Raw genomic sequence first — 1,092,506 nt, 5'->3', positions numbered from 1 at the left:
CCACCCGGGACTCAGTGCTTGGGCACCCCCATGCCATCCCCACTTACAGAGGTGAAGTATATGGCTGGGGATGGTTTTGGCTTCAGTCTCCCTCATGTTCTGTAGTTCAGTTTGGATCAATGCCTATTAAACTCAAGAGATGAGAAGGGATGGATACCACAATGCTGCATACCTTCCAGATGCAGAAAGGTAACCACAGCACTGCATCTCTGGCCAGATACACTTCCTTTCTTTCCAAAACATAGGTACAAGCTGTTGACAGAGGCAAGTATCTGACTGATCAGGCTGACAGCCTGCTCTGCAATGGCAGACCCTCATGCCATGGTTGCCTGGCTGCCTGACAGAGTGCTGCTCTGCAGCATCTGCTCCGATCCCTGCATCTTGTACACCAAGCACGAGGCCTGTGCCTGCATTCCCAGCTACTCTGATTCCCATCTCATGCCTCCCTGCTGTGAGGATAATAAATTCCTCACACACGCGTGCAGTGCGCAGTGAGGCTGCGCATCCGGGGCGGCAGATCGGCAGGTCCCCGATGAGGCGAGCTGTGCTGGCTGGCAGGTGGCCAGGCCACCATGGCCTCCTGCCACAACCCCTGCCTCTCACAGTGCTGGCCTGCCAGACAAATCCCCGCCTTCCGTGACAGGCCACTGCGTTGTCTCACGTGCTAAAAAAGAGTCGAGAGGTCTGCCTCATCACTGAGAGGCCCCTGTAGGGTCCCCTTTGCTGTCCCTACTCTGCATCAGGATTTAGAGAGCCCAGTGTGTGAGTTTCCTCGTGGTTTTAGGCCAGGTCTGAGGCCAGAGTGTCACAGATTACATTAGAGCATTCTTAACCTCCCCCTCATTTTGGTAGGGATGCTCTGTGGTTCTTTCTCTGCTCCTCATGTGTAGCAAAGCACACCACCCAGAACAATCCAGCATCCATATCTGCTGGGATTCTGCTGCCTTGTCAAACATGGACATCAAAAATCAGTGAAACAGTCATCACTGGCTGGCCCCAAAGCCTTTTATCCGAAAGCTGTAGTGTGTGCTAGTCCCCAGGTGTCAAACTGCTACTTCCAGCCCAACTTGTTGATATGTCCCTTGTCCCACAGTAGGAACAGGCATAGAGCCATTTGCTTCCAAGCATTCAGACTCCCAGTCCCACAAGCTCTCAAGTTGGCTCTGGTGGCTTTGGTGAGGAACAAAGAGATATTTTTTCCCCAGCACTGAGTTATCCTCCATAAACCACAGATTCAGATTGTGGTGAAGCCTGGAACTACCAGTCTAACAGTTTCAGACATGTGCTCTTTTTCCACACATAAATATCTCCAGTTGGATTTTTGGGGATTTTTTTCTTTCTGACTTCATAGATTTTTCATGTTTTTCCAAGGCCCATCATGACAAAAGCCCCCTGCTGCACATCTGAATCTCAGACAGGTGCCCAGGAATCACTCTGGGGTGCATGGGAAAGGCAATATCCCAACTTGTACTATCGTTCACGTGCACTGTGTTAAAAAAGCCACATTAAAAAAGCCCAATACACAGGTCTTCTGTGTATGTACTGCCTTCTTTATTGGTATATCTAAAATGCAAACAGCAACTGTGCAGGGCACATGCAGTATATCCGGTACTTCCTGGAAACACCAGACTTACCCTGAGCCTGTTATACTATGCACTTACATACAGTTTGAAAAATCTTGGACAGAAATTGCGGAGCCTCAGGGTAGAATTTGCTGCAAATGTCTTATAGCTTCCTTAGTATATTGGTAGTGTCATCCCTGATCCTTTTTTTTCATCTTCCATCTGTATCTAGGCTAGAAGCTTTTGACATTGCTCTCTGCTGTTTTGACCACTTCTGCTTGCATGGTGTATGCAATACTGTGTCTATTCATCATGTACAAGAGTTGCATCCCACAACTACTGTGGCCTAGATGGAATTATTCCACAGGTAGTCAAAAAAATTTTTGATCAGAATTTGACAATTATTTTAACTGCATGTATCCCTTGACCAGTATCAATTATGCTTCATCTTCTACAAAGCTTTAAAATGCTCTGTGCACTGCTGTAATGAATGCAGCCCAAGAACTGTTCTGATCAGCCGAACCTCGGGCTGAATCTATGGATACAAGGTTTTTTTCTGATGGCTGGACGGCCGCTGAGCCACATGCGTCTGCTGAATATCCATCTGAGTCTGAATCTTACCCTTTTTAGCAAGCTTTAGTTAAATATGTAAAAAAAAAACAAAACAAACAAACAAAAAAAACACTTGCAAAAACAACTGAAAAAAAAATCCTCGTAAACTTAAGGGTAACTTTAAAACATCAGAATACTAATTTATTTTAAAAAGTCCCACCAGACCATGCACAGACTCTGAAGAAAAGTCCCAGAGGAGCATAATGGACTGCAAAGAAAGCTTGTTCTTTTTGTAGTTTGTTTCTTTCTTGCTCTTTCCTCACTAGCCACCACATATGCTCTGCAGAATTTGAAAGACCATGAGGAAGATTTTTTGGTGTTGGTTCTACGTAATGAAAGTGCTAATCTTAATTCGGCACCCTCATCAAGCATGTAAGGCCTTCTACACGGCCTCTAGAAACCCTTTTCCTGATTCTTTGTTTTGTTTTGTTCGAGCTTTGCCTGTAATGAAGGGGTTACTGTCTCGTACAATATAACAGTGGGGCTGACTTGGCTGGAACAGACATTAACTTCCACAGTAAATCTGGCAGGAGCTGGTAATTACAGAAAAAGCAGCCAGGGGTCATGGCCAGCCAATGCTCTGGAGTAACAGAGCAGAAAATCAAAACAGAGGGGGAAGGGAAATCATATTCATCATAGTCTTAGGGCTGAGGTCGGTCTCCTCCAAACTATCAGGAGCCTGTCGTCAATTGTTATGTTTAGAAGGAGCCTCTGGAAGATGAGGTAATAATAATGTTAAACATTAACTTGTTAGTGCTCCTGCTGCACTGGAAATTCACCTCCACCCCAGTACAGCTGGGAAGGGAGAACACTGAGAACACAGTTCTCTGATTGTACTCCTACAATTGTCCCTTTTCTGTCAGGTTTCTAATGCTAACAGAGGACCCAAAGGTTCCTGCTTCACCTGTCCTGCGCTCTCTCCCCTAGTCCTGCACTATTTCAAAATCCCCCACTTGCAGCATTTCGGCGTCCGCTTCTGCCCCTGCAGCCACTGCAGAGCGCAGCAATGGTAAGGGCTTCTGCCTGCCTCTCAGCGCACATGCAGCTCCCCAGCACCCTGGCAGAAGCTTGCACACGGAGAAGGAGCAAGCATCAAGTGCATGCATGGCTTATTGGTAAAGCCTGGGAGAAGAGAAGGCTGTGGTTGCGTTACACGGTCCCATAGCAATTCAGAGCTTTGGACTCTAGTATTTCTCCTTATAGTCTGGTCGACATGAGCACCTGCAATACGGCTGTGCCTGAGAGCAGCTTAATGCTACCTGAGAGCCCATCCATGAAGGAGTGAGGAAGTATGGGAAGGGCTATAAAATACAGGGCAACTTACATATGAAATAGGTATTATTCTTTGACCCTGGAATGGGGCACTTCAGCATTCATTTGGTTCTCAACTTGGGTTCTCACATACACACAGGCCCTCACTCTGCCCTGCTGAGAAACTCTATCCCTTGACACGGTTGCCTGGATTAAAATGACAACATCTTACTGCAGAAACAGAGGGAGGAAAATGGACTTTTATTCCTGTCTGTGACCTAGCTTGGCACATAACTGCTTAGAGCTATCTGTCTTCACCTAGTCCTTCTGTAAAATGGGCAGATATAACTATTTTGAAGATATGCTGAGGCTTACATAGTCCACAGTAACAGAGCACTGCTGACATCTTCAGAAGAAGATAGCTGTTAAAATGGGAAACTGAACCACTGGGAGCAATATAAAAGAAGCCTAGGTCTAATACACAGAGAAAGGGAATTAACTGATTCAGGTTCAGCTGGCCTCTGGAAGGTGTTATCAGCATGGGCAACCTGCCTGGCATCTCCTCACACAAGTTACTCTGCAAGTAGTGCTGGCTTTGCAACCATCCCATAGGCAGGGTAGTGAATCATGCACCTATTAGCTGGCAGAACAAAACAAGATGTGAATGACAGCCTTTACAGTTGCACACTGTTTTACACATGCTTGCTGTACCTCATATTTGTATTTATAAAAACTTATAAAAAGTGGGGAAAAAAAAAATCAATCTCAATGTGTTTTATCCACAGAGTTACAGCAGATGTGATCTAGTTACCAGGACATAACCTATGGTGAGAAGATGGGGGAGAGGTTGCCTTTGTGCTGATGATCACAGTGAATGATAACCACACTGTGGCCTTGCACACGATTCACTTGCACATCCAGGCTGCTCAGTGGGCTCTGGTTCACCTCAGGGACATGGCTAGGCCAGGCCATGGCACTCACGCAGCAGTTCTCCGAGCTGCAGCCTGTCCTGTTCACCTACAGCATGAGTCTCTGCAGGCATTGCCAGCTCGGCTGGGCCTTGCTGAGCTTGGCAGAGGCCAGTCAGCAGCAGAGCTGGTGGGCACATGCTGGAGGTAGTCTCTGGGGCAGGGACTATCCCATGTGGCATTAGTAGGCGTTCTCTGCTGGGTTTCAGCATCTGCAGGATAAAAGTCACCTCCCTGCAGAGGGCCAAACCAAATGCCACTTGAACTTTATCAAAACATAAAACGTAAGGACACGCAAAAATAATAGTCTGGGAATCTTCAGATGATGTGGGAACAATTCTTACTTTAAATATAAATACAATTTTCTCTAACCTCAGTGTAATGATTCAGCATTTCTAAAGTAAATAATTTATAATAACAAAAGCAAGAAACTAACGGGTTTGTGTGGGATCAAGGTAAAAACAAGTTTTGCAATGTGAGGGAGATGAAAGGTAGATTATCATGGAAACAGGACATCTTGATCCTACCGCTAGGGAAAAGCTGAATCCTCCACCACAAAACCTCGTCTGAGTCATTGTTTAATGAACTGAGCATTGCAGAGAAACTCAGCTCTGAGCTCTTTTTGCTCTTTTTTTTTTTTCAGATAATAAAAACAAAGCTGATATTTTTATATTGAGTTAATGGTCTTGAAGAAGAACCACAAAATTGTACTTCGCTGTACAAACTCCTCCTAAAGAGTAGAAGTAAATCTGAAGAGTAAAAAAAGATTCTGGATGTGCTGTTTTTGTAACCCCCCGAACCTCTCCTTTCCTTCCCACACTAGCACCTAAACCCACTTGTGTGCTTGTTGGGAATTACAAGGTCTCTTCTCAAGGGTTTGGGGTTTTACTGTACAATTCAAAGAAAAGCAGAAGCCATTCTGCTCTCTCCTTGTGTTTGCCAGCTCCACTGACACTGAAGAAGAGAATGCCAACATAGCTTAAATCTCAGCAGACCTTTACAGAGCTGGCTCAGTGCTTCCATCCACATTTTACAGCTGGAGAAACACGTTCAAAGCAGGACCTTGACAATACCAGTGTGCTTTTACAAAACTAATTCAGCTGCCCTGGATTTAGAAAGACGAGCCCTGGCATAGGCACATCTCCATTTCTGGCAACAGAGTGCCAAAGACAGCTTAAAGACTCCATGCCTATAGCCATCTCCCAGCAGCACTAACTGCTGCTCCAGTATTACTAAGATGGGATTTTTACAAAAGTTTTGTATGGGTGGGGAGAGCTTAAAGCAATTTGCCCAGTATCAGAACCAGGAAAGGTAGCTAAATTTCTGGCTCTCTGCACTTAAGGATGTGTGTAGACAATTGGGCTGGGAGCTTGTCATCACCTCTTATGAGGAAAGTGAAAGGGGGAGGCCTCTTGGAGAGCATTAGTGCTTTTATTGCAGAGAGATATTACAAAAGATTGCACAGTGGAACGTGTTCCAGAATCAGGAGGGAACTCAACCCTAAATCTTTTGATTCTTTTTGCAGCTGGAAACATGTCACAGCAGGATCCACTGCAGGTCCTAGTGGTGGAAAACAATGGAGATAAATGGTACAAGAAGATTTTTCTCATATAAAAAAGTACTTTTTGTCTCTAACATGAAATTGTTTTTAAACCAAGTCTCTCCCTGATGCTAGAAAAATGACCACAATAGGTTGAGAGATTCGAAGTGGTATGTGAAATAAAAGGGAATTCAGTAGTCAGTTAAAGAGATGATGATAAAAATTACACTTCACTACTACTTTACTGCTTTAAAACCCATTTTCTTATGTTTTCCTGAGCTTTTCTCTGACACAGATTTCCTTACTTGGACAGCAATATTTTGGATACCTGCAACTCTGAAATTCAGAGAGGAGCAGTCTGAGAGCTCGACTCCCTCACCTTGAACCTCCTTGGATGTGGTCAGGGCGTAGCCAACCACTGATGTGTGAAAGCCAGCATTTGCTTGCTCACTCATTTGCTTTCAACCTCCACCCCCCATAGCCATTGAAATGTTGCTTTTGGCAAGAACTGGGGCACAGGGGAGGGACAATTACCACGAGCACTCATTGTTTGCAGAATGTTTTTCTTAATGCCTAAGGAAAAAAAAAAAAAAAGGTCAGGTTGAAAGGTCATCGGACCTCTTTGTTTTCTTTGGAATGAGAGATTCAAACCCTTCAGAAAATGTTTTATTAGCTCTTCTGAATTTCACTTTCTGCAGAGGTTTTCTCTCCAGGCAGTGGTAAGAGGCACCAGCAAGGAGTGCCCATGCTCATCAAACTGAAGGTGATTTAAGGAGAAGAACAAAATCTACTCCTTGACTAGTGGAAAGCAATTATTTGATTCAAATCTTGTTATGAAAGAAAAACCCTACTTATTTGCTGTGGAGGAAGTATTCTGAGAGTGAGCAAAAGGCTGCAAAGTCAATTTTACCTTACCTCTGTTCAGCATGAACTGAAATACTCATCTGTTTGACCCAACGATCAGATCACCTACTCACACCAGGAGCGTTCATAATCTCATTTGTAGATAACGAATGTTTAAATGGCAAGTCTACACGAGGCTGCACTTGGCATTTCAGCCCCCAAGGAACAGCACTGGGTGATGAGGGCACAGCAGTGCCCAGAGATAGCCGGGTGGTGGAAGTGATGTGACAGCAGGCTGGTACTGAGCAGAGCAGAGCTCAGGCTATGCTTCTGTGACTCCATTTCTCTGTATGGAAAGACACAGAAAATGAGATTCCTCTCCATTGTAAAGGGCTTTCAAACCTACTGACAAAAGGCAGTATTCAGACTTGGAAACTATTCTTGCTTTTCTCTGGGGGCATTCAGTTCAGGACAGGTTGGGGATTCAGCAGTAAATGAGGACGAGAAATGCTTGTTTTGCCATTTACTGTGACACACATGTAAAATGAAATATTTTATGCCCTTTTTATGGGTAACTTTATTGACAACTATATAACTGGTAAAGTGTATTTTTTTAACAATCCAGGTAGTTCTAGTCAGGATAGTGGCACTAAGGAAGCCTGCTTTCTTCCTGCTTTTCATTTCCAATGCTGCAGTAATGCAATGTAAAAGTCCCAGGCTCCAAACAAAGATGGTCCTGCAGTTAGGGCCAACACAATTGTCCAGGGGCCCTCTGGGACTGAGTTCAGGCTGTCTATGAGTGAGAAGTTTAGTATATAGCCCCCTTCTTCAAAAGACACTGAAAAAATTAGTTATTCATTCATACTTCTCAAAATGTTTCACAGTGGGAGTAGTTATCACGTCCTCTTCCACCTACACTCTAGTATTCAAGTGCTAGGCCAGTCTGATGCTGCTAATATGTTTACAGCTTATCATGAGGATTTTTGGTTGCAAGCCTCGGGATGCCTGTGTATGGCAGTAAGCAGACCCGTGTCAGAGATCCAAAAAGCTGGTCTGACTGAACCAGTATATCTACAAGGTTGGTGCCACACTACGTGAAGAAATTAGCTCAACTCTTAGAATCAGGACAGCTGTGTCAGCTGAGCATCCATGCTGGAGTTAGCCCACCTGATAAACCTTCTAACTGAAACTGTTGAAATGCTCTTCCAGTGTGGGTACCACACTTCCAAGCTCCAGGGTGGTGGCTCTTCTGCTCTGGGGAAGAGCTCAGGTGTTGCTGCACCATAGTCCATAGAAGCAGTGTAGCCACACATTTTTTTTGTATGTGAGAACTGAGGGATGACTTTACCAGCTGTTCACAGTCCCCTCCTGTTTACACCTCCTTCACTAATGTGTCTGGGTGACAGCCTTTGCCCAGTTTAGGAAGAGACTAACTTAGCAATGGCTCTCTATAGGCATCAGCTCCTTCCCAGTGCAAGCTATGAGAAGGGCTTTCCTTTCTCTGCCTTTGGACACAACCCTCAGCTCAGAACCAAGTCCAAATGAAGCTTTTCTTTACAGTAGCAAATCTGTCTCCCTTGCCCAAAATATCACTGCCCAGCTGCCTGCCCAGCCTGTCCCTGTGGCAGTACTACCAAGCCCTGTTTGACCCAAGGATATCAGATTCTCTGGCTGGTTGGTAGGACAGGAATGGAGCACAATGATCCACCCAGACAAACGTTCTGGTTGACTGCTTGGTTTGAGATGACGGTTCTGATTCCACACAGCAAACCCATGGGTTGCAAACCAGAGCGGCGTGAGTTGGGGGGACAGGCACCCCGTGTGAATACGAGTTGCAAAAACACAGCCCTGACCCTCTCTGCAGGCAGGGTGACCAACGCCCTGGCAGCACGGCGAGCACATTTACTCTGTTACCTAATCTCCAGCTGTGGGCCCTGCACCGTGCCAAGTCTCCTTTGGCTCTGTCTAGTAATAATCGTTTCTGGAGGGCCGCCAGGGCCCGCTGCCAGTTCCAGTCACACTCTGCTAATGCGAGAGGCAGAGTTTATTAATTCATCGCCAAGACCCATTGTCTGGGACGCTGCCTGGCTGTTTATTTACTCCAATATGGTCTGTATTTACTCAGACAGAGCAAGCGAGGGGACTTTGTTTAACTTTGTAAGACCTTCTGCTGGAGGAGACATGTGACCTTATGCAGAACTTCAGATAAATGCCCGGAGCTCGGGAAGGAGTTTTTTTTTTTTAAAGTGTGGCCTCAAATAACACCGGTAGCCAGTATTGACAAACTGTAGCAAAGAGTAATAAAGGAAAGGAAAACATAATAGAGTTCTCATCTGAAATACTTCTGCAAGTGTTCTGAAGATAAAAGCAGAAAAACAAGCGCGTGCCCTACAACCGAGGACACCAGACACAGAGCTGCGGCAAGGGGAAGGGCTTTGCCCAGAGAGAGGGACAAGTCGAGACATGTCGGCCTCGGGCCAGTCCCCGCCTCCCCGGGCCGCAGTGCCTGCAGGCGGGCTGTGCGTTGCCCAGCGGGCCGCCCCAGGGGGCACGCGGCCGGCCTGCCCGCGGCGCTGCGCGTGCTGTGGGTGAGGGCGCGTGAGGGGACGGCTGGAGCGGCCGGCAGGCATCTCTGTGGGGAGATGTCTGTGGGCATAACCCCCGGTGTGAGTTTCTGCTGGAGCAAAGGTGTCTTCTGCTAACGCAATTGCAGCTGAAGAGTAAATACTGTGTTTTCTTCCAGCAGTAAAACCTGCTTAAGGACTTCCTGCCTTCTTGCCCTTGCTCTCACCTTTACACCGCACCTTCGTTTGTTGTGACGTTGTGCAGTGGATGGAAGCTTTGCAGCATCTTGCTATAAGGAAGAAAATAAAATGAATAAGCTTTTGCTCCGAAGCATGTGGTATTTGCTGTCCTGACTAAAGCTCCTTTATGAGCACGTACAGTTCATAAGCTCTGCCCGAAGAAAGGCCTCTCTACTATTTAAATTCTACTATTTATTCTACTGTTTTCTTTACTGTGGTAGAAATTGTGCATGCATGTACATGTGTGTGTGCACACATGTATGTACAAACATACCACGCAGTGTGTATTTGTAGGAAATGCCTTTGAGATCGGGAGCAGGGAAAATATGGCAGTCTGCACAGTGCATGCTCTTGTCTGGCTTGTTTTAAGTCAGATCCTCCGTGCTATTGTAACACAGTTTTGTATTTAATTTCCTGTGTTTGTAACTCAAGCCAACTTCCAGTGTTGCTTGTGTGAGTGTTTGTTTGGGTTTCTCTGAGGGCCTTTCTTTTGTTGGAAAGTGTGAGGATTTTAACATAGCTGTTAACACCGCACTAAAACGCCTGATCTTGTTTTCACTGGGGCAACTGCTACAACACCCTTCTGTTGGCAGCGGCTGGCGCTGATTCCTGCTTCCAGCCTCGGTGTGCTTCTGTCAGGGACACAACAGGGCCCTGGGGAGGCTTTGGGCCCATGCTGCACCAGCGCCTGACCCACGCATCTTCAGGGCAGCAGCAAGCTGGGACGGAGCAGGTGCATCTTCCTTCTGCAGCTCTGGAGGTTTTCTGGCCACATCCTGACACCATTTGCTTACTGGGAAGCTTCATGAAAGAGTGAAGAAAGAGATGTGACACCCACATGCGGGCTAGTGCCAAAACGGCAGAGGGGTGCACATTGCATTGCCTCCTGCTGGTGTGGCTTTTCCAGGCTGTGAAAGGGGCAAGGCGCAGCGAAGGCTTGCTGACCTTGGATCTGTGGCCTACTCTGTGTGTGGCACATCATCGGTCCTTCATCTGCAAATTCCCCAAACACCCAGACAAGAGCGGGTCAGTTCCTCGGAGATGAGCACCTGGGCTAGGCAGAGCTCAGCCTTCTCTGTCACACCACACTGTCACCTGTGCTTGTCCAGAGGGCTCATACCAGCACCTGCTGGTGCTGTCAGCAAAGGTCCTCACGTGTGTTTTCAGGACCAGCCCACTGCAGTCCAGATGAGTGAATTTTCCGTGCTTTCAGGGCCCGAGGCTGGTATTCCCCAGTGGTTTATTTGGAGTAGCATGCGAATCCTAGTGGATGTGTAATCTCATGTTGACCATTGGGCCTCATTTGTGTATTTTATTAGTTAATTTTTAAACATTGACCTACAGCTCTGGATCCATTTTAAAATAATCCAAATTATAAATAAACTGACTGCCTAGCATGGTCTTGGAACAATAAATCAGGAGAAAAACAATTAAACACAACAGAAAAAAAATAGGCCTTGAGAGAAAACAGACACTGAAAGAAGAAAAGGCACACCAACATATATTCTAGAGGGAGAGGCAGAAATAGTACAAGACTGAAAGAAAAAGCAAGTTGATGAAACTTCATATGATTAAGAAAAAAAAAAAAAGAAAAGAAAAGGAAAAGAAAAAGAAGGATTGCGTTCAGGCCATAAATAACACAGCATTAGCACATACATCTGTGATAGGCTTAATTGCAACCAATTCATCTTAATGAAAAATCAGTGCTGTGGGCAGCCCTTAATATTCACCTTCACTGCTTGCTGCAGATAGTGGAAGGAAACGCAAGGGTGGCTTTCCACATGGCCATCTGATTTTTATGACCACTGAGTTTGGTGACACAGGTGGAAACATTTTGTTTTCCTCTCAGAAAACATGCTTAGCAGTGCAGTGAGCAATAGCAATTTGTTGCCATCGTGGCCCACTCACTCATGGACCTGAAAAGTTATTCTTTACGTACAGTTTGCTTACTTTGGTATCATGTCCCTGGCAATAACCAATGCTTCTTTTTCCAGAAGATGCAAGAAATCTTCTGCAACAATCTGTGACAAGAAAAGCTGTTTCTCAATTGCCATTAGTATGAATTTGTTTTATGCTCTTCGTATCACTTTTCTTCCTTAATCTAATGTTAAAAGTCAGTTCTCTGGCACAGAAGCGTTGAGCTTCATTTATTCATCCTCGGACTCAGTGGCGGTGAGTTCCACAGATTTCATACTAGTTACATGATGCATCTAACAAAGGCAGTGCTTGGATGCCAGCACACCACTGAGCCAGTGATGGAGTGATGAAACTGGACTGCCACCAACAGCACTGAAGGGAGCAAAGCCACCACTGTCCCTCCTGAGGAATGTACACTCACTGCTGATGTGCAGATGCAGCACCAAATTCCAGACCTTTTGCTAGACCAGTTGGGTCAGCAAGCACACTCTTCATTTTCTCTCTGCTTTCCCTAGCAGCACTGGCATTTTCAAAACATCACGCTGCTTGTAGAAGAGCATGGAGGACTCACTTCTCTTGAACAAGACCAGGTGTTTGCTGCCACTGCAGTTCTGCAGTAAAACTTGCACTGCCTAGACCAGAAAGAGGCCTGGTGGTTGTTTTGGTCCTCAATCCACTAAACACTGTATCCCTCAATTTAAATGGGCTACAGCATCATGTCTTCCCTGTTTTCCATCACTTCCCGTCTCACAGGAGGAAAGGCTGACGCATCCAACTCTTCAGATACCCACAGTAGCTTCAGCACACCCTGTCCCAAAGCTCCACGTTTGCACAAGGAGGTGGTTTGTATCTTCCTGGAGCACGCTCTGGGTACAGCACATTGTCTTCGGTGAGGCCCTTGAAACAAATTATCCTTCAACTTCCTAGCACAACACACGGAGTTTGGCAAAAGCAATGAGTATCACCCACATTTGCCCCATCTCCTGCACGCTCCAGAAAAATCCTTGAGATGGTCTCAGGTGGTAGTTAGGAGGATGTATGTTCAGGACCAGTTTCCAGCTGTGCACAAGTTGTCCTTTGAATCACAGAGGCTTTCAGTAATGCTGGTCCCACAGCTGCACATGCTTAGCAGCATGTTCTTCTCTTCCTGACTAAATTTCCTAACCTTCCTCCATGGGCCTGTGGGTTTACCCAGACCACACTCATTCGTGTGCCTTCCAGCAGTGGAACCTCAGTGCCTTCACTCTGCAGTCAGGAGTTTCCACTCCACTTCCTACAAAGGAGGAACTTCTTCCCCTCAGCTTTAGCCAAGCAAACCTTATCCCAGACTGTCCACATGTACAAACAGCTTTTTCAGGAGTGCACTATGCTATTGTGTCAGACCACACCTGGCAGGGACGTGAAGCAGCCAAGGACAGCAAACAAAGTTATTTCCACATATCCTGGGCACTTCATGAGACAACACTTCCAATCCCCTCCTGTTAGCAGGGGGATTCCCAGCGGAACAAAGACAGACAGCTTCAGGTTGCAGAATCTTAATTCAGGGCGGATATGGTGCTTCAGGCTGGGGAAGATGCACCTCAGTGATGGATACAGGACCACTAGGAACTAACTAGTCTGATTGCTCTGGATGTCAGGAACTGAATGGAAGCACCCAAACTTCTAAAATTGTAAGTATTTCAGCTGAACACCTTAAATCAGATGTGTTGAATTGTGTTAAATACCACTTGAAAAACACTTTGCCAATTCCTCCACTGCTTTGCTGTGAGCTGCATGGTATAGATGGCTTTCCTAGAAGTTTAACAAACAGGACTGATAGGTGCAAACACTCAAGTATTTGCTTATGTGAAATCTGCAATTATGAGGCTACCAGAGCACTTGGCAAGCTGAGGGCCAAAACAAAGGATTAATCAGTGTGTACAGGGCATCTGTGATTGCCTCATTCTGAGAAGTGATGTCCTGCCTGTCTCAGCACAGTGTAGCATCTTGAAGCGTAATATCCCAAAGCACAGACAACAACTATTTTCATCAAGGAAAAATCTCCAGTGTTAGTATTTGTGACAGACAGTGGAACATGCTGCCCCTGAACCCCACCATACAATGCATTTAGCACATGAAATAACTACAAAGGGAAGTTTGAAAGTAGAAGTAAATGTTCTTAGACACCCAAGTTATGCCTACACTGTGAGCTAGCAAGAGCTAGCTTTAATTACCTCGCTCAGGTACTGATAATGTAGCACAGATTAGCTGCTCAAATATTTACAGTTTTCTCAGGCCAGCTTTCCATTCTATGCTGAGTCCTTCATTGCTACTGGTTAGAGTTGCCAGTTCTGGCAGACTCTGCGTAAACAAGCTACACTACACCACCTTCCTGAAGCAGAAATGTGTACACAGCCTTTCACCCCTAGATCAATGATTAGAATCAAATACACCACGGCATCAATTACAAAACTATCTGAAAGTCCCAATCTACATGCCACGAAGCTTTTCCCATTATCAGTTTTCTCCCAGGTATACTCCAGAAGAACATGGGGTGTAATTTCTTGAGACAAACACAGAACTTGCCTTGTGGATAATGTGGTGCATCAGCCTTTGGCACAATGCTCCTGATGCCTTCCATGAGTGCAGCGCTTATGGCCAGCATGTTGTTTGCAGATGTATGTGCAGTTAAGGGGTTGTGGATCCAACACCATCTGGCTGAATAAATAGCCATACATTGGGCTGGGGTCAGATGAGTGTCTCCCTAAGTCACACAAGAGTGGCATGGGAGAACACTGCTTGGGAAGCCATTTCAAAATCGGTATGTGCACCTGGGCTGTGTGCCCAGATGGATGCTGGATGTGCTCCCTATCCCAACTCCCAACCTGGACAAGGGTATTGTGAGTAACAAAGACAGACAACACAGCTTTGCAGTGCGACAGCTGAAGAGGAAAAAACTGCTGCTTGAGCATTCAAAGACCAAACCAGAATAATAAATACTACCATAAAGGGCTGAACTAGGGACTCCAAGTACCTGTAACATGATAATGCTTGGAAATGAATCGCCTCTGGAAGCACTGAGTAAACAGGTCAGAAGGTTCAGTGACTTCACGCAGTGGAGAGAATAAAAATTTCACATTAAAGAATGAGGAGGAGCCAGATAGCTCTCCTTGCTGACAAATGAAGGCCAAAATGGCAGCACAAGCTTCAGACTATTAAGGATTCAAGACTGGCCTTTCACAGCGGCCTCTAAGCACCTGCTATTGCTTTGTTATCTCCTAGAGGAAAGGATCAGGGCTTATTTTCTGTTTCCAGCTACCTTTGCTGACTGCTGCCTCAGTCTTCTTGCACAGGCAGCAAGAAGCAGTTATTTGCTGGGTCAGCTTTAGATCCCTGGCTTCTCTATGAATCTCTCACTGGGCTACTTCTATTCTCAAAGAGCCTTCTAAATAACATATACAGTTTCAAGCCAAAAGGGAATTATGCTGTCCAGGCAGCTGTGGTTTATTTGTGTCAAGGTGGGGGCACTAATGTGTATTTGGCCATTCGGAATCACAATTCTTTCAACGTCTTCTAAATCTCAGCTTCATCATTCCTACAGAAACAGTGTCTGGTAACTATTCCAGCAGCTTAACTATTAAACTGCTGGAATCGGTTTCTTCTTTCTCTGCCTTTGTGTATCTTTTCTCCTAACAGGTTAAAAAAAAGTTTGCACATAACTTCCCACCTAGAATCAGTGTGGTAAAACTTACCATTTTCATGTGGTGAGGGGTTTTGATGTTAAAAAGTTGGGTGCAAAATCACTTCTTTGAAAACTGATGTTTCTAAGCTGCTATCATTTCTCCAACTAATATTTCCTTCTGCTCTCTAAATTTTCTTTCCTTAAAGCCTCCATTCTATGGCCCTGCCAAGCTGTCTATATTTTCTTAAATTCTCATTTCCTTTGGCACTCGTTTCTTTCTTACAGTTACAGTAACTTAAAAAAAAAAAAGAAAGAAAAAAAAGCCATTTTGCACTGAGCCCAATTTCCAGTCTGTAATCTTCTTTTTTAATATTGCTTTACCACCTTCTGTATTCTCATGTTTCTGCTTGCTGCAGATTTACCTGCTAGGGTTGGAAACTATTAATTCACTTCATTTTCAGAGCAGTTCAAAAAGAACTAAAGAAGAAACATTCTGGTCTGACTCCCTTTATTAATTTCTGCTTTGTTCATTACTGAGGGTATTCCCTCACTATCTATTCCTTCTTATGCCTCACTCTGTTTTTCATAGCACCAGCATTTCTGTTACTCTGTCTCTACTTCCTCACCGCCTCTCCCCAACATGAGCAGGGTACACGTGTATGTGTGTCATCAATGGTTAAGTCCAGTTCCTGAAATGGATGTTGAACTTTCTGGAAGAACTGATTGCCTCTGAACACAGTGATGAATTAGATATTCAATGTACCATGCTAGATACAAGAATGTTTTGTAGCTTAAGATTTTTTCTGGGCTACATGAGTATTCCATGCTTATTCTGGAAGGAAAATAGCAGAAAAATAGCATTAGAAAAAAGCTGTGAAAGTAGTACTCTTTTCTTATGCAGCATTAACACCATAAATCAGGTCAATGACCAAAGATTTAATTTATAACAGTATAAGGAGCATCACTTTCCCCCTTTTAGTCCTAGAAAGCTACAAAACTTTTTGAAGTATTCTGTATCTTCACAATACAGTGAATAAATAAGTGCATTCTGGTCATTATTTACAGAGATAAGTGAGTCATCAAGATGTTATTGCCCAGACTTTCAAAACAACGAGTTCATGTTTTGCGCATTGAGTTCTCCATGTGCTTACCATAATTGCAGACTTATCACAGCAAGGAAACACGTAAGTGGGAGGCATAGTTCAGGGCACTCCCATTTCTCTGAAAATGCTGAGCCTGTGTTGGTGGTGGGGCTGGGAAGGACATGGGTGTCCTGCTCCCTCATACCTCACAAAAGACCTACACTGTCATCATTAATGTAATTCTATGGTCAGGACTTACAGAAGATTTTTGCTTTTATCTGTCTCTTTCCACTTGCAGAAAAGTATAGTGACATTATTTTCCCACGAAGAGTAAGAGGAGGGGGAACATTAAAAAAAACTTGTGGTTTGTCTGCACCAAACCAAAATTACCTGTGACAGTCTGAGAGCAGAGAAGGATGCCCGTGCAGTTGGGACAGAGAGATAATCAACAGGAGGAGAAATGGGCAATCCTCATCTTTATGCTTTGTCTTGAATTGTCTCTCTCCCTCTCCTCCTCCTTTAACATTAAAAATGCCTGCTTGCTTCCTTCAGACAAGGTGGTTTATCATCTCTGATGCCCAAGAAGTCCCACCATGAAAGTTAACAAAACACTGAAGCAACTCAGGGAAACTCAGATGTGGGCCACAGAAAGTTTGAACTGGAACTGTATGAGCAAGCAACAAAGATGAATTCTAGTGTAGGAGTAGGAGGGGGAGGAGAAGCAGAGGAGAAAAAATCCTAATTGCAGATTTGAAAGACTGTCTTCCTCAGGCTGTCCAGAGAACGAACTTGGACAAGATAAGAAGCAGGAAATGGCAAAGATGTAAACTTTGGTACAAGCATGAGTAGGTGGCAAGAAGCCATAGAGTGCCACCATTAAAATGAGACTTTGCTGCCCCTTTGAAAGCTTACAAGGAACATCCCTTTTATCCTGAAAGCTTTTTAATTTGCATTACAGCAACTGAAACTTCAGAGCTGCTTGCCTTCAGCTGTTGTATTTTCAGTTACAGTGGGAGGAGTGGTACTCATAAAGCATGCTGCAGTTTTGTTTACTTCTGTCAGCTTCTGTTTGGAAAGTCTATCCCAAGCAGTCATCTAGTGTATTTTCAATAAGGTTTTCTGATCAAGAAGTATTAGAAAACATGTCCAAAAGACAGAGGTAAATCAAACTGTTCTACATAAAGAGTGAAGGACAGTAGTTTTTGTCTCTATTTTAATATTTTTCACTCTGATGACGAAGGAACTGATTCTGTTTTCAATTTTGTATATACTTACTATGTTGCTGACTTGAATTGTTGCAGATAGGACAGTCTAAGATCCAAGGAGGGAATTACTTAGCAATAGCATCTCCTTTTGGAGACACATCAGGAAATCTCTTTAGGGTTTGGGTTAGGAAAAGATGGTCAAGCATAAAGAGAAGGCAGACATATCCAACAAAGACCCCCAAGGTGAATCCTCCTTGGCTATGAGTCTAAATGCTGTGCTCTGATGAAGATCTATTACTTTATGAGCATAGTACATTTAAAGCTTTCTGAGTCAAGCCACCTTCCTGTAACTTAATGATTTTTTTTTTCTGTGCGTATGCTACATACTGCAAAGAAAGACAAAAATCACAGTACATTACAAATTTGTGAGGGCACATACAAGCAGGTCACAGGAGACCACCAGGAGCTTAGGTGCACTCTCCTGAGCAGAACTGTTTTGGTGACTCTTGCTACAGGGACTATGCAGGGCTGCTTCTGAGAAGACCAGATTTCTGGGGTATTCACAGATCTTGATGGGGAGTGAAAGCTTTTGATAATGCTATAGGAACTTGGCCTCTGTGCGTTTTTCTTTCTCTCTCTGGATAAAGTCTTGGCAGCAGCTCAGAGTCTATTTTAAACAAAGCCAGTGATTTCTGGAGAGATGGAAAACACATGAAGGGCACAATGGAAAACAAGCAGAAAACCTGACTGTGGGACAGGGGGAAACAAGAGTGATAAAGAGCACTGCTTCCTCCTCCGGCATGGAGACAGGACAAAGTCCCCAGCGCTGTACACCATCACTCTGCAGTTTCTCACTAAGCTGCCTTCTCAAGTCCTGCTCAAACCTCAAATCTCTCCTGGCTGATCTTCTCTGCCCATGCTGCTGACCTGTGCTGCATGGCACTTCTCCTATGTGCCCAGGTGCTGAGAGCTGCAGAGGGTTGCGGCTGTGACAGAAGAAGGGAGCAGGAGCCACAAACAGCAACACGAAGGTCAGGTCCATCACAAAAAAATGGTATGCAAAAAGCAAAATTAAGTTATCTGTAGAAAATGCAATTATGGTCAAAGCCATACATCTGCCTATGGCCAGGAAGATGCTGTTTATAACTGTCAGCACATACAGAGATGAACCTCTAATTTATGTATGCTGCAACATTATAATTTCTGATCGAGAAACCTCCTTTCCCATTGAAAGGCTTGATAACAAAGCCTTAGTTAGCTGGATCATGTGGGATACCCACACAAATAATTTTACTGAGCTCGATTTAAAACATAACTTATTTGTATAGCGTAACCAGAGAGACATGCCTTGGCTTGACGGCGTGTTCTGGGCCACTTCCCTCCTGTCCCTGAGGTTAAGTGCTCCCACAGTGCCCAAGGTAGCCTGAATTCAGCCCCGTGCTGGGACAAGCAGGGTGTGTGCAGGACCTCTCCTCCCATTTCCTACCCACACAGGGAGCACCAGAACTATGCACCAGGGACTCCAGCAGGCAAACAGCATGGACAAGCAACCGATATAGCCTCACACCTGCCTGTAGGTCCTATCTGTACAATCCATATAATCAACTGCTTCTGTTGTTTCCCTTACATGCAAAACATTGCTATTATATGCCAGGTAATCTCTGCTTGCACTGTAACCTCTCTGGGACAGGGAGGCTATCTTTGCTTTGTTTTGGAAGGCACCCAACTTACTTTCAAGCATTCAACAAGCAGTCAAGAAATGATTCAGATGGAGAAGCAGAAACTTAACTTGCCTGGGCTTGACAGTGCTTTTTATCAGCTCCTTGCTCAAATCCCTTTGGGCTGGCAATGACTGAAAGTAGCAACAGTCTGGATAGTGTTTGGTAGCCCGCAAAAGCTGTTGTTATTTTGTTATTTTGGTGCAATTCTTTCAGGAAGTGTCCACAATAAATAAATAAATAATTGTATCACATCTGCTACTGGTTAGTATCCTCTGACACCACTGCAAAAGGCAGATCAAGGACTGAATAAGCACAAAAACTCTGGAGAAAGAAGAACTTCGGAGATGAAGGATAGGATATATTAGGTTTGGCAACATTATAACCTACCACAAATTTAAAAATTATGAGTCAGCCTCAAAACAAACAATAACACAAACAAAAAATCTCCATTTAAAAACAGCACTAGAAAATTCTTTTAAAAATCTTTTTTTTTTTTCTTCCCTCCTGCCTTCCCATTCCCAATGCTTCCTGCCCTTTCTTAGGGTCCCTGTCAGTTTACTAATATTGCCAACACTCCAGTATTTCTTGCAAGTGAGACAGCTTTGTTGAAAGTCAAACATCAGAAACCTTCCTGCTATTCTTGGCTCTGGGAGCAGATTGTGGTCTAGTGGTTACTAGCATCATGGCCAGCTGAAACACACCCATGTTTGGGTCATCTGCAAGACACAAACCATGGATGTCTCGTTGCAAGAGCACAATTTTCCATCCTTAGGGCTAACAAATCAATTGGTATTACAGAAGTAGGAACAAGGTCAAATTGCTCCACAAAGCTCTCCTGCAGAAGTGTGACAACATGGATTGTAAGAGGCCCTAATTTGGGATTTCCTTTTGAAAGACTATGTAGCAAGTAGCTGAGATGTAGTTGTGTGAAATAGAGATGAGTTCTTTTCCAAGCCTTGCTCAAAGTATTCTCAAGTCTCCTAGCTGTAAAGCAGACATTTACCCCCCTGAAGCCTTACTATATGGATCAGCACGCTGAAGGGTGTCTCAGGCAGCATTTGTGCTGTAAAAATGAAATGATGGCTGACAAGGCTCTCCCTAGGCTTACTTCTTTTTAATAATTTTCTTCCTCTGAATTGTGGAAGAGCTTTTGAATTATCATCATGAAAATTCCTGGAGCAAAGGACAAAACCACATTCTTTACGGCAGCTGGCAACACTGAGGTAGCACAAGGATGTCTGTGCTTTTAATGTCTGTGACGCATTTACCTGAAGATAAACAGCAGTCTCCATCCTTTCCACTGAGATTGCCACCCATCATTAAGTTAAAAAAAATTATGGTACTGGAAAGGTAGGGCACTTTTCCTTATGTGTTTTAAGGGCACTGATTCTTAAATAAGTAACTGATGACCCATTTTTAAACCCACTTAAGATATGTTTTACTCCATATAGAGCACACATTCCTCTATGTCCTCTGGTAAGCATTCAGAAAAGTGTTGAACCTTTCAGTACAGCCAATTAATCACTAGCTGGCAAGATGAAGAAGTGCTCTGGACAAGTACCAAGTGAAAAAAAAAAATGAAACGTTAGAAACCATATCTTATAGCAGACAAAGAAGTGCAATGCACAGAAATAATGTCCCATTATAAAGCACTGTTTATTCTGAGATTAACAAAATGCACTACCTTATTTTACATAGGTAATGAAAATGTAGAAGCGCAAAGGCAAAAGGGAAGATAACACAGATAACACACCAGCTCTGATCTTTCCAACGCTTGACTTTCAGGTGCCCAGCCTGTCCATCAGCTCCATTGACCTGGCCTGGGCAGCTGAGCTGATCCCCAGGCAATTCAGAAGCGGTAGATTCCTGAAAGCAGGAGGGCCTCTGAGACACAAAGAGAGCATGGACAGTAGTGTCCAGTAAAACACTTTTTCTAGACTCTGGATACCTGAGAAAGGGTACTTCCTCAGGGTTCAAAGGATTGAAACCTCAAATTCAACTGACAGTAAACAGTAACTGGAACATGGATTTTTATATTCATGCCATGATTTCCTGTCCTTATGATGGTCATGTTTGCTCTTTCCCTTGTCACTGGCTACCATAATATCCAAGTGTCACAGTTTCATCAAAAGAAGTTCAGAGCAACACGGCCTGACCAGTTGCTCTTCTGGGAGCAGAGAGCACTAGGCTCAGAGCTCATATAGCAACAGACAACAACTTTGGATGGATTATTTGCTGACATTGGAGAAAAAAGGATCATCTTCTGCATCTTTTGTGAACACTAGTTTGGAGATGTGCTCTGAAAAAGTCCACCCTGGCAGTACTCAATTGAGAGAGGCAAAGAATGAGATTGGTCCTGAGATGCTCAGTGCTTCCAGCAGAATTTTAGGCATTTGGGGAAATTTGATGTAAAAAGCTTTTCAGGGTTATGCAGCAGCTGGATGAAATTGTGGATATGGACTTCAGTACCAAAAGGGACAGCTAGTTCCCTATGCCCCTTGTTGGATATAATTCTGTGTCTTATGTTTATCTGTCATAACAACTCTAATAAAGCGCAAAGCAGGTTGACTGTCTCCAGACACCTTCAATTGCAATCCACTGGGACCCTAGCACTTGTAATCCACATCTAAGAAGTCAGGGAGAGCCACTATAGATGTGACCATCCTCCAGCAAGGGATATTCACCCAGACCAGCTCCACTGATGGGTAGAGAAAAGCCAGGTGCTCTGCTTTGGTTCTTCTTCTTTCAAAAAGCAAAGTGAGTTCCTGTGGTGGTGATGAAGATGGCTCAGTTCTGGAACCAGCAGCTAAAAGGAACAGTGAGGTTCCCTCAGGGAACAATAACCAGGGGTGTCCCTTGGTGATGGCTGCCCTCCCTGCTGCAGAGCCAGTAGATGTGGTGCTGGACACCTTAACATTCTCCATTTACCAAAAAAGCTGACTGCAGGCACACTGAAGACAAGTCAAGGAATTCAGTGAGCTCGGAGGTGCACCAGCTGTAGGAATGACTTTGGTAAAATCTTGCAAAGTAACACAAGGACATGTAAGTAGGGTATTGGAATATAATTAAGCAGAAGACGTTAGGATGGATATTGGTGAAAAACCTTCTGTCAGTGAGATTTATTAGAAGGTACATTGGTCTCCTGTGGGAAATAGTGGAAAGATGCTCACTTGGGATGTTTAAAATCAAACTAATGAAAGTGCTAGCATACACACCACAGGGAAGATGCAGTGACAGTCAGGGTGAGCTCTGTGACCCACTTCTGCTGCGAGAGCTGCATGGGGAGCTGAGCGAGTCACTGGTGTTGAGGAGCCATGGGACTTCCTGCAGCGCAGCTGCAGGCTGACCCGCTGGGAAGGCATTGCAATGCTTTCTACAAGAACAGCATCATAGCAGCTTCTGTTCCTGGTCTTTGCAAAATGGTGAAAGGAAAGTGGGAACAGAGCAGATGATACGGCAGAAGGAGTCAGGACAGCTCACGTTTCTCCAGTGTGTCTGTGTCTCTGGCAGTATCTGCTGAGACCCAGCCAGGAGAGCAGCAGACCCTCATAGAGAACCACACCTTGTTCCTGATGCACTCTTTGTCTGGTAGTGTTTGCAGAGAAGTAAGCCTGACTTCAGCTGGACAACTGGTTTCAGCTGTTTATAAAGAGATTAACATGTTGTCACATGCTGCAAATTGTTCTAAGTGTTCCTGACCCTTTCTCTCATGTTCCCAACTGGCATTCTGCTCGTCCTGCTTCCTGCAAGCTGGTGGTCTCCTCAGGAGGGGCCTTTCTCGCCACCAGCCCTCTGCCTGGCATGCCAGGCAAGGAGACTGACAGAATCACAGAATGGCCAGAGTTGGAAGGGATCTCAAGGATCATGAATCTCCAACCCCCCTGCCACAGGCAGGGCCACCAACCTCCTCATTTAATACTAGATCAGGCAGCCCAGGACCCCATCCAATCTGGCCTTGAACATCTCTAGAGATGAGGCATCCACAACCTCTCTGGGCAGCCTGTTCCAGCACCGCAATGAAGACAATGAAGTGCTCTAAAGATGGAAAGGTCTTATGAGTGGGATGGCCTGCAGCTATACTCCTGGACATAGCTGCTGGGCTTGGAGTGGTGATGTCCTTCTGAGCAGCCCTCAGCCGCATGGAGGGACGCTGACCTGGTCCCCACTCCCCTGCCGTCACCCTGGTTGGGTTCATGGTCCCATAGCATGGTGGGCTGTTCCAGTGAATCATTTACAGTAATTGAAAAAGGTGGTGAAGTAACAGAATTGAAACAAGCTATTACTTTACAGATTCCATTAACTATTTCTGGCTCTTTATTTCTGCTGAAATTTTTGCAAATCTCATGTTATGAAAAGCTAAGACTCATTGTCCAGTTATCAAGAGCTAACTGTCTCCATGGAACATACTTTCATGACTGTTGCTGTCGTGATTCGAGCAGCAGACATAAACAGGGTCATCTCCAGCCATGGTGGGTGGATGTTTAGTTTATAGCGCTGAGGTTAAGAGTGAAAGCGTGTGACTAAGAGCAGAAAACAGAGGAGCCTTTGTATACATCAAGAGCCCTGAGGCAAAACACAGAGAAGGAGAATGCTGACACAGACTCTAATGGAGAAAGAAAAGAGTCCATTATAAATGTTACAGAGAACATAATTCTTTTAAGAGAAATCAAGATTTAAGGGACTTATGCAGGAGAATATGAATATTGACGTCAATGCACTACGCCTGTCAATTTGTCGTCTGACTCCATACAACTATTAGAGTGCTGTGCATCATGTCAGGTGGAAGATAACTCAGTGCCAGAAATTACCATCCGCTATTTGTTCAGTTTCTGGTGGAAGCAGGTTTCTTTCAGACTCAGGACTTTCACCAGCAACCACCAGTATGCACAATGAAGGAATTGCATCTCATATATTTTAACACCAGCCCATCCCCACAGGTGGCCAAAAATCATTTTCAGGACAATTTTTCTTTCCCAAACATTATCTCTCCATAAATAGCAATGAGAGACGAAGGCAAAGGGAAGAAGTAGACTGGGTTGTTTTGGAATTACTCTGGTAAGAAAGTACCATCAGAAAGCTGGTTAGGAGAGCAGCTTCCAAGTTTGGATATACATTACAAAAAGTAAGGAGTGGCACATTTATTGCACCATAAAACAACGTATATGTACTTGAAAAATAGTCCCCAAACCAAGTGCTATAGTGGCTTCTAAACTTCAGCTGACAGAGTCATGAAAATGAAGTGCTTTGTGCAGTAGCTTGCGCAACCAAAGAGCTTTCTTGTCCTCAGAGTGCTTTATTATTTTTAACGAGGCAGGCTGAGCACTTCTTGATAAACATTTTTTCCTTGATGCAGTAATCCTACTTAAACTTTTTACCTTGTCCCTACAGCATACCACTAGGAAGTTCATAACAGAACTCCTTTTCTCTTAAAGTGCTAGTCATGCTAATGTGTAAAGCAATGGACACTGCGGTTTCCATAGCTGGAAATAAATTGAAAATGCTGTGTTAGTTTAAGGGCTTAAGGTTTTGAGAACAAAACTTTTCTGAAGTACATTTTCTGTGATATCTTCTTTCTTTCACACTAAAATAATTGTATGTACTAACATTCATTGTGACAGGAATGTGCCAGCCTGTAGTTTTTGGTCCTGATGCCTACCCCGAAAAAGTTTCCATGCAGTGATTCTGCTACATCATGGCTGGATGACGGACAGCAGGTTTTGATTGATTTAAACCAAACAGCCAAGACTGATCCAGATCCCCAAAGAAGGAAAGCAGTCTATACAACTGTGCACTTGCTTTTGTTTTGAGCAAGGTGCATTGCATCCCAGTGGCAAATCCCTCTGGGAAAGCATTACAGTAGTTCATTTGTAAAAGTTATTATTTTCTTTGATACAAGACTTAATAAAGATTTTAAGAATGAGATTTTAATTAATGGCAAGAATTTAATGAGAATCAGGAAAGTCAGAGCCAACACTCATCTAAGTCAATCTCACTTCTGTCCCCACGTATCAGTGTGTTACAACAGGCTCTTTCATAGTCACATGATACTGGCCAGGGGACACACTTTCAGCAGATCTAATATAATGAAAAGAAAAACTGTCTTTTTCCCCCTGTGGTCTTAGATGCACATGTGGCTTTTCATACCACACACATCATGTGTTCTCAGAATGAAAGACCCTTTTGTGACAGGCACATACCAACAGAGGCAACTTAACATCGAGTAGGATTGTTAATACAGTTTCCTAAAGCCTCCCAATGAACACTATACAAACAACATCACATTGGTGGAGGCATGTGGTTGAAGGAATATGATCAGTGATATTATAAATAATTTGCAATATATGCCTCTCCATTTCTGCTCTACCAAGATTAACCGCCATTACTTAACGGACATAAGTTTATCTTTCCATGTAGGAATGCAGTAAAACTTAAGGAGAGGCCTGGTGATTACTAAAACGTATCTTGCTGTCACTTGTAATGGTCAAGTCATCCTCATTTTTGTGTTTGAAGAGAGTCATTACAAGTCCCCTGAAAGTTGCAGCAACCTTTGTCCATTGCCTTTATGCCAGAAGACCAGCAAGAACAGTACCTCTCTCAATTAGTGCCCTTGGCCTGAGGTGACTCTGAATGTACTTGCCTAGGCACAAAGGAAGCAGCCATCAGTCAAAGGTTACATTTTACAGATTTGGCATGCTATGTATGTCTCAAGAGAAACAAATTCTCAGGTTTCTGATTTGAAGCAGCAAGTTAATAGTGCAGCTCCAAGTTAACTGCACAGCTCCACCAGCAGCAGCTCTCTGTCCATTCATGGGAATGTTTGTCCTTGAAAGAACATTTCATAATTTGAATTGTTCTTGAGGATAGAAGTCCAGCCTGGAAATAAAATCTTGCCTTTGCTGTAGAGCTTGGTTTTAGGGTATACGTAAAAGGACCTACCAGGTATTTTCAAAGTTGAACAACCAAAGCTGTACCACCAATTTAAGTAACTCCAGAACTGGCTAGCTGTAGAAACACCCTCCATCTCTTAAAAAATAAAACAACGAACACAGATAAAGAATTTAACAATTTTATTAAAAATTGTACCAGTTATTAGAAAAAACAATCCAAGTATTAAAGTATTAAAAAGCACCAAAGAAAGAAAGCATAAAGCAAATATACTGCACAGATTAAAAAAAAAAAAAAAAAAAAAAAAGGAGCACTGCCCAGTCACCTTTGGTACAGGCAGGAGTCCTGGAGGCACACAACCAGGATAAACAAAATGCTACATTCTCACTGGGTCTCAGTCCATGGCAAAGAAGGTGTGTGCACTTCAGGACTAATCCAGACAGAAATCTCACAGGAGAGCATCAGAATTACTTCTGCAGCAGGACAGTATAATATTCTGGTGAACATTAGAAATCGTGGGGAAACCCTCCACTGTGGTCATTTTATTAAGTACATTGCAAATTCTATCTCATTTTACCCTTTTGGTTTTTCAGATGAAGGACTCTGAAGTTTTAAATGTATCCCACAAAAATAGAAAAGTCATGCAAGAGGGGAAGGGAGAAAATGTGAAGCCACATTTCACAGTTTTCTCATCAGTGAATTTTACCTAGAAACATGAGAGTGTACTCCATACCACTGAAAAGAACAGAAGAAAAGATACGTGATTGGTTTCACAAAAAAAGAATCCCAACAGTCTAGACACCCAAACTCAAATTTAGTGGCAGGATTTTCAAATGCATCCAGTGGAAACAGACATTCAAATCCCTTGAGTGTTTTGAAATTTCCTTATTTGAAGCCTAGCTTCTGAGTTTTATTTAAAAAGATACTGACAATGTTGTCTTTACATCACACCAAGTCTCTCCCCTTTTGTCATCAATTTTTCCTTTCATAATAGTCTGATAAAAACTGGAGCTGAGGAATCTGTGATGATGCTCTCCTGGAGCTATGTCCACAATCAGGGAGACTCCTTTAGATTTAAGAATAACTTTATACATGCAACATTTTCATAATAGATTTTAAAAACAGTTTAAGAATCTACTCTTCCCACCCCTCCATTCCCCAAAGGCAGCTAAGAATCTGAAGACAGAACTGAAAACATGGCTTTAAAAAACAGCCCACAGAACATTAGGTTTCGCTTCCCAGAAACCAACTTCCAGCATAGGATTCACAGGAAGAGACCCTCCTTTCTGTGGCTAAGGAGGAAGGTGAGGCACATGGAAGAAAGAAGGGGTAGGGGATGTCAGACTGCATTCAGTTTAAGAACACACACACACACCCACGCACACCCACACACACAATTACATTCCAGTGCATTTGATGTGTTTGGTCTTTTCTGCTTTTCCTGGTGGAGAAGAACTGAGCTGTGTAACACCTGTGTGAACACACGCAAACCAAAGAAACAGAGACCACTGAAGTCTTTAGGAACTGTAAAAGATTGTTCTGCGATCTTTTATCAATTCCTTGAGGTATTTCTTCTTGCTAAAACAATCAAAGGCAATAGGTAGGCATTTTTGCAAATGAGCACAAATGCCAGTTTGAAAAACAGACTCTTGAATGATATAAACTTTTGTTGTCAAACTATGCTAATACTCCATAGTGCTTGGTCCATGTGCAGAGCTCCCATTAACATGAATGAGCAATCCATGGCCCTTTTACTTATAATCCTGCAGTAAATATAGCTGGTAAAATAAGGCAAGGCCTCCACATTTCCACATTCTTGTTTGGCTTCTAGCACATATATTATGTGCTGTCTGTATTTTTCCCTTTAAAAATACCCAATAACACACCATCCAGCATGTCAGTCTCACCATTCCTACAACCTCGGCAAAGATATTGGTCAGGACCAGTAGCAGAAGGATGAAACTAATTTTGCAGAATTGAGGGGGGTCACATCGCAACAACTGCCTCAAGTAATATTCTTTTTCTTAAAAAAGGAAAATCTTCTCCCAAGTCTACTATTTCCCAGATGACTGCCAAGACCCATACAGAATGAATTTCAACCTTGGCTATAGCTCCAGTGACTGCTACAGGACAAGTTGGGCTGTATTAACTTCACATGCACACATCTCATATAACTTTAATTCAGGTTTGAAGGGACAAAGCAAACAGCCAACAGAAAGAAAGAGAGAAGTCTTCACAATCACCCTTTCTATATTAAGAAGGACTGGGTTCCTCTACTCTAGTCCCTTGCTGATACACATCTCCAAAGCAAAGGCTGATAGGGAAGTTTCTTTCAGGATTCTTCTGCAGAGAGTTTAGCCAACAAACATCTAACCCACTAGGCTACTTAAACTGAGATACGTGATTGGTTATGCAGGAATTCAGTGCTACCAGAGATTATCAGCACCTTGGGAGAAGTCTGCAGCCTTGCACACAAATCCAAAGGCAATCCTTTCTATGCAAATTCATTTATCTTCTGTCTTTTTTTGTATCCTACTAATGGCAGTTTGCAGCTATCCCTGGGCAGTCACTGGCTCTTACTGGCAATTACTGGCTCAGCTTTCAAGAACTGCAGGAAACAAAAGTAAAATTAACTATTCCCTACTAGCACCGGGTTTACTGGATCCAGGGATGGCCAAAGTTACAAGATGCCCAAAAGTATGAGAAGTTGAGAAGGGACACCAAGGATCTCTATCTCTCAAGGAGAGAGAGCTGAGGTCTGAACCCATGTTGGAGATCTGGGAAAAGCAAGTAAGATACTTCAATACTGCTGCTGTCAGCAGCTCAAGTTGTTGGGTTTTTGTTGTTGTTGTTTTGGGTTTTTTTGTTTGTTTGTTTGTTTGTTTGTTAAGAACCAACTGTTAAAATTAGGTATTTGTAGGTAGAAGGAAGATCCCATTGTTTTCTCTAATTGCTAGACTAGATTTACGACACAGAAAAACAGTATCCCAGTTCTTTCATGAAGACAACTTAGTATGAAAAAAAATTGATCATATTCCTTCAACAGAACTTAATCCATTCTCCTTGGATGTGTTTCCCCAAACAATCGGCCTGTGTCTGTGGTCACATTGTAAGAGGTTCTCTGAGAAGATCTCAGTGCATGCTGAACGGTCCTTACAAACACAGGGTGGGTGTCAAACAAAAGGATGATCACATGAGTGATGCACATCTGTGTATTTGTTAGTAAACACGTGAAATCTTTTCACCCAAGACAGAATCATCTGACCAGGCCAGAAGGAAAAAATAAATAACAAGTACCCATTATTTCTTCAAGTAGGTGAGACTGTAAGCATGAAACAGCTTCTTTTCCTCAAGTGAAAAACCAGACTGCCCCATAACGTCTACAAGGAGCAAAATAGGAATTTTGGGTTGACAGAGCATATTTCCTTTCTCCAAGATATGCAGATACGGAATATAATTCAAATATATTATCAGTGGTTGCAAATCTCTGGCAACATTAACCACCATGCGTATTGCAGGAAGTCAGCCTTTGTCTAGGAGTAGCTCTATGTCTCCAATGAAGTATTGTTGTTTGAGGAGATTTTAACTAAAGACCTTGGCATGACCAATTTTGATAAGTTTGTTGTTACAATGGGAAATATGGACTGGCAAAGTTGTGTCTTTCCCTGAGCCAAGTGATTCTATTCAGGCAGTCAGCCTGACTGCTGAACAATTTCAGGTATTTGTTTCTCCACATTAAGAACAGTTATGTCCTAGAATAACTGGTGGGGTTGCAATACCAGAAAGTGCCAATACCAGACCTATCTTTCCAGCTTATGTATTCAGAGCAGATACTGGCATTACTGGCCTGTTTCGCAGTCAAGACAAAGCAGAGGGGAAGCGGGAAGCTCATGACGTTTTTTAGGTGTCAGATACACTTGTTGAGTCTTTCATGGTTCGTGGGGCTGTTATGACGAAGCTCTGATCTACTGGTCTGTGACTGTGCCCAATAAAGGGGCCGTGGCACCCAGTGGGAAAATGCAAGCATCAAGTCCTGGAGCATGCTGGCAGGCAACACAGCTGCATTGCTCCCTGAGCCTCAGCACACCCACTCCGGCCTCTCCATTTTAAGAGTCTTGCCCTTAGCATCCAGTTTCTTAGGGGCCCCCAGTTCCGTCTGGTCTCACACTAGCCCTCAGGCTTTCCCCCCATTAAAGTCCTTGTTCTCCAATAAACAGCATTTACTCCAAGGAGACTGCGCAAAGCAAGGTATGGAAAACCTCATCTCTGTAAAACATGGGTAGAGAGTGGCTTCTCATACTGCTGCAACATAGTCGGCAACAGATAGCACTTGTATCTCTCTGGTAACTCTGTAGTGCACATGCTTAAAGAAACAATTAAAAAACCAAAACAACTCCCTCCCCCCAAAAGCCGCCCCCCCATCCTAAAACCCACCCCCTAAAATATTACTTGAGATTCATTTGCATGAATTATTAATCATCCCGGACAAACATATTACTCTAGCCCTAGCTAGAAAAAAATAACATAAAAGGAGAAAAAAAGCTTTTCTCACAAACTCTCGTTATGTTGCAGGAGAGCTATTGTGAATATATGAAAGTGAAAAAGGCTTTGAGACCTCTTTCAGGGAGCTAAAGCACATTTTGCCACAGTAAAGCAGGATGCAGATAAAGAAAATGGGGCTGGAAAAGAGGGAGAAAGTCCACATTTAAATGTGTTCAGCAAATTGTTACCATACACTATAGTGCATTGATGACATCATACAAAATACCAGAGAAAGCATGAATTACAGAAGGATATGCAGAGAGGCATGGAGGAGAAAGCATATGTGCAAGTAAACTACTCTTCTCTTACAGTAATGCCTATTTTTCGGGGTCAACCAAAAGCAGAAAAATTTCTCAACAGCTGAAATTAACATTTGTAATGGAGTTAAAGAGCAAATCTCTGGACAGATCTTCCTTAAGCCAGTTTTGTAATTTGAGATCTACAACAAGGTGCAGTGGAGATATGGAAGTGAACTGAAAAATGAAGTCTGTATTGTTTTTTCTGTTAATATTTTACCCTAGTTACCACTGGGTTTGCGAACTAATAATATTTAAGGCTACACAGAGGAAGCCTTAGATCTTTAAGGCTACATCGTTTTGGTAGGGTTATTTTCCTCTGCTGGTCCAATAGTGTCAATCACATGGACAAATTTCTGAGCGCATATAAACTAGGAACCACTAGGAGGTCTCTCATGAAGTAATATTATTGCTGCTGGTCAGTGTATGCCTCCAAACACTACTTAGTGGAGTAATGGACAGACTGCTTGTACAATGTATGTGTCAAACCAGCTGCTAGTTAACCTTCATGTCAAATCCTAAAGCAATCCTAATCAGACGCCTGGGACCTAAGCCTTCCCAACCAACCACATTATGGGTGACAAGAGAGAGAAACAAACAATCAGAACCACTCATCATAAAACTAATAAAAGCATTTACAATAGCACTGTAGAAAAAATGTGTCATGTTCCATGGTTTTTAGTTTCATGCTGGCTTATGGGTATTGTGAGTACTCAATTGGAAGCGAAGAGGGACAGAAATTAATAGTCACCAGTAACTCCAGGAATGTTTTCAAGAACATTCTACTGAAACAGTTTGGTCTATTGGCAAAAATGACAGAATAACTTCATATGAGAGAGCTGCAACTGGTGCCCAACGGAAAGATTGAGGAGATTGTATTTCTTTGTGATTTTCTCTTACGTAAGATGCAAAGAAATAAATCCATTCAGAAAACAAGTAACCTGCTGAATATAAGCTACTGAAATGTTTTCATTGTTAAAAGAACTTTCATCAAGGAGGAATCATCTTTGCTTGTGAAGATACCCAAAGTACATTTGATGTTCAAAGTCATCAGTCCTCAGACATCCATTTTAACTAGCAGTCAAAATGACTCTCCTGCACTCTATCATTGAGTGACGCACAGGGCAGAGGAAACTGTTAGCCTAATACCTGCCTCTCCTGCACAGAGGTTATCGGTGCGGGGAACCAGCAGCAAGCTTTACCAAACACATCCACATTCTGGCTTTCCTTCGACAGTGTTGGACAAGAGCTCCCCACCTCACAAGGCAGGGAGCAGCAAAGAAGAGTCCATAAAACCCCAAACTTGAAGACAAGTATAAGAATTTCAGAGTCCTCACATCCGGCCGGCGGTGTGCATGTCTCTCCCCCGAACCAGTGTTTGTTCAGTGCTCCCTGCAGACTGGATGTGGCCTGAAACAGGTGGGTGAAGCTCACCTCTGCCCAGTGCGGTTCCTGTTCGCCTCCACATTTAAGGCCAAGTTGTGTAGAAAGAGAAAAAGCTGCCACCACACTTGATTTCTGTTCTGCTGATGCTGTAGAGAACAGTTGAAACAAAGTTATTTATATTTCTAGAATTGCAACATACCACTTCTCTTTTCCAATAACAACTCAGTTACACTTTTCAAGAGCAGACACTTTAATCCCATCAGCATAACAAGGGGGTGCAGCAAGGGATGAGAGGAGAGAGGGAAATGATAAGTTCTCCAGAAATAATTGTAGCTCTAACATTACAAAAAGAAAAGAGCAGATCCTTTATGCATTGTGCACAAGAGGATTAAACTTTTTTTTACTTGTAGGATTTTGCAGAGTTTAGCCAAGTGCTGTTTTTAATCAGATTGGCTTCTGAGCCTTTCAAAAGCCCCAGCTGCATGAACAAACAACCTTTTTTTTTTTTTTTTTTTAAAAAAAAAAGCCCCCCTTCACCCCAAAAGTAAAAAAAAGTAAAAATATAACTGGTGATCCATCTGTAAGTGATTTGACACCGTGAAGGTCAAAGGGTTAATCTTCAATTTAAACCACACTGCTGAGACAGCAAAACTCTGATTTCATCTAGTACAAGAAAACACATTCGTGCACACACACACTCCCCCACCCTCCCCCCACCACATTTTCCTTCCCAGCATCTCCAAGATAATACTGCCCTTTTTATAGCCACTTTTGACAGTAAGCCATAAATAATCAGCCTTGGAGCCCTTTCCTACTGACTGGAGCCAATTAAACCTTAAGCAAGAACATACTTGAAAACACACAAAAAACCAAAACCAAGAGGTTATTTCAGGTCCCATTGTCAGGGAAGAAACATGGGAGTTGAGTTTCAGGGGGACACCAGACTCTATAATGCAGCTCTGGGGCAGAGACACTGTCCCTTCTTTTGTTATGTGTAATCACCTTGCAAAAGTGCCTCACATTATACCCCCACCTTCCCGCACTTTAATGACATCTCACACAAACAGGTGGGTTTCTCTTTACATTGCTCAGCCTGGGATACTATTTCACCTCAATAACCAGCTCTCTATTAGAAGTCAGGCTTTGTTTTCTCATCCAGAATTCCATATTTGTTAAGCAGGACTGATCATTTCTGGAAAACAAAACAAACCAGTCCCGATTCCTCCCTCCCCCAATCCCCAGCAGACAAGAAATCAGAAGACTGACTTCCAACAACTTTGCTTCAGTACACAGGAGTTCATAAAAGAGCACTGAAGCACATTATATGAACAAGATGTTTCAACTTAGATTAGCTCAACAGGGCAGAACAACATGGTTGTAAGGCATTCTTTATGCAATCACAAATAGGGGAGAGCTGCAACTGGAGTTAGTGTATTAAAGATGAGCTCTCCAAAGCCATCCCAAATATTAAGTTATATTAATATTTAGGCACAAATAGGTCTGTGCCATTTGTATAACAACTACATACTGAACTGACTTCAGAAAATCCGTGCGCATCTTGCATCTTAGCAGTGGTTCGTTCTCCTTTGCCTCAAGACTTACCAGCTGTCTCCTGGATTTAGAAGAGTTCGCACAGATCTAATCACACGTTTAAACACTATCATGCTTGGTGCGTGAGCCACAGATGGCAACTCTAGAGCTTGGTATCATCTAATTCAAAGGAATCAGTCCTGGGTGCAGTCCATACAGACTGCCCAAACATGGCTAGGTTTACATAAAAAAGGTCTTTCATACACTGTCCTCTAGGGCTGGGTTACAAACACCTAAATTGTCCTCAGAAAGCAGGACGCTCTCTGTTTTGCTGCTTGCTTCTCAGTTTGACCAGGCTTGTCCTTCCTTGTCAAACCTGAGACCTTTTTCACCCTCCTCCACACTTCCAAACCTGCTCAAGCACACACATGGGACCAAAATGTTCTGATGGCATCTAGATACCATGTATTTATCAAGCTATTATGGCTTACACTGAATGCTCCTTTAGATCTTCATGGTAACATGTCAGTGAAGCAGCATGCAAGCACAAGACCTTCTTCTGCAGTTACTGCAAACACTGAACTATACTTGGAGAGCAGAGTGGACAAACATACTACAAATGCTCCGAAGGGAATCCAGTTACTTTGGCAAATTATCTCATTTCATTGGCAGACAAAAGAGAAGATAAGTATATTACAGGGAACTGGTAATGGAGATTCAAAATCATGATTAAAGATGCTAAACTTGATATATATCTCAGCTGATTTGGTATCTGCAATTTCAACTACACCACCCTGTCAGGAGGACAACTATGTGTAAAAATCCTGGTATTTAATGTCCCAGTTCACATAGGAGACTGCTTTGGGCTTTTCACAAGCCACAGCAGATTTCTGAATATTCTGTCTCCTTCTGAAGTTTTAAATGGCATCTCAGAAAAAACAACTGTTATATGCTAGGATAGGTAAAGAAGGTCACATTCAAGGAAAAACAGTGGAAGGACAGAGCTTCTCCTCCTCCTGTTCTTTGTTGGTGTGTTTGCTTGAAAGGAGCAATCTGAAAAGAGTATTGGGTTTTGTTTGGTAAATAGAAGTTTTAGATCTCTATTTTCAGAAGAGTTACAAATCCACAGGAAAGCAAATGGGATGTGGTACCACAAGCACTAATTCTAACATTAAAAAGCAATTCTGAAGTTAAAAAGCACTAATGCTAAAATGCTAAACTTTTTAAAAATTCACACTCTACTGTGTTAATTCACTGCCTACTTGAGCTACTTTTTTGGTAAAGCATTTTCTTCTTTCTCCAGTTTAAAATGTTTCTCATTATTTGCAGGAGAGATTTTCGTACAAAGAACAGCTCAGTAAGAATCATTTCAACCTGCTTCCCCCTGCTTATAAAAACTAAGATCTCAAACAACTTTATGAAGGATATTGACATCATTCATTTTGTTTTGAAGTGAAAAAAACTGAGCATGAGGCAACTCACTGCCTACAACCTTCCAGCAGGCCAAGGACAACTTTCTAGGTTTTACGCTTTGACCACAGGCCTTCTATTTTCCTGGGTCCATATTTAGCCAGCATTTCCTTCCATGGGGTCGTAGCTTACACACACTTTCACTGGCTTGCAGACTGAAGTGGTCTGCTTGCATTGTCCTCACTTGCATTGCTACTGGAAAGGGAAATAGAGCAGGAAAATGATCAAGGCCAGAACTGATCTGTCAAAAAAGCTACCTTTACTATTGATCAGGCCATCTTAACTCATCTGATCCATGCCATCACATAGTCAAATTTATGCCTGTGCCAGCACAACAGCAAGGCAGCCTCAGGAGAAGAGCAAGATGGACTGCTTCCATCAGGGGCAAGCCTAGCTAACAGGGCTTTCATAATTATGGTTTCACTTCAGGGCTGATCTGCCCTCTGTGGCACCAATTCAGCATGGGATAAGAGCCACAGAATGGAAATGGTAGATATAATTTGCAACAGAGATAGATAAACCAATTTATGGAAAGAACTTCTGAGCCTAAAAAAAGTACTTTTCACAAGTTTCAGGAGCTTTTCCCTAGAAATGCCTTTGCCAAAACCAAAATACTCAAATATCTCAGAACTGGTGGTTTTCCTTTTGGTGGGGTTTTTGGGGGGGCAAGTTTATGGATTTGTTTTTGGTGTTTGTGGTATAACTCAGCTGCCAGGAAGGACAGAAAAACCAGGAGAATGACTCCATGAATTCTGCATCTAATTTTTTTCAGATGTGGTATGTTTCAAGTAAATAAGTAAATTCTTACAGTCTCCTAAGACTCAGGACTATTGCAGCCCAAGACAATATTTTTCCTAAACCTTGCTACGCTGATTTGACCTTCACTGCTACAACACAGTATCAGAGACGAACACTTTGCTACTTCCATACAGCAGAAACACAACAAACATTTTGAACCTTCTTCCCTAAGACCAAAAGAAGCTCTTTCTGTCCTCTACACTAACCAAGACCAGAGTTGTGAAAACAGTAAGTCAACACAAAGCTGGAAACACATAAAAACATTTCCTACTGCAGTTGCTTTTTAAAGGGATATCCTTAAGAGACTGTCTGTCTGAGATGTTAGCATGAATGCTTCAATGAGTCACAAGGAAAGGGCATTTTACAGGAAAAGTGTCCCATGCAGCATCAACAGCACACTACCAAAGCCTACACCATGAGCTGTGCTGCCAATAGCCAGAAAACTGGTAAACAAAAAAGTGACACAATTTTCCTGGAAGCAAATTAAAGGGAGACACAACTGACCTGACATTTATTCTCTCCTCAAAGTTAATACTCCTAATATGTTTTACACTATCAGTATACAGACATGCATCTGTCAAACAGCACCCCAGATATCAAAAGTTTTTTTACTCCTTCCAACCCCTCGAACATGGTGCTCAAAGGAAAATCAGTAATCAGTAAAATCAGGTAATACATCTTAAAGAAAACTTTGTCCCTCTGCCAGCTCCTTGAGTCCTTGGGCATAAATGTTTAAAAGATTAATTCTATTATGTTTTACCATCTGACAGAGGAGCCATTATTATCCTTGAAAAATAAAGAATACATTCATCATATATGCACATACTATACGTGGATATAGCACACTCCTACCACGTATAAGGAACTGTGCACCTGCCTGCCCTCCTCAGCTTATAGGCAACTTCTGACTTTACTTCACAGTTTAGAGATGGTTAAGGGTCAAATTTTGATCCTATCTTAACTGGAAGGATTAAAATACTAACATAAATAGCAATATTGTAGCAAAAGAATACTGGCATATGTGGACATAAAAACATCATTCTTTCTTTAATGACTAATACAAGTACCAGCAGTAAGTTGTTGGGATTTTATTTATTCACTGAAAACAAGAATACTTGCACACCGGGAACAGCTGCTGACTCATCTCTGAGGGCTGTTTTGGCTGCCAGGTGGCTGGAGGCACATTGTGCTACCACAAAATGTGCTTCAGCTCACAAAGACTAGAAAGTCACAGTCCCCACAGCAACAGAGGTTACAGAAGGTGTCCCCACAGTTGGAGGGAGAAATGGAAATCAAATTCAGGTCTTTCCAGCTGTGATTGCTAATGACCAAAGAATAATGCATGTACTTAAAAAAAAAAAAAAAAAAAAAAAAAGGCAGAAAAAAAAAAAAGGAGGCAGTAACTGAGAACAACAGAAAGAAGAGCATGGCAGCACAGAGGGAAAACAGGGAATGTCCTGACTCGCATAGCCTGTGGCTCTGCTGAACGGGGCAATATTCTCCTGAGCAAGGCTCCCTCAGCCAGAGCCCCAGCAGGCTTTGCAAAGCAATACAAGCAATGTGTGTGCTTCTGTAGAGAAAGGGTTCTCCTTGCACAAGAGCAGGAAAACGTGGCAGAAAGGGACATGGTGTGGGGCAGAGGAGGGACAGGAGGATCACCAAAGATGAGCACTGGCCTGGTCAGCAGGTCTCAGGCCCAGAGCTGCTTTGGGTGCAGGTGAGCCCTTCCTGAACTGTCTTGTAGCTCACAAACAAGCAGGCAGCTGCTGGCCTGTGCCTTCCTCTTGGGCTGAGCCTGCAGGAAGTGGAAGCAGACAGGCGCCATGGCAACAGCCAGCTGACTGTGAGTTGGGAAGGGCAGCCACCGGCCAGCGCGTTCCCAGGCCCACAGCACCAGCCCAGGGCACGGAGAGTTATTTTCCACCATAGAGGCGGGAAGGAGAAGGTAAATAAGGGTCCTGTATTTCCACAGGCTGCACCTGGTGCTGCCCTGCCCTCCGAGCTGTGCCTGGGCAGGGCTCGCTCCCCACCATTCTGGGATCCAGGGTGCAGCACGGATACCCAGGCCACCCCTCCACTGGTGTGCAGGCTGAGCACAGGAGCAGAGCACCTGGCAGCCAGGCAGCGGAGACAGATCTGTTTTCTTAGCATTTAAACTGGCTCTGAGACACTGTGCAGTGCACGGGAAACACCCCCTAGTGATTACAGCGCACCTCAGGCTTCCAGCAAAGTAAAGCTGTGGAAGTTCTGCAGGACGACAGTCCAGCAGGATGAGCGCAGCAGCAGTGCTGCCCGGGGGAGCAGGGGGCAGGCAGGTGCAGAGCCACAGCCTGCGGGCACAGCCGCCTCTCGTCAGCAGCTCGGATGACTCACAGGCTAAATTTAGAGAGCGATATAAACACGACAGCCGCAGCACAAATACTGCCCGGCAGATCCATTCTCACGCACTGCACCCTTGTCTCCTCGCTCGCTGGGGTCAGCACGGCCATCGGGGGCTTGCTGCTGCTCCGGGGCCTCTTGGAGATAGCTGCAGCTCTCCATCGCCAGCCTCGGGTAACAGGTTACATCAGAAAGACTAATTTGGGGTAACAGAAGTTGCCTCACTGCTTTATTTTTAGATCGCTATTCTTTTGGCTGTGGCGTCGTCCTCAGAAAGATTACTTTGCCACTGGCAATGGTAGCTACCATGAAAAAAAGTCAGCAAAACAAAACAGGCTATAAAAGGCTAGTGGGACATTCCCCTTCAGTGGCTTGAAACAAAGGACAACTCTGCAGTTGGACCCTCACTTCCCTGTCTTTCTACTATAAAATGTAATTGGGTAAAATGCAAAATGCACACTCCGACCATAAATAATCACTCCAAGCATCTCATCATCCCCCTAAGAGACAACAGTATCTTAATAAGATTGACCAATCTAAGCAGAGGACTGTAGGTCGAATCACTGGGTTCCCATCTGGGATCCCTGCATGATCTCAGACAAGTTTTAACCTGTGTTTCCTACTCTCCCACACTAACAAATAAGTGCAATATTAAGTGCAACTGTTCCTAAATTGAAAAATGATTTCTCAGCTGTTGCACTGTTATGAGTAGAAAGAACATTATCACAGCTCACATGGCACTGAGAGAGTTGAAACGCAGCACATCCTGCAAAAAAAACCACTGCAATTTCACAGAACAAGAAGCACCGTACACTATTTAAACCACACAAAAATGTATCAGGTGATGCTAGAGATACTGTAGAACAGCTCGCTGTATATCACTTGTACTGTCCCCTGTCGTATTTTTTAATGGAGGGCAACTGTGATATTTTGAGACTGTAGCTCTACTGTCTGAAAGTACCCCAGGTGAAGGAGGGATTCCCAGCAGCCTGTTATGCAGTCCTCACTTCTCTCCTGTCACTAGGCTCCCTTATCCTCTGCCCAGTTCCTCTACCAGAATCAGGCAAGAAGTTTTGCTTTTTTAACATGATCCACTTTCAAGCAGGAGAAAAAAAACAAATATAATATACTTAAATCTTTTGTCAGATGAAAGCGTAGAGAAAAAAAGAATAGATTATGCTGACACCAAAGTTTTGTTTCTTTATATAACTAATGTGTGACAATTGCATGCAACTGCTGCATCGAGTTCATACAGCCTAGTCTCCAAGAGCAGCCTTGTGTGGCTGCCTGAGGAAAAGCAGAGGGCAAGTACATGCAATAGCTCCCCCTAATACTCTTTCAGCATCTAACTATTTTGAGCTTACGACTTCCTGAGTCAGATCTGGTTTCTGTTTACCTAGTGATCTTTTCAATAGCCATAAGCTTGTTCCAGTTACCCCTGAACCCAGGTAAAGCACTGGGATGCACAGTTTTTCTTGACAAGGAGTCCAAGAGCTATCTATTGCACAAAAAAAGCCCTACCTAATTTACTTTGAGCTGTCTCCTTGACTTTATTTTGCTTTGTTCTTGTACTGGGAAAAGCAAGTTTATCCACAACTTCACGTCACTTCTGATTTCAGATTAATATTGCTGCCTTGTCTTGTATATTTCTTAGGCTTATCCATTCTAGCCCATTTTCTTTTCTCATAGAGAGATTTCAGTATCTTTCTTTGCCTTTGATCCCTTTGCAGTTCTGCTGTTTCATTTTTAGAAGAAAGTAAATCCGAACTATATGCAAAATTCAAAATATAGGAGAAACATGGATCTATGCAGTGGCATAATTGTGTTCTTGCTCTTCATTTCCATTCTCAGTGCAACAAAGTATTTTATTTCAAGACAGAACTAAAAGGGTCAAACAAGTTTCCGTTAACCTAATGTCAAATAATCAGCTTCACAGGCAGCAGGATTTAGGAAGCATCAGAACAGGTGCTAGGCAATGGGCAACAGGTTGCCATGCCATTTGTATGTATAAAGGAAGGTGCATTTCCAAGCTTACCTCTTTTTTTTTTTTTTTTTTTTTGGCAAATGATATTGAAGAAATCTAATTAAATCAAGCAAAAAAAAAAATCTGCCTCCACTTTCCCATATCAAGATCCTGATTCCATCAATTGCATGAACTCCTCTCCCAGCACACTGCTTTCCTCAGACTTACTATTCCAGTTGTATAGCTTTGCCTCTCAATTTTATCCATTTCATATTCTGCCTCTTCCCTGTCTTCTACACTGGGCTCACCCACTTACAGAATTCTTAGCCTGGTACTCTCCCATGCTGTGCTCCTGTACACTTGGCCAGACACTCAAGTCCTGCACCAACGTGAATCCCACAGTCAGCAAAGCTGAACTGAAGATCACTGCTTTGTACAGCAGCAGCAGAGACCAGCCCACAATAGCCAGAAGCAGAGATCTTGAGATGTACAAACCTATTCAGGAAACAAATGAAAGCACTTACCCCAAGTCTCAGAGAGACTGCAGGTACAAGTAAGGAGTTGTTGCCACAGGCTCAATTGCAGGCCAGTTTTGGAATTTCTACACTATTTAAAGTCTTTTCTGACTTTTTTTTTTTTTTTTTTTTTTTTAAATGTAAAGTCATGTAAAGGAGAACTTCTTACAAAAAGCTTCAGTTAAAAAAATTAAGTTAAAAATTCCCTGAATGTCCCCAATAAACTATGAGAGAAAAATGGAGAAAGCCTGCAGGAGTTCTGGATAACAATTGCACAGGTAGTGCTGTGTACCCATTATGCTGAACTAAGAAGCTTCAGACAAGACACCCAGGCTCTCTATTGCGTAAGCAAAGATGTCTCAGGAGGCCTCAGTAATTCTCATGAGACACAGAGGGGAAAAAATATGCAAAAATGTAACAAGTTTCACTTTCAAAGGAAAACAACATTTCCTCCCATACATTTTCAGTATCATTAAATTGAGACAACTGGTACAAGTCTGGCAGCTTGTCCACAATTGAGGGATACAGGCATCCAAACTCCACATACTGCTTGGGTCCACTGCACAGCAACAGCAAGAGTTATCTGCTGAATCAAGTTGGGAACTGTCAGAAACAAGATTTTCTATAGCTAAATTCATGGGAGGTTTTTTGAGCGTGGTCAGCATATCTTAATCAACTGCAGGACTCTTGATGTGTTGGAAAGAGGCTTTGTTGTTGTTTGTAATACACTTATTTACTCAAGAAAGCTCAGCTCTGATTCAGCATCTGGTTCTCATTGAGGGTCAGCTTTTTTTAAACCAAGCTTTCCAGATGGGTTGACTGAAGCACAAGGAGGTCAAGAGACTTGTCTGAGGTCATACAGCAAGTCAGTGGCTCTGCTTGGACTGGAGCCCAGAACTGTTCAAGGCTACTACTCCTTGACTCTTAAAGACACAACTTCATTCCCCCATGAAGTGATCACTACGAAGAAGACACGAAAAAAATGGTCCCCTCAAAGCTGCAGCTTGATGCGTTAGTTATTTGTTAAAACCTGTAGTGTTCAATGTCTGAATGGATCCATGTCAAACTAGAGGAATGTGATACTGATATACAGTGGCATCCACCTCAGTCTTACCTAATGCACATTCTCCTAAAGGGCAGCTCTGCACTGCTGCAGCAGTCCATAGTTTTCTACTCATATTCCATCCAGCAGCGCAGCAGGTCATGAAATTCACTGTCAGGCAAAGCTGAAACCTCTCCTCAAGGCAAGAGAGATCAAGTGAACTCAAGACCTGTGGAAGAGCCTGAGCACTTGTGCCAGGCCTTCTTGTCCATGGCAACGTCCCTGCTGACTGACCAACAGGGACTGTAAGCCCAGCTCTATTCCTCCTAACCACCAAGTACACCCTTCAATCTATGCCACAGGCTGGACCATAGTCAGCAACTCAGACAAAAGGCACACAGATACCTTGGCAAATGCATGCTTGCTCCAAATGAAGAGGAATGCAACTGCTGTTTGGTTCTCCCAGAAAAAACATGACTCAGCTCTGCATTGTTTTCAAAGGGACAGAGCAAGAAATGTGGAATAGAGGAAACTCTGCCAGAGGCTACACAGCCTCAGACAGGTAAGGGCTGCCTCTGAAGAGCTTTAGAAAACATAGATGGTCTTGCATATCATTCTGAAGAGCCCTTCTGAAACTGGATTAACCTCTAGCAGGGCTCTGATGCTCACAAACATTGAGCTTTGCTCAAGTCTTTCCTATAATAAATTCAGCACCTACAGAAGATTAAAGCCACAGAGTGCTAGGGAATGTTGTGTTACTGCTCTAGCACTGTTCTAAGGATTAAAAAGTCAGGTTTTAAACCACTGTATTCTGTTTAATACATTATTAGCAAATAAAACCCTGTATATGGTGTATGTGCCAAAAGCAAGCATAGGTGCGGCCAACTTTCTTATTCTTACAAGATGCATACCCCAAGTTCTTTTGCATAGCCAAGAACCACAAAACAAACACCACATAGCCAGAGAGCACAGGGAAGAGATAACAGTGATTCTCTAGGGCTCCCAGTGTGGGATGAGGTTAGATTGTGCGTGCAGCTGAGTCCAATGACAACTCAGTGATGTCAACCTCAGCAGCAGTTGCCTGTTCAGTTCCCTCTCACAGCCAGAGAACAACCAACAGCCTTTGTGTCAACACAGCCCTGCTGCTGCAGGAGCAAAATGAGAGCCATACCTGAACTGCTGGATTGTCTCACAGAACTCAAGAGCCAAGTGAGGACAACTCTTGAGCTGGCCATGTGACTTACTCCAACACTGAAAGTCTTTCCTAACTCTTGCTGAATGAGAGCATACCTTTTCTTTTCACAAGTTCACAGTTAAGATGTTTTGTAGTCTCCAAGAAGAGGCACAGCTTGTTGAAAACCAGACTTGCTCTCTCTCAGGACTTCACAAGACCACAGTGGTGTGACTAACCTTGTGGTTTTCTAAATCTGATTCTTTGGATCTGATCTGATTCTTTGGGATCTGATCACTTTGGAAAGTTGGTTTTGACCAGCTGTTTGAGACAGGTTGGAATGGGGCATCCAAATCTGTGTTCAGTTTTACAGCAAGCTAGATAACAGCCTGGTTTTCCATGTCTCAGAATGCTCCACAACACACTGTAAGCCACTCCAGAGGCAGACAGCTCACTTCTTCAGTGACAGGCTGGAAAAAGTCACTGCACACAGGACATCGGGGCTACATGCAGCCACGCCAAAAGCCATAGGAAATCCTCCATGCAGGGCTTGGAGGGGACTGGACATTTTAACAAAACACTCCATGGGGAACGGCGCCTCAGACACTAGTATGTGGCTCAGTACTTAGTTTCCCTGACAAACAAGAATCCCCCAGCAGATGCAAATGCCAAGGCCTATCCCAGGGTCGGGCTGTGGAGAACCACTGGCTGAACTATTCCATCCTCGGTTACGTTTCTGGATTTCTTCGGTTTTGTTTTCAAATGTAAATGGCTGAACAGCTCCCCCCCTTTACAACTTGTTGCTCTTCCAGTCCAAACAAAGACAGCAGAGCTCCTCCTCCGCCGGCTGCAGGATTGGGTAGTGCAGGCGGACGCCTTTGTTTACTAACTCTCCCACATGCTTGGCCGGCACGCACTGGGCTGGCCGGGCAGCCCTAGCCGCAGCCTTGCGTACAGCGCAGGAGGCTGGCAGCTCCCCGCGGCCAAGAAGCAGCAAAAGCCAGACCAGGGGCAGCTTCAGAGGGCCGCTTTGGATGGGCATTTTTGGATGCGTTTCCAAGGCATAGATACGAGGTAGGTTCACTCCCCGAGATGCAAGGGGTCAAGTTACAACCAGTTCCACCACTTCACTCCAGGGCTCCTCCGCTCTGGAGACATTAGCCTTCCGGTCACTGAGACAATCTGGCTGTAGATAGCTATTGTGATGAAAAGGTGGCACTGGGGAAAACCCCGTTTCAACCAACAGCACATGCTAAAAAGCTTGTGGTTGCTCATCGTTTTCTGTAATTTGCAAAATGACATTCATAGCCCAATCCACCTTTCTACAGGTTAATCTTCCTGTTACAGCTTTAACCTTCCGTTAAGAAGAGTCCTGTTTCCCCTTTCTCTTTCTTATCAGAGACAACTAAAACTTTGCCCTGCTACAAGCCACATCCTCTGATCAGGGCAGAACTCTTCACTTACCTTTGAGAAGAATTACAACGAACTGCAGTTAACAACACAACACATTTGGAATGAGATAAGCTTCTTGTCACTCTCTGAAGTCAGCAAGTGTCAACTTCTTCATATGCACATTTGGATACACACTGCAACACCTTGCTGGACTTGCATACAAGTAGGGAAGTGCTGCCAAACTCTGGTCACCAAACTCTGCATGGCTGGAATTTCTATTTGTTTACCATTCAGTAGGGAAGGGAGGGAGAATCTAGGTTTTAAAGGGACGTTGCTTTTATTTTCTTTCTTTAAAAACAGCAGAGCTCTTTTTTTTTTTTTCTTTTTTTTTTTTTTCTTTTTTTTTTTTTCTTTTTTAAAGCAAAGTAAAACAAGATTCTGTTTTTCAGACCTGATGGTATTTTACAGCTGTCTTTTGTTGTGAGGAAGTTGGTCACAAGTCTGAGACACTAGCTAGGACTGTCTCACAGAGGAGCTGCTATCAAGTCTAGCATGATCATAATACACTCTAATATTTGAGACAACTATCCCTAGACAACAAGAAGTGCCAAAACAGACTCTAGGCTTGCTGTCAGCTCCAAGATGAGGAACTGACACAAGTCACAGCCAACCAACTGTACCACAGAAGACATGATGCTGGTGGTAAGGAGAGCAGAGAAGAAAAGTAAAATGCTAGGGAAAGCATCAGTGACCCTGTTGCTGATGAACCAGGAGAGCTGGAATAGCAGACAACAGCAGCTACCTTCCCAGACAGTAAGTGCAGTTCTATATGTGCTCTTCCCTCTACCTGTCAATCTTTTAAAGAGAGCCATCAATCTAGCATAAGCAAAATACATAAATATACCATGCCGTTTTGTCACTGCTGGCAGCCTATGGCTGCCCTAGGCCATTGCTTAGCCGAAGCCTGGAGCCAGTCTTCTGGAGCACCACTCTTGGATAAGAAATACCCCACCTTCCCCTGAGGAAACACCCTACCCGCTGTATGTGGAGCCGGTGGAACTGGTCTGCAATGCACTGCAACTTCCGTGCAATCTGCACCTCAGTACGCGCCTCCCGCTGACCTTCCTGAGGCTCTTCTTGGAGATTTGGATCCAATGCAAAGCCAACTGGGGGGACATGTAAGCGGTAACCAGCATTCCCTACAAAACAGAGACCAGAAGAGTCATTCTTCTAGCATAAAGAATAGTTCTTTTATTCAGTATTACACTTCAGGCATACAGAAAGAGTTGCACGTAATCCTATTTATTATTTTTTTTTAACTCATTTTAAAGTCCAGTTTCTGAAGCCCAAACAATGAATGCACATACCATAAACATGCAGTACAAATTTAATTTGCTCAGCATTTAATTAGATTTATAACAATTAAGCATAACATTGTGTTGCTTCCCCTAATCAAATGACTGGTAGGATATTCCACTTGGTTCTTTTTGCTTGTTTATGGTTCAGGCAAGTGCAGAGCTGTTCTTTTTTCTTTAATGACAATTTCACATTTCTTCCAACATCTTTGCCTTAAGTTGCCCCCTTTTAAGGGTTACTGTATGTTTTCCTTCAGACTTTTCTCAGTCGTTTTCTCTGGTGTTCAGTGGGACTGATTTGAATTAAAGCTGGATTGGATACACAATATTGAGTGGTGTCCCATCAGTTATCATTAAAGTGCAACTTATTCAACAAGTTTAATTCCAGTAAAGAGCCTAAAGTCTGTACCATTAAGTGGAAATTTTTGCATTTTCTTCTCTTCATTGCAAACTTCAAGAGTTTTTCTTATGTGGATGAGTAGCACAAGAGGTTTAAAAAAAAAAAGCAGGTAAATGGTAGGATACGACAGATGGCGAACATTTTAATGCCTGGCAGCAAAATAAACTGACAGAATAAAGTGAAAAAGAAAAAAAGTAGAAGTATCAAGCACAGCAGAAGCAATCAGCAAGTGCCTAGTTCCTGCAGTGACAAGCAAGGATAAGAAAATACAAGTTGTCACTCTTTAGGGAATAGGACAAAAGCAAAATAATTTAAGTCTTTTAATTTAAAGCTCTAATGAAAGAAACTGCCTGGCTGGGGAAGTGCTGAAGGGACAGTTTCCTTGCTGAAAAGCTGGATGTTGGAGTGCTCTTACCATAGAAGAGTCTCCGGGGCTCTTCAGTGACTCCACAAGGCAACATAACATCCTGACTGGAAGAGGACGGGCTGAGTGTTTGAGTTGCCTTGTCCTGCTGCTCTGGTTGCCTGACACCGGGACCACAGCAGTGTGTGAGGGGAAATAGTTGAAACCTCCCCAGAAGGCAGCTGTAGGACTGGTTCTGTGTGAAAATGCCAGTTGCAGTCATCTCACCAGGCTGACCTGCAAGTCCAAAGTCATCAGAGTGAAACACGTCATCGTCCAGCCCATCCAGGCTAGAATAGTCCTCTTCCAGGTAGCTGGGGCGATCCATTGCTCCTGCAATAAAGAGACATTTGAGGAAACAGCTAAGACACAAGAATCACATCCAGGAGACAATGCCTTCTGCTCCGATAGTAAAACACAGCTCTTGCTTCCGCATCTGCTGCCCCCTCCCTACCAGTGCAGTCCATCTGGGTGGGCATGAGAGGTGAGAGACTCAGTGGTGAAGATTGGGGCTTTGCAGTAAGTCTCTGTGTGCCTGGCCAGAGAGAGCCAAATTTCACATGTCAGAGACTCCACCCAGGGCTCCAATCCCACAGCTGGTCACAGCGCAGGAGCCAACCCCCAACTTCAGCACATAGAAACTGAAGACACTTGACCTGAACTGAAGACCTGAAATGAAGACCAATCCCTCAAACAGCCCTGTGCCAGTCAGCTTCTTTGGGGCTTGCTCTGCTTTGGCCTGCTCTACTTGAACTGTATGGTTGGCCCCATTCACTTTTTCCCCCATCTGCTGAAGTAGAGTTCATAATCACAAGGATGCAAGGCCAAGTATTTAAGAAACCCTGGTGGCTGCAGAGCTCACAAGATCTGGCAAAGTTGTTCCTGTGAAGTTCTCCACAGCTTCTCCCAATATAAATCAACCTTCCCTTCAGCTTCCCACTTCTTCCCTTGGCTCAACTCAAGACATGTCCCAAACTTGGCAACACAGCCACTTCATTACCCCTCTTACCCCCAAACCTACATGCACTGTCAGTGCGTCAGTTTGCCCTACTGCTACAGAAAAGAAGGAAAACAAAGAAACAACAACAACAAAAAACAAATAAACAACAACAAAAAAAACATTTGCCAGTGTCAGGCTTTAAAGCAGGACTTCTGTAATCACCATATCAAATGCTCCTGAGCTCTGCTGCAGCACAAAATGGGACAAAGATGATGGAAGAAAGAACTCAAACCCTAAATCACTGTTTCAGAGCTCTTTGCAAACATACAGTAATTAGAAGCAGATTTTCCAAAAAGCCACAAGTCCCTTTACTGTTACCTGTGTATCTAACCCCATTGGAAGACAGTCTCCTAAGAGATCCATCTCCAGGATTTCCACCCAGTTCCAAACAAGGCAGTGAAATTCAACTCTTCACGTCTCTTCCTCTGCTCTGGTTTGCGAAGCATTTAACAGAACGGAAGACTAGCAAGAGGAATTTCAAGCCTGAAGGAGACATTAATAATAATTTTATAAGAATACGTTCAGTGCTCCCCTTGGATCTCCCATCTCCCCCCAGGTGAGCTGCACTGACACACCGGTGTGTGAGAAGAGACAAAGGGCTCGACCAGGGCACGAGCTTTGTGCACAGGGCCTTGGCTGAGGGGCATCTATTTGGGTTACTGCACCCCAGCAGCTCACTCGGCCCTCCACCAGTGCCAAAGGAAACTTGCAGAATGGACAGCAGCACCACGGATGGATGACAGCCACGCTGCCTTCGCGTAACATTACAACAACCTCATCAACGCTGAAGGGCAGAGCACCAAAGGGAGTCACGGGTCCTGAGACGGTGGCACAGATCTTCTGCCAGCTCTGCTGTGGGAGCACATCTGACGGAGAGGCAAAAATGACCGCGCATTTTATCTTCACAGCAAGGTTTGCCGAGTCTAATCCGTCAGGGCCCCACTGGGACACACGCGATCATCACAACGAAGTGCAACAAAGGCACCAAATGTTTCACAAAAGGAGGCTACAGAGAGCAAGATTTAGTGGTCCTCCCACAGCTGAAGCAGACTTCAGATCACTTAGGAAATGCTGCAGACAGAACGCCCGAGCAGCGTAGAGGACAACTTACCCTAGAGCTCACTTCAGTTCTTCCCAAGAGCCCCGAGCACAGCTCAGTGAGCGGCGGCCGCCGAAGCCGAGAGCCGCCCGCGGCAGCGCCGGACGCACCGCCCGGCCGCGCTCCCCCAGCGGCGCGTCAATGGGATTCCTCCGTGCGGCGGTCACATGCCGGCGCTGACACCGCGCGGCAGAGCCGGGGGAGGGCTCAGCACACGTGCGTGCCAGCGTCCAAAACAAAGCCGGCCGCTCTCGCTCCGGCACCGGCAGCGCCTTAACTCCTCCCTCCCCACGACACTTAGAGCTCTCCTCCCCCCCGAGAGACGATCGCGGCTCCGGCGGCCGGGCTCCCCGCGGCACCCCGCAGCCCGAGGGGCTCCGAGCCGCCCCAAGCTGCCTCGGTCCCAACCCCGCGCTCCTCCCCAACCCCGCTCACGCCGCTATCCTACAAGGAAGCGAGCCCCGGGCGGCCGAGAATCGCGCGCGGTGCCCACGCAGGGACAGCGGGGCGCGATCGGCAGCCCCAGGCGCACACGCACGTAACCGGCCGCGCCCCGCCGCACCCGGGCTGCCCAGAGGCGCACCCGCACCCCGGCGGCACTGTCACGCCGGCCCCAGCGCGTCGCCGCCCGTGGACCCGGCGGCGAGGAGGCTCCCCAGGCACTCACCGCCGAGCGGGCCGGGCCGGGCCGGGCCGGGTGTCCCGCGGGGACGGGGGCGCCCCGGCAGCCGAACCGTCACCGCGCCTCCCCGCCGCCAAACTGCCACCGCCGCCGCCGGGCGAACCGCGAACAGCTGACGGCGGCTCCGCCCCCGCCGCGCGCGCCCCGCCCCCGCCCGGCGGCCAATAGGCAGCGGGGGGGCCGAGCGGCAACGGCCGCCGCGCGCGAGGGGGCGGCCCGGGAACGGCTGAGGAGAGGGGCGGGAGAGCCGGGCCGATGGAGGGTCGGCCTCCGGGGGCGCGGTCGGGCCCGGCCCGGCCCGGCGCTGCTGAAGTGCTGCCGTTCCTCTTCTGCTCTTCGGCCTCTCTCAGCGCGGGGTTGGCGTGTTCTTAGGTGAACGGTGTCACTGGTCGCGCGCCGCCCGTCGTCGGGGGAGAAAGCGATAACTTCGGTGGGCCTTGGAGCACGGCGATTGCCTTGGCGGGAGCTCCCGCCTCAGGGAGCAGCCGGGGCCCGAGCGGGAATGATGTCGGTGCCGAGGCTGTCCTGGAGCGGTGCTGCGGGGCCGCTCGGCTGTACGGGCCGCGGGAGCACCGCAGCGCTTGGGCGGGGGCCCCGGGTCCTGGCAGTGCCGCAGAGCCCGGCCGGGGGAGCGCTGCGGGGAACCCGGCGCGTTGTCATCGGTTTCTCATCGATTCGTTCAAAGCGTGGGAAGGAGGCGCGAGGCTGAGGCAGAGCAGGGGGCTCAGCCAGCCCAGCTGCACTTGCAGCGAGGCTGTGGCGTGCAGTCCAGAGACGGGGCTGGTTAAAAAGGAGAGCGCTCCACACGTAAAACTGCTTTTTTTTCGTGCTCTATCTGAGGTGGGAATGAGGAGGCTTACATCTGTTAACGTTCAGTGGGACTCGCTGTGCAAGCACTGTTGTGTTTAGAGCCCTGTGAAGCTGCTCTCAGCCTGAGCCTACTGCCACAAAAGTGATCCCAAGCCATCCGAGAGCAGAGCTATTGGCACGGATGGGCTGGGAAGCCGTTGGCTAGGTTTGAAATTGATGAGAGTTTGACTCCAGCAACAGCTAGTTATTTTCAAACAAAACTTGTATTTCTTGGCTCTATATGACTTAGAAAATTCTCCTTCACTTTTAAAGAATGAATGTTGAGGGTTTTAGGCTCAGGGAATACTCTAGCACATTTGATGGTTATTCCTGCAGATATGCTGCACACAGAACTAAACACCTAAGCTAATAAGGATAAGTTCTCAACAGTGCCTCCTATGAAGCCCCCTCACTGAGAACATTAAGAAAAAGATGAAAGCAGAGACTCAATGTGCCAAACAACAGCTTGCTGTTGTTTTGCTTGCTCCACCATTGTCTGTAGCCATAGTGTCCCCTGAGCGCAATAGCACAATCTCCCTAAAATCAGAGGTGCATCATCAAGCTCCTCAAAGCAGCACCTTGTCAGGTTGCCTTTAAAACCTACACAACGAGATCACTTGGAAGGGAGAGTCTAAAACCCAGCTGGCGGCTGAGAAACGTTAATTGCTGTCAAGTCTGCCACACAGTTTTTGAGGTTTGTAACTTAAATTCAGGGGAGGGGTTTGATTGGAAACTGATTGGTAGCAAGGTGAGGTGAATTACCCCGTGTTCCTCATATGACATCTTCCTGAAAGGGTTCTGTGAGTCTCTCTGGTTAAACACTTCAGTCACTGTGATTTTGGATGAGGTAGTTAAAATTGCCATTAAGTCAACAAGCTAATAATATGCTCCCTCTCCAAGAAACCTGCTTATTTATGGCCTTGTTCATTAGTTCATTTTTACTCTTACATTTGCCAGAAGGACTGAGCTTCTTCTTCATTACCAGAGGATCACTGCACGTCTGACTTGTACATCACCATCAAGAGAGAAAGAAAAACAGCTAATTTCTTTGATTTTCATAAGTCTGAATCCTAAGTTAACAAAGCTTAGCTGCCCACTTTTGGCAGTCTAGGGAATTGGGAGTGGGAGAGAAAGGGAATGCTATCAAGAAGAACAACAAAAGGCACTCTATATCTTCAAGATGTTCAAATTTTGTCACAGTGATGGTCAGGCGCTGGCAAAATGCCAGATGCTGGAGGGCTACTTCTACTTGTAATTTGAATGTGCATTGCTATAAATAAAAAATGAATGCACTGCAATTCCAACAGCTTATGTCTTCCAGACTGAGTTATAACTGCCTGCTGGTTAGGCTCATTAACAGTAAAAAACAGTACCTGATCGGCTTTGTTTTCATCTTGGTAAGCTGTAGTTGGGGCCACAATTTCAATCCCCAGAGGCTGCATTTTGGGAACTCCTACTGTGTTGAAAATGTATGGAGACTGAAATCTATGTATATAATCAGGCTGGATGGTAAGAGAGCTCAGGAAGGATATTTGTGCCTTTCAATGATTAAAAAAAAGATATGGCAGCATTTCTAAGAGAGGGGACTCAGAGGGATTCCTTGAGGAAATTAGACATTGTTAAGAAATGGCTCCGAGTAAATAGACCGAAACCAAGACAGAGACAGTGAGTCTGAAATGGAAAATTGTGAACTGAGGGCAAGTTATACCACCGAGCTGGCTGCATTCTGCAAAGAGAATTTCTACAATAGCACGGAGACGAGTGTCTTACCTTGGAACTGGAGCCGCAGGGACAGATACTCTGCCAGATTTCTGTGCTCATTAATGTACGTGGCAGTAAGTTCATTCAAGAAATTAATCTAAAATCATGTGCAGTAGTGCTCCATTAACATCTGTGGAGGGAAATATCATGCCAGCCTATAACCCTTCGATTAGCCCACTGTTGTGCTCAGAACACTACTGAACAGTACTGCTTCTTTTGTTTAGTTACTCCATTACATATCCCCTATGTGTCTTCAGAACTGTTTCTCCTTATTTTAGTGACAAAATGCTATTGTCAGCATTGTTCTGTAATTGCAGAATGCATTGTAATTTTAGGCACGGGTCTTGCAAGCTGCTCTGCCTGGGTGGGCTCCTGAAATCCACACAGGGCCAACTTGACATTGGTGGGGGTAGTCTTTGCTAAAGCCCCACCTTTGGAAACCAAAAGCCTGTATCATCATCTCAGTTTTCATTTCTATTTTTCTAGCTCCCGTGGTTGCAATAGGGAAATTAAGAGTAGCCTAATGGATCATAAAGCTAAGCATGAACAGGAAAAACGCTTGGGGTTGATTATTTTGTTATCTTAAGGACATGGGGTCAATCTGATGATTTTTCAGGGGGCTTTGTGTGCTTAGAATTGGAAAACACTTCATTCTGCCCTGACACATACCAACAGGCCTACTAGCTGTGTTCTACTACTTTAGAAACATTTTATGTTGTTGTATGATGCAGAAAAGCCAGCTTGAATTTCAGGTTATGACTGTCCTTGCACATTCCTAACACAAGCTAACCTTGTGGAGAAAGCTGGCCTTTCTGTGACCGAAGGGCTTGCTGGGTTCCATGCACAGTGCTGATAGGCACAAGTGCTGCACGATTGAAAAGGTGTACTAGAGAGCAGAATCACTTTCTGACTAAATAATACAGAGAAGATATTGCTGCTGGAGTTTTCTTCTGCAGAGCCTTTTAAGAAGGCTCACTGGGGCCTTTTAATTTCTCTCAGAGCAAACCTGAAACACTCTTTTCTATCCAGATATTGGCAGTATCTTGGGAAAATGCTTTACCTTTTCTCAGGCTTGTGCCTGGTTCATACTGCAAGGACCAAAGAAAGCAGTTTGCATTTTGCAGTCAGTGGTGCCTATTGTCAGCTCTGCCTCACAGCAACAAGTCAAGGGAAACACCAACAACTGGGGCTGAGATGCACCTCTGTCTGTTCATCACTGAACAGTCTCTTGTATGCTGGAATCATACAGAGTTTTTTCTCCCTGTCTTTTCTTTCTTTCTTTCTTTCCTCTCTCTTCACAGAGATTTCCTGAGAATTTCACTTTCTCTAAGGAATTGTCCAAATCTACAGAGACTTTGTACAGAACAGGATTTCTACAGCATGCTAATGACATACAGGAAAGTTCCCATGTAGATTTATCTTCCTTTCCATTAAAAGAAACAAACAAAGCATTTATTGATTTGACTTTGACTGTTAAATTCACTTGTCACTTAAATTCTCATCTTTGGGTTTCTTCTACTGCCTGCCTTTTCCCTCTGATTCTGCATTCCTATCCACTTTCTTTTCTCTGCCTTTTCCTGCTACGTTCTTGTGTGTTTGCTTCTCCTTCCTCTGTCATGTTTCCCCCTTGCATTCTGTACCAACTCCTGCAGCATAAGCTCTCACAGATGCTTGACTCTGCTACTGGGACTGCATGAGGGGACTGTTCTAGATATTAACATAAAATAAGCATACAGTGTTTACAGAGTTGCAGCCTGTGCCACTCCTCGCCAAGGTTAAAGGAAAACTGTCTTCGGAGGGATGTGATCTGGCTGAAATACTGAGCACTCTCTTGAGCATTGCTAGTAACAGACACTGGGAATATTCAGGAATCACCAGATACACTTGCTGCCTGGCAGAATTAGGTCTTTCCTCTCTATTGCTGCATGAAAAATGATGGTACTGCTAACTCACAGCTGCCTCATGCGTAACCTCTGGGGCTGGCTCCACACTCTTCACTTTGCCTCCAGGACTCTCTACTTGTATAAGGCTGTTTGATTCTGTGGCTAGAACCTGCTGTAATCTACTCAGGTGGAAAAATCTCATTTTGAAATAAGTTAAAAACATCAAAGTGATACATGTAATCACATTTAAAAAAAAATTTCCCCGTCTACTTTCCCATTGGTTTTTGAATGAGTGGCAGTAATAAGCTGTATCCCGGGACATGTGCATGTATTTCAAATTCCTCGATTTTTTATTATTCTCAGTGCTACTCACAGGATATAGATTAGAGAAGTCTTTGCAGAATCAGGTCTTAACAAAGTACACTGCGTGTGGTCCCAGAAGAATTAGAACACAGACTTGCTGTCATTCTGTCTTATAGAAGAGGAATATCGCCTGAACGTCATGTGTTCTGTCAGAGCTGTCAGTGTATCACACTGGGCAAAGTGGACCTTTGGCTACAGCCAGCACACTGTACTCCATTTATTTTGGGAAATGCTCAGTGTTACTTCTTGAGGTTTGACCTCAAAAGCATTTGGATGGAAAATGGTGGAAAAATAGTCTGACTCTCCTGAATGTGAAGATAAAGCAGAGAAACTTGACCCCTAGCATGGAGGGTTTATGTTTTCTATTACATTATAGGACCATTGTGGGTGTTCAGCACAGTGGAGCATTTAAATCCTAAACACAGTAAAATTTAAACTGAAGCAAAAAAATAAAATTGGAAATAAAACCAGAATTGCCTAATTCAGCCAGTAATTCAAATGAAATATCTAGTATTAGAACTTGCCAACTGCTTGATGTTTTTATCTATTTTTTTTTAAAGGAAAAAAAAAAGATTTACAAATATGAAGAAAGTAGAACAGAAAATTATAAAGAACTTTCACTTTGCTGCTACAGTTGAAGCTTTCCTATCAGTTTCATAAAGAGTTTACAGGATGTTGAATATTCAGTCAGCTCAGAATACCTTTCAGTAGAGTCTCTGGAACTGGAGACACAGTTGTTTGTGACTTCAGATCTCTTGTTTTCATATGCAAATCTATATGCTTTGTTTCACCCCCCATAGAACATTCTTTCTGATGTTTTTTATTGTCTTCAGCTAACGATGTTAATAAACTCTCCATGTGTTAGAAGTTTTTTGTGTGTAAAACACAGAAGATAATGATAGCTATGAAGGCAGAAAAAAAAATCCACTTTCATTGGCAGAGGTAGATAAATCTCCTTTTGCTTCTTTGATTCTTTATTTTCACTGTGTTCGTTGTAAATATTGCTTGTTGCTTTTCTTTCTTTTTTTTTTTTTTAATGTATACCCATTAGGACTAATAGAAAAAACTGAACCTGATTCTTCTCCTAGCAAATCCAGTGGTAAATCACCTCCAAATTCCAGTAAGAGCAGATGGGTTAGACTTAACAATATTGGTAGGAAACAAGTAAAACAAACAACTTTCTGAAAAATATCCAAACTTAGAAAACAAATCTAAAGGCAATTTGGTAGAACAGGATGTCTTATATTTTCTCCTGAAAGACTCTGCAACTGATGATCCCTGAGGCCCTCACAGAACTTCTAATGCTCCTGAAAATCCATTTCCCACAGCAGCCTGGGGAGATGCATCAGTTTTGGGAAGAGGTTTTCTTTGGACTTGAGATCTAAATGTGCATCTTGGCACTCGAGGTAGAGAGCAACTCAGAGGAAACTCAGCATTTTCAGTGTGATATGTATAAAGCATCATAGCTCACCTGTTCTCCTTTGAGTAGCTGGGTACAGCTGTCCTGGTCCCAAGATCACAGAAGAAACTTCGTCTGAAAGGGCCCTTTGGTTTGGCTCCTTTTTTCTTCTCCCCTTTTTAACAGCTGGTGTTTCCAAGAACAGACTTGAAAGGCTGAGATAGATTTTCATTTTTAATAACTGAGCTTCAAGTTCCCCGGGGAAAAACGTCCTCCACTAGAGACAAGAAGGTCCTGTGTCACCCAAATTCTTTACTTATTAAAGAGATAGATGAGATCCTCTTACAAAACTACAGTAATGTCTCTGCTTAAATCTGGAGAGGTGCTCACTGTTTCTTATGATATTTGTTTCATTTCTGTGCCTGCCCCCCCCCACCCCCCAGGAAAATCTGGCAGGTTGCCCGCTACTACTGGGACCAAGTTGCAGCAGCCAGGGACATCGGGGGAGACCTGTGGGGACCAGGCCTGTGACCTGGTCTAATGACAACACAGCACACCAGTGAGGCCATTTGGCTACTGCATGTTTCAGGTGCCACAGAGGAGTGATTATTTAATGGAAATCCTTTTAAGTGTGCCGGCAGTTGGCACTGGCCATTCAGCAAGAGGGAGCTTACCTTCCCTTGAGCTTGCTCCAGCTTGCTGCCAGGTGCTGAGGGTGGACAGAGGCAGAGCAGATTAATGCATGTGGAAAACTCATAACAGAACATGAAACTTTCTGGACTGATTTTCATTATTTCCTTCCAATTTTTTAAATGATCTATTTTTGTAAAAATAAAAATTGGGGGGTTGCTTGCTGAAAATAGAGCAGTCTGGAACGACAGAAAAAAAAAAGCAAAATACTAGCGTTGTCTCCTCTTTAAAAGGAGACATAAACATAACAGTTTCAGAAAATTCCATGGGAAAAGCAAGTTTTCAATTGGATAAATAGCATGCTTCATTTTGAAGAGCTGCTTTATTGGGAAGTACCATACCCCAATGGCTGTATTTTCAAGTGTGTGTGTATACTGGGTACTGAAGTCACACTGGGGCACAGACACATATTTCAAAATGCCCAGAATTTTTGGTGTGAGGGAAAGTTGGTGGGAAAACAAAACTCTTTATTGATGTGAAGACTTTGCAGCAATAAAATGGGAAGGCTGAAAGCTGATCAGGCACCAGTGAACCTCAGGGCAATGTAAGCTTTTGCCAGGGTTTCAAGTAGGCAGCAGGCCAGTTTCAGGGGAATCACTAGAGAAGGCGGAGGAGGGATAATGGTGCCAGCAGAGCTTGTGGCTGCTCAGGAGGGTCAGGTCCCACTTCTTGGTGGTTAGCAGGGGTGAGGGAGAGCTGTGGGGTGATGGAAGCGCAGCAACCTCTCTTCTTGTGCATGATGCAAGCCCGGTTATCCTCCTGGGAAAGCGCTGTGCTGACTCACTGCTGTCTGCCCTGGGACTAACACTGAGGACCACTGCTGGCTAAGCTAGCTTTCATATCTCCCCTTCTCTTTTCTTACAGTTATCTGCTATTTCTTCTTGTAATTCTGCTGTTTCCCAACTCCCTCCCGCTTTGTGTTTTCTCTCCTTGGTGCTCCGCCAGTCCTCTTTACTTCTATCACCTGGCCTCATTTTTCTGCTGGCTTTCCCTTGTTCCCTGCCACAGAAGGCGACTGGGCACACCAGTCCGGCTTGCACCACGAGCAGTACTGGCTGCAATTGGTGCTTTCTGTTGTCCAAACACTTTCACAAATAGCATAGTAACTGAGAGGCCTAGAGCTGTGATTGAGTCCTCTTTATTGTCAAGCAGGCCCAGAGAGCTGCCTCATCTCTTTGCTGAGTGATTTTTGCCAGCCAGCCTGAGATGCTCCTAAAATATCTGGGCAGGTTGGACAACTACGGCATTTCCATGTGTGTTTTCCTGAAACATTTGCTTTTTCAGTATCTAGCACTAGCTGATCTGTCTGCCTAGGACACCTGTAATGCAAGTAGAGTGTCTGAATCCCTTTGCCCAGCCTCAGAGCCACGAGGCTGTGAGGTGCACAGTGCCGCTGGGTTATGGCAATGACACTTTCACGTGAGCTGGCCTGTAGTTCCAAACTGCTGAGTCATACTATTGTGTTTTGGACTTTTTGTAAAGCACTGTACTATTTTGGAAGGAAAATCACAATGGAGGGATATGTGAGGGCCCCCTGGGAATGCTTGGTCCCTGCAGAATGGGGCTTTGCTTTGTGTTGGCGGGTCTTGAGGAAGCCCCCGCAGCCACGGCCCAGAAGAATGAGCAGCCTGCTTCAATATTTCCTTTCAATTCACTGCGGCTGGGGAGCAATGACTTAGGAAAGAGCTGGATTACAATACTGAAGAAAGGTTACATCTCATGCCTTTTTGTGTACTGGCTCAGAGCTGTGCTGTGACAGCAAGTTTTGAGAGGATATTTGCCTACACATGCACACAGACTTTCCATATATTAGATGAGTCCCTCAAAGCTCCCAATCCCCAAACTTCTATTGTGACTTGTTGATTTCTGTGTGCACAGATTATGTGAACTTCAGTCCTTATTCCTTTATAGTGTTACATTTCATTTCAGATAGAATTTTGAAAATTCTTCTGAAGAATTATCAGTAAATTCAGTGGTCAAGTGAAAGTACAATTACATTTGTCATGAGCAGAAGGGAGAACATGGGAGTGAATAATGGCTCCTAACAAATCCTTAGGGATTGTAGGCAGATCATACTGCCTGTCTCAGGACTTGGTGTCTCTATTGCAAAAATCAAGACGTAATTTTACACATCACTGTTATAATGCGTTGAGATCTGAAGAGAAAACATATTAAAGAAGTGAAAAATGTTATTACTGCATTATAGCAGAGGTAAATTTTCTTAAATTGCAATTGAGCTTTAGATTGTATGCTTCTTTATCTCAGTTTTATGCCCAGGTAGCACCACTGACTTGACTGAATTTAAGTTACGCTTACTCAAGAACTGTGGCCGTGAAGTTACGTTTTATCAGTAAAGTCCATGCCATAATAATGTCCATGGTCTCAATTTATTCACTGCACAAAACACTACCTCTCCTCAACCTGTGAAGTCTTCAAGCAAGTAGGAATGTTGCCTGAATTCCAGCAGAATGTGAGCTTCTGTGCTTAAGTAGTCTGTAGTGGCTACTGCAGCCTACCTGTATGTTCCTTTAGACATTTCCTCTTGCTAGTATTTTCTCCAGGGTGTCCCAGATCTAGGAGAATCCTATAAATGATTCTTCATATATTTAATGCCTTAAGATGCTAAAAGACAGATAATCTAGCCTTGCTGATCCACTGGTATAATGAATGTCTACTAGTAAGAAAGCTTGAAAACGATAAATTTGAGGCCCTTGTGTTTGACTACCCATTAGAAAGAGGTAACTGCTCTTTTTCTGAGTATTTACACAATAAATGAGGCTAAATAACCTGCAGAACTAGAAATAATTCAGCCTTCAGAACCATGCATGTCTACCTACATGTTAAACAGAAAGAAAAGGAGGAAATTGAGAAAAAAATGCCACTGGAAAAATTCAACTAAAAATCGGTTGTGACCGTTGTCAGATTACATTCAATACAAAGGGCCAAGGCTAATTATCCTTGCATTAATTTATGATGAACTCCTCTGCCATTTTGCACTCTCAGGGTGCAGACAGGGTGGTCACCAGCATGCCTGCCAAGAGGGATTTGTGATGTCTGAAGAGCAAGCGCCCTCCAGCAGGGACTGGGGGCTTGAAGGACCTCGAGGGACGCTGAAGAGACAGATATCCCAGCTAATGGCTTGGAGGTGGATTGGCATGTGCCTGGTAGAAGTCCTAACTATGAGGAATATGCTTACACGAAGGATAAGCAGGATTTGTAAAAACAAACATAGCTACAGGCAGACACATTAAGCCAAATTCATTCCTAGTAAAACTTGCCTGGCTTTCACTGCAGGGGCGAATTTGGCTCAGTGTGTGCCCTTATCTAAGACTAGAGCTGTGACATCTAATATGTACAGATATTAACACTGTATATACTTGGAGTCTTTCATTTATAAATGGATTTGCAGATAAATTCTGTCTGGCATATCAAAATCGGGATCCTCTGAATCCATGAGCATGTGTACGTGCCACATGGCACAACCTATACTCTCTGTGCCTATATATAGAATGTAAATATAGGCGATCGAGGGGGGGCAGGGGAGGGCAGGGGAGGCCTTGGCCCTGATCCATTACACCTGGCCTTTTGAGCACACCATTAAAATTTCATGTTGTTTTCCTCCGGTGTCTCCTGCAGTCTTTGTTCCTCTCAGGCCACTGCTGACCAGCACGCCTCCTGGCCCAGCCGACAGAAAGCCACGGGCTCCAGTTTGTGTTTTGCTGCTCTTGCAACTTCTAATGAGCTGTCAATCAATGGCCTTGTTTCTTCGAAGCTTATCTTGTGACTGCTGAGAGGGGCCAGGAGTGGGGGTATGTGCAAGCAAGAGGCAGAGACAGCAACAGCATATTTAAAGTGCTCACTAGTTTTACAACCAGCATTTCTGTCCATTTATTGTCACGTTCAGGCTTTCACCATAAAAATAAAGTCACTCCGGATTACAGCACATAAACAAACTGCTGCTTTATTATGAAGGAAAAACACTAATCTGTGTGCCTTATCAAAGTCATCATATAAACAGAAAAATTACCTTGCATCAGACTGGCTTGCAGGTCACCTTTTTCGGCAGAAAGAAAGGAAGTTCATTTCTAGAGATGAGTCAAAAGTGGAACTGTATTGCTAACTCACAACAGTGTTGGAGAGCTGGTTAGAAAACACAAACTAGTTCTGCTTTAGGCCATTTTTGTTGTGCTGGTTGCTCAGCTTCAGCACAGACCAGTGGGGAAAAGTGGAAAGGGCTGAAAGGAGCTGTAGGGAGCATGCAGGCAGCCCTATGCCATCACTGTAATGGGTGAGCAGCCTTCTCTGCCACTGCTTGGGCACACCCTCTCCAATTTCCATTTGCAGAGTAGAACGCTGACACCCTGGGTGCTCAGGACACTGAGCAGCCTGTTTGAAGGCATCACTGCAATGTCGCATCTGAACTTAGGCTGCACCAAAGATATTTCATTTGATGGGGTCCTCCTACCAATTCATTCAATTTGATTAATTCTGAAACTGCATCTCTCCTACTTGGAAATACCTGATTATGTTTTCACTGATGTCCCTGAGGGAGTGGGGAGTGAAAGCTAAACTGAAGGTCCACAAATTCATGTTAACCAAGCAGCTTTGTTTCATACCTGGTTGAAGATGCACGTGAAATGATAACTTAGGTATAAGTTATAAAGTAAGACAACAACATTTCAGTACATTTCAGTATAGCTGAAGAAGAAAGATGAGTGAGTCTTTTGTACAGTGTTGTATCATAATTAAGTTGTAGGGTTCTTCTTAGAGAATAAGATATTTTACTCAGTGCCTTAGTTTCCTTGAACAGATTTAACAGAAGTAATTTTTATTTCTGATTCTAGGACAACCCTAACTCTATATCACTTCAATGAGGTAGAACAGATCTCAGAAGCCTTGCTGCTCCCACCCACCTCCCTAACACCACGTCTATCTTCACTACACCTCTGCACAGGGAGAAGATGCCTCCACCTTTCACAATGGCCAGAAACTGGTGCCCAGGAAAGCCAAGAGATTTGCACAGGGCCACATGGATAGCTGGTGGCAGGGGAGTACCATCCTAAGTAGCTGGTACCACACATCCTTTTCTACTTTGTTCAACTTTAAAATGTCAGCTGCCATTCTACTCTGATTCCAGATTGTTTTGTGTGCTATGTTTAAATACCAGACAATCTTATGAACAGCTGAGCAATGTTGTCAACTCATACAATGAATCCTACACTTTTACTATTTTTAAAAAACATGGATTTTTGAACAAACTTTTGCCTTTTTGTGGTTTGATTCATGATTGCAAGGTATTTGGTGCTACTAATACTGATATTCCCTCATACCTCTGTGGTGAAAATATCCAGTTAGCAGGATAACAGGTGCTGTAGTTAAACCAGAACACCTGGAGATAGCCTAGCAGTGGTACAGCTGCTGCCTTTTTATCTTGTTAAGCTCTGTAGGATTTGAACATGGCTAAAGGCTGAGCGATGTACCATGCTGTTGACCCCACCTGCTCTAGCAGTCTGGCACAGAACAAGCTGCTTGCCTCCTGAACACTGACCATGGGTATGGGGGATGAGGCCCTTCCAGGTGACATGGCACTGCAGCCCTATGCTCACAACCTGCTTTGCAGCTCACAGGGATGTGGCAGTGGCAGATCCTGACTCCTTATAATTGATTGTGTACAGGCACCATAGGGGTCATTCAGCTGTTGGGCTGTGTGTGCACTCCTGACAGCTGTTCTCCATTTCCAACAGAGCAGAGGAATTTTCTGTGGGCAAAGCTTGGCCCTTGGGCTGCCAGTTTCACCCTTTATAGGTGAAATCTGAGACTTTCTGGGACTACAATGAAAAATCCCTTTCTAAATGTCATCTTTAATTATTCTATCACATAATTCTTAGTAGTCCAGAAAGACTCTGTCTGACTGCTTGCATGGTTGGAAACTCGGGGCGCTGCCTGCCAGCTGTGCTGCACAGAGCTGGCTGCTGCTCTTTGGGCTGCAGGAAGGGATCTGCTCTGAGGTGTGCAAAGCAATGTGCTTTTGGTGGCTCACAAGCCACCAAACCTTAAGAACAGGATTTGAGCAGTGTGTTTTGTATCCAGTGGGTGAAGGAGAGTGAATCTTTCAGCACAAAAAACAACTTTACAGATATGGAGGTTTGTTGTTTTATTATTGAAAAGCCTACACAGCATTGGTGCCTTGCAGCTTGTGTGTGGACTCCAACATCCCCAGAGCTTAAGGGACAGACACCTGGAGATTTTCTCTTTAGTGGACAAAGTAGTTCAAATGATGCAAGTCTTTCCTAATGAGCTTAACCAGAACTGTCACTGGGCTTGCCTCTGATACTGACAGATTTTTCTGTTCAAAAGAGTAGGATTGAGAAGCCCATTTAGAGTAAATACATGTCAGCTCTGAGACCTTTCTCTGTGGTTAGAGGAGAGCATGCCTTATTTAAAGGAAAAGTGAGAGAGTGCGGCTGTCTGCATGGCAGGTAGCACGCTGTGGCCCCTGTGAATTATTGAAGTGGAATCTGGAATACACACCGCCACGCCGGGACTTCTGCAGACCATGTCTCGTCGGAAGAACTGACTCTCGCCAGAGAGGTAATGGAGAAGGTGCTGGCCCAAATCTCCGTAGTCGCGGCCTAGATGCTGGGTCAGGAGGGGCACTCCTCATCGCATGAAGTATGTGGGATCTGAAAACTGGGCACTGCTCCAAGGCCTAAAGACCAGCTGACAGATTGTTCGGTGATGCCAAGAGCATCCAGAACCTTCCCCCTGAAGGAAAGGATTTATGAAACCACTCTGTGACAGATGAGAGACTCTAGAAATCTCCTCTTACTCTCTTCAGCATGGACAGTCCCAGAGCAGAGCTGGCAGACGTGGGTATTAGAAATACTTGTTGGCACTGCAGCTCTAAGTAGTACAGACAGCAACACAGCCCCACCAGCCTGATGGTGGAGAGACAAATGGCTATAGTGGATGACAGCTTCTTCAAGTAATTCATGGCATTGCAGCTGGGCTGGCTCAGTGTGGGCAGCACTTCCATGATAACTTCTGACAAAGTCTGTCTGGAAACTGGAGAGGCTTTTCTAACTACTGAAAAAAACTAGATGGCAAATATTACCACTGAGATAGGGGCTTTAATCCCAGCAGAGTGGCACCCTTCTGAGCTAATTAGTGCTAACATCTTTTTGACTACTTGTGTTCCATAGAATCCATTCACTGAGACAAAATATGTGTCAAATCCTTTCCAAGGAAGCAGGTTCAACCTGTTAGCAAGAACACACTTTGTACGCTTCCTAGCTCTCTAATCCGACATTATGCGAAATAGCATAATCATTCCTGTGAATTTTAAAAAGGATTGGGATTTTTGCATATTAATTTTCAAAGTTTCACATGTGAAAGCTTGTGTATTGCTACCTAGTCTTCTTGAACTTAAACCCAGCAGCCATGCTGGGCATTTAGAAACGACCTGAAATCATATACCTACAGAGCCCCAGACTGCTGCCTCTTGGGGACAGAGAAGAGCTTAATGGGATGGGGGAACATGTCTGTATAGATGCAAGTGTAGGGGGAGAAAATGGTTTATTTAGTTGCTTCTCAATGTCATATCTTTCTTAAGTGTTTCTAGAATGCCCATCTCATTAGTATCTGAGCTCCATCTCAACTGTCTGGAAGGTAGTAACAGAAAACTGCTATTTGATCTCACTCCTTCTTATCTAATCTCATCTATCAAGAGTATGCTCAGCAGCTTGGTATCTGAGCACCTCAGAGAAATTACATGAAGTCAACAACCTTCTTTGGCATCTCCATTTTGTATTGGAAAAAAAAAAGTGCTTTAGAGGAAGGAAATCCAGATCAGTGCTGCATGATTCAGCTGTGTGCATCCACAGAAAGCATGCAGAGGATAAATGGGACAGCACAGCTCCTGTGGGTGGAAGAAGCTCCACTTCTGTGGAAGTCTTCCAACAGCCACATCATAAACGCTCATTAATTATACAGATACAGAAGTCGGCAAGTTTGATGTTCAGTGCAAATGTCTTAAGATGTCTAACAGATGGTGAAAAGTGAACTGCAGGTAAAATGTTGGTCCCAGGCTGCTCAGATAGCAGCAAAGCCAGAGCTGCAGTCCTTGGGCCTGGATCCAGGACGATAAATTCTTTGTGCCAGACCTGATGTAGCCTGGCAAGGCGGCATTATGGCTCAGGGGGCTGGTGACCCAAGCTGCCTGGTGGCCCTGATTCATCTCAAGGCACGGTGCAAGGAGCAGCTCTACTGGCATAGTTCAAAGAGAAGCCCGGGGATAAGAACAAGAACATCCACCAGAAGGAACATCTGTGAAATTCTGCCATAGTTCAGTGCTTGAATTTAAGCCCATTGATGAGATTGCTCAGCTTCTGTTGCTTTAACTTCTGCTACATACATGACTTGTTAACAAGAAGTCATTTGCTTCGTAAATTCTCATAATTTCTATCCTTCAAATTGCTGTGGTAGATGTTGGCCTTCTGAGAAATAATAGAAACCTTGATTTATATCCTTACAATTACCTCTGTTAAGTACTCACAGCATTTAAAAAAAGATTTTAGAGTGGCCAAAGGCTATTCTGTGCACCTTTGGGTCCACAGTTCAAATGCCACATGAAGTTTAATTGCTTTCCTGATTGCGGCTGATCAGCCCCGCTCTCTGCAGCAGGGACCTCATTCCCTGTGTGCTGTCAAGTGCCAGCTGAGACGGCCTGGAGCCTATGCCATGTTATCTCAAGTCAGGCTGAGCTAGCGGTGCCTGGAATTAATAAGGGATCATGTGCTTGAGCTCTATAAATAAATGAAAGGGACAGAGTCACCCTAGGAGCCTCGTCACCTTTTAGGCACTCATGCATACTGTAAGTGTACTGGGCCAGCACAACAGTGCAGGAACAAAATGAGCAATTAATTAAACAAATGTACAGTAACAGAGGTAACAGAGTCACTATCTGTGGAGTGGGAAAGCTTCCCAGAGCCATGTCACCTGACCAGAGCCTGGGTTAGGAGAGCAGGATGGAAAGGAAATGAGTAAAGATGAACGAGTGAGATTTAAGCAGATGAAAGGCCATGATTGAAGCCCGGGAACGCCTCAGTGTGTCCTCAGGGTGCAGACACATTAAGTCATCAAGAGCTGTTCCTCAGAGATGTCTGTGCACACTGTTCTACATGAACATGAAGTGACCTGAGGTTGCCTGGCCCTCGGGGCAAGGACACTCATGCCCTGCTCTTGCTGGGCAGTGCAGGGTAGCAGCCTACCATGTTGGCACCACTCGGTTGGCACTGCCACCCTTCGGTCCATAGCCAGGTGCACCATGCTGTGAACTGGTGCATCCTCATCCTTGCTTATGCCAATAAACTGTCTGGGGCTTAAGGCAGTCATAGTTAATTTTCTGCTAAAAGAGCCGTGGTCACATTGATGATCTTTGTTCTGTAGCTGAGATGCAGTATCTCCTGACAAACAAGGCTGCAGCAGAGCATGGTGCCTCTGAGCAGAAGTCAGACTGGGTGGTGGCGATGTCCCAGTGAAGTAGCAGGAGGTCCCACTGTACGACTGAGAGAGATCCTTCCATCTTTAAAGCAAAGACATCCGGGTGTCGTTCACTGAGAGTCAGCCCTACTAGCTCCAGACAAGCACTGCAAGTCTCAGAGTCCAACATGAGGTGAGAGAAACACCAACTCAGTCTTTCAGCCCAGGATGAACAACAGCACTGATCTGGGAAAAAATGTTCCAGCACTGGTGTCAGCAGAGATTAAACTATCCGACACTTAGTTTGGCAGAAGAAAAGATCAGTCTCTGACAGTGGCTATGGGCAATACGATTGTGCAGTCCAGAAGTGATGAGTGCACACTCAGTAAGTGTTCCTTAAAAGTTAATGATAATTATGTTGAAACACTCTGGAAAAACAGTGATTTTAAGCAACTGCGTTACACACAGGCACTGCCCAGCAACTCCAGTATAAAGGTATTGCCCAAAATGATATATGGAATTCACTGATTTCCTCGCGTAGATATGAGTGCAACACACGCAGATGTTTCTGTGCGTACGTAACCTCAAAGAGATATGCAAAATGTCAGAAATGTGTGATGAAACAATAGTTCCTAACATTACCTGGTAGGAGTGAGAATTCAATACCTGTTCTAATAGTCAGCTTTCTAATAGTCTCGCACTGTTCACCTAACAGTAGGTGGATTAATGGTCAGTCTGAATGGAAATGCCAAGCACCACACAGGGAGCAGAAATGAGAGCCACAAAAAGGCCAGAAGTTTTGTTCTACTGTAATTCCACAGTGATACTCTTGACATTTTTGGAATAGATCATGATTCACAGTGCTGTGACTCAGTGGAATGGCAGTCCCTAGGCATGACATTAATAAAGGCACTTTTTCTTTGATCCAGTAACAAAGCTAATCTCTGTACAGGAGCTGTAGAAACTGATTGGTCTGTATCTCCCATGATGCAATGTCCCTTGCAATGCAACTGATGCACATTTCCCTCTCCAGTACAGGAGATAAGACAAATTGAAACACAAACACACAGAGACTACAATGATGGAGCTTCAAAATGAAAATACTGTGTTTCAGATTTCCAAGAAAATAGAGTTGCCTAAAAAAAACTTTCTCTATGTTGTCTGCCTCACTGATGAACAAAAAAAAACCAAGGCTCTTTTCATTATGGTAATATTAAGAATTTTAAAATGTTTCTGTGCCTTTCATACCTTCAGTAAGAGCTTATGGTTCATCAGATATTGCATATTTTGGATGACACATCTAAGTATGGAGGCTGTCACTGGGGTTCTGCCTGGGGTTGCTGGGGTGTGCTGTACTGTTCGCTCAGCTGCCTCCTGCACTGGTAGAAGAAACTAAGGAACACACAGAACAGAGGAAGCTTGCTGATGCTGGGATCTTCTCCACAGTCAATGACATACTGAATAATCCTGGTGAATTCACAGCATACTGAATTGCTGCTGCCCTTTATCTATGGCTTATAAAGGGAACATGTGGCTCTGATTTACCTTTCCCCACACAAATTACTGCATGGGGGAGTAGCAAGGGAAATAGAAGGCTAGACATAAAAATTACCAAGCAGTCTTTGCTATGTCTAAAGAAGCCCTCTAAGGGAAAAATTATAAGAAAGGAAAAAAATTTGAGCAAGAAGGTTGCGGTGTTATGTTCTCTATATGCAAAAGCAAGAAAACTTTAGGGCAGGTCCTTGGCTGCTGTAAGCAGCAATAGCTTCACTGCATAAATGGAACTGGGTTGATTTATACTATAGCTGAACTGTTATGGTGTTCAGCACCATTATAATTTCTAATGAGTGGTTTTCACTATTATTAATTCAGCTGGCATTACTAATATTGCTTTTGTACTGGCCAGAATAAGCTATTTTAGTCATTAAGAACAAGATTCCACATTATTATCTGAAGTTGTCTTTTGAGCCTCTGAAAGGTGTTTTTGAGGACTACCCTTGTGCAATGCCTCCAGGCAGATCTAAATGTCTGCTTGAAATCCCTGTCTAGACTGGGAAAATGAGCGGCCCTTACAGTGTGCTAATGGGTACATATAGGTTGGTACATTTTAAAACACAGGAGAAAAGGAAGATGGTTGCTTAGGGTGTTGTTCCTTGTACAGCTGAGCCATGTTAATGCCTTAGAGCTGAAAAGGGGGAGAAATCCTATCCCTCTCCCTTTACCCTTGCTCCACAGTGCTTAGCTGCCTGGCCTGCTCACTGCTTTAAAGCTGGTGCTTTCTGGCCACTTTCTATGAAGCCAGTAGAAAACTGATGATAAAAAAGAAGTGGATACAGCTGAGGTGGTGGAGTGAGCTGGCTCTGCTGATGACAGTGTGGACATGTGCTTGGGCCACGTACATGGCAGGGAGGTGCAGTAGGTGAGCAGGGAAGGAAGGAGCTGAAAGTCTTCATCCCTCAGCCGTGGCTGTCAGGTGGGTTGCTCTGTTCTGCCCCTGGCATCTGCACTTGCAGGAGTAAGGATGAGAAGGTAGGTATAGAGTCTTCTGGGCTTCACATGAGGTATGTGTGCACACATCAGTTGCCTGCTTCAGAAATTATAAACTGGAAATGAAGCTATAGCATCCATCGTAATTCCCCATTCTGCTGAACAGTTTTCAGATTTGTAGACAGAAGACAGTCTTTGCTCTTGAACTGTCTTTGCTCGTGAAGTTGGCTTCAGCCACTGCTGTGGACTGTTCGTGTGGCTCTGTGTGTGGGGTATGCTTGCTCTTGACCCCACACAGCCCATTTCTTCCATGTAGGCATCTGTAATTGGCTCAGCCATGTCCCTGCTTCTTCAACTCCCTCCTACCCTGCTCCCTTCCACCTTTCCAGCCATATTTCTTCCCTTTTGACCTAACCCAACTCAGCACCTCCTGCATCACAGCACCTTGAGAGCTTAATGCCTTTCTCCTCTATCTGCTGGGCTCAGTGTTCACCCCCTGTACCAAAGCTTGTTCAGTTTGGGACGCGTTCACTACTCCAGTCCCTGTCCCCCCACTCCAAGAGCTCAGGTTAACTCAGCCCCTGGCTCGCAGGCTGTTGACACAGCTGTCTGCCTTAGTATCTTTCTTTCAGATGGATAAAAACTGATCAAGGTTTGGCTCTTGGTGAATTTTTGTAAGGCATGTGGCCTATTTTTCGTTACAGTAAGTGTGTTTATTCTGTTCCTTCTGGGTATGATAGGATCTTGCTTACTGGGATGCACAGTGCCCCTCTTCGCCTTGGCCTGGCTATCTGCATTCAAACCTTTTTTGCAGTAGTCATAAAAGAAGGGGTATAAACACCTCGCCTGGGGCACAAGCTGTTAGTTCAATATAAAGAGATTTAAGTAGGAGCAATGGGAGAAGGAAACGGGCTGAATATCAGGAAAAGCTCCTGCCAGTGAGACGTGTTTGGCTGTGAAATCTTCTCCCAGGGGAAAGAGGTCAAAGCCTCATTGTTTGGAAGCAGAGCTGGTCAGCCCTGCAAAGCAGCAGTGGGAGCGGTGGGGTGCAGGGAAGGGCAGCAGCTGTGCATGGTGGGGCAGATAGTGTGGGGGAAGCACTGGGTGCAGCGGGGAGAAACCAGGGGCAGGGGGGCAGCAGGAGGAGCACAAGGGGACAACAAAGGGAGTAATGGGGCGCGGGAAGGAGGGGGGACAAAGGCTGGAGAGAGCAGGGAAAGCTGGGAGAAAAAGAGGCAGGAGCTGCAGGCACGCAGGACAGAAGAGGCTAGTGAAAAAGGCAAAGAGTAATACTGAGAGTTAAGTGGGCAGCGATGAGCACTAATAACAAGGTCTCCTGGCTTTGTTGTGAACCTGGCGGCCTTGGTTGAGCACAGCTAGGAGATGAAAGGGACAGAGAAAAGAGATCACATTTTCTTGTGACATTTTTTGAGCATATCCCTTGTCCTAGGATATTTTTTGCGGTTTTCTTCTCCTGCATCTAAATTAAACTAAGACATTTGAATGCATTCCCTGGCAAACCAGGGGCAGACAGACTAGGAAAGTCGTGAAAACACAGTTTTACAGCATTAGCTTAGAACGTGAAGGATAGGCACAAGATCTCACCTTTGTTTATTGGCTATCAACTATTTTTGTTCTGAAATTCCACATGTTCGGTGACATTTCATTTCTCCCATTAGAGTGAACTCTCCACCATGCAAATCCTATTATAATATAAATTGTCTGAGGCTCTTCAGCCATCCCCACCACATACTCCATTAAAACTCATTGATAGTGACATGGCATTCGATGACCTCTCTGAAGCTCTTCAGTATCACAAAAAAAAAAAAAAAAAAAAGAAATTCCCAGCTCAGTTTCTTTCACCATTCTGTTATTAGTTTCCTTCTCTCTACTCTTCTCAGGCTACTCAGTTCATTTCGCTGAGGTCTGCTGCATAGTTTCTGTATAGATCTACAACTCAAAACAACTCATAAACTCCAGTTTGGCTGGTCTGCCAAAAACTCACGTGCTTAACTTTTCCCTGAGAGATCAAGAGAAGGGTGAAGAGATGCAGGACCTGCCCAGAACCCAGAGACACAGTGCAGGGCTTGAGCTGCCGTCGAGTCCTGATGGAATGTATCCAAGGTCCAAATCCAGGCCACAGTCCTACAGCCCTGCTCTAAACACTTATTTTTAATTCTTACAAATCTTTTCAAATGCCAATCCACAATGAATATTGTACACTGAATGCAAGACTTGCCAACTTAATTTGAAGAAATTGCTGATAATGACAACATTAATTGCCTTCTCATTCTGCTTTTTATCTTCTTTGTTAATCCTTTCTCAGAAGAAAAATCCTACTTGGATTACCAATGACAGTTTCTTTGTTCTCCTTATTTTTTTTGTTTTTCTTAATTGCCCTGAGAGGACTATTTAAAAAGAATATTCATGGCAGAAGTACAAGCTGGCAGAAATGTCACATAAAGGAAAAGCCTTCTGTAATCTTATCTCTGGCGCAGTCACCGGGACCTTCAGAGCAATGCAGCTAAGCTGCCAGTTTCCAGGCTGAAATGGTTTTGTGATGGTTCAGCACAAATGGAACCAATCTGACATAAATCCATTGAAGTTACTGCTGCTTTTTTTACCCCACGTTTACGGCAACGGGGATCAGGATCTGATGTTTGTTGGCCTCTTTCATGGGTGGAACTTGAAACAAGAGAGAAATCAGTTTTGTTAAAGGTAAAGTTTGGGGTCATTTTGAGAAATGAGTGAGTGGAGGCCTGGAGGTGGGGTGTTGCCTCTGCTTTAACTCAGATCGGGTGAAACGCATCAGGCGAAACGCTGCCTGAATGTGAAAGGTACCCCTCTCTTAGTCCCAGCGGGTGAATCGCCCAGCACCTCGCAGCTGACAGTAAGAGGCTATCTCAGCAAAAGCACCAAGCACTGGCAGCACTGCTCTCTCCCACCGGCCCCTCGTGGGGCCGGGCCGTGCAGCCCGGCTTCGGGCGGCCGCTGGATTCCGGCAGCCTGTGTTCGTGCGGCCGCGGGGCAGCAGCGCCGCTCGGTGGCACACGTCCGAGTTAGCAGCTGCGGCAGAAATACCGACATCGTTCGGGACGTGCCGATAGAGAGCGTTTGCGTTCAGGAAATATTGAAAGGAAATGTTAAAGCAGGGTTGTATCTGTGCACGTTCTCGCTTTCAGCCCGTCCATCCTTCCACCAGTACTCCATCCCTTTGGTTTTCTGCACAAGACAGAAAAGCGTGCAAGTTGGTAGTGGAATACTGCTTTATTGATACATCTAGTATAAAAACCCTTTGATAAAGACGGAAATGATAAACTCGTCTTTCTTCTTTCTTTAGTGTTCATTAATTAGGAAGTTAGTAGGTTCGTTAGCACTTTCTCACAAGGCTCACCGTGGACAGCAGAAACTGAAAGAACACTCACAGTAACAGTGTGTTGTTACCATACTACAGTGTTTTCTTAAAGAGGACTCAAGTAGGAACTGTGAGGTATTTTGTTTATAAACATCACTTCTGGTCCAGACCCATAGGAACCTGCCTCTGTAACTGGAGCTGCATTTCTAGAGAAAAGGGTAATGCAGGAGCAGCAATACCAATGAAAATACAAACTCTCCCTCAATCTCAGCAGGCAAACCTGACTTCCAGAAACACTCAGCACAACTTCCTCTGCTCCTTGAAGATCAAAGCACTCATTCAGATGATCAGGACCTTTGTTCCCATCACTGACTGCTGTTGGTAATATCAAAGATGATTCTATACTATCTCTTGGCCATAATGAAGTTAAAGAAGCTCATCTCTTCTGATTCAGGATTTTGCATTCAGTAATGCCACAGATTGCAACTGAATTTCTCCTTATTTGTATAATAAGGGCCCATGGGTACAAGGAGATTTGTCAGCTCACCTAGCAACAGGAATAACATTAACATCACTTTAAGCTCAAAGTTAAAGAAACTAAATTCAGTGCTCCCATCAGAAGTGGCCTTAGTTGTTCTCTTTACATCCCGGTTATCTCTGTTTTCTTTTTCTTCCCGGGTCAGAACATCCAGATGGGTTTTGTTTAAAGTTTACCTGCTTTGCTGTATTAGTTCTTTCGCCCTAACATTACTGATCATAGCCAGGCCTTCCGTGAGGAAGTGTCAGGGCTGCAGGTTTATGTGAGATCCTGTAAGCCCCAGAGATGGGAAACTTCTGTCTGTTGCTGAGACTCCAAGGGCAGCATGTTCCTCTGTATGTTCCTCAAATAAATGCCAGATGGGGGACAAACATTGTTTTAAGTATCCTTGTGCATGCCACATCCTAAGCCACGCAGCCTGCTGGACTCACATCTATTTACTGGAGAAAGAAACAACAGAGAGTTAGGACCATAGCAAGCCATGTCAGGCACTGCTTGTGTAGAATGTGAGAAATGCAACTATACTGACCTTCCAACAGAGTCCTCTCCATGCATTTCATTTTCTGTAACAATATTCTGTTAAACAACTGGTAACTGTTGTTGACAAAAGACACTTGTGTAAGTCTTGAATAAATATAGTTGTGGAATATGCCTGTAGGTGTATGTATATGTATGCATACTGACACATTTAACAGGACATGAGATTTGTAAGCTGTGTGGGGTACATTTTTGTCTTTTTAAATGTATGATAAAAACTAGCTTTGTTTACACAGACAGTAATGATTCATAATGCTGTAACAGAGGGAACTAAAGCAAAGAGAACATTTACTAAGGTAAATTGCCATTTCCATAGACGATTTCTATCAGCTACGTGAATATTTAGTTTGTCTAATCTGTGATATGAGACGGTCACAAAAGTTTTGTCTCAGCCACAGTCCAATGTTGGCATAATAAACATACAAACGCAGGATAACAAAGCCACAATATAAGATGAAGTTCAACTTAAATCTATATTCATATTAAACTGCTTGCTTTAGAGGATCTCAGTATCTACCTCAGCATTGTTCTTTTAAAAGTCAATAGGTATAGGTATTATTTCCAACCTTTGATTCAGTACAGAGGAAACCTACCCTTAAAAGAGCTCTGAGCCTCAGTCCCAGGGCTGGGAATCTAGCTAAAATCAGGAGTAACACCACTGACTGCTGTTGAATTAAAAAACAGCCCTGCTCCTGGCAGTGAAGATGGCCATAATAAATGGGAACATACTCTTGGTTTGTGGTGCTGTTTAAGAGAAAAAGGATGACTGCTTGATTAAACTCTAGAGAAATGGATGTTCTAAATATATAGCAAGATGGTCACCCCCAATTAATTTTGAGGGATGAGAACACTAAGTCTTATTTCCCATTAGGCTGGCTGGACAGCTTTCTGCTGTTTGTTCATTTCTTTAGTGAATTCTTCTTTAATTGTATCATAGCCTGGGTATTCAGTACAAGGTGAAGTGTTGCTAATCAACAACAAAATCCTGATAAAATTGCACTTGCAACAATAAAGGGCTTGTGGCTGCAAGCTAAGGAGGTGCTTGGGGTGCCCCACAGACACGATCCCTGTGCTTTGGTCCAATAGCAATTCCATGCTGAGAGAAAACCAAACACTACATCCTTGTTCTAGGTGTCTCGAGCTACTCTGAAAAGAAAAATGGAATTGTAGACAAGAACAACACTGGTTTTCACCTCCATTGGTGACAACAGGCCACAGCTGCATGCACTTGAACCACAATCCAACCTCTTCTTATTTCTTCTTACATTGCCTAACACTGAGATCAGACCACAGATTTTAGGAAGAAATTCCATAAACATGATCAATCATTCCCTTTCTCTTGAAACAGCACCAAACTCCTCATGGATAAGACATCCAAACTGTTGGAGCACATGATAAAGCACGGCAGTATTTAAGACAGGACCCGTTTCAATGAAGGTCACACACAGAAAGCTTGAATAAACATCAGATGTTAATCTCTAGTAACAAACTTATAAAATGAAACAAAACAGATGTACTGTGATGTAAGAGTGCATAAAAATTTTAGTCACTCCTTTGTCAACGGAGTAACTGTTTCCCAGAAATCTGTAGATATAATTTATAAGTATGACAGAATTTTATGTAATGTTATCTACAATTTCTTGTTTAAATTGTATGTGTAATTGTGTTTTTGTTTGTTTGGCTGGCTTGTTTTGTAAAAGCCTTAGGCACGTTGTAAAATGTTTATGTCAGCTACTTCTATCAAACTCACTCTGACTTGATAAACATCCTCACAAGACCTCCTCATCAAACGGTGGAGCGGCAGAAGATGTGGCTGAACACACACCAGCTGTGTTTATATCTAGGCTCTGATCCACAAGTTGATAAAGAACCAAAATATTCATTAACTTCAATGAGCACTTCCCGTCTTTAGAAGCGCATAATCAAAGCTGTATGAAGTACAGCCCAGATTTTTCTGAGCAGTTTTATATTAAAAAAATATGACTGGAAGATAGGTATATAAGACCACATATGCAAATAGTTTTGGATGATTTGAAACACTAAACTGTTGTATTTTACCTGAGAAAGGATCAGTAGGAATAAAACTATAGTACAAACACTCAGTAAGTACGGTTAGCCAACCACTGAGATCAAACTGTTCTACAGTTCTGCTGATAAACTAATGGAAAATGTGGTATTTGATTCAACAGACAGTTGGAATTATGATGATTTTTCTGTTTTTGCATCTAACTTCTCCTGAAATTATTGCTGTTCTCTCTTGTCCTGTAAAGGCAAACAAAAAAAACAAGCCTCCACAGTTGGTGTAAGGAGCTATGGAATTGCTTTGGGGACATTTTTGGGAGCACTGAAATGGAACAACAGATGTATTGGACAGTTCTCTCCTGCCCTTCATGCTGCTGGCACAGAAGGTGACTGAGGGTCAGCAAATGGAGACAGGATTCTCTGAGCTCCAGTGTCACCAGCTATTGCCAGAGCAGACTGGTACCAATGGCAGTGGGTGCACATATGGTGAGCATATGGACAGAGCTGAGGAGCTAGGAGGAACAAATCTGCCTGATGGAAACACATTTGTGAGAAAACAGAAAAGGCCTCAGTGAGGCTTTTATTGAAGTATCCCTAGTGCATCCAGACAGCTAGGCCATTGCCCGTTGCTGTGGCTAGGAAATTTCCAATCTGCAGTAATTTTGAATGATTAGATATAAATTCATATGGAGACTGGATGAGGGGTAACACAATGAACTGAAACACGTACCTGGAAGTTTAAACGTAGCTAGGAAAAAGCACACTAAAAAAAAAAAGGCATTATGCTGTGGTGCCTTTTACACTGAATGAATCTTTCTCCCGTTAAGCATTCTGTACGCTTCACATGCATACAGTGTTTTTCTTGATATCTGTAAATATAGAAATTGAAAATGGTGTTATGACATATTTATGAGATTAAAATGTATTCTAACCTGTAACAGGAGATGTAATGCTGCTTTTTGCATCAGCCAGCATGCTTGCAGCAAGAGCAGTCAGGGGCTTCGGTGCTGACAGAAATTGCAATGACTCAGGGATGCAGTGCCTAGGTCAAAGTGAATGTAAATGTAGGAGGCTGGTTCATTTTATACAGAGCAATCTAAATTCAGTGGTTCATTTTATACAGATAAATTTAGATTCAGTCTCTAAAATCAGTGCACTTTACACTCAATTCCCCCCAAAACAGAATTGCATATGCCTGATAAAATCAGAGCACTGTAACTAGAAAACAAGTGTACCTTTCTATTTTCAGTATGAATCCCGTTGTTTTTTTTTTTAAACTATTATTAGAGAAGAAGTAAAATGATTTGAAAACATTTGCACAATCAAAACCAAAATCAAACAACTTTTTTTTTTTCTTCTAATGAAATAAACTATCTCCTAACATTCCTTAACTCACATTCTCCTCTCATATGTCCTAACATAGTGTTGGACAGCAAACTCCTGTAGGTCTCTGACGCATCCTTTAAAATCAGACTTACAACACTGAAACGCTTTAGTCAACAGCACACAAATGACAGCGGTTAACTGGCTAAGAGCAGTGATTGCACTGATGGCAGTGTGGCCACCAGAGGGCATCTCCCCAGCTGGGCCACGCCTGGTAATAACGTCCCACTCTCCTAAGCTCCTTCATAGAAGAATTATTTTTATGTTCACGGTCTTTTCCTGTCAGTGGGAATATCGCATCCTTGTTTGCCAATTACATTTTGAAATTTTATACCCAGGTTCTTATATCTCCAATAATTGCTATCTCAAAGCAGATGAACTGAAGGGTGGAAAGTAGAAATGATCACCGGGCTATCAAGTCTTTTTCAATGTAGTAAAGGGAGCAGGGGATGAGAGGCAAACAGATAAGGAGGATAGAAGATACTTGTGGAATAAATAGGAGTAAGAAAATTAACTTATACAATAACAGTAACAAAGGCTTGGAAAAGAAGGAAAAAAGAATATCTAAAATTTGGATCTGAAAAAATATCAAATATCACAAAAATGGGAATTAATGAGCTTCTGAAATGTTATTAAAATCATAAAAAGCACTACTTAGAGAATGAAACACATGAAAATGGTGCATGCATGATGGTGGCTTTGCCTTTCCTTACCTACTGTGCATGTTTTTGACTGTCTGGGACCATAACAGTGAAACTGAAGAGATGCAGCTGGGTGTCAGCTTCAGGACACTGTAAAGACTCTGTGCTATCCCTGCAGATGTGCTGACCTGGCCAATGAACCTGTGGAACATTTCATCTACCCTGAGGAGTTTATTCCCTCTTCTCTTTACCTTCCTCTCTTTTTGGCAAGAGCATGTTACTTAAATTGCTGGATGATCTATTATTATTTTAACTGTGCATATACTATCCTGATGAGTTCCCTTGTGAGAGTGTTAGAGAAGATGGCTTTTGTTGCTTTAGAAATAAAATAACTGCTGCTATTGCTGACATCAATAGGAGGTATAATTTTGCAAGCAAGGAACAGTTTATAGCATTACATGAAGAAGCAAAATTGGGCCAGCTAGTCAGAATGCTTATTATAATCTCATTTAATATGAAATCTGCACTCGGTCAAAGAATTCTTCTCTGTCTCCTTATGTACAGGATGGCAGGCCTTATAATTCTTAGGCTGGTTACTGAAGTTTAGTTAATTGGTTCTTGTTAAGGAATTCATCTGAATTTCTCAGAGCAGGGCTAGAATCTAAAGGGTAATGGTTCTTTTACCTCATATTAGGGTTGTCACAGTTTGCAGTAGAAAATTGCTGTGTGCTCCCATCTCAGAATCAGAGAGAAGCAAAAATAGATTCCCCTTTCCTACAATGATAAGACCTTTCATCAGTATTTTTTTACATAAACATAATGTTTCTCAGTATCATTCAGGAGAAAAGCAAGAGGCAAGGGTTCTGAGAAATGCTCACCAGGCCAGGTAACTGTGCATTATCACACTGGTGTAATAGCACATATGCAAAAATGAGATTTGCACATGCAGCTTGAATTTGAAAACTTCCTAAGATTTGAGATCCCGGCTTTCAAACCATAAGGTTATTTTGATGTGCTCTTTTTAATCAATATTGAAGAGTCATACATGTAGGTAGATGGATATATACAGCTATGATCTAATTAAGGAAAGGAGATTCCCAGTTTCATTCCCTATTTGGTTCAGTTTACAGCTCTGGGAAGAGAACACTGCCATTTCACAGTGAATTTCTATCTAAGAGATTCTTTTTCCAGTAACTGGGGCTAAAAATGCAGACTATTTAAGCATTCCAAGAGTGTAGTATCCAGCCTGTGAGCTTTCAATCACTTGATATTCTCTAACTCAGATCATTAATTCTAGGCACAAGCCTGCATGTCTAAAAAGAGGATATCTGCTCTTGACTCAGGTTTTTTTGAACTACCACTATAAAAAGAGAAACTTATTTGTCTGTGCAAGCCTGTTCTGCATCCTTCCTTGTGTTGTATTTCTTTTATTTGGAGAAATCCTCACCTGCCTACTAAATCTGAAATGCAGCATTTCAAGCTTCCATCCTAGTGCACAGTTCACTCAGCTTACTTTAGAGACAGAGCCAAGGAAGCGCTGTTCTGGATGGATCCCTCCCTGCTGAGACAGCAGCAGGGCAGGTCTGCCAGGCAGCATTGTGAAGAGGCAATCAATGAGCAGCCTTTGCTTCCTTGCAGCCCGGGTTCCCACACTTTAGATGAAGGCAGATCATCAAAAACCAATCACTTCCTAGCTATCACTGCCTGAAATTAAGCTGGTGACTTAGTGGCATCTGACATTCCTTGCTGCATCCAAGAAACTGAAGTTTGTCTTGCTTGCCAGTTCCTCTCAACAGTCTTAGTAAGTCTTAGTTGGTGCAGCAGTTTCTTGCAATCTTTTTATCTCCTTTGCAAGCAAAATGCTGGAGGAGACAGCTCCAGATGTTGCCTCTTTCTCTGAAGATGAAGATGTAGATGTAGCCATGAGCATTTATACACTCAATTTCTCAAGATCCTTTCACGACTGTCTCAGATTTGTCCAGTTAATATTAGCCCCCCAGCTATCTTACTAGACATAATGCCTTGCAAGCACAGAGCAGGTTCAACTCCAGTTTGAATAATCTTTCTCAGTAAAATAAACAAACCAGTAGGAGTGTAAAGTTCCTACAAACTTTTACAGCACTTTCCACATTGTTTTTAACTGCACAAGACACACAATTGTAATTGGTCGAGGTGCAAATGCCATAGCACTGCACTACATTATTCCTCCTCAGACACTTGGTAATACAGCACCTGTAGTTTCAAGGACTAAAGGTTCACCAGCTGCTGGTATCTGTAAATCCCATCACCCTGTAAATTGCTGACTTTCTTACTCAGCATGCAGGTCTTACAGAAAGACTACTGAGTACATTGTCTGAATAATACAGGATGTGCTCAGTGGTGTAAATGGTTTCACTGAAGATAAAAAATGAGTAATTTCTAATACCTTTCCTGCTTACAGCCAGTAGAGCATTCATGCAGATAAAATGGGTAGAAATTCTTGTATACAGGTATATCAGATATTTTCTGTAGCATTCTTACTTCAAGCTGCCAACCATTTTTTTTTTTTTTCCTGCAGAAGCTTCCAAACAGTTTATTAGAATTTCTGTACACGCGTAGATCTATGTCTCTCCTGCTACAGTAATCTCTCTCTAAATTTAAATATGAAATTGATCCTTCTAAGGATTATCAGTATTGTATCTATCCATATTATATGGAATAATAGTATTATTGGTCTACATTATAACCATGCATATATATATGTTTATAAACAGTCAAATATATCTAGGTAAATATACATGCTACAGCAAACTCCCTTAGGAGTACCAGGGCACACAGGGTACATTTCAAGTCAAGTTTCAAAGAGCAGCAGAATTTCAGCAATGAAGAGCATTTCGTTTATTTTTCTGGTAAAGACTTTATTAACCCACTACATCATACCTAACTACAATTCCTTTTCCAAATGTCAATTATCATTTAATTCCAAGTAACTTAAGACTAAACAGGTAAAACAGGTTGCAGATAAGTCTCTGAACTCTTTTCAAGCTTATTCAAATATTTTGTCATTGAACAGTTGTATACAGGGTGCTGCACAGGCACCAATATATGCCCTTTTGAGTTGGATGACTTCTGAAAGATCTGAAGAATCTGATAGTGCAGAGGCAACTAGCAGCCTGTCACATCTTAGGACTAGGGCGCTTATCTTCAGATGCCATTTTTCCTCCCACTGCACTCAGTATTTTCTGCAGCTGTGACAGATTGCAATCTAGAACAAGGAGACAGGTATATGAAGACCACAGCCATCAGAAGAAAAGGAAGTATAAACATATTCAGCTTTCAAATATTGCATGCATTTCTTATTATTCTTTTTTTTCCTCACTTGTGAAGTTCAGCTCACCCATAACATCCAAAAGGGTTTTTATGTAGGGACCCCTCAAAAATGTTAATTCTGTCTAAGCTGTGATCAGTGCACACACACAGCATCAACTCCCTTCAGATCCAGACACACTCTTTCCTCTCTATGGAAACCAGAAGGCTGACACTTGGCTTTATCAGAGCTACCAGCAGGTCAGCAAGCTTTGATTGCCCTCATCAGCCTAACATGGGCCTTCACCCATGCACCTCCACCTGTTGGCCTGGAGGCTGCATTAAAGCAGCTGGGGGAGAAAGCTCTTGCTAGAAGGCTCTTATTTATGGGCAGTGTCTGAGCTGGTGAGTTCCTGTCTTCATGTTGCCTTTAGATCCTGCCTTCATAATGTAGCTATTCCTGCTGCTGGCTGGGCTGTTGCTCACCTTGGATACTATGGCTCTCCTTGTTTGGGTGCTGTGGGGTAGTACTTTTTGTGGCAAGGGGGGTAGTTGCCTTGTTGCTTCTTTAGTTCTGGTTTGCCCTACCATTAGCAAAGGACTGATGTGGGGAGCCCTGTATCAAAATAACTTAATGGGACTACTGCATGGAAGAAATGTTGGCTTTTATATCGTTGTGGGTCTTCTTTCTTTTGCTGACAGACTGTTTTGTGCTGGTACCTATATAGGTTGTAAGTAGAAAATACTGTATGAAGTCTAGAAATGAATGCTGAACTTTCAAAGCTTGGACAAAGAATCACAGAATTGTTTGGGTTGGAAAGCACTCCTAAAGGTCATTTAGCCCAACTCCCCTGTAATGTGATCAGAGACACCCATAGTGAGAGCTTGCTGTTTTAGAGCCCTGTCAGCCTGACCTTAAGGGCCTCCAGGGGTGGTGCACCTTCCACCTCTTTAGGCAGCGTGCTTCTGTGTCTCACTATCCTTACTATAAAAAAAAAATACTTTTTTTCTAAGTCACCTGCTTCACAGTTTGAAATCATTTCACCTTGTCCTATTACAGCTGCAAAAGAGTCTGTTCCCTTCTTCCTTTTGTTATCTCTTTAGATACTAGAAGGCCGCTACTGGGTCTCTGCGGAGCCGCCTTCTCTTCTCTGGGCTGAGCAGCCCCAGCTTGCAGGAGAAGTGTTCCATTCCTTGGATTGCTTTTGTAGTCCTTTTCTGGATGTGCTCCAGCTGTTCCGTGTCTCTCCTGTACTGAGGACTCTGCATCTGGACGCAGTACTCCAGGTGAGAGAGGAAGCTGCCTTTGAGTGGATGCAGTGGCTCACTTAGTGCTGATTTCTAGTTGCTTGTTGGAATACATAAGACTGCTTTCTGTACAGAAATTGAGAACATATACCAGCAACCAAATACTTATTTCATGTTTTATTTGTGTGCTTTGCCTCAGTGGCTAGTTTTAGTCACACCATTGCGATGAAGGCAGTTGTATTCTAGTGTAGTGAATAATGTATTAGTTTATTCAGTGTACTTTGTTGTGTACTAGAAACATGTCTCCTGTCTGCTTATTGTATATGTATGCATTGCATAAATCATGTCCCCAGTGCTGTGGCACTTAAAGATGTTTAGATGAATAGAGGTGGCCTGTGGCTCTGCATTTAAGGCAAAAAAAAACAAACAAACAAAAGAAAAACCAACCAAAAAACAAAACAAAAAAATAGCAGTGCTACCAAGCCACAAAAGCTGATGTATCTTTTTAGACAGACTTGCAGTCTTGTAGAATTGCATTAATAGGAATCATACCATAATTTCCATAATGCGGTTTCCTGAATCTTACTGGTTCTTCAGAACAACATATAGCTTCTAACAGAACTTAGCATTTCTTCCGTGAAGACACCAGATGGAGTCTAACTTCTTTGTAACAGCTTTGTTTTTCAAGTTTAGAGACCTCTTATCCTAACCACTATCTTTCATGCTGTCATTTTCTACTTATGTTTGTGGTAGCAACAGCACAATCATGATGTCGGGTAAATCAGTAATTAAGTGTGCCATGGTTACTTTCAGCCTCTTTTGGGCTGTGCCATACAACACTGAGCATGTTTGCAGTTGGGTGCTCCTCATTTTAGCAGTGTGTCCTGCATTTTCTGAGGTTTGCAATGTATTGTCTTCCGTTTAACTGCATTGAATTTTGAGTATAAAAAGATGTAAATTACTGGCAATTTCAGAAACTGAAGTTCTTCTGTCATTTGTAACACTTCATAACAGTGATTTTTATATTCTATGAACTGCATAGCTAAAAGGGGAGAGGCTTCCTCATGGTAGTACAAGGTGTAAGGGTTGTATTACTGGCATCAAACCCAGTACGGGTTTTACTAAAGATTTTGTGGCTGCAGTCTCTCCAGCTGATATTCTTGTTACAGGAACACTTTGTTAGGCAGGAACTGTTTGTGACAACACTATCAGCTGCTGCCTGGTAGCTCAGCACTGATGCAAGTAAGTATCATCTAGTGTGTATGAAGTAGGGTGACTGGTTCATTCTGTCCTATAGGAATCTTACTGTCTTTCCCACTATGTTCTTAATCAATGTGGTATTGCTTCTCATAGGATGCTTTTGCTGAATCCTCCAAACTGACCTCAAAGTCCTGTGTTTCCTACTGTCAGCTTTCAGACATTACCCGACAGTCCTTCTTCACTTGTAGAAGTAGAATTTGTAATTCCTATTATAAGGTAAGTTTGTTTATTCAAAGCTCAGCTGATAAGAGATGACTTCAAAATTAAATACATGTAGGCATTTTGTTTTCAAATTGATTTGTGATGCTGGTTTTTAACAAATATATGTTCATGGCAACATTTGATGTCAGGGTGGAGAAGTATTACCCATGGTAATTATTGAGGGAACTCAGAGCTGCAGTTCAATTTGAGGATCAAAAAAATAATTTAGGCATCAGAAGGTGAAAAGGAGTTCAACTGCAGGACAAAGTCCACCTGTACATGGAGAAAGTCGTAAGACTCAATGCCTTTCTCTTCTAAAATATCACTTGCATGTCCATTGGCAGGTGGGCAGCAACATGCAGCCTGTGCTATGAGTGTGAAGGTCTTGTACAAGCTACTACTACCCAGGCCTAGAGAGGGTAGTAAGGGGGAAAGGAAAGTGCATGGTCGCAAGTCTTAAGGGACGTCAATTTCACTTTCAGGCTGGCTTCCCCATGCTGCTTAGAAGATATTGACCTTAGCAGAAAGGCAGCAAAATAGTCTGGCAAGAAGTTATTAGAGGTGATATTTGAGAATGCCTGTAGATAAACTATGCTTGGAAGGTCCTTAAAACAATAGCTGAGATTACATAACTGTATTTAATTTCTTACTAATCTGTAGCAACATCACTGCCTAGTGATAGCATTTCTGTAGAATGGAAGTGCTACTGTAATTTCCTTAAGCAGCTTTCCTTTAGCTGTGTCTAATGATACTTAATTTTTTCCAACTGAAATTTTCTGTTACTGCTTACAGCAGTTCACCTCAGAGGGGAGTGAGCATTATTGTAAACAGTGCTTCAGGCAGCAACTAACATTTTAAGCAATCCAGCTCAAACTAGGGCTCTGTGACCTCCTATGTAAAACACCAGCAGCTGTCAGCACCCTGTTTACTCCAGCACTTCTGCTGCTGCTTCTGACTGAGCTACTGCTTTAGTTTGTACTTAAAATAATCAGAACAGGCATTAGGGAATAACTGTTACAGCATAAGCCCAGAGCTATTACAAGCCTAGATTCACACCAAAAGTCATTTTAGAATGTACAAGTGTAGTAAATTTCCACTTGTATGCAAGCTCTTAGTCTGGGCAGGGAGCTCAAGCAAAAGCTTCCTGATGTAGACAGGCTCTGCAGCATTCTTGTTGCTTGGAGTCAACTCACTTGGGAAAATTTCCTTAAAGAATGATGAATACTGACAACCGACTACTGAGAAGAACAGAAGCTGAAATAACAAGGAACTTCTACATATTTATTGACTGTACATTTGTGCGTCCTAATTGCAGTCTGCGTATGAGTCCGTCTGGTTTTGAAGCAGGCCATTGGTACGAAGCTCAGATTGTGGAAGAATAAGTGAAATAATGTGATACTGAACCAGTAGACCTGACGAGGGTGTCAGAAGTGGGCAGGCAGTGTTTGTAAATGAGGTGTTCCAGAAGTTGGTTATTACAGGGGAAGAAAGATCTCTGTTCTGAACCCCGTGCTTAGGGGTAGACCTTTAGGAACTGCTTTATTGGCAGTTACTGTGTCTATATTAATCTTGTCTATTAAAACCTGTGAAGGATAATATTCAAAATAGAATAAAAACAGAGAAAAAGCTGTTTTAAACAGGCTTTTAGGATAATACAAATGATTGTGATACCTACCAGTTTATTCAGGTTCTTTCTTGGGCATTGACAACTTGCTGTCTGATGGGTGTGGTAAAATACATCAGGTATGTGTGAGATGCTGATAAGTACTGGGCAATGGAGCCTGAATGCTGTCTTCCAGGTGTTTCTTCAGTGGAAGAACATGAAGCTTTTGGATAAAATATGTGGACAAAATAGAACAAACATTAGTGTGTCTAGTACACCTGGGCAATGCCAATGGATGCTGGAATTTTTCCTCCCTTGTAGGTGTAAAAAGGCTGGAAAAACAAGTAGCTTAGTTTGGATCAAGTTGAGTGATGTGGTGGTGAGGGGACAAATACCTGTTGGAAAGCTGTGCAGCTAAAGGTAGGACCTGCAGGTATGTGGAAGAGTACTGGGTGCTAATTTGTCTGAGGGTCTTAGTCAGTTGTAAGGCAAGTAAGAAAAATTAGGCAAGTTTGTCTGAAGGGCCACTCAGGAGCAAGCAGGTCTGCTTGGTCTTCCAAGTTTAGCTTTATTGCAGGCTTTCCCTAATTAAAACTTTCTCAAGTTTACTGGGTACAGTAATAAAAACCTGGAACTCCTACATCTGGAGGTGACCTGCTTCAATTGCCTTAGCTGTCTTCAGGCAATGGAAGATCTGTTCTTCAGGGCAGCTGTCCCTCTGAAAATGAAGGGAGTGCATGGGAGGTGTGTCTGTAGGTGATCTGAGCCTAGGAGAGTCAGCGAGGGAAGAAACACAGAAACAAGGGAAGAGGGTGTTTTTGTTAGAGGGTTCACCATGGCATGGCCTCCCTTACAGTGTGCTGTAACACTTACGATTTCTTCTTGACAAAACTGACTGTCCTCTGCTCCACTCTGTGGTTCTTCTGCCATGCACTTGTGCCTGTGTTGCCACATCCTCTTTCTCCTGCTTAGAGAAACAGCTTCTGCCAGATGTACTGCGGCCTCTCCATGACTACCAGTTTTCTCAGTAACTCTTGGACTAATCTAGTATTTATGTCACTTTAGCATGCTGAATGCTTTTCCTTAGAAATAATTCTCACACTTTTTCTTGAATTGTTCGCTTATCTACATGTATTCACCTCCTCTTGAGAGAAGATGGCACACCATGTACATTCTTCAATTTTCCTATGAAGTATTTAGAAATTCTAGCAGCACTGATGCAAGGAATGTACTTAGACCTAGAAGAGTTGTTGTTCCAATGTGGCTCAGACAAACCTCACTCCCTGAGACTTGACAAATAATTCCAAAATACAAGTAGGTTCTCAATCAGATTTCCAACTGGAAAGCGCTTGACTTCAGAATTTAAGCCATTTGTTTCGATAAACAATGGGCTCATTTGCAACTGAAGTCTTAAGATTTCAAGTGCAGATCAGGTTGAGAGTCCAACAGTGGGACTTTGCTCTATACTTGGTGAGAAGCCATTTGCTCCTTCAGAAGGTTTTACTGTCCCCCAGACACAGTTTTCTTTAATGTTACTTGCAATTCTTGTAGCAAAACAGATGGTCTGTATCGCTCTTCTGTGTTTCTTGGCTTGGAAATGTTCACTGTAAACAACTTAAGGGATTTTTCTTTCTTATTACTAAAGCAGGTTGTACTTCAGCAGTAAGTTCAGTTTCTGGACTCACTCAACTAAAATATAAATCTATGTATATGCTCTGCACCAAGCAAAACAAATTTATAATTGTCATTTAAAGAAACCCATGATTAGCTTTCAAAATCTCTTGCAAAACATGCTGCCTGGGTTAGTCATCCAGAGAAGCAACAGTAATTTGAGAATGGAGAAGCTTATTTAAATACTCTGAAAATATCAGGTAAAAAGCTGTGCCCTGAGGCATAGACCTGTTCTGCTTTATTTCTTGACTTCATCTGTGTGCTGTGCCTTTCAGGGCATTTTGGCTACCCTGCTGTGAGTCCCAGTCAGAATAATATACATATATAATCACAAATAACCACATCCATATATACACTGGTCTGTGAAATTTGACTGCAGAATTCTTTGAAAAGCCTCTCTTGAATCTTGCTGTGCTTAATCACTCTTGCCCACGCTGGCAGGTGGTTTCACAGGCATACCTTCAGATCTTTCAATGCTACTAGGCATACTTGCTGAATTCTGTGTTTTTTGTTTTTTTTTGTTTTTTTGTCCTCAAAATTAAGAGAAACCACTCACTCAGACTGTAGATGCTATTTCGGTTTGCTTTTATGACTGTTTGCATCAGGATTTTTTTTATTACTCTTGCGGCTGAACTCACTTCCACAATGTAGTAACCAGTATGGAGCTGTCTGATCTAAGTAAGCCTCCTGCTTGTCCTTTCCATCCTTGCAGCTGGAACAGGTTTTACTTTTACTGGGATGCTTTTCCAATTTTGGCAGCTGTCTGCCTTCTTGCTCACAGCAGTACTGCTTAGCAGGGAGTCCTGGATTTTGTGGTTCCTCAGTTCTAAACTTAGACTGATAGTGCAGATAGTATGTAGATTTGCCTGGAGGCCTCCTGTTTGATTGTATTACTAGTCCCATGTAAGTTTTCAAGACTTGTTCTATTGTCTGATTTTTTTTTTTTTTTTTTTTCCCCACCTGTAAGAAAATGGCATTGTTACTACTAACTTTGAGAATGGAAATAAACTGGAGATTTTCTAAATTTGATTCCCATAACATTTAGGCACCTGGACATCAGTTCTCTTATATTAATATTCACCTTGCTTGGCAGCTGGTTTACACGGTTGAAAAAAGGAAGGGAAAGTGGCAGTGCTGCAGAGCCAGAGTAACAACCTACCGCTATGGGAGGTGAACTGGGGATTTGCTGCAGGGAAACAGACCTGTGGCTGGAATGAGCACATGTGCTTTGGTGATGGCTGCAGTTATTTTCAGTGAAGTTGTTTCTCACATTATTTCTCCTTCACTGTTTAGCCATCAGGGGGTAGCAGCCTGTCAGTCAGTGTTCTCCTGGGTTGTTATGAAAACAGCAAATGCCATCGTTGGTTTTTCACTGGGGGGTGAATGAAGTGTTCAGTAAACAGAATGTTCCCACCTAAGGCAAATTTTGTTATGTTGAGAGGTAACCACCACTCCTTTGCTGCCTGTCATCAGTTCAATATATTAAACAGCAAATCTGGTAACAACTTGCATAGCACCTCTTATCTTGAAGAATCTCAAAGCTTTGCAGGCATTTTTTTTCCCCTGTACTGTTTAAACACAAGCTTTAAGAGCATCCAGCAGCATGAATAGTGTAAGGCAAGAAGTGGAACACAAAAGTAAGCTGATAGATATTTGTTTAAACAGGTCTTAGCAGTGGAAAAAGTGTACAGTCTCTGAATAGCCCAACACATTTATCCCATCGTATGCTTCAAAATTGCCCTAAAATTCAGTCAAAAGTTCAGCTTTCCCAGTCCATGTTTTATTTAAACTATGAATAAATTATTTCATGTTGGGTTTGTATCATCTTTTTGATTTCCATTAGGAAACAGTGTAAACCCCAGAAACCGTGTTGAAGTAATTATCGATGTCATGCTTGCTGTGTAAAGACTAAAATAAAAGGCTCCAGTCTCAGCCCTAAATATGCTGTGATCTAAGTAAACACAGGAAAGAACACTAGAGAAAACAGTGGCGCTCTATTACTGGTAGCAAAGGTAAAGAAGAAAAGCAAAGCTTTCAGCCAGAATCTTGAGATACAAAATAACTGTAATAAGGCCCTAATCCTTGTATCAAACAGAGACTACATTAAAAGAAACTATAAGGTTTCTTGGACAGGTTTATTTGTATAACATTTTATTTGCTTGTATGTCCAGATAATTTATATCTGAGTAAAACTGCGGAGATGGTGAGATAAAGTTGCAGATGGAATCTTATTAACCTTATTTCATAGTGAGTTAAAAGGGTAAAGAGACAAAAATACAAGGAAGAGCCCTAAAATGTTAGATTAGGCCAACATGGAAAATGTAAAGGAAATTCTACTTTATAGTCAACTAGATAAGCAATATCTTGTCAAGGATTCAAACCCTAATTTGAGTTGAAACCCAACTTTCTTCTGTTTCCTGTTGCTCTACTGGCTCTCTTTCATTTGTAGCTGAATGGGAGTTAATAATAACAGACAACAGTGAAAGCTGCCTGTGGCAGTTCAAGAGAGTGAAATGGTTGTTCCAAGGATGTGTTTTGAGCAGGCTAGTGGAGCTTGGAAGCCTGTGTATATGTATAACTGTCACTCACCCTTGGGTCACTTTTAACTGTTTTTCACATCATGCCCTACAGGTAATAACTCTTGGTTGTCCTCTAGAACCAGTGCAGTAATCAGACTTGTTTCTTCTTGCTGGCATATTCTTATCTACAGATGTTAGGGTAGGTATATGAACAAGAACATTTGGGTGTCTTTGACAGCCTCTCATAGCTGAGGACTGTGCTGCTCAGGTGAAGTCTGTACAACTCATTGGGAGGCTGGCAGTCAGGTTGGGATGTTCAGCAGACCTTTCAAGCTTAACTGAGAAGCTATCAGGATGAAGCTGAGGAGAATCCAGTAGCGTTCCAGATACAGTGTTCTTGAGTAACTGCTTTCTCTAAGGTAGTTCTGCATCTCAAATTCTTTGAGCAGCTTTAAACAGATATGAGACTGTGTACCTAGCACAGACCTTGCCAAAAAGGATGTCCTTGTGTGCCCAGCTGCTCCTTCTTTTGCTTCTGCTAACATGGAGGGAAAGAGTACTGCTCTACTCAGGCCTCCTTCACAGCACTAATCTATTATTAGTTGGATGCCTAGGCTGGGAACTGTTAACAATAATGTTAATCTTGTTTCTTTTTTATATCAAAATTCAGATCCTCTAGGATCTGTGTAGCACAGAAAATTCTAGGTAGAGTTACAGCATTTCAGACCTATTTGTACTGTGAATAGAGGTATTTGATCTTTCTTGCATGTTCCGTTTCACGTGCTGTCTTTAGACTAGCTGTCTGCCACTAAAAGGATTGTAAGTAATCATTAACTTTCTGCTATAACTGAACTAGCTGTTGAAGTATTCCTATGCTGTGCTCTTCCAAGCTAACGAAGTCAAGCCCTGCTGTGAGCCTGAAGAACTTAAATTTTTTTAAAATACCTGCGGCACTGGAGATACAGTAGGGTAAGAGATGATTATGCTGGGAACTAGAAGGGATCCCACAAGGCTCAGAAACATCTTTCTGCTATTTGGCAGATACTAAACTGCTTCTCTTCCAACAGAAAAAGGCATTAGTAACCAGCTGACTACTAGCATAACACGCCGCTTCAGGGGACCCTGGCAATCAGCTGCATCTTCACTATGAGAATCTGGCTTGTCTTCTACTGTGTCCACTGCTGTGACACTGAAACTTAAAGTACTACTGCCATCTACAGGGGCTCCACTTGTTGTTTTCATGTTTTATTGCTGAGCTCATCAGAAACAAAATATTCCCCCAGAATCTTTCCCACTGTTACGTCAGATACAATGGTTGGTTTTTTTTTTTTGTTCTTTTTTTTTTTTTTGGTATGTACTTCCTTTTTTCAGGCTTTGATGAACAAAAGACCAAAACTTCAAGCCTGTTGCAGAGGGGATCCTCTGGTCTGTGCGTAGAATAACACATGGCAATTCAATTACTTTCCCCTTCTTGACAGTTTAATCTTCCTTATTTCTGTTACAATAAAATAGAATTCTCCTAGCCTGAAGTGAAAGCTTTGCATATCTGATCAAACAAAAAACTTAATTTCACAGTGGGAGGTGTGACTGTCTGCTGTACTGCTGGGCAGCCTGATGATAGTCTTCTATGTGCTCTTGTACTTGTAAATTTTAAGGAAAGGGTGTCTGATAAAGAATCTAGGTTCAGGGAAGGGGAGGAAGGGAGACAACACTAAAATGACATTTAGTGGATATTTCTAGGCTAAATGAGCTAATCTAGGTCCGGCTTGACAGAACATTTGGTGCTGGAGGTGCGTAGAACTAGGTGCAATGTGTACTACTTACATCAAAAGCAATGGGAAAATGTTGGCATGAGTTGCTGGTTGCATTAAGGCAGCTGGTGACAGATCAATGTTCTTCACAGAGAGAGTGGTGAGGTGCTGGAACAGGCTGCCCAAAGAGGTTGTGTATGCCCCATCCCTAGAGGTGTTCAAGCCAGATTGTATGGGGCCCTGGACAGCCTGGTTTAGTATTAAATGTGGAGGTTGATGGCCTTGCATGAGGCAGGGGGGCTGGAGATTCATGATCCTTGAGGTCCTTTCCAACCCTGGCCATTCTGTGAATGGGGAAGAAAGGACAGTACTGAGTATTTGATGCTGTGATTGCATGTAAATTAGTCATGGTGTTGAGTGTAAACATGTAGGGTACAACTGAAAGGCTGATGGACCTGATATGGACTTAGCATCATAGCTCAGACCATAAGATATAGTACAGAGTTGAATGTTAGGTGAGGAGTCATGACCTCCTTCAAACTCTAAGATTACAGAGCTCAGCACAACTTGTTCTTATAGGTATTCATAATAGAAGTGAAAAAATAAGTCATATTTGGATAAGTATGAGTTTCAGGAATAACCCCATTATGTCTAAAGTCCAAAGACTGAAATAAATAATTGAGAGTTTACACTCAGTGGCAATTAAGACTTGCAGCTGCTCTTATGCTGGGGAAAATACTGGTTGCTGATTTTTTTTTCCAATTGTGAAAATCAAACGCAGAAGATAAATGAACTGCCGACTCCATCTAGTCTTCTCTTTGGCATCTAACCAGGTTGTTTTTCTTCTCACTTGAAGAGCTCAGTTTCAGGCCATTTTCTATCTATTTCCTTTATTTCTGACAGGATTCTGTCTATTTTACATTCAGTACAAGCTCACTTTTGTATTAGAGATAAAGTAATTAGGATAGACAGGTAGGATATTTCTTCACATGAACTGAAGGCAGGATTAGAAAGCAATATGAGTTCATTATAAAAACAGTGTGTGAGTCCAAAGGAAGGCCAGACTGCTTTTGTTCCACGAGTTCTATTTTTCAGTAACCCTGTTTGTTTGTACTCGCTTACCTGCCTATTGCAATTGCACTCAGAAGTCTGAAAAGATTGGACGTATGGGATATTTGTCTTGACCCTGCATTTCTGTTGTGCGCTGAGCCCTTGCTGAGTGCTGCTTGAAGACAGATGGGGTTAATTCCCAAGTGGGAGTAAAAACCATAACTGAAGTACAGCTGAGATATGGCTTCCATTTGTCAGCTGAAATACTGTTGTAACAACATAAACTCAGTAATAGGTCAGGACAAATGACAAAGAACTGTTCTCAATCAAATGAAACTTGAGGGGAATGGAGAAACAAGTCACAAACTGCTGCAACTGTTATGTGAAATGAAGTGGAGTTAACAGTAATTCTTAGTCTAGAAGTCATATTAGTTTTGTCTTTTGTCCTTAAGATGCATTGTTTCCTAATTCCAGAAGGCAGTGCTTTATTGACCAGCACTGGATGCTAATTTTTGTTATTACCTGAGATGATAAATCGTTCTTATCTGAACAACACAAGTTATACTCTGTGGTTTGTTTAATACCCAAGTACTTATCTATACTGGTATGTTTCAGAAGGAGAGATTTTTTTTTTTTTTTTTTTTTTTTGCAGAAGAAATATGCTCCTAATCCTTTTCTTTTCTCTGAGAAGAGAAAAAACAGCCTTCAGAGATCTCAGAACAGAGTGGTGGATGTTGGGAACTAGCTACCCCTGCAAGCCCCTGGGATGCCCTCCCTTACACTGTCCCATGACATCAACATGTACATTTCTGCCTTGAAAATAAAAGGCAAAGATGTAAGAGGAGAGAGGAATTAAAAGGAAAAATAGGTCCCAAGAAAAAGATGGAGGGCAACAGTGGCAATTCTGCATACCCCTTGTTTTGAGCAGCTGCCTTCTTGTTAGGTGGTAGCATCATGCCCAAAAATCTTGTTACCTTTTCCAGAGCAGCTCTGTGGTCCAGTGTTGTTTCTGCAGACACTAAATGCTTTCTGAGCCATGGTAGGTGGAAAATGCAGAGCTGCTCAGTGCATCTATTGGGTCACACAGCCATTGGAAGCTCGTGAAGTGGGCCTGCATTCCCTTTTGGGGCAATTGGCAGCACAGTCATTACCTGCTTGCTGGGGCTGGTGTGCAAGCTCACAGATCCCCCAGTGTACAAGTTGGAACCATCTGCATGTGTACACATCTATAAGTATGTACAAAGATAACTTGCATTTTGCAATGGTCTCCTGATAGGGCTTGAAGTCAGGCTTGCTGCTAGTCCAGCCATAGCAGGCTTGTATTCAGGTCAGGCCCCCTTTATTAGCTTGCTGGGCACAGTACTGCTGCTGAGCTGCCCCTGGCCTGGTGAGTGTTGCTGATCAGAGACAGCGAGCACACATCCCTGCACCTTGTCACAGGGTCCCTTCAGCCTTGGCATCTCTGCATGTGGCTGTTCACTCTTAAATGAGCGCGCAGCGAAGTGGAGCTGTGAGGAGCTGAAAGCCCTCTGTGCTTCAGCTGTTACTTTGGCAGAATTCTGTCAGCAGTTTGCCACCTCTGACAGTGTCTGTAACACATGCTGCTCTCCAGGCTCTATTGAGGTCCGTCTTAAAACGTAAATATTGTAAATATAGGCTGTGACTCCAGGCTTTTCCTCTGGACTGTAGAAAACTCAAATCGTAAGTTTGCTTCTGCTCTTGATAAAGCATTTACATGCAAAAAAGTTTTATGAAATAAATATATGCTTAGCCTTCTCTGTGCAGCCATTCTGCTTTGGAGAAGATACAGTTACAGAGCAGGAGAAAAATCTTTTTAACACAGTGTACCTGTCTTGTTGGAGAAACAAAGCAAATGGTGATGGAGTTAGGAAACTGAGGACAGACTTAGCTCCATAGTTAAGGCAGTTAAACTTTTCATCTCTGCCATGGAGTTACACTGGTTAGTACAGGATGCCATAAGGAGTGCAGTATGAAGCTCTCTGAGCATAATTTAATTGGGATTAGTTCTTGTGAATGGCTAGCTGAGGTCTGTCTGGTCTGTAGCTTCTGCTGCAGAGCTGGTGGCAGAGTTGCACATCAGTAGGGTGTTGCTTGAATGCTTGCCCTGGGTCTGGGCTGGTTCTTCTGGGTGCAGCTGTGGTACTCCCAAAGCCACAGTGTGGCTCATGGATGGCTTAGGCAGCCTGGCCCATAGGTAATGGGATGTGAACCTCAGGTTCAGGGATGCTGACCACTTTGTATGTCTATACCTATTCCTATGGGCATTTCTTCATCCGTGTCCATGTTTTCAGATTAATTCCTCTCGCTCTCAGCTGATGTTCCCCTCACCTTTACTGTTTTCTGCTTCCTCATATAAATTAACAGTGGAGAACTTATTCATTCAGCTGTCATCCATGCTTCACATTATCTTCCATGTCAGGCATTTCCCTATGATCCAGAGAACTTGAACAAGGCTATCATTGCATTCTTAAAATAAGACACCATCCCTTGTAGAAGACAGCAGGCACAACATCAGAACAGAAGGCTTTTGTTTAAATAATGCCACTAAAGCTTTGTATCAGAATTAACAGAAGCAGTGTAACTCAGGTCAGGGAATTAAAATGTTTAGGGGCATCAGTAATAACTTTCAAACTTTCAGCCTACTTACTAATATTTTTCTAAAAATGTCATTTTTACTATCCTTGTAGCTAGTACCAGCTGTCTGAGGAGATTTTTTTCTTAGTCTTTTGAACTCTATGGAACAGTACTTTGGGCAGAAATAGTTAATGTTGGGTAAATTTCTCAACATTTCGGTTGAAACAATATATCTCGCTCGCTCATAAGAACACTAGAACAATATTATTTACTATGTAACTTTCAGATGCAAATGATATCTGCAGCTGAAAAGCAGTTCTAGCTGTGAATGAATTCGCCATTTCCCAGTCAACTACAACATGCTTGCATTCCAGTGAACCCAAATGTTTATGCAAGCCCTGGGCCTAGCTTAATGAGCTTGGGAAGATTCCCAGTCCGTGGGTGCTAATATAGTTGTTAATGGCACAACTGTAAGAGATTATCCTTTTACATCATTGTCTCAAAGCTTGCTGGGGATACGGTTGGACAAATCCAAGCAAGTCCCAGGCAAGGGTTGAGAAATCTTTTGTCTGAGGAACACAGATGGACGAGGCCAGGGGTAACCAGAGAGACAAGCTGCAGCTTAATGGCTGTGAAGCAGTCTTTTGTGTGGACTTATCTCGAGGAAGATGGCCATCTCAGGGGGTACTCGCATGACTCTTGCTCAAGTAGGGATGTCAGATAGGCAGGTCGAAAAGGAGGATAAAAGAGAGATCAACAACCATGAGGGGAGGTTTTCTGGCAACAGATTCCTTATGAAGAAGAAGTGGTTTCTGCCATGAGAAGCCTCACGATCTGCCTCTCTCCCTCCTGGACTTGCCCTGCACTCCACCAGCATGCTGAAGAAGAACAAAGGTGTCTACCATCAGATTCCTCACTACGGAATTCCTGCTACCTGTGTCCTGCTGCTTCCTCCTGGACTGGCTCTGCGACTTCTTCCTGCAACCTGCTTGCTGCCCAAGGCCGGCCATGCTACTGCTGCTCTCTTCCCCTCCTGCTTTTGCCTCAGACCTTCAAAATGGCGAGCAACAGGACCGCTGCTGGATCCTGGTGGTGACTATCCCTGCTTTACGCAATTCTTGCTTCTTTCCTATCTTTTCTATCACCCTCCTTCCCTTCCCCATCTCCCTGATTAGGATTTATAATAAACTGGTTGGACCAACATTTGAACCATTGTTTCTTAATCTTACGCTGGGTATGTTATATTAAAAGAACCTCTTCTCCCTCCTGTAAACTGGAGCGAGACAACAACCCATGTGCAAGCCAGTTCTATCTTCCTGCAGCCACACGCACAGGAAAAGCAATGCAAACAAGGAAAGCAACATAACCAGCTTTGTACTAACTGATGGTACCTCTATTTAAGCAGAACAGCTTTGGTTTTCCCACTGACTGCCCTTTGCTTGAACTTGCTCCATGGGCATGGCATGCCCATCCCTGTGCACATGCTCAGCAAATCCCTGCCCATCCGGGGGCAGAGGGAGGCTTGATATCTGTGCCTTGTGTAGGTGGGTACTATCACCCTGGTCAGAGGGGTAGAGGCTGGGTTGTGCAGCCAGTCCTGTGTGCTGGGAAGGGTCTGGAATCCTGGCAAAGCAATGGCTGGGGGCAGGCTGCTACCAGTGGACAGGATCACCTGCTCTAGCTGCTTCCCTGGTAACAGCAGAGCAGAGAGGAGAGACTTGAAGCTGGGTAAATGGCTCTGCTGATTGTCTATGAACTGAGGCCGAGCACTTTCAGCTTTTCAGTTCTATGTAGTGAAATGGTTGAGTGCAGCAGCCTTCACTCCACCTGTTAACTTCCATGGTGACTTATGAAGACAGTTCTGTGCTCATGTCCTGACTTCTGTTAAAATCAAAGCTGCTAGAGCTGTTCTAGGACAGCAGATGTTGGCAAGGGGAAAGGCTTTACTTCCTCGCAGGCTGTACTCTGGGGTGGTGAATAGAGGCTGTCAAGTATCATTTCTACCTCTTGGCTGTTGAGATGGAGTAAACCTCCAGTAAGCACAAGTGCAGCTGAGGAATTATTTCAGTCTTGTTACACTCAGAAGAAAGGTCCTTAGGCTTAGTGCATACCAATCAAGTCAGAAGTTCAGTGCTTTCTCTGTTTTGACTTCTGGTAAGTTTTTATTCTGTACAGAGAAGTTAATGGGTCCATGTGGGCCCCTACTCCTTTCTCAAGGGCAGGCTTTTTCAGATTTGCTGTGAGCATCCTCCCACTGTCCTGGCCCTATGTGCTCCTTTGCTCCTCAGGTGGATCTCTCATCCCTCCGTACCAGCAGCTCCCAAATTTCAGAAGCCTGACCCTTCCAACCTTGTGAACCTGACATCACACAAGTGGCTTTGAAGGAGCAGCAGCACTTCAGACAGTCTTGGTAGTGACACAGTGTTGTTCAGCTAACTTTGCTGCAAACTTGTGGAGGATGGAGGTATGCTGAATCACGGCCTGAACCTCTGATTGATCACCTGAGGTGAGCGATGAGTCAGCCCTGGGAGCAGAGGTGAAGGTAATTCACCTGTGCTGCTGGAAGGGATGGGGCCTGGCTGCACCTCTCCTAGACCCATTTAAGAGCTGACTTACCAGTAGGGAAGGATCTCTTTTGGAGATCCCTCCTCTGGAGTTTTGCAGTGAGCCCATGACATTGGTAAGCTTTCTGTCTATTCTCTTTTTGTTATTATAACCTGCTTTGCCAAACTCTCTTGTTTATTTCATAACTATAACATCTTAAAATTCATTGATTATACAACGTGCCAGGTAAAATGTGAAATAACTGTAACAGTGTACATTTCCTCTGACTCAAGGGGACAGCAGAGAAATACTACTGTGTTAGAAGCCCATTTGTGTTCCTTTGGCTGTGGTGTAGCTGCAATAATGCCAAAGCTTTACTGGCACTTGCCTGTGCCCCCTGGGCTGCATGAGTCCAGCTACAGCTGTGCAAAGGTGCATGAGGGGCATCCTTGTTGTGTGTGCAATGCTGAGGGTGTGGCACACCTGGGTACAAGCAGAAAGTTAACAGCCGGAGCCAGCCTTCGAGCCTTGCTTCATTGCTGTTTGCTGCCAGTCTGTTCTCCCCTTTGGTGAACTTGTGCATGTCCTGTGAACCATGTGCAGATCAGGCCAAGCTTCAGTAGCTGCCCAGCCTTCTGCCTAAATAGAGTAACAGGCAGTAGAACATTCTAAAATAACTTCTGTGTATTTTGTTAAAAGGGACAGGAGTTCATGCAGGGGCATATGCCTTCTTAGTTAAACTCTATGAAATATCACTTACAGGGTTTTCTCAACCTATGCCTCTTTGTCTGTGGGGCTGGCAGTAAAGAAGAACGTAAACAAGAATGAAACAAAAATAAAAGCTTTCTGCTTCTATGTATGTAGAAGCCAAAAACGGGTGGCATGTATATCTTATCTCCATTTTAGATCTATTTTCCTTTTTCAGCTGTTTTTTTCTTTGCTTTTCATTGTTCACGTTTTTTGTTACTTGTAGCTCTTAAACTGTTTAATTTCATGTTCAGCTCAATTACTTTTCATAATTTAATAAACCTTACATCTGTTCAGTTAATGGAAATGTGATTGAGGAACAGTGCCAAGCTTGGTCTAGGATGGACAGAACCAAACCAGAGCAGCAGTCGGGTTAGGAGGTTAGTGCCCTGTCACTTCTTGCTCATTTTGTTTATGTAAAATGCAACTTGTCAAGTGCTGCAGTGTCTCTGCAGCAGCTGACGCTTAGTGGTTCCAACAGTGTAAGATGACAAGGAGCGTTCCTTCAGCTGCCAGTTCCTTCACTGCCAGCCATGCTTTGTCCTCACACTGAGGCTGCAGGGAGCACCTGGTGTTTCTTTTTGGCTGCTGCAGGAGTGTGAGGGTTCTTCTCTCAAACTGTGTCCCTAAATTGCCCTGTGAAGGTAAGTGTTTGAGTGGGGGTGCCTGGGACAAAGTGACCCAGGCAGCCCTTCACATTCTGCTCTTACTCCCTCGGTTTTGCTATATGGAGAGCTAAAAGACAGGAAAGTGCTGGTATTTGTAATAATGGAATCACAACAAAACTATTCTGTTCTAGAACAAAAGGGAAACGCAAGTGTGTATCAAACACTAAAAGCTACTACATGTTTGCATTTCTCCTTAAAAGCCAGAACTGTAGCACTCAGAACTAGGTTTGAGGCAGTACTGGGAACACTGCTGAAGTGGTGTTACATGAAGTACCCATAAAGAAAGGAATATAAATCCTATAAAAATGAATTATAGACGTATGGAAGGCTACAGATTGATGTTTAGTGTCAGGGAAATGTCACTTCCTCATGGATACTCTAAAATCCCTGCAGCAAATTTGAGCAGAGCCCTCAGGTTCAAGTGTGAGAGTGTGGAGAGCTGTCTGAGGAGGAGAGGCTGTATGCAGGACTGCAGGTCACAGGCTGACTCACAACAAACAGCAAATGTTCAGAAGTGTCAGTGAAAGTTTCTACTGTAATATTCTGTAGCTACTGCATAAAATGCCATAAGTTTCCCTTCACGCAGAAAGCTTCAGTTACAACAACACAACTCTGGTGTCTCTTGCAGTCTCTCTTATGCTGGGTGCTGCTGGTGTGCAAGGCAGGTTTGAGGTCCACTTTGAGTCCTGTGGTGTGCATGTTCTGGCTCAGGAGGTGAGATGTGATCCTACAAACAATGAAGGGCTGTGGTTCTCTGTGAGCCCCTTTTCTCCCTTTCTTTCTCCTAATGGCTGGCTGAGGAGGCTGTGGCTGGGAGCATCCCTGAGCGATAGGCAGGGGAAAAGTGCCTTGTTGGGTGATGCTGCTGCAGTTGTGAAATAAATAGTAGGACAACGAAAAGGAGGGAAATCACACATTTGTGTGAGCAAAAATAAATAACTAGAAGCTTGGCAAGATGCCCTGGTCTTCTGTGGATGTGTGAGATGCAGGCTGATTCATACATGGATTTTTGATCAAAACGGCATAGTTTTCTTATGGCAAGAAATGGTAGTGAACGTCAGCTGAGAATGCCAGTAGATGAAGAAGAGATTCTGTAGAGGAATTCAAAATATTTAGTGATTCTACAACAGTGCAGATAATATTTACTCTGATGATTTTGCTGACAACATTTCAGGTGTGAAATAGTAAATAACTCTAGATTGTGTTCTGCAGGGAGGAACATTCTCAGTTTCACAGCACTCTTCTATATCCTGAGGTACTTTCAGACCTCACATCCCAGGCTCTGTCTCTCTCCTGGCTGTGCTTTCATGGCAGGCTTACATTTAAAACACAAAAATGAGATTCCTCCTGTTTTTCAGTACTCCGTGCTCCTAAATGCCTTACTCTGCTCACCCTTTTTGTTTTCCCAATGTTTGGAGAGTAGCTCCAAGACATGCTAATTGCTGAGCAGCGATACCTTTGGTGGAAAACCTTCCCAAATACCTCCTCCATTGCCTATCTGTGATCCTCAGGAATGGGCCTGTTTTGTTAACAGGTTAACCAATGATCTGTATATTCAATTCAAGTTTATTCAAGAAATAGAGCATGAAAAAAATGATCGCTATTATAGATATCACTACTATAGATAACACAGTCTCTGTCTGTAATCAGTATTTAGCGAAACCACGCTACGATGCTTTGTGCTCCTGTAATTCTTTCCTGTAATCATCTCAAAGACCTGAACAACTGTATATAACCCTTACAGCACCTGGTAATGAAAGAAATGTAGTCTTTACGATTAGGCAAACACACAGCTAGAGCCAAAATTATCAAGCAGGAATGCTTAAATACGGCAATTTGAAGTGCTGTTTATTTTAGGAAGTGTTAAGTGTGTCTGTCACTGACTTTAAAGAAACTAGAAGGCGATCTCTGAGTTTGTGAAATAAAACTATTTTATTTAACCATGTGGGAACATAATTGTGCTTGAATTTAAGCAACATGTTCTTAAGCTTAATGTAGTTTATTGTATTCTGTAATTATGAAGTGTGTGATATAAATCTTTCTCAGGGCCTTACATTAAAGGATCTGAAATAAATGAGTTCCAGTGCAACAGAGCCATTTGGAGGGTAGTGTGGCAACTGCCTCACAGCATATAGGAACTTTACACAACACTGTACAGGACACGGTGAAGAAGGCTTTATTGAGCTGCAACTGCAGGGAGAATCTAGGTCAGAAGGATGCAATTACTTGAGCTGACTGAGCAATGGAAAAAGTCCACTAGTGCTCACTTGAGCTCAAAAGAAATCTAGGTTTACTTTCACTTAAAGAAGTGAATTTAAGCAAAAGCTTAAGTACTAGCAAAAAAATATATATATATGTTGAATTGGATTGTTCACGTTATGCTTTAAATGTGAAATGTATTTGCAAGATTTGAAAGATGCTTTGTGCAGAAACTGCATCCTTTGAGTGCCTAGCCAACACTGAATTAATGTATGTTATGTAATAAATATTCACAGCAAACTGTTCACAAGATATTTGTATAGTGAAAATGTTCTCTAAATAGACTCACAAATGTATATATTACTGCGTGAATTTTCTGAGCGCTTTGTGAGCCGAAGAAAAAGTGTGCTGACTCAAGTTTCTATCAGAAATGAATTTCTATTTTGTGATCCTGTTCTTACAGAAGGTATCCTGGGATTAAAGGACCAGCATCAGTGTAAATGATTTAAACTGAAACATCGGATGACCTGAAATATTGTAAAACAAACATTTCATTTTGTACAGTTGACTGGCATCCATTAATAAGCAAGGTTTCCACTGTTCTCAATGCTACTCAAGTGAGGAAGGAACAGGCTAGTTCCCTGCTTTGAAAAGTGATTGAGCACTATTACCACAATAAAAATAGGTTTAAAAAATAGCCAAGATCATTTACTGTGTGAAATCTACTTGTTGCCCGGTCTGCAGCAGGCTGGGAGCAACAGAACCAGGCGCAGACTTCACATGTAACTGAACTACAGAATTCTTCTGGTGTTGCAAAGTGTCTCATTTGGTAAACATATTAGAATATTCAGTACATGAAACGAGAGTGCAGCAATACAGGAGAATTTAAATTTTGCTTGTTCTACATAATTTATAACATGTTTTATAAATACATTCTCAAGCAAAAAAAACCTAACAAAGGCAGTGATAAATTTCCCAATGATATTTAGCTTGACTTCTATTTGCACAGATCTAAATCTCACGTGTCTACTAATGGGAAAATGTTGGTAATGCTATCTTCCTGTATCTCTATTTTTTTGTTGTTGTTGTTTTTATTTTATCAAATGTAGTCAGTGCCATGTTTGTCAAAATATCTTGCCACTTGCTTTACTGGTAAAAACAGGTTAAATTTAATGGCTACTTACATATTTTTAATAAAACACATGGATGGCTTTACTGCTGGTGGATGCTAGGACAGTGACACCAGTTACCAGCTATTTCTTCGATAAGTATAAATGAAGATTTGAGGCATTTTGACAGCTGTTCTAGTTCAGAGAATATTATATAGTTTTGTAACAGACCTTAGACCAAATTCTCCAAATACAGATAGCTAAAGTTAGGATTTCTACTCCCATTTTTAGACAGCTCTGTAAAATTGTGTAACTTTGTAAGATTTTGTCTCATTGTTCCTATCAGACAATATGAACAACTAGTTTGACAATTTTGAGAATAAGACCCCTCATCCTAGATCACAAAGGATGGCTTAAAAAATCTTAAATCTGTCAGTAAACTTGAATCATAAATTGAAATGTTCAAGACTTGGGATCTCACAAAGCTTTACTTGTTAATTTAAGCAGGCAGCCCCTCTCCTTTTGTACCTGTTTTGTATTCTGATTCAGAATCTGCAATTAGAAAAGCACTGAATTTGGTCAAGTCTGTCTGTTACCCTCATCTTACTGATTTTATTCCATTGCCCTAAGATTTTATCTATTTTATCTGAATTTGTATCTCTTCTAAAAAATATCTATTAGGAAAGATAGTTAGTGACACTCATTTATATATTGCATAGCTGGATCTATAAAAGCCAGTGATGAATTCATACATTGTGATGAAGAATAAGTTTTATGAGGACTAGAAGGTGGGGTGGACTATAACAGCAAAGACTTGAAATAATTTAGCACAGTATTCTACACTAGAAAATTACTTCTGAAGTTTCTTAAGAGTAATTCAGTCCAATTTCCTAAAATGCATAAGATTCATAAGGCCTTTTGGCTAAAACCAGTGTATAGGCTTCTACAAGCTTGTTGTATATGAAAACCATAATTAAGTATGTTACAAACAGAAGCTTCAGCAAAAATAAATGAAAGCTGCCTTGTGTGCATTTCTTCTCACAGATTCCAATCAACATAGACCATGCATAGGACAATGTGCCTAGGTGCAGTCACTGGAGCCCCATAACGCAATGATATAAGGTAATCCTAGTTGCAATGGAATGTGGGTCATATGAAATAGCTACACGTTAAGCAGAGAAGAAACTCAGCTCTAGAAGACAGGTATATAATAGAAGTAGACAGGTTATATGCAGGCAGATATGGAGGCAAGAACTAGAAAGATAGGGAAAAGCTTTTGTCACCAACTGGTTTGATGGAGAAAGGCTCTTAGGAGTACAAAAGTTCAGCAAGTAGAAGGCAGTAAAAGCATGGCAACAAATCCTCCACTAACAGCAATAACACAAATGGGAGATTAGTTTGAATATTGCTGTTCCCAAAGGAGTCGTTCAAGGGGGAAGTTGTATTAGGAACTTCTGAGTCCATCACAATCCTTTAGGGAATCACTATCCTTTAGGGAAGGACATAACTGAGACAGGCCAATGCCACAGTTTGTAGAAACAAGCAGTGAGAAATACTTGTTGCCAGAAGAACAGTTTTGGAAAAGGGGCCATGGAGCCAGCTTCACCTGCACCATGCTTGAAAATAATTTTTAATGTAAATTACCAGTTTAACTTCATGAAGAGTGAATTTTGCAGGAGTGAATTGTTGGATTTACAGTGGCTCTTCAGGCCTATGAGGTTTTGGTACAACTTGAAGGTGCCAGCTGATGTCCATAGGCATCTGCTGGAGCAAGGCAGCATTCTGATGCTGCATCCCCGTGAGGGAAGCTAACTGCGTGGAAACAGGAGAGAAAGAAGCAGAAAAAGTGGCATAAGGAAATACGTAAAAAAACTCTTTTTAGTTAATGACTGTAAAGCTGAGAAAGGAAAAGGGGCATGGCTAACCCAGGGAGCTCAGGTACAAGCAATGTACCTGAGGCTCTCAATTAAGGGTTAGCAGCTGAGGGAGCAATGTCTCTCTTCAGAGATCACACTCTTCTCAAGACATCACTGGTCTTCCAAAAGGGTGAGTCACATTCTTCTGTATCTTTTTGTAAACTAAACATTAACTAATTCCTTTATAAGTGTGATTCTGTCCTAGAAGAAGGCATTATTATCACCTTCCATCGCTCCACAGAAGGAAAAAAGAAATACAAGAAAGCATTCACAAAGCATGAACAACTGCCTGCAGCATAATGGTTTTCTGCTTTTTCCTGTCAGGTGTTCCTGTGTTTTGTCAGTACTTACATGGCAATTCCCTTGAGACCACATAGATCAGTAACCTGGTGTTGGATACAGTAAAGCAATAACTGACTTTTTAGCTTCAGGTCTTTTAGTTCTATTTTTTTCTTTTTTCAAAAACACTGTGATCAGTCTGTCTCTTGTCACATTGGGAATAATAAACCAGATATGTGCATGGGGTAAGGGCTACAAGCTTTGTTAGCAGTCATCTCTGCTTCAGTACAAGTGACCTTAAGGCAAATGACCTACTGGGTTCTTCACATCCACCATATCAGCTCTTGGTAACCCATTGGGAAAGCGCTGTGGACGGCTGGAGCCCAGAGCCCGTGTGACAGTGGACAAAATGTGCCTCTGCCACTCAGCACTGCAGGCCCTGTCCCTCGGACTTGGCTGATTCAGCAGCCCACACAAACACGGCGGTTCTCCACGCCACAGCCAGAGTCTGTTGCCAGCAGGATTCTTCAGAAGGCACCCAGGACACCTGGAGGTGACATTCCCTGGCTCCTGGCAGCTTGGAGACTGCTTCCACAGCTTTGCTCCAAACCTTTCACCTCTTCCCACCTCTACTATCTTTCTAATTCTTGAGTCTCAGCATTTTTCCTGACATGGATGGGTGCAATGTCCTCATGTTCTGGCCCAACTTCTCACAAAGACGGAACAGACATTGGAGGTCTCTCTGTGCTGTCTGTCTCTGAAAGGAAAGAAAACCATGTATTAATGGCATTTCTTGAATTATGGAACTACTGAATGATGTTCTTCAAGTCTGTCAGGTAGGAGAGACTGGAAGTGGGGAAATCAGTGAGGAGGAAGTAAAGAAAATAATATCCATGTTGAATATAGACTGCAAGAGAGAGCGGTGCTTTTAAGGAAATGGGAGAGTGAGAGTGAGCAACAAAGAAAAATATGTAAATAAAAGCCTCAAAAAAAAACCCAACACACTTTTAGAAACCTTAAGTGTTAGAAGAAAAGTATATCATGCCAGATCTGACAAATCACACTGCCATTCATTACAAAATGACAAAAATAGAGAAAAACAAAATGCAGCACATTTAAAAATGTTGTTTCAAGAAATGCACAAGCAGTGTGTGATGCTATGCTAGGAAAGCAAGTTGAAATATTAAAAAGAAATAGCTCTCCTCCATGTCCCAAAAATGTCATGCAGGAATACTGTTTTTTCAGCTACACACATTTATGATTTTACTTGTAAATTATTGTCATTAAATAGATATTTATTTTTTAAAAAGTGCATAAACCTGTGATCCTAAGTAGTGCTGTACAGTTTATCCAAATGTTTCCTTCAGATAGCATTATATGACGGTTAAGAGATAACAGCTCAGAACACAGACACAAAGCCCAGTTAACAAGGATATCAGGAATAATGGAAAAACAGGAAATGGAAATAACAAAGATACTCAAGTCTGATTCAAAAATGTTAGCTGCATACCACCTTCTTCCAAACATTTGAGCAGATTTAAAGCCCAGTTGCTTTCACCCCATGCCTATTACATGCAGCCTGTGCTGCTTTCTCATGGAACTCTTTCCCAGCTCCTCCTGGGTGAGGGACTCTGCCTGTGACAGGGTGAAAGCAAGGTGGTCTGCCCATTCTGCAGGGAGATGCATAGGGAAAGCAAAGACTCTGGTTCTTGATCAGTATGTGAAATACAAAGAAGTACAAACCAGATGATTTCCCTGTTCTTATTCGGTATTCAGTGCACATTCCTACCTCCTTCTTCAGCAGTCCTCGGCATTTTAGCTGCCCAGATGCTGCAGCATTTAATCAATGATTCAATACACAACCCATGAGATGTGCTACGACACTTCAACAAGCAACTTCTATCTCTCTGTGGGGATAGAGAATCTGAGTTGCTGTCAGTCTCTTCTTGTCAGATATAATTAACCATACAACCATTTACATACATAAATATTTATACACAAAGAGGAAACTTCCTAGTGCTTCATCACATCTCTGTTTATCGCAGTGGATTCTGATGGCAGCAAAACACAGTCTAGTTTTGTTAAAAACTCAGAGCGAATTTTGAATCTCATAAATGCAGATATTGTAGCCCAGATTTTGAGAGGCTGAGAACCTGCAGCTTCTAAGGACACCTGAAAATGGAAAATGCACAGTGTCTCTTTTATTTTAAAGCAGCTGTCCATGGTCATAATGCAAACACTGGGAAACAAACAACAGATCGTAGAAAACTTTTACAATATTTTTTTCAGGCTTAAAAAAAAACCCATAGAATATTGCAGGTAAGAAGAGTGGTAAGGCAGAAGATTTATAACGGGTCTTTGGCAGCTGAACTGCACGGTCCAGGGTTACGGCTCATACTGGGGTGGGAGCAGTTCAAGGTGAGCTGTGTACATAGCTTATCTTCCACCAAATTGCTGGATAAACCACATCATCTCTAGCATAAATAATGCTTACATGTTTTAGAAATCTTCCTTTTCCTGCTAATCATTTAGATGGCATGTGAATTGAGGGGGGAAAAAAAAAAAAAAAAAAAAAGAAGTGAAGAATTTGCACTGGCTTTAGTTTAGTTGAGAAAAGACATTTTCTCAGGAAGTGCAAAAGAAACTTGTAGAAGAACTGGAGGACACCAGCAGTTCTTGGAGAGAGGTCAAGCAGGTAGAGTGGAATGTTAAACTGAAGCTCTTGTTCAATTTTCTTGTTACACACTGCAAAGTTGGCTGCCAAAGCTAGGCTTCTAACTGCTAAATTAGTTTGTGCAGTCTAAAGTGCATCTGTTTTTTCCAGCTGTCTCATTTGCTGTAGTGAAATAGATTCTCTCTTGTAAAAGTTAGGCTGTCATGACCACCACAGCACTCTAAAAAAACACTTTTTGTTTTCTTTCCTCCAGAGAGTGTGACACTGATGATGAGCTGGGATTGCTTGTCCCACCCTGTCTCCTTCCAGGCTCTGTGTCCCAGTCAAGTGCTGTGCTCAGCGAGCTTCCAGAGAGCCACAGCTGTTATGTTTAGGAGACACTTACACTCCAGAGGGATCCTCACAGGGGACACAGGTGACTCGGGTAAGGAAATAATTACTTGAAGGGAAACTGAGGTCCCTTTTCCGGGCAGTAGGCAGAAAAAAGGCAATTAAGCAAAGCAACCACTACATCATCATCTGCATTGTTAATGCACTATGTGTGATCTCTGCAAAAAAAGCTGGCCACCGATTTAACAGAATTTATGTTTAGCAAAGTCTTCTATAATATCAAATAGTCAGAATGAGGTTTCTAAGAAGGGATTAGATATATAGAGATTGGAGAGGAGCAGAAAGAAAAGTTTGATTGGAGGAAAGTTAGAGATAGGAGCACAAGAAATGAGTTAAGGGAATGAAAGACAAAGATAACATTTATCTAATTTGCTTTAAAAGACAAAAATATTTCTGTGAGATCAAAGGAAATATCACTTGCTGGCACAAAGAAGGGAAATTATTTTCCTGACTTTATCTTACATATACCGCATCTTACAGTTCTGGCCTTCTTTAGGAACAGAAGGTGTTGGTTGCAGCTGTAATAGAGATAAATCAAAGCCTTCAAAGGTGGGGGACTCAGAGCCACTGCGATTTTCTTTTAGAAACTCTTTCAAATTACCATCGTGGCCATCTCCCACATTAACTTGGACACAAGGTGTTTTCTTAACTTCAGGAAGGGATGACTAATATGAGACCTCAGCCACTGCATCCTTAGATTGTTGTAGAAGAAACCGTGATCTGCACTTCTTTGTATGTAGGCAGTTATGCATGGGGCACACGATCCATGCCAGATGCTGAAGCTTAACTGCAGTCAGGTTTCTGCAGAAAAAAAAATAGCGTGGACAACTCATTAAAATCTTGCTCTGCTGTTTGCAAGCAAAATAGATTGGCAATTTCAGAAAAAAAATAAACAAAACAAAAACAACAACCAACAGCCAACACCACACAGCTCTACATAAAACAGTTAGTTAATGATAATTGCTATTTTTACTGTATACTCTCTTAAAATTCGCTTTCTGGAGTTTTCAAGTAATTTTGCACAGTGACATATAATTGGTTCCAGTTCAGTAAATTGATTGCATTGGATTCAATTGTTAATTGCAGTTACTGTTGCAGAAACAAAACACAGTTCATCTCTTATATGAAGAGCAACAGCCAGCTCTCACGTGAAATAAACAAAGCAGTTTTTTTTAATTTGGGAAGTCAAAGTTATCTTTAGGAGATAAAAACTATTAAAGAAGAATTCAAAGACATCCAAAGATAAATCGGGGGATTTAAGATAGATGGACTTAATTGCCTAAGCTGAAAATTTCAATATGCAACTGCTCAGTGCTGTAGCGGCCCAGGCATAGCAGCTGCTTCCTTTTTAATTCAGTCATTCCTCTAGTGTCCACAGTTCTGCTTTTTGGTCTGCCAAGAGCTGCTCCAGCTCCAATAACTATTCATCTGTTTCTTATCTAAGCCTGATGCTGTCCAGAAACCAGGCAAAGCGTCACTTCTGTTCCTAAGGAGTCTAATGCATGCCCACCATATGCTTCACATGCATTCAGAGGATTGGCCCACTGTGTCTTCATTCAAGGTAGTAATGAAGTTCCCACACATTATATATTTAGTTTAATGACTAAAATTGTCACTCAGGTAGGAAGTTTATTTCCTCCTCAGCCTGCGGGTGCTCAAACCACCAGTTCCCACCTTGCAGGACGATCCCTGACAATCCTTGCTATTTCTTCCATTTCTTCTGCTAGGAGGAAGATACGACACAATGAGGTGGGAATGAACACAAAAACCAGTGTTGCAGCAGAGAAAAACACTTCTTGTCTCTATTCGCCTCCTATTGAATTTCAGAAGCAAATGGTGATCTCTGCTATGTCCTTACTTTCTGACCGCAGTACTGCTAAACTCAGCAGCACTGAGGCTTTGTACAGCAAACTGTGCTCTGTGCCAGAAATTTGTTACAGATTCCTTTCTGAAAGAAGAAAAAAAGCACTAGATTGATAGTCTAATCTGTTTCTGTCAGTAAACTACAGGCACAATGGCCTGCATCACTTAAAGAGGCTTTTCTTAGTTGACAAGCGTGGTTTAATCACTGCTAAAAAGCATCCATATGGTTTTGTCTAAAATGTTTAACAAGGATTTTTCTTAACAAAGAAAAATCCATCAAAATCCTTGAAGAAATCCATGAGTGATGAATTCTTGTGTGTGCCTTCTTACTTTATTGTGTCAAATGAGTGCTTGTATCTGTAACACTCTATGTGCTAAAGAGAAACAGAGCATAAGAAGTAGAAGGGATAACTGATAAAACAATGTCCTGTGTGTTACTGCTTCAGCTGTAGAAGTAGGTCCCCTATGCCATGATTCTATGTCTCCACCCATTGTAGCCTCATTAACAATTTGAAATCTTTCAAATCAACCATGAGTCTGTGTTAAATAACTTGGAGGGACAAGGCACCCACCATCCTTGTGAGAGATTCAATCCTTTCATTGGCCTGCATTACCCAAATCCATTCAATTCAGGCTCTGATTTGGAGCATTTTCTCTTTTTATGGCTATTGAGCATATTTAATAAACATATTAATATAAACATGGGATATTTCTATTGTCTATAGGCAAGAAAATTGAATGGGAGAGTTTTGAGAGCTGTGAACCAATTTCAAAATTCTTTATTTGTATGGCTTTGAATAAGTCATTTCCCTTCCTAGTTTCCTCAACTGTAAAATGAAATGAATGTAACTAGCCTAGTTTTGGAATTAACTGACATTTCAAAAGCTCAATGAAAAAAGTCTGTCTCATTTTCACGTAATTCTTTTATCAGCAGTATCTGCCACTTAGAGATAGAGGACGTCTTTGTACCTGAAGTTCATACAACCCTATGAGACCTTGCGTAAAAAAGAATTAACTATGATGTGGAACTTCTTCTACTGATCTGAGAGGATAGATTTAGCATCTCAACTGGCACATGATAGGTCCTCTTTGTTTGAGATTTATCTGAATTGTGATTCGGGTGGGTTTCATCACTATCACTAAAGTCACGAACTGCTGTCTACAGATACGTAATGCAGAGCAAGAAAGAAAAGGCAGTAACAAAAGATCTGCCAAGTAACAATCTTGTGAAAATGCTAAATGCAGCTTTAAGAAACAAAGAATTTCTTTTGCTTTCAGCATTACTTTAAACTATGCTGGAAATCTCTTTGAGCACCAGTCTTACTGCACCTCTTGGATTTCTCCTCCTCATAACCAGCATCTTAATCCTGACCATTAATGTACACTCGACCCAAGACCAGTCTATCTGCAACATGCACATCCAGGTCAGCTGCTGCTGTTGGGATCAATTGAGTTATTCATGAAAGTGTTCCTGATCCTATGCAGCATACGCATATCAGACACATTTTCCCTCTGAGACTAAGCATATTTATATCTATTTTCAAAGTTCTATTGAATTGTTTATTAGGCTGAAAATATTGCTGCCTTAAAAGCCTCTAGAACTTATGTATAATATATTAAAAAATGCACTTAGTGAATAATTTTGTGAGAAATGGCTAAGGTCTGAGACAAAGAACAACTAATTGCTACTGTTTGCTTTTCATGTACACATGTAACTTGCAGGTATTTATAGAAGTACAGTTGCCTCCAGACTATCACCATCCTGCTTGTAAATATTTTACTTTCAGGGTGACTGGCACAGGCTGCCCCGAAAAGTTGCAGTGTCTTTATCCTTCAAAACCTGACCAGGTAAACCCCTGATCAACCTGCCCCAGCTGGGCTTGCTCAGAGCTGGGAATTTGGACCAGAAGATTTCCAAAGATCCCATCCGTCCTCAATCTTTGGGTGGTTCTAAGAGTGAGGAGAGCGGAGTACAGGTTTCTTTTTCATTGAGGTGAGCCTTACTGGTGTAGTGAGGCAGATGGTGACTGCTCTGTTCAAAAGTGTAAAGAACCTCATTTCAGAGTTTGAATTAAGGGAGAGGCCAACCACATGCAAGGGTACTCCATTTATAGGGTCTGTGCAGTCAGAAGGGAGATATTGAAAGTCATAATGAAAGTAAATTAAAGGGCCCACAAGAGGGCACTTAGGAGACAAAGGTTTTTTTTTTTTTTAAAGGGTCACAGGACGGAATGCCTGGGAGGATACAGTAATGGTGCAGTTTCACATTACAGCAATAATTCACTCACAGGACCAAGTTTAGAAATAACCTCACTGTCACATGTTTTAATTAGCAGCGAAGGTTCTCGTTATGCTGGCAGTAAAGGGGAGAAGCCTATTCTTCTTCCCGTCTCGAACAGTCCTTTCCCAATGACTGCAGCCATGAATTAGATCATCTAATTGAAACTGCAGAATATTGAACTGCCACAAGAAAACTATTGTTACTCTGTTAGTGCAGTTCAGTGACTTGGACACATCCTGAGGATATTCAGTTGCTAGAGCCAGTGCAAGTGAGAGGAAGGGGAAACACAGCTGTGAGAAGTGAAAGAGGCAAGGTCAGCCACTTTGGCCACACGCTCAATTGGAACCAAGTGAAATTTATTAGACATGAAAAAGAAAATGTTATCTGGAATACTCTTGACTACGAGTGAGTGCCTGCTATGATCTGACAGCGTGCCTGCAGTGCTGCTGCACACCCTACTGCAGTGCTCTGCTCCACACTGCGACAGTACCCTACTCACATTGGAGCTTCCTTGAAAATCCCAGGCAGGAAAAGTTTCAAAACTACATTCAAGCTGTTGTGAATTTCAACCTTGCCTTACAGAAATCCATTCCACAACTAAAAACATTGGAGTATGAGTTTAATACAAGTCAATGACAAAAAGCTATCAATATCTCCAAAATGTAAGTGTCTTAAAATCATGGCATCATACAGCATTTACTCACCAGAACCTGCACTGACAGGCGAAGCAACAGCTTACAAAACTGTACTTGAATTCTAGTATTAATTATACTTTTTAACAGTATGCAGAGCATATTTTCAGGGATCTCTTACGTGAGCCTCTCTAGAGGCATCTTATTGTGAAACTGATGATACAGTGAAGAAATACCAGGATTTTCTTCTGCTTGGCAGACTAACTTTATTACCCTTATTTCTAGCACTATAATAGTAACTGAAATAAATAAACAAAAATAATAAGCAAAAGAACAACCATCGCAATTCAGTGACCTCCTACTAAACTAAGCTGAAAATCCTTCAGAGGTCTCACCTACTAAACAGATATTTTTATATACTTAGCAGCTTCCTACGTTACACTGCAGCCTGACCATGTGAGACAGGAAAGAAGTTCCAGACATTGGAAGGTATTCTCCTGAAATGCATGATTGAATTCACATCATTGAAAATGAGTGGTAAACAATATCTTCTAAAACTAAGTACAAGAAACAATCACACTCAGGACACATTTAAGAAAAGTGTATTTTCAGACAGTGTGGTGGGGCCCTAAGTAAAATATGTACTTACTACCTTCTGAATTTAACCACTGTACTCAAAGCTGTAAGACAACCATATTTACTGAGTGGTGAAAAGAACAAAATTAAATGTATCTACAGAAGGATTTCCAGTTAGCTCCCTGAGAACTCTCTAGTTGACCAACATACAAAGAGAAATTAAAACATATCTGACAAAGAATTGTGGAAAATTCTGCGCTAAATGTGGTTAGGTAATATCTATTTGTATGGGAACTGCTGAGTCACAGCCTGAACCTCTGATTAATCACCTGAGGCGAGCAATGAGTCAGCCCTGGGAGCACAGGTGAAAGCAATTCACCTGTGCTGCAGGAAGGGGTGGAGCTTGGCTCCACCTCTCCTAGGCCCATTTAAGAGCTGACTACCAGTGGGGAAGGATCTCTCTCTCTTTGGAAGATCCACTCTACTGGAGTTTCCTGAGTGAGCCCATGACATGGGTAAGCATCCTATTTGTTCTCTTTGTCTTGCTGTGCCTAGCTCTCTTGCTTATTTCATTTTTATAACATCTTAATATTATTTGATTATATAATATTCCTTTATATAATTTTCATTGATTATACACTATTTAACTAAATCAGACAGTGTTCTGCAAAAAGCTTAAACAGTCATGGACATCAGAAGATCAGAACGTTTCCTGCTCTAAAATATTACAGGATTTTCAGCAACTCATAGTTCCAAAATATGTCAGTGGATACCATGGGCTGCGAAGCCACAAACACACTTATATGTAAGTTGCTCTGAGAGTAAAGCCTCCTATTTATTTCCATATAAACTACAACAGATCACAATAACACTGTTCGATAGAGCAAATTCTCAGCTACAAAACACTACAGTCACCACCATTTTCATCAGTGATAAGCAAGCCTGCATGTTGTGCTTGTAAAAATTTGCACCAGTAGAGTTGATCCACTGTCACCTCTGCTGAAATGCACCACGCACCACTTAATTGCACTCAGATGCACTGTTTGGTCTCCAAACAAGTGTCCGTGGATGTCAATGGATGTCATTTTTTCTACATGACAAAATTCAGCAATACCCCTTCACTTCGTACACACTTCCATGTTAGACACCACTTTATCAGACTGCCCCTCTGTTGCCACCTGTCACACAGCAACAACATGTCATGGAATAGTGTTGGGAAAGTTCAACCTCTACTGCCATACCACCAGCTCCTTATTCCTTGAAATCATTATTTGTAGAATAAGAAGAATTTAAATTTTAAAAATCCCTAATATTGGAATAGACACACGTGCACATGCGCACGTCTTCAGAAAAGTTTACATATTCACAGAGATACTCCTTCAAATGAAAATGAGACCTGAGCCTTCAACGTAATATTCTGTTTTTTATGAAACTGCTGTCATGTCAAAAAAGTAAGACTCTTTTTGTTGGGAGAAAAACATCTGGATTACTACTCAAGTTAATGTCACCTTAAAGTTAATGATACCTGAAATCTGAGTGCAGTCTAAGAACAGCACTGAAAGTAAAAGGATACCATCCTCTCAGAACAAGTCTATTTGCCAGCTATGACAAACTTAGAAAGGTCAGCTGGCTGGAAAAATGCTTTCTAAGTAGTTGTCAAACTTAGCTTGACAGGCTTGTTTGTGGTATGCAATTCTAGGGCCTAAAGATCTTGTCTCAGAAGCTGTAAACATAAAAAAAACAGAGTTATGTCAATGGGAATCAAAGGAAATTTGTTGTGATGACAATTCAAAATCTACAATGGTTTGGAAATAAGGCTGACAGTGCCAAATAGAGCCTCTGCATAACTCCTTTAGGAAAGAAGAAGGATCATATCCAAAGTGGAAATAAAGTGAGACAACTATTTTCTTTAGCACTCTTATCCACCAGATAGTCAAGTGTCAGGATGTTAATGCTGTTATAAGGAGCTATCTGGAAGAGGCAGATTATAGAGCCACAGGTTTCAAAAATGAAGGAGCAAAGCTGCAATACATGGCTGAGCTTTCTGCTGTTAAAGAATAAAAAAAAGTTTGCTTTCATAAAATGTAAGTATTCTAGTACATTATTGTTAGCCAAAGCATAAATTGATAAGCCTACAGCTTTGATTTCAGAGAGATGATGTAGTAAACTAATCAGAAGGGTGCTCTTAGTACCAATGTATTGCCTACATGTGAGCTACACATTAAAAAACTTGTGTTTGAATAAGAAAATATCAAGTTAACTATAGTTAATGTTAATTAACAAGGGATTCAAGAGAAATAGTATTACCAATATCAACTTGTTGTTACTTGTGTGAGATTGATTAGCATGTTTTACTGAGGCAAAGCAGTGTACCCAATGTCCTAGAAAAAGCAAATGAATAACAGAAATACATTTGTACAAGTTATGAGTTTGATAAAAGCATATTTGTGCTGCAATATTACACATTTTAAACACGGAACTAAAGTCTGCTTAATAATATCTTAATGTCATCTATTCTAAATAGAGACACACCCTAAGAAAATGACAGAGTTCAGCTGGTTACCAGTATCACATGGGAAGGCATGAGAAATAATTCTACATAGGCAAGGTGTTTGTTTCAGATCATTTGACTTTGGGAGTGCATAACTGTATTCAGGGATACCACACCTGTAGTTCTGATATTCAATACTTGTTAGAAATGAGTCTATGCTGTGCTACATTTAAATCAAAATTGTTAAACAGATCCACTTTCTATCCTTTGGTAAGAGGGTGCTCTCATTAATGTGCTTGAGTACTAATGCAAATAAGCTAAATTGCAATTAACGCTTACCTGTTAGTGCACACTCACACACTCTAGGAGGGTGCACTCCTTCATATTGGCAGATATAGAAAGGAATATTTCTGAGCACAGAGAAAGACAAACTGATTTGCTATGTGCTTCCATGGGCTTTGACCCAAAGATTCCTTGGCTCAAGGCAGCTGACAGCTCAATATTTTCCTCTGGAATGTAAGCATCTCAGAAGATGCCCATCTTACCTGGGATGTCAGTGTGAAAGACCCATTGAAAGCAAGGGTTATTTTTTCCTGTAGTGAACCTGGGTTTATATATTCAGTCACAAGAAGAAAAGGTTGAAAAGATTTACAATCAAGTGTAACCATAAGTGGAGTTCAATCTTTGTCGTTATGAAAGGCCAGCAGAGATTGATTGGGAACAGCCAGCTCTTTCACAAAGAGTATGCACTGTGATTGTTTCAGCAAATAAAGAATTGCATGACCTTCCCTTTCCAGGGTGCAAGAGGTTTGATCAGCTGCCTGGAAGGAACCCAGGGTACCAAAAGAAATAGCTTAAAAACAAAGTCAATAATTAAAAAGTCTAACAAAGATTGTAGGTGGAAAAAAACCAAGAGTGTGGCATTCCTTGAAGCACAAGCTAAGGTGGAACACTTAAAAATCTATTTCAGCGACATGTAAAACAGTGACAGAAGTTAAAGTATTTAGCTGCATCACTGGATTTGGAGTCCTTGAGTTAATTGTCAAGAAGAGTTTCAACTTAATTCATACAGTGTAGTTATCCAGACAATGCTATTCTTCAGAAAAGCTACTTTAAAAAATACTCAAGTAGTGTGTTTTTTTTTTTTTGTAAGCCCCTGGGAAAGCATTCACCCAGCTTCACCTGGAGTAAGAACTCATTCTATAGTATAATGGTTCTTGTACAAATTCAGATGCACTCTCATTACTTCAAAAGCCAAATTGGACAATTATTTCAGTTCTCCATAGCTGACTTCCTCAGTAAAAAAAAAATTACTGAGACAGTTTTTCCACAATTTTATCAACTTTTTAAGTCCTAAGTCCCCAATACACTTCCTCTGCAAATTGCTTCCCTTTTAGCAAGGCAGCAATCTACCTAGTTAGCTAGTAGATATAAAAAATAAATATGGAAGATTCTTAAATAACTTAATTATCACATCTGGTCTTTCAGCAATCACCTCCTTTTCACTGATGGCATATGCTAACAGAACACTCTGTACTAGAGATAACGTATTTTGCACACTACCCAGATTACGGTCCGGATCATAATTTGCTTCTGGGCTATTTTTGTTCTGTCTTTTAAGTATCTTTTTTCTTTTTTTCTGATGTGCTGGGTATCACTGGGCTGGAACACTGAATCTCTGGAAAACTGAATTCCCAAGTTCATGTCTGAAAGCCATCAGACACCATGGTTGCACATACATGCGGTGTCCTCGGGCTGCCAATGCATGGTTAGCACAGCTGAGCCCTCTCCCACACTTTCCAGCTGCTAGGCCTATATCTTTTGTACATGCAGCACAACAGTCCTTTTTTAGGCTGTGAACATGTAAGGTGTTGCTGGATGACTTGTTTTACAGCCTGGGCATGTTCCATGTGGGCTCACAGGAACAGCACTTGCAGGATCAATCCCGGCTGCAGCTTTTAGACTGAACTCTTGCTTTATCATGTGGGCTAAGATGACCTTTTCCCATCATATGACTTAGCAAATTGATTTGTCACCGGGGGAAGGGAGACAGTAGAAGAAATATTTCAGAGAGCTATTGGAGATGATGATAAGAGATGCATGCAGCAATATTCTTTCCTTCCTGGAAGTACACTCTTGATGAGTATATTCAGAAGGAAATTTAATTTGGAAAGTCATCCTGAATACAGATTACCTTAATAATAAGGGCACAATTTACAGTAATTGAAAAGACAGTGTTTGTCATCAGCTTTAGCAGCCATGGCTCTCTCTTAAAGTGTTAGCAGTGCCCACACACAGTGGCAAAGTGCTTTGTGGATGAATGGTTGGTCTCAGGCTGTATTTCTTGAGCAAGCAATTCAAAAACACGCTGTAGGAGAGGATTCTTTGAAAGCAGACAAATTTCTGTTCTATATCAAAAGCTCTGTAATTAAAGTGAAACACCAAGTAGCTTTGTTGGTTTAGTGTACAAGACTATTGTATACTATTCTGGTCTTGTTTTGTTTATCTGGCCAACATGAATTTATACTTGGAGGCTGGTAAATAAAACCAAATGCTGCATTTCAAAGCTCCCTGTTAAGGTCATGGGTGACATCTGACTAAATTCAGAAAGCAAAATCAGGACATCCTGCTCTGTGCTTACTTGAACATCTTGTGAGGAGTTTGCTGCAGCTGTTTTCAGATCTATGCCTTGCTTTTTAGCAATGTTAAGGGTTTCAACAGTTTTTTACATGATAAGTGTTTAAAGTTCTGAGGCTCTTGTTCTATACAGTCAGCAGCTATACTAATTACCATAGTTCTTGAACATACTAGAGGTATATCAGTACAATTAATATCAGTCATATACATTTAATCTTGGGGAAAAGTGAAAGAAAGAAAAGTTATACTGAAAACAACTGGCATTTCTGCAACATAAAATAGTGCCTCTGCTTTCATAAGCGGCATGCCAGAGTGAGCTAGCCTAGCCAGTGGCTGGGTTGGGCTGGAAGAATTCTGGGCACTTGTATTTTTGACTCAATTTGACCTAATCCTTAAGAGATGTTTCAAAATATACAGGTAAATGGTGATACATCAGTAAACAGAGCCAACATCTCTTCTCTTTCTGGATGAAACAACTTCTAGAGTAACTTACTTGCTGGACAGTATGATTTCAAGTGATTCCTGCCTTTCAAGTTTGATAAGTACTTAAAGTGACAGAAAACTAGATGAGAGTTTAGAGATGTTAAAGTTTAAAAAAGGGAGCAAGATTGGAAGAAGTGGTAAGATACCAATTTTTCTAACACAACTATCTCAAAGGAACAAGAATTTGATCATACAAGCCTCTGGTGTAGTCAGAAATACCATCTTTTTTCCAAACAGGTCTCCTTTGGGATGCCAGTCCCTGGAGTGTGGCAAGCCAACAGAAAAGACAAAAGAGTCAGATCTTGTTGCACCTGTCCAAATTTCCACTGACCCCTGCATCCCATTCATGCTGATTACTGTGCTGTCTCTGGCACTCCTTAGACCCATCTGTGAGTTATTTTCCTGCCAGACTGTATTAAAATCCTTCACAGATTCCTGCTGTGGCAGTGAAATACATTAACTGATGTAGGAGTCTGATGAGCATTGCACCAGAAAGGAATAAGGATCAGGTGTGGAAAGAGAGAAGTGCAGAAGACAGAGTGGAGCAGGAAAGATGAGGAGCAAAACTTTCCCCTTTTGGCTGCAGTGATGCATCTCAGCAGGAGTAGCACTTGCAATTTGATAGCCTTTCTTTCAACTATAGCAGCACTAGAATCTGAAACACTGATATTTTCAAAAGACATTTTCATTTCTCTTTTCAGCATATATTTTTTTCTCTTTAGAAGTTGCCAGTATGACTTAATAAAAGTCAATCAACTAAGATCTACATGAAAATAAAAGAGATTTCATTTTGGATTGAACCAAATGCTTTGTTCAATACAAAATATCTTCTAGTATTTCTTATTTTACCCAGAAACTTTTGCATTTGCCCATTAAGATTTTAAAACCATCTCATTTTTGGCTAGAAAGCAAGCAAACAAAAAATTCTTTTTTTCTCCTATTTTTCTTTTTTTTTTTCAAATGGGATCAATTCTGCAAGAATGCCTGGCTTCATTTAGGTAATTGTCTTCATTAATGCCAGTAAGATTTAATGTGAGTAGATTTATTTACATGGTTTAGATTGTAAAGTTCAGTACTGACAAATAGAGTAAAAAAGGAAAAGAAAGATTCATTTCTAAGAAGGGATTAGATATATAGAGATTGGAGAGGAGCAGAAAGAAAAGTTTGATTGGAGGAAAGTTAGAGATAGGAGCACAAGAAATGAGTTAAGGGAATGAAAGACAAAGATAACATTTATCTAATTTGCTTTAAAAGACAAAAATATTTCTGTGAGATCAAAGGAAATATCACTTGCTGGCACAAAGAAGGGAAATTATTTTCCTGACTTTATCTTACATATACCGCATCTTACAGTTCTGGCCTTCTTTAGGAACAGAAGGTGTTGGTTGCAGCTGTAATAGAGATAAATCAAAGCCTTCAAAGGTGGGGGACTCAGAGCCACTGCGATTTTCTTTTAGAAACTCTTTCAAATTACCATCGTGGCCATCTCCCACATTAACTTGGACACAAGGTGTTTTCTTAACTTCAGGAAGGGATGACTAATATGAGACCTCAGCCACTGCATCCTTAGATTGTTGTAGAAGAAACCGTGATCTGCACTTCTTTGTATGTAGGCAGTTATGCATGGGGCACACGATCCATGCCAGATGCTGAAGCTTAACTGCAGTCAGGTTTCTGCAGAAAAAAAAATAGCGTGGACAACTCATTAAAATCTTGCTCTGCTGTTTGCAAGCAAAATAGATTGGCAATTTCAGAAAAAAAATAAACAAAACAAAAACAACAACCAACAGCCAACACCACACAGCTCTACATAAAACAGTTAGTTAATGATAATTGCTATTTTTACTGTATACTCTCTTAAAATTCGCTTTCTGGAGTTTTCAAGTAATTTTGCACAGTGACATATAATTGGTTCCAGTTCAGTAAATTGATTGCATTGGATTCAATTGTTAATTGCAGTTACTGTTGCAGAAACAAAACACAGTTCATCTCTTATATGAAGAGCAACAGCCAGCTCTCACGTGAAATAAACAAAGCAGTTTTTTTTAATTTGGGAAGTCAAAGTTATCTTTAGGAGATAAAAACTATTAAAGAAGAATTCAAAGACATCCAAAGATAAATCGGGGGATTTAAGATAGATGGACTTAATTGCCTAAGCTGAAAATTTCAATATGCAACTGCTCAGTGCTGTAGCGGCCCAGGCATAGCAGCTGCTTCCTTTTTAATTCAGTCATTCCTCTAGTGTCCACAGTTCTGCTTTTTGGTCTGCCAAGAGCTGCTCCAGCTCCAATAACTATTCATCTGTTTCTTATCTAAGCCTGATGCTGTCCAGAAACCAGGCAAAGCGTCACTTCTGTTCCTAAGGAGTCTAATGCATGCCCACCATATGCTTCACATGCATTCAGAGGATTGGCCCACTGTGTCTTCATTCAAGGTAGTAATGAAGTTCCCACACATTATATATTTAGTTTAATGACTAAAATTGTCACTCAGGTAGGAAGTTTATTTCCTCCTCAGCCTGCGGGTGCTCAAACCACCAGTTCCCACCTTGCAGGACGATCCCTGACAATCCTTGCTATTTCTTCCATTTCTTCTGCTAGGAGGAAGATACGACACAATGAGGTGGGAATGAACACAAAAACCAGTGTTGCAGCAGAGAAAAACACTTCTTGTCTCTATTCGCCTCCTATTGAATTTCAGAAGCAAATGGTGATCTCTGCTATGTCCTTACTTTCTGACCGCAGTACTGCTAAACTCAGCAGCACTGAGGCTTTGTACAGCAAACTGTGCTCTGTGCCAGAAATTTGTTACAGATTCCTTTCTGAAAGAAGAAAAAAAGCACTAGATTGATAGTCTAATCTGTTTCTGTCAGTAAACTACAGGCACAATGGCCTGCATCACTTAAAGAGGCTTTTCTTAGTTGACAAGCGTGGTTTAATCACTGCTAAAAAGCATCCATATGGTTTTGTCTAAAATGTTTAACAAGGATTTTTCTTAACAAAGAAAAATCCATCAAAATCCTTGAAGAAATCCATGAGTGATGAATTCTTGTGTGTGCCTTCTTACTTTATTGTGTCAAATGAGTGCTTGTATCTGTAACACTCTATGTGCTAAAGAGAAACAGAGCATAAGAAGTAGAAGGGATAACTGATAAAACAATGTCCTGTGTGTTACTGCTTCAGCTGTAGAAGTAGGTCCCCTATGCCATGATTCTATGTCTCCACCCATTGTAGCCTCATTAACAATTTGAAATCTTTCAAATCAACCATGAGTCTGTGTTAAATAACTTGGAGGGACAAGGCACCCACCATCCTTGTGAGAGATTCAATCCTTTCATTGGCCTGCATTACCCAAATCCATTCAATTCAGGCTCTGATTTGGAGCATTTTCTCTTTTTATGGCTATTGAGCATATTTAATAAACATATTAATATAAACATGGGATATTTCTATTGTCTATAGGCAAGAAAATTGAATGGGAGAGTTTTGAGAGCTGTGAACCAATTTCAAAATTCTTTATTTGTATGGCTTTGAATAAGTCATTTCCCTTCCTAGTTTCCTCAACTGTAAAATGAAATGAATGTAACTAGCCTAGTTTTGGAATTAACTGACATTTCAAAAGCTCAATGAAAAAAGTCTGTCTCATTTTCACGTAATTCTTTTATCAGCAGTATCTGCCACTTAGAGATAGAGGACGTCTTTGTACCTGAAGTTCATACAACCCTATGAGACCTTGCGTAAAAAAGAATTAACTATGATGTGGAACTTCTTCTACTGATCTGAGAGGATAGATTTAGCATCTCAACTGGCACATGATAGGTCCTCTTTGTTTGAGATTTATCTGAATTGTGATTCGGGTGGGTTTCATCACTATCACTAAAGTCACGAACTGCTGTCTACAGATACGTAATGCAGAGCAAGAAAGAAAAGGCAGTAACAAAAGATCTGCCAAGTAACAATCTTGTGAAAATGCTAAATGCAGCTTTAAGAAACAAAGAATTTCTTTTGCTTTCAGCATTACTTTAAACTATGCTGGAAATCTCTTTGAGCACCAGTCTTACTGCACCTCTTGGATTTCTCCTCCTCATAACCAGCATCTTAATCCTGACCATTAATGTACACTCGACCCAAGACCAGTCTATCTGCAACATGCACATCCAGGTCAGCTGCTGCTGTTGGGATCAATTGAGTTATTCATGAAAGTGTTCCTGATCCTATGCAGCATACGCATATCAGACACATTTTCCCTCTGAGACTAAGCATATTTATATCTATTTTCAAAGTTCTATTGAATTGTTTATTAGGCTGAAAATATTGCTGCCTTAAAAGCCTCTAGAACTTATGTATAATATATTAAAAAATGCACTTAGTGAATAATTTTGTGAGAAATGGCTAAGGTCTGAGACAAAGAACAACTAATTGCTACTGTTTGCTTTTCATGTACACATGTAACTTGCAGGTATTTATAGAAGTACAGTTGCCTCCAGACTATCACCATCCTGCTTGTAAATATTTTACTTTCAGGGTGACTGGCACAGGCTGCCCCGAAAAGTTGCAGTGTCTTTATCCTTCAAAACCTGACCAGGTAAACCCCTGATCAACCTGCCCCAGCTGGGCTTGCTCAGAGCTGGGAATTTGGACCAGAAGATTTCCAAAGATCCCATCCGTCCTCAATCTTTGGGTGGTTCTAAGAGTGAGGAGAGCGGAGTACAGGTTTCTTTTTCATTGAGGTGAGCCTTACTGGTGTAGTGAGGCAGATGGTGACTGCTCTGTTCAAAAGTGTAAAGAACCTCATTTCAGAGTTTGAATTAAGGGAGAGGCCAACCACATGCAAGGGTACTCCATTTATAGGGTCTGTGCAGTCAGAAGGGAGATATTGAAAGTCATAATGAAAGTAAATTAAAGGGCCCACAAGAGGGCACTTAGGAGACAAAGGTTTTTTTTTTTTTTTAAAGGGTCACAGGACGGAATGCCTGGGAGGATACAGTAATGGTGCAGTTTCACATTACAGCAATAATTCACTCACAGGACCAAGTTTAGAAATAACCTCACTGTCACATGTTTTAATTAGCAGCGAAGGTTCTCGTTATGCTGGCAGTAAAGGGGAGAAGCCTATTCTTCTTCCCGTCTCGAACAGTCCTTTCCCAATGACTGCAGCCATGAATTAGATCATCTAATTGAAACTGCAGAATATTGAACTGCCACAAGAAAACTATTGTTACTCTGTTAGTGCAGTTCAGTGACTTGGACACATCCTGAGGATATTCAGTTGCTAGAGCCAGTGCAAGTGAGAGGAAGGGGAAACACAGCTGTGAGAAGTGAAAGAGGCAAGGTCAGCCACTTTGGCCACACGCTCAATTGGAACCAAGTGAAATTTATTAGACATGAAAAAGAAAATGTTATCTGGAATACTCTTGACTACGAGTGAGTGCCTGCTATGATCTGACAGCGTGCCTGCAGTGCTGCTGCACACCCTACTGCAGTGCTCTGCTCCACACTGCGACAGTACCCTACTCACATTGGAGCTTCCTTGAAAATCCCAGGCAGGAAAAGTTTCAAAACTACATTCAAGCTGTTGTGAATTTCAACCTTGCCTTACAGAAATCCATTCCACAACTAAAAACATTGGAGTATGAGTTTAATACAAGTCAATGACAAAAAGCTATCAATATCTCCAAAATGTAAGTGTCTTAAAATCATGGCATCATACAGCATTTACTCACCAGAACCTGCACTGACAGGCAAAGCAACAGCTTACAAAACTGTACTTGAATTCTAGTATTAATTATACTTTTTAACAGTATGCAGAGCATATTTTCAGGGATCTCTTACGTGAGCCTCTCTAGAGGCATCTTACTGTGAAACTGATGATACAGTGAAGAAATACCAGGATTTTCTTCTGCTTGGCAGACTAACTTTATTACCCTTATTTCTAGCACTATAATAGTAACAGAAATAAATAAACAAAAACAATAAGCAAAAGAACAACCATTGCAATTCATTGACCTCCTACTAAACTAAGCTGAAAATCCTTCAGAGGTCTCACCTACTAAACAGATATTTTTATATACTTAGCAGCTTCCTACATTACACTGCAGCCTGACCATGTGAGACAGGAAAGAAGTTCCAGACATTGGAAGGTATTCTCCTGAAATGCATGATTGAATTCACATCATTGAAAATGAGTGGTAAACAATATCTTCTAAAACTAAGTACAAGAAACAATCACACTCAGGACACATTTAAGAAAAGTGTATTTTCAGACAGTGTGGTGGGGCCCTAAGTAAAATATGTACTTACTACCTTCTGAATTTAACTACTGTACTCAAAGCTGTAAGACAACCATATTTACTGAGTGGTGAAAAGAACAAAATTAAATGTATCTACAGAAGGATTTCCAGTTAGCTCCCTGAGAACTCTCTAGTTGACCAACATACAAAGAGAAATTAAAACATATCTGATAAAGAATTGTGGAAAATTCTGCGCTAAATGTGGTTAGGTAATATCTATTTGTATGGGAACTGCTGAGTCACAGCCTGAACCTCTGATTAATCACCTGAGGCGAGCAATGAGTCAGCCCTGGGAGCACAGGTGAAAGCAATTCACCTGTGCTGCAGGAAGGGGTGGAGCCTGGCTGCACCTCTCCTAGGCCCATTTAAGAGCTGACTACCAGTGGGGAAGGATCTCTCTCTCTTCGGAAGATCCACTCCACTGGAGTTTCCTGAGTGAGCCCATGACATGGGTAAGCATCCTATTTGTTCTCTTTGTCTCGCTGTGCCTGGCTCTCTTGCTTATTTCATTATTATAACATCTTAATATTATTTGATTATATAATATTCCTTTATATAATTTTCATTGATTATACACTATTTAACTAAATCAGACAGTGTTCTGCAAAAAGCTTAAACAGTCATGGACATCAGAAGATCAGAGCGTTTCCTGCTCTAAAATATTACAGGATTTTCAGCAACTCATAGTTCCAAAATATGTCAGTGGATACCATGGGCTGCGAAGCCACAAACACACTTATATGTAAGTTGCTCTGAGAGTAAAGCCTCCTATTTATTTCCGTATAAACTACAACAGATCACAATAACACTGTTCGATAGAGCAAATTCTCAGCTACAAAACACTACAGTCACCACCATTTTCATCAGTGATAAGCAAGCCTGCATGTTGTGCTTGTAAAAATTTGCACCAGTAGAGTTGATCCACTGTCACCTCTGCTGAAATGCACCACGCACCACTTAATTGCACTCAGATGCACTGTTTGGTCTCCAAGCAAGTGTCCGTGGATGTCAATGGATGTCATTTTTTCTACATGACAAAATTCAGCAATACCCCTTCACTTCGTACACACTTCCATGTTAGACACCACTTTATCAGACTGCCCCTCTGTTGCCATCTGTCACACAGCAACAACATGTCATGGAATAGTGTTGGGAAAGTTCAACCTCTACTGCCCTACCACCAGCTCCTTATTCCTTGAAATCATTATTTGTAGAATAAGAAGAATTTAAATTTTAAAAATCCCTAATATTGGAATAGACACACGTGCACATGTGCACGTCTTCAGAAAAGTTTACATATTCACAGAGATACTCCTTCAAATGAAAATGAGACCTGAGCCTTCAATGTAATATTCTGTTTTTTATGAAACTGCTGTCATGTCAAAAAAGTAAGACTCTTTTTGTTGGGAGAAAAACATCTGGATTACTACTCAAGTTAATGTCACCTTAAAGTTAATGATACCTGAAATCTGAGTGCAGTCTAAGAACAGCACTGAAAGTAAAAGGATACCATCCTCTCAGAACAAGTCTATTTGCCAGCTATGACAAACTTAGAAAGGTCAGCTGGCTGGAAAAATGCTTTCTAAGTAGTTGTCAAACTTAGCTTGACAGGCTTGTTTGTGGTATGCAATTCTAGGGCCTAAAGATCTTGTCTCAGAAGCTGTAAACATAAAAAAAACACAGAGTTATGTCAATGGGAATCAAAGGAAATTTGTTGTGATGACAATTCAAAATCTACAATGGTTTGGAAATAAGGCTGACAGTGCCAAATAGAGCCTCTGCATAACTCCTTTAGGAAAGAAGAAGGATCATATCCAAAGTGGAAATAAAGTGAGACAACTATTTTCTTTAGCACTCTTATCCACCAGATAGTCAAGTGTCAGGATGTTAATGCTGTTATAAGGAGCTATCTGGAAGAGGCAGATTATAGAGCCACAGGTTTCAAAAATGAAGGAGCAAAGCTGCAATACATGGCTGAGCTTTCTGCTGTTAAAGAATAAAAAAAAGTTTGCTTTCATAAAATGTAAGTATTCTAGTACATTATTGTTAGCCAAAGCATAAATTGATAAGCCTACAGCTTTGATTTCAGAGAGATGATGTAGTAAACTAATCAGAAGGGTGCTCTTAGTACCAATGTATTGCCTACATGTGAGCTACACATTAAAAAACTTGTGTTTGAATAAGAAAATATCAAGTTAACTATAGTTAATGTTAATTAACAAGGGATTCAAGAGAAATAGTATTACCAATATCAACTTGTTGTTACTTGTGTGAGATTGATTAGCATGTTTTACTGAGGCAAAGCAGTGTACCCAATGTCCTAGAAAAAGCAAATGAATAACAGAAATACATTTGTACAAGTTATGAGTTTGATAAAAGCATATTTGTGCTGCAATATTACACATTTTAAACACGGAACTAAAGTCTGCTTAATAATATCTTAATGTCATCTATTCTAAATAGAGACACACCCTAAGAAAATGACAGAGTTCAGCTGGTTACCAGTATCACATGGGAAGGCATGAGAAATAATTCTACATAGGCAAGGTGTTTGTTTCAGATCATTTGACTTTGGGAGTGCATAACTGTATTCAGGGATACCACACCTGTAGTTCTGATATTCAATACTTGTTAGAAATGAGTCTATGCTGTGCTACATTTAAATCAAAATTGTTAAACAGATCCACTTTCTATCCTTTGGTAAGAGGGTGCTCTCATTAATGTGCTTGAGTACTAATGCAAATAAGCTAAATTGCAATTAACGCTTACCTGTTAGTGCACACTCACACACTCTAGGAGGGTGCACTCCTTCATATTGGCAGATATAGAAAGGAATATTTCTGAGCACAGAGAAAGACAAACTGATTTGCTATGTGCTTCCATGGGCTTTGACCCAAAGATTCCTTGGCTCAAGGCAGCTGACAGCTCAATATTTTCCTCTGGAATGTAAGCATATCAGAAGATGCCCATCTTACCTGGGATGTCAGTGTGAAAGACCCATTGAAAGCAAGGGTTATTTTTTCCTGTAGTGAACCTGGGTTTATATATTCAGTCACAAGAAGAAAAGGTTGAAAAGATTTACAATCAAGTGTAACCATAAGTGGAGTTCAATCTTTGTCGTTATGAAAGGCCAGCAGAGATTGATTGGGAACAGCCAGCTCTTTCACAAAGAGTATGCACTGTGATTGTGTTTCAGCAAATAAAGAATTGCATGACCTTCCCTTTCCAGGGTGCAAGAGGTTTGATCAGCTGCCTGGAAGGAACCCAGGGTACCAAAAGAAATAGCTTAAAAACAAAGTCAATAATTAAAAAGTCTAACAAAGATTGTAGGTGGAAAAAAACCAAGAGTGTGGCATTCCTTGAAGCACAAGCTAAGGTGGAACACTTAAAAATCTATTTCAGCGACGTGTAAAACAGTGACAGAAGTTAAAGTATTTAGCTGCATCACTGGATTTGGAGTCCTTGAGTTAATTATCAAGAAGAGTTTCAACTTAATTCATACAGTGTAGTTATCCAGACAATGCTATTCTTCAGAAAAGCTACTTTAAAAAATACTCAAGTAGTGTGTTTTTTTTGTAAGCCCCTGGGAAAGCATTCACCCAGCTTCACCTGGAGTAAGAACTCATTCTATAGTACAATGGTTCTTGTACAAATTCAGATGCACTCTCATTACTTCAAAAGCCAAATTGGACAATTATTTCAGTTCTCCATAGCTGACTTCCTCAGTAAAAAAAAAATTACTGAGACAGTTTTTCCACAATTTTATCAACTTTTTAAGTCCTAAATCCCCAATACACTTCCTCTGCAAATTGCTTCCCTTTTAGCAAGGCAGCAATCTACCTAGTTAGCTAGTAGATATAAAAAATAAATATGGAAGATTCTTAAATAACTTAATTATCACATCTGGTCTTTCAGCAATCACCTCCTTTTCACTGATGGCATATGCTAACAGAGAACACTCTGTACTAGAGATAATGTATTTTGCACACTACCCAGATTACGGTCCGGATCATAATTTGCTTCTGGGCTATTTTTGTTCTGTCTTTTAAGTATCTTTTTTCTTTTTTTCTGATGTGCTGGGTATCACTGGGCTGGAACACTGAATCTCTGGAAAACTGAATTCCCAAGTTCATGTCTGAAAGCCATCAGACACCATGGTTGCACATACATGCGGTGTCCTCGGGCTGCCAATGCATGGTTAGCACAGCTGAGCCCTCTCCCACACTTTCCAGCTGCTAGGCCTATATCTCTTGTACATGCAGCACAACAGTCCTTTTTTAGGCTGTGAACATGTAAGGTGTTGCTGGATGACTTGTTTTACAGCCTGGGCATGTTCCATGTGGGCTCACAGGAACAGCACTTGCAGGATCAATCCCGGCTGCAGCTTTTAGACTGAACTCTTGCTTTATCATGTGGGCTAAGATGACCTTTTCCCATCATATGACTTAGCAAATTGATTTGTCACCGGGGGAAGGGAGACAGTAGAAGAAATATTTCAGAGAGCTATTGGAGATGATGATAAGAGATGCATGCAGCAATATTCTTTCCTTCCTGGAAGTACACTCTTGATGAGTATATTCAGAAGGAAATTTAATTTGGAAAGTCATCCTGAATACAGATTACCTTAATAATAAGGGCACAATTTACAGTAATTGAAAAGACAGTGTTTGTCATCAGCTTTAGCAGCCATGGCTCTCTCTTAAAGTGTTAGCAGTGCCCACACACAGTGGCAAAGTGCTTTGTGGATGAATGGTTGGTCTCAGGCTGTATTTCTTGAGCAAGCAATTCAAAAACACGCTGTAGGAGAGGATTCTTTGAAAGCAGACAAATTTCTGTTCTATATCAAAAGCTCTGTAATTAAAGTGAAACACCAAGTAGCTTTGTTGGTTTAGTGTACAAGACTACTGTATACTATTCTGGTCTTGTTTTGTTTATCTGGCCAACATGAATTTATACTTGGAGGCTGGTAAATAAAACCAAATGCTGCATTTCAAAGCTCCCTGTTAAGGTCATGGGTGACATCTGACTAAATTCAGAAAGCAAAATCAGGACATCCTGCTCTGTGCTTACTTGAACATCTTGTGAGGAGTTTGCTGCAGCTGTTTTCAGATCTATGCCTTGCTTTTTAGCAATGTTAAGGGTTTCAACATTTTTTTTACGTGATAAGTGTTTAAAGTTCTGAGGCTCTTGTTCTATACAGTCAGCAGCTATACTAATTACCATAGTTCTTGAACATGCTAGAGGTATATCAGTACAATTAATATCAGTCATGTACATTTAATCTTGGGGAAAAGTGAAAGAAAGAAAAGTTATACTGAAAACAACTGGCATTTCTGCAACATAAAATAGTGCCTCTGCTTTCATAAGCGGCATGCCAGAGTGAGCTAGCCTAGCCAGTGGCTGGGTTGGGCTGGAAGAATTCTGGGCACTTGTATTTTTGACTCAATTTGACCTAATCCTTAAGAGATGTTTCAAAATATACAGGTAAATGGTGATACATCAGTAAACAGAGCCAACATCTCTTCTCTTTCTGGATGAAACAACTTCTAGAGTAACTTACTTGCTGGACAGTATATTTCAAGTGATTCCTGCCTTTCAAGTTTGATAAGTACTTAAAGTGACAGAAAACTAGATGAGAGTTTAGAGATGTTAAAGTTTAAAAAAGGGAGCAAGATTGGAAGAAGTGGTAAGATACCAATTTTTCTAACACAACTATCTCAAAGGAACAAGAATTTGATCATACAAGCCTCTGGTGTAGTCAGAAATACCATCTTTTTTCCAAACAGGTCTCCTTTGGGATGCCAGTCCCTGGAGTGTGGCAAGCCAACAGAAAAGACAAAAGAGTCAGATCTTGTTGCACCTGTCCAAATTTCCACTGACCCCTGCATCCCATTCATGCTGATTACTGTGCTGTCTCTGGCACTCCTTAGACCCATCTGTGAGTTATTTTCCTGCCAGACTGTATTAAAATCCTTCACAGATTCCTGCTGTGGCAGTGAAATACATTAACTGATGTAGGAGTCTGATGAGCACTGCACCAGAAAGGAATAAGGATCAGGTGTGGAAAGAGAGAAGTACAGAAGACAGAGTGGAGCAGGAAAGATGAGGAGCAAAACTTTCCCCTTTTGGCTGCAGTGATGCATCTCAGCAGGAGTAGCACTTGCAATTTGATAGCCTTTCTTTCAACTATAGCAGCACTAGAATCTGAAACACTGATATTTTCAAAAGACATTTTCATTTCTCTTTTCAGCATATATTTTTTTCTCTTTAGAAGTTGCCAGTATGACTTAATAAAAGTCAATCAACTAAGATCTACATGAAAATCAAAGAGATTTCATTTTGGATTGAACCAAATGCTTTGTTCAATACAAAATATCTTCTAGTATTTCTTATTTTACCCAGAAACTTTTGCATTTGCCCATTAAAATTTTAAAACCATCTCATTTTGGCTAGAAAGCAAGCAAACAAAAAATTCTTTTTTTCTCCTATTTTTCTTTTTCCAAATGGGATCAATTCTGCAAGAATGCCTGGCTTCATTTAGGTAATTGTCTTCATTAATGCCAATAAGATTTAAGGTGAGTAGATTTATTTACATGGTTTAGATTGTAAAGTTCAGTACTGACAAATAGAGTAAAAAAGGAAAAGAAAGATTCATATAGGGGGTGGGGGAAGGGGAAATCATAGAGTCATAGAATCATAAAGGTTGGAAGAGACTATCAAGGTCACCTACTCCAACTAATAGAGCAGAGAGGGAGAAAAAACCCACAAATTTAAGTCATGAGTATGACTCTAACTTAGAAGCGAGGACATGGACACAAAAACAGTTCACTTTCAGTCTGTTCCAGTTTTAGGTTAAATATTGATTAGGTTAGCATTAGAACTTGGGTCTTACATTTCTTTAGCAATGTTTGCTTAAGAAAAATTATTAACTCAAAGTAAACTGTAAACAAGAATGACTAAAAAGCCTTAACCCATCCTGACTGGCTGACAGCCTGCTGCCTAACATTATGAGAGGTGTAGATTTAAAGTTAGATTTCAGGCCAGTATTTGACAGGAGGTCTGCAGCAGTTTCAAATTTCTGGGTCCCAGCTGAACACTCCGTCTAGTTTCATGTTTCTGCTGAGATGAGACCCAAGAGTATGCCTATGTGCTGCTTCATGAGGAACCCCAGGAGACTGCAATAGGTCCTTAATCAAGAAACCATGATCCCACAGCATCCATCAGCAAGTTGGCTGTAATGCAACCTGAATAGCTCTATTAACCTTCTCTATAAACAAAAGTAATAGTGGCTCACCTTGCAGATAAATATGTTGATTGTGGTTTGCTTGGATATTATGGCAATTAGATTAGTATTTTAAACAGACAGTGCAGAAGGACAGATGGAAGTAAAGCCAGTGCAGGACTGACAAATGTCATGGGAATGAAAAGATGTAAAGAAAGGTTTGAACTTAAATGTGTTTTTTTCTTTTTTTTTTTCAACTGCTACTTGAAATTTGATTAATTGTGGAAGAGGTAGATATTTTATATCAGTCTGACTACATCAAGAGTTAAAAAAATATCTGAGTTGGAATTCAGATAAGAGCAAGACAAAAGCTACTACACAAAATATGCAGCCTTGTCCAAAAATAAATAAGCAAATTACAACCCCCTGATAATACTGAGGTGATGTGTATTTCTGTATTTAATACAACTACAATAACGGTGCATAAATGTGCCATGTCATTTGGGCCATTTGGAAGTCTTCTGTGTGCATGCAGAAAATGCGCCCAATGGCAAGCCTCATTTACTGAACTATAATGCAAAGATATGTAAGAATTAGTAAATAAGATAATAATTTGATTTTTGAGATATGGAAAACCAACCAAACTTACAGAAAAGGAACAGATGCTAAACCTTCTTATGCTGTCATTGACTAAGCATGAGCCATTGTGCACGTTCTTAGTTTTATAGTCTATGGATCACAACAAAGTATTAGTTGAGAAGGTACTACTACTCACTTTTTACCTGAATTTAATTTGTTGGTATAGCTGCATATGTCTGAAGGCTAAGGAATACTTTGAAACCAATTATCATGTAATTCAGAGTTCAAATACAATATTCTTCAAAAAGTGTTGATAATTTGATTACAGTTTTGCTGGCAGGAGGTTGTATCTGCCCTTTCCTGCACAGTGTCCTCTTCTTCCTTAGAGGACTTGTTTTAGTATATTTAATGCTTCCATAACATCTGAGCAATCAACAGGATAAGAGCAAGCTGTCATTTGTTCAATTTTGGCCTTGGTGTGTAATGATCATTTGTGGCTAATTTGTTCTGAAATATTATAATTTAAATGTGGATACAAATTCTTACCTTCCCTTTTCTCTTCCTGCCTTATTTCTTACAGTCTGGAGTTAAAGAAGTTAATTAATGGAGACCAAAATTTCATATGTTTTCATTTTATTTCTCACACAGAAACGAGGAAATACAGATAAAGGAAAATAATGTGTGGAAAAGAACTGATTCAGCTCATCAGAATTCTGAATTTAGTTTACATGAGGTTGAAAACATTCTCCAGCTTTACATACCGAGGTCCTTAATGAGGCAGTTTTGTCAAAGTGAAATTTCAAAAATAGAATGTTCCAGTATGGTGTCTTTAAAATCTGTCTATTCTTTGTGTATGCTAAACTCATCAACAGCTTTTCTAAAATAGCTGCTGTTTTGTAGCAAATGAAGCACAGACAATTGAACGTGTCAACGCCACTCATGTAGAGTCATACTAAGATTCATTTATTTTTGTTAAGCACCCAGACTAGTAGTTAATCCACTGAAGTGCATTTGTAGTCATGCTGCATGTAGTGTGTACCTCTCTCAAAGACCTCAGTTCTGCTCTTAGACAGGTTGTTTGCTGGATGTTGTCAGTAAGGACTGCAGTGACCCAGAAGAACTGGTACTCAGAAGTGTCAAGCTTCTCATTATCCCTGCAAAAGTCATGAAAAATTACCTTTGGCTGGTATCATTTCCAAATTTTTGGAAGTGGAAGACCTTCTTTAATATATTGTTCTTCAAGGAAGTCCTACTTTGGCAGATGAGAAGAACTATGTGAAATATCACGTGTGTCGTCTTTAGGGTGATACAGAGGACCAGCTCAGTGAATGATGGACAGAAACAAAATCTACAGAATCCTTTTTACAGGATCTTCAGGACCTTCACTGCTTCTAAATGACAGGTTCAAACCCTTAGTGCCGAGCCGAGGGTGTATTTTAGTTTAGGACCTCCCTGTTTGGCACTTCTTAAATTCTGGTTGTGAAAGTTTGTATAGAAACAAATGTTTCTATACAAACACCTATGCCCTGGACAGAGATCTGTGCAACATTAATATCCACAGACTCCTGGAAGAACCAATGTTTTTTCAGCTGAGTGGCAAAATGGCAACATCTGAAATCTCAAACAATACAGTGTGGATCAGCTTTGTGCACTGAGTAACTAGAAGATATGGTTTTATTATATCCTTAGTCCTAGGCAGGATGCTGGAGAAGGAGTTGCTTTTATAGTTTGACCAGAGTATGAGAGAAAAAAAAATGACTGCAAGGGCACTGGGTTGGAGAGTGTTGTGTTAAAGACTTAATACTCACTTTGGTGCTACAGGTTCTATCATGTTTCAAAGGACTTGTAAGACTATTGGCCACAACAAGAACTTTCACAACTTGTTTATAGAATAACATTCTGTATTGGAGCAACAGATTACAGATTCTTCTGAATTGCCAGTGATAAATACACTGCCTACAGAGAAAGTGTAAATACCAATAATGTGAATAATACAGCTGTCCAAAAATGTGTTAAACTATGGAATAACTCTATAGAGATTTCTAAGTTTGCTGGGGGAAACACTTGGTATAACTTGGTTTAAGGATCTGAATCTTACCCAGCAGGCATCCCTGCGGACAGAAGGAGAGGCTCAGCCCATTGACTAGTCCCAGAAGTCAGTTTTGTCCTCCTCATTTGTCTGCAAAGGTATCTTCCCTAAAATTCCTTCTCTCTTACGCTGTTTTTATCTTATTTCAGGTGAAGTTTGAGTGTTTCTAATCATACCTATCTTTGTTATGATTGGTGCAACAGAAAATTGAAAAGTTGCTAACTCAGGATGATTACTATGCAGTTTATCAGTTCTATAATAAGTTCCCATGCCTATGATCTTATCATAGAGTCTGGCTGGGGAGTTTTCCACCTTGGCCCACCCTTTGTGCTGTATCTCAGAGTCAGCATACCAAGTTCTCCCAGTGTTGTCAACAATCAAAGAGTTGCAGGTTTAGGTTGCATATGGAACTACATGGAGCAGATTTCTAGTATATTCACTGCATTCCACCCTGGAGGTTTCTTCAATACTTTTCTTCTTCTAAGAGGGGGGTATCCCAATAAGTTATTTACAATAATTACTCCACACAATCCACCCTGTGACTACAGTCACTCAAGCTTCTCAATATTTAGAAGGAACTGGGGAAGTCACACGCAGTCTTATTATGAGAATTAGAGCTCAGGGGACTCTGTTTATGGGATAAGATGATTGGCTCATAGTCAGAGTAGTTAGCAGGACAGTGTTGGGCATAATGATGAGGCCATAAGAGGAGGTTGGGGAGTGCACCATCACATGGATCTGTATGGTTGTCACTACCACAGAGCCATCAAAATCATACCATATAAGCTCAATAAACTTCACTCTGCTAGATGATGTTGTTTCTGAGAATATACATGAGGTTGTCTCCTTAACATATGGTGCCATTTCGAAAGTTACAGCACGGCAGGTATCTGAGTAGGAGGAAACAGTGAAGAAAAGAGGCTGAATGCAAGGATATCTGTACAGGCCACGATTCTTTAGGAGTTTTCCACATGCCTGTCAGTGCATATATTGAAACTGGGACTGAGATGTGTTGTGATGTAGTTTGTTACCAAGTGGAGGAGTTAAGAGCTTCTCTCATTCTGTAATCTTTCAGGTAGATGTGGGAAGTCTTTTCTTAAAAGACAAATCTGACTTTGCAAATTGGGTACAGTGCAAGGAATAAAGAGATTTTACCCTAAGCAAACCACACACTTTACCTCTCACTAATGGTTAGGACAGTTTCTGAAGCTGGGTTCCTGCTCCTGACTGGAGGTATAAACCCATAAATTCCTCAGGAGGTCTCTGGCAAGGATGGTGTGGCAAGGATGGCACATGGACAAGGCGGCATGGTCCATGAGGACATTTGCATAATTTGCTGGTCTTATATAATATAGCTAAAATGTGATGTGTGTTCTGTTCTTTCTCCCAGATGCTTTCCTAAAGGAAGAGGTTGTTTGGAGAGATTGTCTCTTGTGCCTTCTTTTTTTAAAGTGATGAATATTGTGCTGTATCAGTGGCTATGCAGAAAACATGCTTATACTATCCTTTAAAATAATTTATAGATCAATACAGACTGTTAAAAACAGATCGGAAAGCAATCATGTGTAACAGACTGACTTTAAACCAATGGCCACAACGAAAAAGCTTTGTTATTTAAGGTCTTGGAACTTATTTTCCTGACCCTTTATAGAATAGGATCAGTAGGTTGGAGGTGGAAGTCTGTTTCCTATTACTGAACCACTGAGCCAGCTAGTTTCTTGACCTTACTTGGATTTGCACCAGCAGCATAGAAATAAATTGTTCTGAATTCCAATAATGATTCATTAAGCCAGTACTTCATGACTTCAGCTGGATCTATACCAATGCCATACAATCAGATAGCTGTGTCTCACTGCTGATCCGGCTGGTAAAATCTAAATAAAAATAATGAGAGTTAAGAAAATAAATTTACGAAGCCACCATGAAAACAACAACCCCAAACCAAACACAACAAAACCTGAAACCATAGAATGAGTTGGTCTGACAATAAAATTGTAGAAATATTGAATGCCTACTCTAACTATTGACTGTCCTGTTCTGATAACATCAGTGAGTTGATAAAACATCCTTTCTCATGCTGTGATCAAAAGAACCAAATGGCATCTTTCTTTAATCACACTGGTCTGTTTTTTCTTCATCAAGATTCTAAACATAACTAACGTTTGTCTTGTACATCAAAATTGTTTAACCCAAATGAGTCACTGAAATATGCCACGGCTAGTATTTATTATGATAGATAAGAAAGCTTACTGTGTCACCTAGTAGACATGGAACAAACATGGCTGAAATGGATAGCTTGATGAAAGGGCAATCCTTTATTAATGGACAGATATTGATAATTAACAACTAGCAGACAAAGCAATGTAAAACATTTCCTGAGAGGTTAGCAAATTGAGCTATAATTTATGCTGGTGTGACCAGGGCAAAATGCGACTCCCAGCTGTCTATTGACTTTGATGACAAAAACTTGTTTTTCTCTAGACAGTCAACATGAACTCTGGTACAGACTGCCAGCACATTTCCCAGAATGTCTGCCTGCAGAAAAATGACTTTCTCACACAAACTTGTTTGCCATTCTGATGAAAACTTGACGGCAGAAAACCATCCTCTTATAACCTTCTCTTGAGCTACTATGGATCTGCCTTTATATTGAGTCTAATTTACGAGAACCTTCATATCCCAACATCAAAACCCCCCTATATTGATTTCAGCCTCTTCTTGGCTTAGTCTTTTAAAATGTTGTAAGCTTACACTATTTCATCACACTAACACAATCCTCTACTATGTTTCTATACAAAGAAATCCCACACAAATCCCACAGGAAGTGCTAACACGAATGTTGCCAGTGAAATCTTAATTCTTCCCCTCCTTATTGTCCACATGAGCAACACATCAATCAGTTACACGGGGAAACTGAGCTGTCTGAATAAGCACTACTGCCTTTAGTGTTGGGTGTGAAATCCTCTGCAGGAAGCTATGAAGTGTCACGCTTCCTGCTTGTACTTCAGATAATTTCAGATATATTAGAGAAAAAAATCTTTTTGCTTTGTCTACAGCAGAATATTCAACACATAGCGACCAAACCCACGAGGGAACAGAAGTACGAGCACCAGCGATGCAGTATCTTCAGCAACCATGCTGTTTTGGGTTCAGGCTTACACCCACCCACATATGTTGTATTATACCATTGCATAACCAGAGATCTCAGGAGCCTGAATTCTCAGTCTCTGTGGCTGCACACTGCAACTGCTGTGCCAATGAAAATAGTGGTATCATATGCTGATGCACCATCCCGTGGAAGTGCTACTAGCATGGCTTTCCCTGAGACACGGGGTATTTCTTCAGGCCTTCATTTCTCCACTAGAAATCCACCCAAGAAAATGATATGCTAAAGAGGAAATTTCCAAAAACATTTGTTAATGGCTGTGTAAATTACAAATGCTGTCAGTAATAGCTTGTTAGTACAGAACCAAAAGGAGGGTAAGCCCCAGTCTGCTATTACAAAGGTAGTACTGAAATCACGCCAACAACATACGAAAATATAAAACTCAGCTGGAGTCACAGGTTTGAACTTTGATTGTGGGTAATCGGCTGCACAGCACTATCGTTAACGGTGGGAGACATCTGACCGCGTATCTGCGCAAAGTGAAAGCGTGCCTGCATTTCTGCAAGCACGCTGACAGCAGGCACGACTTTATCCACAGGGCTGTGATGGAAGTTCTGGGAGCAGTGGGGAAGAAGTGAGGGGAGAGGTGCGAGGGGCCGCGGGAGGGCGCCGAGCCGCCTCGCAGTGACCGGGGGCCTACAGAGCTGCGTCGGAACTTTGCTCTGCTGTATCTCGCGTCAGCTAGAGCAAACGGTGATCGCAAACCCTTCTGTCCTTTCTCACTGTCCGAGAGCTCACGAATCGAAGTGCTAAACCTGTGTAATGAGCAGACGAAAGTGACCTCGGGTCACCTAGTAACGGCGACTGAGCCGAGTGACGCGGCGTTATAGCAGACCGGGCGCCGGCCCGGGGCGGTGCAGAGGGCAGAAGACCCGGCGCGCACAAGTTCGCAGCCCGGCCCGGGGCTACCCGCGCACGGCTGGCGCCAGCCCCGCGTTCGGAGCGCCGAGTGGCGCCGCCTGCCGAGGGGACCCGGAACCGCAGGCCGGGGCCGAAGGGTCAGCCGCGCGCCCGGCACCCCCGCGCCCGGCCCGGCGCCTTCCCCCCGGCCGCGGAGGGCGACGGCGCGGCGCCGGGCCGGGCGCTTTCGGCACTCGATTAGTGCCGCCTGTGCGGCGCGCGGCACGCCATTCTCGCGCTCCGCAGCCGCCGCCTCTCTCGTGCTCGTAACGGCTCCGCGCGGCCGGCGCTCGCCCCGCCCCTTCTCGCCTCGGCCCCGCCCCGCTCGCCCCCGCCCCTCCCCCTTTGCGCTCGCGCCGCTCTCGAGCTCGCGCCCCTCCCCCCCCCCCGCCCGCTGCTGTCAGTGCGGTGGCTGCGCCGGGCAACATGGCGTCGGAGGGGATGATTCTAACGAACCACGATCACCAGATCCGCGTCGGGGTGCTCACAGGTAACGGCCGCCGACGGGGCCCGCGTCGGGGCTCGGGGGGCTGCCGCGGGTCGGGCCGCGCCGTCGGGCACCCGGGGGCTCCCCCCGGCCGCCTCCTGCGGCGCCGCCGCCGCCGCCGCGCAGGGGGCCGAGGCCTCGGGCCGGGCCCGGAGCGGGGAGCGGGGGCGGCTCCGGGTTCGCGAGAGCGGGCGGCGTTGGCGCCGCAGCTGCGGGCGGGCGGGCGCTGCAGCCCGGGGTCGGCCCGGGGCACCCCGCCTGGAGGGGAGGAGGCGCGGGGGTGGGCGCCCGTCGCGGGGCCCGGGGCTCTCCCGCTCCGGCGGCCGCGGCCGGGCCGGGAGGGCGAAGACGTTGGGGAGGGCGGCCTGCGGCCGGCGAAGGGAACGGGCGGGCGGGAGCCGGGCCTGGCGGCGGCGGGGGGGCCGGCCCGGCAGCCTGCCCCGGGGGGCCTGGGAGCGCGGCTCGCCCCGCGCCTCCGGATGGCTCCTTCCCGGCGGCGCGGGGCGGCCACGGGTGGGGGAAGAAGGCCGGCGGGGCGCCGCTGCCGGCTCATGGGTGGTCCCCTCGCGACCCAGGCGCTGTGAAGAGCGGTTTCGAGGCGGCGTGCGTGTCGCAGGCTGCGGGGCTCCCCGGCCTCCGCGGGGTTGCGGTTATCCCGGCGCGCCGCGGAGAGCAGGCGCTGGCAGCGCGGCGGGGCCGGGAGCAGCCCCTGGCCGTGCGAGCGGCGGTCGCGGGGAAGGGAGGAGAGAGATGCGAGCGAGCCCTTCGCGCGTCGGGCTCGGAGCTTGGATGGAGAGCCTGGGCCGACAGCGGCGGTGCGAGCACGCGTAGCAGCCTGTAGCAGTTGGGAGGAAGGGGCCGCAGTCCCTGGAGAAGGAGCGGGGAGTTGCTCTGGAAGTTGTGCGGCCGCCGCGTGCCGGAACGGGCCCGCCTGGAGCCCGGCCGCGAGATGGCGAGCAGCGGGCGCTGTCCGCAGCGCGGTGCTGAAGGCGCCCCGACCGGCGGTGCGCGTGGCGGGGGATGCTGGGGGGAGTCCGCAGCTCTTGTGCTGAAAGCGAGGCAGGCGTGCTGCTACCCGACATGATCGAAGTTAAAGCGAGCAGGAGGTGTCTGCCAGCAAAACGCTCTTTGCGTACTTGTACAGCTTCGTGCTGCTTGCCTTGGGTTATTATTCTATGTTGATTGGTGACTTTTAACAATTTTTACCTGTATAAACGTTCCCAGAACGCTCTACCATTTGTACTACAAATCCAGTTTGAACGCTGTTAAACTCTTGTACCTGTGTGCCATAATGTAAAATTCTGTTGAGAAGAGTATGTGATCTGATTTTGTTTTGTCTTGTTTTTAAAGGGAAATTAGAAGACAAAAGAACAGAACATTTTTAGCCCTTTTCCCCCTAATGTCATTGCTTTGAACTGCATGTTAAAAATTTTGCAAATTATTTTCCTATTATTATGGGGACACTTTGGCTTCTAGCATTTTTTTGTAGACTCTTTTTGCTAACCAGTGTATGTTTATAGACATGAAACCAAACTTTATATAAATGTGTAAATGAAGACTTGTTTTCCTCTCTGGAATTTCCTTTCACCAATAAAAGAAAACATTTGTACTTTGGGGGCATGGACCACCATGCTGTTTCCAGTTGTGGAAAGACAGCAAAGTTTGAAGTCCATTTTTGACTTTTTTCTCATAAAAATGAACTAATAATTGCTTCTTGTCTAATGAACAAAAGAGTAAGTGTAACAATAGGTAGATTCAGTACAAACACGATTTTTTTTTTTATTTAATCACTTAGAAGAGTACAGTGATTAGAAATCAGATAATTAGCATGACTTAGTTTTTCTGATTAGGATCATAGCCATATGTTTGGTTAGTTATCGATATATGTGATGTGGATTTATCATCATAAGCACTGGTGTTCCTGTGAGGCATGGAACACTTACTTTAGCAAGTACCATTATTGCACCTCACGCTTGTATTCTGATGGAATTTGAACTCCTTTGAAGTGGTTTGGAGTCTATGTTTGTTTTTTAAATGAGGATATAAAACAAATATTTGAGTCTGTTGCTAGCTTTTCTTGATGTCAAGATTGAGGCACGTGACTCTAGAGTATATTGATAATACAAAGTGGATGTTTGTTTTGTAGCTTGGATTTTGTTGTGTTCAAGAGAATGTATTGTAGTAGGTGTTGCTTGACAGAGTTTTGTGTTTGTGTGTTTATTGCTAGTTTCCTTCTTATCTGTATTCACTTGGGTCTCAAGTGCTAATCATCAGATTGGTAGATTGGAGAATGAGCTAGTGGGTTGGTCTTGTGGTGCCCTAAGCTTTGCTATTTAGTGTTCCAGGTATTTTCCTTTAAAAAGAAACAAACAAAAAACAGCAAAACCAAAAATAAACCCCAAATGAACAAGACAGGTAAGTAAGAGATGAAAAAAAGGAAAAAAATGTGGTAAAAATTATGATAAAGACTGCAGTATATATAGGCTGTCTGTGCAGTCTCATAGACCAATGCAGCCTTTGTGAAATACAAATGCTGTTATGGCTTTACTCTGGTTGTCCCTTGCAAGCCTTTCATGTCTGGCAGATCTCTCATAGAGTGTTTGTTAATGAGTTACCATTGCTGTCAAGATATTTAACCTGATCAGTAAATAGTCCTGTAATGCTGAAATTGGCTGGAAAAGGAGGGAAAACAATCTTTACAGTGTCTGGACTTGAACACCCTTCAATGATGGTGACGTTGGTAAAAGTTGCATATCCTGTGACCTTTCTTCTTTGGCTTGGCACTGAGCGGACCCTTACCTAACACTGAGCAGAGAGCTCTGAGTGCTGGTATTGTCTCTGCCAGGCTGATGGAAAAGAGACTCTTATCTTTCTGGTTCCTCTTTTGTTCTTTTTTTCTCTCCAACCCCATGTTCTTCTTCTTTACTTTTCTTCTTGTTTTTTGTCCAGTAACAGTGTTTATTAATACATGGCAGTGGACTGACCAAAAGAAGGTTACAAGCAAATGCTTTTTTCAGACTATTACTCATTAAAAAACAAAACAAAAGTAAAATATGGAGCTGACTACTTTCAGTGTTTTGTCTCCGCTAGAATAAAGTTGTCACTACACAAACAGCATTTTCTGTCACTGCTCTTCTTTTTGAATTGCTTTTTGCTTGTTTTGGAAAAAAAAGAAAATCTCAGACCTATCTTCTTTTTGGGGATAGTTTTATCATCCTTGGTATGTTGACAAAGTGATGATGTACAGCTTTCTACCTTAAAGAGACTTTTTTTCTAAGTAGTCAATGTGTAAGGGGTTTTAGTGAAGTGCAGCACTTATGATTTCTTCTTCAGGTACTTATTCTTTCACTAAGTAAAGACTAAAATGATTTGACAGACAGCAGTGTGCCCTTGTGTCCATGAAGGCCAATTGCCATTGCTTCTGGGGGCACATTAAGAAGAGTGTGGCCCGCAGGTCGAGAAGGGTGATCCTTTCCCTCTGCTATGCCCTTGTGAGGCCACATCTGAAGTGCTGTGTACAGTTCTGGGCTCCCCAGTTGAAGAAAAACAGGGAACTTCTAAAGAAAGTGAGAAAAAAAAGAAAAGTGAGGCCACAAAAATGATGAGAGGCCTGGAGCATCTCATTTGTCCTCTTAAGGGAGGGTGAGGCAGAGAGCTCTGGGACTGTTCAGTCTGGAAAAGAGTGAGAGGGGATTGTATCATTGCTTGTAAATATCTAAAGGGAGGGAGTCAAGCCAGGCTTTTTTTGGTGGTGCTCAGTAACAGAACAAGGGCAGTGGGCACAAATTGTAGTACAGGAAATTCCATCTGTAAGTGGGAAAGAACACTTTTACTTTGAGAGTGACAGTGCACTGGAACAGGCTGTCCAGAGAGCTGTGGAGTCTCCTTCTCTGGAAATACTCAGAACCTGCCTGGATGCTTTCCTGTCCAGCCTGTTGTAGGGAACCTTCTTTAGCAGGGGGTTGCACTACCTACCCTCCAAAAGTTCCTTCCAAACCCTACGATTCTGTGTCATCTGTGACCGTGGGCCTATACAACAAAGCAGGAAAAGGCTGGTGAATGCAGAAATTTAGGCCTTGGTTTACCTCTTTATACTGTAATGTGAAAGGTTACCGTAGTGTCTTCAAGTGTATGAGGACATGCAGTTCATTGAAGTAGCACAGCAGATACACATGATGTCTGAATTTATTATTTTGGAGCAAATGTGCTTCTGAGAATGTCGGAGTTTTGCTTACCTGGGAACCCCTTCCAAACAAAGAAATTGAGTGCATCTGAAGTTCAGTAGTGTACAGAATAAAACAAACCCAAACAAATAAAACAAACCAACAGTAAGAACAAAAACTCAACAACAAAAATCCAAACAAAAAAACATTAAAAATTGTAAAAATTATCTTTGAGAAAAATGGGTAGCAATATCTTCTAGATTGTCAGTGTCTGTTGAACACTGTTTTAGAGCTATACACTGTTGATTTTTCCAACTAAAAAGTAATTTGCCAGTCTTCAGCATTATGAGGTAAATTGTCATGACTTTAATACTCCACATCATTAGCACGCAAGTTGTGAGATCTTTTTTTAGTGGTGATGCTGTTCACAGTTTGGATGTGCCTTAGAGCTTATGGCAAACTTTCTCCCAGAGGTCTAGGTGGGAGGGTAAGGATTGGTTTGTTAGGATTTACTGTCAGATCTCTTTAACTGTCTAAATGCAAGGATCTTTTTTGCTTTTGTTTTTTGTCTGTAATCTGCCTTCCTGTCAAAACTACATCTTGGTGGGCACTCATCTTCAAAACACAGATTCAAATTGGTACTTTTATGAGGAGCCCCAGTTCTCTTCCCAAAGTTTAACTCTCCAAATGAGCTATAGGAATACAGAAAAGCTCTACTTCCTCCATTAATAGCAGTAGAACGTTTCAAGTTTCCCTCTTTCCTGAGTGTAAGGCTGTCATAATGTTAACTTTATCTGTAGTAACTATTTTATCCATAGTAACTCTTTTGTTTGCAGATGAAAGTCTTCATAAAAGCATTTTTCTGATTTTTTTTTTTTTTTTTTTTGGTATGGCTGTGGGAAAACCATCTGTTTGTTGATTGTGATCCATACAAACGTCTAGTTTCCTTTTCTTAATTTCACAGTGTTGAATGTGACTTTTACTTTTAAAGAGGAAGTAAGTTCTGGATTTTTTTTTCTTTTAAAATATTTTTAAAATATATAAGTATAAAAAAACAGTGAATGGAATCTCAGTGATAAGAGGCTTTTACTTGCTGTTTAATTTGCTTGCTGTGATAGTTTCCTTTCGAACTGAAGGAAGCAGAGACTCTGAAGTTAAAGATATGTGAGGCAAGAGATTATTTCCCTGTTATATGCTGACGTTTTAATTAATACCTTCATATGTAAGTAATGACCGTTAGTTTGGACATTTGTGTGTCCTTGCAGAGCAGGAATGAGAAGTCATGTCATCAGTGTTTCTTGATTTGAGTTTGTATCCAGATACATAGTTGAAAGGTTTCCATCTTATCCCATATTCCATACCTGTAGTTTGTATATGACAGTACAGAGTTTATTCATAACATCTACTTTGCTTGCATTGCATTTGTTCTCTTTTCCAGTAAAGATGGAAAACTTCCTGTGTGTATCTTGAAGATTATTGATTGCTTTCAAGTGTGGACCTAATAAGAGCTAACTTTGTTCTGGCATAACCTTTAGTTGGTTTCCCATTCTCATTAATAGGGTGATAATGGAACATATGATTGTCAGTGTATGCTTTAGAATGTGTGGCATACAGAATCCTGATACATAGATACTAAATTTCTCCCCTTAATTTTTATTTAGTTGCATCTTTTTTTTGCTTTTTTGAAGTCAGAGTAGGGTGTATTTGTTTAAAGGTTCTTTTATAGCAGAGTAGAATTTCACCATTAACCTTCCTAACATTGCCTCCGATAACCTTAGAAAGAGAACAGTGCTTAAATCTGAAAGTGTCTGTCTTGAAATTTATAATACTTTAAAGGCAGGGATGTTTGTTGTGAAGTAATTGTGAAGTGGAAGTTAAAATTTTCACTTTGCTTTCATTCAAACTATGAAAGTTTATTTTAAATAAATGGGAGAGTTGTTTTTTCTTGTTCAGATACTTGAAACAGCTTTCTTGACAGGGTTGTAATTTTTTGGTTTTCATTTGAGCAGGGATGGTGTTTCTTATCTTCCATCTGAGATGGATACTGTGAACCTGGAGCACATGGTAAACAAAAATTGTAGCTCAGAGTTTAGAAGGTCTTGAAGAGTGGGTTAAATAAAACAAAAAAAATTGCATTCTGTTCCTACGTGTAGATTTAGTATGCAACTCCTTACTGTTGTATTCAAAATTCTTATGCTGGTACGGTCTTGTTTATGACAGAATTCTTACTGAAAAACAAGCAGAATACCTGAGAAATCTTTTTTTTTTTTTTTTTTTTTTTTTTTTTTTGACAACAGGAGGGTAATAATTACATGGGAAATGATAAGGAAGGAAGGACTTCTGTATGTGATGTGTTTTTATGTAATAAAGAAGTTTTTATAGTCTTTGATTAAATTGCAAAATCATTTGGGAATAGTAAGTTGGAGTTTACAGAGAGCAAGTAATTGCATAAAAAGTGCTTGGGAAAAATATTTATTAGGCAGTTATCTTAGAAAATCTCAACTGCAAGTAAGAGATATATATGTGATGTGTTTTCTTTACTTGTTTTGCTTATATACTAATTTAATTAAGCTTATTTTATGCCTGACTTGCAAGTCAATTGGAAAAAAAAATTAGCATGAACCCTAATGAATAATGTTCTGTGTACAGTTTGTAAAATCTTGCAAATCAGGACTCTGTCCTACCATTGCGAAGTGGATGATTGATAGTAATGGCCTTTTGAAAGGAATGCAATGCATTTTCTGTTTCTGGTACTATAAGATAAATAGCAAAACTTCCACTGGCTGGCTTCAGTGATTTAGTGAATAGGCTGTGTATTACAAAATCTATTTTCGAGCAGTAAAGTGTGTTTGATGTGTGCCAAGATCTGAAACAACTGACCCAGTGCTAATTTAGTTCCATATGCGAGTCTGTTACTTAGAACAGTGTTAAAAATTTTGTACTTAATATGATGCTTCATTATATACTTAACGTAGAAATTATATTAGTAGATGGATATAATAATCCAGCAAATACTGCGCTTGTGTTTAAGACTGCTACTATGGAGGTATGTTTCTCAAACATACTGTTTAATTTTTTTATTAAATTATATTATTTATTATGTAGTTGTGCACAGAAACAGTGTGTACAGGCACTGAGTGCTAATATTTTGCGTGCTTACTGTGTGGTTATTAAATACATAGTTTTCTTTTTTTGTGGGAATTTAAATTTTATGTGGAATATTTTTACTTTATACTTTTTTTTGTATTGATTTTGTTGGAATTCTTCTGTCTTACATGTGTCTTTTGGAACTTAAAATTGGGAAACAGAAATCGAAGCATGTGGTGTGGCTTCTGGTGATGGTAGTGGGTTTTTGTGTAATTATTAATTTTTATTTTTAGTTTAATTTGAATTTGAAACATAGGGGATACAAATTTGTGTTGAAACCTTGAAGTAGTGCAACTCATCCCACTCTTCAGGTGTTCTGGATTCTAAAAAATGCCCATTTACAAAACTAAGACTTTAAGTTCTGCAACCTTAATTGACAGAATCTTTAGTAAAATCATTGTAGTTACTACCTGTGGCTATGGTTGACCAAGGAAGTATAATGGCTAAATTGCAATTAGCTCTTCGCATACACTGTTGATAGGGAGAGGGATTTTCTTGGTGACTATTGTTGTACCTTAGTGGTTGCTGAGGACTGTATCTGTGCGGTGCTGTTTTTGAGGACTTGGAAATGCACTGTATCCTACCTGAATGATGCAAGTATTTACTAGGAGGTGAGCTGTTGCTTAGAATCATTCTGTGAAAAACTGTATGGAGAAGAGCAATATGTGTTCTTTAGGGTTTAAAATGAATTGCTGTCAAGTATCCTGCAGGTCTGACTCAGAAGGGAAAGGTTCCTAGGATCATTGCAAATGATGCTGTAGGCAGAGATTGCAGTTAAAAAAAAACAACACTCCCTTTTTCCCTCAGCAATATGCTGTTCGTGCCTTGGGATAGGGTGTTTAGAAAAGGGTTGACAGCAAGACCTGAAATGAAATGTCACAAGTTAGTAAAGCCTTCATCTAGCAGTTCTTGGGAAGACCTTGAGACACCTGAATGTGGCAAGAGTTATGAATTTGGAAGACCAATACACTTCTTTTTGGCTACCTCTTATCCCTTCCTGACGCAGTTTTCCTGGGGTTTTGATGACAGAGCAGACTGTAGAAGAGAAGATGCTGGTGTCAGTTAGGTATGTATCCTTTTATTCACGAGTCTGGTCTTGCAAAAGTGTGGGTGGCGTTATATGCTGCTGGAAGAAGAAAAAATCCAGGAGTTCAAATGAGATAGCTTCCCACTAACATGGTTCTTTCATATGATGTAGTGTAGTGACATAGCAGGCTAGGTGGGTGAGAAGCCAAAGGTAACTATGTGCTTCCTGTCGGAATCTGTATGTCAGAAAATAATCAGAAGAAAGTGGCAGGATTACGTATCTGGCAACTTTCCTGTTGCTTCCAGGAAAAGCAGAAAAAATGAACATTACATATATATATATATATGTATGTATGTATACGTATGTTTATATATATATACATACATTTATATATACATACACATATATTTATAAGTTTCATTTTCCTTTTTTTCTTTCTTTGAATTGTCAAAATACTCCAGGGAACACTTTAAATAAATCTAAAGCAAATCAAAGATCCTCAAAATCAGCTTCCTTGGAAAAATGAGCTTTAAATTAAACATACTGAGGAGGAATGTTTTGAAACATCTTTAGAAGGGAGTCACAGACAAAGTGGTTCTGCAGATAATACTTGAGAGAACTACAGAGATGCTGGAAAATTGCGTCCACAGATGCTGGTCTGCAGCTCCCTCTGGGTAAAACTTGTGTATTGCTGTTAGTATTGCAAATGGTATGTAAATTTGGGTTAGAATATTTCTTTAACCTTTAGATTCTTTTTCGTACCATCATCATGATGTCCTTAAAGGATTCAGTCTGATGCAGTCTTTCAGATGATGTTCCTTTGCTTTGGTAGGTGGATGTAATAGATGAATGAGGTGTAACTCCCTAGTTACTAGCTCTTGCTAAATTTAAGTGAGAATAGTTCCAGTGAACTGTAAAATATACTTGATGGTAGGCTTTTGATGATCCATTTGATTGAGCAGACTGAGAAGTCTGGGGTAGGGGGATTTGCTGTCCTTCCGTTGTGCGGGATTTCAAACCATTCTGGTAGTGCAGGCATTTGTTCTGGCATTTGTTTAGCAGAATAAAGAAAAGGAGAATAAACTGAAAGATTTAGGAGGCTGTTGAGATTTATGATAGAGATCTTAAAACTTTTTCAAGTAAATATGACTACCTGATAGTGCTATGTGACGTAATTGCTTGGAGGAAGACAAGGCTCGGAACTTCAAGAAGTTGGGAACAGTCATGTTATTAAGATGTATAATATTCAATTATTTAATGACAGAACAGTATTAGATTCTGTGATATGTTTGTTTTTAGGAACACACACTGTTCCACAGTAGGGAGGTAAGCTATAAAACCTTGTGATTTGTACATGCCACTAAAATTCCAGTGTGGTAAGAGTTCAAATGATTACTGACATCTCCAGTGTGTAGGACGTTGTAATCAGAGTAAGACACAGGCTTTTTCTTCTTTTTTTAAGCATTAAAAATCAAAATGGAAACTAAATTTCATGTTATAAGCAACTGCCTAAAAAAGCAACTACTGAAGAATCTCTTCGTTAAGTTTCAAGGATGCTCACCTGCCTCTTCATATTTCTTTATTCCAAAGGAGATGGCTCTAGTTTATGCACAATGGTTTCAGTACTTGACTTTTCTCTTTGGATTAGTCGTTGATGAAAGGGAATTAGTGAAAATACTTGTTGTCATTTCACCATTGTTTTGTCAGAAAAGGGTTCCAGTAGACTTTTTTTTGAGTCTGTTGATGAACAGCACATCTTTCTGGAAAAGGCATCTGAGGCAAACTGCTGTATAGCATTAAACTGGGACACATGGATTGTCGTTAATATTAGAAAAATCCCTTAATTCCTTGAGAGCCTGTCTTATTTTTCATTATTGTTATGTGTAAGATGCTGTGGTGGCCCATCAAATCATAAGGAAGATTTTGGATATGAAATAACAATGATTTTCAGCGTTTCTTACCAGAAATACTCCTCAATAATTTTAGCAGGTCCTAATAGTCAGATTATCCCTAGTCTCCTTTGTTCTGCACTGGAAAAACACCTGCTAAAAACATTTTACCTATATTTTAGGCTATAGAAAGTTATTTCAACTGCACATTAGAGCAATATGTTAAAAAAAAAAAAAAACCAAAAAAAAAACCACTTCAAACGGTTAACTAGCATCTAGAAAGTATCTAAGAATTAGAAGAAACTCTTGAATACATCTTACGTTGAGGATAATGTGAAAGCATCAGCCTAGAGCCACTTGGTGCAATAGCAAAATGTATAATGCAATTCATTTGAAGCATAAATTTAAACTGAAATCCCTAAATGTCAATGTTACAACTAGAAGCCATTTCAGTTAAAAACACGCACACACACACAAAACCAAAAAAACACCAAAAAGAAAAAAAAAAAAACACAGCATAGCAGATACGGAAATTCTTTATGTTTAGATAACCAGATGCTCTTTCATTCTGCAATCATAAATACAGAGTTTTCTTAGTTCTTTGGTTTGATGCTCTTTGTATGTAAGACATTTTGCTGAAAGTCAGTAAGGTAACTTTTGTGGTTTGTTTCAGTCAATTTTAGCAAAGTCTATGTTTGAAACTAGAGCAGCCTAAGAAAAGCAGATTTGTAGAGCAGCACACTTAGTACTGGGACTCCATGTCTGCATGATGGTTTGTGGTGGTTTGCTTCACATGAGCTCAGATAGGCAATAGTTGCAGTGCACCAGGTGCACTCTTGGAGTACATCTCGTTTTGCTTTGTCCAAAAGGAGTTCTGAGATCTGTGCTTTCATTCTTCTCTGCAGTGTGAACCAACACGTGGCAATTGAGGACTGTCAGTATTAAGTAGAAATATTTCAGAAGTCCGAAATGAACAACATGATTGCATTTTTTATAAAAACTATAAATGAAGTAATGACAGAAGAAGCTTGTTTACACTAATACTTAGTTTGAACAGACCCTTCCTGTGCCTAGCCGATTTATCTGTCAGAAAAATATGTGCAACACTTTGTCAAGGATTTTATCTTCCTGCATTCCCTACATCTCAAGCTGTGCTATTCAGGGAGACTTTTCTCCTGCTGGAGCTGGCAGGCGTCAGTAGCTGCTCACCTCCTTTGACCCTGACAGAGCTATGCCCGGGTTTGCCTCTACTGCCAAGTGTTTCAGACTGTGTTCTTTCTTTAGTACTCCCCCACCTATGTATTTACTTCTGTAGAGATACGTGTTGTAATCTGACTGCTGGCTGTTGTGGAAAAGTGTGCTGCTGCTTTTTGCTGCCCTGCTTTGCAGTTATGTGGCCTTGTCACTGTTGCACACTGGTTCTGTCCTGCTGTTTCTCACTTTGTGCAGAGCCAGGCAAACTGGCTAAGCCTGTGAAAAGCTGTTGTTTTTTGTTTATTTTTGCAGAGGAGGGATTAGACACTCATTTTTCTAAGTGTTTTCTTGTTTCATGCAAGTGATGCTTTGTCAGGCCAGGTACCCTCAGTGATATTTGTCAGCTTACCTTTGTTGACAAAGAGGCTGCCATCACTAAATAGCATGCAGGGAAGAATTTGTCCGTTACAGGAAATTATTTTCAGCACAGGATAACTGAAGATATTTTCCCACTTTGTACGTAAACTATTGTTTTCTCTGTGTAGTAGCAAGGTGAATATGAAAATGAAGGGCTAAGCATTTAGTAACCTCAGGACGTTTGGGTAACTAGGAAATCTGAACATTAGGTTTCTTCAGTGCTAAACTTGGGAAAAGGCAAATGCTATAGTATGTATCTAAAGAGGAATTGAAAGACTGGGTTTTTATTAACATGCTAAATTTTAATAGTAAAAACTTAAAACATATGGTTTTTTTTGCAAATTATTATATTGGCTACAGTATGCCTGATAGAGAACTCATTTGAAACTATGTTCACATTATTTATGTATGCATACCCATATTACAAATAATATACATAATATGAAATATATGTCAAATTATCAATTTCTACCAGTTTTCATTTGCCTTCTGCTCAACAGACTTCTTTGACACTATTCAATCTGTCAGCTTATTTACGCTCAAAATAGTTTTTCTAAGGATATCTTTATCAGACAAATCAGCTAGTATGCTAATTTTGAGGATGTTAATATGATGTGTACAGGGTGGCTGTACATACACCACTTTGCTTTTCTTGGATGCCTGTATGTACATCAACTATTGGAAGCATCTGTATGCACGATCATTTTCTAACTTCACATTTGTCCTGCATACCTTCTTGTTGACCTGAACAGAGTCATTGCCTTTCCTCTTAAATGAACTCACGAGGTAGGTAACTGGAATGACCAGTCACTGCTAGTTGGATAAGTCAGGCTTGGGCATTCTTGATGTTACCTTCAGAAGGGGAGGGTTTGGGGTTGAAGTGACATAATTATCATTAGGAGACTCTGCATTTACTTCGGGCCTTATTTCTCTCAAAATGAGATGCCTGCTGGTCTGTGCACGTCCAATATTGTGTATATGTCCATGGTTTCCATGGCTACTCATTATGTATAGACTGTTTTTGGCATCCAAATGTAGTGCTTGGAGATAAAGCTAGCTAGCTAAACTGTATTTTACAAGTTGCAACATAAGGAGCGTCTTCAGCATTAAAATGTGTTCATAGTGGAGATCAAGAGGAACTGTGATTTAAAATAGCAGAAAATGCCGAAATTCTGTTGTCAACGAAAAAGCAGTTCTAACATTGAAAACAACTCCTTCTAGAAGAGCAATTTAAAGGTGAATTATAGAATGGAATTTTATGGAAAATGGGAGGAAAAGCAAGTGTGAAGGAGGCTGTTTTGGCAATGCTATATAAATGCTAGATGTTATGAAGTATAAAAGAATGTAGAGACTGGAGTTTTGTAGATGGGGTGTAAAGGCTGTTATCAGTGTGCATATTAGTTAAAGAGGAAAAAGATTTGGATGCTTAACGTGCCTCCAGAAGTGTCTCGAAGTGTCCCATTCACTACAAAAGTTTAACACAACACATTAAGGAAGGCAAAACTAGAAAATTGTTTTCATTAAAAAAAAATAGAGAAATAAACAGATTATACCAAAGCGTGTCATCCCAATTTTAAAGAGACTCTTTAAAAATCCTTCACCAGGTATCAAAGTATGGAATCTTTTGGGAGTTCTTCATAAGAAATTTGTCTCATACTCTATTTTTGTAGTCATGAAATTAATCCCACCAGGAGAAGTAATTCTGTATGTGATCTCTTTCTTATACAAGCCAAATTGTTCTTACATATGGTGCACAAAGCTGTCAAGTGATCCACATGCAAATGATTTTCCAAGCTAGTTTTTTAGTCAGTTTCTCTTAGCTTACTGTGGATAAATGCTTGTGCACACGGTGGTGATGGGGACACATTCCTGGCAGTAGAAATAAGGTGGGATTGTTTCTTTTGGTAATAATGCATTAGAAAAATAGATCTTTGACCAAGGCACTAGCACGCCAAGTGCTTAGGGAATGAACTGTTGCTGCATCTTCAAAACTTGTTTTAATGCTGTGGCATGCTTCTGTCAAGCTGAAGTTGGAAAAATCGGGAGTTTCACTTTTAAGAAGACTGAATGGATAAAGTCACATCTCAAAGCCTTGTGCACTCATTGTCTATTGATTGCAATTTCAGAATGAGTGGCCTGAGGCTATGTACAGTGGCCCAAAAATTAAGTTGCCTTTCATTTATATAGTCATGCTCACAGAAGCATTTGCTGTTTGTTTTTGGCAGGCTTCTTTTCCTTGTATATTAAATGATTAGCATCCTGTTTTTCAAGTGATTGTGCTACTTCTGGTGATACTTAATTGATCTGTGGATCAATTCCTACTGTATTAATGTGTTCTTTTAGGAGAACAAGTCATAGAATTGTAGAATGGCTTGAGTTGAAAGGGACCTTTAGACCATCCAGTTCCAACTCCCCTGCTGTGGACAGGGTTGCCACCTACCAGATCAGGCTGTCCAGGATCCCATCCAACCTGTGTTTGGACGTTTGCAGGGATAGGGTGTCCACAGGTTCTCTGGGCAGCCTGTGCCAGTGCCTCACCACTCTCTGAGTAAAGAATTTCTTCCTACTACCTAATCTAAATCTTCCCTCTTAGTTTTAAACCTTTCTCCCTTATCCTGTCACTACTGGATTATGTAAAATATCAGTATCCCTCTTGTTTATAAGCTCCCTTAAAGTACTGAAAGGCCAGAATGAAGTTTCCCCAGAGCTTTTTTTTTTTTCCCAAGTTAAACAAGCCCAGCTTCCTCAACCTTTCTTTATAGGAAAGGTTCTCCAGCTCCCTGATCATCTTCATGGCTGTCCTCTGGACCCATTACAATAACACTGTGTTGTTCTTGTGCAGGGGTCCCCAGGGCTGGACACAGTACTCCAGAATTTCTTTATTAATTTGAATTGCAGAATTATTCGTGTGGGTTTGATTGATTGATTGATTTTAGTGAGGTTTCGTTATTTGTTTATGGCTTATAAAAGTATTTGCAGGATTTTCAGCAGGACCTCTCCCTCCCTGCTAGTGCTTAACTTCAAGTAAAATACTTGAGTACACTATCTTCTTAATACTGACAGGAGAAAAAAACATTAAGTAATAAATTTAGTTCTTCCTTTAAAAACAATAGAAGATGAAGAAGTAAGGCCAGTAGATTCCTTTGCTGTCCTCTTCTTCCATGTCTCACTTTTCATCTGCATTCAGTTTTAAATGGTGTTGGTTAAACACTGAAAATGTCTTTTTCAGCTCTTATTTGCTATTTTTATTTTGAACATACTTTTAAATTCTTTTATTTCTGTTCTTGTGGAAGTTTTGTTCTTTGTGAATTGTCAAAGGTGTACTTCCTTTCAGACTGACAGTAGTATCTTTTGTTGCCTACCATGTGAAAATGAGCGATGAAATCTCTTTAAGTGTTTAAAAAACAAAACAAAACATTTTTTTTCATTATTTTAACCATTATCTGTATGGAACTTGATACAGAGTTTGGTTTTTCAAATACACCATATACCTTACCTAGATTTTTGTGCTAGCTAAAAAAGTCAACCTCTTGGATGCACCCAGATCAAATTTTTTTGCAGACTTCCCACTAAATGTCAAATGCTTATTCCTTTGGAGATTTTTGTTGGGAACTGCTTTTACTTGATGTCTCTTGGAGTCTTAAAATTTCATTATTGGGTCAATAACACTAATTATGCTCCCTGCACAACCACCCCAGCCCCTGGCAGATTACAACTTTGCATTCCTGAATGACTTAGCTTGGATGAAATATTTCTTTCTCCCATCTTTCCTTTCTTACTATAGCTCTGAGAATAATGTGTTTTCCAAATATAGCTGTTATCATTTTGACCATGGTGTTAATGTTGGTTTTTTTTTTAGAGACTTTATTTTCATTTTTCCTATGTTTCTTTCATTTCGCGGCCAGAGAATTTACAAGTTGCCTGGTGTCCAGGAGGATGTATCTGATGTGTGTAATGCTTTAATGCATTTCAAAGAATGTAACAGTTACATTGTAACTGAAACAAATCACTGAAAGGTGATGGTTGTGGGTCGACACTTTCTGGCAGCTAAGCCCACACCCTCTCACTCACCCATTCTCTCCAGGTGGGGTGGGGCATGGAATCAGAAGGATCAAAGTGAGAAAACTTACGGGTTCCGATAAAAGGCAGTTTAATTAATGAAGCAAAACTGTGCATGTGGGTGAGGTTAAAAGAAAATTTTCACTACTTTTCTTTGGTAGGCTATCTTCAGCTTCTTCCTGGAAAGCTCGAGGGCTCTGTCATGCGTGGTGAGACAAACACCATAACCACAGTGTCCTTCCCTTCCATCTCTTTCCCATGAGCTTTAGTTGCTGAGCACCACATCATATAGTATGGGATATCACTTAGGTCAGCTGTCCTGTCAGTGCCCCCCCCCAGCCAACTTCTTGCCTCCCAACATTGCTAGAGTGACACTGGGGGAAAAGGAAAAAAAAGCCTTGTTGCTGTGCAAGCACTCAGCAATAGCTAAAACACAGCTGCATTACCATTGCTGTTTTAGTCACAAATCCAAAACACAGTGCCCTGCTAGCTGTATGAGCAAAGTTAACACTGTCCCAGCCAGACCCAGTATAGTAGTGGTGTTGACATAATTTAAAGGCTTTGACATTTTTTTTATTATGGCTTCTTAATTTTGGATTTAAGCAGTGGTCTTAATAAGCCTCTTTAAGTGGCAATATCCAGGAAGTTTTAGTTAATTGTTGGAGTGTATACTGTTAAGTAGCATATATGGGTTCTGTCTTTGTTCTGTGTGTAGTTGTAACAATAACATTGACATATATTTCTTCTGATTTTAATTTTTTTCAAATAAGTACATACTTTTGCTAGCAAATGCTTCACACTATTCAACCAAACATGTCTGAAAAGGATCTAGGTTTCTCAGACTACTGAAAAAAAACAGTTTTCTGCTTTTTCCTTTCCTATAGCTTTAAAAGTATACTGAGAGTAGGGGAATCCTTACAGTAAATAAATATTGTTGCATAAAGATTATTTTTGCAGCAAGAAAAATAGTGATTTGTATTTTAGTGTTCTTTTCCTCTGTCATCCCATCTGTGATGTTTTGTGTAGTGATTAAGCTGATCTTGCTCGCAACTGATAGGTCCTGAGCCCTGTGCCATTAATTGCTGCTTCATTCTGGTGTTGGGGCAGCAAGTTAACGTTGTTGCAGAGATCTCAATTTTATTTCTTAAAATGGGAATTGGAGAGATTCATCTGTGTTTCCTTTTTGCACACACATTTTCTATGTTTAATTGATTTACTCCATCTAAATTAATAATGTAGAGAAACTATTTGCAAAACAAAATAAGTCTCTGTGGGTGCAGCCTTTACTGGGCTACTCTACTTCAGTAGACACAGTCAATTCAAATTGTCCAGTGTCTCACACAGGGAAGTCCTTACTTCTCAAAATATGTCAAATCTATTTTCTTTGATGTCCCAAAATGCCCCTAGATGGGAGAGGAGCGTTTCTGGTTGCTTTATTAGAACCCACGGACCTGCACTTCCTCTGTTTTGTTGTGTGCTTTGAGTGCATGTGAGCACATTCATTTGTGCAGGCAGAAGCATGTATTTTTCACTCTGATTTAGGATTTGGAAGAGAGGCTCTGCCCATAAATAATTTGAACCCTCATTTAAGAACAGGGGTTGATCTAAATACTTGTCTTTTGGTAAGGCAGAGGTATGATATTGGATGCAGCTTCCTAATCCATGTTGAGACTGAAGAAAATAAAAATTATCTGTACAGTGAGCTGTGGCATAAAGTACAAAGTCTGAAGGTATAGAGCTCCTGTGCTTATATCTGTGCTTGTAGTACACTGTCTTCATATTGCATTTTGCACGGCTCTACAGAAGTGTCTTGGTAGTATTTCACTTGAGTTGTCTAAAAGTTCTTTGTGCTCTTTTCAGCTACCTGGGAATATGTATACCTATGTAGCCTTGCCTAACCTGTCATTTTAATGACATCTTCTGTTAGTCTCTTTCATGACTGCAGCAAAGCCTTAGCATCAGCCTGTAGTTGTCAGCAAGAAACTCTTTAAAACTCTTTTTTTGTCCTCTTTGATTTCTTAGGTGACAGAACTGAAATTTCCAACCTTTTAATAACTCTCTTACTACTGTGCTGACTTCTTGTGTACATATTCTGTGTCCAAAGCCTTGCTGAAGTATATGTAAACAGTATCTATTGCTCTCGTCTCATGTACCAAGCCAGCTATTCCCTTCTAATGTCTTTTTTTTTTTCTGCTCCATTTATTACTTACCTGTTAGTCAGATGAACAGAATAGTCTAGTTCATCTTTGTATGGAGCCTTCAGACAAAAAGCATCTATAAGAAATTTTATAGCTTGTTTTACAGAATCACAGAATCACAGAATTGCCAGGGTTGGAAGGGACCTCAAGGATCATGAATCTCCAACCCCCCTGCCACACACAGGGCCACCAACCATTCCACCTAATGCTAGACCAGACTGCCCAGGGCCCCATCCAATCTGGCCTTGAACACCTCCAGGGACGGGGCATCCACAACCTCTCTGGGCAGCCTGTTCCAGCACCTCACCACTCTCTCCGTAAAGAATTTCCCCCTGATGTCCAACCTAAATCTCCTTTCCCTCAGCTTAAAACCATTTCCCCTTGTCCTGCTGTCACTCACCCTTTCAAAGAGTTGATTTCCCTCCTGTTTGTAGGCCCCCTTTAGGTACTGAAATGCTGCAATGAGGTCACCCCGCAGCCTTCTTTTCTCCAGGCTGAACAAGCCCAGCTCTTTCAGCCTGTCCTCATAGGGGAGGTGCTCCAGTCCCCTGATCATCTTTGTGGCCCTCCTCTGGACCCTCTCCAACAGCTCCCTGTCTTTCTTGTACTGGGGGCTCCAGACCTGGATGCAGTATTCCAGATGGGGCCTCACAAGAGCAGAGTAGAGGGAAACAATCACCTCTCTGTCCCTGCTGGCCACCCCTCTTTTGATGGAGCCCAGGATACTAATCTTTAAATTAAATTTAATCTGTAAATTAAATTTAAACTAATATTTCACTAATTTATCTGCTTGATCCCCTTCATTAGAAATGCAGGCCTTTTATGCAATGAAGCAATGTCCTACTCTGTGACTTTATCATGGATTCCGGTATGCAAAATGTAGGTTGAGAAAAAACTACATCTGCTGTTGGTTTACACTGTTCATTAATTGTTTTCCAACAATTTGTCAATAATGTTAATTTTACTCCTTACACCTCTTAGTTTTTATATATGTTTAGGGGTCTTTTGAGATTTATCTTTTTCTTTTGCTTCAGTGGCATCGGAAATGGAAATTCAGCTTCCATAATTTCATGGAGTTTTCTTCATATGAAGAAACTAAAGTGAGCATTTTAACTGTGTTAGTTCAATTTAAAGTCAATGTAATACATTGGTAATGTTTCTCTGGGCTGTTACACAGCTATCTAATGTCTATTACAGTGGATTGACGATGCATCTTAAAATACAGGCTAGGTTTTTTAATGATGTTAAGTGAATGTGATTGAAGAAAACACTTCTACTGTGTTCCCATTTCAGTAAGTCTTTCATTTAAACATGCTTAAAGCTCACAGTACTGCATGGATTATCACTGTTGTGTGATTTATTCTATACTAAATGTAATTTCAGATATTGAATTGTGACTGGTAGAATTGCTTGCTGTATAAATCTGTGTGAAGCTCTTGCTCCCAGTGCAGACCTCTGATTTATATGTTTTGCACATTTCTTTTCTCTCTTCTCTACTTTGTAAGTTCTTAGGTAAAAAATAAGTCTTGAAACTTGTATGCAAGATAGGTTTTATGCTAAAATATGCTTTTTCAAGGCTGCGAGGACAAAAACTGATAATTATTCAAAAATCTTGTACATTGATTTATGTTGGATTCTTGTATTACCTGGATCACTCATAATTAGATTTGTCTACTGTGATTTTTAAAACATGACTTACTAGTAAAGTACACTTGTTGGTTATTTAAGAATTGCTGTAGAGAACTATTGTAATGTAACGTAGATCACAAGATTTCACAATCAGTTTGAGCTGTGTTAGATGTTATGTAAGCATTTAATCTATGGTAGTCTCTGTGTCCAAGGCCTGCAGTTATTTAAACAAACAAACAGAACAAAAAACACTAACAAGATGTAGTGGTTGAGAGTGCTCTTACAATACCTACAAAAATTTCATTTCACTTGAGATTTCCTGTTTGTTAGAAGTTGAATGCTACTTTGATTTCTCCATGCTTGGGTATTGTTTCTTACTCAGCCTTCTCACTTTCAGTTCCTGGGTTTGCATGTCTTAGAATTGTCACATGCACAGCTTTGCCCTGGGTCTCATTCCCTTTGGTTCCTTAGTTTTTGCAATTTGTTAGCTGAGTAGCTAAGATTCTGTAGATTTAATTTGTTTATTTTGTAGTAAACAAAGGACTGTATCAATTCATCAGTCATTTCAAATCAGCTAATTCAGAGCTCTACAATTTTGTACATTAGGAGTATGTAATGTGTATTTTTATCATATGCTTCCCTCTAACAGTGTCAACAAACGTCTGATTTTCCTTATAATTTGTCATGAAGAACATTACCATCATTTTACCTTTCTGGATAGGAGCTATAGTGCAGTCACTAAACTAAAGGACAGACTTGCAGTAAAAATATTCTAACATTAATAATTGTGTATGTCTTTAATAATTAAGGTTTTCAAACCTTTTTACTTTCTGAGGCACTGCTATTCCACTGGAAATGATATACACAATGTTATAGACTTCCTCTCTATTCAGAATTGGTGAGGCTGTAGCTGGAGCACTGTGTTCAGTTTGGGCTCTCTAGTACAAGACAAATATGAGCAGACTGGAGAAGTCCATCACAGCACCGTGAAAAGTGGAGCTAGGGTCTCTCCAATGCTCAGCAGCAGGACGTGAGGCAATGGGTAGAAACTGGAACAAAGGAGCTTCCCTCTGAACATCAGGTAATGTTTTGTTAGGGTACGGTCCTGGATATCCTACTATAGGTGTCCCTGCTTGCAGTGAAAATGCTGAGTCATGGCCTGAAACAGTGACTGAGCACCTGGTGGGAAGGCAGGGCCAACCCAGGGGAGCTCAGGTGCATGCAATGACCAGAAGGTGTGAAGCCAGGATCCCTCCCTTCCCAGACCTCATTTAGGAGTTGGCAGTTGGAGATTCCTGCCTACGTGAGGCCTTCCAAAGGTAAGCAGCTCTTTTCCTTCATTTCTGTATCCGTGGCTGCTGCATTTGGTCTTGTTCTCATTTGCAGTAGCCAAAGACTTTGCCACCCTGCTATTATTATCCCATTATACCATTGCACTGCTTGAGCAAGGTGTTCAACCAGATCATTTCCAAAGGTCCCTGCCACCCAAACCATTCTGTAATTCTTGGTAGATTTTTGTTTTCCTTAAAGTTTTTCTTTTGGTTGCATCCCTCCTTATTCCGGGGAATAAGAGTTTGAGATGAGAAGCTGAAGGTATAAATTGCCATTGGTAGGCTTATCTTAATGTGACATTCAAAAGTATATAACGATTTCCAAATGAATAATCAAACAACTTGCAGTTAATTAACCATAACAGGTTAATTAATAGGTTAACCAATTAATTTCATGTGTGTTCTGAGGTTGGAGTGAAGATTTTTGGATGTATTTTGGGCGTAGGGAAAAATAGTACCTGATCCATAAGTGTAAGTTGTTGAAAGAAAAGGTCTTCTGAAATTGAGGAGCTAACCTTATAATGTGATGATGTTGGGGGCAGGGGGAGTTGAGTCTTTGTTTTAGACGTGTTGAGATGAGTTTACTTTTTGGGATGCTGTTGAGAGCAGAAAATATGTTATTGATCCAGTTCTGCAAATACTCACCTGGGGATATCATAGTTGTTCCTGTAAATGCAGTAGTAGAAGTGGAAGATGCCCTAACATCTTGATTTTGAGCTGATTTCCAAGTTTGGCATAAGAAGCTTGTCTATATTCAGCCTTTTAATTTGTTAAAGCGTGTTTGAATCCCCATGGACTACCAGGGGGTGAAACCCATATTCCTTGCCTCTATGGTACTTGTTCAATCTTTAGTATGAATCTATAGGAGCAGTTCTAGGTTCTTAGTCCCAAGCCTTGGGTGGATGCTGGTGCTGCAGGTTGTGCCACACTGTTCTACAGTGCTGTCGCACATCTCCCAGCAACCTTTCAGTGAATGTATGCTGCACACACCTGGGTGTGCCTCTTGCTGTTGTCTTGTGGAGCCTTAGCCTTCTAAGTAATTCAAATGCAGCTGGATGCTTTGTGAGGACTAAAGGGTTTGAATTTCAAATGTATGTGAAAATGCGTTATTTAGATGCTACCATACCTTCAGAAGCCATTTCAGATAAAGAGAGACTATCACAAATGTTTATAAAGTATTTCAGTGCTCTTAGAGCAGGAGCTCTTGTTTTTGCTAATGTTTAAAGGAAAATATTTTAACATTCAGAAAACTGTGGTGTTGCCCAGTCTGGAAGCTTTGGTAGTGCACCTGAAAGGTGAAGTTTTCCATTCCGTTTAAGTTAAATGATAACAAATACTTTTTTTCAAAGAGAAGAAAAACAACTGCCTGTCTTGCTTAGAAGTGTTTTTATTCCCCGATTTCTCTGATGTAGTTGTGTTCCTTATCTTTCCATAACGAAGACAACTCGTGTAGACTTCAAGTTTGTAAAAAGCAGGGAAAAAAACATGGGGGTGAACCCTCCCTCAAGCTTCTATTTAAATACCATATGATTAACAAAAAAATAGTTTTCCTCATCTCAATTTTTAGCTTTATTTGATAAAGAAATACTCTGTGCAGTTCACTGTGTTTTTAATTACACTTAAATACTTTGTTATCATTTTTTATCTTAATTATAGTTGCAGCTTTATGTAAAATTGAAGCTGAAGTTGCTCAAAGTGATTGTTGTCAAGTTTTTTTTTTTTTTTTTTCTTGAAAAAATATACGTTGTGTCTTTTGCTTCCTGGATTGCCGTTATTTTTTTAAAATCTGGTCAGGAAATCAATCCTGAAAAACATGAAATGCTGGAACAACCTTGACCAGGTCTTAGCTAGCAGGTGGCTTCATGACAAACAGTACTACATCAGAATTTCCTGTTGAATTTACAGCATCATGGTGGCATGTGCTCCCATGTGGAACCTATTTTGAGAAATGACATAAGCACTTTCTTGTAATCAGTCTTGTGCTCAAAAATATTGGACTGAAGAAAATATATAAAGAACAAATATTAAGGACTTTCTCAAAGAAATATGGCCCACTTGTTAGGCAGAACTTTAAAAAAACTGCTTTAGGTTCATCACTGCCGTAGCTGTTACAAGTTGCAGTATGCATTTTGTAATTTTAGGGTAGCAGAGCATCTGATCTCTTCACTAAAGGTTGTTCTTTTGACACAGTTTTCAGTTTATCAAGAAAACAGTTTATTTCAGGCTCAGTGACTGTAAAGGGCAAGTCTTAAGATGAAAGCTCATCAGTATGCTGCAGATCCTGTCATAGTCGACAACTGTATTTTCCTAGAGTGTAAAGCTTGTGGAAGTGTTTGAGGATAATCTGTGCAATTAATGCTTGTTGACTTGACCTTAATTAGGAGAGTACAGCTTTTATAAATCTGTTAGTTCAGATTAGCTGATAGTGTTTTAAATCAAGACATAAAATACAGCTGCATAAAGCGCAAAACATTTGAGTGTGGAAAGCCTTTTGTTATAGCTTTGTATTGCACTTAAAAAGCAGGATAGCTGTGACATGGGAGTAATACAGGAGGAAGAGCCAGACGAACACCGGGTTAAATATTTTAAATTGGCCATTATTTTTTTTTCTCGTGGACTGGGTTATTTTAACTACATTCTGTGCTGTTTTATTGAAGGTCTCCCCTTCTCTAGCTGCAGCTAATCCAGGGTGCCATTAACATGCCTCTTATTCTAAAAGGGCCTGTGGGAATTATCAGAATTTGGGAAATGGAGCAGGGGGAGGAATTTATTTCACCTAGTTTATTTATTTTTACAAAGTGGAGTTAAGGAATTTTAGGTCTCTGTTACAAAGTTAGGACACTATTAAATGAAGGAGTGCAGTTAGAATAGAATGGTTAAATACTTTTTCTCTTCTTTTTTCCTTTGATGGGTTTAAAAGGCTGTTTCCTCAAAGTATCAGTCTGCCAGCATTTAACATATGAAAATAGATGATTTGGGGAAATAAAGAAGCTTCCTAAAGGAATCTGATCTGTGAAGATTCAAAAAATCTATCAATATTACTTTTTCTAATTCAATTCATGGGTATCTGCTGTATTTAAAACTGGAAGCTTTTTACCTGGAAGCTGATATTCCAGTTTTGCAAAGCATTCAGTTCTGTACATAAAGATTGAACAAATAATACATTCATCCCTCTGAAGATGGTGGAATTGTACATTTTACAGAGAAAAGAGATTTGTTTGCAAGGTCCTTCCTAGCAGCAGGCTTGGCAAGTTAGGAATAATTCTGGTGGAGATAGATGACTGACTGAAATCAGGGCATTCAGAATTACTTAAAAGGTGTGGTTTGTTATGGGTATCCAAACTGAATGGTTCTGGTTGTTCTTTGTAAGCAGCTAGCCTACAGTGTCATTCTGAGGTGTTTTTGTGTTTTTTGGTGTTTGTGTTTATGTGTGTGTGTTTGCATGTGTGTGCCTTCTGTAGAAGGGTGCAATGTATGCAGAATATACCGAATTCATGGGGGGGGAAAAGGCATAAAGAGAGATTTCATTCATGACTGATAGAATTTTGTGTGAACTGAACACAATGGAAAGTTTATTTAATAAATATTTTTGAAGAAATATTCTAAGAACTTGCTTTCCTTTATAAGCTCGGTTCTGTTGTCTGCTCTGTTAGGCAGTTAATCTGTTAAGGCTTTCTGGGGGGGACGTAAATGAAGTTTCATAAAAGTGGGTGCTGACTGCCAAGAATCTGCTAGTCTGAGCTGTACTGCATTGTAGTGTGATTACTTTGGCCCCAAAAGCACTGTAACCCTAATGAAACAGAACCTCGTCCAAGGGAATTCCCCTATTGCAAGAACACATTGAATTAGCTTACTATCAAGTAGAAAATATTTTCAGTAACAATGTGGCTCAGGGAACTTTTCTCTGTCTGATGTCTATGCTTGGTACTATTTATTTTATTTTACTTTTTAAGATAAACTAGTAACTACTTTCCTATGAATGTCCATCTTTTCCTGCTATGACCTCTTACTTTGTTGTTAGGTATGCTTCCATCTTCTTTTCCCACTCTTTAGTGCAATGGAGTGCAGTGGCTGCACTGATGCTTGATGACACAAGTTGAAAGTCTGACCTGGTATCACAGCAGATCTGCAAGAAGCTGATATTGGGACAGCTGGACAGACATTACAGCTGAGGTGGATGAGTCTCCAGTGGCAGCTTCAGCTCCAAACCCTACTCCTCTTTGCATAATAAACTAATGAAAGTGAAAGTGCTGATTGTGTGGGGATGAAGCAAAAAAGTAAAATTAAGGTTCCTTTCAAAAAGTTTTGAATTGCTGTTTCAAAGGATGGGGTGGTGGCCAATTGGCCTTTCCATCTACCTTCTATAGGTTCATAGTGGCTTGTTTCTGACTTTGTATCTTTGTGAATACATTCCTGAAGCTCATTTCTGGGTAAATCTGAGCATTGTACTAGACAGTGGTGTGGAATGTGACCTACCTGAAATGGTGGATCCTTAAAAACTCAACCTGCTAACCTTTTCCTGTGGAATTGATTGCCTGAAATGAGATCACATGCAACTCAGTCAAGCTATGATCTGCTTAGTCTGCTTTTTCCAAATTTCTTTTGTGTTTCTGAATTTGTTTCCTAGTGGTTATGTCACTGTTATATTTATATAAATGCTATGCATAGAAGATTCTCTTCTCTGTTTTGAAGTTAACCATTGCTTTAAGAGGTGTAAAGCTTGAAAATCCTGAATGTTTATTTCCTGTTACTTCAATGCTTTTCTATTTCATTTAGTTAAAATGTATGCTGTTGTCATTAAATCATCTAGTAGAATATTCTAGATGGGTTTCATTTTCAATTAAAGATATTTTTGATTTGTTTATAAAAATGTTCCAGCTTTTTTGAAATGCCTGGACTAATTCAGAAGTGCTAAATCTGCTACATTTTAGTTGTTATGTATGTTTCTTTGCTGACATGTCAAAAATCAACAATTGGTCTGTACAAGTTAATATATCACTACAACAAGATTTGTTTTTTTGTGTGTGTGTGAAATGCTTTGCTTCTACTTCTTGAGGCATAGAATACTGGGAATTAATTCTTCATCAAGTAATTTGTCAGCATTTTCTATAGTCTTGTAGCTTTTGAAGTTTTTGTTTAGCAAAACCAGTTGAGGTCTATAAAGTACTAGGTGAAAGATCTGTTCACTTTGAAGAGAGATAATTGATTAAAAAAAAAAAAAGTAAATGTTGCATGGCATAGCTGTACGTGCAGAGCCCTTGTGCACATACAGGGTGTCCCAGTCCAAAGTGTGTGTGTGTGTGTGTAGCTGTGGGTAGCCTCCCTCAGTGACAGAAGAGAACAAAAATCAGCTTTTTTCTATGGCAACTCCTGGTTCTTCATTCTTTATTTATGCTTTCTTTGGAGAGATTTTCCATGCCCTTTTTCGTCTTACTTGATTTAATGCCTAAGTTTCCTAAGACAATTTCAGATTGTCTTTAAACTTATTAAAAAAAAAAAAAAAAAGTCCTTAGTATATGTTTGAGCCACAATATAAAGAGGTGTTGGTATTATATTTCCAATTCTATGACATTCCTGCTTTATATTCTTCTGGCACCTAGTCCACAGCATGACAAAGTCTTGTGTATATGTTTTACAAACTTAAGAAGAAGCTCTTAAAGTGCAAAAATTTGTGAGATTAAGAATTTATAAATTTACATTGAGTCAATTTAAAATGTTAATGGCCTTACATGTGAGATCAAGGTTTCTTATATTTCAGTAGTACAATTCCTAACTTTGCTTTATTCATGTTTTATAATACACACTAATTGACTGACCTTATGGTGTGAATATCTTCTAGCATCTTCTGGCATCTTTTGCCAGTAGTAATATCAAATGGTGATTAGTCAGTGCTGCATTTCTTGTATTTGCATTTCTTGATGTGGAGGAGAACACCGACTTCTCACAAGTCTTACCCTTCACTTGAAAATAATTAGACTGCGCATTTTAACTTGTTAGTTCAATTTTCACAAACAGGATAAAGGTGTGAAGTGTATAATAAAATAATCTCCTCACTGGGCAGTCCTAGTTTGGTGTAATATACACATGTTACAATTTCTATTCCTTTCCCTAAAATTAAAAACAAACAAACAAACAAACAAAAAAAAAACAACTAAAAATAAAAATAAAATCCAATGCCTGGGAGCGGAGCATTTATTTTTCCTTTTTTCACTTGTTCCTACTGAATACAAATGACTACAATAGTGGCTCAGACTAGAATCTATATAATGTAATAATCGTGTTGTAGTAGTCATTATTATTATTATTTTTCCTTTTCTCAGTTTAACTTCTTATTGAAACAGAGACATTTTAAGAATTTTTTCAGAAAGCTATCAAATCTAGTGTTTCTATTTTGCCCTTAGTTTGGTGTTTCTTGGTCACTTCTAAACAAAAAATATCACAAGTTTTTTGTAAACATACCTGAAGAAGAATTGATGTTCCTTTGTATAGGCTTTTAACTTGAAAGCTATGCAGAAATTATTTGTCATATGTATGATATCAAAGATTTTCAAGCATCTCTCTTCTGTTTGTGTGGTGCTGCTTTGAAAGTTTTTATTCTCATAAAATTGCACAGCTATTGATGGTTAGTTTTATGTTAAGATTTAGATGTTGGATTTATAATCCTATATGACAATTTTAAAATGCTTCAAAGGTGATGTTTCAGTTTAGTGAGAGGCTGCGAGCGTGTGGTAACAAAGAAAACTGATTTGTTTTTGCTAGTAAAAAGCATTTAAAAGTGAAATACTTGAATGTAGGTATTTAGCAGCATTCCTCCCCCTTTTTACCTAGTGGATCCTCTGACTAAGATCTTACTGCAGTTGTCGTCTTCCATTAGTTATTTTTCAGCTTTTTGAATTTTTCAATCAATTTTGATAGACATGTTATAGTAAGGAAAATTCTAGGCATCTGTGAAGCACCTGTAAATATACTGAGTTTAACTTCAGAAAAAATGTCCTTATTAAACATTTCATTTGGTACTGAATGTACCTATGGTTGACAGTGAGCAGTGAAGCTTTTTCTCCAAAACTAAGTGTTGGGTTTGCTCTGTGGTGAGATTGTAAACCACTCTTGGATTGGATACTGTTAATAGTTTAAGGAAACCTTTTCAGCAAACCTGGATTTATATTAAGCTCTTGTCTCTCCTTGCCGTTAGTTATTCATGAGTTTTTCTTGATGTTACCTATTTATGGAACTGACAGTTTTCCTCCCCAATGTGTTATAATGTAAAGACAAAATAGTGACTCAGGATTTGTCAGACTTGCTTAATTTACTCTTCTCGTTACTATGCAAACCATTTTTCCCAATTACGGGGAAAGAAATCAAAGTGAGAATATATGGAACTTAAGCAACTAGCCTAAAGGGAAGTTGGAAGAGCAACTAAACATTTGTGATGCTGTGGATCTGTGTAAAGTTCTTGTATTACAAACAGAACTAGAACATGTACCGCAAATCAGAGCGTTTCAGTTAGCTGGCTGTTAGCTGCTTCATGCAGTGCAGCTTATTGGTCTCAGCTTTATCTAGATCTGAAGTCTCTTGCAGTGCATTGCACTGTTCTTTGAACCAGCAAACCTTTACTTCCATTCTGTGGAAGTCATGCTGTGAAGGTGTGAAGCGGTTCTGTGTTTTTCCCAAAATGGAGTTGGCAGGTAGCCGTTGTAAGGGACATTTCTAACCACCGAGAACACTCTTGCTTTCCCAGTTTGTAATGTAGTATCAGAAGGCCAGAAATAAAATTTGCTATATTGAAAGTTTGGGAGAAAGGAAGTTAGTAGTAATAAGAAGACAAAATACAGAAGGCAAAAATAGATCAGAGGTGCAGTTGAGTGGGAGCAACTACAGATCAGGAGGTCTGAATTGCGCACAGCTCAGAAATGTGGCAAAGGCTGTCATATTTTCAGTGTAGCTGCTATTGGGAAAGAATCAGAACAGCTTTCCCTTGGGTTAATTGTGTTCAGTCTGCTGGAGGTTTTTTAATTTCTCAAGATGCCCTCAGTATGAGTGTTACGACATAATAAACTTGTACTTTTCAAAATGTTTCAAAAGACTCATAAAGAAATCAAACTGTCCCACAATAGAAAGGAAGGCCCTTCTACTTCTTAATATCTGGTTAATAATTAGAAAAGTGTTGCAATAAATTATCAGACTTATCTGTAGAGATATTTGCCAGCAAAATTGTGCAAGGATCTGCACTGCAAGCTGTCATTACTAATGTAAGTAAGAGAATACAAAACAGGTTCTGTACTACTCACCCTTTCTCATACTGAGAGTAGTAGGAGGCGTAAATGAAATTTTGTTATTAGTTTTAATTACACATATCATTAGAAAGTCTCCAAAGTTATCCTGTACTGAGATAAAATTTGTGCTTTTAGTCTCTATAGTAATGTTAAGTAGCAGTGATTAAACAATTTTTTTAAATAAGTAAATGGGAAAAGACTTGCTTTCCGTTTTAAGAACCAAGGTAGGGCAACATACCTTTTCTATTTTTGTATAATTTTATAGAGGTTAGTGCCAACATTTGTTAGGCTATGAAAGTCAATTATATAGCAGATGTTTAAATAAATAAAATCCATTGCCTTTCTGGTAGTTCTGGTTTTATGCTCAGCTCCTGATTGGGGCTTAGGAAAGAATTTTCTTACACTCTAGGTTAAAAGCAGTTGACTGTTTTTGTTTTTTTACTAGTGGATATAATTATGGTTCTAGGATGATTTGAATTGCTAGCCATGCTTCTATGCAGTAATGAGCTCTGTACTTGGTGCCAAAGATGAGCACCACGGGCTTGTAAGGAATTAAGCTGTTTTTAAGGCTCTTTGTATAAGAAACTCCCAATAAATGCTGTTTCTTCCTGTCCTGGAATTGGAATTAATATACATAAGACATACTGTTTTTCGGTCTTATTAATGTGAACAATATTTTTTCCTTAGTTATCCATCTACATGTTGTGTGTTCTTTAGATAACAAATCCTAACTTGGGACCACCAACTGTTATTGTGATGCAGGGAATATTTAGAATCAAGAACCTCTGTTGCTGTCCAGTTTGCTTCAAAGATGCTTAAATGCTGCTGTAATTGCGCTAGAAAAAAATGTTGTTTAAATGTTTCTACACTTATGAGTAGTAGAGCTTTGTAAAGATTTATTTCTTGTACTTATTTAACACTGTGGTGTGAATTTTCCCATTGACTTAAGCAGATCGGTACTTTAAGTGGAAGCAAATGTGTAAGCCTTCACAGGATTGTATTTTAAGAAAGTGATGAGGCAATATGTGAATACAGTTGGCAGAACAAGAAGTATCAGCGTGTGTTGATCTGCATAATTGTCAGTAGTCAGAGCGCGTGAGTGGCCAGTCCACTGTTGCAGGTCCTCCTTTCATCTTAAACTGTAAATCCAGACCTTGAGTTTCAAATTACCATATGTTGCATTTTCTAACTTCAGCAGAAATACACATACGTAATGTTATCTGATCTCACTTTAATGTTTTGTCGATGTTTTAGAAGATATAGCGAATTATAAAGAAATCTGAAAAATATATTTCAGCAGTGAGCTGTTTAAAAATGAGGACCTTGTATGCTCTTTAGTCTTATTTTCCTAGTAAGTTAATTTCTCCAGTTAAACCATGGTCTTACACTGTTCTGGCTTTTAGGTACTGGTAACATTTATATTCAGTAACCTTTACAAATTAAGATTGCTTTTTTTTTTTTTAATAAATAGTCAGATGTATGAATATCTGTGTTAAAAATCATGAGTAACAAAGAGAAAGCATGCGTGATTGCAGAATAACTAGTGAAATTGAACTTGGAAAGTGTATTCCACAGATGAAAGGTTGGATTTGAATACAAAATTCCCTTCAGTAAAGGGGGAAAAACAGTACAGAAAGCATGAGGATGAAGTGTGAGACGATGAAGGCAAAAAGTATCACTGCATCTCTGACACTTTCTTGTGCTAGTAGTAACAAAGGAAGAATCTGTGCAAAAATTACACTAGGCATGAAATTAGACATTTGACTTAGTTGGAGTTTGTGAAAGACCTGTAGGTTAATGTTTGCATAGTATGTGTTGATCAATCAACCTCCGACCAATTATAAGTTTCATTTAATCTGAAATACCTGTAAATAAATTAGAATCAACTAAAATTGTAACAGTTCAGTTGGAAGGGATCTATGAAGATTGAGTCCAGCTGCCTGACCACTTCAGGGCCAACCAACACTTAAAGAACTTTATTGATGGCGTTATCTTAATTCCAGTCACGCTGAAAGACGTGAGGCATCAACTGCTTTTCTAGGAAGCCTATTTCAGTGTCTGACCACCATCAAGATTTTAGCTGTGCATTTCAGAACTCTAGGGCAGACCTTGGCACATTCACTCCATCTGTAGCATCATTCTTTCTGGAGATTTTGTAGGAAAATACAAGTCTTAACCAGAACAGGGCTGCACAGCATGTTGGCCATCTGTAAACACTGGCTTTTTGCCTTCTGCTACAGACTTTACCCTATATTTGGCAAGGAAGTAGGAGAATTCAGTTCTATTTTCGTCAAGTAGTAGAAATTCTTGCCAGTTTAGCAATAGATGGATAGAAGGCTTGGCACTACTTTTGATGCCCATTCTTCTGCTTCCAATCTTGGCCTGGAGTTTTTGGCAATATAGGCTTCCCATGCTGTGTATAACCATCTTTTTACTACAGTTTGGTCTGTAGATGTGGGGGAAAAATTTGAGGGGTAGGTATCACTTATTCAATGGGCAACAGGTTTGAGTCTGCTCAAAATGCGTGCTTTATTAAAAACAAAAAAAAACCAAACCAAAACAACAGAACAATGAAAAACAACAACAAAAAGAAACCCTGCAAAAACCAACAAACACAACAAAAAAAGCAACAAACCCCCAAGCATTTTTGACTCAAACATAATTCTCCAGAATATCAAGAATTCAGGTTTATTTTTTGAGGTATAGTTTTCAGTTGAGAGATAACAAAGTTAGTCCAGTTCTTAGCCTGTAATAAATTTTGCCATTGTAAATTTGCTAGAGTATGGGAAATTTTGTGAAAGGAAGCTGGTATGTTTCAAGGAGATTTGAAGCTTCCAGTTCTGTGCAAGAAACCAACTGAGCAAAGAGAGCTTATTTTTCTTTATAGTCTGTTGTAAAGGTTGGTGTTTTATCTAGCAATTTATTTTCTTACTGATAAGGGGAACTGCCATGGAGATCATGGAGAGCAAAGGCTAGAGGATATATTGTTAGAGAATCTCCTTTGCTTTTTAGACCTCAAAGAAGACTATTTGGACACTATAACTTGCTTGTGGTGCTTTTTGTGAGACGTTTTTAGGGTCAGTGTTCTACAGATGAAGGGCTTCAGTTTAAAAAACAACTCTGTGTTCTACTCATTCTGATTAGTATTTTGTGGTTAAGGTAAGAAATGATGTCTAAAGACTATTTGGAGAGATGGGCACGTGTGAATTATGGAACTTCTTACAATGCTAAACATACCTGTGGCATGTTTTAAATTTTCAAAGTGGCTGAAGTTTAGAAATACTTTGTAAACCTGCAGACATTTTGCAATGTCTACATATAAAATATTGTTGAAATAGCTTAGGTGTGACAAGACATAAAGATTAAATAATGTCTGTAAGGAAGAATGGGTAGCTGTTGTACATCTATTATTTCATTCCTTTATTTTTTTTTAGAGTTATTGAAGGTAGAACTGTGAGAGGTTTTCAGCAGCTTTCCAGGGCCGGATGTGTATTCAGTAAGCCATGAACACAGCAGTTCTGGACTTCTGCTTAGCCCTGAGTTGTTACCATGCTGACCAGTCTGCACAGTGCTCAGCTGTGCCTTGCCTGTAAGCAAATTGGTGATGCTTCTGGAAACCGCTGCTATAAGTTATGGAAAGGAGTTTCTAAAGGTTGATGATGAAGTTATTTTCTGCCGTAATGTGGCTTTACGTGTTTGAAAGTAATTTTAACTGAAAAAAAAAAAAAAAAAAAAGGTCTTAGTGGCATTTACTCATGCTGTAACACAAAATACTAATACTTCTTCTTACCTATCATAGGCTGGGGTATCTGGCCAAGTGCTGTATGATGACTCGTAGCTAGAGGAGAGTACCAAAAATGCTTCCTGGTCTTTTAAAAATCTCTGCAATCACCCAGGCTCAAGCCTTGTTAACCTATTTTCCAAGGATGACCGAGTTTCTTAACAATGGATGCATCTTTAAAGTAATTTATATAGCAGTGTACAGTTACAGAGGGGAAAATACTGCCTCCCTAGAAAAATGAGCGATTGTTGTCTCTTTAGATTTTGTAGAACAATGAACTCTGTCCTATTTAGATTCACAGAAATTGCTTGAATGGCTCATCTGAAGGTCTCATGTCCAGCCTCTTATCACTGTGTAGGGCTTGAAAAGCATGTTTCAGACAGCTTAAAAAAATTGGTGTTTCTTGTCACACACAGGCAACACTGTGCTTCTGCTAACTAGGAAAAATCTGAATTTCCTGCTTGCTTAAGCTGAATAGTATCAGTAATCATTAGATTTTAAAAATTCATATTTGAGAAAAATTGAATAAGGAAAAAATTTCAACTGTAAATGTCTGGAAAAAAAGGAGTGAACTCATCTAGCTTCTGGTATTGGTGTAAGGAAGCCTGTGTGATTCTGAATGGCAGAAAAATAAGTAGTAATTTCATCATGCTGGAAGCTAATCAAAAACTTAACACCTGATGATGGGTACAAGGAATGTATTAATACTCATTTTAAAGAAAGAGTATTCGAATTTTATTGTCTGTTGAATCCTATTCCAGAGAAGCTTTACTAATGATTCTCTTTGACAATAGAGACTTGTGATCCCAGAAGCATCAACTAACCCACAGACGTGACTGTTATCTTTGCACTTAAAACAAAACCACCAAAACACAATCAAGTGGGATACTGAATTATATTTCTGTTACATAGCAGGCAACCAGATTTATTTTATGAAACAGACCTTGTGTTCCTGTTACTAGTATTACCTGTCCTTGCCTGAAGCACCCCCAGAACAAACATACTTTTGATCTGAGAACGATAGAAAATCGCACTGGACTGAACTGAAGCTCTTTTATTTGTGTTCTGCCATCTGCCAGCAGTGAGCAAGAAAGTCTCAGAGGCATTGATTTTTTTTTTCTTTTTTTTTTTTCTTCCCCCAGATAGATAAAAAGGAGGTCTGCCCAGCAAGATGTTGCATAGTATCCCTTAAAGTCATCGTATTTACATGGCCAGAACATATATATAAAAAAACAACAAACTACAAGTGCTGAAGGTGCAGTGCTATTCAAAAAAACAGTCCTAACTGTGAAGTGCTTTGATGTCCTTTCCAGCAGAAAGGTTATTTAAATACGACTTTTTGGTCACCAGCAGTGGTAGTAGTAGTTCTTTCTTTATTAACTTGGAGTTTATGTTGGATTTTTCCTTTCCTGGTATACTTCAGTGCTTAAATCCCACCAGTGAAAACCTGTATATTTTTATATGTGAGTAAAATAAAATATCTAGTTGTCAAACTGAAGAATTCTTTCAAGTATATATTAAAGAGAGCCATAAATGTCAACCTTAACAGATAGCCTTTGAGAGTGATCTAGTTTTGCTGTGTGACCAGATGATCTTCAGAGGTCCTTTCCAAACTTAATCTTCTGTGATTCTGTGTGTTAGTTGGTTAGTAATGAAGTTCCTAAATCAGCTGTAAAATGAACTTGTTGTACTGACTAGCTAGTTAATAATACTGGTGGAGAGTGTTCTTTGAGTAAACATTCAGTGGTCAGACAACTTGAATTTGAACTGATAGCTCTGATAAGGATTGCTGATAGGATGTAATCTGATGATCTGCAGTTACAGATACACTTCTTCATATAAATATTTTTTAAAAAGATTTTTTTTTTCAGTCAGATAACTTTATTTTGTTTTTGATGTTTCTGCCATCTTTTTTTTCTCCCTTGTTCTTCTGTCCCTTGTACTGTTCTGATGTACTTACAAAATTGCACTTGCCAAACCTGTCTTCTGCTGCAGATTCTTTTTAGGTCTACTTTGCCTACATTTCTTCATTTCTGATGAATGTTGTTGTTCTTGTTTTTCTTTCTTTCTTTCTTTCTTTCTTTCTTTTTTCTTTTCTTTTCTTTTCTTTTCTTTTCTTTTCTTTTCTTTTCTTTTCTTTTCTTTTCTTTTCTTTTCTTTTCTTTTCTTTTCTTTTCTTTTCTTTTCTTTTCTTTTCTTTTCTTTTCTTTTCTTTTCTTTTCTTTTCTTTTCTTTTCTTTTCTTTTCTTTTCTTTTCTTTTCTTTTCTTTTCTTTTCTTTTCTTTTCTTTTCTTTTCTTTTCTTTTCTTTTCTTTTCTTTTCTTTTCTTTTCTTTTCTTTTCTTTTCTTTTCTTTTCTTTTCTTTTCTTTTCTTTTCTTTTCTTTTCTTTTCTTTTCTTTTCTTTTCTTTTCTTTTCTTTTCTTTTCTTTTCTTTTCTTTTCTTTTCTTTTCTTTTCTTTTCTTTTCTTTTCTTTTCTTTTCTTTTCTTTTCTTTTCTTTTCTTTTCTTTTCTTTTCTTTTCTTTTCTTTTCTTTTCTTTTCTTTTCTTTTCTTTTCTTTTCTTTTCTTTTCTTTAAATAATCACTTCAGATTTTTTGGTTTTAATTCCCTGAAATGGTTGACATGGACAAAAATGGTCTTCTGATTCATGTAGTGTTACTTTTGATTATTTTTAAAAGCAGGAACAGAGACAGGAGAGGCTGTTGGATGCCAGACTCTCATGGGAGCTGTTGAGAGTCCAGAGCAGCCTTTGCTATATTCTCAGTCTTGTTCAGACTGTCTTTTTCCTGAAGTAACTACAGCTTTTACAGATACAGCTTTCTCTTACATAATATTCAAAGCAACTGGTAGTAGATCTTATTCATTCTGGAGACCTTGACAAGTGAAGCTTTCTATTCCAGTATCATTTTCTAATGCCTGGTGTTAGTTACATCTTTGCAAACATGGGCGAAGCTCTAATTATGGATAGTAAATTAGGCTTTACAACCTCCAAGCTGTTCAGGGACATGACTAATATTCTAATGGAAATGCTACTAGAAATCACACAACAGGGATGTGAACCAAACTCAGTGAATGTTAGTACAGGGATTAGTATTTCTGCTCTTATTTTCCAAGTGTACTTGGCATGTCTTATACAGAATATCTCCTGGGTCACTGAGTCACCTTTTAATAATAAACCCTCCTTTTCACATCCCACAGTGGGCTAACATGAGCTTTAGAACTCTTTTTTTTTCTTATTGTTTTATTTCATTTTTTTCTAATTGCGAGGGTTAGAGACTATCAGTTGTATCCTGTATGATTTATTTCAAGCAGAAAGAATGCACTTTAATGAAATTTGATTAAGAGTTGTCTCTAAAAATTAACCTAGAGTGTCTGGGAAGGCTGAGGGTCAAAGTATGGCATAATAAATTGTTTCTTTTTGTAGCAATTGCTGTTCTCTATCCTGACTATTGGATGTATGTTCACATATCAAGGCCACTCCCAGCTTGTATCAGCACATCTGTTTGTGTGTGGAAGCAGAGTAAGTTGGATTTGTTTAATGTTTGACTTTTTTCTTTTTTGAGATCTCAGTGACTGTGCTTGGCTTAGCAGTTGCTTATAACGTTACTGCAGAACTTTAGTGCAGATTAAGGGGCAGCTGGGAGAGGCAGGATTTGGAAGTGAAGCTGACATTTCTGCTGAAGCGAAGTTGCAGAGTGCACTTACGGCTTTGTTCCTTGGTGAGGAAAGCCATCACTGCAAACCAAACAAACAAAAGATGCTCATAAAACTTAACACTCTGTAGTGCTTACTGCATCTGATCAAACATATCCACTAATTTGCAGGTGATAGTGAATCCTGGAAACACCTGTTAGAGTCTCAGGGTGTGCCAAATTCTGTTTGTTCTTATTAAAGCAGCATATGTAGTCATCTCCCTCTCTTCTCCATAGTGTCCTAAGTGGCAGAACTCCTGTCCATCAAAGGTATAGCTGCTCTGAACTATAAATGAGGAGAAAAAAAAAAAGAGTTATTTGTTTTTTGTATTGTCTGTAGTTGTCTCTAAGCTCCCTGTGGCAAATGACTTTCAAGGACATGCGTTCCATATAAGCAGTTTGGATCTAAGGGATTTCTGTCAGAAGGAAACAAAACCACCTCTGAAGCAGAACAGAAACTATGGTAAAGAAATAGCAATTTGTTTTTGACATATGGTTGCTCCTAGAAAATGGTCTTCAATAGGTTTTGCACAGAATACTTGAAATGCTTTATTTGTATTTGATGTCTGAGAACATATGTCAAAGAAGAGTTGCCCTTGTTTATTTCTCTTTGTAGATCTTATTCATATTAGTAAGACGCTTCCTTTTTATTCTACCCTATTTCCACTTTTGAGACATGCATGCTTCTCTGAATAAAAATAAGCATGTCCCCTTCTTTCTTCAGCTAGTATGGCCTCATGAGTGTAAGATTATATTCTTTATGACAATTTTTAAAATCGCTTGCCTCGCTAAGATGTTCCTCTGACACTGAATTATTACATTATATTATCTATTTCCATAATATGGGAAGTTTTCATCACTGCTTTGTTTTCTTAAGCATTTCTTTAGAAATGTGTTCTGTAGTACTTTCTTTATAAGCTTGAGGGACGTGGAGCCTTTCTTTCTGAGTACTAATGAAAACACCAAACCTCTATTTAGGCATCATTTTTTCTCCATTTTGAAGCCAAAGCAGGGATTTAGCTATTGATAATTCTTTGAAGCAGATGGTCTTGAGAGGAATTTGTTGTTTCTTTCCCTTATTTTCAAAATGAGTGTTCTGAAAATATCTACAGAAATACAGACAACCTGAAGTAGGGAGGCATGCATACCTGTTGTGACCCAAGGAGTTAATAAGGAGAGTAGCTCTTTGGAGATGTTCCTTTAGACCCCATGTTCTGTTTGTTTGTTTGTTTTTTAGGATATCTTTCTCCACAGATCTCTCAGGTTTGAAAAACAAAAGAAAACAACAAACACAAAAAACATTAAGTCACACATCCTAGCAGGCAGAAGAGCTCTTGTGTTATCAGTGTTCTTACATGTTTTCTTAAAAATAAGATGCATTTGCATAAGCATCCCAAAACAGATGACTTCGTGTGGGATAGAAAAGTTATAAATAGCTTTCTGCACGCTATTGCTTTTCTTCAAATTGTATTCTTATTTTGTCATCAGATAGTCTTCAAGAACTTTGTTTATAACAATTCAGATCAAACTTTTGAATCACGTATTCATGTTAAATTGTAGTAATAAATATGGGTAATACTTCATGTTAGAAAAGGTAAAAATATACATAGAACAAAAATTGTATGGATTGCAGAAAAGTATTCTGGGAATAAACTTCCCTTCCGTGTGCTTCATAACAATCCTATATATAAAAGGCTTAGTGAAACAAAATCTTAAAATATTTATTAGAGAATTCAGTGTATCATCAGAACTGTCAAATATTAGAGGGTAAAGGAGCTATATTTGTTAGTGATACAAAACTACTGCCAGTTAGAAATAATTTGGTATTAAATAGGGGCATAGATTGTCATGTTTTACCAGTTCTCATACACTTCTTCACTGTCATGATCTGTGAGAAATCAGGAGTGCCTGAGAACAGGAAAATCAGTTACTTACTCAATTCTTTGCAAATTTGGTATTTTTTTTTTTTATTTCTGTAGGTCATAGCCATTAAACATGAAATTTCCAATACCAAGTATCTTCCAAAATAACTTCGGTTCATTTTGAGAGCTATATGTTGGCTGTTGCAAACTGTTGAATTGCTTTTCCTTTTGGTTTATTGGTGCCTTGATGTGAGAGTTTCTGTGCTTATATTGCACACAAATGTTTCCTTTCTGTGCTTTTGAGTTTTCTGTCTTACTGAGCATCTCCTTTGTCTTGTACTGCAGTAGTTTGGAGCTACATGAGATTGTGGTTGTACTGTAGCTGTTTGTGTCTAAGCTTATTTGTTTTCAGTAATTATGACATATTCCTCAGTATTTCGGATGCACTTTTTACATTAACTATCTCTGCATCATTTTAAAGAATATCTGCAAGGGATATGTTTATGCTGGTCTTGCAAGAATGCAGTTGCACCTACTATCGGGAATTTGTTTGAATTTTACTTAAGTTGGGAAGTCAATTTTTTTTTTTTTTTGCGTAACTGTATGTTAAATCTCATTATTTGTATAGAGTGCATACTTTTGAACCGATTTTGAATGGAGAAGACAGTAAATCATGCAGAAAAGGCTTAAATCTCTTCTTACACAGTAGCAGGGGAAAAAATGTCCTTATTCCCAGTAGCCTTTTCTTCAAATCTAAAGCATGTTTATTATTGCTTACATTGCTCAAGGTAAAAGAGGTAAGAGGACCTCTGACCTGAGGTAAGATGACCTTTCCAAAAGAGGAAATACAAAACAGCTTGTATTTGAAGGAACTCTAAGTACTGTTGCATCCAAAAAGCAGGTTGTGTTCATTTTGTATGACATCACCTCTCTCGTACTGTTACGCGTTTACTTTTTGGACCCGAAGTGTCATACAACTTCAATGTCATGTTCAGTTTAAGTAATTGTTTTATTTTAAATTTATCCTAATTATAAAAGGAAGAAAGACAGGAATTCAATATACTTATGGAGCTACGATATCTTTCACACTTATGTAAAACCCTTCATATGTAGAGTGACTACTTAAAATGAAGAATCAGGTAGTATAATAGGAGAATTCCACAAACATTTTTGGTTTTAGTTCATGCTCTTTCATATTTAGGGAATTTGATGAATGTATATGAGTGTTGCGAGAATTGGTAAGCGCATGGCTTAAAGAATGGTCAGATAACTGTGCCAGTATCCAACAGAAGGGCTAAGATGGCTGTATGGAAGGCATAAAATATCAGGCAATCACTGTGCAACTTGCAGGAAATGTATTGTTTTAGGGGATTTGGGGATCTGTGTGATTTACAGTGGGACTGATTACCCCATCTTTAGCATTGCAACTTCGGAAGAGAGTTAAGTGAATATCAAAATGGCTGTACAACATAGTTTTCATTGTATTAGGGTAAACTTTTAATATATGATGATGTATAGATAGATGCTTTTTGTACACAGCAGAATGATACATTGTTTTCTGTGCAGGTGCACTTTTTTTTCTTTTATGATAGATGTGTGTGTCAGGTTTTTTTCTTTTATGATAGATGCGTGTGCAGACTTTACCTATAGCAGCACTCTTTTTAATTACACTGAGGTATTACAAAACAAACAAACGCCCTGCAGAGGGCCTACTTCCTATTCATAAAAGTGTTTCTACTTTATATTTGTAAATTTGATCAGTAGTTAATTTCATTGGATGCCTATACCTGTACACGAGAATGTTGGTGTTTCTAACAACCATTCAAATATACTTTATGACAATTTCAGAAATATTTTATTGATGCTACTGATTTGCAGGCTGTGTGTATATTTAGAGTCCTTTTTAATTAGTCCTCTTGTCTGATTTGCTCTGATAGAATATACCTGTGGATTTTTACCATCACAACTGTTTCTATGGAAATTAATTATGACAATACTCAACAAATGAAATGTGAAATTCGTGATGACTTTACAGGTAGAACTCTTGCTCTCAATCTTATTGATTGGCATGATTAATGGGAAACTGAAATCATGAATCTTAACAGCATTGTATTAAAGTGTTTGAATGATTGCTTGAGTTCTCTGATTCTTTCAGTAGATTTGCCTGCTTTATCCTTGTTTGTGTAACTAAAACTTGACCTGCAGCACCCTGTGTAGATCTTCTGGAACTGCAGATGTCTTGGCAATGTTGTTAACTGTTGGAAGAGGAGGTGTGGGAGACTTTGTAGGAAAACCAGCGGAGGAATTTTAAGATATCTTTGGCTTAGTGAGGATATGCTCATCCCAGGCTTAACACGTATAAAAACAAAGGCAATCCACCTCTTCATGTTTGTTCTGAGTACCCAGACTATATAAAATTCAAGCCCTTAGCTGGTTGTCTAGCTTATGGCAATTTCTAAAACCTGAGCGAGTTCCTAAGCTAGTTCAGAACGCTAGAACTTTTCTAAATATCATGCTTGTCATTTCACTTCCAAGATCACTTCAGCCACGTAGGGAATTAATTTTACAATCTGGACTGTACAGCTGGGCAATTTCACCAATCTGTAGTTAAAATATTTCCCGAACTATTTTTAAGGGGAATAATTTTTAAATGGCTGTATTTATATCCATTTTCATGTTGAGGATGAGTTTAGCAGAGGTGGAATATAAAGCAGATAAAGAGAACTTATGTTTCACAGCTACAGGAATGGCATTCTCAGGAGTCCAGTTGTCAGTTTCCACTGATGATTGTCAACAGCAGAGCCACGTGATCCATTAATGCCTTTATGAGCAAGTCTTGGCATTTATACAGGTTAGAAGGACAAACTGTTTTCTCAGGCTGTCCACTAAACGGAGTGCATTGCACTCACCTTGGCTTGCTTAGAAGTTAAGCATGCTTTCATAGATCTGGTCTGTAGTAGATCTGGCGATTCAGTACCTTCTTTTAGCCATGGGATGTTGCAACTGTTAATGTTTTATGTGACTTGAGAAATTATTGAATAAACTCAAAGAAGAAGAATCCATGAGTACTATTAAATGATGCTTCTTGCTCAGGAATTTCTTAAAACCAGAAGACTGTGAAGCTAGGAGAGTATCTTCGGAGGCTTTAGGAGGAGGTGGGTAATACATCATCAGGCCTGGTGTGAGAACTGGCACAGTGATACCACAGTGCTTGCTCCACCCTGACAGAGAGAAAAAACTCCCTCCGGTGGACTGCAGAAGCAGGTTTGACAGTGTGAGGTATGGTCCAGGCAGCAGGTCTGGTTTGCCCTAATTAGGGCTGCAGTGATTAAGTGGAAAGTCACTCAGTATAAATTACATGATCCCTGCTGTCAAGGAAGATCTGCACCTTGATGCTCCTTTTCCACTTTTCTGATCCTTAGTTTCAGTTTCTTGTACTTCAGTTTCTCTACAGCAATTGTCTTGCAAGTAGAGAACCTAATCTTAATTACTTTTTCCTCACTGTTTTTGCCAAATCAGTATCCGGATTTGTATTTCTGATCCTGTTGACTAGGGAAGTTTAGTCTGATGTGACATTACTGGTAGCTAGCTCCTGCTGGCCTGGCAAGGTCCTGCTCCTCGAAAGGTGCCTGGTTCTCTTCTTCAGGTAGCTGTGAATTTTTGTCTGTTTCTCATATAACTCTGCATTCTGGCTGTGAAAGTAGTTATAAGATTGGACAGAATTAAGTAATAGAAATAATTTTAATGTTGCCACTGAGATTCCATAATTTAAGACTTTGTTCAGAGCACTGTCCCTTTCAGATGTACGTTTCCCTAAGGAATGAGACTGGGCGGGCAGGTTTCTCTCTTGTATGCTGCAACAGGAAGGGGGAATAGGAGGAGATTCCAGTAAGAATGTAATCCTGATAACAAATATCGCTTATATGGAATTTAATAAAAATTTTTGTCTTGGAAAATGTGTAATGTAGTTTATTTCAGGAAAATTGGAGAGTTGCTATTAAAATATTAGGTAAGAGATGATGATAACAAATATGAACCCACTTAAACTTTTATTTGTAATACGAACTAATATTTACAAAAAAAAATTGTAATAATTTCATGGGCGTTACCAATTGTCTCTTGTGATTATAATCACAAATGATGTTACTGTAACTGAGGCCTGATAGGTTCCAGCCCTGATTTGTCCTTTACTAATTAAAAATTTTGTCAGGATTTAGAAATCAGTCTTACCAATTTGCAAACTTTTTCAATTAAACAGATATGTTCTTGTTTGAAATCCATGCTGTGCATATACAGGTTTCATCTGTAGAATGTGACTGTGTGACATGTACAGATCTGAGACATAATTTTTCAATAGCACTGTTGGTCAGTGACATCAACAGATAAGGATTTTATCACAAGAAAGTGGTAGCAGGGAATAGTAGTTTCCAAACAATGCAATTCTACTACTGCATTATTAATGACTTTATGGTGGGGTAAAAGTTAATATACCAGTTTACAGCAAATGAACCCTGGCACAGTGTTTTTATGTTTGCCGTAATGTGCTCAAAGTAGTTTCACTGAGTTTGAGGATATATACTATGGAAACACAAAGGAAATCTCCTTATAGTCTTTTCTCATGTGCTTGTGTATTTTGAATTAGTCAAAATGTTGTTGGAAGACACGTTGGAAGACAATTCAGTGTTTTATTAAGAGATGTAACGGTATTTGTTAACTGGTGTGCCCTTCTATTTATGATGAAATTTGAGAGGGACAAAAGGGATTTGTTTGTATACACATTTTTAACAGCATTTGCAGAAAGCTTCTGTTACAGAGCTAATTATTTTTCAGATAGAGAGGATAAATAAATTCAAGTGCAGTGAACTATGACTTCTGAACAAGTTTATGGACACTAGTGGTAGGTTAGTGACAATTTGAGAAAAGAATAATAACAAAATAAATCCCACAGTTCTGCATATTACGTGTTAAAAAGCATTAAGGAGTAACTGTATACTCGTTTACTTTGATTTCCTTTATGCCTAAGTGAAATTTGCTGGTCACAGGAGAAAAACACTGTACTTTTCATATGTATTACCCAAATTGTTTTCAATTCTTTAAGCATTCCATCTGCAATATGATGGAACTGTTCATTCTGTGCTGCGGTGAAATAAAAGGATAAACATCTAACTCAAAATCTAGCACCTTTATGGGCTGTTTGCATTCTTGCTTGCTGCAGGAGATCTGAGAATGCTAATGGTGTTTTATTGATTGCAGTGAACAGTTGAATGTTAGTAATTGACTGCTGGTGTGGCTCAGAGAAATAGCACAAATCACCGCTTGGCTGCTAAAATGGGAGATCTTTTTCTAACAGTATAACTGTGTAATACTTGTTTTGATCCAGGAAGTGAATTAAAGTTGACAAACTAAGAGACAGGAAGATTCCATCTCCTTCAAAGACACAGGCTATGGTTTTGTCTTCAAATCTTTTGCTTTAAGACTGCCTCCAGCAGATCTGACTTCCTATATTTCAAAGTTTCCTTATTATAATTTATATTCTTAAAAAAGAAATTTTTAGGGATGTGAAGCTCTTGCTGTGATTTCATTATTCATATTTAAAGGAAAAAATTCACTTATTTCCCTAAGTATTGAGTGACTTCTGGATATGCCACAGTAGTTCAGAGGCTTTTAATCAGATTTTTCAGGAAAAAAAGACAGGAATATAAAATCTGAGATTTTCATCTATTTTTACAGAGGACTTAATCTAAGCCAGATTCAAACTCCAGTCACCTTCTAATTTTTTTGCATGTGTTTGTAGAAGATATAATGGATCTTCTTGAAAGTTCTGGTGGCGTTGCAGCAAATACCTGCCTTTTTCAAGCATATTAATCCAGTCATACTTTGTATTCTGTTCAGGACCTGGAACAAAACGCAGGTATGCATTTGTTGTGTAACATAGCTGCTAAAATTCACAGCTGTCATTAGCAGAGAAGATCAACCTCACATCTGTAGAATCACTTATTTACGTTTTTGTTTTATGAACAAAATTTATCTCTCTTTATCTAGAGAGAAATCTTAGCCATTGTAATACTGTAAACATTTCTGTTCAGCATTTGTACTCAGAATTTCATTAACTAGTCATCTTGCTATTTTTGTAGAAGAAATCTTTAAAATTTCACTTCAGGGAAAGGAATCTCTTGTAGCAGCAGATGCTCTGCCTTGTTAGTAATGGCAGAAATCTTTCAAATGTGTTTTATGGCTCTTGACTGAAAAAGCAGGATTTTAGAGGATGTCATGAATGAAGGAATAGTGCTGTCTGTCGTTGATTCTTATTTCAGACTTTAGTTCAGACTGCAGCCTGCTACCTCCTTACATCCTGTTATCTTCCTACTTTTCAGCATACTGTTTACTAATTTGGCCAGGAGCATTTGAGGTTATAGCTGTTACTGTGACTCTTTCCATTTAGTAATAGAAATTACAACTAGCGTAACATTTATTATACACACTGCTCTTCATTGTATGTGTGTCAAGAAATGGCACAACTGATTTGTGCCCAGAACTGCCATCATCCATCAGTCAGGTGGATAAAGCACTTGAAACAGCTTGGATGTGAGTGAGCAATCTCTGTCTACAGTTGAAGTAAGTTCAGTCCTTATTTTATGAAAGAAGGTGCAAAGAAGAGTAATCACTTCCATGTCATAAGGGCAAGCAGCATGTATTGGGTATGTTAGGTGCAGAAGTGCTTTCAGACTTCTGGGATGGCAAGAAGGTAGGTGCCCCTCATTCTCTATGGCTGGTGGGAGTTGGTTTGACAAGGAACAGACTTGGGTATAGAATAAAGAATGTAAATTTTGTAACCTGACTAACTCATGGATTTTCTGCCTGGGGGCAGATGTTCACTGATCATGTTTCACTCAAAAGTGAGGTGAAGAATTAAATTTTCACTTAACAGCTGCCTGTCCATAAAGATGTTTCTGTCATTAAAATTTAATACCAGCAAAGATGTGATTATCTGTGGACATTAAGCCAACTCTGCAACATATATCATTGAGAAGTATCCTGTTAATTTGCTCGCCTGTCACTGAGTGAGTTATTTTGTATTTCTTTCTCTACTTCATTTTTTTCTTAGCTTAGGGAATGTGTAGCAAGTACGCTGAGATTTGATCTAGAGAATCCCTTTGTGGTACTGCAGAGGAAGCAATAAGACCGAGACGGATTGCACAAGGAGGATTTCCCCAGTACAAATGCATTTTATACTACCTAACCCATTTTAATCATTTATTTTATAAAATTCCTTTGTCGGCAGAAGCACAGTTTTGCTGCTGTAATTACATATATGCTTGGTCCATTTTGTAGTACAGCAAGTCAGTTGTGAACTACGATATTACCTATTCACAACAGGAAAAGTGTGTGCTATCAAACTGTGCTTAGTACGAGGTGTGTCATAATAGAACTGTTCCACTTTAGAGGAAAAACTATCTTAATGTTTAGTTTTTTTGTTAGGGAAACTCAGTTGTTCACAGTCTCCCATCCTTTCATACTTTTTTCCTTCCCTGGAGAATAGGTAAAAACTGTCACGAAGGCTTTGTTATTCAGTATCTTTGTTATTCAGTATCTTTGTAAAATGCTGTAAAATGTAAAGTACACACGCAGAAAAACATCTGAGAAATGCGCTGTTCTGTTTGTTTATGTTAAAGGGGAAAAAGACATTCATTCTTTTGGCATCTTTAATAGCTAAAAGAATATATACATATATATTCCATTAACTAGTCTGCAAAATTTTGGTAGCAGTTATTTAGGTTGCTTAGGTATTGCAAATTCTGAAAGAAATTCTGCAAAAGAACTTGCTCAAAAACTTAGACCTCTTTTCTAATGAACTTCAAGTATTTCTTGTCCTTGACCTCTCTGTAGCTTTTATCATTTTGATAGTATTTTGCTTTCTGAAATGTGGCTTTTCATTTGCTTTTGTGATCATCTGCTTTTCTGGGAATTCTTTCAGGTGATTTGTTGATTTATTTTATCTCTTAGTTTGTGTTTCTTTTTTCTGTTTGTTTCCTCTTCAGAAGGTCTTTTCTTACACAGTGGTGTAAGAATATTCAAATAATATTTGTAACTATTACCTGTATGCTGACAACTCATTACTGGTTGAACTAGTAGCATTCATACCACTTTGTGACTGTTCAGTCATCATTTTGAATAGGTCTGACATGTTAACTAAATATTATCTTTCTTTTACATGTTACTGGTTCTGTGCTTGACTGTTGACCAGTTTTAGTAAAATAATCAAACCATACAGGTTACTGAAGCAGAAAGCAAAAGTAGAGCTCACATTCTGCATTTCTAAAATGAAAACAGATGTTTCCTAGCTAATTGTTAGACTTCTCATAATATCTAGCCAAAAAAGATAACCAGACTTCCAAAAATACCATGCTGAAGAAAATGTTTCTGACTGTTTCACTGTATAAGCCAAATTAACTCATTTGCATATTATTTCAAAGTAGATGTGGAATTCCTACTCCCTTCAGTTGTAATTTATTCTGGAACTGACTTCCATGTTGTCTGTGCCACCCTACCAATTTTCTTACTTTTCAACTGTCAGGTTTTCTCTCAATCACTTCTATATGTTTTATGAGGGCTGCTCTGAAAGAAATGCCTCCTATTTTATGATGTTGGGCCACAACATCAGAGATGGATATTGGTTGTATGGTAGTAGAGACTGATCCTTCCTGTCAGTATTCTGTTGCATTCTGTTACTGTGTGACAGCTGGCAGCAGAGGGGCAGCCTGACAACAGTGTCTGATATGGAAGTGTGTATAAAGTAAAGATGTGTCACTAAATTTCTCCATGTGGAAAAAATGGTACCCACTGACTCTCATGGACACTTGCTGAACATTATGGAGACTGAATGGTGGGTGTGAGCACAGTGAGATGGTGGGCAGTGCATTTCAACAGTGGTGTCAGTGGGTCATCTCTGCTGATGTGGATTTTAATGAGCGCAGCATGCAGGCTCTTATTCATTGCTGGTGAAAATGCATAGCTAATGGTGGTGACTATATTGAGAAATAGTATTTTGTAGCTGAGTATTTGCTCGATCAAGTAATGTTAGTTGTGCTCTTTGTATCTGTTGCAGTTTCCATGGAAATAAATAGGAGGCATTACTTTCAGGGTGACCTACATATCTACTGCCAATTACGGGAGTGTGGGAGGAAAATCTAGCCACTGCCTTTACTTTTTAAAATTTGTCTAAAAAAATTGCTTGACTATCTGAAGCTCAAAATACTGCATTGGTTTAAAAAAAAAAAAAAAAAAAAAGGACAGCTTTGATTTTTGAGTGATGTCAAATGCTTCTTCCAGTTTTCTCCAGATTTTACAATTCAGAGAAGTTATTTTTAGCTTCATTTTCCCATACCTATACCTCAACCTTGCTTACTATATAGAGATGTATATTGGAAGGACTAAGAAAAATGTTTGGTTTTGACATGCTCTTAAGCAAAGAAGTGAATTTCTTTTGGGGAACAAGAAGATTTCTTGTCAGGGATTTGTTGCTTTATATTTGCTTTCGTGTTGTTGCTTGAAAATGATGTGGAGGTGATCATAAAAATGTGGCATGAATGCATTCTGGTGTTGCAGCTTATTCAGATAGTTGTTTCTTTGCAATGCTATTAACAGAAGTCAAGTCACTGTTTAGATGAGTCAAAGGAGGAGGTGTTCAGGCATGGTGTTCCATCTGCACCATACGGTGCTTTGTCTTGGATGTGTCAGCAGAAGCCCTAAGCGTGGTGTCTAGCCCTCTTCATATCTGGTATTGCTGTGAGTTTTAGCTTTTTAATATCATGGGCCTGGAGGATGAACTATCTTCTAGTTTTCATGAAAAAACAGCTTTCCACCTGACTTCCTAGGTATTCATTTTTGCTGTGTTTGGGAATTATATTTGGGTCAATTATGTGAGAATTTCTACCCTTGATTCTTAAAGAAGATTCAAGTTTAATTTTAAATTTCCAGTATTTAAGTAACCATTTATTTAAGTAACCATTTATTTAAGTAACCATTCTTTCACTTCATCATAAACATTTTGTATACTAATGATGTTGTTCTGCCTCCTTTGGATTGCAATCACTTTATCACAGGACGTGGGACCTAGGTTGACAGCACTGTGAAAGCACAGGATACAGTATTAGTGGAAGCCCTGGATACCCTCTGTGGCCTGGGCCTATGTGGTTGCCCTCTGGGCAGAGGAGGGTCGGGGCTGCTCTTAAGCACAGGCTCTGGCTTTTGTTCCTTACCTGTGTATACTGTGCTGATGGTGACCCTGCTATGGTTGCTTGACTTCCTGGCTTGACCTCAGATCTGCTTTATTACTGTTGTGCTTCTATACTTTCTGGAGGGTGCCTGGGTCATGGCTGATCCACTGGGAGACTCAACCTGCCCTGGCATGGGTACTGTAGCACTGTGCTCCGTGTTGGGAGGTCACAGCCCTGCCCAACTTGTGACGTCTGTACCACTACCATCAAATGTCTGTACTAGCTGCCATCAAATGTGGTTAGCATGCTCAAACAGAAAGAGGTGATTATTCACACAGGCTGTGGTTAAGCTGTGGAACTTCTTGCTGTATGGTGCTATGGTTGCTAAAAGTTCATGAAGTTAATGAAGATGTTCAGTTGGGGAAAAAGAGGTAAATTCTGCTTCACGTATTTGGTGTCTGAAAAGTTTGGGTCTGACAGAGTGCTCTGTAGAAATATAGAAACATGGAATGTAGAAAATAGAATGTAGAAACAGGCTGCGCTTAATGCTTTTTAGGTGTTGTCTGTTTGCCTCTATAAGAGATCCTGAGCAGAACAGACATTTGTCTGGTACAGCACAATCACTCTTGTGTTCTTAATGTGAGGTTATTTAAATGTTTTGGGGACAGCAGTGGCAGTGATGTTATGGTATGCTCTTGAGCTGACGTTAAAGAAGTGTTACAAAACGTTATTGCTATTCTTATCATGCTATTCTCAGTACAGTTCATTTAGCAACAGTGATTTTTATTTTTTTTTCCTCCTGCGACTAGAAGGTAATGATCCTTTGTTCTGTTCAGTTATAACACTGCAGCAGCAAACAAAGAGATGATATGCAGAGTTAGCTGGAGAGCTACCTCTTCCTGATCATTCATGGGAATTTTTTTTTCACTTTAATATGTTTAATTGGGTTTCCTATCCACTTTGTGTTTAAAAATTTTACCTTTTAAATTTATTTGAAAGCAAGCCATTAGTTAGCCATTCAGTGACTGGAATAATATGTGCAAGAACAAGTCACAAATGATGCGTTACTTGTTTGAAGACAACTGAACTCCACAAGAAGGAAACTTTAGTATGTTTTTGCTTTGTTCATACAAGTGTGCCTGGCTTATATGGTCAAATGTTCAAGCAAGATCAGGCCGTAATAAGGAATATGATTCAGTAAAGGAGAGAGAAAAGCTTCATACATGCCAGTGAACACAGTGGTATACAGTTCCATTTAGTGAAGCCGAACATGCATCATCTTGGAATATTCTCCTATATCAGTTGAGGATTTCATTTGAAATCCAGGTTTTCCCTTCTCTCAATCGGTCCTTTAAGGCTTGTCCTACTCAGGAGAAACAGTTGCAGAGAGTTGAAGAGCTGTTTTCTTAAAGTTTCAAAGAAATCTGCTATCTGATTTTGCTTGGCTGATTCAAGAGAAGGTCCATACTCTTGACCTAGTATTTTAAAGTAGGTAGAACTAGATTTGGTGTAAAACTATGGTTAGGTTACTAAACAGCTGATGTACGTTTTACATAATTTTTTTGTAAAGCTGATTAACTTGTTACAATTTAGATACTAACAAGATAGTGTTTTCTATTTTATATCTTCATTCTAAATGTCAACGTATGTTTCTCAGAAACCTTTCCCTGAATTCAAGAAATTCAAGAGAAGGGGAAAAGTTGCTCTTCCTTTGTTCTTTCCCATCCAGAATATTGTGTTGTGGATGAGGATCTACCTGATAGCAGCAAGCTAATTCGAGAAATAAAATGTATTTTGTGCTTTCACAAATAATTTTGCTATTTCTGAAGCAAATGCTTGCTGCTTTGTCAAAACCCACGTTCTGACTTGTTTTTCACATTTCTTAATTTGGCTGAGTTTCAAATTGATTTAATACATTAGCAGCATGTAACATGTGCTCTACAAAGGGAGGCTATGAGAAATTGAATGCATGTGGGTTTTTTTTGTGCATCCCTCTCCCAAACATTCCAGAAACTATTAAAAACCTATAAACACAAATTGTCACTAATAAATACCTGCTAGTGATTCTGTAATCACATTATTATTATTACTTATTGTAATGATTTGCTAGAGATTTCATTGCTGGTTTTGAGTTCTATACTGGAAAGAGGAGATGCTGGAATAATGTGATGCTGTTGATGCAACAGTGTCTTTGTGCTGAAACAAATAGGAAGGTCTCTTGTAGTAGTGTTCAATAAAGGTCTTAGAAACTAGTATTTACATACATGTTTTAATTGAACTGTGCTTCTTAGTGCTGAGTTTTGAGTTCATAAAATAAACTTTAAAATTTATTTAAATATGTAAAAACTTTTTTTTTGTGAAGAAAAGTACTTGGAATGGAGACTGAACTGGAAGTTCAGTTTTCAGCATCTTAATTAGCATAGGAAAGATTGCCATTAGATAGTCTCTCTTATGTAAACCACTAGCCAACGAATAGAAAACCACTAGCACAAAATGTCTGCAATGGGGAAGATAGAAGGGCAGTAAATAACTTGCATCTAGCTGTCCTAGGTTAGGCAGAAAGCCTAATTTGTGTATTCTGGTTCATTGTGATTGTGCAGTCTTCAACTAAATCTGCTCTCTGATATCAGGAATTTCTGATATCTACCTCAGGGATTACAAGTATTTGTAAATAGGAAATACTTCCCATGGTTGCAGAGTTGTTCCCTACTCATGGAACTGGCCTTGGCAGCCTATGGTGTTTGGGAGGCAATCACTTCCAAGATGTCATCTCCTTCCTCATCAGTTAGTGAAGCCAAGGAGAGGATTTTGCCTATAGAACGTATACGTGTATTCACTAGGTATTTTAAAGATAGCCACACAGTTATAAAACTAGAAAGGAGAATGTCCACATACGTAATAAATCCTTGCAGATATTCATGTTGTTGGGTTGGTGTCAGTCTAGTACTCTTTAAAAAGGCAGAGGTGATTCTGACCCTTGAGCATAAGGGGAGCAGAAGATAAATTTCATGGAAATTCCAAACCCTGATGCATCACATGCAGTGTGACAGGGCATGCCTCTGTTTTCCAACAGGTGGCTCCTTGTCGGATTATAAACAACACGTCCAGAGTAAAGGTATGAGGTAAGGTGAACCTTCTATAATTGCTTTCTAACTGCGTGAGAGCTGGGAAGAGAATATAAAGAATAGTTCATCTTGATGAATGTTCAAGGGCTGGGAGCTCTTTGAGCCAATGCATTTGATTTAAAATGAATTTTGACTTTTTTTTTGTTAATTTTTACCCATGTTGAAGGAGCGATAGTCAGACTATGAAATAATGGGTAAATAGTTAATCTTCCTGTCCTGTTTTAACAGCTATAATTTCCCTTTCTTTTCTGCGTGGCAAAGAGAAATCAGAGGTACTGTGTGAACACATCTGAGCCTTTTGGAAAAGTCCTGTTTTGTTGTTCTCAAGTTGTCTTGATATAAAACTCAGAATGTCATAGCCTTCTGTTTATCCCACTTGGAAAACACAGCATGTGCATAGTGTGGCTGACTCTACTTGTACTTTCTCATTCAGGGAAAGGGAATCAGGGAGGAGGAGCACAGTGGTAGGGAGACATTTGCTATTTTATGAAGTCTGCGAATCTGCAGAAGCAATTTAGGCTCATCTTACAGTATGCTGGCCACTTTATCCCTAGATGAAAACAAAAACAAAACTACTTGCCATCTTGAAGATGATAGCTTTTTCAATATCTGCTGTGTTTTGGAATGACAGTCTGCAGGTGGGAAATCTCTAAAGTTACTGTGAAATTACTGTTTTGAATAATAGTTCAGGTTTTCCATAGCAATACAACAATAATGAATACAACAACAATAATTAATAGTTTCATAGCGTTTTGGTAATGTAGCGCACCTGCCCCTCTGGAAGATCAGTTACTCTTTAAACCACTTTTGGAAGGCTAGCTGGTAAATGCAAGTTTTGTATCTCAGATTATTCAGAACTGTTGATTACAACTTCAAATTCTAAGTGTGAGCACATTTTTATGTGGGTCTGTGTATAATTTCTTTGTTTAGTGAAGAGTTTACGAATACCCAAATGAGTATTTCTCATTTTCTTTCAAAGATGGATGTTAATACCTATCATGATATCCATCAAATTCTGTCAGTGTGAGCCTATTCTCCTTTTACCAATAAAAGTTATTGATTTTAATTGTAATTGGTGCAAATTAGAAGCCACGGTAAATTGCACACGTTAATCCTATCTGTGGATTTATGTGAAGTGTTGTGATTAGTTTACATGATATGAGGTTTTATACAAAGTACAAACACAAAACATACCTTTAGGACTTAGACTTTAGGAAAGGTAACATGGAAAAACCTTTGCATGTATATACACCTATATAAGTTCATATAAATACAAATATTGCCACAGTAGGCAAGAAAATTGTTTTCTTCAAGCAGCTTTTTTGCTTATATTTATGTCTAGTTGGCATCAAGATTTTTATTAAAAAGTTCTGATAGCTGTCAGGACAGGAAGTGATTGCAGTTAGAATTCCAAAAGGTAATTATTTGCAAAACAGTTGAGTCACTCAATAATGCAGGAGAGGAGTTTTGAAACTGCTTTTTAAAAAAGCTGGTGATCAGTAATCTCAAGGGAACAAAAAAAATGAGGGTTTGAATCCAAATGAAAACAGTGTAAGAAAAAGTTGTGTGTATGTGTATTTATTACCATACACAGATCCTCTTCTAAGCTAACCTAAGGATGTAAGCCTTGCATCAGAATGGCTTCTTGGTTCCACGGATGGGAAGTGTCTTTATCTGACTTGTTGCACAAAAGAATGAAACTTGTCTTAGGATGAAGAAGCATTTCAAGAGCAGATCTTATGTCACAGATGGGAACATTTCTGATAATTTCCGAGAATCCGTCTTTGTAACCGTTGGGTTTGGTGGTATTTATATTTGGAGTTTTATGAATAAATTGTTTACTTTAATTAGTGTTGATAATGTTTTCTGACTGGGCAGAATCCTTTGTTTGTGGAATATCCTGATGTGACAGTCCTCAAAACAGAATTACTGGACAGCTCCTGCAGTTCTTGCCCTCGTAATACTATTTTCCAAAGCATGCACAGGAGAAAAGCAGATCTGCACAAAGGTGTTTGTTGCAGCGATTCTCTGTGCAACAAAATACTGTAGTGGCTGCTGTTGGGAAAACTCTTAGGTATTTAGGAATATAACAGAGACCCTGTTTTTGTCCACCCGAAATGTGTAACGATAGCTTTTAATAGTTCTTTTTGATAAGAACATCTCTTTTAAGGATAAGTACTTAATTTTTTGTTCAAAGAGTTTATAGGGAAAGTAATAATACTATGATGGATAGTAGATGTTATGCAAACACTTTAGTTCTGCTATCTTCTGTAAACTGTGGATGGGAATTCACGCTAGCCTTGTTCTTCTTCCGCAAAATCACATTAGTTTATTTATAAAGCGGAATCCAATTCTAGCAGATAGTTTGAAAATATATTTTTGTCAGGACTAAATTAGAACGAGTGTTGCTGCAAAACTTCCCATAAGGAGTATCAAAAGTAGAATTACTGTAGGTGACAAAAATGTTTTTACTTAGAAGAAGTTAGTCAAAAGCAGTAAGGCTTCTTCGGATTCCTTTCTGTTAATAACACAAAAGAGAATGCACAATATATTTCTTTAAACAGAAAAAAATAAATTATTCTGTAAAACTTAATGTACATGCATTTCCAGCAGTTACTATTGAATCTAGGGATCCTGTTCAGCCTTCAACTTTGCATTTAAAAACTATGTTAAATTAATGTTATGAGGTTATAAACCTCAGCACGTCAAAGTTGGTGACAGTCTGAAATTTATAACGTTTGTCGTCTTAAGCCTGAACATAGTCTTAGTCTGTAATGATCAGTATTTGCCTTTCCTATGAAGCTTCGTTCATCAGCGCTGTAAATATTATAGGTATGCATTTCTTCATAATTTCATCACTTACTGTGATAAATAAGCCTCCTTTACAGTCCCATGTATCATATTATCTCTATATCCCAGTGATATATCAGAATACTAATGTAAAAGAAATTTCATCCTCTCATAAATGGTTAGCATATTATGATGTACCATGGAAGTTTGTATATTTGATATCTGAAAAAATGTTCCAGTAAATTTATTCTGTCAACTGAAAATGGCAAAGGAGAGTGAGTATGACAAGTCTGTATTGACTTTGAGATAACTGTACATTGTCAGTGTGATATAGGTAAGGAATAGAGATTTGCAGAGTTAGGCTGTGGTAAGCCTTTTTTAATTATTATTATTTTTTTTCAAGCTTTGAGAAGTACTCCTTGCCTCTCCTTCAGGTCACCACTGTTTATTCTGTCCTGGAGTCTTGAACAGAAAAATCCTGTCACTAAACACAAAAACAGACAGTTGGCAGTTGTATTGAACATGGTAGTCAAATCCTACTGGATTACTTTTTCCAAATTCCTTACCAGATTTCCCTTGAAAGAGAGATGTTGCAGATCAGGAATTTTCCAAGCAAATTTGTATCAGTAGTGTAGTACAGAAGACTTCATAGAGTAGTTGGCACTTGGAGTAACTTTTGTCAGGACTCCTAGGAAAAGGGTAGGTATTTCCACCAGAAGTGTGATCCTTCAGTAGCTGTATGGACCAGACTGAAGATAAGAGAAGGAAATCTTTAATTTGTTCAGGCTACATTTATTGTTGTTGAAGAGACTGTTTCTCATCTGTTTTTTTTCCCTATCAGTATCCTAGACTGCATCAAAAGAGGGGAGGCCAGTGAGGAGATGGAGGTGATTGTCCCCTTCCACTCTGTGCTTGTCAGGTCCCATCTGCAGTACTGCATCCAGGTCTGGGGTTCCTATCAGAAAAGATGAAGTGTAGTTGGAGTGGGTCTAGAGAAAGGCCGTGAAGATGATCATGAAGGTGAGGGCTGGAGCACCTCTCCTACGAAGAAAGGCTGAGGGATCTGGGCTTGTTCAGCTTGGAGAAGAGAAGACTTTGGAGGAACTTGATAGTGGCCTTCCAACACTTAAAGGAAGCTTATAAGCAGGAGGGAAATCAACTTTTTACATGGTCTGATAGTGACAGGACAAGTAGGAATACTTTAAAACAGGAAGAGGGGCAATTTAGATTAGAAGTTGAGGAAATATTTTACTGAGAGAGTGGTAGGGTGTTGGCGCAGGCTGCACCATACCTGAAGAGCTTCAAAGAAGCCTGGATGTGGCTCTGGGCAGCCTGATTTAGTGGGTGGCAGCCCTGTCCTAGTGGAATTAGAACAAGATTGTCTTCGAGGTCACTTCCAACCAAAGCCATTCTCTGATTCTGTTCTGGGAAGAAGACTGGGGACCAGGCTCTGCAGAGTAATCAGCTGATTCCTTCTGAATGATGAGTTCAGTCACTGGATTGGATCGGACTATGTTGTAAACTAGTTAAATTAGATGATACAAATCAAGATGGAGTCAAGAAAGATAATGAATCTACTCTTTTGCACTCTTTCTGTGCAGAATTACTTCTTTTAGAAGAAGGAAAGATGAGAGAGGTGTTTTGGCTATCACCAAAACACAAAGGTCTGTGCAGCACACTGTAGCTGTTTCCAGTTCCTCACAGGGAGCCTGGGTATGGTCTCTGGCATGTGGCTACGTGGCTGTGTATTTTTTCATTGAGATGTAAGATGAGGTTTTAAAGCAAAGCCCGCTGTTTTCACCTTCCTCCAAGAATAACTTGGACTTTCTTGGTTGCAACAGTGAAAAGATTGATCTGTTTTGAAGGAAGAGAAAAATTTCTCACGAGGAGAAAACTAAGGGTGCTTGTACCCCCATTTAAGTTAGAAAATGGCTCCATCCCAGACCTTCAAATTGACTGATAAAAGAAATCTAACACTGGTGGCCATCAGCTAGATTATGTCAGGATTTTTCTTTACACCATTTTTTATGCTTCTAGACAACTATTTTAACAATTAGAAATCTTTATTAATGTAAAAGCAGCAGCTTCTACAGTTTTGTGGTTTTTTGTTTTTTTTTTTTAAATATTCCTCTTACTAAAAAAAAGAGGATATTGTGACCCTTTGTACAGAATGAAAATCGGTATGCACCTCTCCTTGGATTTTGTTTGGACAAGAACACCCCTCTGGAAAGTGTTCAGATATGTGAATTATGGAAGTGAAAGAGTTAACTTAAAATCTGTAATTTGTCCCAACAGAAAACATCAATTTATTCTAAATTGAATTTGAAATACAACTCCTTTGGCAAAGATCAGCAGATACTAATAACTAACAGCCTGGATAGTCTGTGTGTGCAGACTCTTAGTGTTTGCAGCAATGTTTGTTCTTTACAAATCTTATTTACAAACCTGTTTGACTAGTTCCATAAACTTTTATCAAATCATATCTGTTCCTTGGAGAGACCAGTCTGGTAGCAGCAGCCCAGAAAGTCCATGTTTGTAAACAGGTTCTTAAACTTGCTAACAGACATATACCTGATTTAGCCAGAGGGAATGCAGACAGAAGAACACTACAACCTGGGATAACTCACCCTGGGTATTGCAAAAAGCCAGTAATTTTCACAGATCTTCTGCTAGGGAAGATGTGAGAAAGCTAAGGTTTCTCAAAGGTTTGAAATTCAAAGGAAGGCAACCAATGGTTTACCTTGACAAGTGACTGTGCAACATGGTACTTGCTAACTGCTCTGCTGGAAACTTCAGTTATGAGAGTGGACTTTGATGCATTTCTGGCCATTACATAGCTGAGGAGGTCAGCACAATGGCAGACAGACTGATTTGCACTCTACTTTCATGGATGGCTTTTGAATCATGAATCTGTGAATAACACTTATGGTCCAAGAAAAGCTAAAGATCATTTCTCAGGCTGGAGACCACTCATTTGCTGTTGCAGTATGACAAAAGCATGACGTTAGTAAGAGTTCTTGTCTACTCTTTCAAGGTTAGTCGTCTTATGGGACAGTGTATGTTGTAATTACTTATTATCTGTGTTGCAGCAGCACCTAGTGGTTCAACTTAATGTCAGGAACAAGCTTACATGGCCCATGAGGGCTGCTGGAAGGGCTTGCACTGAAAATAGAATGGAAGAAGTAGGATAGGAAGCCAAGGCAAAGAGCAGTGAAATGGCTTATTAATCACAACAACAGGGCAGAGGTGGAACCAAGGAAAGAAAGAGAGCTAAGTATCTATGCAATGTTTAACTTCCCTTTTATGTAGACATATGTTCTTTCTGTGTAGTCCTTAGTATCTCAGTGCCTTTGGAAAATCGTTCTGTTGAATATAAATATATATGTCTACTTCTATTCTTGGTTAGTCTATGGTTGTAACTCTTTGGCTATGGACAAATACTGCAGCTCAGCTCCTGCTGTCATATGTTCTGAAATTCAGAGCGTGGTATTAGGATTGCTCACTGCAACCCAATGCATAATGCATCTGTACTTGGCTCCTGTAAGATAGAGCTTCAGAAATGTATATTGTACATTTGTTAGCATTCAACTAACTTCATGGAAAAGGATTGGTAAAGAAGGATTAGATAAAATTTCCAGGTATATGAAAGACAAAGTCATCAGGAGTAGTCAGCACGAATTCACCAAGGGAAAGTCATCACTAACCAACCTTGATAAACTTCTGTGATGAAATGAATGGCCTGTCAAATGAGAGGAGAGCAGTGGATATTGTTGAAAATCTTACTTATGTCACAGTAAACAAGATCTCTGATAAAAACTTCATGGAGAAGCAAAGCATGGGCTGCATGAGATGATGGTGAGGAGGATTGAAAACAGTCATTGATCATTGAGTGGCATAAAGTCGAGGTGTAAAACTGGGAACTCGTGGGTGTACCCCCTGGGTTCAGTCCTCCTTAATATTTTTGTTAACGGCCTGAATAATGGAGCAGAGCACATGATCAGAAATTTGCTGATGACAGTAGGAAATGGTTTATATACCAAAGATTTGGGCTGCCATCCAGAGGGACATGGATGGCCTGGAGAAATGGGCTGACACAGATGGTCCTTCCTCTGTGTATCTCCTATGAAAAAAGGCTGAAGGAGCCGAGCCTATTCAGCTTGGAGAAATTTTGGGAGGTTAGCAATGTCTATACATACCTGAAAGAAGGGTGCAAAGAGGATAGAACCTGTGTCTCTCTTTGATGTCCAGTGCTGAGACAAGAGGCAGAGAGTGAAACTGGAACATAGGAGGGTCCCTCTGAAGACCATGAACGCTTCTGTGCTCTGTAGGTGATGGGCTGCTGGCACAGGCTGCCTGGGGGATGTAGAGTCTCTTCCTTGGAGAGCTCCAAAAGCTGCCTAGATGTGGGCCTGGGTATCCTGTTCTGGGAACCCTGCTTGAACAGGGGTTGGACCAGATGGACCCAGGGGACCCTTCCAACATCTACCATTCTGTGATTTTTATGAAATGATATGAACTTCTCTAGTTGATTTTTATTTTTATGAGCTGTTTTTCTTATTCATGTAGAAAGTTCTTAAGACAACGTTTTCAGTTCTGTGGGATCCTGAGCAGCTTTAAGAGACTTTTGGATCAGAGCCTTGCATTTTACTGATGTCTCCTTTTTTTTTCTTCTTTCTTTTAAAACAAAATTATGATAACAAAAATCTTAACAGAGTTTAATTGTAATTCACTGGTCCTGGTGTTCAGGTGCTTAGAAGATAGAAAGTCTTCTAAGAAAATGACTTGGGAGAAGTGGAATTGCAGATGATTAAGTAGCCCATTATTACAGAAAGTATAGGTGAATATTTGAATTAGTGTTGCGGGAGGAAAGAGGAAGGGAGGTAAGAAGAAGATTATTTAAAAATGATCTTTTTATTAGATCTTTTGGGTGAGATAATTACTTAGACTTGCAAATTTCTCCTAAACCATATTCTGTGAAGTAAGAAAGGAAAAGTAATCAAGAACAGGAATAGGGTTTCTATACTTGTGATGTAAATGTGGTATGCATGCAGCTCTTTTCTGCCATTTGTCTGAGGGTTGTTTTGCTTTATGAGAACCTTATATGTAAAGCATCATTCTCTACGAAAAGTTGCTTGTGTAGCACAACTTATTAAATTTGCCTAAAACAGTGGAGAAAACTAGAATAAAAATTTCACAGCAAGGATTATATTTTAAGTCCAGCACATTCTTCTAAGGATATCCTCAATGAAGAAAGCAGGATGGTGCTCCCTCTTAAAATAACTATTTTTTGTGGATGAAAGCAAAGAAATTAATCCTTCAAGAATGTTCATAGGGTCCAAGTGATTTGATTAATAAAGCAATACTAGCATAATAAAGGAAATTACTTTGACTCTGCAGCTAAGAAATAGCAGAATTTAAACTACACCATGAACGAATAATACACAGATCTCACTTTCTGCTTATGTTTCTCTTGTCAGACTTTCTACTCACTTGTTTGTCAGCTTTTTTCATACTCCTTTTCTTTCACTTTCTGCTCTGCAATGTCAGTGCATGGTGCAACCAATAAGAATTCATCTACTGCTTCTTCCATCCAGCCGTCACCTTTTTGGCTTGTCATATCCATGTCAATTTTTGCCTTGTTGCCTATTGTGAATTAGTTGATTTGTGTGTTTTTTGGTTTTTTTTTTTTTACTTTTAATTTTCTTTTCTGTAACTTCTGACTACTGGCCAGTGTCCAGAATTTAAGCTCCTTGCAGCATGGATCATCCCTTCTTGAGTGTCTGGAAAGTCCTAGCAGATTGTGGCCGCTAACATAAAACTCCAGGCTTAAAATCGAAGCCTGCTGGAGTTGGACAGCGGTCTTGGAAATACAGTTTGAATTTTGGTGGAGCCAGAAGTTGAACTTGGTGATCCTTGTGGGTCCCTGCTTGTGTGAGAGATTCTGAAATAAACTCAGGCAAGCAAGGGTTATGAGGAGGACTGGGAAGAGTTGATGTCTGGAAGTTGTGAACTTCATTGGTCAAACCTGTTAAACTGTAGGAACATCTTGTACTTCAATGTCAGGAATAAGCTCTAATTTTACTTTCTTACTGTAGCTCCAGTAACTTTGTGATCACTTTTGGGATGATTACTAGAAATGGAATACATTTGAAATAATTTTTTTGCAGAATCACTGCATGTATAGTGAAATAGAGATATCTCTTTGTGATAAGAGAGACAGAAATGAATGTAGTAATAGATTACTTGCTTTTGGCCTTTTTTCCAAGTTCAAAATAAAAGATTTCAACCAAGATTGGAAAAATGTGCTAACTGCACCAAAATCAAGTTTGTTTACTACAAACGCTTGTACCAACTACTGAGAAAACGGACTAAATTCAATTCATAGTGATGTATATAAGCTTGTGATTAAAGGATTTGAAATGGCAAATATCTGTGGCAAATTTCTCCACCTGCCATTGGAACAAAGACTGTTTTGAGCTTCTGTTGCTTTTGCACTTTTTTTTTTTACCCATAACACATTTGTACTGTTTGAGGTGCATGATATATCTGAAGCTATGCAGCCTTCCAGACAAAAACTGGAAAGGCTATATATGTTGGAGTTATTTTTCTTCTTATAGTCTATTTCTACATTCAGTCCTTGTTCTTATATAATCTTTTAACATCTATTAAAACTTTTAAAAGCTTGTGTAGGGAAGTGTCATTTTTATACAATTTCATCTTTTTTTTTTCTTTTTTTGCTTTAAGTCTGAATTTCATCATGTGAATTCATCAGATGCCTAGTAATGGACTAAGTAAAGCTAGGACTAAGTAAAGAGGGTCAGGCAGATTCCTTACTGCTGCTAAACACTGCATATAAACTCATGTGTTTCAAAAGTAATTTTTATCTGATTTCTAGACAAATTCTGTAAACCAAACTCTATTTCCTGATTTTTTTTTCTAATTTAACAGAATTAATCTGTGTCAGTCTTTAAGATCTGCTAGAAAGAGCATTCATTTTTAATAAGAAACTACAAATACTGAAATTGAAAACAATTTGATACTGTAAATATTATTTCCAAACTGGTGCATTATAAACATGTGCTTACTTTATTTGCAGTAAAGCTAGAAAAAATCAGAACTTTCAGTGAGCAGTAGCCATGTCTTTAATTTGATTCATTGATTCGTTGGTTTTGACCTTTGCTCTTTGAATAACCACATCAGATAGTCTGATGTGTCTGTTGGCCTGTGATAGGACCATTAATAACTTTTAGGGAGTTAGTATCACCGTTTAAATTAAAGATGGCTTTTGTGTTGCGCTTCTCAAGGACAGTATTGAAGTAGGCTTTACTGCAAACATATGAGCATAGAGACCAGAGGCTACGAATGGAAAGGTTACAGTTATGGAATATGGAAGATTACAGTGCAGTTGAAAGAACTGTAAGTGTATTGTCTTGGCATTGTCTTTTTTTCAGAGATGATGCGATGGGAGACAATATATGTCCAATAATTACTTTCTCATTGGTTAAATGTTGAAGCTTATCTGAGAAGATTGGAAACAGTAAGACAGATGTTGAATCATTTTAAATTAAATGAGCATAATGTATTCAATAAATCTTTGATTGATCTTGTTCTTTCTCTGGTTGGGTTGCTACACTAATTGCTAGGCGTGAGTACTGTACTTGGTGTGAATAAGCTATTGAAATATGGAGATTTCCTTCTCTAACTGCATATGCCTACAGTTTCAGTGCAGTCAGGACACATTTTTTTCCTAACAATTTATATACAGTATTTTATTTAACATTACCACTTCACCTTAAATAGAGTTAATTTCCATTTCTGAATCAATCATGTTATTTCAGTCATGCGTTAAGAAAGGTTATATGCTGCTATCATTATTTCAGAATTTGCCTGAATGCACCAGAGTTTTTCTGTCACTGATTTTTATGATAATACCCACTGTCTTCATGAGAACACACTGAGTGGACACACGGTGGTATCACTGTGGCTAAAAAATACACTGTTTTAAGCTGGTGACGAATTGAAAACACTAACCCCTTCTTTCTGCCAAGTTTTAAGAAATATGTTATAAAACTAGAAGGAAAATATACCACTGAGGTACCACTTGTTTCTTTTCTAGACATTAGTGAATATGGGTCCGTGTGAATCTGTAGACCAAACTTAAGTATCATCTTCAGTATCATGAAACTGTGTTTTGTGAGTCTTCTTAACAGAGGGAAATAGAGAAGCTACTGTTGAATTTGGTGGGGTAGTTCATGTAAGTGAAGACCAGAACTGTTATCATTCATACATGATATGAATTACAAAAACAGCTATGATGTAATTTTAAGGTGAGCCCGTTTAGAGGGGAGAGTTTTCTCTGTAAAAACAGCCCCTGGTGCTGATTTACCCCCTTCTTCCTTTTTCCTTCCCCTTCTCTTTCTTCTCTTCTTACTGGAATGTATTTGTAGGAATTAGCTTGCTGCTGCTTTTTTTTTTTTTTTTTTTTTTTTTTTTTTTTTTTTTTTTTTTTACTAATATTTAAACATATGAGTGTATATATGTACGCCTCTTCATCAATTCAAACCAGTTATTAGGCAAAAAAAAAAATCATTTTCCAGAGAGTAACTTAAGAGCCAAGTCACCGAAGTCCATATCTATTCCAGAGAGTTCAGTTATAGGTCACTTGAATATACACTGTAGATATGTCTGTAATTTTTATTTTATCAAGATAAAAATTAATCTTCAAAGTATGCATTTATAGGCAGCAATCTGTTTGCTGGTATCAGTCATGAAAGATTTTGGCAAGCCAGTTAGTTTGAAAAACAAAAATGCAAATCCTTTTGTGGAACTGGAATTTTCAGTTGTGCAAAGAGGTACTCCCTCAAATCCAGCAGTCAGGATGAGGGGAGATGTAGAATCAGGAGTGGAAGGGAAGGAACTAAATGAAAGTTTTACATTAAACCGATACTGTTTGTTTAGATGTTCATTACTACTTCAGTTCTTTGCTGTAATAGAGTACCTTCCTAAGATTTCATTCTTTGCAGAAGGTACTGAGTGGTATCCAGTGACAGTTTTCCAGGAGCAAATCTTGGTGCAGCGAGCCAACATTTGTGTTTTGAAATGTTAGTTTTGCAGTGGATTAGACTTTTCCTTGTAAGAGAATGAAAAACCTCCATTGGCCTGTCAGTGCTAGCTTTTCCGTGGTGTTGCTCAAATGTACTGTGCCATGACTTAAGGCTTGTCTGCCAGGTATAAATATTATTTTAGCAAGCTTACATAAAACCTCTCTGCGACTTTGACAACTTGATCCAAAGCAAGAAGTACCAGGTCACTGGCTGTGTGATGCAGTTCACCCAGTTTGCTTTATTTCAAAGTCTGATTCTTGGATCCATCTGCAGGCATTTCACATAAAGAGAGTTGGACTACATTCATCCAGTCAAGCAGTGACTGAAATCCGCATTTCCCAACTTGTATTTTACAGACTACTTTTGAGAATTTAATTTTGGGCCAATATTTAAATCCTTGCAAAACTATTTTATTAAATTATTTCTGAAGATATGTATTCATTCCAGAGCAATACTATGGCATGTTTTTCTTCTTCATTATGGAACTATTTTACTGTGTTGATGCTGAACAATGTAGCTTTATCTTGGAGCTTTTGGAAAATTGCCAGTTCAGTATGGCAGAGATCAGATTACAGAAAACAGCAGGCTGTTGAAAAAGCATAAAATGGCGATGTAAAAGTTGATGGAGGCAGGGATTTTGGGGGAGCCTTCATCTGGAACAGAGGTGCTACTGAGTGAATTACACACACAGAATCACAGAATTGTAAGGGTTGGAAGGGACCTCTGTTGATCACCTAGTGCAACACCCCACTGAAGCAGGTTTCCTTTGAGTAGAGAACAGGAAAGCAACCAGGCAGGTTTTGAATATCTCTGGAGAATGAGACTCTACAGTCTGTTTGGGCAGCCTATTTCAGTGCACTGTCACCCTCAAAGTGAAGTTTTTTGTTATGTTCATGTGGAACTTGTTATGTTCCAGTTTGTGCGTACTACCCCTTGTTCTGTTGCTCGGCCTTGCTGAAAATAGCCTGTCCTCACCCACTTGACTCCTACTGTCTGGATGTTTACAAGCATCGATAAGATCCCTCTGTCTTCTCTTTTCATGGCTGAACAGACTCTTTCCTTGTATGGAAGACATTCCAGACTCCTCCTCGTCTTTCTGGACCATCGCTGGACTCTCTAAAAGTTCCCTGTTTTTCTTAAACTGGGGAGCCCAGAACTGGACTGGCACTTCAGATGTGGTCTTGTCAGTGTAGAGTAGAGGCAGAGGATCACGTCTCTCAATCTGGTGAACTCACTAAGCACTATAGGTTAGAAGCCTTAAAGTTACTTGTTGGTAAGTCATGTTCTGTTACCTGCTGTTCATGCTTTCTAGTGTATTCCATTGGTAATAAGGGTGTCCAATCCTGGCAACCAGTAAAAAAGATTTTTGTGGAATTCACTACCTTTTAGCTTAGTAACAGTTTGCATTAGTACTTGGTCTGTTAGACATAATTCCTTAAGAAAGTTTGCTTGAAAACAATAATGCAGTACAGGCTCCAAGTGACATGTGTTTTTCTCCATCTATTTTGTGTAAAAGTCACCAAATAAAAAATCAAATGTAGGATCTGAGTAACCTGAAAGTATTAGATGGGCTGAGCTTAGCATGTCTGAGTGCAATGATGCAGGGATGATGTATGTGATCAATAGCTGATCCTTTGGCACAGTGGAACATGTGTGCACAGACTTCTCTGGTGCTTGTCCAACGCTGTGAAGAAGAATCTCAAATAAGAGTGCAACAACAATGAATATCTCAAAGCTCTATTTCAACTGGAAACTTTTTTTTTTCTTCTATAATGAGAAGCATACCGAGTATGGCAGTCTTAAGAAAAAAAACCACATACAATATCTGAGGAGAAAAAAGAAAATGTAGATTAAAAGATGAAGAGTCTACTGCAAATCATATTATTTTTGGGAGGTGACTAGGTGTTGGAGCAGTTGAGATATTACTAAAGAAAAAAAAAAAGCTTTTTGTTTCAGCTTAGAACTTACATTCACTCTTCTTTCTCCTTCTATCTAAATGATTTTTTTTAACGATCTCAGGCTTCTCAGGGCATCTGGCTTCACAGCATGCTGCAATCACCTTGCCTTTGGCCCTAGAGGCTGAGGAGTCCTCCAAAAATAAACGGGAAAAGCCAGAAGCTGTCTCCTCAGCTTAGCGTTTTTATTTTTATTTTTTTTAGCTTTGCTGAATGACTGGATTTGGTTGGTTCTGCTCTCCTAATGGTGCCTCTCCAGTGAGAGCTTCCCCGGCAGCTGCTGCCTGCTGCTGTCTGCTGAGATGCATCCGCTGTGATGCTAAGCACAGCCTCATCCCTGCCGCCAGCTCCCCTTCTCTTCTTGCTTATAAGGGCTTTTTAATTAGTAGTCCTACATAGTGTTGGCTTCTCGGCTAACCGTAGCAACAAGAACTGCTGAGAGCACAGTAATTCTGAGAACTGTTCTGAAGAAATGAAGGTATTTATTTTTCTTGCAGCTCTTTCTTAAAATAAAATCGAAGGAAACAGGCTGGTAGTTGAGAAAGCTGTAAAAACTCTTCAAGTGCATAGGCTGATCATCAGTAGACATGTTTTTCTTTCTTTCCAAGTACATACGTGTTAGTTGCAAGGTTTGAGATAAGCATTGCTTGTTTCTATGCAACAGAGAAATGCACTGTTGCAGAAGAAAATTACTTGCTTGTTATTTTAGGACTATGAGAAGGTATCTGATCAGCGTTCTGTACTTCTGAATATTTATATAGTTATATGTCAGCTCTTATCTATGGTGCACCCCAACTGTCCTGCCTGTGTGCAGGATAGCGAGCCATGTCTGTGCTGAAGGAGAAGCTGTGTCCCCAGTGCCTGAGCTCCCCTGCGGTGCTGTCGGCTCGGCTCAGGCTGCGCCCCATTGGTCTGCTCCCCGCATGAGCAGAGAGCGTCTGTGCAGGTGGTCACAGACGTCTGTTAATTTTTTCTGGTTTATTTTTAAATTATTAACAGGGAGCTAATTTAATTCTCTATGCATGTGTTTAGAACTGCAGAGTATCAGTACGAAAAGATATCTTTCAGTTTATTTAATGTCATTACATACTCATTTTTTAAATGACTGAACTTTATCAAAGTCATAAGGGAAAACCCTCCTTCCTCTCAGCTGGAGTATGTAACGCTCTGGGGATTCACAGCAGTTTCAGAAGACATCTTTCAAAGCTTTCAGAAAGTAAATAAGGTTCAGAACTCCTGCATCACACAGTGTTTTGATTGTAACTTGTCTCTTTTCCAGATCATAGGATAGTTCTATTATTTACTGATCATAAACCACCGATTAGGATGGATGGTCGTAGGCCTGTGTGCCAAAAGCAATTCTTCATGTAGACACCTAAAAATATTTGTTTGAATATGTTTCTTACATCTCTTCTATTCTGTTCTGAAGTTATGCTGAGATTTTGACAACAGGTCTTTTCTCTTGCTTCTTTCTGCTCTTAAAAAAAAAAAAAGAAATTTTTTTTTTTTGAAGATGTCTAAAGATTTCTGTAACCTCTCTTCTCCGCATCTACAACAGAAACACAGAAGGTAATGTGGAAATTAATAATATCATAGAGTGGCTCAGGTTGGAAGGGACCTTAAAGGCTGTCTAGTTCCAACCCCTTGCCAGGGGTTGCCATAATGCCTGTCTGGATAGCTGGGCTCAGAGCATGGTGAGCAGTGGCACACAATCGAGTTGGAGGCCAGGCACTAGCAGTGTATGCCAGGGTTAGTGCTGGGTACAGTGCTGGTCAGTGTCCGCATTGATGAACCGGGTGATGGGGCACAGTGTGCCTTCAGCAGGTCTCCCAGTAACACAAAACTGGAAAGAAAAGCTGATAATCAGAACATTGTGCTGCCATCCAGGGGACTGGGCAGGCTGGGCAAACAGGCTGACGGGAAGCTGAGGATGTTTGATGTTGTACCCCCTGGCAAGGAGCAGCCCCAGGCACCAGGACATGCTGAGGCACCCCATAGTAGAGCAGCCTGGCAGGAAGGGAGCTGAGTTGCTGGGGGGCACTAGTGTGCCTGTGAGCCAGCAGCCTGCCCTTGCTGCATGGAAGGCCAGGGGTGTCCTGGGATGCATTAGAAGGAGAACAGGACAGGGGAAGTGATTATTCCCCTCAGTTCAGCATGAATGGGGCCACACCTGGTATGATTTTTTTCTTCGTTTGTTGTGAAAAGCAGATACAAGAACCAGCCTGAGAGATGTGTGGTGAAATTGTTTTTGCAGGTTAAGGAATTTGGTTGTTGTAAATCTTTTGTGTTCTGTATGATCTGATGACTAACTTTAAATGAAAAAAGGGAAAGTGAGATAGTCCTGCTGTTGCTTCTTGGGATCCCTGAAGGATGACCAGCCCAAAAGAGAATTAAACAAAAGCTAAAGGAACTTAGCAAGAATGTGAAGAATATTTTTTTGTTAGATTTGAAGTGATAAAATGTGATTTGTGGATTACACTAAACTGTGAAGCATTTACAAAAATTTGTGTTAATAGGAAGTGATGTTATTTGTTTCAGCATCAGAAATATATCATTTGTGCATATAATTGTCACTTCTGTGAATTACTGTTCCTTTAGAACAGCAACAGCAAAACCCAACAGAAAAAAACAAAAAAACTAAAACACAAGGAAGATCTGTAGAGAAATTTTATCAGTATTCTTGAAGTGAAAATGGTGTTTTAAAAGAAAAGGACCTGTTCCTTGAACTTAAAGCTGGCCAGTTGTCACTGATGACAAGACCTACTTTGTACATACTGCTTTTGGATAAGAACTTTCTTAATCCTAACACAAATCTTTAAAGTATTTCTTGTTTCAATTTTACTGGTATAAGCAAAGAAATTATTAAGTTTACAGTAATAACCAAAAGAGAACAATAAAGTTCCTAGTATGTTGAGTTTATTTGAAAGCTTATGCGGTCAAATAAGACAGCAGAGTTCTCTCATTATATTGTGTTCTGGCACCCCTGCCCTGACTCCCTATATTGTTCATGATTTCTGGGTTTGCTCTTTGGTAGCCATCTGTTCACTTCCCAAAATAGAACTGCTTGTCTCACAGTTTAGCATTTTTCTCATTATCCATAATACATTTTAACTAACATTTGAATTAAACTAATTTTAATACTGTTCTGTTTTTTCAAATACATTACCGAATCTTCATGCACTAAATAATCTAACACCAACTTTGGAATTCTTATTTATGCCAATGCATTTTGTGATACTGAACAGTGAATTCTTGTTTTTCTGTGTTTTCTGATGGCTTAATTTTTTAAATATTTTCCTAAATATTGTTTCATTTGGAACTAGTCAAATACTAAATCATAACTACGCTTGCAAACTGAAAGGTGTTTTCACGCAATCACACAGGAGGTAATTCCAGTTACATCCCCTTTTTCCAGTGATTCAAGACTTTGTATGTAAGTGTTTCTTGACTGACTGCTGCTGAAGGGAAAAAGAGTTGGGCACAGGGAGATGGATAGAAAAGCAGGCATCCTTGCTGAAGAAATTAAAAATTCTTGTGTTTAATACCTATGTGTAGCAGTCAGAGCTTTTCTGTTAAAGTAATGCCAAAAACTTTATGCACTGTTTTAATTTATAGATGTCTGCTTTTAAATTTTAGATGCCTACATGGTTCTTAGTACTGGTAAAATTCTTTGGAGGAGCAAATGACTCTTCTCAGTGAACTGCTGAAGTTGCAAGCGTGGGCTTCTGTTGCTTAACAGTGATTATACAGGGAGCTTTAACTAAGGGGTTAAGATTTTGATTAAGATACCTAGCATTTTCTGCCTAAGTTTAAAGGTTATTGCTTCTATAGATTGTCTGGAAGTATTAAAAGAATTAGGTTTCTCTGGACATGTGACACAGTGCCATTTAAATGTTGTTGCTTTTCTTTCATTTGCAAGTTGCAGTGAGTTGCTATGCCAATTTTGTCTTTGGTTAGATGGGTTTTAATAGACCTTTTTTTGCTATAATATGTAAGAACTGATTTTGGGAGATATAGGAAGACTATAAGATTTCAAAATGTTCAAGACAAAATGAGGAAGGAGGAAAAATTTAGTTACTCAAAGCTGTATTACAGATATTCTGTACAGCACCCTGTGAATCCATTCTAAATCATAGAATCATTAAGGTTAAAAAAGACCACTAAGATCATCTAGTCCAGCCACTGCCACCACCATGCTGCTAAACCATGTTTGTAAGTGTCACTTATACCCTTTTCTTGAACACCTCCAGGGGCAGTGACTCAACCACATTCCTGGGCAGCCTGTTCCAATACGTTACCAGTCTTTCTGATAAGAAATGTTTCCTAACCTGAAACTCCCCTAGTGCTACCTGAGGCCATTACCTCTTGTGTTATTGCTACTTGAACTGGGAGAAGAAGCCAACCCCCACCTCACCACAACCTCCTTTCAGGTCGTTGTAGAGGGCAGTAAGGTCTCACCTGAGCCTCCTCTTCTCCAGACTGAAAAATCCCAGTTCCCTCAGCTGTTCCCCATATGACCTGTTCTCCAGTTCCCTCACAGCTTCATTGCCCTTCGCTGGATACGCTTCAGGGCCTCGATGTCTTTCTTGTGGTGAGAGGCACAAAACTGAACACAGCACTTGCAAGGTATGGCCTGACCAATGCTGGATGCTCAGCGATGACACGTCTGTGCTCCTGCTGACTGCACTGTACAGTCAGGATGCTGTTGGCCTTCTTGGCCACCTGGGCATCCTGCTGGCTCATGTTTAGTTGGTTGTTCAAAAATACCCTCAGATCCTTTTCCACCTCACAGCTTTCCAACCACTCTGCCCCAAGCGTGTAGCACTGGATGAGAAGGCTGGTGTTAAATGAGCAGTTGCTGGTATATATATGTATGTTTACTGAGAAGTGTGTTGGCCAGAGTAACTGGTAGGAGTGGGTCTTGCCCACACAGCTGCTAGAGGGCTGTGGTTGGAAGGACATCGAGAGCTGTCTTGTCTCGCTCCCCTGGCTACTGAGCTGCCTTCCTCAGATGGCAACTTTACTTCAAGGAGTAGTGGACAGTGCTGAGGTGTGTCAGGGAGCCTCTGAGGCAGTCAGATGTGGGCCTTGGGTCTCTATTAATACTGGCATACAAGTTGGCTTTGGAACAATTCTAATGCTACAGTTGTGAATCTCTTCTATGGAAGTTTTCCTTTGTTTATATAAAAGAGCAAAAATCAGCCCAAAGTGCATTTTATTCACTTTTCTTATGCTTTTGATCTTTATTCTTTTTCTTTGTATTTGCATTTCTAAGGAGACAGTGAATAGTCAGTATTATAGTCTCCTTTATTCTTAGGGTGGATCATTCTTAGGCCATACAAAGGATATTACTGATTGATGCTTTCTGCGCAAACTTGGTATCTGCAGGTTTTTTTTTTACATATAAAAGCTTTCTTGCATTTTCTTCACTGTTTACTAGTAGGAAGATTTTAGGTTTGGTGCTAGTGGAATTTTTCTTTTTTCTGAATTTTATTTCAGAGGAACAAAACCTGCAAGTCTGTCAAAGAATTAATTGTCTTGAATGACATCAGTGGCACAGAAAAATGTGTGTCATCCTTGCTCTGCAGAGCATCTTTGAGTACAGTGTGTGAGTTGAGATACACTTACTTCATTAAGTTGTTCAGGGAGGATATAGCTGGGTTTCAGAATGTTTAAAATCAGCAGCAGCGTGCTGAATTCTGCTATCTTTTCCCAGAAATGCCTTTGTTTTCCAGTGTGTAATTGCTGTTCTTGGGTGCAGTATCCTTCCACAACCCATAAAAGTTTTAACTAGATGTGTTCATTGCATTTGAGGCCATTTGGCTCTGTTGCAGTAGTACAGATACTGGAGAAATTTTTTTTAGTTTTACTGTTTGCTGAATTTGTGTCTTTAGTATCTCTACTGAGTTAGGAGAACATAGCAGCAATGCACTTCTTACAGGTTTGGTGATGATTATTTTTTTGACAGTGGCTTTAACTATCAGTTCAACTCATGAAATCTTATGTATCTTAACGCTATGTAAAAAGTGTTAAGACAGACTTATTCTTGCAAATCTACATATTGACTAATTTGGAGGAAATTCCTACTTTTCCTTGGAATATTGGTAGCCATCCTAAAACACAGGGAGGAAATCACAGATTATCCTCTCAGTTTAGACTGTTGCAAATAGTCTCAGCAGAAAGCACAAAACACATCAAAATACAGATTATAAGGAGATACAATGCAAATCTTGGTCGTTGGCATCATTGTTTTCATGAAAAAAATCCTCCCTGTGGCATGGTAACAGCTGACTGTATTGTGTGATAATTCTCTCAAAGGTGGCATTTAGAACTCTTCTGAGCTGATGAGCAGAAGTGCCATCTTTCAGCTTGGTGAAATGTTCACATATTAAATAGGAATGCCACAAACTGCCATTTCTTCAAAACGAAGATAAAACCTTTCAAATATTTTAAAAATTTTGCAAGCTACTGGGCTGAAATAAGAGTTTACACTCTGCTGAACAGGAGGAGTTTAGATACTCCCTACAAACCTTTCCCAGCCTGACTCTGCCTGTTCAGAAGAGGAGATCCTTTAGCAGCCACGATGCGCCTGTGTTGGTGGCTGCTTCCTCTGATCCCTCAGGAGACCAAAGGGAGAGATGGCCTCTGTCCTTGACAGAGGATTACAGGGAATGAGAAGCCTGAAATTAAATTCTTGTCTACTAGCTTCATTTCTCTCCATAGATGTCTTCTCTATACTTAAAATGCAAGGGAGAAAATGCAGTAGACAAAATGGGGGAACAAAATGCACTTGCATAATGAAGAAGAAATATTCAAGAAAAGTGTCACTCCTTTTATTATCAAAATCCTCAGTTATTTTCCAGTAAAAAAAGAAATAATAAGAACAAAAAGAACTGGAAATATCCTAGTTCTTGAATGTCTTCATAAGTGGAGGTAATCCTGGAACTCAGTAATAGTTCTCAATAATGCTGTGGTTTCTATACAGTACTTTGTGCTTGGTTGCCTTTAAATAGATTTACTGGCTTTTAAATGTTTTAGAAAATATTATGGCACCCCATTTGTGGCAAAGTACATTTAGGATGTTTAGAAAATCTTTCAGAATGCTATTTATAGAATCTTAATTTATGTAGTAGCTTACCATCCACCTGTTTTTAACATCTGACAAAATTTCTGTACTTGCATTCAGTAGGCCTTCCTGCTCAGTTTGTTTTTATGTAGCACTATAAAATGTGTTGGTTGCCTGAAAACAGCAATTCTGAAAGGCGGGCAATGCTTCTGCTGGCTGTTCTAAAAGCAAGGCAGGTCTTACAAATTATTTTAATGGGAAATTCATATGAGTTCTCAGCTTGTTGATTATCTTGCACAATGTAGCTAGAGGCTATAAATGTTAATGGTATCCAATGTTAATGGCTTTCCTTTCTCTTTTTTAGAAGCCAAATTTTTATATTAAATCTTACATTAAATATGAAACAGAAGCCTGCATATAGAATCATAGAATAATTGAGGTTGAAAGGTCAGCTAGTCCATTCCCCTGCATAAAGCAAGTCTGCTAAGATGAGGTCACTGGGGGAGTCCTCCAGAGTCTTGACCTCCACTAAACATCATTTTATAGACATTAGATACAATTTTATAAATGTATACATGTATTTATTCCTATGAAGTCTGAATTAAGAGAGGAAAAATGTTAGAATACAAAGGTCTTTCTCTGGAAAAGGTATTATTTTGTTGGAAAGCTTAAATTAGGATTTGTTCATAAACCCGAGGTGTAATCCTTGTTTTATCATTTCTGCAGTCAGCAGTACAAAAAAAATCTCTTTTCCCCAATGATGAGAATTATTAATTTTTATTTATTAATACTTTTTTGAACACTAAATGCCATTTTTCTTCTGAGATAAAATCTGTTCCATTTCTCATTCTTGCTCAAGTCCCCTGCTTAAGGTTTTATATGAGTGGTTCTCTCTGTGGAGAGTAATTAGCAAGAATTTAGCACAGTTGATTTACAATATCTGCTACGATTTTGCAATTTACTTCTGCAGATACACACAAGTGAGTAGTGAAAAATGGGAATTCATGAAAACTGCCTACCAAACATGCTTTTCATGTGTATCTGTAAATTGTAAGACTGCCTTTTTTTTTTTTTTAATGAATTCCTGGAGGGTTACAAGAGCATGTTACTGTACTTGCCACTGCTATATGTCTATCAGGTAAGGCCAGAAGACAACCTGTGCAGTCTTCATGATGGAAGAGCCGCACATATACTGCCTGTGAGCATGTCAGAGTCTGCAGTCCCAAATACAGCACCACGCCAGCAAGCAAGAGCACCAAGCCACCTGGTGGATCAGGCGCCTGCATTTGCAGGGAATGCTGTCTCTGTGGACTCAGATGATGAGCGTTTCCTCAAACCTGCACTGCTCTGCTTTTCGGAGCTGTTGCCTCACGTAGGTATGCAGGGCTGCTTCTGATTGCTCCTTGCTACAAATATGGAGGCTGCTGGGTTACTTTTGAGCTACTGTAAATTGAAACAGAAGTTAGAGGAGCAAGTGTTTACAAGGGGTGTTATTTTCCTACTGATGCCAAAATGTGCTGCAGACCTGACAGCAGGTTGACTTGATTGCTAATATAAGCCAGCATATTAGAGCTGACAGGCTGTATAGGTTTTAAAGACTTCTCCATTTTGTTGCTTGCTGCAGGCTGGGAGTGAAATACTGTTAAAGATTTGGAATCAGCCAAGAGAGGGAACTAAAAGCTAAGCGTAAGCAGTCAAATATCAGACCAGATTATCTCCAGAGAAAAGTCTTTTCTCTTGAAGGGTTAAAAAAAAAAAAAAAAAAAAAAAGGAAAAAAAGATATTGTGGGACAGCAATAAGATGACAACATTTGTACATTGCAAACATGTAGTTGGGAACAGAAAAAGGCTGTGAGTCACTGTAAGGAGACTAAGGTAAATGAGCAGCATGGTTATGACAAAAAATCATGTTTAGGTAGCTAAAATAAATGGGAGGAATAATCTTAGCTGCTTGCTGCTTTAGTGATTCTAATTTCTTTGTAATTAATAAGGAATGCAATTTTGAGTATGACTAATACCCAATAGCTCGGAATACAGAAAAAATAGACAGCTAAGAGTTTGAAAACATGGAAGAATGTTCACAGAAAAGAACTTGGAGGTAGTGCTCCCTGGGTTCCAGCCCAGGTAAGAGCTGTACGGAGAAGAAGGGCATTCCCATTTGCTGTTTCAAACAAACAAACAAACAAACAAAAAAACAAAAAAAACCCCTGAAGACTGCAATTAAGGAAAGGAAATATAAAAGTAATACATTATTTTTAATGCAGCACATGATTTGTCTTTTAAAAGTGTTGTATTAAAATGCATAAAGTTAGTTGAGGTGTATTTATCTGACTGGTATTTCATGACCTAGGCTTAGATAGTGGCATTTGAGTGTACTGAGTGAGGGCTGCTCAGGATGTGCTTCTGTGCTGGCCATGCTGCATCCTGGTTGGCCCTGGTATGGTATTGCTGCCTTCAGATCTGTGCTTGGGGGGAAAGGAGGGGTCCTCAGTGTGTTTCTAACTCCTCCTTTCCCCTTTCTTACTGACCTTCTATCTTTTTCCTCCCCTTCTTAGATTTTTTTTTTGCAGTTTACGGCCAAAGAGAGGGCAAAAAGTCTTCCTATTGGAAGTGCTTGTTGAGAACAGCAGTCATCTTATTGGAAGTGCTTGTTGAGAACAGCTTATTTCTGATGAAAAGTAACGGGTCCAAAAAGAAGCATTCGATCAAGAATTCAATATTCATTGTTTCAAGGAATTTAATTTTTTTTATTGAGTGCGAACAATTACAGATATTGATAATGTGACATCTCCAAAGATTTGAATGTCCCTAATGGCTTGAGGTTTTCCTTCTGAAATTAACCTCTTCATTTTACAGTGTTTAAGTTCAGGCTTATTAGACATGAAATGAACATTAGATTAAAACCCGATACGGAATTTAAAGTTCTAAGGTCACACAAATATTGTGAAATGTAAGCAATAAAAGATTTGAAAGAGCCATAATCCATTAGATTAATGGAAAAAATAGCTTATTTAATTGCTGCTAGAAAATGTGAGAAACCTTGGTGGGGAGGAGAGGAGATTTAGATGTTTGTAGCTGTAACATAAATTTTACAGCATTAGCAACTGTGGCGTAGCTAGTCTCCTGTGTTCAAGAATTCCTTTGCTATTTAATCTGTTACTGAATCTTATTGCTTATTGCCAGTTTGAGCAACTTCTTTGCTGCACAGAAAAATTAATTCATGAAGTTTCAACCTCCATTTTTCTTCCTGTACAACACCATCCTTTATCTCTTCTTCTCATGTTTATTCTGCTGATGTATTTATATGAATACATCAACTACAACCATATAATGTGTTCATTTTGCTAAACTAATCAAGAAGGCTTTTTTCATCTTCTTTAAGATGTCTTCATCATTTTAGTAGCCCTTCTTTGCATTTGGCTTACAGGTGATGTTATTTCTTCCTTGTGTTTTCTGGAAAAAAAAATCGCATTCTCTTTTTTTTTAATGTTTCAAATTATTTCTGGTTTATTATCACCCTATTTTTCACTAGGTCACCTGAACATTTCTCATCTGCTGTTCTTCCAGAAGATAAGCTCCTTTTTTTTTTATATAGTAGTAGTACTTAGTCAATCTTGTCAGTCTTTGGCACTCTATAGTATTTCATCTGAAGGGAAGTGAAAGAAGACCTGTTCTGCTCTGCAATCCAATAATATGTAGCTTGAAAAGCCTGCTATGAGATGTCCTTAAAGATGTCTTCTTGAAAAAATATTTTTGCTAAACATAATTATACTGAATGTTTTCTGTATGTCAGTGTATGACAAAAACTGTGAAAACCAAAGCACATGCCAGGAACACTTATCAGGTGTGAATGCCAGATGTGTGCAGGGAGTCCATCTAATCACTACAGTACTTTTGTGTTTAAAATCTGTGAAATGACAGATATCTGATAGTTGATCTGCTCTGCCAACCTCTATCTGGTCAGAGGGTATGATTAAATATCTTGTAGTGGTGTTTGCTGATATGGCAGAGAACATTTGCATTGGGTAGATTTTGGTGAATTCAATTAACCAAGCTAAAATGACTTTATTCTTGCTCTTGTCTACTGAGAATTTATATTTGGGAGTGGATTATAATATATGAGTTGAAATTGTATCTAATCTTGATAATACAGCTAGTTCTGAATGTCCAGGGAAAATTAACATCACTAAGCTGGGGCTTTTGTATTTCAAACAGGCTAATTTCAGCAGTGTAATATCTTTCATCTGCAAAGTTCATCTCATAGCTTGTGAAAGTGGCATTTATCTTCCTTTGTTTTCCTATCACATGTTAGAAATTGATTGTGAGATTGTGCCCAGGGAGCAGTGGTGGCTTAATGTCTGAGTGGAGATCAGTGATGAGAGTCATTTAGCAATTTTGTGGATGACACCAAACTCTGTGATGTAGTCAACATGCCTGAGAGACAGAATGCTGTCCATAGAGTCCTAGACAGACTTGAGCAGTGGGCCAAGGAGAACTTCAGCCTAGAGAAGTTGAGGGGGGACTTTATAGTGGCCTTGCAGTACCTGAAGGGAGCCTATAGGAAAGCTGGGGAGGGACTTTCTATAAGGGCATGTAGTGACAGGATTTAAAATGGAAGAAGGTAGATTTAGACTAGATATTAGGAAGAAATTATTTACTGTGAGGGTGCTGAGACAGTGGAACGGGTTGCCTAGAGAGGTTGTGGATGCCTCCCACTCTGGAGGCATTCAAGGCCAGGCTGGGTGGGGCTTTGAGTGACCTGGTCTAATGGGTGATACCCCTGCCTATAGCAGAGGGGTTGGAACTAGATGATGTTAAAGGTCCCTTCCAACCTAAACAATTCTATGATACAGTAAAGGGTGTGAGGCACTGGCATAGGTTTCCCAGAGAGGTGGTGGATGTCCCATCCTTAGAGACACTCAGGGTCACGGAATCACAGAATGGCCAGGGTTGGAAGGGGCCTCAAGGATCATGAATCTCCAACCCCCCTGCCACACGCAGGGCCACCAACCATCCCACCTAATGCTAGACCAGACTGCCCAGGGCCCCATCCAATCTGGCCTTGAACACCTCCAGGGACGGGGCATCCACAACCTCTCTGGGCAGCCTGTTCCAGTACCTCACCACTCTCTCTGTAAAGAACTTCCCCCTGACATCCAACCTAAATCTCCCCTCCCTCAACTTAAAGCCATTTCCCCTCGTCCTGCAGTTATCTAACCTTTCAAAGAGTTGATTTCCCTCCTGTTTGTAGGCTCCCTTTAGGTACTGAAGGGCTGCAGTGAGGTCACCCCACAGCCTTCTTTCCTCCAAGCTGAACAAGCCCAGCTCCCTCAGCTTGTCATCATAGGGGAGGTGCTCCAGTCCCCTGATCTGGCTGAACCAGGCTCTGAGCACCCTGATCTAGTTGTAGGTGTCCCTGTCTATTGCATGGGAGTTGGGCTAGTTGATCTTTAAGGGTCTCTTCCAACTCAAATGATTCTATGATTCATGTTGTTTCTTGCAATAAGGACTCCCACTAGCCAATAGTGAATTCTCAGGAAACCAGTCTGCATTATTTTTTGCCACTCACAAACAACGTATTTTTGTAGCAGTTACAAGCATTTGCAATTTGCAGGCAGACAAGCAGTTTCTTTCATTCTATAAAAATGTCACAAAGATTTGTGTGCAGAGATGCAAGTAGTATGCTCCTATAATTAATTTTCTATCTTCTGCAATAGATCTGGTGAAGGTGCTACAAAATTTCTCTAATATGCCATTTGTTTTTACGTATGTTTTCAGTTTGACATGCAGTCACTTGAAAAAAATGACAGTAGCAGAGAAAAAAGGGTTCAAGCAGGATATTCATCTCTGGTGAACTGTTCAGTTGGGCAGTTGAGATGCCTTAAATGTATTTTAATGGTAGGAGCATCCATCTTTACATTCATAAGGTATGCCAATAGGGCAGGAATTCTGTGTCTGCAGGGGAATGGGTTTTTAAGGAAAGATATTGTGACATCTGAGGAAAAAAACAGTTGCCTTTCACATTCTAAAACCCAAACAAAAGAAACAGTCTTTTGTTATGTTTTGAAGTCAACCATATGTACAACTTTAATAGTGAAAAGTGATTTCTTTAAATGGTGCTTATAAAGACAAATTTAAATCTTGTTCATACAAACAAACAAAAAAAAGTTTGGACAGAACCATTTAAATCTGAAATGAAAACTGCATAAAATAACCACCTTTGCAAACTTTGGGGACTTAAAAAGTAAAAATGATAATTTAAATTTTAAAACAAGGCAATAAAATCCTGGGCTGTGTGTTCATTCAGATGTTGCATTCAAAATTCTCTCAGATTGCTTTTTAAGCACAAGGAGCTAGATGCGCCCTTTGTGTATGTGGTGCAATTTGTAGCAGTGATGTGGTTTTCTCCTGCCTTTTTTTTTTTTTTTTTTTTACCTTTAAGCACTCTTGATCATATCTGATCATTCTGACCTTTGTGCTATGCCAGCAAACACAGTTTTGCCTGCTGTCTTCTTTAAGCTTGCATTTCCATCAGAGTATACCATTTTAAAAACAGACGTAGTGTTGATTTACAGTTTCTAAAGCACTGAGAAAAGCATTAACCATTTTGGTTGATTGTTTCAATCTCATGTTTACTGTGAACATTTGTGCTTACCTCTGTGCTAGAGCTAGCTTGCAAGGGTGTGAGTGACTGTGACTGTGCTTGTAGGCAGGTTGGTGAAGTGCTCCAAAGCATTCCTGTGAGAGCTGTTAGTCCAGCACTGTTCTGCTGTTATTTCATACACGGCAAACTCTCCTGTTGCTGTCAATGCCAGAGATTTAACTAGAGATTATAGTCAAATTTGTTTTTCAGAAATTTTATTTTGGTGAATGTTAACCAAAATGCTCGAACTTCTTGATTCTTGGAAGTGGGTTTGATATCTCTGAAATTTAGCTGAGGCATCAATGTTTTTTGATTCTGCCTGGTAGGCTAAGAAAAAGCTCGCTTGCAAATTAGCAGCTTCTTGGTGTTCTGGCTCTACTACAATAAAAAAAGAAAAAGAGGAGATGCAATTGAGACCTGTTTCAAAGTGTGCATATACTTGATTCATGTTGAGTTAGTCTTTTTGACTAACTTTGCCAACAAAAGGGAAGCTTAAAGGTTTTAATCTTCATTCATAAAAATTGTATTATATATAATATAATAATTAAGCTTAGATCAGTAAGAAAAGGACAGCCATTGTCAAATGTAGGCTTTCATTTTAAATGTTTATTTCAAACACATCTTTTTTTATGAAGTGCTTGATTTATATAATAACGGGTACTTTTACTGATGAAATAATTTTGTTGTTACTTTTTCCACATTTAAGGAAACTTTTAGATCAATTGTCCTGTGTCTTCAGTTGATTTTTTTCAATGAGGGGATATGGAGGAAACAGTAGAAAAAAAGGCATCAGATTTAGATTAAATCTTTAATGCTTTAGAAATGCTTGAATTGTCAGTAGTGGAAAAAAACCATTATTGACCACCATTGTTATTTGTGCTGTATAGGGACGCATCAATACATCAGTCGTGTAGGATTTAACCAGTAACCAGTAGTCAGAATATTGTGCTTCCTTTCATTGCTGAACTTGGCAAGAGACAAATACAAGCTAGACCTCTTAGCTTATGGCACTGTTTTTGTCACATAAAATTTACAGTATAGGCTGTTTGTGATTCTGCTGATCTCTGACTTGCTCCTTTAGCTCAGCAGTTTGAGATTTTTTTTTAATGCAGTAGTGGACAAGGAAATTAAAGGTTTCTGAAGGCCCAATGTGTTCAAGGGGAGCTTCATTCCCCTATGCCGCTCTTGCTGGCTCACTGCAGTTAAATTTCATTTTAGTGTAGAGATTGCCTCTGGAGGAATGAGCCAGGAGTCCTGGACATGCTGCTGGATGTTTGATGGAAGATGTGTGGCAGTTGCCTCAAAGACAAGAGCCTCTTAGTGGCTTTGGTATAGGAGTGCCCTGAAGGGCTTTCTGGAACCACTGGTTGTTACGGTGTTGAAGTGTGGAGAGGGTAAACCTTGAAGTTAGTGCCATATACTGTTAGCTGGGAGAGAGTTCTAGTTGGCACTTTCTCTCAGATACCCCAGCCCCTTCTGGAGGCTTTTTCTCCAGCTTCTGTCTTTACCATCATCCTGACAGACTGTGGGCTGCTGAGGTGTGTAGGCAGCAGGGGGTAGGGCTATCACAGTGTGCATCTTACTCTGTGCAAATAAAGAACATATTTTAGGAGTGATGTGCATTTTTTACAATGTTGATGGTGCACATGAATACTCATAGATGTAAATCAGAGAGAGAGTCTCTCGCATTTAGAGAGCAGCAGGAACACATGCTTTTGCAGATGGTTTTAAATGCATTCCCTTTCATCAACTATAAGCGAGGCTGTGTTCTAAATCAGAAAGTGAGCAGTATTGCATTTCTTATGAACTTTACTCAGTCTGGCAGGTTATCTCAATTACTAGGGGAAACTGTTCTTTACGTTGATTTTTGTCACGTCACAACCTCTGTTTTTCAGAAAGTCTTGGTATAATCATAAAAACCTATAATTTCTTTGAACTGATGCTGATTTATTGCAGTGCTTGTGCTACAACTTTATTTCCACCTCACAAATTTGACTGTCCCATTGAGAGAAGTGGGTACATGTTTGAAAAGAATACCTGTGCTGAGATAATTAGCAAACATAAAGGAGTTTCAGAGCGTAATCACCACATTAATGTAATGAAGAAAACCAAAATACATTATTATCTTTTAATTTTTTTTTCAATTTCTTTAATTTTTCCTGTAAATATAGCTATTGAACTTTGTATGTTGATTAAAAACATAGCAACTCACTCCTGATTAGCTAAAGAATACAGAGCTGTGCATGATTAAGGATTAGGTCTATCAGTATCCACATACAGTGTAGTGTTTGAAATATACTTTACCCAGAGATGTAGAAGTGTTAAGGACATCAGCTTGTAAACATTTATTTCTTTATATATTGTGATAGATTGTTTATCACTTTCCATTGAGATGACTTACCTTAAAATTTGTTGAAATGTGACTGAACATCAGACCTTATATATGAATGTCAAATTACACTTAACACCAAAAAACTTTATTAACTAATCAATAGAGCCATATTTCATTTTTAAATTTCCACCTCTTTTGTTTCTCTGTTTTGTTTTGTTTTGTTTTAATTTTATTTCTATTTTTTTTAGTGAGTGACAGTTGCTTCAGGAACCTTGCCGAGGATCGTAGTGGGATAAACCTTAAAGATCTGGTCCAGGACCCTTCTTTGTGAGTATCTGGCTCTTATTGCTAAGCAAAGAAAAACTTCATGATATCATTGTGAGTAGTTTTGTAATTATATCAGTAGTATTATAATGAAGTTCACTTACTGTTTTAATGATAATATGCTTGCCAAGTTGTTAGACTTCAATACAGGCACATATTATTAAAACCATGTTTTCTACCTACTTCTGATCATAGACTAACATCAAGTGAGCATTTACAGCAAAGGGTACAAAGAGCATTCATCAGAGGTAACAGATTGTGCATGCTGGTATTTCTGTGGAGAAAGAGCATATACAAAGTCATTTGTCTTTGTTGAAGACTGAACCACATATAAATCAGTAGATTATGAAGTAATTATGTTATTGCCACTTATCTCTACGTACAACTGATACTCATTTATTTTTCTGCTACTTATTTTGAATGTACAAGCATATGATCTTATTTTTACTCATGGAAGACTGGAAGACTAGTGGTCTTCATCCTAGTATGATATCTTCCTCTAAAATAAACCTCAATCTCATGAGCTCTGAGCAAGACTTGACATTTTGTCAAACTTTTGGTTTTTTTCTCCAGTTAACTTTAGTACTGGCTGAAGATTTGCTTGCTACTGTGTGCAAGTATACTAACTGTTGGGAAAGAAAGGGAAGAAGGGGAAAAATTTACATCTCCTTAGCAAGAGTGATAGTGCGTTCTACAGTTGGTCCTAACATGATGGGCATTTATGCTAGCAGTGCACATTCTTGTTTCAGTTACAGGGGATTTTTAGTAATTGAGGTAGATGCAGAATCTGTTTTGACATCTTGATAAATGACATACATGCGTACATACATGCATTCTTGGAAAATTTCTACGTACTGTTTAATTTTTGATTATTAATGAAAGTACAGTGGACAAATAGAATTAATTATTGCTTGAGACTGACTGAATGCAAAAAGTACGTTTTTAGTAATTACTATCTAAGTGTCAAAATCTAGACTAGTTCAAATGACCTCATTTTCAACCAAATTTTGTCTTTGAGGTGTTTTATTTTCCCTTTGATAATTATACATGTAGTTTGCACCGCAAGCGGGCTACTATGCTACTCTGTTTTGGTTTTGCGCCTGTGCACCCTTCAGAAAGGATGGATTGTGTTTTGTGTTGAATGATGATTTTCCTTCCTTGCCATTTACAAAAATGATGAAAATCTTCTAGCTTCCTTTCCTGACCATAACATACAAGAAGAACGTTGTAATAGATTATTGTAATCTACAGAATAAATTCAGTGTATTTCTGTTGTGTGTACCGCAGAAGCTTAAGTGACTTCAAAGTGCCCTTTTTATCACTCACTTTGAAAGATGGAATAAAGTCAGAAAGCATCTGCTAGTTCTCAAGGACTGTTGAATGCAACAAATGCTTCTTTCTGGAATTGCAGAGTCGTAGAATGGCTTAGATTAGAAGGGATCTTAAAGCACATCCAGTTCCAGTCCCCTGCTGTGGACTGGGTTGCCATGCAGTAGATCAAGCTGCCCAAGGCCCCATCCAAGAGGGCCTTGAACATCACCAAGGATGGGGTATCCGTAGCTTCTTTGGGCAACCCCCATTAGAAGTATATATACTTGGTTTTGTCTTTCCAAGTAGACACTCTTACCCTTTACTGCTGAGTATTTGTTAAGAGATCTTGCAAAATGTGTAATTGCATGAATGAATCTTTAAAGGTAAAGAAACTTTACAGGTAAGACTATAATTTCAGCCCAGTCTTTTGTAGCTGACTCTTAAGGTGCCAAGATTTCTGAATCCTTTGTAATGCAGGAGGAATGCAAAAGGACAGTGTAGGGCTGAAGAATTACAGTGTCAGTTGGAAATATGGTTTAACCTTTTCTGAAATAAAATGAAGTATAATTAAAAGCTTTAGAGAACTTGGCTAAAATTTTCACCTATAGTGATAGCTGAAATAACAATGTTCTTCCTCTTAACAGTTTAATTTCTACAGTTTAGGATTTATTTGGTGTTTGTTCACTTTGTAGATCAACTGTCTCTTTTCATTGTAATCAGGTTTTCATAAAGAAATTCTGGTGCTCTCTCTTTAAGTGAGTCTGTCTCTCTAAAGGTTTGCATTGCATTTGTAATGTATGACATTAATAAAGTAGTTTAACAAAGAGTGCAAAAGGATTTGGGCTGATTAGCATGCAAATATATTATTAGTGTATACTTTTAACAGGAAATCACATTAATAGCAGGCAAGCATTTGAGGTAGAAATATAGTGTAATACATACACAGAGCATAGTATAGCAAAAAAAAGTTTGGTTTTATATTAGGGTGGCTTAATACATCATGTAAAATGCATTTTGAATGGTGTCTATCTCTTGTGAGAGTTAGCTGTTTGATAGTGTTCTAGACTGCATTGGCATCTTCCTTGTTGTTTGTCACTTCTAGCTCCATTGCAGACAGAATGTCTCTTCTGTTATTGTAGGAAGCTATCAAAATGGATGATTTTTCTGCAGGGCTGAAAGTGTGGCTTTACACAGAAATGAGACTCTGCACTGATAGCATTGTGGGGCTTGGGAATTAATATCTGAATTTTATCTACTGTGCTTAACTATCAGGGTAAGTTTGGGGTTTTTGTTGTTTTTTTCTTTGCAAATGAGTTATCAGCTCGAGCTGTATGGACTCTGTAAACTTCATCTGCATTCAGTTCTCTCATCATTGGTAATACTGTACTTCACAAACTAGGATATTGAACGTTTCTTTCTATTTGTATGTATCCTACTCTGTCAATGAAAATAAACAGAAATACTGCTTGAGAAAAATGTGTATCAAATAAACATAAAACATGGAGTTTACTGAGTCGCTGTGGGAGAAGGAAGCATTCGGCATTGTACATTTCAATCACATTTTGTAGTTAATTACAGAAAAGTTGAATTTCATTAAAATATTGATTGGAAGTTCAACTAGAAAGCTGATTAGAGATTTTAATGCTCTTTATTCACCGCATAAGCTGATGTTCATACTGTGTACAATGTCCAGTTTTGGAAACAAACCTTTGAGAAAGATACAGAGGTGTGTAACAGAAGGGCAAGAGGAGAAGACAAAATGCAATATATTGTGTAATTTAGTTTAGAGTGAAGCAGTGGAAAAAAGGAAGTATGAATTGCCTACGGTATATAAATAATACTAGAGCCTTTTCTTTTTGGTTGATGAGAAGGAATTAGTTCACTGTGTAGCAGATGAGATTGTTTGGATAGTTGGAAAAAATTCAGTGTCAGTATGATAAATAATCTATTTCTGAGAATGTCAGGAAGGGCTGTGCAGGTTGTAGTCTACATATATATGATCCTACAGATACTCATAGAGCTGGAAATGCATTTGTTTTCCTTTCTTCTAGGAAAAAAGAAAGCATGCTTTCATGCAGCTTTGCATCAGCACAGTTAGTATGACCAAAAAACAGTAGAAATTATTACAATTGCTTTACAGGCAACTTATTGTAGGTAATAATATTCAAGACTATGATTTTGGTTTAGGTGATACAGACACTCCAGGCCTGCCTACCAGTCAAATAACACACGAAAGATATTTAGAATTTTGAATTCCACAGGTGAGCTTGATCTACATTAGAAGACTATAGGTGTCTTTCCATGAACGGTCCTAAACAGCAGAGCTACAGACAACCACACAGTCTGGTTGTTGATGGTGCAGATGTTCTTCAAATTACATTCAGCTGAAGTAAAATGCAGTTGAACAGCCTAAAATGCTAGCAAAGTCATGCTTCTGTGGGAAGATCTTTGAGGCACTGTAGCAAGACAGGAGTTGGCATTCAAGTACAGACAGGATGTTGAGCAGTTGATTTCATTCCTCACTTGGAAGCAGAAGAAAGTTGCCCTCTTTCTTCCACTCCTCAGTCAAGTAGATCATTCAGTGTAGCGTTCTAAATTAATTCTAAATTTCTTTTAATTGTTACTTTAGGTAACTTTACTTTAAATACATCTCTGAAGCATGAACCCCATCAGCTCAGTAGAGGATTAAGTACATACATCCACCTAATTCAAGCAGAAAATCTTGGTGTAGATGTTTCTAAGTTTTAGCTCTTCTGTCACTTTATAAGATGTTCCTTTGAGCTCTAGCCTACGTATAGACATCTAGTTTGTAAAATAAATGTTTATACAGAAAGGAGGATGCTTTTAAACTCTCTGTGAAAATCACTAACTGCAGCTGCACATATTCACTGACATCCATTTGTTTGGAAACATCTTAAGAGCTTCTTTGTGCTGAACAAGATCTGAGATGCCCTGAGTAGCTTCCTTCTTTTTTAGCAAAATGTCTTCGTATCTTAACCATGTTTCATATTTCTTCATATTATCTGATGTTAATGAAAAAGAAATACTGTATAAATCAAAACAGAAAGAATAGCTAATTTCTGACAGGAGAACTGAAGATGTTTTAATACCTATGCAGAAACTTAAAAAAAAAAAATAATAATAATTAAAAAAATACTTGCTTCACAAAAGCCATGAGAAGAAATTTTTTACTCTCCATGCAACAGTATTAAACAGTCAAAACATTAATAATATAGGAGTTTATCAGGTCTGTGGTAGATATTCTTGTTTGAACATTGAATCCGACTTGCTAACAGTAGAAGCTAGAAGTCATGACAAAAGTCATCTTTATCACTGCCTTGTTGTATTTCATGTAAGGAGAAGATAGATACTTCTTTTGGAAACTAGCTAAGAGACTTTTAGAAGTTGTTTCATAATGTTAATGACTGACAGTCAGTCCTCTGAAGACGATGAGGTAGTTCTTGAAGAACGCTGATTATTTATCTAATGAAAGGCACAAGCTGTTCTGCAGGATTGGAGACTTCACGAATACAATTTTAAATCTGCGAATGTAGAATCTAACCATATCAATCTTCTCTTGAAGGAAGCTAACAGTTGTTGATGATCGTTACCTACAATTTTTTTGAACAAGTCCCCATGCCCCTGTTTCCTACAAACCTTCTGAAAGGGGCTTGCCGTTTAAGCATACTGATTATTTAAGAGAAATCCCCTTTCTCTAATCTTCTCTATTACGTTTCAAGAAAATAATTTTCTCAACATGCAAGACCCATAGGCAGACTGTAGCAAAAACTGCTAATATTGTGTGCATTTTTCTATGTCTCTTTTGGCTTAATGACTCATAAACATATAGTACCCTCCTCATCCATCTTAAGCAAAACCTTTGCAGCAGTCTAGCAAAGCAGAATATCACAACAGTACCTATTTTTTTAAAACATTTAATAATTTTCAACTAATTATTCTTTATACTGTACCCCAAAGGAGTCGCCTTTAACCTCTACAAAGATCTGTGTCAACTTTACCTACAAATAGTAGATTTATTCTACTATTTTGTCTTCTCTCAAAATATGGCTTCCAAATTTTGCAAAGGAGTTTCCTTTCTTTTGCTGCCGCAGTGCTGTGAGGTGGCCCAGAATTTGAGGGACTTCTGAGCCAACCCAGGAAACAAGGAAGGTGCTGTGGAAGCAGAGGTTGCGTGGCCCCAGCGTTGCTGAGGTATGGGTGGTTCGCCTTGGTGCCCGATGGTGCATAAGATGGTTGCTGTGTGGCCGGGCACTCCAAACTGGTGCTGCTTGAGGCCTGCTAGCACAGGGCCTTTCTCCTAATGTGTTCAGGGAATTCTGTGCTCATGGGATCTGCAGCCTTCTGTGTGAGGGGCTGTTTCCTTCTGCTCATTTGTTCTGAAACTAAGTTTTAAATGGATGAATGTTGTTTATTGGAACAAACAGATCGGCAATGATTACGGAACTTTACTAGACTTTTCTACTTAGCTAAGAAACAAATTGTAGTGGAGGTATGCAGAATGAATAGCGTAAAGATTAAAAAAAAAAAAAGAATTATTCACCATATTTCAGAGTTCAGAAGTTTTGACAAAAAAAAAAATCGAGACGGCAGATTTTGAAAAAATAAAAATACATACTCAAGTTTAGCTGAACTGAATATTTCATAACTTGTGTAACATGTGGAAACTTTAAGTATAAATGATTGTTTTTTGTTTCTTTGTTTGTTTGTTTTTTAAAGAAAAGGTGGATGAGATTGTTGTACCTACACTATTAATCACATTCCTGCATCTTCTAGCTCAGCAAAGCTCTGGAAATGAAGGCAGTAGGAGGCAAGAAGCATGCACCAGAGAACAAGTAATGCTTAATGCTATATGTTTATTCCCTAAGCACTTGTTTCTCAATTCCTGAAACAGTGTATTGAGTTGTGTGGACTTTTAGACAGGGCTGGTGTGGCAGTTATATTCTTACTGCAGACATAATCATTTCATGAGAAATGGAGCACAGGTGAACTTCGAACATTTTTGCATGGAGTCAATGACAAATTGCCCTTGAGAGCAGAGCAGGCTTCCCCAACATGGCTGAAGTTAAATTTGGAACTCCCAATAACAGAGGCACTCTCAGCACAGGAGTTGTAATAATTTATTATACAGGAGAAATTTTCTCTCCTTTAGACTCACTACTGAAAATGACTAAATGCTCTTCTGAAATGCTTCTTCTCCCTGGACATGAGTCTTTTCATAGAACAGGATACATTTTGTCAAAGCTATAAATACTTGAAGGGAGTGCTTAATTAGACAAGGCTTCTATTGAATTTGTGTACGTATTTGCATATAGATTAAGTTAGCAGGGAAAACGAATAAGCTGTTTCTCGCAGGCTGTAATAGAACTCCAGGTTTCAGATGTAAAGGAAGTCTTAGCTGCAAATCTTAGGAATGACTCTGTCATTGAGATATGAAATTTGCTGCTTGGAAATGTTTTTGTTTTTATACAGAAGTTGCTCCGAAAGTAATGCCTTCTATTTATTTCTGTGGAAACTACAACTGATACAAAGAGCACAGCAACACTATTTGATACAGCAAATTCTCAGCTACAAAACAGTTATTCAATATAGTCACCCCATTAGCTGTGTGTTTTAGCTCTTGTACTCTTAACCCTTTTCATATATATATACCCAGTCTATTTTTGGTCAAACAAAAAGGCTTTATTTTTCTTTCTGTGCAACTGACCATGGTCAAGAGCTAGAGCTCTTCTTTCTGGTCACAATTTCTATTATCTTTTATATTTTCCTGGTGGAAATGAGGGAACAAACATTATGCACACAGTGCTGCATGTATAGACACACACAACCTATTTTAAAAATATTGGTAGTGGTCATTATAGCTGCAACACAGAGCTTACTGTAGACTCAGTAAGATTTTGTCATAGTTTTTACTTAGGTCTCACTGTGGCTGCACGGTTATCAGTATCCAAGCTTTTTATTAATTCTCCAGATTGGATATTTCTGTATAGCTTAATATACTGACATATTGCGAAAGGATACAAGTAATCTGTGGTAATGCTAGCAATACGTAGAAATGCCTTTCTATTTCTGTAATGCAGTAGTATCATCCCTTAAAATTTGTTTCAGTGGCATCTCAACTGAAGATTTGAAATACTTTAATTTCCCAACAACAAACCAATTTTATCAGTTCTTAATACTCTAACTTCAAATGAATTACAACTGTTTCTGTCCAAAATCTCATTTCTGCAGCAGTGTAAAACATTAATGAGAGCTGTCTTTCCTTATTAATTGAAAGTTCCTTAGTTTATCAGAGGCGTATTTATTCTTCACATTTTTTTTTTTTCTGTCTTTGTCTTAATATTCCTCTTCACTTCAAAGCTGTGGCATTGTGGGCAGAGCCTTCTCAAGGTTATGATTTTTTTTGTTACTTTGACATGTTAAGTCATAGTTTTTGTTATAAGTACTGTTGTTCTGCACAAGGCAGCTGCCTGTTTTTTTCACCCCAGGTTTTTACTTTCTCAGATTATTGGCTACCTTAATAGACAAGCAATTCTGTCACCCTATGCTCTGTAATCATAGAATCATCTAGGTCAGAAAAGACCTTCAAAATCATGAACGTATCTCTAATACAGTGGGTTTCAGAATCCCTATGTTAGAATTGTGGAGAAGGAAAAAGAAATCACTGAAACTTCAGTAATCAAAAATTATTTTAAAATACCAGTTTTGAAACTGGTAATATATTAGGACAAGAACTGTAAGTATAAAAACAAAGAGGTTAGGCATCATTTGCATCTATAATTACAGTGTTACAAAGGAATATGTGCTTCCTGAGACACAGACGAATTGAGTAATGGCAAAGAACATTCTCTGAAAAATATATGACAAGAAGGCTGATTGATGTATGTTTTCCAGAAGTGATGTTCTTCAGCAAACAGGGACTTTCCTGATGGCACTTGTCCCTTCTATGTCAGCAAAAACTGCTCTTGAAAAAAGGCGGTTGCAGAAAATCTTTTGGCGTTTTGTTATTCTGGAAGAGGAGTGAATGGTCAAATACTGCATTCATATGTACGTGGTATCTATCTGTACTATTCAGATTTTACATCTGCTTCTGTTGCTATGTTTTAAAATACACTGAAGAAAATACTAATGGAAGTTACTAGATATAATATTACCTGGTATGATTGCGTTTTTCAGATCAGCAGCAGGTCTACCTCCTTTTTTTTTTAAACAATCTTTTGTAAAACTCTTATAACAACCTAGTGGGAGAGAAGAAGCCATCTCCTGAAGTATGAGGCTTACAGGTGAAAAATCTAACAATCTCTGCAGAAAGCTATCATACTGTATGTTCCACATATTTGAGATAAGAAAGAAAACGGCTGAAGGGTTTTGTGCTAGATAGGGGGAGAGAAGATTGTTCATGGAGGAATTGCTAAAAGTGAGTCATGCTGACCAGAGTCTAATAATCGAGGGCATTTCTTAAAGCTTAATTTCATAGAGGTTGTGTTTGAAGCAGTAGAAAATAACACTCTGTGATCACTGTTGCTGATTAGTTTGCTAAAGGAAAGATACATCATGAAATAAGACTAGATTTTGTTTTATAATGTAAATATTAATATAAAGTACTAAGAGTGATTTTTCTGTGTGTATATTCAGTACTGATTGTGATTAATGGAAATACTGAGTGAATAACTTATGTGTTAAGGGATCAAGTGGGGCTAAAAGTATCTGTCAAACATGAGGAAACCCTAATGCCATGATGAACGAAAAAGCAGATCGTAGAATCATAGAATGGTTTGGAAGCAACCATTAAGATCATCTAGTTCCAATCCTCCCTGTTACAGTCAGGGACACCACTCACTAGACCAGGTTGCTCAAAGCCCTATATTGTCTGGCCTTGAACGCCTCCAGGGTGAGGGCATTCACAACCTCACTGGGCAACCTATTCCAGTGTCTCAGCACCCTCACAGTAAAGAATTTCTTCCTAATATCTAGTCTAAATCTACCTTCTTGCAGTTTAAAGCCGTTTCACCTTGTCCTGTCGCTACATGCCCTTATAAAAAGTCCCTCCCCAGCTTTCCTGTAGGCTCCTTTTAGGTGCTGGAAGGCCGCTATGAGCTCCCTTCCCAGGGCCTTCTCTTATCCAGGCTGAAGAGCCCTAGCTCTCTCAGTGTGTCCCTGTAGGGGAGGTGCTCCAGTCCTCTGATTGTCTTTGAAAGCTTTCACTGATGCATTACCAGGTAGCCCTTAACCCAGTTTTATAAGAAAGATCTCAAACTGGTATAAATGAGTCAAACTTTCTTAGTCTTTATTAATTTAAATTATTCTCATGGAGAAGTTAACGCACTGTTTCTAACTGCGCTGGTATAACATGCAGCGTATTATTTACATATTATAATTAAAGTGCATAATTCATACAAATTACATTGTGCCATACTATTTCCTTTTTGCCAAATAGAGATGAGCAAGTATAAAGGTGCTCCGTCTGCGCTCTGAGCTGGCTGCTTGTAACATAACTGTCTTCATACTGAGTACCTGCCAACATGCTTTCCCTCTCAGCATGGTTTATTGGTTGTGGCGGAGTGCCATTCTCACTGTGGTACAGAGTTGGCTGTCATCTGATGCAGGATGCTGGCATAGCTTTCTGAAAATAATAGATAAGCAGATCCAAGATTTTTTCTTCTTCCATCTCCTACATTTAATTGTTCAGCTGTTAACAGAAACCCTGAGAATCCTACCAAAAGAAGTGATAAGCATGGTAATTAAAAAAAAACCACAAGCTTGTGTTAGAATACGTAATCTAGATTACTGTCACTTGTGGTTGTTCAGAATTAGGATTACTTAAATTTATTCTGATGAGAAGACTATTAGTACTTCATGCTTACCTTCGAAGTAATGTGCAAAGTTGTATCACATGCTGCGTTGCTGTATAAGGCAGATATCTTCAATACTGTGCAAGTGTTTCTATATTAAAGCTACTCAGCTGGTTATAGTAGGAGGACAGATTGAAAAAAAAAAAAAAAAAAAAGATGGTGAGTTACAAATCTTCTATTCTGTGTTTGCGTTCATATATGTATTAGTACAGTTCTAAGGAGGAACTGAGCTGGAGAAGGAGTAGAAGAGGCAATGAAACTACAATGTTGTATGAGGTATCTAGTTTTAGGAAATGAAGATGGTGAACTGCAGTTAACTTTTCCTGGGATGGAAATTTTGTAGGTACTTCTTGACTGCAGGAAATACTTTGGGGAAAATACTGAAGTTTATGTATAGAAATGACATCAGGTCAACTGTGTAGACAAGACCACGGAAATAAAAATCATCTGATGATTTGCTCGTATCTCTCCCTTCATCTCTTCTGCAGCAAAGAGCATGAGTCTGTTGCATAATGTTTCTCTGTTAATGGACTGTTAACAGTTCCCTGTAGGCCAGGTATGGGCCACAAATAACTGAAGATCTTGTTGATGACCTTCAGCTTTGACATATACAGTATCTTTGTCCTGCTTTGGTTTTTGTGACTATTCAGTCTTCAGCCTTTCTGTAAAGAACGTCAGCAAAAATCACCAGTTAGTGCTTATCTTAAATTGCATGTGTGCACGGGCAAAATTTTTAAAACCAATAATTGTTTAAAGGAAAAATTAGTACCTTTCAAAAAACTGTGTAACACTACCTTACTTTTCAAGAGTGGTTAGTAGATGAGAGATCATAATGTTACGATTAAGGTGTGGAGACGCTGCAGCTATGAAATGCATCTTGATGCATATCTACATGATTGCTGTACATCAGTGGGCACTGAAAGACAAGTGATAGGGCTGGAGGAAATATGAGCTAAAGCAATGACTACTGTTTGTCCTGCTATCTTTTAGATGAAAATACATATGACAATACAGTTTATTTTAAAATAACCTAATAGAATCTACTAATGGCATTCTACAGGGACTAAAAAGGAAATCTAAGATGAGGAACTTGGAGTTCTCTGTTTGTAAGTGGTATTTAGTCCACATACTCTCTAGATATGTCTTTTAAGTTCAAGTGGTAGAGATGATCTGATAAATTTAGTTTTGTTTGACTTGATGGAGATATGGTGACCCTTCTTCTCAGAACAGGCATTTTTCATTCTTTGATTTCTTGACCAGATAGTACTCACATATATATAAGCTCTTTGATCACAAATGTGAACCTTTAATGAAAACAATCTTTAACAAAAAGAAAAAAATTGCCTCCTTTTACCTTGGAACCAGATTTTTTTTCTCTCCAGAGAATGCTGCAGCTACTAGGATTGTGTTCTTACTGTAGTTTTCTTCCTTTTGGTCTACATTCAAATTCTTTAGTTCATGCTCCCTACCACTATGATGTCTTCTGTTTTTTCAGCTTCTTGCTTTGGAAATCTTTTCTTTGTTTTCTCTAAAATACCCATTTTTTTCTCCCAGTATTCTATATTATTTTGTCCTCTCCTGCATTCCACTTCATTTTCCCTGCCATGGCTCTTCAATACTTCTCTCTTGAATTTCACTATCTCTGTGTAGGAGAACTACCAACATTTTTTTCAGATTGTAGTCATGGTATCATTTTTATATATCTCAAGTTTTAAATTTTCTCTGAAATCTGACCATTATGAAGAGCAAAATCGATAGTCTAATAGTATTAGAGTAAGGATAGAGGAATCCTTATAGTGTTGCAGTGTCTTAGTCAATGTGATTTCTGCCTTTTTGATTAAAAAAGAAATTGATCTTTTCATCATGTTTATCTTTATTCTTTAATTGTTGTGGTGTGCTATTTTTATGTAAAATAAAACCAAATTTATTGGACTTAAATTTATTCTTGATACACTTCTGGTATACTATTACTACCATCATTTTGCTTTTTTTTAATATCCTGTCTGTGTAAGATTTGACATTCTCCTGAACTTCTATTTCTGCCTGCTCCTGTGATGTATTTAAAGTTGAATCATTTAAGAACATTTTAATTTCCTAAAAGGGGTCATATGGAGTACAGCATCAATAAAAGATCCTGTTTAAGTCAGGAGCCTATTAAGTGAATGTTCCATTTTCTGTCCTGAATATATGCTTGTTTCCTTTGGAGCCCTGACAGAGTGAGAGTTCTGTTGCTCCGTTAATATATGTAATCTTAGTCTTGGCATTTTGAATGTTGCAGTCTGTGTACTTCGTATATTTATAAGAAATATATATAAGTAGTAAGCAAATGTAGTTGTAAGAAATTTGCTTAACTGTAGCAATCATTTATCCTTCTAAAGGATTAGTATTCCTTGAAAACTGTTAATAGAGGCCTATCCTAAAAGTTGAGGATCGAAAGAATAATATAATTCTTTTCCACAGCCACTTTCAACGTTTAGTTTTTGTTCCAGTTGCCATCTGGGAGTCCTACATACCGAGTCATACGTGCTGTTGTTTCATATGCTTTTTATAGCACCTCAGTGCCATAATTGTAAATTAGAATACGGCTGTAATAAGCTCTGTGTAATTATAGAGCATAAGAACAGTGGCTGAAACAAAAAATTTGCAATGTCAGACAAAAGGAAACAGAGATTAAGTAAGAGGGACATCACAAAACAACAACAACAAAAATAAAACAAAAAAAAAACCACAAAAAAAACCCAATCAACCAACCGTAGTAGAATGTTAGCGTAGAAAGCAATGATCTTAGATTGCCAAAACTTAATTATTGTCAGATATTTTCAGTAGACATTATAGCAGAAAAGAATGGTAAATGGAGTAACTTGAAGTAAATTAACCAGTTTTAAGTATGTTTAGGGACCTGCGTTTCTCCTACGTCTGTCAGGGGATAAGGGAAGTAGAAATCTCAATGGGGTGCTAGTCTTAGTGTTGTGACTGGTTGTGTTTGCTGGCAACCAGCAATTACTGACATCTCTTAGGGCTCAGTCCTAGCATTCAATATTCTTTAATGTATTCCTTAATGACCTGGATGATGGAATAGATTTGACCCTTGCCAGCTTTGTGAGAGGCACCAAATTGGTGGAGTGGTCAGCACGCTAGAGAGGAAGGCTGCAATTCAGAGGCAGGAGAAAATGTGCTGACACGAACCTCCTGGAGATCAACAGCACGTACAAAAGTCTTGCCTCTGGGATTGAGTAACTCTATGCAAAAATAGTACAGGCTGTACTGAGTAGGAAGCGGCCCTACCAAAAATGAGCTGGGGTTGCTCAAGAAGAAGCTGAATGTGAGTTAGTGGTGTTACACCTAGCAGTAGGGCAGTCAACTCATCCTGGATGTGCTAGAGAGAGTGTAGCTAGCAGAACCAGATGACTGGATTTGCTCAGCTTGGAGAAGAGAAGGCTCTACAGAGTCTTTATCTCTCTGTCTGCAACTGCCTGATTGAGGATTCAAACAGTATGGAGTTGGACTTTTCTCAGGGATACTCAATGGGAGAGTCAACAGAAATGAGTTAGAATGTGATACTCTGACTAAATATAAGGAATTTTGCTTTTTTTTAAACCATAAAGCTGGTCAAACATCGCAGCTGTTAACCCATAGAGGTTGTGAAACTTCCAGCCTTGATGTTTAAGGTGCAAGTCTCTGATACATCAGTCACACCGAAGCTGCTTTGAGGCAATCTCCTGAGGTTCCTTCCAACCTACATTACTCTGTGATTTGAAAGTGGACAATGATTGTTGGTGTCAATGTTACTATGCTCATGAATGAGAGAAGAGCATGGTCCTGTGTTTATATAACATAGGTTGGAATTACTTTTTAAGTTAAAACAATACTGCTTCTTCAGAACTTGAAGCTAAACAGAAATCTCTAAACCAATATTATCTTCTGACATGTATTCTGGCTTCAAAAAGTAATTTTTCCCTGATTATTTTTGCTTGAGTTACACATTTTTTCCTCTGGAAAAAAACCTGTAAGCTTCATGCGGTCAACAGATAGAAATTACAGTAGTAGCTTAAACAGAAGTTACAGGAGTAGCTCAATGGTAAGTTTTTGGAGGGCCATGTGTTTTCAGATTCTTTCTGAAGGCTTTAAGGGCTACTTTGAGTTAAAAAAAAATGTTTGCTATTATCGCTTCTTTTTTAAGTACAAAAACTACATGCAGTAAAGGCTTTCTTGTTAATAATACCTATTTCCTGGAGTAATAATGGCCTTAATTAAGGATAGGTATAAAGTATGGTTGGATTTATGGATAGTGGTGCCTTTAAATTGTTACGTGCAAAGAACATATACTATCTATTCTTCATGATTTATCTTATTTTATCTTACCTGTTGCTGTGTTGTTTCAAGGAAAGAATTAATACTGTTCAGATCACAAATTAAGCAGTAGATGTGTGCAAAGTGTAGAGAGTTAAATAAAAACTGCAGGAGCAGCATTAGATTTTTCATTTACTACTTAACTGTGAGCACTGTGTAGTAAAAGGAATTTATACATTTATTCATAAATTAATATATTTATTATTTGGTTTTGCTAATCTGTTGGTGCCTAGTCATCTTTAAATATCAGTATTCCAATATTGGTCTAAATTATCAAACTTGTGTAAATAATTATGAAATGCCATCTGACCTGACCAGTAATGACAGTGATGTTTCCTTTCTTTTAGTTCTTTGTGAATAGTTTAGATGAATTACACTTTGGTCTGAGAGTTTCTACAGGTTTCTATAAAACAGAAATGTTTCACTTATAAAGATGATAGAAAGCATAAGGGGTGTCTAAAAATCCAGAGGAGAGGAAAGAGGAGGAATATGCATGAACTCCTCAGGGGATTGTGATTAAAGAATAATTTTGCCTTTTTATTCCAGTTGCTAATTATCCCTTGAGCTATTTTTCAGTGGTGCTCTGTTCTGCTGCTCAGTTTCTATTCTTGCTAGCCATGTTGCCTTTGTATTGCATTTGGTTTTTGTTTGTTTTTGTTTGTTTGTTTGTTTTGGTTGTGTTGTTGTTGATGATGATTTTTAATTTTCACAAATTATTGGAAAAACATCTTACAGTGGTCTGAATGGGTTCTAGTCATAAAGCCCAGGTATCTCTATATACAAAACAGTGTTAGGATACGAATGTCTGTGAAGATCAAACATACATACTGTCCTCAGTGTCTTTTTGCAAGTAGAATTGTCCTAACCATCTTTAATTTCCTTCCTGTACTGTGGTTCCGGAAGTACTGTGCTAAGTATTAACTTTGTTAGTGTTGGTGGTCTTAGTCATTTTGTCTAGTAATAGGTACTTAGTCTTGTAATATACGGTTATTCAAGGAAGGAAAATCTTAATGTTTTTCAAGGTGAATCTGTGATACCAGTTAACAACCATATTTCAGGTACCTCCAAGCTATCTGTGGTATTTGTCCGTGGGACTGCAGGATAAATTTCTTTTAAGACTATTCTCCAGATTTATGAAAGGAATCATTAGCTGGAAAAGTGAGATCGATATGAGCATGCTGAATGTTTGGACGTCACTGCTGCTTTTAAAGATCCTGTTATATGGCAGAGAATTCTAGACAACACTTCTGCTTTGGAAGATATATCCTTCTGTCACTTCTGCTATCTTTATCCAGGCAAACTGACCACAGCAAAATGATATGGAATATAAATGGCGACACTTGAAGGAATTTATTTAGTTTACAGAAATATAAATGCCACAGCTCTGTTTCCACTCCTCTTCACCCGTACTGGTGCTGGAACTGAGGAAGAAATCAAACCTCTTCCTCTGTGTTCTTCGGCTTGGGGATGGCCAGAGGCATGCTGAGGTTATCAGGGTTGTTACAGGCACTGTCACCCAAAGAAATATGCACAGTGTCTACTGTGCATATGAGTACAGTATCATTGTGCAGTCATATCTTAAAATAAAGACATAAATCTCAATTTCTGTGGAGTAGGTTACTCTGCTGTCTAAATATCATACTTGTGGAAGCATAGTAATAAAGAATAGAGGGCAGCAGCAAAATGGAGCTGGGGGGATTGCTTTATCTAGCTGTCATTTTTACTTTTAAAAGTACATCCCACAAAATAGAAAGCAGAAGAATGTAGCTGATAATGACTTACAGAGTGAGTTAAAGCTTACAAGTAAAGAGAAGTTAACTATCACTTTCCCCAGATGGATTTTGCTTTTGCAGGCTATTTGAAAATAGTTTTGGGTTTGTTTTTTTTTTAGTACCTGAATGAAACTGAATTTGTAAATCCACACACCTCTGATATTGTTTGACATCCACATTTCCTTTCTTGCCATGTGTCTGAATACTGTAATTAGTTGTGACATGAGTTGAGGCAATACATCAGTAGCTTTTATATTTGTCTGGAAACATTTTGTTGGCATTTAAATGATCAGCTGCAGAAAAATAAGGGACTGATAACTTCAGAAAACAAAAATAAGAGTGCTGAAGACCCCTGTATTGAAAAAAATATTTTTCAATAACTTGAGTTTGAGCTGCTGTACAATATGGATGATGATTTCAAAAATGACTAGGTTATCTGGAATGGCAATAATTATACTTAGCACGCAGTGAGGTCTCGCTTTCAGTGTTGTCAATCATTCTATTTGTCTACAGGAAGTTCCACTAGGTATAAGGAGGGATGGATTGAAAATGAGTTGATTTTTTTTTTTTTCCCCTCCCACATTCCCCAGCTCATAGTATACACTAAAATTTTGTTACTGGGTCACTGCTTTAAACACAGTTTAGTTCTGCTGTTTAGATCATATGAGGTAATATCTGAGCAAGTATACCAGCATGTTTAAAAAAAAAAAAAAAAAAAAAAGGAAACAAAACCAGCAGTAAATACTGCCTCCAAATCTAACTGTCTAGAGAAATCCAGACATTAAAAAAAAAAGCTGCTATTAATTGTATATTGGATTATATTCATGCTTTATATCCTCTGGAATGTGGTGGAGAAAAATGTGACATTACAGCTTTGGGAAGGTGGAATATTTTGAAGAATGTGTTTTGTCTTCAAGAATAAGAGCAGTTGTTTATTATCAATGCATCATAAAGTTTTTGAGATCTTCTATATGTCCCTTTTTTAGTTACAGATTTTCTAGGAAAAAGGGGATTGGAAATTTTCATTTTCTTTGAATTTACTACAATCCAAGATGCAAAAAGGAGAAAGCACATGACGAGTGATGTGATTTTACTTTCTTTCTGAGTCTTCCTTAATTGATTTAGTTACAATTGCTGTCTCTGAGACTTCTGTATCATTTGTGTGATTTCAAAATTGTCGGATTTTATTTGTAGAACAAATTATTTAAAATTTCTGAAGTCTTCTATCAACTCTGTGATTTACTTAATTGTGAAGAACCAATTTGATGTAGAATCTGGAGTGATCAAACCATTTCAGTGTATTCTCCGCTTTTTTTTTCTTCCTGAGTTTGGATCTTCCTGCTCTCTCCTTTAGTCATTATTGGCAATTTGTGGAATAAAGAGATTTTCAGGATGCTTTTCTGCCTTATCACAGAATGGACTGTGATTGCTCTTGTCAGTCTATCATGTGCAATTCATTCCAGCTTATTCTCTAACATCAGGGGTCCCTGCATTTCCTGTATTCCACCTTCTGAGATATGTTCTCAGCCAAACTTCATCTCTTTTTAGAACAGACGTTTAATATTTATTAACCTTGGCATAACCGTGTGCATGGACTTAGTGCTGGTAGTTTTTTAGCTTGATTTTTCTAAGAGCAAACAAAGGGAAGGGAAGATAAATGCTGAAGTTAGTGGAAGGAATATATTGGGGTATGAGAAATGCATTTACGTGAAGGTATTTTGGCATAGGGTGAAGGGGCTCATGTTTTTTCAATCCATTTTTTAATGGATTATCAGTCTGCTGTAGAGGTGGCCAATGTTAATTTGTTAAAAAAGAAAAAAGAAAAGAACAAGCTTTACAATTTCTACTAGTTATGGGTTATCTTATCTTTCCGGGGGATTCTTAGTATTTGTTTTAGATGGTCTTTCTTTTACAGTTGGGCAGAAGCAAATAGAACTCTACTAAAATGATTATCTGCAGAAATAGCTTTATCCTTCTGCTTAGTTTTCTGCAAGCTGTTATGGTAATTTACTAGTGGAATCTTTCATTACCTTATCATATTGCCTAAATCCTTTAATTTGCTTCCATGAGCCATAAGTGGCTTCCATGAGAAGCAAAAGATCACTCTCAGGTACCCGAAAGAAACTGCTTTCAGTTGAGGTACATGAGGATTTCATGACAGGCAATTGCTAGCAATCTATATGCAAATGCTGTGTATCTCTCCTAGGTCTGTACTTACTAGAAAAATACCTGCTTTGCTGCACCACGGTATTTCCTTTAGGACGAAGTAAGATCAAATGTAATTATTTTCTTTGCCCATACTATAAATACTTCATACAGTGTTTTCAAAGTTCTCAGTCTACCAAATAAATCCCAGCGTGAGTATTAAATACATATTTCTTTATCTAAGTGGTGAGAATGTGATTGTTTTTGTGATAATGATTTTTGTCTGCTCTTGCATATTTTTCTCTGAGGAAATTTTAGACTTCTCTCATGTTGTTTAATGAGCTGGCTGGTCAAGCATCTGATGCCCCGGTGGGAACTTTCAAAGTCACTGAACACATTTTTACTTAAATCTAGCTGACATTTCTGTCTGTTTGATTTAATGTATGATTTCCATAGTCGGATTACCAATCAGATGGAGCATAGTACAGTCATTCCTGTGTGCTATAAACAAGCATTCATCCAGCAGAAAAGTGGCCTTTTTGCTGTTGGTCTATGTGAAAAGACCATTTTCAGATTCTACTTGCGTTTGGGGAGACTTCAGTTAGATTTACTTGCAAATAAGATGTATCTATAGTGAAAATTCAGAGTGTGGAATTAGTCTGTGGTATTTCATTTTTAGGCCATTCCAGATGTAGTGCCTTTCTCATTTGTAATCTGGTGTTAACTACACTGTTACACAGCATAATATAGTATCTACAAGAGATTAATTGCTCCGTTTTTTTCCTAGAGTATACATTTTCAGATGTTGCCTTTTGCATATTTTCTCTGTGTAGTGTTCTGAATGCTGCATTGTCTGACAGAGTTAAATGCCTTTGAAGCCTTAAAATAATTTTTAATTCAGAGAAATCCTTATTATTTGTATTTAATTTCATTCTCCTCAAAGGTCTCAAAGTGTTTGCCATGTATGTACCTCATTTCTTGCTGTGAGGTATACCAGTATAAATGGTGAGAGTTTTGAACAACTGTTAATAAATTTGTTCAGTGTGTCTCATGGAAGGTTCAGCATTTCTCTTACTTACTCTTCTCTTCATCCTGACAGTAAAACAAAACAAAACAAAAACAAAAACAAACAAAAAAAAGAAAACAACAACTAGCAAGCAAATGCTGAAATGGTTGCACATCAGTTCACCTCATCCATTTTGTTTCTTTTGGGCTTGCAGTCCTAAATTTCTTGGAGATTCCTCTTCTGTGCCTACGTATGACTTTGGTAGTAAATAATCTCATAAGTGAGTTGAAGAGGGAGCGGTCTACAGATCGCTGTTTAGGCTGGCCACAATAACACCCAAAACAGTGGTAGGTGTGCCCTGCATCCCAAACTAAACCAGTTACTGAGACAGTGCATGCGTGCAGTCATGTTATTTCTGTGAGTTTTTTGAGTTCAGTATGTTGAAGTTAGCCTAATAGGAATTAAAAAAAAAAAAGTTAAAATGAGGTTTACACTGATCTAATTATTGGATCCAGTTTTCAAAAAGATTATGTGCTGTATCTTCAACATGTATTTCCCCATATGCACCTTAAAATAAGCAAAAATGTTTTCACAGAGCGCTCTGCAGGCTCTTTTCTGCAGTTCATTGCTGGCACACAGCCAGCGATGTGAGCTCTAGCCTGGCTTTCTCTTCTAGGAAGTTAGCCCAAAATAGTATGTCTTCTTACTGCCTCCTCTCAGGGCACTTTAACAATTTCTGAAAGGTCGGTAGAAACCAGTATCAATTAATGTAGCACTGTGTGCGCTCTGATGTGCACTCATACCGGCAGCGGGAAGCAAAGCTCCTTTGACTTCAAATTCTGCTGCCTTTCCCTGGGATGCTCCATGGAGCTGGATCTGTAGGTGCACAATGATTTGCTGATGTCACATGGGTTGCCACTATGCTGGCCCAATTGGGTCGGCTTCAAATGCTGTCCTGGTCAATTTGCTCTGGCAGTAGTAGTAGTGTGCATGCGTGTGTGTTCATTCAGTAGCCCGGGATAAGTTGACCATGCCTTCAGAATTAGCAGTAGGCAGTCAAGCTCACAGTCATTTGGTCAGCTAACAAGCATATTCTCCTGCTGCTGTTCTGCTTGGTTTATAAATCAGTCAAAAGATCCTAATGGTAGATAATAACTATATTTATGAGATAGATCTAGAAAAAAAATGAGCAGAAGTTTCTGAGTTTTGCTTTCCTTTTTAGAGGAAGAAGAGTTCCACTGAGAGGTTTAGTGACAGCTTGGTATCACTTAGACAGAGTAATCTATCTGAAGAAAGATTAATGGTAATTAAAGTGGCATTGGAGAACTACAGCAAATGACAGCAGCCAAGCTGGCTGTACTGATATTTTTAGAAAACTGACTTCATTGCATTCAGCATGACTCATTTATTAAGTTAGAATCAATAACTCAGCTTCTTATGACAGTCACTGAACGTGGAACAGTACATTAAGAGCATGTTCTTATCTTTGATCAAGGGATTTTAAAAGTTGAACAGAATTGGTTCCATGCGGGTTCACAAGTGTCTTTGCACAAGCATATTGTAGTTACGCAGTGACAAGGTAGTGCATCCGCCTTGAACATATATGGAGAAAGGAGCAGAGAGGCAAACCAGTCCAAAGTTTGACGTGGAACTATAATGGAAAATAAATTTGTGGCTATTATGACATTATATCCAGAATAAATTATCCTTACTAAAAGAGTTAACTTTTCATTAAACTTCATTATCTTGAATTCTCTTCTGTTTTAATAATGGGATATTTGTGCTGTGGTTCACTGCTTCTAGCCTCCATTTGAGCACACTACCTCCTGGTTTTTAACTTTTCTTAACTTGGATAAAATTCAGATCTTCCCTCGTCAGTGATACTATGATTTGATTTGTGAAATAGTAAAGCTTCCATCTGTTCCAATGCAACTGTATTGACCTCACTTCAGTATATTTCCTGTATTTTCCTAATTTCTGAGGTTGCTCTCGCAACTCTTCTTGAACATTTTTTTTAATCCTTGTTGTGAGCTTTCTCCTACAGTCTATGCATTACATTTTATCCTGAGATGTATTTTAGAATAAAAAGTTTCCCCAAAAAAGACAAAAACTTTGTATGCTTTCACAAACAGTTACGTGATATTTTTCATTTCCTAATTATTTTTATGGAATTTCTGTCTAATCTTTTTGGATTCTCTTGACAGAGACCTCTGCTAGTTTTGCCCAGTACAAGGTGTGGTTCTTTGCTTTTCTTGTGTAAGTTCTAATGACTGTATCTGGGAATAATTTCACTTCTTTTCTGCAGAGGGATTGGAGTGTCTGTGTTACTTGATCAGGGTGGGATACAAACCCAATGAGATAGACATGAATATAAATTGTGGGAATTTTGAGAGATTACCTGTTGTATACATACACAAATAAAGTAGAGCTAACTAGTGTTTGAAATAATTTCATTATTAAATAAAGTTTGGAAGAGGAAGACTTAAAGCATCAAGTCTCTTCAGACGACTAGTTTTTCACCTTCATGAAGTAGCTGGCTGTATATTTAGCTTTGCTCTGGGTTTGTTGTATATTCATTCTGAGAGAAAATGCTATTTGTGCTCTCGGATGCTGGCTGTTATATTGTTCAGTTCAAGAAAAAAGCAATAATAAAAGCAGACTGTGTGAAAGATGAAGAGTGAGTCTGCATGAAAAATGGATCCCTGTTAAACTGAATTCTGGGCCTTCTAATATGGGCTATGCCGTGTTATATCCTGGTGTACAAAATGTACTGTAGTGAATGTGTTCTCTTCCTAGCAGATCCTTTGCTTTTCTGATTGTGATGTAATTACTTCTTGAAATACTACAATCAAAAGAAATTAATGTAAAATGTTTTAATAGTCTGTGAACAAAATCAATCTGCAAGAGAAATTGCTTTCAAGAAAATGAAAAAAATGATTGCCAAGTGCTCATATTTTGCCAGACACTGTTGTGTATCACTTGTACTGTAGGTACCTTGCATAGCTGAAATCTGCCTGACCTCTGTTCTTTACAGTGTTAGCGTTCAGGTTGAGGATTTGCAAAATAATATGCTAATTTCAAAACAAGGTACAATTAATAGTGACATGTAAATGTAATTCAGATAAATCTTTGAAATCTGATATTGTCCTTAGGTTGGATGTGCTGATTAATGGATTGAATTTCAAATTTGTTTTGATTTTGCTGTTGTTTTTTATGATTCATCTCAATGTTTTTGTTTCTCTCTGAAACCACTTTATGTATATGTCTGTCACTGTGGACTTATGGTTCTTGGAGATATTTGAGACCCATCAGGAGGCCTACCCGTGTGACCTACTGTAGGGTACCTATTTTAGCAGGGGGTTGGACTCTATGATCTCGAGGCCCCTTCCAACCTTTGCAATTCTGTGATTCTGTGATCTGATTGTGGGACATTTATAATAATGATATGGTAACGCAAAACTAAGCAATTTAAAATTTGTTTTCAGACTACTTAATACGAGGCTAGAATAAGCTGGGATTTATGACATTTGAGTGAAAAGTATGCAATGAGTTTCACAACTACTTCTGCTTCTAACAAACTAGTTTGATGATTGAATTGTATGGTGTAATATTTTGTTTCTGAAATTGAAACAGACCTTAAAAATTTATCTGTTACTGTTAAAATACTTAACAGGCTGCCAAATACACAGCTTAAATCATTTTTTTCCTCATAGATACCTAGTTACATAGTAAAATCAGTTTGGTGCCTCACACATACAGTAATTACAACCAGTAGAAGATTTCAGGCTGTGTTAACTGGATCCTGCTGATTTGTGGGCTACCTTTAAAATATTGTGAAACTCACTGCCAAATTTTGTACACAAAGTCAAACGTCTTCATTATGTTCCTCTGTATTACCAAATTTCCATGGCAATACTGGATCTCTCTTCCAGTAATGAAGGAAAATCTGATGTTCTGAAATGAAGAAAGGATTACAGACTCTGAAGCATTCATAGAATTGTATATTTCTGTTCTTTTTTCATTTTCAAATTTGGTATTATTTATTTATGTAGCCTGGATTTCCAAGCTAAAGATGTCATTGTAAGATCGAAGATGTATTTTAGATGCGGAGAGTTGGAGCTAAAGGTGCAAGGCTATTTGAACAGCATATCTTTTAATGTATTTTTCATTTTCAAAACTATGGAATTGTGGTAACCAACATTTTGGTTGTCATCGCATTTTGCTATTTTGTGTGTAAGGAAAATATCCAGTTCACTAATCCAGTTCACAACTACTTTAAAATGTGCCACCGTTTTGATTGTTATTTGGTGAGTTTTAGAGTATGGTAAATTCTTGACACAAACTTTGCAGAAATGTTTGCAGAAAATGATACTCATTAATGCTTTAAGCAGGCTAGATGAGTTTTCTGAGTCAATTATTACTTTCATCAGTTTTTTTTCTGATGTTATACTAAGGGTGACTAGTAAAGGATTTCCTACTATTGGACTTCTGGTAGCAGATGCTCATCTTTTCCTTCTGCTAGGGGATGCAAAGATGTAGAAGTTAACATTTGGGTACTTCTGACATCAATGGATCAGAAACAGTTAAAAAAACCACATTCTTACAGGCTGTGTGCCAGTAGCAATCAAGTGCAAGTCGTGTTCGTGACATCTGAGCCATCCTATGGCGTTGAAGGAAGCCTTTGTCATGGTGTTAAAAGCAATTTTTTTTTTTTTTTACAGCTATCCCTGGCAATGCTGGCAATGACCTTAGAACAAAGATCAGATGCAGTTAAAAGTAAAAGCTCACATTTTTACTTGCAGTAGCAAAAAAAATTCTCTTGGTTCTCTTCACTGTTCAGCTGGATTGGGGATGAGCAGCAGAGGAAGTTGCAGAGGACATAGGAAAGGCAATATTTCTTGACTGTCCACAATAAATTTGAATGCAGTAGCATCTGGAGATCCTGTCTTGGTAATCATAGCTGATGCTATTTGGAGTGTTGATGAACTTTGATACTGACTTTTCCTATGCAGACTTTCTCTTCTGTCTGAAGCCTTCAATCTGTTCATTTCTGAGAGTGACTGTAGAAATATCAATATGCTGGATTTACAGGGAAAATCTTAATGTATTTTCTCTGTTACTCTTTGTTTCCCTTTTTAGGTTGAGTAAGCAATGTGTATATTCCCAATTTCAAGAGGGAATATAAGGAAACACATCTGTGTAGAAATGCTGACAATTGTAAGGAAAAATCTCATAACATGAGGATACACACACAAATACACATTTGATAACTGTCTACTGCTTTACAATAAGTATTCTCTTATCTGATTTCCATTTCTATAGGACCCAGAAAATGTCTAGTGTTGTTGTGCAGAGCCAGCAGGAAGGTCATTAATGCTGTTATATTTTTAGGTCTGAATTGTCACTATCAATGATGCTGCTACATAAAATAAAAGAAGCCATGTTTGCATGTCTCTGGGGAAAATGCAGTAGTAACCACCAAATACTAACCACTATGTTTGCTACATGGTCTTTATTCTTCCTCAGTGCGTGGATGATTATTTACCATAAGCTTTTGCAGGATGCAGACAGAAAAACTACTTTTTATCATAGCTTTTCAGCAAATTGTATGTGGAACAAAAAAAAAAAAAAAAAAAAAAAACAAACAGTTTTTCTGTATCAGTGCTAACGATTTCACTTTGTAATTAGTAATTGTGAACATGAAGCTGTGGAAACTGTGAGGTCTTTGAGGTTTATACAGTTAGAAAATTTCAGTTTCTGGAATTGCATTTGTATACACGTAAGGTACACTAACAACTCAGTAAAATACTGACACAGAGCATGTCAGGCCTAAAATATTTAAACTCTTCCATACAGCTTAGAAAAGAAATAAAATGACTAATGTCAGTTAATGTACTTCATAACATCCTGGAAATGGTAATTCGCTTGGTTGACCTATTTCTTACCATGGAGCATAGTGAAGGACACTGTGTATCTGAATGCTTATTTTAATGACATGAAGGAGAAAGATGTTGAGGTTGCTTTGGCCCTTTTTTTTTTTTTAATTGTATTTTTTTGCTGTTGTTTTGGGTCTGGGTGGGTTTTACCTTTGAATTGACAGGTGGGATTTTTTGTGTTTTGAAGTGGGTCACAACACTGCTAACATGCTGTCCTTTGTGCTTTTGATTCTGAGAATATTTTCTTCTCTCAATTCCAGGTTGGGTGGGACTATATCTGCATACAAGATAGTGCCAGATGAAATAGAAGAAATCAAGGTACAGTATTACTGCCTTTCAAAACTGGTTTTTTTTGCTTGGAGAATTACAGAAATGTTGCGTTAGAAAGCCACATTATTTTTTGCTTTGAAATGCCCAAAGAGTACATAACCTGTCTTTACTATCCTGTTTGATAAAATCTGAAGACAGAAAACAAGAATGATCATAAATATTGCTTATCTGAATTGATTGCTTATCTGAAAAAAACCCATAACTTAAAAAATTTAAATAAAATTGAAAACTTGTTCTTTCCAGACATTTATAGTCCTTATTTTAATTGGTAAAATATGTATTCAGTAATTATTAATCTTGGTATTTCTTTATACATCTAAAACATTAAAAACTGTACATTAAAATCTTAAAATTGTTTAATAAGAAATAATGGTTAATACTAGTTTCCTTCAACTATATGAATTGATGAATATATTTACACTGCTGAAACATTTTATCATCCACTCAATTTTAATCTAGTATCACAGAATAATAAAAAATAAAAACACAGATGTGATGTCTGTAGTAAAGTTCTTAGATCCATATGTAGGCATGTAAAATAGAACTTTCCTTATTTTTAGAAGCGTGTCTTACCCTCATTTTAAGTGGGCTTTGGCAGGATTGATGACAAAAATTTTCTGTAATTCAGTGCATCTGTGTTTAGATATCTGAAGACAGGTGCAGGAGTATTGTGAACATTAGCATAATAATAAATAAATAAATATTTAGAGTTTTGTTGCTTCTGAAGTCAAAACCACGACCAATTCTTTCAGTATTATTTGCACCTTAAGGAGGATAAAATTAAATCTTTGGTACTCAGAATCATCAAAAGCTCTTTGATTTGGAAGGATGACAACAATGGATTTACATTCAATGCAGTGTTCGTTATTACGGACTTCATTTTAACTGAGTCCACTTCAGCAATTTATGTCAGTTCTTAAATGGAGTGCTATGTGGGGATTTAGCCTAAATCTGTTTACATGGTTTCTGTAATTGGTGCTTTATTCCTTTCAACTGGCACTCAGTTATTCTGACCTATTGTTTGTACATTATTATTTCATTGTGCTTTTTGTATATTTGTTTTCATCTGTGCAAAGAGATTCAGTAGTGTAAAATACAGTAAATGGAAGTGGTTGCAGAATTGTTTGATCTGGACATGACTTCATGATATGTAAAGTTGTGAGGATTTGTTCTTATTCAGTTAATATCGAGCCCAATATAAGCAAATACAGTGCATCTGCTTCAAAATCAAAGCCATCACTTCATGATCGAAGTCAATATGTTTTTCCCACCTCCAAGATACATGGACTCCCTTATTTTAAATTACTAAAAGGAACATGACTTATGAGTTTAGATCTGACATTTAGAATTGGGCAGTAGAAGAGAAGAAAGAAGGTTTACAAAACTTACTGAAGTTGACTGATATTTTCCTAGCATTCGGAGAACTGTACCAAAACTGTAAAAACAAAAATGAGAAAAATCTTAAACCACAGACTTTGTCCTTTTGTATAAATAAAAACGGACAATAGATTTGGATTTCTTGATGGTGGTATTTCTGGCTTTATTGTGCAAACTGAGTTCAGTTAATGAAGAAAAATGGAGTGGTAGGAAATAAGAAATATGTTTTTTAGGAACTTACTGAATTAGGTATGCTTATTAATCAGAGATTTGGGTTTTTTCCAATTGCCCGCTAAGGAAGGAGGTCTGTTCTGATTTTTCATCCCTATCTCGCTTAGCTGGTGTTTGAATGCCCGAAACTGTAGAGAACAGCAAAAGGGTTACAAACCTTCATCACTGATTTCTGTTAAAACCAGCATGTAAGTGTGAAGGGAAGATTGTATTATTCTAAATCAGACCAGATAGGAAAAAAACCACTTGCATTTCTTGTTTGTGGCAGCTGTCTTGTCTTGTTCAGGTAATGCTTTTTTAGTTGTGACAGAAGTCAGCCACTCCATCATACCTTATGTGATTGAACTTCTGAAATTGTGATACAGTATATGTTTCATGTGAAAAAGGCACGGCTGGAAGATGCTGTGACACAGCAGCAGTGAGTATAATAGACAAATCTATATTGAAAAGGAAGGCTGTTTGTGTGCATATTTTGAATAACAGCTACCAAACACGGAGACTGCCATCCTAGCAGTAAAGACGGAGGAGTCTTAACTTCAGAAACGTTCTCCAAGCAGATTAGAGTGGAAAAAGGAGAAGTAATACAAGACAAAGCAAGTGAGGTTGTTGGAATGTTACATTTAGAGATGATGTAACCTTCCAAGCACAACAGTTCAGAGATTTTTGTCTCAGAACTATCCCTCCCCTATTTAAACATGAAATATTAAGAGAGTTAATTTGGCAGAATATGCAAGAAGAATAGCTCTGTTTTTATTATATGATTTATCTTGACAGGTTGCTGAATTAAATTAAAGGAGTTTGAATAATCATGTTTTCTGATCTCAAAAAATAAACTGCTTGCTTAAATGGAAAGGAGGATACTTTATTAGACAGAGAACAATAATTATCATGACAAATAAATAAGTAATTTTGACAGCATTTCCATATGTTCTAGAAAAGGTGGTAGATTAACCTCTTTTACAACTCAAAATAGCTTATGAGGAAAATGAGTACAGGTTTACTGATTTCACTGATGCATGTAATTACTTCTTAGATGGGGTACTGTTGTAAAAATAGATTATCTCTCAGTTTGGGAAAAGGAAAAACTCTGTAAGCATTAGTATACCTGTCAGTTGAAATATGTCAGGAGAAGTTTAAAAAAAAAAAAAAAAAGTTTCTAAATGAATGTATTAGCGATTTTAAAAATGACCTGCATAATGTGCCTCTGTGTGTTCATGTATGTATATATGTATATATATGAGAGTTTGTATCCACATCACAATATTCAGTAAATTTTAGTATGTTTACAGTTTCCATCATAGAGTGTTCAGAATGTAGTTATCCTTGCATTTGAGTCCATACAAACGATTTTACTATGTGTATATTTGTACTGTGAGATCACATATTGATTATGAATATAGAATATTGTCTATATATGTATGTGCATATTTCTGCGAATGAGTATTTGGTCAATGTTGGGTAAAATCAAGCTGTGCTTCCTTGTTACCAAAGTTATGTAATGGCATGGATAGGTATAGACATAAGACTTAGGAGTATTTATGACAGAAGAAATAGTGTGTTCCCTATCCACCCTCATGCATGTTTATCAGGGTTGGGAAGAACTGAGTGGAACTAATTACCACTGCAGTTTCTCAGCATATACATCGGTCTGGAACTGAATATGATGCAACTTGGGTTGCCTGTTCTTGTGTCACAGATGCGTAGGTTCACAACGTGAGAGCATTCAAATGGTGATTGTGTGAAGATAACCATCACAGGTTCCCCCCCTCAGAGCTCTTCTAGAAGATAGAAATGTCTTATAACGGGATCTTCAGGAACAGTGATTCGGTCAGAGAAACTATCAGAGCAGGAAAACTGGAGTGGATGCATACCTGTCATTTTTCCATTCCTGTCATTTTTCTACATTAGTTAAAGCAATACCACTTCACTTTCAATACTTGCTGGTTTTAGAATACTGCAGAAACGATGAAGTCATGAAGCGTAAGAATCACAGCATATTTCTGAGAAAACATAATTGTTTGGACTTTCTTTAGACATCTGTTTTCAGCAAAATTACTTGTCCTGTAAGGAGTGTTCTTTGCAAACTTGAAAAAATACGTTGGCTAATTTGAGCCTTGTTTGTTCACTGTAGTTGTATGTTGTGCCTAGAGGAGAGCTCTTCTAGGCCAAATAACGTAATGTACGCGGGGACTGGAAAGCATCAGGCAACACTCGTCTTGAAGAGCATCTTTTGATTGGAGGCTTAAAAAAACAAACCAACAAAAAACACTTTGTAGCAAACTTAACATTTCTTTATTTCTAGTTAGTGACAAACACAATACTGTTTTGCTCACAATGATGCTTTAAGAGAAAAGAGCAATTTATGACTATTATTGATTAGTGAGTCTTTTTGTTTTGTATCTGTACATAGTTTTCATATGCAAATGGTAATGTTTTTTGGTTTACAGTACTATGATGTGCTTTTTTTAGTTGCAGTATCCTGTCATAAATATGTGATGTTGTGAAGAGTAGTTCTTCTAGAGCAAGACTTTATGAATGAGATTTCTTTAAAGTATCTGGTTTGCTTGAATTTGCAAGTCAACAGCAGAGACAAATATAAATGCTTCCCCATATATTTTTCATGTAGGATTGCATGCCTCTTACTGTCTTCTCAACACCGTAAATGAATGTGACAGCAAGTGTCAAAAAGTAAAACACGTTGGCAATGAATTTCATTCTTGTAATACTTGAGCTCTGGAACAGATATTCTAGTGTAGAAAACGAGATTAGATTGTTACTTCTTCTGGTGGTAAATTTTGAGTAATATTTTTTTAGAACTGTTTTTTATTATTGGTTGTAAATTTAAACGTAAAGTACTTATGGGCAAAGATCATATTTATTTTAAGTCCATTTGTCCACTCTTTCACACAGAGATATACTTTATACTTATCAGAGAACACCTGTAATTTTTCTCTAGTTGATCTTCAAGTGAAAGCATATATGCATGACGTCTTAAAGGCTACATTCAAAGGCTTTTTCCCAGAGTAATGATAATTCTCTTTTCTTAGAAGCATGTTTCCTTATTGGTCTAATATGAGAAAAGTTCAGTTCGTAAAGGTCAGTTACTTTAGATGACCAATGAATTCGTGAGGTTTTAACTTTCCCACATGATCATACTAATGAATTTATGAAGAAAGCTGATTCACTGTTAGTGCCAGCTGCCTTTCAGAGCAACGATGGACTTCAACTAAAAAAAAAAAAAAAAAAGTTATTTGAAATAATTGCAAATAAAATCAGTCTATCCAGAGGCATTCTCTGAGATCTGCTGCTTTGTAGAGCCCGTGGCGTAACATGCCTGCATAATATTGTATGCTAGAATCTTCCTAATATGCTGATAGGAGTAGCTGATGAAACTTACGCAGACTGTGTGCAGACAAGAGACATTGGCCATGCTGCCTCAAAGCATTTTCATGTTTATTGATGTGTGGAAAAATAAGTAGCAGTTTGTCAACAAGTGTGTCTTTGTTTCCTGTGTTACACTGGATACTGGCTTAGAATCTGGACTTTCAATGCCAGGCTTGGCTGGGGTACTGGAACTAACGTCCAGGCACACTCTCACTCCAACGCAGTATGAGTGCTTCCATAGAGTACCGCTTCTATTGCGGCAGGGTCAGACTGTTTTCCTTGTTCTTGTTGTTTTCAGTCATTGTGGATATCAGCTTTGGCTCTTGGATTTTTTCTTCTGTTCTGGTAGGATTGAGACTTTTTGATCAAAGAAGACCATGACTGTTCTCCATGTCCAGCTATTTCTACCTCGAGGTTTTGTTTAGAAGATGCTTAGAAGCACTCAAAGGGCTTAATTTACAGGAATTAAATCTGTTTCTTTAATCCTCTGTGGAATATGGATATCCGTGGCTTTCATAGATCTCTCAACTAAAAAATCATATGTACAAAAGGAATGTAAAAGCAGAGATGACTGAGGTCTCTGTAACAGTTCCTTTATTGTAGGACAAAAGGTTTCAGCTCTGCCCTTGTGGATGTTCCTGATATTTGATGGGATTTCTTTTAGGCTCATGGAGTTGCTGCCACTATCACTATTACTGACATATTCCATTTTTCCCCTTAGCTTACTGTGCTGTCTGAGAGAGGTGCATGATGTAAACCCAGCAAATGGGGGAAGTTAAGCATCCATTCCTTTCAGCATCTAGTGCTGAGGAGGATGATCAACTCTTTATGTTATTTGGAAGGCAGCAGATATTTAGGGATGGCCCAAATTTCTTTACATCTCTTAGTGATTGAGCTCTGATCACTGTTGTGACTGGAGTGTGTATCAAGCACTCTTCTGCTTTTCTGGCAAGGTCTCCAGTGCCTAGTGCTCTGGACTAAATGGACTAAGTATACTCGCTAGCTTCCCACATGAAGATATAGGTTACCACTTGTTTTTCTGCTGTTCTCATTTTGCATTTCACAGGCACTCCTTGGAGACCTCGTGGCTCCAGACATGAAGTTGAAATGCCACATCATCTTTTTAGCAATATTATTGTTTACTTTTCAAAGCAAGTAAAACAGTTCTTTAGTTCTGTAATGAGAGAAGTGTCTCTAGGATGAAAGAGAAAGAATAGCTGAAACTTAATGAACCAGACAAATCAGGATACTGATGATATTTTGAGCCTTTCTGGTTAGTCCAAACTTATGCATTCTCAGTACTGTTGCCCTTATGAGAAGAGATTAATGTTCCTCAGATGGTACACTGCTAAGGTTCTGTTTGCCTTATTAAAACTTTCTTAGAAACAAACATTAGAAATGAGAAACAAACAGCAAGAGGTGATACTCTTGTTCACAAATCTCTTCTTGTTTTTCAGCAAGCTTAAATTAAAAAAGAAATCTTTGCTTTTCTCTGTGACCATAGTAACCAATTTTCACTGAATTTCCTCCTGGCTTTCTTTCGTTTTCAGTTTTTGCTATATACATATCTCTGTATCATCACCTGAAACCTAGTTAGGTTTTGAGGCATTTTCTTGTGTGGGGTTGTTTTTTTTTGTTTTTTTTGTTTTTTTTTGTTTTTTTTTTTGAGACATTTTCTTGTTCCTCTCATAAGATCTAGTGTAGTGGGCAGTGCTTTCTGTAGCTTCTGTTCTCACTCCTCTTAAGTAGGATCTCACTTAGCCTGAATGAGATGAGAAAACATGGATTAGCTTCATTAAACACCAGATTGCTTTTGGCAAGTAAAGCAATCTTAAATAAAAGCCCTTGTCATTTTCCATGTGGCCTATTACATTCAGTTTCGTTTCATTATATTTGCCCCATTAGAATGTATTCCGGTAACTCTGTTTTATAGATCTATCAAAGAAATGTAATGCTGTCTTATCACAACTGGTTCTATTATAGTTGGTTAGGGGTTTGAACAAGTCTAAGGGAGATCTAAGGCATGATCTTTTTTTTGCGGTTAATAGTTTTCTCTTAAATTCTTTATTTTGGGATTGCCAAAAGAGATGAGTGTTGGTAGTGTATATACATGTGTGTATTCATATATATATATGAATACACACTTGTACATATATATGAAGAAAAGGAGATCAGTTGTTTATTAAAAGGAACTTTCATGTTCTACAGCTGTTTAAGGATGGTCTCGGATGGTCTCATAATGGTTTCACAGTGAATTATAGAAGTTATTAGACGTAGAGAAATTGAGTATAATTAAGTACGTTGAAATATTCAATAATTGAATTATAAAACATCTAAAGCAGTTAAGCAAAATTCAATGTTGTGATGTGTATAGAAGGTGTGAAAAATCCTGAATTTGCATATAAAACAGCTGGTGTTGGTTGGACTACTGCAATCAAGGAATGAGGTCTGAGAATTGTGCTAGTGTGCTTACTGTTAGCTCAGTGTTCAGGAGCAAATGGAAAAAAAAGTGAGTTATTAGGAAAGGAACAGATATCAGGACGTAAGACCTTATCTGTTATCTGTGAGCCTCTTCTGTTCCACCGTATGCAATAGTGTTGGAGGTCTGATCCCTCAGTTGCAGCAATGGCACAGTAGGGATGAAATGATTTAGTGTCAAGGTGTAAGAATGATCTAATTTATAGCACCACTTGCATATGAAGAATGGATAAAGACAGTGAAACTGATATGTTAACAGATGGAACAAGAAGTGGTTCCTTTCTGGACTTACTGCAAATTTTAAATAACCTCTCATGCTTGATTTAATTGTTGAAATTGTAAGACTGAAAGCAGATATTCAAGCCTTGACTGTATATATTCTATTGGTTGTTAACTTACTTATTTTACGGCAGTAAAGAATGAAATTCTTAATAATAGGTTTTACCTAAAATTACTGAAGTTGAAACCTTACTTCATCATAACACAGCAGTCATTTCTTCTTCAGAAACTGGCTTGATTGATTGCATTTTTTCTGAAAAAAAGATATATAGCTGATAGACTACAGAAAATTCAGCTAAAATAGTGGAGTTTATTTTGCTTTCATAGAATGCTTTCTGTCTGGGTTCTTTTTTATGTTATGTTTTAATGACTTGATTGGAAAAATATGTTAGGAAGACAGTAAGGGTGACATGTGCCTCACTGTGGTATGCAAACCTGTAATCTGTATTAAGATAGTGATGCTTAATATTTGAATATGTTTACACCTAATTAAACGTCTCTGATGATTAAAATTTTTGTGATACCTTAATCTTACTAGCCATTATTTACCCTATCACATTTCTAATCCACTGACTAAAACCGCAGAGGAAAAATCTAAACTTGAAAATTTCATAAAAGAACTGGGTAAAATTGACTATAGTATAAACCAGATGTGGTAAACCATGTGGCTAGAGGCATTTTGTTTGCTCAGATACTTTTATTGTCTGATGCAAAAGATGGATGTAAATGAGATTTCATACAGATGAAGCTATATTTGAATATGTACATAAAATGGAATGATTTAAATGAATTCTCTGTGGTTACTATGCTAGCAAAATGTCTCATCTCACCTCTGATAGTACAACAGAGTTCAAAAGTTGACTTTACTGATCTGCTAGGCTTACACAAATTAGCTTTTAGCTAAACAAAATCAGTGCAAAAAGGGAGTTATAGTTTAAAATGCTTTCCTTAGCCCTAGCCATCAAATTCTCACTGCCAAGAACTGGACATTTATCTTGGGCTGTGTCTAGTTATCATTTCCTGCAAATAGATGCAACTCTATATAGTAAAGCATCTGCTGCTGGGAAGTCAACATTTATATTGATTCAGTATGTTTCATTTGAAAAAACTTTCTAGTATGATTTGTGAACTGTGTGGAGTGGATTTAGCAGCTGGAGTGGATTACATATGCTGTTGAAGTTCATCTTCCAAATAAGTTTAACCTGAAGGGATTCCAGTTCATATATTTAAAACCTACTTTGTGATATGAACCAAAGTCTGGGAAGCAGGCAGCTGTCAAAAGTATACATCTGTTTTGGACTAACAGGCTGTAGTAGACATGTCCTCAGCCTCCAGGGCATATATTAAAGTTACAGATAATCAGAGATTCGTAATATAGTGCCATCATTACCAATGCACTGTTACTGCCTAAGCTTCATATTTAAGAGTGCCCAGCCATGCTGGCAGGCTATCTTATACAAAATGATAGTGTAGACCAGTGATGTCCAAACTTATTTAATGTGCACTACTAGTAGTAAAACATTAGTGAACATGCACCCCCAGTACGTGTATGTTTATTTATCTTTAAATTATACACATCTGCTATTGAAGTTCTAATATTTTCTTCCTGCATGCTAGTGGATCATTTTATATATCTCCTAGAGTGCATGCAGCCCAGATTGGAAATCGCTAGCCTCAGTTGAAATAATTTACTGGTTCTGGGAGAATCACAACAGTAAGCAATGAAAATAGCCATGATTCTTTTTAGCTGGTTTCTAGACTGCTCAGTACAAATTGCTCCATAGGTGATAGGATTCTTAAGAATCATTTTGGATTCTCCCCCACTTTTGTTTTACATACATCAGGAGTTTCAAGTCAAGTTAGTTATTATACTATCATTCTGGTCATAAGTTTCTGAATATCACCCAACACTCAATATTTCATGTGAGGTGTTTACAAAATTGCAGAAAAAAAATTAAATAAATGCAGAGGCGTTACTTGGACACATTAGTACCTATTTTACTGAACATTCTCTTGATGATAATGGGGTGAAAGGATCCAGATAAAATTTGCAGGCTGAAAGGAATATAATCAGCTCCTATAACAAAAGCATATAGAAGGTTAAAAAACAAACAAACAAACAAACAAAAACAAATTTTCTCAAGAATATCCGACATTTATTTTGTGAGATAAAAAGCCTTATTGTGTTAATAAACATTTATAACCATCATATTTTATCTGATTGGCCAGTTTATGTTAATCTGTGGCATGATTTCTCTTCATGGCGTATATTTATGGGAGTTAAAAAGTGATGTCATAGGGTGAGAAGCCCAACACAAGTGTAGGGAGCAGTTATTGCCTGCATTGAATGGGCCTATCTTGAATGCGGGAGTCAGGTGCCCCTAAGGAAGTGAGATCAGACTGGTCAATTATCTCAGAGAATTATGGTTGTAACAAAAGCCAGTTATTTTTGCCATCACTTGTGGAGACATCACTTATGTATTTGATTAGATGACAGTAAAATCATATATTTTGCAGTAAGATTAAGTAGATCGCTAACAGAATGCTCTGATATTAGAATGCATTTGATGTAGCTTGCTGTGGCTAAAGTCTGAATATTTGCTTTTTTGGAATATCTTTGATCTCTATGTGGAAGTGTTTCCTAGCATGTGTCTATCTAGGCAAGAAACATGATATGCTTCAAGTTAAACACTCATAGAAGGTTGAAATTGAACATTTCTCTTTTTCAGTATTTTTGTTCTTGGGCTTTTCATACATTCTTTTTCTGGATACCCTGTGATAATATAGCTAGCATTTTGATTTTATTTTCTGTGACAGCGTATCTGTACTTCTGAATTATCGGTAGGATTTTCAGAAATGATGTGACTTCACTGTCCTTAGAATAATGTATAAAGAAGAGAATGCCACTGAGTCATCAGAGCTCAGTAAAGGTGCAGTGGTTGCAGAGTTTTACTTTTTAAAATATTTTCACATAAAAAATATGCAAGGATTTCTAGGACTGTTCTGTCAGAAATGTTTGCATTCAATTTCAGATGCCTCATCATTGTGACAAACTTAGGTGGAGTGTTAAGATTGCAAAGATAACATTTGCTTGTAACATTTCTACACAGACTGCCATTTCTGTTTCCTGTTGTTATTTATATCATCTGCTTTCTTACTATTATGTTCTGTCAAAATAGCCTTGTATTTAAAGATTACAAATATTCTAACAGTTTCAATGTCTTGCTTTGTTAGTATGATGATATAAACCACTCTACTAAATGCAAATGGTCTGCTCGCCTGTGGAAATTGTACTGCTTAGTGCTGTCATTTGAAAGGCTGCTTCTGCATTTTTACCAGTGAAGTGGTCATGAGTTGAATCTCATTTGAAAAAACTGAGGATTACCTAACATTTATCTGCCTTGAAAATGCAGCTGTGTGTCTGAGGATATCTTATAAGATAATAGCTTAACATCAAGATGTTTTAAAATTCTTGTCCTTTTTTGACAAAAATAGAAAACAATTCTTTATGTATTTGGGGCAATTTATTACTTTAATAAAAATTTATAGGCAATATAGAAAGAGGCAATGTGTAAAAATAAAAAGCAAGTGTCATTTGGGACACTGAAGCTAATGCTTTAGTTTTACCAAGTACCTTTAGGCTGTAAAAGACAAGAGACATTTGTCCTCAGGCTGATTTGAAGGCAAGATGCTTAAGCTTAAAATGAGAACTGAAGAGAACTGCTTTAGATACAAAAGCTCAATATGTCTCTAAATACTCTGCAGAACTATGAATGCTTCTGTAGGTGACAAAACTGAGGGGATGACAGTGTTTCAAAAACAAAAAAATATACCTGCATGTGTAGTTAAAGTTTTATGTTCATTATGTCCTCTCTCTGTTGGTTTCTGAAATCTAGAAATAGAAATGAGCAAAGATGGCATACGGCGAAGCCTTCTTTGCATACATAACTGGAAAGTACTCAGGACAAGCACAGATTCTCACTGTGCAACCAGTGATTGATGTGCAGGCATGAAGCATTGATCATAATGGCACACTTCCCTACTTTTGCCATTTTATCTTGAATAAAACTTCAAAGATATACCTCATGTTTTTAAGTACCCAAGCACTTTTATGATATATTCTCATATTTAGTATTTTTTAAAAAGTAGATTATATTTTAGTATGCTGTCAGTGTATATGTTCAAAATATTTTGTATCTTAATATTTTTTTAATAACATTAGTAAACTCACATAAAATCTTCCATTGGGAGAAGTAGTATTTTAGCAAAGGCGTAGTCTTAACAACACCAAACATTGACCTAACTATGTTGCGTTTCTTCTAAAAGGACAGCAATCTCATATGCAAACTGAAAAATAAGGTGGAAAAAACAAGGCTTTTCCTCTTTGGTAGAATAAACAGTTAAGGTTAGACTAGCTTTTGTTGAAAATATTCTTTAAAGTCACTCTGTTTGCTAGATCTCTACCAATGAAAACAAAACTGGGCACGTTAGGCATACTGCCTTCGGAGGATGGTTAAATAGTAGGAAAAGAAAGCTGAAGGAAATATTTCTAATTGTCCTTATAATTATGTATTTTGAGTATGTTTGAAACATGGAATAAATGAATGATCAACTATCTTCAACTTTTATCCCTTTTTATGATCTTAGTATACTAAGAACATGCTCTGTACAACCTAATTCATCAGAGTTAACAAACTGGATTCTTGTTTTTCTCTGCATGCATAATATGTTTCACTTAAGTCATCTCACCGTCTAGGTTTCAAAATCAGGAATAAGATGCAGTGCCTCAAACATTATTTGTCAGGGAGTTTCATGGAATCAAGGATTCAATGATCTATGAAATTCCCTGACAAATAATGCCTGGGTAGCAAGTTCATTTTATAGACAGCATAAAACAAATAAAAAGTAAAACCAGCAAAATTAGTTTAAAATTGAAACTGCAGTATAAGCAGTCTTTCTACTGTCCCTTCTAGGAAAGATTAACTTAAAATGGTTCTCACATTGGTGCTGATTCTCTTTAACAAAAGTTTCCATGAGAATCTGGTTTACCTCTCTCCACTGTCTTTGATAACCAACAGTGGACTGAAAGCAACATCCAAAGTCTGCAAAAGAACTAAACATTTTCTTATCAAAGCTAAGACAGATATTGAAATCAATCCAAAGAAAAGAGTTTACTGATGGAAAATTTTCTAGAAGTAGATCAGTGAGAAATTCAATATTCCCCCACAAAAGTATCATTCTAATACAGGATAGTAAAGGGCTGAAGTCTGCTTAATGTTAGTCTGCACTTGTTTCTTGTGCAAAACAGTATCATTTTGCCAGTACTGTAAATGTGGATGGCCGCATTGTAACATTGCTGTAACCTTCAATCCAATATATTTAAAAGAAATGGCAATCTGCTTGTCAGTGCACTTCACTTACATCATGATTATTACATTTTTTTTTTCTACAGACGTTCAAAGCCACAATGTATCAAAATCAAACTTCCCAATATCCAAAGAATGGGATAGAGAAGCAGGTGTTTTTATTAGTAAAGTTATTTGCGTAGAGACTAATGCACTGCTAATTCCAGTGAAATATATTTGCTGTAGCCAATGCTATTATGATAACGTAGAGGTATTTTGAAATGGGGGTGACAGATCAAAAATGTATAGAATGTTTTTGGAGTTAGAAGTGAAAGCTGCAACATCACCTAGAGAATTAATAGACTACTAAATGATCTCTGATTTTTATGAGACAATAGCTACAGTGGCTTGGAAATTGGCTCCATATTTTAGATTTGATCACTACTGGTGATTACAGCTGCAAACTTAGAAGTCCTAAATGGACAAAGTATCAAATACTGCACCTAGATTCACAGGTGCAAGTGTAAAAGCTCTTGAAATTACATTCCTTTGGAATTCTCAGTTTTCTGCTAGACTTGGTCCTAAGTCACACATTTGTAACTCTTAAGAAAAGAACCTCAATCTTTTTTAATGTGTTCTAATATAAGAGATATTATAGGCATGTAGGGATAACTCTTAAAGGACATAAAGGACTTAACAATTGCAGGAAAGAAGCACGGACTTCTCCTGCTATAGAATCTGAAGTGGTGAGCACTGAAATAACAAGGGGATTCAAAGTGTCTGTTTTTTCGTTCTGCACTGTGCAGGGGAAGACAGAGAGAGAAAGAGAGAGAAATGATACAGGCTTCTTTGTGGATCTCTCAGCAACAAATGGCTAATAAAATATTTGCTTTCACAAGTCAGAATAGATAAAAAATTTTACATCCCTTCAGATGCTGGGAATCCTGTGTCTGTGCAGCACTGGATGAATCCCCAAATGGATTTCTTCATGGCAAAGTGCTCTGATTTAATCTGTGGGTAAAAGTTCCTCCTTTTAGGTCCTTTGAGCTACTGTGTTTTTTTTTACAGGCAGATAACTATGCATAAAGGATGTCCTCTTTAACTCTTGCCACATTAGTAGCAAGGCCGGGGTGATGGTGTGACCTTCTGCACTCAGTGAGAGCTGCCTGTGGGCTCCTCTGGTACCGTGAACTGCTGAGCTTCCCTTCAGCCAGTGGATCAGAGGATTCCCTTCATCAGCGTGACCCAGGCCCAAATGCAGTACTGGACACAGCACAGCTCTCTGTCTGTCTGTGCAGATAACTGTTAGGTAAATTACTAACTCCTTGATCTACTGTAGCCTCTGGGTCACGATTGCTGCAATATTAGAAAGACTATAAATGGAAGATTGTTTGGTCCTTAATTTCCAGAGGGCATTGCCCAGTTCTTGCTCACAGATACAATTTCTGGCATGCTTTTCTTCTTTCTGGTGCTAATTCCACCTACTCTCTGTTACTGAAAATACAATCTGGATGACTTTTCTGACTGTGTAGGCTCTTCCTCAGTCTCAGCAGTAAAGTGGCAATTGTCTCTGCAAGGGAAAGTAGTAGTCCAGAGATAGCATGCACTGCATGCATCATAATCCTCAAAGTAGAATGTGTGGGAGATGATACAACTCTTTCAAAGGGGCAATATGATATTTTTACTTACTACTGAGATGATGCCTTTATTCTAAACTGCACTGAACAGATGACTGCAATGTGACTGTAACATGTCCAGAAAGGGAAATTTTGCAATTAAAAAAATCACAAAAATTACTTACATAAACATTTTCATGCTAGAGACCATATGTTAAAATAGTATGTGTATAGTGCAGGTGGTTCACGGTGGAAACAACTGAAGTTTCTTTTGCCAGTTTTTTTTTTTTTTTAAATATATAAATAACTCAGTATTTTAAAGGTTACTGTTTGTGTCTTCTTGCATCTTCAAAATAACGAACAAGCACTTCCTAGTCCAGAGGGCTTTCCATGGTTTCACAGCTCTAGAAATGACTCATGCTTTAGCAGGGAGAGCTCTGTTCCTGTGAAGCAGCAGACATTTCATATGCATAAGCTCCACTTACTGTCTGATTCAAGTGCAGAGGTAACAATGGGAATGCACTTTTTCAGCTGGAACCTGCTGTACCTACAACTGCACTCCCTAAACATTTCTATAATTACTGAGACTTCCTGCTTATCCATTTGGAAAGCTACTGAAAAAAGAAGAGGAGCATTAATGTATTCTCTCTCCATTCTTTTCTGAGGGAAACAGGAGGAGGAAGGCATGACATACCATCTATGAAAGTATAATGAGTAATTGCAGCATCTGTATGTTAATTGTCATGCTTAAAAGAATGACATCATCTAGATAGTTATGAAGGTTTAATAAAAATATCAGATAAAGTAAGTGAAAGAAATTTAAAATAACTTTGTATATGTTTTCTTAAATATTTCTCAAAACCATTACTTATAGTGGGAAATGTCTGCTAAGATTAACACAGTAGAAGTCATTTGAGGTTTAGAACTTAAATGTAAAAGAAAACATTTCATAAAAAGGATAGGTGAGCGTTCGGTTTTTTATGTGCTAAGGAGTTAGACTTCATAAATCATTAATTCCTCTTGAAGCAGACCCTGTAAGGGTTTCACTTGTCTTTTACTATTCCCTCAGTGCTGCAGCTTTTGATTCTGGCACAGTTCTTGCTTTTGCAACTGGAGCATATGGTACAAAATATATTCAGTGCCAGACCGTTTAATTAATTAAGCAGTAATTCATTTCAAGATTAACTGTTAAGAGTACCTGTAAATATGAAATTCTTAGTGCAGGTTTTTCTTATTCTGAAATTTGTAGTGTTTGTTTCAAAATTCGATCATGAAACCAGTATTTTTGGTTAGAACTGGCATGTTTGAGTTTTGGGACTGTAAATCATTTCTGAAAAACAAGACTTTCTCTGCAGGAGTCAAAAGACTCAGTATGATCACTGCAAGTATTTCTGGAGTTTGTTGTTCCTGTAACAGAAAGTATTCTATATTTATCTCATTCTGAGAGTACTGATTAGTATTTCTTTTATGATTCTTAAATTTCAGCAAGTGAAGTTTGGCATTTGTCCACTGAAATGAGAAATGGCATGTGATTCAGCTTAGAATCGTTCTTTCCAGTTCTTTACATGTATTGATTTGAACTGTGTTCATGTCATTCTTAACTTCTATGGTCATGATAACTTTTTGAGACAAGATTTAGCTTGAAGCAACTGCTCTGTGATGTTTCTTTTTATTCCATTTGCAACAACCCTGCCAGGTTAGGCATACTTCTTACAGGTTATCCCCACCTCAGTCAAGTCACAAAGATGTGTTTTTTTTTTTAATATATTTTGTATTTTAATATATTCCATGTATTTATGTAGATATTATCCTCATCATCTAACAAAATGTCGGCATATCTTTCTGTATAACACTAAATTATTTTCAGTAATTTAGGGCCTTAGAAACAATGGAAATTACAGTACAAATAACTGTACAAAGATATTGTAGGTTGCTTGACATTCTGCATATTATTTTGCCTGAGAGATTTCCCATACCCATGAAGACATGTTTGAACAACCTTAGTTTCCTGGCAGATTTTAGCTTTATTTATACCAGCTGCAGAAACAGTTGGAAGATGATTTTGAAATCTCTGTTGAATTTTGAATGCTTTTATTACCACCTGACTCCAAGTAATTCTGTTGTTAATATGTATCAAGGAGAAATGAACATCTTTTAAAAATGTTCCATAAGAGAAATGACCAGAAAGTTTCAGCTCTTAGAGGAAAAAAATGTAATTCTAATGTGAATTGCTCTGCATTCTCCTGTGTGTAATAATCAGCTGAAATCTTTGATTGCAGTGGGATCAGCTAATGCTGAGATACTTTCGCAAGCTGCAATGGAAGTACAAGATAGCTCATCACATTCCATAGTAATAGTTTTCACCTAGTATCATGGGTAATAGCTATAATCTTTTGAGTTTAAAAGAGACATTTCACATACCCTAAATCCTGAAAAAGTCTTCCCTTTGAGAGAATGGCCTTTTTGTTCAGAAATAAATGCCAGAAGTTTGTCTTACTGCTTTGTAGACTTCAGATGCTAATACTCTGGAGTTCAGGAATAAACAATATACTGATCAGCGAGGTAGCCTATTAATAGTTCATTCTGTTAATCTTCCATTATTTGCTGTAAGTAAAAAACCATGGGCTCACAGAAAAAGAATTTTTCTGTACTGATCACTGTCAGTTATTTTTCATTGCCTTCAGTAGCAGTCAAGTTGTTTGTATTAAGAATCATTGATGAATCTCAACTGATCTTTGTCCTTTCCATGTTCCTTTTAAGAATCATTTTCACGATATTCAAGATTACTTCTAATCAACAGATAATGGAGAAGTGCAGCCAGCCTGATGAGTTCCAGAATACTTTAGTCCTCTTTCCTCATACATACTTTCCTTGTTGTATCACTACTGCAGTAATTTATCATTGCAGAGTCTTCTTCCTTTCTGTATAACTGGAGAAACAAAGTACACTGCTTAGTTTGGAAAGAATGGGTTTTTTTTCTAGATGTTTTGATGTTTTCTGGAAGCTACATCTGGCATTGATTTTTAGACCTAGAAAATAATTTACTATCTCAAAATGGTTCTCTGAAACTTTTTCCTTATTTATCTGTGGCAGTAATTGCTCTAGGGAAAAATATCTTCATATACTCACCTGTAGTGACCTGATCTATACAAGGATCCTTTCTCAATCAAATTGCACACAACAGTCAGGTTTCTATACAAATGCCTTTTTATTTTACGTTACTCTGGAAAGATGAACACAGATAATTCCCATCTGATTTAAATTGAGGAAATAGATTTTTTTGTTTCTCTAATAAGCTTCATCATGGCAAAATAACACTTCTCTGAATTAATCTGAACAGCTTCAGGATGATGATAAATGGTAGTAAGATCGGATCTCAACTAAATTATATGTATGAAGCAGTAAAAATTACATGAAAATGATTTACTTCAAACTTTGTCAGCACATCTGGTATAGCTAATGATGACACCTTGGCAAAGGCTGGTAAAAAAAAAAGTGGGACTTATTTAAGTGCAAAAGCTTTAAAAATGGATAAGAACATGCAAATTGTCATCAAGGCTATGAATTTCATAAAGTCCAAGGGATTTAATCATTGCAAATTCTAAGATTTCCTTATAAGTATGGATGTTGATTATGGGGACATCATTTACTTTTCTGAAGTGAAGAGGTTAAGTTGAGGTAAAATGCTAAAAAGATTTTTTGATTTCTGAAATGAAGTCAATTCATTTATAGAATCAAAAGGAAAATTTGTGCCAGAACATGAAGATTAAAGATGACTCACAGGCTTAGCAGTTTGGTGGATTTGACCACTCATTTAAATGAGCTAAACATGCATCTTCAAGGTGAAAATCAAGTAGTCTATGCCATGTTTCAAACCATAAAGACATTTGAAATGAAACTCAAATTGTGGCATGCTTAAGTTATGACAAATAATTTTATGTATTTTAATACAGTGGCAAAACATGGTCCTGTGAGCAGCCAAAAAAATATGCAGCCCTGCTTTCCTCTTTGATAAAGGAATTTGAGAGGTTTCAAGATTGCAAAGAAAAGTCATAAATTTTTTGGTATAATTGCAACTCAAATTTAAGTCAACATAAATACTTTGCCTGCAAATTTTCAAATGTAATGTATAAATTTGCAATGAGATCTTAAACTCAAGAATTTGATACTGTCTCTTTACAAGGCTTTATAAGTCTGATCTTACTGGAGAAAAATGTCCCTCACTTCACAATCACGTCTTTTCATGTCATCACTTTTTGGCGTTATATATATTTTTGATAAGTATTTTCAAGGATGAAGTACAGGAAAAGTGAAATTTCATCAAAAATATCTGACAAACACCTTGAGAACTCACTACAAATTGCAACCACTTCCATCAAACCAGACTGATGCATTTGTTTCACAAAAGCAAGGTCAAATATTCCACTAGTTGTATGTTTTTGTTGCTCTCTTTTTTAAATGCTTTAATAAAAATATAATTTTAAAAGTCTTGTTACTTATACATTAACTATATTATATTTTTATGTGCAATTCCAAGACAATTCTTCTTTTTTCAGTGTGGCCCAGGCAAGCCAAAAGGTTAGGAGCACATGGTCTAGACATACATACTCTAGAGGAAAACTGTATTGTCTGTATGATATGTCTGTTGCTGCTTTGATCTCAGATCTTCTGGATTATTTATTTTATGTAGTTCTTTTGACTTCTTTTTGTAATTTGCTGAGGCCATGTGGTTGCTCTCAGTGTTTGAACTCATTCACATTCTCACACCTCGCAACCTCAAGTTTCCTAAAACAAGTGATGGGGACATATTGGACTATTTATGATACAGTAATCTTGGAAAACCACTGCATGATATGGTTCCTTCTCCCCTGTTAAGCTCTTACATTCTTATTCATTCTGCTTCTGTCTATGAAAATGGTGCATCCTGTAACCCAACCATCTGCTGGAGAGACAGATCCTTGTGGCTGTTATTTTACTAACTCCCTACCTATGTAAGGTATTTTCTTCAGTCATCCAAAATTCCTTCTTGAAGTAGCAAAGTTCCAAGAGCAGCCAGGCGATGAGTCCTCCAATACTCATTCCTGGGTCTTATGCTTCCTGAATGTTACATTTCACATTCTTGATTTCATTAGGACCCAATTATTTCTCTTCACACAGGTCTAAGTCTTTTACTTTGATTGCTTGTTGTGCTGTGGGAACGTCCAAAAGTTCAACTTGCTTCACACAACGGTTGTTCAGATAGTTATCTGGCTGCGTGTGGACTTGTGACTTGGACTTCCCTCCGTAGCCAAAGCAAATTCCTTCAGAACCCTGAGAAAACTCAGTATTGCCTGGTATTAGTATGTTTGCCATGAGGCCACTTGGAGTTCCATCTTTGCTTCCCTCTAGCAGTGTGTTAGTACGATAGAATCCAGGGCTGTCTCAGCCTTCAGTAATGTGATGCTGCAGTTGTTTGTGTGGGGCAGTAAATGTCAAAGGTAACCGCTGAGCATGCGTCATTGCTGGAATGTACATGCAGACTCAAAGAAGAAAGGTTACTAGTCAGTAACTGATGTTCTTTGAGAGGTATGGTCTGCATGTACATTAGTCTCCTACCTGCCTTTCCCCTCTTTCTGGATCTCTTTCAGGTTTGATTGTGCATTTAAGAGGAACTGAAGTGGTGGCGGATGCACTCTGCCCTATATTTCATGCACCAAGCAGGACGAGGGGAGGCGCTAGAACGCACCTCCCAGGACACTTCAAGGCAGGCCACAAGCTCGCCCACTCTTAGAGTATATATATGGACTAAATATCTCAAAGTACAGCAGCTATTGGTAGGTAAATTTTCTTTACTGTATTTTCACAGGTGAACTGGTAGATTTTTTTAAAAAACGATTTCATTCATTAACTGTGGATTATATGCGTGAATAGCAGAGACATGGGAGTGTTTACACCAGAAACTGCATTAGGTACGTGGAGGTAGTTTCCTGTTTCTACAATGGTTTCATCTCTTGTCTTTGTCCTCAAATCCAAACTTTTTAAAAGATCTTGAATATTATTGATCTGCCATTTACGTTGAGAGGTGCAGGAAAAAAAAAAAAAAAAAAAAAGCAAAGTTTGGAATTTTATTTAAAAAGTAAAAGAAAGCAATATCTTGAATAATTGTGGCTATTTATATAAAGTAAAAACGGAAGATTGGACCTACTATTAGAAAATGGAGCTAGGAACTGAAATGGGTTCCATAAGAATCAGTTATATTTTTACAGTTGTACTGTAGATAAAACTTCATAGTTACAAAAAAAACCCAAATGTTCCCATTTATACCCTTTTTCACAACTGGGTCCCTCATGTAAATCACAGAAGCCTTCTAGAGGTTTTTCAGTCCAGTCCACTTACTGCCCATTAAACAGAACAAGTAGATGCAGAGAATAACTTGGCTTAAACTAGGAATGCAGATTGTCTCTGCTTATAAATATGCACATGCGAGATCTGAGTGCTTTTTTCCAGTACATGTGTCTGTGAAGTGCAGCTGTGTGTGTGGAGAGCTGTTGGAGAATATGATTCTTACATTTGTATTTGGAGATCTCTGAGACATATTGCCTTTGTCTACAAAGACCCACATGCTTTACTGGTTCCTTAGATTTGAAGCATTTAGTACTGTTTTGGCAGCTCAGAGATGTTTACAGTCTTTCTGTAGCTTTGCTGTTTCTATGTTTTTAGCAAGACTAAGAAATAGGTTATCAAGTCTTGGTTACAACCAGCAAAGATTGGTGAGTCTTCTAGTTTGTGGTGCCTGAAAACACCATGAACTTGCACTTGTGCTCTAGACATGGCTGTATGTAGAGAAAATACTGTAACAAATTCTAGTCATAAGACATTATTTACTTGTCTTTAACATCAACTTGCCTTTTCACATTATGGGAAGAAAATCAGAAGTAAACAGTCTTAAACAATCTAAAATAAATATAAATGTATGCAAAAGGAAAGAAAGTATGGAAAAAGCCATCTTGTTCTGCACGATGAATGAGAGGTTTATGGCTCAAAAGCCAACCAATTGTTTCTTATAATAACAGATCTTAGCACTGCTAAGAGAGAGAAAAGTTTTGATTTTTTTTCTCTCCTGTTCATGTGAGCAGTTTCGAATTTATTTCACTCTTATATGCTTTTACCCTTTTCTTTTTATTCCAATTGCTATATTAACTTGTGTTGTTTTAGGAATAATGAGAGAGGGAAGAGTAATGTTTGCAAGGAGGCATTTTTTTAATTTAATTTTTAAGTGGTCTTAACAAAGATACTTGAGTGTTTATAATCTCAGTAATATTTATTTTAGTTAATAAACATTTTTAAAGGGAGGTCTTTACACCTAACAAAAATGAAATGCATTTAACTTTATTGTTTTTGCTAGTAAATTTTTATTATGTAAAGATGAGCATGTGTGTATATATGCCCACATGAATGTATGTATCTGCCAAAGTCGGAGTAGACATGAAAGTTACTTCAAATACTAGATGTGCTTGCAAAATACCTAGCTTTTCTGACACCTCTAAGTCCCACTCTTTCATCACAACACCTGAGAAAAACTGTTACACTGGAGTTGTCAGATCCTTTCCAGTGATCAGTTATTGTTTCCAGAGAGCAATATCCACTTTAGGGAAATTCCAGTGGTACCAACTGTAAATGGAAGCAGATTTTCTTACAGAAGGAAGCCAGTAGTTCTTTCCATACTGCATTTGTAAACTGATGTTTGCATCTGATCTACACCCTCTTCTAGATTTTAATTCAATCTGATACAGCATACCAACAAATCACAGGTTTTGTTTGTAGAATGACTGATATTTCACTGTAATTGGTCTGAATTAAGAATTTCTGAGCAGAATTTCTCACCTTTCTGAGAGCAGAATTGCAGTCTTTCAATGTCTCATGCTGGAGTCAATCTTGTGTGTGACCTACAATGTCTTCATCATTCTCCACTGAAATAGTTTGCAATTTCTTTTCCTGGTCTCAGTCCTCAAAAAAGTGTTGTCACTCCCCGTACTGCTGGTTTGATGGATAAAAACTTCAGTGTTTGCACATCTCTTTGGTTCACTTTCACATCTGCTTTGGTGAACTCTGTTCAACATTGCACTTCAGTCCCTTCTTTTTTTCATCCTCATTATAGGAATAATTATACTGAGCAGTAGCTTTTAAAAATGGTTACATTACAGGCTTCATTGGTATGTTGAACCTTGAAGTTTTTGATGGCTGTAATTTATTTCATAATGAAAAATGGCTACAATTATATTTCCATTTTAAAAAAAGTAAACCTTTTATAGAGTACAGTTTTATGGCATTTTTTCCTTTAGCTTTTCATTTCAGTAGAATAGTTGTACTTTTACTACTTTCTGTCTGATGTTAGCTTATTTAGAAAGCAGTACTAAACAAAACATTGACTGTGATGCTAAAAACTGCAAATATATTTTCAAAAGACTACAATGGTCAGCAAAATATCAAAAGATGAAAAGGTTGAAATACATATGCATTGAAATACATACTTGGGTGTTACCCAAGTCTTCTGACTACAACAATTATGGTGTAAAAACAGTCCTACTATTTATGTTACTTAATGCCTTTATTGATGGGGTAAGAAAAAAAAGGGTGGGGAGGTTCCAGAAAATGTGTAGTGTATTTTCATGGTATTTTAGTATTTCATTTTCTGACATTCTTAAACCATTTTAAGATTGATTATTTGCAAAGTTATTGCTCCACACATAGGAGTATCTTCATACATCTACGTTTCGGTGAAACTTTCAAGAAATAAGTGAAAAGTCATGAGCATAAAAAATAGAATCTTCACAAGAAAAAGGGTAAAAAAAATGAAATTAATTCCAAGAGTAACTTAATATTTTTAAGGCTCTTTTAACTTTTTCTTTATTCTTCTGCTTTGAATTTGTGTGTTTTGTTGTGAATTTCTGATTCATGAAGAATCAGTATTGTGTTGGAGTCTGGAGTAGTCCCAGCCACAGGACCAACCAGAATTTCTTATAAGATTCTAGTCTGTCGATTTCTGAGTTGCTGAAACTCAGCAGTTAAAATTGCATTCAGTTTTGTTACCAAATTTGTCACGGTGCAGTTTCTCTGTATTGATATATTTTTTTCATGTTCTTACTCAGGCTGATTTCTTCATTAGGATGATGTCATATCATTGTAAAAGAAAATTAAGATGATATTCACTGTGTCATTTTGTACAACTCTTATTTTTTAATGTGGATTGCTAAGGAGAGTAAGCACAGCTTTAAGTACATACTGTAAATAACTAACGTGTTTAGGAACATTCATTTAAAAGATATATATTTTTTGCTTGCATTTTCAAACATACTTTCCTAGTGTATTATCCTAGTAAGCAGGATTTATTTGTGAAGAAAGAAGATGCATAATTTTACAAAGCAAGTGGGTTTCAGAAGATCTGTGTTGGAGAAATACAGAATTTTCATGTAGGGCCTTTGTAATCCCTATTTGTTTATTCTGTTCATTTATTTGCAGATATTAGAGAATGGCACTTAATAGATTTTGAAAAAAAAAAATCCACTTTCTAGCCATCCTGTTGAGAATTCTGTAAGCAGGGTTCTTAAGTATTGTGGAGGGGTCCATCGGATATAATGAAAAAGAAACAGTTACTATAAATATAGCAAATACTTAATGAAAAACATGAGTAACTGTTGAAAGACCATATAATGTATTTTCAGTCTCTTATCTAATTTTGATCAAGGCTGGTTGATTTTGTGAGAGATATGCTTGAGTCCTAGAATATTTTAAAATGTTTTAAACACAGAAGGCACAGGGCAAGATTCCGTGACTCGCCCTATGTACAGCAACTGAGTCTAATGACAGTTCTGCATTTTGGACATTGAGATGCTTTACTAAAGAATATGTGTCTGAAAGTCGTGTAGCTATTACTTGACTGAAATGGGTCGTAACATTAGCTAACATGTGGTGCAATAGGATTGTATCTCGTGGCCTTGGATTTTGGATCTAGGGCATCTTAATGCACAAATTGCTATATAAGAATTTTCTTTGTATAGCACCAATCAAGCCAAGTATCAGATCAGTGATCTGGAGGAATTCTCATTTGAAAACATAGTAAATTGGTGTCTTTGAAAAGCAAATGGCATATATGGCTGGACTGCTAGCAGCAGGGAAGTGAACACAAGTAGCGTTTTTTCTTCGATTGATCAGAGTAGTGCTTCCTTTTTTTTAATATTCAAAATATAAATGAGAATATTTTGTAGAACAAAATTTTGTGGGCTAGAGAGAAATAAACAAACTGAATATCAGTCTCAGGTATTTTTCCATGTCTTTAAAAGATCTTAGAGGTACATATTCTAAAATACAGTGAAATACTAACATTGCTTCATAGATGAAAGTCTTATGCTTTTTTTTACTCAAAGTAGAACTTGGTAAATAATTATATCTAAGATAATGAAAAAAATTATATGCTCAGTTCACGTGAAAAGTCAAGGTGTAGCTTTCTATTTGCGGTAGCTTTCTATATGCTATCACGATGTTGCTGTGTATTTTTTTTTTCCTGTTAACTGGAGTACTATTGAGCTGTATAAGAACAGATGAAGGAATTATTTTCACTTGAAACCTTGTTGGATTTTGTCAGGTTTTATTTTATCTAAAAATAAATGTTTCATAAAACCCTCACTATGTCTCTCTTTGTTTTATGCTCACAATTTATTCCTGATTATGGTAATTTATATATATATATATATATCTACATGAAGTCAAGCTCTCACTTTGCTAAACAACATTTCTATGCTGAAATTCTCTCAAGTATTCCCTGATGTTTGCTGGTGTTGAGAGTCAAGATAAATATGTCTTTAGATGATAAAAGCTCAGAGAAGATATAATCTGTTAAAAAAAAAAACAACACAACTTTTCTGGTACATATCTGTATTGTTTAAACTAACAATTTCAATTGCTGCAGTTGCCTTTGTTTAACTTGAAGAGAATAAGGATAGCTGTATAAGCAATCAGTCTGATCTCTGCCAATGGTTACTCTGCTATGTAATATGTGGGTACACATTAGTTAATTTGGAGCACCAAGCAGATGCTCAGCTGCTTCACTTGCCTGCTGTAGCATACGAAGGATAAGTGATATAATCACATTGAGGCTAAATACATTTTCTGCTTATGTTACTTTTTTTTTGGTTGCAGTATGAAAAGTAGGTTAAAATGTCATTTAAAAAATGAATGCAAATCAAACTTAACATTTTTCTAGTTCTATGAGTTCTATGGTACTGTAAAATATTAAATGTACATGACAGATCTCTGAAGCTTTCTTTTTCCAGCTTTGGGATCAGCATGTGCAGTCCTACTGAGATGTTATAAGAAATAAAGAAAAGGTAGTTGCAAGAAGCAGGATATGGGTTGCTGTATCAGGTGTATTATTGCATCTTCTTACAGTCAGACTTACAAATAAGTAGTTCTTTCTTTGTTCAGGCTGTTCAAAAGTAGAGCAAAACGGAAACTAAAGTTATTGTTACAAAAATCAAGCATCTAACCCAAATTAAATGCACGCACTCTACTTATGTGTGTTGAAGAATTGTGTTTATATCTCAGAATCCAAACACACACTGATATAAATGAACAACTATGAGTTCTTGTTTTCCATTTTAGGACAAGAGATGGAGAACAGAACTCTACTTTCCACTTCCAACAATATTATGACTGATTGTATTACTCTGCCATATGTTGGTTGTAATAGCAGTTTAGTATTTGTTGAAAATGCCACGATTGATTTTACAATTCCCTTGATTTATTTTGTGTGTCTCTGTTTATTTTCAAGACAATTCTTTAGATGCTATCTGAGGTAAATGTATCGCAGGTATTACTTGCTAAATGTGGCAGCTTTCATCTTCTCTTTCAGGAGACGCTGATAGATTGGTGTGATGAAAAGGAACTTAATTTGATTTTAACAACTGGAGGAACAGGGTTTGCACCACGAGATGTCACCCCAGAGGTGAGTTACTCCTGGAACAAGAAAAACATGCCCTTTGATCTAGAAATGTATGACTTGTGGGGTGGGAATGTTAATTCTTTCTGAAGTTTCCTCTGTAACTTAACTTGGCAGTATCTTTAGACAGGTCAGGTGGTACACAATTTGGAAGAAGAACATGCTATAGTGAACACAACACAAGAGAATTAATATGACCTTGGTTTCTGACCCAAAAGATTTTTCAGACTAAGATATGACAGAGTAAAATGGAATTCCAGTTCCAGTAGAAACATAATAGAATTGTAATAGCACTGGTGTAATTTTCCTTAGCACTGCAGTACAGCACTGCTAAGCAAAAACATACATATCACATTTCTTGTGTCCCATGCAAGAAAAGTGAAATGAAAGATTTCCTTTAATTCTCTCTTAAAGGCTTCTGTGTTGACAACTTCTTAGGTTAGAAAATAGGAGATAGATTACAGGGGAGAAAAACTGTGTAAAGCTGCTTTTGCTTCACTTGAAACCACATTGTCAAAAAAGCTAAATGGGCAGAAATGGAGGTAACTTGCATCAGTAAATGTTGCACAGGAAATTCAGTTATTTTTCACTTCTGTGGAGCTCAGGTAAGGAAAAAAAACAAAACACCTACACGAAGAAAACTTAACCAAATAACCTCATGGGCATGAAATGATAATTGTTATTGAATTACTTGGTATTTGTGGTTCTAATTTAGGTGAATTTGAACTTATAAAATCACATACCTCTTCTGATATGCTTATGTTCACTGAAGGGCAGAAATACAACTCGATGCCTGAAGTGTTTTATTTCTATAATTTAGCATATTTAGTTTTCACTTAAGTTCTCATGTGAATTTATGATTGCATACAGTTTTAAGAGTAGTTTTTTGTCCATCATAACATGCCTACAAGCCTCTTTATCTACAAAAGCGTTCTGTTAAACCTGAGAGTGCAGTTTAACTTGTTTTCGCTAGCAATATTTAAATGCTTTTTATTTGCTGTATAATATTAGTGTAACTAAAAGAAATATATAAACAAAATGCTTGTGTATTTCTGATGATTTTAGATTGTATGCTAGAAACTTTAACTAAAAATTAAGGATCTCTGTAAAAGAAAATGGAGACGGTACAAGATAATTGATAGCATACTAGCTTGTGAAAGTGAACTTACAGGTGATTCACATTGCTAAAGCAACACAAAAATGAAAAGTGCATTGATTCCACTGGTCTCTTACTTGCGAAGTAGCATAATGGTTTACAAGACTGTATACCAGCACTGTGTAAAAAGGTGAAATTTCTGTTCCAATTTTTCAGATTTATTAACTTTATGCAGAGTTGAGTAGTAGTGCCAGAGGAAGCATTTCAAACTACTTAAAATGAATTACAGATTCTCAAGCAGTGCTGGGGCCAAGGAATTAACAAATGAGAACTTGACATTAAAATATCTGGTGTTCTCCTGACATTGATTCATTGCTGTTACTCAAACTAATTAGTTAATACAGGTGGTGATGATTTGTTTGACTAGAGTAGATGTTACAGAGACCCATTTTAAGAATGATCTTAGTTGTTTTAATCTTACACTATATAATAACAGCACACTGATATAAGTGCTTAAAGGGAAGAAAATCAGTTTTCAAACGTGTTGTAACTAAAATATCTGTTTTGGGTCAAGGAGATAGATAACTTGGAATGGAAAAATTCAATGTATACATCAAATGTGCGATAAAAAACTTCCAGAAAAACTAACTGTAGGAATGAGTTAATAAAACTCATGTATTGTGTAATGAGTGGTTTTTATTATCTTTCATGTATGGTGTTTGTACAGCATGCTCATATGTCATTACTGAACTGTTACTTAAAAGATTTGATCATGACACAGTGCTAGTGAGATACCATCCTTAAAACATAATTTTAAACATACTAATAATTGAATCTGATTGGGAAAGACATTTGAACATTTTTCCTGAGATTAGTGATAGCAGTCCATCAGGCTGTATTTCAATTGAAATGATTATATCCTGCTTCTCCTTAATCTTTCTATAGTTTCAGTTAGAGAGCACAGCTTTCTACTTTCTTTTCTGATCATTGATACATAATTGCTATTGTACCGTACAAGATAAAGTTCATTTCTGAGAGTATTTGCAGCCCAAATAATTACTTAAATTATTTTTATTGATTAAATTTAAATTAAGTGCCCAGCATATTGTTTCAGAAATTTGTGAAGTTCAAAAAACCGAAATTACTGTTTTCCCACTCACTTTGTATTTTGAACACCATATTCTGGATACTACAAGATTATTGCATAGTGTCAGTGATTTAGTATGACTTTTTTTCTTGCAATAAAATAGATGACCTGAAGGATATTCATGCTATCTGATATTGATTATCTATCTCTGGTTCCTGAATTTATTACAAAGGTCTAGCGAGTCGATGAGGAGAAGCATTCAAGTTAGATGTTAGGATTTCTGTTTACAGTAGTGGATGTAGAGCTAAGCAGATGGAGTATCCTTTGCCTCCCTGTCTGTATGACTATAAGCAATGAATTGAATTGATTTGGATAGATTAAAATAAAAACAGTCAGTGGATACCTGAGTTTGAAGGAAACCCTTGTTGATGTAATTAATGAATGCTGTAATCCCTCAACTACTGTGACAATTCTTGGTCAAAAGTAGAGGCTTAATTTTGTAGATGTAGCTTTTTTTTTTTTTTTTTTAAACCATTTTAATGTTGCATATTGTTTATGACTATACTATTTCAGTCCATACTGGAAATGTTCATATAAACTTTTTGTTGATATATGAATGTTGCTGGACAGACATCAAGGTATTACACATTCTCCAAGTTATGTGGGGAACTTTATTTCCAGATGCAGACATTTTCCACTTGGAACTACAATACTTACAAAATTTTTACATGATGTTAATGAAAATATACAGTATTTTTTTAACAAATACTTAAATGTGATAAATTTTTGATCACCAGGTTTCTTTCTGATACATAAACATGTTTTCTGTATTGCTGTCAATCAATACAAGGGAAAAATGCATTCAGACACACTGTTTAGTTTCCTGTCTTCTCTATTTTTATATTTATTCTTTTGCAATATTAATTTGCCTATCTCTTAACAGTCTTCTGGCTGTTTTCTTCTCCTATATCTCTCCTGTATCTCACAAGTCTTGTTAACCTCCATAAATGTTTATAAAACTAGTTTTATTTACATATGTAACAGCAATAGGTGGTCAACCTAGGCTAGACTGATGCTAGAAATCTTTGAGCTGTTGCTGTGTATATTCACAAATAGTTCAAATACACTGCAAATTTAGGACAGTACTTTTAGAGAAGAAGTAAAGAAGGGCTCTTTCCTATCATGAAAACCCCTGCAGATATTTTCTTATAGTTTTACTTCTTTTCCTTTGCTCTGGAAAATGATGAATATGCCTTTTAGTTCTTGCTGGTTATATTCCACAATATTTATAGACTTTTAAAAAATATATTTAAAGACATGCCTATCTTCATTTGATCTGAAAATATATGCACACCTATTTATTCTTTCATCAAAGAAGTCCGTGGGAAAAAAACAACAACAAAACAAACACTGTTCTCTGGAACTCATGTTTGTCAGCATTTTTCAGAAAAAAACCTGCTCAGAATGGATAAAATATTCCAAATCTAGCTATACAAGCACTGCCTCTATTCTGCAGTTCCCTAAGGGGTCTTTCACTATTACTGCTTCCTAAGTTTCTCCTTTGAATCTAGGGTGAATTTTTCTTCAACTATTTCGCTTTCCAAATTCCAAAATTCCAAATTCCATTTCACTTCCACAGACTATTTTAATTTCACTATCCTGAGGAGCATTTACAGTCTTCCTATTCTGTACTGTTTGTAATTGTTATATGCTTTGTCTATTGGTTTGTTTCCCCTTCATTTTAGTTAATGAAGCAGGGTGCTTATTATACAGTGGGGCTTGTGATGTTATAGATGTATTCTCTCAGATTAACTCAAATCTATACAGATATTTCACATAACAATTTTTGTACTTCAACTGTGAGGAATTATTACGTAGTTATTTTCATCCTCCTTGGCTTAAATAGTGCCTTTCCAAACCAGCAAGATTTCTAGTAGCATTCCTTATGAGGAAGGGAGCACTTCCATGCTTTTTTAACAGTATTCAGCTCTTCTTCGTGTGGTTACTGAGCTACAAGAAACTCTTTTTACAGTGTCTGTCACTTCATGCTGGCTCATGAGGAAAAATGAAGTCTTCACCTCGTATGGGACATCAGTCATTTGATGATATAAATACTGTGAAATCTACAAGCTCTAATTACCCAGGCTGTTGTTTCAGTTTTTCACGATCAATATTCAATCTCCCCACCAGTTTTAAAAACTTTTTCATCATTTATTTTTGTAGTCTGTCTTAGAACTGCGGTTTTTCGTATATCTTCATGGAGATTTTACTCCCTGTTATGTGTAATTTCTTTGTGGAGGTATTATATGATGAGGTATGCTGTGCTTGTATGCTTACTGCTCCTGTAACTTGCAGTAAGACCTTTCAAGAACCCCATATTTCCTTGGAAATCATGTTTTCAGCCTAGCTTGCTCTTTAAGGGTCTGAATTATGAAACCTTGCTAGGTGTATCTAGGCAACAAAGAAACTTCAGTGGAGTAGGCTGCTCTACTGAGTTCTGTTACATTAGACTTTTATCAACAACCCTGTACAGCATCATTCTCTTTTTCTTAGACTTCCAGACAGTTCCTAGCTTAGATGATTGTCTTTAACCACTCTGATTTAGTTTTTTAATAAAATTAAGATTTTGAAACACTGTATTGGATGTTACAGAAATCCAAATATATTTGTGTGCTCTTTTCATTTAACCAGTAATTTTATAGGTAGGTTTTACATCTCAGATTTGAAAGACAGTATTACAGGAAAGCAATTGCAGAGCAGTTTTCACTAAGTAACAGTTTCCAGTGTCCCTGAGAAACAGCAGAACACTGTGAGCTTACAGAAACATCTCAATGTTAGAAAATTCCTAGTTGATTTTGCTGTCTCATTAAATCCTGAAAAGCAGAGTTTGTCTTCTCTTGTTGGAGCTTCTTAGGAAATCTTAGGTACGAAAGGCTCTGGTAGTCTGCTGAAGAGGTGTAACAACAGTTGTTGATGAGAAGCCTAAGCCAGAAAAGTCCAATAAGAAAGCAGTCATAATGGAATTTTTTCTGTGTTTGGATTGGCTTTGCGTGGATTTTTTTTTTTTTTTTAAAAACAATGGGAGACTAAACATACAAACAAGTTCCACCCCCCCCAAAAAAAGAAAAAAAAAAAAAAAGCTGTATTTTCTCTGCTTCATCTTTGTCAAATGAAAATTGATTGTTTGTGGAAAGGAAGTATTATAAAAAACAAGTTATGTGGGATCCCTAATGAAAGTCGTGGATGAGTTTTAATGAGTTATGTACAGAAAAGCCATACTAGATTCTAAACTTATGTTCTGTACATGTTAAATGAAGAGACTATTTCAATCAAGTGGGTCCTGAAATTAGTGGATAAGCAATTGTGCGTCCTGTTTCCAGAAGAATACATGAATTACTTCTCTCTCTTTTTTTTTAAAATTCAAAAGTTGATAACGTTGGTTGAGGATGTTGGGATATTTTAAAATCTTTAATTGATTTTTTAACCTTCTTTTAAAAGCTATCTGACCATCATATTCTAAAGATGAATATTCTAAAGATGAATAATAGAATTCCTGTCAAATACTTCAGGATATTTTTGACCATTTGCAGATCAAATTTCATTTGCTTCATTTTCTCTCTCCTTAGTGCTCTGAGCTACCAAGTAGAAGTTCCACTTTCTGCTTTTCAGATAGTTATGGAATATTTACAAGCAAGTACTGTCAAAAAAAAAAAAAAAAAAAGGAAGGTTGTAAGACAGCAGTAGGGAAACATTTACATGTTTCATACAGTGAGAAGCAAAGCCACAGTAACATGTCAGGAAATACCATTTTTGTATCATACATTTTCTAGTTAAAATTTTGTTCCAAAGTAATTTAAGAATGAAAGTGAGTGGACAAATTGTTCATATCCCAGGGATCCCAAATACTTCAAAAAATACACCATTTTTAAAAAAAGACATAGTTTACTGCTTATCAAAGGAAAGGGTTCTCCTCCTATTGGCGTTACCGATACCTTGTCTGTGCTTTTATTGTAGTGACCGGAGCTCATACTGATGTGTCTTCATTAGGTTAAATTAGCTGGCTTGGCTCAGTTAGCAGTGTAGTTGCCACAGAGAATTGATCTTGCAGTCCTTTTTTTCTGTAACTGGAGAAGAAATCTTTATTTACTTTGGTTCCTCTGCATAATGAAATTTCCAATTTGGGACTTTGGGAATTTCTGCCTTTTAGGCATTTCCATTGGAAGATCTCTTCACAACAGGTAATAGGGAACTAAACAAAATGTAACATCAGGTTAAAATAATATTGCAAACAGTTTAAGGCCAATAATTATGCAATTCTCAGCCTTAGTTTACCATTTTTTACTGGTTTATTACAAATAGCTTAATAGACATTTAATAGACAAATAGCTTAATAGACAAGTAAATAAAACTCTTTCTGGAGGCACCTTAAAGAAATGATAACTAGAAGACAACTGCTAATTTGAATTTAAGATATATAAAAAATTGAGTTAGTCCTTTTGGCAAACGCTCCCCGGAATACCAAAATAACTGTGTTAGAACAGTTTATTGTTGGAACTAATGCTTATTGAACAGTAGAAAATTTCTCATTTGCTCCTTGCCTGTTGTGCAGGAGCACTTTCAGCCCCTAATCACAACTGAACTGGATGCTAACTGTGCCTGTACCTGCTTCTGCACATTCCTACCACATGGAACAATGCAGCTTCTTCAGCAAAGTGTTAATTAAAAGTATTTGGAGAGAAAAACATGACCATATAGTCACTCAGAAGTCTTATCAAATATCGATTAGAAAATAGTATATTTTTAACCTTCCTCGCACTTCATGCATATGCATATATTCTTTTTTCCCAATTGTTTTGTAAGGTGAATACCAAAATCGGTAGTGAGGGGCATAATCTGCTGTATTCTAATTATTATTGATTTTTAAACGTCTACTGGATGTAGAAAGTACAGTTTTTCCTTCCACAGTGGTTCTCTAAGATCAGTTTGTGATAGTTCATTTTCATTGAGCCTTGAAAGGTCTCCCTTTGGAGATAAGATGATAGCAATTTTGCTCTTAATGCGGTTCAGCTAACTCTAGCAGCTGCTAGCCACAAAATCAGGAGTTGCTATAACTGCCAGTATGTGCTTATGTGCTCTAAAATACCTTTGCTTTGTAGTATCACTACCTGCTCTTCCTCAGTGATTTATACTGTTTTGCTCTTGGCTAGTTTATGCCTTTACTAGCCATATAATTTCAATCTCTTAGCCTCCTCTGCTTAAATTTTCTGCTACTCTATTCCAAGCCCAGATAGTAGTGTTTGATATAGGGAAGTTTTGATATGGAAGAAATTTCTATTCTATGATTTCTACATCTAAGGTTATATTAATCTCTACCATTCCTGTGCCTTACTTGGCTGGAAGGCAAATGAATGGCTGATACCCAGAGGATCAGTATGAATAATGAAGCCTGTTACTACTGTAATGTATTCCTCAAAAGCTTTGTTGCTTGTGAATATGTAGCTATACTGTTTTGGTGACCTTTCCAATTCATAATTCAGCAGCGCACGGTAGTACTAATGACTCCTTTATTGTGTCTGAACTTTTTCACAGTCTGCACAAGAGGGTGGAGTTCGCTTCTTGTTGTGTGTTCTTCCATGATCAGAATGAGTGTAGCTTTTCAGTATTAGTATTAGAAGTTAATAGATAGGCAGTTAAGTACACACATAATATAGGCTTCTAAGAGAACAGAAATTGCTAGCAAAGTTTGATTCCTGTTTGCTTTCCTCTCAGTGACTAGGAAGACAACTTATGACTGAAATGACAGATGAGTTAAATTACCGAATTTCATTACTCTGTTTTCTCAGTTCTTACATTCTAGAGTTGATTATGTGTTTCTGAAAAAGAATTTGATTACAAAAGCAACCATGTTTAGTAAGAGTGCTCTGTGCGTCATATGTTGGATTTTTGCAACTCTTGCCACAGACTGTCCCACAAAACTTAAAAGACTAAAGCTATTCTGTAGAGTATGGATTTATCTAGGCCGAATTCAAACATGAGCCTACACTAGTGATGAGTAACAGTTGATAACTTGTTCAGTTTATCTCACAAATGGCCAACATTGGCTAATGGGTACTCCTCGTCATCTTCACAAGCTATTTTCCAGTGGATATGGGAATGAGCTCACAAGACCATTCCCTTTCCCCTCTTACACACGTTGTGCTAGAGGTAAGTGTGGTTTGGGGAAATAGGGGTGGGATGTCATGAGATGAAAGTGAATGTGGGCTTCTTAAATTTTTCACAAACTTCAGTAAAGGCATGTATCTGGGGATGGACAAAGATTCAGGTGAATTTTTATTTTTTGCCCAAAGAGGTTACCCAGTCCTAAATTTACATGGTTTCCTTGAACTGGGAGTTAGAAATCCCTTTTCTCTTCTGTTTTTCTGCTGCAGAAATTCCCAACATTCCCATTATGTGGGCTCCAGAGAGGGGTAAGCAACATCTTCAATCCCACCCAATCATTTCCAAACTAATTCTTTGCTAGTATTTTTTTGCTTTTTAAATCATCATCAGAAATAGCTCTTAGATGCATTTTTCCCATTTGTTTGATTTTCTTGTGGATTCTCATATTTTTGTTTTATAGGAAGGTCCCACGGCCTCCCCAAATGCTAGGGTCAGACTCATCTGCTGTTTCCATTTGTGTGCTATTCTCCCGTGGATTTTCATGGTTCACTCTGTTGATCTAATCACGTTATCAGAGGGTGAGCATCTAGATTCTTGGGACTTTTTCACTCATGGTACCTTATGTTATTGCAAAAGCACTGTCACCCTGCTGCCTTGTCAGTTAGTTAACAGGCTTATGTTTTACCCTTGCTGACAGCTGCATCCAATTATTCATGGGCATTGGTCTTCTGCTACCTTGCCTGTCTGGGGACTGCCTGGCACTCACTAGTTCTCTTCTCTGTACTGCTGGCTGTGTGACATTGTCCTCCCAAAATCTTGGCCCTTTGCCTGACTGTCTGGCATTACTTCTTGACTAGCTAATTGCTAGACACTGACTACCCCCTGCCCTGCCCATCTGCTGAATGGCGTGTACTGCCTCCTTATTGTCCCTTCTATCTGATTACTTGTGGGCAATGGTTTTCCACTGCCCTGTCTCCCACTTGGAGTGCCTGACATCACCTTCCTGCTGAGTGCATCTGCTGACTGCGGAGTTGTTCTTCTGCTGCTTGGCACACCTGCTGTTTGGTACTGCTTTATCAACTTGCTGAATGTCTGGCATTTTCCTCCTGCCTTTCACATGCTTCTTGACTATAGTGTCCCTTTGCTGCTCTTTGAGTCTGCTTACTTACTGATACTTGCTCTTTTGCATTCCTGTCCACTTGCTTTTATGCCTGGCATTTTTGTCACGCTGTCCTGCCCACCTACCTAGATTTTATTCCTAAATATGCATCAGTCTGAAAAATTAAGAAGAAAAGTAAGGAATGGGGAAAAAATATTATCTGACTCCTTCATGATCTGATTCAGTTCAACATGCCAGCCCAAAAACTGATGTCAGTACCTGCATCCAGTTTTTTCTTACTTTGCTTACTCAAATCCCTCTCCCTCCTTACAAAAAAGAACCAGAACAAAACCCCCTAAAAAACAAAAAAGGGACAGCCAGCAAAAAAAAAAAAAAAGGTCCTAAATCTTACTTAATCTTTACTCTGTCACCTCATTTGATAGGTATATTACTGTTCAGAAATGTTGTGTTAAGTATGAAATTCAGCACTAAAACAAATCACTAATGTTATGTACGGTAATTCTTGCAGAACCCACGGAAGGTAGGTAATAACAGGAGAAAAAAAAAAAGGCAAGCAGTGCATTACTGAGGCTCAGAGAGATTAAGGGCTGAATGTTGAGGTATGCCCAACAGACACTTAATCAAAGGAGGTTAGTAAGATTTTTTACAAGTTTCTTATTTGAAGCACAAGTTTGTAGCTGAGCTAAAAAGGGACATTGGATCAGTATGTGATTATCAAACTGCAGTGTGTTCTAGTTGTTGTTTCCTACTCTGCTGAACTTTTGGTACTGGAAGAATATTTGGTTATTAGTCTACAGAAACCTTTTTGTCACTTTTTCACAGATTAAGAACAAAGACTTGGCTACACATGTAAGATCCATGGTGAGGGTTCACAAATCATGGACAGAGTTTACTGTATGAAGTATTTTCTGCCTTTATTTTAATGCCACTCACTTGTCCTGTGTTTTCCTAGTTCTGCAACTGTTTCTAACTTACTATGAGTGATTGTAATTTAAATCGTGCTTTTGAATCCAGTACAAACTAGGAACTGGAGTAAATACCCTATCGTAATGAATCCTATCATAATTTCATGATAAAGACTTTCTTCTCTTAAAATAATTGTCATATCCTATTAACTCAAGCTTTTAAACTCTCAGTACATTATTCTATGTTATATAGTATATGTTGTCTTCTTGCTGTCTTCAGAGATACCCTAAATACACTGACTGATGTCAAACTTGACCAGCAAGCCAACACCCTTGACTGAGTACCTCTTCACTTGTGCCAGACTATGTGTTGGCTCTGAGAGGTATGTGCTATGAGAGCACAGCTTGCTTCTGACACCAGCCTGCCACTGGAGAATTGCTCCCAGTGTGGCAGACAGCCACAGTGAGAGCCAGCAGGGACTTTCTCCCCGATGTCACACTGAACTCTCAAAATCTGCTATACTGCTTTCTTCAGCTCCAAGGAACTTCAGGACAGTAACAACCTTTTAGTGTCCTAGGCTTCTCACTCTTAGTGACTCTTCCCTGTTTCTCCAAACATATTTTTTCACAACTTTGCAAATTCTTTAAAACAGCAGGTTCACAGTCTCTCACTTCCCACCAACTTCGCACTGTTGAGGGTTCTGGGTAAAAGAACAGATCTCAGTGGCAATTCACTTTCTGAAGGTTTTAACTCTTGGTGTTACTTTGTTTTGCTTCTTTCCTAGAATGTTGTTTGAGAACTGGCATCAAGTGAGGATGAGAAGAGAGGCGGAGCATTCACTCTTGCACTGTAGGGCTGCTGGACAGTTCTTGACTTCATTTCTAACCCCAAGAACTGCAGGTCATATCATCACAGGTGTATCATTTCAATTAATACAGTTTCTCTAAATTAATGCTACCTCAGAAAAATGGCTAGTTTCCAAATAATATGGACGTATAACTTTTAAACAAAATGCAGAAAAATTCCAAAACTGAAGATAGATAAACACTGTGCTTTTCCTTGAACATATGCTTTTTTCCTGGTTGAAAATTGTACCTACTGGAAAATTGGTGCAGTGCTGACTCAGGCAGCTTCACGGTAAAAATGTCCAAGGAAATCAGCTTTTCATCTGTAGTGATCAAGCTATTGTAAAAATATTTTAGTCATTTTGAAAAAATATATGTTTAGTTGAAAGAGTACACTGTAGTTTCTATCTTATAAATCTAGCCCAGGAGTTTTGGGGGGAACAACTTCCTTTTCAAGAGTGAAAAAAGTGAATAGCTATCTGCCACTTTTCTATGAGTTGACTAGTTATTTCTCTCAGATAAGTCCATATTTATGTATACAGAATTAATACATGAACAGAAAACCCTAAAATTACAGTCTCTCTCTCCAACACTTCTACACTGCATGCAGATTTAACACTGGTGATTCCAAGGATGAGGACAGAGAGAGCAGATTTCTTTGTCTCCTGGGAATTTTGTTTCCTACAGCATCTTAAAGAGAAGCTGCTATTAACTCATCAACACTCTTTTCAGGAAGAGAGTAGTTTTCTTTTGATATTTGAAACATTAGTAAGATGGACTTAAGTACCCTAGCTGGAACTTGTGCATTTTTCTCAAATAATAGCTTGTCACATTCTTAAAACAGCTTAATGTTTTCCCCAATAATGTTTTATATCCTTATTTCTTTTCCTTAATTAAAAAAAAGCAACAAAAAACAAACACAACTGCTCCCCCCCAGCCCCCCCCCCCCCAAAAAAAAAAAAACATAGTGTTGGAAAATTAAACTTGGGTGCATATGGTTTCTGCATTATTCTGCATTACTGTCTTTCATCATCCACATATACTATATAAAATACTGATGTCTGATTTTTTTCTTTAGTTATTATCTCTAGAGCTATTTGTGGTTGCTGTTCTCTGAATGTGAGCACGTTGCTCTGGTAGTAATAGGAGATAAAACAGTCATGGTCCATCTTTGAGAGCTATTGCAAGACAGTTGAATTATACCTTTAGATCTTATAGCTTAAAATGATAAAGTCAAATGATAGGTAATTAACTGAATGTATTCTTTAAATACTACCTGTCAGTTACAGGACAGTTAGACCACGACAAGGTTATCCTAAGAGTGTCATATTTCATCTTCTCTTTGAAACTTTTTCATCTAATTATGTGCATGAGAATCTTGGAGAACAAAAGAAATTGTTCATGCCAGGAGTTAAATAATACTGTACAGGAAATTGTTAGAGTCACTTTTGCTTTTAAAGTCTGTTCAGTTTTTCAGTTCCAGTGAGCACATCACTCACGTATATCTACATCAGCAGTTACTCATGCACTGGACATGTGAATTGCATTACTGGATCTCACTGAATAATTGTTTTTATGAGTTTTTATATTATGGCATTAGTTCCTGAAAGCTATTATCACCATACTTTACCACTTATTTGGACAGTGAAATTACTATTTAAGGCAATCTTAAGAGAAAGTGCTTTTAGTAATTCTTGAGTTGTCAGGGTAAATGCTTGAAAAGTTATCGCTCAATACACCATCCTTTGTACTGTAAAAAAGGCATTTTAGGAGAGGGGTTTTTTTGTTTTGTTTTGTTTTTTGTTTTTTGTTTATCTTCAACATTGATGATTTTAGATCTAAAATTTTTTTGAAAGAGATGTGGCAAAAGCTCACCAGAGTTCCATAGGCAATGTTTATACTTCATGGATGGTAGCAAATAGTAGGAAACAACAGACAACATTCCCACTGTTCTCAAATAACTACAGAATTATTTATTTAGAGATGTAAAATTGTGAGTAGATTTTCAGTGTATTCATTGCCAAGGAGACTGGGAGTTCTTAGGAGAAAGTAGTATAAATTCCTGATTGGTGAATCATTCTTCATTCTTTATGTGTGCTAATGAGGATCTATAAATAATAGGTTTTCGTCCTGTGGTATCGTAACCATCTCAAAAGGGATGGTTTTGTTTCTCTTTTTAGTTCTAGACTGTACTGATTAGTACACTTCTTGAAACTAGTTTTACATGAAATTAAGATAACCCTGTTTCTTCTCTGATATAGGTAAATAGTCTAGAATTTAGTACACATAACCACGTGTACCACACAGAGTAATTTTTTTAATGAGACACAGATCCCTAACATTATTTAATGCTCATTACATTGTCAGTTGCAGTAATTGTAGAATTCTTACCGGTATTGATTATTGTTTCTGCTAGTTTCTCTTATTTCTATTCCATGGTTCTGAGGTGAGCTGTGAACAAAATTTTTACACTTCTGAAGTTTTGTTCTATTTTAATTTTTAAAGAATTTTGCAAACGTTGTGACTGTTAACCTATATTCTTGCATATAGAGTTAAATATAGAGTAGTTTGAAGTACTCTGAGGGAAATTAAGAGGATAATAATATATACATAAATTTTTAGTGGAGTTTTTGAAATAGCAGTCATGTGTCACTACCTTTACCAGCTTGTCTTCATCTTTTCTACTTCTGTTGAACACCTGGGGATTGATTTTTACATGAACTGGAGTTAAGGTAGGAAGCACAACTGCTTGCACATTAAAAATAGGACTGAAAAAGGAAATACCACTTGGCCCTGCTTTGGAACCAGCTGCAAGGACTTGTTTCCAACCATCATTTTCACAAGTTAATCCCATAACTTCTCCCAGTTGTGAATACTTTATCTTTTGACGCTGGCTTAGGACATATTATTATACAACTTTAACATGCTGGATCTAGTGGGCTGTATAAATGCCTCCCTTGTAGAACATAAAAGCATTTATTAAGTCTTTTCTTTGCTTGGTTAACTGTTTCTAACAATTAATATTTTGTTAGTTTTATCACAGTGTATAGGGATGAGCAGTATTGCAAATGTAAGATTAGTTTGGATGGTATAAATACTATCTGAAAAAATTTTTTAGCAGTCAAGGTTAAAAAAAGATTGTTATTAACATTTAATATGTACTGTAAGTTATATTTAGAAGTTGCATAATGTTTGGTTGCCAAATTGCAACAATTTCATTAACACTTTTATTGTATAAATGTGTTGGGTAAATCACTGTTTTATAAAGTTTATGTAAATCAAATACAGCCAGGTCTCAGTGAAGACTTACAGACCTGGTGAGGTACAGATACAAATTACAAATCCCACAGTGGTGGTTTTTCTACTGTATTGATTTAACTTTATTATGTATAAAAATGTGAAGCATTTTCCCAAAAACATTTTGCAAGCTGTAAGCAAAAATGAAGCTGAACACTATGAAGTAAATCTGATGAGTGGTTTGATTTCAGCTGAAGATGACAAGGTCTCTATGGAAAGTTACAGTAAATATTACTGAGTTTGATCTTCATTATCTTCTATATTCCTAGGTAAAAAAAACCAGCAATATCATTGGAGTCCAACAATTAAACATTAATTGCTTAGTCATGCCGAAGTTATTGAGGCATTGTCAGAGGTACCTCTGTCAAGAAGTGGCATTTCTTTTTTGTACACACATTGTAATTGTTTTGATAGAATCATTTGCTGACATTGTTTTATAAACAGGATGAATATGGAATTAGCTCCAGGCTTCAGGATCTCATGCCATAGGCATTAGTTAACAACAAATGCTATCATGAGTCCCAATGAAGAGAGTGAGGGAATTTGAAGGCATGTTGCAAGCACAAGGAATCATGGATACAGGGAAAAAACAGAGAGTTTGTATTTAATCTAATCTATCAGCAGTAATTGCTGTGACACTTCTGTTCCTGACACGGGTAAATTTTGTAAGTCATTCTGTGAAGTCTGAGATCTTGCTGGCAGCAGAGTCCTTGTGAATATGCTGAGAAAGCAAGCAAACTTCAAATCAGTATTCCTGTGCTGCAGATCTATTGTCAGTGGAAATGTTATTGATGTGTGCGGATACATCGGTTTGTAGATTTCATTTTTAGTTGACTACATTAATCAGGGTTTCATCCATCTTTGACTGTACATTGATTTGAGGTGGGAGAAGAGAAGGAAAAAGAACAAGTAATCATATTGATAGAATTCCACTAAAGTTGATAGAATAAGCCACCATAAAGCTGTTGACAGGTTTTATAGACCCATCGAAGCAGCACTCATGGATTGCTTGTTGCTGAGGAAACAGCGGCTATCAGACTATTACTTCTTAAGTGAATATGGGCAGGTTCATTTCTGTGGGTGTGCATTTGGTCAAAAGCTCTAGAATGACAGCAGCCACCCGTTTCTGGAATCCACCCTCTACAGGAGCAGCTCCTTGTTGCTTTTGGGGTGTAGGCATTGTTGTTGACTTAAATGGTCTGTGACAACTAGTTTGCAATTAGGAAGAAAGCAATAATCATAATCATGTATGTGTCACAGCTCAGTCATTATTTGGTGTATGTCTGGCTGCAGCACCCCGATACTGTGTTAGGGCCATCAGTGGGCTACTCGTTGTTATTCAGGACCTGTGATTATTGTGATTACAGGTGATATCATCCCAACGTACTCCTGGATCTGACCAATCACGATGTATACTTCATTCATGTTAGGAACCTTATGCAACAGATGTACATCTTCTGTGTACTTCTGAATTCCAACTTCTCTTTGGTCATGCTAGTTTATTCTTCCTTTCTTGCAGCATGAACACTGATGTATTCAGTATTAATAATGATAAACTCTGCCAGTTTGCGTGAGGACAATAGAGGGCTATTTTTGTCTGTACGATATGACTGTAAAAGAACAAAGGATAGTCCTCTGGCAAATCCTTTTAGAATTCTATATTGGTCCTTGGCACAGAAATAGCAGGGCTTTTCTGAGATTATTTAAACTATCAACCCTGGGTTTGCCACCTTTTGTGCTTCAATATTATTCCCAGAGTTGCTTTGTCTAATTGTTAGTGTAGTGTAGACGTTTTGAATTTTAGTATGAGTTTTTTGTTGGGGATACTCTTGTAGCACATTAGAAATCCAACAGTTAAAGTTTCAATGTATCTTGCACTGAAAAAAGATATTTTAAGACCTTCAATGTACCTTCAAAAGGTACTTCTATATAGAAAAACTGATATGAGTAGCAAAGATGGCTATATCACTAGGAAGTTGCTGACTTTTGACAGTTTGGGTGACTTTTATAACCGTCTCAGCTTTGGTTGCAGTGCAGCAGTAGTATATACGGTAAAATTTATCCGTTTTTCAAATTAACTGAATAGTCAGCCAAAGAAAGTTGATTTTGGAGGGCATTAGAGAACATGGTTCTTATTAAGCCTTCCATCCATAGAAAAGACACAATGTCATCACAGAGGATATTGGGGACATAGTATAACAAAAATTCAAGGAAAGACAGTATGATGGCAGGAATGAGTGATTGAAAAGTGATATTTATTCAGTAACTTTCCAACACATTAAGAGTAACAAACTGCTGCAAGTTTTATTTGGTATTGTACTAAGAGAAAAACTATGTAACTGAATTTTAGATAAGAAGCTGTGATCAGTCTAGCTCCGTGTAAGCTCTATTTTCTTGCCCACAAGATGAGAGTAAGGAAGTAGACAATAAACTCCAATTGCTGACTTGTGAAAAGGAATTACAGTCACATGAACTCTCTCCAGCAGAGGTATACCGAATAATTTTTAAGATGGTATCTCATCTGCAAGCTGAGCAAGATGGTTTTTGTTACTAATATATACACATCTTATACATCTCATTAACAGCCATGACTGAAAATTCTGTTGCGCATTCAGCTGATCTATCTCCATATAGTTTCTTCATCCGTTCCTCTGAGGTTTGACTTTGTGGTCTGCAAGTTTTGGTGAAGAGGGCAGATAGATAGGTATTTCTTTGATTTGACATTTTTAAGACTTCTGTATTAAGTGTAAAACCCACAGTGCAATAATATGTTACCTATGCTAATTCTGTAGCCTGTTAAATATAAATTTGCTCATTAATTTGCATAAACAGCTTTATGATATGCTATGCAGAATCATAGATTTGAAGTTTTTCAACAGAAATAATACTTCCTGACAGAGGCAATCTCGGTCACCTTAATTTAATCAAATTTATTATGACTTCTCAGTCTCATATTTGCATTTTAGTTGAAAAGATAGAACTATATGACTCTCCTGAAACTGCTGACGGGTATATAAAATTATGTCTCAGTTCACTACTTTCTGGTAAGAGGTCAAACTTCACCATGTTTAATACCTGAAAGAGAAAGATAAGGAGTTTCTGAGCATTTCAAGAAGAATCCTAGGTGTTATAATTAAATCAGTCTGCAGTGGGTATATCCTTTACAAGCTGCCTGGAAGGGCTTTCACCTAATGTAATTTGTATGAAGGAAAAGAAAGGCAATGAAGCAGCAGAGAACTCTCAAACCAATTGGCAGCAAGCCATCTGTTAAGCAACCACAACTACGTCAAAGATATCTAAAAATATATCAGTTGGTTTGGGAACATAATGCTCTAACTCCAATAAAAAGACACTTTGAATACTATCAAAAACATGTTTCAGAATATTTGGATCTATTCATATAGCAATGAGATATAAAAGAAATGTTCTCATCGACATTGTTACTGAATCCTAAAAAGTGGTAGTTCAAAATAATTATCTAATTGTTAATGCCACTTCTGTCAGGAGCAGAAACTTCATTTCTTTAAGTCCCATTCTCTCTTTCCCTGGTTCCCCCACAGTCTGACAGCTGTATAGAATTCTGTCTTCCATTTTCCTCCTTATGAGTTTTCCCCTCGTGTATTTTCAGTCCATGTTACCTTGTGCAGCCTTATTTCCATCCTGCTCACTTCATTCCCTTGCCCTCACTGTGCTCTCTAGAGGAGAAGGTGCCAGTGCTGTGGCTCCATGCTGCAGGCAAGGGCTGACTGGTGGTGAGGCTACCAAGAACTCTGTTGCAGTATTTTCTTTTACAGATTTCTGAGTTTCATGTCAAACAGGGAAAAGTCATGAGATTGTTACATGTCTTAAAACTGAAAACCATCAGATACTGTGACTTAAAATGAAATAATATCTATTGGTAAGTCTGTCACACCCTGAAAACGTATGATTACGTTTGTATTAGAATGTTTCAGTTTTGTCCATTACTGTAACGTATATACTATTTTTTCTGTTAATATGCTCAGGACATTTCTTGCCCAGTCATCCTCTAATCCTGTCAAGTGACTGAAGAAAACTGAGTTGTGCTATAAGGTCTTGGCTAGGTGCTAACCTGATGATTTTCTTTATAAGTATCATTAAAGGCATCTGAAATTGCCCATGAAACAAAGTTTTACAGTCTTAACTCAACCTTGCTATAGTATTGTTAAAGCATGGAAGAGCTGGGTCACTGTCAGGCTTTAACAGGTTGCCTCTGTGCAGACATTGGTGCCAGGCTGTAACTCCCCGGTGGGATGCAGGCAATATGGACTTTCTGCATCTCTCTTCCACGCTTCCTTCAGTCTTGAAAGATGTTTTAGAAAACTTGTCCAGCAGCACTTCAGTATCCTTTTAGGTGAAACTAACAGATAACTTACAGATAGATACAAACCATCTGTAAATCACTGCAGCATCCTTAATTTCATTCATCTGTTTGTGTATGGCCAGAATGGGCTTCCTGGTGAGCTATTTAAATAAAGCTTATTTCAGGACATCCCTAGAGCAGATGTCACTGTAAAAGATGTTTACTTAACAGCAGCCATTTTGGTTACATCTGTCCAGTTAGACTGTAGGAAACATTCCCCTGTCTGTAGAAGTCTGCCTGCAGAAATGAATACAAGCATACGTATTTTGAAACAAGTATTTTTAGAAACTTGTGTTGAGGGCTGTACTGCTACTTGGACTTTCTGCCCTTTCAGATTTTGCTGCTGCTTAGTTTATACATTTTTAATAATCACATTGGCTGCTAGCAGTGACATTTTGTGAAGGTCATTTTTCTTGTGAAGTTAGAGAATGGACTTGAATTTCATTGAAGGACTCCCGGAGCTGCAGGGTCATTGTTTGTGGAACTCTTTTGCATCTTGTACTACCTTTGAAGCCTACTTAGAATTTTAACTAATGATATCTTCAAAGTGTCACTGTGCTCAAGGGCAGAAAAAAAATCTTAAAATGCACTTTATATTTAAAACTAGTTTTGAATATCTTTGAAGCATGGCATTGCTGAAAATAAAAGGCATAGTATATACTTACTGTATGCACACAGAGACTTCCCTGTTTTACCAAGTTTTTCATTGTCAGCAAAATGTCCATACAACACTGCAGAGCATTTTTCTTCAGAATTTTTAATGTGTAACTGCTAATTTAATACCTCAGCGGGTACCTTTTGGCATTCTTCCTCAATGCAGATATTTTAATTTTGCCCATATCATTGAGTTGATTTGCTGGAAATAAGAGACTGTGCTATTAGCTACTGAATTGAAACTGCTTGGTTTTGTATAAACCAAAGCTCCTGCTTCCCACAATAGCACATACCAAGTTTGCTTTTTGATAAAATATCTGACGATTTACTTGGTAGTTGCGTCTGATGCCTTCTGATACTGACGTATTTCTCTAAAGCACATTAAATGTTAGTGGTAATATTTGAGAAGGGCCAGTGGAATACTTGTACTGTTTTTTTGTTTTCTTTTGTTTTTCTGATTTGTGTATTTCTTCCTGTAAAGTGTTCTTGCTGTGTGACTACTGACATGGGTGTCCAATCTTTTGGCTTTCCTGGGCCACACTGAATGAAGAGGAATTGTCTTGGGCTGCATAGACGTTGGTTGCTCTGAAAGTAATGCCTCCTATTTATTTTCATGGAAACTACAGCAGATACGAAGAGCACAACAACGCTGTTTAATAAAGCTCATTCTCAGCTACAAAATGCTATTTTTCAATGGGGTCATTGCCATTAGCTATGCATTTGTGAACGAGGGCCTGCATGTTCTGCTTCTCAAAATCTGCAACAGCAGAGGTGACCCACTGTTAGGGTCATCACTGCTGAAATGCACCACCCACTGCCACACTGTGCTCACATCCACTGTTTGGTCTCCATACACATTCAGCAAGCATCAGTGACTGTCAAATGAGTGCAATTTTTTTCCCCATGGAGGAATTAAGGGCTACATCTTTGCTTCATACTCTCTTTCATGTCAGATGCCATCTTGTTAGATTGCCCATCTGCTTCCATCTGTCACACAGCAACAAAATGTAATGGAATATTGGTGGGAAGTTTCAACCTCTACTGCCATACCACCAACATCTACCTCTGACATTGTAGGCTGCTGTCACAAAATAGGAGCATTATTTTCAGAGTAGCCTTCATAAATATAATATAGTTCCTCTGTATAAGTAACAATTTTTTTTTTAATCTTTAGTATTTTTTATTCAAATCGAAGAAGAAAAACATAAATCTAGTTGGATATTTGACTGTGAGTTTGCAAAACAAATGCATCGGTCTTGTTCTATGGACGTGGCTGCAATTCTTACCGAGTTCTCAAGGTCTTGTCAGAGATTTTTATGAAATTTTCTCCTCCTGTGCTTCATCCTTGAAAACAGTTGTTCACTAATATATGTACAGTCAAAAGTGATGACATGAATAAGGTGTGACTGTGAAGGGAGGGATTTTTTTCTCTGATAATGTAGGGCTCATAAAGACCTGATAGATAACCACAATCAGATTTTTCTTTGAGTTGCATATATGATCTCAACTCAATATGTTCCATTTGAAAATTTGCAGGTAATTTATTTATGGCAATTGAAAACAGAATCACAAATACGCCAAAAAAAAAAAATTGATTATTTTTTCAGCACTCTTGAAGCCTATTCTTAAATTTCTTTATCAAAACAGAAAACACAGCTGCGTATTTTTTTTTTCTTTTTGCTGTTCACAGGACTGTGGTTAGCCAGTGTATCAAAATGCATAAAGTTATTTCCCATAACTTGAATTAGCACTTCACTGTGCCCTCCTTGTGCCCTGATTTTAGCTCAGGCAGAGTTAATAGCACATTGATGGCTTGACTGTTGTGAGCAATGGGTATGCACCCAGTACTGGGCAGTGCTGCTGCCTTTATAGTTCAGGGCAGGGTGGGCTGGCCAGAATTGAACCATGGCTTGGACATGCCTGGATTACTGGATCCTTCTCATAGGGATGCCACTGAAAAAACTTTTAAGCCGTGTTTTCCTTCTCTATGACATGGCTTTGTAAACTGGGAGCTTATAAAAGTATTAAGATCTGAGTTGTAATGTAATCTTTTCCACAAAATCATTTGTCTGGATTTCTTCCATAATATTCTTTAATATATCAAACTGCCGAGAATATTTAGCTTATTCAGTGTGTCCTTACATTTAAAACATGTTTTTCTATCTTGGTAGCTGTGCCATTAAAGCATAGTCGTTTGACTGGATGTTTTACAGTGGATTTCATAGTTTTATTTGCCTTAGAAAGGAAAGACAGAAGTTTGTGAATATTCCTGGAAAATCATTTCACAGCTGATACCCTATATAACAAAAGGACTTAACACAGAAGAATTTTCAGACTCTGCTTCCAGGCTTCTCAGTGCCCAAAGCATAGAAACTGCTTGTGAATAAAAGCCACCAGCTTGTTTGGAATCGCTGTTTTGCTGACATGATCAAATGGGAAGGCGTTAGCCTCTGGCCATTACCATTACCATTTTACTATTTTCTTGCTTTCCTGCTACATGGGTTTCCCTTTGCAATTGTTTTGTTTTGTTTCCTGCACAGACCTATTTGCCCTTCTTGAACCTGGGAAAATCTTAACTGGAAAACGTGACAGATTGGGGAGAAAGAACAAATCATTATATACAGTCTACTCTTTGCTTATTCACAAATATTCTTTCCTTTCTGCTAGAGGGAGTTGTTTATGTGGTCTTTGTTAGTATTTCCTCCATATATAGGGTCTTGACTTTTAAAATGTTCTGTAGGTGTCCTCACAATAAATACAGCTAACAGTGCTTCTTCCCACCCCCTTGTCTTTCCCTATTTTACACAACCAAGAAAAAAATCCTTCAACATATTCCAGTGCTGAGAGTTTATCAAGGACATCTTTTGGCTCTGAAGCAAACAAAAAAAGATTTTCCTACCCAAATTTAAGTTTATTTAATATTTTTCTAGTCCTTGTTATTTTTCACTCACTTTGCTATTTAATCTTTGGTTGCAGGCCACTAAAGAAGTAATAGAGCGAGAAGCCCCGGGGATGGCCCTTGCAATGCTGATGGGATCACTTAATGTAACCCCTCTGGGCATGCTCTCTAGGTAAGAATATTTCCTTCAAAATATGAAGTGAACTATTTCCTTAGAAATATACAAGGTAGTGGGATGACTATATAAAAATAATTGAAGATTGCTGATGTTATCAGGACTAGAAGTCTTAACTTTAGAGAAGTGGTCAAATTCCAACAATGGTAATTGCGTTCTTTTATTTAATTCCCTCTGTAGTCTCTCTTAACCACAGCATCTTTATGTATTTTCTCTGCTAAGCTATTTGTAATATTGATGCATGCTGTTAAACAGCTGTCTTTTCACCCTAGAGCTGTGACATTTCAGTGGGAGTGATGAATTCTTCTGTATGTTGTTCATCAAGTAATTAAAATGCAAAAAAGAAAACAAACAAACAAAAAAACCTTGATAAATATAAATGTATTGTTTTTCCTTTTATTCTAGTATCAGCAGAAGTTCTCTGGATACGCTTTCGGATTTAATACATTAAATTCTAGATTTTAGTGTTTCTTGTTAGTTAGCAACAGATATTCCCCATGTTACTTCTTATCAGTGACACCTCTTGTTACCCTGTATTTCATTTAGGAGTTGAATTATGGATCATTTTCCTATCATAGATTTATTAATATCAATATATTTTGTAATTTAGTTTGTGCTTGCATGTCATTTCAAGGTAAGGGGCTGTTAGAGTTTTTTTTTCTCACTGCATAATAAGGTCATAAGAATAATTACAACAGTAATATATAAAGGAAACATTTTCAAATCTGTCTAAATCTCTCTGTTCAGATACTTTGATTTTTAAAGGACATTTAGATGAGAATTCTACAAATTCAGCAAAGTGTTTGAAAACTTTACATATCACTTTGTGTATCTCAAATGACAGCATTACCAAGGTAACATTTTCAGATTCCATCAAAACTAGGGAATATTTTCATTTTTTCATCTGACATAATTTTTGATGTCATAATTTATGTATTTTGAAATTAAAGTATAGCAAAGGTATATCAAAGAGAGGAACAGTTAATTTAGCTGTTCTGTTTCTGATGACGAGAAAGATATGCAATTAGATGACACTGAATAACCAAGATTTAGGATGTAATGTGATCAGGATGTCTGAAAGGATGTTTTAAATGCTGGACTGCAACCTGTCTTCTGTACATACAGCAAGAAAGTATTCCTTAACCTCAAGCTCAAAGTAGTCATTGAAGACAGTGATGGAACTTAACACCCCTGTGAACCTATAATGAAAATGTTATGTCATGATACCGCATGCAATCATGTTAAAATTGTAAAAAATTTCCAATGAAAACGTTTACTTCAGGTCTAAATGTATCTTTATAGTGCTATTCAGATCGTAATGTTAAGTTAAGCATATGTGCTATGAAGGAGTTTTTTAGTGAATTCTTCTATCCTAAGCTTGAATGTTGTTGACTTAATTTTAAAATGGAGCACTTATAGATTCTTATGTATGTAATTTACCAAAAAAAGAAAAAACGCAGAACTTCATTTTGAAAAATTAAGGTGGCTTTTTTGTAAATCACATGCTGTTTTGAAAACGTTGGATCAATTCAACACTTGTTGGAAATTTATCACTTGAACTTTTAGAAATGAAGTTATTGGCTCTCTTCCTGACCATGGGGCCACCATTAGAAAGTGGTGGATTATTTTGTAAACTACATTCACAGATACTTATGACAGATGAGAAGCCTCTGAGATGCACATAATGGGAATCCAACTCTGAGGTCCAGTGTGAGGATCCACACTCTGAGGGAGTGTGTTGGATCACAGACCTTTCAGTGTTTCCTGTTTCTCTGTGACCTTCCAACTCTTCTTGTCCCAGAAGTATCTTATTCCTTACCCAAGCCAATTACTCATGCCATTCCAGTCCTTACTGAGTCTTTTTAAAGTACTCTCTGCCTTCTTGCACATTTATTCTGCTTTTACAGTCGTAATTTATTCCCAGAAAGGTGTTCCTCTCTTCCACTTCTCCATCAGATCTGTATTTTCTTCCAACATTTGTTTTTTTCTGTCTCTTTTATTCTGTTTTTCCTTCAACTCCCTGATTGTATTCCTTTTTTCTCCTCAACATCTCTGTATTTTTTTTAAATTTCTGTGCGGTGCATCAAAAGGCTGTGGATAATGTAAGATCTATAGCACCTACCTGTTGATCCCCATTTTGAGGCAGATCATTCACTTCTCTCTCAAATTACCTTGAATGCATGCACATATGTGTGTTTTTGTTGTGAACATGCACTATTTTTTGCAAACTATTCAGTTCCTAAATATTTAAGCTTACTTTTAGTATCATAGAATAGAACATTTTACATGTTCTCATGAGAAATTTTTGGCAATCCCATTTCTGTCTTGAGCCACTACGTATCTTTGTAATTCTTCAGTGGAAATTTCCTGGAGTTTCCCTTAATTTTAATATGTCCTAAACTATAGTTTGACTACCAAAACAATAGTAAATGAGCATTTTTCTTTAACTCAAGGTCTTTACTTCATATTGCTGTAGAATGTTAGTCAGCTACCTGGAATTTTTAGGGCATGTAATGTTTAAGAAGTGAGCAGAGGAAGATGAGGGCTTGGAGTCAGGCGGTATTCAAGCTGTCCGTTGAAAATAAGACTTCTCTTTTGGTTGGTTTGACTAGAATATCAGAGGTTAATCTTGTGGCACAATAACTGTCTCTGTAGTATTTAACTGTGATCATTAGGACAGCTGTCACTAGAAATACTTGTTACTTTGCTTGAAAATGCCATGCTACCACTAAATGAAAGTAACTACTGGGAATTATTTATCTAAGAGAAAATCCAAGGAAGTCAGCTACTCAAGAGTTTGGTAATATCCTGTCAATATATATATTTTTTCCTGTCTTCACTTTGGTTCATGTTCTTTGAAAAAGAGACTGTTACACAGTTTCTCTCCATGTAGCTTCCATATTGTTGTGGTTTGGTTTTTGCTCTTAACTTTTTTCTTAGCTTTATATCTTAGCTCTGTTTGTTTTATCACTGTTTTGATAAACAAAGAAAATAATCAGGAGCCATGTGGCTTTTCCTCCAGACAAAATCTAGAAGTGTTGTTTTTTTTTTTCTGTTTGTTTGTTTGTTTGTTTGTTTGGAAAAAAGATAGCTAAAAGGAAGAACAGTTAAACTCTAAATGACAGAAAGCTTAAGAGGAGCCCCGTCAACACGCGAGTATATAAGTTTAGCACTGCATTAAAACCAAAGAAAATCCCTGAAGACATAAAATAAAATGTTAAATCTTCAGTAGTTGTTTTCTTCTTTTTGAAGGAGCAAGAGACTCTTAGGAAGAATTAGATTTGAACTACTTAAGTGTAATTTTCACTTGAGAATTACTTCCTACTGTGCTTTTCTTATGCTGAATCTTAAAAAAAAATAAAATAAAAGAATATATGTTTGAATTAACGCAACCAGCATGACTTGGTTTTTTTTAACCTGTCGAGAGAAATAGTGTTTGATAACCATCAATTACATTACCGGGGAGCTATTTGCTTGAGCAGATAGGAACTGTATCTAAGAATGTATTTGACAGAAGTAAACAGCAGAATTAAGAGTGCTACACAAAACTAGAAAAAGATGGAAATAGTGTTTACGCTATCAATTAAATGTTAGAATTTTCCATCCCTTGTCAAACACTATTTCACCTTCTCCTAAGCTGTTTTGTGAGAAAACCAGCAGCAAATATAGGTGTTAGAGATTGATTTGACAAACTCTAGTGAATTACAGAGTTTATCTTAAATGTTTTCTTCTTTCTACAGTGAAGAAATTTGCCTACAAAAATTTCACTGTGGATTTCTTTCTTTTCAGACCTGTATGTGGAATCAGAGGGAAAACTCTCATAATTAATCTGCCAGGTAGCAAGAAAGGGTCACAGGTAAGAAGTATTCTTGCTGATCTGCTACTGAAGACCGATGATAAGTACCTCCCATTGTCCTGAATGGTAGAAAGTACCTACTACAAGTTTTACAAAAGTTAATTGAAATGCATATTTACAGAATGCAGCATCCCTGTCAGTCCTGTGATTAGAACAATACAGTTCTGATCTAACTGGAAGTACTATGCAACACTACTTAGATTGCAAGAGAGTGCTATTTGTAGCAGGCAGCATTAATGAAGATTCTAATGGTCTCTTACACTTCCTTCTTATCTTCTAGTCAGCCAGTGACTGATCCCTGTGTTTTCTGTTGCTTACAAGAAAGCACTCTTTTTCACAAAGAAGTAAGAGGAAGGCCTAGTGTACTGTAGAACTTGCTGGAGAGTTAAGAATATTTCCAGCTTTGGTCAGCAAGAGCGGAAAATGGAGCATAATTTTAGGAGTAGAAGAAATTTTAATATTTTGGATATGGATATCAGACTTGACACCCTTTACAGTTTGTTTTCTTCCTATTTAACTCAACTTTCTTCCTAATTTAACTCAATTTGGTCAATGAAGTTAGGATATAAGTTTTTATCCATACTTACTTTCTTAATTTATGTTAATTGATGTATATATGCTACATTCTGAGATTTCTTCCTCTGCTTTCCAATCATTACTATTTACTAGTGCCACTGTTATATGTTACCATTGAAAAACTGAGACAATGAGAAATCAGAAGTTAGAAAAACCCACAGGTGACAATTCAAAGCAGTCAGTATCAACTTCATGTTATATTTCTTCGTTTCTGAAGATAGACTACTCAAACGTGCCTGATAATATGCATGTGCTTTCACTTGAAATGGGGAAAGATTTACTTTTTCAATGCATGCAAAGGACATGTCACCCCTTTTTTTCCAATATTTTTTGGTGTATGGGATTTTAAGATAAAGTTCATACCTTAAAAAACTGTAAGGTAAAGCTAAGCGTTAGATAAAATGGATAGCTTTGCCATATGAACACTAATTTCTTTAGAATATGGCTGCTTTTGCTTTCTGGTTACTAGTCTCAGATTAAATGGAGTTAACAGTTGATGTCAGATGTGCCATCCTCACACGGCACTCTCTTGCAGTGGCTCTGCAACTCACTATTGTCTTGTATAGTTACATGAAGAGTATCACCTCCTTCTCATCTAAGTTATGTCTCCTTTTGGGAAGATGCTTGATTTTCAGATCCTTGATTGCCAACACTGCAGCAAACGTCTATGTCCATGTACCTTCCTGGCCACTTTTCTAGGATTACTGTGATGCAACTTTTCTGTATTAGGAAATAAGAATATTTGCTGCCACTAGTAACCATAACGCATTCCCCTCTACCAGGGGGAAAAGGCCTTACATTAGTAAGTTAAAATACAAAATGATAATTCTAGTCACTGCCATCTCAACTGTTCAATAAAACTTATACATATGTGTTGATTTTCCTGCTGCCTGTTTATACATTACCATGTAGTAGTCCAAAAGGAACTATGTATGCTTCATATTGAGCAAGGGCTTGTGTCCATGCAAAAATCTGCTCTTTATTCTTTTGACAGTTCAGAGGATCTTCATCAAGGTGCTGGCAGTCATTGTGTTATGCATTTGGAGGGAGAGTAAGGGTGAATGAGTTAAGAGTGTATGTTGAGATACTGAATTAAGTACTCTGTGATATAAGAAGTCAGAGAATGTAGGGGGATGATGATAGACCTGCTTTCAAGATACAGCCATGGTGCACAGCAAGGGATCAGAGGCTACGGTGGAGTATGGACCATAGCTGACATAGTGGGGCCTGGATAACTCATTGCAAAAAAATGCCAAAATTCCTTCCACATCCGTAGCCATTCTCCAGCTTTTCAAAAGCCTGTCATCATTATAATCAAAAAGTCACAGTGTTCACGTGAATTGCAGCAGTCTCTGTAGTAGTGATCTTTCCTCTCTGAGAGAATTCTGATAATGTAAAACTTGTGCCTAATTATCACCCATTCCCACAACAGTGAAGTCTGGCCTAATACCCCTAGAGTAAATGTTAGCATGTTTATGATGCTTGTTGCCAAAATACCTTCTCAAGTTTAGAAGCTTAGCTTCAGACTTGCTTTTGCGGAAGGATATAATTCTCAGCCTTGAGATCACCTTTATTAACTTAGTGATCAAACGATTTTTGATTTACCTTTTCAACTTCTTCCGGATAGGTCCCCTCACATTACAGCAGTGTGTTCACTTGTGTATTCTGACAAGCTCGAGGTAACTGAACCCCCAGGGAATAGAAACTTCATGTCACTGTTCTGGAATACAGATTGATATGAAATGGGCTTTTCATTTGTATTTTACCTTGCAAATCACAAAGTGCAGTATCAATTCTTTATTCTATTCAACAAGTGAGATGTGACACCTCTTGTCATGTATAGGGGAACTTGTCATATACAGAGGGAGAGTAGTTTTTGTAAATTGTGCGTGAGCTGATGTGTATATGATGTACTTACAAGATATTTTGAAAACAGTGTTTTTTCCACCGAGATTAGTCAGGAGATACTTTCTTCAGGAATAAATATTCAGGACCTTTATAGTTTTGAATAACTATTCTACTATTATTTAGGGAGGAATAATTGCATGCACTGGTACAGGTTGGGGGATGACCTGCTGGAGAGGAGCTCTGCGGAGAGGGACCTGGGTGTCCTGATGGATGACAGGTCGGCCATGAGCCAGCAGTGTGCCCTTGTGGCCAAAAAGGCCAATGGCATTCTGGGGTGCATTAAAAAGAGCATGGCCAGCAGGTCGAGGGAGGTGATCCTCCCCCTCTACTCTGCCCTGGCAAGGCCTCATCTGGAGTACTGTGTCCAGTTCTGGGCTCCCCCGTACAAAAAAGACAGGGATCTCTTGGAAAGAGTCCAGCGGAGAGCCACAAAGATGGTGAAGGGCCTGGAGCATCTCCCCTATGAAGAAAGGCTACGTGAACTGGGTCAGTTTAGCCTTGAGAAAAGAAGACTGAGAGGGGACCTGATCCAGGTCTATAAATATCTAAGGTGTGGGGGGCAGAATGGTGAGGCCAGACTGTTTTCAGCAGTGTGTGGAGACAGGACAAGGGGAAATGGCCAGAAGCTGGAGCATAGGAAGTTCCGCACCAATGTGCGCAAGAACTTCTTTACAGTGAGGTGACGGAGCACTGGAACAGGCTGCCCAGGGAGGTTGTGGAGTCTCCTTCTCTGGAGATATTCAAGACCCGCCTGGACACCTACTTGTGCGACCTGGTGTAGGGATCCTGCTTTGGCAGGGGGTTGGACTCGATGATCTCTGGAGGTCCCTTCCAACCCCTACGATTCTGTGATTCTGTGATTAGAAGTTAACTAAAAGTCTCTGTGTTTTCTTGCCCAGAGGCACTCAGACTGTGAAGTTAGGTAAGGAGGATGATGAAAAGAAATGAAATATGTTAATAAGTATTTTAGCAATAGTTTGAAATATAAGTGATTAATAAAAAGGTATTTCTGCCAGAAAATAAAAAACCTTGATTTTCAGATATAAGATTGCTAAAAGCTTTATTTAATCCTGTTATGTTGATCATCTGTTCTGTAACAATTTACTTAAACATAAAACATCTTCAAAACACGAGATTTCAGCAAAGACTTTTAAGATTCACAGTGCAGAAAATGCTTCCTTAACAGTTGGGTTCTCAGGAACCAAATAGGACAGGTTGTTACCAGGCATTGCTCTTATTTTTCTCCTTTATGACTTGCAAATATTCTTTCCATCTTATTAATACAATCAGTTAAGAAGCTTATATAAAAGCTATGAAATTGCACCAGTATGCTTATTTCATTAATAAAACACTAATTTTAATACAGCATGACAACAGTGTAAATGTCCATCTCAAAAATGGACACAGTGCAAAATTGAAGGAAATGATGGCAAGAGCAGTCTGAACTGAGTGTGTAAAACTCCCTCTTGCTGTATTTTCTCCCTTTTTATGAGTGCAGATTTCACTTAGGAAAGGAGAACTGTGTATTTTTAGGTCAAAACCAATATTGCAATAGAAGTAGAAGAAAGAAGGCAACTACAGTAAACTCAGTTAAAGCTAATAACTGTTTACTTGAGCTTGATCAGAGCACCAGAATAAAAACTTGCCTTATGAAGGAGTCCAAGCCTCACTGTGAAAGGAGTCATCGGGGACTCTTTAACTCAGACTATTTGGTACTGGAATCGATGCCGTTGGAATAAGACCTTAGAGTCAGATTTTAAATTGCAGATTTAAGTTCTAATCTTGCAAATAAATAAAATAAATCATTTTTGACTAGTGCACAATCTCATAGAGGAAGTATCCAAGATGTCTCCACTGGTGTCATAACAATGTAACCGTTCCTTCCTACATTTCTAGTAGCTAACTGAAATAAATATTTTGGTAGGCTCTTTATTTTATGTGATACTATTATAGCAGAATGGAGAGGAAAAAACCTTGTAATCCAAAGCAGAAAACTTGTTGGTGTTCCAAGTTCTCCATTTGTTGCTGTAGCCATGGCATTGTCATTGCAGTCATCAGAGATGCTACCTTGGCATTTCTGTTTCACTTCAGAGCAGCTCTCTCTGCTCAGTTGCCTGCTAGAATCTCAAGCATTCTTTGCTCTGCTGCCATGGTAGTCAGCAAAAGGAAAAATGCAGGTCATGCCAAACATATTTTCCTCAGAGAACTTATGAGGAATGTATCACTGAACACAGATTTGTAGACTACTTCAATTTTTGTGTTGGTCTAGTCTGTTTCATTTCATTTCAGCCTTTAAAAAGCTATATAATACTGTCAGAGGAGGCAGAGTATGAAATTACCAGATACACACTGAAATCTATGGGTCTATGGCAATTTACATAACTGTACTAACAATTGCCTAAACCAATGAGTGTTAGAAATAGCATAGTTGGGAACTAACTCATCAGCAGTTAAGTCAACAAGAATTTATTTCTGGGTAGGAGTGGGGAGTATGCTTGCTAATGAGTTAATAATTAATGTATGCTTTCATTATTTGTAGTCAGATCTCCTTGTTTACCAGTTGCTTGAGAACAGTTTTTTCACTGAAGAAAGGATGGTTGTATACCTCAGTGTTTTAAACCACTTTTATAACAGTACTCTGGAGGTTCAATAGCACTGAGCCTCATAGTTACATTAGAAATTGTATTTCTTTATTATATTTACAAATAGATTTTTATCTATTTGTAAATATTTGTGCTCATCTGCTTAGTCACATTCTTCAGAGTAACAAATCAAATGTTTATAGAATTTATGAATCTGAGAAGTAGTCTGACTTTTCATTACTCTTAATGGTATGATTGAAAGATGGATTCTTATTTAGAGGTTTTGAGGAAATAGAGTTCGTGAGTCATGTTTTTGACTTACAAAATGGCTCATAAATTCTGCTATTCTCTGATGGATGGTTTGTTTACATAGTCATTTTTATGTATTGGAAATACTTGTTACTGTATCTGTTTACAAAATATTTATCATTATTTAGTTTCTGGACATTTTAAATTCTAGTATCACGTTTTGAGAAGTCTTCCTTACGGTTGAAATGAAACAAAAGATGAAAAGAATGAAAGGAATAGTATGAGCTTCCTCTGTCAACTTATCCATTCTCTAACTGTACTGCCTTGGCAATTCATTTCTGTGACCTTGCCATCATTTTCCAGTAATTGAATATATGTATGCAGTGTGTGGATGTGACATGAAGAAAACCGTTTGTTCTAAGGTGCCTTAGAGAGAGACAGTCGTCATAAATTGAAGAAGGGGAACTTCCAACTGGATAAGAAAATAAAGAAAAAAGTCACTGTGAGGATAATTAGTCACTAGAACAGGTTGTCCAGAAAGGTTGGGGAGTCTCTGTTCTTGGATTTTTTTCAAGAATAGGCTGAACAAAGCCCAAAGTAACCTGTCTGAATTTTAGTATTTTCAGTCCTTTAATGACTTCCTGAGGTTCCTTGAACACGAATAATTCTTTCATTTGGAAAAATCCTAAAGGTAGCTAGAAATATGTACACCCGTTGCAGAACAAGATTGTTACATGGCATCTGTGTTTTTTCCCTTCTCCGACTATACAAAATAAACTTTTTGACTGTTTTTAAATCACAGAGCAAGGAGAGGTTTGAAAAATAGATCACAGAAGGTAAATTTTTTTTGAGTTACTTAAAATTATAATGACATCAGTACTGCCTGTGATTCTTCCAGCCCAAAGGATAAGTCCATGAATAAAAAGAATCCATGGCGTTATGTAAAAGTACAATTATGTCAACCTTTATGAAACATTCTCAAGTTGTGAAAGAGTGCAATAGAAATTATTTCAAGCTAATAACCTTGCACAGATAGAGTTAGCATTTTTATTCTGCATTTCTGTAGTATACTGCCAACCGCCATAAATGTGTTTCTGTATTGTGTATTCATGAAAATTTTAACTCTTGTTTTCCTAAGTTTTAATCTAGTATTAGGTTAATTGCATTAACTCCTGACTATTGTACAGCTTACTATATTTGCATGAAAAGGAGAAAAAATATATTTCTGAGTCCTCGGAAATTCTGGTGGTTTTTTTGGCTGATTGGTTGTTGGGGTTTCGGTTATTTCTTTTTTTTTTTCTTTTTTTTTTTTTTTTTCTTTTTTTTTTTTTTTCTTTTTTTTTTGTAAGAGCAGTGGTAACAGGCATTTTGGGTTTTATTTGTGATCAGGTAAAAAGATACATCAAAATCCCTAATATCCCCTAAAAGCAAATCTGAAAAATCCTTATTTGCTTCTGCAGGTAACTATTCATAGTCATTTCTCTTCTTGTGCATAGGAATGCTTTCAGTTTATACTGCCAGCCCTACCTCATGCCATTGATCTTTTGCGGGACGCCATTGTAAAAGTAAAGGAGGTACACGATGAGCTAGAAGATCTACCTTCACCACCACCTCCTCTTTCTCCTCCTCCAACCACCAGCCCTCACAAACAGACAGAGGACAAGGGAGTACAGTGTGAGGAAGAGGAGGAAGAGAAGAAGGATAGTGGAGTTGCATCAACAGAGGACAGTTCCTCTTCACATATAACTGCAGCAGCCATTGCAGCTAAGGTGAGTCTGGCTTGTTTCCAAGAGACTCTTAAGCTTTGCTCAGGTACTTTCCACCAATATTCATTTGCACATTAGGACTAAATGTAAGAATATATGAATGGTTCAGTATATGATCATCAGATTTCATTGGAAGATGCATTGTTTATTATTTTGACTATAAGTTGCATTTTAATGATACCATTCTGATGTGACAGAATATGTTTAGTGTTAGGTTTAAACAAAAACAGCAATCAGAAATACTTACTCCTGAATGTGCAGTGTCTAGTGAGTGACATATTAGGGGGCACAGCAAGATTCACTAAATCATGTTTTCCATTTTGTAAATACAGTATTGGTTTTTAAAAACATAAAAAGTATGACAGTTATGTAGCAGGTTAAGTCATAAGCTGTCCAAATTAAATGTCATCATGTTGTCTTTAGAACCTCAATGTAACTACTAATTATAGATCAATATTACTTCAGCAACACTCACACCAAAATTATGAATTGGAGACTACAAAAGGAAAAAGGATAACACCCATTTATTCCAAATTAATTTGCTCTATATTTACTCACTGCACATTTAATTCCAACTATGGGAACTGAAATTGTAAGTAACTCAAAATGCTCACTTCTAAACCAAAGTGGCAACATTATAACTCCAGAAGTGTGAATTCAGGTCTGATTCCTAAGACAGCTACAGGTGGAAGTCCATCATTTTATAGAAAATCCTAATTGTATAAGTCTTTAAAGGGCTGAATTAAGGTAGTTATCAAATGCAACTCAGCTTTTATTCACGTAATTTTTAAATTCATCATTTTCTTTTAATATAGACAAAGAAAAATAATTTTAAAGACAGAAATTATCTGACATCTAAACTGGCTGTGTTCATGTGAGCTTGACATTTCAGCATCACAGTTGTTTTCACCTCATTGCCTTTCAGTCATTTGCTTGTTTGGTCTCATATTTTCCTGTCACTGTATTCATAGCTGTTATGTGTTGTGCATTAGAAACATCCATCCTACACCAGTTCAGCAGTTATTATGGCAAAAGGTGAACAGCCCATTCCTGGTCTCATCAGTTATTGCCATCATGCAGCAGGCAGTGCAGAAGAACCGGTAAGATGCACTTCCCAGAGGCTTTTGCACTAACAGTAGTTAAAAATACACTGCCTGCCACCTATTCTAACAGTGTTACTTTTTTTTATTCTAACAAATACATATCAGTGCTATCTATCTTTTAAAGAACATGCTACAGGGAACATTCTGCTTCAGATACAAAGCTAAACAGGAGAAATATGATGTGCTTTTCTGTCAGTTGGAATTGTTTGGCTGCTGAGATAAAAGTTGCTGTAAAGTCTGTGTTTCTGATTAGTCATCAACTTTATCATCTAATAGACTGAATTATTAAATATAATTAAAAGAATCTCCTAAAATCACTGCCTTAGAGCTTTTTTACTATCATTTAACTTGCTTTGCTTCTTTCTCTCAAAAGCTTGTTTGTCAACATAGTACAAGATTGGCACTGGACATTTGTCAAATGTTTTCATTGCTTAGTTTCTATTTTATTATTGTGTTTTGTTTAGAAGTAGAATTTTTCAAAAACAGTAAAAAACTGGAGTCAGGTACAGTAGATTCATAAATTATAAATTTCTGGATTTTTGTGAATAGTAGGCAGCTACTTCAATAAGTGGTAGGAATCACTACCAAAGGTTGAATCTAAACGTGAATCAAGATAGAGTAATGGCTCCTAGTATCATTAGGGATTAAATATAATTTACCATATTTATAATTAGAGGAATCTGAGGAAAGCAGTTGCCCTAGCAGTTGTCCCATCCAATCCATTCTACCATCCACCCTATCTGCCAGCAAAATAAGTGTAAATTCTTCACATTAAATCATTAGTTCTGTTTACCAGAGTCTACACTTTCTCAATACTTAGGCAAATAGTAATTTAAATCACCAATCAAACAGTGCAGCACCTCTGTATATAAAACATGATGGCCATGTCTCTCGAAAAGTCATTTAGTAAATGTGAAGGCATTTAAACCAATCTAAAACTACTTTTGGAAAAGTATGATACAATGGTATCAGATGAAAATTTAAAATTAATGACTGAGAGACATAGCAAATATCTTTCTCTGTCCACCGTTTGTCATTCATTTCTTTTTCTATCAGTATATTACAAGTTTTTCCACTCCATCTAGCTATAAGCAGGAACCATTTTTACCCAAATTCAGTTTTATCATATCCCATTTAAAGAGTACTCCTATTTAGAGTTTTGAGACATCTATCCTTTATTAAATTTGTTTGAAAATGAATTGAAAATATTTAGGTAAAGATGACATAAACACTCAGAGCGTGACTTCATGAAAAAAACTAATATTTCATTATTATTATTATTTCTGCCTTTCATTTTTGCAGAAAATACAAAAATCTCTTGGGCTGATCAATCTCTTTAACAGCATTAATAAAATGCCATCTTTACTAAATATGCAGATTACCTAATTTTATTAAAAAATAACAAACTTGCTAAATGTCAGTAAAATTAAACATTCCCCATCTTACATAACATGTATGCATAGAAATATAAGTTACATTTTGATATCCCTTTAATGAGCAATGTATGTGCATTATATTTTTTTATGTATTTATGTTGATGCAGTTTACGCTTTTGTATTGGTAACTGCAGTCAGCAGGTAATGGTGATTAAAGAGAATCTTTTTTAGCTAGACAACAAATTCTGCTGTCACAGTGGAGAAACAGATCTCCTGGGAGCCACATTTTTAACTGCAAGCTAACCTAAATCACTCATTAAGATTTTGAAATTGTGAAAGCTAGCAAGCTGGAACTTAACAGTTCTAGATGGGTTTATATAGAGTCTTATGACAAATTTTATTTTCAGCAAAGATAGTGATTAGGAAATAATCCCCATTGAAAAGTAATTCCTGTAATCATCTTTACTCTGTCTTTAGCTTCCTTTGCTGATTAATGTCCTACCTGATATTTCAGCTGAAGTTTGATTTTTCTGCAGGCAAAAAATTAGTATTGCATGTGCATTTCAATGGAGACTGGAAAAGTCTCATATAACTTTTATTTCTTTTTATTCTTAAAAAGGTGATGCCAGATAAAATTCTGGCAGCTGAGATTGATGGATAAAAAAGCAGATCACTTGGTTGAAGGAAATGAGATAATGAGAGATATCCAATTATTCTAGAGCAACCAGAGTTAACTCCAGGGAGAAATGGATTGTGATATCATTTGTAATTTGTAATATTGTGTTTGTATTGTGGTATCCTGAAGCATGTGAAAGATGTAATAGGCCCATACCCAACTTATGCATCCCTTTATCAGAGAAGAGTTAAAAAAAAAAAAAAAAAAAAAAAAAAGTGCTTTTTTTAAGATTTAAAACTATTCCTTCTTTTATGAATTTTCTTTGTTTTATAACTTTGTCAAAATTTAAGGTTTTGCTAAAACATTGAGATTAAAAGGAAGTATTAAAAGTTGTATATAGTGTTGGAGCTATGCCAATATAAAACTAAGAGTTGCCAACCTTTTTTTCATATTTAAGTTACTTCAAATAGATTTGCAGGAGAAGGAGAACAGAAAGGAGATTGTGCTTCTGAATACAATCTGTCTGATCAGAATACCATAGTGCCTGCTTTCTCCTGCTTATACTACATATCTAAGATCTTACTTGCAATTTAGACTACTGCAAGTTTAGGTCAGTTTGGTACTGTTTCTGAGCAGAAGCAATCCCAAGCATAACCTTCCATAGTGAAGAGAAACTGCTTTTTTTGTAATTTACAGTGAAAATTGCAGCACAAGTTACTAAGTACTGAAAGAACTTCTGAAGTAATTTTTAAAATACAACAGAAATTGACTGGCAAAAATACTGTCAGTCCAGAAATGCAACAGCAGGCAGCTGGTAGTAAACTGAGAAGAAAATCTGTTGCCATAAAACTTAAGTTGCAAACACAAGAAAGTCTAACATAGACTAACAGAGGAGAGTTTACATTCAGTACAATCCACAAGATACAAGCCAATGTCTCTAAGGTTGCAAAATTAGATGCAGTTGTTATTCATAGATGTGAACCAAGGAAGCTAAGGAAACAAAAATGACATAAGAAAGTAGTATTTAATGACTTGAGCCTTAAGATTGGCCATTTCAACATCTTCTACTTCACTACAACCTGAAAAAGTATGAGGCATGAGTAATACATTTGTAGACAAATCATCTTTCATTAGATTTTAAATTATTGTAATATCAGTCCTATGGTGAGAGAAGATGATCTGTTTGCCAGTAAGTGTTACCAAGGTCTGAGCAAATTCCTGAGGCGTATGTCAAAGATACTGTAACTTCCCAATTGGAACAGCTTTGGTATGTCACTTAGTATGCAAAATCAGCGGACCATTAAAAACATCCCATGCTTTTCCTAGGAGTACATGTCTATTTCATTCTACTCCTCTTTCAGTATCATCCCTGCTTTGTCTCCACAACTCAGTAATGTGAGATGACTTTGGGACAAGGAATCCTGGGAGGAAATATTTTCTTACAGCCTTAAAGCCATACTAGGCAGGAATGCTCAGAAATGCCTAGATGCAGGCTAGTTAAAGCATATCCACTTAAAAAAAGATTGCAGAGAATTCTAGCTGGATATGGTTAAAGTAAGTGGTTTGACTTGTCACGTTTCTCATTTTCTTCTACTGCTCACTACTGCCATTTCCCCCAGTCGCATTTTAGGTGGTTCTTTTGGAACTTCAATGTCAAGCTAAACTAATAAATTCTTAATGAGTACAGAGATCATAAAATATGTGTCTATATACATACTCCTTAAAAAATCTGAATTTACAGTTATTCTTTTACATTTTCATCTATGTTGTGATGGAAAATTAAATTGCCAAAATAATCTGATGTTAGAAGTGCTACCTTTGAAAAAGAAATATGTTAAAATCTTGAAAATAAAATCAGAATAAAACTGTAGAGTGTTTAATAGCAGAATATATGCTGCATTTTGTGTGTAGAACAGCTCTCCTATTTGAGATAGTTATCATCTGTATGTCTTATCATTTTGTACAAAATAAATAAATAGAATCATGATGTCAGACTGGCAATTTAATCTATTATAAAGTTGGTGTGATATCTTCATGACTAGACCGAAATACCACAGTAATAAAAAAGCAAGGGACTTTCTAAGACTCAGTGTATGTTAAAGATTGACTCTTAAATGCAGTCCTCTAGCTCTAGTCTTTGTGACGAATGTTAGAACAGAAAAGACAGAAGATTAAAAAAATACATTGATAGATTTATTCATATTCCTGAAAGTATTCTCATTGTTAGAAGTTGCTGTAACTTCATTTATTTAAGTGAGTTAATAATATCAGCTAGAGGATCTCAAAATCTTCCTCTTAGAAATATCTAGCTCTTAAGTATATTATGTGAAAACAAAGATTGAACTCTCTTCACAATGCATTTTAAACACAAGCATGGACTCTGTATGGAGTTTTCTAGTGCTTTTGCCTATAGTCTCTTCAGAGAGGTCTGCAGGTTTTTCAAATACAGATTTTACATCAAGAATTTGTGTACCTGAAATAAATTCTTCATTACATGGAACGGAGTGTATGAAGTGTCACTGTATGGCATTTTTTTTTATAACATTTATTTACTGCATGGTATTTCTTCAGAGGCTTTCAGTCATTGCTAATAATTGGTTTTCTGTTCGGAACAGATAAAAAATGAGATCCATCTGCGTCATGATAGAAGTCACTGCTGGTCATTGTTGGGCTTGGAAGAATTGAGTTTCAGGCTGAGGAAAAACAATCTTGTTACTTACTGTTACATCTTGTAGTATATCGTATGCAAAGGCTTTCAGGACAAATAATTTCTTCGGTGCTTCTACAGTTACGATATGATTTTGCTTATTTGTGGTGGGTTTGTTACTGAAGTTATAAGAACTTAATGTTACCGCTGCTAGCAATACATATGAGGAAATGTGCAAACTGAGGACTGGCGTGTTCCAAAAAATTTTTTTATGTAACAGTACATTATACTTTTTTCAATAAAGTATATTATTGACTCTTAATTCCATTTCTCTTCTTTTAAGATTCCAGATTCCATCATTTCTCGTGGTGTTCAGGTGCTCCCACGTGATACAGCCTCCCTCAGCACTACCCCTTCAGAATCTCCTCGTGCCCAGGCCACCTCTCGTCTCTCCACTGCATCCTGCCCAACACCAAAAGTAAGTACCTTGCAAGTTCCATGCTCAGACATATGATCTATCAGATTAATGTATTGCCTCTGCTAAGAGAGGTTGGTTTGCATGCAAGGGATATATGATTCTCAGTAATAGATAAATCCAAGACAGTACTTTATTCCATGTGCACTTCTGCACGATTTAAGATGTGGGTCTACAAACGTGTTACGATTACTGAAGTTTCATGTTAGCTCCTGCGATATCAGTCATGAATATGAAATCATTAATGCCTTGAATGTGTTTCATATCCCCAGGAACATAGATAATCCTGCCACTGAGTAGCAACATTAAATAAGTAGTATTATGTTGACAAAATGTGTGTGCAAATTTTTAGCCTGAGCTGGGGCAGTTCTCTGCCCTGCTCTATTATTGATCAGTTTAACACAATTTCAAACCAACTAATTTTGCTCAACCTTAGATATTTGCTGCCTGACACTTGGAAACAAAAAAACCCAGACTAAATCTAATAGTAAGAAAGTTTTAATGCCAACCTTGTGGGATTATTGTTCACTTCTTACTGATTATACTATGTCATTTAATTGTTAAAGTGAACTCTATTATCTTTTTAAAAACCTTAAGTTGCATACATCAAGGACAAAGTGAATTAACCAGTGGCAAGGCCTGTAATGTCCACCTGCAGTAGGATTATTTTCAGCAGAAGAAAGCTCTGCCAGAATTCGCTTCATGTCTTTGTGTCACAGTGATCTTTTTTGTGGTACCAGATGCAGACATACTAATAAACTCATAGCAGATGGTGAACAATAACATTCTTCCTTGTCTAATTTGTGATCCTTGAAGACTATTCTGCTTGCTAAAATGATTTGCCAGCATCTGCTAATTCTTCTTCCTGCTGTCTCATTCTTTTCTGTTAGCGAACAAGATTTATAGGCAACCACCCATAGAAATGTTTTGGTTTAGTCTGTAGGAGAGTTTTATGCAATACTCACCTTCACTGTAACAGAGTCAAAATTCTGCTGATAGACAGCATACTAAGCTTCACTATATTCTGCTTTTCTTAAGAAGATATTCAGTGAATTATATCTGCATACAGTTCCTTCTTTTTTTTTTTTTTTTTCCTAAAAAAGCTATCATTTGTCTGATGGCTAAAAATAGAAACTCAGAGCTTATTACATTAAAACTCTTGAGCAAGAGAGGAATACAAAACAGAGGAGCTGCTCTGAGTTTTACGCCTCTTGACAAAACAGAAAAGTCCGAAGAAAACTGAAGGAGACCAATAACAAGCATAGTGTAATATTGCTAATAGCTCCAGATTAAACCCCTGTGTTTTAAGGAAGGTATGGCTATGGAAAGGTGTGTACCTTATCAGTGGTGAAGCAGAATGCATTCTTCTAGACCTGGCATGTCCAACCTATGGCCTGCAGGCTGCATGTGGCCCAGGACAACTAATAATTAGCCCCACCATCCTGCTCTTCCCCACAGAGTGACCTGGCCCAGCCCCAGGCATGCACCCATCACTGAGCAACAAGCAAAACATCGGCCCAAGACAATTCCTCTTCACTGTGGCAAATCAAAAGGTTGAACATCCATGCTCTAGGCAGTCTTCAAAGGTTCAGACGCTACAGAAGGAAACTACATGAATTTTGAAACAAGAGTAGAAAGTCTAAAACTTTTCTTTGGGAAATTAGTTGAGATGAGCTCTTGTAATTGCATAACACTTCAGTGTTTTGTCTTAAGCCCCATTTTTCGTGTATTATTGCAAGATCAGGTTTTGTTCAAAATAGGAGAGACCATACCACTTTTAAAACAGGAATTGCCATGGGACATCTACCTAGTCTAGCTTTTCTTTAATGTCTTCCAGAAGTGGGTAGTACAAGCTGCTTTAAGGAAAAATTAAGGAAAACTCAACTGTTAACAGCAAGGAAATATATGTGAAGAATAATCTCAACTTTTCCAATTACCGGAAGTTTGTATTTTGCACAGAAGCGTAAACTCATTTGCCAGTTAGAAAGCTCTTCGTTTTATGTATTTTGAAAAATGAAGACTCCAACTATTCTTGGTATCTTTTATCCAGTCTTTTTATTTACCCTCAAGTTCTCTGAATTTTTCTAGAAATACAGTTCATTCACATTCTTCAAGATTGTCAATATGTCAAAACATCTTCACTTGCTATGTTCTTTCTTCTGGATCCCAGCTTTCTAATAATGCAGTATAAGTAATTTATACAAAATCTCTTGGTCCACAGACTCACACAGTAGTGTGTATAAAAAGGAATTGTAACATAACATCTAGTTGATGTGCCAGCTTTTTTATTTCTTTGATCTGCAAGTGTGTACCTTTTCCATATTCTGGTTGAGCATCTCACTTCAGGGCTCCTAAACATGTGTATTTGAACTGAAACAAAGAAGAGGAAGTTTCGTCAGGAAATAATTTAATTTCCTTTGATTATGGTTACTGTTTTGAGTGGTGCTCTAGCCAGAGAATTAGTGGCACTAGATTTCTTTGTGAAACATTCCAGTTTGTTTTGTTGCACCATTTTCTTGTTTTTTGTTTTGTTTTTTTTTTGTCCTAAATGTATGTAAATCCTTACATCTCTCTTACTGAATTTACTGAATAGCAGGAAAACAAAAAAAACAAAAAAAAACCCAAAAAACAAGCTTCTACAATGATGGGAGCACCTATATTGAATAAATGTAAGTAGCAGGTTACTAATGCATGAGTGTGTTCGAGACAAGGTATGAAAGAGTGCATTACTAATACTCCTGATCGATTTGTTATGAAAAGTCTTTACTTTTTCATAATTATGTTTTGGAACAAAATAATACTGTTTATGTGTACACACAGAGTATGTAGTCAGGCACAAAATAGAAGATTTAATTTTAGGCGTCTTTATTGTTTATACTTCATCTTCCATGTTCTCTGAAAGTCTGTGTGTAAGAAAGTAGTAAACAATGAAAACATTTTGAACCTGTATATTTCAGGTTCAAAATGTTTTCATTGTTTAATTTCCTGAATTAATTTTCATTGTTAAATTTCCTGAAAAAAGAAGGAATCAGAAAGGGATTGTGGGTGCCCGCTTCCTGGAGGTGAGGTATTCAGGGCCAGTCTGGATGGGTCTGATGGGAGGTGTCTTTGCCCATGGTAAGGGGATTGGAAGGTGATGATCTCTATAGTCTCTTCCAACCCAAACCATTCTGTGATTCTGTATTTTTCACTATACATTCTTTGGAGGTTTTCAAGACAAATGTCCATTGGGACAACTCTATCTGTCATTATGTACATCCTCAAAACTAAGCAGACTTTCTTGTGTAAGCATTAATAAATCCCTGTAGAATGCCTTCCTTGTTCCATAAATGGTATTCAAGTTTTAAGCAAAATCCACTGTGGCTCAAAGAGCATTTAAAACGTATTTATAGTGGAAAGATTCAGATAGAGAGGCAATCTTAAGTTTTACTCTAGGGAAAACTGCGCTAACAGTCCTCACCTTTACAGTTATTAGTCCTAAGTATCGTAGTGATTGTGACATTTTTATGTTTAACAACGTAGTTTTGATCTTCTGAAAGTTTTAATGCTTTCTTAACAAGATCAAGTGAATTTGCAAAATATTTACATGACAAAAATATAAGATGACACATAATGGCTTGCAAGTTTTTTATATAATTTCCAATAGTTGCTTAGATTGTAAGATCTTCCTATATTTTTTTTACAGTTCAAGTTCAAGTTTTGCTTCTCCCATACATAATGTTGTTATCAGTATGTATTTTATTTTGCCAATACTGTATGTCAAAGTCAAATGAAGCAGATATAGAAGACCAAGGGCAAGATTTAAATTATCAGCAGGAGTACATTTCAGTGACAAGAGGTGTTCAAAGTGCTTCACTTTGCAAGATCATCAGTCTAACTGATACTCAGTTCTTCCACTTCAATGTACAGAGTTTCTTTCAGTGTACCTTTGATCATGAAGAAGCCTAAGAAACTCATTATGGTACTTTTAAAAGTGGCGTTTTTTTCTATCTCACTACCTTGTACCTTACAATCATTATATTCTGCTTAAGAAAAAATTGTCTTTTTTCTTTTCTTTACTTCGTGGATATCTGTCTTTCCCCTATCTATCATTTTTTATTTGAACTGAAACAGAAAAAGCCCTTATTGTTGTTAAGATACATGCTTACAAATTTGTAGTCATGATAGTGTTCTAGTTCCTACATGAGTTTGTAGGAATCTGCAAGCTAAAATAAGGAATCAAGTCTTATTTTCAAAGTTGTTTTAGATATTAGCAAAACAGTTCTCTTGTCTATCTATTGCTCCATAAACATATTCTTCTTAGCACAATAGATTTAACTTTGCTAGTTAATCACTTTCTGTATCTCCTAATAAGAGTTGTTGTCATCATTCTTGTTTACCTTCACCTAAAGACCTGATATTCTTAATCTGAAAAATAGCATATCTTTAAATTTGTCTGTGTAAATGTTACAGTTGTAAAGAATTTCTGAAATAAAAGCATTCAGAAAAAAAAAAAAAAAAAAAAAGATTTAAACATAGAAGAAGACAGAAGTCTTATTTCTAAGACAAAAGAAATGTATTTGGTTTTCACCTTGATCATCTCTCATGTTTGTGTCAACTAAAAAATGATGCTTTGAACACCTTTTGTCATGAGTTATAGCTTTAATGCTGAACCTAGTAGTTATTGGTTCCAGTTTTCAGTCAAATGAGCTAAAAATTAAAACTGACTGTAATGATTTATGATTTTGGTCTAGTGTCAGAACTTTTTAATATACAAGTGCCATGTGAAGTAGGGTTGGGAAGATAGTTTTCTATCAATTACTGCTTTTTCAATAGAAGAAAGATCAGGTTGCTTACCAGAAACTATTAATTAATGAGATGCTGTTCAGGATTTGCAAGCTGTAGTTTTATCCATAAGTTGGATATTTTGTGTAAATTAGATATAATAAGTTTTACTTTTCTTTTTATCTTGATGTATACTATTTCTTCTTAAAATGATCACCAAAGTGAAAACAATATTGAAAGTATGTGAATATATTTTAACATTCCTTTGCTAATTTCCCAAGTAAAGTTTTTTTTTATAAATTGGAAGTTTGCATATACTATTATATTTTCTGCCTAGCAACTTGCTTTTGGGTTCTTTAAATTGTTAGAATGATCTAGGTAGATGAAATCACACTCCAAGTACTGCAAGGGTTCTTGCTTTTTCATGTAAAAAAGCTGTTTTTTGTAGACACAGAGACTTAATTATATATTTTATCCTGCTAGGTTTTTGTTTGTTTGTTTGTTTGTTGTTTTTTTTAAGTAAGGATTGGAATGATACTGGGAGAATGTATTCCAGAGTAGAAAGTAGCCAGGTTTGTTTAAGATGAGGAATCCTGCTTGCTAGCATATAAGCTACTGTATCCTCCCAGGTTCTCCTCAGTAATGTACAGCAGTATTTTTCAAATCCATTACTGATTAGAATTTAACATTATTTTACATATTGCCATTGCCATTTTTTCCTCATCTTGTTTCAGTTTGAATTTTGGCTAGTAACTCTGATCATTGTTAGATAAAAATGCAAAATTCCACAGATTTGAAAGTGAGACATTGTAACAAAGAAAGAAGCATCTTGCTGTGCTTGAGAGGTCAAAAAAAAAAAAAAAAAAAAAGCAAAAAAAAAAAAAAAAAACCCATTATAAATAATGAAAGTAAAGTCTGCTAAAATCCTTCCTAAAATTAGAGGATTCACTTTGGAGAATAGCTGAAAAATTGAAAAATATAGGGGATTTTGCATGTTTGTTTGTTTGTCTGTTAATTCCAAATCTAAAACTATCAACAACTCTCCAGAGAGGCAGAATAAAGACTTGTGCCATCAAATTTAAGTTGAAAATTGAATTTCAGTAGAAATACTTATTTGACTTCGGTTTTGTGGTGATTTTAGGTTGGTTCCCTTCTTTGTCTAGCATGGCTAATGAAGGGTGTTAGCATAGTTGTGAATTAGTTATCTGTACTAATCTAGTGCATCCAGAACAGTTCATGGAAATCAGCTTACACAGAGTTCTGTTAAGCTACAAGATACTGCTTTTTTAGTCTAGTGAAACCTTGAAACGCATCAGACATACACTTCTTAGTCTTTCCCTGAAAACATGCACTACCAATTCGAAAGAAGAATTTGAGAAACATGGAATAGAATTTAATTTCTTCAGTCCAACAATATATTTACTTGTTTGAAAGGAAATAAAATGGTTATTTATCTATTTTTGATCAATTTCACGTTAGCATTTCATATTCTCTGACAAGAATTTCTGTAGGCATTTCTTGATACTGAGATTTATGAAAACCTGCATGTTTCAGTGAAGAGCTTTCTATTTGAACCTACAAGTGGTGACTGTAGAAAGGTATTTACAGGAAAGCTCTGTGACAGACTAGGGATCCTGAAGGTCAGAGATTCAAACACATTTGGAACATATTTCTCTCCAACTACTACATTGGAAACTGGCCTTCCTATTGAATGCCTTAGAGAAGATTTATGAAGGTTACTTGATAACAGCCAGTGACAAGTTTGGCAAATTTCAGGCCAGCTGTTGGACATCTCTTTTAAATTTGCACCATTCATTATATTTTGTTACCTGCTTCTTATTCCTTTTAAAAAGGCTTTTTCAAAATGGGAGGAGCACTTTGAGCTAGGAGTTCTGTGCATTAGCACTGCATGCTTCATTTGCTTTGTGAAGTTCATGTGGAACAAAATTCACCTGAAGTCTTCTTGGACAATAGTTTCATTTGGAAGTACCATCAGAGTGAGCAGAGATTGACATGGACACTAGCCACTCATCATCACATTGTTCTAAGCATCTGCAAAAAAAAAAACCAACCTGAACTGAATCCAAGATTTTTCCACCTTTTCTTCAGCTTCTCAGGGTACCATTGGACTTCTTGAACTTTATCTTTCCTATCACTTTAATATAGGTACACTCTTTCCCAATATCCTTACAAACCCATCCACTTCTGATTTACAATCGAACTCTTCAGGTGGCATAGATATGAGGAAATACATGTGACAAGAAGCTTTACACAGATTTTCCAAATACATCTCTGCCTAGCAAAAAGTACAAGACATTACAGATATTTGAAAACAAAACTTAAATGCACTTGTCCTCGAAGAAATTTACTCTTCCCTTTAAAGCCCCACTGATCCATGTTTTCAGAAAGATAGAATCTTTCCTTTATGACGTTGAGCACTAATGCATCATCTTTTCCTTAATTCTGTTGCTGCAAGTTGTCAGAGAGCAACTTTCTTAGCTGATTCACTTAATAACATAGCTGTCCCTCCGCTGAGTTGCTTGTGAGCATCTTTGTTGATGTGTCAACTTTCACCATGACCACCAGTGTGTATCTGATAGAAGCTAGCTTATTGTCTAAAATGTTTAAAGGACACTGTCCTTTATTGAAATATGGATGTTCCTATATACACTGCAGCTCTTAGAATTTCAGTTTGACTTAGGGCAACAAGGCAAAAGAACGATGCATTCAGAACTCCATTGTTAGTTTGAGTGAGGTATATATACTTGCAGTTCAGAACAGCATCACCACCTTGGATTAACCATGTTTTTATTTTTTTCTTAAGCACAAACTTGTTCACTGCATGGTGGAAATAACAATCTAATTTTCACATGACCGGAAGTCCAGTGTAAATGAGATTTAGGATATTACATTACTGGGAATAGTGGCATAATATGGAATTTTGTATTTATTGTAATTTTTTATGGCCCTGGCTACACATTTTACCTATCAACTTCTTGTAGATTTCTGACCACTGAGTTCCACAGAAGTTAATAGATATTTTGAAAGAAATAAGCTGCCACATGTGGATGTAAAATAACCAGTGTATCACCAAAGCTTCTTTTTAAGCATGTGGTTACATTATCTTTGCTGTTACCTGAGTTAACAGAGCATTGATCTGCTGGTGAAATTCATGTACTAACCTCAGAGCTGCAAGATAATTCCATTACTTTGTACCACTTTTTGGTCCACGTCGACTGCATTTATTCTCTAATCTGCATATGGAATAATGTGAGTGATAGTGGATAGTGTGAACAAAATGTGTGATGGTATGATAATGTTGTGTTGGCATCAGGTGGCAGTCGTGTACATTACACTTCTGCAGGTTTATCATATGCAGGAAAGAAGTGCAGCAGCCCTAATAAAACATTTATGTTATGTAATGCATACAGGAGAACAGTTTTATTGTGTGAGAATGTTTATCTGTGTAATGGAAGTATTTCTTCCCTTTGTTTGGAAATACTCCACATTTATTCAGGAAGCCTCAACTAATTGGCACTTGTCTTGACTAAAATTGTAGAAGTAAAACTGCCTTCAACTACAAACCTTTTTTTTATGCATGAGTGTAAAAGTTGAATGCAATGCATTTTTTAACTTAAAAGAACATGAATTGCCACAATATTAAAAATACATTAAGCTCTTTGTTAGAAGTCAAAACTGCTCACTTTATTTAGAGCACTGAGAAGAAAATTGTAACTGGAGTGTAAATTTCTGTATCAGTATTTTCTGCTGTTGATCAGTCAAACAAAGTTTGTAGAAAATACTGCACATATCAGTATTTTTTGTCATTTTATCTCCAGATAGCTCTGGAGTACCATGACCTCTGACAAACACTGCTAAGGGTCAGAAAAACATCTTAGACCTTCATAATAATCTCCCTTGCATTGACTTCCATACTGGGATCTGGCCAGTACACCTGAGTTTTTTGTTCCTAGACAGCTGATGTGAAATAATTGTCAGTTGAGTGACAGTGTGAATGGTGTGAGAGATTTCAAGAAAAAAAATCTGAAACAATATTGTAATAATATACACAGGATAGCTTTTATGATTTTTCTTCATCAGTGGACTACTTTCTTTCCTAGTTGAATGTGCTATTATCAACAGGAGGAATATCCAGGCATTTGATAAAAATTGCCAATTGCTCCTAGGTGTCCATGTTCTTAATGTATTTTGTTCTTCCAGACCCTACTTCACATGAGGGCTTTCTCGACATATTGTGATTCAGCGTTAATTTCTCATCTGTACATTTTAATGTTTTTTTCAATACATTTATCTTAAAGATGTTTTTAATGTTGTTTTTATGCATACAACTACTTTTTCTCTGAATCGTACATCTTCTCTTTAAGCTACATTAGATTGGAGAAAGTTTTATCCCATTACTATTTTTCCATATTCTGCCTTGACAGCTCTTGGGGAAAAGAGATAGATTTGGAGTACATCATGGTCAAGTGGGAGATTAGTTTTTACGTAGTTCTAATGTGTCCAACCAATAACCTGAACTTTGTTTGGATATTATAAAATAATCACTTCCTTTTGGTTAACATGATTCCAACAGTGCATGCCTGGACCATTACAGAATATAGAACTTAACGTCATTTTAAACTGATGGTGTAAAGAATTTCTATTCTGGTGTTGAATGTATTCAGTCTCTGAATTAACTAATTTGATCATATTAAAAATGTTTTGTCAAACTGTGTATTAGCCAGGATTTTAGAAAAAAAAGCCTGTCAGAAATTCTGCTTTTTGTTGAATTTGGATATGAAAACACGCTTCTGAAAGTTGCAAAATTTTGTTTTCTTTGTCAGAAGCAGTAAGCAGGGAAATTTAGGAATAGCAAGAGCAGGATTTTACCATCAGGAATTGAAGGAGTCTACAAGTGAAATAGATAGTGCTAAGTATTCTGCTGTTGTGGAACTCCTTCTTTAAATACATCCAAACAAAACATGACTCTCAGATTTGCCTGTGCTTTACTTGTTTTTTCTTTATGACCTGTGAGTATATCAGCTGATTTATATATATTCCATTTCATAAGTTCTTTCTACAGAAGTAAAACTAGGGATAAACAGGTCTATTTCTTATTGATGCTATTAAAGGATAGAGGAGTAATAATGAAATGTATATGAGATCTGTGCTTGGAAAACATGATGTGCCTGGTTTTTGGTACACACAATTTTTATTCATCTTCTAACAAATCTGTTACCAGTCTTTGCTCACTCTTTGGGTCTGGTTTCCCTACTTCCTAAATTTTCTTCCCCTCACTTCCCATCATTATTCTCTTGTTATAACTCCATCTTGTGCTTCAGAGATCAGGAAAGACACCTGTGGCTTATCCTTAACTCTTAACTCCTATCTTACTCCCTTGTGAGTAAGAAAGGGATGTAAACATAATGTATGTCTTAACTGTCAGTGCATTACACCCTCTCAGTTTCCTACATTTCTTACTTCATTACAACTCTTTCACATTGTTCCAAAACCTTCACTTCTTTCAGATAATGTTTTGATAGTAATTACTTAGTATTGCTCCTGCCTTATCTCTTTATCTACTCATTTACCTGTATTGTGATATAAAAATGATAAAGAATAAACTTAAAACCAGAAGCTGAACATTGTGTTTTCAGTTTTGCTGTTCAGGTTCTTCTTATTAGATCTAAATTTTGCTTAGAAGGAAGGATTTTTTTCACTTAACAGATGATTAATAGAAAAATCAAAGGACTCAGTTTTAGATCACACAAGTTACTGGTGAGGATAGATATAGATATACTTTTGATTAAGAACGTGTAGGTGCACGATCTTTCATTCTGGTTTTTGTAGCTACAAATGGTCATCTGTGGTAGGGTTCTTGTGTGTAGTTGTGTCTGAAAAATGAGGAGTGTTTAATCCATGATCATTTTCTAAAATACTATTTTATTGACCAACTTCTAGAACTTTAGACAGGAGTTGACCAGAAATAAGGATACACCTGAATTCCTTTCCGTGGCCATGAAAAAAAAGTATTGTTTGTTGATTTTTGTTTTGCTTTTTTCTTTTCCCCTAGTAACACCCTGCTGAATACTCAGTGGTACAGTGTATGCAAATTTCACCATACTCTGGTTCACCCCTTGAGAAACACCAAGTTGTGTGCTTATATCCAGGTTCCGCTAGAAAATGTTACCATGCATATTGTTTGTGCCATGAATGTAAGACAAGAGCTGACCTTAAGGTATTTCCTCTTGTTTTTTTATTTTCAAGCATTTATTATTTCAACACTTGCGATCTATAGATCTTGTATATTTTTCTCTATGTATTTTGAAGAGAGAAAGATATAATTTCAGTTATATGCATTATCTCCAGACTAATTTTTAAGTCCTAAATCTTCAGAACAACTTGAGTAGCCACACTACTCACACTGGTAAGTAAGAGAATAAAACTGGTTTTCTTCTGTGAAGGGCTTGCATATAGCTGTCTCTTAAAACTTTTCCCCACAATTCTGTGATATATAGCATTTTTTTATAATGTCCTGACTCCACGTAATTAAGATTTTGTAAGATTGTCAGTATTTATTTTTAATTATAATTTTCTTTTTTCTAGTTCCCATTTTTTCAAAGCAAAACCATTGAAAATGGTTCTATTTGATCATGTTATACTTTCTGAGATCGATAGTATTTGTACCAGGATACTGGGCCAAGTGTTTTTGCACTAACTCATGTCTCTTTTTTTTCCAGTAAGGATTTCTTTTTCCTCCTGAGGGTGTTTTATTCATTGTTGTTGGCTGGTGTTTTTTTTCCTCTTGTTGTTTTTGAATGAAGAAATACATAGCAACTAGGTTGAAGGTTGAATCTGTGTTCTAAAGGAGACTTTTTTTTAAAAAATGAATACAGTTTTTCCTTGGTCAGTATACTGGAATTGCTTGGAGGTTTACTCAGAGTTCCATCAAAACTGTAGTGTTGATGTTTTGCTTCATAGTTCAAAACTGATACTATTCTAATGCAGTAAGACTAGTAAAGGAAAGCAACAACTTTCATAAATGTTTCCAATGTACTTTACTATTACATATCCTATTAGAACTAAATATTTAGATAATTAATGTATTCTTTAGGTGCATTATTTTCTTCCCAGTCTAATGTAAGTAAAAAAAAAAAATTCTTGACTATGTTTTGAATGTGACATTTTTAAGTTCTCCAAGGATCAGAAAAAAATAAGCAGTGGCAATTTAACTTTTACTGGAGTGTGCTGGCCAGCATAAAGCATAGTTAAATTTCCTTGGTTCATTCAGTCTTTGGCTTCCTTGCTGTGACTTCACAAAAGAAAGGAATTGTAGTTTGAAAGATTTCAAATTGGTTGTGTGAGACTTAGTTTTACATACACTACGAAATAACCATTGGGTGACGGAAACTCAGTTTAGGCTTGATTCAGTCCAGCAAGCAGAAGGATATGCCTAAGATCATTTTTATTGTCTTCATCCTTTCTACTTCAATTGACATGACACCAGTTTAATTTATCATTAGAAGAGGTTTATTTACTGGATTCAGCAATTCTGAAAAGAACTCTGGATGTAAATGACTGTTTTATTTTGTGTGCTTCTAGCAATACAAGGCATTTTGAGCATCTTCCTCATTTGTTTCTTCTACCTTCTGTGTCATCTAGTAAAAAAATTATATAATAAAGGAAGAGTAATCAGGTAGGAGATGTGTGGGAGAAGTCATATATGTTTTATATTTAAAAGAAAAACCTGATATTGGTCTGGCATTAAAATTTTCTGGTTGGGCAGCATAATTTTTAACTGGGAAACTTGATAGCAGTGGCTAACATCTCTAGGACAGGGACAACTGGAATCTGTATTGCATTCTGTCAGGTATCAATAATGATACTTGTCAGGCCTGATACTCCCAGTTATGGCATACTATGATCATATTATCTGTAGAATATATAGTGGTTTTTTTCTTCAGTTAGAATTTTAGGACTTCATTATTCTCCATATACAAATCAGATAAGTAACATGTATTCATTCAGAAATAATAGTGAATTTAGCATGCAGAATATATGCCAGGTTGGTAATATAATGAGAAGAAAGTTCAACAAGGGAAGGTTAAAATGACATGATAAATCACCATTTATTTCAGAAATTAGAGTCTGTGTCTTTGTCCTCTAGAGATGTCTCAGAGAGTCAAATTGATGTCTTGCATGTACTGCTAACTGATTGTGTGGAAATTTTTTTAAGTTCACTTTTTCTTTATTCTTCTGTCTTTTTTACCCATCTTCCTCCATTGTAGCAAATTAGACGGCCGGATGAAAGCAAAGGAGTTGCTAGTAGAGTTGGATCCCTCAAAGTAAATATGTTTCTAACATTTATTTTGCAAATTTTCTTCTATAGCCTACATTTTTCCTTTTCAAGGGGGAGGTGAGGGGAGGGAGGGAAGGGGCTTTTCCATTTCTCACCATCTCATCATTTTTATTTCAATACTCTTATCGCTGTTGGGTCACATTTTGTTTGTTTCTGTGCTACACATAGAACAACCTACGGAAGGCCAGATAGTAAGCTTTGGATGTCATGAAATACAAAACACTGACTTTCTTGAAGTGCCTATAATTTGATGATCATGATTAAACCACTTCTCTGATGTGTGTTGTTTGTCACGTAACTGCCTATTACATAGAGAAGTGACTTACTCATCTTCAAACTGCTGCTTCCCATCTAAAACATAATATAACTTTTATGGTGCTTGCACTTCTTGCATTTAAATTCTGCAAAAGACCATTATAAGAAAGTTGAATATCTCATCCATATCTAGCCTTTAAATCAGAAAGAAACAGAGCAGATAAAAGAGGAATTGAGAGAGATTCATGTGAGACTAATAAGAATGGAGCCACTGTTTTTCTAATAATTAGTCCCCTTTTCTGCCTTTTTGTTTGCATAAACATACTTTAGAGCACTTATCAAGCAGATATGTAAATTATTACCTACCTATGTATAGTGTTACGCTCTAATAAATGATTTGAAACACAGGACATAATTTGTACCAGGATGCAGATCACATGGAGTCCAGGCCATTCTGTTAAGATTCCATCTCAACAGTTGCCTCTTTCAGCCACCCAATTTTCCACCTTTTTTCCACTTTATCTCCTTTTAGCACTTTCTAAAGCGCTAACTAATTCATTTTTCTTCTGCACTCTCTTTGCCTTTCCTGCCTTGTTTTTTGATCTTTTGTTTTGTTCTTGTATGTGTGTGTACTGCCTTTGTTCCAGGACAAGCCATCCTCTCTGTTCTCTAACACTGCTCTACTGCTGCTCTTTGTGAAAATGTTATTTCACTGAGCATAACGAAGGGGAGGGGAAGGATTAATTATGCACCTCTTTCCAGTAATGACACCATTTAAATTGATCTCAATATAGAAAAGAAGCCAGTTGCTCTTTGTTATACAAGTCATACCTAGTGGCATCTGTAGCATTCCTCACTGTCTGTGAGGCTTTATCTTTTCATCCTGTGTTTTGAGAAGAAGTTTTTGTTACAGTGTAAGTGAGAAGTGCCCTCTGTGTGAATGAGACACAGCTTCAGCCGTGGACTTTCAGTACCACTGAATGCACACACAGGGAAAGACAAGACAGTGACAGTTTCTGTGCTGAGATTCCTGTATGTACTTACTGCGACCTGTTCATCTTATTGGATCATTGCATACACTTTTCCATGCATAATGTGTGTACAGACGCAAAAAATGTAACTTACAAGGAACAGGATTCACCTCCTGTTTTATGAATGTTTATTGATACCTAGTTCAGGATTCTTATTTCTGTACCTGGCTGCTCAGGTTATAATTTTACTGCTGAAAATATGTATTTAGACACAAAATCTTACATAAATATCCATAGAGTTGGATATCCTAACTGGGAATCCAAAATGTGAATGTATGCTCCTTTGAGATGAAAATACATTCTAGAACACTGCCTTAACAATAAACAAGCAAATAATCAGTGTAGCAGAGATCTAGTTGCTTTAGAACAATCAGTCCCTTGATTTTTTTTCAGTGTTTTTCTTGTGCTGAAAAAAGAGCCGTGCTAATGAAGCAAAAATATCTTATTTCCAGTTTTGAAGTTTATCGAGCTTGCATGTCTGTGTTGTTGAAATCACTTTGATGTCTTGAAATATTTTGCCAGAGGCAGTGAGAAATGTGTTATCCTATGATTTTAAAACAAGGAACAAAAGAAAAAGAAAAAGAAAAAAACATGACCGGAGAACAGGTTGCTTTTTCAATTCATTTTCTGATGTTTACATGTAGCTCCATCGAAAGCTGGAGGAGCTCAGAGATCACCTAGAAGGCAATGTCAAAGGATGCTCTCTCCGAGCAAATGTACGATTTCACTCGGTGATCTGTTTTTTTAAAATTTCCGCTGGCTGGTAACACTAAATCTGATTGGTTTGTCCTCTCATGCCCATCTTTTTCCTTTCTCTCTCTTTCTCCCTTTGTGTTTTCTTTCTTTTCTAGCTGGGATTTCATTTTTAATGTGTTTGAGAAACCTGACATAATTGACAGGATTTGTTTAAAAGAACATACTACTGCATTTTGATGAGTGCTAATCAGACTGCTTGCCTTTAACACCAGTTAAAAAAAATCCCTTTCCAGAACTGAAATTAATGTTTCCTGAATATTAGGCTTAGTAATAAATAAAATAAATGCCCTTAGTTATAGGAGAATGGTATCTTCTGCCTGTGATTGATAGCCTTAGATGCACTAAGGTAAATCAAAAGTATATATGCTCACATTTGCCTATGTCTTTGCCTTTGATTTTTTTGGAGTCCCTACGTCATCCTGCAAAGTATGTTAATATTTGGTTGAATGCAGGCTCCACACATTTGGTTGGTTGTTTTATGACGAGACTCCTCTGATACAAAAACTAATGTTTCATACATATTATTTGTTGCATTTCTTCTTTAATAAATGAAATAACGTGAAAAAGAATCGGGATCTATCTTATCAGTAATGACACCCCTGTAAGGTTAACCATTTTTCACAGAATCTTTAAAAATCTGAGTCAAACCCAACATAACAATGTAGGCAATAAGTACCCCGTAAACAGGTGTTTCACCTCACAAATGAAGATCAGCCTTTCAGCAATTAATTTTACAGGAGAGATAATTTAAGCCACATAATTTGATGTGTAACGAAAATCAGAAAAAAAGGGACAGTTACGAGCATAGCAGATGTAAAAGATATCAGAAGCCACTTATCCCTTTGAACATCCATCCAGTGACAATTCTTAGAAGTTTCTTCAGATTCATGTCCCGTTTGTGTCTTCCATACGCTATGACTGTTGTTATTGTCAGCATTACCATTCTAATGCATAATCCACTATGGTTATACAGCGACAGATGATTTTGATAATGATAATAATTTGGTAATTTCTATCCCTTTTGGATGACTTTGCATATCAGCTATGTATCTGACATAAAGTTGGTCTCTGCTTATTGTCAAATTGAAATCCCTGGGCTTATAATCTTTTGCAGTTCAAATGCAGGGAAACCAAGCTGCTAATATATCACAGTGTTCCACAAAGTAAATTTTGTGAAAGCACTGTATCTTGTCTCTGACAGTTCTTTAGGAATCACATTTTTGAGAGAATAAAGAGTGATATTTCAGATTTGGTTACATGCTAAATTTCTTAGTGTTAATCAAACAGAGCAATTCTCATCCTTAAAAATGTGATTTAGTACTAGTGAATAAATGTAAAGCCAGGAAAAAGAAATGCCATGAGATGATGTACTATAAAAATGTTGTTATAATCACGCTTTATCCCATAGAATGTCACATTGAAAAAGGTTTCAAATGAGAAACTGTGACCATGTTAACTGTAGTTATTATGAGAACTAATTGACATGAAATTGTCTTGTTCCTTTGTGCCTTCTTATCTGTTATTATGTAGCAATACCCTACATAGTGTTATTAAGGAAGTGAGATCATGAGCTAAGATATATTCCATACGTTCTGCTTACACCCTTTAAGTTTCTTAAAATTTAAACTGGACACATTGAAAGTATAACAACATATAATTAAAATCTATTGCTTTTTCACTGCCACTGTGATTCATGTTGTTCAATGGGTATTTTAAATAAGTCAGCATTTTAAAAGGCAATATACAAATGACTGGTCAATAATAAGGAAGTCGTTAGTAAACAGTGGACAGTTGGAAAGAAAATGAGAGATCTGTTAATACTTCATAATAATCAATATTTTTCATGTTTTTCATACTGGTTTTGGAAAGGGGTTTAGATGGAAGTCCTAGGGAAGTTACCCTACAAGGTAGCAAATGTATTACATTGTGTGGGAGGGGGAACATATAGTATCTGATGGCCAGCGCATAGACGAAAATTGAATGCTATTGCACAGTACTATATGCTGTTAAGGTGGAACCTTTGTTTCAGAATGAATTGCAAAGAATTTTCCCATTTTAAAGGCATAGGTCATTGGAAATATTTAGAAATATCCCAGATTCCAACAGAAGTACAAAAAGCCAGCCAGGTACTTAAAATAACGCTGTACTGAATATGTGCATGAAAATTTGAGTTAATTAAGCAGTTTTGAGGGTTTGAGGGCTTATAATTTTGTAAAACTACCAATATCAGCAGTAGTACATAAATATTTGCATAAAGGTTACCTGAAGTGTCTTTCCATTTCCTTTTCAGTTCTCCATTCATCTAACCTTTGGCTATTCCAGTTAAACCTTTGAACCTTCCGGAGACCCGTGTTTGAAGCTGAACTTAGGCATTGTTTAGAAAAGTTAGTGTTCTATCATTTGGAATTGTTGGCATTTTTTTACCTGTTCAAATTAATGTAGCAGTAGCAAATAAATTCCATTAGCTGCTGAGATGATTAACAGCAAAAAAGCTGACTGGTTCATGTTTTAGAACTCATAACATCTGCTTAAAATTGATACGTTACTGAAAACATGGGGAAGTTCAGCAGAGATTGATCAGAATAGTATGCTTCAGTCTGTACTTTGAAGGTTTCTTTTGGTTTTTGGTTCTTGTTGTGTTTTTTTGTTTTTTTTTTTTTGTAAATTTGCAGACTAAATTATGCTTATGTCACTCTGAAAGTAATGCCTCCTATTTATTTCTATGGAAACTCCAACAGATACAAAGATCATAATAACACTATTTGATAAAACAAATTCTCAGCTATAAAACACTGTTTTTCAGCATAGTCACCACCATTTGCTGTGCATTTTCACCAGCAATCAACCAGGGTCTACATGCTGTGCTCTCTAAAAATCTGCACCAGTGGAAATGACATGGCTGCTATAATAGTGTTGTTGCTTGGAAAATGTTGCTCACTCAAACCATGTTTCATTGGCCTGAGCAGTTAGAAGTCAGAAGGTGCCAAATCTGGACTATGCAGTGGGTGTAGTGGGGCCATACAGCCAAGATTGGCAATGTGCTCCACAGTCTTCAGGACTGTGCAAGAGAAAGGTTGTCGTCTTCTCTGGCCTGACTCCGGAAGTTTGAGCCTTCAGCTTAGCCAGTGTCATGATGTAGCTGTCAGAGCTGATGGTTTGTCTGGTTTCCAGGAAATTCAGATGAATCATCCCCTTCCTATCCCAAAACTCAGTACTCATCACTTTACCCAGTGAGGGCTATGTCTTGAACTTTTTCTTCAATGGGTAATTCACATCTCCATTCCACAGACTGTCGTTTTGACTCCAACCTGTAGTGGTGATGCCATGTCTTGTGACCAGCACAACTCTGTGATATTCTGACGATGCCACGATTGTTTCTAAGTCATTGATGCTGATATTCAGCTCTTTACACAGTTCCCTGGTCATAATCTACTGATTTACATGGATGGAGCTGACCACATGACCTTTCATTTTGTGGTGCAACAGCTGTGCATGCTTGTCTGGAGCACGGATTGTCTTTCACATTGCTGTCACCACTGTTGAAATGCAGCACCCACTGCCTCACAGTGCTCACATTCAATAATTGGTCTCCATAAACGTTCACCAGGTGTCCACGAATGTCAATGGATGCCATTTCTTCCACAGAGAGAATTCAATGCCACACCTTTGCTTCATATGCATTTCCTTATTAGATGCCATTTTTTCAGTCTGCCCCTCTGCTGCCATCTGTCACATGGCAGCAAAATGTAACAGAATATTTGTGGGAAAGATAAACTTCTACTGCCATATCTCTAACATGCACCTCTGATGATGTGGGCTAACATCATAAAATAGGAGGCACTATTTTCAGAACAGCCCTCATATTTTAAATACAGGTTTTAATTCTGTAGAAATACATTATGGAAATCCAATCATGAAAAAAAAAATAAATCTAAATCTAAATTTAGATTCTTGACCATCATCTTTCCAAATCAACGATTCTGTTTTTGACCATGAAAAATGCTCTCAGAATTCACAGCAGAAGTCAAATTCTGTCCATAGATGATCTATAATGAAACCTGGGTCATCGTTTCTCAGAATTGTGTCTCACAAAATCTACACTCTTCTGTATGTTTTGTTGTCACTTTACTTACTTTTGTTCTTACTTTAAGTACCTGCCTTCTTTGATCCTGATGAAGAATTGCATTTATGGGGCTTTTGTTCCAGGTCATAATATTCAATTATTAAAGATCTGAGTCAAGGCCTTCAGTCAAATAACAGATTGCTCTTGCAGCCTTTGAACCAGATTCTCAGTTGGTGTACATGAGCATAGCTCTTTTAAAAGTAATTATCACAGCAGGGGAATTTCTGTGACTGGCATAAATTCTGTCCCCCTTAGCTGAGATGTTTGCAGCTCAAATTACAATTTGCCTCTATTAAACTGGAACTATGAACCAAGAAAGAAAGGAATGATTTGAAGTGATTAAATATTAAGAGGAATAAGACCTAAGTTAAATATTAAGATTTAGATAGATATTAATTAAAACATGGTTAATTAGATCACAGAGTAATAGCAGTCTCCTCATAGTAAATGTCCAAAAGAAGATAAGAGATGTATGAAAGTACTTTGCATGCCCCTTGTAAATTAGTGTGAGGAATAGGTAAAATAAGCCAAATTCTTCCAATTTTTTAAAAAATTCTATAGCTCATATCAGTGCTGGTTTCTTTTATTTAGTTGCTGATACTTAAAAAGATGGTGCTGTGTTATTTCTTGCTGTTACTGCATTCTTTGAATCCTCACCTTCAAAAGTGAGGCTAAGGGATTTTCTTTTGCCACGCTATTGCAAGACAAAACAAGGGTTCAATGGGTGGACGTTATTGATGAGAATCTTGCTTAGGGAATCTTTTAAAAATCTTAGGTGAATAGCAGAGCCCCTGTTCTTAGCAAAAGCGTAACTTAAATTTCCTATAAAGCTGTCAGTGTTAACTGTCTAGAAACAGATTTTGTATTTGTTTGAGAGGGGTTCTCTTTTTCTTGTTTGTTTGGTTTTTTTTTTCCTGAAGTAATTTTCTAGTTGTGACTTAATCCTGAAAACCATCTCACTGTACCACATTCTGATTTTAAAAAATTTAAAAAAAAACAAGTGAAGAAAGTTCTGAGCATGTACAGACGTTTAAGATGTCATGAAGTCACTCATTTCATTAGTAATACTATCTAGTCAGAGCAAATGAAATACGTACAGAATACTGGAAAGGAGCAAAAATATTTGCAGTGAGAGAACTAAAAAATTGTCACTGAAGGAGGAACAACTGTAAATAAAGCATGTAACGGGGACTGCTGTGAATGTGAAATTTTTCTGATAGTGGTATTTTACATTTCAGTGAAGAATTAAGGAATACACATTTGAGATCGAAAAATGTTCACAGCTGACTTTTTGTGAATGTTATTTTTCTCTTCTCAGTCCATCGTAATACTCAAGTCAGCAGTTTCTGTGAAAGTTCTTGCTGGGTTGTTTACCGTAAATGTAGCTGAAGTGTACAGCAAATAGCAGTTCTGTTGAAGTACAAGAAAGGTTTTTAGGAACTTCTGATAATTCATTTTTTTTACCTTTGAAAAAAATCAAGAGGAGATTTTTAATGCATTAGTAGGATCGTGTCTTTTTAAATTTCACTTATTAGCTGGTTTTAGTGCTCGCAGCTAGTTGTGATCAGATCATTAACCTATCAAAAGTTAAGGAGAAAGAAAAATCCAGACTACTCTGTAATTTAAATGTGAAATGTTTTCAACCGAAGAAGAGATTTTCGGACTTACGTTAGTAAAAGAAGTCCATAAATAATTGGATACTTTTTAAAATTTATTTCTGATCTAGAAGTGACTTTATTGGCATTGAAAAGTGAATATCTTGTATAAGCAAAGCATTCCCAAAGCAATCAGTAAAACTGTAGTCTTTCCACTTACCTTGAGTCTGTGTTGAAAGTTTTTGACAGGAAGCGCTGTCCCTCGGGAGTCGCAACTGTTTCTATTGCTGAAGAGACATAATCTGCAGATTTCTGCTGACCTATATCTGACAGTTAATCATTTAACTTTGCAATTTATTCTGTTTTTTTTCTGGGACTGAGGTTGAAGAAAAACCGCTATTGCCAAAGATCTCGTTCTGAGCAACTAAAAACGTAGAGGAATACAGGGAAGAAAAAGGTCTCTCATATTTTCACATTTCTCCTTTGCAGAGTTGAAATAAAACCAATTGTGTCAAATGGAAGAGGCTGGTAAAGCTTCATTTTAGAATACCTTGCTGTCCAAAGGATAGCTTTCTCTTCATGTTATGAATTAGATAGAGGAGGGAGAATTGACAATTCAGATTGTTCCTTAGGCTTAATTATTTCATAAATGCAAAATCTTTTATTTTTTTCCTTTTAAGAAGTTTCCACCTTAAAAGGCATAAATTTGGCGTTTCTGAAATAGCTGGTCACAGAAACTTAATGAACCCTCTGCTACTATCTCAGTGCTGGAACCACCTATACAGAAAGCCTTCTAAGACCCTGACTGTGCCACCATTTCTTTTTTAACAATGTTTTCTTTTCCCCACTGCACAACCAGGCTCGGCTCCCTTCGTGCTCATCCACCTATAGTGTTTCTGAGGTATACTTTGCACGTGTTCTCTCACACAGTCGACCTGCTCTGCCATCACACTTCTTTGGTTTTATTTAGTTTTTTTCTTTTTTTGCATTGCACTGTGCACAAATGGGGAAAAATCAGCTTGCGGGGGCAGAAATTGCATGATCAACCTGCAGCCATGTTCAGCGTGGTTTTAAAATCACTGTATCAGCTGGGACCACCATGGTATATAGTCAAGCTAGGCAACTAATACTTAGCATACAAACAGAGATTATATAATTAAAGCATCCTTATTTATCACTTACATTAAAATGAGGATACTTTCATAATAGACTTACAGATGTCCAGACTGCAAGAAGCAATGAAAGTGGAGGCGCTCTGTAGAAATGACCATTATATTATAGTTAGTTATTTGTCTAAATGTAGGTTGCCTAGAAGGATCTGAAGTTTATTGTTTCCAAAAACTGTTTTTGTCCACTGCCTTCCCAAAATGCACGTCTTCTAAAACTTCCATATCAACTTCACTATAGCCTTCTATAATAAAAGGCATAGTATCAGCTTAGTAAGATTTTAAAAGAAAGATGCATTTAGTTGTAGTTAGGATGAAAAAAATATATAGATTATTTAAGACTGGCTTTTCACTAATTTTTTAAGGAGAAAGATACTAATCATAGGATAAAGTCAGAATTTATAAAATATTGTCAGATTAGTGCCGCGACCAGCTCTGTAAGGATTAGGCTTCAATTTATAAGTGAATAGTGGATGAGTATCAAAAAGGTGGACTTGAGGTTTTCAGTAATGTTAAAGCAATCCTGAACAGATAGAGTTCATCTATTTTGTATTTTAAAAGAATCCATTAAAGTTGACAAGATCTCTTAAAAAGAGTATACAGTTCACCCTATCTCATACTGTTGGACAAGTTCTAGACCTGATATTAATGTTCTGTTGATGAGTATCTTACAAAAAGGAGCTCACCTACTCCTAAGCAGGAGTGCATCCTAATCAGGATGAGCTTTGTGTAAGCAGTACTTTGCTGATACACATCTGATTTATTCTCTATAGATTTGGCTTCTCAAGCAATAACTCCTAGCAATAACCTCTATCCTTATTATTAAAAAGTTGCTTTCTAGTTTCAGTGAATGACCAGACAAAATATTAAAAGTTTTTAAGAAGAAAGATGCTTAATGTTTTTTTCTGTTACAGACAAATAATTGCAGTCTGGCTTGAACTGCAGAGAAATTGTTTTAAGATGATCAAATATCAGTTCTTAAAAGCATCCGATACGTATTCAGGAATTTGAGCCTCATTACCATTTTCTATGAAAGCCTTGCTTTTTGATCGTGATTAACATCAAAACAACGATGTGGAATATATTAATGCTATTCACATGTAGCGAGGCAGGGAGCAAGAAATGGAATTTAGTGCTTACAGATACAAGACAATTATCAACGCCACTTGACCAGTCATTCTTCTGAATGAATCAGTATGAATTAAAAAAAAAAAAGCTTGATGTTGCTTTGTTTCTGAAGATTTCCACTCTGATAGCTCTCTACTGCAAAAAGTGGTCAGCATACACTGAGATCATGCAGGAAGTGAGCCACTTCCAGAGAAACTGTATTCTTGCTTTGCCTGCAACTTCAAAGCCATTTGTCCTTTTTCGCTCTGAAGGCACGCCTCTGAAATCTGAGCCAATGTGTTTTCTTTAGTGCTGGTCGGTATGTATAGCTGTCCTGCTTGATCAGATTTCAAAAACTATTTTGCCTTCTCCAAAGCTATTAGACTGCATTACTGATTTGTCATTTTGGAATAGTTCAATTCTGCCTCAACTGAAAAAGTTGGAATATAAGGTGTACGAAAACTTAGTGAACGCTGTTCACAAAGCAAGTCTTCTGTGATTTGTAATATGGAGTCTGGTAGCTGAAGTATCAAGGTGCCACTGTGAGAATGACAAGCAGTTCATTCTTTACATTCTATTCAAAGGAGAGATATGAATATCTAAAAAACAGACAGTCTGGCTGTGCAGCAGATCTTGCGATGCAGTTAAATTTCCAGCTGATCAGTTCATGCTTATGAAACATATGAGCAGGACATCAACTGCCTTTTTTTAAGCCAGAGGTGCAAGCAAACATGAATACATTCTTCTTTGGTGGCAAAATAACACCCTACGCATTTTGAAACAGTCAGTTTGAGCTGGTCACAGATCCATAAAAACAATTTGATTGAAGCTGAAGATCTCTTACAATTATAGCTATTTGAAGATATAAGAAGGCAAGACAAACTGTTTTTCTGAAAGAGACATTGTAGATTCATCTTAAGAAATTTGCTTATAGTTCTGGGTTTTGAGAAGAGCTCTAGAATTGGATGCACTGGTAATTCTAGAACTGAGGTAGCCAAAAAGGAAAGTGAGTTTTACTATCAGGGAATTTGTTATGCTATTACTTACAAGATCTTTAATCGAAGAAATAAAAGATGTTCCATCAAAAGACGAAGTTGGGATCTGTGCTTTCTGCATTGTGAAGAATTTGAGGTAGGATTTGCTCCCTGATTTTCTTCACTGAAATATCCTTGTAAAGGCCGTTTTTCATCTCAGAGCCCAATAATTAGAAAAGCATCTTTTTTTACCGGTTCTTTTTTATTGTCACCAGTTTACACTGGTAAAACTGTGGATGTGAGCAACTGATGTTAATTTGAAAGGAATGGGCAGAAAGGTTTTTAAAAAATTTATGCCTACCTTTAGTAACAAAAAGTTTTCCACGCTTTGCTGAACTCTAGACATTATAGTGAAGTAGTACTAACCACCTCCTTACTCTCAGTATAATGCTTAACAATTCCACTTAAATAGAATGAGAAGTTGTCTCTGATTTTAGTTAATTAAAGCAAAGTGAATTTCTTTAAAAAGAGGTTCTGATTTTGTTAGAGAAGTAGAGCTTTAATGCTCTAAAATTGTGTAACAGTATAATCCAAATTCATATTCCCTTTGATCACAAGATGCAGTAGTTTTTCCCTCCTTTGCTGAAAACCAGTTAGCTTCATTCTGGTAATTTTTGTGTTACCAGTTGTACTTAAATGATCCTTCTAAAAGTGGAAGTATTAATTAGGAACGGTGCCAAATTAGCAGTTGTACAGTGTAATATGGGTATTATGTATCTCTAATTTACTCCTTATCCAGTTGTTACAAAACACAGTACATTCCACCAGTTCACTTAAGAAATGAATTAGATCCGATCAGTGTTACTTATGTTTTTAGATGTACTTTGAGTTCAGCTTCTTTCTTAAAAATACTGTTTGTAAAAATGTAAAACTGACTGACCAATCAAAGACAGTCTGGAGTCTCCTGATTTATCAAATTACACATAGGTACCATTATGCAGTAGCCCCATTTTTTATATTTATTTGTATCTCAGACTTTTTATTACCAGCATCAATCTCTTTCTTTCTTTCTCTCCCCCTCCTCTGGCTTCTGCATGTGCTGTGTGTTTGGCTAAAAGCTTGATGAAGGAAACCTATTGATCTGTTGGTTGAAAGTATAGTGGCAGTGAAATGCTATTAAAGAGCTACCCCCTTTTTTCTCTTAAAAAAAAAAAAAAAGAAAAGAAAAAAAAAGTGATTTGCAAAGGGAACATGATCTATTTTATTTAGGCTTATTGAATGGCTTGTGTTACAAAAGATCTGCAAATTTTTATGTTATTTGTCTCTCCAACAAGTAAATTAATTCCAGAAAAATAGTTTTGGAATGTGTCTTGACTGTATAATGATTAATGGGATTTGATTGTATGCGTATCATTGTTAATCAAATGACAGAGACTGCTGTATCTTACTTGGTAATACAAGAACAAAAGCACCAGTACAAGGAATTAAGTACTCAAAGTATTCAGAGAAGAGGAGATTTTGTTTCCTGCAATACATAGTTTATCTGTTGAGTTCACAACTTCAGAAGTCCATGCAAAGACTGCAGGAAGATACTTAAGTTTCTAGGTCAGAGTATTCTATACAGTATATGCTGCACAACTCTGTAAATAACCGAGTCTTTCCACCTAAAGACAGATGAGAGTCTATTCCTCTATTTCTAATTAGGCTCCATTGTAAAGGAGGCAGTGCTACAAGACTGGGAACTGCACTTCTGACTTTCAGGCATTAACTACCGTCATAGAGTCTAGAATTCAGTTATAGGTAGAGGATTCTAAGTATCTATTCTAATATTTACACAAAATATTTATACACTGCACTGCATACTTGGTTTGCTGGAGATACCATTTTTATCTTAGGAGCAGTGGGGACTACTTTTGGCAGTCAGATTCAAGCGCAGCCATAAGGTGCGTGTGATAAGGCCAGCACTTCAGGTTTGCTGCCTATATGCAAATTCTGCATCCAGCACTTCTAGAAGGCTTTTCTGGCTCTCTTGCACCGAGGTTGTATGCCAGCTTCTTTGCGCTGGTTTAAGAATGTTACAGCTCCTTATGCTTCTTAGTCTTCTTTTGAATTGGTTTTCTTATTCATTTTTCAATGGTAATTCTCCCTGAATTCCTAACTAATTAATAAAGTTTTTGAGTTAATTTATTCTGCTATTATAAACTACAGATTTCCAGCAGCTATTTGACAGATAAAAAGTTTAGAAGAATACATTTATCTACAATAATTAACTGTGCAATTGTCAAATAACTGAAAAGGTCTCCACTCAATTCTTAGGCACCATAGAATGCTTAAAGAACAGTTTGTTGCTTTTTAAATATAATTATGAATATACCCTAATTGAAAGGAAAATTCTAAATGAATATCCACCCAAAATGTCTGACACTCACGTTTCAGGTCAGTAAAATTCTGTTTCTCACACTGTTTTTGAAAATTGTTAGAATAACAGGAAGAAAAGTATGAAATAATTCTAAGAAATAAAAATGCAATTGAAATGTTATACATGGTCTTTCGGCTTTTGGTTATAATGAGTAAATTATATGGTTTTGTTCTTGGTTACTTTATTAGGTCGGTTTTGTATTCAGTGTTTATGCCCTTGTCTTATACTTTATTTTAAGTGTATACTAAACAGACTTGACAGGAGCAACTCAAAGTTCATATTTTTTATATCAATTAACTTCCACTTCTGTGAAGTAAATGTATCAGACAAATAGTGAATTTACAAACAAAGATAGCAATGCATAGTAATTTCTGGAACAAGAATTTATTTGTTTGCTTTTTCTTTTTTAAACTTTTCAATCTTTATATCCAGTGGAGATATTGCTATTATTATTATTATTATTATTATTATTATTATTATTACATAGTGAATTTTTATCAGAAAATTGGTGATTTTTTTCACTTTATGTAGCAACTACATTCACAGGGTGACATAATTTAAGCAAGTGTTTCAGGATGTGGAAGGTCATGACCCCAAAGAGTGGAGCTGTGCCTTTATTTTCTCTACCATACGATCACTCTCATGACATAAACACAGATTGTTCTTCAGCAATTAATTATCTTGGGTGGGGGAGACAAAGTGAAGTAAATATAGCCAGTCCCTCTCCAGTCTCTGCTTTAAAACAGAAACCCAGCAGGGAGAGAATTTGATTCTAAAATAAAAATATTAATGCACTGAAGAAAAACTGCTTCATTAAATTGGGGTTGCCTACTCCATTGCTTTATGAACTCCATAGAGTTCTTAGTAGTGCTCTTATACAATATCTTCAGCTTGGAAAAGAAGAAAACTGTCATGAAGAGAAAGTGTGCCTTTATGTCTCTGTGATATCTGCAGCTCAAAAATGAACATAGCAGAGCCAGTAAGGATACACTAATCCTTTGGGCTTTTGTGCAATTATCCTGCTACAATCCAGTCCTCTTTTTCTGTATTATATTTTTGCAGTTGCTAATGGAATGGTGAGTTTTTAAATAAGATTAGAATTTGTAAGTATTTCTCTTTTAGACGTGAACAAGAGTTCAAAGCTTTCTATTTGGTATTTGATATTTTTTAAATTATGGTTTTTTTTCTGTTCCATTTTGCTTTGCTGATAGTAGTACTTTCCTCTGGGCTTAAGAAAAAACAAATGGAGTAGAATTCTGAGTTTTAGAGAAACCTGGTTTCCTCAGGAAACATTAAAATGCCAAACTTTTAGAAAAGCCAGTGATCTAATATTCTTGTCCATTGAAAACAGCTGTTCTGCTTTTGTCTTCATTCTTTTTATGCACAAGTATCTTATATAGCATTCTTTTTGCCAAACCAGAACAGAAAATCATTCTTGCTATGAACTAGATGTCATATAAAGGAGTACATTTGTGACAGCTGAGGTGTGAAGGTATAGGAAAACTTCGCATTACATCAAGAAGGAAAGTCCATTACAGCAATTATCAAGGTATAAATGAATAATTTCAACGAATGCCGTCTTAGATATTTACAAAAGAATTCATTTAATTAATCAATTTAATTAAAAAGCCTGCTCCTTTATTTGTAGTTGCGCTTTAAAAGCAATATGTTTGTTCATCCACTGCATCTTAGATTAGAACCATCAGTAATTTCTACATTCAAAATAGTGGCAAAGGTTTACTTAATCTTACAACTTCACTGTGCATAGTACTTACCTTGTGATTTCTGTGAAAAAAATAGCCTTTTATAGAAGATTTGCACTTGCTCTGTTGTTCTGTACTTCTAAATTCACTCCAAGCAATAGGTTCCTTTCCAGGGAGAACTATCTAACATTCAGAATAGTGGTAAAAACTGGTCTTTTGAAAGATATATTTCCTGATAAAGATATTGCTTTAAAACTTACCTACTCAACCTATCAATTTTTTAATTTTTTTGGTTTATTTTTATTCTGGTAAAATGCTTGTTCACTCTGCATATGGGAGAATACATAAAATTCAAGAGTCAGTTAGGAAGTATAGGTACTAAGAATAATAAAATCACAGATATGTTCTAGATAATATTCTATACATCTCTGTATTATGAAAATCAAGTTATTCATAAATAATTTCCATCCTTCTTCTCTTGAACTTTGAATTCTTTGCTTGTTTTTTTCAGTAAAAGACAAATGTTTCTGTTTCATTGTTAAATTTCCATTTGTGACTTTTTCCCCTTCCCACCTTATGGCGGAGATGTGAAATCAAGTTAGGTCAAGTCAGAGAGCTACGAATACCGTATTTTAATAAACAATTCAGACACAGGAAGCTCATCAGAATAGAATAGAATGCTTACCATTTATTTGTATTTTATCACTTAAATGCTTGTTTCAGAAGCTAGTCATTCATTTGTTCTGTCAGACTAGTAGTGGCTCTCATTGCAGCTGCTCTCTTGGTTCAGCTCCCAACAGCTCCAGCTCTTTGAAGTCAGCTTCAGTAAGAGAATTTCTGGAAAATTAGCCTACATAATCAAATCAAAGTGCATTGTAGCTTCTATTACATTGCTGTTTCAACTTCAGGAGAATCCACTGATGTAAATGCTCTAAATGTGATCCAATGTATATGTGTCTCTAGTGGACAGCATCTGTTTTTAACACATGGAAATCGATTTGGATATGTACAACACTGTCAGTAATGTATTGCTTAAATGTTGGTGGATTCCCATATGTGCTCCCTACATTACTCCCATATTTTCCTTTTATTTAAAATACAGTTTTGTAACTTGGAAACAAGTTTTTGCCAAGCCTAATTAACATATAGCTTTTCATTTAAGAGCTGGGGGGAAGAAGTGTCATCATTCACAGTGTTGTCATACCCCTTTTTCTTCTACCAGTTTGCAAGATTCCGTGCTGCTGGAAGCCCAGCCCAATAAATGTTCTGTTCTCAGCCCAATGTGCCAGGCACACAGTGGCAGGGGAGAGGCTGATGGTTGTGTGGTGCTGGACCTTTTAATCTGGACTGCCAAATCTGCCAAATTTGAGGCAGCACTGAAGGAATCTTATCCTTTTGAGCCTTTGCGGCTCAAAGCAAAATCCTAAATGCAGATCTGGTTCCCAGTGATTTCATATTTCTGATTGCTTTCAGAAAGAATTTCTAACTTGTGTTTGACAGTTCTCCGTGCAGCATTTCCTCTGTTTCCATCCCTTTTCCATGGCTTATGAGCTCTCTGAAATCAAATTATTCATCCATGAGGATTCTGATTTCATTTTAAGGATTCTTCTCAGAGGAGTATAGTGAGTGTTTCTGCTTGATCAGACGTGCAGAAACATAGCTCTTCACTGAGGTTGCTGTACGGGTAATTTGCTGCTCAGAAGATAAATTCACAGATTGAAGCTTTGTTTTCCTTACATCTCCTTAGTTTGAATCTTAATTTAAATGAACGGTATTTTTTTTTATATTTGAAGACGTAAAAGTCTGAGGTTTTGTCTGACGACTGTATACATCATATGTAAGATTTTCATCATTGGTTTTTTATTGGTTCTTCCTCTTATACCCAAAACACTTCAAATTTGATGCTCCTAGCTCAAATAAAAATGGTAAACTTAAGCAACATCATAAGCATGAATTAATTTGTGCAAAAAGCCATCATGCTATTTTACGTAACTGTGGGAAACATGGTTTCTTTGTAAGGGAAATTTTAGTTCTTTATCACATGTGATGCTAAATGGCTGCTCATTGAAATTTAAAAAGTGATTTCCTAAAAAGCATTCCCCATTTGTAGATGCTGGATATGTATATAATTGCATACAAACATTTTGTGATGCAGATTTAAAAAATCCTGTCATTAAATTCAGCATCATATGTTGGTAATGTTTTAAGTTTCTTTGAAAACCAAAAAGACAGCATTTTTACAGTCTTAAACTATGTCTGTGCCAAGAACATTTTTATTAGTGTAGAGTCTCATGGGGAAATAAATACTTTGCTCCAGCTCATAGAATTAAAAGTGTTGTGCAACCATTCATTGTAGAATGATAAGTAAAATATCCAAACAAAATTGCTTTTGAACACCTATGGAGAAGCTGAAATATAACTCTAGAGATGCTTTAAGAACAGAAGAAAATGGTTGATGGCCTTCCTGTGGACTCCAGCCCCCAAAATTCATTGACTGGTGGCTTTTAAAGCGTATCATTGTTTTAATTTTATTGTTGCTGTTCATGTGTTCATTTTTTTTCTAACAGAAATGGAAAGGACATTACTTCAGTAGTCAGCTTCAGGAAGCTGGACTGTAACTATCAAACATAAGTCTTATGCTTTTTTAGAAATTGCAAGTTTGATTCAAAATCCTTTGAAATTCAGCAAAATTATGCTTTTTTTAATCCCAAAGACCTTGGATCAAAAGGGTCAAGGTCCATAGGCCTTGGACCAGGTGGAAACACAACAGAACATCAAAGTGCCAAACAGACCTTGTCCCTTCACCACCAACACATTTTTAGATATTGACAGTATCTTGATATTAAAACTGAATTGTGCATCCCAGATGTAGCAGATGGGGTGAATGAGGAGTGCAATTCTCCTCCTTTCAGTTCAGGTGATACAGTTGGCTGTTGGAAGAGAAAGCATGGTGCTGTACCAGAAAACCCTGAGTGGGTACCAAGGAAGATTTTATTGCATTCTCTCTCTCCGTATTCATGCAAACTTTGAGTTTTATGCTGGAAAACCTTCTTAAATCATTTTTAGAGTTACTCATTTTCTCTCTGTCCTTCATGAAACATGTACCGAAGGATTTTACATATACTGAGCACTCCCAATGCAGTTGAAATAAATAGCAGCTCAGGGGCTTTGCATTCTGAAATAGATCCAGCTGTAGGCAGATCAAGTTAAATTTAGTCTAGATGTCTCTATGTCTCAGTTTTGTGTTTGTAGAGTAAAATTATCCCTCAACCTCACAAAGATTTTATAGAAATAAATTTCTTCATGTGTATAGGGAATTTTACTATTTTAGAACAAAGCACACCAGAGAAAGTCTTCAGTAATTCCTCATTCAGGACAGTTTGGATAGTGTTTAATAAGTAACACATGAAACCACTTTTTGAACAGGGAGATTACAATGGAATAGCCTTATCATGTCTTATGCAGAAGTGCTACAGAAATTAATTATAATGGAACCGTAATACCTGCATGTCCAAAGAAAAATAAGGGCTGCACACATAATATTGATGTAATATTTCATAACTGCTAAGTGTTTAACTTACCAATGCTATTTGGTCATATTTGAACAAAAAAATTGTTTTAAAACTCACAAAATCACTTTGATGTTTACACCATTCAAGAAAAATAGTTTCCATGTTTGCAGTAATTTGAAAATTGGGTTGTTTTCATGGTGCATTGGAATTGGCTGTTGCTGGATCAGGAAAGAGAAGTACGAGGTCAGTTGAAATTTCATGTAAAAGAAAAAGCTTCTAATAGAAATGAAACTTATTTTAAAATGTCAATCTTGTTATTGTGTGTCAAGGGTTAGGGAATAATTTATAGTGTGCTTGAGGACAAGAGCTTTATATATCACTTCTGTATTTTTAGCTCATGTGATTGACAGTAGCTTAAAAAGACAGTTGAACTGGAATGAGCAAGAAGTTGAAAGAGTCTTAACACCAGTTAGGCAGAATGTAATTCAGACATCTAACACTCACTTCTGTGGCTGATTGATCAGTCAAATTGCCAGGATATGAGACTGTACCAAAAGAAGACTGAAAGGTAGCAGGACAGTCTCGCAGTATACAAGATTCTCAAAGCTCCAAGTAAGGTATTTCAAAGGAATTCAAGGAGAGTATACCTCTTGTTTTACCAGTGAATGTTCTTTAACAAATGCAGGTTATCTACGTATAGTGTTAAACATGAAAGGTAATGCTATAAACTTTTTTTCCCATTGGCCTGCTATTAATTCATATTCAACATAAAGCCAGTAAGAGTTTAAAAATATTAACACCTGCATATGTATGTATTTACACATATACATCACAAGTAAGTTAAACATTTAACTTGTCCCATCCTGATGCTTTTAAACAAGTAATTGCTTTTAGTAGCAGGTACATGTGTAAGCCAAGCAGTTAGTACCATTTTTAGCTGACAGAGAAAATAGAGCTGCCAGGTTGCCAAGCCATTCCTTTTCTAGTACTGCCCTGAAAAAATGGGAAATAAAAGAGGGGAGAAAAGATGGGATAAAAGATGGGAGAAAAATTAGAAGCAAATTAAAAGCAAATACAAAGGATCTCTGTCACATTGGTTAAGTTTTCATAATTCTTTTCAATAAAAACATGTATTCTTTTAATGATGTTCAATATGCTACACAAATGATTCCCATTTCTGTAGCAAGGATGAAGGACAGCAGAAATCTCCTCCTCTTATATCACTTTGGAAATAAAATTTGTTCACTCTGCCTTTATTTACACAATCTACTTCTCAAACTGCATAATATTTCCAGGACTTTTGGGGATTTCTTAAGATTTTCCTTCAAACAAATAAAGATCTTGTTTCACAGCCAGTAATACAAGTAGTAAAATTTTTGTTTTAACCAAGTACAGTGTTCCTGGAGTTTTTGTGCCTTACACATCCCACTTGGATTCTGTTAGCACAGTTTAGAAATGTACGTTAGAGCTTAGGCACAAACTATTTGACATTAATTTTTATGTCTTGATTTAAAATGGGCCTTAGCTTATATAAGATGCATGTTCTCTTCAGATTTGCGTATACTGCTTGTTGTTGCTTCTCTGAACAGAAACAGCACGATCTTGAATGAGCCCTAAGCAGTCCCTAAAATGTCAAGAAACTTGCTCTCTGTCTCCAGTGTTGTTCATATAACATACCCGTTTGGTGTCTCATGCTCTTAAAAACATAAAATCCAGTTATTTTTTTCTTCATATAAACAAAACTAGCTGATCTTAAAGGTCCCTTCCAACCCAAGCCATTCTATGATTCTGTGATGCTAAATGTAAATCACAAAAACTACTGTGAAGAAATAACGTACTTCTTTTTTCTTTGCCTCTTTTTATTTTCAGCTATCAATCAAGTCTATGCTGTCAGTTTGCAGTAGCAAGTTTGCTTTCCCGTTTGCTTTCTTGACCAGCAGTTTACTATTTTGTTTCCTTTTTTGCTGTACGTATCAGAGTTCTTTCTTTTCTATCATTTAGGGAGGTTTGCACTTGTAGTTTTAATTGATGTGTGAGATTTTGTTTGAACCCTCTTTCAGTACAAAACCTTTTCATTTTGCTTCTTCAGAACAAGGTCAGTTCCAAGTGAGGGACAATGTATAATTGTTACTGTATTTGCATCCCTGAAGACTGTCCTTTGCATTTTGATCTTATTTTGTTTCAAATATTGGATAATGTCTCTTTTATTACTGCTCCAGTGAAAGGAACCAACGCAACCCTCTTGTTTTTGTGGTTCATTCATCAGTACACTTCCACTGTCCTGTTTGAAAAGTGGTTAGCATGAACACTAATCTGACGATAAAATGTCACGTGTTTATAGTCTACTGCAAAACAAGGATCAAAATCAAATAAATCTTTATGTAAAAAGGTGGGAGACTAGGAAAAAAACTCAGAAAAAAGAATTTGGAGGTAGGAAGGCATATTCCAGGTTTGAAGGTGACTTTTCTTTAGTGTCCAGGCCACTAAGCATAACAGTTAATAAGCAGCAAAAAAATCTTGCTTCTGAAGTGATTTTGCTTTCAAAAGTTTTTTGCTTGTATCTTCCAAGTGACTGAATGAGTAACTCCACTTGTAGACAGCAACATTGTTCATTTGCTGTTATCAGGGGGATAGAGGATTTAGCCACTGCAGTGTGCATGGCAAGAAGATATTTCTTGCCACTTAAATGTTTAAGTGTATAAAAATTTTAAGTAACATTGATGTGAAACAGTAGTGTTCTGTACTGAAGGGCATTCAGTGCCAGTCACCTGTTCTACCTCTTAGGTAAATCACACTTAGAAAAAGCAGCTGCATCCCACACAGTAAAGTGTCTTCATGTTACTCCTGCAGTTTCACATAGAGATTACATGAGTTATACACCTGCTCACTGATAGTGTGTGCAGCACCTCATAAACAGGTCTGTCATTTATGAGACAGAGGAACAGAGTTCCTAAAGCGTTAACTGCCGCTGTGCTTTTTATAGTCTGCTTCCTTCATTACAGCTTGGCAAAATCATCATCTTTCCTGTACCTTGGTCCTCTGTGTCTGTGTATGTTTGGGTTTCTGCTGGTGGTTCCACATTCTGCATGCTTTCTTAAAAGCAGAGCAGTATGCTCTCCCATAAATGATAAAGATCATGGGTTAGCCTCCTACAATCTCTGTACATTGAGAAATGGGCTCTTTCTTTTGGTGATAAATCATGTTTTGGTGTCATTGTTCTGAACTGTTCTTCATGTTGTTCAACTGAGTTGAAGTGTACTCACATAAGAGTTAGCTTTTCATATTGGGCTGGAAACTCTTCATCTTTGTGTAGCAATTTCTTTTATTATAACCAACGGCTTCTAATTGTACCTCCCATAATGAAGAGCTGACTTTAATACTCTGTGCTAATCTTGTTATGACTTATAAAAGGTAAGTAATTTATCTCACCATTCCTTATAATCATGGTAAAGTGTTAAAGGGTTTTTCGTTGTTTTTTTTTTTAATTATTATTTTTCACTTGAGATTTTCATTTGTAGCATAAACTTTTCTTTGTGTCTTTTTCTGTTTTTCTTGTAACTTTTTTTTTTTTTTACTTTTCTTTGCAGTAAAACATACCACTTAGACTTATATAAATCCAGTTTAGTGCAGTCATTAATTTCCTTTTTCAGACCAATTTTAATAGAAGTTGTCAGCAGGTTTCTTTATTTTACCATTCCCTTAATTTAGTTTTGAGTACTTTTCTTCATGTTCTATTTAATGCCTCAGCTGGGAGAAGGCTTACTCTACATTCTGGCATGATAAAATTATATCTTAAAGAACATAAAATCCAATTTTCAACTTGCTTTAAAAAAAAAAAGTTAAAAAGTAATGTGAGTTGACTGTTTTAGGTTTCGTTACATTCTGCCTGAACTACGCAGGGGAATGGAACTGAATGACAGCCTGCTGTATCTTCCGCCATGTTATACTGGGAGCCGAGGGGTGGTAGAATGGATAAACAATAAAACTACAGTTTCCCTGTGTAAGGAGAGACAGCCACAGCATATTATTTCTGTAAACTGCCTGTCAATGAAAGTGATTATAGTAGATAACAGTGTTACTGATCATTTGCCCCACTCAGTCATGGTAATATGTGCAGTGTGTTATGGATTCTTCACTTTGCAATAGCTGTGAAAATAATAGTTTTCTTTTGTAAATGTCACAAATGCAGTATTAAAACAAATAATGAGTATTATAAAAGGCACTTAAAGCATATAACCCCATTGATACAAAGCTCCATTACAGCTAAAACTCTGTGTGTTAGAAAACTTACGCATTTTATTCAAAACCATATTTTACTGCAGTTTTATTTTAAAATAGCGTTTAGGATATCGATGTGAAGTTCATATTAAAAAAGCAAATATTACTTAATAATTTTGATGTCAGTTATGTTAAAACATGGTTTGTATTCTGCAGCTGTGAGCATAGGTTGGGAAACAATCAAGTCTAGCTGGTCAAGCCTTTTATTTTATTGTCATGGATTCCTCTGCCACAGCTGCTTTTAAAATTTGTGGGAAGCAAATAATTTGTCATACTGCATGTGTTGCCCATCAGGTGAGTGATAAAATGTAAACTTTAGGTCGGTTGTAAGAACTCAAAACGTAAATTTAAATTTGTCACTGAAGTCCTCTGTGTGCACAGAATTTAAAAAAATGACCTGTAGGCAGCTGTGTGAAGCCAGCTGTCTGTTGTTACCATTGTCATTTGGACACTGTAAGAGCAAAACTTTGTCAGCACGTATTTTATATTAGAAGATTTGATCTGCAAATCTCAGCTGCTCTGTTCATTATAAATCTCTTGTTTTTGTCCATACACTAGCTCCACTATAGGTTGGAAGGGCTTAAAGATGAACTCAGGAGGAATAGAGGCTACAACTCGAGAGTAACTATTACTGCTCAAAGGAGCTGTTTTCCATTCGCAAACATTGCTTTGCGCTATGGGTTTGGGCTCCTTCTGTTCCTCCACTTTGTTGAAGATTCTCTCTTGACTTCCATTTTACTTCTTTAGCACTGTCTTTGTCTGCTAACATTTTTCCTCCTTCTCTAGTAGCTTTAATCTGTGTCCTTTGGATCACATATTTTACTTAGTTTATTTTAGTAGATCGTTTCAAAGTTTGTGTTTTGTATTTTTGTTTTTATGCCTTTTTTTCTTTAGGACTACGTTATCTCACTGAGTTTCGTTCTGCAGTTTGCTGAATTGCTTGGTTATTTTGCAGCAGGCACATTCCTCATTTTCTCTTTTCATATGGTTTGCAGTGAGAAATAAGAGAGCCTCTTCCATTCTATACAGTAGTCTTACACATATAGGCCTATGTCTTCTTTGGCATACCCTGTCTTTTGGCTTGCCACGTCCCATCCTGCTTCTCTATTTCTCTCTCTCACTCTGTGCCTCTCTCTGTTGTGCTTTCTGTCCGATCATTATACCATCCTTTTGGTCCAGAATTGTCCTTTGGTAAATTGCAGATAAACATTTACTTCTTCCAATGAGAGTTCATGTCATACCTTTGAAATTTGATAAAACAACTCTGGGCCAAATTTGGGCATCATTAATTTTTTGTTTGCAGTTTTCTTGTGTAGTATTTTTGGTGGGAAGGAGGGAGGTTTTGGTTTTGATTTGTTGTGGTTTTTTTTAGACAACAGTTATTTTCAGGAAAGGACACCATAATCCACTCTAAGTTGCAACATTACTTTCCATAAGTTATTCCATTATAATAAATAGACTGTGTTGCGCTGTAGAATCTGATTTTTTATGTGAATACACATTTGGGGCAAGCTGCTGTGGAACAGAAGAAAGAGGTTTAGAAGTGGGGCACAGCTCTTTTCAGCCTTAAATGGCTGTTTCTTTGTGAAGACAGTCTTTTAGGGGCTGAGTGTGTATCATTCCTCATTAACTGTCAGACCATACATATTCACATTCAAAACAAGTTTTCTTTAACTACAAATTCTAACTGTAGCCTAAAAATAATCTGGATCCATTCCTTCATTTTTCAGCAAATATAAAAGTTTGGCAAGGAAAATTGCACCCTCTATTGTCACCTGTGCTATTCCACTTCTTTTACTATTTGTACTTAGTTTTGCTAATTATTCCTCCCAGAAATTTAGCAATGCAGCTGTCACTAAAGTAAAAACGAGAAGGATTCAGTTCATACTCTTAGTGGTTTGTCTTCCTGTGAAGTTTGTGTTAGCTTGTATGCAGCCAGGGGTTTGTCCACAAGAAGATCTCCTTATTCAGGTCTCACCAACCCGGTCAGCTGGCCTGTCATAAGGCAGGATGCTGTTCAAATTAGTCTGTCTAAAAAGTTGCACTCAGTAATAGTATATAGAGTGGGATCTTTCCAAACTTGAAAATTAACAAGAGCTGACATTTCAGTAAAGTTCAAACTGTGTTGTGTTTGCAGGACTGATGCTCTTCAAAAACATATTTTTAAAAATCTGCATGGTTGCCAGATGGAACTCTAAATATCCCATGTTAATAGAATATGAGACCAATGTGGATCCTCCAATTTCACTGCAGTCAGTCATACCTATCTGGAATAGCACAGTGGCAGTAAGCATTCAGGGAGGGGATTTATTGAGAAAGCAGTTGTCATTCTCACACTATTACGTTTTAAAGCAGAATTGCACTGTGAAATTCATACTGAATGTAACATTTCTTTTAACTGAACAGAAACAATGAAATAAATTTATCTGGCTCCAGACAGGAGCTGTTTATACAACTCTGAGCTATCTGTGCAATTTGAAGAAGGATTATTGAATTTTTTCAGAATCAGTTTAATTCTATAAAGTACCTGTACATCATCAATAATGGAATTTTAACCCCGGGCATGATAATAGTTTTTGTTTAATCATAAAACAGAGGACATAGATTCAGAATTACTGTAATGGCAATTGTACACAAATATGTGGATTTTTCTTTTAAAACTGGAGCTTAACAAATAATTTTGATCGCTGTGTTCTTTGAGTTTGCTCTATTAATCTGTCCTTCGGCCATCTTGGGGTTTTCTTGGAGGGAAAGTTTAAATTGCCTATATTAGATTCCGACCATGAGCTAGTACTCTCGTGCTTAAATATATTTATTTCTTGTAGAGTAGGGACAAACGCTGGTGAGAATATGTAGAGCCTCTGTCTTAGATCCCAGGAGCTTGCCCACTGTATCTCTGTATTTTGCATTCTTGTTAACTTCTGTAGCTCATAGGCTCTGTGCTCTCTCTGCAGGTCCAGTCTAGGTGCAGCAGCAAGGAGAACATCCTCCGAGCAAGTAAGTACTGAAACTTCGTATCTGTGTTGTGCAACTAACACTACCCACAGGACAGCAAATTATAGTCAGGTGAGAAGGATAAGGCTGGAATGAAATTTAATATCTTAAGGCAATGAATTTCAGTCCAAAAGGAAAATAAAAGTGTATATAGCTTATAGTGTTCACATATTAATTGATAATGGCCTTTTAATTTTTCTTGTTACGTTGTTTTTCTGATGACACTGAGAGCCCTGTTGTTTGTGATGATGTATTGTTGTAAATGATGCTGCGTGTGGAAGTGTGTGCAAGGGCATTAAGAAACAACACTTAAAGATTATAAAAACCTCAAGCTGAAAATACACAATTTTTATTTTCATACCTGAATGTGAAATTCAGTACAGACATTCAGTTGGAGTACGTAAGACCAGTAAAATAACAAAAAGGTTAAGAATTCAGATTTGTGCTAAATTACCCAGTTTCTGATCTGTTAAATGCCTTTAATTTCTGTTTTATGGGATTCTTTCCTAGTTTAAAATTGATTCGACCATAAATATATATATAAAATAACATACATAGGAAATTGTATTCGTGAGGAGAGACGGCTGTCAGGAATTTTCTGCATTATACAACCAATTCACTTAGCTGCTTCAATGCTAGAGGATTGTTTTGTCTCATAAAATGCTGCTTAATGTAGGTAGTCATCTTATACTTGGGAAAGATACTTGGGAAGGTCTGAGGAGTTATTTAATGTCATCTACGTGATGCCTTGAAACTAAAATTTAGCACTCATTTCTAGGACAAAAAAATATATAAAGGATTAGTAGTTACACATGCATCTTTGGGGTTTTTCTGTTCATTAAGGTTATTCATTTAAGCGCTAAACTGAAGGGATGCTTATTTCTGAGTATGTGGGTTTTTTTGTTTCTCTTGTATAAATGCTGGGTGTTACTGTTAAAACAAAGTTTCCTTGTCAGAAAATAGGGTATTTAATCTGTTTTCAAGAAGTTTTCTAACTGGGTTTTACCACAACCTTTGTCTAAACAAATGACATGGATGAGACACAGAGCTCCAAATTTGATGTTGTACACTTTGACAACATTCAAAGCATTTGAAACCTCTGAATTCATTCAAGATGGCTTTAAAAGGTCAAATGTTATTTTCTCAAGTAGTTAGCAGTGAGTTTGAGATAGCAGTAGAACACAAACATGTAAACATGTTTACTGGAAAGATTGTATTGTTTCAATGTACTCACCAACATTAGCTCTGCATTTTCACCACATTTGTAATGGAATATTGGTGGGAAAGTTCAACCTCTATTGCCCTACCATGAACATCGGCCTCTGACAATGTGGGCCAACATAATAAAATTGGAGGCACTACTTTTGTAGCAGCACATTGTTGCTAAGCAGAGTTTTTTTCAGTGATATGTATGCGAGGAAAGGTCTGGGAGCTTGGACTTTTTTTTTTCTGTGCTTCAAAATTTTTTTTCTGGGCTCTATTTTCAATTTCCTCATTTTTATGAGGTTTCTAACAAAATACAGTCATGAGAATGCAAAAATTGTTGTTGAATCCTGGAATGCACCTTTCCACTAGTTACACTTGCCTCTTACAATATAATTTTGGTAATTTCTCACTAGTTTTCTTGATAAGAAACTTATGTTTATGAGTGTGAAAAATCTTAGTATAGTTAAATTATATTTGATCAACTGTTTCTCACTTCCTTGATATGACAACTACTGCGTTAAGGGAAGGAATTAAATGAGTTAGAAATTGTTTGTCCTAGACAAATTCACAGCACCTGCTTTGATCATCACATTATCTTCTAAGTACTTATAAAGACAAAGACATTGTTTCAATAATTTCTTCCAGAATCTTTCCTGGGACTCGAATTAAGTCAGCAGTTTTATTTGTCTCCACTTCTTCCTCTGAAAGATCATTACCGTGTTAATGGCAAAAAATGAATTAACTAAGTCTCTCACATAGCAGATTTGAATAAGCATGTGTCAGTGCTGAAAGAAGTTTTGTGTAGACAAACATTACTGATTCAGCAAAATATAAAACTGCGCAGTTGTTTTATAGAAGACTACACTTAGAACAATCATCTGATTTTTTTCCAGAATGTGAAGGCATGGACAGGAGAAAATGGGATAAGTAGAAAGCTATTGCAAAGCAAAATCATGTCATTATTAACTGTGCTTTCTCTAATTTGTTAATACTATCTTAAAATAATTGATTTTGTTTTAGAAATAATTACGAATTAGCTACTGCTTAGTAGGATAGTGATGGATGGAAATGAATTAAAAGCAAGTGAGTAGAGACGGAAGAAACTGGGAAGATATTAAGGATGATCAAAATGGGAACAGAAATACATGAGATAAAAATTGTCAATTAAGGAATACAACTGGACTGAAAAATGGCAGACAGACAACTTTCAGATCCTATGAGCATGCTGAGGAGCGCCGCCGGTAAAGCCAAGTGAAATCAATCATTAACCATAATTAGTGTATATAATGTACATTAGAATTGCAGACGGGCCTTACTACTGTGAGAAATTCTGCTGAGGATGTCTTCTGCGTACAGCCAGGCATGATACCTCATGATGCTTTAATGTCCTTTTGTTGTTCTAGTTGTCTGGATAGGGAAGGTGGCCAAGTGCTGATGGTATTTTAGATTCATTTTTACATAGAATTCTCACCACATCTTGCATTGCTCTGAAGCAGTTCTTGTTAAAGTCCCTATTACACTCTTCATAGTCAAAGCGCCATAATTCAGTTTTGTTGTCTTTAAGCTGGCAGTTTCCTGGTCTTTTCTTAATATTCCAACAGCTCTTTCAATAAGACTTGCATGGAATCACCTTTTTTTTCTGGAAATCTCCAGATTTCTGCTGTTCTACTGAGCTGTGTCCTTGTTCCCTTTCTTTATACCTTTAGACCTTACTGTGACCCATCAAACACAAATTCAGCCACTCTGTATATGGAGATCTCCCTACTCTGTGAAGTTGTCTTGTTTTGCATGTCTCTAACATTGATTCCTAGCCATCCTCCAGTAAGTCACTGTGGGCCAAACACAGTCCCCCTTAGCACTCCACACTGATATTACGTGAGCTTCATCTGTGTCATACACCTTGCTCTATTTTCCTGCAGACTGTGCATATTTCTTGTAGAGTTGTTCGGTACAGATCTTGAGATAGGATGTTTCCTCTTAATCTGGACTTATTCTCAAGATTCTCCATTTGTATTTCTAGATCATCCTATTTGGCTCCCACAAATACCCTCTTGTTATAGGCAGATCCATTCAAGATATTTCTAAAAATACCATTTTCTTAATCTTTTGGCTTGTATCTTTTATTCTTTTGTGCATTAGTGCAATAGTTCCTTCACTTCTGTTGCTCACCTTCGTTTCAAAATCCTTCAAAGCTTGTTGTCCCTTGTTTATTCTCTCTCAGCATTAAGAAAGCACATACCCTGCTGGCTTCATTTTCAAACAGTTTTTTCACATTTTCTTCCTTGTATTTGGGGAAAGCAAATTTCTTCTATTGATCAATCCTTCTGTCTTCATTCACATCAGAATTTAAACATCACTTATCTTGCAGTCACTTTGATGGCTACAAAATCCTGCCCATGGATAGGATGCCCCCTGACTTGAAACACTGTCTGTTGTTATGACTCCCATCTTAACTTACATTGCAAACTCACTGGAACAAGGTCCATTTTTATGTTTTGTTTGTGCACAGTGTATTAATATGTGTTTGTGGAGCATGATTGTACATATACTACTAGTATATGTAATGATCTGTGCTAAATCAGTAAAATACTTATTGATTTCCGAGTTGCCAGTGTTTTAAAGACAGTATTTAAAATCCTTATTTATGTTGGAACAGTATTGACGACCGCTTTACATTTCCAGCCTTTATACACTGACATTGCTAATATCTCTTTTCTTTGTTAATTCTCACATTAATATCTGATACAGTTGATTATTTTATCTGAGTTAGTCATAATTGGGGAAGAAACATGATTTGTGTTTAAGTTGTGATATACAGAATCTTCTGTAGACCATTAAAGTCAAAGGTGTGGTACATTAAATTTCTCTCCAAGGACATTATTGTAGATTTTGAATGGGAAATGGAGAAAAAGAACATATAATGGAACTCAGCAGGTCTGATTCTGACTGTCAGATTGCAGCTGCCCATCAGAAGGTTGTGGGAACAATCTGGGAAGAATGGAATGAGTGAATGATTTTTCCTGAGAAGCAGAACAGAGTTGGCTTCAGATTATCATCCACCGTGTTAGATACTGCATCCTTTTTGAAATACTTCTGTTTCTGATTAATTGATCCTTTTATGCTTATCAAGACTTCTGGTGTATATTTCATGACGAGAAAGGATATACATTTTAATGAATGGTTTTATTGCTAACTGCTTTTTGTATTTAATCTCCCTTTTGATGCAATACCTTCCCAGCGTCTGTCATAAATGTGATAAGTAACTCAATTAATTTACCCCAAAGTGCTTGGTATATTCCAGCAAAGTGATTTAAATGTTTACATCTACGCATAGAGGCATACATAACCATAGTGCTCTCTTTTCAGGTCACAGTGCTGTTGACATTACCAAGGTAGCAAGAAGACACCGCATGTCTCCGTTCCCATTAACATCTATGGACAAGGCCTTCATCACAGTTCTGGAGATGACCCCAGTGCTTGGAACAGAAATCATTAATTACAGAGGTACTTTACACGTAGTTGGATTTTTATGTGAGAAGTATGATGGTTATTTCCCATTTCTACAATCTTCTTAAGTGTTTGTCCTTCTAACAGTTTTTGTGAGAGGCTTAGACTGATCTTCTCCAGCAGAAACTACTTTAGGAAATGACAATAATTGGAGCAGAATTCTCCTTTCGAAGTCAAGAGAATGTGAACTTATCTCAGTCTGGCTTCCTGAAGGAATCTGTAATAGAACTGTAATCAAATCTATGAATAAATTTTCTGATAATCTGTGGTATATGCAACAAAGCTAAAACCAAGAAGCCACAGTTTGCCTCAGCGGTGAATATAACACTGGATTTCTGTAGATGCCAACTGGCTAAAAGTTGAATTGCAATGATTCACAGAGTTCTTTCACTCTAAGAGTCTTACTTACCCCCTTTCTTGTCTGACATTGATTAAATACTGAAATACAAATAAGACTGAAGTTAGTAGGGACTGGGAAACCATCAGGGATTCTTCCTGTTTTTCCAAAGCTGAGATGATGTGCAAAAAGATAGTGGCACCACAAGCCTGAAGAGTGAAAATGTTCAGGTCCTCAGTAGACTCCAGGTAGCAGAGAAGTACAAATGGTTCCTAATTTGGATATTCCCTCTTCTGTCTAGAAGGTTCAAAGATTACATGTCCTTCACCAAATCTTTATTCTGCTACAAGCCTTTGAGATGTTTTCACATTGACAGATTGATTTAGTGTACATACTTGGTAATGGGAAGTATATCTCTGAGAAGATACTGCATATCTTGCATTCAGAATAGCACCAAAAGTGGACCAAGAAGGAATATGCATATTACACACTGCTTTTTCGTAATGGTATGCAGTTTAGTATGCCTGGGCATACCTATTAGACCTTCTTGGATAGTTGTCTGTATTCTGGGCCTGATCTTGAGGCTGCTTTTAGATGACAAGTGTTGACATGCATTTTGTGTGGAAGCTGTCTGTGAATATAGATAAGATACAAAGTTTTAATGCCATACATACTGCCAGTTTCAGTCCTGCTATCACTTGGATACTCAATGCTTTCTGACTTTTTTGAGTTTCTTGTTAAAGTCTGCTTGCATTGAGAGTGATGAAAGTAAGGAATGGTGCTGCTATAGTGTAAAACTATTCCTCATAGCAGTTCTTTTTTGTTGTAATGTGCAGTATGAAGTCTACTACCTTTATTAATTTTTAAGATGTGCACCCATTACTTGCAATTCAGGAATTTTCTTAATTGATGTATATTGAACATTGTAATAAAAATACAGAGGAAATATAAAGAGCTTAGTAAACTAGGACTGTTTATTAAAAGAATTAGTCATTTACAGACCCAACTTCCTTTTTTTTTTTTTTTCCATTAGATTTAAAGACAGCATTTTGTGGACAACATAATGAGTCACAGTGCTAGGTACACTTATTCAAGAAGTATACATATCAAAAGGCATTTGTTGTAGATAAATCAACATGGGACTTAGTCTGCTAGAATAGCAGTAGCATACTTTGATGATATGTAGGCAACAAAATGTAACAGAATATTGATGGGAAGGTTCAAGCACTACTGCCATACCATCAGCATCCACCTCTGATGTCATGGGCCAACATAATAAAATAGGAGGCATCACTTTTGGAGCAGCCGTCATGTTTGTGGACAAAAGCTTTATTGCCAATGAAATTAAAAATGTAGCTAAAAAAAAGCATCTATTAGGGAGCCAGAAAATGAACATAATTCTCATATGGTACATATAAGTTAACCATTTATTTATGTGTATACACCGTTCTTATAAGCCAGTATTGATGCAGTTACAAAAGCAGTTGAGTAGAAGTCTTCTCACATATCTCATCTGCAAACCTTTTCATTGGAATTAGGGTAAAATTCAACAAAATCATAGCATATATCATGGCCTGCTGCCATATGCTTTGGACAAGCTTTCACAATTCAATGTATTTCAATATTAAAAAATCAAAATATGGGCTAGGTATCAGGTTTTTCTTAATGCTGATAATGCTACCATACAAATAACAGAGAGATTCTGTCTAGACTGCATGGTCTTCAAAATGTCCTTACGGATAATGAAGGTAATTGATCTCGCTTACGTGTTCATCTTCTGTGTAGAAAAATTTGATAAATTCGTGTTTGTCAAAGGCAATTTGATTGTTTCTGTTCTTATTCTATGACATGGGAATATGCTGTCAAGGTAAGAGAAGGCATTCTAGTATGCCTTCTAATATCTTATTTGATATTATATTTTATCTCTTCATGTTACCTAATTAAAGACACCAAATCCATGCTGATTCTAAGTCTGGAGCTGCTGCAGAGATATATACTTGGTTTAATATTCATATAATTATACAAACAAAGAATAATATTAATAAAGACATATTCCTTAGTATCTTGGCAGTGTAGCACAAAACCACATCTTATAAGTTATTTTTCCGTAAGTATTTTAGCGGTGTAAGAATTTCTAAATACATTGTATGAAATTACAATATTGAGCCTTTAGGAAACATCCTAGAAGATACATCTTTGTGATACTACAAGTTTAATTATCATAATCTGCAGATATAAATCTCCTGGTGGGATCTCAGTTCAATTCTCTCATAAGATTAGGGGAGGATGAATAGTTACCTTGTGAAAAAAAGTCTTTCATATTGATAAATGTATTATTCAGTGCCTGGATAAATGATTTAACCTCCTTTATGTTAAAAAACAACTGGACAGCTCTAAAACATTTCACATAAGCAACATAAACCAGAAATGTTTCAAGCTTTTTTCCACCCACTGTTACCTATGTCTGATATGAAGCTCTCAGTTAGCCTTGCATTCCAGCTAGATGCCGTTACCTAAACATTATTTTGTGGATATACAAGGTAAAGTCTTTAGACAGCACGATAACAATTATCATTTTCTAGCTAAGAAGAGGAAGTTTAATTGATACCAGAAGTAGAAAGTAGAGACAACCAAGTCTTAACAGCCCATTAGACTTAAGCCTCGGAACTGAGGAGTTTTGCTAATTGAGTCCAACAGCCCTCTAACTTTTGTAGAGCTTGAACATGCTTTTCTGCTGCTTATTTGTTCTGAACTTGTCAATTATTTCTATAGCACTGCATTTTCATATCACACTGAAGATATAGTAGTACTTACGAAATGGAAGATTTAAAGCTCTAGCACAGTACCTGTCATCTTGCTACTTTATCCCAGTACCCTTGGAAATCAAAATTCTTCACAGAACTGTGAACTGCTTTCACCAGTTGAGCTTTAGAAAAGAAATATTCAGATTCAAAAAGAGCATTTCATGTCATTCTCCATTTTGCATTAGAATCAGAAAACTGTGGGCATCTCATGAAACTGCTTGATGACATCGGAAACATTTCAAAATATGTTTTGGGAATTGCAATTAATTAAAATAAAGTTGAACAAGGTATTTCTTAAATGTTTGTTCACATAAAGGGGAGTAAAGAAGTGCTTCAGATTGTCCTTTAGTTGCTGACTAGCTTCATTTTAAAAGCTCTGGCATTTAAAGGCTCTGGCAAGTAGTTCTTAGATTTTTCTCTGCTTAATGACATTCATTCCCACTACTGAGTTGCCATTTATTCACTTCAGATACTTCATGGCAGAAAGCCAGGAACATACTGTTCAAATTTGCTCTGATTAGTGTGATTTTGCATGCAGACAAGAAGTAAAATGAAGATACGACGTGCCTACTAAAATTAGAAGCATCACTTTTGTATGAGATTCTGTGTGTCTATGAGCAGAGGTTGTTTTTACCGGCATTTGAAAGCTGGCTTTTCTGTGCTATAATGTAAATGTCTGCGTGTTCTTTTCAGTGCAAATGTTCAAGCTTTCAGTGAGCTTTCTAATAACTCCCATACTGTGTATCACAGTGATAAGCAGAAGTGCTAATAGCCATCACAAAAGTGTTTTTCTAGTTGCTGTAATACGTTTTACCAGAATTTTCATAGTAAGCCGTATTTCAAAAATGCAACATAAATATTTACTTGAGGCTGAATAGTTGGTCTGTGAGTGCAGTGATGTTAGAGTTACTATAATTATAAATAATTACTTACTAAATCACATTGTGGTCACAGGTAAAATATAATACCACTTCGCTACAGCTGAACATTTCCAAAACACATAGGTGCACTTCTTGACAAAATATGTCTGTTTATTTAGAGACCCAGTCAGGTCTCCTACCTTCCTAGCAAATCCAGACAGATGTAGATTTTCCTGTCAGGCTGCAAAAGGAGAAACATACTTCATTGAGATCTTTTGTTTCTTGGCATATCTGATATCCTACAACATGCTTATCCACACAAATTCACCTGGAAGGAGTACTCTTCTGAGTACTTCTGAGTGAAAGTTCGCTCTCATTCCTTCATGCTGTCAGGTGGATTTTGCCTTCCTGTGCCGCAGCATGCTCCTGAGCAGTGGCTTCTGTTATAGAGGAGCTGCTTCCACTTTGACATACTGGAATCCATCTGATGTCAGTAGTTCTGACCCTTCCTACTCCATGTAGTCAGAAATGTAATAAATCCTCTTTATCACTTCGTGAAGGGATAAGGTATATATTTTCATCTCCATTCCACGTCGTACAAAAAAGGCTCTTGCTCACACTGTGAAAGCAAACAGGTAAAGTACACGAGACTGAGGGGGAAGTGGTTCATGTCGGTCTCTATGGTGAGGCAAAGCCAAATTACAGCTCATCAATCATGGTTGCTAAGTGAAGGGAAAGAGTATGTTTGAAACAGCTAGTAAAATATTTAGAACTACTACAGCGTAAATTTACATAAATAATCCTGACACTTATGTTCACTCATCCTCCAGTAATCAGAAGTGTTATCGACAATTAGGCTTATTCTATTACCTTTCATGCTTTGCACAAAAACTAACTAACTAACTAACTAACTAAAATTAAAATACAGAACCACATGCAATTTTAAGAGATTTCAGGATAAACAATATATATTTTTTTCTGTCTGATCACATATCAGAGCTATGACCTCTGTGTTTGGTTACCTGGCTTCCTGATCAACTGTCAATGATTTTACCATAACGGATCATTTATTGCTGCTCCTACAGAAAGATTCCAGTTTGTTTGTTTGTTTCATTTATGTAAAAGTTTTAACAGAAATCAAGAACCTTAGAGATCTGATCTGTTCATGAGATCTCTCACGTACACATATGTTTCCTCCATCAGAGCACACTGCTGTCACTGTTTTCTTTTTCACTAGTTCTAATGACATGGAGCATGGTCTTTTCTCTTTTCTCCTTTATAGATGGAATGGGCCGAGTCCTTGCTCAAGATGTATATGCAAAAGATAATCTACCACCATTTCCAGCATCTGTAAAAGATGGCTACGCTGTCAGAGGTAAAATCTTACTTCCTTAACATGCAGAGCCAGTAGAACTACTTTTCAACATGTCTTTGGTTCACTTTCATGTTTTGTCAGTCAAGCAGCACTTGTATTTTGGATCCAGCTATGGGTGTTTTGCTTAAGATTTGATCCAGTTCACTCCTGGAATTATTGCTACATGCAATGCAACTATGTGAAGGAAGTTCAATTTAGATCTTTTAAGTGGATACATGAACAAATGTACATCTATGTGTGTTCATGGACATGTGCCGTTGTTGCTAATGAGTTCCTTGGAAACACAAAGAATTCCATGAGAGTAACAGAACATCTGTTTCTGAATAACTTGTGATTCTTCTATTTCTCTGTTGTTGATTTCATCAGAATTTGCTTATTGTAGCTCTTACTTCACTGAACTATTACAGATCCAGCTCCCTATTTGTGAATTATTTAATGATTGCCTTAGAAGATTTTGAAAAATACGTATCCTAATGTTATCTTAGGGAGGCACCTCAAAAGAAAATGTAATTTGTACTTCAGAAAAATTTTGGTTACTGTATCTAAATGAACAGTAGGGTTTTAAGGAGCAGGCAGGGAGCTGTTTCCCCAGAGAACTGAATCTATCTTCTGCTTTGCCAGTAGGTGCTTTTAAGCAAGCTGTTTCTCTGTGCATCTTTTTTTTTTTTTTTCTTTTTAAGGATGACTAAAGATATTTACTTAAGTATCTGTAGAGAGAAATTCAAATATATATGAATGTGATCGAACATTATCCTGGTAGTGATATCCTTGTGGTAGGTGTTGCATCATTATAACACCATGCTGAAATTCAGATACAGTACCCAAGTTCCTTTTAAAGGCATTAAAAGGTCTTTTTTGTTATTGGCAGCTGAAACAATGGAAAGCAGGTGTCCACAAAACAGACTGTCTGCCAACCCAGGCAGTGGATGTAGACCAATAAGCTTTCCCATGGACATTATAGGAAAATTAACTTTCAGCTCTACAAGATAGATTTGACTGGAGCTGTCTGTTATCCATGTGTGTGAGAGACAGGCAGACCAAAATGGCCAGTAATTGTGGCAAGAGAGTGCAGATGTAGCCAGAGAAACACAGATAATATGGTGCTGAAAAAGATGAGAGGGGAAGCTCTGAGTAGCATGCTGCTGACAAGGGCCTTGGGAACAAGAGAATTCTGTCTTGCAACTTGATTGCTACAAGGTAAGGGAAAGCAGAATTTTGTCCTAGTAAAATGCAGCATGATCAGAATGGTCATGAACTCCATTCTTAGCAACTTTTATGACATACAAGGCCCTAATTTTGGTGGTGGATTCAAATAGAATAACATTATTGTTCTTGTAGATCTGTTATCTCAGGGTATGAGAAACAAAGCTTGTAGACAGAGATTATAAAGGATTAGCTCAAAAACCTTGTCTAGTTCTTCAAGCTGTATCAATTTTATATCATCTGTAAACCTTGTCTCCTTATCACTATTAATTAGGAATAAAATCTAATTCAGTAATATTTTATCAATTTTAAAATAATGTAGCCATTAAGGATTTTTTCTCCTCTTTTGGAGGATCATCCCAGTGCATTTTTTAGGCTTGACTACTGTATTCAGTAGTATTACATGCATTATTCAAAGACAAGTAGTGGTAGAGTCTCTCTGATTGCCTGGGGAAAAAAAAAAGAAAAAAAAAGGCCAAATGTAGACAGATCCGAGAGAGCCAGAAAAATTTCCTCATTACAAAAAAATTTGTTGTTTTACAGGAAAGTTTCATTTAGGTGAGAGTGCAATTCAGTTTTAATGCCATGCTGTCTTTATGATTCTGTATATTTAGCAAAGAGACAGCTAATAAACTTGAAATCCCAAATAACAGTTAATTTGTGAAAATCTCTGAACCGGTTCACAAAGAAAGCAGTATTGCTGCTGTCAACTGCTTAGAAATCACAGGTTGGACATTCCTGTGTTTTTTGTGTTCTGCATTCTTAGGTTATGCTCATTCATATTTTAAAGATTTTTAATACAACTATGAGGACTAGAAGCTTCCTTCATTTATAATGGAAAGAGTGACTTTTTATAGTCTTTTGGTTCTAGTGCTGGAGCCTTCAAAGAAAACATCACTAATGCAACTTCACTGTAAGACCTTTGAGGCAGGCAGAAGCTTGAACTTTGCTAGGAAGCATGCCTTTAGTGTCCCTGTAAAATTACAAATCTGACTAAACTAAAAGTCCTGGAGACTTTCACTTTGTTAAATCAATGATCTCTGACTTTTAACTTTCAAAAAGGGTTTAAGGTAACTAGTTCAATACTACTTCCTGAATTTCAAAACAAACAAAAAAAAAGGTGGAGAATGCAGATTTCTAAAGCAGCCCTATTGCCCTTCAGAAAATCCAGCCAATGTAATCTGTAACCACTGTGCATGTCCACATTCTCCAAAAGCAGAAATAGAATCTAGAAATGTCAATAAAGTAGATAACAGACTGCATGAAAATATGTGATTCCCATGTGTTCGTCTCAAAGAAAATTTTGCTCACAATGGGACATTTTCATTTAAGTTCATGAACTCCCTTAAGTCTTTGTTATTAATGTAATTTCTCCTCATCTCTTAATCCTGCTTCCGTATCACCAGAAATTTTCTGTTAAAAATCCTATGGCACCTATAATTTTCAAAATAATAAACAACGACTTAAAATCTAAAATGTTTGCAAAACTTCCATAAACTCTGTTGTAATTAAACTGAAAAACTCAATCTTAGATCATTCTTTAGCTCTCCCACTCTTAATTTCTAATACTGTCATTTGTTTTGGTTCAACCTTTGCCATTTGTGTTGTCCATCTTAACAGCTGCAGATGGTCCAGGGGATCGATTCATCATTGGGGAATCCCAGGCTGGAGAGCAGGTAAGTACAATTTCTTCTCTCATTTTTCTTTTTAGTGTATTTTTCTCTTGTAAGGTATTGCTTTGTATTTTTACAAGCCTCTCTAGGGCTTCCAAACTCAGTATTCTTGGAGGTGGCAGGAAGTAGGACACAGCTGTAAAGCCTCCTGCTGTGTGCCTTGGGACATGATTTCAAACAGTGAGGTAGTACGGTTACGTAAGGAACTAACAAGGATATCCTAAAATACTGCAGAGCATTGTGCTGACATGTCCTATAGGAGCACATACTACAATGTTCTGCCTTAGTACAAGGTTAGAGGACACAAGGTTTCTTGTGGTATTACAATTCATAAACAAAGAGAAGCAAGATTTAACCCTTTCTTGCTGACAGATTTTAAAAGGGACATCAGCCTAGAAACTGTTTCCATAAACTCCTTGTATATTTCACTCTGACTCCTGCAGATTTCTAAATACAGAAGTGTATTTAGAATTTTGTAAGAAGTGTTTTAAGAAAGGTAACAATCTGAATGCTTCTTGTGGAAGCATCAGAAGCTTGATTTGCCTCACAGGGAAGCACAGCAGCATAGTTAGCACTATTGTTCCTTTTCTGTTTGTTTAAAGAGTCTTTGTGCTCTTTAGAAGATAAATGGATTGAGTTTAAGGGAAAGTTGGGGTAGCATCCATTCATGACCTGCCGTGTCATATAAGTATTCATAAGTAGAGACTGTGATTCACTGACAAACTCAAGAGTACATTTGATAAAATTTCTATACTAATACTAGGATGACTGATAGAAAAAAGAATCAGTTATGTTCTACCACTTTCATTATTCTGTCAATTTAATTATACTGATACCCTCTGTTCAAGAGAACATGGGTTATCTAAAATTTTGCTCCAGCTGCTTCAAGTCCCAGCATATAATTCTGAGCTGTTTCAGATTTTAGAAGCATTACCTGTTGCAGGATTGTATCTTTTTTTTTTTTTTTTTTTTAATGGAGTTGAATTGCCTATATATGCATAACAAATGCAACATTTCATTTTGCTAATCATGGTAGATACAGGTGCATGATAGATACAGGTGCTGCATCTCCCATCCATTGTCATGAATTATACTACAGTGGCATAAGCATTATCTCAATAATAATACTCGTATGAACTTAGATTGATGAATCTGTTACACAGAATGTGTAAAATTACTTAAAATAGTAGAAATATGTAGATTAGTGGTTCCAGTATTGCTATATGTCTTGAATTTTCAGTCTTTCTGTCTATATTTTCAAACATCAGTCTAAAACACAGAAGATTGTCAACTATATCTACAACCTTTTATGTGATCATTATAAACTATCAAAACCAGCAGAGCAATCTGCTATACTATCATTTATATCATTATTTACCTGTCATCAGTATTCTTATTTTGCTAGTTAAAAAGCACTATGGCACAGGGGTGCTTGCAAACAGTACTGGTGAAACTGCGTGGACTTAGAACTGCCCACAGGTCTGAGGGTTTTGATGTCCTAATCAGTTCAGCAGGTTTGTAAGGATGGAAGGGCAAATGGAAGATTGTTTCCCTCCTACAAAATTCAGTAGCTCATAAATGTGTATCTACAGGGACAGTCTGTCCTAGCAGATTAATCGGAATGGGGGGCATGCAGAGAGAGAACAGTTCTGGAAATCCCAGCGGCAAGTAAGAAAAATGAGGCTGTTGACCTCTGAATAATTGGTCAGAGGTTTTCTCTTGGGCCAACACATCTTCATGTTCATCTCCTTCCCAAGAAATGATTTATAGCCGTGGAAGTCTCCTCAGTCTTATTTCACTCTTCAGTCGCTCTCAGCAGCAGCATACTGCTTTTCATGTTACAGACCAATTAACTGAATGATTCACAGCAGGGAGTTCAAAATAGGTTTAGATTTGGCTCCTCCTGTAGGGAGAAAAAGGTTATGTAAATGCTACTTAAAGAGGAAGAAAATGGGACTGAGAACTACAGAGCAACCATATAGACAAGCTGGACGTTTCTGTATCAATCTGTGAATTGTATATTATTTTCTCAATTCCATTTCCAGATGGTCATGCTTATATTAACAGACATCTTTTTATTTGGCATTGAAGAAAACTTTCAGACACGACCCTGCTTTGGAGAGCTTAGGACAGATTTGAGAGCGCTAGTCAAGAGCCATCAGCACAGACTCTGTGAAAAACTAGACCACAGGGAGCAATGATTTTCTTCCTATAGAGTTGAATAGCTGAGGATTAGAATTTCCTGGAAGACCAAAGATGTTTTAAGAGGAGCTGTGACTAACCATAATGGATGGATGGAAATAGACATTTTTCACCTTTCCATTAACTTGACCCTTTTTACAGAAAGGAGCATGGGTCATTGTAAATCTTGCAAGAGAGGTGTAATATTGTGCAAGAGAAAATGCCTGAGATGAGGCTATGCTTGACAGATTACTTCTGGTTTTAGTCAGTGATTAACATAAAAATGCATTATCAGTGATGGAGGTGAAGGGTAGAATTCTGTACTGCCCTATTGCAGGTAGGTGTGAGATCTCAATGACCTTTAAAAGAGCTTCTGTGAAATTGGTGCATTAATATGCTTTCTGAGAAGCAGTGATCTCTTCAGTGTCTAACACAGAAGAAGAAAACAGCCCTGTCTTCTTTATAAAGTTCATCTGACCAAATTCCCAAAGGACAAAAAGGAAAGGAAATATAAGAGCAATGCAGCTGATTATAAAAACAAATGTTACTGCATCATAAATTTGTTTAAACACTTTCATCACTACACCTCAAAAGAATTAACTGCTTCATATGATAATAAATTCCAAAAACATGGATATTTACTGTGCATTTTATCACCATAAGCACTATTTTCTGACAGTCCTATGCATGCATTTTTTGTCATTCTTGAGGCTGAAAAACTGTATTTTAAATGGGTGAATGTTTATGCAAAACATTTCTCCATTAAAATTTGCTGCTAAAAGGCTAATTATTTAGTAAGTTCAAAACAATATTACTTATTTGTAATGTACCTACAGGAATATGCAAAAGAGATCCCACATTCCCAAGGCTTAAGCTTTGCTTTTTGCAACATTTGTTTTCATAAAAATCAAATCACCACACTGGACAGGATTATTTTCACTTAGTTTTAATCATATTCAGTGTAAATAGCTGCATCTCAGCTATTCATCAACAGCTCCTTGAATGATCTGTGATGAGAATTCTGTTTGAAAAAAGAAAGTATTTCTTTCATCTTATTTATGTTAGATGCCTACTTTAAGATAACATCAGTCTTACTCGGAAAGCATATAAACCATGGCATGTTGCAACTGTGAACTCTTTTTCCAGTTTATCTTTGCATTTTATGTTCTTCTCAAAGGATGTTAGATTTCCTTTACACTTAGAAAAGGGCTATTCAATCAAATACAAACTCCGTGATTTCTTGGGATGCATAGAGCATTACTGTGGTAAATTAGGTACAATGCATTTTACAACCTTTTCCTAGTGCCTTTATGCCAAAGAACAAAATACAGCAGCCTTTGAAATACACACATTCCAAAGGAATATTCACATTTCAGACATTACAGCTGTGCTGAAATGGAGTAGAATAATGGACAAGGCAAACACAGCTATGTACATTTGAAACATTGGCCACCTGTCTAGAATTTACAGATGTCTAACAACTTCCTGTCAAAAGTCATAGAGTGTATCACTGCTGTGCACGAGCAAATAATAGTGCTTGGACATTACTACTTTGAAGTCTATGGGTAGCTATCAAATATGTGCTAATCACATTCGGTCTGAGAAGTCCTGGACACACTCCAGTGTTGCATATGGAACATAGAGTCAATCAGTACAGGAATTATAAATGTGATATGCACAGAATATGTTGCATTGATCACAGCTGTGTGTATCACGTACACTAATCACAGTAAAACCCAAATAAGTTGGCCTTACTAAGGCATTGTGTGGAGCAAACACATTCCAGCAGTAAAATCTCAATTGTTATACAGCTTCCTTTAGCTGCGCTTCATCACAGAGATTTTTGTTTTCATTATATATTTCTCATGTGGTTGTGGCCAAATTCCAGTTTTACTCTGGACTTTGTACATTTGTATTAAAATAGGCTTCCTGGTGTGAAATGTTATTAAAATCACATCACTTGTTTTATTCTGGTATTTTTCTGTTCTTTGTATTCTTCTAGTCAAACTTTTTGATGTACTGCGTCTTTACATAACTGTAGAGCATTATATATTTCAGTCTTTGCTAAAGTGACCTTTGCGAAAACAGGTATTCTTTGTGAACTGACACTGAACTGTCTCTGATTATGAGGAAATCTGCTTAAAAATCAAGCAGCAGGTTATATGAGAAACTTAGAGATTTAGGAAGGGACCTACAGTGGCCATCCAGTCCAGCTGCTTGATCTTTTCAGGTATAACCAAAAGCTACAGCATGCTATTAAGGGCATCATCCAAATGCCTCTTGAATACTGACACGTTTGGGACATCAACCACCTCTTTAGAAATCCTGCTCCAGTGTCTGACCACTCTTACGCTAGTAAAGTTTTTCCTGCAGTCCAGCCTGAACATCTCTTGGTGCAGCTGTGTGCTCTTCACTCATGTTCTGTCACTGAGTAGTGGGGAGAAGGAAATACTGCCTCCCTCTCCATTTCCTTTCACCCAGGATAATCTCCATAGTTTTTCTGGGGACTGAAGTTAGACTAACAGTTCTGTAGTTTCTTGGATCTTGTCCTGTGTCCTTCTTGTAGGTCAGTATAGCAATGGCTTCCAGTCACACAACACATAAAAAAAGTAAAAAGGAAATTCAACCTAAGGACCAGAATATTCTGCAGAAATAATCTCCAGGCGTGTAGTAGTTTTTTGCTCATGTAAGTTTCTAAAGGTCTCCATTTAAGTGTGACATTTCTGAGCCACCTGAAAATTATGCTTATGATAGGAATCTATCTGTAAGGAAAAATGAAGCTACCTGATATGTGACCTAAAAGTCAGGTTCCTGATGGTTTCAAAGGTATTGGAATTTGTTCCTGTCAATATCACTAGCAGTATAACGAGATACATGCCATATGGAAGAAATTTTTTCTTTCAGATTACCTTCACAATGTTCATATCATTTAAGATTTTTCTATTCAAAACCCAATTGTTTTATTTTGTTTTTCAGCCAACTCAAACTGTGATGCCAGGTCAGGTAATGCGAGTTACAACCGGTGCTCCAATCCCTTGTGGTGCTGATGCAGTGGTGCAAGTGGAAGATACAGAACTCATCAGGGAATCAGATGATGTGAGTCACAAGTTAAAACTCATTTTGCTTTTTGTTGCAGCAGCACATTGCTCATGGTGCAATCCTGTAAATATGAAAGATAGTCCTGTAGAAGACCTTTTCTGTTTATCTTAGAAGTTCAAGGAGTTTCATGTCAGTTCCCAGTAGCAATTCTGTTTTTTTAAACTATAGTAACACTACCACAGGCCTGCCTGTCCTGACCTTGATGTTTCTTTGTGGTTGTTGTCTGCCAGCACCAAAGTTTTTGGGAGCACAATTGAATGAAGTGTGAATGCCTCTCAGAGATCCATAGAATCATAGAATAACCAAGGTTGGAAAAGACCTCCAAGATCATCCACTCCATCCATCCACCGACCAGCAATATTGCCCATTAAACCATGTCCCTCAGTACAACATCTAAATGTTTCTTGAACACTTCCAGGGTCCACCCACTCCAGTGCCTAACCACTCTTTCAAAGAGAGGTAGTATTTCCTAAGGTTTGACCTGAATCTCTCCTGGTGCAACTTGAGACCATTCCCTCTAGTTCTGTCATTAGTTACATGAGAGAAGAGGCTGATCCACACCTCACCACAACCTCCCTTCAGGTAATTGTACGGAGCAGTAAGGTCTCCCCTGAACCTCTTCTTCTCCAGACTAAATGATCTCCCTCAGAGGCTCCTCGTAAGGCCTGTGCTCCAGATCCCTCACCAGCTTTTTGCCCTTCTCTGACCATGCTCCAGGGCCTCAGTGTCTTTCATGTAGAGAGGGGCCCATGACTACGGTCCAGTTTGAGTGTGAACTGTATTCACATTTTGAAGTACAGAGTAGTGGCAATTAGACATTGTATTTGCTTCTTTTGTACTGAGCTCATGTTCAGCAGCAGATCAATCTCCCTTACACATAGGTCACTCCAAAAGTAATGTCTCTGACTTATTTCCATGAAAACTACAACAGATACAAAGAGCTCAATAACACTATTTGATACAGAAAATTCTTAGCTACAAAACACTGTTTTTCAATGTAGTCACTACCATTAGCTGTGCATTTTCACCAGCAAGGAACAAAAGCCTGCATGCCATGCTCATAAAAATCTGCACCACTGGAGCTGACCCACTGTCACAGTCATCACTACTGAAACACATCACCCACTGCCTCACAGTGCTCTTATCCACTGTTTAGTCTCCATAAGTTTTCAGCAAGTGTCAGTGAATGTCAGTGGGTGCCATTTTTTTCCAAATGGAGGAATTCAGTGCAACACCTTTGCCTCATCCACACTTCCATGTCAGACACCATTTGGTCAGACTGCCCCTCTGCTGCCATCTGTTGCAGCAATAAAGTGTAACAGGATATTGGTAGGAAAGTTCAACCTCTACTGCCATACCACCAATGTCCACCTCTGACATCATGGTACTATAGCACTAATTGTGTACACACAGTTGTCTTAAAGCAGAATGCCTTTTTTTGATGGAGTCTATAGACACTGCCTGTTTGTCATCCCAGTTTGTCTTAGACTACCTACATAGTCTTCTCTTTTTCCATGTGTTTGGAGAACTCTTTCTGAAACATTACCTTCACTTAGCCAGCTGTGATTTCAGGACACTATTGTCATGTTTGCCATCATCTGACAGTTTTACCAGCAAGTAGATGTCTCTTCTTTACACAGATTCCAAGTTCAGTTTTGGAATGAAATGTATGCGTGGTTCTCTGCTCATATCAGCCTTTGCTCTGCTGCTGTTCTGACAAGCTGTTCCACTTCAGCATAGCTACATGCTAGCATTGCAGATGGAGCTGGCATGTAAGCATGAATTCCAGCATTTGCAGCTGAGGAAGACAGCAAGAACTGAAACATATTCTCATTACTTTTTTTCATGCCTTCTTACTGTAAATACATAGATTTTTACATCTGATGAAGTCTGCAAGCTGTCTAGTCTGGCCTTCTTCCTAACAGAATTTCTTGCATCAGTTCTGCTGTGAGGTTTCAGATGTGTATGTGTAAACTATATTTTCTTGTAAAATATGTCATTGACTTTACCACTTGTTAATCATTCCATTTCCTTTACTGAACAAGTTTTGCTTGTGGCCATTGCCCACGTTATCATGACAAGATTATCACACTGCATAGCAGTATACATGATAACATGTTATTTCCTACTTCCTTCTTGGATGACTGTCGTCCTAGATTCCACTGTTCACGAGTTGTTCTCTGCATGTAGGAATAGATGATATGGCTGTGTGCATACATAACCTCTGTATTTCACAGCAAATGGTCAGCCAGCTTCACTGTTGTTTTCCTGCTTTTGAGTGTGAGGTAGAATCCTTCAATTTTTGCTACTCTGCTAATCCTATAGTTAATACCAATTAGTTAACGTGTTATTTTCATCTCCCTTTTTTATGCCTGGCTGGCTACATATTTGAAGAAGGCTTTTCTTTTTACTGTTAAGAGCTTCTTCAAGGCTGGGATTTAACTGAAATGAAATCTCTCACATCTGAGAAATGTTATTCTGAAAAGACAGAGTACTTTTAAAAGTGGCTCTTTGACCTCTAGTTGTGATAGCAGTACTTAAATACCATAGCAGGGATTCCCCAAATGGCTGTCAAAGTCACAGGCCTGAAAGGAATAACATCTATTCAGCAGGAAGAAAAATTCTCATCAGCTTGCCAGATGCACCATCATTGAGAAATCAGTCCTTGAAAGTACATTTCTAAACCCTTTTTCTTTGAGTTTTTATATCACCTCCTTGAAAAAAAGGAGGTTAAAGTGATCAATGAAACAAGAGATCCTGCACTGAGACTGAACATCAGTATGCTGACTGTTAACAGCTATCAGAGTGAACCATTCAGACATAGTTCAAAATATATTAATTTACAGCACGAGCCATACTGCCTGATTCACACCAAATGGGAGATATTCCCAACATAATGTCATATTTTTGTGTAGTTCCTACTTCTAGCAACCATGAATTATCTTGTATTCTGGGACACTCATCAGTTCCACAAATAACAATCTCTGCACATCACCCAGTTGTCTACAGTCATACTTGCCATGATTCTTTCCAAATCTGGGGTTGCTAAATTTCTCAAAAGCATTTTTTTTTCCTTGTTTCCAGTAATCCAGGGACCCTAAGGAGGACTTTTTCTATTATTCAGATGTATCAGTGGCACTTGTCTTGATTCCCTAGAAATTGCCTAGCTATTTTTAAAATGTTATCAAAGCTATGGAAAATTCACATCTGACCAACCATCTCCAGAGTGTCATGAAAAATGAAATAATTATTAGACTAACTTTTCTTGCAGATTTTCATCACAAGCCTAAATGGTCTTTTAAAGATTCAGACAGAGATAAGGGAGATATAAGAGAGTGTCTTAGGCTCTAGCACAACAATTTTGGACACTAGCTCCCAAAAATAGTCTTTTCTCTTAAACAGGAGGGACAGGTATTAAAAAAACAGAATTTGTGTTGACAGTGTATATTAGATATACTATGGTAAAATAAGAAATAAGAACTTTTCAGAGTTTGTTGGTGTTGTTCTTCATTTCCTGGTTTTCAGGGGTTTAAATATACCTATTTTCACAATATACCAACAGAAGCATAGTTTGTAACAGCATGTTACCCTTAACTTTGGGCTTTTTCTTTAAAGCTCTGAGGCATTTGCTTTGAACTCAGAAAATGCAGTCCATATTACCTTTAAGAAAAGAAAGCAAATCCAGGTGTCCGATACAACACTGTCTTCCCTGCATTGTATTCCAAATGGCAATGACTCACTTTTTTTCCATCATAAGACTAGTATCTGATTTATAAATTTGAGGAAATTGAACTATGAAATACTGCATCATAATGTAAAAATACAACCTGTGCCTGCTTAAGTACTTGTAGATTCAGTGCTCCTGAGAAGCTGGCACAATCTTAAATTTGAGTATATTTATCATAAACCCATTTGCAGGTTTATAAATTAAATATTAATGGTGTTGGTCACATACCATTTATTGACACTGAATGAAATACTAAACCATTGAAATCCTGGAAAAGTAAACAGAAATATTTAAGTAGGCATCAGACTTTTCAGGACACTCTCCTGTTCACTGTAAATAAATATGATGAATAGGCCTCTTTCTGGTAAGTACAAAGCTCTCAAATAGAAGTTTCCACTACAAAGATCTACATGAAGATCTTGAAACAGTTAGAGCTTGTGTCATCTCTCTACCTTTTTGTGGATGTAGTGGCATTTTGTCAGTCAAGAGCTCTTTTAGAAATGCCATCTGTGATATAAGGTTGGCTGAGAGGAAAGAAACCACTTGGTAGACCACATCAACAAACACAGGACATCACAACATAAAGGTATATAAACACAGGGGTCATAAAAATGGCAGGTAAAACTATGCATTCAGTGTTGGTCCTTCCTTGCTGAGCTCATCAAAGATGAACTTCTTATAAACTTCTTTAGCTTTAACACCTATTGTTGCACAAATCAGGAAAACAGTAATACTTAAATCACAAGATCTCAGTGCAAGGAGTACTGTGAGCTGCCTGGAAATCAGAGATATCAAAACTGCTTAATCTTGTTTGAATAACTCTGCTGACCTTACATGATCTTCTTCTTTTTATAGGGCACTGAAGAGTTAGAAGTTCGAATCCTGGTACAAGCCCGACCAGGCCAAGATATCAGGTCTGTAAACAGCCTGTTTCATGAACAGTAAAAACATCTGTAAGAAAAGAAGGGCTGATGGTTATTTTTACAGTCATTGTTTAGCCTTAAGTACTACTGGCATTTTGACAATCTGACTAATGATCATCCTTGAACACTTCTCAACTGAAGCCAGACCAATCAAGGAAAGATGCTTTCATTCTCATTCTGTTTTTCATTTTGTCTGTGCTACTATTTTCAGACCTATAGGACATGACATTAAAAGAGGGGAATGTGTGCTGGCTAAAGGAACTCACATGGGTCCATCTGAGATTGGTCTCTTAGCCACTGTTGGAGTAACCGAAGTAGAAGTTAACAAGTTTCCAGTGGTTGCAGTCATGTCAACAGGGAATGAGGTAAGGAAAATAACTTCAGAATCAAGGTCTGAATAATTCTTACCTTCAGCAGAAGAGGAATGCTGTTTTGGATAATGATTTCCACTCTATTTCCAAGTAGACTGGCTTTTTGAGCCATCATAACTCATGCTGAGACAACTCAGCTCATGTCGACGTGAAGTATGAAGCCTGTTGTGCTTCCTTCTCCACAGGATCATAGGTTCTTGCTCTCTCACAAATCTCCCACAGTGTATTTGCCAAAATTTTGGTAATGCATCCAGTCTTGTGCCGGCTACTATCTTCTTGCCAACCAGAGAGGAGAACCTGTGGGGTACTAAGGGCTATGATTTATACTGCCAGTCATGACTGGAAGAGTAATTTCTTTTGAGCAGCACTCCTCTGTAGCTGTTGAGTAAATAAATAGCAGGTAACTTGTCTCTGAAAACTGAATGATACTGCAAATGCCCTTCTGCAGTATTGTATCTTAGTATTCTCATTATTTGTAGCCCATGTTGAAGTTCAGACAAATGTACTAGCCAATACATCAAAACACAACCATTCTCCACTTTTGTTTACTCTCTACCTTACTATCTAACATCATTGCTGATATATTCTTATTACTTACCTCCCTATGTTCTACAAAAGAATTCCTAATGTATGTAAAATGCGTGTTTACATATGTATGTTTTGTAGTAGAACTTCCAAAATACTCATATAAGAACAAAGCTGTTGTTTCTATTTTCCAAGGCAATTTGAATTACATCTTCATTATAAAGCTTCAAATTTTCTTTTAATACTTTTAAATCTGGATAACAACATCACTGAGGTTCCTATAAAACCATTTAAGTACAAGGAATAACTTGGACACTTAAAGTTTTGTATTGATGTATACTGTACCCATTAGGAGAAAGCAGATTTTGCAGACATGGACCAATAGAAACTAAGCAAAATGGAGAATTACACTTTACAAGGACATCACATATCTTGTTAATTTAAATTCACTAAATCACTTTTCATACATATTTTATGACATCTGTCTGACAATGTCCTGTCCAATCTGAAGAAGAAAATTCTCATTAATTTAAAGAAACAGTGGTCTGAGGAGATTGACTAATAGTATTCCTGGTTTTATAGCTACTGAATCCTGAAGACGATCTCTTGCCAGGAAAGATTCGAGACAGTAACCGCTCAACTCTCCTAGCTACTATCCAAGAACATGGCTATCCAACAATCAACTTGGGAATTGTGGGAGATAAGTAAGTACAATATGTTAGTAAGGATGTCACTTTGTATTCATGTGATTCACTTTACAGCATCTGTGGAGAAAAAACATACCAGAGAAGCTGTCACTCATTTTAAGTATCACTGAGTTGTGTCAGTGCATATCTTGGAGGAGACATTTTATTCTTTTCATTAAGAAATATTAAGAGTAATAATCTGATAAACTTTTTATTAGATGTCATTTATCTTATTTTACCTTCCGTTTGTTGAAATATTTATTACAGCTGCAAATTGATTTTATTGCTGCAGTGTCATCACGAGCACTGTATTTAGTACATGTGAAAACCCACCTCTGTGGAGACATTTCTACAAGAACTATACTTTTTTCTGATCCAGTAAAGGGAGAATGAAGATTTCTCTCAAAGTTTATTTTCCAGGAGAAAATTAATTTAAGGAATAATTTTTTTGTCAAATGTTGAGACTTGCTAGAAATAGGTTATTCCTTGTGGATGATTAGAAGTAAGGCCAGATCAGAAAAAAAATATTGAATCTCAGCACCCATATCTCACCTTGACTGATGACAGAATTCCCAAGCAGGGAGACAAAGTTACTGCTGGGGAACAGCTTTTTTCAAAACCAGTCTTCCCTAATGCACATCTTTAGCTTAACAGGAAGTATATGAATGGGCCTAAAAGTGTGTGATTTTATGATATCTAAACCAACCTAAATGATGGCTTCAGGAAATGGAGTTTTATTTGAAGTCTTTGTACACAAAATGTGACACAACAACTGCAGTGATTCTTGTGATCTTAGGGGAAGCAAACCCTTCTGGATACTACCTCTGCATCCAGACAGCACTCTTGTTTCTCTGGCCTGACAGAACTCAGTAAGACCTTTGACACAACATCCCTCACAACAGTCCCTCACAACATCCTTCTCTCCAAATTGGAAAAATATGAATTTGATGGGTGGACCATTCAGTGAATGACAAACAGGTTGCAAGCTCATACCCAGAGAGTGGTGGTTCATGGCTCAATCTCCTGGTGGAGATCAGTGATTAGTGGTGTCCCTCAGGGGTCAGTACTGGGATCAATGCTCTTTAATATCTTCATTAATGATATTAACAGTGAGATCAAGTGTACTCGCAGCAAGTTTACAGATGACACTAAACTGTGTGGTGTGGTCAGACATGCCTGAGAGATGGGATGCCATCTAAAGAGATCTTGAACAGCGAGGCCAGGAAAACTTCACGAGGTTCAACAAATCCAAGTGCAAGGTTTTGCACCTAGGCCATGGCAACCGCCATTGTCAGTACAAGCTGGGAGATGAAAGAATTGGACATAGCCCTGCTGAAAAGGACTTGAGAGTAGTGGTGGATGGCAAGCTGGACGTGAGCCAGCAATGTGCCCTCACAGCCCAGAAAGCCAGCTGTGTCCTGGGCTGCATCAAAAGAAGCATGGCCAGCAGATCAAGGGAGGTGATCCTGCCCCTCTACTCTGTGCTGGTGAGACCTCACCTGAAGTACTGTGTCCAGATGTGGAGTACAGGAGAGTCATGGACCTGTTAGAGCACATCCAGAAAGGAACCACAAAAATGATCTAAGGGATGGAGCACCTCTTTATGAGGACAGGCTGAGAGAGCTGGGGCTGTTCAGCCATGAGAAGAGAAGGCTCCGGGGAGACCTGATACAGGCCTTTCAGTATCTGTCTAAATCAAATACCATCAGGTGTAAAGTCTAACATGGAATCATCATGCAAAACTGTAGCCTTTTACTTAATTGCTTTCAAGAAGAATCTGTGGAGATTCATGGGCACAGAATGCGTGTGAAAATAAATAATTTTGAAAGCTCTCAGGAATAAGTACAAATAGTTTTAGTGATGTAAGATCCAAGTATGTTTGTGGGGTTTTTTTAACTTTTATAGCATAATTACATGTTGCAACCCCTTTTTTACTTGTTGGATAAGAGCTGAAAAGCAGCAAATATATGCATGCATCAAAGGTAGACAAATGTTGAAGTTTTGCTTTCAGTTATGAGAGAGATTGTTGCTTCTGAATTCTCCCTAATAAAATCTCTGTGTCTTGAGATAATACTATCTGGGCCCTGTGGAGAAGGACCTAGGGGTCCTGGTGGACAAGAAGCTGGATGTGAGCCAGCAGTGTACGATTGCAGCCCAGAAGGCCATCTGTATTCTGGGCTGCATTAATGCAGGGGTGGCCAGCAGGGAGAGGGAGGTGATTGTTTGGCTCTTGTAAGGCTCCATCTGGAGTACTGCGTGCAGGCCTGGGGCTGCCAGTAGAGGAAGGAGATGGAATTCTTGGAGCGGGTCCAGAGGAGGGCCACTAAGATTATTAGGGGTCTGGAGCACCTCTCCTGTGAGGACAGGTTGAGGGAACTGGGATTGTTGAGCTTGGAGAAGAAAAGGCTCCAGGGAGACCTCATTGTAGCCTTCCAGTACTTGAAGGGAGTCTATAAGCAGGAGGGGAACTGTCTTTTTATGAGGATAGATAGTGATAAGACAAGGGGGAATAGTTTTAAACTGAGACAGGGGAGATTTAGGTTAGATATTAGGAGGAAGTTTTTCACAGAGGGTGATGACACACTGGAACAGGTTGCCCAAGGTGGTTGTGGATGCCCCATCCCTGGAGGCATTCAAGGGCAGGCTGGATGTGGCTGCAGGCAGTCTGGTCTGGTGGCTGGCGACCCTGCCCATGGCAGAGGGTTGAAACTAGATGATCTTTGAGGTCCTTTTCAACCCAGGCCATTCTATGATTCTATGAAAGGTAATAAGAAATTCTTTTTAAGCTTTCGGTTTCACGCTTGGGGAGTCATTTCTGCAGAGGAGTTACTTTTAGTTCAGAGAATAGAAGTAGTGAGCCTCCAATTCTAGAGTGATTTTGTAATTTGTAGTAAGTTTTGAAAGAAGAATTTGTTACTGTTGACTTAGTGAAGAATTCTCACCACCTGATAAAAAGAACCTTGCAAGTCTTTCATCTCCCTTTCTTATACCAGCATACCTTGTTCATAAATTTACATCAAAACACATCTGCAATCAAATATAAAATCTGATTATCTGATTACATAAATAAGTTTGATAACCAGTATAATGTTATTTCATTAGATAAAGTTACTGAGAGAGTGTTGTCTGTGTGGATATTTCAATATATATCTTTCTGACCAACACGACTGCCTTGATGGAGTAACACAGTGCTTGAAAAATGCAAGAGACTTACCAAAGAGATCTTATGAAGGATACAATTTTGATTTTTTGGTTAGCATGTCTGTGGAAAAGATGAACAAGCCTTTAGTGTCTGTTAAATGGTTTACAGGAGTTAAACCATAGATTATATATGTTTGCATGTGCCCATGTATATGTGCAGTTTATTTTGTACATATTTACATATGTAAATAGAGAGTGAAAAAGAGAAAGACTCTATGCCTGCTATGCCTACAGAACAGACGTGGTAAAAACCCTAGGAAACTATGAACTTCCCCAGAAGGAAAAATTAAAACTTGTAATACTTCCTTCAAAGTCCTCACTGTTACGTATTTCCCCCTCTCTCCTATTTCATTGCTGGGGCTTGTATTTTTAGCACTTTTTTCTACTTTTTTTTTCCTTATACATTTTACATTGAGTAAATTTTTACATCTTACAAAGAGCAGCACTTCCAGTACACCATAAGCACTGAAGCTAATAGGAAGCATAGTTGAGTATTATTATTTCCATAACAGGTCAATTTTCTGTCCGTCATATATAAGAAGCTGGTACTTAAGCATGAGAATTGTTTTGCTTACCTCTTTGTATAGAGGTAAGTATTCCTATGTGTCATTTCAGCATATGAATCACTCAAAGATATTTATTTATGAAAACAGCACATCCAGCTGAGGTGTGAACACAGTGACAGCTGCTTCAAAGCTCAAGACTGTGATACATGTGAACACATTCCAGCAGGGAATGTGAAAGGATGGAGGAGCGTGGTACCTCTGCAGGTGGCTGCAGAATAGTTACGTTCAACTTTAAAATGTCTTTGCATCTTAATTGTACGTTGTTATGTTTCAAACAGGCCACTCAAGTTGCACTTCCATATTTTGTATTTTCAACTGAAAGCAGTATGTGTTAACTGTTAACCATTTTAACAGTTTCTGAGATTGTCATTGTTTCCATTCTCATAAATTGTATATAGGATACAGAATTTAAAATTAAAAACACAAGTCCAAAACACACAGATAAAATCTGCAGTTAAAATCGTAAATGCAACCAGTAGGAGAAAAGAACAAACCTGGAAAATAGGTTTGTAAGTAACATACATAGCAAAAGCTGTGTTATATAGCTGAAGCTGTTTAAACACCATTTTCTCTGTCTGTGGTCTTAACACATGAAAACACACATCTCTGAGGTTGAAATGGAAGATATTACCACAGAATTACTACAAAAACAAAAAATGTATGCAAAGTCAAAGAAGGGAGAGCCCTTCTGATGTTGTTTTAGTTGCCGTACCTTATGTCTTTGTCTGAATAACTTCCTAAAAATTACAGATCAGCTGACCAGTTAAAACTGACACTCTAATGTACTTTTGTCTGTTGTCTCATGTAGTAAGACCAGGTTACAAAAGGCTTCTAATTTCATTTCCTTTGCTTATAGTTTCTGAAATTATTTGGTTCTGTAGAAGCTGTTGATAAAACATGTGATCATCTCAGTTCTGAGCTGTACAGCTCTACTAACCTAATGATCAGGGTATTTTTGTGTCTGCCTTTCATTTCTGGTCTTCTTTGTGTCCCTCATTTATTTAATACTGTGATGTTTATCCGTAGTAAAATCTGCTATAGAGTGTGCCTCAAGTTTAGAAAGCCATCTTCCATTTTGACAGTTTTCTATCAATGAGAGATTCATTTTGCTCAATTTGTCAAAGAATTTTAATGACATTTGTAATGAATTCAGTTTCCTCATATGTTTTTACCTTTAAGTTCATTTTTCCTCTTCTCTGCATTCATTTCTCTGTTTTTGAATTTGCTTATCATCTTTTCTCAGAGACATATTAATAACATTAGCTGCTTCCAGCCACATTTTCATTTATGGGCTTGTGATTGCACAATGGAGATAGGAAGAATATCTTCTTTATTCAGAATTGAAATTCAGGAAATGCACTTTATCTGCTCAGTTGCTTTAGAAACTGGTCAGTACAGTTTCTTTTTTCTTTTATGTTGTGATAAATTGGCATATGGGAGCTCTGCATTAGAAGTTATTGTTTTCTCATTTATATACCTCTCTTTTGTGATACATTAGTTGACACAGAGCTCCTAAGTGGCACCTTTCTTGTTCTGATATTACTATATGATATTCCAAAATACAGTCTTTGAAAGAGTGTCTTCATGTTTTGGAAGGTAACTAAGACCTGACTCATTCAAGAATATAGTCTGCTTGAGTCTGCTTGAATTTTGTATCTGTCATCCATAAAGAGGTTTAAGTCTTTTCTAGTTGTGTGGGTTGCATGTAATTATCAGCATTATAATTCAGATGGAACATCTGGAGTCAGGGGGAGAAGAGAGAGAAACTGCTCTAAAATTTTGCATGCAATGTTGACTTGACATATATCATTATACGAGTTAGAATATGAGTTATAGGCAGAATTAATTCAGACACAGTATCCTAGCTTCTTCTCTGCACCAGTTTAATGTCCTTCTTGGGTACAGTCAAATATGCTTTGAACTGAAGTATAAACGTGTTATAATTCTTAATTTGATTGAATAAAGGATTGCAGGGAAAGGTCTGTTGTACAAAAGAAAGTAATTCAAGTATTGTAATTTTTTTTTTTACTGAATTGGCTTGAGTTCTAGATCTGCTCAAATGATGGTGTGGTCATAGCCTAATGAATCTAGGGATGCTGACTAGTGGTTTGAAGGTAGTTCAGAACAAGGTCCACTCTTTCATCTGTCAAAAGAATATTCTGTTTTTCAAGCATAAACATTTAATATCTGTCAGAAATCTTAATAATCAGTAGGCAAACCTCAGATACTTTGTGATATGTAACAAGTAATCTCATCTAATTCACATATTGGAATCTGGAAGCACAAAGAAGATCTGAGCCAAACCATAAGTGAAAAAAAAGAACTTCATAAAGTGGGCATTGTGAGCCCAGGGAATCTTCTTTACTGGTAGGAAACCACATTGTGTGACGCAAAGTAAAATTTACTCTGTAGAAGTGACTAGTTCTAGGCTAATGCAAAACTGTGGGTCATTCTTGTAATTGTCCACAATGGAATCCTGGGCTTCTTTCTGAATTAGCTTTTCTAGAGTTTCTAGAGTTTCTAAAGCCAATATTAGAACATGACGCTGGACAACAAATAGATAAAGAGGACAAAATACAGTGAAAATACTCCTATATTTGCAATGGAAAGAACTTGGAACTGTATTTATTGGAGAAAAATAAAACCAATTGTAATTCACTGTGTCACTCAGGCACATCTATAGTGTCAGGTGTCTTTCTTGTAGAAGATCTTTGTGACTACTTGAGTATTATTTAGATTTCACAGCTTGCCAGAAAAATTTCTTGATGTTTGAAACTGCTTTCCATATGATGATTAAAGCAAAAGCTGGGATTGCCTATGAAAGTCTTTTGTATATTACGTCCTGAGACACAGTGACCATATACCAAGAATAAAAGACTGACTTTGTTCTCTGACAATGAATAGATGAAGAAATGCTGAACTGAAGCCATTTCAGAAAATGGCTATCTTAGGAAATCTGACAGAAGGAGACTGACAACTAAACTTATAACGTGAATGCTTTTAATATTTTTCCATGACTGCCAAACAACTTTAGTAAGCATCTGATCCGAGAGACCCTTTCTGTGATGATCTGTGAGGAGAAACCAGGCATGGACTCACAAAGGTGAAAAAGGATTTCAGACTCCACGTTAATAATGTCAGTCTGTATCCTTAACAGTACAACATAGTACAGTCATATTGGCCCAGTCTTGTCTTTACATCCATCCATCTGACAGGATCTTTGTGTGCACAGATGTTATTTTTGAAATGATAAACTGCAGCTTCTATGTGCGGGATCAGTTGAGCCTGAGATGGCATCTGGGGGAAGTTTTTAAGGCTCCAATCTGCTGAAAATAAGAAAGGGCTCAGGGGTTGCACAATGACTGTTCATCACTGAGTCCATTTCAGCCTTGAACATTTTATTTTCATTTTTTAATACTGACATACATAAATCATCATGTCAATTTTATTATTTTACATTTTACATGTAATTATCTAATATTTTGAGACAATTAGAGAAATATCAAAATCCTCTACTGCCTAGAGTATAAAAAAGTACTTGTCTTTATCAAAAGAGTATAGAACATGTATTTCACGTACCTAAAAATGATTCCTTCCCAGTGAAACTGACTTGGAAGAGGTATATGTAAAAGGAAATGATGACTTCATAAGAACAGAAATTCATAGCAAAACATTGTTTTAAATGTAGTCCTAACTATATTTTTTAAAAGTCCTATAACTTTTTCAATTTGGGATATTTTTTTCTAATCTTGCCTCATAGAGTAGAGTAGCCGGATATGGAGCTTCTCATTAATGAAGTGGCATCCCTACTGACCATGCATGAAAATGTAAAAATAGGATAAATACAGCCCCTTTTCCTTTGTAGTCAAGAAAGTTACATTTAATATGCCCTGAGACCATTTTCCAGAATAGGAAGCCAGAAAGCCCACTGCATTGTAATTTAATAAACCACAAAGTGCTATAGATTTCTATTTGCACCAAATTTTCTTTACCCTATTTTCTATTTTAAGCAGGTACAAGTAAAATACTTTAACAGGGTCCATTATCTATGATCCTCCTTCCTAAATGTCAGGCTCTTTAATGCTTCATTTTGTTTTGCCTCGAAGTCAAGAGTAGAGAAGTTTCTCCATAGCTTCTGCGAGGAAAGATGAACTACTGTGTTGGCATACCCAGTAGAGTCTAACTTTTCCATAACTTCACTCTTCATCCATGTGAGAAGCCTGTCCAAACTATCACAGAACTGTGTTCCCTTATAACCTTTTCTCTGTGTTGGCTGGCCTCACAGGGATGAAGTATTTCCCATGATTATTTTGAGTATTCAGAGCTACCAAGGGGGACACAGCTGGGCAGAGAGCATTACTTTCACCCCAGGAGCCTCTCTCCTTCCCAGGCTCTTTATTATACCCCTTCTGCTTCCTTTACCCTCAGGAAGCCAGATGTTTTTAAAGAAGAAGGGACACAGAGCTTCCAGAACACTGCGGAGACAGGCCTACCAGATTGGTGAGCACCGTTTTTAAAACACTTGGGACGTGGAGGCACATGCATGCTCACAGGCAGGCTCGACTAGGTGTCTGTCAGTGCAGAGCTTTGAGCACAGATTTTACCAATGGTTGCCATAGAGGAGCAAGTGATATTTCATTCCGTCCGTTAAATGTTTATGCACCAGTGCATCCATGGCTCCACAGTGCTGATGGAATTAAATTTCTGTTAATAGCAAGAATGTTTACATTACTCATCAGTAGGATGAGACACCTTTATCCTTCAAAATGGAGCAAATTAGGAATAGAAGTGCTTGCAGCTATAGTGGAGTACAACTCTAGAGAAATCACTGTTATGACTCTTCATTACTTATTTTTCTGCATGCTTATTTTTCCATTACCATGCTGATCATCTCTAGAGCAGGCTAACTGGAATGTCTGAGAAATTTCTCAACAGTCCACTGTAAAGTTATATACTAGGTCTTATTAAGGGGCTGACTTAATAATATCTGTTAATTTACAGAATTTTATCTCCTATCAAAGGTAAGCCAAAGGGAGAGTAAACCATCTGTAATTTTCTCCTTGAACAAAAATTTAAAAATAGTTTCTATTGTTTGATTCATGTAGGAATTAAAAATGGGCAGAAAAGTAATGAAAAGCCTATTGAGGCTAATAACTGAAAATTTCAGTCATGTGAGGATTCTCACTGAGGTTAATTATCCTGTTTTTTATCAGAAAAGGTTGCAGGATTAAATTGTATGTACGTTAACATTTGCTTTGCATACTGTAAAAACAAGTTTCTGTACTTATTACTGAATCAATCTGTTATAGCCTTAGCCTTCAAAAGACTCGTTCTTGTTTAGCAATTGGTTGGTTGTGCTGAAAACATATTGTCCTAGATTTAGATCTTCCTCATTAAATTGACTACAGAGAACAGTTCACTAGCATCTTGTGCTGTATTTTGCATATCCCAAAAACTTAACTGCAATTAGCTTACAAGCACCTGTAGCTTTAAAACATCTTTATTTAATGTGTAGAACATGTCTGCCCTTAAAAGAAGTGGCTTGGAAGCTGGAATCTAACAGTAGCTGGTAAACTAGAAATTCCTTATACAATTCTGATCATGTATGATTACTAACAGCCTATCTAGAGGGCAAATACTAAATGAGTCTTTGCGTTCCTCTAAGCTGTGCTAGGCCAAATTAAAAATAAATAAATAAATAAAAATTTAAAGAGTCCATTTAAATAAAAACAAAAACACTCTGCTACTTGTAGCAGGAGCCAATGAAGAAATGCTCCTGTTTCTGAAGCAGGAGAAAACACTGTGGGCATTCTCTTACATGAAAAACATCTTTGTGCTTGAAAAAATATAACCAAGTACTACAGATAGAAACGAAGTTGTAGTTTCTTTTGTTAACAGCTGTCAAAAAAAACCCAGTCATATGAAACAAGAAGTCTTTCTGCTGTTCCTTCTTTCCATCTAATAAGCTATATTTTACTCATCTTTTAGAATTTGTATGGTTTAGTGTACAAAAACTGTCGTATTTCATATGACATTTCTTTAAAAGCAAGTATTTGTTTTAAGATGTAGCTGATGACAAGGAAAACTTTTAAAATGGCCCTTTCATGTTGTCCCTGACCTGTGGGTTCCAGGTCAGTTTTCTCCTAAAGACGGACCTTTTTCCACATGACTAAGTTATGATTCTGTAAAAGGCAGTGTTTTTCACAGAAAACGTTTATTTTGAGGCACTGCCTTTAGGGACTGCTTTTCTACCTATAGAAAAAGAGTCGTGCCTACTGTAGTTCAAGGGCAATTACTCTAATTTACAGTGAGGATTAATTTAGCTCTCACACTCTTACTTAAAATTGAAGCTAAATCAAAATGGTAATAAGGTAAGGAATTCCATGATAACTATGCCACGACACCATGTGTCACATATGTCTGCATAAGCAAATTCACATACTTCGTGACTGCTCTGAGAGAGAAATAACTGCTAAACTGTATATAGTTTAGTATAGTATAGTAATAACTGTATTCAGAGTCACCAGTGAATATCTACAGTCATATCTACTGATGAGCAATGTCTTTGGCATTGATTGTTGCATTGTGCAGTGTAATCTCCAGTCACATTATTTCAGCCTGACTAAATTGCTGAATATTTTCCACTCCAAAAGTAAAAACTTGTCAGTGAATCCATATAGACTTAGAAGTTACTATCTTTAGTATTGAAATCCCATTCAACTTCCCAGAAAATCTAGTGAATTTCTGGTAAGTATTGGAATTGAATCTCTAAGGTTCATTATCCTCAGCTAATAAAATAGCCAGGAATAACTTATTAGTTAATGGAAACCAGCAGTTCGTAGATTCTTTCTTAACACACTACACTGGACTTAGAGTGAATACTGGTACTGCTGTGAACACTAAGTATCATGTTTTTGTCTTCTGACACTGGGGAAATAAGTGTCCAGAACAAGTTGCCCTAAAAAAGATTGATTCCTTTAACATTTTAATTTACTCCAAGACAGCATTCTACCAGCAGCAGCAGCACCAAAGTGCTCACTGGCTAGTACAGTGGCATGGCACCTGAAGACCAGCAGCTACTGTCAAAAATGTGTTCCTTTTCTTTCAGTCTTAATGAAAAATATCACTGTAGTTCACAAGCGTTTGCAGATGAATATACACAAGCAGCAGACGAATGTGATACAGATCCAGCCATCAATGATGTAATGCTTTCATGTAGGAATGTGCTTCACAGTGCATAAGCACCTGGCTTCTACACTATGGGGCCTTTTCCTGTTACATCCTCACTCCTATTTCTAACATCTCTGGTCTTTTGTCATTCTGTCACACATATGACTCTTCTGAAACAGTCCATGAAAGCAATGGAGTAAAGTACATGTCATCCAGATACATTAAGGCATTTGACGGATCTTATGGTAACTTCAATAAAATAGTTGAACTCTTCTAATCAAAGTCTTTTTGAGTTCATAAATGTAAACATGAAAAAGATAATTCTGGGAAATTGTACTCTTACTTACAGCAGCATCAATTAGAGGAACAGTTAAAAGTAAAGAAGGTTCTTTTGCGGTGCTGTCAGATAAGAAAACTTTCATAGTCATGTTAAACAAGCCAAGCACTATGGTAATAATTCCAGCTTTCCTAACAAGCTGGTTTATATTCTTAGGAAGAACATTTTGCATCTGCCCAAAGTGTTTCAGAGAAATACCACAGAAGGGAGAAGTAAGAAATGTTATGAGAATATGATGGAATACATAGAAAATTTTGAAACAAATACAGTTCAAGAAGAGTTCCCATATGTTCTAGCATATATCATCAAAGTTGGATCAGCTTCTACTTTGGAAAGCCATACCAGTCAAAACACAGAATTTCTGTTACATTCAAAATATGCTTTACAGAAGTTGGCTTTAGCTGGCTACATCTAATATGCCATCTATTCACTGTCCTGCATCCTGCAAATTACTGGTATATAAAATATTCTCAGTCATGAGGTGAGAAGTGGGTAACAGATTTTGTCTTTATGCCCAGCTGCATCCATCTGTTCATTTTGAAATCTGTCGCCTCAAGTGAATGAGTTCAAGAAGAAAAACGAGTTAATCTCAAACTTAATAAAGGATCAAATCTATGTCTTGTGTTTCCTCAAACAGAAGTGACATTGAGCTTGATGAGATCTCCGAGTACAATAAGTACTCTTGGCTTTTTTTCACTTGTTAAATTCTTTGTTGTTTTGGAGGTGTTTCTTTGTTTGGTTTTTTTTTTTTTTTTTTTTTCTGATACAAAAGTAGAAACCTTATTAGGATCTTTGCACACAAAAAGAATTTCTAGAAGTTCTTATATCATTGTTAAATAACTTTGAGACATCACTCTTCTGAGAGATCTGTTTAACAGAAGAGAGACCTCAAGAGCTGCAAAACTAACACAGTCCACTATTTCACATGGACATGACCAGAGTATGCTAAACTCTGGTACCTGCAGATGGCACATGGACTTTTGAAGTTTCCAGTCAGCTGCTGTAGAGGAGCAGTTGATCTACTTTCATCTTCAGCATGATTGGTGTAGAGCCACTGCTAACACTTCTGCTTTCACTCTGTGTGCATAAATCTCTAGGTCCTCTGCATCTGTGAGGAGTCATGTTTAAAGAGGTGATTATTTCATCACATTACTGAAATGTATAAGATACTTTCAAATGAAGTGAAACAGTAGGAAAGGAAAAAAAAGCTCTGCCTTAGTAATCACAATAAAACACTTCTGCATGCATCGTGGTGCATTATGGTGCATGCATTTTTTTGCATGTCCACTCAACATATTTATAAAGCACCGTGTTTTAAGGTTGCATGCATGGGTTTAGCAAGTAGACTTTTCCAAAAGATCTGGATTTATAAAAGCGTGGGCTGGTGTACAGAAGAGTATGACTATCAAAAGTGTTTCTATTAATCATCCAACTACAATAGCTGTATATAACAAAGTACAAGGATTGGAAATGACTGTCAGATAATGAGGTTGTTTTGAATGAATGACATTAATGTGGTGAGAACTTGGTGGAAATGGTCCTGGAAATCAGCAGTGAACTAGAAATTCTCCACTGTCACAGTGGCTTGCTAAGTCAGTCCTAACTAAATGCCCTGATTCAGTTTTGCAGGGTTCATACATTTGCAGCAGAGTGGTAGGTGATGCAGCTCACAATTTCTTGTTAATTTGTTTTCTAAATTAAGTGATAAAACTGAACAGTTTAATTGCACTTATCTCAAACTACTGGTATTAAGGGTTGTATCAAAGAAGAGGTTGACAGATTTATAATTAAACATAAAGTGCAACAACGGGATCGACAGAAACACATAGATTTTATTTGAAAGAGAAAATTATACTGTAATTTGGAGTACTTCAGAATGGCACTTAAAGCAGAATTCTTTGGTCCTGACTGATAGAAAGGAAGAAAATCTGTGTATATGGTTTATGTCTTTTTTAATGAGGCTTGTATCATTGTCTGGTTCAAGCTCTTAAGCTCTCGTGTATCTTTTCAATTCAGTGACAGCTCAGTAACCAAGTGCTGCATAATAGGTTTCCACAAACTAGCTTTGATAATCAGAATTTGTCATGAACGTAGAAGGTGTTCCTATTCTGGTACACCACTAGGCTTCAAAAGCTCACTTCAAATTAATGAAACCAAGTGGCATGTCAACTATAACATCATGTATATATTTACCAGATTCTACACATGCTGCTGCCACTATAACAGTTACCCTCCAACTAATTTCCAGATCGTACTATTCATCTGTTATATAAAAGTGAATAAAGAGGGCAGGAAAATAGCAATGGTAAAATAGAAGGTCTGTTTATCAACTGAGACAATTAGTGGAGAGTATTAAGCTATATCTTAATAGTACATTAAGATATATTTAATAGTACATGAGCTTTTTATGTAAATCTTTATGTCTGCAGCTTCAAAAATGTGTGTATGAGGGCTGCTCTGAAAGTAATGCCTCCTATTTTATGATGTTGGCCCACTATGTCAGAGTCAGATGGTGGTGGTATGGCAGTAGAGGCTGAAATTTCCCACCAGTATTCCACTACATTTTGTTGCTGTGAAACAGATGGCAGCAGAGGGGTAGTCTGACCAAATGGTGTACGATGAAGTGTGGATGAGGCAAAGGTGCTGCAGTGAATTCCTCCATCTGGAAAAAAAATGGCACCCACTGACATTCATTGAAGCTTGCTGAACATTTATGGAGACCAAGCAGTAGGTCTGAGCACAGTTAGACAAGCTGTATTCTGGATGGCCATCAGATTTTTCTGAGAGCAGCATACAGGCTCTTGTTTATTGCTGGCAAGCATGCATAGGTAATAGTGGTCACTGTTGAAAAGTATTATTTTGTAGCTGAGAATTTACTGTATCGAGTAGTGTTATTGTGCTCTTTGTATCATTGTAGTTAGGAGGCGTTAATTTCACAGCAGCCTAGACACAGTCTGCTTTAGATGGAGATTTCTTCCTTTTTTGAGAGACAGTTTGGGTTTGTAATTACTGACCTATATGAATAGTTTCATAAACTGCATGTCACCCTTATAGAACAATTTTCTTCATTGTATTTACAGAAGATGCTGGGATGTAATCTGAAGCACACAGAGTATAGTTTCTTTAATCAATTCCATCACAATAGAGAAGCGCACACTCTTCTCTTCACAATGTCACTTCGACTTTGAAAATCACCAAATGAAACAGAAGAATTTTGCCATCTGGAAACTAGTCTTCCCATCAAATCTCCTTTACCCTGATTAAGGCATAAGCTTGAGCACCTGTTACAATTCTGTCCATGGGAAAAAAAATAATAATAATACAAGAATAGCACTTTCAGAAGACATTTTTAAGGATTTATTGTAGTAAATTAGACCATTAGTCTAGCTAATCCAGTATCCTGTCCCTAGCAACGGCCAGAGTTTCAGAAGAAAGCTTCTGAATAGTGAGTGTTACTTCTCAGCTTTGTGGTTATTTGTCACAAGCCCATTAGAACAATGGTATGCTCAGATACCAAAATTATTTTTTCTGTTCTTCCAGAAGTTAATAGTCTTCAGTTTATTCCATTTCCATGTCAATATGGAGAGCTGCTCATTTTTTATGCAACAAGTGAAATGAGAAGTCAGATCTTTTTATCTGATAATCAGATATATGTTAGTGTGCAATTTGAATGGTAACTCTCTCCATTAACTCCACTAATGCAAAGAAAATGTTTGCTACTGTGTTGACTGAAGATTACTCCACTCAAGAGAGTGCCTGGTATTATTAACTGCAGAGGAAGTAAAAATACCAGCCTCGAGTAGGATATAAAGAAGGTTCAAGGGACTTAAGCAAGAAAACTATGCCAAATAAAGAGAAAGAGAGATGCTTCTTGCAAAGACAAGGGCTGAAATTCTCTATATGTATTTTATGGCGGGGAAAAAAACAACAAAAAAACAACAAAACCCTAGCATAATCATTCAGTTTATTATAATATTTCTTATCTGTCATTTGAAGGAATCCAGTTGAATTTGCAACAAACTGAAGAGGATATACAGTGCTGTAGGTTGGAAGTAGTAGTAGATTTTAGAAATGTTTTTCACATTTCACATGTGGTAAAGAAAGAGATCTACTATACAGGACATTTTACTGGAAATGTCAAAAAAAAAAAATTAAGTCCAGTAATCCACCTTTATATGGCATGTAATTAAAAAAAACCTCTATGATTATCTACTCCAGTGGTATGCTACTTTCATAAACAAAGCCTTCCCCTGATTTGAGGTTGGGCTTATACTGTTGTTAGTTTCCTGCTTTGGTAAGCAATTTTATATTTTATAAATTTATAATTCAGTACATATTCAGTATATAGGGAGCACTTCCATTCTATTTAACAGCGATTAAATATAGACTTGTTTGCTTTATACTATTCCTTTCAGTGTTCTCAAACCACAACCAGAAGCAAGTACACTTCATACTTCAGAATTAGGATCTCCTCAAACAGGTGGTCTTGCTTCCTATTAATAACCTTTAAATAATTAAGCAAGATCAAATGAAACAGCCTGGAGCAAACTCCAGATAAGATTCTCACCTGCATCACAATGTAGTGAGAAAACTAAACTTAAAACAGTCTTAACCTAAGACTAATGCCATGAGTATCTGGCTGTCACTGTGTTTAAGGAAGGCCTATATCCACCTGTATAAAGAATGTGTGTGTTCCCTGAAGCATACCAGCCTGCACCATCATTGTCAAGGATTAAGGAAGATACGGATTATTGATAGACCTTTCTTATTACAAACTCTATAGTAATCTTAAGCAATATCTCACTACATACAGAGCACTTCTAGAACATCAGTATGAAACAATTCGTTCTGAAGAGGACACCAACAGTAGCCAACAAGACTTATTTTTTCTTACTGCCTTTGATAACTAGTGAAGATTTGTGCTGGTTTTGGATGAAATGATCCTGAAATTTCAGAAAGGGCAGCTGAGAAAATGTTTCTGCTTCATAAAGAACAAAGAAGATACTTTGTTTGAGTCTGTATGCTTTATGTTTCCCCCCAAAAAAATGGAGTTCAACCCTTTAAAGGCTAGTTAGAGCATTCAAGATATGCAGAAACCTAAAACAACTTGCCATGTAACACATTATACAAATCCTGAAGTCGTGCCACAATATGTATAGTCACTCCTTCCTTTAAAAAATGGCAGTATTGCATTATAGCTGACTGATTACAGCCAACACTATCGCACTAGTAATTTGCCTTTCCTTCTACTGTAGCTTGTTGCCTACCTCTTAGAAAGAGATGCACCTAAGGAGTGGATACATACATACATAGCTTGCTCCAAAAGTAATGTCTCCTATTTATTTTCATGGAAATTTCAACAGGTACAAAGAGAACAATAATGCTATTTGATAGAGCAGATTCTAAGCTACAAAACGCTCTTGTTCAACACAGTCTCTACCATCAGCTGTGCATTTTCAGCAGTGATGAACAAAAGCATGTATGCTCCACTCCTCAAAATCTGCAACAGTGGAGTTGACCCACTGTCACTGCCACCACTGATGAAATACACTGCCCACCACCTCACTGTGCTTACATCTACTGTTTGGGCTCCACAGATGTTCAGCAAGCATCAGTGAATGTCAGTGGGTGCCATTTTTTTCCAAATGGAGGAATTCAACTGCCAGACCTTTGATACATACACACTTCCATGTTAGACACCATTTAGTCAGATTGTCCCTCTGCTGCCATCTGTCTCACAGCAATAAAATGTAACAGAGTATTGGTGGGAAGTTTCAACCCTACTGCCATATTACTGACATCTGACATTGTAGGCTGACGTCATAAAAATAGGAGGCATTATTTTCAGAGCTTCCCTATTACATAGAAAAGCTGTGCAGCATAATCACATGTGATGCCAACTGGAATGCTGCATAACTAATTGGAAATGGTGGAAAAGAGGTTCTGAAGTCTTTCTGCCTGTAAGATGACAGAGGTGGAAAAAGCTTATGAGTTCTCTGGTGAATAGATGAGTGTGCAGGTTTGCACTTGAGTTATTTACTCAGTGAGAGAGTTATCCTTGTATGACATAAAATGTTGTGCATGCAGCACCAAGATATGCCAAGTACTGCATAAATCATATTTTAGCAAGCCATGGGCAAAGACAAGATGCGCAGAGAAAAAGCTTCCTCTGTCTGAAACCTCTTGGAACATACATTTTATTAGTCTCTCTGAAAGGTCAACCAGATCTTACACAGTATTTTTGATTTTCCCGTTTCCAGTTCAGTCTCCGAAAGAACTGCGGTGATACTATTTTGTATTGACACATAGCAGAAGTTAACCACGTATAGCATACATGCCATTTGCCCAAAAAGTCTTGATAACACATAGATGTTATTTGTAATTGTAATGTGATAACTGAGACCCCATATTCCAGATTAATTCCTTTGTACAGTCGTTAGTATTACTGCCATTTCTTTGAACAGCATTCACATAAGGAATAGCCTCTCAAAAACTATTTTCAGGATCTGTGCTATTTGATGCTTTTGAAGGAACATGACGTACAGTCCTAGCAATAGGTTAGCTTCTGGTCAGTTCACAAATGTTAAATGCAAAGTACACATTTAATGTCTTGTTGGTTTCCCTCAGCCTTCTTTTATAATTTATGCTACAGAGTTTCTCCTCACATGCCTTTAAGCTTCCTGTTAGCACAGCAATCTTGCTAGATAGGTAACAGTAACTTGAAAACTACAATTTCAGTTTAGATTTTAAAAAAAGACTTTTAAGACACCGAAAGTATTGCAGTTAGTTTTTATCCTTCATCTTCATCTTTGCAATTATACTCATTTTATGAAGAAATATGACAGCCCTCTGCTTACTGTTTCTCATGAAGAATACATACTTGAACAAGATGGATTATGGTTTTTCAAGATGTAGGTGTACAGCTGCCTTTGCTGCAGAATCCTCAAGAGGGGGAGATAAACAAAGGATTTACTCCCACTTTGCACTGATGGAGGTTTGAAGTGGAGCCTTACACCCATTTTTACACACATCAAATAAGTTAGGTAGTACTTCAGCCTGCTTGGTGGCCAGTAATTTTCATGGGTCAGGTCCCTCTGCATAGACCCGTCAGTTGACCTAAATCGTAATTTGCACTGCTACCAGCTGTGCAAATGTCATGCGTTTATAGACTTGTATTGGTGTTCTTCAGTCCCAACCTATGCTATCCCTCCATTCATTATACAAAGCTCTTGGGTAGAAAGAGGGCAACCTTTGTAGTGTCTGCTTAATACAGCTGCGGTGCATGAGATGAATAGAGCAGTGTGGAGTCTTCAGAAGGATAAGATCCCAGTATTATCTTGGTTGTGTTTCCTTTTTAAAGTGGGTGTGTGTATATACACCTAAATCTGTGGACAGATATGCTTACACTGTAACCTGTAGTAGCTGTGTGCCACTAATCTGCTTACGTCTTCTTTTATGTAGCCCAGATGATTTACTGAATGCACTGAATGAAGGTATCAGCCGTGCTGATGTGATCATTACATCAGGAGGCGTGTCTATGGGAGAAAAGGTATGCTAAATTTAAGTATAACTTACTATAATATTTATAAGAATTTCAAACCAGAGTCTGTCATCAGAGCTTCTGCTTTTGTATTAAAGTTTTCTAAAAAGGGGTTTTTTCTTTTCCTTTTCCTTTTCCTTTTCCTTTTCCTTTTCCTTTTCCTTTTCCTTTTCCTTTTCCTTTTCCTTTTCTTTTTCCTTTTCCTTTTTCTTTTTCTTTTCTTCCTTCCGTCCTTCCTTCCTTCCTACCTTCCTTCCTTCCTTCCTTCCTTCCTTCCTTCCTTTCTTTTTTTGAACATTTAAGTGTGAATAATTAAGAAAATAGCCTTCAATACTATTTTCATTTCATTTGTTCTTATTACTGTACTATAGTAGGCATAGAACAAAAGGGGAGATTCTTATTCTTGATGTAAGTGATTTGCATTTTTTTAATTAAGGAATTATTTATATAGTTATGATGACAAAGGTGATAGGTTAATAGCACATGAAGACAAGAGATTTCTTTCTACTTTTAGAGCAGGTAAAATGTACATAGAATAAAGCTACTTTACAAGTACTTTGAAAAGCAGCTAAGTATATAAATAGTTCTTTCTTATTCAGTATATCTATTTCCTATATGTGCCAGAGCTCTATCTGTTACAAAAATAGATTTATCACATTTTACTCCTGATAGTCCTACAGAGGCAATACATATGAGACACAGTGAGCTGATATATTTGCCTTTTGAATCATTAACAGAATTGTTGATTGAGTTCCTGTTGGTAATCCCTGTGCCAAAACCATCAAAGAAAATAGGGATACACAGATGCTGGTGGGGCGTAGATGAACCTGCAGGACATTTATTAATCATGACTTATGCGAAGGAAAACTCAGATTACTTTTTGATCCCAGACTGAATCTGTGAGTTTGGCAGGTAAAAGAAACATCTCTCCTTTTATAAATTACAGATACTAAAGTCAGCCATTAGGAGATGACAAACATGAGTGCTGTTTCTGTCACTTTTCCGAGTAGAAATCATATTGTTGGATACATCATGGAAATGATTAACAAATTAAACCAGTTCCAATTACTTTAAATTCCATTATTCCTCTCAGTATTCCTAGAAAAATGTTAAAGGCCAAGTGCTGGTCTTTAAATTGGGAGTGTGGTGACCTAGTACAGACATGGGAACTCTAGAAAGAAACTAGACTGATGAATGGTCTCACAGGCATTTACACATTCAGGCTAACTTCTCCCTCGCCTGAATTTTAGGCAACTGCATAAAGTCAATGGGCCCTATACTCCTCTGACAGTTCTCCCTCTGATACTGAGTATTCAGGACTTTTAATGAAGTAACTGTGAGCATCCAAAAGCTAAATAGCAAATAAAAATGTGGTTAATGCAATCAGTAACTGAGAATTCACGCCTGGCTGAAAAAAAGTTGCTGCTTTCCAAGTATTTGAATCAAAAAAAAAAAAGAGAGAGAGAGAGAAAAATGGGAATTTCAGATTTACTGCTTCAAAAGCCTGTCTTAACAGATGGTTGTTATGTCTTAAGTCTCACTAAACACAACAGATAGTATACTGAATCTTTGAGCGTAGCAATTTTCGATGAAGACTGAATATGTAATTCCAGTTTTCTTAACTGGATCGATAGTATTTATGTCAAATTGTTTTTGAACTATTGTAAAAGCTATCTACAGTTTTTCCTTTCTAAGAAACTTAGGATAGTTAAACCTGACCACTGTGAATTATGCCACATCCCCAAGAAATTACAGTAATTACAGTATCCTGGAAAATTATGATTTCTACAGTGCAGTCTTGAATTCAAAAGCACTAGGAGATCTCTTACTCTGCCACTGGATAGCTTCTGTGGCAAAAAGTTAAATAACCTGATGATTTTAAGGCTTAACTTTGAATCACAAAGGCTTTTTTTTTTTTTCCCCCCCCATCTTTGACAGACAATGTTTTAGTAGCCTCTTTATCGGGTCCTTAAAGATTCTGTTGCTGCAGCTGACTTTTAAGTAAATATATTACTATGTCCTTGTAGAGTCAGTTTTGGCACCAGAAATGAATCTGTTCTTCACGTCTTATTTTTGAAAATACTTTCTTTCAAATACTGGAAATGCCCAATTGGACTGTAGCACTTTCAGGATATAGCAAGTGTTTCATCTTCACTTGATATCAGTTAATTGCTTTGAACACTTAGATGATGTAAACCACTTTGATGTTACTTAATTGATTTTCTTTTTTATAATTTAAACAGGACTATCTTAAACAGGTGCTGGATATTGATCTTCATGCACAGATTCACTTTGGCAGAGTTTTTATGAAACCAGGGTAAGAAATCTTTTAATGAGGTAGCTTGGATGGAGATCATTTTCAGGAGCAGTACTACCCGTGTATCTGAATTTGTTCATCTGTGGACTAATTGCTCTGAGATATTGTCCCATTGTTAATCCTGCTATATACACTAGAGTAAAGGGAACGGAGTCAGTAATGTTACCAAAAAAAAAAAAACAGAGAGAGCCTTATATAAAAAACAAATACAGCTCTGTAACAGTTTAATTTTGGTATAAATTATTGGTTGATATGGCTTCTGACAGTAAGATAGAATTTGATTTTTTTTGTGTGTATTAATTCATCTACTCTTGAATATTTTCTCAATAGAAGCAAAATGACCATTTGTTTTATTTCCAAAATATTTTAAATAATAATGTAATAATGTTAGTTCAGTCAAATTCCAGTGCAGATCACAAGTTTTCCTTTTCCATAGCCTGCCAACAACTTTTGCAACTCTGGATATTGATGGTGTAAGAAAAATAATCTTTGCACTCCCAGGTAAGATGTTTTATGGATTACTTTTGTTGCTGTGCACAGATGACAAGATCTGAAACAGAATAGTGATGTTTCACAACACCTATGTAAGAACATCTGGTGTTCTTACTCTTGTCCTCAGAATGTGCTGGTTGGGATACAAGCCTTATGATTTTTTCCATCCAACAATTCCCTTGGCTTTTGTTAACATGCTGTGCAGGGGTGGTTTTTCCCCACAGCTCCCTTCACGTTACAGATAGAGATTCTTTGAATGTCAGCACATCCACTCTAAAGTATTGAAAGTGGAGATGAGATCTAGAGAGTGCCTAGGAATATGTCACAGAATGGAAGTTTGTTAGTCATGTTCACACTTTGGAACATGAGAGGGCAGCAGTGCTTCACCTCCTGCATGCTGGAGGAAATCAGTGAGTTCAGAATAAATATTTATTTGGGAATCCATCTACAAATCTCTGTCCCCTTAATTTTAATTTTTGCTTTGACTTTGCATAGATTTCTGACAACAAGGAATCCTTTTCTTGATTAGCTAGTGATGTTCAGATGTCTCCACTGTTTTTTGTTTCATGTTTCTCTCTCCTGCTTCACCAGGTCAGAGATAATGGAAATCTCTCTCTCATATTATTTACATTAGAACTGCCTTTTAGGGAAGACTAGATGTGTAAGACGAGAGGTGTTTGACAGAAGTTAGTTATACACCTCTCTTCTTAGTCAACAGAAACTATATAAAGCAGTAGAATTCTCCTCCACAGCCATGTTAAAGCTTCTTGCAACTCTGTTAGAGAATAGAAAGTCATTTAATAATACCTATTTTTCCATTGGTCTTGGAAACCTTGAATTGGAAATCATGAATTCATACATGAGCTTGAACTTTTAGCTCTGCACAATGAGCGCTGGCCCCACCTCAGATAAATCTAGATATAAAAAGAAAGATGGCAGGAGAACAGAAGCAAATAGTGGGGCCTGAGGAACATAAAGCAGCTGTGATCAGAGCAGAATTTCAGGACACCATTAGCCAGAGAGTATAGCTTTGAGGAGTTTTACTAGCCACATGCCACCCCAGACATAAGTGGACAGTTGGACGCAGCATGGAAAGTTCTTTAGAATCTTTAGGGTATGATTGTTATAAAAATAGGATATTGCTTTCACAGAGTAAATCAAGAGGGTTTCACCACCATTCTTTCTTTCTTTCCTTCTTTCTTTCTTTCAATACCACCATTCTTTGTCCTACAGGCAATCCTGTATCAGCTGTTGTTACCTGCAATCTCTTTGTTGTTCCTGCACTGAGGAAAATGCAGGGTATCCTAGATCCTCGGCCCACCATTATCAAAGCCAGGGTAAGAAGCTTGTCCTGTGTTTGAAAGTTCTCTCAAGTTGTTGAAACACTACTGTTCGAGCTCAGAAAGTTTGGGGGATCTGAACGCTAGGCCAATTCTGACAAGTTGAAGGAATTTCACAGAAAACAGGCACATAGACTTGAATCTGTTGATGTTAATATGCAGCCCCATAATTTCTGAAAGTGAGTGGCCAACTAGTGGAGTAAGATTTACAGATAACAGATGCAGCCATTTGCCAGTCAGGCAAGGAGAACACTTCACTATTAAAAACATAAGTTTGTTTTAATCTGTGGTTAAAAAAAGTAAAAAATAGAGAGTAACCTGGAAATACTTAAAGAGTAAGGTAGTTCCGTGTCAAAAAGTGCAAACATCAAAGTCTTTCTGCTCTTGAACAGATTTTTTATATAAGTAATCCACATACCTCCACCTAAGCAATGTAAATTCTTTAAACTATTAATGCTAGTCTCATAAGAAATGGTGGATACAGTAGCTCTTTAATAACTGGTCTTGAATCTGTATGAAATGTGTTATTCTCCTATTTTTGCTTTAAAGAAGATACCAAAGAACAGATTACCTTTTACAGTTTTTCTACTGTTCCTGGCATTCCAGAAACTTTTCTCTTACTGCTCATCCCCTTGTGTTTCTCTTACATGCTTCCTCAGTACTCCATCTTTTTCTTTATCTGATGGCTAAAGTGTTGTAAGACAGACAGCAATTTGTAGCATTCCAGTTTTGAGGAATGTGATGCTCCAACATGACCCTCATGTTTGCATATATTTTCCAGTGTGCTTCCATTAAATTTCATTTTGAGCCATCTCCTGTACGTCTTTTCATTTCAAAGATTGGTCATCTCCCTTTTGTCAGGACTAGCAGTACTTTGAATGTGAATAAATTTTTTATCTGTACAAAATGTGAGCCAGAGACTAGAAATGATAAAGCTTTTTTTCCAGAGAGATAGTATCTTTGAACTCTCAGTAAAAGAACAGCTTTGGAATATTCCACTTAATGCATGCAGACTCCGGCATACTCTTTGATATTGTAATATCATAGTTGTATCTCCCTTAAATAGTGCAGTCTCTACCTCCTGCAGCCTTTGATCTTGCTCTAGACACCATGTAGCCTAGAAATGCAAGTCTTTTAAAGGACTTTATTAAGGAAGAAAGATTGAACAGATGATTATATTATCTTAGACAGTGATAACTGAATACGTGACATTTTCAGACTTTCTTTGCTTCTTCTACAGTTATCATGTGATGTAAAATTGGACCCCCGCCCAGAATACCATCGGTGCATACTGACTTGGCATCACCAAGAACCACTACCTTGGGCACAGAGTACAGGTTAGTGCCTGTTTCACTACTGACAGATGCACTCGCAGGTCCTGTCAGTCTGCCATACATGCTTTAGAAGAAATGAACAACAAAAAAAAACAACAAACCCACATGCACATGTATTTTCATGAAGTTTTGTCATGCAGACTGATTTTCTGACTTGTGCACATCTATGTATACAGTCATGCCACCCAGTCATGATATTAAAATTCATGCTATGTCTTACCAACTTCATTGTTAAAACTTTATCAGAATAATCCACCTTCATACACACACACGTACTGTGTGCTTTTTGTAAATACTCATCTGTGCTTATTTGCACTCAGAGGCACATTTACTTTTTACTCTTTGTACTAAATAAACACAAGTTGGATCATAGCAACAATTCAAATAACGAATTGTGATTCTAACAGAACTGAAGAAGAAGAAACAGCAGTATATGTTCTCTTAGCACAGACTAAGACTTTTATTAATCATGTTTGCTATCTAGGGATATTTTTGGATATTCAGCTGCAGTTGAAATAAATACTGTATTTGAATATTTATCTGTTTTGTCCCACATAACTTCTTTCCTTGCTCAAGCAGACTGGAATGATTTATCTGTCAGTCCAAAAGTTTGAAAGCCAAGAAACTAAAGGGCATGATTTTCTACTGCATTTTCATTTTCTGGCAGTACAGCCAATACTATACTTTTTATCTCCAGGGTCTCTTGTATAGCTCATATTCCAAAGAAACCTATTCTTTTGAGTTGGTATATTTTAAAAAAATTCTAGATTGTGCTGGTTTTAGCCTCCATATAATCTGAACTAGATATACAAATTGAAAAATTAAGTAATTTTGGTAGGATTAGAAACTCCAACATTAAAGTAATTTACAACAACAAAAAAATGAAGTACAGGTAAAGATCTAACAGAAAAAAATATGGAAGGCTGGATAGGAAAGTAATCAGCAAGGGAAAGAGAGTTTTGAAAACCAGAACAATGGAAAGCTGATGAATCTCTTCATAATTGTCTGTTTCTACCCACCTTTGAACAGATATATGGAGCTCCATTAATATGTTAGCATATCTTTGCAAGAGCAGCTCTTGCTTCCTATCATGTGTGTTGCGGCATTTCAAATTAACTAACTGAAAAATTAACTGAACTTTTTCTCTCACCCTTCTGTAGGGAATCAGATGAGCAGTCGTCTGATGAGTATGCGCAGTGCCAATGGACTGTTGATGCTACCTCCAAAGACAGAGCAGTATGTGGAGCTTCACAAGGGGGAGGTGGTGGATGTCATGGTCATTGGAAGGCTATGATGTCACCAGCAAGAGCGAAGCTTTGATGCATGTCCACATATCATTGACTGTATCCTGTAATATGCAACGGCACAGCTAGTTTTTCTGATTTGGATAAAAGTTGATCAGTATAGTCAACATCTTGAATTATATTTCAAATGGAATTTAAATAAATACCTTTTAAAAAAAAAACTTTAAAAAGAAATCTTAACAAAGAAATTTATTCTGATTATATCAAAGCAACTTTTTCCTTTCCTTGCAATTGCTTTGTGTGTTCAATGCTAGTTCTAATAGCGGTAGCTTTTAGTAGACAGCAGTAGGTGCCTGCAGAACTTGTGTTTTTTCTCATCTTTAAGATACAACTACTTATGCTCTTAAAACAAGGCTGTCTGCTTATTTATACTAGCGTAGACAACACTTGGATTTCCCTTATCAGTATGCTTCATAACCGCTTCACAGAGAGCTTCTGCTTGTTCTTTATCTTGTATCTCGTGTTGATGTGCACAGTGCCAAAAGCAGAGTGGCTGCACTGGGAACCCAATGAAGCCCCGAGGTTTCCTCACCTCGCTGTGCGTTCAGGGATCTCTCTTGTCCCAGCAGCCACCCAGCTCAGTACTCTTGGGCAGTAACTGGATACCTTTTATTTCAGCAATCAAAAAATTGCTTCCTTAAGTGCTGACAGCCTTTTTAACCAATACATTTAAAAATGTACAGAACTAAAAACAAAAAAAAAAAAAATCAAAGACTGATCTTGTACAGATATTAGTGTTACCAGCATTCGTGTGGAAATTAAATGAGCAAAGAAATAAAACTGATGTTAAACAACTCTGTACCATAACATTTTCTGTAATGATACTGAAACTTAAATGAATAAAAAAAAATCCTCAATCATTATTTAAAATTTCAATTGTTTAGCGTTGTTGTTTGAACATCAAAAAGAAAACACTGTTTTAAGAGGATATTTTGGGTGAGGGAAGTGGACAAGAGGAAGGGAAATAGTAAATGGAATCTAGAGCCTCTCCTAATGTGCAGCAAAGTGAAAATACAGGCTGAGCTTTCTCAAACTTATCTTCCAGGGGACAAAATGGAAGTAGTATTTTGCCGATTTTACAACTGTACAAGTATTTGGGGGAATTTACAACTGTACCAGTAAAAGCTGGAGAATACTTTTCTTTTTTCCTGTTTAAGTTGTGTAGAGTTGCAAACAGCCCTTGTCCTACATTGTGTGAAATTTGATAGAGCTTTGATTTTTTTTTCATAGTGTTCTTTGTCCTTTTGATACTGGGAATACTCAGCCCTTTCCAGATTATGTATTCTGGCAATTTCATGTTTCATCTGTGATTAAAATCATATTGGTGCCATACAGTATCTTGCTCCTTGGAATGCATGGGTCAAACATGATTCCATCAGCTCCATTTGTGAAGTCAAAATATTTGCCCACAGTACTGCTGGAGGACTTGGGAACATCAACACAGAACTCTGTGTTCAGATTTTGACTGATACGGTGGACCAGATTTGTAGTTCTTCAGTAATTACAGAAGGAATCCCTGAGACTGCTTTTAAGACCAAACTCCTAGCCCTGCAACAACCTAAATACTCCCTGCATAGGCCTTACAAAGGTAGAAGGCAGGTGGGCATACCGGTATGATGTTCAAAGGTACTCCAGAGACTGATCTTTCAGAAAAAACATGAACATAGCTTGCTGATCTTATTTCTTTATTCCGGACCCTAATATCCACACCTCTAATCTCGCTGTTTCACAGCAGGATGGCATTAAGTTAAATTCATGAGTGCCTGTGTTTACTGTACCAATACTGTAAAACAGAAGTAGCAGGACAGAAGAGTTAACACATCTCTGAGAAGTAATGTAGAACATGGCTTATTTTAATGAAAAGAGTTATTACACATCTAGGAGTTATAGGCAAATAAAAGGCAGCATATACAGTGAAAATGGGAAATTTATAAAGGAGACTAGCAACAGCAATGTGAGAGAAAATTGTTTATGCAACTGGAAATACTAGACAAATATAAAAGAGAGATTTGAAGAAACCTCACCATGAATATCTTGGGTATTACCGATATAAAAACCATTGCTTAGCGCAGATGTGGCTGAGAACTGGCTCTATGCTACGCTCTGCATCGCTCCATTTAAACCATATCTTGGAATCATAACACTTAATCACCATGGTAATGAATAAAGCATGTAGAGGTTAAAACAATCAAGATTTTTATTTCAAATCACAGATAGCATACACTCTTTTAGCCATCATTACGTATTTTGTAATGCTCTCTGACCAGTATTCAAACTTCTGTGTAAGAAAATGAGCTTTACAATTTCTTTTTTTTTTTTTTTCCCCACAAACTGTGTTTGTAGTTTTCTTCTTTCACATTATTTTCTTCATCACCCATACATGGGAATTATCATATGTAGAAACATAGGCAGTGGGTCTTTGATTATACTTTGATTATACTTTTAGATAGGAAACATCATACAAAAATTGGCCTTTTCTAAATACTAATTTCAAGACCTTAATTATGGAAATTACAACATTAATTCTTTTTTGATATTAAAATATGCTAGACATAAAACGTCTTTGATCTCTAGGTAGTTATTAGAGAGCTGTGTGACTCCAGAGATTACTAATTAGCACAGAATCTTTAGCCTTTTGTGATTCTGGAGCTGAAGGATTGCACTTAAGTTATATTGCAACATAAACAGCACTTAAGGACAACATAAAACTGTACTCTCCTTGCAGTTCTATCTTTGTCCTCCTCATCCTGCTGCTCTGAGTGTTAAAGCTCATCTCTTTTGACAGGTCTCAATCCAGATGTAGCTACTTGCCTCATGGACACTAAAGATGGCCCCTAAGCTGCAGGCAGCCTACACATACCCTGTGCTGACCACATAAGTTGACAGAAGCTGGTACAGTAGCAGTGTTAAGGGCTGGCCCACATTTTGTTTGGGAAAACTCCCCAGGCTTTCTTCTGACAGCACTTGCAGGGCAGGGACTACAACTGGGAGCTAAGATTTGACAACGTGACATCTTATGTTGGATACCAGACACAAGGCGCAGATGGCCTAGCATTTCTATGGCCCTCCTTTATCTTCCAATACTTTGCTTCTCAAAAGCAACATGGTCGGCTGAACAGTTTGTGAGGCTTTGTGCTGGTTAAGAAAAATACACTAAAAGAAAAGAAACATACCACAGGTGGTTTTGCTTACATCACAAGAGCACTGAGGTGTTTCTGGGTAACTGTATTTGCACTTTACAAAGAGAAGACAAGTACAGAAAGAAGAATGGTCAGATAGCAAGAAGGAGTAAGTATTGGTTCCCATTAGGAACTATGTGGGAGAGTATTAAATGAGGAGTCAGAAACCAATTTAGGCTATAAAGCCAACCAGTAGATTGGTCTGGCATGTAACAATCCTTACAGTCTTCTTCTTAACTAACAAAAAAGTAACAAGGAAAGAAATAGGTAGATGTTAAATGCTTGTGCACAAAATTTTCCCCAAGAAACTATTTTTTGTTTGCACGAAATTTGAAACTGCATGAAAATTATCATTTATGCTGATACTTCCCAAAAATTTGGTAGTCTCTTTGCTAAACTAGCCAACTAGCTGAAGTCAATTGGCTTTATTCCCAGTAAAAAAAAATAAAGGAAATTTTAGCACTCCAAGTTAGAAGATAAAGGACATTTATGCATATAGTCAAAGAAAGCACTGATCAAAGTCACAACTGGAGAAGAAAAAAAAAGAGGGGGTTGTTGTGGGGAGATGTGCAGCAACTGATGGTAGTCAAAGCAGGAATCTGTGGAGTAGAGACAAGGTACAGGTTCCCAGAGCAGTATTGGTCAGTAGGTTGCAATTAAGTGCTTTAACCTCATATGAAGAACATGATCTCCAGTAATTGTACTGAATGGTTTGGCAAACGCCTTCACCATGCTAAAGCTATCCAGACAAAAACCACAGTATTTACACCCCTTCAACATGATGCTGCCGGTAGCTTAACTTCTATATTTACTCAGAGTAAATATATATATATATTTTTTCTGCTGTGAATTCCTCAGAATTAATCTTTGTTTTCTATTAAGTATATCCCAGCCTCCACCCAAAAAGGTGAGTCCCCATGCTAGATTTAAAACGTGTATGAAAATAGAGACACTTCCTGGCTAATACAAAAGCCTGTGGGGTTTACAAACATTACAGCATCATGATATGCTGCCAGCTGCATGTGTTCTGAAAAGGGCTTAGTGATTCATATTCAGCATTAGAGTAAGACTTGTCCTGTGCATTCATGCCATACTGCACACAAGCTGACAAAACTCTTAGAATACAAATCCTTCTGAGGGCAGTGCACACACGCTCAGTGGCTCTAGCTGACAAACTGGTCTGGCTGGGGTTACTTGCTCAACACAGCACTGCACGAAGACATCCAGCATGCTTTGTTTTTATGCAAAAACATGCATTTGCATGGATCCAACTTCAATTTGAAAATGCAGACAACAAACAATTTTTGCAGAATTAACTACAAGCAAAACTGAGGATTGGTTGTATACCAGTAACTCCACAATTAATCTGAACATACCAGAGAAAGTAAATGCATTAGCATGATCCTGATAACCAGTGATTTGAAACTAGAATTAAAGTAACTTCAAGGAAAGTATAAGAGGAGAATTTTCTGGAAGACAATTGTATAGCCATGTGAAAACTACCTTATAAACAGCAGCAGAGTATGATTTCAAAACCTGATTTACTCTTTGTAGTGAACGATGATGGATTGTAAGAATCATATCCTGAAGCACTCGTATCTATAAGAAGCAGTCATATTGTCCGAGAGCTAGCTGAATGTGAAAATGTCTTAAAAGAGAGGACTGGGCATAAGAGAAACTGGAGTGAGATGAAATAATCTGACCATGATTAAACTGTGTTACCAGTCAGGAGAACACCAGAAAACTGTCCCACTCAACTAAGAAGAAAGCATGCAAAGTGGCCTCCATCTGTGCCTGACTTTCTCTTTGTGGATTTCACAGTATCCTAAGGTGCACTGGTGGGATGCCATTACCAAACAGAAGTCTAAAAAATCAGCAGGACAAATGAGATCAAGCACACCAAGGACATAAAGCTTCTCAAAAACAGCATAGTGTTACCAGTCTGATGAGCATTTCCTAACCAGGATGTTTGTCTGCTGTGGCCAAGTGATCAATCACTTCATCATTCTGAAACAAGCTATTTGGCTTCCTCACAGGGACCCCACTTTGCAGCAATGTGCAGACTGGGCACTAAGCCAGGAGAAACCAGCCAAGATATTTGCAGACACAGCTTCCAACACTGGCAACGGCTGGCTCCAGCAGGAAAAGGCAGCTTTTATGGGACAAACTCCAGAAGCTGCCAAGAGGAAGGCAACATACAGCCAGAAACCCCTGTACTGCACCACCTGTCAGTCTTTAGGAAATAATAATAATAATAATAATAATAATAATAATAATAACAACAACAACAACAACAACAACAAAACATTTTCCTGAAAAAAAAAGTTATCTAAGAGGTCATATTTCAGGAAGAGAGTAAAAATTCGCTGCAGATATATAATGATACATCCTCCAAATATTCCCCCAGTATCCAATGTTTGTTACAAGAATTGCCACAGCTTAACAGTATGAAGCATTGCCTCTGTTTTGTTCTGAATCTGCCACCTCCTACTCTCCTTTGATGTCTCTTAGCATTCATGTTGGAGTGGTCAATAAGAAGCCATCATCACTTTGCCACCCATATTTCTCTTGACTCTTGACTGGATTAAGAGTCCAAATCTATATAGTCTGTCCTTTGTGTGTGGTCAACACTCCATCTAAAATGACCTACAGATTGGATGTTTCTTGTTGCATCTCTTTGGACCTTCTTCAGCTTTACTATAGTCTCTGAGACAAGACCAGAACTGCACGCAGAATTAAAAGGCATAACTGTCTTTTATAATAGCCTAACAACTTACATCCTTCTCTATTTCCTAATATTTACTGTTTTTCAGTGTTTCTGATCTACATGTTTTTATAGATCTTAAAATAAAGGTAACCCTAAAGTCTCATTCTTAATTAGATGTGATCAGCCTAGAAAAAAATAACTGTAGATGATAGCTAAGGAAAATGTCTTCCTCATATGCATCATTTTACTTTTGTCTGTGTTGATAACCTCAACTATTTCAACACACTTCCACTCAATGTTGAGTAATGCATCTGCAGTTCTTTGTAGCTGTCTTTGTCTTCAACACTGCAAACATGTTAATATTGTCAGCAGTCTATCAGTTCACCATTTGTCCCTTTTCTAATATATTTTAATATATTTTAAAATCTTTATTAGCTGAAATCTTCTAGACTACTTCTCCCAGGAAGTTCTGCACCACAAGAGTACAAGTAGGACAGGAGGTATTTCAATCCATATTTGCTGCTTCCTAACCTTTTCACTTTCATGGGAGATAAGGAGCTCAGGAAAACTTACAGCAGCATCTTGACAAAAGGACACCTATAAGCATACATGTTACCTGGAGCACGTACAAGCAATACAAACACAGCTACCATGTTGCCATTATCAAAGCCTTTGCCAAAATCCTGAGAATATTTTGAGGTGCCAGACAACAGAGATAACATCAATTATCACAGATGAGGATCTGTTCTATCCAGTCTGAAAAGCCCTGCTTTGGTGATTTGGCAGCTGTGCTATAATACTGATGCTTTTCCTTATAATGCCTGATCTTTTACTGTGGTTTATTACCAGCTGATTTCCCACCGGTATGACAGCCTCTATGCTCCAGTTAAGGATGCTGTCACATTACTCTGGAGAACTGCCAACTGACCTGATAAATTCCACCTGAGGCAAGACTACCCTCATCCATACATGAAGAAGCTGCGAAACAAAAAATGGGGCTTAATATTTTTGCTGTATTTGTCCTGTCTTTGTATGAAGTTCCTGCAACAAGTAGTTCCACAGCAAGTACTGCTGGGAAATCTCCTGGGATGTGGCTCTGCAGAGCCCGCTGGTCAGTGAGCATGCTGTGCTCAGAGGGTTTCACACACAGGAACTTGCAGAAGAGCAAACAGGAGCAGTTGGTTGTGGTGTACTGTGCCTTTCGGAATGGCCTTTCAGCCAACACTAGGTAGCTGATCATCACAAAAGGCATTGAATAGAGAGAATAAAAATGACCTGAGTGTGACTCACCCGCCAGCCTTTCAGAAGGGGAAAGAGGCTTAAACAGATGCAATGCTATTTGAAGTCAGTTAAATACAAGGTTAGTTGGCAGAGTACATCCATGAGTGGCTTTCCGTAATTTATGCCCTACTGGCCAAATCCAATCAATTTTCCCAATGTGCTATAAAAAGCCACTGAACAAAGCAGAAGACAGGATTTAGTACGCTTTTGGCAGGCTGTGTTGCTAGGGAGTCATGCTGCAGCTTTCTCCATCAGCTGGAGTTTTTCTTAGAGGTGGTGGACAGTATTAGATTAAAGCAAAATAATGAAAATAGAAGTCCTTTGTTAGGGTGTATGATGGAAAGCACAAATATGAAAGAGAACGGGAATGGCACATAAGAGAATCCAAATAATGCACTGCCTCAGCTACTCCCAGGCCCATCGCAGGAACCTTTGGCATTTCAACAACTCATTTCTTCAAGTCTAGAGGAGCACAGGGGCATGAGGGCAGGTGGGAACCCAAATTAAGGGTTGTCACAGGAGGGCTTGTCCAGGTGTGAAACCTATCAACATGAGGTAATGGAAGGGTTCCTATGATCACCCTTCAGAATACCTGGAGGCTAGAACACCTTATAGGAAGAAGTGGAGAGCATTTTAGGATTGCACAAGACTTTTTATGTGTTTTGGGGAGGAACCAGAGGTGGTGAAAGGGATTGGTGTAGCAATTTTTGAGGAGGAACAGATGAAGGAAAATAGAGAGATGAAGGAATAAACAAACCCGCCAAGTACAAACAGATATACTTGTCTGGCCATGCCCTGTGCCTTGTCCACACTCTGCCATGTCTTACTCAATGTCATTTCTTTTCCTGGGTGAATAAGGAGTGAAAACATGTCAGGAGGGAACTACTGAGGGAGCGGGGGAGTCCCAGGTGGCTCCTAGAGAGATCATGGGGTCTGTGGGCAAGTGAGAGGTGTGGGTGTATGGGCATGAGTGAGGAGTATGTACCAACAGAGGAGGGGCTACAGCCTCAGGGTCTCATATAGCCCTGTGCCAATCAACTTGAGAGACTGGGATCCAAGGCCCAGCTACAGGGCAGACTGGGTATGTATGCTTGATCTTATTGTTGGGAGCCAGCAGCACAGAGCTGCAGAAGCTTCTCACCCCACACCTCACACTCCCAAAAACTATACAGAATTTGTCCTGAAAAATAGCAACATCATTTGCAATAGCCAATCGCCCTATGGCTAAGGAATTACTCTATTGCTTCCTAACACAGTCTTAGCTCTGACTCTCATAGTGCTTATACTCTGCATTCCAGAAAAGAGCTAGCTAAGTGTACACATGTATTTGGGGGGGTGGACAGGACTTGCAGCTTCTCGGGTTCAGGTAAGTGCTGTGACCATTTGTCTGCTGAGTCAGTCTCCTCCAGCTCTGTTGCTCACTTGTGCTGATGTTTAGAATTACATTTCCGTTGACTAAAAAGGAAAAGGTAATTCGGTTTTGGAAAAACTATTTCTTCTTGTTGCTGTTGATATAACAACACTATTTATCTGTCTCTGTCTATTCTACTACACAACTAAAATCCACCTAGGAAAGAAAAGCATAATTGTCTTTAATGCTGGATTAGAGTTGTGCAGTGGAGAGAACAAAAACCATTTTTGCTGGACGCTGCTGTGTTAGAGCATAGTACAATCAGACAGAAACTGTCTTGGGGGCTTTTACCTAAGGAAACAGTGAATGTGTACCTACACAAAGAAGACTGCAATACACAATAGATCTTCAAACTGTCAGACAACATAATTCCTATTTTGAAACAGCAATACTCCTTCAGCCAGCCTGCTAATCACTCATGACCCAAAACCTTGTCAAAGCACCAGATTCAGTTGAAATAGGTGTTATCACATTAGGGTGGAAAAAAAAAAAGTTAACATCAAGAGCTGATTGTAACAAAAGGTTAGAGAAGCTGAAACCTACAAACAAGAGCAAACCACCTGAATATCCATACCACTTTAAACTGGTTCATTAACATCCTGGGCCTGTGCCAGGTTCCAGAGTGCACCAACAGACTTTAACTGCTCTGACCAGCCTCACCTGCTACCTCTACCCTGCCCCTCTTCTCTCACACACCACCACCTCTCATCTGGGAGCTGCAGGGAGGCTTTGGTCTGTGTCTCTTCTCCTCCTCTGAGTTGAGTTTATGGGTGTGTTTGTCTCTATTCCTGACTCTAGGACAGATGTCCTTGAGCACGTATTAGAGTTCTATCTCTAGTTCTATCTGCTCTTGTTCTTGCTGCTGACTTGAATCCTAGGATGGTGACCTAAGATGGGCTCATTCCTCACCTTGTTTCATCTCATTTTGCCTTATCTTGCTTGGGTCTGTTAGTGGGTCCTTTTTACCATCAATCCTGTTCAGTTTATTCTTTTTGGATCCTGTAGGTTTGAAAGATTGTGCCCTAGCTGTTGAGAGCAATATTTCTGCTAAGGTTAGACATGATTCCAAGCTCATCATCTGTCATAGGTTTTGTCTTGTTCTTCCCTGGTAGCCTGCTCTGAAAGGACTGTATCAGTGCAAAAATCTGTGGTGATATCACAGAATCACAGCATCACAGCATGCCAGGGATTGGAAGGGACCCTGAAAGATCATCTAGTCGAATCCCCCTGCTGGAGCAGGAGTAGCTAGATAGCGTGTGTTTGTGTTACAAGGAAATACACATTGTTATCACTATGCCCTTACTTAACCAATAAACATAATTGCTGCCAGGACTGTTAAGAACACAAACCTAGTGATGCATTGTGATGCCACCAATGATGGGTTACTAGAGCTGGGAGAATTCCACTGGGCTCCACAGAAGGGATTAGCATACTCTTGTCCTCTCTTTCTGTACGTATACTCCTCCAGCTAAGCAATGGATTTCTGTGAGTGAAACAAGGTATGAAAGGGAAGTAGAAGTCTACTACATCTGTTTTTGTGGGGTTTTTTTTGTTTTTGTGTTTTGTGGGTTTTTTTCCCAAAAATATAGAGTAGGGATTTTCTATTCTTATTGACATTCTGTTACATATTATGCAGTCTTCAACAAATCATTTGACTTTGGTATCTACTTGGGATAATAGCTTGTTAACTCTCCAATAAAGATATTTGGAAACGTAATTAATGAATAACCTAGACTTTCCCCCACCCCAACACCTCGTGAAGCTATTAATATTATGTCCACAGAGTTCATTCAGTTAACTGCTGGAGAATTTTAACTTCATATCATCTCTATATTCTTGACTTCCAATAAACACATACGTGATCCATGAGACATGAAGATAGAAGTCACCATTCCAAACCACCACTGAGAACAGCTCAAAGATTTCATCACTTGCAAAATATGTTGCTATGTTCACTTCGGGGGGAAAAAAAAAAAAAAGAGAGAGAGAAAAGAGGGTTCAAAAAAAAGTATAGAACTGTGAAAAAAGCCCTATTAAGTTTCCCTTTGCACTTAAAATTGTATGTTCATAAAAATGTGTGTGTACGGGGGAAATGTTCTGAGTTTTAGTAGTATAATAAAATGCTGTATTTATTTATAATCCCAATTTATAAGCTTTCCTATTTCTTTTCCTTTTAACATGTATATTTATTTTTGTTTTGAGGACAGGCAAAATAAGAGTGAGTTTGACTCTAAAAACATTATATCAAGTAAGAAATCCATCATGGGTGACCTCAAGAGACTTCTTAATCAAGGAGAATATGGTCTTTTTGCCTCTGCTCCCATGCTTGAAAGCAGGTTTGTTCAGGTAAAAATAAATAATTTAAATGATTTTTTTTTTTTTTTTTTTTGCATGCTCAATTAAAATTGATCAAATAAATTACTTTTTTTTTTCCCTTCCTCTTCTGAGCAGTTTTTCCTCATTCACTTATTCCCACCACACATATTCTCATTTCAAACAAAAATAAAGACACGGATATACACAGGTTCTCTTCTCACACAGTCTCATTATGCTCTCACTTTACAGATGATGGTCTAGAATGTCAGCAACAGCTATGCTGAAAATTAGAGGATGTCCAAGAATGTTGTTTTCATCCTTCTTTGTCAGTCCCTTCTTTTTCCTGTAGAAACTACTAGGAGAGTGTTAGCAATTTTCTGGTTTTGTGCTAGCTCATTAAGGTTGTTTAGCCATCAAATTTAGTTCAACCTAGCCTAAAGAGCTGTCAACCTTCCTCAGTAATCTTCCCACTACTCCCTCCATCTTTTCAGTATCCTTGACTGGCCACAGAACCTTTCATGACCCTGGCAACAGTCTGCAAGTCTGCAACATTACATTCACAGTGTATCTAAAACATGTGAGTTCTACTTGTCAAATGTACATCAACAGAGCTTTTTAATAGGATTCCATCACCTCACTGTGATAACTGTGATAACTGCAACATCCTTTGTTGTTGCCTTGATTAACTCAATCTTGCATTGTTGGTACATGTGCAGAATGCTAATTAGCTACAAGTCTCTATTTTCAAGGTATTTGATTGATCCCTGCTTTATTTATTAGACCCAATTTATTCTCAAGGAGGCTGTTGCCCTAAACAAACAGCCTGTGAAAACAGCTTCATCATTGACATTCCCATTAGATGTAAAAAATAATAGCCTTTGATCTATTTTTTCATATTCCATGTCTCACGCTTGGAAAGATCTTCTACTAGAGATCCACTAATTTAATACACTGTTATCCCTCAAATTCCTTCTTAGAACACAGTTTTTTCTCTGATGTCTACCAAAAGCAAATTCTGACAGTGGTAGGTACCATGTGATTTGAGCATGCATATCAATTTTTTTCTTTGAATTTTCTCATTTCTTTTTTCTGTCATTTTATGTCTTATGCGTAAGTTATCCGTAATCTTTTTCCATCCTCTACTTTTACAGCATCGATCAAGATCCTGGCTCAAAATGAGGTCTCATTAATATCACAGTAATTCTAACAAAGACATTGAGTCATCAGAACAGAGTGTCTCTTCCATCATGTTTACAATAAAATTAACTTGAGATAGTAGCCCACAAGTCTTTTCTTACCTCAGCAGTCAGATACCTAATGATGGAGACTACAAAATAACCAGTGATCCTTATTTATCCTGATTCAAATTTCTTCCTCTGTTTTCACTCATATATATACCCATCTCATTATTCCACGTTCCCTTCTCTCCTCACATTACATAAGCTCTAGGAATCCTAGGCTGAATCACTGTGCAATATCTTTGATATATATTCTCTGAGAGTGTTGATTTTTTGTTGTTGTTGTTCAGATTAACCGAAGAGGGGAACTGATTAATCTCCACAATCGACCAACCTGCGTGACCATCGGCATCTGTGCTGCCCATTCACCAATGCCCAGTGGAATGCTGCTAGCACACAAGGTGCCTGTGTCCCCACAGGAAATAATGGCAAATCTCCAGAAATTCTCAGAGCATCCATCTCAAGTGGAACAGCTAGTACTTAGCAGGTGAGTGAGCACTGAAAAAGGTTAAATAAGTCCTTGAAGAGCTTCCCCCTTCCATGTGGTGTTTTCTTCCGTTTAAGAATCAGATTATGAACAGATCTCACATTTGCACTTTCTTCCAGCACTAACACAGTAAAGTCAGGAGTATCACTGAAATTTAAAGACACAAATTTAGGCCTCACTCTGGTCATCGTTTTAGGCCAGTGCTACCCATATACATACACACAGATGGAAAATGACGGGAAAATACCTAATAAGTTTTTTAAAAAAAAAAAAACATATCAGAAGCTGAAAACTGGTGAAAAGATTGGAGGTGCAGGTTTGTCAAGGAAAAAGGCAGTGGAATAAAGGAATTGTAAAGAAGCTGACATTCTTTGTCTCCATTCTGTGCACTGCTGCTCAGCATTTCTTCCAAAGTCAGTGTCACTCAAAGAGGAATGTCCAAATCTACTCAGCAGCTTTTCCCTATTCCGGTTTCTCACTTCTGGTCTTCAAGTCTGACGACATAATATCTTTTTTTTTTTTTCAGGTTCTTGCCCTTGAAGTTTGTAGAACTCTCTGTTCACAGCACAGATAAGAAACAACTCATGCTAAAATTAGCAAATGGCCGTTCCTATTATCTAGAGCTCTGTGCTCCACCAGACCAACAACAGCAACTATTCCACCACTGGTTGAAGCTAATCTCTCTCCTGAGACATCCAAAAGATACTAGCAATACCAACATCAACATAATATGTAAGGATTCTGGCACGAGTCATGAGAAAGCTTCCAGCCCCAACAAGCCACCAGACAATGTAAGTCTTTGGTAAACAGATAACAAATCTTCAAGCTGAACAATTAAAAAGTATAGTTTCTATCTGTATTCTTTACTATCTCTCTGAAGCCAAACCTTTCATATGTTTTGAAGGATCTACAGTTCTGTTTATTGAAATAGCTGGCTTGTTGTAAACTCCCTGCAAAAAATCAGGGCAAAAGGAGTGAAAACGCTGGATGCAACCTAGCCCTGATAAAACTGTAATGATCTACAAATACCATACTATAAAATGTTCAATGTTTAGTTTTTCCTTGCAGTTATGGGTATGCTCTTAAATGGATCTTTGGGGCTCAATTCCACAAGTAATTGGAAAAAAAAACAGAAAAAAGAAAGACACAGCACAGCTGAGACTTATACAGACGCTGATAATAAATAAGCAAAAGGGTAAGGACATTTGATCTATTCAAAGGACAGAAAAAGAAAATTCTTGAAGCAAATGCTACAGTGGACAGCCAGACTGGTAGAAGGCAGCTATTTGCTGAATACTCAATATATAAAGGACTGGTATACAGGAAATTATCATCAACTTCCAGTTGCGTTGATCAGTGATGTGTGGAGTATTTTTAATGTCTGTTGCTACTGTATCTGTTTAACTTTCATTTTTCTGTCTAGAGCAACAACACACAAAACGTGCCTAACCCCAAAATAGAGGAAGAAACTGTTACTGAACAAACCTCCTGCAACCAAGTTCCCTACTCAGATAGTGTGGGTCCCACCGAAAAGAGTGAAAGGGAAAGGGCAACTTTCAACAGCTCCCAGGAAGCAACCAGGCTAGAAACCACCACGGAGTCAAAGAGTAAAGATCCTCTGGGTACTACAAACAGCAGAAGCAAAGAAAGAAGGAAGAGCAGGTAAATATGGTTGAGAAATGATTCTGATATACTTTGTTTTCGATGTAGAACTTTGAAAATTAATATGTGTTGCAGTTTGGTTTTTGGAAAATATATTATTGCGACACCTTTTCAGACAGCAATTTTCCTGATGCTTTAAATGTGCTAGGAAGCTGAAGAATATTGGGTGGGGTTTCCAAGTATCCATATTCTGGCTTCTCAGCTTCTTTTGAAAGACTGTTTCCATGTGCCTTCACTTCAAAGCAAGGCTTACCACATTATTTAGCAAGAGATATTTCTACTGCAGACAGAAAGAGTTTAAAATAGTGTCTATTTAATACTGGTACATAACAAGATTGTTCAGGTAAGTTTTATTGATGTTGTTTTTGTTTGTTTTTGTGGGTTTGTTGGCAGTAGTGTTATTCCCTGTTGTTGTCTCCAACAGCATTGTGTTTTTTCCTGAACTTCTTATTTATTTATTTTTAGGACAAACAAAATGAAGCCAAAAAAAGAGAAAACACCACAACCTTCAGGTATGATGGGTTTTCTGATATTTGGCCATTTCCCCCATGTTATTCCTACTTCAGTAATAGATGAGGGAAGCTTAATCTTCATGAGCTGGGAGCTGTTCAGAACAAATTTTTCCTACTTGCCAGTGGATTAACATTTGTATAAAAGTGAAATAATATTTTTAGAAAGCACCCTTTGCTAGACCCCTGTTCTGAACACACCTCACTTTGCAGGGTTCAGTACCAGGTTTCTTTTAGAAAAGCCTTGATACTTGACTTGTTTGGCTGACGTCAGCTGTGCAACATCACTGAAAAATCAGATGAAATACACTCCAATGAGAAGGATAAGAAAACTCTATGCTATAGAATGTTACAGAGAGATAATGTTGGCCCCTATTTCCTCTTCCAACGTGTCATAAGGCTTCCCAAAAACCCATGGTAGAGCATAAATTTGCTTCCAGGCAGTGTGTCTGCGGTACCTTCAGCCACGAATGTGTCCTCCTGGCAAGATGTGGACCTATTTTGGAGTAATCTTTTCAACACCATACTGAGATTAGCATTAGTGTCCTTCTTGGCATTCTGCATAAATCTCTACAGAATATTCAGATACAACAAGCAGGCATCTCAAAGACAGTCTTTTCTTACTGTTCACCACTTGCCATATTCACAATTCCCAGTTTAGTTTTTTATCAGTGATTATACACTGTTACCTATGCCTGCCAAGAAATAACAAAGACTGTTGCTCTTAGTCTGCTGATGCCCCGCACCTTGTGTCTAAGCTTACGGTCATTTTGCATATGAGTGAATCAGTCTCTTGAACAAAAGCTTTCATGGGCTTACTACACAGACTTTTACATTTTACTAAGTTAGGAAAGATTGAGTGATATCTTTTGTCCAATCAACCTCACTTTTTGTGAACATGATGCTACTGCATGCTTCTCTTTTTAGCTGTGGGCTGCTTGCAATTCCTTCACCTGGCTAAGAACATTTCCCATTGTTCTCTCTTTTCTTTTTGCAAAAAATTAAGTCACCCTCCCTTGTCTAATTGTTCCTTTCCTCAGTCACTCATATATTTTCATTTTTCCTCTGATTTCTATTCCTTTCTTCTAGTTTTGGATTATCCTTTCTCTCACCTTCCACATTTTTCAAATCCTGTCCTATGTCTTTTCCTCATTTTAAACTGTACCTTCCTCCAAATATGTAATTCTTCCACTGTGCACTTGTCTCTTCTCTTTTTCTTCATTTGCTGACCATACTTCTCCTGGTATGCATTCTATTACTTGCTTCTGGATTTGCCACATTGAGGCAAAGACAGCATCTGCTCCCCTGAGCTTACCAACCTGCAGACTCTGTTCGCTTCTCAGCTTGCTGATCAGCTTTCAGTAGTGAACGGAAATGATCTTCACATATCCCCAGCCAGCTGAGAGGTGTGCCCATATCATGTCAACTGATACTAGCTATGCACAGACTTTTTACACCTCTCAGATGTTCAGCAAGGACTAGAGATTATTTCTGCTTAGAGATGAGTAGGCGAGCAGTAATTTTTAGGAGCAACTAAAGGAGAATAGCATGGGGGAGACCAAGAAAAGGCCAGTTTGGAACACAGGGTAGAAATGCTAGTAAACTCCCCCACTATTTGTAAAATGAACAGAGAAGTAATCAGGAAAGTCTGAAAATCAGTTGCCTCTGGTCAGTCTTCCTTCTTTTGTGGTTCTTGGTGTATGTTTATTTTCTCCATCCTTTTCTCACTTTCGACTCCTGCTTCTTTTCCATCTTCTACTTTCCTGCACTGTTCTGAGCTCGTCCTCATCATGGTTTTGGTTTGCTTTCTTTTTCAGGAAATCGAAAGGGTGGCAGTAAGTCAAGCATAGGCTGCTTCAAGTTATACTCCAGATGATTTGTCAGCGAGAAGGAATAATAGAAAATAAAGCATCCTGTCATCAGATGCTTTTAAAACAGGGACCAGACATACATACAGAATAAAAAAAAAAAAACACACCTGATGCTGCAGTCTTCAGTTCTACAATTTACTGCTGAAACACAAACCCTCTATTTCTTTGTATTTAATTCACAACTAGCAGTAACAAATATATTTTGTTCCTCTACAGTAGAATTTACATTTTTTCAGTGACTGAGGCCATTTTTCAGGGCAAAGACTTTGTAACATGCAGCAAAAGGCAAAGAAATTGACACTTGAATAACAGTAATGCTTGAGTGTGGCTTATACATTTATGTAGCATCAGGGAAGCTTCTCATGTAAGCAATTTTCAAAACATTGCAAGAAGACAAGTGATAGTGAGCAATACCATACTAGGAATGCAAAATCACACTCATACAGATGTTATGAACTTCTAGATGAATGTGGGCAAATCACTGTTAGTTCAAGAACATTTTCTACAGCTGTGCAAGCTGATGTAGCTGTCTTCCATCTCTCTGCCCACCATACAAAAAAGCATCTGAAGCTCTACTACTTTACCAATTGAAGCAACAACAGATAGTTACCCAAAAACCAACTAAATTCTCTGATATCCACTCTGCATATACATTCCCCACTACTGCTTTTGTACCTGGTGCTGGGACATTTCTGTGTAGTTTACAGTGTATGAAGTATTTTAATGAAATTTTGAAGCATAAGTTCTTTGTAAACATAGCCAAGCATGGGAAATGGAAGACTCAGTAGGCTTTTCTGCAAGTGAGCACAGAGGATATACATAATTCATAGATTCCGAGAAGACAAATGCCAATCTAATGTTCCTTGAGAAAATAAATTAACTGAATACTCTTTGAGGCAGCCTGCATGTAAATAGATTCCAGTCTATGATGCCATTATAAGCAAGTGGTAGTAAATTCAAATTCTAGATATCACCAAAACATGAACAAGACTGAAATATCATTCAGTATACTTGGAGACTCCCGTACTATTTTCCTTGGCAGAAGAACTTCCCATGTTTTATTTATCAAAAGAACATAGCTGCATTTATTGACAGGAAGAAATTTTTAGGTGGTCCCTGAGAAAATGTTTGTACAGCGTATTTTCTGTTTGAGGGACAGCAAGTTACAATGATACATGGTTTATGATGTGCTGTTGTCAACTACATGAACAAACAAAACACTGCAACGATCAGTAACAGTAATTTCACAAGTGCCTGTAGAGAGACTGGCTGCAGATGCTTACCGTCAGTGACTTTACACAAGTGAAGAAGAGAAAATGAAAACTATGGATCACTGGAAAACTAATGATAATGCATTTTGAATACTTTTAAATAAAGCGTACTGCATTCAAAAAGTCTATGAAACAATTTTTTTACTAGCACAGAAGTAATATCTGTGACTTACTTCATATCAAGATATGCTGCATTGTGTTTCTCTTCACTGACTGAAGACACAGATACAGTCCTTTATCTGCAAAAACCAAGATCAGTCTCAGAACAACTTACTGTACTACTAGAAACATTCACTCTTGTACCCTAACCCGTGGTAACTTTGACAGGGGACACACAGGACTGCTGTACCACGCAAATGGTATTGTTCAGCCTTAGTTCATTGGAACACAATCTAAAGTGCTCTCAATCAATGCTGCAAATGTGTAACTTCACAGTATTAATTTTTCCAGATTACAACACTGGGAAGATGGTTGAATTGTTGCATAGTGAATGCAATAAAAATATACTATTGATCACTGAACCTGAAGCAAAGAATAATAAATCATCATGGATGCTTGCTGGGTTACATACCAAAACAGTCTTACACTGAGCTGATTCATAAGATTGGTATGCAGTATTGGCTCAAGATGTCAATGCATGCTATCACCTCCTCTGAAAGAAAAATAACTGCTGGGTGAATGACAGTTACTGAAGATCCTACAAGCAGTACAGCTATCAGCATAATGTTTGACTACAGTTTTTAGGAAATATTGCAAAATAAAGTGGTATTAATGTAACATGTTCCAAAACATGTTTTCCAAAACAGTTTGAATGGCTTTCATTTCCTCAGCAATTTTCTGTCAAGGTGCAGATTCTTGAGAATGGTATAGAGTTTACACTGTAGCCCACAGATTTATCCAAGAATAATGAAGGCACTCCACATAGCTATATGGAAATGAGTAATTTCTATCAGTTTCAAAACAATGTCTTCCTTCCTTAGAGATGGCTATGTAGCTGCTATTGCTATCTTTGGAAAGGTAATTAGGTATGTTTATGGCAACAGATGGAAAGTATATTTTGGTGCTGTCCAAATTTTCACAAATCAAGCATCTGAAAAATGCCTCTGCTGCCAAAGAAGAGGGAATGAAAATCTATTGGCATCTTATATCTGTGTAGAAGACATTATGCTGAGATCAGCATGGATATCTACAGAGGAACTGGATGCCATACCTTTGTTTCCTCTGTGACACAACACTCTAGATTTACGCATGTGTTACTGAGGTATGTATGAAGGATTTTTTTCTGACAGTATTCACCCAGCAACAACCCAAATGTCCATATTAATCTCAGAAGTTAAGGATTCTTGGCTGAGGCTGGGTTTCTTAATGTTAGTACATCATGCAGTTGAGTGGACAGAAAAATTAAGAAACCCAAACTTCATGAGTTATTACATGTTTTGGATTCAAAGCAGCAGTTCTCAGCAAGTGCTAGTTAACTGACGGGCAATGAAGTACATGTGAGGACTACAGGGAAATGCTATAACATTATGTGTGCTCACAGACCCAAACAGCTTTAAACTGAACTAATTCTTCAGGTCCGGATCAATATCATTATTTATTATCAGTATTGATGGGTTTCAAGGTATATATCCAAAGTTATTATCTATCATTTTTAGGGTCACACATAGAGCACATTATTTCCTACTAGCATATTTCTCAAAAATAATAATAAAAAAAGTCTCTTCTATTTTTAGTTTCAGAAAAATTCCAGTATAACTTAGCGGTTATGCAGATGTTTAGGGTTCAAATAAAAATGATACCAAAGATTGCTTTAGATGCTGGGAAACAACAGATATGCTGACTGTTGTAGTTGTAATTGGCTGCTGGACATGTTGTTTATAATCTGTTGGAAGCAAGCTCAATAGCTGGGGTAATAATCAAAGGAAAGTTTTAAAAACAGTAATTCTGGAAGTGATTCTCCCTCATAAAAATTTAACATTCTGGCTGCCACATGGATACATTACAGAATACCCACTATTTTTTTGTTGTTTGTTGTCATTAACTAAAGTATAGCAGATATGCACAAGCAGAACTCCTATAACAAACAAGATTGATAATAAAATACAGTGTGGAAGATTATTTCAGTGAAGATTTAGAAAAAGGGAACAAGAAGTAGAATTATGGGGCTGGTTATGTATGCCTTACAGCTGTCCTGCCGTATATCTGATTTACTCTCAGGAAAAATATTTCCTGCAGTTTTTGTTCATACAGTATGCAAACAATATACTACAGTGACTTAGTTTTGACTAATAAATACATAAAGCTTAAGCTTATAATGTAGCATTGTCACATAGGTGGGTCCCATCATTAACATAATTACTACCATTAAGCTACCTTTCAGGAAAGATGACCTCACCTAGGCACCACAAATATCTTCATTCATTAGGATTTACTACTGAAGTATTTTTCTTAGGCAGTGCAGTGGTTTAACTCTGGAAGGCAGCTCAGCACCACACAGCCACTTGCTCACTCTATCCACACTGGGAAGGAGGAGAGAATCAGAAAATACAAGAAACTGTGGGTTGAGGTAAAGACAGTTTGCTAGGTAAAGCAGAAGTTGTATGTGCTAGCAAAGCAAAACACAGAATTAATTTGCCGCTTCCCACTTGCGAGCAGAGATATTCACTGATTTCCAGGGAAGCGGGGCTCATCCCATGTAATGTTTTCTTGGAAAAAGAAATACTACCACTCCAAATGTGTGTAAAAGCTTTCTTCCCAGCTTTTAATACTGAGCATACGCCATATGGTATGGAATATCCCTTTGGTCACTGGGATCAGCAGTCCTGGCCATGACCCCACCAAGCTCCTTTTGCATTCCCAGCCTCTCCTGGCAGGACTGCATGAGAAGCTGAAAAGCTCTTGGCCCTGTGTAAGCACAGCTCAGTAACAACTAACTTATTGATTCATTTTCATCAAATATCTGAAACACAGCACCAGACAAGCCTCTACAAACAAAAATAACTCTGTGCCAGACAAGATCAGGACAAGTGGTTTCAACCGTTTAAACTTCTGTTGATTCCTCCCATATTTTGCAATAGAGCTGAGTTATTTCCTAGTTTTTTATTTCTTTACAAAGGTTTTATGAGTATAAGAAGCTCCACAGAGTAAAAAAGTAGATGTGAAAAAATAGCTTTTGCTCTCTAATAATAGATTAAAAAAAGTAATCAAACTGCCAGACAAACTCAGCAAAAGGTATGAGCATGTTCACACCAAGGCAGGTTCACACTAAATTCTGAGTAAAATCCTGTCTTGACTTTGGACTTTAAAATACATCCAGCCTCAAAAAGGGAAAACGGGGAAGAACAAAGTGGATTTTAATTCAAATTAATAACTGGTATTAATGGCACAGCAGGAGACAGTTCTCCAAAGATACATCAGTCTACTTTGGGTCCTTATAGATTAATTCTAGATCAATTTGACAGTGGACAGCTGCTCAGAGGAAGGCACACTGATGGCTGAAATAATATCAAAAAGTTAGACATGCATAAAAGTAAATTGCAAGGAAGAGCAGCAACTACACTTGGAAGATCTAGAAGCAACAAATAGATGTAAAGAAACAGATAAATGAGGTAATCACTTATTTGAATATAACTCAATAGGGGAAAGGCAAAATGATGCCTAGAAAATATTCTTCTTATCATCTATTATCTTTCTTTACTAAATATTGTGCCCCAAGCCTTTCCATCCAACAACTCCACTTCCAGCTTTACCCATCTTCTGGGTATGGTTCCTATATCAGTGCATAAGACCCCTCAGTAAGAGACGGGTAATATTTGCAAGACTTGAGACCTCTCTTCTGGCGATTAGCATATTTTTACTGCTGAACTTCTATTAGGTTTGTGATCTCATTTGTAAATACTGTGACTTTGTGAGCAGTTTCAGATCTGAAGGATTAAGAAGTAGCAGAGGACAAGAAAAGCCAGAAAGGAAGATATTTCAGCCACCAGATGAACATGAATGCAAAATGCAGTTACTGGATAGAAAGGAAGGAATAGTTTTAGATGTTATCAAGGATCAGAGCATGACCATGTTTTAATCCTTCATATTTGCTGCCCAAATTCAAAGAAAGCTGAAAGAACATTGGTTTGCTGTATTAATTTTGAAATTCAGGGTTGCTGTTGATGTGTTATTGAGGTCAAGACATTTTTTTTTCTTGCCAGATAAATAACCTAGCTCCTAGACTACTGAATTTTGCATTCTTCTTTGAAATACTAGATAGTGGACAGTGCTAGTCCTATAGGTAGACTAGTACTGGTATTACATTCTTTCAGATGACTGGTTCATCTGGACTAGCTGATCTCCAGAGGTCCTTTCCAAGTCCTATGGTTCTGGAATTATGGTATTAATGTGTCCTATTTAAAACAACTGACAGATTTGTAGTCAGGAGATATCATATTGCTGTAAATCAAAATAGAAAGGATATTGTTATTTCCCCTGCAACACAGGGATAAGTCTGGGTAGGAAGCAGCTCACTTTCATTCACATTTTGTTAAAAGTGACATTTAAATGTGATTATCCAAGACACAGACAGTCAATGCCTAAAAGCCAAAGGAAGAATCCTTGTGAAGTTCCCAGAGACAGAAGGAAATCAGCCTATTTAAATAGATGCTACACACAAAATCAGAGAGAAAAAAATAAGACAATTTCTCGCAACTTTGCAAGAATAAAAGATCAAGAAGGAAAGGGTGTGAAGATAACAACAAAAGCAGGAGAAAGGTTAAGAAAAATGGGTTAAGAAAAGGTTAAGAAAGAAGATGGGATACAGACTCTGGTATCAGGAAGGCAAAAATTCTTTAGAGATTGCAGAAAAAAGAATTATTTCAGCAGATAAAAAAGGGATGACACCGACTTGGAAGGAATCCAAGATGAAGTTGGAAGAGAAAGTACATCTGTTGTACAATAGTTGTTCAGTGAGTTTAGTGATAAAGAGTTTAGAGATAAAGGGGAGGAGAGTAATGGGGAAGACAGATGGGGATTAGTTCTCCTCCAGCCTTCACTGGCAAAGGCACTGTGGACTCTGTGGGGCTTTTGAAAGAGCATTCCTTTTTGCATGGGTAAAACTTAAATTCAGGTACACAGTGACATAAAGGGGAATTTTTACCTAATCAGTCTGTGATTTTTCATTCTCCCTCCAGAGGGCAATGGTTTCAAAGAAAACACTTTGTCCTATGTTTGTCTGATGCCTGGACTTGTCAAAAACATTTATTTTTCCATTGATTAGAATCAACCAGATTTAGACTGATCAGCAGTTATGTCACCACCTTGCTGGCCAACAGTGACACTAAAATGTAAAACTCAGCTAACTGAAGGTAAACACATTCTTCGTAAAAATATATGTATTTGTTTCTGGAATGAAGACATCAGCCTTAGAAAAGAATGTTCTTCAGCAATAAAGCTGCCTGAATACCTTGTTTCTGTAGTTCCAAAGATGCTTTTGCGATCCCACAACCACTGATAATAATACTGTTAAAATTAAACCTCTAAAATCAAGTTGTTCTAAGATCCAAACTCAAAAAAAGGTTTTAGATCCATATGTCTTTTCTATTAATTTCTGCTAAATATCGAAAACTTTGAAGAATAGATGGAATGGGTTATTTATAATACTTTGGTAAGTCATTTTTCAAATTCCTTTGAGAACTGTCTTACTATATCCTCACATGAAAAACTAGGCAGTTAAGATGACTGAAAGCTCGGATTTTCCCAGTCAGTCATCTTCTAATTATCCTTCCTCATCCTCTTATTTGCCTTCTTTCTCTGTATCTGTTTTCTAATTTGCATGTGTTGTTAAATCAAGATGTTGATTTTCTCTCAGCAATTTTTGTGTTCTCAGCATGCCAACAAACAGCATCCACAAGGCAAAACAAACCAGCAGATCCATCCATCTAAATTGCTAACATAATGATTTAAAAGAGAAAAGTTGTCTGATGCTTTACAAATAATGCTGCTGATCCGGTGCTCTGTTGTGAAATGTTTTCAGGTACGACAACTTCTTGGCCTGATAGAATATTTTAATCTGTTGGATAGAATTAGCCAAGTCCTCCTCATTCAAGCATCTTATGAATGGATTTGCCAGATGGGCAAAGGCTAATATTAGGGTTTGTGAAAGCCAGAGGGAGGAGATTGGTTACCAAAGAAACAAATAGATCCTTAAGCAGATATATCCAAGAGATATCCCAAGCTCAGTCTTAACCTGGTCTGGCAATCCATTCTGGCAAAAGATGAAAACTTCAGCTACACATTCAAGAGAACAAAGTGGGAGGAAGAGAAACTCTACAACTGTTGTGAATCCTTCTTTGCTCTATGAAAAACTGCACAATATATTGAAGAAAATTCAGTTACAATGGTATAAAAACTGGCTTTAGGGCAACATGCAAACTAGAGACAAGGACACTCTCTGTGAGGAAAGGAGAAGTGCTATCAGTTGAGGGAAGCTGTAATCGGAATTCATGATTTTTTTTTTTTTAATCTCTTTATCCTAGCCTTGCATGTAGAAAAGACATTAAACTAGAGATGGGTTTGGATGAGGATGTGAACAGTCAACTGCTAAATCTAAGTACTTTTTGCAGCCATTATATCTTACAGACAAGTATCGTATTTTGAAGAAGTTCTCAAAACTTTTGCCAAAAAAGTTTATTTAAAAAGGTTCATGTAAACTTTCACTATTTTCAAATGAAGGTGAAAAGAACGATCCTTGGTTCTGTTTGGACAGAAATTAGTGTGTTGAGGGGATCCAAAGAGAACACGGAACAGAGTAAAAGTGTAAGAAGTTGAAAGTCTTTACCTGAATTTCATTATGGAGAATGACTCGATTCAGTTAAATGATAAAGTTGTAAACGGTTGAACTGAAGAAAAGAAACAATAGTATCTGTTTAGACCTTTTTAGTGGCTTACAAAAGCCTTTCTATATTCTGGTTTTGGTAAGCGTAGCATTTCTTTTAATGCCATAGATAAAGATGTAGGCGGGCTAGCCTGAAAATCCAGGGGAGGGAATACAGAGTTTCGCTCAAACTAAACTGCGGTGCTTAAGTCCCTGTGGCTCTGTGAAACACCGTGGTTGATACAGACAGCCCGGTAAAGCTGCTCGTACTGCCCGCTTACCTCTGCTGTTCCACACACTGCGCTCCGGGCCGCCTCTGCGCCTCAGCCCCCGCTCACCCACCACAGGCGGGCTCTCAGATGTGAGCAAACGTGTTCCTTCCAAGCCCGGCTGAGGCCAGTCCAGCTTGTCTGTCAGCAGCGGTGTACAGGGAGAACGGGGGCATGAGGAGGAGAGCGGCGGTGAAAAGGGCCGGCGGCACGGGGTGCCTGGGCACGGGCCGGCAGGCAAACCGGTTCCGATCAGGGCGCGTAGAGCTCCCACAAAGGTGTCCGACCGGGGGAAGAGAGGGAGCTGCGGCAGAATGATGGGGTATGAATGTGGACGGGAACGGGAGCACCGGCCCTCCACCACAGCCGGGGCGGCAGCTGCCCTCCCCGCGCAATCACCACGGCAGCCATCGGAGGCGCCCGTCGGAAGCGGCCCCGCCCCGCCCGGCCGGCAGGGGGCGCGCGTTCGGCCGGCCCCGTCCCGCCCCGGCCTGTCTGGCGGCCAGCGCCGGCTCGGCGGGAGCGGCTCCGCGCCTGCGCGCATCGGCCGGGCGGGGCGGGGATTGGCGGCCGGAGCCGGGAGCGGGCGGGGCGGACCTGGGCCGGGGCCGGCGGCGGCTGCGCAGCTCCGCGGGGGCTGTGGCCGGGCGTCTCCGCGGACTCGGTGGGGAGACGCCGCGGGAGGCTGTGACTTCCAGCGGACGACCCGGGCGGAGCGTGTCGGTGGCGGCCGCGGCGGCAGCAGCGGCAGCGAGGAAGGAGAGAAGGTGAGCGCGGCGCAACGCCCGGCGTGCGAGCAACAGGTCCCGTCCGCGGAGCCGCCGGACCCGGGAGCTTCCCCGCGGCGCAGGCCCGCGGTCCGGCCGGGCCGGGGCCGAGCGGGCGGCGAGGCTGAGCCGAGCTCGAGGGCTCCGCGGCGATCCCCGCTCTCCACCGGCTCGGGCTGCGCCGTGGCCCCGGAGCCCGGCCCGCGGGGGCCGCTGCGGCTACAGGTGTCTGTGCCGCGGGCGCCCGCGGCGGCCGCGCGGAGCGCGGGGGCGCCTGGGCCGGGCCGGGCCGGCTTCTGGGAGCCCCCTGGCCCGGATCTGCCGGCTGGCGGGCCGAGGCCGTGAGGAAAGTGCCCGGCCTGTGTGCGAGAGGAGGCGTGTGCTCGCGTTCCGAGGTCGGAAACTCTCTTGCACGTCTGATCTGCTGGAGGCGCGGCGCTGCGGAGTGATGCCCCTGTGGGAACGTCGCGCTGTGCTGGGTTGGAAAGGTCTGCGGGGTTAGATTGAATCGGGTGCTGTAGGTACGGCTTCCAGCGTGTTTTGTAAGCTTTAGTGGCTCAGAAAGCCCGTACGGATTGCGTTCTTGTGGCAGCATTGCTCTCCTGACTGAGGAGCTGCGTTGTGTGCGGGCAACAAAGAGCGTGGAGACTGGGAGCTCCTCCAGTCGGACGGCACCGAAACCCGAGTGTGGCTGGTAAACCACTGGCTTTAACAGCGCATAGACGTATCTGTTTAAAATAACTTTCTTACTTATCTCTTCCATAAGACAGATCCCTGGAAAAAAACATAATGAGGGATGTATCTGGGGGAAGCATCTATTAGTGCTTTTGAGTGATAATTCTTAAAGCCACTTCAATGGAGTTACTTGAGCATAAACTAGTTACGTGGCTGACTGGCTATGACAAAATACTTGCATTGGTGTTGACATACGGATGTCTGCAGGCAAATTTTTTTAAAAAGTGCTGGTGTTGTTGTAAATGCCCTCTGCCTCAGAGTGCAGCTTCTTGTACTTTTGAAGGACCTTTCTTCTGGAGGATCAAGATGCTTTTCCTGAATTTCTTAAAAATGGGGTAGGTTTTGATTGCCGTTTGAGCCCGGCTGTGTTTTATACACATTAACTGTCTTCTAACATGCTGTGGTCCAAAAAACCCTCTGTATTTCACGTGTTAAAAGGTTAATTAATGGTTAGTGTTGTAGGTGGATTAATGAGGCATCAAATATTTATATTGCAGCACTTTGAACCAGCGTAGTAGAATGTTAAATTTAATTAACATGTCCGTTATTACAATAATGCAGAGTTAAGTGCTGGTACGTGATCACCTAACTCTTCTCAAAGTAATGCTTCCAGACTTCACATCCAGTGCTTCTCATGTTGCCTTGAGTGCTGTAGAATGGCTACGGGCAGTAGTGCTTGGTGCAAAGAAGATGATGGTGGCTTTACCTAGATCTCATTGAAACTAGTTTCAAAAGAACTGAGCTTGAAGATGTAAATGGAAATATTTCTTCACTCAACCGATTTACTTCCTTCGGAATTCGGAGCAGTTGCTCAGGCTATTGAGGAGTGTCAGATGTCTTTCATTACCACAACAATACCTGATGTAGAAACACTAAACAAGGTTGCAGAGGTTACCAGTCATACCGAGGGTTGTGGACACAGAACACTTCGTGTAGTCTGAAGTTTGTAAGGATCTGTTTTCTTTACGTGTAACCATGTTTTTGTAACACCCAATTTGGTGCTTTTTAATTAAAGTCTCTTGCTGGAGTTTGAAGCTGCAGTTTTTTTAAAAATCCCGCAGAATTTTCAGATGTAAGTTGTGTTGGGATGTCTCTAAAGACTGGCTCTTAGCATCAAGTATTAACAGTTGTGACTACCTGTTTCAGCTGTTCATTTTTTTTTCCAGTTTGCACTTGTGATTAACTGCATTCTTTTACACTGTTATGCTTTCAGAATGCTGTAGGCTAAGATTTGCAGCGATCTGCTACTTCTTAGGTGGCAGGATCCATGTTTGTATTCATATGCTGTGGTTAAAATCCTTAAGTATTGTAGTGACGGGCTTTTATTTTCTTTCTTTTTTTTTTTAATTTTCTCAATGCAATAGGTAGCGTTGTGGAAGGACTCGACATTATGGTTTTTGGAACAGTAGTATAATTACAACTTTGGTCATTCATTAGAAAGCCTCAATACTACTTGTAAATATTAATTAAATACCATTGTATTGTTTTCCTTCTGTTAATGAACAAATAGTTGCTGGTACACTTGTGAGTGCAGAAACTGTTCTCAGGGGAGTGTTCAGTGATTTAACATTGCGTATGCTGGTACCATGTTTTATTATAATCTGGCTCAATTTTTTCAGCAATTGTGGCAGACGTTTTATCTATGCATCCTCCTTCCTGCACTTTCAGTATAGCTATATGATAAAATGTTTTAGGTTGGTTATTTTAAAATTTTATTTTAAAATTCTAAAGAGGAAAAACTATAAAAAAGAAAGCTGTAAATATCTATCTATATAGTAGTTTATATACCAGGCTATTTGAAAATAAGGCTATTTGTAGGCTTTCTGGTTGGTTTGTTGTTGTTGTTGTTTTGTTTTTAAGTGGAAATGATAAACTGTGTGTATCTATAGGTAAAGAGATGATTATGCAGCAAGGGTGTTTAATTGTAATTAATACAAAGCTGTGTAGGAAGAAAAAAATGCATCAGCTACATTAGAAAGTAAGTAGCTAGTGTTGGTAATGCAGAATTGTACAAGGAATGCTTCTGTTCTTTAAAGTGGGAAACGCAGTAAGTTTGAGTACCTAGGCAGTACGTTGAGATTTGGGTTCAAATCCTTCAGCTTCTGGGAGAACTTAAAACCTACATCTGTCATTTCCAAAAGAAATGCCTTAAGTGCCAGCCTGGTGGGTGTTCTGCTGTGAGACGCTTCCCAGTGCCAGCCAGTTTTATTCTAGAGGGGGTAGTGCTTGGGAAGGGACTGGCAAGCAGGAGGTCAGGCACAAACTGGTGATGTGAACCCATGTTCCTGCTTGTAGACACCGTTCTGAATGATGAAAAGGAATGTTTTATTGAACACGATGCTAAATTCTGGGAGTTGTTTGTTTCTAAGCTTTCTCTTTAGTTGGATTCTTGGCTAAATTTGCCAGTTCCTACAGATTATGAGCCTGGCATTTGAACAGCATCTATAATTTGCTCTTGCTGTAGAGGGGAGCTTGGTTGGTTGTCTGTGGGCTAAGCCTAGTAGGTGGCATGACATTTGGATTCCATTGTGGACCTTATTCTTTCTTGTAAGATGCCAAATAATTAGATACAGAAATAAATTGTTTCATTGTATGTGCAATTATCTGTTACATAAAGATCACCTGGATGCCTTGTTTCCTGAATTTATTTGCCTAATTGCATCATCTGTCTGTTCTGATGGGCCGTAAGTGTCTTACAAAAAGTGCTGAGTGATAAATAGTTACTGTGGTTTTATGCTTACAATTTTAGTTGTTGATTTTGGTTTAATTTTGGTCTTTAATTTTTTTTTTGTTTTTAGATTTCTTCTCTAGAATTAGAGAACTGTCTTGACAATTGGAGCACATGATAGTGCAGCTCCTGGCTGATATCTGTAAACTTCAGTATTCTTTTGCTATGCTTTATCAGCACTGAAAATGAACTCCCATCTCCCTGAAAATTCTGAAAGAAGGAAATATGGACATTCTGGAGAAAGAGGTTCTTTAGAGAAATAAGATAGAAAACAAACTGTAAATTTTATCCTTCTCTTGTGACAGGGGATTTATCTTCTAGGGAAATCTGGGAACAGACAACTCAGACCCTCATAGGTGTTTTTGTGGGGAAAAAGTAATTTAGCACTAGAAGTGATTTCTGATAAGGTTATTTTAGAAGTGGTGGGAGAGGTAAATGATCTTTTACAAGAGGCACTGAGGGTACTCAAATATTGTATAGTCAGTGTGTCAGCATCTAAAGCATGTAACTGTATTTGGATCAGGTGTTGCGTGAACAGTCAGTAAGAATTCTCGTTGTCACAGTGTGAAGTTATTCAGTGGTATCTTCATGCTCTGAAGTGCTGAATTCAGCAGACCTGAATCCTTCAATAACGAGGAAGTGCCAGTGCAACCTCAGTAACTGCTCTTTGGCCTGGCAGTGCCTGCTGGGAGGTGAATGTATGCATTCCTGCCTTTTCTTAGGGCTGGAAAAGAAGTATTCAGCGCTTGTAATGTTGAGATGATTAGTTACAGGGTTCTGTTTACAAATATATGTGATCAAAGGGGGACAACATCGCTACTGCCTAAGAGTGTTGCTTAGTTCAGTAGTATGCTGCTATAAATGCTTCTGATGATACGTATTCAAATTATTCTTAGCTGTATAACGGCATATGAGTGCCTGGCACTTAATGAGGTATAGGAAAGAATAATCAAAGTTCATCTTGTTCAAGGCTGAAAAGCAGGTAAAATGTAAGTGTTTTGATGCCTTGGTAAAAATGCTGTTAAGAGAAAGGACTTCACTTGATGTTTCCCTAGAGCCAATTCTTGGTCTCTGAGTGACAAAGAGATCAGTCAGTTGAATATTAAAATGTAAAAACCAAGTGTTTTGAACTGAGATGATCTTCACAATCAAGGACAATGAAGGTAGTATGTCTTGGTAACTAATTCTCTATTTGTTGTTTATTTAGGAGCTGGTCTTTGGTGCAGCAAAGGAGAAATGTAGAGAGAGAAGCATCTTTTTCTTTGTGGCAGTTAGGGTACTGAGTTGCTAAATTCTATAACAGTAGATATTGTTTTTACAGTTTGATGTCACTGCATGTAAAACTCATGCTTGACCTTAATATCAGATGATTCAGTATCCCTTTACTGTCCTGGTGGAAAATTAGTGGTCACCCATGTTTATCGCCTTTAATCAAATTGCTCTTGCTTTGTCTGCTAGTGCTAAGGAAAGTTGAGATAAGTTAATCATGGTTTAATGCGCTGTATCTTGACTAAGAAAACTTAAGCTGCTTTTGTAGAGAAAAAAAAAAAGTTAGATGACTGCATTGTGTTTAATAGATGTTTAACTGCAAATCTAATATTGGCAAAAAGTTGTTTCAGAGAGCAAATCTCTCCCAGTGTCTGAAAGGACGTGATGTCAGCAGACAAACTTAGTCCTGTGTTAGTGGAAGAATATGGTATTAGTGGAAATCACGTACTCTCTGCAGAATCTGTAGGATCAAGCAGTGATGGAATTGTTTAGTGTCAATATGCAATAACATTTAATTTTGTTTAAGTAGTATTAGAAGCTCTCCTCTGTAGGGAAGAGAGTGAAAATTGAACTGGATATGTATTTAAAGATGGTGATTGATGTTGTGGGATAATTAAGCATAATGCAAGCTTGTACCATTTCATTTTTTTTCCAGTAATCAAAAGGTGGTCTAAATCAGTAACCTAATTACTTACAGGAAGGAATTAGCACAGTCCCTTAGAGTAAATGAGGTAAAAGCTGATCAGGTTGGTATTGTCTTGTTTGTTGGGCTGTCTTAAATGACTTAGGAGCCCAGTAGTATTTATCTTGACCAGTGGAATAGCTTTTGCCTTTATTTTTTTTTAAGAGCTATAAACAGCACTAAAAGTCTGTTTGAACCTAAGTTCTTAGTAGATTAGTGGATCTCTTCTACTGAATGATCACCTTGATTTTTGTCCATTCTTAGACTCTTAAGTGTGTGCTGTTTTCTTAATTCACGACTTGAAGGTCATCAACTGCTTCCTGACATTTCATGTTCCTTCAAGCTGTTATGAGTACTAGCTGAATTGGTTGGTTACCTGACTTCAGTGGGAAGAGGAAGGAGAAGTCACTCCAAGGCTTCTGCAGTCTAATGGACACTTTTTGCCTTCTGACCTTATGTTTCTTCTTCATTGACTCATCAAGCATGATAAAAAGATTAAGGACTGAAAGTATCTTAAGAAAAGCTAGGAATCCAAAAAAAGTAAATGGCACGTGTCCTGCTTCCCAAAAGAAAAAATCATGAGGATGTTTTTAAGATAACAGAATGGGCACAAAGCTTTTCAAGACTGGTTATTTCAACATATTTTGTAGCTTGCTTCTTTCTTTAAGCTTGTGCCAGTTTTCAAGTAAGTGGAGGTCAGAATGACATGCAATGAGAGCTGTTTCTTCTTGGCTGAGAAAGAATACGCTGCATCTGCTTATATGATGTTCTGAAGTGACAGCTAAGTGTTATTTCAGCTTACAGCTTATGGCGTCATTTTTAATTTATATTGTTTGTACTTCAATATCAATACATTGTTTAGACTAGTAAACCTATTGCTATTAGAGATAGTCATATGATCAATTTTGAGTATATTGATGGTATATTGATTTTCCTTAGATCTTTCTGTTTATTGTGGACTTGTGTTTTTGCTGTTACTGTTTTTTGCAGCTTTTCTGGATTTTTTTGTTATCTTGCATTCTCCACTTCTGCAGCCCTTCGAAGACAAGTCATTCTCAGTGCTGGATCTCTAAATAGGCAATACAGACAATATTAACAAGGAAACAAAGGTTTTCTATGTTGGACCACAGCTTTCCTACACCCCGATAAGTCTTGCGACCTTTTGCTTTCTCTTTCCCATCAAGTTTGGTGCCTTGTCTCAAGGTTGGCTTGGCCTGTAAAACAGTAGCTATACTTAACATTTCATTTTGTGGTGCTGTCTGTGTTATTTAGGTTTTCTGATGCTTATATTATATAAAGTCTCATTACGACTTTCATTTACTTCTTTTATTTCTGTGGTAAATTTCTCTGTAGGAATGAAGTTAAACAGGAATATTGCTTTTTTTATGAGGCATAATGAATAATAGCTAGTACAATGAGAAGTGGAGTATTTCTTGTGCTCCTGGCACTGAGCTAATTTTTAGCAAGTGCGTGGCGAGATGACTAGATGTCTATGAAGTGTAATAAAATTGAGATCTCCGGTGTCTTCAGAACTGTTGAGAAAGTTATTTTTAACCATGGTATCTGTTTGCTATGTGTTGTGTAGAGTGTCAGCCAGAAAACTAGCAAAATGCTGAATGTATCTGGAAGGGCATCAAAAAATGCCAGAAGACATCCCAGTGCAGCTATGCAAAAGCCCTGCTGTCTTCACCCTGGTTCAGGTCTTTGCTTTTTAGGAGTACATGGAGAAGAAAAACAAAGATAGAAAAGGACATTGAAAACACTGAAGGGATGGAGCCTTCTTGGAAGAGATCAGAAAGATGAAATCTGTTTGAAGAGAAGAAGGGTGGAAGAAAATGTTGGAGATTAAAAAAAAAAAAAAAAAAGCAAAGAGTAATGGATGATTATGTACAGCGTGACATTGATTAAAACTACAGGTTTGAAGCAGCTAAAAAGAAAAAGGCCGGTAGCTTTTATTGCCGTAGGAACATATGTAAGCACCCAGTGTCACGTTCATACTGATTCCTTTACCATGTTTGATGGTTAATATTTGAAAATGTAGCATTAATGTCTTAAAAAAAAAAAATTGTGGATGCACAGGTTATCACTTAACAGTATGTCTGGTTGCCTCAATCAACAATGCCTCAGACATGAAGTTTTAGGCTTGATGGACCATTTGTCTGACCCAGTAAGGTATGACTGAGATTATCCTGAACAACAGGAAATCTTGTTTTATGGCTTACTGAAATTTGTGAAATTTGTGAAATTTGCCATACAAATATGGCAGATGATCTCAACCAAATACTGTATTGCATTGGGCTGTGAGCGTGTAATGTGTGTAGCAAGCTGGAGCTGAATTTATTTCATTTAATGGAAATGAAGAGCTGGGAGATCAGAGCAAGGAAGAATCAGAATCTAAATATCTCAGTCTGTGTGTCTAGTAAGACACTCAAAGTTCACCTGTAAACTCCTGTCTTCCAAAGTGTTGTATTTTGATTTGTGGAAGGTGGGTGAGAGGAACAATCTGCAGAGTTGGACAGTAAAGCCTAATAAAGTATGTGCAGGCTCTTCTTGAAACTTTGAGTCTGCTTCCTGCCTGATCAGTGGTGGTTTTTAATTTATATACCTTACGTGAAGTGTTGTATGTATTTAGCCATAATGAAAAGTATGTGGGTAACAACTGCACAATACAGATTTCAATTGTATTTAACAGGTTGTGTGAAATCTGAAATACCACCTCTCTGGAAGTAAAATATTGAAGATTTGTGTATGATTTTATTTAAATGAATAACTTGAGTTGCAAACCTGCATTTAATGTATAAGCCACTTTCAGACTTCTGGTGAGAATTTCATGTTGGTGAGAACTTCATGAGGTTTCTCCCTCTGTCAACATTTTTGAAGTCTTTTTTGGACAAATATTTAATGACTGCAGCTGCATACCTAAGTGGCTGAGTAGTGAGTGTAGACCAATTTTGTGTTCCGTCTCAAGTGCGCATTCCTGTCAAGTCTTAGAAAGGTATTTAACGCTGTTCTTTTGGTGTTACGTATGTTAGAGCTGTTTATAACTTCTGTAGTTGGGACTTGATGTGACAATTAAGATTCCATGCAAGACTTCAGTTCTTGGATTTTAAAGCTAATTTGAAGTTCAGTATTCAGCCTTTAAGGTGCATAATGTGACTAATCAGATCCTGTTCAACTTAACGTGTAAACTGTTAAGCAATTAGTAATTATTTTTCCTCGCTTTTTTGGTATTTATTTTCTTGACTGGATTTGTGATGCATCTGATTGTAGCTACTTAGTGAGACACTTACTTAGCTTGCAGCTATAGCTCTAGGAGTTCTTAACGGGCTTGGTGGTTTCTCTTAGCTTTTCACCTTCAGCTCCTCTGCTCCAGTTTGTCACTTGCAGGCATGGCCAAAATGCTAGTTCCCAAGTCATTTAAGTTAATAGTGTGATGTGTAAGGGAGAGAACCCGAATAAAAAATGCCCAAAGACATGGTACAGAAGTGGCTGAGGTGTCAGCACACATTGCCTTCTGCTAACTCTGCTTTTTAAAGGATCAGTGATTTCTGATGGGAGCAGAGTCTACAGCTGAGAATAGTAACTTAATCTGCTACAAGGAGATTTGTTAGAACTCGTCTATCAACATCGTTAAGCTTGCGGTCCCTTCGGTTCAGCCTATTATGCAGCATTTTCTTCTTCTTTTTGTTGGGAATAAAAAAAGAAAGGAAAAGTAGTAATTTTCTTCATGATTTCCTTGCAGCAAATTCTGTCTATAACTTCAAACCTGTACGTTGAGAAACTCAGAAATGATCCAGTGTAGTACTGCTGACCATTACGCTATTCTAGGTATTGAAGAATAATATTTTATTATATTAGCTTATTCTTACAGTTATATTTCCAACAAGTTGTATTTGGAGGTTAAAATTTGCACTGGCTTAGTTTTCTATGTATGTAGTGTAGCAGAAGGGCGTTGTTCATTCAGTATGTACAACCACTGTATGCCAAACTGAAAGCAAAACGGACATCAGTTCGAAAAACAGAAAGAAAATCCATCAGCTTATTACTTGCAGTAAGACTCTGAAATATTATGCATAGGTGCTATTTGAATGGATGCCTAAAATTTAGGGGAACAAGAAGTCTGTAGATGTAGTTCACTGGCTTAGCTTGTTAAAATTCATTAAACTAGTACACATCCAGTATTTGTAGTCAAAACTCCAGAACTGTTCCTGGTTCCAGAACCAGGAGCAATAAGTACATGCTTAGAATGTGAGTTAGAATTTTGAGTTAGAATGCGAAAGTATTCACAAATCTCATTCATTTATCTCACTGATTTACCTCGCATATTAAATTCTGATTTCAGTTTGTTAGGTGTTGGGTTTTTTTCCTGCAACTCGATGTATTTTTAGGCTGTGAGTGTTGACTAAATGTCTGGAAATAATTATCCCTATTTTTATACAGGTAAAATTTTATAAATGTAGAATCAAAACAAAAAAGTTTACAAGTGCTGATTCTCCAGAGAAATCTCTAGAGTAAAAATTCTCATTGTCTAATGTGAAATATCAACCGGATTCAAATTGAAAATACATCCCAAGTTGTCAACATTAATGGACTGGATAAGTGCATGTGAATCTTTTGGTTCTAGATCAAAACTTCTAAAAGTAATGAATGAAATCTGACTGTCTGCATTTCAAGCTGTGTGATATGATACCCGAACCTTCCTAGTGTAGCTCTATTATGCCCTGACTGCAGGAATAGGTATTGCTACTGCCTTGGTAGCAGTGGAGCTTAATTCCAGTCTGCTTGCATTGCTGAGAGGTTTGGCGGTTTCTGGAAACCAGAGGAATACTGTTCCTCACTAAACACAGTCTTCAAGTTGAATGGGATAAAACCATTTTATTAAACAGAGTCTCTGTTGAGCAGGGTATGTCAGAAGGACCAATGGTTGCTTTCGTTCTGAAAGCTTAAATGTCTGCACCTTTGAAAGCAAAGTCAACAGATGTGAGTTGGAAAATAGAAGGCATTATTGTAGGTATTGAGGTTCCTCAGCAATTAGGCTTTTTTCACTGACAATCACTGATGGCTGCTGTCTTATTATTTTCAAATGAGCTTAAGGTATAACCTGAACTAAATTGCAGTGTAGCAATATAATTTGAAGTGGTAAAGTAGAAGTAATGGAGAACAAATATCCGTATCCCAACATTTGTTAACTCTTATTTACGTGGTGGTAAGAAACAGTATGATTTAGAAGCTCTGTCAAGACTCGTAGAAAATCAAAATTATCTGCTTCTGCTTGGCTCACGAATAGTTGATTTGGTGCTAAAGATGAAACCAGTGGCCAGAGTTGCCAGCTGATTGCTGTGTAATTGGCATGCAAACTGTTGCAGCTTTTTTTCAGGAAGTCAGTATTTTTCAGGTGTTATTTGAAAAAGTGATTGCACTTTTATGTGCTTGGGTTCCAAATGAAATGGTAAAGTCACTGCAGCATTCTTGGATTGTTCAAGAGAATATATGTAGTTCTTTAGACTGTGCTGTTGGTTTTTCTCTAACAAAAAAAATCTCAGTAATTAAATGCTTCTTTGGCGTGTTCTCACTCTGTAAAACCATAAAGCATAATCTTGGAACCTTGCATTTTTTCCATCTATTAATGTACAGAATGCATGTTACAAGTGCTCAGAAGGAGTGGTAGAGAAGAAAGTGATCTTCAGTGCTGTTAATGGAGAAGCTCTGTGAGATTTTAGAACAGTTATTAGAGGAGCTTCTTTCAAGTAAGGCACTAGTGCTGATCACAGAGTACCTGCTGAGTGAGGAGATGGTCTGACCTGTCAGGCTGACTAGAGAAGAAGGAATACTGCATCAGAACGCAGTGCTGTCACCCTTGAGATTTCTGGTTATGAACTGAAGTAGAAAGAATTGCATTTCCAAAATTTATTTTACTGACTTAGGAGGTGGCATTTTCAATTCTCAGTTAAAATTCTGTATTAATAGAATTTTCGTATACCCAACTGTTCTTGAAAGACTGTGTTAAACAGCTTCCCTGTTAGTATGATAGCTACAGGACTGACAGTTGCATGTAGTAGTGAGTAGAGATTTTAAGGCCAGTGTCCAGATGAGCTCACAACCTGGGCAGGCTGCTGCAGAGGCCTCTCACATGCATTGGAGTTGGAGAGAGCATTCTGTTGTATGAGACCCCTGTTACTTTTCTTTATTTGAGATTAGCCTGGTTAGCAAGGAACAGGCAGAAGTTCTATTCAGTATGGTTTATTATTGTCGAGGCACTGATAGTTGTGATGGACCCAGGCGGTTCAGTGTCACCTATTAGTTTTTTTTCTTTCTCTGTCCCATCCTCCAGTGTCTTACTGGCAGTCGCTGCTGTTACACAAAGCATCCCAATCCCATCTGGCTTACTGGAAATGTTGACTGAAACCTTTCTATTGCAAATTTAAAATGTATTCTATTGCAGTCATTATATTGAATGGTAGATGGAAAATTGTATTAGGAAAACTTGTTAATTTAATTTCAGTTATGTCAGACCTCTTGATTATATTTACTCACCCAGTCCTATGGGGATTCATTTTATTTATTGATTGAAAAGTATTTGGATGTATTCTTTGTTTTTTCACAAATATTTGGATCCTTTTGTGTATTGTCCTCAGTAAAATCTTGAGGTCACATCTTTGGTAAGCAAACCATTTTCTGCTCTAACTCTTTTTGAATAGCCTGTTGTTTGTTAAATTAAAAGTGTGTGATTTAACTTCTGTAGGCTGTTTCTTATCTGTGCGTACCTTTTGTGTACTTCCTTACTTTGTTTCACGTGCAAACAAAATCACAGACTGGGCCTCTGGAGGTCATCTGGTCCAACCCCTTTCCTCAGGTACCTTGGTGTGTCCTGACTAACTCACAGTACTGATTTCAGACACTTCTGGCTCTTTCAAAGAGAAGGAGCAAAAACTGTTCCACATGAACTTATGCCTTGTTTGGTTTGCGTGAGAGAAACTTGAAACTTCCCAACTTCTATGCATTAAGTTGGCTGATTTATCTTAATAGAGAGTAGCACAGGTCTCCTTCTTAATAGAGAGAAATTTTTCCCATAATGTGACCTAATACACTTGAAAAAATACCACTGATGGGTAACTTAAAATAATCTGAAACAAATCAGGTAGACTGCTAAAATAGTAGTCTGATACGCTTTGGATGACATTAGAGGACTGCATTTTAGGTGATATTTATAGTTTTCATACTTGGCAGAATGCAAAAGCTGCTGTGTGTAAAGTGGAACCTTAAATTTCTAATCCTAGTCCTAAATCCACACTTTTCAAACTGAGAAAGCGGATAGCATTCACTGCCATCTGGATTTTTAATCCGACCTGCAGAGAGTACATTTGTCTCTTAATTCCTGTTTGTTACCTTTGGGTATTTCTGTCTTCCTGAACCTTCTGTTGCTGATCACACAGCACTGTTCTGGAGAGCTTTTGGATTGTTTTTTTCTTTTTTCTGAGTGAATGCTCATGGTATTTTCTGGTACACTTTGACTAGTGTTAAGATGTAAACGGACTCTTGTGTACCCAGTAGGAGTTAGTAACAGTTTGAGTTATAGATTTATAAAAGCTAAAAATTGCAATTTTATTGGTGATGAAAACAGACCACAGCTTTATGTACAGATGTTCTTGACATTACAGCTTTTCGCAACTGAGAATGGAAGACTTCTTTCTGTCTGGTTTGTTCTCTGTCACTTTATCCCACCAAGTTGTTTTGTGGAGAGAGCTGCTAATGCCAAGAACAGTGTAGGGTAAGAGAGGAAGGAGGTTTGGAAAAATGGAAACATCATTCCCATCTTGCAGAATGATACCCTGATGTCAAATGGGGAAAACTAGAAGGAAGAAGTAGTGGCTTTAACAAGATCATTTTAATGCATGAGTATGTGAGCTTATTTAGGGATGGATGGTGTGTTTTATTGCATCTGAAAGTTTTTCAGCTATGCTGCACAAGTGTATGGCGAGAGTTGCTGCTGTTAAATCTTGAAAAGGTGCATTTAGGAAAACTGCTTTCTTTGCTTTGGTGATATAAGAGTTTCCCCCAGTTACTAGGTAAGAACTGGGAATGTTCATAGTATGGATAAATTTTCTCAATTGAAATCCATTCTGTAAACCTGATTGTTAAGATGACTCCAGCAATGACTTGAATAGACCATTGTGCTGCTGTTGGGGCTGTGGTACCTCACATGATATTAGGAGTTTCATCTGCAAACTTGGCTTCTTTTTCCTCTTGCTTACAAGGCTGATGCATCAGACCAGTTTTCTGCTAATGCCAGAATCAGAGGTGTTCTCCCAGTAGTACCAAGGAAGTAGTTTCTCTACCAGTGGATGAGGGCTTTCACTGTTTACTGTTACTATTTGGCTGACCTCTTTGATCTGAAAAACTGTGTGCAAGACAGTGGCAGCTTTCTGAAGGGCATGTAGAAACAATGGTGTTGGTGCTGAGCCATGCATTCAGGTTGTGATCTTGCCCATCTCAGTTTTATCGTTTTAGCCTTGTTCATTGGCAGTGGATTCCACTTTTAATGTAAATATGGAGTTTCAAACAGTTCAGCTCTGCTATTCTTTTCATTATTGCTTGGATGAAAAATTGCTGAAGTTTCTCCCATTATGAGCTTCACTCCATAGCACTTAGCTCTAGACTCTTCCATTTCTCTTCCCCTGCATTTTCATATCCTTCTCTGGCTTTTCTCATGGAAAGCCAAGGTCCATCCTCATAGCATTCATTCTCATTTTTGACAGTGGTCTGTAGAAGCAACAAACAATGTCTTGATGCCTGATTTCACAATAGTACAGGAGCCCCAGACTGGTGTTAGATTAATGATTTTTAGTTTTTTTCTTCACCTCTATTGAAAGGCACCCATCTGCTGTCTCCACATGAGAGGACAGCGTTCAGGATCATTGTTTTGTGAGAGGAATTACCAAGTAGTTCTTCCATTCGGTGTTTTTATTGTAAATGTGAATTTAGGAAAGAAGTACCTAATGCCCAAAGTGTTGTGATTCTTTTTATTCAAAAGATTAGCCTTGTAAAACCTGTTAAAGACTAATTGACTGAAGGCTGTATTCTTTAACCCAAAGCAGAACTGCCGAATTCTTAGATAAGCTAAATTATGGGAAATACAGCACCTTGGCGCTGAGTTTAATAGCTCATCCTCTTTGGTTGGATGGCAACAATGTGTTCTTATGAAGCTTGAACTTCCAAGGGAATCGGTACTGTAGTTCCTTTGGAATGCAGCTGACCTGCAATTAGTGGAGTCAGTGCTACCTGAAGTGGCTGTAGATGACAGCTTTAAGTTTGCCAGCAAGATTATTTTGGAACACTGAATTTTCTGATTTAAAAGTACCTGATGACTGAGGTTTTTAAATATTGGAGCCATAAAATGTTTTTTTCTTTAAGAGATTTATCAGCCGTGTTGGTGTAATGCTTATAAACACATTTGCATCACTGGTATGTAAAGCTTGTACAAACTTTAGGTATTTAAATACCAGGTTGGGTGTGTGATTGATTCTTCTAAGCATTGCTCGCTAGCTAGCTTCTTTGTTAGGTATTCAGAGCCCTTTTGTGTAGTGCCTGTACAGTTTTCTTCACTGAGTGGTAAAATGCAAAGATGCCCAGCATTACCGTTCTCTTTCGTTCTCCCACTATAAAATTTCTGAGTTGCTGATAACTGACATCTGTGCCAAGAAGAAAAACTTTTTGTTATGGAAAAGCTTTTTAATCTTGCATCCACTAAATTGGACTTGAACTTTTTATGCATGCTCATTTCAAGTAGAGGTAATGTACAAATATGTTACTTCTCTTCTGGTGAGAAACGTATGATAAAAGATATGCATGAAAGGTAAAGGGGGGTAAATATCTGAATTTTGATCTTGTTCAGAGTCTTTGAAGAGCAATTGGCCCTTTCTCAATTGTGATTTCCATTTTCTTATCCTGTTATGGTTTTCTTTCCTGGCTGATCATTCTTGCAGTTGATCATAGCAGGTAATACAAGTTGATGGAACTAGTTTTAGTTGTCAGATGCTTCAGAAAGTTCTAATGATTGGGCAATCTCTATGCTTTTCTTTTTGAAAGAATAATAGTGTAATAGTATACTGGTTAATGCAGGCGAGTATAAAGTATAGATTAATGTACCTTTCAGTGTTTATCTATTTCACTGGCACATGTGGGCACTCTAGAGAAAGGCAGCGGTACTGCACCCCTATCTATGACATAAGTTGGAGTTGTGCATTCCTGTAAGTTTATCACTGTTCTCTATTATTTTTTTAAAATTAAAAGAACTTCTACTTACGGCTTTCAGAAATTGAATTTCATTTTATTGATTTAGCAAAGAAGTTGTACTGTGATAAAGCTCTGCAGCCACGGTGGTTATTATGCTCATGCGTTCAATTTGCAGGAGTATGTTCCCGTTGGGGTTTTAATCTTAATTTTTGTAACTGACTGCTAAAATTAGGCCCAAGAGTCTGCTTGCATTTAACAGAAGAGAGAGACTTTTTATAAGGTATAAAGGCCTCAACTGTTACGGTTTTTTAGCTTTTGCAAAGCTTTTTCTTGCATTTTTATTAGAAAGTCCAGTGGTGTAGATTACTTACAAAGCATCCAATTTTCACATCTTGTAGTGAGATCCTGCTCATAGTTTCTGTAATTTATCTTTCTTCAAGCTTCTCTTACAACCTGTCGGTGTGCAGGGATGTTCCTGCTTTTCAGTACATACTCGTTTAACAGTGCTCTCAAGACGCAGCTGTTCAATTTACTGTTTTTGGTTGGGAGTAAATATGCTTAAAGATGAACATGTTTCACACTCACAGTGTTCAGAATTTGTTTCAGATTATCTCTTCTAAGAGAGACCAACAGATTATTAGCAGTCCTTTTTATTCAGGAAGAAATACCTACACTAATGATTGTAGGCGTGGGAGGTTATTAGATATTTTTTCTAGAATGAAAAGCTCCTCATATTTATTTATTTATTTATATCAGTAGCTGTTGCTTGTATTTGGGAAGGGGGAGAGTAGATGAATTCACAGAATATGGCTGTGAGATGAGCTCTGTTGGAGTTGAGTCCCTGGTGTCAGTCTCTTGCTCCTGCCACTTGTATCAGTCTGGTCACATTTCAGGTTACTGTAAACTGTTTCAGCATGACACTGCAGCCAAAAAGTAACCAGAAAAATGAAATCATTTTGTACAAGCTTAGTGAATTAAGGCAACTTGCAGAGACATCTGAAAGCTATAGAGCTCAGGTGTTATTGGTTGTACAACCCAAAAGAGGAGAGGGTAAGGGAGCAGCAATTGAGAGAGGGTTTTGAGACTGTGCTCTTTGGCAGCAGTGAACTAGTTTAGCTTAATGGTCCAAGAAACCATACTGACAGGCTCTTTCATGGTTCTTGTCATAAACTATGCGATCTCTGTTTGGAAGGATCCAAAATTAGGGCACACTTGAAAGCCTAGTCAGCATTGTGCTGTGCTAGCAGTTGAAAGTTAAAGCTGTGCGCAAACATTTGTTATTTCCCCGAAGAAATTAAAATATACTGCAAATGTTAAATAACATGACTGGCAAAGTGTGACGAAACTACAAAACTTTGCAGCCTCTGAATATTTTTTCCTATATGCATAATTCTGATTTCTGTCATTGGTGCTCATATTTTTAGGAATGAGAAACATTACAGCAGATTTCATGGACACAAAGTCACAGAGCATAACCCCTCTATGCAAAGCGCGGTTGTGACAGTGCATTTCTTTGGGGATACGCTTGCCATGGCTACCCAAGGCATTTATTCTGTTTTAGCATGGGTTTTTTGTTTGTTTTTGGTAATAATGAAGGTTTCTGTCTTTTGTCTAGCAATACATTCCAGCATAATAGTAATATTGAAATAGTATCATAGACAAAACAGACATCTGCTGTGCGGCTGGTATGCCTTGGTTACATTGTCTTCCAGAAGAAGCAAGTGCAGATGATGGTAATTAGAGAAAACCTTGGGGGATGTGGAGGGGCATGGAGGATAGCAATCGTGAAGTGAAAATACTTGAGAAGAAAAACTTCTGAAATTTATGCAGCAAATTGTTTGGGGTTTGCTCAGCAGAGCTGTCACCATAATCTCGCACGAGTTTAGGAATGGAGAACTTGTGACATCAGAGACCTGAATATCTAAAATAGTTTGTAGAAGTATCCTATAAATAACTAGAGAAGAGCTCAAATGAAATCTGGTTTGTTCTGAGGGTGTGGTGAGCAGTTGACTGCTCAGTCTATAAAGTGCAAAGATTCTCAATCGTAGTTTTGTTTTATGCTTTTTATTTCAGAACTTTTAGAAGTTTTCAGAATTTTTATAAGTCTGAACTTATTTTTGTGGACAGAAAAAAAATTGTCAGAAGTTGTTTATTCCCACCTCCTGGTAACTAAGAATGATGTATTGGTGGAGTTAAGCAGGTTAAGGCATTAAGGATAGTAATTCAAAGGGGAAAAAAAAGATCACTTTCACCCATTCAAGTAATGTTGCAAATATTTACTATTTACTCTTTTACTATTTACTATTAATACTGTTTTAGGTAGTGAAGCATTAACAAGTGTTGACTATTAAAACTACTATGCTAAAAAGAAGAACTTGGGAATTGAGATCAGGACACAGGAGTCCAAACCAAAAAAGATACAATTTAAAGGGATGAGCTTGGGGGGGAATCTTATTAGATTTTTAAGATAGCAGATATATTTTTAATTCTACAGAGAATATAAGCTCAGTTTAAAACAAGGACTGGCATGTTTACCTTTAAAACAATGAAATCTGCAGTCTTAACTGTCTGTGAATAGGTGATAAAGAAATGGCTGTCATCTTATCGTGTTTCTGGCTGTCCTGTGAGATCTCTTAACAACCCTTGGAATTCTAGGAATTCCGTTACTCTTCATTTGTTATGCTTTAAGGTTTCTAAACATTTGGCATTAACTCTCAATTAAAGTAAATCTTTCTTCTTTCACTACTTACGAACTTTTCCTTGCAGCCTGTAGATATTTGTGTAGTCCACTGTCATCTTTATATCAAATGTTAATTGCAGAGTAGGGGTAGGTGGTGCAAAAGACTTGATTAGAACTGGGTATTTAGATGTGTATGCAGTCGGAGCCTATTGATCTAAGTTGCAGTGGGATGCTGGGGTAGTAAATCTATGTAGTGTTTTGGGGATCCTGTGGACATCAGAGCACTATAACCTTGGTTGTCTCCGGAGCTACTTTTTGAAACTGAACCTGTGTTCTTTTCTCACATTTTTAATTGATGTGGAGACTGCCCTCTGCTGTACTCTTTAGCTAACAGAGAGATTAGGCCTCGTAAGCACTAGGAGTTGCTGATAGTTGAATACTGTTTGATCGTCCATGTAAGAGCTTTATTATTGAAATGGGATAGCAAAATATAAACAAAGGTTAAGTAGTATGTTACTGAATTTTAAAATATCCTTTAAGATGACCTTGGCAGATATGTTTTCTATCTAGTCGTGAATTTTGGCAATAGGCTGCTTGAAGCCTTCTCTGACTTGTTCTTCCTGCCCCAAATGTGTCTGCATTCGCACCAACTGAAACTGTATTTCCCTTCTCATCTCTCATTAATTTGGTATAAAAAGGAGAAATTAAACAATGCTTGTGTGCAAATACTGGTGTATATTTAAGACAAAGGGAATGGTGACAAGTAAAATGTTTGTTAGTGTTATCAGTAACTGTTTTTTTTTATTTTGGTCAATTGTGAAAGCACTTCAGTTTTTTGTAATGGGGACCAAAGGATTTATATCCGGATGGAAAGTTCAGTTTGTTAGGACTAGAACATCTTGTGCAGAGGTTCTGCTTGTCCTGCTATTGCTTTTAATAGGCTAAAGGGGTCCACTATTGAGATATTAATGGAGGAAGATTGCTGCTAACAGAACGTGTGATGTTTCTTTCACGGAGATATTGACAAGAATTTTGTGTTGCCCCCCTTTATATGAGTTTTTATTTCTTTTCTAAAAATCAACCTGTTCAATTTCTTAAAATTTAAACCATGCTCATTCTAAGGGGGTTTGATTGCTTTAGACTTAACAGATTTAAAATATATTATTGAAATTAGTCTGTGGTGGTGCTCCTATGTCTTTCTTAACAGGCCCTCAGACACCTGAGTCACTGAGGCTGTGAGCTTTTCCTGAAAGTGCTGTTCTTCAGAGACCTTACTGGCAGCATTACTATTCCTTACTGAGATACACCCTCAGCGTGACTCACAAATGGTGCTTTTTCACCTCTGGGTTTGAGCAGTCACCTTGCTCGCTGACAAGATTGGAGGAGCAGCTGCCCCATCTCCAAACTGCAGGGTGAGAAGCTGAGCGCAGTGAGGAGCCCTGCGTGGCTCATGTATGATGTAAGTCCTGCAGCTCTTCGCAGGAGCGCGGTGGGAGCGGACAAAGCTCTTGCCATGGGAACGAGCAGTCCCGCTCCAGAGAATGGCAGCGGAATGCTGAGCTGGTGTAAATGAGGAGCTGCAGCTGCTGCCTGGGAAGCCCTGGCTCAGGAGGAGGCAGAGGGGAGCGTATGTTACCTCCCTGGACCAGGTGAGTGCCCAATTGCTCTTCGGGGCATTTGGCAGTGAAGAGGACTTCTCTGATAATGACAAATCCCATGTACGGTATCAGTGTGATACAATAACGTGCTTACAATTCCCCATGTTTGTATCTCAGACAACTTGTACATACTGTTTGTGAAGCTGGAATCTCTTCTCAGTGTCTGAAATTTCAATTTCACCATTTTTATTGCGTTTTAATATTGTAAGTTGATAGTCTTATTCCTCCTCCTGTACAAATGTAACATAGCAGTAACAATGAAAATTGCTTTCCTTTGAGAGTTTAGAGCTTTTAGCTGTTGATCCACATACCTTGCACATTGAAGTGAGCATGGAATGCTAAAACCTTTTGGCATGTCTGATAGCCCTTTGAAATACACGTGTTGAACTGAGTTACTGTGCTTGACAGGTTTTCTAATGAACCCTGTTCTGAAATGATTAGAAGGAAGAGCCAGCTGGAAACAAAGGAAACATTTTCTTTCAATACCAAGACTATACTACAGCATCTGATTAGAGAAAATGATGTAAAATGTTGTAGACTAAAACAAAAAAGCATACTAGAAATCAGTATTGATTGCATTGCAAAGTTACTGCAGGGTATTTTTTCTTTTACGGAATTTTGGAACTTAAGAAAAATGGTGTGAAGCTGTCATAGATTTTGCAACTTGTTTTTGGAAAACATTAGGCTTCTGAAGTGTGTACCAGGTATTACAGATGCTGCTGTTCTCCATGTGAAATCTGTGAAGTATTTTCTGCTATACATTCCAATTTCTCATCAATTAGTAATGAAATTTGTGCTTTGCAAACTGATTAGTGTTGTGCCTTCCTTTATGCAATTTGGTTTCAAGCTTCTTAAGCTTGGATCACTGTTGAGGAAACAAATGATGCTTGGGAGATGATGCAGTGAAAGCTGGGAATGTTTTTTCTACACTGAATTCCACTCATGAAATTACTGAAATTCTACTTTACTGTGATAGCTTGCAGTTTTGATGACTGAAGTGTTGCTTATTTAGAAGCCTGAGTAAAAACTCCCACTGCTAATTGAGCCACTAATGGCTCATGGTGGAGATGGCTGGCATAATTCTCTGCTTGTATTTTCTCAGCAATTCAGATTATCAGGAAGCATCTTGTATGTGATTTTAATCAATCTGTTTTGAATGACTTCAGCAGCCTACGATGCTTCTTCCAGTTGTTTCTAGTGAATGTGTTACTGTGCCATATCTGCTGTGTATGTGGCTCTCATCTGATAATAAAATCCTTTGCATTGTGCACCATGTTAATATGTATTTCTTACATTTATAATTACAGTTCCAATAGGGCTTTTGTGCTCCTTACTGTGCCAGAAGCAAATGTCTGGCTGGCAGTGACCGCTGAACTCCCATGCAGTCATTCAGGATTTGCAGTTTTAATGAATTTTGGAAAGGGAACTGTCAAGCCTAATCATATTTTTTCTAGAACTGAAAGAATTTTTAAACATCACCAAAGCATAATACAATCTCAGCCTCTAGATAGTGTCGTTTTTACTTTGGGGAAGTTGCTTAAGCAAAGCAGATTTAATTTTACCATATGGAATTTGGTTGCTAAAGCAATTAAGTTTGCTGTGCACACCAGCCAGAGTTCCCTAGGTGAAAGCTCCAGCCACCTTACAGCATTTCCCTTCTGTTTCTGTCCATGTCGGTCTTTGTTTTACTTTAGCATCTGCCTTGCACACCAAGGTGATTACTTGCCTATATGTTTATTCTTTAACAGGCTTTTTGGGTCTGTGCTTTGCTGAGTAATACATTCAGCATCCGTGGTGGTTAGAGGACTGATAGCAGCACTGTTAAGGACTCAGCATGAAGGGTGCTTGCTTATTTCATAAAATACAGCATTTCGAAGAATAGGTGTAGCTAGCAAGACAATAGCTAAATTTTTTCTTTAATTTCTCTGTTCTGAGCTTGCACTGGAAATAGTTTGTTTGCTTTTCATAATGACCTCGCAGTGAAGTTCTTCTGTAACGCTGAATGGTGTTGGGAGCTGGTAAAACACACTCTCACAATAGCTGTACTTCAGTTAGCAATTTGTACAAACCTTCTCTGTAGTGCAAAAACTCAATAGTAAATGTGGTCTGTGAAGAGAAAACATTGTCCAACTTAATGCATGAATTTGGCAGAAGACAGTCATAAATGAACTTTATTTGGAAACATCTGTTTATCACGTGGCAACATGGAGGTTCCCCTGCTAGATATGGGCAGTTCAAAGCTATGATTTACTTCTGTCAAACTTTTAGCAACCAATCTGTTCCACAGATACTTGTGTATGTCTAAGGATTGCACAGGTTGCTAATGCAAAGTCCTAAAGCAGAATTCTGTTAAGTGCAAATATTCTTCTGTGTATTTTACACATGACACTGGAAAATCAGTGTTGTTGAAACATCTGCAAATTCTCTCCCTTGTATAAGAACTAGTGGAATAAAAAACACTTTTTCTGATGTCCCAGATGATCCACAACTTGCAGAGAGGAGACTTGGTATACCAACATTCTTTTACTGATGTTATTCTAGGGCTTTTAAAATTTTGAAAGAAACCCTCAGAAAGAAAAGCCAAGTAAACTGTTCCTGTAGTCATTTATCATAAGACTTCTGATGTGATGCTTATTGGTTAGAATAATTCTTCCTGTTCCTGTTATCTGCTTCTGCTTAATTATTATTCTTAACCTCAGCTATAGTGTATCTTGATTTGAGGGCTGAGCTAATGCTTTACCAGTGTCATGTTGATGTTTGAATTCCATAGAGAGGAGCTTCAGAACTGATCTGAAAGTTGTTTTTTTTTTCCCTTTTGTGGCGATGAAAACAAATGAAATGCTCATTTCATTTGTTGCATTTGGAAGTAGCATTTTTCTATGAATCATTGCAGATAAGGCTTTGTGGTATCTGAGGTAGGCTTCAAAAGGCAGAAACAACAGCAGGCTCAGAATTGGAGGGGTTAGCCCATTATCACAAGTCCCTTTGATTAAGGGAACTTATTCTGACATTCCAGAATGGCAGCATCCTTGTGCTTTTACAGATTACTAATTAGATATGTTTGGAGGACTTGGGTTGGTATTTTGGCCTAGTTGAACTTAAGGTTGCCTGATAAATGAGATTTCAAATCTTCTCAGTTACCTGGGTGTGATTACTTTGCCTGTACTCTAATTCCTTGTTACAGAGATATGCAATTTTCTGGGATATAAAGATTATTTTCTACTTGAAGTGCTCCTGAAACTCTTACTTTTTGGTACCTGCTTCCCAAATACGGCTATTAGTGAGACTGGGTGACACCCTAATGTTTGTTTCTTTCTTAACTGGCTTAACTCAGCGGCTCATTTTCAGTCTCTAAGATCTGTTATTACAGGCCACTCTTATGTCTCACTCCTTCAAGAATTTGTACGCCTTTGACATCTTCATGGAAAATGAACATGGAAACGATATTACCGTTGTCTGCATATTGCTTATATTTACCTCAGATTATATTTTTTTCTCTGCTCTTCAGTGCTTATTGCTAAATGAAAGAGGTTTAAAAACTTCACAATCACAGAATGGCCAGGGTTGGAAGGGACCTCAAGGATCTGAATCTCCAACCCCCCTGCCACATGCAGGGCCACCAACCTCCCCATTTAATACTAGGCCAGTTAATACTAGACCAGGCTGCCCAGGGCCCCATCCAAGCTGGCCTTGAACACCTCCAGTGATGGGACATCCACAACCTCTCTGGGCAGCCTGTTCCAGTACCTCACCACTCTCTGTAAAGAATTTCCCCCTGACATCCAACCTAAATCTTCCCTCCCTTAACTTAAAACCATTTTCCTTTTCAACCATTTTCAACTTCTCATTCTGTATACAGATGCATAAGTTTTTGTTATTTCTCGATTCAACCTCAAAACATACTCTCTCTCAGGTAGCTAATGATTTTAGATTTGATGGAATGTTGTTCATTTGGCTATCTGGGTATCATTGTGTGAACTTCTTGTCTGCCTTTCCTGGATGTTCAGAAATCCCATTTTGGCCTGCTTCTGAATACTAACTTTGTGACTCCGTTTTTCAAAGGTTGTTCCTTTTAAATTGGGCAGTAAGAGAAGGTTTTACAGGCCCCAGCTGACTGTACAGCACTTGCAGCACTAGCCCCAGTGCTCTGCAGCTTTCAATGGGCTTTTCTTTGTTGCTTGATTTTTTTTCTTTATTCTGAATGAGAAAATGTTGAACATGAAAAACACTTTTGCATGTCAGTGCAGGGTACCTAAACATCATTAGAAGACTCAGAAAGATTTTTCATGGTTGGAAAAATGCTTCTATATGTACTCTTTAGATTTTTTTTAGAAAATCTTAGTAATAATCAGTTGTAGTAGCTGGGCGAGAAACAAATGAGGAAAACTGCTTTGCTGTTGCTGTATGTAGCTGCATACCATTAATGAAAATGAAAAGCTGCACATACTTAGAATTGCAAGCTGGCAGTGATTTGTGTAGGAGTGTCTGTTGCTGCTTCTCCAAAGCTGTGCTAATGATATTTAATTTTCAACTTAATTACAACAGAAGGAGCCTTCCCTTCCTCCTCCAAATGCAAGCATTTGGTATAGGAAAGGATTTCTTTTTGTCTTGGTCCTTCCAGTGTTTTTGTGTAATGCAACTTCTGGGAATTTTGTAGTATTTCCTTTCACCTGGTAAATGATAATGCACACACAAAAAAAAGCTTGAAAAATCAAATGTAATTGTAACTTTTTGCAACTATTTATTAATTTTATTACCTTTTAATTGGACATACTGAGAATAATATTTCTGTTGTTTTGTGATACTGAGAGTAGGAAGAAAAAGTGTAAGGCACAGGTATGTGTGATATTTAAGAGCTGTGTGGTTGCATTTTTTCAAACACTGGAGTTCTTCAGCTTGAATCAGCAGAAACGAAACTGTACCAGGGTGGTAAGGCTGGACTTGGAATGTAGTGGAATGCCACTATGTGCCTGTGGAAATCAGTTATTGTACACTGCCAAATAAATACGTGTGCGTGCACAGGTGAAGATTTCTGCTCTTGTATTTAATACGTATTTCCTGCTTTAGTGTGTATCTATAGAAAGCATTAAGAGTAGCTACTAACATAACTCATGCTAAGACTTTATCACTGCTTGGAATTGTATAAGTGCAGTTCCAATCTGCTTTAGATAGTATCTTTTGGAAGAACTCTATGCTAGACCTGTCTTCTCTGAAACCTGGGAGGTGGTGTTTACATGGGAAATGCTTCAGTTTGTGAGCAATAAATGCAAGTATTTTTACATGTTTATAAATCCTCTTGTGAGCATTTTGTTTATAACAAATTATTTGTATTTAGTGCTTATACTTCCATAGTTCATTGGAATTTTTAAGAGTGAAGGATGCATTAGTGGGAATTTTTAGAAGACTGCTAATTTGCAGTTGTGTATTTTAAGTGCAGAATAATCCAGTTCTTTGATGTGGAATTGTACAAAATTTTAGCATGAGTTTCAACTACTAATTCTCCAATGCCAATTCTAAAACAGATGAATCAGATCTGTGAGGGATGTGGAGAGAAAGTTTGTGTTCTCATGCTTGGAGCGCTAAAGAATTGTCTTAGGTTATTTTGTTATTAATGCAGCTATTTACTAACTTTTTTTGAATGTCTTTCATTAGATTTTCATCGTGGATGCTTCTTCAGCTGCCTTGTGATGGAAGGGATATATTTTTGAAGTTATAATGGATTTTACACAGCAGCATAACGAAAACTGGCCTAATAGCAGCATTTCTATTTGAAGAGAATAGGCCTAATTGCACATAACCATGACAACTTCTCATATGAACGGACACATCACAGAAGATTCTGATAGTGAAGCAAAAAATGTGGATCTTGCATCTCCTGAGGAACCTCAGAAGCACCGAGAAATGGCTGTCGATTGCCCTGGAGATTTGGGCTCCAGGATGATGCCCATGCGGCGGAGCGCTCAGCTGGAGCGAATCCGGCAGCAGCAGGAGGACATAAGGCGCAGAAGAGAGGAAGAGGGAAAGAAACAGGAATTGGACCTTACTGCTTCCATGAGGCTTAAGAAATTAGCACAGATTCCTCCAAAAACTGGAATAGACAATCCAATATTTGACACAGAAGAAGGGATTGTTTTGGAGAGTCCTCATTATACTGTGAAGACACTAGGTAGGTGTTGATGGAAGTTATGAACAGGTTAATGGAAAAAAAAAAAAATTATTTGAATATTAATGTTCTTCTTTGTCACTGAAAATGTGATTTAGATAATTCTTCCTACTGTAAGTCTCAAGACTTCTGGTCCTTTGGGTTTGTGATTTTCTTCATTTAGCCAAGCTTAAGTATGTGCCTCAGCAGGAGCTTCCCAAAACTAATCCTTCTGGGGGACACTTAAACAAATTGTAGAGTACCGTTGGGTTCGTTGGATGTCTCCTTCTCTGCAGGGTGGGAAAATCATGTATCTGCTTCCAGATTTTATTAAGTTTGATGAAACACGTATCAGAGTAAGTGATGTCATATAAAATAAAATGCTAAAAAAGATGCTAGGGCTTTTAATATTTTGTAGCGAACCATGTCTGTTTTTTCTTATTCTGGTTGTCTTGTTTTCAGTTGTCATCTGACGTTATTTGCATTTTTCCTTACAGTGTTGGCCTTGACAATGAAGGGCTGCCTGCTTTGACTGTTAATCTAAAGATTTTGATATAAATATTTCTAAAGCTAGTAATTTTTGTAGAAATGCACTCTGAAATCCTTCACTTCATAGCTTTTGTTGCTTGAACTGCGCTTCTGTAGGAAATACTTCTAACCTTTCTTCTGCAAACACAAGCATCTAGTCATCTAAGATGAGATGTTGTCACTGGAGTGAAAATAAGGCATTGCAAACATCCCAACTTCTGGGAGTTTTGACTTCTAAATCCATACCTGTTTTAAGATCCTTACTGCTTTAAATGATATTTTTATTTTTAAATAGACGTCTAAAGCCACACACAGCAGAAATATTCACTAGTTTGTTGAGTGTGCATCATCTGTTCTTTGAGCTAGAAAGGCTGGGACCTTTTGAAGATGCAGTAATGTAATTAGACTAATTTATGATATATCTCTATGTGGCAAAATGAGGGGAAATGGCTTTAAACTGGAAGAGGGTAGATTTAGATTAGATATTAGGAAGTAATTCTTTACTGTGAAGGTGGTGAGACGCTGGAGCAGGTTGCCCAGTGAGGTTGTGGATGCCCCCCCTGGAAGTATTGAAGTCCAGGCCGGATGGGGCTTTGAGCAACCTGTTCTGGAGGAGGTGTCCTTGCCTATAGCAGGGGGTTGGAACTAGATGATCTTAAAGGTCCCTTCCAACCAAAACCACTCTGATTCTATGCACCAGGGAGTTCAATTAGGGCTTTTCAGTCGAGTGGAAACTTGATGTAATACTGACAGTCATGTTTGAAAGGGAAATAAAGGTAGTATAGTAACAATTTGGATCAAGCAGACTGAGATTTAGGAGGTGAAGGTTTATTATTGTTTCACACTCCTGAAAGTGGGTGTTGGATTGCAATCAGCCGTCGCATTGAATTGCTGAACGCTTTAAGGAAGAAAATGTAACTGAAGTGCTATAATCTTGTAACCTATGTAGCCCATAAAAAATCTGTTTCTGCCACAAGTGCAGTAAAACTGAGTCAGAATTTTAAATTTTACAAAGCACTTTTCCAGGTAACTTGGCCTCTTCTAATTTTTTTCCTCTACTCTCAAGCACGCCCTTTTTTTCCAGATTCTGAATTAATTGTTATGAGATCTGACACTTCTGCTGAATTTGAATGAAGCTGCTTGTTCCTGACTCTCACCAAGGGCTGGTGAAGTTGTCTTATGAATGCGTATATATATAAAATACAGAATATCATGAAAAGGGCTGGAGTCCATTTTATTTAGTACTTCTGCTTTTTTAATGTTTTGGAGAGGCTGGAATTTCTAAAGTTAACGTGTTCAACTTCTTTATCTCTAAAAAACTTGCTGGCCCATGACTTAGTAAAAAAAAAAAAAAGAAAAAAAAGAAAAAAACCAAACCAAACTTAGTGCATGTGAAATGTTTTTTATTTAGTTTGAATTTCTGAAGCATGCTGCTTCTGACTACTGAATTTTCACTTTGATGCATTTCCAAGCTTTGTTAACAGAACTCTTAACCAGTGCTAGTGAATTACAAAGTTGTTAAACTACTGTTATCATTGCATTTTAATAAATGGATTTCAGCTTTGCTTTATTTGTAAAGCCATGGAATTGCTGCTAAAACATAGGGCTATGAGTACGTATTGTCTATATATTTAGTTTTGAAAATAGCATTCCATACATGCTAATACCTCATTTGGTATTTCCTTGCCAAGTCTTCGATCTTTTCATCTTAACAATTAAAAAATCAAGCGGATTGGATTTAGTTTATAAAGATAAAATAGCACACTTAATTAAACCGGTTTTAAAGGGCATGTTTATTATCAAAACAGGACATGATTTAGACAGCTGACAGGGTGGAAATACCTTTCTGAGCACATAGAACATGTTCCTTACTGAAGTGTTTAACAAGCTCATTCATAGCTGTGTATTTCTCTTAAATGCAGAAAATATTTTTTACGCTGCAACTTATTCTCCTAATTAAATAAGTAGCTGACATTTCATGTAAGAAACCTTTCGTAGCTACAGCAAAAACTGTTTTGTTTTCTTTTTTGTTGAGAAAAGCTGCCACTTTCTTTTTACTTGGGTAAAATTTACTTACAAAATATAAAACACTTTGTTTTCTAGAAGTTAATTTATACTTATAAATAGTTTTGCATAAATGGTAATTTTCTTAGCGCTGCCATTCAAGTAGCATATGAGGCATTAGAGAGCTAGCGGTAGTATATGGAGTACTCTAAGGAGATCTAAAAGAACCTAAGAATTAAGATATTGGTGGTAATATACAATAAAGCCAATTACGTGCTCTTAAATTTGCTGCTTGTAACTTTTTGTTGAGAATGATCCAACATGTTAAGCAGTGACTGTGGGTCCTCCCCTGCAGTTGCGTATTTTTTGCTGGCAGTCCTTTTGATTGCTACATGTATCACGCAGTGCTGTGTCACATTCCAGCCATTTCTTGGTCTAATGGGAAAAGACTGCAATGCTTCTTGAAAAACAGGAGTTGAAATTAATAAAACAGTTGATGGCTAATTGATCTGCGCTATAAAATGGACTTTTTCTTCCACAGAACCTTGACTTTTTCTGTGAGTAAATGTGCAAGATGTTAGTTGTTTACTGAACTGTTTTCTTCTATACAACCCTTTAAATAGGGAATGTCTAGAGATAGAATCTTGCTACCTGGCATTTATGAACAAGAACAAAAAAAGCCTTCAGAAATGTAATCGGTGACTCAGAATTCATAAACAGGGACCTGGAATGGCTAGCTTTTATGCCTTTGGAGCTTTTGCTATTCCTGGGAGAAGTGTGATATGATATTGATCTTCCACATCCAGAACAGATGAAGACTGAGTGTACAGAGAGATTAGTTGGTGAGGAGAGTATTTGGTAGATTTGTAAGGAAGGGCAAAATAGAAGGAACTAGGAAAGTGCTGAAGAGATTATGTGTGGGGGCATCTTCTTATTGTACTGTAGAATAGATGTCTATCAGTCTGTATCTGTTTCTGTCTTATATGGAATATACATTAGAAAGTATTTGTGCATGTACTTGAAGTCTCAGGTATATCTCTGGGCTAGAGAATTCAGAAATAAATGAATAAAACCATTAGTGCTTAAGGAGTATTATAAAGAAGTTGAGTTCTCTAATGCCTCGTTTATTTGAATCTAGTAACAACAGAGTTTTCAGTTGATGTTTAACTGAACAGGCACTAATAGAAACCTGAGCATCTGACTGTTTTCCACATATTTTTATTTTTTTAATACTCGAAACCAGTTCTCTTAAGTGTCAGGAGAAAAGGTTGCTGAGACTATTTGCATACTCACCTAGGCAATTAATCTGCCAGTTTACCAAATTATCATATTTAGCAAATATTCTTGCTTCCTAGGTGTTAACTTTCATCCCAAACAGCATTTCCCTGTTCAATGGACAGTAGATTTTGTACACATTTCCCCAGTAAGATGCTGGCCTTAATTACTGTTTTGAGCTGTACTGTTTCCCTTGTGGAATATCCTGCCCTGCCTCTATCTGAACTTTGACTGCATCTTCTTACTGCTCTTTATTTCCTCGGTGGTTATAGGAAGGTGGGTAGGATGTTTTTTACGTGACTATGGAATGCTTTTAGGATGTGTTCTTTTTAATTGTCCTGGGATTATTTCTTTCCTTTTTATTATGAAAGTGTACTTTACTTATCAATCACTCATTCTGTAAGCAAGCAATATGTTATATATACACATGGAGTATTTAAATAAAGTGAATCTAAATAATTTATTATACAGGGAATCAAAACTAGTTTAGCAAAGCAGTTGATTTTGTATTGCAAAATAGTTCTTCTTTAACGTTTAGTTATACACGAGCTGTAGTTATTGAATCTTTTATGTACCAGTAGTTTCCTTCAGAGAAGTGCTGCTCCTATTATTTGAAATTCAGTTTTGAACCATTCATCAGCTTGTTTCTTTTTCTTATACTGGCTTGTGGTCCTTGTTTTGTTTCTAATATGTTCTGTTGATAACCATGAGAGAATAATAGCTAAGTAATACATTTACATACATTACTGCTGATTTAAAAACTGAATGGCAAAATTTTTTTGTAAAACTCTGAACACAAACATTACAACATTATCAGTCTTTAACTTGTGTCTTGGTTTTATTTCCTACCAGAAGTGGAAGAACTATTAACTTCCCTAAAACATATCCAGCATGTTTTGGTAGACCCTCAGAGCCAAGAGGATATCTCTCTCATCTTACAGCTTGTTCAAAATACTGATTTTCAGAATGCATTTAAGATACACAACGCTGTTACAGTGTACATGAACAAAGCCAGCCCTCCATATCCTCTCATCTCCAATGCACAAGAACTAGCACAAGAGGTATGTACAGTATGCATCTCATTGATATGTATACAAAGCATGTAATCATAGCTGTTGTTGAAATGTGTATTTGGCAAACTTGTCTGAGTTACTGCATGTTAAATACAAAATGAATTCCAGTAGTCACTGATTGCTGTATCCAGTTTTTCCACATTTCCAGGAAAGCAGTAACTGGAAGAATATTTTAGAGATAAGAATGCCCTTTTTGATGAGAGTAGTTGTGTGGTAGAATTAAAAATGTAAAAGAATTAAACAGAAAAGGGAGCAGTTAGGGAAAACTTTTCACATTCACTATTCTTTAGTCCAAGGATTAGGAATTGCATTGCAGTTATCTGTTATTGTGAGTTTCCTCCAAGTTGTGCCCTGGTTCTTAAATTTGGAGGCATCTCTGAAAATACAACTGTACTGGAAACAAACATTTTGCTGTAAAGTGAGCAGCAGGTGCCTTAATAGTTTATTTTTTCAATTACTACTGTGGTTGTCAGATTACATTTAATTTTTTTCTGACATGACAGCTCTCTTATAAGGCCAAGCACGTCTTCTAGAAATGATTAAATTGTGCTTTTAGAAATCTACTTCAGTAAGATTAAAAACTTTCTTATTTTGAGTGAGATCTTAAGTGTTTGAAATACTATTACAATTTTAGGTAAGTTAATTGTTTTCTTTGAGTCTTACTCATTTGAATATAGATGAACAATGCGTGTGTATAGGAGCATTACAGGCAGTAGAAGTAATTCACGGGAAATGCATCAGATACAAAGTTGCAGATAACAGAAGGAATATCAGCACAAGTGCAACAGGTTACATTCTGCAAAGCCAGCTCCCCAGGCAGGATAAGTGCACCTGCTCAGACCTGGCTCGGGTGCACTGGCGCATTGCTCACAGATGCATCACTTCCATTTCAGTATAGCAGCAGGATGATTTTCATAGCGTCTGGTTTTGTTGATCTTGCAAGTCAAAGAAAACAATGTTGCAGCCTTAGTTCTTTTGCAGAATAAATTACTGACTTTTGAGAGATGTCACTAAAACATTCTCCAAAGGCAGTTTGCTGATTAATCTGCTGCTCAGGATTTTTCTGTTTATGCTCGTCAGAAAGATTGCACCAGAACAAAGTGGGAGTATCTTTCCTGTGAGCTTGCCTATAGTTTATCAGTCTGCCTCTAGGCTGCTCCAGTATGCTTGTTAGGCTTCGTCCCAATTTGGAGGGACCTTTCAAGTTAACTTCTATTTGTAAGCCACTTCCTCGTACACACATGCTGCCCGTAGACCTAGTTTGCTTTTTCACTCAGATGCAAGTCAGAGTTTTTAAATCTCTATTTATATATAGAATATCTGAGGTTAATATCATAAGAAATGTGATTGGTTTCCCCCCACCCCTCCCCGTCATGGATATGGTATTTTTTTATTTGGTGCATAATGGAAGTTTCCAGGAGGAATGTATGCCTTCCAACTCTAAATTACCCTGCAAGACAGAATCTTCTGTTGACATCTGTAGTGGAATAGCAGAGCTTTATCAGTGTAGGGAAAACTACAAGTTGGTTCTCAAATGTTCATATTCCTCCCTGCTGTCTTCCCTAACTCCCACATTCTCAGCACATTCCTGTTATTTTCAGGTAGTTTCATAAATCCTAAGATCAGAAGACAGTGCAAAGCCAGTTCTGTGTCTTAACAGTAGTGCATAAAGGCATTTAAGGATTAAATATTTTGTTTATCTGATAGAATTTTGTCATCACCTGGAAGAATATTACATAGAAGATGATGTATTCCTGCTCTCATTTTGATGCTTCATCCCGTCTGTGTCTTGTTGCAGCCTTGAAATTCCTGAAGGGAAATATATTGCATACATCTGTGTTCATTTTCAGATGTAATCTAGATTCAACTTCTGATTTATTTAAGCAAATTATATTTTGCAATATGTTAAACAACATCCTGAAATAATTAAGCTGGAAATTCAGGTCAGATATTTCTGTGACCAACAGAAGTGTTGTAAGGAAAAGCTTGAGGCTTCCATTCATGTCATTCTTGTTTGAACAGATCTTATGCTCATTTTTCAGACCTGTTATTCCTTAATGATTTTTTGCTTCAGGAAAAGTAGTTTTCCACATGCACACCACCCCCAACAGGGGCAGCATGCCCAATTATTTTGTAGTTTTTTCTTATTGTGCCTTTTTCTTTTCTACCTTTGAATATAGGCTTAGGAAGCTCCCTCAGAACGCAGTTCTTTAATCCTTCTGGAGCATTACCTACTTCAAGGTGTTTTTAAAGAGACACTTGGAAAAGTCTGAACAACTGATAACATCTTGATACAAAACAGTACAAGAAAGAAAAACAGTATATACACACGTAACATTAATTTTAAATGACAAGTAATGTTAATGTGCATATTTTAGTGCACAGGTCATCAGTGACAGTGTACAAATCTGAAACTGTTTTGTAGTGTGTGTCCCAGTTTAAAGCTACAAACTCTGAACTCTCTGCTGTTGGAGGCTTTATGGTGTAGAAAAGAGCCTATTCTAGAACTCATACATCTGTAGCTCTAACAAAAACAGACAAAAATTCTCATCCTCTGTTTAAAAAAAAAAAAGGAAAGATTAAGATTTAGTATAAAGTAAACACCTTTTCCAAAGTGATGTCTGGAGAGATTTTCATTTGTCACACTGAACTTAATTCAAGTCTCTGTTTTCATTTACTCTTAAAGTTTGCCTATTTGTAAAAAATAATATATTTTAACAGTGTTGGGAAAAATTTTTGCCTTTTTTTAAAATTTAACAATATTTAAGTGGATAAATTTTCTAGTCCTCTTGAGGGAATTCTTTGTATTAGTATATTTGCACTTTTCTTGTTTACTTTGGTAAGCAGATCCCAACAACTCAGGATTTTTCTTTGCTCTCATTGTTAAGAAACCTTTATTGAATTAAAAAGGTAGAATGGAGCATTTAGGCTTAAGGAATTTATTTTCAAGAGCTAATCTCCATAAAATGTTGTCGTCTATCTCTTAAACAAAAATAGCCAGTAAACTTCAAATCTAATTAAATTGATTTTAAATCCTTTTAAATTTGGCCATGATAGAGGTGAGGATTATGGTCTGAATCTTGACCTTGTAAGAATATTTGATGCAGCATATAAGACAGTTGGTAGTTTTTGGCTTGTGACACCACATATCAGATGCCTTGAATATATTCTTGCTATTAAATATCCTCAGACTCAATTTATATAAATTGTGTTTCTAAATACTTGATACCATTCACTTCAGGAAGTGTAAGCAATTAAATTAGATCAGTTCTTCTCAGAAGACAGAAGACACGCTTGTAACTTCCAGTATAAATCCTTCAGAATGTTGTGCATTGCGCCCAACAGTCCTGCTCATTCCATGCAGCATGGTTTTGCAGGTGTGATTAAATTCTGAATGGCCAATATGATTCCAGTGTGTGCCCTTTGCTATGTGTCCTGCAGTATACCTCCAAGTTGTGGCTTTTATATTGAGACCATACTAATAATTTTTTTTATTTGTTTGAGCTCAAGTTTACGTAACTAACAATAAAAACTGGGTTGAAGGGTTAAGAAAATAGTAGTATTGCCACATATTTAGCATGGAATGCTTACACTGTCTGTGGTGTGTCACTTCTGGAAAGTCAGCCTAGATTCAGATTTCTTCACCTGATAAGACGTGGAATTCTTTACCCGAAATAACAAAGCAACCTGACATACTGCAGTACCAGTGTAATAAGTGTTGCACATAGCAGACTGAACCTTTCCTAATGCTTCAACCATTATATTAAGCAAATAAATAATATATTTATCTTTTCCTTAGGAAGGAGGTGGAGGAGCTGTTAGAGTTTTTGAATTATGTAATTATTCAAAGAGGAAATACAGGTGCAATAAAGGATGTTGTTGCATACAGAATGACTGACTGGTTAGGCCAAGTTCTAAGGCATGGAAAAATAAAGGGGGAGGGGAGATGCTGTTCTTGGCATCTAAACATATATACGCCTTATTGTGCTCTTTTGCTTCAAGCTGTTTAATCTGTGCATCACGTAGCAACTAGCTAAATGTTACTGTAAATAATATATGGTTTAGGATTGCTTTTATGCTAAATATTTATTGTATAAATTCACAAAGATGTGCAGATTTGGTTCTGAGATACAACAATACCTACAGACGTATGTAGTACATCTCTTCCTCTGTCTAATACTTAGTATCTTAGGCCACGTGTTTGAAGTGTCTTGCTTGCAGGACTTCTAACTGGGGATAATAGATAGCTTCCTGGCAGCTGCGGAGATATGCCTTAGGTCAAACTGATGTGAAGCTGAATTCCTTCTGTTCTCTGTGGTTTTATCTAAATTAATTCTTCAATTTAGTTCTTGATTTTTATGTCACATTTTTCATTCTGAAGAGTAAAAAACTCATGGGGGAAAGAACATTTCCATCTCACAGGAAGCTGCTGTTATGTATAATCTACCTTTGATACCTCCAGCTTCATGAGTGCTTTTGGACTCGTGTCTTTAGTGCAGATTAGGCCTGAAGATAATTGCTGTGGAAAGTATCTTCTTCAGCTTTGCCCTTAGATAAAGGGGAATTCCCTGCTCCTGGCTTTCCTTTAAAACATACAGGGATTTTGTGTATTTGAGATGATGGTAAGGCCTGTTTAACTGAACAGGAATGCAAACCTTTTTTGGCAACAAAAGCTACTTGAGCAAGAACAGTTGTCTTACTGTGGATTATTCTTTTCCTTGGCAAAAAAAAAGAGTACAAAAAATAGCTGAAGAAAACTGGTTTGCTGAGATGTTGGTGATCTGAAGTTTTTACAGAGTTTCTGAGACAGATGTTCCAGCAAGTGCTGCAAAACCTGTTTTGGAATCTTTGGTCTTGCTGCTGGTAGAAATACTGGGTTAAAAATAAACCATCTGCTTTTAGGGAAAAGAAGTCTGGTCACATTAGAGAGAAACTAGTCCATTTTGGAAGATGTAGCAATATTTGCAGATAGGCTTCATTGTAGCTAATTATGCTGTCAGGTTCCTTTCTCAACTCTAACTTCTTTGTGTACATCTCTTGTGATTGCTGAGCTCATTGTTAGTTTCTGTTGAGAAATCCATGTGATATACTGGATACCAGTTTGCATTCAATAGAAAATCACTGAAGCACAGCATGCTGGAGTAGTCCTGTGATCTCACTGCACATTTTTCTAATGTGTGCTAGGCCAGGCTCAGTGCATCAGTATAACAATTATTGCGCATATTTTACTTTCAGTAAAATGAATAATTGCAATTAGGGTTTTGTTCTTCATTTGGGGAATAAAGATTGATAAATCACTGAGTAGAGTGAGAGCTATACTACTTTATTTCTTTTCAGGTTCAAAGTGTTTTAAAACCCAGTCACCACAAGGATGGGCAGGAACTTAATGCCTTGCTGAATGCCCCTCACATGCAGGTAAAACAAATTGTTCTATTCTACAGGTATTACAAGGTAATTTTCACATGAGCAAGGTGGCATTAGATCAGTTATGTCAGTGGCAATACATGAGCTACTTTTTTATGTTTTTTTTCTGTGACAGGTACAGCTATTGCACTGTTATCATAGGGTGCATAAAGAGAATTTTGTCCAGTGATGAAGTAAATTCATGAGTAAATTGACTGTAGTAAATTTTTTTGCTTCTGTATCTTCATTCACATATTATAGTAAACCAATGTCTGACGTTTTTCAAGAAGTCGTAAGTATAGCCACAACTCTGTATTCAAAGTGGTTTTGTATTATTTTCCCAAACTGAAAGCAAAATTTTTTGCAAGTAGAAACTACATAGCTGTGATAAATCTTTTCTATTGCTTGAGTCATTTTGCAGTATTCTGTAATTGTGTAAAGAGCTTTCAAATTGCAGAATTTCATTGATTGTTACTGTTTTCTATGCGTATGAAATTAGAATTTTACTGTAACTGAGCTGATTTCATTTAACACTAGGCACTTCTACTAGCTCATGATAAGGTTGCGGAACAAGAAATGCAACCCGAGCCTCTTGCAGATGAAAAAATTTATGAAAATGTTGGCACGTATGGAGGGGAGACGGTTAAAATAGTTCGCATTGAGAAAGCTCGAGACATTCCCTTGGTAAGTGTTGGTACTTGCTCAGTTATACTTAAAGCAGGTAAGCAATCTTTGCACATAGCTATGAAAGTCTTAGAATTTGAATGTGAAAGTTATGTTTAACTTGAGAATCATTTTCTTCCCCACCTGCCCAAATGAGAAATGGTAATAAATGATCACTTAATGTGCATTTTGATATAGCAGTAGGCATGTTACCACTTAGATCCTGTATAGCTTTCATCATGTGGTTTTGGCCAGGTTTTATTATAGAAGTCAGTATCCAAGCTTAGCTGCAGGGAAGCTTAGATCCTTGTCCAATTAGAGAAGTCTGTGTTGTGTTAGTGTTCTTTTTCATCTTCTATTTTGCATCTTTCAAATAAGTGTTTAGGAAAGCTTTTATTTAAATAAAAAGAAAAGAAAAGACTCTTATAGTGTAGAGTAGTTCAGTTCTTCAATCTTTAATACTACTTAAAGAAACAGATGTGGTTTTTTTGTAAACTAGTGCACTGCTTGTATACATCCAAGCTGTTACATGCATTTTCTTTCACAGGGTGCTACTGTTCGTAATGAAATGGATTCTGTCATCATTAGCCGAATAGTCAAAGGAGGTGCTGCAGAGAAGAGTGGGCTGTTACATGAAGGGGATGAAGTTCTGGAGATTAATGGCATTGAGATTCGTGGAAAAGATGTTAATGAAGTTTTTGATTTACTGGTGAGTTGGGGATTTCATTTTCCCTGCGAAAAATACTCCTAAGAGTGAAGTCTGTTAGCTCTGCTTGTTATTTGTAGTCGTATTTAGAATTATTTTAGAGCCGTTTCTTACTCTCATACTTAGTACTCATGCATGGTGAGTGTAAGTTTCAAGCTTGCTGTCTCATGCGAGGTGCAATTTTAGCAAGTATAATGGCAGTTAAATGCAAAAATGAACCTTTCAAATATGAACAAGTCAAGCTATCATCTTGAGACTTGTTTTTATGACTTCTAAGGAAAAGCTTTGCTTAGCTGTGAAAAGCCATGATTTTTTCATCTCTCTCTGGCTTAGTCCTCAGTTAATACCAGTAAATGTGTTCCTGCATGATTTTGGTCCTGTCTGGCTGAGGTGGAGTTCACCATCTTCACAGTAGATGGTTTCTCTCTTCAAAATCCACTCTGTTGCTTGCACAGTGTCAGTGCGGTTTCTTTTCTTCTTCTTCATTCTGTCCCTTCCCATGAGTAGGTACGTAAGATGTGGTGGGGCCAGTGAGGGCAGATGTCCACAGTGATATTTCATGCCAAGTAGTACATGCTCAGGAAGAAAAAAAAAAAGGACAATGAGCCATTTCTTCAGTGCTGATTTTTTTTTTAGTTCAGTTTTGTTCTACACATTCATATGTTAAATTCTTGACCCATGAGTCTTTCTTGCTTTTGATTTTATGATTTTCTTCCATGTGCCTTTTGGGGAGACGAGTGAGTAAGCAGTTGGCAGTAGTTTCTGGCTGGGCTCAACGCACTGCTAATTATTTCACATGGGACATTTACCTGACCAGACTTCTTATTCTTTCCCTCTTAACAAAAAACCTTTTTGTCTAGCAGCTTACCAACAAAAGGTACTTATCTCTTTGTTACACTTGTAACATTCATAGCAAAGCTGTGCATCAATTCAAAAGCCACTAGATAAAACCAGCAAAAAGTCTATCAGGAGCTAGTAAAGGCAGAAATGTTCTCTCTAAGTTCTGGCAAGGTAGGATGCCAGAAGCTGGGGATTGTACATACTTCATTTTGCCCAATATTCCTCTGTTCCTATGCTCCTCCTTGGCACCTGCTATTGATCAGTGTCTGAGATGGGTCACTTGGAACCTTACTGTGAGTCTTCAGTCTCCCTCAGAGAAGGTCATTCTGTAAAAGTGAAAATGGATGAAAGTGCCTTTTTTTTCCATCTTTACTACAGACCTTTGGAAATACTAGCACACATTTATTAAGAGGATCTTTGGGAAGAAGTTCCAAAGAAATACATATAGTAAATATTTGAATTACTTAGTGAATGTAAGCTCTGTATGCAAATGAAAATCAGGACAAAGACTTGGGTTCTTCCATAAGTTGCATTTATTATACGAAGTACAAGCATTATCAATAAATGAAGTCTTCTAGTGTAAGACTGTAGTTTCTAATGGACACTGTCCATCTTTTCTGATGGTGCTGTTGAATTAATGCATGGAGGGAGGCCGAGTGGAGAGAATTAGAGGCAGAAATGTTTTTTCTTGAGCCATTTATTTGAAAAGTCTTCAGTCTCCATGTGTTTTGGATCAGAGGTGTGTGAGATCCTTTATGCCATTGGCTCCGTTGCCATCCATGTTTTCAAAAGAAGCCATCCATATTCAGCTACTTCTTTTTGCTTTTGAAAAAAATGTTTTGTATGTGTTTAACAGATAATTAAACAGTAGCAGTTTAACTCTCTGTGGAGATCTTGTTCTGCGCTTGAACAGGTCCTACAACTTAGAGTTACAGAATAAAAGATGTGATATGTATACATATGTATTATTTCTGTGTTACTTATGTTTGTAAGAGCAACTGGTGAAAACCTCAAAATGTCCTAGTTTAAAAAACTAGTTTTTAAGCTTCATAATTATTTGTATGCTGACTTTTTTTTGTTTTGTAATGTTAAATTTTAGAAGTTATAAAAAGTTTCAGTCCTCGAAGAATACTTAAGAACAGGAGAGAAAGAAATTTCTTGCATTCTAATTCTTGCCTCACCCCTCGTGCCTAAAATGATAGTGAAGAGGCATGTGACTTCAGACAAGGCTATTCATGCTATCACTGTGAAATTCTGTGCATTCCTCAAGAAACTATGCATACTAACTGAAAATGGTGGATTTTCCTTTCCTACAGCCTAATCATATTATCCTCAGTTACGTTTACTTCATTTAAGCCTGAAGTGTCAATTTTTGGTGGTACACATACATGCTTTAGTTTATGCAGCGTCAATTCTTATGGTTCATGGGACGTTGTATAGAAAGTGAGATGCACAGGCCTCTTCAGGATTTGGCATGTGTATTAAAATAGATGCAGAAATAAACTGTGTACAAGAGTATGCAAACAACTAAGACTGCTCTAAAGCCAAGACATGTATTAAGTTCCCTTTTCTTTGTAGATGCTGGCAGTTTCAATGTTAGGTACCTATGCAGAATTTGAGTGTTCTGGTTAAATTTTTAAAAAGCGTTCTGTATATTTTGGAAGTGTTAACAGCATAAAAACATACTAGAGATGTTTAGATTTAAAAACACTGTTGCATTTAAATAATTTCAGGGTTAAAGTTTCCTGCGTATTTTCTCCTACTAGCATAAATCTGCTTGGTATTTTCGAACTGAGCAGTAGAATGTACTCTATTTGGTCCTCTATTTGTCTCAAGTCTCTGCTTGATACAGTTGCAAGTGTTCTATTTAAAATAGAAATAGGTTATACATAATCTGGAGCTCTAATTTTTTATAATCTGAATATGAGCATTTGGTTTTCTAATCTGTTGCTGAATGACTGCAACTGTATGTTAACACACTTTTTTTTTTTATCTCAGGCTGACATGCATGGCACTCTGACCTTTGTATTGATTCCCAGTCAGCAGAGCAAGCCACCTCCTGCAAAGGAGACAGTTGTAAGTAGCTTTACATAGCCTTGGTGATGTGTACCCTATTTTTCCAGTAGAGCTTAGAACATTGTTTTGTAGGTTATTTACACAGCAAAACAAAACCCAAATTGAAGTTATTTAAATAGTTTGTTACCAGACTTGCACCTGAGTTAAATGTTAAAAATGATTGACAGTGATAAGCTGAAACATACAGTATATTTCTAACTCTGTTTCTAAAATAATAAGAGTTGAATAAAAGTAGCACCATTTATGCTTCTGAAATTCTATTTGAAACTTCTCAGTTTCTCTATTTTATATATATCAATTGAATTGATAGAAGTGTTCTACTGTAATTTGTAAATATGCTTTGTGAAGGAAAGATCTGTATACTGGATACTTTTGGTATCTTTTTAGTTAACATAACCTTTCCTCTGTCTGCTTCAAGAGTTTGAAGAAAGATTGCACAGATTTCTATCAAAGGGAAAAAAAACAACTTAAATATTTGGTGGCAAAGTATTTTTGAAGTGGAACTTCATCTGAAAGCCAGAAAACGGGTCTCATTCTGTGTGTTTGCTATTTAAATATAAATAAATGAGAATATCTGTGATTTCTTTTTGAGTGCTAAGGGCTTAAATTTGTAGCTCAGGATTTTTTTTTTTCTTTTGGTTCCTAAAGTGGTAAAAAAAAAAAAAAAAAAAAAAAAATTGTAGGCTCTAGAATTAATAAAACTTGAAATTCAGGCCTTTATCCATTCCAGTGCCTCCTGTATGCCCTAGATACAGTGTGCATTCTATAAGAGTTATCTTGGGGCTTTTATATATCAAGCCTCATCTTTAGTCATGTGAAGACGGAGGTGTAACTCTTCTGAAGTCACGGATTTTTCCTTTTTTTTCATTTTTATCTCCCACAGATACATGTGAAAGCACATTTTGACTATGATCCTTCTGATGACCCTTATGTCCCCTGCCGAGAGTTAGGCCTGTCTTTTCAAAAAGGAGATATACTCCATGTCATCAGCCAAGAAGACCCAAACTGGTGGCAGGCTTACCGAGATGGAGATGAAGATAACCAACCACTGGCAGGCCTTATTCCTGGTAAATAAAGATTTAGAAAAATCTGGAAAAGTTTTTGTTCTCATAGTTGTAGGAGGCAATATTTTGATTTTTTTTTTTTTTAAGAACTCATTCCCACAGCCTTAAAATACCTGTGACTTTGAACATTTTGCAGCAGAGCCCACTGTTGGTTTCATAATACATTTATTTAAAAGGTTGACCTTTTAGAAGTATCTCCATGTATAAATGTTAAACATCAAGTAAAACCACCACTTCCACTGCAGTTCATGTTTCCTAAATTACTCTGTATTTCCTTATTCTTTTACCCTGGCAACTCTGTGGATTCAGAGTTCCCTCTGCTGGCTACAGCAGCAAAATTGGACTTCAACTTGCTTGTTGCCTCTGGAGACGAGAGCAGCTTTTAGATTTCAAGTAGTACCTTTGAAAAATATGTTTTCAGGTAGTAACTTTTCTATGTATTCTCACTTAGCCAAGAGCTTCAGTTATTGTAATAATCAAGCTTCCTTTCTAACTGCTGGAGGCCTTTGAGTAATTGAAGTTTCAGAAATTGAAGTTGGTATATAATTTTTCTCTTGAAGTATGTAATGCATTCCAGTTAACCACAGATCTTAGCAGATGAACAGATGTTAATTCCATAGAATAGTATGCTGTTATTTTATAGTATTTGAATAAGATCAGGGGAACACTGATTTTAAATGTAGCATAATATTTTTTTCAAGCTGACATTTTGGAAATGTAACATAAATATAACACACATAATATTAAAAAATAAGAAAAATATATCATCACAGTGACAAAAATGTAGTCTTCCCCATATTTTCAGTTTTCAGACAAAACTATCCAGAAAAGTACGAGGCTGTGCAATTCTCATTTGATTATGTTTTGGAAGCAATAAACTGGTTTCTCATCAAGTTTGACATCCGCAAATCTTACTTTTTAGGATTTTTAGGCTCACTTCTTCCATCCATCCATTCAGACAAATTTTAGGACATGGGAAGGAAATCAGCTGAGTCCTTGGTTCCCATTTCCTGCTAAATACAGCATTGTTGCCAGTGTTAAAATAGCTGAAGAAAGTGATAGTCAAACAATATGAAAATCCTCAGGAAGTATACAATTGTATTTGATAGTGCTACGCATGTGGCTTGCTTGACAGCAAACATGGAACTAATGTTTATTAAAAAAGCACTATGTTAATACTACGAAATAACTAAAAAAATAAAAAAATCTGAAAAATTGACTGTAAATGTCACCCAAATTAGACAGTGCTATAAAGACAACAGACACTTTTGTGTACATAAGTTACATCACTTCCAGATACTGTCAGTTTTGAAAGGTACTGTTAATGTACATATTCAGATTAATTGTGCTCCTTGCTGAAGGTTAAGCTTGATTTCTGAGTTTCATTCTATTAAGGTAATAGAATTTTACATCTTTATGACAATCAGTTTTCCCTAACAAATTTCTATTTTATGACATATTCTACTAGAAGCTTCAGAAATTTAAAATCTTAACAAAATGAGTAAGTCATTACAAGAAGATATGGAAATGTACACATACTTATGACTATACATAGTAACAGTTTTCAAAAGTTAACTGCTTTTTCATTTTTCTTTAAAATGCTTTCAGGAAAAAGTTTTCAGCAACAAAGAGAAGCAATGAAGCAAACTATAGAAGAAGACAAGGAGCCGGAGAAATCAGGTTAGATCTGTGCTTTTTGAGGAAAAAGGTGTCTGTCTAATAATGGTGTTAATTACTATAATTTAGAACCTTGTCAGCGTAGAGTTACAGGAAATTCTCCATTTTTATAATACCGATGAGGTGCTGGCTTGAAGTTCTTGTAAATGCAGGCCTGAATTTAGTTTCAATCAGTTTAGTTTCAGGTTTAGAATTTAGTATCAATCAGATTACTTTCTCATAATTATTATGCACCATGTAATGAAAGGGAATTTGGAGTGCCTCCTTTTTCTTAAAGAATTTTACTTGTAGCAAGACCCAGTTGAAGCTCTTGCTGTGCAGAATTTGCTTCATACATTCTACTGGTGTAATAAACTAAACAACCTCGTATTTTCAGATCTGCAAATCCATATAGTCAGTAAGATAGGAAGTGTTTTACCTCATGGGTATGTAATTGTGATGACTTTATTTTGATTAGGAAAACTCTGGTGTGCAAAGAAGAACAAAAAGAAACGGAAGAAAGTTTTATACAATGCAAATAAAAATGATGGTAAGTAACATCTTTTACATAGTGTGCATTTATAAGTAACTGTAGAAGATTTAGCAAATGCTCTTGTTTAAAAAGTAGAAACACTTTATTTCCCCAGAAAGCAAAAAAAAAAAAAAAAAAATGTCTTGACTTGCTGGACAAGTCAATCTTTGAGGCTGTAGAGGGGAGCTTCCTTGCTCTGCAGGACAAATGACACATTCAGTGAGCGATAATACGTTGACCTTTTTATTGTTTTTCTTTCAAGATTATGATAATGAAGAAATTTTAACGTATGAGGAAATGTCACTGTATCATCAACCAGCAAACAGAAAACGACCTATTGTTCTCATTGGCCCACAGAACTGTGGCCAAAATGAATTGCGGCAGAGACTTATGAATAATGAAGTGGATCGCTTTGCCTCTGCTGTTCCCCGTAAGTTTGATAGGCAGATATGATTGCTTATTCTAAACATTGCCTACACCAAATCCTCTTGTGATTAAAATTGTAATTAGAAATTAAGGGGTTTTGAGGAGGTTATAGTCAGCTCTTTTGGTGAAGAACAAATTATGTCTTGTGTCGCAGGCACCAGCCTTTGTAAGTAAATGCAAATCCAGTGTCCCAAAACAGTGCTATGAGGCACTACTATATGACATGTATATTTTCAATCTGGATAAAGTCAGAATGAGTTACAGAAGCTTAAAGAAGAAACTGGCACATCTAACAAATAATTTCTGAACTAGTTATCCTGCATAAACTTAAATTTACATGGATTTAATTCCTTTCCAAACTATTTACATTTCACTGGATTTTATGTAAATTTTGTACCCAAGATTAGTATTATAAACAACTAACAGCTGTTTTTCAGCTCCAGAATGCAGCTGTATGGGTGAAATTTATTCTTAACTGACTTTTTTCTGAGATGAATGTAAGAAGACATCTGAATGTAGATTCAGTCTGTGACTGATCAATCTCTCCAGGAGTATTTATTACACAGAATAAAATACATGCATTTCTTGGCTATTTTAATCAAATGCTGGTGTTTTCTTTTCACTTGACTGGGTATGTTTCATTCAGTTTATTTTTTTGTGGTTTTGTTTGTAGATACAACTCGGAGCAGGCGAGAAACTGAAGTAGCTGGCAGGGATTACCATTTCATTTCCCGACAAGCATTTGAGAATGACATAGCTGCAGGGAAGTTTATCGAATATGGAGAATTTGAAAAGAACCTTTATGGTACTAGTATAGACTCCGTGCGGCAAGTGATCAACTCTGGCAAGATATGCCTTTTAAATCTTCACACTCAGGTATTGGGAGAAGCTGTTGCCTGTTATGCTTCAATTTTAGCAGCTACTGTGAAAGTCTAAAAGAGATATTTTAAGTTGATGTAAAATTAGTCCGTGTGTTTCCACGCTTATTCCAACATTTTTTTCAGTGGTGTTCTGTTGACTATTTAGAATGCTCTGTGTATTTTCAAACAAGGAACAAAAAGGTTGCATTCATAATTTTTGTATCTGTGCTAAAGTTAAAAGGGATGTTGGTTTCCAGATATTTCTCACTAGCTTTAATTTTCTGAATTGAAAAATTAAGATTTTGCTCTGATTTTAGCCATTATTCTGTGAGCTCTAAGGTGTTAGAAAATGGAGAAGCTTTTGGAAAATTCAGATTACAGTCAGGTTCTTTTTATTTGTCTTGATATATGTGTAGCATGGCAATAAATACTCTGAGCATGTAGTGTGTCTGGCATCCTGTATTTTAATCTTCAAAACAGGAAAGGTTAAACTGGAATTTTTTTTAAAGACCTCTTCTCTCAATTAAAAGTTTCTAATTCCCTAGCGTTTTAAGGAAACTCAATTCCATTTAGATTACTTGTTTGATTTTGAAATTCTTGAGCAAAAGTAAATGTTTGGAGTCCATAACTTTGGGAAATATTGGAATATAAACTTTGTAGGAAATGGTGACTGAATTCTGAGTGGTGGGTAGTAATACTGTTATGGTTAATTAGATAGAAATTTCTTAGGTGTTCAATGTTTATTACTTTTTCTACAGTCACTGAAGACACTACGTAATTCTGACTTGAAGCCATATATTATATTTGTTGCACCACCTTCACAAGAGAGATTACGTGCTTTATTGGCCAAAGAAGGGAAAAATCCAAAGGTAATATATCTAACACTTCTTCGGAAGCCATTCTGCTTTTTTACACGTATGGTTCTGGAATGCTTTTGGTGAACAAATTCATATGCTCTTTTTTTGGAGTTGGATGACGGCATGGCACTGACAATACAGAGGAGGTGGTTAGTCGGATCTCTGCTCCAGGCTAGTAAGCAGACTACGCTAGCTGAACGTGAGAAATGTGGGCCAAGAGAATCCAGTTGCCTGGGGCCCAGTTAATCCCTGCATTTGGGTACAAAAATGACATTTAATTTCAAAACTGCAGAAAATATGACTTCATGTTCAAGGTAACCTGGGAATGATTCTAGGGAGGAGTTTTTTTCCTCTTAGAATTTATCTGGCCTTGGAAAAGCACTTACTTAAAAAATGTATTCTGAACCTCTTCAGATAAAATTATTTCTGTGCTTGATCCTATATGATCATTTCTCAGGTTTCATGTCGAGATCTCAGCTTACCCAGTTCAGATCAATTATTTAAATGCAAAGCTAGCACTGACAGAATTGGCACCTGCAAATTAAACCAGGATGTTTGAAAGCTCAGAAAAGGTCCTTTTTAATTTATGGGGCACAAATTGCATCAACCACAACAACCCTAGGCAACTCTACAGGTTTTGGGCAGAATGGCTGGAATGAAGACAGTATGGAAGAAATGGACCTGGGGGTGTTGGTCAATGCTTGGCTGAACGTGAGCCTGCAGTGTGCCCAGTGGCCAAGAAGGTCAAGGGTATCCCAGCGTGTATCAGTAGTAAGTGTTGCCAGCACACATACAATAACACCCTGTTCTTTATTTGCAGCCAGAAGAGTTGAGAGAAATCATAGAGAAGACGAGGGAGATGGAACAGAACAATGGTCACTACTTTGATACAGCAATTGTGAATTCTGATCTTGATAAGGCTTATCAAGAGTTACTTCGGTTAATAAACAAACTTGACACAGAACCCCAGTGGGTACCCTCTACCTGGCTACGATGAAAGAGAAAAATTCCAGGGGACAAATGGACTTCAGTTTAGAAATCATTCTAGGATTGCGTGTAGGTCTGCCCAGTTATTAGGTAATAAGTGTCTGAGCTCTGGACCTCGTTGGCTGCATCCTTTACAAGTGAAATTAGGTATTATTGAAAAAAACAACAACATTTAAAAAAAAAAAAGCCACTAATCAGCTTGAGAGCTGATTTAACTGTTCTAGAGGTTGTCCAAATTTTCTTTTTCTGTGGTCTAGAAATGGAGACCTTGTCCATACTAAATTCTAAAGCTTTAGATTTTTCTAGCAACAACTTTTATACATAAATCCTCTTTTTTCTACCTAGTCACCTTTAGGAAAGCAAAGATTTTAAGTGTGTGTATTTGTATATACAGTCCACATTGTCACATAGTTATAAATATGAATGTTATTTAACGCTTAACTTAATGACTTCATGGGACATGGCTGTAGTTTAGGAGTGTAATTCTACAGATCGTTGGGCAGAGAAATAATCTGCATGTGAAAAATGTGATTAATGAGAAATCTGTCCTTATAAAAAAATTGAAGAACAAAGATGCCACTCTGGTCTGGAGCTGCCTGGTGAGGCTTGAGTTTATATTCTAATTCTAAAAAACATTCCACTTCCTAATAGCACTGTAATTGGAAAATGTGTATAATGTAAATATTTCAATCCTTATGTTGTCTTAGGCAGACTTTTTAATTCTGGGTTGACTGCACATTAATTTTAGGTCCAGTTAAAGATGAATTATATTGATCTTTTAGATGTGATATTTTTATGGAATTTTCCTTGAAACATCGGCTGATTGGAGCCGCTGTTCTCCACAGATTGTAGAGATATTTAGGAAGGCAGAGATTATATTTTTATGAAAAATATGTAGTTACAAAACATTTTTTGGAAGTCAGCTGAAGTTCTCATGTTTTATAACAGAATACTGGCTAAAATAGGCTGATGTGCTGAACATTGGAAGATAAGTGGGTTTTGTAATCTCTGCGAATGGCTCGTTTTGTGGCTGTTGCTCTAACAGATAACTAACTGGAATTAAAATAGCTGAAGGTAGCTATTGTGTTATAAACGAGTATTGTAATTCATTAGCCAACATATTGTCCTGCATTTGCTCACTACTGCAGTAAAAAAATGTGTGAAACACTGGTAACTGACTGAGAAGTCGCAACAAGGTGGAATACTTATTAAAACAAATAACTTGAAATGAGTGAATAGAAGGCAGAGTCTGTATCCTAGTCTGTGCTCTGCGAAACAGATCAAATCACCTCTGCATCTTCAAATCTGAGCTATGACATTAGTTAACTACAAAGGCTGTGTCTGCAGTGGGGGGAGTTCTATTGCTGAAGCTAACTGAATATTAGTTTCTTGGCTGTTTGAGTTTAGGGTAGCACAGCCCTTGAATGTGAATATCTGTTAATGTTAGCTGTGGTGTTTATTACTTCTTACAGGTAAAACACGAGTTATGTCAGTTCGTAGTTCACTTCTGTCTAATGCTGACGGATTTAACAAGTAGTTGATTTTTTTCCATACTGTCTTGCATATATTCAAGTTCTAATGGAACAAACTCATACCTGTAGCTGAACAGAGACCTCCAACTGTATGGGGAATATAAAGAAATTGTAAAATAACATTTCTAGTTAGTGAACTAACATTTTGTATTGAAAAATTAGAGTGTGCTCCTGTCCTGCTACAAAGCAAAATTATTTGCTGGTTTAATATTTAGGGCTGAGAAGCAATTAAAGAGATAAGTAGTGACCCTTCAGGAATAAAAAGGGGGGGAGGATTGCAAATTCCATGTTAGGAAAAAAAATGTAGTGCTCTAGATGTTGATGTAAGAACTAGGTACTCAAATTGGTAGGTTTTTTGCCTCATGCTGCAGGCACATTTTCAGTTTAATCCATGGTTTGAAAACTACAATGTTCAGGTATATTGAATGTTTCATAGGTGACAAAGTACTCTTACCAATTCTACCCTTTTTCTTTTTAAGAAGGTTGTTGATCTATTAGTATCTTTGGTATTGGCTGTGTCATTGTGGGACAAGAAGGTGCAAAGCTGTAAAATTTGTTGCTTAAGGGTAACTTAGCTACACAGATACTGTCCAAATTCCTGCAGCCACAATCAGCTTGAGAAGGTTGCTGAAACCCCCTTATGTATTCAGTGTGGTAGCCAGTGTCAGTCTCAGTAATTGCTGTTAATGTATTTGATGTTTTTCTCTCCAGTTTCTCTGAAATGTTGTACAGAGGCTGTTTGTAGAGCAATAAGTTCTTGAATGTAGACTTAAAGAATGTTGAGGTTCAGCTCTACTCTTAATTCCCAAGGCACACAGTACTTACTGATATCCATATAATGAGGTGCTATAATATTTATAACCAGTGTTAACTGTCCTGCTAAAGGGCTTTGAGCAGCACTAAGAAATGTACTTGGCTATCCCATCCTGCCATCAGTTTGGATCTGGAACTACCTAGTATAAGAAATTTCTCTGCCTTTTTTACTATTTTTAACACAGATTGTGTTTATTCCCTTGAGAGTAAAAGAGAATACGCAAACTTCATTGGTGAAACACTTTATCATGGGCCTTGTAGTGAGCTGTATCAGACCAAAATGAAGGTAATCTGCATTTTTATCAGTCCAGATTTAATTAAAAATTAACATTAGATGAATTGCGTAAAATTTTTGAATGTAATTACCTGTTACTTAAAATGTAGGGTGGGGGTTTAATGCCTTAATTAAGGTAACTTTATTCAGACCTGTGGTTAGCCCCACATTGTACTTTTATATGTGTATCTGCACTCTGTATTTTGAGACATCATGAACTGCACACTAATGTAAAAATGTAAAATATTTCTAGATTTAAAATAAATCACTGTACAATTTTATTACTGTAGTGAATCTTACTCTACTTACGTATAGCTGCTGCCTAATTTACTTAATCACTACTTCATTTCTGGTAAATTCAAAGGCTTCATCAGTCATCACAATTCATCACATGCTTTAGGTATCCGTAAGTTGTCTTGATGTGATACATTTTCACAGGGACATGTCCATCATCTTGTTTGTAAGCCACAGAATTTCATGTGTCAGAATGCAGTGAGTTCCAGAATAAAATTTTGTTTGCTGATTTTTGGATCAGCGTCCACTTTATACCAACTTGAACCCACCTTCAGCTGAATTCTACTCCAGGTAAGGTAATAAACTGCTATACAATAAACTGCCATCTGTAGAAGTAGCAGGAATGATACTGTTATAAAGCTCTTCGTCTAAACAGGTGCAAAAAATGGCTGTTCAAACAGCATGTACAGCCTTTTCAATGCTATCATTAGGGGGCTCAGAGGAAAGAAGGTTTACTTGGCAATAAACATGGTTACCCAGGATATTGAGGAGGCTGAGGTATTAGTGACTGACAGTGCACTGGCACAGGCTACCTGGAGAAGCTGTGGGTGCCCCATCCCTAAAGGCATTCAAGGCAAAGTTGGATGGGGCTCTGAGCAACCCAATCTCTGGTGGGTGGCAGTCCTGCCCACAGCAGGGGAGATGGAACTTGGATGGTCTTTAAGGTCCCTTCTGACCCAAGTTGTTCCGTGTTTCTGTTAAATCAACATGACAGTTTCCAAGCTTTTCAGACAATCATTTTTTAGAATCAGGAGCCAGGCATAACGTATTCAACAGTTAGAACTTTTACTCATTTCTAGTACAGACAGTACACAAGTTGGCAGAATCTCTAATTAGAACCATATATGTTTTAGGCCAGTGGTAACGATCGTGCAACAGAAATAAATCACAGAAGACTATGGATTTCATCAACAGGTTAGAAAACCAGAGCTGCCTACACTCGCATTTTACTTCAGTTGTGCCAGTACCTGCCTTAAGTAACTTTCACGTTAATTCACATTTTAGAAATAGAGAACAGTGCGTGCATCTCTCTCCTTAAATAACATTTCCCACTGCTTGTAGTAGCAAAGGAAGCAATTAAAAAGGAATCTGACCAGGCAAATCCAGAGATGTCCTCTAAAAAGAACAGCTGTGGACAGCCATTCCTATTATGTGAAGAAGCAGGCTGAACACATAACAGAAGGCCTTCCTGATATTAAAGCACCTTATTCATCTCTCCTTTTCTTCCGAGTTCCCAGATTTCTAATCTCCCAGGAGAAATCCACAGTCTGGTCAACTCAGGCTTATACACCAAACTGAGAAGCCACATAAATATGATTGAGGCAATGTCCCAAATTATACAGTAAATGGGCATTCTGTATTTTGGGTCCCCTGCTCCAAATGCAACAACTTCATCAGGTTACTCAAAGAGAAGGTCTTCATCCTTCTCTTCTGCTAAGAGATTGGCTGGTTCACGTTCCCCACCAGCAGCCCTCCGCAGCTCCCGTTCTTTCTCAGATTTTTCTTTCAGTACCTTTTTCTTTTCCTGGATCTTCTTTAACCTGTGAAAAGAAATGTGGCATATCTGTGAAAGCGACATGATGTTTCTATAAAACAGACCAACAACAAAGATGCCATACATATTGGCTGTGATAAAGCTGCCTGGAGAAGTTCACGAGGAAATTATCACTAGATGCTGCCCTTAAACAACATTCATCATCTCTGCAGATGTACTTATTTACCCAAATTCTAAATGACATTCTTGACCATAAGCAAGTGTTGTATTATACTACTCTGCTCTTCTTGAATGAAGGCAATTTACATTTGTGTAATTTCAACTTTGACATCTATCTTTTTCCTAGAACGTTAGCTGCTGTAGTAGAGGTGTCCTTAAAGCAGAAGAACTCAGAGTACTGTATTCCATCATTCCCACGGGAGGAAAGACGAAGACAGCTACGTACAACCTAGTGGTAGAGCTACATATGAAACTGCGACAAGTAACTGCAGCTCTTCAGTTGCCCAGCTCTGGAAGCTCAGTGCACAGTAAGAATAGTGTTCTTTGCCTCATTTCTTGAATAATTTTCTGCTGTCCACTCTGAGGTACAGTCTATTTGAGAAAAAGAACACTGTGGTCTTGTTTTACATAGTTACCTGTAAAATTCCTCTCGCTCTCTTTCATCCAGTTCTGTGATGATATAGGAAAGAGTACGCTCGATCCTGGGAATAATCACTAAACAAATATAAATCAGGAAGTTGATGGACCACTGCTATATTACCTGGGAAGTTACCAGAATGCAGTGCACAGAGGATTATTTAAAGTTATTCTAGTAATTCTTAATACCAAGGCTCTGTGGATGCCCACTCTGCCACCCCATCCAAATATAATAAACACATTGCCACCTTTCTACTGAACACCACCATCAAAAGTTGTAAGTTGTGCTAGGAAATACTACAGAAATAGTTATTAAAACATCTTAAGATATAGAGACAATCCCCTCTTTTGTTTCTAGTGTACATACTTAAAGAAGTAAATCACAGGTCAGTGGCAGACACACCAGAATATGTTTCTGTAATCTTTGCTCTGTAGGTTCTCAGTACAACTTCCTAAATAATTTTCTATGTTTGCATATACACTTATCATCCCCTGTACTCCAGCCCCTTTGCAGTATGTTTTATTGTAATTGTACTCAGTTGTTAACTGGTTTCAAATCATACTAACAGGAAATCAGTCAAAAAAAATCAGTCAGAAAGAAGAGTAGCTTCCAAGACTCAGCTCCCCATCTCGCACAGAGACATAAAAGCACTATGCATCCCAAAAAGAAAAATACTCACCATGTTCAATTGCATTCACACGTCTATTTGTTATTTTAATGGCTTCGTCCAAAGTAACGAAGGATGTCTGATGGAATGGGAACAAATAACAAGATGAACTCAGCATTTACATCTATTCTACACACAAAACCAAACATTGCTTGGAAGCCAAAGCTGCTCATTTTACAGACTACATTCTTGATAGAAGCAGAATTGTTTCTAGAAATGTTGGTGCTCCTACTGTTTATTACCAGATTACATCTGAATCCTGAACTCTAGCAGCTTCAGCTACCATCTATACTCCAACCACTTCCTCAAAATTTCTTCTTAGTGCTCTAGACTGTGAAGAGGTGGGTTTATAACTGTGTTTAGTGGCTGAAAAGGGGCTGAAATTTGGTAAAAGCACTGGGACTAAAAGTCTATATTACAGCTGAATGTAATGAGCTACAGTCATTGAGACTATACTTTCAGTTCAGAACACATTTCTTTCTCCCATCAACCTGTAAAGAGGCCAGTTCCACAAGCAGCTCCACAGCTTTGGCATAGTTCCTCTTCAGCTTAGCTAGCTGTTCTCCACCTCTGGCCAAGCCAGTCAGCTCATAGCCTGAGAAAAAAACAACATAAGGTTTGTTGCTAATGCTACAATGGTATATTCTTACTAGATAAAAAGCAGTATCTGCACTTTACAAACTAGAGGGATGCAGACAGCTCAGAAGGTGGCAAGATAAAGCCTTTGCCTTCTAAGAAATCTATCTTCATAATGGTTTGTGCTACTATGAATCACTGTGGTCTATATCCATTCAAAAACATGGTAAATAAGGCTTCTCCTCATCTGAAAAACTCACTGATTTAGTAAACTAAAATCCACTATGGCCCATATTTAATCCCTTAAAGTTAGAGAAACAGTACAAAGCAAAAATAGCTTTGCAAACAGCAAAATATGGAGAAGAGAAATATTCTTGTGTAAGCTGACTTATCAGCAAGGCATGACAAGTATTTTTCTATTAACACAGAACAGCTATGAGTACACACAAGGCAGAATGTTTTCTACTTACTGTCACCTCCTTCCTGATAATGCTCAAAAACCGGCAAGGTTACACCTGAAAAGAATGAATGCAAATTTGTGTAAAGGGACATAAAGGCTAATATATTTTTTTCTAAGTACAACACATTTGTAGTGAATATGCTTTTAACAAATTCTGTAAGCTCAGAAGCTTTGTTTCCAAAATCTTCCTATATAGCTTGAAAAGATTAAATCATGCTGATTTTGCTATTTTAATATGGAATTTCAGCATTATGTTGAGATAACGGATCCAGACACGTGAAAAATTCAGAGTATTCCATTTTATTTAATATTCAATTTAATATTATTATTTTGTACTTAAAGAATCACAGAATCATAGGGGTAGGAAGGTATCTATGGAGATCATTCAGGCCAACCACACTACTGAAGGAGGTTCTCTACAGTAGGTTACAGCAATGTATTCCCCCCTGCTTACAGAATATTTTCAATATTCCTTAATCATTCAATCTTGACTAATCTTTCTTGTTTTATTTAAAAACAGTTACGGATACTTAATGTTCTGAAATGTATTTAATCTTGATACTTTATTTCCTGATTTATTTTCAGTAATGAAAGTTTCCCTATGAAAATAATGCTCTGTTTGAAGATCTAGAAATTAGGACTGCAGTTTATGTACATTCGTTGCATCTTATGAGAGGCAAATGACTAAACATAAAAAGTGATCTCCTGTATCTGAAAAACCTTGACAAATTATAAGTGTTCCTACTGTTATATGAATAAGAGAAACGAAGAACGTCTCCAAACACCATCTGTTCTTACATATTTCAGAATGTGCTCCCACAGCTCCCCTGAAAGCTGAAATGCTGACTGTCTACAAAAGACTCACCTGCTACATTGTCTTTCTTAGCTCTGATCTTGACTTGAGCTTTGTTCACGTTCTGGATCACAGTGGTACTGTAAGGAAGAAAAGATGTATCTTAACCAGGAACACCAAAGTGGTCCATTACTTCATCATTATATTCAAAGAGAAGTAGTTATCAGATAACATCGTTATCTGCAGCTAATGGCTTTCCTACAATGTTTAGCAATAAAAGCGGCAGACTTCACAAAATGTAACTCTGGAAATGTCTTAGACCAAGTACACGAAGCATTTCTAAAAACTAGCAAGTTATCTGCTGAGTGACAATAAAATATTTTAATAACGTTTAATCTGAATCAACTTGAGATTTTCTTCCCACTGAAAGCAATTTCAAGGCTTAAATGCAGATCAAGACCACAACACTGTTCATTTTTACAAATTCATATTTATTTGTTCCTTCAGAACAGTAATAAGTTTGTTTACCAATTAACTCTTACTATGTTAACGAACTTGAGCTGGTACAACAGTTCACCCTGAAGGATTCTAAAGTGTCTTATGGTCTTCCAAGAACAGGTTACTGTACCAGCTCTTCCACTGGAGTACAATTTACTTACCGGGTGGAAACTGACTATTGTTTATAGCTAAACACTATACCTGGTTAAGACAGGAAACGGGTGAAAGGGCAAAAATGCCTTTTGCCCTCCAGCAACACACAGGTTACTACAGTGTCTGATCACTGAGCTCTTCCCCATTAATTGGTGGTACCATCAGCTGAATCATTAACACTTCCCCAACTTTATTCCACGAGACCAAAGTATGCTTGGATGAATTACACAAATGGCCTAGTTGGAATTATAATTTATTAAAATACAATTAAAAGATTAGTTTCTCCTGTCACAAACAGCCCTCGCTAGCCCTGGTGAGATGAGTGGTCATGAGACAAGAGGCTAAAACAATTAGTAGAACACATGAATGCCTTACTGGGAGAAAATATCACATTAGATCCTGACCTCAAGTCCACAACAAAAATCAAGATAATGTGTAATCCTATACTCTGCTAAACATTCTTGTGTTTACCTGTGTTCTAGATTCTAAACTGAAAAATCCACCTCCTTCTCAAATCAAGAATTTGCACATAAATTCTCTTAATTTTTCAGCTCGCTTTTCTTATGTGTTTTCATCACACATATGATCACTCTCTTGCAGTTGTCTCTCTCACCTTAATGGAATTCACTTATCATGTCCTACCACGTCCGCTGTCATTTTTTTCCTTGTTAAAAGTTCATTTAAGAAATTTCTTATTTCCAAAAGAGAAATCGACAATCAAAAAAGGATGCCCATAAGATCAGCAATCCTTACCTGAAATCTCCGGCTGTAAACTTTGCCTCAGCAAGTGAAAAGGCAGCTTCTCTCATCACCTCACCCATCAGCAACTTAGTCTGTTTTTTTTAAAAAAGAGACATCAAATACAAGGTATATTATTCTTTTTCAAAGAACAATAATTAACAGCATAAAGAAAACAATAGGAAATATAAGAAAGAAAGAGAAAGTACTCTATCTCTAGTTTACTCTCAACTTGCTAATTAGAATTTTCAGATGACTGGTAAAAAATGAAATACAATTAAAACCCATCCAATATGGCAGAATATAATAAGATCTACTAAGTCGTACTAAAATCTTCTAAATTTATATACTGCTGAAGACAGAAAAGCAGAGTTATGCTCCCCTGTCCTCAGTAGCATCACTTACAGATTACGGGTTATCCACAATGTTGTTTTACATTCTGGTTTATCTAATGAACTTACAAGAATGAGAATGTACAACTGACAAACAAATTTCAAATCATGTGAGCCTAAGAGAGAAAAATTCTAATTCGCCCACCTCAATAATTTTCTTAAGGATCTGCCTGAATCGGAGTGTCAAAGCATCAGACTTCTTCTTCAAGAGGTTGCGACCTGTTTGAGCTCCCTTCAAACGAGCCTTCATGATGGTCTGAGCCCTGTTGCAGAAAAAGAAATAAAAATACCCTGCATCATCCAAATGCATTAAAGGGAAAAAAAAAAAAACTATGTTCATGTCAGAAGATGTAGTATGACTAATTATGAAGCAATGGAGAAACATCAGCATGGTACAACAGGAAACAATTTCAATTTATTTATTTCCAGTAGCAAACTTCCAAGTTTCTGGTGCAAAACTATGAACTGAAGAAGCAACTAAATCTCTCTTCCCTCTCAGCTGTGGAGGATATTTAATTTAAAGAATCTTTTTGACTTAACTAAAATCTCAGTCGCTATACTCATGCTAACTTAAGCTACTGCTTTGTTTATGGAGCTATAATGCACAAAGGACAACATTCAGGTCTGTAAAGAGAAGCCTACACACTTCCTCTCCGACCTTGGAAAAAATAAGCACCATTACGATTCTGTCTACACAGTGAACACAGTCACTTCTCCACTCCACTGGCTTGATATGAGAATAACTCCATTGAAGTCTACAAAAAGCACACGCACTTTCTGAATGTCCATGAGAAAAACAAAGTCCAAGAACAAAAAAGCAACTCGATGTTTCCAACAAGCAGGTCCCTGTTATCACCTTGAACTACCTTCACACTCTGCTCACCACCAGAGACCGGCTCCCTTTCTGGTTCAAGCAAGCTCTCACAGGCTGAGAGAGCATTTAAAAAGTCACATTTACCGTCAAGGAGGCTGAGGAGCTTCTGTAAGCAATCATAGCCAGCCCAGCAGAGATCATGCCAGCAGCACAAAACAAATAAAGCTTGTACAATTCTGTCCTGTCAGTTAACAAAAAACTTTTTGGTGGGGGCAGGTCACCTGTATTTTTAACATCCTAACTTACACTCCTATCAACTATCAGCCATGTTATTGATCGATTACTTCAATGAAACAGATTTGGTAAATGTTAAATCCTTGTACATCACTGCCTTCCCACCACACTGATGTGGCAGCACACAAAACAGCTACCTTCTGAAAGAGGCTGAGGTGCCTCATCCTCGGACACATAAATGGAATGAAAAGAGCCAGAGAGCAGCTGACTTGGTAGGTGCTATCATTTACTTCTGACTTGAGGTTCAGAAGAGAACCATGTAGCACATTAATCTTTCCATATAAACTGTTACATCTCCTGAGCTGAAACATGAAGGAAGGGTTATTATTTTACATCTGAAGCTTCCATCCTGCAAAACGCCCTCCACACAGATTAGATCCAGCCACCAACTTCATTTTATGAAAGAAAATTTGAAACTGCCTTTCTCCCCGAGGCTGAAAAGTTCTCAAGAGGAATGTGATGGCACCATTAAAACGGCATTTCTAACAGTTCGTCAGTTTTAAGCGCTTGTGTTCATTGCAACGCCGGCTGCTGTGCTGAGCCCCGTCAGGAGACACCTGACCGCATGACACACCGTCCGCCGCTCTCTGGGAGGCTACTGGAAATCTGACTGCACGCCGCACTTCCCTTTTTGCCCTTCTTTTTCTAAAGGCTGTACGGCCAGCCCGTCGTACAACGACACCGGCGTCCCCAATGGAACAGCAAAGGGCAGCGGCTGTTCGAGTCGTGCGTTTTCCCCGACACACGCACTCTTATCTCGCACGTGGAGTCCCGTGCAGCCACCAGCCGCGGGGCCGTCCGTGCGCGCCGACGGCTGGCTCCGAGCCGCCCGAGGACCCCCGCAGCCTCCGGCCGCTTAAAGACGCGTTTACACAAGAAGCGACGCCGGAAATCTCCCTCCCAACCCGGCGACTCGGTCCCGGGGCCGGCCGCTCGCCCCTCAGCCGGCCCGCGCCGCGGCCGGCCGACACTCACATCCGCGACGGGAAGATCTCGATGCGGTCCTTGCCCGACATGGTGGCGGCGGCGGCCGAACGGGCCCGGTCCGGCTGTCACCTCCCCGGCCGCCGGTCACGTGACGCGGCGCTACGCCCGCCCCGCCCCGCGGCGGAGGGAGGGGTTTCCCAGGGGGCGCTGCGGTGCGAGGCGGGCCGGCGCACGCGTGGTGGAGCCGGCGGCTGGGCGCACGCCGAGGCGGCAGCGGGGCAGCGCGGGAGGCAGGGTTGCTGAGCGCAGAGCGGGACCTCTCGGCCGTCGCCAGGTAACGGCTCCACCGGCGCCGCGCGGCCTCCGCTCTTCTGCTCTCGCCCGACGACCGGGCCGCGCTAGAGTCCGGTCCGGGAGCGTGCGGGCTCGGGGAGGGGCGCGGCGTGGCCGAGGCCGGGCCTGGCCGCTTGGGCCCGGACGGGGCGAGAGGAACCGGCGGCGCCACGCGTGGCCCGGCCCGGCGGCTGCGGGCTCCCGGGCGTCTGCCGTCGCCGCGCTGCCGGACGTGGGCCCTCCCGCCGTCCCTGCGGCTTTCGTCGCCGGCCGCGTCAGCCACGCTGCGGCCGAGGGAGGAGGCCGGCCAGAAGTCGGTCTCGTTTCGCCGGCTCCCGCTCCAGCCTGTGCAGCCGGGCGGGGTTAAAGCTTAGCCTCGGCATTTCCAGCGGCGTGGGAAGATCCTAGAGTCGTAGAATCATAGGGTGGTTTGGGCCGGAAGGGACCTTTAAGATCACCTAGTTCCAATCCCCTGCTATAGGCGGGGACGCCTCTCTCTGGGCCAGGTTGCTCACGGCCCCGTCCAGCCTGGCCTTGGACGCCTCCAGGGAGGGGAGAGCATTTCCAGCGTACGGGGCCGACGCTGAGCGCTGGTGTCTGAGGAGAGAAACAAATGCACGGCGATCTGTCTTTGCTTACTGCGTTTGATGGACTGGAAAAGCGAACTGTAAAACATTGGGGTTTAAGCTTAGCGGTGTTTTTTTCAGGTCTCAGATTAGGTGGAGTTATGTGAAAGCTCCGGCGTTTCTGTAGCTTCTCTGCTAGTTTGCATCCCCTTTCTGAACATTAAAAAAGAAAATAACAATGCAGTCTTTTGTATTGTGCTTGGCATTATCGCCCTAAAGTTCCGAAGCAGTGCTGTGACATGCTGATGTAACAAACCTGAGGAGGTGTGTGTTTGACTCAGCCTTGTGGGCTCCAGCTTCTGAAGTGTTCTTAAATTTCTGGATTAAACTTTCAGGTGTAGACAAAAGGAGTGAGGCTAACTCTGGTTAGCAGAGATGAGTGCGTGCATTGCTGCCCTCATCAGGGAAGTGAAGCAGGTCAAGCATTCATTTTTATTGCTATGTGGTTAAGAAATGTTTGTGTGTGCTTTTTTTTTTGAAGTACAGTGAAGGGATTCTGCTTTGTTTATCAACTTATGTTTTTTTCCTCCTGGTTACCTACATGTTAGGTTTTCTTTTGTGTTTCTTTTTTTTTAAATCATTTTTAAAGTCTGTTCTGTTCAGTGCTTCATTCACATCAGGCTACTTCTACCTTCTGTTCCAGTTCTTTCTTTTATTTCTTCAGAAAGCTGACAGGTGGCCTCAGGAGTAGTTCCTGCAAGATTGTTCCAACTATCTTGTGCTGAATGTAGAAAACCACTTTCTAGTGTCTCTTCCTTCTCAGTAGAGGAGAACTTTGCTCTACCTCTTACTTTCTCAGCCTTTCACATGCTAGCAGTGTTTATGGAAATACCTGTTAGCAATGTGGTTTCTTCCTTACCATGTCCTCCTGTTGCTGAAGCCTGGTTTACAACTTTAATTTTATCTTATGAACTGGGTGAATATAAAAGTGCAGTGCCTTCTTTTCACCACTTGAAGTCTCCTCTCTATCGTACTGCTACATGGATAATAAAGTCTGAGTAGCAAACTTTTACTTTCTTGCGAAAAAGAAAGTTAGAAAAAGGTTGTGCTTGTTTTAAAATACCAATTAATCTATAGCTTATCTGTTAAAACCGAACTATATGCTACCTAAGCCTTATCCTAGTTTGCTCTTTCCAGTGTTAGTGTTCCTCTCTACCTCGTTGCTCTTTGCTGCTTTTTAACACTTATGTAGGAGAAGGCAGTGATGTACTCTGAAATAAGTCATCCTCGTTTCTTTTTGTTCACATTCCAGAATGCCAGCACTAAGCTGTAGGTTCTACCAGCATAAGTTTCCAGAGGTGGAAGATGTAGTGATGGTCAATGTTCGATCCATCGCTGAAATGGGTGCTTATGTCAGCCTGCTAGAATACAACAACATCGAAGGCATGATCCTTCTCAGTGAGCTGTCCAGAAGACGTATTCGTTCCATAAACAAACTCATCCGCATCGGAAGGAACGAATGTGTCGTGGTCATAAGAGTTGACAAAGAGAAAGGTATTTGGGGATACTATGGGGATATATCAAGATTGAATTCATAAAGGGAAATGTGGACAAACTGGGCTGCTTAAGTATGAGTAGTTTTGCCAGGAGTTCTTCGTGTGAGGCACTTAAGCTAAATAGACCATCATCCTATCATCTGATGTTTATGACCATTTTTCCCTTTGGTAATTGGGTTAATGAAGGTCAGTCACATCACCAAAGATTTGCTTAAATGGTTACGTGCCAGCTCAGTGTTTTGTTAGCAAACTGTAGTGGAGTTTCTTTTTGATATCGGTGCAGATTTTAAGTCCTGACTGAAGAGAGAAAAGGTCATCTACTTTAGTAATGGAATGTAATGCTTGCAGTCTAACCTGTGCCACAATAAGTGTCTTGAATCTTGCCTATAAAATAGATCATATGTATGTAATTATTACATGCATTCTATAGAAGGTCACAAATTGAGTTTGTGCAGACTTTTCCTGTGTTCTGAACATCTCAATCTTTGACTTTAAAGGTTTTTTTAGATATATTTTATTTAGGGCATGGTTTTTGAACTTGGTTCTTTGTATGTTTGTGTGATTTTTCCCAAACCTGTGTGCAGTGACAGAAAAAGGGGCTCACAAATTGATGAAATACTATGCAAATTTCTTCTGGATTAGGAGGGAAATTATTCTTAAGGCACAAACCTACAAGAATACAATAGAATAGTTTCTCAGTTGTAAGCATTTATAGTTGAAAGAATAAATTGATACCTTCATTTAGATTATGATTTGGTCAAAATCATTAAACTTCAGTTTTGTTACTTTCTTTAGCAACTGATAGGAATAGTGTAGGCAGTGGGCAAGTCTTGAGCCTGAGCTACACCTTCCACGTGAAGCAGTTAGATTTGGTTTGTGCAGTGTCTGACAATTCCAAAATGGTTTTTCCCCGGTAGGTTATATTGACCTGTCAAAAAGAAGAGTTTCTCCAGAGGAGGCAATCAAATGCGAAGACAAATTCACAAAATCAAAGACTGTAAGTTGCTTTTCTATATTCTGGCACTGTATGCTGCTGTCTTCTTACCTGAATGACCTAAGTGCATAGACATAACATAGCATGAGAAATAAAGTCATATTCTCATTTGTTAGGCATACTGTGATTGTCATTTCCCACATAATATATAACCAGTCTGTCTGAGTGCTGTGGAAAACTGATTATTAGGTAATTAATAGATCAAGTAAGGTGACAGTTAAAAATCCGTATTAAAAGGATGATATTTAAATGCTAGAAATCCAGAAGCATATCCTAGTTTAACGCATCAGGCAAATTGTATTGGAGAAGGATGCAGATAGTTTTAAGGCATTGCATCTCACTCTTACTGCTCTGTGGTCGTAGGTTTCTAAAAGAAATGCTTACTGTTATTTATTAATTTGATTCTGATTTTTTTTTTTATGTACAAGTATACTGAGTCTTTAACAACCTGATAATACTTCATCTGTCAGTTTCCATGGGAGAATTATTTTGTCTTTGTAGTTGCACGGCACAAGTTTAGATTAGTAAAGTGGTTTTGATGTTTTGTGGGCACGTAGAACTCTTAATTGGTTGTTAAATATAGGGAAAGAGTATTTTGCAACATCATGCAGCATTGAGAATCCAAACACTGAATCACTGATGTTTTTTACAGTGTTTTTATCAACTGTTTGAGGTCTGGGTTGTCATGTGCAGAACTCAGCTTCATGCTGCACAATCTGAGTAGGAGTTGGTCATTATGTGGGAGTAGATAAGTGAGGGGGAGGGTTATTTCATTTTGTTTTTTTTAATATCCCTTTTGTGCTCAAGGTGTACAGCATTCTTCGCCACGTTGCTGAGGTGTTGGAGTACACGAAGGATGAGCAGCTTGAGAGTCTGTTCCAGAGGACTGCCTGGGTATTTGATGACAAGTACAAAAGACCGGGATACGGTGCTTATGATGCATTCAAGCATGCAGTCTCGTAAGAACGTTTTTTCTGTCTTTAGAGATTTATTTCATAATGACAAGGAACTATTTTTTGGAATAGATACATCTTTATTTTTTTAAAGGATCAATCAGTTGAGAAGAATGTACTGCTTGAGTACGCTTATTGATTCTTGTTCTCAGTCTTCCAGTTGCTTACCATAGTTATCTCTCTCACTACTTTGTTCAAGTTTCCAATGCTCTTGAGAAGGAAGATTCGAGTTTTTTTCTTTTTACCTGTCTTTGAATGTCCAATTTTGCCTAACTCGGTCTTCTAAAAGCATAACGGAATTTGATATGGATGAATAGTGAGGCACTCCCTGGAAAGAATGTTTAAGAGAAACAGGTTATTCCAAACACTGAGGAGACTTATATGGCTACAGATGAGCCTGCGATGTTTCTAGTAGAAACAGCAGCACTAATATTGGTTTCTCTGTCAGAATTTACCCGTTCTTATACTGCATCAGGTGTTCTTATCATATATAGTTCTGTCTGAAGAGATTTCAGCTTGCAGCTCATTTGTCTGTCACTGGCAGAACTTTTCTTTTATAAATGCAGCAGATTGTTTTGTTAGTTCTTTGCACATCCAAACTGAAAGAATGAAAATAGGATGATGAGTCTAGAAATGGAATTACAAACAGAAGAATTGGAAATGGTGATTCTAAGGGAGTATGCACCAAGATTACTTGTTGTTGATATTTTTTATTTATGATACTTTAATTTACTTTCAGAATGATGTTATTTGGCTTCCCTCTAAAGATTCTGTAATAAAATTGGCAACAAAATAAATTTTTCAGTAAGTGCTTCCAGTTTTATTTCTTATAGCACCTAAATCCTTGAGAGGAACATCAGCATAACATTAGAGGGCAGTGATAAGATTGTAGAAAATCATATTGAGTCAAAGAAGCAGGGCACATGGCAGTATTTTTCATTAGCTTAAAATCATTTTTTGTTGTTTTGGATAAGAGAAAACAGCTATAGACCTTAGGGGAGCTGCTTTCTTGTTTTCTTATTTCAGAGATATTTGGGATGAAACTAACATGGCAATAGAGAGAAATGACAGCTTGTGGAAAAAATTTTATCCTTTCTTTAGCTGTGAATGCAGCCAGCAGATAGATCTGTCTGTGATCCAGTTACTGTTAAAAATTATTAAAGAATAATATGTTACTTTGTAGAAAGATGGGAATCTTTCTTTTGTATGAGAACTCAAAAACCTCAGGTTCATTGTGAGTTTATCTTCACATTGGAGGAAACATAAATGGCAAACAGTTAGATGTGTTTCTCATTCTATATATAATGTACAAGGCAGAAGACATTACTGTTTTTTTGGTTGTTCGATTTCTTAGACAGCAGAAAGAAGCAGATTAAGTAAACCGTCTGCTTTAAGTGTTTCCATTATAAAATACACTGTAAACAGATTTTTTTAAATTTTCTTCCAGTATTTCAGTGGCCTCTTAAGAAATTTGTGTGTTCTCTTTGCTAATAAATCCACATTATTATGTGTAAGAATATTGAAATAATGTCAGAGGTTCATGTTGTGTCGTATCCTACTTCAGTACAACTTCTGTACTGTTTCTTGTCTTGGCTCAGAGATCCTGCCATCCTGGACAGCCTAGATCTCACAGAGGAAGAGAGGCGTGTATTGATTGACAATATTAACAGACGTCTGACTCCACAAGCAGTCAAAATCCGAGCTGGTGAGTTCTTTCCAGATCTTTACTGAATAGTTTTTGACACTTTAAGTAGGCTGTATCTTGTAAACTACAAACTCATTTCAGACTAGTGGCTAAGGTGCTGAATTTTGAGAGAAGCTGATCTTTTAGAATTAAGCTGTGTCCATTGAGAAGCGATAGCAGAATGTGTGTATGGATCCTGACTCAAAGTCCAAGCTGGTTTGGCTTTCCCACTGCTCCCACTCTCCACGTGCAGATTCCTTGGGACACAGAAGTGGTTCTAGTATATGAAATCACGTTGTGCTGGCACACAAAATACTTATATCTTTTTATGGATTCAGTAATATCTATACTTTTTCTCATTATTGAAAGTGTTAAATTCTTTTGTTCTCTATTAGGGTGATTGATCTTTGTCAGCGTTGTTGGGTCAGATGTCCTGTCCAATTATACATAAACAGAGACGATTAGTTCTGACTTTGCTTCAGTTGTATTTCTTGCTGGTTGAGTGCAAACCACTCAGCTGGACATATTAGTTTAAGCCAAGCCTGTATGTAACGTATTCATAAAGTTTGAGCATCTTTGTTTCAGTACCTCAGTGTTGGTACAGAACAAGCATGCAGCTCCAGTTTACTTAAGAAGATGCTGTAAAATTGTAGATGTGGTTATACAGCTAACCAAACAGCTTAAAAGCATACTTGCCATTAAATACGTAGTCAGTGAGCAGTGTTGTGTTTTTAACTGCATTCAGAAACTATCTTTGTTCTGCAAGTGTACACTGAAGAGCAGTAACAGTTACTGACTGCTATGGAGGGAAGAAAAGATATTCCATATCCACGTGACAGTCAAGTTAAAGGGAGCACAGAAAGTGAGATCATGAAAATTCTACTTATTAATTTAGGTCACCAGGAGTTAACATAAACTTCAAATATGTGAGTAGGATTTGATTGCCATGAAGAATGGAATTGATAACATAAACAACACTTGATTTAGTTTTGAAAATAAAGTGCATTTGAAGGGCATGTTCACATACTTTTCTTCATCTTGCCTGTTTTGTTCTGATGGTCTAAGTTTATTTGTAATTCAAGCATACAAATTTTCCATTGGCTTACAGTCTCATCCTGAGGTAGAGGCTGACTGGGGTGCTTTCCTGGGAATATGTTTGGGATGGCTGAGAATTAGGGTGTTACTGTCAGTCACCTGGAGGGAGATTAACTCCTCTGTAGAAGTAATCTCTTGCACTATTTCTGTATGGATTTAAAAAAGAAAAATGAAAATCTTTTAAAACTAATTAGGAATTATGGATGTGACCAGCAGAAGCCTGGGCCTTCATTTCATTTCCAAATGTTTAGAAAAAGCTATAGCTAGCTATTATTTTTAACTGTATCTTAATATGACTTATCTTCAAAATAATAAGAAATCTCCATGTTTCTAAGGATGAGTTTATTGTAGTTGTTGTTGGCAGACTTCTGTGAATTTGTCGCTTTGCACTGTCTTGAACTTTGATTTTCCTGATCTTTTGTTTTCTTTGGTATTTATTCCTTGATCTCTCCATGTTAAATATACCATTGTTCTTGAAGAATTAAATGCATCACTATTATCCTGTTGAATTTATTGGGCTGGGAGTGAGTGAATATGGGTGCATAATTTCATATCTAGGATTTTCAAAGCACAATGTAAAATGTTCTAATATAAAGAATTTAAGACATCTACATCAGCTTACAAGCCAAGAAGTTGAAATACTTCCTCTATTTTGGAACATACTGGGGGTATCATTGTGAATAAACATTGGTTGCTAAGAAACTTTATTACAGCTTAGGTTAAAAAAAAAAAGTTTTAAGCTTTTACAGCTTCTGATAACTTTAAAGTTTTTTTTAATTTCTATTAATCTCCTAGATATCGAGGTTGCATGTTATGGTTATGAAGGTATAGATGCCGTGAAAGAAGCTCTGAGAGCAGGATTGAACTGTTCCACAGAGAACATGCCCATTAAAGTAAGTGACTGTCTTAATCGTGAAATCCAAAGCAAAGTTTTCAGTACTGTTCATTTGTCACAGTCACATAGCTGAGGGAAGCCGTGTCCTTACATCCTAGTTTTCTTGTCTAGCACATGCACAAGACTTCCTTTCTGCTATGTGATTCCAGTTGTTCCTGTGACTGTGCTTGTGGCTGTTCATTCCAAGTTCAAGAAGCTGTTTTTATTCTCTTCAATTGATTAATGACTACTATTTGCATACTAAATACTTACTGTTCCTTTATATAGCCTTATAGCAGGTAGGGAGCAAAAAACTTTATTTTCAGAAACAAGACTTTATAAGAAAAGGAGTATTTTGTCCACATATGTTTGGTAGAAGGGCTGCTCATACCTAGGTATAAATTTTCCACTCCAAACACTTTAGGTTATTCAGTGTTACTACTGAGTGTTTTTAAAATCTTACAAGTACTTGAAAATATTTTCTTACAATGATTTCTTATAACAAAAGAAACAATGTACTCATCCAGTTGTCTTTTTAAAAAAACAACCCACATATTGGTTGTTACAGTCTTCTGAAAAATTAGTGATAGACTGCTTTAATGGTGTGGGTGTTGGTATTCTCAACAATATTTGTCTAAATGAGCATAACATATAGGAATAATTGGTTTTTGTACCAGGAATTAGACAGTCTGTGTGGTTTTTTGTGTGCTATTTTTTTCCAAGTTATGCATGCTTTCAGAAACAGCTTTGCTAATGGAAAAATGTTTATTTTCTTCTGCTGAGCATGTTTTACTGTTGTTTATTTGGTTTTCTTTTCCTCCCTATGATGTGCAATAGATCAATCTGATAGCTCCTCCTCGGTATGTGATGACTACTACAACACTGGAGAGAACTGAAGGCCTCTCTGTTCTGAATCAAGCCATGGCTGTCATTAAAGAGAAAATTGAGGAGAAGAGAGGAGTCTTCAATGTGCAGATGGAGGTGAGAACACTTTGCATTCTAGAATGTAACTGATTTACTTCATAATATTTTGCAAGTACAGTAAGATCCACAGCACTAGGAGAAGTTTTAGCAAAAGGCATTAGGAAACCTGGAAAAAAAAAAAAGTAAAACATAAAGTTCAGTGTTCCTGAAATAATTGAATGACCCAAAATTCTATGTTTCTTCTGTTTTATTAAACAATCTCTGGATACACATTTTATTTCTTGATCTAGGATCAGAACCACCAACCATAATTTTATTTTCCTTCTCAATCTGTAGATAGTATTTTTTAATTGTTTTTCACATGTTCTTGTTTTTTGGTTGTTTTTTTTTTTCAGCCTAAAGTTGTTACTGACACAGATGAGACTGAGCTTGCAAGGCAGTTGGAAAGACTGGAGAGGGAAAATGCTGAAGTGGATGGAGATGATGATGCTGAGGAAATGGAAGCAAAAACCGAAGACTGAATACTCTGGGATATTTAGAAGAGAAAGCATATGAAAAATTAGAGACCCCATTGCAAACACTCTGGACTAAATGTTTCCAGTATTGAAAACTTCAAATGCAAATACTTGAAGTATGTTACTGGTTTTAAAAGACCAATAAAGCATCTCCTGAGTAACATTTGATGCAGCAACTTACAAATTGAATCCTTCAAAAGAAAGGTGCCAAGTGATATTCAAGACACAAATCTCACGACCAGAGGGAGGCTGCAGCTCCATATTTAACACTTACGTACATAACAATTCCAGGTTGGTGATTGCAGCTCAGTTAATGATGTCTTCTATAAGCACGAAAACCACACAGATTGAACAGTTCTATACAGGATGTATTTGAGCAAATATCCAATAAAGTTCTGGGCTATGTAACCTGAAGCTTCTTTTTTTTTATATTTTGTTAAATTGCCTAGAGAGCTATCTTCAGTTGGTGATTCCCCTTTAATGCTGAAAAGGGAATACTGAAAAGGGCTTTCTTGTTTAAAATCAAGGCAAGAATTAGTGAAATCATGTTTTGATTTGTTTTTGTTTTTTTTACAAGTTTGTTGATGTAGAGTTCCTTAGAGGAGTATTTTTCTTCTGCATTTAGGTACTCAGATCACAGAATCACAGAATCACAGAATCACTAAGGTTGGAAAAGACCTATAAGATCATCCAGTCCAACCATCCACCTGTCACCAATGGTTCTCATTAAACCACATCCCTCAGCACAACATCCAAACGTTCTTTGAACACCTCCAGGGTCGGTGACTCCACCACCTCCCTGGGCAGCCCATTCCAGTGCCTGACCACCCTTTCAGAGAAGTAGTATTTCCTAATATCCAGCCTGAATGTTACAGCTTCAATAAGTATAGTTGATAACAGAAATATAGTTACTTTATTCCTGTATGTGAATATAGCAGGAGCTTTAATGAATTTATTCATACTTCAAAATAGTTAGTGCTGTATTCTGAGCTAACTATTGTATGACCTTCCAAGTCCGTGTATGTTAAATCTAGTTTACACTGGGCTGAACTGTTTATCTCCTCAAAAGAAGAGAAACAAGATGGGCTTTCCATGAAGTGGGAAAAAACCTCCAGTTTGCCCTTGACTGTGGGAATTGAGAGGACAGTTCTTTTTAAAAATGAAACTTGTTCTAATTTTTAATGTATTTATATTTTTTCATAGTTATAGAATATATTTCACATTAAGAATATGAAAAAACTATGAAAAATATGAAAACTATGAAAAAGAAGGGAAAAAGACATGCAATATATATTCTATATATTCTATATTGCATGTCTTTTTCCCTTCTTTTGTGCTGTTTCAGGATTAAATGCATGGAAAAATGCATTTTTAGATGTTAGGACAGCCTTGTCATGGTTTGAAGTTGTATTCTGCGTATCTAATAACTTTCTGGTTTTCTTTCTCAATTCACTAAAACAGTGAATTGACCTCTGTTACCCACAACATGTGAGTACTCTGACAAAAGAACAGAGTATTTAAGAAGTGAAATATCTTCCTGTGATCTGTATACTGAGGTAATGCTGTGAAAAATTGCATTGAAAATGAGCCAGCCCTACTTGTAATAGTGTTAGCAAGGGATTACAGTTAGTGTTGCCTGTAAGAGCTATTTTGCTTTATTAATAGGTGGACATTGTTTCTGTCAGTAACTGACTGGATATGTTGCAGTAGCAGGAAGTAGGAGCTATGAGATGGCTGATGTAGGGCTGTTAGCAAGGTACCTGAGGCAGCACTGAGAGCTCAGCTTCATTCTACTGTGTTGGTTTTCACGTCAGTGCCTTGGGTAGCCTGTTGAGTTGAGGATCCTTAGCACTTGTTTTCCTTCTGTCTCAGCCAGTCTGTTTGGTATGTCTGTGTGTTTGCCTACCACGCACTTTGGTAAGTGTTACGGGGTTTTTGTGTGAAAATCTCTGTAGAATATTGAAGTCATGTGTTCCTGTTGTTCATTAGCAACTATGCTGCCTGCTAGACTGTAATTGTAGGACCAATGTCTCTGCTACAGTGCTCATGTAGTCAACTGAAGGGGAAGGTACGGATGTAACTGCAGGCAGATGTAACTATAGCATCAGATGTGAGGATCTCAGCTTGATTTTCATATCTTAAATTAGTTTTGTAAGCTAGCAACTTGAAAGCCATTTTGCTTAGAGAATCCTTTAAGGAGTCATTAATACAAAGAGACACAAATGTTAAATGAGATCAAGCACACCATCTGGTAATGCAGTCCTGTGTCCTGTTTCTGATTAGAAGAAGTAGTGGCTGCTCACAGAGGAGTGTCCAGCTTTCTTGGGGTGGTTGTATTTTGTTTGGCTCTCAATAGAGTGAAAATTCCTTGCTTTATTCTTGTTTGATTCTGGCCTTCATTATTTTTCAGATGCAATGGAACTGGCATATTGTTCTTTGTAGCCAGATCTGTGTTTAATTTCTCATAGATTTTTTTGGTCCAGAGAACAAACAGCTGAACAGCTGTTTTCAAACACTGCCACACTTACAGTTAATTTACAAATGCTCTTGCATCAGATTACTCATGAACATTTGCCATCTTCCACTTTCATCTAGAAACATTTCATCTTTTTTTTTTTTTTTCCATTTTATTTCATCCCCTAATCCACTCAAGGAACTAAAGATTTAATGGCATCCTACTCCAGGCGACAAAGTCTCAGCATTTTAAGAAACTGTTTGGGAAAACTTCAAGTACGTAATCCCCCCACTGTGATACTGTTCACATTATAATATGTAATGGGAACTATAGAGCATGCTATAGGGGAAGTCCTTCGGGTGGGTTCTCATCCTTTGCTTGTTGGGGGACTAAATGGGAGGCACCAGTAATAAAATAAAGCAATCTGTGTTTCCTTTTAATCATGAGCCTGTGATCTTGAAGTTGCAGACAGGTGTTCTTGGCCATCTTAATGCAAACTCTATAGTATATTATGTATTTTCTGGTCACTTGGAATGGAAAAATTTGTCTGCCACTCAAAATACTATGCTGACATATGGAAAATACAGTTTGAATGGATCTGAGGAAACAAATAGTCCTTATGGTGATTTTCAAGTTCTGTCACAGGCTTAGTTTTTTATAGCTTTCTAGATTTTATATGGTTCAAAGCTCGTCCTTTTCTCCTGAGAGACTTAAATGCTTGAACTTGCCTTCCCCGCACGTGCCTCAGTATGACAGGCACATGCTATAGCATGATCTACTGACCCATTTCACAGTGTGTGACCCTTTTCCTACAAAGCTGAGAGATCTGTTATTACTCAGCCTCAGGGAGCAATCTGTGGACAGTCGGTTAGCCTTGCATCACCTCTACAGAATGGGGAGGGTTGGATATGTATGTATTACAAATATCCCAAGTATCAAAGAAGTACTTCCAAGTGTTAGAGTAAGTAAAGGCTCCTGTTTATCAAAACTACGTGGTATGGGACCTGTTGCTTGGTGACCAGCCAGGGGGGATTTTTCTTCACCATTCTTCATCAATTTTACAATAGAATTCATTGTTAGTGGTGATTTTGCTGAGATACGTCTGTGGGGCTGTGGGTGGTCTGCATGCTGGAAAAAAGAAGTGCTCACTCAGAACTTGGACCAGGGCTGATTATTGTGTAATTCTGAGATCACTGTCTGAGCCAGAGCTCTCTGCAAGCTCCTGCCTGTCCTCACCAGCATGGAATTACCTTCCCCACCTGGTTACGGGCTGCCTGCAGTAACAAGCTGAACAACATGAAGACAAACCTCAAGTACAACGTGCTGGAACGTAGTATTCCTGGAGCCTGTTACATAAAGCACGCAGGTCTGGGAAACAAATGCAGTATCAATGCGTTGTTTCTACCTTGATTCATGGCTGCTTTTCCTCGATTCAGCATTGGTAGCATCTTCAAGTGCCCGCTTGGATGAATAGTGCATATACTTTCAGTTACTGCCTGAAGTTTAACAGCTGTGGGACAGTGCAGATGTGTAGAGGGTTAACTTCAATTCTGATATACAGAGAATTTAGTGTCATGATGTTATTTACTGCTTTTCTGTTGACTACATCAGTTTTGTTTCCAAGATTCTGCTGAATGCATGCTTTTACTTACGTATGCACCTATGCATGTGAATACGGGTTGTTCTTAAAGAAAAAAGTATTTCAGTTCCTTTGTACTTAAAGGCCAAAAAAACAAAGAAGCATTTTTCTTTATGAAAGTTTACACTGATATCTTTGAAAACACCAAATACCTGCAAGTGAAACTGATCCTCTGCGTGTCCTGTTAAGCTCACTGCATTGCTTCAGGCAGTCTGAAGAGCAAACCGGGATCTGGCCTTCGCAGTGGCAAGCAGGGTACAGAAGGAACTGCTCACTTCAGGGTGGGTTCCTGCATTTGAGATCTCAGCATTCTTTTTGCTTATATGGGATTTTTGGTTTTTAGTTTTGATTAGCAGTCAGTTGCCCACTGTATTTCTCATGATTTATGCAGGGCCATTTTTTGGGCAGTCTCCAGTATGTTGTCATGTTTAACACCTTCTTTAGTATCTCCCTTTTCCTTCCTTGGCAGAAATGTAATAAAAAAATAAGATAATGACTTGCTTGGTCCGTTTCCTGCGTGCATGAAAGTGTGACCAGCAGTCTGAGCAGAGTGCAAACACAACTGAGCTGCTTGAGAGAATGTGGCTGACTGAAGAACTCTATTTTTATTCACACTTTTTTTTTTTAATGCATAGCAACGGGTGCTCTGTTATGCTTTGTTGTGCAGTGCGTCATGCTTCTTATCACAGTCTGTACCTTTATCTGCATTCATCACCTCCATTTAGCTACGAGTCAGGAAATGCTCACAGTACAGCAGACTGTATGCTGCAGCTGTCTGAAATGCTGTTATACTGTTACTCATTTTGACTGACTTCATCAGAACCTATCAAATATGTTTGTCGTGCCTGAGGTTTTAAAAAATGAAATAATGCTCAGGCACAAAAAGGCACTGTTTCAGACGTTTTCCAGAGTTTCAAGAGGTCACTGTACAGTGTTTGCCAATCAAACTGCTGTTCCGAAAACCCAAGCAGTTGCTTCCACAACAATTTAGGTTGTTAAGTTTAAGTGCAGCCATATCCCTAACTATGCCTACGTGTCCAGCGACCACTGAAAGCAGGGAGGGCTTTGGGAGACTTTGGGGCTTCTTCTGTAAAATGAATTTGTTGAAGCAGTTTATTTAGGTTTGTAAAGTTCTCCTTGTGCTCGCTGTACCTGTTACACTTGGGCTGTTCTGACCTGTAACACCCTCGAAGATGCACTTATCAGATGAGACACTTAATTCCATGGAACAGCTTTGTCTGAGATGTTGAGGTGCGGTTTTATGGTGCTGCTTCTCCCCCCATGCAGCCCCGTGTCTCACCTCATTTCCCGTTGTGAAGCTGCTGCCTGTGTTGGCTTACTCACCTCAGGGTGGTTTTTTATTGCTCTGAATTCTGTGAAATTCCTTTGAGATCCTTTTCAGACCTCCCTTTGTTTCTCTCCCCAGAGGGCAGGTAATGCACCAGAGCCAGCTCAATGTTTAACTAACATCTCATAGGTAGGAAGAAAGTGAGAAAGAAGGGATGGGAGCATACGTCACACTGGAGGAGGAGGATCACGGAGAAAAATGAGCTCTCCTCAGCTCCAGGCGTGCAGAGGAACGGGCTGGCAGGGCCTGGGTGCTTCTCGGCAGGACGAAGATCTGCTCTCTGTGGGCTGTGATGGAGGAGACTACTGGAGTCCTGAAGGAGGGCTTCCTTGTCAAGCGGGTAGGTGCTGTGGCCTTCTTCGCACTGTTCTCTCCATAGAGGAAAGCAACCCCTGAGGGGCCTGTTCACGTGGGTTTGTGGGCCCCCCAGTCTCCTATAGGGGAGCTGCAGGCTCCGACTGCCCTCCTGCGAGTTCCTCATGCAAGGTTAGCTCAGAGGGGAGGGAGCTATCAGCATGGCTCAGCTACCAGAAAAATGGGCACACCTCTGCAAGGAGCACACAGAAATATTGCCTGGCAAAGGCTACGTGGCAGCAGGGAAGTGGCCATGTGAAGGCTGGATGCAGGTGTTGGACAGCCTCCTCACACAGCTTGTGCCTTTTTTAGCGGGCGCTGACAGGGTTTGCTATTCTGTATGGGAGGATGGGGAACAGGTTGTCCTTTTTTAAGAGGATGAGAGCAATACAAATGTAGGAATGCGTCCTAAGTATCTACTTTCTTCTACAACTCCAAGTTCCAGTGTAAGAGGTGAGAAAACAACAGGACAGTGTGACAGGTTTCAGCCTTTCCCAGTACTTCTCTCCAGAGAACCGAGTCAGCCATGGCAGGGACACCAGGGGGCACTGAGCAGCCTTCAGGACAAAGGCTCAGTGACTAATACGGTCTTTGCACAATCCAAGTGCAATTCAAAGGTTTGTTCAAAGCTTTGCCACGCCTTAGGAAATGCTTTTCTGCACTACGTGTCAGCACTTCTGGTGCTAACATGATGGTAGCAGGATCTCTGCTGGTGGGACAGCTGCGGGCCACGTGCGGTCTGAGCTGCTCCTCAATGCCCCTTCCATGGAGCAGGAGGAGCACTCCCAGCTCCTGCTCTTGTCTCCAGGCTATGGTCGTGCTCTGTGGCTCTTATATGGCTATTGGATTTGGGATGGGAAACAAAGGCACCGTATCTGTGAGAGGAACATCAGCATTGTCAGCATGCTGAACTGAAACTACCAAAAGTCTGTGAAATTGGGTAGGAAAGAGACCAGAGAGAGGATGAATAAGGGAAACTGAGGGAGGAGGGAACAAGAATGGGAAGAGATTCAGAGAGAAAAAAAAAAAGGGGGGGAGGGAGGGATGTGATCAGGTAAAGGAAGAAGATTTGTGAAGGAGAATGGAGTAGATACAATGAGAAAGGCTCAGTGAGTTTAAAATGACTGAATTAGGTATTGTAATGTTCTGTACTTCCAAAGTAAAACACATGAGAGTGAGGTAAAGTTAAAGAAAAAGAGAAATACCACCTCCTGAAAAAGAGGAAATCTCCAGGAAGGAAAGAGTGATAACAAAGGAAAGACAGCCAAGGGCATTTGCAACAGGTAAGAAACACTATGAAGAAGGTGAAGGGAAGAACAAAACCAAGCTGGATAGACTGTGTTTAGTATAGATTCAAAAGCATTAGATCTAATGTACTTTGGATTTTAGAGACTTGTTACGCTTCCTTTATTGGAAATTGCTGAGCTTCTCCTTCACTCACAGCAAGTTAAAGGGGTTCGATTCCTGTCACGACCGGACCTTGCATAGTCCTTCCTCCAGGCAGTGCCTGCTTCTCCCAGCCCCAGAGCTTCCTATGTCCAGCACTGTGCCTGCAGTCCATGATGCTCCCTCACTCACAGAAAGGCAGCCAGCTCCTGGCTGGGCCGACCTGCAGAGAGAACTGGGCCTGCTGGTACCCCACCTCACTCATCATGCTCTCCTATGCACTTGGGCAAAAGGCAGCTGGGGGCTATTTATGGTGAGGAAAGAGGAAGTATTTTATTCTGTATAACCTAGAATGTATCTGACAGCAGCCTTCATTCAGTCTTTTATCAGTAAAGAGAAAAATTCCTTTGCAGGAAATGGTAGCACAGGGAGAGTTTCAGCCCGGGAGGCTGAGGCAGGCAGCCTCCCAGTAGCAACATGAAGGGATGCAAGGAAAAGACAAGTCACATTTCTACACTCACTCTGTGATTTTGTGTAGATGAAGCTCTGTTATTTCATTACTAAATATACATATTTTAGGGAGAACAGGACTCACAACAACTTCTCATGATACTTTTCAATTTGTTGTTGATTTATGGTATTCCACAAAAAAGAAGGAAAAAAAAACATTTTTCCAATGCTTATGTTAATATGTGGATTTCTTCCCCTCTAGGGACATATTGTTCATAACTGGAAAGTAAGATGGTTCGTTCTGCTACAGGATAAGCTGCTGTATTATAAACTTGAAGGAGGCAAGAAGGAGTCTTCTCCAAAGGGCAGGATCCTTTTGGACGGCTGCACTATTACTTGTCCATGTCTGGAATACGAGAACAGACCGGTATGGCTGGAAACATGTACCCCTCCTCCATGACACTCACTTCTTAATTTCTCCCTTATCTTTCCCCTCCTCTTGATTTCTTTAACTGTTGCAACCATATCACTGAGGTATGTATTTCCAGGAGTAGGTGCAGCCAAAAGCAAACAGCCATTTGCAATGTAACCAGGACTAGAAATTAACTCTTTCCTTGTGTCTCTGTCATCCCTTCTGCTCAAATCTGGGGCACATTCATCAAAACAAACGAAGTCTCTTCCATGCACACTGGAACAAATGCATCAGCCTAAGAGTGTGCAAACAGTGGACATAAGCAGCTCAACAAAACCTGAGGAGGACTGGGAAAAAATGGCAGCTCATCACCCCAGCAATTGCCCTAAACCCAGCTGTCTCCATGGAGTGCTCCTGGCCATTTCAGATTCCCTTTTCCATTCAGTGGGACTTCACTGCTGTGGAAAGCTTTCAGCAGAAAGTTTGTGGAAGGGAAAGTGCCTCCTGTGCTTCTCTGCTCACCAGTGGGTGGCTGTCACATAGACCTCTCCGGAGCGGGGCCAGAAGGAAATGACTCTGTAAATTGTTTACTATTTCAACCTTCCTCGTGGCAGAATGAGCCTAGAGAGAGTCTGTAATTGCACAGAAACCAGAGATCTGGATGTCAAGGCTCTGTGGTCAGCAGAACACTGCTATGTACTCTGGTATCTGGGTGACATGTTCTCTTCCAAGCTTGTGCTCTATGCACGCAAACCATGCTTTTAACTGAAAACTCAGGGATTTAGGGGGGAAAAAAGTTCACTCTCCCCAAAACAGAGCTGTGCCCAGCATCCTTCAGGTCAGTAGTTTCTTGCTACTACCCAGCTGGGTTGCCATAACACACCAATTTCTTTTACTTGGACCAGTGGTGAAAGAAGCAAAATGCAAGTGAAGAACAAAAGCTAAACATTGTTACTGCTTTGCACTTCTCTCTTTGCAGTTACTTATCAAACTAAAGACAAAAACCAACACAGACTATTTCCTTGAATGTTGCTCTAGAGAAGAGCGAGACTCTTGGGCTTTGGACATCACTGGAGCTATTCATGCTGGTCACCCAGTGCAGGTGCAAGAGCTTCACAGAATGAAGAACTCTTTCAAACTGCTAGAGAACATCAGCCTCCAGTAAGTGTTCATGGTTTCTCCTTCCACTGTTGCTGTACTCTGCAAAGCACTAGAGCCACTGGATGAGATGGTGAAGGGAAGCTTCTCTCAGCACAGATCTGCTCCTTCATCACCAGGAGCGTCTACACTGGCTGCTCCCTCCTGGGTTTGCACACACTATAGCCAAGGCATGGGAATGCACTTCTTCCTGACCCCAATTTTTGGCTGTATGGAGGTTCTGCACAGGCACGTCACTGCTGGCTTGAAGGCTACTCAGCTGCAGAGATATTCAGGCTGGGGTGATCTTGCAAGTGGTAACATCACAGAAAGACTGAGAGATGACTTTGTACATGCCATGGTGGTAAGCTCTCAGAGCTGACAGCCAGAGTCCAGAGTAGGATTTTTAGGGTACACCACATTAAACAATAATTTCTATTAGGGATAGAAGAATGGAATTAATTTAATTCAATTTGTGTTGAAAAAGTATATGAAATCTGGCTCTGGTTCAATTTGAAGTGCTTTAAAATGAAGGACACATTGTAAGGCATCCTGCTTAGCGCTCTGCATTGGGAGAATAAAGTTTTGCTACACCTCACTTAGCACTAAGGGTCAGAGAGGTATGTAGGTTGTTTCACAGCTTTGTGCTGGTAATCTTCAGGGCATCCTAGGCACAGACAGAAGCATGTGACAATTTCTGCCCATCTTTCTACTTATGTAACTTTGTCCTATGTACTCTTTTACAGCCACATAGTGGATAAAATGCGTGACAGCAGTACTGGAATTAAGCTGACCCTCAATGTGGAGCAAGGCAATCGATACAAAGAGACCTTCACAGGTATGCTTGCTGCCTCACCTCTGACATGTTGCAAGGACATGGGAGATACGGCACTGCTTTCATGGTGGGATCAGTTATGGCCCAGTTGAAGGTACTGATGCAGCTGAATTGTCCAACATCTTTTTTCTCTTGCTCATTGGATACATGGAAGCACACAGAGGACCTCTCGCTTTTGTCACCCTTACCCTTCACTGACAGCCTTTGTGACGATCCCAAAGTGTTTCAGCAAAGGAAGGCTTGTAAGGCAGAAGACCATTTATCTGCCCTTGGAAGAGCGTGTTCCCTTGGGCTGAGAGCTGCCTTTCTCCCTGCAGGTTCCGCTCTGGTGGACTGGCTCATCTCCAACAGCTTTGCCGTATCTCGGTTTGAGGCCGTCACCCTGGCCTCCATGCTGATGGAGGAGAACTTCACCAAGCCCGTGGGGGCACGCAGCACCGGGGCCACGCGCTACAGTGACCTCTCTGAGCAGTTCCTCGATGACTCCACCGCACTGTACATGTTTGTAAGTGATGTGGCTGCCAAGAGGCAGCTCCTCTGCCCTTTGTCACGTGTTTGATTTGGGGCAGGGGTCAAGGGGACGTGCACAACATGCACCCATAGGCAAAATATGCGGGTGTGAAAACAAACAGAAGGAGAAACTTTGGGCTTTCAGACCAAAGTTTTAGTACTGGAACTTTTGCTGGAAACAAACAACTGCAGGGATACAGAGAGATCTACAAATCAACTAATTTGGTATTAAAAGGGGCGTAGAGCAGAATTTGCTTGGGAAATAGTAGCTAAAAGTAGATAAAATGTAGAATCTTGTACTTAAGAGTTTATTTAGATGAAAAACAAAAGTGAAACCATCTATTCTCTACTTGCAGGCTGAGACCGGTAAGAAAATGCTCAGTTCCAAGGAAGAGCTACAATTTAACATCTCCGAATTAAGTGGCACAATTGTGAAGCAAGGATACTTAGTGAAACAGGTAAATACAGTCTTTGAACTATCACTGGGAAGCAAGAAAAAGCACAGCTGGTACAGCTCAGAGGAGAAAGAATGCGTTCCACGAGCACAGCAGTGGAGTTGTGTCCCGCAGAGTAGATCTTGCCTACCATCATGAAGTGGAGCGTATCTGGTTATAAATATATGAGCTATGGAACTTGCTGCTCTGGCAGGATTAATTGGATATTCCGTACGTGCTGAGTATATACTGAAAGGCATAAAGCAACAATCGAGAGTCCCACACCAATTCCACCAGAGCTGTTACAGTCACACCAAGTAGATTCACTGTTCCTCTGGTTTAACCCATCCTGTGGGAATTTTCCAAGCAGCCTGGGGACCATGACTGAATTTCAAAGCTGAGCAATTTGGTTTTTGCATGAAGTGGGCATTAATTTATGAGCAGTCACTCAGACACTCACACAGATGTTCTAGTGGGGGTGAGTGCTATTTTTTTTCCAGGCATAATTACCTGTCCGGGGTAATTGCTTATGGGATCCCACACTTAGCTGTGAGCAAGATGAGGACCAGTCCCTCTAGTTTGCAGCTGAACACAACCACCTGCAGAGGGAACCCCACCTACACTGCACAGTCACATCGAAATTGAAGTTAAGAGCAGGAGCTGGTTATGTAATCTCTTGGTCCTTTCACTCTTCTTTCTCAGTTCTCAGCACAAGAAAGGAATAAGAAAATGTTAAAGAGGAATATGAATAAGGAATATGAAGGAGGTTGAGCAGAAAATCCTGGGAGTTATTAAGATGTCAGAAAAGTTTTTTCTCTGTTGACTGCAAAATGTCTGTTTTTCAGCACCTATTAAGGCTGCCCAAACAGCCTGCAGGAAAATGGCCATTGCAGGATGTATGTCCTGGCAGTAACGTTAATTCTTCCATTTTGTAGGGACACAAGAGGAAAAACTGGAAGGTGAGGAAATTTGTTCTGAGAGCTGATCCTGCTTTCTTGCACTACTATGACCCCACCAAGGTAAGTGAGCGGGGAGTTGATACCCTCAGAAATCCTCTGGCAGACCTAATTATTATGATAAAAATACAACACAATGATGTTGTAAATATTTCTCTCTCCCAGATCTTCTCCTGGACTCTTCTGTTGATCTCCTGGGGAATAAGGCTTCACTGGCCTTACCTCTGGAGTTGTCCCTGTATGATTCTCTGTTCCTGTGCACCCTGCCTACCTTTTCCCCATTGAGATTCCTTTTCCCTATATGTAGGGCAGCAACCTTGGGGTTACTCTTTTGCTGTACACACACAGTCTGTGGCAATGCTCCTGCAGGGATTCTTCCTGGGCTGTAGTCTTTCTGGGCTGGTATTCCATCACTTGAGAGCAACACTGGGATTTCCTCTGTTCTTTTTACATCCTTGAATAGGATTCCCTTGATCTCAAAGTATTTACAGGAATTTCTGCCACTCAGATTTAAATTTGCTCAAGGAATAGGAAAGTTTGTCACTTTATCTTCGTGGATGTAATCACTGAAGAGAGAGTGAGCCAGAAGGGCATGTGGATCCATCAGTCCCAGACACACATGGTACCACAAAGCCCATCAGAATACTAAGATGAACATGTACAGGAATGTTTTATGTGATTTATAAAGAAAACAAATGGAGTAACAGTTTTACATTTTAGGGATCTGGTTCACCTTCCTCCCCCGCCCCGTTCTTTTGATGTGTGTGGGGGGGGGGTTATTTTTTGTTTCTTTTGGTTAGTTGCTTTTTTTTTTCCTTGTCATTCATTTGTTTGTTTACATTGCAGCTTGCCCTTGCAATGCTGTACAATCAGATTGCAGTCTGAAGTTCAGGCATAAGATCTTTTCATCTTACAAAGGAAAACAGATTTTTTTCCATACACGCTCAGTGAAAAGCTGCAATCTAAAAACTTGCAGATATTTTTTGTTTGTTTTAATATGGGTTGTTATTGATAAAACTGCATAAGTTTGAAATGTGATTGTTAACCTGCCTTTTGTGCTTTTAAATTAGTCTCCACCATTCTCAGCTATAGCAGAGAAATGTCTGAGGCTGAAACAAGTAATGCACAGAATTACATGTTCTGATTTTTGTGACTTGAATGTTTCGTATCTGTATGAAAGACTGGTGTTGCATCCCTACTTTCATAAAATAACTGGTGTGCTCTGGGAAATGATTCTAATTATGGTACTTTGCAGCTAAGTCTTTGTGTTGTGTTTGTTGTTTTTGTTTGTGTTTTTGTTTGTTTGATTGATTATTATCAGGAAGAGAACAGACCAGTAGGTGGATTTTCTCTTCGTGGCTGTCTTGTCTCAGCACTGGAGGACAATGGAGTCCCAGCAGGTAAAGCGTGAGCGTCTAGACTTTGCTACATATGTGCTTATGTGAGAGCATTACAGTTGCTGGGAGTGGTTTGTGGTTTGGCTGGCTGTACGAACACAGGCCAGCCTTTCTCCTCCTCTCGCAAGGGAGAGAAACTGTGTCATCAGGAATCCCCACACTGCTTGGCTGGGCAGAGGGGATGTTGTTTGGTTTGGTTTGGTTTTTTAAATTGTTTCTGCATATCTTGAGTGTTCCTTTTTTATGGACTGTTCTCATTCAGGTGATGCTTGAGAGAGACTCAAGGAATGCATTAATATTCCAGAGTTAACAGCTAAAGAGGAAATGCCTTTTTGGATGTTACTGAACTCAAAATCTTGAGGAAACCTCTGATACTGTCCTTTTTTTTTTTTTTTTTTTTTTTTTAAAATGTGTCCTCTCCATCTGGATCTGCTAGAATCCAAATTTAGCAGAGACAGAATGGCTTGAGCTGTCTTGTCTGTAATGAAATGGAGAGATCCGACACCTCAATTCACTAAATTAAAATTCTTCCATATCAGGAATTTTCACCTGCTGCAAAGTTGTTCTCTGTACACCTTTTTTTTTTTTTTTTTTCCTCTGTAGGTGTGAAAGGCAACGTGCAAGGCAACCTCTTCAAAATAATCACCAAGAAAGACATTCATTATTATATCCAGGCCAGCTCCAAGGCAGAGCGAACACAATGGATTGAGGCAATCAAACCACTGACATGAACAAGATGGACTCCATGCCAAACAATGTCACATCTGTGACCAAGTTCCCTGCTCTCTATGTCTGGGAGTGATGGTTGTTTGTTTTTTTCCTTAACCATTATATTTTTGTCATGTGTACTGTCACAGCACCTAGCAATTCCTGTCAGATCAGAATCCCAGGTGGCTAGGATCACACAGATCTGGAAGAACTTATGCTCTAACCAAGAGACAAAGAACAACAAGTGGTTACAAATAAACGACGCTTTACAAGGACTTTACATCCTTCAAGATGGAAGAAAAAGAACCTTTTGTACGAGTATTCAGTCTACATCTGACAGATCCAGATTGTGCTTTATTTTAAAGCAAAAATGTCTTGCTCCTTTCTCCTTTATAAAGGGGTTTATAAGCTTAATTAGTTCAGATGGACTGAATCAAAGTGAATGAACTGAGTCACAGTCATGAAAGACCCTGGTGTCTGAGTCTGCCTTTCTTGATACATCATGATAAAGCCTTGCTCAAGCTTAGCTCTGGTGTCATTAAAAATACATCACACAAAAAAAAGTTCAGTGCATTCGATTCTCTTGTGCTCTTTAGATACCATGTTTCTCAGAGATCAGTAGGAATAAGTGAAAATAATGGTTACATAGACCTTAAACCTATAGTACTATTAGAAAGTGAAAAACTGTCTGTAGTGGCAAAGTAGAAATGAATATATGAGATGATTGAAACATCCAATCAAACTGCTTATATGATTTATATTATTATTTATTATTTATATTATTATATTTATATATCTTATATTATTATAAGATTTCTGTTATCTGAGTAGCTGTATCTGACAGATTCCGCAGAGTCACTAAACCACTCTAAAGACAGAATGCTATAGATCATCCCTAAAGTCACAGAGGAATTTGGTAGTTCTCTATCCACAGAACCACCTCTTTCATATTTGTATATTTATTATAACAGCCATATATTTGGGACTCTTTTCTAAATCTACAGCAATGAAATAGCAGCACAGCATATGCATGCATTCAAATATTTACAAAAGCTGGTAAAGAAGTTTGCTAGCAAAGACAGTTTTAATCATATGCAAAAATGGATGACACATTTCAGCTACAGATACAATTACATAGGACTGATCCAGAGAAGACTGTGAAATCCACAGCTGTTGAAACCTTTCAGTTCCTGAGAACTCTACTTGCAACAGATAGGGATGGTGCTAAGGCATCTACTATTGTGTACTGTGAAACACATATAGCTTTGTGGTGATTGATTGGAAATTCCTGGACAAGAAGTTCCCTTTTGATAATGTCAGCCTTGTTGGGACCCTTCAGACTCTCTTATTCACTTCCAAAGATATTTCCCACTTCTCCTTTCTCAGTCCCATGGCCTGCACACCACTCAATTCTAGTCACAAGACTAACAGTCACCACAAAGGACTGCGCTGCATTAGCTGGCATGCCTGAGGGGGTAGGGAACCATGAGGATTTGAGAGACTGCCTAGCATCAAAAGTCTTCTAATCTGGGAGACCAAAAAAGTATCTAAGTATAGGTCCTCTGATTTAGCTGGACCAGCCATATCTCTGCAATGTTTAAACACGGATTAGAAAAAAAAAAAAGTGTATTTCATCAACAAATGAAAAAAGACAGTTCCCATTCTCCAACATCGATGAGGAGAAGAAGATAAAACATTTCTCAGACAGAAGAAAGTGCATTTGTCTCTGTCTCCTGGTAATACTATGAACTCCTTTTTAAGCCACTTTGGTAAGCTTGACATCGCCTGTGATCTGCAAAGCTTTCACCAGGTTCAGGGGCTGAATGCGGTGAGTGAAGTCACAGAGCTGCCGTCCATCAAGCAAGACCTTTATTTGCTGATGTTCACATAAGAGCTCCATCTGCAATGGAAAAGGACAGGGGAGGGTGTTAGAGGTCAGCAGCTGAGCTGAATTCACCAGTGTGAACTTAGAAGCCCTGTGTAATAGGGACGGTGAAGCACAAAGTCTACCAGTTGCTCTGAAATGCCTCTAATAAATAATCTACTTTATGCTGAAGTAATACAGAAAAACTCTTTATAAAGAGCTCTCTCGGTAGAACTAGAGAAATAAATGAATCTCCCCTGCAAGGGCTTGAACTGTTTCTCTGTGCCATGTGAGAATATACCAGTGTTGTTAACCTGGCGATTTCAATAGTTAGTCATACACACAGCTCTTAGCTCTTCTTCCCTCCACCCTGTTTATAGTACTCCCAAAATTACCTTAAATGTGTCCCCTGCAATAAATGGGAAGTAGGGTATGTTCTTCTCTTCTATCCCCCACTTCCCATCAATTCTTGCATTTCGTGTGATGGACTTCTCGCTAAAGTTAACTGTGAATATCATCCCAACGTCTTTGTTTGCATCCACTGGATCACAGAGCAGAGTCACTGAAAAGCTGGAAAACAATTAAATGGCAATGTAAAAGGGAGTGTGGAGCACAGCAGACATCTAGAAAGACTACAGATAACTGTTTAATTCTTGAAAGACGGGACTGCTAGAGAGACTGCTCACAGGCTTAGAAGCTGCAGAAAAGAAGCTGAGAGTAGGCCATGCTTTCTTTTTCCTCCATTTCTAGAAGGACACTAATAAATTCTGATCTTGTCTTCTGTCTCTTGTGAGTGAAGTAAAACAAGTATTGGCGAGTGACTGAATTCTAACATTTCACCAATAGAAGTGCTGGAATTGATTGCCAAATATGAAAAAGAAGTAATGATAGCATAGTTGCTGTCATCTAGATTAAACAAAGCAATGCACATTCACTTCCTGTGCCAAAACTGCTATTTTTCAAGTGGTTTTGATTCCAGTCACCAGCAGACAGCCTATATACAAGTCCTGAGTTGAACCTGTTCCTAGGAGAAAAATGTCATTTGTTCACCCCCTCTAGTTCATGTCAGATATAGGCAAGGAGTAGAAAATGGTGGTAGAGCAGTCAGAAAGTTCTAACAGTGAATTGTTGCTCCACTTTCCCATCTCAACCTAGGAGAAGGAAAATTGAGATATAAACTGTGAATCTGTATTCCTTCCTTCCTCCCAAATGCACTAAAAAAAATCTTTTGAATTTAATACAGATAAGAGTATATGACATGGATGACTCTCCATCAGCCTCTTTACCTACCTCTTGGGGTTGGAAGGTACCATTCCTATGACAGTGAGTCTCATGGCAGGTCTCAGTCCGCCTTTAATCTCACCAACGTACTGCTCCACCTACAGGGAAGAGTGGAAACGAGCTGCAGTTGGTCACCTCTGATAGTTTTATTGTATTTTTGTATGTAAAAGAGAAACTAGGTGGAACTGCATTTCTCCCATTCACTCTAGTTGCAAACTCCTCTGAAAGACCAGAGCTACATGTACTTGTTCCAAGTAATTCTCTGGCTGCTTCAAGGGTCAGTGGAGAAATTAATAGAGGCAATGGTTGGCAAGGAAAACTAAGAGAGAACTTGCAAAAGTAATGGGGGCATTTGGAGTATTATGCTGTAGAATGTAATCACTTTGTGTACACTGCAGTTGGAGAGAAGCTGCTGTGAAACACTAAGTGTTATTAGCAGTTTGCGTAACACTGATAATTTTCCAAGCCAATGCACAACAGACACTCTTACAGATAACAACGCGCTTCATTATTCCAGTTCCAAAGAAAAACTTCATTTTCTTCTAGAAGACTTGCACAATATATGTATGATTTAGTAGTTTGGCTACTAGAACCACTACATTTGCATGGAAACACATGGGCTTCCATTCAAGTGTACACTGCTATGGTATTTTATACATGTTTTCAAATTCACACAATTGGAAAATATGTCCAGTGTTGCAATTTTGAATTATTGAATGCTAGCTTACTTAATGGGAACACAAATTCATGATAGAAAGCATTTCACCTATACTGCATTTCCTAATTTCAGTATACTAGCTATATCTTTTGCTAAGATGACCTTAAGCTGTTCTTTTTCCCTTCTTCATATTTACATCCAGCCAACATTTAGCACATCTCAGATGCATTAATAAACCCCTACCTCCTAACAATGCCAATGTTGAAAGAAATTAATGAAAAAAATCCCTTCAAAAGTGACACCAGTGACTGTTAACAGTGTACATTTACGCTTACAGAGCTGGGCAGGTGACTCAGTAGGTGTGTTATGAATCCTCATAACAAAAGCAAAGTATCAGCCACCTGATTTATTTTCAGGTCAGGAGCAGCTCCTCAAGTAAGGAGAGTGGCTGTAAGGAGATACTTAAATTGGAGAAAGCAATTTCAGGGTAGCTAGTAGAGGGTAAATGAACTTCAGCATCACACAGGTCCTGTGTCACATCACAGCTCCTCTCTTACCTGTGCAAGAAGTTACCCCAAATTGAAAGTACAGGTTGAAAAATAGTTGGCGCACTGCTGCACCACAAGAAGCACAGTCAATAAACGTATATGGGATCAAACTAGAACAGATCAAACCATAACCATAAGGTCTTAACATTTCCAGCTCTTCCAGCATGACCGAAATCAGCTCAGGAGCACAGCTGTCCACATGCGGTCACTCAGCCAAAGCTGAGTTGTCAGTATAGGTGAGAAATACTCAAGATGCCATACAGCCAGCAGCAGTACAAGTTCCTGCAGCACCTTGCAGCGTGTGCAGGTGTGTGTGCAGGGACATGGCCCCCTTCCCCTATTTTCCATTTGGGAGCCCTGGAGACCCCTTTGCTCACTTACTTTGGGACACCTCTCCTTCTCTGTCATCACTGCTGTGTCGCACACACTGCTCTGCTGCAGGCGTCCCTGGGGAGCTTTTCTCGTGTGATGACACAAACAAACAAAAAGCCCAGAATAAAGGGAGGATGTCAGGAGAGGGGGCGAGTTATCTCTGCTGAGCAGTATCTGGACACCACCCAGCAAGCAGCTGAGTCACAGCCCACACGCCTGGGCGCACCACAGCCAAGGGAGTGAGCAGCAGCACGGAGCACCCTGCCACCCGCCTGGAGGGCCAGGCATATCCTTTGTGTCTGCGTGTACGTATTGTAGAAGTACACATTGGTGTATGTGCGTACTGCAAGACACTGCATTTGTTTATACAAATATACGAGGGCTGCTCTGAAATTAATGCCTCCTGTTTTGTGACGTTGGCCCACGATGTCAGAGGCAGATGTTGGTGGTATGGCAATAGGGGCTGAAACTTCCCACCAGTATTCTGTTACATTTTATCACCGTGTGACAGATGGCAGCAGAGGGACAATCTGTCAAAATGGCGCCTGACATGGAAGAGCATATGAACCAAAGGTGTGGCATTGAATCCATCCCCATGCAGAAAAGATGGCACGCATTGGCATTCATTGGCACTTGCTGAACATTTATGGAGACCAAAGAGTGGATGTGAGCACAGTGAGGTGGTGGGTGGTGCATTTCAGCAGCAGTGACAGCGATGTGTAGACGAACTATGTTCCAGATGGCCATACAGATTTTCACACGTGCAGCACGCTGGCTCTTGTTCATCACTGGTGAAAATGCACAGCGAATAGTGGTGACTGTGTTGAAAAATAGTGTTTTGTAGCTGAGAATTTGCTCGATCAAATGGTGTTATCGTGCTTTATACCCGCTGGAGTTTCCATGGCAATAAATAGGAGACGTTACTTTTGGAGTGACCTACATAGTACACACAAGCATTGTGTCTCCTTGTAAAATACATTTTTTCTTCCACTCCAGCCCTCTTCCAAAGGAGAACACGCGTTCTGTGTCTTTACAGAGGGCAGCAGAGAGCCGTACCCACAGCATGCGCACACTCACACGTGTGTACCTCTCAACGCACGCCTTTCTCGCGCCCTGTAAGGACGTATCGTACATTTACTTCTTTGAGTAAGGACAGAAATGGCATCAAAACGCATAGTTATTTTTACCCGTGTATGTTTACTCATAAATACTCCCTTCCGTGTACACGTAAATACACGCTCAGCCACAGCCGTACCCGTCAGCGCCCTCCGCCATTAGCTGTAACTTTTGCTCAGCCCCGAGGCAGCGCGGTTGGAACACAAGATACTTAAAGGCCCCTTCCAACCGAACAGCTCTAACCCCAAACCTCCCTGCACCCGCGCGCACAGGCGCGGCGCCGCCCACCCGCCGGGAAGCTCGGCAGAACGGCGCTGAGGGGGCGGAGCTTCCCGCGGCAGCCAATCGGAGCGGCTGTCAGAGGAGGGCGCGGGGCGGGCCGGCGGCTGGGGACGGGCGCGGTCACGGGAGAGGGCGGGGCTAGCGCTGCCCGCAGCCCCTAGGCACCGCCCGGCTCCCCAAAGAAAGATGGCGGCTTGTTTACCTTCTGCCCCGGCCCGGCCAATGGGCGCGCGTCTCCCCGTGCCCGCCCGGCGGCGCGGTCAGCTGAGGCGCCTCCCAAGATGGCGGCGCGGTAGCGGCGCTTCGGTAGAGCCGGTGCCGCCGCAGCGCCCGCCGCGTCAGGTAACGCTAACGGGGGGATCGCCCGGCCGGTCCGCGCTGAGAAGGCGGGGGGCGGCGGGAACGCCCCGCGGGGCTCCGTAGCAGTTTAACGCCCCGTCGTGCGCGGCGGGAGGCCCCGAGGGCCGGCGTCGGCTCCGCGCGAAGCGGAGACCCGGGGCCTCCCGGCATCGCTCCGCGTGTCCCCCGGCCAGGTGCGGGGCCGCGCCGGGAGGATGCATCCCTTCGGCGAGGAAGAAGCGGCCTCTCTGGAGCGGCTCTTCGCGTTCTTCTGCGAGTGCGTGCGGAGCGGGCGCTGGGAGCTGGCGCAGGCCTGCGTGCCGCAGCTGAGCCGGTGGCGGGGCGACGGCCGCGGGAAGGTGGAGGCCATCCTGGAGGCGCTGGCGGCCTGTCCGCACGCGGCCGGGTAAGGAGCGCCGTTCTGCGGCCGGCGGCTGCTGGCTGCGGGAGGTGCGCGGGGCGTAGTGCGGGCTTCTGCGCTGAGGCGCGTGGGACGTGTCCGGGCTTCTGGTCCGTAGGAACGGCGCCTTCCTGGCGCTGCGGGGTGTGCTGCTGTCCGCGGGACGGTTAAAGCTTAGCGCCGTCCTGCTCGACGAGTGTGCGGTCGTGCTTCACGTTGAGGTTTGTGCAACGCTAAAGGTTCTGGGAAAGGCTGCTGTGTTGTCTCTTTTCTTTCTGTTTTCTTTTCTTAGTTCTTTTGATGGTGCCGACTTCGAATACTAACTTTGAAATGTCTGTATGAGTACTGGAGCTTGTGAAAAGCTAATGCAAGTTAGCAGATTTTTTGTTTGTTTAGTCAGTACAGTAGGTTAATTTTGCTTTGGACAGAGAGCTGCGCTTGTGCTGCTGTGATGCAAGAGTTTGCTTCATTTTGGGGGATAGAACTAGACGGGACAGGAAATAGCAGCTTGGCGAGCAGTCAGATTTCAGAGAAATCTGCTGAAGCACTGAAAGTGAGTTCTACTGACTGAACCTTAGGCCAGAAATACATTTCATTACTTTGAAGAAGAAAACTATGGCAACGGTATTGCTTTCTCACAGATCCAAAAGCAGTTATTTGCACAGCAGAAATAATTGAGCAAGCATGTAAGTAATGTTAATGTTCTGTGTTCTCTGTATTCTTTTCCTGCTAGACTCTTCAAAAATTTAGTCATTATAAGGCATAAAGAAATTAAAAAAAAAAAAAAAAAAAAAAAAGCTCTAACTGTTTTCCATGATCTAAGAAAAGGGAATGATACTGTATATTCTGATGTACCCACGTTTATTGCTTTTACAGATGTGGACAGAATTGCAGCCCATGGAGAGCTGCATGGCTTTGGCTTCTTGTGCTGGAAAAATGGCTTGCAAGGAATCAGGTACAGAAGTTAGTTCTAGCTGTCTTCCAAATGTGAAATGTTTTCCTTGTTACTTGTTTGTAACAGTAGGTTTTCTGCTCTTCATGGAATCAAGCTTTCAGGGTAGCTGGTCTATTGATTTTTCTTTTACCAAACTTCTCAAGAAACAACTGTTAATCTTTGAAAGTGACTTTCTCTTCTGTGTGCTGGAGATTAAAAAGTAGTGGGTATTTTTGTTGTTTCCTTGGGTAATAGAAATTGTTTTTTTATCACTGAGTATTCCTGTAACCAGAAAGGCTTGAGTTTATCAAGTTCTGCATTTGTGTAGCACCTTTCTTACCTAAATGAAGAAATAGTTCAGGAATGAGAGAATTCTTTATTAGCTTTTGATGCCATGGGAGTTTAACATGTGCTTCCTGTATCGCTCTTTTCAGAATGACAGATGTGACCTGCTTCATGAGTGAAAGAGAAACTAGTCTTTTTCCTTATTTGTCTTTGTTTTATTTGTATGCTAGGTACTGTGGTCATGTATGTGTGTTTGGTGGTGTGTGGTTTTTATTTTTTTCCATTTTAAATTCACTTGTTCTTGTCACTGCTAAAAGCTTTGAATTTCTTCACTATTTTAATGAAAGATGCCTTAAATTGATGATATTGCACTTCCTGGAGAAGTGATATTTGTCTCCTATTCCAATGGAATCCACTGGTGCAGCAGCACATTCTAGATGTGGAATAGTCTTCAATTGAGAGTTAAGTTTCTTCAGAGAGATATTTGTCTGCATTAAAAAGTTAATGAAATAATAGCTAAGATTCAGTTATGATGGTACAGATAAATAAAGCTTATGTTGGTTAATATTTTCCCCATTCTCTTTTATTGTTTCAGAAAACTGTACCTGTTGTTCTTCAGCGAGAAACAGAATTTTTATTGTTCTTGGAAGAATTACAGAAAGATGTCTCTGAAGAAGTCCTCAAGGTGAGCTGCTTAGCATATCTGGCTGCTTCTTGTTAGTTATGCAGAATGTACAACCTTACCAGTTTTGTGTATGTTTCCATCTAAGCTGTCTGTATTGTTGCACAGAAATAAGAGATTCATCAACTTCATCATCGTAATTTCTTTCAGGGGCGTAATAATAGATAGTTATCTTTTGATCCAGCAGAAGAAAATAAAAAATAAAGGCATTGTGGACTTCTCTTCTAGTGTTCTCATTTTGCTAAGAGGTAGAAGAGGGTAGCGCATCTGCCATCCCATAGGAGCTGCTGGTGTGAACTAAGACGTTGGTGTAAACTTACTTACGAGCATATGACCAGTGAGTGTAGTGTAGTTGTGTATTATAGGTTTAGTTATATTTTGTTATGTGTTTAAGCATATCGACTCTTCTAGGGAGACTACTGGATGATGTAGACTCCAATTAGTGAATTAGCTAGTTAATTTCATGTTTCCAAATTGATTTATCTTCTTGCTTTCAAGTTTATCCTATTTACATTAAAAGAAAAATCATATTATCTATGGTATCCAGAAGGTGTAATACTTTATTCTTTCCCTGTCAGGAACTGTTTGAAGCATATGTGTGCACCCAGAACAGACGTGCTGCAGACATGAAAAGAAGAGATGGCTGTTCTCAGAGATTCAGTTTGGATGTTGTTTCTGCTCTCCGAAAGCTTTTGTTACGAGCTCCGCAGAGGGCACAGGTCCTGCTGGAGTTCTTCCAGCAGGAACAAGACACACACAGCCATTCAATCCAGCAGTACTGCTCTTTGCGAAACATCTTTGTTGAATTTCTTCGTGACTCCTTGAAATCTCTGCAGAGGCTTCAGTGCGGTTCTGAGACTTCAGAGCTAGATCAACGAGAACTAGTAGATATAATTTATTCTGTTCTCAGTATGGTGACTTTTGAGGTGGAACACCAGGCTGATGAACTGCAACACCTATTCAGGGAGCTCTTGGATGTATGCTGGGCTGAAGGAAGCCCACTGAGGGAGGAGAAGCTACTAAGTTGTATGCTGAGGAAGCAGAGCCGTGGCCTGTTAAACCTATATAGCAGTGTTCTCGTAGATAAAACAAGAGAAAAATTTCTGGTATCAAAATCAGTAGGAAAAGGTTTGTTTTCTTCTTTCATTGTTGTGGTTTCTTGTTTAACAATCCTGTTTAGGCATTAAACAGACAAGGAATCAGGCAGTGCTCTTGCTGAGGTGCCTTAACTTACAAGCTGTGAAGTCCTGTAAAAGATGATGCTAAAATGACTTAAAGCAAGGAACTGACGTAGGAATACTGGGTCTCTTCCTACATTTCTGCAGTCTGTACAGCTCTTCTGTCTGAGCGTTTCCTTTACCACCCCATATTGTGCTCTATTTTAGTTTCTTAAGTGTTTCTCTGCTGAAGTTCTTTCTTTAAAAAAAAAAAAAAAAATTTGCTTGTAGAAAATTGGCATCCCGTGTGTATGTAAAATTCTTATTGGTTCAATTCCAGCTCATGCTGAATAGCGTTGGAGGATGTTTTATTTCAGTCCAATTCACTTTCTTTCAAAAATAGAGGTTGCTGAAAGGAAGTTCAGGCTGGTGTGGTGTGGCAGATTGGCATGTCTGGTAATAACTACAGACAGCCTTCCTTCTAGGACAGAGAAATAAATATGCGATCCCCTTCCTTCTGAGTGGAAGCAATTGAATTTTCACTTTGCACAGGTCTAAGACAAAGCTTTGCTAGGCCCTGTGAGCAGCATGGTGTCTCAGGACAGAAGTTGGAATTCATGCAACGTATAGATAAGATTTGAATAACAGGAGAAAGAAATGCATTATGACCTGAGCTAGTGCGAGCAACCTGTGTGCTGTACAAACTTCTGCTATGTTCACAACTGTCCAGTATCCTGTTTTCCTATCCATCCTATTTCTTTTTTACCTACTACTTCTTTCCTTGGTATTCTTGTGATCCAGTAAGAACATCTGTGCATTTTAACGGTTAACATATAACAGCATTCAAGAAAATGTTGAGGGTTCATCAGATTAAATTAACAGCAACTATGCTTCTTGTAAAGATACTGCTCTATCTATACTGGAAGGTAATCCTGTGATATTTTTTAGGATCATCTGAGCAGCTGGATACAGAGCGAACCATGATGAATTTGTTTTCAGATCACAGAGAGGCTTCTTCATGGAAGACAGCATATTTCTACTGCTTGAGCAGTAGCAAGCACTTTCTGGAACAGATTCTGGTATGGCCAAAAAAACATTTAGGGAGAACCCCAGTGGCAACTAAAGTCAGTCCATGCATCTGGTGTTGCACAGAAGAGTTTTTTCAATAGTATTTATTAGGATTTACAACTTATAAGAACAGAGAGGTGACTGATGATAACTCCCCTACTTCTAGCTGTATGATGAACTGAAAGCCTTCAATGAGATTTTTGGAAAAGCACATCTGCGTGCAGATCAAATCTTAGATCTTCAGATTTTAAGAAGTCACATTTTGCATTTTTGTTTGTTATGCCTGTTGATTTACTCTGTGGCCTGGGTCTTAACTTTTTTGTTGCTGATAGCTGGGGAAGTGAAACTCCAGAGTTGGCAAGATGAAACTTTGTGTTTTAAAGAGCGTTAAGTTCTGGCAAAAGATACTCTGGTAAGATTTAAGTTATTTGAGCATATTTACATTGAAGCAATAGCATCCAGATAAGTGGTAACTGTTCAAGTGTGGATTTAAGTTATTCCAGTTGAATGTAGTTGCATTTCTAGATAACCTGCTCATTCAGGATTCTTACGTAATGCTCTTGACAGAGACATAATCCACAGAAAGCAAGCATTTCAAATGATGTTTTTTTTTCCTCCAGTTTTATGGAAAAGTGACTCGATGGCTTGTGAAATACAACTTTAGGAAAGTTTCAGATGCAGAGCTTTTCTATTCTAGTGAAGATAAATGTTGAAATGGCTTCTTATTTACATAACTCATTAAGTATTATGAGTCTTTGTATTGTGGAAAGATAAATGCTTCTTCCTTTTGTTTTCTAGGTGACAGCATTAGCTTTGCTGAAAAGAGAAGACTTCTCAGGCCTGAGCAGCTTATTGAGGGGAGAATTCAACCCCCTCAGCCGCCTCTTGGTATTGCTAGGATGGACTCACTGTCAAAGCTTGGAATCAGCAAAAACATTGCTGTGGACTCTTCACAAAACTCAGGTAGTCAACAGAAAGCAAGGGACAGTGTCCCAGTCTGAATCCAGCGAATCCAGTTTGTATACTTAAGTTGTTAGTTGAATTTCTGTGTTTGTTTTAAATTTTCCTGTGATTTGCAAGAAAAATTTATAACCTCAAATTGTAAGGATCTGAATTGCAGATTTTCTTTAAATAAAGTAAAATAAAGAGTTTCCAGTCTTTCTCAAAAGGGAAGTTGAGGAAAAATTAAGATGCGACAGTTGTGTGTAGGTAATGCAGTTGGATGCTATTCTTGTTACTCCTTAGCTGCAATAGGTGTATGATTGTGCAGGTGATTATGAAAGTTCATCTTACATGAGCTGTTCAGCCCTTTGCTGTTAACATAAGAGAAACACGGAGGGTGACAGTTGTTGGCTAGTTTTGAGAAGAGCCATTTGATCAGTATCATTTCATCTAGTGAATAGTTTCTGGATGGAGATTGTAAAGTGAGAACTAACTTGTAACAAGGGAGCTTGGAAATTTCCCATACCCCTTCTTAAAATAAGGTGATCAGTCACGAGATCTGTGACTGAAATAACCTCTTCCTTTTATTGTCTTCCTCTTTTGATGAAGACTGACAGTTCTGAATCTGAGGTTGTAGGTGCAGTTCTGGTGATGTTTGCTTTGCAGACAAGTGGCTTGAGTGACAGAGGTGATGAAACAGGGAGCCCTGCACTGCTGGATCTTAGAGGCAGATCAAGTATCATACTGCCTCAAGGAAGTTATGATCTAATATCTATTCAGTAGCCTCTGTAAAATGAATGCCTTGAATCTGGTTTTAACAGGCAGGCATATGCAGTAGAAGAGCATGTGGAAAAGGAGAGTGAGTGCTATGTAATTAATTCTAGAGGTCAAAGTGTGTTTTAAGAAGTATTAGTTTTGTTTTTGAAAGCTAACCTTGAAAAGCAGTTAATTCATGTTTGCATGGTCTGTAAGTGAATTGTATAGAGTCTGATGGATTTTAATGTTCCTTCAGAGTAGCTTTTTTTTTTTTTACTGCCTTTGTAATAAAACTGGCAATTTTCTGCACTTGAAAGCTACCCCTGCGTAGAAGTCTTATGAACCCCCATATGTGACACGAGCTTGTTTCTGCTGTTGGATTAGAGGATTTGTTGTAAAGGGATTCTTCTGTTTGTCTTTCCATTTAGGATTTGTGCAATGATTCAGTACTAAAAGATTTCTGTGATGGGCTCTGGGCTCAAGTGGAAGTTCTTGAATGGTGCATACAGCAAAACAGGTGAAGTGGAAGAACTTTTTCCAAACTGTCTTGCTAAAGCTGCCTGCCTGTTAGTCACTGTTACGTACAAGTAGAAATTGCGCTCTCTTCTGTGAATATTGGCTACTTATCTCCTGGTATCTGCATAAGCCAAGCTCTTGAAAATACTTTGTGGGCGCTACTTGCATTATTTGTTTAACTTCTGAACTGCTGCAATTTGGTTGAATGCAAATTAGAGGGGGAAGTATTATCTTTAAATATGGTAGAAGGAAAGACGTAAATCTATGTCACCTCTTGATTTGTTTTCTCTTGCAGTATTACTATCCCAAGAAAGGTTCTTTTGCAACACTTGCACAGTCTGGATTGCCACACTGCGATATACTCTCTTCACCATCTCACTAATCTTCTGGCACTAAATGAAGAGGATGTTATTGATCTGCTTCAGAAAGTTCCTCCTAAAGACCAACAGTTGCAGGGTAAATGAGTACAGTAAAGAGAACTCAGGAAAACCCCTGGTCCTGCTCAGTATTTCTGCCAGGAAGAGTCTGTTCTTTTGACCTATTTCTGTAAAAATTCTGGATGATATTGTTTATTGATTCTTTTAGAGAATAAAACTAGAGATCATGTGGAAATTAGCTTAGAATCTTTTAGGAGACTAAACTCTCTCCTGGGAAGGAGCTGTGAGATTTCTTTAATCTCACAAGGACACACCTTTGTATGAGTTTTTTTTTCAAGAAAATAGAATTTTGCACATGCTTAGAAATTTATATGCACCTTGTACTTCTTTTTTTCAGAAAAATTATATAATGATCTTCCGCTTTTGTTACTTAAATCTGAGTGAATTCTGAAACTATTTTTTTTTATTCACTGTTGCTTACATGTTGTATAACAAACGTGGCTTGAACAGTGTATTTTGAATTTCAGCTATCTCTGCACTTCAATTTAAAATCAAGGACAAAACCATATGAAATTGGCAGTGTCTCCTGCTGTAACATCTTCACTTGTAAAAGATATGAAATGTTTTCTTTTTTTCTTCCTTTTACAATTAAATCTTACTAAATCTACTTAAATCTTAAGATTTACATATTTACCTTCAGGCTGTCTTTATGTCCCTCTTTCCTCTTTTCTCTCATTTTCCCACGTCCCAATTTGGTGCCTAGAATTACCTGATACTGCTGGTCATATCAGTTCACTTAGAAGTGACTGTCCTTACACACTTGCTTGTGTGCAGCTTATGTCCAGTTTTGACCACTGTAACTTTAATACTATTTTCTGACAGGGCCTCTTAACAGTGGTACAGAAACTTCGTCTTTCCAAGTATCCCAGAAACCAAGAAGTTGCAACATTTTGTGTCTCGTTTCTTCTGTGGGGGGGGGAATTCATAAATATGCAGTTTCAACTCCAGTTACACGGAGGGCTCTCTGTAATGGAGCCTTGATTGCTATCCAATATCATATTATTAAGACCTCAATTTCCAGTCCTGTATTTATTGACCTTGTTAACGTTGCCATGACTGTTATCCTGAACAAGTCTTTAAAAAAAAAAAAAAAAAACAAAAACCAAAAACAACAACAACGAACAAGAAAACAACCTTCATGATTGAGACCCCTATATAGACTCCATATCCAGAGCTCTTGCTTTTTGAAAATAATTGTTTTGGTCAGTGTTAATAATAGATTGTTAATCACTGGTAACATTTTAATTATTTTTTCTTTGCCTTCTGTTATAAATCCTTCAAAGTCAGGAAGAGGCAGTCCTGTCAGATCTTCTGGGAGCTGTGTGACTGTAGCAAATGAACTCTAGCTGTAGTTTTTCTTCTTTCAGATCCCCTTAATTTGCGGAACTAGTTAATGAAGGCAAAATTTCAGTATTCAAAATTTACAGTATAATTTAGATAATTGCATAAACACAGTTTTATAGAAACTCCTTTAAAATAATGTTTTGAACTTTTAACGGAGGATTGGAGTAATGAAGTTTTAAGTTCTGATTTTATGGTGTTAGCAGGCATTTTTCTCTCCTCATCCTACTCTCTTCCCCTTCTTCCTTCTCTTGCTGACACATCTGTCAGCTGCAGTAGTGAAACTGAAGTAGCAATAGTGGTTGACAGTTGGAGGATACCCTTCAGATCAGTGCATTACTAGTTTGTGTGTCATCTGTCTCAGTAACAAAGAATTCCCTGTGTGAAAGAATTCAACAGTAAGATACTAATGTTTCTAGGGTAGGAAAGTCAAATGCTTATGGTTATAGGTTGTTTTTTTCAGTACTGATGCGAGGAAAAGGATTGGTGCAGAGTATCTGTGTCAGTATCTGCATCTACATCTGAGCCTTTCTACCAGCATATGTGGAAGGCAAAACTGTTCTAAACTTCATTAGATTACTTATATCTTACAGCGACTCTGGCTAGCATCTTGCTTGTCATTGCACTGTATTTATCAGACCTCTGTCTCTGCATGCCTGAAGTTCTCTTAACACACTGAGAGCTTTTCAGGTGCTATACAGCAGTGGAGATCTGATGCATTGTAGTGGTAATCTAGCTATGTGAATTCTGAAAAGGATTCATGCTTGAGTGTTTTCTCATTTCTGTCTGTTGCTGATGCTACTGTTTTCAGCAGTGCCGCTGCTGTTTAGAATTGCATTGGTAGAGAATAGTGGGTTTTCAACTGTATCAGCCCCGAGAGCTGATACAGTTTTGGCTGTTCTGCAGTTTTTGGGAGAGTTCAGACTGGTGTTGATTTTCTTTGAAACTACATCTGAGCCTTGTGGAGAACAGTACCAGAGTACTGTGGTACTCTAATCTCACAAATCATAGCCAGTCTACATTGTCTTCTGTGTTGTCTCTCTACTTACCTGTTTTGTGATAGAATATGAAACTCTAAAATGTTGGAACAGTGTGTTGTAAATGCAAAAGTGCAGCTTAACCCCTTCTCTCTAGTGAGACTTTTCATGAGAAAGTTTTGATTGTTCTTGCTGTAGCCATATCCTGTAGCACAGACTTGCAGAATATATTATTTTAAAATGCTGTAAGGTAGAGCAAAGCTGGAAAGGAGGTGACACTGGAGAAGTTCTTTACAGAGAGAGTGGTGAGATGCTGGAACAGGCTGCCTAGCGAGGTTGTGGATGCTCTGTCCCTAGAGGTGTTCAAGGCCAGATTGGACGGGGCCCTGAGTAGCCTGGTCTAGCATTAAATGAGGAGGTTGGTGGCCCTGCATGTGGCAGGGGGGTTGGAGATTCATGATCCTTGAGGTCCCTTCTAACCCTGGCCATTCTGTGAGAAAGGCCAGGAAAGTGTGGGAACTGCAAAAGACAATTCACTTTTTCTTTTTTTAAAGCTTGCTACCCTCTCACCAACCTTGTTTTCTTCCACAGCAGCACCACTCCCTAATGCTCTCAACCAGCAACGCAGTCTGGCGCTGTTTAGAGCATTCTGTGCCATGAAGTATGCTATCTATGCTCTCTGTGTGAATTCCCATAAGCATTCCAAGTGCAAAGATTGCATACGCAGCCTTCTTTGTGATATTGCTGAAGACACAGCTTCTGGAGAACCAGCAGGTGACTAGCTTGCTTTCTCAGTTTCAGTAGCTTATACTTTTGCTTTGTTGAGCTCTGAGTGTACATACAATGTGTATTCAGTGGGCTATGCGTGTTTTGCAAACAAGTATGATGGCGTTTCTGAGAGGTCTTGTTACCTTTAGTAATGATGGATTAGGGTTAGGGATCTGTCTTCTTCTAAAGCATTTATTAGATTAAAATACAGTGCAAAAAGGAAATTATGGAATGTTCGTGGCAGGGACGCTTTTCTAAGAGCTCACAATTTCCCAGAAAGTCCCAGTTTCCCAGAATCTGGGATTTTTTTTTATTATGACTAGAATATCTGTAATCTGAGTTTGCACATCATTGCCCAGGGTGGTGATTGCTGCTGCTGAGAGGAAAGAGGAAAGTCACCGTTTTGCGTTTAAAAAGATAAACATATATGTAATTGATGTGTGAAGAAATGATCACCCCTGAGCTACTGGGACAGTTGTCTTGGGGATTTCCTTAGAGGGCAGATATGGGAGGAAAGAACTCTTGGAAAACATTGTAAGTGTTCTTTATTTTTGTTTTTATATGTACAGATTGCTCTTCTGTCTTTTCTCAATATCTTGTGAAATGTCACCAGTTCCTAAGGAGCATTCCTGTCCCGCTGCGCTTGGAGGTTCTGGAGAACATCTTCTCCTTGCTTTTTGTTTCCTACAGTGACCTCCACAGTGACACTCTTCTACCTGAGGACTATGCAGAGGATGATGATCTTGACAAAAAGAGTTCTGCTGTGAGTGTAGAAGGCAGTGCCAGTCGGCGGTCTTCTGCGTCAGAAAGTCCACAGCACTTGATAAAGGCTGGAAAGAAGTTAGAGAGGTATCCGTTAGCTGCTCGGACTGATCACTTGGACACTCAAAATCTTCCTGACTTGGAGCAGTGTGGCAAAAGCTGTGAATCCTCTAGGCTGAGCTACCCAGATCTGAAACACTTCACCAGCAATGTCACTGGATTTTTAGTGGACGATGTGGCCATGGATGCCTTCCTCACATTGCTCCTTAACCATCTGGAAGAAATTCAGAGTTCTCTCCCATGGGACTCCAGTAATGTTCTTCGTGAAGAGCTGGAGCTCGTTGAGTGCTTGAATCTTTCTGCAAGCAGAGATGGCTTTGGAAGTCGTGTATTACAGTTCTCCAAATACCTTTCTGAAGCTCACTGGCGTTATAAGGTAGTGATGAGCAACAGAAATGCAGGTAGGTGTTGTATTTGGCACTTTCTGGTATATGAACACTGTTCAGTTACAGCTCTTCAGGCAACGTCCTCAAGACTAAGTTCCCTGAGCATCTTGGTGAAGGAGAATGCATTTTGGCAGATAATAGGAGGGTGACCTAGTTAGAGTTCATCTGGTTCCTGCACCATTCTCTTAAGAGAATTATCTATTTTAATCAGAAAGTTCAGATTTCCATTTCCCTCTCCTCCTCTGGTTCCTCCACTGCTGTCAGATTTTTGCCTGTATCGGAGTGTTGCTTATTGCATGTCTTAGACTGTGCAAAGTCTGGGCAGTATGGACCTCAAATGCTCCAAGTATGCAAGTGTGGTTGTTAGAGGGAAAGGGCAGTTATATTTTGGAAATCTGTTTGAAGTGCTTGGGTACAAGTCTGGCACTGATCTCAGCTGCGTAAGATTGTGTTCTGTAATCACAGCTGTTTGACTGTAATTAAACCACTTCAGCCCTGTTGATAGCACTTGCTTCACAGCAGTGATACTGAAGCAGGGCTGCTGGTGTCTGCTAGCTTTTATTGCACTGATAGGGAAGGATATTTTGTTAGTGTTTCCAGCATGGAGTTTAAGATGCTTAATATGCAGATTATTTTTCCACAGAGATGAAAGCTCCTAAGGGCATCCGGGTGTGTGTTATGCTACTGCTTTGCTTTTCTGTATTCAAATCTTAATAGCGAATCTAACTACTTCTTTTGCTATTTTAATTCTTATTCTTTTTGCCTTGTTTCTAGCTGCTTATGTGCTTGGACAATACCTATTTTTCTGTATAGTTGCACTCATTTGGAGTGTATGGAAGGTACAGTTCGTTCCAAGCAACATCAAATGCATATGTTTGAAAAAATGCATGCATTGTTGAATCGCATCAAAATTGCTTCGAGCTACTGATTCAAACTCTACAGCAGAAGAGCTCTTTAGCTGAAATCAACTGTGTTTCCTTTGTTTAGAGTTCTGCTATCATAGCTCTACCCATGTAGATGGCTGATAGATTCCTCAAGATAGACAATCACTGTGTTAGTGGGCTGTCTAGCTATTTGGTAATGATTTGTTTAAATGTCTCCTTTCACAGAACATCAGCCTGCAGTTTCTCGGAGATGCAGCTCTTTAGTTAGGTGCTCCAGCTTTAGGAAACGAGGTAGAACTCAAAGATACAGAACAGGTGAGTTGAAAAAATGGCTTGGAGAGGGCACCTCTGAAACAGGCTGTGCTGAGCTCACAGCTGAATGCAATTAGATTTAATAGACTAAAACCAGAGAACTAGTTTTTTTTTCAACTAGTTTTCCAGCTAGTTTCAAGTGTCTTAGTCCAGTTCCACTTGGGTTGAGGCTGCTTCCCTAAAGCTCACCAGACAAAATAAAAGATCACTTATTTAAATTCAGCTAAGGAAGTAAGTTCTTTGACATGTATTCTGTTTAGGGGTGGGGGAAGAACCTTACAACTTCTTTTCTCCTATAAGAATTCTTTCTTTCCTCCATTATATCCAATGATGGCTATATATTTTCGTTCATATCAAATTAGTATTTAGAGTATGAATTCACAGGTACGTTTGTGACTTACATTGACAGCCATAAGATAAAGTTTTCTATTTAGACCTTAAAAGGTAAGCCTGGTTTTGGTTTAAGACATAACTGGTAATTTATCACTGATGGGCTGCACCAAGTTACAATCTCTTGCCTAGCGTTTACTTTTTGTCAGCAGGTTGTTTTTGTTTTTGTTTTTACATTAATCGTGGATAGTCAGAGACATCTCATTTGTGAAATAATTTTGAAGATCTTTTGCAGTTGCTTGGCTGTTATCTGCAATAAATTTTAATTACCTTCTCTAGAAAAAGCGCGTTTCACATGCTTGTTTTGATTTGTTTTTATTTTAGACGGGAAGGAGGAAACTTCCAGTCCATCATGGGAAAGTACAAGTAGTGAGCTAAGTGCCAGTACCTCAGGTATTAAGCCACAAAAGTGGTATGCCTTTTCCTTGTCAGTGTGCCATGATGAAATACTTGTCTGACTGATTAATGTAAATTACTTCTCTGTACAGGACAGAGTTAGAACTATTCAATGTCAGGATTTCCATTTTTGGCTGACATTTTTTTTCTAATTAGAATAATATTCATCTCCTCTTCTAGAAGAAGAAAATAGCATTTTTTTTCTGGGTATGTTTGGCTTGCAGGAAACTATGTTCTGACCGAACAGTGAAATTTTAGGAGAATCTTTAACAAGGAGATTGTTACCCTCTTTACCTTAAAATTTCTGTGTGATTCTGTTCCTGTGTTTCTGTTTTAAATATGCATAGTGCTGTTATCAGGTAGCTGGCTGATAACTAGTGAAACGTTTTTTCTATAATGGTGTACTGATTCATTCTCTTGTCTTGCAGAGGGAAGTACCAGTAATATGTCTGGCTCAGGTGATTTGGGAAGTAGAGCCAGACCACAGCAGCAAAATCCCCTAATTCCTATGATGCTTTCCCCACCAGAATCACTGTTGGTTTCTTGTGTTTTGAGAGGAAACTTCATAGAAGCCCATCAGGTAAATGAGCTGCATGTACCTTGTACAGCTTAAAAATTAGTTTGGCGTGGGCATTTGTGCTTATGGTGGCTGATGAAGTTCCTGCTCCTCCTCCATTAGCAAACACAGAGCTGAAGCATTTGCATTCCGAGTGAAAGGGTCACTGCAGAAATAGGTGCAAGCAATATGAGCAAAGGTAATCCGAATATAAGGATGCCTTTTTTTTTTTTTAAACCTGTTGTATGAAAACTACTCTTCTAAGACTGGTTTCTCAAAGTGTTTAATCAGAGCTGGCCAAGCTTAGTATTTCAGCAAAATAGAAAAAGTCAGGAGTCACGTGAAAAAGTCACGTGTAGCCAGATGAGGAAGCAACACTTGAACAGCTTGCTTCAGTCCGGTGAATCAAAATCATGACTATCTGCTTCTTTTAAGCTGCAGTTATATTCCTTATCTAAAATGGAGCCAAAGTGATGAGTGAATTTATTTGTCAGGAGGTACGTTTTGAGACTGAAACTTAGAGTACTGAAAATAAAGAGACTTGAAACTAACAACCTACTCATCTGTAGTTATGGTTGTTTTGTTTTTTTAATCCCTCAAGGGTAGTTTTCTTTATGATTTTTGGATTCACGCTCTGAAAAATATCTTGAGATGCATCTGCTATTAGATCATGTGCAAAAAGCACGGACCTGGCTGATGTTTCAAATAGCAATATTGAGGCAGTTAATATTGTTTCAGTTACTGCACTAGCAGCAAGCTGCTACTCTGCTCATTAGTCCTGTTTGATGTCAAGCGTGCTGCTTCATCTTTTCTATACTTAGAGGGGCCAGGAAGTGTTGCATTTGTTTTGTTACTCTGAATGTCAATATTGCTGATGGTAAAGATGGTTTGCATTCTGTTGTTGGTTTACTAATAGGATCTTGCACATCCATGCTCATCTACTGTGTTTAAATGTCTAGAAAGCATTCCTTGCTGAATAAGAATTTGTTTAAATAGCTTAGTTTGGAGGTCTGACTTGCTACATAGCAAATATTGCCGTGTAATAAACTGAAGACCTTGCTGCATAGTAATCTGAAATCACAGAGAATTATTCTGAAAGATGCAAATATGAAAATTCAACTCTAGTCTTGCTGCAAAAAGTAGATGAACTCTGTGTAAAAAAACAAAAAACCAAACGTATTAAATCTGAAAATGTCTTTAAGGCCGTTTTCCAGGCACTTAAAACTTGGAGGGGGGAAAACAAATACTGTTTTGGCTTGTGAGTGCATGGTTTTCAGCTGAAGTACCAGTTTTATTTTATTCGCTCAACTCCTTTAGAAAACTCAGTTCTTTGACCTTTGAAAACTTTTAATATACCCTGTAATAGCATTTATTGTTATTTGTGAAAGGTGGCTTTGATGTTCAACCTGGATACTTCACCTTGCTATGGTGAGTTGGTTTTCATGGAGCGCTACCAGGAGGCGGTACGAGAAATGGCCAGAGTGGAGCACAATATTGAGAATCAAGTGTCAGATGGTACTGGAGGTATCAGGAGGTCTGGCAGTGGCCGCTCAACATTGCAAGCTATTGGCAATGCAGCAGCAGCTGGTAAGGGCTGTGGGTTTTTATTTTGTTTTATTTTCTGTTTGTTTGTTTCGAGTACTTCAAAAATATGAGGGAGAAATAGAAAACAAAGAAAACAATTCAAGTACTGTCATAATTAGTGGAATAATTGTTCAGAAAGGTAAGTATCTCTTCTTTGACATAAAAGGAAATCCAGAATACTGAAACTTACTGTTGGCGCTCTGTTAGTTTTATCAATTCCACAGTAAAAATTTTGTAAAGCAGGCCATCTAATGAACTACTTTCATAAAAGATTGGATCCTTGCCAGCATATCTGAGATAAAAAAAAAAAAAACAACAACAAAAAAACCCCTCTGTAATTAGTGATTGTGTGTTTTGCCGACTTATGTAGGTATGGTGTTTTATTCCATCTCGGATGTTACTGATAAATTGCTTGCAACTTCTGGAAGTCTTGCCCCTACTCTCCAAGAAAACTTCTGGGTCAGCAACATCCAGCTGGAGCACACTGATCCTCTCTGGGAAGTCCTTGAGGACCTCAGTCCCTCAGCAATGGCAGCGTTTGATCTAGCTTGTACCCAGTGCCGTCTTTGGAAGACATGCAAACAGCTTTTGGAGACAGCAGAAAGAAAACTCTACAGTAGCCTTGAAACTCGGGGTAGGCTTTTGACTTGTAGAAAAAGCCTTTATATGAGCTGGTGTTTGTGCTAGCACCAGTGTTATAATAATACAAACAATATGAAATTAGATTTTTTTTCCTTTTTTTCATTCTGAACTTTTATTTTGTCCTGTTTCTCCAATGACTTCTCCAGGTCACCGACCTGACTTTGTTTTGCTGCGTTCTGAAAGTATGAAGGGTTTTCCAGTGTTTCTTCAGCAAATAAGTAGAATTCTCAACTATTCCTGCACATCGCAAGGGCAGTCCAAATCAGGTAGTGTACTTTGCTGATACAACTTTATGTTGGAATTCTGTTGAATATTTCAGATTCTTGCCTTCTGTTGCAATGAAGAAACTTTTCATTTATTACTTAGTATTTAATGAAAAGGGAGTGGAAAAACAACAAAAAACGTTCAAGCTCAGTTTTGAATTTACTGAGTCACTCTAAATCTGGCAAACTAGTGGTATTCTAATGCAGTTTTGGTTCTGTGGGAATTTTTTTGTACAGCAGCATTTCTGTATTTGTTATTGTTGGTGTTTCTTTATATTTCGTTGTAGAGCTCTCAGAGGAGAAAATAAGCAGTTATTTTCGATGCAGTATTGTAGACCTTCTGCAAGCTTGCTATCCTGCCTTGACTGAAGAAAGTATTGCTAATGAGATTATTTTATCACAACACTTGGATCAAATTCTAAAAGCACTGACACATGTTGAACGTTCTGTAGGTGAGTTATTTTTGTGGTCGTGAAGACTGACAAAGGGATATAGATGTTTATTGCGTCCTGAAAACTGTAAATCTAGTAGTAATGCTTTTTGATGCATACATAAACGGGTAGGTTGCTCTGAAAGTAATGCCTTCTATTTATTTCTCTGGAAACTACAACAGATTCAAAGAGCACAGTAGCAGTATTTCATAGAGCAAATTCTTGGCTACAGAATGATTTTTTTTCAACATAGTCACTACCATTAGCTATGCTTTTTTGCCAGCTTTAAGAGCCCCTTGCATGCTTTTAAAAATCTGCACCAGAAGAGGTACCACTGTTGCTGTTACCACTGCTGAAACACACAACTCACCACCTCAGTGTGCTCACATTCTCTGTTTGGTCTCCATAAATGTTCAGCAAGTATTGATGTCAGTAGGTGCCATTTTTTCCACTTGGAGGAATTCATTGGCCTACATTTGCTTCATACGCACTTCCATGTCAGACTGCCTCTCTGCTGCAATCTGTTGCACAGCAACAAAGTGAATATTGGTGGGAAGGTTCAACCTCTACTGCCGTACTACCAACACCCACTTCTGACATCATGGGCCAACATAATAAAATAGGAGGCATTACTATTGGAGCAGCCTTGTATATATCTTTAAAATTACGAATACAAACTGTGAAATTTTTTCTCTAATTCTTAGCATTCAAGCATTTGTTTTCAAAACTAAAATTGTGATCTTGTGTCAGAGAAGAATGGAAAATGTAAATTTGAGGTGCTATTTTATTTATACTATTTTCTTCAATCATAGCAAAGAAATCTTGTAAGTCTATTCTAACCTGGCTGCTTATACTTAATTGGATGTATTCTTATTGCTGCTTTTTCTGTAGCTTTTAGGAAAAAGAAGGTAAACATGTAAAGTTACTGTAATATAACCTACCTTCCAGTTTTCTTAAGCTTAACAAAAAATGGCTTGTCCTTTTCTGAAGGAGTCTTCCAGGATTGTGTTTTTTCTGCCTTTTCTCAGAGTTCATTTTATTTAACTGTACTAGAATCTTTTATTTGTTTGTTTTTTCCATTTTCTGAACTTTCAAACGGCACATAAATGTTTATAAAATATTTCAATTATTTTATGTTTGAGCAAACATTAGAAGAGTTGTAAGGGCTGAATGTTTTGGAACATAGTGAGTGGTCAACTGTTGTGTTTTAGAATAAGCTTATCTATTGTTGATAAAACCAGATATATTTTAAGCTTTTCTGAGGTGCTGTTTGCAAGGATACCAATCTTGGTGAATCATGTTCATCAACACTAAACCACTTCTCTCTTTTTCTATTTTTTTTAAATGTAGCTTCTCCAGTTCCACAGCCACACTTTTTTGACTTGCTTAGTTTTGGATCTGTGTTTTCTTTTCTCCTTAATCCAGACTCTAAAGGGAGTCTGCTTGGCACTTTGGTGGAACAGGCCTCTCTGAAACCTGTGGAACTGGGGAAACACCTAGTTTGGAATCAAACGCAGCTCTTGCTGAGAACTCTTGATCAACATTTCCAAACCTCACCAGAGAGCAACACGAAGACAAACTTTGTGAAGATCTTCTTTGACTACATTACTACACTGGCTGCTGTTGTGTTACGAAGTCTGAATACAGAGCTAGGTAAGGTGTTTCTGCCTAAAGCCTAGCTGAAATAGCTAGGCTGTGCAGTTTGTCTGACTCTAAGAGCTAACTATATAAAATGTCTCCTTCCTAAACAAGCCTACAACCTGTACATAGATTTTTTGATTTCTACTTATTATTATACTACTTAATTTCTTAATATCTACGTCACCTACAGCTAAGGTCAAAGTAGCTGGCGGCAGTGGATAAATCAGACTGGTAATGTTAACTGCTGATGCAGGTTCTGCACTTTGTTTGAACAAAAGAAATGACACCTGCCCTTCCAAGGTTGCTGCCCTACAAAGCAAGAATGATTTTTTGCATCCTGTGGGGGTCAGTGTGTGCTGTGTACTTCTAGGCTTTCTTAGCAGTGACCAGTGCCTTGCTGCCCTATAGGATAGGAAGGGAATGTGCAGACAGCTGCACAGAGGTAACCAGGCAGAATTTTTTCTTGTGAAATCAGTTGATGATAGTGTTAAATGAAAAGAACTGCATCATCAGTATATAAAGCTGTTGGAAGAACAGAACTGTTCACTGACTGGGGACAAATACTGCTTTGTTTTTAACATTGACTCTAATTGAGCTGCACTAATGTGAAATTTCACAGAATTGCTTTTTGAGAATACTTTTCTAAGAGGATAAATGTGGAGGGTAAAGATCCATTTCCAAACATGCTGATTCAGCTGAAGCAGCCGCCATACCAACTGTAGCCTCTATATAGACATAATTCAGTCCTCATGGACTGACTGCCAAAGCCAAAAAATGTGTGATATTTAAAGGCTGAGCGAGTTTCTGGGGAACTTTCTTTTACTAGAAGGTGAACTTGCATGGCAAGTCTCTGTAAACACTCTCCTAACTTAGTATGAAGGTATTTCAGCAATACTAGCTAGAGTTTGACTCCTCCTGTAGAAGCAGCTGTATTTCTGTAAATCCCCCTACCACCTTTGCTCGCTTGGACTTGAACAAGACATGAACTTACTAATCTGTATCCACAGACTGTTCAAAAAGCAATACTGCATATTTTTGTGTCTCACTACAAAGGTGTATTATGGTTGAAGTATGCAGTCAAGTGGAAAAACTGTTGGAATGTAGATCTTAAAAGCAAAAGATGCTCCACCCTGCCAGTTCTAGTAACTAATCTGATAAAATGTGAGCCAGAGGTGCCAGATTTGTGAGGAGTATTGTAATTACAAATCCCTTGTGGTTCACTCCGGATTTACCGCACTAATGTGAATGTGGACCTTTGTAAACTTAGGAAAAGAGATTTCAGACTCAGGCTGTTAAAATTTGTGTTCCTAATACAAGACCTGGTCATTCTGTTGAGCTGATGAGTATTGTAATAAATGTTCTATATTGCCCTGATTTTATTTTTATTTTTTAAAGACTTAGCTGCAGAAGTGAAAGTGGGGAATCCTTTCATACTGTTACAGCAGAGTCCCTCTCAGCTACTTTCTCAACTCCTGTTTGAAAGGCAGGTTCAACCTGACAGGTTGGTACTTCTCAGATATTCTTCTCTATGATATTTTGATGCTTGTGATTTTGGACCTTAACCAAGTTTGAAGTTCTCTCTGGGTTCTTAGCACAGCTTCCCTTTGCTACCTCCCACTCGTTGGTCACTTAATGCTGCAAGGGTTGATCTGCAAGGATGTACATGGTCAGTAGTTTCACTGCTGTCGTGAAAACTTTTGCTAGGGAGCACTAAAACTCCATATTTTGGGCAACTGCCGTTTGTTTGGAAGAGGCAGTGTCTTTCTATAGTGTTTTTTAGTCAAACGTATGACAGTTCAGAACACTGGACTTGCACTTTAAATGTGTAGTGCAAAAGAAAAGATACCAGTAAGACTACTTAAGAAGCATTAATAGCAAAATGTTTTAGTATTGTCACACTTGAGTGAAAGTCAGTGCTTGAGTATTAAGTTTGATTTCTTTCAAGGAATGGCTGCATAAGCTCTGAGTTATCAACGTAGTGTTGTATAAACTTTCTTGTACTGTGTAGATAAAAGATATGTACTCTTGCCATAGGAAAAGAATCTAGGACTGGACAATTTGAAAGATTTATGAAAATCTGTAATTATAAAGTACTGCTTGTGTGTGTTGGGTAAGCTGGTTCTGTTTTCTATCCTTGCAGGCTTTCTTCGCTCTTGGCTAGAGAAGAGTTGAACTTGAATGTGCAGCAAGTTATTGTTAACTGTTGCTGTGAAAGGCTGTCCTTGTGCAATTCAAGGCAAAAGAGCCAAGCAAAATGCCTTCTGACAAACATCAGCAACCTAGCACACCATTGTACCAAAAACTGTCTGCCAGATGTTGAAATCCCTATCTTCAATCGTGCAATGGCCTCTGAGGATGTCTACACTCAGGACTCATCCTCTGTGGCTGACTTGAGCCAGAACACACTCACAGCCTCTTGCCTGGATTTCCTTAAGTCTCAGTCAAAGCTAACAGCCACAGTGGCATGTCTAAGTGCATCTAATATACAGAAAATTCCCAAATCAAGTTTATCCTGGATGGAATTCTGGGACAAACGGGAATTGCCATTAGGTTTGGAACAAATTTCCAGGGAGTGTGAGGCATTGCTGAAGGAGTTCCCAATACTGGAAAGATTTCTGCTTGCTATGTTTGAGCCACTTCAGAATCAACAGGAAGAAGGTGGCAGTTTAGCTGGTGTCTTCTCTGGCAGGACATACATATCTTTGGTTCTCCTAGGATTGCATTCCTCCACAGCTGTTAAGATATTAATGGAAGTCTTTGAACAAGCACTTGCTGCAAAGGATTGGCCTAGAGCTCTGAAGGTCTTGGATTTGTACAGTCAGAATGTGGAGGAGCTGGTTGATGTGAAGGATGCTGTGCTGAGCTGTGCAGCTGCTGAAGGTAAGGATGAAGTTCATTGTTCCTCTGCATTGCTCTGCCTTCCTCCCTCTTTTTCATTTATAGAGAATACATCCTGAAACAAGGGCTGGGAGTGGAGGTAGTGGTTCTTGAGCAAACCCAAAGACAGAAGCAGATCCCTCCCTTTCCTTCATTCTAAATTTGCTTTCTCTGGTGTAGTTTGTTTTGCAAATTTGCAAATCTTGATAGTAAACTTACCCCAAACCAATATTGTACAAGAGAACTGGAAAGTGTCTTGTGTAACTTGTATGTCAAGACCTGAATATGTCAGGAAATACTAATTATATTACTACTCGTACTGCTGTAAGAGATGATCCATTATAATTGTCACACTTGGATGATGAATTTTGTGAAAGGAGAGGCCTTTTAAGAGTCTAAGGGTAGTAAATGTGCTATGTTGCCTTTGGTTACTTTATGAGAATCTGGTGCTTGGCATCAGTCTTATATTGGTTATCCCACTATTCACTGTTTCTCTTGGTGGTGCCATCCAGTGCAGATAAGGGTGTGTGTGTTCTGTTTCTTTTATCTCTGCCAAATTACACAAGCTGAGGTTTAAACTGATGGTTTGTTTTCTTTGCAGGTAAGGATGGTTGGCAGTACTTATTCCCAGTAAAAAATGCAACACTGAGAAGTGTGCTGGCTCTGCGCTGTTTGGACAAATGGCCACTCGATGCCTGTTTGGAAATTCTAGCTTATTGTAGTTCTGATTTGGACATAACTGATGAACTGAAAACAAATCTGCAGAGCAGGAAGAAAGAACTTCAGGTTTATCAAAAGGTACAAAGCCATTCTTAAAGTAACCAGTTTCTGTAAGAAACAGGCAGCAGGGAAAAAATATGCTTGCCCTTTGATGGAAAAAGTTTTAGTCCTTGGATCTATTTCAATTGTGATGTGTTTTTTTTTGAAGTCTTTCATTTGAAACAGGTCATGTGTTCTCAGTACTATAATATCCAGCTAAAACTCTTTGCCATCTTTCATAACTTCTCCACTCTCCTATGATACTTCAAGTCTGCAAATAGTATTTTGTATTGTTTTTGTGTGATGCCACGTAATTCATTTTAATTTTTAAAAAGTGTTTGTTTCTCCATTCTCTGCCACTGTGAGAGGACCTTTGGAAGCTTTCCATGGAAAGTCATTATTTTTATTTGCTTGAGAGATGTAGATATGTATGGTGTACAAGACTACTGGTCCAATAAACATGGTTATATTACAGATAGCTTTTCTAACTACGGGATACTTTAGATACCCAAGTGAAGTCAGACTAGCTGGCCTGGAGTGTTCAGTACGAACTGAAAGGGCAGACAGAGCATAGAGGAGTCATAAATCCCTGCTAAGCTCTGTGTGGTGGTGATTCTGCTAGCAATTAGTTTGGCTTTCTCACTGTTAGCACCAGCAATGTCTGTGGTATACACATACTTTTTCATCCACAGTTATTGCCCTGTAGTCTTTTGGAAACTTTCCCTTACAAACCTGCTTTGCAGGAACAGTGATAAATACAAAGAAAATACCATCTTTTTCCATTTTTCCAAGGGCTAGAGATAAATGTGTTGACTCTTTGACTTTTTGTTGGTACAAAGTAACTCTTGATATGAGGCGCTCAACTGTTTACCTAGATTTGATGATTGTTGTAGATAAAACTTTGAAATGTGTGCTACAATAATATCAAACTTTTTCAGATTTTGAATTTGCAAAATGAACCACTGTGGAGTGACTGGCAGGATCTGAAAAAAGCCTGCACTGACGATCCCCAGGCCATCATGAATATCATTCTGAAAGCAAAGGTTAGGTATTGTCACATGAATTTTGTTAAGCTGGAACCCATTAGACTTTGGATAAAATGCCAGTTCAACAAATTTGAAACGGCAACCAACAGATAGTAACTCAAGAAGGATTCTTTTACTCAATTCTTTGCTACAGAAACAAATCTATGCTCAATGTCAAGCTTTATGCACAGTTAATAATCCTTTAAGTCTTATTCTGAGACATCTTTTCTGTTAAAATTTTGAAGATTTTAATAGTAAGACTTTAGTGTAGTACTATCTTGATTATTATGTAAGTGCTAATACAGTAGATCTGGTTAGCTTGAAGAGCGTCTCCCTAGAAAGTCAGTTTGCTTTCTGTGAGATGGGAAAGTATTCTCAATGCAGATTGCAACTCTTGCATATTTACTCATCGTTTTCCCTTGTCATCTTAATAATTTGTGTTTGCATGAGAGAGAGGATTCTGAGCTAAAGAATTTCTTGAAGCTGATCAGGTCTTTGGAGGAACTGCTGTATTGGACAGAAGAGGAGAAGAGGGTTGCTTTTTTTTTTTTTTCAATTTGCTTAGTTACTTTTGTTTGTTCTGTTCTATTCTTCAGGATTATGAGTTGTGTGAGGAATGGGGGCACTTGTATCCTGTCCCAAGAGAAGACTTGATCAATCTTCACCGTGAGCACCTTCTCCACTTACTGGAGATGGGAGACATGGAAAAAGCGTCACAGGTAACAGCAGGACTCTCAATCTTACATTTTGAGGTCAAGTAAGTTGAGGATATGGTATCCAAACTGTTGACTTTGTTTCTTCCTTTACGGAAAGCTATTTTCTTAGAATTTTCTTAGATATTCTTTCAAAGTCCTGGCTTTCATCTGGTCTGCTTTAAATGAAAATCTAGCGTTGCAATCCCATTGTTGGACTTAGAAGTCTCTATGTCTTCACAGCTATTTTAATTAAATGGAAATACAGGGCTTCTTTTACTTGGAAAATCATAATGAAGCATTTTTGTGCTGTTTAAACAGAAGAACCAGAAATTGAACTACAAATACAAACTTGTCAGCTGTGCTTCAGTGCCCAAATCAGCAAAGTGTGAATTCTTCTCATTTTAATAATTATGGAGCTGTTGATAATAACAGATTAAAAATAAAATGCGCTCACTTTACAAGTTATGTTGTCTGAAAGAATTTTAGAAGCAACGAAGAGTCTTTTCAGTACTACATCTTCTGTCTTGTTTCTTAATTTTTTTTTTGTTTTGATTTTAAAACTGTTTCATTTGTTAAATGGCAGTGAGTAGTCTGTAAGTGGATGATCTAAGTCATCACTGTGTGTGTAAGATACTTGTGGAGGTTAATTTGCTCGCTGGACCATTGTATGGCAGCAATCTGTTATTCACTGACTGGTATAAAAACTTCTCCAGGAACATAGTAAGGATTTATTGCATTTTGTATGTTTCTAGCTGTTACAAAGAATAGAAGATCCTGGTATTTGCCTTGCAATCAGTGAACAGTCCCTTGACCAGCATCCTAGCTTGGCAGCGTCTCACTTCTTAGCTGATTACCTCACAACCCACTTCTACAGGAATCTGACAACAGCACGTCGTAATGAAATCCAGGCACTTTACATGGGATCAAAAGTAAGTAAAACTCCTGTGTTGTAGGATTAACAGCAATATAGCTGTTGAAGTAGCTGCCTGTAGATTTTACCAGGGAATTCTCATCCTATCAAGCTCAAGATTCCAAGTCTTAGAATCCCAAGTAAGGTTAGAGGTGGCCTAAAACCTCTTTCTCTTGTAGTTCATGTATTCTGAAGTGGTTGTAGCTTCCAATTTAAGCAGAGCATTCTTCTGTCTGAGCTGTGAGGAGGTAGGTACCATGCAGACTAAAAGAAGGAAAAAAAAAACAACCAGGTATTTATCAGGATAGTTGCTAAGTTTATCTTAGCAAAAAAGGAAGCATCCTCAATTTAGTCTCTGATGTATCTGAAATGCCATGCTTCCTTCCTGTGTGTAATCTAATACATTGATTACATTAGGAATGTGACCACCTGTATGGTGATCTTAAATACTTTCACAGCATGTTTCTTCCAGATGTGCCTTCCAAACACAGTCAGTATCACTCCATTACTCCAGTTTCTGTAGGACTGTTGCCTTGTGAGTGTTCTGTGCTCATCCTGAAAATGCAAATGTAAACCAGTAGATTATCGTAATAAAATACAGTGTAACTGAAGAAAATGCAGATCTTTCTGCAATATACTCTTCTTTTTCAGGACTACGCATGGCAGCTTGCTCCAGTGCTTTGCACAATAGTATCAACATTTGTTTCTTTTCTTTTGAAAACATGACTTGTAAAAAGTTTATATGAACTTCTCATCTTTACGGAGAACAGCTCATATTTTCATCATCTCATTTTTTTCTCAAAGGATGGAAAGATAAGGATAATGCTTCAGGGTTTTTTTTTTTTAATAGCCATATTTTAATAGGATAATGTACTCTACCCCACTACAGCATGTCATTAAATGCTTTCCTGTTTTCAGCTTCCTCTGAAATGAGACAGTGTTTGATGGAATCTGAAAGCAGAAGCTAAGTAAGCTGCTCACTAATTCTGTCACAGAGCTACGAATAGGCCCAATAAGTCCTATCTCCATTTTTTTGCCTCTGTGTGTTATTTTGTTCCTCATGTAAGCTGCTTGATTAGTTTCTTGTCTTAGGCTCACATGAAAAATTTGGAGGTCAAAAAGCTTCAACTTTTTTTTTATCTACTTCCTAGGTATTGCTGACTCTACCTGAACTCTCTCGTGTTAACTACTTCCACCTCTCATCCAGGCCACTACTTATGGTGGAACAGCTGCTCATGAATATGAAAGTGGACTGGGTATCTGTGGCTGTGCAGACACTGCACCAGCTCTTAGGTAGACAGGAAGTTGGCTTTGCTGTAGAAGATATTGACAATTTGCTCTCAAAATATGCAGAGAAAGCCCTTGACTTCCCGTTTTCATTGAAAGAAAGGAGATCAGGTGACTATTCTTGAGAATGCTGTTTTCTTTTTGGGCAAGAAGGGCAGGTTTGCACCAGGAATTGCTTTTCTGTTTCTGCTGTAACACTTTTAGATACTTGCCTTTAGTCTCCTCCTAGTCCAGAATATGTAACTAAAGTCCTTGCATTTCTTGTAGGACCAAAGGCTTCAAAACTTTCTCAGTTCCTTCTGTTGCTCCATTCCTTCCTTCTTTTATTTAATGCTCTTGGCATAGCTCTCTTCTGGTGTGTTAATCAGTTCTCATCCATGTTGTCTTCAGTTCTGCATTTTCACTGTGCGTTTGAGGGTTTTGTGACTGGAACACCAGAGGGTGCTGCAGATCAAGTCCAGTAGTTTCACTACATAAAAAATGCACAATAAGCATACTTGTTTGCCTGTTTCCACATATATAGTATTATCTTGCTTTATGCTGGTTTCAAAATGTTGATGTTATTTCATGATTTAAAGATAAAGTTTTTGCTACTATAAGCGCATCAGACTGCGCATGTCTCTTCATGCGAAATGATGTTTGAAGTTGCACATGTGTTCCTTCTGCTGCCCTGTGAAACACTTAATATTTGTCATGAGTATCGTGTGTCAACTAATGGTTTTCACAAAATTCTCTCACACAATTCTCTGCTGAATTATTTCAGAGCCTGTCAGTAGTTCATTGCTTTAAGGATCCCTTTCTCTGTATTTTATATAGTATTGCTGTGGGATAATTTTCTTGCAAGATAATAGTTTGTAATTATACAGCTAATCCTGTTTGTACTAGCACTGTTACATATTGCTCTGAGTGAATTCTTGTAATCTTTATGAAAACAGGCAGATTTATCACCAATATTGTTCTGTTTATTTTTTTTTTCCTGAGCTAGATTCTGTGATACGTATCCAAGAAAGTCTCTGTCAAGTACTGGAGTGTGAAGCAATGTCTAAATCAGGATCATCAGAACTATCTCTTGCCAGCCTTACGGGTAAGCTCTTAATGCCATTTTTCTGTGTGCTCTTTGGAGCACAGAGAAGGACACTGTTGTAGTACTTCCTATTCTTTGTTTAGTATCTTTTCCATGTTAACTTCGGTTTTTACAGTTGAAGTCTCATCCTTGTGTCTATTTCCTTCTTTCTTTTGGTCCTTGAACTTAGTTTAGTAGATCCTGCTTGTGGCCTTAGGAAAAACAGTATATCTTATTGTCTGAGGGGGCTGTACTTCAAATACAATGAAAACAACATAGTTTAAGCCAAAAGAACTGAAGAATATTTGTTCCTTTAAAAGCAAGCACAAATTCTTCTATAATTTCCATTCTGCATCTAATGCAATAGATGTGCACTCGTAGCATGTTTGTTGTAAAAGATGCAAGGCCAGTGCTCTCAGAAAATGACTAGCAAGGGTTATCCTCAGACTGGTGATTCTCAGCAAGTGGTGGGCCTGAACTAGGGCTTATCAGTGATATCCTGACCTCTAGTTCAGAGTTTCTGGTCCTGTATCCTGAACTGGAAATTCTATTATTTGCTCTGCAAACATAAGACAATAGCAATGTCTTGGATTTAGCTGTGCAGCCCTTCAGTTTCTCTCCTAATAATATCACTACATTGTTGCAAAACCTGATTGTATTGTCCCCTAATGTTCCTTGGCAATTCAGGTTCTGTGTCAATTAGCTTTACTGGAAAGGAGTGTTTTTCTTTTTTCAGTTTATTATCCTGCTATGTGGAATGTGCCTTGTAGGGCTGCAAAGAGCTGTTGAAACTTTTTGTTAGCCTGAAGTATAACTGGATTACAGCATATAGTAGTAGACAGACTTTTAATTTATAAATTGGATTAAATGAATTCTTTGGCTTCAAGAATAATAAAGGCCAAAAATTAAAATTGTGGCAGTTTTGAATTGATTTACCAACAGTAGATTGTAAAACAGACCAAATCAGGGCAGCATATAATATTGCTTGCTATGCCATACTTCTCTTCTGATAATAAAGAGAGATTTAAATCTTCAGGAATGTCAACCTGAAGATTGTACTTTATGCTGTACCACTTACTTGGCATACATATACCTGTGTGTTTTTTTCATTCCTTCTCCAAGTCTCTGTTTGTGATATAAGAATAGATGCTGAGAAGTGGTCTTATAATTTAATTGTTAGGGTAAGGGTCTATTCTAACTAAGCAGTCTTGGTTATCGAAGCATTAGAAGCTTATAGTCTTACAGTTTTAGTTCAAAAACATTAATGTTCCTTGCACCACATTAAGTCTGCCATGCCTTGTTGAAGGATAGCAGTGGTCTTGTTGCAAGTCTCAGTAAGTCTGTAGTGTTTTCTGGTATTCAGAACGCTATTAAACATTTTAAATTCCCTTCCATGTTTGTCTTGTCCTGGCTTCTTTTAAGGTGTCACCATGTCTGCAAGTCCCAGAGAAAGAAGCCTGCAGCAGAATTTTTCGGAGGAATTTGTGCCACCTGAGAAGCCACCTCCGAAGCAACAGTGGATACCTGATGACACTGAAACGATATGTATGGTTTGCAAAACTGAGCGCTTTACTATGGTAAGGAGCAAAAATTAAGTTCTCAGAATGGTGACCGCTGAATGTGAATTGTTGCTCTTAGTGTGCTTCCAGTATTTGTTTTTTGCACAGAGTACTTAAGCAACTACATTGGTACTCTGAGGGAGAAGATTAATTTGAGTCTTGAAAATGTACCGGTAGTCTGTTATATTGGCTAGAAACAACAGAATTTATTCAAAATATTGCTTTTGAATTTGGAAGTGGCTAAGGTTATGTCAGAAAAACAGTTTACAGCTTCTGACTTTTTCAAGAGGTGATTTAAGTATCTTGGTGATCAAAGCTGGGACAACATCAGCAGTAAAAAGTCCAAGGCTGCAGCAGGTATTTTTAAACCCCCAGTTGTTCTGTGTGTTTTTGTTGTTTTTTCTTCCCCTCCCTTCTTCCTTTGCCTTAGCCTCCCTGGTGGTGAGAATAGATCACTTTATAGTTCTGGAAAGCCTTACGACGTGCTGTTTCCTCTTGTCAAGTGAAGTAAGTTTACTCATGAGTGGAGGCAGATAGGTAGATGTAGGAGGATGTGGTGGAGGCAGATATGGCAGAGAACTTGGGTAAATCCTTTCGTTTGCCTACCCATGACCTTGTGTGCTCAGTTTAACAGACGTCATCACTGCAGGCGCTGTGGCAGGCTGGTGTGCAGTTCTTGCTCTACCAAGAAAATGACAGTAGAATCTTGTAGAGAAAATCCAGCTCGTGTATGTGATCAATGCTATAGTTACTACAACAAAGAACATCTGCCTGGCTTGGTACAAGACACAAGCATGTAAGTCTTTCCATTCTAGCTCTTCTCAATGGAATGAGAAAAACTGAAATCCTGGTTCTATCTGGATAATACGATAACATCACGTTTTGTGGCAGACAGCTGTTGAAAGTGTGTTGAAAGGGCCTATGTACCTCTGTTTACTTGTCATATTAGAACACTAAAGAGCCAGTCAATGAAGTTCTTTATTTCTTTCTTTAAGCATCAGCTCATCATTAGACATAAAAGTTGAATGCTTTGTTGGAAAAGCTACTACAGTGAGTCACCAAGTTGCTTACGGTTTATTCAGCTCCTGGATTATTACTGCATGGTGACTGGTTCTGCTGAACATATCATTGTTTTAATGCTACTCCATAGTCCCTTGGTTCTGACTTCTTTAACCCAGGGAGGTTCAGAATCAAGTTCATGATTAGATAAATTTTGAAACAGTGCCCTTAACGAAAGGGCTGCCAGCTGTTTGTATTTTTTCTCGTGTGTGCTGGACTAGGCCTGACGTTTCCTTCTTTCTATTACAGCATAAAGGAAGATCAGGATGAAGTGGAAGGTAAGTAGTGGAGTAGTATTAAAATTGAATTTTTTCAGTGCCTGATTGCCAGTGGAGTTAGAGGAGGCAAACTGACACATCTAGCTGTAGCTAGATGTCAAAACTTCAGTTGCAAAAACTTCAACGGTATTTTGTATGAGCAGGCTGAAATTAAGTATTCCAAACTTCCATTAACGGGAATTTGTGATTTCGGGAAGACGTCTGAGCCAATATAGAACAAGCTGTTTGGCGATTTAATGTAAGAACTGAAGAAATCGTTGGAGAAGGCATCTTGCATACTAGATACAGTCATGGGGAGGTTGCGTTAGGAGTAGGAATTATTAGCTTAGTACAGAGCTGTGGTACCCTCCAAACTATTTCCAAGAGAAGGGTCAGTTGGTGATGAACCATGTCTCACTTCAGAGGTGGTCAGTGTCTTGGAATATGAAGTCAGTGAGGTGTCCCTATTGAGGATCCAATCTATCCAGATCTTGTGTAGAGAAGGTCATGAAAGGTGAGTTCTCAGAGAGAAGCTGCACTGTGGGTAGAATGCAAGTCACTTAAGATATCTGTCATTAGAGGCACGAGGGGATGTAGGACAGTACCACTTGGAGCACCCAACAGATGTTGCTAATTTCGTTTTCAACTGGAATAGTCAATAGATGATGCTGTTTCTTGTGTTCTAAGATAAATTTTTTACTTTCCCAGGCTTTTTTTGCTATTTCTCCAGCTACAGCAGCCATTATCTGGTGCAGATTCCTACTTTGTCAAGCTGTTTTTCACCCTGCTAGGTAGTTGTTTTTAACTTTTCGGATAAGTTTGTTGTTGCTTTTTCTTTTGCTTTTACTGAGGATATCTTGGGGTGTCTCTGGTTCTCAGCTATCCAGGTGCACTTAAAAGATACCAGCTGTGCTTCTCAAGGATGTTCTGGGTTCCCACGCTTGTAGACATTTTCTTCTGTATTTCAGTAGGTGTCATCTTTTGTCAGTAATTTTTCCATTATGGCAAGGTTGCCTTTACAGCTGCTCTCATCACATATTACTGGCAGAAGTTTTTGGTGAAAGGATGCTGATGATAGTGAAAGCGGTTCTAGGTACAGTTTGGTAGCCTGCTGAGGAATGGAAATGTTTCTATGATGTGTGTGCTGGACAGATGATACTGACAGAAACTGGTACAAGTGAGGGATTGCTGTTGACCTTGAAAAGGATCCTGAAAAGGCTGTGGGAATACTCTGCATCATGAGTCTTAAGTGTTTTTTTTTTTCTTGCTGCTTATGTAATGATACTATCTATTTTTTTCTTCCTGGCTGCAGAAACTCCTAATAATGAATATTCCACAGTGGTGCGAATACCCAAGGCAGCTGCCCTTGAATGGTTTCTTTCCCTGAACGAAGAAGAGAATGAAATTGTACGCAGTGAATTTTACTATGAACAGGTGAGACCTGGAGAACGAGAGTCTAATATAAGCAGTTTGCTGGAGAACTGCCTTAACAATTGTGTTTGTCTTTCTTTTCTCAAACTGTCAGGCTCCCAGCTCTTCCTTGTGTATTGCCATTCTTAGCCTGCACAGCAACAGCATAGTGTGTGGCCACCAGCTGATTGAGCACTGCTGCAAATTGTCCCAAGGGCTCACTAATCCTGAGGTAGATGCTGGACTCCTTATGGACATCATGAAACAGTTGCTCTTCAGTGCCAAAATGATGTTTGTGAAAGCTGGAAGGAGCCAGGACCTAGCTCTCTGTGACAGGTGACTTATCAGATGTTCACTAGGATGTATTATCTTCACTGTGGAGTAGAGGGTGGGAGAGTTCCTTCGATTGTGCTGTGTGGGCATTTTAAACAGGAAGATAAGTTTGTAATGTAAGAATAAGAGCTCAAATGACAGAACTTCAAGTATTACAACTGTAATAATTACTAAGAAAACTCTCAGAGTAGGAGAAATAATTCACAATGATTGGGGTAAAAATTTTACTTCTGTATTTTCTGCTTTCAGTCTGTATTTCAATTTAGGATACTAAAGCTGTGGTTGCTGAGAACCAGTGTATTAATCTTTCCTCAGTTTTCCTCCTGGAGGGCTTGAAGTGGCAGGTGCAGTGTATGAATTTCATGCATACCACTTCGATTTTTATAATACTCATTGATGTCTGCAGTCACCCTCTTCCAGTGCACCACTGAATGTTATGAAGTAAAAAAAATAACCTGAATGAGAAAATATGATGGATAGAGAAAGTTCATATACTGGTGATTTAGGAATTACTGTTCAAAGAATTGTCTTTGACACAAAGTTCTTTTAAAATTCTTTGTGTGTATGTCAATTGTGAAAGCATATGCATTTGTTTAATTTGTTATCCCCTAGCTACATCAGCAAAGTGGATGTGCTGAATATTTTGGTTGCTGCTGCCTATCGTCCAGTACCATCTTTAGATCAGATTCTTCTCCCTGCAGCGGTAACAAGATTAAGAAATCGGCTCCTGGAAGCAGAGTACTATCAGCTAGCTATAGAGGTAATGGCAGTAGAAAGATGTAAATGTTAATCATCTTTCTCTGGTGATTTTTGTTCTTCTCTGAGTTCAGATGGATGGGACAACATTTTAACTGTTATAAACTGAGAATAAGTTTTTAAACAATGAAGAAAATCTTTTCTGAGCACTGGAAAAAAGGTTTTTTTGAGAAGGAACTTGTCTTCTGTTGTGGAGCAGGCTCCTAAAGGAAAAGATAGGGGCTTTGTTTTCTGATGCAGGTAAAATTGGAATGGGCTAACTACACAGAGAAGTCTTACATCCAGTAGAAGGGCTGAGGCATCCTTTGTGGCAGGATTTTATCTGAAGCTTGTGTGTTTGATCTTATTTGTCTGTAAAGCACAGCAGATATTAGTAAGGCACCTTTTACAGGAGTTTACTTAGACATTGGCAATAATGGCAAATGTGTCTATTGAAGCTCATTGGGGTGGTTTATCTTCCCTTGCTCCCAGTGTTTTCTAAGTCTCTTTATGGCATTGCAGTTTCTTAGGAAGAGAATTATGATTTTTAAGGGATGGTTTAAAAAACCAAACAGAAATAAATAACGTATTTGAATAAAAAGGGTTCATCTGTTTAAAGGCAGATGATTGACCTAAAAAACATCAGGAATAAATTTGATCAGCAGACTTATATGAAGTAAAGATTTCCTGGCAGTTCATGAAGTGTCTGCTATCGTTTTGCTTTTAAACCACAAATTCACAGTTCTTTATGCAGTTTTTCTATGTAAAGAAAGACAATTGCTTTCTATGACATTTTCACATCAGAAACAGATCGTCTTCTAAGTTTCAAAACTGCTGAGTTGAAGTTTTCCAGATATGTGATTACTTAACCTTGTATGATTAAAAACATTGATTTGGACATCATGGATGTTTCAGTAGTTGACATTTCATGCAATAGCCTAGGAATAATCAGCATGTGATGTTTATGTTTGTTCTAATGGGAAGTACACTTCAGGAAGGACACTTATATCACAGTCACAGACTGTGATAAGCCAGCTTTCCTATTTTCTGTGTTGCAGTATTAACAAATTGCTTTGAATTTAGGTTTCTACAAAATCTGGGTTGGATCCAAGTGGAGCATGGCATGCCTGGGGCATGGCTTGTCTTAAAGCTGGAAATTTAAGTTCAGCAAGAGAGAAGTTTAACCGATGTCTAAAGCCACCAGTGGATCTAAACCAGCTGAACCACGGGTCAAGGCTAGTCCAGGATGTGATACAATACCTGGAGTCCACAGTGAAACCTGTACTCATTGCGGTGAGGATCTTCTGTCTGCTCTGAGAGCATATAGCAAAAATAGCTCGCTTTAATACACATTTCGTAGCAGTGCATGATACAATATCAGGTACTGTTTTTTTTCCCTCTTTTGTCACAAATTACCTGCTGTAAACTAAATATTGTTGAGAAATTCACAAGCTGCTACCTCATGGTGAATTGATGACTGAGCAGCAGATGATAAGATTTTTTTAATAATAACTGGGGACATACTTGGTACATTGTGAAAGAAGCTGTAGTGGCTGAAGTATTATTACTAGAGTCTGAGAAAACTAATCTCCATCCCACCGATATTTTCTGCTGCTGCAGTAATGGTATTTCTCTTCTAAAGCACTAATGTAGCAGGAATTCAAAGTTGAAGGTACAGATATGATCTCACTCGTTTCTTCGTTGACAGGGAGCACTATCATATGATTTGGGATGAGCTCTGGAAGTTCTAAGTAGGTGTATCAAAAAGCCTTTTAATATTAACTAACTACAGAATCATAAGGATGAAAGACCTTGAAAGTAGTATATTCAAAAAATAAAAAAGCCTGTTTGAACTAGGTTATTGAAGCAGCTGCTGTGGAGTGCAGTGTTTAATAAACAAGCTTCCTGTCCATCCCTGGAAAGAGAGTTGTGCTAGCTGCCACAACTTTCAGCATGTCTGTTAGTAGCACGGTTCCAATCTCGGGTTTATAAAAAAAAAAAAAACTTTACTGGAGACTAACCCTTCCAAAATGATGACTGTTGTCTTAAAGACAACAACAGGAAAACTTTGGTCTGGTTGACAGTAGAAAAGAAAGTTTTCTTATTAGTTGTCACCTATCACTGATTCTGTTCTACCAGCAGGATGATGATTACTTTGCCACGTTGAGGGAACTTGAAGCAACATTGAGAACAAGAAGTCTATCGCTGGAGATGATGTCTGAGGGGAAGGTTCAGTACAACAGCTACTATCAAGAGTGCTTGTTCTATTTACATAGTTATGGCACTAATCTGGCAATAATAAGCTTTTACATGAGGCATGACTGTATGAGAGAAGCGCTGCTTCACTTGTTAAATAAGGTGAGTAATCCAGTGCTCCATCACTTAACTGCTTTCTGGATTTCATTTTGAGATGTCTTCAAGTTGAAAATGACATTGAGCATCATGGCATTCTGGGTGTTTTATGCACTGGCGTTTTTCAGTGTCCTGAATGTTATCACTCAGGCTATCCAGTGACTACCTACAGTTCAGTGATATGAGAAAATAACACAGATCTTTAGCCCTTGTGTTTAATCTCTCTTCCTCATTGTGTTGAAACAGTGACTTCTATAGAGAAGAAAAGTGCTCTAGTTTTCCTTTGTAGAGTCACCATTATCAACAGTGCTTTTTTTTTTTCCTGCAAAGCTGAAAAATTGTACCATTGTTAATACAATCTAGAATAAGGAAGATGTTGAATTCCAACATGCTGATAACTTGAGGCACGTTATCACAGTGGCTCTGTCTGTTGGTAGTGCTTGTTTCATCAGATGCCTATGTTTGCACTTCTGGGTTTACTGGAAATATGAGTAAAGGACAGAAATCTAGAGAAGCCAAAAAGTGGTTTCTGATTCTGGCTGCAGAAAACTATATATAATAGGAGGGCTTGTGAACAACTGGATAATACAGTTTTGTTGGTATTTAATGACATTTAAGTTAGGAAACTACTCCAATGAAGTTCTAGCTCATTTAGGCTGCTTCTTAGGATGTGTGTTGATATGAGTCCGTTACATTTCCCCAGTTTGAAAGCTGCTAAGTGCGTGTGTGGCTGAGGAAGGAGGAATGATTGGCTTTGTATCTGTATGTTTCTGTGATTGTTTCATTTAATATTTTTTAATAATTCTTGTTGAGAATGTACAACTGTAAATACTGAATTTCATTATCTTCAATTTGCTTATGAGCTTTGTAATAAGTTGTATAGGCTTTGCTTTCTCATTATGTCATCAATCATTCTGAGCTTGTATTCCAGTCTGCGTGTTAAAATTGTTTTTCAAATGTGTCTTTTATATCACTTTAAAGAAAAGTTGCATGTTTTTTCGTATTGCTGGTGACACAGTTTTGCAAGTTAAGGAGCAGGCATTGAAACTACTCTAAACTGACAGTGGAGGCTTTGGGCGTGGAGGCTAGTAGTGATCGTGTGAACTAGAGAGCAAGAGTTATTACCTTAAGACCATAAGGTACTGAGTTTCTGGCAAAACATCTTGCATTTGAGTGTTTTTGAATCTTGATATAAGAAAAAAAAAAAAGGAATAAGTCCATATCATGTCTTTAAAATGTTTATGTGGGCCAAGAAATAATTCATGCTTCTTTCCATCATAACGTTAACACACAGGTCTTGGATGATGATCAGGGCCCTGCAGCACAAGACATATAGGAGGAGAGTGGCAGAGAGAGAGTTTTCTTGGTTGTTTGTGTTTGTTTGGGGTTTTTTTGCTGTTGTTGTGTTTTTTAAGTTTGATGAAGAGCAAGAGAGAAAGTATCTTGAGTGCTGATTTCAACCACTTTGTGGGTGATTGTGGAAATGGAGTCAGGCTTGTCTCACATGCACAGTACAAGAAGCGATGAACACAACTTGGAGCAAGGGAAACTCCAGCTGGATACATGGAAAACGGAAATTTTTAATATTTTTTTATTTTTATTTTGCAATGAGGGTATTTAGACATGGGAGCTGGGGCCCAGAGAGGCTGCTGAATTGCCCTACTTGGTGATACTCAGAATCTGACTGGGGAGGTTGAGAGGCCACTCTTCATGCAGGGGTTTGAGTCGCATGACATCCAGAGAGCCTGAGTAATCTGTTGATTCTCTGATCTGTCACTTGATACTTCTTTTGTATAAGGAAGATCTATGTCTTACAGCTGCTTTGCTTCAAGCCACCTTTCTGATGTTTGTGTAGGAATCCCCATCTGAAGTATTCATTGAAGGGATCTTCATTCCAAGCTATCAAAGTGGAAAGCTACATATGTTGGAGAATTTGCTGGAAACCATTGATCCAGGGCTGGAGAGCTGGGGGATGTACTTGATTGCAGCCTGCAAATACTTGCAGAAAAAGAACTACTACCACATTCTGTATGAGTTACAACAATTTATGAAGGTAAGATGAGTGTTTGCCCATCTTTTTCAGAGAGATGCTGAATGTTTTCAATCTGTTGTTTATTTACTGTGATGTAAGTTTGCATGATGCGCAAGTATGTGTTTTCCAATCCTGGAAAACAGAAAGCGTGAGACTGATTGAAGCTGACCTGCTGTATATTTCTGTCATGGATCTGGCACACTGCAGTAGCTTAAGTATTGCTTTAGAGGGAGCATTGTCTGCTTTGTTTGAGCACTTCAGTAGAAACAGAAGGATTAGAGAGCATGGTTTCCTCTGATCCATCTTAGCAAACAGTATGTGTCTTCTAGGATCATGTTCGTGCTGCCATGACTTGCATTAGATTTTTTACTCATGGAGCAAAATCCTACACTGAACTGGGAGGCAAACAGACATGGCTCGTAAAGATCAAGGACCATCTCAAAGTCTACCTGCAGGAGGTCTCAAGAAGTTCAGGAAGAAAAAAAATGGTATACACTTTCCGGAAGAAAATGTCTGCTACAGATGTGTCAAGGTATCTATAAATAGCAAGCTACATTTTGGTTAAGGGGAAATTCAGACTTTTAATGATTGTGTTCAGATTGACTTTAGCTAATGCATCCCAGTTGAGTTTGACCCAAATTTGGCTAGCTAGTTGCAATTATAAGATTCCCATTACTTTTATATTATCAATAATCCTGTAGTTTAAAAGAGCAAAACATAATGCACAGATAAATATATTTTACTGGCTATGTTTGTTTAAATTTTAATTCAACTAGCAGGTGTCGGACTTGGCTGAATCCCTATGTTCAAAAATCAGATTGTAAATTCAGCCATATATCTCTTGCAGTTGGTTTTCTTAGGATTTGCTTTCCTTTCATGCTTTTTAGGCTAGACGTTAAACTTAAAGTTGATGAGGGAGTGGGTGTGAGGACATCAAAAAGAGGTAGTGGTTACTGATTTGGGATCCAGATTCTGGATTCCAGATGGTCTGGTAGCAATGTGACAAGGGGAAACAGTTCTAACCTAAGAGGGGAGATTTAGGTTAGATTTTAGATTGAAATTTTTTACTCAGAGGGCATTGAGATCCTGGAACAACAGGTTGTCTGGAGGAGTTGTGGATGCCCCATCCCTGGAAGCATTTAAGGCCAGGTGGATGGGACCCTGCCACAGCTTGATGGAGTGGATGGCAAGCCCACCTACAGCAGAGGTGTTGGAACGGGGTGGGCTTTAAGGTCCAACCCATTCTGTGATTCTCTGAATCACTCTTTAGATTAGTACAAACAGAACTTCCCTGCAGCTTTTATGTCTTGAGTTCACAAATCTATGAAGAATTTATTGCTGTAGATTTGGCTACAAAAAAGTGAGATAGTCAGAAAGTAACTAAAAAAATTACTGTTCAGAAATATGGTACTTTGAAATGTGTTCATGGAAGTAGTAAGTTCAAAAAATGGTAATTGACACTTTCTCTGTTACAAAATCAAGTGAGATTTGTTTTTTCCCTTGTCTAGACACATCAATACAGTTGATCTGCAAATGGAAGTAACTAAGTTTCTGCATCGATGTGAGACCTCAGGAAGCTCTCAAATGGCAGGTTCTTCTTTGCCAACGCTGTTTGGAAATAACACCATGAAAATGGATGTTGCTTGCAAGGTATGTACCACTATTTCAAACACAGCATTATTTTTTACTTTTGGTGCTCGTGTGATACACAAGTTGAAACATTTGATGGTTGCAGCAGCTTCATGAGCAGATCCCTTGTGCGTGTACGCAACCTACAGTTAATGAAGAACCGATGTTTTTTTCTCCAAGTAGCAAGGAACACTTAAAACACTTAAGCACTGTTGCTCAAAATTCAAGAAGTGGAGAATCCCAAATACTGATAGAAATGTGCCTTTTGATTGTATATCCTACTTCTCTTGAAGCAAGGCAAATAATGCTGCCATTGTTATCTTTCTTAACTTCAGCTCAGCGTCATCTGTTGCTTACCTAGCATTCCACAATGAATCGATATACAGCAATAGACCTTATATTTCCTCCACTTCTTGTTGGGATGGTGCAGTTCTCTGTAGAAGTAATTTCATGTCTTTTGTCCTCTAGACAATATCTGTAAATGCGAGCATTTTTATTTAAATATATAACAAAACAACGAAAAAGGGATGTGCATCCTCAGAGTTGTCTGATGCCTTTCTTTTCAGGTCATGTTGGAAGGCAAAAATGTTGAGGAGGGATTTGGGATTGCATTCAGAGTCCTTCAGGTATGGTAGAACAGGTATTACTCTCAAAAAATAACTTCCTGCAAACAGCAGTTGTTTGAGCAAAAGACTCATTTTGCCAGTTGCCTTCTAATCCACAGAAAGGGAAAATCTCTTACGAGAAAATTCAGTAGTTCAAGTCTTAAATGTGTATGTATTTGGAAGAAGTTTGGTAAAGAAAGGAAGATTCTGCTTCAGTAGGACACCTCCAAGTTAATTGGCTCCTACAAATGAATTATGTAGAGCTTTTCCTTTTGCCTTGCACCTGTTCAGTGACTTAATGCTGGCAGACCACAATTACTGCATGAGTAAAGAGCTCTGACACATTAGGTCTTTGCAGTTTGGATAGCCATACTATACACCAAACGTCTCTGCATTGTTCTCTGAACTGTAAGAGAGCAAAACTGAATAACTGATCACTGTCTCTGGGGACCTCACCTTCTTCATGTCTGGGTAGAAGTTGAGGTGCTTACAGTCAGTGTAGCACACTAGCTCTCAAACTTTTCTGTGTTGCTCATTCCTTTGTTGCTAAAGGAATCTGCTAATTGGGGTAGTGGTGGGTTGGGTAGGAAAGATATTTTATCAGAAGAAATAAAACTGGAAAAGGTGACAATGCCTTTGTTGAGCAGAAGAGGTGCTAAAGGATATTGCTTCATGCAGTGCAGTCTTGTTGTCATCTCCCATATGGGACAAAGGACATAGCATGGCTGCGTCTGGACAGAGGTGGCCCACTGAAGCAGTATCTGTGGCCCTGCTGCCTGTTACATTTGTGACCAGTGCATGTGGTAGGCCCTGCTTCTTTCAAAACGAGAAAGGCAGAACAAGGTAGAGCACCTGTCTGGACTGGAGAGAAAAAAAAAAAAAAAAAGCATGTGTTAGCAGCAACCATTGCTACTTTCCAGTAAAAGATGGAGTAGTAAGTAGTAAGTGCTTAACATCTCTTCTATTTTCTTCTTTCCTTTTTTATCTTTTGTCTTCATAGCAGGATCAGTCTTCAGCTTATACTTCTTTCTTCATGTGAGAGAGATATAATTATCAGATGCCTTCAGTTTTCTGGGGTGGCTGCTGTCAAGGAATGAGAGCCTGCTAAGTGAGGTAGAGGTGGGTTGGGTAGGAAAGATCTGTCAGAAGCAGTAAAATTGACTTTGCCACCCCAGAAAAGGAGTGTTCTTGTTCTTGAGCAAAGCTGAGTTTTAGCCAGTTGATTATAAAGAAACTTTGAGTCAGTCCTGAGCAGTGGTGACTCAAAAATCAGAGGCCACGAAAATGTTTTTTTTCTTTTTGAGCATGCAATGATATTTTGTCCTCAACAGAGATTCTTATTTGTATAGGGTTGCTGAGACTATACTGGGAAAACCTGCTGACAATATTTAACATGTTGCTCAACCTACCTCTAGGATTTCCAGCTGGAGGCTACAGAAGTGTACAGCAAAGTGGCCAAGCAGCTGGTGAAGCAGCAAAAGTACAGTGAGATCCGGCAGCTACTCAAGTGTGTCAGCGAGTCTGGAGTTGCAGCCAAGAATGATGGGGATACCATTATCTTAAATTGTCTAAGTGAATTCAAGAACATACCTGCTGAGGTAATTCTGTCCTCCCTGATATCCCTTTTGAAATACAATGGTTGTATACAGCATAGGTTACAGGGACTACTCTGTAGTGCCTGTATTGCCCTTCTAGTGATTCAGATATTCTGGCATGTATTGTTTGAAGGTGGGTTTGTGTGTTTTCCTTCCTTACACTAACTTGTCTGAGAGAAAAAGATAGATTGCTGAGTGTGCTCCTATGCTGCACTTCCCAAGTGTTTGTGATGGAGAGAGGACCTTTGTCTGACAGGACCCTGCCAAATGCTCCAAACTGGAGGGGAGGGGTTGCCTTCAGTGAAGCTTCCCTGGCTAATACAGAGTATATATGGAAACAGAAACATTCTGCCTTCATAGGAAGCCATTTTAGGATTCCTTTTATCTACCAAAGCATGTTTTCTGTCCCAGCGAAGGAAGCATAAGTCACAGAATCTCAGGTTGAAAGAGACCTCGAGAGATCATAGTGTCCAACCCCCCACCGAACAGTTACCCTACAATAGGTTGCACAGGTAGGTGTTCACACAGGTCTTGAATATCTCCAAAGAAGGAGGCTCCAGAACCTCTCTGGGCAACCTGTTCCTGTGCTCTGTCATCCTTACTGTAAAGTTCTTCTGCATGTTGGTATGGAACTTCCTGTGTTCAAGTTTTAGGCCATTACTCCTTGTCCTATCGCTGCACATCCCTAACTTGAATGGTAGAACTTCTCAGGGGACAAGAGGTTGACCTCATAGTGTTCTCTAGGGAGACCCCAAAGACTTGGCAGGCAGAAGAAGCTGTGGTAAAGGGAATAATTGGGCTTTATATTTTCTACATGTGTGGTGGTGGTAGGGATAATGTAAACATTTAGCTGTGATCTCAGCAGCCCTTCCTCTAGGCAGAGCTTTGATTCCTTAAGGAATAAAAGTTTGCAAACCATTGTCATTTAATGTGAACACATTTTTCCTTTTTGGTTACAGGACCTCGATAATCTGATTCAGGATATGGACAGTGATGAAAACAAGGTAAGTAAAATCACAATAAGAGGAATTCCTGTAGCAAGAGCTGAACAGGCCAGTCTTGAACCCCAGGATACGTGCTCTCTTCCAGCATTTTCTCTCATCCTCACTCAAATAAAGGTTTTGAAGGCTACTTTCTAGACTGTAGAAATCAGTGAGCTGCTTAAGGCTTTGGTGTTCTCAAGTGTAGAATTGTAAGATGAAGTTATTGATGGATCTTTATCCTTAGTTCTTTGGTAGTCCTTGGAATGAGAGCTAGGCATTAGTAAGACTGGAGAAGAAGTATTTCCGAGTTAGCTCTCAGGCCATTTCAGCTTATCATTTTTTCAAGATTTAAACTACTTTCATTGTGGTAAGGAGTTAAATGATAAAATGTATAACAGAATTGAAAGTTTTTTCCTGGAGGAAACGAGGCCTGCACTAATTGATTTCTTTGTTAGCTTAAATACCAGCCTGCCAAGCCTCTGGAGAGTTGCATATAAATAAGGGAACTCTGAATACATATTTGTAGATGAAGAGGCTGTGGGTCAGAGTTACAGAGTTTTGTAGATCCCAAGTGGCATAACTAAGGATAAAATCTTAAAATTTCTGACTCCATTCTGTCCTTTTTCAACTGGCAAACTTGCTGTTTTATGTAGATTGAAAAAATGGACTTTTAATTCTGCCTTTTATGAGTGATTTATTATTGAAATATTCATGTATTAGCTGCTCCAGAAGAACAATAGAAGAGCAGTAGAAGACAAAGACTATTTTATAATCTTTGCCATTGGTTTCTGGAAACAGTGCACAAAATAAAATTACTAATGTATATTTCTTGGTGATGCTGTAAAAGAGTTTCCATAAGAGACAAATTTAATGAAATATACATCAGCTTATCTTTTACACTGGGATCTACATTGTGCAATACTCTGCCTCACGTTGTACTTCTACTGCCTTTTGTGACAGGCTCTTGAACGAGATAGTAATTCAGCAAATCCTTGCTTATTGTGTTAGCTTACCTTAATTTTCTAATGGAGTTCTGCCTGGCCTTTTCCCTCCAGATTCAAGCCTACCTGATGTGCAACAAGTTGCGTTCTGCGTATCTGGTCTCGGTGAGACAGGAGAAGAGCAGAGCAGTGCAGCTTGTCCAGCATGTGCGCCAGCTGGCTGAGAGCAGTGGAGAAGATGTTGTGCACACTATCTGTACCCAGTGGCTCACAGTGCACCAGCCCAAAATGAGAAATCGGCTTGGACAGGGCAGCAGGAAATAACTGACATTCACCGTCATGCAGAAGGGGAAGACTTCAAGACACCTTAAAGACATCCAGTGCAGCAATCACTTGGTAAAAGGGAAGTCTTCTAACTTGTGTCAGTAGCAAATGAAAGCTGCTAGTGTGCCTCTGGCTAAAAGGAAGGGAACTAAATTACAAGTGCCAGTAATCTCACAGTCACTACCTCAGGTGTCTTTTGGCCCTCTTTGATTTGCATAGAGAGAAGGGTGGCAGTTTTAAACAGAACAAGCAAGATTTTTTAGGTCTGTGAAAGAGAGTGCTTGGGTTTTTTAGAAAGGCACTGATCTTTTTCCCTTTTTTTTATTTCTAATCCAGACAACCTGCATAGAGAAACAGAAAAATCTCAACAGCTCAGTGTAGCCTAGAGTATAACACTTCCCGTGATTATGGGTTTCCTTTAATATTTTTTTCAAGATTTCAGAGATCTTTTACAAAGACTGAAATCCAGAGATGGTTGTTTTTAAAGCCTCTGTACAAACTATTGCTCACTTCTTTTTCCCACTCCCACCCACTGCAGTATGCTCAACTTCTTTTGTAGTTTGTTGGACAAAGTACAAATTGATTCTTCATGGCAGGTTTCTACTTCCCAGTTGCACTGTCTGATAAACATATTGCACTTGAGTCCTTACAAAATGGATGAAATTGTGTGGCATATCCTGCAAAGGGCCTACAAAGGGAAAAATCCTTTAAAATAGTTTTTAAAAATCACCTACCTCTTTCTTTGCTGTAATATCCAATAAAATGTTGTGATGCAGCTTTATCACTGAGCAGATGCCAGTGAACTTTAGATATGGCAGAAAATATGGAAAGATAGAGCTGTGGCAAAATTCAGCAGTCTGTATTCCTGTCACACAGGAATTTTAGTTTTTTTTTCTTATGAGAATAACCTGTTCCTGTCAGGTACAGCAGAATGCATTAACAAGACATACTGTGTATATTATAATGCCAGGCTGGAGTGTGTTAGGATGTGTGAAAAGGCAGTATTTTATAGTGCAAGGAATGGAACAGTGGCTTCTGTGCTAAACTTGTGTGTGTGGTGAGGTGCTTACTGTGACAAGAAACAGAGCAGAGTTCTTAGGTTTAATCAGCAAACATCTTTGTGTCATTTCTGTGTTGAAGGATGCTGAAAGAAGCAGCTGCTGCTCTGCAACGATGACTTGGACATGTGAAATGAGCACAAGAAAGATAGACAGCAGTAGGATCTTTTAAAAGAAACCTTGGCCACAAGAGTTTGTTTGCAGTTGATTTTTACTTCAGCACGAGATGGGAAAACTAGTTCACTTTTGTTGTTAACTGTTTAACATTTGACTGACTTTTGAAGAAACAGAACAGCTTCTGCAAATAGTTTTAGTACATAGAATAACTGCGACTGTCAAGTATGGGTTTTGTAATGTCCCCAGACTCGGTGCAGTGACAGAACAGACTTTGATAGCATTGGGAAGGACTTGCTCCATCCCCTCTGGGTGCTCCACTGCTACCACCATCTCTCCCGGAGGCACACTATTCACTAGAGCAGGGCTAGAAATGTCTCTAAGCTAAGTCGTCAGAAATGACCACATTTAGATGTTAGAATCTCCCAATCACAGATTTGCACGATCTCATTAGTGAGCAGTACCAATGAAAGCTGCTTTTGTTTTCCTGGCCAGACTGACCTAGCTTGCCATCAGCTTAGAGCTGTTAGGCTAATCCTAAAACGTGACACTATCCATCTATTTGATGACTTCTAGCTCTCTAACTATGGGGGGAGGTTCTACTGTTCATGGGTATCCAGTTATGCTTTGCTGTAACGCTGTTCTGCTCCAGTTCCTTACAGCTGTATAGAGCACAGAGAGCAGAGTTTGTCATGCAGACCAGTCAGTTCTGTACCTGCCTTTCCTCTCGACTTCTTTGCACTGTACTTTATGCACTTTATAGTGTTTGTTGTAATTTGACGTTCTTAACCTGGAATTGTAGGGAATGTTTCTCTTACCAGCAGAACTGGAATTTTGATCCTGACCAACTGCCTTTTGTCATGAATAGTGCAATTATCAATGGTTTGAATTTTTTGACCTTCAGAAATGGATTGAGTACTGCCAGTTTGAAAACTTTCTATAGAAATGACCGTGGGCTGTTTACAATGGGGGGATGGAAAGGAGAATAAAGTATTATGACTGAAAGTTTCAATATATCTTGTTTGCTTTTCACCTCAGCATTTTTAGCCGAGTCTTTTGTTCTAGATCTGTGGTTTTTTTTAATGTGACTATGCTCACCAGATGAACTACAAGGGGAAGAATTGCTGTCATACCAAAATGTGCCTTTGCTATAATGTTCTGAATACTTAAGAGCAACTGTGCTATCATCACCTCTTCAGAGGTCACCTCGGTAGCTAGCTCGGCTTATACATGTACTCTGGCAGACCAGTAATTCTCTTCAGGCAGCTTTGCAAGTTAATGCAACTCTCCCTTACAATACTCCCTTTAAGGCAGCTAAATGAGCTTAAGCTCTCATTTTACAGATCAACCTATAAGGTATAAATGACTTAGCCAAGGTCAGAGAGGAGGAGACATCCCTCTACAGTAATATGTAGTTAGGTCTCCTAGTGACTCTAGGATCTGATTCATTTGTTTGAGAAAAACACTGACCTAGAAGGGGAAAATATGGCCTAGAGATGCTTTCTGCTTTTTTTTAATGGTTACTGTTGTTCCTGAAAGCCCCTTTGATCAGAGTCTGCATGGTATGTAAACAATCTACTGCTACAGTGTTGTTGAGGGAGGAAAAAAGGTCAAGCACAGGGAGAAACAGAAAGGGACTTCAGAATATAAGCTAATTTTTTTTTTTTTTTTACATTAGTAAGGCAGTGCAAATATCAGCAAAACAAATGAATTGCATCGTTTCTGAAGAAATTGTCTTCAGAAAATTGCTGTAAAAAGGAAATGGCTTTATTTAGTATTGATCAGAGGTAGTGTGGGACTGATGTACGTGGATAGCTTCCAGACATCATTAATCATAACGTGAGTATTTGCTTCCCAACACTGGCAGTTGGTCAGAGGAATGTTCGGACATGGGTCTAAATACTTCTGGATTTTTTTTTCCAGAAAAAGATAATCCTGTGAACTATGGCACTTGTTGAGTTAAGCAGGTAAAAAAAACTTTTTCAGAAATAATCTTGGATTATGCGTCCCATCATATCAATTTTCACTAGAGCTCCAAGGGAGTAAGCTCATGAGGACGTGGATTGACTGAACTGCCTTTTGACTGTGCAGGCTGTATGGTACAGTGAGGTCAGGCTGGGAGCCATGGCCCATAACTGCTCGGATTTGTTTTCTTTTTCTGTCCTGTGACTAAACTGACCATAATATCAGGATAGCACTGGCCCCTGCTTCAGCTATTTAGCTCAAGGTAGTTTGCTGTCAAAGCAAATTCAATGCTAAAGCCTCAGTGGAAATTAATTGTTGTTTTTCAGTGCAGTTAATTTTCTTTTTAATTAAATCTTTTTTCCAGGTTTGTAAATCACTTAAGTACAGCTTAAATTTTATTAGGTCAAGTTTTATACCATCTTTTTTAGTGTTTCACAGCACAGATTGTTAACTGTTTTGAATAAAATAACTAGCTATTGCCCAATTTCATCATTCCTGCAGGTTTTAACCTTCCAGCCAGCTGCATTGACAGCTGTGTTCCCAAAAGATGAACCACCTTACTTCACAGGCTAGAGGTGTTTAGAGAACATGGAAAATGCTTGATCCTAGTTAGGCCAGCAGTTGTTTTTGTGTGTTTGTGAGCATTTATATTACACATAATTGCCAGAAACATGAATACTTGTACTCTGCCATGTCAAATATTAGGAACGAAAAATGACCTTGTAAAGCTAGTTAGTGTACTAACTTTTTACTATTACTGGTATGGAAAGAGAGACTAAAGCAAAAAGCAACTTCCAATACAGGTGATCTAAAGCTAAGATGATAACCTCCATTTCTATTCTAAAGCCACAGGACAACAGCCTCTAGCTGTTGTGAGTTACCAAAGGTTGCTCACAGTATTGGTGCTCTAATTCTCCAGCTACAAAAAAGGGATGCTTTGCTTTCTAATCTCAATCCTTAAGAGTAACATTCCAGAAACTCGTACTGGACTGCATCCACAGAACCATCACAAGGGCAGCTGAAGTACCAGTGTTCTTGGCAGCAGTGCTCTTCCCAAGAGTAGCATCACTGTGCTCAGCCAGGTACACACAAATGGCTGCGCTGCTCAGTCCCACTGGATGCCGAGGAGCTCACAGCTCACGTTCCAGAGCTTCTTTGCTGTCTCATCATCCCGACCCCATGGAGATACATATGCTGGCTGGCAATCACTGTAAGAGGAATACTATTATTATTATTATTATTTTTAATCAAAGATCTCTAGCTGTACACTGAAATGGCTATGATCAAGTGAGGGAATTGCTTTTAATCCATGAAACTTCAAGACCAAGTAAAGAAGGGTAGGAAGGGTGGGAGCTAGGTTGGGAAGAATCTTTCCCAGTGGCACCAAAAACTAGCAACTGAGTCTAGCTCTATCTGCCATCTTCATGTTTACTGAACTTTACATATAGTCTGCTGTATACTCATCAGTGTGAGTTCTCATTAGTATTACTAAAAAAGGTTATAAATGCTAACCAGGCTGTGCAGGAGTACTTCTCTAGCAAATTATAACTAAGCTACTCAAACAGACCTTTGTTCTAAACTGGTTATCCCCTCCTATTCATCCCACTGCACTGCCACTGCATGAAATGCAAAGCTGCCTCTGAATATAATACTGTAATAACCATATATGGTTTCACATTAATGCCATTTCCATTATCCTCTGAACTACAACCCCTTTCTTCTCAACTCCTGCAATCAGGCAGTACATTGTTTAGACTAGGAATTGTGCATTCTCATCTGTAATGCTAGATTCTGCATGTTACATAGAAATTTGAGAACAAATGAAATTGCATCTGATGAAATTTAAGATTTCTATCCATTCCAGTGTTCTTATATCCCAAAACACACAGTTTCTGATGCTCCTGAAGACTGGCAGGCTGCTTGTTTAATATACATCATTGCCTGGAAAGTTGAGAGGCTTTCTGGCCAATCCAGTGTAAAACCAGGCCTGTGTGAGATTTACTCTGAAAGCTATTCTTTTCCAATCAAGTTCAAAACTCTGCTTTTTTATGATTTTCAAAATCTACCAAAACTTTCTGTACTCTAGTGCAGTACCCCACTTCTATTCTCAGAAAAAGAGTGAGTCTTGCACAGAAGATTAAGGCATCTATTTATATATTCAAGTCCGATTAAGATAAACGAATAACCAAGTGAAGATCAAAGTCATTACAGAGACTAATCTGGTTGCTTATCATAAGAAAGGAGAGCTCCGAAAAGAAGCAAAGGCTCCAGTATTGCTGTTGCAAAGGCGACAGTATTTTTGGGGGGGAAAAAAGCCTATGTATTGTTATACTGCTCTACACCCAGCAAGAAGCTGACGTACACAGCTAAAGGAAACTGTTGAAATTGCAGTTTCTACATTTAGGATGATGATGATGTAGAACTGTACTGAGCTGTAGCTTTCTTAAGAGAAAAGGCATGATTATGGAGTGTCCTGGAGTAGGTGAAAGGAAATTAAGAAACAATCAGGTTTGTAGACAGAGCTACAACTAATAGTTTGCAGGCAAGAGTGATAAGCATTCCAGCAGGAGGCTCTTGTAGCTGATGGTCTGTCACACTGGAGAATTGAGTTATTTTTGTCATGTGCCGGTCCTGAAAATCTTACCTCCTAGCTCTGCAACACCACCAGACCTCCCCTCTCTTTGGATGCACAGGCCCTTTTTGCTCCTAGAGGGTAAAACTAAACTATCTCTCCCTGACTGCCTTATATGACCTCATTAACTAAACAGCAATCTAAGGATTAGAGTGCTACAACTGTGACAGCCTTTCCTGCACCTGGAGTCCAGAAATATTCCTGGCACGAAATAAAGTGTTGCATAGGTCAGGGATCCTTTCTAATGAACTATCCTCTTCAAGAAATCTAGACAGGATAGAGCTCTAGTATTTCTCTCACCCTCAATCTTACTGGAATGAGTTATACCAACCACTTATGTAGTCTCTTCTTAATGACAGTAATACTCATTTTCTCATCCAGAGAGGTTTCCTTCCATGGTATGTCACTCCATCAGCTTGTACCTACCTGAAATATTGTCCTGTCACAGATTCTAGCTCCTCTGCTACTGCACAGTACACACTGGTCTGAGCTCCTTCCCATGGAGTCTTCAAGAAGAATGAGAATATCCTCCACAGCCACGTCATTACAAATGAGTGCCGGACCAGCTCAGAATGGACAGAGCCAGGATGGAGAGAGTTTGCTGTGACTTTTGTACCTATGGTAAAAGAAAGTAGCCCAGGACAAAATGAATGTGTCAGATTGCCTTTAAACAGTGGACTAAGATCTTCCTCAATTCCACCTGCAAATATTCTGCAACTTACAGGAGAACTGCTGTAGATAAAAGGAGTATCAGTAAAACTCTTAGTGCTACTGCTTTCTGGAGCACTCCCTTGTCCCTTCCAAGCAGTGCTGTCACTACATGTCTTCTGCACAACAGTGTACCAGGGAGCCTGATGCTCAGACAGCAACAATTTCTGTTGGGCCCTTGACAGCAAGAGATTTCTTTGATTTACTGTACTACAATTAGAGAAGACACTGCTTAAGTTTAGGAAAAGGATTGAATAACAAGGCTGATACATATATTGTGACTTAAGAGATACTGTCTAGCCCTGTGCTTCTATTTTACAGCCCTTCACCATTGAAGGCAGCTACAATTGCCTGAGTTTGTCCACAGCAGATTGCAATTCGATACAAGTTCAATTCCTTTGTTGTTGTTTTTCCCTCTTCAAATTCTACTCACATAGCACAATTGTGTGCTTAGATACAGCCGGTTTTTGACAAGCGCCAAATTAAAATCAAATCCATTCAACTGTGTCAGGCAACTGACCTCTCATGCCCTGTTGCTGTTAAGACAGTTAGTACTCTAAGTTTCCTAGTTCCACAGATGAGATACTTTTTCCCTTCCAACAGATAGCTGTCAGTGACCCTTGTCTCAAACCATTTCATTTTTGCACAGGGATTTTTTTCAACCCATCCTCCTCACCCACACTGCTCAAAAGCCAAGGAAACCACACCACTCTGTGCTGGGACTTGCCTTGCAGCCGCCTTGCCAGCTCTCGGGTGAAAAGGACATTGGCCAACTTGCTGTGACAGTAGGCGAGGCCACGATTGTAGCTCTTCTCACCATTGAGGTCATGGAAGCGGATTCGGCCTCCGTGATGAGCCAGTGAGGACACGTTCACAATGCGGGATGGTGCAGACTGCTTCAGACGTTCCAGTAACAAGAAGGTTAAAAGAAAATGACCTGGGGGTGAGAAGACATTCAGTTCTTCTCTGAAGGGTTCCCCCACTGGGATTACAAAGTACTTTCAATGTGCTGATTAGGAGCTATAGCTTTCCTCCTTCCATTCTACCACAAGAAGGAAAAATGAAAGCACCTGGAAGCAGGATTTCCCACTGGCATTTTTCCAGAGATATGAAATGAAAAACTGACTCCACTGGCCTTACCAAGATGATTGACTCCCAGGTGCATCTCAAAGCCATCGGCTGTCTTGGAGTAAGGGCATAACATTACCCCAGCATTATTAATGAGGATATGGAGTTCCTTCTCTTCTGCAAGAAAGGAAAAAAAGACATCAGTCATTAAATACAGAGATGGAATACAGACAGACATAAGTCAGACAAAAAAGAAAACCCATGTCCAAGTTGCAGCCACACTGCCTCTGTAAAATAAGGATAACTCTCCACCAACTCGCCCATGGCCTCCGGCAAGCCCCTGCTGTGAACCACAACAGCCAACATGACACAGAGATGCACGGGTCAGAAATCTAAAAATCCCTGGCACCAGAACAGAACCCCCTTCTTGCCTGAAGACACCAATAATAACAGAGGGTGGAGCTGCCCTCTCATTTTTCTGCCTTTGCTCAGAATAGAGATTGTTGCACAGAACAATTCCAGATACCACAAATGAAATCCATACAACAAAGGGGAAGATGCTTTCAGAGTCACATCAGCAGCATGCGGCATTGTACAACACCCTCAGTTTCTGCCTTTAAAGCCCATGATATGCATGTAGTCACACAGGAAGTCAACAGCAGTGTAGGAACAGAGCAGGGCAATACTCCTCCCAAGGTACGCTCTGTTGTACCCCTTCCTTAGCTCCAGAGAGCAGACAGCAGTTGCTGGCAAAATATGCACACTGAAAAAAAGGACCCAGAGGTCTTACCTGCTAGAAAGCTGTTAGCAAACTCCCGGATGGACTTGGTATCGGCCAAGTCCAACTTTTTCACAATGACTTCCTGATTGTCTGTCTCAGCTCGGATTTCACGTGCTGCAGCTTCTGCCTTCGCTACGTCTCTGCAGGCAACAATCACCCTTGCGCCTGCAAGGAGGAAAAAGCAGAACACAAGCGGATGTCACTGGGAGCACAATGCATGGCCAGGGCTTGACAAGGGCTGACCACTCAGCGCTTACAATGTATTGTTTCCTATGGAACTGACTTCTTCAGGGGAGAAGCCGACAAGCACAAAAACTCTTCTCACAGATTGTTAGCTCCAAGCCTGCCCAGACCTGTTTTCAGACCAGAAAAACGCACATCTGAAGTCCCTCTGTCCAGCTTCTCCCAGGTCAACTGAGTGCACCGCAGCCCTGGTATGGCTAGTTTGTACGTGTGGCACTAGGGCCTAAAGCACACAGAGATGCTTGGGCTCCAGACAGAGCAATTTCTAACATGGGTAGTTTCACTGCCTTGATAGTTCCACAAAACATGTAAACCAGTTTTGAAACGTGAGTAACTGAAACACACAGCAGCAGATCTGAGCCATTTCCCTGCCCCAAACAAGGAGAGCCCTGTGGCTCCAGGCACTTGCCTGGCCCTCTCCAAGTGGCTGTAGTGCTGAATATTTCCACATGCTGAGACACGGTGCCAGGGCTCAAGCAGTGAAGGCAGCTGAGAACTGGGGAGCTGCACTTCAGGAGTTACAGCCCTGTCTGCGGGACCTTCAGAAGGTGGCTCTTAGACGGAATCGCGGCCCCAGGCTCTCTAAGTCCGGGGGCCGTCAGGCTCCGCACCGCGATGCGTGGTGCCAGATCACATCAGTTCCAATTAGCACCGTCTCTTCTAACTGCGGTTAAGCCAGGAGAAGGGATTAGCAGCCGCTGCGGGGCACCGACTGCGCAGAGAGAATCACACAGTGATCCTGCCTCGGGCGCAGAGGGGGGAGCCGCACCCGCTCGCAGCGTGACGCCGACTTGCCTCTCCGGGCGAGCTCCCTGGCGGTCTCTTTCCCGATGCCGGTGTTGGCGCCCGTGATCACCGCCACCTTCCCGTCCAGCCTGGCCGCGGACCTGCACCGCCCTCCGGCCACGTACCGCCTGCAAGAGAGCGGCGGGACTCGAGGGCGGCTCCGACCTCGCCAACCGCTTCGGGCACCGCGGCACGGCCGGCCCGGGCCCGCCGCGACGCCCCGCTCCGCCCGCGCCGGTGGGGCCACGGCTCCCATTGGCTGCCAGCGGGGCTCCGAGCGCCGCGGCCAATGGGCTCCGCGCGGCGCCGTGGGGCGAACCCGGGCCACGGGCGCCCGACCGCCCCGTGCCGCGGCCGCCGCCGGCCCCTCGACAGGAGCGGCGCGGGTCGGCTGCCGCCACTCAGATGCCGCCGCCGGAGCGGCGCTGACAAAAAAAGCCCTTTGCGTTTCTCCTCCCCCCAGCAAAGAGCCGCAGGAAGCAGCCCAAACGCGAACCCCGGCGGCACGGAGCCCCCCGCGCGGCTCCCCCACAGCACCTGACGTAGGGCGCTGCCGCCAGCATCAGGAGGGGCACGGACACGGCGGCGCCCAGCACCGCGCCCCAGCAGCTCGGCATCACCGCCGCCTCCATCCACGCCGCGTCCGCACTGAGCGCGCCCGGAAGAGCCGAGCCCGCCTCGCCCGGGACCGGTGGGCGGAGGCCGCGCGCGGGGCGGGCTGAGGGCGGGCCGGAGCGCCGTGAGGCGGGGCCGTGCCGCGGCCGCGTGCGGCCCCGCGACTACAGCTCCCGGCGGGCGGCGCGCCGCGAGGCTCTCGCTCCGCCCCGGCTGCCGCGGTGCCGCCCGGAGCCGGCCGCCGTCGGGCAGCGCGCGGACGCCGCACTGCGCAGGCGCGGGACCCCGCGGCCGATGGCGGAAGCGCGGCCGGGCAGCGGCGCGTAGCCCCGAGTCGGCGGGAGGCGGCCGCTCGCCATGGCGATCCGCGGCCCCGCGTCCTCGGAGCACCTGGAGCGGCTGCACGAGATCTTCCGCGGGCTGCACGGGGAGCTGCGGCGCGTGCCGGAGCGGCTGCGGGGCGGCGCGGCGGGTGAGGCGGGGCGGGGCGGGGCGGCTCCGTCCCGTCGCTTTGGTCGGCTTCGCGGAGGCTTCGTCCGCGGCGCGCGGGAGGACCGCGGTGCGGCGAGGCTCCGCGGCCCCGCCCGGCGCTGCCCGAGCCGCGGGGCTCGTCTGGGCCCGCTCCTAGCGCCCGGGATTCGCTGACGCTCTCGGCCGCAGGCGTAGCGGAGAAGGGGAAGCGGCCGCCCCGCTGCGGGGAGCGCCGCCTGGCTGCGAGTGAGGAGCGGGGGCGGCGGCGCTGCGGCAGCGCGGCCCTCAGGCCGCCCGGTGGCCGGGCCGGCCTCCCTCTGCGCCTCGAATGGCTCCGTGCCGCGGTTGGGTGTAAAGTCACCGACCTGAGAAGCGGCGGAATGCTCGCAGCGCAGCCGTCTGCGTGCTCAGTGACGCCGGGCTTTGAGTAGTGCAACGTTCCACTTCTTTTCCGAGTTTCAGTCTAATACCGAGTTAAGTTGAGGGTCGCCATCCTTGTCGTTTCCAGAAGGTACAGCGGGAGAAAGACTTTTAAAACTGTCAGTCGCAGCTTTCAAGAGGAACGTGGCTGGAAGGAGGAACAGACTGCCCAGAGAAGCTGTGGAGTCTCCTTCTCCAGGGATATTTAATACCCTCCTGAATGCTTTCCCTTGCGACCTGCGGGGAACCTGCTTTAGCAGGTTTAGTTGGACAGGGCGATCCCCAGAGGTCCTTTCCAAACCCTACAGTCGTGTGATTCAAAGCTGCCTTTATTTTGCTGGCAGTCACCAAGAAGGAAAAGCATAAAGGAAGGAATACCCTTTTGTGGAGAAGTTTGATCTGGGCATCATTTCCATAAAATTAGTGGGAGGTGGTTGCAGGGAAGGGTGAGGTTTTTTGCTGCCTTGAAATGCAAACTCAGCCCTTTTCTTGGGAAAAGAATGGGGAGAGGCCACCCTCACACACATAGAAAAAATACCCCAGAACACCTGAGTTTCAAAGAACAGAAATTTCTAGTAGAAAATTCTCATTTCCTTGCAGAAAAGAGAGTGATCAGTTTTGTGGAAAAAAGCAAACCTTTGCCAGGTCTCTGGATCTGTGATATTTCCAAAGAAGGAATTTTGAGCTGTGGCTTTAAACAGAATATTGACAGGCAACCATTTTTTCCATGCTTGAAGATCATAAACAGACTGCAAACTGATTTTTCAGGCATGCTTTGAAATGTTAATATGATGGATTTATCCCTCAAATTTGTGGCTGAAAAAAGAACAATACTGTTTTTGGGAAGTATTAACAAGGGAGTTCAAGTGAAGTCAAGAATCTCTGGTGAAGGCTTTTGTAAGGCAGTTTGCTGCCTGTGCACACATGGGTCTTCATTTTTCGCACTGTCATGAAAAGTCTGTGGGACAATAAATGGTGTCCTGTGTACTCCTTTGAGATGACTGGTACCTTCCCAGACTGCAGGGAGGACAGAATGTGTCATTATCAGGCCATCGTTCAGGGGCAGAAGTGTGGAAATGTTATCTCATTCTTCGTGAACAAGATAATAAATTCTCAGATCTGGAACCAAGCATTTTCTTCCTTCCTAACTTGTAAGAAAGCATTTTAAACAGCATCAGTCAGTTTCAACTGTAGATACTGTCCTCTGAGCAAATAGTTAGCTGTCTTTTTCAATTGATTTCCATTGATTGAAATGAAATCTCATAGATGTTGATGAACACGTGGGTGATATTTCTGTGGCTGAAGTGCAGTGCTGTACTGATCCGATTGAGGGCACCCAAAGAGGGTAAAATACTGCTTTAGGTCTCAATTGGTTCGAGACAGCAGCAGTTGTTCTAAGAGGACACTGGATTCACCAAAGGAGTAAAGTGACCTGCACGAACAGAATAATGACTTTAGAAAGTTGTTTGTTGTTGTGTGCCCTTGTCCTCCTTAGCAGACTGGCTGTTCAAGCAGTTGCATCAGCACAAACGTGCATGGCAGAAAAGCAGGGGAGGAGCTGAGAGCAGTCAATTTAGGAACCCCCTAAGTCAGCATTTCCTGCAGTGTGGAACTTATTCTGTCTTAAGTGCACTAGAGGTCAAGCTCAGGGGTTAGTGGGGATTTGAACTGAAAGGGAAGGGCCCTGGTGTGGGCATGGCGCATCCACAAGATGAGCTGTTTTTAAGTGTTTTGATCAAACAACCAATGTCATTCCTGAAAAGAGAAGTATTTGGACAACCTGATCTGGTGTATTGATGGTGTCTTTAATCTCAGAGCGCTCTGTAGGGTGCTTGTCTTGTTTGAGTGGCTGTTTTTAAAAGACTGCAAGGATGCAAAACCCCATTTTGCTGGAAATCAAGATTTCAAGTTCTGCACTAATTTTGCCGGAGCTTATCTCACGTGTTGCTTTCTCTTCTGCAGAGGAGAAGAAAAAGCTAATTCGGGAGTTTGATGAGAAACAGCGCGAAGCAAATGAAACGGTAAGCTTAAGTCTGGCACTGTGGCCTTTCTGGCCAGTTAAAATGTTGATTGCCTTAAAATGGACAGTATCCCAAGTTTTACTTTAATGTTTACTTTAATGTTGGCAGGCAAATGTTGTATTTTTTAATTTATTTGATTCATTGGTGTGATTAATGTGTCTGTATTTGTATATAGAGAGATGCAGACAAGTACTCACGCTTTTTGGATATTGCCTTCCCTTTGTTGAACAAAGGAGAGTGGTAGAGCTGCAGTTAGCATTGCTGGAGATTGCAGACAGGACACACAGGGAATCTGCTTTATGGTTTTTTTAGTTGTTGTTTGGTGTTTCTTTGTTTTTTTGCTGCCTTACCCTCACATTAGTGTTAACCCACATCTTTCTGCAATAATCTGGTGAATGGCCAAATGTCAGGGACCTTAAATGTTTGCAGCCTCTGTTGTATAGGCTTCCTGGGCAGCAGGTGACATGGGACAGAGCAAAAAAACCCAAGGACTTGTCTTTCTAGCCAAAGCTTCATCACGCTTTGTTTTCTTACTGATGTGCTCCTATGCTGACTTCTAGCACGATGAGGGTTGTTTGCTTGTTTTGTTTTACCGCAACAGTTGCAACAGAAATCTCCTCTGGCTCTTTTTAGGATAACTGTTTCTGATAGGTTATGCATTTATTTTCATGTTGCTCACTTGCACTTCTGTACAGCTGTTTGCAGCACCAGACAGTTGTTCTTAATGTACTCTGTCAGTACTCATGTACTGAAATGTTATGCTTTCAAAGCTATGCTCTTTCCCTTTTAGTAGGATAAAGTTTGGTTGAATATTTGAAGTGCATCTTGATAGATCTGAAAACAAATCTCTTACAGTGAAAGTAAAGCAAGTACCAATAGAAATGGCAGACTGAGGGTGGGTTTGAGTCACAGCTGGGACTGGATTTTTGAGGTGTATCTATGTAGATTCTGCCTCATATTGGGAGACAGAATTAAGCATTGTGAATTCATAACAGCTATCACCAGAAGTTGATAATTAATGCACCCAAAATCTCAGAGTATGCAGATCCAGTAGACAAACTCAGTGTGAGAGCTGAGCAGCTTGCCTACCTGTGCAGTAGATATACAGTGTGATCTGTTATCTACCCTACAGATGCTTAAACGGTATGAAAGTGAGATCTGTGAGTTTTGAAGTTACAGAGGAATGTTTCAGAAAATATCAGTCTTTAACTTTGACAGTGAATTCTTTTTCTTGAGGCACTGTACAGCTGAAACCCCAGGCGGGTTGAATTACATTGGGAGAGTGGTGTAATTGATACCGGGTGAGGGGCATGGGGTTAATCCTTCCCCCCCACACCCTGTATCACATAAGAACGTGTGACTCCCTTCATCTAGTGATGAGTTCTGGGTACAGCTGCTCATAAGAATAAATTTGATGCTGTAAAATAAATTTTCTTTCCTTTAAGCTCCGGGAAATGGAAGAAGAACTGAAGTATGCTCCTCTACCGTTCCGCAATCAAATGATGAGCAAAATCCGGGCATACAGAAGGGACCTCTCCATGTTCCAGAGGGAGATAAGAAGCACAGATTTGGGATTGGGTCCCGGAAGTCAAGGGGATATGAAATACGGAATCTTTTCCACAGAAAATGAACAGAGTGTGAGCATCTGGTAGAAACTGTGTTCAAACCTTCTGTGATTGTTTACAATAATGTTTCAGATACATTGCTTACAGTGTTTCCACTTTAATCCACTTGCTTTCTTGTATAACTGTCTGTGTATCTCTTTGTGTGTAACGTGAGCATCTTGGGAAGAAGAAAGGCTTAGTACTCATGAGAAAGCTTTTCTGTTCTAAAACACAGATACGAGTGTAATCAAACCAATGTGTGGTTGGTTACCTATGCAATGTATGTTTAAGAGACTTGTTAAGGGTATTGAAATACTTTATTTAATCACTGCCCTGATGAGAAGAATGGTAAGCTGATCTCAATTTTAACTCCAAAAAGGGATGAAAGTCACATACACTATATAGGTTCTTCTGTAGTGTCTTCTCTTAAGCAATCTCAGTTTTTTTATACTTTCTGGAAACTATTTTGTCTTCCTCTATATTGTACAGTATGTCTGTGTTGCTGCAGAGCAAGAAATACAGTGGTTTACCACATCTGTTTAGGTATGTCCAGGGTAGAGAGACTGAATTTGCTTACTGTATTCAGAGAGATGTCTATATAGAAAATTTGTGGAAGTGTTTTTTTTTTGTTTCTTTGCCTTAGTTAAGAAAGGTTTGAGGGAGTTTCCATAATACAGTAGCTAGGTACATTTTTGCATTTGATTCCTCTTGATTACATCTGGGAGCAGGATGGTGGGTCAGCCGTTTGAAGCTTAAGAAAATACTCTGTGTTGAGCTGCCTCTTCACCCTGAGGTCAGCAAACATTTCTTGCTCTCTATCTGTGGCTACCGGCTTGAAAAGAAGAGCTTTGTTACTTAGCAGTCCATCTGCTAGTGCTTTTTGTCTGTGACTGAGTAAACTCCTAATAATCTCCCTGGCAACTAGTTGTAGTGTCACAAATGAGACTGACATTAAATCTGAACAAAAGGGAAGCATCTGGAAGAGCCCAGATACTGTTTTCATGCAGATACTACTTGATAGAACAGTGAATTATTGCAAAGATAGTTCTTTGTAGCTAAATGTCTTAACTCTTTAGCTACGTATCCTTCTTTTTCAATGTCAGAAGCCTGGTGTTTAATGGTTAAACATACGTTATTTTTCAGACTAATCTGCAGTCACAGAGGGTGCTGCTTCTCCAGGGAACAGATAGTCTGAACCGAGCCAGTCAGAGCATTGAGCGCTCACACCGGATTGCTGCCGAAACAGATCAGATTGGCACTGATATCATTGAAGAACTCGGGGAGCAGCGAGAGCAACTGGAACGCACCAAGAGCAGAGTAAGTGGAGAACTTGTGGGCAGTGTGCTCACACAACCCAGGGTTAGCTTAGGGGGTAAATGTATGCCAGTCATTGTACTCAGAGAACCCCAGATGTAGTGAGCTGGTTGACGCTTAAACGTACCAAAGGCTGATACGTTGTGTGGTGCTCATAAAAGGATCATCTTCCTCTAGACTGGCCCAAAGCATCTGCTACTGTGTCTGTGCAAGGCCGGGTGATTAAACCCATCTACTGCTGCTTAAAAATTTAGCATTGCTGAAAAAACTGCTTATCTAAAAAATGCTAGGGAATTGCCCGCCACGTAAGATTAACAGTAAAGGTTTAGATTTGGGAGACGTAAGTTCCTTTAATTAAATGGAATTTAATGACAGCAGCTAACACTAACCTTGCAATATTTATACGTTAGCTGAGGCAACAGTTTGGTTCATTTCTGAGTGTTACCAAGCTGAAACAGATCATCCATTAACAGTTCAGTGGTCAAATCCATTGGGTCACACAGGCCTGTCAGGGCAATGTGTTTATTTTCTTTGCTGGAAACTTAATTGCTTTTCAAACAGTTCTAGATATGCACTAGAGGAGAACGTGTTGATAACAGACGGCAATTGTATTGACAACTAGATTAATTAAACCAATTTAATAAAAGGGCCTTATACCAACTTTGTAATAATTATAAGTAGAGTGTTTGTAAATTTCATGGAATCTTTGTGCATACTTAAAGGAATATACCCCTGTCAGTCTTATTTCTGCTTTATTAAGGAGACAGCTATTCCCTTTGTGCTGTGCCCGGTGAACAGTGTTGTCTCTGAATTTTGAGAATATACAGTTAACAATGGACACATTTGTTGGTGTTTAAACGTTACAATTAAGAATTGCATTTGCATCTTTAGAACTGTATGTTTTTTCAACTGGCAAATAACTTTTGTTTCTTCTTAGTTGGTGAATACAAGTGAAAACTTAAGCAAGAGTCGTAAGATTCTGCGTTCCATGTCCAGGAGGTGAGTAGCACCTGACTTAGAATGGTGCAGTATTCAGAAGGTCATGTTGTTGCTTACCAGTATGGAAAAAAATACTGTAGTGTTAAGTGGAACTCTGGGGAGATTTTAGGGCATGTGCAAACAGATTGTGTGGTGTGCTGATGCTAATTTGTATTTTTTCCTCTCTGGTAATTACTTAATGGAATCATAGGTGAGTGAATACTTTGAATTTGTTCTGCGAATTATTTGTATCCAGTTTTATTAAGATAATACTGGGGTTACAACAATCAGGCATGATGGACTGTAGTGATGCGAGAGATTTTGACTAAATCACCGTCTGTTTCTAAAGGTAACTTTTGAATAGTGTTTATTCAGGTTGGCAGACACTGTGCCATAAATCACTGCAGCATTAAGTGATTTAGATGTCTGATGACAGAGACAAATCCGTTTAGCCCACAGGAATGCCTTAGCATAGCTAGACTGTTATTTGAGAAACGCTGAGCTTGACCCTACCCTGTGTTGATGACTAAAGACTTGGTTGCTTAAGTGTTGATGGAATATTTTTTCAGTAGGTACCTATGGTCTAACAAGCTTTTTCCTTTATACTTACCATAATTTCCTTTAGCAACAGTTTTCAAAGGGAAAAGTACATTATGTTGAGATTTTTAGTCTTAATTCAACTGTGTAGTTTCAAGTAAAATTAGCACAATATAGGGTTTAAAGCTGCAGCAATTCAACTTAAATGTTCCTTTGTGCTTAACTGAATAAACAGGCACACACAGAGCAGGATGCTCTGCCTTACTGGGGAATGGGGGCAGGAGGAAAAGAACAGAACTACAGTTACTGAAATAAAAGATGGAATACAAAATTTCAGGAAAAATTAAATGGGTAAACACTAAGCTTGCCTTCTTGCTTGTTAAGTTCTATTGAAAACAGTACTAGCTGAAACAGGAAATCTACTTTTTGAAGGTAAGAATCAGCTTTTTTAGTATAAAAACAACCTTAGATTATTTATGTTTTTTATTATTTTTTAACTCTAGAATAGCCACTAATAAGTTGTTGCTGTCGATCATCATCATCCTGGAACTAGCCATCCTAGGAGGTGTGGTCTACTACAAGTTCTTTCGCAGTAGATGAACCTTTGTGACTTTGTTTTCCACTGCTGAGGAGTAGGATGGGATGTCTTCCCTGTGACTGTCTAAAACTGAACTATCTCATGAGACAGCATGCACCGCTGAAACTGTCCTGACACGGGAAAGACAGTGAAAGGAAGTAAAAGGAAAATACAGAGACAGACTAGCAAACTACTGGTGAGATTACAGAGAAGGTAATAAATATTTTATTGCCTCAATTTGTATATACTTAACTGAATGAATAAATCTTCATATGTAATACAGTAGCCACTGATCAAGTGGAAAAACTACTTTTATTTAAAAATTGACAAGTTAACAGTATTTGCCAAGTGTTGACAGTCTATTCGCTCACGTGTCTCAGCAGAGCTCTTTAATGTCTAGCGTACCCAGCATTGCGGGTTCTTAAATCCTCACTTGCTCTTCACTGTCAGATTCATCTGGAGAACTGGGTGTTGGGAGTTCATCAAAAGCGGCATGCGCCCCTTCTCTTGTCTGTCCAAAGCATGTTGCTATCACATCAACTGCAAGACTAGCAGTTGCATTCACTTCCTCTTGAGAAGCTCCAAGCAGCGGATTGACTTCAACCATGTCTACAGCTGAAAGCATTCCTGTAAAAATTATGTGCAACTTAGTTATTATATGTAGTGGAAATGCTAAGTTACGGTTTGAACCAGTGATCAATCACCTGGTGGAAAGGGAGGGCCAACCCAGGGGAGCTCAGGTGCATGCAGTGTGCCTGAATGACCAGAAGGGGTGGAGCTTGGATCCACCCCTTCCATTTAAGGGTTGGCAGTGGAGGTGGGGGCATCTCACCTGGAGATCCCTTCCTCCTTGAGGATGTTACAGACCTTCCAAAGGTAAGCTCTTTTTTCTCTTGTTTCTGTGCCTACTGCTGTCCCATCTAGGCAGATACTCACTTGCTGTAGCCTAAGACATTGCTACTTTGCCATGTTTTTATGCTTTGTATCATGTTACACTAAGAAAAAAGGTTAAAGTTGCAATATGGTTTATTTTGCAGCCATTCATTCTTTGCAACAAGTCTGATGTTTGAACTTCTGACCTATTCTGTCCATTGGACAAGTAAAATTGGCTCAAGTGAGGGAAAAGGTTATTGTTTTTAGGTGCAGGTTTTTTTCTTTGGTTCCTTATGTTGTTGCTATCTCTCTCCATCCATGCTTTTAGCATTCAGGAAAAATTCAGGAGTTTGATCTTTCACTTACAGTTCTGAGGTGCACTTTGTTACATAAGACTATTTTATATTCTCTAGCTAATTTTTGTCATTCTGTTCATGATTCTGTGGAGGTTTCTGCTTTTTTTTGCTTTTTTCCCGTAACAGTTTTTATTGTAAATAATTCATCACTTAAACTAAATGAAGTCTCTGTGTCACAAGGAGGAAACTCTTAAGTTAGCTGCTGTGTATAATTGGTGAAAGCTTGATTATTATTATTATTTTTTAATTTCTTTTAGTTTTGCATCCTAGAATAGGATCTCCAAATTGTTTAAAATTGCTTGCATCCTTTTTCCCCTAGTGTATCTGGTCTCATGTGAGTAGGTATAAGAGTAGGTATTTTGTAGGATGACAAAATCACTTTTTGCATTAGTTGTTAATGTTTATATTTACTTTTGAGAATGTTGATGGTAGAGCTGTTTTCAATGCCTCAAGTACTGCTCAGTGAGAGGAAACTGTTCTTCCTTTGTGAAGGTTGAACTAACTTTTCAGGCACCTCGATTTTGGCTTATTCATCTTATTTGGTTACATGTGAAAAATACAACTGCTACAGGCTTTATGTAGTCTGTCCTTTCTGGCTTAATGCTGAAAAGCTTGTCAGCTCTTACCTGTGTTGTGTATTTCCTCTGCAATGTACATGCCTTCTCTGTAAGTTAATCCACCCAGAACGGGAGTCCCAGTTGCTGGAGCCAGTGAGGGATCAAAAGCATCGATGTCAAAACTCAGGTGAATTGGTCTCTGTCTCCTATAGACAACAGGACAAGAAAAGTGATCTCAGAAACTTAATATTTTTCTACATGTTTTTTTTTTATCACTGTACAGGCCGATCAGCAAAGTAGCATCCTCTTGCATGATACTAAACATCTCTGCACAAAGTCCTACACCATGTCATATGTATTTGGAAACATGTATTTTTAATCTTTTGGTTTTCTGAAACATCTGTTACCTTGAACTTTTTTCTAATATACGGTGGGAAAACAGAAGTTTGTCTTTCTAGTTTCACTGGGCATCTGCTTCAGTCTAAGGAAGAAGCCATTAAATGCTTCTAGCTCATTTTACTGCAGCTGAATTCAATTTACTGTCAGTTACTAATATATATGTATAATTTTGAAAGGGATACTCAAGACTTAGAGTTGATTCAGCAACAGCAAAATACAGGATTCCTCAAGAAACAGGACAAATAATATACAGCAGGCTTTATTAGTTGCTACAGCTGTAATTCCTCTTGATTTTCTGCCAAACACTGTGAAATGATTCTGTTCTAAAATGTTCAAGTCAAGGATTCAAGTCAACGCTAAGACTTAATATTTATTGGACACTTTAAAACTTCTCTTATGCCACCTTACATAATCAGTGACCTTCACTTACATAACTCTTGGGAAAGTAAGTACTCAGCCAGTTGATAGAGTAATTAAGCCCATAGTTTGTTACCTGCCCATCAGTTGTTCAAATGTCCTTTCCATAACTTTCTGGATTCCAAGGCGATCAACATCCCTCATGGAAAAATACTGGATGTCGTAGTTTTTCAAAATATAGCTGTTAAAATAAGATTTTAAAAATAATCATAATTATTAGTGGCCTAAACTTAAACTGTACAATTCTTGTGAACAGCCGAGATTTCAGTTCACAAAAATTCTTTAAATCAACTTACTATTCAGCAGGATCCACATCCCTCAACCCAATGTACACAATATCAGGTGCTGAAAGACAGGGCTTTAGCCAGGAAAAGCCAGGAAGTTGTGGGACCTGCGGGCAAAGTTTTGGTATTAGATTAATGTCTTATATAACAAACCTATATTTAATTCTTCCATCAAAACTTTACTTATAGCATCTTCTCTCTACCTATGTAGAGAAGAGTTCACCACTTGTGTGTCTTGTTTCCTGGTGTAATCAGTCCCTGCCAATGTCACACCATTTCACTTGAGCTGAATACATTAATGGATTAAATTTTTAATTCAGTCTCAAAAGGAGGAGAAAAAAGCTCAAATCCATAAGCAATTGATAATTAGTATCAGTGAATATATTAGGAGATTAGAAGAAGCAGGAAACCCAGTGTATTTAATGGCAGTGTGAGGTGACTTAGCCATTACGGCCATTACTAGAGTAGGATAAAACCCAAAGTATCTCTACGTTTTTAGGAAAGTCATCAAGAAGTCAGGTAAACTGTTGCAAAAACAGAGCTTAAAGAGCAGGTTTCTAGGTGGGGCAGGGAGGAGGAGTCTATATTATATTAGGCCTTATCATGATGTAAAACTCCACAGAACAGGTCTAGAACAGCAAGGCGGCAAATGGAAAAATGATAAAGGTCAGCTTTGATAGTGAAACGGTTATACCGTGCAATTTTGATAAAAATTTAGTCAGTAACATCTGTTAATTTCAGGAGTGCTTTAGATTATCACATGCTACTCTTCTTCCTCTCTTAGCCCTGAATATGTCTAGAGCCAACACAGCAAGAACGTTTTACTTCCCGTGGATACTTCTCAATTACTAATTGTATCCCAGCAACAACATTTGAAGTCATAACGCAGCAATACTTTATATAAGTACTGCTTTGTTATAAGATATACAACATTGTTCACTGAAGGTCAGCTTCAGAATTTTCTTTTGCTCTATTTCTCCTGCAAAAGCGGGCACGACTGCCAAATAAAAGTCATCCCCTTTAACTTAAGGAAGAAAAAAAACAAGAAATACAGTAGCCTTCTATATTAACCTTCCCGTGTCGCGGAACTATTTCATGAAGCCCTATTCATTTTGCATTTGTTTAGGAATTCTAGCAAGTTTGAAGTGACTGTACAAGAATTATTAGCAAGAGGAAAGTATTTAAAAGAACCAAATAATTATTCACTTGTAGATGGAATTCATTCAAATGAACTTGCAGGAGAAAAGCAGAAGCGCTTTACCAGCTGAGAGCAGTCTTTTTATGCCAGACAGGTACTAATATTACAATCTCTTCAACAGCTATAAAAACATTAATTTACTCTTGATCTTATTTGGAAGAAGCATTTTATCAATGCAGGACCCAAGAGATTTATCAGGGAATAAACAAAATTCAAGGAATGACTAGCAGTGCAAAGTTCCAGAATAAAATCAAGAGTCAGCTTTTGTGCAGATCCAGTGTCTGTTCCCAATATGCAGTTGCCAGTCTTGCTCCTTTCTCCAGCCTAAACCTTAACAGAAACTTGTTACTCTTTCTAAGTTCTGACCCTAAAGGCTTCTGCTCCTAACAAGTGCACAGGACACCACTGCTGTGTCTCAGGTAGATCCTACAAGTCCTTGTAGAATCATAGAACAGTTTGGGTGGAAAGGGACCTTAAAGACAATCCAGTTCCAACCCCCCTGCGTGGCAGGGACACGTGGCAGTTACAAAAGCACTCAATGCCAGAAAAATATTTAAAGGATTTCAATGTAGGCTGTCTAAGCAAGATACTTACTTTATCTTGAAGTTCTCTCAAGAGAAATGAGAGAGGCTGTCCATGGAGGTTTCCAGACTGAGTTGTAAGAGGAGTGTTAATATCAGCATGCGCATCCACCCAGATCACACCAAGATGCGGACACTGTCGTGCATGGCCACTGACGGAACCCAGTGCCAAGCTGCAAGTACAGTAACAAAGTCTTTACTCAACTGTGCAAAACATTGTCCCTGTAGTTGTTCTGAAGGGGAAATAGGAAGTCTTCAAATTCAGACAGCATCATTGTCATGTTTCAACATATTGGACATCCCTGTGATGAACAAAGGGTATGTGCTGTACAAACTACGTGGCATGCCACTCCCAAATAACTCTGCAGGACAGTACTTGTAATGAAAGATTAAAGAGAGCTCTTCTCTCTCCATTGCCAGCCTTCCCAAGTTAAATTTTGCGTGTTGTAGCTCCAAGTGTTCACTCAGGAAGTCTGGTACACTAACTCAGTAGTTTGCTGTGTGCCAATTTTGCCATCTAACCTTCAACTCAAATGCATTCTTATGTGCCTAACCTTCTTCAGTCACTTCTTATGAAGGTTAGTGAAAAAGAATGGAAAGACAGTCTCACTATTAAAACATCCATTAAAAAGTAGCCTATGTGCAGGCATTACGGATCCACTCTAAGAGATGACATCCTGAGAGCTAAGGGGTCAAAACAGACCTGTCACTAAACATTCACCAATAAAGAAACTGCAACAGTTCTTAAAAGGGATCTGATCACACAACTTTCCCAAAGAGGAAAATCTCATTTGTATGTTTACAGGTTAAGAACAGTCTGGAATTAAGCAATACTGCCTTTAGAAGGCCAGGTTTTTCTAAATGGCTTTTATGTTGCATCCCAAAAGCCTCAAATCAAATCAAGATGCTGCTGTGGTAGTGCCAGGGAATGACCCCCTTCTTGCTACCCTTCTATTTTTTACTTAAATTCTTATATTCTCCTCTTAACTGTTAGCCTGGAAGCATGCAACACAAATTGCCTCTGGTTTGTGAGCGTACCTGTGATCACCTCCTATAGTGACACAGCTGTGTCCAGCAGCTACAGCTCTGCTTACAGCATCAGCCAGTACCTGGCTGGCTAACCCCACTGACCGTGGGTAATAAATCAGGTTGTTGTACAGTTCATCATTGGGAACTTGAGTGAAATTCAAATCTCCAAAATCATACAATTGGCATCCTGGAAATACAAGAACAAAAGGAGAAAGGGGAGTTATTAAACAAGCATCCAAAGGAAAACACAGTCCAAATTGAAAATATGGTCTCTTCAAAAAATTAGTTGGGCAAATATGTAAGGAACAATGGGAGTGGAACCAATTCACTAGACTGTTTGTATGCCCTTGTCAATAATCATCTCAGAAATCAGAAAGCTTAGGATAATGACACTTTGATTTATCAACGATATAAGAGGCCAAGCATAGAATGGGCTTTGTTTTGATTATTGACAGTTATAGCACAAAAAGGTATAGGTTGTATTACTGTCTTAGCTAAGTTGCATACAATCTTAAATTAGTTGCTGAAAGATGCCTAGAACTGTATTTCATCAAGTGTGAGTCCTAATAGTTATTTACCACACAAGACCCCACAAAAACCCAGGCACAAAGTGTACCAAGTTAACTGTAATGGAGATGGTGGGGTTTTTTTTGTTTGTTTGTTTTAGAAGACTACTTCCCATGCAACTGGTGTCTTGTAAGAAACCTGACCATTTTTTCAAAACAAGATGTCATAGGAGATACTTCAATTGTGGGACTTTGACTCCAGTCCTGTTTGAGATCCTGTTATTGTCAGTTACAACTTAAACAGCTGTTGAAACATGACAATGTTATGAATCTAAGACTTATACTAAAAGATCTTTCTGTTTATTTAAGAAAAAGAAGTCCCTTCACAGACTAGGAAACAAGGGAATATTTTTGGGTGTCATCTCGCTTCTCTCACCCAAATGGAAAAAGTTTACCAACTGTTCGCTTCTAAATTCTCTTGCATCTCAGTGCTTCACCTTTGAAGTTCTGCTGTCCAATACCACGTGCTTTCATAACAGTCTCTCAGATCTTGCAGTCACAGCCTTTTAGTTTCAGATAGGCCAGCTGCTGCAGGCACTGATGAGTACTGTAAAAAGTATTTACAGCTTAAGACTACCCCAAATACCACTCACGCCCCTCCAATTTGTTCCTCGGAATCACTAGTTGGTTCACAGTTCAAAGCATCCAGGCTGGAGCTTGACATTTTGCCTTTAGCCATTCAGTGACTAACAGGGAACTTTGAAAAACTAAGGCAAGCAAATCAACACGTAGAAATGTCCCACTTGGGACTCTGTGGTTCCTGCCTAACTCCCATGAAACCATTAGCTGCGAGAAGGGCTCTGAATTTGGTTGAAATAAGGTTGAAGTTGTACTGAGGAAAATATGAGTTCGTTATCATTTCAAAGGGTTTTTGGACTGATGAATGGAATGAAGGAGAGTTTGAGTCACTTGTGAGAATTAGCTGCTGGGAAAGAGGCAAGCATACTTTGTATATGAAGGACATATGCAAATGTAAATCTGCTAGGAGAAGATATGGCAGCTGAGCACAGCTACTTGCCAAAGCATTCAGTAAATACAGCATCAGCTACTCTGCGAGAATGCTCATTATCTACAAAGACTTAAAGCAGTAAGCTGGACCTACTACTACTCCATAGATTTCAAAAGACAGCACAGGCATACAGCAGCATTTTTCTCCTCCCTCACACAATACCTAAGTTCTCAGCAGGACAACAGCTTTGGAATTTTGAGCTAATTTTTTTTTCAGGCTTCAGTGTGTTATCTATCTCTAGTGCAAACATCTCCCCCACTGTTTTCATTCTGTTTCCACACAGAATCAGGAAAGCGTCGCAACATTCACTGTACATACCTTAAAGAATTATTTTTTTTTAAATGTATCTTTCTGCAAAACTACTTCACAGGCACACATGCACTATTCCACTGTTATGTAAAGGTTCAATGAAGGTATTCTAGTACATTTGAAGATGAGGTTTATAATAAAACTTCAAGGTACCACATCAGCCAGTTGGTATCAAGAGCTTTGGGAGACTGTACAAATTAGAAGTCTTTCACATTCCTTTGATCTGGTGCCTCTGACATGCACAGGGAGATCTGCAGTTGAGCAGCCATGTTTGGTGATCTGCACAGCGAGAGCACATTGTACAATGTAATGGAGGAAAGGATTGCCACTTAAGGCTTGTTCTCTCTGCCAGGATTTTTACCCACTGAAGGACCAAAAAGAACAGAAGGCAATTATACCGTGGCACCCCATCTTTAGATCAGCATAAAACAAAGAACTGACTATGCCTTCTTTCATAGTAATTCAAGGATTCTTTTAAGATTCTTGAGGTTATTGTCAAAGCAGGGCAAACAGCAGGTTCTAGAAGTGATGTTTAAAGGAGTATCAACTTGTGCCTGAGATCTTTTTTGTTTGTTGGGGTTTTATTTTTCTGTTTTCTTCTAAACTCCTGAAATATATTCAAGTTCTTGGAAATGGAAAAAGATATGAGCAAACAGGAAAACTGGATTCTTTGGACTCGTTAGAAGGCACAGCATGCACCGTTTGCTGGTGCAGCAGGTCACATCTACTCAGGAACAGCAGGGAACATACCTTGGCATTCACTGATTCGTTCTGCCAGGTGAAGCTTTGTTTTCCAAAAATTAAAGAGAAAAACACAAAAAGATGACATACCAGACAGTTGGTGTCTGTGACCAGCAAGTTCATTGCATCTGTGACCTAATTGGAAGGCTACATAGAGTGAAAGCAGTTCCCCTCCTCCCCCCAGCTCTACAGATTTGCCTGCATGTGTTTTTATTTCAGACAGTCATATTCTTATCTGTCAAAAATACTCAGTAGGATAGATGAGAATTCTTAACTGCTCAGATTTATTTCCTTTAATGTATTCATAGATGTTACCTCCTGTCTATAAGCATTTACCCTTAGATTTTTTCTGACTCAAGAAAATGCAGAAAAAAAAATCTCACAGTTCCTTTCTTTGCCTTACTTTTACAGTAAAAAGCATCAGGTTATGTTTGTTTAAAAAAACAAAACCACTTCGACCAAGTAGAATTATTTTCAACATCAGATTCTTTCAAATTTAGGCTTTCTTTTTAAATCAAACAGTACCATTCAGTACTTAGAAACTAAAAGCCACAGATGTTTTGCTAGCAACTACAGAATATGAAGTTAAATATAATAAATGAAATTTTTTTGCTCTCCTTCAGACCTCTTTACAAAAAATTATGTTAAAATGAAGAAATATGTTCTGTTCTAGTAATTAGTGAATGATCAATGCCACATTTTATATACATATACACACACACACACACACACACACACACACACACACACACCCCTAAATCAATACAACTCAGCTTTATCCACACTGAGCCATTACCAGTCATTGGAAAGGGTGAGCCAATATGCCTTTCTTTTTTTTTAAATCTGCTCTTGTTCTGTAGGGTTTGTATCCCACTAGAAGGCACTGTCATAACCTTTTTTTGCCATATACTGGATCTGTTTCTTTTGATCAGAACAGATTAGGAGGCCAAACAAGCATCCAACCAGCAGATGAGGGGATTTAGAAGCTTCTTCAGCTTGCAGAGCCCAAAACAGAAATTTACATACATCTAGTAAACGAAATCAGCATTTTTCATCATCAGGAGCTTAACTTGTACTTAGGAAAAAAAAATAGAAATACAAATTAAGAATAAGAAAATAAAGTTTCCTGTATGCCTTTTCAGATGACATCATCATAATAGGGCTCAACCCAATGCAAAAGCAGGTGGCATTCAACTGAAAAACTGCCTGGGCACCAGCAGCAGGGAAAGCTTCCCTATCCTTCTCTGCTAAGATGCTGCACCCCAGACAGAAGCAAGGATTTGACAGAAAGAGATTCAGCCTTCCAAGTCCAGGCTATTTGCTGACATTGCTGAAAGGCACGCTGCTGTAATACAGTTATAACAAGTCTCCTAGGCAGCAAACAGGATTTGAAACAAAAGCAGGTGAAAAATGAGATCGTTTCTATCTCTTGACAAAGGCTGCTTACACTGGTTATTTGTCAACTAGAAGTAAAATAGAACATCCTAAATTAAAATGGAAAATTCCTCTTAAGGGTTTTTAAATCTGCCTGGACTAATTAAAAAAGAATCTGGAAGTGCCACTGTTAGCATATCTCACTTTGTGCTATGCATTATATAAAATTGCTCTTATGAAAGCATCACTCCTGCTTACACAACAGAGTTGTTTGCTCAGATTACAGCCTCCTTAGTACAGAGAGGCTTTTCAGGATGTGATGAGTATTATGAGCAGTGTTTATAGATAACGTTTTACTTCCTGGGAACAAAGGGCTACAAGCTGTTACCATTATAAGCTCATTGACTACTGTCAACTTAATTTTGTATTGCTTTCTCAGAGACACAGGCAGTGTGTTACACAACAAACGAAGGACTCATTCAGTATGAACAGTGCATTCTGAAACCCCTTTTAAGACAGTTTTAACCCCCCATGTTCATCTGGGGAAGGAGGTGTAAGCAAAGGCTTATTTTTGCAAGGGTCTAAAACTTCAGCAGCCTGGTTTAATCAAATCTTTTTGCTTTGAAGTTCATTACATAGAGTTTGAATCTCTTCAAATAAATGTCAACACCTAATAGATTTCTTCCAGTAGGTATTTGATGGTTCCCTGAAAATAACTTTCAATCTTAGTGAAAATAAAATTTCACTAAGAAGGAAGTTCACATCCCAGGAAGTTCCACCCTGCTTTCTGGTGTTCAGACATGTCTGGCTTAACGCAAAGTAAAAGACTTCTGCTCAGTCAGCAATAACTGCTTCCCCACATCTCTAGTCTGAAGGTGTCTCCTTTGCTTACTATTAGTCAAGAAATATTTTTTTTCAGCCATAAATCAAGAAGCTACCTCAATTCCCCTGTGTAACTTTAATCACTTACGAAACCCAGTGCACTTGACCTGAAAGAGGTCTCCAAAAACGTCAGCATCAGGTGTTGGGAAACATTTGCACTGTAGCTTGCATCAGAGACAACACAAGAGGGCAGTTATGATGGTCTGTCACTCCGCTGACCAGCCCAGCACAAGTTCTATTTTTCTTCCAATAAACTTAACCCAGAAACAGTTCCTGACGGCAAGTAAGCACTTAGGGCTGTAGGAAGTTAATACCAAAACAGCTTTCAATGATGAAATACTTGAGAATGTTACAGAAGTGGTTATTGTATTAGTTAACCATCCAGGCAGTAATAAGGAAGGAAGAGCAGAAGTAGATAGAGCTCACTGATTCTCTTGGTTTCTCATCTGCTGCAATGAAATAGTATCAGACTAGCTCACTTACTCATGTTAAAATGACCAGGTGTTTGGTTTTTTTTTTGGGTGCCTCAAACTCAGCTTTTCACCAGCTGGGGTTACAACTTCTATCCCAAAGTAATCTTTCATACCATATCCATTGAAGTCCTTACCCACCATAGGTACCTTACTCTTGCAAGTCTACAACAACAGTTAAAAGTTTCAAAAGAAATGATATGAGATCACACACAGCCAATATTAAGCAGACCAAAAATCAATTCACTGTCCGGACTTTTCAGTCATCTCCCTGTGCCTCTCCCCAGTAACTTCTCTCCTTCAACACCATTTGTAATGAAAAATTAAGCAGTACCTGACTTGAATTTATTCCAATCCAGATACTTTTGTGGCTGAAGCAAATCAGCTAAGCCATGTATTACAATGATTTTTGTAATAAGATGTCAAGATTGAAACACATTGTTCATAAAACTAAGTGAAATACAAGACAAAGAACACCATTCTTTGATCCTTGTATCTCATGTTCCTTTTCTGAAAGATCAGAAATAATTCAGTTTCCTGATCTGCATCAGTTTAGCTGAGTATTTTTAAAAGTTTATTTGAAGTAATCATTTGTTATATCAGTTTACAATTTAAGCAACCAGTATGCTTTATTCTAAGTTTCTTTTAAAGCTTATTTTGTCGATAATTCACAGTCTGGAATCTGCACCTAAGGGGAAGGGGGAACAACCTGGAATCTGCACCAACGAGGGGGGGAAAAAAGCACATATACATAAATTCAAAGAGTGACACACAGAGCTTTTGAGACTGAAGAAACAAACAGATGGTATCTTCCATCAGCATAAGAAAAGGAAAGAAAATCAGCACTGACCTATCAGAAGGAATGCCTGAACTCCATGTACATCCCTTGCAGTTATTTCTCCAGAAGTTTCTAAGCCTCGTGATAATCATGCAGACATCAAAGTGTCCAACATTTAAAAGGATAACCCATAACTGGTGTCAAAACATATTCTCCTACTTCTAGCTTGGCTTTCTGGGCCGAGGGCCAGCTGTGAAAAAGCAACCATGAAGCAGCTTCCCTGGAGACATTCCCAAAGCAGCTCTCCTGCAAAGCTTCTGTGGGGCTCCTTCTGCCTGCATGGTTTTCAGTCAACTCCTGGCAGTTTGCTGTCATGGAGCAAAGCCACACTTACAGCTGCCTGGATGTTAGAGGCATGCTGCAGGTGCCAGCTAGGACCAGGACATTTAACTTTTCCTTGACTTTAGCCATACAGGTATCAGCAGTCTGTGAAATTAATTGTTTGTGGCTAAACAACATTTGAATGGTATAATTTTAAAGAATGGTCTCTTGGATCTCTGTGTAAATAAGAGGAGGCAATTTATTCCAGTTCTAGAAATAAGCTGTAGTGCTTCATAAGCATGTTATACTGATATTAAACAGAGGTTTTTGTGCATGCTTTTGTCTGTGAGAAACAAAGGAAAAGGAAAGAAGGCTGCCATTTACCTGTTTTGTTGGGCATGGAGAGGAAGCGTGCCTGGGTTTAAAAAAAGAAAAAGCGTTCCCAATTCTGCTTGGTAGGGCAGATGTCTTAGCTATTACTGTTAGCAACCTTATGCTGTATCCTAACCAGTTTTTAACCTGAGAAAGTACATAACAAATTAATAGACAGCTCTGACAGTATTGACAGCAGATGTGATCAGAAAGCACCCATGAACAACAGTATGTTAAATCCCTGTGTTGCCAAGATGAAAAAAAGAATTCTATTTAAATTGTGAGCAGTAGTTTACTATTTTGCCTGCCTCCATTTTAGCCTCATCAACAGTGAAAAATGTGAATAACAAGACTAAAATAAAAGAGACAGATCTTGAGTTTACCTATGGAGGAAATTTAGACTTATTTGAAATTCCACAGATTAAGGAGACTTGACTGGCTCTACTAACCTAGAATGCCTTAAAGGAAATAAAATACTGAGTTTTGAAGAGGAACAATAGAGACAAAACAGTACAGATCTAAATTAGATTAGTACTCCAAAATACTGAATTCCTGACAAATTCTGTTGTTTTTAAATACAAACATGTATTTAAAAAAAAAAAAAAAAAGCCAAACCATCGTCTTGACTTAAATTTAAGAAAAGCAGAAAGGAACAGTGTACCCAAGTCTTAAAGGACACAGGCAGCTCTTTAATATTTTTGTCATGGTTACTAGATATGCTGATGAAAATTCTTTTCCTAACATGGGAGCTGAAACTGTTATCAGTCACCTCTGCTGAACTCCAACACCAGTGCTTACTCTCTGTGTGTAACTGAAAAGCTGTCTTCTTAAAAATCTTCACCTGAGAAGATGGTGGATATGTCAAAGTAGCTGCTGCTTTATTTATTTTTCATCAATCCAGAAACTACTTTTCATCTGAAATTATAACTTCATCCATTGGTGAGACAGAAAAGCTGAATTGCTATTTTAAGGAGCTGATGTCAGCAGGGATCCAGTGGTTTTAGGCAAAGCAGGAGCATATCTCCAGTCACATGGGGATTAGCACCTCCTTTCCTCTGTTAGAGGGGGTATCTCCTTAAGTTTTCTGATTCACTGCACTGACCTCTTGCATACTATTACTAAAGAGCTTATTTCCTGTTAAACAGAAGAGCAGCAACATGATGGTCATTCTTTTGGACAAGTCTAGCTCTACTTGTATTGTAGGCTCCATGACTGCAGTTTATCAACTTGTCAAACAAGCAACTCTGTTCCAGTATTTTTAAATGCATTCTAGAGTAGTAGAAACCCAATTGGACTAAACACTGCAATCCAGCCACATTTGGCTCATTAAATAAACCATAAAAATTAGCAGTAGTCAACATATAAAAGTTCTTCTAAAGGCCTCATTCTCATACCAGCGTTATTTCCATGCTAGCAACAGTAATGGTGCTCTAGATCACATCAGCCTTTGAGGCGACTAACGACAGCTACTTGCTGCTTATAAAAAAAAAAACAAAAACAAAAACATAAGAATGGTCCTTTTCTCTTTCAGGTAAGGGGACTAAGCAACACAGGAATTAAGGTTAATCAGATTCTCTGTATAATCTACAGCAGAAATCTCTTATTTGTGCCTATTTCTATTAACTGCTAGAACAATACACAGCCCTCCAAGTTCTTGCATCGTCTCCTCCACACCATGGAGTTAAGATTCCCTTTTTTCATGTAATATTTTTTTCTTCTCTGGAGAGATGGTAGAATCCTTTATGGTGTTAATATTTTAGTTTCCCTTTGGAAAAGAAACAACGCCAAAAGACAAACATCACTAAAGTGATTAAGAAGCCCCACAGGCTTAGTCAGTTATGTTTTAATTATGCTTGCTACAGACTTGCACACCCACTGTTTTTGGCTTGGGAGCTGGACTCCTGCTACCTTAGCTCTCTCTCCTCCTGAATACACCTTAAGGTACTACCAGAAGGTAACAGTGTTCTCACTCTAAGGAGAGCATAACAGACAAGTTAATGGCTCAGATTCATCTCTGACAGGCTAGTGATTCCTGTTGCTTTGTTCTCCTGCTCCCTCCTTGTGCTTCTGCCTAAGCATAAACAAGCTGCTCAGCAGCAGTGATTATGCTATACAGCCCAAAAGATACCATACCGTGTGCCTACAGTCACAGTGTATTTCAAGGGAAAGATTCAAAAAGACAGAAAATAGAGCAGCAGCAGCTCAGGAGGCTGCAATGGAACTATAAAAGAATAGCTGTTAAAATAGAATGAGGGGAACAGAGAAATCCCTTCCAAACAAGAGAGTGCCAAAAGGAAGAACCAAAGATATGGTGTTCTCACTTTCTCTGACATATACTTCAAGCATTATCTACCAAAGTTAATCAGTTAGATATATACACATACAGAAAGCCACGCAGTTCCTTGATATTCAAAGTAATAAATACATGTGACTTAAACAGCGCATGGATCTTACTATCCAAGTGCTACAGTTCTCAAGTGAACTTATGAGCATCTCCATTTTATGCAGGTCAGATTGAACACATGGATGGAAAATGAGCAAGATAAACTCTACAATTTCAGGCAAACAGCAGATTCTAGCAATCTCTTCTACCTGAAACAAATGAATGAAGCTTTCCCTATGGGAGTGACATTTCCTTTTCCCATTTATGTTTCTTTTAACTTCTCTGAATCCACCTCACTTTCTTGCTGGGAAGTATTTCCCCACAGCTTGCCTCACCCCCAGCTCCAAGTTTGTAATGACAAGGGCAAACAGTGCAGTCATGCCTGTAGCCATCTCCAACAACCCTGCTGGAAGGGGAAGCAGAGGGAACAAAACAAAACAGCACCTGCGACTTATTAACATGAAAGTTTCATAAATAGACAATATACGTGGGAAAACAGAAGCCTTGTATCTTAAACAATATTTTTAAGGAGAAATCTTTTCTGCTGCAATTATCTACCTGATCCTGGAAAACGAGAAACAAGGACCCATGAGAACAACTGATTCTTTTAGCAGAACAGATAGATAGAAGACTCAAGTTAATAAGAGCAGCGCTGCTTTTTTGCCTTCTTCAATTTCAAGAAGAAAACGCACTGTGCTAGGAAGGTGAAGATAAAGGAAGAAATTTTAGTGCCAGTTCTGCATACCACAGGAGGCCAAGCAATGGCACTATCACATTACTCCAGGCAAAGCTATCCTGCCACCTCCCACACAAAAACTGATCATTAGTTAAGTTTTTACAAATAGATGAGCACAATTCTAAAGGCTGCATTGTAGTTTTCTCCTTAGCCTACCACCCAGCCCTCCAGCAGATGGTCTCTGCACACTAAACAGTTCCTCAGTCCATGCCAGAGACATGCCCTCACACAGAACGTGTTACAACGTTTGTGCCATCTGAGCCTGTTCAGGAGAGAGGTGCAGAGATTCAAGAAGCAATAAACATCAGTGCCAAATGGGAAGGAGCACTACCCCAGTGGAAGAATGCTACAGGAAACTAGAACTGTAGGAAGAAAAAATGCCAGAGCCATTAAAAACTTTAAAAGGAAGAGTAAGAAAGCATCTCCATTTACAATATTAAAAATTAGTAAGCAGTCCATAAGCAACTAAGTAGTGAGAGTACTCTTCATCTTTAAGCAAAATTTAGTTTGCTTCATTTCTATCCTTACTTTTTGTTGTTGTTACTGAAATCCTGAAAGGGATCCTCCTTTCTCCTCTCCTACTTCAGGTTTCTACTGAAGTGAGCATGCATCATGCAAAAGAGATTTTATTTCAAAATAAGGATTTCTATGAAATGCGAAGTATTATATCTGAACTACTTGAAAGAGACCCCCAAGCTTTCCAATAGAGAGTTCTACTGTCAGTTGATGTCAAACCACTGCCTGCCTCCTCACAAAGGATAACATATCCTTTCAAATCTGCTAACATGTTATTCTCAATGACTTTAGGGTCAGCAATATCTTGACCTGTATTTATTTCAGCAGCTCTTCTATTTTTGTTGTGGCTATAGATCATGATTGCTAACAAGTCAAACATTGCCAAGAGTATGGAGATGAGCTAGACATCCATCTCAACTTGGCATAGGACAGGACAGGAAAAGAGTATCTATTCATCTGCCGCAAATTGGGACTTTCCAGCTTGTGAATCATAAAATGCACACAGTGAGCCCATAGGGCTGTACAGAACAATAGCCCTAGAACAATATATTTGAAGTGGTTTCATAATTCAGATTAAATTTGCTAGAAGGCTATTAAGCAATTATCTTTCCTCTGCACGCATCTGAATTTCATTATCTACAGTGTATGTGATTACTGCTAATGTGGTTCTTTCTGTCGTTGGTCCGCCCCTCAGTTCTTCTCTGATAGTTTTCAGCACTACCTAAAGATTCTCTAAGACCGCTTTAAAGGTTTCTGTCCCTTGTATCACGTTTTGAATGCTGCGTCACAGTTGTTAACGAGTTCTCGGCTTGTAGAAACAACAAATGCAGGAAACTGAAAGACAGATACGCTACGCCTTCAGACAGACGCAGACCTGAACGTTTCTCCAGAAAATTCCGAGTTTCATCACTTGAAAGTATATGACCGTTGTGGGAACGAGCGGAGTTCCTAGCAACGAATATGGACAAAGACAAAAGAAAAAAAAAAAAACAAAAAAAACCGAGCAGCGCGCTCAAGGGCATCCTTTGACTGCGTGCACGGAACGCTTCCTACGCGGCCTGATGCTTCTCCGGCTTTTGGGAGCAGCACACGCTCGCAGCCGAGCGCAGAGCGGATGCGGTCCCCGGGAGCCGGGAAGGCAGGCAGGCGGGCTGCGGCAGCGAGCCCTTTGTTCCGGGCATCCCGCGGGCTCAGCGCTGCGGCTCCGGCTGCTCGGTGCGGGAGAGCGGCGGCCGGCAGCCCCTCACGCGGCCTCTCCCGGCCCCGGCGCAGCGGAACGCGGGGCGAACGGCCGCTCCGACCCCCCTCCCCCCCCGACGCGACGGACGACCGAGTCACCTCCCCTGCCGGGCGCGGGGAAGGGGAGCCCCGGCGGGGTGGGACGAGTCGGATCGCGGCCCGCGATGCCTCACCGAGCCCGGCCAGCCGCTCCACCAGCCCCGCGGCGCGGAGAGTAGCGGGGCCGTGGTCCACTCCGCGCCGTTTCTGTCAGACAAAGAAAAAGGGAGCGTAAGGGAGCGTTAGCGAGCGCCGCCCGCCGCCTGGCCGCGGCCCCCCGGCCCGGCCCGGCGCCCACCTGTCCCCTGGAGAACGGGGCGCCCACCAGCGCCACCGAGTGCGCCCGCCGGGGCAGCCGCAGCCCCAGCCCCGCGTCCGCCCGCTTGCGGAGGAGCCGCGCGAAGCCGCCGCGCAGAGCCATGGCGCAGATGACACCGAGCCGGCGGATGATGCCCACCGCCGCCGCGCCGCTCCTTTTAGCCGGCTCCAGCTCCGCGCGCGCCGCCGGGCCCCGCCCCCGCCCGCACACCCCCGGGCCGCCCGGCCAATGGCGGCGCGCGCGCGCGGAGGTGTGTCCCGCCCACAGAGCGCAGCGGGGCCTTCGCGCGACGCGGGCGGGCGGCGGCTCCTCCTCGCGCTGTCGCGGCGCTGGGGTTTTTCCACTCCCGCAGCGGGGGGCTCGCGCACCTGCCCCGGGCGCCGTGCTCCGGCCCGAGGCGCGGGATGGGGGCGTGGCGACCTAAGAGCGGGAGCCGGCACTCGCGTACTGCCGAAGCTCGCACGGACGGGCTCGAGTTCCTACGCGCAAACGCACGTGCCTTGAGAAGGGCCGAACGAGCGGCGGTGGCGCGGGGCGATGGCGCGGGGCAGCTGCCCGCCTCTCACCGAGGGGTCGCCGCCGCCCGCCGGGAGCTCGCCCCGCTCCTCGCCTCGCACGGCGCCAGCTCCTGCCCCGCCCACCCGCTCGGCCGTCACTCTTAGCACCTGCTCTCCTCGTGAAAACGCGCAGCCCCCCCTAACGCTGGCATCCCGCTTTCAGCCTACAGGCCGTTCTTCCCACCGGTTTTACTCTCAGCCCTTCGGCCCCCGTTGCCGCCGCTCGTTTGTTTACACGCGGCACTCACGCAGGGGCTCTGCAGCAGCCACGAATGCAGGCAGTTGCCCACGGAAAGTTGGTACCGGAGGGGGGCAAGCAGGGGGAAACGCCCGCCCCGCTCCGTCACGGCGAGAGGCACGCAGGAGAACAACGCAACCGCAGCCCTAAGAGCCCGGCCGGCTCACAGCCTCCCGCGGCCCCGCGCACGCGCCGCCCGCCCCTTCCCTTCTCAGCGGAAGCGGGGCGCCGTGCGCATGGAGGAGCGGCGCTACCGCTCGGCGTCGGGGGCGCCGCTGGCGCTGCGGTGCCGGCAGCACAGCGCTTCCTGCCGGGAGCTGGCGGTGCGCTGCCCCCGCCTGCAGCTCCGCTCGCTCAGCGCCGTCACCTCCGCCGTCTGGCTGGCGGCCTACGGGCTCTTCGTGCTCTGCCAGGTACCCCCGCCCCGCCCCGCCCCGCCCGGCTCCTCGCGGGGACCCCGGCGGAGAAGGGCGGCGGGCGCCGCCAGGCGGGCCCTGCGCGTCGCTGCGCTCGGGTCCCGGAGGGCGCCTGCTGGGCCCTGCGAGGCGGCGCCGAGCAAATCCGGGCCTTCGCGGGTACGAGCGAGCCGCGCCGTGCCCCGCGGGAGCTGCGGCCGCACTGCGGCTGGTGCGCTTCGGTTTTGGTCTCAGCGGTCTTTTCCATGGAACGAAGGCGGGAGTCAATTGGCAGTGGTTCGCTATGCGGTCGCTACCGCCCGCTGTCGTCCAACTCGGTTTTACATATGCTCATGCGGCCCGTGTGTGGCTGCGGTCGTTCCTTTCTGCCAGCAAACCGGGTCTGAATGCCTGTCTTCGTGGATTTCAGTGCCTGTAACTCATGACTGCCTTTCCGTGATAACGAACTGTGGGAAGAGCTCTGTTTCCATTCTGTTTGTATGTTGCCACGGCTTCTTTACCTCACATGGTGGTAGAGTCTACTGTGTGCTGCTTGCATGGCAGAGCTGTGCCGTTCTGGGAAAGCCTTGCAGTTCCAGCCCTTAGGAAGTGTTAGGTGTAACTCGGGCTGATGAGCTGTGTGGCCTGGAACTCTCTGAAACATATCCCAGAAAGCAGCTGTAGGTTGAAGACCTTCAGGCTTCATTACCAGATCCTTTGTTGATGCTGCTGGTTTACTGAGAAAAGATGACTTCTAGAACATATATTTGTAAACTTATGTATTGTTTTATGTAGCAACAAGCCCAAGGTTGCAGCCTGCAAAAGACAGTTTGTCTTCAGGGGAAGCACAGGAGGAAGCAGACGAGCTTGATGTTTAGGGCAAGAAGAGAGACAGAGTTTGAGTTTAGACTTCCCATGGTAAGAAGAAAACTTGACTCTCCTAAGTAGGCCCAGGCCAATGGTTTTTGCTGAAATATTTTTCTTTGAATCACCAAGCTCAGTTCAAGGAAACATTTAACATTTCTCTATCCCTACAGATGCCTGTACGATATACTGTCACTGATGTAAAGTTACTCCAGTAACTTAAGGGAATACAATGTTCTTGCTGATTTCAGTTTCAGTCATTCTTTCAGACCATCCTATGAAGGGTGATGTTTGGTGACTTAAATCCATCATGCACATATCAGCCAGCCTTTTGAATGAATGGACTCCACCTATGTAAAATCACCTTGTAAATGTAGCCATTGTATTATGACTAACCGTTCAGTATTTACTTATGTACTGGTCTGTGTTCGATTAGTGTTAAGACTAGAGCCCTGTCTTTGCTTGGTTTGTGTTACAGAATAGTATGGTGCTTTCTGCCGCTATATTCCTCACGCTGATCGGCCTGATCATCTACCTGCACTTTGTGAAAATTGACCAGGAATCCCTTCTGGTCATTGGCTCACTTGGCATTCAGATGACTTCATCCTATGCTTCAGGGAAGGAGAGCACAACCTTCATTGAGATGAGCCGAGTGAAGGATGTGGTTATCAATGAAGCCATCCATATGGTAATCATATTGTCTTTCTTGTATATCTGTATTTTCACAGGAGTGGTTTAGCAGTGCATTTGAACACAGCAGCATAAATACAAATATGTAGACTTGACTGTGCTGTGGAGTGACTGGGAGATGGCTGACATACTGCACCAAGCTGCTTGCATCCAGGGGAGTAGTGATACGTCTTTAAAGTGACACCCATAAATCCAACACATTAATGTACCTGAGTCTGAAGTTGTCTTCTGCTAGACTTGCCCAAAAGAGAGTTGTTTTGCCTCTGGGCGAGACTTGGAGATTTGCATAGATCTGTATAAAGTTTTCTAGCAAAAGGAAACAAAGGTTTCTCATTATATGCAAGGAGGCAGAAAAGCCTTTGCACTTACTTGTCAGTTTTATGTAAGACTTGATGAGCTGTGCCACCATCACTGTTGAGTTCAAACAGTTACAGAGAACTGAGGTTGTACACATTGTCACTGATGTGTGTGATATAATCATAGATGAAAACAAATTCTTAGTAAGTCCCCACAATCTTCAACATGGTCCAGCATTGTGTAACTTCTTAGAAAGGCAAAACAGGTAATTAGTAAAATGGCCTGCATCAAAAAAAGCGTAAGGGAAAGGCATTGTCAGCAGTAATGTTTAAATCCTGTGCTGCTTGTTGTTGTTTTTTTTCCTCTGTTTTTTGTTGTTACTGTGTTTAGTAATATCTTGAACTTCAGTAACTCGAGTAGGCTTGGGTGAAGAATGGCTTTACAGAAAGAATGGGTTTTCTGAAAATCCACCTGCTACCTTTTCAACTCGAAATGAGAAGTTCATGGAGCAAAACCATCCTGATATTTTTTAAACAAACAGGAAAAAAGAGGGACTGATTTCATGCTGCTTTATTCATAACCTTGTTGCAAGAATATTTACCCTCTTGAAATGCTGATGTTTCTGCTGATTTATCTTTAGAAAATGTCACACACTTTGTTCAGCCCAATGAGTTGAAGCAATTCCTCTTTCTGTGATGACTCCAGGCACTTTGATAGCATTTTCAAACTTCAATTATTTGGTCTGTTTGTCTTGTAGCAAAAAGTTATCTATTACCTGTGCATCCTCCTGTGCGACCCTCAGGATCCTCAGGGAGTATCTGAGGTTGTACCACTCTTTCAGGTGAGTGTGACTGAACAGTGGGGCAGTACAAAGGTGTGTTTTGTGTGTGTGTCAGATGCCTCAGCATACCTTTGTTCCGCCACACGTGGAACAAAGAATTACAGCTGCCTTTCTCCGGCTGCACATTCAAGTTGGATCTTACAGCAGTATGCTGTGAGCAATACTCAAGTCTCACAGAATTAAGTACCAGTGAAGTTTTGTTCGTTTGTCCTCTATGCTGAGAATAGGGCACTGTGTAAATTTGAACCTGACCAGTAGATTGCATGAACTAGAAGTCTTTGGATCACGGAGGGTAATGAGGACTTGCACAGCTTTCTGTGTAATCTCGTGCTCAGTGTTACCTTCCTAATTATATTGCCATAGTTCATTTTTCTTTCAGCAATCTGTGCCAAAAAGATTTCATAAAAATCTCTTTGGCTTACAATGGTAGCTTCCCCTACAACTGCTGACAAAGATCACAGTACAAGCTGTGAGCAATTTGCTTAATGTATAATAACTTGTTTGTTTTACTCACACCCTGTCTATCTCGTACCCTGCTTTACTCATACTGTGTCCTTTCTCTTCTCTTGCTAACCTGTTGTGGCTGTTCATAATCCCGTTTTGGGGATGGAATTTCTTTCTCTCTGAATACCCTGATCCTTGAGTGTCAGTAAGCAGTACAGATGTACCTCATATTCTAGACTGCTGATGTTGTGTTTATCTTCCTCTCTGTTCACCAACTGCTTGTGAATATCATTTTGTAGTCACATGCAATTTATGACTGGATATAGTTAAGTCTTCAGCTAAATACTTAGAGGAATAGGTGCACTAATCCATAGATATTTACAACTGACTTAGTCCCAAAATTGTGAAGACGTTTACTAACAGTAATATAAATTAGGTATTTCATGTATGTCCAAGGAATTCACAACTAGTATTCCAGATGGCTGCACTCAGGATTTGTGTTACTTTCCAGCTTTCTGGCATCAGTGTGTTAGGCTTTTTTTTTCCTGTTTTCTTTTTCTTTTTTTTTTTCCTTCTTAACTCAAGTCTGAACAGTCTTATTTCTATGGAAATATCTTAATATTGGCAGTGTTGATTCCACCAGCAAAGGATTAACAGAAAGAGCTGTGTCTGTTTGCAGTTTGTTACCTGTCAGTAATTCTCACTTTAAAGTTACTTAGTTTTGAAGGAGCAGTAATTAGTAACTTTCTTGCATCTCCTTCAGTGGGTCTTTGCTCCTCTAAGGTATGTCAGCCCTCAGAAACACAACTTAGCATGTCACTGCACCCAGGAGCACTTCTGCGCTGAGTTGACCTATTGTTCTCTTTAGCAATGGTTGCAAGGAAAGGCATTAGATGGACTTTACACGGTAATGCTGTTTTGGGATCTCAACAGTCATGGGGCCATAGGGATCCCAGAACTGGGAGACTCACCTTCCTGCTGGTCCACGTTAGGAATGATGAAAAATCATTATTCTTTGACCACCATTCCTCTGTTAGTGTGAAATGAATTGATGCTTTCAGTTAACCTTCACTTGTCCTCTTGTTGACAGTAATAGCTGAAGCTAAGGGCCAAGCATGTAAGCTCCTTGTCCTGAAGGTCAGTTTTTTGGGGTGGAGGTCATTGAGGGAACATGGTTTCGCAGATAGGGTAATGGCTTGGAAGATGTGGATTTTCTTCTGTATTTTCACTGTACGTTGTGAGTTGAAAGGAGAGGATCTCTGATTTGGTGAGAGATTCAGGCTGACTGGAGAATGGTGCTGTGTGTTTTAACCTGACAGCTCTAGGGACTGGTGCTTTTCATCCCTGAGCTGATGCAGCTGATTCTTTTGTCACCAACTTACATTTAAAAACCTCCTGGAATTTGATGAATTCCTGATGAACATATAAAAAGGAAATCTATTCTCAGTTGACTTAATGTGAGATAGTAACTAGAGATATCTTACTGTTGCATTCCTTATACATGCATGCATCTAGCTATCAGCTTTGTGTCAGCTGCCTCCACATTCCTTTCTCTGTCCGACAAATCTCTTTTTTATAACTGGTTCAGAGTGTGATTCTCTGTTGTTTGACTTGACTTCTAGAGTTCCAAACCACGTCTGGACTGCTTGATAGAAGTGTACAAAAGTTGTCATGAAATCTTGGATCAGAGGAAAACAGCTTCACAACCAGATGGAGTAAAATAATAAATAATGAAGATGGATAACTTGCAGCAGGACTTGGAGAGATGTATGGAAAAGCAAGCAAATCTGACCCATGGCTTTTTAAAATTAAATGTTTAGAATGTGATGCAGTTGTAATAATGACATTATAGCTAACAGCCCACACAGACTCGCAGAGCTGTTATAGAAGATGTCAGCTGAAGCACACAAGTGAACTTAGAAATTGACTGTTATGAAAACAGGTGAGCAACACTTTTTAAATGGACAGAAGGAGGTTTTTCCATGCATCTCTGGAAAAAGGTATGGCAAGGGGAGACAAAGAATATGCAGCAAATGTTTCTTCTTCCATGGATCCGAGAATTCTGATAAAAACAAATGGCAACCTTGGGAAGACAGAAAAAATACCCTAGGTTTTTGTTTTTTTCTTAAGTTTCTTTGTAATCCTTTCTTGAAAAGAGTATCAAAACAGAAGGGTGGGCTGGCTCAGTTTTCCTGATCCAATGGGGAATTTCAGATAGAGAATGACAGAAAATGAAAATATACTGTTTTGCTGAGAATACTTCAGATTCTTCAGCAGTCTGCTTGAAAGAGTCCCATGGTATGGTACCCTAGAGAGAAGATCAACACTCAGGAGACACCTCCTCCAGGCACATGAGTAGTCTATCCCAACAGGTAAAAAGTTGAGCAAAAATGGCAAGAGGCCTTTATGAATGAGCAATTTATTCCTGGCAAAATTCAAATGCCAAAAGGTAGAAATGAGGACAGGTAGCCTGGGATCAATATAGAGACTGTGTAAGCATGCAAGGTATGTGGTTAGGAAAGCTAAAGTCTATCTGGAATTGAATTTTTCTAGGGATGCCAAAGGCAACAGAAAGGCCTTCTGTGAGTACTTGAGTAACAAAATGGCAAAGAAAACATGAGGCCACCTCTGAATGGTGTAGAGGTGTGGTAACGCAAGATCTGAAAAAGAATGGGGTACTGAATGCCTTCATCATTTCAGTCTTTACTAGAAAGACTAGACTTCAGGAATCCTGGGCTGCAGATAGCAAGGGAAAGTTCTGGAGCAAGGGAGACCCTTGATGGAAGGTGATCAGGCTAGAAAATACTTAAGCAAATTGCATGTCTCTTAATCCATGGAACCTGGTGGGATGCACCTACAAGTGTTGATGGATTTTGCTAATGACACAATCTCAGAGGAATGGCTGATATGCCAGAGACATGTGCTGCCAGCCAGAGGGACCCAGACAGGTTGGAGAAGTGGGCATGCAGGAACCTCTTGTAGCTCAACAAAGGGTCCTAGAGACAAATTACTCTGTGCTGTTCCTTCCAGTACATATTGGTTCTCTTTCAGAAAAGGTCCTGGGGTCACAGTGGACACCAAGTTGAAAAGGTGCCAGCTGTGTGTCCTTAGTACAGAAAGGCTAAGAGTGTCCTGGGTTGCATGAGAGATGTATTGCTAGCAGTTCAAGGGAAGGGATCCTTCCCCCCTCCTCTGCACTGGTAGGACTGCACCTGAAGTGCTGCATCCATTTCTGGACTCTCCAGTATGTGGACGTGTCTGGTGCTAGAACGGGCTGCTCAGGTAGGTGGTGGAGTCACTGACCCTGGAGGTGTTCAAGGAACACTTGGATGTTGTGCTGAGGGATATGGTTTAGTGAGAACTATTGGTGATAGGTGAATGGTTGGACTGGGTGATCTTGTAGCTCTTTTTCAGCCGTGGTGATTCTGTGGACAATGAAGGGCTGCTTACATTGGTGTGGAGCTGGAGCCTGAAGAAAGACTGGAAGAGCTAAGACTTTAAGCCTACAGAAAGGAGGGTTTGGGGGCAATCATGTAGATAAGTACCTAAAGGGAGGTTGTAGAGAAGATGGAGTCAAGCTTCTTGGGGGCTGGAGCAGAGCTCACTTCCAACCCCATTCAGAAGAGCCAGATCAATTACTATGAGAATATGAGAAAAATATATTGTTTAAAATTATAATAATGACTATGTGAATAAAGTAAGTTAATGTGGAGAAACTCTTCTTAGTTGATATTTAAAAGTTACTGTAACTTTTAACTGGTATTTTTCTGTTGGTTTTTTTTTTTTTCCATGACTTCTTATTAAAGTAATTAAGGCAGTTGAAATATTGGGAAAAGCAAGTGCTAAACTAGCAAGCTGGCAGAAGCCTTGGTCTCACTCTTAATCTCCATACAACACTGTGCTATTGTTATATACATTCTCTAGAATTAAGACATGGCAGCACATCACCATCAACACTTTACATTACATGTTGATGGTTTTTGTTTTTTGCACTGTGCTGCAGCATACAGGTTAGCTCACGTGACAGGAGTGCTCTGGCTGTTGAAGCAAAGGGCAGTGGCTTTGGGATGCATGGTGGCATTTGGGTAACCTTTTCTGGGTGCTTAGTTTCTTCTGTGGTTTCATTTCTCACAGATGCTTTAAATGATGGAGTTGGCTGGATTTTTAAGTCTGGTTCAGTTGCAATGCAACCTCTGAGGTTAAGGATGCTGTACCTGATGATTGGTGGCAAGTCCAGGCAAAGCTGGGGAATTGGGGAAGAGGCAGAAATTGGCTGTTGACAGCAGAAGCAGGCTCCAGAAATGTGGCTGCAGGGGAGGCCCTTTGACTGAAAACCTTGTCGTATGCTTGGAGCTGGGTACAGAGCTGCCTATAGGCCTGCTTTGGGCAGGTTGTGTTTCTTCATGGGGATTAGAAATGGTTGAGAACACTGAAGAGTATTTATAGCAGTGGGAAGAATGTGTCAGAGGAGAAGTTATCTCAGCAGAGTGGGCAGACTTGGACCTAAGAGTTTGCTGGGGACTCTGGCTATGCTGTAAAAATGTCACAGTCTTGAGAATGTGAACTGAAAAAATAAAAGAGAAGCTGTATCACAGGAGAAAGTCTGGAAAATCATTTTAGCTATCTTTGGGATCTCCCATGCATGTGGCAGTGCACTTCAGTGATCTGCTAAAGCTGAGTTAGAAGACAAAATCAAGGAGTGGGAGACAGGGAGCTTTGCACCAGGTATGTCTTTGGAAACAAACACAGTCTTTGCCCACGTATATTTACTTCAGGGTTATTCTGGCTTTTAAGATAAATAGTTTCTTTCACTCTGTGAAGAAATACAAGTTCATTCAGGATAATCTCATTTTATTAAGATCAGAAATCTCATGTATCTCCAAGACAGCCTTTTACATACACACAGCAGTTAGGGAAACAAAGGCTCTTGTCTCATTCTATACTGTTGGAATTATTGTTGCCAAAAGCATTGATTAAAATAAAAACTTTATCAAGAAATCATACAAAATAGGTATCTACATAGGGTTTTTAAAAATTTTTTAGCTCTATTTTAAAGTCAAGTAACCTATAAATAAGAGGTATATGTGCATCCATCAGAGTGGAGTGGTCTCTGAAATACTCAAGTATTAAAGAATATTTGGAAGAAAGAAGAAAAAGTCCCATTTGCCATGTTTGTGAATTTAGAGTGAATTTATGGCAGAAAACAATGAGCTTCATGACATCTCTTGCTTATTAACATTTCTGCTTCCTGTTTCCCCAGTACAAGGACGTAGGTGTTAGCAGTGCAAGGTAAGCACAATCTCAGAACAGTGAACTGAAGACTTTCATGCCTTGAGCATCCTTAGGACCGATGACAAGGAGTGGAGCTCATTTCATTCTGAGGCAGCTTTGTTACTGGTGGGGCACAAGAAGCAGGCTGCCAAACAGACCTCCAGATACCAGAGGTATTGTCAGAGGTATTGTCGCAGGAGACTGAAGTAGTGAGGTGGAATAACGCTGTCTTTATTCCAACTTGTTTATCCATACTAAGATCAGAGAGAGATAACGTATACTACTGATCACTCTATGAGAATATATCAGAAGTATGCAAGGAGATCACATAAAGAGACTAAACCAATACCTTAACATTATTGTTGACCTTGAAAACTACTTTTTCAATAAGTTCAAGGGGTGATCCTTAAGTTCATGGCAAATGGGTACATTACAGAATGGACAAATCAGGTCTCTGTATATATAATCTCCTATATCAAGTCTATTGTATAATTTCCACAAACCATTTTTTTTAATGTTAAAAATATGCTGATAAGGGATTGATTAGAATGATTGTTGTCCCATGTAATTTTGATTTTTGGCTTTGTACCCACAATAAGCTTGAAACAAAAACTTCTTGCAGTATCAGCTCCACCATGGATTGGATATTTCAGGGTTGGTGACAGATATGAGGAAGTAAAAAAAAAAACAACAAACAACACTGGTATGGTTGGTTGGTTCATTGGTGAATCACTTTGGTTTGCTATTGCTGAATTCTTTATGATGGTTGGATTCACACTGTTTTAATTTGAGAAAGTTGCCCATAGATGCATTATTATGAAGTTACTCAGGTACTTTGGAAAGGACAGTTCTTTACTTCTTAAAAGGCTTCCCAAAATAGCTTAACTCAGGCCAGATAGATATCGAGTTCTTAAGAACAATGTCTGGTTTTTTTTATTTGTTTAATTTTGCTTCCCAATCAGAACAAAGTCCCTTTGAAACCAGTCAAAAAAACACTCTTAAGGAAAATCTGAAGAACAATATTTGAATATATGTTTGCTAACAATCTCCTCATTGAGCCAGTAGCATGAAGAAAGCAGGAGATCTAAAGGAACAGCTTCTGTGAAGGACAGAGCTGGTTTGGGAAGGTCTGTTCCAGTTGCTGAAAGACATAACAATTGAAAGATTTGCTTGCCTTGTCTTCCTTTGTCTGAGGTCACATGCACATCATGAAACATCTGTAACAGTGATTAATGGAAAAAGTCTGAATGTATGTGGTGGTGGGGTATGTGACACTTTCAGCCCTGCAGCAGAGGTCCAGTGTTCGTCAGTTGTATAGAGCAGCATCAAGTGGCAAAAGCCGTCCATTCTGCAGGAGCCAGGGCATTGTCTGACACTGGTCCAATTCCAGCTGTTCTGAGTCCTCAAAATGGAAGGACATCAGGTCTTAACCTTTGTAAAATTAAAGTTGAAAAGATTCTCCTGTACTGCTGAGTTCTTATTCTATACTCCCTATTCCAGGTCTTAAAAATCATCCCTGACATGGCATCAGAAGTCTTCTTGTCAGTTCAGTTCCCATTCCCTTTCAACAGCTTCATCTCTCTTTCTTTCATGTCTGGGGCAGAGACTTGGAAAGTTTCTGTCTTTGAACTTTGGAATCAGTTTTGGGAGGAATCAGTGCAGCTTTAGGAAAAAATAAATTATCTTTTTTGTGTTAATCAGTGGCAAAAATACAAAAAACTATCTTAATCTCTTCAAAAGGACTATCTTGATAGCAAGAGTAGCAGCAGTGAATTTAAACCCAGGTCAAAACTTTAATATAATGGCTATTCTTAACCAGAGCACAGAGCTGAAGCTATGTCTAAACTACCTGATCAAACTACATCATATTAATCTTTACGCTCTGGTAATAGCCTGTCAGTGTCTATCTAGTTTGTGAGGAAGTGATATGCTACTCCTTATGCAGGCATTATTCAGCAGGATGCATCCTTATACTTGGCTTGTGGCGCAGTATCCAGAACCACCTGTCTTTAATTTTATTGAGACTGTGTGCTCAGTCCACTTCTGTCAAATTCAAGCTTATGCACCACTCAAACCTACCTTGCAGAGGTGCAGTCTGTTTCAGGTAAAGAGTGAGCGAGTCAGTGATTGATGTAAACAGAAGATTATTGGAAATAATGGGAATAATCAAACGGGCCTGATGAGGACAAGAGATCACTAGGAGTTCAAGAACTGGGCTGAGGTTCCAGACATAGGGTGCAGTGCAGTGATTTAAACGCAGGTGCAAAGCTGAAAATGGGAAGGATTAAAGAAAACTTGTGCTTGTAAACAAAGTTGTGAGCTTGGGAAATGGAAGAATACTTGCAGCAAAAGGAACCTGCATTAAAACAAGGTGTTTAACTGGCAAAATTGTAGCAGTCTGCAATTTGGTACAGAGCGGTGGGGAAAGCAATAGCAAACTGCAACCCCACAAATAAAAAATTCCCAAATTGGAATGAGCCCTCAGAGCAGGGTGGGCCCCTTAGTGCTTCGGGGTGTGGAAGGGAAAAAACACGGACTGTCAGTCTCCCAGAGCCTGTTGGCAGGCGTTGTGCTTCGAGAGGGCTGTGTGGAGGGTAGGAGCGGAGTTGTCAACCGGGAGTTAATATAGGTGGCAATAAGGAGTGTTGCTTCAACAATCTGGGGGAGAAAAAGAAAATGATTAACTGTAAGTCAAGGAGAGGGAAAAGTGCCCTTTGAATTTATTTATCTTTTTTTAAGAACCTATTGACCACATAACATTTGCAAAAGGCTTTTTCTCACATGGAGTCGTTAAGTTTTGAATTGAAGGTCTGTCTGTAAGAGGTAGAATAAGTCTCTCAATTAAATGGAACGATTTACACAGAATTTATTGACTGTACGTAGCTAATGCAGCAGTCAGAAGTACCAGACCCAGGTTCAAAATACCCGGCTTAGATACTGCCAGCTGGAAAGATACTCACTGTTCATTTTGTAATTACCTTTGGAATTGCCATTGTGAAAAGGAGTTTTTCTGTGCTGTTTTTTCCAGAACTCCTTTCTTTTATTTGACTGACTACAATCATGAAGTCATCTCGACAGCCTCCAAAGGTCAACACAGAAGAGTATGAATAAGAGAATTTCAGGTGCTGCAGACAACAGAGAGATGAAGAGTCATACTTCTGTGAAAGACAAAATGACCACCTCAAACTAGTGTGTTTGCTATTTACTGCAAGCAGTAATAGGCAATTGGTATACAGATAACAGCTGGTAGAGAAATCTCAGAAGAGAATTGCATTTCTAGGTTTTTTCTTGCTTGCTCTGTGCCCTGATGCTTCAGAGCTATGGTGCAAACTTTGTTAACCAGAAGGTAGTAGTAAAGCACATAGCACTGAGATATCTTGCAAGATGCCTGTACTCCTTTGTTGCCCATCATCAAGGCAGTTAGCTGTTACATGAAACTTTACCTTACACAGAAGCTGTAATTTTCCTTTGTTTATGTAGCTCTAAAACATAGCCCTCGCTTCTTCATCTCTGACTTCTACAAATTAACTTCTGGATCCATTTGAAGTTAAACACAAACTTTTACTGACTTTAAGTGGATTCAGGGGAAGGTCTTCCTGTGGGAGATATATTTTTTTTTTAAACAGCGTTCCTCACCATACCATAGTGTTATAATCCAGTACGCTGATACCATCTTCATTCACAGCTATCCAGACTGGACAGTCTTCTAATGAGGAAGGCGAAATAGGCTAGAGAAAAAGAAAATTTGATTTGAGTCATTTCTTGAATACTGTAAAGAAGCAGTTTCTGATAGAAAACTTCAGTTTTAAGGATAAAGTGGAGGTGAAAGAATCCTCTAGACTTACTGATCTAACCTGATTTGACTTTTAAGAGATTTTTTTTCAAAATCTGGAAAAATATTTTCAGATTGACATAGAATTTGGGAGACTAGCAGTACATGAGATGGAATTTAGTCTCAAAATCTTTCTCGTTGCATCAGTGTAGTTAAAAGTGAGGGTGATGCTGGGACAGTGACAGAATGGCAGTTCCGCTCTATGCTGGTTCTTGCACAACTGCCTTCCATCTAGCAGTAAAGCCCATTGGCTTCAGTAGTACCAACGCACAGAGCCATCACATCAGTGCAGTTTTCTTTCTTACTGATTTTGGCAAATGTGTCAATTATCTGTTCTGTCTAATAATATCAATCTTTTCTGGAAATTTGCTGCTGTATGGCTGTTTAACTATTGAAAAGTTACATAATATGGTAGTTATCAGAAATATCAACGTTATTTAACCTATTCTGCATTCTTATTCTTCACTGTCAAGTAACCTTAAATACCAATAATATTTCTGCTTTAATGCTGAAAGTGGAAAACTTAATCTTTCTTTTAAAAAGAAAAAGTAAATTTTTTCATATTTACTTGGGTTCTCTTTTCATCATTAGATGTAGCTATCACAACTTTCTCTTCAAAGCAAGAGACGTTAGCTATGGACTAGACACTATCAGACTTTCAGTAGAGGAGAGTTCTGTTGGGTTGGAAAAAATGGTTCATGCCAAAACAAGACTTCTCAGCATGAGTGGGTTAAGACATTAGTTATGGCAAGGGTAATAGGTACAGAGATCTACTCTTGGCTGGGCTAAGGGATGCTACAAGCTTCTGGAAGAACTGTTCCCACCTATGATTCTTTGCTGCCCTGCTGATGCCCGTGGGCTGACAAATTACCCAGTATATGCTTCATTTTTTACATTTCTGCTACAGGACATTATCACTGCTTGCCTGTCCCATGTGGCAAGAAAAGCAGCCAACTCTGATAGAGAGCAAGACTGAAATACTCATACTTTCAGCTAGCATCAGCTGCATGGTGTGATTTATGGAGGACTCTTCCTTTTTTCCACACAGAGGTATGTAAATAGTATTTTTTAAGCTATTATTGCAGCTTTATGACCAAGAAAATGTGTACGTGTAAAAGCTTTGGTAAGGGTTCAGAGGTAGTATTTTGTATTGTGTTGAAACAATAGTCAGAAAAGCTTCAATGTCTATTTAGTGAACGCTAGCAACCCCTAGTGTCTAGAATGTATGTATCTTCCTTCTTTCTGAACAAATGTGGTGCTAGAACTGTTCAGAACAGAGCATTGTTTGTTTTTTCCACTTCCTGTAGGAGCATTTTCAGTCTGTGTTAGAAAATAGATATGGCTTTGCTCATAGACTTCATTCTTAGGGGAAAAAAAAAGGTGCATGCCTGTTACCTTAGCAGCAAATAGTTTGGTTCCAAAGAGAGGCCATTTGCGGGCCACTGTCAAATAAATTCGAATGCATTCCGGTGGAGAGCATCCCTGCAGCACCATCCACTTTGTTGCCAGCCTGTCAGCCAGTTGCCTATCAGAGTCCAAGACACAGGACAGCACTATTTAATAAAGTCTTTCAAGGGAACATGAGTAAAATTATACCAATAACTAAATCTACCTCTCATTCCAAAGTGCTGTTCTATACAGGCACTGTGGACAGGGCTGTTAGCACAGTCAGTTAGGGTGTGTTGTACAAACTGAGCTCATTTCAGCAGTTTCTCTACTTCGCCAGTTATTTTGCTACTACTTATACTGTAATATCCAGGAATCCCAGTTGCATACTGGTTGTTCATTGGTGTATATACTCAACAACTGCAACAACTAACACTTGGGCAGCTGTTGCAGTAAAATCCTGCCCAGCTTCACATTCAGTTATACTCTCACCTTCATCTTAACCTGTCTATAGTGTGCTCTAGATGCTCTGACAACACACTTCTACTCCCTCTTGATTTGTCTCGCCTAGGAAACTTAGTTCCACCTTTGCATCCCTAAGTATGTATTCTCAAATAGAATTCGTCTTAGGCTTAAACTTATTGACTTGGGGAAAGTTAGTCTACTACTGTGTACTTTTTTAAAGGAATCTTTTTTATGACACTGGTGTTCTGTTTAAGCTTCTACATTGAAATAAGCTTGACAGGGCTCCTTTAAACTTCCTAAGTTTGAAGAGGGCAAATGTACCAAGTTGTGTTAAGTGTAAACAAACAACTTACTTGAGTTGTTCAGGAGTAATATTTTTCTTGTAGTGTTTGGGGTAGAATTTATCCAAGACCTGATGGAGAAGATGCTGCATTTTGGAGTGTGATGTTCCCCCAGGACTTGAAGATGCTGTCCGATCCAAATCCCCATATTCCACCTGTATGGGAACAGTTAGGTCATGGCCTGAACCAGTGATTGAGCACCTGGTGAAGGGGCACAGCCAGCCCTGAGAGCACAGGTGGAAGCAATTCACCTGTGCAGCCAGAACCTCTCTAACCTCATATAAGGGCTGGCAGCCATCAGGGAAGCATTTTTTTCCTTTGAAGTATTCAGCAAACCCTGATCTTTGGGAAGGGGGTAAGTTCCTCTTTTATTACTAGATTGTGACCTCTACTTTTCTTGGGTGATCTGAAATTGGCTTAGAGTAACTGTATCTGTTACTGCCTATCCATTCACCAGTTAAGATAATGTTATGGTTTGTAGCATAATACAGTGATGAGGTTTTTTAGTGTAATAGAATGTTCCGTGGATTCCCATACTGATACATGCTCTGTTTACTAGTCCTGCAAAACAGCACCATCAGGATGGGGAATTTTTGACTGTAGCATTTACTACAATAAGCGTACAACAAAGCAGCAATAGAGGCTGCTCAAGGAATTCTTTGTTGCTCTGAAAAAAAGTGAAACAAGATATGGGCCAGCTACCTGTATGAGGATGCTTCTGCCTAACTGCTAAACTTCTGAGTTTTGTTTTCAACTGACCAATTAAAACAACAGCCTGTTTGGAAATAGAATGGATAGTATTTCCAGCTTCTTTACCTCAGTTTACATTGCTTTTACAAATGCAGCAGTTTCAGCTAAGGAGAAACAATTATCCTGTTCATCATGCCCACAACTCATGCTGTGTGTTTCACATGGTAAAATGCTAAATGTAAGCCTGGAGGTTTAATGAAGAATCCTGGGAAATGCTGTTTCTGAGTACAATGGTGAAAGCTTTTACTATTAGGAAGACTTTTAACACTGGTAATATTTCAATATCCTCAGTATGGCCGTAATCAAAGCAGTTTTGGGGACAGTCCAGCCTCACTGTGTTTTGTAGTATTTTTTGCAGAATGAAAGGAGACTTTGTTTTGTAGTAAATTTCCTTATAGCAAAAGGTGATCTGTCAGTATAGGTTTGCTGGTGCAATGAGTCTGGTGTAGTACAGCTCAGACTACATATTTAATAAGAAATATCACTTTTGGTGCAAAACATAGCTGCTTCCTCAAGACATTCAGTGTACAGGTGTACTCCCTAGAGAACAAAAGCAAGGATTTCTGCCCACGTTTATGCTCACCTGAGCCATCAGAGCAACCATTTCCAGAGCTAATTCTTTATTAACTGGAAACCTTCCACTGGCTATTTCATTGCTGACTTGGAAGGCCAGCAGCAGCCGCTCCCGGTCAGTCTCACCCTTGGCTTGGCTCCGAAAATACAGCCTAAAATGTAGAAGATTGTAAAGGTAAAAACATGTTGTGAACTAACTGAGAATAGAGTTCTGAATTTTAGTCAAGCTGAGTAAAAATAAGTGTTATGTTTGTTTTTTGTCTAAAGTGACTTTTGTGTATTAGAAGGTGATCAGAGAAAGGTTCAGAAGTTAAGGTGTTTCCCTTATGATGAATATTTAAGCCAGGAGGCTCAAATCATGCTATCTACTTTGGCAGCTCTTTGAATTCTGTGAGCCAACCAAGTCAAGACAGCAAAGCATTATCAAACACAGGTAGATAAGCATCATTCCTCTTAACCATTGAGGCAAAACTTAAGAGATGTCATTCTCTGCTTACCACGGATTACAGAGTTACAGAGTTCTTTCTGCTATAAGGCAAGAACTGCCTGACCTTCTACATGCCAGCCTTGAAGACTTGTTACATTTGCCAACTTTGTTTTGACTGCTTACACTGAAATTGTTATTGAAAATTCTTCAGTTTGCTTCAGCAGGAAATAAGAATCCCAATTATCAGGCCTTACTACAAAAATGAAAGAAGCATTCTTGCAATACTACTTTGATTTATTCTATACTAGCTTTGATTTATTCTTTTTACACTTAATTTCTTTGACCTGGTACAGCAATATGACAAACGGAGGTTGAAGATACAAGTGTGGGGAATGCTTCCTGGAACAATTCCTCATGTGAACTGTAAATAGGCATGCATCACCTAACTCAAATACTAATTTAAAGCTACAGCAATGACTGTATATTCCATGATGCCACACAAGATATTCATTCTAGTGGATCACTGTATCAATTTTTATGACAATTTAAGACAACACCATTAGGATCATCGTGGCCTTACGTGTCTTATCGTGGTCCTTCAGTTTTGGAACAGTCCAACCTTGGAATGACCTTATCAAAATATCCTTTCTGCCCAGTCTAGGCACATTCCAGTCTAACAAAATAATACTGCAAGGAGTTACTCCTTAAAAAAATAGTTCTTGGTCAAAAGTAATAACTTCTGCTTCTATTACTGTTAAGCCAGCTAATAGAGTTCCCAGAAATGTATTTCCATCATTACAGTCACCAAAATCTTTGTGTTCAATACAAGGCTTTGACTTTTCTAATTTAGGTGAGGCTTTATTTTCCCTGAAAATTGAATTCATGTGCAGAAGGCCATTACTTGTTCCTATACAAAGACTTGTATTCATTTTAATTCAGAATTCCTGTCTTTGTTATAAATGATGAACTTGTTCCAGTTTTTGTTTTAGATCTGTGTTTCATAGTTTTCTTCTCTCTTTCATTGTCTAGCTTTTAACATTTCTCTCTTTATGAAGTCTGGGCATTGCTACTACATGTCTTCCCTGCAGTCCCTGCCATTTGTAATGTTGTTCTTGTATGCTTTTCAACTTCATAATTCCTCACTTAATTGCATGTTTCATTTATAGTGGTGATATTTTTTCCCCCCAGGTTTCTCATCCTCTCACCTAATATTATTTAATTACATTTTAGGATCTAGGCAAACAAAATTTTGCCAGGTATGTTTTATTGTACTATAGCTAGTTCTTTAACCCATTTTAAGACTATTTCACCATTACAAAGTGTTTTTAGGTTTACTTCTAGATCGTGTACTCTCTTGTACATGCATACTGCACACATATAGAAAAAATTGCATCACATGTAGGAGTTGACATCATATTTGCTAACGTAGCTTTGGTGTTAACAATATTGTACTCCACTGGTGTTCTGCAGAAATACAGGCATTCTGGAAATGTTTAATTGACAAGAGGCCAACCCAGGAAACACAGTACCTGTTCTTATAGGTCAATTTCACGATTCTTGTGCCACCTTCATATTTACCAGGATGCAATTCTTTTAAGGCTTGTTCCCATTTAGAAATGACGTCACAGATCTTTTAAAGATATTAAGGAGAGAGAAAAGACAAACGTGTGAAGTGTATAGTCAAGGCTTGATGGGAAAATAGGGGGGAAAAAAAAGTACTATGGAACACAGATTATACAGAAATAGACAGGATCATTGTAAAGACAGCCAAAAGTGATAAATTGATTCCTTTTTCTATTACATAGTATGTTGAAAAAATAAAATTGTTGTAACTAAAAACTCCATCTCTGAATCTGCAGAGGAAGTGAATTCTGGCCTATTACCAGGCTGTTTTGTCTATGTTAGCAAGTTATGTAGCTCAGAGGAGTGGATGTACACAACAATGTGTTGTTGTTAAGACCTTGAGCCCACACTATGGTGTTTTCCTGTGCACTATCTTTAGTTTGGTCAAAAGGCTTGAAGTCCACTAGATTGGATCGCATTTCTCATCTTGTCTCACGTGAAAAGAATCCAGTTCCTGCTAAGATGGCTTCACACTGTGAACCAAAGCATGGTTCATAGGAAAGATTGGTAGGGTTGCTTCCAAAGTGTATTCCTGAGCCTACCAAAAGCAGTAATGTATTTTCTGAATGGCAGTCATGTGCATGATTGGCTAAACCAAAGCCCTGTGAATGTTCAAACTCTGGGAACATTTAGGTCTAGATTCCAGCTTCATACCTCACATACATTCTTAATAACAACATGGTGAAATATTTTGGTTCAATTCAGATTCCAATCCTTTCATGAATGGTCTAATAAAGGTCCCTATGTTCTCTTTTGATAGCATTTCAGTAAAAGAAATGTGAACATAAGAAACCACGTGAAATACATAACCAGATATTCCTCTCTTCTCTTAAGAAGGTATTGAAGTTGCCTCGGTCACTAAGTAATAACTTCTTAATAAGGAGTAAGAGCAATGCCTTTACTTGTCTCAGTCTCCTTCTTTTAGTGTAATGCTTTATCTCTGAACAGTGTTTTGATTTCCAGCAAAGCTTCAGATTATCTGATCTGCATCAGGCTATGAAAGCAAAGTTTATTATTTGGCACTGTGTGATAGTTTCCTTTTTAAATTGTCTGATTTAAAGTTATTGGCATCTACTCCCTATGTTGCCAAAGTAAAATTTTACACTGTGTATAAGTGAATTTTTATATTTCTTACAGATGTTAGAGCTTCTTTGAAGTTGTCACTGCCACTATATCCTCCATCAATACTGCATAGCAAATTTCCCTCACAAGTTAATACAAAAATTTGATGTCTTTCATTCATAGCCACTAGCCTACACAATTCAGGTAGCTATCCAGCTGCAGCATGAGTAAAAATCTCTGTATGGGAGATGTGTAAGTTAATACTTTAACTGTTCTCCCTTGATCTAGGCACTCCTCTCTTAAAGTGAGGGTATGCTCAGCAGAGCTATCTTCCCCTAAGAATACTCCTCAAGCAAAGTTATCTGGAGGAAGTGAAGAGAGAGAGACTTCATAACCCAGTATTTAAGATTTGTATAAGCATGCCAAGAAAATCACAGCCTAATCTAAATTTGTCTCCATTGGGAGTGTTGTACTTGATGTTAGTAATGATATCTAATCATGCCAGCTAACTCGGTTTTGTTTTAATTGTAGACAAACTAAACTTTAGTATGAGCTAAAATCTGACTTAAAGCCTTTTTTTAACCAATTTATCACCCACCAAAACAGCGTGCTTTGTCTTAACTAGAATCTCAGATGAGATATTAATATTTCATCTCTGAATGCTAATCGAGGAAGGCAAGATCCACATGTATTTGATCTTCTTGCATTAAGAAAAAATTATTAGCCAATTAGCAGCTCTACAAAGATGTATGCTAGACAGATGTAGAAGAGGGGGGAAAAAGAATTACCTTCATGTTGCCCTGCAGACAGTGTTCCAAATCCCTGCCAGAAGGATCATCCGTGAACAGAGAAAATCCCATGTGGGATGGTTTCCGCATTCCTGTCTCCTGGTTCAACCGGTGGATGAATTCATCAACTGTTGAGGAGCCATCAAAACCTACAACCTGTGATGCAATAGGAGCTAATTTAGTATAACTTCCAAAAAGCATGACACTGAGTATCACAACTAATGAAACCTAATTTTCTACAGATCAGTGTATCATGATTGATTGTGAGCTGCAGTGACTGCCCTTATGTTATCTCCCTTAAGATTGAATTCTTTCTCAGAGTGAGACACTTTCAATGTCTCACCCCAGCTACCTTTTCTTCCTAAGTTTTAAAGGAAAGGGACTGGATTCTTTTCCTGGCTAAAATAGCAAGGAAGAGAAATAATACCTACCTCTAAATGTCTGACAGGTGTAACACCATGGTGCTACCAAATCACATGAAGGAAGCAGGTTATGGCACAGTTCTGTAGTGCCCAGAAAAGCAACCATAGTGACTCACCTGGTAGGTTCCATTCATAAAGTGCACTGGGATGCTGAAAGGGAGTGAGTGATGGTAGGGATTCCTCAGCAGGATGGACACAATCTCCATTCTTGAGGGCTTGGCTTCTCGTTCACCAGTCTGCACAGTGCGGTCCACTGATCTCTGGCAGTAGATGGCATACTTGCCTATTTCACTCCTAGGCAGGGACAGAGACGGAAATAAGTCACAAACATATGCATTAAATATGTCATTTCCTTTCCTGCTCCTATGCTGTAGCAAAGCATTCCTCAAGATTTGGCTCAAAGTTACATCTCTGTGTAGATATCCTAGCTGAATCTCAACTGACGAGCTCAGCTGAAAAGTTACAACACAAACCTGAGCTCCACAGGTCTGTGAAATCCAAGTATACAGTGAGCTTTCTGGAAAGCACGTGAGCATTCCCTGCTCCTGGCTGGACTGGACACAGCATAGGAATAGTGAATAGTATTTGTTGAACCAAGACCAGGTAGTTCACCCTTAAACTCACTATCATGCCAGAAGAACTTAGTTACTATCACTTTAAGTCCTGATAAGAACTAATCAGAAACTATAATGAATTAGCTCCAGTAAGGAAATTATATAAACTTTGTTTATCAATTTGCATGACTATACAAACTATGGGTTTTCATTTATGAAGACTATCTGTCAGTCAACAGAGATTGTTCATTCAAGGGAGGCTCAGATTTGTTGCTAGTTTAATACAGTACAGGGACAGTTACTAACATGATCAGTTTATTGCATAGCGAAGAGATTGCTCCACTGACTTGGACCAAAAGGATTTAAGTGTCTCTAAAGCCAGGAAAAAAATGGTCAGTTACACCTATAGGAAAAATGTTTAAAATGTATACAGTGAATAAGTTTTGAAACTGAATGCAACCCAAGGATTTATATGGGTTCATAAACTTCCACAACTTTGTAGGTGAAGAAGGAGGAGGGCAATTCCATTCAAGATGACTTCAGGAGCTCAGTACATGATTAAAACTGCAGTTAAACCCTTGCAAGCAACATGAAAGTCAGGAGATCCAGGTTTTCACTGCACTAAGATGGTACTCACTTCCCCAATAATGTGTTTTTCATGAGGAAGAATCTTGCTTCTATGATAAGCTGCCATTTCTGGCTCCCAGATGATCCTGAGCCATCTTCTTACCTAGAACTGTGCACAACTTTTCTTCCACTTGTAGAGCATTAGATACATACTTCAATGTCACCTTTTATGAAAAGCAATACTTAGAATGAAGGTCTTGCCTAAATCTAAATCATAGGAATTATGCAGTGTAATGTGGGAGATGGTAATGCATGTGGCTGAAGAAGTGGTTTCTGGTACTAGGCAGAAGAGCCCTAATGTATCATCTTAGACAGTGAGAGTGTGAACTCTGATGAAATCTGACATCTGTGGTTTATTTCTGAAAAGAAAGAGCAAGTGGGAGGCATCATCAACAACAACAACAAAAGGCACTTGGTAGGAGTACATAGATTCCTGTTCCAATAACAGGAGAGTTTTAGCTTAAGTCCAAAGGCAGACTTAGGCCAAAAGTTTGAATGAGCACTTGTCTGAAATGAAACACTGTTTTACCGATTTCTGAACAAATATTGTTAAAACAAGACAAAGTGATATCTCTACTCATGACCATGCCAAGGATGCAGTCAGACGCGCTGAAGACCAGATCACCATGAAAACACACAAAGACCACAGCATGAACACCATAGAAAAGCTTAGTCCTGCTGCAGTATATATTATCCTGTGTAACATGCCAAAAAGGTAACAAAAACGAATAGAAGAATCTATTTCAGGTTTTGTTTTGTTTTTTTTATAGCTTTCTATGGTTCCCCAAATTGTTCTCTTTTTGTACTGTCAGTGTTAGCTAACCTGACATAAGAATATCACCACCAAAAATTCATTCTGAATTTAGTCTGTAACTAGGAATAAGAGGAATCAGTTGCATCAGCAAAAGCAAGAAACAAACAAAAAAGCCCTGGGTAGCTCTAATTATATTTGCAGAAAGTTCTGCTGGTTTTGTGAACTAGTTTAATGTAATCGATAAAATGAATGTGAATGGCTGAAGAGGAACAGCTTGATATCTTTAGGAACCTTCCATCCCTTTCCTCAACTTGTTTTGCAGGTAGAATTACAAAGCAATTTCCATCTATTTCTGTAGCAGGTGCAAAAGCAATTATCTTAGGAAAACAACAACCAAAAATGCTGTTGAAGCCTTTACCTGGGGTCTGCGTGGCGCTGCAAGTGCTGCTTGACGTACCAAAGGAAGTGATGCTGGGGCAGGAACAGAGGAGCACATAAAGCCAGGAGCTGCCAGCACTGCAAACACAAAGCTTGGTCATAATTCTTGCTCTCTACTTCCTGTCTATTGCCTTTCACAGAATGCTGTAACCAAAACATTGGATAGTGAATAGTGCTTTCAGGAGTGACCATTTTTAGACATGCAGTTCAAGTATCAAAATTCTCTTTCCTCCAGCGCACCTTTAGCATTTTATCAATATTATCAATAGCATTAATATTTATAGAGTGGGATTGACAAAGAAGAGTTCACCTGAATGACTGAGTGGTTCTGGGGCTGTCTGCAATTCGTCTGTTTAACAAGCTGACAGAAGATTTCATTCTGCAGCTCAGTATGTGTCAAGCAGACCTGTAGTGCTGTCTGGGCGAGTGACACGTGGTAATCAATAGAGGATGCTTCCACAGGGACATTGATGAACAGCTGACAGGACTGTAAAGTGGGGAAGTTAATCAGTGCTATTAATACAGTTACTCTTTGGTACTTCCCAGCCCAGATTCCCCAAACATGTTATAGATAATTCTTCTAAATAAACCTGAAAGGAGACATATAATATTAGATATTTTTATCTCTACCTCTCTACAGATGTGGCAACTGGAAAATTCACAGAGCCTTCTCCAATCAGAGAAGCTCACAATTCAACAGGAGAATCAGGAAATTGTGCTTCCCACCTTTCATGTCCACGCTTTACTTTGCTACGATTATTTAGTCTTAGTGCTGATCTTACACTTTAGAAGTGCAGGCTCTGAGCACCACGATCTAGCTGTAGGTGTCCCTGTTCACTGCAGAGCTGTTGGACTAGATTATTTTTAAAAGTCCCTTCCAACTTAAACAATTCTATAATTCTGTGAATCAGATCTCCAATGGCTTCACCACTGGTGTTGCTGCCACAGCTGAGTTTGCCAGTACAATGTTTTCTTCAGTCCAGCTGATGGAGAGGAAAGAGGAAGGTATGGCTAAGTTTGAAGTGAAAGCCTGTGTGGACCATTGCTCCTAGCTTCAGATTAAACTTCTAAAAAATGAATGACATCTAATGTTTGACTGTAATTGAATGACCCAGTAGGCCTGTCTAAAGCAACCAATGGTGATGGTAAATGTTAACTAACAACACGACCAATGCTGTTGTCCCAGCAACTGAGCAAAATGGCTGAAAAATATAATGTCCCTTTACCTTGAAAAGTTTCAGAGCTTCAGTCTGCAGAGCCTCAGATGGCAGAGTGGTGAGGGACATGTGCAGCCCATCTTTACTGTAGCACAACATAGGGTGTTTCCACAGTGGAGAATCTGAAGTAGCAGATAGGCAAAAACATGCGCTGTCAGAACCAGAAGATAGGTAACAGTCCTCATGTTGAAAAGGAGCCTTCTTGAGGAGGCAAAACATACTGGGAAGCAGCACTGCGCTATGCTATGTTTATCTTTGGGTAATCTGATCTTGGCAGTGCCTCCTGTGAGCAAGAGTCCACTGTCAGTGTTAGGCATCAGCAGAAAGAAGCACTTCCATCTGTGACACAGAGCTCCTTGTCAGCTGGTTTCTGGTGAGAAAGTGCTCAGTTATATATTCAAACAGGAGATACAAACTGCCAGGCCACTTATGTGCTATGAGAATCTTTATTAATGCAAGTTACAATTCTACAGTAAGCGAGGTAGGTGTAGGAACATATGAGTGTGCAAGATCGAGTATAAAGAACAAACATACCTGTTAATATGCATGCAACCTACTCTAGGAAACCTGCTGTAGCAGGGGAGTTGGACTTGATTGTCCCCAGGGTCCCTTCCAACCCCTATAATTCTGTGATTTGAGAACATGGTGCACAAACGTACATGAATGAGTAACTACCAGAGATAAGGAGGAAAAGATGAGCATGGAGGTAGGTGTTAGGGTTTATACATGTGGACAAAAAAAAAACAGATCTGAAGGCAAGTGTGTGTGTGTGCGTATTTAGAGGAGAAAAGAGAGAACGTGTTTGTACTGTCAAGATTCCCACGAAAGGGATACCAGGACCAACAAACATAGAAGAAAAAAAAACAACAAAGCCCCAGTTATTTGAATTTGGATAAATATTACAGAAGTTTCAGATGCTTTGATAAAAGATGTAACACTGTTACAGACTTGCTATGTCATTACTATGCCTATACTCTCCCAAGATGTTATTGTGCAAGTAGGAGTGAAATGCACTGTATCATATGCTATTCTACTGAGAACCCCCTTTCTTCATCTCTGACTGAATTAAAATTGAGGATTTAAATTACTTTTCCTTATGTTTTGCTACTGTAAAAAAGAGTTTGTTGTTTCTACTTACTAGGGTCTCCCTCTGCATCCAACAGTTTTCCAATGAGTTGCTCATATGATGTGCCCACTGTGGCATTCCTGCTACCAGCTGCTACTGTCAGATGGTACAGCCAGGTATCCTAGGCATGAGGATGAAAACAATATGGGAAAACTTCAGTCTTGTTTTCTACACATAGCTTTATTCCCCATACATTGTCTCATACCAAAAAGTCTCTTGCTCTCCAAAAAAACACCATTCATACCTTCTCCTGTTTTGTGCGAATGAGTAAGTATGTGGGACTCTGGTCTTGTGGGTGAATCACCAAAGTGCAGTGGGATGAGAGAAGTCCTCCACCAGTGGTTTCATAATCTTCATCGGAGTCACAGGAACGGTCTACTTCTTCCACTTTGGACTCACGCATAGGCAGATGCCCTAAGGGACACTAGAAAGATGAAGCAAGCTAGGTAATTCCAGCTAATGATCTGCTATGGATAAGGAACACTGGGAAAGAAACTCTATCTCAAAATGTTAGCAGTCCCATAATATGCGAGCAGTGAATTATAATTCAGTCCTTAACAATAAAATTATATCAGCTCACACTCCTACAGAAGCTTCTCCATGAACTAAAGTATTTTCAAACTCTGGTATTACTTCTACTATATGTCTTTTGAGGGCATCTACAGGTCAGAATGAGCATATGAAAATAAACAGATGATTTTCCCTTAAGCTACTGCTTTTCTCTCATTAGTTCTGTTGGTACCATTGATTTTGCAGTGCAGGATGTGTTTTCTGATGGTCAGCTGCCCAATATCTTGAGCCACTGGGTTCTGATTGTGGTCAGACTTTATGGATACTACTGGAAAATAAGTACTTTTAAATTACATAAATTGGTAGATTCAGACAAACAGAGATATCTATTGTGTTAACTCTAGAAGTTGATCCCAAGTATGAATCCCAGTGTTTCTTGATAAGCTAAAACTTGGGTTTAGACCTGGTTTAGAAAAATAATGGAACACTGGGCCAAGTTTTCTAGAAACAGAAGAACATTACGTTGATTGAATGACTTTCCTCATTCCATCTTGTTGTCGCTACTTCTTTTCATTACAATATGCAGAATATAGCAGCTGCTGTACAAAATAGCTTGCACTAAGGTTTTCACAAGACCAAACATAGCCATTGAGAAACAAGATCCATGGTGATCTGAGAAACAGCAGTCACTTGCCTTTCAAGACTTTTGTAATTTTACATAATGCGAGTTTTTCCTTTAGCTATTTCAGGAGATCGTGTAGAAGAGACTATTGGAAGGGGAGAAGTACAAGCAAGGAAGAGTTAGAAATGTGAGAGCCAGAAGCAATAAAAGAAAAGAAAATTTCGTAAGTGGGAATGGAAGGCTCAAGAACAAGAATTACCTTATCCTCATGATTTCGGTAGTAGTAAAAAGTTTTTCCAATCAGTGCACACCAGACCAGCTTAGAGTGACCATGCTTGACCTGCATAGAGGAGAAAGAAATGCATAATGTTTTTAGCATCAGCGGTGCTGTTGCCACAGTTTTATAGAAGTTCCATTTTCAATTAAATGTTGCTTATAGTACTTGTTGTACGTTAATATAAACTCCTCCCAAAACACACAGGGCACCATTTCCAAAAGCAAATAGGTAGATCCCACCTAAGTATATGGGACATAGATGTTTGTGGAAATGTCATAAAGGAGAATAATTTCCAGAAACTGTACTTTGTACCAATGTGATTGCAGTCTGTTATTGTGGAAACAAATCTGCTAAAACCATGCAAGACATGTCCTTAAAACTCTCTTACATCACCAAGTTCAGATCAGTTAAATGAGAAGCTTTACACTTTCTTGGTATTTGTTTATTAGACTATGAAGCTGCGATTTATGTTGAAGGAAAGCCTACATAAACTACGTCTGTTACTACTTTATTATCTGACAAAGTCAGTATCTCTTCGTAGCCTTGTTTGTCCCATTCCTTATCATTTATGCAAACCTTCATCTCTGACAAACATAAGTTTACTGCCAATTTTCTTTGTTTCACATTCTTCTAGGAAATATTAAAATACTAACTTCTTGCTGACATTTACTGTACAAACTAAGAGGCTGGTACTCTGTCAATACTGAACTAAGCTGAATAAAGTCAAAAGTAGTATTTTACCTTAGTGAGCCAACCTTTCACAGTAGGTTTAGCATCACTGTGAGGAACTCCAACCGGACTGGTCACTTGCACTCTAAGAATACTCTGTAGGACATGAATCCATTCCTCCAGGATGTTGGGAGAGTCTGCTGTCAGGAAGTAGGTTCTTTTCTCTGTCATGAGCTGGAAGGAAAAGGAATGAGGAAGTATAAATCTGCACACCTTCATTCTTGTCATTATCTGATGAATTTCATTATCCCATTAGATTTTTTCCTTTCCTTTAACTTTGTATTAAATAGTTTGGCAATCCAAGAAGAAAGACACCATGAATTTAAGAGTATTAAGCCTTAGCAACTTCAATTTTGTAAATGCAGAAGGTAGTTTCCAGGCCAGGCCGTGTGCCTTTCAGTCCAAGTATGACAGAAATTTTAATGTCTCCCTTATAGTGAACTCCTTTAACAATGACTTAAAAACCCAGTGTAGAACTGACTTTTAATGTTTGGAAACTGAATTCTAATAGGAATCCAAAGCTTTAGGTATTTCTTCAAATTCTCCATACATAACCATAGCATAGTTTGGGTAGGAAAGAACCATTAAAGGACATCTGGTCCAGCTTCTGCCATGGGTAGAGACATCTGTCACTATATTACACATGTAAAATCAGTCTGGAGATCTTGTGAGAGGAGTCTTGCAGAGGAGATCCTATGTACTCCCTGGCTTTAGTTGTTGTAAGAATGGCTTTTCCCTGTAGTTTACAAGTTCTCAACTTGAAAAAAGGAAAGTGCTACAGTCTAAAATCAAATCAGGGAGAATTTCTTTCAACATCAGAAAGCTGCATTTGGGTTACAATTTCTCCATTAATATTAAAACTTGTCTTTTGCCAGGAAACAGGAGCCAAAGTTACCTCTTATCAGTTGAGATGTACAGTACCATTCTGCCTGAAATAAGTGCTCACTCACCCAGACATCAAGTGTATGGTTACCTGCAGGATGAAAAAGCAGTGCTTACCTGGAATGTTTGGGACCCTTCACCTCTGACTATTTGGCATGAGGAATTTAGCTCCATCTGCCCTTGTGGTTTGCGGATAACATCACTCTGGGGAAAGAAAAGCAAACAACTTTTTAAGTAGGAAGAAATTATATGGGTCTCAAAGTAGTTAAAAACAGCATTAAATGAATTCTTGTGCAGGTTGAAATCTGAAAAGGACAGAGGTTGAAGATTGCCAGGTAAAATAAGACAACAGTGTGATCCCTTTACAGTAGTGAAATAAGTCTCCTTAGCAGTGACAGACAATACAGCAAGGGTAAAAGCAACAAGTAGTGTCTTAGGAAGCTCATACTGAACATTAGGAAAAAAAAATCAACAGCAATAAAACTTTCTCACTAGGAAGGCAAGACAACTCAAAATAGGTGGCCAGATGTAATGACTTTCCACCTTTGGAACTTTTTAAGACTCAGTTAACGAAAGCCATAGCCGATTTGGTCTGTAGCTGGTGATAGTTCACCTTCAGTGTGCATCTTCCTGAATTCCCTTGCAAAAAACAGTCTGGATTCTTTGCATGTATTAAATTATGTATGTATGTTATATATGTACAATTTACTTGTAAATCATGATAGATAACCATAGTAGCAGAAATAAAGATGCATTGTGCACTAAGGTGTATTTCTGTATTGTCAGAATATGATGGAGAAAAAAAGTTGGAAATGTAGTTTATCAATGTTTCTGACTGGGGAAGTGTTCTGTCTGGGAAGTGTTTGATCACAGCCTGAACCAGTGATTGAGCATCTGGTGAAGAAGGTGGCGAGCTCTGGGAGCACAGCTGAAAGCAGTTTACCTCTGAGACCACAAGAGGTGAACCCAGGGTCCATAACCTCATTTAAGGGCTGGTAGTCAAGGGGAAAACGTTTCTATTTGGAGATAATTTCCTTCTGGGAGCTTTTCACCCTCATCTCCCAGAAGCTACATCTCCAAGATTTCCTGCCTGAGCAAACAATCCATAGTTGAACATGTGGGTGAAACACAAAACTCTCTGACAGGTAAGCTTAGCCACAGCTGCACATTCTGCCAGCGCTATCTGGAACCAATTTAGCAGCCAGCCTTCCTTCTATGCTTCCTCACACAGGTAAGTATCTCTGTGACTCACCGGAGACTTATAGTACATGATTTGTCTGTTTCTTAGTACAAACCATCGTCTCTTCCACATCTTCACCTGGCTGCCCATTTTTAGCAAGTAACCTGATTTCTCAATGGGTTCCTGGAGGTAAAAGAGCAAAGTAGGATTACCATGAACCTTTCAAAACACAAAGAAAAGCACGAAATTGAGCTCAGACTCAATGCTGTATCTTCTTCACATTCCTCTTTACTCTGCCAGATGGAATTAGCAGCCATCCAATGTCAGTGATCTTTGCTTAGTTTGAAAAAAAGCCCAACACCACGTGTCCAACTGTTTGACTTGCCTGAGCCACATATAAAATATATAATATAATTAATATATATAAGTAATAAAGCTACTTCTAATTTTTAATTAAAACATTAAAAGAAGGCAACAAAAATGTAAAACTAGTGGGGTATTTGATCTAGTTTTGTGAAACTAATGCACAGATAAGTTGGTTTTGTTTTTTTTTTTCACATTGAAGATTAACTCATTTAAATGGCCAGTCAAGTCCACTAAAACTGTGAGCCGTTTTAATCACAGAACAGTGGGGCTGGGAGGGTCTTCAAGACATCATTGACTACAACCCCCTGCTAACGCAGATCCCCTAGAATAGGTTGCATAGGTAGGTATCAAGATGGATCTTGAATATTTCCAGAGAAGGAGGCTCTACAACTTCTCTAGGTAACCTGTTCCAGTGCTCCATCACCCATACCATTAGTAAGTTGTTCTACGTGTTTGCGTGGAACTTCCTGTGTTTTAGGCCATTGCTACTGTCTTATCACTGCACACTACTGAAAAGAGCCTGGCCACATCCATCTGCTTCCCAACTCCCTTTAGATATTTATAAATATCTAATCACCACAGCACAATGTTTAAGTGAAGAAGTCATTATCCTTTCTTCTTCCTTTGAATTTCCAAACTTGCTTAGTCATAAAGGTATAAGGCTGTCATTAAAGGAAAATATGACTTAAAAATACAATATAGATCATCAGGAAAGAATACAGTCCTCAGTGCTTATACTTCTCTCTTACAGTGCAAATTCCACCATCAGTGGAATAGGATGATGTCCGTTGTAGCTTATGTTCTGGCTCTGAGTAGTCACCATCCAAGGAGTAGGCATCAGGAGGGACAGCATAGTCACTTTCAGAGCTCACTGAGGACATAGAAACACCTGTTAAAAACAAAAGAAAGAATTATAGGTAGGTAGAAGCAGGCACAGATGTAACATGTATTTGATACTGCACACTTTTAAAAAATTCTTGAGTTCACCATTAAAGTTTCTTTGCTCAATAACACATTATATCAGAAGTTGGAAATTCAAAGCACACTAACCAAACTTCTGAGACTATTCTTTTTGTAGGAAAATAAGCTTTCTGTGAACGTTTCACCATTGGTGGGCATTGCTTACTCATCACAACAAATATTAAGACCACACGTAATGAGGTTATACCTTATTGACTGCAAATTGTAAAGAATTTTCTACTCTAGGATCCAGTTTAGCCTCTCCAGAAAAGGAAAACTGCCCTAGCCAGGACACAAATTACTTGATGCCTCTCAAAGGTAAGAAAACTTTGTTTACTTGTCCATTAATTATCAGTAAGTGACAGATTAAAAAAAAAATAAATCTTTAACACGTCAATATTAACTTGCTTACAAGGAGAAGACATAAAAGGGAGGGGACTAGAGCACGAGACTTATGAGGAGCAGCTGAGGAAACTGAGATTGTTTAGCATGGAGAAGGCTCAGGGGAGACCTTGTCACACTCTACAACTACGTAAATGGAGGTTGTAGCAAGATAGTGGTTGGACTTTTCTAGCAGGTAACAGTGACAAGATGAGAAGGGATGGCCTCAGGTTGCACCAGGGGAGGTTCAGGTTGGATATAAGGAAAAATTTCTCAGAAAGAGTGGTTAGGCACTGGAATGGGCTGCCCAGGGAGATGGTTGAGTCACTGTTCCTGGAGGTGTTCAATAAGCATTTAGGTATTGTACTAAGGGACATGGTTTAGTGGGGAAATATTGATAGTAAGTGGATGGCTGGACAAGATGATTTTGGAGGTCTCTTCCAACTTTGGTGATTCTATGATTCTGTGAAAAGCTATCAATACTCCACTATATGATGAATTTGAGGAATAATCCTTACCATCATCTTAGCTTAGCAATTGTCTGGAGAGAAAGCTGCTAGCAGCAAAATCCAGCTAAGAGGACAGGTTTCTGTTGAGTAGCTGTTGATGTCTTCATGCATGCTGTGAGAACTTGCATTTGCCTGTGTGTCACTGATGACGTTGTTCAGGACAATTTGTGGGGAGAACACATGTGCTGCTCAGTAGCAAAACTCCCACTTTACCTCTTTTTGTTGCACGAGGGCTGCCTGGCACACTAGCTTTCCTGTTTTCGGATCCAGCAGCAGAATTCCTGAAGCTGGCATGGGAGCCACAATCATCATCAGAGCCTGAAGACTCATCTAAGAAAGGCACGTTGCTGATCTGTGTGGCTTTCTGGAAAACAGACCTATATGGTCAGCATGTAAGGGAGGAGTTTCTCTAAGACAATCCCTGTTCACACTGCTTTGACCAATACTGTTCCAGGGCTCCTATGTTTCTACAATCTCATGGTGCAAGTTGCAACATCCTGTACCAAAACTTGCTGCAGCATTCTGTATTTCCTTATAAATTTATCATTTCCTGTTCCTTCTACATTCTTTTGATCTCCAGTCCTTAGCATTCTTTAATTTTCTTTTCCTCTCTGCACAGCTTCAATCCATTCTGTCTCAAACTAGTGGTTGCCCTGGCCCATGCTTTTCGTAAGACAGAAAACTGAAATAACTCCTTACCCCCTTCAATGTAGTGTAGACTGGAACTGTGATGTTTCTGTAGATGAGACAGGTAAATGGCCCAGAAGCTGAATATGAGAAATTTGAAACTGGGAAAATTCAGAGAGAGAACAAAAAAACAAAAAAACAAAACAAACAAACAAACAAAAAACAAAAAACAAAAAAAGAGAGAGCAAAAAATATACAATCTGGTGAAATGAAGGCTTTAATGAAGAAGTACACGTATGTTTGTACCTCGTGTAACCACTTGGAACACAATGGAGGACTGCTATCCTGGACTGTTTGGCCTCAGAAAGCCTAGAGGATGCATTACTTGTTACATACTACTATCAGAGACAGCTGCAATGTTCCTTTCATTTAGCCTGTAACACATCCCCCCATGCTCCCCATGGTGTGATGGCAGTCGAACAAACCAATTCTGAACAGGTTAAATGGGTAATTTGTTCCCTGCTTCACTGGGAACTTTTTCATGGCTACCTTCCCTGGCTCACAAGCAGGGAAAAGTAACGGTGAAATCACATGGCCAAAAGCATGTCACTGACACACAGGGCCAGAACAGTTTCAGTAAAAGAGAGATAACAGAATCCCCTGAAGATGTTACTGAATATAGGGGCTTAAACAGCTCAGCAACAGTCATTGCCCTTTCTTTCTCTGTTACGGTTATCTGTTAAATCAAATTTAGTTTGAAAACAGGCAAGTAAATGAAGAAATGTAAGTAGCCAGTTGTTAAAGTCTCTGTCACTGTAATTGCTCTCTAGGAATGGATCTTGTCTAGAACTTACAGCAGCTGGGAGTGTTATTCACAGTGGCCACATCAGACATCCTCATGCCAGACTTGGCCACAGCATAGATTCGGCTCTCCTGGAACAATACAATACCATGAACAGCAATGGTAAGACAAAAAAACCAGTCCTGCAAAAAAGAAATGCTCATGTCACAGGATCACATATCCCTTTTGGGCAGGAAGGAATGGCCCTCCAGGAAGAATGGTTCCATTCCAGCAGATGTTGGGTAAATGACTGTTAGTGGAAATGTGCATACATGCAATTCCCTGAATCACAACAGACTTGGTGGACAAGAGTGCTAGAGGTGACAATTGCAAAATGGAGCACATACATAAAGTTGTAAATAAGTAACTACGTCTCAGCTTAGAATAGTTTTTTTTCCTCTTCTTTCATAAACAACGCATTAAAATAATCAAGAAGAGCTCTAAAACAGGATAATTTATTGAGCCACCGCCTGCAGAGGATTTCCTTTCTCTGATTAGGGAATGAAGGAAACACCTAGAATGATCTTGATGAACTTGTGACTTAGCTAAAGCAACATACAGAGCATTCAGTTCTAAAGATCTCCAAGCACTTACAAATTATTTTCAATGGAGGAAACTTAAACCTGTAACTAAAAGCAATGTTCCAACTAAGACATTAACTAGTGCAAAATTGATAGAATCAAAGCTGGAAATCTGGATCCTCCTGCTGCTCCTTATAATGTACACTCACTACAAAGTGTCAGGCAACACATATGTGCATATACGTTACAGTACCCAATGACTGCAAAGTCAAGCATGCCAAAAAATAGAAGTAACAGGCTTAGTATTATTTCTATATTTATGCAGTGTTATTCAGTCTCTAATGAAATACGTGCATTTTTTTCCCCAGATACTTCCTAGTCAGGATACAAAATCACAGAGAGTGGCTGAGGCTGGCAAGAACCTCTGGGTCCATCAGGCTCAACTCCTGTTCCAGCAGGAACATCCAGAAGGCGGTTCTCAGGCCCAAGTCTAAGTGGCTTCTGAACATCTCCAAGGAGGAGACCTCACAGCCTCTGGGCAGCCTGTGCCAGTGCTCCATCACCTGCACAGAAAAGAGCTGCTTCTCAGTGTTCAGACAATCTTTGAATCTTCGGTTTGTGCCCACTGCCTCATGTCCTGTCACAAAAGAGCACTGAAGAGCTTGGATCCATTTTCTTTGCACTCTCCTTTCAGGTATTTATGCACATTGGAAAGATCCCCCAAGCCTTCTTCCTCAGCCTTTTCTCTTAGAAGGGACGTTACTGTCCCTTAACCATTTTATTAGTCCTTCACTGGACTTGCTTCAACAGTACAGTACTCCAGGGAAGGATCATCTGCCTCAGCTTGCTATCAGTGCTATTCCTAATGCATCCTAGGGTACCACTGACCTTCTTGGCCACAAGGGCACGCTGCTGGCTCATGGCAGCCTGGTGTCCTGGTCCGTATCTGCAGAGCTGCTTTCCAGCAGGTCAGCCCCAGCCTTTTTATTCCCTCCTGGGAGCAGGATTCTGCATTTGCCTTTGTTGAATTTCAAGAGGTTTCTCTCAGCCTAGCTCTTCAGTCTGTCAAGATCCTTCAGAATGGCAGCACAGCACCCTGTGGCACCACCCACCCCACTCAGTTTCAGCAGTAAACTAGCTGAGGAGATGATTTATCACTTCAACCAAGTCACTTAATGATTAATTTGCTATTTAATAATCATACTAAGATACACTTCCCTGACTCTGTTCTGAAGAGAAAATAATGGATTTTCTCATAAACTTTTCTTTCACTATGCTGTCAAGTTTTGTTCCCAACATGGTTCCATACTATGGACTGAATACAGGGAGGTTCTTTCAGAAAAACAGCTGCCATTGTACTGGGATTTAAACTGATATCATAAAGGACACATCCAAAGATCAAAAATTAATATTTCATAATAAAAATATTGCAAAACATGAGAAATAACACTGCACCTTCAATTTCACCTTCAATAAGCCACTTGTTTGTCAACACCTTTAAAAAAGCAAATTGAAAAGAACGGAATTATCTCCTAGGATATTATATTGATTTTTACCAAGGGTATCATTTGGATTGACAGATTAGGAGAAGGACAGCCGTCTGAACTAAATATTAAGAACATGACAACAGAACTAAGGATAAAGTTTTGATGACTCATAAGGATGAAACACAATGCAACACTTCTTGACTTTCATTTTTTTCCTGTCTGTATCTTGAGAGCTATTTTTCTTTGACTATTTTTTTCTTATAAAGGGAAAAGAATAAGAAAACTATCAATGAAAGTAACATGCCCCATGATTGAAACTGTCAGAATAAGTGGTTCAGAAATGAAATCTATGTCACCAGGAAACAGTTGTCTGGTATCAAAAGCTGCTCTAGTTAGCCACTGGGCTCCTCTCAAAGATGAACAGCACCTCTTGGACTGTCATTGTCCCTGCATTTCTTACCCAGGAAGGAAATCTGTGCAGAGGTGGTGTGGGAGGTTTACCTCCTGGTTCAAGGACGCCAGCCTTAGAACTCACAACTTCTCTCTGTTCTGTAGGTAAGTGGTTAATCTCACACATTCCAGCTTCTTCCATCACCAGGCCACCTTCTGTCTCCATCTTCTCCAGCACTGCATCATCATCAATGTCTGTCTCCTCCACTGGCCTGTGACAGACTGGGGAATCTTTTATGGGCTGGAAGGTGCTAGCCTCGAAGCTCATTACATGACAGGAAGAACTAGTACCTGACTGTGGTTGACTATAATGTCTTTTGGCTAGTTGGATACTGTCTCTTGGTGTACTGGGAGTTCGTATTTTCGGAAAGGTCATACTTGTGCTGAGTCCATGTTCTCTCTCTGGACAGGTGGAACATGCTGTAACGGCAGATGCTGACACAACTAGGGGTGGCTCAGCAGTCTGAAGATGGCCCTCAAAGATGCTCATTATTTCTCCTGAGAAAGAAGAATCCAAACAGTGGGAGTGGAACCTGGCATTCAAATCATCAGGGAAGCAGGCTCTGTCCAAAGTCACTCGTTTCAAGGTGCTCACAGTGCTATGGTTACTATCTAAAGATGACTGGAAAGTCAAAGCCCCTAGGAGTTTTGTAGGCTCAGCTGGAGGGTCCAGTGATGTGGGATCAGAGCACCCTAGCCTGTGTTCTGAGCTTATGGCTGAGAACGCGTCTTTCTCTGTGGAGAGATTCCAGCTTGATGGGTCAGTCAAGAGCTTCAGTGTGTTCTGGGAAAGCAGAGATTTATCCTCTCCATCCTCAGTAAAGTTATCACTGGCCAGGACTATGTTTGTTGTCGAAAGGATGCGTTTGGTCAATCCTGTCTGGCACACCTGTCTGAAAGCAGGTGCAAGGAGCCTAGATTTCTGGTCTATCTTCTCAGGGTAAGAGACCTGTGGTGCTCTGGGCTTCAGAGAATTACAGCTCCAAAGAGACTCCAAAGGAGGAATGCCAGTCATGTCTATGATGAAGGAGAATATATGGTTAGGGCATTCAAATTCTTTACCATCAAAAATGTTTCTTGCTAATGTAATTTTTTTCAGTTGTATTTCGGTAGCAGCCATATCAGGACAGGCTAGTGGAGAGACTCTGACCTAATTAGAACTATAGCCATCTCTCTTCCACAGGGACAGTTATAAGAGAAGTGTTAAATATTTAGAATGGTACAGAAAAGATGACTAGGAAATGATTAAGTGATTAATCACAGTTTCTTACAGAAATGAAATTAAGAGATACCTAATGAAATTAGAAGACAGTGTGTTTGAAATTCACAAAAGAAAGGTTGCAGGTTTTTTGTTTGTTTGCTTGCCTTTTATCGTTTATTTTTTCTCCACTGTCAACCAGAAGACAAGATACTGTTCTAGACAAGCTTTCAGTTTAACCAAATAGAGTAGTTGTTTATTTCTTATTCTTATCCATATTCATACATTAAAGATCATCGAGTCCAACCACAACCTAACCATATCACCCTAACTAATAACCCTCTGCTAAATCATGTCCCTGAGCACCACATCCAAACAGTTTTTAAACACATCCAGGAATGGTGACTCAACTACCTCCCTGGGGAGCCTATTCCAGTGCTTAACAATGCTTTCAGTAAAGAAGTTTTTCCTGATATCCAACCTAAACTTACCCTGGCACAACTTGAAGCCATTTCCCCTTGCCCTGTCACCAGTGAGAAGAGACCAATCCTGCTCTTAAGACAGACATAAGAAGGAAATGCACCAGTCTACACAATGTTCTGTCAAAAACCATATAGGTGGCTATATGGGAACTGCTGAATCACAGTCTGAACCTCTGACCGATCACCTGAGGTGAGCAATGAGTCAGCCATGGGAGCAGAGGTGAAGGCAATTCACCTGTGCTGCTAGAAGGGGTGGAGCCTGGCTGCACCTTTCCTAGACCCATTTAAGAGCTGACTACCAGTAGGAAAGGATCTCTTTGGGAGGTCCCTCCTCTGGAGTTTTGCAGCAAGTCTAGGATGTGGGTAAGCTTTCTATCTATTCTCTTTTTGTTTTTATAATCTGCTTTGCCAAACTCTCTTGTTTATTTCATAATTATAACATCTTTATATTCATTGACTATATGGTAGCCCAGAACACTGGTTAACGTGGATGTTTTGTCTTCAGTCCTTACATTCATTTCTACTGAATGAGAACCTTAGAGGATGAGAAAGTGTGTATACAGCTTTGAGTAGCAGAGGATATTATTTATTCAAGAAACCTATACTAAAGCCCTGCACGTTTTCTGTGGCTTTTGCTCACCATAGCAAGCTCCTGTGGTATCCCACTGGATACTATAAACGCAGACCTTTCTTTTCTAGCACTAAGCTTAAGAAAGAACACCACAAACAACCACGTTGTAGGTTCAGTCTTTCTTCTGTACCATTAGAACAGGGACAACAAACCTCAAGGAGCAGCCGTGTCTGAAGAGGAGACTGAGGGGAGTCTTCATGGTGGCCTACAGCATTGTCATGGTAGGAGTGGAAGGGCAGGTGCTGCTTTCTTCTCTCTGGTGACAGCAACAGGACCCAAGAGAACAGCATGGAGTTGCGTTAGGGGAGGCTCAGGTGGGGACAAGGTTCTTCACAAAAGTGTGTTCAGGCACTGGAACAGGCTCCCTGGGGTAATGATCTAAAGCCTGCCACAGTTCAAGCAGCATTTGGACAGCATTCTCAGACATAGGGTTTGGGTGGTCCTATGTGGAGCCATGAGAGGGACTCAGTGATCCTTTGAGTCTCTTCAACTCAGGATGTGTTCTGATTAAACTACAGTGCATCTGTGCCAACACTCCTGCAAGGTTGAAAGAAGATTGGGAAGAAAAACTCCCCAGATCTCCCTGGGCCAGGCACATCTGTGTTTTGGTGTTGGGTTTTTTTTTTTTTTTTTGCTTGTTTGTTGTTTTCTTTGTTTGTTTTCTGTTAATCTAAAACCTAGAAGTCTAGAGCTTTGCCATTTTAATCTTTGGTTGTGATAAAGCCCTATTTCATTTCTTCATGTCTAATCTTCTCAACTACTCTTTTCTAGACCACTAGAAATTTCTGGAAGTCTAGCTAAGTTACATACATAATTTCCTGCAAGATGGGATGTGGTCACTTAATCACTTAGTGATTTTCACTGACTTTAGCATTTATATACTGCCTTATTGAAAAGCAGCAAGCCATAATATGCTGTATAATTTGCATAAAGCTGTGCAGTCACATTCACCACATATTACTAAAAGTGCTGCCTGAACAAACTCCACAGGCATTGTTTAAAGTCCAGAGAGATTTAAGAGGAAGTAGAAATACACTGAAGACACGAAGTAACAAAGGGAAGCACAAACAGCAGAATAAATCACTGTTAATTGTGGAGAGGCCAAAGCCTACTTCAGAAAATACAGCTGAGAAAAAAGACAACCTTCAGAGCAGTTTTGACCTTGGCAACTGAATCCCAAGAAACAAGGCTATTCCTAACACACATACCCATGCATTTTTGTTAGACTGAAAAAAGGCCATTCATTTTAAATAATATTGATACTTTTGCAACTTGCTAGATGTGACAGTAGATGAAGCAGAAAAGCTCTTACTATTAGCATGGCAAGCAAAAAGATTTGTCCCTCTGCAGGGGCCTCTGAATTTAGCCTGGCATGGTGAGACCAGTGGGGGGACAGGATAGAACTATTTACTGCCCAGAGCACTGGGCTACAGGGAACACTTAATACCAGATTATTAACGCAGCTTACCAGCCATTCACTTTTTGTAAACAGCTAGAGCCAGAGGGGATGAGAAAAACCCAGCCAATAAAGCATTTAGCTAGAAACATGGTGGGATTTAGAAGGAATCTTGCCCTATTATTTGTGGAGTAATGGGAATGCCAGAAAAAGACTTCTGCAGGAAAGAAGTACCCCCTGCCTGCATGCCCCATGAAGCTCTGAAAATTAGCTGCTCTTAGGTGATCAAACCAACCACCGTGAAAAAGAGAAAGAAAAAAGTAAGAAAATAGTAAATATTTTCCTCTTTAAAATGTGTTGCAACAAAATATGCTGATTTCAAATTCTGGAGATCAAAGATCTCCATCTATCCTCCCTTCAGGAACTACAAAAGTACAAGCAATATAAACTGCTTTTTTCACCCCAACTTGATAGCAAAGAAGAACTTAGCTTAGAAAGGCAGATAAGACAGCTGCTGCCTTGGCCCATTCAGTTACTCAATTCAGACGTTGGCAGAGGTGGCTGACCTCTGAAGATGAGGATGCTTCACATAAGAAAGTGAAGTGAAACACTTCAGAGGTTTCTATCCTGCACCACTGATATTTTCCTATGGAGTGCTTTTAATTCAGAATCTCAGTGGTTTACTTCATTGGCAAAATGGGGAGTCTATGTTCAATCCTTCATGGAAAACCAATTAAGAGTATTTTAAGGCAGCTAAACAATGTTATTCCCATCTGAAAAACAGACCCTTTGAAAAACAGAACAACTATACTTCTTGCTCAATGTTGTAAGTATTTGTTTCTGACAAAGTTAAGAATATAACCCAGGAAAGCTGACTTCTACTCTTGAGATGGTTAGTAGGCTACAACACTAGGTGAGTGCAATTACCTTGCAATGTGTCCTGAAGGGCTTCAATTTGCTCAGTCAGCCTCTGATTACAGTTTTTCAGGTGGTAATTTTCTAGCTCAAGCTATGAAACAACAATAACAAAAACTGAAAATTAATGCATAATGTGTATGTGCTTGTGTTCCTCTGCACAGAACAAGTCTTCAACTTTACTTACATTCAAGTGTTTGAACAAATTAGGTGAATTCTACCAGTCACTTCCTCCGCATCTCTACTTACACTTACCTGCACTTTCTCAAATCGATTCTGTCTATTCTATTTGTACTTCTCAGATCTTTTAGTTTTGTTTTCTGCTGTTGCTTATCACTTTTCTCATTTCAGAAATTACTGTTATGAAAGAGACAAATAACAGCACTTTTCCTCTCATCCTGTATGTGTAAAACATAGATCCCCACCTGCTCCAGAAGACCAAAGAAAAAAAAAAAACATTGTAATTTGCAATTTTGCCTTATGTCTGTAAAGGAATTGTTAGATAATGGCCTCAACTGGTGATTGAGCACCTGGTGACAGAGTATGGCTGGCCCAGGAAGCAGAGGTGCAAACAATTTGTATGCTTCCCACATGACCAGAAGGGGTAGACCAAGGGTCCACTGTCCCTTCTTTCCCAGGCTCCTTTAAAGGCTAGCCTCTAAAGGGAGAACATCTCCTAGATGAAAGCTATTTCTTTAAAAAGAATGTTCCATGGCCAGAGAACATTATCACTAGCTGGGTGAGTCATTTATTTATTTTTAATGTGTATGTCTATTGGTATTTCTAACGATGCTTTGCTTGGTATTGTAAAGAATTTGTCAGAAGCAGTTTCTCTGCTTCATAGGACAATCCATGTCTTTGCTTGAAGCATATCAGTGTACAATCTTGAGCACAACGAGAGCGCACCCAAAGCGGCTTTATTTTTGATGGAATTAAAGCTGTAACTGTACTTGTGGTGCTTTCTAGAGTACTTCATCTGCAATGTAGATATTAAGTCCTTCAGTCACCTATCATTTACACGTGTATGGTGTGCACCTAGGATCATCACACAGCATGATCTTATTGCCAATAAAGACACGATGTGAATGCATAGTCCTGGGTTCGCAGCAGTTTGCTCTAAGTCAACCCCTGTGTTTCCCTTAGGTTGCATCAGTCAGTAATGTAGGTGCCCCTTAAGTTACCTCATACAGGAGAATTAAAGAAGTAGCAAAGTTTTCAAGCACACAACTGCAGTGGAATTACATCTCAGCATAACCAGCGTCCACAAAGACTACTACTTTCAGCTCCAACAAGTATTTTTTAATTTCTTTCTGGTGTAAGTTCTGAAATACATGGCTTTCCGTTAGAATGGAAAAAAAAAAGCTGAATAAAAGCTCAACTAAGGCATATTTAAACCTGAGTGATGACCCATTCCTACCTTTTCATTACTTTTTAGAGTATTGAATTGCACCCAAATGAAGGTGTATGTCCACAGGATGTTAAACATGAGAGCATAGGTACGAAAGAATGTTAGGTAGGACAACAGGGGTGTAGTGTGTCATGGGTGGCAAACTATGGAAGAACAAAAGATAATGTTTGTGTTCTTCCTGCTTTGTCAGGAAGAAACACAGAAACTGCAAACTCAGAAAAGAGGAGAGGTAGAGGAAATTTGTAGAAAAGCCATTTGTGTTTAGTCAATGTAACAACATTCTTCAGAGCCTGTATTTGGGCACTAGTGACTTAGCAGTCATTCGTGGTTTGTCTAAATCAGTAAAATAACCCTGAGGGGTGACTCTAGTCCTGTAGTTGAATGTGTGCACTGGGGGGGAAAAAAGGCTGAAAGACTTTCTGGCAGACTGACTGTCTTCAGACTATTGTTCCTATAGAAGAGCATACAGGCAATGCAGCAACTGCATCTACCCAAAGGCCTTAAAATTTGGTAGCAGGCTGCAGACTCACCTCTTTCAGCTTAAATGTTACCCACTCTTTAATCTTGGCAGCTTTCTCTTGAATGATTTTGGCTTCCTCAGTCCTCAGCTGTTTCTGTGCCAAAAAAAAAAAAGGATTCTATGCATTAGGATGGTACAACTAACAGTATTCTCAGTGGGTTACTGCATGAGTTGTTCACTGACAATCCTATTATAAATGTAAAACTTAAAACCTCTGTTTGGACGTTACTATCCGGCTGACCACTGAAAAATCAAGTTCTTTAGGTCATCTTATGTAGTCCCTGGAGTCAAATTCATAGGATTATTTTAAATGCCTTCTGTGGAATAGCAAGCCTAGCTTATGTAATGATTGCCCCTCTCCTACAGTTTTAAGTAGTCTCCAAGTTTTCCAGTTCTTGGTGTTTTTGCAGTGTTGAGCATCTGTAGTGTCCTTTCTCTCACCACCCCACCCTGCAAAATACACCCTGCTGGCTTTGGTTAATAAAGAATTAAGCAGTGCCAGTACGTGGTTCATAAAACAGTGTAATTCTTGCAAGCAAAAGCAATTCATTTGCTGCAAGCACTTGTGTAGAGTACAGATATTAAAGACATGAGATGGAAACTAACACAAACAAATTATTAGTAACGTGCAATGTTCTCTTTGAGAAAGTAGATAAAATGAGTAAGCAGATCTAAAAAAACTCAAGAATGTGATCTTGAAACAGTGAGATCTGCCAGGATGTTTTTTGTTGGTAGAAGTAGTTGTATGTTGACATATTGATGAAAGCAGTTTCTATTCTACAAAGAAGTGTTATGGGAATACTGTTGACTTGTACAATGAACATTTTTCTCTCAAGTAGCTGACTGAGCAACATTGCTACGTTATTTTTGCAGCTGTGTTTTCTCAGCTGCATTTTTCTCCTTTTCTGAGAATTTCTTCTGCAAGGCACTAGATAGGTACTATTGTCACCTGAAGCCTTCTGTTTATCTCCTCTATGGGTTCATCAGGAGCACCGTCACATAAAATCTACATTGCGATTTAAATGACTACAAGGAGAAATTAGTACTAGAGGAATGGTAGGGAAGGGGGATGTAATCCGTATGATATTCAGCCTTTAATTTCTTTCCTTAAATGGACAAAAAGTAATTGTTACTGGTAGCAGTTGATATTGTCTGCTTTTCTTTTATTTGCTGATGTGTACAAACATAAATAATTGTGAAAACAGAAGTTAATGTCTTTTGTGTTGTGTGTTTTATGTTCTTCAGGTATTTTTTAACAAAAGTTCAGTTACTGGAACTACTGTATTTATATGGAGTTCATTAAGTTTCCAACATCGTAGCATCACTCTTAATCACTATGTGTTTTTAGTCACCATAGCTGCACATTTAAAAGCTTTTATTCAAATGTGCTTCCTGACCTTAAAACAGACCTTGGCAACACTATGGGCAGCAATAAAATTAGTAGAGCACAATGAAATAAAAGTAATCTAATCACATGCTTCAAGAGGAGCACTAATTTAGTTTTTTTCTCTCTGAACATAGTTGTGTGTGTGTTCCTAATTATCAGGTGCCAGTCTGTGCTGGAGTCATAATATTATACATGACTGTTGATCTGAAGTGATCAAACAAATATAGTGGATTTACTATAGTCCTCTGAATAAACATCATAGTTATGCTTTTGAATCCCTAATAATTCAGGAAGCGAGTGACAAGCGATTCAGAATATTGCTATACTACACAGTGAAGTGCAGAACAGTATTTCATTTATGGTCCTAAACCAGACTAGCAACATTATGACAGCATTGTGACAGAGCTTAGTAAGCCCTATCTCCAAGCAGAACCAATTTGCTCAGGCACAGCACCCACAGATGCAGTTATTGTGCCTAAATATCCAGGAGCAGTTAGGGATTCATTACGTCCCATGCTATTGTGCGGTGCAGACATGACCTCAGTGTCCTTTTATTAATACTGTGAACTCTAGAGCTTTCCCCAACCTGGTGAAAGCAAATAGAATGGCAACATTACAGCACTAAATGAACTTCCAGAACTCCCACTATCTCATTCCACTTTGAAATTAAATCAGTGATCCAGAGAGAGTGTTACTTGTCTGAAATTGTCCTCTTTTTGCTGGAATAAAAAGGTTTCTACTAACAGAAATGCTTTTCCAACTTGTGTTTATTTTAATCAAATCACACCCATATTTATGGGTAAATCAAAAATTTCTTTTATCTTTGATTGCAATGACTGTTTCTAGACCTTGATCCCTATTGTAGCTCCTTCTGAATGTCTTGTTTTTCTTCCAGAAGAAAAACTTAATCTACATTGTGTCTGAGTAAGATGGACCAAAGAAGTGACCTGAAACCAGAGACCTGGTGCCTGACCTCCACACACTATTCTTGATCTCAGTAAGTACTAACAGTTTATCAATCTACTTTGATTTTGAATTATTTATCAATTAGTTAAATTGAAAGTGCAATTCAAACACCAAAATATTTTCAAGTAAAAATTCTGATAAGGTGTTTCCATTAAAAAGAATGTAATTTATTTAGCAATAAAGATTATCTCATTCCTTGTATTATAAAGCTACTACAGGGACAAGGCCTTTACAAGAGCTGAAATTTCTGCTGTCAGTGTAGCTCCTGTCATCCACCAAATGAGAATGGAAAAGGCTAAGAGGTTGTCTTTTATACTGAAGGCATCTGGCAAGATAAGAACTATGTCAAAGAATCCCTGAAGACTAGGAAAAGCCCCTTCCTGAGATGCAGCCCACACTGAGTCAGAGATGGGCCCTACAATGAATTTGTTGAGCAATCTATTTGCTAGGGAGCTAGACAAATACCATAACTAGATATGAGCATTACAATTTAGGGTCTCACCACCAATTCAACAGTAGGGTAGGTCCTTGAATAGTATCTATTAATCTTTTGTAATGAAGAGACAAGTGCTACTGAGGCTGAATGAAGGTTTTTGTCTGAAAAGAGAAAGGAGAAAAATCTCACTGAGGAAGACATCATTTGAGTTACCTTCAGATCCTCTGCAAAAGGCTAATGTGTAATAGAGACAAGCTGTACCTTTGAACTACGTGTTACAAAGTCCCTCCAGCTCATGAAGTCTACAAATCTGCATGCAAAAGATGCCTTTACCTGTTTTGCTAACTGTGTCTCCAGTCTGCTAATCACATCTTCCTTTCTTTGCACTGTAACCATCAGCTCTTGATATTTCCTGTACAGAATGCTGTTTGATTCACTAGTCTTCATGTTAGCTAGTTTTATCTCCTCTCCCATAACTCTGACCTGTAAGGACAATCAGAGGGAGAACAAAAAAAAAAAAAAAGGCAAATGAAGGAGTTGTTTGTTTAGTGATAAAACCCTTACTCACAATATTTATTATTTCATATTTTTGTAGTCAGAATAGGAAGAAAAAACCTTAAATACTGTTTACAATAAGGATATTGTCCATTTATTTGCACTGCAGAAGGTATAACAGATGGAAACTGAAAAATGAACACAAACACACTGTAAATTGTTACATACTTACATGTAATCGGTCAGAGAGACTGTGCAGGCATGACAGTCTGTAAGATATTTAAGCAAGGTACACCACATTTTCCTCCTTTGCAATACTATGGCCAGTTCTTAACCCCACTGAGCATCAAAGTATACACCAGAACAACTTCTCTCTATGTTCTCCAGCTTAAGATACTGTTTTGGTAACTTCTGGCAACTTGATAAGTGTATTTTTACAGACCTGCCTAATTCTTGAGCTCCTGTGAGTGCCAACACTCAGTGATTCTCCTGCTGAGATAAATGATGTAGTGCTCCCTCACTACTGGCAGGTTTCAATGCTTTAAAATTTAGCTGCTGCTGGAGCCTTCTAAATTTTTAATTGATTTTGTAAATTTCACTTTCTTCAAAATCAATCTTTCAATATCCCAGTCTTTTTATGGCTACTTCATCGTAATGCAACGGATTGTAAGTCCTCTATTCTTAAAGTGGATTTCTGCGAGATTAATTCAAATGTTAAATGCAGTATTTAACAAGAAGAAGATATCTGACTCCAGTGCATCCCAGACAGACGGTATCTGCGAAATAACCAGTTCCAAGTACTGTTAATTTGTCCTGAGTTTAGAACCACGAAGGCAGAAGATGGGCACTTCATAGGGCCTGTGCAAGTGAGTAACTCATGCTCTGTTGAACATACTGCACCTCTTATTGGCAGCTGCATTTTGTTCTTCTGTCTCTCTATTTTAAGCAGAGAAGCACAATGCCTCTTCCTCATTCTGAGTAAGAAAGGTAGGCATCAATATCTGAGCCAGAAAACTAAACCTGCTGAGTCAGATGTGCTTTCATTAGAGTTTAGGGTGATTATAGGAAAAAAAAAAAAAAAAAGGCTCCTTCTTTCTGTATGATGCCCAAATGTTGACTCTGTGCTAAAGGCACAGTGGGGACTGCAAGTATGTGATTTCTTTAATTGAGGTTGGCAGCTTCAGGGAGCCCATTGAATTAACAAATCCAATCCCTCAGAATCCTGGAGTGAAAGAAAACAAGGGATTTTACACTTGATGCAGAGCCCTCTCATTTGTAAGCTGCTTCTCATTCATTAGAAATACATTTGTTAGCTGAAAGGAATGGCCCTACTCCTTATTCTGTCATATCTTCTGGCTGCTAGGCAGTAGCAAGGAATGTCTCTAGCAACATTTCTCTATGTGGAGACAAAGGTGCTAGAAAGGCAGACTATATAGTTTTGAAGGTTGCTGGTCTTTGGGACCTACCGTATACAAAGCTGCAGAACCTTCATTTATGTTAGGGTACCTCTTCTACTCCTTCCCAGTCAAGTATTATTTTGCTCATTCTCTGACCTGGATTTGACTTTCCCTACATCTGCTTCTTGGTGTCATTGCATCTTCCTATATCGTGGACACTATTCCTGGTACAGTAACAGTCAACATTACCTTTGTTCATCTGTTTTTGTGTGAACTTACTGATATTACTCTTATGAACAATTCTTGTTCTTGGTTAACAATTGCTGATCTAGCATAGAGATCAACAGCTTGCAATTAGTATCCTTCCTAAATTTAAGCTGGTCAGAATAAAGAAGTCCCACCATTAATACAATACTGATGGAGGTTTGCAAAACTATGTTTTATGGATGGAAGTTCTAATTCTGAGGTGGTGTTTTCCTGGTGCTTATAACAGTCTACTCAATCTTTCACTGCCAAAATGCTTGACAGCCATTTCCAACTATCTTGGACAGTTCTTAGTTCTATGCTTTAATCTCTGACTCTATGCTCAGTCCTGCAGTTTTTGACCAGCTGGTTTACTTCAAAGCCTCCCTTTAGCTGTTGCATGCAGTGATGCAGGAGGCCCAAGCCATCTGGCCTTTCCTGGCTTGTGTTACAATACAGTTGTGTTTTACAAAGTGAAGACTATATAATAGTATGCTTTCTTTGTCCACAAGCTGAAGCCTTTCTGTCTCCTTAGCCATTATTCAAGAAACATAGAAGTACTAGCTTAGAAAACACACCTAATTTTCCAATGGATATAGTATAGTGCATCACATCTTGCTCTTCCTGCTTTTCTCTGTCTCATTCAGTGCAATTACTGATGAGAAGAAAGACTAAACTGATCGGTTTTGCAGAGATGCTATGGTTCTTCTGCAGAACATTTCTACTTCTAGACATTTCTCTACCAGTACTGTTGATATATTTGATTTCTAAGGACCTACCAGACAGCTTTATCTTTGCAGTTTAATCCTGAGGTACTACATCCCTTAGCTTTTCCTAAAGTAAGTGTGCCTGTCATAAGTGAGGAGGTAAAGGCTGTAAAGTAGAGTGACATATATAAAGAACTGGTTTTCACTTAATGTGGACACATTTAGGAAGCTGTTCATAGTTCAGACTCAAAGACCAGGAAATATGACCTGAATATCCATTTAGCGTGGTAAATCAGTGTTCCCTAGTATAGCACAGTGCTATGAGGTGCTGTCTGTGGGGGAGTTTAGAGCAAGTTCCTACTTAGCTTGCACCAGAGCAACATAAGAGAACATCTTACCTGTTTCTCTGCATCCTCAGCTCTTTGCTCTGCTTCTATCACTCTCTGTTCCAATTCTTGCATCTTCAGAGCCAGAAAAGAAGTAAGGAAGAGGAAAAAAGGGGAAAAAAGAAATAATCATCACCTGGGAATTCATTTGCTGGAATTTAAATCTTCCATTCCTTATGTAGATCACAGATTTTTGGTATCTCTTAGGTTAACTGGTCAACTCTGATTCGCAGAAAAAAAGCCTTTATCCTTTTCCAGTCATCTGCCCCGGTCTGAATTTACTGGAACTGTTTCCTCATTAGTGAGCTTCATCATTCATTACACGGGTCAAGAAAATAGTCCCAAATTCTTGACCTCATCTCTACAGTTTACGTGCCATAGGCTGTTCCTGCAAGAAGCCTGCCTACAGTTCACAGTTTTTTCCTGTTTCCATTTCATCTCAAATTTATGATGGTGAAGAAAATAATCACACCTTGGAAGTCTCACAGCAGGTTTTCTATTATGTCTCTCTATAACCAATGAATATTTTGGTTAACTTCAGAAGCATCCTAGACTTGTATCTGATAAGATTATGGATGTTCTTTGCTTTCATTTGAAAGAGCTTTGCAAACTCATAGTGCTTAATCTGAGCATTGCTTCTATTGAAACGTGATCCTAGAGGTAAACAAATAGCTTTATTACTTGTGAAATACAGATGCACTCAGTGTTCTTCTAACAACTTAACAATAGAGCTTTCTCCCCCACACCTCTGTTTTCATGTGTTTATTTTTAAATAGCAGTAGGATTTCATTTGATGTTTGCAAGGTCATCTTCCATCCTCTCTCTTGTTGGGTCTCAGATTTTAGTCTAGCAATATCATTGTCACTAAGTTTCAGCCATTGAGCTACACTGAATTTTCAGCATTTACTAGTGTTTTACTCATGAAAGAATGAGAAAGAAATAGCTTCAGAAAATCAAAAGAATCATGCCTCAAGCAGGAAACTTGACTACAAGGGAAACTGAGCTTCTCTTTGATACATTTTATGACTCTGGATAGAAGTCAAGGTGGACACTATTAGAACGAGATCAACACTTCTGGAAAGGGAACTTCATTCATCTTGAGTTGATTACCCTGAAGGCAGATGTCAGTATTCCTGTGTTTTCATTTCCCATCCTTTAGATGGCAACAAGACTCCTCTTCATATGTTGATCAAAAGAACAAATTGATACCTACTGAAAAACTTATCAGAATTATATGCACATAGACACATCAGTGATCATGTAACTAAAAGAAGCCATGACAAGGAAATGCACACCATGGAAGTTAGAAAGTGCCACATGTAGTATGCTATCTGATTTTTTTTTTTTTTTTTTTTTTTCAGTATAGCAGTCAAGGACAGCACAGTTCATGGAGCTTAATCCCTAAGTCATTGATAATCTCCAAATCATTGAGGACACTTCCTTGGCAGAGGAGAAGAGAGATGCTACAAAAGATTACCCAGACAGCCAGTCGTAGCGAAGACAAAGTGTTTGAGAAAGTTGGTAGAGACTGAGGTCTAGGCAATTAACATTACAGCAGCTGTCTGGGCACAAGCCTTTGTCCATTAGGAGCAGTGGTCTCCCAAGGCATTTTTCTGTCAGTCTTGGAACAGCAATCACCATAGACAGGTAATAGCAAATGTGCCAGCAAAAGACATATGCAAACTGAAAACATAATACTTTAGAAAGTGAAGGCTGTTTCTAACAGTAGCTTATAAGTCAGTTTCTATTAGTTTTTCTCATGGACTGATGGGGGCTACATTCTCAGCACAGTTTAGATGATTCTGTAGACTTTTTCCTAAAGGCTATTCTCTTAGATGAACAACTGGATTCTTCACAATGGGAGATCTCCATGAAAGACTCAAGTTATTTTAAAAAGGCAGCATTGTTCTGGCTGAAAGAAAAATACTTTATTGTCCCAGCCTCAAGCCAGTTTGTTTTCTGTTAGTAGTTGTCCTGGTTCTTGATCAGGATAAAAAGAATTAAGTATGTTGGGACCATTCCTGATCACTAAAGGGTTATGAAACTCTCTTGTGCAAACAAGATGATCTGGCTAAGTTCCAGGCAAATTACATCCTGTCACCCTAATCCCCTCTGTAACCTTAAATGAACTTGCACTTTTCTTAACGTCCTCTACTACGTTGTTGTGTTGCCCTACTATGAACTCTTAAGTAACCGCTGCATTTCTTGTAGACACAGGATGGTTACTTCACCCATCCCTGGTGTCAACTGACTGGAGAACATTAAATTTTAATACATCCATGCTTGTAAGGCTCTTTCAAATCCGTCAGTGAACTAATAGTAATACCTGGTATTTATATGGGTCCTTTCATTCAAAAGGCTTCCTAATTTGACAAATGCTACTAAATAACTTGACCCAGTTCGCATACAAAAAAATTAGCGGCAAAACAAATCCAAGTAACTCTTCTCCCAAACATTAGCTTGTATGAAGAGAGAACAGGCCCAGTTGTACAGCCTTTGTTGCATGAGACAAAAGAGGCTTTTTTAAGTGTTCATTTTTATTGAATTAATACAGAAAGTGGTAAAAGCTAGCCAGATGGCCCTTCTAAAAGCTGCAAAAGAGCCTTCTATTTGCCATTCAGATAGGCTTTCCCTCTCCTGACTGCTCAGACATGCAAAATAAAACTAAGTAGAAAAAAAGTTCATGTATGTTTCAGCCTCAATTTCCTCTTGTTCTCTTCAAGAGCTCACTTGTAATCAGGTCGTTGTGCTGCCAAGACAACAGCTTGCAGTGTCACTCCCCAGCAGAGGAGCCAGAATGGAAATAACTGGCTGATTCCAGAGCCACCGGCCCCCTGCTGATGGCTGCACCAAGTCTGCATCCAGGGCTGTTACGTGCTAGAGGAGTGCAGGAGGACAGCAGAGTGCTGCCTGGGGCACTGTGCTGAGGAACCTTGGCATGCTGACCTGCAGCCAGGAGTGAGTCAACCCAAGCAGGGCTGCTGGAAGGCTGAGCCCAGGTTACTGACGTGGCAGCTCACGCCATGTGAGCTGTAGTGCTGGCAGTTAAACTGCTGGGTTTTAAATTCTTGTTCTGAATGGTGATCTAGATTATTTTGTCTAAGCGGATTTTAAGAATCTGGAGGATTTATAATGTTAGCATGCATTGTACGACTAGTGATTTTTTTTTTATTTAGTTTTTTTGAGTTAAAATAGTAAAATATGTCTTTAAGTTCAAAAATTAGTTAAAGAATGATTTAAAGTTGTGAATCAGGTTTCCAAGCCTTCAATCAGTAGCTTTCCCTGACAAAGCCATGTTTGATTTCAAGAAAAAAAAATCCCATTGCTACAAACCATGTTAGGGGTTCTCAGGGGCACCACGAGTTGGCATCACAGTTTTAAATGGTGTCCATTTTTCGAGATTCTCTACCTTCTCTCAAAACTCATAAGAAATGCAGTACAATTTCAAAAATGTCTATATTTCTTCCATCTCACAGATGGACCTAATTATAAACAGAATCACAGTTGCTATAGAATATGATAAAAATCTCTGGAATTGGCATTGTAAGGCATAATACATGCATCTTTTTTGGTTTTGCATCACTGCCTATCTGAGTAGAAGGATGCAGTGTGGACAGGAACCTTGACATACTATGGAGCCTGTAGGGAAAAGAAAGAAATCTCTGACAAAGTAATTGCAGAACAGTTGGGAACCTGAGACACAGGAGACTTGCCAACAACTGTGTTCAGTGGGAACATCACGTGCTTGAGCACCTGCTCTAGGTTCTTGAGTCCAACTACGTCAGGAGAGGACATGAGCTGACCCACATTCCCTGGTGCACTACCCTTCCTGTAGGATATTCAGAGTAAGGAATTGCAAGCCTGCTAGCTCTTTGACCCTCCAAGTGAGCCTACCAGGGTGCTGTACAGGTAGTTACAGAGTAACCTGATCACTGAACCAAGCAGATCCTTAATTTTAACAGAGAGAACGTAGCTTTGACCAAATGGATGGATTAATTGTCATAGGGCCCCTTGCTTGAGCAGCCCCACACAGCTGATTACAATTTTGTTCTCTGCTGTGGCTCACAGACATCTCTATACAGACAGTCAGAGAGGTGCCTGGCAAATTTGCTCTTCAAAATATTGATAGATAGGTTTCTCTGTGTTCTGGAGGATAGTCAAGAGTTAAAGCACATGGCTACTTCTCCTGCATTATGGAGTCTGTGGAGTGCTGCACATCACAGTTGTCATTACCAGACCTGCACCACATCCATACATGATTCTTATACTCTTTCGTCTAAAACAACTTTATGACTACTTTTAACCTTCTCAAAGGCAAACCATATCTAATGTCCACCTCCAAATCTACTTTCAAAAGATGAACAGGGTGCTAGAATTGCATCATTTCTTAAAACAACATGAGAGGTGGAATCGCTGTCTCACATGAAGTATAAAGCATTAGTGGAAATGTAATTAGACTGAAAGCAACAATAAAAATCACTCCCCTCTGAAGTAATTGTCATTTAAAAACATCAAAAACAAAAAACAAACCAGGCAGGCTTAAACACACAGAAGTTACGTAACCCAAAAAGGAGCAAAAGTGAGTTAGAACACATTTATCATCAGGTATAGCTTAAAAGCATTCAGAGTAAACTGCATTCAGTCACAAAGATTTCAGTTTTATTAGCAAAGTGCGACTGAAAGAAATTGTACTCACTTTAACAGCAATTGAATGGCTGAATAATCTTTAACTGGACTGAAATATTGTAAGTCACATTTCGAAACAAGGAACTCCACAGCGTATTACAAACTTGGATAACGTGCAAATTAGAGCTTAATGAAAAAGCTTGAATTCAAATTGAAATGTGAACTATTTTGAGATAAAGAAAATATACACCATGGTGGAAACAAACAGACAAATAAAAATAAATAAACAAAATCCCTACCAGAAATACCCATATCAAAATCTCTAATCGTTGCTAGTCCTCTCCCCTAAGATTGCAGGCAAGTTCATATAAAGCACTTCAAAGAGTTTGGTAGGAGTTGCCTCAAAATGAGATACTTTGCAAGTTTCTAACATTCTGATCTTGAAAAGCATCTCAGTTCTGATCTTCAGCATCTCCAGAATGTTTTGACTGGTTATGCAATATTATTCTAACATTACGGCAACATACATGTACCACTGTCCAGTCTTACAGTATAATTTCTCATCTTATAAGCTTTTCTATTGCCAAACCCACTACTATAATTAGAAGAATCCACCTTTGCTCTGTAGCTGCCTCACACATTAGAGGTCCAGAATCTTGCTACTATGGTGTTTTCCGGTAGTCAGAATATCTGGTGATTTTCCAACGAACAAGTCCAAGCACTTATTTTCACTAACACCATTTTATACCACTATGGCAACATCCCTGTACCTCAAGAGATAAGAAAAGTGAAATGACTTAGTGTAAATTAGAAAGAGATCCCTACTGCAAGTAGGACTTTTCTTGATGGTTCAGTATTTAGACAATTTTTGCTTTCCTGCTGTAATTCAGAATGAAGCAGAAGTCACCACTCTCACCTTCTCAGCTAACAGCTCTCGGATCTTGCTTGCCTGCAAGCGGAATTTGAAGAGCTGGGACTCCAATGCAAGGCATCGCTTTTGCCAGTCCATACAGCTGCCATTCTCCTCTGTGAGTTCAGCCATTGTGAAGTTATTTGTACACCTGGGATACCTTCTGTGGCGCTCTAAAAATCCTAGAGAAAAGAAGGGAAAAAAACCAACATTTTAAAATGGCAACCTTTTCATTCCTTAGGCCTAATCTTCCTCAGTTTAGTCAATAGGACTGGGAACAAAGGTGATTTCTTCCACAAGCAGATTATGAAGTGGTGCTATCCCAAGTTATAGACATGCCCTCGGCCAGAAGTTTCTTTTTATGGCGCTGTCATGGATAAATTGATCATATGACAGTACACCAACTTGCACTGACCTTGTTAATGGTCAGGATATGGGTAATTATATGAAGTTAGGAGAACTTGCCCTCATCACCCTCTCAGTGGGAAGAGAATGATGGTTTCTAGCTGATGAGCAGGGATGAACTCCAGGGAGCAGTGACATCTTCCACAGATACAGCTGCATTTGGAAGAGGGTGGAAATCTAGAAAATGAAAGAGCAGCACAGCTGCATGCAGCTACAGATGTTACAGATGAGCATACTGAAGCACTTAATCATACAAAGGCAGTCATTAATGGGTAACAGATAAATATTCAAATAAACTTTTACCTTTAGACTGAGTAAATAATTTACTAGTGCATCATACTGTAAATTTCACAAACAGCCATTCTGCCATCCTTACAGCCCTGCTCAGCCTTTTCCTATGGACTAGAAGTGTTTTTCCTCCCACTTTCTTCGTACCAGTATGGTTGCAAACTCTCAAGTCAATAAAACTTTTAAAATATAACTCACTGATTACCAATTTGAGACACCAGTGTCTTACATCATGTAGACTATTAAGAGAATGTGACATATGAAGTAACACTGTCCACAAATTGCATCCAATTCTTAGTTAACCTCAAGAATTCCTCTTCCATCTGAAAAAAACAGTGAGCTGTCCTATCAGTTCTAACTCTCAGAATGATTTTTCAAGTCCTGCTCTCTGGAAAATGTAAGGCAATGCACATGCTGCTCAGCACTGACAGCAGAGCTGGACATAAGCCTCAGGAGGAGCTAGAGATTCTCTGTGCTTTGTAAGATTTATGCTCTCCTTGCCAGCCAGCTGGCATCCAGGTTTTGCCATGTCATAAAATAAACCATTTTAGTCTTGAAGAGCCCTAAGTTTGGGCAGGACTCCTCTCCACCATTTTGGCATATTTGAGGTTGTTGCAATAGGACCTGCCTACAGACAGGAATAAACAAAAAATCAGAAGAAACAAAGCTATGCAACATGGAACCCTGAAAGCTTGTACATTTTCTCATTCAAACACAGACTCGGGTTAAAAATACAAACCTTTACAACAGAACCATGCCTCTAATGTTATTGAGCACTGCAGAGAGTAGAAGAGAAAGCCTTGAACATTGGAAGCACTAGACACAGTTACTCAAGACGCATTCAACTAAGATTATTCTTCTACACACATCACGTTCCAGTTTTACTCTCCAGGTCCACATTTAATGCTGAATTCCAGAAATAAGAGATGGAAAGAACCTACTGGGTTGAGTGAAGGCAAATCTTTTAAAGTTAACCACGGTCAAAAACCAGGAATTTGTTTTTTCCTATGTTTACAGCCCTTTCATATTATTTTCCAATAAATACATTTCTAGATATTTTTTTTATTTTATTTTTTTTTTGGCAGCAGAAATATCTGAAAACTATGAATATGAAAAAAGTGAACTCGCATTAGAAACCTGATGTACTCCATGCTTTCAGTCAGACTCTGAAATAATATCAGAAGACCTTATCCAACAAAAAGACCTAGGAAGCAAAAAGCACTACAAGTCCTTATTAACACTTGCTGACTAAAACGAAGCTCGCAGAAGAAGGGAAATGCAAACTGCTGGAAGAGACTGCTTATGAAAAAGATACAAAGAAGTACACACAAAGAATCCATGCACTGAAAGCCTGTTTGCTGCTGCTCAGGCTACCAAGATAAGAAGTTGCAGCTTTTTAAAGCAAAACCTACTTCAGGTTACCTGAGCATCTGCATATACAAGCTTGCAGGAAAAAAGCTAATATTTCCCACTTCCCCCAAAGTGGGGAGGCAAGAATCTCTGGATAGGAGTAAATTCACTTTTGTGGTAGCAGCAGAGTTGACATGAGGATAAAGAATGCAAAGGTGCTACCACAGATGCAGCAGCAGGATCATGAGGTTTATGGGGAAAGGAAAGAATGTGACATGAATTTCCAAGGTGCAGATAGGAAAGCATCGGTGCAGCTTTGCGACATGGAACTCTTTTTCCTTCCCTCCCCCCTGCTGCAGCACCATTCAAACCCTCATTTCCTCCATGTCAACAGCAGCAAGAGGAATGGCATATTCCTGCTCACACATGCTGCTGTGATAGATGGTCCATCTCTTCAGCACAGACATGCAAGCAGCTTGTGGTCAATTTACCCAAAGTTCCTTGTCCAGAGACAGCCTGTCTCCATCATCACTGCTGGAAATGACATCACACAAGGAGTCAACAGACTTGAATGTTCTACTATTGTCAGTTCTATTGCTGACCTGTTTATTTCTGTGTTTCATCCTTCTCAGTCTGAGGAAAGGCAATAACAAAAAATCCATTATCTTGAACATTTTGAACAATTCAAGTTAAGGTTTAGAGCATGCCAAAAGCTCCACCTTTACTATATCTGTTCCTGTGCCACAGAGAGCAGGCTTTAGTGATTACAAGCATCATATGGGTGTCTTCAGACTGAAACATCACATGCAGAGCATTTTGTTTCCACATTTGTTTTACATTACTGTAACAGAACACAGGCAGTGAGAGACAGAAAACACAGTCTCTGTGCTCTGAACATCATTTTTACTGCAGCTTAAATATGTCACTTTAACCAATCTCCACAGCCATCAGACATCATGTGAGGATGACAGACAGTGGAAGATTATATAAACAAACACTTAATTAAAACAAAGAGATAGATCCCAGCTAGGAACAAGCTATGTCTGAAGACAAAACTGAAGATGTTGAAGACATCAAGAGTTGTAACTCCACAAAGTGGAAAAAGCTGTGGTTGTTTAATTTTCTTACTTGGTAACTGTTTAGAAGTTTTATTTTGTTTTAAAATGGGCACAGATTATGCAAGATGTGCACAATCAGAGTGCCTTTAATCAAACTGAGAAGTGGCTGAGCATTCACAGACATAATACCAAGTGAATGTGTACAGCCCAGCAACAAGCTGTGCAACGCTACAAGAACAAACATTTGCAAAGCCAAAACAGTTATTAGTTCATCAGCTTCATTAAAACAATGAATCTCAAACTTAAAGGGACTTCTCACCTGCTCACAGGCAAACTCAGAACTTCCCTGAACCAGGGCCAAAGCAACAGGCCAAGACTTGGGAAAGAGCAATGAAGTCACTCAGCCTTACTGCTTGTATATCTGACTTGTAGGGTGAGAATGCTTAAGATGTCCCTCTGGTCATATCTGCTCTCCAGCACAGCTGGCTCGTATTTTGCAAGTAGGAGAGCTTGAAGTTACCCCAAGTATATGTAATAGTGCAAGTACACATAACACAGCAGGCCACTTAACTCAGAACAGCAAGCACGTATTTGAATAAAGGAAGACACGTTTTATCCCCTTTAGCTACAAACATTAGCTGTTATTTTGTATACAGTAATTTTGTTCAGTAATAGGAAGTTTTCCAGGCAATGTGCTGGGAGGTGGGAAGAGGGGGCAAGGAACAAATGAACAAAAATTCTAGGAAGGAAAATCAGCATTCTTCAACAAGTACCTGTACAACTTATAGAAATACAGACTTGCCTTTTCCACAGTCCAGCCCAGAAAATCACTAGAATCTCTAGCCCTAGTATCTCTCCAGGCATTTAACTAGGCTTTCACACACTTCACAATAGTGTAGGATTTCAATCTCAATTAGAGGTGTCAGCCAAAAGAAATGCACTAGTTGTGGAAGGATCCTACAACACTAATTCTTTTTACTGGCACCTCTGTTCTGGATATAATACTTCAGCTCTCAAATGAATTCTTTTATATGGGCACGAAGATATGTTAGTCTTCATTCATAGAATTTAAGTCCACTGATAGTCAGTGAACCTGATTTACTGCACAGTTTATGTCAGAGCAAAAGTAACTTCCTCAGCTAGACCAAAACTGCTGGCTGAACAAAAATACCCAGATCTAAGTCTGAGACTAGGAGAGGTGTCCCAAGTCTGTAAGACTCATTCCCTCTCACTGGGACAATGGCATCACGTAATCCCTTTTGTAAATAAAAGTAGCCATTCCCTAGAACTGCACAGGCATTTTTGCTCCTGCTATTCCTGTTGTTCTAAAACCTCACCCCTCTAATGAGCCACCTTGTAATTACCAGCATAAATGTAATCATAACTAGCTTGCATCTGTTCATTCTTGCAAAATATTGCCCTTCAGCCTAACTCGTTTCCCCACCACCACCACCCCCTCCCCCTCATATTTGCCCCTTGGTACATTCATAGATAGCAAAAGCTTCTCCTTAGAAAATTCATTTTGCAAGGCCAGAGATAAGGAGCTCTTCCAGTCTTCTAAAAAACTTACCACCCTCCTTCTGCACCTGTTCCAACTTCAGTGCACATAATATAAGAAGTGGCTTTTGTCACATTTTTGTCACATTGCCTTTTTATGACCATATTGCACTGGTGGCCACCATCCACAGACAAGGAAACACTATCAGAGCAGAGGAATTAGAGTTAGCCTTGCCTTCACAACTGCCAGATGTAAGAGTGTGGGGGATCTCATTACAGAGATCCTGGAATAGATTAATAAAGCACAGGTCTGCACCAGATTTCTGCAAGGTCAAGGATCTCTGTACTGCAGTCTATTTCAAATTTTAGCAGGCCCATTTTTATCCTACGATCAATAGGTACATTCACACATTTTCCTCCTCTGCTGTTTCTAACGAATGACCTCCCAGGCTTTCTGTACATTTTGTTACTACAGCTAATGTACAATTTTATTTTGTGCCCTTAGCATTCACTCCATTCTTTACTAAACCCTATTCAACTCTTCCAGTAAAATGCCTTTCAACATCCCCTCTTCAACACAGTTTCACATTCTCTTCCATCATTTCTTTGCACATCTTATCATTCTTCTATCAATGCCCATTTTCTCAACTTCTGCCAATCATTTTCACAAGTGTCACCCTATCAAATGATTTCAGAAGACCAGAGATTGGGTTTAAATCTTCTCTCTAGTAAAAGCCATACCTTTTCAGAGAAATACATCATATCACTCTGGAACAACATCTACCACCTCACACTTATCTTCATCTGCTAAATTACAACTTTCCTTCGAACTTCTGAATTCTCAGTTGCTGTTGAATACACTGCTCCTCCCCACACTGTCTCCGGAACAGAAGCATTCAGTCTGTGCTTTATGAATTACAGTATCAATTTTAATCTAGTAGCAGACTGACATGAAATCCTTTCTATTGAACATGAGAGTTCATATGATTTTTATTTAGTTTTTGTTTTGTTTTGTTTTGTTTTTTTTTGAGAACTCTTAACCATGTTGATCCACTAAGTTTTTGGATATGATTTTCCTTCAGATGTTGGTAATTTTACAATCAGATAGAGAATTTATACAGTTTTATGAACAATATTTGTAAGGTTATATAAAACTGATTCTACATTTTTTTCCTCTGGCATGTGAAGAAGTCAGGAAACATACTTTCAGGTGCAGTATACTTTCTCTGGGGACATGGGAAACAGAAAGCAGCCACATTGATCAGAAAAGCTGAGATCATCAAAACTTGATTCTTAAATGCAGGCACCTCTTAAAGAGCATCTTCATTTTCAGAGTGTTGAGTGTAAACAACTCATAGTGAAAATAACAGGAGATTTTCAGTTCTTAGAATCTTGCAGGAAACAAACTCAACTGAACCTGAATGCAGATGTGAGACTTCTAGTTCTGACTTCCATATGTAAAAGTTTTGATGATCGTCAGGGACAGCTTTATTGCAAATGCTATAACCAAAAGAAATGCAATTGGATTTACTTTGAGTGCCCAAGGTTTAATCCTGGTGAAGCTAAAATGTCTAGCAGAAAGTAATGATTTCTGTCTCTAGACTGGATTCAATCAATATCCCAGAAGTTCTGAATTCTACATTGGATCCAGCGGCACTTCAGACTTCGTATATTTTCTGAATATACCTGAAAAACCTTCTGAGAATCCAAGGTAACTGATTATGATGAACATTTTCAGATATACAATATATACACGTGTGAAGTGTTTGCAGCTCGTTCAGTCCATGCAAACAGTGAGAGAAGCAAAGCACCATTTCCATATTGTGGATGCAGGTGCTTGGGCAGCTAAGGAAATAGTTTCCTTGGGCTGCCATGGGGAGCCCAGTGCAGAAGGAACATAGTTCTTAGCACTTGCTGGAAAAAAAGCACCAGAATCTGCCTGAACATCAGAGCCAAACCGTGGTCTGCTATCACCTTGGTAGAAAAAGGAATCGTCAGAAACATAACAGAGGTAACACCGAATGGAGGGATTTCCTCCTATGTCGCTGCCCTCGACAGGCAGCAGGCAAAACCCAGCTCTTCTCCTCCTTGTTTTCTGCCACAGCCAACTTCACCCCCACGTTTTTAACCCCGAGGCCACTGGATCTGTTCAGCCACAGACTCTTTTTCCACTAGCTAGAGTGGCTTGGAATGCACGGAGAAAGCACGGTGACATAATGCAGGTAGGGCTTGCTGTACATCGGGAAACGTTTGGCAAAGGGGAAAAAATAAAATCTCTCTCCATGAGCGCAAGGTGGCTCGAACAGAAATGTCACAAGATAGGAAGAGGGCTCACGGTTCTAGCATTCTGCTGCCGAGACCTCGCCCTGGACACCGGGGCTTACCATAACGCCCGAGCAGACGGCAGGACGCAGGTATAGCTGATCTCGGGGCTGCATCTCCCTCCAGAGCCGCCGTTCCTGACCGCAACCCCGCTCCGCCCAACTGCAAGCGGGCAGCTCCACCAGCTCCGCACGGACCGACCCGCTGGACCTCCACCGCCCTCTCCCCACCCGAGGGCTGCCCTGCGGCAGCGACGGGGCCCAGGCTGCTCCTTCCCGAGCTCACCTTGCACCTCGCTCGAGCACAGGGCAGCGGCGGGGCCGCCGTCGGGTGCAGGCAGGTGCCCGACGCGACTTCTGTCCCATTCAGCACTTCGCCGTTCTCCTTCGAGCGGGAGAGACCGGCTCAAATATCAGAGCCAGCCCTCCAGAGGAGCGCAGGAACTGACATCACCCGCCACGGGCTTTAACCCCTTCTCGGGTTCGGCGGTGGGGCAGGTGGGACGGGCAGCCTGCCGCGGGGGACGGGGCGGACCCGGGGAGAGGAGCGGCAGCCGCGCTCTGCTCCTGACGGGACCGACTGCCCTTTCCACTACCCTCGGGAGCTGCCGCTGAGATAGAATGTGCTGAGAGCGTGCCGGTACCGGCGGGGCATCCCGGGCCAGGCTCCGCACGGCCGTCCCCTCGGGGCTGCCCCGGCTGGACGGCCATCTTGTTGTGCCGTAGGACAACGGCAAAAGTTGCTGGAACCCACCCAGGACAGAGCTCCTGGCGGCTGCGAGCGCCCTCGTCGGCACCTGGGATTCCCCTTGTAGTCATCTGCTTTCAAAGCCAGTACTCCCAAACCAGCCGCAGCCCCGAGGCGTAGCAGTGTTTTGTGGGCGAGTTGAGCCCCGTCTCCCACTGCTGCTCTAAGCTCCTCCACGCAGCGGTGGCCAAGAGGTGTGCTGGCACCGAGGCCACCGCAGCACCTTACTGTCCTCCTCTGCTGCATGGCCGAGTCTCCAGCCGGAGCCCCTCCGTGAGCCGCAGGCATCCCCAGGGCATGGGTTCATGCTGGGAGAGATGAAAACCAACTAAGTGTTCTGAAAGCTCTCCTGGCCAGTGGATGCTATCCTCCCCATGTACTTGGGCCACTTCACATATGATGGCACAAACACACTGGCCTGCAGCTACAAGCATTTCTATTGGGAGCTGGCAGCGCACAGAATATTCTCTTCAAGGTTCAGGACATCACTTAGTGAGCTGCTTTACCCACAGCATGCACTCATGTGAGTACATATTGACATATGTGAATACATATACCTGTTACATCAAGCTGGCAAACTGGCTGCTGGGGAATGCCAGTTGCTGCCTGTTGCTGCCCTCTGCTATACACTGCACATTGCCTCTTCTCCCCAGAACTGGCATAACTGAACAAATCCTTAAGTGCAGCTACCTGGCTTACAGGTATCGCCTGGTCCAAGATCTGCTGCTTATTAAAGTGTTTAGGTTAGATATTAGGAGGAAGTTTTTCACACAGAGGGTGGTGATGCACTGGAACAGGTTGCCCAAGGAGGTTGTGGATGCCCCATCCCTGGAGGCATTCAAAGCCAAGCTGACTGTGGCTCTAGGCAGCCTGGTCTGGTGGTTGGTGACCCTGCACATAACAGGGGAGTTGAAATTAGATGATCATTGTGGTCCTTTTCAACCCAGGCTATTCTGTGATTCTATGATTCTACAAGATTTGCTGAAGACAACTGGTAGTATGTTTTCTCTGGTGTCTCAGCAGAAGACTAGTGAATCTAATGAAGGCTGGTGAATCTCTTACCATGACTGAACAAAAACACTTATGTGACTATGTGATCAAAGTCTCAAAATATAACTAAAACCATTAGGTCTAGATTTGGACACTGAAGTGACTGAAGGCAGACTCTGAAATCTATGCCTCATTATTCAAATAGACAGTCAGATTTCCAAAGACTCTGTGGACCTTGTGGTTCTCTCAAGATTGTCTTGCTTTGATTTCTCATCCGTTTCCAGTTTCTCAGGGTTTTGGCTGAATGCAGCTGCCTGTTTCTTTCTAGCTACTAGACAAAGCATGCATTTCTGAGCTGGTTCAGGCAGAGAGCGGGATAGAACTACACAGAGATGGCCAGTGAGCCAAGAGGAAACAGGGATAAGGCTGAAAAGAAACAGGCATCTGGCAAGAAGTTCTTCCATTTGGCCAGCTGAGCAGGGACAAGCAGGAATATAAGATGAAATGGCTGTTGTGACAGTAGATTTCTCCAGCAATTTGCAGCACAAGGAACTCCAATTGCCTGCAATCTGTATGTTTCATGCACACCTGTATTGATTGGTACTCCTAGTGAATAAGGAGTTGTAATAAATAACCAGAATCAATGTGTCTTGAGGCTCCCTACAGGTGTTTCAGCAGCACAAAAGGTAGCTTCGTGCTTCACAAAGTTTTCTTCTGAACTGAGACTGGCCAAAGACAAAATGGGAAAAGGAGTTATTTCCTTCATCCTTTCTATACAGTTTCTGATTTCTTTTGGCCACAGCATGCAACCGCAATGTTCCTTACTCTGAATTTTATGAAGTATTCTTATTCTTCCTTTGAAATTACTGGTCAAATTCTCTCCTTTGCACCAGCAAAGCCAACATGACCGTATCACTAGCTAAAACATCTGGCCTTGTGTTTTTCCCAGGCATTGAAGCTTGACTGCCAGGACATTCCTCAGCCACTGAACTTTACACAAAGTACCTCCCCAAGAGCTGCCTGCACACACCTTACTTTAACCCCTGGAGGCCCAGAACCACATCAGCTCTCACAGAACCACATGCTTTCCTTCCTTTAATGCAGATATTCTATAAAGCTATACTTCTTTATACCTGCTGACCCTCCAATTAAATAATTTTACACAATAATTATTAAAAAAAAAAAAAAAAGGTGCTTTCTGCAATATAATGCAGATAGAAAAATTGTTTTAACTTTAGAGGGAGGACATCATAAGAACAGCCAGTAATAAGGCACAGTTCCCAAGGGACTTCCCTTGGCAGTTATCTTTAATATGTCTGCTCCAGCATTCTATGTCAGTTTTCATAATTTGCAGACAAATCGTTCAGCAAAAAACCAAAAATTTACTATAAACAGCAAGTATCTTATTGACAAAACAAACTCCCCAGCAGTTCCAAGAGAACTAGCTTGGCACTGTTAGACTATTGTTATCTCAACACAGGCAGACTGCTTTGTTAAGAGCACCTTATCTGAGATGCCTAAATAGAAGGGCAAGAAGATACAAGAGAACAAGGTGTCAGTAGATGAGAGCAGAAAAACCCTAGAAGGCAAAGTTGTTGCAATCCTGCAGATGGGAGAGAAAATAATGTTCCAGACATGGCACTGCTGAAAACTTACCAAAGGGGCAGGAACTCCAATCAGACCCAGGCTGTGTGTGATAGCCCCACTGAGGACTCAGTCCAGTGTGGGAAAAAAACTTGTTCAGTAACAAGATATTGCCTTGAAACATCTATTCGAGGTACTTGTCTCTCTCCAACGAGAACTTAGGCTTTCTAAATTCCAACCAACTTGTTATTTGGGGGCTTAAAGAAGTTAAAAATGGCCTTTGTGCTCTTCTCATGCTCTGTTTCTTGTGGGCTTGCAGTGTGCTGACAGATGCAACACAGACTTGCAAACTCCTGCCTTACTTATCTTCTAATTAGCAAAGACAAGTCCATGCAGCAGAAAATAAGAGACAGGCAGCTGTGGATCACTGCACTGCATAAACCAGTTGCTTGTGGGAGGACCCAGTGAGAATGCCAGGAAGATATTGCCCCCCAGTAGGTACTATATCAGCTGGGTTTGATTGTATTATGGTCATTTTGTCACACATGACACACGGGACATAAATGTCCTTGTGTGTTCTAGTCACACTAGATCACCTGCTTGAGCAAGAGTGTATGTCTTGTATGCACAGTCTTGACTGGCAGAGAGCAAAACAAATGAGAATTCCCATTATCCTCAGGGAGTCAGTCCAGGGGGAACTCCAGTATTACTACCAGCACTAATAGGTTATGCCTTGTTTCGTCTCTATATTTCTCCTATTTCAGCCTCCAAGTATCAGATTTCATTAGATCTTTTTCCTGTTAGATTAAGAAGACATCAACTATCATATATAGACTGTGACAGAACAAACAATCAAACAACAATCCCAAATAAACAAAAACCCAAACAACAAACCCTTTCTCTTCTATAAAACACAAACTTAAAATCTTCATAAAAATTGTTTTCTTTTGCCTATATCCTCATAGTTTTATCTAGATCGTAGATTAAACAGCTGGAACTTAAGTAAATGTGAGGTTGTTGTCAGCATGCTTGTGTGTCTGTGTCAAATTGCTGTCGTGGAGGGGAGAAGAAAGGGGAACAGCACATGGGAGTCCTCAGGCTGTGGAGGAGGAAAGCAGTTATTACAAGTATATTTGTTTTGTGTGGACCTTCTGTGTCAGGCATTGGATGATGCAGAGCCCAATAGGTTCTCACAAACAACAGTGCTCTTTGAATCTTTTTCAGAGTCCACATGCTATAGAATTAAATGCTGTGCTAGTGATGCCATACATTATGTATCTCACAAGAAAACTGTATCAAGCCCAGATGCTGCAACTAATCAGAGCTTGCTCAACAGCACTTAACAAAACTGAATGCTGCTGCCCCAGGGATGGGAGTCCTAAATGCTCCTGCCAATGAGAAGGAGGCATAGAAAGAAGGGGGAATGGAGATGGAACGAGATATTGGGGAGAATAAGAAAAGTTGGACCTGCTACTCCCACGGCCCCAGTGATGTGGTGATGGTCACAGTTCTGCTGCTGCAAAAGGGAGTATGTATCCCTCGACCTCTACTTCCAGAAGCAGCAGCAGGTCTGCCAACCCAGGAGTGCAGCAAAGGCAAAGTAGGCAGTAGTCAATGACTATTTTGATTCTCCAGGTTTCCTGTGAAATGCCAGACTGGTTCTGGAAGCACGGTGCAAAAAGCTACACTAGAGAAAAACTCAAACCTTGTTGGGAAAAGAGTACAGGTTTGCACTTGGGCCAAGTATTAGAAATAAAATACTGCTACCCTCTGACAAGCAGCAGCAGAGATGGCTTTATGGTCAAACTAGTGGTCTCAGCCCAATTCTTAAATATCAGATCTCTGTAGGAAACATTCACTAAGGCTGAGCACTGAAGAGGCTCAGCCCTAGTGTGTGAAGTAGTGTGTGTTGCAGTCACTGGACAGCAAAGCTCCACTGTATTGCAAATAACTCCACTACTAATATGGTTGATCACAGCTCATCATCCATTTCAACATGGCAAATAGCTTCTCAACACATTCAGACAGGATCATGAGGAGTGAATTGATGTCTGAACCCCATTGGTGCTGTGAGAAGAGTTGCAGTTGGATGGGAGAGAGTTAGCTAGGCCACGTAGAATCCTTGTCCTTGCCACATCTGTGTGGCAGCACTGGATGGAAATTCCATTTCAGTATTGTTAAATTAATACTTTATGTTAGGAGGAAAGTAGGTCCCAGCTCACTTTCCTTTTGGGTGCAGATCTGAGAACTCTGGCACAGACACCTGGGGCAGCTCTGTGGCCAAAGCAGGAGATGCTACACAGAGCATGACAGAAGATTCCTGCCTGTCCAAAACTGGTTTACTGGCTGAGAGTGGGGCAAAGAAGACACTAGTAAGAGATGGAGCTAGTCTGTGGGAAGGGTTTGGCTGCCTTCCCAGTCTTGCACTGAAGTCAAGCCTACAGCTGCCAGATGTCAGGATGGGGTGTGGAGACGAACGTGGTTCCCCTCTGTAGGACTCCTACTTGAAAGAGCCTCTGCTGCTGAACCAGTGGGCAGGCTGTTCTACAGCAAGTGCAGGAGGGAGGCTACATTTCTGGAAAGGTTTTTGGCTCCTTTCCTGGTCTCACACTGGAGCCAGGCACACAGTTCCCAGATGTTTGTGATCTCTGCTCTGGGATCTTTCAGACTTGTCAAGAAGTTGTGTAAAAGGAGGAAATATTTCACTCCTATGCAGAGGGCGGATATGCCAAGAGTCCCCATGGAAGTCCCTCCGCCTGCTTCTCCTAGAAGGGGTCACCCACAGGTGAGCAGCCTTGGAAAATGCTTCACCTCTCAGCAGGCAAGATCTCCAGACAAAGTGCTCTGACAGCAGCAGTTGCTGAGTCTCCCTGGCATGGCTCTGTTCCTGACAGTTTCCATGGTGATTTGCAAAAACAGCAGAAAAGCACTGATCTCTTTTGGAAGGCAAATAATAGGATGTGATAGTGCTTGTGGCTGCGGAGGGAGGGACAACTCTGCCTTTATGCTGTTAACTGAGCGCCTCAGGGTCAATCCTGGGGCTTACCCCACCAAATTGGAAGGAAAATCATTGCTGTACCATTCCCAAAGGGTGAGTAGCAGCTAAAAGCAATAACTCCCGCTTACAAGCTGCCATAGGCAGGTTCAAATGATATTTGAGACTGGTTTTTATTTACAGCATTAGCAAATAATGTCAGTAGGCACCTTGAGCATGCAGTATTTGATAGTACCAAAGTACTGGAAGGGTTTAGTAGGAAGTGCTGGTGGAGAGCCCATGATGTGCCAGCACGTGCCACAGCATGCAAGCACAGATGTAGGTATTACATGCAGAGAAAACACACACTGCCCTCTCTTCTGTCATGTCTGTAAGTACACGGACAGAATCTCAAACCTTTCGTCTTAGTCATAGAGGGAAATTAACCATGTCCAAAAAACAAATCCATAGCTCTTACAGCACAGTATCATTTCACCAGGGCTTTACCCACTGCCCTGAAGCTCTTGTCGTGTCCTTTCTTCATTTCAAATGCAGCAAGTGTTACACAACTCACTCTTCCCCATGCAGTCCGGAGGTGTGTGCTTGCTTGATACCCACCCATTCTCTTGCACACAGCAACTGCCAAACAGCACGGCCTTCAGGCAGAAATGACATGGAGGATTCGGTGGAGGAGTGGCCTTTCTGATCTGCACCATTTTTGTGATGCAGTTGAATATTTCCAGAAAATTCTAGAAGGACAAAGTAGTAGTGGTGAAATTGTTAAAGGGCGAGATGACTTTAAACACAGCTAACAAGCATCTTAAAAAGTAAATCTAGTTTTGTATGCCTCCACCGTTGGGGAAACTGTTCTTGGCTCAGTTCCAGAAGTGCTGGGGAATTCAAGGGTTGGGAACCTCTGAAAACAGGCTTCAGGGTGCCTGCAACAAGGTGACCAGAAAAAAAGGGCCAGTTTTGAAAATTTCCTACCAATAAGCACCCACTGGTATACTCAGGGACTGGACCAGACCATTCCACTTGCCTGAGGTCAAACTCCTGGTATGATGAGTCTTGGAGGTAGATTTCAACAGCGCTCAGATCTCACTGCCGTACCAATGACTCTTGCTCACCTCCTCATGCTGTGCTTCCTTGTCCAGAGCCATGCCAGCCTGCAGAGGAGCTTCTGGAAAGCAGGTCGCTGTGCAGCCTCTGTCAGCGTGCCTCCCTCACCTCAGCCCCAGCGTGACAGTACGCTCGTGCCCTCAGGAACCCGGACCAGCCCACAGAACAACAGCTAATTAAAGCGACCCAAGAGTTCCAACGCAAAGCAGAGCTAGGACCTTCTGCAAAGGACACCATGGGGTAGTTTTTAATTATTTGTTTAATTAGTGTTAATTGCACACAGCAGGAGAACAGAGCTCAGTCTGCAGTGCCCAGTCAGCTGGCAAGCACAAGCTCTGGCCGCTCTGGGAACTCCAGCCAAGGGCAGGAGGGAGATGTGCGCTCTGCTGCCATGGCGGAGGTGGCAGTGGGTGAGTGAAATTCAGGGGATTTTTTTCTGGAGCAGAGAGAGAGACCACGCTATCTGTTTAATTGCGTCATGTCCGCTTTGCTATAATAATAAGCGTATCATATACAGTAATCTGGAAAAACCACGCAGCTCCCTTCGGACGCTCGTTGCTGCCTGAGGACCGCCGCCCCTCGGCCCGCGCGGCGGCGGTTGGGAACGGTTGGGCTGCTGGAGCCGCGCTGCCCGCAGGCTGCGTGCTCTGGCGCCACCTGCTGGCCGGTAGCGGCGCTGCGGGAGGGTGGCGCCCGGCGGGAGCCGGTGTGGGATTGAGGGAATTCTTAGATCTGTTTGACAGATACTGCGGCGCGAAGCTCTGCCGTAGCCTCATTCGACATTGGAAGGTTACAGCGTGCGACGTCCCAGTGCTTTTATAAGCCACGGAACCCGTGTTGAGCTGCGCTTCCTTTGTTTTGCACCTCTCCACGAGCCTGAACCTCGCGGCGGTCAGTTTAGACCCTCTGCGAATTACAGATACGAGAGCCAGAATTCAAAGCCCGATATTTCCATACGAGATTCTTGTCTCCTCTCGGCCTTGGATTGTTTTCTCATGCGGGCAAAAAACATTAGAGTTTTTAGCATTTGTTGTTTTCCCAAAGGTTATTTGGGAAGACACCACAGAAATTAAATGCCTTATATAAAAACTTCTAAAAATTAAGATCTTTAGCAAAATTGTGCTGGAGCAAAATTATAGTGTGATTCTTCTAGTGATAAAAGTAGTGCCGCCATTGCCACAAGAAAGAGTTTCTTTTAGATCTGAGAGAGATTTTCTTGTGATTTTTAGATTTAACTTCCCTCTACAGATAGACAGCAGTGCAGAGTACTCTATTCACATCTCCATAGTCTTTGCATGAAATCAGTTCCCACATTTTACAATCCCAGCTTTGATTTACTAGATCTATATTTAAGGTAAACCTACTGTCACAGTAAATATTCTGAATGGTAGGCGTGCAAGCAAAAAAAGGAGAGAAGAGTCAGCATTCACCTTCCTGCACAGGACCAGGCAAAATCCCCCACGGACCTGTGACTGGGCTGTATCTCTCAACCTCTGCAGAGGAGGCAGCAGGTTTTGGAGAGCAGCAGCCATACTCATCTCACAGGCTCACATTCATTCCTCCCAGAGACCAAAATCTCTGGGAACTGTCCTGATTTTCCAGTAGCTGTTTACTCTGTTATCATAAAATTGATCATAGATGGTGCTTTTGATGCTGCCAGGTTGGAAAAATAATCTCTTGGCTTATATTCTGAGCACATCTGATTTAGACTCACCGAGTGGAGTCGTGACTGCCCATCATGTTGTCATTGATAGGGAAACATTTTCCTGACTGCAGCTAAATTTTGGGCCAGGTTGGGCATTTTCAATTAAATAGCAAACTTGAACCTTAAATAGTTACACTTTGCCCTTGCTGTTTGGCTCTCTTGCATACCAAAGACTTAGCTCTTAGCAACATGAAATCCCATCCTAATTAGCTTCTGTTTAACAATACCACTTTGTACCATGCTCGGAATGCTAAAACTCCTTCCATTCTGGGGCTTTAGGAGAGGAGAATGTTTCATTTCAAGCCTGATGCAGTTCAAGACTCTTCCTACAATTTTTTGAAGTTTAAAGTAGTCCTTATGTTAAACCACAACCACTCTGTATGAGTAAAAATCACATTCAAGAAATAAAATACTTCTAACCAAACGTAGTCCAGTATAAGAACACAAATGAGAAGTTCTGGATTATTCAGCTAGAGAATAAAAAACATGTACGATTTACTCTCTGAGGAGACAGTGAACATTTACAAAATGGAACAATTCTCACATATACAAGTAAGCCATCCTTTGCATTTGAACCAACCCTTCCATCACTTCCCAAAAACTTCAGTACCAAAGGTGCCTCTGTTTAAGACAGAAAGAAGTAAGGTCTTGGCACGTGTAATCCTATATCTCCAACAGTCACAGTTTAAGTCTCCCTGCAAGATGACAAAATTTCCACCAGCAGTTGTGAAACTGCTTATTTGGTCTGTTGACAAGAGATGTTCATGAAAATATAAGCAAACACACAAATGTTGAAGAGAAAAAAAAGAGAGATCTTATACTGAACCATTATAACAATTGGCATGGCAGTGTGACCATCTAAATGTATTGAGCTGTGTGTTTTTTGGTTTTTTTTTATGCCTGCCTTTTCTTTTATTAAGGCCTGGCCACATGGAGAATCACCTCTAGAGAGCCTCAAGAACTACGTATCTCCCTAGAATAAAAAACAAACAAGATGGCATGTGAGGATCTGCCCACCAGAAATGCCAATATTTAATGATGATCATCATCACACGTGCTGTTTTCACTATTATGCTACTATCTGTATATGTATCCTCATATTACAGGAAGGTGTCTGCTTTCCATGAATGTCTCTTATTTGCAGCTATCTGAAGATACAGAGAGTGATGAGACAGGGCTGTTTTTCTTTTCATCGTTTCAAGAAAACTCTTTGCAATATATTCCACTTGATATCCTTGAAACTTTGACCTAAATTCCATCCCCAAAATCTATTCCCCTACACGATGTTATTCATAATTATGAAGATCCTGTGATGGCCTCAAATAGGTCTACTTGCTTTGAGTTCTTGTATTCTGTGATTATACAGATTTCTGTCATTTTCTGTGTATTGTGAAGCTGTACAACCAACATATTGCATTCCTTAAAATAAGGGTTTTTATCTTACAAAGTAAATAAAAGAACTCCTTGAAATGACTTTGATGCCTATTTTAAAGGAAAAACTCCACTGTTGTATGACACATTCCTGTCACTGTAGGTAAGTATAGAGAAACACAGGAAAAAAAAATAAAAACAGAAACAAAACAAAAAAGAACAGCAAAAAAAAAAAAAAAAAAAAAAAAAACCTGCTCAAAAGTCTTTGCTAAGATAAACTTAAGGTTGCAAGTTTGAATGGATACTCAAGTCACAGAAAATTGGCATGAAATATAGTATCCAGCAAATCTTTATTTTTTAGATCTTTCTGCCCATAAAGATTTGGAGGCAGTTTGTTGGACTTGGACTGCAATTTGTCGGGATAGTTCCAGCATGTTTTGTCTTTTACACTCAATGGCATGAAAACTGCAGACAGGAATCGTGCACCAGTGGAACCTTTGACCTCTTGCTCTGTGTGGATGACAGACAGCTGTGTAGAGCCACTAAAATTGACTCAAATGACAGAGCTAAGGGACTGTGTGTGTAGTCAGGTCTGGGCTCTGAGTAAAGGCCTGCTGGTGGAAGTTGTAGATAAGGCTGCTAGAAATTATCCAGTGCCACAGAGAAGCCTGTATTAGCCCCAGTGAGTGACAGAGTTTCCATTTGTTACTCTGCCTAATAATTTTTACTTTTTTTGTCGTTACTGCATTTGGATACCCAGAAAGCAACATGGGCAAATGTCTGTTCTGAGCCTGTGTGCTTTTCGCAGATTTTTCTCTTTCCCTCTGTCATCCAGCAGGTGGGAGGAGATAGACACAAACAGTGAAATGTAGGGCTGCTGAATGGATTGTTTCCCAAAGATACCCTGTTTCCCTGTGCACAAGTCCTCCGGGCAGATTCAGTTGCCCTAATTTTCATACAACTATCCACCAGCCCCAGGAAACATAACAGCACCATTTTTTACTCTTTTGGAAAGAAAGGATTTAGGTATCACAGTGTTAATTTTAATTAATAACAATAAAGGGACCCTACTCTTGCCCTACCAACATCCCAACAATACCTACACTGAAAAACTGCCAGTTGATGTTACAGGACTGGTGTAAGCAGATGGGATATCAACTCATCTATCTGCATCTTTTCATTAGCAGTTTTCCACATTGTTTTTAGATGTTTCTACATTTATTTCTGCAAGCATAACATCCTGGGATATCTTCTTGGGGGGAAGTGAGGGACAGCATAATCTAATTATGGAAGCAGGGCTTGTGAATTCCTAATTTCATTGTGCTTTATTTATGCCACAGGGATGTTTACAGATAAGTAATAGCTAAGTGTTCACACATAATTATGAGCACATAAATGTTTTATAGTCAGTGCAATATAGCTAGTAGGGGCAATTCAAATCTGGGATCACGCTGGACAAATAGTTCATTTGGAGAAGGTATACTATATACAAGGGCAGCTCAGAAAGTAATGCTTTCTATATTGTTATGTTGTCCCAAGACATCAGAGGCAGATGTTGGCGGTGTGGCAGTAGAGGTTTGTAGCAGAAATGCTAAGTCATAGCATGAAACTTACTGAGCACCTAGTGGGAAGGCAGGGCCAACCGTGGGGAACTCAGCTGCGTGCAATGTGTCTGAGTGACCAGAAGGGGTGGAGCCAGGATCCTCCCTTTCCCAGACCTCATTTAAGGGTTGGCAGTGGAGTTCAAGGTGCCTTGCTGGAGGTTCTTGTCTATCTGATGTCATCTGTAGGTAAGCAGCTTCTTTTCTTTATTTTTGTGTCCATGGCATTTGAGTAAACTCTTGCTCCCTGCAGCCTGGGACTTTGCTACCCTGTTGTCATTGCTGTGCTTTCTATTGCTTTCCAAGATTGAACCTTACCACTAATATTCCTTTACGTTTTGTTGCTGTGTGGCAAATGGCAACAGAAGGGCAGTCAGACAAACTTGCATCTGATATGGAAGTGTGTATAAAGCTAAGATCTCTTACTGATTTTCTCCTTATGGGAGAGAATTGTACCCATTGACATTCATTGATGCTTGATGAGTGCTTATGTAATCCAAACAATGGATTTGAGCAGTGGGATAGTGGGTGGTGCCTTTCAGTAGTTGTGACATCGAAGTGACAAGCAAATCACCTTCTGGATGGCCACATGTAGCTGTCACCAAAAAATAAAGAATGTTGTGATCAGCTCATCCATGTGAGTTGGTGGATTACTACCAGGGAACTATGTATGGAGCTGAATATCATCTTCAGCACATTGGAAATGATGCTGGCAATGTTGAAATACTGCAGTTTGCATCAGCTTGGTCCCATGTAGGCTTACACAGGGATGGAAAGAGCATCCTATGCAAGTTTGTTAGGACCTATTGATCTAATATGAGGCTGAAGGTGACAGACTTCTGGATCATATTGTTACCTGTGAGGATAAGTGGTGTCATAGCTACAAGCTGGAGCCAAAACAACCGCCTATGGGATGGTGACATCTGAAGCCCCTTTCTAGGAAAAAGTTCAAGATACAGCTCTTAGTGAGTGAAGTGATGAGTACTGCCTTTTGGAATAGTGAAGGGGTGATTCTACTGGATTTCCTGGAAACCAGACAAACCATCAACTCTGACTGCTATGTTGTGACACTGGCTAAGCTGAAGGCTCAAACTTCCAGAGTCAGGCCAGAAGGGAAGACAACTTTTCTCTTGCAATGCAATAATGCCAGGCCCTGTACCAGTTTGAGCACCGTGGAGAACATTGCCAGTCTTGTGTACATTGTCCTACCATACTTGTCTATAGTTTAGATTTGGTGCCTTCTGACTTCCAACTGCTCAGGCTAATGCAAGATGGATTGTGTGGGCAATGTTTTCCAAGTGACAATGCTATCATAGCAGCTTGAAACAGTGGGTCACCTCTACTGGTGGAGATTTTTGGGTGCAACATGCAGGCCCTTGTTCATCACATGTGAAAATGCGCAGCTAATTGTGGTGACTATATTGAAAAATACTGCTTTGTAGCTGAGAATTTTCTCTATCAAATAGTGTTAATATGTTCTTTGAATCTATTGTAGTTTCCGTGGAAATAAATAGGAGGCCTTACTTTTGGAGTGACCTATGTAGTTTGTACTCGGTCAGAATGGATGATTTGTGGTTGAGCTTGTACCTAAGAGACTGATGAATAAAGCATCCTTAAGGAACATCTATACAGATGCAAGCAATTAAAGAAAAAAAGCCTGCTGGAAATACAGCAGACTCCAGAAGTATCTTATATGCTGATATCATCTTTGGCTGTGCTGAACTATGGTTGAATGTTTCTCTCTAATAGCATGCCCACTGCTAAAAACAAAACTTCAAATGTTTTTGAATTGAGAAGCAATTACAATTTTTTAATTCTTATTTTTTGCTGAAGCACTATTTAGCACTGGTGCTTTTATTCTCAAATTTGCCTCTTATTGTGATTTTCCTTTGGAAGGATATAAGAGGCAAATTAATTTGTTTACAAAGACAGTTATGCAAAAAGATCTGATGGCATTGGGTGGTATAGGAGAGATAGAGGTCAAATTATGGAACAAGTGTTAGTTACTCATGCCTAATTGGGCTTCTTTCTGATCTTCATTTAACCTGTTTAGGATCTGTCTCACGCAGTTAGGCAGGGTGTTATGGGACAGAAGTTATCTAGTTTGACCATCACTGTGGGATTAGATTTCCTGTAGTTGAGCAACTTGTCTGAACTTCTCATCTGGCACTACCTATCATCAGTGGAGAAAGGAGAGCTTGTTCCATCCACTTAGGATTGGAGCGAGTCCATCCAGAAGCACCCACCTCTCACAATTGAGTATACAGGGAGTTACAGGAGTTGGAGGGCAACAGATTACAATATTCTTGCAGGCAAATGACTTTCACAAATGGCGAGACAAAAAATACATAGGTATCTTCGCTCAAGTTTTACTTCACTTAATCTATTTTTGTGCTTGTTTCTCTGAGGTTGGCTTCTCGTTATCAACATTAGTTACATGAGCTGTAACTGAAATTTCTGTAGGATTACTGATTGGGATTATTTGGTATCTGAAGCATAATTTCTAGTCTCTATTAGAATTGTCTGTCTTCAAAAGTAAAGTTTTAAATATCACTGCACTGGACATTGTTGAGCCTGCATTTTTAGGCAGTGTAGAAATATCTGATGGTTGTATATTACAACATGATAAAGTCTCATAATACTACTTCTGAAAATGTCTTGAACTAAATGATTTTTGGGGGTAGACATGTACTTAATCCTATTATATTCTTCACAAGAAGTCTCCTTAAGAACTTTCAAAAAATACATTCTTTAGACAGTATGACCATTCCTATGCAGTCTATGCTGGGGTGACGCCTATTGATGGGAAGCTTTGTTATATTAGATAAAGATGAATATTTGATGAAGTAGTTATTTATTCATTGTATCTTAGAGTCAGAAAGACTTCCTCATGTGATTCTTCCTAGTCATCAAATGATTTGGGACCATTTGGCTCCTACTCCACCTGACCTATTGACATCTGTTGGGATCACGTGTCTGCTGTGGGACTACTGCTGAGATGATGACAGCACCTGGAAGGAAAAGAAGGAAAGGAAGAAACTACCTTTTCAAAATGCAAAATAATCTCATGGATTATCACTTCGATGCATTATTTATCATATAAATGTATACAGGTAAGGTTAAGTGGCTGCTCATCCAGACCTCTGGGTATTCTTTCCAGCTCTTTACAATGAGCTTCAGAAAAACTTCTCTGCACTTGAGGTGACCTGCTTGAGCTCTTAACATAAATACATTGTAGCAGCATAAAACCAGAAGTATTTATTGCTAAGAAGAAAATTAATTTAATCAACATTCTGAAAGCTGCTGAAATGATTTATATATAATCTCCTGATTTAGTTTCTCTCCAAGGAGAGAGTGAGTAGAAGAGGAGGAGACAGAATAAGGAGGATATGCTTTGTGTTAAGGACAGTGATAACTTATTTTAGCGTTTTAATAACCAAGAACCACATGCTCTTGAATGTACTAAATAATATCAAAGCATAAAGTACTACTGGGGGAAAGGAATCTCTCAGAGGCCATCAAATCAAATTAGAGGGCAGGATGAGGTACTCTAAAAACACATCAAAGCTGATGAAGAGAAGCTTGGACAGAAAAATATGAAAGGTAACTGAAAGCTGTTTAAGAAGAGTTACTATATAAAAAGAAAGTGCCTCAATTTCATAAGCATAATAGAGTGTAGCATTGTTTGAAATTCCATCCTGGGTTAATGTGTGAACTGAAGACATAGTTAAAAAATAAAAAGCCTACGTAGCAAATGGATAAAATATAAATTAGAATTTCCATTGATTAATATATAAGTTATACAGTATAAAAATAGACAGAAAAAGACAACACAAAAATTACTGTCTGGCAGGACTTAATAAAATGAGCTAAGAGTATATTCAGAATAAAAAGCCCTAATGAGGGTACAAACAGTTGCTTGATGGGGATGATAAGATGATAATGCAGCAGAAAATGCAAAAATATTCAATAAGTATTTCTGTTCTCCATTTGGAAATAATAAAAATGATGATGCACTTATATCACATGGGCTGATGGAAAAACTTTCCACTCCATTAGTGACCAGGAGGAATGTAAAGTATGTACTGGGGGTAAATATTTTAAAATCAGCAGGCCTGGATAGCTGACAGGAATACTAATAGACCTTATTTAACTGATTTCTAGCCTGCTGGTATTGATATCTAATAAATTCTGTAATAGGAAGGTAATATTAGAACAGTAGAGGAGTGTTTATTCTGTGTCAGTATTAAAAGTGACAAAGTCAATAATAACAAGATGTGTGCCAGTAAGGTTAGCAGCAGTTGGGGGGGAGGGAAGAGTATTAACTGATAAAGAATCATCTGGCAAAGAATGAGACAACTTAAGGATATATTTTTCCAACTACGGAATAATCTTGGTTAGGAAAAATGTCAAGAATTAGCATTAACATTCTTGCCCTGGTAAGGATGACAACTAGGATGTTCATAAAGTGCTTTCCAGCCCCATTTTCTGTGGTCCCACAGTGAAATAACATGGTTACCAACAGAGTCCTCACTTGATAGGAGTCTATGTGTGTGTAGGCAGCACTGGATCTTTGTACCCTATGAATTCCACTCATTGAGAGAAACATGGGACAACAGGATTGTTATTAAAAAGTTCTAGCTTCAGTTTTATTTAACACTTTAATCATTACAGTAAATAATTACAAGCTCACTGGTGACAAAATATGCAGATACATAAAGCCTGGTGAAATGGTAATGATGAAGGGGAAGCATTTATATAAAGCAGGCTCAATCACTTGACAGATCAGACATGTTGGAATAAAAAGCCTTTTGCTACAGCCAAATGCAAAGTTATGCATGTGGGAACCAGATAGGAGGTTAGGAGATGTGTAATCAGAAACTCTACCCTAGAAAACAGCGGTCTGAAAGGGATCAGGGTCATAAGGAGCAGTTTCACTCCAGCAAGATACTGTGGCGAAAAGTGTGAAATCAATCCGTGCATGCATAAACAGGGAAATGATGAGTAAAAGTACCAGGATGCTTTGTTTTGCCTCTGTGGTACTGGTGAGGCTAATCATATGCAGGATATTTATTTTCAAAGGCTGCTGAGAAATGGGGAAGGTGCAGTAGCAGCTTTGCTACTATTCAAGATCTAAAGAAATTGCTTTACTGTATTAAAAAAAAAAATAACTTGCAGTGCTCAACCCATCTTCCTAACTGAAAAGGAGAAGCCTTGATTTATAGCTTGATTAATGAATTGGTACTGTTGGAGAAGTAAAACATGAGCAGGAAAGGCCTCTGAGAAGAGTAAATCTTAGTGAGGGCTTAGTGCAGGGGTTATAAAGCCAGACAAATTCAAGTGAAGAATGAGATAGAAAATGATTAACTACCAGAACAAGCTCATGTGGTGAATCCTTCATCTCCTTATGTCTTCATATCAAGATTAGATGTCTTCCTTACCAGCCGACAGCCAGATATAAATTGTCAAGCATGATTTATAGTTTAATACTGGAATATCTCTGTGAAAATTAATGGTCTATGGTATCTAAGAGGTCACTGTAGGTGATACTGATATCTGGGATCCATAGTGCTGCAGGAGAGCTATGTATTTATTACGATGATTATGTCAATAAGCTGTAGCTAAACATGCAACTTTTCTCATGTTCTGTCCTTTAAGTGCTGTCATTTAATGATAACAAGATGAATCAAGCTAGTGAAAGAAAACTAATGAAAGAAACTGGAGGACTAAAGAAAAAAATCAGTCAGGGACTTTTGTTCTAATATTCCTGTAGGTGGCCACTTCACCAGGTGGGCTGCTATTATACATGTGAAATAGAAGTTGCTGACTGATTGCCTTTTCCCTTCCTTGCTCTGTCTAGAAACTTCTTTCTTTAGCTGTGGCATGCACCAATGGCAAGTAACTCAGCCTCCTGCATGCACTGTATTAACAAAAACGGGTGAAGTATTTCTGAAAAACATGAATGGAAGTTAGGATGCAGAGGAGAAAACAACAACAGTGGGTCATTATACATGTTTTTCAACATTACTTAGGTGCTTGAACACAGGAACCTTATTTACCAAAATGTTATTTGATATCTGGATCACCAAAATGAATAATCATGAATTGTTGCTAAGTTGCTTTTGAGATTCCCTATAGTAGTGACCTGAGTATCTGGGTGCCTAAATACTTCTATGATTCAAGTCCCTGAAAACTTCCCTCCTCCCAAGCTCTTGGGAGACCTTTGTGGCTCGAGGGCAAAGCATGGATGCTGCTGAATGGTGCAGCCATTCCAAATAACAATTCAGGAAAGAAACTGAAGAATCTCATCGCTAATGGAACTTCCAAGGAAATTCAGGCAATGCAGAATGGAAAAGGGAAGAGTAGATAACATATTTATAGTAGGCAGCTTATCTGACAGATTTAGCTCCTTTTGCTGCTTCAGCCCTACTTGTGAACAGCTTTCATTTATCTCAGATGTTTTTATTATTCAAAAGCTCTTGGCCTGTAGAATGTTCTCGAGCAGCTCCTTGTGAGTATTTCATACATGAAAGTAAAGAGTCAAACTGATTCTTTGCTCTGAATAATTCCTTTATATTCCTTTGATCCACTTTGCACATCATTTCAGATCTCAGAGGAACGCTTTTTCTATTTCATTCATCCAGGCTAATTGCTCCCAACATTCTTTATTGATCTTCTTATATATTGTAATTCAAGTCTTTTCCATCATTTCCCCCATCCACTCCCCTCCTCTTCCTGGTTTATTATTACTTGACTAATTTTTAGAGTTGTACTGTAATTACTCAGAGCAGGCACTTGTCATTTTACTGTTGTGCAGAGCACTTTGCAAACGTGTCGTGTTGTATAAATAAGAATTACAGCTACAGAAATACTTTAGTCTCTCAACCATTTTGCAGTACAACGCATACCAGAGGTACTCTATGAAATAAAATTATTTATTATAATTATCCCATCTCTGGTACTGACATTCAAAAGTATTTTAGGTGAATCACGCTCCTTCTCTATTCTTTCTGTTTTTTAGCTGGCTCAGACTTGCAAGATATGTTGGAAGTGATAGCACTGGGTTGCTTCTAGACACTCTAGAAATCTTCGAATATAACATTTCCTTTCTTTTCCTGCTTCCTCCTGGCATACTTCTCAGCCTTTGAGTAAAGGAAATGAGTTTTGGTTTATGGCTGGGGAAGCAAACACAGAGAGGTGAATCTGGGGCCCTTGGGGATGCCTGAAGCACATCTGTAAGCAGAGACCAAGTCTCCAATGCTCCCATCACCTGACGTTTTTAATGGGCAATGCTTTCCAGCAAAATAAGTTACTGGATTGAGAAGGACTGTGCATGTGCAGTGTTGTATGGCAGCTTTCTCTTCTTCAAAGTGATGTTTGAAATTTGTTAAACCTGGGAAAATAATGGAAAATAGAGATCCCTCCAAACCTTTCTGGATCTGTAATTTCCACATATGTGGTATTTATTTCTGGCCTGGCAATGAAGCCAAAATAGAAACTGTAAGGGCTTATTTATTTTTCCAAAAAAGGTAAACAGAATCTTACTTTGCAAGGCATCAGTTGTACCCTGATGCACCTTGCCTGCTGCTGGTTCTGCAGCTCTTGCTGCTCTGTTCTGGCTGATACCTACTCAGTCCACCTGAAAGGGTGATGGCAGCAGTGCAGGATACCAGCACCAAACAATTTGTCTGTCAGTCCCAAGTGGTGGTCCCTAAACAGCACCTCAGAGGAAACTCAAAAGCTTTGGTTTCTGTGCAAATGTTCTGCTGTAACATTCTTTCCGTGCACATATTGAACTGGAACACTCTTTCCTAAGTAGGCTGCCTGGACAGGAGGAATGCTTTGCCATGTAACACTATGGTAGGATCTCTTCCCTACCCATCCTGCATAGTGAGAGCTCACCTCTGAAACTAAGCCATAAGGTATTGTAGGTATCTACAGTGGGAAGAATGCCTTTTAAAAAAGCATGTAGCCCAAAGCATGCAAACTTTACTATGGCTCGTGGAAGGGAATTATTTGAACAGCTTCAGAGAGTAAGGGAGCATTTTCAAAAACATCTGTCTTTTTTGAAGTTTGCTGCCTGGCCTCCAGCGTTTTGAGGCTGACCCCAAGAGCTGCACCTTACTGGCAGAGTGTGGCATATGGTCCCACTGCAGAGCCTGGCATGCACATGGTTAAATTAACAGGTGTTTAAAGGCCTTGAATTTGGGGCAGAGAGATGATAAGAACCTGTGTGGACCTAAGTCCTATTTCAGTCCTTTTGTAGGTCATGGACTTGTCAGGAATGGTATGATGTTAGTGCCTGAAGTCAGGAGAAGAAAGCAAATGTGCTTTGATGGGGCCTATAGTGGAAAAAAAAGATGTCCAGCTACATGCAAAAAATAAAAAGAACGCATTGCATGAGGAAATCTCCACTTTGAAGGGTTCACATTTGGAAAAACTACATTTTCTTCAATGAACTCCCTGGAAGTGTGAAGGTAGTGAAAATTCATGGCTTATGGCTATTTTTTTTTTTTACCTTCACCGAGAAGACAGAGGAAGCAATTTCCATGTTAAAGCGTTAAAACCTGTGCAAGCAACACAAAAATAAAGTAGGTTAGTCTGCTCTGAAACAGCACGTGACTTGTGGTAGTCTTCTTAAAACACTTCCTATTTCTGTTTGGAGAACATGTGGCAACACAGTGATTGGGGACCCCTCAAAAAAAAAGGGGGGGGAAGGAGAAATGAGTTTCTTCAATTTTTTTGTAAGCTTCAGAAAACTGAGGAACAATCCTAACAGAGAAGCCTGTTTTGAATGTACATCTGGGAGGGATTTATTACATAGAATAGACAGGAGATGTTCTGTGTTTATTTACCCAGAGAGATGAAATTCTCAATTCCCAGTTGTGGGACATCCTCAGGCATGCGGGGGGGGGGGGGGGGGGAAGGGCAATTTCATGAGCCAGGTGGTTAAACTTCTTTCTGGAAAAGTTTTTTCTCTGGGAAGTTTCATCCTCCATTAGTTCTGAAGTAATAGCAGATAAGTCATAGAGTTAAAGTGGAAGAAAAATGGGAGTTCCTGATTTCCCAGGTGCTTTTTTTTTTTTCCACACTGAGGCTGGATTTACAGAAGAGATGAGTGTTCACAAATGAAATGTAAATATAAAAAGCTGTATGAAGCAAAAATCTCTGGAGGAAAAGAGATGCGACAAGGCTCAAATTTATGATTCCTTTTGACTGTGACATGTCTGGGCTTCAAATCCCAGTCTGCAGAGTGAGATCTGATTTCACTGGGGATGACTGTGCTCACAGTGGTATTTGTGATGTGCTCAGACACTGCTGTAATGACCGCATTAAGAGTCTCTGAAGAAATAAGTCATCCTTTTTTTTCAGTCTGACAACTTTACCATAAATAAAACACAATTTAGAGTGGGGGAATAGGCTCTACTAGACTGGGGTGGGTGAGTGAGGAACAAGCCTGAGTATGTCCATGCTGTACTCTGAGTGTGCCTGAAGACAAGACTGTGGTACCAAGCAGATGTGATTATGCCACTTTTGGGGACATTTACATATATATGTTCAGGTGTGATACTGCACCAAATGAATAAATCTTTCCAGAACTAGTGTGGTGCAGAGACCTCTGGCTCTGGATGCACATGTAGAGGATGTAGGCCTGGTGCTGTGTATGATCTCTCTCTTTCCAGATAAAGGCAAGGCAGTCACGGCACAGTTGTAAGACGGTTAGTAGGATCAGCTGCATCTCTGCTGTCTGTTCATAAATGGCTGCAGAGGTGCTGGGGCATCTGTAGGTCACTGCAAATTTCCATCTCAGAGTCAGCTTCCTGCACATGCCTGGACATTCTGCAGAGGTCAGTTCTCGCTCCTGGCTGGCCCTCAAGGAGCACACAAGTGGGCAATTCTGGAGATCCTTATGCCTCTAGTCTCCTCTTACTCCATATTTCACCATTTTATAATTTCAGTTCCATTAGCATTACTAGCTCAGGCTAAAAGAAGGGAAGCTGGATGGAGAAACAATAGCTTTTCTTGACCAGCAAACACAGGCAGGGACCTGACCAGCCTGAGGGACTCAGCACCACCCCAGGTGCTCTCTGGCTGTCTGCCTCCTACCTGCCACTCAGCACAGAGCAGCTTTAGTCTCCATCCCCCTCAGCCATGCCTTGCCACCTCCTCCTTCCTTCTTCCTTACTCTTGGAGCCTCTCCTTCCTCCTCACCTCCTCCTTCCTCCCTGCTTACTGTGGCTAGGGAGGAGAATGCAGATTTATATGTTCCCTACATGTGCTTCTCATTTATTCTGGTCTGTCTCTGGCTGTTGATTTCTCCTTCTTGTAGGTGAGTATTTCTTATCTCTCATCTTCCTTTCTCTTTGACCTTTCCTCTGCTCCTCATAAGGCATTCTCTCCTCTCATGCTGTGAAATATTCGTGCTGCCTCATGCTGTGAAATGATCTCTCTCACGCTCTCTCTCTGGCACAATGCTCAGCACTTTCTTAAGGATGCTGTTTCACAGTAAATACATGAGCACAGCATCTGACTGCTATCCTCTGCAACTGTTTGATCAGATACAGTATTTTAAAGGTGCTTCTACAACATCACAAGTTGTTGTATCTTAGCATTTTCCTTCCCAGCTCTATTGAAATATACATCAAACAGCTTACTTTTTAAGCCAGCCTGAGGTCACTGGCACATGCACTACCATCCCAGCTGGCACAGCTTGGCTGAGATAGGGCTAACTGTGTTATTCTCCATTTCCCCTTTAAAACACTCCATCTTTCTGACACTCCAGCTCTCGCAGAGACTGTGTGGTCAGGTGACGCTCTGACAGGCGCTTTGCTGCAGTGTGGCATCCTCGGAGCAGCCACAGCTCTTTGTGCACAGCGAGTGGGCCCTGGGAGCACCAGGGCCATGACGGGGCTGTGCATCCATGCAGCACCTGTGGCACCAGTCTATGGGCAGGCTTTTTGGGAACCCATTCCTGTGAGCGCCTCAGGCCTGCGCTGCCTGAGGTCTGGTGCTGCCTCGTCACTGTGACTGTTTTTTATTGATCTCTGAACCGCTGAATCATTAAGCAGAGGTCATGAAAACATCTTTATTCTGCTGAAAGCATGAGCTCATCCTTCCTGGTATTGCAGGGGACAGGGGAGAGCAGGAGACGTGGGGGCTGGGAGAAAGAAGGTGCAGCAGTGACCTGGGCAGAGTGGGGAGCTCAGAGATGAGGTGGCTGAAACATGGGGCCAATGGCCAGGACACTTCCTATCCTGATCGTGTTACTGGAGGTAGCCTCCTACCCCATGACACATTGGGTTTTCTCTGTAAAGTAACAGACACAGAAATCTCTTTCCCTCCTGGAAAAAGGTACCACGTTAACCTGCTGCTGCCTGCCACAGCCCTCCCAAGTGAGTGGTGGTATGTGACTGTGTTGTGCACCATGCCCCAGGGCACTGAGATGTCTGCTCCTCAGCTCTGGCTCGAGGTTGCAGTCTCCTGGTTTCTAACCCTAGAGAAGGGCATTTCACTCTCCCATGTTCTCATGCTGCAGAAGAGTTAATGCAGAAGGAGAGAGGAATTTAATCTGCTCAACTATTTATGCCTTAAATTTATTTTCTTACTCTCCTTCTTTAGGCCATTTTTTTTCAATCTGGAGAGATCCTTCTGGGTAGAAAAACACTTCTTGCAGGGATTATGTTTCACTCTTTACCAGCTAAGCTACAGACAAATATTTCCCCTGACAGTGGTGTTAGACGTCCCTCCGCTCCCGGCTCCAGCAGCAGGCGGTTCAGGCTGAGCCCCACGGCCACCCCGGGCTCTGCGGGCACGGATTCCTTCGGAAGGGTAAATACGAAGGACCGCACCGCAGGTACCGCGCACCCGCAGAGCAACCGTTCGGGAGGGCTCCCGGAGGGCTCGAAAGACGGGTTCTGCGGCACGCACCCACCGCGCCGTGCGGGGAACTCCGGGCCCGGACCCCGCAGCCCCTCCGCGGTGCGGGAGGGGCGGAAGGCGGTGCGAGGCAGTTGGGAAAGAGTTAAGGGAAGGTGGCGGGGAAGGCCGGCTGTCGGAAGCGAGCATGTGCAGATTGCAACCGCATCCACACTACGGGCGAGTGTCACGGGCGCGCTTCGCCTCTCGCCGTCGCCGGTCGCAGGGCACCCATGGACCCCGGTGAGGCGAGGGCCCGCGGCGGGGTGGGGCGCGGCGGCCGCCCGGCACCTGCCCGGGACGCGCGCCGGCGCCCGGCGGCCTCTCCGCGGCCGGAGATGCGCCGCCCGGGGCGGAGGGCGGGCGCCCGGCTCTACCGCTTTCGGTTCGGTGGCAAGGGCCGCCTGCACCTCCGGGCCGCGGCTGCGCCTCCCACTCGGCGGGCGGCCGTAGCGTACCCGGGCGGGCGCCGGTCTCGGGCAGACAAAGGCGGCGGCGGCGGGGTCCGCAGTCGCCCCCTCTCGGGAGCGGCCGTAGGGAGCCGCGACCCCGAGCGTCGCCGCCGCGGTCGGGGGGTGCGGTGGTGCGGGGGCGCGGCGGGAGCTGCGGAGATGGGGAGGCTGGGGTTGCTTTGCTTTTGAGATGTGACGTGTTTTGAACAAAGCGAGGTGTTGTGAAATATCTCTGTTGTATTGGTTGTATCCCAGCACTCTTTGTGCTGGGAAAGGACATATCCGTGTTCAGCCCCCCAGAACAGGGCGGGGGGTAGGGGCCGACAGCCCCCTCAATGATTCCCCTGCAGCCCCGGGAACCGCTCGTGCTGCGGTGCCGGGAGGTCAGGAACCCGGATATCAGCACCGCTGAAACGAGGATATCCTTCTGCCGCTGCTTTTACATTTAAATCTGTCTCGGGATGTTTGCTCTTGTTCCATTTTTGGTATGGAAAACATCCAGAACAGCTGAATTTTTTTGCGAAATGGAAATTGTGCTTCCTCCCGCCCATTCCCTGCAGCAGGGTTCTGAATACTGTCCCCTGGTTTTGCGGCGCGGGGACGCAGCGAGGATCGCCCTCCGCCCCGCATCCCCTCTCCGGCAGCCGCTGTGCAACGCGGGGCTTCCCGGGGAGCTCCGCATCGGGGGGAGCGCCGACGTGCGAAGTCCCCCAAATCATGCAGCGCGGGCAGCGCATCTCTATCAGATGAAATGTTTGGTATTGTTCTCTGGCATCATGTGCTTGGCAGGTTTGTTCCGATTCCCTCCCATTTCCCAGGAAGAACAGTACCTGCAGGGGATGGGGACATTTGCAGGTGAGGTGGTGGCAGTTCCAGGATGGAGCTTTATGTTAGGATTTGCAAAGGGACCGGATTGCCCAGAGTGTTGCTTGTGGCTCGTGACTACACTGATGCATCAATACACAAGAACGGGGCTCGCTGCTGCTTGGGGTAAATAGAAAGCCCTGAAAAGATGAAACGTCCATAGGAAATAGCAAAAGAGGAGTGACTGAGATGCAGGTGTGAGCCTCTGTGGCCACTTTTGCAGGTGCTGGGGAACGCACGGCAGGAGACCTGCCCACAGGGCACCGCCATGCTCACGGTGCACCCTCAGGGCTCCCAAACTGTGGTGCTCCAGTGTACGTATGGTTTTCTGTGCCTCTGAGCATGATCCTGCTGCAGGGCAGGAGGCTGAGGCAGCTTCCTCTGGGGAGGTCTGATTTTGGGACTCTGGGTGGTGGGTCCCAGGGCAGGCTGCAGGACGGGACCAAGGGCCACAGTGTGAGTAGCGGGCAGTGGTGGATGGGGGCTGAGGGCAGCACAGGGCCCTGCATAGGAATGAACTGGCCATGGGGCTCTGCAGTTCTACTGGCAGTGTCATAGCATGAGGTAAAGATGAACTTAACCTTGAAGCAAGTGGGGAAGGGTTCTTTAAGTGAGGTGGTGGATCTGGCAGTGTTTGGAGCCTTCAGACTGAGGTACCGTTTTAAGATCTGTACTTCAGTATCTTGAAGAAGTCCTAAGGAGTGCAGATGCAGGATCCCCTTGGCCTTTTAATTTGTTAGTCTGCTTTTTCTTTCACAACAAGAGGGTGTGTTGTGCTGCAGTGTCCTGGAGGTATGCACATCACTCATTCATTTGGGTACAGTGATGGCTGCACCCAGTTCTCAACTACTGGGCTGTGGGTGGTCCCTGTGCTGTGTAGGAAGGGTGCTCTCTCTCAGTGCCCAACTCACCCCATAATTGCAGTTCTTGTTTTCCTCTGCAGCACCAGCAGTGAGCCAGGTGAGGCTGATTGCAGCAGGAGGTCTGGGGAGGTGGGAGAGGAGATGATGGCCCTACCAAGAGCCAGCACAGGGATTTCTGGTCATGGAAGATGAAAGAGAAGCAATTGGGAGAGCGTCCAGAGAAGAGAAGCCCAATGCAGTGGTGTGAAGGAGTCCTGATGGCTGGCCTGGGAATTGCAGAATAAATGGGAAACTTTATTGTTGGTATTTCTGCATTAGGATTCTTTGTTTCTGGGTTGCATTTAATGATGTTGTGTTTAAGGAAATGAAATCAAGTTGTTGTTTTTTTTTTAGTTTTGTGGATTGTTTTTCCCCTAGTCTCGGGCTGCTGCTATTGCAAGGTAAAACAAGAGAGCTACCAACATGACTAATTAAAGGGCAGCAATGTATCATTCCCCTGGGCTAATTATTCTGTAGAAAATGGGTCAATTACTTGGATAAATTGTTTGCCAGCAGGAGGCAGGAAAAGGCCCCACTCCTCCCTGCAGAATGCTGCCTACCTCCAGGTGAAGGCTTTGGAGAGTTGCTGGAGGCCAGGGTGTTCAGATACTCAGTGCAGACCAGGCAGGGAGTGGAAGTGTCTCACATTGTACAGCAGAAGTAACGGGTCCTTGCGTTTCTGTGACAACACATGAAACAGGAGCATCCAGATGGCATCTGAGCACTTGGTGAAAGGAGTGTGCAGGCAGCCAGAACAAGGCTAGTGAAGGCTTTGGCTCTCTGGACAGATGACCAACATCTCTGCTCATTTCTGGTTACTCAGAGTTCCTGGTGGTAAATGGTGCTCCCAATAAGATCTGGTGCAAGATAGAGCCTAGACACTTCATGGGCTGTCTAAAACAAAGCTGAAGGGCATCTACCTGCAGGTGTATACTGCTCTTTAATGTCTCCCCATAGGCTAAGTAAAAGTTCAGCTGCTTTAGAAGTTTATTTGTAGGCATATCTGAATGAGATTGTCATTCATGTTTGAGTTCAGAGGCGTCTAATTGGTCTGTATAAAAGAGAGTAGCATTTTGTTACCTTTGTTTTGTTCTAGATTTTTATTGCCAGCACACAAGTTTGCCACAACCTTATCTCAACCCCCTCCGCCCTCGCAGGCTTCTGTCAAAGCTGGATTAGATTACAGAGAGAATCTTCTCTACACAAATGTGTGCCGTCTTGCTTTCATTGCATAAGATCCAAGCATTAGGAGTCATTGGATAAGTGCTGATAGCACGAACGGCGAAGCAGGGAGGGCTCCTTCCCAGCTGCCCTGTGCTCAGGTGCGCTGGTGCTGAGCCTGCACCGGGGCTGCTGCCAGGCACTGTGCTGCGCTTCTTGACTCATGTGGGAGATGACGAGGTATTTCTGAAAGGGGGAAGCTCTCTCCTAGTATGGACAGCTGTGACACAGCGTGCTCCCAAGTGCCTGCTGGGTTCACTGTTTTCCTTGGTTTGTTTTCACTCAGAATATATATGTGGGAGATGGTCAGACTCATCCAGCTCCATCAGCTTAATCTTGGCTGAGAACTTTTGGCTGAACTGCATCCATACGCAGCTCTAGGTGGGGTGGGTTCTCGCCGCGATTGGTGGTGTTGGCAGAGGTGGGTGTGCACAGCCTGCAGGATCTTCAGCCGAGGTGTCCTCCTCGGATCTTGGACTGGCTGAGGCTCACGGTAAGGATGTTTCCAGCATGTCCCAGGAGAGGAATGATTTCTTTTTGTGATGCCTGGTGTTTTCAAAATGTGCATATGGTTTCCACTAGCGGCACGATAGGTGCCATGTGATTGGGTTTATTTTGATCCAGCAGGTCTTTCCAAAGCAGGTCTCTCTATTAAGCCTTTAATTGGTCGTGGACTTGCACAAGAGCTGCAGGATGTAGGGCAGAGTTTATAAAATTGCTGTAATGTCTACTAGCAAGAGAGGAACTGTGGTGAAGGTAAGATAATGACTTGGTAGCAGCATAGAGCTTGGCTGTCCTTGCTTGGGGTTTTTCACTGCGGGTTAATACTTTGCCACGGGGATGAGATACTGGGTTTCCAAAACTTCACCTTTGGTCACTTCAGCTGACAGAGACTATGTGCTGTAAGTGGAGCCCCAGGCAGCTGAGCTGCTTTCTGAGCAGTTGAAGACAGAGGTGCATATATAAAGTAGACACTTTATGTTTTAATGGAATATATCTCATGGATGTGCAAAAGATCTATCTCTATGGTGCAAGTTCTTTTTAGAGCTGATTATAACCTTTTGGAAACAATGCCTAGTTTTGATATTTGTATTATTAGCTATTGCTGCTCACTGTAAAGGCAGCTAAAGATTCAATTCTTTCATAGATTAACTACAGTGTAATTAGGTTTTCAAAGAGTAGATCAATAGGTACAACATGTTCTTTTCTAAAAATGCCGTGTATGCACATGTTCTGATTTACCTCTGCTTTTTTTGTAGTAGCAGCTCCAGGAGCTGCAGCAGTGCTTAGTACTGTAGCCTCAGGTTGGGGTATGGACCGTGGAGTGGGGAGAATTTTGGGTTTTGTTTTCTTTTTTCTTTCCTAGATAGTGAAAGTATCAGATTCTCGTGATAGAATTGTAATTTGCATGGTGTGAGACTGGACAGTCCTTGTTTCCCTAACAATGTCATGACAGTGATTAGAATTTGCTGCTCTTCGGACCAGGGCTTAGCAATGTTTGGAGTACTAAATAAGCTGTAAGTGCTAACTACAATGCTTCCTCAGCATCTTTCATCTTACTGTTCTTAATGAATTTTGGTGCCTCTCTGTGAAGGAGGAATTACTAGTGTCATTTTGCAGACAAGTAGATAAAATAAAATGCTTGCATAGAGACATTCTGAAAGCCACTTATATTCAGGAATATTAATGCTTCAACTTGCGTTTGAGCTACTATCTTGTCCTTTCTCTTTTGCCAGAAAAGCTATAGCCATTAATTTTGGTAGAACTTTGGTAGATTTATTTTTTTTTAATTGGGTTAGGAAACATGAAAGTGAGACGTTATTATGCAACGTCTCTAAGTGTGCATGTGATACTTGAAAAATGGTAATCAGATAAATTGCTAAGCAACTGTACCCTGCCTTCAGTTGCCAAAAAGCCAGTGACTTCGCTTTCATGATGTAACATGCTCTATACTTCTCCATGAAGCACGTGTAGGTGGAGTTCTGTGAGAGTTGCTCCTTTTAACTCCCCTCTTGCTTGACTGCCATATTGTGAGGTCAGGTTTGACCGTGGTTTTACAGAAATGTACTCACAGAACCTGAAAGCGACAGAACAAATGTTAGATGAGCTGTTCAAAATAATGAAGTGTAAGTAAGTGTGTATATAAGGAAACAGCTATTCTTTCCCACTGGTCTTCACCAGCTTGTAAAGAGCAGGCCATAGCTCATCCCTGGGAACATGAGAAGTAAGAAAATGGGTGAGATACTGATGTTAAAAGGCACACGGCAGGGAAATGTGTCGAGCTGTGGGAAACCTTGAACACCCACAGCGACCCATTTGCCCTGAGTGTTGAGAGGTGCAGTAATGCACAAGAACCTGTATGCAGAGCCAGCTGGTTCGTTCTCATTGTCTTAGCAAGAAGGGAATGGCAGGAACATCAGCAGTGAAGTGTGCATGGAGAAACAGTAAGTAGGACTCCAATAACATAAGGCAGATTTAGGGGATTTTGTTTGAAACCTGACTACCTAATAGATCACAGGATCTGTCTTAGAAATTCTGCAGGGTAACTGCAACAGCAACAAAATAGACTCTTGTTGGTTATTCTAAAATTCTGCTTCTTGTTGGTAAGCATCCACAGCAGCATTTGCAGCTCCTGTGGCTTGTGGAGCACCTGCCCGAGTTCTCCAGTGCTCGCGGGTGCCAGTGCTTCTAGGAGCAATCTGAGACCAGAGGCCTTCCAGAAGCCACAGTGGGCTGATGTGAAGGTGTTTGGGAAAGGATGCTCCTGACCTTGGAGATGCTTTGTTTTGTTTTTCTTTTTGCAGATGGCTGAAAGCTACTTTTTGTGGAGTTTTGCAACCTTGTTGCCGTGCTCCTCTTCCAGCCCAGACATCATCTCATGGGATGGTGCAGCCCTACCTCCTGCCTTTGGGAGGGAGTGCCATGTTCTGTGCTCTAAGTGCCTTGAGTTTGGGGATCCCAGAGCCTGGCTGCTCCATGCGCAGTTGGAAACCCCAGTCAAAGGACAGAGGGAAGGGCGTGCTGGGGTTCGTTTGGGTGACATCTGCATCACCCTCTGTGGAGGTCTTGCAGGGGTTAGAGGGCGGGGTGCATTGCTGAGAAGTTGTTTGCTTTCTGCTTCAGATAAATTGAGTCTGGGAGCTGCTCAGGAGCTCCTCAGTTGGTGGAACATCTCAGTTTAATTGCCAGGTAGTGGCATGGACCTGAGTTTTCTTCTCAAGTGCACTTTGCAAATCATGAAAAGGCATAAGCAAACAGATGAAGAAATGCACAAGTAGCCACTTGGCAGCCAGGAATTTCATTTCCATCCAGTTCTCACTGCATGAGTGCTGCTCCTTCACTTACTGAAGTGCAGCCCCTGCCTGCTGACAGGAGCCCGAATCCAGCATAACAGTGGGCTTCATATTCTTTCTTTCTTTTTTTTGAATGGCTGCACCACTGCTGAATATTTGTTGTAGTTGTTGATTTTTGCTAATACAAACATTACACCTTTTTAATCATTAGCATTTCAGCACAAAAAGTTCACTTATCATTTATGTGACCTTTTCTGACCAGCCAAAGTGCTGTGAACTCCAAGGTCAAGCCTTTATCTTCAGTGCTACATTTCTGCTCGTATGTTACGGCACAGTCTTTGCTAACAAAGGGTTTCTTTTTCTTTCAAGTGTAGATACACGTGCAACTAAAGCTATGGTTTCCCAAACATCTTGAGCTTATAGAAATGAAGGTGGCTTTTTTGTTTGCTTTTCTTATTGAAAAAAAGGATCTCTTTCCTGCTGGGTGGAGACCTGAGAGCCAGATCTGGGAGGTGATATGGCTGAGTACAGGGAGGTTTTTGGTAGCAGTGTTCAGATGAATGACAAATCCCTTGACTGGAGTTTCTGTGACGCTGTAGGCGGCTGTAGGGCTGGTGCTAGCAAAAGGGCTGAGCTGTACAGCAAGGCGCAGGACAGGACAGAGCTGTCCCAGTGTTGTCCCCCTGCCAGGAGAACTTCTCAGCTCCGCTCTCTCCTTCACTCCCATGCCAAACCTTTGAGTGAGGACAGAGTGCTCACCTCGAGATACATGGAACTCATCTGGCAATAAATATACCCTTTCAAATATGTACTTTGTTTTTTTTCCAGGGTGTGCCCAGCCTCGTGGCAAACAGTGGGTGTATGTGTTTATTAACTGGGTTCAGAGATGGGAAGAAAAACAAGTGACCCAGAGCTCAGCTCCTGGTTTAAAAGCAGTGGTGCGTTTTTTGGTCTTCAGGTTTGTGCCTTGAAGGAGTCAAGAGTGTTACAGCTGCTTATTTTGTATCATTTTGTTCTTCACTCTTTTACAAAACAAATTATAGTCAAATAGATCTGACTACGTAAAAAGAGTTCTCAGTGTTCTTTAAAATGCATTTCTAGCCAATACTGTTTGAAGTTTTGTATGCAAGCATCTGATAAATAGCTTACCAATACTCTACTGTAACAAAACGCGTACAATGAAAATAGCATACGTGCAAATAACTTACAGGAACATCAAGTTTAGAGCAATTTAAATGAGAGCAAATAAACAACAGTCGCTCTTTCCAATGTGACGTATAAGTACCTGGCTGTTAAAATAGCAGCTATTCCTCATGGTAAGAGAGGCTCCAAAGCAGACGTTAACATCAGTGCACGTGCAGGAAGTGCTTGGTGTGTCTCATGATACCAATGTTACATTGATTTAATTAGTGGTTTTATGCTATTCATCACTCCACTAATCTTGGTGGGAAGGTTTTGTTGGGGGAGGATTAGTTATTTAATCTGCATTTTTTTATTGGGATGTTTTTGTAGTTCAGTGTGATCTAAAGGCAAATGGTGTAATTTTTCTATTGTTGTTTGTATGATGTTTCTTTGTTTTTAAGAGAAAATGTTTCTCTTGAATTACTGTTGGATTTAGCTGCCCAAAATTCCACATTCATTGGGATTTGAGAAATGTTTATAATATCTAAAGGAGGTGGGGTGCAGATGGATGAGGCCAGGCAGTTCTTGGTGCTGCGACAGGACAAGGAGAATAGCCTAAAACTTATATGTGGGAAGCTCCATAATAACACGTGGAAGAACTTCTTTATGGTAAGGGTGATGGAGTGCTGGAACAGGCTGCCCAGAGAGGTAGTGGAGTCTCCTTCTATGGAGATATGCAAGACCCGTCTGGATGCCTACCTGTGTGATCTATTGTAGGGTACCTGTTTTAGCAGAGGGGTGGGACTCAATGATCTCTTGTGGCCCCTTCCAACCCTTGCAGTTCTGTGATAATGTGAAGATCCTGTTTGTTATGCAATCTGGCACATAGGTGTTCTTGCTCTGTAACTTCGTCACGTGCCATTAATCTAGAAAATTGCTGTGTGTAGACAAGCCTTCAGAGTGTGAGATCTGTGAGACTGAAGTGGGTACGTGCTGGATATTTTTGTGTTGGAACTGGCACCTCAATGTGTGACTTCTGCGCAAAGCAGCACTGTGGCACCTTGAGCGACAGTGCTTGAGAAGGGGAGGGCAGCTCAGGCATGCGGCTCTGCTCACAGCCTGGGCCTGATGTGGGGGCAGGTGGCAGCCTCCTCACCAGGGCAGGGGGAAACAGGCTGGGGGCTCGAAAGGGCCTGCCTGTGTGAATGTGTGGAGCAGAAAAGGAAGGGGAAGGAATGTGTGGTTAGAGGATAGATAGGGAGGCAGTTTTAGGAGGAGGATTGGGGTGAAAAGCAGCTTACTTAAAAATAAATTAACAAATTAAAAATGGTTGATGGGCAGGAAAAACAAACTGAGCAAACACTTTCTGGTAGATCCTCTGATGGTTAACTGAGCCCCTGTTTGAGACGACAGTGGTGAGGAACCTTTGGTCATTGGCTCTAGAGCCATGCTCCTCATGTTTGTCGTGGCAGGGATCCAGAAGGACAGTGCAGAGCAGAAGGACCCAGCCCAGCCTGGGGAGTGGCTGCCAGCAGCCAGCCCGGGACTGGGACAGGGGCAGCACTCACCTGCACTTGGTAGAGGCTGGCCGTCCACAAAGCCAGGTGCCAGGGCTGAGATACAAACGTTGCTCTTTGGGTGTTGGAAGCCTCTCTCACATTGTGCTGCATTAACATTAACCTGTGCTGCTTTGCTTTACAAAGGCTGCCTGGTCGCCACGCTAGTTGCTGGTTGCACGCTCCTGTCTCGAAGACAGCAGCTCTCTGAAGCAGCTCGGACCTGCGGGGACAGCCTGGCCTCACCACGGATGCTGTGAACTGGGAGCTGGCCAAAGTGGGAGAGCTGCCGGATCCCTCCCAACAGGTAGGGCTGGGGGGTAGAAGGCAGGAGTGGGCTTGCAGCACAGCAGATATGTAGAATGGGTGAGTGTGGGCAGGAGGTGAAATTATTTCCACCTGCAAATTGTTTTTTGGAAGCATGAGTAAGGTTGCTGTTTGCATGCATTGCCCTTGGTTTCTGTCTGCTTCATGTCACACTGTTCTGATCGCTCATAATTTATATTGCCGAGCTTATTCCAGCATTATTGTCACTTTAAAACCTCACCCACAGATAGTCTGAGGAAGTCACAGCAATCAGGACAGTGGAGCACTGCCTGAGCTAAAGAAGAGCAGTAGGTAAGGAGCAGGGGCTGCTCTCTGCACAGGTGTGAGTCAGATGATGCGGAGTCTATTCCTGTCCCTGAGGAACAGTGCAACCTCTGCACTCGATTCACCAATGTGCTACTCTGCTGATCACAGGCTCCTCTTGCCTGTACCTATTGCAGCCTGCTACACTTGCACAGGGTAAAACGCTATCAAAGTGGAGAGGTTTTATATTTGAGCGAAGACTTGCATTGATCCTGGTAGACAGGCTAGGCACTGTGGGACCTCAGCAACAATCCCTGGACCCTGCAGCGTTCTCAGAGTACTCTGCAGCACAGTGCCCTAGCAGGAGGCAAAGTACAGGTGCTCTCGTGCAGCTTGCAGCAGTACAGTTTTGTTTTCTGGATTGTGGCTAAGGCCCTCATGGTAGGTAATGCACAGTACTTCTTCTCTGACTGGGAAATCACTTTGAGTTTTCCATGCGTAGCACCTACATGTTCAGATTCACATAGCACCTCCACCATAGTCTGCTCTCTGTCTCAGGGGTCTCTTGGCCCTTTCCTAGTGGTGGTGTCCAAGGGATCCCATGTGGTACTGTCCCAGTCTCACAGGTTGCCTTGCTTGATCCCTGCCCTCTTCTGGGAATGGGGAGCAGTTCTGGACAGCTACTGAATAAAAGCAGTGGGCTGAACACTAGTGGGCTAGCGATGTGGGTAAGCAGGGACAACAACTGCTCCAGGCTCTGCGTGTGACCTTGCTGTTGGTTGTGCAGTTGTATACAGGCCCTCAATTGGTCAGAATGTCATCTCTTGAGCAGCAAGGTTCAGGCCAGTTCTGCAGGTTATGACAAAGCAAGAGTCAGCAGCTTCCTAGGAAGGTTGCTGCTGCTGGACCGAGCCTTGGAGTGCACCCAGACATTCTGTCAGTGATGCAGCCACGGATTCCTCTGGAGAAAGCTGTGTCTGGCATGTGCCCTCCTCTATAGTACTATTGCTGTGAGCAGAGCAAATGCCGCTTATCGCCTGCCCTCAGGAGCCATCAAAGGAGGCACAGACGTCTCCTGTTACTGTTAAAACAAAAACTGAGCACTGTGTGGGCACAAGAAAACATAGATCCATTGGCAGCAGAACAAGACTATGAATAATTAATTCCTCCAATGCCTCCTGTATGTGCCATCCACTTGGGCTGCTCAGAATGCCATCTGCTAGAGATGCAGACAGATCTGCTCCCAGAGCCCAGGGACACGACCCTGCAGACTGCATCACTCTTCCACTCAGGCTGCCCTTCTCCAAGAACCTGTCATATGCACTGTTGTGACATCCTCGAGGACACAGAAGTAACCTTTGCTCATTCTGTGGGCTGTTGGTAGGAACTCCCATAACACCAATGGAACTGGGATGTGTCTAGTGATAGCAGCCTGGAATGTCTGTGGGAGGGAAATGAGTTAGGATCAAGGAGGCACTGACTGCTCCCTTTTGTGAAAGCTGGTAGGGGGCAGCACCTTTAGAGTGGCTGCGCCTTGTTTTTAAAGAGAATTTATGCTATGTTAGGTTGTTTCTATCTATGTCCTACTGAGAAGCCAGACTGTCATCTGCCAAAAGTCCTCTGAGCACAGCTGGACTTTTCTTTCATTACAGAGTACCTTAGCATAGAAGAGGGTGCTTACGTGCTGTAAAATATATAGCTTTTCTCAACTCATTTACTAGTGGGCATTTGCTCCATGATTGGAAAACTTGTTGGCAGCTGAAGCTGAGAAGTGCCAAGGAGTTAAGAAACTACAAAGGCTAAATTCTGAACTGCTGTGAGCTCATGGGACAGATGAGCTGGGAGGTCGGAAAGAGCTTGCTGAAGATTTTTTCAAAGGCTATTCCTCACCACAAAATGCACATACTTAGACACAAGGGAGAATTTACCCTCTCTGACATGCTAGTATGAAGATTCTGTCAGCCATTTCACATACCTGGGCTGCAGAATGCACACCTTATTTCACACTTCTAAGTATTGTCCCCCATTTTTCTTTTGTGTCTTCCAGATTTGCTCTTGGCTGTCAGGCTTTTGCTGAGAGATTTAGACTGTTAGCATGGAAAAAGTTACCTTTAACCAGCAACTTCTGCAGAAGTAATGGGCTTCTTTGGCAACAGTTCAGCCCTTGTGTTTGCAGCTGCCTAGTAAAGTCATCTACCTTGATTTTAGAGCAATTTGAATGTTCTTCCACAAAAATGAGCATTGAGGAAAGAAACCGGATATTTCAATCTAGGAAAGACACTATAGCTCCAGAACAGAACATCCAGAACAGTTTTCAGCTTTCAATTTAAGCCTTCTCACTGAATTTGCCCTAAAAGTCACTCGCCTCTGAGGCTGTCCTAGTCCAGAAGCTGAGGGAAGTCGTAGGTGGGAAACAGAACTGAAATCCCAGCCTGGGTTTGGAGAGTGCTTTTTGAAAGAAGTGGAGTAAGTGTTCTGGTGGAAGTCTGCCCAGCTAGGTGGAGAGGTGGGGCCTTTCACAGAGTGGCTCTGAAGGAAGAAAGTATTCTTCCTGAGGCAGGTAAAAAGTGTTTGTCTTCCTGTGATCTGGATAGAAGTGTGGAGATTGGAAAAAATAGTTTTTTTTTTTTTGTTTTTTTGTTTTTTTTGTTTTTTTTGTTTTAAATCAGATAAGGAAGCAGACAAACAGAGCAGGAGGTGGATGTGTGGTTTCCATAGTGATGTAACTGTGGAAGCTTTTGCATGCTGAGCTTTGCCTCACTGTAATCACACTTAAAGGCTATGAGTATTCAACTCTTCTGCCAGGGGAATGTAAATGTATGAACACAGAAATGGGAAAAATGCAACTGCATGGCCAGGAATATGTGGATGTTGGGAAGCTTGATTTTTGTCATGGCTTGTTTCTCCTTTATCTGTTGTTCTGTGCTGAGTCAACACACGTGACAGTACTGTCATAATACCACAGTTCTTGCTGTACCAGTCTATGATATGCTGACTTGTATCCTCAGTTTTCTTCTCATCTCTACACGCACACATTCCATAACACTGATAGCTGTCGCTCTGTTCACCCACACCAATTTCAAACAGGTACTGATTGAGAAACATGTTCCAAACTCTTTCAACATACCAACTGATCAGAGCACCACCCTCTGCAGCTGGGGGGAAGGTACTTCATGTTGCTCCTAACCATCACTTCAGCTGTTGCTGTAGGCTGTGGAAATGAACTGCATGTGACATTAAACTGTGGTTTATTTGGGAATTTTTGAAGTGCTATTGAAAAAAAAAAAAAAAGACCTTTTGGGGATTTTTTTTTTTTTTTTGCATTTGGAGAGAGATGGTTATGAGCTTAAGTGGCTGAATTTGAAAGCATTCAAAAAAAAAAAAGATGGGGTGCCACATTTTTCAGCATCTCAGCTGATGGATTATCAGCAGGTCATAGAGGCAGATAAAAGAACATATCTGTGTGCAAATGCTAGATGTACACATCTGACAACTAGACACACACCAATCCTGCATACCCACAAGCACAGCGTAGTCTTCATGAGTCACAGGCATCTGTGCCTCCTTTGCTTCCTCTTTTAATGGCATTGCTGGATGCTTCTCAAGCTCTTCCTCTGAAAAAAGTCACTTACCTTGGGCATTTGTTTTGCTTGTCTAATGGATGTAATGGGTCATCTGTTCTCTTTATAGAAAGGAATGTTAATTATTTTCAGAAGGCTAATTAGGTTGCTAATGAGAAGCTCTACTACAGTAAAATTTCCTTTAATTACTCACTCTTAAGTGCTGTACAGAAGAGAAGAAGCTTATTGAACACGCTGTTAAATATGAATGTGTGAATCCACTCAGAGATGCACCTCCAGGCACCCTGGAATAAAAAAATGCCTTGGTGAACTCCAGCATCCATGTGACACAGATGACTGAGTAGCCGAGGGTGATGCTGGAGCCTCCCAGTCCTGCAGACTTTCTGACTCTATCTGGATCCAGTGCTGCTGCAAGTGGCTGATTGCAGTTGCTCTCCGTCTTCCACTGGTTGCTGGATGGCTTTTGGCAGTATCAGTAACCAACTGTGCAACCTGCCAAACCTATCTGTAGCTAAGTGCAGTTCTTGTGGCAGCCAGAGGCACAGGAAGGTGGGGTGATAAATCCACAGCTGTATCTCAGAGCACTGTGAACCTCAGCAAAACAGAGGTTTCATGAGTCCTTTGTTACTGTGCTGTACTATTTAGCCACTCATGTCTCTCTTGTAGCCACTGCATTTTTGGGCTTGCATCAGTTTGCACGTTGTTTTGTAAGGCAGCACAGCTTTAAGACAACCAATCCATGTGTTCACTTTGGCAGTGACTTAGGAATATCATTTTACTTCTCCATTTGAGACCTGGGTGCTACTCACTTATCTAACTTTTTTTCTTTCCCCATCCTTCATTGTAGAAATCTCAATGGCTCTTAGAATTGATCTGGAAGAGCTACGGTATTCCAGATTTAGCTGTACCTCCAGAATGAGAGACGTTGGGGTAGATCTCCAGTATCTCCTGATTTGTAAGTGCTGAGCCTTCATGCAGCATCACGTCTTTGCAGCGTTCTCTGAATGTGTAGTCCAATTCCTGAGGCTTCATCCCAGCCTTCTAACACCTCTGCCACTTGATTTCTCCTATGCTCTCAGTCAGACTCCCGGAGTCCTTTGTGTGCCATAGCTCTGTCAGGAGGGGAACAGTAGTCTTTTGAAAGGGGACACGTCCTGGCAGCAGCAGGAGCTCCCTGTGCCTGTATGCTGATCATCGCAGAGCCTGTCACAGAATGAAGGGAGGTTCTGCCAGTGTTGTGGCTGCAGTGTAGAACTTTGTATGTTATAATGTGCTGGCAGTGTCTAAATTCAGATGACTGGGAGTGATCTAAGGCCTAAAGTGAGAAATAGCTCAGAAAACTGTTGTCAGCGTAAGGTTTTAGAAGTCACCCTCCAATTCTAAAGTGCTTTCAGGTACAGATGTACTCTGTTCTGTGCTACACATGCACTTGTTTAACAGTTGCTTTTACATATGCAATGTGTAAGTTAACTTTGTATATTGTTACAGCTATGGGAACTCTGAGAAACAAGTGAAGCAAGCTGGTTAGGTGCAGGATAGGTTCTAAGTTAGAACAGGTTTAAGCACAAGGAGCACACTTGAAAAGTGCCTTGATAGCCATTCTAAACACTGCCTCACTAGATGCTGCTGTGCAAAGTCGTGGCACTAGCACCGGTTGTCACGAGTGCAGTGTGACAGGTCTATTGTTGTATGGACTGACACTAGTCATATAATGGAAGCACATTCAGTCTGATTTAGCCATGATAGGTGATAAGAACTTAAATTCTTACTCATCCTACCAACAGTGTATGCTCAGATACCTGCTGACTGACATAGATGTCCTGGCACACTGCTGGGTATAAGTACCTCTTGAGAGGAATGGACAGGGTGACCAGTGTGTGCCCCAGGGCTGCCAACAGCAGATGTGTGATTGAAATGACAGCTCTTAAGCATTTTACATAAGCAGAGACAACATATGCTGCTGCTCTGGTCCCATTTGCTTTGGATCATCTGATGCTCTGTTTGTTGAACACATGTTAAAGATGATTTTAAAGGAATTTAGGTATGCTTTTTGTTTTGGAGAGGTTTTTTTTTTTTTCTTTCTTATGTTTTTGGTGGCTGATGTGAGCAGGATTACACTGAAGAATTCTGTATTATTCTTATCACAAGATCATTCCCAACACACAGAGGAGAGCTGTCCCTTTGCCCAGAGGCATGAGGTACCTATTGTTGCCCCAAGGAAAATAAGGTAAAGAAAAAAATCTTCCTGTTTGATAAGAAACATTATCCTAATTAACTTTGGGTATTTAACTGGGGTAAATAAATGATGATTCTACAAGCTTCAAGTGCCTGTAGGGAGGTATTGGGAAGGTGCAGGAATAGTATCCTGATGGTACCAGTGTGCAGACTCCACTTTTGTTTCCAGTATGTCCACCTCTGGCTGCCATCATAGCTTGAGTTGGCTGCTAGTGAGAGGCTGCAGAGACAAAGTTTGTAGCCAAGGTACCTGGAAGTGCCTGAAGTTCTTGGGTTCATTCTGGTCTGTATGTGGTGAGAGGGAAAGTTTATATGAAATTCAAAAGCTGGTAAAATTGTCATGCAAATAATTTGTCAGAATTATGTTCTGTTATAGCAATGGTGTAAAGCAGGTGACTGGAGCCTGAATTTTAAGGAACAGGCCCCTATTAAAGGTTCTTTTCAGTTAATATTAACTGAGAGCCCTGTGCCTGCACAAAGGAGAGGTCAACTCCTCACTGCTAAACTAACAACTGTGTCTCCTAAATAACATGTGGGTTTTTTTTGTTTTTTTTTTTTTTAGAGTATGTCTTTATCTTTTATCTTCAGGAAATTGCAAAATAAAAGCTGAAAACATAAGTCAGGTGTTAGGGGCACTCCAAACAAAGAGCTGAACAGAAAGTCCCAAACAGAAAATAGTCTGGCTCTGGAAAAGCCTTGCTCTGCTATGGAGCCAGTGATGGGTTGCCAGCTGGGCAGGATGCTTCTGTCATCTCTGGCCAAGGCCATTCTGTCTGAACACAAAGGGACAATTACACAGTAGCTGGATGAAGCATTAGGTTACAGCAGAATAAAATGAAGTCAGGTGAATTGCTGTTCAGTGACAAGGTAGGGACCACACCATGGGCCTCCGGAGGGGCAGTTTGCCTCCATTTTGCCCTCCTGCTGCACTGTGATGTGGCCATGGTGTTTTTCTTTTCTGGGTGTGCTCCCCAGGCCCCAGGGGGAAACTAAGTCCTTCCTACCAGGTGCAGAGCACAATAAGCTTCCTCTGGCAATGTCACAGAAATTAAGGGACAGCTTGGTCATTGAGAGAAACTGGTTATGGGAGGTATTAAGAAAGAATTGAACTCTGTGGGTGGGAAGCAGTGATCTGACCACTTCCTCTTACACATATGAGTGGAATGTAAATATCTCTGTGGAGTGCAGCCTGGTAGGGAGCATCTTTTCTCATCTTGCAGCTGACAGCATCCTGTACATCACAGGATTTGGTCATTAGGCTTCGTGAAACTTTCAGGATTCTACTCTTGGGAACTGGGTGAGGTATTTTCTACTCAGAACTCCTTTTCCTTCAAAGATCAAGAGCAATAGGGTTTCCTAAGGAGTGGTAATATGTTTGACAGCAGCTGATGCTGGTGAGGTGCTAGAGCAGGGGTGAACAGTAAAATTCAGGTACTCAGGCTGTGTTTGGGCTTGGAGCTATTTGTTGTGTCAGGTTTCTGTCTCTGATCTGATCAAAGTAATAAGATCAAAAAGTTACTGAAAATATGGCTGGGTCTGCAGTAGGTCTGATCCTCTCTGGCACAAGCATCAAGCATCTTGCCTGTGGAGCCCAGCAGTGAAGACTAGCCACGTGCATTGCAGAGCTGAATACCAGGCAGACACTGGCTGCCAATTGATCCTCCATACTCATGTTCCTGTGTGTTCTGGAGGGCCCTGTATGCCCATCAAAGTGTTTTTGTGAGTGCAGTTCGGTATTAGTGAAAGGTAGTGACTGGACTGTTTAGAAATTCTGAGACTGAGAATGTGAGCTTTATCTGTTATACATCAATATGAGAGGCAAGTAAATGAATACAGAGTCAACTGGTGTCTGGTCTCTCTTCTGACATGGCCAAGGTTCCTGGCTAATTAGTGCCTGTGGTTGGATTATGAAAAAGCTTTGTCAATCATTTGAAATATAAGAAAACGTAAGAGCTTTGTGTCTTGGAACATCTTATTTTTGAAGCCCAAATAGCAAAATAAATAGGATTCTAGTTTTTAAATCTCAGACTTCCTGCAGCAGCAGGGAATTAAGAAAGATGATGTGGTTTGACATGTTGTTTTAGGTACAGACTGTTTGTCTGTGTGTGTTTGTACAGGCCTTTGTTACTTGAATTTACTGATACCTGGTCCATCATTTCCTGTGATGGAAATACTAGGGGGGGTGAAGTATTCTGACACAAGCTGGGATGCAAGGAACTCATCTGTCTTAACAAACTTCTACTCTAGAAAGGTGTTTTTTCCCTCCTTTCTTCCATTTCATCCTTAGTATTGGCATCTGGGACAGGCAGATGCAAGGCAGGATCTGGCATTTGGCAATTTCAGTTGTGATGTGTGCTGCTATCCCAGGGCTGAGGCTGCAGGAGATTATGACAAAAGCCCCCTCCTGCTGCTGATCTTTCTGCTGGGCATTAGACAAATGATAGCCATGCCCCACTGCAGCGCCAGGTTAGTGGAGATGGGATTTAAACAATTGACTTCTCTGTTTCATAAGGCCAAAGCAGGTCAGTGCACACAGTCTGGCTATACTTGGTCATTTTCTGTTCTTCCTGCATACAGCAGCTTCTTCAGACAGAAGGGAATGCTGAACTAGAGAAGCACAGAATAATCTCCCGCCTGCAGAGCAGAGCAGAACTTTTCTGAAACAGTGTCTAACAGCAAGGGAAACTGTTCTGGAGTCTGTTGACTTGAGGTTGGTAGTCAGAAGTAGGGTGAAACATGTATGCAGATTTTATCTCATCACTGTAGCAGCTGTGAAGAGCTATGGATCTTCATTATTGTCTGTGTAGGTGAGGTTAGTGGTTATGGAACAAGTGATTTCACTTTCCCAAAATCTGGCCCCTGCAAGGACTCTGCTTATAATACACTTGAAAATTTTTTTTCTGTGTGTGCACTCTTCCTCGTTTCCTTCAATTCTAAAATTGTCCTGAGTCTTTCCAACTGTCTTCTTTTCAGACAGATTCTCAATGCAAAGTTCTTATGAAGTTTTTTTCCCATGTTATTTCACTGAATCACTGAATGGCTTACGTTGTGGGAGACCTTAAAGATCATCTATTTCCAACCTTTCCCCTCTGGGCAGGGTTGCCAACCACTAGATTGGGCACTAGATCAGTTTGCCCAGAGCCCCATCCAATCTGGTCTTGAACACTTCCAGGGATGAGGCATCCACAACTTCTCACCAGTTTTCTCTCCCTTTCTATGCTTTGACTCCTTGGTCTTAAAGGAGACAACACAAATATGGTAGCAGTTTGAAGCAAGAAAATTGTTCTGCCTTTTTATTGTGGCAGCTGTGTGTATGAACTCAAATCCAAATCTCCCTTTGTGTGTTGACCTTTTGTGTCTGTGCCATCTTTCTCCAGCTGAGAGAGGAAGATATTTTCTGTGTGAATTGGCAACCGATAGGAGTGAAGAGGTGAGTATTATTTTTACCTCCTTGCTGAGTTTAGGATTAGAGTTAGTAGTTCTTAAGGATTTTCTGTTGTAAGGTAGAGGCTTTACTAAGGTGGAGGCTTAATTCCTTTCTCAGATGTTTATCAAGTAAGCAGTATTTACATGACATAGTTAATTTCAAGTAGTTCCAAGGAAAATGTTTGTTAGGTACTATTCAGTAGACATGGTTTAGAATTCTTCTGAAGACTAAATGTGTACATCAGAACCGGGATAAGGGACGAATACGAGTAGGCTTTCAGCACACATCACAGCCACAAATTGCCAGATCTTCAAAGCAAAGGTATTGCATTATTTGATGATTTGGGCCACTCAGATAATGAAATCTATGAATGATTAATTCCTGGACTTGTCATACAGCAGTGTTGAAAGCATCCCTGTGCACATACTTCTTATAAACGTGTCATCTGTCTTATTTCAAGAACCCAAAGGCTTATACTGATGTTGACTAATAAATATAGGCTATTTTTCAGAATGCTGAACTGCATCAGAGTGTTGAATCCGTTCACTGGTTTTATCAGGAAGACCATTCAATAAAGCACGGTCATCTGGGCATGCTGCAGTCAAAAAAGGAAATCTGAAAGAAAGATGTAGATCTAACATTAAATGTATCTGCTTTCATACGGGATGTGCAAAGGATGGAACTGGGCATTCCCTGTGGAGCTGTGATATGTGGTTGGCAGGCTGCAGGCAAGAATCCTGAATCTAGCATTTTTATATATCTGTACATTTGTAGGTAGATTTAAAAATTGTGTAAGCATAGTGGGTTGATTTGCTTTAATTAAAACAAATCAAGATATTTGTGGTTCAGTTCCAATTAGAGCATGAGAGAACAGTTCAGGTCTGTGATTTGGGAGTGAGGCAGTAAGAAGCTCAAAAAGAACTGGAAAAGAACCAAGGTGAGGTCAGCTGCAGATGGAAGAGAGGCAGGGCATCCTTCTGACCCAGCTCCCTGGCTCACAAGCTGGAGTTTGTGAAGCTGCAGCTGGGAGCACACATTTCTGCCTGGAAGAATGGTACTGGGAAACATTTCTGGGACTGTGCCTTCATGAGGTGAGTGACTTGAAAAGGAGGTAAATGTAGGCTGAGGCAGTAAGGGCCAATGCTGAGTTAAGAAACTGATACCTAAAGAGGTAAGAGGTTTCTCTGAATAGCAGGAAAAAGCAGATGGCCAGTTCCACATGAAGCACAAATGTTGAGTTACTCTTTTATTTGAAAAAGGCTGTGAGTGCTTGGCCTACCACTTCTTGGAAGGTTGATGATTTCAGTTAGATTTTCCAGTGGGAAGGTGCCACCTTCTTGAGGCACAAAGCACATAATCAGATGGATGATTTTGATCTGAGAAGAAATATGAACCAGTGAATTTGAAGTTTGTGACAAATCTGTTTCTTCATTGTTACAAAAGAAAAAAATGGCAAGAGTGTGTAAGAAGTGAAGATGGTATGTATGTAGTTGTAACCCAGATAGAAAGAATCATAGAATCATTAAGGTTGGAAAAGGCCACTGAGGTCATCTAGTCCAACCATCATCCCACCCCCACCATGCCCACTAACCATGTCCCTCAGTGCCATGTCCACCTGGTTCCTGAACATCTGCAGTGATGGTGTCTCCACCATCTCCCTGGGCAGCCTGTGCCAGTGCCCAACCACTCTTTCTCAGAAGAAATTTTTCCTAATATCCAACCTGAAGATAACAAGCTTCCTGATACTTTGAGGAAATAACAGCGCTGAAAATGTAAGCATTCTTTTTGCAAAGATGTAAATGGCAACTACTCAATGCAGCAGGGGGTATGTCTGCTGTGTAGGAATTTGGCCCTAGAACCTAAGACTTTGGTTTTTTTTCAATTTCTTATTAAGGACAGAGAAATTTGAGTAGTCTGTGAAGACAAATATCCTCAGTGATAGCACTTACAGGCTGCTTGCAGCTCTTTCTGAACTGAGCTAAACCTGAACAGTAGAGGATAAAACTCACTGCTAATTTTTCTGTTGCAATCAACAGACTTCAAGAAGTTTTCTTCTCTCTTTCCCCTTTTGATGACAGTCTAAGATCCCATTTCTGCAGGTGCTTGAAAACGTTCTCTCTTCTATTTCATCTATCTCATGCAGCACTTTCTGCCTGTGAGGCTTGAATCTATCTCAGCATAAGCCCGGATGCTGCATGTCTTCATGGTTTGCAGCAGATGCTGTTCCTCTCAGGTGAGGAGTGGCCACAGCTGCTTACTGTGAGTGCTTACGCTGCCCAGTTACCCACTACCATCACTTGAATAGTAGGGATTTATAAAGGTTTGTGTGCTGGAGAAGAGTAATATAAGGAGAATGAAATAGTTTTTTGCAGCTGTGTATGTAGTAAGAATTTTTTGAGGCTGCTCTCTTCTGCAGTGAAAGAAGTACCAGACTTCTGAAATGCTGCATTTAGTTTTTCCTGCAGCAAACCAGGAGACACTGCCTCGGATCTGCCAGTAGTTCTAATGTTTGGAGTTTTTTTGGTCTTTTTACACACACAGTTTCTCTTCACAGTTTTAGGTGACTTGGATTATCTCACGGTATTAGCAGGCAAGGATTTTACATACTTTTACTTCGGTGCCTTGATCACAAGATTCTTTTCTGCCAAGCTTCATTTTCAATGCGAAGTGAGTTTGAATTTCTTGATGTTCTAATTGCCAAACCTGGCTTTCTTCCACTGCATACTGATTCTGGCTTGTAAGTGAAGAATGTTCTGAAGAGCTGGGCTAAGTGCTTGTTTGTTAGGACTGGTATTGATCTCTGAGTTGTCTAAATCAATTTATTATTGTGAGGTTGTTCATCAGGAGTGGACTGGTGTGTATGCTTTTCATTTTGCTTTGGAAAGAAGACGAGAGGGGCATTTACTAAGAAGAAAAAGAAAACTCTAAAAGAAGAGCTGCCTTAGATTTCCTTAAGAAATCATGTAAGTTAGGCAATACGCCTTGACCTTAATGTTTTTTTCTCCTTTGTGTTTGCTGGCTCTTTAGTGGCAAAGGAAATGATATTGGCTGTGGCTGTAAATTCTCAGCATGTTCTTAGGATATATTCTCTCTCCATTCATCACTCTGTTTTGGTTGCTTTTCCTTGTAAGCCATGATGTGCGTTATGTTCTCTGAATGTCAGATTTGCTTCAGTCAGCTAATGCAACATGTTAAGTCCAAGCTTTCAAAAACAGCCGTGAATTTTGATTGCTACTGTGTGAGCACACCATTAGAAGTGCATGTCCCTGGCCCCAAGCAGTGAGCTGACAGCTGCCCACCAGGAGCTACCAATGCTCAGTCCTGAAGTTACGGACTGTAAACTTGCAGCAGCTTTGGAAAAATCATTTCTGGAACTCAGTTCTGCCCTCACTGCAGAGAACAAAGTAAACTTGGGCTACTATTAAGACTAAAAAACCTCTGCAGGCTGATAAATGCTCTGTCCACTCCTACAGCTGTGCCCTGGCTTCCAAGTCTTCTGTGTGCTGGGGCTTTGGTGGACATTTTCCTGTAGTGCCAGTGCATGCCCTGAGGACTCAGGGAAGCTTTTTCACATGGAAGGGTGTCAGGTGGGCAGTGTTCTAGCTAGATAGGGACATGATTTTGCCCGAAAGATTTGGACAGACTCAGTTATAATAATTCTAGATGTTGAGTGTGATCTCAGCCATTTTTCACAAATTGGCCTTGTGAGCATGCTACTTGCTTGACTCTCAAGGACCTTTTTGTCTGGAACATAGGAAGCGTTCCACTTGATCACTGGAAGTGAAGAGCTGCTGCCTTAGCTTGCTCTCAGGTTAGGGTGGTTGCTGTGGGAAAGGTCCATTCCAGTAACACGAGGCAATGCCTGGTGCAGGGCATGGCAAGTCTCAGCTTCCTGAGTTTCTTTACCATTCAAGAGATCACATTTGTCAGAAAAATCTTTAAACTAGTAATGCCTTCTTGTTTTCTATTTGTTCCTTGAAAAGCTCCCTACAAAGAAACCCCCATCTTTCTCCTCATTATGAAATGGTGCCTTCTGGGCATCCCACATAGGCATTACTGGTAACAGCTACACTTCCCCATCCCTTTGGCTTAGTCTGGTAATTGGATTCATTTAATCTTCTTTTGTCGTCATTCCTTTTTACTGAATCCCAGTTCTCGTTGGAACAGATTTGAAAGATAGGCAGGGATCAGAGGCTGCCAGCAGGTATAGAATACACTGGGTGAAGGAACCAGAAGATGATGTACCTTGTAAGGAGAAGCTAGAAACAAAAAATGAGGGAAAAAAAACAGAAAATTGTCTTTCTTCCTTGCCAGACCTCAGAAGAGTGGAGACAACATATATCCCAATGGAGTTGGAGTCCAGAGAGAGAGAGAGAAGGAACAAAAACAGATCAATATATTCAGAAGTGACCAAAATCCCAGAGCTCCAGATCCATCCTGAAAGTGCTAAGAGTAAGGAAGGGCCATCAGCTCTGTCAAGACACATGTGTCTGTAGCTCTCTCTTAGCACTCATTATGAGGTTTGATTAATCGATTTGCTGGAACTGTTCCACACTTCAGAAGAGCTAAAATTCTATTTTCTGGGATGCAGTTAATTGAGGCTCTCAGTTACCTGAAGGATGACTATCTCCTCAGACTTATGACTTCAGTGCATAAGTACTGCTGAGACTTTGCTGCATAAATCTTTAAACACTAATGAACTAATGTCTTGGGGCCAAATCCAGCACTAGTGTTCTGTAAATCTTTACTCCTAATGATCTGTGTGAGATTTATACAAAAACATTGAAGATAGATACAGTTGCAGCACATTGATGTTGTCCCTGGTTGCACAGGCATTCTGATTTGGTGCTTACTCAGAGGGACAGAAAAAAATGAGAGGAAGAGATATGCATTTAAAAAGGTATTGCCCCTAAAATGTGCGTTGCTTTTTATCAACGTATTCTTGTTGACCTACTCTTTAGGTAAAGAGTACTCTTCATTAAAGCAAAAAGGCTTTGTTTGATTCTCCCAGCCTTAATGAATAGCATAGTATCTTCAAAGATGTCCTAGTGAAAATCATTGATAAATTCATTAAGAACAGTTACTTTTATGTAAATACCACTTGGTAAGAAGGAGCATATCATAAGCAGAAGGGTTTATAATAAGGGAGTGGCAGGTGCCACTGTTTCAGAGTTGTCCACTCACAGTTGTCTCATTTGGAGAAAGGGGGAAAAGATGGGCAACTGTAAGGGAGGATGGAAGTCTTCCTCTCGCACAAAGGGTCTTGCACTGATATTTACATCCTTTCTGCTTATGTGGCCTCATGCATCAGGTTTATCTGCATCTTGCTCACCCTAAGGAATGATGCATATCCCATTTGGAGTTGATATACTGAAGTGTGGAAATATCATCTTAGTGCTGTCACAATATTCTTTTCTTATAGCCCTAAACCAGATTTCTGCCCTAATCTTCTCAACCAGGTCCCTGTAGAGAATCACAGCCCTTCACAGTCTTCCCCTGCTTGATCTGTCCTTCCTTGTTGTAGGCAGAAGAGCTCTTGGCCTCTATGTTACCTGCACAGGCAGCATGTTCCTCTAAGGCATGTTCCTATAAGGTTTCCATAGACTTCCCATTTTTCTTGTAATTCTATCATCAAGTTGGAAAAGAAGGTCCTACTCGAGAAAAACACAGTGCTTCTGTAATGTTTTTGCTCAGACTTTATTAATAACATTGCATTTTGAGTGAACCATTTCTCTAGCTGCTTGAAATATAATTTTCTGGTGGAGGATACTTCCATCATGTTGAGCTGCTGTCAATGTGCAATCTCCATGACTTGCTCTGCTGAGACAATTGCATGGATGGCAGCTGTGTTTCTTGTTTTCTGGAACCTGCTGCTCATCCCACTAGAGCTACCTCGCTGATGAATGCCATTTGTTTTTCTCACGGGACTGAACAACTATCATGTACTCAGAGTTTTTTAATTTGTATTACTGTCACTCCATTAAAAGTCTTGTATCACCAAGATCAATTATCTATTTCAAGCTTTTCATAAATTTGCATCAGTTACGGTCTTGGCCCTCTGTCTGGATGCTTCTGCCACTAACAGCCTGCAATTACTTTGAACATGGTTCCTTGGGCATTAACTGCTATCCAGTAAGACAGCACTGTTTTCCCTCATTTCCCTTTTAAGACTGTCTTTCTCTGTATAATCTGCCAAGCATGAGCCACTTTGGTATGGCTGGGAGACAAATTACAAATTACTTTTGTAATTGCTCAAGCAACTTGTCACCATGACGCTGTGCAATCCGCAACTTGTACAAGGATGTAGCTTCTTGTATTCACTCTTGGCATTGTCCATTCTGTTGCATTTTTTAACGTGTACTTTGGTGTTACCTTGAATTGAATGTCGTACAGGAGGAGCTGCATTGACTGAAGGACTTATTGCCTAGCACAATGGAACCAAATTACATTTGGGCTGCCCCAGTTCAGCATCTGCCCTGTCTACAGGTGCTTTTCATCAGCAGGCAGTCTGTGAGGATTGTCCTTCAAGGACATCAAGAGCAAGTAGTTCTCATCAAGCTTGTGCTGACTTGGCACCTGACAGTTGAAGGGAAGTGGTGAGACACTTTGACGCTTTACTTCTTGCAGTTACAATGAAAGGCTTGGAATTCATAGTACATCAGTGGTAGTTATAAATGGTTTTGTTTGTACTGTAGAAATTGTCTTAGTCCTGGTTTCAGTTCAGCTATTAACCAAAAATTTCAGTGTCAAGAATTGATACTTTGCAAAGTCTTTCACCCACAAGTTCAAAATGTGGTATTGACCCATATCTGTAGCATTTGATGATAGTTCAGTACCATATGTGAAACAGATTGTGCTGTTAGGAAAAGAGTTTTTGTTCATCCACATCACGTGAGCTGACAAGACTATGGTTGTTTATAGATGACTACTTAAGAGAGGAGTGAATTTATGGATACAGTTCTGTCCTTTCCACTTTCAATATTCCCCATTGGTTTTCATTGCTAAGAAACATACCACAGTTCATCTCTCCTCCCATAGGTACTTTTTCAGTTAATATTCTCTTCTCTGTTCTCCATTTTCATTATTCTACTTTCATTTTCCTGATGATTTCCTGACAGTTTTAGTCGCACTGCATGTTACTATTTTGTCCAGAGAGGCAGTGATTACAAAGCAGGGCAGGAACAATCCACTTGGAATAGCACACCGGACATAGTCTAGTCCTTACTTAGCACACTGTACCATGGGGTTGACAAGTGAATTAAATAATGCCCAATGAAGAGTCGAGAAACTCAGCTTGAAAGAAGAAGTTTTTTAAATTTCAGAAGATGTCAAATTCACCCTGTAGCATAGGTCTCTCTTCAGTGAAACTATACCTAATCAGCTTATGCCGGTGAATATAGTGTGGTAAAGCAATGCTTAGGACCTTGTGAATCTCTACAAAGAAGCGTGAAAACCAACTGTGTTTAAAATGCTCAGCAATAAGCAAATTATGCCCTCTCAGAAATCTCTTCACCAAGTTTCTTCCTGTAGAGACAAATAGAGTTTGTTCTCATTTCCTATTTATCATGACTAACCACCTCTCTCTATGCTCAGCTGTTCTTTTTATTCTCATTCTTTGTGCTTTGCTGTCCTGAAGCCAAATCTGTATGGATTTCAATGGCTCTCTTGTCCTTTTTGACTTGGTACTGGGCAGTTCGATAGCATAAGAGATGATTCTCTAAATCCTAGATAGGATGCCAGAATTCTCTAACTGAAAGAATTAAGAAGAAATAACAGTTCAGCTGAATGGATGCAAGGTGTATATGGGGAAAGTGTAAAACCTCTGAGACTTTCTCTTCTGGTTTCCTTTCTGTAGCTCCATCAAATCTCAGTCTTTCACTGCAGGAAACTTTCTGGGTATGGAGACTGAAGGAGACAGATCAAAAAGACTCAGATTTTCAATGCTGTGCTCAGCTAATCTTCATTTTAGATGTAGAAATAAAAGCAAAGGACAGTACTGTTTCTTGAAAGGAGCAAAAAGATGATGTGTGCTCCTTCTGAGAAGCCTGTATTTTTCTGCTAATGATTGCATCCAGTAAGTTCTTTAGTAGCCTCACTCCTGGCAAAGTCCTTGAAACTTTCAGTTCCCTCTTCGCTATGAGTGCAATACCAGCTACATCCCCGTCTTCAGTCAGAGTAGTCCAGATGCATTCTGAGACTCAGAGCCTGATAAGGTGCCACCTTTCCCCAGGGCTTAAATTTGCTGTAGTAAAAATGATACAATTTTAAATGCACTTTTCTTATTAGAATTTTCCCTCTGTGGATGTTAAAGATCTGTGTGTGTTGCAGTCTAGGTGGTAAGGACTTGAATTCCTCATTGACTCCTCTCTCTGTCTTTGTTTCAGAGTGCCTACCAGGGTGCGTGCAGAAGGATGGCTGCGGCAGAACCTCTGACCGCCTTCTCCCGATGGTACCTCTATGCCATTCATGGCTATTTCTGTGAGGTCATGTTCACAGCTGCCTGGGAGTTTGTGGTCAACTTCAACTGGAAGTTCCCAGGTGTTACCAGTGTGTGGGCACTCTTCATCTATGGCACCTCCATCCTCATTGTGGAGAAGATGTATCTGTATCTCAAAGACAAGTGTCACATTTTAGTGCGCTGCTTTATTTACACCCTCTGGACGTATCTCTGGGAGTTCACCACTGGCCTCATCCTACGCCAGTTCAATGCCTGCCCATGGGACTATTCCCAGTTTGATTTTGACTTCATGGGCCTGATCACCCTGGAGTATGCCATCCCATGGTTTTGTGCTTCTTTCATCATGGAACAGCTGGTGATCAGGAACACCCTGCGCTTGAGATTTGATGAGACTGCTGAGCCAGGGGCTCCTACTGTTCCCGTTGCCTTGGCCAATGGCCACGTGAAGACGGATTGAACCATGACTTGGAGCCACCCTTAGCAATCTGAGAGAGCCCAGACCTCTACTACAGGCTGTTAGCTCTGGCTTTGAGGTACTGCTCCTTGCTGTATGATAAGATTCATAAACCCCATTTTTCTAATGGGGGTGTGCATGGGATATACCAGAAAAAAAATGGAACCAATAGATTTTCTAAGGATTTTACTCTTTGGGTTCCAAGGACCAATATCAGTTACTTGTTAGTTAGGCCGTTTCTGATTTTAACTTATTACAGATGAAAGCAGTCCTTTTGCTTACACTTTTGTGTGGAGAAAGAAGGAGGGAAAAAATGCTAAGGTGGAAAGCATTCAAAAAGGAAAAATATAATCATTGGAGGATGGTCATGGACACGCCAGCAAAGTCAGCGATCGGCTTACTCCATTAGGCAATATTCAGGTGCTTGCTTGCAACCAATACCTCCTGTGGGACCTGAAATGCTGCAGGAACAAGGAAAATCTGTCTGCTATGGAGAAGAACCTAAGGCTGGCAGTCTGCTGGAGAGGTAGATGGTGTTCCCCTCATGAGGTCCCACTGGCCAACCCTGAGGTTCTTTTTTCGCACCACAATATAATCTGGTGCTGGACATCTTGCTGAATTTATACAAATCTTGTACTTTTTGAAATCTCAGTCCTGATAATAGATTTTTTCTCTTTTTTTCTTTCTTTCTGTTTTTTTGTTGTTGTTGTTGTTGTTGTTGTTTGTTCGTTTGTTTTAAGGAAAAGCCTTTTTTGCTGAGTGAATTTTACCATAATCTGTGCAATCTGAGTCTTGGCAAAAGGCACAATAAATATGTAAGTCTTCCCATCTCCTTTGTCCCCCCAAAGCAGAACTTGTCTGAAGGGCTGCTGCAGATTCCAGCTCTCATCCCAACCATGCAAACTTTGTAGAGACTGCACATGCCACAAGAGTCTTCTGCCTTCTTTCCCAGGGATCCCTCTGTTTCTGGTGATGTTGATGACTTAATCTGGCTGCAACTCATTGTACTTGACCAAAGGTCAAAATTTTCGTGTGGCTGAAGTGGTACCCAGCATTCAGTCCTCTAGGTCACCCTCCATCAGCACTGGCAGCCCAGTGGTCTCCTCAGTGTTTCAAGAGGATTTGCTCTTCCTTCCCAAATTCTATTCTAAATAACCACAGCAAACCTTTCCCATGAGAATAAGTGTAGGCAGCAAGAGATATGCCATGCTGTCTGATATAGGGAGACACATTACTTCCAAAACCAAACACAATTCTCCCTGAAGAGCTCTTCTTCACAGTTTGAGCAAGGTTTTGAGTTCTAGTTTGAGAGAAGCAGTAGAGAGCTTTAGGGAGTGCTGTGGCTCCATTTTGGAGCTTCTTGCATGGGGGTAGTTTGAAATTTAACCTCTTGGGAACACTTGTGGAGTCTGGGAAAAGTTGTAGAACAGGAAAGGTGCCTGATAGTGGCAACCATAGGTTAAATGATATGTTTTGGTAAACCTTGGCTGTCAGGGTTAGCCATAAAAGTAGAATTTCCTGTTGTCAGAAATATTGTGCTCATGACAGCTTTACCAGGCAGGTTTGTCTCATAGGACAGATTAATTTTGAGTGTTCCTATACTGTAATCAGCAGAGCTGCAGCAGGGATGAATTTGGCTTGAAACACACGTGTTTGTGTGGTTGTGGGTTTCCACTCTTGCATTGTAAGTAGCCAGGTTATTTTTCTGCTGCTCCTCTGTCTGAGGTAGAGCTCAGCTGTGAACCTGCTCCTTGTCCTGGGGAATCCACTCCCAAGGGAAGAAGCACTTCTAGCCCTGTGAAGGAAATTATTGTCTGGTTCTGCCCTTAGAAAGCCAGTGTTAATCCTTTCTGTGTTGCACGGAGTGCAATTATTTTATTCCTCTCCTTTCCCCTTCTCACATGACATCCATTGCTGGCAATGGACACAAATCAATGGTGTCAAGATGTTAATCACATCTGCCCGAGGGTACACAGTGTCTCTCAAAGCACTCTGAACATTTAGGTGGGTATTTAGGGTTTCCATTTTATAGATAATTAAATTAAAAGAGAGCAAACACTGAGTAGATGTATTTATTTTTTCCTTGCTGTGATGCCAGTATTATAAAACCAGAGAAGCAGTATGTTGTTTGTCAGTCCTGATGGTCTCATATGTGCAGACCCGGGCAAAACAGTCACCTCATGTAGTGCAGGGGGGCAAAAAGAGATGAGCTGTGCTGAATTAGAACAAGATCTGCAAAGTGTAGATAAGAGCTCATCCCATATCTGGAGGCATTCGAGGCCAGGCTAGATGGGCCCTGGGCAGCCCCATATGGTGGGTGGCAGCCCTGCCCGTGGCAGGGTGTAGGAATTAGATGATCTATAAGGTCCCTTTCAACCTAAGCCATTCTATGATTCTGTGATGTCCCCGCTTTGGCCCTAGTTCTGTCAGGGTCATGCAGTACCCAGAGCCAGGCTGTTCTCTCGCAGCACAGCATGGCTGTGGTGTGATGCTGTCTCTTATCTCCCACACCATCTGAAACCCTCAGTTTCATAGAAGCATTCCTAGGATCTTTGCTTTCTCCTTAGCTGCTACAAAACTCTTAAAAGTGTTAAAAGGAGCTAGCAGCATCATTTGGTGACTTCATACCATCTGCAGGTGGGACTAAGGGAGGAAGAGTTCACAGAGTTAACTTGGTATGCAGCCATGTGTTGTGACTGCAGAAGCTTCCACCAAATGGCACAGTTCATGCACAATGATGTAATATTTAGGTGCTCAGGCTATGGAGGGGTTTCCCAGCAGCATACGATATCTCATTCTATTATCCCTATTGCCCATGCTATTGTAACCACTACTCTGGTTTGCTTTCCAGCGATGTCTGATGTGTACCACCTAGATATTGCATCCTTAGAGACCTGTAACTTAAACCCAGAAGTGCACTTTACTTGCAGTTTGCACACCAGAAACAGGAAGGGACCCAACAAATTATTAAATAATTTCAAATAATTCCCTGGACAACAAATGTTATCGCAGGGTATGCTTTAATACCATGTACCTAACACAGCAGGGTTAGCTAGACTTCTTGCTAAGCAATGTGGCTTTGTCTCTTCTGCAAAATCTCTCTTTTTAATACATGTGATGCTTCTTACAACATCTTACAGGAGAAGTGCCCAGAGCACATTACCGGGGACTTGGTGGCAGCTCAGCATGAGCTCAGGAGCTGGACTGAAGTGATAGAGACACTTACATTATGAAGGAAAGAAAAAAAAAAACAAAAAAAACCAACAACGCACAAGGCCTAACCATTTGTTTGTATGTGTATCTTCCTTGGTAGATTAAAGTTGCCTGTTTTGAGTTCACCAGCAATAAAAAAACTTGTGATTTATCCACCTCGTCCTAACTCTGCAGCAAGAAGAGAGAGAGGGGCCCTATGCTGCTTTTTGAGGAGGGTGGGGAATGGGAGTGGTGGGTTTTGGGCTCCAAGTACCCCGGGGTTCTACTTTTGACTCCCTTGTATTGCTTATCCCTCATTCTGTCCATCCTAAGGGGTGCACATGTACATGGTAAAATACAGTTCTGCATCCTCGGCACACGGACCAGTTCAAGCACTGTTGTGATGATGTCTGTGCACATTGCAGTGATCTTGCCAGAGGGAAACAGTTGTTTCAAAGCAGGACTAGACCACATTTTGATCTTGGCATTCTAATTGAGAGAAATGTGTACATATGTACCAGGTATAATTATGCCTTTGGTCTGAGTGCATTTTCTAATTAAAGCAGAATAATCGAATCGACCTTTTGCTTGACTAGTCCTGTGACTAAAGAAGGTAAAAAATGGCTGAAGGACTCAAGCTTCTGAAGAATTGGGAAGCTGGTGGCAGAAGTTCTCCTGCGGTCAGTAGTGTTGCTCTGCTACTGACTTTTTGTAAGCTGCACCGAAAGAAGGGGGATTTCTTCATTCACAGGAATGCCTTCCCTTTCACTACTGTGAATAAAAAATGAACCACCACCAAGATGTGAACTGAAAGCAAACAGATTTCTGTTTTATTTTTTGCTGGGCCTGAATATGTGCACTATACCCTGAATTCAGGGGGACCTGCACTTTTTGCTTCAGGCTTTTTGCTTGCAAACTGCAGCTGAACCACCAGACAAGGAAACTGTTCTCTTCCACTTCCTTCCTGTGTGTCTGCAGCTACCGCCTCCCCCTGTAGAAGGCAATTCTTCCCTGGTGCATCCCTACTCAGTCAGAAGTCATTCCCACTGTGACACCTCACCCAGCTGCTTTGGCACCCACTGCACAAGTAGACTCACGGAGCTGGGGAGACATGAGGAGTGGTGGCAAATGGCCACCTCTCATGCCTGCCTTCCCTCACGCCCCTAATGTGTCTGCTCGCAGCCCCAGACGTCTGACACCGGTGCTGGAGGAAGAAGTGCTGTCTGGAAGTAAGTCCAAGGGAGGCATGGGTTTGTTGGTGTCCAACCCACCACTTCTTTAAAGACAAAGCTGCCCTTGCACAATGAGTTCTTTACTATAGGTGGCAATGCAGAAGTTGTCCGCTCACCCAGTGTATACTGCCCAAACCTTCTCTGAGAAGGAAAGGAGGTTCAAAACCTCATCTTTTTTTTTTCTCTAGGAGATTCTCTGCCTGCAGCTCTAGAGAAAAATAGCGATATGTGAGCTGTTGCTCCTTCAACTCACGGAGATACTGAAATGCCCCCAGCTCTGTGCCCTATCTTGGTAAGGTAGCCATGCTGAGACATAGGACAATTCAGCCCTCAGGGTGCTGCCACGTGGCACTCTCAGCACCTGGATTAGCCTATGGCCCTATTCAGGAATGCATTTTGCTGTATAAGTTGTACTCTTAATTCCATGGGTTCCGAAATGCTTTTCATGGGAAAGCAGGAGGTTAAAAGAGAAAGACTGAGATACAATACAACTTCATTACCATTTTTGATCTCACTTGAAAGCATTTTGTTTAAAGTTCCAGATACTTACTTCAGCCTCTAGATACCAGATGTGGGAAGGTGTTTGTCAAGGCCATGGAAGATATCACTAGTACCACTTAATGCAGGTGTGCTGTGCATGGTGTGCTGCACTGCCCCAGCGCTGCCAGGGAGAGCTACCAGTGCACGAGGACTACGACCAGAACTGCTGATATAAGCGCTGGGTAATGGCAGCCTTTCAAGGCCTGCTGGTGACATCTACATTCCCAAATCTTCAGGATCTGGACGGGCTGGAAGCAGCTATTTCCTGTTCTCCGTGTCTGGGACTTCTTGCAGGTGGAAAGCAGCACGGCAGGGTTTGTTCTGACAGAAGCAGAGCATTTCCTTGACTCCTTCCTCTGAAGCCCAGGCTGCTTGCTACTTTTGTAGCCATTGGATTTCAGATGTGAATGGCCTTTGTCAGCTCCTCAGAAAAGAGCAGTTTTTGAATGCTAGTTACAAATGCTTGATGTTAGTTTGTAGAATGGTTTGTCAGTTTAGGAGCTAAACACAAGTATGTATCTGCAAGTGTTTATTTATATGACTGAGTGGCATGCTGTCCTGCTTTGATGCTATAAAGAAGGAGAAAGAAATACACTCTCTTTGCTTTTTTATAATTAAAAAAAAAATAGTAAACATGCAGTTGAAACAATGTTTATATATTATATTTATATAAGCGAACACTATAAGCGTGGTGCTTGTAGATATCTGGCCTTTCAAACTCAGGACATTTTCCAGTACAGAATGTGTGACTAGCTCCCATTGCAACATATCTGTACTGCTACTTTGGCATGGCTCTTCTCATTGTGTTTTGGGGGATGACGGGAGGGAAGGAAGGGAAGGGAGCTCCCTGTGCTAGACACAGACTCACCTAAGAAACTGGGCAATCCCTGGTTATGGCATGACACAGGGACCCTGGGCACAGGCTTGCTGTAGAGAAACCCCTCTTTAGTAAGGATTTGGACTAGATGATCTCCAGAGGTCCCTTCTAACACCTTTGATTCTGTAATTCTGTGGTTCTATCATGATGCATTTAGTTGGAATTTGGGAACCAGTTTAGTGCACTGCATTAGGGGAGTCTTTTTTTGTAAGGTGTGTTTATTCTGCTAGCCTGGAGCACAGAGTCTTTCCTTCTGTTTTCAGAAAGCTGTTACATTCTTTACTGCTTGGTAAATGGTTTTTTTAATAAATGCAGCAGTCTGCCTTCAAAGTTACCATTCCTGTATTTGAATCAGCACCTTCTACTCTCATCCACAGCAACTTCTATCTCTACTTTTCCCATTTCAAAGCCAAATTTGGCTTGCTTTAAACCCTGTGCTTCCTCCATTGGTGTGCACAATTTTGGTTTCAAACTGCCCTGTGTGTTACAACCCTGGGAGCAGCAGTTTGCCCACAGGTTGGAGGCTTGTAACTGAAAAAATTCCTTCAGCTTTTCATTGAAGAGAAGATGCCAGTAACCACATGCATGCAGTCTGCCCAAGTGCAAAGCTGGCACATGAAGGGGCTGTCAGAGCTGATACATAGCATGGGTCTATTATGTTCAGAATAGAACTGCTCTCCCTCCCTTTACTACATTATCCCATCAGCAGCAGCAGAGTACTTTGGGGTACATGTTGCTAGGGGCAATAAACCATGTTAGAGACCAAAATGAGATGACCATCTGCTCTATCAGCTCTAGTTGTTGCAGTTACTGAGAGCTTATCTACTTTGCCCCTTCTGCTGTCGTCTGATGCCACAGCTTTTCCTTGTGCCGTTTCTCCATCAGCAATTTTGGCAGCCTGTCACTTTCTATGCCTTACATCCATTTTGCAAACACAGGTACTCTAAGCTTCCTTTCAGGAGCTTTCCTTTGGCAATTTAACACAAATGTGCTGATTATTGATGAGCTGTAGCATCCACTGAAGCCCACAAGAGCTGCAGTTGTCAGTGCTTTGGAAGCTGTGAGCAGAAAGCACTTTACATGCCTGCCTTCAGGCACTAGGATAGCTGCAAGCTTGCAATTAATTTTCAGTGCCTTTGCTATCACATCCACACAATGGCATAAAATAGGCTTTCAGGGCTAAATTCAGCTAAAAGGTTCCCTTGTCAATCTCTGAATTTCAATGTGTGCAGAATAATAATTTCAATAAGTAATTTCAAATGATCCTTCTCACAAATGCCTATGCACATAGTGAGTGCATGTCTGCTTAGATGCACAAACACAGCCAAGGGCCTCTGTACTGCACCACCGACTGCATCATAGCTTGTACCGGGGAGGAAGAGCTGTAACTGCTTAGTGCAAGCAGCACTCTGGCCCATTTCCTCTGCTCCTCCCTGAACATCTAAGAACCAGAGAAGAGTCAGGATGAAGCTCTGCATGCTCATGGAGCAGACTAGGAGCAAGTGCTGTGTCTGCATGTTTTACATGGGGCTTTAAAAACAGATTAATATCTAAGACAGACATGCCACACCCCTTTAAAAAGAGGTAGTTACTGCTGTGTGGACGTCCTCATAGAAGGACGTTTTTTACTTAATTCGAACTCAGGACAAGTCCTCCATTAAGGTAGAACAGGTCATTTCCCCATCTGCTTTGTGTCAGTGGGTTGAGGACACTGAGGGCCCGGGGCTCACATGCCCCAGCAGGCTGCATGGCTCCCTCAGGTCACTTCAGACAAATCTAGGAGGGTTTGCAACTTCTCTGCATGTGGCTTCTCAGCTACACATTCTTGCTCTCTGAACACCACCTCCTCAGGCCCGTTGGTGCTCTCCGTTCCTCTGTATTAGATCTAAGCATTCTGTGATCTGCTGAGAAGCTCTTCCTCAGCCTTTCTGTTTCACCATCTTGTCCTCACCCCTGCAGTCCTTCTGCTGTATTGGTACTGCTGTTACATGTGCCTATTTCTTGTTCCCCATTCCGTATGCAGTTCAGCTGACCTGTCAGAATATACCCTTCTCCCCGTTCTGTCTGTCATGCCAGCCCTACAAACCCCAGCAAATTAGATCATCTACATATCTATTTCACATATTTATGAGTGAGATGCTAATCCCCACATAGTGGAAGGGTCATATGTACAAAAGGGGAAGCAAGGACAGCAGCATTACAGGGAGAAGTGGGGGAAGGGAGGTAATGGTGAGGGAAGGGCAGATGTCAAGGATAGAAGTATTGGAAAAAAATGCACAACAATGAAATATATAAAGAAGAAAGCAGCAGACACCACTCATCTCTGTGTCTTTTTGATAAAGACACCCCTGGTTCTCTTTCGCTGTGGCATTAGAGCTGCTTTGCCACCCAGACCCACATTGTAGGGTGTCCTTGCAGAGCCCTTGCCTAACACCTGCCAATTCCTTGGCTCCCAGTGCAGCCACAAGCCCACTGCCAGGCTCCCTGCAGGTATAGAATCCACAGCTCCATCTCCCATCTGTTCTTCCTGGAGCACAGAGCAGGTGAAATGGCTCTTGGAAACCACAGGCACTTCTTGGGCTGCAGCAGTGGTAAAACAGCAATTCTTAAAGAAATAGAAAGCTCCTGTATGCTGGAGCTCCTTGCAGGAGGGGCTGGATTTTACTGCTGTTTAAGGGATTCTGCAGCCAGTGATCTGGGGATTTGACAGTTGGGTCTCAGTCATATTTAATATGATGCAGACAACAGATGCTTCAGGAAGATTATATTTCTTCATGTACATCAGGTCTCTGGGGAGATTACATGTTCAGGGTTGAGGGCTTTAGGGGGCAGCCCCAGAGGAGGATTTTTCTGTTTCCAGCAAAAATATCTGTAAGTACAGGGTGTTCTGCCAAGCCTTCTACATGGAATCAGCAGGAAATTCTGTTCCTGAGGGAGATTTCACCCGCAGCTCTGGCAGAGATAGCATTTATTATAAACAGAGCAACTGAGCAGGTATCCTACAGAGTAACAACACCTTGCAGCTTGAGCATCAGGGCTGATCCTGATCTGAGGAGCAGCATGATCAGGCTGCAGAGAGGTTATTTATGTGGGTAGAAACTTTCTGACTCTAAAGGCAGGCTGTAGCAGGCCCTTTGTAAGATGCTGTGGTTTTGAACTGCAGATATCTTGGCCGAGGCAATCAGCTGTCCAGCACAGATTTTGCAAGGGAAATAATTGTGCCCGAAGAGGCAACTAAAGTCTTCCCAGTGTCTTTGCAGAACACACTGACAAGCCAGAGATGATCTATATCTCTAAGAAGCTTCACAAAGAGCCTGCCTCCCCCTTCTCCCAGTCCTGCACCACAGTTAATTGATCTGCTCCAGATATTGAGGGATTAAGGACCGAGCCAGCCCTATTGGAGGGGGAATTTCAGATTCCACATGTCCTAGAAACACAGGGAACAAGTTCTTCCAAAAGTCACTCCTGGGAACACCCCCAGCTATTAGTAAAATCCAAGCACAGTGACAGGCGCCCTTCATCCCACAGCAGCTGCCGTGTGCTATGTGCAAGGCCCACTGCCTCACAGGGGAGTAAATTTAGCCTTGAAAAAGGATGGCTCAGGCTGTCTGTTTAGATATGTTTTCCTGGCTCCTAGCCCACTCCTTGCGTGGTAGCAGCAGCACAGTGATACCTATCTTTGGCAGCCGGGGTACCAGGACATCCCTGTGACATCTTTAGGAACAAGGGATCTGCAGCCATTCACTGGGCTCTCACAGTCAGCAAACCCAACAGAAACACCACTTCTGGCCATGGTATTTGGATCCAGATCTGGCCTTTTTCAGTCTTGGGAATGAACAAGTTCCTGAGCGGTATACATGGGACAGTTATCCAAAAGCAAAATGATAATACCTTTCATTTTATTCATGTTGTTACTCCTCCTACCTTGGTGTATTCGAGCACAGTCTTGCTCCCGCTGAACTTCCTCAGTGTCTGCAATTTTGCTCTTTTTTTTTCCCCTCCCTATTCTGAGCAGGCAGAAGGAGGAACAGTGGTGCTGATAAGCAGGTGGAGGTTGTAAAGGGGAGGAGAAATTGAAGGAATTCTTGTTCATCCTAAACTATTTTTTTCCATTTCTTCTAAAATATTGAATATAATGTTATGTGTTGCCTTAGATTTTTGACAGATTGCAGGAAAAGAGCCTATATGCTACACTAGGCATTTTTGGCAGATATGCAGGAAAGCTATCAAGATCAGCAGCTAACCCACAACAAAGCTTAATCTCCAGCCAAAAGCTTAATCCAACAGAAACCAAACATCTGCCCTTCTTGAGCATGCTGGGATGGAGACAGCAGCCTTGGCTTCTGGGGCTGCCCCAGAATTGTTCCTCTCCTGTCTGTCTGGCTGCAGAGCAGGGCACGTGTGCTCACTCTGTGGATTAGGTAAGAGATGGTGATGTGGGGTGGCAGATGCCAGGCTCTCAGAAAAGCAGCCACAAAATCCCGGAATGAACCATACATATATAGAGTACAATAACAGTACCTCTCCCTTGCCCTGTAAAACCTTCTGCTATTTCTGTCTGTTCTCTCCAAGAGTCTCTTTTCATACACAACAAATCAAGTCCATTATCCCAGAAAAAAAAAAAAAAAAAAAGTGTTCATGCTGCTTTTCTTTGCTGTATCTCATTTCTGACCTCTGCTGCTTTTTTTACTATTCTAGTCCTTATCATACAGAATGGAAAGCCCGAAGATTTTTCTTCACGTCTGACATTCATTCATCCTCACCACTTCTTTATCTCCCTGTGAGATTAAAAGCAGGGAGAAAGAAACAACAGAAGTACTGTGGCCCATATTTTTATACCCTGAAAGCCTGACTCTGTTCTTAGTCTCATTTTATCCTTGCGTAACCATTCATTTCACCAATGTAGTTCTGGATCCTTACCAATGTAAGATGGAAGTAGGGTGATACATTTAAAGAGTATTTATTTTAGATACAAAATCAAGAGTTAAGACAAACAAGTCTCATGCTCATCTGCCCTTTTTCCAGTCCTGACTGATGTACATTCATGAGCTTATCATTCAAGCCCAGATATATGAAAAGTGATCACAGATTTAGAGTGACTCAAGTTTTACCAGTTTAGGATATCTCTATCCTGATTTTCAGAAGGCTCCAGTTAAAAGGATGGCAACTGTGTGCTCCTGGGGCTGAAAGTATTTCAAGTTGGAAGCTCAAAAATCAAGACAGCTTGAATCAGAGGCTTTTAAAAATTCTTTGGCCTTGGTGTCTGAGCTGGTGGTGGATGCAAGCAGGTCCCAGTGCAAGCTGAATGAAAGCCAGATGAGTTAAACCTTTGGTTTAACTGTGAGGCTGCTGGTCACACAGCCCGGGATTCACCTGTCCCTGCTGATGCCATGATAGCACAGCTATAATGAAAGTCAGACATGAATGCAGAATGGCTCCAGCTTCCATCATCTCAGGAACACCTTTCCTTGTGGTGCACTTCATTTAGCTGGGGTGGGAGTACTGTCATTTCAAGCTTTGTTTCCTCTTGGACATGAAAACTCCAAAGGTTTAGGAAAAATATGCCTTCAAATGCTGAAATAGATTGGGCTGACTGTGATACTTCTAGCAGATTTATAAGCCTACATTCAAAGAACCATCTAAAACAAAAGTTCAATTATCTGACAATTAATAGGACCTTAGTTCAGCAAAACAGCTAATCTTGCATTCATCCTCTTGCTGTACAAATGTTCTATTTTATTTCAATTAAGTATATGCTTAATTTGCTACATCTTTCATTTAAATTACTGTTGCATGCTGCAGTGATTTAAAAAATAGCTGTGACACTGTAAAATCAATCTGTTATGGGTAGTCAGTGTAGGGTGATGATAATATGATCACAGCGATGGCATCATGCCCAAACAGTGAACAGCAGACATGCTTGCCTGGATGCTCTATTGTAATTGAGTTTGGGGTAGTGCTGTCCTGGGGTGATACTCAAATTATTGCTGTGTGCTCAACCCAGTAAAATGGTTAAGAACTGCCATTATTCAAGGTAAAAAAGTGAGCACAGAATTAATTTAATTTCTACTTTCCTCTGTAAATTCTTCTTTAATTATCCTTTAAGAAGTCTCTCATATCTGTTCCTCAACACTGGTGAGACTCAGGATATCAGGTCCCTAGGTCCCTGGTTTGATCTTATTCAAGTCTGCCAAGTTCCTCAAAGGAAAAAGGTGAGAGTGAGTGGCAAGGCATGAAGATGTCTCACTCCTTCAGGGCTAGGCAGAAAACCGTAAAGCACAAAGATGCTGAGAGGGGAAACTTACGTTGGATTCCTCTGCCCAGGATTGGCTGTTTCTTCTCTTCCATGCCACTCAGCCACCTTTGGAAGCAGTTCAGCAACATCTGAAGAGGATGGGAAAGCCAGGACCATGCATACGTTTGGAGCAGTTTCCCTTCTAGTCCCAGCAAAGGGATCTCATTGGTGGCTTTTAAAATGAGTAGAATTAAAAGCATGCAAGAACCAAAACCAGACTGAAATGATTCATGGAATGAAGCATGGAATGCACCCTTTCCCTTGCTGGTTTTTGTGCTTGTTGTTTGAAATAAGATCTATACTGGGCTCAGTGCAGCTACTGGGTTATCAGAGTGATTAATCTGTAACAGTGCAAAAGTGAAGACTTCTTTTCCAAAAACCAAAGCACTTTCACTACAATTGCTGATTTGGAATATGCTCCTTGGGCAGTGATCTGAACAAATATGTTCACACTGGGTTGATTTCTTTTTTTGACATTGTACATGAATAATTTTGTCTTTTTTTTTTTTTTTTTTCTTTAAATGGGCACCATTGTATTTGGCAGCTGCACAAAGATGAGTGTCTGGAAGTTGATTTTCTCTGCTGCTGTTGTCCAAGCAGAAAGCTCCTCCCTCTGCACTGCCCACCTGCTCCTGTTTGTTATTGCCAGTGCAGATCTCCGTTTAAGGAGTGAGGGCTCAACCTGAAAGGAACATAGATGATGGACTCCACTGTATTGTTGTAGATCAGTCATGGAGGAAAAGACACTGCAGTGGAACCAGGAAATGCTGTGATTGTAGCAGTGTTGTCCTAATGGAGCCATGAAAGCTCTGCAGGTACTAATTGCAGTGGTGTCTGATTCTGTGTGTACAACGGGTACATGGTGCCATTTCTCTGCTCATCCCCGTAAAATGCTTGCATCATCCCAGTCTAATTGCTGCTGCTCAATGGAGACGGGATGCTGTGAAGGATCACAGGATGACTTGCTGGATGCGCACATCTATAAGGAAGTGAATTGATCAAAGGAGAACCACTGAACTACTGAACACTACTGAATATCCTTCTGTATCTGGTCACTGTGAAACAAGTCTGCTTCATAGGACATAAACGCAAATCTAGTTCAAGTTTCTGAGTAATAGGAAATGTTGCAGTTTTCCGTGGTTTAGCAGGAAAAACCTGCAGTGGACACCAAAGAATTACCTTGGTTTTCTTTGTGCAATGCTCCTAAAGGTCTACTGCTGCAATATTTGTTATTTCTTAGCAACTCAGGGAAAGATGCAGGAAATGTTGTGGTATGAACAGCAAGGCTGGTAACTGCAGACACTGCTACTGCAGCAAGTCTAGTTCTTCAGTACACAGAACTTCAAGACAAGACAGTAAAAGGGGTGATGATAAGGCACAGGTGAAAGGCAGGATGAGGTCAGGTTTGTCTTATGTAGGATAAATTGGGTTTAGCTTGTATGGGTAAAGATAGCAACAACTTCACCTGGATTATTATTCTGCTGCTTTGTTAGTTCATAGATTTCTCATCCAATTTAAAAGGGAAATGTAAAAAGCCCAAAGACTTGAATGAATCCTGCTGTCCCTTTAACCAGAAAATGCTAAATGAAGTAGGAAGCTGATCTTGGAGAGCAATCTTCTTAGATGAGTACAATCTAAAAGTGGAATAATCCCTGAGGTCTCTCATTTTGCTTGCTATAATTTGGGCAGAAAGCAATCACGTGTGAATTTTTCAGAGCTATAATGCGCAGGTGGTTCTGTCCTTCTGCCTGCAGTGGCAGTGAAGGTGGCTGTTCTGCTGTTCAGTAAAAGGGTGGGAGGTACAGAAGCTCTTTCAAAAACTCTACACTGCTGCTGAATATTTCTGAAGCTGTTTTGAGGATGATGGATAATTCTGAATACTTCCTCACAAGAGCATCTGTGAAGAGGTAGAAAATGGAGAAATGCCTTCTGATTGTCCTGAGAGATAAGCTGCTTTTTTCCTGGGTGTAAATGTGTATGGTTGGACAAGTCCTCACTAATACCTGAGGAGGATTCATTATAACTGGTTTTAATCCTTCCTGAGGCAGGAGGAAAAAGGTTAATTGCCTGGTGAGAGGCATTTAACTGGCCTACAGACTGCTCAGAGCAATGGGGGAGGGAGGAATGGTTAGAATGAGAAGATGGGCTGATATTTCACAGCTCTGTTGTTCTTAGTCTGCTTATTATAGCCACCGATAACAGCAACATTGTTCTGAGCAGTTTGTAGAAACAATAGAAGGATGTTTTCCTTTCCCTCTGCTCCATCTCTACAGCATATGCAGCTGGGAAAGTCTCAAGTGAAGTGAGGTGGCCAGAGTGTGTGTGGAAAATGAAGTGTTTTTAATCAGGGTGTAGGCCTCCTTGTGAGATCATTTTAGTTCTCTCTTTTGAGATGAGGAAAGCACCAAAGAGTTGGAAGTAAATCTCCATCTCCTTTGGGGAGATAGTAATGGACAGAATATTTCATTGGTGGTTCCTCTCTATGTCATTATTGAGAAACCTCTTGGGACCTTAATATCGGGAAAGAGTGAGATGGTCTCATAAGTGCTTTCCAGTCTCAAGAGCACATCAGTTGCTTTTAAGAATGTGCTAGGCATTAAGTAGGTATCACGAAGAAATAAGAATACATCAGACTAATTAGGCACTATTCAGCAAACATAAGGTAGGGAAGTGCTCTGAATGTCTGAATTACTGCTGTGAGTCAGAGCTCTCACTGTATTCTCATGCACTGCATTTTAGTAGGGAGCTGTTTTCCTTTCACACATGAGTAGAGCACTGCTAGTTTTAAAGCAGCAACTGATAGTTGGAAAACTGTAATTAATCTGAAGAATATAGTCAATATCAGCAGGCTGATGCTGTTTTAGAAATTAAGTGAATAATGTGAAATTATGCAAAACTATTGTCTGAAAAAGTCTGTCTTAGGTTACATGAAGAACTTTTTTTTTTTTTCTTTCTTTTTGAGGAAGGAAATATTTTGCCATTATCTTTTGGATTCCGGAGCATAGCAGAACTACTTAACTGCTGAGAATTTATTAGGATAAGGATTGATAAGCGTTTCATTTCATTCTGTGTCCTTCCAATCAGGTTCTTGCCCCCTTTATTTAATTGTAACTTTATTGTAATTGCTGTGTTTGTTGATAGAACACTCTGGTTCTATGAATTTAGTAGTTGCTGCTGTTACGCTTTTTCTTTCTGTAACATTCTTAGTCCACCACTGCCAATTTAGAGGACCATCTTAAATCAGTGTGGTGAGGCTCAGTCTTACAAAGTAATCATCTTCTCTTAGCTTTTTAAATCCCTTCTTATTATGAGTTCCAGGGGCTGCTAAAGGCTTAGACTGGAGCAGAGCCCTGCTGTGCCACAACCAGCACATAATTCTGTCGGGCCAGCAGTGCTCACTGTGTTTACAGTCTAAATAGGTAAAACCAAAAATGAAAAAGAAAACAGATACCCTATCATTACAGAACTTGACCAAGGTCACAGAGCAGAGGTGGAGTTGTTAGTTGAGTGCCCCAGTTCCCCAGTGACCAGCAATGCCTTTGCCAAACATGAGTGTGATGGTCACTGCTCTGTTGCTGCTTGGGAGCTTTGATACACGTAGGTGCATCATTCACTTGTCTGAGTATCCTCAGGATATGTAAGACTGAATTTCTCAAGTCAGATGGAGAAGACAGTGCATGATTATTTCCCAGTAGATTTGGAAGTGTATCTGAGCAGCCAAGAATGGAACAGCCGTGACTCCGTTGAGAAACATGACACAAAGAACTCACAAGAGAGACAACGGGGTGCCTCAGTTTTGCTTACAGATCCTCCAGAGGAGCTATATGGCGAGATGTGCTCTGGCTTCATACAGATATCTGTAGGAAGATGGGAAGGAATCTGTAGCCCCCGTGGTAAATGGAAAGACCTGCTCCAACTGTGGGAGAACATCACCAAGGCAGTGTTACTTTTTTCCTCCACCTCTGATATAGAGGTTGGGGGTCCTGATGGCATGAGTAACAAGCAGTAAATAAAGTCCGTAACAGAGCTGTGCTGCACTCACGGCCCCTCTTCCCACAGAAACGAGCACGCAGCCACAGCCAGCCTTCCTTCCTGCACGCTTTTTTATCCTGAATTGCGACTTCCCGTGTGGAGGTCAACTTTTACAGGCAGTGTCCAGCAGGAGGAGCTCTTTCTCCATTCCACCTCCTCTCCGCGCTCAGCCCGCCGCTCCCCGTACCCCGCTCTGTGGGCTCCGGACTTCCCTGGGCAGTGAACCCAGGGGATCTGTCCAGGGTACGAACGAAACACCGATTCTAGGGAATCTCTGCTACTACCGCCGCTGGGCGCGCAGCCCGCAGCCGGCTCCCCCCGCACTACCAGTCCCGACGTGCCCCGCGCGCCGCCGGCCGTCAGGGCCGCGCGCCATCGCCGGGAGCGCAGCCAATGGCGCGCGCGGGCCTCGCCGAGCGGCTCCGCCTCAGCGCGGCGGCCGCGGGGGGACTTTGAAAAGTTGCGAGTCGGGGCCCAACGCCGCCGGACACCCCGGGGTTGCCGTGCGGTTGGGCGCCGGCGCGGCCCGCTCCCGGCAGGGCCGAGTCTCCGCTCGCTGCTGGAGCTCGGGCGTCGGAGGGCGTAGAGCCGCGTTCGGGCTCCAGATGAGGCGGGAGTTTCAGGCTCTCCCGCGGCGCCCGTGTCGTTCGGTGTAAGTCCGTGCCGCTCCGGATGCGCTGTGGGTGTTTCTCCCGGCCCGGGCGCCGTCCGCGTGGCCGCCTGTTGCCCTCGAGCGGGGCCGTGCGATGCGCGGCTGGGTGCGGTGTGCGCCGAGGCGGGCGGCGCCCGGGCCGTGCGGCCGTCCCGGTAAGGGCTGCTAGCGGCGCTCCGCCGGCACCTGGCCTTCCGGCTCCGCTCCGAAGCGGGCTGCGTGCGGCGGGCGCCTTGTCTCCGTCTCGCGAACGAGCGAGGGTCTGCGCGTCCGCACAGATGTAGGCGGTGCAGGCTGCTTTTGGTTTCGCGTGACCTTCTGTGAGCGAGTGGTAGGAATGTCACCTAATGCTACGTGTGAGATGTGCTTGAAAGCCTGCTGGCGGAGTTGAGTACAGCCACGTGTGGCTCTGCCTAGCGGGGTGGTACAGCTCTCCCCGCAAAAAAAGCACACAGCTGGGGGTTAGGGAGACTTCACGAAGCAATCGCATAAGTTAGTCTTAGGGCTTATCCAAACTAAGCTACTCTTCAAAAAGTCGTCTCAAAACAATAAATAAACCTGAACTGACTTGTCTACACCACAATGCCTCGTTCCAATGTTGTGGGTTGTTTTGGTTTTGTTTTTTTTTTACTCTGTTTTTAATTCAGTAATATTTACATTGTAGTTCTGGTGTTCACACACTTAGCTTTGACCTCTAGTTTCTTGTATGTGATTTTTTAAGTAAAAGAACCCCTTTTTAAACAGTGTTTTCTATAAAATTTACATAGAAGGTTATGAAATGGTTCTGAACAGTTTGTCTGTCTTGGATCTTGCATGCTAAAACGTGTTTCCAAACCTCTGGTTATTCTTTTGTCTCCATCCTGCATCCTTCCCATCCTTTGACATCTCTGTTGCATACCTGATCACCACAAGCATGTTGTATTTTAGCAGTTCTAGGTCTAAGTAAATCGTGTCATTATTGTTCAGTTTTAGCATCCTGAGAGAACCTTCTTTCCTTCTGGCGCTATTTAGCACAAGAAGTTCACTTTCAACTCATTGCTGAGTGTTTTGGGGCTTGCTTCTTTTTCAGAAACCCATGTCATACAAGCACTGCAGATTCTTTGTTCTTATTGTTATGATCTCCTAATGATCCAATATTAGGTGATGTAATTAAACAGAACTGTTTTCTGTGTGGTAAGGTTATTTCTTGTGACTTAGGCTTTCTATACATGCCTATACATATACATGTATGTTCTTTCCTACTCTTTAGCAAGGAAAGGGTGTAATTGTTTGCACAGGCGTGTTCCAAGCAGCCTTCAAAAACTGTTTTGTTTGCCTTGCAGACCAAGCGAGTATGGCTACTAAGAAGCTGAGAAGAGCAAAGTTGTCTCAGGAGCTGTGTGAAAGACTAAGCCGCTATCAGATCACTACCTGCCAGGTGAAAGGGTTACTCTATGGCTTTGGATTACTTCTATTTTATTAAATTTCTATGCTTAATTTACATGAAGCCTTACTGTCTAGTAAAATTTCTGGCTCAGTCTGCTTACCTTGTAAAAATGTTGCTTTAAGATGATGGATGGCTAAGGCATTCAAATGTGGATATACTTACTATCTTTTCTTCTGGAAAAAAAGAAAAAAAAGGATACTTTATTTTAGGAGAGGTGTGTAGCTACCTCTACATGATCCCTCACAAAAATGCATGTACATTACATAATCTAGCATCTATGAATGTGTTATGAAGCTATTTTATCAGTTATGGGTTGATTCATCAATACATTCAAAAGTTGTTGTGTATGTTTCTTTAAAGAAAGGAGAGACTCTGTGTATTTCAGAAGCATGTGTGGTAGATGCAAGATCTATTCCTAAAATTGCAACCTAAGAAAATGCAATGTAATTTGAATGTTTTTTGGGTAGATAGACACCTCTGTGGGGAAAAAGGTGTTAACTCATTAGAACTTCATCACAGTACTTACATTTTTAATTCATGCTGTGTCTTTTAAAATATAAATCCAATTTCTTCTGTGATAACCTTATGATCTTCAAGGTTCCTTCCAACCCAAACCATTCTATGACTCTATAACTTACTGGCATAAGAGAAGGGTAAAAGAGGTATGAGAAAACACTACATAACGTGGCACAGTTGGTAAATCTGGCCTTTGGAATGTATACTAGTAATGTATAAATTGTATTAGTTTAGTCCTTAGTCTTGATCTCCTGGTTAAGCTCTCTGAACTGTTCTATCTTCTTTCAGGACTTCTTATGTCTTTCACTCTTGGAACTAATGAAAGTGACAGGACAGAGCTACAGAAATGTGCAGAAGCTTCTTCGGAAAGTCAGCCAAGCTTGTGCTCCCAAAATGCAGACAGTAAGTATGCTTGTGTTGGTTCTATTTTTAATTTTTTGTCTGAGAAAAAGCTAAAAGTGTTGCTTATGTTTTTATCAGGGAGTGAGGTGATCTAGCTTTGTGGTGTCTCAGTTTGATTGTATAATGAGATAATAGTTTTATGTCTAAATTTAGATCTGTGAGTGACTTTAGTTTGAGATGGCAGCTTCTATTAGGCATTTTAGCTTAAGGAGATTGTTTAGACTTACAGAATTGGTCCTGAGTCCCCTAGGGTAATATACCATTCTCTTGCATTCCAGCATATAAAAATTGCTTCATTTGAAGGAAGCATTTACTAGTAGAAGCATGGATTAAGAATCACTGAATGAAGTTTTAGAGTCTGTGTTACTCAGGAAAATGAGTCTGGAAGATTGTTTCCATGGTTAATGTAGAAAAGAAAAAAATACATATGTATACATATTGCTTTGCAAATCCTTCTTCATCAGTGTCTGTATTCACTCTTGAGTGCTTCAGAACACAAACTCTTAATGAGGTAAAATGTATTATTTGTTTTGTATGTTCTATGTCTTGAAAGCTATCTTGTGGGTATTTATCTTTAATAGAATAACAGCATATATGAAAGATTTTGAAGTATTACTCTAATGTAATTAGAGTGTTCCTCACTCTCATAAGGAAAAACTGTAGTATGACAAAGGAGACTGTACTGTATAAAATTCAAGCTGTTTTACTCTGCTGGTAGAACTAGCTGAGAATTTTTCTGATGAACTTTGTAGAAAAATTGCTCACTCATTGGCCTAACAAGTATGGACTAAAAGATCTGTGATTCGGTAGCGTGGTTGTCTGTTGATGATTCCTGTGGAGATGCATCCATAGTGCACTGTGTTTCTAGCCGGCTGGTGACATCGTTGTCTGGGTTAAAACTGATGCCAGTATTTCTCTTGGGGATAGAGAAGTCTCTTGGAATTTTAGGGACTGAAAGCAAGCCTCACAGAATGGGAACAGAGAATACTTTTGAAACATTGTTACAAAACTTAATGTTTAATGTTGTGGTGAATGAGGCACAAGAAACAAACTTACTCTGTGAACTGTAAATAGTATATAAGTCTAAGGAAGGCTAATGGATGGGGGGAAGGGGAGGTAGGGAGACTGTAACTGAAAATTAGAATAGTTAGCTTACTTGCAACTACTGAATCAGTCTAGGCTGATGAAAGCAAATATGAGAATTTCACAGCCTGAACCACTGATTGAGCACCTGGGGAAAGGACCTGGTCAGCCCTCAGAGCACAGGTGAAGGCAATTCAGCTGTGTGACCAGAAGGGGTGGAGCCTGGCTGCACTGCTCTGAGACTCCATTTAAGGGCTGACTGCCACTGGGGAAGGATCTTTTTCTGGAGATCACTCCTCTGTGCAGTCTTCCCTGTGAACCTAGATCTTCGGATACAGGTGAGCATTCCTTCCCTGTTTGTTTCTTTTCCCACTTTCATCATGATAATCTTTCCAGCTGTAACACCACCAAAAAAAGAAAGCATCTTCTAACCTGTGTTTTTTTATTGTTCTTTTTTTTTCTCCTGTTTTAGGCTTATGAAATGAAAATGAGGAGGTCTGTCAATCCCTCTACAGCCTTCTTACCCACCTCGCTGCATAGTCTGGATAAGGTCTTGCATGGTGGAATACCTTGTGGATCCCTCACAGAGGTAACTTTTTAATGCATTTTAATGCAGTTTCACACCACACCTAAAAATCACAAGTCAGTGGTTGGCCTGTCTTGTGTCAGACCACTTAAACACACAGTGAACAAACAAATTTGGATGAGAAGCATTTTTGGGGGTATTTTTTTCTGCAGCCTGTCAAGTAAGTAAGAAAATGGAAATAAATAGGTGATTTGCTGACTCTGTTTTCCTATGAAAAAGACACTAAATTTTCCCGGGAGAACTGGGAGAATTGTTGTTCAGATTTTATGGTGAGAAGGGTACAGAGTGGTTTAGTGGTCAGAACATGAGGTGCTGAGTCAGAAGCCCATCTGTTTAGTACCTTCTCACTGATTTACTAAGTCTTCAGGTTTTGGGAAGGAGAAATGAGCAATTAAGACAAAAATGTGAAGGATACAGGAGTGGAAATTAGAGACTTTTTTAATGTATAAATTTAACTGATCTTTGCAATAAATATGAAATGAGTAATTTTTTGAAAAGATGTTGCAATTAAGGATTATATCATATGTGTATCTATTATATAACAGCACAAATAGCATATTTACAGCTATTACTGTCACTGCCTTTGAATGCAGTGCTACTTTTTTTTTTTGCTTGACGTTGTCCTTTAAGAATAAAGAAGTGTTTCATCTTTTAGTACTTGAAAGCTGCATGCCCTTGCTTGTGCAGTTGCTACAATTCAGAAATGCAGAATTCACTTAAGTGCTTGTAGGGGACATTGAGTTTTGTAAGACTGGACCCAGTCTCTGGCTTAGGAAGTTTCTCAGCTGCAGATGAAGGTAGAGAAATATATTTATTGGAGGAAGTATCAATGTATGTCCTGTTCTTACTGTGTTTTCTAGCCATCTGTTGTAGGCCTATGTTAGAGACAGAATCTGGTGCTAGATGGACATTGTGACTCTGTTACTTGCCTTCTCAAAGTGGAGTTCTGAAAAGACATGTCTCCTATGCTCTAAATTCAAATAGATTGAAATACGTTTTCCTTGATAGTATCCTTTTATAGTTCCTCTAAAGTGATTTTCTTTGTGAAATTTCAACTTGCGAATTGCTGTGGAGTAGAAGTGAGAAGATATTAAAAAAAAAAGATACGTTTTTTTCCATGCTCCATAGTCAGAGTAGGTTGATTTTGATCACAGAGTGAAATTGCTTACAAAATCTAATGGAGACCTCAAACATGTTAAAATATAAGCAATGCTGAGTTTAAACTATGACAATTGGTGCCAGAAATTAGTTGCTTTTTTTTTTTTAAATAAAGTATTTTGTTTTTCTCTTAGGTACTAGCTCTGTAAATTGATTAAGGTGCATATTAGGGGCTTCTCTGCAAGTGAGAGGCAGGGAAGAAATTCACTCTGCAGAGTCTGGTTTCTGTCATTTAAAATCTGATTCTGGAGTGAAAGCATTTTTACGAAAGTCATGAGACCAGAATTAGTTTCAAAATTGGCAGCACTGCAAGTATTTTTCAACGTGATTGTTAGATGAAATTGCATTAGGAAGCTATCAAATGTCAGTTGGTGCTGCTGTGATGCTTTACAGTAGCTTGTGAACACAACCTGTGAAATGTTCTGCTTGGACTCAAATGATTTTGGAGCTTAATCATTCTAACTAGCACGTCTGTAACTTCTGGAGCATAGCTGCCCAGCAGATTATCCTCTGGTATTTTTGTTGTTAGGCAGATGTTCCAAGTCTGAGAGAAGTTCTCTCCAAAAGTATGTTGTGTGCAGCACTTAATTCCTGACTGGTGTGGCTTAATCTTGCCTTCCTCTTACTTTACCCAGCAGAGAGGGTGGCTGGGAACTTTAAAACTTGGAATTTGAATGGTTGAGTCACAGAGTCCTGGTGGTTTCTTCTAAGCCAAACCTACTCACTTTTTGAGTGCCAGAGGGATTTGATTTGCATTTCACTGTCTCAGATCATTTTTTCTCAAACCTCTTTTAGATTTTATGTTGGAAATTAAATCATAACTGAAATTTTGTGGTTAAATGTCAGAACTTTTTGCCAACTCCTCTGAGAGAAAATTAAAGTAATGACTTTGTGAATATTGAGGGTTTGATTCCTGGATAGCTGAAGGAGAATTAGCTCCTTGTGACTTCATCCAAGTACTTCATGAGTGCCAGGGAAAATAATATATAACCTATTGGAAAAATAAAAGTCTATTTTATTAGACAGAAGTAAACAAGTTGTTATATTCTTCATGTTTCTGCTTGGGTGTATTTTTGATTTTCAAAATAAATTTAGAGTGTAGCAAACTGAGCAAGTTTTTTGCAGTCATCCGCTTTAAATAAAACCAGAGGCAGCTAAGAGTGTGTGTTTTTTCTTTTTTAAGAATGAAGATTGTATTGATCAAAATGCTTGCTGAATTGGTGGTAACCATAATAAAATGTGATATCTGTATGTAATTGTTTATTGTGGATTATTTTAAATCCCACACCAATGCACTTTAAAAAGAATGGTGATAAAAGATGAATTGTTCAGAGAAAGCTCTCTATCCAGCTCCACTGGATTGCTTTCTCATACTGTCCTTTACTGCAATGCTCCCTGTCTTTCTTTGATCTGCTGCACATACTCTCAGATGTGCTTACAGCATCTCTGCTGCATTAATTACTGCAATGAGCAGTGAAATAAATGTTGATTCTGAGGCACCTCCCGGGCAGGCCTCAAACTACAAACTGTCTGAGGTTTCCTCACAGCTGTCCAGTTATTTCAATTTAGCACCTGGATTGATGCCCTTCTCTCATTCATTTCAAATCTTGTTAACTAGAAACAGCTGGTGAGACTCCTTGGCTATTACAGTCTGAGAAATGGTTTCTTCAAATCTTATACCATTTTGGGTTCACATGAAAATGTGGAAAATATTGTGGATACAATATCTTGTAATTTAAATACAGTGGATGGATGACAGATAATTGCTTAGGTACAAGTCATTCCTCGTCTTTAATTCACTAAAAGCAGTATGTGTTTCTAAACAAATGCTGATGTTTCTCTTGTGCTGAAGCTTGAAGTGGATTGACTGATATAACTTGGTTTTCAAGCCTGGTTTCAACTGAAAGCAATGCAAGGGATTTTAACTAAAGAACAAAAACTTAGTTCCTATTAAACTGTAGCACAGATGCAGTCACTGGGGCACCTAAAATCTTTCTGTGGTTCATAGCGCGCATTCAGACTACTCAGGATACAAGCTATTGTCTTTGTGATTTCCAGGTTAATCTTGATTTTAACAGAGGTAATCATAATAGCAAGTTTTACTTTGCATCTGTGAATTCAATGGCTTTTGACTGGCTTAGAGCTGTAAAGGTAATTTGATGTCAAGTGAATGTCAGCTGTGTATCTTTTAATCATGCTCTATTATAGAAGGTAGCACATGAGGAGGTAGAAGTAACTGGGGATGGCTCTGGGGAAGATCTTGTAATAAGAAGGGACCTCAGATATGGGAGAACAAAGTAGGGAAAGAAGGATGATAAAGTACGAGCAGAATACTGCATGTGAAGAATTCATCTTCAGTGATGATGATTTTGACTGCAAGGCACAGATCCAACAGTAACTGCAAGTTGTTCTTTGTGGGCTGCATTTTATCTTTCTTGTGCCTGTTGTCTTTGATACCTAGAGGGGCAGAAGAAGAGGCATTCTTGCTGATAGGCCTTTTTAAAAATTAAAATTAGGGTGAAATGGATGTAACATCTCTTGGTTATGATGTTATTAATATTTTTCTTCTAGTTAACAAGCCCACCAGGTTGTGGCAAAACTCAGTTTTGTATTACAATGAGTGTTCTGGCTACACTGCCTGTAAGCATGGGAGGACTAGATGGAGCTGTTATATACATTGACACAGAGTCTGCATTCAGTGCTGAAAGGTAAGATGCAAAACTGTACAATACACGCTTTGAACTTCTCTAGCATTTTTTATCTTGGAACCTTCATTTTATTTTCTGAGCATTTATAAAATAAATATGGTGGGTATTAACCATTCATCTGATATATGCAGTTATTCTGTAAGTTATGAAATTGTTTGAATAGGATGGTTTGCTCACCTTCCTGATTTGCAAGGTGTTCAGCTGTGCAACAAGCTGGATAGTACTCTTTCTAATTTAAAAATGGTCATAGCAGTTCCATATTGAAAATTTTTTTTTCTATTGCAAAATAGTTGTAATATTGCAGGTGGTGTCTGTTGTACAGCTTTGTCAGAGCATGGGCATTGGAACAGTAGATGGAACGGCCATAGTGATTTCAGGAATCAAAATTTTTTCATCAGTTTTGTGGCAGTTCAAGTCACCTCTTCCTAGCTATTAACTGAAAATGCACCAAACTTCTGTAGAAAGTCTGAAAATGCTTACTCTTATAGCTGTGTCTGTTGTATGTGGGTAAAAACACAGGATTCAAATTTCTGTGAACTAAAGCTGAGAACAGCAAAGGATTTTTCTATCCTGTGAATCTCTGCTCTGATAGCAGAGAATGTGTTCTGTGCAGTTTTTAGTTTCATCATGACAAATAGGATTTATCTTTTAAAGATCTTTGCACCTACATGGTACAGTATAGATAATACTGTGATCACAGCAAAATTTTGTTGCGTCACTCTAAGACAATTTGTGTAATATTGTTTTCTCATATGTATACCTATTAGAAAGTATAATGAAGTTTCATTTCTTACGGATCACTGAATGACTTTCAAATTGAATGGTTGTTGCCCAAAAGGTTTACATAATTAACTGTGCAGGCGTAAGGAAAAGATTCTGTCCCTAGAAGTTCAGGACAAGTTTATATATATATATGTATATATATGTAAGTAATGTATGGAATGAGTTTCAAGTTACATTTAAAGTGCTTGATCTTTCAAGTATAGTTGTTTTAAAACTCAAAAATTATAAGAGGCTTAAATAAAAAGATATCTGTAGACATAACTTTCTGGTTATCCACTAGGTGTCATTCTTCTCAAGCATGTGGGCTGCAGGGTATGGCAGCTTAAATTGCAACTACGTATTTTTTTGTTTGTTCTCAAATCATATAGGTACAAAGGGGAAAATGCCTGGTGCTCTAGATTTTAGCTATCAGTTGTTAAAATCTTGGATTCAGCTGTAAGAACCTAGATAAAATTGCCTTGTGTGCACAGGTGTGGAACTTCTTTCTACTAATTAATAGAAAATTAGCAGACATAATAAAATGTGTTCTTTCTGTGTCTTTGATTTCATGTATGCAAGTTGGTTGAAAATGTGGACCTCTTATCATTAAACTTCTTCTGTAAACTGTGTACGGACTTATTATGTCTTTTCTGAACGTACCTTTGACTGTAGCATCACTGGGAAGAGAATCTAAATGTTCTGATTTCCAGTATTTCAGTCTGCTGCTCAAGTAAACTTCCCCTTTGAAAAAGATTTCCTGTACTACATGGTATCTACTTATCATTCAGAGCTTTCATTTGTGTACTTTGTGAAAGCTTGGTGCCTTATTATCTGCATGTGATTCTTTATTCATTGTTATGCCTTTTGTATCTTTGATAGGTTGATAGAGATAGCAGGAAACAGATTCCCTACTTATTTTGACTCTGATGAAAAGCTATTTTGCATGACCCATAGCATTCATCTGTATCGAGAGCTGACCTGTGATAGTGTACTGAAGAGGTATCCTTTTCCAGAACTTTAAGGGGGTGGTGGGAATGGATTTTGGCTAGGTTGTCTAAGATAATATATTAAAGTTTTATGAAGAGTAATTCATTACTTGGAAGCTTTTGTGTTGATAACAGCATGGTTCCCAAAAAGGAAAATTACTACCAAAAGACTGGCATTGCTTTTCTCATTTCATAGTCTCGACTAATCCACTTGATGTTTTACAGTTTCTGAGAGAGAATTTCTATAGAACTTGAACATCATAAGCTTTTAAGGAAGGAGTGTTTGTCTGATAGATCTTGTCTTGGTTTGTGGAGATACCATAGTGTTAACTATGTTTGCTGTGAAACAGAAAGGAGGTATTGCTCTTTCAGAGTGCTGCTTAGTTCCGGAAAGACCTGGACCCCTCTAACAGTTGAAGGGAGGAATTGCTTAGAAGTCATCATCCTGAAAGCAATGTTGTGTTGTTGTCTTGTTAATTTATGTTGATTTTTTTGAGCACATATTATAATGAAAGTAAAAGTTGAGCATCAGAATCTTCTTGTGTATTTTGTTAGAGGGACAATTATTGTAAGAACTGTTTCTTCTAGTACAACTTTATCACAGAAGAACAACTATTAGCATATTACCAACATATTAAGTTTGACTTACCATCTTTGGAGGCATACAGAAGCAGATCTGCCTGTCTGTGTATATAGGCAGCAGGTATTTTGTTGTTAGCAATGGGATGCTGCTACTGTATGCGAAAGGCACTACCTCAGTTCTCACTTAACTTGCTGTCTGTGCCATTCAGAGTTTATGGGGGATAGTGTTGCTAAGCAGAGTGTCTTCTGAACCTCTCTTGGAGGGGCTTGCCCTGGGTTGTGTGGCCTGTTGGAGCCTGAGATTCCTTTCTAGATCTCTTCATTGTTTGCAGATGTTAGTGGGGGCAAGCTATGAGGGAGAAAGAGTGACTTAAGCTTATTAAAGAAAACCTTCTATTTAAATAATTTCAGGATTATTAAACAGTTATATTGTATAAATAATGTTATTGATGGCTTGTTATTTTATTTTTTTTTAGAATTAAGTCTTTAGAAGAAGAAATTATTTCAAAGAAGATTAAACTCATAATAATTGACTCTGTAGCTTCAGTTGTCAGAAAGGAGTTTGACACAAAACTCCAAGGCAATCTGGCAGAGAGAAGTAACTTTTTGGCTAGAGGAGCATCACTGTTGAAGTATTTGGCAGAGGAGTTCTCAATACCAGTAAGTTCTTTTTAAATTTCTGCTTTATGGTTTCAAATAATAAAATGCAAGAAGAATGGAAATGACAAGATAGTGAAAGGCAGGTAAAGCTCCTGCTACAAATCTTCAGGCAGGTACCTGCTGAAAAATAGAACTGGAACAGAAAATAACTTGGTGTTGCTTGTATTGCTTTTTTCTCAATATTGATTTTAGTCTTCAAATAAGGATTTTACTGATTGTCTTCCCAGCTGTTTGTTTTTTTAGTGCTTTGTTGTTCAGTTTTTTTAAAATGTTTTATTCTGTTGGTATTAAATATGGTTTACTGTGATAGTTCCCATCTTTTGCCTTTTCTACTGAAGCTTATAGAATCTTTAAAAGTCTTTATACTCTGAAGTGTGTACCTTTTGCAACTGATAACGTGTGCCAGCTGATGTGGGAAGGAAAATAACAACAAATCTATGTGGATTTGCCCATAAACTGCTATGGAAGGATTTACTGTATCACAGACATGCAGTGCAAGAACTGATTGAAAATCATTAAAAAGCACATTAGAAGATGCAAGCTCCATAAATATAAGTGTCTTTTTGGGGCTGAGGTTTTTCTCTGTGATGTGATCTGTAGGTAATCAGAAGTAGCAGTCAAGAGATGTGATTGAGATTCAGCTGTAGGAAATACTTTGTAGCATAAGTAAACTTCTTGTCACTCTAGTGTAAGAGAAAGCGTTTCAAGATCCTGATTTAAACTGGTGAGTTCTCTTCCCTTTGCTGCTTTTGAGAAATATACATCTCAGAGTTGTAGAGCTGACTTAGCTGAAGATGAATGGATTTCCTTCTGCCATGTAATTGATAAAGGTCTTTTATGGAGAGAATTAAACCCTGCTTAATTTCCTTTGAGTTCTGATACAAAAGATAGTGTCCTAGTTAGTACCAAAGTGAATATATTGCTTTCAAAGCCAGGGAAGATGTGCTACATTAAGAGTGTACATTTCTGTATTTTGGGAAAAAAAGATGCAATCCTATGAAAAAGGAGATGGGTTTTCATGGGTAGATATTGGTTTTTATTTATTTTTCTGTCCTCCTCACCTGCCTACCTCAGTTAAAATGGTAAAGCTGAGCTGGATTGCAGCCTCTTGACACTTCAGACTGCTGCCCTGCTTACGTTCAAACAGTGTTAATATTTACAGAGGTCTTAGAATTGGACAACATTAGTGTAAGACTGATTTTATTTCATCCTACGTGGAAAGGAAACGAAGGTTGAACACTTAAAGGTTTCAGTCACATTAAATCTAATGTGCTTGCTTCAGGGCATTTGTGATGACTGGTGTGCTGGTTCTGTTTTTGTTTCCCATTGTGAATGCTCTAGTAAGGAGTCTGGGAATCTTGGCCAAGAGTACGTGCTTCTGACCACAACTATCCTTCTGTATTGCTCTATGAGGTGTTTTACCTCTTGAGTAAAATCTTTAAAGTTCTGTGTACATTCTAGGAAGGCCTTGGCTCAAGATGGAGGTTACCACAAATGCAGGTCCCTAGGCAGTGCTGTGTATGTGTAAGATGTGAAATGCAACAGCAGAATGTTATGTATCTGCAAGTGTTTGTACATACATAGACTTCTATCTTGTGCTAACCTCTGCTATTTCAGATCAGGGAGTATCTGAGGTTCTTACTGTAAACAGCTGTGGTGGAAACTTTCCCAGATGTTCTTCCATATCTGGAAGATTATAGATATAAACTTGAGACTAAAAGAACATTAGGAAGGGTTGCAAAGTGATTTGGATCATTAATAAACTGGATGCATGAAATATGTGACACTTCATGGTGGTACTGGTGCACCTAAATATTGAGTTGAATGGAAAGTAGGTGGACTGAATTAAAGGCTCTGAAAAAGATGTGGAGGTACTAAATGATAGTATTTGAGGTCGGTTCTTTAGATGGGTGGAAAAACTGAGTAGGTGAGCCAGGGAATCTGAACTGATGACAAATCAGGGTCCAGAGACTAGCCTTGGAAAAAAATGGGGATTAGGAGAGAGGAATTTCTTTAACAAAGATGTAAGAATCTTACTTTGTTTAGCTTGGCTAAGTAAGTGTTAAGGGTTTTTTTTCTTTAGTCAATACATACTTGAGAAAAGGTATTTGATAGAGAAAACCTTGTCAGCTGACAAAGGTATTTTCTGTAGTTAGAAGCTGAATTAAGCAAGTTCAGACTTCAAGAAAGGGATGTGTTCTTAATGAAGTAATTAATCATTGTAATATGTTACTAAACTGAAATAGGTTCTTGTCACCAAGAATTTTTAAATGGATTTTCCCCTTCCCCATTTCCCAAAAAAGAAATTGTTTTAGGCTTTGATTTGAGAAACCTTGTATAACCGTGTTAGCTGGAATTCAGATGAGTTTTACGTAGTTCTTACCGTCATAAATGCTCTAGCTAATAATGATTATGTACTCGTGTTGGACATGTGCTGTGTTTCATTAGCAAAAGTCAATAGCATTCATAGCTTTTACTGAATTCAAAGGGACCTGTTTCATACCCAGGTAGCTTTATAAGTTATAAAGTATTCCAGGGGGGAAAATTAAAAAGCGAAGCATATCTTGCTGCCTCAAAACTGATGGTCATCATTCAGTAATTTGTCTGCACTTCTGTTTTTTGGTTTGTGAAATGGGAGTTTTGTTGTGAGTGTGCTGAAGAAAGTTATTGTTACTAGTTGTTGTTCCAAAAGCAGACTACTGTTGAGCAACATATATACTGCCACTGGAAAGTAATACTTCCCAAATCCACTTGAAAATTTTAAATAATCTATAACAAATGAAATTCTAATCCACTTCAGAAAGTGAGGAAAAAATATTAAATATGTGAATTGAAAGGCTTTACCACTGAATTAAACAAAATGAGAGTATTATTGAGTGTGAATTTTTGCTTGGCGTAATTTCTTTTTTAATGTATGGACAGCATAAATTCTTGAGAAATAAAATATGATGCCCCGTTTCCTGTTTTCATTCCTACTTCTTCCTAACATTGTAGTAAATTTGGTTCCATTCTAGGTGCTTTAAGTGGTACCCGGACAAGAGGCAGCATGCAAGCAAGGTTTTGATTGCTTCTGGGCTATTGACAGGCTGCCAGGAAGCTGTGCTGATGACTGAACAGTCACTGAATCTTTTCTCTGTGGGGGATTATGTAGTGGTGTCCCTTTCTATCCTTCCCTGCACATTGCAATGACTGAGAACTGTTCTGGCTGGGTTGGTTGAAACAAGTCAGTCAGCCCAAAAGTGGTTGCTGGAAATGGAGGAAGACAGTTTGACTGTAAATCAAACAAAAAGCCCCTCTGTTTTTGAAATCTAGTGAAGATGTAAACGTACGTGAAAGACTTCTGTTTTGAGTGTTGTGTATTCAAAAGCATTTAGATCTGAAAGTTTTCTGTGACAAAAATTCTGGATTGATGCTGTCTGCCAGATGGCGTGTTTAAGCAGCGATCATCAGTCCTATATCTCAGTCATTTCCTGAAATCCTTAGCCTTCCTAAAAGGAATGGGAAGCAAAATGTGTTCTGGGTATTACTTCTCTTTTTCTTCCATGTTCATAGGAAAATATTTATTCAGGAAAAAATAGGTCAGTATTCACATTGTTTGGGGAGGAAAAAAAATAGTTCCTCCATTTCAGACAAGAGCTAAAATTCAATAACAGTATGACTAGAATTGCTCCTGAGTTTTAGCTGCTCAGCTCATAAAAGTTATTTGTAGAATCTGGTCATCTTGTTGTTAGTAGATGACAAAATGTGTGAAGCTGACTAGACATCTCTGTGGAAAAGCACTCCAAAAGCAACGCTTGCAAAACCAAACTGCCTTAAGTAGTCTTCTAAATATCAAATTGAGACTGGAGATTAAACTAGCTTTGCAAATCCCTAAGGCTAATCAAAAATTACTACGCTGTCTGTCCTTTATTCTTTTGTCTGGGATTCTTCCTTAGATCCATGAAGAGAGACTGTTATTGTGATAAACATGCTGGCTATCATTACTAGTAGCAAATGTATAATGGTATTTATCTTTTTTATGCTGCTTTTGAGAATATGAAATAGCTTAAGAGGAACAGCTTTCTCTTCTCATTTGTAATTTTACAGTGCAAGAGGAAGGCAAACTTCAATTAATCTTGATGGTTTTTAATTGCTATGTGAAGTTAACAGTAATCAAGAAGGCCTTTATTTCTGCAGGTAGCACTTGGTTCCTTTAGATGCAGTGTGCTCCATCTGAAAACAACAAAATTATCACTTTATCAGTATTAATAGTGACAGCGATTAAAGCTGACAGTTTCTTTTGATATTCTCAGCTCTTGCACTTCTCATTTCAGTACTTCCTGCTCAATCATGTATTTTGTGAACTTTAGACACAAGGTTTTCATTTGGTTTGGAAAGCTGAATATTCAGTGGGATGTATGCTTGTTTTTAAGCCTGTGAGTTTTTCTTCTCAAAATCAATGCATTGAAACTACTTGACTTCTGCAATGTCTTTTCTGCTGTCTTCTGTTAAGTGTGTTTAAGTGTATCAACTGAGCTTCCTGCAGTAAGGTTTCTCAAGATCTAAAGTGCTTCTGTTGTCAAAGGGAAGTAATGTTGGAGCTGTTAATTTTCATTCTTTATAAGCAAGTATTTCCACTGGCTGCCATCCTTGGTTCTTCTTTGTTTTGGCTGCGTGTATCTCCTCTGCACCTTTATTATCTCTGTTGTGATAATTGAAGCTACTGGCTTATGGAGAGCTAAAGAAATTCCAGAATGGAAGGTTTCTGGAGAAATATTGTTTAGTAGTTCAAGAAAAATTGTATTAATGAAATTATAAGTTTTTCCTCAACATTCATTAGAATTAGTTTTCATGTTGCTGTATGTAACTGTTGTATGCAGATATTTCCAAAACTGTGAAGATGCATTAGATTTCTAGATTCATTTGTCTGCATCTGGACCATAATCTCCTGAATTGCAAACTTTGTATTTCTACTGTATTTTTCGTATTACACTGTCAGGACTATGGGAATGTTAATTGAATTGTCTTTGCAAGTTGTTTAAAATAAATAAGATTTTACTTTAAAAGCATAAAGAGTTGGTTCTGTTCTGAAGTTTTCAAGAAAGAAATATTTTAAAATAAGTCACACCACATCAAAACACGGATTTCTTAAATGAGAAGCTAATCTTATCAGGAGAAAGCTTTCTACAACTGAGTTACTGAAATTTTGCTAGCCATATTTAGGCCAGATGTGGTTCAACCAGTTTTCACTGGTTAGAATTCAGTAAGGAGTGTGGATTCTTCTCTGAGCTGCTAAAGTGTATGAAAGTGTCTTGTCCCTCAGCTTCCAAGCATAACTTGTGCTGGTGCCCATATGCAAATACTCCTCCCAGAATGATGCTTAACTGCTGGTTGCAGTGCTGGTAGTTGCTCTGCTGTTTGCTTACTGCAAAATACTGAGGTTTACCCAGTTATGTAATCCTCCTTTCAGTGTGGAGCTGTTTTGTTGTTTTGCTTTTATGCTTTTAGTTCTAGATGAGTAGCTTTGGTAGCTCTTTTCATGAAGTCTGTATTTCTTTTTAGGGCGCAGCATGAAAGTTAAAACAGTTTAATTCCTTAGACTGAGAAAGCACTTCTGAATCTGCATTTTTAAATAATCCACTAACTTCTTGGAGAAGCTGACTTGTTCTTCTGTGACTTTGATAGGTTGAAAAGACATGATTGTATCGTGCTGACCATGTTTTGAAAGTTATCTGTAGAATAAATACTGAGAATTGGGTAGATGGATCAAAACTTGCTATTTGTATTGTTCTCTATGAATTAAACATTAAATAGTAGCCTCAGCTGAATGGCAAGAGAGAATTGTGTTCATGCTAGGTATGCCTTTTGTAACTTCTTTAATATTAATTTAAAACACATTCTTTGCTATAGAGGAAAATACCTAATCTAATTAATCATGTTACTTCAGTCTGAGTAAAAAATGGTTGTGAAATAAAGCATTTTATATTAAGACTTCCTTCTCTGTTACACCTAGCTGTATTTTCATGCCCAGAGCTAAGTCTGTAGCTTTGTTCTTCTACCAAGGATTGTAGTGTTTCCCCCCTGCTTTATTTTTCCCTTGCAAAAGCCTGCTTAGAATAGAAGCATCAGTTTCACGTATATATTTACCTCGTTCTTCGTAAAATGTGGTTTGGAATGAATTTTAATTTGTTGTACTTAATTAGGAAAGCAAAATGGTTAAAAGGGAATTATGGACTAGAAGTCTTTCTTTACTCTAGCTGTAACTTAACAGTTTCTGTTGTTGGCATACTGTTTAAATAGTGCACCCCATGGTGCACTGAGCAAAAAATAGTTCTGATTAGAAAGGAGTTGGTCCCACTGCAGTGCTGTTCCAGTGGCAAAGTTAGATGGCTTTGTTTTCTAGTGTGCCTGTTTAAAAGAAAAAAGTGTATATTCTCAGAAGTCACAGTTTGTTTTGGTTTAAAATGGTTGTTTGAAATGTAATTATAACTATCTTCAATACTGCTGCCATCTGTGTACTCTTTTATACATGTCTGGAGAATAAACATTTCTGCAGTTTTGGGCCTGTCAGTGTTCCTTTTGGACTGTCTACACTCATAAAACGTTCAGTATTGCTGAGGAAAAGGAACGAGCAATAGTAGAGCACTGTTTCCTGTTCTTGTGAGGTGGTGAAGCATAGAGAAGGCAGTTTTAAATTAGGCTGGAATGAAGTTATCTTTTTCTTCTAAAGTAATTCCTCCATTATCTTTACCCTCTTCATGTTACAATTAACTTTGTTAAAAGTGCAGTTTTCCACTAAATTTTGCATCTGGTCTATAATAGCTTAATCTAGGTTATACTACTCTGGTTTTCAAGTAATAGACATGTAAGAGATGCTCTACTACTGAACTAAAATTTACAGTATTTGTTTCTGGCCTGCCACATTTTTTGACAACACAGACTAACAACAACAGTAACTGTGCTGGAGTCTTTCATGCCTTTTATTGGGAGGTCAGTATTTGCCAATATGAATGGTTTTCACTATTTAAAAAAAAGCCAGAATTTTTAGGCCAGTTGCCTGCTTGACACTGCAGAGAAGTACTTCACTTTTGAGTAGTCCATTTCAGTTTTCTAGGAATGCTTCCTTTTTGTTTTATGTAAACTGTAGGTTTTTCAAGGAATATTTCTGTGTTTGCATAATATGTAAAAGAAGGGATGCTAGTCTCTCATAGGATAACAATGCAAGCAGCAGTTCACTAGATTAGAAGTTGTTGGATAAACCTTACTTATGTAAGCCCAGTATAGATTAATTAGTGGTTTGGTTTCCAGATATCCTGAGTTTGTTTACTTTGTGGTTACTTGGCCCCAAGGCTCCTGTGAATAAATAGGACCTGCTCTCCAATCACTGCTCCTAAATCAAATTGTACCAGCTTCCTGAGGTGAGAAGGGATGTGGGATGAGATGAAACAGAGCAATGCATATGATGTTAAAATTACAAATGTGCTCATTGACCAAAAGTTAAAATGGTATTTGTTTGAAAACAGTAGCAGATGTCTGATAGACTCAAGAAGGAAAAAGTTATCTTGGAAATTATTGTTTGTATGGAACTGGGTGTGCTGCTGGTTTTTCATTAGGAATGTTCTAAAAGCTTCATGATGCAGTCATGCTGCTGTTAACTAGAGAACATGTCTTTTTCTGCTTCTGCAGAACGTCCTCACCTCTCACTGAAGACTTGGATGGTAATAATGGACAACCAGACCAAATTATTGCTGATAGGCATCATATGGTCCTGGGCTGACTTGGAAATAGGAGCATCTAGGCTAATGGGGTGGGCTTTTCAGCCTGCACTTTCTCTTCTGTTTTTGAGGCTCCTGTTGTCTATAAGAGTTGTGGATTTTGCTCTGATTTTCCTCCTGTGTTTTGTGGTTGAATTGGAATCTGTCTCCTGAGTAAGTTCTATGATTTTTCTATCAGTTAATATGATTTAAAGAAAAAAAAAAAATACTTCTCCGTGTTAAGTCTATCCAGTCTGGTTGAAGGTCTTTAGAGTTACTGGTGAACAGACGCATTAGACTTCCATAGTTTCCCTGCTAGAAGTGTCATTAAAAAAAAAAATTGCATTTTTGTAATATTCTGGAAGATATCAAATGTTTGTGGGCATTTGCATCCTTTGCATATGAGTAGTAATCTAGTATGGTATGCTGTGCTGATATGCTGATCATTTAGCATCAATGACTTTCTTTTTCTTTTCCTCCGCTCTTGTGGAGAAGGCTTGTGGAAGTTCTAATGGAAGGATAAGGTCAACAGTGTTTGGCTGTTCTTGAAAGCATTGGGAAGTAAGATAATCTGTGGAGTGGACAGCCAGTTTATTTTGATGGTACTAAAATGAAAGCAGCAAGCTAACACACTTTCCCTTCCTCCATCAAATTTTTAAGGAACTGGAGGTGAAAACTGACACCTAAAAACCTCTTATTCTTTGCAGTGATCACTATGGTTGTAATGTATGCTTGGTGTTCTATCTGTTGTATGAAGCAGCTGGGAACATCTGTATTATACAGAAAGGTTTTCTTTTTCCTTTGCTTCAGTTTGTACTCCAGGAGCTATTAGAGATCTCCAAATTGAGCCCTGTTATGAGGCTGGCTGTTATTTCTTCCTTCACTGATTTGTTTTCTTTAACTTCTTGCCTCCAGTAAGGTGATAAGAATCTGCTTTTTAAATCTAATGCTTGTTGTATCAGTTACAGCATTAAATCTCCTTGTAACATCAGGACTCAGTTGGCCTTGGAAACAGCAAAGAAAGTAGCAGAATAACTTCAACTCGTGTTCTACTTCCTTGTTGTATTTTTAATTCTTTAATGCTTCTTTTTGTCTCATCTGTTGAAGGCTGAGGAGCTGTTAGCCATGTAGTTTGCAACAACAGTCTGAATATGCAGTAAATGTACAGCACCTATTGAATTTCTCAGACTGTTTTCTGAAGCAAACAGGACTTTTTTTGTATTTGTGAGTGAAGGTGAAATTTCACTTCAAACTGTTTTTTCTCCTCAAGCATCTATCTGGTCTTTTGAGATGTTGGAGACTAATCTTGTTCTATCGTTTTCATTTTTGCTGCTGATGCACAAGCCTTCTGTTGGAATGGTGCAGGGGACTCTTATGGAAGGAACAAATAACCAAGAAGGTTCAGAAGAAAGAGGAGGTGTTGTTTGAGCCTGTCTGTGGAGTACTGCTGCTGAACATCAGGCAGGAGTTTGTTCATCACTCTAACTGGAATATACTAATTGGACAACAAATGTGTTTTTCAGTGATGTGGATAAAAACTAAACTTAAATGTACTAATTATTCTCAGATTTGTTTTCTGTGTAAACATAATGAAATGTAAGTACAGCAGGTGACTTACGAATAAATAATTTCATCCATGATCTTTAATTATACTGAAGCTACAAAAGCTGACTTTGAGTAATCAGAACATAAGGACTGAATGAATACCCTGTGCTATAGGTTTTTCAGATTTTCTCCATTTTAGGCCTTTGGAGAAAAAAAGAAAAAAAAAAACTATGGTAACATTTTCAAGAACTGTAAGCAGATCTCATTTTCTTGAGTGATTAGCATTTTTGCTCGTTCTATACAATCTGTGTACACACTTTGGCAATGATGGTAGAATGTGAAGATGAAGAAAGCCTGATAAACTTCTAGGAGAGTAATTGCAAACATTTTTGCTTTCTGTTCTTTCTGAATTTTGGCTATACAGATCTTCTGAAGTGTATGCTGTTAGTCTGCATTCTATTGGTACATTCATTCTTATTACATTAACCTTAAAATGCAGCTGCAGCATTTTGATTGGGTGCCCAGACACTGAACATTTGGATTACTTTCCCACCTAGACCAATTGAATATGCAAAGGAAAAGTTTTAATAGAGAGATCCATGAATGAAAGATTCAGTTTGTGGCAAAAAACAATTTGCTCTCTAAATGAAGTACAGTTTTCTTACTCTAACTTCAGTGTACTGTCCCATAAACGCTGTGTGTATTTCAGACAAAAATAATGGGCTGTGTTTGCACAGTGCCTAATAGAGCTCACTTTTGATGCTATTTGGCTATTGCTTGTGGAAAAATGATCAGATAACAAATAGAAGTAATGTGCAATAAAATTCTTATTTATAGCACAAGTTAAATTCCTTATTTCAGAGAACTAGTCAACTTTAGTTGACTTAATTTTAGAAGAACTTCGGTACTTGCTTTGAGTCTAAATACAGCAGAGCTTTAATTATTCACTTTTATTAGACAGAATGCTTTGTTAAAATATGCTCTGATTTTTTTTTAATTAGTAATTTTTTCATCATACCAACCTTTGGAATTTCTGTTGACAGAGATGGGAAATGGCTGTACTGGATTTTTTTTCTTTCAGCCTTTTTCCCGGAAAGGAAGCAGCCACAAGGTGGTGCCTTTTCATCACTGGAAAGGGAAAAATATTTCACTTTTTTTAGACGATTTCATGTTGGCTTTGGGCCTGTTAATTGGCAGAAAGGAGAAGCTCAGGTACCGAAGTGACAATTTTGATCTGTTTTGATCATTTTCTCCCTGAGTACGTGGGCACTATTGTGCAGTGTTTTTTGCCAGTCTTTAGGATTAAAAACTGTTAGATTGTGATGCTTGAATGTTCAAAACTGGAAGTGAAAGGTAGTGGCTTGTAAATCAGAGTCAAACAGAATCGTGAAAAGGTTGGCCTGAGAATACTGAAGTTGTGTAGGCCAGGGAGGTTGTAGGCTGCTGCAGTGTGAAATTGCAACAACTTTTACCTGTCATGTTTAGGCCACCTTGGTGGGACTGTGGAAGAAGTGCTTTATGCAAGTCCTACACCATTCAGGGGAGTGTGAGTAAAGGGTAACTGGCACAGCACTGATGATTCATGTAGATGCATCATAGCTGGTCTTTGCAAATTGAATTCAGTTAGAGACGCTTGGAAAATGACCTGAAATATTATTCTTTATTGTTGAATGAGACCTCACAACAGGAGTATATGAAGTCTTCCACATGACCTGTATGTAATTCCCAGCTGCGAGCCCGCTGGCAACGAGTGTGAAATCCAAAACACAGCTGATAGGGGAAAAGGTTGTTGTCAGCCCAGGCTGAACACTTGAATATTCATAGTGCAGTGCTTTTACAACCACACGCTGAAGTACATTACTGTAATTAGCTCTGAGATCTGAGCAGAAAGTCGTCCTAGCTTTGTGCCTTTCCACACACAGTGATGATCAGTGCTGAAGGAGAACCAGGTGTGCACCACATTGTACTCATTTTCTTCCAAACTAGCAAGTCCTCGACTCCCCCTCCCCCCCTTCATAACTCTTTGCCAAATTTCCTGCTGTAAATTGGTATTACAAATTCTTATATGTACCCTATGACCCCTTCAGAATATTTGTGGTATTTTTAAACCCTGCATTGTGTGCATGACACAGTGTTTAGTTTGGAAATGAAGTTTAGTTTAATTGCACATGCTGATTGTGGTGTTTATTTTGGAACCAGTAAGTGGGAGGCACTGTTTTGTTTTTTATTAGTCTGGACGAATTCTCCCTGTTACTTGATAACCATGTATAAGCTTGAACTAAAAATCGATGTTCAAAGGAATGCTGAAACATGGATGGCATCTGAATACATACTCTTATCTACTTTGGGTTAGGATTTGGATGGAAAACTTTTTGGATATGTGTGATTCATTGTGGTGATAGCAATAGAGTGTCCATTCTGTTTTTAGAGGATCACAAATGGTTCCTCTCTGCGCCAGCTGAGCTGTTCTGGAAAGAGCAACATCTACATTGGAGGAGAGACCTTTGCTGTTTGCCTTGTGCATCTGCTGCAGACAAATGGGGCTGTGTTTGCTGAGGGGGGTTATAGATTTGTGACCCTGGCCTCGTTTCATTTGTATCCCACATGGCTGCATTTGCAGCAGAGTTAAGCAGCTATTAGAAACTGGTTTTCTACCTTCCCCCCACTGTCCCTATGACTTCCCAGCAAAACTGCTCCCGTGGTCTGTAGTTAACAATGAACGTGGTGGTGATTCTGATCCAAAATCTTATCTGTTGATGAGTGTTGAGGGACTTGGAGGGGAAAAAAAGAAAAGAAAAAGTAACTAGTTTCCATGAGTCCTCTTTAATAATATGTAATAGAAAATGAAATTTAACAAAGCACGAAGGAATGTACCAACAAATTTTACAGTATTGAGAGGAACTTGTTTCTTCAGTGTTTTTGACTGCTGAAGCACTGTGATTTTGATGCATAGTTCAGTATGCCATGAAACAGCAGATGCTGTATGAGAAAGTTGGAGCTGTGTTATGCAACTAACTCCCAAGCTGTATTTTTCTTGTAATAGTCTTCTTGCGATCTTCTGTTAGAAACTTCCCTTCAGGAGAAGTGTTGGAATTCTCTCCTGACTTAACAATGCAATTAAAAGGCAAGATTTACTAATTGAGGGGTTTTTTGAGATAGCATGTGTTTTTAATTCCTAACTCTAATGTATCAGAATCACACAGTGTTATTTCCACTACAGTTTTCTGGTGGCTATTGGAAAAGGCTGTTGGTTTTTTTGTTAGCTGTAAGTTTTTCCATGTCTGCTTTCCTTATTAAAGTAAGCTGGGTTTTATAGAAGCATGACTGAGGTGAGAAAGAGGCTCAGTTTTGCTTTTACTTAAATTTAACTCTGAAAATCTCCTTTACATTGTTATGTTAACTTGGATTGCACACATCAGAGGTGACTGTATGTATCTCGGCATAGCATGTGTGCTAATGTTCAAGGAGGACAGTATTTGAAGGTATGCTATCAAAGTTGTTGTAAAATTGGTGACTTATTTCTGTATAGTTTTTCTAGTAATAACTTTCATTTGTTGTCTGTAGAAATACTGCACTTGAGTGCAGACACAGTAGATGGCACTTGAGTCATTAGTTTTGCGATGCTGGAAATAAAGCCAAGCTTGGTTATGAACTTAGCTGTAGAAACAGGCGCATTTTACTGGAAGACGAAAGCAGAAGTTTTGAAGCTGTCAGTTACGTAGACATAGAAAACAGTAAAAGAAGCATCTTTTCTTCAATAAAAGCATCTGTTCTCTCAAACTTTTTTAAAAAAATAAATGGACAGGACGTGATCAGTATAAATCATAAATATGAAGTGACAGATTCCCCTTAAACACATTGCGAATGTTCCTTTTGGCTTCATAATCCATTATTTACACCATATGCTCTAAAAAATCATATCTTTCTAGTCTTGGTTATGTCATCTGGTCATTTGTGATATGACCATAGGAGCAGGGGAAGGGTAAAACCTGCCAACAAAGTGGAGATTTTCTAATGATATCAACTTATCAGAGTAGCTTAAGTTCTGCATTCCTTCCTCTGGCAGTGTCTGACAACCAAGGCTAAGAGTGTGTCAGTAGTTCTGCTAATCAAAATGTAAACAAATGCTTGACAGTATTCTGAAGTAGTTACTTTGTGTTGTTCAGTACTGTTTGCTCAGATGGTACTACTTGGTCATTTACTTATTCTCAGTGTTTTCCTTGCTGGCCAGTATCAGGCAGTGGATTGATGGCCCTGTAAGCTGAAACAGCAGTGCAGACTTCATAATATCCTGTCACTGTGATTCAGCAGTCATGTTTATTGCTGAGTTAAGAAGGTGTAGTTAGACTGGATTATGATTCATTCTTGGCCTTCGTGCTGATGCTCTCCTTTTCATGAGCACAATTGGACTTCAACCTTGGAACTAGCTTCACTTATGTTCTTTTCTCTAAGTCATTTTACCACTGTCAATTGCAGATTCATAGAAATGCTCGAAAGCCAAAACAGGATGTTTACTTGCTAGAGGACAGAGGATTTTAATTTCTTTTTGTTTAACCACTTCTTGTAAAGTAGGGGTATTTATATGTACTTTTATGATGTTTATGGTATTGCAACTACCTTTGGAGAAGTGTTGCAAATCAAACAGGTGTTACCTGAAATTGTTTGATCAGTGTAACTTTGTAGGGAGTGCAGGAAGCTTACCCTTGGAACTCATTGTCTCAAGTCAAAACAAGCCATGTCTCAGACCAGTTTTCTGACTCTTTCTGATTACACAGATATGTACTGGACAGAAAATTTAAAAACTAAGAAAATAGTTAACTTCATTTGAAGGCTTAAGTGATTGTGGAGAGGTGGGGGTTGGCCTGTTCTTCCAGGTGACTAGCAGTAGGACAAAAGGAAGTGGTCTCAAGTTGTACCAGAGGAGGTTCAGGTTGGAAATCAGGAAAATTTTCTGCTCAGAAAGAGTAGTAAGTCTTGGAACAGGTTGTGCAGGGAAGCAATAGGGTCACTGTTCTTGGAGGTGCTTAAAGGAAAAGGTAGCTGTAGGATTTAGGGACAAGGTTTAGTGGGCAGTATTGGTGGCAGGAAGATGGTTGGACTAAATGATCTTAAAGATCTTTTCCATCCATAATGATTCTATGATTATAACTCCCTGCTCATGTGGTCTTTGTGCTATGAGTAGGACATTTCTAGGTACCATAGCTGCAGCTGTCCCTAATTCAGAGTGTTCTCTTCAGGTTAGAGAGTAATGAAGTCCTTCTAGCAGCTAGCTGGTTCTGTTAATGCATTTTTTTCTTCCAAAAGGCCAGCTTTTTTCCTCTTTGATTGAGACTCCCCAGCAGGAGGTACCTTTTTGCTTTGCCAGCTGGAGAAAGCCCACATCCATTTACATAGACTATACTGGAACTCGGAGGCATTTCATTTTAATTCCAGGCAGCCATCCCTTTGCTGCCTTTGGAACAGCTCAGCTGTGGAAGAAGTGAGCTAATCTGGAAATTTGAAAGTGAAGTACTTAGTGAAGCCCTGGGGTTTGCAGTTGAAGTAATTAAGGAGAGAAATTGCACATGCTGTACTTGATTTTTGTTTTAATTAGTCTTCCTTTGATCTAGTCTCTCAATTTAAATTTCAAGTTTTAAATCATCAACCTGCCCCAATATATTGCTTAACTCTTCTTGTTAGCCTGTAGAGGAGATGTAGTGTCTTGTTTATACTTTGTTTTGTATTTTATTGCAGGAAGGTTTTGGCTGTCACTCCTGCTTTTTTTTCTTGTTTTGCTGGGATTCTTCCCCCCTTTCCCAACCATACTCTCCTCCATTTTTCTCTCCCTGCTTTCCAACCTATTTTCTTTGTCCTCAAACACTTCCTCCAACTTTCTATTCAGTTTATGATCCAATGAGAATTGTTGTAGCTTTTAGAAATCTGCTTCAGGTGTCCTTATGTTATCTCCTTCACTATGAATCAGTCCTAATCTTTGTTCTTTCAAGTGACTTCTCATTTGTTGGAAGGGTTAACTTCTTTGTGGCTGTTGCCATTTGGAATTAGGCTTGCTGCACTTCTCTGCCTTGCTGAATAAACTGTCTATTTTTCTTTTATTCCAAAAGACCCTTAAAGTCAACCTTGCTATCTGAACATTCATTTCTGACATGAATATATTTGAGGCTTATGTTTATTTCCTGTTGCTTTTGTGGTACAGTTCATGAAAATTTGCTTGTGCATCTGCAAAATATATGTTGAACTATGTCTAAATCTACAGTGATTATACTATTGATGAACAATCTATGTTTTTCTAGCAGATTTTGGTGGTAGACTATGGTCACTGAGCAGGTCTCTTGGATGGAAAGAAGCTACCAGCTTGTAAGGAGAATGCAATTTAAATTGGGAGCATCAGGCCAACCATCATTTCTTGGGGAAAGGTTGAGGAAAAAGTTGATATCGGCATGAAACAAATAGGCCTTTTTTAAACTATTATTGAGAACTCTTTCCTGCCAAAAAGCTGCTGGACAAATGTGGTACATGGCATTGTAACCTGGTCTTATCTGCTTTGGAAAAGTAATAAGTTATATTGATATTACTGGCATTTGAACTTTGTTTCTAGGAGTAGGTTTTTTCCTATAGTTAATCTAGGCTATGTTACTATGAAATTTCTGTTATCTGAGTGCATATGTGTTCTTTTCTATTTTGTAAATAAGGAGAAGACATTTGGAACTTCTGTTACAGCAAAAAAGAAATATTTAGGGATACATGCTGTAGTTGCGATTTGTTTTTGGCAACTGGTTTTTTTTCTTCAAGACAATAAGATCTACTGAATTTTCTGGGGCTTTGATCGCTGATACAGTTACCTTCTTTTCCCTTTCATGTTGTCACATGTATATATTCCTGCTAGCTTTTAAATGTTCCCTTGTTTGGGGATCCTGTTTTGCCACAGCCTATGAGAATCCACAGTGCAGCCACACCATGGCTGGGGGAGGTGCTGGCTGGTGAATGGAAGGGCTTTCCTGTATGGTAGTGGACGCTGACTGCTGCTTACTTCAGAAGCAGTATTGCAAGGCTGATGTGGGTCTTCTGGGTTTCTTAAATGACATCTGCTTTTCTAATTACGTCTGTCCTATTTTGAATTGACAAATCAGGATGAGAATGTGTAGAATCTTTTCCTGAATGTAGTAGGCTCTATCTGTCATAACTGGCAGTTCTCTCAGCTTTGATAATTTCTTTGTAGTATCTGATACAGTTTTAGTTGCATATGATTTCATTGTAGCAGTACGCTTGGTTGAAATACACCAAGTATATTTTTCCCCTTCAAATGATGAAACTGCATGTTCTTATGGCCCTAAGGCAAGCAAGTAAAAACATGATGTGCTTCAGAAGCAATTGGGGAGAGCCATGTTGTTGGCTTGTCATAGGATATTTCAGGCTGTTGCTTCCCGAGGGTTGTCATAGTCCCTACTTGGTAATGCCAGTGAAGCTTTGCTGCTGCTTTTGAAGACTTTCAGTCCTGCAGGTTGTAGGAGAACTAGGAGGGAAGTAATTGAATCTTAGTGGGCTGAGGCTTTCCCTTTATCTGTAGCTGGTAAATTGAAATACAGATTGTAGTGTGTGTAGCTGGTTGTGATGGTGTCTGAGAGTTGACTGGGTAAGGATTACAAGAGGAGGAAGACACAAGTGGGAGCTCTCCCAGTTTTTTGTTGTGCAGGGCAGAAACTTGTTGTGCCTTATCTTTTGAATAAAAACTGGTTAGATGACAATAACTATTGTCATAAAGCTTCAAAAAATGCATTTTCTTAAGCCAGAGATCTTTGGAGGCAGTGCTGAACAAGGAGATAAAATAGAGCCAGTACAGTATGGACACATTTTAACTTGGAAACAAGAAGTTCAGATGGTAATCTGATGAACTGTTTCACTTCTGGTAGAGAAATCAATATTCTTTTCTGCTTTTCCTTTTGCTGTAGGTTGTTGGTTCCATCACAGAAGGAACTTAAAAATCTCACCCATGTACTCATGCACTCATTCTTTGCACTCCAGAAGCATTCTGTACTGTTTTTGCTTTTGATCTGGCAGTCTGTCACAGGTTTCTCCTCAAATACTTGAAGTACATTTGCTTTCTTTGAGTAGGGCTTTGATTGTTTGTTACAAGTTTTCCAGAAAAAAGCAATGAGATAGGAGGATTGGAAGTGGAACAATGGAGGCTAAAAAGAGGAACTTTTCCAAGGTTTTCATTTCTGCAAGAAATAAAGATTAACAATTCTAATTAGTCATAATGTAATACAAGAACTATACAGTTAATTTGTATTTTTGTGAAAATTAATTGTAATTATTTTGAGTACTTGTTTTTTAAAGTCTCTCTTGCATGCACATTTCTACATGCTAAACACTAAAAAACATAATGTGTGAATAAATTAAATTATTCCAAAACATGGGAAATGTAGGGGAAAAAAGTTTCTGCTATTTTATACAGTGAATTTGATGAAGTACCGCATTGTGAATTAAACATTATCTTTATTGCTTGATTTTTTACAACAAAATGCAAGAATGTTTTTTTGACATTGACCTTTTTAAATGAAAGTTCATCGTATTACAACACTGAGTCAGTTTAATTCTAGGTTTTGAAAAAGCAAGGGTGAAGGGCAGTTACAGCTGTTGTTCTTGCCTTAACATCAAAATAAGTCTGATAGCTGAACTCTAGAGAGATCATGGAGGATTGAAATTACAAGGGAATCTCAGACTATTTGTGTGTGATGATCAAACCAGTCACTCTTATGCACAAAACATTGAGATCTGTGGTCTCTCTCATTTAAGTCCATTGCAGAATAAATTAGAAGGAAATAAAGTAAAATTGTTATTTAAGGAGTAAGCTATTTTCTCTGCAACCTGTCTATCTTTGTTTAATCTTGGAATGCTATTAGCCTGAGTATTCCACAGTACAGGATTCAATGGGAAAGAGCATCTTAGAGTTTTTAATAACATGATGTGGAATTGTGTGTTTATGTCAGCAAAACGGATGTTCTTCCGTAGATGGCATCAGATCTTTTGACCTATAATTAGATTGACAAAAAAGTTTTCTTGTCCTTTTCTAAAATAACATCACCTGGTAACATGACTATGGAGCTTAGGTTGCAGTGATTGCGCTTTACGTTGAGGTTCTTGCTTTATCATAATTGGTTTAAGGCTTTTATTTTGGGTTTTTCTGTTGCTTTTTTTAGACACTGTCTTTCTTCTGAGTTGCTGAGAACAATAGCAATATGCTACTCTGTATGGCATCGAGCATTTTGCTTTGAAAATAATTACTTTCTTAGTTTAGCTTTCATAGCTTTTCTTAGCTCTGTGCAAACGAAGTGCCAAGACTGTTTAATTTATGGAGGACGCAGCAGCTAATTTAAGGGAGCTATAGGGAGGAGGTCATTCAGAACTGATAGAACAAACCTGTCTGTTCAGAGCTTTAAACCCACTTAAGCTGAATAATTCTAAGGTTGTGGGGATGAAAATGAGAGCTACTTGAGTACATACAGTGGGAGAGTTAGTGTGTGGAAGCAGGAATTGCTCATTGGCTCCATTTTCATGGTAACAAAGCTTCATGGTGCTTTTTCATGTGCATTTCTTGTGTTTTTTTCCAAACCTGGTTTGCCCCATACTCCATGCTAACAGCACAGTTTTCCACCCTTTGCTTTTGGTGATTTTGTTCCCTTTAGATTTAATCTTGTGCTATTTAACAAAATGTATTAGCTTTGACTCTGTAATATACTTTTCCTTCTTAAAGTGGCGTATATCATTAGTGAGGAAGGTGGTGGTGGGGAGTTGGATATTTACGTGAGTCTTTAGAAGGGTGGTATCTGGGGAAAGAGAGTATTGTTTTTTCCCTTTAATTAAATTCATAGTGTCTTTGAATGGATTTGTTTTGTACTACAACAGTAGAAATACTGTTTGCAACAAACAAATTGCACTTATTTTTGTAATAGTGTCAAACCCAGCACGTGTCCCTCAGTAAGTCTCATTTAAGGAGTAACTTTTCTACTAATGAAAGATGCTTGTCTTCACTAGTGACAAATATTATTAATTTGTTGAAAACAACTGGCAAGAATAAGCAGACTTTCTCTACCAGTTTGATCTTATGTGTGGATATATATGGATCTGCTATGCTGTTGCAGTAGTGCAGTCATCTGAGTTGAGACAGCAGTCAAACAATGTGGGCAAAAATATGACTGATTTTGGTCATGTCTGTTGGTTTCATTAGAAGTGCCATGAGGTTTTTCAAGTCTCATGTGGAAGATGGCAAATTGAATTAAACTCCGCTTACTTTCATTTACATCCTGCACAGATTGAAGCAGTGGTCCCAGAGAGTTTAAGTATTTGAAACCTAAGGCAGAGAGTTTGTGAGTTGCTGTAGCATTTAATGGAATGACAGTGCTTTGCTGAAAATCTAGTTAGGCATCAGCTAGTAAATGAAGAGAGGCAATGGAAGAAAATGAAAATGCTGTTTCATTTTAAAATATTTATGCTTTTGTTTTCAAATGCAAATGCTGAAGGGAGATTTAAGAACAAGAATAAAATGACCCTCTTCCCCATTTTCACTACAGAGCAGATATTTTTAACTAGTTGTCAAGTGCTCTGATCCTTTAATACACAGCCCACAAAGACTGGCTGATTGTTGGGAAGGTTTGGGAAGGGGGACATTAAAAGAGGGAAAGTAAAGTGAGTGTGGTACAACTTTACTTGTCAGAGATGAAATTATAGGTACTAATGCAGAACTGGCTAAGAACTAAAAATTCAAGGAATGTACATAAGTTGTGCTGCTTTGGGTAGATGCTGTTTTTCCTGTAGGCATTTGAATCTGAGTGAGGCTTGTTTTTGTGTAGCTGAAGATTTATGATTTCAACATGCCCAGTGGGCTAAACCCTGGAAATGTTTCATAACAAAGATAACCAGAATATATGGTGTATGGATTCCAAATTCATTTGAAGGTGAACCTCAAAGTAAACATCACTGGCTTCCTGAATGTTTAAGTGGTACTCTGCTATGTTTGACTATTGGGTGTTGCAAGGCTGAGAATCTCACGTAGCAGAATGGAATTCATAAAGAATAACAGCAAGTGGAACAGTCCAGTGAGATCTCTTTAGTATACCTTTCTTGTCCTATTGGTGAATTACAAGAAGATTGTAAGTGATTATTGTGTAAGAAAATCTTTGAACTTTAAAGTACGTGTTTGGATGCTTAACGTAAGTATTTAATCTCTTAAAAATACTGTTCTATTTGAGAGAGAACTTGGTGATAGCCCACATACTTATTTTATTATGAAATACTTTGAAGTTTGTAGGAACGGAAAAATGCATGTCCAATACAAACGTGTGGCCTTGAGTCTATATAAAGGTAGGCTAGAAGAAAAATGGGACCATTGCACGGAGTTTTAAATGGGGAGCAGGCTTAAGTATCATGACGTGCTCTGACGTTACAAGGCAGTACACCTTTTCTTCAGCTGAGTACAATTTGCACAGTTCAGCAGCAAAGCAAAAGAGCAAGAATATTGAGGCTTTGCTGTAGATCATACCTGATCCTTCATTTCATTATTTTGTTAGAAAAGCTTATTTATTGCAAAAGGCTTACATTCAACTGACAGTGATATATTTTATGACGACTATTTTAGGAAAACTACTTTTAAACCCATCCATTTAACGTGGATAATCTGGTTATAAGATACACATCAGCTGTGAGATTATAAAGATAACAAAGGTCTTGTTGACCCCTCAGTGCTTGAGATTCAGGACTCAATGATATTGCAAATAAGCTCCAAATGTTACTGATTTCTGATCCATGCAAGGGAAGTCTTGCAGTTATGCCTGTGAATTGTTTTTTAAAGAGTTAGACAAAGATATTGAAAAAGTCAACTTATCAGCTACAATAGCAGTATCATAGAGAACCCCTCAGCTATGATAGAGTTTAGTTGGCCCAGTTTGTGCTGATTTTTGCCAGTTTGGATACTATTCCTGCTCTTAATCTCCATTGAAACACGGTTGTGATGGCTGCCTGTTACTTCTCATCCTAATAATATAATTTTTTAAAGAGATAGGGATGGTTCTTTCATATCACTTTCATATCAGGAACTCAGTGGACCTCAGTACTGAAATCTCAGCTAAGAGAAAGTTGGCTGGTGGAAATCTGGCATGAATTTGTTTTAGATCCTTCTGAGGAAACTTTAAACCAAAGGAGTAAGATCACAGGGCTGGAAGGATGGTGTGAGCAGTTTACAGCATGTTTAGTTTACATGGACTTGCTCTCAGTACACAGCTCTTAAAGCTACCTTTGCATTCCCTTATGCACATACAACTGCTACGGTGCAGAATTTACTAGCCTTGCAGAACTTGCTAGACTTGTTTGGAACTTGAAGCAAAAAAATGATTATGGCACTTATACAGCACAGTTAGACACTTTCTGAAGGTACATGGTGCCCATGTTCTCTTTACCAACTGTACCTGTATTGATGGCATTACTTTGCTTTCCAGATCTGATTTTAATGGGAAACACCACTGACTTGATATGTTGTGTGTTAGTGACACAGGTACAAGTTTGTAGGGACATGTCTTAGTTTCCTTTAGCTGAAGGTAAATGTTTTAATGCATCTGTACTTGACACCTATGGGCTGTAAATTGTCAAATCTCTTGGATTAAATTAGTGGAATAAAAATAAATGATATGTAGTAAATGTGTATTCTTTTACATGTGTGTATAACTATATATTACTGGACTACTTCCTGTTATGCTGAACATATGTATTCATTTCAGTGTCTGGAATTGTACTCAAGATACCAGTAGTATCAATTCTCAAAATAACGTTATTGGAAACTAATGTAATTTGAGAAAGTACTTAATTTTCAAATGTTACTAGCATCTCAACAGCTTCACAGTACATTTCTACAAGATCTTTTTGTGTAAAGATTATGATAAAAGAGCGAAATACATACCTGCTAAAAGGAATAGAGAAAAGAATCCAGCTGCCTGAATTTAGCAGTGGTAAAGAGGCTTCTCAGTATCTTACACTGATTCTGTACCTTCTAATGGAAATTCCAAAGGATAACTACTTCTGAACAGATGTCTGAGGTGGTTGTTGCATGTTCTTCTTTCAGTTTGATTTAAATATTGTGACTCTGTCTTCTGTTATTCAGCACTATGAAGTTAGGAGCTACAGTCATAAGCTACTTCAAGATTTATAATTGTTTGCTGCAGTAATGAAGTACGAGGTCACCCTGACTGGTTTGTTTTCACTCATCATTGTTAAATCTTGTTTTTCAAGTTTTATACTTATTTAAAATCTTTTTCCTTTTGTCTCAAGGCTTTTGGTATCGCGTTTGCATCTGGCTTTGCTTTTCTTGGTTTTGTTTTCATAAAAAGAAATCTATAATCAGGTAACAAATATTTAGATGGTGCTGGGAGGGACCTGAGAGGCAGATGTTATTTCAGTTTGCACTGGCAGAAATATGAATCATATTTTCAGTTCTTTTGCAATCTTTACTGTTTCCTCCAAAAAAGCAACTATTTCTTCAACAAGGGTGTGTTAATATATGGAAAAGGACATAAGAAAACCTAGTTTTCCGATTTTTGTGGCCCACTCAGACCAGCAAGTTGTTTTATCTGGTTCAGAATAAATAAAGCAGATTAATACAGTAGCATAGAAACGGGCATTTGTTAGATGTAAGTTGAGTTACTGTTCTGGTACTGGTATGCTAAATACAAGGTCTACAAATGAAAGTATGATTTTGGTAAGCATAATTAAGGCAGGGCTTGCACTTTTTTTTTAAGACATTAACAGCAACCAGCTTAATGTTCTGTATTTCAAAATATGTCTAAATATAAGCATGTTAGATTTCTACTGATGATGCTCATGAAAGTGTTGTTGTGTGCTATGGAATGTGATAGTGATGCTTGCTTTTGTTTCCATTTTTTTTATTGTAAAGTCTATGTCATGGCATGAATGTTGAGCAAACAATTTCAATTAAACGACACAAGCAATCTTTCTGTACAATTATCTTTTGTGACTGGCATGAATCTTTTGAAGGGGATGGGGGTAATGTGTGTAGTTTTTGTTGACCATACGTATCTAAGGTTTTGCAAAAACTGCACTTTCACATATTAAACATGAAATCAAAATATATTCTGTTGCTTTTTCCAATGGACAGTATTTATGAGTTACGTGTGCTTTGCTCAGCCCTTGTTGGGCAATACAGTCAAGATAAAGATCATGATTGTAGATATCTAGTCTGAGACATGGAACGGCATAGGCAGGCACAGGAAATGGGAAGTAAAATGATTGTATGATGTTTCTACTGATCCTAACAAAACCCCTCCACTAATAACCGATCTTGTACTCTTAGAAAAAGAGCATGGAAAGCCTTTGGATGTAGAAATTACTTTTGGAGTATGGTACTTTTTTTTTTTTTAACAATGTTAACCTGTTTTCAGTGTTCAGAAATAATGCTTGCCTTCCTATTTGTTCAAATGTATCTAGATGCCAGTATAATATGTTATTTGATGGTTTACTTTGTCTAAAAGCATGTTAGAATTTGGAATTTATAGGTTTTTGTTTTAGATTTCTTACAGATACTGATACTTTGGAAGATACTGAAGCAGTTCTGAAAGAACTTCTCTTCATAATGATCATTAACATTTAATGAGGGAAAAATAAGTGACTCTATCTGGTTAATGAAATAATTTTTTTGTAGGCTTTCCCTTACCTGAATATTGTTTGGAGCAAGATGTGGTTATTTTGATGTGAGTCCAAAGTTGAATGCATTACCAGCTTTCTTCATTTAAATCAAAATCAACATTTAAGTACTGTAAATACATTTATTGGTGTTTCTTGGTGCAAATGGCTTCATTTTCTTTGCAAAAACACAGTGCTTAAAGTAAAATTTACTATTTCCAGTGTTTTTGTTTTGTTTCCAGTGTTTTGTTGTTTTTTTTTTTCTGGTATCTAGGAAGTGTTTTTGATGCACTTATCTCTCAGAATTTAGTGAGAAGCATTCATTAACTGAGTGAGAGTTGGTGCTGCACTCTGAGCTTGGGCTGCAGACAGAACAATCCTCATCTCTGTTAAGGGCACAGTTCTGTCATATGCCTGTGAAAATTTATATAGGGGTATGTTATTTCAGTCCAGAATAGCTTGCTGCTTCTGCTTCATGTTAGCAGCCTGCCTGAAAGATATTCTTTGTCCTAAAATGGTGTTTCAAGTTCATTGGCATTCAAGTATTACCTCACGAGTGTGAAGCTGTTTCAGGAAATGATGAGTCTCTTGGATCCCCTACAGAGTTGGGTAACTTAACATCCAAGGAAGATGTCTGCAAGTCCTTAATCCATGAAATGTGTAAAGAATCATGTTTAATGCACCTCCCAATTTCCCAAAAGTGAGAAGGTGAGCTCATTCTCTCAAATGTTCAGTGCCAACAAAATCATGGAATAAAATGGTGTTCACATAAAAGCGGGAAATGGCTCAGGGAATTGCCTCTCTTTGAGGAGGTCTGTATGACTTTGTGGCACCCCTATGTTCTTTATAGCATTAAGGATTTAATCTAATTAAAATATATTTATAGTACTATAAAATGAAATATCTGTCTGTCTGGGTCTTAATGGGTCAGCTTCTTGAACCAGTGTCCCTACCATGCTACCATCTGCAGTCCCCAGCAAGTATGCCTGGCTGCTGTGACCTTACGTAGAGAAGTAAGATAATGCAAGCTTTCAGATACCTGCTCTCCCTTACACATTTTCTAGTTGAGGGTACGAGTAGATGGTAAGATCTAGATGTTTTGAATATGGAAAGGTATTTCTGAACATCTTGCCTTAACCAAAACTTCATTCACCCGGATTCTCATGTATCCTTCTATTTTAAATAGCAGAACAATTCACATCATTATCTTACTGTAGATACAACAGATAAAGAGAAAGCTCTGGCAATCTTTCTTAAAGGTCTGCAGCATCCTGAATGTTCTAATGACATGAGAGTGAACTAAGGTAGTATAGCTGTGTTTTACTGCTGTGTTGCATTTATCTGTTCCTTTTAAGGTGATTTTTGCTCTCCCCTCCTTCCCGGCCCGCACACACAGTTCAAACACTGGCAATATCCTGAACATCTGTAACACGGCTGGCTGGAACTCCTTGCATCCTCCCAAGGTGACATTATGCAATTTCTGGGGCAGCCAGAGAGTGTTTTCACTTTATTTTTTTGAGATCTCTTAAGTCTAATTCCATATGAAGTGGCAGCTATCTTAGTGTTTGTCGGAGGGGAGCATGTGATACAGACAGTAACTTGGAGAAGGAAATGGCACACTTCTCAATTACTGGAATTCTTTGAGTTGTGGTTCATGTATCCAGTCTTAAATGCAATTTTTCTTTACTACTTTGCAGTGCATGCAGAGTGGTAGCTGAGCAAAAACCTCTCTGCTTCTGTCATGAAGATAGACAAATCATATGCATGTCATTCAGATACTGAGGTCCCATATCAAGTCTAGGTATCTCTACCCTTTTGCAAATGGATTTGCTGTGAATTTCTTATTGTTCAAAATGGTTCCCAGAAGCCCTTTTAAATTAGCAGTGAATTTTACTGAGAGTATCTAATGTGATAAATGTCATTGTGTGGGCAGAGTCAGCATTCAGTATGCATTGAAATGTCTGTAATTGACTCAGAACCACCTGAGAGCTGAGCTCTGATCTTGCTCTTTCAAATGATACAGTACAAATTGCTGTGCAGTATTCCTTTTTGTGTACTTATTTTGTCTGCTGTTCACAGTTACCTGCTTATATGCTCCTATGTAGGCTTTTTGTGTGGGTGTTTTTTAACAGGTGTAGGTCAATTTTGGAAGAGCAATCACTGACACTTTCTAATTCTTGCTATGAATTGTTGCCGTGACAGAAAGAAAAAATAAAGCCCTCATAAAACTATTGAGGATGAAGTTTTCAAACTCTGAATTTCCTGGGCAATTGTTAGTTGGTTACACAGCCTTAACATAAATTAAATGTAATTTGTTTGATACGTAAGTTGTCTTTAATGAATAGGAGGAAGGAGGTTTGACAAATCTTTGAATACTGCTGTGTGCTCAGGGAATGCTTTAGCTTCTTAAATGTGATATTTGGCCACATATGTAACAAAAATAGTGGCTCTTACTTGCTGGATGTTCAGGAGGGACTTAGAAGGAAACTACTCAGTCTCTAGGAAACTGGTTAATCTATTCGTATACACTTTGATGGCCCATTGTAAAGGATTTGAATGGCAGTTAGGGGGCTGTCTCAGAGGGCTGTATTGTATTGTGCTTTTCTTTCTGGAAACTTGTGAGATCCTACCTGGAATCTGTATCCTCATGTTCCATAACAAAGTCACAGGTGATGGGGAAGGGAGGATGACTTGGATCGGTAGTTTCTAAAACCAAAGAAATCTACAGTGACTCTTGGTGATAGAACTAAAGGAGACTAGCAGCAGAATACAAGTGGTGACCTGGAAATGTTGGAATGTCAGCTGCTAGTGCAGAACTCTACTCTTAATATGTACTAGAAAAAGAAGAATGTGTTATTAGTCTTTAAATGGGTGGAAAAGGAGTGATGGTGGTCTTGGTGTACCTGTTAGGACAGAAGTGAAGATTTGAGTTCATTTACTGAGTTTAAGTACTTCAGTCTAGACAGAAGCGGTCTCTTGAATTCATCTGTTATTAGGCTTCGTGAACTCTGTAAGAATCACGATGTAAATGTAATTCTGATAGACAAAAAGTAAGGTGGTGCACTAGGCTTTATTTATTTTAAAGCTATCTGCTTAGTTAATAACACTTGCAAAATGTGGTGGTTTGTAACTGTATTCCAAATAACTAAGTATTTAGCCTGAAAAAACTGTAAAATAAAAAATATACATGTAGGAAATGAAAACTGATTTTTTTGCAGCTGTTCATAATTCCATTGAAATCTCTGCAGGTGTTCAAGGATTATATTTTTAAACAAAAGATTGTATCTCCATATCTCTTATCTGGCTTCTTTAAGCTGGCAATCACATTTTTGTGGAGGAATTATTTTTTACTCTGCTCTGTTAAGTCTTGCTGCTTTGTGTGTTGGCAAGTTGTCAATGTCCTTTTCAAGAGCTGTGTTTATCAAAGTATTGGTGTACTTGCTAATGTAATGAAATACTAAGCTCATTTTTCCATTAAATTGGAGCGCAATTTTTAGGTTTCAGATAGGTAGCACTGCTTGACCTTGTCTGGAAGTAGATTAAGTTTTTTTTAAAAGGGAGCAGACTTTAGTTTGAATTGAAATTTATGAACGAAAAAGGAACTTAAAGAGCCAAAAATATGCATTCTCGCAGATGGATACATGAGGACAAAGGTGATGGAGACGTGTCTTCTGATGGTTTCCTTCTTAGTTCTGAATGGTGTATCAAGTTTTCCTTGTCCAAGTGCCAGCAGAATAACAGACAGTTTCTTTTCCAGTATTCCACGGCTGCTTTCAGTCAGTACTTATCCAAAAATTCTCTGTAGCACTTTTAAACTCTCTGCAACTTCCTTTTCCATTTATTTCCATCTGCTGATTTATTTGTTTATTTTCCACTGGGGAGAACACTGGAGCATCTGGATTCTCCCAAATCTTTAGTTTTCAGCAATGTTTTTAAGTCATTTTAGACTTCCTTTGCATAAACTTTTGTCACTACAGTAGCTTAAGTATAGAATATAATCTCAAACTTGAATAACGGTTGATTGCAATTAAACTACTATTTTGCATTTTTTTTTATATTGTGAGGGCAGATGTGTCCACTTCAGGGGGAAAAAAAAATCTTTCATCTTAAAGTAGTGCTGTAGAGTCTGGATAGACAAGATTTAATTACACTTTACCTTTTTGGTAACAGTCTGTCTTCAGAAAGCAGAGCAAGGGATTCTTCCATTATATGCAAACTGGAATAGTAACCGTGCCACTTTCCCAAGAACCAGCTGTCTACAATTGTGCTGAAAAGAATAGTTTTGTAACAAGGTGACTTGCAGGAAGAAATAATGGATCTTCATTGTCTTACTAAAAACATCAGGTGTGAAACAGCATTTTTCTTGAACTGTTACGAGAATAGATTTCAGATTTCTCCAACAGGAGGAGATTACAGTTGAAATAACCCTCTTAAAGTTCCTTTTGATATCTGGATTGTTCACAATTTACTTTCTGTTTTGGTAGTTCTGTAGCAAAGCAGGAAGAGTGTAAAAAGTCAAGCTTTGTGTAGAACTACTTCTCTTTGCAGTGCAAACCAAAACTTTGTGTCTTTGTGTGTGGACTTCACTATGAACTTCAGATTCCAGAGCACCTGGTTCAAAATCTGGTATTTCCATTTGAGGCAACTTTGGGTCAAGCTTGGAAGAGCGTAGTAAGGGTGGTATCATGGAATGATTTGGGTTGGAAGGGATCTCTAAAAATCATCCAGTTTCAACTCTATGTTCAGGCTGGCATGTGAGTAAATATAGTGTCTTTGAGCTGAGAAATAACTTTTTTCTTTGTATTCAGTTGACCTCAAAAGACTAAGGGTCTTTTATTTTCTGTAACACTGAACAAATAAAATGTACTTATTCTTTGTCCTCTCCTGGTGGGTTGGCCCTGGCCGGCAGCTAAGCACATAATAGCTACTCCCTTGCTGCTCTTTCCCCTTCAGTAGGATAGGGCAGAGAACTGGAAGACTAAAACAGAAGTCCTCAGTGGTCCAGACAAAGGCAGTTTAATGAGTGCGGGAGCAAGAAAACATAAGTAATGCAGAAGCAGTTGCTCACTGCATCTCATCAGCAGGCTAAAAAGCCCAGCAATAACTAACTTCACTGCCATCCAAGCATTATTGCTAAGCTTGTCTGATATCTATTGTTGAATACATCTTTGGTCAATTCAAAACAGTTGTCTCAGCTGTGCCCCCTCCTGGCCTTCTGACTGTGAGGGTAGACTGTCAAGCAGAGAAGGCTGAGTACTGCTCAGCAAATAGCAAAAACACCAGTGTGTTATTAAAAAAAAAAAAAAACTGTTCTGGTCACAAGTCTAAGCAGCTCGGATGGTGTTATGTTTGTGAAGTTTGCTCTGGCCCAGCCAGAGATAGTACGTGTGCTTATGAAGCTCAGAATCATCTTAATAGGATATTAGGAAAGTTATCTTCCTTCTCTGGTCATAGGATATGCAAATAATGAAAGCTAGCGTCAGCAGGGCTAAGATGTAGTGCTGTGGAGCAATTTTATGTTTTAGTAGTACTGTTGTACTGTCTAGCTTTTAATTTTATCTGTGTGGGATTTTGGAGAAAGAACATCAGGACAGGACTCTACTGCCACTATATAGGGTGCAATGGAGAGGGACTGACTAGCAGTTCTGTTTAAAAACAGGTAAAAAGACCAATGTAATTTGCCATTTGAGTGTTGAGTCATTTCAGTATTTTGGGTAATTTTCAGACCGGTTTGTTTTAGGTTAGCGTGCACATTACAGGGGGATTTCTCATCTGCCACTTAGAGCAGCACTTGTTGCTAGGATGAAGCAAAACTGACTTCTTTGGGGCATTTTTACATTTTTACTGAGGTACGTCAGTGGGACACCTGTCTGCATTATCTGTTCTGCTTTTGCCTGCTGTTCATTGCTTTAGGAGTGTCAGTCTTGAATTTATATACACTTCAGTAAGGCTGGTGCTTTTAAGCTTAAATATTTAAGGTCAGTTGTTGAATTAGGAGACTGAGTTTGTGCTCCACTTGAAGTTTGTATGTTCTCTGCTCAGAAAGTCGAGGCGCTGATATTTATGTATCTTCTGCTTTTCTTTTTTTGTAACATTACTTCTAAACAGAACAGCTCCTTTTTTTTGTTAAACTGTCCATTTGCTTTGTCAGATATTTTACAAGATAAAGTAATGCTCTAATAATTGTTTTGCTAAAATATTTTATCTTGGGATCTCAAAATGTTTTGCAAATGCTGATTAATAAAATCTCCTTTCATTTCTGTGAAGCAGATGATGGTATTCGCATTTAATGTATGGAATGGAACCCAGATGTATTAAATTACAATCCTGTGCCACAAGCAGCAAATCATCTCCTCCCCTCTATTTTTTACACAAATCGTCTCTGCTTTCCAACTCTTCACTTTATGAGATTTTTAAGTGCACAGAACAGTGATTTACTGTTGATTATTTTTCTAACATTTTATTCTAAATGAAACAGCCCTGTACATTACGAGTTGCCAAATGACAGAAAACAGGAGCTCCCCCAAGTTCAAGCTGTTTTAAAGACTGAAGACTTACAAAAAAGAAAATAATTAAGTGAATGGTGTCAGAGAGGTCTGGGTTTTGGTGTTAAGCTGTCACCGACTCAGCTGTTAACATCTTTGTATTGACAAGTTTGTGGTACTTCTCTTATTAAAAAATGCTGAACTCACAACGGATGTGGAGGTCTGTCCTTTCTGATTTTGTAAACTATCTTTTGGTCACTGTGCCTAATGATGTAGCCATTGTTGTCTGATGGCTATAGAGTTGTTTCAGAATTGCTGACATGGTTTTGAATAAACTTGTTGTCTGTGTTGTCCTTTAAAGCTTCTAAGGAAGAGACAAATATCTGTTCCTGTGAATGTTCTTAATGTGTGAAAGATTAAAAAAAAAAAAAAAGACATTGGATTGAAGTAACTGTGTCTTGTGGAAAGGTCTTTTACTGATCACACTGCTGAGTGTCTACTTGACTCGAGTTTAGAGAAATAATGGGAGATGCAGGCATTTGGGGAGATTCATCCTTAATCTACAGAGCAACAGATGCTTGAATATAATCTAATGAGTTAATCCCTACCTAGTGCTTTACTTCACTAATAAAGTTTAGTTACTACACTTAAGGTTATTGTAGAGCAGTGGTTTGGAAAGCTGTAACACTGGGGTACTGGGAAAGCTTATAGATGCATCAGTAAGCAATTGCATTACATTCTGTTAGTGTAATTTCAGACACCTGAGTTAGCTTAAACTGACCTTGACACCAAAAGGTGACTGAGAGTGGTGAGTTGCTTTTAATTCTGTTCAGGTTAATAGACTTGTTTGTCTTTCACCTAAATGGATATTTTTAATTGTTTCTTGTTAAATGATCATCAGCAAGGCCAAGGTGGATGATGACTTATACAAAGCTCTTGAAAAACGTAATGCTGGTATTTAAAGACCTTTTCTCCTCCTCAGCGCTTTGAAACCACTGTACTTGTTCCAAAATAAAGCATTAGGAAGAATGAGGAAAACTCTACCCCAACAACAAGCTTTTTAAAAATTGTTATTGCCTTGTAATTAAATCACTGCAAAGTACTGGTCAGTGGGCTTGTGTCCTCTGACAAGGATGAAAGGGGGGGGGAAGAAGCCAAAAGTTAAGGGAGGGAATGAAAAGCAAAACTTTTCTGTAAAGGCAACGCTTGAGAGAGAGCAGTCATTAGGGAATTTACTCTGGAAACCAGTCTGATTGATTTCTTCAGATTTCTGCTAATACCTTTTTAAAAAAAAATTAAGTGACTTACCTGATGATGAAGATACTCTGCAAATATTGGCTATGTTTAAGGGAAGACCTCGTGCATTGTAAGTAGACTTTGTAGTTGCATCTGTGTTTCCTGGTGCGTGGATTTTTGTTTCTTATATTGACCACTACCTTATGCTTGTTAAGAAACAAAAGTTAGTGTGGTCAAGGGGATCAAGTTCAAAGGGATTTACTTCTAATGTGCTCTTTTGTTTTATTTCCCCTTACTGGAAAAAGGATTAAAAAGTAGGAAAAAAACCCACAACATTCAGATTCTGTGCCTGCTTGCAGAAACCTAATGGTTATGTATAACAGGCCTTATACTTCTTAATCAATGATGTGAAGTAAGAACCGGAGCGGTTGAGTTTGAGGAATATTTTTGAAGTTAAGAATTGTTTTAGAGTTGATAGTAGGCAAGCCAACCTTCAGCCTGGCTGTGTTTATCTGTACAGAGGGAAATTACTATTGTTATGTTAAATCCAAAGACTAGTGTAGTAAATGAGGTGTTGATAGTGGTGATATTATAGCTAGGCTAGACTGATTCTAGATTCAGGGTTTGGAGGCATGTAAAAACTATTTTAATCTATAGAGGACCTTACAAGGCTGTTCCAGATCGCCCTTTTAGATTGTACCAGATGTTTGTTATTTTGCTGAAATGGTTACTTTGTTCCTCTGACAGTAATGGATTTCTCTGCTGATATCTTGGGAGGTTGCATAGATTCTAAAAACTTTTAGCACGATCTTGTATTTTGCAGCAGGAAACAGTGCCAGAGTTGCTTCTTTCTGATTAGTGTAGTCTAAATGGCTCTGTAAACCAGCCCGTCACTTAGGCAGGAAAAACTCCATCAGGAATTCTGTTGCAATATGGACTCTTTCTTGTGATATATGCATAAACAGGAGCTGACCTGATACTGAAGGGGATACTGTGTGACTTGCAATAAGACAGTGTGATAGTTTCAAAGAAAGAATATGCTTGCAGCTGACAGTAATAGAATTGCTCTTCTGCTTTTCAAGTAATCTTAATTTTTTTAAGGATTCACACGAATGAAGGTGTGAATGAGAACATTGTTTTAAAGTGTGCTTTTTAAACTTTGTAATCCTTAGAGAATGCCTGAAGGTCGTGAAGCTCTTAAAGGTCATCATGATCTGGTGCCCTGTTAAGGTGCAGAGCGGACAGCCTCAACCATTTTATACATTTTCCCAGATTCGTAAAGAATTGTTCCTGAAGAAATATGTATGTCTTGGTTAGAGTTTATTAAAGGAATGTTTCTTAGATGGGAGTTCCTCAAGGAACTGATACTGGAATGGGCTGCCCAGGGAGGTGGTAGAGTCACCAACCCTGGAGGTGTTCAAGGAACATTTGGATGTTGTGCTGAGTGATGTGATTTAGTGAGAACTATTGGTGATAGGTGGATGGTTGGACTGGGTGATCCTGTGGGTCTTTTCCAACCTTGGTGATTATATGATTCTATGACAAGTCACTTCAGGAAAACAGGGAATGACTTTGCATTGAGAAAGCATAAAGTCTAGCTATAAATGCTTACCAGGAATTGCAATAGCTTTGTCTGAGGTCTGTGATGGGGAGCTGTGTGCATACACTCTGAGGAGAAGCTGGGGGAAGGAACTGAAGAGAGAGAGTGAGAATGAACTACAAGAATATGCTGCAAGACTCCCAATACTTCATATCCCTTTAGTCCGCTTTCAAAGTGGAGACTGTAAATAAGCTTCTTAAGAGGTTCTTTAAAAGTTGATTTTGTTGGCCAGCCAGTAGTACTTGAATGCTAATAACTGATTGCTGAGAATGCACATTCAATGGCTGGGAGTTGGTATAAGGAGCTCTGCCATGCTCTGCTGACACCAAAATGGTCATAGCAGATGACCTGAGAATGCAGATGTGTAATTCCAGGTCTTGCTGCAACCCCAGCTTTCACCTTTTCTATCTATTGAATTTCAGCATTACAGTAAGGAAGCTGGCAGCTTTGTGGTTTTTACTTTGGTGGGTGCTGATTAAGAGTACAGTGTTTCTTTTCCTTCTAAATACTACTGAAATGCATATTGTTAGTTTAAAAAAAGCAGAATATTTAATACAAATTCTTCCATAGTGACAAAACTTCTTGTTGCTAATAATGTTCTGTGTTTACAATCTTTTGTATTCCTCAGAGACGGATGGTGTCACAGATGAGGTCAGTTTTCAGCAGTATTGTCAGTGCTGGCAGAGCTCAGTGATGCCGCTGTTAACTGGAAGCCTTTTAAATTCCCTGTTAAAAAAGTCAAAGGTCTTACCAATTAGGGAATGCTCCCTAGTATGTCTTTTTGCAGAGCTTGTTCATTGTTCTAGTTGATGTGAAATAACAAATACAATGTAGAAAACTAACAAAAACTCACTATAGACTTCCAAATACCCTTGCTGCATCTAATTAACCTAGACAACTGAAAGAAACAGGACAAATGAAGCAAGCCTCCAACAAAAGTATCTTCTGAAAAGTTAGGTCATTCTTCCGGGCAAGTTTCTTCCTCTCCCTGTTCTGAAAGAGAGAAAGGGAGAGGTTGCAGGAAATGACAAATGTGAATAACAGCAAATGAAGTTTCCAAAATAATTCAATGCAAGCTTATTGAAATAATATCCTTTTAAAAAATGTTTTGTAGCTTGTAGAGTATTCCAGTATGGTCACAATAATTACCTCAAGTTGTGCTGAAAGTATCTTTAGTGTGCTCCACCCAGCACCAGCTCAATTAGTTGGCTCTGAGTGAGGGGAAGTACATTACTATTGAAATTAAGAAGCCTGAACTACAGCTGTTGTCTATGCTGTGGTTGGGAGCAATGCAGTGCGACCTCTGCCCTTGTGCTTACATTCTTAACTTAGAGGAAAGCAGCTTTTCTGTAACTTCCACTTGATTGCACCTTTTTTGGTGGTTAACTTGAATAGTTATGCTTTTCCTTCTATCAAGTCCAATTAAGGCAGTAGGACTCTGAACCAGCTTCTATCTTGATTAAACAGTCTTTATATGGGGTAGAACACGGAAGCACAACCTGGTAACAGCTGCAAGTTCTGTTGATTAAACTAGGTGCAGGCAAATTTACAAGGGAAACCATTCTATGGAAAAAAAAATCCAGTACTGGCATATAAAGGTGTCCTGACTTTTCTTTCCCATTTCCATGGTGGTGTTTTTTGGTGGGTTTTTTTTGCCAAGAAAAACATAAGATTTCTAGGAAAGTGTTGACACTGGAGGTTCTAAATGCTAAATGTTTTACAAATCATTTGGGTTTTCTTGAATCTTGATAAACAAACATGTATCCATGCAGACACCTGGAGATGCTCCTAGCTCTTGAAAATTGCATTCTTTCTGAGTGAGCTTTCAGATCCGTGTGTGGCCGTAGCAGATTATCTTTGCATCATCTACTGAGAAACACCACAAGGTAATGCAAGTTGCAGGACACCGTGGCCTAACTTCCTATCCTTTAAGGAAATTCTAGGGTAAAAATATATGCAAATAATTTGGACAGAAATGCCATATGTCCTGACCTTGTTAAGCAAGACTTCAAACATTCTGAAAACCTAAGATATTTTATATTAGTGTCTTAAATCACACTGTAAGCAAACATTCCTTTAGAAACTTGTTTGATTAAAAAATAGATTATTCTACAGATAGATAACTAAAGTATGGAGCAAAAAAAAATGCCTACTTCAAAGATCACTGAGTCAGTGGCAGACCCAGCATTAGTTAGGAATGTCAGATGCTTTGAACATAAAGTCAGCAGTGAGACCAAATGCAATTTGAAGTGAGAGTGTCAAATATGTCGTATAAAATAAGATCAATATTTTTACTTGTATGTAAGGACCATACTCATCTGTCATGTTTGAGTTTTGGGCTAAAGATAAATACATGAAACTACTTTTGAATTGCTGTTATGAGCTTGCTAATCTGTTTTATTGGTCTGATGCGTGTTTGCAGTACTCAAAAGTGACTAAATTACTGCATTTGCTTTGGTCTGATATGCCAACCTGAAGGAAAAAATTGCATTGAAGATCAGTGGTAGGAAGGTAGGCAAATTATTAAGAATTGCAGTTTCTATTTCTCAAGTTTTTATATACACACACATACATACACACACAAGAGCTGGAAAAAAAAGTCCATACTTCCATACTCTCAAGAACCTAATGGAGTATTTGGTACTGATTCAAGTAATCATGTCCACTCAGAAATCTAAGCAAATCATACCTATGCCAAAATTACCTCACTGTTCGTAAAAGCTGATTTTCTGAAGTGAATAATACATAATAAAAACAGCTGAATTTTTCCTTGGCGAATCAGATATGCCTTTGGTTGTGTAACTGTACAAAAGCATGCTTAGGTATTGCTAAATAATCCAAGCAGATTTTTCATAGCTGATCACTGATAGCATCTCATTTTCTGGATACTAGATTTGTGAGATTAGAAGTGAAGTGCTCACACCTACAAGTACATTCAGTAGAGGCCATTTTTTTTAACAAATCAAATGTTTGAACATGCCTTATTAAATTGGACAGTTGTGTCTTGAGTGGCTCAAAGCAGGCACCCAAAACTCAAACTGTCAGTGGCTCCGTTCCCTATCTGTAAACTGAGTTAATCCCCTTCTCAGTACAGAGGTATTCTGAAGGCAAAGCAGCTATGAAGCATTTAATATAGGTTTCAGAAAGAAAAGAATGATTTGGTGTTCATGACAGAACTGGAGTGAGCTTAGATTATGAGCTTTGGAGCGAAGAGGAAAAATTGAGTAATTTCGCCTTGAGAGCTATCCTGCACACACACAATTCTCTTTTTATAGCCTTGCTTTAAGCTTGATCCTTCAAAATTAAAACAAGATGACTTTGGTCCTGCAGAATGTTACTGAACTTTAAAATCTTACAGTGGGACGTTCTAGCTAGCATATACTAACTGTACTAACTCTCAGGTATAGGAGCCTAATGTATACATGTATTTTTTCATTTAGACTGCATTTTCTTAAGTGGAAGCCTTGTGCAGTAAACAGTGCTATAATTCTGGTATCTTCTTGTTTGAGTACCAAAAGAAGAAGAAAAATTGTCCTCTTCTTCACATAATGAACTTTCTGTGAAAGAAGATCGTTATAACTCTCTTTAATTCACTGCCTCCCTCTGCATTAAGTGTAAACTATTGGTGTTTTGTAGTAGCTGATACTGTTAGGATTATATTGGTATGCAGTTTGAACTTTTGTTAAATCATCTGTGATGGATGTAGCATTGTAATACTGGGGGCAGGGGAACTTGATTTAGATGGATGTTCCTGCAGGCAGTGCTCAGGAAATGCAGCTTAAATGACTAAATAAGTCCCTATTTTCTGCAACACACAGGGCAACTATTTAGGACTGAAAAGAGAAACCAATATGTTACTTCAATCTGTTCTGAGTAGTCTTATATTCTTCAGTTGTTCTCCTGCTGTGGTGCTTGTGAAGCCTGGGGTTGACATCATTGTGATTTTTCTCCTCCTGGAATCATTGAAATACTTCAGAAATGCTCATTACTTTTTATTACAATGTTCTACTTAAGAATGCAAAAGTTTTTAACATTGCTAATAGTTATACAATACAAAAGAAATACTGTTTTTGAGAGCACCTCATGTCACTGGTACGTGAGTCACATCACATAACTTAAAGCTGAGGCTTGTAGCGTATATGAAGCAATTTTGTTTTGTTATTTATGAGAAACAGAGCACGTGTTTTCTAAAACAAAATAATTTTGTAACATGAGTTAATTTGTAAAGGCTTTTAAACTATTTTCTCCAGATGACAGTGATATTGAAATAGAATAGACTTTTCAAACTTTTTTCTCATTAAAGTTCTTTGAAATAGTTCAATGAAAACCTTGTGATTACTCTGCTACTTACCTAAATTTACTACTGAATTTGTCTAAGTTTGTTCTTATGTATCTTTCACTGCACATACTGCTGCTTGTATTAGCCAAGGCTGAATTCAGTGACAGTTAAATGCCTGTGCTTAATTTAGATTTGACAGGATTTGACAGATTTTTGGGGAGAATAACTCATGTTTTTAGCTTGGAATTGTTCTTTGAGTTATTTTGCAGTATAACGGGAAACTTTGCAGCCCCTTCTGAGCCTTATATAGAACTTCACCATCCTGCCAAGTCTGTGAAGAAAAATATTTTGAAGGAGGCATGTACCTCACTGGCTGTGCTTGCTCTGCTGGTTAACCAAGTAAATCAAGCATAATATGTTGTCCACACATAGTAAACCTCAGAACAATGACTCAAATCCTTTCTTCTTTCTGAAATAGTTGTTTTGGAAAGTAAGGGTTCAGGATATGAGATAAAATGTCATTACATTATACCCTATCTTGAGATGCCAGTGTCATGAAAGCTGTATGAATGAACTTAGGTGTAGAGAAAGTAGATCTTGGTGTTGATATTCCAGTAGCAATAAACAGGATAGAACTCAAATGGGACCATACTCTGTGTGCTGCGATCTCATCATACTGGATGAGTGGAGATTTCCTGTGTTTGGCGATGTCATCTGTCATGGGAGCTTGCTCTGATGTTTCATGTCAGTTTGTTACAAATAATATGAGAGCCGTACAAAAGCAGCTTTTTAGAGCCATCTGGAATCCAGCTACTTTCAGCTGCTGCAGGTCAGTGACTAACTGATCTTGCACTGGCAGGTTACATGTGATGTAGTGATGGAGGTCTAAGAGGAAAGAATCACTTTTGTTTGATCTTCCTGTACTTGTTTCATAGGCATTCATATACCACTCAATAACCAAGAGCACAGTTAAGTGCTAAGGGAAAGGAAGTAATCCAGCTGCAATTGCAGTCATCAACATACACTAGGAATTCATCATCAGCTGTATAAACAGACATCACAATAATCCAATCAGTGTAGTTTCATGGGAAGTGGCACTGCGTACCAACTATACCACTTCTTTCCTTCTGAGCATGTAGGGAAGTATTACCCTAATATACATATTTGTGCATCTTTGTGCCGCAGAAATGGTAACCATGTAGAAGCCCACCAGCAATTGCAGTTGTTGAGATGTGTTGCTTCTGTCTGTCAGTCTGAAATATTAGCTTGAAAAGTTCATCTCAGTCCTATGGATCAAACTCAGCTTGTTTTGCAGAGTATCCAGCAAGTCAGCTACTTCTTGTTTTCTCATTTTTCCTACTCAGCTTCAATGTATCAGGAGGTCACTTGTATCTGAAAAAATGCAGTGAGCTGTTTTGTACTCAGTTGTGTCTCCCTGTGTGTGACAAGGATTGTAGCATGTGTAAATCTAAGGCTCTTGCTCTTGTAGCAGAAGCTCTGTTGTGCTGTCTGTATAGCTCAGCCCTTCCTAATCTGGGAATTTTTAGTCTCATCTTTGTCTTCCCATGCTCTGTATTTTCCTCTGAGTTTTCTTTTGGCCTCTCTTGTTCATCTAGAAATGTGTTTGTTTTGTATTTGCATGTAGACCATTCGTGAATACTTAAATTGGTGGTTTCTGGGAAACAATGCATTCATGAAAAGGGTTTCTGCTTTGTAAGTGAACGTATTTACATTCATAATGTAAACCTGGGCTTTCTGTAATATAAATGTAAAATAGTTTTCTAGAGTGTCTATATCTTTGGTTGTGTTTTCTATATTTTCTATATTTATATAGGTGCCATATAGAATCATAGAATAGCTCAGGTTGGAAAAGACCTTACCATGGCACCTTGGTTTGCCCTGTAATTTTTTTCCTCTGGCTTTTAAACTTTACCTCTTTATTCCCTGCATGTTTATTTTTATTTAACTATGCTGTTTTGCAATGTTTGTTCTCTTCTCTGGGACTTTTGCTTGTGTTTGCATTTCCTTATGTCCTGCTGGTTGGCATGTCAGTGCCTTTCAAATGTGTGTGCATTACTGAATATATGTTCATATATCTTTTAGTTAGTATTTAGGTTAGTAATCATATTCATTGGAGTCTTGTGTCATACCTGTCATATACTGCTTCTACAAATTTAACAATAATTTATGGTTCATTTAAAGCTATTGTTATCTGTTCTATCCAGCTTAATAGCAGTGATATTCAGTTATATAACAACTTACTTTTAAAAAATCTTAACTATTGAACAAACACTGTGGCAGAGCAAGGCTGAATATACAGGTAAATTTTGCGTATCTTGATGAGATGGCTGAAATAGAGTTTGACAGTTTACCACTGTCACCTGGCTAAAGGCATTAGAGATTTTATATTTATAAGTTCTAATATCATATTAAGGCTAAGACTTGCAATCACAGTTGAGATGATTGACAGATATACAGGTGCTGGGGTGGTATGCAGAGTCAATTAGGAAGTTTTTTGCAAATGAGAGAAGAAACCACCGTTGTTCAAACTCAGTTAAAATATTTATCAGATGTGGACTGCAGAAGTGACTGGATTATAATCCTTGAAACCATTTTCCATTTATAAACATTGTGAATGCATCATATCCTTTCAAAAGGTTCTAATTTTTAAGCATTAGTAATGTATTTTCTCTCAAGTAGGACAGCTGAAAGCTTGGCTGATACAATCAGCAGTCTTGATTCTGTGAAACACCACGTAGTTTGCAGAGCTTGCACTAATGCGTTGCTTCTTTTGCCCAAAATAATTAGTAAACAGTAGTAATTAAGCGCCGGAGATCTCTCCCATGCATTATATATTACTGCATTTTATTCTTGTTACTGAAGCTAACTACTTTCTTTTACTGGATATAAAAAGAAAATCAGATGTGGCAAGGTAAAAGATGCAATATATGTTACAAGCTATCTGTTGACCACGTCTTGTTAATAGTCATATGTACTGACAGTTACTGAATTACACAGAGTAAAAAATGCTGGTAGTTAAGTTCGATAATGCTGGTTCTTTAAGCTAACACAGTATTTTTCATCAGTTTATATAGGTGAGTGATAGTCTTCAGAGGTCAGTGTTCCATAAAACTGAAAGACATCTCAATCTTGTTTGTTTTTAAAGAATGAGTCATTCAGATTTTAGTTGAATTTCTTTTATCTTCTATGCTTGTATACGTATGCCTATAGATTTTCCTCTTGCTTTGACGTCTGCTTTCATGAGAGAGCTGCTTTACTTCAAGTTGAATAAACAGTTTAATAAGTGTGACTTTGTACTACTCTTGGGGAACTCAGACTTATCAGCATGAGTCTATTGAGAAAGGTGAGCAAAGGTCTTCTGGGAGTGCCAAGTCAGCAGTCCATGCATGCTGGGGCCGAGAAATTTAATAAAGAGGCTGCAAGTTTAACAAGTCAGGACATTTTAACTATTTCCATATTTATCAAAACTGTCAAGGAATCTGGTCATGAGGCCTTTTAGGGATAAATTGCTCTGCTCTAGTAGTTTGTTTCATGTTTTTGTTCTTAACAGTGACAAAAGTCAAGTTTTCAATGCTCAGCAGCACTTTCGTATCCATGAATGTGATGAAAGATTGTCTAATCTTGGAGACGTGTTCTGAATGGCAGGCAGCAGACTCTAAATGTCTAATTGCAACCTGCAGCTGATGGGGAATTGTGCTTTGAGAGGTGACGTATTTTGGCACATTTCCTGTGACCAAAAGACTAGAATAAATTTTTTTGTGGCGTCTGTAAGTGTAGATCAACCAATCAACAGTACTTTAAAGCATACATGAAATCAATCTAAGCGGTGAATTTAATCCCTTCAGGCTTGGAAGTGTTATCAAGATATTTTGAGTACTTTGGTTTAGTAGTGTGCACAAGATTTCAGATATCAAAATGGAAAGGTTCTCTTTCTATCAATGCTGAGGGCTAACTAGAAAAGAAGAAAAAGAAATGAGGAAGCCCAGTCACATGGGAGAGATGTGTGTGAACACATGTTTGCAAAATGAGTTTGATTCCATGATTAGCTTGCTCACCTCTAACTCTAGGGGTTATTCAGCAGATTGACTTGTCTCACTGGTGCTATGTACTTTTGTTGCATTAATTCTGAACAGGATGATGGTAAATGAAGTGAAAATTGTATATCAGCTGTCTAAAGGTGAAAAATATATAGGTAGGTATTGGAGCATGTGGAAAGATTTAGTGGTGCTTTATCTTTTGTTTTCCAAGAGCTATATTCTCCATGCTTGAGCTTTACAGTGTGAATGATGTTCCTGTAAGGAGAGGTATAGGATCGCATGCAACCATGTGCACATGCTCATCAGTATGCTTGCAGAGTTGGGTTTTTTTTGGCCAATTTAAGACAAGTCTGACAGAAGATGTGAAAATAATAAATAATTTTTAAAATCTTTAAAATGTTGTGAAAGTAGATGGCCAACTTGAGAAGATGAAGGAAAGCTGTAAATGCCCATATCTGAGAGAAAAGAGTCAAGAAGTCCTCAAGGGTCTTAGCCTGTAACAAACAAACAAGGAAAGTGGGAAGGATGTGCTTAGATACTGCTTTTCAAATATGAGAATGAGACTCATGAGTGTGGTGTATCCTGCTTTGGCTTTAAAACTTTTGTAAGGATGAGGATGACTTCAGTTCAAAGAAGTGTTATGTTCTGTGAAAAAGCTGTGAAATAACTGGAGCCCATCCAACTCGTGTGGGAATGTTGATCAAATATCGGAAGAGACCATAAAACAGTCATTTTTATGTTAATGATGTGAGTAAATTATTGCATATTAGTTTCATCCACTGTGGTTAAAATATTAGTGTCAATTGGAATCATGAGGTTTTTTTGCCTTTTTTTGTGTGTGATTTAGAGGTTTGCTAGAGACCTAATGTCAGCAGTCATTTGCATTGGGTACGATGCCTTTTTCTTTTCCTTCTCATCTTTTCTTGTTATTTTAGCAGTTTGAGGGATGTTTGTGTTTTTTTTTCTAACTGTTGTATTTATGACTGTGTATTCCAGCTGGTAGATCAAGGGCTTGTTCTGTGATGCACTTAATATCCTGCTGCCTTTTCCTGGAAGGGAAAGAGAGTCTATATTAATCCCATGCTTGCAATTCTGAGGCCTATGTGTGGACAACAGCTGTAGCTCAAGTCACCTCCTTATCAACATGTAAGAGGAAGATGGAGGTGACCCTCCTGGCTGCACACTTATGATTGCTCTTTCAGCTGCCTGCTTCTGCGAGGTGGGGCAAGCGTAACTAGCAAAGGAGATGTTTTGAGCTTGGTTGAGTCATTGTTTATAAAGCAGCATAGCAGTGTGCATGAGTTTAAATAGTGAGTTTGGAAATACTGTTTGGATGAGTCCTTGGTAAAGTTCTCTTTTGTTTGTGTTTTCCTGTAGCAATTTTAGACAGAGAACAAATGTGGCCAATGTTGGTCATAACTCTATTAACAAAATCATCAACTATGATGATTCAGTGATTTTATATTTATAAATGTCCAGAAAGTGCTCACATAAGGTGCTCATGTAGCTTTCCTAGTTAGTATAGAAAGGGGAACATAACCTACTGCAAATCTGTAGCATGCTTAGCACATGTGTTGGTAGTACTGATTTTTAAAATGGGAACTGATGATGTACAGCGGTGTCTGCCTGCACTGGTTAAGAAAAGTATTTTAGCATCTTCTGGTCGCAGCCTGTAGCTATATATGGTTTTTGCTGAGACAGATCTCTGATACGCAGTGGGTGCAAGAATGAAGTAAACATTTGCTATTAAAATCTGTGAGAGAAATGAAAACAGTACTACTTCTACTGTTACATAGCACCTTTCATCTAAACAATTGCAAAGCGCTTCAATACAATTTAACCAAGCTTTAAAATAGCTCTCTATTATAGACTGATTTTTATTCCTTGTTTACAGATAGGAAGAATATAAGTCCAATGCAAGAAGTTGCAAAGGGAGCTTTTAATAACAGCTAGGAATGAAACCCCAGGAATCTTAACTCTGTTTTCTATTTTGGGCTTGATTCCTCAAACACTTCTGCAGGTGTTTTAATTCCTGTACTGCTAGCTGAAGTTAAATGCCAGAACAAGTACTTGAAGGAATGGGGACCTAGCAATTAGGATTCTTGTCTTTTTCAATCTGGGAAGGGTAAAATGCCAAATGTTTCAAGCTGTTCTTGGATTTTATACTCAAAAAGTTTGCATTTAACAATAAGTGAAAACTTATACTACTTAGGTGATCATTTTCTGTTAAAAGGAAAAAAAAAAAACACAACCCAGCTTCTTATCTAATACAAATTAAAATGCAGAAATTTTAAGTACCCCCATGTGAAGTCAGGATGCATTCAGATAGAAAAGTGTTCATAGGTTCTGCAACTAAGAGATGCTGAGTGTTCTAAGGGCTCATATTTCTTATGTCTCCTGTGCCCAATAATTTGCACACCATTTATGTATAAGGCTTTAAATATCTAGGAGTTGGCATTGTGCAACATCAGATGTATTTTCAACCCTTCTTTTTTCTTGTTCGTTATGTTGTCAGTTTGAAAGTGTGGGGCTGTTGAACTTGCACCACTACTGTGGTTTAACTTCTCCCATCAGAAACCAGGACAACCACTTCTGTAAACTTGGAGATATGTCTCTGCTTGGAGACTGTGGTAAGGTGGGGACAGAATCACATGGTATGATAGCAGAAGTAGGGAATGTAGTTGGCCGAGTAAGGCGCAGGCAGAGTAGGGTCACAGAGCTGAGTCTAACTTTTCACTTCAGTGCCCCTGTCCCTGCTCTCTGTCCCTTTTGTGCAGAAAATTCTTTTGCAGGTTCCCATGTTCGTTTGTTCCCATGTTCATTCTTTTTGGATATAACTGGTTCCTGCCACCTCTTCTGAGAAATTCAGAGAATAAGATGTAAGAGGAAGCTGTCTCACTAATATCTGTACTTGGAAGTAATAACGTTATCACTGATGAAGAAATAGAAGTGTGGAGTTGTGCTGCAGCACACAGGTATGCACACAGTGTTTTTTACAGAAGATTATATTTTGTTTTTTTTCTTTTTAAAAAAAAAAAGAACAGTAATGAAAACAATTACTCATTTCACCAAACCTGTTCTCAACCAAGTGTTAAACTAAGAGTAGAAGCAAAAAATTTGAATAGCAGCTGTATTCTCACTATCCATGGCTTGGTGAGAAAGCATGGATCCAGCTGAAATCAGGGAATAAACATCCACAGACAGAAGCAGGAGGGGGAGAAATGATATATATGATCCACTTGAGTTGGAGCCAACAAAAAGCCCTTTGATTTCCATTTTCTTCCCTAGGGTAACGTGAGTGGAAACATAAGCAGCAGAGGTAAAGGCAAATATAGAGAAGGCATGAAGGTGGTTAGCTGGGTTGGCTGAGTCTGTAGTCACCTGTGCAGTCAAATCAGTCACACATTTCTATGCCTCACCCCCAGCTCTGTCAGCTTCCTGTGCAGCTCCAGGAACTGGGTTTGCAGCAGCAGCCATGCTCCTGGCCAGGAGCTGCAGGGCCCCGAGTTGTAGTAGATCCTCTTCTAGGATGCTGACAGCAAATCTGTTCGCCAGCAGCAACCAGGGAAAACAGTGAATGGAAGCAAGTTAGCTTTTTATGTCTGAATGAGTGAATGGAAGTGTTGAGATGTGATCTTGTTCACAGGCAATTATAAAACATATGATTGTCTTGTGCTGTATTAAAATTTACACTATTATTTGTCTTGAAAAAAAAAGTCATGCTAAGTAGGCTGGCTGTACTTTGCTTTGTAGTATTTAATTTTTTTTTTGCTCCAGGAATAGGTAGGATGGCATAATGTGTCTAAGCCTGGGAGCCCATTAGGCATGTGCAGTGTGTGTGCACTGGGTGAGATGGTTTGAACCACAAAACACTTACAGTCAAAGTGAACAATGCAATTTGGGTTAGTTTTGAAATCTTAGTCCATACAGATGAAAAGAAAAAAAAATACTCAGTTAAAATGCAATTTAGAAATTCTTATGGCCTGGTGGTGTCATGTTTCATGGCTTTAGTTTCTCAAAAAAAAGATAAATTCATTGAACTGATTACACAGGTAACAATTATGGAGCAATTTCTTCACAAAATCGTCTTGTACAAATCATTGCAGACACACAACACTAGACAAGACTGAAGAGAGCAGCTTTGTTCAGTTTGAGAAGTCTCTCTTTTTCATTGTATGTGTGACTGGAATCCAATCTCTGGGATAATTCATAACAATGTGGGATGTGCGATTCCCACAGAGCTTCTGACTGTTGTTTTCTCATTCTTCATTTTACTTCAGCCCATCCAGTCCAATTCAAAATCAAGCTCACTGACTGTTCTGAGGCTCCCCTTAATGTTTTGCAAATATTCAGAAAGAAAATACAGCACTTCCACATAAGTTAGATATCTGAGATTTGACTTTCTCAGCATTTCAACTATTCTGGAACTTTTTTCTTAGTTTAAAGCAGACAGAGGCCATTTTCAGTGGTGGTTTTTCCTTTGTGTGTGAATTGCTTTTTTGTTTTAAGAAGAAGCCACTTTCAATCATACATTAATAACTGTAATTTTCATATCCCTTCTCTGAACACTCCAAAATTTTGGTGTGGTGAACACACCAACTGTTTGGTGCCTACTGTGTGCTGCAGGCATAATATTAATTACAACAGCTGTTGAGATGTCCTTGGCTAAAAACCTTTCTATTTGGTTTAAGAGAGGGGAAAGGGATGTCTTATACTTGTTTTTTGGGGGGCAAAATCGACAAATTATGTCCAAAATATGATTGTTGTACTGGCTTTTGAAAATACATGGAATGAATCAGATGTGAATGTTGGTTCAGACTTCCTTGGCTTTGTTGCGTGGGAAAGGTAACCAAACAAAATGGTGTATTCAGAGAGGTTTCTTCTGAGTTCCTGGTTAGTTCTGGCCAAGTACTATACTGTTATATTTAATACAGTTTGGTATGTGTTGACACTTAAAAATCTGCCTATTCATTCTCATTCATTCTCAAATTCTGCCACAAAAAAGGAAGATTTAAAAATATATTTTTTAAAGTTATTCAGACTTTGTGTTCTGTGGTGATGTTTTCCTATTCATTCACTGGAGAATGTCATGAAAACCAGCTTCTTAACTATTTTATTTTTCCGTAGTAGACCCTTTTGAAGGCACGCTTCTGATACTGGAAGCACTCAAAAGACTGATCTTCTAACTTTCATTAATTCATAAGAATAGTTCATGAGAAGCAAAAAGAGATTAAAAGATTAATCTGCTAACAGAACTCTGCTTTCAGAAATTAAAAATGGAGTCATGGCCAAAATTTCCAATATGACTTTTGCTGGTATTTATTTAAAATATAGCTCAAAAAGTATTCTACCAAGGTTTGTGATATATTTAGATGAAAATACATGCTATTGCATTTTCTTAATCCATATTTAAATCTATGATTAAAATTCTGCTTCTAATTTGTGCCAGAGTTCATGTCACTTTTCTGTCTTTCATTTTCTCTCATTGTATTGGAAATGTTAGCTTATAGGGAACAGCAACAGGAAGGCAGTAGGACCAAAATGCATGGATTGCTCAACCTGAATGGTAACTCATGGTTTCTGTTCCTCTCAGATGTGGAAGAATAAGGATCTGTGTATCATTTGTGGGTGAAAACCATGTTTGAACCATGTACCTATAATACAGTACTGCAGTAAAGAGTTGGACAGGATGGAGTGGTGTTACTGTCACCAGGCTGTAAGCGGAGTTTGTCCTTGTCAGGAATATGCACGTACACTTCTGTCCTTGAAGCAGATTCTTGTTATAAATTCTTGTTGGTAATAAGCTGCCTTCTTAATGGAACAAATACACATTAAAAAAAAAAAAGATTACTAGTTTTCCTATCTTCACATCTTGGAATCTTTTAAAAATGAGCTAGCTAATAACCAATTTCTGCTAATTCAATCTGAAATGACTTTAGGGCAGTCTTCATTTTTAGAAGTTCAAATCTTATTTGTTGCTTGATTTCACTTTATCTAGGCAGAAGGAATTTTGTTTTTTAAGATTCATCTGTTCAGAATGCGTTCGGCAGACTACAAATTAATGCTAAATTTTATATAGGCCAGGCAGTTTTGGTTTTCCTGTTATGTGTTAAAAAATAACTCTGCCAAATACTGTAACCTCAGAAGCAAACATAAAATATAAATATTTGCCTGGAAGATATAGACACATAGGGAGAAAATAATTGCTGAAGCTTTCAGCTTTCTAGAATGTTTTAGTCAATCTTAAGATTAGATTTATTTATTTTATTTTATAAGAGGCCAGTTTCTCTTTTCTGACAAACCCAAAGCTGTACTGGAAATGCACTGCAATAGAGACAGAAGACATTTTTATAATAAATATCTACATTTCCATTTGTGTGGAAACTCAGCTGGGAAAGAGGCTCCACTGCAGTTTGAGTGATTGCAAAAAGGGCTTTAGAAAATTAACCTTATCTATAGATGTTTCACATGCCACCTCATTAACATTGCAATCTGATGAGTCTTTCTATTTGTGACTTCCAGAGCTGGAATTTCTAGGGATAAGGCTGCAGCTATCAAAAATGCAATTAGATCTAATTGTTGTGAAATAAGTATTTTATTGGCACAGAGGACAGAGTTGAGAAATATACACTCTTTCATCTGTGCATTTTAAATCACTTTCCAGCTGAGCTAATTAGACCCTATAGATAATCAGATGCAATTTATCAATAAATAATGGGAAGTGACTTGTCTAGTATCACATAGCAAATCAAAAACGGTCCAAAATGAAACCTGGGAGACCTGGCTTGAAATTTCCTGCCATCAGCATGCAGTCAGGCTGCAGTTCCTGATGTTGCGCCTAAATAAGACATATTTGCACGAGACTGTGAAAGTTGAGGGCAGGAATTCTCAGACCTGTGCTGCAGCTTGTTCTTCAATGCACAGTATATCTCAGGATTGCTGTGCAAAAATACAGAGCTCCTTTGTCAAATGAAGTCACGCTTATTTAAAAAGGCAGGCTTTGTCAAAACTGTGAAGAATGCCACTATATTCCTGCAACAAGGTGGAAGCTTTGATGTTATTGCTTTGAATCCTGCTTTGGGAACAATTTCTAGGTTAAATAAACAGTGTATTGAGGTTCCTCTAGCGCAGTGAGTAGCTTTACTTGAGGCACTACCTATTCTGAATTTTTTTTCAAGCAGAAGATAACACTGAAGTTTTGGTTTTCCTTTGTGTTGTTTTTTCTTTGTTTTGGTTGTGGCTTCTTTTTTTCTTCCTGCTGGTGGTTTGTAGCATAACTTCTATATTTTTCCTGATATAGTGGACTGGTATGTCAGTAGATTACCCTCTTTTTTTTTTCTCTGAACGTTCTCTTAGAATCTAGAGTCTGAACTATTATTGCTGGAATACTGATGGTATTGACAGACTTCTTATATTGTCTGTAGTGAAGACAGTGAAGATTAACCTTCCCCTGTGCAACTGCATGCCTGTATTTTGGAATTTATTAAAGCTCCAGTGCTTCATGTAAGAAATTACTGTACATGGAGCTCTTGTTCAGAGCTTCTAAGTGTGCAAAGCAAGCTAGTGCTTGTACAAAACTCAATGGTGTACTGTAGTATGTAATGACATTCAAAAGCAGAACACATCACTGTAGGTATCTCTTCTACTTTTTGAAATAAATTTTATAAAGGCTTAAAACAAATGTTAGGCTTTGGCTTGTTTTTGTTGTTTGTTTTCTTGATTGTTTCTATGTCTTTTTTCCCTAACTGGCTGGTTTCTTGCTTTGGTGCATGTGCACCCTCTGGAGTACCCACATATGACAAGAAGGGATAATGTGCTGTGTTGAGCCTCTTGAAGACAGGAAGGGTTTGGACTTCAGAAAGACTTCTAGCTTGTGAAATTGTATCCAGTTTGTTTGAAGTTTTGGTGGGAGTCGGTGGGGGTGGTTACAGGAAATTGGTTACATTTCTTAATCAGAAATCAGTCTAGATTCTTATGGAAGGACAGAATTTGTATGTTTTCGTACTATGTGGATCACAAATTATTTTTAGATGGCATTTTCCATATAAGTAAACATAGAACTTCATAACGGTTATGTTTTTGAGGATAGTATTTTGGCATAGCCTGATCCTCTTGATCAATAAATAAACATACAAGTTCTCTCTCCAACTAAGAATACAGCTCTTTGGCATATATTTTCTTCCTTTCCCTGAAATCAAATACCCTGAAATTAAATAACATGAGAGACTCTTTCAAATCGTAACTCAGCATTGATAACTTTGTTTTTAATTAGTAGGAGTTGTGTTTTGCATAGAGGGATAAGCGTTACTTGGCAAGAATTACTTCTTACCACATAGCTTTTAGAGTACACCCGTAGAAGGGCAAACAAACTTCTCATGGGAAAAGTGTTGTTGATGAGTGTATGCAGCAAATCAGGGTATTAATTTAAATAACGTTCATAAACAGACTGAGCAAAGAAGCAATGTGAACTGTAAGAAGCAGTGATAAATTAGTTTATCCCAAAGACAATTCATGGCAATTAAGTCACAGACACCGTAAGAAAAAGAGCACTCAAAATAGCTACTGGTTACCAGGCAGCTCTGCTGTCTGTGCATTCTCTGTGTATGGGGATGTTTATATAGAGAAGTTTAAATAGTTGTGGTAGAGCACTGATTGTTGAATCTGGGACTTCTTATACTAGCAGTCTACATTTCCATTGTCCTTCCAGAAAATTATACTATGTTCTGAAATACAATTCCATTAGCTTCACTGGTGCTACTTTGCACAAAGAAAGCTACTGGTTAATGTGAGTAAGGCTTGCTGGCTTTGAATATGTTGTGATGTTTTAAAGTTTACAAAACTAGTACAGTTGCAAGAAAACTTAAGGCATTTGAAGAATTTCTAGCTCAGTTCTGATTTAGGATGGAACGCTTTTAGGTGTCAAAATAACCAGTAACTCATTGACTCATTATGAAGGCTGCATTCTGTCCTCTCACGTTCATGGGAGATGAGGAAAACAGAGATCAGATCTGAGGAGTCAGCCAAGTCAAATTAGTATTTTGTTGCTGCTCAGAGCAGCCCTGCTGCTTTTTCTTTCCCCCTAATTTTGATGCGATCTGTGCCTTTGGGCAACTGATGGAGGTACTGACTTTCTGAAGGTTTTCAGAATGCCAGGTCACTGCTCTTATATTCAGACTTCAAACTGGGACTACACAAGGAAACCAATGCCTAGACAGTAATTCTGTCCTACCAGCCTTGAGTTATGCATACAGCTGGAGATAATAGACATTCTGCGGGTACACTGGATTACATGGGGATTTTGAAAGAAATCTTGTTTGTGAACAGGAGCAACATACTACTTCTCAAAGCCCATGTTTATTGTTTTGCAGGTATTCTACCATCTCTAAAATTATTGTGGTTGTTTTGGGCACAGATATGCATATATCATGTAATATCACAATGTTTATGCTGAGGCATTTGTCCTGCAGTCAGCCATTCTGCAGCCCTTTCTGGGCTGGGTTATATAGCCAAGTTCTGCTGTGTGTGCTATAAGTGTACCAACGATGTGTGCAGTGCCCATCTCCTTAGCCCGGAACTCTTTCATGAACTGAAGCCATAGCAGCATTCCCCTGTCTTTATGGTCACAGGACCATGTCTGCATTCTACTGTGTTGAAGCCCTGAGGATGTGGCACTGTCTTCTTGCTTCCATGTTACTGATTTCCTTGTATGTCTAAGTGTAGAGTACTACTCCAGTTGCATGGTTTGCAGTGAGCATTTACAAAGTGAGAAGGCAGGATGGATGATCTTTTGGGGCCAGTATTTAAACTTAATAGACTTACGTATGTGATTATAAACATAAGCATATTAAATTAGCCGTTGTGTATGATTTCTGTCAGAAGCTTCTTTCAAATAAAACCTGAAACAAATCACAGGTTTGCTGAAGTACCACGAAACAGGACCAGGGATTAGCTATGTAGTGTTAATTGCACATTACCTCAGTACAACATTCCTCCTTCCTGCGGCAGGCATCTTGCTGATACTGAATTAGGGATTATTCTTTCTTTCTTTTCATTTCAGGAGCTGTCAATCGTAGCTTGCTAAAGCTTCCCTGTGGGAGTGCTCATACCTCCTGCCTACACAGGTCCCACAAACAGTTAAGCATCTGCCTTGTGAAGTTATTCTCGGTTTTCTGAATCTTTGGTTAGAGACTCATTTATAAATTTCAAGGTAAATTCAGGTATCATCACAGATCAGTAAGCCCCCTGGGGGATTCCACGTACAATAGGTGTGTTTATAGTAAGCAGAGGTAGTCTTGTGGTGACAGTCTAGGAATAGATATCATAAGCTTTGTTTCTGCCTTGTTGCTGGACTTAATTCTTATTTCAGACAAGCCACAGCTTGTCTCCCCTGTGAATTAGGGGTTATACCATAAGTTTGTTATCCTCAGGAAGGAAGGAATGTTGTAAAAGAAGTGCAAAGTGCCATTTCAACTCTGTATTTCATCTGGACTCCAGATATCCAGGGTGAGGGAAAATGAGTATCTGTTTTATTGCCTCTGACTCCTTTGGATCCAAAAGTACTGCAACTGGGAAAAGGCTTCTCACCTAAAGTGTCCATTTTTTTCTTCCTCCTCACTTGTTTTGAAAGTATTCTCAAGTTGCTGCATCTGCCTTTATCAGTTACACTGATGAACTGTTTGTAGGCTGCCACTCTCTTGACTAAAATGGTTTTCTGTTTCAGGCATGCCATACTTTTTTTCAGTGCTTGGTCTTAATGCGCTGCTTCATGTGCTACAGCAGAAGCTGTGAGTCACTTTATTAATGGCAACTGTCTCTTTGCTATTCCAAATTAAAATACAGAAATAAGAGGAATGCATGTATTAGTGATACTTTTCTCTCTGCGTTTCTGTCCCATGGGGACTTTTGACTGCAGAGCTAAATGTTTGTTTAATTTTACACTGTTTTTGGTATTGGTATGGAGATTTTGAAGCCACTGAGTTTTGGCTTTTTTGTTTTGTTGAATTGCTCCTTGGTTTGGCTTGTACAAACTTTCCCACTCAACTTCTGTTTTGTCCAGTGTTTATTGCTTCCTTGCTTTGCTTTTTGTAAGAAAGTGAAGAAAATGAATAAAATAGTTTTTAAAACATAGAAGTATTGCCTATGTATTTAATGCATATTGGAACATTTAGCACTGTGCTGTTGGCATCGAAAACTTTCATGACTCACTGGTACTTAAATTTGGAAAAGGATGCTCCTGTTAGTCCAAGGGAAAGGTAGAGGAAGGTGGTGAGTTCCTCTTCAGCCTTCTCACGTGTTCAGTTTTTGTGCTCAGTACTTATGAATGGCCTGATTCTCTGGCTAGTGCCTTCCTGTGGGTGCTACCAAACCTCTTTCATTGCACTGAAAACTTGAATTTAATCTTATACTTAGGAAGAGAGAGAGAAAGCAATTAACAAGGCTTTAATACCCTCTTGATGGAGCAAATCTGTTCAGACACCTTTACATGGTGTTTGTAAATTGCTGAAAGTTTGCTTTCAATGCACAGTATTTTCCACTTTCTTTGAACTGTTTTGATAACGGTTTCTGGAGTAACAGACAGATTAACAGGTTGTATAAATATCAAAAATACCACATTGGTCCTTTTTTTGGAAATTCGGATTGTTGCTCGGGTAAACTCCTGGTAGGAGTTTAGAATAACAAACATCCATCAATGTTGTTTTTCTGGTTCAAATGCAGAAGTGCATAGCAGCGCATGGCGGTGGGTACTTTATTGGGAAGGAGCGTATCTAGAGAACTGTATCTGAGCCAGTGTAATTTCATTTGTTTACAACAAGCCATATAGGAATTCTTTCCTTAGAACCTGAGCTTTTGGCTGATGTTCCTCAACCTCTAAGCATGTAATTGGGCTTAAGGAGATATTTTATTATTCAACACTTGTGCAGTTTATAGGTGTATAAAGAGCTGTGAACTCACTCGGAGTATAAGCAGCATGTCATACTAACCCAGCTGTTTCTGAGCTATGCTTATTGCTATTGATCTCAGTGTGAAGATCAATCAGCACTGAACACTCTGAAGTCTTGGCTATGACTGCGTTAGAAATGTGAGTTAAATACAAGTGTTGAATACAGTGTGACATCAATCTGGTTTCTAGCAGCTTTGTTTATACTTTTTCCCCCCTACCTCTTCTGTTGGTGTATTTATAAAAATTACTGTAACTTACTTGAAGGAAATGAAGCAATGATGATTAACAACTGTTAGGGCTTGTAACCTTTTTTTTCCTAATTCACAGAAACACTGTGATGGCCTATTTCAACAACAAATACAAACTTTTAAGATGGTGTAGCAAATAGTGAGCTGTAATCTGTGGAGAATCAGGTTTATATAAATGGACTAACTGGACTATTAAGGAATAAGAGGTCTCTGTCCAATAAATGTTCATAAAGTTTTAATCGGGAAGAGGTGTATATAAATATTTGTGGTTCTGAGGAGGTTTGTGTTCATCAGAGGGGTAAAATTGAATAATGCGGTCTCTTTTATTTGCTGCTTTTTCTCTGTAACTTTGAAGAACCACTGACACATAAGTGTTCACTGTAGTCAAACAAAAGGCACCATCCCACTTTTCCACTGAAGTCAGGATCAGCCACAATAGGAGTACAGTGATGAAATGCTTTGGAGCTTAAATAGGAATAAAAAATATACACCAACAAAAATAAGTGCTAACAGAACAGGTTTTTTTTGGGGGGGGCAATGTTTGTCACCATGCTTTTTCACTCAGTAATTATTAAGCTGAGATTTTTCCTTTATGTTAAAGAAAGGAGTCGTACCTTCAGATTTCCTTTTTATAGAGATATGCCAGCAGGTTTTTTTGCTATTTTCTTCCTCCTGGTTTTTTAATTACGAACATTCCACTTTTTAAATAAACTTTTTCATTTATTATTTAAATATATTAGTTATTCCTTGCTCACATTTTTGGAACTTTTATTGTTGTTTGAATTTTCTAATTTCCAAAGATTGGGAACTTGGCCTGAATCTCAGGAAATTTGAAATACTTGCTTGTATCTTTGAGAACTGTTCCTGACTGCTGATGAGCTTTGAGAAAGGCTCTGGTCAGACCCGCCCCTCCTGTGGGAGGTTGGAAAAGAGTTGGGGTTGAAGCTTTTTTGCAGTGTGTGTGTATAGACTCGGGTGTGTTTTAAGTTTGTGCATGATCCTGTCCTGGCTAAAAGAGGGACTTGTAGAACCACAGTTCAATCTCATTATCCACAAGGATATCCCTAATATAAGCTGTAGCCTTTGGGTATTCTTTTCAGGAGAAAGGCTACCTTTGAAGGCTAATTATGTGCTTCCTACACTGTTGCAGTTGGTTGACCACAGCAGGCAGCTCCATTGTTTTCTCCACAGAAGGACAAAGGAGAAAATTTCAAGGGTGAAAGCAAGAAAAAAAATACTTGTGGGTTGAGATAAAGATGGTTTAATAACTGGATGGAGGAAAAAAACAAAGCCATTATACCAAGTGATATAAAAGCATTACTCATCACCAGGTGAGTGGTGGACAGATTCCCACCCAGTGTCTGAACATAGCTGTTTTGGAAAAACTCTCCTGCCCCTTCATTTTATGGCTGAGCAGGGCATTATATGATATGGACTATCTTTTCTGTCAATTGTGGTCAGCTGTCCCAGCTGTGTCTTCCAACCACTTGCCTATGCCCTATGATCATAGAAAAAGGCCATAGAGGCCTATGTTTTTTCACTCTGCTGCCCTAGTAAGTAACAGAGAGGGAAATTATGCTGTGTAGGCACTGTTCAGCAATAGCTAAACCACTGATGTGTTAACAGCCCTGCACTGGTTGCCAGTCTAATGCACAGCACCATCATGGTTGCTGTGGAGAGATTTACTCTGTCAGCCAAACCCAGTACAACAGTGCACTGTTATTGTCAATGAGTTTGCTTCATTTTAGAATTTGTCTTATAGCTGGTGCATATGAACATGTTTCTGGTCAATATTGAAGATTCAAGCACTGCTTACATATTGTAGTGTATCCAGTCCAGTAGCTGAAATTAGACTAAGTTCTTGAATTAAATGGATGAGTTTCTAGTATAATGAAGTAGAAAAGACCTGGAAACCGAGATTCTCCGGTTCTGCTTAGCTTGTAGCTTAATCATTATTCAAACCTGACTTAACTATTTATCCTCTTGGATTCAGTATCCTCAACCATAAAATGATAGTAATGATAACACTGAATTCCTAAGTGTGTGGTAGTAGTAAAGGTAGTACTTCTAAGGATCCTTTATCTCTCAGGAATACCAATCATTTTTTCAAGTCACTATATTATTACCATCCTTGGATCCTCTTCTTCTGAAGAAAACATTCTTGGGAAATTGCCATAAATTCTCAAGTTTGCCTTTATCTTGAGACATTTGAAAGCAATGCCAAACAACACTGGAGCTATTGTTAGAAGGGAACCTGACCTTGTTATTGTTCCACTTAGATGGAGTTGTGTGAGGAAATGCCAGCTCCCCTGTTGAGGGAACTCAATCAACTGGAAGAGTTTTTGGTTTCTTGGAATAGTAGTAGCTGCCAAACAAATAAGAACAACTGATTTAATCCAAGTATGACAGCCTACTCAACACGCATCTCTTGGAGTTACATGTCTCCTCTGCAGAGATTTCTGGACTGTAAATCACAAGCAGGAAACAAGTGGGTTTTAAGCTGGTATGTACATAAATGAAACTCTATCTTTTAAGATGTGATGAAATTAACATAAAGTGAGTCAACACAGTGTTTCATTTAGAGTATTAGCAGGAAAAAATGTTAGTTGGGATCCATTGCATTTCATGGAATTCAAAATAAATTTATTCTACTCTAAAATCTTATTTCTCGGTATTGCAGTAGATAGTATGTGGCTTAATTCACTCCCAACTTCAACTGACTTGAGTGACAAATTAATTGTCCTGAAATTGCATTGCTTTTTTTTTCTTTTAATTTGGATTTTGCTAATTTGGGCCTACCTGTTTTTTGGAGAAGGTTCCAGCAGTAGTAGGAGAGCTGTGTGGACTCCTGGAGCTGCAAACAAAACAACATTGTTATAAGAAAACTTGGCAGGCCATAGTTTTCCAAGATGCTTTTCTGTGCAGGGACTATTATGGCAAATACTGCTAACACTAGGGCTTTATTTTCTTTTGGGTTTACTATCTACTTATCTTAAACTTCTAAAAGATGCACATAGGGTGTTGAGCAGAAGTTTGAATGCCTCCAGTTCTCTGCTGTTAGAAGCAGCACCAGTGGCCAAATCAGCAAGAGGTTCCTCTGCTTCAACTGCTCCTGTCTACTGTCTGTTCCCAGTGCCTTCTGCTGGTTTCACGTCTATAGTTTTTGGTGGTGGAAGATACCTAGGGAATACTGTATTAAGCTGCAATAAGTATTTATCTAGAATAGAGAAGACTACAAATTAATTTTACTTACATTCCTATTTGCAGTACTTAAAGGAAGATTCAGCTGCTTCTACAGCTTTTTTTTTTTTGTTTTAAGACATGCATTAAATTTGAATTTTGGCTTTTGAATCAATGAGTATATTATCTTTATTCTCCAAGTCGTCATGAAACTGCCTGCTAGCTTTTTAGTAAAAGCTTCTTTATTTTACTTTCATATATTTCAGAAGTAGATAAACTCTGTCAGCGGTAAACTACTGCTCCCCAGATTTTCTTAGAACTGTTTACTTGCATCATTCAGCTGCTTCAATTGAATTTAATATCTAAGCCAAGATCTAAGCAAAAAAAAAAAAAAAAGGTGGTGTTAATGAAAATTTGTGAGAAAAAAGCTCGCACAAATTGTAGCATTCTGCAGGTTCTGAAGATTTTCTGCAGTTAGGTAAAGTTGAACAATTCCTTCTATAGGCTGCAGTAGCACAGTTTTTAAGATGCATTTTTGTTTACTTCTGTGGCAAGTGTGAGATGTCTAGTCTTCCGTGGTGTTAACAGAGTCTATGAATGTTCAAGTCAGCAGTGTTAAAAGTCCCCTCTTTAGCTTCAATATGCATAATATCTTCTCTTTGAAGTCCTTTATCTTAAAGTACAGGCTAGAACTGTTTGTAAACAAAGAGCTTAGGGGTGTGTTGTCACAAGCAGTGCCATACAAGTAGAGCTACTGTTTGGTTTAGAATGTTGGGGAACACGCTTAGATAATGTTGAGCACAGCTAAAAGTTTCAGTACTGCTTTTCTTGCATGCTAACTAGTCATAGTATAGCAAGTACAAGGAAGCAAACAAACTTAGTAATCTTAATTATTATTAACTTTGTAACAGCATTCAGTTTGGTGTGGCAGATTACCTGAGGGTAAGAAGGAGGTGCAGTTAATGGGGTCCTCCCAGTCCTTCAGGGGCTGTGCAAGAACATGAGTGCTTGTATTGCAACTGCCAAAGTTGATTTATAATCTTATTTTCCTGAGCCTGGAATTGGTTTCCAGTTTTTTTGGGTTGGATCCAGTGCATACGCCTTGTTTCACGGGATTCTATGAATATGTATTCTGGAAAGAAGAATGAACACAGTCTTGGCAGAATTTCAGTAATGTCTGTGACAATCTCCGAATGTCAGCATTCCAGTATGAACAGCTAGTTAAACAAATGTGTGTCCCTTTCTCCTGTTGTAGCCATGAGCTGTGCTTAGTGGTATGGCTGCATTTCTCTGCAGATAGTCTCACATGGGTGTGGCTCCCACTTGCAGCTCATGGAGGAGAATAATGGTCATGTATTTCCAGAAATGTCAATTGCACTATGTGCTATTTGTTGTTGTCCACGCTACAGACCAGATTCCTCACTGATCTGTCAAAGCAGAATGGGCTGAGCAAGGCTCCCTGGCTGCCTAGCCATCATCAGCTTGCTGGACAACTGGTTCATTACAACAGGGACAAGTGATCCATTAACACAGACGAGTCCCAGAACCACAAGCCAGTGATGTCAGATGAATGAGTCTATGCATTTTTTTTAATTTGGTATTTTTAAGGTCATGAAGTGCAGAAGTTCCAGTATTTCTTGCCAAGTCCTATTTAAAGGGCAGCCTCAATTTCTGTGTGAATGGAAGTTCTGGTGGGTCAGCAGTACTTAGGAGTACTTAGTGTGAGCTTTATGCTAAATTATGGTCCTTTGATAACCTGATTGGAGGGTGGGAGCTTCACTCGAGGGAAGTTTAGTCTATGGTTTCTTCATAATTCAGATGACTATATAGTCGTGATATGCAAAAAAAGCGTTTTGAAATGAAATCTAACTATGAAAAAAACTCATATTTGAGTAGTAGAGAAAATATGGAGATGCAGTGAGTATAATGATAGTTACAGAATACTGAAGAAAGCAACTGGATGTGATGATGTGGATTTTATAGTATTCTTATATATGAATTTCTGGGTGGTTTTTCTTGCATATGAGAAAGGCAGGATTGGGGAGAAACTTCAGATGCTGAGCAAAGAAGAGATTTTTTTTTTTTTTTACTGAGCTTGGAAGAGCTAGGAGTAGTACAGATGAAAAAGGGAGTCTGAAGGCAGAAGACTTCGTGAATGGCTGGCAGTGGAAATGAGCCTGGTTTGTTTGTGATCTCTTTCCCTCCCTTTTCCTCTCCCTTTCCTAGTTAGCAGTGATTTCTCTTCCACCTCACTGATTGCTCAGCAGTTAGAGCGATGCCTGGGAACAGGCAGACAAGCTCCTATCCCTTTCCTGCTGATCTGAGCCTCCCTCAGCCCTGGGAAGGGGCTGTGGTGGCAAGAGAGCAATCTCACCCCACCCCTCACCACCCCCCCCACAGTCTGCAATGGAGTTGCCTGAAAGGGGGGAATGCAGGGTGGGCTTGTTTCTCTGCAGGGTTGCTGACCCCCAGAAGCCCCTCATCTGATGGAAGTTATTCTAAAGCTGTCCTTCTATGGGAAGGATTTGCAAAGGACTTGACACATTTTCAAATACTTATTTTTCTGACAAAACAGGAACTGCTTTATCTCTAGGCATATCACTGTTGACATCACAGCAGGCTTCAGCGCGGGTATAAGCAGGTGCAACTTACTGGCTTGGGAAAAGTTGCACACATTTTTGCCAGAGGTGAACATCTCCTGTTTCCACCCACATAACAGTTGGGTAAATAATGATGCACGGAGTTCTCATAAGGGGATTATAGCAAAGCCACAATGGGGTTTATTCAGTTTTGATATGATCAAGTGACTTCACTTCGTATGCTGATAATGCGATTTACTGCTGTAGCAAGGATTCAGGTCTGAACCAGGTACAACTTGTTTTGCTTGTGCATACCAAGCATTTAGCTGAATTTGAAATGTGTTTTCTGCCAGCTCATTTGAGTTATTTAGTGCAAGCATGTTTAGGATCAACCATCCAAGGTCCCCTTGTGTCTAAAATGGACTAAATTAAGAGCTTGTGATGCAGCAGTTTTTACTGGCATCAAATGTAAACAGGGGTAGAAATAAAATAATAAACTTTTCTCCAGGCATGTCTTAAGTCACATTGGTGTGTTTATTTGGGTTTCGACATGCCCCTGCTTGTCTTTCCCAGGCTCTGTACACACTTCATTAGGGTTTCTTTATTTATATTGCAAGGTCAAATGTGACCTTGGTGTGCAGGCCTTCGACTTCAACAGAAATCCCCTTGATTGTCAGTGAGATTTTTTTTTGTTTTCCCCAAGTCACTTTCTGATGTTTAGCCTGATTGAAAACAGGCAGAAACTGGCACGGAACAATATTATGTCATCCTTTGCTTATATTTTCTACCCACTCATTCTTTATTTTAATGTTATATGAGGTCTTCAGCAGAGTGTGACATATTGTTATAATTACATCATTTGGAAATGTGTTTATCCCCAAGAGTCGTAATTTGATTTAGGAACTGTTTTCCCTTCTTTCAGTCTGTTATTCATAGCATGGCATGAGCAGCAGGCTTCTGCAGCAGGACTTGACACACCACTTTAAATATTTGCAGACCAAAACACAAGAGTCTATTGATGCATGTGGGGAGGAGAGAAGGAAGGGGGACATGATTTAAGAGTCGATAAAATTCTTGCAGGTTGAATAAACTCTAATAATATTGTGGTAGTTTCTGTCTAGGGTATTAATTCATTCATATCTCTGCCATATAAACAAATGCATTTTTATGAGTGTTTTTATATGTTTCTGTAGGGTGCTTGTAATGGAACTGAATGTCTGGCCCTTGGCCTTCTGCAGTGGGAAGCAATAGCTCTTTAACATATTTGTTAAGAAAACTGCTGTGACTTTTAGCCATGGCTTTTGATGCCTACGGAAAAGAAATATATTTTATTAGAACAGAGAAGCACGGAAATTTCAGAGTAGTGTTCAAAAACATTTCAAGATCTGCCTCCTGAATGGGACAGCTGTGTAAATGTGGGAAAATGCCATTTTAATGATGATAAGAACTGGAGTCCCCTGGCGCCTGTCAGGGTGGAAGAGCTGCCACCAGGGGGGTATCGAGACCCTCCAGAAGGTGAAGTTGCAGCTCAGCCCGTGTCTTTGGGGTTCCTGTTACATGAAATGTTTATATCATGAGAATATATCCAAAGTCTCAGGAAAAAAAATGAAGTGTGCGTTCAGTAGGAAACTGTAGCTGTTCCTGCAGCATTGTTATGCTGTCCTTGGTAATCGTTAAGGTTTGTTGAACTGTTTGCTTTTAATCTTCTTGCTTAATAAATAGTTATGGGGGCCTTTTTATATTTATATACACAACTTGAAAGAGAGAGATGGAACATTGAAACAAATAAATGATTTAAGGCCCACTTCACCAATCTCTTTTGTGAATAGTTTGTGATTACTCATATGAAAGGAACTTCATAGTTCCTTTCTTTGCTGTACTCATAACTGTTTTGTTTTGTATCAGGTTATTAGAGCATAACACTATATTTTAGTCATGCTCTCCTTCAAGAAAGAAACATTTACCACATTCGGATCAACACCTAGGGTTCATATGCAGAAGGAAGAAGGTGTAGTTCATCTTTGCACTTGATTTTGAGCCATGTCTGCACGCATTTGTCTCAGTGCTGGGCCTGAGCAGGTAGCAGGCATCAAATCCTGACGTACTGTTTTTCCAAGATACCCAGCCCAACATGAAGCAAGCAATCTAGGCGTTCTGCACAGTGCTCTTACGCAGATCCCTCTTGGGGAATTTAGGCTGCTCTCAGCTTGCAAGACTCTCAGTGAGAACCCAACTCAGCTTTACAAAAATGTGTTGCTAAAATCTAAGAGTTTACTCAAAAGACAGTGTTATGACTGCTGCCTTTTTCCCATTATCCTCAGGGAACAGTATTTGTAATTGGAATCTAGAGAATGCAGATATATACAGGCCACTTATTTTCTGTATGCTCATCTTCCAAATCTGCTTTTTCATCTCCTAAGTGCTAATTTTAGTCATGGACTTGGGCTGCTGAAGGAATGCAGCTGACGTGGTGTCTTGCACCATCCTTCTCGTCTCCACTGTTGCTGGATGTCCGGAATTGAGGTGCGAGGGAGGATTTATTCTGCAGGCCATGGAGTCGAGATCTGAACTGCTGTTATCCCATGAGCATAGAAGCATGTACCTTGGGAAATTTAAGTGGATGAACTTAATTTCTGACTTGTATCAGTCTATTAAACTATGAACAAATAACATAAATGTTTTTTTATAATCCACTTACCAGGTACTATGAGTTTTACATCTGAACTGTTGGACTCTTCATCAGCTTAGGCATGTGTCAAACTTCCTTGCAATGCTATGTCAAGCTCCTCTTGGAACATTTTGGTTTTGCAGCTTAGGTTTGTTTTATATCTAAGCATAGGAAACAAACTCAGGTACTTTCATTCTCATTTGTTTTTCAATCTACTCTTGCTCACACTACTTTTGCACTGGTTTCCAGGATTATCTTTGCAAGATTTCCAAGTCATAAACCAACCCACTAAAGAAATGAGTTTTATATCTGCATGCAGAAACCTCCATGTTATTCATGACATCACGTTGTTCTTTTATCCAAGCTTTGCAGTTAGGTGCATGTGTATGAATGTGCCTTGCTTTTTGCACTTCTTGGAAAATGGACAAGAGGTATTAAGGTAATAATCTTGATTTTATTGTACTGATTGTTTCTAGATATTGTTTGCACTTCCTTTTGCCTTGCAGTGTTACATTTCTTCTTTGACCATTGTCTGTTCATTGCTGTCATTTCAAAGTAGTGCTGCAAAGTACTCATCTTTCTTTAAGGATTTTGCCTTTTTATTTATCACTTGGGAGGCTGCTGTGACAGGTTTCAGACTAAAGCACAACATGCTTATAATAAAGCTTGGCTGTATCTCTAAAGCCAGCAAGGATTACTTATTCGGTCGTTCACACGCAGAACTTGAAATGATTTTGAGAGTTACATAACAATGAAGTGCAGCACAGCTGCTGGAAAAGGGCTGGCTGGAGGTTGGTGGTAATAACTCAGAAGTTATGCTGGGTGGGAGCAACTGGGGTGCTTAATCAAGAAGTCTGTTTTGACATTGCAGGATAACATTGGTGGATAAGAATTTTTTAAAGAGAAAGTGTAAACATTAAGTTAGGTATTGTGGACTGCTTTCTTTAAAATTCAAATAAATAAAATAAAAAAATAACATCAGAGTCATTGAAGCTAACAGAATTCTACTGTACTTGAGTACTTTTTAATGTGAAAAAGCCTTTTTTTTAATATTATCACCTCCCCCATCTCCAGTGTCGTCTTTTTTTTTTTTTTCCCCCCTCTGGCTTTGTAACTGCACCTGTTGTAAAAGGATGAATATTCAGGATTAATGAAGTAACCTCTTACATATTTTGATGTTTTAAAGGGATATCTCAACATACTTGTTTGATTAATGACTGACTTTCAAATGAAAATTATAGTAGCTTGGATCCTAGGGCTTAAACTCTCCATCAAAAGTTAATTTTTAAAGGTTAAGGGACCATGAGCAAAATAGTTTCTTTGAGGCTCATTTTTGTCTTGGGTAAAATGGGACCCTGTCCTCCCTCCAAAAAGTTAAGTATTAAATAGCTGTTAGCTGAATGTACTCTGTAATGTGATAGTGTATTTGCTATGAGGTCATCAAACTTTTCTTGCTCCTTTGCATATCAGTCTGAAGTTTATTCTGTGTGGATCTAAAGTCTGCCAAAAATGTTTCATCTTGAAATATTTTTTCTAAATGATTTTATTCTATGAAGTGGTGGTTTATGTTAAGATAAGTGGAATTTGTCATTGTTACCTCATTTCTGCTGTGCTTGTGATAGAGCATTTAAAAATTACTTGCTACAGATATTTCATGAATGTCATGGTCAGAGTGGGTCAGTGAAGAGTGGTTGTGTTTTTTCTTGTCCAGTTTCTGGTATTAGATTCATATTTATAAGTTGCTGGATAAGATATGCTTACAGGAAAAAATTCTGAAGAACATGAAGAAATGTTCACCTCACAAAACGAGTTACAAATCTCACTTCCTTTTGAGGTAGGTGTAGATATACTTTTGCTACAGTTGGTTAGCATGTACTGACCAAATTAATCTGCTGTGAAATATTTCACTAAAACAAGTAGAGTTATATGAAACTAAATTTGATCTCTTCAGTGTGGTTGGTTAAATAATTAATGCATTTCTCTGGGTAGAAAGAGTAGGTGAAATTAATGAAACTGTTCTTTTTTTCACTAAGTTATCTTACAGTTAACCTTTGTGTTTGTCCAGCTCAACATATTTTCCATACTTTTCATTAAGGCAGTTTTCATTACATAGCAAAGTGAGGGAGGGTAACTGCTTTCTGTTTATTAGTTACCTGTGAAACCCTGCAGTTCCTAAACATAAAATGACTAGCCGCTAGATGGTGACTTTTATTACTTCTCAAAATTAAGTCCAAGGTCCCTTCAGCCTCAGATTATCAATTCTTGTGTACAGATGTAGAAGCATTTGTTGGGTGTTTTTTCAGCCCCGTGGTTTGAAAACACTCAGGAAGAGCAACGCATTGGTGTTGTTACTGAGATACTCACGAAAGAATGCACTGAACAAACAAATGCTTAAAAGAAATATGTCCAAAACCCAAGCTTTTCAGCCTTGTGTTTATTGTCATCCTCAGGCTCTTGGCTAATTTCTAATTATGTGTAATGTCTCAAACCCAGGGCTCTAATTCAGAGGTAATTATCATATGATCAAGCTGTAGTTGTTATTTTAGTGCAGACTTGGGAAATAAAAGCCTACAGCTGTGTTCCAGCTGCATTTCAGCTGCACTCCATTAAAAAAAAAAAATAGACAGGAGAAGCAGCAGTGGCAGCTTTGCAATGTTTTCCATCATTGCAGAGCTCAGTACAGTTGCCTTATCGGGTTGCCCTGTGAAATATTTGTGATGCATCTCCAGAGCTTAAATAAAACAGAAAAAGGAAAGTTCAATAAATAGATGGAAAGTCTGTAAGATGTAGGCAGAGCACACAAATGCACGTACATGCGTTTGACTGTGCTGAATGCATGAGATCAGCTATCAGTTCCTGCTAGGCTTTTGAGTAGGGTGAATCAGAGGTTACCCAAGGGGTCACTTCCCTTAAATAAACCAAGTTCAAGACACATTCAGTGACTTTCTCTACATGACTTATTAAAAGCTGTCATATAATAGATGTTTAGAAAAACAGATTTAAAGCTTTTACTAGTCTGCTTTTTCTAAAAGAATAGCGTTGGGTTGCTAATGTCTGAAGTCAGATATACTATTCCTTAGTCAAGAATGAAGTTCTTGATATGTTTGATGTCCTTGGATGCATGTGTATTTACTCTTAATACAGAGTTCTGAGAAACAGATCATGTTAAAAGTAAAAGCAAAGCTGAAATTTGGAACTGTAACTGATCATTCTGTAAAAATGAAGAATACTCAAGTTCTGCAGATCAGAGATGAGATGCTGACAAACAACCTGGGCCATTTGACTTCAAGTTAGAAATATTTGACCATCATAGGGATAATCCTTTTCAAAACCTGCTGATACAGGAGCTAAAATTCCTCTGCTGTGTGAGATTGTATGTTAAGGCAATGTCTTGTAGGTTGTGGTTGCTTTGATGCAAAGTTTTTATGCTCTCTATTATGGTTTGCTATGTTTTTCTTTAGGTCACTTAAAGATTATAAATGTATATTTGTATTTCAACTGAATTAAAAAAAAATTGTCATGTACTCTGTCCACTAATGAAACCTGAATCCAGACACACTGTGTAATTGAAAGCTCTTTTTCTTTGAGAACTGGATAAAGCGTCTGTGGTTTGAGTATTTGAGAAATATCAGATGTGTGATTTCAGAATTGTGAACTGAAGTACTTGTGAGTTGATATTACAGAACTGCTGTTTCTCAATTTTCTCTCCAGTGAAAATAATCTGTTTTCTAGTGAAAATAAAGATGGCATTCCTTTGTGCTGCTATCATGTAGGAGAAGAGATCTGTCTGGAAGAAGTAGTAACATTGTGGTTCAGCTCTGGAATATGAATCATTGTGCATCTGATTTTTCTTTTCGTACTTCGTAATTTGTCATCAAAACTGCGAAGGTTTGACTCAATGAATGGCATAGCTAGTCATCTAATCTTCTAGTGCCAACTAGAACTGGTTTACTGCTGCGCTCTGTGAACATCGGGCTTCTATAAAGAAATGTTACTCATTGAAATCCAAGCACAATAGCATGAGCATGTGCTTTCAGGTTAGAGAACAAGTGAACTATGTTGGTAAGGAAGTATTTGGTTGATACTCTTGAGCAACTTTGAACTTTGAGTGAGGTTGATGAATAACATCCACAAGCAGTGTGTGCAATATCATGACAAGGTTCATGGCAGCTGAACAGGCCATCTCTGCACCTTCCTTTGCTGGGTGTTGCAAGGTGCATCTTCTCTGGTGCTCATGGGTGGAAAAAAAAAACATGGTACAGCCAAAGTTGTCCCATTTGTTTCTTTGCTAGGTGCCCCTAACTCTCCTGCTTGTTAACACAGAATAGCATGACACCAAGCAATATCTTGTGTCAAGCAAGGGAAGCATTGGAAGCTAATTTGTGATTGACCTATCTGTCTTTCTCATACTAATTGTTTCCTGTCTAAAAGCCTAATTATTATATACATTGTGCTGAATTCTAGTTTATTTCCACAAGAACAGACATTTAGGTCTCTGCTAAAAAAATATTTTTCTCCTGGATTTTCTTTATCAACTGTTTTATTGCAATTGAACAGAATGTGGTTTTTTTTATTGCTTTCTCTGTGAGAGCGATGCCATGCCTTTTCTCCTCAATAAGCTGTCTTTTGAATGTTACCCAGAGAAGAGAGTTAGGGAGGGAACTTCCTGGTCCAGGTATTACACAAACCAAGCAGGGGTGAAGCGTTACTAGACCTGTCACTCACCAATGTGGAGGAGATCATTAAAGAGGCTAAGATTGGAAGTAGTCTGGGCTTCCAAGTGACTACGCCTTGGTTGAGTTCATGATCTCAAGTAATTTGAGCCTAGCAAAGAGCAGAGTCCTGAACTGCATCTCTTTAAGGAATTATTGAATGTGCTCTCCTGGTAAACTGTTCTTAAGGATAAAGGAGTGGAGAAGATGTAGCAGCTCTTTAAAGATGTCTTTTTGAGACCATAAGAGCTCTCCATCTTCCAGTGTAAGAAATCAAGCAAAAGAGGCACAGGAAACTGGCGTGGCTGAACAAGGACATGCTGGTTAAACTGTGAGGGATAAAAAGGAAATGTACAGGCAGTGGAAGCGGGTGTGTGGCCTGGGAAGAATACAGAGATAGGGTCAGGAAAGCCAAGATGCAGATGGAACTGAACTTGATGAGGATTATGAGAGAGGATTTCACAGGTACACTGGTCAGAAGAGATGGGCCAAGGAGACTGTAACCCCTCTGATAAACAAGAAGAGTGTAAAGGCTGAGGTACTCAGCAAGTTCTTAGCCTTGGTCTTTACTGGCTGTCAGGCTTCCTGTGCCAGCCACATCCCTGAACCTTTAGGCAGGGGTCTGGGGAGCAAAATCTCTTCCAGTGTAAGAGTGGAGAAGTCAGAGACCCTCTTATGAGGCTGAATGTGTACAAGTCTATGGAGCCAGACAGCATGCATCCCAGGGTCATGAAGGAACTGGCTGATGTGGTGGCCAGTCCACTCCATCATATTTGAAAAGTCATGGCTATCAGGCAGTCTTCTGGTGACTGGAAATAGTGAAACATCACTCCCATTTTCAAGAAAGGATGAAAGACAGACTCACAGAACTACAGGCTCTGTGCCTGGGAAGATCATGGAGCAGATCTGGAAGTGAAGTTGGTGCATGCGTGAGATGAGGAAATAATCGAGGCAACCAGCTCAGCTTCACCAAGTGATAGATCATGCCTGACCAACCTCATGGTTTTCTATGATGGACAAAGGAAGTGCAACTGATGTTGTCTGACAGAACTTGTGCAAGGCCTTTGTCATGGTCCCACATCACATCCTTATTTCTGAATTTGAGATATATGGGTTTGAAGGCTGGAATATTTAGTTAATAGACTTGGGGGGATGGTTGCAGTAAAGGGTTGTGGTCAATGGGTCTGTGTCCAGGTGGAGGCTGGCCATGAATGGTGGATACCAGGGATTTGTCTTGGGACTGCTGTTCTTCAGTATCTTTGTTGGTGACATAGACAGTGGGATTGAGTGCACCCTCAGCAAGTTTGCTGATGGTGCAGCTGGCACAATAGAAGGGAAGGATGACACCCAGAGGGACCTGGAGAGGCTTGAAAAGTGGGGCCATCTGAACCTAATGAGATTCAACTAGGCAAGTTCAGGGCACTGTGCTTGGGTTGGGGCAATCCCAGATTGTACAGTACAGTCTAGGAGAAGAGCTCGTTGAGAGCAGCCTCTTGCTGAGGAACACTTGGGAGTTCTGGTGCATGAGAAGCTTCACGTGAAGCAGCAATGTGCTCTTGCAGCCTGGCAGGCCAACAGTATCCTGGGCTGCATCAACAAAGAGGTTGTGAGCAGAGCAAGAGAGGTGATTGTTCCCTCTACTCTGCCCTCATGAGGTCTCATCTGGATAAAGGGGACAGCTGAAGATTCTTTAAAGTAATTAGGTGCTGTGTTTTTTGATAGCATAGTCTAGATATCTCTTTCAAATGTGATTCAGGTCAAGAATGTCAAACCTTTTTAAGTCAGTGGGATGTTGCAAATTAATACTTAGATCAATTTTGAAGAACTGAATTCTTTAGTTACCTGTGTTTCTGAGCAGCACAATGTTTGTGTTACCTCAAGAAATTTGTTCTAAAAAGCCTGGGAATTTAGGCCAAGTCTATCAATATCATGGCGGTCTGTTGTAGAAAATGTGTTTAGTGACAAACTAATGCTGGAATTATAGTACAGCCCATAAAATCTGGTCTGAAGTTCATACTTGTTGGACACAATGCTTTTCATCATTTGTGGTGATTTCTCCTTTTTGGAGGCTCATATATTTTTTCATGACAGGTTAGGTGAAAAGCAGGAGTGGCTTGTTTGACCTGATAGAACGCATCTTGTTGTTTGGGGACTTCAATGAATACATTGCAGAGCATTTTCCAGCTGCTACTCACAAAAGGAAAAAACTGTTAAGAGAGCAGTTATTTTCTAAACCTGCACTGAACTCTGTGCTGTGAAACCTAGTAGATAATTAAACAGCTTGTTGTTAATAGAAACAACTCCAATATGGCAAATCTGCAATCAGAAGGTTGAAAATTCCTTAAATTTGTTCAGATCTGTTGTGACAGGACAGCTCGTATAGTATGAAAAAACACAATTGTGTATGACATGCTATCTCCAAAGCTGAGATTTCAGCACAGTCACTGCAGCTTTGGGGAAAGCATGTGATGACCAAGAAGTCAATATAGGTGTTGGTTATGTTTTTGTTTGCTCATTGGCTGCTGCAGAATTACTGTGGTTAGAATCTTTGATGTACAATCTAATCCATGTAGTCTTGTCATATACTTCATCCTAATTTCTCATCCTGCATTGTAATCTTTATGCTTATGTTTTGCATTTCATTTCTTATTAGAATGGGAGCTTGTGAATGGCTCCCTGTTGATAGAAGTGTTTAAAAATAGGTAACAGCAGAAAGTGATCTTTCCTTCACCTCTAGATAATTACATTCTTCATTTCAAATCACATAAGCTCCAATGAAGTTTTTCCCTTTTGTATGAGTACAGATCCAGGCCTACAAAACTATTCTTCGATATCAGTGCACACAGCAGATGGAGTGTAAGGTCCTGCCTGCAAAAATCATATCAACATTTGGGAAGGTTCCTAAAAGATTGTTCCTTATTATCACATGACAATATCTGATTTTGCACTGAATGCATTTGAAATGAATGAGCAAGTACCACAAAAGATATAATTCAAATTGTCCAGATAGGCAAGGTGGAAAAAAACAGTAAAGCTCCATGTAATAGTCTTGTATAGCTGAGGTAGCTGCTTTTACTCAGAAGAGCCCTTGTCACATTGGATGTAGTGGATGTTGGTGCTGTTGTTGGAGGGTTAAAACGATGTCTAAGCTGTCTTTTTTCACAGCCTTATTACTTGCTTCAGCGCTGATTCACTTTAAAAGATACTTTTGCGTGTGACTGGGCATTGATACCTAACAGATTTTTTTGTTGTTGTTGGTAACATTGGATAATTTTTTAAGTCAATGCAGCTTAAAAGCCAAAATTTTTTGAAGAGATTGCTGTTGGGCTGGAATGATTTTGAGACAATTCCATGAGGACTGAGACTACTATCAAGGAATATTTCAGACTCTGTGCAGTACCAGTGTCAGGCACTATTCTGTACGAAATAAGTATGTGAGCTTGAGGCTTAATAGTGGGCGGTGACTTGATCTAAAAGCAGAGATGGCCTTGGCAGATATCTGAAGCTGAAATATGAAGAAGTGAGCCAGTATATAAATCAGCACTAGGGTATTTTTTCAGGGCATATATTCAAGAAAAGGGATTTTGGAGCTCAGTTTGGCAGAGCTAGGAAGAAAAAAGGGTCAAAAGAGAAAAAGATGCAGATACTTTTCTAGCTACTGTAGTCTATTTCATGTATTCTATCCTTCAGTTGCTGTTCAAAAAAAAAAATCAAAAAAGTCACCGGATAATTATTTTTCCTTCCAGTGTCATCAGGCTAGATGACATAGTGTCCTAGCTGTGATTTTTTTCTTTGTGTGAAAGAATCTCAAAAATTGAAAGTGAAGATTTTTTTCTTTAAACAAACAAACAAGAAGCTGTTTTAAACTGTATGTGGTATGTGAAATAAGTTGTGGGGAATGAAAAAGTTTTCAGTGAATATGTTTTCCATTTCACTTCTTTTCTTAAATATCCTTTTTAAAGAGTGACAGACTTCATTATCACAGGGGTGGATATTAGAATTGTGAGTGCTTTGTGAGGCAGATGACAAAATGATTTCTTTTGTAAATCTGCTGTTAAGTTTTATTGCATCTTGAAAGTTTATGACAGCAGTGGATGGATAACTAAGAAAGAGCAGCCGAGCTTTCTGTGAGTGTTGTTTTGCTTAGTCTGCAATAATTCTGCACTTGTGGGAGGAACCCGGTTCTCTCTGTCCCCTCTCCCAGTCGGGAGAAAGGTGCCTTTATCACGTAGCAATAGGGTTTGCTCACATAGCAAATATTGCACAATGTCAACTCAACTTTTTGTCTTACTGAGAAGTGCTGAGGAGAAAAACTGGAGTAGTTGCTCTACAAATCTCTGGTAAACTTTAACATTCTCAGAGCACTGTACTTCACTGAATAGTGAAGGAACAGCAGCCAGTGAGGCACTGCAATTCTGGGCCATCTCAAGGAGGTGTTACTTGACCCCTGCCCTGGACCTTGCAGAAATCTAGTCTGCTTCTAGGCATGTTTTTTGGTATTCAGTTTTGTAATAGTTTAGTCCTTGAATAGCTCTTTACTTGTCTGCCTTTCTGAAAAGATGACTTAACAGGAGATCTGAAGTCCTTATATTATACTCTTAGAATGCGTAATCTTGAAGGTTTGGGTGTAAGCTGCTATATTACCCTGTGCTCATCCTACAAAGTTTCATGGCTTTTCTCAGGTATTGCTTCCCTTCTCGTTGTTTCCTTGAGATCCTGATGACAGAGGCAGACCACTGTAGCATTTTTAGGTGGAATAGCACAAGAAGTTGCCTCCAGTGTTGCTTGTTATGCAATTTGTTTGCCAGGTTAATGATAATAAGTACCCTTTGGACTATTCATCAGAAAGTTGTCTGGATTGGCTTAAGATAGCTAGCACATGTGAGTTGGCACTGAAGCAGGCAAGGAGTTCTTAGACCACCTGATCTGTTAAATTCACTGTAGAAGTATAATGACCACTGACAGAGGTCAGACTGTTTTTTTTTTCCAAGAGATGGGATTTGTCTTTGTCCTAAATTAACGCTGACCTGTACTATTTCTGTCTTATGAATGGGGTGTAAAGTAGTGCAGTGAAAACTAATTCTGCTGTCATTCATTTCTCAGCACCCATAATGTAAAGAAGACTTTTTTTCTGAGTTGTTGGGTAGCTCATTATGTAAGGAGTGTACTCTGAGTATTGAAAGCCACGTTATATTTTTAATTGCAGACAGTATTTTTATGGATTAGTAGAATTTAAAAGGCACAGTTTGTTTGTCTGTAGATATCTGGAAGAGGATTACTGCTTATGTAGCTGAAGTTGAACTGTGATCTGCCCTGGGGAGAAATTGGGTACAAACCAAATATTTCATGGGATTTTGTAAGAGTTTGGGATGACCTCAGCCTGCTGCACAGGACGGAGCTGTTGTGCCAGGTGATGTTATTGACTGCTCTTCACAGAGCAGCTAGTTCAACTCTGTGTTTGTTTGAAGTATTTGCGCAGCATCTTCCATCCCATCCAACAGACTGATTTGACAACTAGTGAACTTTCTTTTTATCACCACTTGCGTTCTTTGATTCCGTCTGGTGCTCTTCTTGAATTAATGATGAGGTTACATGTTACTGTATAGTTTGGCAGCAAGCTTTTTCTCCTGTAACATTCTGCTCACAAAATTAAAATAAAATTGCATTTAAAGAATTCAGATAATTTTCCACCATTGTGTGCCTAGCAGTGGCTCAGCAATACTAACAATGTATTACTTCTTTTCCTCCTTAGTACCTTTTAGTCGTCTTTCTTGCCAGCTGTCCTTTCTGATGCTGAAAAGCTCAGTTCTGGAAGCTGGCTGGTGATGATTAGCTTGCAAAATTTGTTTCCCTTGGAGGAAAGAATGCAATGCAAAGCACAGTGATCATTTCTAAGCTGGTAAGAGAATTTGTTAGAATGTGTGATACAAGGAAATAACCATTTAGGGAATTTTGAGCACTCTTAACTTTGTTACCTCACAAATACGCTTCCTTTGATATATTCAGGACACTTGGGTTGGATATTACTGTTATATGCAGTGTGGATAATCTCCATGAGAGCAGCTGCAGACCTCTTCTGAGAATTTTCCTCAGTCCTCCCTATTTAGTACTTGTTAGAAATGTTCTACTTTCACATATTAATTGTTATATTTTGAGCAATGTGTTTAAAAGAGTCTCTTTTTGACTTTTTCTTTAGGATATTATCCTTGGTTCTGCCTTCTTGCATTAAGTACTCATGTCTTTCAAGGCTCTACCCTTTCCACTGTCTATTTTTATGATCCTGTGATATTTTCCTCTTAAAAGAGGAACTGCTCTTTTAAGACTGAAAGCTTTTAGGCCTGTCATGTTCTATTTCAACTTGAATCTGAAACTGTTCCTGAATCTTGTACTTAGATGTGGTGTAGTCTCTAAATCCTTGCATCTTTTCCTTTCCATGGTTTCATGTGTAGAAAGTGAATACCTGACAGCATATGGGAGGTTCTTTCTGAGAAAATGTTTGTAAATCTCAGCTGAAAAATGAATGTCTGAAATGCATGACATGTGAGGATCGATCTGGCTCCTTCCCAACATTACAGCTGAATGAAACTGGGAAACTAAAGAGCTACACAAGGGTTAACCTTAGTTATTTCTGATCAGAAGTTCAATGTTGCAGAGCTACTCCATCAAATATGTCTGGAGAATCCTGATATTGAATGTGATGTTGGTCTTAGTTGTTGTTAGCCCCTCCTTCACATATGGTACATTTCACTCTGATAGGGATTTACTTTCAACCATAAGCTTGTTTTTCTGCAAGACATTGTGAAATAAAACATAGTTCAGATCGATATTTACAGTTCTGCTACTTCTGAAACACATTACACAGTTTCACTGCAACAGTGCAGCTCCTTGTGTTTCAGAAAGTGATTCACAAGTATTTTATCTGTCAAGAAACCTTCAAGAATGGTTTGTTTTGTTTCTTTCAAGAGTTTTAACTTCTTTCAGAGTTACAACTTGCCGTGCTATTGGTTGTGTCTAGACTTCTTGTATTCTTTTTCAGAAAGCTTCCAGTGGGAGTATTATGTTATAATTCTGAATTTTAATAGCAGTATCATAATTTTTCCCCCATCAAGTTGTTATATCATGGAATGCATATACATGACAGCTTTTGGTGCAGTTTTTAGGCCTTTGTAGTTCAGCATGTGATCTTAGCTCTCAGTAATTTTATACATAGGATTCAGTTACTATTCTGTACGTCTATCTCCTATGTCCATGCATGCCTGCTTTAAAAGCTGTACTTGCAAGTAGATGTTTTATTTGCAAATGTTAGTAATTCAGTAAGGACTGTTCTGAAACCTTTTTCTCCCCTTACTTTGTTTAATTCTAATTTTTTCTTATTTCTATCAATTTCTGCTTTGTTTAGTATTATTCTAAACCTCTGCAAAGCTTGTATTGTTTGAACCTTGAGGTTTATGAATTCTGGCAGAGTTTAAAGATTGGATTTTCATGTGGTCTCTGTAAGGCAATGCAGACATGTAGGGTAAAAACAGACAGAGGCTGAACCTTGCTTTATCATAAATACAAGATGAAATGAGAAGTTGTCACATACAGCTGTTTTTTGTTTTGTTTGTTTTTTTTTCATTTTCTATCCAGACTGCTTTGTGTTTTAACTGTAAACTGGTGTTCTGTGAAATTCAGTGTTTAGCCCAAGAGCCAGAGGAGGTAGTATGTGTTTTCAGATCATTGGATGTGAAAGGCATGGTGGAAAACTGCTATTGCTGCTTTCAACCCGGGTAATTAGCTTCTCCTTAGGGAAGCAGAGCAAGATAAGAAAATAGTTTTGACCTCAACAGAACTTAGGCACAGGAACGTATGTCTCATTGAACAGCACTACCCCAACGCAAATATTTCAAGGTGGGGTGAGCAGGGCAATAGCGACTGAACTGTGCTATTCACTCCTCTGCTTGAGAGAGGCAGTGTATTTATTAAAGGAAATGACTGTCCCGAACTAGTGTTGGTGCTGTTCCAAGTCAATTGGTGATTACCTTTTCCATGGGGATTGAAATGAATGCGTTATATTTTAAAATAAGCTTATTAACTGCTGCTGCTATTCAGAATTTCTGTCTGTTAGTTGTTTGTTCAGCTGGACATAACAGCTTCTGTCTTAACTGCACAGAGAGGCACTAGCTCAGGTTTAAGTTGGCTTAGGTTCTCCTCCCCTTTTTCCCCTTCATATTAGTGAGCTTATTTTCTTTCTAATCTTCAGCTCTGTAACGCATAAAGGATGTCTGTAAATACTAACCCTAAATATAAAGTGAATCGACATTTATTCTGCATGACTGGGAAAGAAATAATACGCTAATTACTGAGATTCAGGAAGTTCTCCTACATTTCTGAGTATTTAACCCAGACCTCAAAAAGCTGCTGGGCTAGAGCCAGCTGTGTATATTTGGAGAGGATAGGGAGCAGCAGGGAGGAGAAGATCAAAAAGGGGAAGTCGTCTACAGGGTCGAAATCACCCATTGGATCTGGAGTCTGATTCAAATCTAACTTTCCTCTATTAGGGGAATGACCTAAGACTGCATTTCAAGTGAGCAGACTTGGACTTCTAAAGGAGAGACCATTGTTCTAAGGTTCAATTCTGAAATCAGAAATGCATCAAAAAGGATAGTTAGAAACTAACTTCTACATTTTGGTTCACGAGTGTCTCTTATTTCGTCATTCTTTACCGCATCAAGATAGTAATAATCAATAGTGATGTCCCCACACACCATGTTCCAGGGTGCTTGAGCTGTGCTAATATGAGAATGCAGATGATTTTGCCAAAGAACTGTGTTTATAAGTATATGGCATGTTTCATTTCATGCCCCATGGAGAAAAAGCTACCTGTAATAAGGAATAAATTGCTGTTAGTTGTTTAATTGGTCTTCATGTAGAGGTGGTTTGCTTTTTTTCCCCTGACGGCTTAATCTCAGCTATTTGTAAAGGAGAAGACAACCTTAGTAAAAAGTTTTGATTAGGTTACAAATAAAGAAAGTTACAGTATGTAGGAAAAATGCTAATAACAAACAGCATTTTCAGTGTATTTATGTTTTGTTATTGGAGTACCATTAAATACAATAAAACAATATTGTTTGTTTGTGGGGTGTCATGACAGTTGAGGAGAGTACCGCTGTCTTCTGAAATGCCATTTTATAAAGTATAATACTTGTGAAATACAGTAAATACTCTAGAGTATGAAAAACTAGTAAATTTTTGCCTGCAAATCACTGATTTCTTCACTACTCCTCAAAGTCTGCTGGGTCTTCAGTGTCCTTCAAATATTTCCAGATTCTGGGAAGAGCGATCAACTTCCCTTTTGATTTGATTTTCTATTTTCTTTTCAACTGTCTTCATTTTAATGGCAGTTGTCTTTACCTTAATAACTTTATGGTCCCTTAAAACTTTGGTAAGATAACTGTACAATAGTTTTTCTCTACTCCCCAGCAGTAACATTCAGCCTGTATTCTTAGTACTGATGGCCAAGCGTTACCCTTTTTCTTGTCTTCCAGCATTGTAAATTTGCAAAACTACCACATCCTGGTCACGTAGGTAGAGATTTAATAAACTCACCTGATTGATAGCTATTACTAAAAATATACTTAGTTTATTTTTCTGTCCATTTTTACAGTTAAGGAAACAAAAGACAGAGAAACATAATGGATGACTGGCTTGCAAGTGAGAAAATTCTCTTTTATTGGAAAATGATTTATATTAATAAGTATGTAAGAGTTCTTGGCACAATTTTTTTAACCCAAGTACTGCTTTTTTAATTGGCAATAAATTAAGTTCCTCATTTTGATTCATGTTTTGTCTGTGATGTAACTCATGAGCGATCTTCCTGCCCTTACCACAAGCTTTTTCATCCACAAGATTTTTCATCTTTCTTACTCCCCTGTCCAGTTGAGAAGGGGTGGTGAAAAGATGAGTGGAGGAGCACCTGAAGACCAACCCAGGTTAACTCACCATACTGGGATGGGATATTGCACTGATGTTTAACATGCGCCAAATATTTGTAAGCAATTACTCAATTGTCTAAACAAGATGCATGCACCAGCTTGGACTACGTTATAGGTGAATGTGAAGCATTGTTACAAAACTGACACTATCATCATCTGTTTCTGGAAATATGAGATCTAAAGGAAATAACCTCTTTGTTAATGTAAGGTATCATTTTTCTTATAGGACAAGTGATCAGTACCTGAGCATCTTGAGGAGGGAATGCTCAAACTGGCTATGAACAGTCCAAAAATAAAAGCTGGAGTAGAGGATGATGATTGGACTAGGATATAACAGGGCAGAGGGAAGGGGCAGACTAAGTGCAAAGGAAAAGCAGGTCTGGAACAAGGCCTGAAAAAGACTCAGCTTTTATGGTAGCTAATGTTTGTGATCTTTAGGCACTACTTAATAATTAAGATTAGTAGCATACATAGAACATGAGTTGTTCTACTTTACTGCTACTAAATATTTCCATGGGTAAGATCTGCATGCTTTATTGCTGTCTGTATACAGAATGATATATATTATGGTGTTCTGGTTTTCCCTTGGTCTTTAGGGTGTAACTCCATACTTTCTTTCCCACAAACAGTATGGCACCTGCTCTGAAGATTTTTCCTGCCCTTGTGGGGTTTTATTCAAGGCTATAGAATCTGTGTGTTTCTCTAACAGTTGACTTTTCATGGTGTCTTAATGGGAGAGGAATATTTTAATCGGCATTTTAGAAAAAAAAAAACAGATAAGAGAGACATAAGGCAGGTAAGACATACTAATTTTGAAAAAATAGTTCATTCTGTTTTGAAATACCTCAGCCTGTGAATTAATGAGGGTGAGGATAATTTGTGGACAGGAAAGAGAAAAAATAAGGAAGCACATTGCATTGGGTACAGGGATGACAGAATCAGAGCTTCACACATAATCTAGACGTTCCCAAACTTTTTAATTTGACTCTACAAGAGTGTGAACACTGCCATGATAGTACTGAATATTTTCAAATAGGAAATCAAGCATTATGATATTTATTTTAAAACTTAAGTAAAGATACTTTTTGAAGGTATTATACCATCAACATATCAGAACTGAATTTAACTGTTACGTAGTACTGTTGAAACTGGATATATTAGTATCAAGCACTGAAGTATCTCATATATCTGTATCCTTAAAAGGCTTAAAGAATTATGTTTTCATTGTGTTCTCACAACTCCAGCTTCCATCAAAAGAGCTGAGGAACAAAAATAATAACTTCTAACTTGCAGGGAACCAAACCAAAAATTCCAGGTAAATTCTTCCTAAAATTAATTTTACTCAGCTGTTCTGCAGGTGTAAAGGATTTTGGCCAGAGCTGCAGTTCTTGGAGACTACAGCAGTTACTGAAGCTCCTGAGCACACATTTCTGTTGGAATGCAACTGATGTCATGGAAAAACAGGACCTTCCTGGTAACACTTAACAACCAAAAGTATAGTAAACAGTAAATGCTACCTCCTCCAAGATACTGGACATTAAAGAGGCTTAATGGGATGGTTTCCGTGTGCCAAGAAACATAAACTTTTACTGATTTAAGTATGGTTTTCCTAAAAGCACTAGCCTGCTGCTGAGGTTTAGCTAAGATTTTGATATGCCTAATAAAACTAGAAATAGTTCTATTTAAATCTTCAAATAGCTTGAATTTACTGTTCTTTCCACCACCAAACAGTTTTATGGTCTTTCACGTTAGAAATCAGTAATGGTATGTTAGTTACAAGGGAAATAACACTGTAATTTTCATGATTTGCAAAACACTGTTTCTTTCCAAGGTATATTTTTCCTCTTATTAAGTGAATGAGCTGATTTTTTTTCATACACAGCTGTATAGAAGTGCAGAACAGTTCAACTCCATTTTTTGTTTTTAAAAAGTTTGTTCCTAGCTTAAAACTGTTTTGCTCCTATAGTGTTACTTATGACTTACAGGACAATTTAGGAGTTTGCCTCTGAGAAGCATTCATTTATGTACAACATCTGTGTTGTTTACTTTTTTCTGTTGATAGAAAACCACACCGCTTTGACCTTGCAGTACAAAACTTCTCTTTTTAAACAGACGTAATGGAGTGGAGAAAGTTGAATACCCTAAAACATATCAGCACGTTGTATTTTTCAGAACCCCAGTATAGCTCTTAGTATACTTTTCAATGACCAAATTGACTATGAGATACCATATGCTCATCTGGTACCTTTTGGCTTAAATTTTGAGATTGTTGTCAGTTTCTTAGTGGTTCTAAAGGAGATATACAATGAGTGTTGTCACTCATAGTACTTTTGGAGGACAGAACTAATGCTTTTTTTATTGGCTTCAAGCCATACTTTCCGTGTACTTAGATGACAACCTGATACAACTTCCTATAGTATAACAGTGCTATAGGTCCAGTTTTCCACTGCATACTTAAACTTGATTTGCACTGGACTTGGTATTCCTTAAGATAACTGCAAATAGGACTTCAAATATAGGAGCAGAAGACTTAAAAATAAATAAAATGTAGGGAAACATTGGGAAATATCCAGCCATTGTGCATAAGGTTTGATTATGCCTTAGAATAGTAAGAGAAATGAGGGTTCTCTTCTCTAGCTTTCAGAGTTTCTTTATTTCCACTTGAGTGTCCAGCTCTTTTTTGAGAAAGGATGTTGTAATGTGTTCACTGATATCTTAATGACTGGCTTTGTGAGTCAGCTTATGTTTGTCAACATTTATCTGGCAAGATCAGATCTGCTGTCTGTGATAAGGTCAAAATACTGCTGATTCAGTGATCTGGTATCTTGAGTCTCCCCAGCACCTTGGAAGAAAATGCTTTATGTTTCACTGCAAAACTGTTTGCCTTCTCTTTTTATTAGAATTAAGTAATCTGATTCTAGTTGTGATAAAATAAATGTCTATTTCTAGCTGTTGTGACTTACCAGAATATTAGGAATCCATTCTGTAACCTTCTTTTGTCACTGCTATGTGCTGTAATGACGTGTACGTTATAATAATGCAGTTCTTCCTGCTTACCCCATTGGAGTTTAAAGCACAATAATTTTTGAAGTTAATAGAAAACTGATGTTTTGGGGCAGAAGAAGGAGAATGAGGAAACCAGGAATGAGGAAACATTTTTGGTAAACTTATTTTATAAACTTATTTTAAAATAGCAGCAGTTCAAGTTGTTTAAAAGTTAGAAATATTAGAACTAGACCTAATATTATTGAGCAATCTATGAGCAGAACAGTGAAATGATACAAATAGGAAAAAAAGCCATTTCTTCCTTAGAGTCTTGTAGAGTTCAAACTGCATGGACATCCCTCACTTGTGTAGGCCTGTGCCACATTCAGTTCTGGACAGAAACAAAAGTTGGATATTTTACCATCTAGAAAAGAGAGAAAAATATATTTTAGATTTTCTGATCTTCTGAACATCATTCTTCTTTTAAATCATTAGGAAAAGGAGAACAGGGAAATCCAGGAAGAATCTTAAGAATCAGCTGGGCTTTCTAAAGGTGCCTTTTATGCTAGCAGTCAGTGCTGTGGGTCTCTCTTTATTTAACCTCTGATAAGGCAGGGTCTGCAATACCTCCTACCACATTTGTAAAACTTACTTTTTGTCCTTCTGCAAGGAGCTGAGAGATTACAGCTGCCAGAGAATGAAACTTTTTTCAGACATAAAATATCAGAAGCAAAATAAACTTCATTGAGTGAGAGATTTGAGCACTTAACTCTGTCCTTTATTTTTGTCTTGCTCAATAAAGTGTAGTCCTTAAAAAACCAGCAGCAATTTAATGTCTGTGAACCTGCTCTGTCTTCAGTAGTGAAAATAATGATCAGTTATATTAAAAATTTCAGTCATTTGCTTCCTCTACATCTAGAGTTTTCTCAGAATTGGAAGCATCTCTGATCATTGCTGTGCTGAGAACAGTATCTTGCACTTCATGTAAAATGAACAGCTGCAACCATCATATAACAGCTTAGAAGAAACTAAGCCTGTTGTTCATACACTTCTGAAAATTCCTCTTACTTAAGCAATTTGCAGAGGTTCTGACCAAAAAGTTCACCAAATACAAGATTTAAAAGATTTACTAAATCAATCCTTGGAAAGATGGTGCAGCACCACCTGCCATTACCTCTTGCTTTCTCCAGTATTAAATAAGCAGCACACAACAAACCTTAAGCATTCTGAAGCTGAGGCAGCAACCTCAAAATGTAATAATGGCTTAAAAATGATTTTAAAATCTGCGATATCCTGAGGTTCTTTATCTTGCTACCTTTTTGTGAGTTTTCCATTTTTCATTTATGTAGTTGAGGTCAAAAATGCTTATAACAGTAACAAATGTGTTACTTAGTAATACACAGAATTTAAATAGCAAGAGAAATACCAAGCATCTGAGACTGGCAAAATCCCCAAATCAAGTGTTATCCTCTGCCACAAACAATGTGTTCTGAGCAGAAGCCAGCAGTTGTGAAGCAGAACAGCTGTATCCCAAGGAACAGACTGCTGGCATCTGCTGGCTGCGCTGCCCATGTTCTGCCCCAGCATCCCTGAGAGAGTGAGATTCTTTCTGTTGTTAGGGGGCTGCTGTAAATTGTGCATTAAATACAGAGAATCCCCTTGCCTGTTCTGAGTTTTACTGACTCATGCAGGTGCCCTCAACGTACTCTTGTAAAGTCTTTGATGTTTATCATTAGGATGTTTCTCTTAAATTTATGTGAGGTCAGGCAGAGGTCAGAACGTCCTGTCCAAATATCTGGTTTGCACACCTCTAGTAGTTCAATAAATTTCTTGCAGGGTCAGGTGGTGGTTTGCCCTTGCAACTTTATGTGATAGGCTGGGGAGCATTGAAATGCATACTTTTTGGCATTTGAATTAACTTGTGTGCACAATGACTTTGAGTAGATGCGTTGTTGTTCCCACTTATTCCTGGGGCTATTTATACATTTTGTTTACTTGCAGTTAGGATTTTAAGCACCTCTGTGAACGTTTCTACAGACAGACCCATTGCTTCAGTGCCTCTCATGAAATTAAGCAGTGTATGGAAGTGCTTCAGTCTTTCAATATCACATAGTCTCCAAAATAGTGTTCTCTAACTTTGGAATCAATTAATGAATATTCTCATATCTGGCTTAAATATCTAGAGAGGTTAAGTAGTCTAGTTCAGGGAACAGAAGCAGGAATCACTAAGTCTGCACTGTGGAGAGGGGGGGGAATTTGTGCCTTAAATCTCCAGGGCAGGCAGAAGGCCAGTGATTGAGATATTTGTAGCAGTGCCTTCTGAAAGGTTATAACCAAAACTGTGTAAGATCTTGGGGATTAAATGGAGGCAGCTGCTGGAAAAAAAAAAAAAAAGCCTAATTTATACTGCCAACCTGTAGCGGAGTGGTTTAAATAAGAATGTTAAATAAAAATGTTGTGTTCACTGGGGAAGGGAAAAGATGGCTTAATTCTCTATTTTACTTCTGTGTCTTCATTTCTTTTTAGGATCCAATTGTGTCAACTCTTATCACCTGGCAGATTGCAAAATGTTGAACATAGGACAGCCAACTACTTGTCTGTGCATACAACACTGTATAAGAAGCTGTAGGTCACTGCAAACTTTCTGTCCTTTTTTGTGAAGTTTTGGGCATTGGTCATTGCTAGAAGCAAGATTGCAGATTAGGTGTTCAGTGGCCTTGGTTATCCAGTTTCTATGGTCATAAGAGTCATGAAGAAATTTAATCAGGAAAACCGGAATTTGTTTCTGCTCTACATGTCAAAGTTTGATATATGTCTGTTATTGTTTGATTTCAAAATCATCTGCACTGTCTTTAGTATGCAGTGGAATTTAGATGATGCAAAAGCCATTAAAAATTAAAGCCTGCTGCCTTGCTGCTTTTTAAAACTGAAAACAAGCACATTTCAAATTTAGATTTCCTTTTGTAGATTGTTTACTGCAAGCTGAATGGAACGTTTTTACATACTAGCAGAGGAATTCACATTAGACAACTTATTTTAAAATCTTCTCCCATATTTGTTCAGGTTAGAAAAGAAGCCCTTGTGATCATCTGGTCCAACCCCACAGTTACCACGTCATCTAAACATTAAGCTATAAATAAACTGATACAGACCACATATATTATCAGTCAGTGTTGTATGCATTTTTCTCCCTGTATATATAGCAGATCTTTGAGGAGATAACAAAGAAAACGGTTAACAAAAAAACAGTAATCCTAATGATCATATGAGTTCTTAGAAATCTGTTTGTGAATCATGACTTCTTGAGCAGTCTTCTATTTCATTTACTTTATTATATACCTAGATTGTTTTAACAAAGAAAAGAAGGATAGTGTTATCACTGGCAAGCACTTTGTATGGTGTTTTGTACTGTGAATGTGGTGCTCACAAGGCAGGCTTTTCCACCTGAATTGTGATTGTGTGTCTGAGCTTACAGATGTAAAACCCCCTGATATTTCAGTCCTGAGCTTTTTGTTGTGCCTGTGAGCCTCCCATCTCTTTCTGCATTTGTTAAACACTTTCCTCTTACCATATTTCTTTAAGACAATCTATTAACTTGGATATGTTTGATACTAATGCTAAAGTTTCCAGCATCTACTTAGCTGTGTTACCTTTTTTTGTGTGTGTGTGTGTGAAATTGAAGTTCTCAATAGCAGCTTCAGTCTTACGAAGATTCAGTCTTCATAAGTTAGTTGAGTATATGCATCACAAATGGTTTTTTTTCTGCAGCATGGCAATGCTTTTGGCTTGGGTACAGTATTTGGTCATCAGGTACAGACCTTAGAAATTGAAGTCTTTCACTGGAGAGGATTGCTTAATACACTACGTACTGTGGATCTCTTTGTGGTAGTGTTATTTTTCATCAAGGTATCTACCTGAATGCTGACAAAAGGAGGATCAGGTAATACAAATGACAGGGGAAGAAAGGTGTTGCTCCTTTTGTTCAAATGAGTTTATCAATTTAGGCAAACTTAGTAAGAAAACACTTACAGCCAAATGAAAATATCCTTCTATGGAAATAAAAGCAAAAGTATATGAATGTGATTTAAGTGCTGGAGTGCTTTGTCCCATTCTCAGATTACGAAGAAATTGTCACTTGTGAACGAACTTCTCGGTTTGAGCTATGGACTCCTTTTTCGGATACCTTCTGGTACAGACAGTTTATGCAGCATCTAGTACTTTCACCCCTGCATTTAGGTTAACTGGAAATATCTGCTGGAGATTTACTACTTGCTTTATTGCAGTCTCTCCTTTAGGTCACCAAGTATAATTCCTGCTGGGAAAGAATAAATTGGAGAACATTTAGTTTGCACATGATGTCTAATTGTTCACTAGTTGGGCTGGTGAGTCCTGTAGTAATTTAGTTAATAGGCAATATAGGCAATATAATTTCAATAAAGCATGTAAAGAAATCTATATTGCAGTGAGGCAGACTTTAAGATAGTGTTATGGCTGATGTTCAAAGATTAACCACAGACTTTGTGTGCAGGCAACTGATCACTTCCTGTGATTGTTTTAATATGTATTAAATAATACCAAAAGCGGTGGTTTTTACCACAAGAACACTGTGAACTCTCAGACTTTATTGCAGGCTGTAAGAAACAAATTTAGCGTTTTCTCTTAATTGTGGTTCCTGGTGCTTGCTGCCAAAGCCACCAGTTTCCAGACCGTGGTTTGGGAATCAGCTCTACAGGGAGTGGTTGGAAAAATGATGTTAGAGAGATGGTGAGCCAGAGTGTGTGATGTGGAAATAAGAAAACAAATACACTCTTTAGGGTGTTTGACCTAGAGAGTCCATGTAGATAAAGATCAGAGGCATCAGGAGATGGCCAAGGGATGAGATGGGGGTGGCTGACCTTTGGCTGTGGCAGCACTGTGACGTGAGAGCTGTAGGCCTGTGCAGCACCGTGACACCTGGCCTGCCTGCACATGGGGGGCCCTGTTCTGTCATGGCCAAGGAGTGGTCTCAGTCAGGTGCCCATTGGGTTTATTCTCCTCTGGAATAAAGCGGAACACCTTGGCAGGAACCCAGTGGAAGTATCAAAACTGGTGATCTCCTTCACTGCCACCATCTACTGCTCCTGAGCAGGAGCTTTGTCCTTCAGGCTGTGGTTTACTGACACCAGAAGCTGCTTCCTCCCTACTGGCCTGCCCACTTCTTAGTTACATGATGGGAAAGAAGCAGAGAGAATGAACAAAGTGGCATGCATGTTCATACCCACCCTTGTTCAGAGCAGTCCTTGAGCTAAAACAAAGGATTTGAGAGGCTTAAGACCTTGTGGATGCCTCCTGGATTCCTTCCTCCTGGGCCATTTCCTTGCAGCCTCGTCTGGTTCTTTAAGCTCATCTGGCAGCATGTGCAGGCAGTCAAACCTGTATTGAGAAAGAGAAATGACACACTTTACATTGGTAATAATTAACTTCCATTGCCTTGTTTGCTACCTCTTTGTCATGTTTTTATTGTAGCTTGTTTGCTCAACTCTGAGGAAATTCCTTTTGGCATTTTATCAGTTTTTATGAACCTGAGTAAATGAAGAATTAAACCATGGTGCTCAGGTGCAGAGGAAGGTTTTTTTTTCTTCGGCAATTCACCTGTATAAACACGTATCACGGATGGGTGGAGTTCAATGGCAGCAACAGTGGAGTGGAAACATAATAAACAGGTTTCCCATAGTGTTTCTTGCTAATAGCCCGCTTGAGAAAGGCCTGATCATATATTCCAGACTGATAACCTCCTTGTCCTCAGCTGGGCGAGAAGGACTGGGTGAATTGCTGTGCTGTTTGTGTGATCAGTGCTGAGATCTGTGGAAAGGCACCTGTAATCTGCTCTTGCCGATGTGGACACGTCAGGGCAAATAACTGTTGGAACAGAAAGGCTGGGTAATGAACTGCTGGGCTCACTGGCAGGAAATGCTGAAAACCGTCAGCTTGAGTGTGTGAACACTCTGTTATCTTCATCTGTATTAGAAAGAGAGTCTCTTCCATGGAGACTTCTTAATACAGTCTTAATTTGAATGTCTCTTCTGTATACACACAGTGCTTTGCAAAACATTGGTGCACTCCTAGCAAAGTGTTGCTTGGCAGCTGAGAGAAAGGAGTAGGTCGCATTGTTTGAGGCATACTTACTTCAGTGTATGTGTGTGGATTTGGCAAGGAGGAGAATTTGATCTTTTGTGATTTTTTTTCTATTTATTTTTAAGAGGAATGTAATATGTCTGGGAATTTGGTGTAAACAATTTTTTTTTTTATTTTGCTGCAGACTACATCAGAAACTGGACTTGTTTCTGTATTGAAGCACTCTAAATTGACTTTTATATGCAATCACGTTCTTATCTACTGCTGCATGTGCAGTGGTGAATTGTTTCTCTATGACTTCCCATAAAAATGTTTCAAAAGAATTCAAGAGACTTGCTTAGGCTGTGGTTTCAAGGACAACGTGAGCTGATGTAGCAGTCCCTTCTCCCAGCCTTTTGCTCTAGTGGCACACCTTGCTCTAGTTTCTACATTCATTGCACCCAACAGAGCCAAACCTGGACAGCTTTTTAATCTGCCCTTGCACTGGCTTGGATGCTGTCAGCTCTTCTGCTGTGCCACCGTGTGCACGAGCACAGAAGAAAATACAGGCAGCAGAACAATGCAGTTAACTCTGTCGGTTTATCAGGCTGAAATGCCTTAGTGTAAAGTTCAGTAAAATAAGAGGTCAACAGGAGTAAGTGAAAAACACTTGCGGTAGGGATCATGGTATGAAAATGTCCAGAATTTGAAGTGCCCAATTGAAGCTAAAATTGATTCTTTGTATGTCTGTTGCTGCTGCTAGCACGGATGCTATTTTGAGATTTCATTTCCTGTGTGAACTTGGTGGACTTGCTGGAACCATTCTGCTTTCACAGACGACTATGATAATCATCCCCTTTTCACAAGCTAGCAAAATTCTATCTCAAAGCTTGTTAGGAGGTTTCTTCATGTTTCTCTGGGGAGGAGAGGAGGATGTTTTAGAGCCCTAGTTCTTAGATGATTACACATTTCTTTTGTGTTTTCTAATTTACGCACTTTTTTTCTGCCTAGTTTGTACCTCTAGGTATGTATTGAACATCTTCTTTTGCGTATGACATACTTTGTGCCAGTGTAATTTGTTTTCCTCTTCTGAGATTGCTCCCTGGAAGTATGTGTTAGTGTTTCAGTGTGATCAAATGATGTGGGCTGTTCTTTTTGCATTCAATTCAAATTCTAATTCAGATTAAATTCATTCCTTGTGAGCTAGATTCTTCATTCTACTTTCCAGCAATCCTCTTCTGTTTTGAAGTGCATATTATTCCAGGTGGTATCTTATTGATGTCTTGCATAATACTATAATACTTTCCCTAACAAACAGAAATTTCAGAAACAAAATAACCTGAGATACATCCAGAGTGAAACAGAAGGATCACATACTTGGTATAGATTTCAGATGGTAATAGGTGATAAGACCAGAATATATGCCAGCATATTACATACAGTAGCATACTTACAGTAATGATCAATTGACTAAACACGGTACCTAGCTTTCTAAGAATCATTTAATGTTTTAAGTGTAATTTTCTTATTTACATTACCAGAGAAGAATTGACTTTGGAGCTTGAAAATGTTTTTCTTATTACAGAAGATTGTATTCAAAATATTTTTTGTTTTCTTCCTTCGCTTCTCATCCTGCACCTGTAAACAGGAATAGAGCTGTTAATAAAAATTCAAGCCAACTGATGAGGAACTTGTTGGAAAGGCTTTTTTGTTTTGTAATAACTTGTGTCAGCTGATCTCATAAAAATAGAATTACTGCTTTCTATGAAATTTGCTTGCTTAAATCGTTGATAAAAGGTTGGCATTTTCTTTTATTTGTGCACTTGATTTATCAAAGGTTTGGAGGTGAATACAGCTGTTTGTTAGGGATTTAAAAATAAATTAAAAAGGCAAACTCTCTTATAACGAATGCTGAACTTTATGGTCTACTGACTTCAATGTATCTATTTAAGCTTCTGTCTAAACTGTAGAAATGAGGTGTAGTACAGGTAAGTAGTTTCTTTTTTGTATTTTTTTTAATGGGGCCAGTTAGAAAGGTGAATATTTGTTCCTTTCCTTGTGTTGGGGTTCAGCATTGGTTTAAGTGTTTATTGTTTCACTGTGTGGCACAGTTTGGGGAAGAAATCCAGGCTAAAAATAACCTTCTGGAAAAACATGCTAAGGGAGATTAATAAGTAGGTGAAGGTAAGCAAGGATGGTGCTTTTTAAAGTCTGCCTTGCTGCCGAAACAGAATTCTCACGTAACTGCCTCCCAGCCACAAGCAGTGCAGATATGGCTGTGACAATCTTTGTGGCGTCCCCGTGCCCTGCTCACCAGTGACCTCTGAAATGTCACTTCTGGGCTGTACTTCTCCCCTCCTCTGGTCAGCAGGACTGGCACAGGACTCCCTGAGGCCACCAGTGGGCTGGGTCAGAAACAGAAGTCAACTAGAAGAACTGATCAAAAAGCTGGAAGGGTGAGGTTAGTTTAAATTTTGAGCAGTTCCTTAGCTTGATAAAGCTGGAAATACTATTGATGCAAGCTGCTCAGGTTGTCACTGCCACATGGGGAAGGAAACAGCTGTGGGGGCCCTGCCTGAACTGGCTGCTGTGTTTGGTAGATGAGAAGGACTTAAATTGCTGGAAGAAACATTAACTCTCAAACTTTAAAAGCATGCATGTAAAAAATCGGTATATCTGACTGCATATCTGCCATTTCCTGGATACAATATATAAAATAAGGTTTCCCTGGCAGTTAGAATGTAGTAAACCCAGTCCAGCATAAGCTGCATGCTTAAGAATGTTTATACATGATGAAGAGTAAGCACAAAGTATCTCCTAACTTGCAATGCACAGCTTAAGCTGTAATCTTTTACACCATCTTTCAGTATGGACGCTTTCATTACTTCAAAATTCGTATGCACTGGATGTAGGAAAAATGAGTAGCAAACTTCACAGTTTAGAAGTGAAAAGACAGCCAGTAACACAAAGGAAGAACTTCAAGCACTTCAGTTGTTACACTGGGAAAAGATTCTTCTTTAAAACTCTTTTTTTGTATCTGAAACGTTATAATTATTCGTCAGTATTTCCTAAAGTATTGCAATTATTCTGTGTCCACATGCTATGCTCATGTAAGTAATGTTTTCCACACTCATGGGTGTTCTTTGCCTTATGTAGACATCTCAGTGCATGTTGCCTGTTGCTTCTTGGAATTTCATGGCTAGGTCATTCCTAATTTTTGCCCAAAACTGCCCTGTAGTGTTTGTAACTGTAAATACACTGTACTTCAGCTTTGTTATGCAACTATTTCTGGATTTACATTTGTTTAAAATGATAAAAATAGACTTAACATACTGCTCTGAAAATTATTACTGACTTTCCTGTACGTAGGCCATTACATTGTAAGGAAACCAGTGTGCTTTAAGAGCATTTTATTTGTTTTCCTCCTCTTCTCTCAAGGTGGCTGACATACAAAAGGCAGCTGTTGAGCAGTGCTAATAACACGAGTAGAGGAGAAATGAAATACTGAGAAAAGCTCCATCCATATCCACCAATACAGTGTAGTAAAAATTAATAGTATTAGTAGTAGAATAAGGAAAACTTGTGCATCAGAGCTGTGTGATCTGCACCCAACCTGTCAGCATCGCTGTTTTCTAGTATCTTCCTTGTAATAATTACTAATATTTTGAGTGAGCTGCTGTATGTCACCATTTAGCTGTATTTAATACTGTAAAATTTCACTGTGCAGTGCCCAGTTTATGCACAGAATGCATAAGAAGAAATATTGATTTGGTATTAATAGACCTCCGGAGAAGATTATGAACTGTATCTCTCTTCCATCACTTTCTACTCCCACGGTGGCCCCATCTGTGCCCAGGTGGGCACGTGCGGGGTGCTGCATGTGGGAGCTTCCTTTGTGGCTGTCTATGTACTCTTGGTGAATGAATATAGGAACTGAAATTGCTTTTATTCAGAACAATTTCTTCAGAGGCCAGTGGATAAGTAGATAGCTTATGATCTCCTTTAATTGAAGTAGTAAATAAAATTCCTTAAGCCACTAGATGCTTAGCTTTTTTCAGAGGATTGCTTTTATTACTATTGCAGGTCCAGTTGAATCCACTGCAATGTGTGTTATGAGTAATTGTCTGTGAAAGACGAAGGTCTGCTAAGGTTAGAAATAATTTATTCTCTTCTATACTAAATAAATGTCTGCTTTCTGCTTGCAGGAGGCACAGCTCAAAACCAAAATTCACCCAACCCACAGAGAGTTAAAATATTTTTGTCCTAAGTCATCACGTCTGGCTGAGGAGCGACCTCAACCTTCTCCTGCTTTGAATCACTGCTGAGATAGCCACGTGCTCTAAATAGACCACAGTGGATTGCAGTGCCAGAAACTGTTTGTCTTTTCACGTGTCTCGGATGGCTAAACGAATACAACCTTGACATTGTTAGAAAGGGTGCAGCTACGCCCAGTTACTGTAGGTGTAGTAGCAGATTAACCACTCTAACTGCTTTCATGTGCGTAATCTTTCTAATCTTGATCTGGTGGCCATGTTGCTCTTCTCTTGTGGCACGTAGGCAGTGCTTGGCTTTAATCCTGAAGCTGTTTTCACAGCCGTAGGTGCAGACAAAAAACTCCATTTCAAGGATTTCAAGCTTTGCAAAAAATGTGACATCGACAAGGTTAAGCTGCATTTATTTGAGCTTCTCTGCCCCCAAACAATATATTTGAATTGAAAAAAGCTATTGAAGTGATCCTTCAACAGATGTTTGAGTGATACTTTTCATACTTACCCGTTCATACTTGAGTTCATACTGTGAACTCAAATTAATGTAAGCTGTGTTGTAGTCAGTCTCTTAAAACAGCAAGCAGTTTCTGGCAGTAGCCAAAACTAGTACTTCAGAGGGAGAAGAGATGCTGGAAACAAAGAAATTCTTTCTTGATTATTGTATTCTTGCATTTCAATTAAAACCATAACTTGCACAATTACAAAGCTTACTGTGAGAAAGCTATCAAAGCCTTCCCTTACTATCACCCACTTAGGCACGAATGAGAACTTGCTGTCTTTTAAAAAGATGGGAGAGCTGTCTCGCATCTCATAGTCATAGTTCTATCTAGGCTCTTTTGAATGCACAAGGTGAATATACTTCAGATTTTATCAGTTTAGTTTTCTGACAGCAAAGAAAAAAAACTTAAGAAATGCATTGGTACCTTCTTAGTAGCTTCCAGCTTTTTGTTTCTTCCTACAAGTTTGTGAGATGGTGTCTGAAGTTTTGATTGTATCTCTGAAAGAGAAGAACAGTTAACCTAAATGGCATTCTTTTCTTTAGACAGATTTCCTGAGCTTAAAGTTTTTTTGGAATGATGTTGTCCTCTCCTGTCCGTTGTTTTGTACATTCACCCTCTTTGTGACCAATTCAAAACATATCCAGGACTGCTAAGGTACAGTCTAGACTGCGGTAAAAAGCTCTAGTGGAGAATATGTTGTAGTTATAACAGGAATACATTAATTGAGTAGCTAGGTGCTGTGTTAACTATGGCAATAAAACAGTTATACTATTCTTATAGTTCGGAAGAATAAAGTTTTCAATTTAGAAAATGTGCAGGATCAAATAAAGCAGCAGTTGCCATTGGAGTTGCATTCATAAACTTCTCAGTCATGTACCCTATGCTCAGTCATGAGCATACATGACCTCAGTCATGTACCCTATGCTCTTCTGCTTCATGTAGGTTCTAATGCTACTTTAACACTTGTCATATCTGAAGTTGAAATTGTTAATATCAGTAAGGCATTAAATGCTTTTATTAACAACTATTTTATGCAATTTATTCTCTTTCGTATGTCATGTACTGAAATGTGTTTTCCAACAGACATTTGGAGATAATCTAATACATTGTTTATATTATATGACGTCTGAGAGGTACTCGTTATGTATGTTCCAGTATAAGACATTCCTTTGCCTAAAATTGTAGAAGAAATTTCCACAAGAGCTGTAAGCATTTGTTGCCCTTGTGTCCCTCAATAGAAGGGAAAGTAAGGAGCTGTGAAAGAGAAATAAGACACATCAGGATAGAGGGTATCTTTGTATATAAGCATACTTTTTTTGATTTAGAAAGGCCTGCAAGAAAACAGTGCCAGGCAGCCAAGCAGCTAAATGCTGGTATAGAAGCAGCTAATGTCCTCTGACACAGTCCAATGGCTTCAAAGTATTTGCAATGTAGAGTGGGTGTTTCTGGACAGTCTGCACCAAAGTATGGTTATGTGAGGTATAAGATGTTTTCATTGCCCCTTGTGTAACTAAATCAAACATTTTGGAGATGATAAAGATAAATCTGTGTATAAATAGAAGATCTGGCTTTTTCTTGCACTTTTTGGAAAATAATCATTGTAATTAATGTTTTAACAACATTGTGGTGGACATAGTCTGTTAAATAAGAGAGTGCTGGAAGCAGGGGACTGGAACAGGCTGAGGTGAAATTCCATCTATTTTGCTTCTCAAATGACATGTCTCTTTAATGCAGTCCATGTGTTCAGCTTTGCTTGACTTAACGTGGTAGAGTTTTTCATAGGGGGAGGTAATATTTGCAAATAACTCTTCTGCAATTTGTAACTAAGATAGCTAGGCAGGTCCCTTTGCCTTACACAGGGAACAGAAACTGCTGTTATTTGAGGGGTTACTATTTGGCTTGATTCCAGTGCTCTTAGTCACTCAGTGGCAAAGATGCCCTGATTGCATATACATTGTGTGAATAAAACTGAAAGCAGGTGTTTGTTTTACAGAGGGGAAATGTTAGAACAATATTTATCAGTTATTTGTTGAGTGGTTTTTTTTGCTTGTTGTTTTATTTAGTTGTTTGTTGTTTTCTACTTCAACTTCTACCTTAAGCAGTAATTCAGAGTCCAGTTTTATTTGGAGGGCCAGTTTCAGCCTTGCTACAAACCTTCACTACTAAATGATCATTCACATAAGATGAATTAGTTCTTCCTCACCTCTTAATTTTTAGCTTATTTTGTATTCTGCCAATGGTACCTAATTCAGGTGTTAAAACCAACTGTGGGTAATCCCATTTGTGTATAATGAAAATATTCAGCTTTAATCAGAATTGTGGAATTGGTGCATTGGTGTCTTTGTCAATGAGGATCAGTGGTTGAGTATGTTTAGCCAGTAAATGGATTTGATGTGTTTGCTTGTCCTGTACTAACTGCCCTGTATGAGAGTACAAGACCTGAGAGACACTTGTGTTTGTTCTGTGACTGTAAATTGCTTGACATGCTCATTCATGTTGTTTTGTGAAAACAAGCGGAGGGTGAACCTCTTCAGCTGGAAGGATGCTGATAGAAGGTAGGACGAATAGGTGAGTTAAAGTTTAACTGATACGTAAGAGCACAACATGGATAGGAACTTAATTAGAAACGATAATCTTTATCAACTGACAAGATCAATTGCTCTTCTTTTGTTTTGTTTTCAAATCCTGTGAGGGATGTATTTCATGTGTTGGCTTAGTTACAGAAATAAATTTTATAGATTTCAGGAGGGCTTGTATGACTTCAAGAAAACAATAAAGCAAGGCTGTAGTTTTTTTCATAAATAAATCCTTAATTTAGCTGTGAAAAAAGTGATTATTACTGGCCTGATATCAGAGACATGACTGTGTAGAATTTGTAGGTACGTATTATTTTAGTAAAGCGCACCTGGGTACATTAGACTGGAATCAGCAAGGAAAAATGGCATTGGAGCCTTGTCACGTCATTTACACATTTGGTTTTCTGGCAGAAGCAGAAATTGTAAGATGCAGCCATGTTCAAGAAGGGAAGAATTAGCTATCTTTCCTGGGAAGTAACTTTTAAATTTTGAGAAGCACACCTACCTTATTTATAGATGTGAAGAGAAAATGTATTATAACTTTATACATTTAATATCTGAGTATAGAATTACTCTTAAAGGGTTGTTTGGAAAGCTAATTAGCAGCATGTAATTTTAAAAATCCTGATCCTGTGTGCTGAGATTTCCATGACACCATTCTTCAGGTACAGCACATTTGTTATTGGTGGCTAAATTGTTTCCCTTTGCAAAAATTTGCAGTCTTTGAATCTCCCAGTGGCTGCTATCCAGAAAGAGTTGTTGATTCTGCCCAGTGTCTGCAGATGTGTGATGACATTTATATCCATTGAGGTTTTTTCACTTCAGCTATATCTGGTAAAACACTTGTAGCAAAGACTGAGACCTTTGAAATCAGGTTCTGTCCTTGAAAGCATGCTCTGACTTCCACTGCATCCCTAGTTACAGGATGGGAAAGAAGGTCATTCTAGCTGGATTGGAATCAGCAAACCTTTGAAGAAAGAAGTAAAATTCGAGGCAAAATGGTGTTCAAACATCAACAAAAAGAATATTGGTAACTTAAAGGCAAAACTAAGACTTAAAAGGCACAGTCCTTTTTAAGTGGTAAAGTCTTTATAACAGACTTCATTCTACCTAGCAGCAGTGTCATGTCAGAAGTTTTCATAGAAGAAACTTCTAACATCAAAGGCTTCCTTTCTCTTCTAATATTTTTCTAAGCTGGTGACAACAAAGGGACAGATCATAGAATCAGCAAGGTTGGAAAAAACTTCCAAGATCATCCAGTCAAACCATTCACCTACCACCGATATTTCCCCACTAAACCATGTCCCTTAGTGCAACATCTAAATGTTTCTTGAACACAAGATTTTTCACTTTCATAGGCATTTCCAGACCTTTCTCTTTTCCCTCTTCAAGAAGCTTCCATGTACAAGAAAATAGGAATTGTGTCAAAAATCCCTTGTTTTGGGAAGCATTTCCAAATATGAAAAGAATACCATGTTAATGTTTTTGAGAGCAATTCACTTGATCTTCAGCTAACGCTTCTTAGAGCTGTTCACTGCTTCCTTCAGATATGATTTAATAAAATATCAATCTTGAGTTTTTCTGTATGGTGTTCCATTTATTAAAAAAAAAAAAGTGAAGTATTGGCTCTATACTTGAGATATCATGAAGAAAGGATTGTCATTGCTTCTTAAAAATTTCTGACCTTTGAGTTGGACAATCTGTAGTCTGATTGGTGGATTAAGGTATCGTGCAGATTTAATCCCATTCTTAGCTTTGCTGTATATTTTCTGTATAGTCTTCAGTAATGCAAGTGGTCAGTCTGACTGAAGATTTTCTAATATCTGAAAAAAGACTCACAGCTGCCTTAAAACGGAAATCAGGAAATAGGCACTGAAGTCAATGAAAACTGACTTGGAGATTCTTAGAAAGATGTTGGTGCATGGAAATAATTTCCTTGAAAATGCATTCTCTTTTAACTTACACTTTTCAAATAGCTTTTATGGCATTAGATGTAGAAATAATTTGTACTGGATGAAACATGTTGCATAAAACTTTTTGGCTTAGTTCTGTACATGTGATTGTCACTGGCTGAAAATCCAAGTACCACTGAAAGGATGTGGTAAGTTTTCCTTACAGCTGGCAAACATTTCTGTATTTGGAACTTTTAAAAGCAGACTAGATTGATATACTGGAAAATATACTGCAAAGACAGTGCTTTATTTGTAGGAAAATAGGGTAGAGTCCTGTAGGCCTCTTTGCGTATGGCCAATGAAGTTGTAAATGATAATTATTCTAATCCACCTTCATTTTCCTGGTTTTGTTGGATGTTGCCAACAGAATGACTGAAGTCCTAAGTCTCATGCCAATGAAAATGGCAATTGGCATTTCGTAGTTTAGTTTCTCTTGTTCAGTGCAGAGTGAAACTTCAAGGGGTTAGCAAAGAAAATATTGATATTTTTTTTTCGTTTTTCATCCAGATGAAAACTTGCAAGCATTTGCCCAGTGGGGCAGGGTAGAGAAGTTATCTTGATTGTGTAACTTCAGTCTTTGGCTCTGCAGCCTTGAGAACACTTGAGCAATAGCTGACTGCCATTTGCTGCGGGCTAGATAATGTTGTTGTTTCTAGGCTGTGGACTGCAGACTGACTCTCACATGAGCCAATGGCATGGGGCTTTCCCACACTTACAACATCCCTGGTTTTCCAGCAGTGTGACATGACTTGTGTACAGAAGTTAAACTTCAACTGAAATGCCTTCTGCTCAGGTCAGTCATCAGTTGGGCAAAGCTGTGCTTCTTACCTAAGTCAGCAGTGTGTCAGCACAAGTTCACAGTGTACAACAAAATCATTTTGAAATACTACACCATAGGGTTAAGGCTATTATGTTTTTTCAGCCTCCATTTCTTAACCAGCTCATCCCCAGCATGAGTTTCTGGAACATCTCCATATAGCTGAAATGACATATTGCTCAGGGACTAGAGAGCCTGATGTAGTCTGCAGGAATAGATTTCACTGAGTTTGGGTCAGAGCTTTGCAGAGAATTGGGCTTGCAGGTGCAGGTGGACAATGCAGTGTCCAGCAGGAGATGGATGCCTGAGCACACAGGCTGCTTGAAGCTGCTGAGAGACCTATTGCAGAGGTCCATGTGCATGCATAGAGTACCTGTAGCGAGGGTGTGAGGGCCTGTGATTTTGTTCAGCTCTGAAGCTAGAGGGTACTTGGTTTTCTTTTTGTTTGTGGTCTCTCACTCTTAGAAATGGCAGATGCAAGTCTGGGTGGTCTGGAGTTAACATTGATTTAATCCATCTGAATCCCCCAGGAAGTTTGTCCTGTGGTTAGAACTACCTACTTGTGCTCAATAGCACGGATTTAAGGAAAGGAATTTGGAAAGGAGGAAATGGAATTTAGAAAGGAAAGGAATTTGAGATCTAAACTGCTGGATACAGAAGTCAGTGGGATTTTTGTTGTTCTGCCTTAGGAAAACTTTTGCAATACAGTAGCTAACATTTCAATTGTCATCTTAACTTTATAATTTTGAGGGATTTTATGCAATAGTAAATGGTCAAGAAAAACTTTCTGGTTTTATCAAAAACACTTAACTCAGGGGTATTGGTTGATGTTCAGCTGAACATGAGCCAACAGTGTGCCCAAATGGCCAAGAAGGCCTGCGCCATCTTGGCTTGTGTCAGAAATAGTGTTGCTAGAGGAACAAGGAAGTCATCATCCTCTGTACTCAGCACTGGTGAGGCTGCACCTTGAGTGCTGTGTTCCATTTTGGGCCCCTCACTGCAGGAAAGACATCAAGGCCCTGGAGTGTGTCCACAGAAGGGTAACAAAGCTGTTGGGAGGTGTAGAGCACAAGTCTTATGGGGAGCAGCTGATGGAACTGGGATTGTTTAGTCTGGAGAAGAGGAGGGTCAGGGGAGACCTTATCCCGCTTTCCGATGACTAGAAAGGAGGTTATGGCAAGGTGGGGTTAGACTCTTCTCCCAGGTAGCAGTGATAAGATGACAGGTAATGGCCTCAAGTTGCCAGGGGAAATTCAGGTTGGACATAAGGAAAAAATTCTTCTCCAAAAGAGTGGTTGGGCACTAGAATGAACTGGGCTGCCCAGGAAGGTGGTGGAGTTACCATCCTTGGAGGTGTTCAAGAAATGTTTAAATGCTGTACTAAGGGACATGGTTTAGTGGGGAGATATTGGTGGTAAGTGGATGGTTGGACTTCAATGATCTTGGAGGTCTTTTACAACCTTAGTGATTCTATGATTCTGTGATATTATTCATGTTACCAACGTTGTCTTTGTTTTTACCTGTGAGGAAGCTGACAAGTAACACGAGTAATACACTAGTTCACAACTATTTTCATGAGGTAACTCAGCAGGATCTGTTGTCTGTGCCAGGACTAGAAATAAAGGTGAGGGTTTTTGAACACCCTTACTGTTGCTTGAAGTAGAATAAATTAAGTAGAATGAATTTATGGTGCATGTGGAGATATGGTTACAAAAGGTTGGAAGAGAAAGGAAGAAGTACTGAGCTGATGTTTTCAGTGCAGATAGTTTGGATCTTCTGTACTTCTCTCCAGCCACAGTTGCAGTCCTTCTCCCCAAATTTTGTGCATGTAAATATCGCCTTTTGGATAGTGCTCACATTATGTCAGGTTTTGTACACACTTCTGTCAAGGGATTAGAAAGTTCACTGGTCATTTTTTATCTGCAGCTTTGAAAAATACTCTGGTTTCCCAGAAGGCAATAATGCCGGCTCTTTGATGTTTATTCTAGCTGGTGTTCCTTTTTAATAATCATAGCAGGAGGAAATGTGTTGGACTAGGTGCATGATAGAAGCAGAGGAATTCATTAAAGAAAGTAAAAGGAATTCTACTCAGATTTCAGGCTTCAGGGTTGGAGTTACAAACTAGTCATCATTCTGGTTGCTTGTAATGTTTCTTCTGTGGTGCTTTCCTTGTCCACGAAACTGATATTTACCATTAGTGCGGGTGAGCCTGAGAAAATGAGCAGTGTTGTTGAGGCTTTGAGCGGTGTAAACGTTAACCAGCACCTTTCTTTTGTAGTCTCTGATGTGTTTGTCAAGGCTTCGGGAAAGAAACTGAATGAATCAGGAGATTATGCAACCTTCACCTGTAGTTTGCCATTTCAATTACATCCCAGCTTAGTAGTGGCTGGAATACTTTACCAACTGATGACAGTTTTATATTCTAGGTGAAAATCAGTAAACATTTGCCTTCATGTAAGGTGTTAGAGCAAAACTCTGAATCTTGGAGCAAGATGAATCTGTGGACATTTTATCTGTTTGGAAGTTAGAGCAAGGCATCAAATCTGTACCTTGGCAACACGTGCAGTTTCTTATGTATTTGCCAGTCTCAGATCCAAGGAGCCCATCTTTTTATGTCCAGCTTTACACACATTGTAAAGCACACACATACATGTTAGCCCCTGGTTTCTGTTTATCCTCAAGAAATAATGCTCCCTTGAAAGTATTTCCATCCAGCTCTGAAGGAATCCTTAGCGATTAAGGATCCCAAACCTGCATCATAACTTGTTAGCAGAGCTGGATCTGAGTTTTCCTTACATTTTCTTCCCTGTCTACAAGGGGTAGTAATGTTCCATTACTGTAAAGGCAAAGATGATTGATTACTTGGTAGGCATTTATGTAGTTCCGTACTATCAAAACATGTATGTGCCTAAGACTGATAAATAACAAGCCTACCTTGAAAAGGTAGCTGTGTAAGCATGAGGAAGTGCCATTAGCTGAGCATCTCATGCATTTGAGCCATGAATTCACCAGGGTGACTGAGGGGACTGCAGACCACTTATTGCTGCATGGTGTAGTGCCTGTAGTCTGAGCCACTGATGCAGAGAGAGTAAAATATGTGTTCAAGTCTGTGTCATTACATAGTTTTGAGGTTTTTGTTTCAACTATTGAAAGAAAATTGTACTTCGTACGTAGATCCTCTTCTGCTTTTGTTGAATTAAGCAAGTACCAAAGCCACTTTACAATAAGATGTAGTAGCTGAACCCTAGAGCTGACTTGTCCTGTATCAACTTTTCTGACTTTGGCATATTCATCCTCGCATTCATATCTGTACAAACTTTAACTCAGGGAATATGTTTAAATCTGATGATGAGTAGCTCCTGTATCTTATTACAGAGGAAGCATGTATGTGTAAGTCTTTTAAGTTAAAGAACTGGACAAACAATGTTTTACCCAAGAGTAGCTTGGAAATCTTCAAACAGGAGGCTGGAAATAGGGCAATAGTTGTGTTATTTATGGCTAAAGAATGTGTTTCTGTTAATTCCAGCAGCAGAGGTCAGAAGACTTTTAAAATCAGGTTTTTTTTCCAATATTGAAAATGAAAAAGCCTAAGGAGAAGCCATCCATAAATCAGGTGGTGCAAATGGGATTAGGCAAGTTCATGAATACATGGCTCTCTGGGTTGCACTCATGGGGCAATGACCGTGGTTGAGTCTCTGGACTGTTGGCCAAAGGCTGCAGGCAGCAGCCTGAACCCGGGTCTCTGAACCACTGTCTGACTGCATACTGTTCTGGTGTTAAATTTGATCATGTTGTTATTGGTGCATGTGGATATTAAAGAAGCAATTATTCGAAAACTGTAATTGAGTTATATGTTGTATTGTGAGATGGTGACTGAGGTATTAATAAATATGTGATGTTTTCTAAAGTGTTCCTGAGGACATCAGTGATTCTGCAGATTTGGTGGTTTTGATAGCTGTTGGTTTTAACAGTTCCTGTAGGACAATACTTCATATTTCACATCAGTCACTTTTTAGCAGGCAAATAGGGCTTCTTTAAGGTTGGTGTTGAACCGCAGCAACATCCTAAGCATATCACAGGGTGTTAGAGTTGATGGAACTGGATGCTAGGGGAGTTTTCCTATTCAAAATGGAAACATGCATGAACAGCTCTAAATAGTTTTTTCATTAATATCCGCACAGAAATTGGGATTAAAAAGCAACAAAGGAAAACATTTCAACTGCTAGTAAATATGTCTTCCCCCCTACTAGCTTCCAAAATTCCAGTCAAGCTTTTTATTATAGCTTGGTGTAATTCACTGTTAGAGGGGTATGTCAACATGTCCAGCATAGTGTGGGGTGGACAGAATGCTTCTGTGGTCCGTAACATGCTTTGCAGTTCCTCTGGGTTTTTTTGGGACAACAAAATCAGATCCTGGCAGCGTTAACCCTTTGTCTTTCTATAGTAGGGATGAGTATTCCAGGGCTCTGAGCATCTGCCAGTCTTCCTCTTCTGTTTATTTTTCTTCACCTTGGTATTCCATTACTGCAAGGTTAAAGAAAAAAGTCGTCTGGTAAACCTCACTCAGGCAAACAGTGCATTTCAGGCACCTTTCACTGAGAGAAGTATAAACAAGGAAATGAATCCCACCACAAGTGCAATTCATTGTAGAAGAATAAATAATTTGTTGTTGATATAGTGTTTTTTTATAAATTTGCTTTCTGATCTCCTTACTTACACTTTGAATTATTATTTAAAGAGGCCATGCACAGTTGCTTCTTTAAATTTTTCCCTAAGCTCTTTCAGTCATTAAAACTGACTTTTTTTTCTTTCTTCTGGAACTTTTTTGGATTCCTAACTTTGTCAGAACAGAATAGAACATGGTATGCTGTCTGCTTTAAAAACAACTAACTTGTTTGTGCTAGGTCTGATCTGCCTGTCTGCGTTGCCTGCACCAATTATGAATTTGCCAAACTGCCTAGGATAGGAAGAATGGGGCTAGGACAGGGTTTGAAACAGAATACTGGTCTCCATAGAAACATTAGTGTATAGGACATCCCCATCATAATGGGACAGTAGATTTTGGAGTATGGTTTTGGAGAATTCTAGTTTTAAAGGTTTTTGTGGTGAAGGATGAAGCCAGGACCCAGACTAGTTGATATAATTAAAGCATTTCTTTTAGGTTTTCGCATAATTTGTTACTGATTTTTTGCCTACCTCTGTTGTTCTTGCTGTAAAATTTGGCTTCTGCCTTTCTGTGCTGAACCCTTGGATAACATGTGTACTGCTAAAGGAGGTTTTCTACCAACCCTAGGTGTAGCTACGCTTTAAAGACAGTGGAAAATTTAGGTTTACAGACGGGGTTCATTCTGTAACATCCAGGCCTTAAAAATACTTAAATGTCTATTTATGTTTCACACAGTTTTTGAGGTTAAAGCGGACAGTATTACTAGAAAAATCAGTGCCATCCTCTCCACCAATTGGTCATGTATTTTCTCCCTGTTTTTAAGGGAACAGCACTATTGGTCTAAAACAGGTTAAAGTCTTCCTTTTTGCATCAGTGTCACCCTACGCTTGTGTAAAATGTGAGTGGAAACCCAGCCTACAGGAAGGCTGTGGAAGTAGCTCTGTATAGTTTTGTATTTTGAGATGAATGGTCTGAAGAAATTAAGATACTTGTGTAACAGCTCTTGGCATGCTGTGTGTTATAATCCAAACCTGTTTCCTTATATGAGCAACTTCAGATCTTAAACCAATTTTAAAAGTATTTTCTCTGCAGCTGCTGACAGTGATTACCTTGGAGTTCAGTGGGATTTGGAACAACCTTGGATGATATGATTTGCTTCTTAAAATTCAGGAATACTCATACTTAATTTATGTACATATACCTTAAGGGAGTCACAGAACAGGGTAGACAGCAGAGAACCATTCCACTGAACTTCATTTCCCCTTCTTTCACTGAGTACTGCTGGGTACATACACGTGCATATTTAGTTGTGGTTTTTGTTTGGTGGTTTTGTTTGTTTGTTTGTTTTTGCTGTTCTTCAAAACCTGATCAAGTTTCATGCTGCAGTACTACATTTTCCACTAGTTAAAAAATTGTGCACCAACTTTAATGGAGGACTTCAGGAACACCATATATGCCATAATAAATTATATTTTGTAGCACTCCATTATTATTTTGCTTATTTAGTTAAAAATATTTTGACTTCTGGTTGATTAATTAGTCATAAAAGCTTCTTATCTTGCCCCAAAAGACTGGAAGAGTCTATTTTGGTGTGTAGGGAAAATCCTCATACAAATGTGAATATTGGTTGTTTCCTTTCCCTTCTTCTTCTTCTTTTATTTATTTATTTATTTTAATTCAGATAAATATCTCTTGAGATAAATATATTTTCCCTGACACTCTAATTTCATCTTTCCATTAGAATTCCTAGCTTCAAAAGAAAAGCTGCTACTTTTGGAATATAGGACCATAACAGTTTGATTTCTTGTTTATTACATTTACAATATATCTACAATACTGCTTCAGGCAGAATTGCAGCATGTGTAGGCACACCTGGACCAGCAAACTGACTAGGTACTCCTTGTTCCCAGCAGCCTGTGGAGAGTGCCCTGGAGCCTCTGCACCCTCTGCACCTTGCCCTGGCTGATGCTGGGGTAGTGTGGCTGCCTCTGATGCAGTCATACATTTGTAACATAAATGGAACTTTACAGTATGCTGAATGCAGTATACCCATTGTATGTTTCACTTTGTTGTTGTTGTTGTTCAGAAAGCTTGCTTCTTAAAAAAAAATAAATAAAAAGCCCAGAGAAAGAGAGTACTTTAGGATCATCTTGCTACTGATCAGGCTGAGGCAGGTTTCAGCCAGTTTTGCCATGGATTCCAGTTGTCTGTGCTTCCTTGACTAATACAGGTTAAGAAGATGGATTGTTAAAATGTCAACGTACTTAAAGCGCCTACAATATGGCATGTAACCTGAAAGACTTCATCTCTCATACACATCATCAGATGAAACAGGTTTCCTGTTTATTCAAGGCTGTGTACAGCTGTGCCTAAACAAAAGAAATCGTAGCTGAACAAACGACAGTAATCCTACCATAATACAGCCTTACCTTTGCTAATGTTGCATAAAGGATACTGTCAATTAGGTCCTTGTACATGATGTCTCTGTGCAGGTTTATCTGTTTTCCCATTACTAATCTTTCTAACAATCCAGGAAATTCTTAATTTCATATTTACCACAATGATTTTAAGTCTATGCTTATATAATGAAAAATGATCACAAAAATTGTGATCTCTGAGTCACATCGGCTGTCTGAACTTCTGTATCGAACATGCACAGTCAGCTATGCAGAAAATGCACTTTATTTGACTGGTGTTACAAATCCAACCTTGGTGATTCCTTGATTCTACAATTCTGTGCCTTTGGGGATTCTGATGTATCCCTGAAAACTGGGAAGAGGAGGGGTACTGTGAAAAGAAAACCAAACTATAGCCTAAAATTATTTATTCCACAGTCATTGCAAATGATATCTAAGATTAAAATGGTAAAGAGATTAGAGGAAAAAAAATGTTTTTCTTTCTTTATTAGCCATATTCTGTTTTCTTTAATAATCTTACACGTTAAGTCATTATTTTTGTCTGGATAGTTAGGCAGCATTCCCACAAAAGTTTTGGTTGGTGAAAGAAAAGCTGCTGAGAACTTGAAAGATTATTTGTTTAAACCCGTTATTAAAATTATAAGCTACCAAGCAAATCCTTAAAATATGTGTGTGAGCATGTATTATTTCAGTATTCATTCCCTGATGCTGGAAACAATACAATCCAGCTTGCCTTTCTGTAACTGCTTTGATGCTGTTTGGCCAAACTGAAGTAATATTTTGAGTTAAAAGTATTTAATGATGGCATTTCACACTATAGCTCAATGTTCTTTGAAATATAAGGAATCATAGAATGGCTTGGATCGGAAGAAACCTTTTTAAAGATGATTCAAATTCCAACCCCATGCTGTGAGCAGGGCTGCCACCGCGCAGCTCAGGATGCCCAGGACCCCATCCAACCTGGTCTTGAATGCCTTCAGGGATGGGGCATCCACAGCTTCTCTGTGAAAAAATTCCTAATATCCAATTTTAATCGTTACTCTTTTAGTTTGAAACCATTGCCCCTTGTCCTACCACTATCTGCCCACATATAAATTTTGTCTCCCTCTTATAGGCTCTCTGTAAGTATTGGAAGGCCACAGTGAGTTTTCCTGAAAGCCTTCTGTTCTCCAAGCTGGACAAGCCCATCTTCCTCAACCTTTTTCATAGGAGAGGTGCTCCAGCCCTCTGAGAGTATTTTGTGTATCCAGTCCTGAGCTCTTTTCACATTTAAGATCAGAATGAAAACATACCAGGTTGTTAAGGAAAAGCAAGTCTGCCTTTACCATATGGTTTCCTTTAAAGGTATTTTTGCTTGAAAAGTCTGTGTTGTATTAAATTTGAAACTGAACTTAAATACTGTAGTGTTTGGCTCTCTTTCAGAAGGATAACCTTTGTAACATAATTCTCTAATGTAGAAAACCTGCTGTTAAGCATTGTTGTTCATCTATCAATAAAGTTATATAAAAGAGATGTTGCTTTTCACAGCTTTTGTTAAAACAAATTCAAACCTAGCAAGAGTGCCATAGGTTGGGTCATGCCCATCCTTCTGTTGAGCCTGATGCACTAAGAAATGTTTTAAATTTTTATGGATTATAACCTTATATAATATCAGAGTAAGACTTTAGGATCAGATCTACCTATAGAAATGATCAGAGCCATAAGTTTCATGTGCCTTTCAGCTGATATTTATAGTCAGGGAAATTATCAGAGTGGAGAAAGTATGTCACTGTCCTAAGGGCTAAAACTTCTGCTTTCACTGCCTGCCAAACAGAATGACAGAGCAGAGGCATTGCAAACTTTGCCTCTTAAATAGGCTAGCTATTATCTCGTCCTGAAATTGTGTCCAGTTCTGTAGGAGGGAAAGGTTTAGACATTCAATTTTGTTTGGTCCTTGGCCTGTTGAAAGCTGCTAACAAGGGCAGTGCTTGGTGCCAATTTCAATGTTTTGCTTTATTTTTCCGTGATCCTGAAAAATGTCTAGTACAAACTGAACTGTGACCACCCACTCATTTCACATGAGCCACAGACCACTTGCCAGTTGGCACAGAGTAAGAAACATGATATTTACTACAGCAGATCAGTCTGTCGTACTGTCTGCTGCTTTCTGTTGTGCTCAGAGTGAGGCTGAGCTTAGTTCCTCTCCTGATTTAGTAAGCATCTCATAATGGAGGGGAATGGGGAAATATCCCCTAGTGTCTGGAGCAACTGTTTATGTTCATAGACAGGGTGTTTCATTGGGCTTATCTGAGTTTGCATGAATATGAAGTTAGCTTTGGTTACAGTCAATCAGCTCTTTTCCTAGATCAACACTGCATTGTAATTTTGTCCCAAGCTGAATTATAGGAAATAAAAACCTGTAAGGACCACCCACCCCCCCCCCCCCCCCCAAAACTCAAGAGGACTTAAGTCGTGAGAAATATTTCTGTTGTATAAAATCTCTATTGCAAAAGGTGTTTTTGAGTAATGTTCCTTGACAACTTGCCACACAAATGTTGCTTTATTAATGATAATGTTCCATTGTGAACTGACTCAAATGAAAATTCATCAAAATTCAGCTGCTCACCCTGCTTTTGTCCAAGCCAAATGAAATGCCTACAGTAAGGATTGAAGTTAAGTGAGTTAAAATGGAACCTGTAATATGCTGAATGATATATATATTTAGTAGACTACAGTTCTGGTCCAGGAAAATACAGATTTTTAATTCACTGAGCATCAATATATGGTCAAAGCCTATACCTTTTAGGTCTTTTTACGTCATGCTCTCTGGAGAGGTCAGTATTTTTGTTTCACAGCTGGAGAAGTGGAGTTAACACAAAACAAGTGCATTATAAACTTTATACTTTTCAGACATCCTAATTTTTGCAGTTCAGATGTCTGGAGATGTTTATATGTTTCTAATCTTGCAAAAAAAAAAACCCAAATTCTAAAAATTATTCCAAAGACCCTTATTTTCTGTTTTGTCTCAGCTACTGTAGATGAGGGATTGAGTGCTAGAAGAACAAAACAGAAGTGCATATCCTTTCCTCTCATTTTGAGAAAGAATGCTTTTAGGAAAAGGTGGGTGGGCCATGTGTTGCGTGCAGTTTGTGATGCGATCACACTTACCTTGGTGTACTCAGAGTCCTGTGTCCTTATTTCTTAGCTATATTGCAGCTTCATCATTTGTAATGCTCTGAGGATGCCCATGTCTCAGTGATCAGAGAATATAATTGGCTTAAAAGCAAAGCTTTGAAATGCTCTGGAGAGGGGAAGTGGAGCAGGTAGCCTTCTTTTGTGGTGATTTCTTGTTAGTTGGTCTTGCCTTATAAATAGACCATTTGATAATTATGGCTACTGGATGAATCTCACCTTTGTGTCTGAGGAGGAGGAGCTTGAGTGGTGTCTCCTGGAGCTGTTTCAAGCAGACAAAAATTGGAACATCTTTACCTGATAGGAGAATTGTTTTTAATCAGTAAAGAGTACCTTTGCAGTTGATAAATGCAGAATTGGTGTTAAATCCAGTCAAGCTTGTGAACAATTCTCTACATTGGTTTGAGAGACAGAACTCAACAGTAAAAGGCCAAGTCAGCTTTTTTGGCTAGCTACTTTTTCCTGTGTGTTTTACTTATTACGTTGATCTATCTTGATCTAAAGCAGGCTTTCACTTGTGTCTGGAACAGACCACATGATGCTAAACAGAAGGTGCAAGATGTGCAGGGCACCTTGCAAATTCTCCTGTGGGTCTTCTGTGTGTTCATAGAAAGTAGCTCTGGCAAGGACCACAGCCAGTCACAGGAACCCTACTCTCCCAATGCAGACTGTATTTGTGTGTGTATTTGCACACAAACACTGGTGAGGAGAAGACACGGGCTTGTACTTTGCTGAACTTAGTCACCTTGAAAGAAGAAATTTGTCTGCTGCGATTGTGTGTGAGCAGCTTGTGAGGGAAGTGGGAGCCAATAAAGTAGTGCAGAATTCATAGTTCTAGAGTCTTTGTACTAATCAAAATCACTTCATAATTTGAGGTGATGAAAACACCAGGAGTTCTTACGTTATAAATTCATGCCTCCTTAAATTCTCTAAGGAGACTCTTTTATGAAGGTCAGCTCTTAAAGAGGTGGATAAAGGCCCACTTTAGCTAGAATCACTACCACTTGTTTCCTACTGATTTTTTTCACTGGTAGGCCTTTTGATAAACTCAAGAGCATTGAGTGGCTTTCTTTAGGAGTGACCACACTGACCAGTGTTATGGATGATAAGCTGCATACTCTAAACCACATACTGATACTTCCAATGATCTTTTGAGCCTAATTTTTCCACCTTTTGAGAATTGTAAAGGGGGAGATTGCAAAGTCTGTAGGACTCTATTTTGAATTCATTTCAAATGACAATCCTGACAATTTCAAATGTAATTGTAAAGAGATTTGCTGAACAAATTACAGCACAATTGTAACTGTGTGTGTGTGCGAAGGACAAAGAGAATCACAGAATGGCCAGGGTTGGAAGGGACCTCAAGGGTCATGAATCTCCAACCCCCCTGCCATAGGCAGGGCCACCAACTTCCCTATTTAATACTAGACCATGTTGCCCAGGGCCCCATTCAACCTGGCTTTGAACATCTCAAAGGACAGGGCATCTGCAACCTCTCTGGGCAGCCTGTTCCAGCACCTCACCACTCTCGTAGTAAAGAACTTCCCCCTGACATCCAACCTAAATCTTCCCTCCCTCAACTCAAAACCATTTGTCCTTGTCCTGAAGTTATCAACCCTTTCAAAGAGTTGATTCCCCTCCTGTTTGTAGGCTCCCTTTAGGTACTGAAAGACTGCAATGAGGGCACCCTTCTTTTTTCCAGGCTGAACAAGCCCAGCTCCCCTCAGCTGTTTTCATAAGGGAGGTGCTCCAGTCCCCTGATCATCTCTGCGGCCCTCCTCTGGATCCTCTCCAACAGCTTCCTGTCTTTCTTGTACTGGGTGCTCCAGACCTGGACACAGTATTCCAGATGGGGCGTCACAAGAGCAGAATAGAGAGGGACAATCACCTCCCTTTCAAAGAAGCAAAGGAAGAGAGGGCAAGGGAAATAGTTTGCTTTTTGAAGTTTGAATCAAAAGTCTAATCTTATCAGAGTCTATTTACTTTGATGAGCCAAAAAGCAGTAAACTAGAATCCTTTAGATCATTGGTTATTGCCAGGTGATGGGGAACCAGAAATTACTGTTGTCCTTTCATATTCAAGTGAAATGAGTTTGAGGTCTTAGAACTCACTAGCTTGATGAAAGTTGCAAGCACCATCATTTATTCAGCACTTGAAGACGCTGTGCATTGCTCATGGGCAGTGAACTCTGCCAGAGGTGATTTGGCAGCTCTGTCGTAAAGGAACATGGAAAGAATATTTTGCTATGTCCTCGCAGTAACTAATCTCTGTAGTGAAGCTCTCATTGTCTGTGGCTATAGTAATAGCAGCATTTGGAAGCAATATATTTTCTTAAAAGCTGAACAGAATACCAAGGACAAGGTATCTATGTGTATGCATATGTAAGTGTTAACATTCAAATGCATATTACAAAATAGGTAAGTATGCAGCAGGTGAAATGAAGAAGGATTGACTTTGCCTTTTTCTCTTCCCTGGAAATGAAGCAACACATTATAGCACTTTTGGTGGTTAGGATACAGAAACTAACTGTAATTTCAGTGCTTCTCTTAAAGCACTAACACTACCAATGCTTATATTACTGCTATGTGATTTGTGTGGATGGGCAGCTAGCATTCTGTTTTCTGTTAAGTCTGTGCCTTATTTCCCTTGAACCTCCAGATGGCATAGGAGAAAGGCAGAAGTACCTTCCTTTTCTTGTGTTTCTTCTAAGCTAGACAATGGATGCCAGTGCAAGGTACCTCTTTAAAGTCTTTATTTACTGCTTGTGCACACTATTTTCCACCGCACCAGGTCAGTATCAGCAGTGTTACGCACTGTGGGTTTGCTGTGCTTCTGCTTTGAACTTGTGAAAGAGGCACTGTGTGTTGGCTTGGTCTTGGCATTGCACTGACATGATTTCCATTCTGCTGGGAGCACAGGCACAGTAGTATTGTTTGCCTGCAAAAGGTTGCATAGATGTATTCTGTAGAATCTCCCAAACTGAATAAAGTATCAAAGACAAACAGACGTTGTCTGTCTGCTGTTAACTTCACTGCTGAAAGAGAAAGAACAAAGTATCCCATTGCTGTTGGCCTGTGGAAAGTCCCAGCTTTCCAAATACTGCAACCTAGTCTTTCTGAGGTTTTACTTACAGCAGTTTTCTCACAGCTTTTAAACCTCTCCATGTAGATTAATCATTTTCATGTCCTGACTCATTCAACCTTAAGGAAATAGCTTCAGGTTCTGGTGTCATTGCACTATAGATCAGGCAAGCTGGATAACAAATAGGCTTGTTGTTGATATGTGGAGGAATGGAAGCACTGCCAGAAGTGTCTCAGCATGTTGTGCCGAGATGCTGGCAGACACTGCCAGGGGCTGCTGTAGATCAACCATGTATTCAAAACAGAATCGTAATTGAAAAGCCTTTTCATATGTATTATGAAATGTTTGTTTTCACATTTTTCAGGTGCTGCAAGATGTATTCACTAATAGGTTACTCCATTTACTCTTTCTTTAATGACTCCACTTAAAGGTGCATAATGGGCAAGCACATAGCTACATCACCTCAGGCTGTGATTTTTGTCACAATTCTCGAGTTAAGTAGGGTTGAGTCTGGTCACTAAATGGGTGGGTTACTCCCCCCTAACCCAAGGGTTGTGCGTGTGGGTTGCAAACATGCTCCAGGAGCTGTTTCTGGCAGTTTGGTTAGAGGCATGCTTCCCTCTGACTCAGGTCTGAGCCAGTGTCCCACGGTAAAAGATTACTGCTGGAAAGGACATATGATCAATGGGATGCAAAACAGTGATTTCGACATCTTACACTTAGTAAAGCACTCTTCTTTCTCCTCATCTCCCCGTCTCTCTCTCTCTCTCTCTCTCTCTTTTGTTGATTTTTTTCTTTGTATGTTTCAAATCCAGGTGTTTCAGGTAAATTCCAAAAGAGCATCTTTGTCTTCCTTGTGGAATAGTCTTCCAGTTTGACTGTGGTGAAGATTTTTCACATTCCTATTCATAACAATTGCACTGTACTTTAGTTTCTTTTTAAAAACTTAGTGAAGTGATAGATGTACTTCAGTGGAGGGAGTAAATTATTTCTTCTGATGTAAATAGTCTATAGTACTCAAAACTGCATTATATAACTTTTCAATGTGTGATAAATTATATAATAGATTTGATGCTGTCATTGGATATTTTTTAATACACTGTACATGAGCATTTCTGATATTCTTTCTCCATTACAATGTCATAGTTTATTGGTTTATATATATATGTATATACATAAGAGTAAGAAATCTTCAGAGTTTCTTAAGGACTTAGCTCCAGCATGGCCAAATGGATTTCCTTTTGTCTTGCTTCTGGTGATCTTTTGTTAACACTAAGTTAAAATGAGTACCAAGTCAAAAATGCCTTCACTCTTATCTTACAGGAGTCTGTCATGTATAACTTCTGCCACTATCAAATCCAAGATAATTAACATTTTAAATCAGTGGGGGCAGTCCCACAGCTCTGAGCTGTCACCTGCTTGACCTCTCTTGTTACACCTTGTCCAGGTGTGTTCCCTTTCAAAACTGAGGTCTCACGCGTGATCAAACACAGGTCAGAAAGAACAAATTGATCAAATGATAGGGTATGGCCTTGGAAGTGCAGTTTGCTTTATCATAGATGATCTGTCTTCAGAGCAGAAGAGTCTCGTTATCCCCCTTGTTGAAAGGGGCAAGAATTATAAAAACAGAAGGAATAACATTCCTTGTGGAAATTCCTATGGGAATCTATCTTGTGAGGGAAAAACTCCAAACTCAGCATGTTAGAATGCAACAAGACAGGCTGGAAGAAGTGATAGTTGGCTTTCATTTATTGCACAGACAAGGAAGTTAGGTTACAGTAAAAACTGAAACATCTGCATAAGTTCTTAATGTAATAACTGCATTTATATATGCAGAAAAAGATAAAATTCAGAAGCAGAAAAAATATTGTTTATACAGGATGGCCTTCCATTTTGGTACAGAAAACACAACTCTTTGAAAGCAGATCTAGTAAAAACATCTCTATTTAAAATTGATTTTTATGCATATATGCACTTTTTCCAGGTTTATTTAGTATTGATTACAAAAGAAAGAGGCCAGGATCTCTACTGGGACCTGGCTCTGCTACAGATTTTTCTTTGCCTTTCTTCTAATTATTATTCTGCTTCAAAATGTAGAGCTATTGTTACTTACCATATAGAAATTATTTGACGCAGATGGAGATAAAGTTGATAGGCAAATATAAATACATTAAAATTTAGTTAAAATCTCATTGCTGTGCTATACAAATTAAAAATAGAATGTCATATTGAAATGAAAACTGGTAATACTGCAGGTCTGCTCACTGAGCTCTGTAATGAGACCCAGTGACAAGAAATAAAGGCTGAAAGAGAAAAAGATATAGAGGAGCTCATCTAACTCTGCCAGTCCCGCTCCAGCTCATCGCTGTGCAGGAGTGGCACAGGCACTGCTCTCTGCAGCTGTGTTGGCCCCTTTGGCTGCAGCAGGACCTAAGCCCTTGGCTTGAGATTGGGACTCTGTGCTGCAGCAGAAAAAAGAAACTGCTTGATAACCTTAGTTGTAAGAGCATGAAGTTGCTGTTCAAGTGCTGCTTTGCAAAAAGCAGGGGGTTGGCCACCAGGTTGTAGGATATCAAAAGCCTGGAGGTACAAATGGGTGTTGGTTATAGGTGGGCAGCTGCCATGCTTAGCATGGTAAATGTCACTAAAACCTCGGTCTAAATGAAAACCAGACTAATATGTCTGTTTAATATAAGCAGTGGTTAGACACACTGTCTTGTATTGTGATCCCCTCAGGTCGCGTGAGCTAAGTGATTTCAGTGCAGTGCTGTTGGGATGGAAACTGCCATGGATCTCCTGGCGTGGTAATGAGAGGCGACGTGGGACCAGGCAGGAGTGGAGCAGCCTGGTGTTTGCTCTGCACAATCAGTGTTTCCTCCTGCGACGCTGGGAGAGCTTTCTTGTCACTGCCATGTTGTTAGGAGGACTTGGTCAAACTTTATAAATCCTCAACTGCATTACTGCTAGTTGAAGGTGTAAGAGAATTTACCTTTCTAAGACTACTGGTGATATTTTACTTACCTCCAGCTCATGAATTTCAGTATTACTCTGAAGAAAAAAAAAAAAAAAAAAAAATTGTTATTTTGATACCTCCATGCGACAGTATTTAGGGTCAGAATTTTGAGCTTAGGAGAGTTTTAGACAATTTTCCCTATGTGAATTTTAGAAGATTCATAAAAATACTTCGTTTTATGAAGTTTTCTAGTTCTTTTTTAACCAACCTTGTTGTTTCCAACCTCTCTGCATCTTGACAATGAGCATTGTTTGGTTCCCACACTTAAGAAGTCAACAACAGAACAAGGTCATAATGTATTAGTAGTAGTTCATGGTTAATAATTAGATTTTTTTTCCCTGTAAGGAAATTACCTTTTTTTTTTTTTTTTTTTTGGATTTTTTAATAGTAAATATAGTACATTAAAACGCCTAGTGTATCCAGAAAGGAACAGTAGGTGGCAGAATAATTTCACTGGAAGTCAGTTTCTTGATAAACTGAACTTTTTTCAATGAACTTCAAGAGAAAGAGAGATGTATCTATATGAGATACAATTGCTACTCTAGACGGTTGTCTTAAAAGAATTGATCAGACAGTTCCAAAACATGTGCTGCAAGCATTAGTCAGATTTTAATGATTGTTTGCTCTCCAGTTCTGCAGAATACTTAAATGCTTGTGAAGAATATTTCAGAAGAGCTTGTACATGGTGCCTTGCTGCAGCTGAACATGCATGTGTATTAGTCGCCAGCTGAAGCGTAGCAAATAGTACTTTTAGAGGTGTAAATAATACATGCATATAATCCTTTCCTTTTAGAGAAAAGCACTTACGTAAACATATTGCTATGGAATGTACTGCTCTACAGAACAGCTCTGCTGTTACCCTTGATGAAAAAAGTAAGCTCCCGGGGAAATTGGTAGTAAATCATGACTGAGATTCTTCAACAAAGAGTAAAGCATCTATGGAAGATGTCACCGGCAGGAAGAAAGGGAAAGAGAGGTTGCAGCTGTGTTGTGCATTGGATGTGTCATGGACTGTTTACCAACTCTGGCTTTCTCCTCTATGTCTCCCTGTCTGAATGCTATGTAGCACTCAGAACCATGAACACCTCCAAACAATTCAATTTAAAGGAAATAGAACAAATAGACTACTTATGGGGAACTACTTCCTCCACCCTTCTAGCAAACCATGTTATCTTGAGGTATGCCTTGGTCTACAGCCATTTTTTCAGTCACGACTGTCTGTTCTAAAATTTTGAGAACTATCAGGGCCGGAAACAAAGATGTAGATCAGTGGTATTTTACTTCACTGTAGCTGTGGAAAAGGGTCTAATATAGAAACATAGAATGGTTTGTGTTAGAAGGGACCTTTGAAGATCACTGACTCCAACCATTCTATATTTAATCAGAACTTCTGTTGTCCTTCAAACATCTGCGATCATCCCATCCTTCTTCCAAGCAGACTGGGGAACTGACATGAGTTCAGATCACACACAGCTGGTTTTGAGCCACAGCAGTCCCTTTGGCCAATTCACCTCATAACCACACAGATGTTTGGATGCATGGCACAGTTTGGGGATGAGAATGAGAGACAGAAGAGGGCAGGATGGCTTTCTCTTATTGTGGTGCTGCCTTGTAACACCTAAACCATATGTGAAACTACAGTCTCATATAGCATTGTTCTGTGTAGAAAAGACACTAGAAATAGTTGTAAAGATTACAGAGTTGTTGGGTTTTTTCCCATAATGGATACCTTTGAAAATATCCCCAAAGGAATGTGTGAACAGTGGAGGTGCCCATGGTGTGCTTTCTTACTGTTGAAACATGTCTAAAATGAATTTGCTAAAAAATTACTTCTTATTCAGATTGCATTTTGACAGCTGCAGTGGCTGGAGGTGGCCTGTGTACACAAATGACAAAACCACGAAGATAAATACTGCTATCCCAAAATTATATATGTGATCTTTATAATACAGTGCGTGTATTTAAGTTTAGCGTGGTCACACATAATGAAGTGTTATACAAATCGAAGGATAAGATTCCTGGGGTCTGATACCTGGGTCTGAAGAAGAGGCAGAGTGCTTCATTTTCTCTGTGGCATTTCGGGAGGGTTGTGGTGGGATGTTCTGGTGACTCACCAGCATTCAGTGTTACACTGTGGCGTGCATTTGGTGCATCAGATGGTGATCTTGGGAAGATCTAGAGAAGAACAAGAGGAGAGGAATTGTAGATGAGATTATTGTGGCAACACATATGAGGGAATTTTATTTTGTACCATGAAAAACAGTAATGCTACAGAGGGTAAACCTGCAAATGGGCAAAAATATGGTGTCTATATAGCGTGGGGAAAGGAACTAAGGCATGTTTATGTGCGAGTGTTGTGATACAACTCCTGTACAGTAGATTTTTAAACTGAGTTCCTCCATTCTGAAAGTGAGCGTTGGCAGGACTCACAGGTGAGTTCTGTCCAATTGTATTGATGGATTTATCTTTAACTTGCCACTTCAGTATCTTTTTGATCTGATTCCTGGCAATGCCTCATCTCTATTATTTGAAAATAGCTGTGGGATCAGGAGATAAGTATTTGTGTAAGTTTTTTTTTGTTTCACTGAGAACATATTTAACATTTATTTGATATTATTTCTGTGAGTGCTTCTTGTCCCATTTCTCTTCATTCCCAGCAGATTCTTTGTTTGCTTGCCTTAGCTTTGTTTCAGGAATTTATTTGTTTTTATGCCTTTGTTTATTTGCTTTTCCAGTTTCACCACAGTTCTCTAGATTTTATTCTTACATGTTGATTGCTATAATTTATTTTCCTCTCCATCAGCTGTATTAGTTTGAATGTTCATATTCTAGAGTCTGCTTGTCTCCTGAAAATCATGTTTAAACATCTCACTCGATTTATTATTAAGGCTGTCTGTTCTCTGAGATTAAAGTTTGTATTATACGAGGGCCGCTCTGCAAGTATTGCCTTCTGCTGTATTGTATTGGCCCATGATGTCAGAGGTGGACATTGGTGGTATGATGGCAGAGGCCGAACCTTCCCACTACTATTCAGTTACATTTTGTTGCTGTGTGACAGATGGCAGCAGAGGGCCAGTCTGACAATACGGCGCAGAAGTGTGTATGAAGCAGAGGTGTGGTACTCAAATCCTCCATGCAGGAAAAAAGGGCACCCACTGACATTCGTGGGTGCTTGCTGAACATCTGTGGAGGCCAATTATGGAGTACATGTGAGCACAATGAAGCAGTGAGTGGTGCATTTCAGCAGGGGTGACTACCTCCACTTGTGCAGATTCTTACAAGTGCAGCATGCAGGCTCTTGTTCATCGCTGGCAAAAACCACAGCTAGTGCTGGTGACTGTGTTGAAAAATAGTGGTTGAGAATTTGCTCTACCGAACGGTGTCATTGTGTTCTTTGTGTCTGTTGTAGTTTCCATGGAAATAAACAGGAAGCATTACTTACAGGACAACCTACCTACATGGACCTTTTGTAACAATTACAGGCTTTTAAATTTACTTTTGAGCTGCTTTTGACTTCATTTCTCTTCTGAATTAAGCATCACTAAACAGGCTTCTGAAGTTTTCAAACAGTCACAAGTATCAGATGGTTGTGTGTAATTTTCTTCGGATATCTCTAAAACATTCCATTCTGACCCTTGATGAAGTAACTAAGAATAATAATCCTAATAGGCTTAATTACCTTGGTTATTCTTATTATTTGTCTGAATTTTTTATGCTTTGTGTGCATTTCTTGTACGTACGGTATGGGAAAGAAATACAGCATTTTCTATAGAAATACAGAAAAATAGTTGTTGTCTTCTAATGACTTGGATTTGTATTTGTGAAGACTTACCAGTATGCCACATCCTCTGCTATTATTTTAGTATAAAATTACTGTGATCTACCTGAAACCTAGTCACTCCCTCCTATGTGCTTAGAAACTGATTTTTCTTCAATAACCTTTTTTTTTTTTTTCAATTTGTTTTAGTATATTTCGCCTATGTTTTAGTATAGTTTGCCTAAATCCTTTTCTGTTGCTGCATCCTTTAGCTAAACATTTTTTCCTTTGAGCTCTTAATACTAGGACATATTTATTTTTGAAAAGGTGCATATTTAAAATATTTGTTTTCTTGAAGCTTGAACTTAAAACACATTCTTTCTATGATCTCAATCTGTTCATGCTCCAGTTAAACTATAGTGTTTTTTTCCCTCCTTGAAGTACTCCTTTTTATGATTCTGCAGTTTGGTAGCTGCAGTGCACACTTACAAGAACATTCAGTCTCTGCCTCATATGGCCTCCTACACAATAATTTCTTTTGCATTGCAATATTAAGTAGAATGCTATAAATACTGCCATTTTTTCATTAACTTCTGATTGAATTATTTGACTTCAACACAGGAAAGCACTTACATATATTTTAATTAACATTTTAAGTTTATACATAAAATTGACTGCATGCTTAAGTGCTGCCCAAGGTTGGAATGCTTTTTCAGATTGTTCTTTGGTTTTGTCTCTCTTTCTTCTAATAGTTTATTTTCCAGAAATATACATGAGTGCTGTACTATTAACTCTTTCTAGAACTTAAATTTTTTGGCCACCTCCAATGAATGGAGTTCTGACTTCTTCCTGTTCCCTGGGTCTCTTTAGGTAAATAAATGCATTACATCCCAGAAGTACTTCCTTTCCTGCACCGCCAGAGCAGAGTGCCAAAATCTATACTGTTAGACAGCCACGTGAGTTTAAGTCACTTTGGCTATGAACAGTTTGCTCTGAAAGATCTTTTTTGGAATTTTGAATTTTTATTTTTATCTCTCAGATGAGATGCCTGCCTTCATCATAATTTCCACTTTCTAACAGATTGTTGTCTAATTTCCTGTTTCCTTCATAGAAAAGAGAGCAAACCTGGGCTTTGTGCTTTATACATTTTGGGAAATCCTTGTTTAAATCTCTATTGCTTTGCATCTTCTGAATTTGAGTTCCATGTTCAAAGAAAATTAGAAAGCTTAGTAGAAAGCTTTAGCAGAGTTAAGAGGTTTAGCTTGTTTAGCTTCATGTGACACTGGGGAAAAAAAAAAAAAAGCTTCAGGTGATTTTGGAAAGCATAGTTATGTCTCTAGTTCCTCCTTAATCTTTAACACTTTGGTCTTTAATCTGCTATAATTTGGGGGGTGATGTTCTTCTCTCTTCCCCCTTTAATACTGGGACACAGCTAAGTCAGATAAGTTCCTTTTATCTTGGGAAGAATTCTGGGGAAGGCAAGGAGTTCTGACATTCAGGAGAGAACATATTCATAGGTATTTCAGCTCCCAGCAAATTCCCCAGCAGTATCAGACAATGTCTCTCTTCTCTTGTTGTTCTCTTTAACCACTTCTTGGTTCTTCAGATTTGCTGCCTTTTTATTGCTGTGTATATATTGCTGAGCTGCCAAATATTGATATTCTTTTATATTGACAAGGTCTTCCAAACTCCTGCTTTAGTTTTCTGGTCTGTAAGATGAATAGAATAATTCCTGTCTACTACTACTATTGAGATTTAGTATTTAAGTGTGTGCAGTGTTTTAAGAACATCTGGAAAAATATTGTTAAAGGGCTAGCTGAATTGCAATGCACTTCTCCATCTGAGACTGACATACTGCAAGAGAAATTTTTATAGTTCTGTCTTGGCCTGTGACAGAGGTGGTGAGGAAGCAGTGATCTGAGTTAGCAAGCCTGGACAGCAAGATTCAGATTTGGGACAAGTGGCACTAAGTCCACACATACAGCATTTGTATGCACATGTGTAAAATCATCGTCACAGGCTTCAAAACTGAGGTATGTCGTGGCTTGACTTCCTGATAAATTGAATTCCTACTGCAAACAAGCCCTTTATCATTAGTTTGGTTGTTTGTTGTTGTTTTTTTTTTTCCTGTTTTGTTTTGCAAGGTCTCAAAAATTTATTATGAATCTCACCCTATTTGTGGTTTGAGGTTATTTCTGCGACTTCTGTACTCATTTCAGAGTTATTCTCTTCTAAGAGGAAACTTTAATCTCTGAGATTGAAGAGAATCTGAATGCTTATGACACAAAACAGAAAGCAACTAAGAGTAAAGTCCTACCTTTTGGACACTTTCTTGATGCTCTCAGAGTACTGTGAATTCTAAGGAAAAAGAGTGGATGTTGTTTGACTTTGCTAGTTTGTCTCAAATGGATCTTTCTGATGTTCTAGTCTATGAAACTCAATGTTGCACATCTGCACAATACAATTTGTAGCTATCTGCATGTAGATTATCTTTTAGTCACCCTAATCCGATGATGTGGACACAGAAAATTAGAAATATGTTGCACAAATGTTTGTTATTGAATAATGAGTGTGGAATTTAGGCTCTTGTAACCTCCTGAGCTGTTTGTTGTTGAGTATAAGGGTTTGAACTGTAAAGCTTATACCCAGCTTTTTCTCAAATGCAGAATTTTATACATCTGTGGGTTGTGAGTTGGTCTGTGTTCTGCAGGTTGGCTCCTGCTGTCTGTAGTCAGAATGGAAGTGATTACAAAACAAATGGTGGATCTTCCTGCTGGTGGGCTTGCAGACATATTGAATGGTTTGTATGGCTGACAGTTGGCTTCTTGCGTGTGTGAACAGCTCTCTTGTTCGCTGCCTTGCTCCTTGGAGCATAATGAAACTTCAGGTTCCGTATCAGCCCAGATTTCAGTCTGACCCATCATTTTCATAAGTGCTGATTCCCATGCTTCTACTTATGCTTGCTGTTGGTATTCACTGCATTTTACATTCTTTTCAGAAATTCTGTGTTAGTGATTCATAAGTCACACCTTCTCCATAGCTATCCATGGCTCTTCCCTTTCCACTTAAAATTCCAGTGCAGGATCAGCTCTTGGTGAAGTTGTTTCAGGCTGCAGTTTCCTCAGCAGCCATTCCTATGTTGCGTATCTCTCAGAAAGCTGTCAAGATGGAGCTTGGGCTAAAATCTATGTAATCTCTAGTGTTTGTTTCATCCTATTAAAAGCCAGCTTTTGTGTCTGAGACAGTTTCTTATTTCGGCACTCACTTCTCTTTTTGTGCATGTGTGAGTCTCTCACAAAGGGCCACTGAATATTCTTCCATGCTACTTATGCCATACATCTCTGGCTCCTTACTGAACTTCATATTTTAAGAGTAGTATGAGGTCTATCTGTTGGTCTTGCAACATGTTGAAGAATAGCTGTTATTTGCCTTTTAATAGCACAAGAAATATCTGAACTATCCAGTTCAGAAAATAAATTAGCACAAGCCTGATCTGAAGCTATGCCTCATTACTCTTATTTTGTTATCAGTGTAGATTCTATGATTCACTGTTCTGGATCTATAATATAGTTCTTTTAAATACCATCAGTAAACTCAAGAGAGAGCAAAAGTTGTTCACTAGGTCAGAGTCTCAGCTGGTTTAGATAATAAGCTGGTATTTGTTTGTTTCTTCTGTTTCTAATACAATACTAATGCTTTACAGTATATTGTACAACATACCAAAAGTTGAGCCAAGAGTAATTCTTCAGATTTACCCTCCCCAAATGTGCAGCACAAACCAGCAATACTACAGTCTTGACTCACTCAAAGGGGAAGGATTTAAAAATAACTTAAAAAAAAGAAAGAAAGGAAAAAAAAAAAGCCTATGGATTTCTTTTGGGGAGAGATTTTGGGAGTTTCCAAGACTTACAACCCCATGCACAGAACTTTTAGCAGTCAACTATTTCTACTACATTCTATCTAGATATTGCCCAGCTGAAACACTGGAAATGTCTTAAAACACTCAGTGTTTTTATCACCCTGCATGCAGTAAGTTCAAAGCATCAGCAAAGCACTTTTATAGGGTAGGCATTATGTCTACTTTGGAAAACAGAGTACAAAGAATTCATTGTATCACTAAGCTGTCACAGCTACTTAGTGACAGAGCTAGCATTAGGAAATGTGTGCCTGGACTTCCCTCTCTCATTAGCTTTTGAGAATGAACCAAGATGTTTGCAGAGTTAATGCTAAAGAAGAAGTCTGAACTTTTTTTTTTTTTCTCTCTGCAAATGTATTTAGGGACAAAAGGATGAAGGTGTGTTTCATATTGGTGTCAAGTTTTTAGGGCCAGTAAAATCAGATCAGCATTAAATCTTAGTCTGGAATGAAAAATAACATCAATAAAATGTAAGATAAGAACTTGTCAGGCAGCTTCTACATTGAAGTGGATATCTAATACTCTGGAGGAGGAGATTAAGAAGTGGCTGTAGTATAAGAAGTGCATAGCACGATACTCCTTTCATATATTCATATTTAAGTCTTGGTACAACAGTCATGGGTTATTACTTTTTTTATAGATACTTTTGACGAACAATTTATTGTAAAACAAACTATAGTTATCCTTAATAAACTCAAGGTAAAGCCAGCAGCAGAATAAATTTGTTGAACTAACAACACTACTACTGAAAACACTTTTCTAGTTGCTGCATGTTTTGATGGCTCCAGGACTCAGCTCAGCTAGAGGCATGTGCCATAACTGCCACATGTCTGCAGAAGCTGTGTGTCTCCATACCACGTAGGCCATTTTGCAAATTAGTATAGCCCAAAATATGGAAGAGTTTTTACCAAGTTTTGAATATATTTTAGCAATTATCTTTCACCTGTCACACACACTGCTCTCCTGCTGCACCTTGAAGTCCAAGCATCTTGTTGTGAATTATTTTTATCTTTGTCTTAAGAACTCTACAAATTCATCCTATCCTTCCCTGAGAAGGTCTCTTCTGGGCTACTGTTTCACCAGTGAGTGGCATGGCAATCTCAACTCATAGCATCCAGCAGCTTCTATGCTCTGTCCCAATTTCCAGATTTGAAGATATGCTTCTAGTCTTACCTGAACAGCCTGTTGCTGTTTTACTCCTGGTTTTCCACAGTGTTTGCTGTGGAAGGAAAGCAGTGTCCTGAAAATATCCTGTCCCAGAACACGTCTTTATCCTAGGCTTCCTTTCTCACGTTTGCCCATATCTATCTTGTCCTCTTGGAAGAACAGCTAGTTTGGCAGGGGGACTGCAGAAAGCCTGTTGCTAAACATCAGCTATCCAAACTCAGGCACAATTTGCTTCTCTTCAGTTTTTCTCAAAATTGAATTAAAGAAGTTAGTTCCTAACATTACTGTATTTGCAGTTTAATATTGAACTCCACAGTGGAGGTTCAGCTGCAGTTTCTTGAGAAATACTTCAGACTAAGCTGTTAAAATGGAATCCAAGGAAAATGCATGATCTTGTGAATTTTAATAGCAAGCATGTGAGATATAAAGAGTTGCTAGTTGCAGTGAACAATTAATCTAGAGCTTCATCAAAATTGCAACTGATTGTCCAGAATACATCAGTTGCTGTCATTTGTGTAGTTTGTAAAATTCACACCATGAATCTCAAAAGATGTGATCCAACCGTGTTCACTTGGGTTAATTTGAATGATATGAAAAAATAATTCAGTACTCTTAAGTTTAATTCTCAAAAATCTTGTCCTAACATTGTTTACTGTTACTGAAAAGGGCACAGTCTATTTTTCATCACTTGACAGCAACTCCCAGCTGTAGTTCCAGTAGCATTTATGATGGTGTTTCCAAATAGTTGAATAAATCTCTTCTTTTTTTGTTCTTGACATTTTCAAAAATTAACTTAAAACTAAGATACCAGAAAAGAGAAAAATAATGCTGGTAGACTCAATCTCATTTCTGGCAGAGTCAGTGTGGATGTCCTCAGTTATCACAAACTTCCAAATGAAATTCTCTTTTTTTTCTCTCTCTCTTAGAGAACACCTCTGGGCTTGGATTGACTTGGTTTTATGTGAATTTCACTGTTATCAGTCCCACTGTGATTTATCTTAATGTTGGAGTAAGGTTTGCCAAAATAACCTGCAGGACTGATCTTCCCTGCAAAACAAATAACATGCTTCTATAGTGCTGTCTTCTGCAAATATTTAAGCAGTGACCTTGAGGAGTGGGTTGTTATCCCAAGTAGTGAGAAATTACCTTGAGTCTAGCTTCTAAGGTGTGTGATTTTATTTGGATAATCTCAAATGTTATTTTTTTCTCTATTAAGCAGAGCCAAAGGGGCATGCGTCATGCTGTGATCTCAGCACAAAAATGGCTTCTTGCATTTTTCTGACTTCATTTTCTGTTCTGAGTCCTAATTTTCAAAGAGGTTTCTTCTAATGATTCACATTTCCATTTTAAGTAAGTTATGTAAGTAGAAATTTATCATTCTAAAACTTGAAAAAGCTCTTATCAGGGAAATACTAACCGTATTTCCTAGAGAAATTATTAGAAAAAATAAGATGCAAAGAACAAGATATTCCAGAATTTTAGTGACACTACTTTGGCCCCTTTCCCTTCCCCCCCAAATATTGGTGAGAAGAGACATGGCTGATTTATGTCCTGTCTCCTCTTCTTTCCTCTGGATAATATCAGACCAGACATGTTTGGAAAACAATAATGCGCACGCATGTATTTTGTTCTACTTCATTATGGACTGTTTACCTATAAGTTTTAGACTCTTTCTGTATTATTTATTTGTCTTTCCTGATACGATTCTGTGGAATAAGCACTTAGGATAACCAAGCCATTGAGCAGCAAGGCTTCACAGAGCGCTATAAGAGATTTCAAAAAGTGCAGTAAAACTTCTTAGTACCATTCTACATTTTTAATAAGTTGCATTTCTTTTTAGGACAAATTCCTTAAGAATAACTTAGTTTATAAAAATGTGTTAAGCGTTGTTAGTGGTAGGAAGTTGAAGTTTAAAGCCCTTACATTTAAATTTGCAGGCTTAGGAGATAGAAGAAATGCACCCAAGCAATTTTCCCTTGTATAAAAGTATTGCAGAATATTTTGGATATCAACAGCTGGATGGTAAAACTTCCAGTTCAGTTGGACTAAAAGATGTTGACTATTAAAACAGCTTCAGCCCAGTATTCAGACTGCTGTGTGCTTAGCAGTCTTATTTTTCAAGTCTATTGCATTTTCAAACTGACTGAAGTTATTGAAATATTATTAGTTTGAAATATTACAGATATTTTGGGTAGAAATAGATTACTGGTGAAATTGCAGATTAGGCTGAAAAAAGTGTAAGTGAAATTCAGTAGACAAAGATCTCCATAATGAATTGTTAATATGCACCTACAGTGTACAGTGTAGTACATACAATTCACAGCTGTTCATTCCCACTTACTCTTTCATATATTTCTGAGCCTGAGGTTGCAGAGAAGCAAAACTTGTGGTGGCTTAGGAGGGGATGTTGGCTTCAGCATATGGGTGTTTTGTCTTCTAGATGATTTCTGCTCCCTTTTGAGGCCATTGCATCTATAAAGGATGATAACTGAATTTTGTTTAACATTTTGAAGTAACCAGGGATCTATGTGGGCCTTACTTGCAGTAAGTGCCTGACAAGTTTTTTCCTTCCTTTCTTAATAACCACCTCATTTTGTAAAAGATTATTGGTGTATTGGTTAGTCAAACTTCTGTGCATTAGTGGTTACTACCCTAATACTCTACAGTTAAACTGGTCTGTAAACCTAGACAGTCGCAGATGGAGTCGTATATCCAAATTCTCTCTTCCTCTTGTCTTCAAAATTGACTGACTGTTATATACAGTGAAGTAAAACTGCATAATTATTTAAGGATAGCCATTATAGGTCAGTATAAATAGCCAGTCTGTGTCCAAAATGCATTCACTGAAAGTCAGCAACTACCACAACACAGCAAGAAAAGAAAATTCTTTAATGAACATTGTAGGAAAAGTGTTCCATGTAATCCTAGACAAGAATTATTTCATTTTTGTGACAAAAATAGAATACATTGAGCACAAAGGACATAAGCCTTGCGATGTTCCCTGGTGTTTGTAGTCCTCTGCCTGCAAAGACTGATTAAATAGAGGGCAATTTTTGGACCAGGGAGAACCAATACTCCTGTAGTCCCCTGTTGTCTGCTTAAAAGGTAAATGGAAAGGCTCCAGTGCTGCAGGGCAGGCAAATAAATGTGGTTTGTAGGGGAATTAATAGTAAAGTGCTGAGGGGAATTCTAGCACCTCCTAAAGCTGCTTTGTGCTGCTTCCTTGCAGCACCAAAGAGAGCAGCCTGAACAACCACTGTCCTCCCCTCTAAAATGTTGGCACTGTGTCACAGTGTGAGATACAATGGGGTTAGGGAGAGTGTTTTAAAATGGTTCAGAAAAGCTGTGTAATTTCAGCAGTCCACTGAGTGGTTCCAGTTTGCTTCCAAGACATGAGTTTGCTGTGACCCACTGTGTTGAAGACCTGAAGGAATTAAGTGGGAGGAATCTACAGAATTAATGAAATTAATGACGTTGAGTTGTGCTTTACATTCCTCCCCACACACCTCTCCAAACTTGCATGTCTGTAATACTGCCTTTCTGATGGGCTTGTCAAAACATCAAATAAAAATGCTGGCACTGTGAATTATCTGATTGAAATAGGCCATGAGCCCTAAATAGGCTTTTGTTAAAAGCATTGCAGTAGTTTATTTCACATTCCCATCTAGTTGTTAGGAAATAAACTAGATACAGAAAGGTACAGAAAATAGATAAAAGCTAAATATGGAAAGAATTATAAATACATGGCTTGTTAGATAGATTTAGTTCTCTCTGAGGTGTCCTGAAATGTTCATTTGTATCCACCTTGTGGATACAGGGTTTAGGAGTGGTGGTAATGATTGGTGATACCTTTAGTAAGTTCACTCTCTTTCTGAACATTTGTCTCTACATCAGCAAACAGGGGTAACAACATGTGCATTCCCACAAAGGTATTGAGATTTAATGTCACTGAATTTAGAAAGGACTGTGTAAATTTGAGGCACTGAACCAAGTAGGGGAGGTGTGTGGCCTAAGATCTGCACTTGTCTAGCAAAAGCAAGGACCATTAGCAGCTGTTGAGGAAGCTAGCAAGTATGAATGAACTAAACTGTGTTTTTCACTGCGGAAAAGGAAGTGTAGATTCTGACTTTCTTGCAGTTCTGTTCAGGAGCAGGAGTTGTGTCTAGCTCTTCTCTCAGCCTGGAGCATGGCGGTTTGGCAGAGCAGAAGTGAGGCACTATGTGACTTCACCAACATTCTGGACAATGCCGTTTCCTCCCATCTATCAGAAACAAACAAAACAACAAAAAGCCCTTTTGTTGAGAACACTGTGTCATCTAAGAGTGAGTTCAGATTTTTTTTTTAATTTTTTTTTGGTAAGACATTCCCTTTTAAGCTCTGCTGTTTGCTGCTTGGAGAGTGAAGCAGGTCTTGGCTGTAAGATCGGTCTATAGGTGTTTTCCTGCAATGTACTCCAGCTCAGCTAGAATCAGGCCAAAGGCTTTTACGGAGGTACGTATCTGACTTGGTAAAGGAATAAGTTGAATTCAGAGAGTTGTCATTATGCAGAGGCTGCAGGGGAGGGCGGAGGAACATCAAGGCCTGTTGAAACTAACTAGAGCTCTGGGCCGTTGGCAGGGCTTGAAGGAAGGTGGCATTTCTTCTTGGGGGATGGCTTACACATGCAGGCAGGTCTCTACAGGCTGAGGCAGCACACAGTACGGGATGTGAGGGCCTTCTGGGCACACAAACCCTTTTCATGGAGCAGGGCAGCACAAGGGTGCAGCAGTGCAGATTTTGAAGGTTACATTTGTGTTGGCTGCCTTCCTTGTTCCCAGAGGAGGAAAGGCTAAAGACCTCAGGCTATCTCTGGGTGGTAGCTGTTTCAACTTAAAGGCATGTAGCTGCTTGAGAACAGCATGCTTTTGTTTTGTTTCTTTTTTTCTCCTGGTGGAAGTTTTATCAATTTATTATGATAATTTTTAAGCAATTGGTGAGATGTGAATACACACTTCTCCAGAAGGAGACTTGCATAACTTTGTACTTTTCCTATGCAAAGCAGAATAAATTGGATGTAAATACAGTGGCCAGTTTCTGAAAGATTCCTCAGTTTCTTCCAACTCCTATTTATACTCAATGAAATCCAGTGCCTATAAAATTACTTCTGCTGCTGTGAATTGCCTTACTGAGGGAGGAAAAAGAAGTTTGAGTAGAGATACCTGGCAAAGCAGGAGCTGGAAGTCCTGTCCAAGGAGCTCTAATATGGTGTAGCTAGCAGCAATGTGTCTTGTGCAACAGGTCTCTAATCTTTTTTCTTCTAAAAGGTGCTTGAGAGTCTTCTAGAGATTCATTACTTTCATGTTTTCATGCTGTTGGACTGCATAATCAACTTTTTTCCCTGGATGTGATGCACATGAAAATAGGAACAGATGAAATAACACTGAGACAAGGCCAATGCGTTTTGCTAGATTGCTTATTGGATTAGGAAGTGTTTCTCATTAGTTTACTGGTGGTTTATTTGTGTGTGTATGTCTGTTACTCAGGGAGTTGTGCCAAATTCTGTTGACATTGGTTGAGAATACAAATTCTAACAGCTCACAGCACAGAGGCCTTGTCTTTGCCTTTAGTGAGGTTGCCTTCCTATCTGAAAACATCCATTTAACATGAGTATCACCATTCCAGCCTATGTTTCTGTCATATATAAATGTGTGACTTTTGTTTCAATTGACTTGTATTAGCAACAATTACTAAATGTGAGCACTTGTCTTTTGTTTATGCTGTGCTTTCTTTGTTAGCCCACAACCATTTTAGTACAGTAGGTAAATGCTTTTTTTATTTAGGTCTTGACCAAGTGTCAGAAGCAGCATTTGATTTTGAGCATATTAATTTCGTGTGCTACAAAGGTTTTTTTTGCTTGTGATGACTTCTCTCTGCGCATGCTTGGTATTGTCTTCGATCATCCCTACAGAAACTCAGTGTGATGAGGCTGAAGACCAGATCAACTTGGAAGCATAGGACTTCTACTTGACAGAGTAGTGATTAGATGTGGTGATTTGCTTAATTTCAGAAGATAAGAAGTTGGAATCTTTCCCTTGTATGTACTTTGTATGAATCAAAATAGTTTGTTTTCTAAGAATGAAGATATACATTTGTAATATATGTAGTAATAGTTGTGATGTAAATATGCTTGGTTTGGTTCTGGAGCTCAGGACTGTCAGTTGCAGTAGTATGGATACTTTTCATCAGAGAAGCTAGTTTTCCCTTGAGATGAGCCCCTGATGAGCAGCACTGCACTTGATGTTTTCTCTTCAAAACTTTCATTTTCTGTAGGAACTCTCAGTGTTGCAGTTTAGACTTTGCCTCTTTCTACCTGATTTCACTAAAAATGCTCTTGTGAATATTATTTACAAGTCCCGCTGAGTTCATTAGGAACTCTGAACAACTCTAGCAAATAGTACTGATGCTGAAAAACATCTCCCTGATGAAACAGGAGCCAAAGAAAAAACTAATTCTAGGCTACTAGTAAGTAGCCTAGTTGAATATTACAAGTACCCCGCTAATTTGACAAACTGGTAATTTAGAGTTCTTCCTCTGGATAGACTTATGCTGGTCTCAGGGAGCTGCAGCAGGTTCCTAAGGAGAAAGCTGTGGTTCTCGCAGCTGTTTTGAAGTGTGCTGTCTTCACTCCAGTTTGCTCACTGTTCTCTTTTTCTGTTTCCAGGCTTGTTGCCTGCCCCATCTGGCTTTGTGGTATTGCTTGATGTGCTTTCCCTCCACTGGTGCCTACACACTGCACCATTGTTTTGACCTGTTGCTGAATGCTTCTTTAAAAGCTCTGTGCTTCAGGGAAAGGGAGAGGTTCCTTCCTAAGGACTGGTGTGAAAAATCGCTGGGGAACAGTAAAACTTCCTTTCTTTCTCCTCCAGCATGCTGAGTCAGCACCCCAGCCCAACTGGCTGTCATTCTTCACGTTCTCTACAGACGTTGAGTACAGTGAAAACCACAAAATACGTGGACTAATAAGGGTAGAGTAGTTTGAGTTTATTGCAAGTCTTCGTGTGCTTACTCCTTCAACTCAATAGGAAGACTTTAATAAGTGTTTTCCTAAATAGTGTTGCTTGAAAAACGGGGAATTCTGCTCTATTCTTTTAACAAATAGCCATTTCATGAGAAGTTGTTTTTTCTTCCTCCTCTCTTGGTACATTCCAGAAGACCTTATACCTTTGCTGGTAACTGATTGATAGTTCTGCACTGCGCTCCCTTTAATTTTGCAATAAACTAACAAGGAGGCCGAGACCACAAAGTTTACAGAAAATGACTTATTTACTCAACGGGATTTACAAGGATGACAAAGTCAGATTTAGTAGTTCCAGTGTGGTCCTAGGAAGGGCAGAAGGAGGAGTACTTGAAAAACTGTACTGTGTAAATAATCAAACAGAAAATAGTTTGCTTATTCTTCCATGTTAAGCAATCATATTTCAATTCCTAGGCCAGCTCTATCCCAGGACCCGCAGAAGTTTACAGCATATGCAGGAATTACACTATTCCCAACAAATATTGGTGCTGGAGCTCACATACCTTAAATAAGTGTTTTTATTTTTCTATTGTATTTCCAGAAAATTGACATTGAAATTGGCATTGTGCTGAAATCACACCACCGGAGGGAGATGTTATTTTCACCATGGATTTATCTTAGAATTAGCAATGACCTGTCTTAGAACAGCAACACTACTTTCCTAGAGAATTTCTCATTTCCTTTCCTATAGAGATGAGGGAGATAATCAGAGAAGCAGGCATTTTTGTAAGCTGTCTAAAATTAGGAACTTGAAAATGCATTCTCTCTATCTCTTTGTGTTTCTCTTTATTCATTTCACCAGCTGCAGGTGAATATACTGAAGGGTCAAAAGGTTTATTGACTTTCATTGGAGACTAACTGAAGCAAATTTCCAGTATTACTGAACGAACTAGCTGAATTTTTGTTTTCATATACAGTCATGGGCTGAAGATGTCCCATGTTCTTCATTTGTTGCCAGGGTAATAGGAAGCAGTAACAAAACCTCCTTATTGTTGCACATGGGAGGACACAGTGGTGTGCAGAGAGACATGACGATTTTGGTGACTGTTAGTACCATAAGAAATGAAACTACCTCTGGTAATAAAAATATTTTGTTCCATTAACTGAAGCTGAAAGGAAATAGAAGCTGCTATTAAAATACTATGCATTTTAGTGCGATAACATTAAAACATTATGTAGCAGCTTTCTCATTGTTGAGTATTCTCCTGGAAGAAAACAAACACATGATCGGCATTGAGCCTCTCAAGTGGGAGCTCTACTTGGCTGGTAATGATGTCCAGTGTCTGTGGAAAGGAACCACAACAGAGGCAACTCCTTCTTACCTACTTAGACTATGGATTTGGCAAGTCTCCTGTACTAAACGGGGTATATCTGATCTGTACTTCAATGGCAGATCTCCAAGGAAAAGTTGAGGAAGTGCTACTATTCATTCAGTGTAAGACACTCTTTTTAGTAAATCTGCTTGGACTTGTGACCCCAGACTGTTTCCAGGCACTGTTTTGCATTGAGAGGTGGTTTCTTTCAAATGTGGCCTCTAGCAGACCGAAGGAATATATTTTAACCTTCATTCGTCTAACATGAGTTATTTGTAAAATATGGAGACATTACGATCAGAACTGAGTACTCAGTGTTCTTCTTTGAAATATAAGTAATCGTGGAATGGCTTGGGTTGGAAGAGACCTTAAAGACCTTCCAGTTATAACCCTGTGCTGTGGGCAGGGCTGCCTTTCACCAGCTGAGGCTGCACAGGGCCCCATCCAACCTGGCCATGAGTGCTTCAAGGGATGGGGCATCTACAGCTTCTCTGGGCAGCTGTGACAGCGCTTCACCTGCCCAATGAGCAAATAATTTCTTCTTTATGTTTAATATAAATCAGTCTTCCTTTAATTTAAAACTGTACCCACAAAGAAGTCACACAGCTTTTGCACTCCATATATCTTGTGCCTATTTGTATATTTTCTCTCCATCATACCCAGACTTTTTAAAAATTCTCTGAATATATTTTCTTACATCTCAAATGATATTCATATATCCATTTCAAAATAATGGAATTAAAGTATATCTTTTGGATTGGTGAAGGAGAGTTTGGGAAAAAGTTAACATATTCTTTAGATGCGATACTAGAGTCCTGTGGTATAAATGCTCAGGACTTCAAACAATGTCTGTAGGATTGGAGAGTGCTGAAAACATATAGCTTTGCATGCTGAAGTATCATTGATGAAATTTTTAATCTAGGAAAAATTAAATAGACCTTTGCAGTTTCCAGTAATGATTCTGTCATTGGAGATATGAGCCTTTATTAGAAGATGTATGTATCCAGAGAAGTTCTCTAAATTAGAGCGTCCTACCTTTTTTTTAATTTAGAGATGGAGATGAATAGGGGTCTGCTTTTCTCCTTTTAGCCTGCAGTTTGTTCTTGAGTCAGTGAGAGCTTGGAGCACTGTGCACACCTGCAGAGTGAGATTCAAACTGCTTTATGTTGTATGTACATAAATAAATATTGGTTGATGATACAGGAATGCACAGCTGCACCTGATGGAAGAATTTTGCAGTAAATGAGGCTGCAGAAGTGTGACGAAATTTAATGCCACGTTAAGTGCTTAGCTAACAGCTTCTTGATTTGTACTTAGAGGAGAGCTGAATGTCTCTACTGGGTCTGCCAACTTGCAGGAATTAATAATAATTTTTAGTTAATTCCAAAATAAGCATTCTATACATGCGTATGGCTTCATCTCAGAGGGTGTTCATTTTCAAGATAGTATTTAAACGTATGTTTAAGCAGTGTTTAGCTATCAATGAAGTCATGGAACTAAGATTACACTTAATTCCCATCCTCAAAACAAGCGAGACAGGGGCATTTACTTGGCTAGGACTGCACCTTTTTAAAGTCACTTTTTAAACAGGTGTCTAGGATATTGTTAGTGTTGAATGCTTATTGAAGGACACATCAGAAGTTGAAAAGTAAATTCAGAAGTATAACCAGAATTAACCATAAAGGGTGAAAAAATGTACAGTCCTACAGTTAACAGAGCTGTGGAGATCCCAGCTGAAGAGGAAACCAAAACATCTGAAAGATTAAAAAAAAAAAAAAAAAGCAGCCGAATTTCTCATTTATTTTTGATTTTTCAAGTGTCTAGAATTAGTTTTCTTTGAAGGAGAGCAACAAAAAGTCCGTTTAAGTTTGTGTCTTGTTTTAAAAATGAGCTTTAAATATGGTAGCTTTTCTTTAGTATGTGATACATAAATAAAATACATGATGGTACAGTGTAAGATTATCTTGGCACAGGTTTGGGATGACTACATTGCTTACAGAGCTTTTGACACTTGTGAATAATGCAAAAGTGTGCCAGTAAAAGCTTTTTATCCTACCAGTATGTATGTGCATGGAGGTTTTTGTTAGTGTGCTCTGTTTCAACACATTTCTTGGTACTTATTGTGAAAAGCTTTCAGTTCTATGTGATATTGCACTGTATGCCTGGCTGCCAGAATAGCCCCTATGGCTTCAGATTTTGTGACACGGTGAAAACGAGCAGCTGTGATCTATTCAAAAGGATAAGGCCTGCGTCCCATTCTTTATCTTTCCCTGCTCTTAGCTCCCCACTTATTTCATTTGCCTTGAACCAGTTTCTTGTGTGTTTGGCAGTATTGCAAGATATACCTTAAGAACCTTAGCCTAGGTGCCAGACCAAATAAGGCTGTTACCCACCATGTGTGCGTTCACTGCAGTGGTCATAAATGCCCTGTCCCAACGGTGCAACCTATGGTTAGCCTGGGAAGGGTGGTAGTAACCAGCTGAAGTTCCAGCAGAACTTGCAGTCTGTGGCAGAAGAGCACGATAGATATTACTGTGGGACTCTGATGGTCCTGACCTCCTTTGAGTAGATCAAGACTTGATGTAGAAGCTTTTCAATTTAGTCTTGACTTGATGCAGTCTGTAAAGCACTTGGGCAACACCATGCCTGCTACCAAACAGATGGTTGGGCTGAAATGGGTGGGGAAGAAGAGTGGTAGCCTTGCAAAAGGCTGTGCAGACTCCATCACATCTTTGGTAGTTCACGTTGTGCTGGCTGGCAAGGATGCAATGCCACCACTGTGGCTATGACTGTGATCTGACAAGAGCTTACGTGGGATCATTAGAAAGGGAAAATAATGTTATGTCATGCTACTTAGTGTTAGAAAGCAGGAGGATCAGAGGGAGGGAAGTGCAATGGAGGAAAGAGGAGAGAAATTTGTCTTCCTTTTAGCAGTATCAAGCTATGAAATTATTTCAGTAGCATCATGAAACCACATCCAGTAGCATGTAGGATTGTTGTGGTTTAACCTGGCAGGTGGCTCAGCAGCACACAGTTGTTCACTCACCTTCCCCATCCCAGTGGAATGGGAGGCATAATTGAAAAACAAAGTAGAACCTCTGGGTTGAGATGTAGCTGTTTACTAAGATAGATAGAATGAAAAGGATACTAGTTATGACTATATAGAGATAACTATTTATAGCAAGTGATCCACTGTCTGCTGACTGATGTCCAACTAGTCCCTGAGCAGCAGAAGGGAAAAAGATAAACTCCCACTCCTTTCAAAACTTTCCTTCCGTGGGATGTCATATGGTATGGAATATCTCTCCGGCCAGTTTAAGTCAAATCTCCTTATTTTGCCTCCTCCCAGCAACTTTTGCCCCCTTTTGTTGGTAGGGCAGTAGAAAATTAAAATACAGTTGGCTCTGTACAGCAACAACTGAAAACATCAGTGTGTTACCAACACTGTTTTTCTCCTAAAACCAAAATATAGCATCATACCAGACACAATGAAGAAAAGGCACTCTGTCCCATCTGAAACTAAGACAAGGATTCCAGTTTCCTTTTCTCCTGTCAGATACAACTGAAAACAGGCTGTTTCACAGAGAGTTTGTCAAGAGTGGAGACTGTTTTTGATGCAAGTATGAGGATCATCTTGATTCTTTACAACAAAAAACCCTATATACTATATTCTCTATAACTTCTATCGATGATCTAAGCAAAGACCAGTTGTTAATGCAGAAACTGCAGCCACATAGAGGTCCAAAACTGGTGAGGGTCAGAGTAGGGAATTGTCTGAACGCTGCACCTGTGCCTGAAGTATTCCAGTCCTTCCTGGGCTGCTCTCTGCCTTCCTAGATCTATAAAGATTAATTTCCCTTCCTATCTCCGCTTGTCTGTTTGCAGGTTATCTTGACGAATCAGATTACCACATCGTTGAGCAATGGCCTTGCAATCCCAGTAGACCTAGTGTCTCCAGCTTATGAGTTGTCCCTGTCTGAAGGTAAGAGATTGCTCCTATTAGAATTGAAAGTCTATAGTGACACAAATCCATATTGTAACTTGCAATCTTCAGCATGATGTATAGAGGTCTATGAGAGTCAGGTTATCAAGCCTAACATAAAATAAAGGGAACAAGTTATTTTTCAATTGCTTTGAAAAAAAAAAAAAAAAAAAGCAAACAAAAAAAACACAATGAAACAAAACAACTATTAACTGACCCTTTCCTAGGGACCTGGAACAAATTTTCAAGCTGTGTTCATTTCTCCAAAGAGAAATAACTGGATGCAAAGGAAGGACAGCAAATGCTCATTCCTGTCACTTCTATTATGCTTGTCCAGTTTTTCAAACCCAGTGCCTCAAACTGCACGTCTCAATACTGTGTGAATGTAGTAAAAGCTTTTTGTGTGATACCATGTACTGCTTTACATCTTCATGTAATGTAATGCCGTAATTTCAACTCTTCCCACTGGAGTAGCCAGAGTGCCCTCAATTAGAGACTGATACAGAGAAGCTTGTTACTTAGAGTTATGTTCAACTGTAGGCCTAAATGTGTGATGATAAGCAATGCTCACCTTTCTTGCAAAAGCGTGGTAATTGAATGTTGAAATTCTACTTCATATAATATGGTTATTTATTTCCTCATTTTCTCTCTTCATTGAGCTTCCTGGTGGCTCTGGTCAGCTTATCTTTGTTCTGGCTGATCACAGCAGCCCTGTCAAGCTTGTCTGACTTAATGTCAGAAAGCTTGGTGGCAGTGGTAAAAGCTGCCATTATTTCTGCAGCTCAGTAGGTGAGAGAAAGACATTGAAGATATATTAAACGGAACATCAAAGAGCAGCAGATAACTCCACTGTAATGCTTTGACACTGACTGATGTGTTCTCTTCATAATTTTGTCAATAGGAGCCTGGGCAAAACACAGCTCATTAAATAATTTTGAAATTGCGCTTGTGGATTTTGTTGGCTCCATCCATTGATAAAACATCTCTCAATTTCTGTCAGAGAGTTGAAATTTGGTAACTAGATTTGGAAGGGAAAGGCATCATTTTTTCAACTGTATGATTTCTTTCTTGGCACAAATATGTTACACATTGCCTGATTGTCTCCCAGGGTTGGTCTGACATCCATAATATTTATTTCTATTTTGCAAGAAAAGAGTAGTTAGGTGAGTAGTCCATGCACACAAAGCAAATATGTTGCAGTCAGAAATAGATGCCAGATTCATGACTGTGTTCTTACCTCATTCTTCCTTTTCACTCATCACTAACTTAAGCTGAGTTTGAACCAGTGACCTAGATGTGAAAGGACCCGTAACACGTTATTAGTTCTGTAAGCAAATCAGACCTCTTGGTTTGTATGTGTCTAATATGTTGTTTTAATCGTATCTGAAATCAGTCCTTCACTGTAAATGGTTTGCTAAAAGGGTGATCTTTCTGAGAGGCAGAAATGAAAATTTCAAACTGAATGTAGCGTTAGAAAGAAATGAAATGTTTACAGTGGCTTTTGTTTTTGTTTCTGATCATGCTTTAGAAGGGAATTTCGTGGGTTACGTGTTAGATTAGGCAAGGAACCAAGGAAGCTGTTCATTTGATGTGTGACAGAAGGTTAATCTAATGAGCAAGCTGAAAGGACATTGTCAAGCTGTTTCAGGCTCAAAATTTGTCTTCTTTAAAATCAGAATCTAACATATGAAAACTTGTCCTAAAAACGTTAGATGTTTATGAGAATAATAAAGGCTTTATAAAAGCAGTGTGAATTGTAAAAGCTCCCACACTTAAGTAGCAATGTAAGAGCTGTTGAACTGTGCTTATTGGTATTTCTTGTAGGAAATGGTTATATTCAGCTAAATGCCCCGATCTGTGCATAATTCTACTTTAAGACGGAAAAAAAAATGCTTAGTTTGCTACAAATTAATGTTGAATAAAAGTGGAAAGTTTCTGTAGCTATGGACTGAGTCCTTGCATTCATTTGGCATTTACGTGTTTGCCAGGTTATCCTCTGCAGTTTGGTATGTTTCTCTGCCACTTCAAAAGACTCAGACACAGAAGTCTGTGACTTCTTTTCGGAAAGACAAACTCATATTTATTAGATGTACTGTTCTTACATGGCCTTCTTGCAAACTCTGTCATCATAGGGGATAGACTTGATTGAGCATGATGTGAATGCTGCTATTTGCTTTTTATGCTTGCTTTGTGGATTAGCTTTTTAACTGTTCTAGTAAAAGACAAGTTTAAGATGCCAGATTATTTTTAATTGCGGAGATGTCAGACCATTCCACAACTATCACTAGACTTCAGAATGTGCCCTAAATAATTATTTGAATAATCATCTCTCTAATAATGAGAGAGATTTAAGCTGTATTAGGCTAGGGGATTAAGCCATTATTTGTGACTGTGAATGTATAATTTTTGTTTTTGCAAAGTTCACATGACTGGATTTTACCTAATATAGAGGATCTTTAGAAATGAATTCACAGGCAGTCTGAGTGCTAGTTGCAAGGTGATATTTCTGTGTTTCACAAGTATTAGTCTTGGAAAGCCCAGGTTTAGCAAAATTAAGCATATTGTTCTGTGGTACAAAGAGATGGGACACTATGGCCTACTTGATGTCCTTTCTAGTCCACCAGTGCCTATCCTACTAATATATCTGTCAGCTGCAAGCTCACACTTCCTCTTGCAGACATCGAAGATGAGCCCCACCTTGAAAGAAAATCAGGAGTGTGTTGGCATGAATGAGAACAGAATCCTCCTCCAACCATGTACAAAATGTAAGGCAAAAAAAAATCTGTCTCAGGCTTCTTCAGTCTCAGCTGGCACCTTCAAATATTTATTTTAAAAAGTCAGAATTATTTTGTGTTTAAAATTGTCTGTAAACTCATGCTAACTGTGGGGAGGCCACCGTTCAGTCTTCTGCCATTTGTGTTCATCAAGCAGTTTGTCATATGCTTGCACATTTTTAATGCACAGTGTGAGCAATGAATTTAGTTTAGTCTGACCTTTTCATCTTTGTTGCTGTGATCTTGAATTCTTTTAAGATGTTGAGCAGAAGTACCATAATATCTCCCACCCACAAAGTTTTCCTACTTGTGATCGTGGGACTTCAGTCTATGGGCAGAACATTTTAAATTAGAATGTTTGGCTTCTTTGCGTTGCTTTGCCCTGCCCATTCATCTATCAGATTGTTGAAGCATCTTACCCTTCAAGCCTTGGTTTAAAAGGTGTGGGATATATTTTTTGCCACTTTTTTGTTGGTTGTGTTGTTGGTGGGGTTGTTTTGTTTTGTTTTGTTGGTTGTTTTTTTTTTTTCTTTTTAGATTTTCAAGTTACTCTCATAGGGAAAATAGTAAGTTGACCTGCTGTTCACCTCAGAGTACAATCAGTTCTGTTGTTTACTACTTCTCTTCCTTCAAATCCCCTTTTTCAGTCCTGGCACTGAATGAGGAGAAAACAGTGAAGGAATTGTCAAGAGAAGTGAGGGGGGCCCCAGAGATGAGAGGCTGTTGTTTAGCTTTATTATTTTTTTTTTAATTTATTGATTTATGTGTATGCTACATTTAAAGTTGGACCTACAGGTGACTTAACAAAAATCAAAAAGAATCTTCTGGAGAATCCAAACATTGCTGTTTTGCAGGAATTGTCAGCTTATGAATAGAGCAGCTGTTAAACAAGCTTCTAAAACACTTCTTGTAGCTTTACAGATAATGCAGAATAAGTCATGTAGTACTCCGTATTTATATGAATTCAAATAAAGGTATAGTGCTTTGACATGCTTTAAGCCTCTAATATTTTAACTGCATACTCTCTGTTGTAGGCTGATTTACACATTTTTTTTATGATAGAGGAGGTAGTTTCACTTGTATCAGTGAAACACTACTGTTATTTAAAAAATGAAACTATCTTAAATGATAAAATTCATAAATTAATATCTTATCTTTTTAATAAGAATCCGCCTTGGCTTTCTGAGACCCAAATATTTGGGAGTAGTTAGTGAAAACATTACTTTTGTCATCTTTGTTATCATTATGGAATAATTTGGATGTGTGGAGATCTCTAGGCCTGTTTATGTAACTTGAGTGCAATTTGTAGTATAGCGGGAGAAAGATCTTTTAACTGTGACCTCTTATGTAGATCCTGTAAAGGTTAGTGGATTTTAAATTTGCAAAAAATCTACAAGTACAAATAACACTAGAGATACTTCCCAAGTAACCTGGCATTGAATTCCGACAATTAATCCACATCCGTGCATACCAGAGATATGTTACCCAAGGCTGATGTGGTTGTGTGAACTCTGAGGACTAAAACACATTACCTGAAAAGGTGATAGAGTTCTCTGTTTTTTGGTTTATCTTGATAGTGAAGTATTCAAATACATCTTTTGCCCTCTACTGTCATGACGGGGCAGGGAAATATAGTGAGATTTCTATCTGTTTTTACTTCACAGTATAAATTGACACTTTCTATGTGATGGTATTGTTGCCAGGCCCAAGGCCATTTTCCCTCCATGCTGGGATAGCAGAGCTGGATGAATCCATCAGAATGTGCATTCAGGTCCGAGTCCTGGGTGTCTATGACTTTGTGTAGGAGTCAATCAACTTGCTCAACTCATTGATTCCAGTTCATGTGAAGTGTAATAGAACAGGCGGAATTGTTTCTTCCTAGTTCTTTATTGTGCTGCTGGACTTCATATCTCAGCTGTCTTCTAAAAAACTACCCCAGCATAGACCTTGCGATCCAAGTCACTGACACTGTGGGAAGCTTTCTCTTCCTTCAGTCTGTTCTTTGCCTTTGAGTTATTTTTTCAGCTTCAGGAAATCTTCAAAAAAAAAGGTTAAAAGGCTCATATGCAGTGGAAGGTGAGAAAAGAATTCATCCTTAACCTGGTCAGAGCCAGGGTAGTATGTAGCATTTTCACTCCAAGGTAGCTAAGCAGTAACTGCCAAAAAAAGCAGGCACCTTTATAATTCTTATTGATATATGTAAGAGAAAAAAAAAAAAAAAAAAAAAAAAGCCTGCCTAAGATAATGGGATTTTTTTCTTGTGCTTGGACTGTGTTCATGTTTCTGGTAACTGCTCCCAGTAATAATGGAGTAGGCACAGCAGTGCTTTGAGGAAGTGCACCATCATTACAGGGCCTGGAACAAATGATATTAACCATTAGGGGAAATGATATTGTGATTGTTTCTACATGATGCAGAGCTGTGGTGGTATATGGAGCAGTTAGATTTCATGATAACATGTCAACCTGTACTGATCTTGAAAGCTGTATTTCAACAAGTGGGAAGCAGTGACATTTAACATCCAGCCAAATTTTAACGACTTTTTAATTGAAAGATAAATCTCTCAGTAAAACAAAGGTACAGAGTCTGTACATGTTTATGGAAGTTTCAAGCTGAATGACAGATGTAATCACTCAATCTAGACTACGAAAGGGTTGAAAACTGTCAGCAGGAGCATTCAAAGGCTTTTATATATCAGCTTAAGAAAATCTTTGTCCCTCCTTTTCTAATTGCTGAGATGGTGGAATACCAAGTTTTACTGCTTTGTTGTGGTTTCTTTCTAAAGGTGTGATATGACTTCCAATCTTTTAAGTACAGTTTGTAATCCGAAATCCCTTCAGGTATAGTTGTTGGGAATCACTCATCTATACCGTCGGAGACATGATAACAGAAGTGCTTACAGTCATAGTTGAGTAGTTAGAAGATAGCATGTCAGCTGAGACAAAGCAAGACCAAGTATGTCTTGCACCATACAGCACAAAGTGAGATGGATTTGCATGAGAATTCTATTTCCCAATGCTAGTTCCTGTTTTCTTTCAATTGCAATAAACTGAGAGCATGCACAGGTCAGTCAATGAGTTTTATGCTATAGCTATAAAGCATTATTTCAAGATTTCTACTTGTCATATCTTAAATGTTTTAAAATGAGATTAACTCATGTTTCAGTGCGGGTGAATATAGACACTATGTTCTAATATAGGTTGGAATTTAGAATCTTATTTATAATTAACAGTAGCATTAGGAGACCTGGTTATATAATGGTAGCAATCCCATCTCCTTCTCCATTACCCTTGCCCTTTCTCTCCATTATATGTGAAATAGAAAAAAACCTGCATTTTTCTGTGATCCTTCAAACTGGTGGCTTAAATCAGAAATACAAGACATGGTTTGCCTCTAGACTCATTCTGCAGCCCTACGTTGTACCCCAGTTTTAATGGAATGACTTCAGGTTGACTTACTTTTCAAAATGCGTTGTGAAAATGAATTCAAGGGTAGGAATGAAGTAAGCACCTTTTGTCCCCATGCACCATGACCAATTACATTTGCTTCATGCTGTTCTTAGGTTCTTAAGTTCTCCTTTAATCTGTACAAGCAGAGGCTGAGAGAAAAAAAAAATGAATCGTCATTATTTGGTAGCATTCAGTCCCATGTCTTGTGGAGTTCCATAGTTGATCTCTCTCCTGGTGGGGCTGGCAGGGATCCAATTAATTTCTGTACCTGAGGAAAACATTACAGTGAAGCACCTGAATTTGGCTTGTGGCATTACATGAAGCATATTGTTCACCTTCAGAACTTGAGCCATTTAGGTGTGACGTTTTGTGCAGATGCTATGCAGACCATAAGAGGCAGTAAGAGAGGACAGAGAATGATTTCAAAAGTCAGATGTCTACGTTCTGGTTGTAGTTCCAGCTGGGTTTCCTCTGGATTTACTGCAGAATGTTTGAAAATGTGGCTCCTTGTTAACCTTGGGCAGCCTGTATGATTGATGATTCCCCTTAGTCGTAAAAAGAAGACATTGGTGTTTCTGCTTAATTTGTGTGTATTTCCTGCTTTATTATTGTAATAATGATTTATTGTCTTAGATGATGGAAATTTTATAACCTATTAGCCTTTTTTGGAGATTGAAGCTGGGTGCTCTGCTATGTGAATGAACCTCTTTGTAGTGATGTTCTGCTGCTAAAAGGTTACATTCAAACCCAAATATAACAAGATAATAAAAACACAACGTATGGTTGGTGCACAATCTCTTAATTTAATGAAAATAGTTAGCTTGAGTTTGAGCAGATTTTGCATGCTCCATAACGGGAAAATGCATCTAATCTAGATTCTGTTTGTTTCCTCATTTAATATACTATCAAAATAAAAAATAAACAAGCATTCAGAGAAGAGCAACTGAAGTAGTCATACTGCTGTAGAGAAAGATAGGTGAAGAAGTAGTAGAAAGAAGAAATGCCTGGAGCTTAATTAGAGGAGGGCTTTGCATATCCCAGTTTCTACTCCTAAGTTTCCCAGCATTGCTCCAGCAAACCTATAGGCAAGCAGCAGCCTACAGAAGATCCCTGCCTGAGCTGGTAGCTGACAAGGCAGATATCTCTGAATTTAGGGGCTTACACATGAATGATTTCACTATTAACAATGGAAAATTTGTTTGGAAATAAAAACTTAAATCAGACCCCACTACTGGGTGAGCAGCCATGACTCTATGAAAGTAATTTGAACCATTTTGGTACCTAGTAGGGGAGCTGTTGTTTCAGGCTGGCACATGGACATGTAACAGAGTCTCACGGGCACAGCTGAGTATCAAGAAGAAGCTTCTGAGTGTGAAATCTGTTAGACCAGCTGTTCCCAAGTGGTTTCTGTTTGTGCCTCTGTTTCTGGTGATGAACTCACTCCAGCCGAGCTTGCGACCCTAAATACTAACATAAACAATCGAATCTCTGTCAGGCTTGCAACCCCACTCTGCGCTGCCCTGACCCTGCTGGAGGTTATGACCTCGGGTTTGGGAACCGCTGGGATAGACTGCCAGATAGTCCTGCAGGGGAAGTGGTGATATGCCCCTTCCAGGCCAGGATCATCACAACAAATGCCTTTAGATCGCACAGTAATTTGTAGGCCCCTACCACCAGTTGGGGATTGTAGCCTATTAGAGCTGACATGTCACTTTAGTACATCAGGAACATCTTGGAGATCAAAAGGTCATAGTCCTCCCACGCTGCTAGAGCCTTTCTTCATGGATTCTCCCCTTCTCTCGCTCCCATCAGTTGGCTGGCATTGAGCCCCAGCTCCCAGGCGGCGTGCTGACTGGCCACCAATGCTGAATGCCTACCAGCTGCAGCTCCTGTCCTGCCACCTCTCCTTTGCCTTGCTCTGCTCCCAAGTCACCCCTTCCAAAATACTTGTTCCCAAACTCTCCTTGCCCATGTTTCTCTTTGTTGAAATAATTAAAAGCTATATTCAAAGTAATTAAAAGCTACATGGGCCAATGACAGCAGAGGTGTGCAAAGCCTTTTCCTGTATTTTGTAGAAGTATAATTGTTACTTACCTGTAGATGTGAGCACAGTCTTCCAGACGCAGAATGCTGATGGCAAAATAAACAGTTAAAGGCCTCGCGGAATTTATGAAATGAAGAGCATTGATAAGACATGCAAGCAGCCTTTGTAGTATAAAACGCAAACTTAAAGATGGTCTAGTTGGAGATTTTTGTGCTTTGTTTTACTGCAGTCTTGCAAGGGGTTTATAAGCAACAACAAAAATAGATTTCAAATGGGTTTTTCAAAAGTACTGTTTACTAGAATGTAAAATAGTGACATTTTAATAGCTAATTGATTTGATAGTCAAAGGTCAGTGATTTCATGCTATGCAGTCATGGAAGTTAGGCTGTGGCATCGCTGTGTGACCTGGCAAGGATGGGGCTTGCAAAAGGTAATTTATTTTGACATTTTTCTTTTTTGTGTTTAGACCCTAAAAAATGTCAGTGAGTGCAGGAAGGAGAGAGGAGAAGATGGTGCAGAACAATTACTTAAAACTTGAATTAAAAATCTGTAATGCATAAAATTATACTCAATTTAGTCTGTACAAGTCCTGAGTTTGAGCTCTATATAGAGTGCTTTGTTTAGAGATGTTGCTGGACTGGTTTTCTGTCAGGCAGGTGCACAGAGAGCATTCAAGTGAAAATGAGAACAGAAAAATCAAGTCATGGAGCTCATAATCTACAGTGCCACTCAAGGAAATAGTCAGAAAATCTTATGGAAATAGTTTCTGTACACAGCACTTCCATATAAAAAAAGTTGTTTGAAACTTTTATCTGTAACTTGATCATTCCTTAAAAACTAATTACATGTCAGAAAATGGAGCATAAAGTCTCCTCCATCTGTCTAGGTTTGGATATGGTGCGCAAAGGAGCATATCCAATTCATAGTACCTCTTAGGTAATCAGATTAATATCTCTTGAACTGAATTTACCCTTTTGATAGTGAGTCTTTCATATGTAGTGTTTCACATATCACATTCTGTTGAAGCTCTGTTGCCTTTCAGTAATTTCCTTGAAATCTATATCTGGTATGTCTGCACTCTTTGGAGCTGTTTTTGGGACATGCATCAATTAGATGTGTTTCTGGCACTCTCTTAATGGCATAGTTTCCCAAGAGTCAAACACTGCTCCAAAAACTGAGATCATTTGTTTAATTTAAAAGCAAAATGGTATGGAACTACAATTTAAAGTTTCATCAGCTATTCCCCTGTAGTTTTGAAGGAAAAAAAAAAAAAAAGCAACTAATAAATGCTGTGTCTTTACACAAAAAATAAATAAATTCTTGTGTTCTTCTTAAAATATCTGATTTCATCCTTCTTTTTTTTTTCTTTCCTTTCTTACCAGTTAATTTTAATTTCTTTTTTTCTGTGGTAGATTTTCAACTTCTTATCAAATTTCATTCGTTGTTGGTTTTGCTTAGCAAACCAGTGGACTGGATTTTGTCATCTGCTACTAAGAAAGAACTGTAAATTATACAGGTTGGGTCTTAATTAAAATTACTCATAATCAATCTAAATCCAGAATTACATTTTATGTGGTCGAAGTTTTTGGCTCTAAGATTCTCTGCATATCCATATTGCATAGGAGTTGGCTGCTGTTTTTTTTTTTTTAAAAACACATTGACAGTTATATGTGTGTAAATTCCCATATTCTAACAGATCTATCCAATAAGATTCATTCTGTGTCTAAAATACCTCCTGCATCTGCATTAGTATTTGGACTGACATCACTAATGTGGTTTTCAAGCCACGTTAGATTGAGGACTCAATCTAACCCAGCGCATGCAATTAGTGTAATTTTTAAATTATTATGGTTTCAGCCCAATATTTGATTATTGTTCTTTTGCATCAGTATTTAAGGTGAGAGAAATTCACCTGCAATTTGCTGTAGACTTTAGATCTATTTCAAGCAAATAAATAGATTACCGTGTCTATAAAGCAGTGGATTTTCATCAGCCTTCAACATGATAAAGCATTTCTTGTTTTAATTATGCTGAAAACTTTTGTAACAACAGTAGTTTCCATGAAGAAAAGTTTAATCAAGTGACATGTTTTGTGGAATTGTGTTTAGCCTGATAAAATGTATGTCTTGAAGATGAGAGGAAACTAGACTGCGGTTCTTGGTCAGAACTAGACGTGTTACACCAATTAACATCTGGGTTATTTTCTCTCTCCCTCTCACTCTCTTCCCCCCCTGCTTCCTCCCACTCAAAAAATGTTGTTTTGTGAGGTCTTCATTTTGCTATATTTTTGAAGAATATAGTGAAAATAAAATTGTTTACCTACTTCTAGCCCTACTTCTTACCTCTATGTGAAATTATGTGGTGTTTGTCCTGCATTTTGCACAAGATATCTGTGGTAGTGGTATACTATATTCTCATCTCTTTTATTAACAATTACCTGCTGGTGGTAGCCTTGCACATAGCTGTGAGCAAGCTCTGAACTCAATAGTACCATTGAAAACGAGAGTTGAGAGCTTACTACTGAGTTTTGGCAGTTTAATTACTAATGATGTGTTACTGCTTCTAAATTAATAGCTGTTCCTGGTTACGATAAAGTTGCTTTAAACCTGCAAGCTTTTTTAAACTGAATTTGTTGCTTCCTCTTTGCAGTGTGGTTTCCTCCTTTGGCACCTTTAGAATGTTGTGGTCCTGGGTGTTGCTGAGGTGGCATGTCATATTTACACTCTATTGGAAAAGACTGCGTCATGGGCACTTGAAACTGTGGAGTTTTCTTAGTTCAGATACTCAGAGTTGACTTCCTGTAACCACATGATTACTTATTTTGAATGCTAAAATGTTTTTCTGTATTGTTGTATTTAACTTCATATCTATACCTATCATCTTTTTAATGATAACACTGTGCTGCTTGTTGTATAGTGAATAGAATGATTATTAATGCTTCTCTGCTAGTGTGGGTAGTGGAGCTCAAAAGAAATCCTCTTACTTGTCTCCATTACTTTTGCTTCCTTTTCAGTCTCCTCTTCAGCTCCATGGCCACGATTCCATGTTGGTTTAATTATTGAGGCCTTTGAAGGAATAAAGCAACGTCTAAAATATCAGCCCTTGTTTGTCAAAAAAAAAAAAAAAGACAACAAGTTCCTTTTTACCTTTTGGTACTGTAGCATCTTCCAGTGCTTTAGTGGTGTTCCATATAAACTCTTTAGGCCAGGGTCTTGCATCTTCCCGTTCTAAGATTTTATTGCCCTTAACATCTTGGTCCTATTTACATTATAAAGCAAATGGTGATGATTTTGTTCATCCATTTTAATCATCTTTTGTCTTACTTGACCATGTAGTGGCAGCAAATAGGTTATTCATATGATGATCTTCCTTTGCTCTATCTATGATGATATTAGAGAAACCCTGTGCAAGCAAGTTCTGCAATCAGAACAGTTCTAACAGAACACGTAGTCCAGGAAACAAAATTTGGAATGTTTATCTGAATGTTAATAATCCATTAGCCGCTAAGTGTGCTCCTGCCAAGGTTTTCTGCCGTCTCCCAAATCTCTGCAAATGAAATTAATAAGCTAGCCACATTTAGCTGGAAGACTCTTTCATACAGAGCAAGTCAGCATATAGAAAGTGTCATTTATTACTTATCTTCAGGGTTTTTAGCAGATATTCTACTTTTTATTCATCATTTTCTGTGTATCTTCTTCACTGTTGTGCTGCATTTGTTACATCTGTTTATTAACCCATATACAAAGTTATACATTTTGATGACTCTAATATGTATTTTATCTATTAACTGAGGCCCTATGTGAAAGACAAGAATTTAATTCTTTTAATCTCCAATTCCTTAATCATAAATTATCATAGTCTACTGCTGTTAAATGTGCTGGTGGTTTGAAGATTATCTTCTCTACCAACTTGGGTGAACAAATACTTCTTAAATTTTTAGAAGAAAAATTGCTCTGCCTAAAAGTGAAAGCTCAAGAATACTGTCTCTGGAGCCCTCTGTCTGATGTGCGATTGTTGAACTTGAATAAGATCTGCTTTTCCCCAAATTCTGAACTGAGCAGATAGGATAATTCTGTCCTTCTTGAAATAAGCAATGTATTTTTAAATGGAAAAACTGCTTTTATTGGTATGCCTTAACTAGTGATTAATAGCATACATACAGACCTAGGACATCCTGAATTTTGGCCTAATGAGAACTCTGCCCTGCCAAATCTCTTGCAGTACATATCCTCTCATAACTCATAGTCTACTTTTCTCCTCTCTTATTAATCCCAGGATAACATTAAACTACCAGTAAGTCATAGCCCTCAAATGTTGACATTCCTTGAAAAAGTAACTGGATATAACGCCAGTGACAATCTTACTGTAACTAACCAGATGTAACCAAGGTGTGTTTTAAAAGTGTTTTAAATCCCACCTCATGGTCAACATTAACGTTTTCCTGACACCTAATATAGCCTAGATGAAAAGAATCTTGTTTCTTTCACGGTATTGACACAAAAAAACTATGCCTTGTACTTCCATCTGTAGTTAGGAAAATATTTGCTGAAAGCAGACAGTACTTCATAGATTTTAGTGTTACTGTAAGACATCAAGCAGAAAGCTATGTAAACCATAGTTGTCTTTTTCTTCTAATTGGACCGCTAAATGCAAGAGCTAGTAGCAGAAGCTGTTTTACTGATTTCTTGTTGTGTTTCAGCTTTGATCTGGAGACTTCACTAACAACCTCAATCAGAAGGGAAGCTCAGGTTCCCATTCCATCTTTTGCTGGATTTCTAAAGCTGTTGGAAAAGCTGCTGGTGATGTAGATTGCAGTTCTGCCACATTTTGCAGTAAGCTGGCAAATCCATTTTGCATCAGACTGCATGCAACATATGATGGTTGTGACATTTGGCTATTACTGACCTGTAGTAGATCCAAACCAGTGACCTGAAGGAGAAACATACTTTTTTCTAGAGTCAGTTGGTCTCTTGACTTGGGCCAAACTAGTGAACTAGCAGTGAAAGCACTGTCTCCTTGCATAGCCTATGAGCTGTAGTGTACAGCGAAGTACTGGGTTCAAAACCCCATGTTAACTACTGCTGATAAGCCTCATTTTATTCAGTTTTAATGCACCTGGGCAGAAAATACTTCAAGAAAGTTACAGCCAAAAATGGACAGATAGATCTGATTTTCTGACCATCTCTTACTAACGTTTCCCAATTTTTGTCCTGGGTTTAAGGCCTTCTGTATGATACATGCATGTATGTGTTTATACGAGGCTGTTTTGTTTCTTCTAATTGTAGTAATTTCCTTGTTAGTTAAGAAGGAATGTGTATGTAAACAATGGCTTTTGCTTCTTATCCAGATTTCTCCTGGCAGTCCTACTGATAGGGTAATCCAATGTCTGTGAAGTTTATCTGTGGCAATGCCAGGGAGTCTGATTCAAGCCCCTCTCTGAATAAATCTTGCAGGGCATAAGTCACTGATAAGGGGGAATCATGATGTTTGCACTTTTATGCTTGCAAATGTAGTTTTTAAAGTGTATTTGTCCATTGCCCTTTACAAATAAATATCTCACGTACCAGAGGTGGACATGTTCCCCAGGCAATTCCCTGTATGGGGAGTGGGGTTTAAGGGTTTCTCCTTTTTCGCTCAACAACATGCTTGTGCACAGCTTTTATAGGACATCTTCATGGCTTAATGGACTATTTCATTTATCTTCTTGTCTGGTTTGTAGCTCTTTTTTAAGGATTAGACATACATCTGTGTAGTTCTACTACACCCAAATAATGGTGATGTAAATGAGAGGAAAGAATGCAAGTTTGTGCATACAACATAAGAAACTGACTTAAACAGTGCTTTGGAGATTATTCAGAGGTGGGAAAGTAGTTGAAATTTCCTCAGCAGAAGCAGTCTTTGCTCATCAGCTTTGGCAAAGTGCCTCTTAATGTGATCCTAATACATTTTATCAGAATTACCAAGGAATGCTGTTTACTAGTCTTGGGTACAGTAATAAACTTCTGTTGGAGTATTTGTCTGATCCTTGGACTTTGAGGAGGATATGGAAATACAGGAGGAGAGTTCAGAAGAGGATCAGAAAAAACAATCCATGTCATAGCAAGGCTTTCCAGTGCAAGGCTTCAGGAGTTTGGTGAGAATGTGAGACTGTAGAGGTCTTTATGCTTGGGATTGCTATTTGGCAATTCAGTCTTCTCAGCTGTGTGTCTATTAATGTGAGATGAGTTGACGAAGAAATGGTGAGCTTCCACCTTAGAAGACAGAGCTTTGTAGCGGTATGGTTGACTGAACTTTAGGGCGGCTCCTGTGGGAAGCTATTACACTAGCTATTGCTTCACGTATTTAAGACCACATTAAACATCTGTATAAAAACAGTCCTTAACCCAGCTTTTTGCAGAGCAGACCAGTGTAAATGTTCACAGGAAACTCTTTTGGCTGTACATACTGCCTTGATTTTACAGTAAGGAAAAATGAGATTGGAAAATGAAAGGCTGACTAAATGTGGTCCATTTGATACATCTCCTAGGTGAAGGCACAAAAGTTTTCTTGAACTGTAATCATTTGGTTTTGGCAGAGCCTTGTCAGAACCTGGCAAAGAAGTGTATCTGTGGAAGAAATTAAGATCTGAAGTCATATTGAAGCATGAAACAAAGTGCATACTTAAAACTCTGCACTTCTCTAGCAATATTTATATGAGATTTTCTAGAACTTTTCAAGGAAAACTCTTATTTTGCTTTTGCAGGCTATGTGTTTTAGGATCAGCTTATGCATCCTCTCATATAGCATGTGTATATATGCTCATTTCTGCATGCGGTGACAATAAGCTTGGTGAGGTGCACAAACCAGCTTTGTGTATCTATGCTTTCTTTTGAAATGTGTCCTGACTAAGCTTTTGGGATTTTGAGAGGAATGCATGGATGCAAATTGTAGTTTCCAGTCATATGAATCAGAATTCTCATAGTGATATTTTTCGAACTGTGTCATGGAAGAGCTTAACTTCCTTTTTAGTGACTCTACAGGCAGAAGTTTTTATAGCCTTTCACTGTATACAGCTTTTCCTGGACACACGCTGCTCAATCCTTTGTGTTTTTAGTGGAGACCAAAACCATAGGAAAGCTCCTTTGAGCTGTGGCCAGTAATATTTACAAAGAGAAAAAAAAAATATTCACTCAGACACTGGATCACCAGATAGCTCAGGAAAATCTGCATACTTTTCTGTGTGCTGAATACAAAGGGCTCAGATGAAGAATATGAGTGAGATTTGAAAAGTTGGATATGAAAGACGGGGATTAAGGTGTGACTGCTGCCCTGTTCTCATGGGATTATTTGAATTATTAAGCTGATAGCTGTCACTGTCATTGTTCAGGTTGTTTATTTTTCATCTATAGACATCAAAAATAGACCCAAAATCATACCTGCCTCCAGCCAAGTGGGATTTCTGAATTGTGCTGAGACCATCAACAACTTCCACAGCAAGCAGTAAATGCCATTGCCCTGGTTTGGTGGTCTTAGATCTCCGGTGCAAAAAGTACTGAGCCAATACAGAACAAGATCCTGATGAGACTAGCCACGTATACAAACTGTGATCTTATTCCCTTCTGGTTATGTAACTCTCAATGTGCTGTAAAAAGTTTTTTTTTTGAGGAATGTCCCTTCTTCTGTTACGGCTTATGAACACAGGCAATTTTTAATAGTTCCCTTACCTTGAGGAGGAGAATTGAGATGTTGAAAGCAGAATTGCACTAACTCCAAAATCTTTAAATGCTGATGGAAAACTCCAAGTTGAAGAACATAGCCCAAATGCACGTGTATCTTTCAAAGCAGATAAACTTTGTTTTACTCCTATAAACAAACATGTCGTGATACAGTTCATAAATTTATTCCTTGAACTCTCCATTTAGGAGTCAGTTTGGTATATCTAAAATTAGAATGTTGACTTCTGGTTGGAAACATTTGACAAACGTTGGAGGTGTGTAGTAGAAATCAGTATCTTCTCCCATATTATGTCATGTCACATAAAGATATTGAAGTTTTTATATATGGAATGAGTATTAAAGCAATGGAATCGATCCTTAAATCTTGCTTGCCGACTGAAGAAGTAGTCAGCTACTTGTCAGTCAGGAGGTCATATAAAGACTTCTGGAAAGACTACTTAGAGAAGCAAAAATTTTTCAAATGAAGCACTGAAATCATTAAGTCAGAGTATGGCAAGCATAAAGTACAGGAGAGGACATCCTCTGGATTTATCTTTCCTTTGGGTGACCAAATTTCATGTGTGTCGGATTAACGAGATGGAGCCTAAGGGAATGCACAAAAGGAAAGAGGAATCTGCTTCACTCCGTTCACCTTTCAGAACAGTTCCTTATGATCTCTACAGAAGTGTTCATACAGTGACTTGTATAAGAATAGCTAGCTACCTGAACGAGGTGGGGGTTTTTTGTTTGTTTGTTTGTTCATTTTTAATTTTCTGAATTAAACTTAATACCAGTTACTATTTGTTCACCTTCAAAATGTTCTGTGTATGGGGTTGTCTATAGGATGGGAAGAGGAAAGTCTCATTCATTGAACATTATGGTATTGTGTGTTTTCTGTTCAATAAGTACCTTTTAATAAAAGACAGATAAGGTTTATTCAGCAGGAAAAAGTAAAGAATCGTGGATGAGAAGAGATGAAGGGATCCACTTCTGTTAACAGGAATAGGCTATAGCACGTATTTCCCACCATACCTGAGCTCTGCTATGTTTGGAAGCGGGATTCAGATTAAAAGTGACCTTTTCTTGTGACTTTATGCCTTCAGATGAAAGAAGTTATCAGACTTGCAAATGGCATGTTCTTGCTATAGTTGGCAAGAAGACAGGAGAGTCAGCAAACCAGGGCTATTGCTTGTGTCTAATTCTGAATTAGCATCTCATTTTTTGATTTGGTTTCCTGTTATGTCAAAACTCTCTTGTGCAACTTCAGTTCCTCTAGAAATAACTGTCTCTCCTGAATATCTCATGGTGAAGTGGTGGTTTTAACTTCCTTTTGGCTGAGTTCCAACTTAAGTGATAATGGATCTTTCTTTTCTCTTTGACTGCTGCTCTTCCTGCTCATTTTCATAATCTTTTATTACTGAAGTTGCAGAAATTAGGTTTATTTCCCAGTGCATGCAATGGTGTCTTTAGATGGTTTATGTCAGGGATACTTTCAAGTGCTCACTTACTTGATAGGACCTCAGGAAGCCTGAAAAAGCAGGTGTGAGAGAGTGCCTGCACCCAACACATGGAATTCCAGTTCCTTTCACCTTTGATGCCTTGCTTTTAGCCTTGTCAAGTGATGTTCATATCCATGGGACCAAGGTCATACCAAATAGTCTTAACTGCCACCCAGGGGTCAACAGATGCTTATCATGGCAGTGCTACAGACTACAATCAATGCAAGTGCTGTCTAGTCATATTATTTTAATCATTTTTGCATACAAATGTTACCTTATACAAACATGACCCTTATCTTCCTGGATTTGGTATTTTCATCTTTTTTCTGACCACTTGTTGTTTATTTTTTGTATCTTTAAGTGTTTATTACAGAAAATATTTCAATACTTTTTTTTTTTTTTTTTTAATGTAAAAACTATGCTTGAAATCATAGATCTGCAATGATAGAGGACCTTTTTCTTCTTTACTAGTACAACACTGTCAAGGTGACCAATTACACACAGCACCATATCAATAGATGGATTATCTTCTCTTATGGTGCTATTTCAGCACTGAATATTAGCAGTGTTTAAAAACAGCTTCTCTTCTGAAAAGACAAACCTACAAAAGTGACTAACCTTTAGAGGTCTAAGCTTTAGTTTTGAAAGAAGTCAACATAGTATTGTGAAAAAATGCTGGAAGTTTTAGGAACTTAGGTATGGTATTGAGTTTTTCTGAGGGGTGATTAAGTCAAATCTCCAAATAATAGTGGCTGTGATATAATGTCTTCATAGATGCATTTGTTGGAGTGACAGAATGTCAGAAGATAAATCAGAGTTCATTAACACAGGTTTTGCTAGCGCCCGCATTGCATTTCTCTGTAAAAATTCTCTCTGACTCTGCTTGGCATCTCATTGAATACAAAGTCAGGCCTGATATTGTGTTAATCTTGAGAAATAAAAAAGTAAATATTCCTTTCATACTGGAGTTAGATACACTATATTTTTTCTTTTCTCCTTGAGGTTTAAGAATTTCAAATTAGCTAATAAAGTTCAAATTCTAGAGTCCATCTTCTGAAAACATGAAAGATAATTTTAAATTTATCTGACAGTCAGGTGCTGGTGCTGCTTGCAATTAGCCTGTGATGATTGTAGATTCTGCATCCTAGCCAGGGTCACTTTGTGAAGCAGAGCCCATCTCAAAAAGTTAGAAAGTTATTTCTGAAATATACATGGTCTTCTGAGCATGAAGGGCAGAAAAGTCAGCGGAAAAGAGTATATATATTGTGAACTGGAAAGAAATCAGTGCCTTTGAAATTGTATCCCTTGCTTTGCCCTAACTCTGGCTGCAGCTTTTAGCTTCCACCACATGTTTACATTGGAATCTCTCTTTGTGCATATAGAGTTTGTTCTCTTATGAAATTATGTCTCAGGGGAAGGATAATTTAAAGCCATTTCCATTTGTTATGTCTGGACCGAACTAGGCTATTAGAGGCAGTTAATGCTGGATAAACTCAAAACCTACAACTACCTTCATGTATGGATTACAGAATCTGTGCAACAAATCGCACGCTGATATTACTAGCATAAGGAATTATGGACACTTTCAACTTGTAGCTGGTGCTTGGGTCATTTCATATTGTAGCCCACATCAGGGATGTGCTGCTAATGACAGGTGGGCATCTGACTTCACTTTAGGAAGGCTGAGTTTATAAAGGTTAAGTCTGATGATAACCAATGTAATTCTAGGTTTCTTGGTTAGGAGCTCTTGCTGGACAGCCTTTGAGAAAACTTGGAGTAAGTTTTCTGTAATTCTAGACCTAGCATAATCTTATTTTGTCTTAAAAAAAAAAAAAAAAAAAAAAAAACAGTCTAATTATAAGCTCAAGCACAGCTGTAAGCTGGGGACAAGTTGTAAACTGTGCTTTGAGTGTAACCACAGACAGCACTGGAAGCACACTGCTAAGCTGAAGGTTTTCTTTCCTCTTGTCTTTGGCATAAGAATGATCTTGTAACACTGTAACATTCACTTATTTTAGCAATGCCTTACCATTCCTTTTTTGCTTCAGACAATAGCTTAACGAATGGCATGGCGAGGAGCCAAAAAACCACCACATTCTCTTCATTCACTCTGCTCCTATTGTGGTGGTAAGCCTGATTGACTGCATTGATGCTGGAATCCAAGACCCAGGGCCAGTGGTGCCCAGTTTGAGAGACCCTCATTTCTGCCTATGAGTGTGTATTCCTAGCCTGCTGTAGCATTATGCTTATCAAAACTGGTAAGCTCAGATACCAGTTATCTGCTGTTTATAATTAGAAGATCTGTTCAGAAGACTTATGTTTGTTGCAGATGAATACTTTTATAAGTGGAAGCATGTCTCTGTCGTTTATCTAAAATAGTGGGCTACAAACATCACAAAAGCTTGTTTTCTGGAGAAAAGCTGCTGCATTTTGTTTTCTTTGACTGTGAGATGGAAAAACAAATCACTGCTTTGGTATGTCCCAGATTACTCCAGTCATGCAGATACATAAAGGTGAAGAAGAACAGAACAAAGCTATGATTCACAGAGTATAAAATCTGTCTCACTTAAAATTTTCCCATTGCACTCATGTGGTAATTTTCTTAAAGCAATAAGGGCTTAAGGCATCACTGGGCTTCTACTTCACTAAAATGCCTTGGACATTTTAGCTCACTATGAATAACCTGAACTAAAAGGAATGAAATAGCCTGATCAGTGATTATTATTTATGGAAGCTTTAGGAGCTTGCATTGTTTTTACAGTGTTCTGATTCTCGCTAAATGAAATACAAGTTGTGAATTGTTTGACTCATTCACATAGATTACCATCAATGGCTGTAAGTAAAGCATGTTGATTTTGTAATTCCAGAAATATCCTGTATATGAAACATGGTAAGGGGAACGAGGGGAGTATTAGTTTCATGTTCCTAAGTTTTCCATCAGAGTGGTGTGGAAAATTGTACCTACCAATTTCCAGTCAGTCAGGGCAATAGCCCTGATGATACTGGATAGCTGACTTTTGTCTGCTGGTACAGCTGTTGATTTTTCACTAAATGCTACCTGTGATATGTTATGAAGTTTTTAAATCAAATTTCTGTTATTACATTTCTTTACCTTTATAGTCATAGTATTACTAAGCTTACCTTGCTGTTTGAATGTCTTCCTTTTTTGAAGGTGAAGGCGGCTTTGATGGGAAAATTTAATATTGTTTCCTCCAAGGCACAGTCAGGAGGAATTGTCATGTATTTCTCAACAGTGCATCAGTTACAACTGCAGTGTTCAACAGAGATGGGGTTCTTGCTTGGGAATGATATCTTAAACCTTTTCTAGCTGGATTGTATTAAATATAGTAATCAGTATCAGCTGTAATAAATGCCTATAAATGAAATTTTAAAAACTTAGGGGAGGCAGGGATTTAAAATTCAGTAAAAATTGTCCCTACTGCTTAGAAAACAATTTAGTCCAATTGCCTTAATCATTACTGGTCGTTTGTGATTTTTGACAACAATTTCATATTCAACTCTTCAAAGTGTGTCTTTTTAGGAATCAAAATGACACATACATAAAGTGCTCTGTTCTTCGATTCTTTTTATTAGAGTCATTGTTTGCATGTTCTGTTTTTTAATCACTCCTATACAAATAGTGTGGTGTGTCTGTATAAACTCACAACTTCACGTTTGGCATTCCTCTGTGTAATAAACTGCGTTTGCTGAGAAAGGTTATCCTAGTTTATGAAAGCCAGGGGCTGCTTTTTGTGTAAGGATGCTGTGTGGAATTTTGAACTTGTGCTCAAGGTAAAAGATCCAAGAAGTTAATTATGAGGAAATTAATCTTCCCTCATACTCACTGGATAAAGATCACAGACTTCAGGTTTTGAGGAGACAGAATAAAAAAATTCTTCACTGTCAGCGGCCATGAGGCTGAAATGTTTTTATTCTCTGGAGAGGCAGAACTCATCTGCAATTTCCCCTCATTTAAACTCATGACACTTCAGTTTCCTGTTTAGTTTGCATCTAAGTGGATTTTCTTTTAGATTGCAGATAGTTGTTTGTGTATGTTTTGCTGAGGATTATTATTTTTTCCTTTAGCTGGTGTCTTGGGAGTTGCCTAAACAGTGTTGCTTTATTGAAAAGGATTATGTGCTACCTTGGTTAGGGACCCCAGAGGAACAGATATAAAATAAAATCAAAACACAGTGTTTCAAGGTTGCCGGCCACTGGGTCTTTCAGCAGTGACATAGGTGAAGCAATCTTGAAGGAAAACAAGTGTTTAGAGGTTCTTAATTTCTGTAGCACCACTCACACTGGCAGAACATGGAGAATCTGTGTTCCTTTTTGTGGGGCAATCATAGTGAATCTATGGGTCTGACACCCAATTGATCATGGTGATGCAGGGCTGTCATTTTTTTTTTTTTTTTTTTTTTTGGTCAAGATTAATGTCTTCCATCAGGCTGTAGACCATCTCAAGTGGGTTTTTACATTCACTTTGTGTCCTTCATCAACTTTTGTCATCAGAAGACCATCTGTAAGGCTAAATATAATTTTTTGATTGTCATAAGTCTTCAAATTTGCCCTGGAATTCCTGTTTGAAACAGGAAGACAGTGTTAACAAAACTGACTTATGTTGCCTGGCTGTAAAAGAGAGGCTGTGTTCCTTTCTATTTATGCTAAAGCCCCCCATGCAGGCCTCTTCTAGTGGATTCTTCTAAGATATTAGCTCTCCTGGGTTCTGTGCTTATTTTCTAGCAGAGAAAAAATGCCCCGGTAGAATGCAGTTTTCATAGCTCATGTTGCCATTTTTTTTATGGAAGCTTTGTAGACTGGAATATTGAAGATTGAAAAGTATGCTGTAAATGGTTCTTTTCAAAAAGTTGCAAAAACATGGCTTAGAGTTATGTATTTCAAAATACAGCAGGTAAGTCCATTGTAATTACGAGGCTATCATCAGAAGAAGGAGGAAATAGGCAGTTGCTTCTCACTGAGATATTCTGCTTTGACTTTTAAAATCTACAGCTTAAGTGTTCACGTGTTCCTCCTTTGCAGTGGATCTGCTATCGGTGCAAGATCACAGAAACCTTGGCCTGTATTCTTTTCAGTTTGACCCCTCACTGATACCTTAGTATTTAATTTATTTCTAGGGAAATGAGTAACTTGTTCTTGTGGCAAACAAACATTTGCAACACCTTGTAATTGTCGGCAGCAGCTCCAAGCAGGCTTGCTCTGGGAAGAGGCCTCAACAAAACTAAACTGAAAGAAGGACAATACTCTAACGATCTACTCAATTTCTAAGCCAGTGCTGTCACACAAGTGTTCGTATTGGAAGATACTCCTCTGTTGTTAGGAAAAAATCCTCTGCTGGATTGCCTAACTTGGTTTCATAGTAGACTAGAACTAACAGTCTATTACACATCTGCGTATGCACTGTGGAAGAAAGAAAGAGGACATAGGCACCAGAGACAGAAAGAATGGAGTTTGGAGAGAGAAGAAAGAAAACTCATCCGGGCCCTTTTGAGAGTCTGAAGTTTGCTACTGAGACCCAGGATGGAGAGAGCTACAGACTGTAAACCTGATTTTTCAAAAAACATGCCTCTTTAATCCTCTGCATCCGCTGAGGCCTCTTAGTATTGTTGTAAAAGGCCTGTTTTGCAGAGTGATTTGATTCCCATAGCCACAGGCAAAGGCACCCAAGCAGCCCTTGTTTGATTAAAAAGCTGAATTGTTTGCTGATGTCTGTAAACACAAACAGCTGCTTTCTGAAACCACATAAAAATGAGAGCCAGATTGGTACTTCTGCTTGCAGTACAGAGCTTTAAACAACTCACTAGCTGAGAATATATTCTTTTGGAAAATTGTTGTGATGCATGTTAATAAATGCAGGCTGAAAAGCATATGTACTTAACTCGCCTTCCCTCTGCCCTGATTACTTATGATACAGACTGACTCTCCAGTGTAAGAACAGAACGAAAGTGACTGAGCTTGCTTGAGTAGACTTTATAGAGACTTCAAAATACAACTGTGATGAAGAATGTGTAAGATTTACAAGATCGGTCAACACTGCCTGTTTTCTGTTTGGCAGTGACTTCATTTGACTTGGAAAAGAGAGAAGGCGTGATTACACTGAAGTAATTCTTCTTGAACTGATTTTGTTGAATTTATGGTTGTACTTTTCTACCCACAGAATACACAAGCAAGTATACTCTGAGTATATTCAGAGTGGCTATAACTGTGCTCAGGGGTGTAGTCTCCGGGTTTCCATGTTTATATTTAATATAGTTTATTGTTCTTTGCAGCTAGGTATTCCTAAGATTATAGGCTGCCTCTCACATGCCACTGCGTAGCTACGGTCCTTAGCAAATGTTGTTTCAAAGGTTGTGCAATCATTTTAATTAACTTTATCTATGTGTAGTTACATATTGAAAGGACTGTCAAGAAGATGAATAGAAAACATCAGACAATTCCCTACCTAAGATTACTAGAACCAAAAGGCTGTGCACAATCTTGTTTACTACTTTCTGTTGAAGTGGTTTTCCATTTCACTCTGAGAGTCCTTGTTTGCCAAGAACAAGGAACATGAAAGGCAGTATGTAAAGCGAGCTTTTTTTCAGAAGTGTAACTTTGCATTTCTTAGACACTAGCTCAGACCTCTTCACTGCGATTGGATTTCTAGCCTTGCAGATACAGCCCATGTATACAGTGACACATTTTATTATATGGAGATATTGCTTCCATACGCACACAGGTCTTTTCAGAAGTATTCTGAAATTACAGAACTAGCCATCGGAGACCTGGTTTTACCATAAACTTCCTGAAGGACTTAGGCAAAGTTGGAAAGTTTTTTACACAATTACATTGGAAGTACATAATCCTGTTCTGGGGAAGAATGCTGTCAGTACAGATCTGTATTTTTATTGTGGAGACATCTTCTCCATCAATGGATTGTGAGAGTTAAGACTAATGAAGGCTCTTTCAGCTTTTTATCTTTCTTGTCACTTGACTTTCTGTGTCCTGCAGAGCTTTTTCTTTTTTCTTTTTCTTTTTTTTTTTTTTCTTTGCTTTTAATTCACGTGTTTTTTTTTTAATTTGAATCTGTTTAGTTTTTGACTGGCTTTAAGGGAAGCATTTCTCTCCTCATCTAGTCTGCTTTGCAGTGTAACCTATAGGTTGGTAACCAGTCTAAAGATGTCTTTCTGCTGATTCCCCTTGAATGTCCACTGGGGATAATGCAGCCTTTCTAGAGAAGACCACAAGACTTGATTCATTGATGTTGTAGCAACTGTCAAAGTCTTGTGACAGAAGCGGAAAATTTTGTTGACATTGGAAAGAGGTGGCTAGAGCTGCAGTCTGGGTTCCAGCTGTAGGGGTATTTCTATTAACTAAAAAGGGATTCGGAACCTCATTCTGAGATGTTTTTATGAACTTAAAATAATTGAGAACAGTTTTTGTTTAGCTCTGGGTATTTCCTGTATGCATATGCAAGTCAGACAGTGTAGCACTAGGCTTAAAGCCTGGCTCCAACTTGAGTCTTATTAAACTAAACAAAGAAAATGTATCATGGAAACATATATAACATTTTGAAAATTTTCAAGATGTAATTAGTAGTGTGTTGGTAACAGTTACACACTTTGTAATTGAAAATATAATCTATTATAGGATTGTCAAAGGGAAAAAAACAACTTTGCAATATACAATTATTGTATGCGCTACTAAACTGTCTCAACATCCCCTAAGTATTTTAAATACAGAAATAATGACAGCAATCATACCATCTTCTTTTTCAGCCTGTAAAGAAGATAATTACTTCAAATGTTAATTACTGCATGAACTTCCTAGCATATAGGTAGAGGTTTTGAAGAAATTCAGGGCAAGCTGAATTGCTGTTTTCTTTTGGTCCAGGAGAATTCCTTTCCTGGTACAGCCAGGAGCATCCTGTGGCTCTGGCAGCCTGACTTGTGCCATGCTTGTGGCTGGCTGAGGGACTGCAGAGATGTGATTACTGACAGAGTGTTGGCTGATCTACAGATATAATAAGCAAGCAAACAAGATAAAAAGTCCAAAAAGAATGAAGATGTTTGGTATTCAGAGTAGTTCAGCATTTGAGTACTGTTTAGGTACTCTGCTCCTCTGAGCATCTCTCATAATTGGCATGGGATAAACATCAGCTCTAGCCACTTCTTTCCTTTATGTGCCACGCATCCTTCTTTCTCTCACTTCTACAGAGTGCTTCCTTTACTTCTTGTTGGTTTCTCTGTTGATTGATCTCTCCCTACCCTTCTTACAAGTAAAGCAGGATTCTTTGTCCCCTGTGAATAGTATGAAAAGGTAGAATAAAAAGAAGGATGTTTGGAGGACACTTCCAACCATTAAGCTCAAGTAAGCAGGGTGGTAAAACCCTTTGTGCTGTTGGAAGAGGCAGTCCTGTACTCCCAGCTGAGACTCTGGTTTTGTTGCTGCCTGGACTGCAGCAAAGATTTGGAGGCCTGAGAAGCCCCGTGCTGTGTCCAGGGATGGCACAGTGGGAATATCATTGGAAGAGGGGGCAGCGCAGACGCTGGTCCTCCCACGGCAAGACCTCCCTTCCCCCTTTCTTTTCTTTCCCAGTTGCACACAGTGCTGTGCCTCGGAGGTCATTTGTTTCCCACAGCTTCACAGAACACTGTAGCAGAAAGGGGGACAATGGTCTCTTACAAGGGGCAATGTGAGGCCGCCTTTCATCTCTAATAAGCCCCTTCACTTGCACTGGGAAGCCTGTGGTGCGTGTGTGTGCATGCACAGTTCCAGTGTGAAACAATCTACAGCTTCGATTGATGTAAAGCATCCAGGTTTTTTTGTTTTGTTTTCTAAATGGGCAACTCTTGGCTTGTTCCAGCCTGAAGTGGGTTTTCTTTTCAGTACAAGCACATCAGAGACATCCCTTCTCCTTTTCACATAACTGTTAAAACTGAGACCCTGTCTGGTCAATGCCAGTCAGCAGAAAGGCTTAACTAGGAAAGCAAGGAGAAGAGGAAACGACTGTCTTTAGCTCCGGTCTGCCAACATCAACTCCTCTTGTTGCTCTACCTAAGAGTGTTTGCTAACAGAGCGTTGCGGGAGGATGGCAAATTGTTGAATGGGTTGTCCTGTGGATAGCAAACTTTTGGGGAACCAATAGTGAGAGAGACTAAAAATAGTGATATCTATCCAGTCCAAAAACAACACAAAATTCTGTAGCTGCTCTCTTGAGTCTGCAAATAAAATTGCTGGTTCTTTTGACAATGATGGAAAACACAGTATAAAAGACAAGAAGCTGGGATTCCACCTTGAATCCACATCAGTCTTTCCGTGCTTGTTGACTGAAACACTTAATCCCTTTTATTATCACGTGAACACAAAGGTGCAGATAGCTCTAGCACCCTTCCAGCACCCTCTGACTTCATCATAGGTATATCTAATGCCCCCTTCATCCCTTAAAATTCTCCTTACTGCTTTGTTGTGTTCTAGTGAAACTAAGCTTATAGGAAGGTTTTTAATTAGAAAAAGTATTCCTTCTGACAGGACAGGTCATTGTTTGCTCTATGGTAAAGTGAGGAAGTAATCCAGAGGATCTCTTTTGAGAACATCTGTCTTTATGGAGGGATATTTAGCAACTCCATACTAAAGCTTCCAATTGATTTCCACTGCCCTGTTAAAGCACAAAAAGACCAATCTCCAGGACTGAAAGGATCAAAGACTACAAAAACCTCTACAGAGAATTTTAGAAAACATAACCAATACAATTTAATTTAAAAAAAAATCAGAAACTTGACAAAAACTAGTGTAGTTGATGGAAGTATAATAGCATGACATAAACAAATAACAAATTTATTGCTATATGAAGTTTCAAGGGGTCTTAAGCTCCTGTGCCTTTCAGCTGGCATGCTAGTATCTTTTTCCCCAGAAGAAAACCATAGAAGTTGCTTAGAAATGTCTATATATTTTGCAGTCTGAACTGTGAGAGATTTAAACTTCTCTTGGAGCAACAAGAGAAAAAAACAGACAAAACGACTTGTGGGTCAGTGCTCAGTTCATTTCCACAGTGTTACTATACTGTCCTTCCAATTTTAAAATGTACAATGTATACTGTTTAAATTGTGCTATAAAGTCTTTCTTTCCTGTGGTTTTCTTGCATGCACTCAGCATGCTCATTGCTTTCTACTGTCCTGTCAACTTCTTGTGATGCTTTGCTAGCTCCAACCTGTTTGCCATTCCCTCCTACCAGGCAGTTCAGCTCAGCATTGACTCTGCACCCTGTTCCTTCTGCTGACCCCGTTTCACTTTTGCCTCTCTCCTTCAACTGTAACATTTTCCAAATGTTCTCTTTCTCTGCTTCCCTTGCCATTGGTGCATTGTAGCAGAAATGCTAAGTCATAGCTTGAACCAGAGATTGAGCACCTGGTGAGAAGGCAGGGCCAACCCAGGGGAGCTCAGCTGCATGCAGTGCACCTGAGTTACCAGAAGGGGTGGAGCCAGGATCCTCCCCTTCCCCAACCTCATTTAAGGGTTGGCAGCGGAGGGGAGGGTATCTTGCTGGAGATCCCTGCCTACCTGAGGCTATCTGAAGGTAAGCTGCTTCTTTAGCTTCTTTACTTTATTTCTGTGCCCACAGCTGTTTCATTTGAACAAATCCTCTCTTGCTGCAGCTTTGCTACTCTGCTGTCATTGCTGTGCTTTCTATCGCATTATGTGCATCCACCCAAAAAGATAATGTACATGGATGTTCATGCAAGATTTGTGTTTCTAGGTACTATCTAGGAACTAGATATACCATAGAGAGCTGTGAGATGTTCAGGAAGTAAAGATAAATGATAATCTGAATGCTTTACTAAATGGGTTTCAAAGAGGAAAAAGTGAACCTGTTGTTCAGAGAGCTGTTGATACATACTTGGGAGAGTAACTTGATCCCAGAACAGCAAATTAATTTATTTGTACATTGGACCAGCATCTTCAGACAAACAAAATCCTTCTGTTAGGGTGTTTTCCATCAAATCCATCCAACAGTCCTCTTTACTCAGGATGTGTTTATTCTAAGCAGCATGCATGATTCATCCCCCCTGGGAGGTAAGGCAAGGTTTGGTGCTGATCTCAGACAATTTTTATTCCCCCCATCTCACCCTCAATTTGACTGTATGAAGCAGTTTTGTACTAGGAAGTTACATTACTGATAAAATCTCTCAAGGGGGACTTCTGCCATGTTATAGCATAGAAAATAATAGAGAACTTTTGCTGTTGAGTAGTGGTGAGGTTAATTTATTTAAGGCTATTTTGTACAAGGCAGCAGGTGCAGTAGGTGATGGAAAGGGTGAGTTTAGTATGAAACCTCGCTAAATCTATAACACAGTGCACAGTGTTTGGGAGACCCATGGAAGTATCACAGTACCTGAAAATTCAGTTACACTTCAGATCCCTTGAGAGTATAGTTCCTTTGCCTCTGGGAACTAGCTACATAATAAGACTCTAAATAATCGTTTTTTGAAGGAAACCTCACTCTACCTTTCAGAGAGTATGGGATGTAGAGTTGTAGTGGGAAAATAAATATATGCCACATATTTCCTTACTGTACTGGAGCTGGTGGGACTCAAAAGTCCCACACGTGTATACTTGATGTGACATTAGTCAATTAAATGAGGCGTACAAGTGGAATGAATAGCCAAGTCATTAACATTCCTTACAGTGTGTTTGTTGTCCAGCACTGTCCACTATGAAAGGGAAATGGTTTATAGCTGAGTTAATAAATATTTATTTCAGTGGTATTTATTTCAATGGTTTGCTCAAATGGAGAACACATGCATCCTGAGCAGCACATTATTCTAAACCAATGCTGAAATTGTGTGTGTCCTTCCGAATGAACCACTGCTGCTAGCTATACCAGGTTTACTATGAAAAGTAAAACTGAGATCCCGGAATCTTTGAAATCATTTAGAAACTTATGCTATCAAAACTGAAGCAGCATATTAATGGAATTAACATGGCAAAGCTCCTGTATGAGTAATAACCTAAGCTGTGCAACATGTTTGGCAGAAAACCCAAAAGGTATGCTTAGAATTTGTATTTTAGAATTCACTGCAAACTCAGTTAATCTAAGGACTCCATACAGTGTACTTAAAACTGTTTCTAGTTTTAAGTCTTTATTTAGTTATGATTCTATTTGGATTAAACTCTGTTTTTCAAGTGAACTTTGGTGTAGGTTTTCCAGAGTGTGTTTGTATCTGTTGCTTCAAAATGTAAATCCAGAAACAGCAGCAAGGTAGTGCAAGTGCCTGCCTTGTAATTATCCACTTAAAACTAAAACAAACCAAATGAAGAAAATTCCCCAAGATTTTGACTGTTACAACAGGATGGTTAATAAATACACTATGTTGTTATGTCTTGTCATAATCAAGGTTTTGCTGATTTCTAGGGTGTGTATTCAGTGTGATGGGCAGAGTTCACTGGGCTGTTCTGCATGTGTATGCATTGTTTCTTCCCCGCTATGTAGATTGCTCCAAACGTAATGCCTCCTATTTATTTCCATGGAAGCTCCAACAACTACAAAGAGCACAATAGCACTGTTTGATAAAGCAAATTCTTAGCTACAAAACACTTCTTTTTTTCACCAGCAGTCACCAGCATTCACTATGCCCTTTTGCCAGTGATGACCAAGAGCCTGCATGCCATGTTTATAAAAATATGCACCAGTGGAGGTGACCCACTGTTGCCAGTGGGAAGGTTCAACCTCTACTGCCATACTAGCAACATCCACTTCTGACATTGTGGGCCAATATGATAAAAATGGAAACATTACTTTCAGAGCAGCCCATGTGACTACAGTGTGATTCTTCTTAACACAAGCTTTTAATGTAGCTGTAGAGCTGCTAGGCAGGTATTTACATTCCAGCTTAAAGGAATGGCATTAAGGGAAGGGTGTATGGTATGCAGTAGGTATGCAGTAGGGTGCGTAAACAATCTTTACGCGTCAGTGTGTTCAGACTTGTGTTCATCGTTCTTGCTTTACAAGTAAACTTCAAGTCAGAATATGTAAAACCTGAAATATTCATATCTGATTAGAGTTGAGATTAAGGATAAAACAGTAAAAGCCATACATATGAAAAAAATCCATAAAATTTAAAGCAGTAAAGAATCACTTACCATCAGTTATTAGCTGATAGATTTTAGAAAGTAACTTGCTCTACCAGCAATCTACCTGACACGTATCAATATCTGTCAGACTTACTGGCACCTACGTGTTTTCACAAAATGTTAATGTATTAGCACACTGATTTTTAACTTATTTGTTCATTTTTACCAACTTTGGTTTGGAAATATTTCAGCATAGCCAGTATATTGGAGCAAAGAATGTATGTTATACAGTTCAGTGAGTATGGTCATCTGGATGCAGGTTGTCAGTATGTTTCTGTTCATCAGAAATGGCTGGAAGCTACAGGTAGGAAACAGAGCAGGTGACTAAGCCCAGATCTGCTACCAACTACATCCCTCCCAGTCCCACTGCCTGTTTTAGCAGCTGGCCATAAATACCTACTTGCAGGTGGCAGTCAGTAAAATGAGCAAGTTAAAGTACAAGTGGGTGTCTTCATATTCTGCCTTGTAGTGCATGAAGATGTCACTTCAATAACAAACTGTTTGAGAAAGCTGGAAGGGTGAATTTCTTACGCTCTCAACAAATTCTGCTCTTACGTTTCTGTAGTAAATTGATGTTACTGACTCTGACTTCTGAATTGTACAGTGAAATATTTGCACAACTTGTTTTCTGATCTTTCTTTTTATGATACTAGCAAGGTGGAAGATTAAGCCTGTGTTTTTATGGGTCCAAAGTAAATTATGAAAATCCTGTTGCTCATTCACAGAACCTGTTATTTAATTCCATAAGATTTTCATTTAATAATTTTCACAAATCATCTTAAGAATTACTTATCCTTACTAAAAAAAAAAAAAAGTATGCTAGGTAAAGAACAGTCCATTCTAATCATCTAGTTCAGGTCATCATGAGTCTCTTCTAGCAATTTCTTTGGCTAGAAATGCTAAAGCATATCCTTTAATACCTACGTATAAGGCTTTGAAAAATCGTTGGCCTCCAATAAGTACTAGATATGTGGACATCCTTTATTTCTGGCCTTAATTGTCTAACTAGATACTGCCATGCAAAGTGCTTATCACTTGCAGCCCTTCTGACAGGAATGGAAGTTACGGAGTGTCATGGTAATTGATAATGTCCAGGGATGCCTTCCTAATAACTACTTTCTAAAGAGTCTTCATCATGTTCATAGCATGATTGTGAAATGAAGGATGTCCTTGAATTTAGAATTAATAGTAGATTTTATTGTGTGTGTGTCGAGTGTATTTAAATATGTGAATAAAGCGCATTCATTCATTTCAAGCCAGCATATTAAAACTATTACTAACCTGAGATCCAGCATCTATAAAATGCTCACAGACATTGCTTTTAGGAAGAATGTTTTTCTTCTCTGCTGCTATTTCAGGAATTCTACACAGTGTCACTGCTCACTAGACTTTGTCCTTTCCAGGTCTTCTGTGGCTTAGTGGCAGGTGAGCCTTCTTTCTTCATACAGCATCCTCAAGGGCCAGTCCTAAGTATGCTTGCTTGTCTTAGGTTGAAAGACAACAAATGTAGCTTTCCACATCCTCAGACCTTGTTTTTAAGGAGAAGTTCATTTTTATACATTACTTGGGCCTTCAGTTTTTTGCTGATGCTTTAGTTCACAGATAATACTGGATGTAAGCTTTTGAGATATGCCTGTGTGCTACTGTGTGATACTAGCTCTGAATTTCACAGTTGTCAATCTTTAAATTACAGAAACTTTCTGCCAATGTATACAGTTTTTGAGAGCTCACGTAAGAACAAAATTTGAAGTTGTTTTCACAAGAAAGAAAATGAAGTTGCTCAGCACATTCGCTAAGATGCTCCTTACTCCACATTCAATGCTATATTGTGTATGTCAAGTTGATAGTATCTTTAATCATACTCTTATTTGGAAACAGTTACTAAAATACTTGTTCTACTTCTTAATCGGCATTCTTTTCAAAGTCAAGGGCTCACAACCTCATTACAAGTTCTACTTGAGAAGCATGCTTAGAATTCCCCAGAGATTATACTCTGCTATATTGCTCAGATTATTTGTTTTATATACTTCTAACCCAAGTGTGAAGAAGTTTGAATGATCTGAAACTGTAATATAATCAAATTCTAGAGTTTATAAAATAGGATAGACAGCTCAAGAAGAGGTGAAAAAACGGCCCTTAGCTGTTTCTGCTATATGGGTTAGATGGACTCTGTCTTTTATCACATCAAGCAGTGTGAATCTGCCCATGGTGTTCTTTTCCAGAAGCAGAAATCAGTTGGCCTCACTGACACCAAGACAGCCACAGTGATTTTTACTGGAGAGGGACAGATTAAATATGTGCATGAAGCAGAGATACCCTGAATTACATTATTGGTTAATGACTAGCATTACTTTCTGGCAATTAAGTTATTTTGGAAAAATTCCACGTGCACTAGATGTGCGCATGTGCTAGCTCTGCTTCTGTATTTGAATCTTCAGAATTTTCTGTGCAATGTTAGTATTGGGAGGACAGATTTGACATGACCTAGGGAGCAGTCCTTGCTTGCAAGGTGCTGCTGGAATGATCATCAACCCATAGCCATTCTCCTGGTGAAAGTAACAAATATATTAGTAAAATGATGTATTAGTTTTTCATGTGTTATACGGTCTTGTTTATTATGAAGTGGATGCTGTAGCATAGCATTTTCTCCAAATTTCTTTCACATTTTTCACTTTTCAACCCAGGCTGCAGTTTTTGCAGATTTTATGTGAATATGATTTTATGTGATTATATAAATATTAATTTTGCCATCTCAAACTTGAGAGGAATGAAGTCCTTAAATTACAGCTTAAACCGTACTGAGCGCTCCCTTTCACTGGGATAAGACATCCTCTGTTAATTTGAATAGTGATGTGAAGGTTTAAAGTCATTTGGGTGTTTTATACATTATTTTTCACACAGGAAAAAAGAAATCTCGACTCAGTTGATTGACATTGTTGTAGGTATCATCTCATGTGAATAATGTGTGCAAGTTGAAAAAAAAGTGTAGAAATGATGTCTGTAGATGCCATTTGTCTTTCCAGGGATAGTATCAGAAAAACAACTTAGTGAAGTTACTTCCTGAGATGCAGCCTGCTTCCAGTTTTGAGAAACCACATAGAAATGAAAACTATAAGGGTGTTGGCAGCTCATACTAGAGCTGGAGATTGAAAGACTGATGACTTGGCTATGTTTACAGCTGTTTATTTTGCTTCTATAATACAATAATATATATTTTAAATCCTGTAGCTTTCTAGCTTGGAGGATAAGACAAGTGTGGAACACTCTGGCTGAAGTTATCTGGTCTCAGCTGAAACGTACAAAAAAAAGCCTTACGTGATTTGTAGGAATTCATTGCAAATAACAAGAATTTGTGTAATTATTACAGCTAGATGGATTCAAAATACATAATAAAATCAGGTGACTGCTTAGAGTCGCAAAACAATTGATCCAGTGTTCATATTGTGCATTTTAAATTGAAATAGTAAAGCAAGTTTGATAAATCTAGTACCTTCAGTTGCTATCGCTACATCAATATTACTAAACCTTAATAGATTCAGAAAATTGAAATTTAAAATGTATATGTATTTGGGATTCCATCTCCCCTCACTGTTCAGATTCCATTTTAACACTCTTAATGTTGCCATGGGGTCATCAGTGACTTAAAAAATATTTTATCTATTATGAAATAACATCACTGTGACAGCATCAAGCGAAAAAACAAGATCAAACATAGTTTCTGAGGAAAGACTGTCACATCCTCACTAACTGCTGCTTCTCTGCACTGCTGGGCTTTTCAGCTGTCTACCATGGAAGGAAAAGCATAAGAACTGAACATGGAAGAGCTAATGGAGCCCTAGGTAATACCGTGGCAATAATCAAGATAATACCTTATGAAACTTGATGAAAGAATGCAGCTGTTCTCTTGGGTATCAGAAGCAATTTATCAGTGTTGGCATGGTGTTCTGTCAGACAAAATCCTCATGCTCTAAAGGCAGCTTGAGCTTACCTCTGAAGCTCTGCACTGTACGTTACAGGACAGTAATGCGTAATTTAATACAAGCGCTTTCTGCCCAAGTGTTTGTGAAATGGTCTGTCTGATGCATTGTCTAAGGAGATCCCCAAAAATAAGCTTTTGTTTGGAGTGCAGAGCACTTTGAAGGGGCTAGCTGTATGCCTCTGAAGTGGTTGGTTGTAGAGTCATTTAGTGACACAGTACAGGCTTTCTGTTTCTGGAAAGATAGAAAATGATATTTCCTGTAATACTGGTGAAAATACATTAAATCTTGCTTTCTTTAGAAGAATTCAGTTTAAAGGTTTAGAAAGCCTATTCACAAGTACAAGATATTGTTAGCAGGAATTTTGTTGAAACATACTGCAGGGACTCCTTTGGCCATGCTGCATGTTCTCATGAAATTGCCATCTTGGCTATAGAAATTCATTGCAGAGTGAAAATGAAAAAGCACTTTTTGTATATAATTGCAGCTTTTATTCTAACTTTTCAGTGATCTTCCAGCCTCTGGGCAGTCCTTTGTTTCATTGAATTAAACATCTGTGCTTCCAAATTATTTTTTAGTAATGTTGGCTTTGCAAGTCGAGTGAAACTCCCGCAATTCTCACCTCTTGGACACAGTCTGGTGTGCTCCTTGATGTCTGTTTCTCAATTTCCTCTCTTCTCTTTCCACTTCTTACTGTAGTACCAGCCTGCTAGAGGTCTCTTGGAACTTATAGTAAGTAAGAGGAACAAGTGACACTATTAAAAACAAAGCTGAAAATCCCTTCTTCCTGCTTCTGTTCTACTTTTTATTTGCTCATTGTGTTCTCGGCAAAGACATCACATCACCTCCATGTGCTCTCTTATCCAGCACTGTGTTGCTGCTGTGCACTGATAAGATATTTTGCCTTGCAGTCAGCATTGCTCTAGGCCTAAAAAAAGGTAGTTGTCTTCCAGTATTATTTGAGGTAAGTTTGCTTAAAGGCTTAAATTCCAGTCCTGCAGTCTTGGCACCATTGGAAGTACCAAGGCTGCATGTCCTGGTAGTGTTTGAATGCAGTCACACAGTGACATCAGTTGTCCTGAGGTTGTGGGTCTGTCATGACCCGAAGAAATATTTATCTCTGGTTCTGAACAGGTTTCTTTTGCATCAAAAAACAAAAAAAATCCATTTATTTGTATTACATGTGGAGGTCTCAATTATACTGCTAATCTCTCATATGATTCAGTCACGCTGGCAAAGAGCTTGAAGGAATGCCATTATATTATCGGACATGACATTGGTCATGCAGCAGGGGACAGTCTCCTGTCACAGTCTGTAACAAGGCAGTACCCAGTGGAGCTGCAGTATGGGTAGAGCCATACCATGCACTGAGATGCAAACCAGATTCACAACTGCTTGTAGTTACTGCCATCTCATAACATTTTTGCTCTCAGCGAAAGTGTTAACCCTCACTGCCTGTCCCAGCTACAGCCTGGCAGTCATTTTCAGCTTCCTAAATGGTAGCTTAGTAGTTGAAACACGGAGTGCTTTTCATTTCTTGGTCTCGATTCTTGACCAGTGGCCCTGTTCATCAGTGAGGAGAATTACTTGTAGCCATTTACTTGTGACATACATCTGATCAGGTTCGTTCTTGTAAGGGGAAAAAAAAAAAAATCAGTGTTTCCCTAGATTCTGCTCTGTAGGCCATACCCAAGCATTTATATAAATCTTACCCACATTGTGTATTAGTGACTATTGGAGATTATTTTGGTTTTGTTGTGTGTTGTTTTTTTTTTTAAACAGAATGGCTTGTATGGTCATAAAAGTGTAAATCACCTTAATTCATTAATTTTTAAATTTTCCTTAAATTCAGCATACACTGTGCTTAAAAAAAACAAACAAGAAAAGCACATACTCAATATCATGTGTGCTATTACAACAATCATAATTCCAAAGTTATCTTTTCTGTCAGGCTTTCTTTAATGATGTACCAAGAGACATTTGAGCTCTTTTTTGAAATTTATCATCTTGTCAAAAAGACAGAACTCATGTGGCATAAAAGGTCAGTTACTATGTTATATATAACTTTTTGTTTTCATCCCCTCTGTTCTGGTGGGGAACTCAAAATGCGTTAGACAACAGATGTGAAACACTTAAAATATTTGGAATGTGTGGGAATATACTGAGGGACCACCTGTCCTGCAGTGTGACAGAATCAGTTTGTGAGCCCTGTTCATTACACTGACAGTGACAGAGAACAGGAGGAGACGTATGACAAAAGTAAAGCAGAGTGAAAACTACTGTGCAATTGTTCAAGGTTGGCTGTACTCAGGGAAGTATGGGAAGAAAGACAAGGGAACAAGTTCAACTTCATTAATACTCAATAATCAGTATTTGAGATTTCCTTAGTAAGGGTAATAACCTGAAGCAGTTTTTTTCATTTCAGGAAGCTAACAATTAGGAAGAAAATAAACAGATTTTATCTGATTTAACCTAAATAAGGTATTTTATTTTTTTTACTATTTCTAACAGTCAGATCCTATCTACTTAGTTATAAGTTAACAGTTACAGCTAATAATAGTTGTATTGGATATCTTCTATGAAAACAAACAAAACCATATACATAGTATAGAAAGCCAAGACTTTGATAGTAACTTGGATTCCTCTGGAGTCTGAGGATTTTAAGGTTGATTTGTTGCTGGTGTCTGTTTTTCTACATATTTAGTATTTATTGACTAAAGTTAACAAGTGCTGTTTCACAGATGAGGGAACAAAGGCCCCGATAGGATCAGCATGCAGCATTTGCATTTCTTCATTCTGAGTTCTGGCATGTGAACACCCACAATTCTTTATTATCTCTTTCCTTCAATGATTTTTTAAAAAGAGGATATTAAAATTGGGATGAAAGCTACTTCCCTGCCCCAGGGAAGAGTTGGGGAGATAGTTAATGTTTACACCCAGGGCCCCCTCTTTTCCTCCCTCCAGTTCCTGCATGAGATTGCCACTGCTTCTGTCCCAGTTACAGAGCAAGGGGTTCTGCCCATGGACAAGGATAGGCAGGGAAAAACCATGTAGCACGCTCTGCTCTAAAAAAATAATAATAATTTTTTAAAAAATTGTATAGAAATTAAAAATTTACACAGATTCATTCCTGCCATTCAACGCTGATAGTGAATCCTGATTGCACTGAGTGGCATAGGTCTCGCTGTAAATGTTGGGAATGGATGTGAAGCTGACCTTCAAGACTGTTATCTGCCTGATACTGGTTACACAGAATCAGTGAATGAAACAGCCGTTGCTGAGTTCTCTTGATGAGAACCGATGAAAGTCAGGACATACACGAGCTGTTTCCCACACTGCATACAATTCTCCCTGCCCTCCTGCATAATGGCTCACTGCCGTACTCTGTGCAAACAAATTACGTGTACTGTGGGAGCCACAGCTTTAAATTTCTCAACCTTTTTGCATGCAAAAATCTAGAATTAATTATGCTTTCTTACTTTTAAAGTTCCTCTTAGCTAGCTGGAGGGAGGTCTTTGTGATTAAAGGAAGCAGGTTTCACTGAAGTTAGAGGAGTTGTGGTCTGTCCTCTCTTTCACCTCCCCTCAGGGCAAAGACCAACAGCTTGAGGGTGACCCCTTCAAGAAGTTTCACTGAAAAGGAAGATGAGAAAGGCTGGACAGGCTCTTTCTAATGCTCTGCACTGGAGCCAGGAAGAGGCAGCTGTTTCTAGCCTTTCTGCTTTCCTCCCCCACTCCCCCCCCTTTTTTTTTTTCCTCCCTTTTCCTGATAGCTGAGATCTGGGCTTTCTGCCATATCTGTTTGTCTGTCTGTCTCATGTTGTTTTTCTCAGAGAGCTTCAGAGGCCAGTTGCCCATAGTCAGTTGCTGGGAACAGAGGTTGTTCCTTGTATCGTCTTAACTCCCCATGCCAGTGTGTTCATGCTTGAATAGGAAACAGCAAGATCTGTCAAAATAGCCCTTTTCTTTGGAGCTTTGAGGCTGCATTCTCCACGGCCATCTGTTCCCTTTCACCCTTTTGGACAATGTTGCTATTTGAAACCAAGCACTCTTTGCTCTCTCCCTTTCCCCTTGCCCTCCCCTCCACCCCCGAATCTGGGAAAAAGGGGTAAAAAAAAGTTGTTTCTGGCCTTGCCTGGTCCCTGGAGGGTTCAACCATTTTGTAGTCCAAGGATTAAAAGTGATATTTTGCATTTTTTTTTTGTTTTGTTTTTCACTGACTTTAAAAAATGTAATACATCTCAGGAGAGAAGAGTCACTGCAGTGAGAGATTGTTTTGGATTTATGCATTCATGGAGCACTTTGGTGTAATGTTGGTGCCTGGTACAGCTTACAGCAAAAACCTGGCACGTCTTGGAATACTTTGTGTTACAGCAGTAATGGAAGGAACCTCCTATAGTTAAGGCCATATAACTGTTTCCCTTCTTACCCTCTGCATTCAGTCAGAAAAAGCTTATCAGCATGAAATTTTCCAGTCTTGGTTCTTGTCCAAAATTGAATTTATTTGGTTATTTGGAGATAAAGCAAGTTATTGCTTTTTGAGAATGAGAAGAAAAAAGAATCTACCTCCTCAGGACCTGGATGGGAACTGCAATGTGAGGAGAGGGCTGGGTGGGCTGTGGGTCTCCTGCAAGGCCTGGGTAACTGAGGACAGGTGGCCAGGACCCCGTTGTCCTTCTTTTTAACATTCTCCATGTTATGCAGGGAAGTACATATATATATGATTTTTCAGTCTTGTAAAGGAGCCCATTCTGAACATTATGTGAGGTTTGTCAGGTCAGCGAAGGAAGCAGAGCAGATGGGCATCAGCCTGTGGCATAGGCCCTGCTATGCTGGGAGATAGGTGCATCCAGTGAGAGGGATACTGACAAATACAGATTTGTGATTAAATGCAAGTTAAGACATTCCACAGCCAGCCCTGATGCTATTTGTTGTGAACAGTAAGAACCCTTATTCTGCATTTGATAGGCAGACTTACTGTTGCATATACCTTTTTTTTTATATATTTAATGTTTCTTAACTTTTATGTTTCTTATCAAATAACAAAAATAATCTTTTAATTTGTTATTTTGTGGTGTTTCTTTTGTTATTGTTGTTGTTCTGTTTTTTCTTTTTCTTTTTTTTTTTTTTGATGGATAATACTGAGAGTTTGGCCAAATCTGAACTCCAGATGTGAACAGCTGTAGTTTGCAAACTGTCATCTCTAGGCTCCAAATGTTTGGCTGACCTCTGCTTCCTTGTTACAGGCTGAAAGAGAATTGTTTCATGTTGGAATTTCATTTTTTTTTATAGCTTTGGCTCATGATCCAAGCTGTACAGCTCTAAGACTGTTGTTTTTATTTACACCTGGAGAGAACTGTTTTAATTGTTAACTGTGTGACTGATGTTAACAACAGTGAAGGCTTAAATTTTCAGATAAATGACTGTGGTCATAATGCAAATTAAAGCAGTTTACTCAGTTTGCATACAAGAAAGGTTGTTAAACATAACCCTTGTGGTTAACAGCCCCACCCTGAACTCTTAAATTATTGGATGTTCCAACCTTTTACATGAAGAAATTGCCCTTCACTGAGATTTGAAAATAAACCTGAAGGAGGACTAGTGCTGAAATAATCCTGTACTAGGAGTGTAAAGAACAGATAACTTCATTCACCAGTTCAAGTGCAGAGAGCAAGCCTGTGATCAAAAGCTTTGTTTGCTAAGGCTTTTTAGTCTGTGCTGAGTATTTTGGGGAAGGTGCAGTGGCTGGATGTGCCACTGTGAGCACTCGCGTTAATTGAGCTAATTCACGTGGTGGGTTGGCTGCAAGCAACACAGCATCCTCTGTGGCTTCATAGCAGAATATGTTTGCTGAGGCAGACTTTAGCGCACGTTTAAAACTAGCTTACATACCCCTACTGTCCTTTTCCGTCTGGCATGCAGACATGCCATCAGGCTACTCTCTGGGAAGTAGACAGCCGTGTCAGAATCACCCTCAGAATGGTAGTGCTAATTGGTTCATTTATTGGTTGCTTTGATGGAGAACTCAATGTGTGTTCAAAACTTGACTCTGTCCTTTCTCCCCCCCTCACCCTTTGCGCCCTGCCTCTCAAATGTAATTTAAGGTTCATTTGCAGACTGGCTCCTGCCTTGCCTGAAACGCTTCTGCTTTTGTCTGCACTGTGTCAGTTTTGTGTGTACCAGAGCTAAGCTGCCAAGACAATGTTTCTTTTCCAGAATATATTTTATGGAAAAAATGTCGACTGTGGGAATACAATCTGTGCCTCAGACCGCAGTATCCTACAATGACCATAATGCTGTGCACTGCGTTTTGAAACTCACTGCTGTTTCAAAATTCCATCCCTCCCTCCTCCCCCCAGCTGTATTAATTTTTGTTCTGCCTTTCTGGGACTTAGCTGTTTAAGACTTCCAGACTTCAGACTGTTATGTTGGGGTTATTTTTTGTCCTTGTCAGGGAGGAGTGTAGCAGCTGGCTCATTTGGTTCTAGCCTGGAAAGTTCGGAAGTGGCAAATCCAGATGATGGGTAAACACTAGCAGAGACTGATGAAGTTTAACAGCTGAGATTAAGCATCCTGGGAAAATCAGATACTATAATGCCACGGCTGTGTAGGTCAGAGGGCTGAGGCTTGCAGCATGCAAGGCTTCAGTTGCTTTGACAGTGTGATTTTAAATCTTCGTTCTTTATTTAAGCCTTACGGGGTCAACACACGTGTAACTCTAGCGTTCTGCCCCCTCTCTCCTACGTGCCTTCTGATTAATATCATGATCTGTTTAATTCCCCGAGGGAACTTAACAACAACAAAAAAGCAGCAATAACTTGTAGTGTGATTAGTGAGGTGATAATTAAAAGCATTTTCTGGTTCACAGGGCCCCTGGCATTGCCAGACGCCATGACTGGGCAAGCTTTGTTTTTCAGCCTATGCATCCTTTATTGTGCAGGCAAATAAAATTCCAGCTTTTTTTCCCCCCCATTTTTGTCAATGGCTTGGGACTCTGTTTTTCTAGTCCTGGAGAGGCAGGAAAAAGTGACTGCAGAAGACTCATTAGAAGGAAGAAGCTCCTTTAAGTTTTAGTGGTGAACAATGTGTGAAAGAACTCTACATACCGAAAACAGTGTAAATTTAGGACAGTCTTAGTTTTTCTAAAATTTCTCCAGCTCTGTCATTAGAAAGGAGGGTGAGCTGAGGAAAAAAGTATTTATTCTTTGTTACTGAAGAAAAATCAATTTACAACCACTGTCTTCTACTTGGTCTTCACCATCCATCCCACCAAATGACTTATTCAGTTACTTGCACTCCAAGTGCAGAACAGTGAGTCCAGAAACCAATCAGTTTGTGGTACACTGTCAGGCCACAGAAGCAAAAAAAAAACAAAACAAAAAAACATACACCGCTATCAAGAAAGTATCTGTTCCCAAGCGTGCTGACTCCCTGTCTCAGATTCTGTTTCAGGTGCTATAAACCAGCTGCCTTCTCACCTTCACAGATCTCCTGAGACCTGAGCATTTTTTTCATGGCTGGTAGATTGTCTGGCAAGAAATCAGACCAGCTGGATTTTCTCATTTCTTAATGTTAGTTCCTTTTTTAGGTCAGCAGACAGGAGTCTCAGTACTAGCATGTGTGTTTCCCTCTCTGTCCGTCTGTTTCAGCTCAAAACAGAATCAACATGAACTCACCGAGGTCAGGAAATGTGAGCTGTTAGTGCAGCACACACTGGTTATAGTGGGCACACTGGTCAGCAGCGGTGGGGAGAGAGAAAAACAAGGCAGCATCCGGCCAATTCTCTGGAGGACCCTTCCTACATCTTTGGCCTGGATTGAGGTCCGAGCTGATTTTTCAGGATAGGGTAATGATTAATATTGCTTGTTTGAAAAAGCTTCTAATGTTTCATGGAGAATACTGAAAGACCCAACTTACTGGACTGTCACATGCTTTGGTTTATTTTCCATCCTTCTCCAGGGAGGATTGCTTGTAAGTGGGGAATAATCAGCAGCAGCTAAAAGACTCTTAAATGGCAATTCTTATGAAAAGGAGATATTTAGGTCAGGAGCTGTCTTTTTCTTCTGCTTATATCGTCCTTGTGTATTGCAAATGAGAGCTCTAGAGCTGTCAAAATAACAATAATAAAATAGCTGTAAAAAAGCAGAAAAGACCTTATTTTTTTCATGGAACATCAGATAAGAGAATAAACAGTTTAAAGGAGAGAATTTTTTACATGGCTAATTTTGTGGCCAAGCTTGATTCTTGCAACTGCTGGCTATCCTGCTATATGTCCTAAGTAATAAAAGACTATATGAAGGTGATGCTGTATTCCAGCAAGGGAGTTTTGATTTTTCTCCTATGATGAACTGTTTGGATGCCTGCAGAATACATTAAGTGAAAGAGGACTGTACAGCTGAAACAGAGACAACGTTTTCTTCAGTGTCTGTACAAATTAGTAACTCATGTTTGGTGATAACCTAGTTATGTGTAGATGTGCTTTGTCTCAAGTGGGGGATCGTAAATGGTAGTCTAAATATCTGCCTAGTACTGTTTTAAAGGGCTCAGTTTTTATCATCCTCAGTCATATCCTCTTAGTTCAGTGTGCTGAGGGCAGAAAGCATATGGCAGGAAGGGTTTGGGATATACTGTGGCTGACCAGTATAGAGTGAGATGGTCACTAGTGTGGGGTAAGAGAATCAGAATTGCCTTTTGCTTAAAAAGATCACTGCAGAGAAGGGCTGAGAGAAGGGCTGCAAATGGCAGAAGTCAGCAAGTGGGAGTTTGAAGAAAGCTGTGGTTAGTTACTTCACAGATGAGTTTGTCTTGTGGGTTGTATTTTTACTATGTGATGGGTTTTTCCACCATTGGGTATTTTTATACTTGTACTTTCTGAAGAGGTGAAGATGGAAAAAATAGATAGATGGTTGTTTTTGTTTTTTTCATTTCTTTTTTTCCCCTTCTGGTGTCATTGTTAGTGATCTGCACCAAAAATGCAGACTAAATGTAATGCAGGTGAAAAGCAGTGATCTTTATGAGCTCTACTAGTGAACCAGAACATCCATGCAGGAAAACTACACAGCCTGAGTGAGAGGGAAAGTCTTTCTTATTGCAAGATGTGCTGTTTTTGTTATGTGCCATTTTTGTCCATCTCAGTAGTTTAATTCTTTACAAATATTTTCTCTGTACTTTTGGAGGGTTTTTCCTCCTTTTTGAGGAGGCTATCAGGCTTTCATCAAGATGTTGAAATTTGGGGGTTGGTAGCTTCTGTGTTTGGTTACTTCCCTGTCCTAATGTATATCAGTCCCTTTTTGCATTAATTGAAAAAAGATTTTTAAATTATGAAATGATAAGACTGCAACCTACTATCCCCATTCAGACTATCTATGGCATTAATTTCAGTGATAAGAAAGGTCTTTATGAACGTTCATTTAAATTGCGCTGATGGGAGAACTGGACAAAATGAATTTAACTTTTGTGTATAACTGGACTAAGTGCTGTTGCCCAAGTCCTCTGACAGCTTCTTCCAAGGCATCAGAGCCCAGAAGAAAATGCATCTCAACCTCTGTGTGGAGATAACATTGCAGCTGAATAATCCTCAGTTGAAGAATCACCCTTTCTTCTTTGGTTTGTTTTTTTCCCTGGTTGTGCAGAGTCACTTTGCATTTGACCCAAACCACAAGAACCTTTATTTTCACTTGTGACAGCTGTCGAGTGAGAGTGAAGGAGACAGTTTTTGCCTTGTTCATGCTTTCCAGAGCAGACAGTCACTACTAGTGCCTCTGGTGGTGCCCTGAAGAACCCAATTTCACAGGAAACAGCAGAACAGGTACCGAGTGCAATCCTGCCTGCCAGTGTGCCCTTTGATCCCTTCAATGCTAGTACTTTTTGTGTGAGGAAAAATGGAGTGTTTATTGGAATCAAAGTCACTACTGTGTTTCATTTGAGCTGGATCTGAATACATGGAGAAGAGTTTATTTAGAGGTCTTTTCCTACCCTCCTACCATGCACCCTCACCTCCCTATCCTAGGATCCCATCTCTGTGCTTCCGCACACCCACTCCCTTCTCACATTTACTGTCCTCCTTTTGTCCAGCTGTGAACTGAGATCTGCCACCTCTCTCTCATTAAATTGTCAGGTTCCCCCCCCCCCCCCTTTTCTTTCTCTCCCTGACCCTGAGCTACCTGTATCTGCCATATCCTGAGCAGAAACTGTAGTGACAGGACTGACTGGGGCATGAGCAGTGCGCTGACCAGGTTGGCAAGGTGGAGGTGCTGCCCGTCAGCTGGGACCTGCTATTCTGTGCCTCTCTGAGTGCTTCAGAATGGACAGTGGGAGGACTTCTGAGCAGAGACCTACGTCCTTTAGAGCCAGGGAGCCTCTAGGAGCTTGGTTCTTCTTGGGCCAAGGTTGGTCTATCCCATCTCTAAATATGAAAATGTCAGAGTTTGGAAAATCAAGGCAGTACATACCAAAAAATATCACACTTTCTCTAAACAGTTTTATTTATCTATTTTCCTTGTGCTTTTCATGAATTGACTAAGTAGTGTTTGAAAAGATAAATTTGGGATTTTAAGGCCATGCTTGGATGTAAATATATTTTCTTAGTATATACTCTTTACTTCTTCTGAAATCATTGCTATCTTTTTGTGTTTAGAGTAAGGGGAAGGAAAGAAGCGCATACTGTCACTGTCTTTGAACTTTCCTGCAAGGCTGGTGCTGCTTCCCCTCCATTAAGCTCACTTGTTGGTGTGCTCCTCCTTTTGCCCAATGCATCACTGCAGGAACATCCCTTATAAAACAGAAAGAAAGCTTTCCTGTGAGGCATTCCTTTCCATCCTGTAAACAGTCATCAGTGTAAATTTGCTCCAGGCTTACTAACCACTTTGCACCAGTCATAAATTTGAATAACTTCATAGGAGAGGATTTGCCTGAAAATGGGTCACAAAAACAGTTCTCTTCAGATGGGATGTGTGGTGCAGCAGGCTTTCTCCTGTATAATAAAATAAATACAGCAATTAACTTGTTTGTTCTGATACAAGCCTTATACTTCTAATACTTCACTTTGGTACAGGTTTTAGGTGTTCAAGAAATGCAGAATTAGGAATTGTTATGGAGTGATACCTCCTGTATATCACCAGATTCCAAGCAGTTAACAGCGGCTGCTTAAAGCCAGCAAATAGCTACTTAGGTAGTGTTTGGTGTCCCATCAGTGTGGGTGAACACTGCCCTGTGGAGTGAGCCGGGCCTTCCAGCTGCGTGCAGGAGTATGCTCATATCAGCCGTGAGGAGACACCTCCACCAGAGCTCATTCTGAGCTGCTTTAGCTGAATTTTGATTCCTACCCCTTCCTAGCTAGTGGGAAAGGACAGCATCAACTACCAGTGAAACTGGAATCTTATTCCGTGTGACAAGGAGAGGATTGCAAAGCCTTAAAGCTGCTTCTCTTTCTTTTATTCTCCTGTGGCCTGTTTATACAGTGATTATATTTTACTTTTGAGGTACATGCAGTTTGCAGAACTTAATGAACTTAAGTGGTTTAAATAATGAAATGGAACACAGACCTCCCAGCACCTTGCTTTTAACACTTGGTTCTATTCTCTCCTCCAGCAGGCAAATTAAATCAGGAATGCAGATGAAGAGAAATTATTATTGTCTATACATCCACCTTCCCAATACAGACTGGTTAGACTAATTAACAGAATAGCCTTCTTGATACAGAAACTTCCAGTTAGGAGCTCCTACCACGAGTTATTAATGCAAAAGTTTGATGCTTATCAAGATAGGGGTACTTTTTGTTCTGAAGAAAGGAAAGCAATCATCCTTGTTTGATGGAAGAACTGTTTTCAAATTGGAATACATCTTGTTCAGGAGAAGTGGTCATTGTGCATGCTGCAGTGAGTTACCATGAGGGGAGAAGTAACTCCTGAGTATTGAGTCCAGCTCCTATCAAACTATGGACTTGAACCAAGTGCTTCACCACATGCTTTCTTTAGTGCACCCTGAACATTTAAAGACCTAATCCAAATTCCAGTGATATCACTGCAAACCTAAATTATTCAGGGAAGAGGGCAGAGGGGAGATTCGAGGTCTACAGATGAGTCCTCGAGTGCACTGCAGTGATTCCTGGCCCTTGTCTCCAGCCTGCTACTCTCCTCCCTAGTGCATTCTCTTTTAATTATTCTCAAGCTACTAGTAGTAGTGATACAAATCTTTACACTACTGCTAGTAGTAGTGATACAAATCTTTACTGTGGGCATGCACTTTTTGGTCTTGCCTTTTCTAGATATTTTTCCAAAATAAAAGCTTTAGTGAATGAAGTAACAATGTTTCTGCTCTGAGTAGTTGGAGGGAAAAAGTAACAAAATCTACAACTTTAGAAACTTAAAAGCAGTGCAGGGTCTTAGCCTGAATCTTCCAGAAGCTCTGCTGGGGAAGGAGTTAACTTTGTCAGCCCTGTACAGTATTGCTTCCAAAACCTAGTACTTAAAATTTAAGTTTCAACATTTACTCTGTTGCACTGCTGATAGCTTTGACAGAAACATAAGGCTTTTCTGCAATTTGTAATGCAGTCATTGCAATACTCTTTTCATAGTCTACTTTAGCCATGTGAAACATAAGCTACCTTGTAAGCAAGGTGAAGAATTTCTTTTAGCTCTGTGACTGGCTCTACAAGAGTGTAGAAGTTAGTGTGCTCCGGTCGTATAATCTGCTTTCTTCCATTGTTTTTTTCTCAAAGTCTTGTCTGATGTGATTTTAATTGAGTCACTTGACAAGGATTTTGTCACTATCCTGGGGAAGCAGTCTTGGCTTTTGCCTGATGTTGCAATTTTTGTTGTCTTCATTTTTTTTGTTGTCTTCATTTTGTGGCAAGTGACAGGAAGTTCACTGACTTTAAGTCCAGCTTTCTCTCATTCAACTTCAGGTCAATACTCATCACTTTAAAACTTTATGCACTGATTGTCACAAACTGTTTTCAACTTTCAGATTACCATGAGTATCTGCAAGTTGCGGTCATATACAAATACATCTTGTATATCTGCAAGTAAATCCAAGTAATTTGGATTTTGTTTCCAAATTTCTTTGATTTGCCTGTTTTGCACTCTGTTCTTAAAATGTCATTTGAAGTATAAGCAACACAACCATCTATCTGTTCATCTTAAGCAGAATTTGTGGTAAGCAAAGATGAAGGTCTTGGACACCTTTCTGCTTGTTTACTGATGTGTGTGCATGAATGGGTTCTTTGGTTTCAATGCTAGAGAAATCAAGTGAAAAGGCAGTTCAGCAAGCTGGGTCATGCTGCACTATTGGAAGCACTTTACATTATCATTGCTGATCACAGAAGACTGCATTTTCCTGTAGGGTTATAAAAAGTTCAGATGATCTCCAAGACATCAGAATGGTATTTACAGTTAGTTATATTTTAGAAAACATAAGGGATGCCTACTTGTGTGAAACAGTATTTTAATTTTTGGATCAGAGTATCACGGCACCACATTCTGCTCCTTTAACTTTCCTTTTTGTTGTTGAGTTTTACACTGTCATGCTTGCTTTACTGTGCCCATATAAAGCTGGTTTGCTGGGGGTTCTTGTGTTTTAAAGGAACACGATAAGTGTGCCCCAGTGCACCTCCAGGTATTTAGGAGTTTCATGCAATGCTGTCATCTGTTAAAAACAAAATTATTACAGTCTGAGATGGTTGATTAGAGTTTCCATGCTGAAATCTTTTCTGTGGTGCTGTCCTGATGCAGTTTCTTTTGTAATCAGTTTCAGGAGCTTCTGGAAGTGGGAAGAGGGAATCTGCTTGTGTGACAGCAGCCCTTGGTAACACTTGGAGTCACAGTGTCAACACCAGGCTCATCCTGCAATATCATGACTTGCTGACAAGGCAGGTGAGAACTTAAATATAAGTCATACAAGCAGTTGTTCACTAGGTGGGTAACTGTATGACAGCCAGCGTGGTTAAGTACCGTGTGGTGAGAATGGGCCAAGTGCCTACCTGGGATGCAGGGAGGTCACTGTTCTTTGCTTTTCAGGGATGGCCAGTCCTCCACTGCCTCCCTGTGTTAGAATGGGCTTATCTGAATCAAAGGATCTAGTGTGTGTTGGCACAGACATGCAAATTCCTTGAGTTTTTAGGGCATTACATACTGTGGAGTGAAGGTAATCCTTGAAGTGTTCTCCTGCACAGGAATTTGAGATGGAAGTGGGAAGCTAGTCCTTTTGGTAGCATGATTGTTTTGCTGTCGCATCTTTCCCACTCTTCTGTGCCAAATTTCTTCTGTGACTGTTAGGATAGAGAGTGCTCTATCTGCAGCTACTGTTTGCAAATGGAGTTGCCTGTACCGGCAAACTTCTTTTGTGCATTAAATGTGGTAACAGCTTTCCAGTAGTACATCTGCAAAAAGGAGATAACTAACACTTTTACTGAGGGACTTCATGCTTTTGAATGAACTATGGTAGCTTTTTTTTTTTTTTTTTTTTTGCCTGGCCACCTTCACTCTTTAATTTAAAAATAAAAAAATAAAAAAAAAAAAGGAAAAAAAATCCGAAAATCTAGGAGATAAGGGAGATAAGACATGGGGTTTGATTGAGGGAATGACTCTTCCTGTTTTTAAAACATAATAACACATGATTTCATCTGTCCCTTGGGATATCCATGGTTAATCTCTTTTGGTTTCATCTCTTCTATTTTTCATTGGTGTAACTCTTTTTGAAGGCTGCAACCCTTGGTCTTAATGTTATTGATGTTTTGTCTGCTTCAAGTGCTGTCAGAAAAGGTGTTATGCGACTTTTTTTTTTTGGACACATTTTTTTATTTAAATGCAAGAATTCTTCTTTACTGGTCACTTTACTGCCTGAGGAAGGTCTTTCTGGCTCTACTTTCTTTTCCTCTGGAGGAGGAGAGGTCACAGTGACAGTCTGGGAGAGATCTTCCCATATGTCTGATTTGCATGGTAGTAGAGCCAGGGTGCTTGTCCTTGCTGGGAAAGCTTGCCCCTCAAGAGCAAAATCAGCACTTGAGATTTGCTGGGCTGTGAGTCCGGAGGGTAATATTCTTCAAAATGTGAAGATATAATCATTAAGGAGGATTCAAGCCAAGCAGTTTGCAGGAAACACGTAGAGCACAGCCCACTGAATTGCTTGATGCTTGTTCTCAGTCACACAGCATTGAGTTCTGGGAAAGCTCAAGGTCAGTGCAGTAGTCCATAGACCTGAAACTCTACAGAATGCCAAGGCAGCGGGTGGCATAAAGAGTATGCAACAAATCTAGGGAAATCAAGCATAGAATTCTTACACAGGAGTTGTTTGTTTGTTTGTTTTGCAGCCATTTTTCTGCCAACTATCCCTTTTTCCTCCTCACCCTTTACATGTCTGTTGAACATTAGTAAGACAACAGGCAATTCAGCAAAGTATTGAAATTTCTGGAACATCCTGCCTGCCTTAAAATCTGTTAGGTTTATTTTATTGCTTGGATAGGACAAGGTTTCTTAAACAGATGAACGCTCCTCTTTTTCCCACTTTCCAAAGCCTGTGTTCTAGTTTCATTTTCCTTTAGCAGAGATACATTGCCACAGGTGGGAGGACAAGCGCAGGTTTCCAGCCTTCTCTTGGATTAATTGTGCCATCAGAATCCACGAGATGGGTTGCAGTCAGTCTGCTGACTACTGAGGTAGGGCTGAAGCTGCACGAGGCACAGAGCAGTATGGAGTCATAAGAGCTCGGGAGAAATTGGGAGAAGTTAATCATTTCACACAAATGTGTTCACAAAGGGAATTTGCTACTATCTGTCCAGTATATGGATAGTGATAGTTGGTTCTCCCTGAGGAGTCTTGTAAGTCATTAACCTTGACATGTGTTTTCCTGAATTCCATACATAAACATGCAGGGCCTTTGAGGTTGGGCCAAAACTAACGAGACTGTGCCACAAACTATGAGATTCCTCAGTTGCCGCTATGCTTATAATGATCCTGCTTTCCTGAATTGGAGTCAAAAGGCTTCCAAGCTTACTGTTTTCATGTGTGCTCAGCTGTCTTTGGGAGACAGTGTGGTAGGGTTTAATAATTTGACGTGCTATATTTAACATTTTATTCTTGTCTGTTAGAGGCAGGATGCTGGATTAAGTGAAACACTGACCAGATCTGGTACGGCAACTAAAATGGGCCTGGTTTATTTTATAGTTTCCAAGGGATTTGTGAGACTCATATTGTAACACTAATGGCTATAATGTGTTTTGAAATTCTCAGATGGAAAGTGCTGTGGAAGCACAAGGTGTTATTATATAACAAATCAATGTTATCGCATGGTATTTTAAAGAACTCCAGGATTGAGATACGAGATAGGGACTAGGGCTTTCAAGCCATGCCAGGTAGTTGTTGTACAGCTGTTTTCCTGCTTCAGGTAAAGTGTTTCAAATGGATAAGTATATGATGACTCAGTCTTAAAACAAAACAGAAAGCCATCTCTTATTCTGACTAATGCCAGACATAACTTTTGTTGTGTCCTTAGTTACAGACCAGCTGTTTTGTCTTGGTCTGTTCAGTATCATATGAATAAGCCCTGAATAAGCATTCCAAAATTGTGATGGTGAAGTAACCATGGTACTTGCTGGCGTGCAGAAGGGCTGGGAGAATGAGAAGGGGGGCAGAGATGAACTTTTATGTGTATGGGACTTAAGGCTTCAGAATAAAACTAGATTTATGTCTCCCTGTAAGACCTTGATGGTAGTTGTTAGATAGGCTCTCTAGCTGTTGGATAGTTGTCCAGTTTTTGAGATAACATCAATTGAGGTTTTTATCTATAAAAAGGGGAAGCAAATAAACCACAAAAAATAAAGCAATTACAAACAAAGCAAGTAGGCTGAGGAAAAAACGTATGCTAAGTGCTGTCTGGGTTTAAGCCCTTCTAATTTTTATCTTAACCTAGGCAAGAGAGAGTACAATAATGAAATCTGAAAAACAGAATCAAATGTTTGCACATCAAGGCTCAGTGGAAGTTTGTAGCCTCATACTGTGAAGACTTCTGATTACTTTGAGACAGTAGTGTTTACTGGGAAGAAAAAGAGAAGCAATGAAATGTAATGTGATGGAATATGCTGAAATCACTGTGAAATGGAAGGAATAAGATCTAATGTAAATATAGTGTTAGTGTGTTTTCTTCTGTTAATTTTGTAACAATTATAGATGCATACTAAACCAAATGAAGATGCAGAAGAAGCAGTGTAAACATATTTTTTTCAGTAGTCTTAAAATACCTTTGAAGTCAGATGGGGAAGCTGGAGGTGGTCTGTTCAATGCAGACAGAAAACTTTTCACCTACTTCAGCAGGGCTGATTCAGTCTTTGACGTGGTTGGAACAAGAAAAATCCCATGGAGAACTGGGCGTTGAAATCAGTGTTTTGCCAAAGAAGGTGACTGAGGATGTGCACAGGTTACCTGTAGTTGTGTGAGATGAGAAATGTGTTTCTTTACATTCTTTACATGTCTTTAGCCAAGCTAGGATTTGGGGAGGCTCAGAAAAAGAAATTTCTGTACCTTTAGAACAGAAGAGAGCTGTGGATGTGCATTTCTCGCAGAAGTACTAGAACAAATGCAGTGCTGTTTAGTAGCCTCAATCTGCACTGAGAAAACCTGACTGCGTATGCTACTTGAATCACGTACATAGTAATGTAAATTATATACATAATTCAGTTCTTTTTTCAAGTGTGTAGATGTGAATAAAATCAACAGATGATGGCAGGTAATGAGCTTCAGTAAGCACTAGTAGAAAAGAGATGTGGTTATTGGGTTGTTTCAGAATTGAAATGTTATAAAGTGTTTATCTGTTGTAAGCCATTTGTTATATAATATGCTTATCGTATGGAAAATCAGCTCTGTAAAAGCACGAAGACTTCTTAAGACAAGGAAGAGTGATGACATGGAGTCATTTAAAGGGTAGGAAATTTTACAGAAAAGTAGTTTTATTCAGGTGAGAGTTTTTTTTACATACAAAGAACATTGCTTTTAAAGAAATAGCTGTGGGAAGACTCCAAGATCATTGATCTGAACTCTGTAAAGTCTTCCATTTAAACAAACAAACAAAAAAAAGCAAGCAGCTTTTTCTGGGACTGTTTACTTTAGAGACTTCTGCCTTGCCCCGTCATCGTTTGACTCTTTAGAATCAAGATGCAATGAAGGTTTTTATAGGCTCAAATTTCAATGTGTAATGCATACAAACCACATCCCTTAAATTGATAAATAAGTAGCTTATTATATTTTTCTGATTACAATATCCCTACACTGGTAATTCTCACAACAGAAATCTTTTGCTTATCCATAGGTCACATACAAGCGTAAGCAGCAATATGACATTGAGTTGCATGTGAATGGATGTCCAGGATGAAACTGGACACAGTGCACAAGTGTAGCATAAAAAGATGATTATCGAAACAGTATGATAAGTGATTTAATCCAGCAAAAGTACCAAATGAAAAGACACCATAAAAATAAATAAGATTCATTAACAAGTAGCTAGAGCTCAAACTTCATTAGGTCACTTTCCCAACTTGTGTGTTCGTGTTGCTGTTTTCATTATGCTTTCTGCATAATGGACTTGGGAGAGGTGGTTATACAATATAAGCATCGCTGCAGTCCTGTCCAGGGCTGGATTTATGGCTCCTTCCTGTTGGCAGCACACTTTTATAGAGGAAAAACTTTTCCATCAGTCTTGAGCAATCACTCATTTACTCAGGTGCTTATATAACACTATTCCGTTTGTTATCTAAGAATCTAAATAGAACTGAGAGGACATCAGGTAAAACAGAAAAGAACAGAAGGAAACCTTAAAATAATTTATATTTTTCTGATTTTTTTTTATTAGCTTTGCAGTTTTCCTAAATGAAGATTATTCTAATGCTAGATAAACAAAAATGTAGCAGCAGCTGTTAACTTCAAACACGCAGATCTGTAGTTCAGAGCATTCCAAACAAAGAAGCAGGAATATCCCTGAGATTGCAAGGGCGAACTCATTAAGTTCTACTGAGTCTTCCTCCTGAGCTTGGTGGTACAGGTGATCACTTGCTACCTGGAATTCAACCTGTATTCATGATCCTTTGTTATTTTTGACTGAGAGGCCACTTAGCTCTTCTTCGGGTGCACTGGTCATGGAGTTAACCATGTCATAGTCAGAGGAAACGGGAATATATTTGTAGCCTTGTACCAAAGCTCTGGGGACATCTCTGGAGTACTGTGTTTGGCTTTGACGTTTGTGTTGAAGTAGCTGTGTTCAGAACAAGTGCTATGACTGAATAATGGGAACGAAGCTGCTGCTCTGAGAGAGAACTTGTGTGTGTTAATACATGTGATGCATAGTGTTTGATAAAATGTGTTTGTCTGCAGTAGAGAATTAGGTTTAGTAATAGAGGAAATCTCTTGTACTTTGGTATTCCTGTCAGAATAAAGGTCCTATGTCAGTACTGTGTACTATGAAAAACTCACGGTGAAGTTTCATGCCTGTTTTCTTTGTATATGTGTTGATTTATAAATTCAAGGTGATTTTTCTATGTTGAGGATTTTTTGCGTCATTAATTGTATTTTCTTCTTTATTCTCTCTTTCCACTTACTTTCTTCCCAGGTATGGTCTGTGTAAGGCAATATATTTCTTGACATTGCAACAACTTTGAATCGTTACTAGTAAAGATGAACCTCAGATAAAGTTTGTCTGATTTTTAAACTTTGATATACTGATGTTGGTAGGGAAAATGGTTTGCATATGTTTAGAAAAGGTGAGGATCAGACATGATCCCTGTGATCCAAGGCAGTACAACTTTAACGATGCTTTAATCATATTAAAGGAAAATTGTCTAAGAATTTTGTATATCTAGGATATTACACTTTGAAATATTTGTTTAATGAAATTTTCTGCTTCCTTATCTCACCCAAAGATGTTCTTGCTAGCTGAAATCTGAGTCTTGTACAAAGGTTGAAATTAGGCTTAATTTTACACTTATCACCTTTTCTTAACACCCATATGGTATGATAGTACTCCAAATGTGCATTCATTTCCTCTGCATTTATTAGCTCACATCTGTTAGTATTTTTTCTTGTCCTTATTACATGATGCGCACTGAAATCTAAAATGTTTTCTACTGAAGCTCTATTTAAGATAATACTACTGTCTTTCACATGTGAATTTAGCAGTGGTGGTATTGTTGTTTTTTTTTTTCCCAAAGACTTTGCTTTTAAGGAACAGAATGAAGTGCACACACTCAAAAGCTGAAAACAGTTCTTGTTTGTTTCATATCAAAAGCATTTTGCAGCCACTAGTGTGGGTCAAAAATATTTATGCTTTAGTCTTGGACTTGGTTGAATTCCATCTCTTTTTGGCCCATGCCTAGGAATTTAGGATTACGCCTTTACATCAAGGAGGTATTTGTTTTTATTGATGTCTGAAAACAGTGAGTACAGGATGGGAAGAGCACACTTCTGGGCATCCCCTTTTACAATATATTAATTCACTTTCAGTTTGTAAGCAAGAATCTTGAGGTGTTTTCATCATTTATTAAGCTAAAACAAAATGGAAGGAGGAATGAGTATTAACTGAATAAAGATTTGAGAAGCATTAGAAAGAGGGATAAGGGTTGAATTTGTTGCAGATATTTTTTTATCTGTGGAATTATGTTAAAACTATCATGAAGAAGCTTCATAGAGATCTGAAGAATAATAAAAGCAGTAAATCATTATGGCAACGCATATGCTAATTACGTATTTAAGAATGTATGTTCCTTATGTTGTGGTTAAGACTAATACCAAGTTGATCTGTTCTGTGTTATTGTGTGGGCTGGATGCTGGTTGGATCCCTACAGAGACCAACTTTTTACACGGTCTAATAGTTATAGGACAAGGAGAAAGGTTTCAAACTAAAAGAGGGGAGATGTAAATTAGATACTAGGTGGAAATTTTTTTTTACTCAGGATGGTGAGGTGCTGGCACAGCTGCCCAGAGAGATTGTAGATGCCCTATCCCTGGGAGTTCAAGGCCAGGTTGGATGGACCCTGGGCAACCTGGTCTGGTGGGGAGCAGCCCTGCCCACCACACAGAGTTCGAACTGGATGAGCTTTACAGACTCTTACAACTCCAGTCATTCTATAAAATGTGGCTCTGCAGAGAAGAGTGTGCAGCTACTGTGCTGCCATACTTGTCTCTCAGCTGCTCCCTTATTTTAAGGGCAAGTCTGGCAGGCGTAGTGGAAGCAGCCATACATCTTCTGGTGGTATTATGCTGCTGCTCTTTTTGAGACCTTCCAGATTTGGGATGCATGATGCAGAGGATACAAGATACTATTCCAATATATGTCATAAATAACAATTACATCTTTCGGTCCTCTTCTTACTTTTGGAACCAAAGTCAAGCTAAACAACATGGAAGGCTCTGAAAAGCTTCGTAAACTGTTTCTGTTCTTAGCACCAGTGAGTATACCATAAGTCCAAGTGACCACAAGCTGAGTGACACAGGAGAATTCCCCTAGTAGGCTGTGTTTATGCTTTATCCCTCCCCAGCACCATCCCCAGGTTCTTTTTCTTAGTGCAATTTCTGTGTGGTGACTCGGACATGCTGGCTGCTTTCCCACTGAGTAAAAGCTTCAGGCTTCTTCTCCTGAATTACCCTTCATGTTGGACACTTATCAGGGCTTTGGGCCTCAACAGTTTTATAGCATAGGAAATCTTCAGGGCCAAGTTTTGTGAAGTATCCTGACCTTTTAGAGGACTCTCCACTGGGAAAATTTGGAGAGACTCAAAAAGGACAATAAAATTCAGTATACAAAGTGGGGAATAAGGTACGTGGCAGGGAGACAGAAAGTGATTCTGGGAAGAGGAATTTCACCGGGTCTGGTGTTACATGAGCAGAAGGGGGCTGACTGGCCCTGCATACCAAGCATTTCACACTGGGGAGCTTGCACCAGATGTCCCAGAAGCCAGAAGTCTCTATGGCTTAAGTGGAAGTGTACTGGAGGCAGCCTGGTTTGTACAGTTCCCAGACCAGGCTGTTGCAGTTCAGACACGGTTTGGATAAACATCTGGGAATGCATTTTCTTTTTCAGTTAAAACTTGAAATGGCCCAATGTTTGCCTGGGCAGTGCAGTTCCCTGTCTCTGAAGTTATTGTGAATCCTTAAGTACTTCAAGCAGAAAAAAGGCAACCTGGCTGCAAGAGTGCGGGGCCATATTCACAGCCAAGGAGAGGACAAGAAGCCAAAGAAGCATTTTGTTCATTTGGCCTATTGCAGTCAGGACAGTCGTTGCTGTGGAGCACAGCGGAGCAGCTCACCTTAGAAAGCTGTGTTTTTCTTGCCTGTGATTATCTTTGATACTCATTTGAGGTTTTCATGGTTTCCTTCCATAGAAATTCTGTTTACTCACTCCAAGGATATTTGGAGCTCTTCACTAGCCTTGAGCTAAAGCAGAGTCTGAATGGCAACACTTATGATATACTGAGCTCTTTCACTTGAAATCCAGTATTTGGCTAGTATTTGCACACTACAAGGACTGGAACAACTTCCAGGCTGATCATCTGGTGTTAGCGACCACGTGAATAGGACAGATTCACGACCTAGAAAATGTGATAAATTAATCTCCTATCAGGAGTATCTGGTGAATGCTTCCTGCTTATGGGCAGTAAACACTAGAATTTAAAGGTGAAATCATTTGGAGATAGAGGAGAATATCACAGTCATCAAGTGCCTTTGCTCTGGTTTTATTGGGGCTGAGGTGGGGAGAGGGTTGGAATTGTCTCTACTGGACTTGAGGAAACAGGTAACAGAGTTATTGTTAATTGATCCTTCTGCTGCCACCTCTGTGTGGGGAAAAGTAGGCTATCTCCAGAGCTGTGCCTACCTGGCAGAAAACTAGTATGAACTTGCTGCAGATATATGTTCCCATGCATGGTTTTGGACTCAACCAAAGGAATGTGATTTGCTCACTGAATCAGTGGAGAATTAGGAAGAGTACCTAATTCCCAGGTGCTGGCAGAGTGCACTGTGAAAAATCTTTTAAATATATATTGCTCTTTAGAAGAAAGAACTGAAGCCAGCCAGGTATTGCAGAACTTGGTGTCCTTGTTCCTGGACTTGTTCTTAAAAGATTCTTGGTTTTCATTTCTATCTCCTCCTTTTGTTTGTTTTCCTTCCATTTCTTTCATTTACAAGTATTGAATGTCTCCTCTGGGAGTAAGCCTAGCCACATGTGCGTGCAATGGTGGTTTATTTTTATTGGAGTCATTGCCTGTGACTGTTATTCATTACTGTAGGAAGAACTGCTCTAACAAACTGCTCTGAACCTTTTTTTTTTTTTTTTTTTTGGGGGGGGGGGGGGGAAGGGAAGGCAGGGGGGCAAGGAGGGTGTAAAAACTCCTGATTTGTATATAGCTACTGAGAGTATCTCCTGCCATTTTTAAGATGCTGGGAGCTCAGAGCTTGGATTCTGATGCTGCCTCCAGATCATCTTGTCATGTCCATGGTTGCAAAGCAGAATTTCAACTTCTCTCAGCTTTCTTGCAGTTGTCTCCTTTCAGACAACTTTTTAACCTTCTGTACATCTCTCTGCAACTGAAAAACTGAACTGGCTTATGCTTATGGAAGAATTTGGGGTTGTGCAGGCCTAGTGCAGTCACTGTCTACAGTGAAGTTATTGCTTCTTATGGTAAAGGCTACAGCTGGAACAATGCCTATTAAGGACTGCCTGGCATAGAATGGCAGATCCAGAAAAGGCAAGTCAAAAGTGCTGGAAAATGCTTTTATCTCACCTGTACTTCCAGTCTTCTCTTGACACTGGTAAAGTAACTTGCAGTCCTATCTCCATCATTTTATTTCTAGTTATTGCACATTTCTGTGCCACCATGGCCAATGCCACCATGTGTTGTTCATCTCTCTTGAAGGTACTTCTTCAAGATTAACCTGTGGCATAAATAATAAAATGATTGGCAGTTAAATTAGAAGCTAAAGCTTACCAGAAACATGTCAGAGCTCAGAGATGGAAGAAGCCCAATTGGTTTCTTATAAGAAGTACAATAATGTAAAATCAATGATTATTAATTAACTACTCTTGAGATCAGAGTGGAGCACAGTGAGGAAAGAGATTTGCCTATGCTTACCCAAAAGAACTCAGGACCTTTTCCTGAAAATTAACATTAAGACAAAGCAAGCAGACAAGAAGTGATTTATCTGAAGTTTGGCTAACATTGCATAGATTTCTAGAGATTTGTTTTAAATATTTCAGAATCTCAATTTCCCACTAGCAGACACATTTGGCTCTTAAAATCAAAAGTAATCTAATAGATTTTGGTGAGATTTGATCTCTGTTTTACCTTTGTTAAGTGTCATGCTGCTTTTTCAGTTTTGAGATTTCTTTGAATTCTTCATCCCATCAGAATCCATCTCACATTTTCCATCAAGCTTAGAGGTCTTTCCTTTTACAAACTTTCTTACTCAAATCGTTGACCACTGTAGCTATTTCCTCTGCAAAACTGTCCTAAATGCTCATATTTCTGCCCTCCTACCCCTTCTGCCCTTCTTTTTCTTAAGATGAGAGCCAAGTACTGCTTGACTTTGCTGTCTTAGCAATGCTTTTCAATACGTGGAATTTCTGTGCATCGCACTGAAGGAAAATGCAGATGTACTGGTGTGTTTTGGGACTTAGACAACAGCAGGATGGTCAACTATCCTTTGTTCATTTTCCAGTTGTTTCCAGATGTGCTAACGGACATTTTCAGGATATACACGCAAACTCTACTTACCTACTTTCCTGTAGTAATTGGTTTGGATTTATGGAATGCTTCTCATAAAGCGTCTCTTGCTGCCATTGCTGCTTTTCTATAAAATAGTAAAAAGGAAACTCATTCCTAAATGGTTTCCTCTGGACAGGATTTTCTTGTGGGGGAGGGAGAGATGCAATCCATTTAAGTTGCTCCATAAAGAGTTTTATTGAGCTGTGGCCCATTAAATTGGACTTGATGAAAACCTTTCCAAACAACTGGACTTCAGGGAGCCACAACTCTAAAGTGCTGTGCATAGCACAAATTAAATGATGCTTTCATGAGAAATCATTTTAATCCAAATTGTGATTTGTTTTTTTTATGTGTACAAAAGTTGTAGGGACTTCTTGGCTATTTCTTGCACTGAGACATGTTCACAGTCCCATCTCTCATCATTTGTTTTCATGCTCAGGACATCTTAACCTTTCCCCATTTTCAATTCACCAAGTCTGTTTTTACTAGGCAGAATATATGCGTGGAATCTAGGTGATTTGGAGGACTGCAGGATAGCTGTGTGTATTTCCCTCGACCTGTCTTTCTTCTTTATTCACAGCCTGTGGCCTTTTCTACAGACAAGGAAAGCACCCCAGAAGAAGCCTGCTGCTGGGGCACAATGTGCAGGTGTGGGTGGTACTGCTGGGATGTCTCAGCTTTACCTACTTGCAAGCAGAGAAAGTCTGTGCATAGAGAGTTTGCCTTGCAAGCCTTACTAGGATTTGCTGAAGTTTGGCAGAAAACACAACTTCTACCTTGTATAAGGCCATTGCCCTGAAAGACATTTCTGTGCAGAGAGGGAGCAAGGAACAGCTGCTGTGTGAATCCTGGATGCTGCTGTAGAGCTAGTGCCTGTAGAGAGCCCCTGAATCTCTCCTTGGACAACATTCAGAAGGGCTGGAGGCAATGAAACCAGTGAAACTGGAAATGAGAACAGGCCTGGATACTGGGTTACAATCCCTGCTCAAAAGCAGATGGCCTACAGAATAAGGACCACTGCTTTCATTTCTAGAATAGATCAAATTCCTGCACAGAGGGCCCAGGAAGAACCAGCAGCGAGGGGAAGAAAAACAGTCCTGAGGTCTGCTGGGATATCTGATGCAAAATCAACTTTGTTGTTTTCATAACAGGCTTTTTCCTGGGCTCTGTTGCAGCTGAAAAAACAACCCTTGTAATCTATAATAAGAAGGAAAATTCTGGCATGAAGATTGTCCACCCAGACGTTTTGGCACAATTAGAGGAAAGATTTGTTTAGCTTAGCACTGCTTTTATTGGTATGTAAGTCTAACCGAACCTGCAGAGGTAGTCTTGCCTTGTTGAATGATAGTGTTGGTGGTGTAGGCTTCCTTCTTGTTTCTCAACTAAGCTTTTCTGTTCTTCTGCAATTTGTGTTCCCTTGAAATGCTCTGTTAGCAGTGATTGTTTAATGCAATAGGACAAAAACATAAATTAGCAAAAAAAATTCTAACAAGCCTGTGTTGTTTCACTAAGGAAAAGTATAGCATACAGCTTGAAAAAGTACAGGTTTTTTTCACAAATCTGTTATTTGCTAATTTGTCTTTTATCTGAGTTCCAAAGTATTGGCTGTTAGTGTAATTTGTTATTCACTGCCATTGTTAGTGCAGAAGTATGTGCCTTCAAGCTCTCCAGGAGCACGAAAGATGAGATAAAGTAAATTCAGCAGAAAAGGATATCTAAAGAAGAAAATAACAAAGTTTTAAAATCTGATATACTTTAAAAGAAGCTTTGCAAGCTTTCGCTCATGTTCCTCAGTCATCACTGAGAACCTATTCCTTAGAATAGTGTCAGTATGGGGAAGGTGTATGTCTTCCCAGTGTAAACAGAAATGACATTGATGTTAATACAAATGATTTTATTAATGTTTCGTTAAAATATCAGAAGTCCATTACTTTTGTTAAAATCATTAGTTTTCTATGTTAAAATCTTGGGGCTTTTTTCTTACCATATGAGAGCTCATAGCCCAGTTAAAATTATCTTATTTCATCACTTAGTTTATCTTCCTGGCATTTTCATAACTAATTTGATGTATGATCCCATCCCCTTCATCTTTTCTTTCTTTCTTTTTTTATTCTTTTTTTTGTAAGGCACTGGCTTGATTTCTAGTTACTGGACTACTTCTGAAAGTCCATCCAATATATTTTTCCAATTCATTGCATTCTCTGCTATTGACAAGTGATGTTGTCCCAGTAATTAGTATTTTCTGCTGGACTTCTGCAATCAATTTCTGTGATTCATCTCTTTCATAAAGATTCTATAAACTGTATTAATAAAAAAGCTTTCCCTAATTAAAAAACAAACTCTAATGTACATTTGTCTGCAGTTATCATCAGTTTTCTCTAAGCCTTTTGTTTCTCAACTGCTCTGCCTGTCTCCCATTTATCTTCCTTTATCTAATCTAATGACATCTCTCCAGTTTCTATTCACTTTTCATCAAGGCAATATATTTTCTCTTCCATAATACCTTTGTGTTCTTAACATGCCTTGTGACAGAAATCATTTTTCAATTATTTAATGTTTATTCTACATTGTTCTCAAATAACAAATAATTATTACAAACCACCTGATGGGGGGAAGACAATGCTAGAAGGGAAAGGAAAATAGGAAAGGAAGAAGGGGAAAGGAAAATAAGAGGTTTGACCATTTTCTAAAGTTGAGTTTGAAAAACTTAAAATAGCTTGGATTTCCTAAACCTTTCATCCATCTCTATCTTTCTTACTTTAGTAGGATTGCTGCACAAGAATAGCAGCATCTGCTACATATAGTCCATTCCAGAAGTTGGATAGCCCAAATCTGATTCAATATCATTTCACCATTTTCCAATGTCTATTTTCTATTCATATTTCACCATTAAAAAAAAAAAAAAAATCATTTCAGCCTGGTAACTTCTTTAAACTACTGTTTACTGCCACTGTTTACTCAGCTCAAATTGCATGCTTTTGGTGAAACTTTGACTGAAAAAAAAAAAAAAAGAAAAAAGAAAAAAAAAAAAAGGGCAATTTTCTGGTAATAAAAAGTAATAAAGATCATACCAATAAGCAATAAATGAAAATTGCCAAGAAAGTGTCAGTAGGAAAAAAATTCTGATGAGGCCAGGATTTTCTTTGATTCCTAGATTAAATAGTACTTATCAGAAGAGATGTTTCTTAGACTTGTCTGGGTAGCAGACAAAGCAATAAATTCCTTCACGTGCATCAAGAGCATTTATAGGATTGTATATTCCTTTATCTTCCAGAAGTGAAAAGGAAATCCTTTCTTATGTTTCTTAGTCTAAGTTTGGGAAAGTATGTCTGTGGAAACAGTTTTTGGTCTCAGCACACTCTACAGCTGGCCCGCTATAGAGAATTTATTTTCAGACTCAGGTTCAGATAATACACCTTTCTATACTCCCTCCAAATTTTGCCCAGAGCTGATTTGGAATTGGAGCAAGACATATGGTTAAATGTATGTCAGTTTTAGAAATGTTTCTGAGATATCCTGGAAGCCTCCCTGTGTTCTCCCCGTCCTCAGCTGGTTGTTTGGATTCTTAGGGAGAGCAGCAGATGCTCAGCAGAAGATAGGGAGAGAAGACTTTAAATAAGAAATTCTATATTTGAAAACCAGCAGGGTTTCTCCTTTAATTGACTGCTAAGATCCCTAGTTACATGCAGACCTTCAATTGTTAGCCTATAGGCTTCTAGCTCTGTCAGTTCTCTTAGTGTAGAAAATGAATTGGTAGGGCTTTTGTGCTTCTCAGTCTGCACATAGCACTTGAGCACGCTTGATAGGTTATGGAACGCATCACAGGCGCTGCTTCTTATCCCTTTCCTAAATATTTTAGTCTGAATCCTGAAAACAATGATTTTTTTTATAAGCTTTGCCTCTTTGAATCGGAAGCTGTTCCAGAATCTTACTTTACTGATGGTTATAAACTTTCAAATTTCCAGCCAAAATGTATTTGTGGCTACACGTTTGTTCCTGTGCCAGTGTTGTCTTCCAGTCTGAGAAGCTCTTCTCTTTCTTTCCTGCTCCGTTCCCTCATGTCCCCATCCTACTTGCTTGCACAGACAGCAGACAGCCGCCTTTTTGGCAGGATTCACTGAGCTCATGTTCTCTAGTGGCCTTTCCGTGGCTGCCTTCTCCTCAGCAGCACATGGCTCATCTCTTGCAGTTTGAGTTCCTGAGTGACCTGTGCTGTGCCTCGTATTCCAGAGTAAAGCTTTCCAGTGCCTTGCGAGTTGTGCCGGTGCACTGTACAGTTGGGATTGCTGTTGTCCTGGCTATGTTTTGGGGTGGGGTTAGTAATTTTGCAAGGTACCACTGTAGCTAAGAAGTGTTTTCTTTAATAACTGTTTTCCTTTGTCTTACAGCTTCTGTGCTTATTTTTATTTTCTCTGTCGTTAATTATGATTTAAAGCTTTGCAGAGATCCAAATAGATGAGATCCGAGATATATATATTTAGCTTTTCTGAAAAAAAAAAAAAAAAACCAAACCAAAAAAACAAAACAAAACCCTCAATATGTGTCAGAGAAAGATGTCCAGTGTGTTTGGCGTGACATCCATGTTACATTCTATCCTGTTTCCCAAGTCTCTAATTATACTTCCCTTCAATGTTTCTTCTAATACCTTGTGTGGTACTGATTCAGATCACAGGCCTCAATTCACAAGTTTACTTTTTTCCCTCTTCCATTTCAGGTCTATGTTTGCAGCTTCTCAGTTACATTGCATCATTTTCAGTTTCACAGATGTATGACAAATACTGGCTATCAGGCCTCAATCCACATACTGATTCTTACTTTTTTTTTTTTTCCACTTGGGTTTATCTCTTTCCTCTTGAATGTGCTGAGCTCTTGGGATTTTTTTTTCCAGTCAGTTGTTTCTGCATCCGTAGGTTTGTCCCCCCCATCGCTTCTTGCCTTTCCTCTTTTTCAGCATTGTTCTACTTGAAAACTGCATATTTCTTCACTAATTTCTGGAATATGATTAATCACTATCCCAATCTCATTCGATTATAACTCAGATTTTAATTTCCTTTTTTGATACTGTTAATATTGTTTCCAGCGTCATCAGTAGCATGATTTTTGGCAATCCACATCATGGCATTCAAAACACCATTCTCTTTTTTGATCTGTATTTCATTCCGTGTTTTCTGAGATCCTTGAAGATGCTTAAGAGCCTACTCTGTGTTGGCCTTTCCATCCCGAGGATAGTTTACAGTGACTTTTATAGTATTTTGTTTCTCTTTGATCAGAAAATAAATGTAAATACGTAGGCTTTTTCAGTTTATGTTAATGTAGGCTTAGTTGTTACCAAAAAAAAAAAAAAAGAAAAGTGTATCTGGTTGTGAGATATACAATTGTACTTTAAAAGTTATTTTTCCAAGTAAACAATCATTCAAAATAATACATTGCCTTTGAATATTGTGAGCCAGTTCTGTTTCACTAAAAGGAAAGCTAATGCTGAGCCTCAGAGGTAATTGGAGCAGCATCTCAGAGGGGGCCCTGTGATGTGCTGCTGAAAGGACATGATTTATTATGTTTTTTCATTGCTATACTTAGTTATATGCATACTGTAACTACCTAAAAATGCAGTAACAGAATGTACGTAGGGTTCTTTGAATGTCTATCCGTTTGCACGTACAACTGTGCCTTGCGCACGTTCGTGTGTAGGTTAGTACTTACGTGCAGAACGCTGAGCAGAATGCCAAATATCTGACCTTAGACATCAGGTTTGTAACTGTTTCGCTTTGGGCCTATCTGATTAAACATCCAGCTGTTGTGGGAGACTGTAGCTGAGCGTTTGCACAGTTTTTCCACCCCGTCCTCTCCCTTGCGTTCTCAGAGACCAGCAGTTTCGGCCCTGCAGGCAGGATAAGCACCAGGAGGCACTCTGCTGTCTCTCTGGTAGATTGTGCTTCCCTGTGAGGGAGGAGGGCTGTCTGTGAGGGAATCGTGATGGAAAGGAATTCTGGTTCTGTCAAGGTGCATTGCAGATGTGTGATGGGACATGCTTCTCCTTCCTCCAGAAGTTTGTTGCAGTAAGAGTAAAAATTAACGTGCAAGAAGGGAAAGCGCCAGCACCGCAGTTTTCCTGCTTGGAGTAGTTCACGAAGGTTGTGTCACATCCTGGGGTAGCTTTGCCAGCTTCATAAGGAAAACATTGATATTCAGACTAGTCTGGTGTTCTCTGGCTGTATTTACAGTCTTCATGTGCCTTCCTTTATTTTTTACTGTCTGAAGAAGAAAGGAAGACTGTGTTCGGTTTAAATTCTGAAAATCATAAAACCGTTACCTTGCCGTGGGCACACGTGGGTTGTGATGGTTATGTTTAAAGACCACGTGTGAGGACTTTGTTTCTTCATCCTGTGTCACAGTTGGATGAGACAGACGTGATCATGCTGAGATTTCTTGTGACTCTGTAGACTACAAACACAAATGAAACCTGCCTTCCAAATGGATGTCCTTAACATTTAGAATTGTACATGTCTTCATTTTGCAGCATAATTTGCTGCAGAATCTCTTGTTACATTAAGTATGCTGCAAGGCCCAAACTTCTGATGCTTTTACTGTTAATATTGCACTTAGCAATAAATATTCTAGATCTATAGAATATTTATATCTATGAAGTGGTTTGATACTGTCTGACATTTTAGGGAAATGTGGATAGTTTTGGTGAGTGTGAACTTCCTCATTTTTCAATAATTTCTGTTAAGTTTTATAACTTACTTTTATAACTGTTTCCTGTTTCCTGCTGATCGTTATATGCCTCCAACCAAAATTTGTATGCAGCAGTCTTAAGCAGTTCTTGAGTGTTTGGTGGAATTAGGACGTGACCTTTGGAAATAATGTTTTTTTAATTCTATTTGAAATCAGGAGCTGTTGGTGCTCCACACCTCTTCAGACAAGATAGTTGTCTGTAGCTCTGTGAAATTTGGATTTGAATGCATCTGCCAGAGATTGCATATCTCGGGCTGATGTGATGCAGTGTACCATCTGGGGAGGCTTTGGAAATGTAAACACTGAGATGTGTGCTGCTTCTAAAACACTGTACAGGGAAAGCTGTGCTGAGGTTGAATGAAATCAGTACACTGAAGAAAAGGAAATAGACCTGATAGATTTTCTGATCAGTTGAGACACAGGCTCTATGCACAGAGCTCTGGAAGGGATTGTGGTGTGCCATGTGGGAGCAACTGGGCTTCATGGTGCCCTTGGGTGGACAGGTTCTTATGACCTGCATGCTGGGAGAGCAGGTCTTCAGTTCCTGGGTAATGTGGGGATCACTAGACTGGTGTTGACTGTGCTCTAACCAGACGTTATTAACTCTGTCACGTAGATGACAGAGTGGGGGTTATTTTCTGGCAAGCTCGGATGGAGCAGCCCTTGGCTATCAGCAAAAATCAAACATAGAAACAAAGCCAGGCATGTTTGGGTGACTTGGGTTGCACTGTGGATTCCACATCCGAGCCTTGCTAACATGTCCTTTTCTGTCTGTCCGGAGCTGTGCTGCAGTTTATCCTCAGTAGCGGATGGTTCCTCGTAGTGGAGTGAGAAAGTTTGGCAAATTTCTAACCTGGCCAGCGTACCTGAATACCAAGCTAAATCCAATTGCACTATAAAACCTCAGGGAATTTCAGATCATATTTTGAGACTGCAAGGACAAGATTCTTGAATAAAATTCTACGTAGTCACTGTCCCTTTTTCAAAAGAGGGCATCCAGATCACTGCAATGCTGTGTCACCTTCCCTGATATGATGACCTGCAGGTGGATTACACTGCTTCTGCAGCAGCTGAAATGTGGTAGAATTCTTGGAGGAGCCAAGGATGCACAGCTGTAGGAGTGTTAATGGCAATTAAAATTACACTGTATACTGGCAGCTTTGGCTCTGCTCAAAATTGTCTCTTGCCTGAACCAGCAGAAGTGATTAGGCTTAACAGAATGATGGTAAGACAAGCAAAATGTTCTGTTTGTATGATGATAGTTTTTTTATTACCCGTGAATCCTTTTAAAATTGCAGCATAATCTCTGTGTTCCTATGAAAACATCTCAAGTACTTAAAAGTGACAGGCTTAAATCAATAGTAACTTTGTTATTTCTGTGGTCTGCTTTTCTCTTCTGGAAGTTAAATCTAGTGAGATTGTCCTACAGATTTGAGCTCCGATCAGTATGTGATAGAGACGTGTACTTACGGATTGTTTGTTTGTTTTGCAGATCCTGGTTGCAAAATCCCCTGTTGCTCCATTTTCCACGTTTTTCTACACCATTGAGAAATCAGGCTTGGTTCTTCAAGGTAAGATGAGAACACTGACTATTAGTATTTTAAGTAGGCTGGAGGAAGATAAAAGTGACTGTTGATGAAAAGGTGTGTTTTAGCACTCTAGTTGAAAAGGGCAGTTTTCTGTCTTGTCTTTGATTGTATCGAATTAGTTGTTGCATATTTAATGTGGATGATGTATGGTCCTGAATGGACATTGGTGTCCAACCTTTTGGCTTGCCTGGCTCACATTGAGTGAAGAGGAATTGTTGTGGGCTGCATATAAAATATATAATATAGCTAATGTGTATAAGTAACAGAACTTTAAAATATATATATTTTTAATTAAAATTTTAAAAAGTGAGTAGCAGAAACATGTAACTAGTTGGATATTTGATCTTGTTTTTAAGAAACTAATGCATCAGTGTCAGGTTCAATGGCAGTTGTTGCAGTTCTTAGTGAATTCTCAAGGTGCTTGTCAGAAATTTTTAATGAAATTTTAATCTTTCTGTACTTCATCCTTGAAAATATTTGTTTACAAATGTACATGCTGCCAAAAAGCAGTGACCTGATAATGCATGACTGTGATGCCACAGATATTTTTCTATGGTAAAAGAGGTCATATAAAGGTCTAGTAAAGAGATGTGGTAAAATTTTTTTAGTTGAATATCTGATTGCAATTCTATATTCCATTAGAAAATTTGTAGTTAATATATTTATGTTGATTGAAAATGGAGTTGCAAATATACAAAAAAAAATCGATAATTTTTTCAGCAATCTTGAAACCTGTTCTCAAATTCCTTTATGAAAACAGAAAATACAGTTGCATTTTTTCACTCTTCACGGGACTGTGTTTTGCCAGTGTATTGAAATGCTTAAAAATTATTTGCTGTAACTCGAGTTGGTACTGCACTTCCTGAGTCCTGGTTTCAGACTGAGAATTGTACTGTAGTGTTTGGTGGTTGTGAGCAATGGGTGTGTGCCCAGGGCTGGGCTGAGCCATTCGGCTGGGCAAAGCTGCTGCCACGATGGTGTGGGGCAGGGAACAGCTGTGGAATGGGCTGTGCTGGGCTGGGTTGGACATGGCTGCTCCAGGGTGTGAGTATTGTATTAAAAAGCTGGATACTAATACCTTGATGATAGAGAGCTAGAGTTCTTTGTGGCCATCTCCAAAAATATGTATTTTAAAACTATGGTGAATAAGAGAAATGCAGTCCTTCACTTCTTTTCTCCATTTATCCCAATAAATATTTCTTTAATGTACCTGCTTTTTGATAGATGTTTGTAGACAAGCTTTGTTGAGTTGCTGTCTGTTGATGTGCAGTCTGGTTCCTGATTGCTGCATCAGTTAAGCAGATCAGATAAAACTAATCAGTACCTGTCAATTTTTGTTATGCACTCTCATATGCAGTTATGGCATTAAGGAAAAAAAAAAATTGTTTTGCTGTTTCTCAGGTTCCAGTGATTGAGAATCACTGATCCTATAAAGCACTAGAAACCTGTAGTGTGTGTGAGCAGTCTTCTTTCTAATTGCCCATTTTCCAGTTAGAAACTGACTATACCAGGCCAGCAGCATGATTACATTTATTAATGACTAGATAAGTTTAGATATCTGGTGATAAATAATTTAAGAAAAAAAATAAAAGGAACAAAACTTGATGCATCTACATAGTGATAATGTGAGGGTGCACTGGTTGTTTTCTAAGTCTTTAGATATTACACACAATATATTCTTAGGTGGCATTCTGGGAATTTGACATGCTTTATTTTGACCAGTAATTATAAACAGGCTGCAATATCTAGATACAATCTTTATCAGTTTAAACTATGATGGCTTGCAGAACTTGCTCTGCAAACATACTTTGATTCAGGATAGGGTATAAGACGTGCTACTTTTGGACTCAAATATCTTCTGGGTTGCAAACATGTTTCTGGTCATTATGAAATAATACTATTTCCTGCGCTTTCTTCGGGCAATAACGGGAAACTTAGGGAAATAAACATTTTCATTTCAGAAATGAAATCACTTATTCAGAGAGGATCTTTATTTGTTTCACTTTGCTTCTGTGAGCCAAGTATACAGCTTTCTAAGGACTGAATGCTACCTTTAGAGAACAAACCTGCCTGATAACGTGTAATGATGATGGAGCAAGGTTTTTTGATAGAAGGATCCTTAAAAGCGCTGTGTTAGGAGTATGACAATTGCTCTTCTCCCTGTTTCTGGAGTGCATATCAAACAACCTTTGTTTTTCTGAAATCATTGTGGATTTCTTGAAGTGATCAACTGTATCCCCATTAGGCATTCTTTGTGTAAGCTTTTTCTTAGTTACTGTCTACAACATTGTTTCAATTTCAGTTATTTTTTTCTGAGATGGATAGTAAGCAAGATCATGATAACTATAAACTGGAAAAGGGTAGATTTAGACTAGGTCTGAAAGAAATTCTTCACTGAGGACGGTGAAGCACTGGAACAGGTTGCCCAGTGAAGTTGTGGGTGCTTCCTCCCTGGAGGTGTTCGAGGCCAGGCTGGATGGGGCTGAAAGCAACCTGGTCTGGACCAAGGTGCCCTTGCCCACGGCAGGCAGGTGGATCTAAATGATCTCTAAGGTCCCTTCCAACCCAAACCATTCTATGATTCTGTGGAGCTCTTGCTGCTTTCCAAAGAGAAGCTGGATTCAAGTAAGATGTCCCTAAAGCAACTGGCCATGGTTTTTTTTGGCAAGGGAGTTGTTCCAGTGCTGCAGCCTGAAGGATACTGTACAGTGTGAACAAGCAGAATCTGTCCCACAGCCTGATTGCAGAGGCAGCCTTCCGTTTCAGTTTTTGTTGTTGAATTCAGTTGGTGTCAGGAGGTGAGCATATTCAGGGTGTCTGATGAGAACAAGTGGATGGGTGTGGGAACTGGTGAGAAGCAGCAGCTGTCTGAAATGCTCAGAATTCTTTCTTCTTACTCAGGGGGTCCCATCCCAAGACCATTAACCAATAGGCCATAAACAAAATTGATATCGGAAAATGTGGCTTGAAGTTCCTTGATTAGTGAGGGTGAATAGGGAATGAAAGACAAAGTGAAAGTGCGATTTAACAGTTGCACAAGCAATTTCCATTACCACCTCTGAGGGATTAGGATGTGTGGAATAGGCTAAAAACGAGGAGGAGCTCCCTCCCTTTTGTTCTTTGGGCCGGAGGATAATAAAACGGCAGGAGAGGCAGTGCGGCTAGTTAGGGATTTCACAGACTGCTATTTGATGCAGTTTAAGGAGCCCTTCTGCTATTGTTGCAGTTGAAATGGGAAGCGGAACTGTTCTCCATTCGCAAAAATCTCCAGCCTCCTCAGGAAGAGGGCTGAGAGCAAAAGGCTATTAAGATGGTAATGCTGCCCCATTTGGAGGAGTGTATCAAAATCCTCTTTGTCAGTGTAAATCGCTGCTCTGTTTCCCTGGTGTCTTTGCATCTCATGGCCCAGTGCAAGCACAGAAGCGTTCAGAGGAGACCTAGTGAAGGAAGACCTGCTCCCCTTGTATTGTCAGAGGAAATCTCCAGGCTGCCCAAAAGTGCCACAAATAACTTTTTTGTTTTTACAAGCTTAATGTGTTTAGGGGTGAAAATAATCTAACTATTCACTCCTTCTTTTATTTCTGCTTTTAGTGCAGATAAATGAAATTTGATTATTGGAAAACAAGAGTGGCTAGTGAGAGATTTAGCAAGGAAAATCAGCTTTCAGACTCTTCCTTTCATGGCTTCAGTATGGCCTGTGCTGTGGAGGAGGTGGAGTGCAAACCCAAAAATACCCTCAGTTGTCTTTACACTGCAATGCGATGTCATGTGCTGCCACGCTGCACAGTATGACTCTGTAATGGACCTGAATTATGATTGGAAAATCCAGTCTCAGTTTTATAAAGCTTCTTTTCTTAGAGAAGCAGAAGCCTGAAATTTAAACACTGCAAAATAGTGGAAATTTTACTGTCTGCATGTGTATTCTGTTTAAGCTGTTGCATTCCTAACTCAGTTAAAGTGAATGACGTGATTCTGTTCAGAAAAGAATTGACAAAGAAAAGGCTTTAAATCTACTTGTTCAGGGCTGCAAGTCACAGGCTAATTTTTGTCATTGACAGCGACATAAATTCTATTTTGGATTGGAAATGATTAGCTGGTACTTCTGTTACTGATGTGTCAGGCAGAGCAGATTTGGGGCTGATGTTGCCTAGCTGTAGCTTCAGAGAAGCTGAATATAGCGCCTACTGGGCTGGGTCAGCTGGACTACAAGGTGTGACTTGCCAACATGCATGCGTGTCCAGAGAGGAGAAATTCTGAATAGCCAATTTTAAGCTGTGTTCTGTGGATGATCTTCTGAATTGGGGGAATAAATACAAGCTAGCAGCAGACCCCATCTATTAGCAACTGGCATCTCAGCTGTCTGAAATGTCTCATTCCATCTCACCCCTGTAAATACTCTCTGTTATCAAGAAGATGGTGCAGCAAAAGGTGACGGGAAGCATGGTGGCTGCTTGCCAACTGGAGAGCTTGTTGGGACTTTTCACTGCATGATTATAATACCAAGTGATTAACATTGCTCGTCACAGAATGAACTCAGAAGCATTGGAAACATAAGGCAAATAGTGAGCTGTGACTTGCTTTAGAGTAATGATTTATTTTCAGTTTATAGGGTTTTTAAAGATGGATGTAATCGGGAGGTCATCCAAACTGACCCACATAATTCACACATTTCCTTCAGCAACCTGATAAGTTATGTTACAGTAAAGCATTTCTTCTAGAATTGCATTCACTTTTATTTGGAGATGTCAAGAAATGTTCCTGCTTTGTCTTGAGAGTTTTAGCTATCTTGTTGCTAAATACTTGTTCCGTACTTTAGATTAGAATTTGTCTGCCTTCAGCTTTTGGCTTTTGTTCTCATTATGGCCTTCAGTGCTAAATAAAGGAGCCCTTAGATTGTTGGAGTTTTTTTTATAAGTGTACATGACCTCAAGGTTTATCCTCCTACATATTTGTTCTACCATTTGAAAGAAAGTTGTAAATTATCTGCAAATTTAACCTCAAAACTTCGGTGTCTCATGCCGACTGGCTCACCTCACTACCTCAAGAAAGGAAGAAGACTTTGTACTGCCAAAGTGAAGAGTTTCATTTCTGTCTCAGCAAGACTGGATTATTAATTGATTGATTAATTCACTCTTTCTCCTTCCTGCCCTCTCTTCCACAGTGCCCATATTTGTGTGCACAACCACACTCACGTTGCCTGTGATGCCTTATCAAGGAAAAGGACTTCTCTTAAGTTGAACCATGGTACTCTGAGGAGAGTTTCTTAGGTTTTCAGTTTTACAGAACTAAAGAGCAAGAATTCTAGAAACGGCTAAATCTCGGCAAACCCTGTTACGTTACATTGTTTCATTTGTCACTAATATAATGAAAGAAGCTCATTTTGGTCTCAAAATAGCACAGTCTGGGTTTCTAGTGCTGCATGGCAAACAGTCTCCAAAGTGCTATAACTAATTTACGTGGCTGAAGCAAGTGAAAAGTGCCCCACTTTATTTTGTAAAGAAATGTTTTGGTAATGAGTAGTGAGGTAGAAAGAGAATTCTGAAAGAAAGGGCAGCATTATTTGTATTGTATTGTGTGAGTCTGAACAGTGAGAGACAATGATTTACTGCATCAAAAGCTTTCATTCAATTGAAGAACTGTAACTATAAAGTGACCTTTGTCTAGAGCAACATGGATATAATCTGTAAAATGAAGCAGGGTTTTACTTGATGTGTGAATGGATAGAAGACAGATTAATGGGAATGAAGTTGTGCTTTGCTGTTGAGATGGTAACAGATTTGCAGTGCCACTGGTAATTTCCGGCCCTACTGGAGGGATACAGATGAACTGATCATTGTTAGGATCTCTGTGGGGTGGAACAGTTTTTGCTGAATTCCCCACAGGCCACTGAAAGGCTCATGCTACTTGTAACAGTTTTATAATAATGGGAGCAACAAAGCACGGTCGGTTTGTAGGCTAGGTCTGTCCTGACAGTAAGGAATGTGGAAAGAATAGGACCCCCATCATTCCTATGCCAGTAATCACCCATACTGATGCAACTGACATTAAAAAAAAAAAAAAAAAAAAAAAAAGTTCAGTTAGTTCTCTGCATTCTGGAGAGCAGATCACTAAACCTGACTCAAGAATGCTGGTCACTTGCATGAGCATATCTTCACTAGGTGGCTTTGCAGGAGTTGCTCTGCTGCTTTGCAGCTGCAATGGCAAAGCCTCTAATTGTGAAGGAAGACTAGAGGTATCTTGGGTTTAGATCTGACGAACAAAATAAACCCTGTCATTTTAGTAAGTTTAAGCGTTCTTCTCTGTGAAGGTGTCTTTCTATCTGCACAGTAGATAGGCAAAAGGTAGTTAAGTTTCTGGCCATGCTTTTTGCTGTGACTATAACTTAGAGGAGAATGTTACTCTGAATAAATCCAGTTTATCATAAAGTATTGAAGTATCTCATTTCCAAATATGTATGTAAAGGTGCTGGAAATAACAGTACAGCTCTCTTGCAGCAAAAGCCAAATGTACACCGAATTGACAAACAAAGTAACAGCATTTTATACTTCTTGTTTTGCTAAATAATATGATGAAAAATGCAGTGTGTCAAATCTGTTCTCATTTGTGTCAGTGACAACTAATTTATTTTAATCCAATGTTGTTTTTTTTGTTTTCTTTTTTTTTAAAAAGAGTATGAGTCTCATTTGCAAAGATGCAGCTTCTGTTCAAGACTGGCCCATACTGCAGGCTTCCTGGGACAAAATACTCTCACTTCAGAGAAATCATTTCCTTACTAGTCTCACAGTAATGAATTCCTGATCAAAGTGGGATGCTCCCCTGTGTTTTCAGCACAGTGCTAAAGCAAATGGCCTCTTTTCCAAAAGGCCTTTAACATAAGGAGTGAATGTGCATGTTGATTAGAGGTAGTATCTGTGATTTGTGACATTATATTGTTCTGGGAACTAAGTTTTCTCGTAGAAGTCCAAGACTCTACTATTGATTGCCTGCTTTTGACATAGATGATGTTACATCTTTCAAGCTACGGATTTGTATAATAAGGACAAATGTACTTACAGTGTACTTAATGTTCTTAAGCAAACACATTCATGAGTAGGAGGCCAAGAAAATGTCTGTCTGAAAACATGTTTTTCAGCCAGAATAAAGTCATATGTTTTTGTGTGCAGCTTAGGAAGGTAAGAGGCAGCTAAGTGTTACTGTGACTGATCCCTTTCTCACACAGGCACAGCTAGATTTCTTTTACTGTTCTCAAAGTTTGTCTGTTCTGGCATTTTTGCACTGCCACTAACATGCTCGTTGAAGTCACCACTACCTTCATTCGATCTTGTAAAATGATAGTTAATGATAGAGGACTACGTCTACATGACTTATCCTTTGTAGTGTATACAACACTTCTTTTGCTGGAGGACCTGATGTGTTCTGAGCGTTAAAATCTGAACGTACAGTTTGATTTCCAAAGGGAACTGCTGGAAGCTGTCTCATTCCTTGAGCTGAGGAGGGGAGAGCGGTGCAGAGATCCAGCAGTTAGCTCCAGTCTAAACCTGTACGTCCCCGCAGTGCAGTGCTGTGTGGACAGGCACATTTGAATAGCACTTCACAGAAACGGGAAAGCTTTGCCTGAGGGTAGGCTTATTAGCACAGGGATAACGCTTGCAAACAAGGTTCCTGCTGCTTTGGCCCCAGCACTGTTTGTCTTTGAAACTTTCTCTGTGTTTCTAGGATTAGTACAGAACGAACAACCTCAGGTATCTCAACATCTGATGTGGAGACTTGCCCTGCCTTCAAAACTGGACTAACCACGAAATTGAAATGATTTTATCACATAGGCTTCAGTCTCTCTTGGTGAGATGAAAAAGGAATATATGGCACTTTAATGCAGACAGACACATGTGATACACTCTCCCAACAAACAGGTTTTTACTTCAAAAGGTTTTTCTCATTCCAGTCTTCCCTAAAATTAATAACACTGAGTGGTTGTGTAAAGTGTTTTCTGTTATATTTATCTGAAGTTTTAAATATTTATCAACCATGTGTTTGTACACCTTTTCTCTACCTTTCAGTACTCATAAAGGATAAAGATAAAAGGTAATGTACTAGCTGAGATTTCGTAACCATTCAAGTGTTGCTGTTAAGGAAACATAAATCTCCATACTGTAATAAAGTATGGGCCATGGAGCATTCTGGATACCTAGTAAGAAGCTAAAAAATATTACACTACATACATACCCTGGTAAAATTGGTTAAACGTTACTAATGAAGACTTGCAAGAGACAGTACAATGACGAGCTATAAAATATTATTTACCTACAGAATTTATTGAGTGATTAATTCAGTTTACAGTAGGTCTGAGTGTAATACTAGTTATATGGTGCTACTGATTGTTATAGCATTTCTCCTCACTGTTTGTGTTGTAGTGAAACTAAAATCTGGCCCTTTGTCATTCAGTTCTGTGAAGATCCTTGAAAAATTTGAGAGATTGGACTGGATTGAGTTAACCAAGGGCTACAGGATAACAATTCGTTCGAGTGTGGTATCAGCCCTGCCCTCCTTTGTTTGCCACCTGAATAACCCTCCAGGGTCTGCCTGAAGTGTAGCCAAGGCAAGTCAGAGCACACATGGCTGCGTGAGTGAAGAGGCAATGTGGCAAGGTTATACTAGAATTAACTGTTTATCAAGAGATGTGTCTGAGACTGGTAAGGAATGTCTCAAATCAACATGAGGCAAGCAACACACTGAAAAGATTTTGCTCTACTCAACACTGGATCTGACTTTATTTTGACTTCCTAGTTTTCCATTACGGAAATAACATCTTATATTAGTCCAAAGCCCTGTGAAAATGCACTCCCCAGAAGCAGTGGAGATGTGGGAAGTGACATTTCTAAAATATGTGCCATGACTGTAAGAGCTCTCTCAAGCTGTCTGTGATAGAGTGACTTCTCAGAGTGCCGTATGCCATTCTGAAAACCGCAACTGCAGGATATGCGCTGCTAAGTAAGCTTAGAATAGGCTTCTGTCCTAGAAGTCCGGTGTCCTGAGTCCAAATGCTGCACTCCTGTAGATGTTCTCAGTTCTTTTGCTTAGCAGCGTACAGAATAGATTACATTCTTCCCTTAGGGTGCATGCATTTGATGAAGGACTTCAGTCCTGAGCCGTGTCAGGCTGGAACTGCATACTACAACGAAGTCAGTTTTCAATGAAAGATACCCTTCCTTGGACTTCTTCATTCTGTATTTCTGCTAAGACTGAATTACCTGGAGCAAGCTATGGGTCAGCCAGCCACATTTATTGTAGTTGCTTGTTTGTATCCTGTCTGCCCTGATCATTTGCCGGGGTTCACCCAAGAGCGGCACATCCTGTTTGTTTCATTTTCTTTTGTCTGCCCTGTACCAGCACAGGGAGAATATTCCTATATATCTTTTCTTTTCTGCTCTGCAACTGGATCACAGTACTCATGATTGTGTTCAATAGCTGGAAATGCTGAGGATATCCGATTGCTGAGATCTCTTATTTTAAACTCCATATGCCAGGAAAAGTATGTGGGATCCCACCAGCTTAGCACTGGAGGGTGCAGGATGCATCAACAGGAAAAGCAAACAAAACATGAGGTGAAATTCATTTGGAAAGGGAAGGGACTCATATACCACCCATCAGCAATGTTTAAACTATTTGTATCCACACAGTAGGCCTTCTATTTTCCTTGAGTTCATCTTAATATGCAAACTATCTCGAATTGATTTTTAGAGGTGCAGCTGTCACTAAAGTCAGTGGGAGCTGTAGGTGCTTGTTACCTTTGAAAATTAAGCCAGCATATTCTAGTGTGACAGCAAAAGCCAAAACCACGGAATTGGAGTGGTTGAACTGTAACTCTTAGTCCTGTAACCTGATCCCCAGCCACCTTTGTATGTGATACAGAGGCAAGGCCTTGTGCTGTGTACACCAGAGCCCAAAGGTGAATTGCTCTTTCTCTGCCCTTGGGCCCTCTCCTTCTGCAATGTGTGGCCTGAGTTTAACAGAGCTAACTTGTGTTCATCCAGAATACTTTCATTTCCCTATGAAAAAAGCGTGCTCTGCAATTTTCTCCACAACAGGCAGTAGACAGTACTGGGGAGTGGTCGGTTCCCATGTTGACCTGTAGCCTCCTGCCCATCATAACCACAGAGAGCTCTAGCAGCCACCTGAGGCAATGCTGGATTTTTACTTTGAAGATTTTTTGTGCCGTGGGAGAGATTCCTAAGCAGCGGCCACAAAACAGAGCAAGGCCAGATCTCTGCGCTGTGAAATGAACTGAACTCTGCTGTCAAACCTGAGTGTGTGGGGAGAAGGGCAGCACTCCAGCTGGGCCCAGCTGCCAGAGCTCAGCAAGGACGGTGCTCATTACTGCAGCACTCAAGGGCACAGGAAACTCAGTATACAAATGCAGTCTGCAGAGGGGTAAATGAACTGACCCACCTGAGGGCTGCAGCTGACACCCTAGCATTAATTGAGGCCAGCTTGCCTCTTGCTCTTTCAGCCTCTGTCTTCTACAAACAGATCTCTGCAGGCTGAGACCTCACTGAGGGTGAAGCTGTCTGCCTCCCCAAAGCTGGCACATCTTGCAGAGCAAAAACTGGCTCTGAATGAAGGCATATGTCCAAGAAATAGTTTATTTCATTGCCATTGTCTTTATGGTTATTATGTGTCAGTTGATACCTGTATGTGCTTTGGGTTGGGGCAGGGCTTCGGAGCGGTTTCACAGGCTGAGCAAAGGTGAGGGGGAACCCTTTTTTTTTGGTCAAAGTGCGTTTTCCTGCATGATCCATGTAAATAGCCTAATTACTGTATGCTTCAGTTTACCTGTCTGTAAATAAGTTGTAATACCTTCTGTCCAGGTTTCTATAACTGTCATTAGAGAAAGAGCTGCTCATCTCTAATACAAGCAAACATATGCTTCAGGTACAGTTTGGGAAGCGGCTAGCAGGAACTGAATATGTGTATTAGTCTAGCTGCTGAGAGCTCGGAGTTGCAGGTATTGCTGTGTTCAGAGGAGTTAACCAAGGTTAACTTTTCTAAGCAGTGCCGCATACATTGGCAGGACAAGGCCAGAGAGCTGGAAACTGGCTGGCAGCTGATTGCCTAGAATTCTCTTCCCTCCTCCTAAATTAGGCAAGAGAAGAGTGATGGTGAACCAAGACTTTCTTTTCCTTTTGTCTTGACCAGAGTAGATTAGTGAGAAATCAGTCTCAGCATTTCAGGAGCTGGAGCTGAAATCTTCTTGGCTTTGCCTGGATTGATTGTCCAGAGAGGACCGCAAACTTGTTATTAAATTTGTCCCTCCATCCTTCCTTTAGTATGAAGAGTGAGTGATAATTTAGTCATTTGTCCAAGATTAGTTGTCCAAGAAGAATAAAATTTGCAGGAGTGTGCAAATGATAAACCTGTGGTAAATAGGGTTTGACAGCTGTCTGTTACAGATCAAAGTATATGGATTTTGCTGAATGTACTAAAGGCTTTTTTGTTCATAAAGTAATGGATGTGGCAGGAAAAGGTCTACTGCTAATGGTGGTTTCAGGAATTGCGATCAGTATATTCCAAGTCTAAACTGTGGTCCTCTTGAGCACTTGCTTGAATAGTTGCTAAGGATTAAGTTGTTTTGCTTTTCTTTATTACTGGTTTGTTTGTATTATTTTTTTTCTTAATGCTCAGAATCAGTAGCTTGACTGGTTCAGAGAAAGCTATTTTAAATGGTCTTTTGTTACTGCTTGCACCCTAGATTGGCATTTTTCGCAGTTCACTGGTTCTGTAACGTATTTTTATAGTACCACATATTGTTAGTAAAATAAGAAGGCTTTAAAATACAGGAAGTGGAGGTAATGTTGATCTTGAAATACCAGCAATTGAAAGGACTATTCAGAGTTTCCTTCAAAACAAAACCAAGTGGTAAGATAATGCTAACCAGGGCGGTGTGCCCAGCAGAGCATCATATTAAACGTCCACTGTTATTGTTCAGCTCAGTGTTTGTTCTTCATGTGAACAAAAGGAAGGAAGAACTCTGTTATCAGGCTAGAGAGGAAGGAGTCTTTGTTGCCCTTGGCTACCCTAACTTTAAATGTGAGGAAGCGTAGGGCACTGCAGCATAACCTTTCTGCAGTATTGGACAGGAAGAATTAATAGTTTGGGAGGTTAAGGGCAGACACTCTCTTTACTTAAAGAACGTTTCCCTTGCATGATAGCCCCAAATCAGGTATGGCAGTCCTAGTATTTTATTTACGTCATGTTGAGTCAGAGGTTTCAAACCCTGGTTCCTCTGCTTTGCTGTTTCTCCTACTGTTCTGTTCTCCTCTGGTGCTCAGCATCAGAACAGTGTAAGGGATGCCATTCCCTTATTGAGTGTGGCAGGTACTGGGTGTCCTCAGTGCAAAGTTCAGACTTGTTGCTGAAGCATCAGGAATGTATCTGCTGGAGATGAAATGAGACAGGCTTACTGTATTTTGCTGCTGCTGCTGCTCCACCCACAGAGTTGATTGCTGAAGTGACAGAATCCCTGCCATTGCTCTCCCCCTCCTTCAAGTCATGAGGCTGACATGCTCTCAGATTAATGAGGAAGTTTACCGTGCTCACAGCCATTGTTTCAGAACTACAGATGATTCAGACAATGATTGAGTCATCAGCTATGCCTGTGTGTACTCTTACTTTAGTTTGTCTGGTCTGTGCTCCACCTCTTTAAGTATCAAGGGACATTGGAGAAGTGGATTTTCATCCCACTAGAGGCAATGTTCTGTTGTTAAGGTGTTTGAAAAACATGGGCATGTATTTTGATTCTAATATAAAGGGTTTCTTCCTTGCAAATGATGCTATGAAATTTCTGCAACCAGAATTAAGGAAGCTCAGAAATATACGTTGTCTTTGCTTTCAAGGTGCACCCGTGGATTGATCTGTTAATTCAGAGGTTGCCCTGATGCAAATGCTGTACGGAATTCCACATTTATAGTTTTATGATGGTCTGTTTCCATAAATCCACAATCTAACTGCACATTCATAACTGTTCTACTGGTTAGCTCAGCTAAGGGCTTGACTTCCTCCAGCCTGTAAGATATGAGTTTTGGAAGACTGTTTGCAAACTTTTATAATAGAACAACTCCACAGAACCAAAGTCTTGTAAAGGCTTGTATGGCAAATCTGGATCTGAAGGTGATCTACTTCTGTGTAAAACCACACTGGATGCAAGAAGAAATAAAATACTCAATATTATTTTATTGGTATTGTGGCTCTGTAAAACCATGAAGTTCAACAGAGAAAATGGAAAGAAAACCTTAAATGTCCTGGAAAATAAAATTAAGAAATAAAATGAACTCAGACCACCCACCAAAGTAACTTTGTAGAAACAGATTGATCTTTACCTTGCATAGTAGATGTGAATGCACAGTAAAATGCTGTGCTTCCCCTTAGATGTAGCAATGAGGGGAAAGACACTGCTCAAACTTGTTTTTTTTTTACATTACTAGTGTCTTAATATGTGGCAGTTCTTTGAAGAAAAAATCCAAGATTACATTTAGCACATCTCTGTCAAGCCACAGCAAGTATACTCAAATTGAGTACGTGTTTAGATATTTTTTTTTTATTTTCTAGTAGCTAATCTTAGAAATTGTCATCTAAAAGCAAAAATAGTTATTTCCTTTTTATGTGTCATGAGTGATTTTAGTGGCATCTACTGTGTCTTCTATGCCAGCTAAATCTGTTGTCTGCAGTTATGCCAATCATGGAGTTTTTACCATTTGCAGTTACAGTTTTTGTTCTTAAGTGTTAAAGTGTTAAGCTAAAGAGGGACAGAGGAAATAAAATCTACTTTTTTTGGGGGGGAGGGGGAGCATTTCCTGAGCAGAACTAGCAAGGCTGGCTGAGGACTGAGTTCATTAGTGTGACTGAAGCACAACAGATGAACTTTGGAGTACTCTGAGGGAACAATTTAGGTGCTGTTTTCATGTCTCTGCAGTTTGAGCTGTCTGGTACTTCTGAGGGGATTTCTTTCCCCTTCGAGGGCTAGGTGGCTTGGCAAAACCTTTTCTGGGATGAAACTGTGGGATATTTCTCTGTAATGCCTCACCTATTCGGTTCCTTGGAAGGGACAACTTATTTCAAAACCATCTTACCTTAGAAATCAAAGGCATCTCTTAGTTATAATCCCCTTTTTCTTGGATAGAGGCTTATTAACAGGAGAAAGCGGTAGTAAGTTTTCAAGTGAACTAATCTGGCAAAAAAAAAGACAAGAATAAGGCAGTGTTACTGCAAAACAGTGCTCCTTGAACGAAAATGGTGTTGTTTCCATAAGGTAGCAAAAGAGAGATATTGGTTCCTACAGTAGGAGTGCAGAGTGCAGTGGCATCAGATTCACCAGCCTGGTTGTTTACTGGTAGGAATATTTTAAGTATTCCAGAACGAAAAGAGAGACTGAAGACTTCACCGTGTTTTATTAACATTCTCTTTCCAACACAAATCATAGTGAAGAAGACAACAGATAAATCCTGATTTCACTTCATTAATAGTTGTTGAGATATGCATTTATTACGAGAAATGGGAAACAGATTACACCAGCAAACACATCTGGCCTCAGATTGGCCTTCAAGCCATCCAAAAAGAAGGAAAAAATATGGCGTTGTTTACAGCCAGGCTCTTACGATCCCACACAGCTGTGGGGTGAGAGGCAGACGAATAAACTCTCAAGACAAGCTGACAACAGCTCCACTGCTGGGGTGCCCCTTTTACAGACGAGACAACAACAGATGAAGAAATCTTGAGTGACCCAGAGCAGTACTCATTAGTGAATGAAGCGCAGGCAGGAAATGGGACAAGATTCCTTTTGTCATAGTTTTTCACCCAGCTGTCCACCCACCCCACTGCCACCCACGTGCAATCAAGTATAGTCCTGCTTGTAGTCAAACCGTGGAAAAGTTAAGCAAATAAAATCTCTGGTGGTTTTCATGCAGACCCTTTCCAGTTATGTTTGCCCCATTAGCAAAGAATGAAAAATTGTTGGGCTTAATTCAGCCATGTTGATCACTGCAATTGAGATTTATTACAAGAGATTGTATTCAGGTAAAGATGATCAGGGTTGTGCAATTCCTCTTAGTCATATCTGTCTGTCTGTCCATTTCTCTGTGTATCTACTGTGTATTATTCATTACCAGCTCTTTTGCTATGTCTGTAGTATTTCCTTCATGTGGCAAAACAGAGATTTTTATTGTATGTAGGTAAATACTCTCTTGGTTTGTCTAAAACAGATGCATTTGATTCCCAAAAGAAGAGCATTAGCACACATGCAGAAAAACATTTCTGAAGTTCTGAAATAGATTCTCTGACAGATCAAATGCTTTTTGGAGATTTTAAAGTTACAAAGGCATAATGATCTGGCTTCTTGCAATCTTTTTGATTGTGAGTACAGCTCATTAAAATTCTTTTTTCTCGCATATTGAGTGTAGATTTTTACTTGTTGTAACAAAAGTTATTGACAACTCTGTAAAGGACTCTCCTCCTCCTGAGTGGTTTCCATCCTCTTCTCCAGCAGGACTGTGACCAGTATGTAATTGCAGTCTACTCCTGTTAGTCACAGTCCCTTCACACTTGACTTTGCCCCTGAGTGGTTGTTTTTAAATAGAATACTTTGGCTACTAAAGACAAATTAGATAGGAAGAGGTCACAATTGCTGATTAACATAAGTTTAACTGGGAAAGGATGCTGCAACTATCAGAACTGTCTTAGCAGCATCTGATTTGCTACTTTTGGAGTCTCATTACTATCTCTTCCATGTTGTCGAGATTGCAATGGCGGCTATCAGATAGCACTGGATCTCCTCTTACCAGTGTATCTGGGCTTACTATCACTGGAACTTCTTTCCTCCGATAGCTCTCATTTCTCATCTTTATCTGAATCACAGGCTTGTTCAGCAGGTCAGCTAATGGAGAGCAGATTTTTTACTCATTCTGTTTCGTTTTTTCTCCTTTTCCCTCTATTTATATAACACACAATTTGTAATCTTTTTAAAACCAAAGAAGAGAGAAGTCTTGAGTTCATCTAGATTAAAATCAGCTGCAGACCATTAATGGACTCAGCCCAAGACTGAGACTTTAGGAAACAAAAACACTGGACTAAATTAGACTGAACTGGCCTCTGTGTCCTGGTGAGGGGATTCATATAGCAAAAGGAAAGGGGGAAAGGGAGGTAAAGAGAGAGGATCTCCATGTGGTTTTAATTCATTTTGATTCTCTTCCTGAAGCTAATTTACCCAACACAAAGGCTCTGTAGTGGTCAGCCAGCTTTTTAGAAGTTTGGCTTTCACTGATAAACAACTCAATTCCTGTTCTGAAGGTTTGAGATAGCTCAGACCTGTGTGTAATCAACAGAGGTTTAATGTGGATATTTTGGATCAGGGTATTTCGGTTACATATTAGAGCTCTTTCATCATCTGTCAGATTGTATCCTGAAGACTCTCAGATAATTGATCTAACTTCTCCATTCATTCCTCCCTAGAAACAGACAGTGAATTGTCCCACTGAAGAACCAGATCAGCCAGGGATGGGTCTGTCTCGCCACAAGCACTTCCACTGCATTGTCAGAAGGCAGTGCTTAGCTTGTTCTGGGCATGGGAGACTGTGCCATCGTAGTGGAAACACTGGTGCTGTAGGGAAAATACTAGAATGTTCTATTCATCCCCTTTGCTATTAAATCTTTTTAATTGCATTCTTAGCCCCATTGGTGTGCATGTAGTCCTCTAGCAACGTGCAAGAAATTATATCCTTGCCCTAAAAAAGCCAGACAGTGGGTGGGGAAGAGAAGCAAGCAGTAAATAATTAGCTGGAAATGACTTAAGTGATTGTTAGGCACAGACAGTCTTTAGTTACAGTCTTCATGTATACAGTGACAATAACTGGCAATCTAAGCAAAGCTAAAAGGAAAATGGGAAGTTTAATGGAGGGATGGAGATGAAGGAAGGAGTGGAACCACGCCTTGAAAAGGAGGGCTGGCTGAGACAATATCTGTGTGTGTGTGGTTTTGCAGTGCCTCAGTCCCACATGCAAATATTTGTTACACTAAATGCATATATGCAGGGTATTTACTGCTGACTGGCTAATGAGCCGTGACCATCCAGCACAGTTGCTTGCTGCTCTTTAAAATGTACCCCACAAATGAGTAATATCAAAGGAAATATAGTTCTAAGGTTTGAGATCTTTCAGCTGCCAATTCTTGCCCAGTTTGGCATAATAGTGGAGAAATGAGTTTCTCCACATTTTGTTTTCCATCATCTTTTCTATGTTCAGCAGCATGTGTAGTAGCATACAATTACCCAGAAAGCCTTATATTTCTTTCCAAGGAGAATTTTGCATTTTCTTGGCATTCCTACTTTAAGAGTCAGTTTGACCGAAGCCTTAAGTAGATACGTAATCTCTTGCACTTTCTTTGACTTAAATCATTTCTTACATCTAAAACAGCTCTATCTGGAGACTAGGTTGATCGGGACCTAGGTTTTCTCATGGGCTTCTCCTGTAATCCTTCCTCTTTCTGAACAGAAACTGAACCTCCCCCTCAGGAGCCTCCTGTGTACTGCAGCGCTCTGAAAACAGGGCAGGAATGCTGCAGAACTTTGGGATATTGGACTAGTTTTATGAAAATCAAGTTTGGTTTGATGTGTCAGTGCTGTGAGAAAGACTGTTTGAATATGAAAGTGAACTATAAATCTTAGCAGTTCCTGCCTATGTTTTTTATTGCCGAAAGTTAAGACATGATATGGCTGAAATTAAAAGACTCAAAGGCTTTTGGAAACTGTATTCCAGTTTCTTCTAGGCCTTCCCCAAATGCTGTTATAAACAAACTGGTCTAGTTCATTTTATTCTTTTGCTTTTATTCTATCTGTAAGTTTATTATTTGTTTAGTATTCAGACAGATTGCTTCTTCCTCTCTTTCCAGGGCATGTTAGATACTGATGACTCCAACAGAAGTGGTTAAAGCTTTATTCAGAAATAACTAGAAGTAATTAGTTGTCTAAGATTTGGCCAATAAAAAAGGTGTAGTTAAAAGATCAGCTGAAATCCTAGTCATCTGCTTAAGGGTTCAGATTTTGTTTTAAGGGTTAAAGTAACCTATCAGTATTTTGAGGGAATAAGTGCATTTTGGTGTCAGCAGATGGCTTTCTTTAAAAAGAAACCTATTACTGGTGCTCTTAAAAAAAAAAAAAGACAATTTTATAGTATTAGTATTCCACATGCTTTGAGAGACAGCCAGCAAAATACCAAAGTATTAACTATGGTAGTTTAATGCAGTAAAAATGATGTACTTAACATAGGCTTAACATTAGAATCTTCATATGTTGAAAGAGGGATTCATCCTCAGTCCTCCAATGCAACTGAGTAACGTTCATCTGTTCTGCTCCTCTCAGAGCAGAGCTGTGCTATTCCTTGCACTGCTGTCCACATTTGGGGCATTTATCTGTTCCTGTGATTCACTTTGTCTTGTGAGGTCCGGATTCTGCTCAGCCTGTGGAGTTTCTATGGAGCTTTTTGTTTGCTTGTTTTTTTTGTTGTTTGGTTGGTTTTTTTTGTTTTTTTTTCAGTCTCTTGTTTTTAGCTGTTGCTAAACAAATAAGTACACAACTGTTGCCTTATTTAGCTCGGAAGAACTCAGTAGCATGAGATCTACAGGTTTCAATAGGTTTTAACCCTGCTCTTTATCAAAAAGCCACAGTCTTTTTCTTCCATTGATCAAAACCTGAAGAAACCAGGAATGCTCAAACAAAAACCTCTGGGGAAAAGTATGAGATTCAGAGAATCATTTCAAGTCACCAAGATAGGACATGGAAATTATTTGTGAGAATGTTTTAGTGCGTTTGTGAAGACAGACAACTTAGTCTATTGCTTGCTCTGCATTTGTGATATAAAAGTTGTCTTTAGAACCATAATGCTAGCATATTATTCCGTTATGAAAATTTTATCTTGATCTATCCTGAGCCTGTCCATTTTGATCCTTCCCTGTCACACAAAGTTGGGGTTGCAGTAAGGTGTTGATCCTGGAGATTGCCACAGACATGGTTCACCAAATGGAATGTGTTACCTCTGAGTGTCTGTACTAGACTGAGCTCAGCTACTCTTGCACTATTAAGAGCCTATAACTCTTTTGCTCATTTTTTACCCACGTAGAGGAAAAACCTCACAATTTTCCAGTTTTCACCTAAAAAAAAAGATGAGAGACATCCTGCTTTCATGGTCCTTTAAGCAAGCAACACAAAATCTGTGCAGTCAAATGCACACACGCAGTTCAGTGCCCTTGTGCATGCCGGGGTTATGTGAATCCAGAGTAAGCTCCACTCCTCTGGCTGGGTGGCTGGTAACAGAGTGGGAAGCAGGACCTGTTGGGAGGATTCGTTTTAAGAATCTGCTGTGCAATTTAGGTTTCTTTTGACTGTAGTGTTCTTTGTCAGCATATGGCTGTTCTCTTAGGGATTCTCTGAGTGAGATGTATGGCTGTCGTTGTTTCTCATTTGTCTTGCTGTGCTTCAGACTAAGGTATCGTTTCAGGTCAGGCTGAATCTCACATGGTAACCAACAGTATTTCACCTTAGCCCATAGATATCTGACCTTTTAACTTGCCTGGGCCACAATTTGTGTAGAGGAACTGTCTTGGGTCACATACGCATAGGTTACTCCAGACAAAATGCCTTCTATTTATTTCCATGGAAACTGCAACAGATACAATGAGCATAGTAACTCTGCTTGATAGAGCAAATTCTCAGCTATGAAACAATATTTTTCAACATAGTTACCGCCATTAGCTATGCATTTTCAGCAGCAAAGAATAAGAGCCTGCATGCCATGCTCATCAAAACCCGTACCAGCAGAGGTGACGCACATTCACTGGTCAGTTTGGTTGGATAGCAGTGGCTGCAACTCTTACAGAGTTCTCATGGTGCTCATCAGAGATTTTTTATGGAATTTTACTCCTCCTGTGCCTTCATTCTTGGAAGTAGTTCTTCACAATTGTATGTACTGCCAAAAGCAATGAGATTAACAAGGAGTAACTGCAAAGGGAGAGAATTTTGTCTTTTAACAGTCTAGTAACGAGACATGATCAGAGTTTTGAGTTGAATATCTGATTGCAACTCCATATATTCAACTTGAAAAATGTATTTATGTCAAATGAAAATGGAGTTGCAAATATAACAAAAATGATTTTTTTTTTTTGCAATTTCTTTTATCAAAACAGAAAACATGGCTGCTTTTTTTTTTTTTACTATTCACAGAATTGTGTTTAGCCACTGTATCAAAATGCATAAAATTATTTGCCATACCTGGAGTTGGCACTGTACTGCGCTCTCCCCTTGCCCTGATTTCAGCTCAGTCAGCATTAATAGCACACTGACAAGTTGGTTGTTGTGAGCAATGGTTGCATGCCTGATGCTGGTCCAGGCCTCTCGGGGGCAGAGCCCCTGCCTTTATAGTGCTGGGCAGGGCAAGCTGAGCTATGTGACCCACGGGCCATGTGTTGCACATGCCCTAGCTGCTGTCAAACCTTTTTGATTTCATTTAAAATTTCTTCTACTACTGTAACATAACTTAATTGAATAAATAAATATAAATAAATTAGGCTGTGTTTCAATAGCCTACCACTATCTTACCATAAAACATGTGTTCTTCAGGAAGCATGTACGTCGGGAACTGTGTACAAAACTTTGCAAAATGGTTTATGAACAAAAGGCAGAATAGTATAGAAGAACATCCTATAATATTTATTTTTAAACTGAAGTACCATTAGAAGTACATCTATAGTTATTACTGTACTTTGTCTACTTTTCTTAATCCTTTCTGAAAGGAGATGGCTTTGCTACATAGAGGACTTCAAGCAGGGAATTTGTTCTTAACCTAGGAGTTTTACTGCTACTCTCTTCTAGCTGTCATTCATTATCACGGCCTGCTGGGTGAACAGTGCATTTTGAGTTGTTTGCCTCCAGCAAAATGGTGGATAAAGAATGAAGTTATTGGCTTCAGTCATCAGAAATTTCCAATGAAACTCCAAGATGGCTCACTCTGGTGCATTTACCAGGAGCTGGACACATCATTCATAGCTGACAACATTTCCATGCTGGGCAGCACTTATTTTATGAGTCTTTTGTACCCACAGGCTTATAAACAATATAGGCTTCCTGGCACATTTCAAATTCACTTATGCTCTGCATCTTGTTGCTTGCAATACTTTCCACAAGAGTTTCCCAATATTATCAGGTTATTTGTTTTTCATCCTAATTACAATGAGTTCTAAAAAATCTCATACTGTTCAGAGAGTAACGGGCCAGAGAGTAGAGGCAGAATTGAAGGATGGTTGGTTGCACCACAGCTCAGAGAGTCAAGTCGTGCTGGTTTTTTGAGCCTGCTTAGCATTTTGCTTTGATGTGTGGATTCTGCACAGTGAAAGGCGAGCACAAAAGTAGAATTCTTGTGCTAGCCCAAAACTTCAGATGTTTATCATCTGTTATCTGAATTACACATACCTGCAAAACTAGACTTGAGAAGTCCACAAGAGGAGTTTTCTTTTGAGATATTTGCTTTGATTTGGGTTGGATCTATCCAGAAAATGTCTTCTGGCATATTATTTTAATTGTTGCAGTTTTTTGTGCATCACAAAATAAAGTTCCTGAAGTTCTGAGCCAGCAGAAGAAGGTGAAATAAGGTGGAAGATGATCATGTAGACAATTCCACACATGTTCAGAGGTTTAGTCTTTAGATTTTTGCCAAGTCTGAATAAAAGTTTGGGCTGGCCCTGATGTCATCCACAGTGATTCATCTGCTTCACGCTGTCTCCCAAGTGGATGAATCACGCTGTATATCTCCAAGACACACTGTCAATATACGCAGACAGAGCTACACTAGAAAACTGTTGTGAAGTCAAACTCTTCCCATGTAGATGACAACCATCAGATAAACAGGCATGTTCTTTCCTGGTTTTCTACGTAGTATGTTTTTTATTCCCTCTACCTAGAGAAACGTGAGGCCTAGAGGAGAGCAAGCTAACATGTCAGAAGAGTAAGTTTCTTTCCTAATACTAAGCACCATAGGAGGATTATTTTCTCCTTCCTCCTAAGTTGCCTGGCTCTTTTTTTTTTATTTTTATTTTTCCTTTGACAGTATCCATTGGAAAAGATTTTTCTGTTTTGGATAAAACTTTGTTTCATTCTCATCCTCATCCCCCTCATTTTTATTTTTATTTTTATTTTCGTCCTAGACCAGGAAAGTGCATCATTTGAGGGAAAAAAAATCAAGCTTCTATTTCTACATCTGCTTTTCTCCCCTAAGCTTTTATCTGTTGGCTTGATGATTTGCAGCTCTTCCTTCCCCCCTTGCTGTTAACTAATGGACTTTGGTACTAAGCCAGCCTTTCAGAGCATACCACCATGCCAACACGAGTGTGTGCAGCTATTCTGTCTGCTTCAGAAGGCTACAGATGCGGCCAGAGCTAGAACAATTCCTGTATTGATCCCGTGCTTGTCAGTTAATCTGTCATAAGGCATGGGAATCGTAGCCCCTTCCACATCTGCTTGCATAACTGCAGGGGGAAAACCAATTCTCTGAAGCTCTCACCAGGAAACAAGAAAGCAAAGAGAAATGGGAGCTTGCTGGGAGCGCAGGCTGCAGGCTGCTGGGCTGCGGGCCGTGAGATCGCCTACCTGCTCCACCCTTTCCCTTCCTCTCTTTTCATCCTCCTGCAGGTCAGCAGGATCAGGTTTATGTTAGCGAACCATGAAGCTTATCAAATAAATGCTGCAGCAGCAGGTGTTTGGCTGTCTCCACAGGCCAAGTCTAACAAGGTTGATATTGTGTCTGTGGCCAAAGTAATGCAGTAATTACTTTTCTGGGCTTGGAACCCCCAAGAGGTTTCTGGGAATCAGTTAGAAAAACAAACCTTACTAAGAGCAGGGGATTTTTAGAAAGAACAGTAGTGCTGCCTGTGCCAGAGTAGAGGACGGGCATTTCAAACACGGTGCCTGCTTTCCCTTCAGCTTGCCTCACAGGGCCAGGACTGGGCCAGCATGTGTAGGGCTGATCGGCCCCAGAGGCAGCTCCTTTGGTCCCACAGCAGCATGTGGAATGGCTGTTGCTTTCTGCAAAGACCTGAACGTGGTGCTGCAAGAAGGACAAAACCCAGGATAGGGGGGCCTTCGAGTGCTTGCAATTCCAGCAGCATAATTCAATTTGACCAGGAATTGTGTAGCATAACTTGCCACTTTTGAGCATTTATCTTGTAAGTTATGAATGCAGAAACTGAAGTTTCGACAGCAGTGCAGCCTCATTTCACCAAAGGACTAATGTGATTGCTGCCACACACCCCTTTGTCTCTGGTCATGTTTCCTTGGCCAAGGAGGAAGTTAAGGCTTACAGTGCTAGTGCCTTTAAGGAGCAACCTTCATTGCTCCTCTTGGGAAGGTATTTATTCTTCAGGTCAGAGCTTTTTGCATGAAGCTGTTTATTGTTTATGATAATGCCTTTTGTTGTAAAGATTTAAGCCAGATCTAGTAATTGAAAAATTTTCCTGAATTACTGGAAATTTCTTCTACTGTTTTATGATTGCCCAACAGACCACGATTGAAAAGCACGAAGAAGAAGAAAGCAAATCAGCAAAACTGATTAGATATTCATAGACATATTAGATTTGAGCCTGCTATGTCTAAAAAATGTTTTCTATTAAAAAGAGCCTATAAAGTTCTTACAACTTGTAAGAAATTCATTAGATGTCCTTCTCTGCTCTCCGTTGAGGCTAGAAAGCAGTGGCTAAGCTATGGTAGTTGATAGCAGTGAAGGTATTTTCTCAATTTAGGAAAGTTAATATTTCACTAGTGTCTGGCAGCACTTTCTTACCGTTTATTTTAAGCTCTGTTTTTGCATGTTAGCTTATATTGTAGAGACGCAGAGCTTAGGTGATGGTCCAAGTGCATAATGCTATTCACAGTGTTCTTCAGTGTTTCTTGCTTAAGTTTTTGGGTTTGGGGATATTTTTGTGCTGAACATATTGTACTGAATGCTAGTCTCCAGTGTTTAGTTTTGTGCACTTGCAGGAGTCCTACAGGTAAGTTGGACGCTCAATTCATCAGGGCATTCAGTCTCTTCACAAGCACTGCCTGAGTGTTAGCAGACAGAAAAGTGCTTTGCTTGGACTGTGCTACGATTGCTTCCACAGCAAATTGCTGATGTTGTAAATGCATGACAATAGCCAAAAATCATCTAGTACAGCTCATCTGGGTTCATCAGGCAAAGTATTTACTTACCTCCTAATATGGCCAAGATGGTCCTTATGGAGCTCACCACTTTGATTGCACAGTATAGATAGTTTTGTTTAACAATGGTACTTTAATTTGATGTGCTATTTTTATCGCTGAACCACTTGTGTAACACAACTTGCAAAGCAGCTTAACTAGGATAGATTTTCTTCATTGTATATTTTGCAAATGTTCGAGAATGAAAGTTGTAATTTGGAGGAAGTGATACTGCAGCATTTGATGCAATTATGTTTCTATACTGATGCTAGAGATTCTGGGAGGGAGATGAAGGCCCATATATTTATTTTTTTCTGTAAAAAATATCTACCAACAATGGCCAACTATAATAAGTCATGTATGTTATTAATGCTGGAGTGGGATAGCAAGAATCCATTCAGGACTGAGGTGTGTGACGATGTCAAAAAGAGGCTGAGGCGTGTTAGGAGTGGTGTTGTAGTGGCAGAGCTGTGTATCAGAGCTTCACACATGACTTATCAATGTTCACCTGAGTGTAACCAGACATAAACCAGAACATATTTGCTATTAATATTACAGCTGTGATTTTTTTCTTTTGTAATTAGAAGAATGTGCCAGCTTGTGTGTGTGTTCTGGCAGGGGAAGGATGCAAGTGCCTACAATTTTCATATGAAAGTAAAAGCATACCTCTTCTAGGCCCCAGGAATTAAAAAAGTACCTCATAAAGCTCAAGAAATAATGGCAGAGAAGGAAACAAGTGGCAGCAGGTTAGGCCAAGATATTTTATGTACTGTGATGTTTTTGTGTAGTCATCTGGAAAGAAACAGAAAAGACCTTTTGAAGATCATTGATTGGAAACAATCTTTATTACTGATCAAGTTCATCTTTGTCAAAAAGTTGACTATTTAAATATTAGACATCTTTTACTCCCATGGCACAAAACTGATTCAAAGACTTGACCTGATATATCAGTTGCTAAATGGCGGATTAGATTAGATAAGGGAGTTGGAATGTATTTGATGTTACTATTACATCCCTGCATACCATCTGAAATCTCTCTTCATCTATCGTCTGATGAAGTATATTACCCCAGTATTGGATGTCATCTGTGTGTTCTGTAGAGTCTTCTGACGGCCGAGGACTGGATATTTCTTTTGCTTTTACTACTTTTTTTTTTTTTTTTTCAGTAGAAAAATAAAATGCTGTTGGCTATAAATAAACACATAGAAATTTTCAGGAATTGGTAACGGACAACACAGAGTTCTCAACTAATAGTCAGTGTACATTTAAATATGGGCTGTAACAGAACTAGCATGAAAAGAAATTATTTCATTCCATTCTTTAATGGAGCAGATTATTCCTGACCTTTTACATAGAAGTTGCCAGTATGAATGTTGCATGGACCCCTGCAAAGTCTTTTCTCTTAAATCATCTAACTTCCACCAATATTTCCCCACTAAGCCATGTCCCTTAGTACAACAGCTAAATGTTTCTTGAACACTTCCAGGAATGGTGATTCAGCCACATCCCTGGGCAACCTGTTTCAGTGCCTGACCACGCTTTCAGAGAATAAATTTTTCCTAATATCCAACCTGAACCTCCCCTGGTGCAACTTGAGGCCATTCCTTCTAGTCCTACAATAAAATAAATAAAATACAGTGTATTGTCATTTTTCATAAGTATCAAAATTCTTAAGCCCTTAACACACCACATGACTTCTGATTCTGTTGGGACTCAGATCTTATAGTAACATATATGACAACCCTCAGATGGAATGTGAGAGTCTACATGTTTTAGATGTCATTTAGCTTTCCCTGGTATTTTCTAAGCAGTAGTTTTCTAATAGTAGTAGTTTTTTCTAATAGTAGTTGATCACTTACTAACATGGTATTTGCATGTATTTTTTATTTGAAGTCCTAATGTGACTGCAAAGTATGTACAGAGGTTGCTTACGCAGAAATTCTCTTCTCCTGAGTTGTGTATAAAGCTTTTAAACATCATTTGAACATCCCTCCCAAATGCTTTTCTGCATTCTCAATGTGAACTTTTTTTTTAGTGACCTGCTTTCAATTAAAAATGATAAAATGGGTCCATGACATGTTTATCATGAGCTGATTTCAAGTGCTCATATATTCCGAAAAGCAAGTCTGAGGCAATAGTTGGAAGGCGCTTACTAAAACACACAGATACAAACTCTTGGAATAAGAATTCTCTGGGGAATCTGTCTTGAACAACTGCTTGTGCAGAATTGTTTCTTGTCATCCCTACAACTGCTTACCAATGTGATTTAAAGTCTCTGGAGAGAGTGAGACAATTTTTAGGAAACATATTCTGCAGAAAACAAATAGTGCCGAGGCCTTTATTTAGGTTAATCTGATTAGCCTTGTGAATATGTGCAAAACTATGTAACTGTGAATGTTGTGAGAGTGGATATGACTCTGTATTTTAAAAATTTGGATAAAATTTCTGAAAGTTCTAGCTGGCATGGTGAAAGTTTCCCTGTTTGCTTTTTGGATCTCAGCTATCTTATAAGTTGTTCATGCTGTTAATGCTAAAAACATAGGAGTTTTGAGAACCATTTGGGAAATACGCAAAGTCTCTAGAGTCAAAAGGAAGTTCAGTGTATCTGGAATTCATAGAATCCAGTTTTCCTTGTTAAACTATCAAGTTAGTCTGTTTTTCTCCTCTTCCGAAGTTGTCTTGCTCCAAAATCTCACTTTACTCTGTTTGTCCTTATGTATGTCTTTTCTGTGCTAGTTTTTGAGGAAGTGGTAAGAATATTAAAGTATATTAAACAATCTGTATGTAATTTTGTATATCGTATATTCAGTATTAGCAAGGCACACATCACTAAAAAATTCCTTATGCTTTTTGGAATGATGGTCTCAGGCCACAGTTAAGATTCTTGTTTCCCAACTGTTTAATAACGTGGAAGTTTAATCAAGGGTATTAAGGTATGCCCTTGGCTAGGGTACTTTGGAAAACAAACGGTAGGAATGGCAGAGATTGGAGGTCCTTTAATATGTTTTCATTAAACTGGCTAGAAAGAAAGCAAATATAAAAGAAAGCTAAAGGAAAGAAAAGAACCATAGGGGAGAAAAGAATTAAAGTGACAGTATCCAAACTTAAAGATCATCAGGGAGAGAGAATCAATCGTCTGAGAAACTGAAGGGTGGGGAATGGAAAACTGGAATTAGGAGGGGGCCTTAAAAAATCAAGCCTGACACTTTATCCTTGCTGCCAAAAAGTCTATTTTGTTCAATTTTGGCTAAGCAAGACAAACATTTTTTCTGGCAGGTATAGGTGGTGGGCCAAATTTGTTTGTTTCAAGTGGTTTGAAAAAAAAATCTTTCAAAAATGCTTTTGCCTAGTCTTAGTGAATTGTGCTAACTCATATTTTTACTCTGAGTCAAACAAATTCGGCCCCACGGAGACAGGCCAAATGCTGAAGCAGATCAGACACGGTTGGATTTCGCAGCTGTTTTTAAATTCTGTGGTTTTAGCTGTGTGGATGCGGCCTAACTGCAACATCCCGTCAGAACTCCCCAGGAAGGCGCACCCCGAGGTAGCATTCTCCAGCTCTGCCAAACATCAGGAACCGCCTAAAAAGGGAGATTCAGCACTTCATAATCTTCATGTCTGTAGCATAAACTCATGACAAACATGCCTGCAGCAGGCTGTGCAACACGCACACGCACACAAATAAAAAGCCAGAGAGGACACAGACAATGAATATGAGTGTACTTTTTCTACGTGTGCTTGACTCCATTTTGTGCAGCTGTGGTGGGCGTAGGTCCCAAAGCAGAGTCAAGGTCTGCCTGGGAAGGTGGTGGAGTGGAGGGAAGAGGCCAGATGTTCATTTTGTCTTTGGCTTTGTGACGTTTTGGTACTTGCTTAGAGTTGGCCTAAACAGGGTGCCTGCTGTGTGTTTCCATGGAGCTCTTTTGCTGAGCGAGGACCACAGGGTACAGAAGGTTAGGCATCACAGGCAGCTTTCAGGTGCTACTAATTCTGATCTCTAAGCTTATGGTCACCAGTGGTTGTCCAGCTGAAGGCCAACTCCTGCATTAATTCTGGTGCTTGTCTAAGCCCACTGGAGGTCAGAAATCTGCTCAATTCATACTTACAGGCTTTTTGCTGCTTTTGCTTCGTGAACAGACTTTCTGAGGAGCAAGATGAGCATTAGTGCAAGGGAAGCGTCAAGGCAGGATGAAAGAGAGCTGGAGGACAGCAAGGCCCATTAATTTTGCCAGCTGTTCACAGTTACAGTGATTGGCGCAAGTGTTACCCCTCATTTCTGAAATCAGGAAGTAAAGCTTCCTCTTTCAGGAAAGTATGCCTTCAGCTCAGGTGTTACAGTGGTGCAAAAGATTGGCAGCACAAGCTCAGTGACATCTGTGTGTTTTCACTTTTTCCTATCAAACAGAGAATTTCCATCTTTTTTGGAATCTCTTACAAACATCTGAGTGAGAATGTGTGGCTTGGTGCAGATCTGTACTTTGTGCTCAGTATCTACAAATTCTCTTGCAGTTGCCATAGTTAGGAGTCTTCTGTGGATTTAAGGTCATCTGGTAACATCTACAGGAACTCTCTTCTCAACTCAGCATTGATTTTCACTGAATTTCTGTGATCTCACAGATGTCTGAAAACCTCTAACACTTTTCAGACTTAGATGAAAACAATCAGTGGTTGAAAAGTTTGTAGTCTGAGATATAGAATGCAATTACAGAGTGTTGTCTGTGTAGAAAACCTACCAAAAAATAAGAGTTAGGAGGAAGATGAAGCAACTCTATTATTTGAGTTTAGCGACTGCAAACATGATTTTAACATTTCTTCCTTCAAATAATGTCTAAATATCCACCTGTTCAGCAAAATGTTTCAACTTGAACCTGATTATTTTAGTTGAACTGACAAAAGACTGTATTTACAAATGAGGATCTAATTTTTTTTTTATTTTTATTTTTTAATGTTGGTTTTACTGTATACAGAAAAGCTAGTAAGGACTTAAAATGATTCTGGCCTCTAGAAAGGTGGTCTGTATACCTGGTCTGTAGCTGACAGTAGTACCTCATGGGGTATAGGGCATTATTTTTTGAAAGCTAGAATCATAGAATCACTCAGGCTGGAGAAGATCTTAAAGATCACCAAGTCTAACCACAACTTAACCATACTACCGTAACTCTAACAACCCTCTGCTAAATCATGTCCCTGAGCACCACATCCAGACAGTTTTTAAACATATTCAGGGATGGCGATTCAACTGCCTCCATGGGGAGCCTATTCCTGTGCTTAACAACCCTTTTTGTAAAGAAGTTTTTCCTGATATCCAACTTAAACTTACCCTGGTGCAACTTGAGGCTGTTTCCCTTTGTCCATTCACCAGTGAGAAGAGACCAACCCGCTCTCTCTGTAAGCACATCTCAGATATTGGAATAGAGCCATAACATCTCCTCTCAGCCTCCTTTTCCCCATACTAAACAGCCCCAGTTTCTTCAGTCTCTCCTCATAGGGCATATTCTCCAAGCCTTTCGCAAGCCTTGTTGCCCTTCTTTGGACTTGCTCCAGCATCTCAATGTCCTTTCTATACTGAACTGCACAAAACTGAACACAGTACTTGAGGTGAGGCCTCACTAGTGCTGAGTACGGAGGCAGGATTACTTCCCTAGTCCTGCTCACCATACCATTCCTGATACAAGCCAGGCCTTCTTGACTACTTGGGCACACTGCTGGCTCATAAAGGCATCTTTGTCACATTTTCTGAGGCATGACTCCATTGATACATAACTGGAGGAACAATGGTGAATTGAGATGCTGAGCCTCATTTTTCTGACAGTCTGAGTACCTGGTTATTGGTTGTTTGTCAATAGCATCTCTGACCCCTTTTCAATTTTCAGAGCCCTGCAACATAAGGCACTATGTACATGCAAAGAATAAAAATATGGCCCAGTTCAAATGTGATTTATGGTTCCTCTACCAACTCAGTATGTCAAACAACACCAAAAATCATAGCCAACAAAATCATAAACCGTGTGAAAACAAACTCAGCTTAAAGAGACCATATGAATCACCATGTGAATGTTGTCCTGTTGGACACTGGAAACATTTCTGACTTCTGATTGGCATGTTGATAAACTCCTACAACCAACATCATGTGACAAAAGGGCAAACCCAACATCCAGTGTTTCCTAAGTGATCGTAAATGGGATCACACTTCTTTATGAGCACTCAGAAAGGGAAAATAGATTTTGAATTGCACTACTGGCAAATAAAAAGGGCGAAAGGGGAAAACTAAGAACAATATCTTCACTTGCAGTAAGTGCCCAGAACCATAGAATGAATACTAGTGCTTTATGAAAGAGTACTGCAAACAATTTGAGCAGTCCATTTTTCTTACTGACTTTTCTAGCCATAAGCCATTCTCCATAGATGAACAGTGATCTCCAGTCTTTGCCAGACAAAGAGAAAAAGGGAAAAAAAACTTTGTGCTTAAGTTGTTGTGGTTCTTTTAGGACTTGCAGGAGTTTTGCAAATCAGTGCACACAATCATTCATTCTGTTTTCAGCAGTGTCCTTGACCATACTCCCTGCCAATAACAGGGCCTTTAAGTCCAAGAGAGGAGAGAAACATCTTTTTTTTTTTTTTTTTTTTTTTTTTTTTCCTAACCAGCTAGCAGAGGATGTGCTGAGCCAAACTAGAAATAGCAAGGTCAGGTCAGGGCAAGGCCCTGCATTTCATTAGCCAGACCTGGCTAGGAGTGATTAAATATGTACAAGAGGCTTTGACTAGATCAGGAAGGGAAGATGACATTGTGGAATACAGCAAAATTGTTTAGTGCAGTCAACTGACTGAATACAGGATGGCACTTAGAGAGATAAAAGGAATTTATTTTAATTATTTTAACTTTGTGGAAGAGAAGATTTTTTTATTATTATTATTTTGAGTCTTTTGTAAGAGGGGGAGAAGAGGATCTGGACAAAAAGCAGAAACCTGGATTAACAGAACCCAGACAGCCCCAAAGTACATGTTAACCTAGCCCTCAGTTCTCATGGATACAAAGCAATGAAAAGAACAAAATAATACTGGTAATGTAACCAAGGCCCTGTTAAATTTTGGAGGTGCTCTGGCTTGGAACTGATGACCTTCTGAACACATTTCACTGTGTGTTTCATTAGACCAGTTAGAGAGAATTTGAAAAAAAATTGGAGCTTTGAAGCAGAATAAAATACTGTGTCAAATGGTGCATAGGCTGTCCAGCTTGAATTTGCTGTTGGGATTGCCTGACTTTACTGACTTTTTATAGCTGTATTGTAATTCTTGTATGACAATTGCATTGTTGCAATTGTCATACAAGATAGGCACCTAAACACTGAATGCAGGCTGTCTGTAGTCCTTTTCCATAGAAACTAGCAGCCCAGCTGGAAGAAATGAGACTATATTTACATTTGTTCAGAGCACCTACAATTATGTCTTTGCAAAAGAGCTTTTTTTCTTAAACTGTCTGTGGGAATTTGGATCTCAATTTTATACCTCTTCTGGAAGATGATTCCAGCATGTCACTGCTGGAAGGTAGATTCAGCATCAGCTAGGAATTTTTGTACATTTTGCATGAATCTAATTTAGACATTGTGAAAAACTAGATATAGTTACATTAGTGGAATCTTTCTGGACAAAAACATATTTACAGACTGGTAAAAAGATACTTGTAACACGGTTTTTGTTGCCTAAATACTGCATTTTTCATCGTGATCTGATACATCGTGACTACATAGTAATTGTTTCTTTGTCATATCTTCGTTGCTCTGCAGTAAATAAAGCTTATAAAAAATCTTTTCTGAAACATTTGACAGTGAAGCTGACATTATTGGTCACTGATGGAGTATTATTATTATATGTTTCCTTGCTCAGATGTTAGATTGACAGCCTGGGAACAGAAATACTCAGATAATTGCCCAAACATGCAGCATACTACAGACTTTGCCAACCTTTCACAGCGATAGTATCTTGATCCTTGAGCGTGAGAGCATATCTAAACCTTTAGAGGGCATTCAGAGCTGAACCAGATAGGGCCTAAGAAGTACTTTTTGTTAGATCTCATCATGATTCATGAAGGTGAACAATGACCATGAGGTTCTTTTGTATAAAGCAATTGAACGGCCGGCCTGCCAGCAATAGCTGGGAGTCAGAATTAACAAGAGCTATGTTTCAAGCTATGGTAACTTTGTCCTAAACGGTTGCAGATCACATTTTCAGTCCCATGAGTCAACACTTGCCCCCAGTCATTAGATCTAGCCCAGTTGTTCCACTACCCGTAATGATTAGCTGTGGGCCTGAAAGTTTAGGTTGCACATTCTTGGAGATTTCTAAATGAGCACTAGTGTAAATTCGGACTCACAGGCTTGGTTAGAAGCAGTATTTGTCAATAGATGGTTGCTGAATCAACACTTCTGTCCCCATGCACCCATTAGAGCAAGTTTGAAATGCTGGCTGATTGTGAAATTCCTCGTTCTTCCTCTGATTCTTTCCATATTTCCTCTGCTCCTCCTATACAGCCTTTCCCTCTCCCATTTCTCTCATCCATTCCCTTCCTCATATCCCTTCATCTTCCCTCCGTTCACACTTTCCCCCTTTTTTTCTCCTTGTTTTTGTTAATTCCAGTTCGTCTGCCTGGCCCTGTTCTCATTTCTCTCCACTTTCCTGCATCACATTTTTTCTCATTTATTCCTCTTCCCACTGCTTCCTATTGCCCTCTCCTCATCAGCAGGAGTAAACAGTGTTATGATTTGACAGCTGCTATTAGCAGCATTGTATCAAACTATCTTGCATCATTCCAGTTTTTTGTCCTCATAATTTCTTGTTACCAGTTGCCAGACATAACTAATATACCAGATTTTATTATTTTCCTTTCTTTCATTAGAAAGAGAAGGAGGGGTGGAATGAGGATATTCATATTTGTCCTTTTCTCCTCCTCTGAAGCTCAGAAAGTTCTACCGTGGCCTTTTGCTATGTGTAAGAAGGGGATAGAGGCCCTGCCTTGAAAAACTTGGTTTTTTTCCTCCCTTGAGGTTTTCTTCCAGGTCCTTTTTTAAGTGAATGGAGAGGAGTGATTTTCTTGTATCGCCAGCATTCTTTTCTTTCCCTCCTCCCCTCGGTGCAGTCACGTCCCTAATTAATTGAATTCCCTACTAGACCTTTTGTGAGTCATTTCAATTACCCATTAGTGAAGCAGCCTGGGATTTCTGCTGTGTTTTCACTCATCTTCCTGGAATTTCTCTCCTCCTCCCTCCCCCCTTCCCCTTTTAGTCACTCTGGTCTGTGAAAAGCATTAGATGGACTTCAGTGCCGGGTGCCTATATTGTTTGCAGGCCCAGCTGCATACTTCCACACTCTGCCTCGTGCGTCACAGCTATTCATCTTGTTTTGTACTTGGCTCCGCTGCAGATGCTGTAAATATGGTAATTTTAGATTCCCTGATTGGAAAGGGTTGCAGGGCGGGTCTAAGTGGTAGGAGTGCTGCTTGATTTACACTAGTTCATTCTAGTTTCATAGAGTTTGGAGTTTCGAGGATACAGTTGAACTAAAACTTGTTTTTAAGTGCAATTTCTTTTTTAGGGGTAGGAGATGGAAAAGTGTGAGGATAGCTTTGTGTACTTGCATGCTGAAGTGCTTCCTGAGAAACTTCAGGAGACTGAAAGGAAAAAAAAAAAGAGCAGGAGACAGTACCACCTCAGATAACATCAGATACCTTCCCTGGATAGGTAGCTGGATAGGTGAAAAATATGTATATATATGCCTGAAAACTGCAAAATGATCCAAGACAGAACTGTGAAAGGCAAAGCTGGAACTTGACAGAAGTGTCATCAGTTCTGAATTCCTGTAGATGGCAAACCCTGAAGAAAAAGAAAATTATGCAGCTTATTTCTAGAAGATTTTGGAAATGCTGGGTAGGACTCTACCAGATAATATGCAGTATGTTCCTAAGGAATGGGATGCAACTTGGAGCAGTGATAAGGCTTGCTTGCTAAAATTATGATGGATGCAGTAACTGCCTGAAATTTGATGTCTGGAGAATCACATTTCTATTGCGAAATTGAATTTGTACAGCACATGAATCTTTCAGACTTAGGATAATTCTCAAGTGATGCGAACATGCAAACAGCATCACCAGGAATCAGCGTGTCAAAAGTGTGCCCCACGTGTCCCAAGTTACAAAAGTAATTTACAGTGCTCAAGCTATTATGATGCTTTCATATTGTTATGATAGTTGGCTCTGTGAGGTTAGCGTATTTCACGAGGGAAGTGGCTTTAATAATCAGACTGTTGTGAGGAGGCTCCCCCTCCCAGCTTCCCAGGGGGCTTCCTTGTCAGACCAACGGGAAGTGAATTTATGAGGATTCCCTGGTCATCAGTCTTCATAGGCTTTTTTTTTCTCCCCTGTATCCTTATCCAATCGAAGGAGAGTGGAAGGGAATGATGTGAAAATACAGCTCAGTATGGATGCATAAAGATGTTAGTAAGAGACCTGCTGGATGGTATTTCAGCTTTTATGTCTTGAAATCTTGTGGCCCCTGGTAAGCAGCAATAGATGCCAGGGGTTCGTTAGATGACTCTGGAGATCTGCAACTTTGTGGGGTTACATTATTCAAGTTTAAAAAATGCCAAAAGAGAGGAAAGCAGACAAGTAGGAGCTGTGTACAAGAGTCCCCTATTTCTGCCTGACACATGCAGCAGCAGGGCCTGTGCCATTTTATCTGAAGTATCAGGCCTTGACATCACCTGTATTAGTTGTCTCTCATGTTGAAAGAGGCTGTGGATGCTCCGTCCCTGGAGATGTTCAAGCCAGGTTGGATGGGGCCCTCGGAATTCTGGTCTAGTACCAGATCTGGATGTTGGTGGCCCTGCCTGTAGCAGGGGGATTGAAACTTGATGATCTTGAGGTCCCTTCCAACCCAAGCCATTCTATGATTCTATGTTCCTCTATTTCCTAGCCCACAGACCATCGCTAGTATTATGTTAAATGCTGTTATGATTTGGCAGGTGTACACCTTTTTATTTCTTATGGATCCTCTTAAGTTGAGCCTCCTCCTGTGAGGTTAGGGCTGCAAGGGCTGCACCCGGCTCCTGGCCTGCCCGGCAGCAGGGCTTGGGGAGCCTTGGTTCTGCTGTCACATCACCTGATGAGATGTCTGGTATGTGCTGGAGGGTGCCAGCATGCACTCACTGAACTACCGGTGCTCTGGGTGGCATTCTGCATCCTTCCATAGCACTGCTTTTCTTTTCCTGATGGTGCCCAGAGGAACAGCAAGGTTCCAGTGGCATGCACGGAGAAAAGCAGCTGTTTGTCACAGAGCAGGACAGTGTGATGTGCCCCAAAGGGCAGCAGGGAGCCTCTGAAGTCTGGATGACTCAAGGATAGCTGCCCTGGCCCAGCCAACCTGTCCTGGTAACTTTATCACCAGAGCTAACTGCAATGGAAAAATAACAACAGGCTTCTTTTCTTTTTTTAATCTTAGACATTCTGGCTCTTACAGCACTGAGAGCATACTACATATGCTATAGGTGAAAAATGTCTTAGTCTTTCCACACCAAAATGCATCTGAATTCCATTTACCACATGTGCAGCCTAAATTCTCCTCCTGTAATATTATTAGTATTCTTTATATAGTTTTTGCTGTTGCATAGCTCTGCTAGGCTCTTGTGAAGGGCTGCTGTGTTTTACTCCTGAGCTGCTTGCATCTTAGTAGTGGATAAGAACCTGAAATTGACAATAATAATCTAGTTGTTCTGTTGGTTAGTAAAGAAGCTACAGAGATTTAAGTTTATTATATTCCTAACCTCTCTTGAAGTTTTCACAGTGTTTCTATGTGTGTAAACAAATCCACAGTTTCTGTAGCACGCATTCTATTGTGGAACTATTTTTGACTTGCAGGATTCTGGGCCGTAAAACTCCCTAGAGCTTGCTAGATTCCCAATTATAGGTTATGCTGTTACTATAGCTCTTCTGAGAGAGCATCAAGAAAAATGTTGATTATTTTATATTTTCTAAAACAACTGAACAGTGGAGTTTTCTATTTTTAGTTCTGTTTTGATGCACAAAAACTGGGTTTACAATACCATACTGGCTAAATCCCTCTTTACTGCAAAAAGCAGATGATAAATATGATTTTAATTCCCCCTGTCTCAGGACTACGCAAGGGACTGGTTCAGTCTGCGCACACATAACACGTGCTAGTGCTTGACCTAGCATATGCCCATTTATAGCATTTCTCTAACAGCACCTTCTCCCTCCTCAGCAATGGATCACTGCTCGGGCTCCAGATGAGGTGGGCTGTTTGGAAAGGGACTTAAATGTGTGTGACATGAGAAACACAGTGTGCCAAAATAGTTTTCAAGGAGCTTTAATAGTTATTGCAAATTTACTGCTAGCTAACACTTATGTTATGAAAGCATACTTATAACAGATAAAGAAATATCATCTGCCCCATCTTTTCCATTGCATGCTGGCTGATTACTTGATCGGATTGAGGGAGAAGTGGTCCTTTGGGTGAGATTTGCCAGAAAAAAGAGAATGGCACTGTTGTGTCATCACAAAAAGAATGTTCAGCCATGTGGTTTGTAGTTACCCATATCTCTACAAGAGGTTGGTTACTCCTCAGAGTGTGTAGCTGAAGGTGGGATGTCCCTGTGGTGAGTCAATTAGTAGGGAGGGAAAAAAAAGGTAGGGCTGGTGAAAGAAGTGAAGGAGGCCAGGGAGAAAAGAATGAATAAAAAGGGTCCATTCAAGGAAAGAAATGATAATGTAATTACGGGAAAGAGAAGATCTTGGTATCTGCATTGTTTTTGGAAGAATAAGGGATCAGATTAGTATAATTGGAAAGATCAGGGAGGAATAGCTAGTTAACAAAGACCAAGCGTTTAAATACTACTCTTTGGGTGATCTGTTGGATATATTATATATCTAAGTAGGCACATGCATGTAAAGTACATGTTCCCTGGTATTTTGCAAAGCGAGAATTAATACTCTGCAGAGAGTTCTCAACACCTTCTGAACTTTCCAAACACCTTCCAAGAACTGCTCAATTATTTGTTTTGTTCCCAAATTCATTTGCTTCAATACCACCCCCAGCTCCACTGGTAGCCATCCCCAGCACTGCGTTGCTCAACACACACGTGGCAACTTTCAGGAGGCGGGGCTTTATCTGCATACCACTTGGAGGTAGTTTGAAATGCGCCTGCACAGAGTGAGCCCATTGCCAATTTATGTTCTTCCCCTACCTATTGTTCCATTGCCATGTAACACGTGACAGTGATGCTGAACTGTGTGTCTTACCTGGTCATAAACTGGGTTAGTATTTGGGTGTGAGATGGTACTTGAGCCAGTTTAATCCAAAATTTCCTAGGTCCCAGTTCTATATCTAACTCTTCTACAGGTCAGATGTCTAATCTAGTCTGTTCCATCTGTTGGGTTGCAAATGGCAGGCCACATTACACAGAGGAAACAGAGTTACTGTGCAGTGCATGTAACAGGGCGTGCAGTTTATGGGGAGAAGATGGGAAAGACCTCATTTGAGTTGATTCCCTTCCTACCAATAAATGGTAAACAAATTATTTCCTTACAAAATAAAGTATTCATTCCACTTTTTGTTTCATTTCATTTTTATCTAAGCAGCTTGATGAGAATATGGCCTAATCATCCATTTCTTTCTGGGTTCTTGTGTTTGATTTTGCAAGCTCTTGGTACTTGAAATGAGACAGATCGCATTCCCCTCTCTTTCCATTATGCTGTGTGCTTGCAGGGGTTTGTGTGGGCCATCATGCTCAGCTCCCATGAGATCACACATCTGGTAAGGGATGGAGTGTGTGACCCCACTCACAGCCTCTTCCTTACCTCCAGCCTCCCCCCTCCCATCATCTGAGAAGGTTAAACTAAAAGCAACATCTATGATGGCAAAGGTCCAAGTTTGAAATGTGGCCATTGTATGTGTTCAGTTCAAAAACAACATATCAAGGCGAGTGCAGTCCTTACAAGTAGCACCCCTGGGCCTTCTTTTATTCCAAAGCAGAGATATTTACCCAAGGAAAAGAGGGAAGTGACGGGGTAACAGAGTACACATGTTGTGAAAATATGCAGGCAGAGACTGAAGAAAAAATAACATTCTGCCACAAGTAGCTGCCTTGTTCCTCAACTTTTTTTTTTCCTTCAGATTAGAACCAGCCATTTCTTGTGCTCTTTCAAGCACCTTCTGTGGTTTCCTGACAGCTGGCTGGAGTGGATTGAAATCTGGCCTAAGAAATGGGCAATGGGTCGTGTTATTTTCAAGAGAGAAGAAGCAAAAGTTCCTATAATGGTCTTTGGTTTCTGTTGTCATTGTTGCTTGGTTTTTTGTTTTTGTTTATTAATATTATTTTAAAAAAATCAATAGAGGACATTTTAGTGTATAACTTTAGTTTGAAGCAATTAATAAAGAACATCCAGGAAATCATCTCTTTTCTTCCTGCTGGCTGATTTATAATGGCAGCAGTATTTAGTGTGGAGTCAGTCTGTGCTTTTAATCAAGATTGTGAGAGGAAGGTGCTCAGCTGCATAAAAGAGAATGCTGGATGTTTATGGAATTATTTTGGGTTTGTTTTCTTTTTTGTTGTTTTTGGGTTTGTTGTTGTGTTTTTGTTTTTTGTAATGACAATATAACACTTCTCTTGCAAAAACCATTTCATTAACAGAAAGAGAAGCCTGAGTAAGACATGCAAGCTGGTGTTCTTGTTCTTGGCTCTCCTGAGCCTGGATTGACGATACCAATACATTCCCTGCTTTATGTTTATCAAATGGTTTCTGTTAGGAGTTATAAATCTTTCTTTTCTTTTGTTCTCTGGTGAACAAGTTCTTTTTTTCAAATAGTTTTCAAAGAGAATGCTTAGTTCATGGACTTGCTAACTAACTTGACCTGTATTGCAGAGCATGGGGCTTCCCATTGGGAGCTGGGCTGACTCGCCAAAGGGCACAGCCCAAAACAGTAGTGCTGTCAGCTAGATTAAGGAAAGAGGGGAAAGAAAGGAGAAGTGGAGTCAGAGGTACAAGAGAGAAATCTCAGCAAGAGACAGCAAGTACAGAAATCCAGCTGTCATGCCCTGCTGTATGGAGAGAGCCAAGAAATCCAGCACAAACCCAACTGGCTGTAGAGTGGAAGGAAAATAGGAGTGTTGCTTGCCTCCTGACTTTTGAATTGACAGAGAAACAAACAACCCTGGGCAGTTGCAGAGCATGCCTGTGACAGGTACAGCAGCTGCAGATGTAGTGGTTCTCCACACTGCAAGAGTGGAAAACCAGGACCACATCCTGGCATCAGTGTATGCTTTGTGTCAGCAGCACCGTGTCTGATCCTCCAGCATTGTCCTGGGAGCAGCTTTCTGTGCTTTGCTTCAAAGTGGTGTAGATTCTTCTATGGTTGGACTGGTTGGGAGAGTACTCTTTGTATGGTACAGTCTATCTGTAACACTTCAGGAGGCTCATTTAATGGTACTGTTAATAAGAGCGGTTCTTTATTTGGAAACATTCTCTAAGAATTGCAATGGAAGCCTGCTTCATATAGTTCACTGAATAGAGGGTTTCTTAGTGGGTAAATCAGATAAAAATAGTCATCCATCCTTAAACACAAGTAACTCTTTTAGAATGAGAACAAGCAGTACAGTCTAATGGATAGAAGATGTTGATGGACACCAGGAATGCCTTAGTTCTAACATTCATTCAACTCTGCACTTGTTGAGTGACAGTGGATAATAAGCATGGGTCAGACCTTTCAACCAGTAGTTAATAATTCTGAAATCTTGTGTGAAAATCTGGGGGATAAATAGTTAGCACTTGCGAAGTGTTTGGAATACATCATTTTCCATATTTCTGTTAATTATTTTTGACAGTGCATCATGCTGCATGACGTAAAAAATATCTGTTAAATTAACTAAAGAGATAAATGGGTCTCTTCAAATTCCCTCATGTCCATGCTACAAATGGTAAAAGCACACTAATAAAAGATGAAATTGAAATGCAAGCAGATTTCCTCATTGTGTCACTGAGTTGCTCTGGTTTATATGAAGCTATGTCCTTCATTACTGATTTAGATTACTATGTCCAGTATATTTATAAACAAAATTTATAAATGCAAAATTTATAAAGTGAGAAAGTCTGCACTCATTGCCTATCTGTATTTCCAGTAGGGATTTCTGCACCAGAGGTACAAACATCATTATGAAAGAATATATTTTATAGTCTTCAACTGCAGAATGAGCCCTTTCAGTAGTATTAACTCTCCCACATTCACACCAGAAAGTTGACTTTGCTCCTGGAAGTAGCACCAAATGCCAAAACAGATTACTTCCACTCTATAACCAGCTTTCACCTGTTTTGGGGTTCAAAGGCATTAACAGAAGAATTCATCTTGGTATGGTTTAATGGTTAGAGGAAGGTAGTACGGTTCAAAACTTTACTAGGCAGTAGTTCAGGTCCACTACAAGGTTGTTGAGTGAACTGCTCAAACTATTTGTAAAATACATTTCCGGTCAGAAAAATGGGTGCAAGAATATTACTATTCTGCTGGCTTTGTTACTCGTAAGCTCCTTGCAGAGACTTCATGCATTTTTTTTTTTTTTTTGGTAATCATTTACTATTTTTACTGTAGTGTGAGTGTTTAAAACTCTCTTTTTTCTAGTTTTTGTATGATTGGCTATCACAGCAATAGCCCTGTTTTTCATGTGACATACTGTACTTACTATTGTTTGAAATGGCCATTAAAACACTTGACAATAACGTTTTCTTTCCCAACTGGTTTGTATTTTTTCCAGCACTGATTTTTTTTTCTTTCCTGTTTATCTCAAGTAGCTGGAGGAAAGGGACACATTGCGTCAAGGCTGGTAGGACAAGAATCAGACCTACTGTATGTGCTGCTTGTATTCAGGCCTACAAATGCTTCCTTTCTCCTCCCCCTGTGCCTAAAGCCAGCTCTGCTCCATTCTTTGGAGCCAGCAGGATACTGAGCATTGCAAGACCTCTACCCTTTGAAGTACTGGGAGACCAAGGTTCTCGCAGTTCTTCACAAAGCTTGTCCCTGAGCCTGAGGAAAATAGGCAAAAGGATGGTGAGAATGGAAAACTTCATATTCCCCACGTGAGATAGTGTGTAAAGAAACAAAAGGTTTGCTGTTATTTGGCACTTGGGATCTGTTACCATCTAAAAGTTGGTCTAGGCTTAGTGCAGAGCCAAATTCTTATGTGATTTACTCTTGCCGTGTGCATGTTTTCTCCTGCATGAATATGTATGTAATGGCAGAATTTGCCCTCCTGGAGTTGCAAAGGATTTGTTAACACATAGAAATCCCACCAGTTTAATTTAAATCAGTTTAGCAGATTTAGTGAAACTCATGCCACACCCATGCTTAAGCTGAATTTCATGTAGTGCTTACACAAGCGTTTACAATAGTTTAAGTATATTGGATACAAACTGTCCATTTACTTAAAACAGTGCAATTACCAGATGTAAACAAGATCAGTCCCAGCAGCTGGAGGACAGTCACAGCTCAGGCTAGGCTATAGCCTCAATGACATACAGGCCAGGTTGCCTTCAACCAGCTTATACACAGCTTACCAGTTCCTACAGAATGGAAAGCTTATTTAACTTATGAGTCAAGGAGCATCAGCTTGTATCCAACACAGTGCCAGTGTTCAATCTGTCACATGCCAGGAAATTTGTCTACGGTAAATCATTTCCATTTTCCAGTTAGTGCAGAGTATTCAGCAGAGAAGTTTTCAGGCTGAATCCAAAGTGACTTCATTTGCCATTTCTCTCACAGTAGTTTGCTCTCTGTAATTGTAATTCTGGAGTACCTTTGTGTGGCTGTATTTTAGTTTTACTACTCATTTGTTTTTTGCCCTAGTTGCCATAGCTGCCCCAAAGCTGCAGAATATCTTTCCACTGCCTTCAGTGGAAATGAGCAGAGCAGGGCCCATTTGCCTCTGTTGAAACCAGGGAAGATCTCTTATAAATATCTGAAAAAGTGTTTTAGCATTAAGGAGTGAAAACATAGGAGCTCATGGGCTAAATTCAGTAGATTTCCAAAGTGAATCCAATTGTTTCTTCCTGTGTTTTGCTAGAGTTTAACCCAAACATTTTGCTCCTTGTTCAGCTCCCAGCTGTGTGCTCCCTTCTCCTCTTGTACTGGCACTGGTACTTTCCTGACCTGAATAATTGCAGGAACTGGCTCAAGACAGCTGAAAAACAATCCTGTGAGATTTTTTTTAGAGCATTCAGCTAGGACTGGTGGAAAGTGTTGTGGAACTGCATCTTTAGATAATCGTTCATCAGTTCCTCTAAGCTTCTCAGCACAGTTTCTGAATTTGGTGGGTTTGCTTGAGCTGCCTTGCAAATATAACTCTTCAAAGCAGCTAGAACCCCTCACAAAGAAACAGCAGTATATATTCTTAAAACATTTTTAAAGAGTGTCCTAAGTTAATAGCTGTATAGATTGTTTAACATCAGGAAGTGTTTGATTTCATGGGGATGATACAAGCCTGCAACTTACATTAGGCATTGTTTTCTGCAAGGCTGGGCCTACTTTAACAAATAACAACAGGAAACTAACAGCATGAAGGTATTTGGCTTTTGGAACAGTTGATAGACCTTTGTTTGCTGTAGCCTGTTTCTCTCCCCAACCAGCAGAAAGTTGTTGGCCATCTTGGTGGCTTCACCACAAGGAATTCTTGCTTTATGTGGATGCAGAAGACTGCAAAGCAGACCTAGAGCTAAGCTCCTACAACTCATCTTTTGTCTTTCTGAAAAGAATCGGGGGTCCCCTTGTGATTAACTAGAGGTCAGGACAGGAACTCTGGCTTTGATGTCAGCAGAGTCCCTAACTGAGTGGTTGGAAGCCAGAGATCTTGTCTGTAGCTTTTCTCAATCTGATTCAGTCACCACAGACTGGCAGATAAGAGAAACTTATGCTGCTGCTCATCCATGAAGTGTGTTTTGCAGTTAGAGTGCTTCTGATCCTAATATTCTTAGGCTTTTTGCTTTTTATCATCTCTAAACTAATTTTCAGGTAGAACAGAATGAGAAAGTTTACATCAGGCAATCCTAGTTTAATTTTGCAACGTTTTTGCCATTTTTTGAGTAATTGCTGGCAAAAGAAGGGTGCAAGGGTGCTGAGGCATTAACAGAAAACTGTGTTTGTAAGCATGAAAGTATATATCACTACACTTGCAGAAAAGTGATTTATTTACCACGAAGGCATCACACGAAAGCCCAGGCAGTGACCTCCAGAGGGTACCCATGAGTTAAGATTAGCGCACATACAGACATGGAATTGCCCCTGTCATCCAGGCAACTGGGAGCATCTGGATAGATTGTAGTGTCCCTAAGTTAAGGAATTTAAGGTTGGTTTGGACATGTTTGCTTGTTTTGTCATTTGGAGTTGGTGTCCCTGCATAGCTGATGGAAAGGCAGGCATAGCTACTCAGGTCACCACAGTTGTCTCCTGCATTCCACTACAGAATCTTGTTTTCAATTAATTCTCAATTATCATAGCATTTGGGCCAGAAATGTTTATATAAGGGACTTACTTATGGATGGTTTTGATGGCAAGTTTCTTCAGAAAGTTTAATAGTTTCAAGTACTGTCAGGAAAAATGTTGTTGATTTATCAATGATTAAAAACAACTCTCAATTTTTAGTTTTTTTTTTTTAAAGCTGTATTGCCTCCATTTTTGGAGTAGAGATTGCATTTTACTGATGGATGAAAGGAACATTAAGAGGAAAAAAGGGGGAAGGATTTTTATTTTAACTGAAAATTTATCCAGAGAGTGATATTCTAAGTATGCTCCAGATCAAGGTAAATCTATCATCTTTTGAAATTCTTTTTTCTAGCCTTTAGGAACTGTTGTGTCACAGAAAGGTGGTATTTGGGAAATGGAAGTTAAGTTGTATCCTTCAATCCATGGTACTCCTGAAGGAGCAAGAATGGAAAGCAGCAAGGAGTGCAACCACAACAGTGATTGGCCAGGAAAGAGTTGAGCAGAAGAATGTAGGAGAGACAGCTGTGAGGATGTTTAAGATTGGGGTGGGATAAGGAAGAGAACCACATAGGGAGATACAGTTTAAAGGGACTCGTCTCCAGACTTTAAGTTTACACTTGGGCTTTTAAATCACACCTTTCACTGTTACATAACAATTGGCTGACAAGATACTTGCTTCCTCTCTTGCCTTTAACAGTATAGCTGATATTCGGGCAAGCAGTTAAATATCAGCATTTTTTTGTGGTGGAATGCTGGGGAGTAAGACGATTTACCATTTGAAATTATTACAATAAACCGAAATCTGGTATTTTGGCTTTAGGTTTTTGTCCATCTAACACAACTGAAAGATAATAAAGCCAGTTCTTTTGAAAATGCCTTGTACAGCAACAAGGCCAGCTCCTGATGACTTTTCACTGATAGGTCCATTCAGTGAAAACATTATGGGCATCGCCTTTATGAATTCTTTAAAAACATAAAAGCAAAAGCAATTCAGTAGTTCAGTCCAGAGTAAGGACTTTTGGTAAGCCATAAGGCAATAATTTTACCAATACAATAGTTTAAATTTTAAAAACCTCTTTGGTAAAATGGTATCTGCTTCCTCAGTACAGCTTAGTCTAAGATGAGGGTATTTTTTTATTTCATCAATAACTGCATTTACTTCTTTCTGTAAGTTTCTTTAAACTTTTGTGGTACTTGCATATGTAACTGGGGTTTGACCTATTTCTAGTAATCACAGAACTCTTACTTGCTTCAAATTCCGGCTATTCTGAAATACTCTGTTTTGATACTGGCAGTGTATCAACCCTTCTCATCTTCCCACTAAAAAACTGGAAACTCTCTTGATTTGCAAGGGGTAAGGAGTGGCCCAAAATGATAAAACCTTCTTAGGAGACTATAACATTTATCATGAGATGGAGATCTATTAGCCTGTAAAATTTTCTTTGGCTTGATTGCATCTCAAAGTTTACCAGAACATACACAAATAGTTTCTAGTTCTAAGAACTGTGCAGACCTCAGTTTTGCATATGGCCGTCTCTCCAAACCACAAGTCACTGAAGAATGTCAGTGTGATGTCTGGCTGGCTGGAGAAGGGCAGCTCTCCTACAGCAGGCTTGTGGTTTTATCCCCACAGTATGAAGACTCAAACGTTAGAAAGATTATTTTCTTTCACATGTATTACAATTTATTTCTTTTCCACAGTCTGAAGTAGCAGCACCTGTGTAACCTTATTTAACTGCCTTCACACTTCTTTCCCTCAGCTAGTATTCCACCAGTACGATAAACTTTCCTCTCCTTGAACTGCAGAACACAAGGAAAGCCTGCATCTCTCAACCTTGTCCAACACTGTGAATATCTGCTGTGCAGTGTTCATGGGGACCTGCCACTTTACTTATTCTGCAAAAACATGACCACTACCAAGCAGAATAAATTTGACAGCTAAGCTGTTACTATTTGTTTTTTATAAAATTGATACATATAAGGATCTATTGTTTCCTGGACACAGAGCTTTGCAGATAATTCACTACTTCTCTTTGGTTTTCTCTGGTTGAGGCTGAGGGAAAGCTATATCCACACATCTTAATGCAGTCATGTTTCCTTACCTTAGTTTTGACAGAAATAAAAAGTAGCATGCTTTATAATCTTTAAGTCCTTTCCTACCTTCTGAGGTCTTGAAGGATGTTCATTCCATTTCTTGCTTCTCCACTCATTCTGCCAGCAAGGGTCAGCTAGACTGGTGGATTAGAAACTAAACTGAGACTTGTCACGTATTTAATTTCTATTCTCAGGGATGCTGCAGAAAAATTGTAATTATCACAGTTTGCCTGTGTATCACCCTAACTAAGGCACCTTGCCTCTGTCCCAGTTTATTTTCCATTCCCAAGTATGTATCCTCTTCTGTCTCTATAGTGATGATAGTTGTCAGCAAATGATGGACCATTTGGGTAAGTGGCATTCAATTCCTCACTTGCTGCTCTCTGCCATCTGGTGCAATTACTTTGCTATCTGTTTCTTCTTATCCAGCCTCACAGAGCTCACTGTCTCTCAAATGGCTCAGAATTGATTTCAAAGAAATGCAAGACTGTAAAAAGATAGGCGCAAGTCCCTAGCAAGTGGAGGTAATTCACAAATTCATTCTTTGAGTCCAAAATACCTGCCTTCCAGTGATCAGAAAGCCTTACTTTTGCAACGAGCAGCCCTTTTGTTAGAGCTCTTAGCAACAGAGGGAAGGGAATTTGTTAAAATACTAATTTTATTTCCATACTGTCACTTTAAACATGAGCCAACTCCATGTTTTCCTGAAAACCAATGAGGCTTGAGATTTTTTTTAATTAAAAACCAGTGAAGGTGGGGTTTGTATTTCCTTTCCCATAGAACACATTTGAAGCACCTCTGTCTCCAGCTGGCTGTGGGAGCAGAGCCAGCCCATAATGGTTCCAAGCCCAGTGTGTGCACAGGGAGCAGGGCTTTCACCTGATTGATGGCTCTGAAAGTGTGCAGCACAGTGCTGAAGCTGGTAGCACCAAGGCTGTTCAGAAGTGAAGGCAGAGAAGGTGGCTGTGTTTTTTGGAACCTGGCAATTCTTCTCTGTCAAGTGCAGCAAATGGTGCATGAAGGGGCTCATTTCATCTGCTTGTGGGTGCTTTGCTCCATGAAACCTTTTGAAGTGGTTGCCAGAGGATGCTGCTGAGATTGGTTGAACTTCCTCAGTGTTTTTCCCTGGCCCTACAGCCGTCCTTTTGGCTGGGCTCTCTGAAGCTCTGTTACTGAGGCTATATGGGAGGCATTGGTAAGAGTAGGGATGAACATAAATCATTCACCCTGATATCACTTAAGGACTTAAAGTAATGTGACATCATCCACAGTATCAGTACATTTTCCAACTTTACATAACATTAATTGCTTCCTGGGCTTCATCTCACTCCAGTTTTAATCTGGATTTCTTAGGAAATTCAGAGTATCTTTACCTGATCTGTGACACAGTGGCCCTGTTGTCATTTCCATAAGTATGATAGTGACATTATTGCCCCATGTGACTTAATCACTGCTTTTAGGGCCTTACAGATATCTCTATAGCACCTCATTAATGGGAATGCTTCCAGCATTATGCTGGAGAGGGGAAAAGGAAATGTCCTTCTTGGTCAAGGAGCCGGTGTCCCTGTTACACGTGGGGCAGTGGGAGGTGCATCCTGGTCATGTTCACAGGCTGGAGGAGCAGGGAATAAGGTGGGAATGACCCCCACTGTCCCCTTTCAAGGACTTCTCTTTTTCATGAGCGGAGTGGAGAAGCCATACTTGAAATGATAAAAAAGGGAGAAGAAATACGGAGACTGGAAAAAGGGGAAGAGACTGGGGAAAGAGCAATGGCAGGGTAGAACAGACCTTGCTTACTGGAGTGCTTATCTGTAAAAATGGGGCTGAAGAGCAGAAAATGTGCTTTTCTGCAGGTTTGCAGATTTGGGCTTCTTAGCAGCTCAGAAGCTGAATGCATGGCTTGTTCCATGACAGCTGAGTGGTGCCGGGTGGACCCGTAAAGTGCAGACACGCTTGAAGATGGGCAGGTGGCAAGAGAAATTATCTGAGCTTTATTGAAAGCCAGAAATTCTGGGAGACAGACGCCTGATTTCAGTTCTGGGCAGATGCTCAGGTCGAATCTTATTTTGTCCAAACCACTTCCCCTACCCTTGGGCGTGATATTTTCAGAGTGAAAGGACAGGCAGAGCCCGGGGAGATTCCAGAGCAGGGCTCCCCACACAGCTGCTCGGACCTCACTTGCCGGCTGCAGGGCAAGCTCGCTCTCCTCCCGTGGATAGCCAGGGCCTGGGCTTGTGCACACACATAGAAACATGCAGACGCGTGCATGTGCACACCAGAAAAAACCAGTTCTCTCCTGCCTGCTGGGGAGGCTTTGGTTACAGGCTCCGAAGCCAGAGATTGCGCTTAAGCCATTCTGACTCAGAGCGCTGTATCCCTGCCTTCCTCCTTCCTTTCTCAGCAGAGAGCCAGAACAACACTCCTCCTCCTCCCACCTTTGCCAACACGCCTGACACAAAAAGCAGAAAGCAGCGCAGGCTGGCCGCTGCAGCTGGTGCGTGTCAGCCAGGACACACACATCAGGGCAGTCTGGGAACCGCAGCGCGACAGCGAGGGGAGCGGGAGGAGCAGGGCCGCAGCCCTTTTTTTATCGTTATTATTATTATTGTCTGCTCTTTTAGAAAGGAAAAGGAAGAAAGATTACAGCAGCTTTTCTATTAAATGAAAAGATTAGCGTGCCGTGGATGCTTTGCTGGGGCGTGATGAGATTTGCAGCAGATGAGCCGGTTGCTAGGCGATGCTAATGAAAACCAGGCTTTCAAAACTGTGTGTGGTGAGGGCCCAAAAGTTATCTAGCCTCCCGCCCGCAGCCCCCCGCCCCGTGCTGCCTCCCAAATATTTATCAAATCCTCACCGGGAACGGAAAGACAGAGGCCGGGCCGGACAGCTCGCTGTGCTGGGGCTGCCTGTGAGACATGCACACGCGTGCCCAGAACTTTGCTGATTTTTCTTTTCCTCTTTACAAAGGAGGAGGTAATTGAAGACAAAACAATAGCTTAAAAAGAAAGAAAGAAAGAAAGAAAGAAAGAAAGAAAGAAAGAAAGAAAGAAAGAAAGAAAGAGAGAAAGAGAGAAAGAGAGAAAGAGAGAAAGAGAGAAAGAGAGAAAGAGAGAAAGAAAGAAAGAAAGAAAGAAAGAAAGAAAGAAAGAAAGAAAGAAAGAAAGAAAAAGGGGTGGAGGTAGAGAGAAGAATCAAAGTGAGCAGTGGCTCCCAGCTTGGGCTTGGGTTGTGGAGATCAGGCAGAGCGTAAGGGCTGTGTGTGTGCTGGGTAGGTGCGTGGTTGTTCTCTCCCGCTCTGCACTCCCAAGCTGGGCTCTGCTGTGCCCTGCTCTGTCCTCCCGCGAGCTGCTTTCCCTTTCAAGGTCTTCCCACACAATGGGCCAATTTTCCCATGCTCCCGGGGAGCTGGGCTACGTGCATGAAAGCTGCAGCCTCTAAGGACCCTTTAAATACAAAAGTTGAACGCTGCTGAAGTTACAGACAGGGCTTCTGCTATTTTTACAAATGACCCACGTCTCACTCCCCTTCTCAGAGCATCAGCATTCTTAGATATCTTAGCAGCTGTCTCGCTCAGTTGTTTTTTCAAGTGAGCTTAGTGTTATGACAGTCCTGCAGGCTGATGCCTTCTGCTTTTACCCCGTGTTCTTCTCACTGTTGCTGTGCCTCCAACTTAGAGCAGAGTAGCTTCATAGCAGCAGCAAAAAAAGGTAGATTTCCATGGGCTGTTCTTGGCTAAAGCTGCTGAGGAGTTTTGTGTTACAGTAGGATTTAACAAGGTCTCATTCAAAACAACCTGAACAAGTTGTACAGCTCTGTGATGATACAGCCCCACTGACATTCCTGAACTACCTTGGGCCACAGGATGCAGTTTGGCCCCTGAAGCAGTGGCCCCACCACACAGCCCACTGGACTTTCATCCTTCCCTTGCCCTTTGGTATCATGTTCAGTGGGAAGGGCCATGTTCTCCCTTCAGTGCCAGCGTGTATTTTTCATGAGTGTTTTTGGGGAGGCAAGAGGTTACCATGAATTGGAAACAGAACTTAAATTTATTGTGGAGAGTGAATACAAGAGTCTCATATGGTGGTCCCATAAAGGTAGTCCAGCTCAGGACGTTAATGATCTTGGTTGAGGTCTGCAGAAGCCACTGGCACTTGGCTTAATGAAAACAAGAGCATGTGGGCGTTTTGTGGGATTTTTTGTTTTGTTTTGATTTAAAACATACTGTAGCAGCTCTGTTTTTCCTGGATTCTTTCACACTGATGCCAGTATAAATTGCTAATCAATAAGAAATTCCTTGTGCAGGCAGATTTTGGGGGGCTATATTACACCAACCTCTTTACGCTGTGTTTCCTATGATATAGACCTATATGTTTGGGAACATTTTTTTCCCCCTTTTTTCTACCCTCAGCACTGTTTTAGTCATATTACATGAGATGTTAAACCAAGGTCCTGATCGTGTGTGGTCATTAAAAACCTCTAGGCATTCTCTCCAGAAGTTAATCTTTCAATTATCAGCTAGGAGAATTAAATTTTGCTTCCATAAATTCTCCCACTGTTTCAATTAAATAGGGATGGCCAATTTCTTAATGCTTGGGAATACAGCCAGCTGCTATGTGTAGACTGTGGGATGTCTATTCAGGTAATGCTCCATTATTTGAAGTGTGAATCTGCAGGACATATTACAGGACATGTTAGGGAGTGCAGCAGGGGCAGAGCAGCTGGGGGCCCTCCCTCCTGTCCTTTGTCAGGCCTAGCAAAATGCCTGGAGGGCTCCACATTTTTGAAGCCTGGCTCCAGGCATGCCAGGGCTGCACTGATGTGCCTGCAAGGTATTGTTGACCACTGTATAGGGAGACATATTTTTCCCTTTTTTCCGAAGTTGTTTTTGTAGTACTGTTCAGGGAGGCCAACTACTATCCTTAGAACTGTCTCAGTAGTGGAAGTGAGTATTGCTTTGTCTAGTATTTTGATGTCTTTCAGAATAAAAAGCATGTTAAATAAGGGCATTTCTGGAAACTAGCCTTATGTGATGTTATATGTTCTTAAATCAAAACCCAGCATATGCCTTTTCCCCGTAGTTTTGCTTCCACCGTAGCGGTGTCCAAAAGCCATGCATAGCTGGGTCAGTCTTTTGTCAAAGTGTTGCAAAAATGCTTTGATTTTTGATGTTAACAGAAATGGGTGATGAATGGACAACATGGCCAAACAGTTTTCATTCATATGAGACTGAATATTTCACTTTTTTTCACTTTTGCACAAGCACCTACTGAATTTTGATCAGTCAGGCCTTTACCAGTGTGATGGTTCATAGGAAGCCCATTTAATAGTCTCTCTGTGACTGCTGTGTGTGCTGTATCTTGTATTCCACACATACAGAAATTCTTGAAGGAAGTGCTTTCCCCTCCAGGAAAAGGAACCAGATCATGTGGTTTATCTGTATTTACTTGCAGGAGATAAAATAGGGATAAATCTGGTGAAATGTATTATCCTGTAGGCTTCAAGATGTTTAGTGTGTTTAAAAAGTAGCTGACACATTCCTAGTGTGTACCTGGAAGCATTCCTGATGACGTGCCCGTTGGACTTTCTGGGGAGTAAGATAGGGTGTATAATGGATTTGAGAAATAGGTGCTCATCAATCTATACAAGCAGAACCACTTTTGCAGACTTAGAGATAGCAAAACATTTAATTCCTCCCTACAATAAATGCTGTGTAACTGAAATTAACTTTGCTAGATTTCTAGTTCCACAACTGCCCCTACTATCTCTACCAATTGTTTAAAGAAGGTCCTCTGCAGATTCACACACACTCAATTGATCACAAATGAATGTAAGAGCAGTTATTAATCTTACTGCCTGGTTGCACTCTAAACCCCCTTCTAATCCTGCCTCTGTTCTCATAGACAATGACTGCAGTGAGATGAAGGCAGGATCAATGCCAGCATGGAGCTGCCCTTTTTAGTAGTTATCATGGCAGGGTTTTATACATCAGCAATAGTGAGTGGTTCTCAGCATACTGGGGGGAGAAGGGAGTGAAAATGAATTAAAAGGGTCAGTCGTCATGCTTCTGAAGGGATGACAGAGTCCCATCCCCACTCTTGGTCTCTGGTGAATTTTTTGATTCCTTATATTTAATGACTGACCTAATGAGACATTGCAGCCCTACTGCCCCTCAGAGATCCATGAAGAGCTGAACACAAACTAAGAAAGGGCGCATTGTGTCTTTGATCCACTGGGCAGTATTTCACAGGCTGGCAGATTTAATAAAATCTCAGAGGAACCTCAGCTCATATTTTAAGAGGCTTAACATTGAGTTAAAAGTTCCTGCATTGTTGGAGACTGTTCTCTTCCTGCGTGCAGCCAGAGGACCTGTAGGGAACTGGGGCTTCATGAGCCCAGATTGGAGGTAGGCAGCTGTTTGAGACTGGTTGGAAATCTGCAGGAGGAATAGTGGGAAGCAAGAAGCTTCCTAATCCTTTTTGTGTTTTTTATTCTTTGAAGTTCTCCGCTGCCTCACATTCAGTGTGAAAACTTTGCTCCATACCTGAAAGGAAAGCCAAGCTGCTGATAGGGCCTTTTGGTCAGTCATTTTGAACCATGTGACGTGATAAAGCTAGGAGTACTGCTGCTTCTAGCAATGTTATTTGTACCACTGCTGACAGTAAGTAGAGATAACTGACTCCACAACGAGAAACAGGGTTGCTATCAGTGTCCTCCCTGACATAGTGTTTCTAGAGATAGCCAGAAAGCAAGTGGCAAGGTGGAGAAGATCTTAAGAAGGTTGATAAATGGATCCTCAGAGCTTCACGTAGTGCCCTAGTTTCTTATCCAAAGCTGCCTATCTTATGGAAAAAGCAAAAGATGGTGAAGCAGAGAGCAAGGCAGGCTAGAAGAGAGCCACTCAAGCAGCATGCTTTCTTTGATGTTCAACCCTGAAGACCGGGGGCATTTGAGCCAGGAAGCAAATCACAAAGCACCAATTTGGAGTGCAGACAGAGGTCAAAATCTGAAAACTGATGAATAGTGGAAACTGCAATGTTTGTTTTTGAGTATCTGATCACTTTAACCACTGCTCTGCTCACTCCCACTCTGCTTGCTTCTGTTATTGCTACAGAGCTGGTGGTTATGGGCTGCGTGGATAATATCAGAGCAAGAGTGCCAATCTAAATCATATGTCAAAACTTCAGTCTAGCTTTACATAGAAAAACTAGTGCTAGGAAAATGCCAGTTGAAGGGAGGGGCAGGATTTTACTTAAATTTTCAGAAGTGCTGGATAAATAGTTCTGAAATCCCAAGCACTTGAGTATTACCTTTTTTGAGAAGTGAAATGCAGTTCTTATGGTATTTCAGTCATCACTACCTCGAAAACAGGATCCTTTATAAACTCAGAAATTCATTGCTAGGTTGCTGCCCACTCACATGGATAACACAGGCTGCTGGAGTTTTGGATGTGAAACAAAAATGGAATCTCCTACCCAGGGACTAGTAGTTAAAATTTGCACTGTCGTTGACTGAAGTTTGGCTTTTGTGATGGATGAAGTTTCATACTTTAAAAAGCATTCACATGACCCGGTAAGCAATTTGCCAAAATTGACATCTGAAATGATTGGTGATCAGGAAGGGAAGGCTCCAAACTTGCTTATAAGAACTTTTGCCAATTTATGCTTCTCTTGTAACATAGCAGCTGTGGCCCCCATCTCATTGAGCCTTGTTCTCAGAACCATGTCTTCCTGCAGACAGATGCAGATTCTGCAGAGGTGTACAGACTACAACTTCCACAAATATTCTTAACATAACTCTTTTCTTAAGAGAAAAGAGCAGAAGGAAAAAAAATGTTCAGGTAGAAGAAATAGCTGTTTGCAACTGTTATGCCTAGGGGTGGTGCTGAATATCAAGAGAAAATAAAATTGAATAAACTATCGCAAAGGAAGAGGCAGTCATGTAAAAGGCAAAAATGATTTGTGAGATTTTGCAATACCTTCCCAAGGGGAGTAAGGCATTCTGCTTTGAGACATTTAAAATTAGACTGGACAGGGCAATGGAAATTCCAAACACTGGTCCCTTTGGAGCAGAGGGGATAAGCCACTAGGTCTCCCCTTGCTTGTTCCTTTACTCTTTTGTAACTCTTCATGAATACCTCCATTCCAAACAACCATTTGTCTTTCCTGGACACCCATCCTGGCCCTCTGTTCCCCCTTTCCCCTTTAAAAAAGGAGCAGGGGTTGATTCATGGTGTCAGTTCTCTTCCAAGCTCTGCGCAGATCCCAGGGGCAGGAGAGCATGGGGCTGATGAGGGTAGGGGTGATCAACTACAGGCTTTCCTGTTGCTGAGCTTGCTGCAGGCCTGGCCGTTTTTAAGACTTCAACAGATGTTTCTGCTTAGAAACTATTGGCATCTTTATGGACTGTTTTTTCCATTCTTCCCTCCCAGCCCGTGTCCCTGCAGCAATGAATTATGTAAGACTACATTCTAGCCTTTTCTTTATTAATATTTCTGTAGACACATCTCTAAGAAGCATATCTGCAGTTCTCTCTTCTAGTTTTAGGTGTGTCTGCTTTCTCTTTGACCGAAACATGCATCTACCTCAAAACATTCCTGTGCCTTTTTATTCTCTTACAGACACAGATGCCAAAAACACAAACACTGAAATCCTTGCTCCTGGCTTCAGATTCAAGGCATCTCGCTGTTCATACTGGGATCTTAATTGATATGCCTTGTGCTTAAAGGTTAACCCCTTGGTATGGGGGCTGCCTTTATTTGTCTTTTACCCCACACTGATTGCACTGCTGGTGCTTAACAAACAGTAATTAATAATAAGTAATGGAAGGAGATTTAGAAACTGCTGTGAGAGCTCAGAACAGCTCCAACGAGAATCATCCCCACCTGGCTTAGTGGTTTAGCTGACAGTTATTAGAAATGAACCAGTTTTAGACAGTCTTGAGTGGAATAAATGCATTGGACTGGTTTATTTGCACTGTTGATAAGCACTTGTAATCCTGCAAAATATGCAGTTTAATGCATGCAGGGCACCTGATGCAGTCTGGGTAGACTTAACCCTTTTACATTGGACAGAAAAACTTCAAAGCTTGAAACTGGAGAGATTAAGTTTCTTTAAAAGGTGATGTGAGTAATATGTGCAAGACCACATGCGGATTACTTTAAATCGAGAGAATGAAACTTTCTGCACTGAAAAATTTGACATGGCACCACCAGAGTACTCCTTGATTTCAGACATACGGTAGTAGCTGAAATAAGCAGTTGCCTTCTTTGGAAACTCAGTACCAGAAGGAAACAGAGTAGCCTTAGCCAGTGTGCCACAGCCAAATGTGGGATTTTCATGCAGGCCTATATCTAGTTATTACAGCAAAAGGTTGCTGTAAATCTCTTGATGCGCTTAGCGACTGTATTCCCACTGAAAGGAAGTCACATCTTTGCCAATACAGTAAACTCGCATTGTTGACCACCTCAAGTCCTTTTTGTAACTGTGCTGCTCTGACAAGGCATGTCACTGCAAGTGGTCTTCTGGCATTTCACCCTTTCATGAATTTAACGTCAATACAAAATTGCTGAGTAGATGGCTTCCTTTAATTTATCACGTGTGTGTTCTCCAGCCAACCAAATTCACCTTGTCCTACCCAGGTCCTTCCACACTGGCTTTGCAGGACTGTTATGACGACTGGAAAAAGATTCTTTCCTTTTTTGACACCTTGTTTGAGATTGCCCAGTGAGAGAGGCAGTGGTACTGATGGATGTGATATGACTTTGGACTACTGAGGAGACAATCTGGAGTCCCTCTCCAAAGAGAGCAGAACGTGGTGCAGCTCAGCTGGCCTAGGTGACACAAACTCCCTCATCTCTCAGATTTTAATCAAACTCCCATGGATTTCCCTCCTGGAAGTAGAGCAGTGAATCTCATCTGGTGAGAGCTAAAACGTGCATGTTCTAGAAGAATGAGAATTAAACTTTGTCATAGCCTTTTTCTGTCTCTCAGTGAAAAAACACTACAAAGATTGCCAGATCAGCCAGTCTAGCATCTTTCATCAGTAATTGTGTTCATAAGAGACTCACACACAGTAAACACAGTGGTAGATGGAAATTTTTAAACTTCAGTCTCTGTTTACTGGGAGACAAGGCATTGCTGAGGGGAGCAGGTATTTCCCCTCTTTTGAACAGGGAGTGCCATTACAGTGGGCAGCATTTTTTTGACTGAGGTAGAAGAGAGACAACCTCCATGCCCTCATGTCTTCAGAAAGCTTGACATTGGACAAATAGCCTTGATGTACATCCTCATTGCTTCCTGGTTTTGCTGTTATTGTTATTTTTAATAACTAATGCTCTCCTGGTGGACAGTCACATAGTGAAATAGCCAAGATCTGATCTCAAGAATTCCTATGCTTACTCCTTTAGACCATGCTGTTTTTCTTAGGAGAATTTAATTCAATTCAGGGTCCAGGAGAGTTGTGAGCCAAGCTATGAGCTGTTATCCACTAAAAAAAAAAATCTGCAATAATAGCAAATGGAGCATGTAAACTGCCTTGCCAAAGCACTCGATGCTCTCTCTTCTCAGAGGTCTCTGTGCAGAGGTCTCCCCAGATCTCTCCCTGTTAAATATGAAATCTTCTAGCTCCTTAGGGCCCACTACTGACCCCCTGGCTAATGGCTTTCTGCCAGTCCTGCTTTGCACACTTATTCTGTTGGCTGACGTTGCATTTTTACAGTACAGTTTTGTTTCTCATAGTCTTAGAAGTGGCCATTTGCATTGTCAATAAATACATCTCTTTGCCCAGTACACAGTATTCTCCTAGCGGTTTGGTGCTCAGACTGTAGGGAGCTGTAAACAACACTGTTTATACTTTCTGCTGATACCAGAACATTAGCATATAAATAGGAGAGAGATTTAAACAGGCTAAAACAACCCTAGCCTGGCCTATTGGGAAGGGCGGACAAGCTGCTTTTCACTCTCCTTGCCAAGGATGTCAACTTTTCTGTGGGACTATTGCAAGAATGAAGGGCTTAAAGAGATGGGAAGCTTTTATCTGACAAAAGAAAGGTCGATGAGCCTTAGAAATGCAGAAATGGTCTGAATAATAGTCTGCCTGATGAGATTTCCTTGTAAGCACTGTTGGTGTTAGCGTGGGTATGAGGAGTGAGGAAAACTACTCACTTAAAAATCGCTGCAGTGTGGGACAGGAGCTTCCTTTAAAGGGTGACTTGCAGTAAAATATTAAAAATATTATATTTGCAGCTGGAATGAACTCACCTGAAGAAACATGTCATGCAACCTTCAGCATTCTTTTTGCCACAATATATTTCAGTAACGTGGTACAGCCAAATACTAAAGCAAATAATCTATCTGTTGAATTACGAAAATTCATCTCATCTTTGGTGTCACTGAAAAACAGGCACAAATGCTGCAGTTACTGTCAAATGACTTCGGTTCTCTTTTCAGTTGAAGTTTTATTTTTTGTAATAGAACATGTGAAGGGGAGTTAACAGAAGTGTAGATAGAAGCAAGGGAGAAGTTCTCTGTTTAACAGTCCTTTGGAAACTAGAGACCAAGAAAGGGTGAAAGCAAGCCATAAATGTTGTTTCCAGATGAGAAACAGACTTTAAAGAAAGCTGTCACACGAAGAGTGGAAGTGAAACAATGAAGCAGAACTTACCTGTCCTGGAGATCTGTCTTGGGCTTTGGAGTGGTGCCTTCCTGGAGACCTTTGGCTCTCTAGACCCATTCTGGGACTAGAGATTTTTGGGCAGAGCAGCCTCTTGTTCTCTTTCCTCTGATGGGAGGGGGAACGTTTGAGATGGTTTTCCTTATCAGAAGCAATGAAATGTTATGCCAAAACAAGAAGTTCCTATGATCATTTTGTACTATCACCTTTCTGAAGCCTGTGGAAAAAGCTGATTTCAAAGTTAAGACCCCCAAACTGGAAGAAGTACTGGGATTTGTAGTGTTTAATCCAGAAAAGTTGCTGTAGGCATGCTGTGTAGTCACAATAAGTGTGACAGGGAGAGGGGAACATGAAAAAGAGAGAGATGTAAACCAAGCAGGCTTTCATTCTCTTACTAGAGCTATTCATTTAGTACATCTGTGTTTACTCCTTCCAATGCCTTCCTGGCTAATGGGTCAAAATGAAGATTCAGACCTGGAATAACTGGCAGTAGTGGTAAAACAAATCAAAAGGCACTTCACAAAACAAACCACAGTGCACATGCAAGCTTGCTGATATAGGCAGGAGATAGATCTCTTTGCTTTGAGGTGCAGGTTACCAGCAGATAAGCAATTGCCTTTGTGGTAGGAATCTCTGATTGCATACTGCTGGAGCAGCTCAGGGAGAAAAGGAGATATTTCTGAGCTGTGGGACCATGAATGTTCCAGAAAGGGTGAGGCATTAGAGGTTGAAAGCTGCAAGACATTCCTGTATTTCAGAGAAGACCTTGATCACAGAGCCACCATGTTCTCCCACAGGATTAGTTGCCCTTAGATTAACCTCATTAGCAGTAATTATGAAGTCTGACACATTTCCCTGTCATCATTTCCCCTGCATCATGCTGTAGGACATCTTCCTCCTGCTTCTGTCTTTTTATCTGTCTTGTAGATTAGATATGAGAATTCTTTGTTATCTCTCAGATAACAATCTTTTTCTGCAATGTAAACTGACCAGTTTAAGCTCTATACTGCAGTGCTCTCAGTTCAGTACCTCACTTTTGTTGGGCAAAACTTATTGTTCAGATAATTACTTTAAAGCCACCAGAAATACAACTGTTATTTGTCTTTGGGTTGTGTTTCCATTAACCTGGGTTTTTCCCAACCTTTGGTGAGCACAGATGTGGCAAAATGCTCCCCATCTAGTAGGATTCCTGGGCATCTGCTGGGAAGGAGATAGCTAGAGCATCAGTGTCTTGGGAGGCTGAGGGAATAAAGTACCAAGGGGACTGTGTTTAAGGCAGGACAGACAACCAAAGACTGAGCAACAGAGAGAAGCTAGCAACTGCATATTCAGCTTGCCAAGTTGGCTTATTTGGAGGATGTGTGTGCCCAAAGGACAGAGAACTCTGTTCCTGCTCTATTCACTTGGGTTATGTCATATACAACAAGATTAACCTGAAAAAAATAAGGGTTGAGAAGACCCTGTTTTATATACTCCTCTCACCAGAGGGCAATGAAGTCAAGTTTCTTAGTGCAGGACTGTCCAGTATCACATAAGCGATGCTCCTTGTGTGCTGAAATCCAAAGAACACCACCTGATGCAGCAGCAGTATTTGAATAGAAAGGTGGCACTGGGTCACAGTGACTTAGGCACAACAGGTGGCATACAGGTAAGCAGACTGCCCCAGATGTCCACAACAAATCATGAGATACTGGTTGGAGGACTTGGCAACAGTCACTGCAGGAGAAACTGGTGTTCACAGCTACTTCGTGGCAGAGAAACTTATCTGCATCTCAGTAAATCTGCTTCCGAAGTGGCTTTAATTGTCTGCATTAATTAGCCAAATGCATTGCAAGAACAACAGGGTTGGGAAACAAGACTTAAATTCAAAGTAATTGAAGTCAACTTGCAGCGCATCTCAAGTGTGGAAATGTTGTAATGGATGGGAAGGGAAACTGGAAGAGGTCTGAGCCTGAGCTGGTGCCAGTCCTTGGAGCATTTTAAAGGGGGCTGTTCTGAACTGATTCAGTCAAAAGTGAATAGGAGAATCTAATGGATGGAAACAACTGCATTTGTAATGTCTTCATTTTTTCCATTACCTTTCCTCATTCTCTCTGGAGCACTGCTATTGCATCTCACAGAGCTGAACAACCCAGCCAAGACCTGGCACTTGGTATTCCAGTCAGACCCGCTATTTTGCAGGGTGCCAAACAGCCACAGTGTAGATGCCTCAGCCCTCCCCCCCTACCCCAATACACACAGAAGCATCTATGCAAAGCCTTACAAAGCCTTCTAAATGCCTTGCAAATAGGACAAAGATAGGAGGAAATGAGATCTCTTCTCAGATTTCAAGAGTCCATTTAGAAATTTCACCATGTGGGTGAACTGAGGTTCTCACCAGAAAGCTTTGAGAAATGAAACTTTTGCATTTGGGTACTGGCTCGACTTTGATCTATGAGTACACTTGCCGCTACAGTTTAACACTTGACTCAGACTGTTGAAGAAATGCATGTTTGGAGGGTGTTTCGAGGGATGGGGAGACTTTCGGCAAGCCCAGTGGCCAGGCTGCAGCCAAATACCATCTCGTTGAGACATTTCTGGCCAGAGAGGGCTGAGAGCAGGACAAGCTAAGCAGCGGCCCAAATCATTGCCTGTGGTGACAGCTGTCAGGCTCCAAGGCTATCGAACATCCACTGTCCATGTCTATTAAGTGTACGTGCTAGGAGAGAGCTGGTCTGGGAAGATGGCGGTGGGGCCAGGCTGAGTTTGGGTGCCCCGCTGGGCCTTCCCTTGCTTGGGATTGATAAATACCCCGCGCTTTCCCCCGCCCTGCTGCCCATTTTCCAGAGCAGAGAGCAGGCACAAGGGGACCCTTTCATCTTGGCACATCCCCTTGCTGATTAATGTGATGCAATGTTCCCACAACAACACTATGTCGGCCATGTAATTAGGCGGGAGATAATGAATGCTTCGGAGACTATTGAGGCAGCAGTGCCCGCCTCCCTGCCGAACAAGCTTCTTTCTCAGCAGTGAAGCCAAGTGGAAGGAGCGACAGCAGAAATGCCATTGGTGGCAGGCCTAATTGTGCAGGAACTGGGGGCTCTCACAGCAGAAAAGAGAGTAAGGGCTGGTGTGGGAGAGATGGGCAAGTGGGTCCACTCCGGTATCTCAGGGCCAAACTTTTTGTTGTGTCTTTTCATGTGTTTGACCTTGTGGCAGGAGAAGCCTTAAATGTGCACATCTCTGGCTTTGTGTGTGCTTTTTTTTGTTTTGTTTTGTTTTTGTTTTGTTTTGTTTCAAATCATTAGGGAGAGCCGTCATTTAATAAGCATAAGAGCCCGTCTTCTCAGTAACCCAGAGGCAAAGATGCTGGTGCTACTTAGTGGCCTTTGAAATGTGGGAAACACACTAGGGACACAATAGGCTTATTCTCTTTTAGGGGGCTTTACAGTTAAGCTGCCATTGTCTAGCTAACATTAGCAAGAAGGATACTCCCCTTCTTCCCCCAACCCCTATGTAGAGTCTGGGAAAACAACCAATTGGTTTAAAATTCACTACCCAAATGTCTCCAGATGCCCAAGAATAAAGCCAACAAGTAGCTGAAAGTCTGTCTGATCAGCTGGAAGCCAGTGAATCTACTGTCAAAGGTCCTAGCAGAAATCCATTCTTCTGCTCAAACTGCTTTCTGCATTTTTTATTGCTTGCTTGCTGATGCAAAATCTTTTTAAACCTCCTACCGGAGTATACCATGTACACCAGGCAGTGCAACCTGGTGTAAGCAACTGGTAAAATTTGTCCTGAACCTTCTCCAGTAGTTATGAATATAAAAGGTAATTGAAGTTGCACATGAGGTGCATGTAGGCAGGAAACATCAATTTCTGATGGCGGTGAAGCAGGAAAGAAAGATCATTGTTTCTTAGCAAGAGGCCATTGCACATTGGAGCTATCAGAAAGAGCAACTAACAATTTATAAAATCAGATATTTCATGTGCACATTCATACTTAAGCTTGCTTCATTCCAACAAGTTCTAAAGCCATAATGTGCCCTTTTGTAAATACATACGTTCCCAGGGTGACCCATTGAACACTACTGAATTAAATGATGTACTCCTTTTTGCATTCCCTCTTGAAAGGCAGAAGGATGTAAGTTATATTATTCTACTGCCTAGGCCCATTTTCTAATCAGTTTATTATATAAAATGCACTACTTCTCATTGATGCACTTTTTGACTCTGCATCAGATAGTACACCGATAGTTCTTAAGCCTTTCTTGCTTATGCAGTGTCAAAAAAAAAACCCTCCAGATTTCCCTCAGAATCTTTCAGTGCTGCAAAGTAATAGAAGAGTTGTGACAAAAAAAAAAAAAAAAAGAGTTTTGGCAGGGAGAGCAGCTTTTATAAAAGCCAATCCGTTCCACTGACATGTTCACAGAGCTGTCCGGTGGTATGCTTAGTCATGTGCCTCTGTGTCATGCAAACACTGCATTCATTTGTGCTATACCATTGCATCCTAAAGCAAACGCACGTACTCTCACTATAACCCTCAGATCATGTGTCCTCTAGTTCCCCCTCCCTCTGTCACATGCACGAACACAGCCTACAGGGTCTACATGTGAAACAGAGTAGGGAGTGCTTCTAAAATTGATTATCAGCATTTTATTGTGTCAGGGACTCAAAGATTGGGAAAAAAAAATGTAATCTGGAAATAAGGAGTTTAGTTGTTAGTGCCTAAAACTGAGAAAAACCTCTGTCCTGAAAGATTAAAATGTTTTGCTTTTGTCTGTGCTGCTTGCTGGCCAAGTGTGCTCTAACAGGAACTTAAATTAGTACTTCTCCCAGTAGCACAATGTCCTCCAGAGGAACATAAAGTCAATGTCATCAAACTGTATCTATATTATTGAGTGTCATTTCTTTAAATTGACCTGGCCGATGTAAAGACATTTCATTATTATAGTGACCATGTGGGGCGGCATCCTGTATCAGGGAATGCATTTAAGAAATATCAAGAGGAATGAGCACAGACACAACTCATGCAGGATCTATGAGACCAGCTTGCTCTCATAAAGTGGAATATCTCCTTGTGATCTCTCTTTTCCCTCTGCCTAATCCAGTAACAAAGCAAATTGCATCAAACTCCAGCAAGAACTACACATCTGGGAGCGGAGTTTCCCGAACAAAAGCCATTCAGTCACCAAGAGTTCAATGACGTGACCTTTCTCAGGGCAGCTTTCATATAGATTGGCACTCCTAGAATTATGTGATGTTGACAACATCTGGAGTTCAGTTGTCTCCAGCAAAAGCACAGATGTTTTGCTTCTGCTGGTCACAAACTTCTCCCCATGTTACTGTTCTAATTTCTGTTTAACATTGGATCCAGCCAAGAAATGAACATAAATTTGCTTGGAAACTGTCCCAAAGAATTTGCCATCTGAACTTGAAAATGTTTTGCTGCTTTACTTGGTTTTTGACAAGCTCTGAAATCTGTCCAGACCTCTAGTTGGAATGGAATTTCTTTTGCATCTCTTCTATTGGCCCAAGTGATGCAAGGACCATCCCAGTGAAACCATGATACTGCACTAGCAAAGAACAGGAAAAGGGAAGATGCTGTCTGGTTGTTCCTTTCTGCTCCCAGATTAATGCAGCCATCTATGCTCCCAAATGATACTAAACCTTGACTTTGTTTTGGCCAAATTTGACTGTTACAGAATAAACCAAACTCTTAGTATGGGCAAGAGTTCATACTCACTTTTCATTTGCTGTGCAAACCGTTTGCCCTTACCTATTCAGGAAGGGCAAAGTTTCTGGACCAACATTTTCTGGATTGTTTCAAGGTTGAGGGATCCCAAGACTGGTGCATGAAATCGAACCAGGAGACACAGCCAAACTACTTCTGCTCTTCAGCAAACCTCTGCAGCCAGGACACAGCTTTCAGCACAGTTTGGAGCAGGTGTGAGAGCATTTGTGCCAGGCACACAGTCCAAGTGCTGTGCTGCAGGACAAGGTCTCTGGGAGCAGGGAGAGATGGGGAAGCAGCGGGAGGCCTGGTGCGGTGCTGGGCCCAGTGCTGACTGCTTTGCAGCACTGCCATTGGTGCATTCCTGGCCCTGAGCTCTCTGCCCTCCCATGCCCAGCATGATACTGGCCACATGAGAAACTGTTGCTGACTCACACCTATGGCCTGGCATGATCTTGGCTTTCGTTGGGTTCAGTTCTCTGCTCTGACAGCATGGTCACATTCTAGTACAACATCCTCTCTGCTGAGTGTCTCCCTATCTGTTGCTGTCCTAGCATTATGTGTATGCCCATCGCCCAGCTGAAAAAGGTGCTGTTGGCCCACCTGCTGCTAACTCCCTCCCACTGTGGCTCACTATAAAAATGTGTTTGCTGGGCCAGGAAGGGGGCTGTGGAAAAGCAAAACAATGGTGTCAGATAAGCACCCAAGTACAAGAGAGTAGCCAAAGCAAGCCTGCAGCCTGCCTTGCTCTGCCAGCCCCAGCAGGCAGCTGCTCAGCCAGCACTGAGCACAGAGATAGTGGAATGCGAAGGAGTTAAACAGGCTTCCAGGGAAAGCAGGCTGGGGAGAGAAGGGGGAGAGGAGGAGCGGTTGTGAGTCCTCTTGTGCACAAACCTTCCAGAGCCTCTGTGAGCCCCAAGGAACCACAGGCCTATGCACAAGATGCCTATTTATTTAGATCTGTTTTAGTTTAGATGTTTGGGGTCTAAACAGTTTGTGATTTACCCTAAAAGGTATGTATGGTGACAGGAAATAACTTGTCACAGCAAACTGAACTGTGGGGAGTGACTGTAATTCAATCCTTAAACTCAGCTTAAAATCCAGCCTGATAGCAAGGGAGTCCTACAGTCATATTCAGAGACAAGCAGTTGTTTGCTGTGAGTCATTAAGAGACTCAAGACGTGAGAAAGTACCAAAATAGCTCAGACATGCACCTATATGCATGTCACGCTTGCACAGATCTTACTGGTTGCTACTAGTGGGCCTTTTTTCAGTTTAATTTCTTCTCATTACCCATAGATAAACCCCTTGTGCATTTATTTTGTTAATGAAATGTTGGCTCTATTGCAATATCAACTCTGTAGAAGTTGCCAGGACATATAAAAGAGAAAAGCCATAAACTATGTTCATTATTGTTGTGGTATAAAGCCAGGTCCAGTATTGCTTCCAGAAAGCAGGAGAAAGAGAACAGAACTTAACATGTCCCTGACCTGTCCAGAGGGACAAAACAGAGAGCTTTTATTTTATTTGTTTCTACAGTGACTCAGTCTGTAGTAACTGGGTTAAAGTCCACTTAGAAACGAATAGAACAAAAGGCCTCCTGTTAGTGCTGGACATTTTCCTTCTTCAGATATCACCAAAAGGATTTAGAAAGAAAAAAAAAAAAGAAAAAGAAAAAAAAGCCCTCCAGCAGAATGCAGGAAACCACAAGTTTATGGGAATGTAGCAGCACTTTGGAAAGGAAAACACTGCCTCAAACTTTCATCTGCAGGGCTAGCTAGCTTTTTTTTTTTTTTTTGGCTTTTTGTTTTCCTTACCTTCTTTTCATCTCCTTAAAGCTAGAAGCATTAGCCAGGTCAACACAGAGCCTGGAGAAAACACTGGTGGGGAGAGGAGTTAGGTTGCAGGAGGTCATTGCCAGATCCCAGGCAGAGGGGAAAAATGGGTTATGCAGATCACTGCAGACTGCAATGGGGATCCAGCACAGAGTGCGGTGCTGCAGCTGTGTCCTGCACCTTCCAGTCCTGTACCTTCCAGTCCTGCACATGGCAGACTGAGGGCCTTTCTGGGGTCAGGCTCTGGATGCTACAGACCCTACTACAGGAGAGAAGAAAGGCATTTTCTTAATTTTGGTTTAGTACATCTGACCCGGGTTTGTTTGTTTGTTTGATTTTCTTTTTAAAGCTTAGTGACATCTTAGTAACAATCAAATCACATAAATGTTCGGTAAGATATAAAAAGTATCTGAAATACTTTCTCTCTTCCACAGCATGCCTGTCTTTTAAAGCGAACATTTTCATGCAAGCATTCGCAAAATTTCATTAATTTTTGATTCAACATTTTCCTAAGGAAACTGTCCTGGCAGTAACAGAAAATGCATGCTGGAATTATGTTTTGTATGTGACAATGAGCACTTTATTTTGTTTTCCAAAATGTTCCTTTCCTTTCTCAAAACTAAACAAACAAACAAAATCAAAGCAACCCCAAACCTTCGGAAATTTGCAGCTGTCTAACATGAAATGGAAGAGTGAAATTCACTTCTTACTCATATCTTCAGCTATTATTGTGATCCCAGATTGTAGAAAAGGAGTATGTTACCTTTTGTTAGGTGTTCTGTGCTCACCTAAATCAGTAAACAGCTTGACAGATGGTCTAATGAACAATGCGATGGGTGTAAGGAAGGAAAGGGAATGCATAGCCAGAGCCAGGCCACATAAATCGACAGCTTAATTTAGACTGCTGCAGGGCCATAATCTCAAGTGGTAGGCTTCTGAGCGACTTGACCAAGACTACATAGCACATAAGTAGTTACCTTACTTCATTGGGTGACAGATTCTATACCAAGTTAGAGAAGTTGAAGTCTTTTGTGTGTTGTCCAGCGTCTATCTTGTACTATTTGGCTTAAAAGTGAAAACAGTACTCTAGTATTTATTAACTAGCACATGGTTCAATGCTATTTTGTCCTTAATGTGATCACAGCTAGTCACACTTAAAGCACATTTTAAAACTCTATCCAAGAGCTAGAAAATAAAGCTTGACTAGCCAAGATTTTTGAAAACCCATTTGAGATTTCTTATACTGAAAAATTTCAATATCTTACACCATTTATTAACTGATACACTTTTGAGCACTTTGTGGAAATAAGAAGGGTGATAATTTCCATCTGAATAGTTTTTAGCTAACATCTAGGAGTTAGCAGCTCTCAGACATAAGTTTAAACATAGCCATTATATTTAGCAGTAAACATCAGTAAGCAGATGTTTTAACACAAAACCATTTTCTAGTGTAAATGAACTTGGAGCATGCTCAGTAGCTTTTGCAGTTTATTACATGATGTGCTTTGATCTCATCCTTACACATCAACCTTCCAGCTGGAAATAGAAACATACTGCTGATTCATAAGGGAGAAGGCTTGCATGGCTCTGGCTAATAATGAAAAAGCAGAGCATGTCAGTCTCTATGGTGTCACTGTAAAATCATTGCATTGTCACATATAGAAAAACACATTCATTGCTTTTTAAGATCCAAACCATCCCCGATAACCAGTGTTGCCAAACAGTGCTCCCAGGGAATAAGGAACAGCGAACATTCCTTGCAATTTGTTTGAGTTCAGAGCTTCTAACTCCACCTTTCTAAGCCTCGAGAGAGAAGCATTTTTCCTCAGCTCCATCTGGTTTGGCGCTCTGGAAAACTTCAGCTTGGCCCACACCCTTCTCAGCCCCTGAACTTTCTAATTTTTCAGCTGCCAGAATCACTAACTGCCCGGTTTTATGTAACTCCAAATATCTGCAGTAGAGCTGGAGCATACACACATGGAGGAAGTTCTGTGGCTTTTAAGCTATGCCCAGAAGTTTGCCTTAACTTTCTTTGGTGGGAGGGGGAGGAGGAGGAATGCAATGAGGGTATACATAGGACTTTTCAAAATAGATCAGAAATTCTGTCTGCAGGGAGGATAGGTGTAGTTTTGGTTTTGAAATCCCCTCCTTTTTGGAAGGGACTCAAAACACATTCCTTGGTTTGAGTGTTTTTGCTGTTATGTTTGATAAGTGTAAATACTCCAATAAGAATTTTGAGAGATTTTCAATTCTTCATGTCTGTTGCCTGTTGCTCTAGGGGACCAAATCTAACTCATAACAGCTATTGCCAGTGTTTGTACAGCCAAAAGGGCCAGTGGTTTTCCCCAACTCTAACTAACAGCTTCCCAGATCAATCTGCTGTGCCTGGGCTTCTGCAGCCAAGCAAAGCAAATGGACATGCAGCTTTTACGACACTTGAAGCTTTACACTCCAGTAGCACAGAAAAAAATGTCAACCACTCAGAAGAGTCAGGCAGGGCACGGAGGCTGGCATTTCCAAGGCCCATAGCCCCTTCCTTTTCCCTTATTCTCTTCCAATTGTTTGCAAACTCCAATGCAATTTTTGTGTTTATCGTTTCAGAATAAATATGTTGTGGTGATTTGTGTGTTTGTGTTAAAGATAGCAACCTGGAAGAATGGGAGAATGAGGTTTAGCACTGTAATAACAAAACAGCAAACAGCCTATCAAACCAGAGACAACCCTGCAATAAAGTAGTGTATCCAGACCTGTAATCACAAGTGACCTAGCAATAACAAATCAGTGCATGCCTATGTGTGTGGGAGAGAGATGAGCAGAAGCGAGAGAAATACATTCCTAGAAGAGTTAAGAGAAAGAGAACAGAAGAAATGAAGTGTGGAGAAAATAAACAGAAGTAGCACATGCTTTATGCATGTCATTTTTGCATGTACAGCCTAAGCAGATGATGTTAAAACTTTCTTCCTGTTTCCTACAACATACAAAAACTACATGCTTCTGCCAAATGCTGAAACAGGAGCAAAAAGTCAGCATCAGTTCCTCTTGAAACAGGTTTAACACATCATCCAAGTCGGAGTTGCTATCAGTGGGCAAGTTGTGCCAGTGGTCTGTAGCCAGAGCAGTCAACACTAGGAGCTACCATAGTCATACAGGGATGAAACTAATGAAAAGTAAAATGGAAGCTTACAGAAATAGGCTGTCAGTAAGGTTATTTTAAGGGGATGTGGTTAAAGATAAATATCAAACTGTGCACAGCAGAGCTATGTTAATGAATTGCAGTCTTTACAATGACAGAATGAGAGAGTCCTTACACAAGTCAGATTGTAGATGTGGAGGTGTGATGTTCTTGCCATATGACTGAAAGGTTCCAGTCTTCTCCTCGTCTGAAAAACCATCATCTTGGATGTGTATAAAATTGTTGGACAGCTGTGTCTCTCCCAGGGAAATGCCTGAAACATCAAGAGAAGAGTAGACGTGCTTACAAGTGCAGGGATTCATGACCGTGTGTATACGCTGTCAGTGGGAGAAACAGACGTGTCAGCAAGCAAAATTACTGCTTCAGACTCCTTAGTGGGATTTGTTTCTGAAACCCCTTTGGGACCCTGTTGTTGCACAGCCTGTGTGCTGCAGGCTGAATTCGTTCCTGAGTGCACTTAGTATTTAAAGACATTAATAATTTAGAACTGTCTGCCACAGCTTCTTTTGGTGTGATTGGAGCTCCTGGCCTCTTCAGGCTCTAATTCCCAAAAAAGAAAGGGACCATGGTGTGGCACATAGGTACATACCTGTAGAACATGTGTACCCATGTGTGAACCTTCCAAAGAGGCTGAGTGTCATTAATGCATGGTGAGGATGGGAGGTATCTTACCTAAGTGCTACCTTTTTTACCAGATGTCTTCACCGTGCTGATTTCACATAGTCAGAGAGGTGTGAACAATGTTGTTACTGGAGCAGTCCTGCTTCCTTCCTGAGTTGCTGGGTCTCCAGCATAGAAGCCCCCTTCTCAGCACTGTTAGGTGTGTCCATAGCCAGTCCCAGGCTCAAAGGGCAAGAGTACAGCCTCAGAAGGCTCAGATAGAGGCAAAGGCAACAACGGCACTCAATTCACAGCTGAGGTAAGGGACAAGAGAGCTGCCCAATTCTTGGAGAGGCCACAGATGGTTGTCAAATTCAGACTCCGTGGAAAGCACCAGAACAGTATAAATGGATATCTCTGGCTTTTTCTTTTCTTCCAGGACTGACTTGAGGGGCCAAATAGCTGAGAGCTAAGCATATACTGAACCTTGTACGTTCTAGTCACACTGATCAAAGCTGAACAGTGGCACTGGTTGTGTGAAAGCAGGAGGTATTACCCAGTGTCGTCACATTAAAGGCTTTTTTCTTCTGAAATCAAATGTGGGCAGTGTGTTGGCATAGGACTCCTTCCTTCTCCACCTTGTCCAGGCCAGCTGGCTCAAGTCTCTTGAGCTTGGCAGATGTTTCTTGGGCTGGGTGCATATCGGCAGTGTCCTCCCTCTCTTGAAATTCCACCTTTCTCTTGAACTACTGTTGACATAGTGGAGTTATTTGTGCAGAGGATGAGGAGAACTGAAAAGAAAGATGAGGTCAAGAAGTGCAGCTTTGAGCACACATACAGAGCCACTCTGAAGTGGAGGCTGGAATGACAGAAATGACAAGGGTGGCAGGCTTGGCTCATGGTGCTGACATGGGGCAGAGGGCCAGAGCCCTGTCCTTTCCCTGAAATTGCGCAGGAGAGAATTACCCTTCGTAGTGGGATGGCTATGAGAGGACTAGGAGGTGGATGTTGGTGGGGCACATTACTTTTGAGGTCATAGTTCCGCCACGTTCCATTAGCTGGGGAGAGGTGTCTGCTGGGAATTCTCTCAACATAGTGAAGGCATACAGCAGGCCCTCGCAACCTTTACCCAATTGCTTCTGCCTTCACCAACTGCCAATTGGCTGGAGCCAAAATCGACCTTGCCTTATGGTGCCAGCCCCAGCTCAGAGGATGTGCATATATTTTTCTAAGCTACACAAATTGACATAGCAAATAGTCCCAGCATAGGAGGAAAAGGTAAAACACTGTGACCTAATTTCAACAAAATGTAGTAATTAAAAAGCATAGTGACTAAAACATGCCAGCAAATATCTTCAGATCCTAAGTCACTCGTGCCCAAAATAAGCAGTGCGTGTGCACATTTGGAGGAAAAGGTAGTACTGGGTGTTTTCCTCTTTCAGCCTATGCTTCTGAATCCTGGGCAGTTTGCTTCTTTGGATTGCTTTGTCCAGGATAAAAGGTTAATTCAGGAAAAACCTTAAGTTCTGTCTCTTTGGATGATAAAAATGATGAAGAAAAGTTACAGTGAGCTTGACTGTATTGGGAATGAGTTCATGTCCCAACTTCTCATCCTGGAAATTAACACTTTCATAATGAGGACCTAAAGTATCTTGAGAGATGAGATTTCAAAACTGCAGATAACACATTCTTGTGAGAGTTAGCAGCAGCCTTCTGGAAGGTGTTCTGTAAAATTTGTTTTTTTATTCTCTCTTTCTTATCTTTATTTTCTTTCTGTTTCTTCTTTTGCTAAAGATGAAACAACAGACTCAGATCTCTAGCTTTTGCAGAGAGTCAAAAGTATTCACGTGGCATAACAATGGGTTAAATCAAAACACACACACAAAACCAAACATCTCTGTTTTCTAAGAAAGTTTGCTTACAGATCCAAACATCATATCTAAATTAAATTCTTTTTTCCCCACTACTAGCCAGAAACCATGGTGAGATAAGTAAGATCAGATGGGGAAAAAAAGAGGTTCAAATTTATGGCAGAAAAGTTCTCAGTGTAATAGCATGTCTTTGGCTGCCCTGTCAAGGAAGGAAAAAGAGGAATCTGTCTACTCCCATTTTACAACTGGCTAGGTGCACTCACTTTTTTAGCTTTCTTCTGAATGAGTTTTGCTGGGAACAAAATATTGGCAGGATCTGGTAACACAAACCTATGTTCCCTTCTGCCTGGCCTCTCTTACTGGGAAGATCAAACTAACTTTAGATGAAATGCTGCATCCCTTCTCTGTCTCATGCTCAGTTACAATCAATGGTGAGTTATACAGGAACTGTAAGGAAAGCCTCAAGCTCTTACCATGAGTCTCACTCAATTGTAGAAGACAGACTGTGCAGGGTGTGTGAGGAAGCCAAACAAGCGGCCAGGTGGAAGGAGTGGATGACAGTGGAAGTGGAGGCTGAATTAACTGTGTATTTGACCTCTGCAAACTCTGCTGGGAAAATTCAGTTGCACTGTTATTTGTGCTGAACTGAAAAAGAACAAGAAAATCAGTGGCAGCAAAGGGAGACTAGATCACATCAAATTGGAGATGAAAGAATACGCCAGTGTCTCTCATTTGAGACACTGGTCTGTGTACAGACTCTAGGATCCCTCTCCCACTCTTTCCCACAGAGCTTTCTCAAGCTCACAGCAGGGCTGAAAGTGGAGGAAGGAGCACACCCACTGTCTGTGACTGTATGGCCACTGTGGGAACAACAGGACTGAGAGCCAGAGTCACACCGTGGGTATGGCTGTCTCCTGTGACTGTTGCCGAGAGGTGCAATGCCATTAACTTAGCAGATCCACACTGACTTGTGATAAGGCGTGAAAGAGGAATTCAGCTGAATAAGTCCATGGAAGTTCAGGGAACACTGCTGAGGACTTCTGAGGGCCTTGCAAAATTCTGCATTGTGACTTTGCATCATTTTATATCTGTATTGGAAAAGAAGCATACAAGCCTTCTGCAGGCAAAACCTTGACTGTTTTCACTTTCCTTGTACTGCTTTGACTGGAATCTCCTTGCTCGCTATCTGAGCACAACTTCTCATTGCACAAGAAACCACGAATGTGCTGAGACATCGCTGTTGCAAACTGAACGCAGCATGGCCACATCCGTGGGTATGGAGCATGGGGTTCTTTCCTCCCCCTGCTCACCGACGCCAGCACAGACGCTGTCAGCTGTCCATTACTCCAGGTTGATGTGAGCCTGTTCCCTGGGTCTCCCAAAGTGCAGCTTAAGTTTCCAGTGGGAGGGCTTGAGGGACCAAGAAGGAGACCTTTTGCCCGCTCCAGTGACTCCAAGTTGTGCATGCCTGGTGCTGACCTTCCCTGCCCTTTGGCCTCTGCCCTTCCCTCCTGACCTTGCAGGATTATTCCTGCTGTGCCTGCTCCAGGACAAGGCCCCTTGGCTGCAGCTTTCATGTCGAGGGTGACTGCGAGAGGAAAGCAGAAAATCCCTGTCTGATGAGTGGCTTTTGTTGAGGGCAGTAATCAATACCCTGCACCGAGTGCAGTGCTGAGGAGAAGTGCGTTAAGCCTCCACCTGCTGACCTCCCCCAGGTCGCCATCCTCTTCCCACAGCACACTTCTCCATCCTCAGGATATCAAATGATGCCTGTCCTGCTCTGTTTTCTGGTTTTGGCCTCAGGAGCAAGATGAGAGGCAGAGTTCACCTGGAAAAGCTGGCGATGGATGAGCGGAAGCTACTCCCCTCACTCCTGCACCATAGGCAGGGGCCATTTTGTGTTTGTTTATTTGCTTTTCTCTGAACCCTGAATTACCGGGCAGTGCCGACGGCAGGTCACCAGACTCAGCAGACAAGATCTGTTTTTGCAAATTCTCTCTCCCTTCTTAGCTGAGCTTGTGGCCCATATTCAGGCCATTCCAGTGGGGGGAGTGAGAAACTAGGCCTGCATATTGCATCAGTGCTCTTTTCTTGGTCATGGTGGTTGGTTATAATGAGAAAATACTCCAGATTCCTAGTAAAAACCCTTTCTTCCTTTTGTTATTACTGGGTCAGACAAGCTAAGCTAGCACTGCAGCACTGGATGGTTGGCAATGGTGTCAGGGTGGGAGGTAGGACTCCCAGATCCTCATCCCAGCTTTGTTTCTCAATTTTTTATATAAACCTGAAAATCACCCAAGTTGCTGCACCTTCTGTTGTAGTGGGGCATGAAACAGGATCAGCAATACAATCCCAAATATTTAAGACCTCAGTTAACTAACGTTAGTGAAAAGATCCTTCAGTGAAAGTGATTGAAATGCAGAGTGGTAGGACTTTCTCAGACTTGATTTCTGAGCAAAGCTGATTTCAGTTGCAGCAGCATGTATCTTAAAAATTCCCAATCCTCATCTGCTGCAGAAACTTCACACATGTTCTGGACAGTAGATTGGATTCAAAATTGACAGAGGCTTCAAATTCCAGGTGCCTTGCCTAATCACTGAGGCATAAGCTGTGAGGTGTTGAAGCTGGTAGCCAGCAGTACAAAATGCTGTGCAGAATGTATCAAATAAATCTTCTTGCTGGGCTTCGCAGTGCAATTAATTAACTCATTTTAAGATATTGCAATCACAAAATGTAGCATATGCTCAACAGAGGCTAGAAGTTTGGGGACCCAAGATTTGTGTGTGTGGTATCTTGTCAGTCCCTGTCCTGGTATGTGGAGATAACCTTAGATTGCTTTTCTGCATATTTCCCATTTCCTCTTTTATTTTCACTTGTGCTTCAAATCACAATTTTCTCATACTTTCTAGTCTTCTTTAAATATTTTTAAAACATTCTTTAGCCTCAGAGTAGTTCTTGTGAGTAAACGTAATATAAAACCAAATATTTTACACATGGGGAAACTGAAATACAGAGTATTAAATAATGTAGAAACTTAATGAATTCCAAACCATTTACAAACTTTAAGATATATTTCCCTGTCAGCCTATATCTTATATTTTAATATTAGAAAGCCGTCTTTGAGCATTCTTTAAGTGAAAAATGATAATTGTGTGACAATGGGCAACATACGGGTAGTGAACATAGTCATTTTGGAGGAAATCTGTGAGAATTCCAGATACTCATCATATCTCCATGTAGCCAGAAGGTCATATTTTATATTGCGTTATTTCCATTGGTTTTTGAAACAGTTTTGAGACATTTCCAGATGTCTTGATTGGAAAAAGTGCAACTAAAGGTTGAAACCCTGATAACTGCTATTAAGGTAGGTGAATCTGATGGAAAAAATACATACCCCTCTTTCTTTTGGTATTCACATAGCCCCTATCCACATAATATCTGAGCATCTCGTACGTATTTAAAAATAGAAATAACAATAACAAACCCTATGTCTCTCTCTTCCTTCCCAGCCTGTAAGTGAAATAACTATTTCTGTTCAAAGGACGTTTTCCTTGTGGGTTCTAAATATTTAGCCGTGGTTTTACACAGTTTATCTACTGTTCCATTACTCCACAAAGAGGAGGGAAAATGATGCCATTTCCATTATTTTGTAGAACACAGAAAGCCACAGTGTTATGTATTCCCTCTGCTGATTCCCCTGTAGAGTTTAACCAATGCCATTCCCAGCACTGTTCATTCATTACTTTTTTGCTGCACAGCCAGGGATGTTTGGGGCAGGATTAGGTGTTGTGTAGGCCACATGTGATGTCAAAAGAGGTGTTTGCTAATTTCAGCCATTCAGAATACTTACAACTAGATAAAAAAAAAAAACTTTTTTTTTAAGCTTTTTTTCTGCTTTGTATTTCTTTTTGGCCTTCATCGCCTTAACATAAAGCATGCTGTTTTAATAATCAACTTCATTTCTCATTCAAATTTCTGCTTTCTCTTTTGACGTAGTAGTGTGTACAGATCCATGTCTTCCAAATTAATCATTGTTCAAAACACACTGTACAGGAGTGCAAAGGATTTTCCTGAAGACACTGAGATTTATGGCCACTGTTAGACCCTTTCCTAGGGCAGTTCTGAACATTCATCCCTTTCATGTGTCAAATTTCTTACATTCATCTCCCTGAAAAGATCTGGAAGTCTTGAACTGACCAGGTAGTCTGCGCAGTCAGTTGTGCTGGAGGAATTGGGTTTGTTGTTCAGCCAACAAGGTGCTGCATTAGACATAAATTCTAACCTCTTTAAGTCCTCCCAAATGTAGCGACTACAGAAAGCAAAGTTTGTGGCCATAAAGGTACAGTTCACATTGTGTTGCAGGCCTCAGTTGGTCACTCACATGTGCATGGCCTCAGACATCCAAGCGGGGCCATGTTCCATAAGAGTCACCATCTGCATCAGCTTTTTTTTTTTGCTGTTGCAGCTGTTTGTGTATCCTCCGTCAGGGAGGCCTGTGGAGAGACCTTGACGTTCTGTGTCCCTGTAGCAGCAGCCTGTTCTTTCGATACAGCGTGATAATTGCTAGCATGTCTAAAATTTCACCTCTTCTGCCAGCATTGTCTGTATCTTTTTTTTTTCTGTTTGACTAAGCAACAAGGTTTATCTTCACCTTTTATTTGAGCTTAGGGATTCAGTTGGATGGGAAGTAGTGCTATCGTTTTGTGAAGACAGTATATAGATACGTGTCACAAATACTCTCCTGGCATCCAGGGGTGCTGTGTCTCACATGTTTGTACTTACCTAATAGTATGGGGAAGATTGTGGGCTTCTGTGGTTGCAGAAGTGTCTCCACTTATCATGGGAGGAGAAGGAATGTGAGACAAGTCCAGTTTTTTTTACATTCACATACAGACGAGCGTTAAACTGAGACAGCCGCATCTTGTGATCATTAGAGCTGAAGGTTGCTGAGAAGTCCTATAATCTGAGTACTTCCTGCCCCTTTCCTCATGGTCTAAGACAAATTTCCATAACAGAAAATATTTCTCTTTCCAAACTGTCACATTATTTCCAAGTTACACAATCTAGCAGTAGAAAAAGTAATTAAGAGTAATACTCGGTTCCAGAAACAGAACACTGATACTTGTCTGAATGTCTCATCTGCGCTGCATTTCATGGAACATCTGACTTTCCCATAGGAACCTCCATGCTTCATCCTGTTCCTTTATACCCCTAAAAAGCAGCATTCTCTTCTGCTTTCCAAAGAAGCATCTCACAACTAGTAACAACTCACAAATAGTTTTAAAGACCTATCAGAATTTAGGTGAAAACTTAAAAAATTGCTTTCCTTTTGTAAGTTAGTTCTGCCAAAATATTAATTTTGCTGTAATTAATTATTGAAAATAGTATTAATTTGGGAACAGGATGTCTTCTGGTTAATCTGCTTGCAGTACCTAATCATCAGTTGTCTGTTTTGTGGGAGGACTCTCTTATTCTTTACAAACTCAAGCATGTCCAAATATTCCAGCAAGAGTCTGCCTGTTGGTATGCACAAAAACACCTAATTTCTCCCATCAGTATTCTCCAAAGTCCTTTATGTACTCAGTCCATTTTGAGACCAATTCTGACATCATGCTCACTGGGGTAGGAACCTGTGAGAGCCTTATGGAGGCTCAGGTCAGTGCCTTTATTCTAGCTCACTTCTCACTCACCATGTACCGGCCTACGTGTACACTTACCCACCATTGCAATAAACTTCACCCTTCTCCACCTTCTTTTCTCTCTGTCCACCTTATTCCAGATACCAGCCTCAAATACTTCCTCTCCACCTGCGGCTGAAACTACATTATATAGGAGGAATATAGGAGTAGGAACTCATACTTGGAGTATGAGAGCAGGAACCCAGAAATCCTGATTCTAATCCTATCTCTGACACGAAGATGTTGGGCAAGATGTTTTAGCTTTTATCTCCTGGTTGTTGCCCTGGATGGCTAAGCAGGAAAATAATTCCTAGTTAATGCTTTGCAGAGGTTCTATGGGCTTAATTATTGGTCTATAAGTTAGCAATATTAAAAATACAGGCAACTTTGTAGCTGTTGAGGATTTTAACCACAGTCATCTCTTTCATTGTCTGTCATTTTTTTAATTAACAGAAGTTAGTCTTTTAACTGTATAATGTAATAGTTCTACAGCTTGGAGTCTCTGGAAGACACCATAGCAGATCTTCTGAAAATGTAATTGTATGTTATTATAATTATGGCTAAGAAATTTACTTTGTGCATTAGCAGAACAGGAAAGTAAGACTGCTTTGCCCTTGCTACTTGGCACAAAAGTATCCAAAACCATGTACATTTATGCCGTGGTCCTGCACCAGGTCTGTACAACACATGTTATACAAATGAGAGCATTGCACGATTATAGACAACACTTTTTAGATCTTGCAAGATATACACCAAGTAGGGCATGTCTTATTACTGTCATTGTACTGGAGAAACTGCCTTAATTGCTGCATCAATGCTGGTTCTGCACAGTGCACTGCAGAAAGTGGCATTAGCTAACAGGGGGTTCCTGTCTGCCTTCTCCACAGTCTAACAAATGGGCTGTAAGAGCAGTCTCTGCATCCTTTCATTTTACAATATAGAGAGTTAATGATAGTTCTTGAAATAAACCTTTTTATAATTACTGCTTAAATCAAGGGAAATACATAAAATTACAGCATCAATAAGGACCAAACAAGTTTTGTAATTCTTTCATGTTTAATCACTTCTGTTGTTTCAGCAACATAGATAAGATACTTTTAGCAAGTAGATCCGAACCCATTTGGCCACAACATATACTCAGCCCTCCATGACTGACGTTGCATGCACGTAGAACATGGCAGAAATGCATGTCTCTTTTAGATTTACTAATTGTGTAGAACTGAAAGGGTTAAGAAAAACCTTCTGCACATACCTGGTATATAAAACTGTCATATAATCAAATGAGAGGAATGCACTCCACTGTGTACATTAGCAAACACTCCATGCAAGCTGGCTGGCTGAGGCTCAGGGTTTTCAGTGCTGCCTTGCACTACAAAGCCCTTCTTTGTTCTCTCAGCTCTGTTTTAAATATCTGATGACTATTCCACACCATGTCGGTGCCAAATCCCCTGCTTCACTGCAGGCTCCTTACAACAGCACATTGTGGGCAGATCGGATGGGGATGGGCTGGCAGAGTGTGGGTATCTCCCCTTTCTTTGCTTCTCAGGCAAGTCCTCTCACCAACTCATATCCCCCTGTAATTTCTGAAGCCCCTTATGCAGCCACCTGGATAGTTTTCAAAGCCAGAAGGAATAACTAAGGAGTGCAGAAATTCAACTTGGATCCTGACATGGCAGCTGCATTCTGTGAGTGTGCATCAGGATGGGTGTAGTCAAGGTTCAGCCAAGGAAGGCAAATGAATCAAAGAGTGTTCTTGCAACAAATATTTTTGTTGAAACTTGTTGTGCCTATACTGTTGTTGGCTGGATTTTGCCTAAGCTTGCTAGCCAAGAGGGATTGGGCTTTGAAAAATATTAGATGAAAGATTTCCTATGAACATGCATACATAAAGGCAGGAAGTAATGCTGATGACTCAGGAGATGGTGATGTTCCTTCTTGATTTGGAACCTAACTACTTTCCCGGAAGATTTTTAACACTGCCCCTCTGTTAGATGAGATGTTGAACCAGGCTCTCGTTAAGGATCCAGTACTCGTACTCATTAAGGATCCAGTGGACATTTTCATATGACTTATGTCTATATTTTATTTAGAAAGGTGATGTAGCTTTTTGTACAAGGCAGTTCTGTGGTGTTGCCTTAATTGCTGCATCAATGCTGGTTCTGCACAAAGTATGTATTTTTCATTTCAAGGGGAAAAAAAAAAAAAAAAGGCTGCTTTTGTACAAGGAGACCTACAATGGGAATATAACATCTTCTTTTTGGTCCTAAACCTACTGTGTTCATGAAGAGTACTTCTATTTTTCTGGATAAATACAGGGTTAATGTTATTTCCTCCAGTACTCCAGGATTTCTGTGCATACACACTGGAGTAGGAAATAAACAGTAAGCTTACTGGGTTAAGAGAAGATCTTATACAATATTATTTTAGTAGTGCTGCCCACTTTTGGCAATTAATGTGAAAAGAAGCTAAACTGCTCGATTTCCCGTTCTGTTTCTTGTTTCCCTTCCTGAAGCTCCTTGGCATCCAGTTCTGGTGTGCTGGAAACCCTGCCCTGCAGTGGGTGGCTGCAGTGCCTTCTAAAATAAACAAACCTGTTTTCATTCAAATGTCTTCATTTCACATGCAAATATTTCCTGGTAGACTCAGTAAGAAACCTTTTTCTAAAGTAAAACCTATTTATTAAGGGCCACTTGAAGGTGCACTGTAATGCTTTTGCTTAATCATTTAAAATCCATGAAAGCTTAAATCACTGAAAGTATGGTTTACAGCACCTTAGAAGCTGTGCAGGGCCATATTCTCCATTAGAGCTCTTTGGCCTAAATTGTCCCATTCAGCCCATGCTGCATTACTGTGTGTCAGAATCCTGCAGGGGACTTGCTGTGGCTGCTTGGGATATGCAAGTGCAATCACAGAATCATGGAATGGACAACACAAAAGACAAGTCACTCTTGTTTTCGCTGTGTTTCTTTCAATAATGCAGGACTGAGTACTTCACAAAGAGAAATGATTTTTTTCTGTGTGGTAAAGAATGAATATGTGATGGGGAGGTGTTACTGTCATCTCATTCATATGTGATATAGCAAGAGTCAAAAGAACTCTCCTAGTGGTATATATAAGTCTGTACCAGAGTCAGAAATTGATTCCATATGTCGCATGATCCAGTTCAATGCTTTATTCATTTAACCATTGGTTCTCATTTTGTATAGTACCGCCCGTCACATATGCAATCACAGGCAAGTTCACAAATGTGATCCTGTCCCATTAGGCAGAGAGTAATCAGCCAGTGAGAGCCTCACTTTTTAATACTGTGGCAGGGGCTATGAACATGGTATGTGTCCCCATTTGTTGTTGTTGTTGTTGTTTTTAAAGAAAATACCATGATATATTTTTAATTTTCCCCAAAGTTTGGTGGAAATCAGATTAATGATTACTGTTTTCCAATGATTAATCAATTAGATTTTTTATGATACTTTAAGATATTCCTGCTTCCTCCCTTTGCCCCAGACTCTTCACTGTCACTCCACAGAGGTACCTCTTTGGAAGAGAGTGGCCATCCAAATTGGTCTTGGTCAGATCTCCACAGATGAATGAGCAAGACCTCCAAAACAGACTGTCACTAGAGAAGTCTTCTACTACGTGTACCACATTCATCCTTCTGGATTCTCCAGAACCTTTCTTCCCTCTTTTCTCATCTTTATCCATCATTGGCTGCTCAGCCTCCCACTTCAAAGCCTTTGCATATTCCCAGTGGCCACCCAGCTGCTTGCATAATGGTACTCCAGCAGAGGGGCACGCATTTCTGTCAGGGAGGTAAGAACTCGCTCATTTGCAGCTATGTTGTTGTTTTTTAGGTTTATTATCAGCTTATTTATATGGTGGGTTTGACCATCTTAGCACAGGGAGATAGTATTTCTCTCTTCCAGGTTTATCATTCACCAGAAGAGTATTGATTTACATTATAAAGGTATCTTAGGTGACTCTCAGCAATTACAAAAAAGTTAGGTTTTTCAGAGACAAGGCTAAAACCAGTACCCTACCTTGCAGACGGGTGCTTTGTCCTTCAACACAGGCTGCCAGGAAAAAGGATCAAGTTAGATCTGGAAGGATTTGGGAAATGCTCCAGCTTTAAAATACTCTAAGAAGCAAGTTGCTCCCAGGGGGAGGGCTGCAGCTGACATAAACCAAGAGATACTACAAAGATCTGCACCAAAAAGAAGCAGTTAGAGAAAGTAAAGACAAGGCTGTGTGTTTAAAAGCTAACTATATTTTGTTAGGAATTACAGAAGTAGGCTGTTTTACTGGCAGTCATTGTTTGGTGGGACTGAAAGAATGAGCCAGGTATTATGCCATTACTTCAGATGGGACTTGAGGGAGAAATTAGTTTTTTTGCACTCCCAAAATACTACTCAGCCTTAACTCAAAAATAGCTAATTCAAAAATGAATGCTGAGCCAGAACAACTGGGATTCTTGATTCAAGGTGATTGAAACTGAGCAAAGAATGACTACTTCAAGTGGAGCTCTCTTCTAACTGCTAGTGAGGACCATGTGTCCCACATCAAGCGTGTTGGTCCTGTCAGGCCAATTGAATGTCATGTGGGTTTACTTTCTTTCTCTGATTTGATTGTGTCTGAAAACAACTTCTTGTTGCCATTCACAAGAAGATGCAATCTTGATGAAATACAGCTGTATCTGTCCAGCTGCCATACTCATCTACTGTCATCTGCTTCATACCAATGCGGAACCTCCCACTTTGCTTTCAGTTTCCATGACTTTCCCTACTACAGTGACAGACTTTCCCTTCTAACTACATCTCAGCTTCCAAACTTTCTTGCACCAAACTTCTCTGTCTTTCCTGTGAGCTTCTAAATGTTTGGGCTCAAACCTTCAGTCCCAGGAGTTCCATATAAGTCAGCTATTGCATAGATCTCTGCTGTTGCCAGGCTCTCTGCTTTTCTCCAGACACAACTGAGCATGGAACTCTTTATCAACTGGTAGAAGTTGAACTATGAATTGGAAGAAGAGCTAATGAATGAAAATTCCCCAATACGTATATGCAGCGTAGGAAAAGCCCCAGCTAACCATTGGCTGAAGAATAATTACTGGATAGAACAAAATGAGAACATCCTTCCATCTTTCCAGTGTAAAATAAATGCTTATTAATAAGTAGATGGTGCTGGGGAGATACATTGTGAAGTTTTGGTTTTTTATCTGAGAGCACCACCATACTGCTGCCAAGGAAGAAAAAGATTTCAAGTGGCCTTTCTCCACTTTGTTGTCAAGTCAGACTCTGAGTCTCCCAGGATAACAAGAGTGCCTGATACACTGAGCAGATGTGCCTTGAAGGATGTGAGGATAGCTACTATACTGGGATCAATAGCATACTTTTTCTCTCTGCAGCATGTAAACATTAGACCTGATTAATGCTAGATCTTCTTAATCTGCCTCTTCCTTTCTGTTTGTCTTTAAAGAACATCTGAATCCCATACCCATACGTTGAAATAATATTTTATAGTGAGTTGAATGAGTTTTGCAGCATTAAGAAAACCTATTGAGGTCAACAGCGACAGAGTTTCAGAGTGAGCAGCTGCAGAAGACTTTACAGTGGCTGGATGCTTATTACTTGTTGGGAAGTCTATCTCTGTATGTTTTCTGGGGAAGTACCGTGTATGTTTGCTTAGGAAATTCAAGTGAAATTTAGGTGTAAGAGTGCTGGTGAAAGTTTTATGTTGATTCAATTTACATTTAGCTGAAATACATCAAATTAGGTTGCCTACTGCAGTCAAAAGAAATAGTTTGATTTGTACCAGTAATGTGTAAGCTACAGTGTGCTACAGGCTGTGCTGATAGAACCTCCATTCATTAACAGGGTATTTTTAATGCATTTGTAGTGTTTTGAGGGACTCTTATGAAATGACACTTCCTCCAGCAATCTCTCTTTAGAAATTTTGCACTTTGAGATACACATACTCACAAAGTGAGTGAAGGACTGTATTCAGTTGTTAATGACTTTAAACAGGAATGCTTTTCATTTGAACAAAATTGGAAGGTAGCATCACTGGACAATGTTTTGTTCCTGGGACTGAGTATGTACTGCTCACGCAGTGCTGAGTCAAACAGCAGCCATTCAGCCAGAAGAGCTGAATGAAGGTCAAGGAATAGACTCTGCAGGTGTCTTCCCTGAGGGAGCTTTTCATACCTGTTATTCTGTGCAACCTAACCTATTATATAAGTGAGAGATTTGCTCTTCTGAAGAATGTTAATGATCCTCAGGGACCATGCTGTGTTGGCAGGAATGATTTAGAAGGATTCAGAGTGAATGTGAGAAGCAAAAGGCAACCTTCATCTACTGCCATATGTTGGATGGTGCTGTTTGACTATGAAGGTGTCTGATCCTTCTCCAAAACATCAGAGATATAACTGCTTTCCACCATTAATAGATAAATCAGCAAGGAATATATATTTTCTTTTCCCTTTGTGCCTATTTTAAAGTAGTTTTGATCCTGATGAAAAGCCTTGGAGTGACAGACCCGCTGATTTCATTCTTGTATTCCAAAACCACAATGAGTAAAAATGGGAATGCAAACTGCACTGGCTTGGGAGAAGGACATGTCTTTTCATATAGCTGGTACCCCCTAAAATACAGTCTGAAGCAAATCTGGTTTATGAGCTGCCCTTCTGACAGTGGCAAAAAGAGGAGGGAAGGTAAAGACTGTGCTGTAGTACTTGGCAGAGGGACAGCACACCAGCCTTTGAAGAATTGATTGCAGTTACAAAAAGAACTGGGTAAGGTGACCATTTTCTATCTTGTTTCATCTTCTCTTGGTAGTTCTAAATAACCAGAATACACAGTAAGTGAAGGCTGATATCAGTAGGAATGCTATGGACATGTGAGAGATCCTGGTATTGAAAGAATAATTGCACTGTGTTGTAGGGACAAATTCATTATAGGGAACTGAAATGCAGGGAGTTTCAGCCAGAACTAATTCAGCCTTTGCCTTTGAGTCAGCTCTTACAGTCACATTACTGATTAGAGGTTAAGAAAACTTTTTTGTTCTACCATAGGATCTCTCGGATCTGTCTGTCAGTGTTTCTAATGTATGCTCTACCTGTTTCTGCTGCAAACAAAGGACTGTACTGCTGACAGCTCTGTACATCCCATGCACAGCTTTATTTTCAACCTCTGTTTTTTTTGCTCTTACTGGAATGATATCATACAGAAAACAGCTATCTTGAATCGAGAGGTAACGCTGGTCTTCCAACTGAGAAACCAACCCCAGACTTACAATACAGCATATAAAGGGCTGTTGTAGATGGCTCCACAGTGGACACGACATTAATCCACTGGAGGAGCTCTGCTGACATCCTGGACCCTGAGACGGCAGCTGGGGTGGTTTTAGAGCAACAGTGAAGCTTCAAGGGGAAAGCCAGGCTTTTATTATTCACACTACAGTCAGCAATAGTTTTCCTTCTTGTTTTTCTCAAGATATTAGACATGTCTGGTGGGCAGGAAAGTGAAAGGCTGGGAGTGCCAGCTCTGGGCAGCCACAGCACTCCCAGGTACTCTGTAAATTTCCTCAGAATAAGCAGGAGAATCATCTCCCCTCTACCCTGTAGAGTTCTGTGCAGTTTGTTTCCTTTTCATTTTTGCTGAAATTTGCTTTTCTTGCAGCTCTGTCCCTGCTGTTTCAAACCGAAGCTCTAGCTCCTGTCTGAGCATTTCGTCCTGAATCTCATAAGCTCTACCTCCAGCCTGACCTGCACTCATTTGTCTAATTTTGTGTGTCATCCCACACAACTCTGTCCAATCATCTCAAGTTTAGTCAAAAGTGGCTAGGCCAGGATGTGTTTTAAAATGAAATTGCATGAAGGGTGTAATTATACAATGTTCTGTAATGATTTTATGATAGCAGCTGAAGACTAGTGTGATCCTTTCAATTTCAGCTGTTTCTTGGACAGACATGAATTCCTAAATAGAGTCTTGCTCATTAAATTAATCTTCACAGTTTCAAAAGGTTACTATTAATGAAAGCAGAATATCTAATATTTGTTAGCTGAATAGAACCCAGCAATGATTCTCTGGTCTCTAAAGTCATGTGCGAGTACAGAATGACCTCAGAGCTGACAACTACCCAGTAGAGAATTCCTGCTTAGGATGAGAACAGTCAACTGCCCATCCCTCCCCTTTAGTAAGATGTGTATAAGAGAATAATTTGAAAATAATTTGTACGTCCTTTATCTGCCGAATTAACTCTTTGTGTGGAGTAGTTCTGTTATGATCAAGAGCTTGGCAGCTCAGTACTAAACATCTGTAGATATCTTCTCTCCCTGTGCCCTAACTTCTCTTCCAAGCCACTGTGAGAGACAGTGAAGAAACAAGCCCATTTTTACAACATTAAAAACATTTGAATCATTGCTATTATCACAGAACTCATGACAGTTCCACCAATATCCAGACGCTGATGTTATGCTATGATAGAAGTGTTGGGACCAGCTTCTTCGCTGATATAATCCACAGGGGGGAAATTGAGCCATAGCATGGATTGTGTTTTAGAGAATCAGATCACTGCATAGATTCATGTGCCAAAAACTCCTTTTATAGCACTTAGGGTGACACCTTTCTTCCACATTGTAGTTTGCTCAGATCGTTTGCATATAGCCAAATGTGTGCACTCAGTTTTCCATGCTAAGTAAAAGTAATCTAATTATAAAAACAAACCTTCCTGATGATGGAGGCAGAGGATACCTGATGTTCAAACAGGGGCACAGATAAAGACTTGATTTGCTACCCTCTGCCATCTTGTGTATTTTTTTCCATTTCTGAAAGGCAAAAGCACATTGGCTAACCCCAAATATAGGATACCACAGCGGGGAGTTGTGGGGTGTGAATGAAAACAGAACATCCCACACTGGTCAGAGTTACCTGCAGAAGGTGCTGACTTTGATAGGAGGGAAAAAAAAAAAAGAAGAAGAAGAAGAAAAAAAAAAGATTTTAAATTAAGAATGTTAAAAAAATCTTGACTCCCAAGCTACTCATGTTTCATCAGCACTGTCATGAGTGCTAGTTGCAAAGGTAGATTTCTAGTTTGAAAGACTAATGATATGTCAGTGCTAATACGCTGAAGCTTCATAGGCAGCGTATCAAACTCCCAGGACTGCTGTTACTGGCTCCCTGCAAAATCAGTGAGAGATTTTAGGTATATGGTATAGACATATTTACAAGCAATTGTATTTATTATTCCACTTTTGAAGTCTCCTGAACAAGGAAACAACCAAATGCTCTTTATATGGATACTTGTTTCAAAATGGATGAGCATTCACTTTACCATTCCGTTCTATTATTTTTATATCATTGCTGGTTTAAAAGATACTGTGCAGGGATGAAGGAATGCTTTTAGTCTCCTGCACACCACTATCTCTATCATGAATTAAGTTGTTATGCTGATGGAGCACATTGCAGGTGTGCTAAGCAAAATAACAGAGAATCTAGAAGTGGATATCTTACCTGTTAGTATTGCCCTTGTAAGAAAGAGCCTGATGGAGTTTGATGAATTGAGCCAGAAATGTTTTATGTCCACTTTTCTCTACAGGCTGTAGTGAACACCTGGAGAAGCTGTTCCTGTTTTATCCAGTTCAGTCTTCCATGCCCAAAACAGTGGTTTTTTTTTTTTACTTTCTTCTGCGGAGTTGATGTTTTTTGAGCTCTTGCTGTGCATACTGTCTGTGGGAAGTGTCTGTTCACACCTGGGGGAAAGATACAAAGCCTTTAATTGCTTCTGGAACAGTACAGAGAATTGTTTAGACTAGATTTACTTTTCTGATTTGTGCTTAGAGACAGAGCTGACCTCTACCATGACTACAAAGAGCATCCAGCTGAGATGGTTAACATCTCTTAGGAAACAGTTCAGGAACGAGCCTAACTCACTGCCCAGTGCTGTAGTGATTACAGTAAATCCTCATCTTCTGCTGACTTCAGCAGGGTATTTGTAGACAGCAGTTCTGATTCTAACAGGATCTCAGAGCCTAAAGAATGTGAAGCATGAAGGCTTCAGTATCAAAGTCTGCTTGGCCCTTTTAACCATTTTCTTTAGCAGCTTTCGTTTCTAATACTTCAAACTGGTTTGTTTTTCCTTTAAAGCATACGTGACATACATGAATGCTCTGCCTGAGTGAAACATGAGGAAGAAGTTCTGCATTGTCTTTAAGGAAAACTGTGGAGTGTTTTTATTTTCTGTCTCAGGCACTGTGAGCTTGCCTAGTGAAACAAGACAAATCCCACTGGAGAGCTCTGCACAGCCTCTTACTTTACCAGTTAGATGTCCTTATTTCCCCAGTCCTTGTATCAAGTTTAGGGTTGCTATAAAAATTTACATGACTGTTTTATAATGTTGCCATTGCACACTGCATCATGCATTGCTACAGTTCCTGTCATTGCCAGTTAAATCTCTAGCTGTTATCTCAATCTCCGCCTTGTTTTATTTGGCATCCTTGTCTCCTGGTCTGTATGTTGCCCCATTTCTCTTCTGCTCCTACCGTACAGGTGTCCATTTTTCTATTCCCCATCCTTTCTGTAGCTCTAGGTATGGCCCTATCAATAGATACACTGCTTCAAAGGCAACAGGCTGCTCTTCTCCTGGTACTGCAGGGAGCAATTGGACTCCTCTGGACTCCAAGGTCCCACTGTCTTGCACCATGTTCCAGGGACCTCATTGCTGTGCAGTGGCACATGATGCTCACTTTCAAAAACTCCTGGCAGCATACTGCTGCCTAGAAGCTGTAAGCTAGAATAATTAAGCACCAGAAGATGCTTTGGCAGTTATGACTGTCTTTCTACCATTTTGTCAGTAATGCTGTTTGTTTTCATATTAGTTGTCCTTCTAAACTGTGTGAGATAAGACCTCAGCTTTAATGAAAATAGGCTCCATCTGTTATTTGAGATGTCCTTTTAAGAGCCAAGGATGGAGAATCTGAGGTACTGAGATCTCAGGTCTGAGAAACTACCTGCAAACAAGAATGATACTGAAGAGAATGAAATGTTCAAATCAAGCTGTGTAAGCTGTGGAACGGGAATGTAGTTGTTCTATGTCTTGTTTTTATAACAAGATATGATGAGGAATTCAGAAATTTTAGATAACTAACTTATAGAGTATATGATGAGGAATTTAGAAAGTGTTTTACTATCTTCATTTTGAATGTGCTGCATCTGTGGAAGGTAGTCTTCATGGTTTTTCTGTTTACAAGGCCTAGCAGAATGCATGGTAACTGAGGCATACTTGATGAAGAGTCTGTAATGCATTCATGGACTACCCTTGTAGTTGCAATTACCTTATGGAAAAAGTTTCCCATGCACCACTAAGGAACATATTTAGGCCCTTTCAGCCACGTAAAGGAAATTAATGTACAGCAGAGGTCAGTGCCCTAACTGTTGTGTGCCAGAAATCCTTTGTACATTCTTTGAGGTGGTATTTATACTGAAGTATGCATTATCTGTGGCATGTTTATAAATATGCCTGCTAATTCTACAGTGTTTCTGCCTGTAGAAGCTCTTATAGTAACATATACCCCAGGGTTTAACTTATCTTTTCCCAGCTTGTTTTTTTTTTTTCGTTATAATTCATTTAATTGGCTAACACTGGCAACTTAAGTTTCATTATTTTTTTTTCTTTCTCTTTTTTGTTCTTTTCTTTATTTCCCCCTCACAAATTATTGCAAGTCATTGTGCACTAAATATAGTTCTACTTTCTGTTTTCCAGATGCGGAGAGCTTGGCATACATCCTTAGAGCATTCCAGCCTAATTCTTTCTCTCTCTTTTTCTCTCTGTCACACACACATGACTATTCAAAGAAAATTTATTGAGTTCTGTGCTACAAGAAAATCTCGATAGTCCTCTTTGCAGAAAGGAGATTAAGTTTTAGTAGAACATATGTTACATTTTTTGTGGGCTTTATGTTCAATTGCTTTACTCCATGTTCGTTGTTGCGATGGTCCAATACATGGTTCTTGCTGACTGACCTAGTTCATGAAAATTTTCATCTACACAAACCTCAGTGTGCATTTTAATGATTTAGACCTCCAATTTTGCAGTTCGATCTAGCTGGGCAAATTTCTTTTTTGATGCAACTGGAGTACAATAGAATAGCAGGGCCAACTTCAGAGGCGTCTCAGCTCAAAATATGGAAATTCCACAGCAAAAGTCAGTAGAGCGGAAAAGTATATACACGTCTGAGCCACAGCTGCAAATTCAGTTTGGATGTGATTAGAACTTATTACAATTATCCAAAGCAACATTAATTTTCAGGAAAATTAACTTTCTGCTCTATTTCTTTTGAGAACTAGTGCTGGTATCCCCGTAAGGCAAATGACTGGTAATGATCAAGTAGTTCATACATTAGGATATGTAATTTTTTCTAGCTTTTCAGGCTAGTTAGTATAGCAAAGCACATAGAAAACAGGTATTTCATTTTGATTTTATCAACAATCAATAGTGCCTTGCACCAATACAAGTGTCCCAATTTACGACAGGTATTTAAGCGGAAATTTGTTAGGATCAATTTATTTGGATCTTCAACAGCCACTGAAATGCAGCTGTGATGCAACATGGCAGCTGTTTGCAGCAGGAAGCAAGGAAAATGTTGTGCCTAATCAAAGCTGCAGTGGGAATTGATTGGCAGAACGTATTTACCGTGAAGATGGGTCTATCCTGTCTAACACATTGGGTAATCTTGACTGGGGCTTTGACGTACTTTAGTACAAATGCAAACAGCTCTTCATTTTGAGACTTGGTTTAAGCACCAGGATTAAATTTCTCTGCAGTCTTTTCTAAACTTCCTCAAATCTGCCCCTTCTCCCTCAGGACAGCACTCTGTCCCCTCAGCGTATCTGCTGGGAGAAGAGCGAGCCCTGCCCCACCATTCACCCCTTCCTTCTGCTCCTGCGGAAGGGAGCAGCCTCACTCGCTGTGAGCCTGGCTGGGAAAAGCAGAGGGCTCTGGCAGCATGCCACTGCTTGATTTCTATAATGCTTACATACGGTCATAAACATACAAAGCCTACAAAACATCAGCAAAGCTGAGAGGCCAGATAAATCTGGTTCCTAGGCTTGATACATGCGCTGCTCAGCTGATGATGAGAAGCTTCCCACGAGGCTCCCAACCCTTGGGATTCCAGAGGAACTGCAGTACCAGGTGCTGCTGCTGGGGCCATCCCACAGCAGCTTATGCAGAAATACCAACAGCAGGCCATGTCTTGATGATCGCCTGCTTTTCTCCCAACACAAGGAGCGTATCATTCCCAACAGAAAGTACCGCAGCTCAGCACAGGGCTGGCAGGCAGGATCCCCAGGCCGTGCTGCAGAAGGCCTCTGGCACCCTACTCTGCTGGAGGCTGGCTGCCGGGCGGGGGCTGCAGGAGAAGGCCACTCTCACAGCCTTACAAGGGACCGCATTGTTTCGGAGCCTATCGGCTGGTTTCTGATTCACCCGCGGCCAACGCACCATGATCAGATCACAGCTGGCCCGAGGATATGCTTTCCAGTGCATTTAGCACTTGGAACAGTCCCAGGTTTCGGGAACACATGGGAGGAGGAAGGGACAGCTGTGAGACAGAGAAGGGAGCTGATTTCTGCCTTCCCTCAGGATGAGCTTTTATTTCATAATTTGATTGAGTTAGCAGCACTTGAGATTGTAAATTAATTTGAAGTCTATCTAGATTTGGAAGGAGGGGTAGACTGGGGCAAAGGGGGATCAAACAGGCACCATACCCTGTCCTGCTCAGCTATGGCACTGCTTGTGGCAGCTCTCAGATGGCTCCCGGGCACTCCCCTGCATCGTCTTTCAGCTCAGGGCTTTAGGACAGCTCTGCTTCCCTCTGCCCAGCAGGTTATGTAGCAGCTGAGATGGTGAGAGCAGGGAATGACCCGAGCGTGACTGGGAGCAGAGCTGGGCCTCAATGCCAAGCTGACCTTTTCATTTATCATTGCAGCACAGCGCAACACTTTTGAGCGATTCCTGATGTTTTTGTTCAGATTTCCTGCTAAACAGTAAACAAACCATTCCTCACCTCCCAAACTAAGTCCCCTGTGTTCTGCATGCATCTTTGCTGCTTCACCTAGGGGCAGCTGCAGCTCAGGGAGGAATGAAGTGGTGCCTGTCTGTTTGCAAGTCCTTTAAGTAAATCTGGAACCTCCTTGTGATCTACCAAGTCCTTCACTTCCCAACTGAAGGCTTTGTCACTCCCTGCCTTGCTTCCAGAGCTGATCCAAGAATGGCAGCTGTGATTGCAGGTGCTGCCATGAGCTTCTCTGCTCCACTGCAGAATTTCAGTAGTAATCTATGGCTGGTCAGGGAAATCCTCAGCTCTCTACCTGTGGCCTGTACCATCTAGGTCTACAGAGTACCATAGCGCTTCAAAAAGTCAGTTTGTTAATCAGCAAAAATTGTAAGCCCACTTTTTTCTCTTTCCCCTTTCAAGGCCCCATTCTATACGGTCATGGAAGTTAAACCTTGAAAAAGACCTGCAGGGTGGTTGAGTACATTTCCTAGTAGTGAGGGATTGTACTCTATTAAAGATTTCTATTAGTATGTCAGTTTGGTCTTAAATAATCTCTGCAGTATGATTTACACATTTTCTTGAAATATTATGTTCAGCCTTACACATCCCAATTTCTTGAAGATTTTCCTGAAAGTTATCTAAATGGTTTCTTTAAAAATTAATGCAGTTTCTCTCAGTTAAACCTTTGCTCTCCTGCCAGCATGGTTCATTCTACCAAAAAAAACAGTTCAGTTTTCCTTTAAAAGGACTACTGGGGCAGCCAGCCTTCTATTTGGCTGGGCTGCTTCCAGATCTCATTTCTCAACCCCACCCTTCCCCTTTTCTGAGGAGGAGGGGCAGTCTTCATATTTTCCCTTTAAGCTGAGCTACAAAAAATAACCGTTTGCCAAAATGTTTTACCTTGGTCGTATACCTTTACTGATGTTTTCTGCAGAATAAACAAAGCAGCAAAGAATGTTGAGGGATGGAGGAGGCGAGGTGGTTGGGGTGGAGGAGAGACTGTGCTGGAGAGTTACGGCTGCAGCCACTCAGCTGTAGCCTGCCTTTCAGAAGTGCTCAAGAGCTGCTCCCACTGCTCAAGGAGCAGAGCCAGTTGTAAAATCATGCGCAGCTTGATATAACATGAGCATTCAGCCATGCAGTCTAAGCATATGCAATGCACACGTCACCATAGCATGTGTGCAAATTAAGAATAGTGACAAATCTGGCTGATAATACCAAGATCTCAGCTGTTCTTCAGCCATTTTCCCGTTCCGAGAGAGACAGTGCCAGCCATTGCCATAAGGAAATAGGAGGATTTCTGGGAATAAATATATTGTACTTCATGCCCTCCAAATTGCAAGCTCTGACTTTGCACCCCAAGTAATATTAGCAGTGCCCCAAAGTAGGGCTTTGCCATGGGCTGTGCCAGCTCTGTGTGTCCAGGTACTGCTGTTGTCTCAGGGAATCAAAGACAGCCTTGTTCACTTTTACAGCCTTGAGTACCACAAACTAGTGACAAAAGAGCATTTTCTGCAGCAAGTGAAAGATCCTGAATTTTGTTGAGATTCACATTGTCAATTCTGCTATCTTTTGGAGCAAGTAAAATATCCACAGAACTGTGAAGTAGGTTTCACCTCCTGGTTTTGAAGGCAGACAGGAGCTGTTGGGATCAAGACCTCATGTGAAAAGGAGAAGCTCTTTGTTAAAGAGGTATTTGTAAATGTTGCTGCTGATTGAATGAATTCAGTATGGTCTTGATGACATTTCTGACAGCAGGAAATGGTGGCAATTATGCAGTTGTTCACCTCTGTGTTGTCTAAGAACAGTGCTTTGGGCTAGTGGAAAAGTTTTTACTGTAAACAAAATCAGTTATTGTTTAGGAGCCTTGAAAGCAGATTCATAATAACCAGTGTAAACCACTTAGTGCAGATGAAAGGGGTCAGGAATCTGGGCAATTCTTAAACAATTTGAGGCTTGAGAGGGAACCTCAAAATCTCCACTGTGGTCACATACGAATCACAAAGAACATACTGGTCATGTTTGTGTATATCCCAGAGGATCAGTTTGTGAGCTCTCCTGCATATGCTGGTGGATTGAGAGGCACCAGAACAAAAGGGACCATGGTTGGAAAGATTTGCATATTAAGGAAAAGAATGTGGAATGTATGTATTATGTGTAGTAAGAGTGTGGAACTAATGGCTTATGACAGGGATACAACTATGGAATTAATGTGTTTTGGCAGCCAGGCATTAATATGGAATGGACAATTTTGGAGGAAGCAGAACTGGAGCACATAAGTAGTTGAAGCTCGTCCTTTGCATAGGAGCTGTATTGAAAAAAGATTTCTTGCAGATGTATGTATGCAGTTTATCCGTATATCATTGCTAGGAAGTAGATAAAGATATTTATTTGTATTTGTAGAGTGTGAGAAGCTTTTACTCTCTGTTGAGTTAACATTAAGAATCCTTTTGAGTGCACATCCTGCCATTTTGTGTGGTTACAATTTAAGTGCCATCATATTTCATTGTTTAGGATTCCATTAAAAATGTTTAGGCTTCTCTATGAAAAAAAATGGAGGTCTATGTATTTTTGGCTATCAAATTGGGATTATGATTAAAGAAATGGCAGAGATGAGGATGTTGCAACACTGTGCAAGCTGGCTCTGAATGGTGCGGAAAATGAGTTTGCCAGGAACAAACCATCAAAATCATAGAATCATCATATAATCGTAGAATGGTGTAGGTTGGAAGGGATTCTAAAGATCATCCAGTTCAAACCCCCTGCTGTGGGCAGTGTTGCCACCTACTGGCTCATGTCCAGCTTTCTGTCCACCAAGACCCCCAAGACTGTCTCTGAAGGACCCTTCTCACTAAGTTTTTCTCCCAGTCTGTACACATATCTGGAATTGCCCTGACCCAAGGGTAATACCCTGCACTTGGCCTTGTTGAACCTCATTATTTTCTTGTGGGCCCACTTTTCAAGCCTGTCCATGTCCCTGTGAAGGGTGTTCCTTCCTTCTGTTGTATCAGCTGCAACACTCAGCTTATTGTCATCAGTGAACTTGCTGAGGGCACACTGGATCCCACTGTCTAGGCCACTGATAAAGATGTTGAAGACTAGCAGTCCCAAGACTGATGGTTGAATAGAGTGCTGCATAAGGTGCAAGGGGTGGTGTCGTGGAAGGAATTGTCACTTATATGCATATTTCTACTCTGTTAGCCTGGATAGAATTGTCCCCACTGAACTATTAGTTAGAACTCAGTCTCTGCTGTTCCATTTGATGTGGGAAGCAGCTAGATATAATTGACTTGAGACCACAAAAAAAAAGTTAAGGTATATGGCAGCCTTCAACTTAGCCATAAGCTTGCTCTCTCTGAGCAACACCTCAGCATACCTGTAATGCACAATAGCATTTCTGCTTTCACAGCTGCTATAAGTGTCACAAGAACACTGCAGGAGCCTAACATTTTCTTTGCCGAAGCCTTGGTTGCATAAAGGAATTGAGCAGCATCGTTGTTCCAGAAGTACTGCTGCTTCATAAATGGTATTTTGTTATATTGCTGCCATCCAGTCTCTGATCAAGAGGAGGCATTACACAAAGGACTCTGCAGGATGAAAGCCTATGGATGGTAATATCTACCATGCCTGGAGTGGTTGGAGTGGTTTGTGTAGATGTTACCATCCACGAGCTTTTGTTCTGCAGAATCTGTCTGAAACACTGCTTGTCAGCTCAGCTGTGCAATCCCTATGAGACTCAAGGTATCACAGAAATGCTGGTTAGAAGGGATCTCTGGAGTTTTCTAGCCCATCATTCTGCTCAAAGCAGAACTGTTGCCTGCACTTGAACAGGTCAGCAGTGACTTTGTCTAGCCAAGCCATGAAAATGTCCAAGGATGGAGAATGCACAACCTCTCTTGGTTATGCATTTTGATACTGTACTACTCTCCTAGCAAAAACCATAATGTAAGATTCTACACATTCATTCTGACATATCTTAAAGACCCAAAGGTGGAATGAGATGTACTCAGTCCTCTGAAATATTTCCCTTGCAACTGTAGTTTCTTACTAGAAGGAAACACTGCCTTGAGAACAGTGTTTCTGCCTTCTTGTCACCTGTCCCACTCTACCACTAGAGACTATAAAATGTCGTCCTAAAATCTATGATGAATGAATCGAATGTTTCTCTCTCTACTACCTACACAAACTGTCCTTCCCACTTTCCTTTTTCTACCAGAAAGCTGTCCCTTTCTGTTTTCTTAGAAATAAGATCACTTTCACATCTTAAAAAAAAAAAAAAAAAAAGCTTAAGAAATATCTTCAAGATGATCCCCGGTTGAATCATCAGCACCACTTCCTGCTTCACCCTCCACCTCCTTTGAGTTCTCTCAGTCACATACCTGACCTGATCCTAATTAGTCTGTGAGAGTTAGAAAGTTTGCCGCCCGTGGTGTGGCTGTGGGCCAGGCAGGCAGAGTTCTCAGTGCCTGGTACTGTAATTGTTGCGAAATTTTTCTTGATGGACAGAAGGTTATTCCTTGTTTAAGATTTTTTTTTTTCAACAAATGTTCTGGAAATGTGCAGGAGCACATTTTGGAGCTCAGAATGTTGACTCTTTAGAGGCCACAGTGGCAAAAAGAAGCCCATGTCTTTAATGTTGCTCTCAGACAAGGAGGATCAGTAGCACTTTTCTTTCCAGGAATGTTTAAAACAATCTTCACACATTTTGTCCTGCTTTTACAAAACTCCTTATTGTTTTCTAAGTTCTTTTTATGCCTCTTGTCTGTGTGACACACTGGAGTCTTTGTTAGGTCCCCAGGAGAAGTATATGCATTGCTAGAATATTAAGACTTGTTTCTCTTGCTTCTCTTTACCAAAACATGGGATAGTTCTGCAAGACCAGCTCTTATAAACAGCCATGCTGAACAGTCCTACTGACTTCTTCAAAACTGCTTGTGTCCATAAGGATTATGGCATTGAGTGCTGCTCCTAGGCTGAGATACATACAGCCCTAGGAACTAAGTATGATCTGGAAGTATGATATAGGTGATATAGGATGGGCCACTGGTCTTTCCACCGTGCTATTACAGTGCTTTGTGAAGAGGGGAAACAAAGCACAGCCTGGTGGTTTAGGCCACTTCATTTGTATCTTGTTCAACTGTGCTTTTTTCCTATCCTCTACTAACGGCTCTGTAAATCTTCCAAGGAATGTACTTCTGAACAATAAATGTGTCCATTTGTTTGCTTGGATATTGAAGTGCTGTAATCTTCTCTCCCTCCTGAATCGTCAGTTTCAATATCCATCAACATTTTTGTTGGGGGAATGAAGTACACTGAAAGCAAATGCCTAACAGGCGTTGAAGAGTGTGAATAACTAACATTAAAACCATTATATCAGTGGCTTTAATTCCATTGTCTGTGGATCCATCAGGGTGCACTGACTGCTGAGGAATCTGCAAAAGATAACTAGAAACAGCAAAAACATTTTCAGGAAACTTAAATTCGCAACATAATCATCAATTCTCCTTTGGAAAATGTCTCCTGTTTGTTCTTGGTAATTTCTCCAAACAAGCAGAGAGCTGAGTAGCAAGGAAGAAATCATCAGGTATAGATCATTATCGTGTATCCAGCCTCAAGGTGCTAGGGGTGCATGGGAATTGTTCCCATCTGATAACAATTTAGGCACCGTTATAAATGAGTTGTTTCTGTCAAAGTCCTTGAGAATGGATGGCTGCATCACAAAAAGCAGCTTTACATTTTGGATTAAATGGATTGATGATAGTAATCCCAATAGAAAAAGAATAAGAGGAGAACTGTATTGGGAGCTCAGCAAGCCTCTCAGTTCTGGAATTGATCCATTGGTTGGGAGAGTGGTAGGGGCAGACTGAATGGGTCTTGAGCTTTCTGCATTAAAAATGTATTAACTTCTTATCAACAGAAATGTTGCATAAAAATGAAGGCTGCAAAAGTTACTTAGTTTTAAAGGTCTCCAGTTCTAGAAATGTGTTCCTATCCTTTCTGTTATCTTTGGAAATTGTTGTTTATGCAGCATAAAAAAATTTGTGGACAAATTCTGCCTTCAAAATCTGTAAACCTGATCAGTGTTTTTAAACGCCTGGAAGCAATGCTTTGTTTATCTCCAGAAGTCCAAGAATAAGCTGATTTTGCTATTTTTAATCTACCCGGAAATATGCAAAGAAGAGAGCTTAATTGCAAACAGACCAAACCTTATATAGGAAATGGGTATGTCCCTTGGGGGCACCTAAAAAGTGAATGTCTGAAATTAAATTCAAACACTCTTCTCCCTTGCTCCCTGAAGCACGTACTCTTGGAATGAAAGAGAATGCTGTATGCTAGCATAATATCCCAGCAGTTTCTTTCCATTATAAAACTTAGGCTATCTTAATATTCAATTAACAGATGTTTCTCAGCATGTATGAGCTCGAGGTGACTAGTTGGATGTGTTTGTAATGAAATCACTAAAGAGAGCAGAGAAAAGGTAGAAAAATAAAAGCTTAATTGCTAAGATCTTAATTTGGTTACCAGAGAAAAATGAAGCAGGAACATTGTGATTCCAAAATGCACCCACACTTTTCTCAAGAGAGTGCTACTGAGCCAGCAAACAACATTAAAACTTGGCATCATGAAAGTTCTTCCCGTCACCTGCCCAGTGCTTCTGAAATTAAATTATACCCTGTCATACTTAGCATCCTAAGATGGACCAGACACGTTTAGCTTAACTAAAAATCTCCCCCCGCAGGAAAGAAATAAAAGGAATTACATTGTTTTTATACAGGCATAGAAGCAGGCTCTGACTGTCTGTGCCATTTTAGTGTTAGCTCTTCAACAGTTCACAGCAGGACCATTGAGCACATCATGTTATTCTGTCTGGATGTGCCCTACACCACGTCATGAGGTTTGGCTAGAGCACTGGACCAAAGCTGTGTTCCAAAGGTTTGGAAACTACCAAATCTGGGATGTGCTCATCCCAGAGCAACTCAGGCATTCACACTGCTGCACATCTATCAGTAGAGCATGTTTTGCCATACTCTCACAAGCTGAAGTGGCATGGCTGGGCCGCCTGAAGAGCTGACCTGCATGCTGAGTATTGCCTTCAGTGCAGAAGGGTCTGCCATGCCCCACACTATCAGTAGCACTTCCATGCTGTCTGCATACGGTGTCTCTTGAATCTGATTCCTAGCCTCCCTGTTCCATGGCCTAATAGCAGTAGTGGTCTGGGTAACGTCCCGATTGCTGAGCGGCCTGCTGGCAAAAGTGCACACAGGGGACCCAAAATCTGTAGATTTATTGCTTCTAAACCAAAAAGTATATTAAAAAAAAAGAAGAGATAAAAATAGATGGGGAGCTTGGGGACCGGAAAGGCAGCCAGTGGAGATTAGATGCACTGCTGGTTGACTCATCCAACTTATTTTATTGTAGCACAGCTCCAATAACGGCTGTATTATTTCAGCTTATGTGCAGTGAGCAGACATTTGTTTTGCATAGAAGCTTTTTCACATAAATGTGCTCCATTTTTCATTTCTCCTTGCATTTCCCAGCTTTTCAGCTGGCAATTGCAAATGGGAGAGGTGATGGCTCCAAAAGAATGTTAGCCAACTTCTCAGCTGGTATAAATCAGCAACACCCCCTGGTCTTTAATAAAGCTATGCAGCTTTTATACCAGTTGAATCTGCCCCAACTTTTCCTTTAAAACACGTCCCACCTTATAAAGAGTTGTGTTTTCGTCAGTGGTGGATTCTGAAATTAATGAAAAGTACTGGCCCAGCTGCCTCAGAGAGCAAATACAGTGTGCATCTTGGCAGGATCAGCTTTCCAGTGTGTGGCTGCTTTCAGTCCGAGGGACTTCTTTGCCAGAGAACAGTAACAGCCGTCATATGCTGCCTGTGGGACTGAGCCGTGACAGAATATCCTGCAGAAGGCCTGCACACGGGCCAGACACTGCATGCTACCCACTGCCTCCCAGCGTCTTTAGCCCCTTCACTTCAGTTCATTAAATCTGTTGTGTGCTTGCATGTAAGTGGCTATGAGGAATAGTTAGGGAGAAAAGACATGGAATGTGTGTCAGTCTTCATTAGCTGTTCTCACCTTGCTTCACAGCTTGAAAAGTGCTGCCATGCCAAGTTGGGCTGCAATTCAGAGGCAGAAGAGCTTGGAAATGACTACAGGGAAAGAGAAGAACAAGCATTTACTATAGCCTGAAATCAGGTGAAACTACACCTGCCTCACAGGCTGTGCATTTGTTACAAGACGGTGGTGTTTTGCGGCTTTTACGGTGTATACAGACTGAAGGAATGCTTTGGATTCTGTGTAGCTTTTTAGAGAAGGTTGTTAAAGGGAGATTTTCTGGGACAGAACCTGGTGATCAGGAGGGTCATTTCTGACCCATGTTCCTGTGCATCTCATTATCAGTTCTTGAGCAAGCCAGACTGTGATGCGGGCAAATGCTGTGTGGCTGCTTAGCTGTGGTAACGAGAAAAAGAGCCTTTCTCTCTCCCATGTTTGTGTGGGCATTTTTTTAGCTGAAGGAAAGTCTGTGGCAGAATCTGCCAAAATGTGACTTTTTTTTGTCAGAATCTTCTCCCTTATTGTGGAAGCTTATGGTAACAGGCTTTTCCATGGCAATGTTGTGACCAAGGTGTACAGCTTGCATCCCATCACAGACACACACAGATCCTTAAAAAAAAAAAAGAAGAAGAAAAAAACCCTGAAAATCCAGTGTTGCCATTCAGACAGCTATATAACCAAAAAGAAGGTCCAAATTGATATATAGTCAATTTATACAAGTGCATATGAATAAATTTACAACGATCTTTGTAACCATCAACTATTTTCTATCTTTAAAAAAATGGCTTCGTTGTTTTTTCATAAACTTGTCAATCTAATGAATGTCCAGTGACAGCCTTTTACAGGAATAAGTGGTGACGTAACAGCAGTCACAGTGTAGGACTGAGATAAATTTGGGTACGAAATAAATGACGACCTCCATAGGAGGTAGAGTTAGGAAACAAGTGTGTGGGAAAATTGGAGTGAGTGAGAAGGCAGCAGGGAAAAGGAAGCCACAGTACAAATTAAAGATTGGAAGTAACAGGGCTGGATGCCAAGAGCCTCAGAAAAGAAAAGAAAAAATATCCTTGATTAGCTAAACTGTTTGCTTTACTATATAAAAACTGACCTCCTCGAAGAGCCCTGAGCCCTGGCCTCCTGGGTGTCTGAGTACGTGCAGGCGAGTCGCTGCCATGCTGATGGCAACACAAATACTTCAGCAAGAATCTTCTGCCCCATGGATTTCCAGTGAGACCAGGTGCAAACACTTCAGCTGGCAGGAGCTCTGCCCACGTCAAGCCTTACATTTTATCCAACCTGGCAATACATGCTTTCCTTTTTTTTCCTAAATTGCTGCAATAATCCTGGTTCCATTAGCTATGTGTGACCGTGTGTGTTGAAGGGAACTGCCGTCTCTCAGAGCAGCCCAGGCATGACTTCCAAAGGGATCAGCTGACGGCACAGCCAGCTTAATGAGCCCACTTCCCCAGCTGAGCTCCACACAACCACAGGAGGGACAGGTGTGATTTCCCCTGCACTGAGGCCTCCATAGGCCATTGCTGCAGCCAGCAGGATCCTCCGCTGCCCTGCAGGTACAGAGCTTTTCTGGTGCCTTCATCCTGGGTCCCCATGGATTATTTCATCTCTTCTGACCTGAAGGCTTTGCCTTGCCCAGGAGATGCTTTTAAGCACTAAATCCTCATGGAAAGCCATGGACCAAGCTTGACACCATCTTAATGCAAATGGTCATTTGTATTACCCACTGTTACTGATAATGTTTTTCTCCCGCTCTTCCATTCACAATGGCATCACCAAGTTGAGTCCTCCCTGCAGAGAGGGGAATTCGAGAGCTACAGGGAATGTCCTTGAGCACCTAACATGTGGGTGTGCTTCTAGCACTTGCTGATGCTTTTTGAATGGGAATTGTTCTGTCAAAGATATAACATGAAAGAAGAGCTATTGCAGACAGGGCTGCTTAGAGAGCACAGCCAGGGAGCTGAAACCTTTTGTCAGCAATTCCCCCTGTTGCTTGCTCTCTAAACACCCATCTTCCATCACTCTGTATCTGCAAAAAGCCATAAGAGAGGCCAGCTTGTGAAACAGCCTGGTACAATTTAATTAAATAACGTAAAGACTGCAAGTGAAGAACTCTTTAACAGAGGATAGAAACATTACAGGACTTCTTCATAATGGAACGAGATTGAAACAAGCAACATTTAACCTTCGTAAAAATTTCTAGAAGTGAACCTCTCTAAACTATTCTATTACAACCCCAGTTTTACAGGTGGAGAAACAAAGAGGTGATTGTATTTACAAGGCCTCTAGAAGGTGTGTCTACACACACAGTCTACATAGAGCTCTGGTCCTGGAGCTAGAATCTATATTCAAATTTGGGACTATACCTGGAATCATGGTCAAAAACTGGAATCATGTGGATATCTAATTGCACATTTTTGTCCATAAACCAAACCTTTTTATCTGTACTAAATAGTTTATTCAAATTGCACAAGGCTACAGGGTGTGCAGAACATGCTTGTATTGAACTGTTCTAGCTTTCTTTGAGTATATTAAGAAAGATGAAGAAGATCAGATAAAGGCTGTTTGCAGGGACCTTGAATGCAAGGCTTCCAAGCACTTGAGATTTACTGTGCTTAAAGGTGTACTCCAGCATCCTTTCTGAGGAACAAAACAGATTTTAAGCCCAACCAAAATCAAGTCCCTCAAACAAGGTTAGCTCAGGAATGTGAGAGCATGATATCCGCAGCAGAGGGACGTCAATAAAAAAGGAAGAAATAATATCAACTGCTCTGTGTCCATACTAGATTGTTCTTTCGAGAATCTCAAAAGTCTTGTGAAATGCCAGTAAACTCTCAGTACACCCTTTGGATGGCTGAGTGTTACAGATGAGGAAACAAAAGATGGGAGGCTGTGCAGCCATTGAGCGACACAGTGGCATTTGATTTGGGGTGAAGCTGCCTTAGGCAGTCAACACATACTTAACATAGACATCATTTGATGTTTATTTTCAGCTGGACTGTACAAGACCAAAGGTAGTCCAGGGCTTCTAATCTCCTTATTTACCTATGAGATTACACAGTCACTTCAGATATTTTTGCAGTATTCAACAAAAAGGAATAGAACAAGTTACCAAGTTGTTCCAGAAGACTTCTCAAATCAGGAATAATTTGCAACTGTTGGTGTGTAGGTTTGTTGTTTCTGCTGAGGCAGGAGAGCCTGTAGAAACTGAAGGCAGCAGAGGCCCTGAAAGAAATGCTCATGCACCACAAAAGAGTGCCTAGAATGTGCTACCTAATGGGTAAAGAACACAGTGTTCAAAGCCACATTGATGCGACATGAATATTGGCAGCCACTTGTTGGCCAGGAAGAGAGAAATGGAGCATTAACAGTTTCTGAGCATGGGCAGGATGCACACATAGGAACAATTTCCATTGCATGTTTTTTAATTCTGCTGGATTTTTTGACAGCATCTGCCTGCTCTTTCACCACGATCAGAATGAAGATGAGGGATTCCAGTATGATTGGCACAGCAAAACTAGGAAAACAATAATACAAAATGGGAGTTTGTCACATAAGTAGAGTGTATTAAACTGATTCTGTATAGTATTTTCATCCCAAAGTGCTTGAGAAGTTTGCATATAAATGAATTACTTCCCTGTGGCTTAAGTGCAACTACATCTGGGCTGAAATGCAATTGTCTTCATTGTGCATCCAGTGCTTAAGCTGCTTGTGAAAGATTTGCTTTGTTATGCATTTGGTTTCATCCAGCTGTTCAGAATAAAATGAGGGCTTTGCAACACCTGATTCAGATTCACAAACTGGAAAAGGCAGCTGCTAATGCCAGAGGTCCTCCACTGAATTTTCCAAATCAAAATTCAGAGATGTGTTACTACATGGCTGTAAACAATTACAACCAATAGCATGTAAGCCCTGCTTGATGAATCTTGAGGAACTGGCGGCATTGCTTGCATCTCTGGAAAATCGCTACTGCAGTTGTTGGGGGTGGCAGGTCATTTTGTTAGGAGTTTGCTGTGTCCTGGACTCTCTCTACTCTTCTTCCAAACACCTGTGACTTAAAGGGAACCCCTGAAGTTGAGAGGGAATTGAGAGACTAAAGGAATTAAAAGAATTTCATTTTATTTTTTCATCATACAAAATGTCAGTAGTTGACACACTTTCTTCATGGGTTCCATCTTTATATAAGAGATTTGAAACAGCCTAATTCCACGCATTTTCTCAGTAGTTCCCTACTTCTTTTGATACTATTTCCTACCTACTCATTTGATGAGGAATAATGAAGCTATAGTAGAACTACATCTGTATATAATGCAAATGTCTTACATTTATTTATTCCTGCATTGTCAGAGCTTCTTTCCCTTGGCAAGTACAGTATGTATAGTAACAAGAAGCTTGATGTACCCTGCCGTCTTTTTTTGCACTAGTTCCTTATAGTAAAGTTACCTTTACTCAAGTAGAAAATAACAATCAAGAGAGGTGATATCATTTTTTGTACATTCATACTTTTTCCAAAGTCAGTAACAAAGCTGAGACTATTCTGTGATTGTCTCTTATATTTTCTGCTGGATTTCATCCCCACCATTTTTAAGCAAATCATCACCTACAAAATCTAGCTCTGGACTTTGCATCATTGTATTTTCATCAAATGCTCCAGGGATTAAGTTTGAACTTGCCAAATCCCTCCCAATCTGCAAATCATAAATTTGTAAGTGAAAAAAATTCTTTGTGTTTGTGAGGAGAGGGGGTTTGCCAGGCCATTTTGGCAATCACAGCAAGTGGCTTATGGTCAGTCCTCTTAAAAATTAAATAATAATCCAGGAAACCTCTTTACACTCATGGGCAAATGCCAAATCCTTTCTCTCTGACACTCGGGTTTTGTTAGTATTCATTGCACAGAAATTACTGTCCTCCAGTTCTGACTATATTGCAAGAGGATTAGCTCAATTCTCTTCTGGGGTGACTCTGTCTTGTGTGTGCCGTTAAGATACCATGGGGCTGCATCCTCTTCAATGACCTCTTTCATTTTCTGCAATTGTTATCATTTGTAGTCAAAGTCAGCTGGATGTTTTATAGCAGTGCCCAGGGGTTGGCAGGTCACACGACCAAGTTGCACACATCTCCTAGGGCTTTCATTTCAGCAAGTCTTTGTGCCCGCTGCTTCTGCACGCATCTCAGCTCCTCTGTAACCCTGCTGCATACCTGGCTCTGACAGTGTCTCTCCCCAGTGTTTTATAGCTGCTGTGAGAAATTAGCATTTTTGTCTGTCTAGCCAGCTTAGTTTCTTCTCAGGCAGCTCTGAAGCCCTTTACCATGTTATTCTGTGTTGTTTTTTTCTGCTGATCTTAACATCATCTGATCTGTGTAAATGCTGAAAACTTGGTCCATCATCAAACATCTGCTGTATTTTTGGAGAAATGTCTCAAGTTTGGTGAAGCAATCTAAATCACCAGAAACTGTGATTCTCAATTTGCACAAAATGCGTGTTCTGTTTTTTAAGGGCTTCTGCCAGACCCTGCTGACACATGAAGCATAAGAAAATATTTGGCATCAGCCACTTCCCCAGAGATTTTTCCTCTTGTAGGTAGTGGAAAATGATCCCTCTGTACACATGTATTCAATTCTTTTAGGTCTATTCGTAAGCAAAGGTTTCGTCTCTTTTTTTAGAATACCCATTCTGATGGTTTCACTATGCAGTTTGCGGTAATGAATATATTCACCTCCTATTTTTGCCTCTGCTTTAGGGCACGGAGAAACCATGCCAGGGTTGTAGATTGTGGATGTGGAGCAGTCTTCAAACTCTTTTTCAGGGACTTGATTCCCTCTCTTTCCAAAGCAAAAGGCATCTTGATAAGGCAGAAGACTGCCTCCCTTTTCTCATATGTTAGTGAGGTTGCTTGCCTGCCTGCCTGACTTTTTAACCCCATTGCAGGACTGAACTCATCACATTAATCCAGAGTTTTACCAGTTTCTGTTGCAGCATGGCTGCTGGCAACACACGCACCAGTAAGTGCCTTAGGGCCAACACATGCCACTCTGTTACAGAGCACTGGAGGCTCTTCATACCTCAGACACCTCCATAAACTCTCTCTCTCATAAACTCTCCATGGTGTTCAGTGCTGCTGTCCTTCAGGGCGTTCATATACTGGTGGCACCCTCTAAGGAATGATGAGGTCCTGCCTGTTTACGTTCTCTATCCTGGTATATGCCCAACACCTCCACTTACTGAGAAGGGACTTGGGTTTTTGTTGCATGGTAGGGAGAAGGGCCTGCTGTGAAGCTTGGATGCACAGTTCCTTTTCCCATCAAGTTCAGGAGAGATCCAGGTCCAGGCCCACCTCTGGTTACCTAGAAAGGAAACAAAGCAGAGTTGTAAAGAGAGCCAGATGCAAACAATGTTTAGGGCTATGTGGCCCCTTCTAATAGGACTATGCACTGTCAAATCTCAACAGCTCACCCTTAAAGCCACATCATCATGAGTATGAGCACACAACTGTTGCTAAAAGAGAGCGAGTGAGAAAAAATAATAAAAAGAGACAAAATGCAAGAGGCTTAGGAGGCCCCTGGTTTCCTTAATGGAATTAGCCCTTCCTTTATGAATTCCAGGGCTAAACGCTGTAAATGTGATTCACATACTCCCTCCCTTCACCAAAGCAGAAAGATCTGCTAGACACATGTTCTGAGTGGAGCAGGGGAAGATATGATGTGACTCAAGAGCCTGGAAGGCTAAAAGAAGTAGATGGGGAGAGCGCTGCAGCCCTTGATCTTTGCAAGATTTACTGCCTTTGCCTCTTGCAGAGATCTTTTTTTTTTTTCCCTGGAAAATTGCTAGCTTCTAGCAATTTAAAAAAAAAAAAAAATTGGCTGGGGCAGTAAACAAGATCTTTGAAGGGGGAAGGAAGCCAAGAGAAAGTCAGGCCCATTAGTCACGCAGCTGCATTTCCTGTCACAAAGGACCCCAGTTGAGTAATCACTCAAAATATGCTTGTTATTTTTTCCTATTTTACTTCAACTTTCAGCTTGCCAATATCTACTGTAAGAAAAAATTAAAACAAGAAAAAGAAGTCTTTTATTCTCAGAGGAGAAAACAATGTAGAAACAGACACTGATTTACATTGTTTTTCCTTTCTTTAATTTTCATGGTCTAAAAACACTTCAATCATTTGAGAGGAATGTAAGTAGCTCTGAGTCTGAGGCAGTCCTGGTGTTTTCAGGGTATATCATTTCAGCAGGAGTGTGGGTGTCAGAGTTCCTTGGCTCCATGTCCAGCTGCTACCAATAATTTGCTGCACAACCTCGATTGAGTCATGAATTAATTTATCTGTAATTTATTTTGACTGTATGAAAGGTGAAGATAATAACAGCTTCTGCATAATTGCTTTGTTAAGCTTCACTAATAATGCTTGTAAGTAATATTGGGTGTTCTGAAACTTTTGTTCAAGTTTTGTCCAAATACTTGTCTAAAGAAAAATTGGAGTGAGGACTAAAACACATAGACTTTTAATTTAAAGCAGAACATTCTTATGAGCAGATTTTAAAAGAACTTACATGAAAAAATGTTGAAAATAGGAACTGGACTATGAAATAGGAGAAGGAAAATCTTGCTGACACAGTATCTTGAGATGCTTAGAGGTAGAAAAATAGTGCAAATGTGTCACAGTACAACTGCTTTTACAGTGTTGGAAGAGAGGGTGTAATTGACCAACAGTACCACTTGCCCACATCCAGATTTTAGATTTGAAAATGGTGGCTCTGATCAGTCTGGGACCATAATCAAAAAGATACCAAGAGTACATGAAGAAAGTAAAGCCAGAAAAGTGCCCCCTTTCCAGATTGTTAAAAAAACAAAACAAAACAAAACAAAACATCTTTTACGAACAAGTAGAACTCCAAAACACCAAAGCCCACATTTTATTTACTCAAAACTAATGAGTATGGTGACCAGGCCACCTATAAAGAATGACTATAAGCAAGCACATAACAATTTGTCACTTATATTCCTGATTGGAGTACCTGCCTGTATGGCTACAATGAAAATGACTGCAAAGAAGAAACTCCTGTTTGGACTGTTGTATAAGTAGAGAGTAGGTGACTGTAGTTTATGGTACGTAATAACACAACTTAAAATACCACATAAAAAATGACGCTTACATTTGCATGTAAGTGACTGGTAATGTCATATAATTCTCTAATTTGCACACATTTGATACCACAGATGTGTGGCGTTTTTAAAACCACAGCTTATGAGCAGATGTGATTTACACAGCAGTGGAAATCACAGCCTCCTAAAGCTCATAAAATGGTGCAAACACAAACAAATGTGAGACTTACGCTATTTGGTTTGAGAGAGACTTTGAAAAGCCATTTCTATGTATTTTGTAAAGCAAGTCAAAATGATCATTTCTGCTTATTTACACTGAATGGAAAGGTAAGAGTCTTGTGAAGCATGATCCAAATATGAAAAAATTCAGCTCCAAATTATGTTTGTAAAGTTCATCTGTGTCTTTCCAAATGGCAGGCAAGGCAGATGGTACTCCTCGAAAGGGCACAAGTGGACACTCTCTGGTTTGTGGTCTGAGCTAGCACCAGGCTGTAGGGGCTCTCTGCTGTTCTCACACCAGGTGACTTTCATTGCTACATACCCCAGCCTCCCAGATCCCCACAGTATCTGACATTCTGTGCAACAGCCATAGTTTTATGTTCCTAAAACTTGCTCTGCTGTGATGTGGGCTTATAAAGGCCATTTCCAGTGATTGTTGGTATCCTTGTAGCTTAGAAATTATATACTGGTATGTATGAATGAGTGGAAATAATTAGCTTACAAAAGCATAATAAACTTGGAACATCCTCTTTTACGAGTACCACTGTATGTGTACTTAGTGTTACAGGGGCATATAAATCACACATTCGCTACATCAGACTGTAATATAAATAGCCATCTATGGGATTAATTATTCCTGACAAGTATTTGGGCAGCAACTAATATTTATCTATTTACCTACCTGTTTATTTTAGAAATTTGTATGGCTCTGTAGAGTATCTGAACTCTTTTGATGTATGTAGATTAATACAATTAGCTCTGTATAAGTGTGCCACTAAAGTCCTAAGACGAATGACTAACCCAGAATAACCTCAGAAGTGTATGACCTCTTGATCCACCTCCTGGCTGCAAATAATTTCTCTCGGGCTTACATGGGAAACTGAGTCATAAAGAAAAAGGTCAGATGCCCATAAGCACATAGATGGCAACAGAGAGGGAAGCAGACCTCATGACGTACAGATCCTCAGTCTTTGGTGTGTGTATTGAATTGCCCTCCCTTGTCTTCAGTGAATTGATGGTGAAATTGCTCACATTGTTGGCACTGCAGTGCAGTGCTTCTGTGATGTGCATGAAGACCTAGAAAATAGTCACTTATTAAGATGCTAAGTTAACTGGACCACAGGGCAGTTGCTTACTACATTAACAATGGAACTTGTCAGCCTTTCCACTGAATTGCTGCATGAATCTGGACAATTCCTTCACATCCACATGCTGCCATTTTTGTAATTTAATATAGGGATAATAACACACTTGGAGGTCCAGGCAACAAATTTGCTATATAGTGCTGCTCCAGTTCTCATTTAAGACAGTGAAATGAGAACAATGGAAAGGCACAGAGAGAATAGTAGTTTTCCCATTGAGTTGAATGAAGTTTCTATGATACTCAAAAATCTCCATCTGGAAATAAGTGTGGCCGGTGAGAACAGTTGAATTTCCAGTCCCATGTTGATGCAGAGCTGTTGTGCTAGCAAGGATGCAGCTTTGCAGCTGTGACTTAGGGGTTCTGCACCCCTCACCTGTCAGCACTGAACAACACTCTTGAAGAGAGGCTTGTGGTCTGAAAAATACACAAACCTCAGGGCTGAACAGAGCTCATCTTGGAACAGGGGAGAAAACATGGAAAACCTTAGAAGTGGAGTCTGCTACTGCATGTTAATATCTATTCATTAACATAAAAAAAAGATGCTGAAACAGAATGCCTCAGAGCTGGTTTTCCTTTCCTCCAGTAAGAACTGAGCTGTATGTAGATACACTTTCAGAGCAAAACTGACTACGAAAGAGTTAACCTGACTAGTGGCAACACTTTAGTAAAAGTGAGAGAGGTGGAACTCAAGTCCCAAGTCTTAATAAAACACAGGTGTTTTATTGTTAGGTTAAAAACTCCTAGTCTAAGACTCCAGCAAGCATTTAAAAACAAGGAAAAAATGTGCTGTTGAATAAGAAACTTGGAAAGGCTACAACTGGCCACGCTAGGCATTTATGGAGAATGCATCATTCACTGGCTCAAGCCTACCATAAAGTTCACAGTGGGAAAACAAAACACATATTACATGAAGGACACCTCTTACAAAATGCATCTGGCCTCCAATGTGTTACACCTGGGATTAACTTCTGATACTCTCTTTTCCATCATCCTGGCTTTGCTCTTACTACACCCTGCAGAGTGCTCAATACTATCACCTTCCAGATCTTCTTGTTTCCTGGTCTGTTTGTGGAACTTAAGAGGTGATAGACAGCATGAACATCACATTCAGCACACTGATAGCTCAGCTCTTGCAACTGCTTTTCTGTCAGGGATGGGACCTTTTCCTTTGAACGAGAGAATGGTTGCTACTGCAGAACTAGTTAAAAGATGTAAGGAAATCACTCATCACTGTATTCTCCTTTTCCCCATTCCCTCCATATCCCAAGGAAGCAGAAAGTCTTAGGGAGTAAACAGTAAACTTCACAGTAAACTTCACTGAGTTCAGGTCACAGTGTTAAATGATTGGTGTGAACTTTGAGCTTCAGCTTCAAGTTCCTCATGAATTTTGAGAACAGAAGTAGTTACAACTTATTAAAGAGAAGCGGAACATGAAGAACTGGGGAAGTCCGAATGTACTTACAGTGGTCCGAGGGCTAGGATTGCTGTATTGCCAGTATTGGGGATTTTAATTAGTGTTATGGAGATGGGCTGGGTATTTTTGGTATCTGCATAGTGAAAATAATTAACTAACTGCCCTCAAAGAAACTAATCCACCCAAGAGAAAGTTAGGTATCAGTTTCCCTGGTCTTAGTCTTAGTGATAGAAATCAACTGGCATTACTAGAAGAGAAGGAAAGAAATAGTCCACAGAGGACATAATAGGACAAGAAGCAGAAGAGTGGCTTTCAGGAATTAATGCAAGACTTTAACAACTGCAATTTAATAGGAGACAGAGAGGCAGAAGTGAAGATGGTCAGAATTTGACTTCTTCATTCCCAGCCATCATCAAAAACTGATGAATTTTGAAGAAGCTTCTTGTGAAGATGCAATGGAAACACAGACTGCAGATAAACAGAGGCCTGGGAGTAGAAATCTTCATTTAGAGTATCCCAAAAGTCCTTATAGGAATCTTTATGTCAGCCTTAATTTGCCTAGGACGAGCCCCATGAGGACAATCAAGAGAAGTCTCTGTCAGCATCTGCTAGCTGCTCCTAATTTTAGATCTTCCCTGGCCTTTTCCTTTCCTCCTTTACCTTCCAAGACTGCTTTTCTTCCCACCCCTCTACAGCTGCTGGTTCCTGTTACTAACTTGCGTCAGCACTTCTTGATCTCAGACAACTCTGCTGTCATTTGTGCTTTGCTATGTGAGGGAAACAACCCATGCTTTCTGTTCCCTCCTGAAAAGTCACCACACCTCAAGCTCCATCAGAGCTAGGCCAGTCCCTGTTCAACACAACCTCTGGCCAACCCAGCACATCAGACTGCAAAAACTGATGAAGCCACTGGTCTCAGTGCTGGGAAATAGCCAAGATCAAAGCTAGAAGCTCGGTTTCTTTTATCTCTCATCAAACTGGCCTTTATTTTTTCTTTACAGTCTTAAAATTACTGTTATCTTTTCTGATGCGTGTTATCACTGTGAGTCACTGAGAAGTAGAGGACAGATTTCCAATAATACACATATAGCCAGACTGAAGTGTTCTCAAATTGGCTTGTCTCAGCTCTGAAATAATAATGATGTCAGTCATTGAAATATTCAAGAGAAATATTTATATTTGACTTAAAGCGAGCAATGAACTTAGCATCCCATTTCTTATTATTCTCTTTGCATGTTAAGAATTCCTTTTCCGAATTTCATTTCCTTTGTGCATAGTTATTTTAAATGCCTGGAAACAAGAATCCTTTACAACTTTCTTCTTTATTTATCAAATGATGCTGTTAACTGCTTGTAAAAAAAGCAAGGATCCCCATCTGAGAGAATAATAAATAGGTAACTCATTGCAGGAGAGGAAAAGGAGAGTGACAGGACTGAGATTTTGCCAATAGCACAGAGAACAAAAAAGATTAAATTCAGAATACTGAAGAAAGTCAAATCCTTTCCTTTTTTTTGGTTCCCTATCTGTACCATCTTTGTGGGTATGTTTTAAGGAACAACTAGGATATGATTAACCTTATTCTCCTTTTTTTTTTTTAAAGAAGTAAAGAACATTTACCCTAACTACTCCTTATTTTTTGTTTATTGTAGCCTAACCTAAAAGATTTCAGCACTGTCCCTTTCATAAGTGATCTGTAGCTCTTCTACGGGGAGTGAAAATACCTGAAGTGCTTGTATGTAGAGCAGCAGGATCCTATGGCCTTCATTAAACAAAAGGCTAGAAATGGGTTTTAGGGGCAGCGGTGCAGATGCTTCCATCCATGGCAGGGCTCACAAGGGATAGGTACAAGTGAGTACAAAACTGTTTGTTTTTTCTTTCCCTTGCATTACTGTGGGATACTTGCAAACATTTAATTAAAGCTATTGTATACATGCTTAACTTGGAGATGGTGGTTCCTTGAAACCGTTACACAGGAGCACCAAAGAAAATACAAGGGAGTCACTGAAGGAAAATACAAGTGAATTAGAAAAGCATAGCAACCGAAGAATACATTTCCCATAATACAACAGTCAAAGGTCATGAGGTCCCAGATGCTCAGTTGCTCATGCATATCTTCTATTCTCTCCACTTGCATGCCTACTCCAGAGAGGGCAAAGATTTAATGAGGATGGGGCTAGCTTTAGCAGTTCTCACCCTTCCTCACACCCTACATCTGAAAGACCATTGAAAACCTCTTTGAAGTTGGAATAGACTCAAATTGAACTGTCCCAGTGCACACATACAATTTGTTTTTTTCTCATCAGGTAGAAAAATACAAGGTAACTGTTCTCTTCCGGCAGTCCTGGATACAAACAAAGCTGATGAATCAAAGACTTACTGAATTTAGGGTGGAAAGGAGTTTTTCCAATGCATCCGTCTTTTCAGTCTGCAGTAGCTGCCCTTCTCAGTGTCAAACAGTTTCTACTAGCCAGGTCATTTTTTTCTCAGTCCTTAAGAAGAAATCCTGTTCAGTCAAAATAGTATACTATTTACAGGAAGGTTGGCAGGGTCAAAAAGTGACTGCAAAACCATTCTCTGGTTAAAACACATACATTATCTGCTCAGATGTAGATACCATTAGAACTCAGAAATCTCTGATTTGCTATCAGGACCTTGAAGGTGATTTCAGAGTCAGATTTGTTAAACTTGGCGACAGCGTGAACATTATCATTTGTCATTAGCAGAGCTGAGTTGCTCCAAGTCCCACTTAATCTATCCAGCTCACTACCCTCCAGCTTCTGACCTACTTAGTCACTTCCTGCCTCTGATTTTCACCCAAAAACCTCTTTTCTGTGTTGGTCTGTGTCTGCCATTTAATCTTAATCAAACTTCCTTGGGCTTCCATTACTGTCAAGTACAACTCCTCTCACTGCAATATGCACACTTCTGAGTGCAGGAAAGTTGATTTACAGCCAACAGTCAACCTCTTCTCTTACGCTCTAAGTTCGTCTTAGCTTTGTTTTTCTTCCTGTATGAGTCACTCCTTCCCCTCTTTGAGACACCATGCCACACTTTCTGATCCCCCTCCATTCTCAGGGGCTGAGAAGCTGCAGTATACACCGTTCCTGTCGAGATCTGGATAGTTATTACCATGAGTGCACAACTACTGCATGCAGATTCAGAAGAAACCGAAAACTAAGAAATTGAGTTGGCCACAGGCTGCTACAGAAAGTCAAGTATTTTAATGTGCTTTTGCTTCAAGCCAGAAATTATGACCTACTCTTTTCCTTTAAGCCTTTCTTAAGAGCTACTGAAGCAAAACACAACCACTTCGTCTATTCCTCCCAAACCTTGCATGTCCCATGGTGCTTCTGGGCATCTATTATAGAGATGTTGTATTACAGAGATTAATGCTGAATTATAGAGATGCTGTAAACTGGGCACCAGCTTATAGACTTTCCCAGTTGTCAGGGGTTTGCTCATGATACTGTAGCATACCTTTGAACCAGAGTTCTTCAGGCAGTTTCCCTTTATGACCAGAATCCAATTTAAAGATGTTAACAGAGCGCCATGGTGACTTTTGCTTGCACAAGGGCACTAGTGAGCTGGCCAGGTCTGTTGTTTCCACAGCTTCTTTCACCAGCACAATGAAGCTCAATGGACTGGGCCCTGTACTCTTTGGATGTCAGACACAGAATATTTGATGGCAACAGCGATTATGTGTAAGCCATATGAGAAATGTGCTTAGTCTCTCCTTGCCTTGTGCTCTCCCACAGCACCGTTTTCAATATAAACACTTTTTGCTTTTTCCTCTTTTTCCTGTACTCATACTCACACTCTTGATTCTCTGTCGTTGATGTTAACAAGCAGAGGGTATATGATCATTCACTGAGAGTAGCTTCCTAATAAAAAGAAAAATACCATACAGATTGAAAGGAGGAATTAGCTACAGGCCGTTCTCATTAAACCTTTCCTTCAACTTATCTCTGCTTAAATTGTATTTTTGAACTGCAGTCACTGTACATGCAGCATTTGTAAGTTGAAAACAACCACTTGAGTCCTTTCCAGTGAGGCTTTGAGTGGCCCTGATACTGTGGTTGGAGGAGAGATAAGCAGCGCATTGAAGTTGTGGTATCGCTGTCGCTGAGGGCAGGGAGTGAATGGAAACATAGCCTCCCTCTGGCACTGCCTCGCTCTGACTGGGGGGAAGGATCAGGCCAAGCAGACCCAGTTCACATGCAGCAGGAGGCAGCGGCCTCCCAGCTGATGACAGATTAGACTCAGGGCCTGGGTAGTGGAAACACTGTGATTGGGCCTCAGCAGCATCTGTCTCCAGCACTAAAGGAATTACTGCTGCAGGCTCTGATTTTCTCAGCAAATTGTAATTATACCAGGAGCCTCATTCCTGCCATTTTTCTTGACAACTTAAGTGAAAAAAAAAAAAAAAAAAAAAAGAGGGTGAGGGAGCAGAAAAGCAGAATTGTGGAGCTGGAAAGAGACATCTGTTTGTTTTTATTCAGCTCATCTCAGTGGCTTTCTCTAGGCTTCTTAGATTCACATGAATCAGAGCCTGTTTTCCTCAGAGTCCAGTGCCAAGGTGTAACTCCCAGCACTACCCTGCACCCCCCTGAGTTGACAGGACGCATCCTCCCTGTACACTTAGGCCACGGCAGGAATGAGCTGAGCATGCCCCAGTACCCCAGGCCTGGCAGTGCCCTTGACCTGCAAGCGAGGACCAGACTCCAAACCCCTGAGAAGGAACAGCTGGGGCAGTAATGGGCCCATGGGGGAGCGGGCAGGGGGAGCTGGAACCTGGTTTCCAAAGCTATGCCTAGGATCTGAGCATTGGCAAGCATTGTATGTGGTGGCTCTGTGTTTTAAAAGATAAAGGAAAATCCCTGTATGTTTGAATTCCCAACAACATCTGATACATTTTGCCAAAATAACGATGTCAAAAAAGAGCAAGACTTGTTTGTAAGACTTCTCTACCAGAAGAACCTTTTTGTTTGTGCAGTTTAACTCCCTAAAAGCTTGTATGACATTACTCTTTTCTTTGATCAGGTTGTTTTTTTGTTTGTTTGTTTGTTTGTTTTTATGATTTAAATCCAGGAGAGTAGGACAGAAATATTTAAGAGTAGCGTATGCCAGCACAGCTTCACCGTCCAATACTTACAAGTTAGACAAGGTCAAAACAATTCAAACTAATATACGTGCTCTTTTCTTAACTTATCACGAGGCTTTAATGCAATCCAGTATACTGCGAAGGCAGGAGAGCCTTGTCTGTGTCAAACAAACTACATCAAGTATCTCCTCCCCTGGAAGAAGGCAGAACCAGCCCTTGCAGTGCTCCTGCCCATCCAGCAGCATGCTGGGGGGACAGCATGGCAGCAGGCTGCAGACCCCCGGGCTGGGAGCCCTGCAAGCAGTAATTTGGCAGCAGATCCCCATCTGCAAGCCTAAAACCTTCAGATATCAGTGGGAAAGACATGCATCTGGAGTTGTCTGAAACTGGCAGAAAAAGCTTGAGATAAAGAGAAGAGAAAGGAAGGGTTAGAAGGAAAGTGGAAAGAACACTTCTTACACATTTCGCTTTCTTTTCCATCTGCTTGTGTGATGTTGCTGTGAGTTATTAAACAGCTGCAGTGCTCTGCCTCCAAAAGGGGCTGTTTCAGTAGTGAGAGAATGAATCCTACATCTGAGTGCTTCAGGAGCCCCCTAGAACGAGCAGGATGATAGAAATATGTTTCTTTGATTCACTGTAATGCTAAACACACTGGGAGCAGGGCACTTGGGGCAGCATGCAGAGGCCTGCTGGAGCTCCTCACACCTGAAGCCCCTGGTACGCAGCACCTGCTCCTGACCCCTCCCTTGTGCAGTTGGCAAGTCCCTCTTCTCTTTCGTCTTCCAGGCAGAAAGCGAGTGTTGCTTTCCAGCTCTCCGGCGCTGGTTCTGAAATTTAAGGAGGGCAGATTGCTCAAGCAAAAGGTGTTTGCTGACTGCAGGACTTTGTAGCCTGGGAAGATAAGGGTCGTGTAGGAGGACTGGAAGCAGGAGGAAAAGGCATATTGCAACTGCCAAGGACTGAGCAAGAGAACTTTTTTTCTGCATCCATTCAGACGCTCAGCTATTTCCTGCTCCGTTCCTGCAGTCAGCATGCTCCACCTGCTTTTACTTAACCATTTCCTGTTTACTGCTTCCAAAAGCTTTCTGGTGCAATCAGTACTCTGCTGCTGGACTGTCTTCATGGTCCTTTTTTGACAGGCTTCACTACATTTTCTTCTTTCTCTCTTCTCTGTACACAGACCTTTCATTCTGAAGAATTGGGGGCAGGGGTGCATGTATGCATGCATGCTTGTGTGTTTCCAATGGCCAAATTCAGTTTCTAGTTTTGTCACGAAAGTATTTCTTCGCTCACACACTCGTTCTTTCTCACTCCATATACTTTGTCTTCTTATCCTCCTGCACATTGCTTTCTGCAGACTCACCACAGAAACAAGCAGCATCACTGTAAGCAGGTTTACCTTTCTGTAGAACAGAGGACACAAGATAGAAGAAAGACTCTTCCTGTTACTTTCAAGAGTTTGATAGTTCTCCCACAAACAAGAGATTTATTTCCTGGATAGCTTGCCCAAGGTTCTCATTTTCTAGTTCTGAAAACAGTAAGACAGTTCCTTTCAGTTTGCTGTTCAGTTTCTCAGACGGGTAATGCAAGGTATGAGGAGGCAGAAGGATCACACAAAGAAAATAAATCCCTTTTTAAGTGTAGATGGCTCCCACAAGACCCCATCCCACACTCAGACATGTCTTAAAGAAACCACTACAGAATTATGCATGCTTCAAGTCTGCTTATTTGCCATACTGTAGATAACACTGCAGCCAACACTAAAATTAAGTTTATTTGTTACTGCTTTTGCTGTTTGTTTACTTTTTGTATTTCTCTTCTGGGGCTGTGAAAATATATTCTTCAGTTTCCTCTCCGGTTCTCATGCTCTTGCACAGCACTGCAGTGTTTGGGTTGCGGTGAGCACTGCAGGGGAATGTTCCCTTCTTAAAATAAATCATGGAAACATTTCTGTTGGAATCAGGGCTTGTAAAAGTTTTTTTTTTTTTTTTTTTTTTTTAATAAGAAGAATGTCAGGACAGCTTTGACCTGACAACAAGTCCTTTTAAAGGGATCAGGCTTGTGATGTGTGTCAGTATATATGTGTGCACACACACACACCAGTATATATGCCAGTTATACCGGTATAACTGAGTGCTGAAAGCATCCTCAAAGAATGCTTGATATGTTGTCCCAGCCTGCATCAAACAGATCTGCAAATTCCTCTGTTAGCCCTCTTGCAAGTTAATGTAAGCCAGTGGTGCTCAGGCTTATGGTTTTCCAGAAGAAGGCAGAGGTCCATGAGCATACATTGGCATTGTCTCCAAGCTGTTCCACACTTTTGAAGTGAAGTTGATGGGCTCACGCTCACATTTCTGAATTTCTTAAGAACAACACTAGAACCATCCTGTTCCAACTACAGCACAGGATGGCAACCATGCCCATGACAGGGAGTTAGAACTAGATGATCTTTAATGCTCCTACCCAAGTCTATCTATGATTGATGCTCTGGTTCTATGATTTTATGTACAGATAGCACACCTGTGTTTGCTAGGAGGTATGACATGGACATCACTGATATGCAGAGAGTTATCTGCTGTATGCATAGCACAACCCCACTTAAATCAAAGTTCGCTGAAGCATCATTCAAGCAGTCCGTGAGCAGCTTTTGAATTTTCTTTTTAAGCAGGTATAATGCTATAATATGAATGGAAAGTATAGCAATAATAGCAGAGTGACACAATCCTAAGCTGCAGCAAATGAGAAGACAAATGCAGCAACCATAAACACAAAAACAAAGGAAGAAAGACTGCTTACCTTGAAAGACCTCCAGTAGGCAGGGATCACCAGCAAGATACCCTTGCCTCCACTGCCAACCCTTAAATGAGGTCCTGGCTCCACCCCTTCTGGTCACTCAGGTGCATTGCATGCACCTGAGCTCCCTTGGATTGGCTGTGTCTTCCCACCAGGTGCTCAATCACCATTTCAAGCCATGACTTAGCATTTCCACTACATCAGGAAAGGAAGCAGTTGTTTTCTGCACAGAAGTGTCTTTCAAATTGGCCCAAATATGTAAAATGTCTGCTTTGGTTCCCATCCAGCCCAATTCATTCAACGGTTTGTGTCAGGGTACTTGTCATCAGTAGCAATTGCCCAGAGTGAGTCATACCCATGCAATGATGTGTTTTCATCTTCATTTTATAGGGCACAGCCCTGGCAAATTCATGTACCACACAGCTCTTATACACAGCAGCTCCTTTTCTTCTATCCAGCTGTCAGTCCAAGGGGCAGCTACTTCCAAAAGAGACTCTGTGATTCAGTGCCCATCTTTGTTTTCCAGATGTTTCTTTCAACACTCTGTTTTCCGGATATTTTGCACATTCTGTGCATTCAAAATATTTTTGCCTCTCTCCCACACCTGAAATGGTGGAAAGTTGGAATATATAAAAATGTAGGCAGAATGAGACCGGGACTGCATAGGACTCTTTCCAGGAAATGGGTAGAAGGTTCATCAGATGAGTCACTGAAACCTTAGATGACTAAATTCTTGTAGAATAAACTGTCAGGAATATGATACTGGACGGGACATTTAGAGGGAAGGAGAAACTTTTCAAATAGCTCTTGTTTGTTTTCTGTTAGTGATTCATTCCTAAGGAAATTGCCACATTTCTGGCCAGGACGGCAGCAGCACGGAGACAGTGCCAGCCTTCACGTGCAGTGTGCTGCGGCGCCCGAGGCCTCGCAGAGCCCAGCGTTTGGAAGCATCACTTGTCCTGCCCCTGGGCATGTCCTTCGGCTCCCTGTCCCTCCCCACACCATAAGGAAGGCGGACTCGAGGCCTGACATGTTTGGGTCACTCTGAAGGTCTAAGTTTTGAAGGCAGGGAGCCTGTGAGAGAAGTCTGTACAGAGCCAAAGTGAACAAAATAAGGCCAGGTCACCAGTGCGCTTCTGCCATCTGAATCAATTTGCCTCTTTCTTCATACACCAGGGTATGAGACCAAGAGGAAATGAAGGCATTAAACCTCCAATTTCTAAGCTCCTTTTAAAAATTTCTCTTCCTCTACCTGCTACAACCAGTAAACCAAGTTGTATCAATAAAACTGGACCAAAGCTCTGAATGTGTGTTTCAGAGAAGGTCTAGAGATTTTAAGTGCCAGTAACAACAGAAACAGTCGGGCTCCCTCCACAGCTACCTCCAGAGGAGCTGAACCAGCATTAGCAGCAGCGGGAAATGTTTGCAGTAGTATTCGAGTGTGGAGAAATCCCAGCATTCCAGCAAGCTGCTGCCAGTTCCCATTTTGGTGAGTTTGAGCATTTAGCATTGCAACATCAGTTCTTCGTCTCATAATGCCGTTTACGTAATGAGCTCTCATTTGGTTCCTATTAAAATCACAGTCTTTCTTCTGCAAACCACCGCTTGTAAAAATCAAGCCACCCAGTTTTTCATTAGATTATAATAAAGGAAATAAATAGTCCTAAATAGTAGGATGCACACTATAATCATTAGACAGAGAATAGGTGTCAATTTTTCCCCTCTTGGATATACAAACTTCAGATCTCAAAGTAGGAATGAGGAAGATCTGTTAAAGGTTACTGAATCCATGTCCTGCAAAACCACTGTGTAGTTACATCCCTATGGCTGTTCCTCAAATAATGTACTGATAAAAAAGAGAGCCTACAGCTCCTCGTAGTCACAGCAGCAAGAATTCTCCTAAAGGCTGAAGAAATGGTGTGTCACTCTATACGAATTGTCCCAGAACCATTACCTGTCTGAGGCAGTGCAGAGCAGTTCCTTGTATTATATATACCAGCACTTTGAAGAATTCCGTTTCAAATGTCTCAAACAATGGGGGTTTCACCGCTTCCTGTGGGAGCCAGTTTTGCAGCCTAACTCACTCCACCATCTGGAGTGTTTTCCTGACTGTCTGCCTGCTTGTAATTTTCTTTAGTTGTGCTCCCACTCTTTCTCCTTAAAGGTGACTTGCTAAACTTTTCTGTTTGTGAAATTCATGTTACATGGTGCTTTTTTTTCTTTTTTATGATAATCAAGAAAACCTGAAAGCTTGATGGTTTCTTGTCTTTGCTCTTCCTTCCTCAGAAATAAGAGTAAGTTATAAATAAATTATTATGGCTTTTCGCTCATCTTGGAGGCTTACCAGGACTGCCAGTATGACTGCTCTCGTTTTATAGATGGGAGAACTGAAGCACAGGGCAGGAAACATCATTCAGCGAGCCGGTGGCAAGACCTGGGTTTTTAGCCAGGTCTCTACAATCAACAGTGCCCTACTTTTTTTGATCTATATATTTTTTTGGTCCAGTCCAATTCTTCTGGTGTTGTTGGAGTAGCTAAAACAAGCTTTCTGAGAACTTTATTCAGAATTGTAACTGAAAGCTCATCCTGCTGAATATTTAACAGTTACTATCTTTCTGATGTGTTTGTTAAGCATCCTAATTAAGTACTGATACATAAAACCAACAAAGCACTTTAACAGACTGATTCAGTCCCTAGGGCCTCCGAGCTGAGTTTCCTTCAGCTAGCCTATGTTTTCCTGATTGCGGATTGTCCAAACTGAACGCAGTGTATAACAAGCATGCTGTTATCAGTGCACTGCAGAGAGATTTCCTTCCTCCTCAGTGCCACCATGCTTACTTCACCTGTTGTATTTCCCTTAGCAGCGGTTTTCGGTAAGCCCATTTCTCAGCATCTGGATAGGTACTGAATTATAAATCTTCTCACATGGGACAATAACACTGCAATCAGTTCAGCACAGAGTACCGTGTAGAGACTGATACCCAGGCTGGCACGGAGCTGCTCACCTGGGCCTCAGCACAGGCTGCCCTCAACAGCATAGCACCCCACAGGCTGCTTGCAGCCACGGCATTATACCTCCCTGAGGAGGACATGCCTTAGAGTCTCTGCCTACCCAGCTTGTCTGTGCCACAAGTGTCTCTGCTAAATGTGCCTGAGCACATGAGACTTGTCTTTTCCCAGCCCCCACCTGGGGATGACAGTGACAAACTACCTCAGTGTGGCTGGCAACCTGGTTTCAGAACTGTGACATGCTGATCCCACACTGAACGGGTGACACAGATCCTGTACCCAGTGCAGCACTTTGTATGGCTCAAGAAATGGAAGTTAGAGATGCAGTAGGCAGAGTCATATACTGTCACCCACTTTTGAAGCATGCCAGTAAGTGAGTGAAGCCCTTACCAGAGGAGTCGTTCCCCCACTTCTCCTCCAGGCCACCTTTATTCCGGATATCACTGAGCCAGAGCTGGAGGATTTACTGAAAGTTGCGAGGCTGCTGAAGGTCACTGAGCGCATTGTCTTTGCTTTCAGATTGAGTTTGAGAAATTACCGGTGGTGTCATGCCTGTGCCTCCTGGCCCTGTGAACAGAGGAAGCAAACGAGCAACAACACATTACATAAAGCAGGGAAATCCCCCTCTAACTTCTTCCCTCCTATCTCAAACTGAAGTTGATTTGCATACATACACTACAAATAACTTTGCAATGGCTTCTAGTCCCATGAAAGAGTTACATGTGCTTGCCTACAATCATTTAGGCCAGTTCCACCAGTTGAATCACTCAGAGAAAATAAAAAAGGCTGAACGAGAGCCTTTGTAGAAATCTAAGCAGTTTTATGTAGATCAGCCTACTTCAGGTAAGGACACAACTGGGTAATGCTATTCCATATGAAATAAACAGTTACTGTTCAAAACCTATTAAGAAATAGTGGTTATTCTAGAAAATGTGTGCTAAAAAACTATATTAATATGTTCATAATTTGTGATTATGGATGGACAGACAGGTGGGTGGGTGGTCTTTCTTTAGCTAAACTTGCAACTAAGCTTCCAATGCAAACCCTGCTTGGTGGAAAATGAATTTTACTGAAATCCAGAAAAAACTGCAGTATCCTATCAATGAAAATGATGGCCAGCTACTTTACAAAACCTGAGATTCATTAGGCCTAGCATTCCTGAGCAATGCTGTTCAAGAAGCAGTGGCATTAAACACACCTTCAAAATTCCTGTGATTTCTTTTAAATGTCGTGGTGTAACAGAAACAAATGAGCAATAAGTAGATAGGATAGTGAAAAAAAAATGCATATTTACTGGGTTATCTCTGGCCCAGAAATCTACTTGGTTAATCTGACACTTACAAAAATCTTTTACATTATCTTTAATGCTCTAAGAATGGCAACATGCGTAAGCCTAGTACATCATGTCTACAGAATGCCTAGATTCTTTTTGAAAAAAGATGGTATTTTCTGTTCTTTTGCTGAGGGACTTTGCCAAGTAAAAATAATGTTATTTTTCCCATTAACTGGTTTCTTATTTTGTTGAGTTTCAAAGCTGAGAGTTTTTTTTGTTGGTGGTTTGTTGGGTTTTTGTTTTGTTTTGTTTTGTTTTGTTTTTAATAGATAAGAACATAAAGTTTCCAAACTTTGGAAAGACTACTGTTCTACTCACTTTCTTAGCTTTCTGCTGAAATAGTTCTTCAGATGCATTTCCTGCTAATCCTCTTCCAAAGCTAGACAGAGTGCAGACAACTGCACTGGTCATTCTTCTCTACCATAAATTCACAGAAAAGATCTTCTGTACATTTTCTGGGTTTTCAAGCAAGCTCTACATTAAAATAAATAAAGTTGGCTAGGGATATAATTTTTAGCAATGCTACAGATGTCTTACAGTAGATAACAAAGTTGTTTTAAACAGTCACATTTGTGTTGAGGAATTCATCAAAGGTGTATTGGCCAAACTGCATTATGACTATCATAACTGTTATACCAGTTTGCTATAGGAGCAAATCTTTTCTAGGGTTGCCAGTTTTCATATAGTTAACAAGGAGGGATAGAGAAGAGGAGGAAAACTGAGACACAGCTTACCTTTACAACCCGTGTAAGTCTTCTGATTCTTCTCTGATATCCCCTCTGTTAATCCGAATCATGTCATGACCTGTTGCAGAGGAATACCTTGCCTTTCACCCTCCTCCTTTCAGCTTTATTGACTTTATTCAAAGCTTTAATGGAGCACAGTAGGGACCAGCCCAGATGGGAGTTGGCTGTTCTGCAGAGCCCTTGGGAGCTGCCCATTCCCCGGGCTACAACAGAACTTGTCACAGTGGATCAGCTGTAGAAATCAGAAGAGAAGTACATATTTGAGTAGAAGCATGATACCTTGCAATGCACTTGATAGCAGCAAACAGGAGGACATGGCATGATGTGACTGCTTATTCATTTTTACCTTGGATATTTTGGTCTTAATAGCTTCATGTGTCTCTTTGGTTTGTGTTCTTTCCTGTCAATTTGTAGGTCAATCAGGAAGGCATCAAAAGATGCTTTTTTTTTTTTTTTGTCTCCTCTCACTAACAACAGTCTATTTTCAACACTGTAATCACAGTAATATAATATCCTTTGTTTAAACAGTAAACTACATCCCAAAGCACTTTGCAGCCACTGACATGGGACTAAGACTAAAAGTGGAACAGCTCATACTGGTTAGGAGGAAGGCTATGCTCTCAGCCTAAGTATTACAAAGGCATATAGGGTGCAGCCATAATATTTGCTCTGAATCCAGTACAATTTGCTAATAGTTGGAAAATACACTGGTATAAGCTGTGCTCTGTTTAACTCTAAGAAACATGTTTGAACTGTAAAAAGCAAACTGTGGTAGAGATGTCAGTCCTTTTGCATATTCCATTCTCTATTCATAGGCAGCTACCAAAAAAGTTTTACTGGGAAGCTAGAATGACACAAAGGTCCTCAACAGAAATACACTGGCCCTGGGAGAGCTCTGCCAAAGAGTCATAATGGGAGCTGGACTGTGCGAAGGTTTGCCTACAAAGCACAAGAATAGCATCAGAAACTTTGCTGCACAGATTGAGTCTGGATATTGGTAACTAAAAGGACAGCCAGGCAGTCAGCAGAAAGTACATATATACTTACATAAGTATACTTATATACTATACCATATATAAGTACATCCATCTTCAACCTGTCCGTGAAATTAGTTTATGCTGAAATTTACCTTGATTTGTTTTGTGAATTAAACTGGTTTCCAAGTGGCTGGAGGAAATGGTGACTTTGTCATTTCATTCTTACATGTTGTCATTGAGATGTCTGTCTTTGTTGTGTGTTTCAGATGGAAAGAATCTTTCAAATTTACCCTGGGATGGAACCAATCCTGCCCTGCAAACCATACAAGTGAGAAACACTGCCTTGAGAAATGCTTTACTCAACATCACTGATGAGACTCCTGGCGATACACCCAGTCTATAGAAAGGTCAAATGCAATTTTCACTGAGAAATGAATGAACAACCCTGTTTTTTAAAAATCCAGTGAAGCAGGTAGCTAGGCATTCTTCTTTTGTCTTTTTAGAGACTAATATAAAAAACAAGTGCTGTTCTCTCTACATGTGGGCCACATTAAACCTTGGAATTATGAAACTTTTGAATATTGTTCAGGTTAAATTAAATTACATAGTAATAAAACTCTATGAACAACACACTGACTCAGTGAAGAAGCACAGGCCTCACAAGCCTTCCTAATTCACCCTGACACCTCAGCAGTCTGGAGGAGCAGGCAGTCAAACACATAGAGCACCAGGTTTCAACTGCATTATTTACTCACGCCTTACTGTGACTGAGACAATGTATGACTTGCTAAGGGCTGCTGAAGGCACTAGCTCAGTGTGACTGACATCAAGTTGTTCCCTGTATTCAATCCTCACATCCCCAGGGAAAGCTATGTATGTGCTGAGTTAGTGCTGATGGTTGATGCACAGTCACCATCAGCCCAAGACATGGTTCAGTGCCCTGCAGTCATGGGGAAAGCCTCACTGAGCATCCTCATGGAAAGCAGAGCACCCTGCACAGAAGTGTGGGAGGTTCAGGTAACCCAGCAAGGGGATCAGTGCTGGGGTGAACAGGTTGCCATCTGCTGTTTGCTGGGCAGGTTTGGGGTGACCAAGGATGTTACCAGGAAACACGAGACCCCTGTTAAATAGCACTGTATTACCCTTACAGCTGCACCGTGGGAGGCTGAAGAGTTGTCGGGATGAGGAAGGCAGTGTCCCTTTGCTTGCAGCAACCAAGCAGGCTGGTGCGGAGAGGACTGCTCTGTAACTCTCTGCTCATGAGCCTGCTCAGGCAGCTTTGTGCTCTCCTTGAACGAGAAAGTTTCCAAGATTTCATCATAAGCAAGCTACTCCATTTCAATGTTACTTTTAAAAGCTAATAGGTTTCACTCTGGAGAGGAGCAGTTCTCCAGCTTTACCGATTTTATGTTTTAAAGAGATGTTTTTTAAAATTTCATTTTAATTTTGTTTTAATCAAAGTTTAGATTTCCTTCTTGCCAATGTTGCACTGCTGTCCAGTCAGTCAAACACTGCTGAACTTGCTTGTCGCCATTTTATCTGGATATCTTGTAAATATTTGGTGGAGCACTCAGACACAGAAGTGGTTTCTGCTCTTTCAGTCACATGCCTGGTTCCAGGACCTTTCAGAAGTACAAAAGACCGAAGGCAGGGAAAATTCCACTGAGATGCATTCAAGTCTCCAAGGAGCAACTGGACTCTGTTTAGACTAAAATTTCTTGCTGCTCATTCTCTCTCTTCTTTTTTCTTTATTTAAACATGGAAGGATAGAGAGGGGAAGCTGCAGGGTAAGGGTGTTCTTTTTATTATTATTATAAACACTGAAATACAAGTGCTGTATCACTTGTTTCTCTCTCATATTACAGGAACATTTGCAGTTGGAGAGGGAGATAAGCTTTTTAATGCTCTCTGCAAAACCTGGGAAATTTCCACCCAAGTTCTAAAAAGTGTTACAGATATTAATGAATTAAAGCTTAATCTCCTTCTTCTCAGCCCTGTGAAGTAAGGACTAAATACAATTTAAAGACACGGATAATGAATCTAAAAAAGTTGTAAGTGCCTGGCCTGAAGTCACTCAGGCAGAGTGGCAGGAGGACTCAGATCTTTAGGTCCCAGCCTTCTATCTTACACCACAGCCAGGACAGTTCCCTGCCTTTTCAAGGCTTGCCCTTCTGGGATATAGTGAGTACATGCTGGCATTGTACCTGGACATATCCTTGCTTTTTCCCCCTTGGAACACAGAGACCTCCCACAGAGTCATTCCTGTGAGATTAAGATGTTGAAAAGATCAGAGCAGGATGTAAGCAGGGAAAAGGGAAAACAAGGCACTGCTCTGATCTGAGCACATCCCACCTCTGCTGTGGGAGTGGGGTTAGTGAGCAACCTCTACCTTGTGCTCCCATAATGGGTTTAGGCAGGGCTGTAGTAAAATTTTTACAGTCAAAGGGAGATCATGACTGACAAGAACATTGGACAAATGAGCCAGTGAGCCACTCTCCTGTATAAATACCTATGAGTTCATTATTCTCCTCGTTATGAGTCACAGTTCTTATTATCAGAATTCCACAGCTATTGCTGCAGCCATTCTTCGGCCCCTCTTCTGAAGAGAGGGATAATCCCAGCCAGTTCCTCTCCGGTGGCATGAGTCAGGTTTTTACCAGGGCGATTAATGGACAGCTGAGAAGAGCAATTCCAACAGGGATGAGCCAAAAGAAACGTCCACATGACTCATCAAGTGAAAGAGAAGGAAAAAGGGAGCAAAATCAGTTGAGAGCCGGGCAGTCCCTGCTGCCTTCCCCATGGCCCAACCCTGCAGCCCCTCACAGTTCCTTTGCCCTGTTCGTGTCCTGGCCAGCCACAGCACTGCAGCGGCTCTCCTGCCAAGGACCCAGAGTACTCGCAGATGCCTTGCACAGCACTCACTTCATTCCTGCTGAAAGGCAGCCAGGCCCAGGCTGAGACATGGCAAGCGCTTTGCTGCGCCTGGCAACGCTGCCCAGCTGCCGAGAACAAATGGGGAAGAAGGGCTGTGTAAAAATGCAGGGGAATTTTCACATAGGCAGGATGTAATTAGCAGAGTTGGAATATAGCCAGGATGCTGGAGTTAAAGCGCTGGCTTGCAGGTAACACAGTGGGAGCTTTCATAACTCTCACGCTCAGGATCTCCCATTTCCATCTTACCTAGAGGATGTCAGAGGACTGCTCCCCATTTAATATTCCCAGACAGCTTTCTGAGTTCTGACACAAAGGGAAAAGTGTCAGAGAGTGCTGCAGCTGCAGTGTGCCATGGTGACAGCCGGCAGGACCGCACCCCGATGGCCTGCAGCAGCATCACAGCAAAGCCTGGCACTCTGCATCCTGCCTATGGGCTCTTGTGAGCGTGCACCTGCCTTGCTCAGCTTTCGGCCCTGAGCACCCAGCAAATAGATAGAAAAAGGGATGAAAATAGTGCAGCCCCTCATATATTAATTGTGTGAGAGAGGGAATACTGCTTCAACCCTATTCCCTGCCACAGATCGGAACTGACATCCAGCACTCTTCCCCAGTGAGTACTGAGCTTTCCAAATGTGCCTTGCTGGTAATAAGCTGCACTTTTTAAGAGCTCATGCCTCCTCTGTCCTTCCAGCTGAGAAATCACGTTCAAAGCAGCAAAACATTTTGTTTCCTTTTGTGACCTCACTTTCCGTATATGCAATCTTTGTGTTTACTACGAGGATGCTGAATGTCCACAAAAGGTCAAGGAAGTCAGGCAAGAACCTCACGTGTGGAAAGTCCGCACAGCATTTTTACCACAACGTGATCCACAACGTGAAAAACCTTGCAGCAAACCAAAACCCCTGGGAGTGGCAGCCCCACAGACTGGCAGCAGCCCCAGGTGCTGCCTTCCTCCTCACGTGTGAGCCAAGTGGGGTGCTGCCCCCGCACTGGGAAGCACCGCCTGTGTGTCACCTCCCTGCACTGACCTTGGGCTTGGCGTGGGTTTACACACAGTCCCCTCTCTGTTAGGTGTTAAGAAGGCAACCTCTGCTCGAGCTGGGTGGGAGCACCTCAGCGAGCAGGACAATGGAGGTGCAGGCTGAATGGAACAGCCCTGCAAGCTGGAGAGGGGAAAGTACAGGCAGCTGCAGGCAACAGGAAACCTAGCGCTCATAAATAATACGTCTTACAGCCAGAAAGAGGAAATAAACAGCACCAGTACAGAAGGAGAGGACAGAAGAGAGGAACACAGCGTGGCTGTGGTGCGGGAGTCGCTGCATTACAGTGAGCTCATTTTCACAGACCATCGTCCCAGTTTGCTGTGTGTCCTGACTGCAAAGATCAGTTTGGGAGTAGGGACTGGTCAAAGAGAGGGTCTCTATCAGAAGTTGTCAACAGCTGCTGTAATTAAGGAAGCAGCCAGAGCACACACAACCAGAGCGGCCGCCAAACTGAAATGAAAGCATTTTTTGTTTGCAGCCATAGCCCTGAAGGATAATAAAGATAGCTTCAGCGTGCCAAGCTGGGAGCTGCAGAGACATCATCTCTGAGTGGCAAATGCCCCACTCCAGCTATCCAAACTCCCGTGCTCTGGGAGCGGATTGCTCCCTGCATGCACTGCCAGCATACGTGTCCACAGCCACCATCTTGGGCAGCTTCTTGCCAGGCTGGAGAGCCCCAAGCACAGTGGAGGTGACGGGTACAGCCTCTGTGAGCTCTGCCTGCTGGCTAACAAGTGCTGATAACTCTAGGATCACCTCCTCAGAGCTTTCCCCTCAAATGCTACGGATCACCATGGCCTGTGGTTTGGCCACCAGCAGCAACAGCTGCCATGCTTGGGACGTAGTGGCTGCTTGTGTTACTGGTGGCTCCTCACCTGGGCCACCGCAGCATCCCAGGCAGCTGGTATGCAGAGCCAGGGGGTGGTAGGACCTCCTCAGCCATGAAACACTGCTCTCAGGCTTTCACCAAGCACTGCAGAAACTCGTGTGCAGGTTCAGCAAAGGGAGAATAGTCATTCACAAATTGCATGCATATTTCTTCATTCATTCATTGAGTCGGGCTTCCCTTTCATCCCCCAGCCCCGCACACATTGCTGGCATTCTCCCGCAATCCCATCTAATAACCTGAAGGTCTCCACAAGCCGCTGCTTGCCAATGGAGAGCACGGCCACCGGCCTGCCCGCTCAGTCACGAGACGTTCCGTGCAAAGGTTTAAAGCTCCTTCCTGACATCAGCTCTTTCCCATGAATCCCCTTCAGTATTTCCCTAATCAGGTTTCGGGGAGGCTTTGCACAGTGCAGGGTGCTAAGAGGGTGGCTGTTGAGCTGCCGCATTTCCAGAGTCCCTGAGCTCTCCAAGTCCTTTCCCTAGAGCTTCCAGTGTCAATGTCTAGATGGCACTGCAGGTGCTTGTTGCCTGTACTCACAACCTGGAAGGACAACAGATCTTTCTCATCTCTCCTGCCTGGGAGGCATAGAGGAGATGCATGCTTTTGGAGAAACTCAAATTGAAGTGATTTCTTTAATTAAATATAGACAAAAAGCAAAAATATTCAAAAGCCGTTTTGGATATACAGGCAACAACAGCCGTTTCCTTACTACTGCCATAAAGTGAAGGAGTGCAGGTATCTCTCTGAGTGTTCTTCTCCACCTGATGCTTCCAGGTAGCGTTTCACTCATGTGCCAGCAGCGATTTGTGGGCTGCAGCTCAGGTTTGCAAAGACAGACATCATGGCTGGCTCACAGGCCCGGTGTTCATCTGGGGCTCGCGTGGCCACCCCACTGGACAATCAACGGAGTGTTTGTCTTCAGGTTCAGTTCTTCTTTTGGAGGGAGGAGGCAGGCTAATCATGAACTGCACCCTGTGCATGTGTTTGGTGGTGTGAAATGAAAAGTTGTACATTATAGTCTGCTTAGGTTGTTCTGCTCTAAGTTCCATCATTACCAACATAGCTTCCAAAACCAAACCATAAATAAATAAAATCTCCAGTATTTTTTAAAATTCTCTGCTTTCCTCATGCATTCAAAAGCATAAGCCTGTTCTGTAGGACTGGCTGACTGCCCGATCATTGAAGAAGGGCAGGACACCAGGGAGAGGCTTTTCCATTTCTGGGAAATGGTGACATGGGGGAGCCTAGTGACCACCAAATGGTCTTTCCTTCCACAAAACGATGTCTTCAAGATACTCTTTGATATCCATCCAGTCAAATAGTTTGACAACTTGAATAAACAAGCAGAAGACGTTATGGGGCTGCCTCTAAAGGAGAGCAGAAACCCAGCATGCCTCTGTCTCTTTGGATACCCACACTTGAATGTGGCCACATCACCGCAGCCTGTGTGGGGTGCGTTCCACCGTGCGTCACGCTCCGGTTGGAAGCAGCAGCCCTGCCCTCCTGGGGGGTGGCACAAAAACCTCTTTATTCCTGAGAGAATAGCGAGGGGATTGGGGGAGGCCTCTGGGAGCCTCACAGCAGTGAAGCGGCTTTTGTCTACCCATGGCGGTACGGTGTCCACACAGTGCCTGTGCTGCCAGTGACATGCCAGGAGGGGCCGGTGTGTGGGGCAGCTTCAGGTGGATGACAGGCTGGGATATCTAGATCGGAGAGGAATCGGTGGGAAACACCCAAGGAAGACCCTGCATTACCTCTGCAGCCTAAACAACAGGGGAGAAGTGACGGCGGATGGCAGAGTCTTAGAACACCTCTGAAGTCTGGGCCACCACACTCTCATTCTGCCAGCACTGCTGTGCAGGGAGACACTCTGGTGCTGGCCTGGCTGGAAATTAACCTCCTGCTTAGTGTTTCTCTGAAACATACTAGAATGTCTCAAAATTTCATCAAAAAAGAAATGCACATATAAATTTATTAGAAACTGAAAAATGCAAAAGTAAATAGAACTTTGAAACAAAATGCAGCAGACTCTCTAAATACAACTAGTTAAAACTCTTCTTACTGCATTTATGCATCACTGCCTCCTTTGCCAGCACCTCATCCTGCACAAAGCAATAAGCCTAAACAATGCAGATATGCTAAGCAAAGCTGCTCTGAACACGGCTCCCAGCGTAATGACTCACGGCCTTATCCAGTTCCCATGAACAGCATTGGGAAAGCTTCCTCTAACACTAAGAGACAAAAGATGGGATCGCAGAACAACTACATAACTTTTGACCAAAACGTGAAGTTTTCATAAAGTGCTGATAAAAGATTCATGCAGAACAGCGTGGAGACTGACCAAAGCAGTCACAATGCTAGGAATGTTTCAAGTGAGCCTAATCAGTTTTAGAGCCACACTCATTCCCACTCCTGATGTGTGCTCTAAGGGGGAAATATAGACCAAACTTTCCTTTTTTTAAGAAGAAAGCATTTACAATGTCTTTTTTATGGATGTGCAAAAGACTCCCCTTCTGCTGCTGGGAAACCCATTTCCAGCTCCATAAGCACTAAAGTACATCCTAAGTTTTCGAAAGCATTTGTTAGGCAAAGCAGGTCATTTTTTAAGATTTTGTTGTTGTTGCTGTTATAATTGCAGCCTTTCTGTTGATGCCAGCTGCCTTAGTCGTAGGTATCTCCTGGGAGGTGGTGTCTGTCAGCCGGCCCCACGTGGGTGTCCCTGTGGCTATCTCCCATAGCCACCCTCCCTGTAAATCACAGTATATTAAAAAAAAGGGGGATAACGTTGACATGTGAACTAATCCCCACATCAAAGGGAACAACTCTCCCTCCTCTAAACAGCCGCCCCACTCTTTTGCTGGGAAAAGTCTAATGCCTAGAAGGTGATTTACACAAAACTTCATCCCAGTTGTTAGGAATCTTGCAGTGCTGCTTATTAGCCAGCTGCAGAAGAAACCTGGGAATCAGGGAACCACAACAGCTAGCCTGAGGGTTCCAGCATTTAGCAATTCAGGGGGGAAAGAAAATTGGCTTCTTATAGCAAACTCTTGCATATTTTGGTTGTATGGCAGGATAGGCGTGTAAATGTGACGAGTAATGCTGACCTGCATGGGCACAGTCATATCTGCATGTGTCTGCATATATTTGTATATGCACAGGAGTGCCTGTTCTGACATACAGATGCACGCACATTTACACCTATCTTTTTACCTCTTTGGAACAAAGCGGGCCGATGGGAAATATATATGAAAAATATATGGGCATATATAACTGTGCATCAAGAGGAGGCCTGGAGAGGGCTATCCGCAGCATATGCTCTCTTAGAGCATTCCTTTGTGCCATAGGCCTGGTTTTGAGCCATTTGTTCAAATGCTAGGAATATGTGAGCAAGGTGGATACATCCGTGTAAGTCAAGGTTCAATCATAAACTCTCTTCTGTCCTTACCCAGGCAAATACTCCCTGTGCACTAAGCATACGAAAAGCTTCCCAATAACGTATTGTCTTTGGGACACAACAGAAGAGAGGGTTGTGCCTCTCTCTGCCTGCCCAGATAACCATCTTTTTCCAAATTAGCTCTGAGTTTGCACGGGTGCTAGGCACACTCCTCAGCAATGCCAGTAAAGCAGTGCCAACATCCCGTGCACAAAAAGTATACCGGTAGCTCTGTACTTAGAGCCAATAAACAAACCTACCCACCCTATTTGAAATGAGCTGTGTTAATGAAAGTGCACGAGTACCTAAGTAAGCACATGTAAATGAGATACTGCAGGCCATCCCTCGCCCTGGGCCAGAGGGCCATGAGCACCCACATAGGCAGTGCCACCTGCAGGAGCTGCTATCACTCCCAGTGCAAGCACTGGTGTGGTCTGAGAGTGAATTAGAGCAGGAAACTGAGATGGGTTAAAAATAAAAAGCTTCCTTTTTGTCTCTTGGTCAGCTGTAGCTCAGCTGCACTCCCCCATGCACCACTGTGCAGCTGCACAAGTGGGGGCTCAGGAGAGAAGCAATGGCACCAGGGCAGTGCCCGGGTGGCTCCGTGTGTTTGTGATCCCACTTACACACTCCCATACAGCCTTGTGTCTGTGCCTGTGCCTGTCCCTGCCCCGTGTCAAGTGGAGAAGATGTGAGAGAAACCCCGGCATGGTTGCAACCTTCACCTCCAGCACATGGAAAAACAAACACAGACATTCTCCTGTTTGTTGATTTAGTGCAGGGTGCTCCTTCCATTACAAAACCATTTCCCTGCAGGCAACGGGCTCAAACCTATTTGCTTATTATTCCACAAAAGAAGATGAAGGTTTGGGGAGAGGTGCAGTCTTTAAGCATCTGATCTGTTGATAGAGGACTTGAAAGGAGGAGCCCTCCCAGGTTCCTCTCAGCCAGCATGGCACGTTTCCTGGCTGTGCATAGCTCTTTGTGGTTCCTAGCTCGGGGACGCATGCCACATGCTTATGTTTCTCCTCCACTTCTTTTTAAAATACAAATCTAGTATGGGAGAGCTTTGTGCTTAGAAATGTAGCAAGTGCATCACCCCAGGTACTCCCACAGACACAGCCCTGATCACAGAAAGCTGCCCCCAGAGCCACAGTTTCAAGCACACCCACTCTTCCTGTGCATCTGCACTTGTCACAGCTCAGTCCCCAGGCATGAGCACTGCTGGGCACAAGGAGCTCCCTTCCTGCTGCTCGGGCTGGTGGTCCAGTGGCCACCCCACATAGGACAGGCCAAACACCAAGTCCGTTACTGACCTGGAAAAGCAAAGCAGGACTCTCTGTGTGACAAGCAAATGCAGAGGAAGCATTTGCAGAGTCCCTCCTGGTTACTGGCATTGATGAGGTGCTCCCGGTGGCATTTCCTGCTGCTGACTGGAACAAGACTGGGTGAGCGCTGCAGGAGGAGCAGCACAGCTTATCTGGAGCTGGCACCAGTTTTGGCACTCAGCTAAATTAGCTATTTCTACTTGAAGCCACAGCACTTTGTTTTTGCCAGCCTCCCCCCCCCACCTCCCCACACACACACAATTAAACTGCACTCAACACTCAACACCTTCTTTTCTCGGATAAAACCACCTCTCCTGTTGTTGGCTCCACGATGGACAAAACCACACTCTTCTGGCTGGTCTTTTGGGTGGCGCTTCAGTCTTTGCGTGAACCCAAACTAACTGCATTGAAAAGGAATAAATTTATGGGGGAAGACATACAACAGACAATGTCAAAGGAAAAGCAGATCAAAAAGAATTGCTGGTGTGGGATATGTGGGCTGTCCTTTCGGCTGCTTTGGGACACGTCCTTTCAGCACAAGAAAAGCTCAAAGGAATCTGGCTAATCTGTTGTCAAACACAGCACTGTGATGGGAGACGGATCTTTCAACAGCCCAGCAGAGCTGAGCACGCCTGCAATAGCCGTAAGCCCCAGCTCTGTTCCCAGCTTTTCGCACCCATGGCCACAGCCAGCCCAGTTCACACAACAGCACTTCGCTCAACCCAGCATTTGCTGCCTTGGCCACCTGAAGGCAGGCTCCATTTCACAGCCACAGCAGTTGCCCTTGGAAGGGCCTTGGTCGACTTGAATCCCACAGTGAGACCCCAGCCACAGGCCTGAATTTGTGTGGGCAGGACCAGCCCATAGGTCTGCAGTTCCAAATAGCGAATAGGAATGGTGAGCAGTCCACATACATGCTGGCTGAGATACCACAGCATCAGAGCAGAGAGGGTAACAGTAAAAATTACTAGATAAAGAATATGGGATTCCATTGCTTTCCTTCTCTCCTGCATTTCAGCACAGCACTCCAGCAGCATGTGCTACATACATAATGGGTTAATTCCCTTCCCAGTGACTCATTCTTTAGGTCTTCCGAGTAGGATTCGGCACTCAGTGTCAGCATTCAGTGCCACCAGTTTGGACATCCCTGCATGGTAAGGGTGAGCAGAGTGCTGAGCTCGGACAGCAGCACAGGAACAAGAGGGTTTGTTTAGCATTCACCGCATACCTTCCTAAAAAGTCAATGTGCAACGCCCCCCCTCCCGGCTCAGCAGACCGCCTGAACATGGCAGAGCAGTTTATTCAACTTTTGTTTTAGAGCATGAAAGGTACTGTCTTGTGAAAGGGTACCTTCTCATTTAACTTTAGTGGCAGACTGTGTCACTGTAATTTGATTTTAAACTATCCACTATTGAGGCTTTCACAAGGGAATCCAACACACATGCATTTGCTCCGTGACAAATTTGACTGTCTGGAGAAACAAAGGTTGATAATTAAGCTAACAGCGGATTATCAGGATGGGGTCTAAGCACGGCCTAAAGCCTCAACAAGTCAATGCCTTAATTTCTGGATACTTATCAAAAGAAAACCCTCTACCTGCTGCAGCTCGCCCATTCTGGCCAATCTGGCTCTGCGAGTCCCGTTGCTCGCTGCCGGGCTGTACCACGGGGACTCGGCACCTCCTTGCGCGACGGAGGAATGCTGAGCAAGCAGACACCACTCCAGGGTAATCAGCCGTGCCAAATCAAATGCATAATTCAGCAAGATTAGTGCTAAATCTGGGAGATACATGAGACCTCAGCGCCTTTTGTACTCTGAAATACCGTTAATTAATATTTATCAGATGAAAAACGCGACACCAACTACTTCATACAGTATGCCTCGGAGCACTGTATTATTCCTTTTAAAGCGCATGTTACAGCCAGGGAGACCGAGGAAGATGAGTGCAAGTGTCATCAGCAACAAACATCGCTCAGTTGGGAGCCAGATTTTGAAGTCCATCCATGGCCGCGCCGTGCCATGCTGTGCCACGCTGTACTGCGCCATGTGCAGGCAGCGAGGGCACCTTCACTCTTTGCTGCCCAGAGCTGACCACCAGCAGCACTCGCTCTGCCGCCACAGTGACGGAGCTCAAGATGTGTGACAGCGCGGCACCTCCAGGCCACCACAGCACGGGCTTCCTGGCGGTTTGGCTCCCAAGGCTGAAGTCTCTGGATAACTTCCATCCCAAATGTATGTCACATTTCCTCCCAGTGAAAGCAAAATATTTACACTAATCCTGGGTCACCCGGAGGCCACCCCACTATCGCAGGCTGGAAGCGGCTGCGATACTGTAAACTGAGGGGCACAAGGGTGGAGGGGATTAACGCCAGCCTCCAAAATAAACCGTGCGACTGGCTGGTGGCTGCTGCTGGAGGACGGTCAGCACCATAGCAGACAGTGCCTGACCAGGGCCTGTGCTGTGGGACTAGGAGGGGCTGGGTTGGGAGCCAGTTAAAGATGAAGGCACAGGGTGGCACAGCAACTATCGGGGTTTCCTCAAAGCTGAGATGAGCAGTTTCTGGACCTACCCACCTGGAGAGAACTTCCTGAAAAGCCAATGTCCTATCTACCTCACTCACCCCTCTCCAAAGACAAAATCCCAAAGCTCCAGCCATCTGGATGAGACCAAGCAGCTTGCTGTAATCCTTCAGAAGAGCAGAGGGGTTCACTAAGATCCACTGAACCCAGGGCGTCCCCGCAGGCCGCTCTTCCTGGCCATTCTCTTCAGTGCCCAGATGGTGGCTGCAGGTCCCCCACACAGCCCCAGAGGAGCACAGCCAAAGCCATGCTTTGGTCAGCATCTGAGGTGCTGGCCGCACCAACACCACTTCTTCACCTGCCTTCAAGAAGCTATTTGGAAATCAGAGAGTCACAGAGAGTTTGAGATTGGCAAGGACCTTCTGGTCCAACCTTCTTGGTCCATCTGGTTCAACTTCTGCTCACACAGGGATACCAGAGCAGAGTGAAGTCTGAAAAAATAAAACCTTTGTTCTGCAAAAGTGTTCTGGGCACAGTTAAACCCAAATGGAAAATACTGGGCTAGACTTGCCCCACAAAAATGCATTGAATTCAACAATTTAAACACATAAGCTTGAAGTACAGGCCTCACAGCCTCTGTAATCCCTGAGAAAAAGGACTGCAATTCCCCAATGTAGAATAGAGAAGATCTTTCTGAGGCAGCTCTTCCCATCTCCTCACAGCCCAAATCTCTCTTATACAGAACCAAAAAAATTTTTTAACCCATATTATACAAAAAAAATCTCTGCTGCATGCTGAAATACAAGCAGATGAGTCTCTGGATAAAACACCTGGAGCTCCTGGCTAGCCACCCACCCAGATACCACTGAACTCTCCCTGGCTCCTGCTGTACTGCTTTCTCTTCAGTGGTGACCCTCAGCTGGTAAATGTTTCACAGGTAAATGTGGCACATAGACAGACACTAGGAACTCTCTGCCAGGCAGCAAATGACAGGTACTCCTTTTGTATGCCCCAAACTTGGTATGGGGTAGGACACCAAACCTACCAGTACCTGAGCTGCTTCAGAAAGCCCTCATTCAGGTACATAGAAGGGAACTCCAGATGTGAGACATACTGGGGATGAAGCTCCTTCCCATTCACTGCTGCCTGATAAATGAGCCCATGAAGAGTAGCAGTTTGATCAGAATGAGCCCACAATGTCTTATACTTGTTGCCAGCAAGACACACATGAAAACATGTGGAACAACCAAAATATTAACAGGCCGTCCCAGTTATTCTCATCTAAGCAAGACATAACTGCACCTTTTGCATCAAACCATTTTCCTCTGGCACTTTTCACCATGACAGTTTCAGTATCTGTGGTGTCAGTATGGGGATGAAGCTGAACAGGGTGACATCTGTCCGCTCTCTACTGCTTGGGTTACATGGCTTTCCTCAGCTCTGCAGAGAAGTTGTCTTATGCTGATCTAAGCTATTAGGTATGCAAGACATAACTATATCAGAAGGGGGTTTCTGTGTGGGATGAAACAGTATGATTCAGTTTGGCCTTGCGAAACAAAATGTCCAAGAAACAGAATATGCTTTTCTTTTTGGACACTCTGTCCTGTGCCTTTATTCTGCCCATGCAGCCACAACCCCAGTGCTCTGAGATCTTGCAGTCAGCTCAGCAAGCAGGAGGACTAGTCAAGAAAAGGGGAATTTGCAGGAGCACTGAGATGACCTGGTACTCCCCTATCATTTTCCTCGTGAGAGATATCAGAAGCACAGCAAAGGGAAGGAGGGAGCAAAAGCTCCACTCAGGCACCCAATTACAGAATCACAGAATTGCCAGGGTTGGAAGGGACCTCAAGGATCATGAATCTCCAACCTCCCTGCCACACGCAGGGCCACCAACCATCCCACCTAATGCTAGACCAGACTGCCCAGGGCCCCATCCAAGCTGGCCTTGAACACCTCCAGGGACGGGGCATCCACAACCTCTCTGGGCAGCCTGTTCCAGTACCTCACCACTCTCTCTGTAAAGAATTTCCCCCTGATGTCCAACCTAAATCTTCCCTCCCTCAACTTAAAACCATTTCCCCTCATCCTGCAGTTATCTACCCTTTCAAAGAGTTGATTCCCCTCCTGTCTGTAGGCTCCCTTTAGGTACTGAAATGCTGCAATGAGGTCACCCCGCAGCCTTCTTTTCTCCAGGCTGAACAAGCCCAGCTCCTTCAGCCTGTCCTCACAGGGGAGGTGCTCCAGTCCCCTGATCATCTTTGTGGCCCTCCTCTGGACCCTCTCCAGCAGTTCCCCGTCTTTCTTGTACTGGGGCTCCAGACCTGGACGCAGTACTCCAGATGGGGCCTCACAAGAGCAGAGTAGAGGGGAACAATCACCTCCCTGTCCCTGCTGGCCACCCCTTTTTTGATGGAGCTCAGGATATCATTTGCCTTCCGAGCCGCAAGGGCACACTGCTGGCTCATATTAAGTTTTTCATTTGTCAAGACCCCCAGGTCCTTCTCCACAGGGCTGCTCTCAAGGACCGCTCCTTTGTCACCTCTTGTAACAGATCTTTGAGACGGGCATGGGAAAGTCATATCAGGAATGCTATTCCAGCTTTGGAGACCTGCCCGCTTTGCAGTCCGCCCAATATCTGGCACACAATGCATGGCTGAGCATTGCTCACATACCCACTGCGTTGCACTCGTCGTTCAAAGGGATTCATTACTGCAGCTGAGGTAAGAAGTTGGCCCTACTGTTGGGTGATTATTTTAGAACAGCATTCAGGAACATACCGCCCCTCATTATCTGGGGTTGCAACGGAGGATGGGAACAGTACACAAAAAGAGCTGATTTCAAGAAAAAGTATTCTAAGTTGAAATTCTATCTCAGACTATTGTCATTATGTTACTGGTTAAAAAGAATTTAAAAAGCCTTCCTGGAAATTTTATTAAAAATAAATAGAGATTCTTTTCTGCCCCAGACAAATCAAATTTAAGTTAAAATAGACTAATTTCAGATGTTTTAAGTTACGGAAGTTCACAGTGAAGGTCCCAGCCTACCCTTCCCAACAATGCCCCAGAGAAAAATCAGAGCCATCCATAACAAACAGTTCCACCTTATCAGGGACCACAGAAAGTTGGATGCCTTAATCACACTCGCAGAGGGACTGGGCCAAGTCCGGCCGTCACTGTGAGCATACAGAAGTTTGTTTTTAGCACATTGCTGACAAGACAAATGGCACACAGGAGACAAATGCTCTTCAGCCTTCTTCTTCAAGGCTGGCTCAGAAAGTCAGAAGCTCGTGCGCTGCAGTGGTATGTGTCATATCTAAGTATCATTAGACGTAGCACTAGGATGAGGCTGTGCATACTCTCCTAGTCTTCATGCATTCTTCTCGCATGTGACACTAACATAAAAGTTACACTATTGCAGGTATGTTGTTATGAAGCCAGTTTATAGGCAGTGTGCATATGTTTCATTTTCAGTACTTTAGTCATCCTCAGAAAAGGAGTGAGGGGCAGGCTCCAACTTGCTTACTTAATAACATGGAAACCTTTAAGGCTCAGGTTACAGTACATACTTTGGCTCTAAACTCCAGCTACGAAGCAAATAGCCCACAGACTCTTCCCTAGAACTGAAGTGGCAAACTCCAATAACATCCGAAGTGCAGTGACAAAGGGCATGAGTGCCAAAAGAAACTATTAGTTATGACAAAAATAATACTTTTTAAATTATTAATTTTAAGATCTCCTATCTCAGAAGCAAGGTCACCAGCAAGCATCACCCCACCTCCTTCTGGGAGCACCTTGGGGGCTGAGATGTCCTCCATTCCACATACCCCAGCACGTGGATCCCACCTGACAGCAGCTTGCAAGCTGCTCCCTCACGAATGCTGGCTCTGTACAACAGGCTGGCTTCAGTATGAGCTGGCCTTTGCACAAGTCATATGCCACCACTGCAGTCCAAGGAAATGCTTTATGGAACACCAGACTGACCAGTCGTTGGTCCAATCTAGTACAGCTCTTGTCATCAGCCCCGTATAAGAAAGTTCTTGCAATGCCCCAGCAAAGGCATTGAACTCTTGTAAAAGACCATGAAAAATGTAACTCCCAAGGAAACACAACGATGTATGATACATGATAAATCTAAAATACAAGGCTGAAGGTGTCAAGGGTTTTGCTACTGAGTTTTGTAAGGGAGTACAGTTAGGCCTTATACAGCCTGTCCTTGGCCAAGCTTCAAGCTGTTTAATGGGGCAACATCTCATAAATAGAGAAATTGAATTATGCCGACATGAAAAGGCCATCCTCTTCAGAGTCTCTAAACTTTCTTCCAACCGGCAGTACTTCCTTTTTCCAGAGCTATATACAATATGATGGTTCAGGTCCTTCCTAGAAATGAAAAGGTCCATTCTCCCTTAACATCCTCATTTCTGTGAAATGATGAGAAACCACATGCACACGCACATGCTTTGGCATGAGCCCTAATGTGGGCACAGTTGATGTGTCTAAATGAACGGGTACACAAAGGTCTCTGTGTAGGTAAGAGCATTTGGCACACGCGGTGCTAGGAAGTGCACGCATGATTCCAGTTAGAACTGGCAAAATTGGCTGTCAGATGCTTTAACACAAAGATCCACTCTGGTATGTCCAAACCTGAAGATTTCGTGATGCTGTAAGCTGGAGTTTGAAGATAAGACAGGAAACAACTTCTAAATCAATTTTTGCACTGAATTTCTGCAAGCACAGTTAAGATGCCTGCAAGCAGACAAGGCCATCAGATCTAAGCCCCGTTTATGTCATTTTTGCAATTAGTACCTATTTTACAAAGTGGTAGACAAATCATCAGCTTGCAATGATCAGATTAGACCTGTGTCCCTGTTCTGCCCATGGGAAGAAGTCTTCATTTCAGTTTCAGCAAGACCCTTCCGCACATCACACCAAACTATGTATTGGACAGGGGGTTTGACGTGGCTTTTGCAAAGTCAGCTGTGGCAGAACTCTGTTTGCTCAATGCTGGTGGCTTGCAGAAATCCCCTAAAGGATCCTGTGGATCTCTGCCCTCACATTGAGAAATAAACTAAGATCAAGTTAGGTGAGCCACATATGAAAAGGAAAGCAAGGCCAGAAAGAGAAAAGGGTGACAAATTCTTAAACTGACTTCAACTTTAATATTCTGTGGTTGTTTAAGGAAAAGTCAACATGAGCCTTATCCCTGATATGAGTGAAACAGTGTATTCCACAATCAGTTTGAGAAAAAAAAAAAAAATGTATTTGTGAAGCCATTAACTGAATAAATGAATTCATTTAAAATCAGTCAAATCTCATATTTTGTTTCACGTGTGGTCCTTTCTCCTGCTGCATTTCCATTCAGGGACAATATATTTTTGTTAGGCAAGTAGGCACAATTTCCACATTTTCATTCTCTATTGGTCTCTAAGATTTTTCTTTCTAGGTAGAATCAAATTACTAGCAGGATAACTTCTAGCCCAAGAAAGGGAAAAAAAATAAAAATAAAAAAATAAAAAAAAATCAATAAGCTTCCTTCTCCCCCTCCTGTCTTCAAGACATTCTAGAAATCCCAGGTGCACTAGTGGCTAGCCCCATGTGCTGCCTCCAGAAAGGCTTTGCTTTCTGCTCAGCAGTTCTTTCTGTAGAAGGATTTTGCCCACACTCCTCTGGGTACAACTGAATGATTTAGGTTCTTCACAATCATTTTGATCAGTCTGCTTCTGCAGCCTTCCAGTTCTGTGAAATTTGCAGAACTGGAAGTTGAGCTCCTTCCCATACCTTTATTTGGCCAGTTTTGCTGCCCTTGGAGATGCTGCTGGTCTTCAGTGTGGGAATAGGAGCAAGGCTGAGCAGGATGTTCTATAAACTTGACCTGGATGTGGAAATACACTTTCCTCAAAGATATTTCCTTTTAGAAAACTACAGGCCCAGTTTCTACTCAGGTTTCCTGAAGCAGGACAGCTCCTGCTCACCCATAAGCTGTTGGTTATATATAAACTCTTTCCTGAAGCTTTTTCTGAAGCTCAGGTGACATTCACCATTTAACTGCCCTCCTTAGAGGGGAAAAAAACAACCACAAATCCATGCCAGTTTCAGCACCTTTGCCCTTATGATTGACACCTTCCCTCCACTGCTGGGTTAAGACCGCTGCAAGTGGGAATTCCTTCTCCTGAATTAATTAACTCTGTATTGTTACTGCCTTTGATCTACTGCCATAGGAACAGAAGCAAGCACTGGAAAACCTCCACTTGTGTGCATTTCTTACGCAAATAGCTCTGGACAGAATATTAAAGGGACTATTGAGAAGACAGTGGGCAGAAATTCTCCCCTCCCCAAAGTTGCCTCGAGGCTTGTGCTCGTGGAGGAAACTGCATGGGAACAGTCACAGACCTCTAGTGGCTCTGTTTATATAGCTTGTCTAGTTTCCTAATTGCTCACCAGTACAGTATTTTGGAAAGTTGTATAGAGATTTCCCATAAGGATTACAACATGGTGTCATTTCGTCTTCTCTGCATTTCCCATCCCGTTGTCTGTTTGTTTTATTTTCCTCACCATAACATCTGTCCCACGTCGCTGAGAGATTTCACAATTGCAAACCTGCTATAAATTATGACACAGAGTTAAAGGACTTCAGTGTTTGCTCTCTGTTGGTTTCTTTCCAAGGGACATTGGGTTAGTCACCTCTTTAAAACGAGCCTCCTTTTTTTTCTATTTATATACTGATGTTTGTAAAAGCAGTCTTTGGAAACTAAAAAAAAAGTGTATTTCTGTCTTTCTCGTACCCTTTTCCACTTATCACCCTTTGAATTCCTAGAGAAGTGCAAACTCCTCTAAGTGCTTGCAGAAAATGATCTCTAGCAAGCTCTGCCCCTGAAGCCCTGTGGGGACTCCAGACAAAAAACAATCGCTCACATTTCTAGTCCCCTGCATCTGATGGAGCCTGTGGCAGCTTTAGCACTGCTAGTGCCAACCTGCGTCACTAGTGCCAGCGCTGCAGGCTGAACAGGCCTCTGATTCCCACCAAAACGGAGGCGAGCACTCTTGTATTCTGCAGATCAGGGAGGCCAGCTCTGCTTGGCTGTGATTAGCATGCAGGCATAACAGGAAGGATGTTTTATACTGATCAGTGCTTTAAAGGCTAGTGTCGTGCATCATCACTATGGTTAGCTTCAGAGACATTTAAAAGCAAGAAAAACCTTGCAGTATGGTATCCTCATAATCTAAGGAGGTGCCATTCTTTGATGGCGTTACCTGCCACCACAACCATTTTCCTGCAAATCCACAGGCAGCACAACTTGCTCTTGCAAAACTTGGCTCTCACTCACAAATGAAAGCGTCACAAACCACAAATGTGAAGCACTTGTAATCCTGGCATTCTTCAGCAGACAGGATAGAATCTGAGATTTATGTGGCTGGAAGGGATCTCAAATGATCATTCAGTCCAGACTTACATCCCAAGACAAGATCATTATACTTATGCCACTTTTGACAAATGCTTGCCTAACCTCATCCTAAGCACAGCATGGTGAGTCCACAGCCTCCTCAGACACTCCTAGGTGCCATTATCCTTACTGCTTTCTTTCTTCTAACATCTTTGCTATAATTTAAGCTCACTACTTGTCCTATTCTTCTGGGATGTGGAATACAACATGTTCTCCTTTTCCCAACCACGTTACGCACAATCAACGGAAGGATCCCATCTCCTTCAGTTTTAAGTAGACTAAATAACATCACTTCAATCATTTTTCCCTCCTAGGTCTTGTTTTCAAGAACTCTGATTATTCCCATTGCCATCTTCCAGACTCTGTCTTGAACATAGCACCCATAACTGACCTATGCCCTCACAGAGAACTGAACAGAAGGCTTACTTGTAGGGTCTGTGCCTATTTACACACCCTCAGCAGGCATTTGTCCTTTTTGCATTAGCAATTAACTCACATTTGGATTGTGACCTGAAACATTTCTCAGATATTTTTACATAGAGTTGCTACTTGGGAAAATATTTAACTACCCTGTGTAAGCTAAATTAATTATTCCCAGCAATGCTCGTCTACAGAAACTTACAACCTCCTTTACTGAAATGAATGCTACTTTGGAGACCATTTGTCTAACTAGTTTTTAATTGTTGTTTTATATTTCAGTATATCTACAGTTCCCTTCCAACTTCGCGGTAGACGAGAATATGATATTCCCTATTCCATTGTCCAAGCTGTTCATAAGCACCTTAAATCATGCTGACCCAGTACAGTCTCTCAAGCAGCTCTTCTTGATCCACCTTTCCCTTTCTAAAGGATCACTAAGAACTATTCTCTGTGCGTGGTTTTCCAACTAATGTTGCATCACCCTAGGCCAGCCCCATGTAGCACATGTTCCCTTTATTTGCTTACGACTATCACATTTCACTGTGACGAAAGCCACCCCGTAGTCAAAATACAGGACAACTATTGCTTCTCCCTTATCAACAAGGTTTTTTACTCTGACATGAAAGGAAGTTTGAACCATTTTACACAGTTATTTGTTTTTGACAACTATACGTTGGCCACTATTCATCTCTTTGTTTTATTCTACGTGCTCACAAAAGTTTGATTGTTTGTTCCAGTTTTTTTCCGGGAATTGAAGTTAAACTGAACAATCTGCAAACCCTGGCTCCTCCTTTTTTTCCTTTTAAGGGCAAGAACTATGACTGCACTTTTCCAGGCTTCTAAGTGCGTTCTAGGGGTCTCTAACATCCTAGATGCTAGGCTAGGTTATGGCTAGGACTTAAATAGTTGCCTGGTGCAATTACCCTAGCCTGAAATTCTTCCAACTGACTTGGACACTAACACACAGAGGGACTTTCTAACTCATTCTCTGCTTTAGTTTTTGTGAGCACACCTCTCTTCTGTCATTGACATCAATTGCAATAGTTATCTGAAGAAAAAAATAAAGCAAGAAAATGTATGAAACACCCTGGGAGTCTAGCCAAGATCTGTCCATAGACTGTCTTCTCCACTGCAGAGCAGCTCCAGGGTTGTCCTCTTGCTGCTATAGTGATAAAAAAAAACAAAAACCCTACTTGTTACTTTAAAGTCTCTTGTTAATTGGATCTCATTTCGCGGCTTAGCCTTTCTGATTTTGTCCTCAAATATCTAACCCTATTTATGCATGCTTTTTTCCTTGAGGCTGAGATCAAAGACCTGATGATTTACCTACTTATTTCCTACCAATTGCCCAGTTTTGGGATTGCCTATGCTCACTGCTGTTCTATCTGAGATGCTTTCCACATCATTAAAACTTTGCACTTGTCTAAAGCCCCAAGTGACATGCTTTTGACTACTAAATGACCTCAACAGAATCACAATTGGTTTATCTTGGCCTAGGACAGAGTAAAAGCACAACCTCAACAGCTACCAAACGCTAAGCCCCACGTGGGCACTCTCCATTTCTGCTGGAGTGTTTCTGTTTAACCTCCTGTCATTATCAGAGGCGATGGGTACAAGTGACAAGATCTCCCAGTACAGATCTGAAGTTTAAATACTCCTAAATGCTAGAAATGTTTACAGCCAGAAGTATCCATCAGGTTTGTCATAACTGCTTGTTAGAAAAACATCTGTTCCTGTTTGGTACATTTTTTTGCTGGCTTCCCTCTCAGCTGGCCTTTCAGTCTCGACAGCAGAACCAACCAGGCTGACAGAGCAAGGAACATTTTTTTGTTCTTGTACATACAGAAAGCTCACTCCACTGGTAACATAATCATGCTAAACTCCTGCCTGCACAGAAACCTCAGCTTATCTGCTATCATCATGTACTCTTCACATCATTAAAGACAGGCAAAAGCTCACTGCTTAAGCTGTAGCTGTAAAGCAACACTGTAAATACAGCAGTGTTATAACACTATAATGGTGCTCTTTCAAAAGCGCAGCACGAGCAGCCAAAAGGGGAAGGAATTCAGACAGCCCTTTCTGTTGTCCAAGCGGAAGTGAATTTCAGATACTGCTCCAGTTTCCTTTGGTTATAATCCCCCATAAATGAACAGCTAACGCATCAGTTGATAGTAAGGACATTGCAAGCAGAGACTTCAAGAAGTAGAGGCTCAAAGGAAAAAGCAGAAAAGCTGGCCACTTGCCTAGCTATGAGTCTCCTTCCTTTCCATTCTGCTTCTTTTGTTTTTAGGGTTCCTGCACGTTTTGCAGTGTCAGCCAGTTGTCACAGCTGAGAGGACAGCAACACATGTATTTCAGCTGAGCCCATGACCCCAGACACCTCTCGTGGGCTGGGACACGTTCACTGCTGTTTAAACCAAAGCAGTGATCTAGGATCATAAAGCAAGTGACAAAACATCCTGCTGATAAACTATAGAATGTGGACACCTACACATTATTTATAGATTATTAGAGGTTAACATTAGAAAGAGAAAACCATAATGGCTGTGTTGTCCTCCTCCAATTGTTATCCAGCCTTATCATGACAATTTTCCACAGTAGGAAAAAAAAAAAATCTCTCTCCTTTCAGCCTGGGAAAATCATACTGACAGCAAAGTATCCCCCTGTCCAGCTACTCTTACACCATGCCTTCTGGTCAGAATTCATTATACTTTTAGCCATTTGATTTTGTCTTTTCACACTTTGCCCGTGTCAATGCACATGAGTTACGTTTAGAGACTGATACATAGAGGCAAATTGTGTATCAACATCTAAAAAGCAGGAGAGCATGACACAGACATTTCTCATTTTTATAAGACTACTTGCCAAAAACTAGAAAAACAAAAAACACCCTTGGAAAGAAAGGCGAGTGGTGGTGTTGCAAGGTGCAGCAACGTGTCAATGCTGGTAAAGGCAGGCAGGCATTAACTTACTGAAACAACAGACAAGTTCTCCACTGTCCTACACACAATGCTGCTATTAACATCAAGTGTAAAATGAGTATAAAACAACACTGAGATAGATAGTGATGCTGGGTAATGGATGATATCCCTTCTGCCAGAAGGCGGCAACAGAAACTCCATCTCTCTTCTACAAATGTACATCCAATAGGGCAAACAAAGGCTCACTGAACTTGCATTTCCTCACTCTGCACAAGACGCTCAGTGAGTGGAGATGGGTGGAGCGAATGAAGGAGGAGTGTGCTACCCACTGCATCCCATACATGTGAACATATGAGGACCAGCATTAATGAAAGGTTCCTAGCAAATCAAACTTCTCTCTACCAGTACGTCCCACTGTCTAAAGCTATGTTTATGAAAGGGATGCATTCACTCATTGAGATTATATTACAAAACAGCCTGTTTGCAAGCGCGGCTCATTCAGGCAAGGTAGAAGGTAGGGAACAACTGTGACATCACTGCACCCCACCTGAACATGTCTCATCATAGTTCTGGCAGCAGTCCTGCTGGCAGAAACTTGCTATGCAGATCTGAGCTATGATAGAAAGATTGTGGAAAGAGAAAGGAGGGTGGGGGATGTGTAAGACGCCAAAATCCTGATCCTTTTTCAGAGGAAATCCCTCAGCAAAAAGGGATTGATAGCCTGCAGAAGGATGGCCTGATAACTGAAAAAGATAACAACTAAAATTGTGGTCAGGCTGAGCTGCCATGTGGAAAATCTGGCATTGTCCATACAGCAATGGTGCTTGTTTACTCCTATAGCCAGATAGGAGGGAAAACTACTGGAGGGAAAGACTAATAAGAAACTATTTGCACATCTAAAGGTTGACCTGATCTTTGGAAATAGCCAACCTCCTCCCTTTCAATAAAGTGAGAAGTCCATGCCCCTCACCCGCACTGCAAGACAGGAATTCTTGGCCAAAGGGAGGTATTAAGGTGGGGAGAAGGACCCCCAGGCAAGAGAGTTTAACCTAATCATTTACAATAATGGACTGCTCTTCGAGAACTGAGGCTTGAAAGGTAAACAAACAAACAAAAAACAACTCTGCCTCTTTTGAGGCCTATAGAGGTACCAATCAAGGGAAACCAGAAAGACTCTGCAGAAGTTTTCCAGCTAAAACTGACATTTGAGCAGAGAAAGTGTGCCATTTGCCACTGCTGCACTCTTCCTGGCACCTGGAGCTGTGCTGGCCAGCAGGACCACAGTCATCCACCCCTTTCCGTGACCTCAAGAGGAGAATCATCACAGCAATGCAAGAGCTCATCTCTTGGCTTTATCAGCAAGTGGATGCGTAGGACAGGTGCTTGCTTCTGTTTTGCAACCCATCATTCAGGTAGACTCTCAAAACATAGTTCTGATACATTATCTGGCTGATTTTTGGATTAAAGAAAAGAATGCACTGCCAATTACCACATTCTGACATTGTGATGGTTGCCAGCAAGGGATTAAGCCCTACCCTCAATTCTTCTGTTAAGCACAGACCTTCTAAGAAGCTTACCTGTCAGCTTGCAGCTGCCTGAAGTCTCCAGCTCTTCAAGATACTCGTGTGCTCACTGTAACATGCTGTGTTCTTCTGAGGCAGCAAATAAATGGTAGCCACTTACCAGAAGCCTTTAAAACAAACAAAAAAAAAAAAAAAAAAAAAACACTGTATGAGACTTTCCTAGAGCACCTTGCTTGAATGCAGAACCATATGCTCACTCTGATTTTGTAAAGGATGACACAGATAAAAGTCAGAAACACTGCTTCCAAGATAAACAGCTCACTTTTACATTCAGGGTTGACTTCTGCCTTCCTGGAGCTCTGCGTGCCCTTTCACTTTTTGTTTCCTGGGAGTCCGAATGAGATGAGGAGGAAATGGTAATGATCCATGGGACTCTCACCTGCAGCATATATTCAATCAAGCAGCACACTTCACTGAGGCTCCAGCTTGCTTCCCAAACATGTAAAGGGTGGATTTACAAAAATTCTCAGGAAAACAATTATACTTTTATTTCTATCAAACATTTTATGAGGAAGTCGTCCTTCCTCACCAGTTTGATAAAAGTTCTCTATCATAGGGGTGACAGGAGAGTGAAATAAGGTAAATCTACTCAGCTGGTCTCAATCTAATGAGATCCTTTTGGCCTTATCATTCACCCTCTACTTTCCCCCATTGTGAATTTCCTACCCGCATCTAAAAGAGCTTTTTTTTTTTTTTTTTTTTTTTTTTTTTTTTTTTTAATTGGACTCTGTTTGATCAGCCCTTTACTCTTTCTTTCCACAATCCCCCACACCACACTGGAACTAGTACCAGTAGAGCATGTCAGCATGCCCTAGCAACAGGGAGATTAAGGGAGCCACCAGCTCCGAGGAGTGCTGGCTTGGACTCACTAATTAACTGCAGTGAAAGAAGAGAATGAGAGCAGCCCTTTCTTTGGGACAGAGAAGGCACTAGAGGTGGATGAAGGAGTTCGGCTAAAAGATTTCCCTCCCCCAAAATTTGTCAACACTCAGACCAGTCTTTCCTCAATAAGACTATGTACCTTTGGGGATTGCTTGGCTGACAGAAGTCTTTGCAGAAGGCTGATGCAGCAAAACACTGGTGGGAGTGAATCAGGCCACCCCTATGTCCCACCCAGCTGCATCCACTGCAGGTGGTGGCTGTTGAATGTGGATCTACAGGTGGTCTCAAGGGATGCTCCTCCCCCAGGCCACCTCACACGCAGCACTCAGCCATCAGCTGCTGCTGCCCCTCTGATGGCACCTGGGCCTGCTGCTGCCATCGTGGCAGGGCTGTAGGAAACACAAGCAGCCCTCCATCCCAGCACCCTGCTGCATCTGGCCCCTGCCTCTGGGGGTCCACTTTGTGCAGGGTCCCTTCGCACCAAATCCCCCTCGTACCCTGGCTGTTGTTAGTCAGCCTCAGCCACTGCAGGAAATCTTTCAGAATTATGAAATACTTGTCAAGCATCTCTCTTTAAAAACAAAACCAAAATAATATATATAATAATATTTGCGTTCTTGCTGCTTTGGCACTTCAGCTTTGGACTGAACTGGAAGTGAAACTGCTGAAATCCCACAGGATTTCACAGATACAACACAGGCACAGCTTCCTGTAACTCACTAACCCCCTTCTCTAATGCAAAAAGCTGAGAAAAACTGGAGAGGTTTGCAAACCTGAAGCGAGACTGCAGTGTGGGAAGCAGGACAGGGCTGCTTCCCTGAACCCAGGGCCCTGGGATGTGGTGGCTGGCAGGGGCTGCCTTCACCTCTGCTGACAGTGACAGCACCCCGAGTGCTCAGGAATTGCTGGAAACGGCAGCTCTATTTTTCTGAAGTCAACTGCCACTGAAAAGGAAACTGTAACAGCCTCACTCTGAAAGCGTGGGCTTTCTGTGAAAAAAAAAAAAAAACCTATGGAAAAACAGTACTGTCTTACAAAACAGAACATTCGCCTTTGCATATTAGCCACGGATCTGCTGGTATTAGAGACAAAGTCGGATTTTATTGCTTTTTATTTCTTTCAGCCCTGCAGCACTGACACAGACGAGCCACATAATGAACTGCAGAACCTTTTCTTTCTTGACCACTAGCAGTGAATTCTTTTTTTTGCTCAACTCTGCCTCAGCCCTAACTTTGCTAACATGCTAAAGCCATACATGGCCTTACGTAGCTTCATAAAACCTGCCTTTTTTTATTCAGGTGTACTGCTTTCAAGTGTACTGCTTTCCAGAGTTAACCCTACCAATTAAATTTGTGAGGGCTCTGCTGCTTTCTCTCTCTTTAAGGCTGTGAGACCTCGCCATATGTGTTTGTACAGGACCATTTCTTGGAGCAGACCTGTACTTGGGCAGCGCAGCATGCTGGTGCCTGTGAAGGGGGGCAGAGAAGCGCTCCTGGACTGCAGCTTCCCAAGGGAAGCAGAACAGGGAAGCAGAACAGGATCAACCCCACAGGCTGGCTGCAATGTCCCAGACCCCTGGACCTCAGATGCCGAGAAGGCACATGAAACAAAAATCCCTCCAAATACGTGCTAAATAATTCAAGGCTAGTTTAAAAAAATATATTCAATCTTTTCTTGTAACAGCTTGGCCTTTCTTAATATAGCTTGGAAGAGCAGGATATCTGGCTGCTTTCCAAAAGTCCTTGTTATGGTATTTAATGAACCCAAGGGATCATTACACTATAAATATGCTTCGTGTTTATATAGATGCATTGGGCAACACATTACAATGCTAGGGGTTAACAGTCATTTCCATGGATTCCCAACCAAGATAAAGTCATCCACATCCCTGAGGTGAATACTATTTAAACCTGTGTTTGTAATAAAGAAGGCAGTCAGACTTTCCAGCACCTAAAAAATGGGCAGGTTTATCTGTTATTTATCTCTCAGGTTTGGCTTTTATATGTAAATATGTCCGCAGTGGCTGCGGGGACAGGTCAGTGCTATCTCTGTCCTAAGGCTGTCCTAGGGTCGGTCACTGCCCCAGCATCCTTTCGGCTGGCAGGCAGCAACTTGCAGCTGGAGGGGAAACCCAGCCCAGTGCTCCCCTCCTGGGGATGGGCTATGAGAAGCAGCCACCTCACCTGTCCCTGGTGGGAACTAGTTCCCCTCCAGCCACTGGGATCTGCCAGCAAGGGCTGGGCAGAAATGGCAATCTCCATATAAGCAGCATGTGCACTGCATGGTTGCGACTTGTTTCAGACTGCTTCGAGTTTACCTAGACTAATATTGTGGTAATGGAGTTTTCTAATGGTATCTACATGAAGCAGGCTATTTTAACACGTGTGTTTACACACATGCGGAAATATCACTGAGGTGACTGTTTTCTGAGAAAAGGACTGTGGGTTGAGACCAAATGTGGAAAACATTACCCAGAAAAGTGTTGGAGAAAAAAGGAACAAAAACCCCACGCTACACATGTAGTAAAAGTAGTCACCACATCTGTCAACAAACAGTCCCACATGCACCCACATTGGCAGCAAAACGAGACCTGCAGGGGACCACGGCACCTCATGAGGGTGAAGAATCACAGCAAAACATCAGGCAGGATCAGGCAGGTATGGAGCAACGCCATGCTCCTGTTGCAATGAATGGGGGAAAACCTGCCTGCTGGTGGTGGGTTTGGTCAGGGCCTTAGGCTGGCAAACAGCCATTCTCTTGTGAGGGGATAAAGTTGATTTTTAACTATGGCCAGTGCTCAGGCCACTCATTTCACAGCTGTAACATGCCTCTTACTAGCAACAAACTTCAAGCTGCTCTCCTGTGTGACAAGCAAGTTGCTTCTTGCTTCTGCCTCCCCTTATTTCCATGTAGCCCACGGGCAAGCTAGAAAGCTTTGGTTCCAGAAGCAGAGCATACCCCAGCAGCAGCAGGGGCGAGGGGAGCACACAGCCATCTTCCATGCACACACCGGGCTGCCCGGCTTGCTGGTGGCTTTCAGAGCTGGCAGCTGGCCCTCGCCTGCTCCATGTCAAGAGGCAGAGGTGTGTGCAGTTCCGAGCAAACTTTAATTCACATTACATCACCTGGAAGGCTGGAAGTCAGCTGCCCCATTCCCTGCATGGGGGAGGTGAAGCTCAGCCAAGCTCCTTGGGCATTGCTTTCCTTTCTCCCTCATTTCATGTGTTTTCTTTTTTCCTCTTTCAATATTTACTTCCAAGAAGGGATTAGGTGTGATGGGTGTGGGGCGGATTGCACTGACACAGCTCTGTGAAAGGGACTCATCCAAAGAAGAGACACGGGTTGTTTATTAGCAGCTTGCAGAAATCCCAGGGTACCATTACCCTCTGCACCACGGCAGAGCCAGCCCAGCCTCAGACATTAATGCAGCTCTGAGGACAACACTTCATTCCACGTCTCCAGTGGAAAGCTTTTATAAAAAGTCAAGTATCCACATGGGATTAGAGTAATAATAATGCCCTGCACTGAAGTATAAAATATAGGGTGTGAAATCAAGCAGCTGATCAGTGGTCAAAATTACTACCACATTGACTCCTCAGCTACTTTCTTCCATTCAACAAACTGGGCAGTTTTGATGTGGGCTCTACCAGAGCAGGCACATAGTGCTGCATCTTGATTTTAGCAACAGGAAGCGTGGAACATCAACAAAATTAGCATTTTTCTGTCACAGATCTGTGGAAACTGCTTGCCTGGGCAGACAGAGGTGCTATAGGAAACCCCACAGCCAAGTTCTGGGGCAGTGGGTGGCTCACGCAGCTAGGGAGCCCTGCAGGGCCACAGGAGGAAATAGCTGCAAAATCTCTTTATTGCTGCACTCAGCAACTGCACCTCCGCGTAAAGAAATCTGACCTATTTTGCCATCACACACACCAGTTTTACACCAGTGTCAGTCCAGTGACATCAGTGTGGTTACTCCATTCCTTCATAAGTTAAAAATCAGGCCCAAAGAATAGCTTCACTGAGCAGAAAGATGTTCTTTTAACATGCTCCTAGTCCAACCACACTCAGGGGACTGATCCCAGTTTTTGCTGGATGTTCATTTTCTGTATAAGAGCATTTGTCTTTTGGGAACTCTTGGCTCCATCTACACCAACTCAGGATGATACTGCCTCACCTGCTAGGAGATCACAGTCAGTAAAGGGCCGAACTGCAGTGACTGGGGTATCCCCATGACACCAACACCAGCGCAAGTGAGCTGAACCAAGAGCCACCACCACGTGGTGGAAACACTGCTGCAGTTTCCTTTCATATTCTCCTTCCATTCATGTCTCCTGTTTATCGGTGTGGATCTTCAGGCAGCCTTTCAGCTACCTGTTTTGGGGATGCTGGAAGCCAGGCCAGCAGAGTCCCTGGAGCACTTCAAATGAAGTAGAAGGTGAGATTGGAAAGATGGCCAGAAGCAGAGAGAGCATGCGGTGTAAGATCAAGGAGATAAAACCTTTTGTTTTCGACTGCTATTCCTGCCAACAGCAATCCAGCCTGCAGCTGCCAGCAGATAGGTGTGCCACCACGCCTTGGCAGACGAGACAAGGGATTCTCATACCTCCTGCCACATGGATCTGGATAGGCTGTAAAAGCAGTTTAAACCTAAAGCCATTATGTCTGTTGACTGCCCCTTGCATAGAGCTATGCTCAGAGATCAGTAAGATTGCAAAACCAAGTTCCTATATTTAGAAAAAGTCAGGCTTGTGCTGCTGGTGAAACCTGAACTCCGTGCAGATGTTGGAATGCTTTCTTGCTCAAGCCCCTGCAGGAAGCCTGTTGCAGCGAGAGGCAGGACAAGGCTGAGGGGGCTGGAGCAGACCCTACTGCCCTCACCCCAGCCTGCCTCACCACCCACATGGGCTTCCAGTGAGGCAGCTTCTTGTACAACAAATAGCGTGTGATCACATAATTACAAACTGCCATAATGCCTGTTCACAAAAGAGCTGAATTAATCCTGAGCAGGCAGTTACAAGCACTATTACATCATTAGACTAATCGCTCCTTGGCTGGCCATGAAGGACCTCATCCTGTTCCCACTGAAGCCAAAAGACCATACATACCTCTATTGGCTGCAGTGGAAGCTGGCTTGGGCTCGCCCCAAGGCTCATTCATGGCTGTTAGCTGGTAGTTGAGGCTCTACCCTTAAACACATTAATCTTTTCATGCATAACTCATACACCACACCTAACACTTGCACTTTCATTCAAGTAGAGGCTTCAGCCCCAGTGCTGTAGGCGGTGGAGCGAGCGTGAGGGGAACTCGCCCTGCCACTGTGCTTGCCTGACCTGTTTGGCCTGTTAAGTTGTTCATTGCCCTGAGCTGCTGCAGAGCAGAAGATGGAGGAGGTCTGCTCCTGCCTTGTACTGCCCACAGCTGAAGCCCTTCTGGCCACAACAAAGCACCCAAATATGTTTCCCCACCCTGGCGCACAAGTGAGAGCAGGGTGCCCTGGCAGCCATGATGGCATCAGCTGGGACACAGTGGCAGAAGATGTTGGAGGTGGGAGTGGAACAGGCACGCGTGCCCTGGTGGCATCATACCACAAAGACAGTGCTGTGCTCCTTCAGGCTGAATGGCAGATGTGCTGTGGGATCAGTTTTCCAGAACAGTTCTTACCTTCACCACATCCCCAGCCTACCAGGCTTTGTAACTTTTGCAAAGGGGCTGAATGTATGAGATTTCTGGGGAAGGCTTCAGTGGGTGATAATGTATGTGGGAGCAACCTTTACATATGAACACGTCTTACCCTCAACCTTCTTGTTTGTGTTCTCTAAATATTGCAAATAGTCATTGGAATTTTCCTTTACAATAACCTCACGTGTAGCCTTTTTATCACCCCAAGAAACCTGCCATCTGACAGCTCTGCCCCCGTTACTTACCATGTACCAATTTCAGAGTGGCACACAGCAGCACTGTCACTCCAAAACAGCGGTGTGCAAAATGCCCAATCATTGCTCTGGAGAAAGTAATTATGCCTCAATCTAACAAACCAAGGATGTTATTCTTTTATTTATTTCATTTCAAGCTTTCCTTTGTTTAACTTAAACTGATCTGGTTTAACTCTTTTCTTTTTTTTTTTTTTTTTTTTTTTTTGTACCACGTGAAATAACTCCATGGCTTTCCTTCTGTTTATTCACAAAAGGAATGGATGAGGTCATTTTATATTGCTCTTCAAACCCCGAATGTGTTTGTGGATATATTTTACATGCACAGAGGAGAGGGGGAAGGGGGAAAATAAATAAATAGAAGAAACTGAAAGGAAAAGGAGTGGAAAGGGCAAAAGAGAACCTCAAATTAAAACCAGAGAAAGCATATGAACACATGTGTGCATGTCCATACACTCAGGCACACATGGTCTCACAGACACCCAGGCAACTTGCTATTAAGGCAGCTCAGCTGTTTCTAATACATAGCATAGAATTCTAGCTGGAGAAACATTTTATTTTAACAGTGAGTCACTCATGAGAAAAATGTGGGTGTAACTTAGAGGGAACAGGGCTGGGGAAAGTTCTATGAACGCAAATTTTGCAAGCCCCCAGATAGGAAGATGCATGAAGCTGATCAAGGTGC

The 1,092,506-nt window shown here is 39.7% G+C and overlaps 16 protein-coding genes and 5 long non-coding RNA genes across 68 annotated transcripts; 12 read left to right on the top strand and 9 right to left on the bottom strand.

The window, feature by feature from the left end:
* Positions 1-6,073: 6,073 nt before the first annotated feature.
* On the bottom strand, positions 6,074-17,318 carry LOC149917822 (uncharacterized). The gene is made up of 3 exons (XR_016466910.1): positions 16,310-17,318; positions 9,568-9,630; positions 6,074-7,122 (listed from the first exon to the last, which is right to left on the bottom strand). It is a non-coding gene; the product is annotated as an uncharacterized LOC149917822 (long non-coding RNA).
* A 4,713-nt stretch (positions 17,319-22,031) lies between these two features.
* Positions 22,032-26,358, top strand: LOC149917821 (uncharacterized). The gene is made up of 2 exons (XR_016466909.1): positions 22,032-22,208; positions 24,785-26,358. It is a non-coding gene; the product is annotated as an uncharacterized LOC149917821 (long non-coding RNA).
* A 3,797-nt stretch (positions 26,359-30,155) lies between these two features.
* Positions 30,156-49,569, bottom strand: BMF (Bcl2 modifying factor). 5 transcript variants are annotated; one of them, XM_031593702.2, is made up of 4 exons: positions 48,012-49,357; positions 46,931-47,026; positions 45,571-45,734; positions 30,156-32,421 (listed from the first exon to the last, which is right to left on the bottom strand). In XM_031593702.2, exons 2-4 carry the CDS (start codon positions 47,019-47,021, stop codon positions 32,320-32,322), a joined length of 357 nt encoding a protein of 118 aa, XP_031449562.1. In that variant the 5' UTR covers positions 47,022-47,026; positions 48,012-49,357; the 3' UTR covers positions 30,156-32,319. The 5 variants fall into 5 exon arrangements, with proteins under 5 accessions (XP_031449562.1, XP_031449561.1, XP_089997318.1 ...); XM_031593701.2 differs by having other exon boundaries at positions 46,706-47,026; positions 48,012-49,352; XM_090141192.1 differs by lacking the exon at positions 30,156-32,421 and adding an exon at positions 49,460-49,568 and having other exon boundaries at positions 41,051-45,734; positions 46,706-47,026; positions 48,012-48,176.
* An 88,580-nt stretch (positions 49,570-138,149) lies between these two features.
* GPHN (gephyrin) lies at positions 138,150-402,652 on the top strand. Of its 13 annotated transcripts, XM_090141191.1 has the most exons (28): positions 138,150-138,269; positions 220,410-220,488; positions 246,136-246,193; positions 272,803-272,895; positions 281,501-281,539; positions 295,411-295,505; positions 299,298-299,364; positions 306,176-306,448; positions 307,438-307,545; positions 312,531-312,665; positions 325,715-325,771; positions 334,405-334,446; positions 349,263-349,325; positions 351,659-351,701; positions 356,271-356,408; positions 361,695-361,787; positions 364,611-364,666; positions 369,821-369,940; positions 374,526-374,584; positions 374,805-374,958; positions 376,072-376,193; positions 384,371-384,442; positions 394,911-394,998; positions 397,233-397,306; positions 397,743-397,807; positions 399,032-399,135; positions 400,379-400,475; positions 401,633-402,652. In XM_090141191.1, exons 1-28 carry the CDS (start codon positions 138,206-138,208, stop codon positions 401,764-401,766), a joined length of 2,592 nt encoding a protein of 863 aa, XP_089997317.1. In that variant the 5' UTR covers positions 138,150-138,205; the 3' UTR covers positions 401,767-402,652. The 13 variants fall into 13 exon arrangements, with proteins under 13 accessions (XP_089997317.1, XP_089997306.1, XP_089997312.1 ...); XM_090141180.1 differs by lacking the exons at positions 281,501-281,539; positions 384,371-384,442 and having other exon boundaries at positions 401,633-402,650; XM_090141181.1 differs by lacking the exons at positions 138,150-138,269; positions 281,501-281,539; positions 384,371-384,442 and adding an exon at positions 266,543-266,728 and having other exon boundaries at positions 220,444-220,488.
* A 9,083-nt stretch (positions 402,653-411,735) lies between these two features.
* Positions 411,736-418,530, top strand: GARIN2 (golgi associated RAB2 interactor family member 2). 2 transcript variants are annotated; one of them, XM_031593694.2, is made up of 7 exons: positions 411,736-411,853; positions 412,562-412,700; positions 414,199-414,395; positions 414,922-415,186; positions 415,819-416,057; positions 416,523-416,569; positions 418,384-418,530. In XM_031593694.2, exons 2-7 carry the CDS (start codon positions 412,617-412,619, stop codon positions 418,440-418,442), a joined length of 891 nt encoding a protein of 296 aa, XP_031449554.2. In that variant the 5' UTR covers positions 411,736-411,853; positions 412,562-412,616; the 3' UTR covers positions 418,443-418,530. The 2 variants fall into 2 exon arrangements, with proteins under 2 accessions (XP_031449554.2, XP_031449555.2); XM_031593695.2 differs by having other exon boundaries at positions 412,557-412,700.
* A 1,367-nt stretch (positions 418,531-419,897) lies between these two features.
* LOC149917820 (uncharacterized) lies at positions 419,898-427,267 on the bottom strand. Its single transcript, XR_016467265.1, has 3 exons — positions 426,846-427,267; positions 426,529-426,589; positions 419,898-419,947 (listed from the first exon to the last, which is right to left on the bottom strand). It is a non-coding gene; the product is annotated as an uncharacterized LOC149917820 (long non-coding RNA).
* A 149-nt stretch (positions 427,268-427,416) lies between these two features.
* PALS1 (protein associated with LIN7 1, MAGUK p55 family member) lies at positions 427,417-478,034 on the top strand. Of its 2 annotated transcripts, XM_090141178.1 has the most exons (15): positions 427,417-427,600; positions 447,135-447,576; positions 453,238-453,751; positions 458,387-458,595; positions 463,945-464,022; positions 464,548-464,694; positions 465,221-465,382; positions 468,218-468,295; positions 469,179-469,362; positions 470,968-471,039; positions 471,494-471,565; positions 471,810-471,977; positions 472,647-472,849; positions 473,592-473,702; positions 474,511-478,034. In XM_090141178.1, exons 3-15 carry the CDS (start codon positions 453,385-453,387, stop codon positions 474,685-474,687), a joined length of 2,028 nt encoding a protein of 675 aa, XP_089997304.1. In that variant the 5' UTR covers positions 427,417-427,600; positions 447,135-447,576; positions 453,238-453,384; the 3' UTR covers positions 474,688-478,034. The 2 variants fall into 2 exon arrangements, with proteins under 2 accessions (XP_089997304.1, XP_031449551.1); XM_031593691.2 differs by lacking the exon at positions 447,135-447,576.
* Positions 478,035-478,352: 318 nt separating this feature from the next.
* ATP6V1D (ATPase H+ transporting V1 subunit D) lies at positions 478,353-486,222 on the bottom strand. Its single transcript, XM_031593690.2, has 9 exons — positions 486,083-486,222; positions 484,145-484,262; positions 483,623-483,702; positions 482,291-482,358; positions 481,436-481,480; positions 480,881-480,984; positions 480,402-480,468; positions 479,721-479,799; positions 478,353-479,131 (listed from the first exon to the last, which is right to left on the bottom strand). Exons 1-9 carry the CDS (start codon positions 486,121-486,123, stop codon positions 478,990-478,992), a joined length of 744 nt encoding a protein of 247 aa, XP_031449550.1. The 5' UTR covers positions 486,124-486,222; the 3' UTR covers positions 478,353-478,989.
* Positions 486,212-495,940, top strand: EIF2S1 (eukaryotic translation initiation factor 2 subunit alpha). 2 transcript variants are annotated; one of them, XM_031593687.2, is made up of 8 exons: positions 486,212-486,368; positions 488,246-488,487; positions 489,407-489,486; positions 490,291-490,442; positions 492,035-492,141; positions 494,011-494,108; positions 494,927-495,070; positions 495,409-495,940. In XM_031593687.2, the coding sequence occupies exons 2-8, from the start codon at positions 488,247-488,249 to the stop codon at positions 495,532-495,534; spliced, it is 948 nt and encodes a 315-aa protein (XP_031449547.1). In that variant the 5' UTR covers positions 486,212-486,368; position 488,246; the 3' UTR covers positions 495,535-495,940. The 2 variants fall into 2 exon arrangements, with proteins under 2 accessions (XP_031449547.1, XP_031449548.1); XM_031593688.2 differs by lacking the exon at positions 486,212-486,368 and adding an exon at positions 487,281-487,410.
* A 942-nt stretch (positions 495,941-496,882) lies between these two features.
* Positions 496,883-510,821, top strand: PLEK2 (pleckstrin 2). Of its 2 annotated transcripts, XM_090141177.1 has the most exons (10): positions 496,883-499,349; positions 501,049-501,310; positions 503,423-503,587; positions 504,552-504,733; positions 505,456-505,547; positions 505,862-506,049; positions 506,411-506,512; positions 507,424-507,507; positions 508,766-508,844; positions 509,445-510,821. In XM_090141177.1, exons 2-10 carry the CDS (start codon positions 501,263-501,265, stop codon positions 509,570-509,572), a joined length of 1,068 nt encoding a protein of 355 aa, XP_089997303.1. In that variant the 5' UTR covers positions 496,883-499,349; positions 501,049-501,262; the 3' UTR covers positions 509,573-510,821. The 2 variants fall into 2 exon arrangements, with proteins under 2 accessions (XP_089997303.1, XP_031449076.1); XM_031593216.2 differs by lacking the exon at positions 496,883-499,349 and having other exon boundaries at positions 500,991-501,310.
* Positions 510,822-511,115: 294 nt separating this feature from the next.
* On the bottom strand, positions 511,116-514,650 carry LOC116229292 (galectin-related protein A-like). The gene is made up of 4 exons (XM_031593686.2): positions 514,282-514,650; positions 512,704-512,792; positions 511,809-511,983; positions 511,116-511,449 (listed from the first exon to the last, which is right to left on the bottom strand). Exons 1-4 carry the CDS (start codon positions 514,306-514,308, stop codon positions 511,306-511,308), a joined length of 435 nt encoding a protein of 144 aa, XP_031449546.1. The 5' UTR covers positions 514,309-514,650; the 3' UTR covers positions 511,116-511,305.
* A 1,099-nt stretch (positions 514,651-515,749) lies between these two features.
* ZFYVE26 (zinc finger FYVE-type containing 26) lies at positions 515,750-561,193 on the top strand. Of its 3 annotated transcripts, none has more exons than XM_090141176.1 (42): positions 515,750-516,012; positions 516,204-516,415; positions 517,286-517,364; positions 518,224-518,313; positions 518,889-519,438; positions 520,416-520,546; positions 521,334-521,498; positions 522,662-522,750; positions 523,045-523,205; positions 526,099-526,278; positions 526,842-527,495; positions 528,590-528,679; positions 529,391-529,459; positions 529,891-530,042; positions 531,407-531,605; positions 531,973-532,236; positions 532,391-532,510; positions 532,795-532,959; positions 534,364-534,591; positions 535,975-536,080; positions 536,720-537,459; positions 538,058-538,254; positions 539,154-539,258; positions 539,837-539,959; positions 540,688-540,864; positions 541,997-542,243; positions 543,118-543,216; positions 544,618-544,772; positions 545,381-545,550; positions 546,063-546,091; positions 547,383-547,504; positions 547,596-547,816; positions 548,426-548,573; positions 549,632-549,841; positions 550,688-550,906; positions 552,756-552,953; positions 553,262-553,464; positions 554,441-554,582; positions 555,128-555,187; positions 556,582-556,764; positions 557,721-557,765; positions 558,800-561,193. In XM_090141176.1, exons 1-42 carry the CDS (start codon positions 515,857-515,859, stop codon positions 559,007-559,009), a joined length of 7,863 nt encoding a protein of 2,620 aa, XP_089997302.1. In that variant the 5' UTR covers positions 515,750-515,856; the 3' UTR covers positions 559,010-561,193. The 3 variants fall into 3 exon arrangements, with proteins under 3 accessions (XP_089997302.1, XP_089997301.1, XP_089997300.1); XM_090141175.1 differs by having other exon boundaries at positions 526,096-526,278; positions 550,691-550,906; XM_090141174.1 differs by having other exon boundaries at positions 526,096-526,278.
* A 1,318-nt stretch (positions 561,194-562,511) lies between these two features.
* LOC116229291 (retinol dehydrogenase 12-like) lies at positions 562,512-569,064 on the bottom strand. Its single transcript, XM_031593685.2, has 7 exons — positions 568,902-569,064; positions 568,374-568,492; positions 567,345-567,500; positions 566,627-566,731; positions 566,214-566,423; positions 565,205-565,394; positions 562,512-563,354 (listed from the first exon to the last, which is right to left on the bottom strand). Exons 1-7 carry the CDS (start codon positions 568,994-568,996, stop codon positions 563,252-563,254), a joined length of 978 nt encoding a protein of 325 aa, XP_031449545.2. The 5' UTR covers positions 568,997-569,064; the 3' UTR covers positions 562,512-563,251.
* Positions 569,065-569,245: 181 nt separating this feature from the next.
* VTI1B (vesicle transport through interaction with t-SNAREs 1B) lies at positions 569,246-577,094 on the top strand. The gene is made up of 6 exons (XM_031593680.2): positions 569,246-569,451; positions 571,833-571,891; positions 573,337-573,528; positions 574,639-574,812; positions 575,747-575,808; positions 576,828-577,094. Exons 1-6 carry the CDS (start codon positions 569,337-569,339, stop codon positions 576,922-576,924), a joined length of 699 nt encoding a protein of 232 aa, XP_031449540.1. The 5' UTR covers positions 569,246-569,336; the 3' UTR covers positions 576,925-577,094.
* A 100-nt stretch (positions 577,095-577,194) lies between these two features.
* On the bottom strand, positions 577,195-594,850 carry ARG2 (arginase 2). Its single transcript, XM_031593679.2, has 8 exons — positions 594,629-594,850; positions 594,465-594,537; positions 582,605-582,782; positions 581,580-581,739; positions 579,800-579,894; positions 579,580-579,684; positions 578,757-578,893; positions 577,195-577,528 (listed from the first exon to the last, which is right to left on the bottom strand). The coding sequence occupies exons 1-8, from the start codon at positions 594,749-594,751 to the stop codon at positions 577,323-577,325; spliced, it is 1,077 nt and encodes a 358-aa protein (XP_031449539.2). The 5' UTR covers positions 594,752-594,850; the 3' UTR covers positions 577,195-577,322.
* Positions 594,851-595,037: 187 nt separating this feature from the next.
* PIGH (phosphatidylinositol glycan anchor biosynthesis class H) lies at positions 595,038-624,428 on the top strand. 3 transcript variants are annotated; one of them, XR_016466908.1, is made up of 5 exons: positions 595,038-595,857; positions 597,182-597,391; positions 598,448-598,531; positions 600,598-600,917; positions 623,645-624,428. XR_016466908.1 is itself a non-coding variant. In XM_031593681.2 (4 exons), exons 1-4 carry the CDS (start codon positions 595,681-595,683, stop codon positions 600,697-600,699), a joined length of 573 nt encoding a protein of 190 aa, XP_031449541.1. In that variant the 5' UTR covers positions 595,038-595,680; the 3' UTR covers positions 600,700-605,012. The 3 variants fall into 3 exon arrangements, 1 of the variants encoding a protein (XP_031449541.1); XR_016466907.1 differs by lacking the exon at positions 623,645-624,428 and adding an exon at positions 607,275-607,351; XM_031593681.2 differs by lacking the exon at positions 623,645-624,428 and having other exon boundaries at positions 600,598-605,012.
* Positions 605,012-656,517, bottom strand: PLEKHH1 (pleckstrin homology, MyTH4 and FERM domain containing H1). 6 transcript variants are annotated; one of them, XR_016466906.1, is made up of 30 exons: positions 656,282-656,517; positions 649,083-649,258; positions 643,553-643,615; positions 640,646-640,795; positions 637,534-637,617; positions 635,608-635,689; positions 630,984-631,990; positions 628,529-628,607; positions 627,747-627,835; positions 627,261-627,411; positions 625,947-626,086; positions 624,904-625,014; positions 623,769-623,855; positions 622,782-622,943; positions 622,023-622,103; positions 620,876-621,055; positions 620,644-620,752; positions 619,515-619,627; positions 618,599-618,775; positions 618,269-618,366; positions 616,032-616,209; positions 615,494-615,649; positions 613,550-613,650; positions 611,604-611,745; positions 610,283-610,425; positions 609,474-609,603; positions 607,888-607,974; positions 607,225-607,371; positions 606,326-606,904; positions 605,012-605,908 (listed from the first exon to the last, which is right to left on the bottom strand). XR_016466906.1 is itself a non-coding variant. In XM_031593678.2 (29 exons), exons 2-29 carry the CDS (start codon positions 649,206-649,208, stop codon positions 606,728-606,730), a joined length of 4,350 nt encoding a protein of 1,449 aa, XP_031449538.2. In that variant the 5' UTR covers positions 649,209-649,258; positions 656,282-656,517; the 3' UTR covers positions 605,012-606,727. The 6 variants fall into 6 exon arrangements, 5 of the variants coding, with proteins under 5 accessions (XP_031449538.2, XP_089997296.1, XP_089997299.1 ...); XM_031593678.2 differs by having other exon boundaries at positions 605,012-606,904; XM_090141170.1 differs by having other exon boundaries at positions 605,012-606,904; positions 627,747-627,814.
* Positions 632,989-646,685, top strand: LOC116229285 (uncharacterized). The gene is made up of 3 exons (XR_004166982.2): positions 632,989-633,016; positions 639,806-639,907; positions 644,902-646,685. It is a non-coding gene; the product is annotated as an uncharacterized LOC116229285 (long non-coding RNA).
* A 14,464-nt stretch (positions 656,518-670,981) lies between the features above and the next one.
* TMEM229B (transmembrane protein 229B) lies at positions 670,982-711,502 on the top strand. 13 transcript variants are annotated; one of them, XM_090141157.1, is made up of 4 exons: positions 679,963-680,246; positions 689,561-689,720; positions 694,412-694,519; positions 707,611-711,502. In XM_090141157.1, exon 4 carries the CDS (start codon positions 707,638-707,640, stop codon positions 708,139-708,141), a length of 504 nt encoding a protein of 167 aa, XP_089997283.1. In that variant the 5' UTR covers positions 679,963-680,246; positions 689,561-689,720; positions 694,412-694,519; positions 707,611-707,637; the 3' UTR covers positions 708,142-711,502. The 13 variants fall into 13 exon arrangements, with proteins under 13 accessions (XP_089997294.1, XP_089997288.1, XP_089997291.1 ...); XM_090141160.1 differs by lacking the exon at positions 694,412-694,519 and adding an exon at positions 682,263-682,423 and having other exon boundaries at positions 679,965-680,246; XM_090141168.1 differs by lacking the exons at positions 679,963-680,246; positions 694,412-694,519 and adding an exon at positions 670,982-671,200.
* A 12,989-nt stretch (positions 711,503-724,491) lies between these two features.
* On the top strand, positions 724,492-1,061,651 carry RAD51B (RAD51 paralog B). Of its 6 annotated transcripts, XR_016466903.1 has the most exons (12): positions 724,666-724,958; positions 726,281-726,375; positions 727,189-727,302; positions 728,858-728,974; positions 732,701-732,837; positions 734,479-734,598; positions 735,644-735,827; positions 869,379-869,475; positions 917,786-917,910; positions 937,003-937,081; positions 1,059,444-1,059,524; positions 1,060,767-1,060,841. XR_016466903.1 is itself a non-coding variant. In XM_090141154.1 (11 exons), exons 2-11 carry the CDS (start codon positions 726,292-726,294, stop codon positions 1,060,901-1,060,903), a joined length of 1,194 nt encoding a protein of 397 aa, XP_089997280.1. In that variant the 5' UTR covers positions 724,492-724,549; positions 726,281-726,291; the 3' UTR covers positions 1,060,904-1,061,651. The 6 variants fall into 6 exon arrangements, 5 of the variants coding, with proteins under 5 accessions (XP_089997280.1, XP_089997281.1, XP_031449534.2 ...); XM_090141154.1 differs by lacking the exons at positions 724,666-724,958; positions 1,059,444-1,059,524 and adding an exon at positions 724,492-724,549 and having other exon boundaries at positions 1,060,767-1,061,651; XM_031593674.2 differs by lacking the exon at positions 1,059,444-1,059,524 and having other exon boundaries at positions 724,668-724,958; positions 1,060,767-1,061,651.
* Positions 1,038,069-1,087,520, bottom strand: LOC149917819 (uncharacterized). Of its 2 annotated transcripts, none has more exons than XR_016466905.1 (8): positions 1,086,665-1,087,520; positions 1,085,004-1,085,116; positions 1,061,643-1,061,789; positions 1,060,653-1,060,813; positions 1,059,512-1,059,755; positions 1,059,096-1,059,251; positions 1,057,835-1,058,011; positions 1,038,069-1,042,011 (listed from the first exon to the last, which is right to left on the bottom strand). It is a non-coding gene; the product is annotated as an uncharacterized LOC149917819 (long non-coding RNA). The 2 variants fall into 2 exon arrangements; XR_016466904.1 differs by lacking the exon at positions 1,086,665-1,087,520 and adding an exon at positions 1,085,207-1,086,417.
* Positions 1,087,521-1,092,506: the final 4,986 nt, after the last annotated feature.

This window comes from Phasianus colchicus, chromosome 5, assembly GCF_987193195.1.
Source record: "Phasianus colchicus chromosome 5, bPhaCol1.hap1.1, whole genome shotgun sequence".
In the NCBI taxonomy this organism is placed as follows: domain Eukaryota; kingdom Metazoa; phylum Chordata; class Aves; order Galliformes; family Phasianidae; genus Phasianus; species Phasianus colchicus.
This window is presented reverse-complemented; position numbering and strand designations above follow the sequence as displayed.

Coding starts and splice junctions, on each gene's coding strand:
- BMF (XM_031593700.2), bottom strand. CDS start 47,021: ATGGATCGCCCCAGCTACCTGGAAGAGGACTATTCTAGCCTGGATGGG. Junction 45,735..46,705: donor GCCCCGGAGACTCTTCTATG/GTAAGAGCACTC, acceptor TCTGTTTTGTAG/GGAATGCTGGTTACCGCTTA.
- GPHN (XM_090141191.1), top strand. CDS start 138,206: ATGGCGTCGGAGGGGATGATTCTAACGAACCACGATCACCAGATCCGC. Junction 312,666..325,714: donor CATCCTGCCCAACACCAAAA/GTAAGTACCTTG, acceptor CCTCCATTGTAG/CAAATTAGACGGCCGGATGA. Junction 325,772..334,404: donor GTAGAGTTGGATCCCTCAAA/GTAAATATGTTT, acceptor CTGCACAACCAG/GCTCGGCTCCCTTCGTGCTC.
- GARIN2 (XM_031593694.2), top strand. CDS start 412,617: ATGGGTGACCTCAAGAGACTTCTTAATCAAGGAGAATATGGTCTTTTT. Junction 415,187..415,818: donor CCAACAAGCCACCAGACAAT/GTAAGTCTTTGG, acceptor TTTTCTGTCTAG/AGCAACAACACACAAAACGT. Junction 416,058..416,522: donor AAAGAAAGAAGGAAGAGCAG/GTAAATATGGTT, acceptor ATTTATTTTTAG/GACAAACAAAATGAAGCCAA.
- PALS1 (XM_031593691.2), top strand. CDS start 453,385: ATGACAACTTCTCATATGAACGGACACATCACAGAAGATTCTGATAGT. Junction 464,023..464,547: donor TGAATGCCCCTCACATGCAG/GTAAAACAAATT, acceptor ATTTAACACTAG/GCACTTCTACTAGCTCATGA. Junction 471,040..471,493: donor CAAGGAGCCGGAGAAATCAG/GTTAGATCTGTG, acceptor TATTTTGATTAG/GAAAACTCTGGTGTGCAAAG.
- ATP6V1D (XM_031593690.2), bottom strand. CDS start 486,123: ATGTCGGGCAAGGACCGCATCGAGATCTTCCCGTCGCGGAT. Junction 484,263..486,082: donor GAGATCTTCCCGTCGCGGAT/GTGAGTGTCGGC, acceptor TTTCTGCAACAG/GGCTCAGACCATCATGAAGG. Junction 481,481..482,290: donor TAAGAAAGACAATGTAGCAG/GTGAGTCTTTTG, acceptor CATTCTTTTCAG/GTGTAACCTTGCCGGTTTTT.
- EIF2S1 (XM_031593687.2), top strand. CDS start 488,247: ATGCCAGCACTAAGCTGTAGGTTCTACCAGCATAAGTTTCCAGAGGTG. Junction 489,487..490,290: donor AATTCACAAAATCAAAGACT/GTAAGTTGCTTT, acceptor TTTGTGCTCAAG/GTGTACAGCATTCTTCGCCA. Junction 492,142..494,010: donor AGCAGTCAAAATCCGAGCTG/GTGAGTTCTTTC, acceptor TTAATCTCCTAG/ATATCGAGGTTGCATGTTAT.
- PLEK2 (XM_090141177.1), top strand. CDS start 501,263: ATGGAGGAGACTACTGGAGTCCTGAAGGAGGGCTTCCTTGTCAAGCGG. Junction 501,311..503,422: donor AGGGCTTCCTTGTCAAGCGG/GTAGGTGCTGTG, acceptor CTTCCCCTCTAG/GGACATATTGTTCATAACTG. Junction 507,508..508,765: donor ACTACTATGACCCCACCAAG/GTAAGTGAGCGG, acceptor GATTATTATCAG/GAAGAGAACAGACCAGTAGG.
- LOC116229292 (XM_031593686.2), bottom strand. CDS start 514,308: ATGACAGAGAAGGAGAGGTGTCCCAAA. Junction 512,793..514,281: donor AGAAGGAGAGGTGTCCCAAA/GTAAGTGAGCAA, acceptor TCTTCCCTGTAG/GTGGAGCAGTACGTTGGTGA. Junction 511,984..512,703: donor GTACCTTCCAACCCCAAGAG/GTAGGTAAAGAG, acceptor ATTGTTTTCCAG/CTTTTCAGTGACTCTGCTCT.
- ZFYVE26 (XM_090141174.1), top strand. CDS start 515,857: ATGGCGGCTTGTTTACCTTCTGCCCCGGCCCGGCCAATGGGCGCGCGT. Junction 520,547..521,333: donor ACTTTCTGGAACAGATTCTG/GTATGGCCAAAA, acceptor TTTGTTTTCTAG/GTGACAGCATTAGCTTTGCT. Junction 546,092..547,382: donor AGATCAGGATGAAGTGGAAG/GTAAGTAGTGGA, acceptor TCCTGGCTGCAG/AAACTCCTAATAATGAATAT.
- LOC116229291 (XM_031593685.2), bottom strand. CDS start 568,996: ATGGAGGCGGCGGTGATGCCGAGCTGCTGGGGCGCGGTGCTGGGCGCC. Junction 568,493..568,901: donor GCGGCAGCGCCCTACGTCAG/GTGCTGTGGGGG, acceptor GCTCTCTTGCAG/GCGGTACGTGGCCGGAGGGC. Junction 567,501..568,373: donor CAGGGAGCTCGCCCGGAGAG/GCAAGTCGGCGT, acceptor TCCTCCTTGCAG/GCGCAAGGGTGATTGTTGCC.
- VTI1B (XM_031593680.2), top strand. CDS start 569,337: ATGGCGATCCGCGGCCCCGCGTCCTCGGAGCACCTGGAGCGGCTGCAC. Junction 569,452..571,832: donor GCTGCGGGGCGGCGCGGCGG/GTGAGGCGGGGC, acceptor TCTCTTCTGCAG/AGGAGAAGAAAAAGCTAATT. Junction 574,813..575,746: donor TGGAACGCACCAAGAGCAGA/GTAAGTGGAGAA, acceptor GTTTCTTCTTAG/TTGGTGAATACAAGTGAAAA.
- ARG2 (XM_031593679.2), bottom strand. CDS start 594,751: ATGGCTCTGCGCGGCGGCTTCGCGCGGCTCCTCCGCAAGCGGGCGGAC. Junction 582,783..594,464: donor GGAGCGGCTGGCCGGGCTCG/GTGAGGCATCGC, acceptor TTGTATTTCCAG/GATGCCAATTGTATGATTTT. Junction 579,685..579,799: donor GATGTGGATCCTGCTGAATA/GTAAGTTGATTT, acceptor TTATTTTAACAG/CTATATTTTGAAAAACTACG.
- PIGH (XM_031593681.2), top strand. CDS start 595,681: ATGGAGGAGCGGCGCTACCGCTCGGCGTCGGGGGCGCCGCTGGCGCTG. Junction 595,858..597,181: donor GGCTCTTCGTGCTCTGCCAG/GTACCCCCGCCC, acceptor TTTGTGTTACAG/AATAGTATGGTGCTTTCTGC. Junction 598,532..600,597: donor AGGTTGTACCACTCTTTCAG/GTGAGTGTGACT, acceptor CTTGACTTCTAG/AGTTCCAAACCACGTCTGGA.
- PLEKHH1 (XM_031593678.2), bottom strand. CDS start 649,208: ATGGCTGAACTCACAGAGGAGAATGGCAGCTGTATGGACTGGCAAAAG. Junction 628,608..630,983: donor TGCACAGATTTCCTTCCTGG/GTAAGAAATGCA, acceptor GTATTGTTCCAG/GAGAGCCGAATCTATGCTGT. Junction 607,975..609,473: donor CCAAACTATTTGCTGCTAAG/GTAACAGGCATG, acceptor CTTTTTCTCTAG/CCTATTTCGCCTTCCTCATT.
- TMEM229B (XM_090141168.1), top strand. CDS start 707,638: ATGGCTGCGGCAGAACCTCTGACCGCCTTCTCCCGATGGTACCTCTAT.
- RAD51B (XM_090141154.1), top strand. CDS start 726,292: ATGGCTACTAAGAAGCTGAGAAGAGCAAAGTTGTCTCAGGAGCTGTGT. Junction 728,975..732,700: donor CTTGTGGATCCCTCACAGAG/GTAACTTTTTAA, acceptor TTTTTCTTCTAG/TTAACAAGCCCACCAGGTTG. Junction 732,838..734,478: donor TCTGCATTCAGTGCTGAAAG/GTAAGATGCAAA, acceptor TATCTTTGATAG/GTTGATAGAGATAGCAGGAA.